This window comes from Numenius arquata, chromosome 1 (assembly GCF_964106895.1).
Source record: "Numenius arquata chromosome 1, bNumArq3.hap1.1, whole genome shotgun sequence".
Taxonomy (NCBI): Eukaryota; Metazoa; Chordata; class Aves; order Charadriiformes; family Scolopacidae; genus Numenius; species Numenius arquata.
Window position 1 is genome coordinate 51,383,402 of NC_133576.1, and position 1,153,433 is coordinate 52,536,834.

General features: G+C 37.0%; 1 protein-coding gene across 1 annotated transcript; it reads right to left on the reverse strand.

The window, feature by feature from the left end:
• Positions 1-98,160: 98,160 nt before the first annotated feature.
• On the reverse strand, positions 98,161-768,539 carry IL1RAPL1 (interleukin 1 receptor accessory protein like 1). The gene is made up of 10 exons (XM_074147306.1): positions 768,458-768,539; positions 449,782-450,061; positions 383,546-383,732; positions 381,403-381,556; positions 269,337-269,411; positions 127,347-127,479; positions 125,292-125,437; positions 114,191-114,334; positions 100,191-100,361; positions 98,161-98,879 (listed from the first exon to the last, which is right to left on the reverse strand). The coding sequence occupies exons 1-10, from the start codon at positions 768,537-768,539 to the stop codon at positions 98,161-98,163; spliced, it is 2,091 nt and encodes a 696-aa protein (XP_074003407.1).
• Positions 768,540-1,153,433: the final 384,894 nt, after the last annotated feature.

Here is a 1,153,433-nt window from a genome sequence, read left to right on the forward strand (position 1 = left end):
TCTTTTGAATTTTTTTTCTTCTAATTTCTGTCTGGCATTCTCTTTCAAGTTCCCATGCTTAACTTTGTCAGTCTTCATTTCCCTATTAAGGCTCGCTGGGAGGAATTCAGCTCTGGAAAACACTCTCTAAAACCTGCTAAATCAGAGCTCAACTGAGCCACATTCATCTGTACCTCATCTTTTTTGTGACAATCACTGAAATAATAGCTTAGGAAAGGTTACCAGGAGTTATTTAGTTTATCCCTCTGCACTAGGGCAGGATTTGCTCTCAGTATTAAACCTGTACATGTTTTATCTAGTCTACTCTGGAGTATTCCTAGTGGTGGTCCCCCAATTAGTCCTCTTGGAAAATCTTTCCATTGTCTAATTGGCTTTGCTTTTAACATTTTTATTCCTTACATGTAACCTAAATTAATTTTTGTTCTTCAAGTTTCAGCCCATTAGTCCTTACTATATTAACCTTAATCACTTGAAGTAATTCCTCCCCATATTTTATGTTACTTCTCCTGAAGTAGTTAAATATGGTTATTGTATCTGCTCTTTGCCATTTTTTCCTCAGCTGGACACATTACATTCCTTTCCTGTCACTTCATAGATCATGCCTGCTGAACTTTTTTTTTTTTTTTTTTTGCTTCCCTTCTTGCCATTTTCTCTAATTTATTCCTGTCTTTTTATAGTCAGGAAACCCAACACATATAACCAAACTAAAACCTGTTAAATGAAAGAAAAGTGAACACGGAATCTCACTTTGTAGCAGTCATTTTAAGAAAGTGTTTTGAAGGTTTTTCAAGGTATTATGTACCTAATTGCTCCCTTTTACGAGTACAAAATCACTGTGTTCTGTGTCAGTATAATTAACGTATGTTAATTAACCTAATAAGTAGTCTGATTAATCAACCTTGTTAAAAGTAAATATATCATTTATTACAAAGTTTTTGTTTGGTGTCCTAGCAGAATAATTCAAAAACTAATTTAATCTCATGGATGTTGCTGGATTTGTAATTATTCTGAGTTACACAAATAGTCTTGAAAAGAACAGCAATTTCTGAATTAAGAAGGCTGTAGATGACATTCAACAGGAAGAGAGCAAATTCACAGGTGAAAAAAGTCAGCTGGTGCCAGTAGAGATAACTGCACCTACGGCAGTGAGGAAGCAGCCCTCATTTATGTTGAGAGTGTCTTTCATGCAGCTTCATCTTGAGAAAGAGTCATATGCCAGAGAAGTCTCTATTAAAAAGTAAATGTTATATAATAGTAAAGCTTTGATAATCTTATTTTGTATGACCTTATTTTGTCCTCAGGCATGCAATTTCAGAAACCTGCTTTATATCTCAGAACTGGTAGTTGTGTTTTAAAACCACACCAAAACTCTAGCCAACAAGGTATCTGATAAGCAGCAGCTTAGATGGGGCCCATAGTGGCACAGAAAGGCTCCAGAGATCAGGCAAGTGCCTCTAATGCTTCTTGAGCAGTTTCATATAATCCAGAGTTAACTTGGGAAGGTTTGATCAGGAAAGCTGCAGCAATTAGGAGCCCTTTGGTGCTATCGCTGGACACTAACATTCTCTTCACTGAAGGTTTTATAACCAAAATGTAAGACAAGGGAAAATGCCCAGGAGGAAATTTGGAGAAAGTGCTCGTTACATCTACTTTGTGTTCCCAGGTTCCTGTGCATGCTGGATTACGTCTCTACGATATGGGAGGAAAGACAGGTGGGTACACATCTCTTCCACTTATAATCCCTTCCAACTTAGACAATTCTATGATACTATGATTCTATTAGAAATGCCACCATGCCATTGCAAAGAGCACTTGATAAATTCTTCTTCACTTCGTGTAAATCACAGTGAAAAGTTTGTAGAAGAGACCTTAGGGATTTCTTTTTCTTGTATTCCAAGAACAAGAACAATAAGAAGAATGAATCACAGCTTTACCCCAAACTGTTGCTTCTAGTGACAGGCTCGAGGATGCTTCATTGCAGGCTCTGATCAGAAGAATGACTGTGGTTTAGATTTTAAAGAAACAAAACCAGCAAGACATAGTAAAGTCAGACTGAGTTTTATGAATTTGCATTTTGATAAAAATAGATTGCGTCTTCATAAAATTATTTGCAATGGAAGTGGCTTTTGTTTGGGGTGTTTTGGTTTTTGGGGGTTTTCTTGGTTTTGTTTTGTCGTTTGTTGTTTTTTGGGTTTTTTTTAAGTGATGCCCTAAACAGCACCGCTTAAATAGGCACCTCTTACAGAGCAGTGTAATTACATGGTCAGTCTTGCAGCTCAAAGAAGTTGTATGTCCTCATTAGAAAATAAATTGTAGCTTTACTCTCAGGACCATTTAATACTGCATTAATTATACTGCCCAACCCTTGGAAGGTGCCAACTGTATGTGACAATATGCGATTTCTTAATTGAAATCTAGACTTTAGCATTTGCAAATGCTATGCATGGCATTAGAGCACTCTATTTCAATCCTGCTGAAACAGTTCATTCAGGAGACACGTGCTTGTTTGGCTGCTCACTGGAGCTGGCCTGACCTGAAGCATATGCTATGTGGACGAGGGAAACAGGATGAGAATGTGTGGGTGGGAGACCAGACTGAAATTTTCCCCGATTCAGGTCCTTCAGACAAGCAGGGAGGCCATTTAATCTAATGTAATGGCAGCGTACCATGCTGGCAGCTTGCAGTCATTTCAGAAAACACAGTTTGTGAGAAATAAAAAATCAACAAATATTATTGTCCATTTGAAAGCAACTATAATTCAGACAGAGCTCAGCAAATGGTTTGCTGTTATTTAGGATCTGTGAACTGCTCATAATGCAGAGCTGAGCTATGCAGGCTGTTATTCCACAATAGCTGATCCGTTTCACACCTGACCAGATCCAGATTTACTTTCCAGAAGAGGTAATTTTATCTAGAACCATCAGTTTGATGATGTCACATACACCATTAAAAACCCAATGTATTTCATGATGTCCGTTGGAAAACCTTCTGATTTGACTCAGAAATTTAGGCCACAATAATGCCCTAAGAACATGCCATTTGCCTGCTAGTCAAAGTGGACATTCCAAATTAGTCTGAAAGAGAAAAACTTCAAAGAGGAACAAGAATTCCAATATTCAGCAAATAGCACAAGTGGAATTTTAATCTACATTAAAGGCAAGTTTCAGTAGGGCTGCTGAAATGGTACATATGGCTAGAATAAAATCACTATGTCATCACGCTGTTTTGAAAAAAAAATTCTCTATGTATTCCTCTACATGTGAGTCTGAGATGGAAGAGTCTGAAGGAAAATTCTATAGTGGAGAGGATCTGAACATGGTGCACGTCTCACCAATGAGTACTTGGCCTCCCCTCTGTTAAAAATAACTCATTTGGATAACTGCTTCCTAAACTCAATACATGAGAAAGTTTTTAATAAAACATACTTGTAGTTTCATAATTTATGTAAATAATTTTACATTAAAGAACAAATGATAATTTCTGGATTAAGAAAATGAAAGGTAGCAAGTCTTGTTGGATAATGTTCTCAAAACTTCTTTAATTATTACTGTTAATTTCTTCTGTCATTGTGATCTGGCAACACATTTAACAGTGTTTCATTGTTTAATTTCTATGGCATTGGTACATGTGTATTTCAAACATATCAAGCATATTTCCAAAATTTTGTATTTGGTGATGATTTTAAAATTATTTCACTGTTGATCATGCCACAATTTTTCTAATATTTGTTCTATTTGGCGGTACAACCTCAACAAAAATGGTGTTTGGATATTTGACAATTTAGGATGGTGCTGTCTTTTCAGAGGTATCAGTAAAGCCGCATTGGAATTGGCTTCTTCCAAATTTTTATTTTTATATTTTTATATTTATTTACCTTGTAGGCAACTGCTGTAGTTCCGATAAGTAACTAAATTTGAGTTTAAAATAATCCTTGATGATGGTCTTGGGTTAGAAAATGCCTTTTATTTAAGTAGCAACTGCTTCAATTTAAGTTTTCATTATTTCTGATGGAAAAGAACCAGCAATACACTGGAACTATGATAATCCAAATCAAACAGATGGAATTGGATAAAAATGGCATACAATTCTGTTTAATTACATTTATTCCTTTTTTTCCTTTTACATGGAAATACTTTATTTGTCTCTCCTTTAAATGAAAACGATAAAGAGGAATTTGTAGGAGACAATAACATTTAATTGTGTTTAATATGAAATAAGGCATTGCAAAATAATCAGTTATTATTGAGAATAACTTGATAGGGAAGTCCTCCACTTTACATTCCTTCAAGAATACAGAAACAGTACAAAAGCAGCAGTCCGTATTCTTGCAAAGTTTGTTGATATTTCCACAATAGATGTTAATAAGTTCATCCGTCTCAGAATGAAGACTCTCTTGTTTTCTTTTTCATGTTCCACAAACTTGGAAACAGCAATAAACAAAATCATATTTAGATAGTAAACTCTTTCAGAATGATTAAGTCATGATTGTGCTCTCATTTGTGCCTTTATAACAGCAAATTTATAAATCCAGATATTCTAGTGTGCATTACTCCCAGCTTACATTACAGAAGAAAAATTAAAAAGATCTTTTACGGTTTTTCTTTTTCGTACCGCATTAAGTAGAAGCCTTAATGATCTATTCCACAGTAACATCTGGAAGTCTCAATTAGATAAAACGCTGTTCTGTTAGGTCTTCTACAAACACATGGTTGGAAAAAGTCCAACTCTGAAGGAGCTCTCACTCTCAGAAATGCTTGAGGAATTAAAAATAATGATTCACTTTTGGTAGCTGCAGATACGAATCACAGGAAGGTGATGTGACTTGCCCAGGGATATACATGCAACCTCTGGCAGAGCTGGGATTTACACTTTCATCTTGCTGCTCAGTGCCTTAATCAGAAAACCTTCATTCCTCTTGCAGCCTGAAAGTGACCCAGCTTTGCTGAAAAACATTTCTGTTTTTTGAGGAAATTGTATTGTCCAGCCCTTCTGAGCCCTAGTGTTCCTTGCAATCTGTCTGCATGAGTTCCAAGTCTCAGAATCTGCCTAGCTGAATTGGGCAGAATGTAAATTTGAGGGTTTATTTGGGGGATTCACAATATGCGTTATTAGAGACTGAGGGGCTTTAGCACAACTGTGAGAATGTATTTACAGCTGCCATCATGTACATTAGCTGTAGGCACTGTCTGAGATCTCTCAATCATTAACCAAGAAAAAGTAACTGAGTTCATTTTAAAAGCATTTCTTTGTTTATACATGCTAGTATAGCTCATATAGTATTGGCAAGCTATCCTGTTCCTTTGTAATTTATAAATTTGTATTCCATGGAATGTAACAGCTGAATTTAGTTCTTATTATTACAGTATTCCCATTGATTACCAGCCACTGTCCTACAATGAGGTTTGATACCATATCAGGGCAAGGGGGCTGAATTTCTCTGTGGTTGGCATGCTAACAGCAAGGTTTGAAAGGGCAGATTTTTAAAACAGTGAGCAAAATGATTAACATGAGACTGAAGGGCAAAGTAATAAAACTTTAAAACCACTAACTAAGCCTGGAGGCCATGTAAGAACACTGTAGTAGAGGCACAGATGGCGTGCATACCGATGAGCAGGAAAACATAAAAGAGAGAGCAAAACTGTATGGCTAAATAGAGAATTACGTAACTTTTACTGGGGCAACAGATGCATTATTTTCTAAAACAAAACCCCACTGTAGACAGCAAAGAGAAACTCAGATGGAAAACTATAGTAGATTCATTACCAAAAGAAAATCAGGGAAGGTAGCTGTGGAAAGAACAAATAGCAGAAGATGGAAAACAATGAAGGGACAACAGGAGATTTTGAGTCACAGAAAGGAGTTATGCACCTGCTTAGCGCTTCTGGGAGTGTACCTCTGAGATTTTGGAATGTCCCCTGATGGTGTAGAATCTCAAGGTGTCTATAGTCACCTTGTTGGGTTGTCTCGGCTGAATGCTGAGGTATTGCAGACATTAGCCTGTGACCTCTTTTCTTCTCATCTCCTGAAGCTAGTGAGCTTCTTGTGTTCTACCTTAGGCTCTGAGCTACGTATGTTTGTCAACTACTGACATACACAGTAATCACTCTGGGGGGAAATTTCTAAATCATTCCTTTATTTTCAGTCCAACTAAAGTATAACAGTAACAAAACATTCTGCCCTCCTTCTCTCCTAATAGTTGTTTCTTCTCTATTTTAAGGTCATAGCTCTTGCCATCTACAGAGATGAAGCTAATTACAGCAGATAAAGATGCAAATTTTCTGTAATTGCCTTGGAATAACTGCCACTGAGCCTGATTTTTAATTCTAAAGATTATGGATACCTGCAAATTTTATAATCATAAATACTCTTGGGTGATTAATAAAATGGCATTTATTCTGAATCCATGCTGCCAGGAAGTCCTGAGAGCCACATTATTACACGGCACCCTTTTCTCCTTGAAAGGCTCGGGTCTGGATGGAAGTACACCCCTGGGAGTGTCAGCTGGATAGGTGGGAAGCAGAGCAGGGGGCCAGGCCAGGCCAGTCAATCACAGACGTTGCTGATCCAGCATTTCCCTTGTTTCCAACAGATCTTCTAAAGCACCTTAAAAGCTGCTACTCATTGGTTAAACTTTTAAATGGTTACTGTCTCCAGGGAGCACCATTAACAGATGCTAATTACAACTCTTGGATTGCTATTACTTAATCTAGCCTATGCACTGCTTCACAACAATAGAAAAGGATTTTCCATAGAAACGGAGAAAATATTCCCAGTCCTTCTGTACAAGTTTATAGATAGACTGTGAAGCAAGACACACTGTTTCTTTGAGGCATCTCATTCTGGCCACCAGCTGTGTTCAGATCCTCAAAGTCAGTTCCTAAGTTTCCTTCATTTTTAAGCTTATTGCTATCCCGCTAAAATTTAATCAGTTCTTTTGTCTCCCTCTTTGTTGTTCAGTGCCTAGACATGTGGAGCTTTTTTTGCATCTCCAATTTAGAAAACATTAAACATTAGCAATATCACCCCTCCTGTTCTCAAGCTGACACAGTTAGTACTCCTTGACCCTCGGGTATTTTCTGAGCTTCTCAGCTCTGCATCTGAACTCAGCATGAGGAAGTGCCAAGCACAATGGGAGAAGTAAGGAAAGGTGAAATTAATTCAATTTCACATTCATCTAATATTATATTGATAATAATTGCCCCATCTGCTGTGGATGATACACTGGGGATTTGCAACTGGATTGCTGCCTTATAAAGACGAGTCCTAGTTTTTTCTCTCTTATCTATCTATGGTTGCAAAATACATTGTCTAAGTATATGTATGTGTCATGGAAGCTAGGACCACGCAGCTGCTCGCACAGTTCTCCCCCTTTCCTCAGAGCAGCAGGGAGATGCGGGAGAATGAGGAGAAATGGGAAAAAAAAACACCTCGTGCTGAGATAAAGGCAGTTTAATAGAACAATAACAGAAAAGGAAAAATAACAATTATAATAGTAATAGTACTACTACTAATACTAATGGTAAAAGAATATACAAGGCACAAGTCACTCTCACCACCCGGTAAACTGGTGAATTGGCACAGTCCTGAACTCTGATTGGGAGTACCCTCCTCCTCTCAGATATCCCCATTTGTATACTGAGCATGATATCTATGGTACGAAATATTCCACTGTCCATTCCATCCTTCTGTCTATGCTCCTTATCAGCTTCTATGGGAAGCTGAAAAAAGTCCTTGAAAAATATAAATATCACCTGGCAACCACTAAAACTATATGCATTATTGACATTTCTTTCATACCAAATGCGAAACACAGCAATCACTAGCAAAAAAATATTAACTCTATCCCAGCTGAAACCAGGACAGTATGTGATAAACAGTACTGCTGAAATTAAAGCAAAAGCTTAAGAGATGTCATTTCAATCTTTGTTAATGGACATGTTTTCAGTCAAATTTTATTTTTATGTGTGGCTTCAAATTTTACAGCACTTGAAAACAGATAAACAATATTAGAAACATGGGTGAAATATACTTAACGAGGTTATTCTGTGCCAAAACTAAACCTCTGCTCTTAATTCAGTGGCTGTAACTTCTGCATGCTTTCCATATTTTAGGCAGGAGGGATGAGACCCAGTGCCATGACTGCTATAATGAAACCATGCCCCGGTGGCTGAGCTCTGAACATACTCTCTGATCCCTGTGTGGAGAAATTCCAGTTATCTATAGTCCTCTATGTTCCACACGTAGTGGCGGCACAGCTCACTGGATTGTGGCATCATCTGGATGTTGCGGAGGGCTTTCAGCAGAACTAGAGCCTGCTACTAAATATGGTAGAGAGAAGGATGAGTTGGGCTTAAATAGCTGAGATACTTAAAATGATAAACTTAACTACATAACTTGCTTGGTCCTTCCCCATAACATTTCTGAATTCACTAAATTATACTTATTGGGTGCCTTTAATAGGCAACTCTATTCATAGAGTTCTAGGCAATTCTATTCATAAGCACTTGCTTCTAAAAGGAAATACAGAAAACTTTCTTAGGAGAAAAAAAGCAACAAGAGTATACCTGAATGATTGCTAGGTGAATCACTCCTCTACCATAATATTGACAGCAGCCTCTTTACATGTTTCTCCACCTTGCAACAGGCTCTTTATCACAGGCTTTCTCTGTTCTATTTATAAATCACCACATACAAGCCTCTCTCAGATGTCTATCACCCCAGCACCTAGAAATGCTTTGAGGCAACCCTGCTCTGTCAGAGCTCACTTGGCTCTGCTGTTCCAGCGCACAGCTTAGCGTGAGAGCCTCCTTCCCACTGTCCTCCAACAGACTGTCTTCTTGCTTCTGCAAGACCATTAATGCAGGAAGAGGGCAGTGAGCAGGATACTCAGAGTTACTAAAAGTGGCTTTCTTGCTGCTTCATTTTTTCCTTCCCCATGCATTTCTACTTTCTGACCAGTATACAGTGATTTACACTGATTCCTGAAGTGGTTTTGAGAAATCCTGGGTCAAACTCACTCCTATATGTACTGAGATGTGAGAGTTCTTGGTGTGCCGTGTCACCATCCCTGGCCCAGCTCTGCTCTTCACAGCGAGACAAGGCTGACGGGGAAGGTCCCTGCCCCGGTCTGTCTCATGGCCCTCTCTGCTACCAGCCCTGGCCATGTTGCACCCTGACAGGAGAGTCAGGTGGGAATCCAGAATGGATGCTGGCAGTGCTGCGCTGCTCATGAACTATGAGGGTCTGTTCACAGTGGATCAGAAGAATATTCTGTGAGACAGTCATATAGATTTGTTTTGTCTTAACCTTGCTTTCAAAATTGCTTCTTATGGTGACAGGATGATCAAAGCAGGCTAGCGATCCTAAATACCACACAGAAATAAGAGAAAAGCATTGAGGGCATGGATGCTGGTGGATATTTATGGCAAAGGAATGGCATTTTAGAGTGGATTTTGCTGCTTTGTTCATCCAGATGATAGCCTTCTTTCCCTGCATATCTTTCCCAAGAGCTCCTCAAAAGCCATCTGCAGGCGTGACAAACTGCTCTGCTGGTAATGACGCCTCATTCTCTGTCTTTAATTTTTCCTGGGGGTCTTGTGATTGCTCTTGATCATATGACATGCCCAGACAGATAGTCATAAGGAGAAAGGAATAAAGGGCTTTTGGAAAGATAAGATTTAGGAAGGAAGTCCCTCTGCCATTGCTAAAGCAATTATTCTGGGTCTTCCCTATGTGGTGCCTCCGAGTAGTTCCCAGGAGAGAGATGGGCTTGCTGCAGATCGTATGGATTGCTCTGCTAGCTGCAGTTCATTTTTGGTTGCTCTCTGCTCTGGTGCACCTCAGACATAGGTAGGGATGAATACCAGAATGAGTGGACTTTGCATGGAAGCTCTGGAAATTTTATGGGGTCCTTGTGGACAGGGTTCTCCATAGAAAATGGTCTGAGCACGACTTACCTCTGGCAGCCCCTAAGAACTGCCTCCTGTTTAGATCTCTGCAGTGTCAGGTCCCAAAGACACAACCCAAGTTCAGCATTTCCTCAATTTGTGAGGGGTCTGCTAAACACTTCATGTTGAATTCCCTACTTGAAAAGAAACTGCACCCTAAAATGTTTATCTTCCATACGTTACTTCTAATTGCTTCAGTGTTTCCCAAGCACTTTTTGTTTCTGGAAAATAGCTGTTAGGTTCCTACCAATTTGGGGTGTTTCACATTTATGAAAGGGACAGTTACTTTGCTTTCGTAGATTGGCTAAGCATTGAACCTTACTTGTTAATACAGGTATTTTTTAGCATATATAAAATTAATTTCAATGTAACTATAGTAGAAGATGTATCTTGCTGGTGTGTGTGTGTCTATGTATTATGTATGCATCTTGTTACCTTACAGCAGGTTGTATAGTTTCATATGAAGATACTTTATGGAGGTCTCATATTCATGGTTTTCAAGAGAAATTAATGAGCCAAATAATAATAATTCTAAACACATACAGCAAAACACCTCAACAAAAAAAAGTTTTCATGACTAGAGCTGATGAAGATGCAGGACTTGTAGGGAAAGACTTGGAGGGAAAAATATTCCTGGATTAGAAAAACGGCACAAGGAAATATGCTGATTAAAAAATTAAGTGTGCCCGCCTTTCGGTTGTTCCAAATCCTTTATGAGCCAAAAAAAAAATTACATGCCTAAAAATTCTAAATATTCCATGGTAGATAATATTATCTTCTGCAGAACACAGCTACAGTTTCCAGCTGGTGCATACTAGGACTTCCTTTATCTTCATTTTCTCCCTGGCCAAACTTGATGAAGTATAGTGAATAAATAGAGTTAATATTTAAAATATTTTAAACTAAGTAAACTAATTACCTTTGCTTAGTTAGAGTCTAGATATCTATACATAAAGCTGTAATTGTTGAAATCAATATGAGTAGTGGTGCCAGGTGGTATATCTTAGAAAGCTCTTTCCTTAAATTTTGTAGGTAACATTAATGAACTGCTTACTGAATGTTATAATTACCTAAATATTCTGCAGCTATAGAACTGAGACCCTGAGCCTTCCCAGTTTTCATGCTCCTTTCAACAGTGTATCTCTTCTTAAAATCTTCTACGATTTTGAAAAAGCAGAATAAAATATTCAGTAGAAAAAATCTTGAAAAATATTGGTTTATGATAACGTTATTAATAATTCCAATCCTAAACCAGATCTTTTCATCTCTTCATAAACAATTTATAGGTGAAAACAACCTTTTTTGATTATGCAGTAGTTCTTAATTCTGTCAGTGAAAATTCAGATTGTGCTTTCATGTTTTTACAAGGTACATGCTGTGTATCCAAATATTTGAATACATCTCTTCATCTTTTATCTGCATTAATATTATCTTTATATTTATTTCCAGCCTTCACCTGGCACTCCTTTTTTATTTTAACTGATAAAACTAATAAAAAAGGTTAGCTGCTTCTATATGCTTAAGGACATTATTGCTAACTTCATTAATATAATTCATAGAATCTTTAGCTTTGTGCCAAGAAGTGAATTTTTTAATTAATTCAGAAGTATTCTCCAGAGAGGAATTGCTTTTCTTTGAATGTTGTTGCAGAAATTCAATCTCCATTTGCAAAAATCTGATCATTGTTGTCTAAAATTTTTCATTATCCCTACTTTTAAATCTTGTAATTAGAAAAGTCAAGCTCTTCTCACTTTACAAGCCAAAGTATTATTATCTTTGACTTTGGTGATTATTGTGAAAAACATTTTCAATCCACTTCAAAAGATAATGCATAGCCACAGCAGGATTGTTGAACTACTCAAAAATCTTGGACACCTATCCTGTGAGGGGGGAAAAATATCATTTATGTCAACATGTTTATGGACTCCTAGTGGCAGAGATAACCATCCCTCTCTATATTTTTCAAGCTGTGAGGGGAACTGGTTTATAGCTGTTAACGGAGCTGTGAGGTTTGGGGAAGAAGTACCTGTTGCCACACTTCCTTGCACCTGATGGGAGCGACTCAGAAGACTGGCTCAAACCTGGCCCATCTGTGTGTGCTGCTCAGCTACAACTAGCAACCTCTCGGCAATGGTTTCGGCGGTGCGAGGTTATAAACCCAGCCCGCAACTGACCTGTTTTCATTGAAGGTTTGACACAACAAAAGGATGGGCTTGATGAGGTTACATCCTACCAGACCATAACGTTTAGACAGACTGTCTCTTGGCTGGTGTATCTTGCAACAGCTGAAAGACTTATCCCAGCTTTGGCTGAAGTTGGAAACTGGTATTGTATCCTGGATTACAGACTTAATAGACTATTATAATTTCTGCAGATGCCTCTACCTGGGGATGGGGACTGTATCCAGTGACAGAGCCCATACTGTTATTTGAAATGGCTTATTGCATGTAAAGTTTTGTCAGCACTCAACCTGCCGGCTGCTGAGGCAGGAGTGGAGGAGCATGTCTGGCTGAGTGGGTACAGCAGGAAGAAGCATCAGCTGGCAGGCTTGACAAATACATGTAGGAATATCCAGCCTTTGTCTCCTTTGGAAGTGTGTACCTTATGAGTTAGGATTGTCTCCAGAGAAATTATTTTGAGCATGTTTATGCAGTCCAAAGTGGGCCTTTCTAGCATATGAAATTTCATTTAGCAGTGAAAGCTCCAGACAATGGTGGATGTTTTTGCCTAAGCATTCCAGATGCAAACAGACATTGATGGCCAAAATAATGCCTTGTGTGGGTCTCATGATGTCCTAAAGATATGAATCCAGCCAGGACTCTTTATTATGAAATGAACAACTGTACTGCATACTGCAGGACCTCCAGGCCAAGGAAACTGTGGGACACTTGTAGAATCAAAACGAAGGCCTATTATCACCCATATTCCTATTTGTTTTTAAATGTGGGAAATAAAAAAATAGAGCTGAAGCACAGAGCTCAAAAGAAATTCCTCTGGTTCATATTTGACAGCCTTGTAGGCTTGTGCTGCCCAGGAAGACCAGTTACAGCTGCACAAGAGGGAGTATTCATAAAACAGAATGAACAAGCTTTGATAGCAGTGGCAGCTGCCACACAGGTTTTCTGATCTTGTCAGGCAATATTTCTTTGACTCAATGTCAAACTGAAACTAAGTAAACCCATCTGTGAATGGGTTTACTTAGGTCAGTGGGCTCTCAGAAGTATTTTTGGAAGAGAAATGAGAGCAGTGCTGTACATGGTGGTGACTGAAGAGTTGGCTAGTGAATGTCAGGGATCCCATCACGGATAACTGATGCCAAGACAGTGCAGTACAGCTCAGTCCCAGCTGAATGCCAATGACACCGGTCCACATCTCAGAAAATCACAAAGTACATTCAAGTGAGAAAGGATGTCTGTGGGTCATCTAATCCAAACACCCTAATCAAAGCATGACTCAGGATAGACATCATATAAACATATGACTACAGTGAAAATACCTTATATGCTGAGCTTCCTAAGGGGTACCTCCTTCTGTATTTTGTTACACACTAAAACTCTCAAAACAATTTTTACCCCACCTGTGGATGTCTTGGAGTTGGTAACTGGCATGGCACCATGCCAGGAAGTGGACTGAGAAAAAGGTCTCATGTTATAATTGTCAGAAGCTATTTCTATTTGACAGCAGAATTAGTTACATGATCTCCCACGTAATACATCCATGCTGGTCACAGGTTTTGCATGATGTTGGTGGCTAGATTGCACAAAGGATCTGAATGACAAAATTATGAGCCAGCATATTCATTTATGGTCTGTAAGCAGGTAGGGCAGGCAAACCAGCAGACGCATTATAGTAATTTTTTCCTTAGAAGAGTGAACCTCACAACCACTTCTGAGCTGAGAGTCTGAGTCTTTGTAAGACAAGCCACATAACTCCATGCTGCTGGTTCAAATGTTGCTGGATGCACAGCAATTCAGGCTGCAGGTGGTTGGCTGGGCATGCAGAAGGCGACCCTACCTACTGCATCCCCTAGCCTGGGGGGAGCAGCTTCCACCTGCAATAGACTGACCATTGCTGTTTGACTGAAAGAAGAAGTTACCCTAGTTCTTCTGGCAGTTCTCATAAAAGGTTTCCATACCAGGATACTAATTTTCAAGTTCTTGTTTAGTTTTGCCAATATACCTGTTGTGTTCTTTTTTCCTGACCTGTGGAAAACTGGGTTGAGATTGTCATCTTAGAAGGCAGCAATAAAATCGGTCAAATAACTTTCTTTCCAAGTTTCTGTAGCATATCTTATGCATTTTCACAGTTTAAATCTGAAAAGTAAAAAAGCTCAAACAAACATACTTCTTTCTCAGGAGTACAGCACCTGGGTGAGTAAGCTGATGCAAAAATATCTAAACATGAGTTGAAGAAACATCTAGGAGGGGAGCGTATTTCATAACCCAAATCATCCCAAACTTCTCACATAGTATACAGAAGTAGTATGCTTATACCTACACTTTCAGTTTTAGACTGAGATCTTTCATCACCCTTCTCATGCAGGCAAAATCTTTTCTTTATTGTATGTTAGGACCTAAAGTATGCCAGAATTTTGAGGTGAGTCCATGTGGATCTTTCCCATACAGAGAGCTATTTAATGTCCTAGTAAAATATAGTGTTTTCCTTTTTGCTTAAACTAGAATGATTAGCTTTCTGAACAGAGAAAATTAAAACTAACTGGTAAGAAAAAGTAGTGAGAAATGTCTTAAGCACGATTATATCTCTATCCATTGTGTCCTTGCTTCTAGTCTTATTTTCAGTTAGCTCATTGTCTTGCTGAATTTCAAGAGGCTCTACATACACAAGCTCCTCTCATGCCTAGAGAAATTTGACCTTGGGACCTGGTTTGTTTTCTTCTTGCTGAGAATTTTATTCTCCTGTCACACTCTACAGCATCTAGAACAATTTCTCTCCCGAACAAGTTCATCTAACCTCCAGGGTATACCACCTGCTGATTTTCTTTTTCTTCTTTAAGGGAACCAAGAGCAAACAATCCAGGCTCTGTTCACCCCAGTCACATTTTTTGGAATAGAATTAATTATATGATGACTGCTGAGTTTATTTATGTTGCGTTATATCCAAGTGATTTCCCTATTAAAAATAAAAATATTCCTATTTAATTTAAGTCTAAAACTACCAAAACAAAAGTTCAGCAACTAAGATTTCAGTAAATTATCACATTAGGGTTTATCTGTGTTGTACTGAAAAAGTGATAATAAACCAAAAAACATACAACCAGGAGTCCAAGTCAGACCCAGTGCCTCAAAACCACTTACAAAGAGCTGCAGAAGAAAGAGCAAATGAAACAAAGAAAAACCTTCATTACAACACTCCCAGTCTGAATACAAGTGTAAAACCCAATCATCATGCTTTTTAAATCTGTAGATTTTGGTATCATGCCAAGATAATCAAGATAATTGCCAGCTCATTTTTTTCTAACATTAAAATAAGATTGTTCAGCAAGCTTCTTCGTGGTAATCAGGAACACCTCACATCTGCATTATGAAATGGACAATTTAAAATGTTTAGCGTAAAGCCACAATGCAAAGCAAATGGCATCCTGTATTTCACTCATCAAAACAACAGGACACCTGACTGCAAAAAAAAGATATCATCATGGCAAACAGGACAGCTGGCCATCTTACTCTAACATTTGAATTGCAGATATGCTTCTCGCCTTCAATGTTATAGGTAAAGGCCAGGAACCCCTTCTCTTCCTTACTTCAGTTTTGGAAATGAAAAAGCTTTGTCCGAATTTCAGAGAAGAAATATTTCTTGATATCCCCTTTAGGGACTGCTTCAGGACATCATGTGCTTGTGGCTGTGTGGAGGCAGAGGGTGTCTGATTCTACAGAAAGACAAAGTGTAAGATCTAAAAATGAGGGCACCTCCTCCCAGTTGGAAGCCACCATCTCAAGTTGAGATGAAATCTTTAACCTTCTCCTGGCCAATGGAGCATTCCTTGGTATTATCAGACACTGTTAGCTCTTGCTGAGACATTGCTCCAGTCCTGTTTCTGGAGTTGGAGAGGGGTATCTGGGATTTTGTCCTCATCCAGATCCCCTGTCACTAAAGGACAGATGAAAGGTTCATCTGTTCAGGAAGGCTGTAAAGTCCCTTTGGCAATTTTCCATGCTGCCTAAATATTTAACTATTTCTTGGGTTTGTGACGCGCTTTCAGCTACTCACTCCATATCCTGATACACAAAATAATCCCTGGATGTGGATGATCTGGTTTCAAATCAGCATTCCAGACCAGACAGCAGGATTCAGTCCCAGCCCCAGTCTTTTACATGAATGAGTGAGAGACAGTCATTAACCATTTTGGAGCTGCCGGAAGGCTTTTTTGACAAAAGTTCATCACACCTGTAACTTTCTCATGGACAATTTTAACTGTTAAAAATTTCCATGTTTAAGGGGCTATCAGTGTGCAACACGGCTGGGACAGGCAGTGGCGGGGCAGTGGGGCAGGGACGTCCTGCAGTGGCCCCATCCCACCAGAGGCAGCGAGCAAAGTTGGGCCGGGGATTCTGACCAGGGCAGGTGAGGCAGGGACAGGCAAAGGACTGGGCTGGGTATAGGGCTGGCAGTGTCATAGCTCAGGCCAGGACCAGGGAAAGGCCTGAGCTTAGAAGCAGCTCTTGGGAAAACAGGACAAGGGGGCATGAGAGGAGGCCACTGGTAAGGCTGGTCAGGGTCATCAAGACCAATTAGTGTGCTCAGGACCCTGACAGTAAAATTGATTGAGAAATACTCATTAGAGTCAGCACCAGACTAAACATCCTTTCGTCTCCTACCAAAGAGTGATGGTGGTAGTCAAAGGAAGAGTGCAGAAGAAATACTGAAACCTCTTGCCATAAATGCAAATTAAAATATGTTCAAAGCAAAACATGTGCATTAATAAAACATATCCTACTGAGATAATTCAGCATATGAGATTATCTATACGAGAATGCAGTTAACAAACGGTCTCCTTCATTTTCACGTAAAATGAAATAAACTAAAATCTTTTCAGACCAGTATGTAAATCAAAACCTAAATAAAATCATGGTATTTTTGACCATCTGCTTGCAGAGAACGCTTTTGACTGTGATAAGCTATTTAATGATGTTGCCTACACTAACGATGCCTATGAATTAAAGGAGTCATGTGCCTTGCAACATTTTGTTCTTATGTGTCTTTTCCTAAATACCTTTATTGTCGTTGTTAGACCTGACACTGGAATTTATCCAAATTAGAGTGTAATTAAAGCTGGCTGAGAGCTCAGTTCTCAGAGCAGAATGTCAAGCTTGGTCAGATGAATGCTGTTTCAAGCTCTGCCAATGACCACTGAGTGGTATTTCAGCAAAAGGCAACATTTAAAGAAATATAATGTACCTGGTCATGTTTTGCAGTACTGTCCATGGCTTATAAATTCTTACTTGAACCCAATGTGATTTACTTTATCCTCTGTCGACTATCCAGCTTAGCATACGCAGATGCAAACATTGCTCATAAGATTATCCACTTCTTTTTAAACTCATCTGTAGCACATGAAGACTTTTAGTGCATGATCTAGCAGTGGGGTGTGGAAAGCCTATCTAAAAATCGTAAGCTATATTCACTTTAGATACACACACTTGTTATTAAATGTATGCATGTAATTCATGATTGCAAGGGAAACTGAATAAGAGATTTTTGTGTTTTCATTTCAGGACACAACATGAAAGAAGATACTGTTACTGCCAACACATGGCTGCAGCTGAAGCGAGCCCCAGGCTCAGGGACCTAACTCCCTGGGAAAAAGAGGAATGTTGACTCCACACAGCAGGATTTCTGAACTTGTGGATAGTACATAGGATGAAGTTCTCCGGACGTATCCCTAATCTTCCTAGTATACTTGGGTTTTTACCTGTGGAAGTCAGATTGGTGAGTTTTATTAAAGGGCTGGTTCAGCCACCACATTACTAACAAAGGTGAAACAAAACAAAAATGAAGGATCCAGCAAAACTCATCTCCGAAAGGATTCTGGGGCTAACACCATCTCATGCACACTACAGTCAAGTCCTTCTACTGTTAATTACTCGCTTGGCTTGCAGTAGAGCTGAACAAAATGTTCCCAGTAATACTCCAAATGATGTGAAATATGCTTGTTTCTTAGGTTTCATTGCAAATGAAATCATTACAGTGGTTTTGTCGAAATTCACAAAAACCTTTTGAGTGAAAATGGGTCTTTGTTGAGAAGAGAGGAATTGGTATTTATAGCAAAAACATTGAAAAAATTCTAGTCTTTGCCATTCTGATGTGAAAGACAGCAAAACTTGCCTGAGCTTTATTTTGTACTCTCTGATCCTTAAGATGAACCTCAGGAGTTATAAACATAGGTGGAAAAATGAAACATGAGATTTTAAATCATAACTTATCACATTTCACCTTGCTTTATTCCTACTACTTATAGCTAAATTAGTAAGAGAAGAGAATTAACTCATTAAAGGGGTAGAGATGATGCCTTACAGAACTTGAAAAATCTCATTACTTGCATGCAAGATAGAGTGGGCCTAATTTGCATTTATGTAAATCTGCTGGAAGAAATGCAATTATACTAGCATAACTTAATGTGAAGATGAATCAAACTGGATGTCTTTCGTATAGCTTTGGGGAGAAAAGCTGGGTTTCACAAAGACCCTTTAAGGTGAAACAAGGTTTTCTGTTGATGGGTTATTTCAATGTTTCTGCCTCAGGAAAACAATTTTAAATTTTTTTTTTTTTTTTTTTTTTTTTAAGGTAAAGTTGTGGATTTACTGGGAGTTACTTTAAGGTTATGTGCATATTGGTCATATATACTTTGTAACTGAGCTAGCTGATCAGCGCAGCTCAGGTTTAGTTGGGCTACCCTGCAAATTCTGCCCTTCACAAGCTAGTGACATCAGGCTCTTTTGTAGGGCCTCAGAGGCCCTGATACTTGCCTGTGGCTTGCCTGATATCCACCACATGGTGTCACCTCAAAGTCTGATCGGGGACTGTGCAATGCTGGGGCTCATCCTTGCAGCAAATGAGTGATGCAGACATAAAGCAGGGATCACAACCACAGTTGCCCTCGCATACTACCTTTAGCTTAACTAGACCAAACACCACCTCTGAAAGGAAATAACCAGGTCTTGAGTCCACCCTTGGGCTGCTTCAGCCCAGCAGATGAGTTGCAGCCTCTTGAAGCGACAATACTACCTGGAAGACAAGGCAGTGCCATGCCAGCACAGGGACCCAGAGCCAAGGCTCTTGGCTACAGGCTGGGTGCTGCAGAGCCTTTCCCTCTGCAGCCTTGTTACCCACAGCAAATCACAAAAGCAAAGCAAAGCAGGTTTTGGGAGACTGGGGAAAGGAGAAAAAAGGACTAGCTAGTATGGGATTAGTGGGTAGGTAAATGTGCTCACCCCATACTAGAGTCCCTGTTTGAAAGACTCGCTCACTAGGAATAGGAAAAGATGGATAGATGCTACCCCAAATGCCCTCGATCACTCTCCTTGCGCTCCCTCTCCCTCCCTCCTTACATTTGTCCCATTTGTCTCCCTGCTCAGAGCACCTTCCCTCATAGGCTCTCTGAGCATCCTCCCTCTAGCTCTTTGCATCCAGAGACTCAATAACTGTTAATTTCTTTTATTCTGCTTATCCCATCTCCCAGCTCTCTCCACTCACAGGGTATTCTGGTGGTCTGCTGGCCCAATTCAGTGGCTCACCCACATTCCATGTCACCTCACAAGATAAGCCCTTCTATCCTGGAGGAGTTTACAAAGATCAGAACATAGGTACTTATGCAAAGACTTTACAAATAAGGCGAGAAAAATAGTGGTTCCCCTCACCACCATCAGTGATTGCATCAATGCATGAGTGGAAAACAATCCATGCAATTTTTTTGCTCAAGTAAGAACCCATGTTTTATATGCACAAAATAAAATTTTTGAGGACAGATGTTTGAAAACAGTAATGTAGGGAGATGCCTCTCTCTTCCCTAAATTGTCTTTGCCAGAGAACAAAATTGTGGAAACCTTGGTCCTTGTTTACTGGTCTGAATCTCATAGAAGACTAGTTCTTTAAAAGAGGAGCTCTTCAGGACATTCCTACATATTTTTTGCTTGCTGGAGTTATTACACGATGTTCTTAGTTACAGCCAGTTCTCCAGGGAATTTTTGAGATGGGGGCAGAATCAAAAGAGCTGTCACTCATTGAAATGACTCCTCCGAGTCAGCAAGGAAGTAGTTATCTGGAGCTATATTATTTTCTTCATTTCAGAGCAGACTTCTAAACCATCATTTTGCAGAACAACTGTGTTATCACTCTATGTCAGAAGCAAACATTTCAGTAAGTAAATTGGGCATACTGTATTCTAGAAATAAGGGTCAGGAAAAGGATGCATTGTGTCCAAAAAATCTAACCTGAACTGACACTGATGTGTATCTGGCTGCCTTTTTATATATATATAATATTTATTTTTATATATTTATATTATATTTATATATAAAAATGTATAAACAGAGATATATCAACATATATTAACAATCAAATATATCAACATTTATATATACGTGCTTATGTCAATATATCAACAGAGATACAATAATATGAACAAGAATAGAATAAGCTTCTTGGAGCTGGTTATTTTACCCGAACAGCAATTCTAATGTTTCATTGATTTTAAGACCAAAAAGAAAGGCTGTTAAATAATCTCAAGCATAACACAAGAACATTCAGAAGCTACCTGCGAGGCTCAGAAAGCGTAATTACAACAATAAGCACTAAGAGGCTATATCTATGTTTCAGAGTAGTCAGCTTTATATTAGTTTAGCTCAGGTACCAGAAATAATCTCGTTGTAAGATACTAAACACACTTTGGGGTTTCCTCAAGGTGTGTGTTGCTGAAGATGTACTATTTTTACAGCTCTTACTGGTGTGTTTATAACTAGCTCAGCTGTCTCTAGGTGAGGGTGAGGCATGGACATGTTCTATACTTCGATATGCCTGCTTTAATGCATTAATCTAAGAAAAAAGGAAACCTAAGCGGCACTCCATCCCAATTGCCACTCCATCCCAACTGCCACAACACTGCAACAGCATCCTTGAAGGTGCTGCAGAATCCAATTGAAGGTTTCTTGTCTATGTTACTAATTCAGCCCCATTTTTTGGCAGGAAAATTTTAACAGGTAGGTAATGACAATCCTGTACATGATTTGTACATAATGTCAGAGACATAATAATGTGTATAAACATAACTAGAAGAGCACTGTAGTTTGTTGCAGTCTGAGAACTAAGTGGTGATTAAATTAAGTAATAGCACAAAAATAAAAAATAAGAATATACAAGTCACCTGATCATAAATTGATTTTCTTACTACATTACCTCTCAGCATAATCCCAGACACAAAATGTCAGATTTAATCAAGTTACACTAGTTGAAAACTTCTATCAATTTTATATGTCCTCTTAAACTCATTTACCACTCAAATATAGCAAACATGGTTATGAAATTTTCATAGAGATTTTCATGTATTGCCTTACACAAGTAAACACTGTCTCATTGTTTTGACTTGTGAAATAAGAAAATGCAATGTGGAAATCATGGTGGAAGAATAAATGTAGTATCCTGCAATGCCATTTTTACTGCCACTTTTCTATTACTGAGCTTTAAAGATCCTGTGGTTTTGATTTGTGACAGAACAGTTTTAAAAACAAACTTTATTTCCCCAATGAAATTACTGGTTTTATGCAATTCTCCTCTGGCTACCATTCTGGCTGTCCATATGTAATAACCTGTGATTAAGGTAACCTGGGAAACCAGGATGAGCAGATGTAAAGGTCTACTGTTTTTCATCTTTTCCCATTTCTTGTCTTATCTCATCTCAGAACCATTGATATAGTACATAATACAATTCCTGCTATTGAACCAACAAATATAAATATGCTATAATACTCAGGCTACTGGGGCAGAAAGGATCCTTCTGCAGGTGTGCAGAGAGGATATGAAATGCATTGGGATTCAGAACATACACATCTATACTGCTGTCTCAGGAATGAATAAAGAAGATGTTTTCAGGATAGCTGTAATCAATGACAGTTCCAGTTACAAGTAAAATGCTGAAAGCAGAAAAAGATTTTATGTAGCTATACTACAAGAGACTGGGTATGGGCTGATTAGTTTGATCATCACATGCTAAACCTGTGTGTGGGTGAAAATACCTTACCGTTGATACAAAGACAAGACTCTGCAGTGCACAAGTTAAGAGCTGAACAGAACATTGATTCAAATACAGCTGCTCTTTTCTGAATAGCTCTACCAAGTTGCTGTGGTCAAAGAAACAACTTGGAAGTTTGATTGGGGGACCTCTTGCTTTCAAGGGGAGGTGGAGGGAAGCTGACAAATCTACCATTCCCCAACGCCTTGCAGACTGAGTTGTTCAAGAGAAGCATAGATAGCTACCCATTTACTGACTTGCCCTCTCTTAGTGTTGGTGTGTACGCAGGAGGAAAGTTATGTGTCCCACCATGAGACTTCTCTGGAAGCCACCGCATCATCATAGCTATGTGCTGTCCGCTATCTCTGTACTTCCACTTACCATAATAATTACTGTACAACCAGGCATTGACAATTTACAGCTCAATCTCAAGAGCAGACTAACCAATTGCCTTTGCAAACAGATATTTTTAGTGAATTTACTGTTTGAAACTCCCAGTTCAGTCTTCAGTTTGAACCAGTGATAAGTGTAGGCTATTAGCTAGCACATTAATAAAATAAGCAGCTGAACAATACTGGCTCCAAAATTTAACACAAAATTAAGTTAAATACAATAAAGAAGGAAAGAAAATGAGTTTTTCTGGAAGTAAATATAATTTGCTAAGTGTATCTGATATCTGTGGTATTGTGTTACATTTTTTCCCAGTATAGTTTGTTGCAAATTTCCATCTTCTTGACTAGGTGTGCAAGAATTATACAGAACTTCATTGAATTATCCAGGCTTACTAAAACATAGCTCTTGCTACAGGTAATTTCCTAGGGACAAAGAGTACGTACTACTTCTCAAGGCAATAGGAAAAGATTCATGTAGCCTATCTATGACCATGATTCCTGTGTGAATTTGATGTCTCAAGAATCTCTCTTGGAACTGCTCTGGCAGTAGGGTGGACTAGATGATCTCCAGACGTCTCTTCCAACCCCATATCATTCTGTGATTCATTCTGTAATCCCTACAGCCCTGTCAATATCTTAGAGTCAAGCACCAGTGCATTCCAGTAGTGGCTTTGATCTGAGATCTATCATTCCAAAAACTGTACAAACACAATTTGAAAAAATTCATGGAAGCAGTAAAATGAACATATAATGATGGAGTGTGAACTGCATGGTATCATGGTGGGTTTGGGGGCTCCCCTTTCTGTGCAGTCTGTTTTTGACGTATGTGCCTCTTCCACTAACAAGGATGCCCAGGTCCCTGCCACTAGCCCAAGTATGAGCCTTTCCTAAATTCAGTGTCAGTTGTGGATGTTTATTCCATTTTATATGCCGCCTTCCCTCACTCACCCATTGTCTGGATGATTTAAAGACATAGTTCTCCCTTGTTAGCATTTCCATTTCTCCTACTGCCACCTAATCTCCTCAGCTCCTCCTCAGTCCTACAACTTTAGCCTTCTTAGAAGTTTGAAGCACACATAGCTGATGAAAACAGAAAGGGAAAATGGAGATAGAAAATGCTAATTTAGTATCATCTTTTGTCAACTTCATCCTTTTAGAAACTCATCAGGGAAAATCATATTGCTTAGGGGCAGAGTTTAACAGAATTGAAATAAACTACCATAGCACAAGTGAGCTGTGTGATTCATTCTAATATCTCCAGAGCCAGAAAGGACACTGAAAAATTAAAGGCCCAGATGGAATCATGGCTTGGTCTCGAGCAGACTGTGGATTGAAATGTGGAACTTCAAAAATTTTAGATTTTTTCTTCAGCCTGAAACTTGAGAAAAAGGACACCCACCAGCATACTGTTTGTATCCCAGAAAAGATCTGAACTTTCCTTGCATCCCACCAGGAAGATGCTCTGCTCCAAAAAACCTGTATTCCCAAGTATTCAGTTCACCTTAGGAGAACATGTTAATCACAGGGAAAACCTGAGTTCATACAACAGTACAATGCAAACCCCTGGTGCTTTGAAGTTAAGAGTCCGGCCACAAACATTTGCCACTCCATACCTACAGAGCTGACCAGCGAGATTTGTTAGACAAACAAGAGATAGCACAGGCAGAAAGCTACAGCACTCTTGGTACTCCTTCACAGGAAGAGCAAATGGCCAGTACTGGGGCTTGTTGCTGCAAAGGAGGCTGAAATACCATTTCCGCTCCTCCAGAAATCAAATACAGGAGACTTCTGCTCAGCAGAGCAGCAGAGGGTTTCTCTTTTTTTTGGTAAGCAGGGCAGCTGAACCAAGGAATGAAGTATTGGTGGTGTACTTTGTTTGACAAGGCAAAAAACCTCTAGGGAACTTAGGGAACCTTCTAGTACGGTGCCAGAAGACAAGCTGGAACTAGCTTCAGAATATCTTTCTCTGCCCCTCATCTCAAAAAAACCTACCCTACAACCCAGTAAGAGGACACCGTGGGAGGAAAGAAAGGTCTGACTCACAGCAGAAACAAAAAAGTCATGCAAAAAGAACAGCCTCCATATGCCACAATAAAGAGACCTCATGTCTTTAATTAGCTCATTATAGAAGTGTGTAAAGCAGATAAAGGAACCCAATATGGAATTATTAAATCAAATGGTATTAAAAAGAAAGCAGGGAGGAAAGAAGTTGCTCATGATACAACTTGTGCTGTTAGTGTGGTGTTTTAAGCAGAAGGGAAAAAGAAACTATCTCTAAAAGGTAAGGAAGAAGAAGGATGAAATTGAATAAAGAAGTTTGGACTTAATCTGCTCTACTGGAAGTGTCCATAGGAAGCAAATGAAGAGATTGTATTACTGCCACCATAATTTTGCCTACATGTCTGTATTGCTGAAGAGTACTTCTCTTTCCGTATCCATATTCACTTTCAGCTTCCTGAACACCATAATACCGCAGGTTAAAGAAATGTTAAAAATCGATGTGGTGTAGCACAATGTGTCAAAATGTAGACATCAAGTGTAACATTATCCTGATATTTAAAGATAAATGACACTAATTTCATGCTGTATCTACCTAGTCTCTGCTTTTATATGATCTACAATTCTGTAGCAAATGAAATGAGATGAGCACTTTAGGTACTGTAAGTGTTCTGGCTGCAGCAAACCATCAGCATAAGTTATACTTTTCAGCCCTACTCTCACTGAAATGACCTGCTAGATATTTTGGCACATGCATGCTTTGTGCTTCTTTATATTCCTTTGAGTTGCCAAAACAAAGAAATACAGCAAATAGGCTTCAGAGACTATGGAATAATGCATTTAAACAAGTTCAGCAGCTTTTGAAAAAATGAGCAATCACAGAATAGTATAAGAAACGCAAAGAGCTGCCTTTGAACCTACTCGTCTCCACTCAATGCAGATGGAGTGGGAGGGTGGTGCAGTAACCTCCTCTGTGCCTCTCAATATGAGCTATGCTAGATAGTATTTGGCATAACTTGGATCCGTGATGATAGTTATTTACTGCTTTGATCCTTTCATGGCTACACAAGGGATTGCAGGGGTTGTACGCTTTTACTTCTTTGGCCTGCTGAGCTCTTGCACCAGGGAGAAATGCAGGAGTTTCCTCTTCCAGGTGGGAAATAGCCTACACATGAGTAGATACAGGACTTCTTCCAATATCTCTACTATACAGTACTCTCTGCTGTCTTCATTAGCAACTAGAGTAGATGAAAATATGAATAATATAAAAAAAAATTATTTAAAAAGTGGAAGATGTAAAATCTCAGTCTAAAGCAAGTGAAAGCAGAGGAAAAATTACAGTTGTTCTCTGCTGGCAGCATAGCCCTGGGTGCACCAGATCAAGATGGATGATACAGTGCTAATCTATCCCTGTTGTACCCTTTACAGAATCACAGAATAATATGGGGTTAGAAGGGACCTCTGGAGATCATCTAGTCCAACCCTTCTGCCAAAGCAGGTCCACCTAGAGCAGGTTGCACAGGAACATGTCCAGGCGGGTTTTGAACGTCTCCAGAGACGGACACTCCACCACATCTCTGGACAGCCTGTTCCAGTGTTCTGCCACCCTCAAAGTAAAGAAGTTCCTCCTCATGTTTAGATGGAACTTCTTATGTTCAAGTTTGTGCCCATTTCCTCTTGTCTTGTCACTGGGCACCACTGAAAAAAGACTGGTCCCATCCTCTTAACACCCACCCTTTAAGTATTTATAGGCATTGGTTAGATCCCCCCTCAGTCTTCTCTTTTCCAGACTAAAAAGACCTTCAGCCTTTCCACCTAAGAGAGATGCTCCAGGCCCCTAATCATCTTTGTAGCCCTCTGCTGTACCCTCTCCATCAGTTCCCTGTCCTTCTTGAACTGGGGAGCCCAGAACTGGACACGGTACTCCAGATGGGGCCTCACCAGGGCAGAGTAGAGGGGGAGGACAACCTCCCTCAACCTGCTGGCCACACTCTTCCTGAGGCACCCCAGGATGCCATTGGCCTTCTTGGCCACAAGGGCACATTGCTGGCTCATGGTCATCCTATTGTCCACCAGGACTCCCAGGTTTTTTTCCTCAGATCTGCTCTCCAGCAAGTCAGCACCCAACCTGTACTGGTGCATGGGGTTATTCCTCCCCAGGCGCAGCACCCTACACTCGCCTTTGTTGAATTTCATCAGGTTCCTCTCTGCCCAACTCTCCAGCTTGTCCAGGTCTTGCTGTATGGCAGCACAGCCTTCTGGTGTGTCAGCCACTCATCCCAGTTTTGTATCATTAGCAAACTTGCTGATGGTACATTCCATCCCTTCATACAGGTCATTGATGAATATATTGAAGAGGACTGGACCAAGTACTGACCCCTGGGGAACACCACTTGTTATGGACTTCCAGCTAGATTCTGTGCCACTAATCACAACCCTCTGAGCTCTGTCTTTCAGCCAGTTTTCAATCCACGTCACTGTCCATTCCTCTAACCCACACTTCCTAAGCTTACCTATGAGGATGCCGTGGGTGACTGTGTCAAAAGCCTTGCTGAAGTCAAGGTAGACAACATCCACTGCCCTCCCCTCATCTATCCAACCAGTCATGCCATGGTAGAAGGTTATCAGGTTAGTCAGACATGATTTCCCCTTGGTGAATCCGTGTTACCTACTTCTGATAGCTTTCTTTTCCTCCATATGCTTTGAGATGACACCCAGAATGAGTCGTTCCATCATCTTTCCAGGGATGGAGGTGAGGCTGACTGGCCTGTAGTTTCCCGAGTAAATGACTACATATATTACAAAACTGACCTCTTCCTCAGAGGAAACGTGGAGCTTTCCACTAATTTTTGGTGTGCACTTTAAAATAAATAAATGATGAGAATATTGATACCTCAGAGATTGACTTGTGAGGGCCATCTCCTGCTTCTAAGCATCTTTGACCCTGTCCCTGTGATGGGTTCCATCTTGCAGAGGGACAATTTCTGGCTAGTTATTGAGAAAGTAAGCTACATGTGAGCCAAGTGGTTTCTTACGAACGTATGGTATCCATATCAGTAGTGCAGGGACTTGGTGTGCAGTTTATGCTAAGCAACACAGACCTGAAAGCATGCGACAGCCTAACACTTCATGTAGATTTCCAAGTACCCTACAGGCTAACACTTCACTTTTGCTCTGCACTGACTGGAAGGAGTCGGATACTGAATAGGCAGTTCCTGAGAAATGGTGAACTCGACGTTACCCGTACATAAATAAGTGAAATCTCACAGTCCACAGTCAGGACTTGTGAGTCCTTCGCTATTCTGTACATGCTGTGTATCTAAAGAATTAAGATAGGCAAAGCACCACTTACCTCTTAGCTTCAGCTCTATTTTGATGATTCTCTTTCCATACTCCCTAGTCTCATTAGACAATTTACCCAACTGTAAGAAGACCCAAGAGAGGCAAATTCACCTTAACATAAAAAACATAAAAATTTCACACATAAAGCTGTTATTTAAATTGTATGTGCAGTAAAATATTTTTAAAACAAATCCAGTTGTGCATTCAAAGTACTTCAGTTAAAAACAGCACAGGTATTATATTTCAGAATTAAAATATCATCTACTTGATTTCCACTAATTTAGTAAAATTTTAGATCATTGTATTTTGAATATTGTATTTGAAAGCTGTTACAACTTAAAATTCCTATCTTTGTTTATTCAGATAAATTTTTCTGATGCTGCTTGGATAAGTCTGGAATTTTAATTCATTCCTCGCATAAGCAATTTAATTTAGCTTTTAACTAAACTGGTTACACATACTTCATGACTCTCAAGAGAGAAGAGACTCTTCAAACATGAAAACACAATCTATGGAGCTGCTTATTAATATGAATTTTTGCTCCCTTCTTTTTCTCCACTCTTGTATCTATGAGAAAATGGAAACAAATAGGACTCTTCCAGTTTGTTCTGTCACTGAGAACTGGTGTTTAACAGGTGTCTGGCCGTGACTGTGAGTTTCAGGTGGTTTCACATCTAATTACTAGATTGGCCTATCACCCCTCAATTTGCCCCATTCATCTTAGCGCAGGCAAAACCACCAGCCCTTCTTATATAGAACATTATGAATCATTGCCCCCAATTACTGTAGCTATAGGACTTGATAAACATAGATGTATTATTTACGCAGTTCAGTGCCAACAGTGACGACCCAGCTTTGCTGCAGCCCAAAGTGTGGGCAGTGAGAGAGCCCCATTTCCAGACCCCACTGTAGAGTCCCGTACCTGCACGTCTGAATGGTGCTAACTTGCATCCTCTTCATCTGAAGCCTGATTGAAACTGTCTTCACATGCCTTTTGGGAAGAAGTTTGTTATGCTTCAGTGGCTCTTATCCATATTTGTGGCTTGTTCTTCATCCTGTCAAACAGTATCACAGACCTCGAGGTCAAAGAAGCCTGTAAGAGGGCACCTTGCTCACTTCTTACCTGTTCCAGGCTATAAGGTGATATCTCATCTATGTTAAAAAAAAAAAAAAAAAAAAAAAAAAGGAAAGATAGAAAGAAGCATAACTACTCTAGAAAAAGGAAAAAGCCCACATACTTTTAGACATCCAGGAAAAAAAGAAAAAAAGAAGATGCTTTAGTATGTCAACTTCTAAAAGAGCTCTTCTTTAAAATGTGCATATCCTGGGGAAATGCTAGGAATTTGTAGTGTGTTTTGAGACCATGGCACACAGTTATCCTATTTAACTACCTGTGACATTCACAACAGCAATATGGAAAATGTGAGATAAATATCAAGGGCTTGATCCTGCCCTTTGGTATAGAAGTTGAACATGTTTTCCAGTTGTTTAAAATCAGCTTCTGACTGTACATGCCCTCGAAATATGGGAGGCAAAACTGGAAAAACTCCTTTGGCTGTGCATATCTCAGCACAAAAGGTGATGGCATTTTATTCCAGAATTGCTGCAAGTGATTTTACCTTATTTTGTTATGTGAGAAATGTGATATTCAGTTTTAATTTACACTGCCAACACAGAGCAATAATGTCACCACAGCAAAATGTAAGAAGAGGCTTTGTAAAGAAAAGGAATCCAACCACCCAAATGAACAGTGCCCACACAACACTATCTCTCAAAACCACTGGCATTGTACTTATTTTCTCCCCAGCATTTTTCAGACATGTTGGTTAGACTTTTTTTTTACATTCCTGGCATCACTGACTTTCACAGAAGTCTGTATTTTCAGAAAAATAATTTTAAAATAATTTATAAGCATAATTCGGGGCCAAACCAGATTTATTCATATGTCTGGAAATTCCTTCTGTGTCCGACTATTCAACCCAAAAACTCCAGAAAATTAGTTTTTCCTACATGTGGCCAAGAATCCATATCTGTTGTAATGGAAGAGATATAGAGGGACGGAGAATTAGTAAAAGGAGAAGTGGGACAGAACAGATTCAGACAAGCAACACTACTAAAATACCTAAAGAAAACAAAGGGGAACAGGATGAACAGAATAGCGAGCAGAACAAATGATGCACTGAAACAAGCTGAGCAAAGGAGTTAAAAATCTGATAAGGGAACAGAGGTGACAGAAACAGAAAAGAAAAATGAAAGAATTAAGTGAAAAAAATCCCAGAGAAGAAGCAGAAATCCAAGTACCTGTTCCTTCATTTGTGACACAAGCACTATTTTTCCACTTACTTTGATGGGAATGAGATAAGACTTTTAATGAAAAGTAGAGAAATAGAAAGTTGTCTTGAAGATGAAGGAAAGGCAAGAAGAAAATGCTCCTAGAGAAAAATAATAAGAATTAATTCAACATTTTGAAGAAGAAAGGTACTTTAAACCTGATATGTATCATTATTGGGAACTGTAAAACAAAAATTGGGAAACAGAATTTATCACTATTTTAAAAACTTAGAGTGGTTTCTCTTTCTGTCATTGAAAAAGTTCTCTTAAGAAGTGCTGAAGTCAAAGAATCGCAGCTTACAGTTCTACCTCTTGTAAAGTTTTTGCCTTTTGTCTCTTCTTTCCTCCCCCTCTTGCTGATAAGATAAACTGAAAATGGGTATCACTCTGTGGAATACACTTAGTACGTTGATCAACAGGGTATGTGGCATTTTTATGCTTCTAAAATATGCTCAGAGGGCACAGGAGAAACACTTGCCAGTTACAGCTACTCCTCTGTAGCAAATCTGGAAAAAAGATCAGTCCCTGACATGCCTCTGGGACTGAAAGATTATTTTTATGATTACCCTCCTATGAAGCAGTGCAGCATGTGAACATGATGAGGAAAAGGCGTTTTGTTGTTGTCATTGTAGGGGCACTCCAAGTCTCAGTGATCCAAACATAAGGGAGAGTGTAAGGATGGGAGAGGGAAGAATTAAAGGGATACATCCAGTTCAGTGGTGGAGTTCAAAAAGCACCCCAGCACAACCTTCCCACGAACTTATGGAAGTATTTGTATATGTATACTTATTTATACTTTTATGTTTTATACATTTATATGTCTATGTTCTTATATGCATATGAAACTTCTGTCTTCCTCTTCCCATTGACTTTGCCTCTCCATAATCACAGTTTCCCCTTTTGTAACTACTTTATTTCCTTCATAAAGGGTGACAGACCCCAAAAGTAATGGGGGATATAGCTAACTGACCACACTGGAGAAAACACAATAATCTGAGAAGCCCTGCAGGACTGCCTTGGGAGGGGAGGAGAGCAATGGACATCAGCCGAAAAGGCAGAAGCATGAAATGCAGCAGGGTCTGAGTTGCAGGAGACAAAGATGGCAGAGGAGTTTGGATCAAATCGTGTTGCTGAGAGGAATGACTATAAGCTGGGTTTAGTGACAACACTATTAAGTGAAGCGTTTCTGCTGCAGCAAAGAAGCAAAATGTTGTGGGAACACGTTTTGCTGGTAGGGACAGAGAGGAATGACTGGATTTCTCAGATATATAAGAGATAGCAGCAGGATTTAATGGCAATACTGAAGGGAAAACAAATGAAGAGAGAAGTTAAAAAAAAGCACGAACTTTGTGACACTGATGACTACAGGAGATGAGAGAGTTTCCAACAGTCACAAAGAGGAGGATTTATGTGAAAAATGTGTAAGTTAACCTCCAGCAAAATGTGAAGTATCAGCAAAATCTGGAAAAGGAGGTGTCTATTGGATGATTTATTTTGCTGAGTATCATCTGTTGTGGTAATTAATTTCTGAAGTCCTTATCTTCAAAACAGTTTAGACACCTACATTCCTGCGTTTTATATTATTCCCTGGTTAACCAACAAAACTGTAACTTGACTAATTTTGATTTTATCTGTGTGACTTCCTGGGCATCAAGTGAATTGATGAAAGGAAAACATCACAAAAGGTTGATCTTGAGAAAGTTCAGTCTTGTAGTGAAAGCAATCATTTTAAATTAACTCCCACTGTTTTCAGTACATTTTAATTTAACTTCTGGCTAAAAGTTCGCCTCTCCTCAGTGACTCGGTTTTCCTGTGTTTCAAGTGCTCCTTGTTGTCTTCCAGCTGCCATTATTCCTGTATGAACTGCTATCTCATGGTAGGAGGGGAAAGCAGTTATATGGGAATGTCTCAACATGGCATTTGCCTTTCTTCAAGATGTATTTGTGAGAGGGATTTTGTGTTGAGTTTGGGTAACTAGAGTCTCATGTAATGAAAAGACCTCGGATGTGATCAGTGCTGAGGGCTCTTGTCCCTTTCATAGTATGTGGTTATGGAGAGGTATGAAAGCAGTCTAAAATATTACAGTCCTTTCCAGGTAAGATCCCCCTAGAGCAGAAAGTGTGGAAATAGCAGTTCTGTGGAATCAGAAGTTTTAATGACTCCTTCTGCCTCATTTTGCCATTTGAAAAAAATGAATGCTAATTTACCTGCACTTTAGAGATACTGTGGGAGGTAACCTTTATTTTCCTTTATAATTTTTAAACAGTATTATTTAGCTACAATGAGACCACTTGTGAACAATTGCAACCATGGGCTTGAATTCATAATTGTGAGGCATATTTTGTTTAATACATTCACACTGAGATCATCTGTATCACCTTCACTGTTTTCAAGTACCTTAGTGAAGGCTTCAAACCAAATACATGGCCCCATCTTAGTGAAAGACCCTTCTTCTCTCATTGTTAGCCTAAAATATACACAATAATAATAGTAACAGTAATAGCAGTAGCGATAGCAATAAAAATATCAATAGTAGTAATAAGAATAATAGTGGCAATAATAATCATCATTATAATAATGAAGGACTCTGGTTTTGATGACTAAAAGTCTTCCCATTGGTTTCAATGGATACTATATATAAGATCAAGTAATCTATATTTAACCTCCTTGACTGGATCTTTGTCTGAAACTTTATGAAGTGCTGTTGATGTCACTGTTGCAGCAGGAATTCACAAAATATAGCTTTCAAAGTCTAATGACCTCCAAAGATACTAAAAGCCATAGAGTCAATTGAGATATTGGTTTTGTGGCACACTGCAGTTTTTCCCAATAACTCAATGTACCATAAGTGATAATTACTAATTTCTCTTTTTGTCCCGCAGGAGCCGATGACCTTATCATCTCTTCCTTTTCAGACATCCACTTTTTCCTGACTGCTGCCATTCACATTTTTCTCTCAGATTGTCTAATTGAGTAGCATAATTAAATTAAACTCAGAGCAGTTATTTCCACTCTAGAACTGCTTTGAAATTACTACTTCTATTTCAGACCTAAAAAAAATCTATTATTTTCCTCTGTTTATGTTTTTTTTCTTTTCTACAAATTTATCTATGTGGTATTTCAGAAACAGTTACTATCTTTCCTAAAAATCTTGACTCGCTGAAGTCATTATCACAGTAAATGTGTATATGTATATAAAAAGTATGTATCCATGTTTTAGACTGTATTCTGAGTTTTTTGAAATGTTTTCTAAAGTCTCAGTTGCAGTCTGAGCAGTATTATTCCACAAAAGGGTGGGAAGGCCCTGTAAATAGTCAAGACTATATAATGCTGACAAAAAAACTGAAAATTGAAATGCCTGGAGATGGTCAATCAGGGCACCAAGTTTTGCTGAAACCTTCAAAACTATATCTGAATGGAGGGTTTTTTTTCCTATAGACAAGTACAGTTGAAGAAAAAAAGAAAAATTAGAACATAGATCTAACTTAAAAATCTAATCGCACTCAGTTGAAGCCAATGAGCACTTCTGATAGAAGTCTACATGTATAACGTAGGTATCATCTTATTACACTCTATTACATTACTCATTGTGACCTGAAATAAACATTCGTGAAACTGTCTACTCTGGCTCAAGGACAGAACAAAATGAGAAAGTAGGGAAATGAAAGTCTTGTACAGGACAGCCATGTTTCGGATTGTTTGCTTGTTTGTTTGTTTGTTTGCTATACATCACATAGCATTTTATTTTATTTTATTTTTTACTACTACCATATATCAAATTCTGAGTTAGTACATGATCTGGTTTCCAAGCTATGTCATTTACATTATTGGTTGTCCTTGTTTCCAGGAAATATTCTTTCTCTATTGTTCCTCAGGGAAGTTAGCAGTAAAAAGAGAAGCCGCAGTTACACTTTCTTTCACCCTGCAGCTGACGGAAGGAGCCTGGCCTGAGGGGAACCTCTGGGAGCAGCACTGGGCCCTAGAGGAGGAATTGCCCAGACCCTGTTTATGCCCCGGGCTTGGTGGAGGTTCACAGCAGCTCGGCAGTGCTGCCATCCTGGCAGTTTCTGCTGTCAGCAGATCTCTCAAGACAGAAATACAGCCCCCTGATTACTCTCATTATATCTATTACCCCAGATCCAACCAGCTCAACACAGGAATAGAAAAAAAAATGATGCTAATTAATCCCTAGTTATGACTGTTGTGGGGTAACAAATTCTTTCATATAATAAGCCATATCAGGAAAGCTGGTGAAAGTTTACGAGAATATAAATAAAGTGCTGACTTCCTCAGAAAAAAAAAAAAAAAAAAAAAAAAAAAAGTGTCTCATTCGGCTTTTTAAAGAGAAAGATTAACAAAAGTAGAAAATTTCTCCTGTGAGTCTGTGTGCTAACCCCATTTGTTTACTCTTATGGCACGACTGAATATCCATTAACCCTGCTTCTGAAAGTTGCTTTATTTTGGAATCAGACTCTAGATTACAAACCTCATAATAATTTTTCCAGTGTACCATGATATATGGGCTTGATATGCTAACAGGTAATTCAGACACTGGTAAGACCACTTATATCATCTAGGTAATGAATCCCTTCTCCCTTTTAATTTTATTAAATTAACATAAGAAAGAACTGTAATGCAGAGGCATGGGCATGTGCAAAACATGCTACGGTGTATGAATTTACAGACAAGCAATTAATCTATAGCAACTGCCTTGGGCAGAGTCCTCTCCCACAATGTATTTTGGTGTAGCAAATGTTGTTTTCACTTAAAGGCAAGCAACTTAACATGAATTTGCATTTACCAGTGAATAATTGTGCAAATGACCTGGCTCTGTAAACTCATTTTCTAGCTTGCTTTGTGGTAGATTTTTCATAATTTCATATACTAAAGCCTGACTACAAACGAACATCCACATCTTCATCTCTCTCAGCAATGCAAGAAGTTGCTTATATTGGGAAAGTTTGTATGAGGAAGTGGGCAAGTTATGTCAGTAGGAAGCACAGGTACACTGGTATAACTGCATTTTCATTCGAATTATTTCACTGTATTACTAGCCCTTTTCCTGTTGCAATCAATGCAGACTAATGCAAAACTTGTGCATAGATTGGATCTAATATATATGCTAATGTACAATATAAAACTGCCCCGCCTCTGCTTAAAATGATGAAATAATAAGGACACAGATCATCTCTCTAAGCAAAACCACCATCATTTGGCTTTTGAGTGTCCCAATGATGACTAGAACAAAGATGGATCAAAGTTAATTTGCACCTTGTCACCTTCATAGAATTGACTGCTTGTATTTTTCATGTGCCAGATTTTTTTGTAATTTGAAATACAGACTAATTTTCAAAAAATTGATCCACATTATATGATAGTAAATGAACAAACAACTAATGAGCAGGTCATTTTTCCTCACTGAAAAGCAAATAAAGACAAAATAAATATTTTATTTATTATTTGAGGAGTCACTAACCAACCAGCTCCTCTCAGATTATTAGAAGTGCAAACAGTTTTACTTTACATGCTCCAAGTACCAGCAATTTAATGGCACACAGAGTCCTAATTTCAGCCCTGGTGTTTTGTCAGTCTAGTACAATGTTTTCAAATGCCGGATAATAACATTTTCGGGCATCATGAAAAAATGTAGAGAGCTGCAAAATGTTAGAAAAAGCAGTACTTTTCTATTTGCCTAACGCCTACTTATACCAAGAAGAAGAGATGCTGCTGTCATTACTAGCTACAAATATTTATATAAAGATATATCAAGGGTACTGCAAAATGCCTTGGAGTGCTGCCCCTAGTACAGATCCCACAGGGCAGGGGAATGAGCATTTACACCCACGCTGAATATCTGCAGGGAGTTCTCACTTTCCTGCCCTGGGGAAGCTGATTTCCAGCCATCCCAGAGATTAGCTGAGAAGGGACTGCACTTCTGAGAAGTCAGAGATGCTCTAGTACACCCAGTGCAGCCTGACACTGAAAAAAAACAGGTGCACATAAGAGCAAAAAGTCAATGGCAGTGGCAGGTACTTAGCACCTTGGGTGACCAGGCCCGAAGGCGTTCAGCTTCTCTTAATCTTCCCACAGGTGGATCAAGTGGGTCATAGTTCAAAGCTCTTAGAGGAATGGGTGTACTTTGTCACTTTTTTAGTTCTGCACTCTCTCTCACCTCGCATTTCTGACATCTTTTCTCACTAAAACAGCAAGAGAAACAGCCTGCCCTGTAGCTCGTCTCTCTAGTTTAATTAAAAGCTTTATTTCGGCTTTGTACAGATTGTGTGTGCTTACTGGCAGAAGTTTCAGCAAAGAAGAATACCGTCTTCGGTCCCACCACTCATCTCCAAGTCAATAGCAGAGGTATGGTCCAGTGGAGGAACAAGGACAATTGAGATTACTTTCCAGCTCCAGTCACTTGTGTACTTCTGTTTTACTTTCATCTTTGTTTCACTTCTTCCTTAGCCCTTTCTATAAAGGGTAACATTTTTTGCTGTGCACCTTTTTTAACACATGTAGTGCTTTCTGCATAAATAAACATGCATTTCCCTTGTCACTGCCCAACAACAGGCTCTCCTTAGCATGAAAACGATGCATGGTTAAGTAGAATTACTTCTCCCAGGTCTCCCAAATGGCTTGGAGTGGCTACAGTCTTTGATGACTCTACAGCTGTTCCATACTCACCATAATTCTGTCATGCAAAGGTGCTTCTTGGTCTTCTGCATCTCTGAATGTTTAAAAATAAATTTACCAGGAGCAAATATATTTACAAAAAAAAAGAAAAAAAAAACACCTCAGTTGTCTTAACAGTAAATTTGGTTGCATCCTAATGGAATCTAACTGGCATGAGACAATGCCCATAGTCTTGCAAGTGTTAAGAACATCTGAAATATTTTCAAGAATAACATCACAAATGCCAATGACAGTTCCACATTTCAACCCCTCACCTTCAATACATGCTTCGCTGCAGCTCCATTTTTTTCTGGGCCATACCAAAGTCCTTATTTTGCCTTTCCTAAAGCAGGATGCCAAGTATCATGTACTAGCTTTCTGCTTGGATTTGATATTTTCTCTCTTGTAAGCATTCAGTGTTCACTGCTGTCTTTGAATGGTAAGCTCGGTATAAAATGATACACTTTTTTGGTCCAAAATCTGTTTACTTTCTTAGTTTTAAATATGCAAATTTGGCCTCAATCCCACAGATTAGTTTGAATAACATTTATCTTCAGGTTGGGCTTCCAATATGTAAAAAGCTTTAGCCTTTTGCAATACATAATAGATTTTATAACAGGTTCAAGTGGATTAAAAATGAATATTTTTTTCTGGACTAAAAATAAAATCAATAATATGTTAGTTATTCAAGTCTTTCTGTTTTGTAACCCATTCAAAAGCCATCTAGACATGGTCCCAGGCAACCAGCTCTAGGTGGCCCTGCTTGAGCAGGGGAGTTGGACAAGATAACCCCCAGAGGTCCCTTCCAACTTCAACCGTGCTGTGATTCTTAAGGATTAAAAGGTAGCACAAGAAATGAAAGGAACATCTCAGTATTCTGAAGATTTTTTTAAAAGAAATTGTCAAAACCACAAAAGTATTTGGTTGTTATAACAGAATGACACTTTTTGTCGGTGGGACCCAGACATTGATGGGTTTTGGGAAGCAGAATGATGTTAAAAACAGGAGGATTAGGGCACTTCTTTGATTTTTAACATCAAGACTGTTCCTGGTTTTATGTCAAAAAAAATCTTTTGAAGATTTTCTCCCAGACTATCAGAAAGAAAGAGAGAAAGTAAAGATCCTACTGCTTAGGATTTTCAACTGACATACTAGCATGTGTAAATTCTGTGCCACATTAGGACTTCCCACCTTTCTTATAAATTGATATACTGAGGGCTTCTTTCGGGTTAGCCGTTTCTTTTGCACAAGGCTGCAGTGTACACTGAAGTGGACACTTTCTTGTGATGCAAGGTTAACTGCAGGTAATGGTTCATCCTGTTCTGTTTCCTCACATGTTTTCTTTCCAGTAAAGCCATATGGCTGATATACAAAGAGTTCTAGCTAAGAAAGTCTTTGATTTTTATCCCCTGAAGAAGTGAATGGGATTTCTCACTAGCAAAATTGTGTCTTGCCCCTAAAGGCACTGGGGACATGGGGTACTTTGTCATATAAATTCAAGAATTTAAGGCTGCTCCTGGATTTAGCTAGATTAAACAGGCATGGATGGAGGACACCAAGGTTCAAGATCCTGGTCTGAATGACAGAATTAATTGGGAATGTCAAACTGTAGGTTTCCTCTCTTACCACTAAACTACTGACTACTATGGAGGTGTCTACTGATGGGTGGTTGAGTGGGGTGGAATTCCAGGAGTTCAAACACCAAAGTGTGACTATTTTTCATGCACATTGAAAACAGCTAGGTTGGTTTTACACATCAGCATTTTCTGATTAAAGATTTATTCAATGTTTTCTAATTGTTTCTAAAGCTAAACAGTTGGGACTTACAGGATAATCATATTAGGAGATTTTTAAAGTGGTCATCAGTGTTAACTATTCTTCTAAAAATTAAATGTATGCAATTACAGTTCAAAACTAAGACAAACAGGGCATTTCCTACCACTACATGATATTTATTTAAGACACCAAACAAGTTACTTTTGGAAGATATTTGAAAGGATGTTCTTTCTAATGATAAATTCTGCGGTAATCAAGAAGAAAAGGATTCTCTGACAAAGAACAGATTTCAGGGCAGCTACAAAATCACTAAGGACACGGGTAGATACAAATTGCAAAATTAAACCATTAGCAGTGATTTTTTAGAACAATTTTGGAGTATTCTTCTCTGATTTCTGAATTCACTAGTGATTTTGCCTGGGAGGGAAAAAAAAAAAGCAAATAAGGACTGAAGAATCTTAACCACCTGCTGCCAAAACAGGAGAGATGCAAAAGTGCCATATTGACTTGCATCTTATTGGCATCTTCTTCAACGCAACTGCTATGGCTGAAAGTCCTAACTGCAACAGATCAGCAGTCCTATCAATTTAGCCATACCAGCAATAGCTGAAGAAAATCCATGGCAAATATCTCAAACAAGGACATCTCTTGTGCTTTTTATGTGCTGGTTTATCCAAGTCTTACCTACACTGAATAATATGTTGACTATGTGAGGAGAAATCTTGCTGACCACCCAAACAGTGCTGGTACATGTAGTAGAATATGTCTGTGTCCATATGTGCAGCTCCTTGCAGAACACATGGACCATGACAGACTCTGCCTTAACTAAAAGATAAAAAAGTAATGGCTGCAGCTGCATATGAAAAGAAAATATATTTATTAGGTAACAGAGTGAAGAGCAAAGCAATATACAAATATATTTGTAACTGAGATTGTACCTAGCCTCAACAAATTTAGTCACAGATGTATAGATGTGTTTCAGAGAAGTCAGAAAACTAAAACCTGACTTTACAGCTTGTTCTGTTTCCCAGTCACCAGTCTGTCCTCAGACCTTGGTTCTGCTGATGCTTTGTTGTCAGGCCCCATTTTGAGCTGTGATAATCTGTTTCAATTCTACATCCAAGACAGTGTTATTTCTTCAGTTTGGAAGCTACCTTGATAACAGTTTTCATCCAGGGCTTGGAAGGCAATTCTCTCAGCATACAGGCCTCTTCAGGGCCATGAGAAATGTAACTGTGAGAGCTTTTCACTTCCTGCTGGCTTTTTCTCCCTAATAAAGTCCTGATAACATTTATGTGCTGTCCCAGGATGACATACATATTTCATGAGATTGATGGGGGTTAGGAAACTACTGAAGTCCTCCCTCATTGATCCTTGCTCTGCATTGCTGGCATAATCAGATGGGCATGGTGACAAGTTCACTCTTTCCTTCCCTACAGCACACCTGGTCCCAACATCCCTGTGTTTTCTAGGGAAGGAGTTTAGTAAATGGGGGATCCACTCCTGGAAGAAGAGCAGCTTGGAGATAGCGCTCAGCCAAACCCATGGAAGCCAGCAGGGGAAAGGGGAAGGAGGGTGGCCAGACAAAGGGCCTCGATGCATTGTTCCCAGGGAAGTCCATGTGGGGACACTCTGATTCTGTGAAGACACAGATGCTGATGTAATCGGTGACAAATGAAGGCTGGTAACAACAATTATAATTGCATTCAGTACTATTTTGCTCAGGTGCAGTAGCTTTTAACTTCCCAAAACAATTGCAAATGACTTTATTTAATTAAGTGATTAAAAAAGCCCCAAAAAGGTCTGTGCATAATGTGAAGCCATGTGCAGCGTGTGCTGTGTTTGGAATGCTGCCTGCAGTCACAGACAGGTTCAGTCCAAGACAAATCATACTGAAAAATCATTCTGATAGCATCTGATACTTCTCACAGTGTTTGGGGAGACAGAAATTACTTTGGACATTGAAATAAACATTTTTTTCTCCCTTTGCAATATAATTTATTATTCTCAGTACATAATCAATCTAAAGTCTTGTTTGAATACAGGGAGATGTGCCATTGCTCTGCATCAGGAAAGATTTCTTGCTCTGAAACATTCCCCCTTGCTACTCCTCTGCATGAAGGAAAATGTGGATAGAGCAGCCTTCACACTGCTTTCTTTATCTCTCTCCAGCCTATTTTTTCACATAAACCTGCAGAAAAATGTTCTGTCTCTTTTGTCTCCTCTCCTTTCCTCCATTTGTTTTCTCTCTGGACTGTATTTGGTGCCTTAATTACACAAAGAGCCCTAAGATGGGGGAGGAAACACATCTTGCTGTGGGGCTGCCTCATACGAAGTCCCAGGTCTACTCTCATCATGGATGTGGAGGCCATGCACCACATGTGCTCCAAAAGCAAATAAGCTTTGGGAGTGGAAATGCAGCAGTTGTGTCAAAATGCTACTGCACTGGAGCTAGTGAGCCCCTCTCACTGGGGCAGGGCTTTTTATCTCATGGTTATGCTGCTTCTCTGACTAATACCTCTGCTTGATATATTAGGCTGCCCTTACAGGGAATTTCCAATATAATCTCTGTTGGTATGCAGATGTCCTTAGTGATCATAACTGTGATCACTGCAAATGTATATATATAGTATAAATTCACACACATCTAGATGTACACTTATACGTACATACATATGTGTATACCCACACATTCATACACACATGGGTACTTGCATCCTCCCTGTCAGTTGTGGTGATGCAAGTAAACCAACTTTATGGTCAGTGAGACAGATTAACCATGTACTACATGAACAGAGGCATTTGCCTGATCAAGTGGAACAAGGAATAAAGGTAGATTTGCCGATTTTAGGAGAGGATCTTGCTGAACTTACTATATTAGATATGCATTTTTTTCCACCATCTCTTCTATAATGCAGTTAAATCTCTCATTGATTTGTACTTGGAAGTGTCAGAGTTCATTTAAATAATGCTATAGAAGCGGGGAAAAACTTTTCAGAGATAGTATTTAAAAACATTTACGGGACTGATTCAAGGAGGGGTGTTGGTGAGCAGGATCTTCTACAAAGAACAGTAAATTCACTTTAAACTTCAACTCCCATAATTGTGAAAAGAGACCACTTTACAGAAGGAAAGCTCTTCTACAGTCCACAAAATCAGTTTTTAAAATCCAGTCTCAGAAGTTAAGTGTTTTATTCTGGGATAGTTGCTTAGTAATATTTGAGGTTTCCCTGACCTTTACTTGCCTAACATAAAACTTGAACTGGAATAAGCACCAACTCTATATATGTGTGCTTCACCATATATTATGAAATAAAAACTTCCTTTTATCCTTTTATTTGTGCTTGTGAGCTGAACATTTATGAAAAAATATACTACTTGGTCTGAGGTGTGATTTGTGTTTTGTTTCATGAAAAAGACTGCAGCTCAATTCATCCTCCATAAAGCTGCCAGATTTGTTAATAGAATCAGCAAATATAAGACCCTGGTACATGCCAGCAGATTTTTTTTTTACAGTGGCACAGGAATTTGAATGATAAATCCAAAAGAAATCCTCCTCTCCGGCAGATTGAGAAGATATTACAAACAAGCTTCTTAAACGTGAAGACCTGCTTCTCCCAGGAGAACTAGTGGAATCCCCAGTGCTTGACCCATGCCAAATGTGATCAGCAAAACACTGGAAAAGGTTGTAGTGTAGGGAACAAGTATGCACAAGCCAGGGAATAGACTGGTGGACTGAATAGTCTTTGCCAACTCTTCTTTGGTGAGATACCATCAAAAATTTATCAGAGAAATCATGATGGAATTAGTACCAAGACATAATTTAAAGAAGTTTTAGTGAAGAGAAATGTAACAATAGAGTCCTTAAATAATTTTGATCTTCTTGGCCTATAGTTGAAAATTCAATTTAACAAATGAAAGTCTTCCATTGGACAAGAAGTATCTTTGAGAAGCATGTTTTGGGGAAAAGAATAAGAATTTCAGATCCTATCTTTGATTTGAGATATGTATCCTGGGTTGCATCTAATGACTATTGTAGTCTAAAGGAATAGTTTTCTTCCATAATGTTTAGGGTTTCCAAAAGCTATATGTTAAAGTTTCAATATTTTATACTTCAGGTTGCCTATCATATCACTTTATTTCTATGAAGATGAGGGGCACTTTTGCACCCCCCAAAAGCACTTTGCTCATTACTTGGTGAAGTTTACATACAAGTGCATGATATAATTAAAACTATACACAAGAAAAATAATTACTCAGATGCAGGAATGTTCATGGTGACTGCTGGTACTACAATGTTACGAAAGTGTGACTGACACAACAGCCGCTAACCTGACAGGCAGAATCACAACTAGAGGAATCGCGCTTCCAAGAGGAGTGATAAGAGGTGTCACGAATAGGGTAGGGGATAGGAATATAAGCCTGGTAGAGGAGGCAAGGGAAAGAGTGTCCTACTGTGTTTCTGTCGCGAAAATAACCTCCTGGTTAACGTGCTCAGGTAGGAGTGGGAATGTCCGTTTTGCCCCAGAGCTACCTCTGTTCCTACATCTTGCCCTCCTCCTACCACCTTGAAAGCCCATAATCCTTCCCAAAATGGCCTAGACCAGCACCCCTTCCCCTAGAGGTTGTCTGCATGGCCTGAGCTTGGTCACAGCCTCACAGTGCCAGATCACCCCCCCGCACACACCGTCCTGCCCTCTTCCCCAAATTCCTCACGCTTTCTGTGACAGTGGCACCATCTGGGAGCCCCCTCCATACCTGTTAGCCTGTGTTGGACCTCAGTGCAACACATAATGTCATGGGTGGGTGGTCTTGCCTATTTTATAACAACACACAGACACACAGACACAGATACTTATGTGGTGAACTGGAGGCTGGGAAAAGGAAGTGGTCCACGTAACACAGGATGTGTGTTAGCTCTGCTCTCACTAATGCTATGCGGCTGCAGATCAGACTCTGGTTTTAGTATGCTCAAGTGTTGCGGCTTTTAATATTTTGTTATGCTTTTGAAAACTTTCAGTCATGAAGAACATTAATCTGTATTTTCAGACTTCGGTCTGAGAGTCCAATGCAGTTAGATGGCAAGGAGGGAGAGGAGGGGAACTGTGAAGCAGCAGATACAGTCAATCATCGTATAATGTGTGACACAGTCCACTGGAGAGGGAACAGTAAGTTACAGCTCTGTGAGAACCTCCACACCTTGCAGTAAGTTTGTGCCTGCTTCCTGATGAATTGGCACAGCTACTTTGTACCAGCCTTGAAAAAAACATGACCTACTCACAAGACATTTTTTTTTTCCATAATCCAAAAGAATTATCATATAAATTCTACTGTAAGGATAGGGGTTATATCCTCACATAATGTAACGCTTTTCCTTTGGGATTCCCCTGAATCACTGAAAGGATGTTAAAACTTTTCTAGTAATAATTTTCAAAATAAAAGTAAAATTTTCTTAAAAGAAGTTTGCTTTTCTAAAGAACATGGTGGACCATTTGGATCAAAACGGCCAAAACCCCCTACTTTTTCCTCTGTCTTAAATCTTTGTACTCCGTTTCTTTCAATTATTCACCTTTTGAAATGAAATGAAAAGAAATAAAATAAAGGTCTGGGGAAATGAATAAATAAAGACAATAAAATCCGCAAATGACGAGTTGGAAAAGTTTGAATTAAAAAGTGTTGAAGCATTATTTTTTAGTTTGTTTCATTTCTCTCAGGAAACTGACACAAAATCTTTCTTCTTTAAAGGGAAAATCACTACAAATAGTACAATTTTCAGTGTGTTTGAAAAGTTATTTTCCAGCAAAGAAATCATTGATGGAAAAACTATAAACACTGAAGTCTATACCACTTAGCTTGAACCACAACATGAATTCTACAGATTAGCTGTAAATTGTCTAAAATAAACATTTCCTTTCATCAGTTTCGAATCTGAAACTTTGCAATCATTTAAGTTGGATTAAAGAGTTACAAAATTATTAATTTTATTTGCTGACTACATACATTTTTATCTTGTTCACTTTATTTCCACAGTAAACAGTCCTAATCTTCTTAATTAATCTCTTTGTGACTTTTTTATGCTTATATAATTTTTATTGTTTGTCACTGAACAGTCTCAATTTCTACTATGCTGTATTTAGTGGGATAACCAGAGCCAAATGCAGTATCCAGTGTGTGGTTGTACAATTTTATCTGAAGACTTTATAGTTTCAGCATCATTTCTATATCACTATTTATGCTTCTTGCAGATTTCCAGGTACATGCATGTGATTTTACTGCCACAGCCATTACTGGACTGAGGTTTATTTTGAACGTGAAACAGTCCTTTACTTTTAGCTCAGAGATTAGTTAACTTAGATTCCACCAAATCTACTGGGTCATGTCCAATTATTGTCTTGCAATATTTATCGATACTGCTAATAATATCAATATTGCCTTCAATATTTATTAATATTGAACTACAGCTGCCTCCATGCTCTGTACTAGATCTAGCTAAGTAGCTTAGGGGTGTCCCTAGCCTTGAGGTGTGCTCTCCAATCCCATCTCTAACTCACAAGCACTGCTACACATGTGCCTGTGATCACACCCCACACTTACCCTTTTGTCCTGCTGAAAATTGAACATTTTTTCTGCATTGTTTTCTGTCTTTAGCTTTTCCTAATTCCTGACAGTACTTTATCTTTCATATCATGACAACTTAAGTTCCTTAATAGCTTCTTGTAATGTACTTTTTCAGAAGCTTATGAATAATATCTGATGAATCACAGGTTCAAACTGCTCTCTGAACGTGCAGGGGCCAGGAAACAAAAAGGGAATCAGTAGATGAAGTTAATTTTGAATTATGTCAGTAAATCCAAAGCCAACTAGGCTGCTTACTTAAGGAAATGCTCTGCCCACTGCAGAAAAGACATAGGCTCTGAAACATGAAATGGAGCCTGAGGGTTTTATTTTGACGTAGGCACTACTGCACCAAATTGTTGATCTCTTTAAAACCCAACTGAAAAATAAATGTCTATTTTGGGTCTCTCTTTTTAAGCTTACAGAGCCAGGTGTATGTGTCTGATGGGTGGTGCTGGCAAGGGCACAGAAACAGTATGGGAAATTGAAGATGGGAGATTAAGCACAGTCCTCATGCTGTATAAGGCTTAGAAAACAGATGTTAGTGACCGAAAGCCTTTGATGGGAGATTTGTAGAAATACAATGGGAAATATGATTACTAAGGGCAGGCTGTACCGGACTGCCATGTGATGAACTGTTAGTATATACGTTATTGTAGTGCTTGGGGGGTCCATTTAGAAGCCAAGTCCATATTTCACTGTGCACCTGCACATAGGAAAAAGGTGTCTTGAAAAATGGGTCAGCCATTTGAGATTTGGAGTCAAATCCATTGTTTCCTTCTCCCCTGGCACAGAAATGGGTGCTATGTGCCCTGCCAGGTTCAGCTGGAAGCTGAGGGTCCCCAGAAACCAGAGTGACAAATCAGGCTGATTAGGAAACAGTTTTCTCCTTCCTTCATCCTCTTCTTTCACATGCCAGAGAAACTGTGGCCTTCGGCTAAAAAATCAAACACGTAACAAATCCATGAGGAAGTGTATTTTACCATAAGATGATGTCTCCATGCAATCTGAAAGTCGTAGTTCATGAAGTTGAAAGTCTAGGTGTCCCTCAAGGGAGCAGCCAAATATTAAACTATCTGTACCCAAATCCACTGTAGTTTCCTTACTGTGATGGCCTCTGAGACACTGTCAGCCCTGGGGTCCTACAGCCAGTGTGTGGGAAGGAGAGGGAAACCCAATCCAGAAGAATTTGCTCTGGGAATACACTTGTCTTTCTTCTATTTATACCTCAGGGCAATTGAAAATTTCTTTTAAGCCTTGAAAATTCTATTCATCTCCCTTCCACTGTTCCTTTTCTTTTTAATGTTAATTCTGCAATGCAATCTTTTAATTCTCCAGCTCTCCTCCTAGATTTTTTCCCCTGGTTTCCCTAGTATCTATCAATGCAAACCACTAAATGAGAAAAATACAGAGATGACTGCCAAAATAATGTCTGCAGTAGAGAACCTATAGTAGCTGCAGATTACATAGGCATACCCAAAGTAGCTCTAAAATTTGCAAGTTTGGATGGTAATAACAGCTGCTTCAGCTGCTAAAACTTACTGAGCAGCTTTTATAACCCCTGCAGAGTCTTTTGCTGCTGCTGCAGACTCACCCTTGTCCAGTACTAAATCTGTAATGAGTATTCAATCGGCTGCTGTGACTACACTTCTAGGAGGTGCAATGGTACCTTTGACTACAGTGTAGACATAACCAAGAGAGAGGATAAATCACCACAAGTAGTAAAATTGTCCCTAAGTTAAGAATACAGAAGGAAACTGTTCTCGTGCAATTTTCCATTACAAGGATGAGAGCTCTTCTAAAACATAATATTCTTGAAGGATAAAAAGACAGTGGTTCCCATGGTGATGAGAAGAAGGATATTGGAACGAAAATGTGGAGGTCTATTGAAATAACTAGCAAACAAATCATCAGTAGTGTTGATGAAACAGTGAGTAAACACAGAACTATGGAAAAGTATAGTTGAATCAAAAGAAAGGCACAAGACATGGGCTGCTCTGAGGGTCAGCAAACACTTTGTTTAGTGGTGGTTATATATATACGACATTTGTGTGTAGAAAAGCTATGTTCAGTTTAAAATAAAAAACATAAACCTCATTTTTATTGCTAGATATGGATGTGTATTTTTTCCTTCCAAGTATATTTATCCTGAATCATTTTGGTTTTAAAGAAAAAAAAATGATTTTACATGAAAGTGGTTTATATTATTCTATTAAAGTCCTATTTTAACAACCTTTCAGAAACTGCCAGAATTTTATTGCCTTTTCAAAGGTAACTAAATATGTTGAGTCTGAATTTACACATCTGTGATCTCTCAAGATCACAGTAGTAGTATAAAGTTTAAGATCAATCATGAGTTCTTGAATCTACTAAAGTTTTCAATATAGCACATTCTGTAAGCAGATGTGTTGCTAACAGAATATTTCTGTAACATTTCCCCCCCCTACTCTACCCAAGGAGTTAGTGCATGTTAGAGATTGTATGTATTTGGACTTTTAAATCATTTGGCTGCAACATGGTAAATCCCCATCTAATTTTCAACTTTTCAGACATGTTCAGTGACCATATTGGAGGCATAAGGAAAGAATGTGATTTTGCCAAAGAATTCAGGCAAATCAAATATAGATACAAAATTACTTGGTAGAAGAAAAAATGTCTTCTAAAGGAAATGTAAAATCCCTTCCAGTATAGGTGAGAATGTGACTGAGAAAAAACCCCAGGGCGCTAGAAGAGAAGAGCAACCTGAGATCATATATCCATATCCCTAGCTGGTCAAAAACTTCATGGATTAATCTGGTTTTTGACAGCAGGAAAGAATTGTTAAAAACATCCCTTCTTTGTATCTCCAACAACCTGGGGAGAGCACTGCAGGGATTTGGGTTAGCAAGGGTGCTGTATTATACCTTTTAACTGAAGCTGGATCAAACTGCAGCCTCTTTAAAATATTAGCTGCTTCCTTGCTTGCCTTATTGTTCCTTTCCCGTGAAAAATCCACCTGACTTTGTCTCAGACTCTGTCAGCTGCTAATGGATTTAACCAGCCAGGCTTATTCACATCTTCCTGCTTGTCTGTTCTCCAGCTTTTAGGATCTCATGCAATTCTTGAGAGAGAGTATTTAGAACTAAATCTATCAAATGACCTCACACAGGAAATAATCCATTTTATTAAATTTCCTTTGCCATGGATTTAGTTTGCAGACTTGATATACAGAATCCTCATTTTGGTGTACTAAACAAGATCAAAGGTGACTGACTATTCCAAATTCCTTTGAAAAGCTAATCTGAATCATTATGCTTTAGACAACTTCTCTCCTAGGAGCCTTTTCTTTAATGAACCATTATTCTACATAGCACAGGATCTGCTCAACTAAAATAAGCTGAAACATCTTAGACTTTTACAGCTGCTGCAATTAAAGAGACATTGTCAGGCCAAACTTTTCTAAAACTGTGGAGCAGAATATTTTTTTGTTAGATGTTTATATATATACATGTATATGTATTAAATGTAGTGGATCAGTCAAGAATGTTTTCAGAAGTATTTTAAATTCAGATATCACTGTCTGTTGCCAATATGCAAAAACTGAATAGGGAACCTAATTCAGTGTTCATTATGACTAAAAGCCTTTTTGAGTTCATTGCTTTGTTCAAGCAGAATGCAAGAAACAATCTTATGAAATGATAGGCCCTGATCCAGTGGATCTGAATTAAACTGAATTGACAATTAAAGTGAATTGAAATCTTTAAGCTCTTTGTATTTCAGCAGGTGATGCTGCAGTTAGTGGTAGCATTAAGAGCATCTGATTTCTTCTGAAAATATCTCTGAGCAGGAATAGCTCTTTAATACTCCAAACATGGTAGCCGTAGGTACTAAAACATTCAAAGTATTGTCATGAAAATATTCATAAGACTAGTGCTTGAAAAGGCAAGAATCCATTTTCCGTAAGGGAGGCTGATTCCATTATCTGATTTCCTTTAAGAAAATATGTGGATAAGTTTTCATGTTTATTTATAGATGTTGCTTTCATTATATCTTTCTTTCTTATGTGCCATTTCATGCATTATGCAGGAGCGAAAATGAAACAAGACCCAGTGAAAATTTGACTGCAGAACAGCCCTGAATTTCACCAACTTAAATCTCCTGCAAGTGCCCTATCTTTGGAAAAGGGTATACTTTCTACGGCTGGTGAGAGAGGTATGGGCTGAGCCAGGGCAGCACCCAGAAGCAGGCTGGGCTCCCCATCAGCAGAGGAGGCCATCAGTGCCCTGTCCTCTGGGGATTGTGCTGAAGAAGCACCACTTGGGGGTTTGACACATGGCAAACCCAAGTCTCTGCGGCAATAAATGGAGAGCCACGTCTGAAATGCGTCCATTTTTCCATACACAAGGGAACAAAGCACAGCGGCTTTCTATCTTGTTACCCAGATAACCTTCAGGTATTACTGCATCTAATCTGATGTATAGAATTTCAGTGGTAGGTAGTTGATGCCTCCTTGGCCTGACATTAATACACTGCCATTGACAAGATGCCTTCGCAGATTAACAGCGCTGGATATAAGTGACCAACTATTACATTCCCTTTAAAAAATGAGGACACCCTTTGCTTTTAACATCTTTTAAAATATACATTTTGTCTGTATTTTTTCTTAGCTGGACTTCCAGGAATTAAAAAAAAAAAAAAAAAACAAAAATAAATCAGACCCTCAGACCCCCTAATTCACATGACTATTTCTAACACTTTTTAATCCAGCAAGACTTCAACCATGAGAAAGATGATTTTATTCTTTTAACATTTGGTTTCACTAGTCCTCTGTAACTTTTCTGTTAGCTGAGAAAGCTCCATAAGGCATTTTATTACAGGTATTAATATGACATCTAATTAATACAGCCACCATTATAATTACAAAACCCTTGTTCCAAGAAGATAATTACATTTCATTTTCTTTTGATTCAATTATATTAGTATATTACACTTGCATTTTAATTTTCCACTTTTAAGTGTTACATTATGATAGGAAAGTTTTATTTCTTTGGAATTTTGAATGTTTTTAAAGAGCATATTTGGTCTCAATAATTAGATAATCAACAGAAAACATATAGCTGTATACAGAAGAACCTGCTGTTACCAATATTACTGCATTTTTTTCTGTAATTTGTTACTTCCAGACTTTGACTAAAATCCATGAAACTAAATGAAGTGACCAAAAAAATGTTAAAAATAAGTCACTTTCAGCTGTGTGGCAACCGATATTAAGCTGGCCAAGAGACCGTCTGAGGATATGTCAACCTTCAGTGTAGATTCTGTGAACAGAGTTGGTCTAAATAATCATTTGGGTAACTTTCTGTTAAATACAAGAACATTATCATTAATGTTTTAACCTACGCAAAATGATAAAGTTACTGAGAATGAGGTCTCATCTTCAGCTGATGTCTTCCTGCCACAGTGACATGTTTGGGTGGGATGTTTGGGAATGATGCTAGTCTTGAAAAGGCATATGCACACACAAGAAATTTGGAGAGAATCCTTAACATAAATAACTTCCCATGAAAAATGTCAAACATACAACCTTCACTTAAATCTCACTCTCAAGACACTCCTGACTGTGGCAAAGCTTTAAAAGACAAAGACCCCATGAGAATTTCTTTGGGCAGAATTAACGATGTCAAGATTTATTTAAAGTAGCAGAATAGTTAGAAGATTGATGAAATCAAGGTTGTAAGCATCATATGCAAGTTAGATATTTTTTATTTTTTAGTAACTTGAAAGATTTTCCTTTTTCTTCCTGCCCACACAATAATTTTTGTTAAAACCCTTCCATAGAGTGTTCTGGATAAACACCAAATTGACATTTTGGAGACATTATGGTCTCTGCGTGTGCACAGAACAAGAAAAAACACAGAAACAACAGTGCAAATATCAATGTACTGCCCCAGAAATGAAGTGTCAGTCTGACTCTGAACATTTATAAATCAAAGAAGTGTGAGATTACTATCCACATGGAGTTTTCCCCTCCAGGGTACCCAAAAGCATGCCAATTAGTGCCAGTTGTGCTGACAGCTATTCATTAAATCTATCAAGAAACTGCTCTGAGATTTAGGGGTTTCATTAATTCCTCTAAAAGCATCAGAGCTGGGGCTTTATCCATAGTGGGAAATCCGAATACTTCCTTTTAAGATAGCTCATGTATGCTTCAGTGTAGTCAATAGCAATTTTGATGAGGGTCATAAATGGCAGAATACCCTGCTTGCTTTGCTCCTGCCTGCTGAAGTAAAGCAACCGGCACTTACCGGCAGTTCTGGCCCTGACGGTGAGTCTTCTCTTTGTCTGCACATCCCTGAGCATGAGATGTGATCTGTAGTTTTCAGGGATACATTCAGATCATACAGGCAAGCAAGAAGAATGACAGGAAGGAAATTTCCACTCTCAAGGGTTTTCTTCTACTTCAGGGAAAAGCAGCTGGGATTTTCCTCCCTTCTCACTCCCCAGATGGGTGCCCTTTGCACCAGCTGGCTCACCCTACAGAGCCTCTTCTCTCGTGAGGCAGTATTTATCAGTGCAGACCTCAATGACTTTGCGTTCCAACTACTTTGTGTTCTGGAATTCAGCTGGCTAAATTCTCCTTAGCAACAGAAATTACTATGGATGATTTTTCACTTTAGCTTATGACATGAAGGATGAAAGTTTACCGCTCGATACTTTTTCCTGACTGACACAGTATGGTTGCTATTATTATCTACATAAAGCTCAAAGTTTCCTGTATGCCAAAGTTTTGAGCTTTGAGTCCCAATGATTGCGTTCTCCTCTAGAAATAAAGAAACTCTGAACACTGTATCCGATTTTTACTTATTATCTTTCCATTTTTTGTCACCACTTAATCTGTTTTTTGAAATGTGTAAATTCGCAATGGCATCTGCTATTTTATGTGTTTCTATCATTGTATATGTCTTGTATGTATCTCTATCATATAGCCTTTGTCTCATAAGCACATTAAATGGGCTTCACCACTGAAGCCCTCACAAAGAATTCAATTTTTGAAATTATTTTTATTTCTTTTCTCTTAATTTCTTCTTTTTCTGTGCTATAATTTAAGGTAGAATGATACAACTGAAAATACTACTGGTACTAGGAAGAAAGAATAATAGAAAAAATCTAAGCATCTCCATCTAAGTTCATCTCTATTTTTCATCTTTCTTTACGTTTGCATAAAATTTGAGTTAAGACTTGAGATGCAGAGAATAAAGTTTGCCTCAATGCAAAGGTTATTCGCAACCTGTGAAAACAATCTAATTTAGAGGTAATAAAGAGCTAACGCAGTGGAATTTATGTATGGGTGATATTTTTTTCTCTATTTTTTCCTTTTTAACAAGGGCGTTTCAATCTTATTCATTCAAATCCCCAAAAAAAGTGTATTAAACAAAATGATTCGCATATCGTGGTTTTGAATTCTCATATTTCAAATCTTTCCAAAAGGGACCAGCATATTTATTATTAATAACCCTGATTTCACAGCCTCCCCGTTTGCACATTGCCATGATTCTACATAGCTTTAACTGAAATGTCTGAGTGTATACATATATACACATATGGATTACGTGAAATCAAGAACTATTTAATAAAGATGGGTTGCTTTTTTTTTTTCCCCTGAAAGCATTAAATAGAAATATCTTTGATGTCATAGTCAAAAGTCATTGTGTAACTCTTCAGGATACACTGTGAAGTTCCCATTGACACTAATGGAAGCAGAATTAGTTTCATGAACCAACACTTCTGAGAATTTTGTGAAGAATCCATGTGTACAAATGTTTGCAGGAGCTACAGAAGGGACGCAAGGCTTTTATTTTCTCCATCTACAATTTGTTAATGCATTAGGCTGTAATAACTTTGATTGTTTTTCTCAATGTTTATGATAGATTTTTCTGTCACTTTTCCTCAGCAGTGGAAAAATAAAGGACTTGAGAAATCATTTTACCATTTAGGCGAGTGTAATTGATACCTCTTTTTGTCTAGAATTTAATAAAGCTTTGAGTTGGGCTGCTTAGCTCCTAGCTCCTCCTTTCTTTTCTTTGTTATTTTGTAATTGTTTATGCCCTTATTTCTTTTAAGTGATGCAGAAGGTGGCCTTGAAAACTAAGAGGATGAAGATTTTGAAAGAAATAAAAGCACTATATAAGCACTTACTTATAGTGCAATATTACTATTATCAAGCTGTATAACCACCTTGCCGTCACAGGCCTAGGCTGGCCCTGGGGGACTGGATGCCAGGGAGGGCTCAGCAACCCCTGGGTGTGTTGCCTCTCCAGGGACCACTGCTTTAATTCCTTATTACCTCTGAATTAGATTGTCTTCACAGGTTGCAAATAACCTTGCTCTCATGGAGCCCTGGGGCAATGTCTTTGGCTTTCTCTATGTCTAAGGCCAATTAGGGTCTGCTACTGGCATTTCGTGTCTTCTGGTTTTCCTCCCCAAGAGCGTTACAGCAGTGTGAAGGTAGGGACAATCACATCCCCATCTTTCCTGTAGGCCCCCTTTTAAGTACTGAAAGGCCGTGATAAGGGCTGGAGTCTTCTCTTTCTTTAAGCTGAACAACTCTCTTAGTCTGTCCTCATAGCAGAGGTGTTCCAGCCCTCTGATAATTTTTGTGGTCCTCCTCTGGACCCACTGCAACAGGTCCATGTCTTTCCTGTGTGGCCAGTAAGACCTAAGTAGATGTAGTCCAGGGCACACTTTCCCGAGTGGTGCTTTTGGGTAGGGTTTTCCACATGGCAAATGCCTATAAGGATTCAGCATGGGACTGCAGCCATTTTTATACAAATAGGTATCCTATGTCCATTTCTTCGTGGTGTTTGTTCAATTGTATCTACATACTCAGGTGACATCAGGTATCCACAAAAGAATTTTTAATTCTTAGAGGAAAACTGCATTACTACTGAGAAATGTAAAAAAATATAAATAAAATATATATATATAAAAAATATATATAAAAGCAGGATCTAACCATGAGTCTGGTAATATTATTTAACCCTTTTCTTTTCCACTGTAAAACAGTGAATTTCAGCTGATCAATTTATCTGTGAAATGCTTCCTTATTCCATAAAGTACTATAGGGGAGGATGGAGTCTTTTCAAGCTGTGCATGGGAACTGCTGCCAAAATGTCTTTTACTTAAGTAGAATTACAGTCCACATTTAATGATAGAAGTGCTTACATATGACAAAAGGGCTTCTTTTGTTGCACTGCCTTTCTGATTAACAGTTCCCAGCTACAAACCTAACCAAGATTATTACAGGCAATAAGATTTACAGTGCTGTAAATCTTTCTCCTTCTTCTAAAAGAATGAATCACTTTGTCTAAAATACTAAGAGCAATAATTTCTTAAGTTATGTTGATAATGGGCACTTGAACAAAACATAACCAGAAAAAAAAAAAAAGAGGAAAAAAAAGAAAAAGAAGAAAGTTCCCATGACACCTAGGTTTCTGTTCTTTTAGGAACCACAGCTCTGGGTCAGATGCCTGCATCCTGAGGCCCCCTTGCCACAAAGGGCAAAGGGAAGAGCAGGGCTGTCCAAGGCAGCTATTAAGAGATTTTGAAAAGCAGGCATCTCATTCTGACTGTAGTTCTTCCTCTTGCATCTGGTTTGAGGTTATGAGCTTATGTTGGTCTTGTCCTATAGTATACAGAGAGATGTGTATCTTTTGACGTAGAGAGAGCAGAAGCGGAGATGGACAGAGGAATCACTAGTTTAGGAACCCACAACACTGTGGTGCTGTTTACTCAAGCAGGGACCCTCTGCCTGTCTGTGTATGCCTAAGTCATATAAGAATATATGGAGTCTTGGCCCCTTCATAGCCTACAGGAGTTTATGCACTGACTTTAATGGAAATGGGGTTTCAGTCAGAACTAGACAACTTTTTTTCACAAGTACATTTATTAGATTGGAATATAGTTTCCCGAGGAAGTGTCAAAGGCAATAATACTAATTCACTTCAAAAGCTTTCTTCCATTCAGCTGCTGTGATTCTATGAATATTTTGGTTTCCATTTCACTTACACTAACATATTTTTAACTCCAGCTTTGAGTCTAAGAAGTTACATGTGTTATATGCCCTATTTGGAGAGATTCTTCATTACTAAATATCACATATTTCACCAGATTAAATGAAGTAACATTTTGTTCAATAATCGTGAGAGTAATGAGAAAATCGGTAGTGTATATGTTTAAGTATATAACCAGAAAGCTAGACCCAGCTCATAAGAGAATGCAGTAAAATGGTATTTAAATTCTCAGTCTTATAGGGAGTCATGGTAACATTTCTCAACAGTTGTTACTAAATGAAGGATTTCAATTTACACAAAAAAAAAAATCAAAATTTTCTGTAGAGGAAGTTATAGGTCCAATTTTCCAACTAGCACTACTTCAGAAAACTTCAATTATGAAGACCATTAGTCTGACCTCATTTAACATTACAGAACTAACTTAAAACTGATTATAGTAGCAACTTAATCTGTCATGCTCTCTTTAAATACAAAGAACAAGAAAAATTGAATCAATGTAGTAATTATACTAAAATATCTTCACTTTTCATAATTGTTTTATATGTTAACAAGAAAGAACAATGTAGCCAATGAAGTAATTGCTTGTTTCTATCTGATCCCCATTTTTGTAAAAAAAAAATTAAACCCTGAACTAATTATTTTAAAACTCTTCTTTTACCCTGCCTTACCTTTTATATCCTGGAGGAAACCAAAAATTGATATGTTCAGTGAAATAACTAACCTACATGCTCCTCTTTTCTGCATATATTCTTGCATTGTGTGTTGAAGAGAGGAAACAACAAGCAAGTCAATAAATGGACTACTGCAGGAATGTAAATCTTTCTATTATTTCCCTCTTGGATGACATATTCTGGGCTGAAATGAAATACAATTTGATGCCTTTTCTAACACTGTTTTGATAGGGTTACAGCTGGGCCTCACCAGCAAGGCACTTAGAGACGTTTGCATTCTGCTCCCTTCCTTCCTCCTGGTCTGAGCTGGTCTGAGCAGACCAATACACTGCAGACAGTGCTCAGACACCGAAGTGGGCATCCACACAAATACTGCCCAAGAGAATCACAGGATCACAGAATATTTTTGGTTCCATGGGACCTTTGAGATCATTGAGTCCAACCAACAAAAAAAAAAACCAACCCAAAAAAACCCACCAAAAAACAAACAAACAAAAAAAAACCCCCAAAATCCCAGAACACCAAACACCAAAACCAAACCAAAACAAACACCCACAACCACACACCACACCCACCCACAAACAGACACAAACCAACAATCTCGGGCACTAGAGCATGACCTGAAGTGCCATGTCTACATGTTTCTTAAATACCTCCAGGGATGGCGACTCCGCCACCTCCCTGGGCAGGCTGTTCCAGTGCCTGACCACTCTCTCAGTAAAGTAATTCTTCCTAATACCTAATCTAAACCTCCCCTGCCGCAGCTTCAGACCATTTCCTCTGGTCCTGTCATTATTCCCTTGGGAGAAGAGGCCAACACCCACCGCTCTACAATCTCCTTTCAGGTAGTTGTAGAGGGCAATGAGGTCCCCCCTCAGCCTCCTCTTCTCCAAACTAAACATGCCCAGTTCCCTCAGCCTCTCCTCATGTGACTTGTTCTCTAGACCCCTCGCCAGCTTGGTGGCTCTCCTCTGGACACGCTCCAGCACTTCAGTGTCCTTCCTGTAGTGAGGGGCCCAGAACTGAACACAGCACTCGAGGTGAGGCCTCACCAGGGCCGAGTACAGAGGCACGATCACTTCCCTAATCCTGCTGGCCACGCTATTCCTGATACAGGCCAGGATGCTGTTGGCCTTCTTGGCCACCTGGGCACACTGCTGGCTCATGTTAAGCTGGCTGTCCACCAATACCCCCAGGTCCTTTTCTGCTGGGCAGCTTTCCAGCCGCTCTTCCCCAAGCCTGTAGCGTTGCCTGGGGTTGTTGTGACCGAAATGCAGGACCCGGCACTTGGCCTTATTAAACCTCATTTCATTGGCCTTGGCCCATTGATCCAACCTGTCCAGGTCCCTCTGTAGAGCCTGCCAACCCTCAAGCAGATCAACACTCCCACCTAGTTTGGTGTCATCTGCAAACTTGCTGAGGGTGCACTCAATCCCCTTATCCATATCATAAATAAAGATATTAAACAAGACTGGCCCCAAAACTGAGCCCTGAGGGACACCACTGGTGACCAGCGGCCAACTGGATTTCACCCCATTAATCACAACTCTCTGGGCATGGCCATCCAGCCAGTTTTTAACCCAGTGAAGAGTACACTTGTCTAAGCCATGATTCACCAGCTTCTCCAGGAGAACGCTGTGGGGGACGGTGTCAAAGGCCTTACCAAAGTCCCGGTAGACAACATCCACAGCCTTCCCTGCATTGAGAAGGTGGGTCACATGGTCATAGAAAGAGATCAAGTTGGTTAAGCAGGACCTCCCTTTCATAAACCCATGCTGGCTGGCCCTGATCCCTTGGCTGCCCTGCACTTGCTGTGAGAGCTCACTCAAGATGATCCTCTCCATGATCTTTCCTGGTACCGAGGTCAGACTGACAGGCCTATAGTTTTCCAGATCATCGTTCCGGCCCTTCTTGTAGATGGGCATCACATTGGCCATGTGAAGTATTCCCCTGAGCCGGAGTGGCTGCAATTTTATAGGCTGTCATTGGTTTAAGCTGAGGTTAAAGTCAGGATTTGCATTAGATATAGGCTAAGGGAAGAAACCTGTTTCAGGAGGATGAGATGTGCAAGGGCAGGATCAAAGTCAACGCGTGCATTCTCTGGTTTGTTGAACACTGCAGTTCTCTTCTGCAGCGAACAGAAGTCTCTAGCTATGGCTAAAGGTGGTGCTGAATTTTACTGCATCTACAGCTGCATATACATGTTTATAGCTGGATGCTGTACACAACACCAGAGCCAGGGGATCCCTCTTTGGCTTCCAAAGGGTATGTAATCTGTTTGTGTATCAGAGACATGGTAGGACTTTTGGAATTCAGCAACAAGTCCATGTTCTGTGAAGGCTGCCAGCTTGAGTCCTACTTCCACACTTAATACAGCACACCTCAAAAACACCTCTTTCTTCAAGAATTTAAGGAATTACAGATATGATAGTCACTTATCCATCTCCTTCTGTTTGGAACTGTTCCTGAAACCTAACTTAGATTCAGGCCTAAACCAAGAACTAACTGTGTGAATGCATGCATACATGTGTATATATACGTATATTATACACATATATAAGTCTTTACATATACACACACATGGAAACACACCCACTCATGCAGCACAGTGACCACTATTACCCTGGGAATGACAACAAAGTATTCAACTTACTGACAGTTGCCCTCACCCAGTCAGGACCAGCAATGAGTCTAATTCACCACTCCCTGCTCCTCCCAAAAGAATTCCTAATGCTGAATTTACTGACATAACCTTGAAACCCCCATGCCCTTCCCTTAGGTATTCCTGATGTCACTAATCCTCATTCTAGTATTAGAATTTAGAGTATTATCTGTGTAAGCACTTCTGGCTCCAAGCCTGAGTATAATCCACACTACAGTCAAATTACCATTATAGTAGAGGACCTCATTATCCCCTTAGTTAATGGTAATACATCTTTACAAACCATTGCTCTTGTTCTGTGGTACTTGGGCAAGAAACTAAGCATTTCAGGTTCTGTTGAGTCCTGACTCCTGAGTCTAACATCAACATCAACATGAAAGTCTATTGCTTCCAGAGATGCAGTAAAGCCTGCCTGCTGTCAGAACTATGCCATAACTTTTTGCACTTTCCAGCAACAAGCTTCATGTGAGCCCTCAAGATCTTGCACATCCCAACAAGACACCGAGGTCTCTTGCCTTTAACCTGAACCTCTCGCCCATAATGCAACTTTAAATATAATCAATCTGTAACTTTCCATAGGTTACTACCATGTCCCTGAAAATCAGAACTGATTTTAAATTATTTACTCCTGCTGGTGTCACTGATTCTAGTATTAGCAGCTTGAGAGGACCTAGAAATTAATGTGCCTGATCAACTGCTGCTTTCAGCCTGACATCTGATCTGTGACACTCCAAAATCGTAGTCCAGTTGCACCAATACAAGCTAGAGCCCTACAAGTTGCAACTACACCAGTGCAGCTCAGCCCAACCCTGCAAGCCTTGTACCTTGCTTCTATAAGAAACAAACGCTTTTTCCTCTAACCTGAACCCTAAACTGAAGCTGAGCCACATCTTCCTCATCCAGAAACTATTAGAGATGCATGAAGTTTTTCTGTAAGTTTTCATCATCTTAGCCACAATAATATGATTTAAGCAGTAAAAGTAGTTCTTTAGACATTACTGCCTCAAACTTTAACTCTGATATGCTTTGCTGACAAGTGGACCCTTCCTGGCTCAGAAAACAGTATGATTCTTATTCCTCTCAGCCAGAGTCTTCTCACCAGCCTTGCATGATCCCATTTATTCACTACTCTTCTTTCTCTGGATTGTATTCAAGGCACAAACCTAACTGCAGTATTTAATGTAACCCAGTTACCTAAACTCTCCTAAAATATAAACCTAGCCTAATCCTCACCCGGAAACAATTGCACATCTTAAACCAGTAATTGTCTATTAACATCTATGAACACTCTTCCTTTCTGCTTGGGCAAGCAGATGAGCACGTGGTGAGATCAGACAAGGTCTTGTTGGGACTGGCAACATTTGAGTTAGAACTAGATTTTTCTTTGCCATTTATGACACCAGGAGTTGGGAGGGAATGAGGTTTAATATATGAAGGCCCTAACCTTCAACTAACCAGCATCAGAGGCTGTCTTAGCCAGTGATGGCTGCTTGACTACTACGTCTATTAAATACATTTGGCTCCTGCTTTTAGGAATGCCAGCTAGGTCTTTTCTGAAACTGAAAAAGTGAAATCACGTGTTTCTGATTCTGGTAACCTGTTTAATTCTATAATGCCAGTACAACTGCCTCTGGGCTAGCTGAGGGCTGTGGTCAACATGAAGTCTGAGGGCTGATAGAGAACTGGAGATATTAATGATAATGTTAGGATTTCATCAGGCAGAATTTCTGTTAGAGTTCCTGATGAAGACTGGTGCTTGTGACCGCTGCCCCTCATGGGAGCAAAACCTGGTTTCCCTCTGGAGTCTGTAAGATTACATCCTGACTCTATGCATCTGGCATGCACTTGGTTCTTTAAATTGTGTTATTTCTAGTCTTAACCTTAATGAAATTACAGTGCCACGACCCATCAATTCTTGACAGTGTCTTAAAACATTCCCTTGTGAAAAACTCCTACCCCAGCCTCACAGGAGCGAGCAGTAAATCTCTAAGTGCTGCCTTGCTCTTCTGTCCCCTAACTCTAGTCTTAATCTATCTGTGGCAGTATACAGCAGAATCTGTCACTAGCTCGAGAATTAACATTAAGCCATCGATGTTAGTACTGTGACTGACTTCTGTGAAAATGCCCGAATACTTTTTGTCAGGCCAAGAGCTGGCAGGAGATACCTGCTACTGCTGTTAGAGCTGCAATAAGATTTAGAACAGCGGAGCCAGCTGTATATTTTGGTCCTGCTAGGATCAATAAAGTTCATTGCTGACATGGGCAAATGCCTTACACAGGAGGATGAATTAGAGTGGTTTTCATTACAGCTGGGGTTAGGTGTGGCACAATCCCATGCTTCTGCCTGCAAATGCTGCATGTCCAGCTACAATGAGCAATCCTGGAGCAGGGAATGTTAATCCCACGGTGTTTGAGGGCTTCCAATCACCCTGGAAGGGGAAGGAAAGCTGGCCTTCATCCTGCAGGATACAGGGAGAGATTTTTTTAACCCAGGGTTAGAACGAAGGATAGCAGAGGCTGAAGAACTAGATTAACTCCTGGATTATTACTGCCAGGTTCAGATTATAATTGATTCTGAGACTGTAAGAGGTGAGTGTTTTATTGCGTTAAGGCTATGTTCAGGCTTGTAGTTGGGGTTTGGGTCAGCTGAAGTAGGAGAATTAATGTTAAGTATGAATTCTGCATGGCACACAGAGCTGATAATTTTAGAAATATTTTATGATAAGGTCCAGGTTAGGTGGAGCTAATAAACTACTATATTAAATGTAGACTTGGCATTAGGCTTTAGGACTAGAGGGGACAAAAATTATTGTATTGTATTGGGCTAAGTAGGAGTGAATGCCTACAGAGATAAATGTGCTGTGATTTCTGCCAAAGGGAGGCTTGCTGATCGATTTTGTTGAAGGCAGGGTTACCTTTGAGTCAGACTTAATGTCAGTCTTTAGGAAAACAGGCTGAATTTTACCAGGGGTTAGCTTAATTGCTTCACTGTATAAGAATAAGAGCATCAGGTAAAAAAACACATTTGATGTTAAGATCCAGATCACTGCCACTGGAAATGGAATGACTGGAAAGCATTGATTAACGGTGAGCTATATGTTTGTGATTACTCTTTGGGTTAATCAAGGTCATTATAGTATTATGTTCTTATACTAATGTCAGAGTTTGGTTTAGGATTAATATCAAGTCTGACTATTGTGGTTCACTAACAGATCCTACAAAGACCACAGAGCTAAGATGAAGGTCAGTGTCAGCAGCGGCATTTGGCTTTTGATTGATACTGGGACTCAGGAAGGTCACTGCACTTGTGTGTTAATGGTTGTGTTAGGGCAGGCATTTGAAACAACAGAACGAGGTTTATTGATCGAGTTTGCAAGATTACCAGGGCTAGGGTGATATCTTAAGTAGGTCATACTTAGTGCAGGGACTAACAAGAATTGCTGCTTTACTGTGTTGTTTGTAATTAGAATTTACTGTGTCAAGGACTAAAGAGCTGAGGCCAGCAGGCTGGAGAGGAATGAAACTGAGAAGATAGGTTTGTTGTTTGTTCTGAACTTAACTATACCTGGGCTCAGGGACACCTGATAACTATGTAGCTGAGTCTCCATTTAAAAAAAAATATAATAAGAGGGGTGCGGTAGTCCAGGTGATGGAAAAATTCTGGTAATACCCATGCCCTGAAACTGGTTGCATAACCTTACTTCTAGTCTATCACAATTTATAAAGCTCAGACTACCCTGAATCCCCTTCACTTCAGAGCTGGAAATGTTGCCTAGCTCAAGTATAGTGGCAAACACACATTTCTCCTGCTCAGGTACAGCACCGCATTCTAGCTAATAAGGCTTCTGAAATTCAGAGCAGTGGACAGCTCTGGCTGGGCACAGACTCGTTCTGCACCTGAGGCACATCAGGACTTATTATTTCAGATGTAGCTAAGATTGCAGTGAAATATTTTAATGTTGTAAAACCTAAACTTCTGGTGAGTTCTGAAGCATATCTTGGGGGAAAAAAAACCAACACAAACCACCCAACCCCTCCCCCCCAAAAAAAACCCAGCACCATCCAAACTGCAAAAAACCTCATGGTACAGAAGTTGAGAACATTTTTTCAAGTAATTTAAGAATAGATTACTTTACAACCATAGTGTAACTATTCTAACTAAAATACTGTACATGTGTGGTACTGAGTTGCCTTCTACATATATGGATTTGAAAGAGGATTTCTTTTCTTACCTTTGTGTAAACAACAAGAAGAATAAATGATATTCATAATTCCATCCCGGAAATACTCTCTGGTTTTGTTTCAAAATGAGCTTACACTTTAAAAATTAAAACAGATATTGCTCAAATTCTAGAAAGTTTTAATTTTGCTTTGGCATAAGTATAGAAAATGTAGCCATATAGCAGTTGAAAGGATCTGAATTAATCTGTGAAATCATATAAAAGGGGAAAAAAACCATGTCCTAAACACTTTGCAAAATGTTTTTAAGCACTTGTTATAAAGAGAGGCAAATAATTAACATGAACTACTTGATTTTTCTCTCCATCAAAATAAAATAAATTTCTCTACATTCAGAAATAAGGTGGTGTATTTTTAGGAAGGTTGTGCTGCCTTTTACATACACTTAGTAGCAGAAGCCATCCTTGCAAACCAGGAAAAATCAACTGGGTAAACGTTAGGGATATTTTGCCTTTGATTCTGTGACCAGTGAGAGCACACATTTGCACCAAAGCAACACAGAAAACCCTAATTCTTATCATGGTGAAATGATAAGAATACTGGGTGATCTCACATTTAACATTCCAGGTGGAGCAATGAGATTTAGTATGGTGTCCAAGGCAGCAGTGGTTACACTGATTTTATCTTTTCACTTAATCACTGGTACCTACAATGTTCCAAGGAAATTAGTAGAGCAATGAAGGTCGTACAATGTTCTGAGGATTATAATACCGTAAAAGACACTGCAACCTGATGGTCCACTAGTGGCCCAGAATACCCTGGTTCTTCACTGACTCTGGTCTCATCTGAGCATCAGAGAGCAGCTGATGTGAGCATTTCCAAGCAGCTCAGTCAGATTATGAAACAACATTAATAAAGATGTTTAGTTAATGAGGTTTGGGCTTATTCTAGCTGTAAACGACAGGCATGAGGCTGGGAAGGAAGAAAAGCCAATGGTTAATGGTGAACAGCATTGTCCTGAGCACAGAAATCTGATCAAACACCCTTTCACGTCGAGGGAGTGACATCATATACATGCATCCCTTGTAAATGAAAAAGATGAAAGAATTAGAACTTGAAAACAGAAGTTAGCACTGACAGAAAGATTTTTAAGGAAATTTTCTCATCTGCCACAAAATTTTAAGTAGACACTGAGAATGGGAATTTTTTTACTGAACTATGGTTACCTAACTCTTGAGCATATATTGCAATTTATGCTCCCTTTTCAACTAGAAGAGAGAGATAGGCATCCTCAGAATGGGATTAATTTCTCGTGTTTTAGCTATTGCATTATGTTTGGATGAATTACTCTCTGGAGACACCTTAGCCTCCCAAGTGTGTTTAAAGTAATAACAGAATAGGGAAGGCAGTGTGTATGTGTTCACTCGGAATTACCTGTTTGTCAGAATTGAACCATAATGTTTTGATTGCAAGCACTCCAATATTAGCATAGTAACAAGCACAAAGAGATCACAATCCTGTCTCAGAAATTTTGATAGATTCCAAATTAAAAAAAAAAAAATAATCTGCACAACAAGATATATTGTTTTGGTCTTTAATGCAGAGAGCCAGCTAGATCTTTTGCAGCATGCTTCCTCTCTTGCATTATTAGTGCATTCATCATCTTACAAGTGCATGCAAGTACTTTTGAAAATAATGCATGAGGGTTGATGACGTCTGCTGTCTCTATAAAACCATTCTGTCTGACATTTTTATAAAACCTGCATCAAAAGTGCTCCCATTAGGCTGTACCCATTTAGGTGAGGTCAGTATGTTTCTGTTGCTGTATGGTAAACCTACTCAACTTTCCAAATGTGAAATTATTTTCTAAAAAAAGTCAATTGCAAAGCAATCTTAACTGGCATAGTGCAGTCAATGGTAATGATGTCTGTTCTCCAAAAAAATTTGTGTCATCTTGTTCACTTATGTGAAAAGTAACATGCATCTATCAGCTATAATCCTGATGTTTCAAAAATACGAGTCCAGCAGATATTAAACAATGCCCAGTTGCACTAATTTTATATACAGACATTTGCATTTTATTACATGTATATTAGTGTAGAATGATTGACACTCATGTTTTCCAGAGTTCATGTTTGCAGGCAATTTCATTTCCATTTCATAACAACTTTATTTTGTAAGCATAGAGAAGGAAAAGGAGAGGTTATGTTTCTGTTCCCCAGTCAGGTGTAACAGTGCGAGCAGACCTGGACAGCAAACCCACCGGTGCTCCGTGGTACACACAGTTCAGGCAGGGGGAGGAGGAGGTTTCAGGCTAAGTTTTCTCTCGTTCCATGGACTGACCTCCTACTCACATGTGGGGCTCATTAAGTGAATTCCTGGAGAGTTCACTGAAGTTCAGTTATATCCAAAGGGAATTCAGATCAAGCGCTCTGAGCCACCTCTGTAATGTGCACCAAAGCATAATAAACAGGGAACATTGGAGGAACACTTTGAAAGAGTGTTCCTGATCCAAGTAAGACACTAATGCAGACGCTCAATGAGAATAGGCCTCAGGAAAGTACTAATGAGAATAAAACAAACATTGTTTTCACCCACTTTCAATTTTGGCGACATAAGAGTCAATTTACCTCTCACCGTCACCAGCTGGCAAGTGAGATGAAGCAAACAGATTCCTTTCCTGTTTGCCTATAAACATCAAATTATCTTAATCTTCTTCTTAAATTCTGCTCGCTGGGATTATCACGGGAGATTTTGAGACTCAGACTAACACTTCTAATTGCAGGCATAACACCAAAACATATCCAGACATGGAAATACAGTCCTTATTAGGTAAACAGCTGTAGAAAAAGTGTCTCTCTTATTGAACAAATTGCTGATGCAGAGAGTCAGGTTATCCTATTCTTTGTTTATCAGCAGGAGAAGTGCTAGGGGTAGCAAGGAACTCTGGGACAAAACTGCCAGGCACTCAAGGAAAGGTTTTTCCTTTGTGAACTATTGAAAAGCTAATGCTACCTATTTTACCTGTTCTCACAAATCTTTGATGAAATCATCAAACTGGTAACAACTGAAGAAATATATGCTATGAGAAGAAGAAGAATGTCATTCAAGTTGGGTATATAACATCTGACCTGAGGAAAAAATAAAATATGAAAAAATGAATTAAAAATAAGTTAAATAGAATAAATACAGACCATGGAAGATATCAGTGTGAAAAGGCCTTTTTCTGATTAAAAATTTAATTGAATTTTGAAATGCTCCTCTTGAGCCAAATGCTGAGGAAACTCTGTTGTGTATTCACAATTTCCTGGATGTCTTAGAACTGATTGATGACAAGCATGTTATCATTTTGTCAAAAGAGACAGTTATATATGCAAAGAAAAAGGAAACATTTTCTCAGCATGAAAACTTCAGGTGTATTTAGCAAGAAACTTGTTTTTAATATAGTGCCATTGCAAGTGTCATTGCATTTTCTTAATAGGTAAGACATCTGTGATCAATCACTTCGGCCTGAACACTTAAATAGATTTTGAAATGCTACCATTCACAGACTGGCCTGTAATTACACTGGGGATATGAGTTTAAATGCTCTCATTTAGTTAATAGTAACATATTATGGTGTAATCAATACACAGAAGCAATTCTTTACTGTTTGTGATAGCTAATGATGTTTAATTCTGAGAACTAATGACTTGGATAAAATGAAGAGTAAAAGCAGAAATCTAATTTGTGAGTAAGGCAAGTTTCAGTTTCATAAAACTACAAACTTCAGAGACTGGAAGACAGGAAAATGCTATTTCAGTGACTACAAATATATAATTTCAAATTAGAGGCCTTTAAGTACTACAATAAGCAGCAAGGAACGATGACAAGAAAATTTGTGTTAGCCAGAGCACAAACCAAATTTTTACCAAAGTGTAACAAAGTCTCATAGAAGCCACTGGAAGTTTGTTTAAAATGTGCAGTTTTGGTTAATGAAATTTACAGCTGCCAAGGACATTTATTTTAAAGGATTTCTTGTGACTTATAAGTCTTATAGCCAGACATAGTCTATCATGAAATTTGAAGTATTAGCATCTTTTCCAGTTAATATTGGAGACAGAATCACAGAGTTTGTCATCAAACCCTTTTTTTTTTTTTTTTTTTTTTTCTGCTTTGGGAAGACATGCTGAACAGATCATAACCTCAAATGAAGAAGCAAACAATATTATTGTTTTCATAGCTACTAAATCATACTTGCTACTCCTCCCATGTCAGCTTCCATTTTCTTTCCCACAACTGACTGCATTCACTTGTGATTTGCTATGAGCTTGGTTAGCTATCAAAATAAATCAAATGTGATAACTTATTGGCACTAGATTGTCATTGTAAATATCAGTTAGAAGCCTGCTATTTTTAATTTTAAAAGGGTGAGTCAATAAAGGCCAAGTTTATATGCTACAGAGTGTCCAGAAAACTGGGCAAACCAGCAACTTTTTGTCTTTAATGCAGAAGGAAAATGTAAGATGCCTTTGTCGTTAGTGGCTACTGATACACACTATGCCTGTGCTTTTCGGGAACTAATAGATCTGAACCTTTTTGCTGATTTAGATTTAAACTTTGAAAGAATAAAATCTGAGGGAACATAAACAAACACTGAAATTAACAGGATTCTGATTTACTTTCTACTTTTTACTTTTTAACTTTTTACTTTAACATCTCTTTACAAAAAGTGCACGATTGGAACTTGTCGAGTCAGCTTCCTGGAAAAAACACAATCGGTGATATGGTACTGGGGTATGTTCTCAGTGTCACTTGTTTCATCTAGATGCTGTGCAAGTGCTTTGTAATATGGGTGGTCATAAATGTCAAATTCCATTGGAAGTTGCCTCCCAGGTGGTGCAGGCTGCAGAGGAGGATGGGTGGCTGCGGGCAGCCCTGGCCATGACTGCCAGTCTTGCCGAGATGCACATGGGGCTTTCTTCAGAGTCCTCAGCTTTGACAGAATACCCAAGGATTGAAAATAAATACCTCTGAAATTCACTGTGTTCTAGGAAGTTAAGGCAGGTAGCTTTCCATATTCCCATATCTGCCCCAAAGAACTAGCTATACACACACACACTAGAGAGTGCTCTGTTTTAGAGCCCATGTTATTCAATTTTGCCTAACCCACTAGTAATGCTATATGTGGAAACCGTAGACAAGACAAGATAAAAAACTTAGTCCATGGAATTGTGTACATAATTCACCTGAACTATGCTCCCTGTTAATTCACCTTTGCGTTATGTTGGACTCTGAATAAGCAGTAAGGCAGCTAATAATCAGACCCACTGTGTTTTATACTTCGTGCAATTTTTGTTATTGTTATATATAGCACAACAGGTGCATCAGATGTTTGACAAGCAGGGAAAGAGATACTCTGGTAAAACTGTCAGCAATTTCCACACAGCTCTTTTAAAAATTGTGTGGCATTAAGCCAATAAAAAGCAGAAGTTTCAGAAACTTGGCAGTGTGTACAACCTCATACTGAAGATGACTTCCCATTCCGTATCCTTTGAGTTCTTCTGGCATGGTCCATAACCAGGCTGCTCACAGCCCTCCCTCTATTTCTCCCAAACCAAGACAATAGTGTTTTAATCTAGATGGTGACATAGTTTATGGTAATAGTCTATCATGATGTTCATTGCTTTTCTGAATTTAGACTCTCATCAAAGTTATGCCATTATGGTCTAGCGAATGTATATCACATTTCCTAGTAAGGATCATATCTAGAGTATTATAGTGACTAAAAGAGATGGGAACACCTACTCTGCTGCCTCTCTCTGAATACAAACGAAATGACAACTGCAAAATATAGTTTGCCTTGTTGCTGTTTTAAAGGATTACATGCACATAAATAGATAACATCTAATACTCCTGGCTACTTAAGGTAATAATTTTTAGAGATATGCTGTGTTAGTAATATTTAGTCTGGCTTTAGTTCCAGTTTCCACACTGCTTAACCGAGGTTTGGATTCTTTTTACTGAAAACACATACAAACTAACCGATAGTGATTAATCTATTTCTCTAGGGTAATTTAACAGTTTGGAATTTTAGAAGGTTCAGGTTTTAAGTAGCTATAACAACTTCAATTCTTCTTAAAGTTACATACTTTTACATTTAAACTTCTACTAATGTTTGTTTCAAATTACAAAAGCAGTTAAGTTTTATTAATTTAATAAACTGATTAAAATAATATATTTTAAAAGATAATCTAAATAAACCCTAAACCCATGAATTTTGCTGGGGACTACTGAAAGTTGCTTAGGTCACATATGCGTTATAATTTGGTAATTGCTGCAAAATTAGTTTGAGACATTGTATTAAAGATGCTCCAGAAACACAATGTACTGCTCATTCATGTAAGCACAGGAACAACCACAGAAAGAACCTAGGACTTTGTTTGCACTGCTTATGAGGGTGCTGAGTTAGGTTATGTTTTATGGTAGCCTGAGAACCACTCTCCCTCTGTTACCAAGATGGAATTTTTTTTCACCGGCAAGTAGATGACATTGGCAAATATGGAATAGGGAGAGGGCAACAGGGGACAGATCAGTGTTATATAAAAAAAAATCATCCATCTGAAAAAGGAAAGAACACAATTCTCAACAACAGTCTCCTCTGAATTACCTTTAAAGTACATAGTCTCTTGTGAAATTTCACTCTGACCATCCTAATTGGCAGACTCCAACACCAAGCATGCTCCCAGGAGTTGTGTTCATATTCATTACAGGTGGAGCAAGAAACGTCTGAGAGAAGAGGGAATGTGGATGTTGAGGCTGAATGTGTACCACGAAGACTAGAAAAAAAAAGTCATTTAAATACATGTAAGCATACATTTTTAGATTTAGTTTCATTGCTGACAATCTAGAAAGAAATTATGTATCCATACATGATGCTACTCAGAGCTACTTTAGAGTTCGTTTTAATATTTAGACACTTGACAAGTGATTGTTTCATGCACACAGTACTTTAGGCTGATGCTGCATTTACTCAAATCAGGGTCTGTTCTTTTATTCCCTTGGATTTTGACTTTCTTTTTGTGAACCTTTCATATCTGTGCTACAATAAGCTATTCCTTTGCAAGGTATGTCATCTATTCTTCACCCAGTAGATGCCAGAGAGCTCCAGCTGAAGTATGCTAAGCTTGGTGTAAACATTGCTGAAATCGATGTGCCTTACTCATGCCAGATATCTGTCATATCTGAGCTTGCTTGATAGCACAGAGCTTGGGCAGAGTGTGTTTACAAGGCTGTGTACAAAAGATATGCAAAACCTAACATGAGAAACTGAAGTCTGAATGAAGACTTTACTTGACTTTCAGTTCTCTACTTGTAGGACCAGTACTGTAGTCAACATTAGTGTCAGTAGAATACTATCCAAGAAAACAAGAAGTTAAGGGTAGTAAAAATAAGGGGTTTTCTGAAGGCAAATATTAAGTCAGAAGCAAGAATTTTTGTCTTATTCTTACAGTCCATACCATTGTCTTATTTAGTGCTTCTGCATCTGTGTCACAGTAAGCTTTAATAAGTTATGTCTCCGTGTATCTGAACCTAATAACAATGAAAAGCTCATTAAAATATTTATCTGACTTGCAGTAAATTACAAATTATTATGTAGTCATCTTCACAGAATCACAGAATCACAGAATCACAGAGGTTGGAAGGGACCTTTTAAGATCATCTAGTCCAACCAATGAAAAAAAAAAAAAAAACAAAAAAACAAAAAACACAACACAAAAAAACAAAAACAAAACCACCACACACGCAACCCACACACACACCACCACACCACCCAACACTAATCCATATTCCCAAGCACTATGTCAACTCCTCTCTTGAATACCTCCAGGGATGGTGCCTCAACCACCTCCCTGGGCAGCCCATTCCAATGCCTGACAACCCTTTCAGTAAAGAAATATTTCCTAATATCTAACCTGAACTTCCCCTGGCGTAACTTGAGGCCATTGCCTCTTGTCCTATCATCTGTAACTTGGGAGAAGAGACCGGCCCCCGCCTCTCTACAGCCTCCTTTCAGGTACTTGTAGAGAGCAATAAGGTCTCCCCTCAGCCTCCTCTTCCCCAGGCTGAACAGCCCCAGCTCCCTCAGCCTCTCTTCGTAAGACTTGTGCTCCAGACCCCTCACCAGCTTCGTTGCCCTTCTCTGGACCTGCTCCAGCACCTCAATGTCTTTCCTGTGGTAGGGGGCCCAAAGCTGGACGCAGTACTCGAGGTGGGGTCTCACCAGTGCCGAGTACAGGGGGACGATCACCTCTCGGGTCCTACTCACTACACTGTTCTTGATACAGGCCAGGATGCTGTTGGCCTTTTTGGCCACCTGGGCACACTGCTGGCTCATGTTCAGCCTGCTGTCGACCAACACCCCCAGGTCCTTTTCTGCCAGGCAGCTCTCCAGCCATTCTTCCCCAAGCCTGTAGCGCTGCCTGGGGTTGCTGTGACCCAAGTGCAGGACCCGGCACTTGGCCTTATTGAACCTCATCCCGTTGGTCTCAGCCCATCGATCCAGCCTGTCTAGATCCCTCTGCAAAGCCTCTCTACCCTCCAGCAGATCAACACTCCCACCCAGCTTGGTGTCGTCTGCAAATTTGCTGAGGGTGCTTTCGATCCCCTCGTCCAGATCATTGATAAAGATGTTGAAGAGAACCGGCCCCAGTACCGAGCCCTGTGGGACACCACTCGTGACCGGTCGCCAACTGGACTTCATTCCATTCACCACCACTCTCTGGGCCCGGCCCTCCAGCCAGTTTTTAACCCAGCGGAGAGTATACCCATCTAAGCCATGAGCATCCAGTTTCTCCAGCAGGATACTGTGGGACACTGTATCAAAGGCCTTGCTAAAGTCTAGGTAGATAACATCCACAGCCTTTCCTTCATCCACCAAGCGAGTCACTTTGTCATAGAAGGAGATCAGGTTTGTCAAGCAGGACCTGCCCCTTGTGAACCCATGCTGGCTGGGCCTGATCACCTGGGCATCCTTCATGTGTTGCATAATGGCACTCAGGATGATCTGTTCCATCACCTTCCCAGGCACCGAGGTCAGACTGACAGGCCTGTAGTTCCCTGGATCATCCTTCCGACCCTTCTTGTGGATGGGCGTCACATTTGCTAGGCGCCAGTCGGTTGGGACCTCCCCAGTTTGCCACGACTGTTGGTAGATGATGGAAAGTGGCTCTGCAAGCACTTCTGCCAGCTCCCTCAGAACCCTCGGGTGAATCCCATCTGGGCCCATAGACTTGTTTATGTCGAGGTTATGGAGCAAGTCCCTCACCATCTCCCTTAGAATTACGGGGGCTTCGTCCTGCTCCCCACCCCTAACTGCTAGCTCAGGGGTCTGGGTACTCGGGGGACACCCTACTCCACTGCTAAAGACCGAGGCAAAGAAGGCATTCAGTACCTCAGCCTTCTCCTCATCCTTTGTCACTATGTTACCTTCCATATCCAGGAGAGAGTGGAGGTTCTCCCGAGTCCTCCTCTTGCTATTAATATATTTATAGAAATTCTTTTTATTGTTTTTAACATCCAGGGCCAGGTTCAGTTCTAGCTGAGCTTTGGCCTTTCTAATCTTTTCCCTGCATAACTTTACTACACCTTTGTAATCTTCCTGAGTCGCCTGTCCTTTTTTCCAAAGGACATAAACTTTCCTTTTTTCCCTGAGCTGTGACCTTAACTCTTTGTTCACCCAGTTTAATATATCAGTTCTTGTATTTGTTTGCATTATCATTCCTGTCACATAGTTACAAATTCTGTGCTCCTGTTGGACGTAATTTTTGCTATTTAATCTTTCAGGAACTTTAGGAAGGGAAAAAACCCCAGCATTGAAACTAAACCACTTCTATACAAAGAAAAGAGCTAGCAAGAGATTCTGAGGCATTAAAGGCAAAAGGCAGGTATATCAGACAAGGAGAGAACAGGAAAAAATTTTTATTAAAGAATGTGAAATGTTCTTAAAAGTAGGTAGTCTCAATACATTTTTTTTTAATGCCTGAACTACAGAATTTTTCTCAATTGTAAGACCAGTAAGTTAATGAATAAATAAGTTTGTTAGGTTTTTATGAAAACCCTCTACCTTTTCATAACAACAAACAATTTAAATGGAGGAAAGCACAATAAAGTAGTATGAGAAAAGGAGGACTCTTGAGAGATTGTAACCTTTAATCAAGGCTGTAAGAAATCCCTCTTGTTTGAGACAGATTCTCAGACATGCTTCTTGAGAGGTAAAAAATCCCACTTATGGGATTTTCTGGATCCTCACCTCCATCTGAAATCTTTAAGTATCTATTCTCAGGTATTAATCTCGTAGATTGTCCCATTCAGGCATATGTTGCATGGATTTACAATGAAGTCATGAGGGACTTCTGGAAACTCAGCAATAATCTGGTGTCAAATCCTTAAAGAAATTGTGTCTAAGTGTCTTGATCTCCAAATAGAAACAAACTGGGGAAAAAAAAGAAAAAAACACCAGTGTTTACTATCTTGTCTTACAGATCTAAAATTTATTCTTATTAATTTACTTAATTGTTTTGGAAAAGTGCATGTTTTTCTATGAAACAATAAGTGATGGAAACAAAGCACATTGCAAAACAATCCATCTACGAAACAAAAAGAAGACTAAATTCACTAAAACCCCAATATATTCTGGGATCCAATGTCTTTGGCTGTCCCATGTTGCTTGGGAAAAAAATAATAGTTAATTTGCCAGAGATGGTGAACCTGCAAAGTGGGAATGAAATGAAGGGAGAAGGTATATGAATTTAGACATCCTCTTCATAAACAAGCTCCTTACCCATAGGCTGCAAAGTCATTTTTCCTATGCTTTCTTTGGTCTACTGGATATTTAATTACCGTATGTGAATTGGAAAAGTTTAAACGGAAGGGATTTATCCTGCCTCAAAAATCCTTACCTGATAATGCTTAAATGAGTCCCATCACTCTAGGCGGGAATGGAGGAGAAAGAGAGAGAAGCCTTCACAACCCTTATTCCAGTCTGAGTTTGAGAAGTTTTCATAGATGCTCAGCTCAGGGGCTGAATTTCTGTTGAGGACAGACAACCTGTGCTGGCCTGAAGGGAAATGTCTAACTCTGAGAGAAAGGTACACTATATTATTTGTGTTTGTTCTCGTCATTTTGTATCCTCTGGCGTAGATGTTCATTACTCCATGTTCTATTTTCTGTGATTCGCTTTCTTAAACACGAGGTTTTCTTCCTGCACAGTGCAAAGAACATAAACCCTTAGGAAGGGCTGTGAATGTCACTAGATAACTGTGTACCGTAAAGATGGGCAGTGTATTGTCAGTCTGCACTCTGAGACTAACTTCTCTTGAGCAGTCTCAAATTCCTCCATAAGGGCACGATGTACACCTGTGTTTTGACAGGTGGCAGTGACCCTGGCACTGAAAGATCCAGTGATGGGCAGAGCATGCTAACAAAATTATCCTTTTGTTTTTCCTTCTCCATCCAACTTGAGGTATCAAAATCAATCTTTTCCGACCTCCTTCTTCATTCTTTGTAGTAAGTGTTCTCTGGGTCACATCATACCCCAGTGTATATTTTTTGCAACCCTGCTGATTTCCCCATTTCCTTGGTGACAGCTGTGTAGTCACATTACCTTCATTTTATGTCAGCTGTGGCACCTAGGACACCCGAGGACATCAGTAAATTGGATCATTGCCTCAGATTGCCTTGGACTGCAGTCAGTGTTACTTTGGTTATTTCTGTGGAGAAGCCTCCACTTGTAGCCAGCTGTAGCTGGCTCTGCAGGACTGATAACAGCAGAAGCAGTAAATATTATATTTGTTACCACATTTAACAGGTATTAGTCTGAATAAGTATCAGAAATGATCTTGCTTCATAGGAAAAAAGAAACATTTTTAATTTAGACAGTTTGCAGAACCACCTCCCTGTTCTCCACCCCAGTACATTTCAAGAATTTGATTTAAGTTGACAGAAGATAAGAAGATTTAAAATAATGCCTGACACTTCATCCATAATCCTCACTGTGGTGCCATCTTCTTGCCCTCTTTTAATTTAGTTTAATACAGTGGCAGGTGGCAAGGTGACATGTTAGGTGCCTTCACTTTAGATTTCCTGATTCTGTTAGACCGCTGCGGTCATTTGCATGTCATTGGTACATTTCATAACATGAAACATACTTCCTCCCATATGGAAAAACAATAAACATAGCCACAAAGAACAAATAAACAAATTCTAAACCGTGGGTATGAGGTTAAGCTAAGTAGAAAATTAGATAGTTTAAAGTTGCTTTACCTAGGTAAAACAAACCAAGATAAAGTTGAATGACCCGTGTATAGGTTTTGTAGGAGAAACATCGAAGAGTTAAAATTCAGTTAAAAGTGCCTTTAACAAGTATTTCTTTGGCTGTGATTATTTGGTCAATGTAAAACCTAGATAACCAGAGTAGGCACATTTTCTAGAGCACAGCAATCATCTTTCAACATAATTCCGACTGCATAACCACTGAACATCTGTAAGTTGGAACTGTTTTCCTTGGTAAATACATACAATGACAACTTAGAAAAGAGACAGGAAAACTTCCAAGCAAATGATCAGGTGATCTCATTGCAGATCATACTAATGGAATGTATCAGGTATACCTGGCAAGGTTTTGGTAACAGCGTGGCTACAGGGGTGGCTTCTGTGAGAAGATGCAGAAGCTGCCCCTATGTTGGACAGAGCCAGTTCCAGCAGGCTCTAAGATGGACCTGCCACTAGCCATCAGTGATGGTGGTAACACCTCTGTGATAACATATTTAAGAAGGGTAAAAACTGTGGTGCAACAGCAGCTGTGAGAAAGGAGTGAGAATATGTGAGAGAAACAGCCCTGCAGACACTAAGGTCAGTGAAGAAGGAGGAGGAGGTGCTCCAGGCGCCAGAGCAGAGATTCCCCTGCAGCCCCATGATGAAGACAATGGTAAGGCAGGCTCTTCTCCTGCAGCCCATGCAGGAGGTCCATGGTGGAGCAGACATCCACCCTGCAGCCCATGGTGGACCCCACAATGGAGCAAGTGGATGTGCCCTGAAGGAAGCAGTGGCTCCATGGAAAGCATGCATTGGAGAAAGCTCCTGGCAGCACCTGTGGACCTGTGGAGAGAGAAGCCCACACTGGAGCAGGTTTTCTGGCAGGACTTGTGACCAGTGGGCCCATGCTGGAGCAGTCTGTTCCTGAAGGACTGAACCCCATGGAAGGGACCCACACTGGAGCAGTTAGTGACCTGCAGCCTGTGGGAAGGACTCACATTGGAGAAGTTCATGGAGGATTGTCTACTGTAAGTGGGATCCACGCTGGAGCAGGGGAGGAGTGTGAGGAGGAAGAAGCAGCAGAGATGAAGCATTGTCCCCATTCCTCATCTCCTTGAGCTGCTCACAGAGAGGAGGTAGAGAAGTCGAGAATGAAGTTGAGCATGAATTTGAGCCTGGGAAAAAGGGAGAGGTGGAGGGAAGGTGTTTTTAGATTTGTTCTTATTTCTCATTATCCTACTCTGATTTTCACTGCCAACAAATTCAATTAATTTCCCCAAGTCAAGTCTGTTTTGCCCATGATGGTAACTGCTGAGTGATCTCCCTGTCCTTATCTCGACCCATGAGCCTTTCATCATATTTTCTCCCCTTGTCCTGTTGAGGAGGGAGAGTGAAATATTGGCTTAATGGGCACCTGGAAGCCAGCCAAGGCCAACTCACCACATGAAAATATATAGAAAATCCAAGATTCTACAGGAATAGCTCCAAAATAAATAAATAAATAAATAAATAGATAGATAAAGTCTGCATGGCAGCAAGGCTAGAGATGTGAAATAAGAGAATTATTCAGCAATCTGGCAAATTCAGTTAAAATTGGAAGAAGCTATCTTCAGTGGTCTGTCTTTGAAATTGTCTTGAAAGCTACGAGTACTGGTAACAGTTGCTCAAAATAGAATCTCAGTAGTTCCATTACAGAGGCACACCTCGGGAAAAAACCAAAGTAAAACAAAGCAAAACAAAACAAAGTGATAGTTTCATTTTTCTGAAATTCTTATGTGTTAATCCAGATCAGGAACTTTCTTAAGATACTCAAAATTCTTTTCAACACAATCAAATGATATTTTTATGTAATGGGAAGCAGGGAGGCCTAAATCATGTCTTGGAAAAGCTTGTTGAATAGAACAAAAGAAAAACCAGCCCCAAAACCCCACTGACTGTTGTTTCAAATACCGAGTGCAAGATTTTTAATATGTGCCAGATTTTTATCTCTTTTTCTCATATTATACTACTAATAATATGTCTTTGTTTCAATCTGTGAATTAGCTGAGTCTCATTTTTAGATGGCATACAATAAATCTCATATTTTGCTTTCTACTTTTTTTGCTTGTAGTTGGCTGTTCTTTTATACTCATGAAAAATATGTTTCCCAGTATTACTTGTGGTGTTGGTTTGTGCTTTCAGTTAATCCATAACCTGTCACAGTCTGATATTTCACATCAGAACATGTTGCAGGCTTTGAGAAGCATATGTGTTGATTCATGCCACAGTTCAGTTTTCTCTGAAAAAAGCTGAAGATTATAGTTAATTTAGGTCAGTTGTTGCACTGAAAATGCAGAATAAACTACTCAAAATATTTTCCTTGTTTCTTCAGTCTTGATTCAGTCTACTGGTACAGAAATGAGAAGAAAGTATCAGCCAGAGTTCAGAATACCATTTATGGAAAGTTTTGTTTGTATGTAGTAAGTAAACCGGTAAACTAAAAAAAAAACAAAACCAAAACAGCCTATGAATGATATCATGCTATTGAGCTGGAGGCAGCTACTTTCTATATACTTTTGAATATAATGTAACATTAATTCTTTCCATCAAATCAAAATATGTTGAAATTTTATTACAATACAATTTCAGCTCCTAGGAAGAAGGAGAGTGCCAGGGGTTCTCTAGGCTGCTCCAAATTCCTTGCTACCTGTTTGGGGACAGAGTTACTATGGCTTTCATACTTGACCCTACATACACAAGTAGGTTGTCTAAGAACTCATCTGAAATCTGCTTGGTTGCAAGCCAGATAATGTTTAGCAATGTTGAAGTTTTATGAAGTCTGTAGTCTCAAGTGGTCAACAGTCTCAAGTACTCAAAGCTATAAATTAGACCTCTCTCATCAAATTTACAAGACATTTACTAGTAAATAGGGAAATATTTCAGTCTCTAAACCTTTAGTAGGTTGCTACTTAGTGTTTTCCAGATATTTTTTTTAAATCATGAAGATTGGGCATTTTTTTTTAAAGGACAGTAAAATTATCCCCAAATATTTCTTTCTGAGTGTTTAAGCTGTAATATATACACCTAAATGTGTGAAGATCATTATAAGATTGTGAGAATTAACAACTTTCTGCCCTTGTTTGCAGTGAACGTTAAGAAAGAGCTGGGGAACACAGTGACTCATCTACACGAGTTAATTAAACTTTGCCTGTGGTGCTCTATTATCTCCCTCTCACATTGTTAAAAGGGTCTCTGGCATGATATTGCTCTGGGCCACCAAGGGCTCTCCTAGTCAGTGCCTGAGCAATCTGCGTGACCATTCCTAATAGACAATTTGGATAAGACACCTCTTTTGGATGCCAAAAGAGTTTAATAGTATCAATGCACCCATTTGCCCCAGGGCCAAAGAATGGGCCCAGTCACTGTTTAATTTGCTAGTTTCAAGGTGACCAATGTGAGGAAGACTTGTGAAAACATATGTGGAAAAAGTACAGAGAAGAACAGCAGGCTCATTGGGAAAATCCCTTCCTCAAAAGGAATAAACAAAAACCTCAGTAAGGAATGGAAAAAAGAGCTATGTACCTGCAAAGTAAACTTAGAGGTCTATGGTCAGATAAAATCAACACTGGCAAAAGTCGAACTGAGTTAGAGCTTGCAAATGAACTTATACCATAAAAATAGTCATATAAATAAGCAAGAACAAGAAAAGACATCCCACCCCTACCCCTGCTACGCATTAATGATGGAGTAAAGATTAAAGGCAGTGTCAGCAAGAATCCAAATGTAAATCAAAGCTTTGCCTTTTTTTCTGGTATGATTGATGAAGGTGACTAGCCAACTATCCCAAAAGATAATGGGAAAGACAGTAGGCAAATGGAATTGCTAAATCAAATACTGAAGTAAAACTCAATTTGAAGACATCCATCCCAGAGGTCTAAGAAAACTGCACATTAAATTGAGGTCAAATAGTAAGAATTGTTAATACAGTTGATAACTGTACCTTTTGGCTAAAGAATTGGAATCATAGTACCTACATTCAAGAAATGGAGAAAAAGTGACAGCTGTGTACAGACTCCTTTATCTGACTTCAGCAGTAGGCACGATTTTGAAATATTTTAGAAGAGACTGCTGAAAGTTATGGAATCAAATTAAAAGGAAGTTGAATAGTGTGGATCTATCATCTATGCATTGTGCAACACCATCCAGGTAAGGCCTCTGGTTTTCTAGAAAATGGAAGTAAAATAGATCTAATCAATCCAGATTTCAGTAAAACATTTAACATGATTCTATGTGGGAAATTATTAGTCCATAAAGATAAACTGATAAAAGAATGGATAAATGAGATTGTTTTAGATTATATTGAAAAGCAAATCTTTCAGTCAGGAGATGCTGGTAATGGAGCTTTTAGATCAGTCTTATGGACAGTCATCAACAGTGGCTTTGCTCTTAGCTGTGCTAAGGAAAAGTTCTCATTCACAATTTTGGGATACATTTTCCATAAATAAGTCTAAGAATAATCTGCATAAACAACAGAAAATTTAACTAAAGACTGGAAATTGATGAGGGATTATAACAACTGCCTCCAAAATACAACGCCCCAAAATATGCCCACAGTAGGAGAAGATCAGGTTTGAGACCACCTAAGGAACCCGAAGGTGCATAAATCCATGGGACCTGACGAAATACATCCACGGGTCCTGAGGGAACTGGCAGATGAAGTTGCTAAGCCTCTTTCCATCATATTTGAGAAATCGTGGCAATCTGGCGAGTTCCCGCTCACTGGAAAAAGGGGAATTTTCACTGAATTTCACTGAATTTTTTAGAGTTGGAAGGGACCATAAAGATCATCTAGTCCAACTCCCCCGCCGAAACATAACCCCGATATTCAAAAAAGGAAAAAAAGAAGACCCAGGGAACTATAGGCCAGTCAGTCTCACCTCTGTGCCTGGCAAGATCATGGAGCAGATCCTCCTGGAATCTCTGCTAAGCCACATAGAAAATAAGGAGGTGATTGGAGACAGCCAACATGGCTTCAACAAGGGCAAGTCATACCTGACAAATCTGGTGGCCTTTTACGATACTGCCACAGACTTGGTGGACAAGGGCAGAGCAACAGTCGTCATCTACCTGGACTTAGGCAAAGCGTTTGACACTGTCTCGCACAACAGCCTGGTCTCAAAGTTGGAAACTCATGGATTCAATGGATGGACCACTCGGTGAATAAGGAACTGGCTGGATGGCCGCACTCAAAGGGTTGTGGTCAATGGTTCAATGTCCAATTGGCAGCCAGTGACGAGTGGTGTTCCTCAGGGGTCGGTACTGGGACCAGTGCTATTTAACATCTTTGTCAGAGACATGGACAGTGGGATAGAGTGCACCCCCAGCAAGTTTGCCGATGACACCAAGCTCGGTGGCATGGTCGACACGCTGGAGGGAAGGGATGCCATCCAGAGGGACCTGGACAGGCTTGACAGTTTGTGCAAATTGCATGAAGTTCAACCAGGCCAAGTGCAGGGTCCTGCACCTCGGATGTGGCAATCCCAGGCACAAATACAGGTTGGGCGGAGGATGGCTGGAGAACAGCCCTGAGGACAAGGACTTGGGAGTGCTCGTGGATAAGAAACTCAACATGAGCCAGCAGTGTGCACTGGCAGCCCAGAAAGCCAACTGCCTCCTGGGCAGGCACACAAAGAAGTGTGGCCTGCAGGTCGTGGGAGGTGATTCTACCCCTCTACTCTGCGCTCATGAGACCCCACCTGGAGTCCTCAACACAGGAAGGCCATGGACCTGTTGGAACGGGTCCAGCGGAGGGCCACGAAGATGATCAGAGGGATGGAGCACCTCTCCTATGAAGGCAGGCTGAGAGAGCTGGGGTTGTTCAGCCTGGAGAAGAGAAGGCTCCGGGGAGACCTCATAGCAGCCTTCCAATATCTGAAGGGAGCCTACAGGAGAGCCGGAGAGGGATTCTTTGTCATGAAGTGTAGTGACAGGACAAGGGGTAATGGTTTTAAGTTGGAAGAGGGGAGATTTAGATTAGATATCAGAAAGAAGTTCTTTACTGTGAGGGTGGTGAGGCACTGGAACAGGTTGCCCAGGGAAGTTGTGGATGCCCCATCCCTGGAAGTGTTTAAGGCCAGGCTGGATGGGGCTTTGAGCAACCTGGTCTAGTGGGAGGTGTCCCTGCCCATGGCAGGGGGGTTGGAACTGGATGATCTTTAAGGTCCCTTCCAACTCTAACCATTCTACGATTCTATGATTCTATGAAAATAACCCCTAACCGCAAACCTTTACACACAGAGTTCATAGTTCATCATGAGGCAATTCTGAATCGTTGTTCTAGACATCCATAAAAAAAAAAAAAAAAGATTATTTTAGTCAGCAAAAATATGTTTGAAATAGAGATGGACATATTAGTGACATTTTACAAAGCCTTGGTGGAAGATTTCTTGTAGATCATTAACGGGATACTGTAGGCTCAATCATATTCAAGAAAGACATTTTAAAACCAGAACTGTCATTGAGAAACCTTAATTACACTGAGAGGGAAGAGTATTATAGGAAGGCTAGACTAACTTGTCTTGTTGATCTTAATAAGAAAAAAGACTGGGAAGAACATGGATGATACCTAATACCCTATTACTTTGTGCTTAAACCCAAAGATCAAGAAAATTATTTGAGCACAGAAACAATATATTTAGGATAAATGTTTAATGACTTCTGAACAGTAGAAAGTTATGTTCTGGAACAAAGTATCTACAAGGGAAATAAGAACAAAAATTATTTGGATTTAAGTTTAAGAAATGTACCCCATTGGATAGTAAGGACTGGACTTGAAAGCCAGTAGTGTTTGTCCTAATGCAATACTTATAGGGCTGTCCTTTATTTCTACTCAGTAGCACCTTCTAAGAGCTATCTGAAGCAGGTACCAAGAGTTTTTTGGACTTGTCTGGGCTTTTTTCATGTTGTGTCTTTTTCATAACTAAAATAGAAAATTTACACTTCTACTTCACAGCTTTGCAAATTATTTTCTACAGTGGTCACATCCTACAAAGTATTTTAAGACAACAAGGCTCTCAAAAGAGAAAATATTTCCCCAGAAATAATTTCCTAATTGAAGGAAGGGTAGGAAAATTACTTCACACCCGCTGTAAATTCATTTGTAGTTCCGGGAAGAGGGTGAAGCTCTCCCCCTCCTACAGTTAAGTCACCTACAAGTAGGAGTCAGGAGGAAAACCAAATTCTTTTCTGCTGTATCCGAGTGGATTTTTTTTTAATCAAGACTAATAAAAAGACGAACAGTTGCATACGTTCCTGATCTGTGAGCATAATCTCTCCAGGAACAGAGATATCTCCATATTGAAATAAAAACTCTGTAACGCTATCACCTGTGCTCCAGATTCTGCTGATGTATGAAGTACATTAGATAGAAAGTCTTAAAAAGTATCAGCTTAAATTTAATTCAGCTTCAGACCACAATAGTTTTTGTAAAGTTGTCCATGTAAGTTTGAAGGTCAGACCTCATTTCTCAGCCCCACAGGACAATCTCTGAAGGGAACCTCCAGCAACTGGCATTCTATTTTAGCAAGAAAGCAGAAATCAAGGATGGAATATCCTTCGGTTTTTTAAGTCTGATGGCTTTTGTCACTTTTGAATAAAATTCTTGATGGTATTTAAGTATTTGTTTAAAAGAATTTCCACTTCTTCCATTTTTAATTAAAAGTTATAAAATGCATTATTTACCCAGGAGATTAGATCAGAGCCATTCCATCCTATTTACAAGAAAGAGAGCCTGTAATAAGTCCTTGAAACCCCTTCTAATCTACTATATAAATATTTATTTAATCAGTTTAAAAATGCTAATTATTTACCAGAGAGACCAAGGCAACTTCTACAAAGTTACTATGGATGAAAATAGTTTTTGAGGGTTTTTTTAAAGTATTATGTATTTAATAGCTTGAAACAGTTCCTTTAGAAGATGTTAAAATCCTTTTGGTGAATGCTTATTTAGGTTGCTATCTTTTTATTGTATTTCATTTAGCTATAATCTAAGGAGATCTTTTTACAGGCATCTATTGGTTACCTTAATTGCCAAATAACTATTTGCTTGGAAGTGTATATTCTGTGATTTCAATCATTAGAAGAAATGCTGCTCTTCACCATTACTTACGTTTCAAACTAGTCTCTGCTTTCATACCACCACATCCTCACTTTTGTATACCCAAACAAATGTACAGTTCTTAACTTTACAACCAATTTTTCATAATGAGAATGTCCTTGTAGATGTATTAAAACAAGCAGGATATCAAAAGCAAAAATTATCTTCCCAGAAGACAGCAAAACAACGTAGTATATTGTTAGTGCATGAAATGCTATGGTCAAGTAGAGCATATCGTTAGCAGGTACATTCTGATGATTTTTAGAAGTTAACTTGGAGGAAGTCACCTCTTGCGGTAGGGAATGTAGAGGTGGCTAAGCTAGCACTGCATGGAGGAATTAAAATGGTGTGCCTCAGCACTGCGTATCTATCTGTCTCATTTGTCTGGGGCCAGAAACAGGGAACAAATAAGGTTAGGTGGAGGCAACAAGGAATTTATCATGTGTGATGATAATTTTTTCTCTTTTTTTTCTCTTTTTCTTGCATCCTCTTTCATGGTATATTCCTCATTTAGTGCTTTGGTATTCTCTCCACTCAATCCAGTACATGTGGTGCTAGTATGGGGTGCAGGATGACACTCACTGGAGTACAAAAAGCCTTTGGTTGTTGTTGGCAGTGTATCCAGTGCTGCTGACAGAGAAGCCACAGTATATTCCTACATCAATTATCTGGGCTATGTTGCTTCTGACAGCTGTCTCCACCATAGCCAATACTAAATCTGATGATAGCCAACACCTAATTTCTCAAGACAGAAATAAGAGTGCCATACACAGTAATCATAAAAGGCACAGGTTTTGTTCTAGATTTACCTTGCTCAGTGCATATTTCTCTGCAATAGGGAGAACATACTAAATCGGTTAAATTTCATCAGCGTTCATAGCCTAGAAGAACAGTTATTTGATTTTGTGGCATGCATATTGATGTAAGAGGATGTAACTGTATGATGTAACTGGATGTAACTGGAAAGTAAAGCACTTTAAACATCTCTGACTAATTTTCTGGAGCCTATTTTTCAATCTCTAGACAATGCATTTAGACATCCCTTCTATGTTACTGTTTTATCTCCTCTGTTAACATTATTCTCAGTACTGTAGTTCCTGTTCTGCTGAAAAATATGCTTACTGTTCATTTTACTTTTGACATTTGCTTTCACTGAGCTTTGAAACTAACCTGTGTGTAATCCATGAGCCTATTTCAGGTGACGATGTTTCCCAGACCTTTTGGAGAGATTTTGAAAACTTAAACTGCAATTACAGATCAGTTTGCATTGTAATGTCTATTTTTCTTATTCTCAGCATCACTTTTTGTAGTATATGACTACCAGGGTGTCTTTTATGATTCTTAGCAGGTTGTTTAACAGAAGACCTTGTATATAGTTCTCTGGTTGAAATAAAACAGCTCTTAACTTACAAACAACAGCTTTATTTGCACTTCAGTGAACACTATAAATACCTGAGCATTTAATTTTCAGTTATATATGTATTACTCCAAATGGCATTCTGATCTCCCTGATGCAGTAGTTAACATAGGCACACAAGAGTGTGAATAGTTGCATTTCAGAGCTCTGTTCAAGAACCTATGTTTCAATTACAGATACCATACTGAATTCCCAAGGCAGCAAACCTAGTACTTAAAAGATACATATTTTTTCATTACCAAATTCAAATATCTATGCAAAATAAAGTAAATATGAAAAAAAAAAATTAAAAAAAAGACATGTTGGAAAAAATACAGCAGGGAAATAAGTACTCATAAAGCAGAATGAAAATCTACAATCTAATCAATGAATGAAATTGATTATAATACTAATTTGGTGATCCAAAAGACCCTCTAAAGCAGAGATAGTTTCCTATGCTCCAGAACTTCCAGTATTTGAGTTACAGCATGCTGAAGGAGAGGGCTGTATGAGGATGAGAGTTCATAGCAGAATAAAAGAAAACAAGAATAATTCTGTGGTTTTATCAGGAAACAGCTATCATGAAACGTAGAATTCCAGATAACCACTCTACGTGGTGCAGGTTAGGAGTTTCCAAGAAAGTTTTCTGGATGTACTCTAAGTATTTCGACCTGTACTGCAGCTTGTTGGTGTTCTTTTCTCTTTCTGTTTGTTTGCCTCTGTCTCTGTATTTCTCTTTATTTATTTATCTTTTGGAACCAGGACTCCAGAGTGCTCTTCCAAGCAATCTTCTTGTTTACTTACTTTTTCCTGTGGTTGTCTCTCTTCAAGCATTCAGTCTTATGTGGCTTCCAAGTCTGTTTACATGTGCATAATTTTAGGAAGGAATATCAGCAACTAATAAATCTGCATTCATACTTGTCTCAGTCATGATTCTAAGAAATGCAAGGAATGCAGAGTAATGTAGTAAAGAATAGAGCCCTTTGTCATCTTGATCTCTTTTTAATAATGTCTGTTTAATAGCAATATTTTAAAAATGTAACTAAATATACATTAGTACTTTTTGAATTTACCATAAATACCATATTTCTGTGCACTTGACATGCTGGTAGTTGAGTAATCATAACTCTTATGATGTCTAACAGAATGTTGACTGCATTTCCGGCCACCATACCAGGCAAATGAATCCTATTGATATTGGTGAAACCATGATCGTTTAGTCAGATGATCTTACTAGTATTTCATATAGCAATGATAAAATCTCATGAGACGTAGATGCAGCAGACAGCTTCAAAGTTCAAAAAAGCAACTGTAGAAACAATGTTTTGTAATATAGGTCACCTTGACTCCAGGCTCCAGACTGCAGGTACAAAACACGGTGGTTGTATTAAAATGTATTTAAATATGAGTTGCTGCAGGTAAACTGATACAATCGTCATGTCTTAAAAGTCTTGTGATACTCATGAGGTGCAAAGACATGGGGTGGTCTATGGCCTGAGTCTCCAGGGAAGAAGATCGCTAGCTCTTCTGCCAACTTAACCTCAGGCTATGGCATATGAACAACCTTTGTAAGAGCTGCTGTGCCCTGGTGCCTGTCTTTTATTGCAATTTCCCAAATTCTTGTGTCAAAGAGGTTTAAATTTGGAGCAATTTCCCTGGAACCTGAGGGAATACACAATTTAAAAAAAAATAGTATGAAAGAGTAGAAACATGTTAAGTGTTTCTTGCATCTTTCAAGGAGTTGAGGAGATGAGGGTCTTGACAGAAAAGTGAAAAAGAAGGTGATTGCAATTCATGTGACTGCTATAACATGGGAATAAACCCATTGCCTTTGATAATGACATTCCTGATTTATGATGCTGCGGTTGAGAACCACAGAGCCTACACTCCATTCAGAAAACCAAGGATGGAATTTGTCCTGACCCGGGGATGATGTCATATTCAACAAACTTAAAAAAGAGAAGCATTCATCCAGGTTTTCATTTATCCCTTTTTGGACATTTTCTTGTTACCTTTCATTTGTACAATGACAACATTGCTGTGATTTGAGCTACTTCTGTTTCACTACAGTTCCAGACCAGCTGGGGTCTTCCACTCTGCTTACACACAGCACACACACACACTTTTAAAAAAAATTACTTACTACCATGTTACTCTATTCCCCTATCACCCTGTGGTTCCATTAGAGCTAAATAGTCATAAAACTGGAACAATGCAAAAGTAAATCAAACACATTGGTGTGCACCCACACACGCACAGAAAACCTTTCCCTCAGAGAGTTATGAGACTGCGCTACTTGCCTTACTATAAATAAATCCAAAACCCTTCATGTTTTTAAGCAAAAAAGAACACGCATAGAATATATACATCTTAAAGAAATACTCTTAAGAAATTAAACAATGGAACAAGAGTAAAAAACAAGAAAGAAAATAATGGTGGGATATTTAGGGATATTTACTGTTAAAAGTATTCTTAAGGAAAAGGTCAGGTTCTCTGCTGGTGTAAGCTGGAGCAGCTCCATTGCCTCCAGTGGAGCTGTGCCAGTTTATCCAATGCGTATGCTCTGGCCCAGTAGGTCCTGCAAGTCAAATCAATGAACTGGAATCTTCAAGCCTTCTCTACCATGCTGTTAAATTTGTATTGCTATTAGCAATAATTTATTTTAAAAAAAGTTTGCATACGCAAATTATTCACATTGCTTTATTTTTTCTTTGTCAGTTCACAAAAAAAAAGTATTTCAAGTTGTCATAACCTTGCATTTAGCCAGTGAAAGAGTAATTTTGAAAGGAGAACATTTTTTTACAAACTGGACACATACCCTGTTTATTTGTCTCTAAAATTTGCACACCATAAAGCAAGTAGGGTTTTTTGTTTTGTTTTAAAACCTTCTTCAGATATTATTATACAAAAATATTCATATGCAAGTAATAAAGATTTTTTTTAAACATCCAACTTTTTTAAACCTAAAGCAAAGTCACACCAAAAGGGTTTTTTTTGTTGTTTTTTTTTTTTGTTTTTTTTTTTTTTTAATCTAGACAAAGTACACCTTGTGCTTTAACAAACCTATGGCATCATGTGCTCATTACAAGTATTGTTGTGAATATGCTCATGTGTCATTATTCATTAAATAATGCAAAACTTGCCTATTTTGTGGATTTTATTTCCCTTAATCTTCTTTTTTTTCCCCTCCATTTGTTATTTGTGTTTGTATATATGTGTGGAAAAGTTAAGGCAAGTGCAATCAAAGTTACAAAAATCAATATTTCTATTGCTAACATGTGCAGCATTCATATTTAGTGAACGAAGTCTTTTCTCCTGTAAGAATAAAAATTGATGAAAATACAAAAATGTTTAATATGTTATAGTTGTTACAATAAGCTTCTCAGTTTTATATACCAGGCTTGGTGAATTTTCCAAAAGTTAGGATAACATAAAACATGTTCTTTTAAAAGTAACATACACTGAAACTAGGTAACATTTTGATCATGACTCTTGCTTCTCAGCAATGTGTATAGAATTACTACAAAAAATGCAGTTGCTTTTAGCTATGACCCATCTAATTTTTTTAAAAAATAAATATAAGTTAATCTCTTTAGGTAAAATATTTAATATATAGTAGGCATAAATATAGGTCGACGTATCTCTACTTGACTTCAGTGCTTTTATTTTAACTTCAGTGATTTCACACAAAGTGTAAAAAGGAAGAGGCATATTTTCTAGTTTTTAGTCATATCTGTGGCCTTAAAGAAAGCCTTGATAAGAATGCATATGTTAACCTATGGTTTATATGACAGTACTAATGAACATTTGGAAATGGTAATGATGCTGAATCTTTAATTAAAATATAGAATAACCAGAAATCCATGTTCGCAAATTCTGGTCCTGATTCTGCTCTTTTTTTGCACCAGTTATACACAGCGTTAATTCTGCTGACTTGAGTTAAATTATTTTTGAATTTTGTCAACCATTAAGCAAATTAAGAAGAATGATCCCCAAGCCTAGCATGACACTTGCTTGTTTCATTCCACCAATGCAAAATGTTTTGAAGTTGGTAGGTATATATGTTTATGTCTTCAATGTATGTGCATGTATTCAGTAGGATTCAATAGGAGCTACAGAGCATTTCAGCTAGGGTTTTTCCCAGAATTCCAGAAAGCCAGCTGAGAGCTTTTGTAATAAAGTGCTTTATCAAGATTCTTATCCAGCTGTTAACTTTGTAAATCATGCTCCCAAAAAGGGGCTGCTACTACTTGAGTTGTGTTGTGCGTTCTGCTTATGGACAGCCAACTCCTCCCAAGATGAGTAAAGTGAATAAACTTAAAGAAACTAAATCCCCTAGACAAATTGTGACTGGTTAAAAGATGCTTCAGTTTTCATTAGAATCAAACATTTCTCTACAGATGGTTATTTCTTTATTTGTATTACATTTGCAGCTTTTTTGTAAAAGTGAAGGCAGTGAAATTTTTCTTCTACTACTACAACTAGGCACATGTCCTCTTTTGTAAATGTTTTTTTGGTCATTTTGTTTTCTTATCTTTTGAAGAAAGTGCAGTTATATACCGTATGCTGATAAAAACATTTATCTATGAAATGGTGCATAATTTGAGTTTATATATTATGAATAGTACACTAGCAACTGCACAGACTTAACAGTGAGCTTTTCTTGCAAAATTCACACGTGACTCAAAATTGCTGTGAGTCACAGCAGTGGATTTTAGATGTAATGTTGGGAAGAATTTAATTCCATTTTACTGTAAAAACTAAGATGAATATTTCATCTTTTAACATCCTCAACTCACTCAATGTGTTGGCTCTTTCACCACCACCCAGCACTGGGTAGCTGTCTAATTTAACTTTATTAGCTGCTAAACAGCAATAAAATAAAAGTGATTAACGAATCTGGAAACTTTTATGATGAATCCAAGATGTTATATTAAACTATTTTTGAGTTTTCTGACTAACATAATAATAAAAACCCTAGATTGTATTTTTATAGAACATTTAGAATAAGTTATAGCTGGTGACCGGGCAGGACAGGAGGAAGAAAGGGGAAAAAGGTGCAGATTTTTGCGTTCTAGTCAGCTACTCGAAACTATCAATGATGATATTATATATTTCCATTGATTTACCTTGACTTTCAAATAGCTGATTTTATTTTATTTTTTGAATCCTAGGAAAACTTTAGCAAGCCAACAGATGGCAATCAGAAGACCAAAATGAGAAGGAAAGCTCAGGCTTCTCACAGAAACCTGGTCTCTCAGTGAGCATGTGCTATCAGACTCACTGTGTCTGAGACTCCATATATTATGGCACCTGAAAGCACCATTTTCCCTATCTAAACCTCTTTGTCAGAGAGTCTATGAAGTGGGGAACTGACTGAAGTGGGAGCTGAGGAAATCCAGCAGCTCTTTGAACAGGCGCAATATGCACATGTAGGAGATTTAGTCCGGATATCTATTTGTTTATGAAAAAAAAAACAAAACAAACAAGCAAACAAAAAAAAAAGCAACAAAGCTGTATGAGGAGCTACAAGGAACAAAAACATCCTTGAAAATAATATACACATGTAGTTCAGTTTGTCTCCAACCCTTTATACTCCAGATTTCCCTTCACCAGGGTCTTGAAAGAAGCATGGCAGGTAAGGTGCCCAAGATGACTGAACAGCGAAATTTTCTTCAAAATTCCATAAAGAACAACGTAGCAGGTAGTGTCTTTGCTGCTGTTTCTCACTTTTCAAATATCTAACAGTAAAAAAGAAAAGTAGAAATGCTATTCACTTTACAGGATTCAGAGATTTTCACAATCTCTGTTGTTTACGAGAGTGAAAAGGGAAGTGGAGAGAACAGGAGATGAACTGCACTGACACTAATTATTGTTTACAATGATAGGAACTCTGGCAGATATTCCTATGATTCAGGTAGATCCTGTCATCTAGAGAAAACATTTCCTACCTCTAACAAGGTTATGTAAAAGGCTTCAGATAGCACCCAGGAGGTGAAGGAAGTACCTGGTAAATTCGGGTATCTAGTGTCCTACAGGCAAAGAATGTCTGTAATCCCCTGTGGCAGAAGGACTGGCTGAGTACTAGTCATGTAACCCCTACCTGGTCGTGACATTACCAGGAAACTTATTCACTATACTTCTCCCAACCCATGTCACCCCAGCTACCTATCTGTGTCACAGTGCCACCTAGCAATGTCCTGGTTACAAGTTTGACTTCTTGCAGCACATGGAAAATGTGGTGCTGCAAACAAACCCAGGTTTTGGGGACTTCCTTGAATCTTTATGAGTCTGCTACTTATTTTATTTTCTTGTAATATTCTATGATTAAATTATTACAAGTTGAAGTATCTATGTGTAGGCATTAAAAATATATAAAGTGCTTTTTGTGATGAAACTAAGATTTGAGAGTGCAACGATTATTACAATATTTTTTCCCCAGATATCTGCACATTTTGCAAAGATTCATGTGTTTTGTTGAGGTAGGCATAGGTTAGTGATCTTGAAGAAGGAACCTGATGCCATTGAACTGTTTTGCTAAGATAGATGGAGAGACAGTTGTGTCGCTGTTTTCCTCTCTGCTTTGTATTTACATAATTGTTCCATTTGAAGTTTCCTGGGTTTTACAAAGACAAATGTACAACGATCTAATGTGATGCTGAAGGTACCTGTCTAATACTAATTGTTTAAATTTTCTACTGAAATGTCCCTAAGAACTTAATTAGGGCTGCAGTGAGCTGTTCACCAGAGAATATTAACTCTGGCAAGCAGTTTCTTCTAAGTCTGTAAAATCACTGCCACTTGTGTTTTAAACTCACAATGAAGAATGGGACTTTCAAAAACAATAAATAAAATTTCCCTGTCATTTACCTGTCATGCAAAGAGTGAAAAGAAATTTTAAAACAGTTTCTTACATAACTTCCTACAAAACAGCAGGAGAAAACAACCTTCCCTGAAAAAAAGAACTCCTTAAAAACCAGTTTTAAATATGTTTTAGTAATTGCATTGTCATTTTGCTTCTCTTTGTTTATTTTGGCTTTTCAAGTGTGTGTACAGAACCTGCCATTTAATGACAGATGCATGAGTGAAGATACTTTGAGCCCACAACTGACCTTTTTAAGACTTTCTTTTTACTTCACAGAGGATTCAGGACAGTATCAGGACACTGCTTCACGTGAGCACTCTACGGGGATATAAAAAATGGTGTGTAAACTGAGAACAACAATAAATTTTTTTACAAACCAAAGCTTTGCTCCTGTAAGTGTCTTTTCAGGAGAGAAGACATTTACTTACTCTAAACATCCCTGCAAAGTTTTCACATATACCCCAGCCTGAGGGCTCACAGCAAGCTTTGAGTGCTTGTACATTTAATACAGCCTGCAAAGTAAATGGAGAAGAGAGGATGGGATGGGATGGGATGGGATGGGATGGGATGGGATGGGATGGGATGGGATGGGATGGGATGGGATGGGGTGGAAGCTGCTGTGAGGGAGCTCAGGTGCAGTGCTAGCTGATCTAGATGGCAATTTCCTGTAATTGTCATTTGGTGGATTGCATACTAATCCAGTAAGCTAGCCTTCTTTCTATGCCCTGTGCTGGCCTTTACATTGTACACCAAACAAATGGGAAACACTGTCAGCTGCTTCTACTCTTCTGGCTGCTTTGCAATAGGGTATCTGTGCTCGCCAGCTGATGGCACTCATATTTAATGTCACTAACATCAAAGGTTACTGCACACTCTCTCTCTGTGTTGCCTATATCAGGTAGAAGAGTGGTGATGTATTGAGTCTGTAGTTCCTTCTGCACTTGCCTGAAGTAAGAGTAACTAAACATGACAGACAAAGGACCCTGTGCTCTCCCTGCACAGGCACACATGGTTTCCCCACTGTAGAGCTTCTCAGTCACAGCCACGTGGTGCAGCCCCTTACTCTGGCTTGCACTTCTTTATCTGCTACCAAAGGTGTTTGAGAGTATGGGCTCAGTAGATATTAATTTTTCCTGGATGATTTTGCATTTTGAGGGGGCCATAGAGTGAGCTAATATTCAGATAAATAGAGAAAGAAAAGGTTAAAAAGGATATCCGTTTTATTTTTGGAGTTATTTGTGTGTTCCTTCTGTCATAGGATCATAGAACGTTTAGAGTTGGAAGGGACCTTAAAGATCATCTAGTTCCAACCCCCTTGCCATGGGCAGGACACCTCCCACTAGACCAGGTTGCTCAAAGCCCCATCTTCTTGAACACTTCCAGGGATGGGGCATGGTTAAGGCAGATGTCTTCATAAAAAATACCAAGAACATCTCCATCAAACTCTTAGCTCTCAAATTTTGCTTCAAATTCTTTTCCTAATACTTGTGACCCAGAAAATAGATGTTTTTACTTTCTGTAAGCTCAGTACTAGGTAAAGATTATCTATTTTATTTAACATTTAGATCCTAGAGAATCATGTTACTCTTAATCCTCCAAAATAAAAATCTTTAAATTGACTTTGGAATGTTTCTGAAATTACATTATCTAGGATATTGGCTATTTAATCTAAGAATGCTGATAAGCTTTTTGAATGTGACTGGTTGTAATAGCAAACAGAATACTTTCTTTCAACAACCCTCAATCTCAATTTATTAATCTTTTAGTAATCTGAGCAGCTTCAGAATTTATACATTTTCCAAATAAGTTATCAGGCCTGCCTTTGTAATTTCTGCTCTGACTACTTTATGACTCTGTGGACTCTTGACCTCCCACCCGCAGAGTTTATTAATCCAGAGCAAAGCTCAAACTTTGTCTCATACAGAATTTAAACAAACAAAAAGCATAGGAAAACTCTTATTATCTGAAACATTTCTATTAATTTCACTCCCCAAGGCAAGAATTCCAAGTTCTGGAACTTCAACCCAAGGCCAGCTGGAGAAGTGTGATGCTGCCAACACATCTTCTTGGAGGATATAGCCAGACTCCATGGGAAATGGCCCAGCAAAATTACATCACAAATGAAAGCTCAGTATCCATGCTAAATTCAGTGAATCTCAAATGGAAGACACAATGGTGTTCTCCAACCTCCACTCAATTGGCTATTTAGGAGGTGAAGAGTTGTGACCATACAGAGAAATGCAAGGAAACTTGCAGCATTCATTATACAAAGAGACTCATTGTTATGAAATTGCTTACATTTTTTCTGGTGCCAGTCACATTAATCTCTTGCTCAGCTGAGAAATGGATGAAAAAAGGCGTTCTAATAACAGCAAATCAGATAAGGGGTGGGTGTGAAGGGAATATAGTTACTCTGGATAATAAACTGAACCTGTTATGGAGATTTTTTTTAGCGCTGACAGATTTCTGCCATCCTCTGTACCACAATAGAAGACATATCAAAAACTCCCTGTGCTTGACTACCAAGTACAAAATCATTTGGAAGTGTATTAGACATACAGGGACATATTTGTGTTGCTGATCTGTCTGGATGGGCCCCAAAAACCCCAGTTGCTTTATGTAGGTCAGCCAGAGTACAAAGCTTTGTATGAGAAAAAATCCAAAATACAGTCAAAAAACAGGTGGGTATTTTGACCTTTCTTCTCCATTGGCCTTTATCCTATTTTTGAGCTTACTTTACTGCTGTGATTTTTTTTCTTCTTTGGATTTTAATTAAACTCTCCTTAGGCTTGCTAGCTTGACATTTTCTTGTTCTTTTTTTTTTTTTTCTTTTTTTTTTTTTTTTTCCAATTTAAGAATGAAGGAAGCCTGTTACCAGCCCAGTTTTCCCCAATTCTCATGGCTTTATCTATAATTTAAATGTGCCATTAATGCACAATATACAAGTAAAACTTTTTGAATTTTAATCAGGTGGCTATAACAAGCTTTCCAATTATTTTGGAGCTGATTATCACCCATTATGTAACATACACATGGTTTTCACAGCTGTGCAGTAGTAGAAAAATCTTACTTTGCATCTAAGCCTAACAGTATTTAGTTCTGAACCAGATCATATTGAAAGTGTTTGATGTTGGCTGCCAGGTGAGAACTGGATCCCTGCTAAAATGCGGAAGATATTTTGCTGCTGCTTTCCTTACGGCCAAGATTTCAGCTTGTCACAGACTGCAAATATGAATTCCTTTTCTCTTTGCTTTTGCAATTTTTTTCTCCCACATAAGTCAATCTTAGACTCTTTCAACTTTATTAGACTTACTTTCAAGTCATACTGCTGCAACTGAGAACAGAATCAGACCCAGCAATGCACTTTGCCTTCAAAACAATTAGCTGCATACTGTAGAGTCCTCCAATTCTGTCCAGCTATACGTATTGTCCGGAGAACCTATATACTGAATTTCCACAGGTTGTGCAAGAGTCCTTTAGTTTTATATCAAAGACTACCCTGAATAGAGAGAGCCTTATAAAGACGAAGCACCACACTTGGATAATTCATGTGCATAGAATCCATATACAGACCCGAAGTTATTGACCAGGCAGAGTAAATTTTTCCGATCATCATGCTGTGCAGTTTTTAAAATAAAGTGCTATTTGCTTATGGCTAAACCTTATATGTGGCTATTGCATGCACACTTCAGGCTGCACTGTCAAAAACTGGAACACCTTCACAAAAAAAAGGATGGAGTCTAAGCACTAGGGCAATGACAGGTTTGGTTGTGTTTTGTTTGGTTTTGGTTTTTTTTTTTATTTTATTTTATTTTGCTTTCCAACAGAACTTTTGTCAAACATAAAGGACATGAACACACAACAGTTTCCTTCACTGTTTCCCACACAGCTGTTCATAGAGGAGGAAGAGTAAGGAGGAATGTTTCTAAAGCCATAGACAGCTTCTCCATTTATTTCAGGTTTTGTTTTGTGGTTTGTTTCTTTTTTTGTTTGTTTATTTTTCTTTTGTTTAATATTATGACAAAACATTATAAGAAAAACTTCTTTAAAGTAGTGTGAATATCAAATAGTATCCATCAATCCCTGAATCATGCTATTCAAAGTGCTTAAATCTACACTAAAAAGAGAACAACAGAAAAGTACTCCCCATGTGGCTAAGGAAACACCTACCAATCGTCTAAATGTGACTGTGGTCAGATAGTTACATTCTACATTTATTCCACTTCCCAATCTTTACTCCAGGGCATGTAAAGGGGAGGGAAAGGGCAAAAAATATGCATTGCTTTCAGAGGATACTGGGGTATTTGGCATCCAGTTGAATGAAATTGAATGCCATCAGTGCATCCAGTTGAATGAAATTAAATGCCATCAGTGCCTGACAGGTGTCTGTGAGAGTAAATAAATAATAGCTTTCTTACACTGTGAAAATAACCAAATGTGCAAAGCTCTCTTAAAATTTTATCTGGCCTGGCAGCTTCATTTCCATTTTGTGGATGTTTGGCAATTGTCCAGAGGGAGACACCATAATAAAGAACAGATTGTAGAAAAGGACTTGAGCAAATTGTCAGAGAAATAAACATTTTTAAGCAAATAAAAACCAGTGCACATCCCAAAGCTCTATTAGCTTGTTAAGCAGATACTGAGATTTCTTGACTTTCACAACAGGAGCATAGTCATTTCCTCCCACACTGTCGGTTCTGGCTTACTCCCACAAACATCCTCCAAACTGCCGTTTACAGGCTCTCTACCCATCACTTCTCATTAAGAATACCAAAATATTATAAGCTGTACTTTTTTCATTGTGACAATCAGGATGAACAAACCCCACATTTCCATTATATTGGCCAATATCATTCAGCTATCATAAAAATACTTAAAGGTAATTAATTACATAAATAGACTATAAAGTCTGTTTGCCAAGATACCAGTTACATTTCTGCCAGGGTAAATCAAACTGATGACTATATGACAGTGTGCTGCAACCAGTAACTCTACCCCAGCTCCTCTGCTTCTGCTAGCAGAGAGCTTGGCCTGAAAATGTTGTAGACCTGCAACACTGCTCCTCTCTTTCTAAAACCAAAAGGGACTTCTCCATTATTTAAAACAGAAGTATGAGCAAGATGCTTATTCCATTTGTCTTAAAGATGTCCAGGTGTAAGCAAAGTGGTTTTTTTTCCTTCCCTGGCAGCCATGGTGCACACATTATTTGCAACTCCTCAAAGATAGAATCATACATAAAGAATAGAACTAATTTATTTATTCATTAAAGTGAATAAATTGTTTTCAATACTTCCAGGTCTGATTTAAATATTAATTTTGTATAAATAAAGTTTATTCTGAAAACAATGATATTTGTTGGTATTCATGTCATTTTTTTCTGCCTGAGTTCTTACTGAAATCATATTGAAACTAATAAAGTTTTACTTATCGTTACAAGCTAAAACCAAATGAAAGAAAATTTCTTAATCCTGAATATATCATTTTAAAGCAAATACAGGTTTTAGAACATTAAAATACATGGGGACTCTGTAATACAGAGCAAAATAATATTTTGCTATTCCTTTTCTTTAGAAAACAACACTTTCTATAATACAAAGTGACAAACCATCTACAATATTGTCTTTTTATTCCCCTTTGGTTTGGAAGTCATCACTGTAAAAATCAACAGGACTCTCTGCACTTCAGTGCCTATTGCCTCACTTGTCTTACTTGCCTGACAATTGCAAATGATCTTGTTTGTAGGATTTTGAAAGGGAGGAAAGAAAAAGTTAAATGCTTAAAAATAAAATCCACAACCACATTAATACTTCTCCAGGAATTGTTAAAAATAGGGTTTGCTTTTATATTTATAAAAGGGATACAATCAACTTATTCTTAAAATAATAATTAAAATTAAAACAAACCCAAGAAAGAGAAAACCAAACCATCTCTAGTTTCTACACACTCTGTAGTGACTACTGTGAAGCAACCGATACAGATTGAGTATATTCTGTTTGACAGGTATCTACCACATTACATGTTAGATGATCAGACTGTAGTGTTACCCCGAATGGGGGTCAGTGTAAGGGCAGGGAAGGAGCAGTGCACATTACGGGAGTAGAAATGAAACTGGAGCTCTCAGTGAGGGATGGGGTCCTTCTAAGAACAAATATTCTCCAAAAGAGGTGAACTGCAGCAGGCATGGCCTTCAGGAATCAGGCTAGGCAGGCCAACAAAATGGATGGTGCTATCAACATAGCTTTGTCCAAGCATTCCCAAGAGAGGTTAAAAACAAACAAACAAAAAGTCTAAAACTATACTAATGAAGCAAAAAAGTTTCCTATCTATACAGCAGTCTCTTCATTTAAAAAAATGTAAATATACAAACTCCAATGACATATAAAACAAAGTCGAAAATGTGAATGGGAAGAAACATGGGTAAAACAGGAAGACTGATGCTACAAAGAAATTGCAAAAAACATATGTACAAGACCCTGTTTTTCCTCGTATGTTATCGATTGTAATGCATGTTTAACAGCAGCAGTCGAGGATGTAGTTCCAGGCACCAGACTGCAGACTCAGCTCCTACTCAAGGGGGTTGATGGCCCCTTGCATTTCGGTCACCAAATGACACTTGATATACTTGTCTCCCGTGGCAAGAGGGGCAGTATCGCACTGTTTGTGTGAGCCTCTTCTGGATTCTGCTCCCTGTTAGTTTTTGTCTGTGGCCGCTGCCCGTTTATAAGTGTCATAGGGATGTTGCAGTAGGTATGCTGGTTACCTATTGAGGTAAGAGGCAGGGTGCCGGTAGGAGGTACATCGTATTCATAGCTTCGATAATAGTGTTTCTGGCGCATCTGTGAATGATATGTGTTATGAAAGGTGGAGCGCAGGTCTGGATGGGCAGTGGCAAGAGCAGTGGAGGTGGCAGCAGCCATGGAAATTGCGGAGACTGTCTGCAGTTCCCCAAAGGGCCCCTGCTCACTGACATCTAAAACCTGCTCGTGTGTGATGGGTTCAATCCTCTTAAAAGGCATTTCATACTGTAAACGTTTCCAGAACTTGGAATTCAACTTGTTGCATTTTGGTCCGTGCCATTTAATGACAGTGAGGAGCTTGATGGTATGTTTTAGGGCCTCAACCTCCTGGTAGTTCATAACTCCTCGTAGTTCACTGCATTCAATCAGTATCACTTTGATTTCACCCGTGACTAACATGTTTCGAAGCCTTGTTTCCAGTTCAAAGATGCTCCATCCTCTTCTTACCACATAATTTGGAGTCATGACGATGATCAGTCGCTTGCTTTGGTCTACACATCTTGCCACGTCTTCAATGTAGGCTACAAAATAAGACAATTGCTCAAAAACCATTCTAAGAAAACACTCTGCTCCCATAGACTGGGAAGAAACAACGGAGGCAAATCCCTGCTCCCAGGAGAGCTCACTGAAATATGCAAAAACATCACTTGCGAATGTGCCAGGTTGGCTGGCCAGGACATGGTCCTGGGCAACGTGCTCTAGGTAGCCCTGCTTGAGCAGGGGGATTGGAAAAGATAACATGCAGAGGTCCCTTCCAATCTCAACCATCCTGTGATCCTGCGAAATATCTATCCCTGCATGTGCTATTGATTGTGAGTGTTTGTTCATGAGCCATGATTTTGTATCAATATTTATATCTTTACTGGAACAAGTGTGTCCATCATAATTTTTTCCTTTAAAAAGGCAAAGTCAACCAGGTAGGCAACAGAGCAGCAACTATGTGTTTCAGGGCCTCAGTGTGAAACCCAAATGATACTCTAAGGTGTAATGTAGGCTTAGATTCTTCTTTTCCTTTCATGTCCACACCACACACATTCACAACAACAGTGTCAGCTCCTGCAAATTAATGTTTAGTTTGCTGTAGATTTGAAAAATATCCATGTGATTGTTTGATATTATGCTTTGCCTACACCAAGAATCCTTTCTTATCTTTAGTAAAAGATATTGATCTTAGTAGCTGTCTATATGGTTACACTGAAGTTGTGAAGAAAACTTCAGCAACTTACAAAAAATTACTGTACGTAGATTGGAATATATGAAAGAAAAATGAAAAAAGATCTACTTGTAGCATCTGGAATCAATTCTAATTTTCAGTCTCTGAGAATGATCTAGTACCTTCACTATACATTTATCTGCAGTGGACACTAACAGAATTCACTGCTTTGCTCTGCTGTAGATGTTATTACTCAACCTCTGCCTTAGTCCAAACACAACTTTTTCCTTCCTGTCTGAATTTCTGTAATACTTAGAATCATGGATATCTTTCCGGGCAAAATCTAAGGAACAGAAAACAAAGATCTCTGTATTCATTCCTAGATATGCAAGCTCTCAAAAAATCTGTGTAAAAATTCTAGTCTCATTCATTTCCTTTATTTATGCATGCTTTCTGCACTATCTCACCTTCAATCTATTTGATACAATTACCAAAAAGTAGTCCTCTTATCTGAAAAATACATATTAAGTATGTTTGGTGGCTTATCTTCATCATTCTCTAAGATAACAGAGGAAAAATTAAATTCTGAAGGAGTAGGTATAGAAACGATACTAAACTAATCATTGCAATCACTGCATTTGCTATTTAGGAAACACCCAAGAATAAAGACATGACTTACTTCCTGTGGGAATCAAATCTCTGTCTGGTATGAACAACTTGTATCCATAGTGCTTTTCAAGCATATCTGGTAGGATCTCAAGAGCAAATCTTTCTTCTTCTCCAGTTTCTTGATTCCACTGGTCAGGATCCACTTTGGTATAAGATAGATATGCATCGTAGTCTTTGTTGTCTAAGGAAAGAGAGGAATAAAGTAAGTCGGTTCATTCATTATTCTTGCAGATTTCCTAGATGATTCCCCAGGAATTATTTCTGGGAGAATTCCTCAGAAACAGGATATTGTTTAGATAAAATGGCAAGCTTTCACCCAGTCTCTAGATATGAATCCATTCACCTTTCCTGTTTCACCTGGTAGAGGTAATCCTTATTTACACAGATGCAAAAGAGAAGGGATCCCTATTCATAAAATGAAGTCATTTTGTGCATAAACATTGATGCAAGAGGAAATCCACTGACCTGTGGGGTGTCAGCTTGTGAGCACAAAAGAAAAAAGTCGCTGAAAAGAATTTGAATTCTTCTCTAGCTTTGAAAGGGAAAATAAAAGCATGGAAATATCTAAGCTCATGTGCAATTGCCTCTGTTGCATAGTAAAACATTTCAGTCTTGCCATATTTTTACTGTAAATTTAGGGCCTGGGGCTGAAATGTTCTAAGCCTATATGTAGCTTTACTTGTAAAACTCATTGGCTTTCCAGGTCTGAAATTATTGCCAACTTAAATCTTTGCAGCATCAGCTCCTGATAATGCACTTTAAATCTCTTGAATCCTGTGCATTTAAATTTGCAAATTTAATGTTGCATTAATGTACATTTCATTACTTAACAGTGTGTTATTTCATTTCAATATGAGAAATAAATATGCCCGTTTCTTAAATGTGCTTGGTGTGCCTACTTGAAAGACTGAATCAAAAGAGCCATCATTAATTTTCATTAGGAGGTCAATAATGCCAAGTGCTCTGGAACTAATTCAGTGGAATAAGAGGTCATGTTTTGACTTTTGTTGTGAAGAAAGCAGAAAAAAATCAATGGGAAGAGTAATGAAATGTTAACATCCTTCTAAGTCTCTCGACAACATTCTGCACAGGCTATCGAGAATATCAATTGCTTGTAAAAGAGACCTGATTGAGTACTTGAATGTGTGTCATAAGTAACATTATATTCAGTCAATGCTGACTTCAGTTATTTACTGAACCACTCCTTTCCTCATTTTACACCTTCTTGTACTCTGGTAGCATTATTTAGAAAAGCCTGCGAAATGTAGGGTGGGTGCAAAGAGTATAAAAGAAACTAATGAAATGGTGCTAATCTTGAACAGTCCACTCTTCCTTCTGAGGAAGGATGCATACTATGCCCGGTAACATTTGCAAATGACAAAATTAAAATTGGTTATACCATTACTACTTTCAAACTTTCCAAACCTGTGACATGACGGGGTGCTCATTCTCTCCCCTGCCCATTTTTTGTGTGATATTATCTATTGGATTGTTATATCTACAGAAAACAAAACACAAAAAAACCCCAAAAAAACCCCAAAACAACAACCACAGCAACAAAGAGAAAATAAGAAAAAGAGCAACACTGTTTTTATTTTTCTTTTGAGTATCCGTGAAACCATGACCTTTAACAACAGACAAGCACCTAATGCCTTTAACAATGCCTTTAAGTAACACTGAATGGATCAAGCGTGAGATAGAGGGAGATTACATAGTGGGTTTTTGCTTCTACAGTAGGACAGTGTTAACCCAGCACACGGAGAGGTCAAGAAATATATGGGGGAAATTAAAACAACTGACAAAATAATGACATGTTAATGGCATTTTTTGTTGTCACCTTAGTAATGATCATAACCATAGTACATGCTTGAGAGCAGTGTTGCTCTTTTGCAACAGTCTTTGAGTAAAGATGAGAATGTATCATTTCTCAAAGGGTTAAATAATAAGAAATAATGCAGTATTCAAACTTTTTTAAAGGCTCAGAGTGCTGTCTGTTAAGCTGGTTTCTTACTTAGAGGGAAAACTATTCATGCTATTACACTGTTTTTGTGCATATGTAAATATCACACTAATGCATTTATTTTGATATATACATTTTTCATACCATGGAGGCTCCACCATTTCCACTGACTACAACTGCGTTATCCGGTATTGTAGGGAACATTTCTTTCCACTCTAGTTCCCTGGTTTTAATAGCATTTGAAGGGCAAAGAATAGCCAGGATCTAGGGTATGTCTACACAGACGGGTTCAGGCAATCGTGAATTTACTGAAACTCCAATCTAGAAAGATGCATAGTCCAGTTTGGGAAACTGTTAGATGCATTAGCACAGTGGGTTTCCTGAGGTATTGTACTCCCCATCTGTCAGTTGTTGTTTTTTTTTTAATTTTCTTTGATGAAAAGTAAAAAGTTCAGTTTACAGCAAAATTACCTTATGTGGTAATTTTGTTATCTGATGGTCTAACATACTGACATGAAGAGACAATTTGCAAAATGTGAAATGCCTGGGATACACAGAGGATGATCGCATATGACTTTGTTTCAGTTCTATGATATTTATGTATTAGTCTGCTTTTAGTTAATTAAAATTATTAGGGTTGCATTTTCAAGTCTGAAACATTTTAAGAACTACAGCAGGCAGACAGCTACACAGCCATCAGAAGATATCTTTTCTGTGATGTGATCAAAGGGCTATGGCATTATTTACTATTTTCTCTAATTGTTATGGATAGTAAAAAAATATAGAAATTCAGTTGTAATGAAAAATGGGAGAATTTGTTGAAATCTCCCATTTCCAGGAAAGTAGGATAGTGTCTCTGCCTGTGTTTCTTCTCAGTTAAATGATCCCACCTACTCCTGCTTGTAATGGGTGGGACTGATGCCTACATTCTAAAGATCATTTCTGATCTTAATTCATTTTTTTTAATGTGCTTTCCCAATGGACTGAGAGGGAGAGATGGGAGCCTGCAGACACCCAGATCTTACAGCTGGGAGCTGGGATTCGATTCTTGCCAGTCTTTTGGCCATGTCACATGGAACCTGGAGACTCTCAGTTTTGCTCTCAAGCCCTTTGTTCTTGGGCTGTTTCCCATGTAAACCTTCTTTTGGGCAAGGCACTCAGGAGTCCCATTCCCAGCAAACATGCAGGAAGTCCATCAGAGCTTTGTGTTTTCTTGACCATTCAGTGGAACTGGTATTTTACCCATGAAAATACTTGGTGTCAGCGCATCTGCCTTTTCCAAGGAAAAAAACCAAACAATTCACCAGAACATTTCTAATCTGCTCCTAATCACAAATAAAGTCATAAAGGACTTATATTACTACTTATATTATTATGTTGTATGATAATTACATATTTGGGTATGCAATAAATTCAGATACTGGCTGGATCTAATCAGTGTCAGAAAAAAAAGGGCAAAAATCCAAATTCAAAACAAATAAAGCTGATGGCAAACTAAGCTTTTCTTTAAAATGAGAATTTCCTTATTTTCCTTCATCAGCAAACAATTAAGTCTTCTATCCAAGAATCCTCGGAATGAAAGTGTGATTGATTGTTGCTTGCACTTTGGCTTCAGATATAGATTATGCCATTTCAAAGATTTGTTTTTGTCAGGCTCCTGTGCATTAGCAATAAACTGGAAAATAGTTACTCACTACCTGTTTCCTCCCACACTTAGGAAGAAAAATACCTGCTAATAACCAAAGGCAGGGATGTTGATCATTTAATCTGAAACTTCTTTTCTTTCCCATGGAGATTGAAAGCAATTATCTATATATACTTTTGTACCTGAAAATACTCTTATTCCCTTAACCATTTCAGGATTCTTTTTTTAGAGACATATCAGAATAAGTTCATCTTGCATTGCCTCCAGGTATGTTGCAGAGCTGTATTATGTAATGGCTGTCCTTTAATTTAGTGAACACAGCTGAGTGTGACATACAATATCACACAACAGCAATACTTTGAAACATTTTGGTGTGATAAGTTTCCTCTTCCCATTCTTTGTGAAAGGACAAGTAATCCTTTTCAGTTATGTGGCTTGTAGTTGCTTTCTGCTGCCTACAGATAATACATAACTAGGATGGAGTTCTTCATTTCAACAGCCTGCATTTCTGTGAAGTTTTGTTGTATCCATTAATTGAAAATATTGAAACAAAACCTAAACCAGACCTTGCATGGCCAAAGTCAACCAGACTTGATGCAAAAACAATTCTTTGTTGCTGTACTGTAGAAAACCATGAGAGCTGGATTACTTCATCACAATGGGCTCAAATGCAGCCTGTGCTCAATGTTTTATGCATCCAGTTCACAAACATTTCAGTCAGCCTAAAACCACTGGTACTGCCACAACAGACTGTGAGGAACAAACTTTGCCATACCATTTTAACCGTTCTGTGGAGTCGAAAGCAAGGACACACTGAGTAATGGTCATGAAGCTGTGCTCAGCCACAGGTCTGAATTGATCTCAGGGGTAAACACTGAGGGTGAAATCCCAGCTTCATTAATAACACATGGAAACATTACTTCGCTCAGTGGCTCAGGATTTTAGCCAAAATATGTGTTGCATCATTGCATCATGCATTCTTTAATGCTGTCCATTCCTTTTGGTACTCATCCAAATGTGGAATATGTTATCATACTTACTGTAACTTTCTACAGTGTTAATCCAGCAGAAGTGATATAAACTTTTAGAGGATGAAGTTGCAAATGCTGCTTGTTATTCCAAGGATGCACTCAGCAACAGTCACTTAAAGGCTCAATGTAAGCATAAAATGAAACCCAGACTCTATAAGCATCTACTTTGTCGCATGCAAATGGATCCTTGTGTAAGTAAATCGCTATCAAACATCTAAGAACTCATCTGTATGCATGCTCCTTTAACAGTTACACATGAAGAAATGGTAAGCTAGTGCCTACAGAAACATAGATAAAAGTTCCTCTTCTACAGGGACCAGCAAAGAAATTCAACTTTGAATTTGTGTTATAGATGTATATGTTTTCTAATGTTGCATTTTTCCATGTTGCACCCCAGGAAGCCAGCTGTTTGGGCCTTTGAGGGTTTATTAAACCTTAAACTTTGCAGATATTTATGTTAATGGGGGACAGAAAAAAAAAATGATGAAAAATTAAAACTTAAAAAAAAACTTCATAGAGTTATTTTTTTTCTTATCAGCCATTTTCAAGAAGATGACAAACTGATTTTCATCTGGCATGATGAAAATGTGTGCACTGGCAGCCCAGAAAGCCAACCTCATCCTGGGCTGCATCAAGAGAAGTGTGGCCAGCAGGTCGCGGGAGGTGATTCTACCCCTCTACTCTGCGCTCATGAGACCCCACCTGGAGTACTGTGTCCAGCTTTGGAGTCCCCAACACAGGAAGGACATGGATCTGTTGGAACAGGTCCAGCAGAGGGCCACAAAGATGATCAGAGGGATGGAGCACCTCTTCTATGACAACAGGCTGACAGAGCTGGGGTTGTTCAGCCTGGAGAAGAGAAGGCTCCGGGGAGACCTTATAGCAGCCTTCCAATATCTAAAGGGAGCCTACAGGAGAGCCGGAGAGGGATTCTTTGTCAGGAAGTGTAGTGACAGGACAAGGGGTAATGGTTTTAAGTTGGAAGAGGGGAGATTTAGATTAGATATCAGAAAGAAGTTCTTTACTGTGAGGGTGGTGAGGCACTGGAACAGGTTGCCCAGGGAAGTTGTGGATGCCCCATCCCTGGAAGTGTTTAAGGCCAGGCTGGATGGGGCTTTTGAGCAACCTGGTCTAGTGGGAGGTGTCCCTGCCCATGGCAGGAGTGTTGGAACTGGATGATCTTTAAGGTCCCTTCCAACTCTAACCATTCTACGATTCTACGATACACTTTAACACAAGACAGATTAATAGATGAAAACAAAGAGAAATCCGACAATATCGTATTTCATAGTGAATCTTATTTTAATGAGGCTGTAAGACCTAGACATCAGGGTCAACCCACACCTCTGTGCATCCTGAAATCCTCTGGAATAATTAGTAGTGGCTTCAGAAACATTCAGTGTACTGAAGGCAGCTGACCATGTGCAGGCTGCTCTGCATCTAGGTGTAGCCAGCAACACGTCTAGCTTGAGCAGATCTTCCATTTCTAGATGTCCTGGTTTGAAGGCAGTTTTTCCTCCAACAGGGAACAGCTGATTCCCCTCCTTTGCCAGAGCCTAGTAAAGACTCAGATACTTGTTACTGGAGTCCAGGAGATATGGGCTTGCTGATTTAACTTGGAGTTTTAGGATTTCAAGTAGGGTTCTTAGAAATGATGGACTGGATCATCCCAGTGCTGCAAGGAGTTAGAGTCGAGTCAATGCAGGAGGCTTTCCTCATTAAAAAACATGCTGTGTTCAGGAAAGGTTGTAAAGTACTAGATTTTCAAAACTTCTCAGACTGTCGTTGCTTCAAAATTATAATGGCATTTGTTTCATTATTTGTGGGGCCACATTTAATGTACACATTGTAATAGCATTCATCATCCTTAATGTAATGAAAAATGTAATTTAAATGCTTAGTTGAGTTAAATACTCAAATCCTAAGTCTTTCAAAATGCTTATACTTTTTCTCACACTATTTACTGTTGCTTATGAAGCTCACTGTAACATTTTCTTTTATTTTTAAATGTCAAGCCCTTTTTATTGTTAATAAAAATTAAGAACTACCAACACTAGCTTTTTCCATGGCAAAGTATTTTTTAAGTGCAGCATTCCTAATGATAGTTCATATCCTTGTGCAGGGTGGGTAATGGTGAATTAGAGGGAGGTTTTGTAATGCAACACTGGGAAAGAGGTTAAAGAAATGTAATCAATTCCAAATAGGTTCTGGAGTATTCTCAGCACAGCATAGATGAAAAAAAGAAAGTCATTTGCCCATAGTAGGCACATTTATAAAAATATTAAAACAATGGATATACATTTGTTTTCCCTTTTTTTTTTTCCTTTTTTTTTTTCTTTTTCCCCATTAAGCCATATTAATTTTTGGAAGTCTAAAGACTGTGCAAAAATACAAGAAATACCAATTTAAAGTTGATTAAAAAAAAATATTTATGAAACCCCCAAGATATCGATGTTGCATTTGACATTTCTTGAAAACTGGAAGTGGTTCCCAGCAGATAAAAATTCAGCCAAAAAATAATACAATGGCATGATTTCGAGATTAAAATAAATTCTCTCTGTAAGCTATATTTTTGTTAATTTTCTATAATTACAGCTAACATTTGTCATTAATAGATACATAAGATAGAATATTACTTATTTAAACTGAATAACCCATTATTAAAATTAATTTTTTCTCTCATACTAAGTCTGCTTTTGGATTGCTAACTAAATGAAGAGTACGCCTCAAATGTTTCTCATTCTCATTAACATGGAAGTTTAAATTTATTACTACTACTGAAGACATTCTACTTTGAATATAAAAACTGATGAAGCATTAATCTTAGAAGTTGCTCTTGACAGATACAAAAAGTCAGAAGTCCTTATAAGAGTTTCAGAATATTAATATTAAAGAATTATGAAAGTTAAAAGATGGTGATAGAAATTCTTCTCGATTGCTCTGAATTATTTGCAGGTCAAACACAAAACTAAGAAAAAATGTATTATTAGTAGATATTGAAAGTCTGAATGGTGACTACCTAGCTGAAAACATAGCATGGCATAGCAGTTATGTATAAAAGACTGGAAGAAACTAGCTACTATTTAAAAAAGGAGAAAGTAAGAAGAGGCACTAATAAAGAGTGTCATGTGAACCCTGAAAATGAAAGAGTATATATATTTTTTATACTAAAGAAATTTCTTAAATAAAAAGTGTCAAGAAGTGATGTTCTCATGATGGTCCTAATTCAACAAAGCAACTACTTACTTTTATAAAATAAATGCTTAATTTTATGTATATTCCTTAGTTCTGTTGAACTCGGTGATAGTACTTGTATCTTATCATTGGGTTAAGTATTTTGAAAAGTAGATGAAAGATGGCATTGATCTAGACAAAAGCAGCTAAAAAATAAGTAAATAATTATAACTATAAGCAACACTCAAGGGAGAAATGGCTTGAAAACTGATTTTCAATCTAGGATTCTTGAAATCAGATGCCATTATGATATGTTCATCTCACCTACCTTGGAAACCTGCAATGTGCTTCAAAAAAAACTTCAAAGCTTAGAACAATTTGGCAGAGCTGTTGGTTGAGGAACAGGAGATATCTCATTCTTCATTGTTTTATATATGGTAGGTTTTTTTTTTCTACTTTACATCTGGACTTTCTAACCTACAACAATCGTTTAGTTTGGAATCTAAAGATGTTATAGTGGTTATAGTGTTATTTCATTTTTTAATATATATATTACACTTGTACTCTAGATGCTATAAAATAGGAAGAGAGAAAAAAGGCAGGATTTTTATTTTGAATTAGTAAGTTTCAAGGACAGAATCTAGAAAATCCCATATTCAGTGGAGATATAAATTGAGATTTTATTGTTTGAATTGCAATTCAGATGTAAATAAATAGCATAAACAAGAAAAGTTAAGAGAAGCAATTCCCCAACAATAAAATTGTAATTAAATAAGAGGAAAATCCCTTTTTGTAACCAGTAATATTTAGAAAGATGAAAGCTGCATTTTCCTAAAGGTGATTTTGATAGAATTTGAAATTTGTATTCATAGAGCAGGATTTCTTATTGCCATGGTTTGCCAATAGCCAATAAGAATACATATGCAGTGGTGAGGCTGCTATTGCAAATTTATTCTATGGGTCCCCAGGGAAGATTCTGTAATTGCAAAGTCACTAACTTCAGCAGTAATTTCAGTCTAGCTATACCTCCATAGCATAATCATTAACACAAGTACTTTGGCAGTGCCTAAACCATTAGTAAAAGTTATATTTGAAAGTTAGCAACTATGTCACACTGAAACACAAAGAAACTCTAAGTGTTGCCTTTCCTTGATGTGTAAGAGGTTTACTGGGATGAAACTCAGGAAACCACTAAGAGGTATACACTACTTGCTCTTGTAGAGTTAATAAGATATTATCTGGGCAATCCCATAGGTCTGTCCATGAACTCTGCTAGTGTTTTGCAGCTAACTAATAGTGAGGACAAAAATCATGATTACCTAAGGGCTCCCAGGTGCAACAGAGACTTCAAGGCAGAAACTGTTTCATCAATCTCCTAATCTGAGCATTGATTTGCTTCCCCTCAGCAAGCAGTAGAAACTCATCTCTTAAGAAAGTGCAGCCAGCACAGCCAAGAAACTGCCACTATAGATGTCATCTACCAAATCCAAACAAGATTTCCTGAATTTAGAGAGCTCAGCAGTGACACATTTTAATCACGTTAGGAGCACTTTGTTTTATTTCAGCAATGTTGGGGGGGGAGGTAGGTGCTGAAGAAGGTGCCTGACCTGCCTGCACCCCAGCTGCACAGAGACTGGTTCTTCCCTCAGTTCACCAACGTTTCCTTGGCAAGGAAAGCTGAGAATAAGATGAAGGACACCATGCAGACCTTTTGTCCCACATTGTAGAAACAGCTGATGGGACCTACAAGCACCAATGGTCATTGTGAAGGTCATCATACCAGCTACTAAGCAAAGCTCTCACTTTCTAGTTATCAGCTGCCTACAGGGTTGTTTTTTTTTGTTCTTGAGCCTAAGGCTTGCCTTCTTGTCAGCCTAGCTGTGAGAAAGCATATTTATGTAAATTTCATTAGAAAACTATTTACAGCATATTTGTTCAGACTTTCTCTTTAGTTGATACTTTTTTATTCTTATCAATTTTAATGCTACCCTTTTAATCCTAGCTTTTTCTCCTTTTTTATGTTACTGGTCTCCCCTTGATTTTTAATTCCTTCACACAAAAACTTTCACCAATTTAAATGGTTACTAATGTACCCAGGTAATGGTAGCGGCTGGTGCCTACAGACTGTTTCTACTGCTAACTATACCACGTGCTCTTTTCTCTGAAACTGGAATCTGGAATGTAAACACATATGTAAGTTCATGATTTTTAGTAATTTTGCCTATCTGACCATGTCCAATGAGTTTTAGCCTGTCATCCACAGACTTCTGGATTTATCCTTAGTATACCTTAAAGCTGCCATACAGACATCTGCACATCCACTGAAAACTGCCAGGTCTTGAAATGGCAAGAAAGAGTTGAAAATAGCTGTTTTGGTGACTTAGAGCCTCCTGGCCATTTTAGGGTGGCATCATAAATGGTGCTGCTTGGAGAAGCCATCTGACTTCCCTCTCTACCCTTGCTGTGCCTGCTGATGTGAAGGACCTGTCTCACAAAGGAGACAATTGTCCTAGGTAAAATCCTGGGAAAATTTCCTTAGATTTTAGGGGGCCTGGAAGTCAGGTAGTATGTAGGCAAAGAGCAGATTTCTATACAGTGGTAATATCTCATCTGATACAAATAACCTTTCAAGGTGCAAGGTAGGAAGAAGTCGGGGCATGTGTTATCTCAGGTACTTGACAATGTTTACTTGTATTTTTACTCGTCTTTGTTAGTTAAAGTATGATACTTGGTTTGTTCACCAACTTATTTAAAAACTGGGAAAGGCAGCAAGAGAATATCCTTGGAAAATAAAAATACATAAACAGTAACTGCTAAAACACTCCTCAGAGGATGAAGGTGATATAAAAACTCTTGTGTTGGAGCTTAATGTACAGCAAAATAGAAGAAACCTTAACTTCTAAAAGTGGATTTCACTAATAATGTTTTAGTCCTTAAAGTGCACTTTATGGACAAGGCTTTTTAAAGGAAGCTTTTAAGTTCAGAGCTGCAAACCTAAAAAGGTTGGTTGACATTTAACAATGATCAGTCCTCAGAAGTTCCCAGTGAAGTATTTATTTCTGAAAATTTTGGTGTTTTCAGAATAAAACCGGACATTTCTTTGTTTGCATACCACTTCAAGGTATCATCTTCATCATGTACATGGAGAGATCTTGAACTGAAATTCTCCACTTACACAGATTTGGGAGTTTCTAACCACCAAACTGGGAGGGGTGCGTTATATCTCTGAGACATGAGGTCATGCCAAACACCTACAGATGAGAAAGCTACTGCTTTGCCAAGGGTCAGAGTGCTTTTCTTGCCCCTGTGCTCCAGATCCCAGGGGGATCTGTCAGACATTCATGGTGAGGTTCCCTGACTAAACACTGGCATTTTGCGTTGCTCCACACCGAAGGACACAACACGGTGTCCATCACGCAGTCCCCTGATGTGGAGTGAGCTCCCAGGTGGCTGCAAAGCATGGGCACAGAGCAGGAGGAAAAATGGTGAAATGTGAGCTGGATTTTATTATACTCCAATTTAGTAGGCAGGGCAGGGAACTAACCATGAAAATGAAAAAGGGGGCTTCAATGCCCGTTCCCAGGAAACAATAAAAGCAACACAGAGCTAAAGTGTTTGCAGGAGCAAAGAAAAAACAGAAGGAGAGTCTAGTCCCCAGGATGAGAGAGAAGATGGGAAATTCAAAGCTGCAAGTTAGAAAAATGAGGAATCAGCAGCTGTGACCGCTTGCTTAATCTGCAGTACCCCTACAGAAAGTAATAAATTAAGTTGCATTAGCTGTAAGGGTTAAACACTTTGTTTTCATATATTTCTCACAATTTACCCGTGCCTCCCACAGAAATGCATATGTTAGCCTGAGAAAAACTGATGTGTTTAAGGCTTGAATAGGAAAAAGGAATTGTGATGAGATTTGACATCTTGAAGGGCTTGTGCTCTGATCAGGGAAGAAATGAAGCATTGCATTTTAAAAGAGATTTTCAACTGAAAATTTTAATTGGACCTCACTTTTAAAGTGTTTCAAATCCTCTCTGGGTACAATATAGCATACAAAAAAAGCCTGTGATATTTTGATGTTTGCTTATCTACATGCTGTCCCGAAGTATGACAGAACATGGTATAAATTATGAATAGCACGTGGGTGCTCTGCTGTTGCACTGCAGGAGATGTGGTTAGAAGAAGATTTAGAGTTCAGCATTTTGTGTCTGTCAGTAACAAACTAAGCCAAAGGGAAGAATCTGAATGTGTGACTGCAATTTATTTCTGCGCAAGCCTTGGCTTGGTCTTCCGTGGGTCATTTTCTTTCTGTTTTCTTGCTTTTGCAAGTGTGTAAGTGAAAGAGACAGAGTAATAAGTTCAGCTGCAGTAACTTCATTAGTACAATGGTTTTTATCCATGTTGCTAGTATACTGAATATAGTATAGAAGTTAAATATATATAGTAGAAGTTAAAGGTTTCCATTAGGAATCTGAAAGTAGTGTTTTTCTTCTTATATTTCTGCAGTTATGCACTCAAGCTATCAGTGTTTTCACTGATCATCTAAGGAGCATCCATGCTTCACTTCTTTAACAATGATCCTTGCTCAGAAGGATAAACTGAATGGATATTGGTTTTCCTCCTTTTGAATCCCACAACAGTATCCTTTAGAGGTCACTTTTTTGTTGTTTAAAATGTGTGATTAAAGTATTGTTGTTCCTAGGTGACCAATGTTTGGGATGGGAGGGGAGAGAGTCAAGTGTGGAACACCTGGTAGAGTAAGTTTGCAAACGAATTGCAATGATTTGAGATAACAATAAATGACAGCTGTAAAGGTACGAATTACTGATCTGTGACCAAAAACATTAAATTGCATCTATTTAAACAATTATTAATCAAACTATTTCTGCCTAATGTAATATGACTATTATTAAATTCACACAATTTATGCAAGTAAACATGCCCATTTAAACTGGGTGCAGCTTTTGACACCTAAAAAAAAAGGTGTCTGCCAAAATCCTCCATGAGTCAGAGTCCCTCTGGGCCTCAGTTTCCTCCTCTGTAAAACAAGAATAATAATCTGATTTTTTTCCCCCACTGAGCTGCTATATTAATGCATCCTTTTTGTAAATCCAGTAGAAGGATACAAAATGTTCTAATGTTCTTGGACTTGTTGTTCTGAGCATTTTCTATTTTGAATCCTTGTGCATTTTTAGTTGGGAGGCAGAAGTGGGTCATTCCCTAGTGATCTTATTATGGAATTCTTTCCCTTATATAAGGACCTCTAATTCTGCTGCCACTCTTCTCCCATACCGGTGACAGTTTCGGCCAGTGCTTTTTTATCAGTACACATTTATTTTAATATGTCATAGTGGCTTCTGCCCACAGGCTATTACCTTGAACTGTAAAATGACTTCTATTAGTATTTCAGTAAAAAAGAAGGTCCTGTCACCAAAGACATAGTGGTAGCACAAAACATCAGAAACTCTGACCCAAGAAACCAAACCTAATTAATCAGAGCCTGCAGCTCTACGCAGTTCACTGTTCAACAGCAGTTTTGATTAGCAGGGCTAGAGGCAAAGACGACCTTTTCTGCAGTGCTTAAAAAGAGAAGAAAACAAAATGCAAGTATACATTTGACACAAGCTGGTACATACATTGAGGATTACTTTTGTTTAGGCTAGGTGTCCTTGAATCACAGAACAACTTTAATGACCATTAGCTGCTTTCTCAGTGATTAAGTAAATGAACTCAAGAAAATGAACTGCTAGGTGCATTCCCAAACACTTGGTACAGTTTATTGAAACTGATCAGTTTAAACAGGCAGTAAATTGAGATTCACTTCAACCTCTACCTACTTGGCGAATACAATTAGGGAAGATACTCCCTAGCTTATAAGAAGTGAAGCTGGCTTTCAGTACTGACAGAAAGTGAAAACTTTTAATGCACCAATGTTGGTAATTTACATTCAATGTCGGGAATAAAAATCTAAAAGGCATGGGTGTCTTCTGGAGCTCCAGAGACCAGCATGTACATCAGCTCAGCAATCACCGTTGCTAGTGTGCTGCATGAGGAATGCATATCCAAGTCAGTGCCTAATGCAGTGAGAAATAAAAATTGCAGTTGTAAATGCATCTTGAACTGAAATAAAATTTGGGCCTTAGTGAGGAGAAAAAACAAGACAGGCATACTTTGAAAGTAGAAAACATACCAAGAAGATGCCTTACCTCCATCTAGTTCTTCAGCTCCAAAATGATTCCTGTAGAAGAGCATAATCTCTATCTTGTAACACTTGTAGATAGTCACTAAACAAACAAGCAGCAGCAGAATAGCACCAAGCCCACCAGCAAGCTCAACTGTGTACATCAGCTCTGCAAAGAATCACAAAATGCAATAACAACCACATTCCAAAGAAGAGAAAGAGTAGCAGCCGACCTCACACTTGTACACTAAAATAAAATAATGAATGATGTGTTATTTATGTATTTATTTCATTATAGGGCCCTTGAAGAAATACCTAATTGATAGATCTTTTTTTCTTTAATAAACTAGTGTTTCTTCTAGTACACCATCTGAATTGCTCTTTTAAAAATAACAATTAATGGGGAGGAGTGTGGGGGTGTGTGTGTATATGACTGTGCATATATATAGGAGATATTTGATAACTCCCTTCTTTCTCTCTGTAGATAGATCACAGTTTGCTTTACACAGATAAATGTTGACATGCCACTTACAATGAAAGCAGAGGTGAATGTTTCTTTTTTGGGGGGACTATAATGCAAACAAAGCTACTCCCGTATTCCACACGCAAATAAGATGAGTTTCAGTCTACTGGATAAGTTTACACTAAGGATTTTTTTTTTTCCAAAACAAAAATAATTGAAAAAAAAAACCCAACAAAAAAACAAAACTTGAGAGATGTGAAGAGAAATTATCCAAGGAACCCCACAGGCTCACATCTCAGTTATTTGTTAATATGTTTTACACAGTTTCCCAATGATCTGCAGCTCATCTTTATTCTCCCCTTTACCCTATTGAGTTTGGCTTATGTGAAGTCACAGCAAATCATCCCAATCTCTCTGTTCTAACATTCCCCTTCAGACCATTACCCCCTGGTGTCTTTGCTGCCCTCTGCCACTGGAGACTCATGTGATGGATTGAGATCATCACCATGTAGCTCTGTTCCTGAGGACAGGGACTCTGGTCAGATGTGGCCACAACTCACCAGAAATGTGGCCACAACTGTCTACCACCAGCAGTATCTTCAGTGGGGCCTCTTATCGGTGCCTATGTAATATCCTGTCATGGACTTTCACCTCCTCAGCTCAAGGAAGCTCACACAGCTATGTGGCATCCATTTTGTTTTTACTTTTCATTTGCTCATGGACTGAAAACTGGCAATGTTAAAAAAGGTGGGTGGGAGCGGGAAGAGCATTACTAACAATTTTGTAATTTGAAATGAGTAATAGATGGCAAATCTTAAGACCACCCATACTTTTCCACTGTCGCTGTTTTGAGGAATGCCAAGAAATCAAATCTTGGAAATCTAAGATACACAGCTTGCTTCATAAAAATCTGTACCGAACAAAGCCCTGTTCTGTGTTATTTTCACGATGTCCTCTTCCAGTGGGCAGCTTCTATCAGAGTGAAGCAGGGTAGCTCTGAAGCAACCTTTTTTTTGTGTGTGGTTATGCACACATGATACTCCAGCACAATACAATTCAATTAGAGAAATAAAAGGTTAGAGGAAAAAGTGACAATTCCATTTACTTTGACTGTGTCTACTGAGAATCACATACTTTTTTTATTATTTTGAGGCAACTGCAAGAAGATTTCATTGCTCTCTAGAAGACACTAAAAGTGTAATAAAATAAAATAAGGCAACATTTATATTCTATGTCATTCTGTCCAAAACTGTGCTGGAAACTCCTTTGTGTTAGATATTTTTAGGACCTACATGGTTGTTTCAGACTTTCAATACTTTTCTGGTGCAGACAGGGGAATGTTATTAAAAACACCCCCCAAAATGGTTTGCATAGACAAGTAATACAATATTTTAGAATATGAATGGAAATTGAAATTACTCTGCACTGGCTTACTATACCCTGTTCATCATTTTGTACTACGGGTGATGCAGCTGTTCAATGGTAACTAGAAGAAAGGCTTTAATATTTTGGGTTGCTAGGCACAAAATATTCTACTTATGTGCCTACTGTTATGACTCATTAAAGGCAAGGAAAAACTTTACAACTGGAAAATGAAAGTTTTTCCTAAATTAATGATTTTGAGATTAAATGGAAAAAATAACTGCAGGTATTCATCTCTTCTCTGTCACTGTGGGTGAAATCAGACTAATGCACTGCATCACTTTGCCATCAAAGAGTCCCTCTTAGTTATCTTTTTCATCATAAAGTAATTCAAGATTATGCCTATATTTTTACTTCAGTAACGCCAATCTGAACACACATGAAACTGTCCTAAATTAGGCAACCAAAGCAAACAATATTTTCTAAGTCACCCTGAAATGTACTAGAAATTACCTTTTCATGTGCTCCTGCTGAGCCCATCGTGATCACTTATGAGCACAAGGATAAGGTGGTTTTCTAAAACACCTTATTTGCAAATAAATATTTGCAAAGATCTGTTTGCAAAGTAAGATTCATGCCCTATCCATTCAGCACAGCAAGCCCGTGTTTGCCTCTGTGCTGAGCAGTGTCTACCAGCATGTTTGCTCTCCATCTGGGGTGTTATTAGTTGGGGTTCAGAGGCAGAGGGGAGCACTGATGAGCCCAGCGGGCTGCTGCATCCTTACACCCAGCCCAGCAGACGCCTGAGCTAACCCCAGAGCGCCGGCAGTGGGACAGCCACATCTGTGCAGTGTGGTGGAAGGTGGGACAGGTTTGCCTGGGCACAGCGCCGTACCAAGCCGATGGCTTTCAGGCCTTGCACTAATGTTTCTGCGGGATGCTAAACAGGGGACACCAGCTGGCTTTGAGCTGCCACAGGGATTTTGTGAACAGCGTTGCCTTGTGTTGGGCTGAACTGGAGGCTTGAGGAGTGGAAGGCTGGGCCCTGCCTCTGCTGTTGGCCCCTTGGGTGATTGAAGCCATTTCACATTTCTGTGCCTTGGTTTTCCCAATGGGAAGTGGGGAGGGGGCTTCTGACTCCTCGGTAGGAGAGGTTACTCCTGAAGGTGCTCTATGAACACTGAAGGTGTTGGTGATGTGTATGTCAACAGTGACGTAGTGACTGTTAAAGCTAAGTTGAAGTGTAACAGCATGGCTGGAGTGGAATGTTACTGTCACAAAAACAATTTTTCCTGATGCTTTATTCTACCTTTTACATTGGGATTTAAGCACAGTTGCTGCGGCCGGCATTACACTCCTTTTGAAGCGCGATATGTTTTTCCTGCTGAAATTCAAGTTTCCTGTGGTGGCTCCACGATAAAAAGATTCAATTTCAGCACAATTCCACATCAGAGGGGAGAGACGAAAAGCGCACACCTTTTAAAATCTATTTAGCCTCTGTGTTATGCTGCTCAAATTACAGACCTGGCCCTCCTTAAGGAGCTGAGGCTGAATATAGAAAATAGTAGAGGAAAATTACTCGGCTAACCCTTAGGGGGACAGGCATTCTGTTAAACACAACAAATGAGCGAGTGCCAGGGAGTTACATCCAGAAGCAAAGCAATCATTTAGTTACAGGCAATTAACAATAGTCCTCCAGTAGCACAGGAACAGTTCTACTCCAAGGGAAAACACATTGATTACTGCTGCAGTAGTAGATTGGTTTCTGAATAAATAGCTTCAACTTAAAACAAGATTTGTTACAAGCATTTTGACCAATGGCTACATTTTTTTTTCTTATCAGGAGGCTTTGGCCAAGCAGCCCAGTGAAAGAGACACCTAATTAAAACAAAGTATGCGTCCTTTCCAAATATCTGTCCTGATATGGCTGGTAATAAATGCACTCATTTTATATTGATTCTATCCTAATTATTAGTCATATTTGTAGGCTATATCTTTGATCTTCACCTGGCTTTAATATTTGACAAAGTTCCTTTTGCTGTGTCATGCAGGTAATTCACTTATTGTAGCTGGAGTTGTAACAGGAAAGTAAACAAAAGGGTGCCTTCAAAGATTCATATCTTTTGACTTATACGACATGCTTCGGGGACTTTACATTTAATGATCCATGATAATTTAAAATTAATCTTATTCTATTCATTAGTCCACATACAGCTGAGCTACTAAGAAAAATAATTATATTTCAAACATTCTTTTTTTTGTGATTTATAACTCTTCGAGGACGTGTGATTTATATCTGTGTATTCAATGTCTGAGCCTTTTTCAAAATCCAATTACAGTCTATCTAAGGTTTCAATTTTGCAATCACGCAGATTGCTTAACTTCATGGACTATAAGTAACCCCTCTGAAGTCAACAGGACTATTCACAGAGCTTCAGGTTAGTGCATACATAAATCTTTGCAGCTTTGTGGCCTACACTCATTCCCATTCTCTGCTTGTCTTGGACGATTTAACTCACAAGGTTATAAGGTTTGGTTAGAACCAGTTCTCTGTTTAGGTATACTTCCATACACTTAAATTATTAAATGAAACATAAAGGCAATGAATATCATTTGGAAGGGGAGCAGCTGAAGACAACTCTAAAGCTCTCATGACAACACCTGAGAGAAGGTAAAGAGGGCAGATACTGACAGCCAACGCAAGACTGATGTGTCATACATGCAGCTTTGGTTATAAAAGAATGTTTCTTCTAAAGAAAGAAGGAGTCTGGCTAACACAGCAATACTCATCTGAGTCTGATTTCAGACATCAACAGTAAACTGTAGGCAGAGTTTAGGTTAGGAAGAAAGAAACCCATACTCACAGTTTAAAAATGGAGAAGTATGTGATTTTTTCCTCTTTTTTTTTTCCCCTGCTTAATACAGTATTCATTATGACATGGCTGTGAAACAATTTATCTTAAGTATAGCATATGGAACCATAGTTTTATACAGCATATGCATATTGAGTATATATTATATATGAAATCTCTTCTCTCTTTTTTAGGATTTTTCATTTGTTTTTTTTTTCAACGTGCCAAACAAAATCTGTTCATATTTAAGGTACATAGATGTCTTCATGGATGCTTTTGTGAACAATTATTGGTTGATATTATAGGCCAATAATACTTCTGATACCAGTAGAAACAGATTTGAGATGTTCATTAGCTTGATTATGAAACCATTTCTTAGTACAAAGTATATGCTTTCTGTCAGCATAGGCCATGCATGTCTGTAGATGTCTGCAGAAATGACTTAAGGTGGCTAAATCTAGTTACAGTTTTTAATATGGTTTCTAATGCAGTAGTTTCATTTTATTTACTAGAACTATTGAGATTTAGTTATCTCACTTTATTTTTTAGATCAATATGTATTATATATTCCCAATTCATCTTTGTAAAAGAACTAGTTGAGTTCGGGATTTATATGTACAGGGATATAAAAGACAGGGATTTTGGTAACCTATTCATTAGTATGACAGGCAGCATATTTGAGCCTTGGTGCTGTTGGATTTCTCAATGTTATTAGAATAGAGATAGTAAATTACTATAATAGAAATATATTCTTACCAATGACATTTTTATTTCTTCTGAGAAGTGTGGGATACTTGTTTCCAGCAGAAGAATAATTACACTATCTCCAACAGTATGTTAGCTCAAAAGAGGATAAGGTTGAAAAAATATAGATGCTGCAACATTACTGAAGTCTACTACATTTAAATAAAGAGCACTGCATTTTAACAGGAGTTTATATTTCAGGTTGAAGGAAAAAAGTCGTCATGGTGCAAAATTGCAATAATCTCTGGTTAGCTTCCCTAAATAAATGAAATGTATATCAGTTAAAAGCTTACTGATTAGGAGAACTTCTATTTGCTTATTGCACTACAGAAATCAGACAGCCCACACAATTACTTCTTTTAGATCTTCTGAAAGAAATGAATGTAAGAAGCACTGGGAGGTGCTAAAATGTGGGAAAAAATGGAGTACCAAGTTCCAAGGAAGTACGATCATAAAACATACTGTTTACATTTTTTCTGAGGATAGCATTAATGAATAATTTAGCTCTGCATGGATTATGCGAACAATTTGTGACATTTTATTTTAAAATACTTTCATCCTTGCCAATCAAGGTTAGAACTGCACTTAGACATTATCTAAAGAGAAAAACTATGATAAAAAGGGTACAAAAGCTGTTTTAAAAAGGAATCTGTTAAACGAACGAACTTGTTTGACACTGCCAGAGGAAAGTCAGATTTAGGCACGTGCTAAGGAATCTAACTAACCTTTGTACTGGGGATGTCTTAGTCCAATTTTCTAAGGATGAGAAAAACCTTACTGATGAAGAAAATGGTTTTATCAAGAGTTTCTGTCAGGCAGTAGTCTTTAGTATTCTACAAATCTACTGATTTTAGATCCAATTGAATGTAAAAGGAACAGTCACTTTTGGTTAGGTTTGGTACAGGAAGGCAGGTGATATTGGCCTTTGGCCCAATGTCATGTACCTCTTGGGCGACTGAACCTTTGCACTGCCCAGCCCAATGACAAGCTGAAGGCTTCTTCAATGACCACAGGGAGATGAAAAATAAATTTCCATCAAATCAAATCAAATTTCAATTCCAGTTCTAAAACCTGGTTAGGAACTTGGAAAAGCTTTTCTTGCAGTGCAGAATAAAATCTGAATGCTTTATACACTGGAAGAGACACATGTGTAAGGTCTTAACTGACCAAATGGGTCAGAGATTTACAACAGTTTTGCTTCCACTGAGACTCAGAGATCTGTTGGAATGTTCAAGTAATTAGAACCAATTAACAGAAGCTGAAATATAAAACTCATTGCTCTCGTTTCTCACATGGCAAGCTCCCATTCAGAAATTTCAGAAGCATCATGAAGCTTTATGGCAAAGGGACCTATAGAACCTGTGGTTTCTTTGCAGAGGTTAGAGAAGAACTAGTGTCTTTTCTCTTTTAAGTCTTAATTGTCACTCATCACTACCACTGTATGAAATCATGTCTTAGTGACTGAAAACGCTCATGAGATCAAAGACTTAACTTATTCAAGTCCTTGAGTAATAAAACAGATTTATACTATTACGTGAATGACACTATAATTTAAGGTGCTTGTCAGCAACGTTGTTATTGCTAATAACTCTATGTAGAAAATTCAAAATTACTTGTTATTCAGAATTTGCTATTAAATTGTACGGGAAATATTCATATGATGTTTTTGCATTAATAAATTACGAGTTAAACTATGCCTGCCCAACTGCATGTTTCCTCAAGATGCACTTCCTACAGGAAATATTAACTTGTTTCTTTTTAACATATATCAAACATATATTCTCAAATCGCTTCCTCTAAACAATTTATTTCAGTGAAAGTCTTTTTTTTGTCCAACAGAAAAAAAGTTGTTTTAACTATCTCTCATGCGCTTATAGTCAACAAGACCCATATAAGTCCATTGAGAACATCTATGACAGAGGAAAACAAACTCAAAACATAAAAGAGGCCCAAGACAGGAAATTTGACAGCACCAAGAAAATGGAAAGAAAGGGATGGAAATACTTTGAAAAAATGCATAAAATATGTTACCTGCTTCTAGTTCTGGTGTCTGTCCCATGAAAAATACAGGTATGTTATGAAACTTTTAAAACAATAGCAATAACATTAAAAAAATAATGCCAAGATAATTTTTTCTTTTTACTTTAGAGTTTTAGTTGCAGACCTGCAGGCAAGAATTTCCACAAAAATAGTCACATTGTTAGATAATAATCTGTATTTCCAACATAGTCTATGATTAAATGAGACTACGAAGGCTTTGATCCAGCATGAAAGTCATACTTTTCAATACATAACAGCGTAGAAGAACATCTTTTCTCCTTATGCATTATGTTTTTGTATCTACACTGATAGACTATGGACTTATCTTCTTGAATTAAAAACCTGTGAAAAAAAATAGAATTATAGTGTGTGATTCACCCCTTATATCATCTGCAATTTGTGGTCTGCCATTAATAAATTTGTGCTTCGCTGCTGTCAGTACCACTCTCAAAATTAATTTCTAGAATGTTCCTCTACCTGGCTGGAGATTAACCTGTAACTGCAACAGATGATCAATGATAGCTATCACCAAGAAGTAACAAAATCAGCCTTAGATTATAACAAGTAGATTTTTTTTTTCTCACAAAAAAGCGAAAATAACTTGATTATTGTAAAGATGATAGAAAGAGATTTGGACAACGGATGGAAGAAGAGAATGAAAGTTAAATCTCCTGGGTTCTGATCCCTCTCTTTTTCTTATTATTCTTAGACAAATTTTGTGGGAATGGACCAGAAAAGGAAACTGCATTGGTACTGTCATGCTTAAAATGCTCTACTGCCTTTAGCTCTGAGTTAAATGTTCCCTATGCACAGCGTCTGAGGAAAGTTAGCAGCCTAAAAGGGGTTAGCTGGCTGCACAAAAACATAGATCATAGGTTTTCTCCATTGACACTCAGAAAGTAAAAGAAGATCAGGAGGAAATGGGGGCTCAGCTTCCCGAGTTGCAGAACACTGGCATCTGGGCTAGAGGAAGGTGCTTGCGGCTCCAGCTTTCTCCCAATGCTGGATGCCCAAACTGGGTTCGCTTTTCCTGCACAAGTAGTGCTGCAGTCTGAGGGAGCTGTGTTCTGCTCCCCTCCCAGAATTCCTCTCCGGAAAGGGGAGTCTCTGGGTTTCCATTCCTGTGCCATGTCAGGGAAGGAGCAGAAGCCCCCTGCCCCTGCCTGAGTGTGCTAGGCACTGGTTTGTGTTGGGGACCACAATCGGATGGACCCTGCTTGTGTTTTCTGTGAGGTGGGTGCACGTCCCTGCTGGCTGGCTGGCGGAAAAAGTGAGGAAGATGCATCTGGCTGAACCTCTTGCCCCTTCAAGGCCTTTGTAACTGCAGGCATATCCAAAAGCTCCCCCTGGAAGTTTAAGTTTACAGAGAATATATTGACCAGGGTGAAGCAGCAGTTGCAAGGGTGTTTGAAAGGCTTAAATTTTGTAACTGAATCCCCACTGCAGCATTTAGCCCTAAATACCTCTTTTCCCAGGAATGCTTTTCATTCAGTAACAGAGCTTTCTGCTTTGCTGTCCCTTCTAATGCTGGTGATAATGTACCACATATAATGTTTAAGAAGGATTGTAATTTCTTTTTCAGGTATCCAGTGAACATTCCAGATTCAGCATTTTTGTTGGCTGGAAAAAAAAAGATCATTAACTAGAAAACCGGCCAAAACTAATACCTCTGCGAGTGTCTCGGTGTTCAGGAAGGAAATTTACCTAACTGTTAGGTCCCAATTGTTCTAAGCAAGCCAATAAACAGAAATTAATAAACAGCTAACTCATTCCTAGCAGAGACTAAATGTGGATCTAAACAAGGAACCTAAAATGAAATGTTGCCATGGTGATATACAGGAGACTAAGCAAGTAGTGCAAAGCTTCTCTTCCTAGGAGAACTGAGAGACTAGCTCAAATTTTTATCTGTCATGGTTAATTTATCATTTCACTGAAACAGTTGTCAACATGCAAAGTATGTAGAAGGCTTGTAACAAGTACCTTTTGTTTTTCAAAGGCAAACCAGATTTTGTTTCCAAATCACAGTTTCAGATTCAGCCTTACTTAAAGAGGGGGCTTTTTTGCTATTTTTAACTTTTTACTATTTATAAGGGCAATTAAATATTGAGATTACTTCCTCTTAAGCATGTCATCATGAGGCCACATACTGTGGTGTGTTTGACATACTGATTTCTCCAAGAAAGGGAGCAAGGAAACTAGATCCTTGCAAAATTTATGCATGCACACTGTTAGATTAAAAAGCTGGTGGTCACAGAACAGAAAAAACTTATGTGTTGTCAGTCTTGGAGCTACTGCTTGTACGGAAGGGAAAATAAGGACTTACCATGAGCCTGTGACTTAACGCACGTCAGTTAATGAAATATTGGTTTTAAAGTATTTTAAGGCTTAAAAAGAAATCTTTATTTTCAATGTTCCATGCACTAATTTCATTATTAAAGACAAGATATTCGATTTCAGTGGTTTTTGGGTTAAGCTCTTTCTCTGGGTTCAAATGTCTCTCAATTAGGAGTATATGACTACTAGCTGGTAAATTGTTGAGGTTCAATTACTTAGTTAATTTCCCATCTCAGTAAAGTCAAGAAAATATGGCAAACGCCAGGCTAAGCATCTGGTTATTTACATCTGCATCTCTTAAGAAGCAATGACAAAAGTTCAGAAAAATGGGTCGAAATTAGTTCTATGAAAGTAATTGGAGGTACACAAAATATATTTAAATACTTGAGTTACACCATCTTGATTGATGGCTTCCTTTTAAACTTAGACAGGCTTTGCATGCTACAAGACTAAAACTAGGGAAGACATCACTGCTTTGATATAAATTGAGATGCCACAAGTAGTTCAGCACCACAGTAAGAACCTGGTTTGCTCACCTTTACAAACAGTCTAAAAAAAGCACAGTAATGACAGCAAAATACAGACACTGCTCCTGATTATTCTTTGCTCTCTTAAACCAGCAGGATGCTGCATGAGGATGGGGAATGTCAAGCCCAGGCATGTGGAGTACCCTCTGGGAGGTAAAGTGAACAAAGTGGATCTGGGAACCTTGCTTTGCAAGAGATTCTCCACCTCTCCATAATTATCTCCATGGGAGATGGCTGTGGCCGTTAGGCAGGCTGGAGTCATGGGATGTAAGTGGTGAGTAGAAACAGGAAGGTCCTTAGAAGTTTCTGTTATGATACTTCATTTCAGAAATGTTGGTGTTAAACAAATGTGTTAGAAGGAAAATGTCCATAGTCAGGCTATGTAGGAACTCCCCTGGCACGGGGTTTAGGCAGCATTTCTGATAGAAGTAGAATGTATTTTTGTTGGCTTTTCTAATATTTGATTTTATTTCTTACAGAAAATTATTATAGTTGTATTACCTGTGGCTTCCTTTTTCTTTTTTTTCTCTATTGAGCCTTTATTAGCTTTAAAGTTCATGAAGTATTAAATGCACCTTTTATATAAATACAGTTAAAAGGTATTGCTGTATTTTTCCCAGTGACAACCATAGTTAACATCAACCTTTCTGTTTTATTTTGAAAGTTGTACAAATGCCTGGGGGAAAATAATCATTGCCTATTAATATCTCAGGAAGCCAAAATTCATGCTTGCATAAGAAGGAAGCTCTACAAACTGACCACCCCTATGATGTACTATGTCATAGATAAAAGCTGAATATTTACCCCTTTTATGTAGTAGAATACTGGCATGTCGGCGTCCATTTCCATTCTCAACATAACACGAGTAATTCCCCAGGTCTGCCTCTTCCACTGAGTCAAGAATCAACGAGATGGAAACCTCCTGTTCCCCAAGATGTTCCTTGAGAACCCTGAGAATAAAGCAACCATTGCTGCTATTCTACTTGTATCATAGCAGAGCACTAGATAATCATGACATAATAATGCTACTTATAATTCACAACTCTCTGGCTTCAAATTTGGCTATGGTTTGATGAAATCTTAATTAAATTATATCATGCCCTTTTCTTCCTCACTTCTAATGAGGAGGTTTGGCTTTGTAAATGTTAATGAGAGCTTCAGTTAATTGTCTTCTTTAAGCAAGATGATATGCACAGTGATAATATATTATTGCACACTCTGATGGAGACCTTGATCAGCAGTATGTGAAGTCTTGAAATGTTAGAAGAGAGAAAAGTGTAAATAGTTATTTTGGGGTTTAGGGTCAGACTAGGAGTCTGGGCCAAACACTATTTGTGCACTTTCTGAGGCTCTTTAACATGTCACTCTGAAACATCGTGTTCATGTCAGGATCTGAAAAAATATTTCTTGAACTTATTACAAAATTTGACTGTGTATTATAAATCAGTAGAAGAACTGGCATACCAGATGCCGCTCGTTCATACAGATGATAAATAAAACAAAACACCTCCTACATAAGACTTCACCTGTCTTCACATTGCTTTCTTTGTCTCTTAGCAAGCCCATCAGTGGTTTTAGAAACCCAACAAAGTAAGCAAAAAACGACTCTAGGCTGCTCCCTCATCTCACACCTGACAAAAGAAGTGGAAACCAGCCTTCCTGCTCCTCCCTCCACAAAACAAGAAAGTTGTAACAGGGTTCTTATCGCCTTTTTCTCAGCTTTCAGAATGATAAGTGTCTGGCTGAAGGGCTTAGGAAAAGCTTTAGGTGCGAAATAGAGCTGTTCTGGTTGCTGTGTGCCGTTTAGTGTATTGGTCCTGAGGTTTATAGAATAAACTTGAAGAACACTGGGGTGAAATATGCTTCTATTTTGCCTGTATCTGGGGACATGGAGATGACCTTGAATGACTATGTGGCCTTCTTGAATTTGGTCTCTGTTACTTTGTTTGCACCAAAGAAGTCAAAGGTTAAGCTGAAAAAGAGCATGACTTCATGTCTTTTGATGAGATTGTAGACTCCTATGTAAGAAGTGTAAATAAGCTCATTCTTTTCTATTATAGACAACCACTGTAGTTAACACATCTGTGATTATTTAGCTTCCTTTGTAACACATGTTTAGATTTGCCTTCATATCTGCGTTTATTCACGATATATAGACAGAGTGATATATACAGAATTATAAATGAAAAAGGAATCTCTTCGGATCCAAGTAGATACTTCGTATTGGAAAGGAGTTGGTATGCTATGTCAAGCATGTAATCCTCAATACAAAACCACTTTTTTCTTAATTTCCAAATGAGGCAGCACTTTTAGGGGCAGTAAAAGTAGATGATGTGAATTGCCAGATCCTCTCTAAAACAAGTATTTCAGCAGATATAAGCAGCCCACATAACAGGATGCTTGGCTCTCACAGGCCAGACAACATCCCAGGGAACTCAGTTTTTTTCTTGAAGAAAAGAAATCAAAACATTTCAAAAGAGAAGCCAGACTTCAGCTTTTATTTAAAGCTCCATGTTTTAAAATATTTTTTGAGCTGTTTTCCTTGATCTATTTATTTTCCTTTGTTTCATCTCAGTAACTGCCTTAATGGTTCTTATTGTAGATTTCCACGGTTTGAAAAAGTCACTATGCAAATTCCAGTGGGTTACACTGTCGAGTAGCTGTTCTGTTTTTGCAGCTCTCTAACATCAGGTCTGGCTGAGGCGTGCATTTTTCTGTTCTCTGCTGGTGGAGTTGAAAAGGTAAAGAGGGGATGTTGCAAAACCAGGGATCAGACCCAAAGTGTTCCTGAGTAACAAGTATTACATTAATTATCAAAAAAAGGTACTAACTGAAAAAACAAAATACTTTTTCTGTTACCTGATATCACTTTCCCAGACCCGACTATCATCCAAATCTTCAATAAACTTCTCCCCTTTCATCCAGTAGATTAAAGGACTGACATCTCCACTATATCCAAAGAAAGCTCGGCAGGTTAGATTAGCAGAACCACCTGTTATAAAGAATGTAAGAAAATATGTTACTTCAAAATTTATAAAAATAGTTTCATTTTTGAATCAGTTGTTTTTGTTGATTTAAAAAAAAAAAAAAAAATCCGTAGAGACCCTCAGTTTCCAGCTGCCTTTGAAAACATCCAAGAGTATCTACTTGTCTTGCCAATAGTGTTAAATATATTTTCTGAAAATAAATACAGTAAAAATGAAACTAAATGTTGCATAAGAACAGGATTCAACTTTGTGTTGTTTCACCAAGTCTCTATATTTGGTAAGACTATTTTTTTTTTTCAAAAAGAGCTAACCTAACCAAAGATTTCCATGTTTTCTCTGAAAACAGATAAAGGTTAGGTAAAATAGACATGCAATCACATTTGTATTAGTTCAGCTTTGCAATGGTTTCTGCAAAGTGCCCGGATGATTCCTGTGGGGTACCATGCCAAAGGACAGCCAGTAGAAAGATGTGTGCTCATTGCTACATTATTTTGCAGGACATTATTAAACACTGAAACCTGAAAAAAGGACACGTGTGAACTCATTCTGTACATTGTGGGACACGTCTTGCTTTATGAATGGGAATAACCATTAGGTACATGCAGCAAGGAGCAGAAATTCTATATATATGCAGCATTAATTATTTAATTATTATAGTGAAAAATAAAAAAGCAATATGCCTTCACTTTGGTTTATTTTCATTGTGTAGTCTTACATTGTGTTAATACCACTTGGCTTTGGGGTTTCAGCACATATAGGAATTGAAACGGTACTTTGCATGCATTTTGTGTGTTAGTAAGATTGGATAAAACTAACTGGAGGACAGCCTCATAGTTAAAGATCTCCCATTCACTGCTCTAAAGATGTTTGTCTCAACATGTACCAACTCTTTTACACTGTTATGTGCATTTCTTTAGTGGATAATAACACAGTGATTTAAGGAAGTGTTGTGGTTTAAGGAGTGGTTTCCCCCCTCCCCCCAGGAGAGTATTTTCATGGAGTTTATATTACTGCTGAGACCAAATTCATATTTTATTTACACTTTCAATTTTTGATCTTAGGATTTTAAAGCTTACCGACCACAGCTCCTGGAGAAAAAAAAAAAAAAAAAAAAAAAAAAAGCATTGGTAGCACTACTTCATTCTGTACGGAGATGCCATGAGAAGTCCATCTGGGTTCAATGAATTTTCTTAAAAATACACTGCTTTGGGTCAAGACCTGGTCCTTCTCAAACATATGACATTAATAGTTGAAAATTCTATTTACTTTTTAGTATGGAAACAAATGCAGGATGCTGTATAACAAGAAGATGAGAATTATTAAATAAATGTCTTCTATTTCTGAAATGATTTGTGGGTTTCTATAAAAGCATCTGACTTCTCTGTCTGGTTTGAACTCCCACATCCACGACATAAAAGGTGCAGAATCAAATGTTTGTAATCAAAATGTGCAACATCAAGGCAAGTACCATCTATGGTGCTTTCACAAGCTGTTAAGGAGTTGTTTTTAGTTATTTCATGAACTTTTGGTTGGTGCCACACTCTTTGCAAGCAGCGCCTGCTAGAGAGACAGGAGTAACTCAAAATTTGAAACTAGGATGGAGAGGAGGGCCTTATTTGTAATCAAAAGGTATGAAATTGAATCTCTGACTAATGAGACATTTTAATAATCTCATCTCATTTAGAGCAAAGTTACCAAACGGAAGCTGAAGATCCTCAGTAAGAAGGCAAAAAACTCACTTTTAAAGACAACCACAGCTCCTGTTTCCACACCCTGGAGAGCAATGGCCAGGTCACCTCCCTAGAAACTACCTCCTCAAGCTCTACACAGCTCAAGAATTGCCATTTGGAAGCACTGGAGAGAATGATTTTTTCAATCTTGAAGCCATTTGCAAGGAGTGACATGAGCATTGGGACACCACTTAATGTGTGTCAAGTGCATGAAAACCTGTAATGGAATATGATAAAACTTCCTGCTTGCGCTCAGGACATCTTAACAGATGCAATCCCAGTTTCTTACAGTAGTTGCATAGCAAATATAAACAAAATACTTTTTTGTCTGTTTGTTTTCTATCATACTTATGAGCATGTGAAAGTGAAAATACAAAATTAAAGAATTATGAATATCTTGGCCACAGTCATCCAATCTAGCATCTATTTCAGGGCTGTGAAATGTCTAGTGGCCTCAGCACGGATGGAATCTGATCACTCTCGAAACAGGAGAAAGTACCGGCACATCTAAAGCACAAGCAGGGTTCTGTGATAATCAGATAACCCCTATGGCATTATCTACCAATCTTAGAGGGAAGAGTGCTACCTAATACATCACTGTCACTTTTTGGGCTTTTTTTTCAAGCTTTCTCTCCAAGTCAAGGCCTTCTGAAACTTTTCAGCTTCTAAGAGCTAGCAAGACCACAGCTAGAGGTACTGTAGCTTCTGGCCAACTTATCCAAGAATCACAGATATTAGGCACCACAGGTGCTGAGCCATCAAAGCTCTCCTGGCTCCTGCAGCTAACAGGTACCTACTGAGAGCTGATTTTTGCACTGTACAGGCCTCTGAGCCTTTTACAGCTGACTATTAATGTGGATAGGTTTGTTTTTTAAAGATAAACATCTTTTGTTAAGGGCAAAAAAAGTCAGAAAAAAAAGTTTGTAAGATTAAGGCTTTTTTCCTCATTAAATTCTTAAAGAAATTTTCCCCCTTAATGAAATATGTAGTCATATTTTTAAACACAGAATTCTAAGTTTCCATTCAACATGAAATATTTACACCTGAGAAATAAATTAGGAAGGATATAATGCCTCTTAGTAGTACTGTGTCAATTACAGTTGCCGAGCAAAGGCCATTAGCGTGCTGGGTGTTCAGCTATAAATTACCTATAGTGTATACCTTGACCAATCTTCACAATAAGCCAATGGGAAGTTCATTAGCTGGTTATCGAGAAAGATTCAGTGACCAGCTAATGACTGACTGTCACCATTAATAAGGAGGTCTGTTACTCTAGAGCTCACAGCTCTTTGCAGGGGGCAGTGGAGCTGGGTTGGTGAAGCAGAGATGCTCACAGCTGCAGGCACAGGTAAGTAATGGGCAAAGGCTCTCTGAAGGGCAATGTTATGAGTGGACAGAGTATTTTGGGAGTACATCTTATCTCTGCTTCAGAGATGCCCTCATATGAGTAAGTGTACGCCGTAGGATGGGCTGTATTTTTCCCTCGAAGCACACCTTTCAAGTGAGCAGAGAGAGGATGCCTAGTTTGGCACAGAGCTACTGCTCTGCATGGGCAGTCTGTTTTTAAGAAGTCTGCAGACTTTTAGAAAGCATGCAAAATTTAAGTAAATAAATACAAGAGCTGCTTTGCTTCATGTTTAAGCTGATGTATAAAACAACATTTCATCCGATTATATAGTGATTAATAGAAATCGCTCACAACTAACCCTACACAACTATATCCCTCCAGGTGTTTTCTGTGCTGAGAAAAACTATAGAAGTGATATGAAAACTGTAAAAGTTTCATGAATGGATATGTAATGCTTTCTATGCCATTAATTTTAAATTTCCTGTAAATGTTGCATTATTACAGTTTTATAGTCTATCTTTGAAGGAATTTAAATATGCATTTTAAATTAACATTACTAGGGAAATACATATCTCTCTCTCTCTGACCCCTTTGCTCTGAGATTTTTTAAATTCTTGAGAATGTTCTGTCTCAAGTTGTGTCCTGGGTAAACTGCTCTTTTTATGGACCCTGGCAAAGTCCAAAGGCATGAGATAATTCTAATCTAATTGAGTGAAACTCATAGTGTTGCCGGTTTTATTAACACCTCCCCTCAAAAAAACCCCACAAAAAAACTCCAACCCAAAACACCCTTAAGAAAAGATAAAAATGAAAATGGCACTTTTGACTTCTCTGTATAATTATCATTTTTTACTGTGAAACAATGCAATAAAGACATGTAAAAGAGCACCTAAAAAATAAGCTTGAGTTGCATATTTCTTCATCACCCTTATTTCTGAAGTTGAAGATGCTCTTACTGTATTGAGCTGACTTTTGTAAAAATTCAATTATATAGCGCTACACATTCCTGCTGCTCGCTGTGATAAAGTTGCACTGCCAACTGTAGCCAACTGGGTTCAAGTTAAATTAATCAAAGGCTCTTTGCCATCTAAACTGAGAACAATTTTTGTTACACAATATGCTTTCAAGTAGAGCAGAATGCAAGGAGGGACCACAACAAAGTGTACTTCCTTGAAATCAGCAAATTCCTTCAGCAGAGCAACACACAGTTTTTCTGTCCATTTTCTGTAATTGGCAACATTTGGGGCTCTTTGCAAATTACTGCTATGGGAGCCTATGTCCAGGAGAGGGCACTGTCTAACTTCCAAACTTTTAAAAAAACCACCAACAAAAACCCCCAAGTAAATTCCTAGTGCATAAGCTCTAATTAAAAACATCAGCCTGCTAAGAACCTGCTAGTTGTAATTATCAAATAGTGAGTGTTTTGTGGTTAGTGAAATGTCATCTTGTATGGGCAGTCTAAATTACACTTGCACCATTAGTCATACAAGGCAGCATACACTGTGATGGCACCCATTCAAGCCTTTGATTTGACAGATTCTTCAGTCAAGGACAACCATTTTTGTTAGAAGCAATGATAATTATCAGAAATCTTCTGCAACCACTTTTTTAGAAGAATCCTCAAAGACATATTATGGAAGTGAAGCACTTGAGACCATGCTCAGCATCTAGTAATATTGAGGGACAAAAGAGTGGAAATGTTGTATACTGAAATATACAGTATTTTACTGTACAGTGTAAACCATTTATAAAACTTATACATAGAAAATACCCACACACTTATAAGTGTGTCATTTATTTGTAATGTTAACACTTCAAAGTGAAATTATAAAAGGCCAAGGCAGACGCAATCAAAATCTCTCACACGCAAATTAAATATCACCTTTTCTGTTCACATTGCAGAAAAATCACTGAAAAAAATGTCAGTCTTCCAAGTGGAAGGGTGTAAAAGCTGCTGACTTCCTAGGTGTGACAAATAGGTCTCAATTCCTCACAAAGTCAGTGACCCACTTGTTTTGCCAATGTCACCTGCCAAGTCCAGCAGGCAGGTACATAGAAGCTACTCATGTTTTCAGAGAAGTCTCGTATCCTGAAACAGTTCAACAGTTCTTGAAAACCTTCTTGTAAACATGATTAAGAAAAAATAAAATAAAATAAAATAAAATAAAATAAAATAAAATAAAATAAAATAAATAAGGTACCATATAGTTTTGAGCCATTACCCTTGATCATGTGATCATATTCTCAGAATCTGTAAGTCTTCCCTTAGAGCAGAATGAACTACAAGAGATTCTTGATTCCTTCCTTGCCTACACAAAGCATCACCTACTGCTATGCTGCCCTCCAATTTACATACATATTTTCACATTTTCGTTATCTTGTATTCTCTTACCAGATTGTAACTGTCTTGCTGCATGTTTCATATAGCTTGTAAGGCCAAATTTAAAAAAAAAAAAGAAAAAGGAAAAAAAAAAGAAAAAAGAAAAAATCCTGTTTTCTGAAGTATCTGAAGTATAACTAGTATAACTACAAGCTGGGAAATGTTAAATTATAGTCTCATTACCGAGCAGTATGTTGTGAAGTCTTTGGCAAGCCATCAGGTCTTCCATCCATATGATTGTGAAGACACAATGTGCAAATTCCCTCTGTTTTGAATTCAGTGGATGTAGGTTTGAAAGGGATGGGTATTATCATTCCACTAAATATCATACAAGCAACATACAAAGTAGCTGAATGTGATTACACAGCTATATCTCTTCATTAATAGACCTGTCAATATTTTGCTATGCTGCAGGAATTTTGATTGCACAGGACTCTGAATTATGTATCGAGTAAGTTCTTCAGGTCATAAATGTGTAAATTTAGAGTATACACAACCATTCCTCCACAAAAAAAATTACATCAGCTGAAGGTTTGCAACAAGATCAGAGAGAGACTGTAGCTTTTGAACTTTCACTGAATTTTTAGATATCACTATTTATTGGAGAGGTTAAAAAATAACTTCTTTGAACTTCTGATTATTTTTATTTTATTTGGAAAAAAGCCTAATTCTGGTTCATTAGGGTTTTATTTGTTGTATTTTTACTTAGAAACTAGCCCTCATTCACTGTAGGGCTAAACTCGCTTGCCCACTCATAGTCATTTATTGCCATATGCCATATGAAAAGGCCTTTACCCTGCAAGGCTTCCAGCTGCTGAATTGCAGTTCAACAGCAGGACACTTAATGGAGCTGTCTGTATGTTGCTGCTTACACGTTCTCTGCCATCGGCCCTGAGACATTTGGGTCTGCAGCACCTATTAATGTGCCACTGAAACATACATCATAAGATCTAAGATTAACCTAAGAACATTATAAATTTTTGGTAGACTGCTTCATAGCTTGTGAAGGAAAAGAAACTCAAATCCTTTCTGCTTTAAACGGGCTCTTTAGCCTGCTACTAAAGGGAGAGAGAGGCTGTCAGAGAGAGAGTCAATGAAGACAGCAACCACCACAGCAGACTGCAGAAAAAGAAGTGATGTATGGGACTTCGGGCTCGAAATGCCCAGAACATCTCTCAGGTACGTATATTGTTAAACTAACCTTCATTTCACAAGAGGTAAAAAAAGACCCTGAACCAATAATCTTGATTTTCCTAACAGCAGGCCACTCTTCTTGATAGATGGTAATGTCAGGCTGATAAATTAGTTCTTCAGCAAGTATTTTTCATTCCTTCCTCTTCAGAAGTAGAGGGGAGTAGGAGACAACAACTAGCGCAAGCATAAAGCAAGAGTTGCTAAAGAAAAGTAAAGTCACTACAATTGTTTTATAAACCTGAATTAACGTTTACTCTAGAAGCTCATTTTTTCTCATGGGTTTTCTTAGACAAATGCATTTTCTCAAACACTTTTTTCCTGTGCTTTTCTCTGTCAGATCAAAACCTGATTTCTGTTTTAAAAGTCTAGCTGGTTTTAGATATAAGTCACAAGAAAATATTCTAGGTAACAAAATAACTCGAGTGGAAAAAAAAAAAAGAAAAAAGGAAGAGGTGGCTCTAAATGTCAAACTTCACTATTTTTTTGGGAGCTTTAAATTTGTCCAAACAGTGCCTAGCTTAATATCGTTCAGTGTTCTCTTTCTGGATTCTTTTTCAACCATGCTGTGGCTTTTGCATTTTGATGATGCTACGTGAAAGAAAACAAGCTTAGCTAGCAGCCTGGAGTTCCCTTTGCCTAAAGGAGTCCCATAAGGGCTCCCATAAGGAGTCCCATATGGGAAACCATGCTCCTTAGTGTCTGTCTCTGTGCCTCGAAAGCGAGGCAGGTAGGTCACACACCCAGAGATGCCACTGCCCCTCAGCAGAGTCTGACCCCTAGAACTGCCTCTTCCAGCTTTAACTTTGTGAAGTCCTGCTCTGGGTCACATTTTGGGACACTCCTAGAAAAGCAGGAGGGCTTTCCTGTTTATCTTTTTACATTTCATGGGAGTTAGATTGGGGAAAAAAAATATAATTCAATGTGTGTCTCTCTGGTAAGGAATATTTATTGATAAGAAATATATTAAGAACAGTAACCTTCTGGAATTCCTCAGATGACCCTGGGCCCCAAGCAACTACAAATCTGGAATAATGCCTTTATTAGTTAAGGAAGACAGTTTCAAGCCATTGCAGCTCTCACAACATTTTCCTCCTTCCCATACAAAATCCAGAGACAAAGCAGCAGCAGACTGAAAGTGGGATTTAGGTAACTCCTCTGAGTAAGAACGCAGCTGTTGCTAAACTTGTTTTGCTAAACATAATGACAAACCCAGTCCACCCATGGCTACAATGAAAATAATTTTCTTGTATAGTACACTTGCAATAGCACAGCTCCCTTTTCATTTTGCTTTCTTTTACCTGTGCAAGCTATAGAAATAACTGACCTTTTATTTTAATTTATTTTTTTTAACCTGAAAAGCATTGGCCCAACAGATGAAAACATTCAAATCTCTTGCCATGGAGGTTTTGTTAGAAATCCTCGTCGCTTGTTCTTTCTGAACAGAATATAGTGGGTTTGCTTTTGTCTCTTGTGGGTGTTAGTCCACGTCAAAAACCCTGCAGACAAATCATGGCTACCAGCTGGAGCCCTGGTACCTTCTCCCATCCTCCCTCTCAGGTGCACCACACAACACTTTCTGTACAAGAGAAATGCAGGCTATGTCCTGGATTCTAGATAATAACAAATAACACTCTTCTTTCCAAAAGAGTTTAGGTCTGGGAAGCTGTAGCAAACAACTTACTGTGTCAGATCACACATAAATGAAAATATCAATAATCTTAAGGAACAGATTTGGCAATTCAGTTTACATACAAATTATCAGCTATTCAACCTCTTGCAGCTATTTCAGCCCCTAACTGTTCAGACAGTTGATTTCTTCAGACATAGCACGTAACGAACAGTGTTAGAAACTGTGTTTTACTATAATGTCTCATAATCCCTGCTCTTTAACTGCTTTGGGAAGAGGGATTGCAGTGTTTGTTCAATCATTAGATAATTTGAGTACATACAGTGAATTCTCAGCTTTGGAGTCACACATATATATTAAATAGTAAGTTGTGTTTTTATTTTCCATTGGTCAGCCTGACCTCTCTTCTCCTCCCTTTGCTCTTTCTTCATAAACAAGCCACGGATTGAGTAGGTTGAAGGGGATTATTCGGGCAAGGAAGTATTCTGAAATATACTGCAGATATGGGATTCATATGGAAGATCTTTTATAAAAGCAGAGCTTTTGGAAAGTAGCATGCACAGTGCCACCTACACCTGCTAGGTAAATGTTAAGGAAATTGAGACTCCAAATAACAAAGAATAATTAAACACTATGCCTTCTGCTGGTGATCTTTATTCTTCAGCACACACTGGAAACACTAACGGTTCTAAGATTTTAATGAACTAACGAGTCCTGTCAGATCCTACCATATGATGGAAAATATCATTTGGAAAAGACCCAGGCTAGTTTGGCAAGCACATGGATGGGGAAAACTACCAATCCCGTGAAGCAATATGGCACAATAGGATAAATACAATTGAAATAAAACACATCTTTTACATGAATCAGAATATTTCAGTTGGGTTCAAAATGATGTGAAACCACTTCTCTGTTTAAATTTTCACCCGGAAAGCCATTAAGAACCACTGAAAATTGGAACTCTGAGGAACTGAACCTGATGATTACTGATAAAACATCTAAATAAAATCAATGCCAACTTTCCTTTTTACTGCAATAAAGCCTCTGAGGGTAGAAAGGTATTTCATGCTTATACATACTGGGTTTTTCTATGTAAATGAAAGAATGAAAAATAATGATATAAGTATAGTTTAGATGTGCTTCTGCTTTAAATCATGGTATCCCTATGTTATTTCAGGAAGATGCTGCAATGGACAGAGAAAATACTAATTCTTAGGATATCCACAGAAATAGCTGATGTTTGCCATTTACTTAAGTATCACATGGACTAATATCTGTTCATATAATTTAAAAGTCCTAACATACCAAATACTTCTATTGCATAAGCATATGAATGCATGCTGTTTCTAACGGCGCAAGGTTTTCCATTTTATACTGCAGTCATTTCACCATGTAGTCTTTCTATTTCTCTTGCACGTGTTAGTCCCCTGTTTTCCAAAGAACCCCCTGAAACAAAATCCATGAAAACAAACCCCTTTAATTCACAAAGATGCAAATGGAGAAACTCGATTGCTTGTCTGTGACAAATATGCTATATTCTTGGACCATACATATTCTGGACTGTACTGCTATTGATCAGCTTCCTTTCCACATGGAAGGTAGACAGGCTTTTTCAGTATATACCTCTATGTATTGCATATTGATAGACAATGCTTACTTAGGGCAGCTGCATAAATGCTGCCAAATGCCGGAATAAGAAGAATCCAGCAAGTGCTGTGTTACTTGACCTTAAAGGGAAAAAGTATAGAAATGGGGGCAAGCTTGAACTCTTGGTGTTGGACCCTGCTGTCTGACCTGCAGTCATACAACTGGAGTAGAGGACCCGTGTTATAACCAGAGTTCCCGTAAGAAAAAAGATGGGTCTGGCCAAAGGCAGGATTCCTGCTGCACACTCCTGGGCCACATAGCACCTTATCCCTCCAGGTCCTTGCTCTGCATGAACTTCTCCACGGCAGGGTCTGCCTGCTGCTCCCAGCCCCAGAAACCTGCCTTCTCTCACTTGGATTTTGGGCTGAAGACCTGTGATCTCCATCCTCCTCTACTGACAGTAGCTGTTCTTGCACCACATGGCTAAGAGTGGAGGCGTTGCTCTTGGAGTCCTAAATTACACCTGCTCGAGGGCTGGCTTTACGTTGGCTATCACTCTTTAACAGCAAAATGTCCTGGCTGGACTTCAGGTACAACAGGAAGAAGCAGAGCCTGATGTCCCCATCTGCGTTTGCAGTAGTTACAGTCCTGAGTACCATAGAATGTGATTCTTCCAAAACAACTTCATTTTCAAGAACAATTAATCATCAAATTATTTTTGTTTCTGGTATGTATTTGTCAAAAGGAGATGCTCTTGAATACTGGAAAGTCTGGACATCAGCAAGGCTTAAATGATTTATCTTCTTGCAGCAACCACATGGGCCTCATTTCTCTGGTCCCCCTTCATCCTCCTTTAGTTGTAATTTCCATAGTTGCAGTGTACAGGGTCCTACCAGCAAAACTCCTGAGAGATTTACGGCTCCTGTATCTGAAGCCAAACACCTGAGTTTGGCAAGTAGGATATCAATCCTCGTTACTAACATAAATGTGAATTTCCTGACCAATTTACATAATCTATCATCCCTCCCTACCCACCCCCTCCCCCCCCCCGCTGCATGCTCACCAATACTGTAATTTCTGTTTTAATTTTCTAAGTGCTCTGAGAGGCATGGGAGTTTTGACATTTCTTAAAGACAGAAGAAAGTGAAAGGAAATTTCACTTTGCTTCATTCAAGCCCCAGGAATGCAGAGTGTTGTCTAGAATGTTGTTTGTGTTTTTTAACAGTTTTTACAGGTCTCAAAGCAAGGACTAAAAGCAGAGTTTGAGTGACAATAGAAATATGAGGTATGACAGCTGCTGGTTACAGGAACAGAGACAAATATTCGTTATGCAATATTTATGATACAAACTGTGCAAGGAGGGAGGTGACAGGCTGGTGCCTCTGACAGCCCAGCTCTCTGCAGAGGTGTGGGGTGCCACACCGAGCAGCAGCCCCACTGCTCACCCAGTCCTCTGCCCCTCCAGAATTGAGACTTCCAGTCACCCCAAGGTGCATGATGGCTTTTTAAGGTGGACCCCCCTTTCACATGTGTCTTGGAGCTAGAATTTTAATCCAGGTCTGGGGAAGAAGGAGAGGGTATGTTAACCCTTACACTACCTTGCCTATCATCATCAGATCTAAAGAATACTATTGCAGCTACAGGCTTTGATTTTTATTGATGCAATAATTTGTAAGTGCTGTTACAAACTACTGAATAATAAAACAATGATAGATTTTCAGAAAGTGCTTAGTACAGTGTTTACTTTCAGTCCTTTGGTATCTAAATGGCATCCCTTTAAAATGTGTTATAATTGCAGACATATGAAAATGAGTATTATTTATAAAACAGTCCAAAATGAATGCCCTTAGGAATTAATTGTTGCATGATTACACATCCAGCCAGTTTCCTAAATGTATAGTGTACACTCTCAATAACGTTTAAATCCATATTTATCTTAAATGAAGTCATATGGATTATCTGAAGTGAGAAGGGGGGGAGAAACACTTTAAAATCCTCCTTCTTTCATAAAAAGTATCTTTTTAAATGTTAATTTGGGATCATTCATCTTCAAATACAAAAAGTGGGAAAGAGTAAAACAGCCACTCATACTGAATCAGAGCAGAGATCCACTATCCCAGCATGCTGTACCTGACTGTATTCAATACCAGGAGGGCAAACATCTAGATACAAGAATCGTAGTCCATGAAAACAGCTTTAATTTTATGATGAAAATGTTGACAGACTTTAAACTACAGCAATGCCAATAATAAAAAGCAAGATCATATGGCTGTCCTCTGTAGACAACTAATCTGTCTGTTCTAACAGGATGCACATATAAAACAGGACTAGTAATCAGCTTCATTAACAGTAGAAGACAAGAAAAAAAATAGCCTTCTGATAGAAGTTCAACAATGTGCTTTTCAACAAAAGCCTGTGCATTTATCTGAGAAGTTAAAAGAGAGAAATTGATTGGTATGACAAAAAGCAGCTAGGTGAGCTTATCCGGTTAAATGTTTTGCCCCAACTCACTCTCTTTTATTTTCTCCAGGTTTCAAGAAAATCAGAAAGTTATGTCTAAAGCTTTGCAAGATTTGTTTGTTTTGTTTTGTTGTGTTTTTTTTTTTTTTTTTTAATTTATTAGATTTTGGATAACAGATATATTAAAATTTTTTACATAAATTATTCTCCTAAAAGACTTCGTAGTGTGAGATGATAAAGATCAAGTGTTAAATAATGAGAGAATTTAAGAGGTGTGAAAAAACAGGGGAAAATAATAAAAGGCATAGGGAAAGAAGCAAAGTTGTTTCTACTCTAGATGAAGTGAGGATTTTTTCCAAGATTGTGAGGACAGGCAGTGTTTTCTTGGTGTCTAAGGCATGTTAATAGGATGACATGGGGTGGCTGGTCCTGTAAATTTTCTATTTTCTCTGAGTCACTCTCTAAAATTAATACCTGTACTGATGAGTGTGAGAGAAAAGCTAACGCAATGGGAACAGTAGTAACTTTTAAATGTCCTGCTGAATTGTTTCCCCTTATACTACAACAAGGGATTATTGTAAAAGCTATTTCCATCTTTAATGCTTAGGTCAGTATTGTGTGGAAGGAGTAGCTGGGAAACAGGACAAGATTGTTGCTGTTGAGATTAGGACATGACCTCTTCAAGCCTGTGTATATGGGAAGCTGGAATATGGTAGTGAGAGGATATTCTCTTAGAGATGGGCTACTGGCATCTATCCAGTGACACTGCAGGAGCTGAAAAGCAGGTTCCAGTAAAAGACTGAGGTGAAAGAGGAGGATATTGCCTTTTCTCCTCAAAAGGAAAGTCCACAACATGCCTGTTGCCCCATGTTTCCACAGTCATCCCTTCTCCTCATCCTGCAATTGCCAGCACCTCCATACCTGGAGTCAACTCCAGGACCCAGATCAGGTGAGAGGCAACCTGAATCCTGTTAACACGGAGATACATCTTACACCTCTGTCTTCACACATACAGTTATGAAGGCTGGAATCTGCTAGGCCCCTAACATAAGAGACCATCAAATATTATAAAATTATTTTGTCTGAGAAGTGATCAGGAAGAAAAAAAACAAAAACAAACTGATAACAAACCAAAGCAAAATACTGCAAAAGAGATGTGGGAGAACTGGCTGACAGCAGCTACTTTCCTTCATCCATGAGAAAGATTCTTCTACTGTGTGTTTAAGAGTGGCATTACGAATAAGAACTAGCTAAGAGGAGCAGTTTGCTGTCCTGAATAAAATGAATCATTCCTAATATGATTAGCACATGTTACATATTAGAATGAAACTGAAATGTAAGCTTGAAAAGAGCATTTGTCGAAAAGGCAGAAGAAAAAGGTTGACATGACATTTTCTGCATAAATGAAGACTTCAAATGAAAAAAATGTGCTTTTTATGCTCATTTTAGAGTTATTTCTATTAAGCTATTAGTTACTGAAATGTCACTTTTGTGAATTAAAACTTATCTTGGTGACATGGGAGATATTGCAGATGAGTTGTTGTTTGTGTAAAGAGCTGCAAACCCCCAGATTTTCACTAAGACAAAAAATTCAGAGCTATTAGCTTACTCTTTCACTAAGTGGGAAGATGAAAAGCTCCAATAGATTATTTAAAATTACCAAGGAAAATTGTTAGATTGGTTTTTCAGGAACACAAACATATCTCCCATAGATTTTTTACAGTTTTATTTATGAAATGGCCGTAAATGAATGATTCATAGACCGGACACACTGGGTTAAATAGAATTAATTTTTCTGTAGTATAAACAGTGGGATGGAAAAGCAAAGGTTTCCAGAAGACAGGATTTCTGATCAAAAAACACTTGACATTCTGTTTTCTTGGATTTTTTTCTGTCTGTTTATTTAATTTGAATAGACTAGCACCTCAGAATTGTTAGCCCAGGATAGTCCCAAGAGAAAGGCTGTCCTGTTAAGCTAAGATGCTGGGATCTCTCCCAGGACTTGCAGGCTCTGAATTCAAGTGCTGCAGGAAGGGGCTTCGAAACCCTATTGGACTGTACCCCACCTATATTCCAAGAGTTTTAAAACTCTCTGTTAAGGAGAGTAACTTAGTTGGGGCTGGAGATCCCAAGCCTTTACTGTTACCAAGCTTCACATCAATGATCTTGAAAACTCCTCCATGTCTTTCTGCCTGGAAACATGGACCTTGGAAGTGCAGCTTCTCAAAGCTGTAGCTTCTAGGCTGCCTCCCTGTTGGCCATCGCAAGACCAGGGATGCAGCATGATCACTGGCATACCAGTCACGTTGCACAGTAAGTGTGCTTCTGATATGACGATTGAAGTCCACAGGAAATCCAGACTTCCAGCTTCACTGATCAGGCGTGAAAGGTCCCACATGACTGTTGATATTCAAGACCAGGGCATTGTAATCTTGGGGATCTCCACTGACTTGCCATAAATCTAAGAAGTTTGATTTGCCAAAATGCTGTGAAGCCCATTTGTTCTTGGTAAGACTATCTTTTACCAAAAAATTTCTGACCTTGACATTTAGATGTGGTTCAAGTGCTGCTACATGTGTTCTGTATGACTTTGAGATAGTTACTGACACTTTCTATTCTAATTTACCTGCCATCAGGGCTCACAGAAATTTTTCCTCCTGTCCTCTGTTTTGTTTAATTAAACTACAAGGGCAACAAGTCAATGAGATTCCACAGTCGAGTCTCCCCAGCATCAGCTGAATGAATGAGTAGGCCTGGTTACATTACATAGTGAAACAATATGCAGATATAATAGCTATAGCTGTGAAAAGCTATATTAGATCATCCATACTACTTCTGTACCAGACCTTTCCCATTCTGAACCACACCAGTGACACAACTGTAGGATGCACTGCATACTGGGTTTGCTTGTCCTGGAGAAAGGGAGGCTGAGGGGAGACCTTATTGCTCTCTACAACTACCTCAAAGGACGTTGTGGCGAGTTGAGGGTTGGTCTCTTCTCCCAAGTAACAAGTGATAGGGCAAGAGAAAACAGCCTCAAGTTGCATCAGAGGAGGTTTAGATTGGATATTAGGAAAAATTTCTTCACCCAAATGGTTGTCACGTACTGGAACAAGCTGCCCAGGGAAGTGGTTGAGTCACCATCCCTGGAGGTATTTAACAGGCTTGTAGATGTGCTTCTTAGGGACATGGTTTAGTCGTGGACTTGGCAGTGTTATGTTAATGATTGGACTTGATGATCTTAAAGGTCTTTTCCAACCTAAATGATTCTATGATTCTATACTGTGGATTTATCATTACTGTTTCTTCTCTATAAACCAGATTAAAATTGCAATGGATCCTCCTTCTGGTGGAGGTCAGTAAATGTCACCGCGATAACAAGTATTGCTAGTTACATTTGTGATTGTTCATTTCTTCATTCACTATTTCTTCATCTGTTCCTCAAAGAGGTTACTTGTTTTGGCAGGCTATGTGGAGAAGTGTGAAGAAAGGGGAAGATTTATTAATGCATTTATATAAAGGGTGTCAAGTTTAATTCAGTATAATCTGCAGGGCAATATTACTTGGAATTTATTAGGAAAAGAATAAATAAAGCTTGAATGGCTAGACACTGAAAAGGGGTCTGAACAAATTGCTAGCGAAACCTTACCAAAAAAGCAGCCTTGTTATCACTCTGGTATAGGCTACACTTCTGCCATGAGGAAACTGCTTAACACTCTACACTAGGAGATGACTCATATGCTTCAAATTAAGCATTTACATAACTGTTTATAGGCTGGAGGCGTTAAATCATAAGCTTCATGGGGGAAGAGAATAATTTCTCTCATGCTCATCACACACCTAAAACTTCATTCCTGTTCTAGAAATCTTCCTGCTTCTAGTAGGAATAGCTCTTCAATATCTGTTATAACATCCCAGGTATCTTTTTACTTCCTTTTCTTTTCAGTATTGACTTGTAGCAAGCATAGTGCTTCCTGGATGCTTTTGGACTAGAAAGAAAGGCATAGGTAAAAGGAAAAAAGGCAAAGTAACAAAAATAAAGGTCAGGGAAAAAATTTGTAATTTAATTCATTGTATTAGAGAAGGAATTATATGTGGAATAAAAAATATGTGCTAGTAACAAGTCTGCTAATCTTATATTGATACTCCACGTCATTAACCTACAATCGAGATAAAAAAATCTAGCTGCATATGATATAGAAATGGGTATATGTTCTTGTATGGGTATCCATGTGCTATTTAATGGTTCAGGTACTATTACTCCAAGTTTCTTCAGTCAATACCTGTGTAAGTCTTTTTTTAAAATACACCCTGAAAGTATAATTACTGCTGTGAGTGGTATTATAATAGGGATTAATTTGGACCCTAGCAATATAATCTGGTGGGTTTTTACTGGTTAGAGACAATATTTGCTAGAAGACGCAGATGTGAAGAAATTGAAACATTCATCAGAAAGTTAGAACAAAATTTTGTCCTGTCCACTTCTAATTAAAATAATTCTCACTTCCATGCTACATAACCAGTGTGTGCTCCATATATTGATTCATAGAATCATAGAATCAAAGAATAGTTTGTGTTGGAAAGGACGTCCCAAGATCACCTCGTCCACCCACCCTGCAATGAACCAGGGGGGGGTGGTGGTGGTGGCCCTAATTTTTCCTGGTTTTCCTTTTATTCCTACTTCTGCAATCCAGTGGGCAAACTTGGGACTCCCAAGTTACATGAACTTTGACCTGTTTCTTTTCACAAAATAATTCATTTCACCTCTACTTTTATGGATAGCATTTTGTATTTCTACACTGCCTTTGTATTGAGCACCTAAGGTATTCTACAGTGCACAACAACTTTTCTGATACAAATGGCTGGCTTTATGTTTTCTGCCCGGTAGAACATAATTAATTCACTTTCATGATTGCTAGCATGATGAGAAACCAATTGCTGCCCAGGCTGACAGCAAAACTCCCATCCTAGTCTGGGATTTCACCTACTGTCTTCACAGCACCACAGCATTTTGCACAGTAATATGCCATCTGTTGATGGCTGGCAAAATAACCACTGCCCAGCTCAACAGCTGTAGTCGTGTAATGAAATATAAAACCATTTAAGGCTCCTATTGCTGTGAGATAATGCATGAGGACAGTCCATATTACTCCTTCCATGCAAAAGTGCATCATCTTGTAGTCTTTTATTATGGGTAAACAGCAGGCAAATGGAATTTGAGTGTTTATGTGGACTGAAAAGAAGGGGTTTAGTCAATTTTTCATGTGTGGGTCACCGAACAATTTTCACTGCTCACAAGAGTTACTGACGTGCTTCTTGTATTTCTGGCTCACATTATCAAGGAGAACCCTGTCGAATGTTACCTGTCTTCAACCCCTAAATGCGTTTTTGATGACCACACAAAAAAAAGAGTGGGGTGAACTGGGAAGAGGAATATCAGAGTAGCTCTATTGAGAGCCGAGATGAAAGATTAAATCTTAGTCAGCTGGAGAAAGTGACTAATTATGAGAAAAGAAGAACAAAATCAACCCATACCTTACAAGAAATGATTTTATTTCACGTTAGGGAGTGAACGCTTACTGTTAATCCAAAAGCAGTCATGGAAACACGGTGGCTGCAGCGGGGACCTTTCAGACCACTGAGTCCACACCCTTAGTGCAGGATACAGTTTTCATACCTCTAACCTACTTAGTAGATATTAAACTGATATTTTACTGGAGCTTAGCCAAAAGACCATCAAGAAAGTTGCATAATTATGTGAGAGATTTGGACAGAAGCCAAGCCAAGTGCTTTTGGATTAAATACTATGTAATTAGTTTTTATTCACCATAATGCTTTAAAATTCTCTGGAATGTATCCCCTTTATTGGTAGATTGAAATATATCCCCTTTGGGAGAATATTAGAGGGAATGTTTGCCCTCATGAAGTAAATACTTATTCTCACTCTATTCTCAGCTGCCTGATAACATGTTTGTGGTAATGGTTCCTTTGCCAGCTTTTCCAGTAATCTCTGTGGTTTTCCTGGATTCAAGCTATATCTTCTTGGAGGGGTATGGGTAATAATTCAGTTTAAATATTAATCCTTTCTGTCTCTTCTTCTGAATCAACAGAGAACATAAGGTTTCTACATGTTAGATGCAGTAATAAAATCCTTTGTTTTTAAATGCACAAAAAGGGGGACTATCCAGAGACTACAACATCATGGGAATTGACATATTTAGTAATGCTCCTAAATATTTCTTACCCTCCTAAGAAAAACATCTTAAGTGAATTAGAAGGTTCATGTATATAAATTGCCTGGAATTACCAAGGATGATGATAAAAATAAGATGAAATTTGTAATTCTTTTGGTAGAGAGGGGAACTTTTTTACACATGGGAGAGACTGGAGTTGGTAGAAGGAAGAAATACCTACTACTCATGTAAGGCAAGACTACAAGCTCATTCAGAAAGAGAGACAGGCAAGGTCTGTCCAGGGTCTAAGCAGGGTGCATTAGCTCTCATTCAGAATTTTGAGAGTTCTGGTTACTCAGGAGATCACAGAGAACAAAATTCCCAGTAAAAGACCATATACACCATGACTAGGCCTCCTTCCTTGGATGTACACAAAGCTTTTATCCAATTCACTTTGCCTTGACTAAGGCAATGTGTTTTCAGTGACTATCTAGTTTTAAAAAATGAAGGAAGAAAGATGCAAAATTATTTGTAAATTCAGATGGGTTTTAACTGATAGACTAGAGAAAGGTAGAAAATATCAATAGCGTTCTTTTGACATTTTCAAATAAACCAAGTCAATATTTCTTATTTTAATTTATTTTATTTTGAGAAATTATCTAGCCTGACAAAGAAAAGATTTTTCATAGGGGTTTAAAAGTTGGAAAGGAAATGCAACTTATTGTTTTGTGTTGAATGAAAAAGTTGGATATTCCAAAATGAAATACTGCATGCCATCATTGTTGCACCAAATATTCCTGAAAAGTTTATTTAAATTCAACCCTAAAAATTGCACTCTTGTTTCTTATCCACATATTGAACCTTGGCAGATTCAAATCATGAGGGCTGAACAGTGCTCACTCATGTGAGAAAAGGCTTCTTTAAGGTATTAAGCTCCTGTATCTACATTGTCCTTTCACCATATCCTAGCCTTTCAGACAAATGGTATTTGGGAGAGCGAGAGAAGAGAGAGGTATTCTGTGTCTAAATATTTGAATTCTGTCAAGGAGTGAGATATGTAAATACAACATAACACTCTATGTGCCTTCAAGTGCCTTAGATTTGTACAGAAACATGCAGAAAACATGCAGAACTTCACTAAAAAACTACGTATGGGGTTTTTTCTTCTGCCAACCTTTATATCTCCAGATGTGACAGAATGGAAGTGCTATATACCTTAATCTTTCTCAGAATACATTTACTGGAAAGTCCCCAATCTGAAAGCCATTGAGGAATTTGCAGAGTAAGGATTGTCTGGCAAAACCATCTTCTCTGAGTTCACATTGCCTTTAAAATATGCCATACAAGTAATTCATAAAAGATTTCATGTTTGTATGGCCATTGTCATCCTGCTGGGATGAAGAGCAGCATGTGGACTTTAAATTACACAGAGCCTAGGAAATCATGGAGGAGCCTGCATGGATTTTGCTTGACTTCCCAGTACTCTAAAAACAACAGACTGGAACAAAGAACTTGGAAAGAGAATATGGAAAGATATTTTGTAGGTCCTGATTTTTCCTGGGCAATGTACCACCAGAACAACAAAAATTGTACAGTATTTTAGCCAAGAGATTATTGTCTGTTGTTATCTATAACACAAAAAAAAAAAAAAAAAACATGAGAAAAAAGCTTTTTGGTGGTGTATCAAAAGTGAAACAGACTATGAATCCTTAGGCCTGGAGCAAAGTATGCCATTACAGAATGTTTTCTATACAGGTTACTATGTTTTCAACACTCGAGGTCATTTTGACCTTTGTTTTAGCACTTCTATTCTAATAAAAAGCCAGGAGAATTACTTGTAAATATTGTAAGAATAGACAAAAGGTGCTAAAATTTTCTGAACCGTTGAGACAATGGTTTGTATTTGGAGTTTGACATGCATTTCAAATAAAAAATTGTTTTCTGCCCTGTTCTATGCACCTCTGTCATTCAGATTTAACCATGTCAATCAGGGTATTAACTGGCATGAATGACTAATACTTGCCATGTTGGTCATTCTGTGTTTACTCCCTATGTACCCACACTATATGCGCTAGATAAAATGATATTTTTATGGAAGTTTTGCTTAGGGATTTTTTTTTTTTTTTAATATTCAGACTACTTTGGATTCATATTACAGAAGCTGGGTTGAAGAATTGTCCCAGCCACTTGGAGGGCAACGTTTGGATTTCTGCCCCGTGATTCATCAGAAAAGTCTCCACCAGAAAATGAGGTTACATAAAGTTATTGGTGTAACTGTAGAACTAACCAAGGACTTATCAAAACTCTCATAATGACATAAACAGATAAAATAAGAGATAATTTACTAAACGAAACATGCGGCTGATTTTTCCTGATTCCAAGGTGCTATGATGGTAACTCAGTGAAACTGGTGAAACTGGAAAACAGGCATAATTAACCACAGATGTAGGACACTACTTTTCACACTGATCAAGCCTAAATACTCTGGAAATTAATTCTTGTTTTACAGCTGATCAAGGTTTTGATTCAGCAGCATGGTAAAGAACATGCTTTACTTTAAACATCTCCATCCCATCTCTTATGCACTCACACAAATCAAATCAATTAGGCAAAACTCAGTTTATAAAGGAAAGTACACAGTTAAGAGCTAAATTGAACTGTTATCTATTTATCTTTATCTAAGAGGAAAAGACCATTTCCATCCACATGTCTCAGTGTAATAAACTTTGTAACAACACTACAGAATTAATAAAAATAGATTTCACATTTTTGTCCTTGCTTGTAATGGTCCTTATTAAAGATGTTAAACTCATTCATCAAAAGATTAGAGGTAAATTATAGAAATATATTAAAGATGTGCAAAGATGTATGTCTTTGCTTAAATTTAGGTACCCAGCTACCCCTAGTGAATTATTCAGATTCTTTAAAAGGAACAATGTTTTGGTTTCGTGGTCAAGTATCTCACAGTTTTGAATTTTCCCAGTAGAGATTCTCTATAATTGAAACTACACAGGCTTTTCAATTTCAGTTGTTCTTAACTTCTGAAAAAATCCTTTCATGCATTTCTAAAACCTTCCAAGAGTGCCTCAGTCTCACTCATGACCATTACCATTGCCTAATTAAGAATAAATGAACTTTATACATTAAGACAAGAAAAGTTAATCCAGTTATACTTGGCAAAAATAATTATAGGCAATTTCCAGCACCATGAGAAGAAAACATTATTTTTAAATCGCACTGAGAATTCTTACTCATGAGCATTTCAACATTGTTCATTGTGGTTTGAATTCATATAGTGAGAACATAGCCATGGAAAACAAATTAGTTATCATTTTAATGATGCTCAGATTAACTAAAAGTGTTTCAGATAATCAAAATATATAGAATTAAGCATGTAATATAGGGTAGACTACACTGTTCTTTCATTAAGGATATTTAAGTAGTGCATGTCAAGGAAATACAGAAAAATATAGAGTTTTATGTTCTAAACATTGGTTTATTTAATAACGATCTTCACAATAACAGGAGATGTCCTTGCTAATCACAAATTCCCTTCAAATCTGTAGACTAATAATGTTTTTTTTTTTTCTTGAATAGAGAATAATTAACAACAAGAACATACATCATATAACACTGTAAGAACTCTATTTTAAAGATCCCAAAGTCAGGAACTTAAAAATAGTAGGCTCAGCTGTCCTTACATGCTACACCTTGGTTTCAAATGGAAGATGTAGGTGAAGAGAGAAAAACACAGTCTGCTCACATGCAAGTTACTCTGAAATTTTTAATTTGTACAGTTCTGGCTTTCAGTGACTAAAGGATAAATCTTCAGGTTATTAGTATATCTGTATTTAGTGACTCCTTTAATAAAGTGTGAATCATTTGAAATGATTGAAAAAAGTGTTATAAAAAGCCATTTAATCCTCCTCTATCTTTTCATCACATCCTGAAAGGTATAAGTCTATCCAGATACTATTCACGTATGACACCATTCCTGAAAATAGACAGCATTAGGCTTGAGGACTACTGTCATTAATAAAATTCAAAGCAGAAGGTTATATGTACCCTATAAAAAGGGGATTTCAGACAAATAGATCTGAAAAATTTCCATTGCTTGGAAGTTATTGCCTTTGTTGTTGCTCTGTTAAAAATAAATAGAAAAAAAAAGGTGATTTTTTTCATGATCACAATCTGGGTATGACATTGGCTTTATATTGTTATGACAGGAAGTTTGAAATCAATTGACATATTGTGGTAGATACTACCACAATCTTCCTGGGACCAAATGCTTGCAGAAATGGTTCTGTTGATAATGCATGCCTTAATTTCATCTGTATGCCAGACACAGTTTAAGCAGGCACACAATCACTGGTCTCTGATATGTGGGCATTCCCATGGAGTTTTAACTCCTTGCCTGTTGTTTCTGAGTAGCTTCATAAAAGTTTCCCAGGGAAGAATGTCTGCAGGCAGCAGCCCAGAGAAACAGGCAAGAAAAATATGACTGTCATCTTTCAGCAGGACCGAGAGTACAAAATGACAGTAACTGACTAACTACTGTGGTCAGATACTGTATAGCTCATGAAAAGAAATAAAAAAGAAACCTACCAGTATGGAAAAGATTTTTGTTCAAAGTAAATTCTACATGGCCACAACTTCAACAGTCTTCATTAAAAACCATGTTACTTAAAAGAACCCGCCACATGGACTTAAAAACCATGGGCTTAGAGCACAGTGACTCTTGTCCATAGATGTCTATGCAATCATGGTCAACTAAAGAGAGATTCCATAATAATTTGAAATCAATTTACATTACAAGAGCCATTGGACATCACTGTCTCATCATTTGTCACTAAATGAAGAGATCTAACATTCTGCCTTAGCAGGTGTTCTCCAATTATTGAACATAAATTGCAAATCCTTTGCTAGTCCTAGACTTCCTTTGAAGTATGATTTAGAAAGAACAGTGATCTCTAGTACCCTGGGATCTGATCTCTTTGAATTAAAATGCTGTAAACACACTGCTTATAAAAATGAAAAAAAAAAAAAAAAAAAAGAAGACTCCACAGAGGGTAGATGAGGTGGAAATTATAAGGGGCAATTACATTAAAGAAGTCAAAAGGAAATAACTTAACACTTAAAGATTTGGATGTTTAGACATTTCTAAAAAATGGGGAATTCAGAAATGATAGAATTGGGTGAAAATACCACTTGCTTCTGTGCCCACCTAAGGGAAAAGAAAGCATAATATGGCCTTTGACTGATAGCAATAGCATGTGTGACAGAAGGAAAGCAATTGTGAACAGAACCAGCTCTTGCTCTTTCTCATGCCATGAATGTAGAATGTGTCTAAACCTTGTTATTTTCTTCCCTGGCATTTGTGATATCTGCCCTTTCCTAACATGCCTAACCTCTAAAGATCCACAACATCTCATCTAATTTCTACAACAGCCTTCTTTCTAGCAGTCCTTTAAAATGTTCTCACCCATTGCCATAAAACCCTGACTACTAAGAACACCTTCTTTGAAAGCATCTTTGACTATCAAAATCCTTCATGTCCCCACCTGCAAGGCCACTCAAAAGGGCTTTCACTCTCTCCTTATTCAATCTTCATATTTATTTTATTATCTAAACAGTTTACCACTCCTAAATTGCTCCAAATAATAAAGTCCAGCAGCATCTTTTAATAAGGTAAACCTTTTGCAAAAAAAAATGGATATTTTGTTTAAAAATGGAAACAGAATTTTAAAAAGATCAAATCAAAAACTATTTTGAAAAGTTTTGACTGTCTGATTTATATTGAGGTGTTAGTTCTTAAATGCTTTTGTGTTTTGATTTTTTTGTTCCAATGGAATAATTTTTTTGGGAAAAATCATTGTAGGACAAGAAAACTGCCTCTTAGTCAGCTATGGTTCCTTGTATAGATACTTGATTTTAAGTTGATATGTACACTACCACTTGACAGAAAGTGCTTTTACTACTTTATTTTCATCATAATGCTTTCTATTAACCAAGTTAGGAGGGGTTACACTGGCAGATCAGAAATGATTGATGTATTATCATGATTTCAATAGATTCAGGGTGAAATATCTAGTTCATAGCTTTAACTCCCTCCAGCTTGCCTCATGTTGCTGGTCTAAGGGCTTGTAGTATCAAGTAACTTGTATTTCTGGTTAGAAACTTTCTCAGACAGAGTTCAGCTGTGATTTAAAAAATTTAAAGCGGTTCAAGTTTTCAGTAAGGGAAAGACTCCACCAGAGACTTAAAAAAAAAACCTAGAAGCATTATTTCTTCATTCCCTACTACTGGGCTTTAAACTTCATTAGCAAATGGATGAATGGATACAATTTTCGTCTATTCGTTTATCTATCCAGAAGAAGTATTTCAAGACATTTTTATTACCTTTGGAATTGGGATGTTTACAAAGAATATTTCATAACTAAAGTAATCATTTCTGCAAAGGTGCACACATGAGATGTATGGAGAGCAGAGCTGGCACCATGGAGTCACGGGAGCAGAGGAAAGGGCAATGTATGGCACAAAGAAGAGGCGCAAAAGAGGTGGGATATTTAGGACAGTGCACAGAAAGTCAATCAAAAGAAATCACTCAGATACTGTGGGACGAGGCCTGAAGAGCAGAACCCCGAGTACTGCTCAATTAATTAGCGGGGACGTGCTGGAACTTGTAGGCCATAAACCATGGGAAATGTAGGCCATAAACCATGGGAAACTGAAGGAAGTCATGACCATAAAAAGACTAAACAAGGGCCTGAAAACAGAAACTTGACAAATGTTACAACACTGACATAAGCAAGTTCCAGACACCCTGGCGTCTTGCTAAAGAAGGCCTTAAGGTCTATCTCCTCAAGATAAGATATGTTTGCTAGCGTGACAGTATATCGCTGACCAATCCAATGCAGCCGCGTGAGCAGTGTATGTGCAAAAGGACCAATCTGTTTAAAACACACAGTCAATGTAAGCATATATAAAGAAATGATTGTATACAATAAATTGACATTCTGCTTGCATCAAGCTGTGTCCCGTCTCTCAATCGCTGCAAGATACACCCTGGATTATGAGTAACCTGTTGCTCAGCTACTGACACCACAGAAGAAACCAAATACCTGATCTTTGCTAGCTACGGGAGGATTTGGAGTCATTAGACCACCATCTGGTTGCTTGCAGAACTCACCTACCATTAATGCATTTTTCAGAGAGGAGGTGGTAACTCAGAAATTATGCTAACAACCATCTTGGAAATAATCCATGGAAAACTGGAAAAACTTGATTAGTTTTGCTGAGTGGAAATGTCATTTTGGTCAGACTGTGGTGTTGCAAGGTTGCAGGTTCAACATGCCTTCCAGTCTCTAGGTCAAGCAGGGCACTTGAAAATAAAAAGATGTTTTTTACCTAAAATCCCAGTGCTCCAAACTCACAGTAGGATCCACTACACCATTTTCACATGCTTATGTACAAAATGTGACAATGTTTTAAAGGTTGTTTTGTGAACTGAAATTTGACATACCAGGAAAACTTCAGCATAAGTCCCCAGCTGGATAGTGTTTATCTCTGTCACACCAAATATTTGATGTCTTAGTATTTAGCTTCCTGCCAGCATCCCTTCACCTACTGTGGCCACCTTAAATTAAAATTCATATTTGAACTACTTAGCTATACTGGTACTTGGGTAGAAATAGATGACATTTTCATTTTTTCCTTCAAAGGATACCTGTATTGGCACAATATGGAGTTAATCTTACACAAGTTTATCATACGCAAGATAAAATTGGAATAATTTAAACCAGTAGTTTAAACTGTACAGTTTAAACTGTACTGTGTTAGTTATCCTGAAATAATTTTTTTCCTTCATAACAAAACTCACTCAAGGGATATTAATATTGCCAATTTTTTTTAACATCCACTTGCAGTTTGAATAAGATGCAAATAGCTATACCTTGAGAAATGAAGAAAACTAGGTTGCCTTTATATTTTACAGCACAAGGTTGAAATTAAACGTGCCATTTTTCACCAAAATATTGTTTCCCATTACTGAAGAGAAGTGGTGTGCCTGAGGGCCTCATGCATTACAAATCTCATGTGCTTTAAATTGCTAGTAAATCACTTGCAGTTTTGCCTTTAGTAGTTTCTGCCGAGCTCAGCATTTATTGCTTACAGCTGAATACAGCCACCTAAATCATCCATCATATTTTTATAACTTACTGTAGCTTTCCATTTCATACACCAAGAAACTGGCACATCTTCAGAATGGGAATGGGTGAACACATTCTACGTACACTGAATAGTACTGCATGTGCAGTTCGATGCAGTGTTTTTAATAGTGTGGGGAAAAATACCCTGGAGTTTCAGCCATCAGCAGCTACAGGCATTTGGGGTCACCTGCAGGGACAGAGATCCAGCACCCGACTCTCCAGCACAGACCCTTCCCACAGGTTGAAGTTCACACCTCTTGTGCTTGCTGGCATATCACTTTGCTTACCCTTACATGAACATTTCTCTCCCTCAGTGGCCCCACACAAGAAATAAGATGAAACTTCACCCAGTCGTGCCAGAGACAGCAATGACCACGGAATACCAAGCAAATACGCTTGGATCTCGCTTACATGATAGGCCAAGATTTTACCTTACTTAAAATTCAGATTCCCTTGGCAGGACGCAAATATGAGCCAAAGTCTCTCACTGGTTGTAAAGTTTCTTGTAGCCGTAGGCAGGAAAATGTCTGTCATTACGTTTTAAGTCCCTGAGGAAGTAATACCTTTGAGAGCAGTGACTGAATATAGAGAGGGATAAAATTCAGTTCTGTGCAGAAGGCTGGCATCTCTTCATTCACCCTTGAGTACTGTCCAAATCATGATTACATGGGAATTGAGAGGTTCAGAAGCTATGGGTTTCTGGAGCCTGATAGAGTGGTAAATAGCAAAAATTCAAAAGTTTCAGTGGAATCTGTGTTTTACCAGGTCTAAATTAGATGTCACTGTGTAGTGCTTGTAGGTCTAATTTAGATTCATCACTTGCTGTTGAAAGCTCTCTTGCCATATATATTTTTTCGTGGGATCCAGGCATATTAACTCAACCACAGCTAGATTATGGGCTTATTGCAAAAGGGTCTGATCCAAATTCCTAACATTATATTTTTTTGTCCTCAAATTGCACATTATCCTTGCATAACAGCAGTTGAGGACAAAATTCTGAGGTTACACCTTATTACTCCAACTCTGAAGTTTTCAATGAACAGATCTGGCTGTAGAATTTTTCAGAAAATTTTGCTACAAACATCATTTTAAAGTCTCATCTGTCACACTCTTAAACAGTTGTCTTTTCATACTGTGTTGAACTGCCCTTATTTCCATGAATGGGAAACTAAATGCATAACTTAATGGACATTTCCACACTTCTATTTTAAAGTAATATTTTAGATTATTGCAAGTACATTGCCCGAACAACAGAATCATGTGTTGTTTGGTTAGAGTTGGTAAAAAATTCTGACAGGAATTACAGAGACTTGGTATCCAAATGGTTATGGCAGTCAAATCAAAGATTCCATCCATTTACCCAAAAATTGTAGTCACTTAGACACATTCTTAAAGAGAACAAGGGGCTTATTTCCCTGTAATTTCACTGATCTGTTCTTTAGATGCTACAGGAATAGATACATACGGGGAAAGGATAAATAATTTTACTGAAGATACATTATAACTGGAATTTATAATTATTATCAATTATAATTAATTATCACTACTAATCATTACTTAGTTACTAATCAGTCTCATCTAGCCATTATTTAGCCATCACATTCACCTAAGTATTAATTATTCATTAATTGATCAGTGTTAACCAATTAATAGTTTATAATAAATTATTATTAACTACTTAAAAGCAATAAACTCTTCCTTCACAAAGAGACATTTTGCACATTTTTCAAAACTTCTTTCACTTATTTTCTTCCTCATACTTTTAAAGGGGGAATCCCTCTCCCAATGATATGTCCTCTGATCCTTTGGGTGCACAGTCTGTGTTTGGGACAGTGCCAGCCTGTCACAAAAAGCCCAATATCCTTAATTTGTCCTGGTGAATTAACTCACTCCAACAGACAGTGATGCATTGAAAAGAGCTTTTTTGAAAAAGTGAAAAAACAAAGCCAGTCACTGAGCCTGTACTTCAGTATTTGAATATAGCTTTTTGGCATACTCCAAATGACTAAGTGTCTCTTCAAGAAATTCCAAGACATCTTCAATCAAAGCCCTTCAGAATTCTTTCTTTTTCGATGTTCTGACATACACCTTTAGCTTTCTGAATTCTAAGTATGAAATAAATATCTACAGTGGTGTTAATGGGATATACCACACAGGAATTAGAAGGCCCTTTCAATGTGCTACCCAGACAGACACAATCTGATGCTTAACAGACCTTGCAGATTAGTTTGTGGAGAAGTGAAGACTAGAGTATCTGTTTCTTCTAAGTATTTCTATAGCTTTGCATGTATATCCCAGAGTGCAGAGAGTCTATCAGGAAATATTATCTAATTTTCTCTGGGTATGATAGAAAATCTTAAATTTATGGGATTCATGCTGAGCATTCAGGCTGTACAATGCCTGCAGAAATACAGGAGTCTTCAAGAAGACTTTACTAAGGAAAAATAATATTGAGTTTTGTTTAAAATAATAGACATTCATTTCCATTTTTTAGTTCAAGCTGCTTCTACTCACTAAATTCATATAAAACAGGGTACAAACAAAAGTAAAATGAATGTAATAAAACTAGGAACTCTGATTCCAGAAGCCAACATGTATTACCCAAGGTTAGACCGGGTTCATAAATGCAATAACGAAATTTATTGGTAATGAAAAAAGTTTTCATTTCAAAAACCAACACAGAAATGCAGGCTGGTGTAAGATGACCCATTAATTTAGGAAAACAAACAAAAAACCACAATACCAAACACACAAGAACTAAATTTGCTCAGAACAAATTTTCATTCTCAATTAGTTTTCTACAAATAAAATTAAAGTGATCCTGAGCTGCATGTACCTGCCTATATCACAGAATCACAGAATATTTTTGGTTGGATGGGACCTTTGAGATCATCGAGTCCAACCAACAAAATAAACAAACAAACAAACAAACAGACAACAAAAAACTCCCCACCAAAACCAAAACAAAACCCCAAAAAATCCCAGAACACTAAACACCAAAACCAAACCAAACCAAACACCCACAACCACACACCACACCCACCCACAAACAGACACAAACTAACAATCTCAGGCACTAGAGCATGCCCTGAACTGCCATGTCTACACGTTTCTTAAATACCTCCAGGGATGGTGACTCCACCACCTCCCTGGGCAGGCTGTTCCAGTGCCTGACCACTCTCTCAGTAAAGTAGTTCTTCCTAATTCCTAATCTAAACTTCCTCTGCTGCAACTTCAGACCATTTCCTCTGGTCCTGTCATTATTCCCTTGGGAGAAGAGGCCAACCCCCACCGCTCTACAATCTCCTTTCAGGTAGTTGTAGAGGGCAATGAGGTCCCCCCTCAGCCTCCTCTTCTCCAAACTAAACATGCCCAGTTCCCTCAGCCTTTCCTCATATGACTTGTTCTCTAGACCCCTCGCCAGCTTGGTGGCTCTCCTCTGGACACGCTCCAGCAGCTCAATGTCCTTCCTGTAGTGAGGGGCCCAGAACTGAACACAGCACTCGAGGTGAGGCCTCACCAGCGCCGAGTACAGAGGAACGATCACTTCCCTACTCCTGCTGGCCACGCTATTCCTGATACAGGCCAGGATGCCGTTGGCCTTCTTGGCCACCTGGGCACATGCTGGCTCATGTTAAGCCGGCTGTCCACCAATACCCCCAGGTCCTTTTCTGCTGGCAGCTTTCCAGCCGCTCTTCCCCAAGCCTGTAGCGTTGCCTGGGGTTGTTGTGACCGAAATGCAGGACCCGGCACTTGGCCTTATTAAACCTCATCTCATTGGCCTTGGCCCATTGATCCAACCTGTCCAGGTCCCTCTGTAGAGCCTGCTGACCCTCAAGCAGATCAACACTCCCACCTAGTTTGGTGTCATCTGCAAACTTACTGAGGGTGCACTCAATCCCCTTATCTAGATCATCAATGAAGATATTAAACAAGACTGGCCCCAAAACTGAGCCCTGAGGGACACCACTGGTGACCAGCGGCCAACTGGATTTCACCCCATTAATCACAACTCTCTGGGCATGGCCATCCAGCCAGTTTTTAACCCAGTGAAGAGTACACTTGTCTATGCTATGATTCGCCAGCTTCTCCAGGAGAATGTTGTGGGGGACGGTGTCAAAGGCCTTACCAAAGTCCCGGTAGACAACATCCACAGCCTTCCCTGCATTGAGAAGGCGGGTCACATGGTCATAGAAAGAGATCAAGTTGGTTAAGCAGGACCTCCCTTTCATAAAGCCATGCTGGCTGGCCCTGATCCCTTGGCTGCCCTGCACTTGCCATGAGAGCTCACTCAAGATGATCCTCTCCATGATCTTTCCTGGTACCGAGGTCAGACTGACAGGCCTATAGTTTCCTGGATCCTCCTTCCGGCCCTTCTTGTAGATGGGCGTCACATTGGCCACCCTCCAGTCATCTGGTACCTCTCCTGTTGACCAGGATTGTTGATAGATAATGGAGAGAGGCTTGGTGAGCTCTCCTGCCAGCTCCCTGAGTACCCTTGGGTGAATCCCATCCGGCCCCATGGACTTATGCGTGTCCAGGTGCATAAGCAAATCATTAACTACTTCCTCCTGGATTACGGGGGGGTTGTTCTGCTCTCCATCCTTATCTTCCAGCCCAGGAGGCTGTACACCCTGGGGGCAGCTTGACAGAGGCAAAGAAGGCATTAAGTATCTCAGCCTTCTCCTCGTCCTTAGTTGCAATGTTTCCCCCTGCATCCAGTAAGGGATGGAGATTCTCCCTGACTCTCTTTTTGTTGATGTATTTATAAACACTTTTTTTGTTGTCCCTTATATTAATGGCCAGGTTGAGTTCCAGCTGGGAATATGGTAGATGGTTAATGACAGATAGTGTAAGGGAGATCTCTGAGTCTCCAGTTAACTGACTTTCAGTTGTAGTTTGGGTCTTATCTTTTTCTTCGAGTAATAGAAATGCTATAGCCATGCTGGATCTGTTTCAAACTGTTTATTCATCTGCTCTTTACACCATAGTAGCTTTTCTGGCTATACCTTCATTCAAATATTGGAAAAATTAGAAGGAATAAACAAGCCTGGTCCACAGCTGTTATAAATCAGTGCAGCTTCTCTGTCTTCAGTGGAATGACACCAATTTACAGCAGCTGAGGATTTGGCTCTTGGAGCCAAATTATGAGCCAGATGAGCACAATGGGATGCAAAAAGAAGGCATAATGTGGCCATAAATTTGCTCAAAGGCTCTTCACATTTCAATGATAGTCTCTTTGTAGAATTCAATTAGCATTGCTGTTTCTACTCATAAAATATATGCCCTTCCTGAATCATTTTTTCTTGTTCTTCTACGCTATCCAGAGGCCAAATCTTACAGCTGCTACTGAGTCTAAATTCTATTGATTCCACAAGATGCCTTCAGTACGTAGGCTGGACTATTTGCATAACTATGTTAAACAATATGAACTTAGAAAGCAGTCTGGAAGGATTCTTTGGAGTGCAGAATCTAACATTTGTCAGATGGCTCAGTCCCTCACAGGATCAACCTACAGTGCTGCCTTATTGCAGTCATTTTATTTTGGCAATTTATCAATTACGTTTTATGTCATGTTAGATTTTATGTGCTGCTTTCCTGATGATGTATTAAAAAAGTACATTTGTGTGTGTGAAGCTTATGCTATAAATCAATAAATAACATAAAAAAGAGTTAGAATCAAGCATCTTATTTACTGTGTCAAAATATAAAAGATTGAGAGATAACTACAGAAATAGCTTTTTTAATCTTATTTGTTGTACAGCAAGTTAAAAAGTCATTAAACACAAACAGTTTTTGTTAGTATACCATTTGCAAACACCACTGCCTTTAAAGGTATATTAGAATTTTCAATATATGTAGTATTCATAACAGAGACAAAACCCAGCAATCATTACCGTTTTCATGTATTTTCCTGCCTGTTTAATCTTAATAGCTAGTTTGAGCCTTTTGACTGAGTCAACAGCCTAGGAGGAGCAGTAATTGTGATCAAATTACAGTCCCTTCCCTGTCCTTCCTGGGCTGAAAAGTCACAGCAACTGCAAAGGTCAGATTGTTATCCTCCTTCCACTCTGCCATTAGCTGCATTATTTAGGTGCTAAATCAAGACTCCTTTTCCTGTCCACCAAAGAATGATGTCTGCATCCAGATGATTTTCTCTAGCCTTTTCTATGTATCATCCAGAAAGTTTTGCAAAACCATACTGTAGGAAGCAGAGAAAGCCACCATTCCTTGTGCCACCCTAATATTCCATTTAGGGTACATTGTGTATTTGGCCTTTTTCCATTTACAGCTAAAGTTTCTTTTCACTTTTCCTTACTCGTTCAGTCCAGTTTTTCACATAGTTGCTAATGCACCGTGTGGCCAGTCTTTCCCCTCTCCTTTCAAAGTTCTCCTCAACAACCCTTCTTAAAGATCATCCAGAAATTCTAGCCAGATGGTTTAGTGGTATCACTAAGGAACTGACATGAATGATAAAAATACTGGACTAGCATAGTCCTCTGGTTGTGAACCTTTCTAAGAGCATTACAAAAGAAGATTTATCAGCATTTTCGTGTCTAGCGTATATGTCCAGTCATTGCCCATCTACTTTGTCTTTAAACTTTTAGGACAAGAGCTATGTCTTATTTTATGTTCTACGGAACGTGGAGGGGGTTGTGAGTCCTTCCTGAAGATAGATAATCACAATAAATGACAAACAGTGCTCAGACTCTTAAGCAGTCCTTGGGCTTGGAACTCACAAAACTTAAGAACATTCCAAAAGAAACTGCAAGAGCTGGAGGATGTGATTATACCACTACAACACAGGCCACTGAACTATTGAAGAGACAATAGATGACAGAGTGTAACATTTAGGAAAATACATTCTTTAAATAAAAATGTATAGTATATTGGAAAACACTTGTCCAACATAAAAAGCTCCAGAAAGCTAATTTTATAACCAAAACTAAAAAGTATGAAAAAACTATTGGCAACAAAACAAAATAATAAACCATGATAGAATTAACACTATTCTAACAGTAAAAATAATGACAAAATTAATAGTGTAAGAAGTCATAGTGAGTTTTAAGATGAACTCTACAAGAGTTTCTGTTCCATTTTTTCTGGGCAACAAAACCTTTACAGAAACATTTTAATCAATGCGTATAAACTTCCCTTTAAAAAACATGCTCTGGTTTGAAAGACAAAAGCTGCCATTTGTTTTTGTGGTTTGTAGCTTTTCCTTATGCCTGATTTTTATCTTTCACATCCAGTTGTATAATTCTTCAAACACACAAAAAACTTGCGAATTTTGCACGTTAATTTATGCTAAGCCAGTATTCAAAGTGAACCACTCTTTTTGTTTGGCGCTATTGACTTTGAAAATGGCCAGGCAGCTCAAAATGAATTGAAGCAAGTTTTGGATGGTTTTATCTGGTCAGATAAATTTCAATCTGCCTCTTTATCAATACATATTGGAAATGCTATTTTCGTTCTCTTCTCTGACACTGGCTGTTACATGCATGACCAAAGAGCTACGTTAGCAAACAAAATTGGTTATGTACATGTGATCTTATTCCGGCTTTCATTCTTCATTGTCTGTGGCTATTTAAGTCTGTACAAAATGAGCATAATGAAACTGTTTTATCTTGGCAGTATTTTATTCCCATACTGCTCTGTAAGCAGTCTTTAAGCCACAGAGATACGACCACATTCTTTCCTTTCACGTCATTTGTGCAGCTAGGGTGCTAGTCTCAGGATTTTTCCTCTTCAACAAACACAAAGACAATCCTTTAAAAAAAAAAAACAAACCTATGAGAATAGGGGCTAAATTTCAGTTTCCATTTCTTTTTATTTTCAGTGATACCAGTTAGGTTCAGAAAATCCAAACAAAAAACCCTTTACTTCAGTTTCCCATACTTAAAGCTTTAATCCTGTGCCAGATTCTAAGTGAATTTGTTCTACTGGCACTGCCTAGATGCCTGAAAAGAAATCACAGGAGAACCTGTCTTTTTCTTAAATAATTCTAAAATTATAATTTTAAAATAAAAAATTATAATATATATAGAATATATAAAATAAATATAAAATATATTAAAATATAAAATTATAATTTCCTAAATAATTCTAAAAATTCTAAAATTATATATTTTCCTCTCATCTTAACTTGAACTCCCTAAATCCTCTAATCCATTTGATTTTTTAATCTGATATTACTAATTAACTAAATAGTGTGAAAAGACTAAGATTGGAAAATAAATTGTTCACCAAAACTATCAGTCAGGTGAAGATCTGTCTTTTATATTTCACTGGAGGCTAACAAAGGCTATACATGTCATATGGTTAAAAAACATTCAAATGAGCATAGAAAATAATTGGGATTCATCAACTCTATGTACTTACAACAGTTTTCTATGGGTCTGGATTCTGATCATATGGCAATTTTAAAACAGGAATTTCTCTTCATTTACCAATTTACTTCCCATTACAAATTTAAAGATAAGACGAAATCCAGATTGTGAGTGAAGCTGTAAATTTTCAAGTCCAAATTATTAATGTTTGATTAAAAGGAAATATCGATACATAGTTGTGACCATCTTTTAATAGGCTAATGATGGCTATATCCTGGGGTCCCACAACTGACTATAAAAATTAAAACAATGATATTTGAAGGAATCTCCCACAGAAATGTTGAAATAAAAACATCTTTTTCTTTTCTTAGAAAACCCATTAAAGATTTGTCTTTTCTGATGAATCAGGTTATGAAGGTTTTTAAAAATTCTTTTTAACTTAAGAGTATATATAACAAAAGCATTGACAAAGTCAGAATCCATCATTGTTACATGAGATTTTTAAAAAGAATTCAAGTATGGACTGCTATACAATTACTACTATCTCCCAGACATTAGAAAGAAAGAAATGAAAAGCAAAAATTGAAAGCTTTTGAAAAACAGTTGTCACTTAATCATTTTTATCTGCTCATTATCATCTCGGTATCTCAATCTCTGACCTGGAGGTAATGCTTTATATCCTTTCTTCAGGTTTTCCCAAGAGACCAGTATTTGGAATAGAATACAGATTCTGAAATCGCATTCTGAAGTTCACCCGACTGCTTGGATTCCTCTGCAAGGCTCAGAAACAGGAAGAAATCATTCCTTGGATATCAGAGCTCCTCCCTGGCACCACTGAAATTGGGACATCATGATGAAGCCCGAGGTCCATGAAAAGTCGACCTATGAAATCTACAGACAATTGGTGTCTAGCCAGTTCCCTGGCTCTAACAGCAAGATGTGGACCTATGTGTTTGCAGAATATTTTATGCATTCAAAACTGCTTGCTTCTAAGTTGTTTTAATAAGTCAAGGATGCCTTATTAGCAGTCTTGGTTCATTTTCTGTTTGTTGAGTGGTATTATTCCATAATGTTTCAAAATAATTATACACCTAATGTAATTAGTTTTTTCACACAGAAATCTTTTTTTGTCAAGGGAAGTTTCTGTGAACAAGACCTTTGTTCCTGAGGTATACATCATTTTGTATCGTGTGAGATGTGAAGAGAACACTGTAGGTCATGTGCATTTTTAAAACATACTGTTAAACACATGTTGAGATGCTGTGCTAGATGGCATCTGAAATTCCTGTGGCTATAATAACATGGTATTAACATGGTATTAACAAGGGATAAGTAAAGAATATTGGCAAATATTTTGCTTTTTAAACAGTTTCCAACTTTCAAAAATGAAGGAGGGCTGGAAGACTGAATTTGCATAGTGACTTTTGAGATCGTTACAAAAACATTTTAAGTAATAATATCATGTAAAAACAGGTTAGGCAACAGTTGGCTAAACTACAAGCTTGATGAGTATACTATATTAATAACTGCTTTAGGGGATTTTCTTAATTTTTTACTTTAATTTTTATGCTTTTTAAGTTTTTGTATCCAGTTCCACAAAACAATGTTACTGCCAGGCCAGTGAAGTCACTCATATGTTTAAGGCTAGGTATAAGCTTAAGTGCTTTGCTTCATCAAAGCACTTCACATATTGCTACAGTCACACATCCTTATACTTTCTGTGCTTCTTTTGTGCCTTTTTATGTCTGGTTTAACTTGGAGATCTGTGAGGTATTCTGATATCTGCAGTTGGAAAGAGACAGCTCAGTGACCAAGCTCACTGTATCTGCTGCTTGTCTTATTTTACACTGTAAGCTTTCCTGGGGAATGGTAATATCTCTGTAATGTACTTGTCTATTGTACTTGCCTAGTACAATGGCCCCAGGGCACAAACACAATGCAAAGAAATATGTAAATAAACAACAAAGACAATATTGCAAGTCTGTTCAGACTTTTTTGATATGCCTCTTTTTTTGAAATCTTGTAGACAATTTGGATTAATAATCTGTTCCTAAAGTTTTGGGTTAGAAATTCAGAGAAATATTCTTGTGCATTGAATTATTCATATATATCATTTGTTTTTCTTGGTTTTGACTCTTGTGCTAATGTCATCCTGTCTTTGCTTTTCAAATAGCTCACGAGGATGAGAACACTTCTCTAACTCCATGTGTCAGTATGATTATTTCCAGTCACTGAGTGCCACATAAACTCTGTCATCTTGGTGCATTGGACTCACCAAATCTTTAGGACCCCTATGTTGAAAATCTGTCTCAGAACAGCTGGATTCTATCCACAGGCCACCGATTTCAATCAGGTTACAAATAAACTCTACACTTTTTCATCTTTGTCATTATATGACACTTATCTGCATGAAACACTAGGGACTCTTCCTTACAAGCTATTTCATAACTACTTCGGCTTCTTTAAGTATCAATGATATTCTAAGACTATTTTTCAACTATAAAAGTGACCTAATTAAAAGATGTATGAAACTTTTCTTTTCTCTGATTGATTGAACTTTTAGGAGGTAATTTAAGGCAAAAGGATATGCCTTAGGTGCTTAGGAAGAGCCTTGAAATCACCTTGGTTCCTTTCATTATGCTGTTAAAATTTTTAGTTTCAGAGATCTGAACATTTGAAACCATGTTATTCTGGATGTCGGAGTGCTGGATAAACTTTTGTCTGTAATGGGCCAAGATGATTTTAGGGACATATAGACTGGCAATGAAGATTATTGTTTTTTTAATAAATATTTATTAATCTCATACATAAAGCTTTTGATGTATCCTCAAGTGATGCAAGCTATCTGATCTTTACAAGAGGAATCACACGGTGAAGCTATGACAAGATTGAGCAACTGGAAATATGTCGTCATATTCTCATTTATAATTCCTCCAATTGCAAGAGTAGAAAAAATGATGTTAATAAGGTAGAAAATGTTCTGATGTTCTGTGAATAATTCCTAAGAGTCTCTAAATTTTATCATGTTTTTTATGTCACCACTAGTTCAGATAATCTACTAAGAGATACCAGTTTTTACCCTCAACTTCTTTTAGTGCTCCATCAGGGCACTGTGAACAGTGTTACACTGAATCCTATATTCTGAAGGATTCTGCATGCTGGTAATTCTTGACTGAAAACAGCAAAAATGCTACTTTGGAGTTGGAGTGGTGGGCTTGTGAAGAAGGATGATACCCTTGCCTAAGCAGCAAACTTCTGTCTGGCTGTTCTGGACTGCTGGGAAGTTGTGGTACCCCGTTGCTGTAGGTGTATATGTAGAGCTACATACTGCCACAAGTAAGAAACACACCCATGCCCCAGAAAAGACTAATCCAAATTATTGTGGAGCTTTGTCCAAGCTAAGAATGCCTAATTCTCAGCATGGCTACTTCTGCTGCCTGTCCTGGGAGGTGCTGTGACAGCATGCTTGTTTATCTTCCATATAAGCTGTGAAACATTTCTTGTCTGCTTTTCAACTGTTATGTCATGAAAATCTTCATCTTGAGTTCCTCTTTTAAGGTCATTATAATAATAAACAAACAATCTGAGACAGTCATTAAAGATACAGTTTTATACCCTTTCTGCAGGGATGAGGAAAGAACAGACTGGTATTTTACCCCAAGAGTTTCAGAATTGTGAATTCTCATTTGGAAGATGACTTTACCTCGCTCCATAAAATCTCTGGCTTTGGTAATAAAGGTTTTAAATTCAGCTCTCACTGTGGATGATTGATAACTAGAATGAGTATGCAGAACAGAAGGATTATGGAGAAAAATACTGAAACTTGTAAGAGGTCTGAAGGGATTGACATACAATAATAGATTAAAATTTTAATATGTGTAGAGTAGCTAAACAAAAACTAAGAAGAGATTGATAGTCGTGCAGGGAGTAAACACAATAACTTGAGGCAACTGAAGGAAATTAATCAGAAGAAAAATTAGTCAGAAAAAAATTAGGAAAAGTAGAATCGATTAATTTCCCAGAACAAAAGGGGAATTCCCAACACTTCAAGTCTTAAATCTAATATAGAGGAAAAACGTAATAGGATGTTCTCTTGGGAGAATTCATGCATTGCAAAGAGATATTACTTTCTGACCCACTAGGTCCTTTTTATCACTAATTTGTCTGTATATGTAATTAATGCCAGAGAGAATACTGCAGGAAATCCTGTACAATACTGTCTCCTTATTTTCATATGGGCAAAAGTGATAAATATTGACTGTCACATACTATGGGAAACATGTAATGATTCTGTGATTTTTAAGAAAATGATGGTAGACTGTAAACCAGTCTGGAGACTTCATGAATATTTGAATTAAATTATCTTCTTTTCTTATCCTCTTACTTTGCCACCTATACATTGTAATGTCTGTTGCTCAAGAGGTTACCTAAAAAAAAGCTTTGGGAATATATTGTCCCTTGAGAAATGTAATTAATTACTATTGTTTCCCCCAAAGGATTTCACTTTCAGATAATTTATTTTCTGGAGTCACTGATGAGCTGACTGGGAAAATGAAACACTTGAGTTTAATTACCAGTTAAAATTACAGCTTTCTAAGCAGGTACTTCACCTCATACCCTTTTTATAATTGTCTCTTTTTATATATTACGCAGTTATATCTGCTGCCTTTAGCACTGTTAACAATGTCTTACTACCACTTTCAAGGCGAAATGAATATAAGATGATTATAAGATGACTTAAGTGTGGCTTTAGAGTGCACTAAGCATAGCACAGTTTAATGCCTCACAGATGCTTACATATTTTCCCAAGATTGGTGCAGAAACGAAGAAAGGAAATGAACAAGTAAATTACCTGAAATGACATACTGACATTAAAACTTTAAGGTCTTTTCAAATTTTAGTATATAAAATCTGATGTAAATGAGACAATGGGTATAAACTGCATTATTAATTTCAGTGATACACTTCAGTGACCACTGAATGTAGCACTTGATGCCATATTCTCAGGGGAGAGACCATACCCTCAGGACCTGACCTTTGCTCTGCAGTGTGAACATCTTCAAGGTAGGGTCATTTATAACAAAATACATATCAACACTGTTAGCTGCAAAAAGACTAAAAATCTCAAGAAGTAATATTTTATTAACTACTAGTTTTATACGATCTAATTTTGTTCCTAAAAAAGAATAGCTTTCTTCTTTCTTGCTAGCTTGCTCAGGTATTTACAGACATGTTACTCTTTATATTGTTTATGCTGGATGATTAAATGGAGTTGCAGCTGATTAATTAGCTGAAATAATAGTTCTGCAGTCTTTTGACCTTCATCTTCTTATGTTGACACCCAAATATTCTCTGCAGCATTATTCCTTCTCCTAGGAGAAGGGAGAGAGGAATTCAGTATGGATGAAATTGTGAAAATCAAATTTAGGAATGGAGAACACCAGAAGCCCAGCTTAAAATGCAACATTTGGTCTACTCCAAGTACGAAAATGTTTATTGCTATAAACTATACCTCATCATTAATTCTGGTATGTATTGAAATATACTTCATGAGTCTTAGCCAGAAATTTCATTTTATTTTACATTTGTAGTTATAAATTAGAATTACTGGAGCTAAGCAAGCTGCTAATGGAATGGAGTTATCATAAAGCTAATAACTGCATATCTTTAAGATGATAAAGATTTTATTTTTCAGGCATGGATAAAATTTATTCTTATTAATTGAAAATGTGAATTAATGAGAAAAATTTTATGATTTGATACCATGTGATGTTTTCATTTGTGTTATGTGTTGCCTAGAGAGAGTGACATCTCAGAGAAAGATATAAAAGTATATAAGTATAAGGTTAATTCTTAGGATGTTGACAAAACATTTGATAATGTGCAGTTTATGGAGCTCTAATAGACGTACACATAAATTAGAACTGCAGATCTCCATACCATACTTTTCATCTAATTCACTTCAAAAACCCAGTCATTTCAAATTATTGTAATCCTTCTACATATAAGAAAAACCTATGATGCTCAGTTGTTTGATTGCGTAACAGTGACTACATATCGCTTTATTTCTACCTCCAACAAGAAAAATATATGTGCTTTTATTCCTCCAGAATTCTCTGTCTCCTCCACTGAGAAAAACCCAACCCAAATCCACCAAGGACACACATATCTCCCCAACCTACTGTCAATTGCTGCACATTTCTTATTATGCACTTCTTCTGGCTAATATACATGGTCACATGCCTGCCTCAGTTGCTTTTGGGCTAATAGGAAAAAAATCCAAACCAACAACCCCCCAAAAGATGAAAAAGTGCTGAAATCAGCTGTAGAGACCACCTAGAGGAAAAAAGTAGAATCACAGAATCATAGAATGGTTAGAGTTGGAAGGGACCTTAAAGGTCATCCAGTTCCAACCCCCCTGCCATGGGCAGGGACACCTCCACTAGACCAGGTTGCTCAAAGCCCCATCCAGCCTGGCCTTAAACACTTCCAGGGATGGGGCATCCACAACTTCCCTGGGCAACCTGTTCCAGTGCCTCAGCACCCTCACAGTAAAGAATTTCTTTCTGATATCTAATCTAAATCTCCCCTCTTCCAATTTAAAACCATTACCCCTTGTCCTGTCACTACACTTCATGACAAAGAATCCCTCGACAGCTCTCCTGTAGGCTCCCTTCAGATATTGGAAGGCTGCTATGAGGTCTCCCCGGAGCCTTCTCTTCTCCAGGCTGAACAACCCCAGCTCTCTCAGCCTGTCTTCATAGTGGAGGTGTTCCATCCCTCTGATCATCTTCGTGGCCCTCCGCTGGACCCGTTCCAACAGGTCCATGTCCTTCCTGTGTTGAGGACTCCAAAGCTGGACACAGTATTCCAGGTGGGGTCTCATGAGCGCAGAGTAGAGGGTTAGAATCACCTCCCGTGACCTGCTGGCCACGATTCTCTTGATGCAGCCCAGGATGCGGTGGGCTTTCTGGCCTGCCAGTGCATACTGCCGGCTCATGTTAAGCTTCTCATCCATGTGCACGCCCAAGTCCTTCTCCTCAGGGCTGCTCTCCAGCCATCCTCCACCCAACCTGTATTTGTGCCTGGGATTGCCACGTCCCAGGTGCAGGACCCTGCACTTGGCTTGGTTGAACTTCATGCAATTTGCACGAGCCCAGCTCTCAAGCCTGTCCAGGTCCTTCTGGATGGCATCCCTTCCCTCCAGCGTGTCGACCACGCCACTGAGCTTGGTGTCATCAGCAAACTTGCTGAGGGTGCACTCTATCCCATTGCCCATATCTCTGACAAAGATATTGTACAGCACTGGTCCCAGTACCGACCCCTGAGGAACTCCACTCGTCACTGGCTGCCAATTGGACATTGAACCATTGACCACAACCCTTTGAGTGCAGCCATTCATCCAGTTCCTTATCCACCGAGTGGTCCATCCATCGAACCCATGCCTTTCCAATTTTGAGACCAGGATGTCATGCGAGACAGTGTCAAACGCTTTGCATTAAGTCCAGGTAGATGACGTCTGTTGCTCTGCCCTTGTCCACCAAGTCTGTGGCAGTATTGTAAAAGGCCACCAGATTTGTCAGGTATGACTTGCCCTTGGTGAAGCCATGTTGGCTGTCTCCAATCACCTCCTTATTTTCCATGTGCCTTCGCAGAGATTCCAGGAAGATCTGCTCCATGATCTTGCCAGGCACAGAGGTGAGGCTGACTGGCCTATAGTTCCCTGGGTCTTCCTTTTTTCCTTTTTTGAATACTGGGGTTATGTTCCCCTTTTTCCAGTCAGCAGGAACTTCGCCAGATTGCCACAATTTCTCAAATATGATGGAAAGTGGCTTAGCAACTTTGTAGCACACACACATTCCCTGCCCCATCCCTCCTTGGTTCTGGGGTGTTTATTCCTTTTATTTTGGTGGTGTAAATTTACCGGTTTCTTTTTTTCTATTGGGTTTTTGGGGGGTTTGTTTGGTTTTAGGGTAGGTTTTTTTGTGTGTCTCACACATGATATTTCTTAAAGTTTTTCACATATAAAGTTGTTTATTTGATTAGCTAGTTTTGAGACAGGGTACAGGTGTTTCAAGTGAGCAAATGGTCAGAATAGAGAATTTCTCATGGTGAGTAAGGGATGTTCTGGGTAGTTTTGTTTGTCATCCCCTCCTGCCTCCCCAGTCTCCTCTTTGGTCTTTATTATATTATGTTTTCAAATTTTTGAGGTTTTTATATGATTTGACTACTAATATTTTTGAAGGCAAAAGTAACTTTTTCATTAGCACTTATACTGTTTTACTTTCAGAAGACAGGAGAGATAACATCTTAGCCACCAGGAAGGATAATAAAATCCTAAATATACAAGGATCCAAATTAAGATGACAAGAAGCAGCACATTACATGTGAATGTGTTAAATTAAATAGAATCCTCTGAAACATAAGGTCACAGAATATGATCCATCTTATAAAATATTTCGCATGAAGAATCGGTTAAGTATCTATTATTCAAGTTCTGTATAGACTCCAGTTAGATCAGTGAGGACTTAAGTAGGAGTGAAAGCACTTGAGAGAAAACTCGGCTTATGATTTCAATCAGGAGTAATTGGTGAACAAAAAAACTAAAGAAATGTCTTAGTTCACCAAATTTAATTCTCTCATCTTGTTGGCAAATAAAGCCGATAGCCAAAATTTAGCACAGCTTCCTTAGGATGTGCAGCACCTATACCTTCAGGTTTAGATCAAAAGCTTTACTAAAGGTTGGAGAGTCAAGAATTCACAGTAACATTTAACAGAAGAGACAGAAATGAAAGAACTGGAAATGTGATTGCTATCTGTTTCCAGTTATGATAAAAAACTAGTTTTGTCTGAATGGATCATTATTAACCCTTGCAAAATGGAACATCCCTCCTTCAGAAAGCAAGATTTCTATAAGGCGTTTAGAAAGCCTAATTTCCAAAGCAGCTTCTCCCCTTCTCCCACTTCCATTACACCTGCAATGAGTACTAATCTTAAGAATAGTTTAAAAAAATTTAAAAAATATTTCCAATCATTGCAGACACAACAAGCTGGGAAATCTTGTCATCAATTTTTATATGAAGATGCAACAATGCCATTTGTTAGGCTGAGCTAGAATTGGATATTTCACACTAACCAAATGAGGAATACCTAACTGTGAGGATTTTGATCTGCCCTAGGCACTTTCCAGTGTTTGCTTAAATTCCTAAATCTGTTTGGTTATTTTTCTTAGTCATAAAATGTGCCAGACAGGAATTCAGTTGTTTATATAAAAAAGCATGTTTTTTCTTGTTATCCTGCCATAACAATGGAAAACAGGGAACATCAATTTTATCATTATTATTTTTACTGTAGTAGCTAGGCAGGACGACTGCCCCATTTCTGTTGGCAGTGCATAAGCACAGGGACAGACATATTCCCTACCCTACAATGCCTAAAGTCACATGCCATTAAGTGGTAATCAGATCCAGCAGCTTCCCATTTTGAAATCATGGGAATTTCAAATCTTAGCTACGGGATTCTTTGGCAAACTTAGACCTAACAAAGCTTTCCTTTGCCTCCTGTTTTCAAGAAGGCAAACTCCCACCTGCTGCAATGTATTTCTGACCTAACTCGGTTCCTGCATGGCTCACAGAGAGTTGTATTTTCCTCATCCCAGCCTATCACATCTGAATGTGCTGTTGGCATGATAATACACCATTGTCATTGATTATTAATTGAGGTGGACTGAGTCAGTGACTTTTCCGTGTAATTTTTTCAGCTCAGATCTTGCCCTGCAGAGGCAGCTAGTGAGCCATCAAAGGCAGCAAGACGTTATGAGACCTGTAATGCCCCATAACTTTGATACGCAGCTCTTTCTGACACCTCATTCAGGCAATAAATATTTTAGAAGGGAAGAAGACAGATAAGTGAACAAGTGAATTACTTCATAGATTCTTATTTATTAAATGCTTGCTCCCAGATTCTGTTAAAAATTTACTAATTAGATAAATGGAAATTTTCTTTCATGAAATGACCACCAGCCTCTCCCCACCACAGAACCAGTGCTGCGAATAGCACACAGGCTAGGGCACAATCTCCTTTCGGAGGGAGAATGCTTGCCCTGCATCAGAGATCGAAAGGCCTGACAAAATTGTTCCAGTTTCATGAGTTTCACTGTTTTGTGTGAGCAGATATGCCTATCATTTAAGAATTAAAAAAAAAAAAAAAAAAAAAGTAATTTATTTTATTTATGCCTCATTCTCCTTTGACTTTAATTAATTTATAGAGGGTCAGAAATCCCGTTTATGCTTCAAAGAAAGCTACTTTATCCCTTTGAGATAGTCGGTCTCTTTCAACTTGTTCCCTGATAAACATATGGTTGTGTTGAGATCACCCTTATATGAAATACTCTTTCTTCTTTCTCTGTTTGTCTGAGACTTCCCTCGCTTCGTAGATATTTTTTTCTGCAAAATGTTTATCACTTCACTACTGTTTTTGATCTGCCATGGAAACTGAATATATTTCCATTTCTCAAACCATTTACCAGTGAGGCCTAATAAGAGATCCTTATTAGAAGCCAAGATTAATGTATTTTAGACCATTCTGTTACATGAACTGAATAGGACAGACTGTCTGAGGGAGGTTTTCCCCTGCCCCCAAAGCAAGAGGCATGCCTGCACCATGCAACACAGGAATATATCATTACTTTCAAACAAGAGGATTTCTCTGTACCACACAGCTGTGCAGGGATGGCAGCTCTTGTCCCAAAAGTATTATAGGCATGCTTGCAGTTTGTATAGGAAGTCTTCTACCTTGAATGCAGTTGCTAATGCTACCACCAGTTCTTGGGCTAGTCCAGCAGCTGTTCATGCAGCTGTTGCAACACAAGGTGCAGATTTGCTCAGAGAAATGTCTTTCCTTATAGCCAGGGTTATTTTCCTGAGTGGTAAGTGATAAGTAACATGTCTGAAATTTTTGACTGATTCTTTTTTTTTTTTCCTTTTTTTCTTGTCCTCCTTTGACTTTAGATGTTTTTAAATTCTTTCTAATGGATATTTCTCACTACTGCTATGACTCACTGCCTCAGCTTTAGTCTGTGTCCTGTAACATCCGTCTGTTATTAGCTGTCCCGCAGTTCCCCTGTTCCATGGATATTTTTTCCCACTTTCTATTGTCCTTGGGAATCTAGCATCTCCCCTGTCTCTCGCCACCTTCCCACAAGTTGCAATAAATAGACTGTACATGAAATACACTCAGTAGTCTTGGGAGCCACAGCCACTAATTTGGTTTTCTCCCTTTGAGGTCACTGGCTTCATCGGAGGCCAGAGAATCCGTCTCTTTCATTTGCCCTCTTTCTGGCATAAGAAATATTGCATTATTTCCTGACAGGGGCACATAGTTCCTAGGAGCTTGCAGCTAACATCCAGCAATCTTTTGGAGACAAAGGCAAATTTGGATGCCTGGTGTCTAGCCCTACTCCTTCCAACATACAGCGGCAAAGGTAACAGCAGAAACGGTCCCACCAGCATGTTTCAAAATAGAAGATTGATCCTCTGCTCCATTTTTTTTAAGAGAACAGCTTCACTTTCAAACTCTGTGAAAGAGTTTAGACACATGAATCCCAGTCTGACAGGAATGCTTCTCTGCAGACCTGAGTTAAGTACCAAAGCCTCTGAGAAGAGTGACATTTAAGTTAAATCCTGCTCTTCAGTATTCATATGAGGTACTTGAAGTGGCTCTTTGCTGCTATGAAGCTTATTGCAAGTGTCTCATTTTCCTCAGATAAGCAGTTTACAGTACTGTGTTTTCCACTTTGGATTCTAGAAACTAAAAAATAAATAAACTAAATGTTTATCTCTGCAGTGCTTAATACACTTTTTGCATTGTTTTTAAATATTCTTTGCACTCTTTAATCTTCATAGTACAGTCTTAATGTTTTCACTGATTGGTGCCACAGTAGACTGAAAAATCTCTTCATTCAGTCAAGATGCACCTTATTTTTCAAATCAAAATATATAACACTATAATCAGATTGATTGATACAAATAATTAACCAAAAGAAATAACTATAGAGCTCTAATTGACTTAGTAATTAGGACCATGTACTCTAAAAAGAAGAATAAAGATGGAAAGCAAACAAGCAGATAATAAACTTAACACATTTTAGCTGAATTACAGTTCATTTATATTTTTCTCTGTACAAAGCTGAAGACAATAGATTAATTTTCCATTTACTTTCAACATTTTGCAGCAGAGTGATGTTAAAGTAAGTAAACAAGCACGACTCCTGTGAGCACAAATCTCTAATTAAAAGCTTGTATTATTTTTTTTGTGATCACAAGTGCTGTGAATAACCCCACAAGACATCTGGCCCTACAATGTACAGGATTTATAATATTTCCCTATGAGCAAATGACCCATGCCAAATCTACCCCTACAGTTCCATGATACGTATTTTGTATTAAAGCTTCAAAATAGAAACAACTGTGAACAGAGATCCTGGGGCTGAAAAAGTCTAAATTCTGAGAAAATTAGGATTTGATGTTGGGTCTTTGGAAAGTATGACTCACATTCTCGAAGTGGGTATTTCAACTGTCCTTTGCTGTTGTGAAGGAACTGAAGAACTACTACGAGTTGTTCTTCCTTTTCAGTCTTTATTATTTCATTTTCAGTAAGCCAGTAACATTGAGAAATGCTGGTTCATTGTAGCCGTCACTCCTTGATCAGGCAAGAACTTTTCATACTTCATCCGTAACCCTTTTTCTTCTTAGGTTCCCTTCAGTTCTCAACATGGGCAACAAAACACACATCTTTTTATATGACTTATCTAATTAAGACTTTCTTTTTCTGAACTCATCCATGTATCCAGGAAATGTAAGAATGACACAGTGAAGGTTTCTGGTATTTCCTTCATCATGCTCAAGGCCTTTCTTTCATATCCTATGGGGCATAAACTGACATTGCAATTTAAAAAGAAAATAGCAGTGGGGATTAAAATTTGGCAACAGGAAGAAGTAGGAAGCATTAAATGTTTGTAAAGTGTAGGTGGGACACGGATCTTTGTTTCTTATCACAGATCAGTGATATGAAAAACCCTCGGGTGGACTGATATTTTAAGAGAGGGTAAATGAGAGAATTCTTGGCCAGATGAAATCATTTTATTTGAAAAGCAGGACCATGGAATCATAGTTACTATGAACAAAAGAGAAGAACATCCACATTTTTAGAATAAATTCTCAGTTCTTTTAGCAATATATTTTTATTTAAGTGCATGTCAGTCAAATCAGATAGACACCACCCTGAGCTGGCAGAATCTGGGAGAAAGACTGTTCTGCTATGTCAAGAGCAGACCTATAAGCCATTTACCTTACCTTTTCCTCCATCTTTATAATCTCCACTTGAAACAGTAATGATATTATCACACATTTTGCATAAAATTTTAAAAAAAAAATGTTCTGCGGATTCCAAATATATAATGCATAGGTACTCCAAAAAACCTGCACTTCAGCTGAATTTTTAGTGCAAACTATTTATACTTTTAAAATAAATCTTTGGAAAAAGCTCCATTTTCCTGTAATACTACAAAGCAAAATAAGTAAGACACTGTACAATGCCAAAAAGAAAAATGTCACCTAAAAGTATATTAAAGGCAACAAATACATCATTGTGAATTCATAGCAATATTTCATTTCAAACAATCTCCCATTCTTGAGTGCAAGAAATGACCCATTGTTGAAAATGTATGTGATTTGTGACAGTAGTGGTGTGAGAGTTCAATGTAGGAATCTGTAAACACACTTCGATTCTATTTCAGTAATTGCTGAAACGAGCATAGAAGACCATTTTTAAAGATTTAGGGTTTTTAAATTTTTTTTTCTTTTTCTTAAATCCACAAAAATCCTTACTTTTCATCATCATATGGCACCCCTCACAAATGACACCACTCTTCAGGAGAGCATTAAATTGACAAGTTGCAACGAAAGCTCCCCAAAGATAAACACGTTGCAATTTATTCAGGGATACAAGCATGTCTCACCTTGTCAGCTTTCAGACTGTTGAGCTGAGAAAAATAGGTCCAACTTTCCATTAAAGGTTTGCTTTAAGCCAAGTAGTTAAGAGCCTAGAAATGGTACCTTAAAGATGGTTCCTAAATCCTAACTATGAACTGCTTAGAGCATTGATTTTAAAAAAGTGCTGAGGACTCCACAGTTCCCTCTAAAGTCATAGCTTGGTCAGGGCAAGATAAATGCCTAGTGATTTCTGTGTGTCCACCTTTAGATCTCCATATATATGGGTGGTTTGGGTATTTAGGCTACATGCATAGTTGCTTAAATAAAGACATTCCTCCATTTTTACTGAAGCTGTTCTACAGGGATTTGTAAGCTACAATCTGGCTTTCCCTGCTTTTCAAAGTGTCAGATGGTGTGGTAAGCTAAAAAGACCTGTTAAAAATTTTCAGATGTGAATTCTCAGAGTGTAATCAAGATGAAAACGTGCAATAGAAGCGTAATGGAGAATAACTGCAATTTGCTTCTCTTGTTTACCTGACGGGCCTTGAGCCTGCTGATATTCACTTTGGGCCTAGCTGTTTACATGCACTTTTTCTGAGTAAGCTGTAATAGCTATATAATGTGCTTGGATTTACACAACATTTTAAAAACGTATTGCAAGGCATTTTCTTAAAGCGTCTGCAGTGACAGTCAACTCCAAACACTAGGCAATACTAGATGGGATGGTTATTCATCATAACAAGGAATGACTGGCCAAAGGAAGCTTGGGAGTTGTCTCTGAGAACTGAGAAAGAACAGCTGGAAACAGAAGACTGAGTTAGCCAGGGGGTGAGAGGATAATAGGAAGTGAAGTCAAGAGAAGAAGAAGAAGAAGAAGAAGAAGAAGAAGAAGAAGAAGAAGAAGAAACCAAGGCTTAAGAAGGAGTAGGGAATGTGCAGATGAAAGGAAACTAGAAATAGAGGTATTAGTGAGATTGTGAAGGGTTTTGTCATCAATAGCTTTACCATGATGCAAAGGAGAAAAACAGTCAATAAAGGGATTCAGAAAGAAGAGTGAGAGCAAGAGATAGGAAAGGAAGATTCCTTTGGCAATGACACTTGAAACACATTAAAATGGGAGAGAGTGGCGGGAAGTGGGGGTGGATAACTTTGGGGAATCAAATCCAGCCATGCTCAGCTCATAATGGTACATGGATTTCAGCAATGCAGTATAGTATAATCAGTAGCTCCCATAAATGTTAGAGGGGAAGAAATCACATATTCTAAGCATTTGAGTATGTTAAGAGTATGTTTGTGTTTTAAAAACACGTTAAAAATATACCACCAGGGGGTCTGTTCTTCCCTGGAAGACACGTTTACATTGTAATATTAAATGTCTTCCAGGAACTCTGAATCAAGGACATACTGCAGTCTGTCATCTTGAACTCTAGCCCTCATTACCTTAATGGATTTAACTTAGGCCCTTAATCGTATATAAAACTGTCCATTGCTGTAATGATATTCCTCAGTCATAGAAAGAAGATATACAGTTGGCAGCCTGCTAACAGTACCATTGGCCACAGCACTCTGTTTTGGCTGGTGCCATGGCATGGAGTCAGGAGGACATGGCCACCTCCCTCAAAAGTCCTGCTATTCAGTGAAGATGACATAACAAGGAAGCTACACTCTATATGGTGCCCTGGTACCTCATTTTTTTATTTGCAAATTCTTTATGACTGTATTAGGGAAGCTCTGGGAGAGTTGTTGCTCTTATCTGCAGGAGGTGATGCTCCTCCTGCTGCTGCAGCTGCTGCTGCTTCTGCTGTGTACTCCTGTTTTCTAAGTGAGTGAGTCCCAGGTAACTGACACCCCAGTGTCAGTGCCTTCACACCCCAGATACCTGCAGGCTTGTATTGCTACTACAGAGAGATTTTCCAGAAAGGGAAAAGACATCAGGGGAAAGAAGTTAATTAAGCAGAGAAGACTTCTACCCCTGAACAGTGAAGCAAGGGCCAAATGAAAGTCAATGTAATGAGGCAAATAGGATGGACTTTGACACAGCGATCATGTCAGGTGAGTAAAATTACCCTGTGTTCCTTCATAAATAATAAAATATAATTTTAACTAACAAAATCCCTAGCTCAATGTATATCTTCCCAAATATAGATAAAAAGTTGTTCCTTTTCCTTTTTATTGATGTTTAAAATGTTCTCTCTAAAATGAGCCACAGGTGAAAGGAAGATTGCCATTTATTAACACCGCCTCGTAAAAGATTTGGCTGTCAATACTGGTGTACAGTCCTTCTTCTTGGTGGTATGGATAGTTATGTTTCAGCTGCCAGTTTATGTTTGGGAAATCTTAGCTAATTGAAACCATTTTGCTCAGGTGAGTTGTTTCTTTTAGCTCTGCTGTTGTTTATAGAAGACTTCTCTGTGAAAGTATTACAAGTAACTTAGCAATATGTTTTAAATTCAGAGAATCTTTTCCACCTCAGAAATGTCTGTTACCTCTACAGTGAATATTATTGGTTATTCCACTACTCAAAAAGAAGTCAGTGACCTAGGTAAGTATGTTAGTATTTATTTTGTTGAAACAGACTCTCTAATTTTTGAGAGCAAAGCTAGCAAAGCACAACAGCAAGGTAATAAAGCAATCAAATTCCATCCCCTTTTAAAAACAAATGATAGGAGTCATTTTAGTGTAAGAGTAAATAGAGGGAAAAAAGGTATCTGAAACATCTGAGGTAACAGGCAGTAAAATCAGCTACAAAAAACCACATAATACCAAAGTCTGAAAAGAATCTGGGCTTCAGGTGTTGTATCAGTCAATTCAAGAAATCACGGAACTTGCTGTGACAAAGCACTGGTATGAGATGACAGCTTCTGCTGTATCTAAACCCCAGTCAGGTTTCAAGGTTAAAGCCATATTTGTGTTTTCAGAGTTTTTCTTCATAATTGGTAAGGTTATATCTATGAATATTATAATATCTAATCTGAAATTTAGGTTAAAAAGCAATCTGTCATCATCTTTAAAATGTGATGTTAACAGCTTTATAGTTAAATTAGGCAATGAAAAATGGCTAAAGGTTGTCTGTGAAAAAGCTCTTTTTTATGACAAAGATAATTGAACCCATAGAGAGGAAAGTATAAGCTGAAAATGATTTAGAAGATTCATCATGAAAATGTGTCATTATATTAATTTAGAGAGAAAATAACTACTTTTTTTATTTACCTATCTCTAATGAATTCATCTTTATCCATACAGACAGGCTAAAAGAATGTCAAAATGTTAATGATGAACATGTCAGAAGTTAGACTTTAACCTTGTCGCATTCCGCGTAAGGCTGAGCAGTTAAAAACAGTATTTCTGATGTGCTCGTAATGCAACATGAGATGAATCTGTGAGCCTTTTTTTTTTTTTTCTTAAGCATAAGAGACAAGATGTTTGGGAAAATTAAAATTTGAATTCAATCAATTAGTTAGCTTTTTTTTTTTCCTCATATCAATGTATTATGCAATGAAAGTGCTTGAACAGCACTGAAAATTTCACCTCAGCCTGCTATAAAATAACTTGAATTACTCTCAAAACATGGTTCTTTATCACTACAAGATAAAGAAGATGACAGAACAGAATATGAAGAAGGGCATTTCAAGTCCTGTTACTTTTTTTTTAGCTCTGACTATTACTTGCAGTGCACACTGACTCAAAATTTTTCCATTTTATCAGTGTTTGTTGAGTAATTTATAGTCAGCACTATTAATTGCCCCAGTAATGAAACCAATGAACGTACCTCTAGAGCGAACAATAATGAGGCAGAACATCCAAAGGACTAGATGATAACTAAGCTGCATCAGACCCTGGAACACGTAACTTCTTTTTAAAATGAGTGTTCAAATATGATTTTACTGTTCCCTTAGACATTTTTCATAATGAACCTTCATTTTAGTTCTTCATTTTCTTAGTATTCAAAGATAAAAAATATTTTGATCATCTCTATCTGTGTTAGGACTCCAAAGAATTTTGTGACTTCTCATAACAAAAAGGCATTTTCATTTCATGATAAATGAGCGGTTTTAATCAATGAGTATGGACAATATCTCATTTGCTAAAAAAAAAAAATTAAAAAAAAAATAATTTTGCTATTATTTATATTTTACTGAAGTACTGATTCACCAGGAAAGAAGTTCTCCTCCTGAAAATGTAGTTGAAACATCTTCTCTTTGGATAGGTTTTATAAAAGAAAAAAGACAGGTATCTGGGGTTACTTAAATCTGAACTTGTATATCTCATATAATCCATAAGTATTGCAATGTATTAAGGTGAACTGCTGACACTTAACAGTAGAAAATTGGGGCTGTTTCTGCTCTCATTTACACTGGCTTCATATGGATACATGTTATTTACTTCTGTTAAATCCATTTTAATTCAAATAAGTGTATGTCGATGTAAAAAGGTGTCCATTTTGATTAATTTTTCCCCATTATATGCAAATTTCTATACCTTTCAGTAAAACCAAATCACAGTTGAGGAGCTATTATAATGCACCTGGTCAAAGTTCAGAGCTGTTATGCCTCTGCCCCCTTCTCCCCCAGTTTGCTAAATAGAACAGACCAAAAATATCTGTTCAGGAAAGGGTGAGAAAATAAAATATGTTTTTCTGCCTATGCTTCTGTGGCAGTAGTCAAATGTAGTGTAAAGGAATTTCTGTGAGGATGCTCTAACATCTTAGCATTCCTCCACAGAGAGAAAATCAATAGTTTGATCAAACCAGTTATTAAGATAGCAGAGAACAAGTTTCCAAGCTATGAGGAAGAAATCTTTAATGATGAGCGTGTTGAAACACAGAAACAGGTTTCCCAGAGAGATGGTAAGTGCCCCATCCCTGGAAACGTTCTAGGCCAGTTTGGACAGGGCTCTGAGAAGCCTGATCTATTTGAAGATGTCCCTGCTCATTGCAGGGGGGTCGGACTAGATGACTTTTAAAGTTCTCTTCCAACCCAAATTATTCTATGATTCTGCGAAAACAAATTGGTCTGTAAAAGTGGCTATGCTTATGCATTGCATCATTTTTGGTGTGGATGGACTTGTGTATACAGGGACACAAAAATATAAGTATATGTCTTCCATGCATGGTGGATTTAAATCTAATGTTTGTCGCTGGGGTGCCTAATTAAAAATACATTTTTAACCAAGTTAAAGTTCATACAGAAGGAAGTATATAGAACAGCACACAAAACTCTGTCAACTCCTTTTGTATGAGTATATAAAAAAATATGAACTTGCTTATTTCAAAAACTAAATAGTTCAATGAAAGATTTTAATTCATTACCTTTTTTCATAGACAATAAAATTTTGCCATAAACGGAGGGTCAGATGAGCAAAAGATATTACCACAAGTATAATTTGGGAACATCTTTGATTTATTTCCATAACAAAGAACTATATTAGAGATAAATGAGATGTTACACCTAGCACTTTTTGATGACACTACATGCGAAGGAGAGCAAGCTGCAGATACTGAATCAATAGCCCGCTGCTTTATGAAGCTGAATTGTAAGTTAACACATGCACTCAGACATATATTTTAAGATATCTATGTAAACACAAAAAAACACATTTCAAAATAATAAAGAAGGTGTTTATAATTATCAGATAGAAAATAAAAATACCACTGTTGAAAATAAACTATGCATAAAGTGCTAGTGACAAAAAAGGGACACACACCCCTAAATTTAAATCCATAAGAAATGGTATAATGAAAGAAAAAAGAGAATCTAGTAGTTTGCAGTAATTCTCTTGAATATGTTCCAGAGACATAGAATGTTAAACCTGTTTTTTATTATTTTGTTTTTTAATTAAGATGTAAATAACCTGATTAGAATAATGTTCTTCAACCATTCAAACTAGTTTTCTCCAAGAAACACAATTACTGAAGTCTCTGCATGAATTACAGAGACAATTCCACCAATCAAGAAGCAAAGGAAATGTCATCTTTTATGTTTCATGTTAGGCATACTTTGTCATTCAGTACTGTTAAATTATTTTCCTGTGGATTAAATTCCTGTTAACTGGTTGATTTTTGCATTTCATTAACTCAGATCATTATTAATGTCATGATAAGCGCTAATGAAATATAGCTTCTTTCACTAATAGACTGTTGCAGGGATGCTCAGTTAGATCTTTTCCTTGGTAATCTTTCTCTCAAGTAAGCCTGAGATGAGGAATAGCAAAATCGAGACATGAACATGCTAAAATAACAGGATTGCATCTCTTACAGCTAGCCTTCTTTCATAAAGATTAATACATAGAAGAGCAGTAAAGCTGTAACTTAATTGGTCCTCAAGAAAGAGGAGATAGTACACAACCTCTCCTTCCTGGGCACAATATTGCTGCTAACAGGGAATGACTTGATGTACTTCAAACTTTAAGTTTCTGTGGTTTTTCCAAAGATGCTTTTAGGTGGATAGACTTCATGTTTTTGGAATGTAAAGAAACCATACTGACAGTCAGTGCCATAAACATTCATGTTTATTTTGGGTATCATGGATCTCTTTGAAAGGCTACATTGAAGTATATGTACATATATTTCCTCATAAGAATTTTAGGCTTGTTAGCATACGTACTAGGAATGACCCCATATCTAAATAAATTTTTAAGATGTTCTTGATTATTATTTCTAATAATCATGCATGAAACATGATTATTTAGTCTTCTTTACATCTGGCCGTAAGTACAAAAGGTCTCACTGGATGACTCAGAAAGTTGTATTGAAAGAAACATGGCTACAAATGCTTAGTTTGAAATGTGTCAGTATGGGTAAGCTTCTAGTGAGCCCATGACACATTTACCTTTCATAGACAAAGGAACTGATCATCTAAAACTGTTTTCTGAGTCAGGAAACAGGCAAAAGATATAGCTAGTTCGTACTGTTGCCCAATTCATAATGAGATGAATAATTCTCTGGAGTCCACTGTGTTTACTATACCTGTATGACTACAACAGGATTGTAGGAGCCTGGGTCACATCTAGACACGCACAGGTAGGTATCTTACTCTGTAAATTCAATATCAATAATGAAATTGCAATATCTGAAGAATTCTTACGAGGGATTTTACAATTTATGAGGAGATGCTGAGCAAAAATTATTAAGCTGTGTAAGTACTCAGAAAATGAGATAGTGGGCACAACATCAGAACCTGATCAGAATATTCATTTCTGAACCTGTTATATCCCAGGTATTTTGTCACAAAAAGAAGGGAAATACAATACAAGTGCATCCTCATGGTCTCTTGGCTTTTAACTAAGCAAACTGAAAGTGGAGTAAATTGTTTCTTTTTCCCAGGAAGACAAACTGAGTTCATGCCCAGGATAGTCCCAAGAAATGTATGGAAGAAATCACAATCTGTAGCATTTCATATAGCTTATTTAGAAGCACTGTATATTCATCACAACTCAATAACTGACAGAAAAAATAATAGTAATAGCTAGTTCACGTTCAATCTAATAAATGCATATATCCTATGCCCTTGTACTACTATCCCCAAACATGCTTTTCAGAGGAAACATTTGGACATTTTGCTTATGAAGATACCTGGAAACTCCCAGACTACTAAAAGAGGTATTTTCAAGACACGTTTTCAAAAGCAAGATGGCATCAAAAAACCCAAAGTATTTCCTTCCTTCCTTCCTTCCTTCCTTCCTTCCTTCCTTCCTTCCTTCCTTCCTTCCTTCCTTCCTTCCTTCCTTCCTTCCTTCCTTCCCTCCTTTTTTTTTCCCTCTACTTTTTCACCACCTAGACCCCTGCTTCCACCTCCCCCCACCCCCTTTTCCATTACTTGCACAAAATGCAGGAAAGTTGAGTATTATGTTAACTGCAATTAACAATTTTTCTCAAAGAACTTGTTATTTGAACTCTTTCAATTACACCTGAAATCATTGTAATCACTGTTCTCCCAAGGGCATTGCCTTTTTGTCTTCTCTTACTCAGATCTCATTGTGGCAGTCTAGATTGAGGAAGCATTTTGTAACATTTGTTCAAGCTTTTTCTTCTGCGCTTATCTCCTACTGCTCCAAGGGCAGCTTCACCAGTGTATCCCAGCAACACAAGTAAGAATGTTTCTTATGGATTTAATTCAGTCTTTTTATTTGTTTCAGATTCTTTTTCCCCAATCTTACTAAGTCTTCAGATGATCCATTTGATTGCTGGCATTTCAGATTTCAGACTGTTGGCTCTGTTGTTTCAACCAAAGACCGCTCACAAAGGTTTTTATGCAAACAAATCCTAAAATGAAAATCCTATTTCTAATTGGGATAAATTAAGAGGAGTTAGACTGAAGTACTATGGATATAGGCCAAAGTCTCTTTTGTTTTCCCCTTGCGATTTTAAGAACTCAGTTCTCCATATCAGTTCTCTATGGCTATATCAACCAGAGTTGACCAGTGTGATGTTGCCCTGAGATAAAAATCTGTTCTGCAGAATAGGGTTTTGAGCACAAAATTGCCTTTAAATCCTACATTTCCTACATCTTCCTTACAGCCATGTGGACATTGGACTTGTTTAATTCTTTCCGCAGGTGACTATGATTAACACAACAGAGTAATGTTCTCATTCTGCCTTTCCCTTTTTTGTGCACTTGGATCACTCCAGAGCTTTTATAATGATACCATCCTTATGAAGCTTGTCTGACAAAAGATAGCACTTTTTTTTTGATACAGCTGCAAATTGCAGCTAAACAACTTTAGGCAGGATATGTTTTACTGAAGGCACCATTCTACCACAGAACAACTCTAGCAAAATGAAGATGATTTTAAGTAAGGGAATAAAAATAAAGCTTCCAAACAGAAGTATTTAGTGCTTTTTTGGTGCATCTCATTTATATATTTTCCATGTAACTATATACTATAACTATTCCATGTAAAATATTTAAGATAAAAATATTTAGGCTATAATAAATACTAACATAAGTTATTATTGAAACAGTCTTTCTATCATTGTGTTCACATGGTTCAGGCTTAGAAAGCATTGAGAGCCCTAAGCATAACCTCATGCATGCTTAAATGAAGTGATCCTTCTTGAGTCACCAGCTGAACCACTTCTGTGACTTAAGTGACAGTTTGCTCTTTTTCACATTCATGTTTTACTCATATCTCTACTTTATGATCAGCACTTGACCTTAGTGCATTTGCTGTCTGACTGCAGAGTAATGTTAAATTGAATAGAGAAGGATCTGGCTATCACATGTTGATGAAAAGTATCCGTATACAACAATTAGTGCTTTGTTCTTTCCAGCCTTTGATCATTCCATCGTGGCAAGAGTTGCTGCCTACGATTCAGCTCAGATGCTAACGCGTATGCTTTGAGTGCCATTTCAGTTGCACTTACACAAGATACTTTGTGGGATGGGTGGGTTTGATGCAAGAGGTTTGGGAGATCTGTGTCCTTTGCAGTTGCAGAATGGATAGGATACCATAGGCTGTCTCAAAAAGTTAATTGAATCCTTCCCTAGCTACCTTATTCACCATCCACAATTTCCCCTTAGTCAAGAGTTAGAATTTTAAGCTGGTTCTTCTGTTTATATTGCAGTAAATACTTTGCTAGTTTAAAAACCAGACTGTTATTTAAACCTATGCAAGGACTATGAAACAGTACCACTGTCTTCACTGTAAAGGACTACCTAGTACAGAGCTCAGGACACAAATTATATACAGCCCATACTCTGGCAAGCTTTGGCGCTTCTGATGACGTTCTAAATTTGCAAAAACACAATACTAGTGAGTCTTTCGGTGACACCTGGCACTTTCCGCATACAATCATTTTTACAATGACTGTTTTAAAGGTTACGAAGATTGACTAGGGCTGAGACTGCTTATACTAGGTCAGGTCAAAGTTCCCTCTACCACAGTATTGAGGCTCCACTGGGGGTAAATAGGAGGTACAGAGGTCAAAACTACAGCAGAAACTATGCTTGTTCTGAGACTAAGAAGATCTCGCAGTGCATGTCAGGGCATGTAGGTGCTTGCTTGATCCTGCTCTCTATTTAAGCTTGTGAAAGTCTCCTCTTCCCTTAGCACTTAAATCAGAGATATTCTGGTTTAGCTCTTCCTCTGCTATTTTCTATAGGGTGAATTAATACAAGGAGGGCTGTATTAATAAACCATGAATCTAGAGCCCATTAAAAAGATTCTTCCTACAGATTTCACCAAGCTGTTTAGAGCTGCAGTGCAGTTCTACGGGTCATCCTCTGCTCTATTTAACATGTATAGACAAAGATTTCAGAGGAGTCTTGAGGTGGACTGAACTCCTAAAGAGTACCCCATGTGTGCCACATAACGGATCCCTTTTGGCAGCTTTGAGCCACATACATGGAACAGGCATGCAGTCACAGGGAGGGGTCTAAATCTATTCTCAAGTAAAACTCCAAAATGTAAATGCTGTCAAAATTCAGGCTCCAACACAAAGCAGGTCAGTCTATTGGACTGCTGATATTGTACCAAATTTTTTGTCAAGGTAGAGATACTCACTGCCTCCAAGCTTCTGATTTCAGCTTATAAATTCCAGTAAAAAAGTGATTTTTAGCTTCTAAATCTCAGAATTCTTCACACTGTAAGGGGATTGCATGTGATGTCTATCCTTCAGTTGTCAGTATTATTAAACCGTTCAGGGGCACAAATAGAGCTTTATATTTGAGACGAGAAAACAAAGCAGATAAATGCGACTCTTGATGGCAAGTTATATGCTAATAAAAAACCAAAAGACGATTTATGAGTTGAAGTTCTTCCCAAATACCTTTCAGATTACTGAATTCATTCTCCATTTTTCAGCTTTGATTTGATCACACGACATAGTATAATGGTATTGAGGCTATCAAAGTTGTTCTGGAACAGAATATTAGCTACAGATATAATATCTTTAATGGAAACTGGATCAAGATAAAATTGATACATAGGAGACACAAGGCCACTTGAGAAAGCCAGCAGTTTAAAAGCCTACATGTGAACTGGTCTATGAAGTTTTGAGAAAAAAAGAAATTAACACTTCTTCTGGAATGTGTAATTTTCTTCCATGGGGAAAGGATGGAAAATGTAGTCATTTAAAAGTATATTGGTTGTCAGATCATCAGAGAAGATGATTTTCCTCTGTAGGAAAAAAACATTGGCAAGACTGGTGGATTACAGGAGCTAATTATTTTTTAATTCTCTAATTTCTATAATTATATTATGATCAGGAAGTTATGGAAACATCAGTTACCAGCTTGCTGAGTGACATGGTGTATTCCAGTAATAGCTATAGTCCATTCTCCTTTATAAAATTAATTAAACTTTCTTAAACCTAATTTATCTCAGGAAAAGATATATGGTGTCTTGTGAAAGGAATCTGTATAGATGCTGGAGGAACTGCAGTTGTGAACAATTATATCCACTTTAAAATAGAATATTAATATCCTGTGGACTCTCTCTGATAGCATGAAGAAGCTCACATTCCCATCATTTTGTCTGGTACTACCTCACAGGGCAATAGAGCAAGAGACATTGCAAAAGGATCTTCATGTGCCGGAAGGAAAAAAAAATCGATATAAAAGTGACAGAGCAAAAGGTCACCAAGTAGTGGCAGTTATACTATGGCTTTTGAATCTTAAATAGCATCATGAAGGAGAAAAAAATGCAGGCTATTATGGTCCTCAGTCTCAGATTCCATCAGCAACGGAGAAACAGGGAAGGTTAGTAAAACTGAAAAAATGAGCAACAGTTTTCTTGGCACCATTCAAGTTGAATTAAATGGTATCAATGTAAAGCTGTTTGCTTGTTTATTTTGTTTAGAGAAAATGTTCAGAAGCAATTCATCCTCATGTTAAGAATTTATAATTTAAGATTTACTGTGTGATGTAGCCAGTGATAAATGCGTTTACCTATAACCTGAACATCTTAAAGCTTAGAAACATTTTTCAATTTTTTTTTTTTCTCAGAAGAACTCTCTATTTATTTCCCTCCCTTTCCTTTTACTTTCTGTTTTAGACCAGTTCTTATTCTGTACTTGGAAAAAAGGGAGTTTTATACGGTCCTTTAAAGGCAAAAGCTGGAGTCTGTTACCATAAATGTGGCCATCACTTCAGAGACACTAATCTGCAATCATGTCTGCTCTCAGTTATGAGCCTCCAATGACATGAAGTATTAATCTCATTTATTTGTATAAATGAAGTTTGCAAAAAATCATAGCTGTTGCTTTATATCTTTCTGTAAAATATGAAGTTCGACAAATGGAAAAAACTTCCAATTAAAATACCCATATTGTACTAGGTAAGAAAGAACATTTTACCCATAGATGAGCGACTTGCTACTTGGAAGAGAGAGAAGATGTCTGCACCAATCTAAAGAGAAATAAAAGCAATTGGCAGTCCAGAAAGGAAACTTCTTCCTGGTAAATTGTCTGTCAATATTTTCAAGGACAAAGAGAGATTTTGAAGTTAAATAAAAACATAAGTAATACATAAGTATGTAAGTTAGCATTCTCTTCTGTCCAAAAGCTCTTTCTCATGAATGTACTCTGAAGATGTATACGGCTGGCAGGAGAAACAAGTTCTTGACCATGCAGGGTAAGTACGTGTCTACAATTTAGTTCTAGTCCTAGGGAGAACTTCATCTAGCTTTATAGAGATTTGATTATGAAATAATTCAAATGCTTTCTTTTCTGACACTTCTGCCTTTATAACCTTTGCTGCTCATTTTTTTTGTTGTTGTTTTGTAAATTAATTTTTTTTCCTAATGGCATGGCTTTTATTTAGAATGATGTGAAGATATATGTTTAACATATACCTGTAGGATATTTTATACTTCTAACACATTCCTATGGCACATCAAATTTCTGTAGAGAATCCACAGCATACTTCTGCACAGATGAGTTTGAGAGTCAGTAGTGCAATGTCTACATGGATCAAACATGAACTGGTAACTATTCTCAGCTAAGAAATTTCTCTGTTCTGAAGGAAGTTACACTTAGGGTGTACACTTAATTCTTGATAGGCCTAATGGAGTTTATAATACAAGTATGCAAAATGAAAACTAAAATGAAGGACTCTCATAAAGATTAGATGTTTCAAATGGGTTGGATTGCTCCAGCTAAGTCAGAAGACGATGTCATTTTGTACTTCTGAAATTACGTATTGCTAGAGAGGAATAACAGCTACTTTTCAGCTATATAAAATAATGAATCTACCATACTAATATTAATGTTTTCTTCTGCAAAGGTTTTGTATTGCTTTCTTTTGGATTGCAGTGTTCTTAAAGATAACATAGTAAAACCTATAGTTCTGGGGAAAAAATATTAGAGACAAAAGTTGCATTTCTACCAAGACATTTCAGGTACCTGAGTGCAAGATAATTCAGACAGAATTAATAATAGAGAGGAAACTCTGATTTTTTTTATTATTTTTTTTTTTTAATAGAAACAAAATAATAAACAGTTTGGGAGGGAAATGTCTGTAGGTAACATTAGATGTATTAAAATTAAATGTCCATAGATGAATGAATTCTTTATTGTCGAATTTTTTTATTATTATTATTTTTCACCTCATAAGGAAACAAAGCAGTGTGATAAGTACTGCTAAGCAAGCAAATATTTACATTAGATTATTGAAAGACAGAATAAAGTTACTAGAGAAAGGAAAAGAAAAAACAGTGATATTACTGTCTGTACTGACTGTGAAGTTATGGAAGGTTATATGACAGACTGTTTTGAAGACACGGTGAGATTTGCTTTTCAGAGGAACTGGTCAAGGTGGAGCCAGCTGGTCTGCCTTGTACATGCAACACAGCTAAACTGCAATGCAGATCATCCACCCACAGATAACAGAGTTAACTGCTTTGTACATCCTTGTTATAACTACAGTTATCTCACTTTCTGTTATAATTAGTATGAGCTAAATATGAGCAAAGAACAGTTTGGCATTCAGAAGATTTAAATTAGTCTGTATTGCTGATTTGTCTATGACTGTCTAATGCATGGGATGAGAGTGGGTTTATAACAATCACTCTCAGAAAATGACTAAGGATTAAGACACATAGTTAGGAAACCCTGTGCATTGTCTCCCTAGGTATTTTTAGGCTTCTGCTGTTTGATACAAAGGGAAGTACTGAATGTATATGGGATGAGGCAGATCTATTATCATAAAAATTGATGTTTAAAAGCACTAGATAGATAGATTGCCTACACGTTTGCATATCTGACTTGTTATCAGTTTTTCTAAAGGGCACCTTGTCAAGACTTTCTGTAAGCAGCTCTACCCTTCCCTTAAGTTACATTTGAAGAACCTCAGTGTAGACTAAGAGCGTGTAAGTGCTCCAGGCCATAATCTATATGGACTCTGAAGCATAAGACTGAGTAGGAATGATGGCTCTAAACTCACTAAATTAATTCTATGAAACCAAGTTCTTTTCTTTCATTTTCCCCCAACAACTCCCAGTCTCCTAAGGGTGAAGAAAATGGAAAAATAATAGGTCACTTTTAATCCCAGTAAACAGGGAAGAACATATGCAACATTTCAGATCATAAAAAGATAAAAAAAAGAAATTATTAAATTAACAGTGGCATCTCATTGCTTCAGATTGCTTTCAGTCTCACTAAAATTGCCACTAGGAGGAGACACCACAAAAGAACAAGAAAATACGAGGACAGAAAGAAAGACTGGTAGAAGTCCTAGAGCAAAAAACACTGTATGTAAGAATCAACGGCTCAGACAACAGAAATAATCATTATTATTAGCAGCAGGTTTCCCAGCAGCATCAGGCTCTAAAGCAGATGAATTTGGAAAAGTGACAGTAGTAAATGGCCTGCAAAAATGCTAGTGACAGGAGGTCTTCCAGGCCAGTGTCCAAATGTTGGATGATGCCATATCAAAATAACTGTTATCTATCAAGAATTTCTTTCAGAGATCTTCAGCTTTTAAATTGTAACATAAACCTTCTGTATATACATAAATCTTACCTAATCTCATGTACCAGTACTGAGCTCACAATTTGTTGAACCTCTATCATTTCTTGCTCTTTTGTAGCGCTGTGTAAAAGAGATGTGGGCAAATCTCCCCTTCACATCTCCACAGCTGAGATTTGAGCCAAGCCTTGCAGTGAAGCCCAGTCACCGTTACTTCTTGATCCAAAAGACTTAAAGGATCTTTAAAAACACATCTAAAACCATGTTTTATATGAAAGCTACTTCTCTGGATCCAACACAACCTTGAGTAAGAGTAAGTAATGTGTAAAGCATTACTATCCATCTGTAATTCCAGTTACTAAATTTCACCAGTTTAGAAACTTCCTGAAATAGCTCTTGCATCGACCTTTCAATGAATTTCCTTCTCCTTTCTTGAAATCATTTGTATTTTTGCTCGCAGTCACATCCCAATGCACTAATCTTACAGCTGGTGAGAGCTGGTCAATAGGAAACACTGGGGACAGAAATACATTATAATATCCAGTAGCATTCAGATATTAACTGTGTACTGTGATTTTTTCACTCCCAGTACCAAAAATCAGTTATGTTTGCTTTTTTATTAAAAAAAGCAGCTTAACATCAAACACAACATCTCTTCCGCCCCCCTCCCTCCCCCCCACCCCTGATTTCTCCTGTCTTTAAAAACAAGGACACAATAAAATATGTAGAAGTTAGATGAGACCATGGCACAATCCACTTAATTCAAAATCACTTCTTTTGTCTCTATTTTTGTCTCCTTGGCATGTAGACTAAACCATTACCAGTTTGCTGTCTTGAAAAAACTCCAGGTACAGGGAAAAAATAAAACTCCTCAGATGTTTATGTATGTAAATCATACTTGTGACCCCTTCATGAAAAACATTGTCAAAACCCAGGGAATTTCAATTCCTTTCATAGCAAAGGAAAAATTTAGACAAGGTCTTACTTTTTTAACATGTCTACATTTAGTCTACATTTACACAGTCTACCTAGAAGCTAGCTAACCCTTTGTCAATGGAATTAAATAAGCACTTGTAAGATGCAATTCATCTGACCTATTTTGGACACCACTTGTGTTTACTCCAAAGGACATCCAGATTAATAGATCAGAAGAAAATATCTACATTGCAGATTCCTTCATTTGTTCAGATGACTTCCGCCCTTTCTTTGGACCCTGAAGGACTTCAGTCTATGGCAGAAACAGTTCTGGGCACATGTCAAGTAACAGATGTGTCTGGTAACCAAAATAAATAACTGCTCCCAAATAAAGCTGAGACATTCGCACCGGAGGTAGCAACGAATTACCATTTCAAATATTACAATTGTCTGCATAGAAGTCCTGAAGATCCCCTACACCTTTTAGTGAGTAAATTTTTGTACCTGACTGTCTTGTGGGAGGCAGAAAAAGGGTTTAGGAGACTTTTGCATGTTTTTTGTTACTTCAACTACTTCTAAAAACTCTATTGCTTAGCTTTAAGAGCCAAGATGAACAAGAACTATAAAATCTTTCAGCAACCTGTGTATTTCCTGTTATTGGACAAAATCCCATTTTTTATTATTTTAATTTTAATACGTAATAAAGATTAGAAAACTATGCTCCCACAGACAAGCACACTCTAAAATTGGCATAGCTAGGGTTTGCTGTAGATTTTAAAGATGACAGAGATGTCTCATTTGGTTTTAAAATGGATACATTGAATATAGCACATGTAGGGAAGAATTAACTAACTGTAGCAAAATGTTTTTCTCAACTGCTTCTCTCTGCTGGAAATCCCGCTATCATACTTAAAATCTAAGATAATGAGAAAGCCTCTAAGTTGAAAAAGCACTACCTCTAATCATTTCAATCCTAGTTTAATAAACAATTTTATAAAACAGAAGAGCCTTCCTTATCCCAAATTCATATTGAAATATTTTCTTTTCAACTTTTAATATGTTATTTTGTTGAAGATTCTTACAATACAGTCGTACCAACACCAGCATCTGAGTAACAGCAAACAGGCTCTTGCTACACTTGGGAGACAAAAGTGAACACGAATCATGGAATTGCTTAGTTTGGAAAAGACCTTCAAGATCGACTCCAACCATTAACCTAGCACTGCCAAGTCCACCACTAAACCATGTCCCTAAGCACATCTACAAGCCTGTTAAATACCTCCAGGGATGGTGACTCAACCACTTCCCTGGGCAGCCTGTTCCAGTGCTTGACAACCTTTTTGGTGAAGAAATTTTTCCTAATATCCGATCTAAACCTCCCCTGGCACAACTTGAGGCTGTTTCCTATTGTCAAATGTACAAGAGACCAGTGAAAAAAAGCTGGAGGTGAGACATGGAGTGAGGTGAGACATGGAGTGAGACACACACTGAGGTGTGACAACAGCTAATACAATGTGCCAGCAACAGAAAATGAAAAGATCACATGGATATACACATTAGCAGGACCTAATTTAAAATAGCTGGTTTAAGTGAGAAATACTGCCAACTCCAATGACAGTTATACTTACTTGAGAGGAATACTCCAGTATTGCAGAGATGGTGGCCTTCTTCTGTTTATGGCACTATGGGGCACCAGGGACAAGCACAGGGTACAGGATTTTCCAAGTGTGCTATTTATAATGCCTAACATTAGCAATTTAAAGATAGGGTGTCCAGTTCAAAAAAATCTAGATTCCTTCTGTTATCTTAGGTAAACATCTGCTCCTGGAGGGGAGGGGGACTTAGCCTTTCCAAGTTCATGTCTAAGATGGGGTAATCCCCCTTTGGGACATGTCCCTCTCTTACCCTTAAATATACAGCAATTCTAGATGCTTAACTCTCAGATAGTCAAAGTTAGGAAACTGAATCCAGCCGAGTTTTTGATGGATAAATTCTTGTAACCACTTTTTTGCAGAACATTCAAACATGAATTCGTATAATTTTATATAATTATGTAATAATATAAAAATCTGGGGGTAATATTCTTTTAGAAAAAAAATTTTAACAGGATCAGATCTTTATGTAACAATCTGACTCTTTGTATTTAGAAAATAAAATGAGGAAACATAAAAATTAAAATAATGATTTAAATTAAGAATAAAAGAGATTATCTGCACATATGCATATATTGTATATCTATGAATGGGGTTATGTGCTGGTTTTAACATTACGTGCTTTAGACAGAGCAGCATTATAATGCAAGCATAAAATAGAGAGGCAAGTTAATAACATTTGTGGAGTATATTCTTTTAGAAAAAAAGCTATATGAGCTATTTCAAAAACATGTTGGCAGTTTGCTAGTTATTGCTTCTAGAAATAGTCCCATAAAATGAGTGCAAGCTTCCCTCTAAATTATGATGTAATTTTCTTATTTTAGTGAAAGGTAAGCATTTGGAATACCATCTTGTTTATTGCAAACAGGGAGCACCAAATTTACTCAATAGAAAATTTTAATCAGTTAAGTGAAGTTTGCAGATTCAATTTAACCTTTGTTAGGAGTCTGTTTTAAATATTATACTACAGAATATGCTCCTGTTCAATTGATGAAAGTGACCCATGCACAGAATCATCATTATTGCAAAAGTGAAGCTAGGCAGTGCATGAGAATTTTTGTACACTGCAGTATCAACTCTGTCTATTGGACTTATTTTAACCAGTTACAAGGAGAACATTCCAGAGTATAATAAAATAGTCTTCCATAAAGGAAAAATAATATCCTCAGACCCAACTCATAGTCTTGTCTTTCATCTAGTTTCCCTAGAGGGGGAGAAGCAGAGTTCTGGCCATTTCTCCAGTTGCTGCACATTTGAGTACTTACTCATCTAAGACATGTCTAAGATATGTTGGACCTACTGTACTTGTACGATACTGATTAATTATTATTAATAATTATTCATATGCAGTTAATCCAATATATTTGCCAAGGCAAATTTAATGAGCAAGCTAAGATCACTTTCTTTGAGGAAGAACAACAGCTAGAAATCTCCCCAGATATGTCAAAACTCTCTTCACTATGGAGCCCTCTTTATTTTGTACATGTTTTGTACATGAGAACTAAGTCTTTTTGTCCTAGGATAACAAGTTCATTATATATGCATTATTATATTGATGTATTTGAGCTCAAGGCAGAAATATGGCAATCCTGTCTGGAGAAGGTGAATCACTACTTTGGGGACTCATGTTTGTGTCCACTCTAAGTGGACTACAAAAGGTGCCACTTTGCAGCTCTTGTAGCACTAAAGCCCAGAGCAAAGGAAAGATTTCCTTGTAAAAGAGATGTTCCAGTGGCTTCATTGAGTGATACTCAGGATGGTTTGGTGGCTTCAGTAACCCTGGGTAATCAGGGTTAAAAAATCTCCAAGGACTTTCTTCTCAGTGAGCAGTGGTCAAACATTACGTGGCACAAAGGTGTGCCAGAGTGGAATGTATGAGGGCAAATAATGAACTGACACTAGGGACAGTGCAATGATTTCAGTCACAATCATAATACATGTGAGGACTACATGTCTTACAAATTTTAATGTCATTTTCCTTACTAGTGCTAAAATAGAATGAGGTTGCAAAGCAGTATTCCTGAGAGTCAGAATCTGTTACACATATTGGACATGTAGTGCCAATGGCTTCAGAAGAGATTAATTGCAAAGGAAGATAATGTTCAGTATGAGAAAGGACAACAGAATACAAACCTCAGAAGTTTCCCAGGTTTTTATCCAGAGGGAACCATTATGATCGTCCAAATTTGATTTCCAGCAAAACAGCCCCAAAAGCTTCTACCACTAATTCCTTCACTGAGTCCTCAATTCTGGTGGAGTTTGAGTATATCTTTTAAAAAGACAGCTAATCTTAATTTAAAGACTTTAAATGATGGAAAGTGCACCACAACCCTCAGCAAATTGTTACACAGTTTAATTACATTTTACTGCTGAAGAAGTCTACCTCATTCCGACTCTGAATTTATTAAGCTACTAATTCCAGCCACTGGGTCTCATTCTCCCTTCATCTGTAACATTAAAGAGCTTTCTACTACCAGAAAACTTTCCTCATGTGGGCAGCTGCAGACTACAAACAATTCACCTCTTAACCTTCTTTTTGTTTTGTTAAACACATTAACTTTTTTTAGTCTTTTACAGTTGAGACAGGTTTTTCAACCTTACATTATTCTTTGAGTTCTTTTCAAAATCATTTGCCAACTGCTGACATGCCTTTTACACTCTTGAAATGAGAACTGTGCAAAGAATTTCAATAAGCTCTCATTAATATTGTGGATAGCACGAACCACCTTACACCTACTTGTTACTCTCACCTTCATAAGAACAAAGTCTGCATTTGGTTTCAGAGCCACAAAATCACTCTGTGACCTCAGGTTCAGATGCTTGTGCCCTGTGGCCTCCAATTGCTCTACTGGAATGGGTAACAGTCCTTTTGAAATTCCTTCATTTTAGATAGAGATCTTATTAAGCTGTACTTCTAAATAACTTACAAACAGAACCATATCAAGAAATGCTTTTATATATATAAAATTGTCACACATGGAAAAAGCCATCTGCTCTTATACATGTATTCTCCCAGGAATAAAAGCATTCATTAGCTGAATAAGCAATAATATAGTGCTAGATATAACTAATATTTTATTAATTATAAAAATTTACTTAATTAATTAAAACAATATCAAGTGGTTATAAATCATTGCTTAATAGAAATAGTTTCCACTTAGGTAATGTTAAAGCTAAATGGGTTTAGCTGAAGTTATTGTCCATTAAACGGATAAAGTACTCTATGCCTACTAAGCTAGACATTGAAGTATATCTTGAATAGTTCTGATGAACAGAGGTTTTAAACTACAAATGCCAGTCCAAGAAATTGATGTGTGTTTTTAAATATCTTCTCTGTATCTAGAAAATTTCCACTTACACTCAAACTGAAAGGAAAGCATTACTCCTTCTCCAAGTAAGCAAGCCCAAAGGAAAGCAGATATTTTCAGATTTTCTCTTATCACATTTTTACCACCCGTGTTTTTGTCCTCAAACAGCAGAGAGATACTAGTTATAGTGGTTACTCACAGCAGTGTTGCTTAGAGTTTCTGTCTTCACAGAATTTTTATGATTTATGCTACAAGACAACTTCTTAAATATTAATTCAAGTTTGAATCAGTGGCTGAATTGGTTTTATTCCAATGCAAAAAATTTTAATCCTGATTTTACAGATGTTCTAGGGATAATGAAACATTGGTCTTGGCTTCTACTGCAATGGTTGTCCATTTTCCTGGTGGCTAGACTGATCTTCAGCATCATTCTGACGTTTACTTCTTCTGAATGAGAATCTGGGGAACATGTTTTCCTCTGTGTCATACTTATCCCTAATTCCTTCTCACTCTGCTGCAGTGTATCTTTGAGGGATGGACAAAAGGCAGTAGTTAGTTCCTGCTACTGATTTGTAGTCTACAAATTCTCCCTCTGTGGGACTAAGTTTGTCCAGAACTTGGGAAGAGAGCCATCTTCCCTGTGTTTCCTCAGATTCCTTATGGACGCACACCCACACAAAGTTCAGTACAAGAGCCACCAGGAATGAACATTATTACTTCCCTATTCCTACTTTCCCTCTTATTGTAGACATCTAAGGAGAACCTACAGGTTAGAAAAGCCAGACTTGTGCTGCTCCATCCTCCACATGTCCAGACTGGTCCTTGGAAAGCAATACTGTGGTTGTTCAGCAGCTCATATTTCTTCAATATAATTGCTGACATTTTGATATTATGAGATAACCTCTTATTTTTACACAGGTGAGAGAAACCACTGCCTACCTAGGGACCAGTGGCAACTAGTGGATGAACTGTGTTTTTTCTGTTCTGTTTCTAAAGAAATTACTAGAAATTTCTTCAATGCCACAAAACTAGGGGCACTTTCCTTTCCCTCCCCATGACTTTTGGAAAATATTTAGAAAAATTATTAGCTGATTTCTCAACACTGTAAAACTGTATGAAACTGAATTTCTTCCTGCTGGAGGCAGTGTATTCAGTTTTTGTTTTTCTGATTTTTTCATTGGTGGTGTGCTTGCACACATTGAGATCTTCTGTGAAAGCCAGATTATAAAAGATCCTAAACCTCAAACAGGATTGACAAATTTCAGTTGTCTTTGCATATATAACTATGTAAAGCCCTGAAGTCCTCACAGAATTGCAAACAGCATCTTAGCACACGGCTCACAGGCTTTGCAGAGCAGAGCCAAATCTGGATGAATTCCCAGGGTCTGCACAGCCCTCCAGCTCCTCTGCAACTTTGTGAAATTACACTTGCCGTTTAAAGTTCTGCATGATGCTAACAGGTAACCCTTTTCATAGACAAATATGAGATTCACAACCCTGTTGAGATTTCAGGTACTCCCTGTGGGCCCTATTTTGCAAATATCAATTACAATCAATGAAATAAATCATAATTATAAACAATACTGTAGTTAGAAAGATATCTTGATCTTGGGTCCTATTTTTAGTAATAGAAAACAAAGCATTTCTGTTAAGAAACATTCAAAACCACTCGAAGAATTCCAAGTACAAATATTTGCTGCTATTTCTAAGGATTACTTATCAAAACATCACAGGATGCTCATTTCTTTTGCTGTCCCAGAGTATCCCAGACTGAAAGAAAGTTCTGCACTGCTCCATGCTGAGATATATATAATGCCCGTCAGGTTCAGAGTAAAGTTTTTTTGCCTTCTGAGCACCTGTATTACATGGTAGATTGACTTCACTGGCTGTCCATCATTAAGGTCTCTAGAATAAATTTTGAAATGTTGTTAGACTTTGCTTCATGTCTTTAACTGATAATGTGTTATTTTGCTGGAATTTGTTCACATTTTTTTCAAGTTGATATTTTTAGGCTAAATTTCTAATCTCCATATAAATACTAAATCTCAATATAAGTTTTATTACTCCTTCTTAGTAATGTTACCACTGATATTAATTCTCTCTCCTGTTTTATATATCATCAGTAAAGACTGTTCATGTGAGAGTCATTCCAACTTCCACAGCAAAAATCAAGTTATTAATCAAGATGGACAATAAAATGTATTCCCATGGAAAGCCACTAGACACCTCCAGTCAACAAAATGCTATTTATCCTAACGATTAGCTTAGCTGTCTCCTGAATAACATAAAGCAATTTGTTGACATTTCCTGCACAGAATATCGCCCTCCATAAAACAACCGGCATCTGTTGTCAGGAAAGAAAAAGGAAAAAATCATTTGTGAGAGTACCACAATTAGCTATTTATAGTTACTATGGAAACAAAGCAGAACCAAATAAGCACCAGAGCTTGTGTGATTATACTTGTGTTCATTTGACAGTGTATTGAACCATAGGCATGCTTTTAATAGCATTTTGTTTCAAATATTAATATCATTTAGTATGATGAATTTCACATTCAGGAGTACCCAGTTTGATGATAATAAGTGGAAAGATAGGAAGGCTTAAGCTCTGCTAACCTATAAACACTAGCAATGTGTGATGTAGGAATTTTTACATGTCTAAAAGAACAAATCCCAAACTAGGTCGTAGAACAGAAAAAGTAGCTGCTCTTTGCTAGATTTCCTTTGCCACAAAGAAAAAGATCTTTGTTTTCAATTCATGAAGATGATCTCACTACCATGAAAAAAAAAAGTATTTATGTAGACCTTATTGGGCTGCATGGATTAACTGTGTCACAGATAAGAAGTTGGAAGCTTCTCACGCTATGCTGAATTTGAAGAATATTTTTATGAATGAAAGGACTTACTCAAAATGCTTTGTCCATCTTAGCTTCTTTTTGCTAATAATACAAACATCATAAAGACAATTATATATGGTGGGAAGATTCCAGAAAATACTTTTGTTCCAGAATATGTTTTTGATTGATAATGAATGCTAATCTGATCATTGGCAAGTTTTATTGCAGGTGCGATGCTCATGAAATTAACTCTTTAGCTGTGTAACAAATTGATTGAGAAAATTAACTCCTTGACTGTGTAAGATAATTATAACAACACCAACATAAAAATTTTCTTTTTGCTTTATACCTACCTATCTACCCACTTTTAAACTTAAAAAAAAAAAGTTGATTTTAGCTTTTCACATGGTATTCAGACAAAAGACAACATACAAACTATATAAACATATGCAAACAAAAATTGCATATATAATATAAAATTTGCTTTGTAGTCCAGTTTTCAAATAATTCTTGCTTTCTCAGTTTATATTCTTTGTACTATATTTTAATATTGTATTAATATATTATATGATATTATATTATTTACATACATAATTTGTGTGCAGTAATAATGTGTGTGAAGGTAACCAAAGAAAAGTTTATCCACTAGTTCTGTCACTCTCACTAATACAACTATTTGTCTCTGATCCCTCTGGCCTCTCTTGGCTATTTGACAGGGAGAGTTATTTAATGATATATTTTTGAACAATAGTACCTCTAAAATTGTGAAGGGTACTACTGGGATTTGTACACAAGAGTCCTTCTAGCAAACTGCAGAAATTGTTACCTAGTAAAGAAACTAAGGATTATTGGTTTGGATTTTTTGCATGCAGTAAATTCACTGTCAGAATTTCGGGACTATCATTGTACATCATGCAGAATATTTACTCATGAAGAAGTTAGATTACATCATTTCTGGTTTGATTTTTGAAAAATTTCAAACATCATTTTAGTGAAATAAACCCATAAACAATACCTAAATCTTTTTGTCAAATGGAACTATTTTGTGATATAGTGTTTTCACCAATTCTTTAAGAAGGTATTTGCCATCTAATAACTTCAAAAACATTTTTTTAATATTCTGATAGTAACTATGATCTTAATTTCAACCAACTATGTAAAATGTAGTTTCACTATGACAGTAGTTTAATTTTTGGATTAACTTTTTTCCCCAACTGAACATTGTCTGAACAATGCATGGATATTTTATTTAAATATAACAGAAGATTGTGGGTTCACTTCCACAATAATCAATGGTCTGGTTTTTTAAATTCAAACCCCTCATACAGCTCTTGGAAAAGGTAACCCCACAAAGAACCAGGAATGCTGGAACTCTTCCAAGCAATTAATATCAATCATAAGCAGCTGCTACCTATTGTAAATGTTAGCTCACCTGGAATATGACATTAACTCGAAAGGAAATGTGAATTTATGTGTAAAAAAAAACCAAAATCCGTGTATAGAAAGTTTTCTTAAATGGAGGAGGAGGCTCAAAATTTCATACTTTCTGACACCTCAAATACATTTGCTTTTTTGTAGTCAACAATTCAAGTAAAAAACTGTATAATTGATTTATAGTTTAAATTATGCCTTTGTTCGTATTTTTCTAAGCTCAAGGTAGACAAAGGATGTGGCATGGATTTTTATTTTGGGACAGGGGCAGGTGTGTCCATATATGAAACTTGGAGATACTGATGCGTAAGGTAACCTAGAATACATTGAGTTAATGTTATATAAATGAGCTACCGGTTGTTGAGGAGCACAGCGTTGTTCCTTGCACAGCCTTACTCCCTGTCACTGGTATGGTCCATGCAATTATTACTTCTTCTTCTTGGGCCTGAACTAGAGTATCCAGTTCATAGAAAATTAGGAGAATGGTGTTTCTGTTTCTTTGTGTTTAAGGATATTTACATTTTATCCAGTTTGTGTCCTAGGCTTTTGCAAAACACAAACCCCAGGATTAATGCTTAGGGAGAAAAAAAAGTACATGCTTTAACTTTCTGTGTTATGGTACAGTTAAAAGTATATACATATACATATAGTTAAAAGTATGGTTTTACATATAGGATTGATGCACCCAGTTATATCAAACCATTAAAGATAAAACAAGCATTAGATTCAAGGAGAGACATACTTAGTGACATGTATGACATATTTAAAAAATGTTGAGAGCACAATTTGAATGTATCAAATTAATTGCAGTTTTTTATACAGTCCTTAGATGCAAATAATTTTAAATATGTGAATTATTTTGGAAATTATCTCAATTTAAGAGTATTCAAATATAAAAAAGACATTACCATCGATTTACTGCAATTCACATTTCCAGGTAGGTACAGGAATGTCCCTGACATTCAGCACAGATTCAGATATATTAAATGTATTTACTGCTCTCACTGTTGTTACTGCTCATGGGCATTACCATGGCAGTAACCCCTGGGGATCTGTATCACGAAGAAGGACAGCCAGCAACAGTTTTCTGTCTCACACATATCCATCAGCCTGTTTCCTGAGACTCATTCTACCATCTTAAGTAGCTTCTGATTTTTCTCAGTTTTATCTTTACTCCCTTAGTTGGAGGAGGAGGTAGCTTATCTCCCCATTGCAGACAGAGAAGCACCGGGCTGCTGCTGCCGCTCTGCTTCAATGCTCCTTCCACAAAAGATCACAGTAATAAAATGCTCTAAAGGAAAGAGCAAGCTGTGGATGAAAACCGGTGCCCACGCACACAGAAGCCATGAGTTGTAATTGTAATGGTAGCTTTATGGCAAGAAGAAATAGAAACTCTTGGTTACTAGAGTCCAACTTGCTCTCACACTCAGAAAGACTCTGACTACAACTTATTCTGTATTTCAAATAATCAACAGTTTGAAGATACCTTTCAGTCATATAAAGAGAATTACAGTGATGGCAGCATCTAACTTTTCTAATTACAAAGGACTTGTAGGTACTAAGAGTGTAATCAAAGCTTTGAAAAATATTTTAACATCATATACAGTGCACACACACTACTGTGACATGGTATAATGTTTTTATTGTTACGACTTTGAAAAGTGTCCTGTCTCCCTTCCCTCCCTTCATGGTGATAAAAACATCATAACTCAGATTTCTTTTTCTTTACCACAGCTCTTGATTCTCGTTCCTCAACTGGCCTTGTGATAAGTTCTGTATTTAAAACAGCTTTTCTGTTAAGAAGGAAATTACTTTATGGATGACATACTGGTTCAATTTACATCAATAGCAATATTCCTCTCTCTTCATTGGAGTCAGAATTCCATAATACAAGCTCAAATTAATTTTAAAATTATTACTGTAAGAAATGCAGCTTCCAGAGGCAGAATTTGTCTTGTTTCCAAATGCTTTAAATAACATAATGATGCACTATATTTCACACTTTCATATAAGTGTATACTTGCCCAGAAAAAAAAAGTAGACAATGAAAGAGAAAAAAATCCTCAATTTCCTATGGTGATACCATAAAAAGGAGAAAAACAATAATTTAAAGAACAAATTTACTATAATTGTGTACCTCAAATGCTAAAACACACTAATCAATCTGATGTTTTTTTGTAATGTTATTTCAGAAGAATGCTATGGTTTTATCTATGATATACTTCTGCATGTCCTGCTATTCCATATTTTAATACATTTGTTTCATTTTCACTATGATTAGAACTCCAGGTTTTTTTCACTTTAGAAGTATCATAAAATCCTTGTGATGTACTTATCTAAGTTTCCAAAGAGCAACAGCTTCTTGAATCTCTACTTGAATTCTTTTTTGGACTGAAAACATACTTTTATATGTTATTATGCTACTAATTGTCAACATTGGTCATATCCATGTTTGAAAAATATTTCTATCATCTTGGTGATGAACTTGCTTTGGAAGTGTTGATAATACCTTAATAAATAAATCACTTAATATCATTAATATCGGATTTTTTTTTTTTTTTTTTTTTTTTTTTGCAAACTGAAACTGACATGCACATAAAGGTCTTCAAAGGCCTGAAATTCATTAAAAATAACTGCATTTCTTCATCTCTCTTTCAGGTCTTTTTCACATTTGATTCTCATTTTTCTGCCATCTTTCTCCTCTAATTTCTGACAGCATCATTTTGATGAAATTGAGTGAGTCAGTAAGAAAGAATGTGTTGCAGACTTCTGTTTATAACCCAACATCTGACTGATTTATAATATTAGAACATTGTCAGCTATGCAAGGAAGTATATATAATGTGTTTGTTAGCTGGATTCTTCATTTAGAATGTTTCTGTTTTTGTTGATAAAAATTATTTTTCCGAATACTGTATCATCAGGGAAAGGAAAGAGAAATGTTTCCTCATCCTATTACAATTAAAGAAGGCCTTCTGCTGCCAATGAATGTACATGTGTTTGCTTCTAAAGGCACAGTCCTTATGAAAGAATTACAATAAATACATTTTGGTTGGTTTAAACAACAGATGGATGACATGTTTTACACTTTCATTTTTCCATGGTATTTTACCACTATCTGAAAAGCTTGAATTGTAGCACTTCTTGTTGATTTTGCAATAGGAACCAATCTGGGAAAAAGTAATGGCATTTCTGTGAAGGGTAAATGTTTTGCAGCAGTTTGCTGCACGTAAAGTCTGAGACAGTGGAAAAGAATAGGTAACCTGAAGGGTTTAGCTTTCGTTATGAAGCTCAGTTGGTGAGAGACTGGAGCGAAGAAAAACTAAGTCGGGAAGAAATTTCTAGAAATGGCAGTGTACCTCCTCTCTCCTTATTGAAAAATGTGAGAAATTGTTGTAAATGTCCAGTTCTTATTGCTACACCAAGACCTTTGACTTTGGAAATAATTGACATTGTAAAAGCTCCTTTTTTCCTCTCTAAGCAATTTAGAAAGTGGAAGATGTGATGGAAAGTGGAATAGGGATGGAAAAACTGAAAGGTTTCTAGATGAAACAAAAATGTTTGGTCTGAACTCAGAAACTTAGCTATGGATTCCTCAGTGAAGGCATTCAGCTCAGTCAGTAGAAGTAAAAATCGAAAACTTTTTCATTGTAAACAAATGTTGGTCTGACCGACCTTCCTGTGAAAAGAAAGAAGTCATGCTACACATGCCTACTTTCATCTCATGCTTCAAGTCAGGCAGTGTTGCTCTCAAGTGTAGCTCCTCAGCAAGAAGAGCTCACGTGTCACTGGGAAACACAGGCAGCAGAGACACGCTGGGCCAGGCTGCCTGCACAGGCAGGAGAAGGCATCCCACTATCTCCATGTCCTCCACCCCTTACCTTCTCCTTCCTCTCCGCCACACCCCAAACACCTTTCACATTTCTGTAGCTTTAATCTGTCATGGGTTATTCGAATGGACCCTGAGGAGATTAAGCAGAGCAGATCATTGGCAAAAGCAGAATAAGTTGCTTTAAAGCAGAGTTAGTTAAATATTTTTGGCAAGTGAAATTTCATCAAAATGTTGTTTTTTACAAAGCTGTAAAGCTGCCTAGAGATGTGTCAGTTGAGACAAAGATGAAATTTTTTAGTAAGTGTGTGAAGAGAGACAGAGACACAATTCAGGGTACAAGCATGAATATACCAACATTCTCACCCAAAATGCTCAGACAGCATAATTCTGTTCTTTGAAAATGTTTAGGGGTTTTATTTACCTTCCAATAAAAAATTTAAAAAATAATAATAATAATAAAGAAAAAAAAAACCCAACCAAAACCCAACACCTTAAAATTTGTCACAAAATAGAATTGTGACTGCTCAGTTTTGGACAACTCTAGCTTAAGGTGAGACAACTGAAAAGAAAAAATAAGAATTTTTTTGGCTGCTTTCAAATAATCCTGTAGTAATTTACCTGTAGCAGTATTAAAATAGAGCTTTTTTAGCTCAATTACTGCAGCCTTTAAAACTTTAAAAATTTCTCTCATTATTAAGAGAGAAATCTTAATTATATTATTTACTTACAATAAACAATACAGGGAAATATATCCAAGCATTTCGTCCTTGTAAGTGAAAATTAATTGAGGTTTGTGATAATTTGAAAAATCAAGTAAAGGGGTAGGATGCAATAATATTGCATTTGAACATAGCGACATGTAGCTGCTTTCTTTTCTGGTTCTTTCCCCTGTTTTTGATGAGTGTTCCTTATCAAAAGTATATCATGTTATATGAGCTACAGAAAAAGCTGGAAAAGAGCTACATATATATCATAGTCTGTATAAATTGTCATCTTTGAGGGAAGGAAAATAAAAAAATCGAAGCACTGCAAAGTGCTTCAGTATCCAAAATATCCATATTGATTCCATGTAAAGATGTGCTAGGAACTATGGTAAGTGATCTGAATATACAACTCATTCACCAAAGGAAGAAGCATGTTGGAGCTGAACATTTCCACTGCTCATTTCTCCACTGCTCTGAGATGTATAGTGACATTTTTTAATGGAAATCAATTGGCTTTAAGGACATTGGATAAAGTAGAGCAATATGGTGCACTAATGTCTGAGATATACAACATTTTGCAGAAGCTTTTGGGAAAAGCAGTTAACCATATTGATTTGGAAGGCAAAGAAAGGAACTTACCAGTAGGAGAAAAATATAAAGAAGTTGTACACAGCTCTTAGAGACTAGGGTAGAATCTGAGCTGCCCTACGCATATGCATAGTTCATGCATATATACTGTTTTTCCAGTGAGAAATCAAGGTAGCTCCTAATGTTTAGTTAAAACAGGGATACAAACTCTCAGCATTTTGTTTGGGTTTGAGCTATTTTGCGTAAAGCTGGCATCCCTCCCTTCTTGACAGAAATTAAGAGAATGAAATACCAATGGTTGTAGAAGTCCTCTAGAGGTACACTGAGAGAGGCTTGGTGCAGTGGCAACTAAGAGATACTTAGTTACAGAAAAAGAGATACTTAGTTACAGAAAAAGAGATACTTAGTTACAGAAAAAAATCTGTCTTCATACCAGATGAGCTGTACCAATGTAAATTGACCATCGCGGTGATGGAGAAATGAAACAAAGTGGGACACACCCTCTCTCTTTCCCTGGCATACAGAACATACACCACTTTGGAAGGTCCTACCTGGAACTCTAAAGCAATCCTATTCTCCTTATTTTCTTTAGCAGACAGATACTACTCCAGATGTAGACTTCAGATGCTCAATGGAGGGGAAGGATCACTTCCACGAGCATGCTGGCTCTATCACTGCCAATACAGCCCAGAGTCCTGAGGCTGCCTTTGCTGAAGGACTCACTGCTGGCTCAAGTTAAACTTGATGAATGCCTGGGCTCCCTGGACTTTTCCTGCAGAGCAGTTTCTGAGGAGTCAGCCCCCACCTTGTGCTGCTTCATGCCATTATTCCACTCCAGCTGCAAGGCTGTACATTTGGCTTTGTTGAATTTCCTAAGTTTTTCTCCCACTAATTTCCCCAGCCTGTCGAGTGCCACTTCCCAGCCCTGCCCTCCAGCACTTCAACTGCTCCCCAAAAGAGAAGTGGAGGTAGCAAGACTTCAAGCCCAGACCAGGGCCTGAGTTTGATGGCTATATGCTTGTACTGTGGTAAACACTGCAGCTAAAAGTTGTCTCTTTAATAGCTGTTAAACTAAAAACTAATTCTGCCTTTCCAAAGCAAACCATAAAAGGATTCACACTTTGCCCACACAGAGCATCTTTCAGTGCAGCACCTTCAGCTTTTCCTTCTCACCTTAAGAAGGGTCTATAAGTCATATGAAAGGAGGATATGAGAAAAAGCAGGAGGCAGTGTTAAGCCAGCCCCATTCTGAAGATAGCATTTATTTTGTTTTATAAACTGCTAAGTTAAAGTTATCAGTTTGTTGTGTGTACAGACTCGTTAATACAGAGAGCACAGAGTGGATTCTGCAACATTAGATGAAAGGTTGCCTGCTGGTACCTTTCACCTGATATCTTTCTACATGGCTCTGGGAAAATGTTTTTTTTTCCTGCAAAACATAGCCTTACAGGTACAGCACTAGGGTATACTTGCCTCCATAACCACAGACCCAAATTTTTATCCTTGGGATCAGTGAGCAGTAAACAATGGTTTGAATTTATTGCACTGTGATCTGGCCATGAAACCGACTACATGAGAGAATGGGCATGTACAGAGCATTTTCATTGCTTCTTGTTAAGCACAGAACTGTCTCTATTTCTGTTCCTTATAAAAAGATACTGGATAGAAATTCATAATGTAAATGTTCTTCACAGCTAGCATAATTTAATCATAAAGATATATCTGTTGTTTAGTGACTTTTTCATACTAAGGTAATATTCTTATAAATGTTTGTTTTAAAGTGTGGGAAATAATGGAGTACTTTTATTAATTAAGTGGCCAGATTTATTCATCAAAAATATATACATTAAAAAGAGAAAACAAGAAACAATATGAAGTCTTGATTAATATAATGCAAAGGAATATTTTGATTTAGGACTTTAAAAATGAACTACATTTAGTGTACTGAAGTTATTAAAATGATTAATAAAGACATGCAACTATTATTATAATTGCTGTACCAATCATAGGGGCATTATACAAAATTCTTTAACATGAACAACATCATTTGCATGCACGCTTTTGCTAATTACTTTGATGCTTTGTGCTAGCAGAGTCATCACACACTAAGAGCATATATTTAGAGTATTTGTAACAAGAAATTTATAGGAATATAGTCTTCTACATTTAGTTATGATGGAAGACTTGGTAACTTTGTGGAACACTGAACACTGTCATTACCCTTTCCTGACTGTGATAAAAGAGGGCAATGCGTTCTCTGTAGTGACTGATGCAAAGTAGTGACAAGAGCCATTTATGCAGTTAGCAGAAAATAACCCATAGCACTTTGTAAAAATGACATTAAGCAAACAAATATAGAAAACAATGACAGCTACAGGCTGTTGAAATTCATATCAATAATACCATTGTTTTTCCCTAGCAATTAAGAAATAAAGAAGAAACACAGTAAATTGGATTATACAAAAGGTCCTTCTATAACTTTGGTTCTAAGGAAGGACACCATTACCAAGAGAGTGAAGTTGGGTTGGTATATTCAAGACACTCCTCCAGATGTAGGCTACATCCAGAGAAGTATTTGAAAATGTTTAAAAGATATACAGAAACATCATGCTGCCATTAAATTGTTTTCAATTTACTTTCAGTTTTGCAGAAACCAGGGTAACATTAAATTAAACATACATGTTACTGTTACTTTTAATAAGGAATTGATTGTTGTTGCATTGACTATTTTAATAACTTTCATGCAGTAAACACTGTAAAGAACATTATAGCAAACTCATTCATTTTAATTACTCATATTATAAATTATGTGAGTGACACTGCTCAGCTGCCTAGCATTAAGTAAAATGCCATTTCTGTATTCACATGTAAATAACTGGGTGACAATTAGGAAAATGTTGATAAAGGAGTATATAATTACTGCTATTAACATTACACTTAAAAACAATTGAGAACTGAGTTACACCTGCTAAAATAGAAAGGTCCTTTGAAGACAAAAAACAAAAGATTTTTTTCATATGCCTGTTTTAATCCAGTTGATTATTATATGTTTAATGAATGCACAATACAAACCAGTTTGGAAGACAAAGCAACAAGGAACAAAGAAAAATATTTTCATTTTCCTGATGATTGAATGGAATGAAGTCTAACTTACTGTAATAGATTTCAATTGGTCTGTTTGATACAAGATGAGGATGAGAGGCAACTGCCTTTTATTTAAGTTTTGTTTTTCTGTTGATTTGGTTTTTCATTTGATTTGGTAATTGTAGAAGCTTGTGAAAAGGTATGGACCAAACTTATGTAACGGTGAAATATTTTGCTAATTCATTAATGAAAGACACATGCTATCTACTAATTTTCCCCTCCCTCCTCCAAAAAATCAAAATAGGATGAAGCCACAGTTCTTTCCAAGGCACGCTAAACCCATCTGCATCTAGGACATCCTAATTGCTTCTGACCATACCAACAACGCTATCATGACTCACATGTTATTTATACTCCAGCAGTTCTGCCCCTAAGTTCTGCCAAATTTTCTCCATCACATCAAGTCATAAAAATACACTGAGATTTTTTTCTTCATGTGTAGCAAGGATAGATTCAGTTATGATGTTGTTATAGAATGGTTAGAGTTAGAAGGGACCTTAAAGATCATCGAGTTCCAACCCCCCTGCCACGGGCAGGGACACCTCTACTAGAGCAGGTTGCTCAAAGCCCCATCCAACCTGGCCTTAAACATTTCCAGGGATGGGGCATCCACAGCTTCTCTGGGTAACCTGTTCCAGTGTCTCACCACCCTCACAGTAAAGAATGTCTTCTTAATATCTAATCTAAATCTACCTTCTTTCAATTTAAAACCGCTATCCCTCGTCCTATTGCTACACTCCCTCATAAAGAATCCCTCTCCTCCTTTTCTGTAGGCCCCATTTAAGTACTGAAAGACTGCAATAAGGGCCTTCTCTTCTCCAAGCTGAACAACCACAACACTCTGAGCCTGTCTACATAGGAGAGGTGTTCCAGCCCTCTGATCATCTTCGTGGCCCTCCTCTGGACCCACTCCAAGAGGTCCACGTCCTTCCTGTGCTGAGGACTCCAGTACTCCAAGTTGGGTCTCATCAGAGGGGAGTTGAGGGGCAGAATAACCTCTCTTGACCTGCTGGCCATGTTTCTTTTGATGCAGCCCAGGATGCGGTTGGCTTTCTGGGCTGCCAGCACACATTTCTAGCTCATGTTGAGCTTCTCATCACCAACATCCCCAAGTCTGTCTACTCAGGGCTGTCCTCAATCCATTCTCCACCCAGCCTGTATTTGTGCCTGGGATTTCCCTGACCCATGTGCAGGACCCTGTACTCGGCCTTGTTGAATTTCCTGAGGTTCACATGGGCCCACCTCTCAAGCCTGTCAAGGTCCCTCTGGATGGCACCTTTTCCCTCCAGGATGTCAACTGCACCACACAGATTGTTGTCATCAGCAAGCTTGCTGAGGGTGCACTCAAATCCACTGTTCATGTTACCAACAAAGATGTTGAATAGCACTGGTCCCAGTACCAACCCCTGAGGAACAACACTCATCACTGCTCGCCACTTGGATATCGAGCTGTTTACTGCAACTCTTTGAGTGCAGCCATCCAGCCAATTCCTTATCCATCGAGTGGTCCATCTGACAAATCCATTTCTCTCCAATTTAGAGGCAAGGATATCATGTGGGATGCACGACATCACGAAGGATGGAAGACTCTACCACTACTGCATTTCACTCATCTCTTAGTATATAGTATGCTGAACTAGTCTTGTTAGTATGGGTCCACATCCAATTATGGGTCATAAAGCTATGCCCAGTCACCACATTAAACCTGATCTGTAACTATTCCTAAATACCTAAGGTATTCTATTCAAAATATTTTTAGAAATACAGTAATGTTGTCTTTTTCAAATTACCCTGTGTTTATTTAGTTGTCCGTAAAATCTGGTATCAAATTGACATTACTGATAGAAGTGTAGAGGGAGAAAATCTGTGCATAGCAATTCCAAATGGAAGCACTTCAAGTAGAAAGATATGAGAGCTGCTGGGACCACTTGCAGCAGTGACTGATCTGGTTATAGATTGATCTCTGTGCAAGCCAAGCCTGCTGTCAGAAATAGCTTGTCTCTTTTTTGGCTGATTTCAAAAGCATAAAACAGAAAATTAGGTAAAATGAAAGGTGGTACTTCTCCTTTCTAAATCTACACCATGCACAATACAGAACTTTGTGTAGTCTGGCAAACGAATGCAAAGGAATGAACTTGCAGGTAAAATTCAAGAGTGCACAGTGACTTCTAGAACTTACAGTATCTGTAGAGATAAAACAAGGTAACCTATGTCCCCTGGAAATAGGGGAGGGAGTAGTTCAGGTAGGGCTACAGTAGTCCCTGGAGAAGTGAATGACAACAAAGTAAAAAGAAATGCAGGAAAGATCTGATTTTGTCTAATATCTGATTTTGAGGGCAGAGTGGCAATCACAGTGTCCTGCTGGATTATTAAACTCCCAATCCAAATATCAATGGCAGTGGCAGAAGACTTTTATTAGCCTTATCTTACTTTTTGACATAAAAAGCCAAGTTTTTTGGAAGACTTTTTCTGAAAATTATTTACCTTAGCTGTTCCTTCAGATTCTTACATTTTGCTAGAATTTAAAAGCTTTGGGAGTGGGCATGAATATCAAAGTAAATAAGTAATTTGGTCAGTAACGCTCATTTACCGCCTTCTCTCTGCTAACAAATGCTACAAACAGTAACACCAAGACATATATTGCAGCAGTATACTATCAAACTTAATTTTGGATTCAAGTGACATGGAAAAGAAAATCAGAATAAATTCTACTTGTAAACTTTCTGTAAAAAGCAGATGAGATTTCATCCTAAAAAGTATTATTTCCATGTTCTTTCTTTTCTGAAGAGATGGAAAGGGGTAATTAGGAATATATATAACCCAACAAGCAAGGGACTGCTATACATCTCTGCAAATAGCGCATAATAAATCAGTGAACAAGACCCATGGAGACTCCACTGTTCGAAGTATTTTTTTTAAAAAAATACCAACCCCTGCTATGACAGATGTGACTGGGTGGTCTAGCTTAAAAAAATATCCCAAACAAATGAAAAAGATTCTTCGCAGCAGCAGAGCCCTCTCATTATTTCAGAACTCAGGTTTGAGGCCTGAAGAAGCAGCAGTAGGATTATTATCCTCTGTAAGATTCAGTCTCCTGTGACAATTTTTTGACAAACTCTAACAGGATAACAAGGTATGCAGGGCTAACACAGGAGGATAATAATGCACTTGAGATTGCCTTTTGAGTAATTATGTGATCCCAATTAAATTATTCTCATTTAAAATGTCTTAAAAGGCAGGTCAAAATTTGATATTCATTGTCCATCTTTCTCTAGGAGTTGAAGTCCTGCTCAATACACTGCATAATTGCCATGAAAGTAATGATTAGAGCCTCATTGTCAGGCTTCATTACTGAGCTTCCTTTGCAGCACTCACAGCTTAGGTTGCTCCCCAGTTTTTCTCGCATTCAAATGCACGAGGTTCTGGTAATAAATGTCATTTAGGATATATAGAAAGGTACTGTCACCCCAGAGATAAATTCAATCCTAATTAAGCACTTGCAATATTTCTAAAAAAAAAAAAAAAAAAGGTTAAAAAGGTTACTATTTATGCTTGTTCTTTTAATAACTTATGAGTCTGGACTCTATCCAGTCAAATACACCTTCTGATCATAATCAGAATGTGAATGCACTTTGGGAAAAGATATCCTTTGGTTAAAAAGGAATTGCTTTGCCAATTTTGTCTCAGAAGAGTTTTTGCACCAGTATTCCAGAAGTAATCTTTCAAAGAAGCACATTTCATCATGCAGGCATTTTTGATTACTTTTCTACACAAAGTACATAGAATATTTGTCCTAAAGGACTGCAACTGACAGTAAAGAGACTGTTTCATTTACTTTAAAGAAAAGGATTAACATTCAAAGTATCATGGGATCTTGGATGCGCTCTCTTTTTAGTGAGACAGCAAATATGTTTGAATATATGCATAACTGTTATCTAATTATTTTGATCAGTGAGAAATAACTAATCGGGTCTACAAGAAGTGTAGGCCAGAAATGGTCAGTTAATTTGTTTCTGTAATTAACTGTACCCTCCTATGGTTCTCCCTTCTTGCTTCTACAGCCCCAAAATATCCTTGTATTTAGCATCAGTTATATAGTTTGTCATCCAAGTAGAAGAAATTGGTCTATCTTACAGCAGTGCATTTTCAGCTCAGATGTCAGAGAATGAGATGGCACCCAGCTGTTCAATAGCAGATTGGATGCAACTCCCACTAGGCTTGCAGTGTCAAATTGGTCAAGGTCCACAACTAGAACTTCATGTAAATGATGTCATTCTATAATTTGAATTCAAAATATCAAAAGCTTCATCAGCCTGCCTGTATATATGACGGTGTACAATGTTCGCCTCTTAGAAAACCCTCAAACCACTCCTAAGCTAACAAGAGAGAAATGTGAAAAGGTCACTGACAAAAACCTAAGAGGGGCAATAAAAAAATATTTATTAACATTTGCGTTAAATAATAACTTCTTCTGGAAGGAAGAGATGCTGAACCATTTTGTGGGTCACACATTGTAAAACTGACTATTTAAAAATACTAGCTTCTCATAAAATAAATTTCAGCAATTTCTTTTTTTGTATATAGGTGTATATATAATCTTACATTACAAACATAATTTGGCAATATGCTATACTGTTTAAGCAATAACTATCTACAATGGTTCACACTTCTTAAAAAGCTTAGACCAAACAAAATAATCACAACAGTGTTTAACCAAAAGCTTTTCTTTGGTATGCATACCAAAAGTATGCATATTTGGGCTCCATAACTGGAAACTTACATCAAACTCAATGAGAGAAAAGGGCTCCAGGGGCACAGGATATGACTTGCTACAACCCTTGAAAATGAATTGCTACCATTGATTTTATAACTCACATGTGAGTTGAAACCCAGAGGTGAAGCCAAGGGCATCTTCTAACTTCAAAGATGTTAACAGTTGGGAAGCCAAGTTTGGTAGGCTATTGTTATTTCCTTGAATAATTTTTCAGTTCTATTAAAAATAAATAAATCCATCTTTTTAGCAGCACGTCCAGTGTGTGCAGCTGGAATTTTGTGGTGGAAAAAGTATGGTGTAACATTTGAGTTGATAGAAGATTGGCCTTTCCCCAAGACAAAATTATAGATTTTTCTACCAATCACAATGTAACATACAGTTTGCCAGGCTTGAATTGCTTAGCAATATTCTTGGCAAAGGCTGATATATAATCATCTGTCAATTACACTACTGCTGTGTGTGGGAAAAAGAATTCATTTTGACTACATTAAAATCTGAGCTCTTTAATCCAGGCCTTGATACCTTTGTTCTACAGGAATACATTTTTCTATGCAACATAAGATAGAGATTTCAAGCTTTTCAGATTATTCCCACCATGCATTACCTGGAGTAAAAATGAAAAGCGAAGGGAATACTTTGCCATTCAAATTACAATAAATCAAACTACTAGAAGCATAATTTGAACTTTCTTTTGACAGAAAAATGCATCAGTTTTAGCCTGGCCCAAAGAAGGAAATCCAAGATCCAAAGCTTAAGGGGAAAAAGCTGTTGTTCACAGTACCACTTTGCAGGCAACAGAAAGTTGTCTACTGCAACAGTAAAGCACATTTGTGCCAGAAACAGAGTTTTTGTCCTCTTAGAACTAAATAACGTTTCCTTAATGTGATTTATGTCCCTTGGTATCTGTGGAAAGCTTTGTGTTTTTCTGATTTTGTGCCTACATATGTGAGCACCCCTCTGTACTCATCTCTAATAAACTAAACTTGTTTCTACTTTATGCTTGAGCTTCATGCATTTGAAGAGCTTGTGATTCAGCCATAGTGGTTACGTGTTAAACTTCTGATCCAACTTTCTGCACTGAAAAATATTAATGTGTCCTCAATATAATGTCATTAAGGAATTCTGAACTCTCCTGAGCCTCCAGTTTTTCAAGATTTAGATTTGCCTCTTATAATCTAACAAACCAATCCCTGGAGTTTTAAATTTGCTTTCTTTAAGCTTGTTGTTTCTGTAGTGATGTCCTTTCTCCTTTTTTCCTTGAGAATCATGAAGCCTCATGAGTCTACGGTTACAGTCAACTAATTCATTTCAGTGATCAGAGTCAAACTGAAAAGGTCTTCCTGTCCCTCTCTTCTGCAATAAAAACCCAACAACTTCAAGCACTGTCAGACACTTTGTGCTTTGCTGCATTCTTCATCTGGTAGCTGTCCGAGTATGTCAAGTCCTCTCTTACTACTTAATCATGTATTTCTTTAATTGCTGGGAAATATCATCTTCATCTGTAAGATTCCTTCCTCCATATGATTCTCCATTTTAGCATAAACACATGTCTTTCTTCTGTTGTATTAATGAAATGAGAATTCAGTGTTACTTCTGGGATTATTTTTTTTTGGCACACACACACAAAAAAATCTATAGGCACTTAGGATATCAAAAGATTCTAAGGAAACTTTAAATGGAAACCTCAAACCTTTACCTTAGCGCTGGAAAGAAAAAACCATAAACTGGGGAAAAAACGTCTTGCTCACTCAATACACTGAAATAGTATGTTTCACAGTCTATTTAATTTTAATCTTGTAGAGTGTTAATAGTCTTTGCATAAATACTACTTTAAATCCTAGAATTTTATTTGCTTGAATGCTATTCATATAGTGCTGAGTTCCACAGTCTATTTACATGTTGTTTGAAGTAGGACATCTCATTTTAATTGTGTTGTATTTTAATTTTGAATGGTGTCTTTTCCTTCTGGTACTGAAAAGAGTTAATAGAATTTAGTCTATATCATTCATAATTTTATATATCACATCATGTAAAGTTTTGCTTTTCTTCCCACAGTAAATAGGATTAGTCTACATAATCTCATAAAATAAAAGCTTCTACTGTTCCTGCTTTCAGACATATTTTTGTAGCATTTTTTTGGAACTTTTCAATTCTATTTATTTGTGAGATTAGCTAAGATCAAACATGTTTTGTAATCAAGACTTGCTGTATTTTAGAAGAGGCCATCCTACTAGTTGCGTGATGTTTCTGACTGTTGTTAGTTCAAGGTAGGTTGCTTTTGAAAATTGTACTAGTAATAACTTTATACTAGAACTTCATAACAAAAAGTCATTTTTTGTGATGGTTATTTAATGGACTAATTTGTAAGTCTAAATCCCATTGCAAATCACCAAGACTAGGTATTAATGAAACTGCTGCCTCAGACATTCCTCTCTTTGCAAGGTGAATATAGCCTAGCATCTATTGTCATGGACTAATGAACTTAATTTCACCAGTAGCGTGTTAATTTCAATTGCCTTCTTATGACTAGCCCATCTCTTTTGATAGGAAAGAAAATTTAGGATTTTTAGAAAAACAGGAGATAGCGTAGTGGACTTCAGATCAGGAGACTGAGTTCCAAATGACAGATGTGACTTGAAAATGGAAAATGTATTTCAAAATCCATTTCTTTTATTTGCCAATTTCTCTAAACAGCTTAAAAAGTCCCTGCTTGCCCTTTCGGTTTATTCTTTCCAAGATGGGATATAGTTGCTCCCTTCACCTGAAGCTTATTTCTCCATCCCTAACAGTGAAGAAAGATCTGTCCATTTCTTTTCCATAAGTTATCCTTTCTGTCCTTGAACAGAGGGCTTCTTTGAACTCTCACCAGCATGCTCAGGTCTCCATGCCATGCTATACAGGATTACTTACCACTGAGGACCTGCAGGAGACCCATGCACATCCAAACATGTATGTGCTGTTTCAATCTTCATGGTGTATTATGGTGTTTACAGTTGGACTTGATGATCTTAAGAGTCTTTTCCAACCTAAATGATTCTATGATTCTATCTCTGCACAAAGGTTGCATCAGTGAGGCTTGTGTTAGCTTAAGGATGATTACATCTATTTCTACTTTTATGTGGGCCATTAAGCTTTTGGTAGACCCCGCATAACTCCAGGAAATTGTCTGATTCTTACTCTTAAAACTTACTGTATTTTATATTAATTGTATGTAGCTGGATTAGTCTCATTTCTTTCCCCCCAAAAATGTTAAGCTTCAGGATGGACGCCTCTGATGTGCAAAATATTGAAGTATAATAGAATATACTGGGGAATTAATAACATATGTCTACTCTTTTCTAACCATTTGTTACAGTTTGTCTTGAAAAAGACCTTTGGTTCAGTCTGGTCCACTGCTGACATCCTTTTGTTTATGTAGTTTGATTCCTTCTTGAAGCTTTCTTCAAATGTGCATATTAGCTACCTCCTAAGAATAAATTCACTATATAATAAGTGAAAACAAATATGCAACATTCAAGTACCAGTAAAACAAATAAAAACAACCTATTAAGCAATCCCTCCCTTCACACACATGAGCACAAACACACACAACCTGCACTGAAAATCCTGGTTTCCCCTTACAAGTAAACCCCCCATGAAATCTCCAGGACAATTTCCTGGATGAATGTCTGTATATATTTTCCTTAGCCACTTTGTTAAAATGTAATAAAAATAATCCTTATTTGGATTTATGTAACTCACAAAAGCTGCTTATTGTTTAATATTCTGTTATCAGTAATATTATCCTTCAATTAATTTTCTGCCATACGGTTATATGAGAAAAATATTTGTATGAAGTCATCTTTTTAAAATTCATTTAATTTTCCTAGCTGAAACAGACCATCTGCACAACACGCTGAGAAAATGAAAGGAAAACTTCACATATTTAATTTTATAAATCAGAATTATTCATATGATTAAGCTTTGTTGAGTTTAAATAACAAGATGATTTGACATGCCCCTAATCAATTTGCATAACTGTTATCTCAGGAAAGTAACTGAGATACAGACTGCCTGACTGTACATGGAATTAAGCATAGGAAGCCTCACCGGAGGGGTGGAAGGAGGGAAGGAAGGAGGGAGAGGGCCCTTTACTCTTTATCATTGCACTGGATTTTGTTTTTTCCAAGGTGGGTGGTTGCCAGGAAACACTAAATACAACTGAAGAAATGGATTCATTTGACGTGATTCCCATGAGCAGGGCAAGGGAGCAGAACACCATGCAATGACTAAGCTGAGGATCAGTTTGAGAAATCCGCATTTGTTCAGGTGATTACTGAGTAAGCTACACACAATAATTTATTTTTGTATCCTTTCCTACACTGTGTCTGTTCCCTGCAAAAAAGGAAGATGAGTGTAGTGCTGTCAGCCCCACAGGCTTTAAGAGCAGCTTTGCGGGGGCAGCTTTGCCTGGCATCCATGAAGCACCTTGATTGCTCTCACATTCCAGTGGGGACCAGGGGTGAGAGGAGCTGCCTGGTAGTGTTGGTCAGGCACCAGGGTGCTCCCCACAGCCCTGGTTCCACTCCCACCTCTCTGACTCATCTCCTTCCTACCCAGCTCTTACCTTCTCCCTCATCTCTTCTTTCTCCTTTCCTCATGCTTAAAACCACGGAATTAACATCACATTTGCTTCCAGCTCTGCTTATACAACATTCATTTCCCATGTGTGTGTTTCATCCAGACTGAAATCTGCTGGATGCAAAGCCCATATCCTTCTTGATATTTGTTTTTTTTATCTGGTACAATCAGGCACCATTCTTGTTTGTTTCCATGCATCATCACTGCAATAAATGTAAATAATAACAGTATGTGCGCAAATTATCCATGATTAACTGTTTCTGGGGTGAGATTACCAGTTCTCTGGGATACACTCCTCCCATAAGAAGTCTGTAATCTTATAGTAATATTAAATCATTGAAATGATTCAGAAATGTTAAAGCAGGAAGACTTCAGCAAGGGAAGCTGAAATCTGCAACTCCCTAATAACTGCTCTGACATTTTTATATAAAGATATTTTTCAAAATACACTTTAATTGACAACTTTTGTTACAAAACTTGCCGACGTCTTACCCTGGTAATTATATGTACAATTAATTTAGAAGTGTGCTGGAGAACAGAATTAGTGCAATTAATTTCACTGTAAAAACAAGTATCTGTGGAAAAAACATACAATTTAAGACTACATTCAAAAATATCCCACTTTCTTTTTTATCTATTAATTTTTGAAGATGATAACTGGTGAGAAATTCTTGTGTCATGGCTCATATTTCTTATTTGTCTTTGTTGTAATGTTGTAGGCACATAATATTCTAGGAAAGATGTTTTGAGTTGGGTAAAGGATAGGTCTATCTAAGCAGCAAAAGTTACAACTACTGTTGCTCCCAGAGTTACCGTATTTTATTCAAAGACTCTCAAAAGTTTAGTTAGTAACTTTGATCTAAGTAGGGGTAATATCCTTTATCTATTCAACACATACCTATAATTTATCCAGATTTAAAGACAGTAGGGTTTTCTTGACCTTTAATTATTTAATCTCAAAAATATCAGGTTTAAGGTACTAAAAGAAAAACAATTTCTCTAGTTAAAAGCTATGCTACACCTATAAGAAACCAAGTTTTTCAGAGATATCAGAAATTCAAAAGTGCAAATATATTTTGCACTGTGTAAACAACATCTATATCAGTTTTAATATTAATACATGCCCTTTTTACGGCACACATTTTGCAGAGTTTAAGACTCGGAAAGAAAGATCAAAGCACAAAATCTAGTCAGTATTTATACACCCTAGGCCCATGAGAAAAGGTGAAAAAAAAAAAAGCATGACTTCTCATGAAGTCTGGATAAGAACTGCCTGGATGTCTTTCGTGGCTTATGGATCTGAAAACGTCACCATGTCCTGGAAGTGGTACCTGTCTTGCCACTACGGGAGTCTGTGCTATGGAAATCTGCCATATGCTTACCCTGAGTAATGTGGATGTCCACCAAAATAAAGAGATGTCATAGATGTACAACTTATTCTGGGTGACTTTCCTCATATCAGCACATATACTGTCAGGAGCACAATGACCAGAAATCAAAATTTCCTGAATTGCAACCCTGTATTACTTCTCTCACATTACGTTGCCAAAAGTGTTTACAGCCTTTACAGTAAGATTTGCCATAGGGAGCTACTATCAAGGTAGGTCATACTTCAAGGCTAACAATTTTGACAGTATCCTTTCAGTACGTTACTTTTTTCAAAGGATCAGTGTGAACGACTGCCACTTCTTATCACGTAAGAACACTTGCTGATCTTACTATAACTAACTTCATTGCATTACTTACTGAAAATGTGATGACAAGGTAGAGCTGTCAGGAAACCATGTCCTTTATGAATATATGACTTTAGCAAAGTACTAATTCATACTATATCCATACTATCCCCATATTATATTTGTATTATACAAATATATATGTTCCAATGCATGCTCAATTGACAAAACTATTATTTATACAATAAAAATCACCATGGAAAATTTGTTAAATTTTCATGATGTATATACATACTTGCACAAATTACATCTCTGTAGTGTTTTTTGTGTTATTTTTCTTGTTGGTTTTCCTGCTTTTATTTTTCTTATTGTTATGAAATATTACTTTGAATTAAATAAAACCACCCAGTAAATTGCCTCTTAAGCATATGCATATGTGTGCATATACACAAATCCCTGGAATTATGAAAACAAGAACGTAAAAATAAAGCTTGCACTGTTTCGGCACCTTTGATGGTCTCCTCTGTTCGTCATTGTGCGCATCATGCTTTTCAGAATACCAGTCATATTTTATTTCATTTTTTGTTTAATTTTTAACCTTTAAACACGAAAGTACTTTAAAAAAGAGGTCACTGTTATTATTGCCATTTCGTTGATAGGAAAAATGAGGCAAAGGAAGATAAACTGATCTATTAAGGGTCATATGATGTCAAGCATGGCATTTGTCATTCCAGAGGTTCAGCTTTCACTCTTCTACACATGACAAGGTGCTGCCCTCCTCCCTAGCTCTTTCCTCAAGGAACTCAGCACCTTTCCTGGACTGTTAGGTAGACTAATTTCTTAAAAAATGTTTAGGACAAGAATAATGCAGAAAATCCTTGTCTGAGCAAATTCCATGGGAGTTTTACAAATTACTCTGATGTCTTTTTTTTTTTTTTTTTAACCTGTTTATAATGTCCAGATGCCTTCTAAAAACAGTGTTTAAAGCTATTTAGAACAGGGAAGGTGTTCCCTTCCAGGGAAGGGAATTCATCCACATTTGTATGTGTTTCCTTATTCAGTTAGGCATTACATTGATTCCCTGCTTTCTCATATTGTTCTTTTCCTAGCATATGTCATGAGAACATGGCTGTGCATTCATTCACTCATTTTCTTGTCCCTGAAATATAGGAAATGCAGTATCACAGCTGTGGAAAATAATTTCATCAGACTGCCTGTAGTGGAAAAGCCTGGATGGATTCGACTTCAATAATTCAGAGGTGTGGGTGTGCTGAAGTGAAGCAGATGTGGGATGGTGGAAATGCATTGGAAGGAATATGAAGGGAATGAAGCAGGGGGAATGGGGGCTCCCATTTACTCTGGTACTTTCTTCTAGCTGCTAATCCCAAGGATAAAGATGTCAATAGCATTCTTAGCCGGTTCAAGCCAGAAATCTATTAACTGCTGCCCTGCCAGATCCACTTAGATCCAACCTGTTGCTGTATTATTCCCATTGGCAATTAAAATCAGAGCTGTATAGATATAAGCAGCCAGATGCGATAGAATACTTGATGCTGGTAGCTTCTTTTACTATTGGTATAACCTAAGGCTTATTTTGTAAAATAAAAATAAAAATTTTAGCATTTGCCATTGTGTTATTAAAAAATATGTATTATTTCAAAATACAGTTTGAGAAAAAGATACTTCTGTTTAAGAAGAAACTAAACACAACCACATGCTAACTTAAAAAAGGAATCAGGTTTTTTTCAAACTCCCCTTTACAAATTTCTGAATTTCTTTGGAAAATATGTGTCAAATCTGGAGTGTCTCTAGGTCAGGACTGACAAGCCTGTTGCAGTTCAGTGTGCTTTATTATCTAATACAAAGAAGAAGAGTATAGTTAAACTATGTTACTTGCTCTTTCTTCAAAGATTTTTATAGAAAAGCCAGATGATGTCATCCTCTGCTGAAATTTGGCACAAACATCAAATGTTTCTAACAGAACATGCTGATCTTGCATGTAACTTTAGCATGGTTCCAAAACAATTTAAACTACAGTCTGATTTTAATTAACCAGGGAAAAGAAACTCCAACAATACTCTGTCAACAATTTTTGATTGAAATGATCAATTTCTGTCCCAGTAATAAGGGATAGGAACTTAAAATAATGCAATTATTTACAATATTTATGGAAAATTAAGAAGTAAAATTTGCTTCCTTAAAAAGAACACTTGACTCAAAATTACAGAAAAAAAATAACAGGTCTCTGGGCTAAATATAAATACTCAGATAAATATATTTGCATATATTTCAAAACATCTATAAAAGCAGCAGTAAATGCATAATCTTAGCTTGCCAGAAACATACCTATTAAGGAAACTGGAGTCATTTTACAAACAACTTCCCTCTTTATTATGGGCTTAAACTGCTTATGATACTGTAGTGTGCTTTCACTCTACAGTGAGTGAAACCAGTAAGATTACTAGAAAAAAAAATGTTTTTCTTTCGAAATCTGCTAAAAATTTATTCTTTAAAGGAGTTTGCAGGCTGCCCTTTTGCAGTGCCACACTACCAGCTTGACGTGATTTAAGTCCAATTCATGGTCTCGCTGGCATACATGTTTGTGTCTCACACATTGAAACTGGTATAGTAAAAACTCAAATAAAAATCATGCTGATATAAATCTGGGAAGTGACGTTGGTATGATTGTTATCAATATGGTGCGAAATAAGAATACCATGACAATTTGCATTTATCATTCAAGTTTAAAGGATTGGCTCATGTGGTGCGTTGATCCCAGCCAGCAGCTAATCATTCACACCACTGCTCACTCAATCCTCCCCCATGGTAGAATGGGGGCGAGAATAGGAACATAAAAAGCAAGAAAAGTTGTGAGTCAAGATAAAGACAGTTTAATGAGTCAAGGAAAGAGAAAAACCCATAAGCAATGCAAATTGCAAAAGCTGAAAGCAGCCACTAACAATCCCCGGAATTGAATGTACAGTAAGAAAGGGAGTAAGCAACAGATCAGGTGAAGGAGCAGATAAATCAAATCAGGACCAGCAACAGAAAGTAACAGCATGCCAAGTCACAGCTAAACAGGTATAATAGCTATAATCTATGTCTAGAACACTTTGATCAGGTCTGTCATTATCTTGAACCCCTTGAGCCCCACTTAGGGGACCAAAAAAACTGTTGGGTTGACCCTAATGAACCAAGCACTCACACAGCTACTCACTCCCCACTCCAGCAGGACAGGGGAGAGAACACGAAGGAAAAACGCTAAAAAAAGTAGAGGGTCAAGACAAGACAGTTTAACAAGTGAATGAAAGAGAAAAAAAGACCATAATCAATGCAAACGAGATCACTGTCCACCTCCCATGAGCAGACTGCTGCCCAACCAGTTCTGAGCAAAGGCAACCTTGGAAGCCTAAACAAAAATCCCTTCCTTTTCCTCTACCTCAATTTTTGTTGCTGAGCATGGTGTTATATGGCATTGAATATCCCTTTGACCAGTCTGGATCAGTGGTTCAGGCTGTGTCCCTTCCCAGCTTCTCACCCACCTTCCACTTGCCTACTTGCTCAGGGGGACAGGTGGGAAAAAGAGAAAACTGATGTTGTGCAAGTACAGTTCAGTGAGAACCAAAACATTTGTTAGCAACACTGTTTTAGTCACAAATCCAAAACATAGCACCATACGGGTTGCTATGAAGAAAGTTAGCTCCATCCCAGCCAGAGTAAGTATAACTTGCTACAGAAGATACTTAATCACTTATATCGCAACATGAACAAAAAGATTAGCAATTAGCAAAAGGGGACTGTTACATATATCCATCAGTGCAACAGGGTTTGTAAACAAAGAAGGCCAAAGCAAGATCTTCCTAGGCCCTGGACAAGTCCCAGGAAGTTCTTGGACAGTTCCTGAAGGAGGCCGCATCACCTGCAAAGGAAGAGGTCATTTGAAGGAAGTACTTTCCCATGTGGCAAGTGCTTAGATGACTACAGCATTAGTTGACCAGATCTCACTCACATCCTGCTACATAAATATCTGACTTGATACAGAGGCTGGATATTGGGCTTTCTTGAATTTGAGAGAACTACACTAGTCTCTTTCAATGGGAAATGCAGTGCTAACGTCACCTGACTTTAATTGCCATCTTAAAGCTAGCCTATCAAGGACCCCTCTCTAGTCACTGAAAGGTATAATGTATTTCTTCAGGGAATTCAGCCAACTACTTTACAGAGGTGTCTTAGGATTGGATGAGTCATCCACTTTAGGTATTTATTGCTCTCCAGGTACTGAGGTTAAGTGCCAAAATGCAGTATCAGAAAGAGAAACTATGAATATCACTGATTGAAGAACTATCTTGAAACAAGGTAAAGCTCCAAAATATAACATTTAGCAAATCTGCCCAATGTATCCACAGTTCATAACTGATTAGCATTTATTTGCTGTTGCTGACTGACTTTAATGCTTGTTCTCCAAACAGGAAATAAAACCCAAACAACAACAACAACAAAACAACCAACCAACAAAACCAGATCAAAACCATGATCAATAAAGATACATATAAATGCAAAACCAGAAGACAGTTGCACTTTTCCAACTGTAAAGTAAATTTTGGCTACCATTTTCTGTCACTTGAAAGTGCTTTTGCAACACTAGCAAAATAAAGACCAGTCCTTTATGTACAGTGAATTTACTTCAAACAAGCTGAATTGGAAAAATTGTACAAAGTGAACTGTTATCAAAACCTTGTGAAAAGAATAATTTTAGGCTTATTACCCAAGACACAACATTTCTAAATATTGAGTTAACATTTCTAAAAATTAGTTAACTCATTTTGCTTAGGTTGCATAAAGAAATAGATGACAAAAAAGTACTTTGATGGTTTTTATCAGATTCCTTTACTTCAAACTCTCCAGTATATTTATTGCCTGTCACTAATTAGTATGTTGCAATATTGTCAAAACAGCAACTAACTTACACAAAATACAAGCAAGTGTGGTAAATAAAATCACTAGCTATGACAATCATATCTGCTATAATCATTAAAGGTGAGCTGGCAAACAAAGTTATGGAAGTTTCATCCGCTTAAGTAATGCATACTCACAAGAGCCTGGTGAAGAGAGCCATTCAAGCACATAACTGAGACAGACTGTTCATTCCTCAGGCTTAGAAGATTTTTTGTTTTCACTGCATTAAACCCTTGTTCTGTTTGGAATCGTATTAAAGTTCATAACATCATGATTGTAAAAATAATTTGAATTATTCTAAAGAATCTAGTATGCGGCCAGAATTGAAAGAGAATAGGGAATAACTCTTAAAAGTTTATGAATGTGACCACTCCTTAAAACCATGGGCAACTTTAACCTGTCTCCAGTCTCCTTTTTAATTCAAGATAGTATGGAAATACTCACAGGAATATATAGTGAGAGGATTCTGGCCCTTGCACCAAGGATAAATGGAAGCATACACTTTTGCAGTCAGCCTTTACAACGGGGGAGAGCACCTATCTGCAAGCTGTGACGCCAGAGCCACGCGGACTTCCTTCCTGGCCTGCCCTACTCTTCCTTATAGTCTATATCTTGGTAACTTGAACTGGGACTGCCAATAGAAATTACAGTTATGGGCAAGGTTTCTTCTATCAGTTCTGTTTTTTATATCAACAATATTAAAATATTTATTGATAATTAACCTGGATTGTTTTTCTGGTCATTTCTTGTTTTTGAAGAAAATGAAAAATTCATAACTGTAATTATAGATAATAAAATATCATTAAAGAACTGATAACAACATTTTTACAAATTAGAGATGAAAATTTTTCAGATGATAGTGACAACGCAGATGCTTTACTGCTTGTAAAACATAGAAATAAATCAGAGCATAGAAATAAGAGATTTTTTCTTAAGTGAGAAATTTTTCATAGTATTATGTTTTCAATTATAACCTCATCAGTTTTATTTTTCATTTTTGTCATTATTTTTGGGGGAAACATATTCAGTAAAAGGTAAAATGAAGAAATGAACAAGTCATGGTTTCATTAATATGTACTGTTGTAAATATGTAACTCTGGAAAAATAGTCTAGTCACTAAAGTAAGAGACAATGAGGAAAATAGACAAAATATAATCTATACTGTTTCTGTAATATTTTCCACAGTTGTTCCAGAAGTGTTACATGGTCTGTGAGAACCTGCAAAAGTTGCAGACAAAGTGTAAATGGCCTAGTAAATCCCAAACCTTTCATTTCACAGACTATCAATCGTCAAACGTGTGGGCTGAAATATAAGCTTTACAAGGCAATAATGCCATTGCAAGGTTTTGTTTTTTTTTTTTGAAATGTGACATTATCAGCTGTCTCCCTTTTTTCGCTTTTGGTAACTTATGTAAAAATTCAAAGCTTTTTCCATGATGCAGCCTTTATGAAAACAATTTTCCATAAAGTGGTTAGTATTATATCTAAAATTAATGGTTATTTTCTATGCTCATACACAAATGATGTTTTTATAATGAGTGTAGAAGATAATAAAACACTTAAAAATGATGTGACTGAGAAACTACACAAGGCTCATCATACTCCCAGAGAAGCTGTTCAGCAACTACTAAAATGAAAATTAGTCCTCTCCGTCTTGAAATTTATGGCCGTCTGCTTCCGCTGTCTTTGAAGATGCCATCCTCAAGGGTCAACATATTTCCATGCAATGTCACCACTTATCTGAGAGTAGACTATACTGCAACTCCTAAAGCAGGCATCCACACCATATGAGCTCCAATCTTTCCTGTGTTCGTCACTTTTCACTAGCTGGAGAACCTGAACAAAATTTAGCATTTTAATGGCTTTTTGATAGTCATATATGAAAAAAATAGATAAGATTTGCCAATTAAATTTACTTTTTAGAGCAGATTTCTGAAAGACGTTATAGATATTCTTCCTTTTCATCAAGTTTGTAAATAAAAAAAGTCTATGGCTAAACTAAGATCATCTTTAAATTCCTGCGCTCTCTTCTCTACTCTTGAGATTTAATGGACAAGGTCGGATTTACACTCCTAAAAGAACAGTAATTTGTCTTTCAGCGACTATTCATTCTCTTCCAATGAAAGATGCAGCTCAAACACAGTCCATCTAGACAAATATTAAGTTGATGGCACATGAACAAGCAAATTCGTTCCTAGTCAGTCAGAATGAAACGAGTAAGATTCTATGGGAAATTAACAAATAACTACCAATTCACCTAGGAGTGGTATCCTCTGCATAGAATTTCTGAATCATCTCTCGGATGTTTGTTGGGCTTCTACATGGAATAACACAGCTCTTTCCTGGATGTAACGTGAATTTGGATCTAACAGTTTCAGTACAATTAAAGAACATAATCTTGTTTTGCACACTATTAGTATTTAAGATATCAAAATATATTTGGTACTGGTCTGCAAACAAGACACATGCAGGACATTCTAGTGGGTGCAGATGCCTACCCTATGTTCTCTTCATCTTTCTCATTAAAGCAAAACAAGACAAAGGAAACTAATTGATGCAGGCACGATGAGGTTACTGCACTGGTTTTATACATTTTCTAGGTATTAAAAGAGAAAAATAGTGGATCATTAAGATAACTGCTTTGATAAGACTAGTAAAAAGTTTGATAAACTATTGTTTTCATCTAGAAGAGCTTTTTTATTTCAGTCAAGCATTAGATATCTCCCAAAATGAAGTTGTTATTCTTAAACTCAAAAAAACACACGAAACTGCAGCAACAAGTTTCTTGGTGAGATTCGCCTTAAATTTATATATAATGTAAATACCACAGACACCGTAGTTTTCCAAAACTCAGAATTGCTTTAGTATCTCACATCCACCTCTGAGCTTATTGTTTCAGACTCTCACAGATTTTGCAGTTCCTGTCATGCCTGATTCTCAAGACTGAGGAGCTGAAGGATTTCTGGAAACATTAGTCTAAATGTTCATCCCTTACAAACAGGATTTCCAAACCTCAACACATTCCTGAATGTATCAAAATGTTGAGAATTTTGTAAACAAAAGGTAATTAGAACTGTAAGCAGGTAATATTGGCATCATTCTGGCTGAGAGAATAAGGAAACACGAGCTAAGAAAAGTAAAATAACACATTTTTAATCTAAATTCAGGATTCCACAGCAGGGAATGTGTGGTGGAGTTCTGCATTTGCAAACACCAGTCGCCTGGACTCTGGCAATGGCTTTATGTAAGCTCTGCAGCCCTGAAACTTGGAGAAACAAGAAAGGGCCCAGGAACCAGAGTAGAGTCTCCACAAGAGACATACTTCCACGTGTAAAGGAGATCCAGATAGTCGCCAGTCTTGACTATTACTGACTTATTAACTTAGAACAAAACATTGGCTCAAAGTAAAACAGAGGAGTTCTGTTGAGGAAACAAAAGCTGGGTTTAATGTTATCTAAAATTAGCAGACCTGAGTTTACACCTGAGTTTACAATCCTATTTTCTCTCTACAATGAATCAAAATGATCACATTTAGGCTATCAGTCATCTGACTTCTATTAGTCATTGATATTAGGATGAAACCTGTATTTCTTTCTTTCTATTTTCTTTCATACAGTGTTAATATAAATCAAAACTCTGCTTTGCAGCAGAGTCCATTTTGGCCAAATGATATTCTTCATTTCTTAGGTCACTTTCTATTTGGTGCAGTTACAGGAACCAGATGGATACAAAGTTCAGAATCTGCCATAAACAAAGTGATTTCCTTATAGAAGATGACCAAGGAAGAACATTTGTAGAGACTCTGGCATGTCCCAAACTCAACAGAAATGTAGAAAGTTAGGGAATACAGTAATTTTCTCATATTTTGACTTTTTAACAACATATCGAACATGTTGAGATTCTTGTTCAGACTCAAGGTATTATTTTACAAATTTCATAGTTCCTAGAGTCATTTTACAGACTTCAGAATTTTTCACTATTATTTATCTGCTTTTATATGTTTATTTTTCTTTACACTTTTCATTATATATTTATTTAACTATGCATTTATAAAAATAGCTTTCATCACATGATTTTCTGCATTTCACATATATCTCAGCAATATTTCTTCCTTTGTCAGAGTGCCTGATATAAAATCTCAACATTCACCAATAATTAAGTATGTTCATACAGTTTGTGATAAAGCAATATTATATGTCTCAGATACCTGAAACAGAAGTCATAGATTAGGACACAAAAATGTGTTAAGAAGATAACTTAGATAAATAAAGATATGGAATGTTTTGATTCATTGAGGGTTTTGCATGAAAGGTTATTTCAGCTGTTAAAAATCAGACTCCACTTCACTTTGGAAGTTGATCAGAAGAATGTTAATGTCTTTGTTCTACAAATTATGTAGCTCAGTAATATGTATATTAATCCTTCTTTACTTCATGTGAGTCCTAGGAGTCTTCAGTGCTTAGAAAACATTAGGATTCTTGGGTAAGTAGTAAGAGAGCAGCGTAAAGCATTTTTCCCCACCAGAATAATGTGACAAATGAGCTACTCTAAAGAGTATTTTAACAGTTTTAGTGAACTGCAACAGAAGGTGAAGAGACACCCCATTGTCCAACCTGTATATCTCAGGGGTAGACATCAGCATGATTTATTGCAAGAGCTTGAACTGAGCCTGCAGCAAAGGAGCAGCAGTTTCTGATCAGTAGGGAGGGCTGGGCTGGCATGACTAACAACTTCACTGAAGTCGATCACTTTTACACAAAGCATCTGTCAGGACTCTGCTACAAGACATTTACAAATCGTGGATCATGACAAGTACAGAATGTTCTGTGCTTCTACTTCTGTTTTTTGCCTGGCTGAAGTTAGCAGAAAGATGATTTGGATTCAGTATTCTTGTTTTTCACCATGTTACACCCTATTTTGTTTTAAGTACAATTCAAAATTTCTCACCACAGCATAGCCAAATTAACTCAAGTTCTTCCTTGATAATGTAAAGGTACTATAAGAGGGACCACTGGGAGCAGACACACTGCACTTGTTTAATGGTGCATGTACAAAAGTTTCTTCCTTTGCCATCTCTGCCCCATAAACTGATTTCAGTGGATCTCCTGAAGCCAAAGGCTGCCATGGAGTGGATTTCATAGGTCCTGGTCAGGGGAAAAACGTACTATATGGTCCCAGTTACTTAGCTTCTCACTAAAAATTATCGCTATTTTGACATCCACATTTGCAAATCCTCTGTATTCCTCCATGCTTTTTATGTAGTTTTCTTTTTCTTTCAGTAACTTCTGAATGTGATAAAATATAATTATATATAATGAGATACAAAGTATAGGTCTAATACTTTATGATGGTTGTCAAAATTGCATTTAGAAAACCATATGGTCTGCTTATGTGAATGTACTTCCATTGCTGTCCCAGTGAATTTGGCACTAAATTTTGCTAGTGATGCTTTAATGGAAAATCAGGAGATCAGGTATCACAGTATAAGAACTTGCACGACCCTCAAGTGTTTTTAAATGAAAAATGGTGAGCAGGCCAGAGATTTTCATGCCTAAAGTTAAAAAAACATGTCATACATAATTAATCCATTTAAACTGTGCTATACTTCTAGTATTTTACCTGTATTTCTTTTCTCTTTATTTGAATGAAAAATCGTAAGAAGAGAATTGGTAGGGCATTTCTGTTATCATTCAAAATGGGGTACATATTTTATAATGCAATGTACCGTTTTTTTGGTATGATAAATAAAAGAAAAATGCCTATAATAATATAGAATGATTCATGCTGGTTATCATATTCCTGATGTAAGAAGTAAGAATGTTTTAACAATTACAAATGCGACAAAAACAGATAACATTTTTCTAAAAGCATATATTTACCCCAGAAAGAGTATGAAAAGGACAGTTAATTTCTACTATTCTTATAGTGCAAGGTAAAAAAGACATGGAAAACTAGGTATGAAAGAGTTTTATATTATTGATGGATTCATAAATAGTAAATGATTCTGAACCTGGCTGAATTATAGAATACAGACCATAGTTCCTTCACTGTGGATGATAGCACCTTTACTCATTCTGACTGTTAGGACCGGAAAAGGCGACAATTGTCAGTACTTATGCAACACTGTCAAACATGAAATGTGCTCCCTGCCAGGACGTGTCTTTTCAGTATAACCTCAAAATGTCAAAATCTCTCTGTTTCCCAAGTTTCCTGATCACCCCTTTTCCCAGTGAAGCCTGTTCGCAGCAGCAGAGAGTTTTACTCTGCAGCTGAATGAGTCTAAGAATAAATATTCTAACACTGATCTCAAAAGCTTAGTTATTGGCTCCCTTACACTGATTTTATAGTCCCACACTATGTTCAGCAGTGATCTTTGGGCCATTAAGTATAAGAACATCAAAACTTCAAATATATATAGTTGCCAAAAAGTTAGCTTAAGGATGGAATACAGCATAGTTCTTGCCAAAGATCTGACTAAGAAGAGCTGAAGGTTTTGATGGTTTTGTGCTCTAATTAGCAAAAGCACAAAGTGTGCACTCCAATTTTAAGAACTGCATCCTGATTTCAACTAAGACATCACATTAGTTTGAAACAATTACCTAATTAACCTTCTTCCAGTGTAGCCAACAGATGAAGTATTTATCCCGAACTTAGACACAAGGAAAAAGACTGACAGCCAATAATACTGTTTAAAGGTTTTCTTTTGTATTGTTTTTGTCCTAAGTAATGAGACTAGCTTTCCTTCTGTTCAACCTTTAGTACACAGGTTACATTACAATTAATATTCTGCACTGGCAGATCGAAAGAGTAAGAACTACAAGAACTATGTTCTCAGCAGTGATCCCATATGTCATTCTGCATAATACCTTCATTAGAAATAAATAAAAATGATGGACATTTCAACAGCTGAAACAGATTTTCTAAGTTATTTAGCTTTACCTACATTAAACAAAGGCAAAGTATATTATTCCATGTGAAAAAAGGAACATGTTGAAAGAATTTGCCTTGGTTCATCTCTCACATACAAACTTTGGAATGAACATAGCAAAAAGAGAGGTCATTTTAGAGAGGACGATTGGATTTTTCTACTGCAAACCTAATGCCAAGGGACACAGTAAAATCTAACCACGTTATCAATAATCAGTTTTCAGTAATCATGTACAATGGAGCCAAACTTTTTTACTCTACACTAGAAAACAGGCTGAAGCACTGAAAACACTGCAGTTTCACCAATTTATGCCAGCTGGAAATATCTACCAGCTTTTATTAGGCTGGCAATATTGGAGCTTTCAGTATGACCCTTGTAGGCTCGAATACGGGTCTTACAAAGAAAAATCTTTCCTAAATCTGCTCCTTAACTGATCGTTTTTAATAGGATTTTTAAAGACTTTTGAATGGGGGAAACATCATGCATATTTTTCCTGATTGGATATTTGTAGAATGAACTATATTGTCTGCAACACCATATAGCATTATTATTATTAATAATGTATTATTAATGATAATAGTTGTACCATCACTAACGCATATTTATAAATTGTCTTCCATTTTCTTTTCTAAATGAATAATACCATAAAATAGTAGTAACTTCCAAGGTAATCATAATACTGACATGCAATATAAACCCTGATGGAAAAATACACAGTATATATAAAATTCCCATCAAAGAGGCTTTAAATCTTGCATAAATGAGTAATTTTACATTTTGTCTTTTAATGTGATCCATGACAATAATTTTTCTTACAGAAATAAAAAAAAATACTATTAACTGAAAATGAATTAATTTTAACCAGTGTTAACAAACACTGATTTGAGTAAATGTTCTGACTCTATTTTTTATACATGTGTTTATCTGAGAATTTAATAATTACTTTCTTAACTATTAATGAAAACAGTATATGAACAGATAAAAAACTATAATAAACAAAATCTTAATGAAAATATTATATAATTCTTTATTTAAAATGTTCCTTGAAGAATAAGAATATACTAGATACCTCATTCTGTTTCCTTATAAATTGGCTTTTCTGTCCAAGGAGGTGAAAAATATACCACAGGAAGAAAAAGAAAGGAAAAGAAAAAGGAAAGAAAAAGAAAAAGAAAAAGAAAAAGAAAAAGAAAAAGAAAAAGAAAAAGAAAAAGAAAAAGAAAAAGAAAAAGAAAAAGAAAAAGAAAAAGAAAAAGAAAAAGAAAAAGAAAAAGAAAAAGAAAAAGAAAAAGAAAAGAAAAAGGAAAGAAAAAGAAAAAGAAAAAGAAAAAGAAAAAGAAAAAGAAAAAGAAAAAGAAAAAGAAAAAGAAAAAGAAAAAGAAAAAGAAAAAAGAAAAAGAAAAAGAAAAAGAAAAAGAAAAAAAAAGAAAAAGAAAAAGAAAAAGAAAAAGGAAAAAAAAGAAGAAGAAAAAGAAAAAGAAAAAGAAAAAGAAAAAAGAAAAAGAAAAAGAAAAAGAAAAAGAAAAAGAAAGAAAAAAAGAAAGAAAAAAAGAAAAAGAAAAAGAAAAAGAAAAAGAAAAAGAAAAAGAAAAAAAGAAAGAAAAAGAAAAAGAAAAAGAAAAAGAAAAAGAAAAAGAAAAAGAGAAAAAAAAAGAAGGGACGCATCTTCAAACATAATTTCCTTGAACTGAATTCCAAAAGGTACTTCTTTTTCTACAACTTCATAAACTCTAGTAAGAACATAAAACTGTCTTTTTACACCGATACTGAATAGATTAATTACTCTTATGAATTGTTCATGTTGTGTCAGGACTTCTGTGGCTCAATTAGACCATCAATGGCCCTGGCTCTTTTTCCACAAAGGGCCTAGAGCAAACCCTTAACATCTAAACTTCAGAGAATAAGAATAGCTCTGTGATCATCAGGCAATGCAAAGAAAGCTCATTGCTGGTCTAGTTACTCCACTTTTTGTTCTACATAAAGCATTCTTAAGTTTTCCTTGGAGATAAGAGTCAGAAGGACCTCTGCTTTGCTTCAGCATGGCAATTCCCAAAGTGTTATATGCTGAAAGTCTCCATAGCCAAGAAACTCTCTAGTCAAAGCACACACAGAGGAATATGTATTTTTTTTAGTGTCTTGCTCAATGAACAGCCTGAAAGATGGTAGAATGTCTCCTGGAAGAACATAGGCAAACTGTAGCCCACCCTTCACGTGTGGCTTGACTGTGATCATGCCACATGAGCTATTTCTTCCAGCCCCCACACTACTTCCTGTGGTCACACGGGGCACGTAGGTATTGCTACAGATGTAGTTCCTGTGACAACAAGCAGAGCTGATCAGCTCTGAGAGCTACATGGTTTCACTTACCAGCTTTCATGTCAGTCCCTGGTTGTAGTTTCTTCCTCACCATCTATAGGTGTCCATGGGACTTGGCTTTGCTCAGTTGCCACACTACACAGTGAGTGCAAGCACTCCGGGAGTTTGTTGTGCTGATTTACTATGTCCACCAGTCTGCCACACTGGCGTTACTCTGCACAGACTCTGCAGGGATGATTTATCTTCATGAGATCAACCTTCAGAGACCTTAATCTGCCATTGCCACCAGGAAAGACTCTTCACTCTGTTTGGAAGTCCTCCTGGACATTCCTCCTATTAAAAATTATGTTACTGTTAAAAATAGCTCTCTTCCATGTGCTCTAGCGCTTTAACTTGCATCATCTAATGCGATTGAATTCTTTTTTCCTTGTTCTTTGACTCTTCTTTGGTAGAATAGGGAGTTCCTCAGAATGTTTAACTGGGCCTGAAACTTTTCTATGTAAGCACCTCAGAAGACAGTGTCACCTCAAAGCAAATAAATATGCCTCAATTTAAAACTAGTAGCAGTCTTCCTGTACTGGCGTATCTGAGCTACTGAAATTGTCAAGAGTCTAGACAAGGTCCAGGCAAATATACGCAAACCTTTTAGCTCAAAGACCAAAAAAGCACGATTAAGTATTAGCCACCTAGACCATGGAACTTCCTCTGCCTCTGCCTGCAGGCTAGATATGCTTTTTACCCTCAATCAGAAACAGAGACTTTGCAGCAAGGAAAAATATCTACCCTGAGGCTGCATTAATTTTCCACTAGTTTCTCTTCCTCCTAAAGAATTGAATGTGCTTTGCGGGCAAATGCTGTTAAAGGAGTTCCACTTGCCGTCTTGAAATACAGGACACCTCAGTAAAGAGCTAATCTTGGCTTCCACCCTATCTCCGGAGGAACCAAAGACCAGCCTTGTTAGCAGTGAGAAAGATGGAAAAGGTGGCAAATAACAGTCGTATGCTGAACAGAAAATCCTTGATGTCACTATCAAAACACTATGTGACACTATATATTCCGTATTATATGCAATTACACTATATAATTATATATAAAAATAAATATAAACATGTATTTATAAAAATATAAATAATAAATATATATAATTGCACTATATATCTGCATTATATATAATACATGATATATATAATATTTAATATGTATACTATATATTTTATACAATATATAATACATAATCTATATCTGGGCTACAATCTGTAATATCACATCAGGGATTGCATACTGAGGGGAAGTGGCAGGAGGATGTTTGTCACTGCAAAGAAAGTTATCTCATAGGTGCTTTTGGCTCTGGCAAATCTCTATCTTACATTATCAATAAACAATTTTTCAAACTTTAAGTAATGGTTATTAGTTTTAAAGGAGCAAATTTGTTCTCTGCAGAAGCACAGAGTTTATAAATTGAGGGAGAAAGTGTTGTAACAAGTAGTTCTCTACTTCTGTTCAGAGTTGCTTATTTTCATTTGACAAGTGTACTGAACTGAAGTAAATAAATAAAATTTTCCTTCAGATACAGTAACTATCAGTTCTGAGATTAGGTGCTTGAGGGTAAAACTATATACAAATATTCCTTATTGTACACTAGGAAGCATCTTAAATCCACTTTATTATAGAGCTGAGCACTTGACCTGTGGATGCTGAGGTGGAGGTTTTATAGGCTCCAGACTTGGCTTCCTTGAGGTTATGATTTTGGCTTTGGGAACAATCTTGAACACTAAGAAATGCTTCCTTAATCCTAGAGAATCAGGAGTATCTCAGAGGATGCTCCATGAGAAAGGTGAAAAGAAACTTTCTCATTCCTCTGGAAGGCAAGGGTGCGGAAATTAGAGGAATTTATAACTCAGAGGAGATAAAACTTGTTTTCTTGAATAATCCTGAGACTCTTTTTTCTTCAGAGCATGTTATAATGTTGTGATGTACCCCTAATACTTTTTCCTATGCAGCAGTAACACAAGAAAGACTGGATGATTGCTATAGCAGGAATGCAAACATGGATACTATGTTTATTATGAAACTGACCTATCTTTCAAAAAGAAAAAAAAAGTTGGAGATGTTTTGCTTAAACTTTTTGACACATTTCAGAAATGCAAAATTGTTTTTCTGAAGCAAAAATATAGAAATTACTTTACTGACTATTAAACACTAGTCTGCTCCAAAAGCTTCAGGGAAAGACTATTAAATATATTAGTTATGTGAAAGTCTATCTGCCATATAATATAGCTATTTCATATCTTTTTTAGAACGAGTGGTTTGATACCTGAATCATAAGATTAACAACTTCTTTTATAAAATTCAACTTATCCAAAATTCAAATTACCATTTAACTACAGCAACTGTGGATATTTTATTTCATAATAATTTCCCATTGCTTTTCAATTACACAGCATTAGTTTTTTACAGATATGTCCATCGTTCTAACCCACACGTTTTGATCAAACTGGATTTCAGGTTGTGAGCTGTCTCAAATGTTTGATTCTCATCTTACTGTTTAATTCACTGGCTTCGGATCTTGCCTATTACCTGAATCAATATGTTTATATTCCTCTTCCTGATCAGAACTGCTAATTGATACATCATTTTTCAACTATTAGGTCCACAAAAGGCAAGTGTTTAAGCAATAAATAAAACTGGTCATTACATTTATCTGAAAGTAGAAGCTTCTTTGCTGTGGGAAATGTGGCAAGCACCCTGTGTGGAGAATGAGTGCTAAGGTAAGAGGTATCCTGAGGTTGGAGAGAGCCCATTCCCTGGTGCCCTTCAGGACACTTGTAGACCCCAGCCCTTGCTTCTTGGAGGGGCAAGCACCTCCCAAGCACAGGGAAAGCAGTCACCAGCACCATTAGGACTTACTTTCTAAATTATCATTTCACTTGCAGATATTATCTTTTAGGACCTTCTTATGTTTAGCTGGTTAACAATTTATCAATAAAAGCCAAAATTCACGATTTGATTACAGACCTTTTATAAACATAAGCTGATAGTAAAATATACAAAATTAACTAGATTTTACAAACATTTTTAACTGAACATTCACACTATTTATGCATGCATAAACATTAGAGTATCTATTCTGCAATAATTATTCAAAAGAAAACTAACAAATGGTACAAAGGAAAGTTTGCAGAAAAATACAACTGAATGTGTGTTCATGCCCTTTTTTCCCTTAGTATTCATTAAACTCTGCTGGCAAGCTTTAGAAAACCTTGCAGAAATATAAACAGAAACAAAACCAATTCCTCTGTGTAATTTTGTATACATCCCTTAGATTTCTGTAGATGGTGTAAAAGCATGTTGCTGGAGGGTTCTCTGTAACTCTTTTTAAATTGAGAGCCTTTCAAAACACAGTGAAACATTTCCTGACTGCTGGGTTGCAAAATTTGTTGATTTTGGAATATATTATATATGTTTATACTTTATGTAGCCATGAAAATAACAATAAAACAATAAAAAAATTTTTATTTTGCAGTTAATATATTTTAATATTAAGTATATGTCTTTTTAAAAGTTTGACTGCATGTGATTTTGGTATATTTTGCCTGAGGCTCTTTAAGTGCTTTTCGGACATTAATGCTTTCTCATAATACTGCAACAGAGATAGTAAATTATTTTCCTCATTTTGTCAGAGAGCAAACACATTAAAAAAAACAGATACCTTTTATTAGATGATGGAACCATTGTATAACTTTGTGATGAAAGATTTCTTCATCAGAACAGAAGCTTTCTGTTTAAATTATTCTTTTTTTTTTTTTTTAATCTTTTTTCTTTTTATCTTCTTTTTTTTTTTCTTCAACTGGAAGGATGGAATTCTGGCCAAATAAACTTCTTGTATGGTATAGGTCTGCATGTAGAAATAGCATCTGTTTGAATCAGTCTCCCTTCTCATGTCTCTTTTAAAGACATTTTGCTGTGTGTGAATAAAAATAACTTTTTCTTTTTTTTTTTTTTTTAAACAGAAACAGGAACTCGTCCCCCACATTACACAAGACTTTTCAGAACGAGGCAACTGTGATGAGGCATGATCTTTCCTCATTGCTGTCTTTTCTGCAATGTTATAAACAGCTTTCCTCTCCAGTTGATGAAACCTTAAAACATTTTATGAAACAGAATTCTCATTTTCCAGCTTTCAGCTGTAAGTGCAGGGGAAAAAAATCCCAGAAAAATAATCTCTGGACTCTGACAAATGATGATAATTGACATTACCATAATGTCTAAGAATTCCAGCCATATAGCAAAGCATTATCATGGCAGACAGTCTACAACACTCATAGATGGTCTTAAGCTTGATATACTTAAATCTATAATCTACATTTAAGATGAGAGGCAACAGATTGATATAGGCAGATGGAGAAATGCAAGGGAAAATGAGGCAATGGCATTAAAAACAGCAGTTTTCACATACTAGTAATCTCTTTTTATAGTTTCATCCTAACATCAGAGTAAAGGAGAGTTTTAGGGAGGAATTTGAGGGAGAATGATAACATAGCTCTGTGGAAACTCTCCTTAGCAGCAGGGATGCTACAACAGAAAGCAGAAAATACTTTCTTGATAATTTGAACCAGGGAAGTGAAGCATTCAGTTGAGGGAAGAAGAAAATGTCTGAAGTCAGGGCAAATGTGGACGAGCCTACAAGTCTGGATGGGGATAGCTAGCTATAGATGAGAATGGAGAATGAGACTTACAAAAGAAATCAAAAGGAAAGAAGGAATAATGAGGGTTTAAAGGGTGGCACAAAAGGATCATCTTGCAACTGAGAAGATGAAGATTCTTGTGCCCATCAGTTCCTATCCTACTCCAGAGTCTTAAAAAGACAGCCCCATCTCATATCAGTCCCACCATTTCCCGTACTTGTTTTACAGTATTTCCAGTAGATGTACACTTGCTTTGCCCATAGTCTTCACCAGCCACATGAAGACTTACTCTAAATTGAAAGGCAAGATACATTATCTTACTCACTCACTGTGCCAGCTGCATATCTGGCTAAGTTGACATTCAAATAGTCAATGGTGGCATCCATTTAGAGGGTGGAGGAGGAGGTGGTATTGTGTGAAGACCCTATAGATATGTCATAAAAGTCCTGGCTATCTAATGCCCAGACTACATTGTTTGTGTTTGGTATTAATGTCACAATTTTTTTTTTCTCACAAGATAGTTGAATAGTACCTAACACAAGCACTCAAACAAAAGTATACCTTTTTTTTTTTTTTTTCCTTTATTGTAACTGTCACCACTTGGCAGAAAGGTGCAGGGTTTGTCTTGACCTAAATAGAGGTAAGATGATGGATCACTGCAGGTGAATCATTACTACTTCTCCTTAGTAGGTGGCAAGGTGCTTCCTTGAGTCCCTATGGGCTTACCAGCTTCATCTGAACATAGGAGGAGACACCTGCCAAAAGGTAACTAGTCATTTCCATCAAATATACTGTATGTTCTACTTGATAGATGAAAAAGCATTTACTTTTCCTTTTCACAGCACTAATAAATACACTTTGTACCTGTTTCTCTCTTTCACTCTTTTTCACTTGGTTCATCAAGCTACTTAATTTGACAATCTGGAGAATATTATTTTGAGTTCTCAGAGGTCACTGTAAGGAACGGAAGAACACTTGGGCAAACCCAGTGAGAGACCAACTGTGTGTTGGAAGCAGAGCAGATATTTTGACTCCTAAGCATTATACTACGACAGCAGGTGTTGCTGTGAAGCCATTTACAAGTGAAGAGAAGGTTAGTTGAAGCTGTAGAAGCTTATGGAGACAGGGTGAGACAAATATGTGCAGAGTGTAAAGAAAGCAGTCTCATTAACCCATGAAAAAAATGCATAAATAATTAGCCTGCTTAGAAAGTTAATCAGTTCTGTTCTTCGAAAAAAATAACTCTACAGAGCAACACAACTTTCAGATTCAGACACATATGCACACAGAAACACACAACCAAAGACAGCATGAGTTTTCATAATATTTGTCTGCAGACTATTTATCAGTATGTGTGAGAATAAAGAGGCCCTATCAATACTGCAAAGTTTATGTATATAATTTTTTCAAATACTGAGTATATAATTTCATTCTAATTACAGAGTACATATTTGGTAGAAATATTGATAGAATTTACTTATAGCAGAAAACATGAAGCAAAGTTTAAAAAAAATGAATCATGATTGTCACTGCCACTGAGATCCTTATTTATATTGGCACTTCTATTATCATTCAACTTAAATGAATTCTAATATAAATCAAAGGATATAGGTGGCTTATACTAAACATTCATGATACTGTTAATATTTAAAAGGCCTCATCAGCTTAAATGCTTGACTAACTTCCAATTGTGCTAGCTTTTCCTGGAAATTCTATTAGATATCAGTGAAAACAGAAGCATAATCCATTAACTCACACTATGGTACTCTGACTAATTCAGTGAATACAAAAATGTCTGTGCTTTTCTCCATGAATTTCCACTTGTATCTTAAAAGGATGGAATTATTATTGTACTCCAGATGGTCACGGATGTTAAGGAACGCTTTCTTGTTTTTTCTTTATTGAAACTTTTAGTCAGAAAACTTTTACAGAATTAAAGATTTTACATTTTTAGTTATGAAAGTTTAGGTTCTGAAAGGAAAAAGAAATGCTTTGTTACTGTGTTTGTTCCTTTGAATAATAAACCTGGAACCCCTGAATTCTTCTTTAAAATGGAAAATTTGATTATTTAAAGCTGGAAGGAGTCTATTACTGCCTTGCTGTGCAAGTGAAGTTCTTGTGAATATGAACTTATGTTGTGCATGTATCAAGGTGAGAACAGATTCTTACATTTGGAGTGATTAAGCAAATTACATATACCATCTTGCATCAATACTAATAGGAGAAATCTATGAAATGTGTAACTGAAGCTTGCAGGTGAAGCTGCAGAAATAGGAGTTCAAAGGTTCAATTTATGTGAACAGCTTGTTCTTGATACTAAAGAGAGAGTTTGTCATCCACTCCCACGGGCTCCTATTAAGAAAGGTGGCTTGATTTCAGCTTATCTCCTATCAGCATTATTCTATATTCCTACACACTGGACTTCTTCCATCTCCTTTTCTAGCATTTCAAAGCTGACATCAACCCTTCTTGACAAAAGATGCTCTACTGGATTCTTACATGTGCCTCATTTTCCACCCTTTTCCACCCTATGCACCTTATCTCCCTTTCATAGTATGAGACTAGTGCAAGCTCTTCTAAGAGAAGTGATTTTTACCTTGAGTTAGTACCTTCTAGTATAAAGGGATGTTAACCTTGCTGTAAGCCTTATCTAAAGGCGGCTACACTCCACTGTGAGAATGTGGTAATCTTTTTACACTGACTGCAACATTGCTTTACTCACACCCCTACTTCCAGACTCTGCCATCCAGGGCCAAATTTCAGTCCACAGTTTCCTAGTACAAGGTTTACTTTTCCCATTGGCATCCTGCTTAATCTTTACTTCGCAAGGCCAGCTGAAGACGGAGGCGTGGTCTCTACACAGGCTTTCTCATAAATCTAGCCCCTATTTGTGAGCCCCATGAAAAAGTGTGATAAACTCCCTCTAACGGGTTACATTCCTTCATCCCGCAGGTCACCATGTGGTTTGTACAGGGTAGACAGCTAACATGGAAAGGAGTAAATCTTCAGATTATTAACATGAGAAAGCTAAATAACTGTGCAGTTTATGGGCCTAATCTCCCATCTGACCTAAATAAGCAGTGGAGAGAAATGTCTATTTCAAAAGAGGTATGGAGAGTAAGAAACTACTTAAAATGCTCTGTGCTGCCTTTTGAAAGTTTCTGGCTCTCAAGGGACATGAGGCACCTAAACAGCTGCACAGAGGAGTGAAGAACAGATATCCAAAATCCTTCTGAACTTTGAAGAAACAGCCCACAGCATATCCATGGGTGAGAAGGATGAGTGAAAAGGTCATATACAAAGTACTGGGTAAAAGAGCTTTGGGCTTTCCTTATAATAATACAGTTCATTACTGACTGAAGTGCTCTGTCATCTTCTCTAAGGACCAGAAACTAATGTGTGACATAAATTTGTACATTATGAAAAGAAGGTAGATAGGCAGCCAGGGATTGTGGGTTGTTTGGTCTGCTGTGCTGATGTTTCTGGCTTTTTTCTGAACTGTGAAAGAAGAGATAATTCCCCCTGCAGTGTCAGCATATCTCATAAAACTCATTACAGAAAGCTTATGTTCTTGAACATTAACCATGAAAAATCATTTAACTGCTAAACAACACAGAGTTTGACCTCAAAGTTAAAAAAATCACTTTAAAGTACAGTGTTTATCAGATGTCAAAATATGGCATGTTCTCAGTGGTAAAAATATGTTATTCTCTAATTGATGTAAGTTAAGAATAAATATTTTTATTGATGACTGAAATTTATAAAGCAAAATCCCATGAAAGTAAATTCCAAGCCCTAATTAACAGATAAAATGAAATCTGAAACCTGTCTTGGTTATGTTATCACAGTAACAAGCAGGGATTTTTCTTTTGTCATTCTGTATTGTGTTGCAAGGCAATGTATCATCTAGCCTAGAGCTGAGGAAAGAACAACAAAGCAAGAAACTGTGTTTTGTTGTAAACTCGAGTTGTCTGTATGTCTCTTCTAGTTTCATTGTTGGTTTCCAGAGTACAAGGCATTCTTATTCTTCCTCCCTGAAAGGTAACAATGTCGTTTCTTGGTAGCATATCAAATATGCTCTCATAAAATCTATTTTAGTTTTGCTGGCCTTCTTGCCAGACTTGAAGGCTGTAGGTTTGTCAACTCTTTCCAATACCCCTGCAGGAAACAGAGAAAGGGTGATCGAAACATTTCTACTGCTCTTTCTGTTCTGTCAAGGGGAAAAAAATCTTTAGCATTCCCAGATGTTCAGGTAGACCTATTCACTGATCTCATGTTCTCTGAAATGCAGCGGCTGCACAGTACAAAGAATCAAGCAGACATTGATCTTGTTTCATTACTATCCAGCCTGATAACTCTGGGTCAGAATAAAATCCAGAGTGGTTTGAACGTACACTTTCATTTACATCTTCAAGCTCTGTAACTTCCGCAATAGGGTATTCATTTAAGGCCAGAATCTATGCATCAAAATCAACAGCATTGTGTGAAGAACAGTGAGATTGGTCCATAAGTTGTCTTCATTTAAGATAGTTCATTAGGGAGTTTGTCATCTGCTGAGTGACTCCTATGGCCTACAGTGCTAGTACCGAGGTGGAATACGTAAAGGGCCCTGAGATGTTTGTTTGGGTACATGGTGAAAGGCTTGCTTTTATCAATGGAGGTACAATCACTAACACTATGGAGACTATAGCTTCAACATGAATATATGTACAAAATACTTGTGTGACTCTAAGAATAGTCTGTCTCTTACTGATTGTGCTGAATGACTTAAATTCAATTCATGGATCACATAATCTGCTCAGGTTTTTGCATTTCCATTTAGACTAGAATAACATTTGTCTACAAGACTCGTACATAAATGTATTATATTAATACTTAAATAACTGTATAACAGTTTTCTCAACAAAGGCACACCTGAACTTTGAAAATTCCATTTCTATTAGCCAATAGCTACTACTTCAGTCTCAAAAACAAGGCAAAAAAGAATGTGTATGAAGGCAATTGGTCACAAAAAGTAGTTACACAAAAGTGGTTACATATTTTGCCTATGTCTAAACCTAGGACAGCTGAAACTCTGCCTTCATCTGTTAATGCTAGTGTGATAATATAACTGTGCCTATCTCATGGTTGCATGTCTAAGTAAACAACAATAAATCAAGGAAATATAATCTTTCAAAGAATGCAAAGAAACCACTTTCAATTACTCTGCAAAAAGAATTAGGTATTGCTGACTTAGTTTTCAAATCTACTGTCTTAAGCAGGGAAAGATTCATTAATATTGCATTCTAACTTAGTAGATTTTAAATTAATTTTTCAATTATCTTCATGCACTAAGAGCACGGGAAGAGCTTAAAAAAAAAAGAAGACCCCTCAGGAAAATAAACCTTACATACTCAGAGAATGTATCCAAGAGCTACATTTAATTTTTTTCAATTCATGCTTGTGATATATGTTATTACATCTGCTTAGGCAGCAATTAAAGTCTAATTAATCTGTCATTGCAATTATACTCTCCCAAACACCTACCACCACCACCACTGATGCTACCAACATTATTTCTTATTTAACTTCTTGCACAAAGTACTAAATTAGGTCAGGGAATGAAGGTGTACTGTGGCCAAGGCCACATCTGTCTCATCCCTAATGTCCTTAAGAGTAGGACTGTAATGCTCCAGGGGTAAATTTCTCTTATAACCTATGATGGCACTGGGGATCAGTCCTTCCCCACCCTTTGTTCAAGTCGCACTCTACACAAACCATCTTCAAGACCCAGAATCTCCCCCTTTGTGTAGCAGCTCCAGCATTATTGCAGCAAAGGGGAAACAGCAAATCTAGCTTCTGCACCCCCAACTCCTGGTATGGGGTGGGAGTGAGAGGGTTATTGCTCTAGATCTGGGGAAAGAGAAGAGGCACAGGATGAGGCTAGCCTATGTGGTAGAGCATGGGACTAAAGCTGAGTGGGACACAAACTTTATTTAGCAAAGAGAAAGTCAGGTGTCTTTCAGCTAATGCAAATTTAAAATCACCATACTATCACCTTGTTGATAGATTGCTTGTCACTAGTTTAACAGCTCTTTCAGACAAGCCATAAAACAAATAATAAAAGAACAGCTTCAGAAACAGCCATAAAGCCAAAGAAAGTAATAGGAGAGCAAATAGAAAAAGAGAAAGAAATCTCTCCAGGATGGTGACAAAACACAGTATGAACAATATGGTTGAAGCATCTACCCCCCTCACTGTTACTGAGCAGTTTGTATAAATAGAGCATGTGGCTACAACACAGGATTCAAGGAAGTCAATAACTATACTAAAATACAACTTGTTGACCCTTTAAGAGAGACAATCAGTTCCTATAGCTATTATCCATGAATGGTCATGTTGGACTTCTCTTCCCCATGCCAGTCTGATGCATGAGACTGCAGACAGATCCTCTGGTCCTTGGATGTGATGGAGCAGACAGAAGCTATTTGCTAGTATAAGAGAAACATTGACATCAGGTTCAATGAGAGTATCAGCAGATAGGCTTGCATGGATAAAGCTGGAGTGGTTCAACAAAATACCTCTGTTACTCCAACATGTGCCAGTGTTGTGTAGGCATTAGCCTGCCAGATGTGGTGATTGAAACTAAGGAGGGTTAGCCGTGTTTACTCATGTGGATGGTAACCTGAACAAAGCAAAAGAAACAATCAGATTAAGGTAGATCTACGAGGAATTTTTTTTTTTTTCCTCCATGTTTTCCAGTTAGTTTCTTTCACTCCTTCATCTGGAATTAGTCATAGATTTCAAGAAAATATTTCCATTGCAAAGTCCAGAAGTACCTATGGGGTTTAAGAAAATCCTCATGCACACAACACATGCAATCGACCCTTCAAATGACACTCCTTGATTTAGGTTCTGTAGAGAAAATTTTGCTAAAAGTTGAAAGACTTTAAGGTTTTATTTAACTTTAAAAACAAGAATCTAGTATAGAAGATTTATCTTTGCTACACTACTATGTGCAAAAGTAATTTTTGTCCCCATAATTCAGGACATAGGAATTAGAAAATCCCTAATCTTTTCTACTATAAAGGATGGAATTTTGTCAATGCATCTGAGGAAGCATTGTTTCAAATGCTGAGAACAAAAGCGAATAGTGATTTATTTTTCCATGGGGAGGCAGCATGCCCACAGCTTCTCTAATGTCTTTCTATGCTGCGTGCACAATAGAGCTTCATGTCCCAAGTTTTCCCAGTGCCAGCTTGACGAGTGAGCTTTCTATCTCCTTTTAACTCAGATTTTTACTCTGTCTAAAGAAGAGCACATCTTTCACATACTGTGAAGCAATAGAGAGAATGCTGTTGCTCCTGTTTTTTGGGTTTTTTTTGTCCTTAGATCATGTTTTAAGAATTCATTCCTCATCCTCTGAAAATGATGAAAGATCATAGAAAATATAGCATATGGACAAACTATTTGATAGCTATTCCACCTACAGACATGAACAGAACCCCATAAAAGCCTTGTATTGAAAAGAATTTATAAATATTTAATTAAAGTTTATTTTCTAATTGCATTTTTAAAAGAACTTTTTACTGTCTAAGGACATCCTACAATAAGTAACCACACTGAAATAACTGAGGCTTCCCATTGTGCTTCCACACTGTACTTCTCTGATGTTAGCCCTTTATCCCTGTAAAGGTGCTTTCCTGGCAACACAGTGAATAATGGAAAAGCTGTGAGTTGTTAAATATTTAGCTTTCAAGCTTACAGAGCTTGACAGAGCTCTGTAAGAGTTACACAGACTGAAAAACCCTTGGAAATGTTGCATTTATAAAATAATTTTCTAAACATTTTTAGCAATTAAAAATGGGGGGAAAAAACCCAGTAGTTTTATATACTGTGAGAATGTCAGTAAAGGCTAGGAACTTATTATTAATTTATGTTTAAATCGGGAGGATAGAGTGCTACCAGTAAATATAATATGCCCAACTATCTCCTATAGCTTTTAATGGACAAAAATTTCCCAGCTGCTGAACCCTGCATGTATAAGAGGAAACAACTACTTAACCATATTTTTCTGGTATTTTCTTCTTCCCTTCTCTTTTAAAATACATATTTTTATTTTAAAAGCACGATTTTATAGTGCTTGTCCATCAACACCCTATTCTATCTATTCTATTTAACCACTTAGACACAAGAATAATCAATGTTTCTCTTTTTGACATGCCTCTTCCGTTGTGTCTCACAGGAGTATCACCACAACTGAAACTAGTGCTACAGCGCACTTTTTAATCAGGATTTGTCGAAATAGATTATTACAGGGAGACTGAAGAAACTCCTCCCAACTACTAACACCACTAACCTTAAAGAGATAGCTCTATGCAAGGAATTACTGAATCATCAGAAGCTCTGCAGTGGCTCTTTCTCCTCTGTCCTCTTTTCTAACAGGGGGATAGATCTGAACTTGTACAATGATAGTGGGAGTGTGGCAGGGAAGGGAAAGTCACTTGCTTGCTGTCTGCCACCAGGCTTGCTGTGGAAACGTCTGCAGCTCCTGACCCTGGCCCATCTTGGTAGCTGACAGTAATTCATTTTCTCTAACATCAGCCTTTGACTTTCTGTGGCATTGAGGACTGCAAAATGAATGCTGATGGCTTAAAGTCAGGCCCCATGTAAAAGTCTTCAATTATTGCCCGTTGAGTTACTGAGTTGGATTCATACAAGTGACTCCCAGGAAAAAAACATCATATATTTCTCAACTGTTCCAGTAAGCTGAACCAAACCTTTATTGAAGAATTATCAAAGTTTTGCTTAAGTGAAGATTAACCTGACAAATTATCTGACAAAATTCCTCTTTATTTAAGAACTGTTTGTTTGTGTTAGTAGGTGAATACATATATACAAAGGGGCAGGGGTGGATACTGAAATGTCAGGAACAGTGCCTCCACTGCCCTCTAAAAACATTCCTGGCCTGCATCGATTTGATGATTGCACAGATTTTGCTAGCAAACATAGAAGAAAGTGTGAGTAACAGACAATCCAGCAAAGACTATCACAGATCAATACAATATCAAATGCACTTTCCCATGGTCAATGTAGTCTAGAGAGGTAAACAGTCACTAAAAGGCAAGCATAGCCTTGTTAAAGCTAGTGCAGAGCTCTCCTGGGCAGGGTCTACATCATCCTCCATAGTTGATTTTACTCACGGGCAGTCATTCTCACAAATCTTACATGACAGTAATAAGCTTTAAACTGAAAACGAATAGTTAAGATAAAAGCATATGGAAATGCTAGTGCTTCAAAGGCCAAATGAAGAGTGTCATATCAATCATTCTAAGAAGACAGAGTACTTGCTGACCACCTTTTCCATCTTTCTTCCTCTTTTTTGTCTCTTTTTTTTTCTTTCTTTCTTTTTTTTTTTTTTTTTTTCCCAGCCAGGAGATAGAAGAATCATACTTTCTGATACACACATCATATTTTCTGATACTTATACTTATTGAAATATGTTTTTATGTATAAGTTTTCAACAGAAACACAACTGGATAATTATAACCCAGCATGGTCTAATATAATTAGAAAATTAGTATATTTTCTGCAAAAGAATGTGTTTACATTTCCTTCAGTTTTCATTTAACAAACAGAAGGAATCGGTATGAGCCTTGCAGGCTGACATTAACCAATTAGAAGATTATGAAGGAGTGTCTCACTTGATATCTATTGCAATCCTGGCAACACAAACAAGGCAGATCCTTTCTTCTATGACCTTTTGCCCTTCCATTACAGTCATCATGCAGCCCTCCGATACACATCCTCCTTCTCTTCTGCATTTATCTGCTTCTTGTGGCACACTACACCAATGAGGGAGTCTGTGGATTTCCCTTTCCTCTGTCATACAGTGGCGACCATGTGTTGCCCTAATGATATTCATAACAGGCTGTGACTATGGTGTACATCACGATTCGCTCACCTTGTTTTGCTCTTTCCAGGTCTTCACTTGTTTTTCCTCAACCCCTGTGAAGACCATTTTCCTTGTTAGCAGAGTTTTTGTGTGCTTCCTGCATTCTCATGGCCCGATGCCTGAACTTCTGGTTTTGAATAGCTTTGATTTTTCATTCTGCTGGATGTTCTCTGTTTATCCATTATACCTAGTCTCCCAATCTACTTATTTCTTATACTAATTACTACACATATCTTTTCTGCTTTCTCAGAGCCAGCTGTTTGGTTAGAGGTCTTTGAAGGATACCTTGAATATCTTTAAAGTTATTTCTAAAGTTTAGACTGTTTATTGAAATTTGAACAGAACACAGGGCATAATATACTGCAAGATTTCAATTCTAAATATCATACCTATAATTAAAAATCAATGTCTGATAACAGAGATAAGAAATACACGAAGTACTCAGGGGAAAAATCTGCCATGAATATGAAATACAGCAAAAGATGCTGAGAGCATGTAGAAAGCTCTTGCATGTTTCATTAAGCATTTCTACACTATGGTTCTTTCCATAACTATGTAAACTGCTAATGAAGAAGTTTGTGTGTGATGTCTCACAAGCTCAAGCATGCATAGCTCATTAAGTCACAGAAACTATATTGCTGATACAAAGTGGTCTAACAAAAGGCAAGCAGGTGTGCTGAATTAAATAGTATGCATTTCAGCATTTCTCATCTGTTTAGTCCATTCCAGAAGTAAGGTAGTGTCAGAGATGGGAACATGTTCTCTGTAGTGCTGAAACATGAATAGGCTTCTGCCTGTAAATAATGAACATTTGGGATCAGTGTGGAGAAGAGTACTAATAAGTACTGCCTTGAAATCTGTAATCACTCACATATGCATGCAAAAGTTTTTCTTTACATTTTATTTCCCATTAAAAGTGGTAGTGTGGATAGATGGTGGATGCACCCAAACACACGGTCTGATTCCTTGCAAAGCTGCTGAAATAACAAATGCAAGCTATGCTAAGCAGCATGTTTTTGTGTCTTAGTGCAAGGACTCCTTCTGAGATTACACTATGACCTGACAGAGTTTTCAGTAGCGAGAGATGTCAAATGATCACCATAAAGGATCACTGTGATGGCTCTATTTTCATAGATTCCTGTGGGGTGCCTGGCAGCTGCAAAGTGTCTTCTAATAAGGTTATTGAATAGATTGTATAGAATTTTTTATTTATCTAGTATCATTTTCAGAGATATTTGTACTGTATGGAATAAGTTTTGCCCTTCTTGTCTTCTTTGCCTTTCTTTCTGTTATTGACGGGGAAGATAGTGGTGAAGGAAGAAGATGACAGTGTCCTATACAGGATTGAAACCTTTATAGGGTTCATGGGGAGTTAAGGACACTGGAGAAGAAGAGACTGAAGAGCAATAACTGTAATCTAAATCTCTTTCCCAGGAAAGAGCAAAACAATAATTGCTATTGTGATAACAGCTACCGTGACTAGGTATCATCAGTTGGGCATTACTGCAGACAGCCCATACACAGTAGAATAGAAGTCTTTCCTCTAAAATCTCACAGTTTTTGTTTGTGACAAACATAATAGAAAAATATGTGGACACTGTGAACCAAGAAAGGCTTAAATATTTCAGTTATAGTTTGCTCTACCTGGCCATCACTGGTAAATGTATTTCAGCAACAAGTAGTCTGAAAGAAAAATACCTACATTAGCTTTTTTTGCCATGTATGAAATGTACAGGTATCTGAGCGTTAGACGATTTTTGATGCTCCTGCAGTAAGTTCAGGTAAGGATGTGGGAAGACGAAGAGGTTTCTGAGATAACGACTTCCTCTTGCTCAATGACTTATCTGTCACTTTTATGGAGGATCCTGTGCAAGGAGGAAATCTCTTCTACTCTTGGGGTATTTGGGTGAAACTGCAGCAGGAGAGGAAGCCCCTTTCATTACAGGAACTACCACTTATGAAGCTTTTGCTGTTCCAAAAAGTGTTCTTTCACACACGTCTTTCTTGCTTTACTGCTACGAGAATTGTCTGTCCCACCTCTGCTAGCAGTATAGCCAAAGACTAATTGGAAACTAAATACTCATCTTTTAAATGTCTCTCAGATAGAGAAGTGGAGAACAGTCCATCACTGGCAGTTATTCTAGGACTGCAAAAGGAACAGTGTTTGAATCCCAGATACTCCTTTGCAGTTACACTAGAATAACTCTCAGGAAATAAAAGTAATAAGTAAAAGAAGGCAGAGCCCATACTAGAAAATTATCATGATTCATTAGAGGAGAAAAATATTTATGGTAAGAGTGGGATTCAGCCACTGTGTGAATAGAGAAAGCCAACTATTTGCTAAGTGAAATATAAGAAACAGAACTGGAACTGAAAATTTGGTGGCTTTGGCCTTTCTGTGAAGGAAACATATGTCAGCAGTTTTGCATGTAAAAATCTCTTCTTTGGCACACAGGGAATATTACTAAAAAGAAAAGGGTACAACCCTCTAGAGAGTGAAGCCTGGCAAAGAGAGAAGCTGTATTTTACATATAGATAGAATAAAATCTTGAGGGTGCTTTTTAAGTCTTTTTAAAGAAACAATTATATTGTTTTTCCAATGCAGAATTGATTCAATTGTCCTCAGGCTTCTGAATCATTTACATCCATAGAGAGATGCAAAATCTTAAATCTCTATTTATGTTATGTAACTGGAAAGGCTTTAAATTGCAAAGACATCTGAAGCTGATTGGCTAAAGAGAACCAGAAAAAGGTTGGGACTGAAGAAACTCTGAGAATTCCGCTCAATGCAATACTTCTGAAATTACTTTTATCTTTACTTACATATGCTAGACTTCCACCTCACTTTTTTTTTTTTTTTACTTACTTACTACTTCAACCAATACATTTTTAAAAAATGAAGTTTTACGAGAAACATATATTATTTAAACATCCTTAATAATATTGTCTACTTTAACAGAAATTCATGTAAAGATTCTGCCAGAGGCACTTTTCTCCCAGTATTAGTCATTATTAGAAAAAAACCCCTAAGACTAATGCAACACAAATTATTTAATTTAGCTGCATGATAGAGATTGTCCCTCAAGCCACCTACTTTCGGTTTATTTCTGTTATCATCTTATGCTTTTAAAGAGGCAACACAGACCTTTACAAGAATTGACTTTTACTAATGATTAACTGTTCTTTTTTTTTTCTTTTTTTTTTTTTTTTTCTTCTCCAATCTTTCCTTAGAGTAAAATAAACATTCTCTGGAAAAGTGTTTTAGGTAGGCAGAATTCCATAGCACAGGTGCATAAAGAAGAATGAAACCTATTTAAAAAAATTCCTTTTACTGTCTTTACCCAGTTTAAGTTCTCATATTAAACTCCAGATTTCACAGTAATGTATTTATCTTTTTTCTAATTCATTAGAAAACAGTCAGTAGATAAAATCCAACTTCTTCTTGTGTGTTAAACCACTTTTATTGCTTAATATCATAAGGACAATGATGCAGGATGTGTTTTCTCATCTCTGTGTAAGATAACATGTTTTTTATGGATTAATTGTTATTCTACATAGCCTGTAAAATATAGAATTACTGTAATCCGGTCCTTCTTGTGCCTGTAATCTACACAGACAACATGCGGATGCCAGAATCCAACATTTTTCTTTTAAAAAGCTAGATTTGAAGGTAGACTGCTGGCTTTAAAACAATATATCCTTCTATATCCTTCATAAAAAGAATAAAAATTATTCTTTTTTTGTATAGAATTTACTAGAGAATAAAACTGACGATACTTAAATATCATGTTGGCTTTTCATTATTTAGAGTGTGTAGTTTTACATTTCCTCTAGTTTGAACTGTAAAATTACAAAGAAAAATTTAGTTTTACTTTTGTTCAGGTTCTGTTATTTTCTTTTCTTCTGATCTAGCCGAATATATTTCAGTTGTGCAAAATACAAGCTACAATAATGACAGGTAATAATTTTTAGATGATTGTGTTTGTTTTTTTTTTTTCTAATTAATTTGAATATAAACACAAAAGTTTAATTCAAATACAACATCATGTTGTATTTTAATAAACAAAGAGTATTTATGTACACATATTTCCCTGTATGATATATAATGCATTTGGGGGTAGGTAAATTATACATGCTTACTGTATGAAAATCTACCTTTCAAATATGACATAAAAGTTATCATTTCGTGTGCAAAGGTGATAAAAAATACGTATAAACAGCGTCCTTTACTGAATGTGTTTGTAAGATAGAAAGACTTAATGGTATGACCCTGCTTTAAGAAGAGCTAAGAAAAGAAATGGAACTTCCTGGAAATGGTGTTCATGTATGATAAGTTGCTGTACTGCTAGCAGATAACAGAAGAAAATATGAAAAAGATTTTGAGGTTTCAAAGTAGAATATAACTTTTAATACCCTTCTGATGTACACAGCAGTGTGTGTGCACTTAAAATTCAGTGCTTTCCAATAGAAGTAAAAATGGTCCAGTCATTTCAACTAATTTAACTTTACTAATTGTGAAGAAGCTGTATTTTTCTACATTTTGAATAGACAAAATTGATATTAGAAAGATGATTTAATAAGGATTCAGTACTGTTCTTTAACTCACTAAATTATTATCACAGTTTCTGGCATTGCATAACATCTTTTATGCCACAGTAAGTCATAATGTGTACTGTTACCCATTTGAAAAGCAAAGAAAATCCTGATGTCTTCGTTCACTGATGATACCAAACTGGGAGGACTGGCTGACACTCCAGAGGACTGTGCTGCCATCCAGTGTGAACTGGACAGGCTGGAGAGCTGGGCAGAGATGAACCTAATGAGGTTCAATAAGGCCAAGTATAGGGTCCTGCACCTGGGGAGGAAGAATGCCAGGCACCAATATAGGTTAGGGATGGACCTGCTGGAAAGCACTTCTGAGGAAAAGCATCTAGGGGTCCTGGTGGATAGTAAACTATCCATGAGCCAGCAATGTGCCCTTATCACCAAAATGGCCAATGGGATCCTGGGCTGCATAGGGAAAGAGTATGACCAGTAGGTCGAGGGAGGTCATTCTTCCCCTCTACTCTGCACTGGTGAGGCCACAGCTGGAATACTGTGTCCTGTTCTGGGCTCCCCAGTTCAAGAGAGACAGGGAACTACTGGAAAGACTCCAGCGTATGGCAACAAAGATGATTGAGGGATTGGAGCATCTCCCTTATGAGGAAAGGCTGAGAGATCTGGGACTCTTTAGCCTGGAGAAGAGGAGGCTGAGGGGAGACCTTATTAATGCTTATAAGTATCTAAAGGGTGGTTTGAGGGAGGATGGAGCCAGACTCTTTTCAGTGGTTTCCAGGGGACGAGGAGCAACAGGCACAAGCTGGAACATAGGAAGTTCCATTCAAATATGAGGAAGAACTTCTTTACAGTGAGGGTGACAGAGCACTGGAACAGGCTGCCCAGGGAGGTTGTGGAGTCCCCTTCTCTGGAGATCTTCAAGACCCGCCTGAATGCAGTCCTGAGTAATGTGCTCTAGGCAATCCTGCTTTGGCAGGGGAGTTGGACTAGATCTCTAGAAGGTCCCTTCCAACTCCAACAGTTCTGTGATTCCGTGATTCCGTCTTAAACTTGAGCAATGCTTTAGCTTGCATTTACAATATACTAAATACATATTTCAGGAAATGCTGCTAGGGGTCAATTGCTGAGGCTCAGCTGATCTACAACAGCTCAGTCACTTTTGAGACCCCAATTAAGTGACTTGGAAATAACCAGCAATTATACGTAAACCACAGTTTCCATCTTCAGCCATCTCTAACTAGTGAAGTCCTACTTTTCATCTGTGGATTGCTTGTAAACTGCTACTGGCAGTCCAACACTTTTCTCTATATGTGTGGGTTGAGGAGTTGCAGAAGTAACACCTAACATACCAGGGACTTGTACTGGAGAGGAATCAGCTCCATTGCCAAATCTCTTTGGCATATTCCTTACCCACATCTACCTGGGATCAAGATTATCAAAAGGAATCTTACAGTCACTAACCACCACTGTCAGCAGACTGGTAGTTAAGGCTTTTCTTATAGCGCATTAGGTTGGTCTGCAGTCTCTCTCAGCTTCATCTTTCTACTCTCTTCTCCGTCTGCCTGAAACCTCTACTGTCCTGAGGATTTAGACAACTCCTTGAAAAGCCCAAACATGCTGAATACAGACCTAGAAATGGGCTGCTCTAAATTCTTTTCTTTCCAAGAAGAGTTAGATTCATTTCAACCCTAAAGCATGGGCTGCCATCTGGAGGGTAATCCAGCCCCCAGATTAATATGACCTTTATATAAACCCATGCTCCAGTGGAGCCTTCTCCCCTGTGGCAGTTCAGAGCTGCCTCCCTGGCACAGCTTCAGCAGTGAAATATCCACCCAGTGGGGTGACTGCCTACATGGATCTCCTCATGCATTAGGCTAATTCTGAACGAAGCATACTGAATTTAGGACACAAAACCTCATGAATTACATTTCATGCCTTGGGATATTATGACAGCTGAGAGGAGTTGGTCCACACCCACACTTGTTAACAGATTGCCACAAAGCAAAAAAGGAGATCGGGGCAGGGATACTGCAGAATACTAGGTGACAGATCAATCAGTGATACCATCTTGTCATAATAAGGATAACACTTCTAAATGACAAGCAAAGTTCAAAGGAGGAGATGTTCAAGCTCTGAAAGATACTGACTTCTCTTGGTACAGTCTTCTCTTTTGATGTACTTCAGGCTGGAACTCTACTTCTAATTACATAAAAAGATTATGAAAAATGGAATTGAGAAAAAAGATGTGCACAGACTCACTGAATGCAGTGAGGGTGGGTGTTTGGTAGTTTTGCACGTACAATGTGGACAACAGCTCACTATTCTTACAGAAAATTCTGATTTTCACTGTAGAGAAAAGAAGTGAAGAATTTCAAAAGTAAAGTGATTTGCTTTTACAATGATTAATTTGGAACCCTTTTCATTGATGATTGCCTATAACATAAAGTCAGACAAAGTAAAAATAAGATAACCCACAATCCTGAGATTAGTCATACCATACCTTTTCAGAGTATTGTACAGATAAAGTAGAGTCAATAACCTTACTTCTGCAGGTTGTATTAAAGTCAGTATATTTTTTCCATAGCAAAGGAATATTTCAAAGTCAGGAACCATCTTGAGATTACTTTTTTCATGCCACTAAGAGGAGCAACTAAAAAAAGTCCGAAAAATAAATCTTCTGACATGACAATATTAAAAGACTCAAAGTTTACCATTGAAAATATCATCTGCTAAAATTAAAATTGTCTTTGAAGTTTGATGAGCTGTATGACTAAAATCAAGCCTTAAAAAATATTTGCTATGTTGTTCTCAGTATCACTAATTTATCATGTATACTTCTGCTGAAAAACAAGAACCATCAACCAGTATGCTTTTTACTCATATAAATGAGTACAAAGGCGATGAAGCAAGAACAACTGATAAACAAAATTAACTGAGTGTCTAATTAAAGAGTTGATATGACTAATATACTTTTTTCTTTTATCACTGTAAAATGTGTTCCTTGCTCTCAAGTTTCTGTAACTGGATATCAGATAACCAATTAAGTAACAGTGTGATTCATGTATAGCTTTAAATAACGTCAAAATAATAATGAAATTATCTTTTGTGTTTGGTGATGGGAAATCATTAACAGATCTCTGTTTATGGAGTTATATTTCAATGAATTTATCAGTCAAAATGAAAACATGCTAGAAGACCTGGGCTATAAATTTCTATGATATACCATACCTATGACATTTCCAGTTACAAAATTCATGGTGTTAAATGGTTCAACCTAAAATGTTTCTGAAAGCTCTACTTTAAATATTTTTGAAAGCCTAGCATTCACCTGTTATGTATAGGTACCATGAAGGAAGATACTCACAAACTCCAACTTCAGGTATGTCATCCCGGGTGTTTAACCAGAGTCTAAGATCCTGTACAGTGAATGGAGTGAGTAGTAGTGTGCTGAAGTCCAGACAAAAGCCACCTTGATGGGAAGACATGGGTAGCTGCAGAGCAGTTCCGGTCTGATGTGATATGATTTATGCCATACCAGGTGCCTCTTGATTTCTATCAACCCTGTGGGGAATCTACTGTGACCAACTATTGAGTGATGTTTCATAATCAGTTTGAGCCAGAACACCTTTATGTTGTCTTCTCCCTGTCTATGCACACCCACTCTCACCATGTCTTGGCATTAAGGTTTGTTGCACCCAAGTCACTATTAGCATAACTAGCCATGTAGCAAAAGTTGCTTTTCTTTCCTTTGGGATTACTTTTCAGCCATCTCACAAACCCTATGAGCATGAGTGCTGAAGCTGGCTGAAAGAAGAGGAGAGTGACAGGGGGCAGGCGTCAGAGCAGCATTAAAGCTGCATTAAAGCAATGGCGAAACATCACACCATTAATGGCTAATGTAGCTGTCAGGTAAAATTGTGTGCCCTCGAGAGGCTCCACTGACTCATTCAAGAACCTATTATTTGAGTCAGAGGTCTCAAGCCAGACAAAATAAACACTCTTCATAATATATAAGGATCAGGAACACAAAGGTATTGACAGCAATGGAAGTTAGGCATCTAAGTATTTTTTGTGCATCTGACACTAAATGAATTTTTATGTTTTTGATAACTTCCTCTTTCATGGTGACTGTGCCAGAAACATTTTAAACAGAAAAAAAAAAGAAAAAAAAAAAAGAAAAAAAATGGAGTTTGCATGTCCAGAGATTCCAGGAAACAATTAGTAGCAAAATCTGTCTCCTCCCTAGAGTTCTCTCTTCTGTAAAAGTTTGTACAGTCCTTTTTCTCTTGAACTGCTGGTGTGCTGGCTTAGACTGCCCTGGAAGCCAAACTCCATTTTCTACCTCCTTACCTTAAGGAGAGACTGATATAAGGAAATCCCAAAATAAAATAACTCTGAAAAAGGACGCAGTATTCATAAAAATAAAACAGCAGTCAGCATAACAATGCTCTTGGAAAAGTCTTTCAAGTTTACTGAGTTATTCCTTGTATGTGTCCATCCAGTAAATAATACAATAACATGTTAATCCTTTTTTTTTTTTTGACTTAAACTAGGTTGAACTGTTATTGTTGGCAATGCATTTGCATATGTGTCTACTAGAGTAATTAAATTATTCTGAGCACTCTGGACAAACCAAAGATTGTTCATTCCTCAATAGTAATTCCAAATAATTTCAGTCTTGGACTTTGCCCTTTTTGTTTCTTTATTTGTTTGTTTTTACAATGAAGAATAACCTCACTGATTTGTGTACTCACATGATGGGAGGTATTCATGTTTATAATAAATCTTTTGTTTCCAGTGATATTTTACTTTCTTGTGTGGAAACAAGAAATAGTAACTAAGTAGTCCATTTTCAGAATTTTACCTTAGGCAATAGTATAAGAAATTAAAAGAGGACAGATTGTAGAAAATACTGTTGTATTATCTTTTTGCTTATAGCTGTCTAGAACATTCTGAGAGAGATCTAGGGCACAAATTATGATTAGCATGTGAGTGTTAACACATTGCTAATAATTTTTCATCAAATATGAAATTTGGACTAATAATTACATGTATCCTTTTATTCTCAAGTCTAACACAAAGCAAAGGAGTTCACTGACTTACAGTTCTTAGTCATGCATTCATCACTAGCAAAGTGTTATATGAAGGTTTACAATACATGCCATAAATAAACTATTGCTGGAATTATTTATTTTTTTTTATCAATTATGCTATGTAGCATCAAACTGAATTTCCATGAGTCTTTTTTTTTTTATTATTTGCAAGTTCCCCAGATATTAAATATAACTTAAAATTAAATAACCAGTGAATTGACCACTTATAAAAAATGTGTGTTGAGTATATCTAAGGAAACTATATCCTGTGTATTCATCCATAATATGCTATGTAAACAGAGAAGAATAGCACCTAGATATGAATAGTATGAACTTTAAGTGTTACACATCTGTTAGTAAATATTAAAAAGATCCTGTTCAAGTGATTGTTTCAAAAGATTCATACTGCTATGATGTCCTAAACTGTAAGAATTTGTCACAAGTATTTAAGACCCTCAATGTTCCTCCAAATAAATTTCCATTTTGTATTGACATGACATACTCTCAAATCCCCAATAATTATTGCCGTTAAGAATGCATGCAGATTTAGATGGATTTTTCATAATGAAACCTGTGTACAGCACTAAACCTTAATACAATCTACAAATCCATAGTACATCTAGGACAAAAACAATGTTCAGTGCAGCTTCTTGTAAAACCACTCCTAATTTGGACTGCATGAGTATATGCTGACTTCACCAGTAATGCTGGAAAGCATTTACTCTAGAACTGGAAAGCAGAGTAATTCTTGGGAGAAAAAAATCTGTACTAGCGTTTGTTGTTCCACCAATAGCCCAAAGATATCTTTACAGAGATCAACTTGACATGTGAAGACCATTGCTGCTCACAAGAGATCTGTATCTCTAAAGCAGAATATTCTGAAGGAGTTCATTAATTTAAAATTGTTATCAATCATTAATTTAAAATAGTTATCAATTATAAGTACTTAGGACACAGTATTAAATTTTTATTTTGATAATCACTGCTTAACATTTCCACAGTACCATTAAGAGCTGTTTTATTTTTTTTGTGTGCAAGGAAACACTTCTGTGTCTTTCGACATTAGATATGATGAAGGGCCTACATATAATTTAGAAACACAATGTATAGCTTGAAGCCAAGACTCTGGCAAAAATGATTGCAAAACAATGTGAATCCTGATGTTTCAAATTTATGCAATTACAGCCTTTTTAGGACTGTAATTCGCAGGGTGGAAATTATATACAGTATGCGCCTATTTCTAAATTACATTTCTTGGCATATACTGTTCTGTATTTATTATGATTTTACTTAAAATAAGTTATATCTTGCTGTCTCCCACAGAGAATTCTCATAAAAGTTTTGTTGTATCTGACTATATTTTATTCTGCTAGTAAGAGACATATGATTTTTTGATTGTTTAAGAAAGTCTTCTCCAATAATCCAAACTTTTGGATGATTATCCAACTGATGTGGAAAATCTTTTGAGGTTCCACAGTCTTGTCTATATTACAAAAATAAACTGGATGTTGACCTTTCTAATAGAAATGTGAAAAATTCCACAGAGTGAAATAGAAAATTCTCATATATTTAATCTGTACATAAAGAATGAAACATACATAGCCGCAGAGAGACTGAACAGAGAGTTTTTATTGCATTAAATCCTATTTAGATGCTTAACACAGAAAGTACTTCAGGTAAGTATGGTATATACTATACTGTAGAGCAGACAATTCTCAATGGATTATAATCTAACATAAATAAAGAAGTTTTATTATTCTATCATTAATTCAGGTAAATATTTCCTAGACAAAGTATTAATAAAGTGAGAGAGAATTTGTACAAATGCGTTGTCGAGTTTTATCTATATGGGCATATTTATACATTACGTATGGAGAGAGAGATTAGGTGTCCATGTATATGTATTTGTTCTCAGATGCACATACAGATGGAGAAAGAGAGACAAATAAACATTAAAAATACATAGATATGCTATTTCTAGTTATGACTTTTAGGGTTTGATTAAATTTGGAAAAAGAGTGAACAGAAAATCACCTGACATGCCACTGAGCTGTAACTGCACACTTTTCATTTAGTGCATTTGAATGTCTCTGACTTGCTTATTGTCTGCTTTTTTAGTAAACTTTTTCTGGCCCTTCATGGACAGCCGCAGCTACAGAATAGCTGGATTAATGCAATCTGAAGGCTGAAAGTCTAAAGAAGGGACTATAGGGTACCTAGGAAACATTTTTCTTTGTTTTTAATAATCAGATTTTAGTGATTAAAATCTCCCTTATTATCATGTGGTTTTCTTCTTCACTAGGTGGTTGTTTTTTTCCCTTGAATCAATAAGGGAAAAGTCCCTGAGGATTTGGAAGTCCTCAGTCCATTTTCACTTTGGGAACATACTTTTATGCTATACTCAATTAAGAATTAGAATTTAGCTGAAGATGCCAAGAAAAAATTTAAAAATCATTTTCTTTCTTTCCAGTAGAATGTGAAAAACAGCAGGGACCTGGTGGAAGTGCTCACCAAGCCACTTTCTGTCAACAGTCCTGGCTAACTGGGGAGGTTCTAGTTGTCTGAAAGATAGCAAATGTGATGCCCACCTACAAGAAGGAGGATCCAGGGAACTACAGGTCTGTCAGTCTGACCTCAGTGCTGGGGAAGGTTGTGGAGCAGCTCACCTTGAGTGCCATCACATGGCACATACAGGACAAACAGGCAATCAGGCACAGTCAGCATGGGTTTATGAAGGGCAGGTCCTGCTTGACTAACCTTATCTTCTTCTATGACAAAGTGACTTGCTTAGTGGATGAGGGAAAGACTGTGGATGTTGTCTATCTAGGCTTTAATAAGGCTTTTGACACCATTTCCCATGTCATTCTCTTGGAGAAACTGGCTCTTTATGGCTTGGACAGGCATACGCTTTGCTGAGTAAAAAACAGGCTGGATGACTGGGCCCAAAGAGTAGTGGTGAATGGAGTTAAATCCAGTTGGTGGCCAGTCACAGCTGCTGTTCCCCAGGGCTCTGTACTGTGGCCTGTTCTCTTTAATATCTTTGTCAATGCTCTGGACAAGGGGATTGAGTACAACCTCAGTAAGTTTGCAGATGACCCCAAGTTGGGTGAGAGCATTGATCTGCTTGAGGGCAGGAAGGCTCTACAGAGGGATCCGGACAGGCTGGATCGATGGGCTGAAGCCAATGGTATGAGGCTCAACAAGGCCAAGTGTTGGGTCCTGCACTTGGGTTACAACAACCCCATGCAGCACTACAAGCTTGGGGAAGAGTGGCTGGAGAGCTGCCTGGTGGAAAAGGACCTGGGAGTGTTGGTCTACAGCCAGCTGAATATGAGCCAGCAGTGCGCCCAGGTGGCCCAGAAGGCCAATGGCATTCTGGCCTGCACCACAAATAGTGTGGTCAGCAGGACTAGGGAAGTGATCATCCCTCTGTACTAGGCCCTGGTGAGGCCCCACCTCAAATATTGTTCAGTTAGGGGCCCCTCACTACAAGAAGGGCATTGAGGTGCTGGAGCATGTCCAGAGAAGGGAGAACAAGTCTCATGAGGAGTGGCTGAGGGAACTGGGATTGTTTAGCCTGGAGAAAAGGAGTCTTTGGGGAGGCCTTATCGCTCTCTACAACTACCTAAAAGGAGGTGGTAGCGAGGCAGGGGTCAATCTCTTTTCCCAAGTAATAGGCAACAGGACAAGAGGAAATGGCCTCAAGTTGCACTGGGGGGTTTGGATTGGATATTAGGAAAAATTTCTTGACTGAAAGGGTTGTGAAGCATTGGAACAGGCTACCCAGGGAAGTGGTTGAGTTGCCATCCCTGGGGGTATTTAAAAGCCATGTAGATATAGTGCTGAGGGACATGGTTTAGGGTGCTGTAACTCGGCAGTGCTGGGTTAACAGTTGGACTCGATGATCTTAAAGGTCTCTTCCAACCATAACAATTCTATGTTTCTATGATTCTGTGTATGAGCCTTTGGTCAGCTTGTATCTGGTTAGATGAAAAACATACATTTCAAATATTTGAGATTTCATGAACCAGTCTGCAGTTAAACCTTTAAGTGTGCAAGTGAGTCTTTAAGCAAAGCTTTTTCCATTGAAAGTCCTACTATTTGACAAGTAAGTATATTAAACAAATTTAGCCCACAAATTATGATATGATACTAAAACATTTTAGAACAGCAAGGTTAAGAATTTCTCAATGGAAACTTTCCTTTAAAATAATAGTTTGTTGAAAACTAACTTTTTACAATAAATAATTCAAACAGAAAAAAAGGACATTTTAAATTGGGTCATTTTGTTGGGGTTTGGATTTTTTTTTTTTTCCCTTTTCAAAACACTCCTAGTTGTTCTGAAAGGAAAAGCCCAGCTCTCAGGTCAACAAAGAAATATATGATATGTGTGAAGCAAATTTTGAATTTACAGTTTTGATTATTCCCACGTGAAACTGTTGCCCATATTATGTTAATATAATCATAGAATATATCAAAGAACCAAAGTATCCAATTGAATCACAAGATTGAAAAAAGTATCAATTTGGTTTAAAGAATGTTGGTGCAATCAAACAGTTAAACTTAAAAATCCCTATATCATAATGAAAAAAATTCTATTCCTGTTACCAAGTGAATATAGCATTTAGATGAAACATGCAGAGATAAAAATTAATAATTTTAGATATAATTTCATTTAAATTTTCATCCTGAAATGAAGCAGAAATTGCTAGTTATTTCATATTACATTAGTTAATCTATTTATACAGCTACTGATTCAGCTAGGTAAGGAAGGCTTTTATCATTAACATGGCCAATTTGTAAGGAAGATTTTTTTGACAACACAGTGCTATGAATGAAGTAGCATTTTCCTCTCCCTGGTGATTTACCTCTGGAACTTCTTTGTATTCTTACTTTAGAAATAATACATTAAAAGCAAGTTTAGTGACATTTTTTCTTGAATAATTGTGGCAGAAGGGGAGAAAGAAGGAAGTCCCAATTAACTATGTAATAGTCAATTTAATTTTATTGAAATAATGACCTAAAAACAGATAGGAAAAAATATCCACTACATATGTGGTCACAGGAGTAATTTTTTTGTGTTGGATGAAATTCAGTAAAAATCATTTCATTCAGATGACAGAAAAAGTATTTAGGTGCCTGTCCAAACTTATCTTTTAGGTCCATTCATAGAATGCTGGAAATCCTTTCTTTCTTTTTTCTTTTCTCTAAAATCAAGCCTAGTTAAAAATAACTCAACAATTGCATTATCTTTCTAGGTGAATTTTGGCATTTCAAATGACAGCCTTGTGCAGAAGCAGGAAACACACTGAAAAATGGATAGGACACAGGCTGACTAGTTTGTTAGGTGTTTAAAATAATTATTGACGGAGTGTTGCATTTTTGGAGGTTGGTTTTGTTTTTGTTTTTGTTTTTGTTTTTTCAATTCAGACCCATTACTATCTGTTGTGGAGACACACCTATCTTCTTTAGTAACATGAAGATGAACCAACTGGGTTCTAAAATCAGACTTTCCTTGAGGAGGACAGATATTTGACAGTGCTGGTGGGAAAAACAATGTTACCTGAAAGACAGGGGAAACTGATAAGACTAAGAATTTACCAATATAGAAAACCAGAACATAATCTTTATATAACTATACATATGAAGGATATGATATATTTTTATATCATAAATATGTAACATCTACATTAATCTAGAATAAAAAATAAAGTTATCTGAAGTTTTAGGATATTTCATATGTAAGAAACAATTCCTTTCTGTACAGTTCTGAACTGAAAGGTTTGTATTTTTATTACTATTACGAGGGGCTGTTATGTTAGCACGGATTTGTTTGTTCACTTTTGCTAGAGTGTTGAGGTTGACGCGCGGAAACAAACCCTACAACTCAAATAGAGTTATAAAGCAGGTATGTTTATTGCGGCGCCGGATTTCTCCTCCTAACTTGTGCACTGGCTCGTAAAAGAAGCATCTATTTATGATAAAAAGCATACATATTCATTAATGTGGGCTGGGTTATTATAATTAATTCTAAGAAAAGGCGTTACTATTCTAATTATTTCAAGGAACTCATTATGCGCATGCGTACTGTCACCCAGTGGTTGTGGGCTGGGGTTTTCTGGAGGAAGGCTCATAGTCTTCTTCACTGTGTACTTTTACCTTTGACTTAGAATGCTGGGCTGGCTGGACCCCAAACCACGAAACTGGTCCCGACCAGATGGACACTTTACCCAGACAATTGGATTCCTCCTTAGCATGCAGGCTGTTCCTACTATCTTATACACAAGGCCATTTCTTTATCTTGGAATGCTGGACTCCTGGGCTCCGAGCTCTGTTCTTTGCCAAGCTGTACTAAATCTACACTAATGACCTTTAACCATTCATTTTCCAAATCAAGGCTAAGAGGAAGAACATTGTGGGATGTAGTTCCTTGGGTCATTATGCTGCTGTTCTTCGCCTGTGCCTCCCATTCCTTGCCTGCTTTTCTCCCCTCCCTGGCTTATGCTGCTGCCAGCCCACAGAGTGGCTCAGAGCTGAGTTGGAAACACTCCTCGTCTCCTTAAAGTTCCAGGCTTCTTGCAGTCTGCATACTTCTGAAGACTGTATTTGACATAATATTTTATCTGAAGTCATTGTTTCCAGGGAAGCAGTTTATATTGAGGTCACCACAGCTACCTAAGAATTGTTTTAACGGGAGAAACGCTTAAAAAGAAAACAGTATTTTTACCCTTACAATAGGATTAAGTTATTGATTACAAAATTGGAAGTGAAGTTACAAACAAAAACCATTAAATGCAGAACAGGATAAGTTGGGAACTAATCTTTCTTTCCTCATCTAGGATTTCTCTGCTTTGTGTCTTGGCTGTGTCATGCTGTCTTTCAAGAAAAGCCTTTGCGAAATGAATTTCTCCTTCAATTTCTATCCTGTGCTTCTATCTTGTGCTTTTCTGGTTACTATTCAGTGTGAAAAAAAGATATTTTTTGGATGAGCTCTCAAGATTTCTGTGGCTCTCTAAGACTGCTCATTGCAGTGCAGCTATTCTTAATAGTTTCCCAAACATCAGGTGAATAGCAGGACACCTTTCACAGGACTGACTGTGGATAGCAACAGTGTGATGGGAGCCTGTAGGTTCATAGGACTGAAGAGTGCAGATTCTCCAGCTCTAGTTTCTTTACTTTTGTCTTAACATGTCAAACTGTAGTTGCTAACTTACACTATAACACTATCAGTCACCCCTTAGAGAAAATCCTTCCTTAATGTACAGTCACCTTTTGGTCTGATGCTGTTTTATGGAAGCCATGCAATGCAATAATACAACAGGTACTTGGTCCTATGACATTAATTTTAATTACTGGTGTATAGAAGACACCAATATATCTCAGCAATAAATGTCAGATATCTCAGGAGCACTGGAGCCAAAGGAATGACATATGCCTGGAGTCTTCCCACCTTGATTTAGACACTGCATGGAGGTACCCTGCTTAAGAACTGAACTCTAGTAGCTCCTTCAGCAGCAAACATACTGGGGTTGCTGAGGATTTCCTCAAAAGTGTGCCCAGTACCACTCACCATAGGCCTACCAGCAGGGGAAGATTTTGAGGTGGACCACCGCTGTTGATGTTTCAGCACATCATGTGCACCTCCAGAAGCACACATGTTCCTGTAAGTTATGTATGCATCCCCCAGGGAATGCCCTGACACTTGCAGCCTCCTTCATTTCCAACTCAAGGTGGAGGACTGCAAGGTGAGAAGCACAGAAATGTGAGGGGAGATCAGAGATTGCCCCAGGTCCCCACCATACTGACTGGTGACCTACTAGTGAAATACCAGACTACCTCAAGCTCTGAGTTCCTTGCTCTCCCTTTTCTGCACCACCCATTCAACTTCTCCCTCTTCCATCAACACATTTATTTTCCAAATAAGGACAAACACACCACCCCAAAGACATTCTGGAGGACTAGCATGTTTTTTGGCAATGTCTAGACCAGTCTGCAACATGTGGTCACCCCAAGCCTCAGGTGGGTTGGAGGCTGCTGGCTTATGTAACTAATTAAGGTTTGGCTAAGTGCATCTCAATGTTATTCCAATGTTAGAATATTTTGCATTTTTTTGTAGTGAATGAACTGGCCCCCTGAAATGTATGCTAGCTTTCCGCAGTGAAAGTGAAATGTAGACCTTTCAAATTTTATCAAGCAGAACAAAGACACTTAGTCTGAGTGGAACAACATAATTTTCATGTCAGGGAACTATCACTTTTTTGCATTTGCTCCAGTTCTCACAGGCTTTTTCACAGGCTTTTAAACAACAAATTAATATATTCTTGTAGCTTCTTATTCTTGTAGCAAGGTATTAGAGCTTAACATTCATTTACAGTCAGACTTTCCCATCTGTATCTGAAAGTGACATTTTCAAATTAACTCTTTCATATTAATCAATAGCTATTTAGTTTTCTGAAAAGTGTCTGTTACAAATCCAGCACTTCTCAAATTATTTAATCTGTTTCTCAGGACTATGAGAAATCAAAGATATGATTTTCTAAAAATCATAGATAAAAAGCCTCTATCTAGCCATTAATAATTACACTCTTATTGAAATAGTCTCACCCATATAGTATAGTTAGCAAGACAATGCCAAAGCCCAAAAAGGTTCTGCCTTTTGTTTTTTTTTTCCATCAAAAATATCTCAGTAAGCAACGTCAGTTAGGAAAAAACTGTGTGGAGTCACTTTGTTTTCTGTTCCCTTGTATTGTGTTCAAATGGAAAGGTAGAATCATCTAGGACTGTGATGTAGGAAAAGTTTTCTGACTTGGTGTATCAGGAACAATACTTCAGAAGAACAACAGAAATTAGCTCTAGATGGAAATTTGTTACATTTCCCCTTTTCTATGTACTTGTTTCTAAAAACATGTATATCAGCATCTCAGAATATTACCTCAAGAGCATGAATAATTTTAAGCAATATTTTATGAATATTTAAAAAAATCTATTATTCTCTGGTCACTATCAGCCATAGGCTGGCAAGCACCATAAAGTGTTCTGCCAATGACTGTCAGAATTAATTTGCAAACCTTCTGCTTTTTCTGATATTGTGCTGCAGAATGTACCGAGTTTTGTTTGCTTGCTTGCTTTTTTTTTTTTTTTTTCCAATGAGATTTAGACAACCACCAGATTTGTTTCCATTTGTTTCTGTGGCTAACATGCTAGAAGATCTATCAATAGGTTACTGTTCTGACACCGAAGCCTAATTCCAGTGTAACCTACTGAGGACTGTTTGTTTCTTACAAGTTACCCTCCGTGTCAGTCCGCAAAGGAAATGGATTGTTATACCCTGCAAACTGCAGTAACTCATGTACTTAGCTTTGGAGCCTTAATTACCTGTACAGCAGTAGGGGACCAAAGTGACAAAACATATCCACCATCAACTAGGCTAGAAAAAGTGAAACAAAATGGTTTCTTCATGCGTCAGTTTCTCTCCACTCATCTTTACATACGTATTTGCACATTCAGAATAATCAGATGCTATTATGTTAACTTCTCAATGTTTGCTGGATAGTTTTAGACCAGTGTAACATTTCTAATTACAGAACATCCTTGCAATTCTGTAAGTAATCACCAAAGCAAAGGAGTCTTGCAAGCAGAATTTAAACCACAAAATCCCACAGTAAATATATATATATACAAATATACAGAAAAGGAGAAGTTTAGAAAGAAAAGCTCATGTACACTTACAACTATAGATTTTCAGCAAAAGTAAAAACGACTATCAGTAATATTCAAGGGCTTAGTATTCAGTATTAACTACTACTATTTTTTTGTGAACAACACTCGTCTAGATAGTATATGATACATCTCTGCATGGAAGAAAAGTATGTCTAATGCCTTTTCAATGAAATTGTTAATGCCACCACGCCATCACATTACCATCATACATTAACACATCAAATACCTTCATAACATTTGAATAGAAATTATGTATTTGCTACTTACCTAACTGGGTCTCCTGAATCGTTAGCTTAGTCTCCAAGGGGTGTAAAAGCTTTGGTGGTTTATCTGTTAGTGGTGCTAGAAAAGAAAGAAATTCATGTATATAATTTTTTGATTATTACTGGGTAGAATAAGACTTGATTTTATACCAATTGTTTCAGGAATTCTTCAGTTTTACTTTTGTTTAAATAATGTTCATGCCTTCAGTAGCTGTAAATGTTTTTGCTTAGAGAGTAAATATAGCACCAAAATTTAGAATCTTTCACACGCTAAGGTATTGAAGGCACTTTTGTTAAAAAAAGTCATCTCTTCAGACCCTCACAGAAAACATTCACTGACATGTTACAACCTTGTATTTTCATAAACATTATCCAGCATTTCATAGTTTGTTATAACATTTAATTACCTTTCTATCAAATATAGTAATTAATTGAGAAATTATATAAACTAAGTTGCTGTCAAAAAATTAGAATATCTGATGAAATTTTTATTTAAAAAAGATATTACAGTCACTGAAACTTTTGAAAGTGGAGTACTACAAAAAGGCTCAGTTTTCAAAATCCAAGGGATGGATACAGTGAAATAATGTCAAGATTCCTAATAAGATGACTTCCCTCCTACCTTTCGAGGTATTATTGAAATAATATTAGTAGACTTACGCAAATTGGGGAATGGGAATAACTTTGTAGTGGTCAAAAACTTTCTGAAGGTTGTTGAAGCTTGCTCAAAACATATAGCTAAATAGTGCAGCTATTCTACTACATTCATCATCTGTATACTTAATTCATAGAAGTGACATTCATTATTACTGCTTTTGTTGTTGTTAGCAAGTGTACTTTTTACTGATCTCTGACAGATGAGTGTATGCTGCATGAAAAAAAGGACATTCATTTATTTTTTCTTTAAAATTGATAGTAAATGTTCATGGGAAAGCTCCAACTTTTGTAGTCACCTGGAACATTTTGATATTTTGCTTTTCAACATTAATTCGTACTTTAGTCTTTAACACAGATTATGGGCTGTCAGAGATTTAAAGTACATTTGACATTTTGATATAACTCTATAATATTTATTCCCTCCAACTTGTCAAAATCACTGTTCTATTTCTTACTGACACACACACATCCACATGTGTACGGGTTTAATCTACTGAACACACTCATCTCCTGTCAGTTGAATTGTAGGAGAGGCTTAGTTGCATTCTCTTTACTATGTTTCCTCTGCTCTTTGATTAAATTATCAATGCCTTTTAAAATCTACAGTATTAATTTCAACTTTGTGGCAACTACAGAATGGATCTATTATCAACTTATATGTTTCTGCTTTACAGAAGTTCTCCTTTGTCTGGCAGAGCATAAACCCACCCAATTGATGTGTGGTATGTTGGCGCATCAGATCTAGGACTGAATCAACATATCTCTTCAAGGATGGGAAAAGAACTGGATTTGGTCCAGAGACCCTCTTTCAGTTCATTCTTCCAACAACAACTTCTACTCTCTACAGGAAATCATTCTGCACTACACACTTTGGAGAGAGCCACAGCTGTGAAAGGCTTTTCGGCAACATCTCTGGGCTGTTACTTTTCTTTACACCAATTTGAATGCTTTTTAGCTCTCTTTTTGTCTCTCTTTTTTGTTTTTTAATGTTTCTTTTTCTTGGGGGCTAAAGTGTGTGGAAGGGAAAAAGACTCAAAATATATTCTTTCTTAAGCTGCAAAATTAGTCATTCCCATTTCTTAACTTCTCTGTAAAGGCTCATAATTTATCAGCACATTGCCATTTTTTAAACACCATTCACTATGAATTTAAATTTAGTTTTGCAGTTCTGTCATTCTCAACTCAATTACCATTCATCAGATAATGTCTTATGAGTCACTGTTATTCTAAAACTGTTTTGAAACTCTTTGAGCAAACAAAGTTCTCTCATTGTAAGTAAAGATATAGTAACTGGTGAAGTTAATCCAAATATAACAAATGAGTAGATTATAAAACAGTATTTTCCTCAGTTTAAGCAAAGATCAACATTATTTTTGTGGTCCTGTAGTTCAGGTCTCTAAGAGGCTTCCTACTTTTTAATGAATAGGCACAGGATGTAAATATATGCAGATAAATCATCCTTCAACAACAGTAAGAAGTTATAAAATTTGTGCCCAATTTAATTTTCCCATAACTTGTGAGATTCAATAGATAATTTAAGAGAGAAATGTTACTGAAAATAATAGACTACACACATAACTGATGTATCAGAATCACAGGAGCATGTAGGCTGGAAAGACCCTCTGGAGGCCAAGTGGTCCAACCTCCTGTTCAAAGCACATCCAACAGAGCACATTGTGAGGATCTCATCCAGTCATATTTTGAATATCTCTGTGGATGGAGATTTCACCACTTCAGGCGTTCCAGTCCCCAGCCACCTTGTGGCCCTGCACTAGACTGAATCTAGTATGTCCATGTCTTTTTGTACAGCAAGGAGCCCAAAATCTGACGCAGTATTCCAGATATGCCCTGACAGATGTTAAATAGATGTGAAGGATTACCCTCCTGGATGTGCTAGCTAAATTCTTGCCAAGAGCTATGCAGTTTGCCTTTGCCAACTCATGCTCAACTTACTGTCCACCTGAGCTGCCAGGACCTTTTCTGCAAAGCTTTTTCCTACTCAGTCAGTCTCTGGCTCTACACTGCTGCATGGGGTTATTCCACTCCTAGGGCAAGACATTGCATTTGCCTTTGTTGAACTCCATGACTTTTTCCAGCTTGTCAAGGTCTTCCTAAACAGCAGCCCTGCCCTCCACTTTGTCACCCATTCCTCCCATTTTGCTGAAAGAGCACTCTGTCCCACCATCCAGGAGTATATAAAAATTCTAATCAACGTTAAAACAAGATACACCAGAGGTTAACTGCATTGTATACTTATTTTAAAGTAACAGTTATAAATTTGTGGCCAGGAAGAATTAGTGCTTAATAAGGCAGTGCATCTCTAAGCTCTCTAAATTGGGGAAAATATCAGTATTTCAGTGTTGTATCCCCTATTGATGCCTATCAGCCTAACACTGTTGTGGGTGTGTCTATACTACAAGCAATCATATCTCCCAGAGTTGGGTCCTTCACCCATTTGGAAAGGCAAGAGCATCCCTGGGGATTCTGCATTCCAGAGTTTTAGGCTCTAGAGTAATACTGTGAATGTGAATAATATAGCCAAGGAAAATAATTTGAATAGCTCAGTACAATTAAAATATCAGATTTTCAAAGGTGATTTGAAATGTGCCCTAAGTCAATCAACACCTTTAGTTTCTGTTATTCTATCCATTTGTTAGCCTGTAAATGCATGTATGTTTTCCTGGTAATTAATCCATATGGATTGAGACAGAAGTGGGAATTTCTTCACCTCCCTTCCAAGCTAACACTCTCCATAGATAGCAACATTAATGGACAGCACAGAGTTTCTGTAATCCTCATTTGGTTTAGAAACTCTGAAGTAAACCTATGCGTCCCCTATAAGCCGTTCCATATCCTTCAAAACATGGGGTGTGACTACTTGACTGGGTCAACCAATGCAACAGGCTATTCAAAATTAATACAATTTTCCAATGGATATATTGAGGCACAGTTTTCTACTAAACTGAACAGCAAAACCAGAATTTAATCCTTTCTTCCTAAACTTCTATGAAATAGCAAGAATCAAACAAAAATTGCGAAACGCACAAATACAGCTGGTCTCTTAAACAAGTTAAATACCTTTTTTTCTTTTTTATGAATAGATGTAGAAAGGCAAAAATTTTCACATCCTACAAAAATATCCATGATTTAAAAGCACTTCCTGTTCTATACTGTATGCAAATAACCAGAGTTCTTTTGAATTTATTTTAAAAAATAAAGAGAGGGTCCTCTTCCCACCAGGTAGTAGTTATCAACATGGTCGTCGTGCAGGAGGAACAGTGTGCTCAGATTCCTATTCTTGCATGAGGGAATTCTTAAGTCTTTTGGCAAGAATCTTAATTCCTGGATATTATTACCTACTGATGCATAGGTGCACTTCTCCCTCTGTCTCCCCATATCCCCTCCCCTTTCTCTTTCTCTCTTTCCCTATTTTTTCTTCCCTTTCCCACTTAAGAACATTATCCGAGACAAAGCTAACCAAAACTGGTATATTCCCTTCAAAAAAACGGGGTTTGGCAGGTCAGATTCTTTCAAAGAAAAGTTGTTGGATCGTAAATCAATTACAGCCCATCTTGTTTGACTTCTGAACCATCACTGATGAATGATTTGAAAACAAATGTGTGTCAAACTTGTTTTTCATTAGAAACAAACTAAAGTGTTTTTTTTTAAAAAATCATAAGTAACCAATTCTGAAGCTGTATTAACAATTAATATTTAATTTCAGAGATACCATCAGCTGCAGAGATATTAATCTTGTTCAAAGAGAAAGTGCCTAAATTCACATTCCATGTCTATCAGATTGGATTTACATTTAAAACACATCGAAAAATTTGTCTTGCGGTGATGAAACTGAGAGCCACCACGATCAGTCACCCAACTGGAAACTAGCCAGAAGATAGTATTTTTACATCAGCCACCTACTTCCATATATTTGCTCTATGCAAAATTCTGTTATTGAAGAGACCAGCCACCTGTCAGAATTTAACACAGCTAATGAAGAAAAGCTTAATCCAAACTGTACACCAAAATTTCTCTAATCTGAACATCAAAAATGGAACTGCCTCAAATCCCACAAGCTTTATAATAGAAAAATAATAATTCCAAAGATCTATGACTATGTTTGTTTTACAAAGTGCTCTCAGATTCTTCCTTGCAAATTGTAATAGTAGTCTAAGTTTCTTCAAGATAGACAGGGCTGCGTGGAATTGTCTGCAACTCAGAAAGGCGGTTTACTGGCTGGATGCTTCCTACAAGGACAAAAATTCACAGGAATGGCTCCCTTATCTGGCCAGTCTGTATTATCTATATTTTTAGAACTTTTCTTGTTCAACTTTTTTATTGAAGTAAAACTTACTTTCTGAGGATGAAAACCCTTTTGATCTTTCTGAGATTTGAGATAATACAATGAGATTAAACCTCTTATGTTTGTGAACTTAGACCATTTTTAGAAAAAATTACTATCTCCCTGGTAGATACTGTAACTATAGCACAGGTTAAATAGGGGAAAGAAATAATTACTGTGCTAAGGCAAACTATTTCTACACTTTGAAATCAACAGAAATGAGAGAGATGGAGTTCTTTTCTTGAAGTCCACACCATTTCTTTGAATTCACCTTGCAGTTTGGAAAGATCCCCCATCTCTTAGCTTGCCTCTAGAAACTGAGAGAACTCCTCATTGCAATTTAATTTCCTGCTGATTTCCTGAGCCTGGGTTTCCTTTTGTCCTTTCTTCTTCTGCTATTTTTGGCACAGGCAAATGACCTTCGGGGACAATGCACCTCATTCAGAAGAGGGATATTAGGTCTGATTGACTAAAAAGCTGAACCTTCAGGCACTTCTCAGCATAGTGCCTGGTGCTGCTGCCTGCTCCTCGTGCCCTGAGAGTTGGCCAGTGCCTGGCTATGAAGTGCATGTGGTGCGCTTGCCCCAATAACTGCTGCATCTCAACATTTAACCAAGCATTTTCAAGCATGATAATCTTATACAAACATCAGTGGAGAAGATTTGAAATGAGTTTAAAACAACAGATTTTAATTTTTGGTATGTTAAAATGTCCACTTCATGAGAGGGTTCGTGAATAAAGCACTGTCATTGGAAAGTCATCATTTATGAAAAGCTGCTGTAGATGGCAATATTTTGCAATCACAGGTAATTATAAGAATAGGAGGAAAAACTATAGCATTTCAGTCGATAACTGCAGTACCCTGGAAAACATTGGTGCATGCTTTTGTGTTTGATTTCTTTTTTTCTTTTTTTTTTTTCTTTTTTTTCCCCAATAGTGATGTCTGTAAAAGAAATAATGCAGTAGCAGTAGTCTATAGTAGGTTGCAATAAAATTAATTATGTGCAGCCTGAACCTACAGTCTTGAAACATTAATACACACAGTCACTGTCCAAATGAATATTAATATTGAGATCTCTGAGGTTCCTCAGATCAATTGTGAGCAGAGTAAAACTTAAGTAATGCAATGCAAGGATGTTGGGTTTTTTCTTCATTTCTCCTAACATAGGTATAGTCCTACATATTCAGATATCTCACTAGAGAAATCATTGCCTTTTAAAAAATAAATCTATGTAAAGGTCTTTCATAAAAAGGAAATTCTTTATACCTGCTTGAGACTTCTAACAACCTTAAATCTCATTTCTCAGTTACAATCAGATTAGTTTTCATCCACAAGGGCATCATTTAAAATCACATATGCCATGAATTGCACAGCAGCCTGGTAAGAATATTCTGCCTCACTGTGTGAACAAGCCTGGTTATACCCTGAAATGTGACTTAGTTATTATCACTATGACTGATAGAAGATCAGCTTTTATCTTCTAAAATGTTCCCATAAATCTTCCATTGAGAGACAAAAATTCTGCCTCTTCTTTCAGTTTATGTCTTTCTTGTCATCTTCTCTGTACCACATATTAAAAAAACACAAACCAACCCTATTGCTCTGGGCATACAAATGAAAATAGTCTTTATTTCTCATACCTAATTTTTTCTTCTGATGGTTTTCCCAAACTGAAGTTATAATCCTCAATTTTTTTTACATAAGAAAAATTTCGTAAAAGAACTTTGTAATGCAGTAACTAGAATATAATTTCCTGCAAGAAAGTGCACAAGCAGTTAAAATAGTAACTAATAAAGAGGCCATTATTATGCCGAAGTTTCAGTGATCTATATTGACAAAAGAAGAGGAATTGCTAAAACGAAATCTTAGAAGATGGGAATAATATATTTCCAAGAAGCTTTTTAAAATGTTTTAAGCTAGTGAGTCCCCTGTGATTAACAACAGGTTGTACACTGGAAGATGAGTGAATGCAGCCAGATGTTGGGGTTTTCATTATCTGCTCATCTCTAATTGAATCTGATGTGACATTTGTGCTACACCTATGACTTCAGAGAAGATGTATGTATTGCTCTTTTTCTTCTGTTAGTTTTCTTGAACACACAGTGACAGTTCCCAGTGGTCTCCAAGGAAAAAGTGCAAATAAGCAAAATACTGTTGTCACAGATGCTAATGGAGACTTGAAATAGAAAAAACCCAAAGAGTATATGTAGTTAACACTATTGTGTGAAATATCAGTCTAACATCTTGACAGTATCAGTCTCTTTGTGTGGCAGATTTAGAATTTATATTTTGATCTTACAAAGAAGAAAGGAAGGAACAAAGCAAGGCTTTGATCCTAAAAGACTTTCTATTATAGGGACAGGATTCCCCCTCCCCCATAAAAAAAGAAGAGACTCAAACTACAAAAAGACAAATAAAAATATTAAAGGATCAAAAATATTTTTTTATCTCTTGCATAAAGTTCCTCTGCATTACACCATTGTTTCTGTACAAAAATAATCCCTGAAGCAACATAACGGAAATGAGATTTCCTAGGTGGATCTATGAAAAGGATGTCATGCTAAAGGTTGGTCATGCCTACTTGCTCTGTTAAATTCGTCCCTCCACTTTCATCTAAGAAACATCAGCTTATCCAAAAAAAACATTGAGAAATTGTGAACAAGATGGTTGCTGGTGCTTTGCTATAAACAAGCATGTGATATATTATCTGTGCATTTAATTAAAATAAATGCTCTTGTTAGCAAAAGAATGAAAACACACATCCAGGGGCACTTCCACCAGGAGATTCTCTGATGTTTCAGCTTAATGGTGAAGGTCACCAGCATTTCATTCAGCAGGAATTTTGTCTGTTTTGTGAAGTTTATATTAATGGTTCATATGAGTCATCTAGGCTAAAATACCCATCTCTCCTCCTGACAGACTGCCATAAGTGGATGCTTTGCATAAACATTTTTATACTTCTTGAGGAGGGTACCCACACCTGCTGCTTGCCACGTGTAACAGGGCACTCTAATAAAACGTGTCAATGGGGTCTGACATTTTGTGCCATCTCAATCTTTTACCTCTGCCCTTGTAGGGACAATACCTCACAGACAAAATAAGACAAGGACAGAGAAGACCACTACAATTGACATGTTTTAGTACTCATGCACTGTGCTCTTGGTTTGAGTTTGGCTTAATCTACAATTTTATCTATGTGGAGCTTTGCCTAAAACATCCTTGTCTTTACCACTGTGCAAGAACAGGATTAAACTAATCCAGCTCACCTCAGTTAAACTGTATATGCTGCAGTTTCTGCTATTGCTCTATTCCAAGAAAAATGAAAAGTTTTGGGAGGTTGTTTCCTAGCACTTTTTAAGTCTGGAAGTGCTAATGATTTTTGGAGGGATCTACATGGACTTACTGTAACTACTTGTAAACATATTTATTTGCAGTTAGAACCCATAAGAGTATTTTTTTTTTTTTTTTTTGCTTCTATGTCTGTGTGTTAGGTTATGCCTTTGTTTAGAAGAGTCTTTGATGAAGTGGTGTATTGTATAAATCTTGTATAAGGCTTGTGAAACAAATAGAAACATATGCAGTATTCTTAACAACTGGGCTACCTGAATAGATTACATATTCATGAAGCAAAACAGAGAGTTATATAAATCATGAGGTTTAGGCAAACATGTAAGAAAAGCCAGACTCGCACATTTCACAGCAAGCAAGCATTCTGCAACACATACTATTAAAATTTCTCTGCATATCATTATAGATTCCCTTTTCACATCATTTCCCTTATTCTATTCCCTTTCCTTTTTTCTCCAGGTTAAAATATCAGCAGTATAGGGGGGTAAGTGTCATAGGGTTATGTTCTCTGTGACTAGCCCAAACACACATTTTCTTAACAATTACTTTATTATTCTTACTGGATGACTCCCAGAAAATCTCATTTATATTGTCCGATTATTTAGGTATACTTGGATTTTCTTGTTAAGCTTCACTTTCACGCTTGCCAGTTGAACTTTAGTATTCACTGTTATTTTTTTTTCTTCAATCTTTTCACAATCATTAAAATTTTCCCTGAAATTTATCATTACTTTCTATTTTTGACCTATTATTTTGTATATGTTGCCTCAGATTTAGGTTTCAAACCCGACTAACTGGAGTGTATTTTCCCTCATTTAAAGTCACCTATTGTAAGACACTGATTTAAGGAACTGAATAGTAATATATGTGAATCTCTTCCTGCCTTGCTTTTATTGTTCTCTTTTTTTTGAGTGTTAGGGCAGATAATTTTTGGAAATACTGTAGATCATGACCTTTGAACACAAATTCTAGATACTCTATGCTTTTTTTTTCATAATTAAATCTTTCTGCTGATAATGCTGACATTTCAGAATAAGATTTCTCAGCCTCTGAGGAGGCCTTGTAAAGGGAATAGGACCCTAAGCACCCTGACCACTTCAACCCTTCCAAAGAGCTGACATTTAAAGGCTTTGCAATTAAAGTTTTTAAATATTGCATAGAGTTTCTTCTTTCAGGATTTGTAGTCAATCTTTGAATTCTGTTGCTCTGTTTCAAAATCATCCAATATAAAAGGCAAGCTGCTTTCATTCTCTCTATTCTGGTTCTGTCATTGACCTGTACACCTCTTTCTCCAAGTCATTTCAGTGGTTTCGTCTTATGACTAAACTTAGCCACAGTGTCACTTGTGCCCAGTGACAGTACCAGAGACAATGGGCACATACTGAAACACAGGAAATTCCACTTAAATGTAAGAAAAAACTTGTTTCTTGATCACACACACACACTTGTTTCTTGGCACACAGGTTGCCCAAAGACATTGTAGATTCTCCATCCTTGGAGACATTCAAAACTCAATTGGACACAACTCTCAGCAACCTACCCTTACTGACCCTGAGGGGGTGATTGGACCAAATAATCTCCAGCAGGTCTCCACTTGATTTTTCATTTTTAACAAGTATTTGCATTTACAACCAGGTTTAGATAGTCTGGAGAATTCACGGGGTGTCCTGGGTAGTTAGTGCCTATGAAGCAGACAGGATGGGGGTAGAGTTGAGGAACATGTCATGCAAATTGCACTGCACAACTCTACAGTTTATCATACAGATGTCCTGTCTGGTTCTATACTGTGTGTACAGACCCTCCCGTTAAAACAGCAGACATACTGGCACAGGGGACTTCAGGTTTACATTATCTTTATACAAATCTCATCTGAAGCCTAAGCCCTGAAGTTTTAGTTTCTGTAGCTTTTCTGTTTTGTAACATGGTAAAAAAACAAGGTCTACCATAGGACATTAAAACCAAAAATTTTACACCGTCCTTGTAAGGGCAGGGAAGGGAACATGCCTAAAAACAATAATATTTAACACTTACTGTCCATTTCATGTACTAAGCTTTATATAAAGCTCACTATATAAATCCAGTATGGCAGATGTTGTATTAGCACATATCATACGGTTACTTGGCAACAAACAGAGATTAGACATCATAAACATTTGGTCTTCAGAAATTTTACCAGAGCTGTTGGTTACAGAACCATAATTTAATGCTTGGTGCACAAAAAACCCCACATCGCAGTTGTGAAAATCTTATATACTAAAATTTCTGTAAAGCAAGCTCCAAAACTAGAAAATCTTGTTGAAAATAATACCCTATTACATATTTTTTAAAAAATAAACACAACACAAACCCCCTTCTTTTAATTACAAACAGGTTGATAAAAAGCATTGTTGCTGGCAAACAATGGAGATCACATTGGATTCGGGTTTTTTCCAGGTACTATACTTGGGAAATGACAGATAGTTGACTTTTTTTTTTTTTTTTTTTAGAAATCTTTTGGTTCATTTTATGAATTAAGGAAATTAATGCTTGTTAAACATCTGCACATCAGTTTTCTTTGGCCAGAAACATATATCTTTTTTTTGGCCAGAAATCTATGGCATCCTATTTCTTTGCAGAATCTCTACCATGATAAATTCTCAACTAGTATTTTGATTGCCATTACTCAGTCCTCTCATAATCAAATATCTTAGACCAGAAGAAGTGGAAATGGAAGGTTTTCACTTATTTTTTCCCAAACCTGTTATTTCTCTATATATTTCTAAATATTTCTCTGTATATTTCTAAATATATTTTCTATATATTTGCCAGCAGATTAACTCTTGGCTCCAAGGCTGGTGTCACCGTCAGAACTTTGGTTTCTTTCATCATGGGATGTTCTATAGGACATTAGACCTGGTGGCAACTGGTAGGGCAAGCCTTACCCAAAGGGAAAGAGGAATATTAGGACAAGAATTAGCAGGGCTCATTGAAAGGGCTTTAAACTAGGGTTGAAGGGGGATGGGGATGAAAGCAGGTTTACTAAGGAGGAGCCTGGGAGCAGATTACCAGTGCCGATGGGTAAAAGTGCTAGCAAGGTCTTGTGGCCTGTTGCCTCAGCAGAGGTGGAGGATGGTAACCCATGTGGTAATGACATGAGGGACAGTGATAGGCTGGATACCACAGAAGGGTCTGAGCATGGTCAGGGAGGTGTTGGGCCTCACCCCCCCATAAAAATGGCAAGAAAACTAGCCCAGCTAAAGTGCATTTACACAAATGCACGTAGTATGGGCAACAAACAGGAGGAGCTGGAAGCCATTGTACGGCATGAAAGCTATGATGTAGTTGCCATCACGGAAACGTGGTGGGATGAATTGAATGACTGGAGTGCTGCAATGGATGGCTACAAGCTCTTCAGAAGGGACAGGCAAGGAAGGAGAGGAGGAGGAGTGGCCCTGTATGTTAGGGAGGAATATGAATGTGTGGAGATAAATGAGGGTAATAGTAGAGTTGAGTGCCTGTGGGTACGAATCAAGGGGAGGACCAGCAAGGCTGATATTGTGGTGGGAGTCTATTACAGACCACCCAACCAGGATGCAGAGGTTGATGAAATGTTCTATAAGCAGCTAGCAGGTGTCTCGAGATCACTTGCACTTGTCCTGGTGGGTGACTTCAACCTACCAGATATCAGCTGGGCACTCCATACAGCTGAGAGGGAACAGTCTAGGAGATTCCTGGAGTGTGTTGGGGATAACTTCCTGACACAGCTGGTGAGTGAGCCAACTAGGGAAGGAGCGCTACTTGATCTGCTGTTTGCAAACAGAGAGGAACTTGTGGGGGATGTAACAGTTGGAGGCCGTCTGGGGTACAGTGATCATGAAATGATAGAGTTTCTGATTCTCAGGGAAGCAAGAAGGGGAACCAGCAGGACTGCCATCATGGACTTCCGGAGGGCAGACTTTGGTCTTTTCAAAAGTCTGCTTGACAGAGTCCCTTGGGAGGCAGCCCTGAAGGGCAAAGGAGTCCAGGAAGGCTGGACACTTTTCAAGGAAGAAGTCCTAAAAGCACAGGAGCAGGCTGTCCCTGTGCGCAGGAAAGCGAGCTGTCGAGGGAAGAGACCGGCCTGGCTGAACAAAGAGTTAAGGTCACAGCTCAGGGAAAAAAGGAAAGTTTATGTCCTTTGGAAAAAAGGACAGGCGACTCAGGAAGATTACAAAGGTGTAGTAAAGTTATGCAGGGAAAAGATTAGAAAGGCCAAAGCTCAGCTAGAACTGAACCTGGCCCTGGATGTTAAAAACAATAAAAAGAATTTCTATAAATATATTAATAGCAAGAGGAGGACTCGGGAGAACCTCCACTCTCTCCTGGATATGGAAGGTAACATAGTGACAAAGGATGAGGAGAAGGCTGAGGTACTGAATGCCTTCTTTGCCTCGGTCTTTAGCAGTGGAGTAGGGTGTCCCCCGAGTACCCAGACCCCTGAGCTAGCAGTTAGGGGCGGGGAGCAGGACGAAGCCCCCGTAATTCTAAGGGAGATGGTGAGGGACTTGCTCCATAACCTCGACATAAACAAGTCTATGGGCCCAGATGGGATTCACCCGAGGGTTCTGAGGGAGCTGGCAGAAGTGCTTGCAGAGCCACTTTCCATCATCTACCAACAGTCGTGGCAAACTGGGGAGGTCCCAGCCAACTGGCGCCTAGCAAATGTGACGCCCATCCACAAGAAGGGTCGGAAGGATGATCCAGGGAACTACAGGCCTGTCAGTCTGACCTCGGTGCCTGGGAAGGTGATGGAACAGATCATCCTGAGTGCCATTATGCAACACATGAAGGATGCCCAGGTGATCAGGCCCAGCCAGCATGGGTTCACAAGGGGCAGGTCCTGCTTGACAAACCTGATCTCCTTCTATGACAAAGTGACTCGCTTGGTGGATGAAGGAAAGGCTGTGGATGTTATCTACCTAGACTTTAGCAAGGCCTTTGATACAGTGTCCCACAGTATCCTGCTGGAGAAACTGGATGCTCATGGCTTAGATGGGTATACTCTCCGCTGGGTTAAAAACTGGCTGGAGGGCCGGGCCCAGAGAGTGGTGGTGAATGGAATGAAGTCCAGTTGGCGACCGGTCACGAGTGGTGTCCCACAGGGCTCGGTACTGGGGCCGGTTCTCTTCAACATCTTTATCAATGATCTGGACGAGGGGATCGAAAGCACCCTCAGAAAATTTGCAGACGACACCAAGCTGGGTGGCAGTGTTGATCTGCTGGAGGGTAGAGAGGCTTTGCAGAGGGATCTAGACAGGCTGGATCGATGGGCTGAGACCAACGGGATGAGGTTCAATAAGGCCAAGTGCCGGGTCCTGCACTTGGGTCACAGCAACCCCAGGCAGCGCTACAGGCTTGGGGAAGAATGGCTGGAGAGCTGCCTGGCAGAAAAGGACCTGGGGGTGTTGGTCGACAGCAGGCTGAACATGAGCCAGCAGTGTGCCCAGGTGGCCAAAAAGGCCAACAGCATCCTGGCCTGTATCAAGAACAGTGTAGTGAGTAGGACCCGAGAGGTGATCGTCCCCCTGTACTCGGCACTGGTGAGACCCCACCTCGAGTACTGCGTCCAGTTTTGGGCCCCCTACCACAGGAAAGACATTGAGGTGCTGGAGCAGGTCCAGAGAAGGGCAACGAAGCTGGTGAGGGGTCTGGAGCACAAGTCTTACGAAGAGAGGCTGAGGGAGCTGGGGCTGTTCCGTCTGGGGAAGAGGAGACTGAGGGGAGACCTTATTGCTCTCTACAAGTACCTGAAAGGAGGCTGTAGAGAGGCGGGGGTCGGTCTCTTCTCCCAAGTTACAGATGATAGGACAAGGGGTAATGGCCTCAAGTTGCGCCAGGGGAAGTTCAGGTTAGATATTAGGAAATATTTCTTTACTGAAAGGGTTGTCAGGCCCTTATATTGATTGGAATGGGCTGCCCAGGGAGGTGGTTGAGGCACCATCCCTGGAGGTATTCAAGAGAGGAGTTGACATAGTGCTTGGGAATATGGATTAGTGTTGGGTGGTGTGGTGGTGTGTGTGTGGGTTGCGTGTGTGGTGGTTTTGTTTTTGTTTTTTTGTGTTGTGTGTTTTTTTTTTTTTTTTTTCATTGGTTGGACTAGATGATCTTAAAAGGTCCCTTCCAACCTCTGTGATTCTGTGATTCTGTGATTCTCCTGAATACCAGGAGGACTTTGTAATGAAATGTACAGTTTGTTTACACAGAAAAGGAAGGGTTATTCCGCGATTTTCTAATTCTGAAGTTTTCTGGAGAAATGTCCAATTTTCCTCACAGAAATGTCTAAAAAAAACCCATGACACATTATTTTGGGGTCTCTGGGGTTAAAATAGAACTGTTCATTTTGGATACAACTTTTAAAGTAAAGTATCCTTAATATTACTCTTCGTCTGCTTAGGTTTCTGCTTCTTGGTTCTGGTGGTACAAGCCCCACTAGAAAGAATGTATTAAAACACCATTGTGTATGGACTGAGATACTCTATTTCAGAAATTCAATAACCTGTGCTGGTGTGCGAGGGGAGAGTGCCCTGCTAACAAACCTGTGCTGCTTCTATCATGTGAGCTAAGTGCAAGTGCACAATACTTCACTATAACATATCATGAGTGATGTAGGAGCCTTAATCCAGTTTTCAAAAATGGTAGAGGAAATTAGGAGCCTAAGTATCATGCCAGTTCTCAAAAACTCTTCACTTGATATGGATCCCATTTGTATAATTCCTATGCTTTTTTAAGTCCCACTTGGTACCATAATCTTTGTGTAAATCTAGGAGCAGGAATCTAAATCCCTGGAAAGCAAGTGACTTGCCTGAAAATCTTTCTTTGTCTGAAAACCCAGCAAACTCGACTCTTTCCCCATGGATAAGAAATCTGTAATGCAGAGTCTGTGTAGAAAGTATCAGCAGAACTCATTTTGCATACAAACACAGCAGAACTCATTTTGCATACAAACACTCTTTGCTTCTGGTTTATATGGCTGACTTCCTTTGCATGTTCAAAGAAGTGCATAACCTCCATGCTGGAGAAATGAAAAAAACAGTTTTCACTTCAGCCACAAGATAATAAAAGCAAACCTATTTAGAACCTAAAAATGTAACAACCTCATAACAATTGAAGTTGTTTTTACTGGAAATAGAGAAATAAAAAGGTTGAATGAGAAATATTGTAGCTTTTACAGATGCCAAATAAAACTGTAGAGAGAATAGGAAAAGTCTGTTATCATAAAAAAATCCTCATTCTTATATTGATTGGAAGATTGTTGCTTGGAAATATTTCATCCTTGTGGCCTCTGTGTTGAGTTTTGATAGCACGGAACAAATTTTCATCCCACAAACAGCTGTGGGAAGTAGATATTACATTACATGGTTCCAGCTCCTTTAATCAGAGAAAAGCAACAAAAAAAAATTCTTATCCAGCTGTAGTAGCCATATCTTTTCTATGTAGTGCACTGGGTAGGAGCAGTCTGACCAAGAGACTGGCATCTCAGTAATCAAACAGGCTCTTTGTTACTATTAATATTTAGGCAGTAAACATTAGGACACAACACCTCCCCAGACAGGACAGCAAGCTACTACATCAGAGGAAGAGAAGAGGATCTCCTGAGTCAAATGAACAACAGATGATACCTTCTGCTCCTATGTTATGTTCCAAGACAAAGGAAATTAAACTCAGAAAGAGGCAATGCAGCCCACAAAACCAAAAAGACTAGCCTCCCTACTTTTTCTTATCTTTTAAATATAAACAGGTATACTCTAATTTAAGCATGATTTTGTAGATGTTTTATACTCATAGTAATTATATTAGTAACTATTAACAAGGGTGAGGGAAAAGAAAAAGGCATTTTAAAGGTGTATATTTTAATTACTAAAATATGCATACAGACACCTAGATGGATTTTCAAAGTCTCTTGATATCACATTCCCACTGTAGCCCACAGGTACTGGGTATTTAGGAAAACTAGGCCCTCTGTATCATGTACAAAGGGGTCAGAATATGAGTCAAAAGCATAAAGACTGCTATAAGATTTTCTTTCTGACTCAGTTATATCTCTGTTATGAATAGTCACAATATTTGTGGTTTTCTTCCGTGTAACTTCTCCCACAGAGGATCCAGAAATTATTGCCTCCCTTAGAAGTTTAATTTACCTGTAACACTTCTTGGTGGCACATACAGATGTTTTCTCCTTTATGATGTTACACAACCATCCAGCTAAGACGGCATAGTTTTTACTGTTACAAGTGGGTTTCACTTCGACTTCAAAAGCTATCACAGGCCCTTCTCATGACTGATTCATAATATATAAATCTGGGAAGAAACACTGAAAGTATCAGATTAGTGCCAAAAGTAAATAATGACACTATTTTTCAAATCAACTAAAAAAGAAAAAGGTAATTACTATTACTTTTTTTTTTAGCGGTTTGAGAAGCATCATGTTTACAGTATTCCTTTCTGCTTCCTTCCCCTCTGCTCAGCTTCCCTATTTGTCTAATACAAACCCAGTTAAAGCCTCACTATAGATGTTTAGAGCAGATCACTGGGGAGAACACAAAAAAAGGAAATGTAACAAGGAATGGTAGCTCACCTAGGATGGTGGCAAGCTTAATGGGCTGTAGTGCACTAACTGAAATTAGTCACTGAGTGAACAAATCATGAATTGCAAATGTAGAGACTGCCAGAATGGAGGCTAAAAAAGTAAAAAAACACTCCAGAAAAAGGAAACTTGAAGATGCTTTCTGTATTACAAATATGTATCATTTTCAAGCATACTCAGTGACAGAGAGGAAGAGAATGAGAAAGGAAAGCAAATCACTCCCAAATTTGCTTTGCATAAGGAAGAGTGGAGGAAAGCATGATAACATCGTACATTTCTACTGAAATTAGCTGCTTCATGTATAAATGTAAAGATTCAAATTCTTGCAGCACTTGAAGCTTTCTCCCCTGTCATTACTTTGCTACTTGTTTTGATACAACCAAAATTATCAAGTGTTTGGGGTCCCAAACAAATACCATATATATTTTTATCCTTCATGTGTATTTCAAAAACATTCATCAATATGCTACATGTTAAGCATTGTTCAGCCAGACTCACTTTGATAAATTTGAAATGAATATATTTCATTTATGACATCAACAGAAAAACAAGTAAAGAAACAGATAATAAAAACAGTATGAAGCCAGATAAATTATTCTGTGTTTCAGTTCTGAGAATACAACTAGCTTTAAAGTACAAGGTGGATTCAAGCTATCAGAAATCAATAAGCAAGAAATTGGAAAAATTTGTGATGTGGAAGAACCTTGGAGCCATGCCATAGTCATTTTCCTGGGGAAACCCTCATGCTAGGAAGCAATGTGCAAGGCAAAACAAGTCACAGTGAATGTGTGTCCCTTGATGTACACACATCTTTTCTGCTTCCCCCACCTCCTTCTTTTTTAAAGGGAAAAGTAAGAAAGGAGGAGAATGAGCTTTAATACATACTTCAAATCATATAAAAATGGAGTGCAAGGAAAAGCAAAGAAAATTATGAGTATATAACAAATCATGCTAGAAAATTATCATACGCAATGTTGGGCAGATTTCAAAAAACAGATGTTGTAATATTAATATTGTAAAGATATTAAAAGTATGCTGCAATAAAGTCCTTTTGAAAAGAAAGTGTTGCTGAAAGATTTATAATTTTTGCAAATATATGGTACCTTATTCATATATTAATCAGAATGCTTCATCAATATGTGGATATTTCAAAGAGGGTTTCTAAGAGTGTGCTCATGATGTAAAATATCAGAATCAAAGAATGTCTGGGATTGGAAAGGACCTTAACCTGGAGGTCATCTAGTCCCAAACCCCGGCTCAAAGCAGGGTAAAATAACCAACTCATGTTCAAAGGACCTTAAAGAAATAATCTTTGTTGTATTAATAATTTTTTATCTTCCTAATCATGTTGTGTATTTTCTATAATAAAGATGTTTTGGATGAAGAATGGAGGCCATTTTGTTCTCATCCACCTCTTGTTTGCCCATGCCAGAACACCATTGCATTGGGGTTCTGACACAAGAACTGACATGAGAATGAGATTCTTTCAAACTTTTCTAAAACAGGTTTTTGACTGCTAAACTTTTTACAAAGAAAATAAGAACCAATTTCTCTGCCAAGTGTTGTCATTTTTTGAAAAAACAGACTTACTAAAAGCTGCTTGTAAGTGATAGCCAAGTTATTAATAGCTGAGCCTTGGCGGCAGACTTAGGAACATCAAAAATATGTTTTTAAACCCAAGAATTACTTCATACAAAAGACTTTCTTAATTTTATGAATCAACACCAGAAAAAGGTACTTTGAAGTTAAGAACAATCAGATATCACTCAAACATTCGCCTGCATGTTAGCATTTTTATTACTGTAAATGCATCTTAAGAAGCACTTACTAAAATGGATTTACCTTATTAATAGATATTTCCACTTTTATACTCTTCTGTATAAACTGCTGTCTTCACAGTCTGCAGATATGTTTTAGCTTCTGCATTCCTCATCCTCCCCAGGTATTTAAGTAGCTATAATATACATTTTTCTGGTGTTTTGGAAATACACAAATGAAAAAAGACCGGAGTTGAACATAGAAAAGATAGATGCCTATGTACTAATTCTAAAATAAATAATAAGCTGTTAAAATAAATACAAGATGGTCAGATAGGGTTAGCAACTGCAATGTCACATTTCTGTAATACCAGGAATGTTAACAGTTGGAAGAATTAGTAGACAAATCCTACTGACCTCTAATAAAAGTAGAAGATTCAAGGAAATAGATTTTCTAATAGCTTTTGTCTACTAGCAGAAAGAACAGTTGTTTTTGAGGAGTGAAAATTAAAATGTGCAAAATCCCCATCAGCCTTCTACCTGCTGAGAATTATTTGCTTATAGAACTATGAAATTACTCTGTCATAATGTAACTACTTAAATATATTCTTTTTTCTTAAAGATTTTCCTGCTGCTCAGCACTTTTGTCTCTATTTTATATCCAACCTTATAACTATCCATAGCAGTCCACACTGAACACCTCAGCAGAAATAATTTCCACAGATTTTTACAGTGGACCTGTATGCAGGACCCATAGCCCTAGCAGTGGCTCTTTAGACCTAGAGGACTTTGTACTAAAGCAGTGCTTACTACTGTTGCACTGATGCACAGAGAGCAAGTTCTGCCTCTGGACCAGTTGGCCCAGTCTGAGACCATTCTCACAATGTGTTAGCTGGTGCAAAAGTCCAGCTAACAGTGGTCTGGTCTTCCTCTTTGTCATCTGTGGGTAACAGATCCACTGAGCAAACTAATTCTTCAGTGTGGAGCTCCTCTTTAGTAAGCTGGTTGTTTCACTAGGAATGGAAGTCCAAGGTCCCAGAACAAAACAAAAAGGTAAATATAATGTTAAGAGATAGAGATGCACAGTCAAACCTTATTTTCCTAAGTATACTGCAGAGGCGACAGTTAAGGGGATGGATGGAGGAGGAGAAAAGTCTTAAAACCACTTCAGTGACATCAGAAGTGACTGCCTGAAGTTAGCCCCACTTTTTTTTTTTTTTTTTTTTTCCTGCTAGGCATCAGTGGCTTAGGCATTTTGAAAAAAAACCGTACATAATAAATGAAAACCAAATGCTTAATTGAAATATGGAGTGAAGAAGAATCATCAAGAGACCCACATTTCCAAAAACTGCAAACAGTACGGGGAGTAAATCTTAACAAAAAAAAAAAAAAAAACGTTCCCAGTTTGGACTTACAGTGACAATATGTGAAATACTTTCTAGATCTCTACAAATTTCTGGATCTTTTTATTCAAGCAATTAACATGATTAAGTACAGCTTTCCCACCTGATTTAATTAGCTGTAATCATACCAAACTATTGTAAGTTGGGCATCAAAGATGTATGACACATCTTTTCAAATATGTGTACAATTATTGTGAAAATGAGTGTAATAGTAACATTCACTACCCCAAGGCAATTACAATTATGAGACGTGCTTGTTTGGTAAAAGGTCACAATGTGATGTCTTGCATTTGCCTGAAATAGTCTTGTCGCTGCACAAGTTCTAACAATAAAAACATATTTTAAAGAACCATGATTTAGTAATTTCACTTTAGAACTAATTCCATGTGCTCCTGAATATTTAACAGTGAAAATTTAAAATATACTATCTTGAAAGAAAGGATGGATTAAACTTTTAAACTGCTTTTTAGTTTTGTACTCAAGCAGTTTATACCTTTACCTATAAGCATATTGCTGAATAAAGTACGCCAGTTTTATGAAACAGCAATGCTATGACCACGATAATTCCTTAACGTTATGTGATTTGCTAAGAACTTTTTTAATGACCCTTTCAAAAATACATTCATGTTCAAGTTTCTCCCCGCTGTCTCCTGATTAATTCACTTGCATTTTGCTGGAGGCTACTCACATAGAGCCTTTGCCTTCAGCTGAAAGGCTGGGGAGGCTGTTTTCCATACAGTTCATATCACATCAATCAAGCACCAGCGCTCTTCCTCCACCCAGCCACTGTGTATTAGTGACCTGGTTCTTGAAGCCAGGCCTCTTTGCCAAACACCAGTTTTCTAGCCTGCGCTGTAACACACTACAGCTGTAGAGGATGTAACGTAATTAGTTACTTTAACATTTGCTGCCAGCAAGTTGTCAAACAGTATTTGGGGAGAGAGGAACAGGAATAGTATAGAAATTGTGAGAAATCTTAATGTAGATTATTATGAAGATAATTATTTTTTAAGCATCCTGTGCCTCAAGAAGGAAATGGAATGAAAATGGAAACTAAGCTGGCTCCTGTTTGAAAAGCACGCAGAAAATGACAATGCATAAAGCTTCTGGCTCACATCATGAATTAACCACAAAAAACTCACAAAACCCATTCAATATGTAAAGTCTATTGTGAGGGGGAGGGAAATAATGATAAAATGATATCAAATCAATGAAGCATCCTTACTAGAATAAATAATGGTTATTTGTAAAAGGTTTTGCCAAATCTGTAGTAAAGTACAAACTTCTAGGAGTTGGTTTCATTACTTGGTCTTATAGAATCATAGAATCATAGAATCATTCAGGTTGGAAAAGACCCTTGGGATCATCGAGTCCAAACATCTTCCCTACTCTACAAAGTTTTTCCCTACACCATATCCCCCAACACCACATCTAAACGACTCTTAAACTCATCCAAGGATGGTGACTCAACCACCTCCCTGGGCAGCCCGTTCCAGTGTCTGATCACTCTTACAGTGAAGAATTTCTTCCTAATGTCTAGTCAAAACTACCCTGTTGCAACTTGAAGCCATTCCCTCTTGTTCTATCGCTATTTGCTTGTGAGAAGAGACCAGCACCAACCTCTCTACAATGTCCTTTCAAGTAGTTATAGAGAGTGATGAGGTCACCCCTCAGTCTCCTCTTCCTCATACTAAACAGTCCCAGCTCCCTCAATTGTTCTTCATATGATTTATTCTCCAGGCCCTTCACCAGCTTCGTTGCCCTCCTCTGTACCCGCTCCAGCACCTCGGTATCTCTCTTGTATTGAAGTGCCCAAAACTGGACACAATACTCCAGGTGTGGCCTCACCAGTGCTAAGTACAGGGGGACAATCACCTCCCTACTTCTGCTGGTCACGCTATTTCTAATACAAGCCAGGATGCCATTGGCTTTCTTGGCCGCCTGGGCACACTGCTGGCTCATATTCAGCCGCTTGTCAATCAGAACCCCCAAGTCCTTTTCCGCCAGGCAGCTTTCCAGCCACACTTCCCCAGGCCTGTACTGATGCATGGGGTTGTTGTGGCCCAAGTGCAGGACCTGGCACTTGGTCTTGTTGAAGTTCATACCATTAATGTTGACCCATCGATCCAACCTATCTAGGTCTCTCTGTAGAGCTTCCCTGTCCACATGCAGATCAACACTCCCGCTTAACTTGGTGTCATCTGCGAACTTACAGATCTGTCTTCTCCCCTTTTGATTTATGAATAAAAAGCCAAGTAATATGCATAATTTAAATATGTCATTACAAGTTGCTAGCAAAAAGCGCTGCAATGTAAGTCGATACTGAAAAAGTATGTTTTCTTGCTTGTTGACTTACACATACAGGTGAAATATGACAGAGTGCTGTATTTAAGCGAGGCATAGTATACCAAGGCACAGTACAGATATTTGGAGTGACAAAGTATCTTAACTGTACAAATAAGTAGAAGACAAGAAAGATAATACAATTACAGAATTTACAAATTAGACAAAAGAAAGGAATCTGCAACTTACTGAATTAAAAGTCTGTTACCTTGAATAACATGTGATGACCTGTGTTATTATTTTAAGGACATCATTTCATCTGTTGCACCTCCTCTTTCACCTTTCTTTCCATGTAAGAAGTATATCAAACACTACATGCCTTCCTATGGAATCCTGGGTCCTTTCAAATTTATGTTTTGATGAAAACCCATACACTTCATTTCCCTTTGGAAGAGCAATTCATCACTATCTGGAACACCTCTATAGTCTTAAAACCTAAATATATCCAACATTTAATATATAAAATCCTTTATCTTGTGTACTAGAACAAACAGCAAAATATATAAAACCCCATATTTTAAATTTTCAGAGCTATTGACCACATATGTCCCCTTTTTCAACGGGAATTTTCACACAAAGGAAAAAGCATTCTTAGCAACAAAGGCAATCTGTGGATTTTGTTTACATCTACATTTTCTGAAATACAACTAAAATGTAGACTATTTGCCATTAAACTAATATAAATGTCTGGCTAATTTTCTCTATGATCAAGCTATTTATCGATTCACAGAGAGACATGCTGGAACTACTAATAGCCTTCTACTTCCATCTGTACTTTCCTGTAAGTAAAAATAAAATCAGGAAAAGTATTCAATCTTATAAAAATAATTGACAATGACATCTGAATACTTTATTACCTCCACACAAAAAAAAATAATCTTTTTTCAAATGATATATTCTTCTGCATAAGCATCTATAAACTCTGTTTTCGTTAAAAAATAGACTCAATTCATGCATGACTTATAAAACTGTTTTCATATTTCAAAATAATTTATCTTGTTTAGATACCCAGGACGAACAGTGATTAGTGTTTATGCACTTCGTGTTCATAAACATGTACCAAAAGTATTACAGGGGTACATAAGTGAGAGCAAATTTGTAAACAATACAGGAACATCAGAGCAAATCTACATCAAATAAGTTATTTAATCAACTTTTTAATGTGATATCCAAACATCTGGTCTTATCTGGAATTGCTGGCAGTGGAGCTGTTCAAAACTTTATTTGAATTAAAAGCAGTTGCAGTTTGTCTATATTTGCAACTTTTCCTTAGTCGTATTTGCTTTACTGAGCTCAATATTCACAAGAATGAACCTTAAGCTTACACATTTGTTTACAAATTCAGGTTCAACAATAGTTGAAGATGTGATTCTCCCATCTTAATTAGGCAATTAATTTGAGCACAAATGATTATCGGATTGACCTGTCTTCTAAGTAGCCAGGTTATGATCTTGAAAGTGAGGTTGCCTTTCTTCTGTTGCTCAGAGAAGACAAAGCTGCCATTCAGGAGTTTTGTCTTTTCTTCTTGGGGAAAAAAAAAAAAAAAACAAAAAGCTGAAATCTTCTGATTAATAATGTTGTTTCTAACACTGAAATGTCAAAGCTTATCAGACTGCTGCTTTTCAGTATTAAAACTTTGAACTTATTTTCATAGGTATAACGGACAGAAATGTTGAATGTAAATTTAAAAGTAAGTCAGATGAAGTAAGCAACAAAACAGCAAACAAAGGAGGACAAAATCTTAATATACTTCCTATTCCACACAATATCCAAGCTCCATATCAGTGTTGAAATTTATAGCAATGACAGTGCTATAAATACCATCAGCACGTGCACAAACCTGTTCTTGGGGCACATGAAAAACTTGGTGCAAAAGCTGTAGATTCTTAGTAATAACCATATGATTATATAATGGAAAGAACTCATGAATCCTCAATCTAGACAACTACCTTACCTGATGTGCAGCGAGCCTTTTTGGAGAGTTATACTTTTAGTGCTTCCTTTATTTTATTGCTAGATAATTAAAAAACAGACAAACTTTCAAAACCAAAATATACTGTCTAGATTTCAGGTGCTCTGTTGCCTGAATGTAAGCCCTTTTTTTCTTTAAAGAGATTCTAATTGAAAGGAGAACATGAAGAAGACTTTAGAAAAAAAGCAAATCAAAACCAATACTTTCAGTACCAATGCGGGGAGTATCTTTTCCCTGGAGTGGTGGGCAAGCAAAGACCAGAAATTGTAGTAAGGAAATATGTAGACACACACACCAGCTACTAAACCAGACATTTTAAGGAAGGGATGTCAGAAGTGGGTTGCTGGCAGGTTCTGAAAGATGGTTAAATATGAGTTCTAAAACTAATGTTGCTATCTATCATCAGCCACAGATTTTGAAATGCAATCACTACAGACATTCATAAGAACTGTCCGTCATAAGGTTGAGCAGGAATCTATGAAGCTTTGTTCCACTGCACAATATATATAAACACACATATATGTAGATAGATGTATATATGTTCAAAAACACATTTGCAAAGGAAGTGCGCTGCAACTCAGATAACCCATTTTCTGATCAACCGAGGATCAGAAAGGTATCATCTGAGCACTGGAACTGCTCTGGATTAAGTCCCAAACAAGGGATACTCCAAACTTCTGACCTTGTGAAAGACACAAAGCTCATTATCAAAAGATGACTTTTCTTTCCAAAGAAGATTGTAGAATCAAGGTTGGGATACTTGACTCAAGGCTCCTTCGATACATATCTCTTTACAAATTTTCCTGTATGCATCACCATCCCTTGAAATAAATATACTCCTGAAGTGTAAGATTTCTTTTAGAAGAGAAAAAATGTTCTCTCTCTTGCAATTCTGAAATAACACACGATATCAATCAGAAGTAAACAGAGCAACAAAAGTAGTCATGCCTCTAACAACCTGAAATCATAAATGCTGAAAGCATTATGTGCTCTGATTCATCACAATGAATTTCACCAGGAATTTGGAAAAGGTCATTCAAATATTAAACATGTTACTATTTCACTGAAGACAGACTCAACTAAAAGCACACAGTACCTCTATTCTATAAACCTAAAATGGTATCTAAGCTATCACATGCCCCTGATATCCCCCGTTGCAGCTTAATTTATGCTAAACTGATGCAACTTAGTTTTCTTCTCTACTGCCTAAACTACAGCTAATTGTTACAAGACTATCATTGGTTAATACACCTGACAGAAGAAATTAAGCGTTTAAGTCTGGGGAGTTATTTGTAACTGAGAACTAGGAACTCATAGGCTGAGGCACACCTTCCTCCCCTTAGGGACAAGAGGGTAAGCCCCTAGAGCAGCAGTCTCTTAAATGGTTCACTCCCCACACACTGACCACTGGTCAACCCGTAGAAACAGGAATTAAATATGCTCTGGGCTAAGGAAGCTTGTTCCAAGTTTTACAGGATTACAATATTCAAAACTGTACATGATGCAATAGACATCTGGTGGCAGGAGCTGTGCCCGTGGCATCTGGCCTTAGTGCCCCCACCCTCTCTGCCCAGGGACCGTAGGCTGCACACGTGCATGTGGAAAGGTCAGCTACCTTTCCAGCTTCGAGAAGGTCTGCCTGAAGACACTGGCCACATGGACCTGAAGTGTCCTGTTGATCAGGTTGAGTTGTCAGTTCCTGTCGTAGACAGAAGACCGATTTCTAATCGCAGTCACACCGTATTAAACTTTTAAAAGGTTAAACAGATGAGCTTGAGTAGTTTTAACTTGATGAGACATTCTCATACCATTACAACCTCATCAAAAGGCAAGGGAGCATTATAGTGCCATTCACTCATCAACAGGTTGGGATGGAGACAACAGCAAGTCTTGAACACAATTTCCTTGATTCCTTTCAAATTTGCTGCCATACACAGATCACATTCATTTAATCAGCTAAGTAGATGCCAGCAACCTTTGAACTTTGCCACAGATGATAAATTATTAAAAGTATATTTGTTAGTGAAATCTGTCTTTAATACAGCTCTTTGGAATGATTCAGAATACCTAAAAGAAGATCATGATGTTATTATCAAGTTTACCATGGAGACTGAATTTCTACAGTTGTAACACTATTATGTCCTATATTAAAGTCCAGCTGATACCCATTGCCATGGTAACCAAAAAGCTTCAGCAAGCTTATAAGAGTTTTCATATAAGAATTTCATAACAACAACTTTATACTTTGTGGTTTTTCTCCAAAGACAATCAGCTCTAAGTAAACATTTTTTATATGTACATGTATTTATAAATATATTAAAATATGAAAGTGTCTTACAAAATTAATTCTGTCCATGTATTTCTTGCTAAAATAAGTAGCTAGGTAAATTCTTCTTTGCAAAAATTTAGATTTTGCAATAAAGTTAAAAAATTTATTTTCTCATTTAGTCCAATAGGTAGGCACTTATAAATAGCTCAAAGCTAGCTTCTGCCATTGGTCACAGGCAGTTGACTTATTGTTGTACCATTTGTCCACAATTATATCAGCAGACTGGGGTTTTTTTAGGTTATTAAAAAATATTTAGGCATGCAGTACCAAACCAAATGGGATGAAGATGTATGTCTTTGCTGCAAACACTTAGATTCCCATCACTTTGCTGCTTAATGTGACCCCAGTTGGGACGAAGCAAACTTCAATAATTTGATGTAAAGTTGGCTAGGTCTATAAATCACAAAATTCATTATTTAACATTTCCTATTGGAGCAATTTCAGACCCTCAGCTATGATAAATACAGGAATAGACTGGTTCCAGCTTCTATTTAACTTCAGAAAATGTGTAGGCCACAGATATATTTTCAAAAATTCTTTTCTCCTCCATGAGTTGTTCTAATGTATATTCTAGTCTTCACAAAGCTAATCTTTTTTAAAAAAAATCAGCAAAAATGACATATATATATTATTTATAAATCTGATGATTTTAGCTAAAACCAACCTTGCATTTATTATCTATCATGCTTACAGCTTTAATAATATACTTCCTGTAAATCACATGGAATACATTGTATGCATTATATTTATATCCCATACAACATTCCCTATATGTACAACTATACATTCCTAAATGTGATATATTCAGTTTCAAAATCGTAAGCATCAAGGCATAATAAGTTATATTAAAGCTCAAATGAATACAATAGAAAATTCAGTATTTATACAGTGGTTCTAGATTATCATATCAAATACCCATAAAATGCGTTGTCATTATGTGTAGGTAAACAAACTAGATCAAATAAAATATGGAATTCACCTTGAATGACCAATCAATGTTCAAAATGTTTGAATAGATTTTAAAAAAAAAATTCCTCTCATATTTTCAGTTCTTCCCTGTTCCACTTCTCCTTGTTCCAGTTCAATGAGAAGGGAAAGGAAAATTGTTCTTCAAGGATTTCCACATTTATGAAGCAAAAGTGGTGGCTTAGAATATCATCCAATAAACATTCTATATTTTAGAGGTGTATTGAATCAGGGAGACATCTGAACTCTGTGAAAAGCAGCCTAGCAATGATTTCTAGATATGTAATAACTTATATCATGCAGATGAGTACAGAAACTTTACTTTCTTTTTTCTAAAGTCAACACTGTCAGTCAACAGTGCTAATTGATGCAGTGCTAATTGAACAGTGCTAGTTGATACAGGCAAAAATCGGTTCCTGTACTTCAAGCTCTTCATATGGGTTAAAAATAAGAGCTATTTCAATGACGTGGTTTTGATGACTTTTTAGATAAACAGTTGAACACTCATGCTCTAAAATGAGATGGTAAAAGCATAATGAAATGCTGAAGTAGTACAAACATGACTCATTTAAAGAGTAATAAGCTGAAGTCACACCATCATACATGTCAACTAGAGATTTCCTGTATTTGGTTATAAAAAACTTTCACTGTGTAACATTAGTAGTCTAATATAAATGAGCTCCTTGCATGTTCATTGGCTATCATATATGCAAGTGGAAATGAAAAGCATTTAAAAAATATGACCATCTATCCTTTTCTATTAGAAACCTACAGAGATTTTCCTTCAGAGTAGACATGGAGGATTAACTGGTTCTTGGCCTCATGACCCCCCAGTAAAAATCTCTCAACTAGCAAATCACAATTGCCAATTAAAACTTGGTCCACCACAGACTATAGTTTTCCAGGGACTGTCTTCACATTGGATAAGACATAGAAAATATTTTTTTTTTCTAAACTTGCCCCCTCCACTCATCTTGTGTGCATCTGACTGTGCAAGAAGCATCAGTGTTTAATATGCACAATCAAGATGTCAGTGCTTAGGGCCTATTTCTAGGTGTAGGAACACCTGAATTAGCTGCTCAAATCAGCTATAGTTTGACAAAACTGTCAGTGAAAAGTCCAGAGTCGATGAGGCGTCGCCTTCTCACAGAAATGAAACATAGTCCTTAAGATTCTTTCTTTCTCAGGTCATGCAAATGATAGGTCCACAAACAGGCTAACTTAGAAAGCTAGTCAAATGAAAGATGAGGGAAAACGGAAGTGGCTGGAGTCCAGAACTGGCTGCAGCATGACAGATTATTAAAAGCTGTATTTTAAAAGCAATAGGATTACCAGAGTATATGTTCTTAATTCAATATATGTTTATCTTGAGCGGAAAAGCAAAACATGCCTGAGTGGCTCAACACACTCTCACTTCGTTTGTGTAGTTTGCTCTTTGTAAGTATTCTGCTAATTAGCTAATGATTCTGAAGTATTTTTAAGTGTTATGAGCGAGTCATTTACCTGTATAGTTATATTATTATATTACGGATCACTTAAGATACACCCGTATACATGTTTGTCTTTGTTTAAAATTATCTAGTGGTTTAATTTTCAGGGTCTGATTTGCAATAAGAGAATGACAGAAAGTTGAAGTCCCTCTGAAAAACAGTGAACCCAGTTCTGTTCTGACAACAAGTGTAATGATGCTTTTCCCATTATATTTTTTTTAACCAGTTTGTTGTAACAGATATATTTGAAGGGGAATTATATCCTTTTCTACCAGGTCCTGTGCAAAGTTGAAATCACTATTATATTTGAAATTTTATATGATAAGATGGTAGACAACAGTTAAAAAGATGGCATTCTAGTTCTAAACGCTGTTCTGCTAGAATCAGTTTCTCCCTTATACCTCCAATCATCATGGAAACGTGTTATTAATTACTTCTCACTATAATTCCCAAAATAATCCACTTCTACACACTGATATCTTTGCTCTTCACAAAATATCATTGCTTTTGGACTCTTGCAAATGTGAAACTGTCTTGGACCACATGATTTAATGTATCTGAAATGAAATAAGTTACTTGTACTGAAGTATTTGAAAAATCAGATGTTTTACACTTAATAGAGTGCTACTGTCAGAGTTCCTGAACCTAGATCAGGGTACAGGACTGTATGTGGCTATACACAGTATCCAAGGATGTATCAGTATGCAAGCTGTTGTCCAACCCAAAAAAACCAGGAACTTTTGTAACTGTCATCACACCAAACAGTTGTAGTCCTGCCACCACGGGACTAACTCTTTGTGTAGAGACTAGAATAAAAAAATCCCCCAGATTTCCCTCCAAATCAAATTGCACCAAAAGCTACTATCAGTATGAAGGAAGATAGTATATTATTTTTTTATCATGATTCTAATTTTAGTTCTAGTAGAATAAGTGACAAAACTTATTTTTGCTCTATACTTTTCAGTTTTCAGCCTTTTTTCAAACTAGTTCTATTCATGAACATTGCCCTTCAGAGTTCAAATGAACATCATTAGTAGTAGAAATATCAATCATGTTTTAGATTTTCATAAAGGTTATCAATCCACATTTTCTGCTGCTTGGAATAAGCACCCTGCTTTTGAAAATCATAAAAAATTGAAAACATTGTGATAGTCATAATCATGACAATCTGTACTTTTTTTTTACAATTCATTATTTAAGGAACTCTTCTAGTACGGTCACAATAATTGGTGATTACACAGTGTTGTTAGCATATCGTCTACCTTGTTCTGAATACCCTGCAGCAAATTTTCTGTGTATTATCTGCTGAGGTGATTAAGCTGAGATTTTTACTTTTTTCTACTAGACTTTCCAGCATGTCTGTAAAATCAAACTGACTAAAACAGTAGGAAAAGCACAGGATTTTCCTACTGTTTGAACCAGTTTGGTCTTAATCCCTTAAATTGTTCACCAAATCTACAGTGGAAAAAAGTACAAGGCTAGCTTTTTCATGCTGGAGGACCACTGGTACATTAAGCAGCCATCAGTCTTTCAGGATGAGCATTTGTAGCAATGTTGCTTCCACTTCCTTCCTGGTCCTTTCATAATTTCTGGTCTTCCCATCCTGATGCCCAGGAAATGTTCCTTTCCTATTGTTAAAGAACTTACTCTATAAGACTGAGATATGTACTTCGAAACACAATCAACTGCTCAGCTCAGCAATCCTCTCTGAGTTTGGAAAACTAGATATAAAATCTTTCTTACACAGGGTCACTCACTATATGAACAGTTCATTATTCTCCTCCTAGACAAAAGTAAAACTGTAAATACCACACCAACATCTTCTCTACATTTTTTTACAGTTTGAAGACATACGTAAGCTCCATCCAGAAGCAAGAAACATAGACAGTTATAAAAACTATGAAAAGAAATGTTCCAATATTGGCTTTCAACAACTAAATGAAATATGTATTATATTTAAATAAAGCTTTAATGCAGGATTGCAATTTGTGCTGAAGAAGGGCATCCAACAAATATTCCCTACTCAGACAAATGTTATAGGTGAAGGTGTTTTATTAAAGAATTCGTATGCCATTTCCTGTTTCCTACTCACATGGCCAAATCAATCCTACTAATAAAAGTCTTTTCTGGAAGCTTGGGAGAATGGCTAAAGTGCAATTTTTCCCATGCGGTTTCTCCTCAGTTAAGTGATGCTCTGGGGAACAGCTGTTTATAAGCACAGTATGTGCTTACATGAAATGAACCAAATAACCCATTTTTGTGGGTTTTTTAAGTTGCCAGTGACCACTAAGAATTGCATAATATAACTACAATCATTGTACAGTTGTGGTTTACACTGAAAAGTGCATTAGAAATACATCTAATTAAATACTTTTGTTTATTAAAATGATTTTTTTTGCACTATCAGAATAGCATTTGCTTAGTTGCTTAAAAATTATTTGACATTTCATTTATATATCATTCTGAATGATTTGGCACAATGAGATATGAGCTGAAAATAATAATTTGGAGGTCAAAGGTAAAATTTTTTATATAGCAGCATTGCTGGATTTTCTTTGTGCAAAAACAATACTGAAAATAGGATATATAGCTAGGCTATATCTCAAGCCTCCTATGAAAAATTCATATTTTGTTTCTTACAGCTTACAGTGACAGGAGCTTGTGTCATGAACCACATATTCTGCTTGCTAAAAGCCTATATAACTTGTCAGTTGTTGTCTCCTAGATGTAACTGTCTCCCATGTCAAATACTAAGTAAATCAGATGAAGTATTTTTGGAGTGCGGTGTTCATCCTGTGGAAGTTCTGTAGAAAATAAATAGTAATTTCTGAATTGTGTTTCTAGCTCTCTGATGCAAAGGAGCTCTAAATAGATTTTGTACAGCTTCTCCTATTTACTTGAATTGGAGCTATTGTTACCAACTGTGAATTAATAAAGCCAGGAGACACAGGGTAGCTACTTGTAAAGTTCATCACAAGGCAGATATTTCAACTGCACTGGTGTCCCATTGGTTGTTCATCAATGGCAGCTATTCCTAAGCAAACATAACTCTGCAAGACCGGTAGAAAAGGAGCAGAAGAAATTCTTCACAGCAATTTTTCTGAGAAAAGGAATAAAGTCTGCCTGCATGGCAGATATAATGGCAACACTACTTTCATCTGCCATTTGTGTCTGAACTCATGGTTTTTTATTCAGCAACTTGCAGAACGCTGCTTGGGGTTTTTTATTACATACATTAAGCAAATGTAGTGAATTCCAGCTTTTGAGTAATTGAAGACAAGTACTAAAAAAACCTTGACTTTATAATGGATAAATTTATGAATTAAAGTCTCACTAATACTGTGCTGGAAGAGATTATTTTGGCACTCTTACCATTTTTACTCACTGTGAATCAGTTAAAAGAAGGGAAACAAGAAATCAGAAACATAAGAGACTGTCCCCATCATTACAAAATCTAATACTACATAAGCTGCACCACTCTAAAATGAGTGGTGAAAAGATTAAAGATGAACAATAAGCAAACAGGCAAACGCAGTGAGATGGCAGAAAAATGTGTACAGTAGTAAATTGCTTAAAAAGGCTAGCTGGAAAGAAAGAAGAACAAAATCTGAGGATTGCCTATGGTTTCTACTTATTTTCCTAGCTGAGCTTCTAAACGACCTCAGACGTTCCTTTCTGACCCATGCATTTCACTGAGCAGTATGTAATACAAGTAAACCAGGTCTGAGTGCTTATTCTTTCATGGAACAGTAAAAAAACCAACCAACCAACCAAACAAAACATCATGATGTTTTCAAAGAATGAACAATCATTGTGAAAATAAGTATCTGACATTCCAGGTCAGGAATGCTTCTGTGGTCTACTCAGCTTTCTTCAAGTAGGTCTATTTTCACAGGATGATCAGCACAGAGGAGATGTATTTAAAAAGCTTTCTGAGAGCCAAAACCTGCCCTTTTCCCTACATTGACTTTTGAGTATATTTGCTATGCAGAAAATGCAAATGAAAGTAGTGTGCACAATTTTTGTTGAAGGAGGTAATATAAACCCACAAACATAAATGAAAAAGTTTGCTTGAGACTCTTCCCTAAAGAATATATTTAGGTTTCTTTTTTTCTGGATGACTCCTACGACTGAATGCTCTCACTGAGACTCATGTAAGGGATGCTCATTTATGCCATCATTTTAAAGATTTGAATACACCTTACAAATATGGGCTGAGTTTAGGCATCCAATTTATATGTGACCCCGTCATACTTAGACCTTGTTTCAATCTGTGTTCAGACCTACAGCATAGCTGATGCACAGGAGAGAAATCAGGGAAGGTGAAAGTTCACAATTTTATTCAGTTAATGTGACACATTTTGCAGAACTTTATCCATGATGATCCCATGGAATTTTGTACCATTTTACTTTTTTTTTCTCATCTCTATGCCAACAGCAAAGGAATGAGCTTGCCTGAAACAATTGGTAGAATAGCAACAGAAAAATCCCTCAGGTATTATGGTACATTGGAACTAAAGCAGAAATTAATAACTCTGTGTGCAAATGTCTGTTTACATTTATGCATATGTTACTTTGTCCTATGACTTAAGACTTATTTGCTTTTTATAAAAAACAAAACATAATTCTACTTTAATTTTTATGTGCGATTTCACTGCAGCATAACAACTTATTACAGAAATTATGTAATACAATTTTTAAAATGCTATCAGTTCTCTCTATCCTTTTTTCCATCTGCAGCCGGTTGCTACAATCCTCTCCAGACGAAGTCTTGCTATGGAAGTGAGGGGAATAGAGTGACTAATTTCAAAAGTGTAAGTGATAAACAAAAGACATCACACAGCTCTCTGCTCCTGTTACAGTTAAACAATAAACAATGTTAACAATTGAAGGTACTATTAGGGTAAAAATCAACCACATAATAAGCTTATTTTGATAGTATTTTTTTTTTAATTTTAGTTTATCTAGATAAAACTATGTTGTAAGGCTCTCCAGCTCCTGTACCATAAAACAACCTTCAGCAATTGTTGCAGGACAGAATCTTTGTATAATCCATCTGCGCACAAAATACATCTTTTTCAAGTTGTATTACAACATCATTAATAAAATCCCACAGCCATGTTGTGCTGTAATCAACTTTGCTATGATGTGCTGCTATTAAACAAAGTTATTATGCCTGCATTCTCTGTTTCATCCCTGAAGTCATTTACACCATCAGGATACTTAAGTGCAGCTTACAGTTCATCACAGTTTTTCATTCAGATTAAAATGTGACCAGAATGGAAATCTGTGGAAAAAATATGTAACTTAATAGGGTTTCTCTGTTAGAGCCAATGAAGCTGTTATCAAGAAGTGTCACATTACACACATACCAGGTATTTTTTTGGTTATCAGTTTCTGGAGTGTTTCAGAATCACTTTGCTTAGAATTTAGAGGGCCTATTGCAGTACAGAGAGGAGCAGGGGAGGCTGAAAAGAACTGTGAAGAAAGGAAATTAAAGACTGAGAGGTCTCCTTCTGAGTCTGTAGAACCTGCTAAGCGCTGTTGAAGTAGAGCTGGGACATAAAAAGAAAATTGCCACGTGGGGAAAGACAGAGAAGCTGTCCTACACAGTAAAGAGGATGTACTTCATTTCTAACCAGTATAATATTTACTTAGCCAGTATTAACTCTTATAGAGGAGTAATGTGTATGAAGTTGTGGAGACAAAGGGAGAATAAGAAAATGTAAAAAAAAGGTTTCCTTTCAAACAAAATTATTTCTTAAGGTAAAATCCACCTGCTGCTGCCAGATAATGGCATTCATCTGGTGGATCTGCACCTCACCAGTTTGTTAAACTCTGGAGAACGAGAACACAGTGGAAACTTTTGTTGTAATGGGATGACTGAAATCACAAGAACTGATGTTCTCTGTTTTTGCAGATGCTGGAAGTTGAAGAAAATCTCCACCTGCACATTTCCAAAAGAATCAAGCTAAAACTACTTATATTTTCAGAATGTAGGCATATACTATGGGATTGTCAGCACCAGATAGGTGGTTCTGCACCATGTATCTCCTAAAAGTAGGCAAAATAGAAAGGCGAGTTATCCAACATCATGTATTGACAATTAGGGCAAAAGTGGCACTTTGATTACACTCTGTGTTGCTGTTTGAAATTAGAAATATCAGAGATTGTATGCTGAAAACAGCAGTCTGATGTGTCCAGTAACGATGCTTCATTAAGGTATTGATGGAAACATAATGAGATAATGAGTATGCAACCTCCATAGCAGGATCAATGACTGTCCACATGCTAGCTTGTGTGCTAATCATCAGTGAAGAAAGATGAGTCCAGACACAGTGCTGTAGCTTCTCTTTGTAATGACAATAAGCTATTAATTCAGTTTTAGATGAGAAATAAATTATACCAGTACAAGCTATTTGAGAAAATTAAAATAATCAAGAATAGTATCAAGTTTTATATAATCTTCAGTGAAATGAAAAAGCAAACAAAACATTATGACCTTTTTTCCTCACAGAGGAATCAAAGAACACAAAATATGTGTTTATATGATTTTAAAAAAAATAAAAGAACCTGAGATGCTCTCAATTTTGTATTTTGCAAGTACTTCAGTAAACAAATAAATTTGCTCAATAAAATTACTCAAGTACATTTGGATAACACAGGATCTTATGGACAAAAGTGATGACTCTTTTTTTCCACTTCCACAACAACTCACACTATGTACAGTTGGAACTCTCTGATGACACAAAAAAGCATATATGTTATACAAGTACACAGTGGATCATAAGATAGAGCAGATGAGGTTGACAGCTGCATTACTTCATGTTTGTAACGGCAACATGAAATAAATACACAACTATGATTAGTACATAAACAAATGCCCCAGATTCATTAAATTGATTTTTAATGGCAAATTTCTTCATTTTCCTCTCTGGCAGGCATGAGAGAAATTTTACTCACTGCAGGGCAGAATTTAAATACGTCTCTATTCTTTCACATACTTTAGATTTTTTTCCACTTAATCTAAGCAACGGATTTTCTCAACTTACAAGTAGAGTTCTACTAATAACTATTTAATGGGTTTTCTTTTTCATTCATGAGCAGTTCTATCCATAAAACAAAGGAGATGGAGATGTTGTGTGGCCTAATATTCATAGCAGTCATAAAGTGGGAGGATGAGTGTTCCAGGCACTCTGACTGGAACATCTGGTGTGGGCTGGAGTGTACCAGGATCCCAAACCCTGTCATGTTAATAACTGGACACTACCCGTAACAGTGAGTCTGCATCTCAGAGACAGTGAGACTAATTTTAGTTTAAATTGAAGGAAGTTTTGCCCCTCAATATTGGGGAAATTGCTATTGACAACCACTTTAATGTGCACTGTAGATCTAGACTGATAACTAGAAAATATTTTTAATATTTTAGGAATGCCTAAGTGACATTTAATAGCCTGAAAACAATTGGGAGGAGTGCAGTCATTGCTGTTATATTGAACAATAAATTTTTTTTCAGTAACCAGTCCTTATACATGAATAAGTAATTAAGTAAAGATTCTACTAGGCAATATTTTTGAAGAACTGTTTGTTCACACACGAATCACTTTTAAATGCTTGATTTAAGTAGAATTGAAACTACTGATACATGATTTTAAATCAAAACTTATATTAATAACATTTTTTCTTTAAATATAATGTAAAACTATTGAATATATTTGCAATCCATATAAAGTAGAAAAAAATGCTAAACCTTCCCTCAGAAGACATTATGCACTCAAGTGAATAAATAGCTTTTTATGAACTGTTTGGATATTAGTCAATTATTTCAAAATTGTATAATATTCTAAAATGTATGTTTAAAATTTCCAAATCACTTTATTTTAAAGACCTATTTCTAGCTTTCAGAACTGATGAATTTATATCTTCTGTTTAAATGTAGTTACACTTCATTATCCAATAACAAAAAATTTCCTGCTGAATAGAAAATAAACTGCCATACGCAACAATAATGTAATAATGCAATATGAAAGTGATGAGAGATATCAGTTTCATTACTCTGTTTGTAATCAGCTTAAAGGTTTCAGATTTTCCATACCAGTACTTCACCATTATCACCTGTTTTATACTTAAAATATTAATTGAAACAAACACATCTGGACATGCACCTCAGGATGGACAGAAGCATGAAAATTGAAATAAAAGCTTCATTTTGGTGTTTTAAAAAACAGCAAATCCTTTCAGGAGACTTAATCAATATTAAGAACAATATTGAAATCATAATAGCTTGACTGAGAGTAATGGATTGATAGCTACAGCAGGATAAAAGGGAAATTTCTTTTTCAGTTTGAGCTGCAGGTATCGAATACACCCAGGTGCAGAAAATAAGAATATGGATTTACATTTGCTTGGATGAACTAATGTAAATTCTGATCAAGGCACTGATATTGCCATCTTCTCTTTGACAATACACCCATACATGAGTCAAGAGGGCCTGGAAAAAGGAAAATAAAAATGATTGCATGTTCAGAGACAGAGATAAACTGTAAAGTCTTTGTAGCTATATAATTAAATGAGGAAGTTCCCTTTTGTTAGACTAATTGCTGAAAAACACCACTGTTTTTTACCATCTTCCAAAGGCTGAGATTACCGTGTGCATTATAATCTCTAAAGGATAGATGTCCAATTTTTACAAGACACTGACGAATTCCTGTGTTTCTGTAGTATTCATAGCAAATCAATCCCTATAGCAATTAGGAAGAACACTTGCCACTCAGTTTCTTTGAGTCAAGGAAATCAGATATCAAGTAAAGACTTAAGGAACAAAAAATAAAACCCAGAAGCTTTTGAAGACAGCTATGGCTAAAAGACTTAAGCAAAGATAATTCATACTTCGGTAGACTTAGTTTATAACATATTGGCTTAATCCCACCAAAATGTAGTTCATTTAACAGGAGCTTGAAAAGTTGATTGCAAAGACTGGCAAGCCAATGTAACAAGAAAGCTGGTGAATGAAGCTGGCATATTACATGTCTTCTGTTATTGAGTCCTTTCAACTTTTTAATTTGTGCATGAACAAATGTCTTGATGCAGACTACAAAGAACTAAATCAGAAAGAACAGAAAACACTTAATTCTTTATGAAAATTCTGTCCCAGTCAATTAAACCAAATCAAGATTGCCTGCTTTAATCATGGAGCCCTTTTTTTGGACCTGACCAAAATAAAGGTAGTTGAACAGACAAAAAAAGAAAGCTACACAAAATCAAGCTAAAAGGAAAAAAAATGGTGTACAAGTAAATTGATTTTTCCATTTAATAAAACAAGATTTTAATCCTAATACAGGTTTTGCTGTCAAAAACTTGACTGATTCATCGCACGTTCACACCACAAGTGTTTCTTAGTTTCATTCCTAGTCATGATGGAGATGTTTAGAAGCATCTGCACACAACGATTTTCTTAAATGAAAAGCCACAGTCTGATAGGATAGATTCAACTGCACCTTTAAATAAAGATTATACTATTATACATACACACATACTCACTGCACATATTGCACTGTCTCAGTGTTACAATGAATAAGAGGATAGAGACCTCATTTGCATATATTTCAGGTTTGTTTAGTACAATCAAATATTCTTCTGTTGTACTGTCCTACACTGCAACACAGAAAAATAGCATGAAAATAACTAGCAATAAGAAAGCATCACCACTTGGAATATTTCCAACATATAGGTTTCAGCATGTTTCACTCGGTGTTTACCAGATGCTGGTATTCACTAGAGACTATTGTTCTTTGTCCTATCTTGTATACAATACGTGGATTTTCTACCACAATTTCATAACCTGGATTAACATATTTTGCACACAAAAAAAAAAAAAAAAAAGAAAAGAAAAAGTAGTAGTAGCCTTCTTTCAGCCTTCTTTCCTTACTACCAGAACTCAGTATTATTAAACATTCCTATATTTCAATGGCACACTCTTTTTATAAGACGCCCAGCATGAAAAATCCATGAGCTACCAGGAAAGGTGGAGATTGCATTCACACATCGATACCATGCCAGCCTGCAAGACAATGAAAAACGGATGGCAATACACATTCCTGCATGAAAAAGACAGTAAGCCAACCTAAAGAGATGAAGAATAATTGAGACTCAATCATGTGAAACTATAATAAAATTAAAACTCTGAAAACAATCCTTCCTCTACATTCTCAGGTTGAAAGATAATTGCAAGAACAATTGCTAGGATAAAATAAAAGAATTTTGTCTAGAGCTATAGGAATAATAGTGCAGTGCATTTTTTTTTTAGATTTCTCATTTTAAAAATGTTTTTAATACACACATCCTGATGATTTATTAGAAATGTTATTCATGGTTTCCTTAGACTGGTACTGGGATTAGAATGATATAGGTACCATCAGATACAATTAATTATAAAGTCTGTATATATCAGATCATTCTGTGATACTCTCATGAACATAGTTATAACACACACAAAAAAATATCTCAAACGAATAGTGTGAAGTGCCCACGTCACCTCAGAATGTGTCCAGCATGACCAAATTTCTGCCTTGGCAGAGTGGTGAGATCAGTATGTACTACAGTACGCAATCATTTAATATCTCCTGCTGATTCATGTAGAGGAAGAAATTTTTGCATTTGTTTAGAACTTTTTTTCCTTTGCAGCTGTGCAGTTTGGGAAGTTGTATTACAAAAGAAACCTGGCAACAAAATACAAATTAAAAGGATAAATTAAAAGTGAAGAACTACATTTTAAGTGGAATAACCAGAGGGCTTATAAATTCAGATTGTCTAACTAATTGTCCTTTAAGAAATGTTTTAGTTGCTTTTTGTTAGTTTGGTTTTTTCCCTCCTTTAACTTAATAAGTAGCGATAAAGAGTCTCACATGTTATTTATAATTAGATTGACATCTCCAATTCAATAGCTGGATTTGGACTCATATCTTGGAGTTATCTTTATGCTTTTATACTTTTTAAATCTATCTCATTTTTTGCAGCTGGAGTAATGCAGTTCAAATAAGACATGGCCTGGACATAAGAATTCTCCTGACAATTTTCTCAGCCCAGTTTCTCATGGGCAGAACCCTAAGTCACTACATTTAAACATGATTCAGTATTATATGTTTTGAAGTACCTTATCTCAGGAGAGACAAGTCTAAAGTGGCATGAAAATAGGATTGTCGCTCAATAATATCTGTAACATGTTTGCTTCGCTTCCTCAGGACTGTGATCCCAGAACACAAAATTTAAAGGTGCTCACCCCTAACTAATCAGAACAAAATAAATATCAACAGGATATTTTTGCCATTTTCGTGCTTTAGTCTTGAAAATCAAATTGTTTGTACATAATACAAAAGCCATGGAAAACCAAACTGAAGTATTTGTCTGCTCAGAATTGTAAAGAAAAGGCGTAAATGAAAGACAGGACTTAATATAGGAAGAACAGCATATAGTAATTTATGAGGATTTAATTTCTCAAATTCAAGTTTTATACTTATTGAACATCTTCTGTCCACAGATACTAAAAAGAATCTTTTTTGGTGTACCTGCAGGATGACTCTCTCTAAATAATGATTTGTTTGGAAACATATTAAAGGGAAGTGGGATTTAAGGGAGTATACAGAAAATGTTCCAAACCAAGATTTCTGGATAATTAAAGAGAATAGAAATGTCACTGAAGAATTTTTGCCCTATGAATAAGTGAAAATTTTCCAAGACAGAAATCTCACAGTCTTTTTGACATGAACTGTAATTTTTCAAGTTCTAGTCTAATTTATCTTGTGATAATTATACATCGTTCTGGTAAATAACAACCATTAAATTCTCCCACAAGATAGTGACGTTGCTATATCCTTGGTGGAAGATCACAATGCCTTAAAACACCTCAATTTGATGGGTCTTGCCGAAAAGTTACTAACATGCCCATATATAACCATGGTAACAATGAACAGGTTTATCTAGCTAACAGGTTCAGAATTAGAAAACAGTCTTCAGGAGAGAAAATTTTACCCTTTACCCACTAGCTTGATGTTTTATAGGAATAAGCTAATTAGGAAAATGTTAATATTCAAATTCAAAATGTTAATATTCAAATTAGAACACCATTTGCACATGCATTCCGTAGATAAAAATGTCAAAAAAGTAATTGTATAAGGTGTTAAAAGATAATTGCAAGCTATCTTGTAGGAAGTAAAGATAAAACACAAACCAGAAGAAAATGTACAATGTTATGTTTACAGTTCAGAGCTTTCAGAAATTAACTTTAAAAGATTGTCAGTGTTTTTCCCTCTCAGTCCTCCTGCTTCTTTGTAGTAAACACAGCAGAATGAATGGCTCATCTATCCTTCACATTTCTTATTGATTCATTAGCATTAAACATGAATGGTGGTGACACAGTAGCAGTTAAAGACTATTTTACAAGGACACAATCAACATCTTATGTGGTAGAAAGACACTAATAGAATAGATGCCGGTTTGCTCAAGTCATTTCACTATTACTGTTTTTACGCTAAACATGAAAGTACTGTACAAGATTTACATAATTGCTACAATGGGTTTATTAGTTCAACACAGTACTTTCCCAGGCCATTTTTCTATACAATGTAGATTTAAAAATATTTTTTTGGAAATTTACTCTTTAAAAAAAAAACAAAACAAAAAAAAAAAAAAACCAGAACAAAAACCAGAACAAATCTCAGACTGAACAAGATGTACAAAAGGAACAAAAATAATTTCCACACTGTAAACTTAACCGCGCAGGTATTGAAAGATAGTCACACTTACAGGGATAATTTCAGCTACATAAATGTCACTGAAAGTCATTTAAAAATGGGAATATCTTAGCTAAATTTATGCAAACTTCCCAGTAGTTTTCTACAGAGCTAAGCACAGATATGAGCTTAATGATTGTAACTGGACAAAAAATGAGAAATATTTGAAATCCAAAATCTTTTGTTTTCATAGGGAAGCATATAGTTCATCTGTGCCTTAATAAAGAACATTTTATGGTCAGAATAACCCTAAATTCAAGAAAGGTTCAAAATAATGTCATATTCAGGTCTACAAATCAGTACAATTAAAAAAATATTTATTTAAAAAGTTTTTTCATTAAAACTATTTTATAGTATAGTAGTATTTTATAGTATAATAGTACTTTAAAGTATAAAAATATTTTTAAAAGTATTTTCATTTAATAAATGAAATAGTAGCCATAAAATTAATACTGAAATATTGAAAAGCACTACTCAAGGCAACAAGATCTTACCCTTACATTATTAAGCTCAAGAAGACATTTCAGTGCTTTGCACTTATAACTTCCTTTTACTATTGAGGTATGTAGAGAGTTGTGGTAAAATAACTTTGCTGTTATGTTTAGTCCTTAAATTTTCCTCAGTCCTTTTCAATGGAAATTATGGAAGTGAAATTGATCTCAGTAGTTTACAACCTTTACAAGATGAATAAAATGTTAGATGACTATGATGATTTCACATATGTCAGAGACTTCTATAAATTTTTGGTGAAGTAGTACCAATATATTGAGTTAGATGGCATTTCTCCATTCTTTTCTCCAATAACATCTTGGAGGATAATAATTATCACTTGCTCAGAAGCAATGATATCTCCCCAAGTTTGGGAGCCACAGAGATTGTATCACCTTCCTGTTTATTTCCTCTATAAGGCTGTTATTTTTCTAATGTCCCTGTGTGTTAGCTAAGTTTGGGCATTCTTAAGTGTTGAACTGGGATGGAATCTGAATAAGAAATATGGAGGATAGTTGGTTTTGGCCATTTTTTTCAAAAGGCCCATCCTCCTTTTGAACATGTCAAATGTAGTGTTTTATTTTGGTATGTGCCTTTTGACATCTGTGGACATCTATCTCTTTTATCAGTTTTGCTTGACAAAATTGCTTGAAAAATTTGCTCATGTTGAAGGCTTTTTACCAAAGCCTGCTAATACAAACATGAAAGAGCAGACATGATAATATAACTCAATGTCATGGCTGTGTCTACCGATAACCATGGAATCAGCGTGAAGCAGATTTCAAATACAAGTAATGAACTTCAGCTATTCCAAATCTGGGAGAAGTTATGAAAGCAGCTTGCCTGGCTGCAATCCCTGAGTCAAATGTGCGAAGCACATAGTGGAGAGATGAGATCAAGCAAATCTAACAAAACAGCGATATTCTCATGGTACACCAGCAAAGTTCCCTTTGGCTGGAGGGCTTCACTTCAGACCTCTAGGGTTCTCGATGGGCGATGTACTCTTCCACTTATTGCACAGTCTCAAATACATCAATCACATCTAATTACTAGTTCTCCAATACTAAAACTCCTGTCGGATCCTCTCAAAATTTGCTTTGATCAGCATTACCGTCTATATCGTAAGACGCAAGACATACTGGCAAGGAAGGAAAGGGTTAACGCTCTTTGCATATTACTACACAACACTGCTGATCTTCACAATCTGAAACACTGACCAGCTAGATTTTCATGATTTCTCACTGGCATAGACAAAAGAAGTCACTGGAAAAAATTCCCACCCCTGTACATATTTGGAAGGCAGTGGGAAAGGAATGAGAAAAAAATAGCAATATCATACAAATATGCTGCAGGCTATTGAAAGAGGGAAGGATAGTGGGAGCAGACCTGTGGTTGTACTGGCACATTATTTCCTTCCGAATGTGTCCCCCTCTTACACATCATCCATTTAAATGAGGGGAGAGGTTATCAAAGACTTCTTAAGGATAAACAGCAATTATTGTTTTGACAAAATTCAAATACTTTTGATAATAATTTTTTTGTGAAAAATACTATTCTTTCACTTCTTAAAAAAAAAGTAGACATAAAGGTCTTTTTTTTTTGTTGAGAGTATTTCCATTTTGAGCAGGTTCATACATAAGGGAATAATTCCACTCAAAGGGCTATACTGAGTCCTGTTCATATTTTTTCCTAATAAAAAAAAACCACAATCAAACAACACAGAAGTATCACATGAAAAGAAGGATCTACAGAGGGAGCAATCCTCTCCTAAGTATAAAATAACTACAAATTTGATTCAAGAAAACATAGTAAATCTCAAATTAATGTGTACCTTTACACATTTACAGCAGACAGAAAGAATTTGGAATTTGTCCAGCCATCCAAAGAACAGTGATGCTTCCCTTTGTTTAGGAGAGATTTGTATACTTAGGTTGAACCTAGTGGAATGATCTTTCCTAGATAACCGAGAACATGAAAACAACAGGTGAACAGAGAAGAAAACAAAATTTCCTATCAGTCCCAAGTCATAAAAAGCTTGAGTAGCCCTTTTACGGTGCTGCATGCAGACAGGAGAGGCTCCCATGATCCGCTCTCCAAGCACAAAGCAAGGAGAAAGCTACATTTGTTCATGTTCCTTGGCATTAAAGAGGATCAGAAGAAGGGCAGGAGGCATCTGTGAAAGCATAAGGAGTTGGCAGGAGGGCAGAAGCAAATCGCCACGTATGTCTGCAAGGCTGAAGGGCAGGAAATACATCACCACTTGTCAGGCAGCGCATCCAGCACCAACAGCTGGGGACAGGTGGAACTGGGAAAGCAGTGGTGGAGGGGGGGGACACCTTCAGGTGGTCAGAAACACTGAGACACTGAGGAAGAGCTGGGGGGGACGTAGGGATGTGGGGTTGCAACCTAAGAAATGGAAAAGAAGGAGGCAGAGAGTCTTCTAAAAATGACAGTTCTAGTACATAAACAGGTTAAGTGCTGCCTGTACGGTTTGTACAAGCCCCCGCTATAGGTGATTAAACAGCGTGACAGCACCAGGTAGTTGCCATTATTTTCTCCATATTGGATTTCAGTGCAGAGCTATCACTACAATGCTTTTAGCACACCAGACTTGGGAAATAAATTAATAGTTCATATTTTATACAGAATCAGATAACAATGTTACTCTATGTCCAGGGAACTTCAAAGCCCAATATTCTCTTATCTCATGCATGAGGCATGAAATTCACATTTTGTAGGTAAAGACTGAGGTTCAGAGACTCTGCTTCAGGTACCTAAGGTGCTACAGGAAATCTTTGGTAATACTGGAAAGCGAGATATGTCACACTCCTAGGCTAGTGTCCTAACTACCAACCAAGCATTCAGGACAAACACAGTGCAAATTCAGTTAAGCACTCACCAATCTACTTGGGGTTTTTCCTCCATACTGCAGAAACATATACTCTACTTTCTTTGTTTAGGTCATAATGTAATGTAAAGCACACAAATCTTAAATGGAAATTTGTCAAGTATATTTTGAGGGAAGAAAAGGAAACAAATAAGTAAATAAATAAAAAGATGTACTTGCATGTAATTGGCTTGCACTTAAACTGACCTTATTGTTCATATGTCAGAAAAAAAATCAGTTACTAGAAATTTTCTAACAACACATTTTATAATGAAGCCCTTGTTGGAAAACATGTCCTATCAAATGCTTGGTAATAAGTTCTGCAGCCAGAAACATGTACAAATTTGGCACTAATCAAAGATATCAGAGATGCTGTTTGAACTGCCAGTAGATTTTATCAGAAAAGGAAAATTAAAAAAAAAAAACAAACAGTATTACAAACTAATTGCAAAATTCAGTGAGGATGGTCTCCGGAATTCCTTCTCATGTTCTCGTCACAGACATGGACAGTAAAGACCTGTACCAGAAAAGGTTACTCACCTTCCTCCAGCTGCAAGGTTATATGCATACAGAGCTACGTACCTGGGCAGCTCATGGAACTGCTGCAGAGGAAAGGTGGACTGGGGATACAAAGTGACATCAGCAGGCAGAATGAAATGACAGAAGGAAAAGGATCTTACTGTCACATTGAATCAGGATTAAACTGTGGCATATGGTAACTGCGCATGAGATGTTATACCCTGTTGGCATTGATTCTGGATACAGAAGTGGAAAGGGAGAGTCTGTGTTTAGTTATTGGGCCCTGCTCTCTATCAGGGAAAGAGAACTGGGTTGGAAAATAATAACTAGCAGAAGTGCTAGTATTGAAATATAGTTTTTAAATCATTTGTCAGAAAAACCTTAAGAACTCTTTTAAAAAAATCCCTCTCAATTAACATTTTATTTCAACTGAAGAAAATTTTACTATTGGATTCTCCTATCCATCCCACCTCATTAGAGCTTGAAAAGGGAAAGGAAAAAAAAAAATGTCATCTTTTGCTCTGCTTTCCCCAGGGGAGTGACCAAACCAACAGCTTTTGCAGGCAGGGTATCACTGCACCTGAGACTCCTGAAATTAGGCACAGCTGGGTGAGTGAAGCCAGGTTTCAAAAAGCTGCTGGCAGAGTGGGTCTCTTTAGGCTAAGGAGGGAAGGAGTAAGTGAGATGAGAGTGAACTAAGCTGAAGTCTCACTGGAAAGCCTGCCTTGCCCTTTTGTCTTTTGCTTAGCTACAGCTATACTTTCATGTTCACTTCAGTAGTTATGGACAGAAATACACAGTCTTTTAAGAAATAACTCCAGTCTCTGTAGTGGCATTAAGTTTCTCGCAAGCTTATCTTATTTCCAATGGCTCGTGTGTTACTCTGTTTTGTCATGTGTTTAATATAGGATGTTCAAGATTCACATTAATGAAGTCATTTATTAAAAAAATTTGAGTAAAAAATTAAAAAAAAATGGAAAATGAGCAAAAACATCTTAGTAATGTAAAATTTCTGAAGGTAAAAGATATAAAAAATTTACACAGTAAGAATATAATTAGTATGTGAGTGTGGTGTGATTTCTGGTTTTGATTGTTAGTACTCTTACAGCTTTGTCAGGCCAAGAATAATGAGGTTAATCTTTTTTTTTTTTCTCTAACCGCAGTCGCAGAGTATGGAAATCTCTACAGAGTCTGAAATCTGAAACTACAAATAACCACGAGAGTCCTTCTGGACCCTGGAATGAACTAATGACACGTGCATTTTTTCTGAGAGGAAAAAAATGCAGTGCCCAGCACCACACCAAGTGTCTTGCTACTGGTGTGTAAAATACTTTCCAGCTCCCACTCTCATTTGGACTACGGAATGATACAAAGCATTTCAATGCACAAGGATCTAAGGTTTTACATGGCAAATATATCTAGTTCATATTTTCTCCCTCATATATATATATATTTTTTTTAATGTAGATTTTCCTGTAAAGGTAATTTGAACTAAGGGTCCCAGCTCTACAGGAAAACAGACACAAAAGCGTGGACCCCAAAGGTCATTCCGAACATGGTGTAAATGTGAGAAAAGGGTGCTACTGAAACCTCTCCTTAATTTTCTGAAGCGAGATGACTCATTAAGGAATCATTTCTAGATTAGGTTGAGAGCAGTGAAGAGGCACCTGTGGCTCAGTGGCAGGAAGAATGGAGAGATTCTAATAGGACCTTGAGTTGGAGACCTTGAAAAGAACAATCTTTCTGATGTACAATGCAACTTTTAAATTTCTTTTCTGGGAATTCTAACAACTCTCTTCCCAGAACTGTTATATACCATTTATTTTAAAACATCTTTTAATTTTTGAAGTGAATTATTTTCTATATAAGACTTTTAATGACACTTTTCGATCCCTCTGTAAGAAATAAGGCAAACATACTATTGCATTCATGACATACAAAATGTAATTCTCACTGGACTTCCAGAGTAACTTCATCTGCATATTATCTTTTCCTATGAACAATAGCAGAAATTTAACATTTTCTCACAAAAATTCTTACGTAACCCATTTTTAAAAAATATTATTTCAGCAAATAAACTGCAGCTCAGCAGTGTAGTTTGGAAAAGAAAAAGGAAAAATAAACATAAAAATACTTTTAGGTAAAAGTAATGATAAATTCCTCTTTTCAGACAAAAATAAAAGAAAATAAGGGGATTTTAAAACAATGACATAAACAGCTTCCTTTTTCTATTTTTTCCTTAACAAAGAGGTAGAATCAAAAAGTTCCCTTCAGTCAACACTAAGATTCTGAAGGTGTTTTCTTGGAGACATATTTGGGAAAACTCCTAGTTGCAGAGATGAAGAAAGTATAAGAATGTAACAGGAACCTCACTGAACGCACTTTTTAAACTTTTACTTTCTACAATCTAGAAAATGCTTGTAAGTTCAAATGAACATCATACTTGGTCATCTAACATTATTTCTTATTATCTGAATTTTGAATATTGCCTCAATTCACATATATTTCACAAGACCCAGCTCACTTTAACCAGGTTTAGCAGTCATCTGAAAAACTTGTAAACAGTAATTGGAAGTAATTTTTTAGAGTAAAATTAGCTTAAATAGACAACTCTGAAGGAATATTTGAGAAAATAACCCACTGTGCTCATAACTTTTGCACAGCTGTAAGTTTGGACAGCAACAGAAGGGATTCCCACATTACCCTCAGGAGTGTCAGACTTTTTGTTGAAGGACCATCTTTAAGTATAAGAATTTATATGTGCTCAGAAAAAAACCCCTAGTGCAACAGGACAGAATATGAGGTAAAAACTGTAACTGGGAGCAGTAACCCATGTGGCAGCTTGCCCATTGGGAACCCTGGCGAAACCATTCACCTGATTCCACATGTGGCTAATGGATATCTGCAAAGGTTCCTGAAACCAACTGGTGTGTGGGCATTTTGATTGCCGATATAGTTGTTAGCAAACCTGCATTTTTACAGAGTTTCTGTTTAAATAGCTCTTAAAATTGGGCATCTAATTTTTCCAGTTTTTATAACCTTGGTTAAAGAAGTTTGTATCAGTAGCAGAGGGAGTGCAAAAAGCCAGTGAAATAACAAGATAATAAAGAAAAACCTTGTAAGGATTACAAGACAAAAACCTCTGAAATATCTCTAATGAATGACTATAGCTCTACAGGACAAGTAATGTCCTTTAGACATTGAGCAATGCCCGATTTCAATTGACAGCTGCAAAATAAAACATAAGGTAGGAGCAAATACTTATGTATAACTGATTCATAACTGATACACAACTACATGTATACATAACTACACAGATACATAACTATAAGCTCAATTCTGACATCCAGTCACATTGATCTTTTTTTTTTCTGATTTTACTCTCATCATAAATCATCATATATTAATGGAATCTGACATATTAAGCATATAGCTCGAATTCAATTAATCGAATACATTCCATCTTAGGTGTACATTGCTTTACTTTATGTTTGTATACTTACATCCTTAAAAGGGTTAAATATATCTCAATATTAAGATTTAAAAAAAAAATACTGGAAATAACGGGATTTTAGTTAAAAAATCAGACTATGACAGAGTTGTTTAACTGCAAATATGTGGAAATTGCACAAGGTATATATGAAATGGAACGGTTTTCATTATTACTTTCTTTTTCTAATTAACATTTGTTATTATTTATTCTATCCCCTATCTTTGTTATTCAAATTGTGGAGTGTTTGGATACTAAACATTGATTTCAGAAGTCTGGACACTGTGGTAACATTTAGGTTACATCTTCTGACTTTATTGACCAAAAATAATCAGGATATTCTGAAAAAAACATACTTAATCTAAAAAATATTTTTATATGGCTGTTGAAATTTCATAAAATAGTATAAATTATTAGGAAATATTGTTTGATACTGAAGAACAGAAAATGGAAAGCATGTTACCTAATTATAACAGTGCTAATAGAAGGAAGGTTTTCCACTTAATTTCTGGTTTGATAAGGAATGGAAATAGAGCTGGTGGTTTGAATATGATATAGATGAAGCAAATTTAACAGATACTAAAAGAATTTGAAGTTTTGTCTTAGTTTGACCTTTCTCTTGCCTGCCTTCATGGTATTATCTTTATGAATAAAATATTTCACAGAAGTTCAGGAAGAGGATTACTTTCTGTAACAAGGATTTAATCATGTAACTTCAGTAAATTGGAATGAAGTTGGTAAAAAAATATATACAGCATAGAGAAAAGAAAGAAGGCAGAATGAAAAAGAAAATTAATCTTTTCTGTGGAGATGATGTACAACATTACATTAAATACAAAAAAATAATGTTTTGCTGAAATAATAATTCCTATTAATGACCTGACAAGCATTTAGAAAGTTCAGAATATTTCTATATACCATCTAAGTTATCCTCTGATGATATGAAACATGAAAATATTATTTGGCATGTTGTTTTCTCAAGAGTTAACATTTACAACCATTTTGAACCATTTAGAAAACATATCTTTTCTGAGGTATCCCAAGATAGCTTCACTGAGCCTAGTACTTTTAAAGTTGAGTGTAAAAGCAGCCAAAGAAGGATATTGCACAATAGTTACGTAATTATTATTAAAATTTGAATGCCAAGAGTAAAGACATAGTAGGCAGACAGCGTAATGACACCTAGTGGACTGAGTTAAAATAAAAAACTTGTCACCCAGAAGAGCTACCCACTTCAATATCATTCAAAGTAGTCCCATGACATTAGTAGATACACCATCTGGAAAGCTGGTGATAAGGTTGCTATATGTACCATAGCAATTTAAACCTGAAATCCATAACAAGTCCTTGGATTTATTCTGCAGATATTTTGGATTAAATGGATAAAATCCATAACTACAAAGCAATTAACAACTGCAATTAACAGACAAGACAAAAATCTTTTGTCAGGAGAACTGGGTGGCTCTGCCATAGGTTCTTTGCTGCATGTCCTGAAAACTGCAGTGGTGCCACATAAACTTTAAAAAGAAATTTAAAAACTGTATAAAATACCTTTATTGCTAACTCAGTTCAACTGTTGACCCCATGTGTGGGTTGTTGGGTTTTATTTAATATCTTTCGCTCAGTTGATTTTGTCACGTTTATTATTTTAATTTGGTTTTATTTTTTATTTTGTTGACAGTTTTTAGTATGACAAAAAATGTCCCTGCTGTGTGCGGGTTTTCCTACAGTACGGAAGGGACTGAAGTGTGTTTCAGAAAGTGGTGGATCTAGTGTGAGTTAAGTGGCTTCAGTGCTAGAGCAGTCTAAAAATGGCTGTACAGAAGTCACTATGGGCAGCAAAATTTGCCTTCTGAAAGCGCAGAGATATAAGGAGTTTTAACTGAGCTGGGAACAATTTGCCTTTGCCTGAACATACAAAAGGAAATTCCTGAAGATACATGGCTTTATCTTTAGATGCCAAAATGTGTTAAAAATTCAGTTCTGGCAGACTATTCCAGGACACCTGACAGAAAGCTTGTGGCAGACAATGGCATTGTGCCCCAGCCCCTCATACATCTTTGTCTCCTTTGTCCAGCAGATGGAAATTCTTCTTGAAGTTATGAGTTTCTATGGGTTAAGAAGGGTCTGCACATTTTATCAAAACTATTGCATAAGGTAACACAGTGGTCTAGATGTGTGTGTGTATCTTCACAGCGGTGTAAATATAGTTGTCTATGAGCAAATATAGAATATTCTTCATATTCAGACTCTTGATTGACTACATGAATCAGTGCTAAAAATACAGTTAATCACTTTCTACTCTTCTGCAACTGACAGACCAAATGTGGCAAAGATTAGCCCATCATAATGTGTTAAACATGCTCTAAAGTTCCCACTGAAATGTATGATTCAGCTGCTTTGATATGCACATTTTGCTGAAACAGCACAATTAGTTATCTTCAGAAAAGTGTACAATTGAAAGAGCAAAGTCTGCTTTTGATCACCACTTTGAAAGCTTCATTAGCACAATTTTATTCAGAGCTGCAGCTGCTTCTCTTTGGTGGTAGAAACTAATCAATCAAACTGCAAACTTATACTTCTGAAAGACTACAAAGCAGCATCCAAGTATGAGTATATTTTTGGTGTGGCTTTAAAGCACACTAATAAGGAACAGAATATGTAATTCTCTTTATACTAAATACACTATTCACAGCAATGACAGTTAATTAGCAAGTAAAACACAAAAGTAAATATTTGGCAAGATTACAACTTTTAAGAAAAGGAGTATAAATGAACTACTGGGGCAAGGAACAGATGTTTCTATATTGTGTACCTGACAGGAGGGCTTTTTAAATGAGGTCAGTGACAAATTCTTTAAATTATGGATTTTGTTTTCATTCAGGTCAGAAAGGATTGCTAACTTGTCCCCTGTGATAGTCTGTAATTTATTAACTGGAAGCTGCTCTATAGTTGTTGGGTTTTATCTCTTTACTGCCTCAGGCTACAGGCATAATTGAGACTGCCAAAAACCAGAATTAACTGGAAGGAAGTTGTGAGGAAATTTGTCTGTTTTCCCATCAGCAAATGTCTATGTACTAGCATGATGAAAAATTCTAGTGTGATCTTGGCTGGACAAAGTGGAGTTCCATCACTTATAAGGAAGAGGACAACCCTTTATACAACTTTGATGAGGATTTATGAATATATAGTAAGCAGCAAATTCTATTTGGGATACTCCTTTGCATGAAAATGTTACATAATCTCAATTAGTTCAATGGAACAGTGCAGATTTCAACTCTAGCTTTATATTGGTTGGTTATGATTTAGATATGGGACAGGTACAAGTGTCTCTATATGGCCAAGTGGTGCACAGTGGAAACACAGTCCTTGCTAGATAGAATAGGGCTGGAAGTAGAGACACATTTTGCAGGACACAGCATCCTCAGTAAAAGGAATTATAAATTATTGTGTGGGGAACATACTGTAACTTTGGAATTAATGAAGAGGGAGAAAACTAGCTTGGTCAAGCAGGGTTCAGCTAACTCCTCTGCAGCACTCAATAAACACTATTTTACTGTTAGAAAGGCAAACATGGCCACAAAGGCAACTTGATTTGATTCAGATCCCAAGCTGCACCTGGCTGTGCTTAGAACAAGTTTGGGTGGGCCTGCTGGCTGTCCAGCAATGCCGGGTGTACCATCGCCCAGGGTCCTGCAGCAAAAAAGGCCTGTGGGATGTATGCTGGTTTCATGATGACTTGCTTGGGATGCCACTGCATTACACCTAGCCGTTTCATCTGGGCATCTCAGCCCCTCTGACTTTATACAGCCAAACTTGAAGCAATGAAAACAACAATAGGAAGGAAATTTTTCAATGCTAACAACATATCAAACACTGTAGAAAATCAGTGCAAAACCACTGTTGCATGGAAGTTTAAGATAATGTAGTTGTCTCCTTGTTTTCATTACATGCATTCAAAATAGGTACAGTAAGACTGAAGACAGCCGAGACTGCAGACATGTCATATTCATTGTTCTAAATAAAGCATCTTTAAAGTGCAAAAGAAGCAGGTATAAGAATTCATCATTTTTAGCCTGGTGACTGAGAAGTTGCAGTGATTTTAGCAAAATGCTTAACATTCTGCAGTTGTTGAGCTAGTTGATTGTGGCAATGCACTATGAAATAATGTAACATGACAATTCTTTTGTAGATCTGTAGGTCAAAATCCTTGTGTATCCTTGCCTTTATTCCCTGAAAACAGACTGTCTACTGGTGAGATTTCCTTTATGGTAACCGGTTTTATGGTACCAAACCCAGAAATTGGTAGTGATTTGAGGTAGTCTTTTCTCAACTTCAGCAAAGAATCCATAATAAATCACCTGAAACTGAAAACTGTGGCTGCACATATTAGGAAGTTAAAAGGCACTGAAAAAAGCTTTTCAAAATGGAAATAGGCAACATGAAATCCAATAATACTTTCTTGGAAGAACGTATGCAAGTGAATAATCCTTGTTCTGATATGTAGTTCTGCTAGTCCCTGAGATAAGTAAATGCTATGTGAATGAAGAAAAATTTGTAGCATCTCAAATAGTGTTTTTTATTAATACAATAAGCATATGAATAATGAGGTAAAGTCCTCCCTTCTATTTCCCTCTCCAAGACTGTTTTCAAACACTGATTTGGTTCCGTCATGGGCAATCTAATAAAAGAAGATATATTTTTCTTCAGATACTATTAAAGTAGCCTGTATAATTTTTAAAAAGCAATTTGCATCAGACCTTTTATTGTTCCAGAATTTTCATAGATGCCAGCTACTATAAAATAATGGGCATGTTACTCACAAACACAGGCTGCAGACAAACATGTTTCCCAGAAATCCTGATCTCATTCTATCATTCATAGAGAAATCCCATTTTTCTAATATGTAGAAGTCTTCACATTTAGCACAACATGTACACCTACGATCAGAAGATGTGTTAATTTAAATGAATAGCAAGAGGTCCAGCAGACTTTGACCCTCTTCACTGATATTCCTTTGAGGATAAGTAATGAATGGGGGGAGATTTAATTAAAAAAATGAACTCTTTCTGGGTTATACATGACTAAGTTCACAGACCAATAAAGATTAACACTTTAACATTTGCTTGTTTTAACAATGCTCTATGGGACAGTAGCACTGTATGAGGATGGCATTTTCTCCTGTAAGAGCTATCAGTATTACAGTGGTGGATCCAGGCTGACTCTGAAAATTGCTGGTATGTAGTGAAGAGTTTTAGGTGAAAAGTTATGGCAGGCATTCAAAATCATTCTAAGATTTTAGAAAATTTCTTTTTAGATTTCAAATGAGGAAAAAAAAAAACAACCAAAAAAACCCACCCCAAAACAACCAAAAAAACAACAAACCAAACCAGTCAAGCTTTTGATATCATCCTTCCCATAACACATCTCACCACCAAAGTTACAGCGTATATAACTGTGTCAGTGGGACAGGTTTTCTTAGTCTTTCCTATTTATGTGCAATTTCATATGTATGTTAGCAAGTCTGGATTAACAAATGAAACCCCCATTTTTTTCATATATATATTCAGTGTAGTGTACATGATCCAGATAGAAAAAAAGTAGATTGTCCCTATTGCTTGAAATTAGTTTAACGGTTAATAGTTAACAGAAATATTCTGTTTTAGTTTTTCAAACATATATAAGGCTAGATAATGTTGTCCTCAACACATGCAAATAAAGACATTCTTCCCATGTGAAATTAAAGAGTGTTTATAACCTCACAAAAGACTACATTGACACAGAATTCTAAAGCCCCAAAAGCCCTAAAATTAATGCAGCATTTCTGCCCTTTAGTTTCAGGGATATAAAAAGTAACCAGCTAACTTAGTGAAATCAACTGGTTTTCTTCTGGAGTTCCTATCATTTTAACGTCCCAACATCCTACCACAGGTGTAACAGTTGGATGTGATGAAGCCCTTGTAGACATGCCTATCTGCCTCTTGTGAATGTTGCAGGACTCATACACCAGATATTGTGTGTTCAACTCTCATCACAAAAACATAGTCTTTAAGACTCCTCAAACATATTAGACTATTAGACTTTCAAATGTATTTTACTACATATCAGACTATAATATACTAATAAATAAATATTTGTGTAGCATACAGATTCTATGGAAAGCCTGTCCCCAATCTAAAGAAGATCTTTTCCGAGTATGAAACCATTGTTCAAAAACTGTTAAAGCTCCTAAATGATGCTGTCTCTAAACAGACTCATAAAGTTTGTTGAATTCTGAAAAGATTAGCAAACAACTGAAAAAGTCACAGTTGTGACTCAGGAGCTTCCACAGGAAATTTCAGAGTTTATGTACAACAATAATTCAGGAATACACTGCCATATTTGACCACCTCTGAAAGTCTCTGATGCCACAGGTGATGGAGGACCTCAGGGAGGACATTTTCATGTAGCTCCAGACCAACCAGATCTTTCATAGTAAACAGGCTTTTCTGTGAGCTGGTGAGTGCACTGCGTTAATCTTCAGAAAGTATTTTGCTTTCTGGTGAACTGAAGCTAGACCTACAGACAAATTATATGCTTACAGAAGGATTTTCCATACTGGACTTTAAAATCCTACCATCCATTTGATACACTTTAAGTGGAGAACAAAATGTACACTAAATACTTGTGAGAAGTTCAGTTGTAGCTGAAACCTTAACAGGATTACAAAGCTCTTTGCAGCACCAATGACAGAAATATTTGTATAGGAAGGGGCTTCTGCCCAGTAAGCTGCTCTCAGGATTCATTTCCATTGTATTCAGCCAGTGATCATTTTACCAATGCAACCTCCCTTGGCAACATGACCTATTGCCAAAGTGTTCTCATTGTTATGAAGATGTTCTTAATATTAAATCTAACATTTGAGCTGCAGCTCAACCTTATTACTCTTCAGCGTATTCATTGGAAAATTAGAATGACTGATAGCTCTCCCATTTTTTAAGAAACTTTTAGGCATATCATCCCTTAAGGGAATTAGTTCCTTTAATCATCCCCAAAAGCTTTTTTTTTTTCCTTTAATCAGATATTCATCCATTTTGTTGCTCAACTGCCTTGTTTTCTACACACCTTAAAATGTGGCAATCAGAATTGGATATAGTGACACAGTGGATATTTGATAAAAAAAATAGAAAAGTACACAACATAGAAAGTGATTTAGATGCTGACTTTTATAATTAAGCCTGTTTTTTTGAGTGTGTTATCTGGAGAAAAAAACAAAACAAAACAAAACAACTCCAAAGCCAGCAAAACACTAATGAATCTAGAATACAGTGCAATTTATGGAAAATCTGTGTGAAAATTATACTAAAATTAGACTAAAATGTAGATTTAAAAAAAAAAAAAAAGGTTGGAAAAGGCCTTTAAGTGTCCAACCGTAAACCTAACACTGCCAAGTCCACCACTAGCCATGCCCCTAAGCACCACATCTACACACCTTTTAAATACCTCCAGGGATGGTTACTCAACAACTTCCCTAGGCAGCCTGTTCCAATGCTTGACAACCCTTTCAGGAAGAAATTTTTCCTAATATCCAATCTAAACCTCCCCTGGCACAACTTGAGGCCATTTCCTCGTCTTATCACTTGTTACCTGGGAAAAGACACCAACACCTACAACAACATTTCACAACATTTTCACATCCCTGTCTTTGCCTGACACCAGTGTGGCAGAGATTTCATTTTAACAGACTGTACATCTTTGTCCACACAACCTCAGTGGAACAATGCTAGGTTAAGTGGGCTAGAGCAGTTTATATATACTGAATATCATTTATGCTGATCAGGCATGAATTTTGAACTCTGAGTCTTCCTTCTCTAATAGAAAAAGAAATCTGAACTGTTTTTATCTAGAAATAACAAAAGGTACCACATGGTCATCAATTGCTTGCTTGCTTGCCTATCTGGTGAAACGAAGTGTGATCCTAAAGTTATATGTCAGAAATCCATAATATCTTTGAGCTGCTGCAGCCATTTCTGTTGTTCGTGATGACCACGGAGTAATCCCGGAAAGCAGTTATCTTCTTGCCCAACTGGATTACAGTTAGACACACTATGCACTTGTTTGATGGTGAAAGGATGTTCAATGGTAATTTTCACATCTCCACATATTTAAATAAGCAGCACAAGCCTGAACATGCAGTGCTGTTAGCATGTACACTCCTCTGTCTCCTTTCCTCATTGCTTGATGTCACAGTGATTCAAAGGTGCATGTGGTTAAAGTCAGACAAGGAAGCCAGGGAACAACCAAAACCAAGTTGACTCTCTTTTTTTCTGCAGATTTACTTATGTTTAATAAAGTGGTCCACCTTCTATTGGTTATGCCTCAAAAGATTTTTTTTCAAAATCATGTCAAATACAAGCCAGTGGGGGTTAAAAACAAAAAGATCAATACCAGAACTGGAAATGTTAGCAGGAAGGAAAGAATCTGTGTCACTCCAGGGAGGAGTCTGTCTGTCTGTAGACATAGCAGTAACTGCTCTTCAACGTCCTATTACTTTCAGAACTTTGCTCTGTCTTCCAGGAATATTCCACTGTCTGGATTTAAGAAGCAGCCAGGACTCAGAGTCCTGAGTAAGAATAATCTATTATTATTCTATAATTATATAATTATTATTATATAATTTATTATAATATTAATATAATAATATTATATTATAATTATAATTATATAATATAATTATTATTATTATCCAGCAGCGTCAACTCTGGATGCTGGAAGTCTGTATTTCAATACTTATATCCTCCCTCTCCCACCATCCTGGTGTGAATTTGAGTGACACAGACTTTTATTTTAGTTTCAAAATTCTGCTAACTCCCTTTAGTCAGTCCCTATCTTTACAGCTACTAATCCTTATTTTCTCCTTGTCTTTGTACTGAAAGCAGAATACAAAAATTCACTTTATCCATTTTCAAAGCTTTCCCTTTACGACCAGTTCCTTAAGATACTCGGTGGTAAAACAGTAACACCTCATTCAGGTCATATTACCTTGGCATATAAATCCTTTGAGGATGACAAATTTTTTTGCCCTCCATAGCCTGTAAAAGGGGCTACTGGAGATACTTTCCAGTCTCTCTATGCCACCAGTGATATCCACAAACAGAATATATACATATACTGTATTTAAAAAATAACAGAAGATAGGGATACATCTCACATTTATTTACTTGAAAATTCTCTACAGTGAATGCATGAAGAGGTTAATAAATCTGATAGTTTAATTCTTGCAGAGATTTTTCCTGGATCTTTTCTTTGCAGGAAACAAGAGTTATGGGTTTGTCTTAGTCTAGACCCATGCACGTCAGTTAGGTACAAATTTTTTGATTGGAACTAAAGGATTACCTGCCAAGCTTAATGCAGAGTAAACTTCACAGCTGGATGCAGACTTTGTGTGTTGAAAAAAAATAGTGATGTAAACATCACTAATTATGTAACATAAAGTTATATGGGCCCATACGACCCTTAAACTGTATCAAGAATTTTGAAAGAGCTGCCAAATTTGATATGCCACTAAGTGAAACTTCTGAAGTTCTGCAAGTTCCTACTAACAATAAAAGATGCTGCTACAAAACCCTAGTGGGAAACCCAAATGAAGGCAAATCATCCCTGTGTCAGAGACTCGGAGGCCTGCAGGGTGGAAGATGGGCTCCTCTGGGTAGGGAAAACTCAGAGGAACCTAAGCATGAGCCTGAGCCTCACCCTCTGAGCTTTGCCCTGATACATCAGCTGAGCAGAGCTGTCAGCAATGACTGGGGGAAGAAGACCATAAACAGCTAGGCTACAAATGTTTTTTTCAATAAATCAGCAGATCAAGTACCTTACCTAGGTTCTGATGAGCTAATAGAAGAAATCAAGTACTCTAGGCAAGCTTAAAGAAGACTGAAATACTTAAGATTAGTTTAAAAAAATATTTAACAAGAATTAGCATCCTAATTTTTACAGATTGTGCTATTTAGAGTGTCATCTATGTATCAATTATATACCATGCACACACACAGAGATTGTTGCATACTTAAGTTTACTACATTCTCTTTCATTGATATACACTTGCTCATTGATAAAATGGGGCGGGAAATGGCTAAAGATTAAGTTTTGACAGACATTAGAATTATATTTAAAGATTTCATCAGAGTTCCTGCTTCCTCATAAGAAGAAACTCCATAGCAACAGCAGACTAAAGTTTTGCTGTCTTGGCAGGAAATTCAGGAAAACATTTTGCTGAAATACAATTAATTGTGACAGGAAAGTTGACAAGCCCAGTTACACTAACAGCCTCCCTCTGCCTTGGATGTTGAGAGAATGAAAGGAACCATTACCTTGAAAATAAACCAGCATGGATTAAAGTTACAACATTAAAACAGAAGTTTCACTTCCCTAACTTAGGCTTATTAACAAAAATAAAAATGTATAAATTAGTTAAAATTGCTTATAAAGGTTTAAAAGTGTACAAGAGTACCAACACTAAATACAGCGATGGAGCTATTTTCCCTCTGGTTTGGGATGTACAATGGCTGCTATAATTTTATTTGCTCCAAATTTATTATTTATGATCTCAAAACATGATTCAGAAGCCTTTTTCATCTCTCGCTACAGTGTCTTTACAAACAAAGTTTAAACTCTGCAGATTTAAAATTGACAGAAACTTAAAACAATAGATATTAAACTTCCTTTTTTTATTATCTTTTTATTATTTTAGGATTATCTTTTGGGATCATATCTTTGCTACCAAAATGTATTGTTCAAGAGAATACGTCACTTTTTTGATTGAGTCCTAATGAATTACTGAAAGCATAGAGTATTCATTACACATCTGAAATTAATTTAAAAAAAGCAAAACTCCTCCCAATAAAATAACTATATCTCCAGATGTATATCTCCAGAGGGTATCTTTCTGTTCATTGATTTGAGAACTGTTCGTATGATGAAGGAAGGTGTTCATATATGTACAAATCTTACATACTCAACAAGATAATTTTCACTTTTGGCTTGCTCTTTCGCTGGGAATATTGAAACTGATGGGAAAAAAATGCTGTGAAAAAAAAAAAATCCCTGTAGGAAAAGTGAAAGAAGTTTCACTGCAATATTTAACAACTGCAGAGGGCACAACACTGAAAAATACAACCAAAATAATCCTCTCTATAGATGATTTTGATCTTGCATTCTTTTAAATAAGTGACCAATGACTGAGAAAAAAAAACACCTCACTAGCTCAAACCAATATTCAGCAAGGTAATTAGACAAACAAGCTAACATGTTTGAGTATGCAGATCCCATAGAGACTTGTATCTACTTAGTATCTTATACAATATTATACCTTTATCTTCCTCTCAGTTTCTAAGGTGACTCTAGGAAATTAACTACCGGAAGAACACTTGCTAAGACCTAAGCAAGCTATGGTTGCATTGTTGTTTGTGGAAAGATAAGGAAACATTTTCTAAGACTATGGTGATGGCCTTATATTCAAAGATGGTTATGGCTACACTTGACCTGTGACATCTTCAGGATACATTGAGGGCTTTGCTTCTCGGTTCTGCACTGGTAAAGGTTACTCAGGTATCAGAGCAAAGCACCAGCCCAGACCTGGCCAAGACTTCACACCTTCTCATATCAAAGTCCTGAGCAGACCATGTATTTTGTGCCACAAGGCTTGATTATTCCAGCTCAACACACACAGGTACAAAAGTACCCATCTAGAAGAAAGGCCATAATTAGCACAAATGCAAAAGGCCATCTGCTTAGCAACCATGAGAACACATTATCCATCCTTCTGTACACTTTCTCCCAGATGAATTGAGAGATCAGCTCAAACTATCTGTTCTGATATCTAAAGCCATCTGTAGTAGTTGCCTTCCTGTGGCAGCTATCATCTCTCCCCTTGTAACCTGCTGCATTCTCCCATAATAATCAAACTGTTGACCCACACAAAGCCCCGTGGGTGCAGGAGGCAACCTTTGTATTTCAGATGGAGCGGAGTATGACATTTCTGTTGCTAAGATGCAAAGAGGACACTGAATAGCATAACTTCTAGAACCAAAAATTCAATATTTCCAAAATACAACTGTCCTTTCAAAATCTTTACATAGAAAAAAAAACCCAGCCTCATCCTCCCTGACGTGAAAGATCAAACAATGAACCAATGAAGCTAATTTTATAGTCTAGATATATTTCTACTATAAATACAGACAGCAGAACTTCGTATAATACAATCTGACCTCTTGCACAATACAGATCAGCAGACTTCATTGTATTTCTTCTCACTTGAAATAAAAATTATCTTCTGCACATATTAAAAAATCAAATCCTCATTTAAATGGTATTAAAAAAAAATCTCTAATTGCTATTCTTTCCAGTCAAAAATTCATACAAATTACAGGTATTCAATGTTCAATATTTTGATAGATTCACTTTATTCTCCACTGCACTTTTCTTATGTGAAATGTCTGCCAATTAAGAGAAGTATTAAAAAATTATTACTTGATCAAATCAATTTTCAATATGCTAGACTTCTAATCTGCACCCCTCCTGAACTGGAGGTTCAGAAAGCATACGGAAACAATACTAAGCTAGTTGCAAAAATAAGTTTACTTATTTACCAGACAGAGAACATAATTGTTAATTACATGTGTCAGTAAAAATGTAATGGTGGAGCCATTTCTAATGAAGTACAACCAGCAAATCTGAAAACATTTTAATTTAAAAACAGGAAAGTGAGGACTATGTCTGTCCTAACTAAAACTTTTAAATAATAAATAAAAAGGTTACAATACATGGCTGGACCCAAATATATTAAACTCTCAAAAAAACACTGACATCTGCCTCCCCCCCATCCCTCCTCTAACACCCCCATTTTTAGACTCAAAAATGCTTTGCTTTATTGAACTAGAAGTCTTAGCTTTTTTTCAAATGGAAGCTTAAAGTCATTAGAGAAGACATAGCTGAGGGAAGTGGTTTTCATCCTCCTGTGCCTTTCTGCATGGTAGAAAGCCTCAATTTCCCTTTCTTGGTCAAAGGAAACTCCTCCCAACACCTGGGGAGTGAATGTCCTGCTCCTGTTGGCCCCTGGGCCGTGCTGGCTGCTGCCCTGGCTGCTTCCTCTGCTCAGTCTGCAGCAGGGACCACAGCAAAGCCACCAGTAACTCCCCAGATTTTTAGACAAAAGTGAAAATGCACACCCATCCACTGTCATTTACATGACAAATAAAAAGACTGAGTTTATATTCCACACTAGTTTTTTAGCCTGTCTTTTTTGAAATCTCATGCTATTGAGCATTAAAACCAGTCTTTTATCTTATCTATTTTTCTGGAGATTTTTTTCAGAACACAAATATAATATATGGTGTAGCTCAATGTAAGTGTATTAAACATAAATAGAGGACAAAGTAAAACTGTTTCTAGATTTTCACTGTGAGGATTTAAAACTATGGAAAGATTTATTCAAGAAAAGAAGTCTTACAACCTAAGTATCTTTATTTGTTGTGATACTGTTTTCTTGTCTTACAAAAACATTACCCATAAACACAAATGGGCCATGTTATTAATGATTTACTGAAGTTGTTTTTTATTATATTATCCCTGTTTTCATTTTGAGGAGTTTCATGACTGATTAAATCAGCCAACAGTGTGCACATAATAGAATGTCAAGTAAGAGGAAATTATTTAAAAGAGATATAGATTTGTTAATAACAGCAGCAACAGAAAACTCACTATAAATTTTAACTTCTCATTAAAAATTGATTTTGTCTTTATGCTGACTCTGACTGTTAAATCTCTTTCTATCCACTGCAGAGTCACTTCATGTCAACATAGCACACTGTACTTCTGATCATTGGCCCATTTGCAATCCATGCTGTACTGAAATGTAATCACATTTTAACTTGTGAGGGAACAATTTTAACACAAATACAGAAATATTGTTCCAACCTGAGAAAATTTTTATTTAATTCCTTAGACAATTAATCCACACAATATGATTTAATCTAAGTATCAGCATTTTGATGTAATAAAGATTATAAATACAAACTGCTTAGATTAATGTAAAGCCTGGATGTTGGTAGTGCAATTGTCTTTTGCAATGAACTGTCATTCTTGTTTCATTCGAGATAAGTAGTAAAACTTCTAATAATTTTAATTTCCATACAGAATTTTAAAAGAAGAAAGGCAAGAGCAAAGACAAGATACACAAATAAAACTCTTGTATTAATAGTAGTGATTATTTCTTTTCTCAAAAATTTTAGCAATATTTGGCATTGCAAATATTGATGTTAACATATGAATATCAGAACTCAGTAGTTTGTTTATTTAATTGTATAAACATTTTAAATACAGATGGGGAAAAAAGCTACTGGGTATTCAGAGGGATACATTCCTAAAAGAGTTTTAGTGATAAATATCCAACTCTCCAATGAGTATTATATACAATTACTTGAGGGTCCTGCCAACATTTCCTGAAGGTCACATTAAAAACTTCTTGTGCTTTTATAATTCAGGCTTCATTTAATTCACATAATTAATTCTTTTCTACAGAAATAAGAATTTGGCAAGTATACCAAGATGTAGAAATGTAAGACAGATTTCTCCTAGTAGGAATTTATGCAGAGGGACAAGTGTAATATGAGTTTTGGGAAAACTTTGCAGTGTAATAGATAGGACCACAGAGATATTCAGCAAAGACTAAAATCATTGTTATATGTAAGGATGCATTTATTGTCATTAATGTAGCCTTGAAGAAGTGGGTATTAAATAGAAGCACACTCATGTAAATTAGCTTAGGAGAAATATTCTGTACGCAGGGGATGACTTGGAAGAAAGTGTTTTGTATTTCCAGACTGATGCTGTGTCTAGAATTCAGATAGGGGGATAAATGATACCATGAGGCGTAAACTAAGTGCTTTTTTCAAGTGTTTCCAATAAAAATATCTTAGAAAAAAAGATAAAATGAAGTGTTAGATATGACTATTATCTGTGGCAGACAATTGATGTTAAAGTTAATTTGTTTATGATAGATTAATTTCTGTTTAAACGGCAAATGGAGGTGTTTGTGTAGGTCGTGGCCTTGTCTAATCCATTTTTTTTTCCTAATGGAAAAATCTAGATCCATCTGGATGTAAATTCTCAATTTGGTAGTAAATATCTGAGATATAACCAAAAAGTTCATAGTGACTTTCGGTTTGCATAGTTTGGTCTAACTTTTAGCAGACTAATAACATCAAAAAAAATTTTAGAGATTATAGGTATTTTCTCCAATATATTTACATTATCATGAAAAAAATCAATGTGTAATTTATATATGTTGAACAAAAATGACAGAAGTAGTCATTACATCTGTACTACAGGAAGTTTTACAAACAGATAGGAGAAGTGCTGTCAAATACAACAGGTGGTGCTGAAGATCTGACATGCGCACACACACACACATATATTTCAGGGTTCTGTTTTGTGTGCGTGGATGGCTGCCCTTTTTAAAAAACAAGCAGAACCCCTCAGATTAGCTGTATTATGATCCCACAGATTGAATTGCCATTTACAGCTTCAACAGCTATAGTGCAATGTGCACTATATGTGCACTGCAATATGTGCAGTGCAATGTGAAAATTAATGTTTATTGGTTGAAAGACAACTCAAAGCTCCTCAGGTATTTTTTGTAATCTTTTCCTCATCAGTGTAGCATTTAAACTAGGCAGATAACATCAGAATTCTTTTTTGGCTTGCTTGGACTAGTAGGTTTTGGACATTTTTGTCATAATTCTGTATGAGAACCCACACTTCAAGGTTACTATTTGATCAGTCACTGTTTAACAACCCCATCATAAAAGCAGTAATGGCAATATATTGTGAAACATGGCCGATCACAGTGTCTCTACTTCTTCCGACTTATACAGACCATAAAGACTTATTAACAATCTTTAGGGTACTGTAGTCGAAATATGGAAACCTACTATGGCATTTGTAGTTACACATCACTTTTAGTTCAGTGCATACTTAGTGAATTATCAACACGTGGATTTCTATTTTCAATATATTTACATTTCACCAGAATAAAATAAATAACTTTAGTTAACTATGCTTATTCTATAATAGTATTGCAGTGATATGTTTGTTTCCAAACAAATTACCAAATTTAAGAGTTAATTAAAACTCTTTACAAAAACAAAGTGGAAAATAATATAAGCAAATTGTTACGGAACAAAAGAAAAAATAAAAACAAAACCATTTTATACATATAATGAACAGCTATTTAAATATGAGCTGCAGATGACAGTTAAAAATATATAATAAATACAATTCTATAACAAGTGAAACATACTTAAGGAGAAAATTACCCCAAAACCCACTCTTTTAATTGTAATATATTTGAACTGTAGTGCATATTAATTAGTTTCCACAGTTCATTTTAAAATGAATATTTTTTTTAAATAAAAGAAAAATGGAAACAGCTTTGATATTATTTTGCACTATATCTATATACATTATAGCTTTTTTATGCATACTGGATAATATAAGCACACATCAAAATAGCAAGTAATACTGATCTAAAAGCCAGAACATAATACTTTAAACCACTTTCCCTCCCTTCTTTCCAAAGAGGCTATTTTAATGTAGCGTCTAAATCTTCCCTCTATCTCATCTAAACCCCTTAGGTTAATCCAGCAGACAGTTATGTTGAAGCTGACAGTATGTTCTACCCTGGGTTTAGAGGTCTCTAATAGTCTGTTTTGTTGAAAAGGAAGAAAAAGAGAAATTTATCAAATGTGGTATTCTGAAATGGCACTGATTACTTACCCAGTGAGAGCTGTACTAGAGGCATGAATGTTATAACATATATAACATCAGTTCCCCAAATACAAATAATTTTCTGAATACATACACAAAACTACTAGACTGATGCAGACAAGTTTAAGACAAGCCACATATGAGGAAAAAAGGGCAAAACCCCTGACTTATAAGAGAAAGCATCTGAAAGATTGTTGAATACAATACTCTGCTGACAAACAGAATTTCCCCCCTTCCCTCCAACCCACTTCCCCAGCAGCCACATCTCTGGCTTTCATCATGTTTCTGCTCAGAGCAGCAGTGAATGCCCACAGGTCCTGTGAGACCTCTATTGCACCATCAGAAGAAAAGATTTTAGCATTCAAAATTATTTTCCTCTAAACTCATTGTAATACTTGTGCTGGAAAATGAATGGACAGGGTCCATGCACGCTGGCACTTGATTTAAAATCTTAACAGAAGTGAACACATTAAATAGGAAAAAATATATTCTAAAGCATTACTTCAAAACAGTGAAACTCTCCAAAAGCTACTGAAAGAAGGTATTTGAGACATAGTTTCCTCTTACAGTGTATCTTTAAAACTCAAGTTTTGAAATTTAATTATTTATATTTACTATATCACTCAATATCCCTGCTGTCACTAGCTATGACTACTATTATCACTAAATATCACTAAAATATCATTATTTCAGATAACTTAATTAAAATAAATTAAATCATATTAGTTTTTCATGTGGGGAATAGTGTGGATTGGATTTTATTTTTTAATCCTGACTACATATAATAAATAATTTTTACCAAAATGCAAATGTGACCTGATCTTATCTCATTACAAGCTGAATTGTCACAGAAGTGGCTGCTTATAAACTGTTCCAAATTGGACCTATTCAGAAAGTGATCAAATCTGACATCTCAAGAATCACAATATGTTAGCAGCATAGTCCAAAATTTTTCTTGCTGCAATTTCTGAAGGTTGTTTCAGACAGCTACAACTTTTAGTACTGTACATCAGTAACTTGGAAAATTACAAAAGCAATGACAACTGTATTTTACAAACCCAGAAATATTTTTGAAAATTATTAAATATTTATACTTAACTTCATCTATTTCACTATAAATGCGCTCCTCATAATTTATGAAAAAATATATACTTAGTTTTTCAAAACCTGAATGAAAATTCAAGTGTACATTTTAAGACTTCAAGTATAGTAGAAACTATCCTTCAAACTTTATCAACCCAGATGAGCTTTTTTTGCAGTTTCCTGACTGATTTAAATAAAGTACTCAGCCAAGAGCAGATGTGTAACGCTGCCATGGCAGTGGGGGCAGGGAAACTGAGTAGTAACATTATTTAGTTGGTTTTCTCATTTGTAGTCTAAAGAATAAAGTCTTTCATTGACTGCAGTACTCATGACTCCTTCAGAATTTCCAAGGCTAATTATTTAACAAATAAGTTATAATAAGTTATTCAGACATTAGGCTGAACAATACATTCAAAACCCAAGGATGGAAGAAACTAAATATTCTACAAGATAGAAAAAATTCTAAAGTAATAACATCACAGTTTCAGTGTGACTCCATGAAAATATATTTTTTATGTGAACGTTTAGGAATCAGTATCCAGAGAAATACAGCAGTCCTCATTAAAAAATCACAAAAAATCTGCATATATTGCAAATTTTATTCTCAAGACAGTAGCTTACCAAAGCATTGTACAGAAACTGTCCTAGGAAAAAAAAAACTAACCAAACCGCATCCTTGCCTTAAGTATGAATATTTGAAATTTAAGGGTAACAGAGCTTCCATTCAGGGTTACAATAGTTCATCCACCTGCAGGTTTATCTATTTGACAGGAGGCTTATACTCCACATATAACTGCTAGAGAGAAGGAGAGAAAACACAGTGCTTTAGTGCATCTGAAGACTGGAAACCAAATGAAATTCATATGTGTTCATGCCCTATCTAGGAAATATATTTTTAAAGGAGTGTTGGAAATAACTAACAGAATCTTGGAAGACAACATCCACTGTATGCCACCACTGAATAATGAATTATTCAATAACATGGCACTCTAAAAGACCACCAGTTATATACCCTGGATGAAGCTTGAGCTCCAGGGCATTTTGGTGCTGCCCTGTGTGGGTGTGGGTGGGCGCCTGTGTGTGAGGGAAGTGGGGAGATCCCAGCGAAGGCTCACATTGAAACCCCATGCCATAGGGTGTCAAACTCTAGTAGTCTTTCCAGGAAGAATTCGTCTTTTCATTTCAGTTTTTCTAATGAAAGCCAGAAAAGGAGAGAATGACAAACAATCTTGAAAAAAAAAAGTGGGTTTGGGTATGGTTTTGGTTTTCTTGAGGGTAAAAAACCTCTAACAAACAACCACAGATAAAACATGGAAGACATTAAATCCCACTCTGCCTCGCACACCTTACATGACTTAACTTGGGTCTGCCGGAACACAAGTTCATGGTGTTCCCCACACAGATCTTTGCTGGATTTTGAGGGATTTTTTTTTGAGAGAGAGACTTTTTGGTCAAAGATTTTAAGAACTATTTATATTAGTAAGTTTATTGGGCAAGAAAAAGAGAGAGACCTATAATTTGCTGGCTAAGATTCCTCACTAAAGAAGATACAATATCAAGTAATTACCTTACTTTTTTAATATGTATATTTTACGATTTAAGAAGGAATGAGACACACCCAATCCAGAATACCAAATCCCTTGTATTTACTGTAGGAAGCTTAAGTCCAAGTCCCAGATATGAATTTGTAACATGTCTTTTAGTCAAACAGTTTTTTTCAGAAAATCTTGTCCTGCCCCTGGGCTACCCTACCATGGTTACTTTCTGGGGAGTACTAAACAGAAATTAAACATTTTCAGCCTTCCCCAGGTTTAATTTGCTAATCCTTTCCTGATATGTTTCTAAGTTTCCAACCTGTCTTGAAGCACAGAACCACTCCTGGACTTTGTCCATTCTTTTTTCTTCCCTGACTACTTTTAAAAGAACACAAAGGCAGCAGACAGTAATACTTTCATTACCTGTCCATATTCTTGTGCTCCTGAGAAAGCTTTTCTGGCTCCCATTAACCTTTCCTCTCCCAGTGTGGGGATTAAACACTCAATGCCTTTTACTCTAACATATTGCTGCTGCTCTGAGAATGGAAAATGTTGCAACCTTATTTTATTTTTTTTTTAACATTTACTAACAGCAAAATCAATAAAAATTGTTATGGAAAGGGTTCTAAAATACCGGGTTTAAACAAATTTGTACATACCATCTTTCTCTATTGGAGATATAAAGCCTATAATAAACATAACTGCAGGGTTGGTAAAATGCTGAGATTACAAACTGTTTATGATGATGACTTGTTACACAAAATGCATTTTGCCATCAACCCTTGTAAACAGCTACCATGCTGATTCACTGGTCTTTTTGTCTAACTTTCATATCAGGAAAAAAACATTTCAGTAATCATATATCCTCTGAGGTGCTTTCCAGAATAAATGTACTGTGTTGAATTAAGAATATGCTAGAAGATCAGTGAACTACAATGGAGGAACAGGAAATAAAGCAAACTTGACTAAATGTGTTTTCTCAGTCAGAATTTCATGTCAGAAAGTCAGAATCTTTTCTAGAAAGCTGACTGGAAAATAAGGTAAATGCTGTAAATGCTAAAAAAAAAAAACACCAAACACTGTAATCTCAACGTACCTGTAATGTGAAGATAGTTACATGTTTTGTATACTTAAATGTGCCTCCTATAAATTATTCAAAAGTGTTCTTTCCACTTGAACTTTTCAAAAAGATATCTATGTGGAAACTTAGTATTATAGACTAGATTACACCACAGCCAGACCAAGTCAGCCAGAATTTCTGGGCCCATTCACTGTATCAAATTGCATTTCGAAAGATGTTGGTCACCAGTAAACTACTAATTCTCATTCTTCGAATTCTGATGATACATTAGATAAGGAAATTTCTTAGGTGAATCAGTATTATTATATTTTATTTTTTTTTAAATGAAGATAGAAGGCAGTTGAGACAAGCTAATATCTTTCTGCTTAACATGTTCCTCACAGGTCCATGAGACCAAGGAAGTCTACCCTGTTCAAGGAGCAGTTGAACTATTACAATACAACTGTGTGCATACTGCTACATACTGCATATATGTTTACATAAACTGTCATTACAATGGCCACTCATGTCAATCAGAATTTCTCCTTTCCTATCTCTCTGCTAGCTTCATCCATCAAACTTCTTTCTTGTCTGTTTCTCACTTTTCATTATAACCTCTGATTCACATTTACTGCATGTTTTTTTTTTGTCCTCAGAATGTGTTTCAGTTATCCTACCTGCCTCAAGAACCTTAATGAAACTTGATCTTACCTCTAATCGTTCTATAGCTTTTATAACTTCGGTCTTGAAAAAAATCTTCTTTACTGTCACAACCTTTCCATGGCAAGGTACACTTTCCCAAGTGTCAGCTTTGTCTCTCCTTTCTCCTGCTCTCATACCATATTCTCTTTAAAGAGCATGACTACTTTACACTACATTTGCATTTGTTTATTCCTAGCAAAGTATCTTAGTTACCACATTATTCACCTGTGGCCCAATAAACTGGTAGCTATGTTCATGCAGTAATTCAGCAAGCAATGGTTAACTTCTGTCTTGCCATGAACATTCTCGGTTTGTGCTGGGTTGACAGTTTGTTTGCAGACCCTCCTCACCTCAGAGGCTGCCATACCCCTAACTTTCCTGACATCAAAGTAGGTTTAAATTTCTTATTGCAGCTTATCATGCCAAATTTAAATACCTCCCTACATTTAACCTTTAGTTTTCACTCTTCTTGATTGCATCTTACTCTGAGGGTAAAGAAAGGTTCAACTGTGCCAGAGCAATGTTGCATCTAGCTCAGCAGCTTGGTTGCTTCTAGCTCAGCAGCAGCAACAGGAGATGTTATTCAGAGCCTTGCCACTTTCTGCAAACCATTCTCCCACAGAGTTTATTGCCTTTTGTCCCCTTTCGCATCACGGCACAAACATGCTCAAGTACCCCCCACTTTCTAAAGAAAAGGCATTCAACTTTGCTCTCCAGCAACTCTTTGTGTGCTCTTTCTTTTTAATTTTTATGGCCACAGAACATTACAATGTCTACGCCTAACTGAGTTTTCATATATTTTCCAGAAACTATTAAAACAAAGTCCTTAGTATCTTCTGTATGTTCTAATTTCCTTTTTTCACTTACTAGCTTCCTTAAGCCAACTTTCTTCTCCAGTTTTTGTGTTTCTTCTGCTTTTCCATCCTTTTTAAACTTTCTTTTTACCACACCTGAATCACTATTTCAGTCTATCCTAAACATAAAAATATGATCTCAAATCCTGTGGTAATTTTCTCCATGGTTACCAGAGTCCTCTTGGCCTTGTACATTTTCTGTTTAAATTATTTCTTTTTTGAAACCTTTCCATAGAAAACAAATTTACTTTCTACTGTTACATGACAACACATTCCAGCATTATATTCTTGCTGAAAATTTACCACATGTAACTTCAGGCATTTTCAGTTTACATATCCTATACTTGTACTGGTAAACCATATCTCTCCTTACAATCATTTCAGAAAAACCACAACGTTTTTAGGCACTGATCTGTTTCAACTGACTGTTTTGGAAAGAATGATTTCCTATTTTTTTCTTATTTCTCTCAGCTATAAAAGACTTTGGGTGTTTAGCTCAGATATTAATGTCAGATAGCCTCACTCAGACTGTCAAAGTTAAGACCTCTGTTTGACTTTTTGATACTTGTTTTACTGGATGTCCAGCTGTAAACTTAAGTTGTCTAAAACAACCTTTTTCTCACTGTTCCTCCTTGGTACCTTGCTCCCTTCCAAAATCTCTCTCCATCTCTGTCAATCCAGGCTTTTAACTTGGATATCATCTTCAAATCATATTTCTTACTTGAGTCATCACATCTAAGCTATCTTTGTCTTGACAAGTTTTATTTTTACAACTAAGACAAATATGAATTTTTATCATTTTAATCTTTCTTAGCATAAAATTGTTTTCTCCGTCTCAAATGCAAAGATATTCAAGATGCTTATGCCAAATTCATAATTGACTCTTATAACTTTGATGACATGAATTCCCTCTTTATTTCTCTGTTGAATTCCCCTCCCTCTCATATCATAAATGAAAGTGGAGACAAAAGGCTTCACAGTATATCGACAATCTTATCATTTCTCCTTCACTATCAAGGATTCACATTGCACTTCCCGCTTACTCTACAAAGTACTTCCTTCTCTGTGTCCCCAAGGGCAGTTAAGTATAGTTAACAATATCTTATTATTTCCTTCTGTTCTATTACATAGTAATCATAATTCTATTCTGGATGCTTTTTCACCCTTACATGGCAAAGTACTTAGAGAAAAAAAAGCTTTTCTTCATTCTACAAACACCTGTTAAGAGGGTCTGGACAAAACCTTCTTCTATTGTGAGAATAGAAGTAAAAAATTATATAGTTATATAATTAAAATATATATTTTAAATGCATAATTCTTAGGTGCATATTTTGTATAACAGAAAAGATTCAAACCAAAAGATTCATTCCAAGACAAGGGGATGCGTTAGTTAATTCTCTTCCTTAATGGATGTTTGGTGGCCCGTGGTTAAGTGGATTATCTTCACTCAATTCATATCTCACGGTCCTATATATTAAATTCTCAATTGATATCTAAAAATTACTTTAGGTTTAGGAACACTTACAAAATAAAATCCATAGGTATTCTGTGAGTTGTACTATTATGTTACAGCAATTACTTCCATATAAATATGGAAGGTTGAAATTAAGGAAATTATTACTTTCTTTAGAATGTTTTTCACTATACGTATAAATTAACTTTTATCCCCATCACAATTTGTTTTCACAGCTGGTCTCTTCACTTCTAATCCTCAATTTGGCTCCTGAACAGAATACACACACCAGTTTTTTTATTTAATATCCAATCCTCTTCCCTAACCCCAGTCAGAAATCAACTTTTGAAAACTAGGATTGGAAAGTATATAAAAGAGTATTTTAATTGTTCATTAAAAGCCTTCTGTGCAATTTTTTAACTACTAAGAGACCAGCAAGAAAAACCTGGACAGTCATACCCCCTTCCATGAACTCGTGGATTCTCACACAGAATCTTGCAATCTTTTCTACTTCAGTTGTCAGAAACATTTACCAACTGCAATACATAAGACAACATATAAGTGAAAAGTACTTCATTTATATAAACTGCGTCTTTCTCTCTCAAGATGGATTGAGTAAACAAGTGATAGATGATAAAACACTCTCAACAATATTTATACAAAAAGTTCATAAAACAAAAGATGTGCAACAGATTTTCATTAAAATCTTACATTTCGAAATAAAAAATAGGCTTAATTATAAAAACTCTTTGTTAGTGACAAATAGACTCATGAGAAATGAAATAAGAACAATGATTGTGATATTATTTGATTCACAGACTTATCAAATCTTACTTTTAATTATACAGAATATACCAACAAATACATACAAGATATTGCATTATTACATTAATGAGTTATTATAATAATCACTTTTTATAAGATCTATGAATTTCAGTTCTGTTCCTTGTTTCCATTTGTTAGTTCTTCCTTTCTATCAGCACTTACCAAAATAAAGCAATAATACAAATTTATCATGTTACTTTACTCTATGTAAAATACATTATGTATGTAACTTGTCAACTTCTTTCAGATGATGAAGAGAGATCCAGAAGAAGTGAATATTTTCTTTAGTTATTTTAATGGATATTTTTTTTCTCTTTTATCAGCTAAAAAAAAAAAAGATGTTTTAATTTTCATGATGCAGTTCTTAATTTTCCTTTTGTTTGAATTAGAAACTAGGAATTCAAGAAAAATTGATCATTCTTTGAGATTCAACATCTGATCAACTTCAAAAATGATATCACATAGAGAAAAAGAAACATTTTGTAGTTTATGTATATGTTCTTTCATCATGATTTTCCAGGTTTTTTGTTTAGTTTTTTTGCTTTGGTTTGGTTTTTTTTTTAGGTATAGCTATTCCTACAGCATTTCTGCTTTGCTTCTCCAAAGGAAGTATGGGAGCTGAAACTCATTAATCATGAAGGAGCTGTGCTTTACATCGTGACATTGGACATGCTAGCCCCTAATCAACCAAAAGCACTGTAGGGGCATTTAACTCAATTTGAGGTCTAGGAAGGAAAACCATACATTATTCAGAGATGTCTGGAACCCAAGGGTCAAGAAGACAGATTGCACGAAGAAGTACAAAATTAAAGGAGTCTTAAATTCTGACATGGATGCAATAACTTCAGAGAGATGAAAAGTGTGGAATAACAGTAATGGAAACTTTATTTATTGACCAAAACCACTGTAGTACAAGTTTCCTATCTTAGTGAGCTACTGGATAATAATGATCTTCAGACGCAATTGACCCTGGTAAATTTAAACTTGTGACCCAAAGGTGACAGACTATATATCCCAGCCTGAGTTCTTGAAGACAGCAATTTGGTTTGGGGAATTACTTTTTTGAAATAGATAAAACCATACTAAACTTTGCATGACATAAACAGGGATCACACAATAAATGCTAAAAGGTTGATTTTCAGCAACTTTTTTTGATAAAGATAAAAGATTAACAAATTGAGAAATGGCAATTGTGTAACAGAACTATTAGACATTTGGTCATGTGATTTATGAGGAGGACACAAGTTGAGAAGCATTGATAAAGCCACCAGCTAAATTTCAAATATTTCTTTTATACAGCTACTTAGAAATACTTTAAAAATTCAAAGTAAAATGATTTTTTTTAAAGTAGTATAATACAAACAGTCTAAATGAGAGGCATTTTGATGAACCATCATTTCAGACTGCCTATATTATGCACTTCCTTAACTCCTGAAAAAGATTCATGGAAGGGATTTAGCTTCTCTTTCTTTTCTTTTTTTTTTTTTTTTCTCCCAAATCTCTTTAAGTGGCAAATGGAAAAAAAAAAAAACAAAAAAAAAAACAAAAAACCACCCAACAAAACTTCCAGCTACCAACCATTCACTTCTGTCTACTTCTATAAAAATCTACATAGAAATACTAAAGATTATATTGTATAGCTATTTTAATAAATAAAAGTAATTATATTAACAGAATGATTGCAGAAAAAGCTCTGGTGATCAGCAGATAATTAATACAGGTCATGTCAGTGTAATAACCCTCTTACAAGGCAGGCTTCAAAACCAAGGTTCATTTAAAGTATAGCTCCATAACGGCACTAGGTAACTTGTCCATCTTGAAAGCACAAACAAGATTGATGCATTACAAAATAATTTTGGGTCCTCTACAGTTTTACTGAGTAAAGAAAAGCAACCCATTTTATGTAATTTTGCCTAATGAATGTTCTCTAGATGTGTGTTTTAAAAAAAGCCACTAAAATATAACTGGTAAGTTTGTATATATAAACAAAAATCTAGGTCTTTTCTCATCTGTCTCATAACCCTTTTTCATTTACCAGGCCTCTTCTTATAACTATACCTCACTATGTTACACATCCAAATGAGCCTTACAGGAGCAGTTTTATAAAAGTAACTAACTCTATATTTCAGAGTCCTTGGCTGTTCTATAGTACAGAAATTTCCACCAGTGCAAACAAGTATTTCAGAACATCATGCTGTCACCTTTCTTCCAAGATTAAAGCTGATAATATTCTCTTCTTGTAGAAACCTTTCTTTACCAAATTTCAGTGCTTGACCTATCATTTTATGGCTGACAAGCTTGCCAATTTTTTTTTTAATGTGTTTTATTGAAGGTGCTCATTATCTTGGTCTGATTATATTGAATTAGTCTACAAATGCAAAGCATTTGACACTGTCCCGCACGACATCCTGGTCTCAAAATTGGAAACTCATGGATTCGATGGATGGACCACTCGGTGGATAGGGAACTGGCTGGATGGCCGCATCCAAAGGGTTACAATCAATGGCTCAATGTCCAGGTGGCGGCCAGTAACGAGTGGTGTTCCGCAGGGGTCGGTACTGGGACCAGTACTGTTTAACATCTTTGTCGGTGACATGGACAGTGGGATAGAGTGCACCCTCAGCAAGTTTGCTGATGACACCAAGCTCGGTGGCGCAGTTGACACGCTGGAGGGAAGGGATGCCATCCAGAGGGACCTAGACAGGCTGGAGAGGTGGGCTCGTGCAAATTGCATGAAGTTCAACCAAGCCAAGTGCAGGGTCCTGCACCTGGGACGTGGCAACCCCAGGCACAAATACAAGTTGGGTGGAGAATGGCTGGAGAGCAGCCCCGAGGAGAAGGACTTGGGAGTGCTTATGGATGAGAAGCTCAACATGAGCAGGCAGTGTGCACTGGCAGCCCAGAGAGCCAACCGTGTCCTGGGCTGCATCAGGAGAAGTGTGGCCAGCAGGTCTCGCGAGGTGATTCTGCCCCTCTACTCTGCGCTCGTGAGACCCCTCCTGGAGTACTGTGTCCAGCTTTGGAGTCCTCAACACAGAAAGGACATGGACCTGTTGGAACGGGTCCAGCGGAGGGCCACGAGGATGATCAGAGGGATGGAGCACCTCTCCTATGAAGACAGACTGAGAGAGCTGGGGTTGTTCAGCCTGGAGAAGAGAAGGCTCCGGGGAGACCTTATAACAGCCTATCAATACCTGAAGGGAGCCTACAGAAGAGCTGAAGAGGGACTCTTTGTCAGGAAGAGTGGTGACAGGACAAGGGGCAATGGTTTTAAATTGGAAGAGAAGAGATTTAGATTAGATATAAGGAAGAAATTCTTTACAGTGAGGGTGGTGAGGCACTGGAACAGGTTGCCCAGGGAAGTTGTGGATGCCCCATCCCTGGAAGTGTTCAAGGCCAGGCTGGATGGGGCTTTAAGCAACCTGCTCTAGTGAGAGGTGTCCCTGCCCATGGCAGGGGGGTTGGAACTAGATGATCTTTAAGGTCCTTTCCAACTCTAGCCATTCTATGATTCTATGATTCTATGATTCTACTTGAGCATGAACAACATTCAGCAATGCCAGTTATATATTCCTATATCCAATTTCTTTAATTGTCAAAAATGGACAGAAATTGACCTTTTCAACCTCTAGAGAACATTCAGCACTCCAAATGATTTAGTCTGCTTTCTTACTGAAAAATTGATGGTACCAGCTGACCAGTCATCTCTGATCAGGTAGCTCATATTTAAACAAACCAACAAGCAAACAAACAAGCTCTTTTCAGGTAGATTTGCATGTAAAACATAAAAGAATGAAAACATACACATGGTAAACATTTAAGACAAAAAATTTGTATCTCTCAATTTGTCTTTAGAAAACTTTTACTAATTCCTTCATGTATGTTAGAAAATGACCACTTAGCCTCTCCAGATTTTCTCAGCAAGTCTGCTTGTTCTCATTTATTTATTTGTGTTTGTATTACTATTTTTCATTGACAAACAAGTAAAACATCCTTTTCTACACATTTCAAGGTCATAAGCAGCACTTAAAAAGCATGGATACCAAACAGTGGTACAGGTTGTCCTACTATAAATTTTCAATAGAAACTTCAGCTTAAATGCCTCAGGTCTTTTTCATTTCTAATTGCTTGGTTTCTTGTTTCAGTTTATTTGAAAGACAATGAATGATTTTGTTGACTGTTAAAAACCCTGATCAAATCTTATCCAAGATGGCTGGAACCCTTTCTCTTCCTGTGATGCAGAATTATGCATAATAAGGCAAAACTTGATGCCTTCCAGCGTTTTCCTATAACCCATTGTTTTCCTTTGCTCTCATAAATGTTCTTGGTAATGAATTGTCACTCTTTTAATTTACAAAACAGTAAAATAGCAAGTGGGTTTTTTGTTGGTGACTATGGGTGAAATCCCACCCTAGGATGATCCAAAGTTTTAGTTGTCTGCTTCTGATAGAACTTCAATGAGAAACAGATACTTACATAGGCCCTTGCTTTCAGCAAGCATTTCATTTGACCAACCAGTAAACTCTCTATCATGAAATAATCATTCCCTATAAACTCCTCAAATATAAACCAGTGGGCTTTTCAGCCAGCTTTGAAAAGCACGTTATCACTCAATATATGCTGTGGCTTTACCAAAGCTCTGAAAGTTACCCAAGGTACCTCTAGGTATCCTTTGCTCTGCCTCTGCTTTATAAGCACCAAGCACTTGTTTAGTGCACAGCAAACAACTGTAAAAGAAAAAAGTTTAAAACTCATCACACAGTTGGCATTTCTTTTTCTAGTCTGTGTTTCACTACTGCCTCCAGTATTTGGAAAGTTTCACAAAAGTTTAATAATGCCTCCATTAAACCAGGCCCTCTACACTAGCACAATATTTGTCTCCAGAATTTCTTGCAGCTTGGAAGGTGTCTCCCATATTCTTACAATTGAATTTCCATTTAAGTCAATATTATTTACATCCTCAGGATATAGAGATAGAGACGCAAATACTGAGAAAATCTCTTTCTTAAATAAAGTATCTTTACATGATAGATTTATGAACATTTACAGAGTTCAGCCAAAGCTCAACAATATTAACATTTGTTAACTGAGCTGTGCTAAAAATTAGTAACTACTTCACCTTCCCAAGTCTTAGGAGACTTTTTATGAAGCGAAGTCTCATATATATATGGAATATATCTATGATAATATCCCTCATATATATGGAATACATCCCTGAATTAATTCAAAAGTTAAAACCTTTCAGCAACCATAAAGACAAAGATTTACTTAATGGCTACTGTCACGTTAATGCACTTTACAAACTACGAACAAAGGGGTCACACTGGCATTCAGAGAGAAAACATGTTCCTTTAGTCATTACTAATGAAAGGTCAAATGAAGTGCGTGTTCAAGTTCTTGTTTGTGTGGGACTGAAGAACATGGGATATGTTTCTCCATTTATTATAGTGGGTGCCCTGTAATGCATTGGTTTAAAAGATTTATTCCATCTTTGTTTAAAAAACAAGTGTTTCTTAAAAAAGACATTATATGATATTTTATTATTGAAGGGGTTCTAGTTCAGAGAATGTGAATGGTACCAAACTCATCAGTGCCTCCCTACCATCTTTAAGGAGAAGGATTATAGTGAAGAAATATTTTTTTCTGTGCCTTATCTGCAGTCTCACAGGAAGAGGACTATGGCAGACCTAATTATATTCACAATGAACTCAGAGGAAAGTGGTTCAGAGGTGAAATTTTCATTAAAAAAATTACTCATATCTCCCTATGTTAATTCACATACAGATGCTGAACTGTAGACTGAGGAGTTTCTATAATATGTATTAACTGTATTTGAGTGTTAATGAGCTTTCTGAATACTTGTCATGAGAAGTAATGTACTAAGAAATTTGATAAATCCCAGCGACAGAGAGAAATAGACTCATTCAGACAGTGAACCTTCAAATTACATTCAAAGCATGGCATTTTCCTCCATGACGTATCCAAATTATCCAGTAACAAAGGTAAGTGGAAACAATCTGACACCAAATGTCACCAGCAATATGCATAAAGGTCATTAGCTTGTTAATGTTATACTAAGCGCTTGTGCAACATAGGATATTACTTGCATTACATGCTACAAGAGGGGTGTGGTTTTTTCAATGATTTTTTGTATGAAATGATACAGAACAATAAAACATCAGGAGGAGGAGAGTTGTTTAATAGTGAATGTTTAATAGTAGAACAATGATAATGCTTGTACTTCATGTTCACAAATTAAAATTGAAGACACAATTTTCAACGTAAAAAACTTCTGCAACTTGAAGTTGAAAATTCATTAGCATTTTCTTCATGGTTACCTTGAATAGTATTTAGTGATATCTAATATTGCATGGCAACATACATATTTTTTATCACATTTGAAATTCAGGTCTAATAGTTATTTCTCATTGTCATGACTAGGACATTACAAAGTTTTGCATCTCTCTTCAAATCAAGTAATCTCTTCAGCCTAGTTGATATTGCAGAATCTGCTCCAGGCATTTTCTTTTTAGCACCATAAATGAGATGGCGTTCATCTCTCTTGCATACTTATGCTGCATATGAAAGTGAGGAACGTTTGTAACTATTGCTGAAGTAAAGTGATGGTAAAAAGTTTCAATTTAACCTTAAGAAAAGTGAAAATTGATGCAACTATTTCTATATTTTCACACATATTAAAGATGCTTACAAAATACAGAGTATCAGCAAATGTCTGTTTGAGTTCAAAGAAGGATTAAGGAGCCCTGATGTCCTTAGCTGTACGTCTATGACCAAAATCATAAATGAGATTAGGTTACCAAGAGGCAGGAAAATACATTGTTCCTACATTTGTAAAGTTTTTTGTCATTTTCAAATGCATATAAAATTATTGAAAAATATGCCATTTCTTAAAAAAAATAATAATAGCTTATAAGTTTTATTTCTTATATAACCGTTTAGGGTCAGATCCTCAAATGCAACAGGCATCTAATATTAAACTCTGTTTAAGCAACTGACTGACTTACAGTAAATGTGGAAGTCGCGTGGAAGTTAGGCATCTCAATATCTTCGGGGATTTGAGCCATGGTAAACAATAACAGAGCAAACTAAATGAGGTTCACAATGTCAATCAGAGACAGCTATTTCAGAGGAATTTAAAAAAAAACCACACTGTGGACTGTGATAAATACTGTTACTTTTTCCACAAAAATCAGCATTCTTACTTTAGGGACTCTATTGTGAGCCCTTAAGCACAAGCTCAGGGTGAAACATGGTTCCCTTGAGTGATTTATATCTTTGGGAGGAAGCACACAGACAAATTTCAGAACAGGTCTGCAGGCTCAATATATGTAGTAAATTTTCTCTGTACTCATCTGTGTTGGAAGTATATAGCTTTGGTCTTGTTTAAAAAGATAAATTGCTTTTCCTCACCAACCTCCCCTACATTTATGCCTGCAAATCAGGGGTTGATATCTATGTCTTCTCTGCTATTTTGATTCTACTTTATCTTGTATTAAAAATGTACTTTTTCTGAAAGTGTTCTACGTAGGTGTACTAGTATTGTAGATTTCTGCAGTACTGCTAAGGTCGTGTCTTCTAAATATCAGTTTCACCAGCACAGACTTAAAAGACTTTGAAATGGCCAGTGAGATATACAGATGATGAAAAACATTATTTGCACTTTTCAACAAAACTGCTATAACTCTGACAGAGCTAAGGTACACCTCTCAGATCACTGAATGTAACTGAAACATGCCATGCTTTCCACTGCTGGAGAGATGAGATATTGACTATTTCACTTGCCACTCTCTAATTCTCTTTGAAATACTTGGGAAAGCAGTGAATCTGAAAATGATTAAACTATGTATAATAAATAACTGATAAGCTATATTACACTTTTTATTTACCAATAGCTTGTAATGAGTAGCCAATTACGTTAATAAATATAAACCCTTGTACATCCAGAGGGAGAGGAGAGGGGAAAGGGAGAAAGGGAAGGAAGAATCATTTCATCTTCTACTTTAGTAGAAAATACAGCTTTCTCTGGAATGAAATGAAGCAATTAACAACAGTTCACAGAACTGCACAAGACCGGAAGTGAATACTACAGCAAATTAAAAATGCAGGGTTTAATTACATTCAGCAGACTGTAATTACCCCTACTGGAATCTGTCCAGAGCACAGGGTTCAACCCAGCAGCTCAGTTAGTCTGAAATCTGGCTGCAAAGAGCAAGTGCCCAGGGTGACTGTGCTGAATACCGGCTTTCACGCGGCAGCCGTGAGCTCAGAAATAGCCCCATAAAGCCTGGCTAATAAAGCCTGTGACCAGAACGGTGCAGCAAAAAGAGACCATCAGTATCTATCAAGCAATGATAAAACTTTGTCTTTTTATTTTTTTCAGGCACATACTTCCTCTCTCTGCATCAGCTAACTAAATGATAACTGTCACAATTAAAAATTGCTTCAGTTAATAGACGTTGCAGCTGTTTGATAATTTCAATCAAGTTACAAAAAGCTGCCACTGATATAGCTTCCTCTTTTTCCAACTGGTATCACCAAAATTCTGGAAACTATTATAGTGACAACCAAGTTTAATCTGATATTTTTTGAATGTAACTGTTAGACATTTATCTTTTTGTTATGACATTTACATCTTATTTGCCCTGTGTATGGCTACCTAATGTCTGTAAAGATCTCTCCAAGTAAAAAAGGAATATAAAAAGTTCAGACGCAAAAAAAAGTTCTGACCTAAAGTTAGAAGTTTTTGTGCTTTTCTACCTGCTTTTGCATTTACTTGCCCCTGACCTCAGCAGCCTCTCATTAAATAAGTGAGAAGGATGAGGCAAGAAGAATAGCACAGCTCAATGCTCAACAAAGTCAGGATTTGGGGATTGACACTTGTGATCCACATCTATTCATTTTGCCATTTTTTGTTCATTAATATATTTTCAAAGATTCACAGACCAGCTGAGCCTGTGAGGCACCTCTGGAGATTACCTGGTCCAAGCCTCTGCTCAGGTCAGTGACCATGACAGTAGGTTGCCTAAGACCACGTCCAGTTGAATTTTGAATACCTCCCAGGATGGAGACTCCACAGCATCTCTGGGCAACCTGTACCTGTGTGTGACCACCTGTGCAGTGAAGAAGTTTTTTCTTACGTCCCTAGGCACCACTGAGAAGAGTCTGGCTCTGTCGTATTTACTCCTCAGTCAGGTATTTATGCACATGGATAAATCCCCCTGAGCCTTCCCCCAGCTGAGCATTCCCAGATCTCTCAGCCTGTCTTCATATATCAGATGCTCCAGATGCATAATCTTTGTGGCCCTTCACTGGGCTTGCTCCAGTAAATCCATGTCTCCCTTGTACTGGTGAGCCCAGAACTGGCTTTAGTTTCAAGAAAAGAAGTAAAGCTGTTCTGTCACTGAGAAGTAGCTACAACTTAATGTTACAGTCTGAAAACAGCAACAACACACATAAAATACTGGTGCTGAAATTCCTTCTCACTGTCAGTAAAAACACCATAATATTCTACTAAGGAGTTTTCTAAATAAATGAACATATTTTGTACATAACTAAGTTCTTAACTAAGTTTCTACTTTTGTTATCCACAATTACTCATTTTACTGTGAATCTCTCTTAATTTTGTAACTTTCTTCTGGCTTGCTCCTTAATGGGAAATCTACTTTTAGTACTGCTGATTTTGTATATGCCACTATACATGTAATAAGTTATTCAAACCTCCCTGATTAATTTTTTTTTTTTTTTAATGCAGAAAAAATCTTTATAAAAGAAAAGGCTTAAAGGGTATTCAGTCTCAAGGTTTATTAAACTGTGACAGTTTTATGAGTTTTCCTCAAATTTGTTGCTGAGGTAAAAGAATATTTATAATGAACAATGAATGGGTTTGTCACTGTAAAAATATATTGATTATATGATACCTGAAGGTTTATTAATGTGTTTCAAGCTTTCATTTACTAATAAAATCACAAAAGTATCTACATAACTTTCTTATGTAAACCCCAGTGTTTGGTTTGCCTTTAATCTCAAAAGTTTCAGTGTTTCCAGAAAAATAAATGGGTTTGAGAAGGAATGAGAAAGGTAAAGGGATAGAAATGCTTGTTATAAAGTAACCATACTGATGTACATAAGAACAATATCATGTTTATTCAAAAAACATTGGCAGAATTAATTACCATAAGACCTATAAGTGCCTGTAAGAATTACCATAAGTGCCTATAAGAAATTAGGTGGTTAATTGAATCAACTATGGAAAAGCTTTTCTTTCCATTACAGGATGGATCTAGCAGAGAGTACTTTGGAAAACACAGTAGGTATAAGGGTATTCTGCCCTATGTGAACCACTTCGACCTACATAGGGGAATGTATTTATGAGAAGATGCAGTGCTGCAGAGCTGGAGCAATAGTGTCCATTTCATGCCCTTTTGAATGTCATCATCAGTATGACAAAGCATGAGGAAAGTCAGTTCCACCGAGGGATTTCAGACACTTTCAGTCATCAGCCTCAGGGAGAGATGCTGCAGACTGGAATTCCTCAGTGAGTGGGAGCTAAGTGGGAAAGATGAAATAAAAATGGGGCGGAGGAAAGGAAAAACCACACAAGGGAAAAATAAAGGAAGAGTTTGAAAACTAGTATTAGGAATGTTCCTGCTAAACACATGTGTAACAATTATGGGAAAGTTCTTTGCTGCTGTTGAAATTATCTCTTATGGCAAATTTAAGCACAACTACTGAAAACTTTATGTAATTTTTCAGGATGGCATGGAAACAGTTTAAAAATGTCAGAGAGCTCTGGGTAGATTTCAACCTTGCTGTGTTTTATGACTATTTGGGAGATGTTGCTAGTATTTACCAAGTCATCATACCAGTTACAGACCCTTACTGGAGACTATATGCCCTGAGAGCAGGGAAAGAGTTATGATGCCTGTATAAACAAGAACCCATTTTCTGTAGGTGGTTCTAGAGTATCCTCAAAAAAGCTAAAACTTCCATCTAAAAATGCCAATATAACTCATGTTCTTACACATGTATTACAATGGTTCCATATAAATATAATGTTGTCACTACATAATGTATTGGATTCACTGTTACTTTCTCTGAAAATAATGTACTATTCCATTTGGTATTGTGAATTTGATCATATTTTCAGTCTCCCAGTAATTCAGCTCTCTTGTAAAGGTTAACAAAGACATAAATTGTAATCATAATGATAAATCAACTGTTTATACTATCTTTGAGATAGCACTAGTATAATGGAATTACTTTGTAATTCATTGCACTTCTACTAAAATAACTTCATAATTTCATTTGAGTAACTAACGAGAGTAGGGAGGTTGTAGATTAGGACCTTAACAATATGAAATATAATGTACACTGAGAAAATAATAGTATCCCTCAAACCCCATTTTCTTGTCTTTCTGTAAACATATCTGAGAAAGAGGACCATCCTGACAGCATTCAAACCTTTCATAGGCTCTTACATTCTGAAAATATAGTAATTGCTCAGTATTTCTCAGTTCAGTCACAAGATGCTCCTCCTTACTAATCTTACTAATCTCACATCAAGAACTATACATGCAGAGACTACAGTTTGAAAATCTGGACATTGGATTGCAAGCACCTGTAGACTGCTGCATGTTAATCAGCACAGTGAGTTTAAAATGATGCTGTATAGAAACACTCCAGGGATCTTGAGTGGGAAACCAATGAGGAGTTATGTGGGATTCTGCCATCGGTGTGTTTTGTATTGCACGTTAGGAGCACCTAAGCTAATTATTTTGTCTTGTGGAGGGCAGTTGATAATATACCCTTTGTTTTCAAATATTTTTACATTAAAAAAAAACAAAAAACAAAACAAAACACAAATAAGAGACCTCAAAACCTTTTTTTTTTTTTTTCTCCTGAGACTGTTTTGTACTTTGTTGGGAAAAATGAAACTGCATATACTGCTTAACAGTTTTCAACACCTAATAGTTCAAAAGAATTAAATGAGTGACAGTTGCTCTAAACCTGTAAGACAGTCTTTTTCTTATAAGCATGACACTCTTAAACATTTATGCCAGTACCTGAACTCAGTTTTTGCAATTTGCTTGATCCCACTAAGAGAGGAACACTGTTTAGTGTTCCAGGAGGCAGATATACAGGAGGCAACAGCTGAAAATATGAAATAGGTGTTCAGTGGTTAACTGCATGAACTAAAGATAACTAGATAAAATTAAAATTTTTGTGCTCATATGATTGTCACCAGATGACTATAAAGGAGTTAATGACTAAAATTCAGCTTGTTTGTGAACTATCTTTATTCTACTGAATTCTACTATTTTATTCTATTGAAAAAAATCAAAGTTTTTGTATATGCTGCTCATTAGAAAAGAGGATAAATTACATTTGAATTAAAAAAGTGCATATTGGTAAACTCTATCTAAACGCCTTCAAGAGTGACAAAGGTAAACAGCAGGGTTCACAATAAAGATACTTTGAAATCTTCATAGATACTTGATTTTCTGCTCCTAACAAATCTTCAAAGCCACTTCTCCATCAACTTCTTTATGGATTAAAAATTCCATCCCCTGCAACCAACCACAGCAAAGGAAAATGGTGAAGAGAGAGATGAAGTTGAGCACTGTTGTTAACACCACCTTTGATCTTTGAAAGTCATTGAGTTTCCAAAAAGTCTGCATATTTCAGTATAGATTACAATTTTGAAACTGGAAAACACTGAGAGATATAGTGTTGTAGTCTGAAAGGTTGATCAGTCAGAGCTGGTAAGAAAATATTAATTCTCTGGTCCCAACTGCAATTTTTATTCTTCATGCCATATGAACTAATCAGCAAAACTAGTATGAGAAATTTATTAGGAGTGTCAAGAATTAAAATATGCCACAGTTTTAATCCTTGAAATTCTTGTTATTGTCTCTACTTTTATTTGGAACAGATTTAAGATTTCCTTTATAGAAATTGTCTAATATTAGTTGCACCAAGTAACATCTTTTGTAGGCATCAGTGTTTAATTTTCAGACATAAACCTAAGATCTATTCATTGAGTGTTTAATGAGGTTAAGATACATATCACCAGACAGGAGTATTTCATATTAGTATTCCCCTCATAATAACTGTGTTATACAACAGCAACACTGTAAATTGTTGATCAGTTTCAAATCCTGGGCTAATATATTCTCTTTGAGTAGTCATCTTATTGGACAAGATCTTGATAAAGCTTTAATTCCTATACGCCATGGCATCATTACACGGGAAGTACACAGACTGCATCTCTCCAGGGTGCTACTATAATTATTTTATGCTGGTATAGATATATGAATAAGAGTAAGAATAGAGTGGGAGAAGGAGGAAATTGCTAAAATAGAAAACCTTGTTCCACTTTTACCACACGCTGGACCTCTTTTGTCTTGCTTAGTGACAGCTATACATTGGTCATTTTTACTGAATAATAATTAAAAACAGTGCTTTATTTTTCTTCATTTGATGCTGACTACTGTGAAATCCTTTGTTGAAAGGAGCATTAAAAACTTAGATTATTTTGTGGATTTGGACATTTAGATATCTGAATAATTCGCTATGAGCAACTTGATATTTAGTTTGCTGTCCTGCCCATTTCTGGGTTGGGAAGCACCAAGAAAGGAGGGTTAGATGAAATATTGATGATTTCTGACAAAGGTGATGTATCTTAAATCCAGCATATCTTATAGGGAATACTGTCATTTAGTACTTAGGTTGCAGAACTTGCAAGAAACCTCAAACACAAGAAAAAAGTAAAGGACAATCTAAAGAGATATGCTGCCTGACAAGCAGGAGAATGAAAGTACTATTGTACCTTTTTTTCAAAGGGAAACAGAAGTATAAGAAAGGTAAATGTCAGAATGAAAAACAGTAGCAGAAAGCTGAGAGCACCTGAGCATTTCAGCCATGAGTCTGCTCTTTATTTTATAAACAAGAATTGAGTTGCCATCAGTTCTAAATGACTGATGATTTCTGCTTACCCTGAATGATATAATTTCACTAAATGCAGCCATGTAAAGTGTATACAGTCTCTCATAACTAAGGTAAGAGAGAAATGGACACCTCTAAGTGTGAACCAGTCAATCACAATCCCTTGTTGCTCTCCACTGACTATGGCAAGAACCTAGCTGACTACCTCAGTCTAAGTACCTAGTGTTTTTCTAGCCTAGTGGCTAGAAAAAGGTGAGACTACACACTGACTACCACCATACACGTTATGTGTGTCTGTCTGTACTTTTGTGGAGTTTATTTCTACTGAAAGTTTTCAAGATATCTTCAGTCTTTGGGAGCATATCTAGGTGACTGCCTTGAACTTCTGGTATTTTAAGTTGATCACTATCTTATCTGTATGCTTAAACTTCTGGGGCTCAAAAATGATGAAAATTTTAAGTAAACCTGGGCATAAATGTTGACAGATTGAAGAAATCCAATCCAGCCAAACAAATATTGCCTTCACTTCCTTCTTGAGCACATTTAAAAACCCAGAGTTAGTTTATAACTCAGACAATTATAAAGTATTTTAATTGGTTTCAGCATGCTTTGCACTAACATTTAGTTGAAGACATTTGAAATCACACACTTTTAGATCTGAGAACTAGAATATTCTATAGCAGGTCAGCTGCATCTCTTTGAAGCCTCTTTTATAACTGTAAAAGCAACTTTGTTCTTGGTTTTCAACAATGTATATTAGGATACAATCAGTCACTGTCAATAACTATTGACAAATATTATATTTCCTCTGAAAGGCTTGTACTGATCATAAATATCAGTTGTACAACTATTGTGTGTTCAACAAGTGTCTTAACCTTTGAGCACTAAAACTGACCTGTCAGGATGTTCAGCTACACAGAATAGGCACTTATGACCATATATATATACTATATTATTATCTTAGCCTATCCTAAAGATGGCACTGGAATCTCTCATGATGAGAAGAAAAAAGTTTTAGGTTTTTCCAGATGAATTACTTTCACCATCAAAAAATCCTAAACCACAAAAAACATGTGAAGAAATATAGTAATAAATAGTTCAGAAATAACTTGAAGTATTTATTTGATTGCTGAAAGATTAAGGCAATGTAGAAAATTAAAAAATAAAGGCACAGGTAATGGAAGAAGTGACAAATCTCAAGTAACATATTTGATCTTATATAATATATTCCTCAAATATTTGTTTTCAAATTTTTATACCTGAATATTGTTTTAGAAACATGCATTCCTATACACTTACAATCTCTTCAACATAAGAAGCAATGTTCATATGAGGAATAAGTAGATAATCTGAGATTTTTCACTCAGAAAACAGATGGTCAACGGCAGATATTAGAGAGGGCTATAATAAAATCATGAGTGGCCAGAAGAGCTGGGAAAGAACATTCACTAGCTTTTCTTATACAAGAACTGAAGAGCAGCAAACAAAACTAACAGAACAAAGTTTCAAAACAAACAAAAATATTGTTTTTTACATGATGCTTGATTGAAACAGTGGAATTCCTTCCTGCAAGATATTGTGGTGCCTTAAAGGGTACACAGGACTGGACAAATTGGTGAAACAGAGATTGAAAAAAAAGACTATTAGGTACAGTCAGCAGTGAAGGAATTCCCTGAACTTAAAGTAAGAGGAAACTGAAAGATATTCACAGGAAATATCATGGTCATGCTTACTCTGTTCCTTCATTTCTCCTTATGCAACTACTATAGTTCACATGTGGAGATATGGGTTAATTCAGTGCAGAATTAGTATCTTTAAGAAGAGCTTCTGAAAGGTTCTGTAGTTAAATCTCAGAATCCTCTAACAGAGAAACCTTTTCCCAAGACTAAAAATGAGAAGAAATCTTACTTCCATGAGCTATGGTATATGATAGAAGGAGTTTTAAATATTAAATGATATATGCAACCAAGTATAAACACATTCTGTATGAATATGTGTCCTATTTAAACTTCTCAGCATTTGCCTTCAATGCAGAATTCAGTAGCTACTTCATTTGTCTGAGAGGAAGCTTAAACACACTCTATAACTGCTTTCTTATTACTTCAATGAAAAATTCATGTCTTAGACAACAAATCTGTTTTGTTCACTGTTTGTTATCTATTGGGAAATTAGAATGTTGCAACTCTGCATTTTGGATATATTTGGGTATTCAGGGAGATTGTTAAGAGAGAACATGAAGGAAAGCTGATTAGTCATCTTGTTTTACATACATTTAATCCAATAGCACTCGTATGTACTATTTATTTATAGCTCTACAAGCAGTACCTCTGGTCAATATTGCCAGTTTTAATATGAAATCATACATTATTTAGCTACCACTGCAACACAAGATATCATTCTTTTTTTTTTTTTTTTTTTTAATTCAAAATATTCAGAGCTATTCAAAGATACTTAATCATGTTAAAAATATAGCAATCAGGACTTCTGTCTAATTAGAAAGCGGAAGAGGTGCACATGAAAAGTTAAAAGAAGTTACATTCCTTGAAACACTATTATGTTAACCAGGAAAATTTCATAAAAATAAAACTAAATCTTGAATAAATAAGTTTTTGGCATTGTTATGAATTAGTATCCTAGCATTAAATATAGATATATATTTGGATATGTAGTAGGATATATTCAGTCTGTAAGTCATGTCATGCCTGCTGGTCTAGAAGCTACTAACTTAATTCAGATGTTCAGTATTAAAATATATCAATTTTTTCCTATACATTGCTTATTTAAAAGTGAAAGTCAATCTAGTTTCCTTGTATTTCTCTTTCTCACTGCTTTATACGCTACTAGCAATTCACAAGCAGAATACATACCCATCTTGTTACTACAATAAATCTAAATTTCCACTTTGGTTCTGATTTAACTAAAAGAATAGAGTGGATGGCAACAGGGAAAATAAGGAAAGTAAAAAAGATGAATATATAATGCACATAGTAAATACAAATACTAGGAACCATTAAAAGCTATACTGCACACCTATCCAAACAAGTGGTTGCAGTTTTATAAAAGCTCATATAAAGATCATTAATGTTCTTTCTTCCTTAATAAAATTACCTAAGAGCCCTTTCATACTTTATGATCTGTACTGAAAATACTAATATATCTCTATGTGTTACACATCTTCTGGTTGAACTAAAAAACTAAAAATCAGTAACAGCTCAAATTGATGCCAGCTATTGGCAGACGACTTTGTGATAACAGGGACTTCAATGCAGTGGGATCATAGATTTATTTCCCCAGTACGATCAAGAGAATCTGAAAGTAACTGAAAGATGCAAATATCAGTCAGTTCCAGTGCTATATACCAAATAAAACAGTATCACAACAGTACAAACCTTTAAAGATTCTTTTGCACAAATATAATTCTTTTCTAATGGAAGTTTAACAGAGTATGGAGTTTCTGATGAACTTAAATGCCTCATGAAGGAAGCTGGTAATTGTAGTGTGGATATCAGTATAAACAAGCAATTTATGATATTTTCTTCCCTTCTTATATTTAGACCTTATTGAAAATCACAATTAGGGCCCAGCTAGAGATCTGGTGGTTTGAAACATAATTCTAATACATACAAGGTAGTAATTTCAGTGCTTATAAGGTGGCAGCCACCAATCGGTTATGCCAGCAAGGTTTGGTTTCCCAAACTGGTCCTACTATTTAAAATTGACTTTTCTTCCATAAAATATGCTATTGATACTAATGTACTCATCTGAGAGGCAGTAACTTTTCAGAGAGAAAATGTCCTACTGACTTGCATCTCTCAGTATAAGGAAAGAATCATAATTTCTCAGATACTGTGAAGTAGTAATAGGCAGAAAGCTGCTGTCAAAGGGACCTTTAATGCCATCCTATTTTTGTCAACATAAATTTCTCTTCTTTGAGGATACAGGTAAGATTATACATAGATTCATTTTCCATTTTTTTTCCCCTCTATAGGCTTTAATGTCTATACCTCAAAGAAAAAAAAAAAGCAATCAGAAAAGAAACTGCTTGGAAAACTTACTGTATATTGTTCTAATAAAAATATTAGTCGAAATTCAAATTGATTTATATAAAAAAAGAACAACCAAAAAAACCCCACGAAAATCCAAACAAAAACCCATCAAACTTCCTTGGAATTTCAGTGTTAATGATTATTTTTAGAAATAGCAATTGCAGCAGTAGTTTAATATCTCTAAATAGCTGCAGCCTATCATATTAGTAAAGTATTTTGCGAATCCGAGACTTGCTTTAAATACCAAATACAGAGGAAATACGCCTTCTATTTTCAAGCAGTTGCTTCTGCTTCATGTTTTCACTTAATTACATTTTACTACAATTTTTGTGTAGAGACCAGAAAGAAAAATATACTTTCTTTAGGGAACAGAAGAAAATGGTGAAGGAAATGTATTAAATGTATTTAGCCTAACATCATGCCCGTTTTTCCCGCCACTCTATTATTAATTTATTTATTTATTTAATTATTTGCAAGGAACTGGAAAATACTGTGGATGGAAAAAAGATACACTGCTTTGAGAAAATAGGGCTGATATTCTACAGATATTTTGCTGCACATCCTCTTTCAAAACTGATTATTTTTTTTAATCACTTCCTTCTGTGTTTATAAAGGCTATTTATTTACTTATCTATTGTAAATAAATTTTAAAAGATCGCTCCCTTATTCAATGCAATGGATAATACTACTCCCCTTTGATTATGTTCTGCTCTTTTATGTGAACAGAGTTCTAAACCAGTTCCTTGAAAATTTATTAAAGTGAAATCATAAGAATACAGTGAACTAATTTTATTTTTTTAGTTTTTATTTTGCTGGTAGGTGATTCTAAATAAGCCAGCAGTGCCGTAGCAAAGCGTAGCAAATGACTAAAACCAACTGGGTATTTATGGTTATTATGTTAAATGTGATAATCATTGACAATTAATGTTTGCTAAGAGCCCAAATTTCCATGACTAGGACCAAGAAGACCAAGTCTTTTCAGTTTGGGTCAAAATTAGGCAAAAATATTGGGTTCATAGCAGTATGTTTCTGGTCCAAACAACTGTATTATTTATTCTTGCTTTCTTGTATCCCAGTGTGCATCTTTGTACGCATACGTGCAACTATGAATCTTGCACCTACTTTTCATTTCATAAGGTATCTAGTTCCTTGATAAGCAAGAGTAAGAGAGAAAAGTATTATCTGAAGAAAAGTTAGAGTTTACAGACATATTGGTCCTGATCCAAGGGTCATCTTTTTCTTGCCCCAAGGCAGCACTAATGGCAGAGAGAGGTGGGTCTTTTTCAATTTTAAGCTTTGACCTCCTGGGGAAGCAGGATGACAGTCACATTTGGCCAACCTTTTCATTGCTATGTGAGGGGAGGGGAATGTAGTTCTAGAAATGGTCTGAGGGTCAGCAAGGGGCTGATGAAAGTTTTCCATGAAGGATGATGATCCAAGAAGGAACTGTAGCCTGCGTTTTACTGAGTAGAAAGCTAATGGTTAGTTCTACCACTGTCTCTTACCTCCAACCTGTCTCCATAAAAGCCTAGGCTAGCTAGAAATGAGCGGCTCTTACCTGCCAACACCACTCCTTGAGATTTACCTGTTGCATCAACAGCATAAGGTTTGAAAGTTGTCGGCAACTGTGTATTGTGCAGTTTGACATGTTGCCCTGTCTAGAAGCACTGGCACCTTTAGACAGAGAAATAATTACCAAGTAGGTGCTTCTGAAAAGCAATTTGCACATCTCACCTCTGAGGAGCAGGGCTGCAGACCCCCTGAGATCCAGCGGGGAGAGAGACAGGGAACAGCACGGGAATATTTCAGCTGACCTTTCTGGAAAATTTCGATGCCTGTCTCAGCTCTCACAGCAAAGTTCAGTGTTTCATTTTGCAGTAGTGTTGATGAGATAGGAGCAGTAGAACTGTAATGCAGCCATGAACTTAAAGGCAAAGACTTTAAGTTTGGGCAGAACACTGACAGCACAGTACAAATGTTCTGCCTTCCCTTCACATTTTGGGATAGGCAGGACAGGCTATCAATAACGATTATCCTGTTAGTTGATGGGTTTTTCTTTGTTTGTTTGTTTGTTTTGAAGTAATGCTGCCTTTCTGAATGCTAATACTGATTTTCACCCTATAAGTTGCTATTTGAAGACAATTATCTAAATATTGAGTTAAAGGACTAACAATTTTACCAGTTTAATACAATTAAAATATATCTATACCCACACAGGTCTCATAATAACTGTCTCCAGCTTCATTTTAAACCTGCAAAATTATCTTGTGAAATAACACCTCACAGAGGCTCCAGAGAATGCCAAGTGAGCTTTAGGATTCTGATTACAGCAATGATGAGTTTCAAAAGCAAATAGAAAAGATTGATCATCTCTTCAGACCATTGTCAAGAGTCAGTCCACAAACTAATACCTATGGTCAGCTGCTGAACTATGTGGCTGCAAAATACAGCTGGGCTGAAGTATCTTGCAGTGACATAAGGGAATACCACAACTATTTTCTTCCTTTCTGTGTGAAAAAAATAATTTTAACCTGGGCAACACTTTAATAAATACCTTGATTTGAAATTCAAGAGTTATTTTTCCATTTCCATAACAGCCACATGCAAACTATTGAAAAAAAAAAAAGTTTAGAAACAGGACACAGCCCATTTAATTTTAAATGAAGTTATTTGTCCTAAGTAGTGAATGATCATGATATCATGAACCAAATTATTTTATTTATCTACAAACCAGAGCAGAAGAGAAGGTTTCTTTACACCTTCTTGGTTAATGTACTTTTGGGACTCCGCCTAATGGTGAGGCTGGTAGCACAGCCTCCAAAACTATTCAAGTTTCACTTTCTCTGCTGAGATTATCAATGAGAGTGCAAATTATTGTTGATTATAATGGCATTTTCTGTGATGTAGACATTAGTCAGACAAGAATCACAATGAGACAAGCTTGTTAATTAATAAACAGAAATTTAGTGTCTTTTTCTCCATCTCCGTATGAATCTGCTACAGATGACTGAGACATTAAGAGAGATTTTGAGTTTTGAGTCTTTGAATTAATTAGCAGTGAAATTAAGGAAATTTTGTTAAGAGATCTCCAAACCTGGAACCGTCTAGAAAATTCCAGAAAGGTCCTGGCTAGTACTGCTCTTGTAATGCAGTATTACAGCAGCTGCTTAGAACATGTTATCTGTTTTATTGGTAAAAAAACCCCTGTTTTTCAAGAATGGTTGCCAGAAAGGGACGACTCTTCACCTACTTTAGCAATGTCACAAAAGTCATCATTTGATGGAACCACTGTGCAAGTATCAGAATTATATCACTCAGAAGAAGAACTTTGTGAACAGTGTAATCTTTTAAGCAGCACATCCTAATAATTAATCACCAGTAGTATTACTAAGATTTTTTGAGACTTATTTGCTGCAGTATCTCCCTTCTCTAACATATGACCTCCTCCCAAATTTCCTCACTTCCACACAGTTTAAGTTCTTGATTATATTTTTTTTTTCATTTACTTCTGCATTCATTTTGCATTGACCATTAATACTTGACTCATGATTCTGGAAAAACAGTATCTAAATAATTTTAGCTAATTTTTCCTGCTGTGCTAGGCAGAAATAAATCTTCTAGAAAGAAAACAAGGCATTAGCAAGCAATGTTTAAAAGCCTGATTTATAATGTAAGCATTCACTTCCTTACAGATAAAAAAAAAGATTATAAGAATTCTAAGTGCTTGTCTAGTTGTTGAGCTGCTTCAGACTCACATTTACAGTTTTTGCAGCTTGCAATCTAACCCTTATAACAAAGTCTGGGTGGAGTACCAGACATGTGGAATGAAGTTCTAAAGGCCAGTCAAGGTTATTTTAAAACAATGTGATATGTGGATGCAAAAATCCCACCTTACTTTCATCAGAAAAAATAAAAAATATTTCTCATTTTGTCTAGCTAGAGTGCTGGCCCTTTTTTCAGTGTAGAAAGGGGAGGATAGAGGAGTGCTTACAGGCTGTGACGATATTTGTATAACAAAGCCATATTAAACATTAATTTCATCTTTTAAAAAACCTGTTCTGATATTCTTTATGCAATTACATTTCAATATTATTCAACATTTGTGCATAAGATGCGCTGGTATTTCTCAAATGTCTGTATAGGTAGCCAAGGTAACCTTAGGGAGGGAGAAAAATAGGTTCATATATTTGACAGTGTTGTTTGTTTTGCTATAATGCCATTTCTAGAATAAAAGCAACTAAGCAAGTAAACCAAAATCATGCAGTACATTACATAGTAACAGTTTCAAAGGCAATTTGAAGCCTCTCACTTGTTATGTTACTTAGAATGAGGACAATGATTATAAAGCTTTTTAAACACAAAAAGACTGCAAAATACAGTTGAAATATTTCATGATGACAGGTAAAGGCAAAGCTGACAGGCAAAGGAAAACTCTTCAACGGATTTCATATAAAATCTAAAATGATTGTGAAAACTACAGTTTGGGGGGAGGGGGGAAATCATTATTTATTAAATAGGTAAATGATCCTAGCTCTGCTTTCAGCTAATGTTTTCATTGGATCAATCTGTACAAACCTGGGGCAGTAAACTTACATGGAAGCATCATTTGAGTGAGATTCAGGTAGAGTATATTCTTCATCAGCTGAATGCAGAAATACACAATGAAGAAACTTAACTAAGTATCCACCACCTTTGAACTGCTCCCAGAATCTAACAATTCATAATTCAACTGAGAAAGTCTTGTAAAATACTTGTTATAGAACCTACTGGTACATAAACAATAAATTAAAAGCCTTACATAATGTTTTTTTTTTTTTAAACAAAAACTAGAATCAAAACTCAGTGTGATACCTCTGATAATCATAACAATATCTCAATATACAACCTTAAAAACCAAAATCCATTTAATAGTTTAAAGAATCCCAAATAGTTTTCACTGTAGCTGTAGCGGTATTTTACCCTTCCCAAGTATTCATATCTTCAATTACTTTTCACAGCAGCTTGCCCTCTTGTTTTTCTCTCTGCTCTTTCTTTTATAAATCAGTTGTACAGAGTTAAAAGAAATCTAAGCATATTCATTCTACTTGTATTGTTTTCTTTAATGGAATGTCAACAACTATTGTACTTCTGAAGAGTTCCATTGTACCATGGACTGTTGAAACCTAAAATGGATTTTAGAAGCTGTGATTACAGCAGCCATTCACCATGGTGGATACAACTGTATTCACTTAAATATATTTCCGCCTTCTGACTAGCTCACCATGGTCTTCAGTGTCAATACAGTCTTGTGAAAAATGGTACAGATTTCTACAGTAGGGAAAATTATAAATATGTTTACAGTAGGCCTCCTTTATAAAAAATCACTGTATGCTCTATGTGTATTTTCCTCATCTCTACTCGTGGAAGTTTCTCACTCCTTCCATCTTTGCATATTCATTTTCCCCCATACCCACTGAATCTTTTAGGGTGTATTGTTAAACTTTTCCCAAGCTCCTGTTCCATGGTAGAAGGAAAGATATGTTTGTCTCAAACAAATACTTTGTTTATCCACTCTTGTACTACTGTCTTGCCTTGAATTCACAGCAACACTTTCCCCTGCCCAGGGCAAAACTGCCATCTTATTCAGGAAAAAGAGTTTGTGCATCACTATAGGCATGAAAATCTGCCTCTTATCTCATAGAAGAGCTTCCTAATAATATATTGTAAGCAAGATTTTTAAATTATCTTTCTCCCGTTAAAAGTGTCTTTTCCTTCCAGGGCAGAAAGTCCCATATATTTCTTCAAAGATATGTTACTCAAAATTTGGTAAAGGTTAAATACAGCTAAATACTGTTAAAAATATAGGTTTTTTTCCCCCCACAAAACCAGACAAACACACAAGCAACTTATTCTCCTCTCCTCTCCTTTCCTCCCCTCTCCTTTCCTCTTCTCTCCTCGCAGATAAAAAAGTTGACAAAGATTTTGGAGAAGGAAAAGAGGATTTATTTGAACTGGGAATGTTCCCTGTTTACTGGTAATCAATGAGCTCCTTCCAAATTTAGTGAATGGGTATGTGCATATGTTTAATTATAAACACTTAAATATTTTTAATTAAAATTACAACAGGTAAAACTGATTTTGAAAGAGTCATGTGATTTTGAGTTGTGTGACTACGCTTTATATTTGAATAAGTAAAATATCATCAAATGTCTCTTAATTGTAGATGAATGCACTTTTCAACCTCTTTCAAATCTTTTAACAGAACAGCCCACCACTGCAGTGTGAATGATTTTTTCAAAATCCTGTACAGCCTACAAGAAAGCAAGAAAATGGATATAGCGTCCCTGCTAACCCACTTCAGTATTTTTATTCTATGACAGACCTATTCCAGCACTGTCTTACCTTTGTGTTTAGTGCCTGAAGTTGCAGAAAACAACTTTTTTCTATCCTAACATGCCAATAATGCTGAAAGGCCTTTAAGAAGAGAAATACCGTTTTGCAATGTGTGGTGAAGACACAATCCAAAAATTTAACAGTATTTCAGTTAATTTAACTTGATGCTATCAACCGCCATAAACAAACAAGAATTAAGACCCTCTCCAATTCAGTTCTTGAGTCAGAATTGCATTTCGTACTCTTCTCATTTCATTTACTCTTCCATAATGTACATGAACGGGAACTTTAAGGACTTTCTACACATGTAGCTATTAATTCTGTAACAATTTACTTATTAAAAAAGTCTCCTTTCTGCTCACAAAATCCTGTTAAAATCCCAAGAGTAAATTCATCATTTTTCTATTGACTCAGTATAGTATTTTTAATCAAGTTAATGCAAGTTTTCTGTCCTTCTATACTATGAAGCACTCAGTTTAATAAGGAAACTGGGTCAGCTGGCATGTTTTTTTAGAAGAGTTACTTTGCCATACATTCAGAAATGAAAAGAAAGTTTTCAAGTAATGAAAGTCTTTTAATTTGGCCTGTAAGACCTAAAAGCATCATTAATGTTGTCTGGGTTTGTATTATCTTTGCTGAATTAAGTAACATTTTTAGAATTGATGTTTTAAAAAGACAGGTCAGAAAAAAACACAACACTGACAACTAAAAGAAATTATCATGCTTCTTATGGAAATATTATGTAATAACAGGACCCTGAACTTGTATTTAAAGATAATATTTTCTTTCAACTTAGGTAAACTACAGCATAAATAAGACATTTTCAGTGCTTTATGTTTTTTGTCCACCCTATAGCAGGCATATATACCTGTATATCTGAGTGAAGTTTATAAATCATTGTTCCCTGAGCTTTATGTGCATATCAAATTTACTATGATAGACCATAAGGATGTTCATGAACCACATAGAAAAGAAGACACCTGGAGCAAAACAGTACAGAACTTAGCTTTTGAAAATATAAGATGAAATTTGCCAACTAGCATTTATAATATATTAGAATAAGGCATTAAAGAGCACATGCAAAAGTATTTTGAAATGTCCTTGAATTTTCAGAAGCCAGAATAGCTCTTTCAAATATTTTTCTCCTTCAGTCTTTTGAGCATGTCTTTGTCAGAACAGTAGCTGTATAAAACTACTTCTCATTAAGTGTACAGCTTTTTATTTGTGCAAAAGAGTAGAGAAAAATAAATGCTTTTCCTCTTATGATCACATAATTTCCAGTAAATGTCACATTATCAATAGTTTTCAAGTGTCTTTTCTTCCTTAATCTCTGTTCCTGTCCTCTCTTTCATCCTAAGAAACTGTCATCCCTCAAACGTGACCAAAACATCTAGATATTGCTAGCTGTACAAAAATGACAAACGGTTCACCTGGCCTTATTTTCTTTTTTTCCTGAAGATGTCGGAGTAGCTCCTCAGAAAACTGAATTTGCTCATAAAAATCTAGATTTTTAAAAAAAATGCATATGCAACCCACACAAAGGAACGAACCTATTTCTATTTAAATTAGCTTATCACAATGCATTTTTTGCCCTTTGCCAAGTTATTCATGAGTGACTTTTTGAATTCTGAATGCTAGCTCAAAAATTCCAAAAAAGTAATGGAATTGTTTTGAAGGAACAAAACACCTGAAAAATCAAAATACTATTTCAGCAACACTCTATCACTGCATGGAGGGGTGACTGCTCAGCCAGAGGCTGTGGGTCCTCTGTTTCTCAGGTGGGGGCAGGTAGGTGCTCCCTTCAACCCTGCAGAAGCAGTGGTCCCTGTGGCCTCTGCCTGCAGCAGGTCATTTTTGCTCTGCCTTCCTACTAAGCCTTTGCTTGTCCACTGCCGCTCTTCGAGTTTCACACAGAGGAGGATGCTCAGAGGAGTGGTTTGCAGGAACAACGGCAGCAGGGTTTGTAGGGAGGCAGGCTGGCCCCTTCGGAGGTCCCTGCTACTGCCGCTGCCAAATCATGTCTTGGAGGTGACCTCAAGACCCAAAGTGCATTGCCGGTCTGTGCTTTCAAAGGGCAGGCTTGCAATGTGCGAGAGGCCTGTTTCAGTCACTGAAATCACAAATTGTGTCAAATTCAGGGAGGCTGGTGTGTTAGGACAGGTCCAGCATGGTACCTGGTGCTGGTGCTTGGGCTCTAGCACCAGGCACAAAGCTGCGGAGGAAGCAGGAGGAGTTCACAGCAAGCAACATTTGCCTCCCCTGCTGTGCGTGGAAGAGACAAGGCTTCCTGGCAGAGCTATATGACAACAAAAAGAAAATCACAACTCTCCTCAGGTTCTTCACCCACCTGGGAATTAATGTCAGTTGATAGTGACATTAAAAATGCCCTGTTAGAAGACATATGTAAGTAGTGAACAGAAGTAGTAGTTTAAAATAAATTTACCATCTCTGCACTGAAATACTGTAACCCACCTACTTACTAATAAAACATCTATTCTGCTTACTGCTGCTCTCAAATCAAAACCTTTGCTTTCAGAAAGGACTCAATTTTCTTTATGTTTAGTTTGAGTTGTATTCAGAATAGGGAAATATAAAAGGAAAACTTTCAGTTATCTTGTAACCACAATCATCACTTTCAAAGAAGCACAAAATGGAAAAGGGTTATATGTGAAGCACAGTTTATTCCAGCTGCCAAAAAGAATCAAAACAGTAATATTTTAATAAAACCCCCTATACTTATTTTGCACAATGTAGCTAGCTTAAAGAAATGCATGCTGTGATTCCATCCTAAGAAAACTTAAATACCATGAAAAACAATAATAGTAATGTTGTTGTTGACACTATGGCTTAGACAAAACAAGGTAGAAACAATATATTTTATTAGACCAGCTGGTGTATTAAGCCCCTGAGATCTGAAGACAGCCCTGTACACCTAAAAGCTTGCTTATTTTTTTCAGCTGTACATCTCTGCCTAAAAAACAAATAACATTTCTATTACAGATTTATTCTTGTCTGCTTAAAAAAGCTGTCATTAATTTTTGGGCTTGTTTTATAACAACAAAATATATGTAGAGCCAGCTTACAGTTTCCAAAGATTACAAACAAACAACTGTGAAACCTTAAAGTAGGACTCATATAATTTAGGTGCCTATATTTTAAATCTACATTTGAGCTTGTCACTAAAGCTCCTTTGAGAGTCAAGACATGGAAGTGGAACTTAGTATAACACAACTCTTCTAATGTTTCATTCATTGACATTAAGACATAAGTCATGCCACGGAATGGCTATGAAGAGCAACTACCTTATATGCAGATGGGTGCAAGTATTAAAGGTAGGTGAGAGGAATCTTACCTCTGGAGAAAAAACACACAACAGATCATATACTCACCATAAATAAACCTCCCACAACTTGAGTAGAATTATGCTGTGGGACTGTTAACGCCATAAAGGGCTTATTAAGGACTGTTTCTTGTCCTATCCTGTGTCTGGAGAAATATCATCATCTTGTTTAACATAGGAAGAATGCAGTGTGGAGAGACAGAATGATTTTAAAAAGGGAGAAAACTCGCAGGCATCTTTTTGTTCTTGTTCCTTCCTCTCCAATTTGCTTAAAGAATATGGAGGAAATCCACTGATTTATATCATTCCTCAATCTTGTTTCTATGAAATTATATCTCATTTTTTTAAATTAATGCAGTTCTGGACGTGAATATAGTACTCCAAAGTGAAAGGAAAAACTGTATTAAAGAAATGAAAAATGTCATTGCTAGTTCCAATTTCTTTCTCATATTCAAACAATTCCCGTGTTATCAACTTCCCACAGAAAAAAATAAGTTGGTGAAGTTGTTTTCCTATATTAAGCTCTCACACAGATAAGTAAAACATCAGAAGTTAAATTATGATATAATTTTGATTTACTCATTCCTATTCCTTTTCACATATCTTTCAAACTTTTCAGATAAAGCACCCTAGAATGGAAAATTTGTTCTCTTGACTTATTTACTTTAGCCCTGTACTTCTTCTAGTAAGCCAGTAGGTATTTTATTCATACTGATTCCCATAAGAATAGGCTCAGACTATTCACCAAGTGAGTAAATTAGGAAGAACTGTAGTTTCAGCCAGATCTAAATTAAAACCTGTATTTTAGAGTCACGTAGAAATAGATGGGCAGGTTTTCCCCTTTTACTATGGTAAAAAAGATTTCATCTACTGTTCATTCTGTTTTGGATGGTCACTATGCAGCTATTGTGCCTTTTTTTCTTTTTAATAAAACATGATGAAAGAAAGGTTAAATTTATTTTTAAAAAGCAATCAATTAATTAATTGAAATAAATTGCATAAGAGAATAACCAATAAAACATTAAGGTAATTTGCAGAGTTGGATTTTTTTAAAATCTGATTTCACTTTTTTAAATGAACATGAGTTCTGATCTTTCTTGACAAAAAAGTCAAAATATGAAATATTGACTTTGTTAAATTAATGGGCAAACTACCACTGATCTCAAAGAAACCAAGATTTCACTCTTGATTCAAATTTGTAAGTAAAATTTACATTTTATATGCACTGTTTTTCTGTTGTTTATATACTATGATATTTTAGATGGTTAATTAATACTGTGCGACAACAACGTGAAAAAAAGCCTGATCACTTCTTTTTTTGGGGGGTGGTGAAGGAGAGGGGACAATATTTCTAAGGTCATCTCAAGACATGAATACTCATTAAGATAAGTGTACTTTTGATATAGTGAAATACATCTCAGATAGTTTCTACATGATGTTGAGGCTACTATTCTCTTAACACTGTACCCAAGCAGGTAATGCTGCAGTAAAAGAGAAATGTCTTTCTTCTTCTTTAAACAAAGTTTTTCTGCCTGTAATAACAATTACAATGATTTCAGATAAATGTATTATCTGGAATTTCTTGCTGAACATATGTACTACCAATATTGTTTCACTCAGTAGCTCTGAGTTAAAAATTTGACTAGGCTAATTGAAAGATATTGAAAACAATGGAAAAATGCCATCCATTTTAAGGCTGAATATTCAGCTAGTGTAATTGTGTGCAGACTGTTTTTAAAGATGTGTACCTGTTGTTAAGGCTGGAGGCAACACAAGGTCCATATGCTATCATACTTGTATATTTTAAACTCTAGTTTATTAAAATATCACCCTGGAAGACTCCACTGTACCCATAAATCATCTTAAGCTTCCAAAGAAAAGCTAGGGAAATGATAAATGCTTGGTTAGGACAATATTATTGGATATAACATACTCTAGGGGAACGTAAAAGTATAATGAAGTCTTCTGATTCCATAGTAATAATGCGAAACATTAACATTGAATGTCATTTAACTACATTTTAAAAGGTTGCTTAACAAGCATCTTGGGTGCCTTAAGAACAGATTTATTTAATTTTTGTAACATCTTACTGAACTAAGGGTTTATAAGTCTTTTATGTCTTTAGTAGTCACTAACACGTTTTGTGATAAACATTTTTGTCTACAGTTTCTTTCTCTCTGCAGAATGGAGCTCATCTTAACTTCACCACACTAAACTGCGACAATGGGAAGCAGCACCATGGTAACAACATCCACTCAAAATGTTTATATTTCAATATTCTGATATGACTCATGAAGAAAGGGAAACTGACTCACACAAACAACCTTCCATCACACCAGGAAACGGCATTTCCCTAAATTCTTCTCAACTGATGTAAAAACCAAATTTGTTTGGAGTTGGTTTTTGGGTGGTTTTTTTTTTTAATTTTTTAACCTTACACACATAGACACAACTGAAAAAAAATCTGCAGAAAAAAAACCCCAGTCTAATATAAGCTTAAAAAGTCATCAGATTTATAATAACAACAGTATGGATAAAAATAAGCAAAAATGTCATAATAAACGGAATAAACGGAAACACACTGCACTTGTTACATAATATCTAAGTTAAGTGGAATTATTCATTTTTGCCAGGGAATAGGAAGATTTCTTCTACTGATTACCAGATGTTAAAACACCCCCTTAACTTTTACTAACACCATATTGTCAACAGGGACTACAGGACTCCGACAGAAGTCATGACAACTACATTGTTTTGTAGCATCTGCTCAAGTAAGTATTACAAGTCATAAATATTTTTTCCATTTTTTAACATTATATGAGGTAAGTAGAGGCATCAATGGACGTGACACACAACGAAAAAGGATAATTAAAATAAGCTTGTAAATACTGAAATTTACTTTAACGTGCTAAACCCAAGACTTTCTGATATATATCTTAGTTTTATAACTAATATTCTATTTTTACATTATCCACAGAAAAAGCCACAAAAGACTGATCCCTTCTCCTCTTCTGAAGATACACCATCAGGCAGAGAGGAAGACATAAGTTAGAGCAACGGAATTACAAAATAAGGTGTACTTGTATAAAAAGCATTAGTAAAATAAGAAAAGTCAGCAATAGTGTCCATGTCCAGGAGGATTTTTTGATAAATAACAGAAAAAAATAGCAACTAAGATGGAAAGAATGTTACAGAAGGTATATTATGCATGAATTAGGACTTTGTCCAGAACGACAAGCATGTAAATGTATCACCCAAAAGGAACAAGTTATTAGTCAGATCTAATTTTAGGCAGAGGAATCTCTACTCATTCTAAAGCCCAGAGACTATCTGGTAAAATAAGTTCTGACCACCCAACTCTGTCTACTTCTATGAACCACTGTCTAGAGGAGCCTCTCTCTCTCTCTCCAGTGACCACAGATGGGAATGATCTCCAATTATTGAAGCTGGCTTTTGTGAACACCCCAATTTAGCATATAACAAAGGCAGAAATGCCAGTAGGTCACCAACAGCAAGGCTCAAAATAGAGCTGTGAGTCTTTCTCCTTTTAACTTTTGCATCCATTCTTTCTCTAAGTTGCTGAAGTTGGTTCTCTAATTCAAAATTTCATCTATCACATAAAGTACATGACATCATTTGCACTTACTTTGAATTAAAATACATAAAGCTTTGCTCATTGCTGTCATCCCATAAGGCTGGTTTTGAATAACCCACTAAACCCATTTACAATGGATATGTTAAATGAACATGAGAATGTTTTAATCAAATCTCTACATAATGTTCTGATTATTATCACTGAAATGCACACAGGAGATTAGACCCTTGTTTTCAGCCATACAAAAATGATTGTACTATAAAAGAAGATCACTCATTTCTAATTAAAAAAAAACTTCCAACCCACACTTCAGCCATGAATTTGTTAAACCTACAGGATTTTATGTGTTATAAAAATGCTAGGTTGGTATTTTGTGCATGCTGCTTTCATAATGAGTCTATTGTTTGCTTTATACTTTATTAGTCTTTGCATAGAATAATAGTAAATAGAATTTTGGTCTGAATATGTTCTGGAGTTGAATTAAATTCATGATTAACAAAAGCAATGAGCATCAGCTCTGATAATTATTGGGATCAGCTGAAGCAAGGAGGGGCTGGGTGCATTCAAAATGGTTCATCCCTGTCATTAACTGCAGAAACCATGCAGAATCTGTTCTCAATGTCTAAATGCTTGGAAAACAACTCTCTTTGTTCTTTAACACTTTTCTTGCTTAGCACCTGCTAAAAATAAAGAGGTACGTGCTTATTGTAGCACCTTTCTGCATTCCCACGTACTGAGTGAGAAAGAGCAGCAGAACTGGAAAGAAGTAAAGCCAACACTTTGGGGAAAAAAGGGTGCACATTTTTGTCTAACACAGTCAGAATACCACTTAAAGCAGACTAAAACCTTCAAAGTTGTCCATCCTCTCTTTTTTTTTTTTTTTCTTCACAAAATATGGTGACTGGCCTTGTATATAAGATCCAAATATAGTGAGCTGCAAGGTTAGGTATGTAACTTAATTATAATTATTTCTTTTTTCTTTTCTCAGTGGATGTTTCAGCACTAAAAATATATATGTGCATATAGTCTTTTAAGATTTCTAATTTTGTCAGAAATCAAAAGAGACAAAGCTTATTCAACAAATCCCAATCTTTAAGTAATACTAATAAAGTCAACTACTGTATGCCTGTGAAACAGACAAATTATGTTCCTTTTTTTACCTAAATCTAAAGATGAAAAAAGTCGTGGGTAGCAGACAGAAAAGAGTAAACTGGCACTTTCGAGATAATTGCAGAAATATTTTTGACCAAGCAGGTTAAAATGAAATAATAAAGAGACTTGTATGAATTTACATTAAATTTAGTATTGCTATGGCTTGATTGTGAACATGCCCAAATCTCTATATCTAAAATTGTGCTAATTCCAGCAGAAGTTGTTTTTAAGGGGAGTAATCAATGAATAAAGACAATAAAGGGCATCTCTGATGAAAGGCTTCAGGAGTAAGAACCTACTGATTAGCTCTGATTCCATCTGCGAGGAAAAAGGGCTTCTTACTTTTAACAGAATGGAAAAAAAGATTTTAATATTTAAAACTAAAAAAGTCATGGAGGAGTTGAATAAGTAATGCTCCGATTGCAAGGCAGATGGAGTCTGTTTGCTTTATGGTGTTCTTCATGGAGAACTATTTGATATTGCAGTGGGGGAAAATATAGTCTCTCTCAGAGCCAAGCTGGACTTCATTTGACCTGAATGAAATTCTGCAAAAGCAGAGAGAGTTTGTGCTTGCAAATGTCTTGGTACTATAAGTAACGAAAAGAATATTATTAAACCTAACATCTAATTAAAAGAAATCACTGCTGGAAAATATTTTTGACCGATATTGTGCACTATGACTAAATTAATGCTAAGCTGTTAAAATATGATTCTTTCCCAAGTCTGAACATTCACTTAATTAAGTATGTCACAGAGAGCAGGTATGCCTTAATTAAAATTCCACATATAAAAAAAACCCCTGCTAATCTGACCAATGTGAAGGTATAAATGTCTACAAACATCTTTGTACATTGCAGGAACTTTTAAGAATGTGTAATTACATAACCACAAATAAAGAACTACCAATTATGCTGTTTATGTGAATATTTTCATTCGTTAGAAGCTATAATGATCAGTGTGTAGTTCGTGTTTTGCAAAGCAGAAAATTTCTAAGTCAGATCTCAGAACAATAAGGAAACTGATTCAAATCACTTAGATGATACTTTCAGTGTGAGATACTGACCTTCCAAATAACATTAAAATCAAAGCAAAAAGAATTATCCTAATAAAAACCTGAAAGATACATCCATATTATAAGAATAAATCATACTCTGGAAAAGAAATAAAGTATATACTTATTTTTGGTAAGGAGTAGGTACATAACATTTGAAGATTTTGTGTATTATTTACAAATGTTACTGCAATGTTGCTGCTATTAACAAGACATTTTTCATAAGACTGAAATGTGAGCAGGTAACATCGTTGTTACTTTAAAGGTGTACTTAAGGTGGCATTCAGTGCTTATAATATAAACTAAGAAAGGGTAATTTATTTTCTCATTCTTTAAAAGGAGGGAAAATAATCTTTTTCCATGGCTTAAGGATTTTCAATAGCTGTACTTGGATGAGATGGATACCATCTATAAAGTGAGTTTGCCCTTATTCAAAATATGTGAACTTCCTTTTCTTTTTTCTTTTTTTTCCAATTCTAAATTGGAATATTAATAAATTGAACCATTCAATATTTCTCTGGAGGCGCATAGGTATGTAAGGTGTAAAGCACTGAGGTTATCATAACAAGCATATGCAACATCAATACTGAAAATAATGTGTGTATGTAATTCTATCCATAGTTTAATAGTCTGCAATAGCAACAATGGTTTCCCTATAAGAGACAGCAGGGCTGCCCAAGTGCATTGTGTGGAAAAATAAAGGGGATCAGAAAGTTAGCGATCTTCCACAGTTGCCCAGAGAGAAGTAGAGGTGAGGAAGGCAGGCTGCTGCCTCATCCCACCAATGTTGTAGCTGGCTCATCCTGCCTGCCTTAAGTAACACAGGAGCTCCTACTTAATTTATAGTATTTCAGTTGCTTATACATATGGCCCTGTTCTTCCATCAAAATCTTGTGAGGATATTCTACCTTCTACTCTAATTCCTAGGCGTAATACTAGAAAGAGAGCTTTTTATGACTGTTTATAAGGTCAAGAAAACTGTTTTTATCCTATCTCATATTGTCCGAAGAAATCTTTTCTTCTCCAATAAGATTTATGTTATTCTTCCTTTTTTATTAAGAGAGCAACCCACTCCTGTCTTAAAAATCACAAGGAACTTCAGGTTACTCTGAATGTCGGTGTACTTTCAACATACTTATAGGATACTTTCCTCATATGTAGTTAGGTGCATATGGCACCTCAGTATTAGGTCTGCCATTCTAATTTAGGTAGATCTATGGTGCCCATGACTTTAGAATTGGAGGTTCAAACTTGTGTGTATTTGAAACAAAGAATAGGTATATTATTTGCATAAGGTAACACAAGAAGTCTGTGAGACAAGGTTTTAGCATCTCTCCTACCCCACAAATCCAGCAAAGGATCATTCTCAGGTCTTAATAGTTTTTTCTTTTTATTTCATTCGTAGAACACCTAAATTACCATTTGCAAAAAAGACTCTTAAAAACAAATACCTTCAAGACGTTTGTACGAATGACTGTCTGAACCCAAACTTAGTTTCCAGTCTGAAGGAAAGTTTTCAGTCAAAATTGTTCAGAGATAGGCTATCCACTGAAATAATGTTACTTTCCAAAATCATCATTTTTATCTTGTTTATTCCAACCTGAGTTTTCGAGAGCCAAAGGAAGAAGAAAATTTTAGGTAGCTGGAGAGTATCCTTATGATTGTGTAGCTCTACTCTGTGGATATTCTGCCTGTTTCTCCTTGCCTCTGCTAGATAGAAGGAAGGACAAGAATGCTACTTTATTCCAGTTCTACACTCTGCTTAACACACTGAACCCTGTTTTGTCAACATCCAGATACCTATGATTTCTTAGCAAAATAATTAACCATTTGATTTTTTATTAGGCAACGGTAATAATGCACAAAGGTGAATTTTCAGCTTCTATAGTACAATACAAATGTACACATATATAACATCTGGCTCATGGATTTCTTGTAGCAGTGGTGGGGTTTGTTTTTGTGTTTCTAGAGGAAAGGTAGTATATTCCAGGGGAGAAATGTAGAAAGCCCAAATTCCAATCTTACTTAAACACAGAAAATGGAAAAAAATAAGTGACTGTTTTCTAGTGATGAGTGTGTGATGGTGGCACACCCACCATTACCATACAAGATAATGTTAATGAATAGAGAGAATAATCCCATTTTGATAAGCACATTACAAGTTGATAAACACATTACAAGTTCCCATATATTCTGAAAAGTCTGCGGCAAATTGGTAATTCTTACTCATATTTTTGAATTTCTTTTATTCTAACTAAAAAGTACGTTTGGAGGAGAAATTTCAAGTGTCTCGGAAATAATTTTTTCTCTTCTTGTGGAGCTGGAATTTATTGATGGAATTTGTTCTTAGCAATGGTTCACGCGAATGTCATCACTTATTGATACTGCCTGAAGACATTGAAAACTATGTCACAAAGACATGATTCCATTGTTTCAATTAATTATGTTTTCATTAATACAATAAAGGAATCAACCATCAATTTAATTTTCTACTTTTAATTTGTCATTTGCAATGTTTATTTTTCAGATCCTGAATTAAAGTTTAATTCTTTTTTCAAAATAAACAAACAAACAAACTTTTTCATCCCTCATTTATTCTATATATTCCTGAATGTATGTCCAAGGCAACTCAAATTGTTTTTCAGCTCATAGAGAAAGCATACAACAGGTACCTAAAGCAGTAATCTCTTCCTATAAAGCATTGATTAGAAGTCTTACCAAGACATCAATACAGACGTAGTATAAAATTGTACTATGAGAAATTCTGATTGCTCTGTTTAGCCACATCTTTATAATACTATAAAGATGATATGAAGACCTACCGTACTACACAAGCAGTTTACTAATTTGGAGGTTGTCCTTACATCTGCCATGGTTTGCAGAGGTAGAAACTGAATAATTCTCTCTATATGTATTCATCCATTTTTAGCACATCAAAATCAGCCAAGTCTCTTTCTGTCTCTGTCTAGTTTAGTTAAACACTAAATACTGAACTCCTACCTACACCACAAGTGATGAATTACATTTTTTAAAGTATTACTACAAATAGTAACATGCATCTGGTTCCAATGCTTTTTTCTTTCTCCTTTCTGTCAATATGGGTCTGTTTGAAATACTGCTGTGCAGTGGAACACCAACCATAAGGACACCTGAAGATTGAGCGAATATGTACTCTTCAAGTCCAGATATCATATATTGCAAAAGATAATTGACAACCTCCTTCTGTTATAAATCAAATTTTTGAAGACTCTGTCTCTGCTTTTTTCGTATGTGAGTCAATCAAACAGAATATATGGATGTTTATTGTGAGGTTAATCACTAGATAGTAATTGCCTGTCTGTATAGACCAAATAAATCAATTTCCTCCAAAAAACAATATTAAGAGATCCTTGATATTGAGCTTAAATAAATATGATTGACTACTTGAATTCTCTCAAAACAATATAAACAATAAGATTTCCATACTAATCTACTATAATAAAATTACAAACCATAATTCACTATAATTTCTGATAATGCGAAGGGCAAATAGGATACATCAAAATAGAAAACAAACTTTTTACCATTAAAGGAAGCTGTTGCAACTCAGCCTAATGCACAACATACTGGTTGTCAGTATGTATAGTATATACTGTATAATAGTATGCTGTTACTGATTGTCAGTGTGCAATATATTTATATATTAGATACTAAAAAGGAACAAGAAAAGCCCACAAAACTTCTCTAAGGTTTGTTTATTGCTTTATTAAGTATTTTGAAGGAGCGAGAACTTATATATGCAAGAATCTTTGTCAGCCATAAGGATCTAGTTCACCTCCAGTTTGCCAGGAAAATCCTGTTTCTGCCTTCTTTTAGGCCTTCTGCCTTCTGTTCCACAGAATATACTGTGGAACAGCATTGCATTACATAGATCATAATTCCAGAGGCTAATTTTCTGCCTTAGGTATATGTTCAGCTGCATGCTTTACATGTTTGTAAAACAGAGGTTAGAGGTCTGGTGAGGAACTGAAAATTTAACGGACCATTCTTCATACTGTTCTGCCACTGTAGACATTACTATTACAGTATATATTTTATTTTCATCTATGATGGATTTTACATATTGATATGGTAGTTTTAAATCCAGATTATATTAAAAGCATCTTCTTCAATTGCTGTTTGCTAAACTATAGAGTTTATGTTACACAATTACTCTGTGGAACTTGAAACTTCAAAATGTTTTTGAAACCAAGAATAAATGGATTAAAAAATAATCAAACTAATGGCAAATACGCTAATTGGCATATGACAATTGAGATCAGGAAGTTCTTGAACTATAAACTGCAGAAAGCTGAGAGAGAATACCAGAGGGAGAATGCTACCATTCTTCAGTCACGTGCTACTCAAACACTGCCCCTTACGTACCTGTCACTCACCTGTCTTACTGGGTGAGAGCTACTGCTGTTCTCATGTCCAAAGGCAATTAGAGCTACTGCTATTGAGCTATGGCTACAACTATTGTTATGTCTCAAGGCATTTAACCACATGAAGAAATATGACAGACTTGATCTTATTTCTGTTAGCGCTTGCTGAAGTTACCTGTACCTTGACCGCATTGTCTATTCAAAAACAAGACCTACCCACAAGCTTTTGCAATAGACCAAAACTCAGACTTGTTCAAAATGTTACACAAACTACTGTGAAGTAGTCAGGACAGCTTTAATGTATCAACCATTGATACCTAGGCACAGAGTAAACTTTTGCACAGAAGTGGTTTATGTAAGTATAATGACTCAAATATGCACAACTCAAATCACAATATTCAGTGGGTTTTTTTTCTAAATATAAGAGATAGCAAGAGCCTGTAATTACCTGTAACTGTTAATTCCGTAGTTCTTCTGACAACAAAGAATCCATATTTTAACTCACAAGTGTAATTTCCAATGTCATCCTCTCTAACTTCCCGAATGACAAGAGTGTCCTTTTTAAAAACAATACTTGATCTCCACGTCTTTGACTTGCATTCCTGTTTAAAGATAATATAACACTTCAGTGAATGCGTTCTTATACTTAAATTGGACCACCGTCGACAATGTTACTCAAAGACAAAGCGGCTAGACAAGAGCCCAGAATAGTTATGAACTTTGCATACACTAAAAATACAGCTCAGTTAAGTGCTGATTAAAAAGAAAAAATACTATAGAATTTTATCAGCTGACTTAATACTTGCCCTCTGACAAGAAAAAAAGGACATTTTATTCCTTTGGTGGATTTCTTTTGACGTCAGTTTGCTCAGGGGCTCCTATTTCATTTACTTATTTGCAATTACACCTATGTCTGCAATCCATGACTGTTATATCACCAGTAGCTACAGGTTGCAGGGGAGATTTTTTTTTTTTAATCTAATTTTTAAAAAATATAGAGAAAAAGAGAAACATGAGACTGAGGAGAAATGAAGATAAGCTATATATCTAAAAACATCTTAGAATCAAAGCTCTCTGAACTTTTAGTAAAAGGTGAGGTTTGTTATCTACAAAAATGAGTTAATATTTCAATTATTACTACCAAAACATTACTTTTGATGCTACAATAGAGAATATACATTTATCCATGCATGTTTCTTAGATCCCAAAAATGGTAAACTGATTTTCATCTGATTAACCTAGGTAGTATTTGAAATAGTTCTGAGTATTTTTAGTGTTTCTAGGTTTTCTAATTATTTTTTTTTTTAATTTTTATTGCAAACCAATATATTTATAAGCTATTAAAAAAAGGGATTTGTGTTTTTCATAAGAAAGGTGTCTTTTAATTGACTGTCACAAAATATTTTACTTGATGATCTTAGCATAATCATTGTTTATACAGTAAGGGCTTTTTTAAAATGTTAAAGAGGTTGTACGAGTTCATTCACACAAATACTGTCAATGACTCTTCAAAAACCAATCTTCTGAGCTCTTGTTTAAGAAGCCAGCCATAGTTTTAAATTTTGTAAAACTTCAGGTATATATTGTATTACAGATAAAAAATCCTAAATGATTATAAGCAAATAATTGGTTATATATCTCCTATCTTAGACATGCTGTCAGTTAATTTGGCCAGAATCCTTTTAAGTCACATGTTTTTACTTATTAGATAGCATAGTCTTGTGTATCATATTTAAAAGCATTTATGTTATCAGGTAAATTATCAGACTTTTAAAAATAATTAGAATACATACCAGCACATACTTAATCTAAGACTTCCTATGTACACAGACATGTCTGTGTAGACAAAACACAGAATCTAAATTTCACATTTACTGAACTGTCTGGGGACTTTAAATTATGTGCATTACAGTAGTGAAGTACTGAGTATTTCCTGCAGATGGTAAGAAAGCCAGAACTCAAGGTGCTGTTCATGGAAGTTCTAGTGCACTGCACACAGGCAGCACCATTTGCCAGAACTTGGCCCTTAAGTAATGATCTAGAAATCAGCACTCAATACTGAAATAAAGTTATTGATAAAAACAATCAAATTATACTTTCGAGTAAAAGCTAATATGTAAAGACTCAAAATTTGCTGAATTTTATGCTGCAAAATTAAGCCATTCATTCAGATAGTAGCATGCATAGCTATTCTATTTATATATTTTCAAATAGTTTTTACATTTGAGTTTTTAGAAATACACTCTTTAGCCTGGTATAGCATAAGCAGTTGCTGAATAAGCAGCTCACATGGCTTTAACTTAGCATGTCAAACCAACCCAGACTAGTAACACTTTTTTTAGCCCTTTTGTTAGCAGAAAGCTGCCAATTCTTTGTGGCAACCATAAATGGATATCACCAGCTCTGAAGTTTACCACAGGAAACATTTGAATTTCTCTCTCATTTAGTTCATTCTTTTCTATCCTTGTTTCTTTTGTCTTTTCTGGACAAATTTTAAAACAATCCAAGCCTTGTATCATATTTAGATCATGAAAATCATAAGAACATTGCATAGTATCTTGTTGAAGGTGAAAATCTTTTGTATTCCTTACCTTATACCACAGAATTTCAGGCTCCCTAAATGGAAATAAAAAATCCTCAATTTCAGGGCATGAGATTTCCTTGCTTTTGCTAAGTTCAGCTTTTTCAAAATATTTCATCTTTGAATTGTAGCAGAGTCCAGTGTCATTTTCACCCACCGTCAGCGAAATGGACACTTTCATACAGTAAGTTGAGTTTCTGTAATGCAATAAAAATAGAAATAAAAGTCTAATATGAAAAAAATAATAAATCCAATGTACATGACGTTGTTTCTAAGCCATTATTTTCATCCCAAGCAAAAGATAGAAAATCAGACATTGTATTTTATGTGTATTTTATAGCTGTTCGTGATAACTTTTCTTCTTTCTCAGCCACTAATTGCAATATTTAGAACGTGTTTGTTGGCCTTACTCTATGCCTAAAGGATTATCTCTTCCTTTTGTCAAACTCCTTTTAACATTATTGTTCTTACTGTCTATTTGAGAACAATTTTACCAAAAGTAAATACACAATAAAAGCTCCATGTATTTAAAACTGACACTAGACAACCAGCTTGCCATTGTGACAGCTCTCAGGGGTGTACAGTTCACGTTGTAGTACCACAGGCAAATGTCAAATTGGAACCCCACCAAGAGCCATCTATTCATCAGATCTGAACATGCATTAAAGTGGAAGTGGTAAACTTTTTGCAGCCTTTAATTAAAATGGGTCTTGTGACCCTTCCATTTATAGTGTAAAGGATGTTTTACCCTAACGGACTGCTAAGTTGTTTACCTTAGCCTTCAATCCCCATACTCCCAGGCCAAAACTTTGCTTCTGAATTACCCACAGATTTCATTAGTTTGGGCTCTCTCCTGAAACTTGTTACTTCCTCTGCTGCTGGATGTTGATACACCAGGCAGCCAGAGAGTAGGGAACATCATCTTCCTTCTCACATTTCACTATGCACTTTAATTAGGCTCAAAGACAAAATTACTTGAAATGATTTTTTAATTTTTTTTCATTTGAGTTTCCAGGTGGGCAGCAAATGAGTGTGTAAAGTTGAGTACTCCCCAGGAATACACTGTGACAATGCAAGATTTCCCTCCCACTGTTTTAAAACGCATTTGACCCCTGATCTGCTGAAAGAGGATCCTGCAGAGAGCACTGAGGAAACATTCATTGTCTTATCTTCATTCTCAGACTCTATTAGCTGATTGCTGATTTACAACAGTCTCGTGTGTATCGGACATGACATAATCTGAAAGATGGCTACATTTTCTCATTCTTTTTTAGATTTCTTCATATCTGTTTCATTTTTCTGTTCAAGAAGAAGGGACAGAAATGTTTAAGGACAAAGAATAAGAGGAACTTCATTCAAAGAACTCTATAGTCCAATTTTCTATAGAAAATGTAAACCTGAAAAAGAAGCTATATAAGTATCTATCAATCAAATGAGAGAATATTCTTAGAAAAGGAACAAAATGACCCTTAGCTATCCAGCTAATTCATGGACTTTTGGAGAAAACAAACACAAAATTACTCCCTTATAATGAAGCTGCATCCCATCCAAGAATCTGACTGTATAAAGCAAATAAAGTTGTTTATGCAAAGCAAAGAATGTGTCCACTGAATATGGGTTACTCTTGCTGTTTTTAAGCTGTTTGAGAGCTGATCACCGTTCTTACCTATTTATGCAATTTAAAATCATTATTTTAAAGAACACATTTTCATTACTGTACATTAGTTTATTCCTCCATTAAGGTGCTACTTGGAATATTTATTTATTATATGGTTTTAAAATATCATAAAAAGTCACCTAAGTCAGTTTTCCAAATTGGTAAAATTATCTTTTTCTGTTCTTGAAAGACCTATTCCTTAGAAATAGGGAGAAGCTCTAAACAATTCATCAAGCTCTGAAGCTCAAGGGTATGCTAGCTGAATGAGAGGATTCTGTTACTGGATTACAGGGAGCCATACAAAAGGAGGTGTTGGCTATTTATTGGCACATTTAAATATTCTCTTTTATTCCTTACCATGTATTTGAGTATTATGTTGTGTTCATGTTACTCATTACTCTCATGATTTAAAAATTTGTAGAAGGAGCTGGGAGGGGAAAAAAAAACCATAAAAAACCACTTAACTGTCATCCCATTCTCTGAAGAAGCAAACTAAGTAAAATTGTCATATATGGTTTTTTGTCCTCCATCATCATTCAGAAAAAAAACGGCCAAAAATTCTGATTTCTGTTTTGGTCTACTAACAGCTCTGTTCTGCAACAGTTGCAATGTGAACTGCCAGATCTAGAATTCCTTCTGAGGCACATCCAAGTTTCCATCGCAACAGCAGATCTTTTACCAGATGCAGCTTAGGCTTTCTGCTCCATAAGAAAAGAGGTATTTTAGAAATATCTCAGAAAGTTTAAACTCATTGTTTGAAGAGGATGTTAGTATTTAATGACTCAAAGTTGTGTGTGTCTGTGATTTGAGTCATATGGTGTTGTAGATATAAGCCGCCCGCAGACAAAAGCACAAATTGACTGGGCTTTAAGGCAATTGTGTTCTAAACGGGCAGATATAAGGTACAGAATCATTTTGGGTGGATACTTGATCAGCTAAATTCTCTACCAGAATTTTCTCTCAACAGCCCAAAGTATCATCAAAAGAGCCTAAAGCTCTGGATGTCCCCCAGTGATACAGACTTTCTTCTTGCAACTCCTAAACACTAACTGGACTGTCAATCTCACTCATCTCGTACTCTTTGTCAGAAACCAAGGCTGTTGGGGTGAAAAAAAACTCAAAAAGAATGAAATAAAAGGCAGAGTAACACAAACAGTGTGAACAAAGGAAAACAAGTTAATGGGCTCACAGAACAGAAAAAGAGAAAGAAAATTCAACAGTCCCCAAGTGTGAATGTAGAAGAAGAAAGAGAAGGTGAGTTCGCTGATTACAGCTGGAGCATGATGGATACAATAGATGTGGAGCCCCTCAGCTAGCAGAAAAAGTAGCAGGCAGCAGAGCCCTCTGGCAAGTGTGCATATACTGCAGAGGGTAAAAGATGTTCATGTGTTAGACCTAAGAAAATTTTCCATATGTCTCTTACTGGAGGCACCAGATCAAACAAGCAAACAAACAAAACTTACGTCATGAATTTAAGGAAATTTTATAACCAGATGGAAACCCAATGTTCCGTTCATTATTAAAAGCAAATGCTACAAACAGTTTTTCTTCTTTTGTTCTCCAGTGTGGTCCAAACTGTGGACCTTTATCACCACACAGCTACACTTCAAAGCAGTACCAGCCTAAAAACTCAAATCTGCAACAGCTACTTCAGTAAAATTCAGGCAATGAAAATCACACAGGTTATGAATACATCGTAGACGGCTTACTAGAACTCTATGTATTTCCTCTTTCTTCTCCGCAACACTAAGTTGTTTATTAGGGCTAAGAAGACATTCATCTACCTTCTACCACTGATGAACAAAGATTATTTCATATAGTAGGACAGAGGCTGCCCTAGTGTTTGACTTGGACCCATGTGCTTATATTCACCCTAACATGTCATTTATACATTACTGATCTATAAACATTAAAGTAAAAACAATATAGCGATCATACCTACTAAATACATTGTTTTCATTATAGGTCTTTTACTTTTGTAGCCATTTACCATCCTTAAAATTTTAGGACCCCATAACAATGGATGTGTGATTGAATCTTGTGATAATGATAGGACAGAAAAGTGTATAAATAGCTTAAATTCTCAATTACTTCAGTATCCCAGGAGCAGTTGATCTAACGCCCAGCTTGCAACAGTTCCCTTGAATCAATGGTCCACCTTTTCTTATCTGATATTATTTAACCTCTTGGTTGTACAACAACCATGTGAAAGCATATAGAGCACTGACTAACAACGGTCTGTTTAAATAAGAACAGAACGCTTCAGCTTTTTACCCTTTTCTCTGCTTGAAATGACATCCACCTCACCAATTCATCAGTACCTATTTCACCTTAGTATTAGTTGTTCTGCAACTGTCATAGATATACACTCATATAGGATATCTGTCATATGAGATACCTCGATATTCAGACCCTGTGATAGAGTGTGACAGTGAAGAATGGAAAAGCTCTATGTAGAGAATGAAAAGAACATGGTTAAGTTTGCAGAAGAGCATGGATTATGGAAAAGTCTTGTAAAAACAAACAAAAGTACAGTTGAGGAAAGAGGAGATCTTGATGAAAAGCAGGAAAATGTAGGCTAAACAACCACAAATACAGCCACAGGACAAAATCTCTTCCTTCTCCAGGCAGTGACCCAGAAGTCATAGCAACACCCTGAAGACTGCTTAATTCATGTCCCAAGTTACTAGTTTCTAAAATAAGATCAATGTTTATTTACAGTCTTCTGAGATTCTCATTACTATATACAGCTATATCTTCTTTGAATTAAATGGAATTATAGTAAGTTGTAATAGAGGGACCTCTGCAATACTTTACTCTTACAGCCAAATTCAGTAGTTAAACAGCTTTTTCAAAACCTTCACATTGCAATTAACTATTTCTACAAAACAAAATGAAAACTTGCAATAATTATTAGCAACTGAAACTCTTCTATGATTCTCACACATTCATCAGCTCAAGGAATTGCAGTACTTGTTGCTATTTAAAAACTTCATTCTTCATATTATGCAATTAGAAATTAAAGTGAGCCAGTGGAATAAAGCCTGACATCTACCTACATAAGCCATGCTTTAACATCAGCATAATTACCAACACTAATATTATTAAGAACCTCCTGGCATTTTGAAGAAAAATATTCTTTTCCTTTCTCTGTTCCTTTCCTCTTCTTGAATTGACATCCACCTGAGGATATTGTTTCTTTGAGATGTAGGCTGGAAAATACACATATGCATTTAATGTTTTTTTCTTAATTGAAGAGACTATGCTCAAAGTAGAAAAAAAGAAAGGAATGCATCTTGCTTTTTTAGGTATCTAGTCTAAAACCATGGCCAACCTTATTCATGTGAATCTCTACACAAAGGAAAAAAAAGACAACTAAAAAGCACCTAAAGGAAAGGCTGCGTGGAAAAGTGTGGGACTCTCCTGCTAAAGTATCTGTCTTCATTGCTGTCCATGTCTAGCAAAACAAAGACTCTTGTGAAGTTTATAAAAAAATACCTATGAAATCAACAGTGTTCAAAGATCTACAGCCTACCAGGATGCACAGGTAAAATTCTCTAAATATTTTAAAAGTCTTAGCTTTTGTGCATTTTTTTTCATTTCTGGAAAGGCAAAGGTGTACATATTTCACATCTAGGTATTTTTCTTTTGATAAAGGATTGTGATTATGAGAATATCACAGAGGATACATTTGATCACTATCAGCCAGTCAAGCAGCAGAGAAGAAAATATGGGCTGTTGACAAGAATCATGAGTGGTGAATGTACCTGCCTACTGATTAATGTAAGGCTGAGATCTTGTCTATTTAAATACTTGTGAAGTGGTTCCCTATTGAGCACAAATGATAAAAGCGTACAAATAATAAAAGCATACATGTGGAAATCTTATTTCCAAAGGATTTTTTTTTTAAAGCAAAAAGGCAGAAGTCTGTACTGTAATCCAAACTATCCATGAATGGACATAGATCAACTTGTCAAACTTCAGACAAAATTCTATACAAAGAGCTTGGAGAAGCTTAAAGAAGGTAGAACGTCAGGACCAGAAAGCTTGAGAATGAGTTTGCTTTGGTAAGATTAGATTATCTTTGTTGGTTGTTTTAATTTCTTCGGGTTTTCTAAAAGCTTTACATTTACAAAGGCATCTTTCTACTTGATAAAATCAGGTTATTAATCTTCTCCTCTAATACTAAGCAGTGTAACACAATACATTAATTCACTCTTAGAAGCAAGAATTGAAAAATAAATAAGACAGGACATCAGAAAACTCTTCACAGCAGCCTGAGAAGGCAAAATTCACACACAGCTGAAAACTAACTTTGCCTCATTCTTCCCCATGTGAAAGAATACAAGGAATATGGATTAACTACATTTTTCTAGAAAAACAGGAAACTTGTCTTCGTGTTTACAGCATTAATATATATCTCACTTCTCTTTTTAAAGGTAAGTATATAAAAACCTCTTCAAGCTGATATATACGCTTTTTCTCCTTTTTGTAGTTCTCAGGGGGTTTTGTGCATATTTTCCCCTACATTTTTCATTCTATCCAGTATTTCACCTGTAAACAAGAATTGATTACATGGAAAGCATCTCCTTTATACTTGGTGAAACAGCAAGCAGAAGAGAGAACAAAAAGGGATGGATTTATAACTTTGCAGAGAAAAAAAAAAAACAGTATCTCTGAAAAATGGCATTTGACCAAGCAAGGTGTCATTTAACTGTACCAGGGAGGAAAAAACCACACAAAAACCTACAAATTAACTTCTAAGCCTTCAAAAAACTTTATCAATGATTTTTTTAAATAAAAAAATTAATGGCAGATAACTAACAAAATAATAAAAACGAATCTCTTACAAATTACATATTGAGTCACTGCATTAAATTATTTGTCAGGTAGGCTATAAACAATATTAACATACTTCCAGGCTAAAAAAAAAAAAAAAAAAAAATTAAAAAGAGAGCAGTATGTAAAAGATATGTATGTTTTTTTCATTTAGCTTTGCTTTGCTTTTTTGTGCTACGTGTGGGTCAACTGAACTGTGTGATCAGGAGCATTCTGCATATCACCTTCATACTTTACCTTTTGCCAGGCTGCTGAGTTTTCCATGCCACTGGAAGATACAGAATCCCACAACACTGGATGTGGGATGTATGGTTTTTTTTTTTCTTGCCCTCCTAAGGAAACCATCTGGGGGCAGTAATTTATGCATCATCACAAGAAAAATCAGGGAATGAAGTTATTCCAGTATTTCTAAATTCTACCATGTTATATATCTCCAAGACTTTTTTTGACCTTCACATTAGATGTTGCAATTACATTTCCGTACACTTACATATGCTTAAGTAAGGTCTAAAGTAACTCTTGAAAATAAACACTGGTCGGCACTGATGGTTGCACCAGTGCGAACACCATTTTGAAGTTAGTACCTTCATAGGCCTGCCACCATGCAAAAAACTCTTTCTACTTTTCCTGTCATTATTGTAAGCAAAATTGAAAAAAAATAAAAAATGTACACAGGCACAGATGAGAAATTGATAGGCAGTAACATCAAAAAGCCTGGTGGTTTTGATACAATATGTTACTCCAGACTTTTTTTAAATAGTATTGTACACAGGCCAATGTGGTACCAGTTAATCCAATACAAAAGTGTCAATACATCTGAACAACACAAAAATACAATGAATGATTACATTAGGAAAGAAAGAAAAACCCAACGTGTATTTTATTTCCTACTGTTATATTCAATTTTGTGTATAATACTGTTATGAATGTATCACATACAAAATTAAAAGTCATTGTAAACTCTATATAAAAACAAACTAAAGGAAAGGGGGAGGCGACAAAATTACTACAAGTCTCACAGTCAGCATAATATTCAATGTTTAACAGTTGATAATACTCTAAAGACTCAACCAAGTTGCTAACTTCTGTGTCTAGGAACAGAAGAAGAACAATGAATCTGAATGAAATTTATTTCATTTTTGATACAGATAGATAATGAAGACAATCATCACAGAATACTAGTAATTGCTAATAACATATTACTAATATTTTTTCCATTAATTACCACTGACTAGTGATACCTGTACCATGTTACCAAATGTAGTTATGTTTAAAGCAGTAACAGATCCATTTAATCTGAATTCAGTTACATTCGCATGCTACAGTATTATTAATAACTTTTCCATACATGCACACATGTATCCTAACTTGTCAACTGATTTGCAGATTTGTGTTCTAATAATCAAAAGCCTGTGGGGCAGGCAAAGTCAGAAACTAAGAATCTTAATATTTAAAAAATATATTCTTTTTCTGCCATGATGTCTAATCTCAGATTTTGTCTGCTCTCAATCAGTCTATCTGCCAGGATGTGGTTGCCTTGGAAAAATGGCACTAGGTTACCAGAACCGGCTAAACTAACTGTGCTTTAACTCACTTATCACGAGATACTTTTAGGAGGCTTCTTTCGCTTGGTTGGTTGTTTGGTTTTTTTCCTGAACACTGTAAGAAGAAGAAGTGCCAAGCTAGTCAGTTAATTGTTCACTAATCTGTCCAGTCAAAAATGTTCAGAAGTGTAAAACTAGCTAGGACTTTTTCTTACATGCAAGTGAAGTTTTTCATTTACCTATTTTATTCAATAGATTTTCAAGCAGTAAAAAAATGAGATCTAAAACATACAAAATACAAAAACAGGAAGCAAGAAGCTGCTTGGGTATTTTTAAGACAATATATCCATTTAAATCAAATTTATCTGAAAAAGAAATTAAATCAGCAGGTAACTTGTCAGAGAGAAAAGAATAGGTAGAGGAGGAAGAGGAGACACAAAGGGGAAACCACACAAGAGAACACACAAAGAGCAAGAATAGTTTCTCTAAACTTTAACACTTACAATACTGACATAGGCATTTAGAGGAATTGCTCAGAGAACTAGGCACTTAGAGCATAATTTCTTTATAAAATAGATCTCTAAAGTGGGTCAGATGGGTTACTCTTATGAAACTTTGCTTTTTTTCCTGCATTAAATAAAATCCGGTAATTGTCAATCTCCTCTTCAGCCTCACCAGAGAGAACTCAGTGGTGATTTTATATGGCTCAGTACTCCCCAGACAGCATCCCTCATCATCTCTATTCATGACAAAAGGAGAGAAACTGGGACTCTATCTGTTACTTGTCCACCCCAGTGCTTTGCTATGCATATCCTTTACCAGCAGGATGATTCAGGGGAGTATAGAGGACAGCTTATACTGAAGACACACTATCTTTGGGATTAGATAGTTCCTCACCACTCTCCGGAAGAGGGAATTTTAACCCAACCCCTGTTTTGCTTCATTGTAGAGTGCTGCCAAGTTGCTTTCTGCGCGAAGAAGCAGTTCCTCTCATCAAAGGTGTTCAGGGTAAGACTATCTTCATATAGTATACAAAGGCAGCATTCAAAAGAGGGATGAACAGGGAAAATAGACCTCTGCTGATCCTGGCATTGTTCATCAGGCAAAACAGCATTTTTCTGCAGTTCCAAATAAAGTGTAATGGAACCACAATACAATAACGATATCCACAAATGCAGCCAGACCCTCTAACAATGTTTTTCATTTAAGACAGCAGTCTTAAGTCTTTGCATTCCTCTGCATACACTTTATTTCTCCTTCATTTTAAAGGGATGTAATACTTGCAGTACATGGCCTGTCATGACACTAGATTTTTGGAGGATGTATTAAACACAATGACCAATCAGGAAGTTAACCGGCAGCAGAGCAGACTTCTTTCAGTGTATATTGTGACAGCAAATTCATTTTTTACCCTTTCAGTAGCATTGCTAGAAAAACTGCAGGCTTTACATTAATAGACATTAGTGGTTTGTACTGAGTTATGCTATTTACCAGGGTAAATGAACTGGAGAGCAAACAGGAAGCAAAAAAATTTTTATGTTTCCCCTCATAATACAAGCTAAGTTGGGAAAGTAACTTTATTTCCATCTCCTCCTAAATGGGACATTATAAAAGAAATTCTGAGAAGTGTTTTATCTTCACCGTATTTTAAATTTTATTAAGTAAACTTGGCCACTGATGTCAGTATCCACTTTCTATAAATGGTCCATCCCATTTCAGGGGAAAATTTTTGTTGACTTTATTAATTAGATTTTTCATGTTTTTGTAGACACAATTCGGTCCTTTTTCAGTCCAAATAACTTCTGTTAGAGTTATTTGGATGCCTGAAAGCTGAAGAGAAAAGAATTCATTCAAGAGAAAAACAAAAACACTTTATTGATAAGCTACTTGCGCTCTTGGCCAGTGGCTCCAAAGGCTCTTTGTAAGCTTTAAAACTTTTGCACAATTTTTTTTAAAGCCTTTAGATAGCAGCAGGGTTGTTTGAGGACACGCCTGAGTCTTTGGACCACATGGCGAGGGAGGAAGGCCAGCACACCCTACTGCAGCTGGAATTGCTGCTGCACACTGAGGTCCCCTTGGTGGCGGGGTCTGATGCCCTCAGCATTCTGTGGCTTCTGGACCATTTGTTCAGGATAGACATTTTCAAACTTTTTATGCAAGGTTCCCTTTTGTTGTTTGGTTGTTTTTTACATCCTATCCCACCTCCAGCTCTGGAATGGATGGCTCCCACACTCCCTGGCTCTGATAGCTGAAGTCACAGATTGCCTTTTCCACAAAGCTTCCAGCGCCAACAGAGCTGCAAGTGTTGGGGCAGTGCTTCAGGAGTGGGAGAAGAGTGAAGAAAAGTAGAGGGAGACAGACAGAAGCTGGGTGGAATTTTCCTCTATACCTTAGAAATTATGTCCTGTTTCCATACCCTGGGGGGGCAACCCAGTTTGAAAACTGCTTTTGACCTCAATTGAATTACATAAGCACTAATTTCTTCCCTCAAGGGTCACCTAATTATGTGCATGATACTATGAAATAACCCACTGCACACAAGCCTCCAGGACTATTTGAATATCAATGCTCTGCAAGATACTTGTATTAATATGTTTGAATTAGTCACAGCAGAAAATATTGTTCGGTTTTAGTGCCTGCTCCCACCCATTTTATCTTCTTCTGACAAGTATTACATGCTGCCATCCCAAGTTTCCCCTTCTCTTCCCCAGCCATGCCAAAAGAGAATGTCAATATACAAAGTCTAACTGCGTTAGAATAAGGTTTCCTCGTGTTAGAGGGAGTTACTGACTGATGTGAAAGGCTTTTTATTGATATTCTGGACAATAAAAATGAAATACAAATTAGCCTTTAGAAAGGGAATTGAATTTTCTCATCCGTATAATACCTTAAAGCTTCTTTTGTGAGTAAGCTAGAAAAAAATATATGTGTACACTTTTATGTTATTGACTTTTCCATATGATCTCTGTCTTTTTTAAAGCCTAAGTGAAACTTATCCCTTTATGAGAGCTGGAATCAACCTGAAATTGATTTCCACCTTTTAATAAAACTTCACTTTCTTAGTACAAAATGCTTGAAAGAAAACATCACAATAATCTTAATGAAGAACTTGTACTGGCAATTACATTGAAGGCAAAATTGCATAACATTAACTAATTTCCCCATAAAACATTTTCCTTAAAATTAAAGCTTCCTTTTAGATAAACTAAATAACAAAAATAATAATCCATAGTCTTACAGTACAGTGTAATCAATAGTGTAATCTGTACTCCTACAGTATAGGAATATATATCTAAATAAATTTTATGTAAAGCTTTCTTTCAGGTAAGTTTAAAAGAAAACTGCCATATTCTTACAACATATACTCCTGGACTCTATGTGTATATACATATATATATGTGTATAAATCAATCATATGGATATATTAGGGATACCAGTATTTGTAAAACTAATCAGAGAGAGTATGTGATTTAAGAAAGTTATCATATAAAGGTTTCCAAAGCATATTAATGCTATACCCATATGTTATTAACTGCGAGTAAAGACCAATTTTTAAAGCAACTTTCTATTAAAATATTTGGTATGTGAGCTCCTTCAGAGGATAGCACTTACATATGGATTGCAGGTAAAAATGTTAGAGGTGGTTATAAAGGATGGAAATTAATCAAAAAAACATTGTACTGTACAGAGTATATAGGGTGGGTACAATATGGATTACCACTAGTCTGAATTTAATAGTGCATTTAATATTTTAATTCTGCTTAAAAATTTATTGCTAAATTATCTACCAATTTCAGCGAGGCTTCTGAGATTTGTTAGTGAAGAAATTTTGGGCCAGTGAGTCATAAAGGGCTAAAACGGAGATGTGTCAGAATGATACTAAATATTTTCTCTGCAACAGATCAATGTATGTTCCCAAAGGAGATAGAATTATGAGGAGATGTGCAAGTATACCCTTATAGATGAAAATCCCTTTAGCTTTCTACAAACTGCAGTAGGGAGATAATACCTTAGCATGAAGTGCCTCTAGGTAGACTGTCTCCTCATAATTCAAGAGATGATGGCACTTGTTTTTTCTCGAGAACCAATGATCATGAAGAAGAGTAAATTTTATACCTTACCATATGTCAGAATAGCAGAAATGCAGCACTATGGCTTCTTTGGAAAATAACAAGTTAACAGATTTTATTATTCCTCCCATTTCTTTCATTTATAGAATCACAGAATCACAAAACGGTTGAGGTTGGAGAGGACCTCTGGAGCTCAAGCAGTCCAAATCCCCTGCACAAGCAAGACCACCTAGAGCTGCTTGCCCAGGAACATGTCCAGATGGCTTTTAAATATCGCCAAGGATAGAGACTTCAAAACCTGTACCAGGGCTTGGTCAACCTCACAGTGAAAAACATTTCCTGACATGCAGACAGAACCTTCTGTTTCAGTTTGTGCCCATTGCCTCTGGTTCTGTCACCAGGCAACACTGAAAATATCCTGGCTCCATCCTATTTGCACCCTCCCTTTGGATATGTGTATACATTGATGAGATCCTCCCTGAGCCTTCTCTTCTCCAGGCTGAACAGTTCCAGCTCTCTCAGCCTATGCTCATAGGAGAGATGCTCCCGTTTCTTAATCATCTTTGTGTGTCTTCATTGGACTCTCTCTAGTGTGCCCATGTCTCTTTTGAATTGAGGAGCCCACAACTGGACACAGCATTCCAGGTGCAGCCTCACCAGTGCTGAGAAGAGGGGAAGGATCACCTCCCTCTGCCTGCTTTGTCTCATGCAGCTCAGGTTGTCATTAGCCTTCTTTGCTGCAAGGGCACATTGCTGGCTCACGTTCAACTTGGTTTCCACCAGGACCCCCAGGTCCTCCTCTGCAAAGCTGCATAGATTGTTATTCATGGAACATGTGGAGGGGAATTGTTAAAGTAAAATACTTTTTTCAAGGATTTATATGAAAGGGACAGAAAAAAATAACAGTTGGTATGAAAATTAATGGAAAAAAAATGCTTACTTATTGAAGCCAGAGGGCCTTAAACTGATGTCTACCATTTGGTGCAACAGTGTGTGCCCGAGCAGCTGTTCCTCTGTAGGGTTCTGCATTCAGGAACAACTGAGTATTACTACATCCTGATGACTCAGAAGGTCATCAAATATTGGAACATCTTTACCACCAAATCATCCCTTTTGCAAATGCAATCCGCCCTCTTTTATAGTACTAAAACTGAAAGCATTATTGGAAACAAAGAAGATGCTGAATGGCTTCTCCCTTGTTCCCTCTCTTTGCCTGATGAAATAGCACAAGTGCAACCTACAGTTCTCAACTCAAGCTAGAGGAGGACAGATCCTATCATTCAGTCTCAAATGCTAACTTAGATTCTTCTGTTCAGCTGTTAAGCAGCTGCATAAAGAATATCCCTTGAAGGTTTCTGTCTTGTTTCTGAATGATTAGATATTTATCTCTTGATAACTCTGCATGAGTGTCTTCTGAATAGAGATTTCTCATATTCCATTATCAGAGTTACTCATTAAAGGTAGATATGGACAGAGATATCCAACAATTATAATATTTTTTATAGATATTAGAAGAATGACATTTGCACATGAATAAGATTCCTTTGAAATTCTCTCCATAACTTTCCCATATCGACCCAGTAAAGATGGGGATAAGTGTGACATGCTTTGAAAGCAGACATTAAGAAAAAGAAAAAATCATCACATTTATTATGTTACTGTTTCAAGGCTAACTTTTTCCTAGCATACTAATGTCCAGACTCCTGGAAATTCTCAAATGAAATTCTATTACAACTCTCAATTTAAAAAGTAAATAATCCCAATATATATGACTGCTGTATTAGTTAAGAAACAGTTCTAGTTATTCTTGTTTTACACTTACTTTCCTATTAAGAAACAGCAATTCAGAAATCAATCATCTCTACCAGAAGCAGAATTAGAAAGAAGGTCTATCAAATAGCATGACACCCCACAGATGAATGTACGAGCGTTGCTCTGAGCAGACTGAACTAGAACTCAAAAGACAGTACCAAGTTTCTGCAGTAAAGTCAGTCTTTGGAAATACTTAATTCTTCTACCAAAGAAGAACATTAGAAAGGTGCAAGAACTTGATGAAATTTATGCAACTGAATACCTCAGAGAAAGTCCTGAATTCCCAAATAAAAAGTTTACATGCTGAAAAGAGAGCAGGATTTGAAGAAAAACATCAATAAACAGAGGAATATAATACAATTTGGATGTGTCTTTAATCCAAGGACCATGAAATACATAGGAAATTTATCTATTAACTATTTTTGGCTGTATTCTTATGAACAGCTTTATCACAACGTAGTTTCCAAAATTGCCTCTGTGACCTGTATTAATGCAATAAATATTTTTGGTTCACTCTAATTTAAGCCCTGAAAAGTGATTTTGATCCACTTCAGGTTGTTGCTGAAGATCGGAGTCATGGAAGCTCAGGAAATGGAAACCAAAACTCACATTGTATTCATATTATGTTCATATTAACAGCATCCCTGAAGCCAAATATAGACAGGGAAGCACTTACACCCACCCCGGCTACCTACCCTGCCCAGTGCTGAAAAAGTCAGTTCTCAGTCCAGCCTCCAGAGCTTCTTTCCAGTCTGCCTGTCTGTCCCTAAATGTACTAAAAGCTATCTTTATGTCCCCACATTCAAAAGAAAGTGTAGAAATGCAAGCTTTAGCCAGCATCAAAGCACTCTCTCCATAGTCAAAGCCATAAAATCTCTTTTGCTAAAGAGGCAGCTTGTCATCGTTTCTTCTCTCACCAACAGGAACTGTTGGTCTATGGAACACCACCTGAAAATGCAATAGATATATCTGCACAGTGTTCATGGTCTCCAAGACTGTAAGCATAAAAATATTCAACATCACAGAGAAGAAAACAGAGCTCAGTGAGCCGTTTTAGGTAAACATTATTCAGGGATCCCTTGGAACTGATTTCTTGAAGCGTCTAGGACAGCCAGGGGGGCACACATTTTATTGCAAGGCTCTCAAAGCACAAGTGAGCTGAGACTTCATGTTAAAGAATGAGTAATTCCTTTCTTCTGCAGCATCCCCAAATAAATTTGTTCTTGTTTTCCTGATCTTCTTGACAAAATGTGAAAAACCAACAGCTGTTCACCTTCACTCTTCTCAATGCCAGGTTTCCAACTCCAGTGGCCAGCCCCAAGCAGAACATGATGTATTTGACAATTCAGCAGAGCCTCAAGTTTCAAATATATGAAACAATGCTATTCTTTGTCTCATATTATTATCAGCCACCAAGATAAATAACTCTGAGGTGAAAAGTGAAAAGGTTACAGAGGCTTTGGCTGCCCCAATGAACAGAGAGGTATGAGGATAAGGCAAAGACAGGTGCCAGACACCATAACTATATATTTCCATTTCTTGTTTTAGTGTTCAAGCTTGCTGTTACCTCTCATCCTCAGAAGCATGAATAATCCAGACATGAAAATCTGAAGTCATGTGAACAGTGGCAATATGAATGTATGAAAGCATTTCTGCACAGACAGCTTTGAATAATTTTACCTAATTGAAGCATGCCTGTGTAAGCTATTTTGATTTGACAAAAATGAGTTTTGTTTTACACATTTTAATTCATATCTCAAACATAAAAGGTAAACCGAACAAATCTAAATACATTTCAGATCACTGAAAGTCACTGGCTTTTCTTTTTCATTTGGACCTTGGCCCAACCTTTATGTACCAGCATCTTTGTACAGTGCCTTTCAGCACAGATATATGAGGGACGGTAGCAGAGACCACTCATGTATTGTTTCTTGGTAGTGATCTCATAGAAAAGTCCACTTCATTTGTTAGAAATGCAGAATCTGTATTTTGACTTGTCTGGATGCTTCCTCCTGTAGTAGGACACAGCTTCCGGCTGGGCTGGTGCTGCCAGCTTAATCATCTGTTGTTTCTTATGACCTAGCTTCACCCCCAAATTCTCTACTATCTAAATATAGGAATAGCTGTATAACACAGTTTAGTTCAGTTTATAAATATACTATAGCTCAAAACCCTGCCATCAGTTTGTATAATCGGTAGAGAATAGACTGAATATGTAAATTCCTTCTGAATAGAAAATTTAACCTATATTGTCATTTATGTACCATACATTCTGTTCCATATTTTTATTTCTGCAATCTATTTCAGTCACAGTTTTTTTCTTCAGGTTGGGAAAGAACAAAGAGAACCTGTAAATTCCTGTATTGATTAAACATTTTGTCACATTTTTCATGGATGAATTCATATCTATTTGCAAGTATTTTAATATTCAGAACAATTTGGCTTAGACAGTTATTTTCTTGCCATTTTTTCAGAAACATGACTTCTGCTTGCACTCTTGATGTCTTTGTTAAAGGTAGATGAATCCAGAAACTGGGTAGATGAGAAGATGCTGCAGCTCTGCGCACCAGGTTTAGCCAGCAGCCAGGCTAAGCACATGTACCTGATAGGTGAGCGTGCATACACATACACACATACATGGCCAGTCACACAGGTAGACACCTACACAGATGCACAGTGCTTGCAGAAACATGAACTGCAGAGCTGGCCCAACCCAGTTGCCCAGTTGAAGTCTGCTAGTGGAATATATACATACACTGCCTCCAGCAGCTGGCCTTAGGCACTCAGCCCAGGAGCTGGCCCCAGGTCCACTCTCTCCCCAGCTGCTGGCACTGGCACATGAGGATCACAGCCCCCACCAGCTTCTGGAGCTCAGACATCTTATCCTACTCACCAGCCAGGACAGCTTAACATTCGCTAGCGTGCACCAACACCTGCTTAGCATAGACAGCACAGCCGTGTGGAAAACAGAAATGCCTTTTAATGAGAAGATGGGACAGATTACTGGGCTCAGACACTAGACAGCCTTTTCTTTCCTTTTCCCCCTATCCCTTTGCCTTTTATCCTCTACTCCATCTATTTCCGACACTTGTTCTCAATATACCTTAATCTTTCCTACCTATGGTCCTTCATCTAAACATCAAAAATAAGTTCCATGTGTCCCCAGAATCCCTTCAAAACATCATTCAGCAATATTTTTTACATAAACAAAATGCTTTTCCTCCCTGCATCCCATAGTAAGTCCCATATGCCCTTCAGCTTGAAGGCGTTTCCAGGAAGGAGCCTCTCCAAGTGATTTCTCTGGGTGGTTTTCCACTCACAGATCATGGGGGTTTCTTACCCATCAATTTTCCTCTGACTCTATTTGAGCCTTTGTGTTTTCCGTGATCATCTTTAGGCACTAAACAGTTTGACTAACTTGATGCTACACGTATGACAGCAGAAAAGGTATTAGTAGATTTATATTAAAACTGAAGACCGTCATCCAGTTCTCAGACACGAGACAGGGTAACATTCTTGACAGGCCACAGACTTCTTCCAGGTCTCCTTTGTTTTCCCAGGTGGGTCTTTCCCTGCCTCTCTTTCTAACTGGTCTCTTCTGCTCACTTGGTCACTCTCCTGGATGAAATTCCCATTGGGTTTCTCTCCAAGATTATTGTTCTGTAAATTTTTCACTGTCCCTTCTGTGCCATTTAATCTAAAGACTTTCAAACCATGGCATCTTGTGGTAAAAGTAGTCACAGTGTGTGAGTGTGATCATAACTACTTTTGAACGCATCATATTTTGGTAACCCTGTTGTCTAATGATTTCCTGAAACTTTCCAAAATCTAAAGCAAATGCACAAAAAATGTCTAACCACTTTCTTCTTTCTAGAAAATGTGAAATACAACTTCTGTTTTCTTAATGTTCAGTTTCACAGTAGTATTTCTTCTACCTGATTTTTCTCTGAAAGTTATAATTTCCTTTTTATGTATCTTTTTTACCTCCACTCTAATCTAATTCAAAAATAGATTTATGCTATGAAACACATTATAAACATATAGATAATGTATAAATATCATTTCCTTAAGTCCTAAATATTCTCAAAACATTTATTTCTTAGTGGCCAAGAAAATAACAGAAATATTTATCTTCTAAGATAACCAGTTGGAGCTACTACAAACAAAACAAATACAAAATAGAAGCAAAAATGCCAGATAACATTTCAGGATAGCATAATTATAAATGTCACCAAAAAAATTGTACTGTGAGGAGACAGAGAATGAACATATAAAAATAATATCAGAAAAATCTGTTTCTTTCTGAGCAATTTAGGGCTGTTTGTTTTTTAACAGGGTTTGTTATGGGAAATCTTCCTTTGCACTTATGGATCAGCAACTGGTACTCCATAATACTGAAATTTTCTGTATAATTTCCCTTTTCTCTTTCCCTTTTTTTGAAGGAGAAAAATAACTCATAAATATTTCAGTTTCCAATTACTGAGAGATAAAGAGCAACAACGAAACACTGAGATGTTGAATAAGAGCACAAATGGTAGTACACCAAACAAAATATGCAAGGACAGGGTTTTGTGGAACTGTGCAAAGCACTGATGCAACACAAATGTTTTGAGGAACATGATTTTGAAGCCCTCGTATTATATTCTGCTTCTTTCCTCTGCTGGTTGAAATTTCTGAGAGACTCTTGCTACTATTGAGATCAATAGCAGAAGTCCTAGTCTTCAATCTACAGAGGGAGATTTTTCCTTTTTGCGTGTATACATTGGTGTTAGTTAACAGAGTATCATATGTTATTGTAAAATGTGTTGACAACAGAATATTTGGCCTTTAGTAATTTATTTGTAGCTTCTTCAAGGATCCACATAAAATTACAGACTTTTTCTGTTATTATATTAAATCATTTTTGAAATAGCTAATTTTTGAAATTCGGTCATTACAAAATGCCAATGGCTGTAGTACAGCTATTTATCAAAAGCATAAATATATGTATATTGAAATGTAAATTACCTCAGAAATGAAGGATATGTCATCAAAAGTGGAACAATAAATGGAAGTTTTCTACATTCTATGTATGTTTGAATCAAGGAATGAATAAGCTTAGTCCTCATAACATAGTCTAAACATCTGAAACATGGCAGCTTTATGTAAGAAGGTCAGAATTCAAAAATATATATTGAAATATATCGCAGTACAAAAGGAAGTATTGATTTTAACGTATGATAGCTCTGATAAAAATCAGTATTACCTCAAGAGCCCTTTGGCATGACAGTAACCCAGTCTAGTATTATGAGAAGAAAATACTTATAGAACCAAAGTTGTTTTCACGCAACAAAAAGCACTCATAGGAAAAATGTATGAGAATAGCTTTCCTGGTTTCATATGTGGTTTTTAGTTTCTACAGCTATTTTTCAATGAGTGTTAATGATATTACTCTTTCACAGTAAACATGTGAAACTGCAAAAGCCATAATAAACCACAACAAAACTGCACCTATAAGTAGTATTAGCACACAAGTATTATTTGTTACAGCAAGACGGAAGTTCAATAGAAATAGAATATTTGATTATTCCTTACTTCTTCAGCTTCTTATTGCAGACTAGCCAGTTAAATTGAACTACTAGGATGACTTAATTCCACAAATTGTGGGTTTTGAAAGTTGTTCCTTCAGAGCATCATCATACACAATTATTCAAACAAGATGTATGTTTGAAGGAAAAGCTATATCCCATGGCTGTACTTCAGTTAGAAGTAGCTGAAGCTATCTCAGCTGCCAGTATTTATAACCTAGTCCCAGAAAGCTCTTGCATTTCAGGCAACTGTACCTCCTTTTTAAATTAATTGTAAGCTATTAGTTCCAGAGAAGCAAGACTGAACAGAAAAAAGTAAGTCTTTTTGGGGTAGATTTTACTTATTCGAGCAGATTTTCTCAATTTTGGTGATAGTTAATACAGCTTCATATCAGGAATTATGAATCTCCCTGCAGAGAACAGAACTGAATTATATTTTTCTGTAGGAAAAGCTGTGCAACGGAGTTTTGTTTCCCATATCAGTTCAGTGACAGCTCATCATTACTTTGTGACTGAAGGCTGTGCTGAACACTTGTTAGAACTGGGCTTATTCTGTTGACAAAGCAGAATTTCACCGCGATCTGCTGAAATGCCTAACAAGAGGAGGGATAAGCCACCTCTTCCAGTACACAGGTTCCTCTAAGACAGCTTCCTGCTGCAGTTTCCCTGGACAGCTAGGCTCGTGGCTTAAATAAAAACAACATCTGTGGCGGTTTCAGAAAGCAAGGTGGTATGTGAAATTCAGAAGCAGGGGAAGGCCCCTGCAGTGGCATGCAGCATATGCGCATTTATACATACAGATATTTTATGTTTTAAAACTTAAACCTCTCCTATGTTTTAGGAGAATTTTTACAAAATTATTTATAAAAGCATTGCCTTGATTATGACGTCAGTAATGCAAAAAATAGGAAGGCCCCGACTTAGAACTGATTACTGTATGCTTTTAGGTCTGCCTTTCTGCATCTTACAGTATGAGTCAGTTATTAGTTATACGATTATACATTATTTTTCACTGTAAACATTTACATGCCCAGTATAGACTAGTGTTTCCTAACTTTCTAATGCTTAACATTTTAAATTATGAAACGTTCTTTTCAACACTTTCTCTAAAAATATAGTTCTCAGTTACTAAATCTTATTGGACGTGTTGGAATCCAGAGATGTGGTTATGAGGCATGCCAGGGTGAGGCTCAGGACCCCCTAAGTTTAGCTTGGTTTATTCTGTGGGGGAAAAGAAAAACAGAAAAGGGAAAAGGAAAAAGGAAAAAGGAAGCTACTTTAGAGCAGAGCAAAAGTCACTTATTTTCCAGAAGGTTTCCTGGGCTACTGAGGCCCTCAAGTTAAAATACAGGCACAGAGAGACGTTATATACCAAGTGTAGCTCAAAAGAAACGACAGTGGTTATATAAACCCTACATCCTTTCTCCCCACCAAAAAAATCCAAGAATAAGATTTTTTTTGTGGGGAGAGTGACAGATATGACTGCAGCACCACTAAAATTATCATTCTTTTATCACTTGCCCTCATTTCAGTTTTAATAAGCTCTCTTGGCTCTCTTATCTTTTTATGTTCACTCTACAGCAATTAAACAGAAATGGAAATGTCATACCCATTTTTATAACAGTGTCTCTTATAAAACTGCAATAAACTCAGTAAATGATATATTTGTTAAATGGTCTGTTATCTTTTTGTCAGCAAGATTGAGTTAATATAAGGATAATGCCCGTATATGTACCATATGTATGTTTGCATGTTGTATAAACATGGGAAGATTATTAGTTACAATTCTAGCACAACTTCCGAGGAAGCATTAGACTTTGAAAGCGCAAATCAGTTAAATAAGGCAGGAAGAGAGTTTATGAATATTCAGTTTGGATTTCAAAACAGCTGTTCTATTTGACCATTAAAAAAAAATTACCCCTTTTTTATTTACTATAGGCAAACATCCAGTAAAGTGAGATTGCATTCACACAAATATCCAGTAACTACTTTAATTCAGATGTGTTTTCATACAACCCTCTTCCCCCTTTAAAGGGGGAATTCAGTTTTATTTTTCTCTGGTTTTTTCTGAAATTAATCTAGCAATCCAATCAAGAAACAGAGAGTATAGCATACGAAATAATTCAATGATCATCCATTTTGAATAATGAACTACATGCTGTCAGTGATGACAGCTGATCACCACCACCAGGAGAAAAGACCTCACCTGAAGTATGAAGAGTATGCTTTGCTGCTAGACATATTCTGACACAAAATCCCATCCGTCTCCAGCTCAGGTATTTGCCCGTGACCTCAACCAAAGGCAGCCAAGTGTTTCACACTCTGTAATACATTTGCCTCATCATCCATGAAGTGTAAAAGTGTTATTTTGCAGAGGAGGAATTACATGGAAATACTATGTCCCCACTCCTCCCAAATAGTAATACGACTAAATATCACAAAAATAATTTATATCCAATTCTGAACACTTACTCTCTGTAATCAACTCCATTTCTAAATTAGCATGTTACAAGATGAAGGAGCAGGAGCCAGAAAGAACACATGAAAGAAAAAGGTATGTTCCTATTTTATTTGTAGCGTATAAATACAACCCTTCCTTGTGACTCTATCATTTTTTCCTCCACTTATTCTGCCTTTACACAAACTATTCATAGCCATGTGTAACAGCAGGGTGGTAGCATCAGGGAAATGGCAGGAGTAAAATCAAGATACAGGTAGCCTAAATAGCAGTGACTGAGCCTGTGTCAAACAGCAACACATCAGGGTAGATTAGAAGATCCAGGCAAAATGAAGGGCTGTTTGGGGTTTACATGGCAAGGTGTTGCCAGCAGAGGGCTGCAGAGGTGGCCTGTGTGAGAAGAGGTGAGGGGCTGCACCATGCCAGACAGACCCTTTTCCAGCTGGCTTCAATAGATCTACCTTAGAACACAGCTGAGCCCAGCAGCCAAGCTGGCCATGCTGCTGGGAAAGCATGTTTAGGAATGCATTTAAGAAAAAAATACTGTGCAGCAGCTGTGGGAGAGAGGACTGAGGAAAAAAAAAAAAACTGTGAGAAACAGCTCTGTAGACCCTAAGCTTGGTGAAGAAGGAGGGGGGAAAGCTGCTCCAGGTATTGGAGCAGAGATTCCCCTGCATGGAGAAGACCATGGTGATGAAGGTTGTCCCCCTGTAGCCCATGGAGTAACACGATGGAGCAGATATCCACATTGCAGCCCGTGGAGGACCCCATGCTGCAGAAGGTGGACATTCCATGAAGGAAGCTGCAGCCTGTGAAGATCCTGCACAGGAGCAGGTTTTCTGGTAAGAGCTGCATCCCATGGGGGACCCGTGCTAGGGCAGTCTGTTCCTGAAGGACTATACCCTGTGGAAAGGACTCATGCTGGAGCAAATCTTGAAAAGCTGCAGCGCACGGGAAGGACCAAAATTAGAGTAGTTCATGAAGAACTGTATCCCGTGGGAGGGACAGCACACTGGAGCAGGGCAAAAGTGTGCGGAGGAAGGAGAGGCAGAGATGAACTGTTATAAGCTGACTGGAAGCCTCCATCCCTCTGTGCCAGACTGGGTTGATGGGGAGGAGGCAGAGTTGAGAATGAAAGAGTGAAGTTGACCCTGGGGAGAAAGAGAAGACTACGGGAAGATGTTCTTAGTTTTGTCTTTGTTTCTTAAAATCCTACTCCATTTTTTTTTAATTGGCAATAAATTAAATTAATTTTCCCCAAGTGAAGTCTGTTTTGCCCATGCAGGTAATTACTAAGTGATCTTCTTGTCTTTATCTTGACCCCCAAGCTTTTTAATATTATTTTTCCCCCTGTCCTCTTGAGAAGAGGGAGTGAGAGAGCAGCTGGGTGGGCATCCGGCAGGCAGCCAACATTAACATATCACAAAGGCAAATCATTAAGTTCCTACTGGCACTCAAAGTAATTTTGAATCCCAAAGGTATGAGAAAAAATTTGGTTTTAATTTTTACTGCTGCTATTTTATTAATCTTACTATCCGCCTCAGCAATATCCTCATACATTAAAAAATGACTTTGTTTTAGATAGTCTATTATATATTGTAATCTTCAAAAAGTGTATTAATTAGACAGGAGTTGCATGATTTTCTGCAGAGTTACAGAAAAAGAAGACAGAACCAACACAAAGATGACATGGCAGGCAGGAGCAGCACTTGTTTAAGCATCACTTTTGGAGACTAGACAAGAACATCACTTTGATGTACCATACCAAGTATTCTATTATAATTTTGAGTACTAAAAGGCAGAAAAAGACCATAAAATGTTGCATGACTGAAAAGCTGTCTTTAAAAAGACCAGAATAACACTGCATTGCAAAATAAATGGTTTGAATAAAACGTGGGGGCCACTAAGCACCAAGAAAGGACTACAAAATACATTATTTACAGCTGACCCAAGCCAGAGCTCATCTTTTCTAAATTTAAAGTAATTTATTCTGGCTATTAAGTTTTAAAGGTGTTTGCTACTTTCTTTTCATCTTGACTCTGACTTGACATTTTAACTTTGTCTTCCTAAAAAGCTCCAGTCTTCTCTGCTTTACTCTCTTTTATCTTTTCTTTTTTTTTTTAACTGTACAATGCATCAACAGCAAAAACATCTTGAATGTAATCCTAATCTGTCATATAATGTGATGATCAGAAATATGAATGCAGAATCCCACAAGTTTTCAATAGTACTTCTCAAATGCTTTCGAAAACACGGGTAACACAAGTTCAAAGACTCTGTGTCTTGAGGTAGAGGAGTAGCTGGATGTACAAAGCCATGTCTCCAGTATGCAAAAAACAGTAATAGCTCATTAAGAGACGTAGTAAAATGTTTGCTGCTTCTCATAATAATTTCAACCTTCACTTCTGTAATTAGTAAATAATGATAATGATAATAATAATATAGGAATAAGAATAAGACTATTTTAAAAATAAACAAACACCAACTAAAAGGCATGAAAATAATTCTAATCAATGCCTCATCCAAAATAAATAACTTCCAGAAAATGGAGCAATTCTCCTTAGCTATACTTCGTTGCTGTTATTCAAACACACTGCATCTCTCTGTGAAACTTCTATTTTATTTCTTATATTCTAAGTAACACACAAGAGTAACTAAAAAGGAGGCCAAGCAGCATTTCTGTACAGCAGAACTAGCACAGAACAGTTACTTCTTTAGGTCCCAAGAGGTAGCGGTGTTACACTGCATGCAAACAGTCCCCAGAGAAGAAGACTGAATGGGACATATCATTCAGTATTTCTCAAAGGTTGAACCAACAGTTTGGACGCTTTCATTGTCTCGCCAATTGAAGCAACTTGAATGCAGCTGCTATTTACTAAGCAGGCTGGCCTTTATGATCTCTTTAATAGGTCACAGTTAGATACTCAACGGTAGAGGCATATAAATGTTTACAACAGAACATAGATTTTACAAATCTATATCTCTCTGTACACATCAATTCAAACCCACACTTACAAATGCCTTTATACTGAAAATAAATTGAAATCCCATATGCTTTTCCTGTAGTTCCAGTCTTAGAATTGTAACATATTATTTGTATTCTAGTAGTATCAAAATGCTCTGGTCAAAATGAGTGCCTCAGTTTTAGGTGTTGTGTATAAACACTCGAGAAGAAAGCCCATGACTGAAAATCTTACATTAGAAAAGAACTGACCTTTCAAAAAGAGGAAGAATGTTTAAGATAAAAAGCTACATTTGAGGTTTTTTTATTTCTTGTTTCTGAAACTTTAACTCCTTTTTTCCTAAAATTGCAAAACAAGTAAGGATGAGTGTGCTTAGACTATAACTGGTGACAGGTAGATCGTTGAGAAAAAAGCCTGAACTTTGAAAGTGTTTGAAACTGTTTGTGTCTTGAGGAGAAGCAGAATGCAGACAGGCCAGGCAGAAAGGCTGGCAGGAAGGGAGTCCTGGAGGAAGCCCGGCACTGAGATGAGTGATCTCTTAAGCAACACAGGAAAGGATTAAGGTCACTTTGTTCCTGATCTAAAGTCGGTTGCAGAGAACAGGAATTTTTCCACTTAATTCAACAGACTTGGAGCTGGGCTGTTTTTCAGTAAGTTTCTTTCCTGTCTGAGGAAAAAGAAAAGGTGGAATAAATTCTTTAAGAAGTCAGTCAGCTCAAAATGATCTGCCTTCACAAGGGCTTAATTAGACTTCAGGTGTCCTCAGCTCACCCTGCAAGAGCCAACATCCAAAACAGGAGTATAAATTCTCCCAAGTCATCCCTGTGCAACTCGCCCTGCAGATGCCATAATGTAGGTGCACTGGGGCTGCTCTGAGACCAGGCTCCTACCAGCACACACCATGCAGAGGAGCCAGCACTGCCTCATGTAAACAAGACCTGGGCTCATTCGAGGCTGCTTTTCAAGTTGTCTTTCTGAGGCTTTCAATATCCCAAAGTGAAATAAATCTTGTTACACTTGGTACAGTGGTAGGGAATCGGATTCTTAAGAGAAATATTTCTCTAACCCAAGAAGTCAGGAGAAGCTGGTGCATAATATCCTCATTTCCAAAAGCATTTTTTCCTGAAGAGCTGAAGACAAAGAAATGAAAACCCCTAAAATAATATTAAATTGGTTTATAAAATAGCTCCATGAAAAGTTGCTGCAGAGTGTAAAGACCCATATACCACTTAGATATTTTTGGTGGATAGGAACATGATCAGCTGCAACATGGAGCGGACAATGTGTTCCAGAAAATATGGAAGAGGAAAATATGTGCTTGTCTGGGTGTTTAATTTATAATTAAGTCAGCATCTCATGAGACATAAGTTAAAGAGAGATTTACACTCGCAGATAGTATATTTACAATGCGGGAAAGAGAATACAAAAATGGCAAAGACATCCTAAAATAGCTAGCTTATGTGGAATATATTTTTAAATACCTTTCTGTATCACATTAGTGAAAAAGCTGTGACTATACAATTTCTTGTTTTCAGAGAAATGAAACAAACAGCTTTGAATGCAGAAAGAAAAAACTCACTTTGAGAATTACTGCCTGTGTCAGCAGCTGTTACTCACATTTCTTACATATGGTGCCAAGAAAAAATATGCTTCTTCAGACATATTATAGTATATTGCATCATTGTGTAATTTTGACAGTCTGAGATATTAATTTCTTGAATTCTGTTTACAAGAGTATATATACCAAAGCTGAGCAAAATTTAGTTATTTAAATCAGTCAAAGCTAACAGAGTAAAGACCCATATGCCAACACAGAACCCTGCCCCCCAAAATAGCAGTTGTGTACAGAAACACAAAATCATACAGGACGTACTATAAAAACATGTCTTGAATGACTTCAGGCAGACACTCTTCCAAGGGAAATCAAGGATTAAAAAGAATCCATGAGAAAATTCCATTCCGTGGAAAAAAAAATTATTTGCAATCACTCTGATGAAAACTATTTCCAATAATAATAAAAACCCCAAACAAACAAACACACACAAAAAAAAAATCCAAACCCCATACTGCTTTGCTAGTGGTCCATTTGAGCGTGCTTTATCTGTGTGAAGACCGTTCATATGATTTACAGCAGAAGGTACCCTCTATAGGGAAGGTGGGTAATTTCAGTAACCTGGGATTAGGGCATTAACAAGGATCATGAAGCTTAGCTATGGAACTACTCAGAAATCAACACAGATTGAACATATGGAACAAAAATTCAAAGTACAAGCAAATAGACAAATGGTGAAGAAAGTACTATGGCTTTGGGTGATAAGGTACAAACTCAAAAGATCTGGGGTTTTTATATATTTTTTCTCCACTGCTTTTACTGGTCTGTTCTATGGTAAAATGCTTTTCAGTTTTCTCATTAATAGATGGGTAATATTAATGCTTACATATTTAAGATAATAAAATCCCTATACAATAGTTTTGTCTATTCAGTCTTAATCTTCTTCAGTTTATACTGAAAGAAAAAACAACTTACAACCTTGGCAAATGCAGAAGGAAAAGGAAACTTTTTAGCTTTAGCAATTACTTGATCAGCTAAAAACATAATGATAATTAAAAAAAAAAACAACACCACCAAAGCATTTTCTTTGGTGACAAAACTTGTTTTGCAAAACTTAAATATTTCTATTTTTGAAATGAAATAGGACTCCTAGGCTTCGCTGAGTCTTGAGTACAGTAGTCAGAAATTATGAAAACTACAAAGAAAAGTGATCGCTAATTATAAGAAGTCTATTTTCTTTGACAGACCTATGATGTTAAAATCTACGGTACTGGGAATGCAATATTAATCATCAGGCAGAAATGCTTTACTAATATTCAAATACAACCCAAATGCTTTTTGAATCTCTGTGACTAAAGTTTCTTAAAGCCAGTTAACAGGTGGTTTTCAAAGACACCAGGTTATAGAAAATATGGTCTCATAAACCTCTTCAGGTATAGCAATTAAATATAGTTCTAGAATATGTTAGAGTCAGAAATGTAAAAAAATTACTATTTATAGTTAACTTCACCAGATTAAATTGTAATACATGTCTCGAGTTTATTGAAAACTTTAATTAAAGATTTTAACTATCTTCTACATTTTTCAGGCTGTAAATTCAGGGTATTGCCATTATACCCTACTGATACAAAATATGAATTGTAAGCAACACTTCATTTATTTTTCTTTCAAATAAATGCTTAAACAGAAATTATTTGATTCTTGGGTTTTTTTCTAGCTCTAATATATGAAACAGAAAATATTGGTGTGCCCATGCATCTTACTCCTTTCATAACCAGACTTCATAATGTCCAAAAATTTTCCATGGAGAAGCAGTGTGGATGTCTTTAAAATACATTTCCATGAGTAGAAACACTGAAAAACACATTCAACTACAATGATATGAGTATGGGCATAGCTGTTGAGCCATAACCGGAGAAAGACACCTCATTTGCCAATACACACTTCCTTGTTTTGTATCGTTAGGTTTTCTCATTGCCTCAACTGCCCTTCACTTCAAAGTGTAAAGAACTCATTAAAATTATTGCCACTTAATCTGAGAGTACTAGGAGTCTTGCACCATCATTTATTAGCAATGCTTGTCACACCTTGTGCAGTTTAATAATAAATGTGAAGTTTAATATCTTCGAGTGTAATAACAACTTTGCTCGTGCTCAAAGTGACTAGCACACCAATTCTTTCAACAGATGTCTAATAGTACAGTGGAATAGCATCGTGATGTGTGTATGACATAGGACCAATCTGATGTAATGAACCATAATGGACGAGCCAATATAACATAGACTTTAAAGAGGCGCACGGGCATATAATTTACATGATGCATAGAAACATTGTAATTTATGGCATAAATAATAGAACATTTTCAATTGTGTTCACATGGGTTTTTTTTCTAAAAAAACTAATAATTGTTCTGAAAAAGAACATTAGCCTTTTTAAGCCATAACCATGCACCTCAGATTGGCAAGTCCATAAATGAACAGAAAGCTTCCATTTGTATAAGCATCTACCTGAACAATAAAGGAGATAAAATTATCTTATTTAATAATACCCACATGTATGACTAAAGAACTATACTTCTGGAATTCTTTGAAATACTACCGAAGTGTAAGACAAATGTATTAACATCTAAATATCCACCACCCCACCCCCACTCCCAACCCTAGAAATAAACAAGTTTTGATGACATTTTGAATCTTGACAAACATTTCAGAAATTGTTAAATTGCAGCTGGTAAATGCCATTCAGAGTATTTCAGTACTTAAGGATCATCATGCCCTTTGGGATGTAGCACTTGAAGATTCTAAAACTTATTTTGAAATCATGCTTCCTTTCACTTATTTTGAAACTATGCTTCCCTTAAGCCAGGTTGAGCTAAAAACAAATACTATTTCTTTATAAGATATAAAATAGAAATACTGTCACAAAATGCTACTAATAGAGAGATTTAAAGTACTGAAAAGACAATTAGACATAGATCTAGCTTGTACTTATGTAAATTCCAAACAATCCTTTCACTTTTACCTGTTCAGCTGATAATCCATGTTTCATAGTACCTTGGCTGAGAAAACTGTTGTTCAACAGTCCACTATCTTCACGTTACTCTCAGTAATAAAGTCTATTTTTCAGATAAATACAGCTTTTCAAAGCCAAATTAATCTTTAAGGTTGTTCAGGTACTAGATACCTACTTTTCTATATCAAATTTCCTGCTCTTTAACTTTATAACCAGAAATTTCTACCTGTAAATAGAATGCTATCTGCTTATTCCATCTTTGGAAGTCAGCACGCTTTTATATGGAAGTGTGCAATTATTAACTGGTCAGAGAATAGTAAAGATAAATGCCACAGTTTGGAGACTATTAAAAAATCATTAAAGAGGTAAGACTCACATTCTCATCAAGGCAATATCAAAAAATCACTCTGAAACCTTTCAAAATTTAATTTAATATTTTGCATAAAGAAGGAAATGGACATTTTATAAGCATCAAAATGAAATTAATGTCCATAGTTAATTTATATAGAATATACTACATTCAGTAAAACGATGAGTGAGCATTTGAGAGGTGAGGGACTTGGATAAATTGACCCAAGTTGAGTTAACAATAAGGCTTATTTGGTCTTTCCTGAACATTTCTGTGTGTATGCATTTTTCAATGTTAAAACTAAAACAGCTGAACTATGAATTAAGTAGCCTTTTGAACCATGAAATCCTTATTCCCCTCCCAGAAAGAAACCAAAGCAAAAGAGTGCCTATAAAGCAAAATGCTCAGTCTTTTAAAACCTGAACTGGGGAACTGAAACTCCCTTTAGTATCTTTTTGAGTGTTATTAGAAGGAGAAATTTCAGACACAGCTTCTTATTACAAACTTCTGTCTTGGTTTTTATTTTTGGGTTGTTTTGGGTTTTTTTTTTTCCATTTCAGAGGAAATTTTTGAAAAATATTCCTCCATTTTCCTCTGGAATAAAAATATTAAAATACTGTCAGTTTGTTTAAAACAGAAAACACAGCTTTGCAATTTGTCAGGTTCGGATTTTAGTATTGTTTGATTCAAATTCCTTAGTCTTACGGTTGAAGAGTTTAAGAAAAGCTATCTGAATAAAGTAACTCAGTTTTTCAGAAGGAATGGTGTACTAGGAATCCTCAAAGGCAGTTGAAACACAGTATTTTCCTAGCTATGAATATTCCCCATTGGCACCCGAATCCCTTCCAGGTGAAATTATGTATATGGATGATGTTACACAATACTTCACTGGCATAGTCTGAATTTTATGTTTTGTTTGGAGCTCCCTGCCATCCTCAGACCAGGGATTCAACTGCCTAATCCATAGACAAGTGTGTGCAGTACAGCTTTGAGCCTTTTTTCTACTGAGATAATTGTTTTAAGATGTGAGAGTATATGTAATCTAAAGCCATACAAGATTGGAAAAATAACTGTAATTGTTGAGCAAATAACAGCTAAAGATTTCCAGAGGGAACAAAATACCATGAAAGTCGTGGTATCTTGCAAAAAAAAACCCAAAACAAACCCCACAACAGAAACCCCAGGAACAGAGCAACTCAGCACACCTGAAGATCAGCCCACCTCAAGGAGCAACAAAGGCCAAATTTTCCCTAGCTGATGGCTGTTGCGCCATCAGCATCTCACATAAAAGCTGTAAATGGACTTCAAAAGAAAAGAAAACACTATCAGAGAGAAGCCACAAACTTCAGCAGCCTGGACATCAGAATCAGTGAACTTTCATAAAGTGAAACTCATTCACAAAATGTAGACTTCAAAGGAGAATACAGTGAATGAGGGCACTATTTATTTACAATTTAAAGGAGAAAAGAATGTTGCAGTTCATCAAAACAGACAATTTAAATATTTTATAAAGGAGAACCATATATGTCATTTTTATTTTTTTTTTTTTTTTTTCTGGAATATTACGACTTGCAATTTCCATCTTTTGCAAACACAAATACTTAATCTTAAAAATTAATGGAGAATATGATTCTAATAAACTATGCTCATGAAAATGTGTAATGTTTACAGGAAAAATATCTCAATTGTGTTTGTTTGCTTATCTGTTTGGTTTTAAGCTATCAGGAAGAATCAAAAAAAGCTCACCAAAGACTGAAATGTTAACAAATTTCTGCTAATTCTCCAGGTCAAATCACATCCGACCACTGTGTACATTGTATTTTGATGTTTCATGATACTTAAAAATGGAGACTTGGTATCTAGTCTCACTTTTCACTATTTTATCTCTAGGAAAACAAGGAGACATTATCATACCTCTGTTTAACGCAGCTTATCTACTTCATGCACAAGTGAAGTTTGTCTGTGAAAGACTTGCAGATCCTTATCTACAAGGTACTGTATAACACAAATTACTATTACTGATGATAATTGTTGCTGACAGTATTTATTCACTGCACGACCAAACAAAACTGTTGAGAAAGTTTTGCTATCATGTTTAAACCAGTAGCGATTTAGGATTCTTCAACTGCTAAATACAAAATGTGGGCAGTTCTGAAACTCTTTTCACTTTGATTTTTTGAACTTAAGATGGCTTAAATGGAAAGATGTTCCTTTTTTTTTTTTTTAAATAAAACTTTGATAATATATTGTATCAGACAGCGTAGAAAGCTCAGCAACAAAATCATTAGCATCTGAATATTTTTTGTCCACTACAGTCTGTTTCTTTTTTTCTTTTTCTTAAATAATAATTACAAAAACTTGAGAACTACCTGCTGGTCCATTCCATTTGGACAGGAGAAAGTAACAGTTAGAATCAACCATAACGCTGAAAGATATCCTACAATGCAACAGAATGTCATCAGCACCAGAAAAAGCTTTACTGACTGGGCTGCTGTCTAATTTTGCAGGTCTGTGCTCACTATATACATCAAACTGTGTGCTTGTGCATTTTGCTCTATGAAAACTGTTTCTTCTGTCATTATTCTTCCCCGAGCATACACTTTTGACTGCTGCTCCTATTGATTTTCCCGGTTAGGGACAGGAATCAGGCTGTACACTGTACTATCTCTCCTCATTCCTCAAATAGGGAAAGCAGCTTGGGAAAATCAAACTATTCTTGGAGATTAAAAACAGAAGAGTGAGGGTGAAAAGTGAAATGTTAGGTATGCCCAAGGATCTGACATAAGAAGAGAGACTGTGAAGTGAGACTGTGGGATCTCCACACTCCTGCCCCCCGCCCCTCACCTCCCCAAGCTTCTTCCCTTTTGTCCTATTGTGAGCCAGGTTTTGAAGGCAAGGAGGAGATGCAAGAGATGGTGTGCTTTCAAAAGGAAATGAAAAATTAAAAAAAAAAAAAAAAAAAGGAGGAAAGTAGAGCCAGCAACTCAACAAGAGGTCCCAGAGAAAACAGGAAAGAAGCGCAAAGCAGAGTATTCAATACACATGTGCACCAGGATTGTCTTCTTCCTGCAGGACAGGCATGAGTCAGAAGATCCTGTGAGCAATACCATGAGTTTACACCTACTGCTTCAAGCAGATTTTCTGTTTTATACTTCTGATCTAATTAGGGCATTCCCCAAGCCATGTTATTCACAGGCAGGAGAAACTTGCCCAATGAAGCGCTTTGCTTTGATGAGGGTGACAGGACTCAGGAGTGAGAAAACAGATCCTATCATACACAGGTGTGCAGAAGGATTTCCAAAGGGTCATTTGGGATCCAACCAAGTAGGTGTCACACCATCAGCTAAGGTAGTGTGGGGGTCTTGGGGGCCCCAAACTAATGCCCCATGGGAGTGTGTGGGGGCTGCTCTCCCTCAGAAAACCCCAGGCGCAGGTAAGGACTGCAAATTTAAGGGGGTCCCACATCCCAGAGTAAAGGGTGGGGGACTTGTTAGGGTCTTCAGTGCCCACAGCCTTCATCTGTGGTGGGAAAACCTGGAAAAAGCATTCTCTGTGGCTGCTTCTGGCCAGGTTTGTCTGCAATAAGAGAAACACAATCTGAAACTCATAAGTGAAATGAAGCAACTCTTCACATTTTTCTTCTCATCCATTCTTAGTTGTCCAGCCCCATCTGTGGATAGGGATGAAGAGGAAGGATAGATAGATAGATATATCATAGATATATCATTACCAACTAAGTCTTTTTAAGGCACTGCATCTCAACTGCAAGTCATCAAGTCAGTCTTTAAACTGGTGGGGAGTGAACTAAGTTTCCTATTTCATCTTTGATGTAACCATCCACTGAAACATTCATCCTCAGCCCCCTTGCACACACTTCTCGGTGTGGGTCAGGAGGGTCAGATTCTGGATAGTTTTGTAGCTCCTTACAATAATTTCCATTATGGAGGGAAAAATAGTCAAAAGGGAAGGTTACAAGAAGCGTCCAGAGTATGGATTCACAACTGTACTGATTTTCTATATCACGTGCCCCTTTGGAACTGCTATATGGTTTCGGCTCTATGTAAGTGGCTTCATATTAAGAAATTAATTCAGGACAAATTAAGCTTCTTTTTTTTATTCTACTACTTTGTAACCTAGTTTCCTTTGTAACATAGTTTCTTATTAACTATTAGTTTCTTATTAACTATTTCTTAATCGTTAATTAACTAAGTTAATTAACATAGTTTCTTATTAACTATAACTATTACATAACTTTGTAACCTTTGTAACATAGTTTCCTATTTCATCAGATTGCCTAAAGAACTAAATCTCTATTGCCAGACAAAGGACAGTGTATTCTTGATCTTTTCGTTGTCAAAGGATTATATTGTTCTTCTGTCCTTTTCACTATATGTGGTAATTGATTCTAAATTTAGTAATAATTATGTTTTGTTTACATTACTAAATAAAAGTTATTTTTAAGAGTCTTGTATTGAAATTTCAGAAATGTTTTTTTCCACTTACCCATTATATTGAGGATACTGATTTTTTAATTTTTTTTTTTTTTTTAAAGCACAGTGGGGGGTTTTGTATGAGAACAGACCGATTCTAAATATTTAACTTTTCTTACAGGTAACTAAAGGCTGCTTAGTAAGTCCTATCAGGAACATATTTATTTTTCTAATATATCATATGGTTATGACTACCTTAGCGATTAGTAAATATAGCAGAACAGAATATAACATTGAATAATTTAATTTGTACAGACAGGTGTATGCTGTACCTTTGATTTTCATAATTAGAAATTTTATTTAACTTTTAGAACATAAAAAGATATTTGATCTCTCTTCTGCTATATAGGTAAGCAAATCATTGATAGTAAACAATGATAAAATTATTTTTCACACACTGGCAATGCCACAGTATAAAGCTGGTTCCATGCTGAAACAAACATCAGATTTCCCTCATGTGATTGCTTTTACAAAATATATTGAGTGGTAATAATTGACTGATAACCTCAGAAGCTCTATGCACTATGGTGAAAAAACAAAGTATACATTTTTGATTGTATGAAATAAAATTGTCTTGAGGTTATCAAGTGACTCATAAAATCATCCCTTTCACAAGGGCCCTCATCATAATTCAAAGACAATATGTACAGTGAGAAATAGCCAAGTATGGTATTAAATGTGTATTGCCTATACAGCTACTACTGTACTGATTGGCAGTTGAGCATGTGTATTGCATATGGATAAAAAAATGAGTGTATTCATTATAATGAGTGATTCACAATAAAGAAAATTAGGAGGTAAAAATCATGAAGCAATGCCTAAGGAAGAGTATACAAATAGAAAAAATGAGGGTTCCATGTTTGAATCCAGGCAGTTGGATAGTTTAACTTCACTGATCGCTGCTATCTTCATCATGAGAAAAAAAGATAGTATATATGTTTGCTATTAGCCATTGTGTCTGAATAAGGTGCCCTGTGTGACAAGTCCAGATTTAAACCTGTCTTTAAGGTTTACCACTTTTTTTAGTGGCAGAGCAGAATACTGGAGTGATCAGTATTAACAGTAATTATCTTCCAACTAGCTGATCCTCAAAGATCCCAGAGTAGCACAGGATCTTCAGTATGTTGAGAGAAGCAGCAGCCCAAATCCTAAATTACAATCCTATAAAAGGACCACATGAGAAAGATAAGCCTGAATATATATTAAAAAAGAGAAATATTTCAGCATTTAAAATTCATTATGGTGAAAAAATTTTCATTAAGATGTTAATTCAGGTCCTGTCAAAACAATATTACTGTTTGTGCCAGGAGACATGACATCCAGGCCACCTGTGACTTGAGAAGTGTGGGCTCCACCATTACTAGAAAAAAAAAGGTACACTCAAACTACAGCCTGTTATTACAGGTTTCATGGCACAGGTCAGGTGAAGAACATCTCCCCTTGCCTAAAAAAAATGCTTGAAGGAGCAGATGTTGCAAGCTGGAAAAGAGGCATGTTCAAATCATGGGAAAAATCAATAAGTGTCATGGAATATTTCCAAAGATTGAGCCATTCATTTTTCAAAAACTCATAAAACTTTTTTTAATCTTCATGTTTTCTAGATTGTCCTCAAGATCAAGAAATTTCTTAAGGATGTATGATGAATTAAAGATGAAATTGCTGCTATCTCATCCAAAATTATAAAAAAATATGCCCCTTGCAAGTAAATATACATGAAAATGGTTAAGATAAAATTTGAAAAATGTAAGAATAATTTATCATAGTCACTTTACAGATTTGCTCTAAATGCCTCCATTGACTACACAGGCAATGTCATCGCAAAACTGTGGAGACATCATTATTTGCATGCTTTTTAGAACCATTTTCATGTAGCATTATGACTGAAAAACAATTAAAATTCAGGTCTTCAGAGACCCAATGGCAATGCTGTCACAATGCAATTTTAGACAATTCAATTTAGATGCAGCAGCTGCTTTTCAATGAGATTTTGATGTTTACCCAATTTTGCTGCTGGGTTAATTGAGTCATATTGAGGTCAAGTGGCTTGTCTGCAATCACCCAGATGTAGGCTCAGTGAGAATTACAGCTCAGGACTATCACAGCTATAAACTTCTGTTTCCTCCAATAGGGCAAAAATAAAAACAGAAATAAAGTGATCAATGAAACTTTGTCAGTAGAAAACTATGTCAGCTGCCACAGCAGAAGATTACTTGGGTTACTTGTATTACTAAAGAATAACCATTAAGTAAAATGGAAGAAAATACATTATCATGAGAATGAGAATAAAAGAAGAGCTAAATACTTTAGAATTTATCTCATCTTAACAAACTGACTTATTTTAAAACATGCCAACAAGCTAAACTTGAGTAATAACCCAAGCAGTAGAGCTTAAATAAAATCTCTTCCTTTTGCCACAGGACAAAACAATTTTTTACTGAACTCATTACTTAAGCTGACTTGCTCCTCTGTCTGAAAGCAATATCCAACATTGTAGGCAATGTGAAAAAATATATGCTCAAAGAATAACCCGAGCTTCTCAAACCCATTGCCAAATTCAGTTCAGCTGAAACTATTCTGGGAAAAGGTGTCATGGAAAATGGCCCTATGTGCAGTGGCAATCTGAGTTGCAGCGATAAATTATTAAAAATTTTAAGTTTTACAGTGGCACACACAATTAAAATTAGCATATTTTCACTCTGAATATCATATTCCTCTCACAAAACCATATTTTAAACTGTTAAGTAATCCTTGTTTGGAATTTATCTACCCATGTTTAAATTGCAAGTTACAGTATGCATTACTAGAGACAGGAGTTTTGATACCGTTTTGCAGTGAGGGGGGAAATTTTGAATGAGTGTGTTCCCATGCACAAGTACACGTAAACAGGTACTCTGAGACAGAACTGATTGCTCATTTAATAGCAAACGTGATGGATAGAATATGGCTAAGCAGTGCAAGATCCAAGAAGCAGAAGTGGCATATTTTTTAAAGGAAGAAAAGATAAGTAGGTGGTGGTATCGTCGAGACAATAAGCTAGCAGCAGTAATATTTCAAAAGGCCTTAAGATAGGTGACACGGTTAACATCAAAATGAGGAAAAGGAGTCACAGAGATGAGGGAAGGAGAAGAGCTGCTCACCTACGTTAGCATTTTAATTTGGATCAAGAGTGCACTTTTAAAGATGACTTCTGGACCATGCCTATTGCTGTCTCAGAGCACACAAACCAGGCTTTTTCAGAAAAAAGTCTGAAAGATTGCTCCAAGATCACACTTAATGTGCTCCGACCACCACCACCTGAAGTTCAGTCCAAGGTGCCGGACTGCATCTAGGCTAAAATAAAACACCAGAAATATATGTAATGTAAATGTCAGATCCACAGAAACAGTTGCTTTGTTCTACATTAAACCCTACAGCCCCGCATTGTTTGCAGTCAGACACAAACCTTTAGGACCATTTAGGAGTAGGTACAATCTGAAATAATAGTTTCTTTTTTGGGAAACTAGAGAAAAGGAAGGCAAAATTCTTTGCAACTTGGGATGAGCCTCATCTTTTTAAAAAATAGAAAAGGAGAGATATTCAGTGCAACTGTCAATGGATTAATGTACTTATAATTTAGGATGACCTTCAGAGGTCATCAAATCCAAACCCCTATATAAAATGAAATTTAATAGACAAATTTGCAAGGATTTGACCACCTTATTTATTTCTGAGTACAATAGAAACCTATTAGCCCATCATAGCCTACTCCAACAGTCGAATTTCTCGTGAGTAATCACAGAATCACAGAATCACATGGGGTTGGAAGGGACCTCCAGAGATCATCTAGTCCTGCCATGTTCATGTTATGCATATTATCAGTTTGTTATACACCTATATGTACATTCCTCAACCGTTATTGAAAGCTATGGGTTTTCTCTTTTTTAAGAAAAAGAAAATCCAACTTTGTTTGAACAATTATTTAATCACCCCAAAGACACTTCAACCAGTGTGCTTCTGTAAATAATGTCTAAAAATGTAGAGGAAAGGTGTCCTTCAAAAATTCATTAAGAATCTTCCATAATAAAGCAAATACACGTCAATATTCTTTTTTAATTTCCTACTTTTACTGCAACAGTTCTTGGAAATAGTGCTGAATCATTAAGCGATGCTATTCCTTAGAGACCTAGTTGTAGTTGAAACATTAGAAAGTTATAATAGCAACTATATTTTGACATAATAACACCTATTTTTTATTTGTTGCACATCAATAGTTAATACACTGATGAATGCAAAGCTATGCTCGAGGCAAGGAAAAAACTAATAAAGAAGCAGAAATCAAAGTCTGCCACTACCTAGTTTATGTTTTCACACACACATATGGATATGTATATTAGCATACATATATAAAACCACACACACACATATATATACATCCATACATATATAAAAGATATTGTTGGTATTTCATTTCAATAAAATGTTTTTCCCACGGAAAACGTTTTGCTTAAAGGTAAAAGCATAGAATATGACAATGTGTTTCCTTTTGGGCTAAGAAACTGAAAGAAGTACTGAATTCAGGTGAAGCATTCTTCATACATTCTCTCATCTTGAATCTCATCACTTAAAACTTGTATCTGTGGAAGAATCCTTTAATTCAAACTCATACACTCATGAAAAATCTTAACAAACCAGTATTAAATTTCCCTGTGTTTTTAATTATCAGTTGACAATTACTGAAACTTGGCCCACTCAAAAAGCATTTTTACAATTTAGAGCATAACTCTGCTTTTAATAATCCTTTGACAACACTAACTGAAAGGTGATGTATGAAATTAAAACTTAACACCATGCAGAACCAGGTAAGAACCAAACCAGTTCTTGTATATGACTTAAGAAAACTCTCAACCTTTTTTATACTGGAACTGGAATTTTGCAGATGTAAATGTACAAATATTTTTTGTTTTCTTTCAGGTCTAATATTAAAGCTGTTGGAATCATTAGTTTAGATTTTGGTCATATTGTCATGAGAAGAACATATTTTAGGAGTTGTTCTCATTTTAAAGGTGGTCTCTCTCTACACTATTTCAGCTGGTTCATCAGCTTATTTCTCTAGACTTATTTTGAACCAGAGACATCATGGAAAAACCTGAACATTCTCTGATTTCCCAATAAAGTTTTAAAAGTGACATTTTATGTTTGTATTTAATGATTATGTGGAAATTTGATGAAGAACACCTTGTAGTACTGGTGGAAATCTCTATTTAAAACAATCCACTGTTTGCCATTTAGATATTTGGCAAGAGAAAAGGATAGGAAGATGACAGACAGATGACACATAGAAAATAAAGTGTTTTATTCTGGTCACATTGGAGACCAAGATGGAATATAAAGTTTAACATTCATTAATCAGACAAAAAAAAGTCATTAATAAATGTGGTTTGCGTTTCATTTTCTGGTTTAGAATGTTTCATCAGTTGAGATATTCTTAATTACAGACTTTAACATTTGCATGTAACCATGAATAATAAAGACAAACAAATAAGAAGTCATTGTATTTTCCCATCTTTGCTACTTTATTTTAGAAGATACTGTTATTATAACAATTTTTTTGGATGTGAAATTGGTGCACATGAGAACTGGCAACTGACAGAAAGAAGTTCAACTATTTCCAAATTATCAAAAACACCCACATGTGTAAAGAATCATTAACAATCTGTTATTTAAATATGCTTTTTAACTAATTTACGCCATTAAAGTTTCCATACTTTCAGAAATTTTAACCTTCTGAACTATTAAAACTCTAAAAAAAAACCCTATTTCAGAAACAGGTGCTGTAATATACAATTAGGAAATATCACTTAGTCTGATAATATTATGACTGTATACTTTGGGGAGAAAAAATTTCAAAAATTCTTTCTCCTCTCCATTTGCACTCATTCTGGTTAGTATTAGTTTTAGTAGTTTAGTGATTAGTTTTCTTGAACCACTCAAGTATTGTCTAAACTAATCCTGAAATTTATTGGTGTTCCCCTGAACACAAAATTTCTGCTTTTCAGGTTTTCTACTTTTGAAACACCTTCCAAAAAGCTTTATGGTAAAGTAATGAAAGTCATTATTGGGAAACACCGACCAAAGATTAGAGAGGCAAGAAGATCAGGGAAGATATTACAGGCTTGGCATCAGAGGCTGATGATGCACAAGCAGAATTATTAGTGCATGATCATTATTTCACCAGAACTTTATGATAGCAAACCAGATAATCAAGCTTTAAAAATGACATGGCCTGTTTAATTTTTCAAAATCCTCTACGTTTCTTCAGTAATTTTAGTTACTGTCAGAGAAGAGGTTAAAACTTTGTTGTTACAGAAACATAGGGAAAAAAAAAGTACTTGCACAGGAAGGCCTTGTTGATTGATAGGGTGCTGTTTACTTCATTCTGTGTGTCCCGGTTTGAAGTAAAACTGAACCAATTTTCTGTTCTGTAACTACATCCTAGCTAGGCCTCCTCTAACTCTCTGAAATTAACAGCATATTGTGGAGACAACTGCTCATTCCCAGAATGATAAGACCAATGTTTGTGCTCCATGCCAAGGAATGGTGAGCAGAGAGGCCCTTGCTTATACTTATTGCTATAACAACCAAGGTCAGCCAATTTCGTTATTTGCCCCCTTAGAGGGTCGGAAACGGAAAAAACGTAGAGGGGTCACATCAGTGGGGAGGAGTGGACAGGAGAGGTGACCCAAACCTGACCAACTGGGGTATCCCATCCCATCTGCCCCATGCTCAGTATAAAAGCTGAGGGATCAAAGGGTCAACCTCCTTCCTGCGATGGCCGACGTCCAGAGAGGACTCTGTCTGTCCATCTGCCTTTGATCCCGATCCGTGTGTTCCTGACTCCAGAGCTGGAATCCAATTCCCGTCCGTCACTGAGTCCAGTCTGGGACTTCCCCAGTGCCTGCCGGTGACGTGACTGTCATCCTGGGAGCTTGATATGGTTTTGTATACATTGTATCTATTTCATTATTTTCTTCTTTATTTTTATTTTAATATTAATTCTTCATTAAAGTAGTTTAGTCCATTCTAAACTTCTAAATCTCCTTATCTCTTTCTCTTCCTCTTTCCTCTTTTGGGGGGGGAAGAGGGGGAGGAAGAGCCATCTGTCGGTCTGGTTTTGGTAAATTCGGCCGAAACCACGACACTGTGGCACAGAGTTAAGCTTTCATGATAGAGGGAAAGAAGAGTAATAGAAAGAATGCAGCCCCTTTGTTTAACAACTAAATGAAGCAGTGTCCCTTAAGAAAATATTGGGAAACTGCAGGCTAAAATAACAGACAGGTGTTAGGAGAAGGACAATAAACTATCAGTCATATTGTTTAACAAATGGGCAATCTGCAGGAATACTTTCATTCAATTAAAACCTCTAACCAATTCAAACAAAGACCCTTTCATTCTAGGTAAAACTTGTACTGCTTTTAGTGGTGATTCCATCATACTATTCCCATGCACTTAATCCTGTGACACCTCTTCCCTTTCTGGTAAGGTGGGTACCTTGTCCTTTAGTATTGCTCTAGAATGTGACAGGAAAAATGCTTAATTTTCTCTTTAAATTCTGTAGTTTCCATTTTAACTCTTCATTTAGTAGAAGAGGGAAAAGAGGCAACCACAATTTTTTTTTTTTTTATTTAGAGAAACTTAGCAACAGTAATTTAACAACATTTTCTTAAAAAAAAAAAATGATGACAACAACAAAACCCACAAACTGAAACAAAAAACCCCACAAGAAACAAAGTCTGCCCACATCTCCATAATAACCTTATTCATATCAGGTCTATATTATCTAATTCAACAAGGAGAAATGCAAAGTCATGCACCAGGGGAGGAACAACCCCAGGCACCAAGATGTTGTGGTGGGTTGACCCTGGCTCCATCCTTGGAGATATTGATAAGCCGTCTGGACATGATCCTGGGCAACCAGGTCTAGGCAGCCCTGTTTGAGCCAGGGGGTTCAACAAGATGACTCCAGAGGTTCCTCCAACATCAGCCATTCTGTGATTCTGTTATTCTGTGATCTAATCTAAACTGATGTCAAATACGCGTAGGAAAAACTTACTCACTCACATTAAAGCCTGCATTGCTAGACATGCTCTTAGGAGTCTGCAGAACATCTATCCTATGTTAATAGAATGAGAACTCTCTGTTTTCTTTTCTGGTGCAATTACAGCATTATAGGTAGGATATCAAGCTGCATCAGGATTCAGGAAACATGGCTTCTATTAACCCTCCTCCACCTGCTCTCTGATCACACAGAAGACAGTATACTTTTGGTCTTAGTACTAACCTTTATCTATCTCATTTTTTATGACCTATGCTCTTGAAATCAAGGCTGTCATTATGACTCAGGTTCTCATTTGGTATAACATGTCAGCTGGGTTTAGTTGTAGTGGATTAGGATCTTTTGCTTGCAAACAGCTCCATGTCAGTAGTTTATAAGTGTAACTGCAAGAGAAATAAAGCCTAACATTAACTGTGTGTTCTTAGCACATCACATACACTAATTTCCATGATACATGCTTTATATCTTTTTTGGAGTACTTTAGTACGGTTGAAGAAGTTCAGTTATTCTGGGTGAGAGAGGACAAGATGCGATTTTATTTAATTTTTGCCCTTCTAACTCATGTTGCTGATGCCTCAAGACTTGGATGGGTGCCCCTTCTTTTGTCATCGAAATTAATTCATTAATTCCTGTGTCAGAAGAACCAGTTTCAACCAAAAGATGCAATTGATCACAATTTTTAAAAATGTAATAGGAAATGGAGTGGAAAGCTTATCATTCTGACCTTGTAAGTGAATCATGAAAATAATGTTCAAAGAGATCTTCAAGTCCGGTGTTACATAGTGCATATCATGATTTTTTAAAGTTGTATTATTAATATTTGAATTTAACCTTTCAGCTGCAAACTTTGAGCTTTGCTAATGAGAAATATGGCAACAGTAGTAGAATTGGTCTTATGGAGAGTAATTTTCTTTAGTAATGCATCATGACAGCACAATCTTATCTTGACTTTTATGTACACAGACAAATGTATGCATACACAGACAATGAATGTATATACTAAAGCACTGGAGTTTTTTAGCTTGCTGACTCCTGAAACTTTACCATCAAGGCAACTTATCTATCAAGGCATTTGTTTTATCTGTACTAGTAAGATTAAAGGATAATATTCATGTTGCTTGGGTATGCTAGGCAATATATTGTTCTGGCAGTTGAATAAATACTAGACCAAAGCCAAGACATTTAATCAATGCATAAAGCCCTTTGTTGCCTGCACATTCCATCGTCAAGAATTTTACTGCTACTCTGACAAAAATAAAATACTTATGGACAATATGATCTAATAAGCTCCCTTTCTTTATAAGCTCCCTCTCTTATTTTCAGAGCTTTAAATGTGATGTGATAGTAACACAATTCATAATCCGCAATGGTCTCCAGAATCCAATCTCCAAAGATGAATTTATCTGCATACATAAGATTTTTTGTTCATTGATTTGTTCATTGATTTCTTATTATTTTTGTTCCTCACACATACTTTCACATGTGTAAGAAAAAAAAGAAAGTATATTTTCAGATAAATTCACAATGAATCAACCTTATTCATTCTATCCACATATTTGTTTCATTTCAAACATCCATAGGCTACCTTGGCTGCCTGTCCGTTAACTTCAGTGAAACATCTTGTTAAAATCACCTATGCAGTTTTGTCTTCTCATGTCTAGTATGAATTATGTGCAGATCACAAGTAACTCACATGAGACAAATGCATATAAATTCAGAATCTGGCAAATATTTGCAAGGATCTGGCTTAGAACTCCTGAAGTTGCTCAAATGATGTATGGAAATATATTCTATGTCCTGGAATTCTTTTCTTTTTGCTGTTTATAGTTTCTTTCTTCATCTTGTGTCACTGGACATTTACATGTTATCATACATACATCTATCTAGCAGGGTTCTCAACCTTATCCCCATACTTTCAGGTAATTTAGTTTATTCATTACCTCTGCTGAACATTACATAACTGGTGCACTTCAACACATACTTTATTTCAACTGAACTCTTAATATTTCCTCATTAAATATATATATATATATAATATTAATCAAATAACTACATATTTATAGACATGATTACACACTTAAACTTTGGGGAAAACAAAATTTTCAAGTTAATTGCAAGATCCTTGTCTGCTAGTTTTTCAAGTTAGTAATAGTGATAGCTCCAGCAATGTTTGCACAATAAAGGAAAGCAGAAAAACATGGATCACATACAGTTATGTAAAATAGCTTTTTTCATATTATTTTACTTGATTTCACTGGGACTTAAAACAGCAGACTATAAATGACCAGACTGTTTTCCACAATATATTACTAGATATTTAGCCAGATATTTTTGTTTTGTTCTCTTTACTGAAATTAAAATTATTTTGAGCCATGATTAAGATACAAATTGTTTTTAGGTTCCCTAATGCTCATTCAAAATCATTAAAATTAAATAAGACCATGATCTCTAAACTGCTTAAATCACTGCTTAGATCACTGCTTAAATCAACTTTCTTCTATGAAAGTACTACATTCTAGAAGAACTAATGGGCTATGAACTAGAAGAAAACACCTGCAACTGTCCCTATTTCAATGTGTGTTAAGAACATATATATTCTAGAGAGTTCTAAACATGTATGTTCTCCTCTCCATCCTCCCCTATACCCGAGAAAACTGGAAACTTTATGTTATTTGCAGCTAGCAAGAAGATAACCTGTCAAACTTACAGAAGATAGTCATGCCTGTGCATATTGCCTATTCTCTGAATCATAAAAGATTAAAAAGGGGAGGCATCATTTTCATTGCCCCTGAGAAGAAAATATATATCTTCAAAACTATAGGAAGAAAATTCCACAGAGATCATAGCGCATCTCAAGTTGGAATGGATCCATAAGGATTGTGTCCAACTCCCTGCTCCTCACAGGACTACCTAAAACTAAATCATATAGAGATACAGTGGTAAACACAGGAATTCTCAGTACATATAAATAACATGAATTAGAATATCCTTATTTTTTATGGCCTTGGGAGTTTTGGCTCATTTTGAACAGGATGTAGATTATTTATTTTGTGCATAATTTCCACTTCCATCACTTATCTAAATGCATTAATTCATACAAAGTTCATGACCTAGCCAGGATCACAAATACTGTAAATATGGAAAGACCTTTTTGACATACTCTGCATGTCAAACCTCTTAAATTTCTTTTAACTGAAGTGGTAATTTCCTAATTAATGAAGCTGAAATGACTTGAAAAATAGACCCTTTAAGCACTTAAAATGAGAATAGAAAAATGAACTGCAACAATTCTGAGTGTAGTACAGGATGAGTAAATCACCCACATTTGCTTGTGATTCCTAACTATATTGCAACATCAAAGTCACTCTAAACACATGAAAATTACTTCCTTACCAGTTTCTATCAATTGCTGTATAACAGTTATTGAGTACCAGATGATGGTTCCCTTACACTAAATATTTTTTCCCTTTTTTGGTGACAGAAAATCAAAATCATCATCCTACTTACAGTGATTATTTATACTTCTAAAAGAAATAGCATTCACAATGCAATTCAGGTTTACACAAATACAGAGAGATATAATTTCTGTATTGTAACTTGCAAAATTTGCAAATTTGATGCACAGTGTTTCAACAAACATAAATTTGGGACTAGCACCTCTTCCAGATAGAACTATTGAAGAATTAGAAAGAGTTAGATGTTAGTGCATATAAAATGCGCAAAACGTTATTGATTATGTAACTGTTCACTCAAAAACAATACTCCCCCTTTAGCAGTCTTCACACTGCTTAAACAAGAGAGTCTATTATAGTTATTCTGTCACTCAAATTAAACTTCTTTGATGCAATGTCTAAACACCAAAGAGTAAAACATAGTGGTCAAAGTAAGTACTGCACATCAATGATCTCAGTGGCAACCAAGAACTGAAACACAAGCAGATTGCTTATTTAAAGTCACTGTTTAAATGAGACTTTGAGGAGAAGGACTGACACTAGGATTTGCTGTAGTTTCCCAAGGTTAAGGCTTTCATGCAGTACTTGCTGTTCTGTTTCATGCAAGAATTTTATGCTATAGTCTACTATAGAGTCTCATCCACATTTTCATTCCCCCCTTCCATCACTTTAGAGGGAAAACATACATGTTTGGACACCCTCCATATCCCACATACACCACCACTTGCTGTCCTATATAAATCACTTTATGTGAAGTCTTATGTGTAAGACACAGCAGTGACCCACTGTCCAGCACAGATAACTCATCCAGCAACCAGTTGTGCTTGCTCTGCCCTGGTGGGACTGGGAGATTCTGATTTTCAGTGCTTGAAGAATGCCTCAGAAAAATCTAGATCATAACATATTTTTCTCCTATTATTTTTTCCATGCAATTGTATCTTATTTTTTTCACTGACAGAATGTAACTGACTTGAAAGCTGGTGTAAGTCACAGTTTCAGACCATGTCAAGTCCACAGAAACAGCATTTACTGACTAATGTCATTGGTCTTACTATTTTGAATATAAGCACATTAGAAAAAGGGAGAAAAAAATTCATCCAAACTCTTCAGGTTTAGCTGATTTAATTTCATTTGGCCTTTGCCAATTTTCCTCATGCACTGAACACCCACAAGATTTGAATACATGTGGGAGGATATTTCTCACAAATAGGAAAGTACATCTTAAAAGTACCACTCTAAAGAAATTGTACATTATTACATACACTGATGCTTTATTGCTCTGATTAGCAACTAGGTATTTTCTCTCTGGTGAACACTACAAGAGGTTAACAAAGTCCCTGTTTTCATTCATTCCCTGTTGAAGACTCCCTGTGACCAAAAAGTCTAATGTTGGGACCTGCACAGTTTTAGAATGATTCCCAAAATAACTTGATAGCAAAAAAAAAAAGAAAAAAAACCCAAACCAACAAAAATCTGCACTGATAAGGAAAATTATCCATAGTGGAAAAACTGACCAGTTTTTCAAAAGCAAGGGGCTATATTTCAGGCCAGACAACTGTTTTAATATAATACCCCTTGAAGAACAAACAAGCTTGAGCTTGAGTGTTCCTGGAGCCCATAAAGCAGTCCACACGCTGTTTTAGCTTCAGCACTTGAGACCCAAATTGAAAAAATTAGCAATTTCTATAAGCATGAATTACTGTCAGTGTATCATAACAGTCCAGTCAATCTCACATTGTCTGAGGCCGTTCTTCTCATTTCAGCTGATGAATGGATCAATGCAACATTGCCGTCAACAGAAAAAGCAATGCTGCTGTGAAGGAAATCTTTTGGGGAGAGGGTATTTTGGCATGTAGCAGCCAGTGTTCTGCAGCGGAGAGATCGGACGCACCCTTATTGCCACTGCCAGCATCAAATGTGCCTGCCTGGGGACATTTGCCCTCCTCATTCCTAGGTGGAGGCCTAAGAGAACAATACAACTTAAAAAAGGGAAAGCTGTATGCGTTGCTTTTAAATCTCATCACCATCTTAGAGAAGTTTCTAAGAAGGACAAGGATTCAATACGATTTTGTATATCAGTAACTATACAGTTAGTCAATAAATTTTCTACCTATAGTGCTATAAAGCCTGGGGTAAAATTAATAGGAAAGAAGAGTTGGAGATACTTATTAATTTTAACAAGGTATACACACCCCATTAAAATGAAAACCATACAATTTTACTGCCATGCAATCTGTAGATTTAAAATGCATGAACAAAAAACGTGAAGTAAAGAAGTTAGATGTAAAGGAATGCACTAATTAAAGTTTCCTTAATCCTGCTGCCCTGTGTGCCTATATTACAATGTTATCTTTAAATAGCATAAGCACATTTCTTTTTCCCGTCTTTCCTCCTCTCAGCCACTTCCTCTTCTTATTTGGTACTCTGGATGTACAATGGATGTACAATCCCCAGTAAATGTGCTCTGATCTCATCTTTCTTTCTATCTTACCACTCAGTATGCAGGTCCCGATTTTACTTACTGCATATCCTGAACTGAATACAAAGGATTTCATTTCCTTATAAGCTTGTATGTAGTTTTATCACTGCACTATCAAAGTTTTTCATTAACCCTTCAACTTTCAAACTAGAATAACTGACTGCAAACTCACAAGGAAATAATTTTTTCCTTTTTCTGCCCCAACCTGAAAATTTAAGCCAAAAAATTCATATAAAGCTAGTTGTTTTCCCTGAAGAGTTAACTGAAATTTCCTACTCTTAGAGTAACCCCTCTCCAATAAACCTTGACTTAGTGAAAGTGACCATTAAATGACAAGTACTTGGAATGACGGCATGAGCAGCTTAAAAATCTTAGCCTACTCCATGTGTAATTTAGACTCAATTCCTGAGTTCCAGCTGCTTAAATGAGAACCTTTACATTCAAGTTAAGCCTCCACATGGTTAACAAGATTACCAGCAACACTTGAATTATACTTCAAATGAAAATATATTAGTGATGATAAATCGAAAGAATGTGTTTGTATTCTTTTAACAGCTCTGCAGCTTTTAATACAAGCTGATAACTACAAATCCAGGTCCCACAGCTGGAAGTAGTGGCAAAAACTAATGCCTGTTAGTCCTGGAATATTGCATATCCAGTGCTTCTGTAGAGAATCACAGAATCATAGAATCATAGCATCGTCTAGGTTGGAAGAGACCCTTGGGATCATCAAGTCCAACCATCTACCCTACACTATAAAGTTCTCCCCTATACCATATCCCCCAACACCACATCTAAACGGCTCTTAAACACATCCAGGGATGATGACTCAACCACCTCCCTGGGCAGCCTATTCCAATGCCCGACCACTCTTTCTGTGAAAAATTCTTTCCTAATGTTCAGTCTAAACCTACCCTGTTGGAGCTTGAAGCCATTCCCTCTCGTTCTGTCATTAATTACCTGTGCGAAGAGACCAGCACCAACCTCTCTACAGTGTCCTTTCAAGTAGTTGTAGAGAGTTATGAGGTCTCCCCTCAGCCTCCTCTTCCTCATACTAAACACTCCCAGCTCCTTCAACCGCTCTTCATATGATTTGTTTTCCAGGCCCTTCACCAGCTTCGTTGCCCTCCTCTGCACTCGCTCCAGCACCTCGATATCTCTCTTGTATTGAGGTGCCCAAAAACTGGACACAATACTCGAGGTGTGGCCTCACCAGTGCTGAGTACAGGGGCACAATCACCTCCCTACTTCTGCTGGTCACGCTATTTCTAATACAAGCCAGGATGCTGTTGGCTTTCGTGTCCACCTGGGCACACTGCCAGCTCATATTCAGCCGCTTGTCAATTAGAACCCCCAGGTCTCTTTCTTCCAGGCAGCTTTCCAGCAACATTTCCCCAAGCCTGTAGCGCTGCTTGGGATGTTTGTTTAGAAGCCTCCACTTTTGAATTATTATTTTATTACTTTATTATTATTGTTAGTGCAGTAACATACTGCAGGACACTGCATCCCACATGTTCCTTGTCTGCGTTCTTATAACATACCACAGCTGGAGGTTACTGACTGCTATTTGTAACATGTAAGACTAATGTTCACGGTATCTAGATTGAGAGTAGCTGTGAACCTGGACCTGAAAGTCATTAATCTTATTATTACCTGCATATACATATGGATGCATGTATATCATATATAAATGTATTTATCTTCAAATAATGTACATATATGCATATTCAAATCTATGCATGAAGGAAAAGAGTTCCAGTTATTAAAGTAGCAAAAAGGGAGAAGCACCTTTCCCAGAAATTGTCGGGGAGAGAAACAGTTCTTGCTGAATCAAGAAAAGCAACAGTAACTGAAATCCACTTTCAGAATGAAAGAGCACAAGGTTAAATAGAAGAATGCAGAAAAACAGATGAAATAAGAACTGGAAATGGGGTCAAAGGCAGCTGCTACACAGGTGAAAACCTGTAGTTTCTTAAATTTTGCCCTTAGGCATTGAAAAGATTTTGCTTGAAGTGCCAAAGAAGTCTTTACACTCCTCTTCTTTCCAACTGTTGATACCAATGGCACACTTTTCTTCCCTGGACCATCCCTCTGTTTTCTTCCCCAGGTCCTGGCTGAGGCTGACTTGCCTATAGAAGAAAAATCACCTGTACCTTTCCTAATATCTTTTGACTGCCTACACTTCTGCCCGCAGCTCTCCACAAGCCTTCACTGAAATGTTGTCCCATCGTTTTTTCAGGACATGTTTTGGGTGCTACAACATACAGAGAGACCAAGAGACACAGTGCTGATGTCTTCCCCTCCGCTTCACGGAGTTGTTAGAGGCATCTTATTTGGGCATTGAATGCATAATCCAAAGCCTGACTTTATCCCAAGCCAATCCATAAAAAAATCCCCAAGCTTTGTGGCCTTGGCCTGAGGCTAAATGCCACACATTGGAAAGAAAAATTCCCTTCAGTTGTCATAAAACTTTACAAAACTACTGTAGAGCCAGAATGAATACTGAGGCAGAACTACACCTGGGATCAAACACTGAACTGAGCTGTTTATATTGAACAAGATTAATTGTAACATCCAGAAAAGGTAGACAGACATTTGGGGGGTGGGGGAACAACCACAACAAAAACGTCATGAAAATGTCACTGAAAAGGCATTAGTACTTGTGCTTGTTTGAGCAATCTCTCTGTCACATTAGTAACCCACAGTTAGAGGTGATGAACTTTAATCTGTATGCTCTGCCCTTAGAACACAGCCAACTTGATCTTAAAAACTCAAGAACAACACAGAAAGGAAGCTGATTGTGCAGTTGATTATTCTTTGCTACTAAATCTATGCAGTTCACCTTGTGCTTGAAAGTGGAAAGACTTGTCTGAAAGGGGAAAAAAAAACAACTGTCCATTATTTGTTCTTTTCACTATACAGTGTAACTAACTGAAAAGAGTTTATATAAAAAGCAATTTCTATTCTTCAAGGCTATCATAAAGCAACTTAACATATCAGGCAAAAAGTAATCTTTTAAAATTTCCCTTTTACACTACTTTTTTAAAGTTTATTTATTTTTACATACAACCCTCTAATTAAATTTCATTACATAATTGCATTAAATATAAAATGTCGGGACCTTTTTCACTATCAGACAACGGGGATGTGTATGAAGATGAATCCAAATGAAACAGTTAAACCAAAACAGCCACCTCGTCTTCTTACACTTTGCCATATATTTTAAATAGTTCATGTCAAGATTTAGCATTCAAGGATGAAAAAATAAATGCCAAAATTATGGATTTAGCATTCAAGGATGAAAAAATAAATGCCAAAAACATGGAAAGGTCATATTATAAAGATTTCCTGCTGATTGACAAGTTGAATTTGCTTAGTTGTTATTATTATATCTAATAAAGCTTTGAAGTAATGCTTTACAGGGGTGCAGCCTGAAAAAGAGTGGCCAGAATCCACAGTGCAACCTCAAAAAGAGAAAGGCCAAACTTGTTCCAGTTACTTGGCCATATTCACATAAGAAGTCTGTGACAGACAAAAATTACTTCCAGTTTTCAAGCATGCCCTCATCAACCGTACTCAGATCATCCCTTCTTGTCTTTAATTCTCTTTGTTTCACTACACACATATATATGTACACATATGCTGGTGTGCAGCTACAGATATGTGTGTGTATTAGTGTGTGTGAACACCCTAACTCTTGCAGTAAGTGAAAACAGGAGCCCTCCTCACTGCCCAATCTTGATTAATTTTCGAAATGCAGTCCAAATTTAGCAGACAAAAGCTATATCATAATGCTTCCTGCATTAAAAGGCTGAATTAAGATTATAGAGACAATCTTGACCTTTGATCATCTTCTCAGGCTCTGCAATTAGGTACCTCAAGATTTTTTGGGTCAGTCTCATCACCTCTGAAATTAGCAGCACCAGGCTAAGATAGATGACAGATGGTAGTACTAAGCAAGCACTAAATATGCAAGTGTCATTAGGTTTCCTCTATAGTGGGAATATACACACAATATTATTTTCAGTGTTACAAATACTTTTTACTTGCTAAGTCTGCTTGTAAGCTTTATGTCTGGAAAACATTAAAAAAAAAAACTTGTAAATTCACTGATTTCAGACTACCATCAAGTCTGGATATATTTACTACAAAAGAGTTACACTGTAGTCATTTTACAGCCACCACTGGAACCTGTGAAAAAATTCATTATGAAATATGTTCATTGCAAACATGGATCTTTGTTTATCTTATGCTTACATGTGAACTCTGACTTTATCATAACAGGACAAGAAAGAGAAAGATTATTTGAATCCAAACAATTTAGGTGTTAAAACATTTCATTTTATTCCCTCTAGCACATCAAACCTGAAGTCACTTTGAGGTTCTCACACGACTTCTCCAAGTACTCTACCCTCTTCACACTAGACTATTGACTCATGTGCATCAGCACTTCTATGGAAAGCCTGCTGTTTGACATTGCCAGACTCTGTAAGTTGCTTCTTCTCAGGCACTACATTTACAAGGCAATATTTCATTAACATACAGGCTGCATAAATGAGTATCAGTCACTTTTTTCCTCCAGTTCCCTCCATAGTCACCAGCTATCAGCTATTTCATAATGAAATAATGAATTACTTGTGTCAAATATCTTAAACATATGTACTTTAATGGACACGAACATTTGAGAATGGATGCTACTAAAACAAATTATTATTGACCAAAATTTTTAAAAAAATATTTAATCCAAATTCCCCTCTTTCTCAGTCCCAGGAAATACACAAATGCAATAACATCCATGTTATGGTTTGACAGAACCCATAACAATCTATTGTCACTAGACAATTATTCTATCACCCGATGACCCCTCCCCTCCCGGAAAGGGGAATCGGGGAACATAAAGAAACACAAGGGTTGAAATATAAATAGATTTAATAGACTAAGACTAAATAATTAACAATAATACTAAAGAACCAGTATTAATCCCGATACTGATATAAGATATACAGGAATTATACTCAGCCAATTATATCAGTAGGGAGCTGCGCACTCCCAGCCACGGACAGCAAATGTCAGACACTGCAAGCACAATGGCTTCGCGAGGAAGGGAAGGCCTCAGGTTTCCGGCACCGGGGCAAGGAGTTGTCTGGACCACCGCCATCAGGGAGAGAGTGAGCTACGCAGCAAACTTTGCTAATTTATATTGAATGTGACGTTCATGGTATGAAATACTCCTGTTGGCCAGCCTGGGTCAAATGCCCAAGGCTTGCTCCTCCTTGTCCCTGCCCCTGGCAAGGCTCGAAAACACTAACCTTGAATCCCATGGAGCCTGGCTGGCTATAAAGTAAATATTTTCACAAATTCAGACACTAGAGTCTTCTAAAAGTGCAATTTTCCCCAGCATTAGAAAAAAAGTTAGTCCTGTGTTTCTCAACCCAGGACAATCCATTAACTGTTTTTCAAGATATTTATTATTTTGAGGGTCTGGATCTTCATTTTTCTTCAGCAAGAGTGTTAGTAAGTAACTATACCACCTCAGTGAGATTGGCAGCATCTAATTTACATTTTGGATAAGAAACTACATCCCACATAAATGTTAAATGTCATTCTAGCAGAACAATGATGCATAGTCTTTCTAGTAGTAGCAGTTTATAATTCTAATATATTATAATATATATTTTTATTTATTGTTAATTAAAAATGTGTATATAACACAGACATGCTTTAGCATCTATTCTCAAGCTTCTGTTTTTATTAGTAGACTTTCAGATAAATAAATTTTGATGAACCCATCTGTAACTATTGAAAGACAACCTTAAAAAACAGGGATAATGCATCTTAACAGCCATCACTGTTTAAAGCAATTTCATGTAAAACCCCTTGCCACAGTGAAAATAGATAAAATGTACAGGCTTCATCAATATAATCCACTCAAAAATTGTTTAGAGACATGATTAGAGAAACAGAGGGATTACTTTATCTCTTTAAGACTTTAGAGACAGAAAAAAACAAGCAAAACAAAATTAAGTCAGAACAAGGCTTTCCAACAAGAGAATATTGATAGCTTGCCTTCAAGATTCTATAGGCTAACACATTTATTCTTCAATTTCTTCTTCACTTGTTTATGCACCTCCCATCCCTGCAACTTATGCTATCCCATCATTTTGATTTTTCTTTCAAAAGGATAGGCACAAAATTTTTTGATGTTCAAAACCAGTAAGATAAGTCCTCAAAGTAAGCTAGAGAGTTTTTAAGGTCCCAATTATTCCCTTTATTGCTATTATTTATTTGGTCTTCTTATATTTAAAACTTTGCATTTCAGTCATGTAGCATACCTGATTAATTTTCACATTAATTTTTTTACTATGTCTTCTCGTTAGCAGTGAGTACCAGGTACTTTTCCCCAAAAAAAACCCAAACCAAAACCACACAGAGAAATCTGGAGCCATGTGTATGAGCTGAGAGATATCTTATAAGCTTTCCCCAGTTCTTGGACTTTTTTTTATGCTTCACTGCTTTCAAGATTTTTTCTTGAACAATAATTTTACCTTTATAAGTTGTTTTTAAAAAAGCAAACAAATAAACAAAAGAAAATCCAAAACACACCACACCGGGAAATCTTTTACTAATGCTTTTGAAAAAGAGCCAGAATTTCAGTAAAATTATTTGCTTGACTGCCAAAAAGAAAAAAAAAAAAAAAAAGAATCTCTTAGATATACTGGAAAATTTAAATGAAAAAGATAATATTTATTTCACTATAGTCCACTTATTTTTCATTGATACTTTTACTACTGTTTTCCCCCTCAATGATTTTGTTATGACTGTAACAAGTTTCCAAATGTCTAAATTTTCTTGAAATATTTCTCCTCAAAGGTAAGGAAAAAACCCTCCAACTTTTTCTCTTTTTTTTAATTTTTTTTACCATGCCATCTTACATTTACTGAATTTTCCACAGCACTCATGAACACCTCCTTGATAAATAACAACACCCCAGCCTGAAAACTTTCAACAAAGATGTTTCTCCTTTCTTCCTATATCAGATAAAGAGGAAATCACAGGCTTTTTGTAATTTGATCAAAACAGAGGAGAATCTTGAAGAGAAAAGAGAGAATGGCAAAGGCCTCCACCTTTCCAATCTTCTCTGCACTGGGGACCACACAACCTCGTCTTCATTTTTGGTAATATTGTGTGCCTTTCTCTGATTAATGAAGGAAGATGAAAGTAGAGAGAAGCAAGAATCAGAACAAGGACAATGAAAGAACTTCTGAATGCTGCTAGGACTGCTTTAAATCAATCTTGGTTTGGGGGAAATAGTCTAATTACTGTGGGAATTGTAAGGTCCTGGTCTGATTTGTCCGGGAGGGGTTCGCAATGATTCCAAGGGTTCTCACATCCAGTTTCTCACAGGATTGAATTGTTCCAAAGACATTCTGAAAACAGAGCACCGCCTTCCCATCTTTACTGATTCCTACCACAGTGGCACCAGAAAGTAGTAGACAGGTTCTCTTCAGTCCCTCTATTGTATTTGTAATCTTTGTGGGTAATGGCACACACACCCTTTTCAGATTCAACCCTTCTGAAAATGTCACACAAGACTTCACCATAGATCATCTAATATTTGATGCTTCTTGGAGTCTGAGTAAAGAATCTCAGCTGCTGCTTTTTTTTTCCCTTTTCTAAAGGAGCTTTTGTTATATTTATTTGTGTAGAAACCTTGGAAATGTTAATCTAATTACTAAGAAATAGTCTTGTTAGTTGAACTGATGGCTTTTAAGTCAGTCTGATGAATTTTGGGAGCCTCAACTACTATTTTAGATTTGCATTTCAGAAGAATTTAAATTATAAATTAATTCAATGACATTACATTCTTACATTACAGACTCTTCAAATAAGTTTATTATTTTAAAATGTCAGTTTCATGGCATAGCACTGAGTACAGAGATATGTCCCTTAACTTTCACATCAGCCATTGCATTTCAACGTATGTGATATGAATACACAAATTAAGTTAGTTTAGTTTGGGATTCCTTTTAGGACATTTTATTTCTGTTATCCACTTACATTAATATACCTGTGTGATATGTCTAAACTCCCACTGTAGCTGTCAGTCTGGCTGATGGGGCCTAGCAAATGGTTTAGCTGAAAAGCCACAAAAAGCTCATTTTATTTACCTAAGAGCAGGTATGTAGTGGCAAGTGGCATGACCAAATGTATCCCACATTCACCTTCTCCAGATCTGGTGCCATATATGTCATTCCCTTGCAAATGTCATGGGAATGGTCCTACTGCCTCTAAAATAGTATTAGACACCTATCCCTGTGTAACTGTATCAAGTCTTGGCTGTATTTTAACATCAGCTATATTGATCTCTGGCCTGAGAACAATGGGAATTAAAGAACGAAAAAAATCACATGCAGCTGTTTAACATCCAGATGCTTAAACTAAATTTGATGCCCATAGGCTGTTTATATACAGAAAGGTAAGCATTTGCAGGACAGATACAATTTGAAGGACAAAAAAAATACAATTTTAAGTAAGATGTTAAGAGCAAATTTAAACGATGGTATAAAAGGTAGGAGGCCCATATTATTAATGGCTGATAGGTCACTTCTTCCATACTGTTACATGGCTTTTGGTCCTTTTCTAAGAGGGATGAAGTTAGCAGAGTGTAAAATGGACAAAATACTGTCTAGTCTTTAACAAAAGAGAAACTGTGATTCTTACTACAAACAATGTATATTAATGCAACCTGACTGCGTTAGGACTTTTCCCTCTTAAATTGCAGTTGCAAAACCAAACATCACAGTCATATTTTACTATTATACTGAAATAAAATATGAAGTGTTACTTCTTTTGGTCAGAACTAGTATTTCACTTGTGACAAGAAGAACCTTGACAATCAAAGGGCAAATGACATCGGTTTGTTAAAAGTACTCTTTAGGGAAAACCCAACCTCTAATAAAATAGTGGAAGTAATAATTAGATTAAGTTGTTACGTCACTGTATTTCAGCAAACATCCCAACAAAAGAGTTAGTAGTAAAAGAAACTTGGTATCACATAGAAGGCTTTTCTTCAAATAATTCTCTCCTCAAGCATCGTCTGCCATTCCTGTAAGTTCAGGGCTGTAAAAATGGGACATTAACAATGCCTTCTGCCAAGTCAAATACACCAATTTCTTCTTCTTTTCCAACATCATCGTCTTTCCCCTCTTTTGCATAAGTACAGGCATTACTTCATTTCCCCTCAGTATAAATTTATATGTCCTTTAATGAAGTCTTACCTAAAACAATTTGCCAGACTAACTCTTTTAATTCTCAAACTTGCTTTCATCTAGTTTAGCAAGATCCCTCCCTTTGACCATTGTAAAGATCATATTGCTCCTTTATCTACTAACCACCATGCTTTGCTTGATTGCTTTTCAGTGTTAAGTTCTCATGGAGCCAAGCAAATAGCAAACACACAGTGGAATTTAGCATTATGCATAGCTTATATCAACTTAACAATGAGACGGGGTACCCTGCACTCATCTGTTTATTTCTTCATATTAGGCATTCATTTTGTTGTAATGCACATAAAAGGTATTTATCATGAAAAATAAAGATGCTAATGTCAGACAGCTGACCTCCTGTAGTGTCAGAAGGACAGGGGAAATGGTGAATGAGTAGAGTTCAATCACCTGACTTCCAACAAGCATTAACTTCAAGAAAATCCCAGATGTCATTTATTTCTTGGAACTAGCAACTGCTTTTTCCACCTGTACAGGACACTTAATGTAAGCTCCAGCAACCCAACCTGTATAATTTCCTAAAGTTAGCATGAAGGCTTTTTCTACTAACCAAGGCATCCCTAAGTCACAGTGAAAAATTTCATGGATGTCTTTTTCATATGAAAAGGAGATGGATCAAACCTTGATCACCACAAGAGACAGATTCCTTGCCATGGTTACAAAACATTTTCACAGAAGAAAAAGACCTTGAAAAAAGCTCAGAGAAGCTTAGAAAAAGAGTATAGGAATACTGAAGGCACAGAGAATTTCCCCCCTACTGTCTACAAACCAAATCAACACAAAGGAGGGGTCCAAGGGAAGTCCATCTCCTCTGCGCGATAAATGTTCTCCTGAACTCGCACACCACTTCAAGAGGCTGTCAGAGTTGTTGACTTCTGCACAAAGACCTGTGATGGTGGTTCAAACATTTAAATAACTCAAGTGGTGCAGACATCTCCATCCTTTTTTTTTTTTTTTTCTGTTTTCCATCCCCTCAGCCATATGGCTATGAATACTTATTTGCTAAAAGCTTACAAAACTACTTTCTTTTTGTGGGCCAATGCTCTAAACCAGGACCTCTGGTCTTCACTCAGAAGCATTCCAATAAACACAAATCATGAAAATTTTCAAATCTGCATTCCAAACTACTTTAGAGTAATTTTAAATCTGTTTCTAGTGCTCTTTTTCTCTTAATTACCACTGTAATGATACTTACTTAAAGGAATTAATAGAATAGCAGGCTCTTCTGAGAGTTATTTCTGTGTATTGCTAGCACATTTGGTCTTCCTTTAAGAAAGCTTATTTCTCTCATCCATTGATTTCTTTTTTACTAATACAGTTAAACGTAACCAGGGATCCCATGCAGATCTAGGGAAGACCGTGTTTCTGAACTTGTAAGATAAACTGCTGTAAGGCTTTATTTTCAGATATTTTATCTTTTTTTGTTATTTTCTTTTTTCATTCATATTTAACATCTAGTTGTTATCTGGACATTTACTCTTTCCTTAAGATAATAATTGGTAAAAACTGTATAAAGAAATAAAAATATTTATAAGTACATATGGTCAGGGAAAAAGCCCTTCCAACAGTAAGACAGACTTTAAAAATGGTTGGTACAATGAAATGGTAATTCCCATTTGTAAACATGCTTTACATTATTCAAGATGATGAAGAAATGCTGCTTGCACAAGGTTTATGAAAAATTAATTGTATCTCTTTTTTGCTCACCATTTCCTTCTGTAAAGCAAAGATTTCCTTATACATTCTGTATTCAGGATTCCTGATAATGCATTAAACAATTGTGTGCATACACACTATGTACAATATATGCTTTTTAGGAACCAACAGAATGAGATACATAGAAACAGATATTCTTAAAATGAATAGAACAATACTTCATAATATCTGAAAAAATGGTAATTCAATGAGTTACTGCAGAGGGTGGTTAGGCTCCATGGTCTTTTTAAACACAAACATACTAAGGGAATTTTCTATAAAAATAAGTTGCATATGTTGCTATTTTAAACTTCATGTTTATTATCTCATGTTTATTTCACAAAATAACTATGTGCTGATAATAGCGCATCATTCATATAACTGCAATTATTTTAACTACCTGTACATAAACAAAGTTAAATAGTTGCATTTGTTAAGCTGTAATTGACACAATCTGACAAAACTAGATCTATTAAACTATAGAAAACCAATATATTTATATTGGAAGATGATCCACACAGGCACACATCCTACCTAACAGAAGAAATTTATACTATCTTAAATTAAAATTAATTTTCATATGATGAAGATAAAGGACTATTTTTCATAAATTCAGAGTAATCTCTGGTTTCCAGTCATGCGTAGGAAAAAAAAGTATTTTATATTCCCCTACACCATGATGTTTTTCAAAGATAATTTGAAGCAGTTTGAGTTTAAAAATTTATAGAGAAAATTAATGTTATTTTATTTAAATGTGTATATTTATGTGCAAATTAAAAAAAAAAATCCTGCTGCAAAGTTGAGTGGAGATATTTAAAATTCAGCTAAATAGCAAAGATTTAAGGTCACCTTACAAAATTAGTTAGAAACACTGTTATATTTGAAGCCTCTACTTTCAGATATGCAAGGCCATAACAAGGGTAATAAAGCTCAATACAAGACTGGACAATAATCTGACTCCTTCCTCCCTTCCTTCCTTCCTTCCTTTCTTTCCTTCCTTCTTTCTCTTTCTTTCCTTCTTTCCTTCTTTCCTTCTTTCCTTCTTTCCTTCTTTCTTTCCTTCTTTCTTTCTTTTCTTTCTCTTTCTTTCTTTCTTTCTCTCTGTAGTAAAACTAGAAAATTCTATATGCTTCACTGTATTTGCTCTGTCTAAAATGCTAGATTGTTTGTGACTAATAGAAACAGTTGAAGACTCTCAAGCAGATGCTCAGGTTTGTTACTGACTGAGGCTGCAAATAGATTTGGACCATCTCTACAGTTGCTGTTATTCCCTGTTTGATCCTGGCAATCATTGAAACTTCAAAGCTGAATGTCACTGAATGAACCATAGGCAGTATTATTATGGCTGATAAGTACCTAATGAATTTATTTTAAGTGTGTTAATGTTGGAGAAGGTTTTTCATCTGTAATATGTTAGAATCATAGAATCAGAATCAAATAATCATAGAATGGCTTGGATTGGAAGGGACCTTGAAGGTCATCTAATTCCAGCCCCCTCTGCCATGGTCAGGGACACCTTCCACTAGATCAGGTTGCTCAAAGCTCCATCCAGCCTGGCCTTGAACACCTCCAGGGACGGGGCATCCACAGCTTCTCTGGGCAACTTGTTCCAGTGTCTCACAACTCACAGTAAAGAATTTCTTCCTAATATCTAATCTACATCTACCCTCTTTCAGTTTAAAACTGTTACCCCTCATCCTATCACTACACTCCCTGATAAAGAGTCCCTCCCCATCTCTCCTGTAGGCCCCCTTCAGGTACTGGAAGGTTGCTATAAGGTCTCCCCGGGGCTTTCTCTTCTCCAGGCTGAACAACCCTGACTCTCTCAGCCTGTCTTCATAGGGGAGGTGCTCCAGCCCTCATCATTGGAATTGCCCTCCTCTGGAATGGCTCCAACAGGTCTGTGTGTTTCTTATGTTGGGTGGCCCAGAGGTGGATGCAGTATTCCAAGTGGGATCTCACTCGAGTGGAGTAGAGGGACAGAATCACCTCTCTTGACCTGCTGGCCACACTTGTTCTGATGCAGCCTGGGATGTGGTTGGCTTTCTGGGCTGCAAGTGCACATTGCCGGCTCATGTTGAGTTTATCATCCACCAGCACCCCCAAGTCCTTTTCCTCAGGGCTGCTCTCAATCCATTCTCTGCCCAACCTGTATTTGTGCTTGGGATTGCCCCAACCCATATGCAGGATCTTTCACTTGGCATTATTTAAACTTCTATTGATACCTATTTTTGTCTGGTATCTTTTATGCTTACTTTATAGTCGTTCTCATGTTTCTGAACAAGACTTGGTTGCTTGTATGCATTTTTCTCCACTAAATATTACAGTTTATCAAAGCAATTAAAGTTCGTAAACATCCAAATATATTAAGTCTGCACAAAGACTCAACTTCAGAAAAGTTAATGGAATAATACCACTATCATTATGAAGGACAAATGGAGAACAAAGGAAGATGTTATATATTTTAAGTCCAAACTGATTTCCACAAGGGAAAATACATTTTCTCTAGCTCTAAAACTGGGAGAATAAAGTTAGTAAGAACAGATGCCTGAATTGCCACCTCTATTGTATGTGGTGATAAAGATGACTCCTAAACTCTATTTAACTGACGTACCAATGCAAGACTCTGGCTGAATCTATCATAAAAACCTATTTCATCATTTGCAATACAACACATTGTAGCACTTTAGCACAAATACCAGTCCAGCCTTCCTCTCGGGCCCCAATGACCTGAGCTGATGTTAGGTTGGACCATTATCGGAGATACTGTAATAGAAGTTTCCAGGCAGGGAAGGAAAAATGAAAATACAAAGGAAATGTCAATTTGACAGGAACAATATTTCATCTTTTTTGTAACATTAAAGGAGGCAGAAAGTTTGTCAGAAACTACTTAGTACTTATTCTTATGCCAGGTGTTTATACATACATAATTTCTGGGAGTTTGAGTTGAATATATTAACCTTTTGTGCAGCTTATCTAGTTATATTTACTGCCTATATATGGTAAGCCACAGACAATTATGTGATGTGACGTCCACTGAAAGATTTAAGATATCTTCTACGTCCTTAAAATTGAAGCACACGGAAGTTGCAGCAGAATGATCCAGTGCCATATCTGAAACAAACTACATTATTCTTTTCCTTAAAAGCAGGGTATAAGCCCATACATTTTCTACCAATCATCTCACAGTCCTTGTACTGACTGTAGTAACCTGAAAGCTATTTCTAGCTGTCTGTCTCCTCTTCTGCAGCTACGGGTGTGCCACAATGCCTTGATAATAAGGCTCAGTCTTGATTTTCTCAATTCCTCCATGACAGCCAGCTTCCCACAGGAAGAAAAGCAGGGGTAAGAAATTAAAAGTGAGAGTATTGTGAACATTAGTCAATAAAGATGAAGGTTGTCTCTTTGCTTCTAAAGGAAAAAGGGACAGTCTTCACTACTATCCTTTGGTTAATTTCACTGAAAATGTGAATGTTTCTACTCAGTGACACCCCTTCTTTCTACTGTAATGTAGTTACTGTAGAAATTAGTTTGGTCCACTGACTACCCTTTTAATATTGTTCATTTAGTGCCATACAGTCTGTTCCAGCATGTTGTCCCCTGCAACAGATACATTTCTCTTCCTTACTGTTGGCACACATACCAAAGGCACAGAACTGTGAAGAAGGGAGCTTCTGAGTAAAGAAAATAGTAAGTACTGCACTGTTCCACCTCTTCAAGTAAGTTTGAAATAAAAACTAGGCAGAACCATTTATTCAAAGCACAGTTCTGCTTTTGCCCATTTGCCCTTTACTGCCTGCCTTCATTACTTCACGGGTACATCTCTTCTCCCTGCTCTCCTACTCAAGTTATTGCAGGCATCACACTGAACATAAGTTTGCTACTAGGTAATTTTAAGCCTCTTAACTGAGTTCTCAATTCAGTCTTCAAAACTAAAATAGTTTATAACATCATTCTGAAGGCGTTTAAAACCCTAGTCATTAAAATAAACAAAAACTTCAACTCTGTAAGAAAGAAAATCCTAAATCCCATCCCTGCAACTTTCAGTTTGTTCCTTGAAAGAAATTACAGCTTTTGTTCACAAATCCTTCTCCAGATTCTTTGGTATATTCCACCAGTATCCAAGCATAATGTGACAGCAGGTCTCAGTATTCTCATTTCACTGATGAGACTAAAGAGCAGTAAAGTGCAGCAGACAGCTATTTGATGGGATAGGTTTTTCTAGATATTTCTGTAGCAATAAATTTGGAAGTATGGAGAGAGCACATAATTTTGTCATATGGCATTAGTTCAGCCTCACTTTTTTTTTTTTTTTGCGTCAGATAATCACTTCATAGTGTAGGAATCTGAAGGAATGAGGCGAAAAAAGGGAACCATTATATTGTTGAGTAATTAATTTTATTTATTTCAGAATAAAATATCAAATGCATGTTTATCTCTGGAAAATAAAGTATTAAGTTTTAAACTTGATTCTAAATGGGCACTCAAAATTATTTGAAAATAACCTTTGACTGTACGCACAAAACATATCTAAAAGAATATATTCCTTTGATACTGAAGTGAGGATTGTGACATGTACCAATAACCATCTGGATCATACATTTGAAAGGTTCTACCCAACAAATCTAAATCTGAAACCCTGATATAACAAGCACAGGCTTCTTACTACCTACCCTTTAACTAGTACTTGCTTATTCTAGTGGGTCTCCTCAAGGTGAAAGGCTTTGTAACTGTTCATAAGAATATTCAGGATCACAAACTAATTAGTAACGTATTTTTTAAAATCTATTGTCAATCTGCAATGTATAAGCACTGACAGCTGGAAATTAAGCATGTGTTAAGAAAGCAGTATGTAGCTTAAAGCAGATTAGAAAATGCCCTTACCTAACTCCTGAGTAAAAAGAAAACCATTTAGTAAAAGCATTAATACAGGTTGACATAGAATCATGGAATCTCCTTGGTTGGAAGGGACCTTTGAGATTGAGTCCAACCAAAAAAAAAACAAAAACAAAAACAAAGACCCCAAACACCAAAAACAAAACAAAACCAAAAACCACACAAAACAAACACCCACCCACGCACAAACAGATGCAAACCAAGAATCTCAGGTACTAGAGCATGTCTACATGTCTAGAAGTGCCATGTCTACACGTTTCTTAAATACCTCCAGGGATGGCGACTCCACCACCTCCCTGGACAGGCTGTTCCAGTGCCTGACCACTCTCTCAGTAAAGTAATTCTTCCTAATATCTAATCTAAACCTCCCCTGCCGCAGCTTCACACCATTTCCTCTGGTCCTGTCATTATTCACTTGGGAGAAGAGGCCAACACCCACCGCTCTACAATCTCCTTTCAGGTAGTTGTAGAGGGCAATGAGGTCCCCTCTCAGCCTCCTCTTCTCCAAACTAAACGTGCCCAGTTTCCTCATCCTCTCCTCATATGACTTGTTCTCTAGACCCCTCACCAGCTTGGTGGCTCTCCTGAGACATGTTAAACATGATAAACATATTTTAAATTATGGCTAATTATCTAAATTCAGCATTTATCTATACTTGCTGGAAAGTGCAATATCAGTGTTTAAATTTTTCTTTATCTAAACAGAGGGTATTAATTATGGAATAACTGAAAAAAGTGTAGCCATTTTCATGGCTACTGTTACACACATCTAAAAAAATATTAATCTACACATAACTAACTATTCTCCTTAAGTAGCATAAAGTGCAGGTTTTGGTGTTTTTCTTTTAAAGAAAACCGTCATCAGAAGAACCGTGTTGAAAGTGCTATTGAACAAATGATGTGATACAAAATGTCTTACAGGTTATGTGAAGAGCTGAAAGAACAAATGTTTTTAAAAACATATCATCTAGTAAAAATCTCCTTTGCCACACAAAACCCATGTGGACAGCAAGCCCCAGGATGCTGGGGAAAAAAAAAAAAAAAAAAAAAAAGTTGTAGACATTAAACATTTCCAGGTGCTGGTAAAACAATTTTCTTATTTTCCTTGCAACATCAAAATAGCTTCATTGTGTGTTCCTAGTAGCAACACCAAGTAGCAACACCATTTTTATAGATATGCAGACACAGAGGAACATTTCTTCATCTGTTCAACTAACTGCAATAACCACTTGTTTTAAACTGTTAAACGAGTTAGTAGCAACTCTTCTTTGTACTTTTTATGTACAAATTCTACTTTGCATAATTTCATATATAGTGAAAATCTAGTCAAAGTGCCTTGATCTTTTTTGACTGCAAAGGGCTGGAAACAATATCTCAGTGCAAAACCCTTTTAAAGACGCAGAAAGTATCTGAACACCTGTTTCGGAAAATAGAAGGAAGAATCTAGTTCAAGTTATGGTGATGAAGCTTGATGCATCAGAAGGTTAAATACCTTTGGAAAATATCTCGCACCCAGCCTCTATTATCCAGATCTATTATAAGCCAGATGTGACTATAGAGGATATATGCCTGCAAAAATGCTGAAATTTCACCTTCCATTTCCCTTGATGCCACTACTTTATATCAAATAACATTTTTTTTACAGAAAAAAGGGAATTAAATTACACCATGACATAAAATCCATAAAAAATTAAATCTGGATGTGAAAAAGAACTTTTTACGCTAGGATAGTTATTTGTAAGTGTTAAATTAGAATCAGAAGCAGGAATACACAACTTATGCATCCAGTCCCACCCATGTCATAAATTTTGGATTTTGCTATAAATTACCTAAACTTTTACCAAAAAAAATTTAAATGTTCAAGAAACTCCATAGTAATTTCTGCTTAAGCATGAAACTCTTCAGGGAAGGGAGTACGAGGAGGAGAAGAAAAAGGAACTTGCTCAGAAAACATTTTTCTTTGGCACAAGTCTCACTATTAAGAGCCATGTTTCATATCTGGTTATTTATAATATAGTATATTAAAATACAGTACCTTATAACACATGCATAGAGCCCGCTGTCTTGTACCACTGTTGGTCGGAACCAAATGGAGTCTTCTTCTTTGCTCATTCTAGTTCCATCAAAAGCTATAGGTTCCTCAAAGTCTCCAGGTCCAGAGCTTTTGTACCACATCAAACTAAGTCCAGCACTTTGGGCTAGGGAGTAATTAGCTCTAATATATCCATAAAAGAGTGCACATTTTATACGAACGGGTTCTCCCACTAGAACCTGATATTTCTTGTAATCCACAGACCAGTCAGTGCATCCATCAGCTAAAAGAGAAGAGAAAATGACAAGAGGTTATCAAAGGCTTCAGAGACCCCCATTCAAACAGCAGCCCTTATTGTGGCAAAGCATTGCATTTGAGAAAAGGTCCATTGAGAGAGCAGTACTCTTCTGAGTATCCCCGAAAAGTTAACCACATTTTCACACCATTAACATCCTGTACTTGTCTATGCAGAACAGAGTAATTGCGAGATTTTTGGTGTTAAATGTTGGTAATTTCTGAGATAACTGAGCAATTCCTTTCTTTTCCTTTTGTGGAACTCCAGCATGACCAGTTATAAAACACTGGAGTGAAATTAGTGCAACACAGAGGCCATGTGCTATGCAAGGTGTCACAACCTGTGAATTCCATTAATCAAATACCTGCAGGGTAATCATATAAATGAAAGAAGGTATTAGTCTCAGAAAACATTAGGACAAGGAGCTCTGGCCTGAAGCAGAAAGTGTGAAAGTTCAAGTTAGCTTTGAAGGAAGAGAAGAGACTCTCTTAACAGTAAGAGCAAAAAGAGCAAAATGCACAAAAAGACAATGTCAGGAAAATTATTGTCAGTATTTATACTGGATTATTCAAGAACAAGTTCAGCAGATCTTACTTAGAATTCCTGACTTTCTAGAAGTACATTACAAACTAATTGATTAATGTTTTTATTGTTTCCTAGATTAGCAATAATTCTAGAATAATTTTCATATTCTTCACCTCTTGAATAATGTTGGCCAGTACCAATTCTGTCCCACAGTAACTGTTCATCAGAAGGCAATATTTGATTTGTTTGACTTTCAAAAAAAAGCAACAAACCACACACAAAAAAAATCCAACCTCCCCCTCCGTTGTTTTTAGTTAAGAATACCAAAACAACAAAAGGTATAGAGATACAATGGTTTCCTTAAAAAAGCTTATGGGTTTTTTGTTAAGGAAATTCAGCAGTGGAAATTCACTATTAGGTTCATTCACTTAAACTCGATGTCCAACCTCAGCTAGTTAATCAGGCCCTCACTCCACCCAATAGAAAGCTATCGGTATATCCAAAGAACAACTTTTTTCATCTTAAAATGAATGTGTATGACTCATGCAATTTGCCACTTCTCTTTGTTAACTTTAAAAGAACTTGGACAGCTAGCTACCTTAGAAAATCAACTTTCACACAGCTAAAGTTGAATGCCTCTCATGCCAAAGTTGGTTGAATACTGACTTCAACGGAGAATTCAAGCTACTGTGCAAAGTAAAGCAGTATTAGCACTTTAAAGATAGACAATGTTTTGGTCTCTTATTTGGAGAATAGGATGCCAGTTAGTGACATTTGAATAATAACACAACAGTTATTCTACACAGTAAAATAAGACATAAACATCTCCACACATCACTGAAATATGGAGGAAAAAAAATGCAAAACTTTAGAATCAATTTGCATTGTGAACAGAATTCACACAGAGAAATATTTGATATGTCTTTGGATTGTCTCCGCCTGTGTTTACTTTTAAGACCAGGGACAATAATATGCCCCGGTTCCAATTTTCTTACCCAACAGTCTATAAAAATTAGTAACCATTCAATTAAGACATAGATGTACTCTTGCAGAAACTGAAGTGAGCAGAGACAAGGCTACACTATTAGCTTCCCCCACTAACTTCCAAGAAACTAACTTCCATTTATTTCAGAATTCATTTTCATCTTTGATCATTTCATCTTTTACTTTTCTGAAAGAGTGTTCTCTCTCTGATCTGATTCTATTTCTCTCTGGTTCCAAATCCCCATGCCAAAAATGAATTAACATGCACCTCAAAGCAGCATTAATTCCATTATAAAAGTTACTAGGTAATAACTTCTTCATCGTAGTGTATTATCAAATTGTAATCTTGGCTTTCAATGCCTAATTAAGTCAGTACACTTTAGTTTATAATATTAGTCTGGTAGTCATGTTTTCATTCTCAGAATAATCAGTGTTAATGGTTCTCAGCTCCTTGAGCTTGGTGAATCCATGAAAACAGATTGCAGAATAACACCAACTCTGTTTCAGCCTTTGTATTGAATAAAGGATTAACTATGCAGACCAGATATCCTTAGCTTTATTTCAGCACGCTATTCCTCATTAAAAAGTGCAATGGATCACCTGCAGTCCAGTTCAGTAGGCTTAAGCAAACATGCTAGCAGGTATTCTATAATCACACACAAAAACAGAGAGGACATTACCAAACTTCTGAAAATTAACATTATCGAAGTTCAGTTTCTGAGTTTTAAGGAGAATGTTAACAATAGTTTGAATATGCAGGCATTGTATTTACATTAATGCTCTGTGAAATAGCTATTTCAAGTATATAAAATGGATGACATTTCTATGGAAAGAGAATACAAAGTGAAAACTCTTCAATGCACAGAATTGTCTAAAGTTTCACATTAAGACTTCATATCAGGAAGTACAATCAACATTACTTTTTAAGGTAACTATATGCCGAACTATTTGGTCATTTGTTGGCACTAACTACATCAATATGTCTCACAACATAGCTTAAGAGAACATCAACTCAAGCAAATATGAAGGACCTGGGGTCCTGATGGACACCAAGGTGAACGTGAACCAGCAATGTGACCTTGCAGGAAAAAAAGACCAATGGTATGTTTAGCTGCATTAGTCAAATGCAGCAAGCATAGGTAGGTGATCCTTCCTCTCTGCCTAGCACTGCTGAGGCCACACCTGGAGTACTATGTCCAGTTCTGGGCTCCTCAATACAAGAGAGACATGGACACGCTGGAGATAGTCCAACAAAGGGCCATGAAGATTGCATCTCTCCTATACGCACAGTCTGGGACTGTTCAGTCTGCAGAAGTGAAGGCTCAGGAAAACTCTTATCAATGTATATAAATATATCAAGGAAGGGTGCAAAGAGGACAACGCCAGGTTATTTTCAGTGGTGCATGGTGACAGGACCAGAAGCAATGAGCACAAACTGAAACACAGGAGGCTCTGTCTGAACATCAGGAAACACTTTTCACTGTGAGGGTGACCAAACCCTGGCACAGATTGCTCAGGGAGGTTGTGAAGTCTTCATTCTTGGACATAATCAAAAGCCAGCTAGGCATGTTTCTGGGCAAGCAGCTCTAGGTGGCACTACTTGAGCAGGGGTTTGGACCAGATGACCTCCAGAGATCTCTGTCAACCTCAGCCGTTTTGTGATTCTGTGATGTATTTCAGTAACATTCAGTGACAATTTTAAGAAAACATTTGTCCTCTTCTCAATGTGGTCTTTCAATGAAGTGAACATGACAGTGTTTCTCTTCCTGCTTTACAGACTATTGTACAAGTTAAACTCTGCCAACACTGACATTCAAGTCACTTAGGTGAGGTATTAACCTCATTACAGCTGGAAGCTTTAATATCCTAAAAATCTTCCAGGAAATACCTCACACAACTGCTCAGCCACTGTGCCTTATCTATGAGAAGGTGTTAATGCAATTCTGACAGATATAATACAAGTTCATCATTCTCATCATAAGATAGAGACACCCTTCTGTGATACTTTGTGGTAACAGTGATATTTCAGGAGACAACTGTCTATCTGTGCTTGAAATGCTCCTATTCCACTGTAACTGAGGAGTATAAATAGAGGCTTAGAACCAAATAATGGAAAGAAAAAAAAGACTGTCATGTCCTTAAAAATAAGATTGCTGTGAACACTCACACAGATGATAGCACAGATGTAGTGTATAAAGTACATGTACATTTATCATTCTAGGAAAACTTGGATGTATCAGAAACCCAATTAAAATCCTGATTTCCAACTTCTTTGAAGCACGTAAAGATACATTTTCAAAGAACTGAAGACTAATTATACTCATGATGCCTTTTACATTCATAGTAATCTTTAGATTTTTCTATTGACATTGACACCTTAAAATGTTACATATTTGCATATTAAACACCTGTGTTATTGTCTTCATAAATAGCCACAGAGAAGAGTAAAGGTTTCATATTCATCCAGACTTGTTAATATTAAATAGATTGAGGGATTTCTATTCAGTTTTTTATTCTAACTGTGGTCCATTTCTATTTTGACCGGATTTTCTTTCTTTTCTTTGTGTATAAGTAGGGGATTGACTAAAGAAAATATCTGGTGTTTCCCTTCCTAGTTATGGCTACTACAAACACACAATTAACACTTAAATTTATGCTGGCACAAAACTACTGTGGAAAAAAAATATACTCAAGATTTATCAAATGTTTTTATTTCTATCATAACATCATCAACTAGTCAATCATCTTTTATTTTATTTCATAAATTGGAAAACACTTGAATAATTCAACAGCTTTGAAATTTCAGAACTGCCTTCAAATGAATGGTTATAGTCCCTGATCTCTCTTTTAATATGCTACCAGTTATTGCTACACATAATAGCACAATACAGGGTCCAGAATGAATATCATTCACTCAGTTATTTCCTTGAGTGATTTCAGGGTATGAAGTAAACCACACTACATCACTGTCCTAATAATGAGATTGTTCTGCTGGATAAACAAGCTTCTTGCAGGCTGTATTTGCTGATAGGACCCAGCGCGCCAAATATTTAACATTACTGAGAATGTCTTCCCCTTCATTTTTCGGGATCACATGTATTGTTTTCAAGGATGAAAATGAGACAAAAATAAAGCTAATAACTCCTGGGTCCCTTGCTATAGCCTGGATTCATTCAAAAGCCTAATTTCAATTTATAGGTTTCAGAATTAGTAGATGTCTTTCCAATACATTTCCAATACATTGGTAGAAAACTGAATTCTGGACATCTAAACTATTTAGATCTGGCAGTTGAAAACAGTTCTTCCAAAACACTTATAACAGTAACAGTAAATTCTCCTAAATGTATTGCATTTAATAATATTTAATAAAATAAAAATTAACACATCCATTTTTTGCTGCTTTTCTGTGTTTATGACTCTGTTCTTAATGTAATTTCCTACAGAGAGGTTTGTGCAATGTCACTGTGCCTTCTATTTATGTCAGCCACTTGAGTATTTTTGAACACATTAGCAATTTGCAACCAAATCTGAGAAAAAAGTGATCTCATAAATTTTGAAAAATGGATGCCTAAGGGAGAAAGCACTAGTTTTTGTTCATAGAGCCAGGAACTTGTTGAGGGCATTAGTGGATGCACAAATAAGATAGTAGTACGTAGGGAGCGTAAATATAATAGGTAGAGAAAGTGAAAAAAGGATATTGTAGCAGTGCAGCTCAGATTTTGGGGAAGGGTGGACAAGTATGGGGCATAATCTAATCATGAAAACAGGCTTTCCTTAACTTGCTGTTCACAAAACAACTTTTCAAAAGTTTATGAAGTGATGCATAAGATTAAGGATTACTTTCTTTAAAACAATTTTCACAACAATATTTTAGTATCAAAACCAAAAAATTAAAGCTATCAGTCTGTTCTGGATTATCTCTTTTACCCTGGTTGATTCTTTTTGCTTAGACTAGTTAGCATTAAAAAAATAAAAGATTTTGTTACTTTATAGCACACTCATTACAGTGCCTGGGCCAATTAGCTCTATGCAGCATAACAAATGGTATTCCAGTGTGTGTTCTCATGAAGAAATGCAAAGATTGTCTATTTTTGGTTTGTCTATCCTTTTACTTGATATAAAAATGAACTCCAACAGGAATGAAGAAGCAGAGCTTAAAGATGCAACACACTATGCAGATGAGAAAGAGAATGAAGTCAGTTCTATTCTTGGACCACTTAGATTTTGTACTTTCAAAAAAGTACTAGTATAAAATTTGAAACATGAAAAAAATATGGATTTATCATTAGTAGTAATGTTTTCAAACGACCACATCAAGTATATTTTATACGATTAAATTTCCTTTTGCACTACAACTACCATTATAGCTTTGCACATTACTATGCTGCACTTCTGTTTGAGATAGCACTTTCATTTTGAAATCTCATTTTTCACTATAGTAAAAACTCTTGCTATAGTGAAAACATATTTCCTTCTTAGTCTAGAAGTGTGCAGTGGCTGGTATGGAGGGGTGCCAGTAAGGGAAAAGAAGATGTTTACAGACATTTGAGGGAACCAGAAAAGTTATTTTGGATACCATCATCTGTTGAAGTTAGCTCCTAAAAATTGCAATTGTCCCAGCCCTACTTGAGAGAAGTTTTAAAAGTGGCAGAAGAACCTTCGTAAATGCACTAGCCCACAGAAAGAGGAATAATGGAAAAAGAAAGCTATGAATTGCCATGAATTAATTAAAAATGCTGTATGTCTTGGCTTCAGAATACTGCACTAACATGAAACAGGTTACACATGCCTAGCTATTACACTACTAAGAGGCAGAATAAGGGTGAAAATACCTTTATGTCTGTCTGGTGGGAAGTTTTTATGTAATTTTACCTAAAAATAAATAGTATACTTGTCTGAATTAATACTAATTCTTTAATTATCACTATCATGTTGTAGAAAAACTTAAAACTTGAAAGATATTTTTAAGAGAAAAATAACATAAGCATACTATGCAAGACAGAGAACCAGAGGAAAAGCAAGTGCATGCTGAACTTCCTAAATTTGTACTGTAAACCAAAAATTCTTCCTTGATCCTTCTCAGTCCCTCTTTCTTCTTCCAAATCCTTTTTTTCTGGTTCACTACATTATGTAAAATAGAATTCCTTGTAAACACATATTTAAAGGTAGCCTAGCCCATAACAACCTATCAGATTCTGGTGGGTTGACCCCAGGCAGCAGCCAAGCAGCCACACAGCTTCTCAATCACTAAGTCCCACATGCAACAGTACAGGGAAGAGAATAGGAGGAGCAAAAGCAAGAAAACTCATTGGTCAAGATAAAGATAGTTTAAGAAGTGAAGGAAAGGGAAAAAAACCCAAACCAAGTCATGCAAATACACTCACTTACCACCTCCTACAAGCTAGTCTCTGAGTAATGGCTGCCTTGAAAACCCAAACCTTCCCATTTTTATTGCTGAGCATGATGTTATTTGGTGTGGAATATCCCTTTAGCCAGTTCGGGTCAGCAGTTCTGGCTGTGTCCCCTCACAACCTCCTACCTACAATCCCCAAGCCTACTTGTTTTAGGGAGTAGAATGAGAAAAAGAGAAGCCCTGATGTGGTGCAAACACTGATCGGCAGCAGGTGTGTTATCAACACCATTCTAGTCACAAATCCAAAACATGGCACCATTCAGGCTGCTATAAATAAGAATAACTCCCTCCCAGCCTGACTCAGTACACAAGTACCTAATCTTTTGAGTGCTTCTGTGTGCTACCTTCTTTCAGTTACTCATTTTCAGCTCAGAGACCATATGTACATTCACAGTTACAGCAGAGATATGGCAGCATAATGTAATCAACAGCCAAAAACCACAAGAGTTTGTTTACTAGATTAGTTTCCAAAGCCTGATGTTAAACTGCATTAATGATTAGTACCCATCTGAAATTAATTGATTCTTGTTCATTTTATTTACTATACATCTTTATTTAAGGACAATTCTACATCTGTTTCTCATGTGGTTATGCTAGAGTGTCTGCAGTTCTTTTTTGGATGTTAAGAATACAAGTGTTTTTCCTCCCTGCTCCCTGAATGTGCTATGATTTATTTTCAAAGATAACTTCTACTCAGTGCTAATGTAATAAAATTTCTATTGTTTGCTATGTGATTTAGATATGGAATCTCAACATTACTATGTGAGGAAATGAAGTCTGGTATGCATTGGTCTTAGATTTCCCTCTGGAACTGCAAATAACTAAAACAAAATACTAAGACAAACTGAAGAGAAGCTACCATAGGAAGTGGTTACACTAATTTCTAAAAATTGAACATAAGGATGGCTTTTAGAAAGAAGATTTCCAAGAAAAGAGATCTGGAACATACTGGTGTATCATATTGTATAGCAGATGGCAAATTATTTAATCTCTTCCATAATCTCTTATTATTGAAACTGCTTCTGAAAATACATTTGTTCTCCAGTAGCTTCATTTTGGAGATTAAGAGGAAGATCAAGATTTTTTCATGTTGGAATTTCAGTAGCACTTGAATAGAAACTGCTGAATATCACAAACAAGTTTCTGAATATCAGCTGAACTGTGGTAACTCAATATGTGAAGACTCTCCACTTGGAGTAAATACGAGAAAATTCAGCAGATTAGTTCCTAATACAAGAGGATTAAAATTAATCAAATTATGATATATGTATAGGAGAGTGCAAACACCTTGTTGCTGTGATTTAGCTGCTGGAAATTTCTCAAGCTGCATTATCATGACTATGTAGGAAACATGTAGAAAAGAAAAGAATTGCAGTGAGTGGTTCAGAAGAGCTGAGACCCAAAGAAACACTATTTGAAACAGTCTTTGAATCAACAGGTCAGTTTTTACTTTAAGGTTTCAAAGGTTAAAAGTTCTAACCTTATAATTATTAAGTATACATAGGCCATGAGGTTGCCAGCAATAGTATATATATTTTAAAAAAAAATATGTATTTCTATTTATTAATCTGTTCCACATTACTTTCACTCTTAAAGTACTGGGATAGAGTTAAATGAAACTCTGATCTTGGATTGACAATATCAATATTCTGTCAAAGTATATGTTAACTGCATACAACTGCTAGTGATTTTGATGACTCAAACTGTAGACACAGATTTATTTAAAGCCATAAATGTGTCAGACAGACATTTGTATCTATACCTACAATTAAATAGAAGTTAAAATACAGTATAACATTTAAGAGCATAAAGCAGTTCTAGGAAGGATTTTCTTTTTCTTTACTCAACATGGCAAAGTTATTTATTTCTTCCAAAGCTGACAAGAATTTTTAAATACTCTTCAGTGCGCATCACTGCTTCAATTCAATTAACTGTGTGTGCATTTGCACATAAAAGACCTGACCTAGTAATTACAGTGTTCTTGGACAGAGATATGATGTCAACATTTATATCAATAAGTTAATACAAATACATAGTCCCACCAGAAATCCATTAAGTAAGGCTTTGGTAGTCATCAGTTGATTTTGAGACACACCAGAAATATTTTAAACACTTGAGGAAAGAATAACATCTTTCCCCATAGATGTTCTTGGGCAGGTAAGTGGAGCAGAGTTGGACCCAAAGGCTGAGCCTGAGAGGAGGGAGGGAGGCACGGGGGCACAGAAGTCTGGAAGGGCAACTGCTTTATGGCCTGATTATGGTTGTCATGGCATCATTGTGTGCCCTGGCAATGAGCACCATTGCACTGGGAGACAAGAGGGTTTTTCCACAGGACAGGTCAGACCGGGATCTGCATTACCCTACCTTCAGACAGAAGTAAATATAGATTAAAGACAGAAAAAAAAACCCAAACCACACCCTCCGTATAGCTGTTTCTTCAGCAAGTAACACTTTTGCTTTAAAATGTAGTTGTCCTTTTTAACAGAGATAAGTCTATTCTATGTTGTGCAATTACATATCTTAACAAATTGTAAAAAATATACACTGCTAACAGATATTGCTAAATTTTTGGTGTACTACTTTGCCTACCTGTATACAAGCATCCAAGGTTCAGAAAGGGACATATTTCTGTTCTCTTTTGCATTTCTTTTTAATCCCAAGAGCCCTTTAAAATTTTCTGTGTGAATGGCTCAATGGAAAAACAAATTCTTGATATTACTCTGAAAGTTACTACCAGCATACAATACAGCACCCAGTACTATAACAATTAGCAAATACATACTAGCCAAAATAAGAAACTTAGCCATTATCAGTTTGGAATTTGTTAAATTAAGTAGATTCCCTTTTATATGAAAAATATTGTTATTTAATAACTAACAAGAGTGGAATATAACTGACTAGGGGAAGGGGGGAGAAAAAAGCATGCTTGTTCCACAAAACTACAAGAAAATCTTCCTTATATGTGCAACACTGGGGTGATTTATCATCAAACTGCTAAAGAAAGAACACATTTACTTATGAAATAGAAATTAATTTTTAATTGAAGAATTTATGATATATGTTCTTTTTCTACAGATGCTACCAAGTACAAAACATGGTAGTTTAGAGCCAATAGGAACTTCATGGAAGACTTAGCAAGGGACAACAATATTAACTGAACTTTAAAGAGAAAATATTAACTACAGTAAATCTGCACTCCATGGATTACAAAAAGTCATTATAAATCTGTTTGTACACTTTTTTCCGTTTTAGAAGAACCCATATTATTATAGCATCTGGTATTTTCCTTCTTTTTTTTTTGTCCATATTAAGTCTAGAAGCTAAAGCTTATGAAAGATATTAAATTTTGTAAATCTTTGCTCCCCAGTTTGACATTTCCTCTGTTCCCATATGCCACGTTTGCCACACTTGAGACAGCTTACCAAAAAGAAAGAGGTCACCAGAGTAATACAGTAGTTCAGTACTTTAATCTCATTAGGCAAAGGAAATGAAAATCATTACTATTTGAGTTTGAGAAGAAAACTTTGCTCCTTTCACCAAAGCTTACTTTAAAGCTTAGCATGAATGTTTTGGTGGAAGCAAATCTAAAGAAATAGAATGGATTTAATTGAGTTAAGAATCCAAATCCCACAAGTAAAAAGAGTACTTTTTACCTGAGTAAAAAGTTTCCTCAGGTACCTTTATGGATGTGCCTAGCTGCATTGATTTCAAAGGTGAAATCAAAACAGAGCATTTCTCTTTCCCTCCTTCTGCTATATTCCAGAACAAATCCAAAACAAAATTAAGAGGTTTTAGATAAAGCAAACAAAACAAATTCTAATATTCAAATACATTTTTTCATCCTGACTCAATGAATAGAGTAGAAATATTTTTGGAATGAAATACTGAGAACATTTTCAATCAGGAAAAATGGTAATCTTCAACTGAAAGAGAAATTTTTGATACTTTATAAAATACATTTTTCATTCCGGTTAAATGAATAGACAATATTCATTTGATAGTGGAACTGCTTTTTCCTACAGTTCCACTGGGACTCATGATCAGGTCAGATGGCTCAGATTTGCCCTAGCAGCCATGCTTCTTAGTGGTTATATCATACAAAATCGTTGCAGCCACAAAATCTCTTTATGAATGATGAAAACCAAATTACACCACTTGACATAGAAAGATGTAACACGAAAATTGCACAGAAGAAGGGATTTGGACTTTGGACATCCAAATCAAAGCTTCCAAGATAAACAAATAACAAAATTTCATGCTGATTTACTTGAAGAATTGTTTCAATTCCCATCAAAATGAAATTCCACAGGTTGGTTCAAACCAACTTCAAGAGATGAGTTTCAACTACTCTTCACTCTAAGGTTATGTAATGTAGCAGACATTCATTGAAAACTTAAACCTTATAAATTCCACTGAACGTATAAAAAAACTATATTAAAGGAAAAAAAAATAAAATCTTGCACTGTCTCTATAGTTTTAAGTTTGCATGCCAGACAGGCAAACTGTATACTGAATGCTTATTGTCATTTCTCATGAGAAGAATTAAAGAATTCAGCCCAGTGTTGTTCTCCAACTTCAGACATTTTCCTAGCTATTTAACCTATGCAATCAACATTTGTACAATCTTTATGTGGTACTCAATACATTCCTATATTTGTTGCTAATCATCAAGAGGCCAAAGAGAAGTGGTTTGTTTCTTGGTGTAACAATTTGGCTGGGAGAAGGGACAGCATGTGCTAGGAAAGCAGTGGTAACTAACCATAGACAGAAAGAACATTGGGCAAGAAGCACAGTTATCTCTAGAGAGAGTAAAATTCCACAGATACTAATTCATGTGCCAAAATTAAGATTAAATTCATAGATAAGGCTGGCATCAAGACTTACTTTTCAGATTAAGGCTGGGAGACCTTTTTGTTGCTGCTGTCATCTTTGTTTATGGTGTGCAGCATAGTTAGCTTAATCAACAGGTAGCAACAACAAAATCCCTGTATTTTAATTGTTTTTAACTGTCCTAAATCTTAAATTTTCCTTAAAAATGCTTTCCAGGGTAAAAATTACAACTATGACTTTCAGAATGCTACCCTGTTGCTTTGAATAAATTGAATCTCCTGGTTCATTCTCTTCCACGGGTTAGACAGATTCCTTAGATGACCTGTAACTATTTTCTGTGAGATATTAGTTTGTGCTTTCTTAGTCATTAGATGGATCTGTACAGGATATATCATCCAAAGAAGCCTGGCATACAAAATCAACAGGACTAGGGATTATAGCATCATACAGGATGGTAGCAATGTCTGCCCCCCACCCTGTCTTTTTTTTTCTTTAAAGGAAGAATTATTTTTCCCATGAAATTCAAAATACTCTAAAATAAATAAAACTATGTATAATAAATTATGTTTCCTGTTAAGCCAAGTGGTCACGTGCCTGTCTGAGGATTAAGATGCCTTTAGTCCGGAGTTAGCACTGGGCAAGGCTGCACTGGATAAACATCGTAAGAAATTTCTTACTCTCTATGCTTCTAGTTAATAGTTTTAGCATAGCATATGCTCATACTTGAGTTACATGGAAAACTGAGTTACTTTTAATAAGTGAACAATTTTTTCTGAATATGATCAAAAATCTACTAGTGTAAAAAATTAAATAGAAATGTCTATGTTTTAAATTAAAGAAACTGGCCTACTAACTAATACTACGCCTTTCCAGTCACTGCAGGAATGAACATTTTTATAAAGGAATTCAACGAAATTATAAATGGTTGTAAGAGCACCTTATAACCCAAATATTCCACTGAGAGTACCTTTTATTGAGTGATGCTTCACTCTGATCTCTGTGCAGCCTTTTTGCTACCTCAAATGCACCGAGGTAAAGAAAACGCTAGTATATTTTTCAAGATAAGGTCACAGAGCTGAAATAAATTTTGATCCGTGATTATTTAAAATTTCTTCAGGGATTGTTCAATTTAGTAACTAATTCACCTTCTATCTATCCCCACTATCCTCCTCTGCACATATACACACTTAAATGCACAATTTCATTATTAATAATGAATTTTGCTGCACAGTGTAGAGAATACCTATGAGACTGAAATCTGTAAAACTGGAGCTGTGCAATTTGAGGGTCACTGGTGCCATAGCCTGCTGCTAATACTGTAGGAAGGCAACATGTGGAATGTAAAAACATGGACTCAGATTTATGTCAGAAGAGAGGAGACGTGACTGAATTAGACAAATAGACATAGATCCCATCATCTGTGCAGCCAAAGTTGAATTTTTCCAGACTGAGAGGAAAAAGGACTACGGACTTTTTCTGTCAGAAAAAGGAAACCGCTTCCCTCTTTTTCTCCACAAACTAAAAAGAATAAAATTAAGGGGAATTAAGTAGAAAAATTAGTATTTTAAAAGTATGAGAGAGAACCAAGACTGGATAATCCCGAAAGGCAGAGAAGAAGACATTTTAAAAAACAACATACTTAATAAAATTTTGCATGTTTCTTTATGAACACCAGTGCTTACACTGGTCCTCATTGTATTGGTTTGGTTTGGTTTGGTTTGTTTCTCCTCAGCATCCAAGTTTTTTTCATATAAATTCAACAACAAACAAGTGAAGTTCCTGGAAGACTTTATATTATCTCCCCAAATTTCCTTTTCTAGGGTAAATAATATATATCAATTTAGAAAATGTTCAAACACTAAGTTTATGCATGAACATGTTTGCCTGCTTTATGATGTCTCAAGCTTAAGGTCTCTTTCTTATTTTCTTTCCAGAGAGGACTGCAATTTCTGGTAGAAAGGTATAAGAAGATATAGAAGAGCCTAAAATTGCAGCGTTCACTTCCGAATGTCTAGCAATTCAAATATAGGGAAGAAATTTCACCTGAATATAGACCCTTTTTGATAATTATTCATTTTGCTTGGGCTTCCTGCAGTTTCTATGTCTTTGGATGAAAATAACTGGGACATTCTAGTTGCTTCAACAGGTGTTTAGACAGGATACAGCAGGAGAGCGATAGTCTACCATAACTCTCTAAGGAACCAGGAAAAAAGCGCACAAGATATGTAAATATCCACATACACATGTTTTCTTCTTTTTTTTTTTTTTTTCCCTGTATACTTATTTGAGTGAAAAAACAGCATACATAGATTTATGAGGCAGGGTGAGGTTGGCTCACTTTAGCCTGGCCTGAGTTGACTGGACATGCAACAGTCCTGTATTAGCACAGTGGAATGCACAAGCTGTTAAGTTTTGTACTTCAGGTTGGAAGCAACTCTGTGCTAATGAGACTGCACAGCTTCCAGTCTGGAGAGCTGCAAAGCTCACAACTGTCATTGCAGGCACCTCCAAGTAAAGCATGATTTCTACTTCCCTTTTGAACATCAGCTCCGTCTCTGAGAAGGAGACTGAAAGCAGTCAGAGAAATTATATCAACCCCTCATTCATTTTTTCACACACCTCCCCCAGGGTTTTGTGACTGCGGCCATTCATTGTTCCATTTTATAGTAATAAATTAGTGCTGATCCAGTGGCCCAGGATGGCTGTTCACACGGTATTCTTCAGCACATTAGCCAGAGTAGGAGAAGTCATATGTGTCTCCCATTTGTCACTTAAGTCTCATTTTACACTTGGGTTTCTAAACAGACTAAGAAATAATATTTATCAAGCTTCTCCTCAATAAAGTCTTCTAAATGTCAAGGGAAATTTGTATTTGAGAATAAAATTGTCTCCAGCTGGGCAATGTTTTCTACACTGCTGTGTTGCAGTCTGTAAGTAAACTCGGCTCTTTTATGGGTCATCAGCAGTTTAATTACCACCTCTCTGTAATGCTCAGTCTTTAATGGCAATAAACATACCTAAGGAAAAGGTTTAATTCTGTTCATGGATTAACCATAGCAAACAAAGTCTTCCACCACCATAAATGCAAAGATTATAGTCTTACAGAAAAGACCTGATTAATATGAATGAGCTTGTTGTGGAAGATTTTTATGAGTCTCTTTTTCTTTCAGCTAACTTTTCAAATTAAGGCAAACATTTTTCTAAAGGATTATTTTTATTTAGAAAATTTCATATGAGAATACCTAGAGCTACAAACAACAAGGTAAAATAAAGAAAATCCACAGTAAGATTATATGCCTCCTGAAATGGCAATTGCAAATCAGTTCCTCAAGTAGGCAAGGAAAAAAAAAACAAAACTAAAACATTTCCCCTGTGTAGCGTATGTGAAATTTGATGGGATTAAACCTCACTGTATGGCGTATTATTTCTCACATGTAATAGAGCAAATAAATAGGATGAGGCACATAAGTACTAATCCCAAGATTCTCACAGCCTTCATCCTCAGGAGTCTTGTTTTCTGTTTCCTCAGAAGTGATTTTGTAAATGGTTACAGAAGAAAGAAGGAAAGGCTATTTTAAATTATAAGAATTAAATGATCAAAATTAAAATCCAGGTCTCATAATTAATTTGGAACACTTTAAATTATTATATGTGAACTCCAGATGATATTACATTTTATTATCATTATAAAAATGTTAAGAGTAACTCCATAGTTAAGGCCACATTGAGATTTGTACTGAAAGCAGGATTAAAATCCTTCCATTTCACACTTCATTGATTGAACCTCTTTTCCAGAGTTAACACAATATCTTCAGAGCAGACCTGAGGGTTTTTTCTGGAAAATACAATCTCTCAGAGAAAAAACTATAATACTGAACTGGTCCATTCTGGATTTCTCTTTCACCTTCTAGATGCCTGTTATTTTTCTTCTCAAAATCATAATAATCACGTAGTTCAAACTTATGTTATATATCCATGTATATAGCCACATTTTAGACAGGTTACATTTCAAAGCACATTTTATTCCATTTATGCATTATAACCCCCACATAAACATGGAATTAGCAACTTAAGAGCTTCTTTTCTCTATTCAGCATCTCATCCTATCTCTATGACTTGCTTATATCTTCAGCTTTTTGAAGAAGGGATAACTGCAGGAGATTCAGCAGAATTATCTGTTCAATTCACTGAAAAGTGGGTGCTTGTGAAATTGAGTCAATCGTAATAAAAATTCTTTTTTGTAAGAAAGTTTGGAAGAAAAACAAGTGGAAAATATTAAACATTAAACCAAAAAATATTTTCACTTTTCCTTTTGAAATCATTATATTTTGTATAAAACTGCACAATATCGAATTGAATGTAAAATATCAGTGCTTGAAATAAACCATTTACTACACTTGACATTTTTCTCTTTTGTTTGTGACAAAATGGTCAAACATTGTTACTCATAATAAATCCAGGTTTTAAAATGAACCCTTCACAAAATTGTATTACCAGCCTCTGGACTCACCTCATCCACTAAAAATTCTTGCTTTCCTTTCACGGAAAATTTCTTTCGCTATAAAGAAGTTCCCTGACTCAACACTCAGTAAGTAGTCAATCAACTACCTGCATATGGACTGCACAAGAAACCAGCTGGCCTCTGAAGAACTCTCTTTTTCCTTCCCTCTCAGCGCACTGCTTTTGACAGGACTGTACTGTCTGTATTGGAGTGTGGTTTCTGATTAATGGGAAAGAGGACATTCGGGTTTTGCAACTGTTTCAGAAATGCCAGGTATACATCTCTACTCTGTTCTTACATTTTGCCTGTTTTGATATTGCTGGAGGAGATCAGCACAACAGATGAATTACAGCCCAACTAGCTGGCAAATGTATTAAAAGATGTACTTGTCTAAAAAAGAGAGGAGCCCGCTGCAGCCAGGTATAGCAAAACTGTCAGAAAAGGGTAAATTAATAAGTGCCAGACACACTCATGAAAGACTGGGGTTTCACTTTGGCAAAAAGGTTTTAGAAATATAAAGTTTTTCTGTTATTCTTTGTTTCCCAGGCATATCAGGCATTTTCAGCTTGACAAGAAAATTAATTAATGTATAAGGTCTTCACTTAATCCTTGACTTCTTCACTTTCTTTTTAAGGGATTCTTATGCTGGGTTTTCTTCCTTTCCCTCATATATCCAACATAGCACTATAAAGTTACAAAATATTGCCTGCAGTGAAAAATTTTCTTTAGAATATCAAATAATTCCTATTATGATACAAATAGATATCTTGACAAGGAAATAGAAAAAAGTTTTTAGAACTAACTAACAGTGTTATGTGCCAGATATTTTGTTTCCAACTTGAAATATCCTGAAGATCTATTGTGGAAAGCATGTTTAAAAGACCTATTTGAATATCTCATCCCATCGATGCATTCAAACATGTAGAATTATTAATTCCTTTGTGAACTAGGCCCTTTGAAAAATTCACTACATAATGTAACAGTAAAAGAATTAACCACTGCAGACAAAAGACGTTGAAATTAAACTCTAAAACGTTAGAATTAAAAAAGTTACATAGTAAACACATGGTAATGAAAAATCATACAAAAATAAATAAGAAACTGAAGATTTAATAAATTAATATTTCGATCTTTTTCTTGAGTTGCCAACAGCTGCTTAGCTTTTAATTTAATCTGCATATAAATGCATTTTTCTGTCTTTTATTAGACAGTTCTTGACATCATAAGATCCATTTCACCAAAATGAACACGTAGAGATACTGGAGGTTAATGAAAACAACGTTTCACATGAAAATAAGTAATATCTACTTGAATACTAAATACTTGAATACTAAATAAAATGTAGTATACACAAAGAAAATTAAATCCATCGAGTTATACCAGAAAGTAAAACTGCTCCTAGACACTATTGTAAAGTGTCCCTCCTATGTACAGACTTTGAAAGTAGAAAAAAAAATGCCCACTTTTTCTCTTCCTTAATTAAATAACCTGCTGTTCTTAATGACAGGACTGGGCCAGGTCTTCTGGGTCAATGGTTCTAGTTGTCTATCAGCTCTATCAATGGAGGAAATAGAAATTCTTATATCAATTCTTATCTCAAGACCATTTAAATACTTTCTTTCTTGAAGTCCTGCTGGAAATTGCTTCGTAATCTCCTTCTTCTAGGTTTTAGAAACTATTTTGTTATTCACAATCCAAATTGTATACCTTCCATTTATCTGTGGTCAATTTATATTTGCACTTCTTTGAGCAAGTGTACCTCACTTATTTTCTCTGATTTCTGACCAGCAATTTGGAAAAGCCCTACAACCACCTTACAATCATCTCTTATGCTTATCTGAAATGCAGAAGGGAGAAAAAATAATTTTACTCATCAATGTATATCTTGATTACTGTAGTACAAGGAACACTCCCCTTTGAACAGGTGGGATATTACTGGTAGTACCAAGAAGCATATTTGTAGCATAGAATTCTATTAACAAAACAATGTTTTCTCTTTCGAGGATACATTAAAAATCTTGGAAACAGTGTACTTTAAAGATGAAATTACAAAACAGCAGCACTGAAAATATTTTTTTCAGCTACTGGTGCTACATGTTGGCCTCTGTCAGATGGGTCTAGCTGTCAGAAGAAAAACACAACCTTACTAATTTTAATAAATCCTTAAAGAAATCTTTATCAATATCTTTATCAATCCTCAATATGCTCACATCAGATTATATTCAGTTATTTCTTTTAACAGTTTCTCCATTTTGATTAAAACAATTCCAGTTTATACTTCAGTCTGTACAAAAATGTCATTATGTCTCCTTTGTTTAATTTTTCTCTTGTGTTCCTTACTAAAGAGATTCACAACTACAGATTCATAAGTGAAAACTTGATGTGCTGCCTGGAATAATTTGAGATCCCTCCAAGAGGGATTACATACAATTTTCATTCTCTGTTTGGTAATTATGATATATTATTGACATTTTAGACCTATTGCAAAAGTACACAAACAGAAGCCGTGGATCCCAACACAGCAATTTGAAAGAACAGAGAGATGCACTTGTAGGAGAGAGAAAACAATGCCATAAGCAGTATATTTCCTTCATTTTACCAAGACATGATTCTTAAGAATGATCCAATTCATATATTGTCAAACATACGGAAAATTAACCCATTAGGGACTACTCAGGCTGTCTACTTTAGGTATCTAAATTGAGTGCCTAACAGAAACTTGGTTTCCCATCTACTCAATAGAGAAAGATCTGTGAGGATGTGACCTGGAATGTGAAAATTAAACACTTAAAATTAGATGGTGACTAAATTGCCTGTGTATGTAGATGGAGACTCTCAGCACTGGGGTGGGAGGAGAAACCTCACCTTGGCGTGGCAACAGCAGCATCTGCAGTCATGTGCACCTCTGCTGCAGGGACATATTATCTGCCTGCATAGGAGCTAATGAACAAAGACAAATTACAGCACAACAGATGAATTAAAACCTAGCTCGTTGCTAGTTTATTCAATGATACTAGATTATGAACTGTGATAGGTCCTGCAACAAAGATAGGAAAACACAAAAGAAGGTTGTGCTGCATAGCCACAGATAATAACCACTACAATTTCATAACCACTATGATTTCTAAAAAAGAGGGTCAGCACTTGTACAGCAGAGCAGGTACCAATGTTCACAAATAGACTTTTCCTTTTTGCCAAAAGGACAGAGTAACCCCCAGTTTCCTGGTGAAAGAAAATCATATCTCACCTTTTTTGTTTTGTGGTCCATACATACTCACTAACAATATAGTTCCTCATCCCTTTCCCCATACCCTTGCCAAGACGAGGGTTGGAGGGAAAGGCACAAAACCAAGGTGACGTTGCTTCTGAGAACCATTGGTTGAGCATGTTTCCTCTCCTTTCAGCAAAACATGAAATGACTCCCCGCTGTAAGTATGAGTCTCCAAAAATCAGCTCTCAGCACCTGTCAAGCAGGAGTCAAGCCAGCTAGCCCGTGTGAAGAAATCAGGCAACTGAACCAACCTGGGGACTAAAGTCAACCCTTAGTGCTCCACAGATATTCTGCTCAAAAACATTTCAAAATCTACACACAAACCCATTACAGCAGATCGGTTTCACCCAGTGAGAAACAAATTAACATCTGTCTAGAAAATGATGCTCTGTTGTACACTTTGTCCTTCTCTGCAACTCCCCCTCCAGTTTTCATTCAATTTTAATTCTGCTCAGTTCTGTTTTTCTGAAGAGTGAACAACTCGGGGATTGCAACTCTGAACTGCATGTTTTCTAGGTAGTGAAAAATATACGTGTTCTAGTAGGTGTTCTTGCCAAGACAAATACAATGTGAAAACATAGCGATTTTCATTAAGCCTGCTTTGTCAGATACGGGATTTTCAGAGTCCCTGAATTCAGCAATAATATTATATGCTCTAAGAGATTAGGTAAGGAAGCGCTAATTAAACTGCTGGACCACAGCCAAGCTATCACTGCTAACCAAGAGTTACCTGAACAGATGCATCTCAAACAAAGGCAAGAGATGCTACTTTAAAATTGTGCCTGGTTTTTCAGTTCACCAAACTTTTCAGATGATACAGTCATGAAGCCTGCAAAAATAATGGATTTTGTATTTTGGTTTTGGAAACAATTAATGAAAGACATGACCTTAAAGCAAAAAAACCTCACAAAACAAAACTCTTAATGGCATAAAAACTGCAACACAACAGACATGGTTTCTATAAACTCCATAAGTTTCTGAAGACAACTCCAGTACCTTTCCCTGCAGGAAAACTTTATCTTTCACTCACCCGTAGATCAATGTAATATAATTAGAGACTCAGGATGTTATCTGCTAATGCTAGTACCCATAAATAATAATAACAATAACAATAGTAATATAATAAATTAGAAGACAAACTATGGAACAGTAAAAGCAAAAAATCACACTTTCACAGACATACAACCTACCTCACTGTATCTCACTGACTATTTTATAAGGGTCATTAGCTCACATGAATTCAAAATCTAACGATATCTGTGAGTAAAGTGCTACAGGCAGTTTCCTGTTACCCATTGTGAAAATCTAAAATGGGATTTTAGCACCAGGATCATTTCAAGTCTTCTAACGGTCCTTACAATATTCAACTGATCTTCACTTTGATGGGTAGATCAGTTCAGCACTTTTTACATGCTTTTTATAAATGTGATGCAGTTCTTGTATAGATGAAAAGAAGTACTTCAAGCGTGTGATACTCTCTTTCTCAAAGAGTAAAGCTGCTACATAGATTTTTTTTAAGATGGAGGCTTTATTTACCATTCTATCAGTCTCATCCATACTCAAAGTATAAAATAATATTTGAAGAAAATGAATAAGATATATTAATTAGGTGGGTTTCAAAACCTGTTCCAAATGTGTAAATCCAGATAAATCAAAGTTGTAAAACAACTGGGTTACTATACGGGCTGGCAAAAAAAAATCTCAAAACTTTTACAATAACCAACAGTACTTTTAAGTGCCATCTTTTACTCTGTATTGTCAGTGCAAAGTTTTATTTCTTTAAAATATATTTATACTGCAATTAGTATTTTTCTTTTTATACTTGGAGAGAAGGACAAAGAATAATTTAAAAATTAAGTTACAGTTACTCTTGGAGTATTTTCTTAACCTTCACCTGTGCTTTTTGACCTTCATTGGCATCATCTAATAACAGCAGAGTAAGAAGTAGCATATGGTTTTCAGTTCCTTAGTATCTTAAAATTTCTCTGTGACAACTTAAAGATTTCAGGAAATAAGTATTTTGAGGATCTTAACTTTCTACTGAATATAAATCCACTTCATGACATTCCCAGCTGTTAGGAATTAATGATGTAACAAGTCCTTTATAAGGGAATTTAAAAGGAAAAATAAAATCATGCATGGAGTCATTAACGTTCACAGGCTACAAATGGAATAAATTATTCTTACATTACTGGACAGCAATTCCTTCTCTCTGTTCATTGTAGAATAATATGTCTTAAAGTAAAATAAGAGACAATCATGATTTTCAGACAAGAAAGCTTTAAAAGGAAATATTTTTCTTAAAACAAAACCCCTCCAGTTACCAGTGTAGCTGTGCAGGTCAGTAAATCACAAAATCACAGATGAGCTGAGGATGAGGGGCACCTCTGGAAAGGATCTAGTCCAGCCCCCTGATCAGAGCAGGGTGACAGAGAGAGCAGGCTGCTCAGAGTCCTCTGTAGTTGAGTTTTGAATATGTCCAAGGATGGAGACTCCACAACTTTGATGAGAAACCTGTTCCAGTGTGTGACCACAGTCACAGTAAAGAAGTTTTTTCTTAGGTGGAAAGTGGAATTTCCTGCATTTCAGTTCATTGACTCTTGTTCTGTCACTGGGCACCACTGAGAAGAGTCTGTCTCTGTTGCCTCTTCTTCCACCATCGGGTATATATACACATGGACAAAATTCCCATGAGCCTTCTCTCCCCAGGCTGAGCAGCACCAGCTCTCTCAGCCTCTTCTCATATGACAGAATCTCCAGTCCCCAGATGGTCTTCGTGGCCCTTCACTGGACTCAGTCTAGTATGTTCATGTCTCTTTCATACTGGGGAGCCCAGCACTGGACCCAGAGCTTCAGTCATGTCTCACTAAGGCTGAGTAGAGGAGCAGGATCACCTATGTCAATTTGCTGGCAACACTCTGGCTCATACAATCTGGGACACTGTTGGCCTTCTTTGTTGCAAGGGCACACTGGGAACTCACGTCCAACTTGGTGTCCACCAGGATCCCACAGTCCTCCCCAACCCGTGCAGTACAGGGGAATGGGGAATGGGGGTTGCGGTCAGTTCATCCCACATTGTCTCCGCTACTCCTTCTTCCTCAGGGGGCAGGACTCCTCACACTCTTCCCCTGGCGTGGGATCCTTCTGACAGGAGACAGTTCTCCATTAACTTCTCCAACATGAGTCCTTCCCACGGGCTGCAGTTCTTTATGAACTACTCCAGTGTAGGTCCCTTCCTTGAGGTGCAGTCCTTCAGAGACAGATTTCTCCAGCATGGGCCCCCCACAGGGTCACAGGTCCTACCAGCAAACCTGCTCCAGCATGGGCTCCTCTCTCCATTGGGCCTGCCAGGAGCCTGCTCCACCACAGGCTTCCCACAGGGTCACAGACTCCTTCAGGGATCCACCTGCTGCAGCACGTGGTCCTCCATGGGCTGCAGGTGTATATCTGCTCCACCACTGACCTCCATGGTCTGCAGGGGGATGCCTGCCTCACCATGACTTTCACCACAGGCTGCAGGGGAATCTGCTCTGGTGCCTGGAACACCTCCTTCCCCTCCTTCTTCTCCGACCTTGGTGTCTGCAGAGCTGTTCCTCTCACATATTCTCACTTGTCTCTCCACTGCTGTTGTTGTGAAGCAGTTTTTTCCCTACTTCTTAAATATGTTATCACAGGGTGGCTACCACCGCTGCTGATAGGCTCGGCCTTGGCCAGCAGCTGGCTGGCATTGGCTCTTTTGGACAAAGGGGAAGCTTCTGGCATCTTTTCACAGAAGCCACCCCTGTAGCCCCACCCCCCACCCCAGCTCCCCAAAACCAAAAGCCTCGCCATGCAACCAAAACCTCTCCATGTAAATGCAATACAATCCTTCATCTACCAAGCTAGTCATCTCACCGAAGTCTATCAGATTGGTAGAAGGCTATAAGGCCAGTAAATAGCACAGTATTGCTAGTGCTAGTAGAAGCTCACCAGCTTTCTGCTGGTTCTGCAAGGTCTGCAATGTCTCAGGAGTTTCCAGCTTTTATTTGGGGTTCTCATGGCCTGCCTGGAGCTATTTTTTCATCTGTTTAGCAGTAACAGCAGTTTTTCTAAGGACAAGGTGTCTAATGTCTAATTTATTTTACCTTTGTTTAATACCATGCAATTATACAAAGTAATATTAAGCATAATTTTTATATAGATTAATGAAAAGCCATGATCACTGAGGAGAGGCTCATCCGAAGCTGCAGCAAACAGGGTTCCCAGCTTTAGAAGGCATGTAAGATTAAACATATGGCAGATGAAGTATCACAAAGGAGCAGTAATACCAAACATACTTTCTCGTCTTTGACAAAGAGGTTGAACTTCACAGGTATGGTACTTTAGGGGGACTAATAAAGGACTCAAAACCTCATAACTTTTCCTTGTTACCTACACTTATCTCATAATTCTATTTGCCTTCTGTGGGTTCAGAAATCCCTAAACTGAGTATTTTTAATCTTTCAGTTTCAGCATCTTTTTACTCAAAGGTAAGTCACCACTTTCAGCTTGGGCTACTTATCTGGTTTTTAAACAACAAAAAAATTAACAGTGCATGTAAACAAGCTTTTATCTGCATTTGGTTCCCCTTTTACATGGGAACGATTAGCTCAATTTTCATAATTTCAGATGACAAGCTGTCATCCCCATCCTGGATTATCTTGAAAAAGACCTCTCTCCTATTAAATTATTCAAAATTACTAACCAGAATATTTAGTGTGCCCTTCAAAAAACAAAAAAAAAGACACCAAAAAAACATGCAGCACTTCATGACAAAGCTGTGTATAATGTATATGACTACATGAAATACCCATTTTTCTTCTACCAGGCATCTGATCAAGTACTGCATATATATGACAATTCTCAGAAGAAATTAAAAGAGTATCTATAAAGAACAGGTGAATTAATGTTTAAAAACCCTAAGTATTGATTTATAAATCCAGAAAAACAAATTAGCAAAAGATCTGTTTCTTGAAATAATTCTGATCTTGCTTCTTTCCCACACTTTCTAAAAAGACACTTCTGTTAACAGATGAGGCACCGTGCAATGGTGATATTCATGTAGGGAAAAAACCAGTCTGTTCCCACTTCAACTGTACTATGCCTGCAGTTCAGGAGGCATAGAAAATACTTGGGTTTCATTTCTATTTTCCTTTCCAAATTTCTTTCAGTTCACTAGAAAGTGTATTTCTCCTTACTGAGTTCTGTTCTTATTTATATAAAGTTTTATTAATGTCTGTTGTCTGGCTTTGTCACTTTAAGGGTTTGCTGAGGCCTCTCTCAGTGAGATCTGAACCTGACAAGGAAGAGAGGAAGAGATGGATGCAGAGCTGTCAGTGAGTGTCACTTGGTGCTAACTGCCATAGTCTTGGCAAGTCTTCTCTAGATATTGAAACTTTGATCCTGAAACAAAAGCTTATTTTAAAGAAATTGAATGGCTAAAGTTCATAAGACCTCCCACATACTGAGGGTTATTCAGATATCAAACATCTGCAAAACTGAGACCAGACTCTCCTCAGCTTCTTTTTCTTCCCTGCTTTTCCACCCTCCTTTCTACCATTGCAAGCAGGTAAAAGCTGGAAAGCAGATTTGATGTAGTAAAGCACACAAACACAGAGAACACGTTTGCGAATGGTATCTACAATTTAAATCTGACAGGCAGAAGGTGGTCTTCCTCTCTTGTATATTTGGCTTACTGAAAACCACACGGTAATTCAGTATGCCTTCCCATACATTGGTGAAGAGTCCCATTTTCTGAAGCTTTTGCCAGAATAGGCACACATGAGCCAGCATCACGCAGCGCAGAGGCTCTCAAAACCTTTCAATGCCTTAGACATCAGTAATTATTTAGTCAGGAAGCACACAGAGGAATTAATCCCTACCTGAGAACATTTATTGTTGCCACAATAAATCCCCTTATATCAGCATGAGTTGTCCATACTTTCATAATAGAGCTCTTTTTTTCCCTGTAAGCTTCATGTAATTACATATTTTGAAAAATTCAGTGCAGCACACTTCAGGTTTACCTATCATATGTCTTACAGACCTGATTAGGAAAAAAAGGAACTGTGTGAAAAAACTAATTCATTTTAAGGTTTCAAACACATTAAATTTGAAGGTAGATGGTAGAATTTTGTATCATTTTTCTCCGGCATATATATTAATTGTGTCTGTATAAGTGTAAGTATATGAATTACACAGCTTAAAGAGTGTTAAGGATGCTCCTAATCTGGTAACAATGAACATTAAAGCCAGCAGATTTTTTCTATTTTCTTCTATTTACTTCCTAATTTCAAAGAAGGCCTCTTTCCCCCTGTGTTCAAAAAGGAACAAGGAAAACTCAGAAAAGCAAACAAACACATACACAAAAAAAACCCCAATCACCAGGTCTGAGATTCAGAAATTAACGCCCTTCCCAAGTCCATCAAATGGAAAACATCTACTTGTATATAAGCTTTTCCTTTCTTGGTGCTGTTTTACACACACATTGAGTTTGTAACTTGGATTATGATTATGTAAGTACATACATAACACTTAACTACATTTTTGCCTTTCTCTATTTTTCTTCCTCCTATTATATTAAAACTGGGACTTATTTTGTACTATTAGTTTAATCACAGTCATGAAAAATCCACAGGATTCTCACAGTCTAAGCAACCGTCGTCAAAAAAACCCAGACACCTCATTGAGTTTGGAGTGCTTCATTCATCCAACTTGTCCAGTAGTTTTTGTCAGATATAGAGCAGAGGTATCAGTAGCAACACCACCGTTAATGCTGTATTGAGATGTGCACTTAAAGTAGGATTTAAATTTTCCCATTTCATCCCTCAGTGACTAAAATTAGACTCCAAATGATGTAGTGACTTGACTCCTCAAAAGTATGTGCCAGGCAATTTACAGAAGAACATTTGAAAATAATTCCCTATTAAACATTTTCCCCAAGAGCCTGAATGCACTGACATCACCTTAATATCACAAATGCAATGATTTTTAACAAGTATACCCTAGTCTTAGAAACTTTCAAATTCAAAATACATTTCAGGTAAGCATTTAAGCATTGTTATTGACCTTAGGTCTCTTTTTTTCTTGTAAAAGTCAAACAAGATCATGTGCTGAATCATTCATCTGTGCCTAGGAAATGTAAATACCTCTGTGCTTTATTTGTACTAATGCCCAGTCACCTCCATAGCTCTGACTATAGTTTTTACTATAGTCTTCCTCAATATCAATTATGAAAAGAAGAAAGTCTTGTCAGCACTGAGAAGTCCTTAGATGTTTCCAAACTTGTTTTACTGGCAAACTCAGAAAATTCTTGCAGTTCCTTAAGCCAAGGAAAAAAGAATCATGATAGGCAGCTTTCAATTAAAAATAATAATTGTGCATTTTATATTGCCTTCCTCTCCCTCTCTCAGATGAGGGGTGTTCTGAGGTAGCTACATGTGTGCATAGAAGGGCTGCAATAGCCCAGTGGGATCTGCAGGCAGCTATAACAAACCAGAACAATTGCAATTCACCTCAGCCACCAGGTCATATATTTCCCATGATCCAGATACCACAGTATCTTCAAAACCAGTTCTGACATATTTTAAAAGACAAACAAATGCAGTATTTTGTAATAACATTCATATATTTTAACTGGTTACAGGGTTTTTCTGTTTCAGAGTGACGGTATCTTGTGTGTTGTGTTCAAGAAGCAAGGAATACTGGATAAAAGTGAAGTTTTTACACTGGCAATATTAAAATTAATTAGAGATATTGAATAGATGATTGTGAATAACTTAAGCAAATCCACTCTGTTGATAAAATAAATACAAATATCTCAAGGTATTTTTAAAAATCTTTCTGCATCCTCTAGCAGAAAGGTTTTTTTCCTACATTAGCTTTCCTAATTTTTCCTAATTTTAGTTTTCCTAGTTTTTCCTAAATAGTTTTTAATGTGACTATATTTTCCATCCACGGATACTAACATAATTCAAACGACACAAGTGGGGCATTGAATGTGTACTATCCTTTAAGTTGACACCCTATGGTGTTTTCCAAAATGATTAAAAATTAATACCAACGTAATATATTCCTGTAAAATTGATAGGACCTTATCTAGTCGAATTACCAATGGTTCCTTGAACATAAATTATAAATGGAGTTATGCTGTGCAAACTGTCATTTTAATCTCCTTAGTTTCTTTTAAAAACTCACCATGCCTATATTATTTGTTGAAACCTCAACAAGTCTCTCTCTGGGCAGTGTTCAAGATCACATAATAATGTCTTCATAGTAGCATCTTACTGTTTAACAGATGAATTGTTAGCATAGAGTGCAATACATTTTTTCCAATATACTATGCCTTGTACACAAACATTAAAGTGTTCAAAAATACTTTGACTTTTACATGGTTATTTTGTCATAAAATAAATTTTATTCAGTTTAGACATTCTTACAGTGTGTCAGGGTGAAAATTACTAGTAGCATGTACAAAAGCCCAACCTAAATATGTGAAAGGTATGCAGCATTTTAAAGAGAAAGATGGTGGTGTCTACTCAATGGTTTGAAAAAACCCATCAGTTTATGAATATTAGGTGCTGTATAAGAATTCCAATTACTTAACAGTCAATATTTGACTTCAGACTGAGGCAAATCCATCAACAAGATTGCAAAAGCTAACTGGTAAGCACCTGACTGTTGTCAGTTCCAGCTTCGTGTTTTGTGTGAAGAGTCACAAATTAAGCTTTGGGCTTCTCACAGTGCTCTCATACATGGCTTCCCCTAGACAAATGGCTCTGGTACAAGACCTTCTGAAGGAAAATTACATAAGCTGAGAGACATTTAATTTTCTTGACTTTATTTAATTTGTAGTTTATTTGTGACCTGTAGAGGTAGTTGGATCATCTCTTTCTCTGAGATAAAGTTCTCTGAGTATAAATTAGTTGGAAATCCTGCCATGCCATTCTTTCCAAGGGGTTTTAAATGTTTCACCCTGTTCTAGGCCTGCTTAAGTTTTGCATTATCCCAAGGCAGCTACAACGTCTAGTTTTAAGCAACCTAACATCAAGGCAAATAACAATGTACTTGAATTGACCAGTACCCCAAAGGACCCCAAAGTGTATTTGCTATAGCTGTTCCCCAACAGTCATGCCAGACAGTTTGCTGATGAGTCTTTTGTGAAACTTCCAGTATCCCAGTCTGACGCCCAGTCTGTTCAGATGTCACTGATTTTGAGTACAGCAAAAAACCTCCACTCATAAATACTAACATGAATTGGCCTTACACGATTACTAAAGTACTTAGGCATCACAAAAAGAAATTTTTTTTGGTTTATTTTGCTGCACTCAGGCATTCATGCTGCCAAAAAACAAATGGCTCTGCTGGAAATCATATAAAATTCCATAGAGATGGCAGGCTTTTTTTATTGTATTTAGAGAGAAGTGATTGCAAAGGCTGTTCTGCTTTCCAAAAATAGATATCTGCAAAACAAATTAATTTTACATTTGCATTTTATAGCCTCTTCACTGAAGTATTTTCCCTCAAAATATGTGAGTTCAAGAAAAGTAACACATTATTAGTCACTTTTTCAAAAACACCGAACATGCAATATATACTATCTCAAAGCCTCTGCTTTATTCCATAGCAAAGTTTCTTCTTTGAAATGCTATACATTAAATACATGACAGAATTGTCACCTTATTTTGGAGTGTATGATATAAACAAGGTCACTGTATAATTCAGAGCATAAAAGCTTTTTTTTCTGATGGGGAAAAAACCTGAGTCTTAGTGCCACACTATAAAGTTAATTGGAGTGCTGGGAAAAGATGTCTCAGGTAAGTAGCTACAGTAGATATTTCTTTGCCTCCATGTATAGATATTTTTCTCTGAATCCACTGGTTTGGTTACATTTTCTCCAAGAGAGTATAAAGCTTCTCTCTAACCTCTACTGATATCAATACAACACGCAAATCTTCAGCAAGACACTCTTGCTGGGAAATGAAGGTCACTACGAAAGGCTAAGTTTACAAGGAGTTGTGAAGGCCCGTTTCTTGTTTTCTGGACCTGTTCTCAGCACTGATTGCTTGAATCTTTGTTTGTTTTCAATACGCTGGGCAGAATAACTGCTATAACATGTTTACATGAAATGCTTTGCGCTAACTCTGAGTAGAAGCACAGAGCTTACGACTAGATCAGTCAAGCTCAAAGCGATTGCTCCTCATTTATTACTTTTAGTAATAATAATGTTCCACAATTACTGATTACTGGTCACGTCCTTTGGTAAAGTTGAACACAGAGGAAATATTAACTCATGATAATAAGACAGGTGACTGAAACCTTACCAGGTCTTGTGACTAGGACTAAAACTTACAGTAATGACATCATCAGATGACTCTGATGTTTCTTGTGGTATGTATTTAAAATCAGAAATGCTAGCTTAGGCTAGGGGCGTATAGCCAAGCTTTATAGTTCCTTTAGCTTTACCTGTTGATCTGACCTTAGCCTTAGCTGAACTTGCTTAACTTGACAGCCTCCAGATGCAAATAACTTCCTGAAGAATGAAGAGAAATACAAGCTTTATGTTTTCAGCAGAGTAAAGCAGAAGATGGAAATAAGGATAAGAGATTTAACACATCCTGTGAGAGAATAGGAATGACAGATTTCTCAAAAGGATTTTTTCCAAAGCACTGACATAGCTCAGAGCTTTTGCCAAAGTACACCTTTGAGCAGTGTTAAAAATGTTTTATACTATCCTTTAAGAAAGTAATCAGCAATCTGTACAAATACATGATATGTATGCAGCATTTCTGGTGCTAATTGTTTCAACTAGATTTTTCAATTATAATATTGATATTATATTATGAGCTGTAACCTGGAATAAAAGGTAAGTTTTAATAGTGCTACATTAAAAACTACTTCCAGTTAGCAATGCTTTGCCTTAAGTGACTCCTTGAAAATGCAATGTAAATTAAAGGCCAGCTTGTGTAACAGAATTTGATACTAATTCATTGATATATTTTTAATAGAAAAATTCCTGTCTATGAAAGCTCTTAGGTAAATATATATTTTTAGGCAAACTTAATCATGCATCTTCACAGCCATACAAAATAAAGAGGAAAACAAAACATTGTAATAATGGATAAAAATTTAATTTACATTCCATTTTCTACACACATACAGGAAAACCACAAATCATTTTATACAGAACAGTGCTTTTTATATGTGTGTACATATAAGAACAGTCTCTTAACATCTTTGCAGTTATTTTTCAATTCACTCAAATGACACCTTTCAATATCAAGACTGAAATATCAGGCAGTGAAGGTCTAGCTGTATTGCTAGAATTGTCATACATGAAACCCACAGGTGGGCTGCGAACATATTCTGGATAAATAAGATTTCTCATGTACTTTTGAACTTCTCATTTACATTAGAATCATTAATATATCTTCCCTCCACCCCTACTTACTGTCACAAAACCAGCCTCTCTGCGTCTTTTAGAAAGCATCCTATTACCAAACTATTTTGTTTTTTCTCTTCCAAATGTTAATTTTTTTTTGCTCCCACCAGTTCACTTTCCTGCGAGATTTAGGACAGGCATCACTCAGCCCTGAGCCTGAAAAAAAACAGAGGATCTCTTGATCCTGCTGAGTCAGAAAAGGTTTCTTTATGCCACAGGAAGAGAGTAACTGACAACTTTATAATAGGATTCACTACAGGAGGTAAACACAAAGCAGAGGAGTTACTTCACTCTAGGTACACTAGTTTGCTGATTTTGATTACATAATGTTACTGGCACATAAAGAAAGAAACTCAAAGGCAAAACAAATCTTTTCAGGATTATTAGAGAATATATTTGTAGAATGAATTATCTGATTACTAAAACTACATTCACATAAGGAAAATTCACCATTTGTCCCTTGTTGTGAGGCAATATAAAATTAAATTATGTAACATCAAGGTTGTGGCAGAGACAAAAACGTTCACGTTTTATGTTTGATGGTAAGGAAAATGAATAGCAAAAGTAATTTTTGTCTTATTACCTTCAGAAGGATGCCACTGGTGGCATTTAGTAGAGTCTGACTACTGCAAGCTTACATTGCAACCTCTAGCAAATTCTGCCCTTTATCAGTTCCTCATATTGAAAATCCTTCTCTCATAGCTTTGTTTCATTTTGTTCCATGTGATTTACAAGGTATTTGGGGCTGGGACAGTGCCTTTATGAGTATGTGTACAGTGCTGACCACTGTCAGATTCTGAGGTATATGAGACACTGTAGTAATACTATGATTATGACTTAGCATACTTCTTTTATCCATCAACGGTACTAAATGACTTAAAGTTCTCACTGCTTTTGATACCCTATTTTTTTTCTTATGACAAATATGGGAAGACACTTGTAACTTGGTGACAGCCTTTTGAGACAAAAAACCCCCTATAACACCAAAAGACACAATGAAATGTTGTTTTACAGTAAGAACACAAGTAGAGAATTATGAGGAACAGAGCACTCATTTAAATCCCCCTCTGTCAAACCTGAGAATTATTTTTTTTGGTTTAGGATATACAGGTGAGAACTATTACTCCAGTAAGGATTGAATGCCTATAAAATGGTATTTCTGTGAGAAGAAAGCCCAGCTAAAAAGAACAGTACTGAAAGAAATGTTGTGTAACACAATTTTTTTTTTAAAAAAGGAATATTTTCTCACTCCTTAATTTCCAGTAATGTACAAAATCAGTCTACAGCTTCAGCACTCAACAGTGTCAGTAAATTTGACCTAGAACTCATTTCCAACTGAAAAATAATGTTGGATAAAAGCCTTCTTATTGATGTCTTCTTACAGAGACAATCTATTTCTGCAAGTCAAACTGTACATAATCTGTGCTGTCAGAAAACGCACTCATGCACTCACACTGAGTCATGGAAGTAAACAAAAGTAGTTATAATAACAATAATGCTAGATACCCCCTCTCACTAATATTTCAGCTTCTCCCTTGGTTTGCCTTGAATGAAGGGGAAAAACCCGCTGCAGTTATTGGCTCTTACTTGGATCATTTGTCATAAGACACTTACTCAGGTTCAGCAACAACTTACTTCACAAGTAGATTTTACTGTTATATATCCCTTATCAAGAGCACCAGTGTTGTAAAAAAATCTGCTTATCACAGTATGTATTTCTATAATCTCTGACCTCTTTGTGCTCTGAGCCCAGAATAGTCCCGTATCCTTCAGCAGCAATTCTGTACTTTCTTTCACCAGGTATGACTTGATATACATTCCTGTCAGCTCCTGGCAGGCCGCTCGGTTGCAATTTTCATTTGTACTATAAATGCTTTTTTAAGTAGGTATTTGTTTAGCTTATGTACTCAACAAGTTGGTTTTAGTTTATTTTTCTTTTTCCTTCCCCTCAGAAAATAACAGTCTGAAATAGATATTCTGGAATGTGTAAAATTTCTTTTTTTTTTTTTTTTTTTTTAAGCTGTGAAATCTGCAAACGTTGACATATGTAAGTCTATTAATTTACCTTCATTGTAATCTATCATAACAACCAGACTTGTTTAACTTTTTCTTGGCTCTTCTTCTATCTTTTTTTTTTTAAATAACATGCTGCTCTCGTATTTTGGACTTTCAACCCTGTGGCCAGGACCATCTCTCTGTGTACATGTTCATGCCACAGCTACCTAATGTACTAACACAATATAAATATCAAAAAGTAACAGTAATGTTTAAACACCTCTTAACACCTTTTCTCCCAATTTTGATCCTATTTGTCTATCCACATTCAGTAAAGATGATGGTTTATAAGCATTTTGATTATAAGCTTTACCACCAGCAGTTGTTCACAAGTATAATCAAAAGCACTGAAAAAATAATCATAACTTAGCATCAACAACCTTCTAGGAAATAAATCTTAATTTTCTGAAAAAATTAATCTTCCCTCTTTCCCCCTGTATTTCTTCAAGACCTCTATCAGTTTCAAGATAACATCAAAAAAAGCTACTAAATCATTCTTCCATAGGCTGAAAGAGACATTGACTTGAACTGAAATTTGACTCACTATTTTCAGAAAGGTTTGGAGGTTGTAACTGGATTGCTGATGCAAATCTGAGTACATAAGTCTCATTTGAAAGGCAAAGTATTTTTCTGCCCAAAGTTAATTTTATCAGCACAAAAATTTAGGCAAGAAGGAAACATCCTTCCCTCCTTAAGTTTCTGAATGTCAGAAAGCACAATGTTTATAGCGCATTCTCCAGTTCAGCTGAGTACAAAGCCTCCCATTACAAATCCCGTATTTTTACCAAAATGCTAACCCTGCAAACTATAAAGTCACTCAGTTCAGTAAATATCTGTACTATGATACAGTGATGTACTACAATTCCCCAGATTCCCAATTCTTCTTGTTACCCAAGGCTAAGAGGTAATATTACAATAAATTTTCTGTGTAACTTCTAAGAGGCCCACTGGACTCAATGATCATTTCTCTTTTTATGTAAGAATAATATGTACTAAGGAAAAATCTTGGCAGGTTTAGGATTTTAAGATATAGCTTAATTATAACTTATTACCTACTTGTAAAGGTTCCTTCCCAAATAAATAAATTCCTTGGGTTTATTCAGTTCATGTATTTTGATTTCTTTTCCTGATCATTTGTACTTTCTTAGTTAATTTACTTTGCAATTTATCTACTGAATTTATTTTTGCCTTTATTTATTTGCCTGGATTTATTTATTTATTATTTCCTCCCTTCTCAAGGTTCCCTTCACAAGGCACCAATAATTTTCTAGTATGACGTACCATACTGCATCTTATCTCCGCATTCTGGCTATGACTTTCAAAATTAACACCCAGGAGAAAAAGAGATTGGTGATGCAAAACATATATTTGCAGTAAGAGATCTGCACATACAGGAATACCTGTATAGTTGTATCCTGTATAGGCCTATATATCACTCCATCAAAATTCTATTAAAAATTCAGAGAGATAAAATTCTCACCTGTCATCTTACATAAATCTTCATCCTCTGTTAATCTGTTTAAAGTTATCAAAATTGTGCACACAGGCTAAATCTAAATAATTGGATTTTCCATACTATATCCATAAACTAAACTAAATAACTGACCACTCTTAAAATCAATATGGGTAACCTAAATTTTTAGGGATAAAAACAGGGCTTTCTTTTCCACAATAATGTGGAATCATAAGATACATGCCTAGAAATTAACCAGATTAACCTGTGTAAGAGGTTAGTTTTTAACAATAGTGTTAAGTGTGCTAAAGGGAAGAAAACCCCCACATTTATACTCCTTGTATAAACTTCTTGTGGGCACACTTTAAAAGAAAAAAAAAATTCCTTACTCTCAAATCTAGCCTGCAAATATAAGGTCAACTTGTTACGTTCAAAGATAAACTATACCATACACAGATCTAAAAAGCTGATAACCAGCTGTTGAGATATCAGTTGTAGCAACTGAGAAGTTTCTTCGTTGTAAATAGCAGAAGATTGAGTATTATGTTCCATAAAGAAAGACTAGGACAATGAAATGGTCTTACCAGAAAACTGAGAAAACATCCACTGCAGATTCAGAGGGCTCAATTTTTCTTTTTCCCGAGAGGAAGAAAAAAAAAGGTCTAGGAAACAATGTGCCATTCTGCATGCATTGAGGTATCTAACGGGATGCTCATAAAAGAACTGTTAAAGAACAACTTGTCCTACCCAGCTAAATAAAAGAGCACAAATAGGCTCTCACGATGAATCACAGCCATCTGTGCAGGCCAACATATGTAGAATTAAAAGGTGGTTCTGGAACTATTATAATATCCCATCTTCAATCTACAGAAAGAAAGGAAGTGACCTACTTCAGTCTCTCCCTAGGTGGATTAGATTGCCTTTTCCTTGAAAAAATGGAAACAAATGAAGAAATGAAAATTACTATTAGAGAAATGTTTTTCTGATTTTTAAGATCATGTACAAAAGAGCATAGCTGTCTCCCTCCGGCCATATAAGCCTGGATACCAATACCTGCAAATTTGACCTAGTCTTTTTAATACACTTGCAGAAAACCTTCCAGCCTGCATGTTGATGCATAATTTTAACCCAAGACTGCTTTTGCCAGAGGAAAGAACTAAGGCTTTGAATAAAATATTTTTGTATTTATATTTACATTTACATTTACTTTTATTTAACTATGTCAGGGGGTAAAAATTAGCTTTCATTATTTTTCTTCAGCTATGTTAGGCTACAACAGAATTAAATTCTTGCCCATTGGAGAAAAACCTCACAGACATTTGTTTACTTAAGTCCTGGTGGTTGTGTGACTCCCATGAGAAGCCATCTAAGGAGGGCAACCAGATCAGAAGTTTGGCAACTCAGAAATGAGGTTTTTTGTGTGTGTGTGAGATACCTTCACTGAGTTGTGTGAAATTCTGTTCGGAAGACTAGATTTATTTAGCATCAGTAGATCTTTCAAGAAGGAAGTAACTTATAAAGAAGTGTAATAAAATGGTTCCTCAAGCCTCAGAGGAGCAGAGCTGTTGGAGAATGTTCACATCATGAGATATAGCACCGTTTTTCCCCTCATTTATAACATAACTTTTAGCATAGCCTACAAACACAATCCACTAGAATTTCCACCCTGAAAACATTTATACAGATGTGTAATAGCCACAGCTAAAACAAGATCTGACATTTACAGTTTCATAGAACTGCAACGGGCTCCTTGGTCCTGACTGCAACAAGCACCGGTTCTGTCTCTGTGCTCATGACCTGTACATCTTCTCCTACTGAGAGCCACGTGTGAAAGCAGGAAAGACTTTCATACTGTTCCAAGAAATTATTCAATTGTTTTAATTGCCTCTAGTGTGTCTGCAGGGCAGTAAGTAATTTGTTTAAATGCCTGCAATGATTTGGAATATAAGAGGGAAAGCCAAAATGGAAATAGGATATTCATTAACTTGTTGAATATATTTACATTAACATCAGTTTGAAGGCATGTACAGTTCTCTAACTCAATATACAGGGAATTATCACAATATATCAGTACAGAAACCATAGTGACAAAAAGTTAATGTCAGTAAAACCCAGTACGGCTTATTATAAACTCACAGGCAATTTGGAACAGGAGTTTAAAATAGAGTCTTTCAAATACAGTTACTCTTGAGTGACTTATTTTATTTTTGCTAATGGAACAAGGTTAAAATGACATGATGATAAGGAGTCTCAACTTTTTAATTATGTATCTCCTCTCACTTTAAGCCTCCGTTCTAATATAATTTCTCTTCACTGACATATAGGCTCTGGCTACGCTGATGAAAGCAGACTCCATCTGCCGGTATTCATCAGCTGCATATTCACTGCCTGTGCCTGGGCACGGGAAGGCTGGCGCTATGGGAATTAGAGGGTATGGCTCAGTTCTGGAAATACAGCCTTGTTCCAGTCATGCCAGGTCTTCTCTAGGGACATCATGGTCCTCCTCCTCACTAGACCTGGAAAAAGTAACTAATGTACTCCCTCAGGTAGAAACCTCACACAGTCCTCCTTGCTAGAGGCTATGTATGGGATCATCAGCCAATAATAAAACCAAAACAAAACAGAAAGGGTTAAATCAGTGGTACTTTTATGTTAAATGCAAGCATTTAATCATTATATCTAGTGCCAGGACAACCCTGACTTTGTACTTAAGTAAATTAGCATATTTCTTAACTATTTTTATTAAAGAAATATTTTTTAATTTTTATGATTTATGCACAGACTTCCTCATTTATTAACAATTCACACTGAAATGCTTCTCTTACCAAGTGGCAAAAGGTATATTTAAGTTGAAAAAAGGTTAACTCGCATACATTTCTGTCCTTCCCCTCAGTAAGTTGAAGGAGTGAGGGAGAACAAAGGTGTCTTTACATTCCACATTTTCCCTCTCACGTTTTGTGTCCCTTGGTCCCCCTGCAGTGACAAAACACTTTCTGTCATCTTTAGGGAAGCTCCTAAGTGTGGGAATGTAGAAACAGGTAAGAGGTAGTGGGAATCAAGTGCTGTACTATGCAGAGGCCAGGATTGCCCAAGGGTAGTTAATTCTAACACGGGACATGAAACAGCTCTGAGCAGCCGAGTGAAGGCACATGATAATCCTTGGCTTCCCCCACTTCATGCCCTACAGGGACTGTGCTGATTTTGACAGGCCACGCCATGGAGCACCTTGACAAGTCAGTCTGTCAAAATGTCTCCTAGGACACTGTTCTAATTTACATAAATGAGAACAATCTGTGACCTAGAAATAGCAAAAATTACTGCCGTCATCCCACCCAAGATAAATGTGAGCTTGCAATATGCTATTGACATATTAGCTGTTAGAACATATGTTCCAATAATGTATTCCTTGAAGTAATATCTGCTGGCTCATGTTTCAGTCCTCTGTTGCAAACGCATTCAGCATGGCTTCTCTAGAAATTGATTAATGTCTGAGAAAGTCAGAGCTGCTTAACACAATGCTACTTTCATGACTGGAAACGCTCTCTCCTTTCTTTAAAATATGCCGAAACTAGTAAGTTATTACTGCTTGCCAAAGGATGGTTCCACTTCCTTTTCATCTGCTCCACAGATAATGTTTTCCTTTCTGTGAATAAAGAGAAAAGCAGAACCATTGGGTTTGTGATGGTTTTGCTATGGCTCGTGGGAGTTGCAGTTCAGGAAGCAGCCACACAGCTGTGAACGGCTGTTTCCCAGATGGACAAACATCTCTTGATTTACAAGTTATCAGAGAGACACTGGATTCCAGCGCTAGAATAAAACTGAGATAGTTGTGTAAGATAACATGAAGACCAGCATAAGTACATACATTACACTTGTTTACATGTATATAAGCATTATTTTCCCCAATCTGCAAAATTTGCATTTGATTTTGTGAAACTTGGAAGATTTGTTCTGATGATTCGGGTTTCCTTCTTGTTAATGCTCATATTTTCCTTTAAAAAAAATTATCCTTGAATATAGTTCTTTGTCAAATATCACTGCAACATTAAAAAAATAATAAAATATCAGCTCTATTTTAAACATTTCATAATTAATTAAGACTTTTTATGTTTCCATGCACTTCTAAATATCATAATGATTTAATTATTTAATTATGATGTATATGAGCATTAAGTGGCTGGTGTAAAAAAACCCAACATATATCACTTTCGGTTTGTAAAAAAAAAATAAAATAAATCATTTATTCCTTCTTCTATCAATATATTTACAGCTTTTAAGAAAAGTTATTATATTTTAAAAGTTTCTCCTATGAAACAGTAATCTTGATCTTGACAGAGAAAAAGAAACCCCTAACAATAGAAGTAATAGCAGTTCCACTGATGTCAACAATTGCTTTTCATTATTATCTGGATATATAATTTCAGTTATTTAAATTCAGATGATCTTGACCTAGTTTCCTTTTATAATTCAAATATCTAGGAAAAGGCTGAAATGATTCTGTAAATATTGACAATGTTAAATACATGATGATACGAATATTACATGCATATATTTACTTATATGCTACCACCCTGTTTAAATACAGAAAGCTGAATAAAATGAGGAAGGTAAAAAAAAAGGCCAAGCAATGTCAAATATTACATTCTCCACATTGTTTCATGAGGAAAACGAAATAAACATCAGCCTGACACCTGCTCAGGTGGTAAATTTTACTCAAATTGAAAGAAACATTACAACCATAAACATGCTGGTCTGGAAAGCAACAGAAAAGAGAGGTACACCAGGACTGAGTTACAAACAGCCCATTGCAAGACAAAGTCAATCTATGCAAGAGATGAGGTTAATTGTACTAAAATAAACTGTCAAAAGCACTCAAGGAGGGATCTCATTTTAAGTAAGACTTGTAAGTATTCTGTGCTTTTTGGTTTAAATCTCTTTGTTCTGTAGGTTATGTAACTTGGGACGAATGAATAAAATATACTTTATGTGGGAAAATCTTGTGGTTGGTTGGCTGGTTGTTGAAAAACTGTTTCATCACACATTTATTTTTTGAAGGCACACAGGGCAAAATTGATTTGGCCTCAGGTTAACGGGTTTTAAAACCAGCAAGATTTCAGCCTAATGATGCATTCAAAAGCAGCTAGGTGGTATGTCTTCTACTCAGAATGAGGAGTAGAAGACTAGATTTGTCATTAGAAGGTGCACTCAAGAGTAATTAAAATGAATTTGAAGCATAGCCCTCTCTGGTACTATAACATCTGTTTTATATTACCATGTATTTGGAGTAACAGTTGGTCTTTGCTCTTTACGGCTTTCATAATGAAATGAACCTTAAGAACTAATTCCTAAACATCACTGGTTTAGATTCCCAAGCATGCTCAATTATAAGCCTTCTCATGCCCAGAAAGGATTGCTATTTTCTTATTATGGATAAAATATATATATAGAGGGGACTACCACTTTTTGCCAAGAAAGAATGTTTTAAAAGGGAGATTCGTATATATTATTTGTACTGCATGCTACAGCTGGAACTGTAAAGCAGCAACAAACACTTAAATCTTAAACCCCTTGTCTTTTTGCTAACATAAGGTGGGAATAAGCTGTCATTTAATCATATGAGTTAGAGTGGGGTATATTCTGTTAAAGCTTAATATTATGAAAAAATGCTAGCTGTCAGATGGGTTTAAATCGGTATACATTTTTAAGCCAGTTCCAAGCAGCATCTTTTAGCATCTTTTGTCTAATTTGAAAATGACCAATGGGTTTTCTTAAACTATAAAAACCTGCTGAATGTATAGAGCTTTGTAGAAAGCTTCATGTTTTTTATAACATGTTGGGCATCCATCCATATAACTTAAATTCAATGTTTCACACGTTTTTGAAAACTAATGAAACACAAAGGTGATCTCTTGAAATATGAGGGGACAGTATGATGCTTCTTAAGGAGTCACAGTTCAGTTTTCAAAACACACAATCTTTAAAGAAGAGAAAGGCAGGAAAAGGAAAATGAATGAAGTCGTCATTTTAAACAGATTTAGTTAGAACTTGATATTGTATTTATATATTTTATATTGAACTTCACAGTAAACTCCCACTGGCATCAGTTTTGCTGGATTAGATATTAAGTGACACCTCTTCATTCTGTAGTTAGACTGCCAAAGCCGGTGTGGTTTCCTACACCACTTTTAATCTTTATTTCATTATTTCTGACCACTTCTTATTGATATTCCTTAACCACCAATAATACTTCCCCAGTTTTTAAATTGCTGAGGTCCCAGGGGCTTAGTTTTAAATAGTATTACTCTGCATCAGTTACCATCTCATCAGTTCCTCTTTTTCTGTTACATTCAGTACACCTAGTGCATGCCATCATCATATATTTTAAGGAGCTTCAGACAAATATTTACTACTTGCATTGCTTTTATTTTTTTAATTTAGATTTAAAATTTGTGTTTTGATGTAATTTCACAATGATAACTTGAATTAAAGCTTTCTTGGTTTTGTTTTTCTTCCTCTGAAATGAAGAATTATATGCAGAGTGGAAAAGACTGTGCCCTTCACAGACTGCCTTTGTGATACTTGTCTTAAAAAATGAAAAATACAAAATAAGTTATTTAAGAAAAATAATTTCTGTGGGGTCTCAATACTTTTGCTGATACATTTTGATAAAGTAACTATCCTCATTAGTTATTTTAAAAAGAAAACCAATTAAAAGATCTGATAATAAATTTTACATGTTATACAATTCAGCTGCTATTCAGAGAGCTTTCAACCTAGCTTTTGTTACTTGTGTCCATTCATCCATAGGAGAAGATCAGGTTCGAGACCATCTAAGGAACCTGAACATGCACAAGTCCATGGGACCTGATGAGATGCATCTCAGGTTCCCGTGGGAACTGGGTAGCTAAGCTGCTATCCATTATATTTGAAAAGTCATGGCAGAGTGGTGAAGTTCCCAGTGACTGGAAAAGGGGATACATAACTCTCATTTTTAAAAAGATAAAAAAGGAAGATCCAGGGAACTACAGGCTGGTCAGTCTCACCTCTGTGCCCAGCAAGATCATGGAGCAGATCCTCCTGGAAACTATACTAAGGCATATGGAAAATAAGGAGGTGATCAGTGACAGCCAACATGGCTTCACTAAGAGAAACTGTGCCTGACAAATTTGATGTCCTTCTACAATGGGGTTACAGCATTGGTGGATAAGGGAAGAGCAACTGTACTTGTGCAAAGCATTTGATATTGTCCCACACAACATCTTTGTCTCTAAATTGGAGAGCGATGGATTTGATGGGTGGACCATGCAGTGGATAAGGAATTGGCTGAGTGGTTGTACTCAAAGAGTTGCAGTCAACAGCTCGATGTCCAGATAGAGACCAGCAACAAGTGATGTCCAAACTGGTTTCCGTACTGGGATCAGTATTATTTAACATCTTTGCTGGTGACATGGACAGTTGGACTGAGTGCGCCCTCAGCAACTTTGCTGGTGACACCAAGCTGTGTGGTGTGGTTGATACTCTAGATGGAAGGCAACCATCTAGAGGGATCTTGACAGGCTAGAGAGATGGGCCCATGTGAACATTATGAAGTTCAACAAGGCCAAGTACAAGGTCCTGCATCTGTGCTGGGACAATCCCATACATGTATATGGGTTGGGTGATGAGTGGATCGAGAGCAGCCCTGAGGATAAGGACTTGGAGTTATTGGGGGATTAAAAACTGAATGTGAGCTGGCAACGTGCGCTTGCAGCCCAGAAGGCCAACCTCAACCCGGGCGGCCAGCAGGTCGAGGAAGTTGATTCTGCCCCTCAACTCTGTTCTTGTGAGACCCCACCTGGACTTCTGTGTTCAGCTCTGGGGCCCCCAACATAAAAGAGACACGGACCTGTTGAAGCGTATCCAGAGGAGGGCCACAAAGATGATCTGGGGTTAGAACTACTCCCCTATGAAGACAGGATGGATAGTTGGGGTCATCCAGGCTGGAGAAGAGAAAACTCTGGGGAGACCTTATAGCAGCATTCCAGTATCTAAAGGGGGCCTACAGGAAAGATAGGGATGGACTCTTTATCAGGGAATGTAGTGATAGGATGAGGGGTAATGATTTTAAACTGAAAGAGGGTAGATTTAGGTTATATGTTAGGAAGAAATTCTTTACTGTGAGGGTGGTGAGGCACTGGAACAGGTTTCCCAGAGAAGTTGTCGGTGCCCCATCCCAGGAGGTGTTCAAGGCCAGGTTGGATGAGTCTTCGAGTAACCTGGACTAGTAGAAGATGTCCCTACCCATGGTAGAGGGGTTGCAACTCGATGATCTTTAAGGTCCCTTTCAACCCAAACCATTCTATAATTCTATGATTCTATGATCCTCCTTTCTTCTGCTCCCTAGAATTGGCCAACACAAAAAGAGAACATAAGTAGATTTAAGTTAGACCTGAAAGCAGTCCAGAAATTACTCCAGAATCTCACCTGGACCTAAATGCTGTCACCTTTTTAGACAGATAAAACCAGCTAAAAATCTAATTTCTCCAGCATATATAACATTAAGGGGATTATTATGAACACTGATTCAAAAGAGCATGAAGATTTCATTAATAAATACATAGCGTCAGGTAAGTGACCAAGTTCTTCCCTGAGTTACACTTAATATGTGGGATACAGAAAGCACACACAATTTCTTCAGTGAAGCTGGGTAGTATTAAGATTGGATTATAAATCACTAAGGCCACATATACATAATTACTTACTGGCATTACAGGACCTTCTCTGGAAGTATAACACCTATTTTTGAATTAGTCTTGTTAAAATGAGACATCTAATAGATGTAGAAAGTAGATTGTAGAAAATACTATAATAATTATTTTGTAAATAATTTTTTGTAAATACATTGTATTTTAGAAATTGAAATTTGTGTATTCAAGTCAGGGAAAGATGTCTGGATGTGTACGGTAACACTGGAGATTTGCAGATGAGTTATGTAGGACCACATCAAACTTAAAACATTTGATGGAGGTCACAAAGTCGGTACGTGGCTTTTAGGGGAATTTTTTAAATGGGCAAGAAATATGAATAGCACTTTTCAACTGATGTAGACAGCCAGAAATTATCCAATGGAGTTGCATGAGGTTCTCTGTTCTCTCTTCTAACTCAGCAGAAAAAAAATCCTCTGAAATCAGAAGTACTCGGTTTCCTCAGCAGAGGCTCACCACTTTCCTTTCTCTATCTCATCTTCCACTAACACATGACAAACATAGGGAGCTTAATTGCTTATATGTTTTTTATCCACCATACATTTATTTCTATGACAACTTCACTGGCACTAAAAATCTCATTCTTTTCCCTCTAAGATAGTTTGTACTCTTTCCTTATCATGTTCCTTTATAGAAGGTCATTCCAGTCTAAGCCTCTGCAGCTAGAAAGATTTGCTCCACCGTATTTTCTTATTGTGGAAGTGTCTTATCATAATTATATCTTTTTTTCTCCCCAAATTTCTTTGCAATCCAAAGTTCTATTTGAAAAGGATTTAAGCATGCTAATACAGAGTTGAAAATAAACAGTCAGTCAAAGAAAAAGAATGCCACAATGCCTAGGATGCTTGCATGGTTATACATAAACTTCAACTTCTATGTGTTCTACTGAATTCTGTGGATGGGTTTTAAAATGAGAAACTTCTCTCATGCATGTTATTGTAAGAAGCAACAGTAACAACACCCACCCTTATTCAGCAACTGTTTATAGGTGCAGGTCAGTCCCACACTTGGATAGAGCTCCCTTGACTCTCAGAAGTGCTCAGCATGGATACCACATCTTTTACATGCTCGGTTAACTACAAGTCCAAAGCCTTTGCCAGTACAATTCTTCAAAGATTTCAAGAAAGAAAGAATCCTTGTCTTATTTAAAATACTGGCAGAAATCCCTCCAATTTTGCTTGAAACGGGATTTCACACAGTGTGGTAGTTAGCAGGTTAAAGACCAATGGTTTAAGTTTCACTTACATCACTCTGTGTTGGTAACATGCTAGTCCAAAACAGTTGCGTGAGCTGAAGTTAAATGTTTTTACTTTCTGATACTAAAACACAGTATTAGCACAAGGTCCTTTGAAGTCTCAACCTTTCTTGTAAAGGTCTGAGATCACTCTTGCTTGAAAAGTATAAGAGAGCAAAGAAATCAAATAGACATACTAAAATTACTGTGCCACAGTATTTTACTCACCATAATATCTTTATATCTAAACACCCTTTAATGTTAGTGTTGAAAAATGGAAACATCTTTGCCATTACTTTCTCTGAAGAACTAAGTTTGAAACTCATCATGATCCCTTAGTCTTTCATGTGGTCATTAATGACAGCATGAGAGTTCTTAGGATGAACTAATTTTAATTATACTTTTGTCTTTTCCTGGGGCAAAAGATAATAGTGGGGGTTTCTTTTATCCAGAATGGTCATAGTATAGTTCAGCATAGAAATAAAAGCATTTCTTAAAATGCAAAGGAAAATCCATAAGTGATCAGTCACCGAGTTTGAAGAAAACATCCATTGGGGAATACAACAATGACAAAAACAGGTTAGGGAAGGTCTTAAAATGTCTCTTGTGAAAGAATAATTCTTCATTGTTGTTTTGACTCCTCACTTCTCAACCATAGCCTTTTTAACATTCCTAAGCATTCCGGTTTTATTCGAAAAATCATAGTGAGATCAAATTTGGCTTTTAAATCAGTGGGCTTTTCTTTTTAACTCAAATTTGATTTAAATTTCAGAAAAGGGAAAATACTTATGTTATGGCTTTTAAGGTTACAATTATTTCCCTTTGATCTTGTTTTGAACATAGAACAGAATGGCACGTCTCTAGTTTTAAAAAGGACTATGAAACACTTCCAAAAAGCAAAATGACCAATCTCCAAACCCTGTTGTTACATGAAAAGGAACAAAAATGAAAGCAGCAGTAAATATCTTCCTTCTTTAGTTGTTTCACTTAAAGGTATAGGCAAAGAAGAACATTTATTACACAGCACCAGTGAATGCAAATAACTTCTCAGATTTCTGTACATATAAAAGTTCCTTTCAGGATAATTCTGCAATGGAATTGAGGAGGACACAAAATTTCAGTGATGGATATCCAATATATCTGTGTCTAATTTGTATTTTAAACTGTAGAATAAATGAGAAGCTTTGGCAATGTTGCAAATAAAGATGGCCAAAGACATGCAAGCTCTTAAATAGGATTGATGCATGTGCTATAATGAATGATGATAGGATTTTCCTTTACAGTGCAGAACATCTGAATACAGTACAGTGATAGCTACTATTTTGAGAAAAGCACAAACGCTGTTCTTCAAACAAAACAGATCATTATTTCTCAGGACATGAAAAAGAGCTTGTCAACATTTTACGGTCAAAAAACATAATGGATCCAAAAATCACCACAGAAAAACATACCAACAGTATTGCTGCTCCAAAAAGTATATGTTGAATAGTTTTATGTTTAAGACCTTGCAGAAGATTTCTATTAAAAAGGTATTGTTAAATTTTAGTAAACACCAAAACATTTTTCTTCTACATTAATAGTTGAATTTCCTTCTATATTTCTTCCAGGATGAGTATAGATTGATCACACTCTCAAAACCAAGCCCTAAGGAAGTAATAGTAGAGATAAACTCTCATATTAAAGAAAGTCGGTTTCATTTTTCTTAAATTATAAAGAAGTGAGCAAAAAAAATCCTGAGAAGAATTTCTTGAAGAAGGGTTTCATAAATAGGTGTGAATTTTCTCAACAGGCATAAATGAAGTATTTCAGGAAAAGAAGCCACCTCACCAAACACATTGTTAGGAGTTTTCTGCAGGTTTTACTGGGAAAATGTGGTTAAAATCCAAATATAAATTTACATTTTATTTTCACAGCAAAAAAACCTACAAAATAGATAACTCACAGTCTGATCCCAAGGAAAGGAGACCAGAGAACTTGGCAAGTCCTACAGATGTGCAACATGATGGAGCTGGCCAGCTTTGGCGTCAGCCAGCTGAAGACACAGTGCTTCAGGGAGCCACTGCTCAACAACCCAGGTGCCTGAGTCGCTTTGAAGCCTGGGTGGAACTCAATATTTCTTGTGGAAATTAGTTTCCACAAGTAGGGGAGGTGTTTGGCTCAGGGTGTGTGTTTTTCTGCCTGAGAGCAAGTGGACGAGGCTGGAATCAGATTTCATGGCTGCTACAGAAACCCCGAACGGAGACGACATGGGGCCCTGCCCCTGACTTCCTGACAGTAGTGACTGTTTTCTGTGAGTGATCATTTCTTTCTCCAATTATTCTGATTACTTCTTTGTAGAGTAAATCCAGACACTTTGCATTTCACATGTGGTCAAGAACTCTGTTCTAACTCCAGCCCCTGATACAGACACCACTGGTTCTGTACTGCTTTTTAACACCCCAAGATCTTCTCTAGGTATGACTGTATAGCCCCCATTAAGTAATATATGAGTACCTTGTGAAACACACTTAGTTTATACATTAATTTCTTCCTTGCCACTTTGTGCAAAGCTGACAACCTGTTATGAAACTTGAATAAAGCCAAACTGGAAACATGAATTTCACAGGCTTGTACAGATAGGCAGATGAAGTGCCCTAGGAAGAGCTCTGCTTATCAAATCGGTGAAGGTAACGTTTTCAATGGACAGCTGCGCAAATCTTATAATCTGAATACCAGAAGGACACCTTGAATGAGATTCTTTGAGCTGGGAAAATAACGAATAAAACCTGCAGACTATGGTCCAACATACCATACCCAACTGAAAACTCAGAATGTTCAGTTCACAAAAAATAAAAAAAAAAAAAAAAAGTTGCAGTGACTAAAGCTGGAGCTGTGATATGACCACATTATTCTACTCTATTTTTAGTATGAATAGGTGGCTCAACCTTAAATTCAGAAAATAATAGCAGTCACAATAAATGGGGAAAAAAGATGTACTTCTTCCATCCCTCCCAAAAAAGTTTTTGGTTTAGTGGAGTATTTTTAGCATGAATTTTCAATATTTTGCAATGCTATATTGTGAAGTAGATGAGATTCATCATTTTCCCTGATAAATATGTTTGTTTGTAATGAGAAAAATTAAACTTCTTTTAGATTCACTTACAAATTCTGTGGCAGAGAAACATCCAAATGCAAAATGAAAGCACATATTGCGTTTCACCTCTAGAAGCAATTTCAAACAAATGAAAGTACAAGACTATGCTTGTATAGTTATAATTTTAAAGCTAGAACTACACCTTGAATATACCTGCTGTTACAGAAATTACAGAATGCTGCCTTATTATGAAGAAGAGTCCCAAACGTGTTAATGTTAAATTAAGAGAATTTTTAATATTTTAAAAGAGAGAAAAGCTATCCTTGAAGGTTAATTTCAGTGAATAAAAAAATTGCAGCTCCTCTTTTATTTTTTATTAAAAGTCAAATAATAAAGTAATTGCTTATGACTGTCTTTTCAGCTTTCTAATTTGTGAGCCTCTCTTAAATGTGGTATTGGATTTATATAAGCATCAACAGCAATAAACACTACAATGCTTGTTTTCATAACAAAATAGTATTAGGAGTCTATGAGATGAAAAAAATCACAAAACTAGAACATAGTTGTTCACTTCTAGCCGTTGCTGTATAAATGGAATCTGTCTGCTTACCAGCAACTCATTAGCTGCAAGTTAATGACTTTGCAAGGGCTCAGAACTGCTATCCACAGGATACCAGAAAGATTATATACAGACCAACACTACTGACATGACAAAAAAAAAAAGATCACTGGATTGATTCAAACAAGTTGTTCATTTCATCATAGCCAACGTAACAAAAAATTAGACTTCCCTGATTTTCAGTTTTCTTGCAATTTTCCTCTAAAAAAGACATGCAGTTGATCAACAACAACAACAAAAAATATGGAAAAAAGAGAAGACTAGAAGACTTTATTGCCCCAGTGACTTTTAAGAAAACTGGAGATAACAACAGTGCAGACACAACCCTGCCTGCATATATATGCAAGTTTATCCCATGAGGTTCAAAAGAAAATTGGGTTCCATTTCTTAGTACTTGATAGCCAGGGCATCAGTTTAATAATAAATCATTTTACCTATTAAAAGTATTATGTTTATCATATAGAAAGTATTCTGTTTGGCACGCACTCTTTAGTAAATATTTTTCTGCATGCTAAACTTTCATTAGAAACTGACAGAAATGTCAATTTTCAAATGTTTCAAACATGGAGAATCAATCCAGATTTTAGAAAAGTAAAATCTAAAACCACAGCAATGGAGGAGTTAAGTGTTCCAAAAGCTAAGAACAAAAAACACAACCCAAAATATAAATTATTATGTCTAATAACAGAAACTTTATGGAAACACAATCTATAATAGAATCTAACTACAGCCCATGTCAGCAGATTAAAATATTTTAATGCAAATTGATCTGGCAATAAATCTGTCTAATAAAGAATTAGTAATCTTAGCAATAGGTGCATGTGATTTGCATATACATTATTCATTTCCCGAGTACTTTTCATTGACTAAAAGTAGAGGGTTTTTTAATGTAAATGTGTCTGTATATGTACATGTGTGTGTGTACACATAAAACTCCCTTAATAGAAATATGTTAGTAAAGAGTATATGAAAATTGGTAATTAAAATAGTTTAGTATTAGGAATATTATTATGTAACAAATCCCTAAAAGCAATAGTACAAGTATCATTAAACAGGAATCTTTAATTATCTAAAAGAGAAAGGTTAGCTATATTTGCAAGGTTGCAAATGAATATATTCTAGTAATGCTGTACTATTCTCATAGGGAAGAAATAAAGTTATACATATTTTTTTAGAACAAAAATGGAACAAATTTATTATATTGACTCTGTTACACTCTTCCGCTTCCTGCACTGGATCTTGCTTCTTGTAATATTTAACTAATGCTCCAAGATGCAGACCTCTATACAATTACAGTGTCAGCTAGCAGTCATCTGAGAGAAGCAGATAATCCTAGTTCACTTCTATTATAGCCTAAAGTCAATTTTTTTCTTTTTTTTTTTTCAATCGGATGCTCTGTGTCATCTAAGGAAAACAATTTGATCACATAAGAATGAAAATCACTATGAAACATAAGGCATGGCAAATGAAACAGACAAGTTCCTCATTTATGAATATTTTAAAACAATATGACTATCCAAACAATGTCTTTCATGATTTCCATGACTCTTCATATTTCTCATGTTTCCTTTTTTCCCCTTTACATTTTCTTCTCTACCATGTCTTTATTACTAAAACAAAAAACACTCAAAACCTCTCAACCCAGAACCAAAAACTGCATTTTTTTAAGAAGAGTTGCTGTTTAATGCCAGTCTTACATTCTGCTTAGTAGTACTGGGTGTTTGTTGGCGAGTTATTTTCATGAGGCAACATTTGCATATGCCAAATACAGATAAGAAAACTCCCACAATTAATCATCCTTTGAAATGCCACCTTTGTAAGCCAAATATCAACTTTTTAGACGTTGTCCAAATCCATGCATTTTATGGGAGATACCTGAAGCAAAAGCTTGCAGTGGGTCATGAAACCAGTTACCTATGTCTTCCAAATGTTAGGATAGACACATTGTAGCCTGCTGCTATTGAACAGATTGAAGATGCTTACTAAAATTTTAATTCCATTGAAGTAAAAATAGGATTTCCAATACTAAATATCCAACAACTTAACCATTCTACTTTCATCTGCTGTCTCTGAAATAGAAAATAAACTTGAGACCCTCACACACCTCATCAGTAATGATGTCAGAATAGTTCTGGTGTTGCAAGACCAGTGTATCCCTGCACAACAGAAGAGAAGCACATTCTGTTTCTTATGTAAAGTTATTTTAGCACGACTCCTTATTACTTGGAGCCAAGGTTTCAACTAGCTATAAACTTTCCAGAAATAACTGAGATGCTATATCACCTGGCTGGAAAAGCACTCAATCTTGACTTTAAATTTCCCAACAATGAAGAAAAAGAAAATTTTGGACATTATTCTGATCTGAAAAGTAGATGCTATTAATTGACTTTAACCCTTTTATCAATTGTCTCTAAAATGTGCAATGTACAAAGGTGTCAGGTAAGGAAGCAACCAGAAATACTGATTTGGAGTTAATTACAGCCAGAAATTCACTGTATTTCTCAGAGTGAGTTTTCAGGTAAATGGGGAAGCCTGGTAGGTTGGTGTGCACAGAAATCAGTGTAATCATGGTATTATTTATGTAAGCTAATATATCTGTGATTGATCTAAGGACCACGCATAATGAGAACTTTACCAAGTGTGTACAAATTCTAAAAACTAAAGAAATATCTTGTCATAGTACATTCAATACCACTAAAACAGATTTACTAATAAATGTCCTATATATACAGAATTCTGAAAATAATGAATCAACTAGGTTTCTTAAATGTTTCAGACAAGTATGATACAATTTGCTTACTTAATTCAAGACTGTTTAAGGGAGTCTACTGCCACCAAGCCTTCCACAACAGATAATACAGATTTCTTCCCCTCCCCACCATCATAACTGAGGAAATAATAAGGCCTAGGAGTATAAATTTAATGTTACATTCTAAATGCTTTTCAATGTTTCAATGCTTTTCTGCCACTGCCAAAATATACTGAGATGACATTTATCTAGAGGACAGATATAAATGTAGGTTGAACACAATGTGTTTCAGAAGTAAGCCTGAAGTTCAGTGTGGGATTATACAATCAAAAAATAAGTCTGAAGCAGTGAGAATAAGCCAAAGTATTTGATGTGGTTGATCAACAGGAAAACACAAAAGGAATCTTCAAATGCTAACATCACCCTATTTTTAAAGTATACTTATAACCTTTGTTGAATATACATTGTTTCAGATGTTTTACATCTGAAAACCTTTGCTTTGAGCTAGTTGTTTGACAGTTGTGGTTCTTACTGATGAGTGAAAAAAACCTGAAGATTCAATAGAATTTTTTTTTCTTTTTAACATGGAGGAATTATATACATTCTTCAATTTTGCTTTTAAATTCAGTATCTTTGCCCTACAATTATTCTCAGAACATTGTTCCAACACTTCTTAATGCTTAGAAAATGTATCAGTTCTAACACATTTATGATCAATTTATAGCCACTTGATCGTGTACCAGCATTGCCTTTTTAAATTATTTACTTCTTCCTTGATGTTTACCATTTGGACAGGAAATCGTATAAACACTTAACCTTCAAGAAGGTTAACGACTTCACTATTTCTTCACATATGAAGAGCCCTGATCAGTCTCCTTAATCTATTCAATTTAAGTTAATATTTTTGATTCTGAAAACCTGTAATTGTATATAAGTTTCCAGATAAGACCTTGCTAAATTTAAACTTATTCTATCTAGATTTGCACAGTAACCTTCTTTCTATCATGGCAAAATATAGCAACATCTACATTAGAGAGGAGATTCATGCAGTTTGACTTATAAACTTCACAGTTTAGTATCTTCAAAAAAATCCCAAAGAAATCTAAAAGAGCAGTGTAAGGTTTCTCAGTGGATGGCATCTTCCCTGAACATGCAAAGTTATGTCTTGTAGTTTTGTTTTCATCTTAACTCAGAAGCTGCGGAGATGTGAAAATGAATTATTTCTTTTGGTTTTGAACTGTTGAAAAAGTATTTGGCTGCTATTTAAAATCTTAACATAATGCATTCCATGTTATAATTATGCATCATTCATGTTTGAAAACAGCATTCAGTTTCTTGAAACTTACAAGGTTAAGTTCTAAAGTTTTTGTATCACAAGAATATTAAATTAAAAGATCTAACCTAGTACTGCAGATTAGCCACTTCTCTCCAGATATTAAAAATAGATCTAATAATGTTTGGTTACTTACTTACCACATAGTAGGTATTTACAAGCATAAAATATGGGGAAGGCCTTTCTAAGTTACCAATTTATTTTATTTTGAAAAAGAGAACCTTTTCATAGGCAGGCCATAGCAGAACACACAATACAAATTAAATATGCTATTAGTCATATTTAACATCATGTACACTCATGAAACAAGTGTAGAAAGTTTTTAATTCCCTTGTATTTCTTTAATATTATTATGATTAAAAACCAGATCTCTTTCCAAAAGTATACTTAAGGTTTATAAGGTGTTTTTATTAAGCAAGCCTTTTTTGGCTTGATTTAAGAAACCATAAACTTAACAGGAAGGACTAGAGAAAGTGAGAGAAAATAAAATTTATTTTTAATGTAACAGGTTAGAGATATGAAATGTACAAGCACTTTTCTTTTTAACATTCTGCTCACAAAAATATGTCTCTATTATGACCTTGAAAATTTAATTGTGCCATAAAACTAATTAAAAAACTGAAATCTACAAAATTAAAAAAAAAAACAATCTGTGGGTCAATAATTTTATCCCCAACACTGAAAGATCTAAAACTTTTTAGAATTTTTTAAAAATATTTTTCAATTTCATATTTTTTTCTTTGGTTCTGTGTTGCTGATCAAGTCTCAGATCCTCTACCTGAGGCTTGGTATCTTGTTTAACATATTCCCAACTGCTTTTAAACACATATCTAAAAAGTGTAAATTTCACGAGGATATCAATGCCAATATCAATTACTAGGTTAAATTTGTCCTGTCACAGCTCTCTTATTAATCTAATACAGAGATTCTCTTCAATATATCACTCACCAAATATTGGAACAAGATGTCCAATAAATCCATATGTTTATATGGATTAACTAATATAAATAATATAAACATAAATATGTATAAAAATATAAATAATATAACTATATAAAATTAATGTTTTACAATGTGTTACACCACTGAGCTTTAAAACTGGGACTTCAATGAGTAACTACTGACATACTATCTCAAACCACTAGGTAAAAGCTATGCCTTTCTGACAGTTGTGAAAACACTGAACAAATTTCCTGTGTGAAGGACTAGTCAGTTATTTTCACCATCCCTGAAAAACTACCACTTTAAAAAGATTACATTGTTATTAAAAAAAAAAAAAAAGAAAAAACCCACAAATATTTAATTTACGTCAAAAACTTGACCAGGTTAGCATGTTGCCTACAATTATCACTTAACAGATCTCTGCTTTTTAGGATTTCTGATTTTAAAACATTTAAGGAAGCATTTTACTTTCTTTAACAATATCCATGACATATTGTGCATATGTATAGCTTTCGCTTTTCTTGAGTGAATAGCTGGTTTAAAATCATATTTTAAGATAAACATAAAAAAAATACTTCACTAAAAAAAAAAAACAAAACACAAAACCCCAAGTACTCGGCCTGTGTTAGATTATTAGGGACTGTGAATTAAAATGTTTTTGTTGATACTTCCTAGCTTAAAACTAATTGTTTCCAATTCTGCCTTCTAAATGCCTCCCACAGAACACAGATTGATCTGTGGGCACCCGAGGTTTGTGATAAATATCTAATGAGAATATATACACCAGGATAAATCATGCTGAGAGGCCATCATATTTACTTCAGCTTCTGTCAAGTTCTGAAACCCAAATGAGGACAGAGTTCATACATTTTATGCCACAAAAGTGTTATAATATAATGACTTAAAGTGTTACTGTGCAATTAATGAAAAAATATTTTGGCAAAGTTACAAGCAATCTCTTCCAAAAAAGTTTAGTAACGTTTATATACCACAAGTAATCATTATGTAGTCTTTGTAGTTCTCCAGAGAGCTTCATTATCTTTTTTAATTTAGTAAAACAACAGTAAACATCTCTTTCAGGTGTTGCATGTGAAAAGAAACTAAACTTTCTGCTTCGTTTTGGATGAGCTGATTTAACGTCCCATAGGATATTAACATATTAGTATTTATTATCCAAATGTCAAGGGACTAAATTGAACAATTAAAAAAATATCCTCCCCCAGTTGTAATAAACGGATTTTATTACTGAAATTTAAAGCCTTCTTGTGGGTTCGTTGTTTGGTTTATTTTTTTGTCTTGAGTTATCTGCTTGTTTGGGAGTGGGTGGGTTTATGGTCTCTTTTCTTCTTTTCTTTTCTTTTCTTTTCTTTTCTTTTCTTTTCTTTTCTTTTCTTTTCTTTTCTTTTCTTTTCTTTTCTTTTCTTTTCTTTGCTTTTCTTTTCTTTGCTTTGCTTTGCTTTGCTTTGCTTTGCTTTGCTTTATCAAACAGAACACTCCTCACCTGTAGAAACAAAGGACTATCTCTGCTTTGCACCTCAGGGCACTTTAATGGTGTTATGTGCTCAGGACCTTTATTAACAAGGCTACACAAACACAAATGGTCCACATAAACAAATAATTAAGTAAATCTTTGTGTTTATGCCTGCGCTTCTGAAAAATCTGGAGTTAAGCTCTACCTTGGCAGGTAGCTTGCCGTGAAGCTCTGTATGGGCCACAGTTTCACCTGTTTTCAGTGTCTTAATCATTTCAGATATTGAAATAATACAAAATAGTTTTTTAAGAATCATACAAACCTTATAGACTACAACTTCATAAATCTAAAAGTGAGACAAGAAACACTTCTCTAATTTGATAGCTAGTTTTGAACTATAAAATTCTGAATCCAATCCCATTTTTGCAAGAATAAGTTTCTTCATGACAAGCATGAACAGGTATTATCTAAATGTGCCATAAAGTGGCTGATATCGATTATTAGATATCACTTCAAAAATCAGGTAGCTCCTGCTGAATTCATTAAAAGATGTGAAAGATTCTCTTTTACACTAAGGAAAAAATCTGTCCTATATCACTTCAACTGCCTGTGAGAAAATCAGTATCTTCTTAACTCTAGCCTGGTACAGAAACCCCAAGATCAACTCTTCTCTCAAAGATTATTCAATTATATCCTCCTAAAAACCATTAACAATAAAACTTTTTCATAACAGTTCTCTTCAGAACTAGCAAAAGAAATAATTAAAACAGGCAATGAATTGAAATATTTACTCTTACAAGCAAGAGAAAGCCTACTGGTATTTTTGACATGGAAGTGCAAGTGGGAGGTGAGCTAAGAAAGAACAGGAGCCTCCTACTGTATATTTTCAGGTGCATGTGATTACTGCACAGGTACATTTCACAAAAGAAGATTTTGCAGTTTGAATTTCAATTCTGGCTGATCAAATGTCCCTAGAATCTTTTTGACAGATTCAGTTTCCATTGCTCAGGATAGAGGCCATGCCACTATTTTTATTTTTTTTTTTCCCATTGATTTTATTATCTAAATTAATTAGATTAAACCCAGACGGTGGTCTTCCTGGCACCCCCACCTTTAACTGCCCAACTGGACTGACCTACAAAGAGTAAAAGTGAGCTCTGGGAGCTGCTACTGATGATGAAGAGTTATGAAAAGGAGACAAAGATGGTCAAATTTCTGTAGACGCAGAGACCAGATTAACTTTCTTGCATGATAAAGGTGGTACATTTATTTTTTAAGCAGTGAATATAATTATGTGTTTGCTTGTTAATTTACTTTTATTTCAATTCATTGACATGGATAAAAAAATGGCTTGATGGTGTACGAAAATGACACATTAACTATCCTTCTACTGACATTCTCACCGTCATCCTGCCCATTAAATGGAACGTGAAAGTATGACCAATTATACATTTTAACTACTCAGAACAGGTAGACTGAAAAGCAGATCCAAAAATCATACTACAGGTGTAAAGCAGAGATGTATAAGAAAGATGATTATTCATTAACTGCAAACTAATAACCCAGCTATTGTTAAAGACCAGTTTACATCCAAGTGAATTCATTGGAAACTTCCTGACTGATTTCAGTTTGGAATGGGCTTTAAACCCAGGTATTAAAAGATTGGTCATGCTTTCAGTTTGGGGATATCAACAATAAAGGAAATACTCAATTTTATTTTAAATTGCACAATAATTTCTATTGAAAATTGGCAGCTGCCAGCATTCCAGAAAATGACACTGCTAATTTATGTGCCAAAATAGGAGCATTTAGCTTCTGAGAGACTTGATAAATCTATCTCTAAATGACTATTTGCTAAATCAAGTACATATTTCTAATTTGTAACATTATATTATTTTTCCCAGCATGAAACTAAGAATGAGAAGGGTTTCTGCACAGAAACAGGTCCATTGGATTTAATCCGATCCCTTGCTTAATGCTATACTGCTCAAAATGTTCAAATTATAAGATCCAGCCTGAAGTTACCCAGATCTTTTCCTATCAAAATACCCAAGGAACACTTTATTATAACAATCAGAGATACTATTTAATGAGACAAGATTTAATTTAGAGTTTAGACTTAAGGAATAATGCTAATAATATTACTTTACTGTCCTTAATGATACCCAACATTAATAATCAAGAATATGTCAAAAGATATTAGAATGAAATTGCCATACAAGTTACTATAAAATTTATCTGGAGGTTTCAAAGCTAAGATTTCATTAGCTAACAAATACAAATAAAGGCACTTTGTTACTTTAGAAAAATAAACAGTGACAGAAAACATGTAAAGTACTGGATTAGAGTCCCTAAGCTTAAAACAGTTTTTTTATTACCTCTTTTAGTGATTAGCATCTGCAGAATAAACTGAAGTTCACAGGATAAACATACAAAATCCAATTTAATTTTCATACATGTAATAATTTTGTATCAAATTACAGTGGTAATGATGAACATTAAATTCTAATGAAATTAACTTAGTTTATATAAATTAAATATGTTTTAGCTGTCAAACAATAATACCAAAATATTTGGTATCTTACAGCTAGAGATTAGACGGTACTCTACTGGAGTTCTGTAGTCATATTTTTAAGCAACATCTAGTTTAAATACTTCTTGTTATAGGAATCTTAGGATGAACTTTTCAGCAAGTTGATACTAAATGATTTTCATTTGCAGTTAACTTAGGATGCTATTTTAATTTTTTTTTTTATTCATGTTCCTGGTTTAACTTGAAAGCTACTTGCACCTAAGACCTGAATTTCACCAAATATCTTTCACTTCATTCTATACCTATGACGATGGAATTAATATCAAACATGAAATGGTGGGCTTATGGTAAAGCCAAAGTTGTTATGGAATTATTTCAGAGAAGTCAGGGGTAATAGCTTTGCAGTCATTTTCCCTGAAAACTATTTTTGTCACCAAGCTTAACTGCAGCAATAGTTTCCATAAGTGTCAGAAAACACAGATGGTGTAGTGGCTTGATATAAATAAGTTACTTTGCCTTTCTGCATTGAATTTTCCAAGTTCCTAGAATCTAATTTCCTTTGTGAGAGCTATAAATAAATGGTCTCTGGTGATCCCATGATTTCACTTGTTTGCATAACTAAAGGTGCAGTCGAGTTTGTTAATCATGACTGGGAGTTGGTCACTTGACATCCTTTCTTGCAATAACTATTATCACAGAGAACAAAAAAACCCCTGAATGTTGTTCCCTCTCTCTCTTTCCAAATATATCTATCATTGGTCCATTAATTTACTCAGGATTGTAAGATCACAACTCACACTCTAAAACACAGAACCAGCAGTTCATAATTCCACTAATAAACATGTAACACCTTTGATAAATATATGCAGAAACGCACAGAGAAGCAGAAGAAATACACAATTTATTAAAGAGAATACAAGAGAATGCAAAAAGAATGCTGCATGTGTATACAAACACATTTCAGTCTTCTATTGATGATTTATGGAGTCTTTCCTCTACAAACCTGATGGCATAAACCAGCTTGATAATAATCTGTTGAACATCTAGATTAAGGCAAGACTTTAAAAGAAATGTATAGACAGTAGTGAATTTATCTCTGTTTTGAGTAATTTGGTCAGTTTATGCAAATGGTTTAAGTAAGAAGAGTAGAGCAATATTTCATTCAATTAAATTAATAAATTTTAGACTGATGAAGATTTATTTTTCATAAATAATTCAGAATTCATACTACATATTTGGATTTCACTACACTATCAGCTCTTGGTATTGCAGTAAATACAATAGCAACTGCTATAGTCAGTGCATGACGTGAGGCAATTGTTTTCAGTTGTTTCAGGGACAGCCTATTGCTGTTAGGACTGAATTTCAGTAGAACTTTTCTTTAAAGTGGTTAAAGTTAAGTTCATTACAAAGTTTCTCAGGAAAATTCATTTTATTCATATATGATTTCAGACAAATTTTAGGTTTTGTTGTTGTTTTGACTTATCATTTTCTCTACAACTTAATACAGTATATTTTTGCAAGTTCTATGTCCCTTTTTTTCTCTTGGAAATACTTTTCCTAATTCTAACAGATTCTATTCCTGTTTTTCCTTTTCTTTTCAGTATCTATACTAACTTTGTAGGATTTTGTATGTTCTGATTAGATGTTATTTGCAGTGCAAAGTTTTTCCTTAAAATATCTTTCTCTTTTCAGTCTCTGTAACCCTAGGAAGCCACTGAGAGATATCTTACAAATATAGTCTTGAGTATTTTACTTTCTTATCCTACATAGACCAGTCTCCTCAAAAATCTTATCTAGCTTATCTAGTCTCTATTACTTACTTACAACATTTCCTGTGTTTTATGCCTCCCAAGTTTTTCTTAAACCAAATTTCAAAAGATAAAACTTTCAATTTGACAGCCTATGAAAATCTGTCAAATTTCTAATTTCTCAGAGAACTCGTTGTTCTCTTAATTAAATTGACCTAATTATGACAGAAATTGAAGGGAAAATACTTCACTTTTTGAAGTGTCTTTAAGGCACTTTAGCAGTGAGCTGGTATTTAACTAAGGCATTACTGATGAATTCACGTATTTAAGCCCACCCTAACAGTTCAGGATGTTTTAGGAGCTTAATGCCTAGGAACAAGATAGTTAACTCTCACGGAATTAATCCTGTTATGAAAGCCTTTTAGCTAACATTGTTTCAGTTTAAGGCTTTAAGGAACCTGTTTAATTTAAATTAAATGTGTTCTTGAGTGTTCAAAGTAGTTTATCTGTTATTTTTCAGCTTTTGGGAATTCTAAACTTGAGTCTTTTTTAATAGCAGTTATTATAAATTGCAGAAAAGGCTCAATATATAGTTCAAATTATTTACACCTTGAGTTCTATCAATGTTAAAGTTAAACAAAATAAAAAAATAAATATTCCCTGCCTCTCCCCTTGCTCCCTGATCTTCATCCACAAATGCAAAGCCTGTTGATGTCAGACAATGCCCTCTACACCTGTGGAACCACAGAAAAACCTTTCAGCAGCGCTGCACAAGGACAACCTGCAAATACAGAACCTTGTTAAAAATGCTAGCAGGGATTTGATGATTCATGAGCTAAAAGAAAATTCTTCCTACCATCCCTGAGCTGAGCTAGATCTATAGAGTTGATTAAGTGACAACTAATAGTAACATTTTATTTCTTTCTCAGAGAAATGAGATGTGATAGATAATATACAAGGAGCAGATCTGATACTGCTTATGTAGGACTTTCTTAATTAGGTCCCGGACTGCGTATCAGCTTAATTCAACATGGTGAAACTCAATTAAGCTGTTTTAACTCAGCCAAGTCCTTGAACCAGTTTAGGTCCTTAAAATGGTGTACAGTTTGCTTTAAAAGTTTAATGAGTTGTAAGGTAGTGATTCAACTCCTAAAACATGTCTATTGACATTTGGCATTTTTCTTTTAAATAGGTCTTACAAATATAGAATCATCATTTATCTATGCATTTAACTGACTAAGCCAGTTTTACTTTCTTTTTTCCTGTTTATTTCTGATGGCCCTGCATAGCTAATTTGCTGATGGGAAAGCCAGCTGGAACCTCTTATGTTTTATGAATTGTAAGGCAAAACTCTGGCCGCAGTTTAAACTATGCAGGATCACCGATACCAATAATAAAAGAACACAATTTAAAGACAAGTGTTCTGCAGTTGAACCAGCTTAGATAATTTGGCTTGGTTATCTATTTCTATCACAACATTTCATAGTTTTCCTTGCAAAAGAAGCAATCCCACAATTTATTTTGAATTATGCCCCACCCCCCCAACAAAAAAAAAACCAAACCCAGAAGAAAAGTGAAACTCTTGGAGGAGAACACAAACTGCTTTGAATGAAAAATGGTTGTCTGCACCTATAGATAGTCATTAAACATGATACCAGCCGTTTTAGGTTTATATAATGAAATGCATTGCAAAACAAGTCAGAACACAGCAGGATTTTTCTTGGTTTCTCTGATGGGAAAACAGTTAAAAAACTTGATAATACCAAGTGCAAATTCCAACAGCTTTGAGCTGAAATTCAATGACATGCAGCAAATATGCAATCCCAAAAATGCCGAATTAGGAAACACTTTCAAATGAGAGCCACTTGTGAGCAGGAAATGCTGTTTTAGTAGCTAAAAAAAGTACAGCTTGTATTCAAAATCATTAGCTTCTTCTGAGGACGTAATACAAGTTGGTACCACAGGACTGAAAGATATAATTCAAAGTACCCATGCATAAAAAGACTGAACAGAATTTCTCCAGTCTGCATTTTTTCCCCCTTAAAAACTCAGAATTTTCTGATTTTTTTTTTTTCTTTCTAAGTTTTACACTTAAAAACCTCAGGTGTACCTTGCATATTGCTCACATGTCAATACCTGGGGAAGACTTTGAAGCTTATGGTCATTAAAGAATAATTTGTGCTGTTTCTCTCCATCCTCCTCTCCTCCTCTCTTCTGAGCCTATTGAGAAAGAGAGGACTGGGGAGCCAAGTGCAGGGATGCACACAGTTCATCTAATCCCATTAAAAAATTTCAATGAAAGCCACAGCTTGCGTCGACTCCATTCGTAGCTGAAGAAATACAGCAGTCAAGTCTCTAACGTTACTCTTTCACTGAAACTGTAGCACTGAGAAGGACCAGTCATGTCTACAACCTGCCACATTTGTCAGTCTCATGAAGAGCCATAAGGCCTTCCTACATCCATCAGGCTCACCAGAGCTCTGCAGGAAACAGCAGGAAGGTTTCTTAGCCATTCATTGTCACACTGTAGGCAACATCTAGGAGGCTTTACTAATTTTCTGAGCTGAGGCTAAGAAAAATCAGACACGGGCTGAGGGTTCACAGCATGAGCCAGTAAAGTATCAGCACGTTTTAATAAAGACTTATAGTGCTGAGGGTTTTAAGTCACATAATTTAGGCAAGTTCTTGAGCTTTAAATAATTTTTTCATGTAATTTTGAGTTAGAACACGACACTGAGTGTACCCAATGTCTTACAAAACCACCTACAGCAAATTCCAAATTTATAAGGTTTTCCCAATTGTGAACAAATTCTTACTGAATATGCTGTATAGCTGAATACCACATTCTCTCAGAGAAATTAGAGGGATATTTTTTCCAGAAGCAGAAATAGAAGGGAAGATAAAAGATTGCATTAGAGGAGTCCAGTAAAAATAAATCTGGTTTGTTATTTGGATAATCACTTTATTTTTTGGGTGATCATGGGAGAGAAGAAAATATCCTCAGGACTTTACTAACATCCAGGATGTTTCTTCAGTTTATTTTAGTAATTAACAGTCCTTAGTATGCAAAATATGCAAATAAGACAAATCCTTAATATGCAAAAAAACCAATCAATAAGAAGTTCCAGCCAGAAATATAATTTTATCACATGAAAATCGTGTTCTTTGAAAAATGAGAGTTGGTAAAGTAAATTATGCTATTTGTAAAGTCTACAAAAGGCGAGTGGCACTCTTAGGAATTGTATAGACTTGTGACTATTACCTAGCATTTTAACTACCAACTTTACACCATAAAAGTGTCAAACAAGAAGACGTTTGTGATTCACACATTTGCAGTAAGTATTTAACCTGTGTAAGTCTAACTAACCTAATAGTTATGACTAGCTTACTGAGGATGAAGACCTACAGTGACACTAAATGTTAGAGCTTCACTCTATCATGGCATGTTTCCTCTCACAAGCTTTTTTTTCTTTCTTTCTTTTTTTTTTTTTTTTTTAATAACTCAGGGAAATAATGCTCCAATGAAGGGTCTGTCTTTCTGCCATACTCTGAGATAAGAGTATCTTAGGGAGATTAAAGGAGGTTTAAGAGCCCTTTTTGCAGATGAAAACCAAGACACAATATAGCCTTCACTTTAGTTGCCATGAGGCTGAAGTAGTTGAGATTTTTGAGCTATTTGGATCCTTTGGCAACAGAAGCCCTACAAACCCATTAAATTGCTGCAGTATACAGCCTTCTGCCTCTGCCAGTGGATGCTGTCTCCTGTGATCACACATTCTCCCATGATATTTTAGAGGGGAAAACAAGCAGGTTAATCAATGAACTTTGTCATGTTTCTTTTTTTTGACAGCTTCTAGTGTCCAGGCTCATGTGAACAATTCTGAGAGCCTCTTGCTTCTCATGCAGTATGAATTTCTACTTAGTTTCCATGAAACAGCCTTAGGATCTTATGATGTTGCTTGATAAAAATACATTTCATATCTTCTATATTGCTCTCTTTTTCTTTTATATCTATGTCCTCAAATAGTTTTTCAGTTACTGTGTTCTAGCAATAACTGTTAAAGTGCTATGCATAACCAACTTATTAAAGTGAAAAAGAAAACCTGTGACAATAAAAATTGGTTTTAGGTGTCTGAAAGGCAAATACAAAGAAACAAACAGCACATGGTATTCCATTTTTTCCTTAAGATTGGGAACAGTAAGAGTTCATGTGAGACAAAGTGAGTTTGAAAGCTTCCATCCAGACCATGCCCAGAACACATATTACTTTACTTTTTCCCTAACTGCCTTTTGGTATATGCATGATTTTTTTTCATTGCTGGAAACCTTGAATAGCTTTCCCCCCTCCCACCTTTGGTGAGTCTTATCAAACATTGTGTATATTTCCAATTTTTATTTAAATATATCTCAGAAACCTGTTGACATGATTTTCTTGGTCTGTCTTTTAGGTCATATAAGCAAGTATTGGGAAAAAAAAAGCATTTTGGCATATTAAAAGGAATGTGAGATGCTTCCTGTAAATATAATAATGACCCTAATTCTGAACACCTTCTTTTTTTTGTAGATTTGTATTTCCTTTCCAAGTAAGCACTCATATTTAAGAGGAACTGAAGGATCAAATTTTAGGCCAGACTAACAAAGCAAAAAGGAGCAGAGATGATAACAAAAATTGAGTGCATTATTAAGTGCAAGAACAATAAAATATCCATTTTCTAAAACTCAGCTCTTTCTCTCTACTCACCTTTCACCTTCTCCTTCCAGTCATTTGTGAGCCTTCCCCCAGAACAGAAAAGTTTTACCTGGCATCTTAAAACTGTGTTTATACTGAGATAAGATGCAGAAGAGAGAGAAGACAAACTGCAAATGTAGGACTTTTTTTTTTTTTAAATCTGTAAAATGCTTGCAGCAATTATTTTTAAAAGGGTTGACTCCTTTTGGGTTTTTTAAGTAAACTAGCAAGTGCAATGCCAGCAGTTACAGTACTCTTTGAACATACCTGTGTGCAATAAGGGACTGGAAAGGGTGAAGAAGATTTCCAGACCACCACCAGCAGGCTGGTGAAGGAGGAGGGAACTGCAGCCACCACCCACCTCTTGGTGCTCCAGCCCACCACCAGCTCCAGTGGAAACTGAAAGGGTTTCTTTTCCTACCAGCCACTTCGCCTGCTAATAAGATCCTACCAGACCCCAGACAGTACTGTTATTACTCACATTCACCTGCCTGAGCTTCTGCTGGAGCTCACCAGGATGAGTCTCTAGAAAATATGTTCATTTTCTGCTTGTGTATTTCCTTTCTCCTGCCCTATTTGAAGGCAGCTGTTACAACCAACATGCACTATGTTCTCATGGATTCCCAAACCACCACAAACACCAGAGAAAAAAATGGCTTTTTAAAACACAGAGCAATCCTATATAGTGCATTATTCCTGGTCTGAGTAATCACTGGAGGCTGCAGAAAAGCAATGGAGCAATTTTTTTTCTTCAAGTTGCTTTTCAAAAATCCTACATGTTGAATGAATTAATCCTTAATTGTGTTCTATATTCCTCCTCTGTTTATGTGGCAATGAGGCATACAAAAAAATGGGGAAATGAACCAATGCGGGCCTACTAAAAAAAAGGTAATTGTATTATCTAAAAGTCAAGTGTAGATAAGTTCTAGAATTGGAGTTTAAAACTAAATTGTATAAAGGAGAATTTGAAAAGGGCATCTATATTTTTGTACCTTTTTTTATAGACAAAATAACTACTAAACATCTGCAGTTAATATGGTTTCAAATATTTTTCACCTAGTCCAGGCCTGAGCTTTAAGCTATAATTACTCTGACCAAATTCCAAAGCAACATGGTCTTCCTCTGCATACAAAAGATGTGCAAGAAATCCCCCACAAGTCAGGTATTACTTGGTATTAGCAATGTTATTTTCTATTTCCAGGCTAACAATGCCTTCAGAAAACTATCTAATAAAGAATCATCCAGAGTTTTTTTCCAGTCCAGTAAACCATCACTCTATGATTTTATGGGTGATAAATATGAAGTTTTATTTTAGATACACTGTCAGGAAGATGTTTATTTATAAATTCATATTTATATATACATTCATTGATTAGTAAATTCTAAAATAATGGTACATGGTGCCCATGATTTAATGAGATGACCTTGTGTTTGTGCTCTCTGAAGGGACAAAAGCTGGAACCTTGCATTTTAAGCTAGGAAACTTATGATCAAGACATTGAGATTCTGGAGTGAGTCCAGAGAAGGGCAATGACGCTGGTAAGGGGTCTGGAGAACAAGTCTTATGAGGAGTGGCTGAGGCAAGTGGGTTTGTTTAGCCTGGAGAAAAGGAGCCTGAGGGGAGACCTTATTGCTCTCTACAACTACCTGAAAGGAGGTTGTAGAGAGGTGGGGGTCGGTCTCTTCTCCCAAGTAACAAGCAGTAGGACAAGAGGAAATGGCCTCAAGTTGTGCCAGGGGAGGTTTAGATTGGATATCAGGAAAAACTTTTACACTGAAAGGGTTATTAAGCATTGGAACAGGCTGCCCAGGGAAGTGGTAGGATGATCAACCCTGGAGGTATTTAAAAGACGGGTAGATGTGCTTAGCGACATGGTTTAGTGATGGTTTTTGTCAGTTAGGTTGATGGTTGGACTTGATGATCTGAAAGGTCCCTTCCAACCTAGACAATTCTATGATTCTATGATCACCCTTTTATAAATCACAGTTCCAATACAGTTCCCACTTAAGTCATTGTAAAAGTTCTTCAAGCTTTGAAAATTACAGAATTTTCCACACGTATATTATTTCCTTACACCTTGCTTGTGCACTGTTTGATTTGGAAGACAGGAGAGAAAATTGGTTCTCTGTTCTGTTCTCACCAGCATTATGAGGCATGAGGAAAGACCACCTTTGCTTTTGTCCTTATATAGGCACATAACAATATGTGTTCTGGAGAGTTTTTCAACAGCAGCAAAAAAAATTTATCATTATTGCAGACAGGACAAGCAAGCAGTTTAAACTCCTTTCAGTGCCACTACAGGCATCTCTGATCCTCTTGCTCTTCCTCCAGAAAGCTCCAACCAACTCATATTTTTCCAATTCCACCTTGGTTACATCTTATAAACTCAATACAAAATTAAATGCTTAGGGAAATTGCTTATTTATTTAGAGTTTTTACTTGTCTTTAGCTTGGGAAGTGCACATATTTGACAGCAATCCCCATTCAACATGGTTAAGCAAAGGAAAGGAACCAATTTCTGTCTCATTAGAAGTTCAAATCCTTTCATTGGGTTATGTGATAAAATGAAGGAGGACAGGGGCACATGGGCAAGAGGGGGGGCCCTTGCCCTGCCCTGGCCTCTACCCAGATGTCATAGCAGATGACCAGCCCCATGGCACCTTTGGGACTGAGGGTGGTCTGGAGAGGAACAAGTGTGGGAAAATAGAGAGATAAGGAGGTAAAAGGAGGTGATAACATGTAAGCAGGGGCTGGTCACTGTGTTTGTCTGGTCATGCCCTGTGCCTGATCTGTCCCGTCTTCTTATTGAACTCCATTTCTGGCTATTTTCCCTTGTAAGGGGCCCTCTGTCTATGCGCACATGGGTGTGGGGGTGTCTGAATGGAACCAAGTGGAGTAGGATCAGGGCTTACAGGGGCCATGTGCCTGTGGGCCACCACTGGAGCGTGTGTCAGCTTGTGTCACCAGCAAACATTAGGCTGGTGACTTAGGTAAGTGGCCTGGGATCCAGGGATCAAAGAAGCCATAAGCCTGGGTAAAGAGGTGGAAAGACTGTAGTCTGAGAGGTGGATACTGGAGGGACCAGGAGTTCTGTGCCGGCTACTGGAGAGACCTGAGAGAGAAGTGTGTGTCTGTGTACATGCACATGCACACATGTAAGGCAACTTGGGTTGAGAAGAACCAGGGCCCAATACTGGGTAGACTGTGTCTGGCACTACATCTAAAGGCCAGTTACTGAGGCATACACACGTTTATGTGTGTGCTTATCCTTGGTAGTGTCTGGACCTGTGGGCTTGGAGCTGCAGCAGCTTCACCTCTACCAGATTCAGCTTTCACATAATTTATGCACACCTTCTCCACATTTAAGATGTGTTTGCTATTACAGCCTTGGAAGATCACCTTTGTTTTTAAACCTTTTAAAACAGAAAGGTTCTACTTGGCACACAAATAATTGAAATAATTCATTAACCTCTTGACCTCAATCAACACAAAATTATTCCTACTTCCTCCTCAATATAGCTTTTCTAATCTTCAGGCATCTCACTAGATCATGTGTTACAAAGAGGAATGAAGATGAATAAGCTCAGTAAGACACAACACCAATCTTAACTAACATATCTTAAAATAAAGGACAGATGGCCTTCCAGAACATAGGAGACACAGTTTTCTCTCACAGTTTTTATTTGTGAAAAAGACCTCAAGGCTCATGAACAAGTATAGAAGGTTGTCTTTTCAAAGCACCCAGGTACCAATTAAAAATCCATTTTTCCTTCAAAATCACGCTGTCTCAGGAAAGAAGAAATACTAAGAACTACATAAGAGGCACTTTACCTTGAAGGGTAAATTTTATGTTACTGCTGTTCCACTGTTTGCATAACCTAACTTTCTCACTTGCAACACAGTCATCCAAAACAAACAAAAAAACATCCCTTGCTTTTAAAAAGCCATAACAAAACAAAACACCCCACTCTCCAAGCAATTAAGGCATTTTATCTGTTCTGGCAACTCTGCTATAGCTCCTGAGCTGTTTTTACCTGGAAAATGATCCAGAATAGAGGACAGAAATGTTATAAATTTAAAGCTTTTTATGAGAAAGGGCTGTGCTAATTACAATCACAGCTAGGTCCACTAAATGCAGCAGTGGCCCTGATTACAACCAGTCTAGAGTAACTTTGAAGAACACTGGGATCATTACACTGCTGCAAGTAGTTGTAAAAGGCTAAGTATAGACAGATAAATATTATTTATGCATATACATACACACACACATAGAGTAAGACTGCAGGTAATCTATGGGAAAAACTACTAGTAAGTATTAGTAAGGGCTAAATATATTTTTTTAGATTTATAACATCAATGTTTACATTTCTACGTCTGGTTAGTAAGTAGGCAGCACGTATTATCTTTTAATAATTATCCCTGTTTGCCTTTTTATTTTCTGTTTGTCCACATCAATTTGTTAGATCCATCTAATGACAAAACAATAGAATGAATCTCACATCACAAAACCACAATAACATTAAATTGGTCCCAGCAGGAATAAAATATTTGAACCGCCTTATAGATGGTCAGTCAGACCCATACTAAAAATTTCTGTGCTAGGGAGGATGGCAATGATCTGAGGAGGGCAAGAACCGCCAAGGGACCTGAACAAAGATTTCAATTAATAAGAAGTTAGTACTCCTTTCAGCTCCTCTCTGTCTACTGTTGACCAATAAAGATGTGAGGAACCGTTGCAACTTGAGGAAAGGAGAATACATGGTCTCCCTCACTTCATCAGAGATTGTCCAGTATCTCCAGGTCTTCAAAGTTCTTATTAGAACAAAGTAAATAGGAACAGGAGTCTCTTCCTCCTCTGGACAGCTCTCTTGTTCATTATTAGTAACTACACAACCTAATTTTCCCACTTACTTATTCACCCCCGCATATGTCTCTCACATGCCGATTAGATGTTTTCCAGCAAGACGGGTTGACATGGTGCTGGGGGACATAGTTTAGTGATGTGTTTTTTTGTCAGAGTTAGGTTGATGGTTGGACTAGATGATCTTGAAGGTCCCTTCCAACCTAGATGATTCTATGATTCTATGATTTATTCTTCACTTCATTGTGGGAAGAATAATGGGATATGGGATATTTGTAGTGGGATAACCTGACAGTAGAACATCTAAATATTCATAAATGATAAGCAAAACCTGGGTCTGACAAAATATAAGTGCCTGCATATGCAATACAAAGAGTATTATCCCATCACAAAAAGACCTGACTACAAATCTGGAGAGAGGCTATGAAGTCTGGTTTCCCAAAATACAGATCAGTTTTTCTCTCTTCAATCTTTTCAACTCTTTGACAGCAAGGAATGCATAAAAATGCAGTGCTTTTATTCTTTACCAGCTCTATTAGTCTGTCTCTTTGCAAAGTACTTTCACTCAGACTTTGTATAAATCAGAAAAAAAATTATTCTGTCCTATCAGAGTTAACAACTTTCTTCCCTTTCAGTGAAACTTTGCATAAAAAAAAAAAAAAAAAAAGAAAAAAAAAAAAAAAAGAGCTGCATTATCATCCCTCAATTTTCTTTGTCTCTATTTTGGAGATATTTGGAAGCATTTTGTTATTAACATCTATTGGTGCAGTCATAACATTTGTAAACAATTTCCTGATCATATCTCTATATATGTGTATGGATGGAAATGGAGAATCAATGATTAAAGAAAACCAACAAATTAAGTTGCAGAAATAGTATTCTAGGAGCAAAAGTCCATGTGACTTCAAACATGCCAGCCTTGTTATACATCTACACTGCAGCCAGACTGTAAAAGGTGCATGGTCACACAGTTGACAAATTAGACTTGCCAACAGCTACAAAGAGAGGAAAATGGAGGGGATTTCACTACACAGGAAAAGGGCACACTTTGAACTGAATTTACATAGAAACCTAGTGTGTGGTTTAAAACAAACATATGTAAATAGAGTACTTTAGAGAAAGCAGTCCTCAGACAGAAATCCTTAATAACAATAGCCTAGTGAATGGAAAATTGAATCGACCTGAGTACAAAAAGCCTGCTATCACTCTCTCTTTCTTTTCCTCCTGACCCAACAAAGCAGAATAATACCTTCCTGCCTGTACAGTCTTTCCATTCTAGGCCAGGAAAAACATATACTACCTGACACAGCACCAGATTCCCTGGTGCCAACCTTCAATTTAATTATACAGACAGAAAGGATTCTGAAAAGACTGCTGTGTCAGTACCTATCAAGATCATTAGATCCAATCCCTATGAACAAAATGTTGAGTAATTTTCAAGAGGCTAAAATGGAATGGCTCCTGGTCTTTAGCAAACTCTTTCTGAATCAGCCCCCAGTCTAACTCTGCTTAACACATACAGAAACTGCTTTTATAAAAACTTGAGCTGAAGAAAACTGTTTGGACTCCGTGTGAAGGAAAGGCTCCGGGGCTGCAGCCTGCACGCTGACAAGTTATTCACCAGGTTTCCTCTATTTGCATCCCACACTTGGATGAGCTCATTTGGTAGCAAAGCTCCCAGGTGTACATTACTTGGATTTCTGGACTCTGTGACTAACTCACATGCATCTTCTAAAATAAAAATGAATAATGAAAGTCTGACTCCGTTTCCTGACTTCAACATTTCCAAAACTAATACAAATTCATTACGGATTAAATTAAGGTCATGAAAAAGTTTTAACTCCTGATTCTTGTTTCATTCTCATGTTTCTCCAGTATATGGCCTTTAAGACTATTGTAGTCACTCCTGATTTATACAGACACATATAAGAAGATTTCTGACACTATGTTAAGAGCAGTTGTAAGTATTGGCCAGAAGAAACTGTTTTAATGCACAAAATTTAATTGAAGGCATCTGAGAACATATTGGCGCTTAATCATTGATTCAATTATATGCATCCACAAGCCCAAGAATATATAGGTTTTTATTTAAGTGAAAAACTGAGTACTTCATACCATCACAGAATTCAGAAGACCATGTCTTTATTTCAAAGCTTTAAAATACTTTTACTATACAGAGCAACGCAAAAAGACAGTATAAGGAAGAACACAGGCATATTTTCTGAAATGTGAGAAAGAAGAGGAGGCACTAATAACCAGTTAAATTTTAAAGTTCATTTAAGTTTTCTTACAGCTTTTAAAATCATAAAATCATGCGGTTTTGCTGCAGTTTCCTTTTACACATTTTTAAAGAGAATGACCCTGAATATATTTGAATGCATGGTTTCCTGTCACAATTATCCTAACCAAGATTTCACAGTTCTCATCTTGAAACCTATAGACTTAAATGAAGTGTGTGCCTAACTTCAATGAAAATGTCTCCAGCACGTCTGTAGAAGATTCAGAGAGCTGAGTCAGTATAAGCAATATGCACGCATATTTCTTAAGGCCATAAATGGTCTGCCTGTTTCAGTCCTCTCCTCCAACATGAGAAGACAACAAAAGAAGGAAAGAGCAAGATCAGATCATGTCCTCTTTCTCCTTCTCTTATGAAATACTTCACTCCAATAACATTAACATTCATTTCTTCCTATGGTATCCTTCTGTTATTCTACTCAATATGGAAAACCGAGATCATTATTCAAATAGAACAAGACAATTTTTTTGAATGTTAATCTACCCATAAAAATAATTAAAAATCATTTTATAATTACAAGGGAAAGAAAGCTTAGTAAATGCATCTCACCTCTACTATTTTCATAATGTTTTTGTGTCCACGACCTCTGATCTGTTTATCCTTACAATGAAAGCACGAGATGATTTTCCTATTTTACAAAGACTATAAGCGGTATAGAGACTACGTCTGAGCTACAGGGTTTGGGAGCTTTTAGCTACATTCTGTTTTCATATCAGAGTAAGCCCATGAGTGCACAAGTTCCTCCACCTCTCAGCTGAACCATGGTTTCTATGGAAAGGAAGTGCAAACGTATGCCTTGGAAAAAAATCTCAGAGGGTACATGCAGATGCAGCTAAGATGCTAAATAGTATACCATAAGTGTCTGGAAGTACTGGAAAAGAAAATCGGTCATGTGTAACCCAAGTTCAAAGCACATTCTTCAGTAGAGATGAAGAACAACTTGAAGCAAGTAAATGAAATTTCTCCAGAATTAAAAGTGTGACAGTACAATTAAACTTTCTTTGCTCTCTGTAGTGAGTTACCAAAATAAAAGCTGTAAATATAGATTTCATTTTAAATGTGGCCAATTGAGATTACAAAGTGTGCCAGTCTTTCTCCCCCTATAGAGCAGCATCACACGTTAAGGAAAATTAGTCAAGAAATAACTTCGCATATCTGAAAAATCTCATATATTACAGGACACTACATTTCAACAATTTATTTATCTCTTCAATTTAATACCTGGTAGATAGTTTTCTCCATTAGGTAAATACACTTAGTATTAAAAAAATAGGCCTTACTTACTGCTTGAATTTGGCACCAGCATGTAGGTATTGACCCTTTCTATGCCTTTCTCCCTTATATTTTCTCTATATTACTTTTCTCCATAAAAGTCTACTTATACAATGAAATAAAATTGCTACTTCACTATTTATTTTTTTTTTAAAGGAAAAGCTGAATACACAGTGCCCTTTCTCAATGGCATTTTCACCAGGTTTGTTGACCTCTTATGTGGGTTCGTTTATCCTCTAGTTTTCTAAATCCTTCAAGCAACCTGATAGTCATAAATGTGGAAATATTTGCCATACTTGTGCTCTGCAGAGACAGAGAATTGAGTGTGGATTGAAAAATTTTCTTTTGGTTCAAAGTTTATTTTCAACCTGAAACTGAAAATGTTATTTTCAAACTTTTTTTCACCAATATATTTAGATATGTTACTTATAATTGTTGTTTTTATATTGCAGGATGTAATCATGTATATTGCAAAAGGATATCAGGTTAGGGTTATATAATATAATAGTCAAAATGTTATTTTATTTTAAAAAAATAAAATAACTTCCGGCTGGTATGGTTCTCCCCTAAATTTCTACTTCAAATGATCTATAATTTTTAAGTAATTAAATAGTATGTCACTTTTATATTTCAAGAAAACCATGTGCTGGTTTTCTTGTGCTGCCAAGAAAAAATGTGCTGAGGGCACTAGGAAGTGAAGAAGTAGTTTTCAACAGTCAAGGAAATAATCCAGGTTAACACAGGTATATTGACAACATCTGTTCTCCTAATTAGTATGTTTAGTGATTCTTCTGCTACACTGTGGAAAGTGTCAAGATGTCAGAACAATTTCACACCCAGTTCCAGTAGCTAAATGCTTGGCATTTCATGTCTGTCACTCCACTCTTCCATGGACTGCCTCCAGATGCTTCTTGGTCTCTACCTCTCCCCAAAAGAAGCTGTGACCAATGAGCCCTCTTTGTATTGCTTAACGGACTGGTGGAAATAAAGGGGATACACTTGAATTCATTATAGAAAGGAAAATCCTAATATGCAGAATTTGAGTTCTACTGTCTGCCTATCTACCTTCCAGACCAGGTTTTCTCAGTGGATGAGTATCTTTCTGAAACCAAAATCTTATGTTGTGGTTAATTCATGTTAAAAGCAGAGCTTCAGAATCAAATGCACTATTAACATGATAGGAAGCATTCATATGTGCTTACTGACTTCAAATCAAGCACCACCAAAAAGTTAAATCAGTGAAGCAAAAGAAGATTAAAGGCAGGGGCTAAATTTCCAACTATGTTGTAAAAGAAATGCTGATCTAGATATTCACATCTCCTGTCAAACTGCTGATTAATGAGAAATTTTCCACCAGAGTTCTTATACAGCACTGTTATTCCCATGCAGTAAAGACGTGTTGCATGTGACTGTGAAAAAGATCTATGAGTAATGGACCACTGTCTGAATCAGAAAAGAAATTCCCTACCCACCAGTTTTTTTGTCTTTTATTACATTCTCTGTTATTAGTTAATTATGTTGTACATTATAAAATCAACAAACTGGAAATTATTAAAAGAAAAAAATGTAAACAACTTTGATGGTGCATGGATTTATTTCATTATACTCAGGCTATTGTAAAAGTAACAGATATAGCATATTTATTTTGTGATATGGCCTCTTGTACTGACCCCTCAAGACGCCTACTCTCATCCAGTTTTCAACAAGTCGTAACTTGCTCTACTCTCAGTATTGCAAAATAAAAGTTCAATTCCTGCTTTACTTTTTTAAAAATTATCTTTTGAGTCTTTGTGTTTCATTAAATTGGAATCTTAGAATAAGAGTCTTTCCTTGATGGCCAAAAGAACTTTGGGAAAATTGAGAAACTGGGAAGTTTCTAAAAATAAAAGGCAAAACCAAGGCCATTTCCATGGTTTTAAGAGTTGGGGAATGATTCTGTTACAAAGAGGAAGAGAATACAGCAATCTCTTGAAAATGGTGATTAAAAACAGGTGTGGTTTCTCCCTCTGACACAGGGGAGAACTTGTGATATTAATTTTGTAATCTATGAATTAGTGATTCAATTTCTAAAGCAAAATTCTAAATTAATGTAATGAACACTACAGACCTAGTCTTCATTCTGTATTGTGTTCTCTTTCTTCATATTCAAATAATTCTACCTAGTACCACATGTTGATTAAAGACCTTTGGACAACTTCAGACAACCTGACTAGAATACTACAGCTTTCTATGTGCGATAAAACATGTAAATGACTTTCAGCTAAAGTATAGATCTAGTTGAACTCCCACATACCTTTCTTTTCCAAACACGGATAAGATAAAATATGTCTTTTTTTATGTCTTTTACATATCAGGTGAAAGTATCTATTTCTTCCTTGATTTTTTTTTTGGGGGGGGAAGAGAGGGGATGGGAAGGCGACAGGCTGAAGAAGTCATTATTTTATCTACCCTTTCCTTTTGATGGATTGGAGCAAGTAGGTGCAAGTAGCAGCAGCACCGTTTCATTTCTTTTCTCCTGGATGATATACCTAGTTTTCTGTTATCTGTGGCTATAACAAATATCATTTTCATACTGACCTGTTTGATAAACATACCAAACAAAAATGAAAGCTATTTATCAACTACATATGATAACAACTAGTTTGCACTGATCCAACACATAGATAAATAGGTAGATCACAGAGACTAAAAAAAAGGCAATGAGAGGGGAGAAAATTATTTAGGCTGTACCATTATAACTGTAAAAACAGTACATCCATAGTTTATCACTTGGAAATGACATCTCTGGTTTGGAGATCAACATGTTATTTTAAAATGTACTAACCTTTTGCTTGTATTTCATATGAGCTGCTTAGCTGCTGCAGTAAACTTATATAACATTGCTGTTTGATGAATAGAAAAGAACTTATGCTCAAAAAATGCTCAGAAAATCAGCTTGCTAAATAAATATGATTCAATTACTCTATCACTAGCTATATGTATGTTAAAAAGAAACTCTCCTGGAAGAATCTTCATTTTCAGATTTTTTGGCAGTATTGCACGTTCTCAGCTGAAGTTCTCAACTGAACTATACTACAGATAAATGTAGGCTTTAACTATCTCATGCATTGTGTTTCATTTTTATGTTTTCCAATAAATTAGTTCCTTGATAATTATTTTTGCTTCTTTTTCATAAAGGAAAACATATTTTTTTAGACTCATTTTAATCTTTTCTTGGAGCCTTTAATACACACAACATTAATATCATCTTACTTTCAGATAAAATTCAAAGCAGGAGGATAAACATTTTTTAAAGGAATAGTCCACTTTCTTTATCACAGATGACTTTATATACCATGTGATTATTAAATGTTACTAAATTATTACCAAACTAATAAAATAATATTTATTAATAACTATTAAATTATAATTGATAATTTAATAATAACATATTGTTATTATTAGTAGTAAATTATTAAAAATTAATAAATCAGGGACATCCAGCATGATCTGAAGTTCATCGACATGCAGGTAACTCTATGCATGCTCCTCCCCGCTCACAAAATAAAAATATTTTAGAGAAGTAGGTCCTTCCAAAATTTTTAAAATATGTTTCCCTGTCATTGTCGTACAAAAATTCCAGGATCCTGCGGATTAATTTTAATGTTTAATAGATGTCCCAGGCCAAGACATTTCAGCTAATTTAATCTGCCATTCAAGTTTCTCATGAGGTCTGATACATTTTACCCAGATGGCAAATTACTCCGTGGTTCCAATTACGACCTCATGCATCTAAGAAAATAATTTTCTACCTACAGACTGTGTACTTATAACAAAAGTACTCCTTTGAATAACTTCAGTGAATGAGGCATGATCTTTTTCTTCTACAACATGAATGGTATATCTGTATTAACAGGAAGCTCCTTCATGACTTTTGACATTTAAATTGACTATGTTCTTTTGATCCACCCTCCGAGGGGGTGAGTCATGAACTTCTCTGTGCTGTCAGAACACACTATGTATTTTATAAAGCTATCTTCAGCAATACTTATTTCTGTTACTAGTCTTTTATCTAATTTTCTCAATAAGCTTTGGTGAGGATACTTGGCTTAATCTGCTCCTGTCTCCACAAAGCCCATCTCAGAGCTGAAGAGTAACTTATATTATTCTGAGAAACACCTAGTTCTGGGGGTTTTGCTCACATTCTGTTTTCATCTTGCCATGTTTCTTTCCATCAAAGTTTTTCATTCTTTTTGTTTCTCTATAGAGTATATTTTTTTACCATCTTCCCTTAAAAGTCTTTATTAGATAGAAGGGGTCAAATTTCAATGAAAAACTGATGAACACATAACTCTAATTTGAGACCAGAGCTTTGCCGACCCTCATTACTTTTTCAGATATAAATGCTTTCCTTTCCTTCACTCTTTCATTCTCCTCTATCTGCCCCTTAATGTCAAAAGGAGGATGTTCTCTTATCTCTCTCATTAATCATCTCTGACACTCAGCTAGAATCCTTATCCACAGCAATCTTTTTGTAGCATGCTATAAGCTGGGTTCATCTCACCATAGAAGAGGACACAGAGTCTTTGACACTGTGATCTACAGACACAGTCTAGGTGTACTCTTTTGCTCTTTCAGTGTTTTTTATGTGGAATCTCCATGATACAATGTCTTGTCAACCTACGTTACCTAAGTGTGACAAGATTAAAGAACATCAGTCTTGAGCAGGATGGACAGGAAAAGATTTTACGCTGTTGTGTGATGACACTGACTGATAAAACTGCTATAATGAAAATTATCAAGCTTTCCTCAAAGTAATTTCAAGAAAGATCTTATTGCATCTTTCAGTGTCCTTGCATATTTTTTTTCCTCTTACAGACAGGTAAATAAGGTGTAATAAGCATGCAGTTATACATCACATACACAGCTGCTTATGTGCATAAATATACATATGTATGTTTATAAATGTATGTATGTATATTTAAGTATGTAAGTATTAAGTATATAAGTGCACATATACTTGTATTTATGAACATATAAATTTGTATAAATGTGACCTACCAAACTTCTAATACTGCAAACAGCTTTATATACTTAAAAAGCTTTTTTGTCTTATGTGGGATGAAACCTTACACAATCTCTGTCCATGAAAATGTCACAACTAATATGTTTGATATAAAAAGAAGAAAAATGTGACTAATCTAGGAAACTTGGGGACATAACCTTACCTGTAGCAAAGGATAAAATTCATGATCTTAAGACTATTTATTACCCTAAAAAAATATTACATATTTAACATGTTAATTAGATTTTATTTACCAATTTACTTTTTTTCATGTTGCAGGACAATACTACTGAGTTGGTTAATTAGTCTGAATTTTTTGAGCAACAAAAGCATTAATGCCCCTGAGTGGCATAAAATACTAATTGTAAAGCTATGTTACAATGTTTATTACTTTACAGTGTTTCAGAGTTACCTTTATTACACTTTAAAAGAAGTATATCATATCAGCTAGATATCTTTTATGTCAAAACATAATTCTGATATTTGTCTAATATAACTATCTGACTATTAAATGACTTTTAAAAAAAAACAGTGAAAATACATTTTCAAAGAATGTTGAAAATGAAATTTTTCAAAAGAATAATATGTTCACCATTATTTGGCACAGAAAGATGTGCAGAGGAATTACGATCACTAACAATGAGAACTTTCCCTTGTATATGTAAAGACTAATCTGCAAAGACAGAGGAAATACCTAAGGTATTGATTAGCATATAAATAAAAGAAATTCTGTAATAGTAATTTCTAATATTTCAACATTATAACATGAACACACTCAGAAATTGTGTATGATTTTTATCATGGCTGTTATTTCAATGTGTTTTTTACTCTTTCCACAGTTGAGCCATAGATCACGGTCTGTGAAATGCAAAACTCAAAAAAATCCTGTAAAACAGTGTCTTCTGAGAAGAGTCTGAGCTCTGGAAGAGGATTCCACTGTAAATCAGTGACATTTAAAATGCTAGTGAATGAAGGTAACCTGCACTAAGCATGTTAAGAGCCAAGCTAGCTCTGTGTGAGCTAACGCTGAAAGCTGGAAATGAGATGCAGATCCCTTCAGCTAGCTCTCCTTGAACTGCCCCAAACCTGGAAGCAGGCCACGTACGTCCATGCAATGCTGAACAGAACCCCCCAAAATTAGACTGCTTCCAGAGAGATACTGCCACCTCTACAGAATGCCGGGCTGGTGGATTTACCAGCTCAGATGGCTCCTAGCTAAAGATCAGCGGCTACGTAAACTAATCTCTTGCATATGCACTGCTGAAAAGCAGCAGTGCTTACCCAGTCCATTAATTAGACTCCCCTGTGTGACTCGTAATGGGCTACAATGAGAATAACTTTTAGACACTCAGCATTGTGCTTTTGCATGTTTGGTAAACAACTCAAAATTCATCCTTAGTCCCAAGAGGCAGAGGAAGTATAGGATCACCTGACTTTGGCAATCTTGAGTCAATATATCTTCTGGACATCATGAAAACTAACAATCTTCATAACTGTATAATCAATTTCTAATGGGAAATAGCAATCTATTACTATGCACTACAACAGAAAACATGCTATTTTTGTATAGACCTAAATATAATGGCACCTTATTGATAATATTCCTAAAAGTATAGACCAGTAAAGTTTAGACATTTTTTTCAAGAAATATTCTTACATTAACTACTTGCTAATTTTTTTAATGTAGCTCATGTTAATCCTGCAGGATACATAAGGCAGGTGAAAATTAATATCAAATGGCTATTTATGGCAGCATTTACACTGACTGAAAGATGGAATACTGTTTGGTGCGTCTTGAAAAAGGCATAATTATTTTTTGTGTGTGTGTGTAGGAAAAAATCTTACATTAAACTTTTCCTTTCTGTGTGCTTCAGGTCCCTGCCATAGTCCATGCAGAGCTTTGAAAAATAGAGTTCTTAGCAAAAAAACCCAACAAAACTAGTAGCCCATACCAAGAACAAACTAACAAACACAACAAAAAAAAACACCTCATGATATTCTGTATTGGCAAAGGGAGAGAAGGGACTGTAACTCACACCAATATTATGACTGTTGATTTTGAAAATACATCACATCAGAGCAGCCAGACAACTATATCTATCCCTTTGAAAGAAGAAAAGACATAGTGCATAACAAAAAATTCTGACTCATTATGGACCCATCAAAATGTCATTAAGAACTGCAATATAAATAAAAAATATGGCCCACAAGTGTTGCAGAAGAACTCCCCGTGGACCATATTAAATGTAAAAATAATGCTAAACAGTGATAGAGAATCTGAAAATGCAGTTTCCCACCAAGGACATAGCAAAAGAAATATATACTGCCTAAGCCCCATAACTCATGATTCAAAGCATTTCTGAAGTCTTTGCGTTTTCCCAAACTAGTTGAAGTGCTGTCAGTTCCTAAAATATATTTCAGAACTAGGCATCATTTAGGAAATATGCAGTCATTTCAAAATGTAGTGACCTATGGCATATTGAATCATGAACATTTTGACCTTTGGTCTATTAAATAATACATCCTTTGTGTAATGCTTTTGGACAGTGTCTGCAAAAACTATGTATACAAGGGCATAAGTTTAAGACTAGAAAATGGAGAGGCTTTTAAAATATAAGCTGTTATTATGGAATCTATCAAATAATTAAGAAAAGGATGGGGACAAGCGTCATGGAACAGAAAAACTGCTAAAGATTTTATTGCAGGTAACATAGACATATTCTAATACATTACAATCTGTTTACCAAATCGAAGAAGATAGAAATGAGTACAGTGCATTCATATTGAGAATAATGTGAGAGGAATATAAGATTCAGACTTCACTTTTGAACTCTTGCAACAAGTGCCTGAGCTACAGAAACAGAGTTCAAGTGTCTTTAGTTTCAGTAGGTCAAGCAAAACATTCTGTCCAATTAATATTCTGACAAAGCACCACTTCTCTGAACCATGCTTACTGCAATAAAATCCTGTATATTAGCAGCTTGTATTTAACAATCTTATATTACTTCAAACTTTCCAGCGTTTCTCAAATGTTACACACATTAGTCAGTTGACAAGAATGGACAGAATAACATGGTCCAGCTGGAAGCAGATGTCCTCAGAAATGTTTTTCCTTCGTTGGCCTCGTTCAGCTGTAAGTCTGACCAACAGGGCCATTCCCAAATGCTGTGGTCTCCCAGATAATGTTCCAGATTCTGACAGAGCCTTAAAGTAATGTCATCAAAAACAGATGACTTAGATGTTGCCCAACAAAATTTTTTCTGTCGGACATATCTCCAGTGATCCCCTACTGCAGTCTGTGAATATCGTGGCTTGCACACAGCCACACTCCCAGTGATTGCTGCTCTCAGAAATTCTCTTTAAAAAATGGTTTCTCACACAATTACTCTCAGTCTGACCCCAGGCTTTATCCATTTCAGTTTCCTTAGTTTCCCATGTGAAGTAGTTCTATGGGAAAATCAATATAAAATTCAAAGACGGGACACAATAGGATCAAGGAATTTTGCCTTCTTTACTTGAAAAACAGTATATACAATATTTTCTGTATATAGCTGGGCAAATGGAATCACAATCTTGTCTAATACGTGCAGGGGAGTCATAAATAACACAGCAGAAATACATTTTGGTACGCTGTTTTTTGTAGTGTTAAACAGACTTTGTTCCTTTAAAGAGGTCAATGTAAAGCGTTTGCATTACCGTATCTTAATATTTTCCATGTGCTTCTGATAACAGCAATGAAAGAAGTAACGAAGTGTGAATTGTGTTGCAGACATCAGTAAGATGTCGTTTCAGTATCTGAGTTTTTTTAACAAGTGAGTTGCACTTCCCAGGAAATAGAGGCAGGAGAAAAATTCAATGAAGTTAGGTTTAATGCATGAGTCATCTAAGCAAATTAACTATTTCCCCAGTATATAAAACATTACTCACTTAAAGCCATAAATATATCATTAAAAATATAACAGTCTACAAATAGAAATGCAACCACATACTTCAAGTTTTCTCGGATAGCTCCGGAACCTTACCTTAAAAATTTCAGCAAGCCAATTCAGTAATTTCAAAATCTGTTTTGTGTAATTATATAATTACTGTATGGAAATCTATTCAGGGTATTACATGACCAGTAGCTAACCATTAATGTGAACAAGCTTATTCATTTAGCAGAAACCAAAGAACCCCAGAAAGCACCTGTGTTTCAGTATGAAAATGTAATTCTGTAAACTTAGATTACATTCACTGAGATGTTAAACCACAAAAAGCAGCTAGAAAACTCAAGCCTTTCATGCGAAGGGCCACATAACGACACAGCATCAGGGCCTCTCTGTCAGTGCTGGGTTTTCAAAATTAAATTCCCCTGGGGTAGCGCGCTGTGCGGTCACAGGGTGGGATAGATCTCCAGGGAAAGAGAACCAAACTCAGATTACAACAGGTAACACAGGAGAAAGTAGAGTGGCACTGGGAAGAGAGAGAATTATGTTTCTTCCCCCAGAAGTCTCCACACTGCTCCCTCTTTCCTCTTTTCAAGCAGAGAATGGGCAAGGTGGAAAAGGAAAGTCAGCGTCTCGCTCTGCTGTGCCTCCTCTCCCTTGGCTAGCAGAGGTGCCAGACAGGCTGGCAGGGCACACTGCACCACGCTAAAAGACAAATGATGCTCCTTGCCTACACTGAGCAGCTCAGGAAGATGTTCTGTCCTTCCAAAAGGCAGTAACTCCCGGTGGCCCCGGAAGGCAAACAGAGATCTGCATCACCCTGACTTGATCCATCCCCAAACAGGCACAGTGTGGCAACCCAACAACCAAGGGTCTACAGAATGTGACATGAGCACTCGTTTTCAGTGAAAGTAACAGGTTTATCTAATTCATAACAAGAAAATTAGCTGAAAAATTACCACAGAAGAGGTTTTTCACTCCAAAAGGCACTACTACCCTGTTCTCTCTATAAGCCAATCCACACCAGGGAAACGATGTCCAAGTCTTGTTAAAGAAACTTTATTTGAACATCTTGATTGCTATTATTGCAGTGGGAATTTGGCTTTTAGCATTACCACATACATGAAAGTAAGCATCGTGTGCTCTGCTTTATGTATAGTAACATAGTAAACATTGCACAAACTAGATATGTGCATGAAATCCAAGCGTCTCCTTTCAGTGCCTATTTCTTTTGAATGACTCTACTGGTTGATCAAGTTTTGAAACAAAAAAATCCTTCAATGAACTGCTATTAAAGTTATTGTGGGTATGGAAAGAGTGGATTTATTTGGGGTATAAAAGGGGAAGGCAAGAAAACATAAGACAGTTCTCTATCTTGCCATGACTTAAGCAAATGACAAACTGTTGATGAGGGGAATAAACAGACCACGGTGTACGATCCAGCACATTTATATAGCTTTGTTATGTAAGGGCACTTGTACAGAAAGACATTTATGCTGAGAAAAAGCCAAAACTGTGTACATGGAGCACTGCTCATGCTGCAAGATAAAAGCTTGAACACAGGGTTCTGAAGGAAGCTGCACTTCTATTCAAAAAGTATGTAGTACCTCATATTTATTTAAGTAATGCAGGGCATCCTGATGCACAGAATGCTCATAGAAGAAAAATCAAAGGAGAGGTTTTTAAGCACTTTTGGGGTCTACATATTTCAGAAGTATTAGGGCATCATCATAAACGTCACGAGTTCCTGTTCTGCATTACTGAAGTGCCCTCAGAAAAGGGCAAGGAAAGTGATCTCCAGTGGCACTGTCAAAGCATGCAGGGTTGGATCACAGTTCAAGGCTCTGAGGATGAGAATGCACATTCACAATTGCACATGATTTTGAAGTGAGGAACAGAAAGGCTTTCTTGAATAACATAATAGCCATCCATTAAACCTTTGGATGGCTAAATATCTTGTAATATCTGCTCTACCCTACCAGACAAAAAAACAAACCCAGATAACTTTTATGTATTTCATTGCTAGCTACAAAATTGCTCTGAGATGATGGAAACCTTTATACCTCTGACACAGAGAATGGGCTTTGCCAACTGCCTACAAAGCTTTCTTCAAAAAGACTGTGTACAAAAGATTAAGAGACTCAAACAATCTGAAAACAAGACACCTTTATTCTTTGAGTTGTAGGATCAATCATTCATCGCTACATATTGTGCCCCCTGTATCACCTTTCCCTTTTCCATGACTTTTATTTACTACACAAGCTTCTTTTTGTTGTCTTCTGCCTTTTTCTTCTTTCATAGGATCTAATGTCTGAAAAGGATCTAAATGGGTCACCTAGTCCATCCTGTTGGGTCACTGTCAACTAGTCAGCCCCTGTGGGTCACTTTTTCTCCCTTTCTCCCCTTTCTCCCTTTAACTCCTTTTCCTGAAAAATGTTTCTTCCTTCTCTAGATTAACTAGTAAATTTTACAGCTGTCCAAAACATAACCCCGGGGTGTTCAGCCTCCTGGGCTGGAAGATAAGGATGGAGAGCAGAACAACCCCCCCATAATCCAGGAGGAAGTAGTTAATGATTTGCTTATGCACCTGGACACGCATCAGTCTACGGGGCCGGATGGGATTCACCCAAGGGTACTCAGGGAGCTGGCGGGAGAGCTCACCAAGCCTCTCTCCATTATCTATCAACAATCCTGGTCAACAGGAGAGGTACCAGATGACTGGAGGGTGGCCAATGTGACGCCCATCTACAAGAAGGGCTGGAAGGAGGATCTGGGAAACTATAGGCCTGTCAGCCTGACCTCAGTACCCGGAAAGAACATGGAGAGGATCACCTTGAGTGAGCTCTCACGGCAAGTGCAGGGCAGCCAAGGGATCAGGGCCAGCCAGCTTGGCTTTATGAAAGGGAGGTCCTGCTTAACCAACTTGATCTCTTTCTATGACCATGTGACCCACCTTCTCGATGAGGGGAAGGCTGTGGATGTTGTCTACCGGGACTTTGGTAAGGCCTTTGACACCGTCCCCCACAGCGTTCTCCTGGAGAAGCTGGTGAATCATAGCATGGACAAGTGTACTCTTCACTGGGTTAAAAACTGGCTGGATGGCCATGCCCAGAGAGTTGCAATTAGTGATTAATGGGGTGAAATCCAGTTGGCCACCAGTCACCAGTGGTGTCCCTCAGGGCTCAGTTTTGGGGCCAGTCATCTTTACTGATGATCTGGATAAGGGGATTGAGTGCACCCTCAGTAAGTTTGCAGATGACACCAAACTAGGTGGGAGTGTTGATCTGCTTGAGGGTCAGAAGGCTCTACAGAGGGACCTGGACAGGTTGGATCAATGGGCCAAGGCCAATGAGATGAGGTTTAATAAGGCCAAGTGTCGGGTCCTGCATTTCGGTCACAACAACCCCAGGCAACGCTACAGGCTTGGGGAAGAGCGGCTGGAAAGCTGCCCAGCAGAAAAGGACCTGGGGGTATTGGTGGAGAGCCGGCTTAACATGAGCCAGCAGTGTGCCCAGGTGGCCAAGAAGGCCTGTATCAGGAATAGCGTGGCCGGCAGGAGTAGGGAAGTGATCGTGCCTCTCTACTTGGCATTGGTGAGGCCTCACCTCGAGTACTGTGTTCAGTTCTGGGCCCCTCACTACAGGAAGGACATTGAGCTGCTGGAGCGTGTCCAGAGGAGAGCCACCAAGCTGGTGAGGGGTCTAGAGAGCAAGTCACATGAGGAGAGGCTGAGGGAACTGGGCACGTTTAGTTTGGAGAAGAGGAGGCTGAGGGGGGATCTCATTGCCCCCTACAACTACCTGAAAGGAGGTTGTAGAGCGGTGGGTGTTGGCCTCTTCTCCCAAGTGAATAATGACAGGACCAGAGGAAATGGTCTGAAGTTGTGGCAGGGGAGGTTTAGATTAGATATTAGGAAGAATTACTTTACTGAGAGAGTGGTCAGGCACTGGAACAGCCTGTCCAGGGAGGTGGTGGAGTCGCCATCCCTGGGGGTACTTAAGAAATGTGTAGACATGGTACTTCAGGGCATGCTCTAGTGCCCGAGATTGTTGGTTTGCGTCTGTTTGTGGGTGGGTGTGGTGTGTGGTTGTGGGTATTTGTTTTGCGTGGTTTTTGTTTTGGTGTTTGGTTTTGGTTTTTTTTTTTTTTTGGTTGGACTCAATGATCTCAACGGTCCCTTCCAACCAAGAAGATTCTGTGATAATAAAGCTTTTCAATCACTTATCTGCATATTATGAAAAAACACTAAAAGTCAGATTATCAAAAAGGCATCCAAAGGCATACATAGCTTGTACTTGATTAAACTGAACAAAACAACAGCAAAAAAACCCCCCTCTGAAATAGGTACTTAATGTATTTTGCACACATTCTTCCAGTAACAAAGAAATACTCATTAATACATGGATCTCTGTGTTTTCTAAGCAAATATCCTACAGGCATAAAAAGATTTTGAATGTTGATCTGTTGCCCTAGTACCTTCAAGCAGTAGAATAACCAATGATTTATGGACTGAGAGAGTCTGAAGAACTTCCACAGAAAACAGAGAAGAATAAACAATGGCAGAAAAGGTTGACAATGATGTATCAGTCAAGGCATTTTTTTTTTCTTGGTAGACAAGGTACAACCATTTTTCTTGTAAATAGGAATTTCATCATATCTCTGGTCAACCTGGTGATATCACCCTAGCCTTGATAAAAAGTCTGTAATATGCCTGAAGAATATGTAGAAGACACTAAATCACGGCCCCTTTGTGGGTGCACTCTAAGGCAATGAAATATTATTCAGAACAGTATTTCCTAGTTTTCATTCCTATTTCTAGTTCTTTGAAACAGTGTAATTTAGATTTGTTTTTAAAAAAAAAAATCTAACTTTATATTGGGAAGTTTCCACTAACTAAAAATCAGAATAAAATAAACGTTGTATATTTTGTAAAAGTTTCAGTTTTCATAGTCCTATATTTTTTACAAGTTTCAACTTTGTATAGTTTTATACAAGTACAGGGAAATTCTAAAAACTCACCTTAAACTTTACTTAGTTTTCTTTTGTAAAAAACACTGATGTGAACTCACTTCCACACGCTTAAAAGCTTGATGGATTAAGGTTGTGATTAATTAAAGCTGCAGGCTTAGCTAATCATCTCAAAATTTCATATTCTTCAAAATCCCTCAACTTCAATAATAATTTTAGGAAAAAAAGCTGAAGTGACATCTTTTTGTTTATTTCCCAATCAGCCAGGATGAGGGGCTTTTGTCAGCACTTTTCAGGCAGGGAAAACTGATGAAATGGGGAAAGTTTAGAGCAATATCAGAAAAGTAAGAGAGTCAGATTTTGTTAGACAAGCCCATAAAGATACAGACAACCCAAAGATACAGAGAGGCAGATAAAAAGGGACGTTTCTGTCCTTTAAAGTTCTTGGAGCAATGCCTTACTCTTCAGTCATATAAGCAGCAACAACTAACACCCCTAATCTGTCTGTGTGCCAACATCTTAGACTAAATGGTCAGGTGGACAAGGTGAATGCTCCTTTGAAAAGAAGAAAAAAATTCATAGCACTAGAAATTGAATCCATTTGTGGTATACAATAGTTCTAAAAGCAGTGCAAAGCTTCCTTATGTGTTTTCCACTTCACATGTATGTCTGTATTCTATGCCAGGTTAGATATATAACTATATATTAAAATGACAACATGCATTTTGATAAATCAATGATTATTACAATTTTGGAAAATTATACAAGATGACATTTCTTTTCAAAAATGGGTAAAATATCAAAGTTACATAAAACCTTAAATCCAATTTTGCATTGGATTAAATGAAAACTTGCATTTATTTAAAGTGAATATATAGTTTAAAAGGTATTAATTTGTTTTTGTGTTGAAGGCTATTTATACAAAGCAAAACTTGGGTGGCCACTCCATCTAACACACAAACATAAATGAGAGCTGGTTCACTGATAATCTAGCATAATAACATTAGGACTAACAGGCTAAAATTGATTGTTTTCCAACCTAATAAGTTAGTTTTAAGTTTAAAGTATGTCCAGAGGAAAATATTTTGCACTAAACTTTTATTTAGTTCTGATTAGTTCAGTGGGTAAAGAACAAAACCTTTCTATTTTTGGTATATAGAAAATGACAATAGAGAATGCAACGGCACTACAGAAAAAATAGCCCATTCAATTTCTGATGCATTCTTTATTTCCTGAGTCCAAACATGGCTACAATTTAGGTGTCAAGTAAAATTATGTTAGACAGGTTTTCCTTGTCCCTGTTTGTTCACATCACAAAACTGGCATGTTTTTCCAGTTCAGCTGGAAAGAAAAAGGAGACTTGAACTAAGGGACTCAGGTTTGAAATGATGACAGTAAAAGAAGAAGCCTGAGCAGTATTTTTCTGCACCATACTTAACTGTAAGTACCTTGAAAAAATATCTACTTTAGGGACAAAGGCTAGTTCAGAGTGGCCAATAACTAGATCCTGAATCCTTCCATGAGATAAAACATGATCTAAATGCTTTACTTTGACCAAATATGCTAAAAAAGCATGGCAAAGCCAGGATTCTTTTTTCCCCCAGATCCTACAGATATGGAGGAGAAAGCAGGCAATGCTTGACAGTGGCTCTACACAACATATTGTTTCTCACCCCACCTCCAAGCAAGCAGATTGGCAGAATCTGACATGTTACAGTTTTGAGATCTTTCTTACAGAGAAGTGAAACCTTAATAAACCTTAATCTAACTTAAATAATCTTTAATTAATCAATCTTTTTCTTTTCTTTTTTTTTTTTTTTTTTTTATTTTCATTCAGGTTTTTGGAACAGCCTAAAAGGAATTGCTTTGTGTTTCTAAGGCCTTTTTTGCCACCTTGAAAGTGTCCGAGTAGCAGCAATTTAGCATCATTCTCCTGAAACATATTTCCAGTGTAAGTCACCAATGGAGGATATATCTAGATCTATCTAGATATATCCAGAGCTGTTTAGACATATGTAGAGACAAATCCAGGAGAATAAAGTGGCATAAATTTCACTGAATGCAGAGTTTTCAGCACCTTCTTTAAAGCAGGAGTGAAATCTTTACTTTTACTTTTGTAAAGTTTAGTGAACTTCATTCACTAACAACATGACTTTCCAGCCCCTAAAGTCAAAACGCTACTGCATGTGTTTAAAAGTGATGATCAACACTCTCATCTGCTTCTGCCTTTCAGCCAGTCGTGGTTAATATTGGAAAATATATTTTGATGTAAAATATTTTCCCTGACCTGTGGGAGAAACAAAAGCTTTTTAATGATTCATATGCCCTCTGATGAAAGAATTTCTTCACTTTTGTTTGTCATTGCTGAAGATTGACTTGGATTCTCACCTACAACATTATCTGTGCAGGATATTGAAGAATACTTCAATAATGGATACATTTCATTTATAGACAATGTTAGTTCACAGTCACATTAAATCTAAAGAGAATGTTTTATTACCCCTACATTAGTAGAGTGCCTAATTTTTTCAATATAATCCTGAAAATCATTAAGTATTCTCACACACAATATTGATGTCTCCTGTCTGAGTACAATTTTGATCGGTAGAAATATCATTCCTTAATATTTCCAATGGAAAATGCATACAATATTAAGATCAATCATGGAATCACGGAATCACGGAATTCTCAGAGTTGGAAGGAACCTCTAGAGATCGTCTAGTCCAACTCCCCTGCTAAAGCAGGATTGCCCAGAGCACATTACTCAGGACTGTATCAAGGCGGGTCTTGAAAATCTCCAGAGAAGGGGACTCCACCACCTCCCTGGGCAGCCTGTTCCAGTGCTCTGTCACCCTCACTGTTAAGAAGTTTCTCCTCATATTTAAATGGAACTTCCTATGTTCCAGCTTGTGCCCGTTGCCCCTCATCCTATCACTGGAAACCACTGAAAAGAGTCCGGCTCCATCATCCTTCAACCCACCCTTTAGGTACTTGTAAACATAGATAAGGTCTCCCCTCAGCCTTCTCTTCTCCAGGCTAAAGAGCCCCAGCTCTCTCAGCCTTTCCTCATAAGGGAGATGTTCCAATCCCTTAATCATCTTGGACTCTCTCCAGTAGTTCCCTGTCTCTCTTGAACTGGGGAGCCCAGAACTGGACACAATATTCCAGTTGTGGCCTCACCAGTGCAGAGTAGAGGGGAAGAATGACCTCCCTCGACCTACTGGCCACATTATTTCCTATGCAGCCCAGGATTCCTTTGGCTCTCTTGGCAACAAGGGCACATTGCTGGCTCATGGAAAGTTTGCTGTCCACCAGGACTCCCAGATCCTTCTCCTCAGTAGTGTTTTCCAGAAGATCCACCCCTAACCTATATTGGTGCCTGGGGTTCTTACTCCCCAGGTGCAGGACCCTACATTTGCCCTTGTTGAACCTCATTAGGTTCTTCTCTGCCCAGCTCTCCAGCCTGTTCAGGTCACGCTGGATGGCGGCACAGCTCTCTGGAGTGTCGACCAGCCCTCCCAGTCTGGTATCATCAGCGAACTTGCTGACGATACACTCTGTCCCCTAGTCCAGGTCATTGATGAATACATTGAACAGGACTGGGCCGAGTATTGACCCCCTGAGGGACACCACTGGTTACAGGCCTCCAACTTGACCCTGCTCCATTAATTACAACCCTCTGAGTTCTGTCACACAGTCAGCTCTCAATCCACCTCACTGCCACCTCATCTAGCCCACACTTCCTTAATTTTCTAATGAGAATGTTATGGGAGACAGTGTCAAAAACCTTGCTGAACTCAAGGTAGATGACATCTGCTGCTCTCCCCTCATCCAGCCATCCAGTTATAATGTCATAGAAGGCTATCGGATTGGTCAAGCATGATTTACCCTTGGTAAATCCGTGTTGACCACTTCCAATAACTTCTTGATTTTCAATGTGTTTGGAGATGACATCCAGAACGAGTCTCTCCGTTATTTTCCCAGGGACAGAGATGAGACTAATTGGCCTGTAGTTCCCTGGGTGCTCCTTCTTGCCCTTTTTGTAGACTGGTGTGATATTTGCCTTCCTCCAGTCCTCAGGCACTTCACCTGTTCTCCAAGACTTCTCAAAAGGATGAAGAGTGGCTCAGCAATAACATCAGCCAGTTCTCTCAGCACTCGTGGGTGCATCCCATCAGGGCCCATGGACTTGTGTATGTCTAGTTTGGCCAAGTGGTCTCTAAATTATAAATAATATAAAATAATAATATATAATATTTATAAATACTATTAAAAAATAGTTGGTTTATCGTATCTCAGCAAACATCCCATCACTGATTCTGTCACTTAAGAGGAAGGTTGTCTGTATTAGACAATCAGATCACAAAGTAGCTGTTTGTGTAGCTGAGGAAAGTTTCCTCTTAAATCTGCAAAACCAGAGAAAGTTTGACTTATGACCTATAGCTTGTTTTACACATTCACACATCAATAGTATAATTTCTTAACACCAAATAGTTTTGCATTCTATATCAATGGCTAAGCCTTTTTCTAAATGCCTGATAAGACACAGTGGCCAAAAATTGCACATTTTGTGGGCAAAAATGCTTTAAAAATATTTCTTTCAATTACTATTTTTTCTGTTGTTATTATTATGGGAACAAAATAATATTCTTTACCTTTCCATTTTACCTTTCTTCTTTCTAATGTAAAATAATATCCTCTTGCCAGTCTTTATTTAAAGTGTTCCTTTCTTTCTAATAATTTTATTCTTATTTCTCTATTTCTTCTATATCTTTTTAAAGTGAAAGACTTATTAACTACAAAATATTTTAAGTGTGGACTATGTGAACTACTGATTTATTGTTTATTCCCCCCCATCCCTATTGTTTTGTATGTCACCAATGTAATGTATCTTGTGGATGACCGTAATGTTAACCAAATTTCTTTCACCCTGATAAAGATTCTATTCCTAGCGCCTAGTCAAACTGACTCTAGATGACAGGGAGAATCTTCTGTGTTTGATTCACAGATTCTTCATTTTCCAAAATTACTATTTAACATGGTAAATAAACTTTTGAAGTATCTGTTTTATTAAGAGGAGACTGAAATGATATCACAGAAAGGAATGAGTAGATTTGCACTAAAACATGATATCTGAAAGACACCATAGGGATTTAGGGCTACATAGACGTAGATGTTGATAATACCGAGATAAGTAGAGGAGACAGAAATTATTTAACTGAAATGTTTGAAGTATATTTTTCAGTGTGTGTGATTGCTGCTGCTTTTTTAAAACTTGAAAACATAAATCATCATCATTAAATTCTAACACAAAATTGTATAAATTTTTTGTTCCTATTCACTTTTCATCTATCAAGAGTGAAGGTTTTCACTCAGCATTGCCAATGATTTCATAATTCAAAGTCCTTGTATCTGGGTATGTGTGCATTATGGATAGAGCATTTCTGAGAGCTGCTGCCCCTCTTAGACAAGCCTGTAGGTCATTATTCTTCCATTTTGCCCAGCTTTAAATTATGGTGTGCAAATTTGGACTCAGCTGTTCAAAGCAGCTGTAAGGTGGGTTAAAGCCAAACACACTCTGTGTGTATACCCTAGAGGAGATCTCTGAGGACACATGCCTGAGACAAACAGACCAAGTTGCAACCTAGCTATTTGAATGCATCAGAAATTAGTGAGTGAAGATATAAGACAATATTTTGGTTCTAATTCTTTCAGCTTTTTTCAATGTCTTGCTGCATAAGCTTTTGCACGTATCTTAACTTTCACTAACTTATTTTCTCTGTCTGTAAAATAGGGATAGCAGCAGATGCACCACAGGCTGTATACAAATCAAATTCTTCCAAAAAACTTCATGAGATCCTGAGGTAGAAGGCATCTTGTAAGTGCTAAACATTATTCTAATTACAGCATAATTATACGCAGTAATATTATCTTTTTGTCAATGTGAAATTACCTTACAACAGCAGAATTTTCTTAATTGCCATACACCTCAGTGGAATCAGGAATGCACCATTTGACCAACTGTCCTAATTATTTGAGATCCTGAGAAATATATCATGCTGGGAGATTCTTTTAATTACTATGAAAACAGGCTTAGGTGACGGAACAAATAACTTTCTCTACGTATGTGCCTAGTAACACTATAAAAACAAATCACTCCAAAAAATTAAATCAGAAACAGTAACTATTTAAATGCATTTACTGGGTTGAAGTATGTTTTATTCAATGAGCTTCTCAACAGAGTGGGGAAAAGCTGAAGTAAAATAAAAGGTCAATAAAGTAGGGTATTTATGACTATGTAGAAAGCTTCTGTTAATTTCAGTGAATTAACTTTTGCTATTTAATGAGACCAACCATCACCTTCATCCACTGCTTTTAAATAAAATACCCACTGCACTGTTACTTCATTTTGCCTCTTCACCTTTACCTATTTCTTCTGAGTGTTTTGCCTGGACTGGGTGCTTTATCATTTAGGTATCTTTAAAACATTGACAGTTGCAAAACCCTGGTATATTATGCATAAGCAGCTGCAATGCAAATAAAGGCAATACCAGCGTACCTAATTCTCTTCAAAATAGTTCTCTTTATTAAAGTATTGCATCAGCTTAATTATTTTATACTAAAGGTCTGACATATTACTCTAAATAGAAGTAATACCATTTCATTTTATTACTATCTTGCTTCTAATATAGTAGTAGCATTCTTCATCTATGTCTCCCTCTCTCCCTCTCCTCTCCCCCTCCCTCTTCCTCCCACCTGCCTTCTCTTCCTTCCTCCCTCCCTCCTTCCCTTCTTCCCTTCATGGCCTCTTTAGGAATTATGGGAGTCCAGAAATACAATGAATACAAAATTAAGAATAAGCACCTCAGAAATTCATTCTAATGTTGAGACTTTGAAATAAGAGCTGTGTAGACTAAGTCTAAAACCTCAGTCTTGTTGTCTTTGATGGGTAAAGCAAATAGAGAAACAGTGTTTCTTCACACAAATGTGGACTTTAAAAATCTTTGTTAAAAAACTAATGCTAGATAATGCACAGGGACATTTCTTGCGCTTCCTCTACCCCTACCCCCTCCACCCCTTAAAACTAAATACTTCATTGTTATTATTCTGGACAATCATTCTGAAGCAAGGAAATGCCCTCTTGTGTCATATCCTAAACCACACAGTTTCCTAAGTTCTACTTTGTATGAGCTGACTCCTTCAGAGCAGGTGAGATGAGTACCCATCTACTAGTTGCAGATAGCAGAAAAATACAGAAGTGAAAGCCTGGAATACGGTTTCTATACACCATTCAAAAAGAATAATTAGTTTCAAATTACATTTTGCTAAGAATGAATAAACACTCGTGCTCATGAAAAAAAAAAACCAAACAAACAAACTTAAAACCCATTAAGTCCCACACAAGTTACAGAGAGTATCACAAACACCTTCATATCCTGCTTTACATGTGAGAGTATGACTACCAAAGAAAGCAGGCAAAGGGCCCTCTAGGAAAGAGGCTTCATATCTTTACTCAGTGATGGGGCTTCTCCTTTCCGCCACAGGGTGTGCTGTTAGTAATTTTTGTTTCCCCTTTAGGAGTCATGCTGCAGCCTCAGTCACAAGTTTGCATAATGCATTATGGTACCTGTTCTCACAGACTAAAGGGAACACCATCCTGCAAACTGCCAAAAAATTCCAGTTACCATCACATATGTCCATTAGCTCCACAATCTAAATCTTTAAGCTCACAGTTATAATGGAAACACTCAGAGCCCTGAGGTCAGCATAACGTGCAATAAAGGATTCAAGAGTCCCATTGCCCCTGTGATGAGAAGGAAGACGCATACCCTGGCAGCTTCTTAAGCCAGCTGCTTCCCAAAAAAGGAAATTCCTTCTCCAAACAGCGTGATTTTTGCTAGACACTGCTGTTTAATAATTATAGTTGGGATCATGATCAAAACACCCAAAGTGGACTTCAGTCATCCCTCTCTCTAGGCTCTTAGTCCCTCCTAGTTTGAAACCAAAAATCTTGCTAGAAAATATGCTTTGGTCTGAGCATCTGTACTTCATTAAATTAGGCTCTAAGATCAGTGCCAAGATCCTGTGATTTTAGTCACACCTCAGATGAGAGAAGGCACCCCTATTTTTGGGCCTGTAGATATAAAATGAGCTGCTTATGTGCTGATAGTTCATTTGAGAACAAGAATGTGTAATGTCTGCAAAGAAAATTTTCAGTTTCCTTCTATCAGATTTTTGCTGTTGCTTACCAGCCACAAAAAGTATGCAAGCCCAGGACCAATCTATCTCTGGCAATTTGAAAATGGGGAATAAGAAATTTCATGCTAGTTACATAGAATAAAGACAAAACATTCCTGATGCACATAGAAAACACATAATTATCCCTTTAATCTGAAAATAGGACATGAAAATGACCAAGCTAAGCAAGTTATAAAATCAACTGTCACCTGTTAAGAAACCCAAGAACAAGAGATCCCTGGAGCTATGTTATAAGACACTTGTACATTATCTAGCAGAAGCCCTTTTTTTTCTCCTTTCTTTCTTTTTTTCATTCTTTTTCTTCTTGTAAATCTGATTATTAGTTCAATTCCTCTCTGTTTGCCTAATGTATATATTTAGGATTAAGTAGATCTTCCAAAAAAGTTGCATAAAATAATTGCTTTTGATTAGGAAGTATCTGGTGAATTGGCTAGTTATATTTCTTCCATTCTAAACATTAGCTAAAATATACAACTAGTTGGTTAATTCTAATCTACTATTTCATATACTTTATGAACTATTCATAGGTTCATGCAGCTGCTGAAATACTGCAAAAGTTTAAATTTAGCACTCAGATGGTACACGTGGCAACTCAGCAATTATTATTTTTTGGAATATGGCTTTTAACTTAAATTCATATATGATTGATGTCATATGACATGCTGAGAGTACAACAGATTGTTTAATCAATAAATGGTCCTTATGAATGATGTTGATGGTAAAAGTTCCCTTCAACTTCATGTCACTTTCCCCATCCCGAAAATGAATTTCAGTTCATGTTTAGCTCTTGACATTTAATGCATTGCTTTCTTTCATTAAAAAACATCTTAAAACACTGAGGGAGGATGGACAGAAATGCAAACAGGAGATAGATTATGATAATATTTAGTGTTTTCTGTGAGTTTCATTTCCATTCCTACTTATTTATCTGCACTGGCATGGACTTAGTCCAACATTTTCTACCAATTACAGTAAGGTTTTAGATCAGACCCTCTGATCTATTAGTATATATAAGAATATGGAAGAGAGTTTCCTTAATTGGCATGAATATTTTTATTTATCAGAAGAGGTTCTAATGTTGGTTAGTAAAGTTCCTTAATTCATAATAGCTGAAATATCATGAAGAGGCAGAGCACTTGCTTTCATGACACTAGAGAGAGGTTTGCTTTCAAGATATTATGGCAGCAAGAACCAAATTCTTAATAAGCTAGATACTTCCATGGAAACATAGAAGTGGCATGTGTCCTTCATCCTAAATTGTATAAACTCTTGTTTTGTAAGAGCTCAAACTCAAGTACCTATTTCTTTGAAAAGCTGAGGAGAAAATAAAGGGAGGATTATTCTCCTTAGCTTACAGTCTGGGAAAGGTAGAATCTTTGATGAAATTCATATATGTGGGCTACTGGAGATGCAAAATGTTACCTCCAGCAGAAATGTTATGCTGTCATTTATAAATCAGGAAAGCACTGGCAAACCTCAAAAATACAACAACAATGAAGATGAATACAGATCTCAGAAAAAATATCACAGAAAGTGACTGACAAGCATTATTACCATGCTTTTGCTCACTGCTACTCTGTAAAGACATTAGGTAAAAGACACCGTAGGCTTTATTTTGCCCTTTGAATGCCTCCCTGAAGATGTGCCTCCACCTGCTGAAACCCCTTCCCCCAAGTGGGAAGGGACCTTCCCCCAAGTTTGGTTCTGTACCCTCTTCCATCCACTGTTCCGGGTAGGAGCTTGCAGTCCTCCTTGCTGCAGGTGCTGGAAGCACTTCCAGTGTCTTTGTTTCTCTTGTCCCCACTCTATCCCACCCCTGTTATAGCACTAAAGCATGTGAGTGGCATCTTACTCTAAAAATGAGAACTAGGGTGCAAATACATGCTTGGTATGTTGCTTTATATTGCAGGTAAGTGTCCTATTAAAAGCGATCATTTGATGTTTTCAGTATGACTGAAAAGTTACACATACCACCTTTCCGAGTTATGATAGCTATGAGGAACTAATTGGATTTAAAGACATTATAGTGAAGACAAATTCATTGGTGAGGGTAGATAAAGGCTGACAGTCTTTTAGGTACTACTTCTCTCAGCAAAAGGCTAGGGAAATGTTTTTAACTAGTCATTTTCTTGTTCTGTTCCATCGGTTAAATTTAACAGTTCTAGGGAGATTCTACTCAGATCAGAAAAATGAAACCTATTTCTCATGATCTTTCAAATACCTAAATTTTCAGAATATGTAAACTAATAATTTACAAGGTTATCTTGTTTTTCTTGTTACAGTTGATTAAGACAATTTCATAAGTTACACTGAATACTAAAGAGTATTTTATTAGTATTCAAACTTCAAAAACATAAATAAAATTTGAGAATCAGAGATAATGAGTCATTTTCTTACAGTAATTCTGCTCCTCTATAAGCACCTAGATGAATAAACCTGTTTTACGAAGAACTTATTTTTCTTCAGTAACAGTGCTGCTGGAAGTTTTATCTATGTCTGGGCTTTTGCCTAGACATAGATAAAAGATGAGTTCTTTGAGCAGCTGTAGATGCTAAATATTTTTTGAAAATCTGAACCTCATTCTGCCCACAACAAGGTAATCAAGGCTAGGAATGATCTTGAGATCTTAATAGCCACTGTCAAGTATCATTACTTCATAGCAACACATAAAAAAAAGTAGAGAAACATTGAACTCTAGGGTTGTCTACCATTTGCTCTTTGGGAGCAGGCACTCAGAGCATGGATGTTCTTCCTCTTCCTTAGAAAAAAGTACCTATTGTAGACATTGAAAAATGAAATGCCATAATTTGCTAGTTAAACTGAATTGTTGAGAATGCAGACTTGAATAGGTTGAAGAATTGTTCTGCATGGGGAGTCTCTCTGGGACACAGAGACTCCTCGAGTGCATGAGCAGATGGCATGATTTGCACTACAACATAGGGGCGGCATTCTCTGCAGAAACTTAAAGTGTACTTGTTATGCTCAAAATCTTCATATTGGCAAAAGTAGAAAAAAATAAACTCCACCTTTTATGCAATGTCAAGAATTTATTGGTTGTGTAATTTCAATTACACAGAGAAAGAAAAAAAAGGAAAAAGAGAGATGGGTGGAAAAGAAAGAACATGATTTCAGGGGAGTCTCTATAATAATGTAATTATAATTATTATACAGGCATTTCTTAGTTTGTACCCCTTTCTGTGGGTTTGTTCTCACCCTTCCACTGCTTTTATAGATCCTACAGTCTGCAGCATTAGTGTGGGAGTGGAGGATTCTAAGGTGCCATCAGCATCCCATGTCCTTCCCTGAGGAATGTCCTGTTGATGTTGATAGCTTTTTACTCCTCATTTCAGGGTACACATTTATAACATAGTCTTTTGCACCTTGTTTGTTTTTTGGTTTTGGTCTGGATTCGGTCTTTTGATACGGATTTTTTTTGGTTTTGTCTGGAAGGCCCCTACTATATCTGAATTTACTATACATCAAACTTCTTTCGTACCATGTATCCTTGTTCTTGGTTTTCCTTGTTACTTCTAAAAACCTATTTTACCCAGCTCTGAAGGCTGCATTTCTTTATCAATAGGCAATTGACCACTGATGAGTTGTTTATAGCCCTGGGACTTCTAGCATAACCGCATAACCGTGTGCCACCTCTATTATCATCCAATCCCTGTACTGTCTCTACACTGCATGGTGTTTCCCCACTTTTAAGGGCTCTGCTTCACTCCCATTCTTTTATTCCATTACACTACATCATTATGCTAAGGCCATAAATAGTTCATTCCACACAGAATAATTACTTGGTAGTACTATCCATATAAAATTATGGTTATACTACACAGTTACACAAAGCTCAGCAAAAGTAAAACAAATTAGGAAATAGCCATTTGGTCATTAGAATATTGCTTTTATAGCTAAACAATGTGAAACATAGCTCTGGGCAGTCCAAGAGAAGCCCAGACAAAGCCTCAAAAGTCCTGAGGCTTTGCAGAGCCACTATGAAGCCCAAAATCTGTTATTAGCAAGGTCAATACTGTATTTATTAGGCTACAGGCTTCATTTTTGGATTGTTTCATATATATTCAGAATAGCAAGAGTTGCCTAGAACATATGACTGATTTTTGTAGATTAATATAAATACATATTAATGACTTGGCAAAGCAATGGAATAATGTACAACAAATAATTACTGAAGGTTTACAATTTATGATATGCTACTGAAGAAAGAAAGATAACTGAATGGTTCATTTACAGTATAAACTGAATAACTATAACTGGCAATTTTTGCACCAGAAAATGATTTTGATTAAAGGCCAGGCTTTGCCCTTAGTTACATGTGCACAGCTGCTACTGATGTCAATTGTAGTTGCGGGTGTGTGTATCTGAGGGAAGGATCTGTTTCTGAATAGGGATGGAAATTGTATTATTATTTGCTTTCAAGAAATAATAGCATTCTGGAACCTCAGATATTTCATATGTAACAAAAGGAATTGCTTGGTAGAACTAAAAATCAATTGGAAGAGATTCTATCACCTTTGTGGAGTAGTACCTATCTTCCTATCTGATAAATAATCTTTCTGGTTCAGCAGAATTACATCCTATATAACAAGTATTCAACATGAATAACAGAAAGAAAAAAGAAATTGATCTTAGTAGCTATAAATGTTTCCCAAAGTTTAAGATGTATTATTATACAGAAAAAGCAGAACACTTTAAAAGAACTCATTTCTGAAACTCTTTTTATAAATGATGTAAATGCATATTCAATCATTTTAGATTCAGATAGAGCTCCCATGAATTTAAAGCATTCTAAATTTGATACAAAGCCACTTTGCCACTCACATTACATAAAATTACCAGTACATATCTGAGTTATATATTGACAAATCAGGCATTAGAAACTCAGATGACCAAAAAGACAATAGCACAAATAACTAAAAAGAACTTTCAGTTAAAAACACATGATCATGCCATTCTATGATGCTATGATTCTATGTTCTTACTTGCATATCTGTGATAGAAATAATACACCAACATATTTGGTTTTATACAAACATATTGTTTCTTTTCTGTGTAAAAGTAAACAAGCAGCTATGGAAAGTACACTTAATTTGCATAACAGTAATTTCAAGTCATATTTGGTTGTTAAAAAATAAATTATAAATTTAACACTCCTCCCCTTGAACATGCATTAACATATACAGAGAACAAGTATGAACATTTTCTCTCTCCTGTGAAGTTTTCTGCTAGCTACTAGGAAGAGTAAACCACAACTTCTCTATCTTTCTTTTAAGATCTGCTATGTTCCTCCTTAATGTTTGCCAAAAGTCTGAACTTTTCACCTAAAAAGTTCATCCACTTAAGCAATTTGATAAAAACGGTCACATTCTAACATGTAGCCAATATCTCCATTTTCTCATAACTCAACTTACAATATCAGCAATATAAGAATGTCTATTTGCAATGCATTGTAATAAAACCACTTCAATACAAACAAATCAGACCCTCATTTTTCCTTCTTCAAATATGAACAGCACCAAAATAATTTAAATCCAAGCATTTTGGAAAATACAAGTGCTGTTTTGCTGAGTATACAACCTTTATGCAAAACAATCATTTATTTCAGCCACTGAGCAGGAAGTTGCCCCCAGATGTACTTTATAATTCAAAGGTTCTCAGGTATAATTTGTGGTTTCTTACCTTTCTACCCACTCTTCTTTTACAAGTACTTTTGCAATGGAACATGGGCCTCCGAATTTACTTGTAGTCTTTCTATAGACTTGAGAGGGTAAATGTGGAGAGGCAGATAGTAAGGTTCAGTGATGCTCTACCAGTTTGCACAGTTGCACATAGTCTGCTTATGCTTCTCCTATGTATACTGTAGTAAATATATAGGTGTAATAATTTGCTGTACTCATAGTAAAACAATAGAGATTTATTTTTAGTTTGTTTTTAGGCTTGTCATGAGACTGAGAAAGATGTTTCTGTATTCTCAGTGTAGACAATCATAGCATTGTCTCAGGAAAAGGGGTAGGTTCCTGTTCTCTCCCCTCATTTCCTTGGGCTATGGCTGAAGCGAGTGTAGAACAGTTTTCCAGTCTTTGCCTGGCCCTTCATTGCAATCCCAAATTATTGTTACCTCCTGTCTTTATGAGTGGGAATTTATTTTAACGGTAGTGTCAACGTAGTAGAAACAAAGCAGCACTTTGGGGCTGATACCAGTGAAGACAGGAGGAGCAATAAGACTTCCCTGTTAGTGGCAGTGAGCTGTTGCAACAGTTCAGTTGTTTGAGGAGCTAAAGTCTTAGTGAGCAATGCACCTCAGTCAACATGAAATGTGATGGAAATAATAAAAGCAAAGAGTACTTGTCAAGTTGACTGACACAGCTCATTCCAGAGCTACAGCTTTTATGTCCCATTGGGCCTCCAATACTTAAGGCGCTGAGATGGTTGAGTGTCACGGATGTGCAGAGTCACTCATGTTAGCATCCACCCTTGTCTGCGTTCTTAACTCTTGAATCAATTAACAAAGGGAAAGAGATGACTTTAGGGTCTTATGACTTTAGGTCCAATGCCTGATTTTTCTGTAGTTACAGTGAAAATCTGTCCTATGATCCTCAGCATGTGCTGACCATGGAGGAGTAACAGGTTTGGTGTGCATGCCAGCATTAAGGAAGCATTGGAAGGAATGTCACTGTGAAAGGGTGGAAAGGGGAAGCTAAAAAGAGCATGCAGAACAAGTTTGCTATGTTATTAATGAAGTATCGTTTCTATGGTAATACCTCGCTGAATAGATCTGCAGCACTCAACTTCAAGACAGTGCACAGCCAAGGACAAGGCAGTTCATTATATACCCTGTAATGGTTTGGTTCATCTTTGTTTCCTCTGTGCTTTCAGACATGTCTCCACACACACACAACTTAAATAATTCGCAGCTTGCCAACTGACAATCCCAAAAATTAGAATTCATACTTTATCAAGTCCCTCAGCTGAAGTTCTTATTAGCCAAAGCTGGTATAGTCTTTCAAGGCATTGCATCCATAAAGTAACAGAGTCTGAGATTGGGTATTCAGTTGTTAGATTTCTACTTTCTGTTTTATCCGCCTAGATTTAAGTATGATATATCCCATTTTGGAGAAGAAAAAAAAAGAAAAGGAAAAAACCAAAGTGAATCTGTAGCCAGATGTATCCAGCTACCCAGAGGGAAAAAAAAACCCAGACATTATGCACTTGCTAACTTTCTAGCTTAGCTACCAGCACCAGTGTTTAGAGCACGTGAATGTGTCTGTAACCTCAGAATTTGGGAGCTGCACAACTCTCTTCTGGCATTTCGCTTTGCAAGCAATTAATTTGCTCTGGGCTTTACTATACCATGCCAAAAAAAATGGATATTACTCCTCCATGATTACTTCATCGGGCTGCTGGGAATGTTTGCTGAAATACAGTAGAGGAGTTTAAAAATATATAATGATAGAGAAAACTTATTATTTTAACCGGACACAGAAACAGGACACTGAAAAACAGAGGGGAAGTTTACCACCCAGAAGAAAATCAGTAGGCTGCTTCTAGAATTCTCCTTCATATTAGTTTGTTCCCTTAGTCTGCTGTTGATGTCTAAGAAATAGGAAAAGCAAACCTCTGTAGTCTAGAGTTTTTGTTATTTTGGTTTGGTTTCATTTGGGTTTTTTAGCCTACCATAACTTCCTGTATCTTTTTAAGCAAATAATTTCAAAGCCAAAGTACGGTCCTTTATCTACTTTTGATGCTTTGAAGCACTGACCTTAATAAATTCCCAATAGAATAAATTTAAATGTTATAAAATAAGCTGTAATTATTACTGTAATCTCACATACATTAAAAAAAAAAGATTCCCATATGTATTACTAAGACAATCTAAAGCTCAAAAATTACTACATTCTATTCTCTTCTTTAGAAAAATTGGACAGATATATCACATTGAATGTCCTGTGGCAAAAGGTACTTATTTCTCTCATCCTGAGAGGAAAGGCTACTCAAAAAAGGAAAACAGGCATTAGGAAATATTCATAGTAGCTGATTATAGGTTTTCTGTATACTATTAAGCGTTAAGGATGCAAAGAGAAAATTTTTAGGAAAACTTATGCTCTGAAGAGAGCTGATGTCATTCTGTTAAACAGTAGAGGATAATCAGGCTAACATTCCACTTGGTAGTAAGCCACTTAGAGATGTCAACAAATATATTTATCTTGTTAGGGAAATTGCCTTGAACAACTGTGATCCTGAGATATGGAGAACAGTCTCTCTGGACTAAGCTGCTTTTAGAGATCCAGGAGTCATCTACACACAAGCACATCTAAGTGAAGAGTGAGTAAAGACATATTGGATAAGCTTCTTGAGTATTTAGTAGTATAGCTTTAAAATTCAGATACTGAGGGATAAAGATAAACAACAGCTGCTGGTTTTGGAGGTGAATACTGTGTGCATTCGAGTTGGGCATTAAAGCCTGCAAAACCAGAAGTTTCTGCTTTTGGAGGAGCAACATAAAAATAGCTACAGTTAAGCACAGCTCAAATCAGTCAGTGATTCAACAGTAAACACAATTGGCAGAGCATTTTGAGAATGTTTACCTGAGGAATTCTAATAAAAATAATAAATTAGGATAGCTTTTTAAATGTATATATCCTCCTTATAGAACAAAAGGAAGCTATACCTATGTTATCTGTTGGAAAACAATGACAAAGTAGTAGAAAGGGACAGAGAGAAAGAGAAAGAGGGGTAAAAAAAGAGTACTATTACACGTTAGCTTTACTAACAGCCTGAAGTTTAACTCCCTTAATCCTCTGTGTTCAGTCCATATGTTTTCACAACAGACAGATGATAAACTGCATTTTGTTCTGTTTTGTTCTGTTCCAGTAGTCTGGCCTATTTAGTTGTCACACTAAGAAAACACCAGTCCTCCAGAGAATGACAGGAGCCATTCACACAATTCTATTTGGGAACTTATAGTATCACCAAAAAAAAAAATATTCTAAAAATAAGACCAACCATCATAATTTTATTGAGATAATTCAGAATAAAGTATTTAATCTACTGAAGTATCTTTTCAGGTTTTTTTTATGCTAGAGTTTAGAACATCAAGATTTTCAGGGTTTCTTGAACAATCAGTAAAATAAGAAAATTCTTTTGTAAAATTCTGCAAATAAAATTAAGAACTCCGGAAATGTTTTCTATGTTATTATTTTCTATTTTATTTTATTTTATTTTTATTAAAGAAAAATCAGTTCTAAATGCAATGTTTTATAGTCTTTCCATAATTCAGGCTTGCAAGACAAACCAAAAATTGGCAGTTGCTATTGAAAACAATCATTACCTTATTCCAAACTTTAACAGGCATCTTACCATTCCTAAGTCCAAGAAACTTTAAAAATATATTTTCTACTGGATAAGATTATTTTTTCTCTAGGTAGTTTATAGAAGTTCTTTACGCCTTTATACACTTTAAGTAAACTAGCATGGAGTAAAATTTTAAATGAGATAAGTAGAGTCTGCTTTCAAGGTACAAAATGAAAGCTAAGCGTTCAATGTTTATCATGATTTTGCTTTCCTTAACCTCAATAAGCAAATCCCATATGACCTTTTTACACCCATAAAATGGTATATGTGTCCCCTATCCTGTGATGATTTGTGTCAACAGGCAGATAAGCAAGTACCGTGTCTGTATATAGAACAGTTGTATGGGCCAATCTTAAGAAAAACACAAGACTTCAAAAAACAACACTGAAAAATTAAGTGTGTGTGGAGTGTGTTAATGTTGTTGTTTTTTTCTGTCTTTAAAAGCATCTCTTAGAAAACAATACAAAAAATATCTATTTAAGTTCTATTCCATATACAAAAATCAGAAAGATATGGCAATAGGGAAATACTTAGCCAAAAAAGAAGGCTCTTGTGCTGATAAACAACACAGAAAAAAGAGAAACAATATTTCAGAACTACTGTATTAGATGGGTTGAAAAAAAGTAAAACTTTCTTTACAAAGGTTGGTACATAAAAAATGCGGAACATGCAATCATGTGAATTTTTGTAAATTTCCCATATTTAAAGGCTGACAAAATTCCTTTGACATAGTGAAGAATGGGCATCAGAAAATTACACTGAATTACTTAAATTTTTAAGATTCTAGCCAGCTAATCATTACAATGATGTCAACATTAATAAACAGTCAGGCTTACTTTCTCCCTTGGAAAGAATAAACCGAGTGCTTAGATGTATCTAAACCACCTTAACAATACATAAACCTAATCCAGGTCTTTGCAGCATTTAGGCACAATGGTCTCAGAGGACCTACAGCGCAAAAAAAGCTTATCAATGTTTAACAGACCTCAGTACAATGTTGAATATAGGATTAGAGACAAACAGGAACACACATCACAAGATCCTTAGGGTTTCTGGCCACCAGCAGCTAATTTTGTCTGTAATTGGTACATAGAGAACAAAACAGAAACACAAAACATGTTTATTCTCCTCCCTTTTCCTTCTCTCTTTTCATTAACCAAAAAAGAAAATTTTATTTACAAATTATTTCATTCTTCATTCATTTTTCACAAATTTCAGCAATATGGATGTCAAGCAAGAGTAGACAATGGCAGAACAGCCGATCAATTCTCACTTTAGGAAAAAAAAAAAGTAGCTTTATGCTTTGTCATTGTTCAGGCTTGATTTCAAAGTAACATTTATTAAAGGCTCTCTTTAACCAAAGTATTTTCAGCATAGCTGTGTAGTACAATGCAAAAGATGATGCCTTTGACAGCTAAGAACATATTTTAAAAAGATATAGGACTCTTGAAAATACTAATACAGCTGAATGAAGCTATTTGCTCAGAGCTGAAAAAAAAGCTTGTAAAGTTTTTTGGGTTTATTTACAGCACTTTCTAAATGCTCTGTGCTATGGTTTCCTGCCTCTAACTGTGCCAAAACTAGGTTTTATTTTTGCATGTGAAATTGAAAAGCACAATTATATATTTCTTTCTTTAAATATATCCAGCCTATGTAGATTTTTCTAAATGCAGATATACATGCTTGGTATTTGAAGTTCACAAAAGCATATACTCCTAAAGTAGAAAGAGTTAAAGAAGTAAAAAGGTTGAAATTACAGGAGAATTATTTAAAATTAAGTGATATCTGGAGGGCAATATGATAATAAAATAAATTTCCGAACACATGAGAGGGGACTGAAGTTCCAGGAAATTTGCTTAATTCTTCCTAATATACATATTTTTTATCTTCAGGCTTTATACACGTTCCACTTTTAGCAGGAGGCAAAAGTGCTGCCGTTGCTGTAAAAAGCATTTCTGCAGTGTTTCAAATTTGACCCTAAGGAGGGAATACTATAGATCACATAAATTAATCCTCCTAACTTTTTAGGCTAGTTTTGAAAACTTCATCGACCTGTGACATTTGGGTATAATTAGTGAAATCTTCAAGCTTTGGATCAATAGCCTGAATTGCCATGCCTTTGAGATTTGTTAAATCATTGTCTTAAAATGTCATAAAAACTCTGAAGTTCTTGTGAATAATTTATCCAAAGTAACTTCAGCAAGCCATCGCATAGTAAGTCTTATTGATCTTGACAGCATTGCGTAAGACGTATTTTGACTTGGCTGAACTGTTCTAAAAAGCATCTCAGAAGCATGAAGGTTTCTTCTTTCCATTCTTCTTCCCTGTTTGAGAAAGTGATGATGCTTGCCGTGATCTGTGTTAGCTTCAATTTTTGATAGCAAACTTTTCATATATTATGGTTTGCACATTTTAAGACAGAAATTCTGCGTTAAAAGCAAAGCTAAATATTTATTGTACTAATGTAATGAAATATCTTAGCGAGAAGAAACTTAGGAAGTACATCATCAGTGCTTATCCTTTTATCTCTTCAAAGTTATTGTGAAGGATTACAATTATCAAACTGAAAACCTACTTAGAAAAAAAATCTTTCCACAAAATGAAGATATAAGATTTCACTTAACATCCCCCTTTTTCAGTCTGTTAGTGGGTCATAGCTTTCCACTGGTTACCTGTTTAAAAAATTGGTTGGATATAATTTAATTTTAATTTGAGAAGTGTCTCAAAAGGGTTTTAGTTTAGTTTAGTTAGGCTTAGGAAGACTGGACATTTTTGGTTTTTATGTTTGGTTGCAGGCCAGAGGAACAGGCAAGAATATAAAAAATTTTTCAAACTAGCTTAATCCCTTATAGGTTTTGCATTTTTTGAATACAAAAATCATTAAGCACTTAAATAATCTTACTAACCTCATTCTTAAGAGTCTAAATTCCAGTTAGAAGATGGAAGCCAAATACTAAAGTCCTGTTTATAATGGGAAGTAGTCTAATAAATCACTTATATGCTATTGAAAATATTGCCCTGATGAATAGGTTTAAGAGGAACTTTCTCCTATGGGCACTTTATGCAGAATTATCCACTATGAAGTTTTCTCTTTCTTCAAAAGAGTCACCTCTGACTCCTGTTCCAGTTTTTTCACTCAAGTCTTATTTTCCTGTTAGCCTACAGGTCTTTTAAGAACTTGCATATATAAAAATTGATATTAGTAATATTACAGTGTCCGTACTTTACCGTCTGCACATGTTACCCATGTGCAGAGCCACTGGCACAATACAGAGGAGGACTTGTAGGGTGATTAAAGAAACAGAAAACACTATTAAGTGAAAGAAGGCTAATAATGTGGCTAGAAGACTAACGTAGTTGCTAGCTTAGCCTACAAAAACCAATAGGGAAAGATGTCTTGCAACATTTCCTTCTGGCAGGGATTGGGAAGAAGAGTGGGTGAGAGAAATGGGAGAGCAAAGAACAGGAAGTGAAAGCTGCTGTTTAAACTAAAGGATCAGACTGGCACAAAAATAAATGGGTGCAAATAGCCAGGAAGACAGAAGGGTGACTTTGGACGAGTCTTCTAATAGGGCAGGTAGATGATAAAACTAAGGTGGAGCATTACCAAGTGGAACAGGTGTGACACCCCAGAGTTGAAGAGAATTGGACTTGATTACCCTGAATGTCCTTTTATCTTGAAGAATGAAGATTATCCAAGTGTCTCTTCTTTTAGATGCCAATAGAAAGCCTAAATACTGATTGCGTATATGCTGATTTAAGTATATTTGCAGATGTCGACTTAACAAGTATGTGAAACGTTACAGTGGTAATTTCCTAATTTCATTTGCTACCTTAAGCAGTTGGATCCCACCTGGCCATAAGTCATAAATACAGCACAACAGCGAAATATTGCGTACTTGGATAATACATGCAGATGAAACAACAGTTTTTGTAAAACAAGAGTCGTGTGGGCATCACAAGGAGCAGTGCTTACTTGAAACTTGGTACTAAAGCCTTTTTAGCAGTATTTACAGATATACATAATATTTCCTTTTATTTCTGTTATCCTTTCCCTCATTATTACTTTATTGTCTAGCATATCGTCAGCTTTGACAGACAGAGAAATCTTTGCTAATGTTTGATTTCCTAGTGCATTCAACAAGATAGCAGCTGAATTTTAGTCTACTGCAAGAGCTCTAGCAGGGAGCATAAATAAGTTTCACTACAGAAACATCATTGAACTTCAGCCTCTGGGTATGTATATTTGCTTTCTATATGACAGCACAGCTAATGATAAAATAAGATAGAGGATTGTGAGAAAAAGTGTCGGTGCAAAGAAGGCTCACAAATATATAGTCACCCAACACAACAATACACAGAAAGTTAAATTGGCTCATTGCACTTGGAAAGATACAGGAGAATAGCACTAATGCACATGTATAAATGGTGGGAAAAGACAGCCAATCCAATAAATGCTAAATGCTTCCTCCACCTGGGTCCTCAGGGAACCCATCGCTTGATCAAAATGCCTACAGCACTTTGCAGAACTGAGCAAAGTAAATATAAAAGCATTCTGAACTAACAGAAAGGGTGACCACTGAGCTCTGAAAAGTAGGACTAACATAAACTATAGTAACTTATCTCTTTATCATTTGACAACAATGTACCTTTTAGAAGACTATCTAGTGAAAACTCATTGACTGTTGCATGTTGCTGAGTTAAAGGGAAAGGAAGAAAAGAAGAAGAAAATAAATCCTAAATCAATCAGGGAATAAAAAGGAATCCTACATAAAATCAATGGTGAACAGAAGTAATTGGTTTTGCTTGTTCCAGTGATGTCAATAACTATCACAATAACATCACTAACAGTGATGTCAGAAACTATGAGAGTCTGAGCTTTTATTTTCAAAGCTAAATTTCTAATTTTTATTGCTTTGGGTAAAACCTTGAAATACAGAAAACATAAATCTTAGAAGCTCAAAACAAAGTCCAACACAATGAGCATTAACAATATTAGTTAAAATTTTCATAGATTAAGATCAATATTATGATAATTAGTTTAAAAAATTACTAATTTGTGATTTTTGGACAGTATTATTTTTCATCCATGTAGAAAAAGAGCTTTCTCAAAAATAGCAGGAATGAAGACAATTCAAAAAAACTTATGGAAGCATTTGAAGCTGATAAGCAAGATGAAGGCAGACTTTTTGTAATAAAATGTTCTGAATATAATTTTTTTTATAGGCAATGAAAGTTGATTCTACCACATCACACAGGTCTTCTCTCAGGAAAATATACTTGCACCTATACTGTTCAATATTATCATTAATGGTATGGTTGATGGGACACAGCATACCCTCAATAAGTTTACAGACGATAGAAATCTTGGAAGAATGGTTGATGCATCCAGGTGGTGTGCTGCTATTCAGGGGGACCTCAACAGGCTGGAGAAATGGGCCAACAAGAGCTTCATGAAGCTCATCAAAGGGAAATGCCAAGTCCTGACCATGGGAAGGAATAATTCCAGGTCCCAATATATGCCCCATCTGGAAAGCAGCTTGGCAGAGAAGTCCCTTGGTGTCCCAGTGGACACCAAGCTGGACATGAGACAGCAGTGTGCCCTTGCAACAAAGAAGGCTAATGGTATCCTGGGCTGCATTAGGCAGAACATCAACAGCAGGTTGAGGGAGGTGATCCTTCTTCTCAGAACTGGCAAGACACATCTGGAGTTCTGGGTCCAGTGCAGGGCTCCCCAGTACAAGAGAGACCTGGACATACTGGAGTGAGTCCAGCGAAGGGATACAGGGACCGGAGCGTCTCATATACAAGAAGCTGCAGAGAGAGCTGGGACTGCTCAGCCAGGAGAAAAGAGGCCCAGGGGGATCATAAATACCTGATGGGAGGAGTAAAGAGGATAGAGCCAGACTCCTCTCAGTCATGCCCAGTGACAGGACAAGAGGCAATGGCCACAAACTGAAACAAAGGAAATTCCGTTTAAACATATGAAAATCCTTTTTTACTGTCAGGGTGGTCCAACACTGGAGAAGGTTGCCCAAAGAGGCTGTGGAGTCCCAATCCTTGGAAATATTCAAAACTCAACTGGACATGGCCCTGAGCAACCTGTTCTCCTTGACCCTGCTTGCAGCAGAGAGTCGGACCACATGATCTCCAGAGGTCCCTTCCTGCCTCAACCAGTCTGTGAGTCTGTGATTCTGTGTTTATATGAACAAGCTGTACAACTCTCAAACTTCTTTTCCAGAAGACTAATTGTATCTCTAAACTGCAATCTCTTCTTCCATGGTTCTCCATCATGAAACTTGTCAGTATGACATGCGTTTTTATATTGCTGACAGCAAATTTCTACCTACCTAATGCAGACAGTACTGTGTAAGTCCGAACAACAAATTCTGCTAAATAGTGGCAGCTCCGCAGCCACTACACGCTTTCTGCTTTCCATCATAAAAATGAATTCTTATGACATCACCTAGAAGAACATGAAATTAACCTTTTCAGCCCTCTCCTCTTTATGCCTTGTGTTTTAATATTTTGATGCTGTATCTACACTCATCACTGGCAATGTATGTAGAGGGAATGCTCAGGTAGGCGCTAAGAGAGACTTACATGGGCACGTCTCTGATCTTTCTCAACAGATTTAGTTGCCAGTGTAATACGAGGTCACAATGAGTTATTGTCTCTCTAATGAGTTGTAAGATAAAAAAAGACTTCGGAAGAAGAAAACATACATATTTTTAGAAAAATTTTTGAATACCTAAACAATTAAAAAGCATTTCACTCAATTCAGAGCTAGAGATAAGATATATAAATATGCATATGTAAGTATATATGTGTGTAAATATATATCGAAGTTATGGCAAATTCCTGGAAGTGAAATTGGGAATTTGAGCACCACAGCAGAGGGAAGAGTTGAAAGAGATTTTTAGTTCTGGGTTTTTTTCATCTGAATACAGTATGATTAAGAAGCACTTTATTCAAGACTTAAACCAAGTTGTTTTGTGTTCATCTGACTGTTACAGGCAGCCAGGACACTAATCTTGAGAGCAGGGATATTATTCCCAGAAGAGGAGAACTTAGTTTGGACCAACTAGAGAATTCACGCTGGGACAAGGGCAAGGCAGGTTGCTCATGTGGACATGGTCCAAGTCTCAGATCAATGTGAATTATCTTGTGCATGTACCTGTTAAAATAAAATGAGCTTATCCAATGTTTGGAAAAACTTGTTGCAAATCAAAAAGTGAGGCTTGGGTGTCTGTCTTCTTCAACAAGCTCTAAGAATTGAGAAAGAAAAGGACAACCTAGCCACTGTGTATGAGGTAAACATAGAGACAAGTTGTGAGAAATCCAGGTTAGTCAGGACATGATGATTCCAACTAGTATGAAGCTGTTCATAAGTTTACCTGATTGAAGAACTGCTCACAGCTTGTCAGAACTTCAGAGCTCTGTAACAGAATTGAAATGAATATGTAGCAGCTTTCATTACACAGAAGCAAAAAATAATTGACATCGACCACCTGCTGAGAGAACATCAGCAGTAATGTAATGAATTTCAATTTGCAGAAGACAAAAAATGCTTTGTCACAGTGATGAACAGATAGTACTACACACTTGACTTCAAAAAGTGTCATGAAGAGCTGGAGCCCTTGAAAAAAGCATAGAAATAAAATTATGCTCCATGATAGTTTTGCAGAGCTAGTCACCCTGGCAGCTAGGGTCTGCGTGCCTCCTTATATGCCTAAATATGCTATTATGAATATCCATAAATGCATATTCTAAATGTTATGAATATACGCATGAGCATGGATATATATCCATACATATGCATATACTCTCATACGTGTGCATATACATACATATATCTGTATATTGACACACAAACTTATGTAGTCACAGTATATATTCATCCAAGAGGGCAAGCCAGAAAGTACAATGAATGGTTATGAAGAATTATCAAAAAGAGTTCATAGTTCCTAAGAAATCCTTGAAAAAGAACTAAAATATATATGAAAATATAAGAATTTTCAAAATAGATGAATATAAATATGTGGAGTTTTGCAGAGCCTCCAGGTGCATGAAGAGTTCCAGTAATAAACATAAAAAGAGAAAAATAACACCAGTGTTTGAAAACCTTGGAATGCCCTGATAAAGGAAGGAAGAATCGGGCGGAAGAGTGCTCCCCAGAACCACCACACAAACGCCAAAGCAACAAACTCACAAATCATTCTGTGGAAGCTACTGAGAGAAATGACTCCTGAGCACAAAAGGACACTAAACTGTTTAAAAGTCAGTCATTCTTTAAACCAATAGCAATTAGAAGAGAAAGTATTTCAATATTTGTCTACACAGGTCTATGGGCTGAATTCTTTGAACTGTAGATGATACTATATATATCTATTATATATATCAGATGATACTGACAAATAAATCTATGTCACAGGAGCACCACCTTTAAACCAGATAAGGATTTGACCTGAAATGCCGAAAATGTCTCACTGGGGATGAATCTGGAGAATCTGGAGAATTACACTTGCTAGAAAGTCAGAGATTTTAGAAAACAATGGACTATAGTCTGTGTCCTTAACAGCGATTGTCAAAAAAAAGCATCCCTGCAGTTATTACTATGGGTTCTAACACACGAGCTTCTAAGAGCCACCAGCATTCTGATAAGCACTTCTAAAAAAGATTAGGACTGAGGCAGCATGACAAAATTTTATTTTTATTTTATTATACACCTGTGGGTTTTTTTCCTTCATCTGATGTGTTTTTTACTTGAGCTGTGCTGATTACTCTGCTCTACACGTTGAAGAACATCACAGCAGAGACCCCTTTTTTACAGAAATTTCTTACAGACAGTTACATCCTTGCACAGATGCAGGGGAGAGCAGAATTCAGATGTATTTCTTCACCAACAAGGGAATTTATACAATTTTTGTTATTCTATGCACACTATGTTGGTTAACGAGACTTTGAATCAGTCTTTGACAGTTAAGCTACCTTTTGGTGCAAAATTGTGAACATTTATTCAAGTTGGATATGCTTTTTTTCTCTGCACTCTATATAGAAGAGCTCAGTCCAGAGATTTGTGTCTCTGGTGGAATCACGAGAAACTTCGAAAACTAGAGAACACAGAAATAAGGCTAGTGAAAGTATGTTACATAAGAACGCGCTCTTAAAATAATTATTAACAGAGTGTGTAATCAAAAATTAAGACAGCCACCTCTGAGCATAAGGGGTTTTCTAGCAGAAAAAAAAATCACAGTTTAGAATTATCTGAGCAGTAATACTCTAAGTGACACCATACAGATGATCAAGAAAGATGTAATTATTTATGGGAGACTAGTATTGTCTTTCACAAGCATACGTAATTCTGTACGGCAATGATATCTGGAAATGACATTTGTTCAAATTCCCATATTATCTAATATGCAAGATGATTTGCATAATTAAAAATCTGAATTAGGTGAAAACCTTTTTAGAAATAAGCTGATCATTTCTATAAATCCACACAGCTTTAAAAAAGGGGCCAATAGTCTCAGAAGTTCAACCCAGAACTGGACTGGACTGCCCTGCCCTAAACTCTCTCCGAAGTTATTTTCAACTTTCATTATTATAAGGACATGAAATTTAATTAACTGCAGATTAATCTACAAGAGGTATGAAGATACTTTGAAGAACTCTGGAACAACATGCTTTGAAATATATATATATATATATATATGAAAAAATAAACAGCTGAATAGTCAAATGCAATAGGAAAATTGTTCAGATACATGTCACTTGAATTTTCCAATTCGAACAGAAGGAAAGTATTCAGGTTTGGAAGTTACCTAAGTATTGTATATGTATTTCAAGAGTAAGAGAAACTGAGCTGATGGACTTTATTATTATTTTTTTTAAAATCTATATTCCTTACAAATATAATCCTAAGTGTCTCATGACATTTTGAATGTAGACATGTTGCTATTTAAAACTGGGACTATATCTTGCATGATTGTCCCTACTATTCATTGGTCACATTTTAACATAATGGTACCCATGTTGACCCCCTTTTCCTCCCACAGAAATTGCGGTATGCCTGTTTGAAGTGTTGACACGCTGTTCAAAAAAAACCCCAACATTTTAAAAAAATACTTCCTTGAGCTCCTGTAATTCACATCCATTTCATGGAAAATAGTAAATTCTCTCCTGGTAGCTTGCAATTCAAACTGGAGTCTTTTCGGAAAAAGTGTGCTAGCCTACATGAGTTCTCCTGTAGTTGGACAAAATTTAAAGGATTTCCTGAAGAAGTATCTTGATATATGGTTTACAGGAAGCTAGATGAAATGACCTAATGGTCTTTTCTGGACTTAACTCTATATAACTATGAATACTATATAACAACTTTAAAAGTCAACAGAGGATCCAAGATCATTTCGAACACTTTGAATCTGATCCATAGTACAGCGCCAAATACATGCAAGCTATCAATATATATTTGACTTTTCCGGTGGATCAATATCTCTTCTGAAGCAGTTTAAATAAAGGATAGTTGAGAAAACCATGCTGGATTAGGGTGATCACTGGTCTCAGATCTTTAATCAGAGGATCAGTAGTGTGGTTAGTGGCTTAGCGTGTACCTATCACACCGCCTCTGTGAGTTAGAAAGATATCATTGTCCCCATTTTTAGTTGGCAAGCAGGTGATAAATGATTTACTGAACATAGAACAGAGATTTACTCAAGGTGGAGTAGAAAACTGAACTGTCCCAATTTTTATTTGTTTGTTGAAAATATTTTGTAGACTAAGAGCAATTTTTATTTTCAGTTATTAGACTGGCAATTTTAAATTAAAGAAACAGTGACAGCAATCTGCAAGTCCAGTCTGCGGTTGTCTTCTCCATTCCACACAGACAAGGAAAATACTTACAATAATAATTGTAAAGCTTTTTCTTATAGCCAAGTAGTGTGAAAAGAGAAGAAACAACAAACTTCCAGCAAAAAAAAAATATTAATGAAAACTTGCAAAGCTTGCATCAAGGGTATGAAATCCAGTATTATAGAACTGTATAAGGCATAAAATGATTTTCAAGTACAGTGAATTGGCTTTTTGATATGCATTACCATGTTTTTTCAGCTGGAATTAAATTCTCATGCACTATAGACAGGAAATGCTGTGCATACACTGAATCATCTGCCATCTTATAAGAACTGCTATGCTGGGACAGACCTGTGATTAGTTCAGTACTCTGTCTTTAACACCGGCCAGGGCCACAAACATCAGAGAAAGATGCATCATACCCATGGTGTAAAATGATGGAGTAATCTGCCTTCTTAAAACATATCTTAGTGCTCTTGTCAGTTAAAGATTACCTGGTGCCCTGAAAAGCGAAGGTAATGACTTGAAGGATGAAGGATTGAAGCTTCTTGTTTCAAGCTGTAAAGTCTGACAAATATAAAAAGAAATATACTCTCCAAATGGGTTGTTGCAAGTATGCCTGCTACAGTACTCTCTGAAACATATTCTCTTCAACAGTAGCAGAGAGAAAATGCTAGATCAGATGGACTGGTCTTGTCTGCGTTCTATTTCCTTTAAAATATGGAGAATTACTTACTATCTTCCAGTTACTTTACTAACAATTTTATACATATAAGGGTAGCCAACAGTGGTGAGGATTAATATTTTGTAGATGATTATCTTCTAGGAACTAGGATATGATATGCCATGCTGCTTTACTGACCACACGAAAAATTTGCCAATGACAGTTAAAACACTGAATGGAAAAGCCTCTGTTTATTTTTAAGTTTTGAAGCGCATATTCATTCCTTAAATGAACAAGACTTTTTTATTAAATGAGTAGTCAGAATGCTGAAAAAAGTGTCAAAAGGTGCAGAAGAGTAATGTGATAATAGTTGATAGTATGATAGGTAAACCAATTCTGAAAATAATAAAATAATGCATACTGGAGAAGACAATCCTGATTTATTTTCATGTAAACACTGAAGAAGAGTTACTGCTGGTAGTTAATAACTACCAATTGTTAACCTTACTACTTAGACAAAGATTTTGCAATTATAATGGACTTATATGAAAATATTAACTAAAGAGTAAAAAAACCCTAAAGAGTGAAAAATAAAAACAAAATGTTTAAGAATGATCAAGAAAGGAAGTGAGAATGAAATACTTCAGGTCCTCATATCCCCAAAAGGATAATAATACTTGAAAAGAAACAAAGAAGGGCAGCAAAGATTCTCAAAGACATACAAACACTTCCATATGAGAACTGACCTTTAAACCTAGGGCATGTAAGAGAAGTCTATAAAATCGTGGATACCAAGAAGGTGGTGAATAAGGAATGAGTGTTTTTTGTTTGTTATAAAATGAAAATGGAATTAAAGGACTGGAATCATCAGCCTGGAAGTTCAAAACAGGAGATATGCTATCACTTTGCTCATAGCTGAACTCTGTGCATGCAAGTAAATGACTGCCTCAGTTTACATAGGCTCAAAAGACCTCTCCCCATTCACGGGAGAAAAAAATCATAAAGAATGATTCAAGACAAGAACAGATGGCTGAAGGAAAGTATGACTATACCTGAAAAATATATTAATATGATTGCCAATTGCCTTTTCCATGTGTGCTACAGAGTGATGTCAAAACTAAGGCACTGAACTAGATGTAATTTTTTTCTGACCTGTTATGGAAAATGTTGTACAATATAATAGTAAATTTAAGCGATTGCAATGCCATTTCCCAATTTCTGCTTCAGAACTGCCTCCCATATCTGGTCCAAACGTATCATCATCCTTGCTTTATTTCCTTCTTATTTCCCTAAGATACTGTATTTAATTCAATCTTTAGGGCTGTCTCATATTCAAATGTTACCATACATTTATTAATGTATATATCTTAAACATATATATGAAGGTTTATATATCTAACATATATTTATATTACATATATACACACAGATTGTATAAACACTAGACTGTGATTCAACTTTATAGAAATATAATTATTCTTAGTAATTTTCTGCTTGGTTTCAAGGACATTTTCCTATTGTTAGGAACCACATTAGCTAGTTTAACTGTAACAGGTGGTATGGTTATAGAAATCAGTTCTGAACCTTAATGATGAATTCATATCCTTGTTATATCAACTACTGAAATTCCAAGTGTCAGGAAAATAACTGCAAAAACCAAAATCTTCCAGTTTTGGATTCGGTTGCAAAACTTGACACTGATTTGAAGCAAAGCATTTTCCCTCCTGGCAAAATATTACTGTTCCAAAATAACAGCCATGAATGTGAAGGAGATTCTTCCAGCTTCTTGTAACAGAATTTGTCCTAAATGCTGACAACACATGCAGCAGAGTTGGTTTATGACTTTTCTGTTTTATGATATAGTCATGTTTACTATTGATACTCTAGGCCAATATTTTAAAAGATACATATGCATTTTTCTGGTTCAAAATTAATTTTTTTTTAATATAAGCTGTAGATAGAATGAAAAAAAATTTACTTATTCCATTGACTCTAGACTTCAAAATAAGCCAATAAGTTTATTGTGAAATTTCCCCTTTCAGGCAGGATTTCCCAGCTTTGTCTATTGTTCTCTTGGAATAACAGTCCGTTTTTTAATTAGAAACAGCATGGAGTTTAAATCAGTTAATGCAAATATCTCATCTTCCTTCTTATTTCTCTGATTCATATTTTAAAAAGAACGCGGTACTTATAAAAGTTGCCTGATGGATTCCTCTGGAAATTGTGTTTGAAGCTATGACTTCAATGTGGTCTTTATCGTATTTGTGGTAATGCAAGACATACTGTTCCTTACTGTTACAACAATTTGAAGAAGCAGCAACACATACTTATTAAAAAAAGCCATCAGTGCAATCTTTTCATTATAGGCAGCGAGAATACAATCTTTAGAAAACCTTATGTTTTCTGAAAGCCTTCTCTATTCAGATGGGTTTTTTTATACATATACAGGGTAATACTGCTTGTTCATTTACTGAAATACACAAGTATATGTGTTATAGTCACTTAAACAGTAATGATATCTGAAAATCTGAATTCACTTAAAGTTTTACAGAAACAAACCACTTAGCATTCTCAAGAAGATAATATTCTCAAATATACTAAAGTGCAAGCTAGATTAGGTGAGCAAAACACATACACATTCATAAGTGACAAGCTATACATAAAATAATGGTTTCAGTTAAGACTTTAATTACGACCCAAACTCAAATGTGGAAAACTATGATGAGCCAAATGAATACAAAGTAAGACTACTACTTAAACTCCATTTTGTTCAGACTGGAATATAATGAGACATGGGTAGTATAAGCATGTTTTGCAGAATTTATATTTTAAACTTAAATCCAGAATTTCTACATGGAACAAAGCAAAGTTTCAGTCCAATAATGCAGTCAGGTAAGAATTTATTACACGCTTAGGCAACTAGCCTCCATTCTACCATCCTGATCAGGAATATCCGACACCAGGAACAAAACCAGCCAGCTGATAAAAACCTAGCCAAGCTGGGTCTACGCTTCAGTGTAAGAATTCTCCCTTTATTCTTCCCTTTCTACCTCTTCCACTTACATTCTCAGAGTATACCGATTAGTTCCAACTGAAAACCTTTTAGAAATTCTTAAATTTAATTCAGCAGTGTTGCCTGGCCCAGGAGCTGACAGATGGAGAGCATGCTCCCTCCAAGCAGCCCTGCTGGTTGCTGTGCAGCCTCAGGTCCCTGTTACCTGTACGTGGGTGAGAGCACCCGAAAGACGAGCTCCTGTGAAACTTCCCACGCATTCTGCTTGCCACTCCTTCCCTCACTTTTGCCTTTGAATGTTCCTCTTCCTTGCAACCGCTTTTCAGTGGCACAGCGCAAATGTATTCTTTTTGTTTTATTTTAATCTTAAGGAAATTGAAAGCATAAAATTGGATAAGATGATAAAAACTAACTTCCTCTGTTCTTATTGAGAATATGCAAGAACATATGAAGAGTATACAGAAGGACTGTTTCTCCCTGTAGATATATACATGAAGTATTGCCAAAAATAAACAAAAAGCAAAACTGCAAAACAAATAGCAAGGTAACAAGACACCCCAGAACCCTCCTAAAAAGGTATGATTTTCAAAATATTTATAATTCTAGAATGGCTTTTATATTGCTGTTTTATTTTGGTTTGTTTACTTTCAAAAATAAATTTAAGAAGTCCAGCTTGTCTAGTTACCTGGATGGTCTCTTCCTGGCTTTAATTTTGCTGAATATCACTTTCCAAGGAAATTCATATTTCATTTTATTCTCAGTAAAGATTGACTAATGTTCTTTCCTCAACCCTGACTACCCAACATGACACCTAAGTGCCTACTGCAGCAGCAGCAATGACCGTTGTCTATTTGACAGGTGGCCTGTAGCTTTGCAATTCTCTTTACCAGCTCCAACTTAGCACTGAGCTGTGCTCAAGCTGCATGTCATAAATGGCTCTGCAAAAACTCCTTTCAAATTCATCAAGCTCTTTTTCTTTGAGGAATATCTGTCATAACTTGGTGGACATGGTGTCACAAAGGTCATCCTAGACTAGATACTATGGTCAGCCATCTCTTCTTTTTTTTTGAGTTAGCTTATGCTGGCTGTGTGAAAGTGCTTAAGGCAGCACAGTAGACCAATGATGTTTTTTAAATTTCTGATTGTTTTGCCAATTCAGTGGGTTTACATTTCAATGCAATATAGAGGAAATATAGAGGAAAATGTAAGCATGTAAATGGTGGTCGGTTTGATAATGCCAAAACTTAGCTTCCCTAACAGAATTTTGTAACTTTTTCTCCAGTTGAAAGCTTGACTTTCCACTCAGAGGTAGACAGGTCATATTTGATGCTGTTAATAAAGTAGATTTTTATCCGGAAGTAATTTATGCCCAACAGTATTTCCAACACCAGAGAATTGCTGTCTCACAAGATAACCCCCAAATCCAACTGAAAATACACTGTCATAGTGAGTGATTATTTCTTTCTTCAAATTCAAAAAATCGTGTAAAGAATTTTAATTTAATGGCTTTAATGATGGTAAAGTAAGAAGGTAAAGGGTTAAGAAATTGTAACCCCTACCCCTTCTGTTACCCATGCTGAATGTAGTATATATACTTTTATACTAACTGTGATATTCTCTACCTCTCGTGATTTTAAATCTCACCATATAAAAAGTTTTACATTACATTTAGTTTTAATCATTTTGATCTTCAGTTGAGGACATCAGCATTCCCAGGGCAAAACAAGCTTTCAGTCTAGAAGCCTTGGTCAACACAAAAATCAACTGCCATGATATCTGTTGACTATTGCTTGGCAGACTAAAGTTTTTGTCTGATTGCATGCATGGCACTGAGGCCGAGTAGCAAGAGATTTTCTGATTGCAAGTCCTATTTCTAGGACTCACACAAAACCAAAATATGTTTTTTAACATCACAAAGCTAACACCAGGAGAGAAAGGACTATTAAGCAGAGAAACCTGCTGATGAAATATGAATTTGAAGATTAGGTTTGAACCTTCCCAGTCCTATCAGTGCAGCTGTTTCAAGAACAAGAATTTTTGATATTTAATACCTGTAAGTATCTGCTGCTCAGTTTCCAATAAAAGTCACTGATTAGAGTGTCCTGAAGGAAAAGACTAAACACCATTTCTTTGATTTCTCGCTTCCAACATAATTTCAGCATTTATATTACAATTTTCTTTTCTAAAGTTCAACCTATGGCTCAGAACGAGAGCCGTGGTGAATGCATTTGTATCTACGGTCTATTTGAAAGTAATTGGTAGCCTGCCATGTTGTAATTCAGCATTTTAAACCTCAATAGGCACTAAACTATTTTCCTATTGTTATTATTATTATCAGTGGTAGCTGAAGGGATATGTGCACAGAGGTAGGTAGCTTAGCACTAACAAGGAATAAACTGCAGGTGATAGCATATTTTTCAAACAGCTGGGAAGCTTACTTATTCAAAAACTCTCAAAAATATAACAAATAAGAGATAATAACTATGCACTTACAGTAAATGATTTCTGGGAAATGAGTATAAGCAACTCACATTAAAGATTTGTAATTCTTATTTTCATAATTCAATCTGCAAATTTTTCTCTTTGAAACTCAAAGAATAGGATAGGATTTCCACATTCGAATATGGCCAGCATTTGCATTCTAGCCCTTGGGGTACTACTTACCTTAAAAATCCACCTTCAACAAACAGAAATACACACATAAAAACCCACAAACTCCTATTTCCTCATCGCAGCTATGCCCAATCAAAAAAAAAATAATAATTGGGACCTGGCAGCTATGGTTTACCCTTCATTTCATGCACCTCCATCTCTGCCACTCTGCTGGGAATGGGCATTGCTCCTACTAGGGTACAGGAAACAGAGTAGGCTCCACTCTCCTCTCTCTCTGGTCACAGGGAAAGTATATATCATATATGATAATGACAGTTAATTACAAGCTAATGATAATCAGATGATAACTAATTAGAAAAGTGGATTACTCTTCGTCCTTGGTTTGCAGTTTACCTTAAAGCCTTCTTTAAGACCAGCTCCTTTCTGTGTGTCAGCTCCCCTGACATTGCTGAATTATCAGGCAAGGGAGACAGGAGAAGGAGGAGCAGTGAATCCCAATCTAGCACTGGCAAGGACGGGTGAGACATTTTTGTTATCAAATGCACAGAAAAAACTTTGAACAACCAGAAAGATGCAAAGAAACCATTTTCCTTAACAGCAGATAAATATTAGGTTAATATTAAGAGCTATTTGTAGCAAAATAATTTTATTCTTTTTTCAGTTCTAAATATGATTTCAACCTGATGGTGCTCTTTTCAACTTAATGTCACCCCACATGCTCTAGGCCCCACTGGTTTATTTATGTTCAGTGTTTCCAAATCTGATTATCATTATTATTTAAAGGTTAAATTTGTGTTTGTTGTTTATCTCCTTACGGTTTAAGCTTATTCAACAATATTACTCTGAATTATGTATTGCCTTCTTTCTTGTATTATTACATTCAGAAAGTGCTAGATCGTTCTAAAAACACGAGTGGAGAAACTTTTTGGCCTCAGACTACAAGCATCAGAAAAAAATGCTCGTTTCCTTCCTAACACGAGCTATTCACTATTCCACTCTGTGCCTGATGGTTAACATGTTTTTTTTGCAACCTGGTCTGTGTTACTGCATGAAGAACGGGTGACTTGTTGAGAAGATAATTTTATTGCTGTTTTGAACGAAATTATACAGTTAGTACAGGGGAATAGAGTGTTTCCAGACCCATTCCCTGTAAAATAGTCTCCACTGTCTTTTGCTCTAGTATGATGTCATGATTATTTAAGCCATGATTTTTATATGTTAGCCTTTTTATTAGATGTAGGTTATATATATATACATATATGCATATATATGTATATACAAAAATAATAATAAAAAATTCCACTAACTGTTCTCATGAGAGATTGAAAAAGCAGAGATTGTAATGAAATGCATAGTTGTGCCCCAATTTTACCTTTCACATGCTGAAGTCAGCACATAACAGCTCATACAGTGGAGAATGCTGAGATGTGAACTTGTCAAAAACTAAATCAGGGATTATCTCGGTGATGCTTCTGTTTCTTTGAACAAGACTCTCTTGGTGCTTAGCCAAGTAGTTGTTTAGTTACATATTTCCATGTCTATCTGTCGGTCTCTTTTAGAACATAATGCACTACAGACTTTTGTGAGATTTTGAGGATTGTGATTTTTGCATCTTTCCTTATGCATTAGGGAAATCGTAATTGTATCCTTCTGTAAGGCATGCAGCCTAGGCTCTTTTTTTTTTTTTCTTTTAATTTAGTATTTTAGTAGCTGTCATAAATACTGCAGAGTAAAATGTGAACTCATTATCCTCTCTACTTTGCACACCAGGAATTGTAATTCTGCAACGCTTAACAACTCTACCACAGTTTCATCTACATTACACGTCACATCAATACATATCGTCAGGATCAAGCTTAATAATATAGGTAGTGTCTCCTCCTGAGCATGGGAAGAAATAGATCTGCAAAAGAAACGACATTCTGCACTCACTCTGCACGCAGGAAAGTCTCTTTCTAAACTTGAGTCGTGCTTTCCTACAAACCACCTTCCTCTGTTATCTCACCCTGTTATGTTACATATGATTTCTAGACTAATTTTCTTCTGTATGTTTTTTTTGTTTGGTTTTTGCAGAGGAAAGAAAACCATTGTACTTCACAGAGGTACAATCCAACGACTTTCCAAGTGAGATAGGATCAATGCTATTTTTCTTACTTATGCACTACATAGATTTTTCAAATAAATACAGATCTAGATGACATTCCTCTATCAAAATTGTAATCATGTGGGTTTCAGTACATTTTTACTTGAATTATAATAGCCTTGCCAGTGAATCCTATGCTTTAGTAGAGAAAATGTCATCCAAGTACATTGGAGAATAAATCATACCAGCCTGCCCTTCTGAAGAGTAGATGGAAAGTCAGTAGATTTAACAATACATTGATTAAAATGTCCTTCTGATGGAAAAGGTGTAACATAATATATCACAAAACCACACCAATTTTTCACATACCCTGATATCTTGGGGAAAGCTCTGTTTCTTTCACAGTTTGGTGTTGCTTTTTTTTGCAAGGATTAGGTGTTGAGAAAGTCCAGTGCTGAAAATGATCAATAAACCACATTCATTCTTGTTAACCCTAATTTTACTGTCATTCTAAGGTGGCAAAGCACGCAGATTGTACTTAAGGGATAATGCAGAGAGAGTGGGGGAAAAAAAGAAAAAAAAATCCTAATTTTTCAAATGCTATTTATGTTTTAAAAGCAACCAAGGAAATTAAGTTGGTTTTTGTTTTATTTTACACCATGCCTCAATGGGATAAACTGAAGCAGGAGGGATTTCAACTGGATTTAAGTTTTAAAATGCCCCTGTGAGGATAATGAAGCACTGGATCAGGTTGTGCAGAGAGGTTATGGAATATCCATCCTTGGAGGTTTCCAAGACCTGATATGACAAAGCCCTGAGTGACCTGGTCTGAATTCAGCATTGTCATTGCTTTGAGCTCCTTGAGCAAAGGTTGGGCCAGAGACTTCTGTAGTTTTTTCTCCCCTGAGTGGCCCTATGATTTGTCAATGAAGTAAGGTATTTACATCATTATTCATATCATTATAAGGTAAGCAATCAGCAGTTCAGCATGGCATCGCAGGAACTGCATGAAAAAAAGCTTTTACCAATAACAACATTTTTACATTTCTGTCATTCTGCATTTGTAAATTCTTGTTACATTTCCTAGTGCTTTGATTCCAGCCTCACTTCCACCAGTAAATTCAGTATGATTGTAAGGATGTGTACTCTCTGGAAAATAGAAATACATTAGGTACTTATCTAGTATGATGCTTTTTGTGATGATTTAAAATAAGTTGGGAAGATTCTTCAGATCTGAAGGTCATATTTTTGCAGAGATGACTACAACACAGTTAGATACTGGGCTGTTTTCCAAAGTGCCTAATTACTAAGATTTAATGGGAATTATTTGCTCACCCTATTTCAGTTCTGAAAAATACAGCTATCCACTTACTTTCATTTTAATGAATGTGTATACATTTCAAATTAGCCTTAATATAACTAGTGTTTGAATTAAAGGCTTAAATTTTTCATTACTTAGTCTAAAATACTTTTTAAAAGATCTATTTTTTTTTTAAATCTACTGCTGTAAAATTTAGCCTTTCTTCTGTCTTGCATTGACTGTTTAATATGAGCAATCGAAACTACTACTTACTTTTGAAAATAAATTAGAAATTACCTTGGCCTCATAATTTTAGGTCTCCCTGAAACACAAGTGACCAAAGGCCATTATTTAGCTGCATTTTATTGTCTTACGCTTGGTAGCCCATAGATTTTTCTAAAGCAACAAAGTTTGTTACACAATCATCATGTACATCTTGTTATCACAAGACACAAGGATGACCCTTGGACACAGGATGAACAACATGAGCTGGCAACGTGTGCTCGCAGCTTAGAAGGCCAAACGTATCCTGGGCTGCATCAAAAGCAGCACAGCCAGCAGGTTGAGGGAGGTGATTCTTTCCCTCTACTCCACTCTGGTGAGACCCCACCTGGAGTACTGTGTCCAGCTCTGGGGCCCCCAAACATAATGACATGGACCTGCTTGAATGGGTGCAGAGGAGGGTCATGAAGATGATCAGAGGGATGGAACACCTCTCAGGACAGGCTGAGAGAGTTGGAGTTGTTCAGCCTGGAAAAGGCACTATGGAGTGTCTAATGCTAAATGACTAAGTTAAGGGAAATGAATTGCTCACTAATAGCCCTTATGCAAGAGTAACTCATTAAATATAGTGGGAAATAGTGGAATGTTAGTTGATATATTTTGTCTGTGACTTCACAACTATTTTACTTTAGTTACAGAAAAAAGACCTGACCTTCACACCATCTATGTGTGTTTACTACAAAACAGTAATATACCTTGATAAAATATTTCTTGCTGGTTTATTTCATCTTCTTGAAAAAAATAACATATTAAACAGAAAATAATGAGACTCTAGAAAGAAGGTATTCAGTGACCCTCAAATCAATACTAGATATTCCACTTATCGGTCTCCCTTACAGACCATCTTTTATAACTCTGGTGGTTTTGTAAGTGATTGATTTGAGATGCTCTCTTACAGATCAATTTTATTTCAAAATTCACAGAATCACCGAATCACCTAGGTTGGAAGGGACCTTTTAAGATCATCTAGTCCAACCGAAGAAAAAAAAAAAAAAAAAAAAAAAACCACCACAAAAAAAAAAAACAAAAAACACACAACACCCACAAAAAAACCACACACACCACCACACCACCCAACACTAATCCATATTCCCAAGCACCATGTCAACTCCTCTCTTGAATACCTCCAGGGATGGTGCCTCAACCACCTCCCTGGGCAGCCCATTCCAAAGCCTGACAACCCTTTCAGTAAAGAAATATTTCCTAATATCTAACCTGAACCTCCCCTGGCGCAACCTGAGGCCATTGCCTCTTGTCCTATCATCTGTAACTTGGGAGAAGAGACCGACCCCCGCCTCTCTACAGCCTCCTTTCAGGTAGTTGTAGAGAGCGATAAGGTCTTCCCTCAGTCTCCTCTTCCCCAGACTGAACAACCCCAGCTCCCTCAGCCTCTCCTCGTAAGACTTGTGCTCCAGACCCCTCACCAGCTTCGTTGCCCTTCTCTGGACCTGCTCCAGCACCTCAATGTCTTTCCTGTGGTAGGGGGCCCAAAGCTGGACGCAGTACTCGAGGTGGGGTCTCACCAGTGCCGAGTACAGGGGGACGATCACCTCTCGGTCCCTACTTGCCACACTGTTCTTGATACAGGCCAGGATGCTGTTGGCCTTTTTGGCCACCTGGGCACACTGCTGGCTCATGTTCAGCCTGCTGTCGACCAACACCCCCAGGTCCTTTTCTGCCAGGCAGCTCTGCAGCCACTCTTCCCCAAGCCTGTAGCGCTGCCTGGGGTTGCTGTGACCCAAGTGCAGGACCCGGCACTTGGCCTTATTGAACCTCATTCCGTTGGTCTCAGCCCATCCAGCCAGCCTGTCTAGGTCCCTCTGCAAAGCCTCTCTACCCTCCAGCAGATCAACACTCCCACCCAACTTGGTGTCGTCTGCAAACTTACTGAGGGTGCACTCGATCCCCTCGTCCAGATCATTGATAAAGATGTTGAAGAGAACCGGCCCCAGTACCGAGCCCTGTGGGACACCACTCGTGACCGGTCGCCAACTGGACTTCATTCCATTCACCACCACTCTCTGGGCCCGGCCCTCCAGCCAGTTTTTTACCCAGCAGAGAGTATACCCATCTAAGCCATGAGCATCCAATTTCTCCAGCAGAATACTGTGGGACACTGTATCAAAGGCCTTGCTAAAGTCTAGGTAGATAACATCCACAGCCTTTCCTTCATCCACCAAGCGAGTCACTTTGTCATAGAAGGAGATCAGGTTTGTCAAGCAGGACCTGCCCCTCGTGAACCCGTGCTGGCTGGGCCTGATCACCTGGGCATCCTTCATGTGTTGCATAATGGCACTCAGGATGATCTGTTCCATCACCTTCCCAGGCACCTGTAGTTGCACAGAATTACATAATAGTCCACAATTGCTCCAAGGAACTACTATATTAAATTGTGTCAGTTTTAGCAGAGATTTTGTTCTTTTGTCAACATTTTGCCCACAAAAACCAGCAAATGCAAACACTGAGGGTTCATCCAATGGATAATATATCCTTTCTGAGGTGGAATATGCAGCAAAGTGCTCTTTCGTTACTAATTCCTTCCATGCTTCACGGGCTTGTAGCATATGAACAGCAATGGAGGATTTGTTCTGCAGTAGCATCTGGAGACACATCGCACATTTTTTTCAACGTGTATCATCACAGAACATAATATTGTAACTATTCTGCATCCCTGTTATGAGTTTGGTCAGTCACGTATTTACATGGGTCCATCCCACAGGACAAAATATCACATAAAATGAAATGTTACATCTTTCTTCCAAAGCACACAGAGGCACTGAGTGAGGTTCATCTCCCCTTCAAGTAAGCCAGCCATGTCTGAGCTTTCTTTTGTAATTGAAGATGTGGAGAAAACCAGCCAGTGGCTCTGCTGACTATTCTGTCTGTGGGTGGCATGAGTCTTCTTCTAGAGGTGCTTTCTTTTCCATGGACTATACAGCGAGCATCAGGTGGCTACTTCTTGTTTCCAGATTATTAAATTTGGCCAAATAAATCCTACACATACCTTTCATACCACAAGGAAGACATCAAAAAAATGCCTTCTTAGAGTAAACATTATATTGAGGCAGAAATAAAATATCAAACATAGTAAAACCTGGTACTAAACAAATCTGGATTTGAATATGTCTTTTTTTTTTTTTTCTTTTTTGTCCCTACCTTGCTGTGGGTGACACCACTGGACTATACTACAGATTAATTACTTTCCATTCTTTCAACTAATGAGGAGTACTGATGGTAAGGGGAAAAAATGAAGTTCCAGCCAGTTGCATGCAAGGTGCATACTCTTCACACACTCATCATTTTTGAGGTGTGTGTGTGTATGTTTCTCTGATATTCAGTTACATAGACAATGACTAATTCATTTCAGAATATGAAATCAACAATGTCCCGTAAAATTATTATCTGTGCCTTTCAACTAAGAGTTATGTCCCCAAATCAATCTTGAGACTCTTATCTCCAACAAATCTATCATATCTTAATTTATTATTCCACATGCCACTGTTCTCTACAAAACCTAGCAAAACACTTCATGACAATAATGTAAATTTTTTAAGTCTTTTTTGTGTTTATTGTTCCATGAACCACCAATAAATAATAAATAAAATTGTCGCAGGTAAAGCAGATTTCTGCTGTCTGCAATGAAGATATAGCTGAATAAAATTATATGGGCTTAATAAAAGGTGTAACTATGTCCTTCCAAATATAAAATGATAAAACTCCAACAAACTGAAGAATGCTTAAGCATTTATATCCAGATTTAGATTTTTAAAAAATTATTCTTTAAGGAAATATTGGTTATTTTAATTATACGATCTACCTGGTTTTGGTGGTGATGGTCGTTGTAAGTGCTGGAGATTTTTTTTGTGTGAAAGTAATATGCCTTTTCTTCTAAAGTGGTGTTTTTCCCATTAGATTCTGTAAATAGAGGAATATTGGGTTTTTTTAGTGATGCCCTTTGTATTGTATTTTAATTGATTTTTCTTTCCTTTTAATAAATAAACTGCATTCATTTTAAGTTTAATCTGTATGCAAATTATCTTGTCATTTGCTTAGATGTCAGAAGCTCTATTTCTATTAACATTGACGTCTGGCCTTCAGTTCTCTGTGAAGGAAATATTGCATTTCCTTGTAACTTTTTACAAGTTTCCAAGTACTCCTAATAAGAAACTGGCCTTGAAAAATACAACCCCCTAAATATTAATGTTCACTGCTCAAAAGGATGAGGTCAAATTCTTTTGGTGATCAGCTTATCTGAACAAAGTACTAATCATTACTTGTTTAAATGTCAATTCATGCTTTTGAATAGGAATATTTTATTTAAGCTTTAGAAAAAATGCTAAAATAAAGGGAGGAGAAATGTGTTTAATAAACAATTTTAACCACAAGATAATTACACTAGCATAAGGCAAAGTGAAATTTCTGTATTTAATACAGAACTAATATTTTCATAACTCAACCTAGATAATAAAATAGATAGGATGTATTTACTGGATAAAGTTAGGTATGAGGCTACACCTTTAAATACACAGGAAACATATTTAAGCATATCTATGGCTTCAGAAAGGAACTGCAAGTGAATCTATTGGTTATTAAAATAAATAATTAATAAATTGAGAATTTTCCACAGTTTTCATCATTTCTTTTTCATCTACCTGGTTGCTCCTGTAAGTTACAGAGACATACCATATACTGTACCACATTTTCTGGGAAAACAAGGAAAATATGCCTTCAGAAATTAATTTTCTATCTCATCTTGGCCACAAAGAGTAAAATTATTCTAACAGTAACCAAATACATTAGTGTGCAGATTCAAAGAAAACCATCAAACTCAGGTGCTGCCTCTGGTAGATACTTGAAGAACTTTATAGCGGTGACAACAGGAAGATCCTCCTACCATATTCTGGGCAACAACAAATCCTCCTTTCTATGGAAATTTCAGTAACCAGAAAATATTTTGTGATTTTTTTTTTTTCACTTGATTGCTCAAATAGATCTTAAAAGAAATAGCAAGAAAATTACTTTTTGTCCCAGGTGAAAAATCATTTGGAATCTGTATTTTCAAATTTTTGAATCAGGAAAAGAATGAACAATTTTGGAACTGATCACAAAATGAAATGAAAGAGAAATATTTCAGATCAAGTTAATGCTTTTTGATAAATTCAACCTTTTTTTAAGATTTATTTGGATTGACTTAACGTTTTCTTATATAGTACATAAGGATGACTGCTGATGTGTATGTTCCATAACAAGAGTCACTGGAGCAGTGGATTCTACATATACAGTAGATTCCATATATATGGGCAAACCCCTGTAACTGAAAAAAAAGCCACAATTTTTACAAAACAGATAATAAAAATTATTTGGGTTGGTATAGCCTGCAAACAGGACTTAAAGGGGAGCTCTAAAGCACATAATTTCAACTGCCAGCATCGACTTCTGGAAGTACTCAGCCCCTGTTCCCTTACTGGGAAAACAATAGCCAAAATGTTACCATGGAATTCCCTCCCCCACATGCCTCCCCCCGCTTCCCCGCCTCGTTCCCCCAGTGTGCACCACAGAGTTCACAGGGTGCATTGGTGCTAATGCCAAGTGCAAGAGTACAGAGAAACCATTCTAACAGAAGATGACTGATTCCTGAGGTTGTTTCAATGGAGCCAAAGCTACACCTGTACACTGAAGTTCAAATGCCGACCCCTGCAGATAGTTGGGTAGAACCTGTGACTTGTTACACTGTACTATATCTTAACTGTTCCTTCTGGAAAATACACCTTGCTAAAACTAATTTAAAAGGAGTTGTGGCCCTTTTACATAAGATAACAAATTAGATATGCTCTACACGTAGGATCAATCTGCACATTGATACTTTTCCAGCTGGGTAGTTGCTATAGCAGAGTACCAATTAATCAATTAACTTTAATTAACTCAGAGAGAAAAGGAAAGACAACAGAGTAATGAAAACATAGTTCCTGCAAAATCAAACAGAAGATGCAAAACCAGGGGTTAGCTGAGGATTTTTATGTTCTTTGTGTTTGCCTGTTAATGGTATGTAAGACGTCTGGAGAGTAAGGGAAGATGTGGGCACCAACTGGGCAGATCACATCATGAAGCACGCATGCCTGGGAATAATGACTTGCTGAGACACATGTGAGAGCTGGAATGAAGGAGTTTCTTACAGGGCACGCGCTTTCTGCCACAGTGATGAAAAAGTTGGGAGAGGAGGTGGAAATAAATAAACAAAAGGGAGATAAATCAAGTGATGTAGGCCAGTGGGACAGAGCTAAACACGGGGGAGGGAAATGAGAGCAGATGATCAAAAGAGCGTTTGGAAACTCCTATGACAGCAGCTGCTCCTATTGCTTCTTTCTGTTCCACCATCTGCAATGGTGTCCTAGTTTGAGGTAGAACAGAACTAATTTTCTTTTCAGTAATTTTAGTGAAATTTCAGTAAATTTAGCGGCCAGCCCAGCCCAAACCACGACAAAGGGCTCATCCCTTGAGAACGGTCAGCATTTTCATGGGTCAAAGTATGCAAAAAGCATGCCCTGCTCCTTTATTGGTGTGAATGTAAAGAGCAATATAAAGAGCACCACACAAGTTATTGGGAATGAATCTTGTGCACCTACAGGATTGTATCTCACTCATAGTTATTTAAAAAAAAAAATAAAAAGAAATAAAAAACCACGACGTGTTGGGTCTTTATAATCAGTTAGAGAAGAGAGGTCAACTCAGCTGCTTAAAAGATAGCAAAGGAAATAAATATAACCATCAAGAAAAAACAGAGGAAGTAAAGTGACCACTGAACTCCAATAGGCAAAGAACAGCAATGAGATTCCCATACCTTCTAGAAGATGAAGGGGTGAGAGAATCCTCCACAGTGTCCATCAGTTCACACCATCTTGTTGTGTTCATAGGGTACAGAGATAAACACTAGCCAGAAGCTCTTGGGACTAAGAATAACCCTAGAAAATTCTTAATTTAAAGGTAATACACATCAAATGATGCAACATTTTATTAACTTTGTGAGGGTTATGGTAGGACTAACATTTTATAAAGAATGAAGTTATCTTGATCCATTTTTTCTCAGTTTTAGCCCCAACAAATAATCAGATAATTTGGTATTTACAGAATGAAATTAAGCTTATCAGAAGTAAATGTCCCTCTTTTAAGTAAAAGCAAAGAAATTTATTTCCTTCCCTTGTATTAATAAAAAAATTATTAAATTAAAAATGTATCTACTGCAATGCATGTCTCCACTTTTGCTTATGTCTCATTCTCTCCAGATGGTTGGTTTATTTTATTTTCTACCAAGTTTGGTCTAAGGCAATGTCTTTCAATTTTTAAAGAAACTCCCAGAAACTCCTGTGATATCAAATAAAAACAGTACTTTATTGCACTGAATGTCCTTCTCCCCACCAGCAAAAATGGTAAGAACTACTTGCACCAGCATTTCAGCACAGGTAAGGATATCAACCACAGGGAGTGTAAAACTAAGAGCTTGTCATTCACCGAGGTGACTCAGATGTAAGTTATGTATGCCTAATTTCAAACAATAGATAGAAGAAAACCATCAACTTGCATTAAATTTTAAAGAGCTTTCTTAAATGGGCAATGTATTAACCAATAAAAGGATAAAGCATGTCTTTATTTTACTACGCATTGTTACATAACATTACTATACCTGAAATTAGTTGCAATTATTTCTGAAAATTTTGTTACTATACCAAAACCCAGTAGTTTTATACCACGCAAGCCTTTCTGTAAAGCTTATGGGATAATAAGTATCCTGGATTCTGTCTTTGATGTCAGAATTTCTACGCATCTCTACTCATAAACCTTGTATTTCCTATGAACTAGATGGAACAATAGTGATGGAAGTGTCATGTGTCCAGACATTTCCACTCTAAAAAAAAAATAAAAAAAATAAGAAATCTCTGTTTGGGGAATTCCTTAGCTGACAACAGACTTCATCACTCTGTAAGGTTTGGATCAAACATCTAAGCATTTTTTCTTGGTTTCATGTAAACCCACTGAGATTTTATGAAGTTGTAGTATTTTTCACTTTCATGGATGGGGAAAGTACATGATCAAGCAATTAAAGATTACAGTATAATGCAGCTATTAAAGAAATATTTTCAAGGTGTGCTTTCCTTTTAAGGATGACTCTTTGTAACCATTTTGTTTTTCATTTTCCCCATCCTAAAGTTACTGTCTATGCCTGTATTTCCTCTTCCTGCATCTAGAGAGGTTTTTGTGACAGAAAAATAGCTTGTCTTTTCTTACATGGAATAAAAAGACTACTCCAGTGTGCTGCTCAACAAAACAAAATATGAAAGGGAAAGCCTGGAAATGTATTACAGAAGAAATTCAGTCTATTAGCACAGGAGCAAAAACTATAACCGTAAAAGATAGAGAGCTGTTTGGCAAACAATTCATTTGAAAAAGAGAACACAATACTAAAACTAAAGGTAGTAAGCTAAATTCTCCTCTTTAAAAGTATGGTATCCAGACAAACACTGTTTGTCTCCAGATAACTTTGTGGAGAACTTTTTATACAACAGACACACAACCCTGTAAAAGTGATTATGGCCAACTGGTAATTTTATTTTTAGACCCCTGAGATAAAAGATCCTTGGTCTCTTCTTCTGCCTTAGTTCACTTATGGTTGGAGTACTGGTGGTTTTTCTTGTATAAATTTTTTTGTGTGTGTGTGTCAGAGTTAAATCGATGGTTGGACTAGATGATCTTGAAGGTCCCTTCCAACCTAGAAGATTCTATGATTCTATGAAAATTATAGTGTTCTGTGTAACAGCTGGGAATTTTTTTCAGATTTGTTAAGAATAGTGCTGAAGAAGTGCCAGCGGCCCTGATTTCAGTCACAAAGATGAGGGAGAATTTTGTAAACTGTGTTTATAAAAATCAGTATCATTCTAAAAGACCTCACTCTAATTTGTGTTGTGATAAGCAGAAAATGGTCTACACCAAAATAGTTTTTGAATATTACTCATAAGAAAGACGGAAGGAGAGGGAAAGTCCACAGAACTGTGGAGAGGACCTCAAATATAAGTTTACAGATGCAATTTGTCAGATAGAGTGGAACTGAGACGAGGTATTTTGATAAATGAGAAATTGTCTACCTCAAGATGCTCTTGGATAAAGATGACTCTGCAGCCCTGTTGCCAAAATTGGCAGATAAGCAACGAAGTTCTGGGGCAGCTTATATTTGCTAATGACGAGCAAACAAAATTTAATGCTGGAGAAATGTCAGTACCTATATTTGGCTCGCAGTTCAAAAAAGATGTTAAGTAATTATTTTAAAATTTAGCATGCACTGACAATGATCTGATCCTTTCAAGTATTTTGCTTTCCACACTGTATATGTTCCTAATCCATTTACATTTGGTGAAGATTTTCAGAGTTGATATTAAAATAGTAGAGATTGAAACATATCAGTAATGACCAAATTTTACTGTAGCTCCTTTTAGAACTGTATAATGATGTAATAATACTAGCAATATAATAACAATATTTTTAGTACACTCTATCTCAACTGCATTAAAACTGTCATGAAGTTAAGGTTATCCACCAGTTCCTTACGTACAATCTATTTCTGAAATGAAAAGTTATAGCTAGGCAAGCTGAAATTTCTCACTTTAATTTGTCAAATATTTCTTCAGTAGTACTCTATGGGCAAGGCCCTGAATTTCCTAAATCTGAAGACTAATCTGACATACATTGCTGAATAAGTCCAGTACAGAATGCATGAGCTTTTTAGGACAAAGTCCTAAAATTCAGTCTTACTCCTGACTACGTTTGGCCTATACAACCTCCACATAAACCACTCAAACTTAAATATGAATGATCTTTCACTACTGTACTCGGACTTGCTGCTAGGTGTTAGTCTTTTATTTATATACATATATATATACACACACACATATATGCATATTCTATTCAGTGCTCACTAAATCCTTGATAATGTCAGTCTTCATGGTAAGATTCTTATGTTTATAGTACCAGTACCAAAATAGGCCACATATAATTCTTTAATACATGGTTGCACCAATTGCAGCAAAAGCTCTTCTGTTCTGTCTCTAGTGAGTCCATCATTCAGTGTGGTTTCACCTCAGAGTAACACATCTATAAAACATGTTGCTATCAGTTTAAAGAAGACTGCCTTTTCTTTGTATTTCCTTGTATATTTTTCACTTTGCTTCCTAAGTTTTTCTAGCTGGAAAGCATGACTACTTCATGCTATCCCTTAGCAGAGCCTGTTGTATTATTACTGCTTGTATGCATTAAACTTACCACTTTCTGACAGCCTATCTTCATGATATGAAGGCTGCAAGAGATGAAGAACCTGTCATCAACTGGCAGCTTGTTAGCCTTTGAACCTCTTCTTGTTGCCAGTACCAGTTCCAGAGGACACAGGGAAAGGAGCAGTGTTTTCCCTAACTTCGGATTCTTGGAGATCTACGTTTGTGTTGCCTAAACTGAGCTACAGATGGTGCCCAGAGAAGAAGAGAATAGTGAAGATGTGTGGACATGAAGATATTCCCATAGTGCGTACGAAAGAGCATAAGCAATACTAATGACAGGGAAAGATGTCAGTCCAGATATAAAGTCTTACAGAAAAAATCAGTGCTTGCTTTAATATTTCATTTTATGGTTTTTAGAAGTTTAATTTCTTGCCCTCTAAGTGTGTGAGACATGACTGAGCAATTCTTTTCTGTATCAACAACATTTTAAAGTAATGCTCAAAATGACAGGTTTTTATTTGGATTTTAATCCACAATGCGCTGTAGAAGTGAATAAAAAGAAACATCATGAAGTTAATATTACAATTCCTTCATATGGCAAGAGATATCTATTTTTGGAGGGTGCTGTAGAGCACTTGATTACATGATCAGCTTTAAATGGTTATAATGCCCTCCCTTGTAACCAACTAATCCACTAAATAGAGTCCCTAGATGGATCTGAGAAAATCTGCAATTCTGCACTTGTGATTTGCAGAGTGAGAATAAGTGGGAATAAGAAATAACAGTAGCTCAAAATACCCACTACCCAGGAGAAGGGCAAACAAGGTTCCCAGTTCCTTGCTGACATGATGTTAGGAAGCAGGCACTGGTTTTGTCCTGGAGATTAAAAGCGATCTTGTCATATATATGGGCTTGGACATGATTGTAGACACTGGCAAACACCTGTAGAGCTGGATGAAGAACTAGCCACCCTGCAGAATAGCAGCCAGAAGGGAATTAATAGGAAGTGGGGAAGGAAATTAATTTATCATGCATATCGTGCACATTTATCATACACTTCTGTTTCTAGGAGATTCTTGAACATTAGTATTTTTGGTTTTTGGTATGATTTTGAACAGTTCAGCTCAAGCTTTCTGAAAGTGCTATTCCCCTTTTTAAATTGCCATCTTTTTGTAACCTCCTAGTGTCTCAAATTTATAGAATGATTAATGGAGAAAAAAATGGGCTTACTTTAGGGACTGATATATAGATACATTGTTATAGACCATAGCTATGATAAAAGTTCTATATTTTTCTTCTTTAAAAAGAAAACTTTTCCAGATACTTGCAAGCACTTTTGAACCCTTTTATGACCTTATCAAAGAAACACTGAAGTGGAGTCACCTCTCTGAGACCACTGCTTTGCAGTCCAGCAGGAAGGTCAACAGGTATTTCAGATTTGGTAGGCAAAGTAGAAATAGAACATTGCAAAAGCAAATATACAAGGTAGGGAATGTATTTTGCTCAAATGTGAGTTGACTCTATATGTCATATGATATTTCCTGCCATGTTTTTCTTTTTAACAAATATATCGTAAGCATTCAATGAGAGGTCAAAGGCTGCTTGATGAGGTAAAACCTTGCATCTTTTTAGCTTGTTAGGGCACAATATACCAGGAAAAACATTCTTAGAACACATGAACCCTATTTTGGCATAATTCATTATGACAAACTTGCTTAAACACAACATTTTTCTTATACTAACAGCAAAAACTTAAGATACAGAGTTTAAACTAAAGTTTTCTAACAAATATAATTTTTCAAATATTTGCTTGTAAACCTTAAGCAAGTTTAAGAAACCTTCTACACAGAGAACAAATATTTCATGATGTTGCTTATTTTATAATGTTCTGATCACATAGATTGCTCATCAAAACCTGACCTATTATTTCATTTTCTTAGCTTTTATTTTATCCCTCAGACATTCATAATGCCCTAACCAAAAAGGCTGGGAAAGTTACCTAGCCTAAAAGAGTCTGAGATCAGCTGTCCCAAACTGTACCAAAAAACGAACACATAAAATGAATTTTGTAGTGTATATTTTTCTGTTACTACAATTCAGAAATTTTTCATATAGATATTTACCCTTTTTTTTGTTTGTTTTTTAAAAGCAAGCAGTAACTCTGCTACCAAGGTAAACGTGACCTGGAATATAATTAACCTTTCATTTTGAAAAAGAAAAGTTTGCATCATTCAGTTGGCAGGTCTACAGTCAGGCTGAAAGTGGAATGAAAAAGGGATTATTTTTAATAATCCCAAGGGGGAACTCCCCTTGGACCATGTGAGCAGCTTCAGCAGGGTAAACTCTCTCCTTGACTGTTACAGATGAATCTGTTTTGGGAATAGAGAGGAGATACTAGTTTCTTGGCCTGTCACCTGCCTGGAAATTTCCAGTAGCTTTATATGAATTGGCATTTGAAACTATTATAAGGAAAAAAACCACAACTTTATGAGAAAGTTCATACCCCTAGATATTTTGTTTGTTTGTTTTCTCTCTTCTCTCTCTTTCCTTTTCCCTTGAAGACTTGTTTTATGTATGACCTGAACAGGATCAATCTCAGCAAGAGGTACTTTCTGAGAAGTACTTCAAAAGTACCATAGGTCTTATGAAAGAAGAATGTATTTGCCATTGAAAATTTATTGGATTTTATTCAAAAGGACCAAAACAAATTAGTTGTTTCACTATTCATGAGAATTCTGCTCTAAACACAGATTTCTAGCTTATTTTCAGCACATGAACTCCCACTAATGCAATAAACTTAGTTACAGAGTTTAAACTGAAAGCCTCATATCTTCACTGTTAGTCTTCCAAAATCTCCTTTGTGCTGCTAAGCTATTTTTCAAAATCCAACGAAAGCCCTAGAGACCCCTTTTGAACTCCAAAACATCTAGTTTCTTATCGGGTTTTTTCTTCTTGGTACAGGTTTGCACCAATTTTTACTCTCAGCTTGTTCCTTAGACAACCTACTGTTTGAGAAGATTTTGGCATAAAATACAGCTCAGGAGAAAATAATGTACATTAAAAATAGCAGGGATTTAGCAGACATGAAAGGCCTGCACTCACTTGTATTTATTTGGATTTATTTTTTAAGTCTTCATTGCAAGTTGTAGATGCTTTTATGAAACAGAGAATAACAAAAACATAACATACAAAACTACAAATCACTTTTAACTGCATGTTCCCCCGCTATGTTTCACATAAAGTTATTTCTTACAGAGACTAACTGCGTTTTTTCTTTTATATTTTCCTTAATACCTCATTCCAACCCACCATGGGAAAAATGAACAATGTTATATTATTACCTCAAAGTCATCAGAACTGAGTTCTGTCACAGCAGAATAGCAAATTCCTAAATTTAGAGTACCTGCCAGAAAAAAAACAAGCCATCCTAAAAAGCAAATTAATATCATGTTACTTGTATTTGCTTTTGAATGCAGTATTTAAATAATGATGAACTTACACAGTCAGTAACACAGTTTGCACTGAAGGGAATTTCAGCGTGTGAGAATTTTAGTATTTTAATTTCTTTTACATTTGGCATTTTGTCTTCTTCCTCTGTGAGTCAAGTTTATCAAAAGGGTTTTTGCTTTGTTCTGTTTAAATTCTTCTTTGCTCTAACACATCTTTGGATGCATTATTTTTTTCTACTCTGATGGGCAGTAGTCATTGGCTTTGTGTTTATTAATAGTCCTAAAATATGTGGGATGGTCATGAAGTTAAGTCCCAAGGTTGTCTGTAGACCTGGACCTAATGCTTAAGAAATATAGCAGTTTAGCATTTTGTAATTAATGTCTTTCTGAAAAAAATTTCAAAATAATTTATAGGGAAAGACTAATGTTGACACCTATCCTTTCAAAAATTACTGAGTAATAAAAAGTTGTTTAAATGCTAGCATGACATTTTCAAAACAGAAAAAAAAAAAAAGGAAAAAGATTGAATTACAAGGTAATGAGTAAAAGGAAAAAATAGAAAGCCACTGTTAACAGAAAAATACTGGGCTCAGTTTGTTTAAAACTGTTCATTTTTTATGTCTCTGATACACTTCAAAAATATTTTAAAAACCTTCATTTGTATGTGTTTTCATTGGGTTTTTCTATTGTAGCAGTAGGCAGAAGCCTTTAGAAAGACATTTTTATTATAAAGGCTTCTAGAGGTCAGAGTAGAGTGAAGTACTCCCAGCATCCTTGTTCTCTTTTCTCCCCATTTGGGGGGCAGGGGGGAAGGTAAAATTGTACAGTTTAATATAGTGGTTATAGAAATCTTGTAGCTAGACACCACTGACAGTTGTTTCGGGAGTGTGGCATCACCGAAAAGGCCCAGCTGACCCATCAGAGCATGGCTTTGGGCAATCAGTGTCCTCAGCAGACAATGAGATGGCGTGAAGCAGATTCTCTAAGCTCATCTTTTATTTTTCAATCACTTTCAATAAAATAAGCTCTTGATCATTCCTACCCTTTGGCTAGCGGAGTGCATATCGTGCCACAGCTCGTACAGCACAAGATAGCCACAGTGGTGGAGTGCCAGCAACAACATCTGAGAAACAAATCTGTCACCTGGTCACCTTTTGACTCTCCCTGAGCGTTCCTCTCTTACTTAGCACGCCAGCTCCTCCAATGCCTTTCTATAATCAGTGATTGAATTATCCTAGTATCTACTCTAATTAGCAAAGATTGATCAGCGTTAAAATGTGGAAGGTTTATTATTAATACAAATCATTTGGTTCCCTTGATTTTGATCAAATTAAAAAGAGAACCGGATTCACCAGTAATTAAATTAGGCAAAAACCAAAACGCACAGTAGAAATTCACACTTTATATTCAGTTCTTTATGCTGAGGAAAAAAAATATAACACAATTGCACAGCTTCTTTGTTTTCAATAGCTCTTACTAGAACTGAAAGGAATGTGATTAGATTTCAAGAGAGATTAAAAGTTTTAACTGGTGATAGAACATGTATATACACAGAATCACAGAATGATATGGGATTGGAAGGGACCTCTGGAGAACATCTAGCCCCGTATCATATGTATTCACCTCAGTCCAACAAAGCCATAAACCTGTATTTAAATTTCTCCCTGCTTAGTAAAGTACATAAAAGTGTGTTTAACTGTTTAAGGAATGTAGAAGAGCTATTTCCCTTGCTGCTGGCTTATTTACTGCTCACAGAAAAAGCAGTTAAATGATTACTAAAACTCACAGTTCCCACCCATTTACTACCAGTTAAAGTATGTCGAATATGCATGAATTTACACGGGAGTGCGTGTATGCTGGGAAAACCCTAACCTGGATTCAGTCTAGTCATTGCTGCATTTAAAAAAATTACAAAAATCTCTAACAAATACCAAAGTGACACGTCCTATTTGTATTTCAAGAGCTTCTTACAACCAGGGAACTGATGAGAGAGAGAGAGTGTATATGTCCTCTTATCCTTTGCCGGGTGACCTCTACTACTGAGACAGAGGGATTATCAAGTTTTAATTCTGTAAAGAATTCAGTTCTTCTAATTTGGACAATGGAGTTTATCCATCTTCCACTGCTTGAGACCTGGAGTGCCAAAAGTGCTTATCATCAGATTATTGCGTTTATGCCTCTTTGTCCTATTCTAACCTGGTCATACAGCCATGCTGACATGCTGTTTCTGGCTGTGCATCCCACATTTCCTCTGAATACTTCTTTCACCCTTTCTTGCTCTGCAAGTTTGTCCAGCAGCTTACGATATGTTGCACCTGACCTTTTCAAAAGGGCAAAGATACAGCTTTGCTTATGCCACAGATACCACAGATCTCAGAAAACATGTCCTCCTCTGTTTCAACAGAGCTAGAGATAAGTAACTTGCAAACTTTAACACTGTTCTCCCAGCCAGCAAACTGTTGAGGTGTTGTGGCTAAGTCAGACTTTTTTTTCTCCTCACACAGAACATGCTTTGCACAAATTATGTTCTTGCAGAACACGAGAACCTCTTCAACTTTGTCAACTAAATTCTACCCTGCAGTTCTTCCTGTCAGTTCTGCTATTTTTACCACTTTAAGTATTTGTTTTTATTGTATCTGCAAGAGCTCTGTATTTGCAATCTGAAGGCATATGAATTTTACAGCCTATGCTTATATCAAAATACGAACTTTAGTGAAAAAGCAATAACCTCTGTGTGTGTGTGTGTGTGTGTGTGTGTGTGTGTGTGTATGCGCATGCGTGCCTGTGTATAGATACGCAAGTCAACTGAGGAACTAAAAACCAGTATTTATCTTAATAGAATATCGCAGCTAATTAGATACTAACAACATTGAGGAGAAAGTCAGATCAGAAACCCATGAACTTCAGGGTTAGGCCAAATACATAATATTAAAATAGAATAAAAGGCACGTCTAGTCTTGCTGATTAATAATTAAATAGGTGATCATCCTCTCAATATTTTTACTTTTTCTCACTTGATACATAGTCGTAAATGCAAAAAGGAAAAAGTCTCCTCCTCAAGCCATTCTAAATGATATTCAAGGAAATTTACCCTCATATTTGGGCTTGCTTATCTAATTTTTTATATATTTCTTATTCCCAGCATTAAATATGTTATGACACTGTAGGGGGGAAAAAAAGCCCTTAAACAAATTTAACAAGAACTATTAGTGTTGAATCTCTTCTGGAATGGTTAAAGGCTAAAATACACTTACAGGAAAGTCATTGGTGGTGATCCTACCTGGAGGACAACTGTACTTTGTGGAGTTAGTGATCCACATAGAAGTTGACCTGGTCAGGCTTTTGACACAGGATAAACTTATTTGACTAACTGTGAAGGATATGCCTGTACACGCTCCCACTTGGCACCTGGCGATGACACCGCTGTCATGCCCTGTCTTTGTCTCATGTTTGTGTACATCTAAGAAAATACTTCAAAAAGTCTAAAGACCACAGTGATCTGAATCTCTTCTTGGACAGATCTGCTCAGCATGCTGTGCCCTCAGTCTAGGGCAAAGCTGCATCCATCCAAAGCTGCACAGATTGGAGTTCCCAGCATGTGAAGGAGCATAAGTTACTATCCTCTTTCTCATGATAGCTCCAATAAATAGTATTTTAATCCAATGGAGTACCTTTTTTAGTGGGATTCATAAGGAATGCTAGCATTGGTGCAACAGCATCAGGCCTCTTAGTCTTACCTCACAGAAAGAGGAAGAATAATATTCAGATCTTCAGCAGGTAATGTGTACATGTTTGCTCATACACTAACAGTTCAACTAGTATATTAAATAATATATATTTCTACATATTATATTCATATAATAATATATATAATATATTTATAAATTATGTAAAGGCAAATAAATAAATGATAGATACTAAGAAACATATACTATGAAGGAATTGAATTATTGTCAGTTCAGCTCAGCAAATCAGGTTTCCTGGAAGTGATTAGCTTCTATTTTAAAATTTACCAGATCACATTTCAGTCAAAAGGTACAGGAGTTTTTGTCATGCTGAGCACATTCTGTTAGCTAAGGAAATGTGGCAAGAAATGTCTGATATAGATTAAGAAAAAGACAAACAAAATAGCATTGAAAAAAACAATGAAGGAGGCTAATGTCTGTGGGCTGTAAAACACAGATGCAGGATGAGCAGATAATAACTGAAATTAAGAAATTCCATGGAAAAAGAGTATTGCCTCATACAGTATCTCAAAATGATAATTTTTATGCATTTAAGCATATACTGCTACCTTCATATTGAGATGTAGTATACCTTTCAGCAAAGATTAGAAAACAGTGTTTTATAACATGTTTAAACTTTAAAAAAAAAATTCCATGTTCATATACAATGATATAACCTTTAAGCCTCAAAGAACTTTCTCACCTATCAAAAAGTTTGACATCGGGAAAAAAAAAGTCAACTAAACATGATACTGAATAAGCTGTTCTACTTGCTAAGAGAACAAAAAATGATTAAAAAATTAGGTTAGTCTTCATTTACATGAATGCGTGGAATTACAGTCAAATTACCATGCTAATCAAATTACTACTGGACAGATATCTGAGTACACCTGCAGACTTTTTGGTGAGAACTGACGGAGAAAATAGGGAAAAATTTTACTACCTTTGTATTGACTAGATCCCTTGGGCAGCTGCAGTCTAATTTGTTTTGTAAGACAGAGCAACCACAGAAGTGATCCAAATCATTTTGCTTAGTAATTGTCTCACAGGGGCTGTTACATTGCCCTCGCCTACCAACGCACATAGGACATTCGCTGCAACACCTTCATTTTAGCCTTTAAGGAATTCTTAGCTTTCCTATTTAGGAAAATTTCTGGCTCCATATGCCATCAAGGTTTTACATAATTTTGGCCTATTTGACATAATCTCTCTTTTAAACCTTCATTTCATTTCTGCTTGTGAAAATGGAAATAGGGCAAAGGAGAAAACTAATTCTTCTGTGTCATAATGAACAATACAATTTTAAGTGCTTAACCTTTCCTAATGTGCTTGAAGCATTAAAAAATAAATAGCTGCTGCCCTTGTTTTAACTGTTCTTCAGTTAGATAGCAAAACTAGATTTTGTATGAGATTACAGCAGATTAAATGATTCTGAAGTCTATTGCAGATATTTTAAAACTATTTTTACTCAAAAGGAAGCATTTGTCAAAAAGTTCAACACAGACTTAGCAAAAGCATCCAGTGTACGTGTTTATTTTAAGCCTGGATTACGTGTATTAAACCTATTGGATAAGATCCATTTACAGTCTCAAGATCAGGGACCAAAACTCACTTCTAATGTGATAACTCTGAAACTCGGCCTAGATGTCACATGTTTCTTTGTGCTGCTTCTCTTCGGCACTTGATGTTTTGCGTTTTTGCCTTTAAAAAAAGATCCCCCATCATGGGTGAATGAGCACTCCCAGCTCAGAGGAGAGAGGGGGCAGGTATGGGCTTCAACCTCTCGTACTGCACAGGGCAGAGTCCAGGTCTCCCACAGTGTGGGTTAATGTAACACACCATGAAGCTTTCAGACAATAGAAGAGGGACAGAGGACTAAAGAAAAACCGTACTAAATTCCCATTGTGGTTTAGAAGGGACATCTCATTTCTGTTCCGTTTTTTAAAGAAGTAATTTATGGGCCTTAATAGAGACAATTACACAACAGCACAGGGTATTTCTACACTTACAAGCTCTATGCCGAAGACCCTCAAAGACAATAAAGCATTAAGACATACCTCTGTATCTGACATTTCCTATTGACTGAAAAATTAGCATACAAGCTGTTACAACACCCTTCCTGAAATCACACTCTCCAGACCTTGTACAAGAAAGGGCCTAATTAGCCTAACCAGTTCATAGATGTGTATCCCAGTCTCAGTGCTCTGGAAACAGTCAGACCAAACACACCCAAAAGCAAGCGCAGGTCTGTTGTCCCATAGTTTTGAATTTTCCCATGAGCTGTGGACCACTTTGAGCCCCCATCTCTCTGTGTCCTTTCCATAGGAACCATGCCACCCAGTCTCGCCTGCATGGGGACAGGATGCAACGCAGACATCATTTTAAGAGACAGAAGCTGGAAACTGTTCTAATACACACAGTTGAAATAACCTTAGAAATTCAGATTTTCTTAAAAAACATAGAGAAATATGGCTTTAGTAACAGGCTTAATAGGTCTAAAATTTCAGTAGCAAGAAATACTTGGTAAAACTTCAGAATTTCCGTTTAGCTGAGCATTTCTTTTATCCAGTTTATATAATACAATTCTAAAGCAAATGTACTGCACAGACTAGAAGCTAGAAACTGATTTGTATTCTATTGGCTTCTGCTAAGAAGGGAAAGTATTAATAACTTTCTCACTTTTATCACTATTATCTTTTATTTATTTATTTTAGCCTCAAATGTTGAGATTACGGCTTTTTTGAGAAATCTGAGTGTGATCTAATACACAATAAGGAACTTAGCAAATACAGAAAGAAAAACTGGGACCAGTCATAAAATCAATATGAAAACAGACTTTACCAATACTGTTCCTACAAATCCTTCCAGGCCACGACAAGCTCAGTAATTAGATATCTGACCTTTCCCATTGTTCACACTGTTGAGTGTTAAACTTCCCACAATTACACATTACTGTTATTTTTAATGATTAGGTCATCCATATGTACAGCATATTAACATTCTGACCAGGAATTGATATGTCCTTTCTTTTGCCCACTCTATTTTTGGTAGTTTATCAATTTGCATAATGACAATATTCCCTTTTTACATGAAATGTCCCCGATTTTTGGCTCAAACATGCAATCATTCAGAATAAATTTCTTGTTTGCATTATTTCATTGCTGCAAGCTGTTGCATCAGAGAAGAATAATGAATTTGAGATTAGTAGAAAATATTATAAATATACATCATAAAATATTACATCATTCATTTCACTCTAAACTCCTTATGATTAATTTAGCCATGCAGCACACAAAGTGTGCTTTCTTAGATAATTGTTTTTCTGTACAAATAGGAAATTCTTATTATGAATAATAATTAAAATTATTCAGAAAGTAGAAACTGCAATAAGAAACTTTGTGTAAGTCACTACATAAGTACGAAGGACCATTTATAGAGAGGAAATACAAGTGTAGTACACTTCCAACTATGCTGAAAACATGACTTGCAATTTGCACAATGAAGGAAAGTTTTCAGCAATAAAAACTGGAAAGGAAATATATATTGCAAATGAAACGGGAAATTAAAAATAAATAGGAGGCTATAAACATTCTTGCAATCTATTTTGTCCTTATAACTCAATTCCTCAATCCCACTGATTTTCCCGAGTTCATTTTCTCCATTTGAAGACATAGCTCTAGCACAGAGGACAGATTATGCCTTATGTAAGGAATAGTATGTGTATGACTTATTGTTCAAGTTTTATTTTATTTATTGTGCACAGTGCTACCTCATTTAAGGTTTTCTGCATGGACCATTACTCATGCTGCCTCTGTAGACTAACATACCTATTAAAGCGAGCAGGAAGCTTAATGAGATTGATCCACACACAAAAGTGAATAATGTTTTTCTACATACAATTTGACCTCAAAAGTGCATTATTCTTAGAAACTTAGTATCTCTGGAAACATGGAACTCTTTTATCTTGACCACTTCTATGATTTTGAACATTTAATCAGTATACTCTGTGAAATGGAAAATGTAAAAAGAACAAAGCTGGGACTCTTTAGCCTGGAGAAGAGAAGGCTGAGGGGAGACCTTATCAATGCTTATAAGTATCTGAAGGGTGGGTTGAAGGAGGAGGGAGCCAGACTCTTTTCAGTGGTTGCCAGTGAGAGGACGAGGGGCAACGGGCACAAGTTGGAACATTGGAGGTTCCACTCAAATATGAGAAAAAACTTCTTCACAGTGAGGGTGACAGAGCACTGGAACAGGCTGCCCAGGGAGGTTGTGGAGTCCCCTTCTTTGGAGATTTTCAAGACCCGCCTGGATGCAGTCCTGAGTAACATGCTCTAACATGCTCTGGGCAATCCTGCTTCAGCAGGGGAGTTGGACTAGATGATCTTTATGGTCCCTTCCAACTCTAAAAATTCAGTGAAATTCAGTGAAAAGCTATATTTCATTAATTTTAGTATATTTCTTGGACATTTGTATGCATTCAACCACACATACAGACACATGCACCTTTGCATGTCTTGTTTTCATGGACACCTATCAAGATCAATCAGAATTAACTTTTTAAACGGATTAGTTAAACTATATTAAACTCCACCCTGGACACTCTCATTTAGAATTAAAAAGGCTTGCATTTGGTTTAATTTAATTTATTCAGGATGTGAATCCACTAATCTACTTTAATTACGGTGCTCTGAATTAACAACTTTAGTCAATTTGGGTTAACTTTCCTGTTTGCCTTTATGTAGGCAAGTCCTAATGCAATTTCAAACCTATAGCAGGATTATCTTATAACCTATTTAACTTCTTCTCACTGTACATCCAAAGTCAAAATAAATTTCACGGGTTCCTGGATGGATTTCATGCGATTGTGCAGCTAGAAAGGCCAAGATGCAATCTAAATTCACAGAAGCCACACCATTTCTCTTGGGTCCACCAAAAAACCTGTTCAAACAAACTGTATTGAGGTAAATGTTTCTATCTGCAAGATAGGTGTGATGGACACTTTAACCATGCGGGTCACTAAGTACCCCATAACACTTTTCACAGCGTTAAAAGTGTTATTCCCGAGATACCCTGAGTGATTACCTTCTGTCTTCCTAACTCCCCTTGCAATCTCAATTGGATGCAGTATTCTCTGCTCAGCAGTGTAAGAAAGGAAATGCTGGTACGCGCTCCTGAGCAGCTGCCACTTTGCATTTCAGTGGTGGATGGATGGGCTCGTATAACCAGCTGAAATACAGCTAGCAACCTCTGAGTCTTCGGAAAGCAAAAATATATATTTCTTTATACGTTTTGTTTTTTTTTTTCCTTTTGCGTTTGTTATATTCCCTGAACTGAAGAGCACTACATATTGGTATTTCAGTAATGGGGAGATTTGACAGGAATTCTGTGCCATACTGTATAACAAATATTACCTAGATATGAAAAGAAGCCTAAATAGGCATTAAGGAAGTCACTATTAAAGTTAGATTAATTAATTGGAAATTTAATTAATATTTTAATTTACATTTTAATTACGTAAGTATCAATGCTTATATTTGTTAAATACAAACCTTAGGAAACTTCAAAGGTTTAAACAGTATTTTTTAAATTCCACCAGCCTAAAAATAACCAAATTGTTCTCCAACTACTGAAAATAAACATTTTTTCTTTCATGTCTGTATTTTGCTTTCTGTATGTCACTTTAACATCAGATTTTTATGTTTTCTTAGGCCAAAGCCTTAGCTAACACTATACCTGTTACACCTAAGCAGCACCTAAGTAAATCTTTCAAAGTCAAAAGGTATTTGAGTTCTTGCATTTAATCACTTCAATTAATAAAAGGAATATAATGTTATATGGCTAAACATAATGGCTAAATGACAGGACTACTAATACTAAAAATACTAAAAAATGAATTGTATATAGAGATAAAGTGGTTTAAAAAGTGAAATACTATTTAGATCCTGAGAGCCCCAGGATGACACCTCCCTACACACACACACAGTGGCACTATTTTCTAAAAAAAATTAAAACAATAGAATACCTGCTTTCTTCTTTAAAATGAAGTATAACTATTGTAGTATACTGTACTATAGCGTGTTGTAAAATTTATGAAGACTGTAACACCCTCTAAGTAGATAGAAAACATATTACACAGGAGATTTCAGATAGATTTGTTTTAATCAAAAAGCAAGCAAAAATGTCTTCTTTTTTTATATATTTAAAAACAAAGGCATATTGGACTTTAAGCTTTCAAAAACTCTTCCATATTGCCTATGAAAATAGGTTACTGTTTTCTTCACATGGAAACATTTAAAAGCAGCAAGGATGCTGAAGTCAAAGTCCTGGAAAAAAAAATAAATCACCAGTTTGGTGATTTTTCTCTTCTCTCTCCTCCTAAGTATTTAACTTACTGCCACTAGAGTAGCTTTTCTGATTTTCATACAAGAAACAGCCAGGTATTTTTTGAATTGCAGCTAACATTAATAATGTGTAGTATAGCATTTTTTATTTTTCATTTTTAAAGTATTATGTGATGACATGGACATCACAGTATGCTAACATTTAGAAAATTGGTTAGGTAGTAGGCAAATCGAAACCTTGATCTCTTAAAAGCCTAACAAAGGCACTACCTACCTTTGATACTGGTACTATAAATGTCTTTTCATTACATATGCAGGGATGGTGAATGTAATGTTTCTACTTGTACAGCACTTTTTAATCCAGAGATCTGAATATACCATTCAGCAATGGGTAAGTAATCTGTATTCTCTTTTTAAATACAAAGTTCTTAAATACAATTTTTTTAAATACAAAAGCTGCGTGGAGAGATTAAACATTTCATCCACAGTCACACTAAATGGCTTATTCTTCATCACAGAATGGCTGAGTGGAGGTTAGAGAACAGGACACAGTATTCCATACACCAAGAATGTTAATTTTCCCACGTAAGTTGTTATCATCCATCAGATTGCGATGTTACTGGGAAAACAATTCCAGTTTTAAAAGTTTAGGATGCAAGCATCTTTGAGTTAAAAACTTGTTGTGTGGAAACTGCTCTATCAGCAAAAGCTCAGAGAAGTTATTAATGGTAGCACTTGAGCAGGTCAGTTCTGCCAGGAACATGGCAAATCCTGTGCAGAACAGCTGAATAGGTCCCGTGTGGGAGATCAGGAAGGGTCCATGAACACAGTGCAGAGATAACTGAGGATTTGTAACTGGACCACTGTGAACCTACAACATTGATTCAGATCTAGGGCCTATATGCAGGTCTCACTGAAGAAGTCAATGAGACCTAACAATGTTTAAGACCTGATATTTTGAATCTAAATTCTCCAGATGGATGACATTGGTCTTCTATTTTTAAAAATAACAAGGGGGCCTTTCACCTACTCTTGTCACTCTACCACTTATTTATCATTTCCTGTATCATTTGAAGGATTTACACGGAGGTTCTTTTAAACATTTTTCTTCTAAGTCATTCTGAAGCTTCTGAGCTCTGCTGTATCTCTAGGCGTTGTGTGGTGCTTGGATTGTCATCTGATCCAAACGTTTGGAAGAAGACAAGCTCCCATTAAGTACGGCTGTAGCTCCACTAGGCAGTGAACAGGACTTCTTAGGTATAGTAGTTGGGATTTTTCTGGATAATGACTTTTCTGCTATAAAACCTGAGCATACAGACCCCTGAGGATATATTATATAGATTTTTTTGTATTTATATGAAATGTCACTTATTTTAAATGCAACTGCATAGGACCTTGATCATAACAAGTAGTGCTGACATGGCTCTTGGTCTTTAAGACCCTGCGAATAGGGAGTATTTTTTTCCTCTTGGTGTGATAAACAAGAATGGGGTATCAACACTTTACAGAAATTTTGGATATTTCCTTATTAATTATCTATGTAAGCAACCATAACTCCTGCAAGTAAAAGCTAAGTAAGTAAACATATTTGCATTGATTTTTTTCATTTAATTTTTAAACTTCCAAATTTAATGATATAAACCTGATTTAGCAAACTACATATTTACATATTTCTTAAATAGTATTGTATTTCTGGGATTTATCTGCATATATGGGAGACAAGGAATTAACAGACCTGAAAAAGCTTTAAGAAAAATGTCACCGCATAATATTTTTTCTATTATTTTAATTTTCACAAATAGAATTTAATCTTTTCCTACTGAGCTATTGATTATGAGATAACCAAATCTATTTAAACAAAGAGGAAGAGAGAAAGAAAGATAAGAGTTGCTTGGTGCAACACCCTGATTTACATTGTCAGGAAAGCTTATATTTGTCCTCGTGTCCACCTATTTTAGCAGCTGTTATTCAGTGTAGAATAGATCTTCCAAACACTCATATGCAAAACCATTTTTAAATAAGGATCAATGGGAAGTTCTAAGTTCTAAGTTCCAGGAAGTGAAAATAACTGGTTGCCTTCTGAAAGTAATCTGTATGTTTATTTTTGGTTGGTTTGGTCCTCTGGAGAATGTGCATGAACAGTTGGAACTGTTTGTAAAGTGGAAATGCCTTAAAGTGCAATGGAAATAGGGAAACACATTTCTGTAACAATCGTATCTTTGTAGTGACTCTGTAGAAAATATATTGAGATTGTATTGCAAACGCACATATATCCTATATGCAATAATGTCAATCAACCCATTTACAGTCTTGAAACAGCATAGATCACTCTGATGAAAAAGCTTAAAGCCACTCAGGATTATTTTTTCCATTCATTAAAATTACCGAGAGGCAGGGTGAAATGAGCTTGTTGAACCATTGTTTGGGATATCTTAACAACATTGTTAAAGTGCTAATTATAACACAGTACCATGAATTATTCTTACAAACCCTGTGACTGAAGCTTTCCTAGATTGACCACAAGGACTTCTCAGGAGAAATACAATTTCATGCAGCTCTAATAAGTACACTTTTCATTAGAGCAGCAGGCAGGAGAAACTGGTTGCTTAGCAATAGAAACATGGAAGAAAAAGTGTCTGGTCCTTTAAAAGTATTTAGGGGTATGCGTATATTTGGTGGGTGCACATACACGTATATATATCCCCCACTGAAATTTGTATGGCATCCACAGTTATTTTTAGAGATATGCTTCATGAAAAAAAAAAAAAAGAATAAAAGTTCTAATAATAATAGCTCAATATGGTTAAGGCAATTTTCCTGACTAAAGAATTATTATCTTTGATAATATAAAAAGGTCCCTTTTTTCCCCTTAAATACTCCTGTAATTTAATATTGCTGAAAAGTAGGGTTGTTGTTTTTTTTTTTTTTCATTTTTGAGGTTTTAAACTATTTTTTAGTTTAGGACATAGATTTTACTGAATCTTTTTTTTCTTTTTACCCAAAAATGGGAAGTTCTGTTACAGAAAGGTGCATTCACTTCAGTGCTTACAAGCTCAAAATAACAGGTACAAACTATAACCAAACAGTACTTACTGGTTTTGATATAGGTGTATACGAGATGTTAGGCTTGGTTTTTTTGTTGTTGTTGTTGCTGCTGTGATGAAGATCCCTAAATCATCACTGAAGCAACGCAAACGAATTTAGGATGATCACCTACAGCAATGCTGCAGTGTATGACAGGAAGCACCGTAGCTTTAAGAAGAAAGAAAAGTAACAGAATATGCATCAAATTGAAATACTAGGCAAAAGGTTTTCTCTTTCACAACAGCCTCAGGCAAGACACTCGCTTGTCTGTCACAAGGAGTTTTATCAATAGTGAATGTAACAAAGTTATAGATAGCATGGATGGCTTTTCCAATCAGTGATTGTACAAATCCATGTTGTTAGTGATCTGCTGCAAAAACTGGGGCAGTTTATCTAATTTCCGTTGTCAGGCAGTTTATTGCTCTGTACTAGAAAAAGTTTAGGATGAACCCTTCCTTAACATTTTGAGAGTGCAAAATACTGTTCTTCACTACATTTTAAAATTCCAGACCAGAAGCGATCTCAAGGGTTAGCAGCCTCAGATTAAATTATTTTGGTTATTCTTCTGCAAAATGGCTTTGCCTAGTCAGCATCAGTATTCACCTGTCCCAATGCAACTTGTACACATTGACCCTTGTCTTGCCCAGGTGGTTTCTTGTTAAGAGAGAGCCCTCATCCTCTTTGTAGCCACTCTTTAAGTATTTTGCTTTTGTTCCTCAGTGCACTGATCCAACACACTACATTTAATTTATTTTCCAAGAATTTTGGACCAAATGCATCTATGCTGAACAATATAAGTGACATCAAAGTCCTTAATATCTTAGTATTTTAACTTATAACTTTTTTATTTTCAAATTAGTTAGAATAATTTCTTTTTTCAACCATATCTGCACCTTTGTTAGTTAAAGTTCATCTCTTTTTTAGCTTCAGAGACCAAAAGATATGCAGTTCTAGAAATGAGGCCTTATCAATGCCTAACATCATGACAGACTTTTTGAGAGGTATATTATATTTGCAGTTGGGTCATCCATAAGAGACTGGTTCAACCAGAGCCGTTTCCTGAACTGCCACCTCTAATTGATGTACTTTTGGTTTGTATTGTTTTTCCTGATTATTAGGTATGAATTGCCCCAATTCTCTTCAATATTACCAAAAATCCCCATTGGCATATTTCTCGTTCTTTCTGTAATGTCATTAATCACCATACCAATGAGGATGAATCTGAAAAATTATCCCTGAAAAATTTCATTACTAATCCCTGTCTGAAGAACTCTGAAGAATATAAACCCTGTGCACTCTTGCTTATCCAGTTATTTTGTCTCCTTTATATCTCTTTATTTCCATCAGCTATACCTTAAGTCACTCTACTGTAGCAATTAAGAATGTTATCTGTTTAAATCTAGGTAAATTAGAAACGCCATATCATATTTGTCTAAGAGGTTATTTTTATTACTATAAAAGCATATTTAAATAACTAGATGTCATTTACCTTTGGTATAATCTTGCATATTTTATCACACTTTCTATTTGTTTCCCTGTGCGTATTTGCTCTTCTTTAGAATCTGTTTAAAGATGTTTGAAAACTGGACACCTAAATCACTGTATTTTTTCTGATTTCTGATTAAATGACCAATGTCTTCATATGATAATCATCCACTTTGGATAAGATTAACAGTCTATTCTGAATTCTCAAATGAAGATTGTGTGCTCAAATTTGAGTACCACAGTTATTTTGGTTAATAAAGTCTTATCCTTAAAAATACTTTAATAATAAATATTATAACCCATTGAATCAAATATACTTGTGAATATTTTATTTGCATTTTTCTACTATTTGACTTGTTTCTAATCACTGTTATATAACAATCTGGCTGGGAGAAACGGCAAAAAATTGTAACCTGTTTTTTGTTATCTTTTCTAATATTCTATTATATTTACCAATATATAATAATACTTTGCAAGTCTCTTCTAAACAGTAGTCACTGGTGACTATAAAAAAAAGGTTTTGTTCCCATGATATGTCAAATACTAATCCAAGTTAAAAAAGCAGCAGGAAAAGAACTAATAGGTTTCTTATGACCTTATAATGAAAAAACTGAAATATTTAAAAAATTCTAATTGGATTTTTTCTTCCCCCCCCCCCCCCCCCTTTTTTTTTTAAATTAGTAATATGAGGGAGGAAAGTTAAAAATACACCCAATTAATGTATTTCAGTTTTTCATAATTTCTCCAAATTGATAACATTTTAAAAATAAACTTTGCTGCAAAAGTAGACTTGTAACATTAATACTTTGTGGAAAATGGCCAATTTGATTCTATTGTCTTTTAAAATTATATAAAATCAGATTAATAATCAAAATTTTGAAAATAATTTCTTTTTTTTTTGGGGGGGGTGAAGCACAAAATGGAGGATCCAAGAGCTCCATTTGGGGGTGTTTACCTAGTTCATAAATGATGTGACCAACTGAACATGAGCTGATATGACCAATTCAGATATAAATTGAAACTTATTTTCCAGTTCTTTAGCTGACTGTAATTATTGCAGCACTAATATGTCATTTGCAAGTTAAATTTTTCCAAAGTTACCGAGGTTGAGCTGAAGGGTTGCAGAAGCAGAAAAATATTTTTGTATATTGTTGCCTTTGTGTAAGACCTTATATGCAAATACTGATCAAAGTAAATTGAATGTTAATTAATAAAGCATAATTACATATTCAGAGAGCTAATAATAAAGACTAAAGTAAAACAAACTGTAATCCAATCACAAAGGCAAAGCATGCAAATGAAACAATCAGGTTAAAGATGCTGAATTGGCAGTGTTAACAAAGATTTATAGAGAAAGAACATCATTTAGCATAGCAGAAAAAAAAAATCTATTAGCAAATATAATCTCCCTGATGCACTTCTTTTTTGGTACATGTTAATTCTTCTATTAACAAATCTCCTGTGATTTTGCATTGAATATTCAAGGGAACAGAATCAATATTAGGGAATCACATTATTCCCTGCCAGAAAGGAAAGGATTCATTATAGCTATTGAGAATTTATTTAAACATTTGAAATAAAAAATTGCCAAGACATTGTATCAAGTGATACAGGATCCAAATACTCAAGACCTATGGAATTTTCATGGTAACCACCACCCCTGAATCTAGGACGCATGATGTCTAATCTGGAAGCAGTCTGCCTCATTGCTCCTGTCTGTCTTAAATTAGATTTTTGTTTGTTTCATTCAAATATTATGTTACAAAGTACAGCCAAGCTTTATTGTACAATAAACCCAAGAGATCAGTATATTATATATTAGATCCTAATGAGGAACCCCTTAGGCAGCTGTTGTGCATGGGGGAGTACCGTGCTCCATTTCTGGTCTGGAAAGCTTTAAAAGACCCTTAACTAATACAAAATGACATCCCTACCTCTTAAAATGAGTACAACTAAAGCATTTTGTTGGATAAAGTATGAGTGGCTGATTGTCTTTGTGCACAAATAATCATAAATTTGCTTTTAAATGAAGTTTACTTTTGTATTTAAGAAAACAGAAATACAAGAATTTAACATACTATCCATATTTTAGAAAATCTGGCAGAAAATCCTTTCTCTTTTTGCGTGTCTCTATGACTAGACTTTGACTCACTGCAATTAAAACATACCTAACTAACAGCACCCAGAGTAGAATACAGGTAATTCGATATTTAATTGGCAAATATGACTTGGCAACAGTAGGTATTTAGATTCTACAGTGATGTCTAGAATTATTCATACACGCTGCAATATGTTTCTCACTGTTGATGATTTCTAGCCAAAAAAAGCATTAATTACATTCTTAGAATGTTTATCATACAGTTACTGGGATTCTCTGCTAACAAGCAATATACAATGTTTACTGCTTCAAAAATTCTCTTCAGTCTGAGTTAGGGAAGGGGTCTGCTGTGAAAGGTGTTAGCATTTGAGGTCCAAGCTAATAACCACAATTGACTTACAAAAAATGATTTCCTAATATCATTTATGTCACAGTTGCAGAGGGAATATAATTTTAGCTAGAATTCAAATGCTTGAATTTGGAACACAAGCTGGCTTATAGTTGGCACAAATCTGTAAGCATTTAATCTTCCTGAGGGACCAGAAATTATATTAGCTTTTCACGTTGTGTCCAACATTGCCAGACTGCAGTTACTACTGAAAGACTCAGCACAGGACCTGAGCCCCTTGGAACCCAAGGGTGATACTGGGCACCAGTGCTTTGCCATTCCCCACACAGGCTTTTTCCCTCTCCTCGGTGCTTCTATTCCACACCTAAAGAATGAGAATCCTCACTTTAGCACTTAATGACTAGGGAAAGGCGCAGGTGAGGAGTAGAGAGCGCAAATGGTAATTTTTATAGTTCTAATAAAGCTAAATGTGTCCATCTGTTAATTTAGTTATTAAAAAATATTCCCTCTATAACCTTGTTCAGAAAAGCACTTAAACATTCAAGATGTCTCTCTGAAATTTGTGGTGTTATTCATATTTTAAAGCTAAGTGCTTTGTTGGACAAGGGTCTTCATACAGATAATAAATTTACTTTTCCTATTACAATCCAGCAGCTCAGGAACTTTCTTTTTGGAATAAGTCAGAATATTTTTTTAGAAAGCCTTTTTACAACAACAACAAAAATTATTTTGACTTAAAAATAGGATAGAAAATTTCTGCCTTTAGTGAAAAGGCTAAGCATTTCATCAGAAAACTAAAACCCAAATACTGTTGTCTTCTCTTTTTAGGTGCCTGTTTTCTGTACATTAGAACAAAGACTATTTATTTATTTATTTTTATACTCAGACAAAATTTACATTTCATGGGAAGGAGAGAAAAAAAACTATCTGACATAGACCTACTGCAATCAATTAGAAATTGTAGATAGTGGTTTTGTAGTTTGAGAAGAATTTTTCATTGATCTAGTTTTATTATGTCAACAGTCTTAGCTCCTGTAAGAGTCATTGTATTGCTACCATGGTGCACATGTTTAAGAGTCTGCACGTGCTCTCTGCTTTTCTTTCTTGGTGGGAAAGAGGAAGCTTCTGTGCTGTGACAGCTCAGCTACTTACAGTTAGCCTGAAATCACACACAGAGAAACAGTGTGCTTGGCAGCAACCTGCCTCTCCAGCAAAAACCAGAGTAGTAATGTGGAATCACAGAGGCAGAGGATCAGCAAACAGTAAGATATTCTGATATTGAAGAAATTTTTCACACCTTTTGTATAGTGAATGCATTGCATTCATTCATCTGTGGCAGACCTTAACTGGCAACCTGAGTTTCTGGGCTCAGGGGCTTTTAAAAATATTTGTCATCTGAACATGTGCACTATTACAAGTTTCATTAAAAGAATATTTAACAATACCAAATTGGGTTCTTGGTCACCAAAATTTAATTTATCTGGGCAGCCAACTAATTACATGCAATGAAAAGTGACACAGTAATGCCTAGTTGGTGAACAAACGCATGTGTTTTTAGGATTAATAAAGTTCTTACAATATCGATAACCATCAGACTTAGCCAGAGATCAGAAACTAAAAAATTCAGCTATCCTTACTGGCGTGGAGTTTTATTTGCATACATATATATTTTAATAACTTGAGTTCTCTGTATTTCTTAAATGTAATGAAAAGGTAGTGAGTTGGTGATCTTCAAGGTGTCCTTCATAGAAATATTTAGTATTACTACAAATAGAGATGAATCTCCTAGCTGGTACATTCTTTTCACTGCTTTCAGTGTACTGCAGTTGTTGTACTACTGTACTGCAGTACAGTGTGCCATAGTATGTAGTTCTACATACTGCCCTAGTGCAAGGTAACAAAACGTTAATCAAGAAACCAGAAATATTTTCCCAAGCCAGAAACCATGAAATCATAAATAAAAGTATATTTCATGCACATAGCTATTAAGAAATTAGTCAGCAACTGAGAGTAGACTTCTATCATTAGGTCCATGTTGAAAATCTCCTGAGAGTAACCTTTCCAGCAATTAAACTCCTTTGGACTGGTATTCAAAAAGTGCGGTGGGAACGAGCACTTGGTAGCATGCGCTTTCTGGAGCCAGGGTTATGAAAATATAATGTAGATGCAATTTCATGCATGTTTTTGTAGGCAACTATAGTCTAACTGTAGATTTCAAGATTTTAACTGATTTCAAGCCACTTGATTTCAAGGCAAATCAAAGCAGAGAGCCATAATTTCCTGCCTCTTTGACAGGGACACAAACTCTGAACAGAGTACAGTCACATTCTGCCTGGAAACCGTAACAGCTGCAGCAAACATATGGAACTGCCATGGAAGAAAAGCTGTTCGGTTTGTGGAGTGAGACCCTAATCAAAGTGATTGATGCTGGATATGATGCAGAAATGCAGCAGATATCCCTTTTGAAGGAAGATACTCGAGAGATAAATACAAAGTGCTCTAATAAATGGGACAGGCTGAAACACCTGTAATACCTCTAGGGTAGATGTTAAAATCACTTAACGTTATATTACCAATGAATCATCTTCCCTAATACAAAATATAGAAGATATAAAGTAAAAATGAATTGCTGATCCAGTACTAACCACAACATCTGGATTAGAGTCATTCCATCTTCCTGCTGTGCAGATCTGATTTTTTACACTATTATTTTATCCTTTTGTGTTAGTTGGAACTGTTATGTTAATTACATATTGCAAAAAGCTGTGATATAATAATTTATTTTTAATAGGATACAAAAGTAGGGTGTAGTCAGTGAATCTCGTGTTAAAGGCCAGATTCTGGTAAAGTTACTTGCACTTGAATAATACCATCAAGGAGTAATTCCATTAAAGCCACTGGAACTTTGCAATTGTTGTTGAGGGAACCCGCCTTTTTGAGTAATTAGAGCACGATTCTGAAGACAGAAGGCAAGATTGCCTTCTAATGAATCAACTATACACAGGTATGATCGGTCATGCTACTTTTTGTCTTTGTTAAATAGACAGTAGGAGAGTGATAGTGATTGCAGTTTCAGAAGTTCATTGGAGACTAACAGAAAAGCTGAGAAAGTTATTACTGACATAATATTTTCATGAAGAGTTGGTAAACTCAGGGTCTCACTTTTACAAACACACATAAACTCAAAACAATATTTTTGGGTGAAAATGTCATGTCTTCTAAAACAGTTCTGATTGCCTTTCATGCTGCCTTTTCCCCCCCCGCCGCCCCCCCCCATCTTTTATGTAAGAAAATCATGATTCGTTCTTATCAGATGCTCATTTGACTGGATAGGATGCTATTTAAAACAATATTTGGGAAATTCATATTCAGGGAACACTATTCTTTAATTTCAAATATTATTTAACATAAACTGCAAGAACTTAACCTAACTATAAAGCAAATTGTATTAGTTGAAGCAAATGATTAAATAAATTCTCGAGTGCAATAGACGTATTCTACTGTATCTTCAGCTCCGAGGCCAACAGGTGGGTCTGGATCCACGCAGACAATGTTCTCTGCATCCTCAGACTCTCAGAAAGTGCCACCTTAATACCTGACGATATACCTGTTGCTCTACTAGCAATAGTAGGCTATAGGTGAAGAAAAGACATTCACAAACTACTATGAAAATGGATAAGCATTGCAAGGAATGTGTCTGTATGAATGCTAGGATGCAAAAAAATCTGAAAATTAAAAGTATTATATTTAGTTAAGGTGAAAACTACCTGTTATATTCCAGGCAGAAAAAAAAATAACATGGCTACCAGTAAAAGCTAATCAAGCATTATTAGAATTTAATGACAAGACTCCCTACTGTGAAACACCAAAAATGTTCTGTTTCTCTGTTGCCTTTATCTAACTTCTGATCCTTGCTTTTGCAATATGATATGGAAACAAGCTTCTTGAAAAATAAATAATAATAATCCCTAAACTTTATTCATATGCATTAGATCATGCATATGCACTGAGCCATAAAATATGATAAGCACATAACTACAAATACATACTGGTAATTATGGCATTTTTAAAGAATGTCTTCTAAATAAAAATGCAGAGTAAAGGATGTTTCAGTGTAAATAATTCAAGTGAATTCCCAAGGGTAAGCATAATCTATAATAGATAGAAAAGCATGCGTGCAAATTTCAGAAAATTTATAAGAAATCTGCCAGTCAAGTGAGTCTCACCTCCTATTGGATCACTCTAATATACTGTATATAAAGTTTCAAATTAAAATAGTCAATTACTTCAGGTACCATAGATAAGAATAGACTTATAGTAAACACTAACGTTTCCTTTAATGCTGCTATTTTTTTCCAGCTGGATTAATTTTCCTAAATTACAGTCCTGTTTGGATTACCAGTGATGAAAAATACGCTTTTTATAAATCTGATGTTAGCCTGCATCGCTCTGGTAGAAGCTAATGAAAAAGTAACTATGCATGTGTAGCTTGGCAAGATACAGTTGGACAGACACAGAATTAACCAACATTCTGGCTGCTAACTTAGCTTAGTTCACCTAACTTTAACTATTTCGTTAAGCATTAAATCTAAATTGATGTTCTAAGTTTTCCAGCTGTTTAATGAGGACCAAAAAGGCCAGGAAAATAGAGTTGAGCTATCTAAAATGAGTGAAATAAATTTTCCTTTTGGAAGTTCTAGTCTCTCTCCTTGACTTTAAAAGATATCTGCACAGCTAACTTAGAATAGACAGTTAACTTATAAATACCTCAATTCAGGGGAGAGATTTCCCAGTCACTATATCAGAGTTTTCAGCTGTCTTCAGGTAATTTCCTATATGGATGAACACGTTTTCTGTTGAAATAGTCCAGCTGGTAAAATGATTGGCAATAAAAACTAGTGCTTCCAGATACAGTAGATCTCTTTTAAATATTTATATTTGGCAAACATACTGCTCTTAAAATCCTGAGTACATTTACCTCCCACTGAAATAACTAAAAGCCAACAATTCTCAGCATCAGTACTGTCAGGATCAGTAACTATAGGACTCCATAAAAATTATTTCAGTTAAGACCTTTCTTGTATAAGCAGGCTTTACCATATCCAAAATGAATTTTCTTTCATAAATATTTTAATCGCATAGCAATCTGACTGATATCAAGATGTCTTTGCAATCAAAAGTGGCAAAGGCTTTTTGGGCAACCAGCAAAGGCTTCAATTTTTCCTTGCTTCAAGCAATTATATATAATTTAACACATATTACCTTCTGAAAGGAAAGTCAATAGCTTGCCTATCTTTTGAACCTTTAAAATCTGATGAAAAATATCCATGACAGTGGCAATAATCCTGTATTTGGTCAACCATATATTTATGGACAAGACTACAAAAAGGTTTATATTATAATTTTTCTCCACCCCATTCCTCTAAGAGAATCATTTATTTAGAGATATGCAATTGCTAGTTGTGCCCTCACTGCGCACACGCTCACACTCTATCTTCATATGAGCAGAGAGCAAAGAGAATAGCTTCACATCCTAACCGCAAAGGAGCTCAATTTTGTAACTACTGCAACTGCCTCATGACCATGGGACCTTTTTGGTGTCCTTGCTCTAATAGGAATGTAAACGTCAACTAGTAAATTGTATGTAATTTTTTGAAGTAATGTTTAAAAAAAACAAACCAGAAACCCTATTGCACTCAAGGGCAGTTCTCCAAAGATCTCTTCTCTCCCACATGTAGTTTGTCACTTTTAAAAACTGTGAAGAGAGTCTTACTGATGAATGCTGTGTTAAAAGCTTGTCTTCCACACACTTTTTCCAGATATGCTTTACATGAGGTTCCTGAAGTACTGAAGGTGCCCTCTACATCAAGAAATGGATAGAGTGTGAAGACCTGTCTCTGAGGAATAGCCATGAGCAGGTTGAAAGCCTATGGGTAAGAATTAGATGACCAGGGCAACAAAGGGAACCTTGTGGTTGTTGTGTACTAGAGGCTGCCTGATCAAGGGGAGCCTATTGATGAAGCCTTCTTACGCCAGCTACAACAGGCATCGTGCTTACAGGCTCTTGTACTGCAGGGGGACTTCAACCACCCTGACATCTGCTGGAAAAGCAGCACAGCAAGCTGTAGGCAATACAAGAGACTCCTGGAGTGCATCGAGGATAATTCCTTAAGACAGGTAATAGACAGCCAACCAGAGGAGAAGCGATACTGCACCTGATGGTCACCAAAGCAAGTGACCTAATTTGTGATGTCAAGATTGGAGGCAGCCTGGGCTGCAGTGATCATGCACTGGTGGAGTTCGCAGCCCTGAGGGATATGGGTCAGGGGAAGTGCAAAGTCAGGACCCTGAATTTTAGGAAAGAAAAATTCCAGCTCTTCAAGGAGTTAGTCAATAGGACCCCCTGGGAAACTGCCCTCAGGGACAAGGGAGCATAACAGAGCTGGCAGATCTTTAAGGACACCTTCCACAGAGCGCAAGAGCTCTCGATTTCCAGGGGTAAGAAATCAAGAAAGGAAGGCAAGAGACCAGCATGGCTGAGTCAAGACCTGCTGGTCAAACCAAAGGGCAAGCAAGAGATGCACAGACAGTGGAAGCAGGGATCAAGTGTCCCAGGAAGAGTATAGGGACACTGTCCACTTGTGTAGGGATAGGGTCAGGAAGGTTCAGCTGGAGCTGAACTTGGCAATGAATGCAAAGAATAATAAGGGCTTCTACAGGTATGTCAGCTAGAAGAGGAAGGTCAAAGAAAGCATACCCCCGCAATGAGCAATACTGGTGAACTGGTAACAATGGACAAGGAGAACACCGAGGTACTCAACTTTTTTCCTTCAGTCTTCACTGGCAACCTCCCTCCCCACACCTCTCGAGTGGATGAGCTGCAAGGCAGGGATGGAGGAAGCAAAGTCCCTCCCACTGTAAGAGAAGATCAGGTTCATGACCACCTGAGGAACCTGAACATACAGAAGTCTATGGGACCTGATGAGATGCATCCCAGAGTCCTGAGGGAATTGGCTGATGTAGTTGCCAAGCCACTCTCCATGATATTTGAAAAGTCATGGCAGTCAGGTGAGGTCCTAGATTCCAAGTCATTTAGTAATATGAAGGAAACTCATTATTCAATACTTTCTTCATGTATGGGCAAATAAAACCCCTTATGTTTTTCAGTTCCTGAATGTCTGAGGACAAAGAATGTAGCAGAAATCACAATAACCTCAGAAACAAAATCCTAGATTCTCTAAATGAGTACAGTACCTACTGGGATCAATAAAAGTGTAGCACAATGTCCACTGCAGATCATTAGATCATTTTATAAACTCAGTTACAAATGCAGTAGGTTTAGAATAAATAGACAGAATAAAAGAAGTGATGTGGGTCACAGAAGGTAGACTGTGAGGAATGAAAATATTTGATTTCATTTCACTTAAAGATGGCCACTTCCTCCACCAACAAACAGTACATAAATGTTTTCCTGAATGTTGTACAAAAAAAGTGTTTTCCAAAACCTCTATGCCCCAGGGCCAAATCAATCTTAAAAAAAAAATCAAAAAAGAGCAGCCAACCAATACTAATTAAGTTCAGTATAACATTCACAGCTTGATTTATCTTGATTGGCCTTAAGAACATTAATGAACTTTATGGTAAAAACGTAAGTGTAGAGAGACGTATCTTTTGAAACAGGACATATACTTTTAAAAGACTGAAGTTGCAAAATACTCCAGTATATTCTGACTATACTTACAGACATGACCAGCAACATAAAAATTTGTGAACTGATGACTAAGCAGGTGGTGGACATGACTTTGAAATGAAAGATCCATCCTTGATTACCAAAGAGACTGTGTTACCTCAAGCGACAGCGTTGCATTGAAATGCTACTTGAGAAGATAGATTTTCATTTACCCAGTTCAAATTTTAGAGAGCACATGTGCAAGAACTAAGTACGAACTGTGTAATGGTAGGAGTACTGGTATTAGCAGCAAGTATAGTAGGTCATGGTATTCTTTCTATAAAAGATAAATATTCATAATACTTGTAAGGTAATCAAGTCTTGTTTAATCTTTCTTTCCAAAGGAAGTTATTTTCTTTTTCATACAGGCAACAGTTGCTACTAATCTCCATTTCTCAGTGCTGTCTTCTTTTCACTACCTGAACATCTTATTATTTAACTCTTACATACTCATACAAACTCAAAGTGCATTCGATGCTCTCTAATTATGCTGAAGATTTAATAGAAAGTGGTTTGCTTGCTGTTTTAGAGTTTAGGGGTTTTTTTAATATAGTTTGTCTCATTCTAGCAAATGGAAGAAAAATACTGTATTGCAGATTTAGTCAAAGGTCTGTATGAAGCAACCATGGGAACTCTGGAAGAGGAAGGAAAGATTGACAGTCTAACTCTCAGATATCTAACTTCATATTTTAAAGTCCTTATTGCTTTTAGAGTAATATGACTGTAATAGGTTGTCATAAACCAATGAGTTTTTAGGGATCTGAATCAAGTTCATTGACAGGTAGAAATTACATTTGTGACCCTGCTAAAACAGTTCCTTCTCTTCCTCCTCTTATTTTTCAGCTTCTTATACAAGCTCCTGTAGCTTGCATTGGAATGATTTCCTATGTCCAAGGTTTCCCAGTTTTGCAATACAGCTTTTTTTCCCAAATTCCTGTAGGTTTTCTAGCTTGACCTGTCTTCATTTCCCTCTAAATGTCACTAAGTTCCTTAGCAGGGTTCAGCAGTCTGTCTTCAGTCAGACTTTCGGTTCCTTCAGACTTTATCCATCCCTGTCTCTCAAATATCATTTAGTCTCCAAAATCAACACAGCCAAATCGTAAGATCTTGCCAACAATTCGTTCTTCCATCATGACTAATCTTTGGCTCATTTTCCTCCAAGGTTTTATGAAGTCTAAAGATAGACAAACCTGGACTTACAGAAGTCTAGAATACTGCTTTTAACTAAATATTATTCTTTTTAAAGTATAGATACATGATAAATACAATTCTCAGATATGTATAAATATTGCAAAATTTGAGAATAATTTGGTGCTAAAAATCCCAGTGGATATATTTAAAATGTGCTAGGATATTGACTGTTTGAAGGACAGTTGAATATGGCTAACATCTCTGCATCACTGATTCTCCTTTATTCTTTGCCTATGAGAAATGTAAATTCCCAAAAAATGTCTAAACTTGAGTTAGTATCTTTTTCCTTTCTACTTCTATTTCAAAGCTTCCTAATTAGTCTCTTTCTCCTAAACCTTATATTTTCCTATTAAGCAGAATTTTTATTTGTGAATGGTTAAATGTCAGATATATGATTGCACCTTTGAGTTAACATATGCTTGTCTCCCGTGATTCACTCGGGTTTCAGAAAATTAGAAAGCTGACGAATTGTACCAAGAACTGAACTGCATTATCTCTAAGGAAAGAATGTATTATTATCATACAGAGTTTTATGTATACACTTTATGTATGATTATTATGTGCAGTTAAAAAGATTTTTGAGTTCACTGTTTAAAAAAAAAATTGTAATTATATCTTGCCTATACTCCTGTAGAAAACAAAAGTCATTGGTTAAATTTCAAGGGAGTTATCATTAACAGAAGAAAGGAATGTGAAACTCATAACTGGCAAAATAAACAAGAAAATTGATATTCATTTCAGTAGGAGTAGAGCTGGATGTAAGTTTGCTAAACTACTAAATACAAGAAAAGATTGTATAGAGGGTTTTCAAAGAACACTGAAGTTGAATGTCCAACTGTTTCCATCTGTTTTATTTATTTGGCTTCATTAGTAATTAATCCTCTTTTGAAACAGAAAGCAAAATCAACTTACAAAATCTTCTAAACCTAGTCAAGAAACTCGTATGAAAAGTAACATGAAAATAGCCACACTTTGATTTGGAACTAGGTTTCTGCACACATAAGTGAGAGGATAATCACTTATTTGAGAACTACAGCTGTATTTATTTGTCCTTGCAGATTTTGCACAAATGAGACTTTACATTTATAACAGTTTTTGACAATGTGCTATCTGTATTGTAACACTACACAGATCATTAGCATTCATTTTTAGCCAGAAACACAAGTCATACTGCTGAATATATCAAAACCTGCAAAGCCTATTAATTAGTAACACTGGCAGTTGTGTGATATCTTATTGTCATTCATCAAACAGCTTTATTTTGGTTTAAAATGATATAACTAAAGGGCTTTTTTCCTCTGTCATTCCTCATTTACAATCTCATGAAGGCACAAACCCACACAGGCACAAACCCACACATAATATGGCCTCACTAATTGAAAGCGAATGCATCTGAAACAAACAATCTCTACTCATAAAATAATATTTTAGCAGTTTCTGACAACACAATGGATAAATTGCTAATCCAGCAATTCAAGAGTATGCACGTTAGAAACAAGTGACTTTAGCTGATAACATTGTAAATCCTAAATTTCTTTTGAAGTAACATTTACAGGAATTCTTATTATTGGTACATAAACCCCAGTGATATAGCCTGACTGAATGCTGGCTGTAGTAATATCAGATGTTTCTTTCTGTATCCATGAGAAAAGTTTCCATCTGTTTTATTTACTTGGCTTCATCAGTAATTTTAATCTTACCTTTTGAAACAGAAAGAAAAATCAAAGTCCAAAATATTCTGAATCTTGTTAATTAACTCAGTGGTTATACTGAAAGAAAACCCAGATAGGCTGTAAAGTCAGTCCCTCAGTTTTAACATGAAGTCAGGAATATAAAACCATGCAAACATAAGAAACCAACATTTGCAGATGCTGCAGTACATGATTCTCATAAGAACTCACAACTCCTTCTAAAGTCACAGCCCTCTTCCACTTGGAGAAGAATAATCTTGTTTAGCTAGAATGAGAGAAGCTTTTATCACAAATCATTCATATACCTTTAAAAGCATTAGGTAGAAATATTAAGCAGTGGATCAAGCATTGTGTTGGTAGTCAGAAAACCCGAAATAGTAATCTGATTTGACTGCCTAAGCATATGTATCTACTGCAAGATGAGAGGTATCCCTCTTTGGACATCACCTGTTGCTCCCAGAGAGGTGCAAGTCTCTGCAGACTGTGTCACGCATCAGGATGTCTCGGACATCCCAGCACACCTTAAATGGCACTGGATGGTTACATGAAAATCCTACCCCCAGTCAATACAAGCAGCGGACTGAGGCAGAGATTCACTTTACTACTCAATGTGACCACTTCAGAAGGAGAGGAATTGCTCTTAAAAGACACCAATTTTATGTAGCAGGCCTCCATTTATGATAATGAAATTTTGAACAAATGGCAGAGTTGTAGCTACTCGTGTAGACATCTGAAGACAGGTAGCTTATTCTTGAATAGTATCCGTGCCTCAGATATCCAGTGTCTCAGTAGCCTACCTAGAGCCCCCAAAATAAATACCAATATGAGCCAATGAATCTTAAATGCAGTGAAGATTAATGAAATGTTTACAAAGATGTGTCAAAAAGACAAGTGGAATTATAAGAATTGGAATCTCTGTTAATACTGAGTATGGGTATGAAAGCCTAAGTGAAATGAACAGAAAATAAAAAGCTCCAAGAATGAATGATTTCCAGGCTATGGAAGAAAAATCTGCTGAAAATTATCAATGTAATTGTGAAATGTTGAATTGTGAAGGAGCTGGGAAAAATTACCCTTTTGAGAAGCAGAAAAAGAAGTTATATTTTCCTCTATTTATCTTCAAAAGTCATATAAAATCTAAGCATTTAGAGTTTGAAAGGTCAAAAGTAGATTCCCCAGTGCCTTTTTCTTCCTTGTGAAGGAGAAGACAGAAGTTTTATTTACCTTTTTAAGTCTAAAAACCACATCAGTTCATTAGAGAAGCTTGATTTCAGAAAAGTCTTCTTGATGCAATATATCACTAACATTTCTCAAAATAGCTGTCTTCAAAAGAAGGAAAAATTCTTTCCTCTAAGGAGTAAAAGCACATAAGCTATGCCTAAAGTTAATTTGATACAAATCCAAATGGTGGACTCCTAGCTAAACTTCTTCAGGTTTTTTGACACAAAACTTAACAAATCATTTGGTGAGAACATACTAGCACCTAAAACAAGCATCTCCATATTGAGATAGAACTTATAAGAGCTCTCCCTCTGTAGTGCTAAGAAAAAGAAAAATGTTATGAAATGTTTTCTACTAGAAATTAAATATTTGTACTTACCCAGCAGTTGAAATACCTCAGCAGAAAGAACCTCATATTTGTCAAAAATGTATACTTACACACAGGTAGAAAAAAAATCTGCCCCAATTTACTTGTCCTCTATGATTTGTATAATAGTCCAGTAACTACCACGTAATATTGGAGGTTTCATCTCATAAATTCTCTGTTTTCTCTCAGATAAATATTCTATTTTACAGAACATAAGAAATTAACTAAATAATGCCTCATGAATCTCTATTTTACCACATTGTGCATAGTCTCTTATTTTCTTATGACCTGTTAAGTGTCAACCAGTGCATAAGAAGTGAAAACACACTTGTTATGACAAGTATTGCCTGTGGGCTGTGGAGTACCCCACTTTCTGCATAAGTTTTGTCACTGTGTATAATTTTTAATATTTGACTGGGAGTTGTCATAGAAAAAGATTGAATGTGTGATCTTGCACAGTGACATTATACTGGCTTATTTTCAAAGATGAATATCTTGAGTTCCATTTAAAATGAGATGATGTTCCATGGCAATATATAACAGCCAGTCTACTGGACAGGTGGAGGAAAACAAAGGCATTTATCACAAAGAGATCTGATTGCTTAAAGAGAAAACGGAAAAGCAGCACTGATACATGGATTTATGTGCACTGGTCCAGAAGCAGCATCGTTTTAGCTCAAGTCACAGACTTTGAATTTGAGTTATTCCTAAAACGAAATGATGAAGTGGAATCAGGATCCAGTGCTCTCTAAGCCTGAAGTACCTCACTGTACCAAAATATCTGCATTTTCTCAGGAATTGCTCTAGTATATCTGTTTCTTTATTTTTGAGATAGGACAGGAGAGAGAAGAAGAGAAGAGCAGAGAATATATTCTTTAAAAAGTTAATCTTTGTCTTTCTACTTGAAACTACTTTAGTTCACTGAAATTATGAACATTAAACAAAGGCGGACTGAGACTATATTCTGCTGCAACTCAACAGAAGAAAAACCTAATGAAGAGGAGTAGAGGCACTGTCATGATACACCATAGCACGAATTCAGAATTTATTTTCTTTACTTGCTGGACAAGAGCACATTTTTATACAAAGCTCTGTTCATGTCCCATAGCTATTTAGGGTCTGTAGGAGGAAATGTTGACAGTCTCTTTCTTAAGCCTTCTTGTAGCTAATACTGCAGGCACTGCCAACTTGGCATTGCTAGGCTTCTATTGGACACTGTGTAGGATTTCTAAAGCCCAACAAATCAAGAAAAATACTTGCCTCACAGCAACTACAGGACTTTCTCTTAGAAGAAAAGTATTGTGAAATGTATGTTGCTTTAATGATCAAAATTTTCTAGCATATAGATGGGCCACAAATCTATGGACTTACAGTGATTAAAATATATACTTAAAAATATATCTTTGTGTTGGACAAATCGATTTTATATCTTTCAATCTCTCTGCAGCAAAAATACGTAAAGATTTGCAGTGATTCTCTTAATTAGTTAATACATCCTAGACTTAGTTACATCTAAGTAACAAGTATCATTTCAAAATGCTAAACTATTTATTTTTGGATTAAATTTACAATTAACATTATAGTACAGTTTATAGACATTTAACTTTTTCCTCTTTTCAGTAATACTAGTCAAATGGGCCCTTGAAACATAGAGAAGATAGCTCCAGATCATTTTAGATGTTTTAAACGTTAATCTACAGTAGAAATACAATTTACAAATATTGCCACTAATGGCTAGTGTGCTGCTAGCGTTGTTGAGCTCCAGAATGGTTAAGTATTTTGCATTTTGAATAGGCAGAGGATTCATGAAGCAGCAGAAAACAGGGAGAAATTAATTATATTTTTGCTGCAGAATTTTACTGTGTATTTCTGGATTCTCTTTTGTCTCATGAAAGACGCTCACGGAAGATCTGTTCATACTGCACTTGACACATTTTCTGAAGGTATAGAAGAGCACAGAAATGACTGTATTGAGTCAGATCAAAAGCTCGTCAAGCCCAGTTTCCTTCCCACAGTGGTCAATAGCAGAAGCCTAAATAAGAAAAAGGCACCACGGCAGAGTATGTGACAGCCTCCAGATTTGCTCTTCTGCAAGGAAACCTTTGGTTCAGGTTTCATGAGAAAAGAAGAAATGCCTAGGCTGAGTATATGAAGCCACTTAAATATTCACAGTCACAAAGCAATTGTTTGCCTCCTTTAACTAACGCCAAACTGGAATTGAACACAAACAGGTGATAAGAACAGTATCGTCCATTGTAAAGGGAAAGGAAACCAGTCAGGATAAAAGCTGTTTCTTGAGTTTGTACATTGGAGCAGTGTTGTGTCCATAGGTTTTCATTTACCTGTAAAAATCCTTGGGGAGGAGCTGCAGCACCAAAAGGAGGAGAAGGCTGATGCTGCTGCAGTGCTAACTGTGAAGACCCTTGTGGCTTTCCAGGTGCTGCATGTTCATTCAAGTGAACTTTTAATGTAATACAGTACTCCTGCTAATATAGTTTAGAATGGACTTAAATCAAATCACTGGAAACTGTGGCATATGGTTAGGCCATTGATCCCCTCCCTGATATTCCAGTGAATAGTAGGATGCAAATCTAATCCTGCATTGTATTTTCAGCTATGAAACTCTTATTTTAAAGTATTGGTCTATTGCCATTCAGAGAGTTAAGCCACTTTCTGAAATGCTTACCACCACACGAAAATGTTTTCAGTTACACTATATTCAAACTTTTGTCAGACCATAGAATCCTGGGCTATTGATTGTCCTCATAGTCCTACATTTTTTTCTCTCTTTTTTTTTTTTTTTTTTTTTGTTGAATTTGCTGCTGTTACAAAAATGAGATCAAGCCTTTAGAGACACTGCGACCTGTATTTTGCATAGAAAAATCCGCTGCTGCTTTTACATGCCCTTGTCTCTTCAGAGTGAAAACCATTTGTGTTTCACTCTGAAACCATTGTCTGCTCAGAGTGAAAAACACATGGCAAGAATTTACCTTGATATGCACCTCTATTTTCTCAGCAACACAGTTGTTTAAAAATTTAAAATAGCAATTATCTGAGAACAGCAACAGTAAGTGGAATTGATAATGAAAATATCTCCTTTATCAGCTCTCTAGCTGCTCCTATCTCTCTATGCAACTTCTGTAAGTTTGATACTCTTTCTTCCAGGTGTTAGATGAATGTTTCACGTTTGTAGCATTGGAGGTGGGGACTGGGGGTAAAGACAGCTTATTATCACCCTAAACTAGGTGTCTGAATTAAGAAGCTAAACTGAATCATCCACTTCCATCACTTCCATCATGGAAGTGATTCTATTTTTCCATTGTCTACAGAAAGACTCAAATGACATCAGACTCGTCATTCCGTTACAAAGAGTTGGGCATTGTGAATACATGACATGCTAAAACCTGCTTAAACAACCATGATGATGCCAAATAGACCCTGTGAAGTTCCGTGCATCTTACATCCCTGTCCTGGTTTCGGTTAGGTTAGAGTTATTTTTCTTCCTAGTAGCTGGTATAGTAATGTGTTTTGGATTTAGGATGAGAATAATTGATACAGTTGATGTTTTAGCTATGGCTGAGCAGTGCTTACACAGAGACAAGGTCTTTTCTGCTTCTCACACCACCCCACCAGTGAGTAGGCTGGGGCTGCACAAGAAACTGGGAGGGGACACAGCCAGGACAGCTGATCCCAACTGGCCACAGGGATATACCTTATGACATCATGCTGAAAAATAAAACCATGGGGAGATGGCTGGGGGGTGGCAGCTGCTGCTCAGGGACGGGCTGGGCATCTGTCAGCAGGTGGTGAGCAATTGCGTTGTGCATCACTTGTTTTGTATATTTTTATACCATTATTATTATTATTATTATTATTATTATTATCCCTTCCTTTTCTGTCCTATTAAACTGTCTTTACATCAACCCACAATTTTTACCATTTTTTGGATTCTCTCTGTCCCACTGCAGGGGAGTGAGCAAACAGCTGTGTGGTGTTTAGCTGCCCACCGGGTTAAACAACAACAATCTCATTAATGTTTCTGGGCACCCAATAATCTTGTGCAATCATACATATACATGTTTACAGAAGACGATAGCCATAAAAAAAATAGGAAGGAGAGATTTAGTGTCTACAGTACCCTAAAATGGAAGGTATGACTCTGAACTGTAAATTTACTTTTATATATATAAAAGGTTTATATATATATATATATATAAAGAAGTGACTACAGAAATATAAAAATCTATGTGATATTTATGTTCAGGCATACCCCAAAAAGTTATCTGATGAAACAGTTACTTCAGTGTTTCCAATCTAAGCTTTTTTGTGGACTGCCAATAATACATCAGAGAGTTTCCTTAATAATATCTACCTAATGCAATAATTGCATTTACTTCTTTACTGTTTGTTTGGGCAGGAACAGATTTAATTGTAAAAGCAAAAACTTACAGCTTTTAGCAAATTACTAGTTTCATTCATTAAAGAAAAAATAAAATAAAATGTAGGCCAAACACTCTTGAAATCACAAAACCCTGGTTTCTTAATGCTACAACAAATGAACACATCATTTAGTATGCATGCACATGTCCAATAGAAATTGATATGTGCACTAAAACAGTTTGTGTTGCACACCTGACGTGTATGATATGTGGTTTTTTGCAGGTTTCAGTTTTGACTGGTTCTAGTCTAGCTCCTCAGGCTGAACACACAATTGTGACTGGAGATTTTGGTTTAGTTTTATGCAAAAAGAAGCCCAACTGTCCATTCCAAGGGTGTCCAAAAATACGAATCAAAGTAAAGTGAGCAGGGAAAATAAGGACATTCACTTAATAAGATCCCTCCTAACTTGGACTAAAACACTAAGGTAGATGCAGACTAATTAAGGTAACAACTCTTATATTTATTGCTGCTTTAGTACTACTGTAAAATGAAATGTCCTCACTAAGTTATTTTATTTAGTCTTGGTTTGCATTTAATGAAAGGGGAATTAGTCTAACCAATTACAGTTTACAGCATTTGATTAAACAACTCTTGGCTATTTACGCCTCTTTGAATATGACACTTAAATATCAGAGCAAAAGCTCAAAGCCACAATACCTGAGTAAACATCATCTACTTCAAGAATAAATAAGATCCATGTGCTGTAAATCTGGAGTGTCCAAAGACTTGCTAATTTGGACAGAAAAAATTGCAACTATTTTGAAAAAAGTATGTGGAATTTTATTTGTAATTCAAAATTCTGCCTTTAAGCACCAATCAGCTAAACATGAGACTAAATGAAGACAGAATATGTAAAGACTAATTTTTCATTCACAGGTTAAGAAAAGGAAGTTTTAAATTTCTTAGACCAATTGCTGAAACCAATTATCTATTTTCAAATCTATGTATAAAAAAACTGAAATGCTCATCTTCTCCTAAAAATATCACTACATTTTCTGGAATAGTCTCTTCTAGTCAAGAATAGGATCCAAGGCCTAGAACATATTCCCATGATGCACCATCCTTCCCAAGGCGCACCCTTGCTGCCAGTTAAGCCGTGTGGTCCTCTAATGATGTGCATACACCCTTATAATTGGAAAGAGTAATTTGATGTTCCTTTTTTTTATTCCGTTGCCAAAAAAACATCCAACCTCGCAATATTCTTGTACTAAGCAAAAGGCCTACCTAGGCTGAATAAAATCATATAAACATCCAGTTCAGCTGAACAGAAGAAAATTAATGTCTGAACATTTAGTGAAATGAGTCCTCATTATCTGCATCTGAAGCCATATCAAAGGCCGAAAAAAATGTTCACACTTTCATTTTGCTATCAATTTTCTACAGATATTAGGATATGAACATTTAAGCAGTTTTAGCACAATCTCATACAATCAAATATGTGTGAGTTTGGGTAAGGGGAGAAAAACAGAATTTCTTTCCTACTTGTTACCACTCTGCTGAACAGGCAACACGTGTTAGTAGCACAGAGAGACACAAGCCCCTTTCCACAGGTAGTAGTAGGGTCCTGATTCTTCTCCGTCTCCAGGAAACTTTGAATGGCATGTAATTAAATGTCAGTTGGAGGGCTGGAGAACGGAGATCAGTTATTTTTATTGGACTGTGAAACATTCCAATTGCTTACAGGTCAGCATATCATTTGGGGTAACTGATACAAGAAAAAAAAGTTATTTACTATAGTCACTTTCATGATGCTGTGAAACTGTGCAACTTAGATGGATAGGAGACTTTAAATGAAACAGATTTCACTAAACCCAGAGTCTGGGAGCTGGAGAGGCCTCAGTGACTTAGGAGCCCTGATACAGGATTTTTAGGATCTCTGCAACGGATCCATGTGCTCAGCCAAGCCTCTAGAATGTTAATATTTGACATCTTATTTCAACACATCCTGAAGTGCAGCCTTAGTGGACTTTCAAACTCCACGATATGAGCTGGGATGATCTTTCCCCCCGGCCTAAGAATCTATGACACTCAAGCAAAAATACTGAAAGCCTTGAAAGCATTTCTAGTGCCCCCAGATCTTGGGAAGCCTTGCCATACGTGTTCTCTTGGCATATTAGATTTACAATACAGCTGACACCCTGCAGTGATTCCACTTTGGCTGTGGCAAAAAAGTACAGTCAGCTATTTTCATAACCAATTTCTTCTTCCAGAAGGAGGATGCTCAGTCAGAATATTGAAGCAAAGTGAAAAAGGTACCACAACGTTACTTGTGCACAATTAACTAAAATATTCCCATCTTTTTTTTCTTATAAAATAGTATAGATTGCATAAATCTTGCTGCCTGCAACTTTGGAGTATAATATATTAAGACTGTGATATGAAGCGTCTGGTTTGTTCTTTTCTATTTTCTGGTTGGAAGTACTAATAGTATTATTCAATCCAAATAAAATGTAATAAATAGACATAAACAGTATAAAGGTAGTGCACATAATAAAACATCCATAAAGAACTAGTAACTCCATTTCCCTTGAAAGTTAAATGTTCCAGTTCCTAGTAATATCAATCCACAACAATAATTTCTTCCAGAATATAAATACGCAGTTCACACACACACATAAATCTTATAATAATATTGGTTTCTATTTATTCAACCAAACTTCCTGACAGAAGACTTATATAGGTGACTCATTGTTTATGAGTAAAAAAGTTCTAAATATGACTCTATTTGATAGTCAGATTTTAACTAGGGGGAAATTACCACATATTAATGTCACAATAATATGTAAAAAACTACCAAACTGAAATTTTATTTTCATACAGTGCTGAATCATTATTTTTTCTGGCTATTATCGCTATTCTATATAAGATATTCTACACCTACATTAGACTGCGATTTAAAGACAGAGAAAAGACGTATGAAATTTTACCATGAAAAGCCATGCATAGATTTGAAAGATTTTATGACGATACCATTATGACGATCTTTTATAATTTTTTGTTTAAAATTTCTGTTTTAAATGTAACATACCATTCCGAAAGTTTCTGAGAAATAAATAAATAAATATCTAATGCTGTTTCATGTTTAGCTGTCAAAGTATTTAATTTCTTTTACTAGGGAAAAAAAAAAATAAAAAAAAAAGTTTTTTACCTGGCCTGACAATGCATCAATAGCAGTTATGATAATTAGATAGTATTTTATTGCTATTTGAAGTGTCATTACTTTCACAGAATCACAGAATCACAGAATCACCTAGGTTGGAAGGGACCTTTTAAGATCATCTAGTCCAACCGATTAAACAAACAAACAAACAAAAAAAAAAAAAAAAAAAACAAAACACCAACCACCAAACCCAACAAAAAAAACAAACAAAAAAACACACACAAAACACCACCCAACACTAATCCATATCCCTGAGCACCATGCTCTTTTTCATTTGAGTGCTTATCTTCCTTGTGCAAGGCAGCTATCTTGCGTAACTTTTGGAGGCAGTAAATAGCCTCTTTAGTCGCCTGCTCTTTCATTCTTTTCACTTTCATATGAGACCTATATAGACATGCAACTTGTTTTTTAAAGTAACCTGACTTTTATTATATTTTCTTCTGTATGTATATTATGTATATCTGTATATATCTGTATACTATGTGTATATCTGTATACTGTATGTATATATGTATCTTTATGTATATTTTCTTCTTATTATATGTTAACTGTAGTTTCTTTGACTTTGTATGATATGACTTAAAAGTCCCAAATTCATGGCAAATAATATTTCTTAACACAATGAATTGTGAAAAATTAAGTCTACAATATGTAGTAATGACTACACACTACATTTTGTACTACTCTGTTAAATACCCACAAAAGCTATCTCATAAGCAGGAACTGTGTGAGAAGATAATTTGTTCTTTTTTGTGAGATGGTACTTGTCTTTAAAGTAACTGCCTATTTGGGACAGTTTTGAAACAGGTAATTGCTAAAAGCTTATTCCTGCCTTTAAATTCAGCAACTGATGCGCAATCTAGTGATGTTGTTCCATTCCAATCAGTAGAATTTTTATTAGTGACTTGAACTGGAAATGGATTGAATCCTGAATAAAAATGCTGTAGAAACAGATTCTACATGCACCATTGAAACTTATATAATGTCCTACCCCCGCACAGTCACTGCTACAGAAGTTTACAGAACATTACAATCCAGTGATTTGTGCTAAAATATGTAGAAAAATGTCATGGAGAGTTAAAAAAACCAAATAGTTCTTTTTTACTGAATGTTCATAATACAAAAATCATACATCATCTATCTCTTTTTTTTTTGTGCATTGTGCTCTGTTCTAGTACCTAATAAAAATAATATTGCTTTGAAGATGTTATATGAAGACATTCAGTACTTCAGCTTTTATTTGTGTAGAAAAAATTAAGAGCTTGATGCTCTATTTCTTTCCATTTGAAGATGCATAAAGCAGTCACTTTAGAAAATGAACCCTGTTAAATTTATAGCTAGTGTGTTCTCATTTAGTCTAATCTCTGCTGGCTCAGCGTAACACGCTGCCTTTACAGAGTGCCTACTAGTAAAATGCATCCTAACAAATTTTGTAACTGCTAAGGAAGAAAAGGAAAATCCTCCCTTTAAATGTTATTATACTTTATAGAAATAAAATGTCATAATATTTGCATAATAAAAGTATCATAAGAAATAAAATAAATAAGCCATAATGTGTCTTTTCATTTTGTAGCTGAGCACTTGGACCCGTAATTGTTCATTTCATAGCAGATTGATGACAATGTTTACCTTTTTATATTAACAAGGATGTAATTAATTTTGACAAAATCATTAAAGAGCCAGATAGTATACTGTCAACTGTCTCTTGTTCTCAGATAAAGTAAACTGCAACCTTACAACAGCTATAATCCATGGAAACTCCTTCCATAGTGCAACTCTGGAAAATTATCTTCATGAATTGATTAAGCTACCTAGATGTTGGATGCCAGTGGTTAATCTGAAAAACAAAGTTTTTCTTCCAGCCTCGGAATATGAATAATGTTTACAGTCTAAATGGTTTTAATTGGTATGTACTGAACATCTCTGAAAAACTTTTGTATTTTAGATAGTTTTTGCATACTGGAATGTTCACCTTGCCAGAATGCATGTCTAAATAAGCACATCAGGCAATAATGACATTTCAAAATAATGTCAATGGTTGGATCAAAAGCCAATATTAGTACAAATGTCCTTAGATCTCTGTTGCATGGAGATAAAAAGCTCAGCAAACGTTAAGTACGGAATTGGCTTGAACTTCAAAGTTTTCTGACTCCTGCCTGTGTGTTTTAGACTGTACAATTAAGAACTCACATTCCTGCAAATCCCCTTTTCATATAATAAGTTGCTATGAGCACCTTGGTCTCAAGCCCTACCTAAAATTACTTTTTCTTCTTTATGCCCCAAGTACCCTAAACTGTCTTGTAATCTTCCTCGTTCACAAAATACTGATCTGATGAGGACAGCAGATACAGTGCTGTGAGGACACTGAGTGTCAGTGAGGACATCTGATACAGTGCAGATCTCTTATCACTAACGAAAATGTAGATCAGATGGAAACTTGTCCCAGTATGAAAATAGTCCCTGTTTATTCATTTGAACATCAGTGATACATTTACAGTTCTGATGATTCACTTATATGAATCAGAAAATACAGTTTAAATTCTTGATGCAATAAAAATGTTGAAAGATTATACTCTAGATTCCACATGTGGGTAGAACAAAAAGGTTAAATATACTTATTTGAATAGATCCTACCTATAAAAACAATACTAAAAGAAAGATTTTTTTAAGAGAACATAGACTGTGAAATACATCCTTTTATTTATCGTCATATTATGTATGATTGCAGGTCTAGAAGGTAACCATTGATTTCTAGGTATATGAGTAAGTTAAGCAAGCCCTCTTCCTCATCAAAAGATTCACCTAAGGGATATTTCTCTTTGTTTAAAAAAAGGTACAACAACAAAAACAAAACCCACCTTTCTTCACTACAGAATTTCAACCTTGTAAAATAAAATGTTCTCAGGCATGCCTTCCTGCTATTTTCCACATCTCTGTATCTAAACTACATACTACAAACATGATCAGTTTGTGTAAACCTACAGAAGGGATGCTTGATGGGGAAGACGAATATTTGGTATCACTTTTTCAATCCTTTCAATAGACCTTGTTTCTGTAATAATTAAGTTGAATTATCATCTCTGTTAACTAAAACATTAAAGTAATTCTCTAATTTTGGAGCCTATCCACACTAACCAATCTATGAACACCACAACCAATTAATTTTTTTCTCCTCTTAGCTTTATATTTCTGAAATCTGTAACAATCAGATAATGCTTGATTAAAAATACAATATTTAATAGATGTATTATCACTAGATCATTGCTCTTACATAATCACAATTATTTAAGGCCAGGAAAAAATGCATGACAAATGGTAGTCTACTATGCATATTCTAAGTAGTGGCATAAAAAAATCTAATTTAATTTTCAATGGAGTTTGACAAATTTAGGAGAAAATATATACAGCTGTAGCAAACTGAACTTGATAACTCCTTTGGAAAGGGTTTTATATCACCTTCAGACTTTTTTCCCCATATATTTCTCCATCAGAGTTAGTTAAAACTATTATAGTAAAAAAGCACTAGAAGTTTGGGGTGACATCAAGAGATATATCAAGCATGCTGGAAAAGTAAATCCTTAGTATCTCACAATTCCCTATACAGCACCTAATTAAATTTAGTTTCATTGGGGTTATGTGGTTTTCTAGTCAGTGCACCAGCTATGCAACTGTAGCACCTTAAGGTTAAAGGAGGAAAGAGCAACTCTACACACGCACACACACACACAACCCCACGGCACCGCAGCCTCCTCCCTCAGAACCCCAAAGAAAACAAACATGAAGAAAGATGAATGTTGAGTCATCTTTGTAATTCCTTTTCTTAATTTGTTCCTCTATTGCAGGGAACATACTGTACACATTTCTATTATTATCTCTGAAATAGCTTCTTTGTGCCTGCAGTACACAGAATTGGTATGTCTGAATTCTGTTTTACTTAATTTCAACTTAAGTAAAGAGATTGAGTTTTAAATGGTCTCCCAATATATTTTTTAAGAGAAGCACTATTGATGTGGGCTTTTGGGGTGAGCTAAGTTCTTCTGCTTTTAAGCAGATAAATTTTGAACGTAAGTGATGTAGGAAGACTGTTTCAGCCTTCCCGTAGTTAGGAAGGTTGAATTTTGGCAATTTTGTAATTTGGATTACAAAAGGAATACCTTCTAGAATGAAAACATCTCAAAGAACAAGTTCACAACATCATTTGACAAGAGTGGATGGATACTATTGTGGGATTGCACTAAGACAGAATTGAATAATATTACAAATTACTTTTAAAAACAACCAAAAAAAGTCCATGTATGGTGCTTTTACATTATGTTCTAGGTCCTCAGACTTGACAATAAAGAAAAACTGAAGTGGTAGTGATAGTGATTGATAGTGATGGGAATGGTGATGGTGATAGTGATGGTAATCGTAATGGTAAAAGTAATGGTAATGGTAATAGTATAGCTATCTCATTTGGTTCTTCTTATCTTCCAAATGGGAATTAGGCAGAGGGAAGGGAAGAAGGAAAGGCAAGAAGAATGGAAAAAACAAAACTTAACATATGGAAAATATCTCCTTATCTTAGTAATGTCTCTCAAAATAGCTTGACGTCTATTCAATGTTTTTAATAGGGTCTGCCTGTCAATATATTATGTCTGTTTTTCTCTTGTCACGGATACTAATATAACCACCTATATTGTGCATTGGGGATTGTTTCCATGCTGTATGTTCATTATTTCTTTTTAATAGATTATTTAAATCCATAGCTGAAACAGAAAACTTGAAAAATACTAGATATATTTGTGATAGCAGACAAACAACAAAAACTACAATTGTTATTCAAGAAAGATATTACTTTTATCTTATTTACCTGAATTAGATGAAATAAGCCTTTTGAATCTGAAAAACTGAGTTACAAGTTTCCATAGCGATTACAATTTCAGCTCAAATAATGAGGCTGCTGACATTATAAAAAGTTTAATAGTAGAGAAAAGACAATTTTATGGTTTTGGTCAGTACACTTTGGAATTTAAAAAAATTTAGGAATATTTATTCCAACATCAGCAGCCCACACATCATGACCTGAGGATCTATCAGATCTACCATACTTGCCTTGTGAAATAAATTTTTTCATTCATAAATCTATAAGAAATACTGAAGCAACTACATTATATTTTACAAATAGATAACCCTTCTTCTTAATTATATTTTGGTTTAGGTAGAAAGCTTTCTGTTCCATAACAACTTGTCTCCCAGCTACCTGGGTACAGCTTATGATGACCAACCGTTGATCTACAAACAATAAAATTAATGATCAATAGATGATAACCAAAACTTTCCATAATGCTCGTTTAGGTCAAGTACAATTCATTCAAACTCTTAACAGTTCAGTAATCACAAAGCTACTAGCAAAAGTACGTGTGTAAAAGTATGTGTATAAAAGTATATGGGTCAAAATCTGCTGATTAGTGCCTCAGTACTTTTGTGAAATATGGCAGTAGTTTTGGTCTGGTTCAAGATATGTAAGTATCCAAGCCATGATACCTGGATTGGCAAACACTGTGACAACTGAAACAGAGTTTGCACTTGCGCAAAAGAGAGGTCTGTTACTTCCCTATTAATTAGTCTGCATTCATTACTTACAGATGGTAGTAAATACTTCTGATCTTTTAGAAGGTAGTGCTAGGAAAAAAAAAACAAACAGGCTGATAAAATGTTTATTATTGTTGTGGCAGAGTTAATTAAATAAAATTTCTCTTATATGAAAGCCTGTTTTTCTAAAGCACACAGTAGTATATCTACCAAAAGACAATGTGTAGCTCCTTAAAAATATTAATCAAAGCCTCTTGCCTTTGAAGGCACAAATAATATGCACAGCCTCATGTACAGCTTTACTCTGTTTCTCCTGTAAGACAAAGAAGTCTTAAAGTCAAACAGTTGAAATAGTGACAGATGGAAATATCTATTTAGTTTCACATCTGAATTTCTGGAAGTAATTTATTTAGATATTCAAGATTAAGTGCACCGGAGATGATGTGGCACTCATAGTAGCAACATGGAAACTGCATTTTTGCAAGATACTAAGAATCAAGACCACGGTCTTCTGTTCTTAGTTTTGACTTCTGTATAGCCATGGACATGTAATTTTATTGCTTTATATTATGTTTACAATAAGTGAAATAATACAAACCTGTTGAGAGAATATAGGATTCTGAAAGAGCTGAATTGTTCAGGTTGCATTCCCAAATTATCATGGTGGGGATAGAAATCAACCGAATCCAGAAATCATGTGTTATACTTAAAGGAAATTGTGAAAAGGGTATTCTGTTAACCAGTATCAGGTATGAATTCTGCAATAATTCTGTTGTATTGATGGATTCTGAGGCCTTTTACAGGATTAACTCGATAGAAGGTGGTGTTGAGTGCTGGTTTTAGTATCCTAGGATTTGCAAGACATCTGTGTGGGTCTGGCAGATACAAATTTGTGAGAGACCTGCACAGCTCTGGAAAAGAAACCAGAATCCTGATGGGATAACCTAGGGCATCTATGATACTAGACACTGTCTGAGGGCAGAGCTCATTATCTCCTTCTTCTGCACTAATATTTACTATATTACTTTTAAACATTGCAATTAACACATTTCATGATGATTTGTTTTAGCAACCATGAAGGGTAAACTCACATAGAAAAATTTTTTACTACAAATTTCCCATCTTTTTCTTGGACAGTTTGCATGGCCATCAGGGCCCATGCTGCAAGTTACGATGATGCTCAATGTATACTTGAGACTGAAATACAGGAAATAACATCACAGATCCAAACTCATTTTCTCAAGCCCAACTGGAACACACACACACACACACATACACACAAAAACCCAACAAAAAAGAAAAAAACAAACAAACAAAAAAAAAAAAAACACCAAGAAAAAAACCCAACCAGCCAATGAAAAACATAAGTGGTACGTGTAGCTCTAACCAGAAATAACCACTGGTATATTCTGTTTACATACAGCAGCCAGAGGTTAGTGGATATGGTTTCTGTAGAATGTGTGTTCACAAGAAAAAATAAAAACCAGACATGATCTGTGAATTTCAGGTTTCCTTACTTATTCCATGTTTATGGTATGAATTTCTTCCCACTGATAGCATTGGACTGAGAGAGGTTTTGTAAAAAGGAAAAATGAAAATAAAATCTAAATATAGTGAGGCCTTTTAAAAGGCAGCAAGACATGAAAAAAAAATGTTAGAAATAGACATATATTTCTGCTCCCAAATTTCAATACCACTGAAGCGTGAGGCAAAGCTTGGATCCGGCTTTAATGATAGGATGATTCTTTTAATTTGATTGCAAAACTAATTCTTGGGATCCAAATTTCTGAAGAGTTAGTTGTTCTGGATTGCCAAAAGTGGTCTCATTATTAATATTTTACTCCAGTTCTACCTGCTTATGCTAGCTTTAGTTCAAAGAAAATTATGTAACACCCAGAAACTAGCTGTATTATCTAAATCTGTAGCTATTCTAGTGGAATATTTACTTACATAAATATATGTAAATCCTGTTCTTTAATTTCTTTTGGAAGTCATTATTTAAACTGAAATCTCTGAAGTCAATACAATATATACCATTACATTTCAAATTTTACTTCTAAAATTACATCATCTTGTTTTCTCACCTGCAGGCTTGCAGATAGCCTTACAAGGTGGAGTAGATACAGGAACAGGGAGCAGTGGGACGAATTTAGGGCATTCACACTTAAACCTTCTACAGTTCTGCTTTGTGGCATATTCTTTCCTTAGGGTCTGAAGTAAAAGAAACAGCTAGAAACAGAACCAGATGATTTATGAATCCAGGATGTTATGGCTGTTGATGGCCTTAAGAGGATTTTTTGCAGCATTGGCATTGCTGCAGGGGTCACAAATGATTTACTTGTATCATCATTCATCTTGGAAGGATATGTTCTCAGTTTGGCTGCAGCAACTGGAAAAATGTATGGACACTGAACTCGGAATATGTTGGAAAAACCCAATTTCCACAAATAAGTGTCTAAATGCTATACTTTTTGGGAATCCTGCCATCAGTTTGAGCTACATGGATATTAGATCTAGCAAAATCAGAGACTATTTCAACAAACAGAGAATGAATTTAGCAATTAAAAAAAGCATATAATAACAAACAAACAAAACCCCAAACGGTTTCTAGGCAGTGACTTTGTTCTCAAGCAAGTATCATGCCAACATGATCCCTGAAAAAGAGGAGTTAGAACACATGTTAGAATATGCAGAGGAAAAGGAAGTCTTTATGTCACCAGAAGCAAGAAAAAGGAACAACTGAACCTTGAAATACTCCATTTTCTTCTAGATTAAAGAAAAGCACATTATCTAGCAGAAAATAAAAAAATACAATGAGAAGAGCCACCTAGCCAAATGAACTCTGGGAAATAAATGTATAGTGTAAGCAGCTGGACCTGGATGAATGAAGTGTCTGTGCATTACACCTGTCTCAGGTCTTAACACCTGTCATTACTTTTTATATGAAGGTAGCATTGTAAGAGCCATTTTTCCATGAAGCCTTATTAAACTTAGATTTTTTTTGGAGAAATTTAAAAATTAAGCATAGATTCATTGATCGATGGGAATTTCACCTTCGCTTCTTAAATATTTATTAATTTCACCACTTTTTTCCACTTTGATAAAAGAAGTTAAATGATATTCAGTTCTAATAGAAACACGATGAATGCATATGAATTCTGGAACATAAACACCTCCTTAAAAGTATTCTAAAAATACTTCTTCAATATGACATTTAAATATGTCTTTTGAGAAGGACAAAATTAGTAATACAGGAATTTTGCTTCTCAGTTGAACTGTAGAACTTTAATAGGGCCTGTTGCAATAGGATGAGGGTTAATGGTTTTAACCAACAGAGGGTAGGTTTAGGCTAGATATAAGGAAGACATTTTTTATGATGAGGGTGGTGAAACATTGAAAGAGGTTGCCCAGAGAGGTGGTAGATGCCCCATCCCTGGAAACATTCAAGGTCAGGTTGGACGGGGCTCTGAGCAGCCTGATCTAGATGAAAATGTCCCTGCTCATTACAGGGTGGTTGGACTAGATGACCTTTAAAGGTCCCTTTTTCAAGCCAAACTATTCTATGATTCTATGAACGCAATATCAATTGCATAGCACATAGATATCTTTAAAACAAAACAAAACAAAACAAAACAAAACAAAACAAAAACAAACTGGTCTGCAAAAGTGAAGGTGAGACACAAGAAGTGTGAAGTCTTTCTAAAATTGAAGGGGAGATAAGTAAGGGTCTCATACTTGCACCTACAACCAAAGCTGCCAGCTGCTTCCCATACTGACCTCCTCATTTTAGCACTGCATATGAGAAAAAAAAATAATATATTTAATAAAGGAATAAGTAAAATGGGTGGTTACTTGATCAAAGAAGCAGCAGCATTTAACACATTTATGTTTAGTGCATATAAATATATATATACATGTATAGCAACATTAGCTATTAAAACTCTTTTTCGAAAAGATATTTCATATAAAATGGAAAGTATTAACAGAATGATCCCCAAACATTTCTCTTTTTTTAGGCTTGTATTAAGTCTGACAGACTACAAAACTCTGCAGATGGAATATTGTGACTGTACTTAACACTTTATTATACAGAAAAGAAGGATGTTCCCAGCTGAAAAGCTTGCAATGTCTGTGAAGGTTCTCTAAAATAATAAAACAAGAAGAAAGAAAAACTGGCAACCGATGATATCTTTGCTAAGAAATGACTAAGCTTCATTACTAAGTAGAAAGTTATCATTATCATTTAGTGGAAAGATTATTTTAATATCTAGAAATACAATATAATTTTATCATATTGATGTAGTACTAATAAAAAACAAATTAAAAAAGGGAAATTATAAAATATTTACTTGATAAACACTTATTTTTTCCCTAGAACTATACTCCATCACAAAAACATTCAGTCTGAAGCTCTTAAGCTGTAATGATTGCTTGCATTTTGAAAACTACAATATATGAAAAGGATGTTAGTAACCTAACCAAAACGGGCAGTATATTTCAGGCTTAAAAGACGATAAAAAAACTGGGATCTTTCAGAAAATAAAACAAATCATAATTGTAAGATTTAATCAAGAAGTGCCTAGCTTTGTACTCAAGCCTTTTACTGTAAATTACAGATGGATAAATACAATATAGTAGACTAAATTATGTGAATCCGTTGAGTATTATTCTCTTAGCCGTGAAACAGAAAGTTTTGAAATTGAATGTTCAAACTTTTATAAGTAATAAGTATCAATATCAACTTAGTGGCACCATTCCTTTCAATCCTCAGAACAAATTTTTACATTTTGGAATGTGAAAATCTGCCAAATTATTTACTGAGATATTGATGCTTACAACTCTATCCCATGCCCACAATGCACAAGAACTACTAATTAGGATTGTCCTATACAGGAAATCCTACTTTATGATCCTACTATAACATGCTCAACGATTCCTGTGCAATGTATGGCACAGTTATCTAAAAAAGAACCTTGATTTTTTTTCTAGTGATCAGGCTCTATATGTACTACCACTAGCTTTCAGGAACACAGAATACAGAATCTTTATTCGATGTAATCCTAATTATTCCTGTAGTGAATGACATCACACTCTGTCCTACCAGAGCCACAGTGGTCCTACAGCAGCCCAGTTAACAGTCGTTGTCATACATTGGCCCAGTGGGATGGGATGTCACCCATTCTATTACTTTTTGGCTACAGGACAGAAAGGATGGGAAACCTAACAGCTGAATGTCTCCCTCATGCCTGGTATTCATCACTGTATTCGTGTAGCCCTAAGGTGAGATCTTGCCCTTCTTGCTGTCCCAATAGCATCTTAAAGGATGATGATAACCTTTCTGAGGGTACTGATTCTTGCTCAAAAAAATGAACTTTATTTTTGTATGACTGTTCCTGATTCCTGCTGCATTATAGATGGAAATACAATAAATATTGAAAACATCCTGGTTACTTGCATTGTCTACTTGTTTAGGACATCCAGAAAATTCCCATGTACATAATCTTAAAAGTATGAATTCATAAGAAGAAATTGTTTTCTTTTCCAGTCTTAATGTTTTTTTAACGTATTTAGGGGGCTTGAAGTTAATTCTCAAGTTTACAGTCTGCTGTTCAGAGAGTGCTTGGACTAGCACACACTTTGTCTTCCACACTGTAAATCTTAACAGTGCAGAGTACTCCATGTTTCACACACAACGTAAAAGCTACATCATAGCCATTAACCTTCCCCTTAGTTGCTGATAAAGTAAAATAGGCCCATTCTTTACAGTAACAGTAATGTATCTGTTCAGATAAATATTCCTCCTGCTGCAATAAAGTGTAGTATTTTACAGCTGCATACCATCTTTGCAAACTATAAAGTGGCAATTAAAATTGAATAAGAACAGAATACTAAGTGAAGATCTGAAGGCAAATGGGGACGAAAGAGCTTTTCCTAAAACTTCCCTCAGTAAAACTGAAGTTCAACATATACATCAACTAATGTTTGCTTATGTGATTTTTGAACCTACAGCAATGATATAATATTGAATTAATTCCTGGTAATCACTTTCTGAAAGTTGTTAATTTGATATAGTTAAGCATCCAGCATTTATATGACTGGTACTTTTTTTGTTGCATGCAAGCTAGTTACATCAGGAGACTGTAACTGAAGGACTGGTATAACTTAAGAAGCTGTTTTGTAAATATATAAACAGAATTATACTTAGCAATATTAATAATGAAATAAATTGTATTATTATTTCATAATTGTTCATAATTTTAAGTCTAGCAAGAGACTGAGTTTCAGGAGCTCTAACTTTGTCTTGTTTACTGTGTAGCCTCATGCAAATCACTAACAGTTTCTCTAGGTTTTCCACACTAACAAGATGTACTTTAGCATCTCCTAACCAAGAAGCATTTTTAGAGTAAGATCAACACTCAGTACAAGTATCAACTCATCCTACTCATGCGTAAGAGATAGTGGGTGGCCTAAGACAGTGAAATCCACTGCTACAGATCACCTCTTTCTTCACATTTATGCATACAAGATACATTCATACATGACTGATCTCAGCTAAAGACCTGTGATGCTATAATACCTGAGGGCCTATACGTGCTGGATTTGCATTGTATAGTAATATTAATACTCCTTAAAATTAATGCTAGTGGAACAACTAGGGACAACTTTCAGCTCCCATACATCAACTGTCACTTTTTTTCTTAAACCTTAAACTATTATTAAGTATTATTAAACTACTATACCAACAGTTTTCTGTTAATCATTTCCCAGCACTGTGATGGAGATTAGAATCTTTAGCTCTTAGCTGTTGTGAATTATACTGGAAATTAAAGGCTCCAAGAATTATAATAACTGTCATTCAAAATCTCATGGTTTGGCTATGTTACACTGGTGATTTATACTAATTCCATCTGTGAGTGATGATTTGCTTGCAGCCAGTCATCTCTGAGAACTTACTGACGGGGGCTGCCCTATTGTTTATGGTGATCTATACCTACAGCCTTGACCGAAAGATAAAATCTGACTTCTTCCCTTGTGCTGGCACAGGCACTTGCACACCATCCCACTGAGTCAGATTAGAGACCTGACAAGGTATCAAATAATCTTAAATTCTTTTCCATTTCTTTACTTTCCAATTTATTTTTTCTAATAAGGTCTTTTCGGACAAATTAAAGTTAAAATGATACCTAAGAATAAAACAAAACTCAGCCATAATACCTATGAAGTTTTCCCTTCATAATTAGCAAGAAGTCGTATGTGTTCATGTGGGGTACAAAAATGTACCCCAAAAAAGATAGAGAGCATCACTAGTTATGAATTTTTTCTAATTTTTTTATGAAGGCACCCAAAGAGAATGAAAAAGCTTCACAAACTGGTAAAATGCTTCGGGATATATCGTTTTATGTAATTACTGTGGAAACCCTGTACATCTGATTGGTAAAAAAACAACCTTTTAAAAGATGACAGCTGCTGCAATCATAGAAGGAAAAAGAACAAAGCTATTGTGAGCACTGAAATGGAAAACAAAATAGTCATTTCTGTGGTTAGTACAGCATTTTTGATAAATGCTACCAGCACATCAAAAGCCTTTTTAGCTTCTTGGTTGTTTTTTGTTTTTTTTTTTGAAGACATGCAATTTACCTAACGTTCAAAAAAAAATAAATAAATGTATATATGGTATAATCATTTATTAGTTCTACTGTTAATTGATTTTACTTCTTGAGAACATTTTATTCTTATTCACATTTTGGCATAAGCAGGCCTAAATTGCAACAGATCCTTCAGATGTGAAATATTAATTACGGATTCACTACCTATTGCATTGCAGTTATTCATAAAACCAGATTAGAAAGGATCAAGATTAAAGGCTAATTACGAAAGGGAGGCATTAGAACAACTCAGCAGTGAGACTCCACAGCATTCAGTCCCTTACCACAGGCACAACAAAATAATGTGTAATTTCTTATGTTAGAATTTGCTCATTGTAGCATTTTGTGCCTCTACCACTTCTTCGATTCTACACTTATACATAGCAATTCTTCAGGACTATGTGGCTGTAAGTAAAGATCTAAATACTCATCTCTGCTTGAAACACAGTTGCAACTTGACATTAATATCTCAGAAGTATGCACATCAGTCTGTAACAATAGTATCACTAAGATGGTTGAAATACAAGATTCAAAGAAGACTAAGTTTTTAAAAAAAAGAACTATTTGCATATTGGCAAAAAGTAGTAGCAATCTTTTTTTCTTTTTTTTTTTTTTTTTTTTTTCAGTAAAGATATGGAAAGGGAAGAGTTGGCAAGGAAAAAGAAAAAAGGAAAGAAGGAAAGAAAAAGAAGGAAAAAAGAAGGCAAAAAATGAAAAACATGTTCTTGTTTCTGTTTTCTATATCTGGGACTTCCATGAAGCCTCCCACCCAAATGCCAGCAGATGAGGGACTGATTAAGTTTGAATACCAGATACATTTAGTTTGGTACAGCAAGGCAATCCTCCGTTGTTTAAAACTAAACACAAATATACAGTAACCTTGTTTAATTTAAGATAAATTGTAGCTCAACTAGAAGGGAAAGGCTCTATACAGAAAGATCTTCAAGAAACTGCATCAGTAGCATTTTTCTTTGTATGCTGATATATTCGTGTGTAAGGAAAGTCTGATTAAGTGCAACTGTGTCTCAGTTTAAATGTTTTATATATATGTACATACATGACTGTTTTACTACATTGGTATTAAAGGCTAGATCTAACCTCAGTTCCGCTAATGTCTCCTTGTTGGCTTGTAAAAGGCAGGGTCCTGATGCTGTAATTACTTAAGAAAAATCCTGTTTCAACATTGACTCAAGAATTTCATGCTTAGGAAGACAGTCACTTGTACGAATGAGGAATTTTTAGCCTGGAATATTACATTCCACACTCCTGAGACATGCCAAAATCAACTCTTGACTAAGCTATTTCAACAATCTTTTTCAATTTCTTTGAACTGCATTATTTTAAAATTTTATCATAACTTATTTAATGTAAGTGTATAGAAAGTGGTTTTGTTACTGAGCAAGCAGAGCATCCAACCTAATACTATTTCAATACTCAGAGAAATAGGAAATTACGGGTTATTTCAGATCTATGTTAATTCCATAATAAACTTTCCTGAATTAAATGTGTAAAAATAGTTCTAAGAATCTGTAAAAATGTTCTAATTTACTACAGTCAATTTTTAAGATTTAATGTGTGAGTCACAGTTTATTTCATGTCTTTGTCAAGTCATAAAGAGAACTGAGCTAAGCCTTGCTTTCAGTCTTCACTTCTACGAAAGAAGATCTTGCAACAAAGTGATCCTTTTACTGATAGTGACTAATTGTACATGCTATCAGAAGGCAATTTAGGAAAAATAGAACGAATCTCCATTTATAAAGATTTACAAGACTTTACATCCTTAGTCACAACTTGTGGAAAAAAGTACTGAATGATGAAGGATAGCTTTTAATCTGAATTAAGTGTTTAGTTACAATTTGTAGGCAGTACTCATAATCTTTCAGTGGCTTGGATGCTTAGTCATTTTTCTCATTTAACAAAATCCTTTCCCACACTTCAAAACAAAATGATAATCAAAAAATAAAAAAAAAACCCAACAACATAAGCTCTGCAATCCCCTTTTATTCCCCTTACCATTACCTGGATATATCCTAAATGTCCATTGCAAGCTGGTTTTGAAAGCATTTCTGAGACTGTACAAGACTAAGGCTGAATTGGGGAGAGAAAAATGGCCAGTGACCTAGAGAAAGATCTGTGCTCTGCAAATCTGTTTAAGAAAAGCAAAGGTTTTCATTTAACAAAGTACCAATTAGATCTGCAGAAAATAGAAATGAAAAAATGGCAGATAGGTCATCTGCTCCCATGGAAATGTGAAGAAGCTTCATGCTTATTTGTTCTGCTGTGTCAAGGTTTATAGAGTTCACGTGAACGAGGACTCCACTTTATTCTCTGTTTATTTGTGAAAGTGGTATTATTAGGAGCACATTAAGTTGTTTTACTGAACAACCTTTTTAATCTCATGAAGTCAAAGAATTTAATTTAACATGAGAACTTAATTTCACACTGTTTTTATTGTTAGGTATAATTTCTTATGTATTGATGTGGATTTTGATTTATATTGCAAAATATTTATGATTCTGAATGTGCAAGCCACTATAGAGATGACTTTCAGAAAATACTAAACATCAAAGCGAACAATATGTCATAAACTAGGAATTTGTCCTTTCCTGGTGTGATATTTCTATCACTCTTTATCTCTAAATCACCATTTTTCTTTCTAAATCATCCCAAGGTTTATTGCCTATGACAAATATCTGATTCTAGAAATACTGATCAACAGTGATGGCTATTTGCTTCAGTTTTTGCTGTTTTCTCCTCTTTGCTTTCTCTAGTTGTTGAAAAATGGCTTTGTTTGCCAAAGTTTGTTCTCTCAATGGTATTATAAAAATCTGTTACTATAGTTGTCAGTTTACTTTGTTGCAGAAGATAAGGAATGGCATAACTATTCCAACAGTTCCCTTTTTGAAGGGAAGAAAAATAATAAATCTTTAGCCAAGACTGACTGTCAGTGTATTGTTTGCTAAGAAAGCAAACTATTAAAATATATGAGTAGCACATACCATGTTAAAAAGCTAATGGGACAAGTATAATGGGACTATCATGAAGTACAAGATATAGGAATATACTGTAAATGATTTCTGATACAGACCCTGGCCATGCAAAGTGACCATAACATATTATTCTTCAATAATAAATTCTAATTCTGAAGAAATAATATGGTCTAAATAACATTTTCATGAGGGGTGATGAATAAGCACCCCAAAGATATTTAAGATACATGGGGAACAGTAGGGATTTTGTAACAAAAGAAAACAAGTATTTATAAAGACATGCAAATCTAGTTTATAAATCAAAACGTTCAGGGAAGGCTCCATTTCATGTCTAATGTTGAAGAACTGCAATTTACATAATGCTAGGAGAAACCTAGAGCTGGGGTCCTACAGCACAGAACAGTAGATAAAAAGGATAACTGAAGGAGTAACTGGTCAAGCTGATGTATTACCCACTAAGGGTCTGACAACATTGACACTGCAAAGCAAAAGCCCATTTTGCAATTTTTAATCCATGAATAACAAACAAAACAAAGTGCAATTCTCCCAGTATTGGGAATAAAGTACATACAGTATTGTTCTTAAGTGTTAGAATTATTTAATTTCAATTCATTAGAACCATAAAATGATATGTTGATAAGAATAACGTATGCAGAGACTGAAAATCAAAAATCCACAAATTTGAATTTTATCACCACAGAAAGCAGAAAATACTTCAAGGAGTAACTTCCTACCTGATTTGTGAATAATGGGAACATTTGCATTATATTTATTGTTATTGGGTGCCTTTATCACTTTTATTGTTGTGCTGCAGTATAGCCCTTTGAAGGTCTGCCAAACCACTGCGGCTTGCTCAAATGCAGGGCTGAATTTTAATTAAGCTTAGCAAAATACTCATTGAATTTGCTGAGCCTGATTAGGCCAGTCATCCTGATAGACGTGCAGAGGGCATCTTGCTTACTTGTTTCAATAACTGACACAGGCAATTAATAGATTTTTGTAAAATAGTTAAATGTGAAAAAACCAGGCTGTCATCACTTCTTTTCACTGAGAATCTTAGCTTTTTTGTATTTGACATGGCTACAAAAGATTTCTTGGAATTATGAAGTACTAAAGAATAATTCCATATTCATATTTGTGAAGGGTAATTCTAAAAGATATGCATTTTGTTTCACTAAAGAATTCCCCATAATATCACAGTCCAGTGAAGAGGAGTTTCCATGGTCTCTGCAGAGTAGCGTTAAATATGCATGCAAGTGGATGACTTCGTACAGATGACTTTTTACTTTTTCATGGAAGTGATACTAGGACCTACCTCCATCTTATGAAGTTAGAGCATCCCCTATATATATCTATATCTTCAATTTTTCCTGTGAAGCATAACTACCAATTGCAAAAAAAAAAAAAAAAAACAAAAAAAACAACCACCTTCTTCTTTACCTCTTTCTTCTGTGAAAGTGACAACTTCAATTTTTTAGAAGTTTAACAGTCAGGAGGGTTTTGACATAGTAGCAGTGTCCTTAAGACACTGCTTAGGAATGTTAGTTTTGCTTTTTTCTCCTACCTATTTCCACAGTAAGTTTAGGGGAAAAAAGCTTGTGATGTATTAAAACCAAATGTATCAACAGCTGTCCAGCTAACCAACCAGTTATCCATAAAACATTGTAAGAAAGGAATAAAGCACAAATACAGGCTGGGAGGAGAATGGATTGAGAGCAGCCCTGAGGTGAAGGGCTTGGGGGTGTTGGTGGATGAAAAGCTTAACATAAACCGGCAATGTGCACTCACAGCCCAGAAAGCCAACCACATCCTGGGCTGCATCAAAAGAAGTGTGGCCCCAGCAGGTCGAGGGAGGTGATTCTGCGCATCTGCTCTGGTGAGACACCACCTGAAGTACTGCATCCAGCTATGGATATAAAAAGGACATGGACCTCTTGGAGCACGTCCAGAGGAGGTCCATGAAGATGATCAGGGATGGAGAATCTTTCCTATGAAGACAGGTTCAGAGAGTTGGAGTTGTTCAGCTTGTGGAAGAGGAGGCTCTGGGGACACCTTTTAGCGGCCTTCCAGTACCTAAAGGGGGCCTACAGGAAAGATGAGGAGGGACTCTTTGTCAGGGAGTGTAGTGATAGGGAAAGGGGTAATGGTTTTAAACTGAAAGAGGGGAGATTTAGATTAGACATTAGGAAGAAATTACTGTGAGGGTGGTGAGACACTGCAACAGGTTGCCCAGAGAAGTTGTGGATGCCCCATCCCTGGAGGTGCTCAAGGCCAGGCTGGATGGGACTTTGAGCAACCTGGTCTAGTGGGAGGTGCCCAACAACACAAAGCCCTTTTACTGATTACTTAATCTACTGATAGAGAGAAGCTATACGGCAAAGGATCACGTGAATTATATAGAAAATTTCTAGAAACATTAGCTAACAGAAAATTTTGCTTGGGGTAAAAGTATTTAAGCTTATTTTCTGCAATTCTATTGCCACATAAAAGAGGAAAAGAACACTTACATGTACTGTCATCACTTTGTTCACTGCTGCTATCCCTGGCATCTTCACATTGTCACACTTACAAGGGTCAGCCATATCCCCAGGGTAGTGTCTTAATTGGGGTGAAGTGTTTATTGTTCAAAGGACTGATGGAGTGTACAAAATAATAAGCATATTCCAAACTCTGACTTTACTATGTTGTTTACAGGAATTTCCTTTTGAGAACTATATCAATGATATGCAAATTCATTCCTGTGTCACTGCCTAGCCTTACAGATATCAATCCAAATTTACAAAGCAAAATTCACCATTACTGTTTTTTTAATCAAGATATATAAGCTTTGCTGAGCTTAATGTAGCTCATTATTTCAATTTTTCATCTTATATCTTTTTGCCACAGAGATATTATGAATTTTTTTTTAAATGTACACAATTAAGATAAATATTACATTGTTCATTAGAGAGATCAAGGTCACACAATAAGTAAGGAAAGTAGAAGTAACATTTACCTTCCTAAGGGGCTTCAAATAGATAATAATTGTTTAACCTTATGGGTTTTTTTCCCAAAAATGATCTGAAAAATGCTAGCATTTTTGGCCTATGCCTAGAAGAATGATGGCATTATCCGACACATTTAGCAATCATTCACATAAAAATTAGTTTGATACAGTTATAGATGTCTTTGCCAACAGTAATGCTTTATCTTTTGTTTTTCCACAAGTACAAATAAATATTTTTTTTCAAGAGATGTTGCAAATTAATTCAGTAGGTTCTTCTTGAACATCAAAATACTGAATCCTCTTTTTTCTTAATGCATCATCGCTCATTGCAAATTTTGTGAAATCTAGGCACCTATCTAGCTATTTGTTCACAGTAGGTGCCTGCCCATTACCATCATAATAATTTTGGCAGGCTTTCAAGACCGATACTTTCCATCTGTTACCATTTCATAGAAATGGTACCTTGAGGTCCACTTGAACTATGACCCCTAAGACTCTCCAGCAATTTAATAACAGTTTTTTCTCAATCAATCAAGTTGACAAAAAATGCTGCATGGAAGCATCTCAGGTTCTACACTTCATCCATACACACATCTCTGATCCTGGGGTTTTCAGGACTTCTCCATCAAGCTAAGACATTCAGACTCTCCCTTCGAGCAAGAGTATTGGAAAGCCCCAATAAAGGAAGGTGCCAAAATTTTCCCTGAACCCTAAAAAAAAATTAATTCTTGTAAAGCCTAGAGCTCTCATGGTCCAGGGCTGTGGTCAACAGACACAGCTGGAGGCTTAAGGCTTCAGGGGGGTCGGGGAGGGGGAATAAATGTTGTAGTATCACAACCCATGCATTTATCAGGACTACTTCAGAATTACAAAGTTAGGGAAACAAATATAAAAAATTCTGTTACCACAAGCATGAATAATTCACAAGTGTGATGGGTTGTTCTGGTTTCCAATGTTTAACAGAGCATCAAAATTAACTTTTATTCAAAAATACTAATTGTACTGGTATGTAACAAGAGATTTAAGATGTGACATCACAGAAAATGTGCGTTTATTGTTCTGATAATAAAACTCATAAGGCTTCTGCATGCACGACACATTTTCTGGTCATCATTTCTTTTGCATTTATACAAGAGAATCTGTTGCTGAATACATATTGCAGAACTCTTCTTATTTTCAGAAGAATCATCACGTCACGGGTTCAACAAACTCAGAAAGCTGAGAATTTGACTTGGGACATCCCTATACTGAATTTCTGATTTGTTGGCAAAGGCTCATTGTTTGATCATGGCATCATTTGTCAAAAATTGTGTCCTGAGTTGTCCAGTTACCTAATGAACCTTAAAACTTCCAGTTACCCTAGAGCAAAATACTAGGAAGAGAAAGAGAATAGTAGGAATGAAGGTTGATTGTTTCATTCTTGTCTTTTCTTTGCTCACCTCTGAAGGCTTGGGCAAACACTTTAGATGGAAGGGAAGGGAAGGGAAGGGAAGGGAAGGGAAGGGAAGGGAAGGGAAGGGAAGGGAAGGGAAGGGAAGGGAAGGGAAGGGAAGGGAAGGGAAGGGAAGGGAAGGGAAGGGAAGGGAAGGGAAGGGAAGGGAAGGGAAGGGAAGGGAAGGGAAGGGAAGGGAAGGGAAGGGAAGGGAAGGGAAGGGAAGGGAAGGGAAGGGAAGGGAAGGGAAGGGAAGGGAAGGGAAGGGAAGGGAAGGGAAGGGAAGGGAAAAAAATATGAGAAAGAGAGAGGGGGAATGAGCTAAGTGTTTCATCTTTTAATTTGGAAATATTATGAATTCCCACCATTAGAGACAAGTTCTGAAAATAGAATGTATTTTTCAGCACATCTACTTTGTGTCTTGAGAGTATCTGATGTAACCTAGTTCCAATTATATTAATGAGAAGAGAAGCAGTCACTGACATCCTGATATAACTCGATACTATCAGGCTTCTTGGCAAACAAGCAAAGAGAATTTGCATTATTTCAGGATAGCAAGAAACCTCAAGGAGGGAAAGGCTCACACACACGTGCACACACAGATGCACACACTGATTATCTGCAGTAAGAAACTGCATTAACAGAGTATTTGTTTCACAAGTATTAAATCCACATCTCCATAGCGAGTACATTATCTGTTGCTGATTGTTCTGAAAAGGGAAGCCTTAAAGCTATGAAACCAATATTTCTTGAAGTCCCTCTTCTTATAAAGTCATATGGAAAGTTTAACTAGTTTTCACAAACATTTTTAAGTGTTTTTCCCTACTAAAACTAACTAAACTAACTAACTAAAACTAAATTATTTTTTTACTTATGAAATAATATGCGTAAGTCAAGCTGAAGTACATATAATAAACACAAGTGAAGCTGAAGTAGAAATTACAGTAGAGATATTTTGGGTTATCTATTTTTATACATGTACTTGCATAGGTGCACATGTGTTTGTGCATGGAGAAAGAAAAAGAGAAAGAGAAAGAATAAGCTGCTGCAGAATCTTGTTCTGAGGAGATGTGGGAAATTATCACTTACATTGCAACAGCCAAGTAAGAACTGCATCTGGATCTACAAATGAGGTCCCCAAGTCTGACATAAACAGAAGCTAGTCTACATTTCTGAGAATGATTAGTCTTTTTTTGGAAATGTCAAGGAAGAGCACTGACATTTCAGAAGTTTACATGACAAAGCAATAAAACTTACATCTTGAATATCTTGAGATATTCAAGGTGAAGCTCGATGAGGACCTGGGCAATCTGGTCTAGTTGGGGGTGTCCCTGCTGACTGCGGGGAGGTCGGACTAGATGACCTTTGGAGGTCCCTTCCGGCCTGGACCAATCTATGAATCTATGAATCTTTATTTTCAAACATACACAGGAGTTTTATTCAAAAGGATTTCTTTTAAGTTATTTATATCAAAGTCCTTTTACTTCAGCTTTTATATCCAAATGCCTTGTTGATCTAGCAAATACACCAGTACTATAGGAAGAAGCTGAGGAATCCGATTTTGTTTAATGTGGCAGGCTGTTTTTGGACTTTATAAACCAAAGTACATGTTCCTGAATTAAAATCCTGTCCTCATTCAAGTCAACTGCAAAGTGTTATGTGACTACCTTGTCATCCAGACTTCATAATCAGACCCTTTTCTAAAAACATTGTCACTGACCAACAAACCCCTACAGTGGAAGAAGGCTCATAAGAGAAGAGCAAGGGGATGAACCTCAGGAAATAATGCAAAGTGTGACTGACCACAGCTCTTGTAAAGAAGCTGGCTTATCTCAACAGCAAGGGGACCAGAGAGTGGCCTTCGTTTTAGGTAAACAGCAATCAACAGTTGAGTTGATTTACACAGGTGGTGTAAATATTTCTCCCTGACTTCATTAGGAGATTGTGAATGTCTCCCTAAGTTAGCCAGACCAGCATGGGGTGGGAGTGAATATGTGGCTCAGTCCAACACAGAGTATAAAAACTGAAATACTAACAAGAGAGCTACAGACTTGAGCTGGCTTCAACCCACAGTTATGCCTTCCTGGTGAGTGGGGATGTCCAGCATCATGATGGTGAGCATGTTATAGAGACAGACAATGGGAATTGCACTACTACTGTGACTGAACTGTGCATATTGCTACATTCTGCTAAGTGTAACTTACATTTGTACTGTGTTATACAATATAATTTGTATTGTTCTGCTAAATCAGAAATCCTGTATAACATCAACTGTCTTCATATAAATAAATTTTATATCCTTCCACATGTGGAATATCTATAAGGACTGGGTCAGAGAGTATTGGACTCCGACAAACATATGTAAAGAAGGTAATGCTCAAAGGAGTAATACAGTTATTTAAAAAAACATGCATCCCTCCATTTGCCATGAAGAACAATTGCAGCACATCTGGTTTTCTTACGAAAGTGCCATAGACAAGACAAACTCATTGCTTGAAGAACATAAATCAACTTCGATGAGAGGAAGTGTTTCTATACTGAATGACAGAAACCTATGTCAGTCTCTGGATAATGTTGAAAAATAAACAGCAAAGGTTTGTTCATGTTATCTTCACAGAGCTAAGCATACCTACGAGGGAGGGTATAAAACAATTCTATCTTATTGGAAAGCCTGGAGTGAACACTCTGATGCTTGTTCCTATCTTCAAAAACAAGCAAACAAGACCTACTGTAATATTAAATGCCAATATAGAAACAATTTTTTTTTTTTTTACTTTTTTTTTTTACTTTTTTTTTTCTCTGAGCTATCATAATTACTGCCTGGGTTTAGAGGCAGTGAAAAAAATAGGTTTTTGAGGCCTTTCAAAATGAAGGCTCCATTCTATTTCCATTGAAGTCAGATTACAATATTTCACCTGACGTTAATATGAACAGCAGTACTTTCTCAGAGAAAAAGGATCTTGGCGTGTCTTAGGATATTAGTGTATCACACAGACTTACTCCTTTCTATTCCTACACCTTTGCTCAGATTTGCTTCTGTTTTATATAATAGTTTAACTTAAACATAAAATAAACAAATCACAAAGAAATCATGGTCATGAGTAAATTGTAGGAATAATGTTGATTGACAACAAATAGATAAGGATATTTTGTACCCTCTTGTCTCCCCTTTACGTCTTTGGGATAAAGATTAAGTTTCAGGAAAATGTTGCTAGAGACATTTTTTTAATGACTTCAAAAAAAATAATTTTCAGGAAAATATTGATGCTTATGCTGAACATTAGAAGAGAACCTTGCAAAACTTGCAGTGTCCTGTAATTCAAAATCTTAGGCAACATAGCAAAAGGAAAGACTAAATCTCCTAATATCTCATCATTTTTCTAATCCAAACTTGTTATTGATTTTTTAAACAAGAAACTCAACAATATATCACTAACCTTAATTCTAACCATTTATGTGTTTCATCTGATCTTTCTTTTATGATTACTGCTCTGTAACTCCTATAATTTCCAAGAATCCTGTAGGTATCAGCTATGGTAACCTTTTTCTTACAATTTCAGTACTATGTTATCTGAAATACTACTGCTATTTCTTATTTTAGTTATTGAGGAATACTGCAAATACGATGCTGGGGTAATTGATAGCATATGTTGACATTTTAATAGCAGCTACAAAAACAGGTGAAATTAAGGCCAGAACAGATGAGCTATTACTTCTGCACCCTAGATATAAATGACATTCCTATGATTTATGAGTAAATTTAATGCCTTTCCTATTTACTGTGCTTTACAAGTAAGGAAAAGAAGTGAAATGAGAAAAAAATCAAAATTCACAGAACACAATGCTTTCAAAAACTCTAAAGCTACATCATTTTTATATCCCTTTGAGAGGAATACAAAGTAAGATTAAATATTATTTTTCATTGTTGGTTAGAATAATGATTGCCTGACAACTTGTTAATGACAGATAATGGGGGAAAAACTTTCCTTGAATTTGTTTTTCTAGAAATAAGACTTAATGAATGTATTCCATTAACCGTTCAGTACCTGGTCTGAAAACATCTTAACTGTTCCATCTTTAAATACAAAACACCCTTAGGAAACCTCTCAGAAAAACTGCTTAAAAATGAAGAAGTAATACAGTGTCATATTTGCCTGTAGCACACTCGGTTTCTGTCCTAATGCTTGCATAAATGCACATTTGATGCATGACTGTGAATGCACAAAGTAAGAATTGCTTTTTCTTCCTCCCTTCAGTGTTTTTTTTTGTGCCTGGAGCTTCTGACATGACAATAAAAGTAAAGAAAATTAATAGTGTACCTTACTCGCCTTTCCAAGAAAGCTTTGCTTACATAGTGTATATATCAATTCAAAGGCAAATAAAAACTAAATCCATTGTTTCCACCAGGTAGGGGACAATTTAGTGATGAACTAACTGGTAATGGAGTAACATGTGATGTCCAAATATGATCATTTGATTAGGTCCTCTATGGTCATTTGAAAATCTGTGACCATTTTCTCTCTGACTGTATGTAGCAAGAAGAACATGACAAGAAAAGCAAGCAACCAAAAAGCACACAGGTATTTAGGATGGAACCGATGTATAGAAAAGGAAGCAGTGTGGCTAAGAAAAAGAAATTTTTAACAGGGACAAGCATCTGCCTCAGTTCTGATCAATCTTTCAGAGAGATGTACTATAAGCCTTGTCTGAAGTCAATCTCACAGACTCATAGACAGGATGTGGCAGGAAGGCGCCTCCAGAGGTTACCTAGTCCAATCCCCTGCCCAGAGCAGCATCAGTGAGAGCAGGTTGCTCAGGATTTGAATATCTCCAGGAATGGAGACTTCAAAGCCTGTCTGGGAAACCTGTGCCAGTGTTTGCCCTCACAGTACAAAAGCAACTCTTGTGTTCACAAGGAATCTGATGAGTTTTGTTTCATGCCCGTTGGCACCTGCCCTGTCAGTGGGAATCACTGAGAAGAGTCTGGTTCCCTCTGTATTCCCTCCCATCAAGGAGGGGGATCCCCCTGTGCCTTCTCTTCTCCAGGCTGTCCCAGATCTTTCAACCTCTCCTTGCATGTCAGATGTTCCACTCCCTTATTCACCTTTTTGGCCTTTTGCTGGGGCCACTCCAGTATGTCCATGACTGTCTTGTACAGGGGAGTCCAGCACTGGACCCAGCACTTCCAATGTGGCATCACCAGGGCTGAGTAAACAAGGATCACCACCCTTGACCTGCTAGCAACACTGAGGCTCACGCAATCCAGGAGGCTGTTGGTCATATTTGCTGCAAGGGCACATTGCAACCTCATGTCCAACTTGGTGTCCACAAGGACCTTTTCGAGCCACCCCTGGTGGGTACTGGTTGGGGGTTATTCCTCCCCATGGGCAGGACTGGACACTTAGTTTTGTTGAACTTTGTACCACTCTTCACAACCCTCTGGACCCAAATCTTCAGCCAGTTTTCAGTCCACCTCACTGTCCACTCATTTAAGCCATACTTCATCAGCCTGTCTATGATGATGCTGAGAGACAAGTCTCAAAAGACTAACTAAAGTTGAGATAAATATTATCCACTGCTCTCCCCTCATCCACCAAGCCTGTCAACTCATTGTTGAAAGCTGCCATGGAAGCTTTCATGTAAATGGAAGCTATGTTTTAGTTCAGGCCTTTGATTTCTAGGTGAAAGGAAATCAATGGATGAGGTGAGGACAAGAAAAAGAAGATTCAGACCAATTACATATTTTGCAAATAGAATTTTGTATTGTTGGATTACTGACTAATAGTTTTAACTCAAAGGGGTGAAGAAGTTGCTCTCCTCTCTCTTTCACCCCCCCGCCTTTCCCCTTCCCCTTCTTTCCCTTAAATAATTAACCAGGACATTGAAATGTTGAATAAATACAATTCCAAAAATCAGTACTGTTTCTCAGCTGCTCAGCTCAATTTCATGTGTTATGAACAATGGAAGAAAAATATCTCCCTATACTTATATTATAGGTAGCTCTTTTGTCCCAATTCAATAAACTGAAATCATTTCAGTGGGGAAAAAAAAGGAAGTGTCTGTACTTTTTTAAAAAGAAAAAAAATAGTTAAATGTCATTGTCAAAGGTTTTTGAAACAGCAAAATAAAAATATTTGCCTTCAATATTTAGAGATGTGCTTCTCAATCAGTTAGCAGTTAAAACAGTCGATAATAAAATGCTAGCTTTGCCAGACATTACCAGCACTCTAAAGAAAAAAGTTACTTTCCTGTAGCAAGAAGGTAAATTGCTTAACTATTATATATAACCAACAGCCTCCTCTGAAAGACTAAGTATGTCAACGTGGGATGAGAAATCTCTTGGGTAGCAGATAGCCAGACTCAGATCTGGAAACAGATTTGTCCAGTTATTTTAGTTCATGACTTCTCGGCTGCATGACTTGGACCATGTGTTTAAGTGCTCTGCTGAACAATAGAGCAACAATCTTGTATTTTGCTTGTGTGTTTGACTGGTTGATTGGTTTTGTTCCTTCACACATATAAGCTGCAAACATCTGTCTAGTTCTGATCTGGTACTGTGATCACCATCATTATATCTGAATGCTAGCTACTTTCCATGCTGAAGCAGACCGTGGCTTAATGTTGTACCCTTACAAATTCCTCTGTTTTTCATCTGCTATATAAGGATTAAAATAGGTGAACCGATTAGTGTACTATCTTTAATTAAATAAGAATCATTCATGAAAAACATTGAAGAAAAAAGAATTAGATAGATTTCTCTTTTGGGCTGTTTTCTCAGCCTTGAGATCTACACCCTACATACTTTTTTCTCAGGATCACAAGTCTTACTAGAACTGGAAAAAGTCTTTAACCTTTGGAGATGTGGAGATAGATTTCATTTGGTCTACAGGTCTCTGGGGAGAAGGAATTGGATTGATTTTGTTTTAGAAAAAATAAGATTGCAGATGTGAAAAATAGAGAATCATGCAAGAGCATACATTTGCTGGAATATTTTACTCTGAAAAAAGTGGATATGAGAATCCGACACCAAAAAAGTCCTTTAAAGTAGGAAAAAAAAATTAATTGTCGATCTGTAAGTTTTATTTACTACCAACATACTAGGATGAAAATACTAAATTTTAACTCAGCTTAGAAATTACAAAGGTACTCTAAAGAGGCATTACTTTATGAGGTAAATCTTCTCTCCCAGACATAGGATATAGTGGTTTTTTTTCTTTACTATTTTTATACTTGAGTTACATTTTAAATATACTTGGTGTATATATATTTAAAATATTTACTGAAATTTGGCTAAAGCACAACCATGTTAAAAATATGAGGACATACTGGTGGAGTGATTAGAGAAGGGGAAAAACATGAGGAGAACAAAAGCAAAGAAGCTATGAAAGAACAAGATTCAAGAAAAGATTCAATTGTGCTGGAGGCACAGGAATGATGAGACTGAAGTAATAGCTCTGTTACCTGGTGAGGTCATTTAAGTGGAGTGCCAGGGACAAAAGGTAGATTGGAGAGGGACTGGGTGGGCATGAAAGAAGAGCTCCAGACATCCATTAAAAACAATGTTCCATGAATTTAAGAGATTAAAGCAATAAAAGGGATGGTGTGGTCCTTGGAGAGATGTCAGGTCAAGTGTGTTTCCTTTTCAGCCAGGGAAAATAGGACATGTTTACCTTGCAAGAGAAGAGTACCAAGAGAAACTGAAATATTGAGGAGAAAAGTAACGGAGAGGGAATAAAAGGCACAAGACAGACCAGCATGAAGTTCAAAAAGAACAAGCAACCACGTCCACGGAAGAAGGGAAAGAGAGGGCAGGAGTCCACGAAAGAAGATAAGAAGTTACCAATAATCTCATACTAACAATAACAGAACGGTCAAGGTACTGATTGAAACAGTTTCTACTTTACCTAGTCATTGTATTTAGGTTTGTAGTTTTCAGCCTTCAAAGGTAGATAGTGAGGAACAGAGAAGTCAGGTGAAACATGGAAGGTGTGAGCCAGCTGCTAACCAGGGTGACAACTCAATAACAGGAAGACCAAAAGTCATATCAGGTCAGGCTCGTGGAAATGAGGGAGATAAGGAGCATCTGTGTAATGCAGGTCTATCTGAAGTTAAAACTGAAATGACTTATATATATATATAAAAAAAATAAAAAAATAAATATATATATATATATAGTAGAACTTCCAGAATCAGGCCTGAAATGTATATTATGCAATTTTTATTTTTTTAAAAAATGCACATACAGGTCAAATTGCTGAATATTCACAATGATTTTAACTTCCTGCATGTTTTATATTGCAGGTTATCCATTAAAAAATAACTCTCCCTATCTGTATTCTAAAGACACAGAAATATATATAAAGACAGCTATGTTTCTTACTGGAATTGGAAATTATTAACAATTGAAACAATAACAACATAAAAATGTGAATAGCCCCCAAGATGCAGTCTCATTTATTTAAAATAGAAAATGTGTAATTCCTTTCTCTGTGTTTTCAAATTCTAAAAGCAGTAAGAAAAAGACTCTCTTGGAGTGAAATGCTGCTACTAGTAACTTGTTTCAAGTTTCACATGGATGTCAATGTAACCTGGATTTATAAGTGAGGTATTAGCAGTTCCCTTGTACTACCAGATACATATATTTGTTTAGTTAAGAAGAAATTAATTTTTCCTCCTCTGAACACAATCTATGTGTTATATCTATTGGATATAAACCAACTATTCTACACGAACACTTACAGTATTGCAAAACTAACTCAGGCTTGAATATTCAAACCCCTCTGCATATGCATGTTTTATTGACATCGTAATACAGTGGGTTTTTTTTCATAGAATCCCCACTGCATTCAATCATATAATGGGCGGTGGTTGTTTAATGACAAATTACTCGACATCCTCTTTCCTCCTCGTGTTAGACCCTTCAAACCATTTCCTGAAAACAAATTGCAACATCTCATCAACTTTTTTGACTCTTTATAGCTATCAATAAATTATTTTCTGCACCACTAAGAGTGCATTACAATCCCCTTCTACAGGAGAGAAATAGAGGCACAGAAAGAAAATTATAAGTATCTGCTAATTTCAGGTGTCTAAATTTACAAGTACTTGATATTTTCAGTGATGTGTTCCCATTGGTTACTAATCAGACTTCAAGATCTGAAGTCCAAAACTTGAAAATAAGGAATCATTCATTAATGCATGGCAAAAAAGTGGTTCTAAGAAACCACTTAGGTTCTCATAGGTTCTCTCTGGCAGAGACAGAAAATATCTAGCTCTCCAAGGCAGTAGTCAATTTCTTTAACTATCTGTCTCTCTCTCTCCTCTATTTTTTTTTCTTGTACTACTTTTTCAGTAATAATGACCAATACAAACCCATAGACCAGTAGCTATCTCCATATTTTTTTAGGTGAATGTGGAATTTTTATTTCAGGAATTGCTTACTGACATGCTCCTACTTCATCAATCATTAAAGTCATGTGCTTAAAAAATGCCTCCTCTGAATATCTTTCTTTTTGCTCTTACATGCAAGAACAGCTCAAATTAGACCATACTGACCACTCAGATATGTACAAAGTTAGTGTTTTTATGAAAGATTCATAATAAATATGCAAATGCAGCAGAACTGAACCTGTGAACTTCTAATGACTTCTGATATTTCCACAATATTAATTAAAACAGCATTAAATCTGTTGGTTTAGTATATTTTATACATTTAATTTCTATAATTTTAATATCAGTAAGTTAGACAAAATACATCAAATTAATCATGGCTAAAACTACAAATTATTCACAGATTTCTGAAACAGTGTAACTGACACCAGTAGCAATTTACTGTCTATAAACTATATAGTGTGGAACTGTGCTTGAAAAATATGTCTATCTTCTAACATCAGAGGAATGGTGAAGCATGGACTTAGAAGAGTCTTCAGATAAATATAGACTCTTCTACCCCACTCTCTCCAACCTTTCACTCAAGTATAAACTCCTTGCCTCAGACTCTGGCATTTTTCCCTACATGCTTCATCCAAACTCTACTTTTCTATCATACTCTGTTTCCTAGTTTCTCCCCTTTTCTTATACAGTTATTCCCCCATTTTTTGTCCCAAATTCCTTGATCCATGTTCACTTGCCCAGATGGCCCACTCCTGCATCTGCTTTCCCAAAATTCCTACTCACATCTGCCCTCCCAGGTACTACCCGTGCCCATCTGCTATCATCAGTCTCAGTCCCTTTGGTCCGTTTGTTCACCTGGATCTTCCAATCAGACCCACCCATCAGAAAGCCGCCTTCCCTTCTCTTCCTCCTCTTGCTCAGGTTTCTCTCTCAGACTTCCAGTGTGATTTCAAGGATGTCTCCCATGTCTCCCTTCTCCAAATCACCCCCAATGAAAAGGGCCAGGATTGCTCCCTGAGTTTTTCAGTCCCTTTAAGCGTGGTCCATTTCCTCACATCACCCTAGGATGCCTCAGGGTGGGCTGTTCCTCATGGCCTCTCCACTGAGACTCACAGGCTGCCCCTCCCAGTCACAGTTCAGAGAGAAGTTCAGAGTGGCTGCAGGAGACAGGGAAGGAGACAAGACCCTCCTACAGCCTTTCCCTGTTCATGTAACTCCAGAGTAATCCCATAGAGACAAGGCGGGTTGCTTTGGAAAATAGGGAGGCCATGCAGCAAAAACACAGAATTGCTGAGATTAGGCCTGGGCAGGTACAGCAAGAGAGTACAAGGACTGTAATCAATAATATTTCATTATTAATAGTGTCAGTATCTAACACACCAGATTGTCATTGGTATTACGTACACTGAGAGCGAGGATATGAATGTATTGTCTGTATAATGCTGCCCTTTACTTAGGGTAGGAGGCGCCTACTGCCAGCACAGAAGAGTTTGTCTCTTACTTTTACTTGATTTTGGTTCAGGTGCCTGAATCAAGACTCAGCATGACACAAGGAAAGCCTCCCTCTGCCCCAGTGGGCCACAGTCCGGGAAATCCAGGGCTCCCACTGCACCAGCGCTGGCTGTGCCCTGTGCAAAGCTCATGCCTTCATCAGCCAGCCTGCGAAGTCCTGGACAAAAGTGCAACACTCTACAAAATCCCTGGCAAGGATCAAGTGTCTCCTCTGTAACATGTGCTGGACCTTTCCAACAAACAGCTGCCAGAACTATTACTTTTCAGTGGGTAAAGCTGTATCTTTTTCCCTGCTTTTCGTCTTGAAATCTGCTCACCAGTTTGGACCAAAATAAATCAAAACTGCCTTGAGGCGGATTAGCAGTTGAACACTAATCCCTGTGCAACAGAGTCGGGAAAGTAAGAAAGAAGGCAAGAAGAGAACTTCCTGTGTTTTACTGCAGAATCAATTTCTTTTTCCTTAGGTATTTGCTCCATACATAACACCTGTACACCCATAAAATCCATTTCAACAGTAGTGGCTGCATACTGGATCAATAACTGGTAATCTAGAGTCTCAAGAGTTTGCTTCACATCAGCGTTACATAAAGACACAACGTTAAATTTTGTTTCTTTGTTTTCACTTGAATCACCCCGTTTCAGGATTAGGGAGTGGATGGGCCTGAAATTATGTTTTTTTCTTCTTTATAGGAATGTTTGGATTACTCAATAGAATAAGAGAAATGCCATGGATTTTACTTCCTTTGCTAAAAAAAATAATAAATAAATAAATAATGAAACATAAAGCACATTCTCTTGAAGTCTAACAGACTGGTTTTGGTCTTTACAGCATTAGTACTTTTTCTTCTTCCAACAGCATTCCCTTTTTTCAGCTACTGACTGCATGCTATTTTCTGAAGAATATTTTCTCTTAATCATTGCACTAATTTAAATCAACAGTTTTGGTACATGTTGCTCAGTCACAAAACTTAACTAAACCTCCCATAATCATGCTATTATAGACATTTTCCTTTGCCTACATGCTCATGAAAAACTTAGAAATTTCCAGATATTTCTGTTATTGTCAGTAAATTCTACAAGAATCAGGTTTTTCTCTAGCACCACTATTATTTTAAGATAATAGTCTATATTTTTTAATTTAGTACTTTTAGGTTGAATAATCCAAAGTAGACGTGTCCTATGACTCACTAATGGTTAACAATGAAAAAAGCAGTAATTAATATTCTGCAAAATCCACTGACAATTCCAATTACACAGCACTGTATTCTCATTTGACTACATCTCAGATCATGAAGTGGAAGGAAAGGCTGTACTCTTTATTCTCACTTTGTTTTGGGCTCACAAGGAATAAAAGGGTAGCTATATATTTTTATCATTGTGATTCCGTGATTTATAACTCCCTGGCTGGAATGTAAATGATCAAAATTCAGACTCTCTAGATTTTTGCTCATCTTCCCCATCATTCACATTAAGAAAGGCACTTAGGGACCTCCATATAATTCGGCATTGTCTGTTTTCTCAATTCACAAGTCTTTAATGTTATTTCCACTACCAGTTTTGATATGCATGATCTAAATCTGTTGAGATAGGTCAAAAAGAAAAGGGAATTATGAAACTTTAAAATGGAAGCTCAAAATTAAAAACACGCAAACATGTAATAAAAGCCCATATACTGACAACTAAATAATATGTTTAAGAACATATATTTTCAGTATGGGCTATCTGTGAGTCAAATATCAAATCTTCAATATGAATTAAAAAGTATTTTTTTTAATGACTGTCTTTATAAGCTACTAGTTATATTTCAATACATAAAGTGAGCAAAAAGGCAGGGTTTCCACCCTGTGTGCGTGTTTCAGCTTATTAGATGAAGTCTTGTTGACTATGTGAATTTATTCTTCTGCATTATGCTAATTTTTATTCTGCTGTTTGCCTGGCTCAGGTATTTGTTGTTTTGTTAAGTAGAATAAAGCAAAAAAGTTTTCTTTCAGTATTTGAGCGTTATTTCAGGAAAGTGAATACAATTTAAATCTGAGAACAAAGCTGCAAAACTGTCAAACCTGAAAAGTGTTTCACATTAGTTTATCAAATACTTATGACAAAATTATGTGCAAGGAAACTGTACATCTTTTTATATATTTTCAGCTAGAAATACTAAGAAAGAAAGGCTGTCAATAAAGATAAAAGTTGGCAGAAGTTTAAAAATTCAACAGTCCCTTTTTAATCTCCCACAAACATTAAGATCTCCAGTGAAGTCAGCAGAGCATTTCCAAGTTATGTCAGTCAGTGCCCTGCCTATGAAAACTAAAGTTTTGCCTAAAACATATCTAAAACAGACATGAACATATTTCATAATTGTAATAGTCTTGCAATTATTTCAATAATTATTACAAGAACAACATACTTTGTAAACAATATTGCCTGTAGTGCAGGAAGAGCACCAATGTTTTGTGGAATTTGTTGATACTTCATTCATATCCAATGATACGTTATGCTGGTTCTCAAAATGTTTTCATAAAGTTCTTGTATTTCCATTAAATCCTAATATATTTCCATTAAATCCTAATATATTTCCATTAAATCCAGCATAAAAAGATAACAAAATGGATAATATGTAGTCAAATGTCAACTAACAGAATTCCGAGTACCTATAAGCTTCCCTGAATATTCATTAACTGCTCCTAACCTCCTATTGTAATAAATACCTGTTAGAAGTAGTGATGAGATTTTATTTGGAGGCACTCATTTTGAAATGCTGAGGAGGTAAGCAATCACCTTAGACAAAGATTTTTTATTCTCTTTTACATGGAAAGATTCATGGCTTTTTCAACAAATAGAAGAAAATAGAGTTAATTCACTGTATTATGAAGAGGACATCAAAACAGTATGTTCTTTTGCTATCTATATCAAAACAGTTGTTAAAAATAAGACCTGATGTAAGCATAATACTTAGATTAGTAACAGAGAGTTGCACTGTCATGTTTAAACAGTCATTGATTTTCTTCATAGAGCACGAAGTTTTGTATTTATGATGGTTTACGGCCTAATAGCAACCATGTTTGTTTATTCTGTATCTCACAGCGTGGATAAAAAACTTATTTAAATAACCAACTATGTTGTTTTCCTACATAGGAATAAATATCCAAACTTGAATAGACCCACTGAGGGTTTTAAACTATATTATTATTTGGTTGTAAATCATAGAATAGTTTGGGTTGGAAAAAGGGACCTTTAAAGCCCCTTATCTAATCCAACCACCCTCCCTGCAATGAGCAGAGACATCTTCAACTAGATCGGGTTGCTCAGAGCACTGTCCAACCTGACCTTGAATCTTTCCAGGGTTGGGGCATCTACCACCTCTCTGGGAAGCCTGTTTCAGTGTTTCACCATGCTCATTGTAAAAAATGTCTCCCTTATATCTAGTCTAAATCTACCCTCTCTTGGTTTAAAACTATTACCCCTTGTCCTATGGCAACAGGCCTTGCAAAAACTTTGTCCTCATCATTCTTATAAGCCCTCTTTCAGTACTGAAAGGCCACAATAAGGTCTCCCTGATGCCTTCTCTTCCACAGGCCGAACAACCCCAACTCTCTCAACCTGTCCTCACAGGAGAGATGCTCCAGCCCTTTCATTTCTGTGGTCCTCTTCTGGACTCGCTCCCACAGGTCCATGCCCTACTCTGGCAGGGATGTTGGGACTAGATGATCTTTAAGATCTCTTCCAACATAAACCATTCTGTGATTCTTATGTTGAGGACCATAGAGCTAGATGAAATAACCCAGGTAGGATCTCACAAGAGCGGAGTAGAGGGGCAGAATCGCCTCCCTTGATCGGCTGGCCGTGCTTCTTTTGATGCAGCCCAGGATACGGTTGGCTTTCTGTGCTGCCAGCACACGTTGTCTGCTCATGTCCAGGTTTTCACCCAGCTGGTACCCCCAAGTCCTTCTCAGGAGGGCTTCTCTCAATCCCTTCATCCCCCAGCCTGTAGTGATACCAGAGATTACCCCCACACAATATATATCACTGAAACACTAACCAAACATATCATGCAAGAGAAATGTTTAGCCAGTATTTGCAGACTCTGAAAATATTGGCAATTTTTTTGCTTTTTTACTGGCATGTGATTTAACATCCCCAACATTAAAATAAGAAAAATCCCTAAAAAAGTGACAGAAGAGTGTTCCCCTTATCACAATAGTTTACGTGCAGATCCAGTGGTGTTGAATGTAACTTCTCCTCGGGAAGGTACCTCCCAGGTATCACCTCATAATAGTCAGTGCTGCTCTACTCTTCTCACATAAATTTTTAGTTAAAATGCTGTCTCAGAGTAGCACGGGCACTTGAAAAAAGCATTGCACTTTGCTTCAGAAGTCTTTTGTTGCATTTTGATTGTTTACTTAAAAACCAGAGGTTGAAAATGCCATGGTACACATTGATTTGTATTGAGGACTGGTATTCCCAGTGAAGTTGAGTATCCTTAAGCTTGAGTGTAGAGACTTAGGGTTTGGGACTTTTTTCCCTGAATTTTATGAAGTTTAGATCTAATTTTGTGATGCCTGGTTGCACAGTTTGGAACAACTACAGAAGAGTTAGATAAAATACAAAGAATAGCAACCAAAAAGGATAAAGAGGATAAAATGTGTGAGGAAAACTATGAGATAAAGGAACAGAGTGTAGTCTACAAAACCTGAAAACTCTAGGGGATGGATCATACAAGGTAACAATACATATGAAGGAAATAAATTACCCCATTTCTGCAACAGTGAAATAAAGAGCAACCACAAATAGAAGAAAAAGTGGACTGCAGTAAATTAAAAAATAAGAAAATCATAAATGAAAGTAGATGAAAAGCACCGTACAAAAGTATTTACATACGGTATGGATGTAGTCACTTAACTGACAATATTAGTTGTTTTGCAGTAGCCAGGACCACAGACAAAAGACCTTCTCTCTTATGTTCTAAAGTCAATAGATTAGTCCTCTGTGGGCACTATAACCTTCAAACCATGACAGCTCCCACTAGGAACAACAGCATCTCTAGGGAATGGGGCACTACAGCTGAGTCAGAAATACTTGCATGTTACTTGAATCAACTCGGACAGAAAATCAAAAATCAAAATAAAACATGCATTAAAAAAATGTAATGACAGTTCATGACCCTTTTGAGAAAATAATCTGAAAGTACTTTGATGTAATTAATTAAACTGTGGCATATTTTGGAGACTAGAGCAAAACTGACCTCAATTTTATTGTTTAAAAATTTTAGAAGAACAAGTTTTCTAAAGACTCTTTAAATACCAAAAAACTTAAATAGGCCCCCGAATCCCTCTCTTAATTTCATCATTAGCTATTTATAATACTAATGTTTCAACAAAACTGATACAAAAAATGTGCTATTATGCATGCTAGTTTATCATGATGTCAGTATTCATATTATGAGCTCTATGGGGAATCAAAGAAAAAATAAAAACTAACCCAATTTTTGCACATCTGTCTTTTCTGAACCTAAACTTTCCCAAAATGATACCTCAAAGGCAGCTCATTCTAAAAATACCCATGATTCTAAAAACCCCTGACAGTGCAGATTTACCTACTTATATTTTCTCTTCAACTTTATATTGAATTTTCTTATTTTCCCATGGAAAAGATATTGAGTTTTTCAGACCTTTAAATAATAGGGCAAACGGCAAAGAACCACAATACCTCTCCTTGTAAGAAATAAAGTTTTAACTAAAGTCATAACTCTTACAGTATTTGTGCAATCTTATTCTATCAAGTCATCTCACCTGAAGAATCTTTCAGAACATCTTAAAGGTGTACTTATGACTAAGGCACAAAAATCAGTATTAAAGGAGAATCTCGTGAGAGTCTTATGAGCACCACCACCTGTACTGATAAATATCAGGTATTTATCATGTAAAGTAACTGCCCAGCTGCTGTTCACTCTGCTGAATAATAAACTAGAGACTTCTAAAGTCACTTTAATCCCAAATGAGATAGTCTGCATATGTTTTAATATGTTTTAATTTATGTATGTTCAATTCACATCTTAAGTATTTAAAATAATTTTAACTAGGCTTATCGACTTCACCTGTGAAGGTGATTCATCTGATTTCTCTGAATCTTGGTCTTAGTAAGACCAAACAGTAAGGTGTGTTTACCTTTATTCTCCTCACAGGGGAATAAGTACTAAAATACTTAATCCCATAATTAACCTTGTAGTTGATGTATAAGATACAGCAAACTTGAAAGACTGGATCCAAAGAATTATCATGACACAGAGTTTAAACCAGTATCAATAGAAATACTTTGACAGAAAGAAATGAGCATAATTTTAAAAAACAATCAAGCATGCATACACTTTATGAGGAGAAAATTTTATGTCTCAAAAATCTTGTTATTCAGGAAAGATATTTCCTTCCCAGTTTTTGGAATAAATTGTTTATTATTACTTGTTCCAGCTGCAATTACTATGTGTGCCAACTATATTGAGGAAAACAGAAAATCTATTTGCTTGACATTAAACTAATATAACTTTCTATTACTTTATATTCACATTTTATTCTGAAAATAACAAAGAACATAAAAATTTCTCCCTTTGTCAACTATTTTGATAAAATGGGGTATTTGATAGACTTGTAATGGGAGACAGAGTTCTGTTTTGGCTAAAGAATTTCTCTGACAATATAAACAACGCTCAGTTGGCTATTTTAAGAGATGGCATAAAGAGAGCTCAGCATAGATGTTCTCTCCGTATTTTCTATATTGACAGAGCACTGTCCCCAAAGTCAGTATCATCTCAAAAGTAGCCCTCATATTTTACTTACTACTAGTGACTGATTGGTTAGTGTAATACCACTTAATTTCAGGAATACTATCAGGTTTTGAAATATGTTAGCGTTCCAGCAACAGTAATAGGGGGAAAAGGGGACCAGTGATCCATCTCCTGAGTACATCTTGCTAATCACTGTACTGAAGGATTATGGAGTATTGTGACTCTCAATCAATTCCTTAGTCTCACTCCACATCCTTTTTAACATTTAAGTTACAAAATTCCATCTTTGGACCCAAGAAATGATCCTAGTGTATAAAGAAACACATTTATTTAAAACAAATTGGTTGATAAATTGGAAGTTTGGAATTCCTTGCTTAATTCCTCGCTTAGTTCTAAACTTCACAATCTTGCTTCCAACCTCAAATAACATATCATAGCCATTTAGTAATGTTTAAATAAATGCAAAATAAATGGATAGTTCCTCTCTCAAACATTAGAGTTCAATGATTTATATATAATTTATAATTTCTGTGGTTTTTTTATGATAACAACTATAGAAGGTTGCATGAGTTTTCACCAAGTCTACAGAAAGAACAGGATGTGAGAAATGAAGATTAGGAACTGTGGAAAAAAATTAAAATAAACGAACAATTTATCAGTGATTCTGCCCTTTTATTTCACAGAGGAAAATGCATACCAATTTAAAGAGCAGCCCATGATTGGATCATAGCTCTCCAAAATTTTCAGTACCTCCCTTTCAATTATTAATGTCAACACAGTGTCAGGACAAAGTCTTTGAAGTATATATCTGAATGAAAGAAGGGAGAGATTGTGCTTGATAGTTGATTAATTATACTGGTATTACAGATTATTCCCTTCTGAATTTTCTTTTGGGGTAGGGACAAGAAAAGAACTCTAACGCTGGCTCCAAAGCGAGTAGCTGAAATGTCTAAATTTGGTATATTGAGATCTGCATGGTCCATTGGAATAAAAAAATTTTATAACGATTTGCAAGCAAGGTTGGACTCAAATATATGAACATTCTATTTATTTTGAAAGAAGCACAGCATGTTAGCAATAAATATGGCATATAAAGTATGCCAACTGATGTTTTGTTTAACATAAATTTTAACATAAAATATGGGTTTGTATATTCTTTGCTGACATTTTGATGCATTTATTAAATATCAATATTTTATTTGGTTTATTTAGGTTTATTATATAGCAGGATGTAAATATTGCATCAAGTATAGATATACTAATTCTGGAACACTTACATTACAGCTCATTTAGCTGTGTAAAACACTTCCTTTCATATATTGCTCCTCCTTTATAATTTGCCCAGTAGCCAGCCATCAGCGGCAGGAAGAAAGAGGAACTCATTTCACCATTAAACACTATGTAACAAAACATTGCTAGGGATTTACTCTAAGGTTTGTATTTGTTGTAAATCTTGCCCTTGATCTTACTTGTAAGAATAATTCCATAATTACAGGAATCTGTCTACTCTGTGTACCATAATTTCATTATTTCAACTATTGGAGCTTTCTGAATCTAGTTCCTACAGTGAAATTATTTTCTATGGACCTATGTATCTTCTGAAATGCTTACCGCCATAGCATTTGAACACTTTTATTAAACCAAAAAGTGTCTCTACCCAAAATGATGCATAGCTAAGGAAAAAAGTTTTCAAAAGTGCACATTTGATCATAATCTCATTATAGAAACTCACCTTCTGGGAAGCAATGATATATCATTTTCTATTTACACGCTGATTTTTTTAAAAACCAGACTTTGGCTTATTCTGGTTCAATTCCCAGACATACATTAAAAGTTCTTTTAAGCTGCATATTGTTGTAAAAATACATTATTCTGTGTCCCAGAGGAGACATAGTCTAAAAGAATAAGTTTTTTGGGAACTTTTAATAGCTACTCTCAGTTGTGTCATTGATCTACTCTTTGGCCTTGGGCAAGCAAAACCTGTCTGCCTTGGAATTCCCCATACATAAACTGGATTACAAGCAACCATGGGAATGTAGTTTTGATTTTTCTTTAGAATTTTCTATTTAATCATGAGAGGTCCATTTCTGTAACTATTTTCCATAGCTCTCATTTCACAGTGCACATGTTGCTCTAATACATAAGCAGCTCTAATTGTAATTTTAGTAAAGTTATGTCTTTCTAGACCTTTCAAATATATGTTGAGTTGTTTTTTTCTTCTTCTTTTTAACTAAGCCAGAGAGGATACAAATTTAAACACTACACTATGTGATTTCAGCAACAAAAGGGGCTTCACTACAGTTATGTCTACTAGTAGTTTCGTTTTCAAGCTAGATCAATACGGAAACAAGTGAGTCACTGTCATTCATAAGTGTTCCAAAAACATGTCTCTAGACCCTCCAGAAAGTATCTGTAGCCAGTTACATGGCAATCACACTCAAAAATTCAACAGAAAACAACAAAAAACAACAGAAATGGGGCAGAACCAGTGCAAGTGGAAGATCCCATTTTTAACCTTTCTGAATTTGGCTTTGCTTTCTAAATCTTATCCATGGAAAAAAATGTGATTTTGACTGAATGAAAAAACATCAACATGATTTTAAACTCATATTCTGATTTCACAACATGATTTTACATTAATATTTTGTTTTCAGTCTTTGATTACAAATAGCTGCAGTTACTATATGCTCTACTACTGATGTTCACAAGAAGGTTTTTATTACATTTATGCATTTGATTATTACTTACTAACACCAAGACATCTGCACGCTATAAAAAAGTCACTCATGAAATATGGCTCAGTAGTATATGAGCAGAGGTTGCCAAAACCAAGTTCTACCAGTGTACTTGGCAGACAAGGTCGTAAACATTGCTGTTTCTTCTTTGTTTCACCAGGGCAGTGGAGACCTATACAAAACTGGCAGATAAAGTATAAGCAAATCCCTGGAGGAAAGAGGAATATGCATGCTTCACAGTTCCATGGGAAATTAGTGTCCCTAAATAAGAATAGTTTCCAATCTGTATTTTGTTTCAAAATGTACAATGGTTTGAGTATTGCAGATAAAAACTGAATCACAGATTATAAAGTAACTCGGATGCTATCAGTTTCTAATTTTCAATAAGTTTCTTAGTTTAATATGTATCTAATAAGAGCATGTAAGAGCAATATGTGCTCTTATACATAACTCTAATCCTTAATTTTCCTTAATAAGCACTTTTTTGTTGTTTGGATGGTAGTTTGTTTAGTTTAGGTTGGTTCGTTTGGGTTGTGTTTTGTTTTGTTTTGTTTTTCTGTTTTGTTTTTTTTTTTAATGAGCCGTACTCAGGCTTCCTTCTTAAAATGAAGTTCCCAGAAGTTTATACTTCATAACAAACTTTACAACATTGAAAAAACCTCACGTATCTAGATCAAACATCATTTTTTATTTAAACCCATTATGTACTGACTAGAGGTAAGAAAACTGAGTGCTTTTTAATGTCATTTTAACATCTACTGCATATATAATGGCACTGAACATACTTATAAAGGAAAATTAAAAATGAGATTTTCTTAGAGGCTCTGAAACTGAAACAAAAGTTTAAAAAGTACATTTGTTTATGAAAAGCTTTTTTTATATACTTCTTTTTGCCTAGTGATGAACAAATACACTAACAACTTAAGAAAAGCACAACATACTCTATTATGTTTTCCCCCTTAGTTCCCTCCCTTTCATTTAATTTTAACCTTGCTGGCTCAAGGTTGATTTCTTTTTATTATTTTTGTCGCTATGTAATATATGGGAGTACCCATGCATGCTTATATTTGTTTCTCTAGGATGGCTCTGAAGTGCCTATGGGCTGTACGTTTACTTTCTGTTTGACCTCATGCCTAACTTGTTAATTTGCTTTCCTTCAGGGGCTTTCTTCTGCTCTTATTTCTAGTTTATCCTAAACTAATTGAAATGTAAATTACATCAAGGATATGAAGTCTGGAAAAAAAATCTGCCTTGATAAAAAAAATAAAATATATTCACGTGCCATGGATAATCTGTGCACGTGGAGCAGCAAAATTTATGGAAAGAAGTATTTTTCCCATCTGCCCACTCCTGTGAGAAAAGTTCACGTTAAAGAGATCCTAGAAAGACCAGTCCAGAAAGGGCATAAAATATATATGTTTCTGCCAGTAACTATCTGAATAACTTGATACTGAAATTGTACTGCAAAATGTAACAACTACTTCACTGTACATAAAAATTAAACAAGAGATTCTGAAAAAGATAATTTCCAAAAAGAAGTAGCACATGGAAAAATCTGCAACAGTTACATGTTAGAGAGACAATTTTTCAGTTTTCAACACTCTTTTTGTGGAACAGTCAGCATCATCGCTGAATCTGGGAAAAAATCTCAGAAAAAAATAATGGATGAACTGTAAATAATCATATAAAGTTTTATGTACGCTTTTTCTGAGAAAAATAAGTCACCACTTTCAGAACAAAGTTCATGTAGGGCATTTTATGCTCTGACATCTTTGTGAATTTGTCAGGATTCAAAACTCAGCAAGAGCACTCTGTAATTAAAATATATAAAGATTTCAGTTGGATTCCACAGAAGCGTAGCTCGGGTATGCCAATGATGTGGCAAGCAACATAAACAAATATTCTTGCATTTGGAAAAGCATGCTCGGGCTGCATGGGATTAAACTGATTTGCAACGGTTTGCAAGCTTCAGAAAATTCTGTGTATCACTCATAAAGAGTATGCCAACAGTGTTTCTGGGTTAAAGACCTCCCCACAGAAAGAATACATAGGGCTTCAGCGAAGGTAAGGATATGGTAAACCAGCCACATACATCACATTATGGAGCAGGTTACAGGTGCTGTATGGTGTAAGCGTATATATCGCTAGTGTATAGTGTTAATAATACCAACAAAAAAAGACATAGTGAAAGATAACATGTTTAAACATGTATAGAGTTGTCAGTTAGGGAAAATACATTGGGAATTCATAAATTGCAAGCATACATAATGAGAACATATTACTGAGAGGAAATTATGTCTAGTTCTTTGTTTCATTAACAGGATGATTTCTCTTTGAAATGTGTTTATAAAATGCATGAGATAGAAGGAGGGATATCCAGCTATCACTTGGTAAATCAGGAAATATCAGCACAGTATCATGCAGAAATGGAAAAGTCCACCTACCTGAAGTCAAAACATTGTCTTCAGTCAAACAACATTAACACTGTTTCTCTTATACGAATTAAGTGTTAATGTTTAAGTGACTATGAACCACTAAGCACTATTACTTAGAACAGGAGACTAACAAGCCTCCTTTAAGGCTAGAGACCAGTATTTATTTTGAACTAAAGGTCAGTTCTGACCTACAGTTGAATGCTGGAGAGGTATGGTAGGAATAAGCAATCTCACAAAGAAGTGTTTGATGGAACAGCAGAAGAGCAAATTTCAGAGCTAGGTTTTGGACACTTCCAACACAAAGGAAAATATAAAATCTCTTTGCTTTGACTATTATTACTTGTAATATCAGTTAGGATGGAACTCTGAAGAAAATAGCTAGGAATAGCAGTAAAGAATTCCTGGGACACTGCACTCTCAACCCTCTTCTCAATTTAACAGAGAGAGAGCAAAATATAAGATAGAATTTTACTTAAAGGCACCGTGTTATTGATTCTTAAAGTGATACAGAAGAAAAATGTTAAAAATTTGTGAAATTCACTTGAATACTGAGAAATACAGGAGATAATATTTCATACTGGCCTCAGAAAAAGCATTGCTTTTTAAGAGAAATACTGATGCCTGTTGTGTGCAAGCAGAATTCAACCCACGTTAACCAAAGGTATCCATGCTCCTGGCACACAGCAGCTGAGGTTTTACAACACTGTTCCTTCAGAGTAAGCTCTTCTAAACGACATAGGGAAAGTGTTGACAATTAGTGTCCTTTCTTTTTCTAGTCAAAATCTTTTATATAAAGCTGTCTTTGAGTTAATAGACAAACTGAAGAATACATTGTACATATGATTCTCAAGGATTAGTAGAATTTTTAGAGCTGCTTCAAATTATTTAAGTTTCCTATTTTTTAAATATAAGGTGAGGCTTTGAGAAAGACAAACAGTAGTTAAGCTGAAACCTTCAATGAAAGTCACACATCTGCATTTATGATTCAGAAACATTCCCCAGATCCAGTTTTGAATGGGTCTGATTACTTAAAATGCATCCTATAGCAGTACTTAATTTCCCACATCAGAAACTGCTCTCTATAGAGTAGCTAACATAAAAATGCTAAAATGACAGTCTTTATCCCAAACAGATCCTAATCTACTGATGAACACTGCAGGACACAAAATTGATCATTTGCAATAAACAAATATGGTTAAGAACTGGTATGGCAAGGGAAAAAGGTAGAAGAGGTCCAAGAACACAGTTTGAACTGTGTAATGATTTACTACCTGGCAGAAAAATGTTACAAAAAACAAATGCATTGCAGGACTTGATCAAATTGACAACAAAATACCTTAACTGTATGGTCTTCACCAAAAACAGAGTGAGATTTTTTTTTTAATTAGAACTGGCATTCTAACCTATAACTTATACAGTCTTAAAACTAATTTCTGATAAACTCTGGAAAATATTAAATTTAACTCTCAGGATGGTGGAGACACCTGGATATACATTAACTTGTGGGGCTGTGACTCTCAGAAGCATGACGAAGAAAACCCAGACCAAATATTCACATACTGTGAATACTAAAAAGACAAGTCTCCCTCTCCGGTACACTGCCTCTTTGAGAGACTGTTTTGGCTAGACAGTACAATTATTTTTTTATGACTGCCTGCCTGCGATTTATAGTTCTGACTAATCTTTGTTGAAACTTCCAGAACAAGGAAATGAGCAGAAGGAAAAGATGTATTTTGTTCAGACAGTCTTGGCCTAGGCAGAATTGAAGATTATTTTGCTGAAATGACGAGAATCAAGCCTTCCTTCAAAGGAAGGGTGTTTACCAGCTGTTACTAGTTGCTAGAAATGGAAATGATAGCCTCCTTACCACCATGTCAAGATACATGCCTTATCCAATAAGCAGCTAGGACTTTATAATATCTGCAACCAAGATACCTGTTAGAATTAGTCTAAAGTATCTATTTTTAAACATTTGGCCATGATTCAACTTTTAGAATTTGTTCAAAGTTATTTGGTAAAGAAGTAAAATCTCTTGCCCAGCCCTGCACCTGGTTTGGACCACTTGCACAGTAGCTTTAATTTGGCATCTAAAAATCAACAAATTACAGACATTTTCAAAGTTTATGGAAAATTCAGCTGCAGAGAATATGGGTGATAAGTCTGGATGTCCTGGAATCCTCTAGCTTAACTTTTACTGAATACCCAACAAATGTACATACAGTGCTATCCAGAAAATCTCAACAGTAATATGATATTGCCAAATAACCCTGTACTCTGACTTCTCAGACAGCAGTGCCTAATGTCCTACCACACATACTAAAGTGTAATCTCACACCTTTCATCTCATCTGCTTCTTCCTGCTGGAAACCCAACACACCTCACACCAAAATCTCCAGGCCCTCCTCCAGCTTGGAAAAATCCAACCCCATTCCTCATGTCCCATCCTCCCTCTCCCATGATGAATTAAAAGTTCAGGCCCCAGAAAGGGATACAAAAGGGAAAAAGTACATCCAGTCAAATAAACTGTGAAATGAAAGGATCAAAGTTTTGTGCCCAGTCACCATCTTATCCCTGCTCTCCACACATGTAATTATGAATGTCTTTCTTTTACTTGTGTTAAACTTTACCAGAAATTAATTATTTCTCATTTTATTTTCTGAAAATGTTCATAAAGAGCTATATACAATCAGTGTTACTAGTTCAATAAAAAATATTTATCTGAATATAATTAAATTTGTAACAGATGATGGTGTCTGTTATTTCCCACCTTTTCATTTTTGGAAGGTGAAAAATATATTCTGGATGAGAGAAACATTTCCTTTCAAAGTTTTTCTCAAATATTCTATAGTATATAAACTAGCTTTACCCTAATCAATGCATACAGTTACATTTTTCAAATGCCTTGAGGGGAAAAAAGTCTGGCCTCTCGTTGCAAATCCAGAAAAACACCACGATGAGAGTAAATGGTTATCATCACATTCCGTACTGAGTGATTGCTGATTACACCTATGTTTTGAGTCCAGATGCTTTGTCCCCAAGTTCACAGTTAATACAGAAATACAGAATGAAGATTCTCAGCTGTTAGAAATCAACAGAGCCCCAACAACCAGGGCAGAATCAGGAGATGGCTGAGAGCTGGGCTTCTCTCCCTGTGGGTAAGGCCATGATAAGGACTCAGCTGGTGGAGCATCCTGTCTCCATCGCTGGCTAGTGGCCTGTGCCCAGCAAAAACTATGAGAACAGCACATCTCCAGTTAAGCCTGTCAGCTTCCAGGACAACGTTCTTGGGAAGAACCTTGGGAAAGACTTTCCAAGTCAGTGGTTATATTATTTGGTTTTAATATCCCTTAATTGAGCACTCTCTCATGTGCTGATCTTTTTGCACTCATGCAAACTTAAACAATGCTCTGTAATGAATTGCTTGCTGTACCTTTGCTCTGTGATAAAAGATCTCTGAGGATGGTGATGAAGGTCTTACAGAAATCAAAGAATACCATACTTTGCGATCAAGAATCTAAGCACAACCTTTATGAAAGCATAAAACCTTAATTTTTTAGTTTAAGAAAGCAGGGTGAAGTGAATGGAAACCCAAAAAAGACTTTGGCATCCAATTCAACTATTATTAGGTGGTGAAATTTCAGTAGTATTATTTCAGTTTCATATAGCTACATATTCTATGATATGGCAGTTACATAGAAAATATTTAGAAAATATTTATGATGTGGGAATGTATTAGATGAATTCAAAGATAATTTACTTTCAATGCAACAATTAAGAAACACCATATTTAATTCTGAGAGAAAAAAACCTAATTTGATTATTCTTTTCTGCCTAAATGCAACTTCATGCAGTACTGGTCGGTATTTAGAAGTAAACTTAAAGATTTTTTAATTGAAAAATAATTCTGAATTATTTAAAATGTGACAGTGATTTTTAGCTGGCAATCATATTATTTTGAACCTCCAAACAAAAGACGGTATCAGAGGCCCCAGGGTTATAAACACAAATCATAAATGGTCAATTACTGGTTCATAAAGGACCTTGAGAAACTTGGTAGAGATGGGTTTACGGATAACTGCTAAAGAAAGATCAAGCAACCAGGCTGTGGTTATCAACTTAATTTATCAAAAGTATAAATATGATCCCAGGCAAATCTGCAACACCCCACAGCCACATCACACTTCTACTGATGAAGGACTGTGGACACAGGCCACTTGCCGAAACTCTGCCCTTCTGCAATTCTGCTTCTCCATGGAAAAGGCTGTTGCTATTGAATTTGGGACCCAGAGGATCAGAAGAAGGGTAAGTGTAACAACAGAGAAAGGGTGAATATGAGAAAGTTTATCAGTTTTCACTGTAGCACTATTTAGAATTAACAATATTATTAGTTAAGGCAATATAGAATTTATTATTTTCATTGTAATTTGCTGCTCTAGAACAGTTTGACATCCACCTGCCTTCTGCCTGTGGCATGGGGACACTGACCTAAAGCAGAACTGCACACAGCAAGCACATTTCCTGCGTGCACCAATACAAATCTGTCTTCCAGTTTTGTGTTAATGACCAGCAGAATACAAGGAATTAGATTATGTATGAAGGAGTAATGAGAAGATGATGACCACTTACGAACAAAGCAAAGGAGCAAATAAAGGAGGAAGAAACCTCAGCCAGGTCCAAGTCTGGATTGATATAAAACCTTGTCTATATCTCAACTTGCAGAGCTCACACTGTGCTGAGATTCTGCTTGCCCACGCAGCCCAGAAAGATCTAGAGACTTTGGAGTGCAGGCAAACAAGATCCAAACATCAGAAGAATCACCAACTGCAGATGGCAACATCTTTGTTCCTGAAGTAAAGAGAAACCCCATGCCCTAAGAAACTAGTTTATTCAAATTTGCACTGCTCAGAGTAATTTGTACTAATAGTAATTCTTTGATTAGAATAACATTGAATTCTCAGCTTTGCATACCAGGTGGAATTCTTTAGTTCTCATATATCAGGCAATATATTTGGTTCAGTAACCTACCCACAAGGATCAGTTGTTAAATCTGAAAGCAACATCAAACCACAAGGCAAATCACTATAGCCTGTACTCCTTTTGGCTCTAACAGGGTCTAGTTCAAATTTAAAGTGCCTGGATCTTAATTTAAAAATTAATTACTGTCTTGAACATATTTTCTTCAACAAATTTACGTTGCATCATTGTTATTACATGCATGCATGCATGAACTCCTTAACCAGAAATAACTGTTCTGAAGTCAGTACAAATACACAGATGCAGACACGTACAATTAAAAGTGAAAAGTTGTCTTTCTACTTTTTTTAACAATAACAGCATCTCTGTATTGTTTCTCAAGACAACAAATACTGGCTTTTAGCAAATACATTACAGGAAATTGGAATTTTAAAATTTAAGGCAACCTAAAGTACTAGTGGGTGACACAATTTCTGGATATATGGCAGACAGTGAACATGTGTTAAACACCACACATTTGACAATTTTCAAAGTTAAGAATGATGTGACTATCAGCATTCCAAGGATTTGAAAGTCACTGAGCAGGAATCTATTTTTATGACATATGTATGTGACTGACATTATTATTTATATACATATATGTGTATATAGATATATTTTAGTTAGGAAAAAAATCTATATTCTCGATGAAATTCAAAGTTGGCTTCAAGAAATAAACAATGGGGGTTTATTATAAATATTTTGCATAATGAAATATTTTGTAAGACATTTCAGATGTGTACATGGGTCTGAACCCCATTGCACACTTAAGTAATCAATTCACATATTGAATACAATAGACAGTATAGATAATTTTATATTTCCCACTTCTCCTCTGAGTAATAAATATCATAAAGTACTTTAACGTAAGACAAGAACATGAGGGAGACAGTAAAACAGTACATTCCAGCAATATTATTTTTTTTCCAGCAGTATATATTTTTCCAAAGGGGAATAGCGTGAGGATTTTTTTTCTTAGGGTCCACATGTCTTTGTTTTCTTAAATAACTGAAAAGACAGAGGGTAAGTATGACAGGTCTCCAACAGATTTGCAGGGTATTTTAGCTCATACTGACATCAAAGTTGAAACCCTAAGCTATCACTCTTGCAATGAACTTAAGAGACCTTGCCTTTTGCATTGGTTTGGAGCAGAAATTCTACTCAGAGAATCTGAGAACCTTCATCATGGAAATCTCAAAATTCTCTCCTAGGAAATTTTCATTTTAATAAATTAAATTATCTGGTGAAAATTCTTAATATAAAGAACAAAACAAGAAAATGAAAGCCAACATTTCCAGCAAAGTCTATTCAACAGTCTGAAGGAGTAACCCTAAATATACACTATTTCCTCACCTACCACCAATTATAATAACATAAAGGCAAAGAAGACTACTTATATCATTTAAACAGAAAATACAAAATAAAAGCATACATAATGGTAGAAAGGGCTTTGGATAGTCCAACTCAAATTTAGTCTTCTATATTTTACCAGAGCTTTGATCGTCTTCCATCATGGACAGTGAAATATGGCACATATAACATCTCAATTACTTCTTGGGCTTAGATTTGTTATTTTATTATGTAAAGTGTTATATTGTTAAGTTGTGTTTTGTACAGATTTATATATCATTAGCAATTATATCTAATATGAAACATGGTAATTAAATTCTTATTAATGACAGTTACTTTGGTGTTATTAAAAAAGTGATAATTTTATTCTACCTAATTTTAATGCAGGAATGAAGTGCACTATGGGTTAATTACTGCTAGGCAAATAATTAAAATAAACTAAGAACTCAGAAGTGTTCTAATAGTATCTTTTCCCCTTTTAAAAGCACATTTATTTATTTTGGCCTTAGTCTGAAATTCAGTAACTTGCATTGTACTTCCTTAATTAATGAATAATTCAAGAAATCACAGAGCAAGTAGTACTGAAAGCACCGGAGATAAAGTGTTCTGGCATAATGCATTGCTTTAAGCATTTCCATATAGTAGGGAACACAACTATTCTCTCTCTGATAAATCAATTCTATCATCTGCTATTCAGAAAGGAGTACTCAAGCAACTCTTCACCTCTTAGATGAACAAATATATAATAAATACAGAATAAAATAATACAATGTAGATAGCACTTAAGACATTCTATGTTGTTATAGTCATTGATTATTCCAGGAAACTTGTTGACATACCCTAAAAATTTGTATTTATTTATTTAGGATCTGATTCTGTACCCTTCTGAGGAGCGATGCTTTCCTCCTCTGGTTATCTTCCTAATATCTAAATTAAAACTCTCTCTAAATCTGAATGTATAAATCAAATTTACCTAAATGAAATGACCCAAAGTCTCCCTTTATTTACTATCTGATTTTTTGCTATTTATAAGGCCATGACATTATAGATCTGGAGATCTCTTTAGGTCTGTACAACACCTTATGAAATCAATGAGTCTGCCTGTATACATACCTGCTCCAAACACTGATTCTCAAAATTCCAATATGCAATTCCCTACTTCACTTATTTGTAAAAATAGAGATTGAAATATCACCCCAGATGATCAAATGAAGGAGAAATCAATGTCTCTACTTTGGCTAATTATACTTACCTTCACATGTAACATTAACCGTTAGATCTAATTACTGGGAATTCACCCATTAGGAATCTATACAAAAAGAGCTTCTATACAAAAAGTAATATTTCATATTTATATTGAATATACATGATTAATGAGATCTGTCAGGGTGATCTCTGTAATACAAAGAGTTTCATAATTAAAGAGGCGCATGTATAATGAAATCTCACTATGACCCACAAATTCAGTAAAATATGCATGCTTAATAAAACTATGCTTATAAACAATAAGCAGGACTCAACAGTGTAATTAATAACTATTTAGTAATCATTCCAAAGATGGTTTACTGCTTTCAGAATCACTCTTGACCTATGAGGATTCAATTTTGTGACAATCTTTCAGATGATATTAGGAAAAAAGAATTTACTACATTTATAGAAAATTGAGAAAAATTCGAACATATGACAGCTGCAGTTCAAAATCTCTCATTAAGCAAAAAATATCTGCACTAAAAAAAGAGTAATTTCATAAGCAATATTTTAATCCAAGACTTTGGCTAAGGACTTCAGTTCTGCTACTGATACTGAAGAGCAGAAATTTTTGACATAAACTAAAACAAATGTATTTACAAAAAAACAGTGTTAAATAGGCACAAGAGATCCCTATGAAAAAGAGAATATAGACTGTAATCCAAAGATTCTTACCTAAATTTACAGCAATAAAGTGGAAACTGTATTTGTCAGAAGAATACAGTTTAAGCATCAATGTTTCACAATGAAATCTTTTGTAAAATTATGCTTGTAGCTTTTTAAATGTGAGAAAGCATGTATCTTTAGTGATTGCATGTAACTAAGGATGTAGTGTTTCCCTTTTAAGAAAATTTTTTACAAGCTGCTTAACAATTACAAACATTTCAGCATTTAATATTAAAAAAATATGCAATTTTGTAACAATAATTTTCTCATGCTCCTTCAGTTACCACTGAACATTTTCAGATAATATAATTCAACAGTAAAGACTAAGTAAACCTGCTATAGTGGAGTTCTCATCCCAAACCAAAATGGCCAGGTTGGGGGCTGGCAGAGAAGGCACTTTTCTCCCTGGATCAATGACAGAAGTTCTTTTCATATTTTCAGAGTTCAGGACCTGTGGGCTGCAGTTTTTGTTTCATAATGCAACTTGAACATCTGATTATTTTCTAGCTAACAGCTTGAAGCCATGAAGTGTACTTAAGTCAGCTAAAGAATGGTGAACAGTAGTATTGCAAACTTATCAGCAAATCAAGCATGAAGAGTTCCTCCATGTAAAGAACTTGGTCATCATGACAGCTTAAAGTGGAGAATAAACCTTATACTGTTGCAACTGTATTATGTTGAAATGTTTTGTAATGTAGAACCAGATCCAATTTCTTGAAACTTAATTGGCAAAGCAGTTGCGGCTTAGTTAATTTCACAACTTTATCAAAAGCTCTCATCTACTGTGAAAGCAAAACCAATTTTCAAACACAAAAATCCCCACTGGTTAAGCAGAAATGTGTATGTTTGGTATATAGCAGGTCTTAATGACCTAACAACCTCAAAGCTCCTTTGGGATCAAGAAGCCTGTGGTTCAGAATATTAAATAAAGTTAGACCATTTCAGATTATAGTATATAATACAAAATAATCTGAGGGTAGCCAGTGAGGCAATATTGCTGCTACTATACTAGTAGCATGGGTTGTATTTTGCTAAATCCAATTTACTAATCGTATTTGTGGGCACATTCTGCAGCTAGTTCTTAGAATTTAAAAAAAACCCAAACAAACCACAACCAAAAAAAACCAACAACAAAAAACCAAACCAAACCAAACCAAAAACCAAACCAAGACAAACACACACATCCCCCCAAACTAAGACAATGAAAGCATGTCAATAATGTGGCAAGCAAAGTAGAAAGAGAAATTGGAGGCACTTGGATTTTATGTATTTCTTTTCCAATATAATTTGAATCAAAGATAGCATGGCCAGATCCTCATGCACTTCAAATGAGCATAAAATCTATTAACATCAAGAGGGCCATCCTACAGAAAGATCCTTCTTTCTTATTATGGCCAAGCAAGAAAAAGAAGACATAAATGGAACCTTGCACATTTGCATCCAGAAGCCGGTGAGACGCCACTGTACAATACTGGGAAGATATGTATTGTAAGTACTGCGAGGACACAACAGGAAAGGAAAGGAAAGGTTCATAATTCATGGGGCTTGATAGGGCTGAGCTACATGATCTATAATTTAAATACTACAGAACTATGTAGATAACTCCTTGGGAAAGCAGTTACCTGCAGAAGGAATTTGGACTTCACCTTTCTTTCTTGGACTGAATTCAGTCTACTGTGTGGCTACCAGCAGACAAAGAAGGAAAAAAATGATATCATGAATAAACATCTGTGTTCTCATTCCCTTTTTTTGTGCAGGAACAAGGAAGTCAGGAACAGATTTTTGCATACAAATCTTGGAGGCACAGTTTAGGACTATGTTTATAGAGTACAGGCCCAGAAATATAAGAACATACAATACTCTTCTGAAATGATTTGTTCATCTTACTATGATATTTACTTTTACAGCTATTCTCACTTTTGAGTTAAAAGATTATAAAACACATTTTAAATAACTAAGACTAAATTAATGTTTTTATCATGCTATTGCAATCTTTTGTGCAGTGTTCATGTTAATTTAGTAACTTAAAAGAGAAATTCATTAACTTATCATAATATAAAAACTAGATTTGTTACAGTGTAATATCTTCTAAAGTTAGTTATGTACTCATGAAATGTACTATTGAGGGTCATCTGAGAGATGAGCTCATGAGTGTCTAAGTGGCTTTGGAAACTACAGCTTACATGCCATAATGATTGTGTCCTTAAACTGATAGAAGAATCATACACCACTACAAAGAATGCATGCACCTTTATATAATTTCTGTACACATTAACATATACTTCCTTCTTGAGTCATTTCACTGCAACTATTTCTTTCATTAGATGGATCCTGGAGGAACAAGGACAAGATTGTCAAAGACATTTAGGCACTTAATGATGCAGTTCAGTCATTGCTAGGTTTTTGAAAGCATGAAAGTCAGATTCCTACATGTAGATGCCTGAAGGAAATTGTTTCCTAATAGACTATGGTAATTTTACCATTTTCATGTGAAGCTTTAGGTTTCTAAATCCTCCTGCAAATCTAGGATTCAGTAAGCTTCTGGTGATTTTTAAGTGCCTAAGATTTTTATTTTGTTATACTAGTAGTTTCCACAGCGTATCAGACAGCAGCACTGTATTAGAAGAAATGCACAGTGTCAAGTATCGACTCTGACACATGGTACTTATCTCTCTTCTCTTGCTTTTCTTTGAAGTAAGGAGAAATCTAACATCTTGTAGTGGCAACATAAATTTGAACCCTGACAAGGTATTACCTGAGCGTGAGGTTCTAAATCAAACATAAACCTTCTACAAGAAAGTTGAAGTAATGGATATAAATGAAAAGAAACATTGATATCAAGGAAGAGAAACAGTCCCTAACTACTTGTAAGTAGAAAACACTGCTCTGAGATGTAAATAGATACTTTGCACTGAAATTAATGATCTTGACATTTTATTGTCATGACTAAAAGAACAAATAGAACACAAAATATTGTGAAAAAAATCTCAGGTAGCAAGGTTTTGGTTTGAATTGAGTGCACTGGAGTCTATCGGTATTCATGAATTCAAAAAACTTCATAACTCAGATTTGGCAAAATGAACATTTGTCATCATGCATGTATTTTCTACTTCTCCCAGTCTTAAAGAATAAAGCTGGAGTGCTTTGCAAATCCTCAGTGTATTGAGTTTACACTGATATTCTTCACATATTTTCTCAACCAGAGATTCAAGAGCAAAAATTCATTAAAAATCAAAAAGCCTAAGAAGTGAGGGTAGGATGGAAGTGGAAAGAATGAGAAGAGGAAATTGGTAAGCATTACATTTTACTAAAGACTAGCTCATTTGTTTTTGCTTCTGCATGTGTACTTTTGATCACCTGTTCAAGTCACATCCCTAAACAAATCCAGATACCTTTACTGAAGCCAGTTACACTTTACAGAAATCATAAGATAATCAGATCCTCATAAATCCTATAGCAATCTTTTGTTGGTGCTTTTATAAATGGAAATTGAAAGATATAAAGATTATGCATATTTGTAATGCCATATTTATGAGAATAGGAAGACTGGGGATGTAAGAACCAGTCAGTTTTCATTATCCCAAACTATCCTGCTGGACATATATGCCCTTTATCAGCTGTGAAAACATGGATAAGCAAATATACAAACTAGAGCTTTTATCAGACTGACCACTAACCATAAATCAACTTATTCAAAGGGTTTTACAGATCAGTAGAACAAAGGCTTCTTAACTGTATTTAAATAGGTTTGATTAATAGAAAGAAATACTGAAGATGCAGAGGAAGGAGTTGAACTGTTTTCAGTAAGAAGCCCAAACCAAAGTAATTTCATAGAAATATTGTTTACTGATTCAGGAGTAAATGATGGAACCATTAAGGGAAAAATGAAGAAGCAGCAAATATAATGATTCAAAAGACTACTGTAAAATGGTACATCATATATACAAAACATATCTTGGGCATTACAATTACATGAGTATATTTTTGTTTGCGTATCAAAAAAACCTGGATAATGCAATTTGTCTCAGGATAGTCAACTTCATAACATTGTTAAATAACTTCAAAATAATTAGAAATTATAAAATTACGCAGCCAGTGAGATGATGAAATTATGCTTTAGTTTAGAATTTACTCTGACTATGTAATAGGCTAATAGTTATTGAGCACTATTTGCAGTATAAAAATGTTCTAAAATGTATGCTTTATAAAAGTCCTAATAACACTGGTCATCAGTGGGATTGGAGTGCTTTAATTACCCTTTGCTGTTCTAAAAGTTCTGTCTTTCTGCTTCAGTGTTCGTTTTATTTCTCAAACTACAGTCTGGAATGTATTTATGTTATTTTTCATATGGTTTGTCATGCATTTTTTTTCATTTACTTATTTTAATATAACTATACCTACAAAGCCTGCTTTATGGAAAAAAAAAAAGTGAATACATTTCTATACCTATCTAGATTTCATACATTGGTGATGTTTCAAATGCAGACTAATTAAAATGGGACATAACTGAAGGTGATGAATTACAGAGATCATAGAATCACAGAATCATAGAATGGTTAGAATTGGAAGGGACCTTAAAGATCATCAAGTTCCAACGCCCCTGCCATGGGCAGGGACACCTCCCACTAGAGCAGGTTGCTCAAACTGCCATCCAGCCTGGGCTTATGGATGGAGATGGAATTGGATGGTTTGTGGAGTAGAATTGTTTCAGTTTGGTTTTTCTTCAACCCCCCCCCCCCACACACACACATTGTCTATGGTCTAATTTCCCTGTATGTATTTGTCATTAGAGCATGACATTTTAGAAGATATATTTATTCTTATTTATTCATTATATCATGTTATCAATCATAGCAAGTCTCTTGATAATTAAAAAGCCAGTGTCATTTTGTCTATGTTCAATAAATCTATTACCATTTCTTCCTCTTTTTTTTTTTTTGTTAATTTTAATTGGTTGTATGAATACATGAGAAAATGTGGTCAATATACCAATCTAATTGCTTTGCTAAAACTATATACTTCAATACTGGTTCTACAGTAAGATTCAGACTATGCTGTGCTCTGAAAAACATTAAAGAAAATATATCTTCTTATGAAAATATATGTATTAGGCATTTCATAGCTTCCCAAAGTTTAGCAACCTGTATGCCATTGCAATGTGGACACCATCTTTTGTGCTCAGTCATCATGAAAAAGGTTTTTATTCCTCATCCATTTCTGTTATGGATTTATCATCTGGATGACAATTATTACTGAGAGACAAAATGCATTATATTATAGAGTGCTAGAACCTGTAGCATATTTCTGGATATGATTGATAAGAGTTCTAGTGGTTTGGCATATTCCAGGATTAGTCCTGTGTGGAAAGAGCCCTGGCATTTTTTAGTTCAGTATTAATTGTGCCTTATGGAAATTCTGAACAGTAGATTGAAGCCTTTTTTATGCTAAAAATCTGCAAGGGGCTGCACTGAACACAGACGACTTCTCATTCAGTGAACAGGATCCATGTATATTTGTTCATGTGTCAATAATTCTACTGTTTTCACCCACATTATTTCATTCTGATCAGGTAAAAATTTGGCTATATGGACAAAAGGAAATCACGTTTCTCGGTCAATAAATGTCTTTCTAATTTATGCAACTGTCAGAAATAATTTAAATTTTTCCTAAATTTGTTCATCTTCTGCAGGTGAATGCTGGTCTGTATTACTGATGGGACTTTGGCATTTCCCTAATAGCATGAAATTTTATTCTTTGAAATAGGCAGACCTTTTCAGGGCCTTAAAAATGGAAAAGTTCTATAGAGACTTTTAAAAAGTTATTGTTCTTTGAGATACTAATAAATGACACATCAGCAATGATACAGTGATAGTCCTTGGCCCTGACAGCAGAACTTAATTAATCTATCTAATTTATTGATCAATTTAGATGTAAAAACCCTTCAGAGCTAAAATTAGCCTTTCAGTCATTCTGAGTTATGAAGTACAATTTATTACATACCTTCATAGAATTATAAAATCATAGAATCATAGAACGGTTCGGGTTGGAAGGGACCTTAAAGATCACCAAGTTCCAATCCCCCTGCCATGGGCAGGGACACCTCCCACTAGACCAGGTTGCTGAAAGCCCCATCCAGCCTGACCTAAGAGGGAATTTTAAAAAAAAAAAAAAAAAAAAAAAATCACTCATCTAAAAGATGCTAGCCAGGCTGGTAAACTTGTTTCTAGAAGCTATACTGGACTCTTAAATTCACAGTAGTTTCTCTTTCATGTCAATTTGCAATGGAAACAAATCTGCTAGATTAATTACTTTCTATACCTTCTAAATGGTATAAAAGGTAACTGCAGAGTTACTCATCTTTTCTAGTTAGGAGGTTAAACAACCACTAATAGATTTATAAAAGAAAAATCTCTGAGTTATCTACATTTTTAAATTGTATAATGACAGAAATGGTTTATGGTACTTCTTCTGATACTCAAAAATTATCAAAAGAAACAACGAAACCACATGTTCCAATACACCTTGACACTTAAAACAGAACAGAGTTTTTAGTTTAAGAGAACTTGAGTCCCAGCAGTTTCATGTACAGATAAGTCAAATAAATTGCTGTGTCATGGCTCTTCAGCAAAAATAAGACATTTTCAAAACATGTCTTTTATCGTCAACACTTAGCTATGATTCAGTTCCAAAGTTCATTCCAGCAGAACAAGTTTGCCTCAGGTATCATAGGCAATCTTAATGATACATATGAAGATGCAATAGAAATGTTTACCTCACACAGACTTATGTATTAGATTAACACAAAGATAGGCAGATAGCATTTTTTAAAAAGTACATATAACTTTCAGCATTTTGATTTAATTCATGGAATTATTTCAGCCTACATTAGCATCTTAAGTAACCAACCTTCCTCATACTCTCATAGCAACACCCAGATCTCTGGAAGTTCACTAGCAGAAACCTGAGTCTGAACTGTACTTTGTTGGTTTTTTATGCTTTTCTGTGCTGAAACAGCAAAAGATGAGTCACGTTATTTACTTCTCTCACAGGTATCCTCAAGCCATGACTAGCAACTAGTAATGACTGAATCCTTTAAAACAAAGCTCATATTTCTCCCACACCTAGAAAAAGATAACTTTTTTCAAAGCACTGTGATATTTCGGTAAGTTGGTATTACAGAAATGCAGAAGTGTAGATACATTATTCTACATTTGATGTAAAATATTATTGGGATTTCTCTTATACTAGCAGACTATTCAACTTGAAGAAAATGTGTTAGGATTATAGGATAGTATAGAAAAATCATCTCTTTCCAAATGTTCTCTTAATTACTTCATTATTCTCTTCAAAGCATATGAACAAAAAAGAAATTGATATGTTCTGTATTTGAAAATTTAACCACAATAAGTATGAATACAAAGTGAAAGACTGGTAGCATGGCACTTCGTAACAATGAAGAGCATCCAAGTCAGCAAAACGTCTGAAAAAAACAGGAAAGGGAGGATAAAAGTATGGATGCATACAATCACAACTTTGCTCTGTATCTTGAAAGAACCAATCTATCAGAACTTTCTACAGATTCAAGCTCTGTTAACATTATTACATGAAACGATACAGAATTATAATGAGACATTGAAATAACATATAGGACAATTGTTATGTCCTAATTGTTATACATATATTTTCCCAGTGGATGGGTTTAAAGAAGCCTGGTTAGATATTGCTCAGCACAATCCCACCTTACATCCCTACAAGTCAATCAGATCACAACAACTGACAATCAGGAAAGCATGCCACTTACAGCATCCACAAATGAGCAAGAAAATCTCTGAAATCTCTTTCACTCCAGATCATCAGTCTACAGCCCTTTTTTATTCCTTTGGAAGCCATTTTATATAAGTTCCCTTAAGACGACTGGAGGAAGAAGAAATGCTTTTCACTTTATAGAATATCAGAAATTGGAGACAATTTTGCATGCAAACTGAGTTTAAGCTTGAATTTATTTTTTTAACAAAATTTACAGCAACTTTAATTGTTTAGAAAAATAGATTTCCCTGACTTATAATCACCTGCATTTGGAGAGTAGGGATGGGCATGGCTAAGTAATCGTTTAATTAAATGTATCTTTTACTTAATTGTGCATAAAGTAGACTCCCAAATCATAACTGATTCTGAATGTCCCTACTTTTGTCAGGGACCATCTAAAATAATCATCTGGATTTATTTAACATTTAAAATCAGAAAGAAAAGCATTTTGTTTTCTTTTTATTTTAATAACTATGTTCTGACGCACAAATTCAGTTAAAGCAAGAGAAGCAACATCTTTGATATACTAGTTAGCACTCTTCACATAACAGGTAGAGAGACCTTTAATGCTGTGCAGGTTGTTAAAGGATTTCATCTGCTCTAGGAAAGATGCAGTTATATAACAGAAAGCAAAGGTAGTTTTCAAAGGCATCCTAAAGAGAACTACATGACTTTGTGCTTCTAGTTATGTAACAGGTTTACTTAACAGCCTTGAGTATTCAAGATTCGATGAAGTTCTGTTTTCTTTAAGGCATTTTCCTTCACTGAATTGTTTCCACAGAAGCTTGGAAGAAACTGTGGGATGCATACAAGGTAAAAAGCCTACAAGGTAAAAAGAAAAAAGGGAACCTACAAGGTAAAAAAGGAAATCAACCCAATAGAAAAGGTAGCCAGGTAGAAGGAAGAAACTTTATCTTCTGAAAGAGAGTCCTCCTCAGAGCACAGCCAGAGGAGTGCCCGTGTGGCTCTGTGCAGCCAAGTGCCAGCTGTAGCTGGTGTGTGTTCCACAGTTGCCTGGACTCATACCAGCCTTCAGTGGTAGACTGCCATTGGCATAACACCAGACTAAAGTTACAAGTCCTTCACATGTCAATTTGTGTGTAATCTACTACCTACTAATAATATATACGCTCTGGTCAGCAAAAATCATTGGGGCTGTGAGGGAGAGAAAATTCCAGAGCAGAATGTCGGAGGCTGGGTTGTAGGTGTGTGTAAAGCAAGGCAAAGATGGATTTACATCTGAAACTTTGCTATCACAGGTGAATCTTCTAATCACTTATCTTCTTTAATGGATTGTGTCTTTCTCTTCCTTTAAGTCTTGGTTTTCTTTCTCTAGTCCTCAGCTTCCAACCATTGCCAAGTATTTGTTCAAAATGTATGCATTTCTATATTGTCAGGAATGCCTATAGTGTCAGAAAAACAGAAAGAAAACTTGCCTACAGAAGCTGGTCAATAAAAAGACATTCTAAATCAGTTAATGAAACAGAAAGAGCAATCAGGTATAGATGCACTACTCCATAAAACACCATTCAGCTGTAAAAGTTATTTGGCTGTCCTCTGAAGTCAGAGCAAATGACTACACCTCTGTCCTTTTATACAATATGTAGACATCATCATAGCACTTTGAAAGAGGATTCTGGATTCTGGGGTAAAAGATGGAGGGCAAAAAACTCTTGATCTTACCATATTTTATATATATAAGCAATGAAAAACTTCACAGTTTTTCCACAAAATGTATCGAGTCTTTTTCAAGTCAGTTCTGTTGTTGATGCTCTCATTTTAAACAATGAAGTCACAAGCTAGTGGAATAGTTTATATCCAACAGAAAATCAAAATTTGTATTTATGAAACACATATCTATTTAACTAGTGCATTAGGTCTTGTTTAACATCTAGTTCCTGTTTAGTTTTTTATTTCTGATCCACACACATATAAACAGATTTTATGTGTCCCCTCGCAAGATCCTACATTCTGCCACCAGCTCTCAGTTGTGAGCTTTGGAAATACAGTTCTGGCTGGTAACAAAATTCTGCCTCTTTTGTTTGTTGCTGCTTAAAAACTGTTTATGAAAAAAAAAACAAACCCACAAACCAGAACCAAACCAAAACCAAACCAAAACCAAACCAACAAAAAAACAACCAAAACCCCGAAAATTTTATTAAGAGTTTCTGTAAAAGGTGCTGAGAGAAAATTATTTCTGAATATAATGAGATGAGAATGTGATAATCAAAGATGTTGTTCATAAAGAGTTTTATACATGTTCTTAATTTTAAGTAACTAAAGAAAAAACTATTACAAAAAAGAAGAAAGGTAGCACAACTTAATATGGAATCCAATACTTTAACTTGATATAACAATCATTCTGTCACAAATATCTAGACGTGGGACAATATAAACTCTAGAAAATAACAAAGAAGTTGCAACAGTTTATGTGTTTGAATAGGAGCTTTAAGAAGAATTCTTGACTAAGGAGCAACAGAGTGAATATTAAGCAGAGCTACACCCCACTTTAAAGAAAATACAGTCAAGAGAATTGTGAAGACAAGCAAATACATCATTTTATGATGGCAGACATCCACACCAACCTACACATCAGGATTAAAACAGTCAATGTCCTGGGAGAAGCTGAGCTGACAGTTATCAAGAACAGTGTAGAAAGTGATAAGCCTTATGTTGATTACACAGAAATCTATGAGGAAAGAAAAATGACATGGTGAAAAAAGCTGGTGTATTCATTTTTGATGTTTAAGTTACCATGATGGGATCCTCTTTCATAGGGCATTACGTGAGATACATACATACAAATATATATATATAAAAACACAAACGTGCATACAATACATACAAACATAATACATATGTGTTTACATAAAAATGAATGTTATAACTTACATATAATACACACGCATATGTATATATTACATACATTTTTTCTCAGTATGGCTTTACTCCCCCATGTTAGCTTCTAAATTTCAAGGTCTTTTATGACTAGGTGGAATTCTTTTAGTAAAAAAATAGGAAAAGTGATACTGTTTTGAAGTAAGAAAAAGTAAGGCTCATTACCAGTCTATGTAGATTAAAGAGAAACAATCGACATAACATATAAAACTTCTTATTTAGATAAAATGAAATTATAATGTACACTTTTTTGTGTTAGAAAGAAAAAAAAAAGTACACATTCATGTATACATAAAATGCCTATGAGAGTCAAGAAAAGTGCCATCAAACAATCTCTACATAAAGTCATTCTACAGAAAAAAAAAAATGATGTCTGTTTTCCTTTGTTATGTAAAAAGTCCTTTTCAAGAAAGAAGCTATTTCATTCATGTTAGATATTAGTTGCATGAAAGACCTAGTTCCACTGCTACCATCAGAAGGAATTAATTAGAAAGTCATTTTGAGGGCTTTGTCCCTTGGTCTTTACTTACAGGCTCAGTCTTTGTGACTTTGGTGTGAAGTCTAAACAACAGGAGTCTTCTTGTTGTTAAACTTGGTTAAAGTTTGGATAAGTAAGCATTAGAAGTAGTTCTTTCTTCCTCAGTAATGTCTAATTGGGATTTGAACTATTTTTAATTTTAAAAAATTTGGTAATTCATCATATATACTAGAGCATTAAAAATATATATATAGACACATCCATATACACTCTAATACATATTGACTCATTCTCTGTATATGACTGATTTATCAAATTTAATATAGATTCATTCTTCATAATACAATGCCTTATTTAAATATATTCCTGGGTTTTTCCATTGGTTTGGAGACTGGCTTATCTTAAGAGGGATTTATAATTAAATTACAGATTAATATTTATGAAATTTTATTACTATAACACACAAACTCCTAACCTTCACTGCATAAAGCTAAACCCCAAACACTTTATTTTAAGTTAATTTAATTATCTTTGAAGCATTATAAAATTCAGTAGCAACTTATGTACTGGACACTGGACATTCAATATGTTCAAAACATAGGCCAATGAGTAATCAGATTTCTATAAAGAAGGATTTCTTCACATTAAAGTGATTATTTAATAAAGGATGGTACCATATAAGAGAAATGAGATTGCAGAAATACTAGATTTAATGAAAATATGGAAAAATAACACATAACCAAAAATATCAGTAGTCTGGTTATCATAGGTTCATAACACATATGTGCCTGTGCCATATAAGATTGAAATGGAAGACGTACAGACAAATGTGAATGCAGTGAAAATACATCATATTCCTATTTTATTTTATTTTATTTTATTTTATTTTATTTTACTTTATTTTATTTTATTTTACTTCCACAGTGAAGGAAAAATTCCCAAATTCCAACAACCCATTTTTTGGTGGTGGTTTTTTTTCCTTTAAATATTATGGAAGAACATATTATGGCATATGAATTTGACATATGAGAGCATCAAAGGTCTGAATTTCTCCTTTCATCTCAAGCCCTAGTTGGAATGACTAACATATATAAAAATCTGGTGTTAGTAAAGCTCTGAAAGGCAAGCTCCAGAAATATTCAAGTAGATATTTTTTATTGCTGAAACTTATTTGGAATAAAACAACATTCTATTCGTAAGTAGCAAAGCTTTTATGAAGCATCTTCTACACATGCATCTCACCAAAGATGCTTCTGAAGCACTGCTGTCATTGCAGGGGATTGTCATAGATCATCATCACTAACATTTCTGGAAAGGCTTCTGTTGACTGTGTGTGTGAAGCAAAATGAATAGCAGCAAAATGACAAGTGGCAACTTAAGTTTATTCTTCACTGAAGAGAGATATGCTTTGTTTGCACGTTTTAATGGCTGGTATCAACAGAAAACTTAAAAGGGGGAAAAAAATATAAATAAATAACATGGAGGAATATGGAGTTCTAAACATGCTTTTAAGTTATTTATTTCTTCCCAACATTATTAATGAATGCACCACGATGTCAGACATACCATCTAACCTGGTACAAAACAGCAAAGAAGGCTATAATGAAAAATTCTTTCACTATGAATTAGCATAGTAAGAGATAATTAGTGTTTGATAGGCATGCTCCCTAGAATACAGTTCACATTAGATATTCCTTTGCCAGTGTATCTGAGTCCATAACTCCCTGAATATAAATCACTTTGGGTGAAATATCAACAGCGGTGATGGATCCCTAGAGCTCTGATTCTTGTATCATGAGTCAAATCATCAGTTGTTCTTTATAGGCTTAGTTGACTTCAGAGAACAGAACCCTACGTCAAGGGACTACTGTACATTCCCGTTCTCTTCATAATGTAGCCCTCTACATCCATTTTTTTTCCAATATCAACCTGAAATAGAATTTATTTCCCTGCAGATAATTTCTCTTAGCATAGTTGCACATACACAGAAATAGGATAATTTTGTTTCTCTTTATATACATGCAGCTTAGCACAATGAAGTTGTTACACTTGACTGCGATAGCACTACAATAATTCTAAGGAAGTATTTTTCCAATTTCCTATCCCATGAGAGAGCAGCAAAATCAAAGCAAAGTTGTACAATCCATTCAAGGTTTTTATTTGTTCCTAAAAGAAATTTCATATCTGTTTGAATATCACACTATTTTCTCCCACATTACTTCCTCTAAGTCAGAATATTTACAGCAATATTTAATAACTGAAGGGAAATACTATTAATATTTTTCTCTGCTACTTTTCTAGGGTACTTATAAGCAACAGTAGATGGCTTGAATACAGGTATGAGGATAGTTCCATTTTGTAGCCCAAAATTACACAAAACAAAGCATCTTAAAACCTACTGAATTTTCTGGCTGTATTTTTGACACTCAACATGAAAAATTGAAAAAGATGATAATAAAATATGAGCAGGAAAAAAAATGAAACAAGCTTTTGTTTGGCTATGATAAATCTATACTGGGACAGTATACACCAAACACATCTAAGAAGCAAAGACTATCAGAATTACTCATTTGTTGCATTTCAATGATTTCACTGATTTCTATGCTACGACAAGTGAAAGCAAGACTGTCCTTTTCAAAACCTCACCATTGCAGCTGAATCTGTCTCGTTTCCTCAGCTACACCGCAAGCAAAATGGTATTTCATTTACAAAAAAAAAAAAGAAATACATCACATGTTAAATACAGGAATTGAAAGAAACTGAAGTAAACTGAATCATAAATAGAGAATTAAAATAATATTCAAGACCATCAGAAAAACACAATCCTGTCACAGAGAAACTTGCACAAACAATGGTGGCCTTTCTCTTCATGCTGGGATACTTTGTCACACAGCAGAACACCGCACTGCGCTATTCCAGATTTTGAATTTTCATCCTTTTTTTTCCAGATCAAGGTGATTTTTCCTGGTGGTGATGTACCAGGGTTGGAGTTCTGCACTCAATTTCAGCAGCTATTGAGCACATCCCTATGTCTCTGGAATTTTCTTTTTGGTATTTTCCCATCCACAAAGTGAGTAAGAGTTTAATTTCAGGAAAGAATGCTAGCCAGTGAAATAAAAAATGACTGTCATTAGAGAAGAGAGAAACCCAAAAGGTCTAAGAAAGGAAAGGCAGAATAAAGAGAAACAGAACTGCTGGACCTAAGGACATATCAGGTCACTCAGGAGAACTAAACATGTGGAAGAGAAGCTTCTAAATTTTCATATTTATTTTTTGCATTATTCAACTCCCATTATTCAACTCCCATTATAATGTGGTGGAGGAGGATAAGGAAAAGGTATTCCCTGCCCCCACAAACTCCGCAGAATATATAGAATTAAACATTTCAATTAACAAACAAGCCTAAACATCACATGAAATTTTGAATTATCTATTTAGACGACTAACAATAGTTCTGCAAAAAAGGCTTTCAAACACAAACAAAAAAGACTTTGTACAAAACATAAAACCTCCCAACACTGAAAGAATATGAGGATGAACAGAGTTTTTTTGTTTGTTAGCTTGTTTTTTGTTTAGGACATCTGTGTCCAGTATAATAAGCTGTATTGGAGAGACTCCTTACCGTAACAGAAATATTATGGATATTAATGAAATCCCAGGCTTGTGTGTTACGTATATACTTATAAAAGGTAGTAATCTGCTACCAGCCCACACACATAAATCACACACAAGCTTGTCATCAAGATGGTGATTAATAGAGTGCTTCTTATTAGCATTGGACTGCTAACTTTTTCTGACTCACGTTGGCAGGTGTGCCTCTATTGCTAGAGGCAACTGCTAGACAGGGAGATCTAGAAGGAATCACTGAAACAGCCAGGTTTGGGAATGAAATTAGAGATTTGCAATCTGTTATTATGATTTCAGTGATGAAGGAAATAAATCCAAGGATGTGAGTTTGAACTCTTGCACCATTCATAGCCCTTATCAGTATGAGAATGTAACCCGCTCAGAGCTTTTCACACACAGGCATTGTGAAGCTTTATTGTTTCTTTTGATAGCACAGGGATTGTGAGACTCCATGTGGCTCTGCCCCAGAAGCAGCTCTCAAAAGCCCTACTGTCTCAGCTATGAGTCACTCAGACTGCCTTTGGTGCTCAGAAAGGCTCAGCACTGCTGATGATACCATGACTCTTTGCCATCCAGATGAGATCAGTCCTTCAGATTGATGCAAAATGGAAAGAATGAAATGTGTTTTCGCTACCACCATTCTCACGTCTCACTGTACACACTCTGCACCTAGACACGGAAAGCCAGAAAGTGGCCTGGATGAGGAAATGAAAACCACGCACTTTCAAAATGAAGAATGAAATCATGATAATCAACTTATGATCTACCTACAAACCATGACGTATAAGCTATTCATATTATTCTGCTCTTCTAAATACATAAGAGACTTCTGATGACTCGGAGAGAGAATCTCTCTCTGAATAATTCAAATTGGACTTTTAAATGTCAAGTTGACACACAGCTGCCGTAGCTGGGCACAGGAAGCACTCATTTGGCTACCAGGAAGACCAATCACATGAGCAACAGCTGGAATTTACAGAGGGTGTTAATCCTACAAATAGTAACAGATACCACCGGTCTGGTGTTTTTTTCTGCGAGATGCAGCAGACTTGGCACAGTAGACAGAGATGGTCACACTTCTCTTGCATGCTCAAGCTGTGCTTCACAAGCCATATTGCCATCTCACAATGAAAAATAAACTGACGTTTTATAGAGTGCTGTGCAATCAAAGACATTATTTATTGTTTTCTCCTTCTGAATTTTAGATTTTACGTGGGAACCCAGAGTGATATAGGCCTATACTTGCTTAGATATCTGAGGAAGTGCCGCTGCATCTTCAGAAATGTTAACCCAATTAGTAAACTCCAAATGTCAGAGGACTAAAAGAAACTGTGAAAGCAGTGTATAAACAATGCATAGTTTGAGCTCATACAAAAAAAAAAAAAAAAAGTCCATCAAGCTCACGTGCTAAAAGGTGACTGAGATAGAAAAACTACCAATTAACATACATCATTGGTATATCATTCTAAGCTTGTAATGAAGGAACTATTTTACTGTTCAAAATGACTTTAGGATTTCATGTGCAAAATATGTTCAACAGAAACAGTTTTTATACTCATACAAAAATTTAAAACATATATTTAAAATGTATGTCAATTACAACAGGAAAAAGTTTGAATAGAAACATTTTTTTTTATTCATTCATTTTTCTCATCATACAGGAAGGATGGGAGTGAAATTTTTGGGTTTTTTTGTCCTTGCCCAAAGACAAAGAAATAATCAGGAGCACTGGATGGATATACTTCCATTTACAACCATCAAATAAAAGCCACTAACAGTTGCTTGCAGGCATGAAAGACACCTTTGGGATTAGCACTTTGTAAAATTCTTTTGGCTTAATAGACAAATGGCTGTTTATCTACTATATATATATATAAATTCCTATTCCTCAGACACTTAAATCCTCTTACTCAGAGAAAAGGTACATGCTTTGTGTTTACATATCCTTTGGCATACTTATCAAGCAAATAGTCATAAATAAAAGTGGGAGAGAAGGAAGGCTGTACTTCAGGCTTGCAGATGTTACACAAATTTGGGGATAGATTTCAGCCACAGTTACTCACACTGTTTCCCTCAAATATCTATTTGTTTTACGTAAATTCATTGCATATCCTATATTTGGCACTGAAACTTCTTTCCACTGTTCTTTGCAACACTACAGCAAAAACGGAAAATATCACAAACTTCAATCATTAGGGTTTTATCTGAATCCTGAGTTTTTAAAGCCAAATTGCCTGAAAAGAAAAGGAAGAAGAAAGATGACAAACCTCTAATATGGCTGAGCTAGAGAGAGAGAAAGGGGTGACAGGGAAGAGGATGAGCCCATAGTCCAAGTCTAACAATGCATTTAGTCACTTATATTTGGAAATATGGGGGAATGTAGGGTTGAAGATGAAAAAAGGAGAGAATGATAAAATGAAACCAGCCAAAAATCCAATAGAATAAATAGAAAAAGGCAGATTTATTTTAAGCTTGATATTTCTAATCCAAGCTTTAATTTCCAGAGGTCTATAAGATAACCACAGAGCTTTAAAAAAATACTGAGTCCATCAGTGTATTATTTATTATGCATCTTAAATGCATAATACTTTTTCAACAGATTAACAGACTGAATCAGGAAAGGAAAAATGTTCTTTGACAATTAGAAATATTCCCATTGAAAATACAGGAATACAGAAACTATTTTGTCAGATGTATTGAAACTCTTCTATGCATCTTGGGAAGAGTAGAAAAAACAATGCTATATTCGTTCCACCTTTTTAAGAACTAACATATAAAAAAGCTGTATTAGAGACTAAATTATACTGGAAGAAATGCGTAAATGTAGTTTCATAATACTGCTGAGTACCATCTTCAGCTTTGAGAACAACCTAAAACTGTCAAAGTCTGCTGTTGTGCTGTGTTTATCAACAATAAACACATAAATACATAAACCCTGAAATAGAAAAGGGCCATTAATATGGCCCAACATATACACAGCTATAGGACAGTTTTGAAATAATTCCTGTTTATTTTAACTGGAAAATACTTTTAGGAGGAAAAAATTCCTTGTAGTGGGTTGACCTTGGCTGCGAGGCACCGACGCAGCCATCTTGATTAAAAAAGAGAATCCACCACAATCATTCTTCCAAAGGTTAAACACTTATATTATAAAAATGTCTGCCTGTTATCTAATCTGGTTTTCCAGCTTCAACCTTCAGCCATGTTGGAACTTTCAGTATTCATGATTTTTACTGCTACATCATGGATATTTGTATTCATAAATGTCAGGGCATATTAGAAAGAATGATGGTTTTAAGCATTCATTTCATAAATTCATTTGGTATTCACTGCAGTAACAGTAGTCAGAAGAAATTTGTTTTGTAGTAATGTGGATGTCATATTTGTTTTAAAAAAAACTTTGTTCCAATCTAGCTTTATTATAATATTAAAATTTGGTGCCACTGGACATTTCAATAAAGATTTATGATGTAGATGTGTAATGTAAGCAAATCATTGCCTGATTATTCGTTAGAAATGATACTACAGAGGCTGTGTAGGCCATCTCAAAATTTACCATCAGGAAGGTTTAACTGATTAAATTCTGGAATAATTTCCTGTAAGAAATACACAATCTGCAGCACTCAAAAATCCATCCCTGACTGTTCAGCTTCTGCCTAACAAATCTGTAAGTCTGCAAAACATACATACGGTATTATTCGCCTGTCAGCTTTGAAATATTACAAAGCAATACAACATCTGCCCTTTCCTCTGAGGCTGTAATGAACTCCAAAGATCCCTTCTCACAATGACCACATCCGCTTTAATGAAGAAAGTACTGTATTGCCATACAAACACTTTTAAAAAAAGCAACCAACCAAACCACAAAAAAACAAGCAGATAAGCAAAAATGCAATTTGTTTAAGAAATAAAGTTAACAAAAATGAATGAATAAAGACTATTAAAAATCCTATTTTAAATACCATAGAAAAGTGATGACAGATATCGGAGATGCACTTTTTGAGAATTTTCAGTCTTGAAATTTCTCCTATTACTTCAACATACTTTTTCAAACTTTTTCACTTTAAAAAAAATAAATTAAGAATTATTAAATGCTAGTGGAATAGAAGATTTTGGTTGGTTTATTTAAATACATAATTACTCTTCAGAATGATTTAAATGTCAATGTCATGCTTGTTTCAACTAAATCTTTCACCATCACACACTCAGTGAAGTAGAAATCACATTGTAAAATAAATGAGGAAAAACCTGCCCTCTACCAGCTGTTTCAGTGATTCACTGATTAAAGGTTTTTAAAATAAGAACAAACCAGAATTTCATGCCAGATTGCTCAGGTTAACTAGTTTCTCTGAAGAGTCAGAGTATAGCCTGAGTGACAACATTTAGAACGCTGAGTTATCCCTTTACCACAGTAATTATTAGGATACAAAAATATACAAATCTTATGCATGATTAAGACCAACAAGAAGTAGCAATAATTTCACAAAAGGATTGATCAGTTCTGCACGTCGATGGAACACGCAGTACAGTGGAACAAACCATAATGTACTTCAGTGACCTGAATGACTATTGAGATTAGATATTGGTGGAAGAGGAAGGAATAGAACAACAACAACAAAAAAATTTCACATTTGAAATGATGAAGTGAATTTTTGCAACGGTGAGGTTGTGGATCTGCTTTCATGGGAGGTTTCCAAAGATGAGGACCCCTCCACTGAGCAGAAAAGCTACTACAAAAGGCTGGAAGCAGAGCCTTATCAAACAGCCTCCAGGAACCCTTCTTTTATGACAGTCTACTGTGGATGTTTTTGATTGACTGGACATCTACATCTTTTAATGGACATTTTTATTCTTTGTTAAATTACAGGTTTTCATGGAAATATGTGGAGTTAACTGAAGTTTTTTATAAACAAGCAACTTGACTGAACCTCAGGAGGAACTATTTGGTTCTTCCAGTTCTTGGGAACATAATGTATAATTACAGAATTTAGAGTTAATGCAGCCTGTGTGCCTGAAGTGGTTAATAACCAATGAACTTCATAAATGCCTAAAATCTGAATTGCCTAACTTTAAATTTCCACTATTTCAGTATCTTAGCTATTGTTCATTGCCATTCAGAAGTTTCATAAACAATCCATTAGCTGTTGAAAGGATGAAATACGTAATTGAATGGTCAGATCAAGTTATTTTGGTTGTCTTAGAAATATTGATGATTTAGCGTTTCTGTTAATGGCAAAAGCATCATGTTTCCCACAACCGACACTCTATTCTCTGCCAAAGCATGACAAATGATAAAATAAGATGTTCTGAATACTAACATACCCCATGTCCCAGATCACAGCAGAGTGTTGTCAATCCAACAGGAACACCTGTTTAAAGATTACTATGTGCTTATTCCAAGAGCTTGGGATTTTGAGTCACCTTTCTTTAGAGGTGAATCAGATTAAAAGTTAGGGGCTTTGGGGTTTGGGTGGGGTTTTTTTGGTTGGTTTGTCTGTGTTTTTTATTTTTTTACAAGCACATAGCAGTACATAGGGAAAGTTTCTTCTTCATGGTACACAGATCTAAGGCCAAGCTGCTAAGATGTGGGAACTTAACAGATTTACAGATTTGGACAGGACAGATGCCAAAAAAAATAGCTAGTTTCTGCATAATGAAAAATATCAGCAAATTAAAATACTACTGGGTTAGTGCACAATGTTGAAACAGGACCACAGTAATCATACTAATAGGCAAGACATTAAGCAATAAAAAATTATAAACAAATTGAAAGTATTCTTATTTTAGATGTATTAGGATTTGTATGTTGTTAGAAAGGTAAATACAGAACACAAATTGTATTACCTTTAATGAAGATAACTGCTGTTGTGTTGCAATGTATTTTTATGAGAAGGGGATCTATTTGACATGTGCATCGAATCATGACAGGCAAGGAATAAAGAGGCCAGAATTGTCTTTTTGGATCACTGTCTCTTGTCATTTCTGCAGAAAAGGAATATACTAAATTCTATAGAAAATTCTCCCTCAATGAAAATTAAGCCAAAAAACCCCAAATTTAGATTTCACTAAAAAGATGCTTGCCTAGTTTTCTTTTGGAATGAACTATTGTTTGAGGAAAGAGAGACATGAGGCAACCTATGAAGGGAGATCTAATCACAGATATAATGACAAATAATTATTTGAATGCAGGATCATTAACAACAAACTTATGTGGATTTTATTTTTATTTCTCCTTTTATTATGTTTCCCATCTGATAAAAAATAATTTCCATGGCATTCAATTTATATAAACCAGAGTACCTTTCACGGATTTTGTTACAGGTGACACACAGGTGACACTTAAATTCACAAACACACTGTTTCAATACGAAAGGGTTCTGCCTAAAAATCACTAATCAATAGTTTGTCTGAATAAGTGAAGAAATTTCATCACATACAAATGAAACTTGACCAGATGAGGTGTCAAGCCTTGATGCGTTTGTCAGAGAGAGTGCATGATTTGGCTTCATAATTGACAGACCTTGTAGTGATCTGGAAAATATGAAGGAAAAGATAAAAAATTGGAATCTGAGCACATTTTCTCTTTGCATTCTGCTTTTCCTCCAGTGGAAGTTAACATTTGATAAACAACTACCTCTTTCTAGTGAAACAATAAACCACAGAAATGCTGTCTGAGTGGTTTCTGATTAAGAAATGTCTTATAATAAAGGTATCTGTTGCAAGGTGAGATGCCTGGAGATACTTTTTCACTATTTTCCCCCTGTGTTTTTCGTGCTGCTGAAGGTGCTCTATCTCTGATGAGGTGTTTTTTTGTAAAATGCCTCTTCAGCACCACAGGGATGGGGAAAATAAAGAAGTTAGGAGTAGGCTGGAGAGAGAAAGCTGTGGTTCCATTTAGGATTTCCACCTTAACTTTGGGGTAAGAAATCTGGAAAAAGAGAGAGACATGACCTAAAGCACTGGGCCAGCTGGCACTACTCGAAGAACCAGGGAAGCTGTGGGATTCTGACTGTCATGCACAAGCAAGAATAAAGAAGAGAAATTTGGGGCATGCGAATAATTCGTAGGTTGCCTTAAGGAAATTTGAAGAATGAGAAGAATGAATGTCAGAAACAGATCTGAGTATGTTCTAGGTTTATCAGATTGAGATGGATTATGTTACTTTAAAATCTGGATAGTTGGTGCAATCACATATGACCTACCAAATAGAAATATATAATAGGCTTAATTCAGTTAAAATGTGAATGGACTTGAAGAATGTGAACTGCAGTACAAATCCAGAGGGCAAAATATGTGATTATGAGCAACCTGATAGTATCTCAATAGCTAGTCCTCCTACTTGCTCACAACTGATTTGTCCCATGGTGTTTAGCATGAGTTATACTGAAATACTCATGGATTATCAAGTTATCAATGATTCTGAAAAGTTGCCATGAGCCTTTTGAAAATAATTGTTTTTAATTTACTGCGAAGAGCTACACTGCTATCACGTTTATACAATCAGTTTAGCACTTAATACGTTTTAATACATTTCAGAGGAAAGAAAGCTTTTCTATGATTTGTTCTATTTTTCAGGATAAATACTTCACTGTAAACTGTCATTGCATAGACAAACTCCAAGCAGTTACTGATTGGATCTAGGTTATACAAAAATCTGACTAACATGCATTTAGCTTTGTCTTCAGGTTTTTCTGAAAAGAAAGCTTTAGGGAAGACGCTGAAACATTTTTTATTTTGTATCCCTGCATGAAAAACAGATAATAATGTTCAGTGGCCCACCTAGTCACTGTCATGTGACTAGGTGGAGGGGGTGGGGGGTCAGAGGGGAACTTTGTTCTGCTACTGTTTATATTGAGGTAAACAACCCTGTGGCATGATCCAGTAAATATATCCAGAGGATTTGCCAGTTCTGTGATAAGAAGGATTTGGAAGTCAACTTTGTCAGAAAGCAGAGAGAGTCAGAAGATAAAAATTTTAATCTAGCAAAGACACTTCTCTCTTCCTCACCCCTTAATCCTAAAATAAAGAGAAGAGAATGTGTGCATGAATATGCAGGGACTTAGTCTCTTATATTTTCTTTTGGGGTGTTCCATTATTTTATCTATTATTTCTGAGAGCACCTAGGCACCTACTCTGTAACATCAAGTCTGAAAGCAAACACTATGCAGGTAGAAAAAAAGTGATGATGTATCTCTAGTAGTATATGAATTATTGTCACATGGGTCCTAGGTGAGAGATGTTAATGATATTCTGACCTAGTTAAATTACAGACTGTGAATCCTAACTTTCTTCCCAATTTTCTAGTAAAAAAAAAAAAGAATTTCTGTACCAAAGAATCTACAACACTATTTTACATATTCCTGTAATGGTATTAGTTGGAAGCTGATAATAATTCTGTCCAAAGAACAAGGTTTTTGGTAGGACTTGCTCTCTCAGCAATATAGATAACATTAGAATTGCCATTTTCACAGTGGCAATTCTATGCACAGGTAATGGTGTCAATATTCATAGGCGAAAATCATCGATACACCACCAGCCCTCTATACAGACACACATTATGTTGAAATGAGATGCTAGACAGTGAATGCCAGAAAAGAGGCTAAAGACGCAGATTTCCATTTGACTGGAGTTCTACAGAAAGTAGAAATACGAAACAAGGGTTATGTCACTGTTTAGTAAAAGCAATTTTTTGGCCCATTGGTTCTGTATATTTTATTGTACAGTTCACAACTGTATAATATAAATTTTTCCTCCTTCTCAGGCTGCCTTAATTTAATTTTTTTGTCTTGGTTTTTATGTCTAAGTAAAATGAGTTGGTAATTATTAGCAATGGAAGAAATAATTATATGTTCACAATTACTTCAATGAATAAACTGTAATTATTGAGCCATCTATAACAACATATTGGACATTAAGTTCTTCAAGTATAAGTTATACCATGTACTCTTAAACACATGATTATATTTCTCTCTGAACAAGTAAAAGGAAGTGTTGGTTGGATTTACAGTCTATATCTTATATTATTATGGTTTATTTCTTATATTTACAGCTGAAGGAAAGCTTGCTGTCCCACCCCTTAGTAATATAAATTGCAATATTTATTGCAGCCAATACGGACAGTGGATTTATACCAACTGAAGATGCATTCTACCTTATTTAAATGTTGATTTATAATGTAATGTATAAAAGAATTAAGATAATTAGTTGTAAACTTTGGTTTAGTGCTTTGAAAACATACCAGATTCCACTGTGAGAAGACAGCAATGAAAATTAACAGAAAATGAAAACAGAAATAGTGATGGATATTTATACACTTTTTCAGCTGAACCATAATGTAGTAAAAGACAGGCCATTTTAGAATCATAGACTCACAGAATGGTTAGAGTTGGAAAGGACCTTAAAGATCATCTAGTTCCAACACCCCTGCCATAGGCAGGGACAAATCCCACTCGACCAACTTGCTCAAAGCCCCATCCAGCCTGGCCTTGAACACTTCCAGGGATGGGGCATCCACAACTTCTCTGGGCAGCCTGTTCCAGTGCCTCACCACCCTCACAGGAAAGAATTTCTTCCTAATATCTAATCTAAATCTCCCCTCTTTCAATTTAAAACCATTACCCCTTGTCCTATCACTGTACTCCCTAATAAAGAGTCCCCCCCAAATTAGGAAGGACTTTAGTTAGGAATTTAACTTTTCAGTAAAATTTTTTCTTTTAAACAGCTGGATTAAAGGGAACATATTTTCACCTTTCTTCTGTTTCCTACACTCTCCTTACTTCAAGAATAATTTGTAAATAAGTTAGTATATTAAGTTGTGCTCTGCAAGCCTATTCTTTTCATATTCTGCAAAATGAAGGAAATGAATCCACTTGAATCTCATAATGATATCCTCTATTACCACCCAGGAAATGGTACTTCTTGAGCAAGTTTCTGCAAAGCTTGTGCTCTGATAAATTTCTTTACAAAGGAGAAAATACAACGCATATGAAAAGTGTATATTATGAGACCATAGTTTCATAAATAGAAAACCCCTAGTTAAATGTTTAAACGATGGGAAATTTTTTGCTGCATTAAGAATATGGTTTTGAGATTAGGTTGCAATGACATAACAGCAGTACATTGTAAGTATTATTCATTTCATAAACATGTTTTCTTTCAACCTTACCATAGAGAAGCCTTAAAATACAAACAACCTGATCATGTTCATACTTAACCCAGCAGTCTGACCTTAGAAGCTCTTTCTCCTTCTCTGACCTTTTCACATTCTTCAGAGGAGAAAAAAATGCAGGAAATATACAAAATTTTACCTCTAGAAGGACTCCACCATATAGAAACCATACTTTGTTTTGGTGACAGCTTTATTCACACAGCAGGCTGGAAAGGGGGCAACATGTATCCTTGGGTGAGGGCTATCTCTAAAGGTTAATCTTTCAGTGTATATGTATTGGGTGTACTCCCTGATAGGGGGACTACAGATGTGGATTATATGAGAAGATGCCAGGAGCTTCCCCCATGTCTGATAGAGGGGGCTCCAAGACAGACCTGCCACTGGCCAAGGTTGAGCCCTTCAGCGACACTGGTAGCACTTCTGTGATAACATTTAAAAAGGGTAAAAACTACTGCTCAACAGCAGACAGGAGAGGAGTGAGAATATATGAGAGGAACAACTCTACAGAGACCAAGGTTGGTGAAGAAGGACGGGGAGGAGGTGCTCCAGGCATCAGAGCAGAGATTCCCCTGCAGCCCATGGTGAAGACAATGGTGAGGCAAGCTGTCCCCCTGCAGCCCATGGAGGTTAACAGTGGATCAGATATCTACCCTGCAGTCCACGGAAGACCCCATGCCAGAGCAGGTGGATATTCCCTAAAGGAAGCTGTGACCCTGTGGAGAGCCCACGCTGGAGCAGGCTCCTGGTAGTACTTGTGGCCCCGTGGAGAGGAGCTCACGCGAGCACAGATTTTCTGGCAGGACTTGTGACCCAATGGGGGATCCATACTGGAGCAGTTTGTGAAGAACTGCAGCTCATGGGAAGAACCCATATTGGAGCAGTTCATGAAGGTCTGTCTCCCATGGGTGGGACCCCACACTGGAGCAGGGGAAGAGTGTGAGAAGGAAGGAGCGACAGAGACAACACGTTATGAACTGGCTGCAATCCCTATTCCCTGTCCCTCTGTGCTGTTTTGGGGGAGGAGGTAGGAGTGAAGTTGAGCCTGGGAAGAAGGGGAGAGTGGGAGGGTGTTTTTTAGATTTATTTTAATTTCTTATTATCCTACTCTCTTACTAATTAGCAATAAATTCAATTAATTTTCTCAAGTCAAGTCTGTTTTGCCTGTGATGGTAATTGCTGAGTGATCTCCCTGTCTTTATCTTGACCCGTGAGCTTTTTATTGTATGTTCTGCCCCCGTCCAGTTGAGGAAGGGCAGTAATAGAGCAGCTTGGTGGACACCTGGCATCCAGCCAAGGTTAACCCACAACAGTTTCATATTGTTAATCTTCCACATTTTCCTGCTCTGAGATCAATTATTTCATCTGGTGTAGTGAGACACTTTTGACATTAAACACACATTCTATTGTCTCCACTTTTCACCATACAAACTATTATCTCTGATAAAGCATTGAAAAGTCAGGTTCTGCGTGTAATATTCTGAATTCAAAACTTGACTGCTATATTTTGAAACCAGATCCCTTGTGGATTTTTTGCTATGACAAAGAGGAGTTTCCCACAAAGCTCAAAGTGCACACTTGAAATACAGCACACACACACATCTCACTCACAAAAAAATGTCTCCCAAGTCCCACAGCCAGAAGACAGGAAGAGAACCAATTACTTCAGAGTATTAATACTAAACATCAGTCAAGAAGCAATGAAAAATGGACATAAAACTAGTCATAATTTATAAAAACTAGTTTTTATGACTAAAAACTAGTCATAATTTATTATGTAAAATAATAAATTGCATTAATTTGCAATTAATTACCCATTCTGCTACTTCAGCTCATGCTGCACTGGGCCTTAGTAAGTTTTGCCATGAAGGGGAATTCACTAAACATTTAGAAAGACTATTAGTAAGACTGTGAATTTTATTGGCAGTAGAAAAGACTTGGCTTACATTCCTCTGCTTGTCCAGAACCAAATGAAATGGAAGGTATTGCCTTTCCCCCTTCTCTCTTTTTCTAATATCATTCTTACATACTTTTATCCCTACAAGTTCAAATAAAATTCTTCAGATTTCTTATGCTTTGTGGATGTACTAACATTTCCAAAGAACAGACATAGGGAGTGTTATTTGTCTCTCTTACTATGCATGATGCACTCTCATACTGCAAAGAAAAGTATAGATTGCTCAACATAGTAGGTACACTTGTTGGCTTTCTCATACTAGTCCCAGATCTACATCACTGATTATACAACAAAATTCTCTCTTTGTGTTTTTCAGAACCTGTTTCATTCAGTTATTTACAAAATTACACAGACAGCAAACAGCTTTTAGAGAAAATTATGTTTTCTTTCCCTTAAATATAAAATAGACTTTTTCCATTTGTATGGTATGTGTGCATATTGCACCAGGAACTAATTGCACTTAGTGGCATTTTAGAGAACACATCAAGAAGACACCGATACATTTAAAAAAATTCTGTGATGGTGATAGCCTTTTTTCACCCAAAAATCTTTCATTGACTAACCCATTAGAGGCCTGTCATTCCTTTTTCCTTCTTACTGTTAATATTGAGGAATTCTTTGGGAAAAAATATCTACACAACTATAGATAGTAGTGGTAGGTCAAAAAAAATGTAAAAATGTAAATGTAAATACAAAGGTTAGCAACTTTAAGGTCTAAATCTGAATATGAAATGAGTCAAAGGTCAAAGACCCAGTTTTGCCCTCTGATTTTACAATGCAATGTATTTTATAAGCCATGTGCACATATTGATTAATATAGGAAAAGCACAATACTCAAGGAATCACCCTTTCTTTCCTAGGTAGCATTTAGGCTGAAATGCTAGGAGGCCCTTTTGAACTTCAGAACTGCAGTGACTGGGAGCAGATTACCAGTGCCGATGGGTAAAAGTGCTAGCAAGGTCTTGTGGCCTGTTGCCTCAGCAGAGGTGGAGGATGGTAACCCATGTGGTAATGACATGAGGGACAGTGATAGGCTGGATACCACAGAAGGGTCTGAGCATGGTCAGGGAGGTGTTGGGCCTCACCCCCCCATAAAAATGGCAAGAAAACTAGCCCAGCTAAAGTGCATTTACACAAATGCACGTAGTATGGGCAACAAACAGGAGGAGCTGGAAGCCATTGTACGGCATGAAAGCTATGATGTAGTTGCCATCACGGAAACGTGGTGGGATGAATCGAATGACTGGAGTGCTGCAATGGATGGCTACAAGCTCTTCAGAAGGGACAGGCAAGGAAGGAGAGGAGGAGGAGTGGCCCTGTATGTTAGGGAGGAATATGAATGTGTGGAGATAAATGAGGGTAATAGTAGAGTTGAGTGCCTGTGGGTACGAATCAAGGGGAGGACCAGCAAGGCTGATATTGTGGTGGGAGTCTATTACAGACCACCCAACCAGGATGCAGAGGTTGATGAAATGTTCTATAAGCAGCTAGCAGGTGTCTCGAGATCACTTGCACTTGTCCTGGTGGGTGACTTCAACCTACCAGATATCAGCTGGGCACTCCATACAGCTGAGAGGGAACAGTCTAGGAGATTCCTGGAGTGTGTTGGGGATAACTTCCTGACACAGCTGGTGAGTGAGCCAACTAGGGAAGGAGCACTACTAGATCTGCTGTTTGCAAACAGAGAGGAACTTGTGGGGGATGTAACAGTTGGAGGCCGTCTGGGGTACAGTGATCATGAAATGATAGAGTTTCTGATTCTCAGGGAAGCAAGAAGGGGAACCAGCAGGACTGCCATCATGGACTTCCGGAGGGCAGACTTTGGTCTTTTCAAAAGTCTGCTTGACAGAGTCCCTTGGGAGGCAGCCCTGAAGGGCAAAGGAGTCCAGGAAGGCTGGACACTTTTCAAGGAAGAAGTCCTAAAAGCACAGGAGCAGGCTGTCCCTGTGCGCAGGAAAGCGAGCTGTCGAGGGAAGAGACCGGCCTGGCTGAACAAAGAGTTAAGGTCACAGCTCAGGGAAAAAAGGAAAGTTTATGTCCTTTGGAAAAAAGGACAGGCGACTCAGGAAGATTACAAAGGTGTAGTAAAGTTATGCAGGGAAAAGATTAGAAAGGCCAAAGCTCAGCTAGAACTGAACCTGGCCCTGGATGTTAAAAACAATAAAAAGAATTTCTATAAATATATTAATAGCAAGAGGAGGACTCGGGAGAACCTCCACTCTCTCCTGGATATGGAAGGTAACATAGTGACAAAGGATGAGGAGAAGGCTGAGGTACTGAATGCCTTCTTTGCCTCGGTCTTTAGCAGTGGAGTAGGGTGTCCCCCGAGTACCCAGACCCCTGAGCTAGCAGTTAGGGGCGGGGAGCAGGACGAAGCCCCCGTAATTCTAAGGGAGATGGTGAGGGACTTGCTCCATAACCTCGACATAAACAAGTCTATGGGCCCAGATGGGATTCACCCGAGGGTTCTGAGGGAGCTGGCAGAAGTGCTTGCAGAGCCACTTTCCATCATCTACCAACAGTCGTGGCAAACTGGGGAGGTCCCAGCCGACTGGCGCCTAGCAAATGTGACGCCCATCCACAAGAAGGGTCGGAAGGATGATCCAGGGAACTACAGGCCTGTCAGTCTGACCTCGGTGCCTGGGAAGGTGATGGAACAGATCATCCTGAGTGCCATTATGCAACACATGAAGGATGCCCAGGTGATCAGGCCCAGCCAGCATGGGTTCACAAGGGGCAGGTCCTGCTTGACAAACCTGATCTCCTTCTATGACAAAGTGACTCGCTTGGTGGATGAAGGAAAGGCTGTGGATGTCATCTACCTAGACTTTAGCAAGGCCTTTGATACAGTGTCCCACAGTATCCTGCTGGAGAAACTGGATGCTCATGGCTTAGATGGGTATACTCTCCGCTGGGTTAAAAACTGGCTGGAGGGCCGGGCCCAGAGAGTGGTGGTGAATGGAATGAAGTCCAGTTGGCGACCGGTCACGAGTGGTGTCCCACAGGGCTCGGTACTGGGGCCGGTTCTCTTCAACATCTTTATCAATGATCTGGACGAGGGGATCGAAAGCACCCTCAGCAAATTTGCAGGCGACACCAAGCTGGGTGGCAGTGTTGATCTGCTGGAGGGTAGAGAGGCTTTGCAGAGGGATCTAGACAGGCTGGATCGATGGGCTGAGACCAACGGGATGAGGTTCAATAAGGCCAAGTGCCGGGTCCTGCACTTGGGTCACAGCAACCCCAGGCAGCGCTACAGGCTTGGGGAAGAATGGCTGGAGAGCTGCCTGGCAGAAAAGGACCTGGGGGTGTTGGTCGACAGCAGGCTGAACATGAGCCAGCAGTGTGCCCAGGTGGCCAAAAAGGCCAACAGCATCCTGGCCTGTATCAAGAACAGTGTAGTGAGTAGGACCCGAGAGGTGATCGTCCCCCTGTACTCGGCACTGGTGAGACCCCACCTCGAGTACTGCGTCCAGCTTTGGGCCCCCTACCACAGGAAAGACATTGAGGTGCTGGAGCAGGTCCAGAGAAGGGCAACGAAGCTGGTGAGGGGTCTGGAGCACAAGTCTTACGAAGAGAGGCTGAGGGAGCTGGGGTTGTTCAGTCTGGGGAAGAGGAGACTGAGGGGAGACCTTATTGCTCTCTACAAGTACCTGAAAGGAGGCTGTAGAGAGGCGGGGGTCGGTCTCTTCTCCCAAGTTACAGATGATAGGACAAGAGGCAATGGCCTCAAGTTGCGCCAGGGGAAGTTCAGGTTAGATATTAGGAAATATTTCTTTACTGAAAGGGTTGTCAGGCATTGGAATGGGCTGCCCAGGGAGGTGGTTGAGGCACCATCCCTGGAGGTATTCAAGAGAGGAGTTGACATAGTGCTTGGGAATATGGATCAGTGTTGGGTGGTGTGGTGGTGTGTGTGTGGGTTGCGTGTGTGGTGGTTTTTGTGGTTTGTTTTTTTTTTTGGTTTCTTTTTTTTTTTTGTTTGTTTGTTTTTTCATTGGTTGGACTAGATGATCTTAAAAGGTCCCTTCCAACCTCTGTGATTCTGTGATTCTGTGATTCTGTGACTGAGAAACCTTCACAGCATTTTTGCATAAAATAGTGAGAGTAAAAAAACGTATGAAAGTCATCTCTCCTCTGATCAACAGAAAAGGAAAAGAATGGAAGAATAGAGAAGCCACAGTAAGATTATTTTAGTTCATCAAATTAAATATAGCCAAAACCACAGCAGGGATCAATGTTTTTGATTTTTGAAAAGTCAACAAAGTTACACAGATCGAACTCTAAAACACAAAATGCAAAACCTCCAAGTCATGGATGAACTGTCCATGCATTCGGTACTGGTGAAACACTGCTTGAGTTGAAGTTATTCTCACTGACATATCACTGAGTTGGAGCATAGACCTACTTTATTTGTTTGTTCAGCATTCATTGTGTAAGTACTGATTTTGGTTTTATTTTTAAGGGTGATGCTAGACAACAGAAAGGCAAGCTGCTTTATCCTGACTGCTACCCTGTGTCTCAAATGGGACACTTCTGGGAGAAAAGTGCATAGTTCTCTTCTTCAGAGTAACTGAGTGTTCTCGGAAATAATTTCTGAGTGCAAATGCACAGCACAGAATAAGAAAGACCATAAATATGGGAGCCGTAGACCCAAATGTCCCGTGAAGGCCAATGGTCTCAGAGGTTTCAAAAGTAACGAAGATCATGAAATTTTCCTAGGGATCCAGGAGGCTACAAACTTTTTGTAAACCAATGAGCCATTGAAAACTACTGGAATGAGAAGGACTCCTCCTGAAAGGACACAGTGGATCGGGAAGGTTTATTTTCAAACATCTTGTATTAAGCTGCCAGATTCAGAAGATCTAGGATTTGTCTATTGACAAAATTGCCTTTGAGGTTGAATTCTAACAAAGATGTACTTCTGGTGATTAGCCTCTTTCACAGTGTTATTGGCCTCCATACTCAAGGGAAAAGATGGGGCTCTTCTCCCTCAAAGTCTCGTGATTCATGATCCCATCACACATCAATTTTAGTAGGATAAGAATGTTCTTAATGAACTGGAAGATCTGGCAACAGTTAACAGGTGCCCACACTGGTGTAAGAAGCCTTTCTAGAACAGGGCTGGGAGAAATTAAGTGGAAGAATCTATTCTTCTGAAAACAGAATTTTTCCCTATATTATCCTTAATTTTTATTTTTTAGCCAAACAAAAGTAAGTCTTATTTTTTTTTCCAAGCAAAATAATACCAGTTTATGCCTTTAAACTTTAACCATGACACAAGAAGATCCCTTCTTTGTACTGAAGAAGTTGCAATGAGGTTTGATGCCAAGGACAATATGGAAAATGTGACAAAATCAGAGGCTGCAAAGTCAAGGGATAATCAGTGTGAAAGCTGGGAATTCACAGAAGGAAATTAGAAAATTGGTTGAAAGAAAAGTTTGGGAAAGCAAAAACCTCTATGAATGCTGCAGTTGGTGAGGGCTCTGTGATCTGCTTCATCCTTAGGTGACAATACTTACGTAGCCTTTTATACTAAACATCTCTGGAACTTTTTTAAAAGAAGTCTTATTCTATCTTAAAATGGAAACAAACAACCTGACACACTGCTGAATTACTTTCCTTATATGTAAGTATGGAATATTGACTTCATCCTAATCTAAAACCAAAAGTAACTCTTTGTAGGAGTCCTATCATATCAAACCTGTATGGAGAAGGCAATGGAAAGAAGTCAAACTCATGAGGTAGATACATTTTTATTGCATCAGATCTGTTTGTCCTTGGCAGTCATGAGATGGCCAGGCACTCTCTGTCATCCAACAGTGAGGAATAGCAAGTCAGTATGACACCTTCATACTGGGAAATCTACCACACTGACTTTCTGTGCAAGAACAGTAATAGATTGACCTATGGAACAGATTTCTTCAAATGGGCTTCAAAACTCTCACAAAAAATATAATAAAACAACCGTATCAAGTTTTTCATACAAGTCATTTCCATCATAAAAATTTCCATATCTATGATGCAGCAATATGCTGCAATGTGCTGCAACAGAAACCAAACATAGATAAGCTCTTGATCAAATCTTTGCAAGCCTGAGGCCTTCTTGGGCATCCATGGTTTAGTTGATACATAATGTATTAGCAAATGCTGTGGTCTGGACTGGAAGATCATGAAATGAACAAAATGAGCAGAAAAACAGTTTGCCACCATCACCACCTCTATATTTTTCAATCTGGCAATGAAGCAAAGACTGATAAGCCTGAGGCTGAATCTTCCTTGCAGATGTTGTATCAGCATAATAATATGCGTGCAAGTCTTACAAGGAATGATCTCCTACTAGGATGTGTTAACAGGATCCATCTCTTTCCACTTCTGTTAGCACTCCTTTTTTCCTAGTGAAGTCTGTGTTTTCCAAGTATTCGTCTGTACCAAACTTGGCCTGCAAGCAGCATAAGGAAGTAGACAGGCACTAAGGAATGATTTGCTTCATCCTAAGAGTAGGGAAGTCTCCACCTCTGGATAGAATTTTCTCTCTCCAGCCTTCAAACGGGAAGCTGGAGTGACTTGCTTAAACCAAAATTAGCGGAAATCCATATCACCACTCAGAAACATCTGCTTCCATGGGCTGATCAAGCCAGCCATGACAAATCCTGATTTCCGTATCGTTTCAAATAAATGTACAAAATTTCAAATACATATTTCTAGAGATGATCCCTCTCTAATTTGAATACTTTCTTTCCATTTTTATTTTCATTTCAGGCCTTTCCAGGATGTCTGCAAAAAAACCTTCCTGACCAAACTCTCGCTCAGCTCATTCATATCAGCCATATCTGGAAGGAATGTGTGCATCAGTGCATTAAGATGCATACAAGATTCCTGGCTCCTTTCAGAGGCTGTTTTTAGGACGCCTGTTTGCTGGGAAGTGGGCTCCACTCATTTTATACATGCCAGTAAACAGCTGTCAGTTCTGAGGCATCAATAACCCAGCCACATTTGAGGTTCAACTTCTCTGTGAAATATATAATCTATGATTATAATATTTAAGTTAACCAACAATACTTTTAAATTTTTTTCAGACAACCTGAAAGGAGCGTTACACCATGCATTTCATTGATACAGTCAAACTTATTCAGATGTAAATATTCATGGCTATTTCCCACATCTTCTTTGTGCCAAGACAGTGAGAAAAAAATATATGTAAATTACTGCCACAGTAGCATTGCTTGAGAAGTGAGTCATGGATGAATCAAGAAGAAAATATAAGATACCCCAAAAATGCAGCATGTAACGAGGGCTAAGGTAACACCCCAAGCACTATTATCTCATATGTATATGTACAATGTCCTTGCATCTTTCCTAGTACAAAATGAGTAAAAAGTCCCTTAAACACTTAGGATCAACTACATAAGCAACCTAAATAGTGGTGTGTATTACTGAAAAAACGAATAGTTTGCTCTAGTTTCTTTCTTCGGCCACATACATATTTGATATCAGAATATTGTATATTTGTTTCATGTATGAAAAATCAGTACAACATGTATCATTTATGTGTGTCCTCTCAGCTACTTACCTGTGATAAACAGCAGCTCAAGCCACACTTAAAGCTGTTCTTGATATTAAATAAATGGTCTGTCAGAGATAAAATGAAACGAACTGCATTTCAGAGTTCGAGCAGGAGAGACTAACACAATACAATATTTATTCACTAATGTTGTCAAAAGAGTTCCCTTTAGTAAACAGGAGTATCGCTATTTTTCTTTCTCCAACCTTCTTACACACATCATTGCCCTTCTGCACAATCTGCGTGGTATAGTAAAATAACATAAAGCGCAAAATATGTTTCCTTTTAAAAATCTTTTTGGCACAAGCAAACATACTTGCCAAATTCAGGCTGCAAAGTTGCATTATATCTTAATAAAGGAGTACAAAAATCTTGTATTCACTCATCAAGACAACAAAGGAGCTCCACATACCACATTTTAAGTATGTGAATGGATACCACCTGGTGGTGAAATTCCAGGCAATATCAGGTTCTTTTGTTAAATACTGTATTTTCATCCATTTTGGTAAAGTCACTAGTAAACATTTTGACAGTCATTCCAAAATACAGCCCTCAGAAATATTACAAAATCTCGGTGGCTCTTTAAACACTAGAAATTTTCCAACAGGCCTCTATTATTTTTTGGATCCATATTCCTAAAGGCTTTTTGGTACAGGGACTGCCAACTGCCAATATCCAGCTGACAAAAACAAAGGAAAAATAGCTGGATTTAAATATTTGTTTTTTCAAAAAAACAAAGCAAATCTGCAGGAAAAGAAATCCTTACTTGTTTAATGAATACACTCCACAGGACTTCATTTAGCAGGTAATCCTGAACCTTGAATTATCATTAAGTAGTCACGTTAGACATATTATTTTTGTACAAGTCAATGTCAATATTAGTATCCATTTCAGTGTATATCAACATCAAAGCTGGATGCAGAAAACAACTTGCAAAGGAAAAGACAAGACACAAGGCTGGCTATTTTAACTGCTGGCATACCCATCAGCGCCTGCTATATATATATATATATATTTATTTTTTTTTTTTTCTTATTGATCTTAAATACCTTTTTCTAGCATGGGTTAGATGGTGATATTTTCAATGACTGAAATCAATAAAAAATGTTATTTCTTTCACAGATATCTATAAAGAAGAACAAAGATAGAGAATTTATTTTAGTTGAGATTTTTTCTCTGGAAAAACTGCTTCCCGTATTTACCTTAAGATGCCCTATGACTTCAAAGGGCCTGACCTAGCATCCACTGAAGTGTACTACATTGATTTTCAACAGACGTGAGTTTAGCTTCTAGAAAATTGGCAACTTTTACTCAGAAGAAGAGTGAATTGTTATAATGACCTTTTCACTTACAACCATTTGTTTGTTGTTTGATTGTTTTTTAATTCTCAAACTCCTTCTTCATTACCTTTCCTTCCTCAGCTCAAAACTTTCAACCTATTGTATAACCATTCAATCCCTTCACAGAAGGATATGTTCAGTATAAGAGGACTATAAATACAGATGTAAAAATATATAAAAGTACTTAAAATTTTGTGTTTTCTCCCCCCCCCCCCCTTTTTTTTTTCTTTTCCCCAAAAGCAAGCATATGAAAGTTATTAATCCCTATGTAGGGACCTATAGATACTAATCCCTATGTTGGGACCTTAGTAAAGTACATGATTTTCAGAAATGTGCAAAGAGCATTTCTGAGATGAAAGAAACTTTCAAGTTGAAGATTTATTTTAGCATCAAATTTGATTTACTAAAACCCTCAACTGAATTCTTTCCAAAATTAAGATCTTCATCATTACTTTAAAAAAATGGCATTTTATCATGGAATTAAGTTTCATAGGTAACTCAGCGAAGTCCATGAGCATCTTTTTCTTGACCTCAGAGAATACTGAAATGAGTATTTATAGTGGACTGATTTTAATGTTTAACTTGAAAAATTCAAGACATGTAAATATCAGTAAATGCTGTAATCATCATGCAGTGCATACAATTTGATAAAATATAACAAAAAACCCCTCTTCTAGTGATAGGTATCAGTCACATTTACATGGAATAGCAAATAAAAATTGCAACCATTAAAGCTATAGGATCTAGCAGCACCCACATTTTAACTTGGATACAAAGAACTGAACTGATTCAGAACACGCCCTGAATGGGAACTCCTGTTGGTTAACAGTAACTGCGTAAGTAGCAACTGATCAAGATTAATAGAGAGAATGTAGAGACTGGACCAACACTGAAAGCATTGAAAAGTTATTTGAAGTAGATAATAATCATCAAGAAACTGAAGCCAGCAGAATTCCATCTCCAATACACTGCTGGAGAGTGTAAATACTGATAACAGCAGGAAAAAAAAAAAAAAAGATAAAAATAATCAGGTTATAGCAAGGGTCTCTGAACACTTTAAATTGACGCTATAAACTACCCTAGACAAAAAAGTTCCATGTCCAGCATTGCCATTCAAAGGTGCAGGAGGTACCAGAGTCTGTGTGATGATAACACATTTGATACAAAACTGTGCTAGTCAGATGTCATTTTTGGCATCGTAATGAGCCCAAAATTCTATCTTCAGACCTGTAGATGTGCTAATTAGACTACACTGAATTTCCTGCTCAATTGCTGCTTTCTTAAAATGTACTCAGAGCTCGTAAAATGGCATCATGGGAAAAACAATCCAGTCTGACTAGTTTGATGCATTTTGTGCCATAGATCTTACACAGCAATAGCTCATAATTATAACTTACCCTTAAAAAAAAAAAAAATCATTGCTTTACTTACTTCAGACAAGTAGCATTCTAAAAAAAGTATTCAATCATCTGTAAGGATACTTCCACATCAAAATGCACAACCAGTATTCAGGTACTTGTTTCAGCAAATAAATCTTGCATTTACTTGTTGATTTTTTATTGTTCGGGTTTTTTTTATTTCTTCCATTTACAAAATATTCCTACCATAATCTATAGTAAGGTGAAGTGGGACATCCATCAGAAAGAAAATGTCAACAGTCACCAAATGTTACCATTCTGGTGTGCCTACCTTATTATATTGACTTATTTCTTCATATTTAGGTGCCAGAGTTTCAGGTCAAAGGGGAGATCTTGGGGCTTCTGCACTTCAGTGTGTTATTTCTGAGCTGACCACAGGGCTGGGTACTGCTGCTCCCTCTCTCAAAAAAGGAAGAGAAAACAGGTAGGGAGACAGTAATGCACCAAAGGTAACCCTGCTTTGTGGGGCAGCACTCTGTTGAATTTGTTGGATTTTTGAGAGAAAGAACATATGGAAATGATCATAAGGGAGTGATCGCTCTATGATAATCAAGTATTAAAAATATTTTAATCAACACATGATTCTACTTAAAACAGAAAATACCTCTGCTTCACACAGAAAGGTAAAACACCAAGAGAACACTTTCCACTGGCTCTGGGATAAAGACTTATAAAGTAACAGAAATTAATGTAAGATAACAACTATTTACAGCTGTGAAGAATGCTATTGCTCTGTTAAATGTAATTCTCAGTGTTTAACTAATCTGGGTCAAAACAAAGGTTCCTAAATCTCTACTGTTGGCAATTAGAGCAGGGATTACCAGATTACATGTATCCACCCAAATGTGTCAGAATCTTAGAGATAACTTTCTTTAGCTTTAATAGAATTTTTATTGAAGTAATTTATCCTCAATGCATGAAGTTTGAAGAGCTCAACTCTGCCTACAAAAAGATTACCTAGAAAAACAGAATCTCAAAAGTTTACCTAGAAAAACAGACTCAATCTACTCACAATGAGTGATTTTGTAACTGCTTTGATTGGAATCTTAGGAGAGGGTCATGCAGAGACTGCCCCTTTCCCACATGCCCCAATTCTTCCCTAGTTACTCAAAATAAACTTCTCCTTGATGGCTGAGTTACCAAGTGTGCATTCTACATCTAACAACATGTTACTATCATTCAGGAAATATAATATTAGTACCAGAACTGCATTTTATTGCATGATCCTCAGCCATTTCTTGATGATGTGACATGTTCATTTCATTTGTTCTAAGAATATGCAGTGAAATTATAATACACAAGCTTTTCATATTGACTGCATAAGCAATTACTTAATCATCTCCTTGATTCCATCAAGGATCACAGTTACATGGAATTACATGTACTAAAGGTACTTATAAACACTTGATCAGGTGAAGAACGAAGAACATTCAGATATTATGTAGTATTATAAGAAAGGAAGGGGAATATTTTCTAGTGGATCCATACCGAGCAGTCTACCAAAGAAAGAAGAGGGAAGAAAAATAAGAGGCAAAAATCAAGGTAACGAGAGGGAAAATAATGGCAAGAAGTTGAAATAGAAGCAAGAGGAAAAAGGCTCAATATTTAAATAGAATTGAAGAAACAGTACAAAACAAACAAGTGAGAGATATCAATGAATAAATTAAAAGAGTGCACAGTGTGTATAAAAGCAGGTGATTATTTCAGTAAGGTTCCCATCAGAGCCTGACCATTTGAATATAAGCCAGAAGAGGAACTGAAGTCATGTAAAAACAGTTCACTTGAAAGGACCTGAAAGAATGGAAATTTGCCAGAACACTTTTTACTACAATACGTTAGAAATCTGAGAATTTCAATGTGATGCAAAATTGCAACACCATCCAGACAGAATGCTTATCTATTTCAGATTTCTTTTAGAATTTTTTTCCCCCCAGATATTCCAGTTATTTCAATAATCCAAACACCGTAATACAGCATTTTAGCCTAAGTGAAAGACCCTTTTGTGTTTTTTGGCTGGTTGAGTTTTGCTTATTTTTTTGTTTAAGGAACAATTACATGGTCCAGTTCCCTCCCCCGCGTTATTTCAAGGTCTCACTTTTCATCAAGAGTAAGAAAAAATAAACAAAACATTTTAGAAAATAATTTTCTATTTAAACCCAAAATTTCAATTAAATGCTTGAGACCAATGCCTGTAACAGCAGTGGCCGGACAACACAGAACTAACAGACCAGTAAAGCTAGTAGACTTCCAAATGGTCCTTCTCTGATAAAGTATTTAAAGGAAAACATATTAAAAATGAGTGAATTTTTTTACAAATTTCAGCTTAAAAGGACAAGAAGGACTGGCCAACACTTGCAATGTTTTTGCTTTACCAGATGTGCTAAACTAACAGTGTTATGGACAGTACAAAGTGCCCTAATCTTTAGTTTGGTATTCAATTAGAGGTTAGTGTTAAGATAGCTAGGTTTCTTGTCTTAAATATAATTAGACATTCACACTAAAGATAATAGCCTTCCACGCTTGTAGAATAAACTACGTTCATTTTCAGACCTTCTTAAACATCAAAGTTGGCAAAACTTTGTAAGGTATAGTGTTTGAACTTCTGAGTGACTTTAGCAGAACACATTGGAAGATTTCATCAACAGCCTCAAACTTATTCAGATTTATTTGCTTTGTGAATAATCAGTGACGTCATTTCCACCAACATTTTCAGCAGTGGGAATATTAACTCTTACCTGCTGTCCATGTTCCAAATAATTATATTATCCTCCTTTTCTTCTTCTCTGGAAAACTTACTCACATGTTACAGAGTTCTTCAGGGAAATTACCCTGAGAACTTACAGAATCCTCTGGCAATTCTGTCATTTAACATGAAAATCACTCCATTGCCAATTTATTGAGTGTCCTATTAAGAACGTAGTTTTTTAAATACAAAGACGCTACTCATTGGAACCTATTATGTACAAACTTATTTTCAATGAATGACAGGTGAATTCAAAAATATCTATTTCTATTAACTGTTAGTTAACCAGAAATTAAATAATTTTTAGGCACTTCTCCAAGTTAAAATTCTTAATATTTATCTCTGGGAAGGATTCTACTTCTATATCATTTTGGCATCCTTTGTACTTTCTGTATTCCTGTAGACCAGACCAACTGGCCAAACACAAGGGCTTCTAAATTCCACTATATCTATTCTCTTTGCTAAACTAAAATCAAGAAAATGCACATATCAGTAATTATACAAAAGACTTTTACAGCAAATTGCCTGTCTTTTGAAAAGGTTTTTATTAATACATGAAAATGGATTTCTTTCAGTGAAGTATTTTAAAATGGTAAGAGTAGATATTTCAGTCTGCCATTAGAACTAGAAATATGATAATACCGCTTCACTCTCAACCTAAATCTTCAAACACTTCAGAACTCTCTCATATTTGGGGACAAATAAACTCTGTTTTGAACGAGCTCAGTAATGTTATCTTTTTACTTTACCATGCTTCTTATCTCTCCTTTTCAACTTTGAACAAATCCTCTCTGGCCTAGTCGGGAATGAAAGAGAGGGGGGTGGAGTGGGGTGGGGAGGAAGCCCCAAAAAGTTAATAATTTTATTGAATCCTGATAAAGAAAACTCCATAATAGCAACAGCTAAGATTTTCATTTCAGTGATTTTATGCAACCTTCCTGAAATGAAAGGATAAGCATCTGAGTGTATGCTTACTTAAGATTTTGGCTTCAAGAATTTTTATGGCTTTTTCCTATCTTCAAAGCTGTGACTCAAGTCATAAATTTGACAACACTTTCAAAATTTTTATACAGAAAAGCCTATATTCTCTTTTGTCTTTCAACATTGTGAACATGGCCTTGGACTCTATATTCCCAACATGATGACAGCAAAGGTAAAATGAGTAATCAAGAATGATGTGAAGATAGTTGTAAAATTGAAAGTAAAACTGCAGCTGCTCTCAGGAAACAAAAGGCAGCTTATGGCCATTACATTAATATACTCACAAGAGAAATTGCTCTTGCTACCTTTTGGCCATAGCAGAAGACTTCTGTAAGAAATATAACAAAAATCTTCACATCCAAATTGTAGCTTATGCAATTTACATTATAGTCAAAAGAAAAGTTTTACTCATCTGTTCAATGGAAGATTAAACAACTTTATAATGACTTCAGGTAATTAGTAGAAGGATTTAACTGATGTAAGAATGATTTTTCTACACTATTTTTAGGATCTTACTCTTGGGCCAATGCCTACAGAAGTGCCCAAGAGAAAATCATAGCTATAAAATGCTAGAGAGTAAAAGTCATGATAATACTAATAATGATGCTAATAATCATATCTTTCCAAAGCGTGGAATTTTCAGCAGGATATTTCACTACCTGTCACTGATACAGCTTTGAAAATGTGCTCACGCTAAATAGAAGATACAGTGTCAGAAAGTAGGGTTTGTATTCTTATACTAAAGGGTAGAAGTTCTTTGCAATTTCTTGGTAGATCCTGCCAGCCATGATTACTAGGTAGAGTACTAGTGCAGCTGAACAGTAAGAAAATGCATGCCCACTATTAGATTCCTAGTAGGAGCTTAGGCACACAACAAAGTCTTCAGCAGTAAAGTTTATTGCCTTTAAGAAAAGACATCCCAGTTGAGGTTAAACAGGTGTCCCCTTGAGCCAATTTTCTGCAAAAGAAGGCCCAAGCCTAATAATGAAGGCTTTGGTAATACTCTGGACACCTGTGACCTAAAGGAACGGAAAAAGATTCAAGAGCAAACCTAATAGTTCTAAATTATTCCCTCTGCCATGCTCAAAAGAATCATGGAGTCTTTATGTGCACAGACATTATTGCACTGCAAAAAAATAAAAACAACATTCTCAGAGTTTGTATAGCAGCAGCATCCTTCCTTTTCCCTTTTTTCCCTGGAAGTTTTAATCTAGAAAACCCTTCCACAAAAACAAACCAAAAAGAATTTGTAACTCACAGGTGTCACCAAAGTTAGCAAAGACTGCATTCTTGTATCACGCAGCTGAATATTACAATTCCTGTGATAAACATTAGCTCTTTATTTTACCTCTTTCTTTCTCTGAAACCACAGAGCATTTGCTTTCCTTTTGGAATCAAAGTGAGACAAATAAATCATTACCTAGTTTCCATAGCAATAGGAGAACCGCATGAAAACACTAAGAGTGCAGTAATTCCTGTCTTGCTCTTATTTCAAACAGTTTTGAAATTCTTCTCTATTTGAATAGTATGCCTATGATTTAAATATTTTATGAAAATCAGAAGTTAGCAAAAGACAGAAAACAATCTAGTTCACAAATTATCCAGTCCCAAGATCTCTCTCATTACTCACTTCAGAAGAAAACTGGTTTTTTTAACTGCTCCCTTTTACTCCTGCTTTCCCCTAATTCAAGAATGGGTACTAGGAAACAAAAAATATTTCACTGGGGCTAAAATCCTGCATATACATAGCTTTTCACTGTCCTTATTGTAAATGAAACCAGTCTGGGATGTGAAAATTTGTAGAATGAAAATCCATAATATTTGCTGGAAGTTATCTAGATCAGTAAGAATTATCAAGATTAAGGAGGTAAGTTTAAATAATTTCTTTTAAATTAATCCATTCTAATTGCCACAGTCCTAAAATTAAGAACATGCTGTCTGTCTAAAAAATCGTACATTAAAAAAAAAAAAAGTTTTGTTAAAACTATTTGCATACTAGCTGATGAAAAACACAGGCAAACTTACGTTACTTTTTTTCACAGAACACCAACTACAAAATTGAGAGCCTCAGTCTTTCCAAAATAATTTCAAAGATGTCTCCTATTAATATCACTGAATATTCATTTAGCAGTTTGTTTCATTACTGATTAATAAGTTAATCCAAATCAAATAAATTATTCAGTTACAAGAATTTTGTAATATAGGAAGTTTTCTTATAATGTTTGTTTCAGGAATTGCTGACTTTCCTAGAATAAAAAGTACACATAAATATCAACCATCACTTTAGATAATCTTTATCACTTGGTAGTCAACATGTGACTCTCTGTTTCATTTCTATTAATTCCTGCTGACCTAAACACAGCGATACCAGAGGGGATAGTGCAATGGCTTTGATGGATGGACTTTTTCTTTAAAAACCCAGCTTGCTTTTAGGCATAAAGTGGGTTAAGTCATGCAGAGTTTGCAATATTAATATGTCATACAAAACACCCAGAGAGAATAAATGTCATAATACTTTCAATGTGTATCACTAAAGTATTAAAATATTTACTATATTCCAAATTAAGTCCAGTTAAATCATCAAAAGGCAACAACTAAAATGAGTGTAAAAATGACAGAAGTTGAAAGTGTATATTATTTTTTAATTTTTTTTTTTTTTTTAGGTTGTAAATCCAGAAAAATTAATAGTTTTGGGCAGCATGAATAGTGAATCACCAAGTAAAAGCTTTTCAAACTGTTCCTGACTCTAAGGAAGATTTTCAAGACCTCATAATTATATTCCTTGCATCTTTCACGTCAGTATCCATGGGCACTGCAGCTTATCTGCATGTACAGCAGTGATAATTTACCGTACTTAAAATTTCTATCATTATAAATTATTTTAGTTGGTGGATTTATAAAAGAATTCATACACTAAAATAATATTTAGTCAACGTTAAGGATGTCTGAGTAAGAATAAATCACTACCTTCATATAGAGTCAGCAGTTTTATTACCCTGAGGTAAACTGCAAGTAAATATTGTATAATACAGCCATCAGTAACCTATGGGTCTGAAATACCATTTCAAAGTGCATAATATTTTTTTCTAATTTTAGTGTTTGCACAGTACCTCTTGGTGAAATCTCTAGGTTTTGACAGTAAAATTACTGACTGTTGGTATTCTCTGGGGTGATTCATGCTTGCATTTCATTTTTTGTTATTTCTTCAAGTTCCCATTAAACATGGTGGTTACAGGCCAACTGTGACTTTTTCAGTTCTCCTTCTAAGAAGGCTAACTGGGTTTTACAGAGGCTTCTCTGTGAAAAATATATATTTAACAAATACCTGTACTTCCTTAGGCCTTTACTGACAAGAACTGCCATCAAAAAAAACCCCATATTTGTCAGCACAAGAAATAGCAGATAGATCCTCAGATGACTGCCCTGGGCTAAGGGAAGCATTACATGCTACATGACGGCAGGTTCACATCCAGAAATGAAGCTGGATCCTGATTTTAACTACACACATCCTTCAGAGGTAAGTAAAAGTGTAGATGTAGGGTTCATAGCCATACTGACTGATCCACGGAGGAAAGTAGTAGCATCCTTGCCTCTGATCCATTCACTGCAAATTTTGAATAAGTAAGTTTGTCGTCCAGGAGAAAGGAGTGCTCTGAGGACACTGACTGGCCCAGAAGTAACATGGACACCCAATGTTGTGAGAAACCATCAGAAAAACAAGATGCCTCAAGAACAAAAATATTTTTTGTAGGATGAAAGCTAATAGCCAAGTCTCTGACAACTGGCTCTCAAAATCAGAATTGTATTCCAGGTGGATTTCAATACCAGTTTCCATCATCTATAGTCAAACACATTTGTTACAATGTTAGCTCTTACCAGTCTAAAGACACTCCTGCAAACCAGACATTAACTTCAGCAGGACTGAAATACCCTAACCTGCTTCGAGACAAAGACAGGCATCCCCGACATGCAGCTACTATATTACAAAGTCATCAAGATCCCTGATGTTGGTGAATCCCATTACTTAGCATGGCCCTTCAGTGGGAGGAGGACTGTCTGCATGAAGTGACATACCAGAGAAATCCAGTCCTAGGCCGGAGTGGGGGTCAACTCTTAGCTGGAACGCATCTGAGCTGCTGTTTTTGTGCAGTCACTGTTACCAGATGGAAATTCTGTCACAGAGGAAAGAGAACTAAGCACCCAGTGGATTTCTACCACTAAGTATGAGTTAAGTCACAAGATGAGAACGTCAACATTTTCTTACATCTGAGACAATGAAACTCGTATCTATCCAAAACAATGGTACCCCGACCTTTCTTTTCTGTTTTAAGAAGATACTAATCATAGGCTCATACAGAAGAGGCTGTAGTGTGAGAGTGTATACAGAAAACATTATAAAGGTCACCCGCAAAACAGCATTCTTTTAGCTTAGATCACAGATATTTGTAATTAAAAAGTGAGATCAAAACACCTGCTCCTCTGTCAATTGTTTTTCCACAAATTTTGGTGTAATAATTACACCAAACTAGAAAAAATTCAGATCGCCCCAGTAGCAAGCCTGACTATTTCACTGAATTTCACTGAATTTTTTTAGAGTTGGAAGGGACCATATAGATCATCTAGTCCAACTCCCCTGCCGAAGCAGGATTGCCCAGAGCATGTCAGAGCACGTTACTCAGGTCTGCATCCAGGCGGGTCTTGAAAATCTCCAAAGAAGGGGACTCCACAACCTCCCTGGGCAGCCTGTTCCAGGGCTCTGTCACCCTCACTGTGAAGAAGTTTCTTCTCATATTTGAGTGGAACCTCCTATGTTCCAGCTTGTGCCCGTTGCCCCTCGTCCTCTCACTGGCAACCACTGAAAAGAGTCTGGCTCCCTCCTCCTTCAACCCACCCTTTAGATACTTATAAGCATTGATAAGGTCTCCCCTCAGCCTTCTCTTCTCCAGGCTAAAGAGTCCCAGCTCTCTCAGCCTTTCTTCATAAGGGAGATGCTCCAATCCTTGAATCATCCTCGTTGCCCTTTGCTGGACTCTTTCCAGTAGTTCCCTATCCCTCTTGAATTGGGGAGCCCAGAACTGGATGCAGTATTCCAGTTGTGGCCTCACCAGTGCAGAGTAGAGGGGGAGAATGACTTCCCTCGACCTACTAGCCACACTCTTCCCTATGCAGCCCAGGATTCCATTGGCCTTCCTGGCCACAAGAGCACACTGCTTGCTCATTGTCATTTTGCTGTCTACCAGGACCCCCAGATCTTTCTCTTCGGAACTTGACTCCAGCAGGTCCACGCCTAACCTGTATTGGTGCCTAAGATTCTTCTTCCCCAGGTGCAGGACCCTACACTTTTCCCTGTTGAACCTCATGAGGTTCTTCCTTGCCCAGCTCTCCAGCCTGTCCAGGTCTCGCTGGATGGCAGCATGGCCCTCCGGGGTGTCAGCCACCCCTCCCAGTTTGGTGTCATCAGCAAACTTGCTGACGATACACTCGGTCCCCTCGTCCAGGTCGCTGATGAATATGTTGAACAGGACTGGACCAAGTATTGACCCCTGGGGGACACCACTGGTTACAGGCCTCCAGCTTGAACCCACTCCATTAATCATTACCCTTTGGGTCCTGTCACACAGCCAGTTCTCAATCCACCCCACTGTCCCCTCATCCAGCCCACACTTCCTTGGTTTCCCAATGAGGATGCTATGGGAGATTGTGTCAAAAGCCTTGCTGAAGTCAAGGTAGATGACATCTGCTGCCCTCCCCTCATCCAACCAACCAGTTATAGCATCACAGAAAGCTATCAGATTGGTCAAACATGATTTACCCTTGATAAACCCATGTTGCCCACTTCCAATAACCCCCCGTTCTTCAACTTGTTTGGAGATGACATCTAGAATGAGTCTCTCCATTACCTTCCCAGGGACGGAGGTGAGATTAACTGGTCTGTAGTTCCCAGGGTCCTCCTTCTTGCCCTTTTTGAAGACTGGAGTGATGTTATTGCAGTAATAGAATATGAAAACAGCATTTCTATTGCATCAGGAATTACAGTGAGCATTGTTCTCAAGGTAAAATATGCTTAGTGTTTAAATCCTAAAGTACAATATAGTAGTTATAAAGCCTTCACAGTCTCCAACTTCATAAAATGCTCAAGGGTGAATTGAGTAACTGTAAATGTGTCTGCTCTGCAGTCTACTGGAATATTAAGCATCACAGTAGACTTTGATACAATAGATACTGAAAAAAAAACATTGAGGGGTGGGAGAAGAAAGAAAAAATGAAAAAATAAAGGTCCTTCTCCTTGAAGCCTCACAAATATTCAAATACCCACATTTTGACTAGAACTCCAAACACTCTTTTCCGTGTTATTGAAAAGCTGTCCTTCCTGTAATATATTTGATAATCTTCTGGCATGTTGCATGCAACATAATAAACGCAATGGAAACAGAAAATAATTTAATACAAGAAAATGACAGCATATGCAACAAGACAACATGTTTGAAATACACAAGCCTCTGACACAAATTGCATTAATAACAAGTATAATTAAAAAAAAAAAAAAAAACAAACAAAAAACAGAAAAGAGTCCCATTTGTTTGCATATGAATTCAGAGTTTTATCTAACTCATCAATATTCCCTTTAATAACGGCAGGATCTCTACTGAGTAATTGATGGCCATAAATACATCATTTATGAAGGGCTTCTTTGCCATAGTGGAATGAATTTAATCCTTTTTAATTGGAATGAAGAACAACAAATTCCACTTATGCCTTCTATTTTTAAATGCTGTTGTGCTCATTTTCTATTAAAACTGCAATTTTATCCATTTGTATAGAGTAGATTTGTTTCACAGTGAAAGAAATGTGGTGCAGTTACTTTGGAAAATGTGCATCCTATTCAGCCAGTTGTCTGGCTACTTCTTCTTTGACCTTGGGAAGTCACAAACTCTCTGAATAGGGATTTCCAAACAGATATGATTTATAATTAAAAAAAATTGGCTGGTCCTCTCCCCACTAGTTTTCTAATTATTTGTTTTAATCACAAGTATCTAGTTTACACAGAAATGTCCAAGCTTTTTTTTTTCCTTAGTATTTCTATTTTAATACATTGCTGTACAGTTTCAGGCAGCCACATATTTGCTGTTTCATTCTTCCATTCTGTTTTATATAGTAAGCTTCCTAAGTATTCTACATTTTATCCATTCATGAACCCTGGAGATGTACAATTTTCCATTTTGAGGAAAGAAGATGATTTGGTACAGAGTAAAAGACAGGGACTATGTACATGATGAATATGGAAGTACAGATCCTAGCTATATACTATAAACTACCAAACATCCACAAAGAACTCTTTTCAAGCTTTGACTGGCATATTCTAGTAGAGGAATATTTAAACACATATGTGTATATATATGTAGATGTACAGATACACAGTTCAGCAGAAACTTAGATCTCACAAGTGAATTTAAAACGTGAATTTAAAAAAAAACAAACAAACAAAAAAAAAAAAAAGCCCGGGTTTAGTACTGACCAGAAGACCAATATTCTCTTACATAAGAAATATCACTTTTAGACTTTGTTATACATTGCTAGTAAAAGAAAACAAGAAACAGATTTGTGGGTTTTACTTTGCTTTGAATTTATCATTCTGTAAAAGGGCTACTATCTACTGCCTCAACCATTTACATAAAACAGAGGAGACTCAGACTCATGTACCTGTTCTAAATTAGCCAATTAAAAATTTCCAGAATCCTGAATAAGTGCCATAAGCAGTACTAAGTTATTTGCTACCATATTGCTTTATTTTGAACTAATATTCTATTTCAACTCTGAAAATATTTCCAATCAAAATTTTAAATTTAGATATTAGTACTTCCAGGCAAAATAAAAAGGGAATGAAGAAACTCAGAACCAAACTACATAAAGTATTCCTAATTCGCTCTTTTTTTTTTTTTTTCTTTTTTAATTCTACACTTTCTATTTCAGGATGTTAATCTGTAAGCACAAGCTATATGAATATGCATCATATTTAGGGTGCTGCAGGCTTTGCGATATTTTAATACCTGAATTTTTTCTTTTTCTCGGCTCTTTCTAACATAAAAAATACCCAGTGGGGATTAGGTTTTTTTACTGTAATTAAACAGTAAGGTGCTTTTTTAAAGCTGTTTTTTCCCACCACAAATAATTCAGTTTCGTGAGAAGATATTTTTCATATTCATGTTCAATTATATGTGACTACATTACCTATTTACCAATTTTTAAACAGGGAGATCCAAACTTTAGGTAACAATTTTGTCTTAAATTCATAGTTAATACATATGAAAGCGATGATTCATTTTTTGCAATGGAATTAGCAAGAATTCCATTGAGACTGCAGAAGTTCATGTACCTAATATTATTTTTCTTTCCACTAAGTTAAATGGATCTAGTCTTGTGCATAAATTTACTTACATAATCCATTTATAAGGATCTAAGTTCAAGCATTAATTAACTGGAGGAAAAGAGGCTAGTAGGAGAGAGCAATGGATTATTCTCTATTCTATCACCTCTTCCTGCTCTCCTCCACAATGGTACATTTATGTAGCACTTCATATTTTCAGAGACCTTTACATCTTTAATCGTTCCTACAACATTGCTTTTAAGATTGTCTGTATGTTGTATATTTCTGTTTTAAATGCACGGTGCTGAATTTGAACTTTAAATCCATGGAGAAAAGTAATACTTTCCTTAATACTTTACTTCAGAGACCATAGCTATCCACAGAAGGGCAATGAAGCTGGTGAAGGGTTTAGAGAACAAGTCTTATGAGGAGCAGCTGAGGGAACTGGAATTGTTCAGCCTGGAGAAAAGGAGGCTCAGGGAAAACCTTATCACTCTCTGCAACTACTTGAAAGGAGGTCGCAGCAAGGTGGGAGTTACGGAATCACAGAATCACAGAATATTTTTGGTTGGATGGGACCTTTGGGATCATCGAGTCCAACCAACAACAAAAAAACAAACAAAAAAAAAAACCCAAAAAAAACCCTAAAAAAACAAAAAAAAAACAAAACCCACACCCAAAAAATCCCAGAACACCAACACCAAAACCAAACCAAAACAAACACCCACAACCACACCCCACCCCATCCACAAACAGACACAAACCAACAATCTCGGGCACTAGAGCATGCCCTGAAGTGCCATGTCTACATGTTTCTTATATACCTCCAGGGATGGGGACTCCACCACCTCTCTGGGCAGGCTGTTCCAGTAGTGCCGAGTACAGAGGCACGATCACTTCCCTACTCCTGCTGGCCACGCTATTCCTGATACAGGCCAGGATGCCGTTGGCCTTCTTGGCCACCTGGGCACACTGCTGGCTCATGTTAAGCCGGCTCTCCACCAATACCCCCAGGTCCTTTTCTGCTGGGCAGCTTTCCAGCCACTCTTCCCCGAGCCTGTAGCGTTGCCTGGGGTTGTTGTGACCAAAATGCAGGACCCGGCCCTTGGCCTTATTAAACCTCATCTCACTGGCCTTGGCCCATTGATCCAACCTGTCCAGGTCCCTCTGTAGAGCCTTCTGACCCTCAAGCAGATCAACACTCCCACCTAGTTTGGTGTCATCTGCAAACTTACTGAGGGTGCACTCAATCCCCTTATCCAGATCATCAATAAAGATATTAAACAAGACCGGCCCCAAAACTGAGCCCTGAGGGATACCACTGGTGACCGCCGCCAACTGGATTTCACCCCATTAATCACAACTCTCTGGGCACAGCCATCCAGCCAGTTTTTAACCCAGTGAAGAGTACGCTTGTCTATGCCATGATTCGCCAGCTTCTCCAGGAGAACGCTGTGGGGGACAGTGTCAAAGGCCTTACCAAAGTCCAGGTAGACTTTGGTAGACAACGTCCACAGCCTTCCCCTCATTGAGAAGGCGGGTCACATGGCCATAGAAAGAGATCAAGTTGGAGTCGGTCTCTTCTTCCAAGTAACAAGTGATAGGACAAGAAGAAATGGCCTCAAGCTGTGCCAGGGGAGGTTTATATTGGATATTATGAGAAATTTCTTCACCACAAGAGTTATCAAACATTGGAACAAGCTGGCAAGGGAAGCGGTGGAATCGCTATCCCTGGAGGTATTTAAAAGATGGGTAAATGTGGTGCTTAGGGACATGGTTTAGTTGTGATTTTGTCAGTGGTAGGTTGATGGTTGGACTCACTGATCTTAAAGGTCCTTTCCACGTAACACGTGAAAATACCATCTAACTGAATTATGATAGGTCCTAGATGATACTTTTTTGTTTCTATACATTTTGAGATAAAGTTTTACAAATGGTTTGATATTATCTGCCTGTTTCTTCTCCCTATTCCCAATTTCATCCCTCATGTTGTCTTTTGGGTTCTTCCCTCATGTCAGATTAGTCATCCTATGTGACCCTCTGCATGAACATGTGAATTGCCAGTGCTGATACCAGAGGTGGCAGGTGAGGTAGAACCTCCTCTTCCAGTAGCAGCCTTAGATCAACAAAAAAACCCCAACCTTAGCTGTGGCATGAGGAATAAAGGAATAAGAACAGAAGAAACATTGAATTCACTAGGGCATTTGTAACTCCAACCCAGCATAGTATGAACAATAGTCATTATAATGTCTTGGTTATAAACTGAAATAATGAATCAATCTACAAGATATATTTTCTGTAGAAAAAAAATGAGGTATATTCCAGAAAACACTTTTTTTAAACCACGTACATACAAATTATAAACATAAACCTGAACTCTGAAAAGTTTATATAAAAACACACATATAAAATTACATAGAAAAGTTACACACACAGAGGTATATACACATATATGCATACAGGTATACACAAGCTCTGTATATAAAAACATTACTAACTTTCCTACCAGCTGTGTTTGTTACATGGAAGCTAATTAAAATGTTAATGTAATACATTACAGAAAATGTCAGGGTTATCTATATCAACTTTCTCTCAACAAATTTTCTTCTCCGGTATGCCATGTCAATCAGTCAGGCAGAGGCTCACACATTTACAGGCACTCAAAATTTCCCACCTGCGTGCGGCTGACAGATGTGATGAAGGAGCAAAGGGAGGCTCTGCTTTTCTGCATGGGCAGCTGGAGGCTGGGCTGGATTCCTCAGGGTATCTCAAACAGTTCTACATGCTCACATTTAGGCCCCTGAGTGAAGCCCTAAAAGACTCTTCCATCAGTAACATCACCAAGAAAAACTTCCTCTTGTTTGCTCACCAGTTTAAATACTCTTCATTTTCTTTATGGAATACCATTATCCCTTACATCAACAACACTCATGGGAAAGAGGGAAATTAACAAAACATTCTTCTAAAAGATAGTTTACCACCACTAATTACTATTAGTTTGAGGTGTCTAAACAGCTTTAAAAAAAAAAAAAAGTTTTACATTGCCAGATATACCACAATTTATACAAGCAGCCAAGAAGGAGGAGGCAATCAGCTCCAAGTCTCCCCATATCCCAGGCTGGTTCCCATTCCACTCCAACATTTAGTGCCAACTAACTGGCACTCTTAACTCACTAGTGCTAATTCTCAGTGGCTGTGTCAATGATTTAACAACAAGCAAAGGCTGATGCTAGGAATATCAGGAAATGGAAACCTATCCCTAACAACTTCTGTTTTGGTAGGTGGCTGACAATGGAGATGTTTAGTTTAAGAAAAGGATTTTCTTAGGAGAACACTCTTTTCACTTTTAATATCCAGAGGTCAAAAAATGGCTCTGATCCATGACTCACTTCTATGACTCACTGAATGCATTTCACTTTATCCGTCTCCCTAGTTTAGTATTTCTTTGGTTACACATAGAGCTTCAGAAGTCTGTAAAATACTTTTTTTCCAAATTGTTACTTTTTAATTATTCATCTTCCCTATTAGTAAATGCAAATATACATCTGTATACACAGTGTTTACAGTGGCGTATTCAGTCTATGCACTTAATTGCCAACGTATGAATGTACGCATATATTAATAGCAATATTGAATAAGAGAAAATATCAACAGGTGATACAGCATACCCACTGCAAGAGAAGAGGCTATAAACTAGGAAAGCAGAAGAAAGTTTTACATTTCACCCTTTTGGCATGCTTCCTGGCAGTCTCTAGCAATGACTGTCTCTAGTAATGACTATACTTACTCTGAATTGGTTTCACCACACTTCCGTTCAGCTTCCTGGATTCTACCTAATCAATCTCAAAGAAGCTGCTTTAAGCACCCTACTGATTCTTAGTTTCAAGACACTTAAATGCTTTTAAAAAAAAAAAAAAAAAAAAAAAAGGCCTCTGAAACTCAAAAACCTATGTGCTTATAGAAGCATTTCTAGAAGCAAGCTATTTGTTTTCAGTGTTTTCTTAAAAACTTATTTATCCTAAAGTATTCCGCTTATAAGAGTATCATAGTGATTTTTATCTTGTTATATCATCATATAATACCCTAATTTAGGTTGTGAAAGGTCAAGAAAATGCCTAATGTTTCACACAAGAATTAGTAAACTGGATGGAATGAAACTCTTATATTTCACCTGGAAACTTTTCATAGTCAGAACACCATTGGTCATTGTTCTCCTGAACCAGCTCCAATCCCACAGGACTATTTTATGATACTGAAGAGCTCAATATATGATAATAGGAATGGGCTATTAAGGAACAATACAGTGAAAAGCAAAAAAGTCTACATAGGATAGAATCTACTTAGAGATAAACAAGCTTTTATATTAAAGTATCAAAGTATTATATTGTATATAACTATTGATGGAAGAGAGAAGACAACATTTCTGAAACATCCACTTTGGTGACCTGCATGTTCTTTTTGTACAACTGCAATGCAAACATTAGTTTATAAATACATTTTGAAGAAATCTTTTCTGAGTAAAGCTAATGTTTATTATAAAATACCGGCCTATAATTTGTTTAATTTTTTTTCCAAAGAGATGTAGCTTCAGGATTCAGCATATTCATGGCTTTGTTTAAAATTATGATTGTTCCTGTTCCCTATGCTACTGAAAATAATCTCTAAATGTATATGCTGTCTGCTTAGACTGATCAAGAAACTGAGCCTGAAATTTTTCCAAGGGACTTAATATGCATGGCCATCCTTTTTATTTCTCCAGAATGCTCAAACGCATATTTTAATTATAGAATATTAAATATGTTGACTTACAGCAAGAAATTTCACCTTCAGGAATCAAGATCAAATAGATACATGTTCGAGAAAAAATGAGATGGTACTATGTACAGGATTCTTGGTGGGATTTCCCAGTACTAGCCGACCTGCTTTAGCCAGCAAAGTTTTTACACAATTACTACCTTTAATTTTATTAGTCAGTGACTGTCTGTTTGGGTTTTCTTTGTTTGTTTCAGAAGAAGCATTTATCTTTGGCTCTCTCTGAGATTACAGGCTCCCTATTCTCCTATTTGCTCTCCAGCTCCGGCCTCAATGCTGCTGGGTCCTGCCTGGGGGGCTCTATAGCTATCATCTCAGTACCTCACCCTGTGAGGGAGGTGCAGCCCGCTTTAGTACTGCCATTTAACAGCATGAATTAGAGAGCAAAGAAGAGACTGGAAATCAGTCAGCATGGTATTTTGGCAAAGCATTTAATTCATACCATCAGCACAAGGAGAAGGAAAAAAGAAAAACAGTTGTGTGTCCACCTCCCCTATGGCTTGTACACTAAAACATAGCATTGCTTTGGCTTTGCCAGTATAGTTACACTTCCTAAGGAGGATTCATTTTTTTATTAGATGGTGCTTTATGGACACATACGGAAACAGGAATTATGCTGGTACACAACACACTTTTATTTACAAAAATCCACCTATATTAAAGCTCTTTCAGTAGGAAGGAGAACTGAAATACACCACTGTTTAAATTAAGCAGCAGTACTTCAATACAGGCACTTCATTTAACACAAGAAAAGGAAAGGGAGGCAAGAAGTTGATATGTGAACTAAGCATTGAGTTTATTACTAGGACTTATACAAGAGTAAGAAATTTTTACCGGGTCATTTGATTATCTTAACTATACTGTCTTCATAAATGCATAATTTTATTAACTGAGATTCACCATAAATAAAAATGCAGCAATAAATCTTTGCTTTATGCTTTGAAGAAATCTGAGAAAACATCCTTCCTTTGCCAAAAAGAATATTCCTGGCTTAGAAATAAACCTTGTATAACATGTGATAAACAACTCTCTCTGGCTCAGGAAATCTGTTGGAGGCACATATTACTTCAGCTCTACAATTTTACACATATTACTTAAAACATCCTCAAACTGATTGTGAATACTTCCAATACTTCCAGTCTTTGAGTTGAGTCCAAAAAGAGCTCTCTCTTCTTGCCCTACCTAGAATAACCTCCAAGGCAGAAAAAAGTATCAAGTCAAGCTTAGTTTCAAGGAGCATAAGAAAAATTCAACCAAAAAAAGACTGTTAATGATGTCCACAAACAACATCAATCTTTAAGCATTTGGTGCTGAGTTAGACTCTTAAATTCCCACTCTTTCTTAAAAAGCGTGGATTTTATTCCTCTTTATGGCATTCACAACTTCCTAGATAGAAATTTTCACAAAACATGCTGCAAAACATTAACAAGAAAACAAAAGTTTCTGAAGGATAAAACCCTAATTTGTCCCTGAAAACTTTGAAACACCTATGTGAGTACAGTGAATGTAGCAGTGAAATCTTTTAGGCACAGTATGCATAGCATGAATTAAAGCATCTTTAGTATAATTTCTTAATGCAAAAACTTTCATCTTGTACAACTTTTGAGCAAGACCACTTTTCCTGAACAAAATGTTTATAATTTTGCCTTCGTTTAAAAACAGAATATATTAATTAGGCAGCGTATCTTATGCTTTCTGCGTGGATTAAAACAGTGTCATAATCTGGGATGTTTTGTTTTACAATAAAAAAGTAATTATTACCTGAGACCACTATGACACCACATACTGAGGACTGAACAAACATCAGTTCTCAATCAAAAGAATTATTTTTAAAAGTTAGGTCTGCACAAAATTCAGTCTGTACTCTTTCACAAAAAGCTGTTTACTTATTTTGATGTTTCATGGCCACTTCAGCGATACTCATAGCTTGTTATTTCAAGAAGCTATAATAAAAATAATTCATTAGAATCTCTGTGAGTGAAGAAATGCATGTTTCATGAAAAAGAGTACATAAATTAAACAAGATCAGTTACATTATCTAATTTAACTCAAATCAAAACATCACCATATGGCAGATTTTTAAAGTTTTGAGAGCCTCAGAAGTGGAGCACAAAGGACACCCCACAGCTCCCAAGCCCTGCAAAAAGTGCAAAGCGCTGTAGAAGAGGTCCAGTTAAAGGATACTCAATCTATTCTCAGCAGTTCTCTCAAAATATATTTGGTATGAGTCTGGGAGAAAAGAACAATACAGAATTAAACATGAGACATACTAAACCAATGCTCTCTGCTGGAGTGAAAAATAGAGAAATAAATCATCTAGTCTTGCTGAAGAGCATGAGAACTGATGCAAAGGTGACTGATGCAAAAAGCTCATATCTTTTGGGAATGCTGAAGTAACTACTTTTCGTTGGTGGTATACATGTGTATATAATTTTGCTCCAGAAGACAATCCCTGACAGAGTCATATTCTGACAGTACATTCAAAACATGTGCATTATAGTGTTTCTGGAACTGCTTCAAGTAATTGCAAAGAAAGAAAATGAAAGCCTTCTTTTTGAGACAGCCTTCATGACAGCCTATGGTAAAGGTTTATGAATCACCAGTGAATTTTTGGGATGCAAAAACAATGAGTTTCAGCTCCTCAGCTAGGTCAAATCGATTTAAATGTACTGATTTTAGTATTTCAAACTATGTTAGCATCATAAACCATTTCCTAAAGCTTTATCCACACCAAGAGAAAATACTGAGGAAGGCATAGTTTTAGTGTTAACTAAGTAGACCTCTCACCAAAAGAGCACTGTCTTGACCCTACCTACCTGCTTTAGAGATTTTATAAGTTAAAATAATTAGATTAAACTGCAACCCTACATGTATTTTAGAATATATTTTGATTCTCTTATGGATTAAGTCATACCTCTAAAGGATTTGGTTTTGAGAAGCTGACTAGTTTATAGTTTTACTTGATTCCACAGTGAAAGGAGTTGGTTTGGAGTTGGGAATGCAGCAGGTTGAACAGCATAGTAGTTATTATATGTTCTTAAAACAATTAGAATTAGAAGTAGGGGAGGGGTTTTCGATTTCTTAAGTGACAAATATGAATCCCCTATTGCCCTTACGTTAAGAAAAAAAAGAAAAAAATAAGGCAAAGAAAATAAGAGAAACTACAACAGAATTCAAATCCTCATACCTTTTAAAGGTATAACTTCTTTTTCACATATTCCTCCGGCAAGAGTATGCTAGCTGTCTAACTTTCAAAAACTCTGTGGTTATCAGAGAGGTTTCTGTGGCTCATACATATATTAGGGAAAAGAAGGCATCTGTACTAATGTAGTGACTATTTTTAAACAATGGAAACAGGTCCAAGTTCAGTTTAAATATTTCACAAAAATAACAGAAAATACAACTAGAAGGGACCTGAAGAGGCAATCTAAACCTCTTTTATCCAAATCAAGATAAATTTTGTCATTATTAAACAACACGTATAAAATAATAGAACTTTGTAAGCTCCATAGAAATATTTATATTCATTAAATCATTCAGTGTGGCCAAAGCCCTCAACTATGCATATAGCTTAAGGAAATTATAATCATGCCTTAGCATTCCTGCATCTTTAATTGAAGTCTTGAGCCTATAAGCTTTTGCATTTAGTATCTAATGGACTTCAGCTCTCATAGACCTGTACATAGTCCAATGCACTTCAAGAGCATATGGAAAGACAAAAATGAATATTTACTGACCATAGGTGTTTAACAATTGATGTGACAGTGGTATATGTGCACAAGTCTGACTCACATAGCCTGAGCAGAAACTTGACTGAGAAAGTTAAACATTTGGAGAAAATGCGAAGCATTCACTGCAAGCACAAGAGAGCCTAAAAAACTTACCAAAATCACCAAAGGCTGCTAAAACTCTACAACCAGTGCTATATAATACATTGACCTATGTATAGACATATTCCAATTTAAAACACAATGCATTTATTTTTCAAATGTGCAAAACCAGAGGCTTATTAGTTGGAAAGATTACTGACTAGATACTAATATATTCAGAAAGCCATCATGTAATGTACTTCAACTTCCTGCTACTATTTGGCTGCACCAAAAGCTGCAGATGTGTCCTCTCATCTGCTTCTTTTAACAGAACTTATTTTTTAAAAAAAAATATTTTTTATTTTAAAAATTTTAATTTTTTTTTGTTCGATTTTTTGATGTTTTGTGACTTTATTTCTTACTTTATTCTTTTTTAACCTGTTAGTGGGTCATTACAAGATCAAGAAAAAGAGCATACTTTCCTTGTCCGTTGAGTCATCAGTTCTCTGTTTTTCTCTCCCTCAAAGCTCAGCAATTTTAGGACATAATGCTTTTGTCTTATTTTTCCTTTTGTTTGTTAAAAAATCCAAACACTAACTTGTGTGATTACAGAGAAGAGCTTAAAAGTTGAAAGCTGAAAATTCAGAACTAGAGGAAGACAAAACAGTAGCTGTAATTCTGGAAAATCCGTTCTCATAACACAAGCATACAACTGAATGCAAAAGTGAATAGATGGAAATTTACAGTTTGCATCATAAAAGATCAGATATTGTACTATTCCCCTTCAGGCTTTCATTTCATAGATTTTATTAAAATAAATCTTTTAACTAAAAAATGTTATCCAGTCTCATAGTGACCACCGGGATTTCACAGTTTCTACAGAAGGTTATTTTTTGATTATTCCATATAGAGTTTTATTACTAAAAGCAAAGTATCAGTTGAAGATTCTGTTTTTGAAAAACAAGATTGAATCCATTTTCTCTGTACTACTAGATGAAAAAAAGTGACAATAAATGTATTTTTATCTTCATGCAAGATGACAGCAGCCTAATTAGGAGTATCAGGCGGCAAAAGATGACACCACAAGAATATTCTTTCCACATATGAAAAGAAAAAAAACCCACAGTCATTACTGGGTATATTACCACTTAATGAAATTTTAATTACTTAATCTGACAAACATTGCTTAAGTGAGTTACTTTTAATTAAGCTAGGAAAAAAAAGAGAGATAAGATATACTAAAATGTTAATGTAGCTGCACTTATCAATAAATAAGTCTTTTCAATACTGCTGACAGGAAGATTTAATTAAATGTATATATAGCAAGAGCATAATATACAATGTTTTCAAAGACCTTGCCAGTAAATGTAAAGTTATGGGAAATTTTTTTTTCAGATTTCGGGGAAATGATGAAAAAAGATGAAGACATCTTCATATCCTTTGTTTTTAACAAATGATTGAATAAGCTAATTAGGTCACGCAAGCTCTCTACATGCTACCTTGAATCTACTCTTACTACACATTAAATCCTGAAATAGAGCTCTTAAAATCTAAGTAAATAGTCTTTAATTATAAATCACATGTGTAGTCAATTTTGTATTGTAGTGGCAAAGTCTAAAAGGACAGGAAAGGCTAATTTATTTCTGCGTAGATCTCAGGCAAACTAAGACACAGATTGGCAAATTCTGAAAAGTCAGTCTTACCAACCGAACTCTATTAGAATAGTAATACATAAACTGATTCTGATAGTGATTCTTGCAAAGAGTGACTCCAAAGCGTGTTAAAAGTTGCATTATGTTATCATGTATATAAGATTTACTTTGTATTAGGATAAATTTTTACGCAAAACTACTGTGATTCAGTCCTTACGTATTTCTGGACAAATTTGTTTATCTCCTGAAATGAATGCATTTAAAATTCTGGATTTCAACATGTACTGGCTGCAACTTAGTTTATTTACAGACTAGCTCAGGGTATCAGGCCTTATACAGGAATAATTCCCAGACCATGCAGAAATGTATTGTTGGAACAAGAGGTACAACCTTAGACAATACTTGGCCTTTTTAGAACAAATGTTGCTGAGCTATTCATTTTTCAACGGAGCTAAAATGCGTTGTCTGTTTTCTGGCAGAACAAAGAGCTTTTTACAGTAGTAAAGGTCTGTAGTGCCATGTTCCTGGAATATATTCTTTAAATCTCAGGAGAGGTTATGAGGACCATGTAGCATCACCAAGTTGGCTACATATCATTTAGAATGTTGCTAAAGAGGATGTGAATTTTAATTTTGCCAAGAATTATTTTTTTTTTTAATTCCCGCTTCCTTCAAGTTACCTAACATTTTGAATTACTCTTATACTACTCATTAAGCATAAAGGCATAAAATATTTTAAAACATGACCAAACACCAACTCTCTATTTTTATTTCCACTGTATATAACTAGACACATGAAATATTTCCACTACAAGTAAAGTGTATACCAACTAATTTGACACAGCAATACTATGGATAACATCCATAGAGTAAACACTGAAAGTTAAATGAATGTATTTTCTTGAGTACCACCTAAAGAATGTTGCACTGTCCAGCATCAATGAAAATCTTACATATGATTTGTGAGTGCCCCAGTGTCCTAACTAAAAGGAGCCCTTTATCGTCCCCCAACAACTATGAACAGAATTGCCAGAAGAAGTTTCTGCTGTACTTTTTCTCTCTCCTAGTAGGTGCTAGGATTCATAAATATGCTCTGATAACAGTAGTTCACACTATTATCCTACTTGTCCTAAAGCTGAAAACAAGCCAATGCCTCACTTCTTTCCATGAAATGATTTCCCGATTACTGGTCCTCATCGTTCTCTAAAAACTAGAGTCCTAAAAAGACATATACCTGAATCATTCAAAAATAAAGAATTATAAAGCATCTCCAACAAGAACACAGACTATAAATATTCTTATTGCAGCACCTCCAGCAGCTCCTTAGTAGTTTGAAGATACTTTGAGAAATGCCTGTCTGTCTGCTAGAATTGCATTTTAACTGTGATTTACTGGGAGGTGACAGTTCATACAGCATGTTAAAAAAAAAAAAAAAAAAAAAAAAAAAAAAAAAAAGAGAGAGAAGGAAAAAGTTATCCTCCAGTTAATTTTCCACAGTGTTACCTTATCAGCTTTTTGGAAAGAGCAGGTACACAGCTGTGACATCACCAAGAGAACCAATCTTGAACCCACACTGTGCCCTTAATCAAGGCGAAGGAACAGGAGAGGGTGAATCGTGTGAAGTATGAAGAATGCATTCTGTTTCTATTTGCAAATTTTATAGGAAAAGCTGCTATAAATTCTATAATAGTCAAAGATTTGAAAACAGTTTTAATGATGACAACTATTAGTGGAATTTGGAAATCAGAATCCAGATTCCAGTTTTTCCTTGTGATATTTAATTTTACCATAAGCTTGAGAGCGCCTCCATCTACCAAAAATTAATGTTGAAAACACAATGAATCAAGTAAATGAAGCAAATAATTAATTTTGCATTCATGGACTCATAGTAATAGTCTAATTTCATTTTACAGTAAAATGATACTCTTGTAAGCCCTTCCTTAAACAGCTTCTTTAAATGTTTTGCTTTACAATCTGAAAGGGAAGGGAAGAAAGCCAGATAACAAATGTATCCTCATTTAGTGGCTGCTTTAGAACAACTTTGATATGAGACATACAGTCTGGTGGGGCTTTTTTACCCTCAGTATTCATGTATGTGTGTCACACTTTTTATTTCACCCATTAAATGTTTTCTACCTTAACTGAAACCCTTCAGAGGCTAAAATACATTGAATTATCCATTTTTTTCCTTTCTTTCTTTTTTTTCCTTTTCTTTTCCCTGTCATCTAGTAAAAAAAAAACATAGTAAAAATTACAAGATGCACTGGTAGTGTCCATTAATTTTGAGACAGCTGCAAATAACAAAATTGTACACTATAGGGAAAAGGTAAAATACTTACTTTTTACTTTCCAAAATAGATGTATTTCAGGCTCTCCCTCTATTATATTTGGCAACATAATACTGTAAGACTTAGGAAGAGCTTTATCTTCCTTATTTTCTCCTTTTCACTACTGAGCTGTATGAGTAAGACTACAGTCAATTTTCTGTGGCGTACTTCTATGGAATAGTGCTTGCTTTACCTCCAAGCTTTTATTCAGCAATTTCCGCTCACCTCTTTTGAAGTTAAGAAGCAAATAGCTATGTCAAAACAAAAAGCTTTTGTTCTGTGCTCATGCACAGTCGGCAGTAAAAGCTCATGCCCTATTCCCAGAGCCATATTATCAGGGTGTAAAAAAGTAAAAAAGCCTTTCTAAGTGACCGTTGATTTGTGTTCCCTCAGAAAAAAATGATAAGATATCTGGAAGGAAAATATTGACAAGAATAAAAAATACCTTCAGAAGTTTGCAAGAAGGTACTACCAATAACAAAGTACAAATACAATTTAAACAAAAAACAATCTTGGCATGCTGTCTTTCAAATTATGTCACAGAGTTTTGAATTTTCCTTCTACAAAAGGTTTTAAGCAATATCTGGGGGTTATTTTGGTGGAATTACCTTAATATAAAAAGTCAGTGTGGGATCGAGAAGGCCAGAAATCCATACGTGCATACAAACACATGCAGGAAGAGAAAAACTGCTTGAATTCAAACATCCTGACAAGGTATAAATTATAAATATATAATATATAATGTTCTATTTTAAGTCTCTTTCTACAGATATGAAAATTATAAAAGGAATGAATGGAAACAAGTAATAATATTTGATTTGCTGTACATTTTCGAACGTGCCTTTGCTGACTCAACAAGACTGCAGCAGGTTTTGCGTATACTGTGTATTACTGTCATCTGTTGTCATGTACAGGGTTTAGGTTAGGGTAAATTTGTTGTGTACACCAATAGTAATTGAGAGAAGCATTGACATCCATGCAGCTAGAACTGTTTGATTCTTGGATTATTTCCTCCAATATTCTGTTATTTTAGTTGTCAGGAAATACTTTCTAATAACAATATTCTCTAATTTTCTTTGTTTTTATTTCATTGCCTCAAAAATACTAAACTTTTACTAATGTTTAGAATATTTTTTGTTTAACTATAATCTTTTTCAACTGAGTACCATATTTATGATTCGTTTCACTTTTAATCCCATGGAAAAAAAAAAAGCTGAAATTTATTTTTATGGTTTCTCCTAAAGTAGTTTCCCAGGCCTAAGTCTTAGTATCTAAATACACAGACTGACTTTTTGAAAAGTGGTCAATGACAAACAGCCTCTTTTTACTTCCAATTCAGTTACTGACCACAAACAAAATGGTAAAAATTAATTGATTTACATACTTTCCTAAATTCAGTCTTAGTCTACCCTTGTGCACAAGTTTGGAGTAAGGGAAATAGCCAGAATATTTTATTTCATTTTTCCATGTTGTTCTTCAATAACATGACTAGTATTCAGAACAACAACAACAACAACAAGTGTGTTTATAGCTTTGTAGAACCCTTTCTATCAGTTTATGAAACGCTAAGGAATGATTTTGTGAAAAAACAACAAACCTTCCAGAGTACTTAGGCACCTCATTTCCCGGCAGTTTCCTGACATTCACTGCCTTCTAGAAAGGAAATTAAGCTCTTCCTGGGTGTTATTCAATTACTCTGATCATTCACAATGGGTTCCTACCCTTTGGGGAAGTCTCCGTTTAACAATTCTAAGAGGTCAGATTAGCAAATAAATGATTTAAGATTGGGGCATTTCCCCAACTTTTGCCACTCAACTTCCCACTGCACTAGAGGCAAAACCCACAAGTTTCTTCTCATCTCTCTCTTTTATGGACAACTGGAAAAAGCAAACCTCAAATCAAGCTGAGAAAAGTTTTAAAACTGTTTTCAAAGAGTCTGGGGAAGGCTTTTAGTGACATTTAGTAAATAATCACTGGAGTTCGAACAAATAATAAAAAGATTTTACTCATTTCAATTTTTATGGTCCCTCAACACAAAAAAAAGTCAATAGCTTCACAGTGCAATGCTAACAAAAAAAAGCAGATACTTTTTTGAGCAGAGATCTTGTTAATAGTAGATAAATATCTTGAAAATGTACTCAGTAACAAAGGATATTTCTCATTAAAAAAATAAAGCTGAAACTACTGGTTTCATACTCCAAAAATGGCACCTTCAGGTCAGGCATAAGGCTCACATGTAACTGCATTTACTATAATTTTCAGTTTCCTTCCATTACTCAAACACTTTCCCTTTCACCGAGACAAAGAGCTGAATTCTGCTTTGAAATATGAACATTAATTACTGACAAAAGCAAAAACCATGCTTCCATCAAAACGTATTCAGCCAAGTGCTGAATTGTCCTACCACAACTGCAAAGTTTTACATTTGTAGGCAAGGAAGAAAGAAATTCTGATTCTTGAAAAAAAATTCTATTATTTTGACATCCAAATTATTAATACGCCTTTTTTCAAATACAGCACTATTTTATTTGTTTTCAGGAATTAACAGTGAAAACAATCATGCGACAAAAAAAACCAGGAACTGCTTTACTCTTCTTCTTAACCCCTTTTTTAATTTAATCCTTCTGCTATGAAACAATTTGACACTTATAGAAATCAAGCTCAACTGCAATGATCTCTTTGAAAGCACTAAAAAACCAGAGATAACAGAATCTGGATTTGTCTTCAGTTTCTTTGAAATTCCACAAACAATTCTGCTTCACTCAGGTGGACAAGGATACAAAATTTTTCATTCCAGTCCTCAGTTAATGAGATCTCCGAGATTGCTATTGGGTATAGAGCAACCTAGATTTATTGCAATACTGTTTTTACAGTTATGAAGATTAAATTATTTCTATTGACAAAAAAAAAAAAAACAAACACAAAATTGACTACCACAGAAAAATATTAAACCTGACTCGCATATTAGTGGATGGCTGAAATAGTAATAGTAAGACCTAGCACATTTCTGTAAGAGGAACTTTGAAATTAAATAATCTTATAATATAATATCCTTAGGAAAAGAAATTAAATGAAGAAATAATTAGAGCAAAATGTGGGATTTATTCTTCCTTTAAATTTGAATTGGTCTTCAACTTAAATGAATAACACGTGAAGGTGCTGCAGCATTTCATTTTCCAATTTCTATTAGCTTTGAAAGACTTTTAAAAAGAGTCATCCTATTGTAAAGAAAAGTAATTATGCATATTTAATGTAGCATCTCATTTCACTAAAACATGAACAATTAAAGAGTTGAGAAATTTTTTTATTTCTAGATTTATACACTGAGTTTACATAAATCTCTTGGAAACAATAGTAAGAAAGTATTTATATTAAAGTATCCTTTACAGGCTTTAATTTTCTTTCCCTAACCACTATGTTGCTTTCAAAATTAATTCCACAGAATGATTTGTTGTTTGTGATTTGTCTTTAATTTATCCTTGTTAAAAGGATTATGCACAAGTGTCCATATCAATGTTCAGAGTTTGATTTGGCAAGAGCCCACAGCTCTTAGAAACCTAAACCAGATACATAGAGTATAATTTTATCATTATAGTGTGGACAGAAATGACACTAGAATGCAGCTTTTATAATGTTTCTGAACACACAGAAGCTACTATCAAAAGCCACTTAAAAAAAGAAAAAAAGTTTAATGAATTTGGTGAAAAATGCAATCCAGTTCTATTCGGAAAACTACTCTATAAAATCCATTTATATTGTTTAGCACAGAAATTACTGATATTTTATGTGCTACAGAGAGTATACATGAGAAACAGAAGCTCTGGAAAAATAAGATAATGACCCGTATAGAGAGTGGATCAAGCATGACTGAATCTGTGCATCACAAGTCAAAGTGGTGCCAGGGATCACACTGTAAATGACAACATTTGCTGATGATACTAAAACAGCAGTTACACCAAGAAAAGAGAAGGGGCAGTAAAACAGAGAATGATTTACATAGCGCAGGAAAATAAACAGCTTATACAAATCATCATAAAGAAATGAATGCAAACTGGGGAAAAAGGGGAAGGAAGTGAATTCATTGTTTGACAGATACTGGTAGACAGAAAAAAAGTCTGGGAATAAAAGCAAAATTCACACTGTTTTGCACAGTGCATAAAAGCAGTAAATAAAACAACAACAACATTTTAGCATGAGTAAATAATAACACTGAACTGCCCATTCTATTTTAGGACTCTAAGAAAGAGTAACCAACAGTAAACAAGAAATACTACGTTCCAGTTTTGGAATGTGCGTTTATGCACATTAAAATGAAAATCATAGAAATGAATAGCATAGAAGACAAAGGCTTTTAACTAACTCAAGTTTAAGAAAGGAAATAGGATTTAAAGAGATTTTAAAGAGATTGTCCAGTTTTTCCAGAAATCTTGGAATCTGAATGTAGTTACTAGAAGATGCTTACAAGAAATCCAAGGATCACCACTGATGAAAAGAAAAATGAGAACACTGGAAATGTACTGGTAGCCTAGGAGTGTTATATCTGCTGGTTAATAGAGATTTTAAGTACTTTGCACGCATTTTGAAAAAAAAAAAAAGCATAAGAAATAGCCTAATAATTCATGATCTTCTTGCCAAGACATAGGCTAGAACTATGCAATACAAACTTCAAAAGATAAAGGAGCTCCAACCTATGCCATCCTGTAACTGTAACTAAATGTGTCTGTAGCAGAAAAAGTTCCTAGAGCTACTGTGCTTTTACACCATAAAAGATCTTTAATGATTGCTCACAGTTATGAAGAGCTACCTCTAGCCTGGCCCATCTAGAGCAAACTACAGCACACAAACACAGGATAAGTCTTTGAGTACCTTTGAAAGCTTGATGATGTGTAGTAGAACTGTGCTTATTTGATTACCTTCAACGCCTTCTACTCTGTTTCCTCAGTGTTAGGATAAGTTATTGGATATGCAGCAGATAAATGCCTAGAATCAAGCACTAGGGTATCAAAACAATGAAATAATGGTAACAGTTTCCAAAAGGATTTATAGAAGCATCCAAAAGGAGAAAAATCAGACCTGAGTGAAACTACAAAATAGTTTCTATTAAAATACACTTTAAAAGTAGCAATAACAAGAATAAATGTATGTCTACGTTAAAAAATCTCATTCTTTTAAGACCATATCTTAGACATGCATATTCCATTTCACTGCTCTATTTTTTATATCATTTGCTCCTCTGAATTTCAGACAAACTCTTGAAATGCACTACGGAATACTTAAATTATACTTGCTTGAATATTATTTGATTGCAAGCCCTTCCAATTCATTTAAAAACTCTAAAGATTGAGGTTAGACTTCTTTTTTTTTTTAAACCAAATCACTGGTATCACAGTAATTTCCATTGACTTGTCTCTAGCACTTATTAAAATACATAATATAACAATTTAGTTTCCTATTAGCATTGCCATATCAGACTTTTGTCTGAGGGTCTGACTTATGACCAATCAGCAGATAATAACTCTATGAGAGTCAGGAAGACCCTGTTAAATTAGTGCAAATGAGGAGAATCAGCCTACACTAGAGTGGTCTTTTAAAACAAGTCTCAATTATTTTTTTTTTTCCACTCTCTGAAGCTCTACAGAAAGCAGAAATCAGAAGACTAAATCTGGCTTACATTATAGCATAATAAACATGAAAAATCTCCATGTGTTGAAGGAAAAGAAAATATAGGAAATAAAAAATTACCAGAAATAAAAGCAGAAATGATTGAAACTTACTTGAGTATATTTAGACATATAAGTAATCTGCATAACTGAAAAACAAAGTATTCCATTATTTTCAGTGAATGGATTTAAATGAAAGAGTATGCTAATTCTGACTGATTCCAGAATATAGAATCAAATTCAGCAGCATGTAGAATCAGACATCATATAAAGTAAAACTCAATTTCCATAATGTCAATATGGTCAAGAAAGAAAAATTAAACCTAAATAAATAATAACTCTTGTGAGTTTTCTTACACTGGTTTTGACATCAGTGGGAGAATGAGTACCATGTCCTCTTTAGCATTTGGTTTACAGCATAAGTATTTTTCCAAGAAGATTGAAAGTATCTTTCCCTGAATTTTTCAGTGTCTAAAATATGAATTTGGAAGAACAAGGTCAATTTATTGGTAACAGCTGAACCAAGAAACTTCCTGCTTTCTACTGGCTATTAGCTAATGAATGCCTAATTAACTGTAAAAAATCTTCCCCACAGGAATGATTCAGATGAACATTGGTCTTGTGATGAAGTTAAATTGGCTATAGACAAATTTAAAGAATTTAATCAGGTTCACAAGAAGTTAGTGGAAATTAGAATGGGTGGTGTCCTCCATTCAACAACTGAATGGGAGGTTTCTGTGGAGAAAGCAACAGAGTATGTTGTGACCAAATCAATCACAATTTGTTACCTCTGATTAAAATAATGTGCTAAGTGGTTCTCTGATGAATCCATCTGTACCTTCAAGTATTTATCTCTTTTATTTACAGCACTGCTCAGATGTTTTTTTCTGCCTTTGATCTAGCTTCTACCAAATTCTTTGGAAAGATTATTGCACAGAACACCCATGAGTGTTCAAGTGTATTCTCTGTGTTCCCAGGTTAAACATGCATCATCCTTATTGAAAAGAATCTTCTTGCTTTCATTCACATACATGGGGAAGTACACAATCATAACCACATTTTATTACCTTGAGATGTCACTAAAGCTTGTGTTGGGAAAATAAAGTTAAACACATGCTTTCTTTTCTAAGGGGAGTAGGGGGAAGAAGGGGGGAAAGGGAGGCAAAACCAGGCAAGTATAAATCATTTACTGTGCATTGCTCTGCATCACTACAGGACTGAATTACAGGGGTCCTATTTCTTCCAAAAGAAGTGAGAGAGTACTGGACAGATATTCCCAGAATACACCAAAATAGAAGTATTACATCATAGTACTAAGCAAAACATCACCTTCATTAGACCACTCAAAGTTCTTATGCGCAATAAGACAGATGTTACGTGGTTTAGAAAATGCTAGTAGGGCCCACACTGCTGATGAAAGATGAAAAATAAGTTTGAATAAACAGCATTGTTTTCTGCTTTGCACATACATCATGGAAGAAATGTTTCTTCTTTGCAAACAATAAGATGGTTATATCAACTGACTAAATACTGGAGGGAGGGAAGTGCCTCAAACCATTCATAGAAGTGTATGATACTGGCATCAATGAAGCTTAGATTTGTTATGGCTTGTTGGGAGGCCTCCAAGGCTAAAGATCTATAGAGGTGTTCTATCATGTTCCCTTCTGAATGAGGTGCCTCTTGCACGGCTTCTATTAGGCTTTGTGGAATTGAACATGAGTGTCTAAACTGATCCTATGCTCTTGATGGTAAAAATCAAGACCTTCCACAAAACCACCATTGCTTAGACCTCAGTCACTTTTCTCTGCATTTCTGAACTTTCTCTGTTGAAATGAGGATAAAATTTTGAAAGGTCCTAAGACAGTTTCATATATATGATAGCCACTTGCATCATAAAATATTTCATCATGTCCAGATCTTAAAATAAAATCGTTGCCTTTAAGCCAAGTAATCGTTAACTCTTCTGTCAAAAAGTGAAAAATGGTTCCTTGTGTATGAAGCCTCCTTTACTTAATTATGTCACATTAGTACAACATTGTAAGTGAAAATCTGCTACAACACTACCTGTTTAACTTTGTAAAATTAGGATTGATAAAATTTATCTCTAAACCAAAAATAGTCCCTATCCCAGAATCCTAGCAATAACGCACTGAGAAGTAAGAGAACCCTGAAATATATAAAAAAATAATTGGTGGAGTTGAGAAAGTTTTTTTTTCTTTGAGCATTAATTAACTCAATGCAGTAACAATGTCTGTTGGTTTTAGCAGAGCTTTTAACATTGCATTTTTGTATCTGCTTTATGTGGACTGTGATACTCACAGCATTTTTTTTATAAAACAGCAAGCTTATGCCCAAATCTGTGTTCCAATCTTTTCTTCCCTGCTGTGTTGAATAAAAAGTCTAAATTGACTGCCACCTTTATTTTTAGCAATTACTATAAGTCAATTCTTTAGCTGTTGGTAGTTGACAGGATCTCTACCATATGAGCTCCCACGCCAGAAATGGATCAAAAATAGCTGAGGCATGTTCTATCTGAGATATTTAAACTGAGAAGTACCTGACTCCAAAATGCTATGTAACATGTAACATTTAATATTTAAATTTGTCTCAAAGTATTTTGTAGAACCTACCTTCTGCTGAAGGGTGTTTGCTTAACATCATTCCTCAGTAATATAAAACTGCATGGTCACGGCTTTGAATTATGGTACATTTATAAAAGTCAAACATCAGAAAAGAAAATTACTCCTCCCTGCGATCATAACATAAATTTAAAAGTGGAGCCAAATTTTATGGGCTTTAAAATGATGTGACTATTAATTTAATACAATGATTTTGTAGAAATGCCAAACATGCATGACTGCAGCCCTGCCAGTCCTCTCCACCACGAACTGAACAGGTTATCATGTTGTTTTATTTTTGATCTACTACCATATTTCATACTTGAAGGCACAAATATACACTACACTGAACAGAGTCAGAAGAAGTAAATGTGATGCCATATCATGGAATCTCTCCTAGAACCATAACATTACAGGAAATGTTTTATTACTTTAGAAAAAGTTCTCAACCAGCATATCAGGGCTGTGCAGTGCAACACAGTAAAATAAATTAAAAGGTATATAACTATGCATAGAGAAACAAAAAGAAAAAATCTTCTTTGATGGTCAAAAGGCAAATTTCAGAAGTCAAATACTGATTTCCAGCATTTGACATCTAAATCAACATTTTGTTTTTAAAGAAGTGAATAGACTCATTCCACAGCTCCACTGATTTAAATCTGTATGTGCCGTTTTGCAAACACGGAAGAAAACCTAGCCCCTCCCTAAAGATCAGAAACTGTCTTTAAAACATTAAGTAAACACATAAAAAGTGCAGAAGTTGAACATTCATTAATAATCTAGTTGAACTGCAGGCAAAATTAATTTAACTCTGACATCACCACTTCATTATTTCTCATTTTTTGATATACTCTTATAAATGTTAAAACACAATAGAGCTCCTACTGTAAAGAAATGAAAATCAAGGGGCTCAACTGTTAGTGAACAAGGCACTTTCTCAAGACTAACGTAATGCAACATCTCCCCTCATTCTTTGTTGTCTGTCGAAAACTTGGATCAGGGAGCACTTCCTGGCCAGAGTATCGAAGCTACAAAGATAGGAAGAGATGGTAGAGAAGAAACTGGAAACTTTGTGTTAGTAAAATTAGGCCACCAGCAAATTACTACCCTCACTGCCTAGAGCAAGAATGACACAGGAGCTGTGACTCAGGTGTCCAAATTTTGATGCCTCTAGGGCATCTCACGAAATAATGCTCATGAAATAATGAATAATGTTAAACTATTGCACTTTCTATGCTTAATAAAGGCAATACAATGCCAGAATCATTTATTGGGAGAAAGTATATAAAAGTTCAGGCTGTTTAAAAATATATAGGTGATCCCTAAGGGCTATAATTGATGAGGAATTCGCCATTTCGTTTCGTCTGAAGTAAAAGAACAAAGTGGCATACAATTCTTTGGAAATCTACTGAGTTTCTCGAAACAGAAATTATTTACATCTGTTGTGAACCTTTTCTAAAGATTTTTGAGGAATGTGGTTGTCAAGAGCAGTGATCTTGAAAAGGATCTAGAGGAAGTACATCCTATTCACAGAGATTGTCATGTTGAGAGCTCAATAACAACTCAAAAGTGAAGGGGGAAAGTTGCCAAAAGAGCTGGATTGTTGGATAGCTATCGTTGTATAGAAACAAATGAATATCCAGAAAGGAAGAAAGAGTACACTTGAAAAGCTAAAGAACATTAATATGCATTTAATTAAAATCTAAGAAATTATCTCGGTAAACTAAATATTGAGATTTCTATGTTCTCTTTTTTTTTTTTTTTTTGTTCTATGTCCTGCTTTTTTTTTTTTTTTGAATATACATTCCTCATGGAAGTACCTAATTTGGTAAATAAAAATTGTCTTTTTAAAATATTTTCCAATTATATATTCCAAATATATATATTTCCAAAATATATTCCAAATTATTGTATTGGAGATCTCTTCAAACTAATGCTGCATCTTTATGCCTCTCTCTCTCCAAAGCTGCAGCTGGTTCTTTAGATGGATCCTTCTCACGTGTAGCAGATTCATGCCACTGATGCTCTGTGTGGAACTTGCAGTTAAGCCAAGTTTAAAGTTTCTCATCCAGATTTTGTTTTAAAAAATCAGCTCTGCATAATCCCATGTTAGCTGCATTCAGCCAAGACTGAACGTCAGTAAATGAACACTTATAAATACCAGTTCAAAGTCCCAGTTTTAAACACGAACCACTCTGCTTTAGGACTGTTTTGTTTATCAGATTTGTATTTTATTTTAAAGTGTCTTTCAAGACACAGATCTATAACTGTCCTGGGAACTGAAGAAAATAGAATATTACAGAAAACAAAATTAATTCAGAAATCACTTTTTCATTTTGATTTGTCTTTTTGTTTTTAAATCGCCTCCTCTCCTACCCCTAGCCAGAGCTTTATCTCTTTTCTGCAGTGTAAGCAATTCAACCCTTCTTTAAGACTCTAAGTTTAGCTATATAAGGATCAATTTAACTACCCGTGATTAGCTTCTGAGCTGACACAGCTCAGAATGACAACCTCAGAAGAAAAGCAAAACTAACAAACAAAGAAAACCCCACAAAATCTGACCACTGTCTCAGTGGTCCATCCTTGAGCATGATATCCTATAGATACCCAGCAGAGTCCTGAAGAAGGTACTAGAAGCTGAAACATCCCATTCAGAAGACCCAAAAAGCTCTATTTTTGCTCTTTAAAAAAAATAATTTAAATTATAGATTAAAATGCTGTTGAAAATTGAATTGTGGACAAGATTTATTTACAAATGTTTTAATGCTTACCATGAAAAAAATTATTCATCGATCTAATCTGAAACAGACAACATCCCTAACCATGCTGGAACTTCTCTGTCCCCCCATGCTGCCACAATTTCCATCAATCTGCATAATTCTATAGTTTTAAACCATATATTGGAAAACAGGATCCTAGGCATGTAGGTATAGATAATATATTATTAGAAAAACTAGGATATGCAAAAATATAATGTGCAGAAAAATAACATTGAGAAATATTTAGTCTCTCTGTACAGGAGAAGCAGGTAAATATAACATAAATTACACAATATTCAAGGTAACTAAGCTTTTGCATGTTGAAGAATGGAAAAATTATGTTTCTCAGGGACACGAAAGTCTTCCTTACAGCAATAACTCACTCTTAAGGAATTGTAAACTTGACCATGGTTACTTTTGAATTATAAAGCCCAATAGAAATGGAAAAGTTTCATGACAGTCCACCTTAATTAGTGTCTCCATTGAATTTTGGTTAACCCCTTAACAATTTATTTTATTTTTCAGTACATCTGTGAGTTCTATACACTGTCCTCCAGGTGATCTGCTTCCCCAGATGACCTGACAGTCACAAAGAAGACCTTCTTCAACAAAGCACCCATTCATCTAATTCCTAACAAAACTTTCCTTGTCTATATCCTTAAACAACCAGTTTTACAATTGCTACAGCTACAAAACAACAGCTACAACATTATCATTACAAGTAACTAAAATTTACATATTTAATTAAGAGTTATAATGAATTTCTCAAAAAAATAACTGGTATTGTCTGTTTAAAATGTTTTTGATTTTGCAGTTATTTAGGTTAGGGTTTTTTTCAAATACAAAGTATAATGATGCTTGTTATTGCCCTTTTTCAGAAAGTCATACAAGCTAGCTAATGAAAACTTAAGCTTTTTACTCAATTCATTGTTTGAATATATTCTAGTACGCTAGATATGTATCAACTTAAACCAGTTTTTTGATAGTAGAGGTTTTATTGACAGAGCTAGCTATGCTTCAGGGAATTAAAAAGAACATATTTTCCTAGTGATCAAAAGAACTATGAAATTTAAAGCATTTTTGAAAATTCTCTAAAATTCTTCCCAATTACACATTGTGTTTCAAAGGTCTTACTCTAACCACTAATACACTAGAGAAATCAGAATTGTGAGTTTTTTAAAAATTCCACATTTAGTATCATAAATTTTGAAGGTATTGCTATGAAATTAAATACCTTTATATGCCAACAAAATAAAAAATGGAGGGGTCCATCAGGTTTTTATTCACATCAGAAACTTTATTTCCACTAGCTTAGATAAAAGAAAAGCATACATATGGAAACATTATGCAGAAAGTTGAAGTAACAATATTAAATTTTCTCTTTTGATTTCATCATGAGCTTTTTTAAGGAAAAAGTTAATTTGCTTTTATTTTTATTAATTTTAAAATGTTTATGGTATTTTACTGCAGATGAGTTCTATTGATCAGGCCTGTTATCAACTAACTAATTTTGCATGTTTTCTTGTTTCCTTAGGGGATTTTTGGACTTGGGGGTCTATATTAGGCATTGTTTTTAATTCATGCATTAGCTTATTCTGAACTAATAGAGACTATTTTGCGAGGGAAAGCCCTAGCAGAAGGCAAGAGTCCAAAAGTAGCTGAGTCAATTTCCCAGAGAATCTGTGCAAACTCTGTCCCTGGAGGTTTTAAAAGACTCACAGGGATAAAGCCGTGAGCAGCCTGGCCTGATCTTGGAGCTGACCCTGCTTTAAGCTTGAGACCTCCAAAGGTCTCTTCCAACCAGTATTATCCTGAAAAAGAAAAGGGAAACATCAGAAGTACTTGACTTTGCCAGCTTCAGCTCATGCCTAAATCTTTGTGCCAACAAAACCACCTACATTTGAAAAAATCTTTTATTGTGGTCAATCAAAAAAACACTTCAATATAATTCTACTAACAACTGTAGCACAGGAAAACTACACCAGTTACGTATCTCACATTTAGTTGCATTTCCTCACAGACCTTTATTTAAACCATTCTGTTTAACCATATCGTCATAACAAAAATATAAAGATGCATTGTGCAGAACAGTAATACAACAAACCACCTCTCCTTTCACTATATGATACTATATGATTACTCTTCTGTAAGCAACTCTTGCTGATGTTTTCAACATGTGGTTAATTCTACTACAATTAGTATTGTCCTGGTTTGAGGTAAAACAGAACTAATTTTCTGTTCAGTAATTTTTCCTTTTTAGCTGGGCCTCTTCTAACTAACTAAACTCTGAAATTAACGGCATATTGTTCAGAAACTGCTCGCTCTCATAGTGATAAGACCTGATAATACCAAGGAATGGTATGCAGAGAGGCCCTTGCTTTTACTTATTGCTATAACAACCAAGGTCAGGTAAATTTGTTATTTGCCCCGTTGGAGGGTCGGAAGCAGAAAAGCGTAGAGGGGTCACACCTGTAGGGAGGAGCGGACAGGACAGGTGACCCAAAACTGACCAACAGGGTATTCCATCCCATCTGCATCATGCTCAGTATTAAAGCTGAGGGATCAAAGGGTCATCTCTCTTCCTTCAATGGCCGACATCTGAGGAGGACCCTGTCTGTTCATCTGCCTTTGATCCCGATCCGAGCAATCCTGACCCCAGATCCAGAATCCAGCTCCTGTCCATCACCGAGTCCAGCCTGGGACTTTCCCCTGTGCCTGCTGGTGACGTGATCATCACCCTGGGAGCTTGATACGGTTTTGTATATACTGTATTTTTTTTTTTTCTTTCTTTCTTTTTTTTATTATTTATTATTTCATTATTTATTAATATTTTCATTAAAGTAGTTTAGTTTTTTCTAAACTCATAAATCTCTCTTATCTCTTCCTCTCCTCTCTTTTCCTTGGGGGGGGGAGGGGCCATCTGTCGCTCTGATTGGTTAATCTGGTCAAAACCACGACAAGTATATTTGGGAATATTTCTATATAGTTATCATCATTACATTATCTGTTTCTGAAAAGTTTCTCAAAGAGTATTCCAATAGTTTACTTATGCATCAGGTTGCTTTTTTCTTTAATACCATTGTAAATCTTGTTGAGAAGATACCTGAAAAGAATAAAAAGAAGCGTGGCCAGCAAGTTGAGGGAAGTGATTCTGGCCCTCTACTCCGCTCTTGTGAGACCCCACCTGCAGTACTGCATCCAGCTCTGGAGCCCCTAACATAAGGACATGGACCTGTTGGAGTGGGTCCAGAGGAGGGCCACAAAGATGATCAGAGGGCTGGAGCATCTCTCCTATGAAAAAAGGTTGAGATAGTTGGGGTTGTTCAGCCTGGAGAAAAGAAGGCTCTGGGGAAACCTTATTACAATCTTTAATATATAAATGGGGCATAAAAGAAAGATGGAGAGAGACTTTTTACCAGGGCCTGCAGTGACAGGACAGGGGCAACGGTTTTAAACTAAAAGAGGGTAGGTTTAGACTGGGTGTGAAGAATTTTTTTTACGATGAGGGTGGTGAGATACTGGAACAGGTTGGCCAGAGGTGATGTGGGTACCCCATCCCTGGCAGCGTTAAAGGTCAAACTGGATGGGTCTTAGAGCAACTCGATCTAGTTAAAGATGTCCCTGCCCATTGCAGGGAGGTTAGACTAGATGACCTTTAAAGTTCTCTTCCATACGCATAATTTATCAATAGGTTTAAGGTACTGTTTTCTGATGTATTTTGATGGGAAAATGGATCTTAAAGTTGAACTAACCCTCACAAGTAAAAATGGAACAAAATAACAAATGTAACATTACACAAGTACCTGTCATACCACTATTTCATTAAAGTTATAAATTTACAAACTAACTTCAGATTTAACAGTAGCTAAAATTAAATAATTTGTGGTAGATTAAATATTTTCTCCATTTTTACCTCACTCAAATGGAAATTATCTTACCAATTCCCTATTTGTTTATTTTTCATATACACAGACAACTTTAATAATTCATATTTTGATTAGGGTTTATGCTCCTGTAATTCCAACAAAGCTAACTATAATAAAAAAGAAATCCAACACCTAAAATAATCCACAAGCACACATTAAAGCCCAGCAAGAAAGAAATAGGTCTTCAAGAAGGAGGGAAAAAGGCAAGTTCACCTTTGCTTTGATTGAAATAAATGTAAACAGAAATTACTCTCACATGTGTCTTGTCATTGAGAATTCATGACAGCAATGAAAGACTGTGAACAAAACATACATAACACATTATTCTGCTCTCTCGAGTGTGATGGAACTTGATGTCTGACCTTTCCCGTAAGAGGGAGACAAGATTTAAAGCCTTCATACTAAATTTGGCCTAGAAATTAAGATCAGCCAAATGGGAGAGAAAATAAAGAGCTATTTTCAATGAACATATTAATGGAATCAACCTAATAAAACATAAATTGAATTAAATTCTTTTTAATAATTGCAGGTAGGAAAAAAAAAAGGAACTGCAAAGTTTTCAGAGCATAGCAAAGCAGCTTTGATGTAAGCAATTAGAGAATCAGACACGTTTAAATTTACATGGCAGAGTGTCACAGTAATTCACTTCCAAGAGTTCCTATTACTGACAGGTGCAACTGTCTCTATCAGAAAACTAGACTCCTGTGATTTTCAGTTTAAATAAACCTAAAGTTCTGCTTGAAAAAATTCAGAACTTGGAAATAAAATCCTCAACAGCAATGTTTTTGAGGAGGATAGTTGTTGCACTGTCTAGAGGTATGTAGGAGATTATGTGTGGGAGACAGAGGCCTCTCTCTCTGTTGATCACAATTGTCAATACCTTGAAGCTGATGAATACATCTTGGCACAGAAAACCAGCTTTCAAATCCTTTCTAGAGTTTCTCAGCCCAGAAACATCTAACAATTTGCTGTTCAGTGATGAGCAACCACCAATAACTTGTTACATCTTTTACCTTGTGTATCTATACCTTTTAAGGAAGGAAATGGGAAAAAGTCCTTAAGTACTATGGAACATGTATTTCTTCCTCATCTAGCTTTTAGTGAAAGAATGAGTCACAGAGAACTACTACAACCAGCCAACCAACCAAATAAATGAACTCTCTTCTCTCCCTCAGTTATTAATTCTGGAGACTTAGCACAGAACTTCAGTTGTTGGTGTTTTTTTGATCTTATGGCTAGACTTACCAGAAAGGAAAATTTTATGATTCAAACACACAATACATTGATAGTGAGAAAAGAACTCTGCTGAACAGTCTTGTTCAAGCACAGTTTGAAATGAATGAATGTGTCGTGGTTTTGGCTGAATTTACCAAAACCTGACCGACAGATGGCCCTCCCCCCGCTTCTCCCCCCCTAAAAGAGGAGAGAGGAGGAGAAAGAGATAAAGGAGATTCAGAAGTTTAGAATGAACTAAACTATTTTAATGAAGAATTAATATTAAAATAAAAATAAAGAAGAAAATAATGAAATAGATACAATATATACAAAACCGTATCAAGCTCCCAGGATGACAGTCACGTCACCGGCAGGCACTGGGGAAGTCCCAGACTGGACTCAGTGATGAATGGGAACTGGATTCCAGCTCTGGAGTCAGGAACACACGGATCGGGATCAAAGGCAGATGAACAGACAGAGTCCTCTCTGGACGTCGGCCATCACAGGAAGGGGGCTGACCCTTTGATCCCTCAGCCTTTATACTGAGCATGGGGCAGATGGGATGGAATACCCCAGTTGGTCAGGTTTGGGTCACCTGTCCTGTCCACTCCTCCCCACCGATGTGACCTCTTTACGTTTTTTCCATTTCCGACCCTCTAAGGGGGCAAATAACGAAATTGGCTGACCTTGGTTGTTATAGCAATAAGTATAAGCAAGGGCCTCCCTGCTCACCATTCCTTGGCATGGAGCACAAACATTGGTCTTATCATTCTGAGAATGAGCAGTTTTCTCCACAATACGCCATTAATTTCAGAGAGTTAGAGGAGGCCTAGCTAGGATGTAGAGTTACAGAACAGAAAATTGGTTCGGTTTTACTTCAAACCGGGACAGAATGATTCTCCCCACTGAAAACAATAGCATTTATAGGTAAGAATTATGGTGAGTCCTAAGTGTAGGACCTACTCTACATTTGGTATCCATAGCAGCATTTTAGCATAACTGTCTTCAATACCAAACACATACGGAACATGCTGGCTTTGTACATGTATGAGAATATCGTGACCTACTTTGAAATGCAGGTTTATTACACGTGCATTACTTAACAGTGACAAAGTCAAACAAAGTCATGAATGAATAAAGCACTCCACCTGGTTAAATATAAATAAAATCTCAGTCCTCTTAAGTTCATCCTGAATTACAGATGCCACTGCACTATTCGGATGATAGCAAGGACAGATGCATTTTAGTGGAATCTTATTGTGAAGGAGAGCTACCAGCTTCTCTAGGCACTGCAAAAGTGTAATCACACTGGAATTCAATTACTGCATTACCTCCTAAAAATTATCCTCTGCTTTTTGTAACAGATTAAGTATCTTCTTTTTTTTCTTTTTTTTTTTGGGGGGGGGGGGAAGATGGGAAAATGAGCTCTTGCATTTTGATGTATTGTTGTAGTAAATTCTTACACTGATATATTTTTAGATTGTTAAATGACACCCTGTCGACACTATTTTTTTGTTAAATCATCTTATCATTTTTACGTCATTGCACAGACCTCTGATAATTTAACTAGGAACTGGAAAAAAAAAGTTCACATGATAGTAACAGCTGGCAGCTTTTCAAGGGAATCAATGAAATTTATTAATAGACTAAACTATGTCATGGATTTGTTGTCTTTGAAAATTTGAGAAAAAGCAATAATAGGTGTTTTCCATATATCTCAGATCTTATATATGCATTATTTCAGAGTGGTTTTTTATGGAATACATTTCAAATATATATAGAAAATTGTTACAATTAAAAAATTTAAGCCATCCTATTCTATAATTCCTAATAATCAGAAGCAAAGAAATCTATTTTTGTAACAACTACCCTTTCAAGTTCTAATGATGAATTTCCTAGGTTTGTAAATAATAAGGTTTTTTACCCTCTGACACCTGTTCTATGCAATGTTGTGTTTTAAGGCCTAATACAGCAACTTAGCAATGGACTAACAATGTTACTGCTCTCAAGATTACTATTTTGAATTTAACAGATACTATTTATTATAAGTAATCTAACACACACCCACAAAAGTCTAAGTCAAGTACTGCTACGACATGCATTGGTTTAATTGCTGTGAACTCATCAAGCCTTTAGACTGCAGCTGAGGTGCATGTTTTCACATGAGTTCAGGCAGAAAAGAAATATTTTTTTGTTTTCTTCAAAGGTCCTCAAAAATTTTGTGACGCCTGTATTTTGATCCATGAATAAGTGGATTTTGCATGCAGGTCCTATATAAGTGTCCTGTAAGATGGACAACAAGGGCTAGAGAATTGTATTTATAGTAATCTGAAGTACTCAGAAGGAAAGACAGTAGATGAAAGTGTTAAATGATAGCGGGAAAGAAAATAATTTCAGTTCAAAGCCACCAGCGAACTAAATCTAAATAAGTTAAACATTCTATGCTTCAAGGCATTATGCTATGGACAACATTTTGGCTGAAGTGTTTCACAATTTTTTCCTCCTCTCCTTGACATGACAGCTACTTTTCCCAATAAAGATGCATTTTCTAACAAACATGGTTTCCTATGATTTCTTCCCCGACTTTCTGTCTTTTAAGCTTCCTACTTCATCCATTAATAGTCACATTTTGCTAAAACTTTACAGCAATAGTATACTATAAAAAGAATGCATGCGTATTTGTAAAATTATACCAGCTCACAATTCTGAATAATTGCTTCAAAAAATGTTTATTAACGAACTAGAATGTTCTGTTACTGACCCTTATTCAATATCCTAGAAAAACACAAAGCTTAAAATTTGATTTTGTCTCTCAAATTATAAAAAAATAAATTATATTTATTTTTACCAAAAATAAACCTACACTACGAAAAGGTTATTTTGTTGCAAAGCGCTTAAAGTGGTCTGGCTCAGTCAGCAGGATGAAAGCAGGGCATTCGTTGGCCTCCAGGAGGCCCCTTGTGAAATCACAATATATGCATTAGGCAGGTGAACTCCTTGTCATACTTGTCTCAGCCTGTTTGATTAGAAAGTGCTCAGAGTTTGACAGTATCCATGTTTTCCACCCTCTTTTGCTGTGCTGCACCCAGGCAATGACCTATGCAACAGCTTAACAGCATCCCTAGGAAGGAACTGAGACTTTTCTCATGGCACAGATATCTATGGATACATATATAGAGAGATTTTGCATTGTTCCTTGCCCATCTCTCTGTTTTGTCTTCAGGATCCACTCTGGGTTAAATGGCCAATGATATTGAGCAGAAAATTTGGGGTTTCAGACAAGCTGACCTTGTGCTTTTGAAAAAAAAACAGTATTAACAACAGCTTTACTTCAGGCTGTGCTCATCTTACCTGGACAACCGATGTATGTTGCTACTTAGAAAAGTTGACTTTATGGCCTGGTATTTAATTTTTCATATCACAAGTCACTGCCTTTGTTCTACCTACTATGACAAACCTCATTAAAAAAAAGATCATAGTGAATTATATAAAAATGAATGAAGGTAGTATGCCTAGTATTGGCCAATTACTTTTCCCATAAGAAAATACTATGTTTCTTGTATTACCAAGGATATTAACTACGGTTAAAAGTGAGGTGGCAAGGGAATGGTAAAACACACAGTACGTACACTCATTTTTCCATGTAGCTTAACACATGCCTCAATAATTGGCTTATGTTTCAATAGAGCCTGAGTACATTTGTAATTCCCAAGAAATAAATAATTTACTGTGAAAGAAACTGAACTTCCTGAACAGGTACCAAGTAATTTTAACTAATGCTGCCTCCAGGTAGGTCAGATTTTAGAAGAGCTCCAGGTGTTTCCTTGGTATGTAGCAACTCCACAGTAGAGCAATTCAGAGCTACCATCCTGAACACGCCACAGTTTCCACAAGGAGATGAGACAACCCATGATAAGAGAGATGTTCAGGGAAGTTCTAATCTGCAAAATTTGAGGGTCAGGGACTACAGCATGTACATATAGCCTCTAAAAGGTTTGCCGAAATTCCTTTAAAAAAATTGTTTAAGGAACAGTCCTGAAGTCACTTAATTCAGCTCCACACAGTCCTGAGCAACCTGCTGTAGCTGACATTGCTTGAACTAGGGGGGTTATACCTAGATGATCTTAAGAGGTCCCTTCCAACCTAAATGACTCCGTAAATAAAACTGGAATTATCAGTTGGAACTATTCTAATTGGAATCAAAATTGATTTAAAAGAAAATAAAAATGGCTCCTTTTTACCAAGGATGAAAAAGAGTAATTTACGGATTCCTCTTATGAATGAATTGCAGATTGCTACAACACAATTGTCTGCTTTGCATCTGTACACTCGACAGTTTCCTGAAATGAGTTAACTGTTCAAAGCAAGGCAAGAAAATTACAGAAGCACTCATCTTTCTACTAAAATAACTGTCATAATTTACCATTATAGCAGTCTGATAACTCTCCTTATAATTGCAAAAAACTGTTTTGAAAAACAGGTAAAAAGATAAATCCTGAAGTGAGGATGGATGGTTTGCATTTTGCATTTGAAATAAAGACCATAACAGCAAAAACAAGTCTGAGCAAGAATGGCCGAAGATTTCAGTACTGCAATCTAAAGGACGACCTTCTCTTTTCATGCTAAGTTGCTTCCCACATATCTGCGTATGCAGCACTGATAGCACTTTCTCCCTCCATCTTTCAGAAAGAGCAAGTCAGTATTTTAATCTAGGACAGATTTCATCAATTTTAATTTGCTTTAAGTGTAGCAACAAAACATATTCTTATGGGAAAAACTTATTATCACAGCTCTTATTTCTATATTTTAATAATATTTCACAACTGAGTACACTTAAATAAAAAAGACAAATCTATCAGATGGCCACTACTTGTCCTTGAGGTTTTTTTGTCTTCTTATTCTCAACAGTCATTATTATACATAAAACTGACAGAGTAATATTCAAATAAATAGATCTTCTGCAACAGCTATTTCTGATCAAAGGTCACTTGTTCTTTTGCATCTTCTAGGCCATTTGCCAACAGATGCCAATCAGTGAAACAACTGCTAACCATTCCCCAGGGAAAATAGGGACTGTGGAAGCAGAGAGTCATTCTAAACAGCTACTAAAACTCAATGACCAAACTATGTAAGAATATCTATTACTGTCCTTTTGGCTTTAGATTTTGTTTTATCTCCTTTACTATCATTAGTCATTTCTTAATATGTATTGCACGCTGTAAAACATTGACCCTTTGCTACTACACAGACAGTCTTTTCACATACTGTGGTATTATTCAACATCTCCCAGGACTCTGAAAAGTATCAGTATGGATCCTAGCAACAACAAAAGGTCACATAACTATTTTTAAAATGCCAGCCATCCTGTTCATAAATGCTCACAGGACAAGTAACAGTTACTGCCTCCACAGTATCTCCAAAACAAGTAATGTGTCACAGAGGATTTATGCTTGCAATGCAATCATTCCTTATTGCCCACATCCTCTAGTGACACAGAACTGTTTCTTTCTTTCTTTATAATATAGCCCCCAACCACCTATAGTAAACAATCTGTATCACTGCTGTTCATCTGACATATTGAACAGTATCCTTAGCTTAAAAAAATAAAGTTGAGACAATTGGAGCTGGACCATCCCCGTGGCCAAGCATCTGTTTAAGCTCACTAATAAAACAGTGTTCTTCCCAACAAGATTATTCTTCAGGGTTTTTCAAATGAAAACTATTCGTTGAAAATTACTCCATAGCAATGCAACACATACAGCTTTCTGTGGCTAAAGAAACATGCAGTATTGTAAAAAATTATTCTTTTAAAGAAAAATGTATGCTTCCCATAGAGAGTTTTTGTAAGGAAAAAAAGAGGTTCAGAACCATACTAAAGGAACTCTCTAATTTCCTGAGTTAGAAAAACCTTTCTAAACAAGTTAATTTTTAACTCCTACCTTCTTCCAGTATACCTTCATTCACCATAAGCAGGTCATGCCTTTTCTCCTAACAATAATCAGGTGGGTTTTTTCCTTCATAAATGAAGAAAGAAATCGAGGATCATATCAAAACTGGCGTAAATGGCTTTGCCAGAATTGGCTGCAAGATGGGGATATAGATACTTTTGCTGTCTAAATAAGCTCAAGGACACTAATCGCCATTTTAACATCTGGGTACCATGTAGAAATAGCAAGCCATTAAACTTTTCAGTGAGCAATATTAATTCCAGGAGGCCTCACGGTTCTGTCTGACGGGTAGCAAAAGTTCAGGACAAAGTGAAAGGGTTGAAGGCGGCAGTGCATTTACACAGTCTTCACATCTCTAGATCTCCCTCCCAGCAATCATAAGCATTCATCTCAGTTAACCCTATTACTATATATTCAAGGGTATTGTTGCTGAAGATTTTCTGTCTTTAAAAGAAATGTGCAAGTAAGAAAGCAAGTAACACCCTCCCCCACTGACACACACTATACACGATGTATTGATTTTACTAGACATTAAAATAGGAAGGAACAACCATCTTTAAATCAGAAAAAAAAAGGTGCAAAAAGTAAACTAAAACATCTTTTATTCTTAGGATAAAAAGTGGAAGAATATTATTGTTAATAAAATCAATATGGAAGAATTCAATAGATAAGACATATGAAAGTTGCCTGAGGATGAACAACATGATTTTGTGTTTATCTCCATTGTGGTTTTAACTGTAAAGGTTTCCCCTCATCTTTCTCTCTTCTCCCTCAAAAAGAAAAATGTTTCACAGAGTTTTCCCCATTTAGTCTCATAGCTACAACCACAAAGAAGACTGCATATTTATATGCCAATTCAAAATGAGTGTTTTGAAACAGTCCTCATATGAAATAAGGTTCACTTCTTAATCAGGTCATGATGCAAAAATATTCTCATCCCCCAAATGCAGTAAGAAAGGTCCCTACTATCTACGTATAGTATAGAATATGTATATAGTATACATATATAGACTTATCTATGATACATCTTAGCTCAGGACCAATTTTCACTCTACTTTGGCTTCTTGTCACCAAACAGAGAAACTGAAACAGGTTTTCAAAGTAATAACAGTAGTCTTAATGGTTTCAACTTAAAATACTTGCTCATAGAGGTTAATCTTGTACATCAGATAGAAATAGATATACTCTAAATATTATTTCAGGTTCTGCATAACCACCCAACAAGCCACAAGCCTCAACAATTAATAATGGAAAACTAACATTCTGTAACAGAGTGAAAAAAACAGCTAGGGGTCATTAATACCAGTTGACACGAACTCCTATGGCTTACAAGAAGCGTATCCTTTAATTGCTGTAAATGCTTTGTTCCAAGCTCAGCGTACTTGGAGAACTGTGTATGTGAAAGTTCTGCCTATAAATTGTATACGAAAAGGAACAACAGATATCTGTCTATTCATTCATTTTTTGAACCATCTGATTACTATTCAGTGCATATCAGATCCAATATGAAATTCATCAACTAATTACCTTTTGACAAGGATCCAAAAAAAAAAACCGCTTAGCTAATACACAGCCAGCATGAAAAAGAGAATGACATCACCGAATGAAAAACACTAAGAATAGGATGACATGTATTATTATGTACTTAGGACACCAAGTCTCCTCCAGAAGGGTTATAAAAAAAAATAAATAAAACCTACAGATGCTCAAATACTGGGTACCAGACCTCTGCTAAGCTTCAGCACTTAATTGTGTGTAATTTCTCAAAGCGATTTTGCCACTTAACCTGGATTCTAGATATAAATATTAAATTGTTTTCTGTAAAATAGTGACAACTCAATCATCAGATACAAACAAGTAAACTAAATTCAAAATTTCTGCCTACCTTAAAAGAGTTCTCAGGCTGTCTTCACTTCTGTAGATATATTTCTTACACATAGAACAGGTGAAGAATTTTCATTCTATGGATTTTATTTTTTATTTATTTTTATTTTACTATATTGTTGAGTTCTCATTATGACATTTGACATGAGGTGTAAAATCTTGGCTTTGTTGATGTTAAGGCCCACATTGTACAGATCACGTGGTCCTTTTCCAGTTAAAAGAAACATTTTTGAAAAAGGAAAACTGCCTTGTTTGTGCAGAAATACCCTTTACACATTTGATATTATTCTCTAAAATATACTAATTCTTACATGAGAAATAATTCATAAAAATTTACAGAAGGACATAATTTAGAAAAATGTCAGCTTATAGCTCTAAATAGTGTGGAATTTTTCAAACAGAATAACTACTTGAGATTTTTCGTATATAATTCCAGTCTGCTCCTCAGAATTGCACTAGTTTTAGAACAAAAAAAAAAAATATTTTTACCTAGTTAAAATTCATATTTTGCTCCTAAAAAACAAACTAAAATTCAGAAATACCAATGTCGCAATGTCAAAGCTCTTTACTTCCTTTTTTCATAATGTTGATCATACAAGTAGAACAACTAGAACCACCCATATTCATTCTTAATAGCTAAGGCACAGAAATAATAGAAATCAAAAACAGAATGCTACATGACAAAATAGATCTATAGACTTTAATTTCATCATAATGATGTGAAGGTTCTCATACATATCCTAATAACCCATCATTGGAAAGATTGTCCTTCCAGTTAAATTATTCCAACATAGAATAAATTTGACCTAGAAAAGAAAATTTCCATTCACAATAGCAGAACTGAACACAGAATATTAATTAACTCATAATGTATAATAATCTGTAGAAACACAGAGAATGACAGACGGTAGTAGCAACTTTCACCTTTTTTGAGACAAGGCAACACCAGATTGCTATTAGGCAATGTGAGCGTATAATATGCCACTACACTAATACTGTCTAATTATACTGATCAAGTTGTAATTCTTTATGTAATAAAATCTTCTAACATCCTTTTACCCCCATTGTCTCTTTTAACAGATTTGGTTTTTAACAAAAAAAAACCAACACTATTTCCTTTGTCTATTCAGCATCCTTGGAAAAAACCACCAGATGGCAATGCAGTGTTCAGGTATATTATTCAACATACATGTTATAATGAAAAAATCTGTACAGATCAGCATGAGGCTCTCTTTCCTAACCTACTTCCTCTTTGATGAATATTAAATAATTCATAAGCAAAAACTCTTCACCACAAGTAAGTGATCAAATACCACTCAACCTGGAAAAAACAGTCTTTAAGAAACCTAAGTTTCTAAGGATGTAAAACCACTTGGCTAAAAAAGATATTTACAATTTAGTTCAAACTATGAAAAAGAATATTTCAGGAAAAGTCACTGAAAGAATCATTTACAAATGTATTACCATAAAGTTATCAAAATACTATCAAGGACTGCATTGAGCAACAGACACTCAGTGGACTGCACAAAAAGTAAATCTACGCACTTTTTAAGCATATGTAAATTTATGTGAAGTTCGGCATCATGCTAAAAAACAGGCATTATTTCCTACACTTTTGAGGTTTAAGCCAATTCCAGTAAACCCATGCGCTGAACGAAACAAAATATATAGGCTTTAAGTATTTATTCTTCTTTTGCATCAAGCAGGACATGGTGATCAGAGAAATTTTTTCATGAAGCGAGATGCTTTGAGATACTTCAAAAAGCTGAGGAGTAGTGCAAGAGTCAGCTTCCCATTTAGTGGATCACATCTGATATCCATTGTATGCCAAATGAGAGTTCATCTTTGCAGCTACTGTTGCAGGCTCTGAAGCCTCTCCAGAAGTTTATGGGGACTTCACTGAATACCAAAAATACCCAGTTAACAACCATTACATCTGCTCTGAAGTCAGCGGTTGGAACAGCAAAGCTTAAGGCAAAGGATCTTTTTTCTTGCTTGAGAAGGCATTACAACTTGTAGGTGTCGTGCATTCAAATATAATTCACAGGAAAAGTTTATGTGTGCTTAAGTCTAATTTAGTTTTCGCATGTGTGGATATAGGAAGAAGCTTCTTGCATCATCCCACGTATTAATAGAATTGTTACTGGAACTGCTCATCCAGCCATTCTTATGTAACAAACATTACATGCTCTAAATGTAAAATAAATCCATTCCATGCTAAAGAGTAATCTGAAACTGTTCACTGCATTACAAAAATAATTTAAAATTTTAACTGGGAAAAAAAGCTATATCTTCTGTCAGATAGAAACAGAATCATACATACAAGACAAAGTGTTAAACAGGTACTTCACACAGCTGTGAACAAGCTAATTTAAAGCATGTTTTCCTGCTAATGTAATAAATATTTGATTAATACTCTTCCCTTCACCCTATATTACTATATTTAACTGATGAATAGTACACAGTGGTAGAAAGATTCAAGGACTGCTTTTAAGTAATGTTATCTAAGTGCTTTGCAAAATGACAGCTCTCACGATTAGAGCTTTAATCCAACATAGCTCAACCTAAGTTTTCTCTTGCAATGTTTTTTTTTTAACCTGTTTTTCAGTTAATCCAAACAAAGACAAGAATACTATATTGATCCTAATTATTTACACTTACAGCTAATTATATGATAAAACTTCAATCCTGAAAGACAATAGACGGTCATAATTGTTATCCATTTCTAGAAATAAAACCAGAATTTGAGCCTACAAATTGTTCCACATTTTTTGGCATGATGTGAATCCTCACTGACTTTCTGCAGGTAGGTTTTCATGTTCTTGACAGATCACAGAAGTGGTTGGAAATGTATTTCTAGCAGATGGAGAATCTCATACTTTTATTAATCACTATCTTTTTAGCACAGCTGATAAAAAAACTTAGAAAAGAACTGAAGTTCTCTAGCAGGAAAAGTCTACCAGACAGTATAGAAAAGACATATTTCCAAGGATAGATCTCTTTAACATAAAAATAAATAAAATACATAAAATACTGTAGTTAAATATATAAAGAACAAAAGATTTGTGTTTTCAGCTTTGGTACTTAGAAATAAGCTCAACAAAAGTGAATTAGAAGAAATAAGTCACAATTAGGACAACTCTTTAGCATAGTAATGCAACAACTTCTTTACTTTTAATACATTCATTTAATTCATTTAATTCATAACAGAGAAGGAAGTACATTAAAGCAACAAATCTTTGAAAGGTGGATACTACTACTCCATATTTATAATTGTAACATTGAATAAGTATAAAAATATACCAACATCTTTATTTTGCTGTATGTTTTACTTTAATGCTGATACTTCAAGAACAAAGTGAACTCACATGTAGAACTGATGAAAAAGACATAAGCCATGTTTTCATCATCCTCTGCCTCTGGTTAACAAGTTCACATAAAACTACAGTTCTATTTTCCAAGTTGATTTTTTTTTCCGACTTCCAATTGTAAGTAGCATTAGTTTTAGAAAGCCATTTCTATTTTCATAGTACGGATAAGTGAATCTTATTTTCCTAAAACTTCTGTTAAAGTAAATAAGGTTTTCTTTGTAGAAACACTTCAGGATTACAAAATAGGCCTCCTGAGCACTGAGGGAGGACCAAACCAAACCAAAGAACAACAAAAACAAGCCAAGCAGCATCACACACGTTATTACATTCCACCTGCTTCTGTGGAAGTTCTTCAAGTCTGAAGTCACTAAACAACACGACCAAAGGCAGCAGGACCTGAGATTTTAGTAAATCAGAGATTTTTCCTTTGCACATACAGTATGCTGTCTTGGTGATACAGCTAATTGAAACTATATACAGAATAAGCAGATCTCACGTGAAAACGTCAATAACCCCATGTTACAGTAAGGTATGATCCAAAGATTCCCATTACAGTTTTTCCTTTTTATTACAGCATCATGATGAGAACATTCTGCACATCTTAAAAAGTATTGTATGCTCTTTCTTTTGCTGGACAGCAATTATCTTACTTTCCCAAACAGAAACTAAAATGTGTAATTACCACTTTTCTTTGCATTGGTTAATCAGAGGAAGAGGATACAGGAAAAAACGATGAAATAAATGCAAAGACAACCCAAGTTCTTAATATTGTCAAATTCAAGCAACAGATATCTGACCACTGACTATTTTTTTTAGTTCCTTAAAAATGGATGTCATTGTAGAAGTTACTGCAAGATGAACAATAATGTTTATATTGAATTTGGATTAAGGGGCCTCAACTTAAAGTTTACAAGCATTAACTCTCAATTAAACAGAACAACCTCACCCAGACACATTCAAAGGATATCTGTAATATCTAAGCTTCAACATCATATTACAAGCACATCAACACATCACCAACTCCTTTGCTCTGCACACAGTCCATATATTCCAGTTTAAATAACTCAAACAATATTTTAATCTCAAGTCTTGGTTGAGGAATGCCTTACTTTATAGTGGTACTCCTTATTTGCCTTCCCTCATCTACATTTCCAATCACTAAAATATTGGAGACATAATCAGTTTCATAATGTTGTTACAAATACAATCCATTGAAAATACAAGCTATACTTTAAGCTGTTTTGCAGAACATATAAAGACCTGTGTCCTCCCTAAGCACCAGTTTACAACTACCAACCAACTCCAGTTGGAAACAGATTTAAAAAAACATAAAAAGAAATCAGAGTCAGACTGTTGAAACAGTACAACAAAAGCTACCTAAAACACTCCAAAGCCAACAGGAAAATGACTAGTAACAAAAAATGTAATTAACTAATTCCACCAACATGGGAATGACACTTCCATTAAGGATTTAGTGCCCTTTAGTGCCATAGAGCAAGACAGTTTGCAGAAGTAGTATCCTATAATTTTTTTCATTATCCAGTGAAAAGTGAAAGAGGGGAAAATTAGAATTTCAGGGTGACAGACAAATATAAACCCAAAACCACCCAACTGTCTCAGTATTGGTGTTCCCTTTATTTACATATGAAGATAATTCATCTATAGTAACAGTATGAAAGATGTTTGGTAAACATGTCGCCCTCTGTTTGGTTTCTGAAAAACTGCCTGTATTTTCTTTGATGAGTTAAACTTCTCAACCATGTATCATGCAGCCCTTTCAAAAACACATTTTGCTGTTCACTTTTCATGGTTATTAGATTTAATGTGCTTGATCTATTTGTTGTATTACAAAAATCAGTAGCCTAAACCAAAATTGCATTATCTTAATTTCCAAGAGATTCTTTGCCATGAAGTATATAGTCAAACAGATAAATCTAGTAATCTAAATCTAGTAAAACAACACTGACTACAACAAAGTCTTTCAAGTAAGTTAAGTAGTTCCGGGAATAACTTTCCTTCAGCAGATGAATTGTGACATTGATTTCACATTACATATCTGATTTTAAAATTTTGGGGTTTTTTCATCAAGTTCACAGGACACAATATAGTCTAAAAATATATAGACGCTACTAACTTTTTCTGCTGCAGATTTTGAAATCCTCTTAACTATGTTCCAAACCACCATAGCAACATCTTAGTATACATTTGCACTTTTTTCCAAACCACATCGTAACCACAAAGATAAAGATTTACTTACCTGATCCCCTTTTGGTTACAACCTTCAAGCTCTGAGTCAGAGTAGCATACAAGAGAATCAAGTTGGGAATAGGAGCTTTCATTTTCTGTCTTTCTGTGGTTGCTTCCTAAAGTAGCAAAAAGAAGAAAGAAACACTGATTTTATATTGGTGCTGAAACAACCTTGAAGTAACTAATCCTAATACTGGCATTGTGGAAAAGCTGAATACAGTGTTTGTGAGCAATTTAATGCACCAAAAATGATCTATTGTTCCTGAAAAAAATACATAAACTAAAATCACCATAAAACAAACACATGCATACACTACATTTAACCCTGGAACCTTAGTTCAAATTTTGTCTCTGTATTGAAAATTAATTGGCTCCTTCTTAAAACTTTAACAGACCTCCTGAATGAAACAACTTTGATCAATTTATTTTATGAAAAAAGTGTGATTTTTTCACTAATCCTGCAAAATAACATCCAGTTCTTCCTTTTTATCATATAAACTATTTCTCCTCCCCACAAACAGGAAAAAGAAAATAATGCCCTTCTTCATTAGTTTTGCTTCCATTTATTAATTCCACAGATTCAGCACAAGATTCACAATGCAAGGAGCGACTAATTAAAAACAAATCTGGTCATCATTTTAGGAACAGCAAAAGGGGAAACTTAAGAGTGCACAAGAGGAACCAGCAGAGACTCCTGCAACTTCCTTTGAGATGAGCTGAAGTTCCATGAGCAAGTTCAAATGAACATATTTTCTTCACTAAATCAGAAGTGAATATTATTAGGATGCAAGAGAGGTGGATCACCGGTTGTGGCTCAGCCTTCACCTCTAAGATGTGAATAAAAGTTTTGCATTTCTATTACTTGTGTCCTTGGGTGATTAAGTGGCATGAGCAGCTGGTGAAAGCAGGGACTAAACATTTTATTAATTCCCCATATAACTACAATGATGTCATCTAGTCATGATGATTACCAGCTTTGTTCTGGAATGGTTGATAGGACTAACATCTCACATTGCAATGTGCTAAAAGGGGAAAGGGAGGCCAAATCTTCTGCCTAGTCAAGCTAGACAGTAGAATCTATCTATCTATGCTATCTATATTCATTATAACACTTTATGCAAAAATATTCTTATCTAATGGAGCAAAAAAAAAGGGCTGTGATCAATGGTTCTTTAATATTATAAATAAAGACCCAGATGAAACCAATGTGGTTTTAATATTGACCTCTGTTAATCACAGAAATGTACAGTTGCTCTGTACAGCAACTGAAAAAATTCTCAAAAGGAAGCACATAGTACAAGCTTTGATTTCAAAAGAGACCGTGAATCTTTTGCACTTTCATTGACACTCTGGTTACTGAGTACCCAAGACATTTTTTGAAAGCAGTATCTTAAAATACCTTCTTCTTAGAAGAGAACAGGTTAGAAATAAGAAATAGCGGGGGTGTAAAAGAGCACATTATGCGAAGAATTACTTAAACAATGATGACTTCATATAGAATCCATCTTATAGCTTTACGTTTCAAGACATTTGAGAACTAAGCACAAACCTACTGCAGTCATTATTATGACTTTATTAAAGATGAGGGACAGAGAATACAGTTTGACAACAATTTGTGGTATCTTATTTTTTGTAACAATATTTATACACACAGAGAAACACACAATCATTAATAAGTTTGCTCATTCATTGGCTGTGAACAAACTTTAGCATTTTAGAATCATGGGTGAAGGGTTATCATTTACCTACATTCACATGCAATTTCAGAAAAATTAGGCAATACATTGCTTATCAATGTAGAAATTTAAATATGAAATATAGGATTTCTGTGAGCTAGATTTAGTGCAATGCTAACATTTTTAGTTAAGTTTAAAATTTAACTAAGTACCATGACCACTGGCAGCTATAAATAATATAGATCCTTAGAATTTTAGAAGCTAGAAATGAAGGTTAATTTTTCAGGGGCACAGTGAGTAAATATCACAGTGTTATACCACATTTTACTGCAGACTGGAGTCAAGCTCTCCGAAATCAAAATCTCATTTCTCAGCCGCTGCACTAACTGATGCCGCAGGAAATCCTGAAGCTGATATCTTCAGCCTGCAGGGTACCAGTGAGAGTCAGCTCCTTGCTCTGTGTGAGGCTAATAAATACAGTCCAAAGAACCTCAGGATCTTACTATGCAATTACAAATTCACTAAATAGGTTCTGACTGTGAAAGCAGATCCAAACACATCTTTTTTGACCATGCATCAAAAGATGAGATTGCTGATAACTGTGAAAGAAATACTAATATATACGTGCATAAATTTGCATATATATGTATATATGTATTTATACATATTTTTAGATAAACCATGCGGTAGCTATAAAGCTTGAAATTATCAAAGAAAGCCTCAGTAAATACAAGAACATCAATAAGAAACAGTTCAGTCAGCTAAATCCTTCTTTTGACCCATGCATATATCACTCATTTAAGTTGTCAAGTCAACAAGGAGAACCATATTTATTACAATGGAATAGCAAGGATTGCATTTTAAACATGTGATGCCACTGTGGAAGCCATTCTCATGTACATTTATTCTCAGAGATTCAGGTACAGCTTAAAGGCATAAGCAAAATTGGCTGATGCCTACATCGCTTGTGGCAAATCCCTAGAAAGTAAAGTCTGCTACTCTTTTTGAGATACCAGAAAGCACTTACTGCTAGAAGGAGAAAACAAAAAGGGAGGGGTGGCTCCCAGCACCAGCCATTGCCTCTTTGCAGCAATATGGGCAAGAAATCAGATCTTACATGGGCTCTCCCCAGAGTTTTCCAACCCTTCTCTTGCAGGAGGAGGTTTCTTTGTCTTTCCTTAATTTTAAAAATCAAAAGCTCAAACAAAGAAAACTGAAAGGGTTAAATATCAGTAAAGAGGAGCTGGTGCCTTATGGCTTTGGAAGTTGTCTGGGAGGTTGGAAAATCTGTCTCACGTCATTCATATGACTGATTCAAAACAGATACTTAACATCTCATGTCCCCTGTTCCAGGTGAATGCCTCAGCAATTGACTATTTTAGAAAATGTCACCCTAGTGAAATTGGTTGTAAAAACAAAATAAGCAAGTCAGAAGAAAATAAAAAAGGAACATCCCAAGGGGGATCCTACAACAAGTCCACAGAAAATGCCTTCACTGCTGCAATGAGTATGCCTGAGGTTGAGATACTGTAACACATTTAGTTAGGCTTTAAATTGAAAAACAAAATAAAAGGCATAATTCTGAGAAGCCAAATTCTTAACACCAACTGGAGTGTGATATGTCATGAATTGGAAACAGCCTACTTTCAGCAATGAGTTTCTTAAAGAAGAGACTATTTCAATAGTCACTTAGCTGTAATTTAATTTTTTTAAACAACATTAAGAAATTCTGATTTTAACAATTACAACTCTGCTGTTTCTTTAAGAAATAGGCAGATAAACAGCTTACATGCACATCTACCAAAGTCCTTTTTACTTTATTTTTTCTGGTTTTTAGTTTAGTATTTTTCTGGTCTTTCTGGTTTTTAGCACTAGAAAGCTAAGACAATGTATGGTAGTTATAAACTTAATTGCTGCTTTTCAAGTTGCATCAATGTTAGTTGATGTTAGTCAGTTTTACATACTCTTTGGTTATAGGACTGCTAGACTCCATGGGTGAACAGCAGACTAACAAAATCTTTTAGAATCAGGATTTTTGGTTACTTTTTTTTTATACAATAGCAAGAATTTTTCATCTTTAAGCAGTATTCACAACTTCAGATTTTTAGTTGTGGTTTGTTTGTTTGCATGAACCACAACACTGAAAACATGTTGAATATTCTTGGATAAATATATTCCACACAAATTTTTACTGAGCATATTATTAATTTTTTTAAAAGTCTTTTCTCTAGAAGGTGTCATTGCTTGACACAAAAATGACACAGAAAGCCTCTAGTATCTGTATCACCAAGTATATAATTTTCCAGCTGAGACAGAAATAGAAATACAGCTGTATCTCAACACTAACATTCTTTGGGGAAATTCCAAGAATGCTTTTTGTCTTAAATTGTCATAAATACTCACTGTGAGGAAAACACATACACATACACACATGCTTCCCAAACCAGCTCAGCAGAGATTAAATTAACAATGACAAGGCAAGTCCTGATAAGGCAGGAATATGGAAAAGAAACTTCTCATTTCCTAATTTTACTTATGTTCATTTTGGACCTTTCCCAAAACTTGAATTAAATCTAATTGAAGTAAGAAATTTTCCATTGGCTCAGTCCCTTACAATAACTTTAAAGGGTTGATTTTTAGTTAACCTATAAATGCTAGCTACCTTCCATTACCTAATTATCTGAAAATAATTTTTCTTCCTGTGCTGCCTTTCTAACTTTGAAGAATGTCCCTTTATACATGTTCAAAACTACTTCATTTTCTTCCTCCATCATATCTCCTTCAAAGAAAAAACAAAATTAAAAATATTGTAGGATCCTGTGAACTCTGCAAAATAATTCATTTCCATTCTGTGGCAATGTCATGAAAGTGCTGTCTTAGCTAGCAAGATTAGTCTGCTTTAAACAAACAAACAAACAAAAAAACAAGCAAAGAAAATAAAACTAACTCTTCACTTAAGCCTGTGTATTTTCATGTGGCAAAAAAAGCCTTTAAACGGTAGTAAAAATCTCACAGTTTTCAATTTCCCTTCTTGACAAGTGGCAACTAGGGTAAGCACTGAAAATTCCTTGGTGCCAGTATTGTGGAATAAGGCACAAACCTGTCCCTGGTAAATAATGAATGAGTAACAAAATTACAAAGAAACATCACCTGAATACATAAGAAACAAGCAAACACACAAAAATGCCTTTTCAGTAACAGCCTCTTTTTATGCAGCAGTTCTTTACAAATCCCTGCACAGCATGTCATTAGATGTCACAAAATGTAAAGGACAGTACCAAATATTAGTGTAGTATTAGTAAGTAACTTTGGTATGTCCAGAACATAACTTAAACAGCTTGAAAATAATTGCTTTAAATTCTTAAATTGCAAGGAAAAAGTAAAATTAGAATAATTTTCAAAATTATTTCATAAACAAGTGTAAATTCATTGTCATGATCTGCTACATTACTGTTCTGGAACAGAAGGAGACCCATAACAATACTTAAAATGTTAACTGCAGAAAAATACACCTGTTTGAATGACAAAAGTCCATGAAAATAGTCCTTTCCAGAGCCCCAGAAAACAAAAAGATTGAGGAATAAAATTTTGAAGAACTCATGAGAAACCAGTCATAAGCACCAGGAAGGTGATAAGGTACTGGGTTTCCTTTGCAAATCACTCCTGGTCCTGCATGCTAAGCAGCAGCATTCCTGAGTTCAATAAAATTGTGACTTTCATGACAAAAAACCAAAAGGACATGATTAAAAAAGCAGTAAGGGTTGAAGGACTGGTGACAGTGTTTTAAGCAGTGATAACCAAAAGCCAGTATGCCACCTGTGCAGTGGAGTAGGCTGTGAACAGGAACTCAGCAGAGTCCTTTGGAGAGGTTTCCAAGCAACTGATCATCACATTTCCCATTAAACCTGGCATTCATTACTGCCTTCTTTTCAGATATTTTTTATTGCTAAGATTTTCATCTCCTTAAGACTCCATCCATCATGCAAAGTACAGTACACATGGCAATTTGACTGGAGAAATTTAAGATTATTCCACATATTTCTTTAAATAAAAATATAATCTGCCATTCCCGAAAGTTTCCGTTAAGAAACATGCATCACTTAAACATACAAAGTAGTTAAAAATGATTCTACAGGCAAGAAACCTTTTGTCAGAACTAGAAGAACCCTGATGTCTGGCTCAATATTAATTTTCTAAGTCATGTGTAAAACAGTAATGTCAACAGTAGCATTTGCACTTAACACAATTGACTAGCGAACATTCATATTTTGCACACTGTTTACATTGCTTAATGTGTTCCTGATTATTTCACTAAGTGACTATTTTGTGTGGTAGGTAATGGATAAGTTTTCTGGATAGTGCTTTTTCTAATAAGAGACAAATACATTGCAGCAGATTGCAGACACCTGAAATGTAACACATCATATGCTTGAGAATCCTCTACTGAAGAAAAAGTTGAACATCTCGTCCTTCTGAACCATAGATTAAAATAGTTCCATAGCTAACTATCTGACACATACTTTGGGGAACTGCTGTGGCTAAGAGAAAGTACAACTTCAGGAGAGACATAAAAAGGGGAGATCACAGCGGCTTTCCAATGGTCTCATAGCACCTTGTGGCATCCAGGTCAGTAGGACGTCCTTCTCAGTTCCAGATAATTCACGAGGGTTAGCTCAATCAGTCAGAAGTTCTGACTGCGCAAAAGGTGCAGGAGAGGAAAGCCTTGGATGCTGTGCCAGTGAGTTATTTACTCTCAGGGCAAGGGAACAACGGAGGGACAGGAGTCTCTGTTCATTCCTAGTAGCCTTTACATGAGATAAAGAAATACATCAGCCTATGTTTAAAACAATGTAGTGCTGTTAGTGCAAGTAGATGCCTCCTTCTTAATAGTTCATAACTCATGATCGCAAAGAAATAAGAACCTGAAACCGAGTAAAGTTTTTTTGCAACAAAACACATGAAACCAAACGGGACTGAAATACTTGATGGAAACAATATATCTAGCAGAATAGGTAAGAAAGAAATGTGTGCTCATTATGCTAATTAGACCAATGAGTTAATGGAAAATTTGAAACCATAATTTCTTTATCTGGAAAGAAAACAAAAAAATTACAGCAATCTGGCAGCAAAGTTATAGACAACAGTCAGAAAGCTCAACAGCTATGTTTAAAGAAAGCTAGTTGGAAAATGGTTGTAGTGTTACTTAGTTTCTAAAGGGAGACAAACTAGCAGCATAGAAGAGAATAAATAAAATAATTCTCCCTTTTCATAGCCTTAAGTACGTAAAGTTAGATGAAGAGGAAAAATTCAAAGAAGATCTTCAGTTTGGCTTTGAAACACTGTCCTTCCAAAAGATAAAAAAGCCTTCCTTCCAAATGCATGTGCATACATAACCAGTAGTCAATTTATTATGGCATGGTTTTTGCACATGAGATATCTAACCTCAATTATCTGCTCTTGCATCGGTTCCCTGACCACTCTGTATCTTTGCTTTTTGGGGATGTTGTTCTTGTATCGAGCTGAAATTCCACCTCTGCCAAAACAGATTAAATTAAGTTTTAATACTGCAAATATAACTTCATTGGAAAATTCTAACTGGCTGTGTTTTCAGGCGACTAAATGAGCTTCTGAAATATTTACAATAGTGGTACAATAACAACCTTGCTCTGCTAAGTATATTCATGGTATGTGTTTGTGGAATTCAAACTCCTTTTCTACGTATGGCAAACAAAGACTAGCTATTTGCAGTAAAACCAACAGCAGAAAAGCTGGACTACTGTAATTTCCTATATGAGTAGTTTTCTCTCATTTTCTACATCGCCAAGAGTAGCAGTTATGTAACAATGTACTATGTTTAGAAAATAAACTTGCAAGATGTAACTTAAAGTAAGAGAACTCTAATTCTGACCTTAAGATCGGACAAAAGCATTTTTTGAAAGTTCAGTCTCCTGAAATTTTCTGAACAGTTACTTGAAAAAATAAGTGTGATGTTCATCAGACATTGACAAGAAGGTACTTTGATTAGCAATAAGCATTACAAGAATGATTTAATTCCAAAAATTCTCTAAGTAGTATCTCCCATTTGATTCACTAACCAAATATTTTCCCTCAAAATGAAGGACAGAAGGATCTGGAGGATGAAGATCCACTGTGGATATTATAGAATCATAGAGTTGTTTAGGTTGGAAGGGATTTTAAAGATCATCTAGTTCCTCCCCACCCTGCAACGGGTTCTGACAGAATGTTTACATGCAGGAAAATAAACCCCCTCACCATCACTAAGATTATCGGTTGACATAACACTAACATCACTGGTTTTCTTTTATGTTATATACAGTAGGCTATATATTTTCCTTTTTCGACAGTAGATACTTGTAGCATAGTCTTACTAATGCAAAGTAATCTTAGACCCTTAGAGCATGACCTGTTTCTAATTAAATACTTACTCTACCCTGCCATATTCAATGGTAGATAAGTGCTCAGAAAGTGGTCTGTAATTTACATTACACTTCATATATCTGCTCACTTTGTACTTTTAGAGTCATGAAAAGGGCGAAATAAGTGTTTCATTTATCCCTCTTTTCTCAGGCTGACAAACCCTTTTCACTTGTCCAGACTAGATTTCGATAACCTGCTGTTAGACCCTGAGAGCACTATTGGGCCTGACTGTCCCTGCCCAGCCTCCCCTGGGGCCTTCCCCCTTGTGCCCAGGACCCCATTTCAGCTCGACTCAGGGCTGTCAATCCCTGTCCAGTCTCCAACCGGTCTCCAGCTCCATCTCTCCTGGGGTACACTGGAGCTAGCCTGTCTTGGCATGGACCCCTCATACATGTGCTCTTTCTATCCCTGCCTCTGGTGTCATCTCCTTGTGCTCCTGGCTAGAGCCCTTGGATGGACCCTGGCGCTGGCTCACCGCAGGCCATGCCAGGGGCTGTTGACAGACCCCAGAACCAGCCCCCCTGCTCAGAGCCCATGGAACTGCACCCCCTGGGCGAGGCCACTGGTTATGCCAGTGTCGCCCATGGGGCTCGGCTTCCCACTGCAGGGGCGCAGTCAGCCCTCACTGAACCCTGACACCTTCTTTCTCAGTAGGGTCTGAAATCCAGAATAACTATTCACCAATATATGTCTCAAACCTGTTTGTTTACAATGAGAGAATATTACCCACATTGTAGTGTTATAAATAACCTGGCAAGAGTCACTGCTTCCCCTTGAAAATGCAGGGATTGTAAATAGTTTTGTGTTTACAGAAATAATAAAAAGCTTTAGAAGTTCACAATTTTACCGGCTTCTTTATCTATGATAAAATTATTTCAAGATGTTAGTCCACTATAAGAAAGAGGATCACATATAAAAGCATTTGAGTAGCAGCAATTCAGCATCTGTATGGAATTTCACAGTCAACCTACTGCCTGATAAACAAAAGAATCCATATGATAAATTTAGTGTTTGTACAAGAACAATCAGGACCTAAAGAGAAATATGCATTCGAAGGACGTCAGCTTTACCATTCAGATACAGCTTTTTGTGTATAATAATTAAAAACAGAACAATTTCTTCAAGGATTATCATAAATAAATTGGTTTTTCAAGGATTTCAGCACTGATTATATATAAATAGAATATATATCTTTGCAGTTTATTAAAATTGTAGGGAGAAAACTTCAGGACTGAAAATTACTAAAATTTTTTCTGTCTACATGACCACTTGTTATGCCACATAGGACTAACCAACACAGTGGCTGGAAGATAACAATTACTTCAAAGGAGAGCGAGTCCTCAATTTTGTTTTATTTTCTTGCAACAACGATGGGTGTAGTCATCATCACAGCAGCTTTCTGCTGTGTTCTGCACCCCATCACTGTAAGCCACTTTGTGTGCAGCACTGACAATCACATCAAAATTTTTTAGTCCTGATATTGTATTATAATTTATATATTTATTTATAATTATTGTATTATAAGAGAGCAGAAGGGTAAAAGGAAGAAAGGATTGTAAATGGTGCTAAAGCTTCTCCCATTAAAGCTGGAAAGCATTTAGCTGCACTGAATGAGATAACTTTGCAACTGTCCTGGACCGTCATTCAGTTTGGAATGACAGTCCTTAATCCTACTTCATTTTTAGTGTTGATGTCATTGCTTTGCTTGGTTAGCTTTTGAAAAGCATGTCTTGATGCTTTTAATTTCTTAGCCAAACTCTGCTCACTACTTCATTTCCCTCGCACCAGCCAGCTATCTAATAACCCCAATACTAAAAAACTTTCATTGCTTGAGTAGAAAGTAGCGGACTCTATTGCTTACCTTCAGCTGTGACCTAAAACTATACTGAAATCCCAGACCAGAAAGAGGTGTTGCTGGTCTAACCAACTACAACTTTTCAGTGCTGCTGAATAGTACTGCTTATTAATAGCTGCAATTTATGATTCAACACTAAAAGGAAAGAGGTCATTTTCAGAAGCGGCAGAGCTTCCTGTTTACCAAGGATGTATTACCAATGTGTGGCCATCAGCCTGATTGCTAACAATGGCTGTTCCAAAGCCTTATAAAGTTAACTTCAGATTATAACAATGGAAAATATAAATCAAGTAAAGATTTACATATATCCAGGTCACAGGCTGAGTATTACACTGTAATTGCAGTACATTCAGTATGTTTCTGGCAATTTTCATAGCAGGGAGCTATTATAATGACACTCTTCAAAATCTTGATTTGAGAATAATGTTCAAAACTAAAATAAAAAAAAACACTCTCAAAAATAACCTTCCTCTGGAAACTAGGAACATTGTCTTCTACCATGACAGGTACTCATCCACCCCTTCAAAACTGGCATTTCAAATATTCATGGATCAGGAGAAGGTTGAGAACCACTCTGGTGTCACTGTGATAGACAGACTTGGGATTCTGATCTCCCTAATTCAAAGCTTTTTGTCTTAAAACAGATGAGTTGCATAAACAGAAATAACAGAAATAACAGAAGAGACTGGAATCCTGGGACTCCTCCTTTCCTAAAGAAGTGTTATAGCTATTAAGCCAGAATTTGTCTCCTTTTGCTTCTTTTTCCAGGCCTCTGAATTTAGTATGCACAGCTGCACAGTGCCTTGTTTCCCCCAGAAGTTATAGAGATTGCTGTCGTCAAAATAATTGGATGAGGCATTTGGGAAATGTGGGTTCAAATCCTTCAAATCAAGAAGACTTACAAAATAATGCTCCCATTTCCTGAGCATGTGCTGTAACTCCATAACACATATACACGTTGTGCGCTTTCAAAGGAGTAGTTTGCACCGAGTAAAATGTTATCGTGTAAAATAAATGCAGCAAATGTTTATGGGTAGCTCATTCAAAACTATTCAGTTAATTTCTACCCTGTTGTACAGGGTAGAATGATTCTCATCATATTCACTGAACATAAAAGAAGAGCATTCCATAAAACTTTATCAGCATCTATTGTGAAAGCCCCCAGGAAGTTTTAAAAGCTCTCTAGAAATACATCTAGTTTCCACAGAATTCAAAACTGAGCATAAATGTATTTGTCCATGCTATTATATCAATAAATTACATATACGAAATCTATATTCAGGATAACACTACTGAGGTTTTACCACTTTGAAAAATGGATGCCTAAAATGCAAGATTTAGGTACATTCTAAAAATATATGTGTCAACAACTGATGCTTATATTATTTCCACAGAATTTTGAATTCAAGCACATACTCCCCCCACGCACACTAAAAAAGACCATGATATCTCACTCTCTAATAGCAGCTATTCCAGCCTCAGACAATGAACTGGGAAGGCGGTATTTTTGGGTTGTTGCAGAAGTAGTAGAAGACCCACAGGAAGTGACAGTCATCTGTCCCTGTCTCGTGATTGTTTGAGGCTGTTGTGCTCACACATTAACTGGGGATTAGAAGTCGAAGCATAGGCAAGGTAAGTTTATTTCACAGACAGTGAATTTCAGATCTACATACAAATCTTACTAACTCTTCATTGATAAGGATATTAATAAGAGCTACTACAGGTATTAAGTAAGCAGTTTATGGAGTTCCAGTCGTTTCTTTTTCTTTCCCCCCTTTTTTTTTTCTTTTCTTTTTACATTTATTTAAAGGAGGTTACTCTGAGGAAGGAGTTTGACTTAAGGCTTCTGAAAACCAATTCTGGCATTAGAGGCTCCCATTGTTTTATCAGGATGACCAAAGGCCAGCTACCAAGTGGACTTCTATACTGCCTGTTGCTAGCTCAGTATTATTCACTAATCATTTACATGACAGGAAAAATATTTTATTACATTTCCAGATTAAACAAGGTGGGATAAATTGCAGAACAATTTGAGGTCAGGGACAGTATCAAAAATTATCTTGACAGATCAAAGAAATAACATGAAAAAATAGATAAAACTCTAGAGAAACAAGTGTAAATTATCATATTAAGCAGATGTAATCAAACAAATACAGAAAGGATGAAGAACAGCTGGCTAGGTATTTGTTCTGTAGAAAAGGATCTATCAATTATAATAGATTATAAACTGAATACCAGTCATACTACATTTCCTAAAAAAGTTAATTGCCATCCTTGGATGTACACAAAGCAGGATAGTTGTGGAATCTTTAGCTTTAAAGATCTAACAATCTTTAAAAAAGTACAGTTAACATTTACACACATTGCCTCAGTACAGCTGACCCTGACACTGGGCAGTGGAATAGTTTTATTCCATGCTTTTGATTCAATGGAACTTCCTCTGAAAATAACAGCGGGATGTCTACAAAGTGAACACATTCTGGACCATACTTATTCAAAACAAACAAGCAGGAAATAAAAGAGTTGTTAAGAGAAAAAGAAAGAGTGTAGAGCATACAATCATCAGTTCACCAGTACTGGCAGTAGCCACTGCTCAGAACATACCATTTAGAAACAAATGATGGTCCTATAAGGACTCATTCAATAGCTAGTGCAGCCAACACGGGTTGATACACTGGTTTTGTCTGACCCATTTAACATTATCCAAAGACACTAAACATACCTAGAATAGATACTGGCATTGCAGATGTTTGCCCACAGCTTTGGGATAAGAAATGCTGAGGTGGATCTAAAAGCAACGTGTGTTTCATTTGTTATGGCATCATGGCTCATGGCAGTGTCAAGATAAAAAAAAAAGGGGGGGGGGGCGTGGGGGGAATCCTGGTAATTCTTTGTTTAGAAAAGAAAGAATCTTTATCTTGAAAGCAAACAACATGAAATTAAGGAAGTCTTCAATGCCTGGCTTATCTGCAAAATTAAAGCCTGTGAACTATGCAGCTTAGCTAGTGCACCATACCTCAGCAATTACACAGCATTAGTTCATCTTGTATCTTGTGGAAGATGACCTTCACAGGATTTCTTATTTAAAAATAACAAAAAAAAAGATCAAAAGATCTTTATGGTTTATGGTAAAGCACAGGAACACCTGGCACTGTGAGTCCAGGCATCATGAGAGTGTAAGGGGTATAAGGGGGTATAACTTGTGAGTGGAGAAGTAGGTGTTTAGCTCTGGAACTGTGAATCAAGCAAAAAGTAGCAAGAAGAAATGTGAATTTGAAGAGCAAAAAAATCAAAAGTATAAGATCTGTTAAATTGCAGATTAACAAAACATGATATTTTACTTGTGGGTATCGAGTCTAGAACAGACTATCATGCTTGAAACACCCCCACAGTAACTTCCATCCTTAGCACGCTGGAGAGAATATAGGGAAAATGTAAGAAATACAGGGCGAGGTACCTTGCAGATCTGCATTAGATCCACCATAAACAAAAGGTGTAAGTATAACATCCTTGTTCCTTGTACATGTTGTAGCTTGATATTCACAGCTAGCCATTGCCTTATATGTCCTGCTAACAGTTGTACACACTTTACTGTGTAATGCCTAATAGCTGCAATCATTACATACAATGGGGCCAAGCTAAAGAAGTCAGGAGAGTACATTATTACTGACTTCTGTCCATTCAGGACAGAAACCTATTTTCTGTTTAATGTGCATGCACTATTAGTAATTATGTGCAAATGAACTGTCGATGGAGACAAGTGTAATAAGAAAATCCTGAAGTAAGCAGAGGTTTTAGCAAGTGCAGAATATTAGCACAGCTCTAATGGGACAAGTACTAGAAACTCACTGAGAAGCTTTTAGCTCTAATATATATAAGGCATTAGATACTGTCAAAGTTTTGACTATCATCTTGTATCAATCAACTAACTTGAATGTCAATTTTTAATAAAAATATTTAATAAAACATGTTTTGGTCCCATATGAATCAATCCATCTCCTGCTTTCCAAGTAGGGGACATGATAAGTGTTTAGCATTCTCTGGTGTAGCCTGTTTTCTGCATCTTCTGTTAGATAATCACTGGAACCTTGTATTTTAGACAGAATCTTCTCAGCACATACAGTATTTCAAAATATTGCATGAAGTCTATAATATTTAAAAGACTTTAATCTGCCATAAGGATAATTTTGTCTTTGAAGTATATATATTTGGACAGGCAAGGTAATTCTCTTAGTTTTATACTGTGTACAAGTTTCAGCCTTTCTTGTGAACTTGTTCAATGAACAGAATGTCAAAAAACTGCAGAAACACGTACTAGTGTGAACAGAAGACGATTCCCAAAGAAATGGAGAAGCTGTCTACCCTGACAACAAAACCTTTGTTGTAAAGTTTTTTTTAAGCAAGTATAGTTCTAAGCATATTCAATATTACCTAGGCAGAATATGCTCCTTTCAATGCTACTGACTTTACGGCTTGTCAATACTACTTACTTTGTCCTAGGAGTACAGGGGTGGATGAGGAGTGTATGCCTCCTACTTACCGAGAGCTGATGGCTTATGTTGGGCACTGCTACTAACTCTGATGCCCACACAGATGCATGACAGCAATTTAATTATCTATGAATTATCAAGGATTCTCAATTGTTTAATTGTTGCAGGTCAGGCAACTAATAAAAAGGCTGCCTCCTGCACAAAAATCCCTTGCGTTTTGAAGAAAGGACCTTTTTTATTTCTTTTTTTTTCAGGAGAATCTGGTTTAGGTATAGCTAACCTAGGACAAGGCTACAGTTTCAGTCATGAAAAAAGCATCCCAGCTTGCATTAAGACAGAAATCCTCTTTTTCTCCTTCTCAGTTTTATGATATGGTGACACAAAGACTAGAGGAACATATGTGACAGTAAAGGGGTAAGGAACATCAAAATAATCTTTAAATCATTTACTAAACTGTATTTCTTTACTTCTTTAAAAACATTAAGCAAATTGTGCAAAACAGTATCTTCTTCTTTGACTGAGCAGACTTACCCATGTCTCAGGGCACTGTGAGGGCTGCAGCTCTCCATGGGCCAGTATCACAAGGGCTCCCCATGCAGGTAGCTTGAGGGCAGGGCCTGGCAGCCTGGGCCTGTCCCACCACCTCAGGCAGGATCAGGGCAGCTGGGGGGCTGTCATGGTTTGGGCTGGGCTGGCCACTAAGACAAATGACAGATGCTCTCTTTAATCTCTTTCCCTTCAGAGAAGGGGAGAGAGACTTATAAGTTGAAAAGAAATTAAACTACTTTAATGAAGTACTAGTAGTAAAATAATAAAAAGAAAAAGATAATAATAATAAAATAATGAAATATATACAATATATAGAAAACCTGGTACTGAGCTCCCACGATGACAATCATGTCACCGTCAGGCACTGGGAAAGTCCCAAACTGGACTCAGCGACAGATGGGAGCTGAACTCAGGAAGTGGATTTAGGAACACACAGATCAGGATCAAAGCCAGACAAAGAGACAAGAATCCTTCTTGGACACCAGCCACTGAAGAAAGAGAGCCACCCCTTTGTTCCCTCAGCTTTTATGCTGAACATGGCAGATGGGATGGAATACCCTATTGGTCAGTTTGGGTCACCTGTCCTGTCCGCTCCTCCCCACAGGTGCGACCCCTCTACACTTTTCTGCTTATAGCTCTCCAATGGGGCAAATAACAAAGTTAGTGGGCCTTGGCTGTTATAGCAATAAGTATAAGCAAGAGCGTCTCTGCATACCATTCCTTGGTATTCACTATAAACATCAGGAAAGGATCCAGAGGAGACCTCTGGAAGATGATCAGAGGGCTGGAGTACCTCTCCTATGAAGACAGGCTGAGAGAGTTGGGGTTGTTCAGCCTGGAGAAGAGAAGACTCCGGGGAGACCTTGTAGCAGCCTTCCAGTACCTAAGAGGGGCCTGCAGGAAAGCTGGAGGGGGATGTTTTACAAACTGGAAGAGGGTAGATTTAGATTGGATATCAGGAAGCAATTTTTCACTATGAGGGTGGAGAGACACTGGAACAGGTTGCCCAGAGAAGCTGTGGATGCCCCATCCCTGGAGGTGTTCAAGACCAGGCTGGATGGGGCTTTGAGCAACCTGCTCTAGTGGGAGGTGTCCCTGCCCATGGCAGGGGGGTTGGAACTCGATGACCTTTAAGGTCCCTTCCAACTCTAACCATTCTGTGATTCTACGATTCTATGATGAGACCTGACCTGCTAGAAGCCGACACTGTGTGAAAAATATGCCATTCATTTCAGAGAGTTAGCAGAGGCTTAACTGAAAAGCCTCTTTTTTCAGTTTTTTCATTTTCAGTTTTTTTTCATTCATTTCAGAGGCTAAACTGAAAAGTAAAATTACTGAAAAGAAAATTGGTTCTGTTTTACCTCACACCATGACAGAGGTATCGAGGCAGCCCCAAGTCCCCAGCATCAGCCACTTCCCAGGGTCGCAGCCAGGCCGGGCCGTGGGCCTGTGGGTGGGCCCAGCTCAGCAGGGCCCTCAGTTAGGCAGGGCTGAGGTGCAGCAGGGCCTGTAGCTCAGGCCCCACCATGGAGCCTCACCTGGAAGCAGATCCCACAGGCCAGGGGTCAGCCCTGATCTCCCCTTGGCACGTCTGGGAGCCTCTCCCCACAGTCACCATTGGGAAGGGGCCATCCCTGGCTGCATCCTGGGCCTGGTAGCCAGGAGTACTGGGGGATAGCAGGGCCAACCTCTGGCCAGTGCCTGGGAATAGGAGACCGAGTCCATTGCTGGATTCCCATCTGGGCACACATCACTGTGCAGGCCTGAGTATAGGGTAGTTCCATCCGTGTCAAGTCTCTTATTTAAGGCTTTTTAGAACAACACCAAAATTTTATGGAAGTTTACAATCCACTGTGCTATTCTATAAGAGTTAATATTTTCAAACCACATGAAAACATTAATTTATGGATACTTCTGGACAAAAATCCAGTGTAAAAGGTAGATGGGTGCACGCACTGAGGAAAATCTATTTCCAAATTTCAGTTTGATTTAATGAACTGATAGGGTTCTTATTTCTAAGATTGTTTTTACTCTGTCCTCGGTCATGTTCCATAAGATGAGACAGGAATTGTACCAAGGATCTTGTCAAGGACTAGCCTGACAGCAGCCTAAATCTATTCTTTTATACTGAAGAGTGTAAGCACTACTCAGGTAGTAACCACATTCCAGAGAAAATGTATTTTCTCCAGCCTGTTTCTGCAAGTATGCTCCAAAGGACAGCACTCCCCCAAAGCAGAATCGAAAAACTGCTCTTTTGAAGAAAAAGACATCCTTCCCTCCTCAAAAGCTACAGGACTTGCAAAGGCTGAGAGAAAGGACTCTAACAATGTAGGGACGAATACAGCAGAATCAGAGGAGGCACAGATATAGGCTTGAGGCACCGCTGCAGACACTGCACACTTAAGCAGGAGTCTTAAAAAGGTGTCTTGCTCCATCACCCCCTGCCTCTGGTTCCCCTCCTTGTCTATATGCATTTTGTGATCATTAAGAAGTTCTAAACACTTGAAAATATTTTCTTGGCCAGCATTCTGGTGCATTTCCAGAGACATGACAAGTCTCCACCATGACAGGGATAGATGTGGTGGCATGGTAGGTAATTAAGCCACTTTGTGGAGAGGTCTACAGAGAGAGTGGAAGGCAGGAAAGTCAGGTTGCAAGATCACAATTCAAATGAAGTGGCTAATTAGCATTGCATGTGACAGAAGGCATGGCAGAAGCCAATGCAAGATGCCACTCAGACTCACAAAGTTTGATGCACAGAGACTTCATATGAAACTCTACAGCAGTTTGACAGGTGTCCACAAAAAGAAATTTCACTTAAATTGTCACACATTGATTAAAAGATTGATTTGTTAGAATAAAACAAGTCAGATCCAACATCAAGATTATAGTGTAGGTACATCCCTATGCTTACTTTATTAGACATTTGTCTTTCAAGCATGTTGTTGAAGGGACCCAAACCTTTTGTTGATTTTACCTCTTAATTTTTCCCTCATTTGATTCTACAGTTGAAAAATATCTACTTAGCAGTTCTACTTCTATTTTTGCCCCTACCCTGCTTTGTGCCAGCATTTAGCATACATTTCACTGAGCTGTGCAAGCATGCTATTCACTTTTGCTGTGAACAAGGAATCTTCAAGGCTCAGATGATGTGGGAGGGAAAGAGGAGATGGAAGTAGGTAGCATAGCTACAGCCATCAGCACTTAGGTCTGCTTAGACTGTCACTGAAACCCGGGCTTAATTCACCAGTACAGTTTATGATGCATCCTTTTATCTTGCTAACTAACCTAACCTACTGCAATGTCTGAGTACAGCTCTGTATCAGCAAAGCAAGTTAGGTTAGTGTGCAATGCATTTGTTAATTCTGGATGAATATCCTGTGATATCAGGCAGCAGTAAACTGTCTATATAGTTCACAAACATGAAGTTAGCTTCAGACAAAACAGTCACCCTGAAACAGAATTACATACTCAGCAAAAGAGCTCTCCCCAAACATCCAGTGCATGTCTGTGAAGTGCAGTTTCTGAAATGAAAAGACTGTATTTGGACTGACTAAGCAAAGCCCTTTAGCATGGATTTAAGGGCATGCTTAATTAGACCATTGTTAAACTAAATAATCTTTGTTCAACTAGTCTGCAGTTTTCCACTTTGTAAGTACATGACACAAAGTATTTTTCAATAGATGTGGCTTAAAGAAATTTCACAGTGGTATGAATCAGAATCCTTCTCAAATCAGATTTCTTTATTGAATTTTTACTTTTCAATAAGACATACAATTTGAGTAAGACATTTAGCAATTAATTGCTTATGACTATAAACATGTATTTTAATGAGGAAAAAAATTGTAAGGTATCTAAAGTTGTTACTGTTGTACAAAGCATTGTAAGAGTATTGTGCAATCTTACAATGCCAATAAACTACAAAAACTTTACTGAAATAATTTAATGGAATAATTCCTTTACTGGAATAATTACTACTGAATTATTAAATACGTGTATTAGAATTAAAATATACAAGTCTTTGGTTGTGTTGGGTTTACCTTAGCTGGAATGTTTTGTCCATCTCTTCCTCTAAACTCTGCACCTTAAATGGAAGCTTTCCATATGTTATGTATACTGAGCATATGTATGCTAAAGACATTCAGTTACATATGCCAAAATTTTTTATATTTTTTATAGATATTTTATATAGGTGGGTTGAATGGTTTATCCTGAGAGTTTTCTGCTACTGTCATCAGTAAAGGTTAGTTCTGATTTTTGCTAACAAGAGCTAAAAAATCATATCTGTATATTATCTTCTCTGGTTTATCATTCACCATTATCATTTATCAATTTACTAATAATTTTGTCTCTCCCCTGTGAAAATGTCAGTATTACAGCCAAGAAAGTCCTTCCTTTGACTGTTGCTAATTTAAAATTATTTGTTTTACAATGTTCTTAACAAGGCTTATTCTTCTTTCTTCGTGAATATGTCTAATTGTCAATGGGAGTTTTATAGTTTTATAAAAGGGATGACATACCTCAAAGTGTAGTTTCTGTTCATCCCAGTTAGTTTAAAGTTTGGATTGGAGAAGAGCAGACTTCAGCTTTCATTTAAATTCATTAATACTGCTATGAAATCATTTAGTTTTCTTATGTATTACAGCAGCTGCTAGTGTAGCTTAAAATAAAATGGTAAGGGACCATTCTGATTTCCACAGAACAGTCTTTACGGGCTTGAATTTGGTAAAGACATCACGCTATCCTTTGATGACTGTTCCCTGGATGACTATCTCCCTAACAACAGATGATGCTTGTGTAATATTGTCTGAAACAAAAGGGCTTCAGTTTGTAATCCTACCCTCAGCACAGTTTGATTAACAAAACAGGCAAGACAGGGAGCCAGATTACTTAAAAGTGAAACCCTCTCACCAAAATCCCCAAAAATCCCATGAGGTTCTTAACTCAGAAGATTGTATCTCACCTTAATGACCTCACTTCTTAGAATACAAGAAACCACTTTTAAGAATAACAGATCTCTCTTCTTGCTTCCCCTTACCCCTGTTTAATGGCAAATTGGTTCCAAGAAGATGAGAACTCCTGTTATATTCCTATAACCTGCATGCTCACCAAAGTCTAAAGACAACCATCTGTATAAACTCCACCAGAAAATATTCTCCCGCTTCGGTTGAGAGCATAGACATAAAATCTCAAGGACTTCTTCACAATTGATTTGCTTGTCATGATCACCCTCTGGAATTACAGAATCACAGAATCACAGAATCACAGAACTGTAGATGTTGGAAGGGATCTCTGGAGATCATCGAGTCCAACCCCCCTGCCAAAGCAGGTTCACCTACAGCAGGTTGGACAGGAATGCACCCAGGCAGGTTTTGAATGTCTCCAGAGAAGAAGACTCCACAACCTCTCTGGGCAGCCTGTTCCAGTGCTCTGCCGCCCTCAAAGTAAAGAAGTTCCTCCTCATGTTGAGATGGAACTTCCTGTGTTCAAGTTTGTGCCCCTTGTTCCTGGCACTGGGCACCACTGAAAAGAGTCTGGCCCCATCCTCTTGACACCACCCTTTAGATATTTATAAGCATTGATGAGTTTCCCTCTCAGACTTCTCTTCTCCAGGCTAAACAGACCCAGGTCTCTCAGCCTTTCATCATAAGAGGTGCTCCATTCCCTTGATCATCTTTGTAGCCCTCTGCTGGACTCTCTCCAGTAGTTCCCAGTCTTTCTTGAACTGGAGTCCCAGTACTGGACACAGTACTCCAGATGTGGCCTCACCAGGGCAGAGTAGAGGGGGAGGATGTCCTCTCTCAACCTGCTGACCATGCTATTTTAAATGTATCGTTGCTGGCTCATGGTCAACTTGTTGTCCACCAGGACTTCCAGGTCCCAGGAATGTTCTCAAATGCATCTGTTTTCCAGGTTTCCTACCCTGCATTAAACCAGGAGTCTGATAAGGGAAGAAAGTTTTTAAAATATCCACAGTACACATTAACGTCTTTCTGAAAATCTAGACATTTCCTTCATTCATTATGGTTCATATATATCCAAAGATGTACCCTCAAGCCACTACTTCATAGTTCTGCTGCTGAATAATGCTTCCAATAAATAGAACTATAACCATAATATTTATGATTTAATATTAAAAAATCAATTTTTCATTTCTGTAAGGGTTGCACACCCTCCTATTTATTATAAATAATAGCCTTTATTCAGAACATAAAGGGCAGACTTGAAAAGAGTATGGAAATACTCTCTGATAGCTAAGACAAAAATGGCAAATTAAAAAGAAGGGAAAAAAAATCCTAACAAAAAACCCTGAACAGCAATATTTGTCAGCTTTACACATTCAAAGGTTGGAAAATAAAAGCAAATCTTATTTGAATATATTCCAAATGACAGCCCTTGTGAGAAACTGAAAGGAGTTCATGAGATTTAATAATTAACCTTCACAGAGGATGTACACCATGCCAGGTTTTTACTCTTCCTGTGCTCTGTTTTGTGCCTTTAGATTTTTATATTTCAGGCAAAAAGTCAATGAGGCACAGACTTCTCTGAGAACCCACTTTGAGGCCCCATTTTCATAGAAAGGTACATTTGCCAAACAGCATCACTTATTCTTAAGCCAAAAACAATGAGTCACTTAGGAGTCTAAATTAGAAAAGATCAGAGTAATAAAATCTTTACAAGCTGTAAGATGGTTCAGTGTTTGGGTATATGACTTCTATGAGGGTAAACTTGGAAAATCCTGAATAATTCTGCTATAATGCTGTTTGGAACAATCCCTAACCTTTCAACCAAATCAATTATTTATGAAAGAGTGAATGCTTTGTTTAAAATTGCATCTGTATTTTTAGGAAGTGCTGGAGTAAACATGATTTTGGTGTTTAATACCAGCCTAATAAATTCTGAGTGCTGCAGCAGAGTGGACAAGAGAGAGAATAAATTCTCTGAAGTTTTAATTAAACACTAATGTGTTTTAGGATTGTAAAAGTGTTTTGATAAATTGATGAATACAAAACACGGAATTCAATTACCCATTCTTGCTTAGATTTTAGAAACGCGGTAAGTGTATGTGGAAGGAAAAGAAATTAAATAACAAAGGGATGTCATCTGTCAGATCTACTAGGGACCTAAGGGGAGGGATGTGCTGAGCCTTGCAGGGAATCTCCATTATAGTGCATCCGTCCCTGCAGGCTGTGCTGTGGCATCTGCAAGAATGCCCTCTGAACTTTTTTACACCTAGCAGAGTTCTGAGTACACATTGTTTTCTACAAGTGGGAGAGGATTTTTAGATTCATGTTAAATAGCCCAATTCTGACCTGACTTTAAGAAAGATGTTCTACATTTAGAATAACAACAATAAAAAAGCAAGTTTCTTTTCAAACTTATTATTCCCTTTTTCTGCTTTTTCAAATTACAATTAATAAATGGTGAACTCAGTTTCATGTTTAGAATTACAGAAGGATTTAGTTTTAATTTCTGGTTAAATTGTGCTTGTACACCCATCGGTTATTAATTTTAGCACTGAGTGTTTCCCTTAATGTTTTTCTGTGTCCTTAAAAAGTTTTCCTGTGCTTTAAGATTTATTGAACATCTCTCCAATTACAGATTATGTATATTTGGGGCATTTTTAGATAGAAAATATTTACTATATGGGTGTAAATAGGAAAGATTATGATCTAAGTGGTAGTCTTTCTACTTTGTAGATACACGGTGATAAAAGATATAGTCAATAGTAGAAACTGGAGTGAACAGAAATACGCTGTAGTCAGAATAGACTTGGTGCAACACAGGAGCCATGTCCTTTTAATCTGCTCCTTTACGCTTACAAAGGGCAAAATGGTGTGCTGGCAAAGTAATACATTTGTCAACTCACAGCAACTGTCCTCATGGGAATTAAGGATGACCTCCATAGCACGCCTAATTCCCAGATATTCCCTGCTAAATTTTATGCCATTTTAACAACCCAAATCACATTTTGTATTTCTTCTTGTACATAGCAATAAAAAGAATACAAAAATTACTGGGGTAAGCTTTCAGAAAATCATCAATGACCCACTTTATAAAAGACTGCTACTACATTGTCTTGAAATGATTGTTGGGCTCAGAAGTTTGAATAGCTGGGGTGATTTTTGTAAGGAAGCGTTAGTTTAAATTGCTAAGCCCACTGAATAGCCAGCAATCATTAAAAGGTTTTCTAGTTTAATGGCATTATTTATCTTCATGCTGTGAACTGTACTTGGCAGCAGACTTCTAATGTTTAAAACATACACAACTTCTTATAAAAGCAGCGAATAATCTAACATAGGAAATATCCAACTTATACTAGCAGCTGCATACTCTTTCAAGGTCTATAGTAGAAGGATGAGACTGTAGAAATCTAGTCTAGTACAAGGCAGATCAGTTGGAATCGTGACATTTCATAAGCTTTTTCAAAATGCTTCTTTCCACACGATTATTAAAAAAAAAAAAAAAGCAAGGCAGAGACAAAATGCTAGTCTTTTTAAGTTATAATCTCTATGGCAGCAGTGACGATAGCTGTTCATTTCAACATTTCAAACAATAAATAGTTTCTAGACCAATCTGGTTTTGTTCATTCTTTTTTCCAAAGAAGACCATTATGACCTTAACTCCTGCAGCAGCATACCAACATTAAAAAACAGCCCTGCATATACTGATGTAGATGTGAGGGAGCGGAGTCAGATAACGGTCTGTTAGAGAAGTCGAGACATTCCACCGACAGTACACCTCTTTGGTGACCTCTGGATAATATGCCTTTCTAGGATAGGTACCAATTTCAATATATTCCTCTACAGAAAGTCATATAGTGAATTGCTTAAATGTATTCCCTTTTCTTTCATTTACACAGCAATTTGACGAGAAAGATTTGTTTTCCTCTCTCGCTGTGTATCGTCCCAAGGAGACAAGAAAATGAAAATCATGTTGAAATAGTCAGAACTCCTTGCGCTCCTTTTAAAGAAAATGAAATTTTCTGTTGGGGATTGGGTATTTCTGAAGGTCAATACCATACGAGATTCTCCAATAATTTAGTTAGTTCCTGAAAGGCTGAGAGAGCTGGGACTCTTTAGCCTGGAGAAGAGAAGGCTGAAGGGAGACCTTATTAATGCTTATAAGTATCTAAAGGGTGGGTTGCAGGAGGATGGAGCTGGACTCTTTTCAGTGGCTCCCAGTGATAGGTTGAGGGGCAACGGGCACAAGCTGGAACATAGGGAGTTCCATTCAAATATGAGGAAAAACTTCTTTACGGTGAGGGTGACAGAGCACTGGAACAAGCTGCCCAGGGAGGTTGTGGAGTCCCCTTCTCTGGACATCTTAAAGACCTGCCTTGATGCAGTCCTGAGTAATGTGCTCTGGGCAATCCTGCTTCAGCAGGGGAGTTGGACTAGATGATCTCTAGAGGTCCCTTCCAACTCTGACAATTCTGTGATTCCTAACCTAGAGGAATAAAATGTACACATTTCTGTTATATTTTTGCAAATGAAGAGCTGCTTCCCAGCTCCTGGACAAGCAGTTGTTTTCCTGACTTCTGGCTATGTTACTTAGAAGTTGTTTACATAAAATACCATTTTCCCTGTCCTCCTCAATCCTTTCCACTCCCAGACTGATATCCCTGTAGTGTGTGTCCCATGTACTAGTGCAAAGTAATCATACTGCATCACGAAATAGTGATGAAAGGGATATAATAATCATAAATGCAGGTGGCTTGGAAACCATATTTAACTGTCTGGTTAGGTAAGAAAAGCTACATCAGGAAACAGAATCAAGTATTTAAGCTACTCGAGCCCTCTGCCCAGTGCCCACATGTCTGTGCACTACATGTTAGATGTTTACATGTTTAACCTCCTGTACATATGGGAGTCCAGTCTGCATAATATCACATTGTCTTTCATTGACTGACTCCTCAGTGAATAGGCTGATACTCTGCAATCTATATATTGATGGTCATTTTTCTCAGTAGAAACCTGAAAAATTACATTCTTGGAAAAATTTCTTTTCTATCCATTCCCCCTTCAAGCACGGAGAAAAAAGGAATGCAACATCAAATGTAGTGTAAGGTATGACATAGCACCAGTTCTTAGCAGCACAGTTTACACCAGAAAATCACCCTGGTCAAGCTGTAGACCTAAAGAAGATATTAGGGGGATGCACAAGCGGAGATACAGCAGGAGACACCTGAGCTGACACAGCACCCAGAGGGACTGTGGTTCGTGGAGGAACCCATGCTGCAGGAGTTGAGTGACAAACAGGGAGCAGCAAAAAGCAAAGAAAAGACAACACACGGACCCCCACCTCCTCTGCTGCCCATCGCCTCACCGAGGGGATGGAGCATAAAGTGCAGCAAGGGGACTAGAGGTGAGGAAGTGAGGAAGAAAGGTGTCTGGAGTGAAGCTGAGGTTTAATTGTTTACCTGTTTATTAATACCAGAATCAGTAATCAAAAGTTTATGCTAACTGGCAATAAATTAAATTAAATGAAGTGAATTTCCCCAATTTGAGACTGATTTTGGCCCATCACAGATACTGTGAAGAAAAAGGTTGAAAACTATTAAAGTACTTTATTTCCTGACTTTTTTACACTGGAAGAAAAGATAGTTTCAGAAAACCTGTTTAGTTCAATTGTACAAAAAAAAAAAACAATTCCCCAAAACCAGATTAAAAATATTCTTAAGCATCTGGAAAAAATAATCATCCTTTATTAAGCCACCTAAAAACTTCTTTCTCTTGCACTTCAAGGGTTATAGGGTCTGCCCCACAAACGCTCAGATTTGAAACAATGACCTTTTACCCACTGTCTTAACTTCTATGTGGTTTAATATTCCTATTTAGTAGCCATACCTATCTTCTTTGAAAAAGAAAAATAGAGAAAGAAGAATGAGGTAAGGGTAAATAATCTTTCTCAAATTATTCTTGCAGGCCTATAATAGTTACTGAAGTTTTAAAGCAGACAGAGCTAACTACAACACAACCATTAAAAAGATAAAAGTATTATTTAGGTGAAGCTAGGCGGCTGGCATTCATTATTAAAAAAAATACTAAGACTGCTTAAGCAATTCTGCTGGTCACAGAGCTCTGCAAATTACATTTTATAAGCTGTCTAGTGCAGATGAGCCAGAAAAAGCTATATCAAATGTTTTTTTAACACACATAAAGGACTCATATTGAACAAACAATAAATGAATCCAAGTGAATGAGACCTGATGTGTGTAAACAACATCGTTCAACTGTCCTTATGTAGTATTTCTTTCCTATGTTATAGTCAATTTTCTGACTATTATAATAAATTCTTCATGAAGTAAATAAATGGCTAGAAACTTTCCATTTGTAGCTCAAATTTGAAAAAAAGTGTTTAAAACAATAAAATTCGTGTTTCTGAATGATAGATCACAGTACATTGCAACTTAATTCAGATGGGCTTTATCACACCAAGAAAACTAAGTTAGTTTTGTGGGTAGGAGAACACGAAAAGAGAGGAAGAGAATGGCAAAACCTCCTTTTTTTTTTTTTTTTTCATAGGGGGAAATGGAATAGGGGAACAAGATATTATCACCTTAGGATAGTCTTGACACAGAGAAGTCATTATATAGCCTGCTAAATCAATACATGGGCTAAATAGCAGAAAACATGCTGCAGCCAGCTGATACTAAAAGTCCACAGTAAAAAGTGTACATGCAACGAGGTGAAATGTAGTAGCTTAACAAATATTTGGGTCATAGTGTTACTGGTATAAATTTGTGCTATTTTGCTAACTTGCACGGAGCTGCAGAAACTCCTGTGAGCTAGAGTCTGAGCTGAGGTATATGTTCATTTTACAGTGAAGTAATACTCATTTGATTCAAACAGCCACGCAAAGACAACAGATGCTCTATAAGCTGACTTTACAGAATATAAATAAATAGTAAAACACTTAATTAAATCCATTTCCCTAACATTTTGTCTGATGTACTTCTATACCATTCCTTGGATATTGACCAAATCGGGAATGGTATTTAGGCACCTCAAGATAACTCCCATGCATCATAAGACATCCTTGCAAGGTAAGGGCACAACACTTTTCTCCATCAGCAGTACATCTCTGTCTAATACTGAGATCCCATATGCTCTTTGCTAGCTCCTGCCAAAAATCCCACTGTACTGTGGAGAGAAATTCAGCATGGAGAACTGGAGTCTCCGAAAGACAATGCTTATTACAATAATATGCTAAGGGGAAATGCTTCGTAGGTTTGGCTTGTAGAGTTGGATATTTGCTGGAAACCACTCCTTAACTTAGTTTGCTCAAATAACAAAGATGACAACCCCACTCCCAGCATCACTCCCTCCCTGTCTCGCACACACACACACGCTCACTCACAACTGTGTTCCAAAGAGTTCTTGACTTAATTTTCTAAGAATCATTTAAATATATTCAGTAGAAGATAAGGATATGGGTATGTAGTTAAGTAATTGAAAGGAGAAAAAAAAAAAGGAAACAATTTCTTCAGCTGGCAGCTTTGTTTAAAAGTAAGGCTGCATGTGAAGCACATCAAAAAGCCAGATTATATAATTAGCTAATAGCCACTATTGACATAGAAAATCAATTTATGACAGCTATCCTAGCAAAGCCAAGCCAGTTTAATGCAATAGATTGTGCACCATTCACTTTTAAAGTTTAATCACTGTTAATATCGTAAGGAAGACGTTATGCATATACACTCAGTATGCATACGTACAGCAGGTACTCAGAAGTCATGACACAATATAACCTATAATGCAGCCAGCCTACGCATTGTCCTTGAGAGAGCAGAAAATTCAGCTTTGATACTGATGTTTTGCAAACAGTTGTCTCCAGTTTTGAGAGCAGAACTCTTTGGTAAAGTCACGCTGGGACAGAGCACTGTTGGAGAACAGTCTGGGGCTGAGTGCCAAATATGACCTCAGTTCTTGCCCCAACAACGAAGGTCATTGTTAAGGCTAGCACTGACAATGTTCACATTTTGTTTCTTCTTTCTCCTACCATCAGCAAGAAACCTATAATCAGCCATGTCTTTCTTGGGAACAAATGCTGTAAAGTGAGGTAAACAGCAACGTTCTAAAATGTTGAAAAGAGAACTACAATATTAAAAGCAAGCTAGATTGGCTTTTTCATAAAAATCGTTTGTCAGTTTATAATTGGCTCTCTACGTCTTAAGCCATATACTTGTCAGCTTTCAAAATATGCACAGCAGGGAAGCATTCAGCTGGAAGGTTTTATCAGGTGAAACCGAAGCAAGCCTTTAGCTGGGGGGCAGAATACAATTGTCAAAATCCATGCAACCTTAAAGCATGTGAGTAACTGCATTGTATCCAGGAGTTTTAACTTCAACAGGATTGCTTGTGCAAGTAAAGATTATACAAGTGAATAAGCATTGCTAAGTCAGTCCCAGTATACATAATCTTTGAAGTGCATACATTTCTAGAATAGAACTGGGAACATGTCTCTTGTATGCAGAAGTATACTATGGGTTTTACTTTTGCAACATTGAAGATGTGCTAAAGCCAAAGGTTTTACATTAAACTATCGTGTATCACAGAGGTATTTCTCCAAATATGTTAAAAATGTTGTCTAACACTTTACTGCTACAAAAATTATTGGGACAAAGTTACTACTGGTATATGATCTCCAGAATTCCACCTATTTCAATGAGATAGCAGAAGATATAAACCAGCATAAAATATATCCTTTCTGCATTCAGTAGGCACGAAATAAAAGTATCAAGGAGATAGGAATTAAGTTTTTGAAAGCAATTAGGAGAGGGAAATAGGCATATATCTGCTTTGCATGTTATGAATCTTTATGAGTGGCAACATTGAACATGGAGTAAATAATTTAATTTTCTGTGTACATTGATTTTACTCAGCTTTCAGATTAGTGTTGATAACAAAGCAAAAGATTTCAATGAAAATTAGACTAAAGATATGGTGTCCCTATTGGATGGAATAAATTAGTGCCTTCACTGGGAAAAGCTATATAGCATTCAACAGAAAGTTAATTCCTCACCTTGAAACAGCAATAAAGAAATGTGAAAAATAATCATTGATACAGTTGGACAGAAGAATTAGAACCAAAAGCTAGCATGCATTGGGGTAGAGCTCTCATCTTTTCCAGTGTTTTCCACAAATTCTTATTTTCCCTTGTCTGTTGAGAAATAGTTTGCCTGTGTCTTTTTTAAGACTCTTGATGTAACCATTTGCATTCTATCCTGAGAGGTTAAATATTTGTCATGAAGGATTACTACAAAGGCAAGAGAAACAAATGGCAGTCTACTAGTGACATCTGTACTTCCTGTGACAAGGAACATCTCAAAAGACAAAAGTACTTACTCCAATTCTCCCTGATGTGCGCAAAAGGCAAATAAAAAAATATTTCCTAAGTGAATTCTTACAAATCCCAGAGAAATTCTATCTCCAAACAACTACAAAAGTTTTAAATTCATGTTCCATTTATCATTTCATGTCTGTATGATCCATCATTTTCCCAGAACTCTCCCACTGTCATATCCCCTTGTGATACGTGCCTTGTTACCTCCACAGCACCTCACATTCCAGGTTGGAGCATCTGAGAAACAGAAAGGCCCACAGTGTCACTATGTCCCTTAGTCTTGCAGGTGAGTGTGTGTGATGGGGTGGAATGCACTTCAAACTTAATATTCCCTAAATTTCTCTGAGGTGAGTTGAGCTGACCTATGGCTGTTTGAGAAATTCAGTAAAGCCTAATTACATTTTCTGTATCCTAAGGACTGGAACACCCTAGAGTTTATCAGGTCATTCACAGATGGCTTTATCAACATGTATAAAGATGGCGGTTACTTATAATTCATCAAAACAAGCTCTGAAATGAATATTGGGGGAAAAAAAAAAAAAAAGTAGAAGATAAGAACATATTTCTAGACTTTACTTCATTTTTATCTGGCCTTGCTGCTTCAGCGTCACCACTTGCAGCTACCTGGCCTCCCTACAGTTCCCCCCAAGCTGCTGCCAGAGTACCCCTGCAAGTACCCCTTCCAAAGCTCTCAAGCAGTAAGGCAGATCGGAGGCACTATATAAAATGCGGCCTTCTTTCTTCAAAACAGTGTAAAAGGATTTTGTAAAACAAACTTATCCAAAAATGGTTTGGAAACATGTAATGGAATTATTTTTTTTAATGTAAAAAAAAACTTATCCAAAAATTGTTTGGAAACATGCAGTGAACTTTTTTTTCATGATGGATATAGATAATAGATACAAATGAATATTGCATACTTAGCTATATTCTAGAATAGTGCAATATTTTAGTTATTCATGCTAAAATGAAATCTTAATGTTGCTTAGAAAGATTTTTGGGACATAAAATTTATATTCTTTCTCTCTGTTTCAGGCAAAATGAAGCAATGACTTTGTTATCATTGAAACATCCTAACCTTGAATAATCACGTCAGTGGACTTTATGTCAAAAAGGCAGTAAAAGGTAGCAGTACAAAGTTGCTAACCTCTTTCATAGAGATCTGCTGGAGTGGCAACATGAGTTTTGTCAGTACATACGATAGATCTTTAATGGAGCTATTCACAACTCCATGTTTCCAGGACTTGCAAGTATCAGTGCATTATTATTTATAGAAAGTTCTTCTTCAGTTTCCTTTTCCCCTAACCCTTTCTGACATCCATGGCTCCTGCTTAGTCTGTGTCATCTGTACTTAATAGTTTTCTGTACTTCTGACCATATTTCCAGAAGCTCTTGATACTGAACTCTTTTCTGTCTCCATCTACCATAGTATTCATATTTCCTCCCTTTCTTCTGCCACTAGACAAATATATTTTTTTCTATGTGACCACAGATATCCTTGCCTAGATCTTCAAGCAATGCAGGACCTCCTGGAGGGAACAATGGCAAGGAAGAGCTGTTCAACTCCTGCAGTCATAAGCCACGTGAGGTCAGCATAAAAACACGCTAAAAACATGAAGCATTAGTAGATTTTTCAGAGACTTTGCATTATAGAAGTCTGTGCAGTTCTGCAGCGTATGCAGACTGATCGAGCATAACAGGCACTTTCACATAGGACATTATATATAAGTAAACTACATTTATCAAATTTCAGATTCCTCTTCCAAAGCACGGATGTACTAGAACATTTAAAAACATATGCAGCTTTTAACTTTTTTTTTTTCTTAGAGTGTTGAATAGCCTTACTAAAGGTGATTTTCATTATCAAGATAGTCTAAATATAAGTAATTTTATAACTACTTGTATCCAGGCTCTCAGATATGACTCTGTAGCATACACTGGAGATAAAAGTCATGCTAACTAAGCAGCCATATACACAGGTGACATGCAAGCTATATCAATAATTCATTATTTTTTTCCATTTTCCCCTATTTCTAAACTTAGTCCTTTAATATACAATAAAACTACAGAGAGTTTCCTCTCCTTTAATATAAGAATAAGCAGCAACAGAGAGATCAAAGCAATACGAAGTATTATTATTTCACTCAGTTCCTGGAAGCAAAACAAATTTTTATATTGTACCTGTAGAGGCACATGTACTCTAAGCATTTTCTTTAGCATATTTCGTGTTATAGCTCAAAACACTTAAGCTGAAACCTGAAACCATCAACCTGCAGTGGTTGATGGAGACAGAAGTACTTGAAATCACATATATACAAAATACATTTTACATATATAAAATCTGCTTTCTGTATAAGAAGTCCTCTGCATATAGAAGGGTATTGATTTAAGGATAAGTTTATTAAAAAGTAAATGAATGAATGTAATTAGTTTTCTTTCCTTCCAGCTTAAGAGCTATTATGAGATTTTCATGAACATAGTTTGGCCTCCATTTAGGCTTTGCAGATTTTGTCCTTTTGAGGATGAGATCTGTTCTCTCCATACTGTTTTCCCTCTTCCAGAGCCTCACAGCATTTCAAGAGTCACAGGTGTAACTAAAGCTAAATCAGTGAGCTCCAAAATCACATTTAGACCATCCTTCCCTTTTCCTCCAGTTCCTTACTCTTGGTTGTGGGGGTAGAATCTGGATGGGATGAGGAAGAAGGAGGAAGGCAGAGGATTTAAATGTTAATGCCTTTTTTTCCAGATCAGTCACCACTCATGGTCTTTCTCAGTCATCAGCTCATGATTCACTGATGACTTTTTAGCCAGCTTTTTTTCCTGAGGGGAAGCACATTGTCTCCTTATCTTTGCTATTCCTTCCATGCTTTCTCTACACTAAAAAATGCTTCTTCTTGTAACTAAGCTTGAAGGTTATTACAATCTGTCATGACCATCATTGACAACAAAAGGGGCTAAGGGGCATCATAAGGCTTCCCATAAGCCTTCCCACACTCTTTAATAACTTGCATAGGGATTTGCACACACCTGGATGGATTTGCAAGCTTAATTCTTACAGATAAGGCTTGTTTAAAACAATTTCTTCTTTTGCATTTTCCTGCTGTACTGTGTTAGTCTCTTTTTATTTGAGTGATTTAGAATAATAGAGCTTTATCTTAAACTGCGGCAGTTCAGCAGAAGGATGAGTTCTGGCAAGGATCAGTAGACAGTAATACAGCCTTCATTCATTATTAGAGCAATTCCTGTGGTTCAATACAAAATGGTTATGAGATGGGGAGCTTACACACATACCACAGAATGAGGTTCTTGGAACAGATAACACATAACCCCAACAACAGCACTAAAGGCAATCAAGAAGAGGGCTTGCTATTATTCGTCAACAAATATTCACAAAGACAAGAGACTGCATTTCATTTCTTCCTCTGCCTCTGAAAGGCCTGCATCATTGCACTTCCTAAACCCTTGCCTTCTTTTCTGGTGACTTCCACCTATTTGAAAAGCTCTCTTTGTTTCCAAGGTTCAGGAAGGAGAGAAGAGCAGGAACCCAGTAAGTCTTTAAGCTTTTTATTTAACATCATACACAGAGAACAGAGCACACAAATGCATCCCCAGTTCCCACTGAACCCCTACTTTTTGAAGTACCTTCTCACAATGTAAGATACCCACCCCAGTAGTAATATAAGAAATAAAGTTCCACACAATCTCCAAGCAGTTCATCAGGAAAAAGGGTCAGCTCATGGTGGAGCCTGGTAAACGGGCAGTGCTGGCAGCCTCTGGACCTGATTGGTCTTAGAAAAGCTTAGTCATACCTGTGCAGTGGCAGAAGCATTTTAAGTGTTAGGTCTTATAAGATGTCAGTGGGGAGGTTTAACTCACAGATGATACAACAACCAGCATCATAAACAGCAATCAACAAGTGAATTGAACTGGGCATGCAGTCTAGATCAGATGGTAGAGCAACTGGTCTAATAAGCTGCTTGCTTACAGTTCATTGTAGCTCTATTGTATGTTTAATTCCACTGCAAAAGATGCAAATAGCAGTACTGATGAAGGCTGGCAGTTGGTTTGCTCCTTTTACTCTGCTCCAGCGCTAAAGAGGAGATTCTGCCACCCTGAGATCAACTTTTCATGTCTGTGCATCCTTCCTCTGCAGAAACCTGCTTCAGAGGTGCAATAAGCAGATGGCGTGTATTGGAGGTATGGGCAGTGCTACAGGACTTAAGGTAAATCCATGTGTTTTCCTACCCCTACTACTGCTTATCTGGGGAGACTTTTGAGGGAAACAGAGTACTGCCTGCAATAGGAAGCAGATCCACAGCAAATGGAAAGAAGGTGTGATCCTTATCGATCTGGAAGCACGGCACAGCATTTGTTGAAGCTAGAAACTCACAACAAATTATCAGGCTGAGACCAAGACTGAAGGAACCGACTTTCCTTGCCATGACAGAGCTGACATGGGACAGGCTGGTTTTCAAACTTGCTATTATACACAAAAGCAGGAGAAAGAGACCCATCAATAATTTCCCTACTCAAGCAAAATTTTAAAGCTAAAGCAAATAGAATGTATGGATTGCTGTGGTATTATCCACCTCACTGCTATTGAGGTAACAACAGAGCCAGAATAAAACCATGTCTGATTCACCCTCAAGTTTGGACCTTGCAAAGAATTGAAAAAATAGAAACAACACTGCATTTTCCTTCCCAGAGACTGAAAAGTCCATTATTTAATTGTAGAAGTGGCAGAATTACTTATTGTGATGAAAAAAATTACTATTTTTTGTTAATGATAGTAAAATGTTGTTCACTGTGGTCCTGTTAATAAACAGGTAAGATATGCTAACCTATTCTTTTCTCCTAATTAAATTACAACTATTTCAGCTTACAGTTTTGAAGAAAAAGAGCAATCAGATGTCTGCTACGCTCCTTCATATCATTCCAAATCACAGTTCTGTAGCAGCAAAGCTACTGTTTTAGTTGACTTAGGAAAAGGCAAAGGAAGACAAATTAATTCATAATTGATTCTCAATGATCAGGTAGTTAATACACTGTAAAATGTTTCCCGGGAAAGCGTGACGTCTGTGGAACATGGTAAAAGTATTGTGGTGGTTTCACACTATTTTATACATTAGTATTTTGTACCACTACATGAATTAGTTGCAGTTCATTAATCATTTTTGTAGCTAGAGTGTTAAATTATGCCAAAAGTGAAAATGAAATAATTAAACAGTTAGTCTGTTTTGTGAAGAAAACAAGTTAAAAATGGTGCTATCCATATATTCAGAACTGTTTTACAGTTCTGTGAACTGTGTTTTAGAGTTACATCCAATGTATAACTACAGTTCACTTCTGAATCCTATAGTACCCCTGTGAGACAGATGATTCCTATTCTACCTTATAAACAGAGTTGCTGCAGATGATTTTTTTTATTATTTTTTATTTTAAGTCTGAGTGGCTTAAGCAGCCCAAGTAACCTATACACAACAAAGCCACAGAAGAAAATGAGAATTTATGACTCAGCATTCCAGGGTCAAACCCATCAGATTATGTTTTTCTAGGCAGACCTCACAGGTCTGGTCTGTTCAAGGCTATTTACAACTGGCCGTACAGTGTTGGTCATGTAATTTAACAGAGCTCCGCTCAGGTATACTGGAGAGCTGGAGAGCTACTGGAAAAGAACAATGTTTTTTGTTTTGTTTTTTTCCCCCCATTTTTCCAGCTGTGAGCTATTCTAAATTAAAAGGATAAGAAAAAAAAAAAAAAAAACAAACCCCAAAATTATATACAATGGAGGTTTTAAAGTTACTATTTTAAACACTTCAATTAAACATTATGAAGTTATAAAAACTGTAGCCAAATACTTTGGATAAACTCAGAGGTAAGACAGAAAATTTCAGGTTGCCTGCATTTCATTAACTTCAATGACATATCCAATTGCCCTGTTTATACATTACATAACAAAGTATGCATTATTCTATTTTTGAATCAGTTTAATGTTCTTTATTTACCAGGAAAAAGAAATCATTATAAAGTTCTCCTATGGGCACGTAAATTATAATGTATTCTAAAAGATAAAACCTCTATATGTATGTGAAACAATTCAGATTTACCACCTACTCAGTAATAGGGCATTTGTCATAAACTGGTGATGGAATCTTTCTCTGATTATTTGAATATTTTCAGAATATTTTCAAGGAGGCAGAGGAAGAAGATAAATATGTTGGCCACAAAAGACACATCCAAAAGGGAAAACAACTTTGCCTCACAAAAAATGGATTGGAATACTTCCTCTTATGTGATAAAGAACTGGGTCCCCTATTGTGCTTTTTTTAATATTAGCCAAAGATTTATACACCTAATTAGCACTTTGATAAATTCACATGCATTCAGTTTACAAAATTAATAGATTAAAATGCTCTACCCTCAGCGATACCGCATTTGAGTGTGTAAATATCTCTAGAGAACATTATGATGTTTATTAACCAATAATGCTATGCAAAAGGAGTCTTCTTTTATGCATGGAATGTCATCTTTGTTTATCTTGATTTTTAATCCCCAATACTTCTCCGTTTCCCCTTGTTCTCTTCCTGGATAACCATAACACCTGAATCTTGCCAGCTTTTTTATACAGAATGCACTAGGCTTTCCTTATTAAAAGATATCAACTGTTTGAAAACACTTGCTCAGAGATAATGACTTGAGTAATGTTATCAGTATATGACACATGTAGAGAAAGTCTTCGCAGATGTAGAACAGATTAATTCATATTACACTTTCAGAAGTGCTACACCATTATTTTCTATTGCTATAGAAAAAAAAAAAATTAAAAATAGAGACCCTTGCCCAGCCTTGAGTTTTGAAACATAAACTAGGCCACATCCGGACAGGTACTGAGCTCTTCTGTCTCTTGACTGGAGCTACTGTTAGTATTGAACGTTCAGAACCTCTGGAAAGCTTCAGAAGGAGTACGAAAATTTTGTCTGGGAAGTAAGGTGTTCTCCAAGTAGTGTACTGCAAATCCAAACCCATTATTATTCTGTTTCTGCATTAAATAGGACATTCATATGTGTTGTTTTATGATTGTATATGAATTTTAAAATCTTTTAATAAAGATGCTGTATCTGATTTCATAAACATGGAATTGCCAGAGTGCTGAGTGCTATGAGCCAAAGCCAAAATACAAGGGAATGGATTGCAGGAAGTCAGCTGTAGCAGTAGACATGTTGGGTTTTGTCTTGTAACAACTTTTAAGCTACATGTAGCTATTAATGGGCTTTTTATTCCTATCTGTCAAATTCTTGTCTAAATTTTCCACCAGCTGGCAATTTATGAGTTCAGGCTTATTTTTTTTCTTCTCTACAGCTACATCTTCCTATAAATCTTGATCACATTTCTTTAATGGTTGATTTATAAAACAAACAAACAAACAAACAGAAAATGAACCAAACTATCAATGGTTCTTTTCATTGGAAACTAACTCCTATGCTTAGAAATGCTACAGTCCAGCTTCCTGTAGAAATGTGTATTGTTCAGAACAGTTCTCTCTTTTTCTCTCCCCATGCAGACTTATTCATTACATTAATTATTCTTCAACGTCTAAAATCCATACATCTCTGTTACCACTTTACTGCCTGGTAATATATCTGTCTCTTTCCCTCCCACTTGTCCCTCTCCATACGTTACTTTTTTGAATAATCTACGACAAAACTGTTCCAGAGATGACTTCACTCATACCCATTGTTGTGTGGGAAGAATGGCAATCTATAGTTAATAGCTTATAACGGGGATGGAAATTTAGTTTGGTTTCCATAATCTACTGCAGACATGTGCATAATTAAGAAGCTTAAATTATACTCAAATCCTGGAACATGCTAATCCTTTGTAAGAATAACACCAAGACAGTATTCTTTCCTTTTTGTTAGTTGTGATCCCACTGGGGACAAGCCTGAAACCCAGAACTGAGCACTTCAAATCTAATTATCAGTTAAGATTTGAATCTAACCAAGCCTAACCTGTATTTCAGTTGTCAACCATGCTTGTTTAGCTACTCTGAAGTAGAAAGCTTTTCTTGCTGAATAATGCAGCTTTTCTTGCCTTTCCTCTGAAAGGTAAATAATGACCATAATATTCATTTTTATCATTCATTTCACCAGTCACCTTGCAATCCAACAAAATTTTGTTCAGAACTAAATGAAATATGTCTCCGTTAAGGTGGATAACAGTTCATCCTTGATATGATACTTACTGGCCTGGCACACAAGCCTTGTGCAGCGCTGTATCAGCGCTTTTCAAAGTCCATGTACATTCTGTCCATGCTCCCTTTTCACATGCACATGCACACACATACACACACATGCACAGAGAGACACAAGCTTTGTTAAACAAGAGTCTCTGCTCATTTTGTACCTCTTCACCATAATTATATCCTGCTTTTGGGAAGAGGGGTGGAATACCGTGGTCCCTGAATATTTCTTTACTTTTTCCATTTCACTGCAGGTAAGGGTCTTTGTATCCCTGCAAACTGTTTAGTTCCAGTGAAACACTATAGCTAGGTAACTCCCAAAGGTTGCTGCAACTTTTTTAGCATTCCGAATATGCCTCATCTGTCTTTGTCAGTCATTAGACGTTTTCTTCATCACCTTTTTTCTTCCATGAACCCGATTACTGTAATTATTTCCCCATACGTTTCTTGAGACAGGTATTCTTTTAGTATATGTCACTCAACACCAAAATTTCCCAATACCACAGCAAATAACTTGCTATTTTTATTCCAATAAGTAGATGTTATGTTTACATGAGAAGAATCCCAAAGCACCTAATCTTTAAAACAAACCTGCAAACAGGCAAGATTTCTTTGCCCAGTGGACAAAACATCCAGAGAAAATTATTCATCTGCTGTCCATTCTCCTTTTTCTCAAAGACTCAAGTTTACTGCAAAAATAAATTACTTAAACACAAACTCGCTGCATCAGTCATGACCCTTCCTCTATGACATGATTCCTACACAGTAATATTTTTACTATTATCTGCCTAAGGCACTTGCTTTGTCTCCTTTTCCTCTCCCTTCTACCCTGCATCTAGAACTGCTATACTAGCTTCATGTGCTTAATTTTAAGCACCTTCCTGAATCAAGAGCCACATGAGCATTTAATTCAAAAGTATAACAACTGAAGTAAAATCTCAGAATTCTTAATTTTCAGAGGAAATTTAAAAATTGAAAATCAGAATTCAAATTTTGTAGTGGTTTTACAATGTATGATATCAGAAATTAACCAGAATTTTGCAGACGGCTAATTTCAGGCTCATTTTTTTGTGACTTAATGGAATTTAACTGAATTAGTGGTACTTAAATGATATGTGTTTTAAGGAACATAGGAAAGACATCAACTTTGTCAAGTTAGAAAGAGAAAAATGCACTAAATGATTGAAACTAGAAGACAATTTAGCAAGGCTGAATGTAATTAACAGCGTGACTAAGCCCTTCTTTGAAAACTGCCTGGAGAGTTTGCATCAAATAGACTTTTTCCCCTTACGCTGTATTAACCCTGAGTATTATTTCTGTCAGGAATCCCACTGACTTATCACAATAAGATAAGCTATAGAATTTGAATACTTCTAAGTTATTAGAGCTGAACATATTTTTCTTAACATGCTTGCTTAAATGTATGTTGAACACCGGCTACTTTGAACTGCAGTTTCAAATAATATTTGCCCTTCCATCTTTGGCATAAGAGTCATGGAAATTCAAGTAATGGTCTACCTGGTTTGGACATGTAAAAGGTAAGTTTAAGATTTTGTAGTAAGGTATTTATACTTGACTATGAGTGACCGTGAAAGGTGAATTACTTGAAATCTCTAACAAAAGGAGTCCAAACCCCCTACGTTTGCCTGCTTCCTGTGAAGCTACTCTTCTCTGGTGTAGTGGGTTGACCTTGGGGTACCCACCAAGCCACAATATTACTTCACCTCCTCAGCAGAACAGGGGGGAGAAAATACAACACAAAGCTTATGGGTTGACATAAAGACAGGGAGATTACGTATCAGTTAACATCACTGGCAAAACAGACTTGACTTGGAGAAATTAACTGAGTTTATTACCAATTAATAAGAGAATAGGATAATGAGAAACAAGACCAAAACTAAAAACCCCCAAGCAGTGCAGGGAGACGGGGAACGGGGGTTGTGGTCACTTTATCACACGTTGTCTCTACTGCTCCTTCCTCCTCGCACTCTTCCCCTGCTCCAATGTGGGGTCCCACCCATGGGAGGCAGTCCTTCACGAACCGCCCCAATGTGGGTCCTTCCCATGAGCTACAGTTCTTACTACAGCTTCTTACTACAGTTCTTACTACAGCTCCAGCATGGGGTGCAGTCCTTCAGGAACAGACTGCTCCAGCGCGGGTCCCCCACAGGGTCACAAGTCTTGCCAGAAATAGTGCTCCAGCATTGGGCTCCTCTCCTTACAAAGGCCTGCAGCGACAGGACGAGGGGCAATGGTTTTAAGCTGGAGAAGGGGAGATTTAGATTGGATATTAGGAAAAAATTATTTACCGTGAGGGTGGTGGAACACTGGAACAGGTTGCCCAGGGAGGTGGTTGAGGCCCCTTCCCTTGAGATATTCAAGGTGAAGCTCGACGAGGCCCTGGGCAACCTGGTCTAGTAGGAGGTGTCCCTGCTGACTGCGGGGAGGTCGGACTAGATGATCTTTGGAGGTCCCTTCCGGCCTGGACCAATCTATGAATCTATGAATGAATCTCTCCGCAGGGCCACAAGTCCTGCCAGGAGCCTGGTTCAGCGCAGGCTCTCCACAGGGTCACAGCCCCCTTTGGGCATCTTACCTGCTCTAGCAAGGAGTCCTCCACAGGCTCCACTGCAGACCTCCATGGGCTGCATGGGGACAGCCTGCCTCGCCATGGTCTTCACCACTGGCTGCAGGGGAATCTCTGGTTCTGGCACCTGGAGCACCTCCTCCCCCTCCTTCTTCAATAACCTTGCTGTCCATAGAATTGTTGCTCTCACATATTTTCACTCCTCTCTCCCAGCTGCCATTGCACAGCGGTTTTTGCCCTTATTAAATATGTTATCACAGAGGCGCTCCCACCGTCACTGATGGGCTTGGCCTTGGCAAGTGGCAGGTCTGTCCAGGAGCTGGGTGGAAGGCCTCTGTCAGACAAAGGGAAGCTTCTGGCATCTTCTCACACAAGCAACCCCTGTAGCCCCACTGCTATAAAAATCTTGCCAGGTACACCCAATACATCTGCTTTAACAGCTATAAAAGACTTGGCCTTCCAGTCATTACAGCCTTAAGAAACTACAGGTTTCAGGGTGGACGGACTCATCACTAGTCAGTTCTAGTCAGTCTGCCATGAAATAACCGGAACTCACTGGTTTTTGCATTATCTGTATATCTGGCTAAATAGTTATCTATTTCTGTCTTTTTTCTTCATATCTCCAGGAACAAAGTTTTACCTTGAGAGGACGGTATATTCATGCAAATAATGCCAGATTAGTTTATCCCTCATAATCTTTCAGAATCGTTTATTGGAATCTTTCAGATTATCTTTAAGTCTATCCCTGATCATCTTTTAGAATTTGGCAAATGAAGTTCTCTGTTTTCAGTGACAAGAGTAGGAGTCATTTTGTTATTTTTTTATTTGTTATCACATAAAATAAAACAGCTTATTGTTATCTTGTAAACGCTTCTGTCAGTTCCATCCTGCCCTAAAAGGAGGATGAATCAAAGATGGATATCTTCCCTGAACCAGGTATCAGATATCAGATATACAAGATATCACCTCTCCAGCCCTCATACAGAGATCAAAAATAAGTACACTAGCCCAGGAAAAATAGTTCTGCATTAGAGCATTTCACCTCAAATGTAGAATTCTAAGCTATTTGTGATTTGTTTTGTGTGATTAAATTTCATCTCTAGAAGCCACCCACAGAAGTTAGAGGGTTTCTTGTGCATCAAGTTTCAAAGCAGCTCAAAGTTAGGCAATGCAAAGCTACATATATCAGCAAACAAATACAGAAATATCTAGTAGTAGAGAAATTTCAGCCCACTGTTCCAAAGAACTGATGTCAGCAATCAGGAGACTGAGAGTAATTTACCATGGACCAAAGTATTAGAAATCTTTCTATGAATTCTAGCAAGCAATATGGATCTAATTGTATAACCTTTTTTCTGTACTCATAACAAACCATCTTCCCAACCAATACAATCTATCCTTCCTGTTGTAGCTCTGATGCTTTCAGCTATGGACTGAGTATCATTTAATTACTTCATCTGTTGATCTTTACTTCTCTGAAACACTCTACTGAGGCAGGTTTACTTTCAAATACTCTAACTTATTCTTGAGTTGAATAACGCATTAAAGAGTTTTCTCTGAATGTTTTTATCCAGGGAGCACTTTGGTTTTATAGAAGTCTGTAAAACATATAATTATAAGGATTCTATATTGCCAATTCCATAAATACATTTTGTGATAATTAAACTGCAGCTATGGGATGTGTAAAATACTTACTAAGCATTTATTAAAATCTTGATATGTAGCGATGGAGAAGATACATCTGACAGTTTATCTAATCATTTGGAAATGACTCCTTTGGTTACATTACAAATCTTCCTTGCTTCATCAGTACCTAAAATGGGCAGGTTGACATGTTTATTAACACTCAACTGTTATTAGTTTTGAAATGTAATAAAGATGGGTAAAAATATAGATAGCACATTTATATTATTTTGTAAAAAAATATTGACTTCACTTCTGTGCTATTTATGATACTGTCCAATCACTGAATATTCCCATAAATTATTTACTCATGTAAGAACATGTGTTGAATTCAAAAAAGGTCTAGTAAGAAATGAGTACCCATATGAAGTTTTGCACCAGAGGATACTTTGCTTTCTGTTCTCATAAATACTCCTCTTGCTGGCATTCTCAACCTTCTATTCTACAAGCAGAAAAAAATATGGGATGTTATATAAGGCTACACAGATTACAAGTAATAGTAGTCTAGAATTATAACTGAGATAGCATCACACTTCCCAAGTTGAAATACATTCACATAAACTGCTTAGACACCAATTTTCAATGCATTACAAACCTGATCGTGTTTACTTAACCCCACAAATTTTTAATATAAGACAAAAATATTTCTTTTCTCCAGGACTTTCCTAAGTATGACTTGACCAAGATTAGGCATCATGAACAGTGTTTGTGTTTGCTTTTAAAGGAGATTTTAGTACATTGCCTTTAAAAGCTTGTCCTTTGGGTTTGTCAGGAGGAATAGTTAATTTGTTATTAATCCTTCTGTTTGTCACAATTAAAAAGCTGTACTTACCTCATTTTTTCTATAGATCTTTCAAAGGTTCAAAACTGTAATACACATGGGATTAAATTCTAATGGAATCAAGTAGTGTGTGAAGCATTTCACACTTCTTAAAACTACCCCCAAAGATATGGAGAAGCCGATTACAGTCAAGTTCCCTTTCCTTGCATTTACTGTGCATTCATTTTACACCTTGTATTTTACAATCTACCTGTATAACACCACAAGTGCCAAGAACGTTAAATAGTTATGTTGAATGTGATCGAAGTGTAACTTCTGGTGTTATTCCCAAAGCCCAAAGTGAGCGCCTAGTTGAATCTGTTTCATCTGAACTGGCACTCAAAGGTACATATAGTTAATCTTTGAAAAAACAGATAAATGAATGTGAGATGAAGTCACCTGTGTCTCAAACATCTGACATGTCATGCCACCAGCCAGAAAAAAATCTTGGTCTGTCTCTAAGGTATATTGTTTCACATCGGTCAAACAGATACCGGTGGAAGGAACCATTTCATTTGGAATGGGCAAAATTCAGTGTCATCACTAAGATTTCCATCCTCACGGAGGAGCTGACAGCAGTGCAGTGAAGTCACTAAGAAGCCCTCTCAAACAGCTGGCACCAGACTGGAGAGGACACACAGTTTTGGGAGTTTTGGGTTGTTGAGTTTTGTTGAACTGCAGAAAGAAATAACAGGATTTACTCGTGCCTTCAGGACAGAGAGATAGAATCCTTTCAGTTTAAAAAAGGTAAGAGAAAATAATAATAACATTGACATAACACTGATGGTATTACAAAATATATTATCAGATGGAATCTGAAAATCTGAATTCAGACTACTGCTAACACTGTACTACCCAGATTGTTTTTCATGCTTCAAGCCATTCAGAGATAACAAATCCACAAGGGAGCTATCTGATTTCCCTTTCTGCAGCTGCTTATTCCGGGAACCTAATTTTATTTAAAACATAAGAATCTCGCCTGCTTTAAATCCTGAATTTTCAACATACCTACATGAAAGAATGAATTATTCTGGCTTTTAAGAATTGAGATACTATTCAAGAAATGCCAAAGTATTCCAGATGTGATACTTGATAGGAAAGGGTGCTTAGTATTCTTTTTAATTAATCCTTGTAATCTTTGAGTATCCTTAGTCAATTGATTTGGAAGTTAAATGTAGAAATTAGTGCACAGTGGTTTCACTTCAGAAAACACAAATTCAGCTTTTAATTTAGGTCACTTTATCTCTGCTTCCTTCCTATGTACTCACTTTCAGAAAACTGGAACATAATGTGACTCAGCTTGACTCTTCTGGCAGTATCTCCTCAACAGAGGTTCAATGTTAAGACATTTACAGGTCAGGGCTGATGTATACTGGTGGAGCGTTGCAAGCATTAGTGTGCCTATCTGCTTGCAGTCAGAGCTATTAGTGCTTTGATTTTTATCAAGAAAAAGTTCATTCCTTTTCCTATTTATATATTGTTCCAATAATTAACTTCATAGCGACATTTCTATTTGCTTAATGCCTCTTTTTTGACCCAATTCCAAATATTCCTGCTATCATTAGCCCTTAGCCTATGTTCCAGATTAGTGTGCAAAAGACTTTCTGCAGCTTACTGCTTTAACACTTTACCAGTCAAATGTATTATTTCTGCCAGTAACCGGCTTTTTAGCCTTGAAGTGGGTAAACTGCATCTGCCAACCCAAACTGGTTACATGCAAACACACATGCACAAATGCAGGTGCATTTGTGTGTCTCTGACTTATTTGTGGAGCAAAGGGTTTTGGAGAGTTAAACTGCGATTCAGGTCACTTTGAAAGCATGCTCCGCTGTGGCAGGGATATAAACAAATACCCAGCATATCACTTTTCACAGCCTTCTCTTTTTAACTTTTTCTGACATGTGCCTAAAGGAGTGATCAAGATACAAGTGTCTCTTTAAAGAGAAAAGCAGTAAAATGACATAAGTGAGAAGAGGGAAAAGAGACATCAGACAATACATCAAATAGAAGCTGAAAAGCCACACAGACTCCAGCAGCACGAAGCAACATCAGTACATGGTCGCCTTACACTGAAAAAAAGAAAGCTTCAATAGAACAGTGACAGCATGAAGTAACAAAACAGAGTTTGCACAGTAATGATTTTATGATTTTCTTTCAACTTCACTCAGGGACAGGAGAGAGCACTCTCCAGCTTTTCAAAACTGAGCACTCTGCATCATGAAGAACTCGCCTTTTATTTTCTAACGATTTCATTCAGTTTCTCATTCTGAAAGATAATCTCAGCAAAATTTGTATTTTTAATCTTTTTTTTTTTGTTCTCTTCCAATCATGTTTATCTGCCTGTAAAGTTGAAACTCATCTTCTTGCCTAAATGCACTAAAACTCCACCAGTAAAAGCACATTCATGCCAGTAGATGTACAAAAATATAATTCAAAGTTTTCCAAGTAAAGCCTTGAACTTTACTTAGTTTTTCTTAATTTTGAGATAATCAAGTTATAGTAGTTTGATACTTTTTCCTTGGGGTTCATCTACTAGCTGATTTTTTATATTTCTTGTGTTTTTACGTATTATCACAAGTTACGTCAACCTATAAAGGCCTTTGGTTACATATTACATGACCTACCTGCATGTTCTTTTACAGTGGGGTAGCAGGGCCACAATGTAAAGAATAATACAGGGCCGAAAACACCCAGGTACCACTGCTGAAACAAACCACTTAATTTCTGTACAGCGCCTCAGGACTTCTAACTGCTGAGAGTCAGCAGAGTGAACCTACATACTGAAAGCTGCTGCACTGGGCTTTTGCAGTGCTGCCTCTCTTCACCAAAAATCTGCTTTTCTAAATCTTATTAGGTTCACACTATTCCTTAACATTCTCACTAGCATGTCACTACTATTCTTCAAGATACCCTTCCTACATTTTTAAAGCAAATTCTAAGTTCTACCGTCTTATTCTTGATACAGTTCTTGACCTTATGAATGCTACAGAATTAATACCTCTGTGTTTGTAGTATTCTATCTGAACTATTTTTGTAAAAACGCTGGGTTTGAAACCAAAATGCATTAGAGTTGTCTCAAAATATATTTACAACAGTGTGCTAATTATAACAACAGTTGAAATGCAACGCCCTGAGATCAGAAGAAAGATCTTACCAAAGCACCCCTGTGTGATAATTTAAGTTTATTTACCAAAGGCAATTAAGTTGAAGGTGTATTTTGACAAAAGAAACTGAAGATTGTTAATATGGCCATATAACCAGTGCTACTAAAGAACACTTCAATAATTGCAGTATAAAATCAACACCACGCAGAGCAATTAGTTTCAATGAAAATAAAATGTAAGTCAAAATCTAAAACATATACTCAGATCCTTAAAAAAAAAACCAACCAACCATAAAAAAATCCAAACCACAATCCAGAGAAAACCAGAGAAAATAGCACTGCCTGTTATTGAGCACTGTCACATCACTAAGGTACTTATCTTTTGAAATACTAGTCCAGTGGAATTCACATCTCTTCTGCTCATCGGGCAGGTGTAGCTTTACTTCATCTCTTTAAGGTTTACTGCATACTTTCTTCTACGTTCAATCAATTTTCTTCCAGCATAGAGACCAAGAGGTGAGAAAAGCACACGGAGAAGCTTCTTCACAATCACTCTGATAGCAAATGTAGCTTTACATCAGGCTGGCATTCAGGTAAGTGGGAAAAAATATGATAACCCTAATCCCTGAGCTATGAACATAAATTATAGAGGAGCTAGGGAGGAAAAGATTTTTTTTTACATCCTCTCTTTCTTACACACTTAAGAGGTTAATTTTAGAAATAGACCCCCAAAAACTATGTTTGCAAGAGCATTTACTGTATTTTTTAAGGTTATTATAGCTTGTTAAATAGGCAAGGTAAAGCTCATTTCCTTTGAGCTTGAAGTCCTGTTTGCAGGGATCTTTGGAGAAAGTAAGAGCCTCAATTTCTACATGAACAGTTTGCAGTTGGTAGCTTTCCATAATTTGGAGTAGGTACTTCCCTGTCACTTTCTGTTTGCATGTGCTTAAGCCGTCTTGGTTTCAGGATGTTTAAAATGCTGGTGAAGTTTGCACAGTCTGGAACAGCTGAAATTTTGTTTCACTGAAACTCATTCCACACCCCTTACTGCCTGAAGGAGATTGTTCAAGTTCAAATTGATTACACTTTAATGTTAAAACAGTTCCCACTGCTACTCTACTTTGCCCTGAACTGGCTTAAAAGTCAAACTGACCCCAAACTGACTGTTTTTCCCCAAAACTGACTTACAATTTTCATATAAAGATTTTATAGACAACATCGTAAAACTTTCATCTTGGTAAGAGGTTAACTGAGGAAAACCTACATTTCTATATGACTAGATTTAAGCCTACACACACATTGACTCAGACTCTCAAACACTAAATGACAGAAATTAAGGTGTGCTATATTGCAGTCTGCATCTTTATAATCAAATACGTGTAGTCAAGCAGTCATGTGCTTGACTATGAACATAGCTGAAAAGCTGGTCTGTGTGTCTCCTGAAGTTTCTAGCCTCTCCTTTGAGCAAAATTTGAAGCCCACTACCCAGTTTCCCAGTATTTTATTCTATTGTTTGTATCTCAGCTCATCAGCCTACTACTGAATCTCTTACTTGTTAGGGCTGGCCCTTTGCCATTCAGCTGAAATGCGCTGTACACTGCACAGAAACCCTTATTGATTCTATGCTCGGACAGCTTTAATTTTTTTTTTTCCTTATATTTAGTAAGTTCAATTGGTCATTGCACCATTTAAAGATTTTTTTATTTTTTTTTCTTAATCTTTAGCTGGTGGATGAACTCCATCATTACTAAATTTATCCAGTCAACCACAGTGTATTTCCTTGCACGCAATTTTTGTGCTCATCCATGTTCGCAATCTAGTACTGAGTGTTTGTCACACTCTGATGATGAATCCTTGTCATCCAGCACAGTACCTACCTCTCTCAACTGTATCACTGACCAGACCAGGTAGTTCAGCACTAATGTAACCCATCCAGAGCAATCCAGGAAACTTCTTTCCCAACTAATTCCATACCAGTTACCTTTCTCAAGTTTTTCTCATCCCATTGAAAATCTGTGTCAGTTACAGGACTTCATGGCAGTAAATACTGATGTTAGTCCTGTCATCCTATGAGGGAGACACAGCTGTGATCTCACCAGCCCCATGTAGCCATATCGCCATATCAAGAATTTACGTTTCAAGAAAAGGAGGGCTTTTTCTTTTTCTTTTTCTTTTTTTTTTTTTTGTTGAAATACAGCTCTTCCTACTAAGGTATCTCTGCTATCAAATGGAGAAAAACATCTCTAATTCACTTGCTTACTGATGGACTTTTATGAGCACCCTAGTCCTCTTTAGAAATTTAGAGTTCAGCATGACCTGAAATTCCATATCCCCATCGAAATCTGATCACCACTTTTACTGCACAAAATAATATTATATTATAATGATACCACATTATATCAACTCAGGAGGAACTCCATGGTTCCTTTTAATCCTTCATAGCTCTGGTCACACCGAGATGACAATGTACCCCTATGCAACAGCTGTGGCCAGTAATCTGCAGAGACTGCCCTGGTACTGCCTTGGTGAGATGACACTACCAGGCAAATGCCCCAGTAGCACTGTAGCTGGCAAGAGCTTCCTAACTGCTTTCCACCTTGAAAATTAATTGTTTAATTTGCATCATGAAGAAGGTGGGATTTATCCAGTGTTCACTGCAACCCTGTTCCTGCATATTTGCCTCTGTGGTGACTCCTCAAAGTTGTCATCTTCTTTCCCTGTTTTTCTTCCTCCTCCTCCAGAAGTGCTCTGACCGCACCGAGCCCAGCCCTTCTCCCAGGATGCTAACTGGAAGTCTGACATCCAAATAGATTAAAAGCCAGAACTGTGATTGACTTCTGCAGGAAGCAGAACAGAGACTTAGTGCTGCACTTCACCAGGACCCCAATTCCTGATTGTAGGAGGAGGTGGCCTCAGGTTGCGTCGGGGCAGGTTCAGATTGGATATTGGGTAAAATTTTTGCACTGAAAGAGTTGTTGGGCATTGGAATGGGCTGCCCAGGGAAGTGGTTGAGGCACCATCCCTGGATGTATCTAGAAGACAGGGTGACATAGTGCTTAGTGACATGGTTTAGTGATGGTTTTTTGTCAGGGTTGCGTTGATGGTTGGACTAGGTGATCTGAAAGGTCCCTTCCAACCTAGAGAACTCTATGATTCTATGATTCTGTGATCTGCAGCCAAGTCAATGAATGAAGAATAATAAACTTAAGAAGTTGTGAATCAATGCTACCATTTACTGAAGATCTGCAGAGGTAAGAAATGGATGTGGGCTCCTCTGGCAGTGTCATTCTGGAAACCAGGGCCTTTTAACTTAAAAACCTTGACCAATTTCCCTCCCCACAGATACCTCTCCTCATAGTCTCTCAGTGTCTTATTATTTTTAGCCCTTCAATCAACTGCAAATCTGCAGCCATAATGGGACATCTTCTCTTCACATTACACTACATAAGATTGTCTCAAGGCCTGCCAATAGAGAGATTTGTGTATCTGTTTTTGATGGCAATCTTTTAAGAGACTTTTGTCACTTAAATATCACAATGTCCTTCCAGCACATTGTTGGCTTTGTTTTATATTCTCCTAGCTGTTATCCCTTTCAAACCCTAGGCAACTGCTATTCACCCCGACTCTCCCACATGCTTGGCTGTTCACTTTTTTTCTTCCTGCCAGCTCCCAGGAAGAGCTCTGAAACTGAGCCCTACCTGCACCTGCTCAGCACCTTATTCCCCATCCAGTGTTTTGACTTCCTGTTTATTGTCTGGACTCCTAGTTGGGGTAGAAAAGTGTACGTTCTCACCGTGAAGTGGAATTGTTTGACTGCTTGACAAATAGTCATCCCAGTAAAGGTCTGGGACCATGAGGGAGGCACATTTGATCGGTTATACACCGTGCGATTTTACTGTGCAAAATTCTACAGTTATTGTTAACAGAAATTGCATAGACATCTAAAATGCCATTGGATGAACATCCTTCTAGTATCCTGGTCAGATGAATCTCAGTTGCTGTGCTGACCAAGTCAGAAAGATTTGCAAGTCTCGTTCCCAAGGTCTTAAGAGTGTCAAATGAGACCGATAATACTGACGGTCTTAATCTCCATATTCCTCAAAGCACCTCATGTCAGCTACTTTGACAGGGGTGATCCTGGCATTAACCCTAGTGAAATACTGCCACACACCAGCAGTTTGCTTATCCTCATACAAATATCACTAGAGGCTTACGTCTGTAGTGTCTCCTGAAGAAATAAGGAGTAGCATTAGTAGCCATGCAGCAAACATATGGCGCCTCAGAGCAGCTGGGAAAACACTATGCTCCAGCATTCTTGATGGAAAGCACTTTTCCTCTGCCAACTGCATTTTGTAAAACAGTTCAAAGCCTTTTACCAGCTTTCAGGGAGCTGCTTGCCACAGGGAAACGCTTGTGAAAGGAGTGGGCAGGCAGGCACCCAAACAGCAGAAGTCATAAGACATCTAGCTACATCTCTGCATCTTCCAGCTTTTTCACAAGAGTGCTGGGAATAACTGATGAAAGTGAAAATTACTTAATGTATTTGGACACAAGTAAGCACTCCTACAACCACAGGATGGCCAGTTCACATAGAATCATAGAATCATAGAATCATAGAATGGCTAGAGTTGGAAAGGACCTTAAAGATCATCTAGTTCCAACCCCCTGCCATGGGCAGGGACACCTCTCACTAGAGCAGGTTGCTCAAAGCCGCATCCAGCCTGGCCTTGAACACTTCCAGGGATGGGGCATCCACAACTTCCCTGGGCAACCTGTTCCAGTGCCTCACCACCCTCACTGTTAAGAATTTCTTCCTTATATCTAATCTAAATCTCTTCTCTTCCAATTTAAAACCATTGCCCCTTGTCCTGTCACCACTCTTCCTGACAAAGAGTCCCTCTTCAGCTCTTCTGTAGGCTCCCTTCAGGTATTGATAGGCTGTTATAAGGTCTCCCCGGAGCCTTCTCTTCTCCAGGCTGAACAACCCCATCACATCACTGGATAAACTGAGCATCAGCTTCATAAACACGCATTCTCCAAGAACGATTTTGCCAAGTCAGTCTCTTTTTGCCATCCACTTCTTTTGACTATGCCCCATTGAAATCCTGGTTCTTCTGGGCTCATCTTTCTTCTCTGTGGTCAAACACCCCCTGATCCAGTAACTTGCCCAGTCTGTATTCATACTAGTAGGTCATTCAGGTCTACATTCAGGTCTAATGTTCAAGCAAATAAAACCCCTTGGTAGGTCCAAAAGGTCAGGTGATTAGCATCTAAGAGCCCCCTTTCATCTTCTCTTGCAAGCGCAGCCACCATACCTTCATTTCTCTACTAGGTTCTATCAAATACTGCAGCTGAACTTCCAGTAATGGCACTGTCTGTCTGATTTCTTGTTTGAGTTATTGTAGCTCTCCTTCAGACCTAGAACCACAGAACCATAGAACAGCCCAGGTTAGAAGTGACCTCAAAAGATCATCTGGCCCAACCTTTTGTGGGAAAGAGAGCCTAGAAAGAAAGGATGACTTTAAGAAAGGAAGAAGAATGTTACGAATATCAAGTCCATCAATACATCATACAGAGGACATGGAAAATCTGAATCATAGTCAAAATATCTTCTTAGGTCCACTCAAGATAAAAATCCCACTCATGGGGCAGCCACATACCATTTTACATTCCCAGCACCAAACTACAGCATCATATGACAACTGCTTCCTCAAAGAGTAGAACAACTAGAAGAAATATAGGATTACCCACAGGAGTCTCATGTTCTTTATGTGTCCGCAGTTAACATTTTCCCATTCAGGAAGGAGAACTATATTACATATTCTGAATCCTTACTGAACATAAAGTAAAACTGTAAATCACAGTTTTCCCTCAAAATAAATGAATATATCCCATGATAATAAAGCATCACTCTTAAACGTTGCAGTGAGACCAGCATATTTATCAATCAATGTATTAAAATTCCTCTTCTCTCTCAAAAAGTTAAAGGAAAGGAGAAAAAAGGAAAAGGTACTGCTGAGTCCTACATATCAAGAGATACACACTCCAAGAGATTCAGGGAGCAAATTCCTTGGAAAGCAAGCCTTTCCTCCTTACAGTCAAATAATAATGATTTTTTAAAAAAGATAGCTTGCCACCAACTTATCCTTTCTTAAGCAGGGGAACTGATTTCAGCTGTGACTGCACCGCATGTGTCGCCCTGAAACTAGGCCTTAAATCATATTGGGTTCTGTAGGTCAAGATTGGCATCTTAACCTCTATCCAAAATCTAATTGGCAGTCAGTGAAAGGTACACAGCATTATATGAAGCAGATCTTAGAAACTGGTGTTCCATATTCTTGACTAGTTCTTTTCCCATACAGTGCCAAGATGTCATCTAACAACTTTGTACAAAAAAGAGAGAAAGGCACTACAAGTATATTCCACTGAATTCCTACAGTGTGAAAGTAGCTATTTTCCCTCAATACCTCACAGATCATACAGTGTATATTAATACATTTATTCTGAAAAAAATCTGGTTCTTGCACTTACAAATTGGGGTCAGGAGACCAAACGGCATCCTTTCCTGCTCAACAACTACTAGAAGTAAAAACAGACTAACCCAGCTCCTGCAGTTATTCAATTCAATGTAATCCATCTCTTCTCCTTAATGTTCATATAAAGGGAAAAAAATTAGATCTTAGTATGGAAACTTAGTTAATATAACACTAATTGTATAAGAGAAGGAACATTATCTCACTTTGAACCATACTGTGCCTGGAAAATTAGCATGAACAAAAATGTGTATTTGTCCTTGAAATGAAATGATAGGACTAAAAATCAAAGTAACAGGGAGCCATCTTAACAATGTGAATTTTAGAGAAAAAGTGCTCTTCAGCAGACAAATTATGTCAATGCCTACAGGAGTAAAAGAGAAGTGAGTGTATAATGAACCTCATTCTCCCTTTAGCACTATTAGTACAGGAGTCGTAATTCAGGTAAGCTACAATATGAACACCATAAGGGAATGGTGTGGCAAATCTGCAAAAGCTTTTGTCATGGATGAGCATGCCCGATAGTCACATTTAGTCTTTGAGTGCTGCCAACTTCCAGGAGAGCTAGACTGAGAGGTATACAAGAACCATGCTGGAAACATGACCATGCTGCATACTGACATTTCATGTATGTCCTGATCTGTTTCTGCGCTCCTCCTAGAGCACTCTGTTGGGTCACACCTTATCCCAGTGCAGTTGGAGGAAAATTGTGAATTCCCTGTTTCTTCTACCACTGGTAAATACATAAAAAGCAAAATCATGAAGATGAACAGACAAACGATAACAAAACTTAATGGATGATGATATTTCAAAGCTGTATGTGTGCACATGTGCATTCACTTCTAAGAACACACATATCAGCTAGTACTGATGGCACTGAAGATTTGTGTCTGATTTGGCCGGCCCCAAATATCTTGTGTTTATACTCATACTGACTTTTATCTCATTTAGTTAAATAAGAATACAAATTGTCTACAAAGTGTTTGGGTCTGTGAAATAGGCCTGAATTTCTGTTACCAGAAGTGTTTCTGAAGTCTTAAGATGTCAGACCACTTTGATTACTTTGAGGCAAACAGCCTTTTTTACTAAGAAAAGGTGAATCAAGGTTGTACAACACCTATTCAAACAAAAATATTGTTCTTTTGTAACGCATTCATTGTTCTGTGATCCTAAAAAAAGAGCCAATACACAGTCTTATAACTACAGTGTTTTAAGGACCTGCATTTGCTTAAATTCATTGCAATAACGAAGTGGAGAGATAATGCCATTGTTTCAAAAAGAACAAAAATTCTCAAGACTTTGGAAAAGGAATGATACCCAATTGACATAACAGAGGAAATGAAGGCAATAGAATATAATTTTCTGACATAATAATTGGTTAGGGCAAGCACTATTCTTCTAAAGCATCCCATACAGTCTCTAATAACCACTTAAGGGCACCTCTTTATTTTAAGGTCATTGTAAAAGACAACAGCTTTCAGAAGCAACTTAACAAGAAATTTTGGTTCTGAAAATATTCAAAGGAAAGACTGCCACCTACTGAATCTTTCTGTCCCTATTCCTCTAAGTCCTGAGAACATTTCCCATCCTTTAAGCACTGGAAGGTCCAACCTGTTCTTTGCTAAACTTATTCATCAAGCAGGATAGCACCACAACCAAAAGAAAAAAGAAATAATTAATTTATTTTTATCCCATTGAAACTTCTACAGAGTTCAAAATTAAATACTGGACATGTGACCTTGGTTTTTAATCAGTTTCTCTTTCATGATTAAAAAACTCTACTTCAGGATATAGATACATTATGTGCTAAATATACGTATTCTTGGTTACATGAAGCTAATAAAGCCTTTCAAAACCATAGCACCTCTACAGTAACTTCAAAGACTACCTTACATAATAACCCATTTAGCATCTGTATTTGTTTTCCTTGATTTAGTTTGCAAAACTAGGCCAAGGTCATTTTTCAACTAGTGGTTTGGCATATTCTTCACTTTACATTCTTAAAAAACATCCACACTTGCAAAAGGAATTATTAAATCATGACTTCTTAGTAGTAAAGACAATAGCAAGATTATGATAACAAAAACACACTAGATGATTGGCTTTTGACATTACATAAATAGTGTTTATCAAAAGAGATTAAAACTGAATGTGCAAAATACATGGTATGATTGTAAGATGTTAGATAATACTCCCAGTCTAGAGATTATTGCTCATTTCTCAAGATTATACATTCAATTATAGATAGTATCCAGGGCTGTGTTGAATGAATGTACCTTGACCTACCAAACTGGGGAAGCCTTTTCTTTCTGTTAGCCTTCAGGTGGATGTACTGAAATATTCAGATCTCCATGAATTACAATAATTTATTCATTATCTCACATATAACCGAAAAGCTATAAAATTGCCTGAAACTGTTTCACGTTAAATTTGATAAAAACATTTTCAGGAAAAAAACCCAGGATTTTTCCCAACAAATTTATAATGCAGGCTCTTTGTTTCCACCCTTTATTTTATATCTCAAATATATCCATATTTAAAGGAAGAAATAAATGTTTCTTTTACTGTCTAATCTGAACTGAAACATTATGTAGCTTTTCTGAGCACCTTTCATTTGTTTCTACTAGTGCCTAGACAACTTGGATCAAATTAAGTAATTTAAAGCACTGTCTTCAGTCAAAAAAAATTAAATAGCTCTTTTGTTACTCCCCCTTCCTCTCTTTTGCACTACAGACATTAACAAGAAGACCACAGAGTAGGTTTCATAGCTGAGAAATAACTAACATTACTTTTTTTCTACTTTTTTTTTTACCTTGCACTTAGGCTTCTCGTCAATGCATAGCTCCTTTACTTAAATACAGGCTATATGAGACAATGTTTATACAGAATAAAAGCCATCATTTTTTTCTATGGAGATTGCATCTCATATATAAATCTCGTAAACCAATTTTCACATTTGTGATTATGATAACTTTCTCTTCAAAATATTAAATGGTGGCAAGGAAATGGTAGACAGTATGCCCAAATAAAGTTGTGAGAATGAATAAGGATGGAAGACCACAGAGGGCAACCCTCCACATAATTTCTAGATCTAGCAGCATTTCTACTGGATACATTTACTGGAGAAGAGCTTTAAATTGTAATTACCCTTTCAGTGATTACTGAGGACAACCTAGTCAATGTCAATTGTCATTACCTGAGAGATGCGATCTGATAGCTAGGAACTGTTTCTGATAACCCAAGAAGTCCCTCCAAGTCATTTGTTCTTAGAAACTACGCCTTCAGTCATAGAATCATAGAATGGTTAGAGTTGGAAGGGACCTTAAAGATTATTGAGTTCCAACCCCCCTGCCATGGGCAGGGACACCTCCCACTAGACCAGGTTGCTGAAACCTGGAGATTTATTATGAGGCAATCAAATCAGCATATAGATACCATGATGTGCTCCTTTCTTGTGTTTCCACAGGATTCATCAGGAAGACTTTGGAACTTAGTAGCTCTGAAAGTATTATCATGTAAAGGGATGATGTACAGGCAATGAAGAAATCTACCTGCACCAAAACTGCGATTTAATAATCTAATAATATTTCATGGATGCTATTTTGCCTCATGGACCAATATATCATAAATATACCTTATTTATTACTTCTCTTTTTTTAGGGGCTGGGGTAGCTTTCCTTTAATTTTAGAGTCCTTCCCCTTAGAGAAGCCCAGTCCATCAAAGAGTTTTGACGACATGAAAAAAGAGGAATTGCTGAGTGTTCTGACAGAAATAGACTTGCAAGTTTTTCAATTTGAGTGATTTTTCTACATAAGAGATATCCTTTGAGTTTCTACTTTATCACAGATCCACATATTGTAGAATACAATGATTTTGAATTGAAGCACATTACTGTAGTTCTATTAACACAAAACTGTATTAATAAAGTCCACTTTCTCCAGTTTCCTGACCAGGTAGCATGTATTAAGTTGTGGAGAATCATTTTGTGATTCCTGCATCAGAAATACTCTGTTGAATATTCTGAAAATAATTTCTGTGCTTAGCTAGCTTTCTCTTCTTATCAGTCACTTTTTTTCCATTTCTCCCTTTACAGGACAATTCTTGAGGTTCAGACCAGCTGCAGGTCTATGTTCAGCTCACCCAGATGCAGACACTTCCCTCAAAGCACCAACTTGCTCTCTAGCTGGCATTGACTGTGTCAACTGGATCTCTTCTGACTACGCTGGGAGCATAGATTTTCAGCCCACCTAAATCTGGAGTTGAATCCCAGGCATACTGTTTTTTCTTTAGCAGAGTTTTTATACTGGCAGGGGAGGGGTGGGGTGTAAGGAGGGAGGGAACAGGAAGGGGTCTGACTAGCAATCTCTTTGTCGCCATGGAGATCATTAGACTCAGTTAAACCTTTTAAAAAAGCTAGCTTATATATTCCCTGTTATAGCAACATATGTTGCTTAATCTGAAAAGTCTAAAATATCATAAATATCAGGCATCACTAACATTTAGCATTGCAATACTATAAATGTCTTGTAGATAAAAGAATGTGGTTCCATTAATTGATAGATCCTATATACTTCTACATAAGTACACCAACATATCATCAATATTGTACAACTCTGACAGCTCTGACAACAGGCCATAAAGTTTACATAAAATGGAAAAAAAACTTATAGCAAACTCTATACACATATACATGATCAGCTCATGAATATTGTTCCAGTCTTATCACTCTCTGCATCTAAAGGGAACTAAGCACGGTACACACTTTATATTGTACCTAGCAAATGCTTTGTTCATGAGGTCAGAGCTGGCATCTGGTGACTGGCTGATAAGAGCTGGAAGGTGTTAAGATCTGGAATGGATTTATGTGCTGTATACTCCGAGAGAAGATAATCATCTTTACATGGCAACGTACCAAAAGGCAGAACCAAATCAGAAATAAAGCCCAGTCAACAAGATACTCAGTTACTGTAAACCAAGTCTTACAGTGTCTCTCATTTGGCAGCCTCCTGCCTAGCAGAGTTTACATACCCGACTTAAATGAACAGGTTCCTAACAGACTGTAGGGACATACTTTCTGAGTCTTAAGCCTTGCATGTAGAAAAAGGTAAGAAGATGGTAGTACTCATACCTGCTCTTGGATTTAGGGGCCACAATCAAGGTAAAATATTAAAGTTGAAATATGGAAGCTGCAGTTAAAACCTGGGAGGAACCATGTTTAGATCCCACCTCTGCTTAAACTGGAAAATAGTCTTTGAGTTTACATCACTCTCCTGACAGATTAATGGTTTAACCACCAAACTGTTAGTGTATTCTGACCATTTTTCCCTAAAATACTCTCATAATGTTTAAAATATTCCATATCTGACCCACTGAGCCTGACAGATAGTATTTTTTAGTCATTGTACACATCTGGAAGCCCTGAACTTAAGGTCTTGCTACAAGCAATACTTAAATGTTTCATCCAATAGAGATTAAATTCAACAGGTAACACTAAGGGATTTATTACCCAAAATATCCTGCTATGCTGGCAACCATTTAGGATACCAGTGATCAAGTTTAGCCACTTGCTCCACAGTACTTGCTCCTTTACCTATGCAGGAGGGATGTGAAATGTTATTTCATATGAGTGCCTCAAGCACAATGTGAAGAAATTAATCATCTGCCTTTCCTGAATGTTTGTGTCTGGGTGAGTCACGCTCTCCTTAAGGGCCATGCAACAGGAGCAAATGGAAACACAGGAGGTTCTCTCTGAACATCAGGAAAACACTCTTTTACTGTGAAGGTGACTGAGCCCTAGGTTGCCCAAGGAGGCTGTGGAGTCTTCATCCTTGGAGATATTCAAAAGCTGTCTGGACACAGCTCCAGCTCACCCTGCTTGAGCAGGCGGGTTGGTCCCAATGACCTCCAGAGGTCCCTTCCAACCTCAGTGTTCTGTGATTCCATGATTCGTCACTACTGAATCTGCCTTTCCAACAGTTTAGCGAAGTGGAACTGTTTTAAGTACATCAGAATGTCTATTTTGGGAATTTTGACACTGGGCTTAAATAGAAGGAACATAAGCTTCATGATCTTTTGTTACTTCCACTAGGCTAATCTTCTGAAAATCTTAGAAATATGTAATGTTGCATTAAGGGGTTTAACGTGACTGCTATCCATAGAATTTGTAGTGTATCTATCCCAAAATGAATGACAAAGAAATCAGGAATATTTATTAGACTTCAGTCTGCACAACTGAAGTACATATGAGGAAATATAAATAGCCTGAATGGAGATAAGAGAAAAGGAAGTTTTACCTTCAAGGACTCTTTCTGAGATGTCACACAAAACACAATGACAATTAAACATATTGCAATATTCAGAGTAACAATGCCCACATTATATTTCTCTAGATTCTGCTCTGATCTGCTCAGTCCAGAAGAGATTTGTGTTTGACGACAGCAAGCAGTGCTAGTGATGTCGTACTAGAGTAATTTCTCTATCAGAAAATACCTTAAAGTTACAATGGGGATTTAAAATTAATTTTCAAGCCAGACTATTGCAAGGAATGGAGACACTATTGCTTTGGTCGTTCCCCAGGCAGTGAAAAGACATGGCACTTCTAGGGCCATGAAAGGCTGCTGCAGACCTGATTATGACCTATTTAGCCTTTCACTGCCTCAGAAATCCTATCACATACAAGTTAACTGGCAGAAGCTGAAATTACCAACCACTGAATGTAATTGCCTGCTGTCGTATTCTGGCCCCTTTGCATTACAAGACACACAGATTACGTCTGAAACCTGAGGAAACGTGGTATCTTCTATGAGTGCAGGAGAGTGACAATGTCATTGCTGCTCAGCGTTCCAACAGTTACTTGACTTGTTAGAGCTTCTTTCCTTATCTTGCTTGCTTGCTTGCTTTTCCCTTCTTTCTTTCTTTGCCTCCTTTCATTTTTTTCTTTCTTCCTTCCTTTCTCTCTCTACACCTTGATTACTTAAAGGGTATGCAAAATCACTGCATCGAGCACTAAATGGTGCATGAAAAAGAAATGGAAATATACTTGCCCTCTGTGTGGTGCTATGCAATCACTGCTCTGCTGCTAGGCACTGCTTCATATGTATATATCTGCAATATTAAGCAGGAAAAAGCCTGAGCCCTCAAGACTCATAGAGAAGGAAAATGACTGTAACTATTTTCTATTCTCTCCCAAGAAGCCAGTCTAAGCTCACTCTGAAGCGATCCAAGCAACACAGGAGTGTAAGACAAAAATGCACTTCACTTCTGTGACAAGACAGTTAAGTACATAAATCCAAGAGATCCTTCTTACAGGTAGAGAAGGGAAAGCTACTTTCTACTTCCTGGTTAAACATTCTGAAAAGTATTTTTCATGCTTTTATGTTGAATTTGGTTCCATTTCTAACAAATACTAGAAACATCACACTCGCTTGCTTACAAGCTAAACAGTGACACAGACAAGTTCTTTGGCTAGTCTGCAAAAAAGGGAGCTTTTACACATTCCTCTGTTATTACCCCCATCTGTGGCTGGCTGACCTGTTTGATGAACATAAACTAAAAAAAGACTAGCATTTTTTCCCTTTTCTTTTTCTTTTTTTTTTTTCCAGAAATGCTCTTAGTGTACCAACATTTACTAGTCTTGATTCTGACTGCAGTCGGTACTATGTAATTATACATTATTATAGCTCTAATGACTTCTATAAATTCTCTAACAGATGTGGAAATCTAGCTTTCTCCCCGTCTCCTTTAGTTTAATGTGATGGAATTTCTTATACTTGTATGAAGAAAACCTAATTTAATCCAGCATAGTAGGAATCCTGAGTAAATATTTTAAAGTTTATGCGTGACACAGCAAAAAATGTCCTATTGAATGGAAAAATGAAAATTTTATCTCGATTCAAACAACACATTTTCAATTCATGTGCTTGTTTGCTTTTACTTTAAAATACACGCTCATTCTGTGCTTCTTGCTTTAGCTTCAACCTGAAGTACAAAATACCAGAGATGTACATTTCTCATTTGTTAACTTGACCAAGAGAAGCAGAATGCATTAACGATCTGGTGATATTCCCACACCAACTGGCGGGTCTGAAAGGCTTTTGATAAACTTTGGCAATGGGCTTCCAAAAGACATAAATGAATAAACACAACCTTTAGAAGGTCAACTATATCTCAAATAGGCAATATCCATTACATGTACTTAATAAATTAACAGTCAATTTGTAAGAAGCACTTAAAGAAAGAGAATAACATATGTGTGGGGAAAAAAAGGTCACACTTTGTTTGAAAATGTAGAGAAAGCAAAGAAAAAACTTCCCTGGGGTGATATTCAGATAACTGTTGTGATTTGTGCCCATACCCTGAGACATGAAAGTTGGTGAGTGGTTTTGTCATCTCTTTCATGAAGAGAAAAATAATCATGCAATATATGGGGGGGAAGGGGTTACTGGTTTTTGTTGGTTGTTGCTGCTGCTGTTGTTGTTGATTTTCCCCAGAATTAGCTCTTAAAACAAATGCTGAAAGTTCAGTACATTCATAAAGAATGTGTCTGTGTAGCATAGCCTATATTCCTTAAGGTCTTGCTAGGAACTTCTTTGAACATGTAATAGAGCATCCGTTTCTGGAATTATAAGTACACTGGAAAATCCTTCCGGGAGAAAAAGAAAACAATGCTCCATAACACTCCTCCTGCTATGTGAAAATAAAAGCTTCTGGTAGTATAATGAGTGTCTTGTTGACTCAGTGCAGTTGATCATCTCTGTTCTCACAAGCACATACACTCCAGTCTATGGAAATTACTGCAGGAAGTATCTGGGGATGCAATGATAATTTGTCCACTCAAAATGTGTATTTTATTCAAAAAAAGGTAAATGTTACAAGAAAATATTAGAACCCCAGCTAGCAAGTGTGTATAAAAGAAATTCAGGTTTTAAATAACTTTGAAAATGGGATTAATTGATATCTCACAACTATTCTTATGGATAGAAAACTGAGAAGCTACCTCAAATCTTTTAAAAATAAACAAATAAATGAATATAAAAGTAAATGAATGAAGGACATAAAACAGATGAGTCATCTTTACCCCAGACCTTGGAACTCTGTACAGAAAGCTGTAGCTGTGGGATTAGATGAATAGCCTCAACAGTTCACATGCAGTTTATCTTTTTCTTCTTCTAATTTAGTGTAACTAGGTAATAGATGCTTGTATTTGCAATTTAAATACATCTCTAGTCTGAAAAGTGATTAAAATGGTGCAATATAATTATTATTTTCTTACCAATTACTTCCAGGTCAAAAAATCTTGGATTTAAACTAGAAATATGGCTTTGTGAATTGCTAGCCCTGCATATACGTTCCTGAATCTGAAGTCAGACTGTTCCTCTCCTCCACATTTCCCTAACCTATTTTTTATCTTCCCTTAATTACCATCTTCTGCAGGTTTTGTAATAGTATCTCATCCAGAAGTTGAATTTAGTGGCCTAGAATAGAATCTCGTGGTTTTGCCTGAACTATATTGAATCCATAGTGCCAGTAGAAGTAAAAAAGTAGTCAAAATTATCTCGGCAAAGTCAACAGAGGTGACAAACACAAAGGACAGGCCTGCTGCAGAAAATTCACTTTTGTACAGTATCTATCCAAGGAAGATTAAAATATTTCTCTAGAAAAATGCCTCCTGCTCAAAGAGAAGCAAAACATGGCTGCTCATATATTCTCAGAAAAAAAAAAAAAAAGACATCTTATTAGGAAAAAAATACTTTTGCTACTGTCTTAATCCATACCAACATGATATTTATAGTACCAGATGACTGACAGATCAAAAGTAAATGCATATAGATAGAAGATTTTAAGCTTGCACAACATAAACAGTTTGATGAAATATTTAAGAGCAAGACCAAACTGATATGGCTTAAAGATTTCTGGAAAAGCTAAACACTAGTGAAATTCCTCTACTATCTAAGCAGTCCTTCCTTACAGAAGGAGATCAGAGCCAGAGCTGCCAATAAGCAACAAGGATCAGTTTGATACATTCCTGAGCATGAGCCTAGCTTACTAATAAAGAACCACATTAATTTATTTTCTGATCCTCTAACTTACCTGTACAAGGACAGGAAATGCTGCTCCTTAGAAAAAAAAAAAAATAAAATAAAATACAAAGGGGCAACGAATTTAAACTAAAAAAGGGTAGATTTAGATTGGATGTAAGGATGAAATTTTTTACAATGAGGGTGGTGAGACACTGGAACAAGTTTCCCAGAGAAGCTATGGATGCCCCATCACTGCAAGTGTTCAAAGAGAGGTTGGATGGGGCTTTGAGCAACCTGGTCTCATGGGAGGTGTTTGACCTAGACAATCTTTGAAGGTCCCTTCCAAGCCAAACCATTCTATGATTCTATGATAAAGTGGGGTTTATCAGGATCTTATCTTTTTCCCCAAATGTTGTTTTGGCAAACATTATGTGTATACATTGATTTTTATATACTTCTAACTTTTCTGTCTACCTATACCCACAGTTTCTTTCACATATATGCTAATATTGATTCAGAATGCAAAGGAAGTTAAGCATATGCTTTGCCTGATCCTAGCCATAACTCTTTTAGATGACTACATCTAAAGCGTTTCTGCTAGAGAACCTCTTTGAACAGTAGAGTTCAAAAATGTTAACCTTGCCAACTCTCAAAGTGGAGTTCTTGCCTACAGTTGTAATAAAATCTTTCATGTTTATAGGTTCAAGCCCTAATGGCTGTGAAGGTGACAGCTGTGATGGCAGAAAAGGATTCTCTAAGATGTTTACCAAGCTGTGGGGATCCTATCCTTGGAGAGCTGCCTTTCTCTACAGAAGCGTGTGGTCCACTGCCTCTTCTGCACACACAGCAGTCGGGTCTGATACATTTATGAAGCCTTATTCCTTAATGAAAGCTGTAGAAATTGCACTGAAAGCCTGATGCACCCACATTAGCGATTGTATTTTGTGTAAAACAATATCAAGCAGGGCATTTTAATATGTTGCAACCAAAATCAGCCATAGTATGGCAGACAGGAAAATGTTAACAAATGCTGTAATGGAAGTTTTACCTGATGGAAGATAGTCCAATATTTGCAATTGATGTGTTCTAGTATGGAAAGATGCATATTTTTCATAAGGGAAATAATTAGAAAGCTCAAAATAAATAGCAAGCTGATTAAAGAAGTGGCAAGAGAGGGAAATAAACAACAAAACCCAAGTAATACTTGCACAACGTGCATGCAATTAATAAAAGCTGCATTATAACCTGGAAAATCAGTCTATAAATGTTTGCGTTTGGGGGAGGCTAATTCCCATCTTATCTAAGCAACTCTTGAAAGTCATGCTGTAACTGTTGGTGCTTAGCACTCTGAAAAGACCCTCTGTGGTTTTTTCTTTGTGGTTTTGATGTAATCTGTGTAACCCAGAGCAGCTTGGAGAATCCACCTTCCCTTCTAAAATTCCTGAATGCTGGAGGAAAGTACTATCTTCTTAGTGTGGGGAACAAGTCCCTGCTATTATTTGCACTATTTCTATGAAATTAATACCTATCAGTACCTAGGAATGCTAGCTACATTCTTTTGCCATTTTCTAGGAAGACGTGAGAGATCCTCTTTGCCCCCCAAGACCTACTCAAAATATAGACAGTGGTCAAAGAACAGAAGAAGATTAAGTAAGTCCTGATAAACTGTATTTCATATGTTCCAGTTAAAGTACTGCTCTAGAGCACAGGCCATTAACAAAAGACACGTCTCCCTCTTTCCAGATCTTTGCATCGTCAATTTCATGAAACTTTGGCTTGGTATGTATCATTGCTTTGCTTTATATGCTTACAGAAAAACATGAAAGACTCTAGCCTGTAATATTTCACACTGGATCCTTTGAAAACATTAGCATAAATAGCCAAGTATGGGAACAATAGAGAGATTTCTTTTAAAATCAATAAACATTTAGGAGAAAATTATGAGATAGCATACTTTAATACCATTTGTAAAGTACCTTTTAAAAATGACGTGATTGCATGCCTTTTAAGAAAGGTAAGGGTGAAGCCCCACGTTGTCCATGAAACACTGTAGACGTTTTATATCAGTTGCTAAATATTGATCATACTTTATATGAACTTGTATTTAAGATAGGATAAATAAGCACATTCCTGGACAGGAAACACTGCTAAGCAGCAGTTTAATAAAGTTGGAACCAATAAAGCATCATGATTCATTACTATTTTAGTGTAATTTACTATTTAGTGATACTATAATTACTCTGCTATAGCACAGATATCATGACCTGTTCTGTTTTTTTGCTATAAATTTTCATTGAAAACTCAGCTGTAAACATATACCACAGAAAAAAAAATACCATGGAGACCATTGTTAAGACCCATTGCATTATCCTTGTTTAAAATTTTAAATGAACATATTTTAATGTTTGAGCATTTCAATTAAAGGTGTTTAATTTTTGAAATGATAACTTTTCTTGTTTTCAAAAAATACTTATAACAAAATGACAGTATAAAAGCATACATAAAAGATCCTCTTTCTTCAATTATTATTATTTGCATTGTTACTGCATAAGGTTCTTCTGCACCATGATAAGCTATATACAAAGAGTTTGTCCTCATCGTCAGATACCTTTCACTCTGAGCATTACTGATTTAGGCCTAAACAAAAGAAACCAAACTTCCAGTGAATTTTAATTAAGCTGTTTTGGGAACCCAGCCTACAATAAAATGAAAAAAAAAACCAACCTCTAGAACTCTCTGCCATACTGTTGCACTAATGCTTACAGCCCAGTTAAATTATTGGGAAGAAGGAACAACTATCTTTTTGTTTCTTCTTTTTATTTTTTTCTTTTACCATTGACGCAAGCTAGACAGAAGCTCACTGTATACAAACCCTGAATATTGTACTCTGCTTATTTGTATTGCAGGAAAATAAAAGGCAATCTCTAATTCATTAAATATCATCAGTTATCAAATATCTTCAGCTACATAGGTAACTGGCAAAGCTGGGTGTAAGTGGAAATCATGACTTACTGTGTGTAAGTCATGCCATTAAATCTGTTTTGGAAGGCCTTAGGTGTTTGTAAAGATACCAGGCCTTGCCCTATAACCACTTTTTATTTTATTTTTTTTTTTAATTATTCATTAATAACTTCATGAAAGGTTACATGAAAGAGCCTGATGAACTTGGCAACATCATTAAAAACTCATAAAACTGGCTCTGAGCCAACACACGAAAGCCAAGCTGATATCCATACGTTAATAGCAATGATGCTCACTGTTTTTCAAAGACATGAAATCATGAACATATTTACCTAATCTATAAATAGATGACATGTAACAGACCCTGTCTTTTGTTTTAATTAAAACACCTCTGTCTTTTTCCAAAATCATCTGTCATACTAAGCGAGCTCCAAGGAGTTCCTGGGGATACTCCCACTGGGGTGGAAAGAGGAGTGAGCCTGGTCTTCTTCCAGCTAAGACCACAACACTCTTTGCCCTTAGCCCTTCCTCTGTCACAATCTCAAGCGTGGGTGAAGGAGGCACACACAGCACAGTCCTCGCTTCCTCACCTCCCATTTTGCCTTCCATTACCTTGTTCCACTGCCTCACTATCTCTCTTGGAAAGACTTATGTCTACCCAGAAAATGCAATAGCAAACACAGATACATCTGCAAGCCTGTACGTACAGCAAATTGTGCTGCAGTGCACAGATGCTAAAACCAGCATGAAGAACTAATTTTAAGTGTCCTTAAAGATTTTAGTAACAGAATATGCAAGTGAAAAGAAACTTACTACAATAGTAAGTAAATAAAAATAAAAGTTTCAGTGCTATTTAAATAAAGGTATCCTGTTCATGTCTTAAAGGTCAAAGATCAAAGTAGACTATCTTAAGGAGCCATAGGCAAAATAAAGTAATTTGCCCTATCTTTAAAGGTAACATGGGTTACACACAATTGTGAAACTTTCAAATGAAGTAAACCCAATTAAGTTTGCTAGTTCCTAATCAGCATTACCCTTCACTACTGTGCAAAAGAGTGTGATATACTCGTACATCATAAATGAGCCCAAAAAGCAAGCACAGACCCTCTTTCTCATCTAAACACTTCAGCTGCAGTTTGTGTGAAGGGAGATTGTGCCATAAACGCTATAATCTCACAGTGCCATTTTGCATAGCATTGACTAGTCATGACACTATGGATTGCACTTTAACATTAGATGTTTTGTTTCTTTACCACCTGAACCATCTCAGAGTCCAATGACATTAAACAAAAGCTAAGGTTAAAAACAAATTCAGCCTTAAAAAATGATCATAATCAAATGCAGAGTAAAAAAAATTTTCAGGACATACAAATATGGGAACCTGTAGCTTGTGAATCTATCAATCAGCCACAAAAGCATTCATTTATTCCATTTTCCAACAGTAAATCTTCAAATTCATACTCTTCCCATTGTAAAAATGTTTTCATATTTTTTTTGTTTGGGCCTTCAAAACTTACTTTCAATCTTAATTCATTTTCAGTTGAATTCTATTTTCTTTCTCAATGATGTTACCTTATAGCAGATATTTCAATGCACTGAACAAAAATCAGCAAAATTGTCACCTTTTGAGGTCTGGAAGCAAAATTTAAAATAAACTCTGTAGTTCTGCAGAACATGTCTCCACTAATTTTCACATGTTTCATCAAGGGTGATGCATTTTCATTGTCCATTATCTATTCAAAGAACAATTAAACTGTAAAATAATATATATTGAAAAATTTTCAGCAAGAGACTAGTTTTTGACAGCAAACACGTCTTCAACGTAAAATGCATCTTCAATCTAAAATGCAAGAACTACTTGAGAAAGTCTTTTACAAGGTATTTCCAACCTGAATACAGAAAAAAAATATGTTCTGGATCAGATGGATACAGATATTGCAAGTCACTGCTTTGCAATAGTAACAGGGAACCACCACTGGTTTTTTGAGAACTTTATTCATTTATCCATCTAGCAAAATCTTCTTCTACTTCACTCTAACCACAAAGAATTCCTGAAGGCTTGAGTGAAGCCATTTAATGACCTGAGCATGTGCTTTGTTGCATGGAAGCTAGAGCACTTAGCAACCTCTAGAATCACTCTTTCACATGTAAGAAACGCGACAACAAAAACCTCTGTTTTACTCAATAGTTACAATCAATCTCCGTTACACTTAAAAATCAAAAAGAATTAACTAGGAATTATTAACCAAGACATGCTGGCTAAGTTCAGACCACTACAGTATTATCTTTTGTTTCAGGACTGCGATCTAGTCATCACCTGTTTCTAGAGTGGTCATTTTTAAGCAAAACAAATATTCACCAACCTTCTTCAAGAATATTGATCGAGTACGGCATAGCTTTCTCTGAATAGTTATTAAATAGGTAAGAACAGATTTTGTGTTCTTCATTTGTGAACTAGACCAAAAAAACTATTCATGAGAACTATTTTGAATGTTTTCTGTAATATTCAAATACATTTTCATTTTTGTACTACACAAACTTCACACAGATCAATTGTTTTCCTTATTTTTCTCTAAAACATTCCTTAAAAAAATACCTTTTTTTGTTGCTATGAATTATCATTCTTTAACTCATTAAAATGGTTGTCATGCTTAGTTGGGAATGTGTCATACTGAAGATCCCAAGACCCTGAGAGTACTAAACAATATAGCAAGACAACACAAAAAAGCTCAAGTGCTTATGATCCAGGTGAAGTTACTTATTTTTGGACAATGTAAATACAGTTTAGCTAATGCGGTATCTTCTTTAGAAACCAAACAAAAAGACATACACAGAGAATCAGTCTTGCAGATTATTTAGCTCCTGGAGCTATGTCACATGCATGTAAATTTGATTTCCAGCTAGAGGCAGTAGGGCGGGCCCTACTAAACCCAGGCCTGGTCTGACCAGCTCCTGCCCGTTCCCCTGATGTGCTGGGTGCACCCCTTTCCTGCTGGGCTTCACGGGAATTCAGGCTGCTCAGGACTGGGCAGGAGTGGGACCCACCTTCTGTATATTTTTTTCTTTTTTGGAAGAGTTTTATAGCAGTTGCTTAGGAATTTGTTTAGTGAGACTACAGCATGGCTGGAAAGCAAAGAAAAATGGGCTGGAGAAATCAAGTGTAACTGAACAGACCACTTAACAGGAGAATCGGATGTTCCATGAACACAGGGTATGAGGTGCCAAGAAACTACTATGTACTCAGGGCTCAATAGCTTTTATTAAGGCAATAATAAAGTAAGCCTTGTTTGCCTATGCAGCTGGCGAAGTCTCCTCAAGTCGCCGTATTCCAGTTTCTACTCTAACGTCTCTTCCCCCAGCTTCCCTTCAGTAAAGGAATGACCGTCAACTAACCTTATTAAGACAAATGGCATTTTAGAGTTAAGTAGCGAACAGAATTTATTTCAATAAATTCTTATGCATAAAATACATTAAATTAACATAACTGCATCTGGACTCAGCTTATGACATTCAATAAAGCAATTACTGCAATTAAAATAACAGGGGGAACTGCCATTTGAAAAAGTCAAAAAAAAGTTATAATTTAATACATGCTTTGAATTTTTGCTATTAAGACATCATTTGCTATTAAGACAGCAGTGACTATCGGCTAATCCTTAAATTCATGTGGACTTAATCTACAGACCAATTTAGGACTCCAAATTTAAATTTGGCTATGAAACATATAATGCAAATAAATGCAAACTTATTATATAACTGCATATGCATCTCCAAAATTTCTTAGGTCTTTGTAGATTCTAGTAAGAGGTGTTACTTGAATAACAGTCAGAAATGAAAACAAGCAGATGCAATTTTGAAAGTAACATACTAATTGCAAATATCACAGTTCAGCTGTACACAGTTTACAGCTGCCAAAATCTGTTGTCTTTGTAGTGCTGTTATTCTAATGTTGCAGGTCAAAACCAGCAAACAGCTGTTCAATATCTGAGAATTTTACTAAATAATGGAAGACTACACAAACAATGGGATACATACTGAAGCAGCCTCAGAGGAAAGCAGAAAACGGGAAAATAATTATTTTTAATCCTGTTATGGATTAAACATCCATATTATATAATGAATTTCTTATGAAACCTGACAAAATAATGCTACGAAATGTGTAAATCTCCTCTTCCTTTTTTTTTTCTACCTTTTCTTTTCTTCATGTGCCAAAGTGTGATTTCAGCTGTTTTAAAACTATTTGCAAAATTGGGTCAAATTCAGTAACCAGTTTCTGCTTTAAAAAGCTTGGTTGTCAAATTCTACAAACCAGCTGAAGAAGTGGAAACCTCCTTTAACCTAGGAGGGCAGGGGGAGAAGGCTGGAACACACATGCACACAGTTGATGCTCCTGTTTTAACAGGAGCAATGGCAGCTCTAGAAACAAACTTCAGGCTGAGCGCTTTAAAAAGGTTAGCCCACATGACAGTACTTTGTTGAATTTTTATTTAATTTGTTGATGGATGGTTTTATAGGATTATGTGAATGGTAAAAGCACTTACTAATTATTATGTATTTTCATTTTTTACTAAAAAGCTAATTTCTTCCATAAAGGTAAAGGTGGTTCTTCATTTGACTTACTTCACTCTATTTTACCAGTCCGTATATGATACCCTTCATGCATTTACCACTATTCCTATAAAAAGCCGCCTTTTCACTTATTCTGGTTTTGTATCATTGGACTTTTGCCCCTTTTCACAAAAAAAAAAAAAATTACTCCCATATTATCAGCTAATTCATGTCAATAAGAGTGAAACAATAATTAGATGAAATCATGTGGCATGGAAGCCCCCAATTTCTACACTGTGCAGCAGATTGCATTTCAGAATAGATTTAATCTGGTCCTTGAACCCAGCTCGAGGCTGTCTGGAGGTTCAGAGAGGGGTTTTGATCCACGCGTGCCCGAGGTGCAGGGGTGGAAGGAGCCGCCAGTGGTGCCCTGTCCTCCGAGGCAACCTGCTTGGCGTGCTCCAAAAGCTGCCTCGGAAACAGAACCAATGTGTGTGACGAGGTAACAGCCAAGGGATTTGTCTCAAGATTGTGCTACTGCTTCAAACCAAAGTGCTAAGGTAAATAGAGCCCAATGCAACAGGTGTAATTGAGAACTTCCTTGTGACCATCATCTTAATTACCATTCATCCCACAGCAACAGTCACTCCGTCCCAGCACAAGAACAGGCAGGTTGGTTTGTTGTTGGGTTTTTTCTTAGTTGCTCTTCAGTGCGCTCTTTGTTTTTATGGACTTTGAATAAATTATATCTGAGTGGGATATGCATTCATTCTCTTTAGAATCCTATATGGAGAAAACATCATACTTCATCTGCAACATAACACTTCACTTTTTCTTGTATACAAGAGCAGTTTAAACTTTACTTCATTGAACAATATAAATCCTCTCTCATCTTTGCAAACTGGAAAAAAAATATTGTGAAATTACTACTTGGGGAAACATACTCATTTCCTGTATTCGCCGTGTAGTTTATTTCCTCTAGTGATATGGAAATGTGGATGTTGTTTACCTTGAAAATATTCAAAATGATGTGTAAATGCCACGAATACGATAACCTTGCATTTATTAACTTGGCTAAATGCACAATATTAATTTCTGCAGCAGAAAGTAAAAGCAATTGAAAACAAAATTTAACCAACATCTCTCTATTTTTTTCCTGTCATTTTTCTTCAGGTGGTGTCTGGGGAGATTCATTCAGCATGGCTGTATTACTACCAGCAAGTGACTAAACCGTTCTACCCAAGGGGAGGGGGAGAAGATATAAGCCTGAAAAATTACTGGCCTTCCCCTTCTGGAAATACTATTTCACCCCTGGCTAGCTCCTTCACACTTCTGCAGCAGCAGCCTTAAAGCAATTCTTCCTCCCCCCGCTGCTTCTTTAGGCAATTATTACATCTTGTGCCAGGATGAGTACACCTTTGCTTAGCTGATTAAATATACTTGAGATCAGTAAGAAAAGCAATTTTTTGCTATGTGCCCAGTAGGGAGACAGAAGGGCCTGTGAAGGTGCTTCCCGTCTAGATGTGTCTCATTTGGCTCTCCTCTGTCTGATGTAGTTAAGAACATATTGTTTCTGGATTGCTTTTTCCTATCTGTCCTTTCCCATCTTACACATTAACGAAAAAAATGATACCATTTTAATGCAACATAGGACTTGTTCCTATATTATATCTTCAGTAATTTCTTTTTCAAAACTTCCTCATCTACTTTAATAAAGAATGTTACGTCAGTATTCTCACCGCTGCACCATATATATATATATTAGGACATCCCTAATGCCCTTGATTTCTCCTGCTCTCTTTCTGTGGCACATTGTAATTTCTGGGGCTTTTTTTATTCTAATTAATTATAGGATGTTGAGAGTTACTACCTTGCAGCTTGTGACACGTAAGTGGTGTGGGGCTGGTGTACTGTAGTCCTTTTAAAACTAACTGTGTGTTATATTTTTGCAGTCAACCAGACTCCCTGGCTCCACCAGTACTAAATGAAATAAAGCCAGGAAGGAAGCTCGAGCGCTGGATCCGCAGCCATCCCCGCTGCTTCCCTGCTGGCACACACCCTGGTGTGGCTTTGGGTAGGGGGAACTGATGCTCCCTGCCCCAAAGTTGGGGTTGTTCTGCCTGGAGAAGAGAAGTCACCGGGGAGACCTTATAGAGGCCTTGCAGTATCTGAAGGGGGCCTATAGGAAAGATGAGGAGGGACTTTTTACAAGGACATGTAGTGATAGGACATCTTCAGTGATAGGATGACTTCAAACGGGAAGAGGGTAGATTTAGATTGGGCATCAGGAAAAAAATTTCACTATGAGGGTGGTGAGACACTGGAACAGGTTGCCCAGAGAAGCTGTGGATGCCCCATCCCTGGAAGTGTTCAAGGCCAGGCTGGATGGGGCTTTGAGCAACCTGGTCTAGTGGGGGTGGAACTAGATAATCTCTAAGGTCCCTTCCACTTCCAACCCAAACCATTCTATGATTCTATGGTTCTATTCTATGAAGTGCAAGCAGGGAGTAGCACCAGGGGGGTGGCAGTCAGGACAAGAGTCCTTCTGCCCTACGGACTGCCTGGCCAACAACCCGTGAGGTCTGACACACAAACATCCCTGCACGTCATCCCGTCACGCAGCACAATTCTTCCATTTATGCTATGGAAATACCTGTCCGGCAGGCTGCAACAAGGCCCTCATATCACATCCAACATCTTCAACTCAAAAAAAAGAAACACCCTCACAAAATCTAATAATGATGTCTCGGGCTCCTCCTGATGTGAGGAGGCTTCCTCACAGGATTACCCCTTTGGGCCATAAAGTTACTGAGCATAAATACGGCCTGGCCTAGTCACTTGGCCTCAGGGCCAGGGAACGGTCCACGGCTCTGTTCTATTCAGCAGTACAGGCATGGGCACTTCTCCAGACGGTTTCTGGCATCTTAATCCTACAATTTAAAATAATCTGATACCCCTCCCAGTCTTGCTCCTATACTTAAAAGCCATTCTGAACCACTAAGTGCCTAACATAACTGGATTTTTTAACACTGGTTATGCAGATTTGAAATGATACCAGAAAGGCTGGGGGTGCCTAAAATAGTTTTATTCTTGTGTCTAACAGATGTCACTGTTATCGATGATCCTAACTCACAATGGCTACGCTGTAATTTTACATCCTCAGTAAAGCTTAATTGTATGTAAGATGGAGAGGTTTTTAACAAAAATTTGGTACATGACGAGGCCATGAGGCTGAGGAACAGCTAATGAAATAGTTAGGATACTAAAGACAGTGTTTGCCACAAATAATCTAAAAAAGATAATTTACATTACTTCTAGCTAAACTTAGCCAAAACCTGTTTTTTATACTTAAAATCATGCTGATATTACACTTTACAATCTCATGACTTTCCTAGGATCCCTTCTTTTGGAAGCTAATACTCCTTCTATGCCAATTGCATATTCTTCTATTTCTTGACTTGTTTATTAACCTCATTATACCTCATCATACCTCATCATACCTCATTATTATGAGGTATCTGTCCTAAACATATGCCATGTAAAGTTACTTTAAGTCTGAAAGAAAGAAATAAAAAATTTTCTTAGCTGCATTTGTGACTTGCATTGGAATACCAGATTTGCTGGCATGGTTTTACAGCTTAGAGGAGGGGATTTTTAAATAGTATCTGATAACTATAGGAACCAATGGGAAATACAGTGTCTTGTTATGGTAAGATAAGACATTCTACAAGGTGTCTGCCTCACGCATATCATTACTTCTGGTGATTTGGTGAATGTGCTCATACTCAGTAATAAAAACTGACACGTTCCATCTTATGTACCAAGATATTAGTAGCTACTGTGATATATATACTATATCCAGGAAATAGCACTGAAACCTGCAATCCTTCTGGTACCAGGATGAATTTTAAGCAGGCTTAAACTATGAACAATTAATGCCATTTCCCACATTGCCAGAAGAAAGACCACTGTTAAGAACACTTACAGGAGCAGAGAGAGCAATACTTTTGGCTACTGTTCAGATTCTAGGCAGATTCTCAGCATTAAATACATACTTAAGTTAGAGTGGTAAAGCGTTACAGATTGTCTGGGGCAGCCACAGACTCTCAGTAAAGCAGAACGCCGATATACACCGGATGTCAGAAAAACTGTATGAGATAAGTACAATCTTCTAAATGACAAATCAGAATGACATATTACTGAATAGTTGCAAATTTAGCATCTGTATTTTAAGACAGGTATGTGGGAGAGCTACTGCGTACGGCACTAGGGAGACCTATTCTGGCATAATGTGGAGGCTTCTGGCGAGTATTCTCTAAAAGATGAACTCAGATCACAAGTTCAAAGACAGCTGCTAAAGGACATGAGGGGAATAAGAAGTCTAACTAGAATACAAAATTTTAGCTTGTTAATTGTGATAAATATCAGAGAAGTTACGCCTGCTTTCTGTATACCATCAGGGAACAGACACTAGTCAGAAAAAAAGCCAAGTCAATTAAGGAGCACTAAATCTGGGCTGTCCAGCAATTATTTTGGCCTTGAAAGTGAAACCAGAGTAGAAGGACAAATCAAAAAGAAAACTGTTTCAAGAGGGAGTAGGGATTGCATAACAATAAGGCCCTGTCCTCTGTTCCTAAGGATGGGTATGTATATTCAGAACTGGAGTATATCCTGAATAGCAAATGATAGAATTTACAAAACAATTCACAACTAAAGTTTATGAATCATTGTAAAATAGATCTTAAAAAATAAATACAAAGATAACTTGTTCCAGGAATCATTCATTTGCTGAATAGTTTTACTGTATTTTGGGTAAAAATTAATGTGGCACCAAGAACATTTATCTATAAATTCATGTGGTGGTTAGTACATATTCTACCAGTGTCCTGTCTGACATGGAAATAACTAGAAAGAAAAAACAAATCAGATATATCTCATATGTGACTTATGTTAATCCACAGTAGAAATAGAAAAGTTTTTTTTTTTAAAGATCTAACAAAAAGCCTCTAAAAAGGGTCTTTGAAGCAGCCGCCTTCTTACTCAGCTTTACTGTGCAAACACCCATCATTCAGAAGACATCTTTCTGCAAATTTCTTCTAGTAATTCCTGTCTAGTCTGGGGATGGCTATTGGAGGACAATTTGTAGGTCAATGCATTTTTCAGAAGCAGACATCATGATCTATGAGCAGTACTCACAATTCAATTAATTCTTTCTGACTGATAAAGGTAATAATGATGATATACTCAATTTAGATTGTCATAAGGTGTTTCATCTGGTACCATGTGACCTTCTGATTATTAAGAAAGTAAAATGACACAAAGTCTGCATTAAAAATTAAATATCCTTTAAATTCAAATAGATTAAAACTTGCTTATTAATAAGAGGTCAAAAGCCCAAATTCAAACTAAGAGCCCAAATATTTTATTTAAATACTCTGAATACTGCATAATAGGAAATTATGCTTGCCTCTCCTCACTGACAGTTTTCTGTTTTCTAAACTTAAAATGCTGGGATTTCACTGATCAGGGAAAGATTATGCCACAGAGTTCTGAAAGACTCAAAGGAATTTGTGCAGAAATTTCTTCTTCCATAGGTAAAATGACCTTACAGAATCAACATGATTTTGAGCAAGTAAATTGTTTTGATAGCCAAATGAAAACTGACCTGTTGATTGTTTTTTCTTAGGTGACATCTGCAGGTGCTCTGGCACCGTAGCTTTGTGCTTTTCGTACAGACAGACCTCACCCTTTGTGAGAATTGGCTGCTACAGAATTAAGCCTGAGGTGGCTTTTTATAGCCTTCCTCAATCATTCAAGCAGACTAAAAAGACGGTGAACTCCAACCTCTGTTCCTTCAAATCCCTTCTCTACTGTGATGTCTACGAAAAATTGAGAAGGAAGCGGTAGCTGACAGCTACTGTCAACAGTGTATGCCAATATGGTTCTGTTATTACCTTGTGCTCCCCAGCCACCCCTACACAATTTCTATCTTTTCTGAGCTGTATGATACGGGGTTCTGAGCGTGCACAACACAGACAGAAATGGAAACTGCGTGATTATGGGCAATCTTGTAATAGCAGGAAATAATGATAATTCCTCCACCAACATTAAAATCTCCATTCCCATCCAAACCCTAACCATTGCCTGCCTTTTCCCATGGCATACACTATTGCCAATTCAGACAGGGCATGGTTAAAGAAGCTTTTCCACAACTCCATCATAAAAGCTCTCTATGAATATAGGCAGATGCACATTTTGTCCGTATGAAGTCATCGTATGGACTTTTGTATGGAGAGGAACAAAAAAAAATCAGCTGTAGAAAACGTCCCGCTTGGCCTTTAAAAGCAATAACACCCTTAATTGAAATCAGCTGAACAAACATGATCTGCTGGAGTGCCAAGTGCATTTCAGTTCTTCTACAAATGGGAAATACGGCTGTGGCGAATTCTGGTTTTCAGTGGAATTGTTTCACCAAACCTTGGTTTCACCGGCCCTTTTTTGGCAGGACAATTTGTGGAAAGGAGTGGACAAGACCAAGAAGGTTCATAGCTTACTTCCGAAGAGCAGCTGTGTTACAGAGGGATACCCCCAAATGGGACCTGCACTGGAGACCCCTTTGCCTTCTCGGTCCTCACTCAGAGAGCATCAGGCCCACATCTGCCCATCCTGATCTGTCACGACAATGTGTCAGTGATGGGAGTCAGGTTTCTGAGGCTTTTCAAAGAGCAACAAAAAAAAGAGGAATAGCCATCTTATAAACACAGACACAGCCAGACAAGAGACAGTTTTCATATTTAGTTAGATCACCCCTCTTTATTTCACTCTTCCCTTTAACGTGTGCATCAGTTTTACTATGTAATAATTAGAAAATAACACCTGCATAACAAAATCCCCAGAAATACTGCAGAGCCTGTGATTACTAGCTCGCATTTCAGAGGAATACAGCATGCATTAATGCTTTACTGAAGGAAACCCACCCATCTCCTCAGACAAGAGTCTGTCTTTTGTGCTCTCCTCAGACCACAAACCACCGTATTTTACCATACCTTAACATCTCACAGTCCCTAATGTACCCATTCCCTTAGTAAGTCAGTGAGGTGAGAAGTGCTATCACCCCGTTCTGCTCCTGGGAACTGAAGTCAGGAGACACGTCTGCGGTCTCCTTGAGTCAACTCTCTCACACGGCTCCCAGACTATCTACACTGCATAATGCCAGCTCGTTGCTGGTGCCTGTTTGGAGACAACATATGGGGAAGACAGTTCACCCCAAGGATTACCTCTAATACCAAAGTAACAGGCTTGGCTCAGCCTGTAGTAAACCATCCTCTGATACCATCCCATCCCTAAGCTTATCCCAGCTCGTAGTCTGGGAGACGCAACATCTACTACCAGTTCCAAGCATGAAAAGAGTGTCATGCTGGGCGGGGCTACAATGCACACAATCGAAACTGAGAATACCCCCAAAACCTACAGAAAACAACAGTAATAGCAATAGCAATAGCAATAACTAAGTGCTGGGACCCCCACAGGTGGCAGAGACAAGGCTCAAGGCCCGGTACTGTGGTAAATACTGTGGTCCTGGCCAACCTGCTTGAGAGAGGACAGGGCACTGGGCCACGTGGCTGTGAACCGCTCTCCACCACTTGGTGTCACCTCCTGGGGCTTGCTGTCCCCCCTCACGGCGCCCGGCCAGCTGGCCCGTGGAGGGACAGTCCCCCCCAGCCAAGCCCCCTCCTTCACTTGGGAGTTGATGTTAAGCCAAGGCTTGACATCGAGCCTCAGAGCAGGGATATCTCCCTAGGGATGATGTATGCAACAGAAAAGATTATGTGAACAAGCCAAAGTCATGCCAGAGGCCGCTGACCAACACTCAGGATTTCTCAATTTCTCAATTATTAATAACCCTTCTTTAACATCCATCCTAGAGCAGCCTTCCCTACGCCTGCCAGCTGTTACGCTGCACACGTGGTAACGACAGAGCCAAACAAGACAGGGAGGCAGTACCACTGCCTGCAGCTTTCCAAGCAAACCCTCTGCCCACCCATTTGGGGCTCCCGATGCACTCCCCATCAGCCAGCCACTGCCAGGGCACAGCTTGCCTCTAGACAGAGGTTGAACTTTGTCAAAGCCAGCCACATGATCTAATTATCTTAGAGTTATTATTTATAGTTATTTTAACTAGCAGGTATACAGCTAGTTTTCCATCTGGGCTATGAAATCTCAGGAACAACATCCTACATAAATACAGTTTTATCCCATAAAATAAGTGTTGTGTGCAGAAGGAAGCCCCAGTCACTGTCAGTGACTGCTGACAGCCAGAAAGTCTCAACTGGTAGAGTTAGATAAAATCCACATTGCTGAAGATAATTAATGTATTTGTATATCACAGCACATAAAATATAGGATCATTTAAAGATATTTACTCTCCTATGGCTTTGTCTTCAAATAAATTTTAGTGTTCACTTAAAAAGATGTGTGGACAGCCAGAGAAAGTGAAGTCCCCATTTGCTCATGGAAACTGATAAAATATCGTTTCATCCATGTATTATAGACTGTGGTCACCTTAAGAGGTATGCACTACGTGCATCAAGTAATAGTAAAAGTGGGCTAGATTTCCAGATATCAAGAAACAATTCCTGCTGAAATCACTGATTCCATATATCAAAGACCAACAACTCTATGTATTATAAAACTTTTTGAGTTCCATAAAGTAAATCGTGTGGTACCCCCTAGAAGTCTATATTGTTTTGACACCCAAATCAGTAATGGTGGTCCCTTCTGTATTTTAACTATTTCCGAACATCTAAAGGAAAGTGGGTGCTGCTGAACAGCATGTTTTGTTTAATTTTATTCTTTGATAAGGACTGAACAAAGACTGGGCCTCTTCATACTGAAGCTATTTTAAAAATAAGCTTTAAATAGTAAGAGAGACTGTCTGCCCTCTAAGATAAGCAGAAAGACAATTTGCATTTTAAAACAAGTGATGGAGTTAAAGACGTGTATCTAAATTTACTTACAACAAACTTGCCTTTTTTCTGGTGTGCCCCTTTCCCTTGTCTTCAGTGGGGGGCCGCTATATTGCATGTTTTTAAGTCTTAATAGATAATCCTTAAAACAAAATCAAAAGTTTGTGGGTGTAAAAAAATGGTATTACTTGAACATAGTCTACTGTTTTTCCTCTATCCTGCAATAACCTTTAGAATATAAATTTCCAATAAAGGAAAAAAATAAAGAAAAAAAAATTCTTTCTAAACTAAGAATACCGCGCCACTTTTGGTAGAAAAAATAGAAGATAATGCTTTCGGAAACTGCCTCTCGTTGAAAATGCAGTCATCCTCATTTATCACAATAAAGCATAAGCTTAAAAAACTTAGTTTAGAGCACTCTGTGGGGTTAAAATCACAGCACTAAAAATAATAATAAAAGCGAGGATTGTAGAACCACAGTTCCTGCCAAACAAACAATAAATTCACTTATTCCGATGTTTCAGGTGGCACTGATACAGCCTGATACACTTTGGACTACATTATATTTACATTTCCGTTTTCACGTTCAGGTTTCATTAATAGATAAACCACAGTCTGACTAGATATATTGCTTCCAAGCAATAGTTTTCATAGTCTGTGCCAGTGTGGCATTAAGTACACCAAAATATGTGTTAAAATCTTGACTCCCACTGTAATCTAAACCCATCTACACAGCAAGCAGCTCCTGCCAATCTCTGAGATATACTGCCCACACCTTCCCCTCTTGTACAAAACACAGACTCCCTCTGAGTTACGAATTCAGGAGGAACGCAGAGCCAGCGGCCCATCTTGCACATGTCGAGATACTGTCATTCAGCTGACTGGTGGCCTCTTGACTCCCTGCCTTCCGAAACTTCGAACCAGCTCGTGTGGTAATGCATGAAGGAGCTTAGATGGAAAAACATGTGTAGGTCTAACCTACACATGTAGGCAAGACTTCGTGCAGTGAGTCTTGGTCACGTATTGCAATGTCCAATTCGGTACTCTCAAATCCCGTAAGAACAAATTAAAGGATCATTTTCTGTCGAACAGCGAGTTGAAGCAGGCAGGAAAGCACAAGAAATGTGAAACTCGTGTGGTTACATAGCCCTTAACTGTGCAAATACAAAGATAAAAATAAAGGTAAAGGTAACATATGAAAATTGACACTATGGTTCTATTTTCAATATTAACATCTATGATTTTACAACAAAAGATGTGTATATACACATATACCTCTGCTTAAATTTCTATATATGCATATATATACACATCAGCATTATTTGAGACATCAAAATTAATACAGATGAAAGCTAAAGGATTCATTTTGATATGAGGCATTTGAGATGGCAGGCAAGCCTTATTTACACATTTCCTGTGGTTTACATATTTAAAGAAACATCAAAGGTTTTTAACAAGAAAATTATATTCTCACAGCCATCAAGTATACTCTTGTGATTGCATTACAGTGGCTGTACAGTATAACTTCTTTGCTTGCTGACAATGGGTTTTGCTATGTTAATTAAATAAGTAATGTGTCTGTGATCTTTATTCATTAAAATTAATGCAATAATATCTATGCTGAAGGTTCATATTGGACTCAGTCTGGCAAACCGAATGAAACAGCTTCACTGGAGTTACTCTAAGCTTATTCTTGATGTAACCCAGAGCTCTGACAGGAGTTTCTGTGTGAAATCGGTTTACCCTTGCTTCGCTTAATATTATTCCCCATCAGCAAACATGAGTATCTTCGGAGCAGACAAAAATGTCATGTATTAAACAAAGCTACAGAGACCACGAGTCTCCAGGCGACAGGTTGTGCTGGGCACAGAGCCCGCTGGCTGGGCAGATTCCTGAGGCCGGCTGTGCTGGGGGAAACGCTGCCGGCACCACCGCTGAGCTCTGTGGTCCGGCCACGGGAGAAAGCCATCAGCTGGAATTAGCCCAAAGGATGGCACTGAGCACGGCTTGTCATTTCTAGTAATGAGACTTAAAACAAAGGGCAGAGGTTTCGAGTATGAAACATGAGACCCCTTCGCCTCTGGGATTATCTCCCGGCAAAATGGGAACTGCCCTGCTTCGGCATCCCATAGGAAAGATGCTCTTCACAAAGGCAGTACCCATGAGTGTACAGCAGGTGATGGTCCTGCACTGACAGGCAAATGCACTGCATGAAATGAGAGAAACTTGCTGCTAAGATTTTAAGATTGCCAAATCTAATTCACTATTCACTGAGACCAACAGCAGTCTTTTCAGCAACTCCCCGGGCACTGGATTAAGATTTGATGAACAGGAGCAAACACAGGGTCAAAGTTCAGCATCTAAACCAGAAAAACCGATTACTATGAATATTTCTGTTCTGTTATCCAGGTGGGTTACACATGAACCCTGGCAAAAAGGAAAAAAGCAAGCTATATTTGATTTATGCGCATCAATATTTTACACACAATTAATTCAGGCAACATGGAAAAAGAAGATGATGAATAGTGAGGTAACCTCAAATTAAAAAGACTGATTAGTATTTAGGAAACAAGCAGCTGACCCAGCCACCCCCAGTAGTATGACTCACAGTACTATTTTCATATTTGTATTATTTAGCATCTAAAGACCTTAGCTGAGAGTCCTGTTCTGCTAAGAACTTGCATTAAGAACTCTGAAATTATCTTCCCTGATTAATTTTCTAGAGAAAAGAAAATGTTTTCATTAAAATTTTATGTTTAAAATGTCATCTTTTGATTCAATCCTCCCAAAATCTAAGTACTAAATACAAAAAAAAAAAAAAAAAAAAAAGAAAAAACCCACCCTCTAACCAACGTGGAAATTACTTTTTTTCCTGGGAGCAAGCAAATACTTTCCATGATTTTTAAGGGCTGTCAGAAAGCTGAATTTCCACTGAGGTAGGGAGAAGATATAGACATTAACTCTTCCTCTAACCCTACTCCATATAGAATAAAATAGAAATCTTAAACAAAGAGCTTATATTACAAATAGATGAACTTAAAAAGACGAGAATGCAGGAGGTGTTTTTGTCTTCCAGAGTTTAGATACAGAAAATTGAAACATGGATAAATTTAGAAAAGTTTTATAGAGAAGACATATTTGGAACTAGTGAAAGGAATTGATTTCAGGCCTTGGAGGTCCAATACCCTCAAATTAATTTTATTAAATACCTGGGAAAGTAGCATGGCAAAGCAGTAACTGGAATTAAACATCACTCATCAGTAATTTTATTTTTATTTGTCTTACACTGAAGTATTCAAAATTCATTGCTAAGGACTTTTTTCTTTGTTCCTCTCAGGAACATTCAGAAAGGCGAAAAGTTTATAGTGATACCACAGATCCTGAAGTTAGCGTTTGGCTCTTCGTTGCCCCTGGAAGCACCGCTCCCTTCAGTAACAACAGAGAGGGCCTTAAGTTTCATGTGCCTTTGTGGAAACCCATCTTCCTTTGTTACCTACCCTAATTATCTCTGTCTTTGTTCTAAACCTGCAAAACTAATTTTAGGATGCCAAAGAAATAAAAGACATACATTACCTTCACTAATGTGGAGGTCTTAAGCACTAAGTACTACTACAAATGGACACAATCCAGAGAAAACACTAATTAACAGAAGTGCCTTGTATGTGAATAGCCATAAATAGATGTACAGTGTCTGTCAATTGAGCCATGTGATTGTCCTTTAACAGAATGTACATTATAAAGCACTAAAGAGGCAATAGGAAGAAGGATACGTTAAACTGACTAAAGATTAAAACATATCTATAATTTGATTAACCTGCCAATTTTTTAGAAAGAACTAGCTCAGGATGTACACCAACACTGCATATATTTTTAGTGATTATTTTTAAAGGGCTTTATGATATTCCCATCCTAGCAATTGAAAGGACTGGAGACCAGCGATGGTCTAACAGCCTCTGAAGAGTCTAGACATTCCTTTCTACGAAGAAACAAAATATGAGACTTGCGTATCTCTTAATGATGGAAATTGATGGGACTGACTATGCTGTCAATAACATAGTGAAGTTTTATTGAATTCTATCAAAGTTTACAAGATTTTCCTTTTCTAATCAATGTTAACCTATTAAAGGTAAGTAGCATGAGTTTTTTTTCACAGAAACTAACAAAACTGAGGAAATTAGATGATAATGCTGCAGATTGATCCAAAACTTACTGAGTGCAGTGGGCATCTTTCCATTTCCTTCAGTGGGTTTTGGATCAGGACTTTAGTAATGAGGACTTAAACAGCCAAATTAGGTTTCCCAGTCAGCACTAATAAAGTCTTTATTAAGCAGTACCGCAATTGCCAGATATGTAAACTAAACAGGTAGTGCAGAATACAGTCACAGGAACACACTTAAGTCCATCTAGTTAGGCAGTAGACCTCCAAGGGAAGACAGCAACAAATCCTTTGGAAGAAGCACCCCTTAGCACTTCAGAAATCACAGATGCACACATCCATTGATTGCACTATAACTGGAAGTTAGCAGGTGGACCTTGAGGAACACAAGTTGATAACCTTCTTATCTAACTGTTACACAGGCTGATAATTTTCTTATCTAGCTATCTCTTACAACGTAAAATTTTAAAATTTTTGTTTTATTCATGCACGTAAACTATTCTATTGCACTAGACCTTTTTCACTTTATCTTTGCCAATAAGAGATGAAGAATTTGAATGAACTATGTAATCGATTTGTCACATTTTAATTTTATTGGTCATCAGGAAAACATTATGCAAGAGAACCCAAAGTATCTCTCAATAGCCTTCAGTATTTCCCACTGCATCCCCTGTACTCCCATACCATCTCTTCCTTTTTTTTCTGAATAATACAAAATTTTCATCTCTTTCTTCAGATGGGAATCTTTTCATATGGAAGTCTTTTCTTCTTTTTTGATATCATTCTCTGGTCCTTCCTTCCTTAGTAGCTTTCTGGATATGAAGTGACCAAAGCCAGTCACATTATTCATACTGAATATGAGAGTCATCAGTTGGTAAACTAAGTGTGACGCAAGAAATATTAAACCAAGTTTCGTATTCCTTTTATAATAAATACAGCTTTCTTCTGCTATGAACTGAGCAAATACTCTGATCGAGCTTTCCCATAATAATGGACAAGAGATTTTCAATAGTATCCGGTGTTCTGTTGGGGAGGTATACAGGAAACACTCCGATTGTACCTTCCAAAGTGTTATCATGTATATTTCTAAAATTGCGGATGATACCATGCGGCCCTGACTGGTGATCTTTGACTGTCTTTTCAAAGTATGTTTTAGAATTTGCATTCCAAAATAAATTTATGTTGTCTTCAAATATGCTGCATTTACAGATCGTTAAAAAATAAATTAATACTAAATCAACCCTCAAAACCAGCATCCATCTCATGGTATGGTTGAATCGTGTCATGTTTCCTACATTTAGCATAAGAAATAACTAGAGTACTTTCTCGTTATGGCTTGTTCTCTAGCTTCCTCTGTGCCTGTATATGAGTAAATGTATAGGTGTCTGAGTAAACGCGTATGTATGCATACACATACGTAGGCATATGCATTTGTGCATGTGTGTACATAACTAAATATATATATATGTACAGAGAGACACTGCCAGTCAGTGAACCTGATTCAACAGTGGTGTAAACACATCAACTTCAATATGGGACACCCCAAAGAAATATACAGTAGAAAGCTGAAAGGCCCTTTCTGTTTTGTAAGAGGAGATGTTGAATAAAATAAACTCTATGTGTCATAAATATGCAGATCTTATTGATAGATTAATACATAGACATACACGCACAACTCCATTATGCATACAACTTGCCAGAAAGGAAAAGCCATGCATTTCCAATTGTGTTATTCTAAAACGAGCAAAGGTAAGATTTCCTGCAAAAAAAGTTTCAAGCTGGGAGGAGACAGCCAGAAAGCAGCGAAGAGAAGTTGAGGATGCAGGAATGCCAAAGTGCTATATGGTAACAGCTGTGCTTTGCTGCCATCCTAAAATTCTGTGCACTGAACAGCAACCTGACAGACACAGGGCTAAAATTGTTGCCAGGGATCAGTGCCACACAAAAGCATCCCGGCCAAACACATTCCTCTGCAGACAGAGTGGCTCCATCCCAAGGTTTCCATCATATCAACAGATCTTCTTGGTGTAGGAATTATCCTTAAGGCATACGATCTACTGAGCTCAGAGTCAAATCCAGTAGAGATGCACTGCCAAATGGATGTAGGCAGGGGCGAATGTACACGCAGGTCCCTTACACCATTCTGGCACAGAAATTCTCAGCCTGAGGCAACTGGCCTGGGAACCCAGGTAGATCACTGCCAGTTAAACTCACTCCTGACCTCACCAGCAGAAGCCTTTCCCTCTGCATCGTAATGATGCACAGTACTACGACTTCATTTTCCTTGAAACGGTTGAAACTTTTGGCTGGGATTGAGTTTACTGACATTGCTACTAACAGTCCAAGCACACATTGTTCAGTGGAACTTAACAGATGAAACTGAGATATCGAGGTTTTACACAGCAGTTGCAGTCGCTTTGTAAGAGGCAGTCTTGTAAAAGCGCTGTAATATTTTTGCTGGAAATTCCAACTGTGCTTTGTCAGAGGAAAATTTGATTTGTGTAAAATATCTGTCTTTTCTAAAATAGCCAACAGGAAACATTCTTTCTGTCATGTCCCTGCCACAAATCTGTTATTTTATGGAGAAGCACCTCAAGTTACCTCAACTGAGAGATCACAGTCTCATTGTGCAACTGGAAACATGCGTGTAAACAAAAAGGTGATAGCCCTCGCACTGAAGAGTTTAAGAATACCCAAAAAATTAGAGCAGTGGGAGTTAGGAACTGCAGTAACTATAAGCATCTGGGTCTCACAAGTGAAGAACAGACAAAAGAAATATAGAAATAAGTATCTAAAGGGTGGGTTGAAGGAGGAGGGAGCCAGATTCTTTTCAGCCGTTGCCAGTGAGAGGACGAGGGGCAACGGGCACAAGCTGGAACATAGGAGGTTCCACTCAAATATGAGAAGAAACTTCTTTACGGTGAGGGTGACAGAGCACTGGAACAGGCTGCCCAGGGAGGTGGTGGAGTCCCCTTTGGAGATTTTCAAGACCCGCCTGGATGCAGTCCTGAGTAACATGCTCTGACATGCTCTGGGCAATCCTGCTTTGGCAGGGGAGTTGGACTAGATGATCTTTATGGTCCCTTCCAGCTCTAAAAATTCAGTGAAATTCAGTGAAATACACCCCACCTCTGAAGAGACAGGAGCTACATCACCAATGTCTGTATATACAATTTCCTGCCCCGCTTTTTAACCCGTTCTGCTGGTCACCATCTTCTTCCTCTTTTACAATGCACTATTCATTGAGGACAGCTGTGAAAGACCAGAGAACAGAAAACTTTCTGACACCACTAACAATCCAGTCACCAAGTAGTACTAGCCCTTGTCTGCCTGCTGATTGTATAGATATGTAGAGATTGTATTGGTCTTAATGCATTAATCAGGTTTCTGTGCTTCTTTTCAGAAGCTACATTGAGCACTTCTTAAATTATGCCCAAAACTAAAAATAAAATGGAAATAATAACTATTGCATTGGCAAAAATCTAAATGTTTTCATTTTCTCCCTTTCTCCTTCATCCTCAATCAAAAAAATCTTTGTGGGTAATTGCTGCGGTTGATGCTACAACTGTTGAAGGACTATTAGCATGTCTGTGTGCTATTGTTAAAAACATGACATTTCTAAGTACAGAAAGCAGTAAGACTGATGTCCTTGGTTCGTTTGTTCAGACCTAGTTATTGAGGCATAAATAGTGTGCTGTGTAACACCATGAAATGACCTAGGAGTACCTATAATACACAGGTACAGTGAGACCTAGAAAAAAAGAGTTACAACAGAGAACCAGCACCACCTGATAACCTTGCCCTGATCTTACATAGCTTTGGCAAATAACACAGGATTTTCGCCTGTTGCAACAGAATGGAGTTCCCTGTGTGACTGCCTTAGAGGAACATGCAAAGCCTGAATATTAACATTAAAAAACCACAACCTTTCATCTTCATTCTTCCCCCTTCCCTCCAAAAGAGATTTCTTCCAAATGTGCATTAATTTTAAGCTATCACAAGTAAAATTCACTGCTGCATTTGGTCTGGTTATGTTTTAAGAATAAGAAAACAATGCAAAACTGCATGAGAAATGATTGGTTAAATGATCCCTCCTGAGTCACTGTATTCCATCATCTCATATTTAATTACTTTTTAAAATAAAACAAGCATACACTTGAACTGACAGAGCATAATGGCTGCTTTGGTGCTGCTGTAGATGTGCATGTAAAGACTCAAAGAAACACATGGATTACTGACCTGACAGGCCACGATGGTAATCCAAAACAGCCATTACGGCTTCTACTGTAAATTCTTCTTATTTCATGGACCCCTGACACAACGGATAGCAACAAGATAGAGGTTTATAATAGAAATGCTGACACAACCTTATCTATAGCTGTGCAAATGGTGCCGCTATAATTAAACTTTACAACTTGAGTACCACTAGATAAGTTGCTAGTTTTTAATCATATTAATCAGAGCTTGGATGTTTCAATTGCCATATATTATCACGCAGCATGCACTGTAAAAATAAGAAGATTCCCAGCTGCTAAAGATCATAGCTGTTATGAAACACAGAAGTATATTCAAACACTCCTCTGTAAGCGCAAATATACTGAATGAAAACCTCAGTCGGTTACCCATTTTTTGCTTTGTTTCCCAATACACGGGTTCGACATAACAGCCACAGAAAGTACTCTGAATACATTACAAGAATATCACTGAATAGTAAAAAAGCTTCATTAAGATCTGCCCCGCATGTTTCGCATTTTCCTATCAGCAGCAAAACAAGTCTACTGTCTTCAGTGATAACGACAGTCAGAAGCCTGCTCTTTCAGAGGCAGGCACTGAGATTATTCTTCATGCACTGCTGTTTTCTTTAAAAGCCGGCTTCCCAGCGCTAGCGAGGAGTGGGTGGCAAAACTCTCACTGCTTTCAGTGGTCTGAGATGTGGAGCCTGGGAATGTTTTATGTAAATATTTCTCTTCACATTTTCTCTTCATTTGTCCGAGTGATTTACAGTTTTATTTCAGCAAGGAAAGTTTCCTCTCAAAGAAGCTATATTTGGTGCAAACTGAATGGATATCGCATTGGAGCTGAAACCCTCTATTTTTACCGAGTGTTTATTGCTAACTACAATGATGAAATTAATCTAGAAATAAAACTTGGTTGCTTACTGCTCTCTATTATCCTGAATTTGCAAATCTTCGCATGCTGCATGCCCGTTTACACGTACCATGTGATATATTCCCACATTGTCAGTGCCTGCTCTTTTACAGCACCAATTTTATAACACTTTCTGTAGACAATTTGTGCTTTCCTTTAAGATGGGTGGTACAGGTATGTAGCCTGTATGCTACAAGAAGTCCTGTAAGGAATTAAAGGGAAAGAGTCTGCCTGTAATCGTGTGTGGCGGAAGAGAGTATACCATGGACATTTCTGAAAATTGTAAGAGCTGTAGCAATGCATAGGAGTTGCCATAGTGTTATTCTGACCCCTGAAGGATGGAAATAGAGTTAACTTCATATCCTTTTTTTTCCGATTTACTCAGTATACTCTATGAATGTCAAACTCTAAACTACATTAGCAGGATTTATTAGTGCTTGCCCAGACTTATCCTCAAGAAATATGAAAATAGTCATGAACGAATGATGAACCAACTTTAAGATACTGATGTTTCAGGGAATCAGAGGAAAAAGTGATTTTTCAGGCTGGTTCCATGGTAAAATTACTGTGAGTTTGATAGTGTATTAAATCTAGTAGGTATGTGGAGATCATGTTATAAAACCTGGTCTGCCCTCACCTCTTCTTAACTGAAAAGTATTTTAGTGAAATTTTGCTAGAATGGATTCAGAGTGAAGTGGGGAAGGACATAGGCCAATGATGATAAGATCACTCATTTCAGCTGAGTTAAGATTTCATCAGGCTTACATTCTTCAGAAAATGCATCCATTAGAGGTATGGGGCTTCAACAGTGCCCTTGCAAGCTTATCTGTCTTCTCTCCCCACCCCCCGACTCCTCCCAAAGAGATAGGAACAGTGATTTATGATTCTAAAATGGATATTGAAGTAAAGTATATCCTGATACTACTATCTTTGTAGACAGTTCACTAAAAAAGTCCATCTGAGTTAAACCGATGGGACCCCTGTCACACCTTTGCTCTTCACCTACTTACAGAAGATACTTGAAATGTATTAATGGACCACCTTTTAGGTTCCCTGTAAATGTACTGGGTAGATTAGACTGTTATATCTGACAATGCTTTTTTTCTGAAGTCAGTCATGCTGTACTCTAAAATACTGAAGCAGCATCCTGATGAAGCTGCCAGGCAGTCATTGCACACACCAAGAGAGACAACGCTATCTATGTTAAGCGCTGCACATACTTGGGGCGAGACAGCATCAGCTCTGCCTTGAGCACTGGAAGAAAAGGGGTCAGCAGAACACCACGTTTGGAGGTAGGCAACAGCGAGGGGGGAGGAAGAAGGATAAATTTTAATTTCGGTTTTGTTCCTCCTCCGCTCAGCTGTTGCCATGCACTGAAGTCCCAGGTTGCCGTGTGACCTTGCCGAGGAGCACGCAGCCGGATCTGCTCAATGGGACCATTGTGTAGCCTCGGAAGGGGCTTTTCTGGAGCCCAATCCGCGGGTGTGGCTGAACGAGCAAGGAGGCAGCCTCCTCCCTCCTCCGTGAACTCCCTGTCCCGGGGAAACTCCTCCAGGAGCACACTGATGCAAAAGGCAGCCTGCAAGAGGCAACCCCCTTGCCAGGAGCTGAGCGAGGATCTCTCCTCCTCTGCCCAGGTCTCCATCCCCCACGGTTGGGAGCGCTACAAAGTTAACCCAAAAGTGATCGATACACTATTTGGGCATATTATTTCACTATCAGCAACTGATGCCACTGATGTAATCAAGTTACATAATCACTGTCTTTGCACAAATACATCCATCTTCCTACAGATAGATCTGCATATCTTCTTCCATCCATTATGCATGAACCCACCAGCAGTACATAAGGGTACATATTTTCGCACACACTATATAACTTTAGCATTGCAGTGCATTGCACTGCACAACGTCATCACTATCGATTCCCTCCACCTTCCCCCATCCCCTCTATCAGAATTATTTTGCAGAGAAAGATTACCAATGTGCATTGCCTGGATCCCTTTAAATCTCTAAAGGCTGAAGTGCTTCCCTGGCTCGCTTCTGTTCTTAAGACGACGATCTTTTCTATCCTTTCTCTCCCTGTCTCGCTTCACACCACAACTAACAGAGGAATTAATTCACACACGGTCCCTCAGCCAGATGCATATATGTATGAAATACTGAAGATAGCATCTCTGTTTGCAAATCTTCAACTGCCATACACGTGGTCTGAGGTTTCAGTAGGTAAGTTATCGGCTGTTGAAAAAAATATTTTATATGAGCAGGTGGATGAGGGATTTTCAGGCTAGTGACACTTACATTATTTCTCTACTAGCAAGATGAGACTTTTTTTTTTCCTTACAATCCCTCAATTTATAATTTCCTTGCAGGATTTACAGGCACAGTTGTAATCCCAAATTACCAGTGGCATTTAACCCCCTTAGCACCAGAGCACTGTACCACGATTAATAAGGATTGCCACCTTAAAGTTTAACAACTTGAAAAGCAGGATTTCTCTCCCTCCATTGCAGCTACGAAATGCAGCAGAATGCTGCACAGAGTTGGAAACATTTCTTTTAACCAGCGGATGGGATCCGATCTCATACTAAATAGATTCCATTAGAGGGTTTTACTATCACATACCCTTTTCAGTCAAAAATATGACAACCGGGGAAAAAGAAAGAAAAAGACGGAAAATGAAAGACTCCCTGCTTTTACGGTACTCTCCCAAATCCAGAGGGTGCAAGAATAAACAGGGAGGAGGAGATTTAATTTTTTTTTTTTTTTTTAATTTATCGCCTAAAGCACTCGCCAGAAGACCTACTGCAGTTGTTCCACTCAACTGCCAATAACGGCTGAAGCCCCTCGCATCAGGGTAATGCAGCAATCCCCGAAGTACCCCATTTCAACCACACGCCACCAAGTTTAGCAATGCCGGGCTTTCGCCGGGAGAAAATGACCTTACCCACAGGAGTCTCCCGAAATATCCCTCCGGTGCGATCGGTCAGCGGGGCGAGCGCCGGTCACCACACTGCGCACTCGGCCGGAGAAGCCCCGTGTTTACTCCTGGGGCTGAGCTGGCCGCCGGTGCCGCGGACGCGGCGCCCATCCATCCACCGGTGCCAGCTCCGCCGCGGGCGCAGGTAATTCCATACAGACTTCGGCGCCCCCCCCCGTACCCCCCTTCCCGCACCCCCCCCAGAGTCGCCCCTTCCTTCCTAGTTCAGAAAGTGCCCGCGTCGCCGGCGGGAGGTACCATCCAGGTGCGGCGAGGGGGGGGGGGCGGGGGGATAAGGAGGGGGCGGCCGGCCTGGGGGGCCCCCCGCGGGCAGCTCCGCGCCCAGCGCCCCGTCACCGCCGCCGCTGCCGCCGCCGAGGGGCCGGATCCGGGCTGCCGCGCTCAAGTATCCCGGCGAGCGGCGGTCCGCGGTGGGGTTTTCCTGGTGCTGGGAGGCTGTGGGGGACAGCGCTGCAAGGTTGGGGGTAGGGGGGAGAAGGTGCTTCCCGGGTCCTAGCACCCTCACCGCCGCGCCAAAAAAAAAAAATTAAAAAAATAAGAAGAAAAAAAAATTGGGGAGGAGGGGTGGGAGGCAAAAAAAAAAAATCTCCGAAGAAAGGGAAAAAAATCGGTTGTCCGCTTGCCCCGAACGATACTAATCCCCGGTGAAAATGACAAGTGATCAGCAAAGAAGAGGAGGTCTTGATTGATAACCACAATCCACCCAAAAATATCCTAAGGAGCAGAGGAAGAGAGGGAGCGAGGGAGAGAGGCGAGGGGAAACTGCAGTGCATAAATGATTCCTGTGTTTCTACGAGACGGGCTCGTTCGGCTGAACGCGCCCTCCGCCGGGCCGCCAGCCGGCAAGGAGGGACCGTGACTGCCACCCCATGGACACCCCGGCGCTCGCCCGGCGCCGCTTTCGGAAGAGGGGTGGGGGTTTTGGAGCGGGGGGGGGGGGGAGGAGGGGGGGAGGAGGGGGGGAGAGAGAGAGGAGGGAACGAGAGGGGGAGGGCCCTTCGGAAGGGATCCTGGAGAAACTCCTGGGAAGCGGGCATCCCTCCCTCACTCCCTCTCTCCGCCCCGGCGCTGCCCGCCTCGGCCCGCGGCGCTGGGGCTGCAGCCGGGGATGGGGACTGGGGACGGGGATGGGACTGGGACTGAGACTGGGACTGGAGTCGGAGCAGGGTGTGGGGTGTGAGGCTGGAGCTGGAACAGGGGCCGGGCGCCCAAGGGGGTCAGCCTGCTTCTCTTTTCCTGTTGTGTTTTTTTTTTTTTTTTTTTTTTTCCCGCACCGCCTTTCCCCTCCAGTTTCCGAAGCAAAGTGTTGTTTTAGGAGAGATGATACATTATCTATTCTTGGATTTTTATAAGGCAAACTGTGGGCCTCGCTGTTGCCATGGGATCTTCTTTGTGCGAACTCTCTGAACTGTGTGGGAACAGTTTTATTTCCTTCCCTTCAGATTTTTTTTTTCTTTTTTTTCCCCTTCTGTGTAACTCTTCTGAAGATATGTATCAAAATGTAACTGCATTATTGCCAATTAAGATTAACAGCAGCTGCAAGGTGCATCTAATTAGGAATGTTAATTACTTCATGAAATAAATAGTCATTTGCAGATGTTTATAATACTAAACAAATGTTCTATAAAACATAACTCCGTAAAGTTCTGACACTCCTCCCCAATAAATTTTATCACATTCCTGCACGAAGGCGCAGGGGAATAGGTACCCCCGCTTCCATATCGCTTGCCCTGCAGGTGCACCCTCACAGGAAGAGATACTCGAGGTTGCCCGTACATAGGTTAGGTGGGAGGGATTTTGTACCCTTACAGCCCATGCAGCGTGAAATAACCTGGGCAATGTGAGTTAAACATGTACAGTCACATACCTGTTTGTGTCCGTGTAAATGGTGCTCTCCAAAATGGGGGCAAACAGACTTGGCGACATTCAGTTACCAGCAATCCATCCTGGCTTCCTTGTAGGGCCATAGAGAAGAATCCAAACTGCTGCGTTTTCTAAGCCCCAACACATTATAAGAAAGAAAAGAAAAAAGAGAAGAAAAGAGAAGAAAAGAGAAGAGAAGAAAAGAGAAGAAAAGAGAAGAAAAGAGAAGAGAAGAAAAGAGAAGAAAAGAGAAGAAAAGAGAAGAAAAGAGAAGAAAAGAGAAGAAAAGAAAAGAAAAGAAAAGAAAAGAAAAGAAAAGAAAAGAAAAGAAAAGAAAAGAAAAGAAAAGAAAAGAAAAGAAAAGAAAAGAAAAGAAAAGAAAAGAAAAAGAAGAAAAGAAAAGAGGGGAGAGGAGAGGAGAGGAGAGAGAAGAGAAGAGAAGAGAAGAGAAGAGAAGAGAAGAGAAGAGAAGAGAAGAGAAGAGAAGAGAAGAGAAGAGAAGAGAAGAGAAGAGAAGAGAGCAGCACGTGGGAAAGAGTGATTTTATTATGGATCATGATAAAGGATTATCGATAGGCAGATAATGTGCCATGCAGAGTCGGTGGGTTGTGGGAGAGGTGGGAGCTGTTGCAGAATTTGTGGAGCTCACTCACACCCCACTCCACCTCTCCTTATGGTAACAGAACGGCATTCTTCATGTTGGAAAAAAAAAAAAAAATAGAAGAAACTAGCAATGAATGCAACAACCAGTAGTCAAAATTCAATTTTAAAACACAGAAATTAATGTGACTGGTTAAACCAGGCATTCAGATACTACTATGATGAGTGATCTGTATGCGTGGGTAGGCAAGAGAGACATGAAAAACTTTATGGGATTCTCTTTGTGGATCAGTACAGGGCGTTGTAAGTTAAATGACTCATACTCTCTACTTTAGAGAGCTGGTTTGGGTGCTTGATTTAGAAGCCCAGGTGTCCCAGCTGGTTGAGAGAGGGAGAGAGAGGGAAAGAGAGAGGAGCTCCCAACTTTGATTCTCACCGTTATCCATTGGGAGGGCTGCTTTCTCACCACTGAGGAGTGATACCAGGCTCCAGGCCAGCACAGGCACCTCCATTACGTGACATCAAGAGTCTTCTTCACACTCGGTCGGAACGACAAGTGCTTGAGGCTGTTCGTGCTCTGCAATGGGCAGCGAGTAGGAAGGAGGTACTTGGGGTTAACAAGTTGGCCAGGCACTGGGCACATTTGCCTTCAGTTCCTGATGTTTTACAGATTTCTCTTCCACTGATAAGCAAGTCATTTAATCTCTCTATGCTCTTGTTCCTTTTCTGTATAATGTGAGTTGACACTGTTCTTACTCACAAGCGTGCAGTGAAGATAATAAGGCATTCATGTTTGTGAGGTGTTCATATACAGCGGTCATGGGAACTACAGAAGTTCCCAGAGAGGCTGATTAAGGGTCTGGCAGGAGAAAGGGAAAATGAAAAAGGGGGGAAGCCAAAAGATGTGAACAAAATACAATGTAATTACTAAAATGGCTGAAACCAGACTAATACACAAAAGCTGTAGACCACTCACACATGCAGAACTGCCTCTGTTCTTGGGTTAAATTCATCCCTGGTTTAAGGAAACTGGATTCAGTTTGTTTCTCGGTTACTGAATTGCTATGAATGCAGTCATAAAAGAGATTTTAGGTATTAGGTTTTTTCTCAGCCATATATTGAATCTCTTTTTGGCTTTGTTCTCCTAATTATGGTGCGTATAATATAGAAGGGGATCTCCTTTGTGCTCATCATGACTTGAGTGTTTTCAAGATATTTCACCAAAGAGAGAAGCAAAATCTTATCCATTTTCTAAATGTTGGTTTAATTCTGTGACATTCAATGCATGCTGAATGAGTTAATATGTGGTGAATGAGTGGTGTACCTTTTGCCTGCACCATGTGTATCATCTTGAGGCGTCAAGTCCCTTGAAGTAAGGAAGAGGCACAAACCGCATCCTCATCTATACTTCAGTACGTGACTTTAAAAGGATTATCCCATTTAATGTGTATAATGGAAAGCGAAACAGTGCAGCCAAAGTAAACTTCCATTTCTAAAAGTAATACATATTTAAAATGAAAGGGCTGACAGAGTATATGGCTCTGAAGAGTGCTAACATCATGCAGAATGTTTTTGGTTAGTAAATTCATTCTGCTCAAATGGGTAGTACCCAAGAGCTAATACCATCACTTAGCTGCATGGTGTCTTTCGAAACTTCCAGGCCTCCTTCTCATCTTGCTGGTAAGTCTGTCCAGAGGGTCCAAAGACTGGTGGGGCGTGATTTCTCGCTACCTACCTGTGGACTTCGGGTATTAAATAATGTTTCTGTTTAGGTATCTATTTCCCACTTTTTAACAAATGCAATGGGAGAAACAGGCTCAGTAAAATACCAGCACTTGCACATTATCTTGCTTAGTGTGCATATACAATAGAACCATGACATGGTATCAGTCTAACAGCATGGAAAACAAGCATAATTTTTAGATGACAAAAATGAAAACAAATATACCTTCACTCCCCCACCAAAAACATCAAACAGAAGCCCTGCTCATGTAAAAATCTACATGTGAACCCTGTAAACTGCAGTTTCAATCTAATTACTAAACAATTTCAGTAAAGCAAAAAGGTCAGCATTTGAGCAATCATTTTTTTCTGTTCCCCTTTTCAAATCACAATTGCATTGATCTTATTAAAAGAAAGCTTCCCTTTTGGTCCACTTTTGGCATGACTAAGTAATCTGGAATGCTTCAGAAAGAACAAGATAAAACCTGAAAACTGCTATCTCCTTGAATTCTTGTGTATTTTTTATATTTTTAATTTATCTATAATTACATTTTATGTTGTGTGATTTATATGTTGTACATTACATATTATATATTTTTAATATATTTTTAAGAGTGTTCAAGAGAGCAGATATTTTAAAAAGAATAATCCATAATTCCATGTCATGAAAATTTCAAAAGCAATTTCGTTTGCAGAGGAGACTGACTCCAAAGAGTACATCTCTAGTCAGGGAATAGTACTAATCTCATAACTAAGAAATTTAATCGCAACAATTCTTGTTTATAGTCTTAACTGCAATTATATTTTTCTCTTCATAAACTACGTATACCTTTCCATAAGTACAAACATGCTGTACTCACTTCTGAGCTGTGTTGTCTCAGATGCTCCACTTCTTTTAACCATGCTTTTCTTGTTGGTACCATTTTTGTGTGACTAATCCAGCAGCTTTGTGCAGAGCATGTCAGACAGCTCAGGCTATTTGATACACAGCTCTGCCAGGGCCTTGCTGTCTCTATATGCAGCTGAGACAAGCCTTTCTGTGTCGGGTAGGCATCAGTTGTAGGTGGCCTGAACAAAGCACTACGACACCTATAGATGAGAAGTGACATTACATAAAAGCCAAGTATCTTGTTACTACTTGAGTGGGAGGATACTTTCATTCACAAAGCCATTCCTTCAAAACATGCATTTCATTGATTCTTAATGTTTAAAGAAGATGAAATTAGATATATATAAAAAAATAGCTTGATTGTCCTGCAACTTACTCCTTTAACCTAATTTAGCAAAGGATAATGTCAAGATAATTAAATGCTCATCTCTTGCACATTTTTAATTTTGTAGAATAAATGGTTACTTGCTGTTCCTCTAGTCTCTCATTAGGGTGTCTCAAATGAAGATAATTTCTACCCATAAGCTACTTAGAACATATACCTCATCTATTTAATTAAATAGTACTCTACCATAAGAAAACTAAAAAGATGGGGTGCATTCATGCATTAAAAAAGATTTGTGTGTTTCATTTCAGAGTTGCCCTTTTTTCCCCCCCAAGACCTCACACAAGGCAATAATGAGGGATTATTTTCCCTTGAGGGTCTGTCTACTTTTAGAATATTCAGCAATGTCAATCTTATCCAGTTCCTATAAAGTCAGTAGAAAGGCTCCTACTACTTCAATAGCAGTTACAGCAGGTCTTGGACTACTGCTACCTAATCAAAGATCGTAAATTGGAGATTTTAAATATAAGCATTATTTGGAAAAAAGCTGCATAAGAACGATTGACCCAAGTTAGGCAGGTAATCCACCTCTGCCAGCAATCCACGCCCCGCAGCGGCCCGAACTGAACAACGGTGGGTGCGAAAGGCAAGGCTGATGAAAAGCAAAAGCAATACTCACATAATACACCTCCCGACCAGTGACAACCATCAGTTCAGGGATTTTCACTTTTTTTCATGAGAAAATGCCAATCACGGATATGAAAAGTGTCAGAAATTAAGAGACAAATGTGATCTGAATTGAAGAAGAAAAAAGGAAAAAGCCAAGAAAGCAAGCAGAACCTTGTTGAATCATCTAGCTGCTTTGTGAACAAATGATTCGTAGACTTTCAATTAAGGTGGTGTTGGTTTTTTTTTCATTCTAAAAATTGCCACAAGGTGGAAAATGTGCCTTGAGAGCAGATCCCGTGGGCTGCAGCTCCCTTCCCGCTCTGCTGCTCCCCTGCCCAACACACTGCCCGATACATCCTCCAGCCCAGCACATGGAACTGGAAAGATTTTCTCAGGAGTACAGGGATTTTTTTCATGGCCTCCTGCCTGCCTATGAGCAGGCCAGGGTGGGCAGCAGTGGGGCAAGCCAGGGCAGGCTGGGCTGGGTGGTAGCAGAGCAGGCCGGGGCAGGCCAGGACAGGCCAGGGCAGCAGGGCAGGGACCTCCCCCAGCACCCTCATGCCACCAAGCCCGGAGGCAGCGAGCAGAGCCGGGACAAGGACAGTGTGTGTGTCCCTCCAGCTGCCTGGTGAACACCAGGCAAAGGCAAGGGCCGCAGCCAGGCCCCAGGTCAGGCCAGGCCCCAGGAGGCTGGGCAGCGACGGTCAGGCCTGCTGCTGCCTGCAGGGCCTGATGGCTCAGGTGCCTGTGTATGCGTACTGGATGTTATACACAATTTAATAAACATTTATTATTCAGTGCTGGACGTCTATCAAAATCTGCCCATCATCACCATGAGATGTAGTATTGGTACTGTTTGCGTCATGGCCCTCAACTGTAGTTAATGGGTGCGTGATACACATTTTAATCTTTTGACTGCAGGGTCTTCTGTTGAAGTGCTTAACTCAGCACTAAAATGACTTCTGCAGCCTTGGTGCAGAGAGACCAACCAAAATGTGAAGTTGTGTTGGTCAGCATAGCAGTGGGACTGCCAGGAGCAGGGCGGTAATGTGTTCACTCAAGTGCAGCTCCATATAAGCTAATTCCCAAAAAACTACAGTTACTTCCATCCTGAGGCACATTAAGTACCAAACTTTCATATATCAAAGAGTGATTGGCACAAACAAAATAAAATCCAGGAGCTGCCTATGTAGATGTAAACCACTTTGACAGGAACAGACTAAAATTTAACTGGTTTAATGTTCCTGAGTATTTTTATTCTTTGGAATGTTATGAAGCAGAATAAGAGATCACTAAAATCAAAGCTGTGTGAATTACCTACCTCACAGAGCTCATGAATCAATTACAATAAAGCTATACATGTCAAAATTAATTAACCTAAGACATGTTTGTAATTCAGTGTTGCTGATTTTCTGTCTCCCTCTGGCACATGTACTCACGTGCATACAGAGGCACTTGATTTTGTCCTTACCAATGAACCCGATTTAGGACCTGCAAAGATTTATCCCAGTTATCAATATAAGTTATTAGGATTTATCTGCAGTGAATATGTCTTGTCACTTCATTTTGGCATTCGGATGCCATGGGGAAATCTAGACTTCTGCATTCAGGTATGGCCTGTGCATGTGGGAATAATTTACCCGAGGGCAAGACAAGGACAACGCACACAATGGAAAAAGGAAGGGGAAAATCAAGGTCTTCATTAGACGTATGACAGATCTTGATTAAAATACTTGGATGGGAAGAATGTACTAGTAGAGCTATACTATCTAAGATGGTGACAATGACTATAAGGGAGATTAGAGAAATTATGAAGGATGAAAAAAAGAGAAAAAGATAGTGGTACAAAACCTCAGTTAAGGTAAGAGTTATGGAGGAACAGGATGTGGTGATTAAAATTTAGGACATAATAAACAGTTGCTCTTTGGAAAAACTAAGCAGAAAACATACAAGAAGAGAAGCAGCTCTTTAGTTTTGAACAGTGCACAGAACTCAGTTCATGAACCAATTATTTAAGTTCCACTGTACAATAATTACTGTAAAGTATTCAAATTCCTGGAACAAATCTCCCCAGATCCCTCCAAAAAGATCAAAACAACCTCCCTTCTTTTATTGAAGTATTGCTTGACTGTAAAGAGTGGCAATACCGAGAAATATGGAAGTTAGTTAAAATGAAATTTAAAAAAAAAAACAAACAAAAGGGTAAAAATGTTAGTTGGTTCAGAGAAGACTGTTCAAAGACATCATGTTACATGCTCAGTGAATGAACCCATCAGATCCTTAAAAAAGGGCTAGATTGATTCAGCAAAGAAGTAAAGGGTCTTTCAGAAATGAAAAAAAAAAGATTTGAAATATGTAAATCACAGCCCAAAAATGAAAATTATATGTAGTAAATTAGATGTAAAGCTATAGCAACTCAGCCCTGACAAAAATGTTGAGAATCAACCCACTAACAGCATACTGCATAGAGAAAAAATATTTTCAAACTCATTAGAAGATGAAGCTTGTCATCACTGGTAACAGCAGATGATTCAGTAGGATGAGTATTAGTAGAAAAAAACAGTGAACAGAGCAGTAACAACTTGCAAAATATTAGATTTATAGGTAACATTTTTATTGCTCTAGAATGTATGAGATAAATAACCCTAAAGGGTGTTAAAGCAATTATTGCTACCACACTTTGAACTATCAATATCAGATGAAAGTTTCTCAAAAATGTCTGCTTAATGTCTAACAGTCTTAACAATCAATCAAAACTTCAAGAATGATTGGGACAAGAATTGAAAACAAAACTGGAAAGAAACATTGTGCCACTGTATTAATCCATAGTGCGCTTTGATTTTGAATGTGACACATGATTAGGTCACACTGTCTCAAAAAAGTCATAATTAGCAATTAGTATTAAGCAAAGTAATTAGCAAGGGAATGTCCAGACTCCAACATGTTTACTCTGAGAGATGGAGGAACACAAAATAGAGTAGGTCTGTTTGGTTTGTAAAAGACGACACAAAGGGAAATACATGTGAGATCTGTAAAGTTACAAGTAGTGTAAGGATGATTGGTTTTGTTAATAAAAGAATGAGAAGGCAGCCAGTGAAATTATGATGTGGCATGTTCAAAACAGATGCATAACAAATAAGTAAATTGTATAATTAGTTCATTGCCTCAGGATGTTTTGAAGGCCAAAGTATAAATCAGTTCCAAAAGATTAAGTACATTCTTATTGGAGAGGCTCCTCTCTTGTATTAAGCAATAATCTGACTACAACCTCCAAGTCAGAAAATTCCTAAACTACATACGGCCAAGGTGGAAGGACATGCCAGAGAAAGACCTCAGTCTGCTTCACTTGTTTCTTTCACACTTTGCCGAGGCATCTTCTACTAGTCATTCTTAGAGACAAGGCAGTGGGCTAGCTAGGTCTTTGTGCTGACTCCCTGTGGACATTTTTTTGTTGTTTTTATGGTATATGGACTGTGAAATTTTTGCATTATTGAAAGCGTTAATACATGTTATGCAGGGTTAATACAACACAGAATCTGGAAACAAATGGCAAGGAATGTATCTTGCCTGGGTTTAGTGCACAGGAATTTCATTTTCCATTGGTGTTTACTTTTAGAGTACAGGGAGTAAAATACTACTACCAGGTAAGAATCCCTGCATTGATTCAATGCTCATTTTTACAAGTGTAAGTAAGCAGATATTATTAATGCAATAGGAAGAAGGGCAAGAGATCCTGAAAAAGCAGGAAATTCTGGCTGAATTTCAGTTCTGTCTGTCAGGGACTGTTAATAAAGATATTGAGCTGTAGTAGGTATACCAGTCAGTTCAAAAGCATAGAATCATAGAATGGGTTGGGTTGGAAGGGACCTTAAAGATCATCGAGTTCCAACCCCCCTGCCATGGGCAGGGACACCTCCCACTAGACCAGGTTGCTCAAAGCCCCATCCAGCCTGGCCTTGAACACTTCCAGGGATGGGTCATCCACCACTTCCCTGGGCAACCTCCTCCAGTACCTCACCACCCTCACAGGGAAGAATTTCTTCCTAATAGCTAACCTAAATCTCCCCTCTTTTGGTTGGTTTTGTTTTGTTTTGTGTTTTTTTTAAATCAATTTGTTCCTGCCATACAACCTGTAACCTTACTAGCAGAGCTTCTACTATTTCAGGAAGGTTAAAAATGCTGTTTGTAGGACGGAAACCTTCCTAACATATCGTCAGATTTGGAGTGGCATGTGGGGGTGATGGCACCATGGCAGGGCCTCTGTGGTATCAGCCTCAAAGAGGTTAAAGAAAACTGTATTTAACATGGCTGTGGCGGGGGTTCTGTTGCTGTCTGAATTTTTCCTCAAGTCTACAGAGAAACAGGAAAGCCTTGGTGGAAGAGTATTTTATGGTACTGAAATGCATTGTGCCTACAGGACAACTTTACAGCATAAACAAATTTGAGGCTTCACAGGACTCAATAAGGGGGGCAGCTTTTCCTGATGTGAATCTATAAACAATTTTGTCAAACATTTGTTATCCATATTCTGAAATTAATTTTTCCCAGTTCCAACGTTTTCTTTTTTCTGTCTTTATTTCTTATGTTAAATATTCTCTTGAAATAAGAAACAGCATAAAGAAATGCTACAATTTTAGCATGATTGTTACAGAAGATCTGTAACAGCACAGAAAGCAAGCTGCAGACAATGAAAAATGGAGGATCAGAAATTACTAAGATTTACAAGAATACTCCTGTATAACTTTGTTCTGTGGACTTGGAAGAAACATATCTTCCATTTCAATGTGTAGTTTTGCCTTGCTTTAACTTAAAAATACCAGTTTGTTTCAAAGGCCAGCGTTCTTTCTTCTTACAGGGAGGCAACAAGCTGTTCCCTATGACAGCAACTGCAATGGTGTAGCATTTCCTGAAAGAAGAGAGATGACTGTCAGTGCAAAGGAGGAAGTTTTGTTTTCAGCGGTAGAGACAGATGAATCAGAACAAGAAAGAAGAATAAAGGCAGAGGAGAGTGGCGGGATCTGAAATGAAGGCAATGTGATCTGAATGTTGATGATGAGGCATTGACAAGATGAAAGATCTCTCTCTGTCGTGCTCTCACCCTCTCATTTCCAGTGTGTAAAATCTGTACTGTTGACACACTCTTGCGCTCTTTTTATATCACAAAATTGGAACAAATGGGATTCACAATCAGTGGTGGTGGCACAGCCCCTGTGACAGGTACTTACTAAGGGAAGGGCTCAGCTGCTGTCTCCTATTCTCCCCCCCTTTTTGAGACCCTTCAGTCTGTGGAACTGGACTTTTTCAAGATTTGAGAATTCTCTGTGTAATTCAGGCTGGTTAAAAATAAGGGAGGTCTATGAGGTACTGACAATTCACATCCACTCTCCAGGGAAACGTACAGTACATTTGAATACATTAGGTATTTTACCTATATGCAATTTAAGTTTATTCATAATGTAACATAGTTCTCTTTTGGACGTCAGTACTCAGAGGAAATCCTGTTTTGGAAAAGAAGCCAAACAAGCAGACATGTCATGTCTGAAAATAAAAGGTTGCCAAACTTTAAAACATGTAAAACTAGGTACACTGAGAACTGCTGAAGTTCTTGCTTCAACACCTGCTGCTGCACTGGGGAAAATGCTTCCAGCTAGTGAGCCATTGGCTTTGATGGTGGTTCCTTTCAAAGAACCAGGATCTTCCAGATGAGCGTGGCTGTTGCTCAAATTAGTGTGTATTCTCCCAGTAAATATTTTTTACCTGTGTAGGCAGTGACATATATCAGTATGTGTGTAACATGGACCTAAATGGGTTGTCCTATTGGGAAGTATGCAATATACAGACCACAAAATTGTACAGTGAGATAAAAAAATAATTTTCTAAAGCTTACATGCTATCTGAGGTAGTACCGTCTTAATTGTCTTACTGTATAATGGCTTTTTGTAGTACATCTGAAGCTTTTTAATTTCCCCTCCCTCGTACAGCTACAGGGAAACTGTCATTTCACTGGAATCAATCATGAAAATCAAGGAAACCAAAGTGCTATTTCCAATCCTGCACTCCTTCATAAAAGGCATGTTCACTTTTCCTGACTAGGAGATAAAGAGTAAAAGTTAAATTATATATTTATCTGCGTGATATATAGGAGTCATGACATCTAGTTAGTTAATACTTGTGTAGCATTTCATAAAGGTAAAGTACATTTGATAATCATTGCATATTTAACAGTAAGGAGTAGGCAGAACAGCTTAGTTAGTATTTTTCAAAGGTACCTACGGTAGGTTTCCCTGAAATTCAGTAAGTCTTGGATGCAGTAAAGTCTGATATACTGAGATGCCTGAATCACAGCAATTAAATCGGTTTTAATTAGCAGATTTGTTACCTTGATATATCTCTTTGTGTAAACTGTTATTTCAGCATTAAGGAAAAAAAAAAAAAAAGGTTATTTAAATTTGCCTAAGTGCAGTTTATAAAAAAATGAAAATTACTGCAGTGGATGTAAAATTCGTAGGACATTCCAAACTGCTGGTAGGCAGTTGCCTGGAGCATCAGAGTTCTAGGTACTATGAAATGGTTGTAGTCTTTCTTCCTCCTTTGACATGTTAGAGCCTTGGAAAGACCAAGTATGCTGCTGATGGTGACCATGTGGTAATATGGATGTAAATGCTTTGAGTCTGGGCCTCTCATGTTTTGGGGGATAAAATTAAAAATTAAGCATTCCACTGAAAAGCATAAATTTTCTCTAGCAGAAACTATAACTGCCTAACTTCACCTCCATCTCCTTTCACACTTAGGACCACACTTTACTGACACACACAGCTGGCGAGTAAGCCAACTAGGGAAGGCGCCCTGCTGGACCTGTTGTTTGTGAACAGAGAAGGATCATGTGATGGTTGGAGGCTGTCTTGGGCACAGCAATCATGAAATGGTAAGAGTTTTCAAGTCTTGGAGAAGTAAGGAGGGGGGTCAGCAGAACTGTCACCTTAGAATTCCCGAAAGCAGACTTTGGTCTGTTTAGGAGACTGGTTAACAGAGTCCCTTGGGAGGCAGTCCTGAAGGGCAGAGGAGTCCAGGAAGGCTGGACATTCTGCGAGAAGGAAATCTTAAAGGCACAGGAGCAGATTGTCCTCATATGCTGAAAGACAAGCCAGCAGGGAATAAGACAGGCCTGGCTGAAGAGAGAGCTTTGGCTGGAAATCAGGAAAGGAGAGTTTATGACCTTTGGAAGAAGGGGCAGGCCACTCAGGATGACTACAAGGAGGTCGTGAGGTTATGCAGGGAGAAAATTATAAAGGCCAAAGCCCAACTAGAATTTAATCTGGTTAGTCCCATTAAAGACAATAAAAAAAGTTTCTTATAAATATATTAGCAACAGAAGGAGGGATAAGGAGAATCTCCATCCTTTATTGCCCATGGGGGGAAACAGTGACAAAGGATGAGGAAAAGGCCGAGGTATTTAATGCCTTCTTTGCCTCAGTCTTTAATAGTAAGACCAGTTGTTCTCTGGGTTCCCAGCCCACTGGGATGGATGACAGGTATGGGGAGTAGAATGAAGCCCCCATAATCCAAGGGGAAATGGTTAGCGACCTGCTACAGCACTTAAACACACACAGGTCTGTGGAGCCAGATGGGATGCGCCCAAGGGTACTGAGGGAGCTGGCAGAAGTGCTCACCAAACCACTTTCCATCATTTATCAGCAGTCCTGGCTAATCAGGGAGGTCTCAGTTGACTGGAGGTTAACAAATGTGACGTCCATCTACAAGAAGGGCTGTAAGGAGGATCTAGGGAACTACAGACCTGTCAGTCTGACCTCAGTACCAGGGAAGGCTATGGAGCAGACCATGTTGAGTGCCATCACACGGCAGGTACAGGACAACCAGGTGATCAGGCCCAGTCAGCACAGGTTTATGAAAGGGAGGTCCTGCTTGGCTAACCTGATCTCCTTCTATGATAAGGTGACCTGCTTAGTGGGTGAAAGGAAGGCTATGGATATTGCCCATTTTTGACACTGTCTCCCACAGCGCTCTCCTGGAGAAACTGGCTGCTTATGACTTGGATGGGCATACTCTTTGCTGGGTGTTGGGTCCCGCACTTGGGTCTCAGCAACCCCATGCAGCGCTACAGGCTTGGGGCAGAGTGGCTGGGGAGCTGCCGGGCAGAAAAGGACCTGGGGGTGTTGGTCGACTGTCGGCTGAATATGAGCCAGCAGTGTGCCCAGGTGGCCAAGAAGGCCAACAGCATCCTGGCTTTTATCAGGAACAGTGTGGCCAGCAGGATGAGGGAAGTGATCTTTCCCCTGTACTCAGCTCTGGGGAGGCCCCCCTCAAATACTGTGTCTGGTTTTGGGCCCCTCACTACAGGAAAGAAGAGCAATGAAGCAATAGTGAAGGGTGTAGAGCACAAGTCTTATGAGGAGGGGCTGAGGGGACTGGGTTGCACGGTCTGGAGAAAAGGAGGCTGAGGAGAGACCTTATCAATCTCTATAACTGCCTGAAAGGAGATTGTAGCGAGGTCGGGGTTGGTCTCTTCTCCCAGGTAATTAAGTGAGGAAAGAGGAAAGAGGAAGCAGCCTCAAATTGCACCAGGGGAGGTTTAGATTGGATATTAGGAAAAATTTCTTCACTGAAAGTGTTGTCAAGCATTGGAACAGGCTTCCCAGGGAAGCTGTTGAGGCGCCGTCCCTGGGGATATTTAAAAGCTGTGTAGATGTGGTGCTTAGGGACATGGTTTAGTTGTGGACTTGGCAGTGTTACGTTAATGGTTGGACTTGATGATCTTAAAGGTCTTTGCCAACCCAAATGCTTCTATGATTCTATGACCAATGTGTTAAGGTGCTATTAGTGCAACCTCTTATCCAAGTCACACCTTAAGCTGATCACGTCTGTGTTGAACAAAAGGCATGAATTACAAAAGAAGCTGTTAATTTTAATGCAACACAATCTATTAGGAAAATTAGGAAATGCTAATCTTTGGTTTTAACTGTGTTTCAAAGACAGGGAAAATATAGCAAAACCCCCCACAAACCAAGCTCAGTTTCTTTGGATTAATACCTATTCACATGGTCAATTCTGAACTGAATACCTGTCAGGTGGAAGGACAAATTCAAATATTAGTGTTAAAAGGCAGAATGTCATCAAATTGGCTGTTCTTGTGTCTTCTGTATCATGTTACGATAAGGATAATTATAATTCCTGCCAGGCTGAGAACACTTAACAGTGATATCCCATTTACAATGAAAAAAAAGAAAAAGAAAAAAGCATAAATCACAGAAAGATCAAATATCTATCTTTTATATATATATATATATATAACTGCACCTAGTATTAGGGTTTGGTACAAAAAGCAGTTAACTAGCAGTGCATTTTTCCAGGACATGGAGGTTTGCAATTAATGTGTCAATGAACATTTCATATATATGTAATAATTTTACTATCTCTGGTCAGTACATTCACACTATATCACATACGTTTTCATATTGTGTAGTAGGGATCTCTTCTTGCTGATACACAGAGATACAATAGAGAAGGATTTAGCATTAAAGATAAATTGAAGGATTATAGATTGAGAGTTGTTTTCAGGTTGTTTCCTCTCTCCTGTTTCTTTTCCCTGAAGTTCTTCCCCATAACACCTTATCTCTCACATATTTATTTTGTGTGGTTTGACACTACATTAAAAATAAAACCACTGAAATAAATGGCCAGGATGTTACTGCCAGGTTGTTCTGAAACTATGACTTATGTTTGACTGCATCTCTATGAATTTTTAAAACAGAAATACTTATATTAAAACCACCAAACAAAATTATAAAAAACCCAAACCAAAACCCAACTCCACAAATCAAAATCTGGTTTAGTGCTGTATCAGCAATGATGGAAACAGTTTCAGGTGCTTCCATGAAGGCTTATATAAAAAGAAATTATCAGGCAGCTTCTTAAGAGAAAAAGTGAAACAGTCTTAAGCTAGTCTTCAGTTTAAATAGAGACATGACTATCATTATGACAGTGAAAATATTAAGCTTTGTCAGGGGATCACAAACTGAATAGTTACTTAAATTGGTTTTAAAAGATTTGTCAAAATTAATACCAAGAAAACTTTGCAATGTATTGTAACAAATTAAATCAAATATTCTGCCACCACAATTTGCAATGCCAACTCTGGTAATTAGGGCAGAACTAATCTTCTATAACTTTAGGCATTCGGAGTGTTATCATCGTCCTGAGATCATCATCCAGACTACCTTTCCTACACTGGGGAAAAATAAGAGCTATTTTAAAATGATTCAGCTCATTTTAGTGTAAACATCTTAAGTGAATTTCACCTGTGAAGGACCTATTTCTCTCTCTGAAGTAGACAGGAAAATGGATGAAAAGCTTGGAAATTGAACATATGACAGATGCATAAGTCTGTGTGAGGTTATTCCCATCATTAGTATGTAAAGAGGATGTAAAATAGTAAGTAGAGGTGAACTTGTAAATTTAGAAAGTAAGGCATTGTGCACAAAAAGTGATTTTCCAATAGTTCTTGGTACCTTGTAGTGTTTGAAGAGGTTTTTTAGAGGACATTAAAGATATCAACTCTTTTGAGTCAGAAATTGAAGCCACTGTATCCCTGAACCAGTGCTTACACACACAATCTGATCAAAATAGAACTGCTGCTTTATATGGCCAACTGCCACCTATGCATGCTCAGCCTCTGGGGCATGACCTTAAACTGTTTTGATGCGAATTTGGTAGGCAATAATCACTGATTCCATGGCTTTTTCTCATTTACTCTGTTTTTCTCATGCAATGCATCTGACTTACCTCAGAGACAAAACCCAAAGTGCTAGCAAGAAATACTAGTAAAATTTATGGAGATTAGTAAAAAAAAAAAAGTCCTATATTTATGCCCTTGTATACAATACATTGTTCTATTGCATTCCAAAGTGTTGCTAAAAATACTTATTTGCAGAAATACCTCCTTTTATGCCTACAAACATAGAAAAAGATAAACATAATTTTTTTATTGTTTTTTATGATGCTTTATGATAGCATCGTTATACAGACATTCAACAACTATTGGAAAACAGCAACCCAATACCAATATCATGAGATCTCTATACACCTGAAGAGCAAATAGGAAATTGTGACTAATGGCCATCAGGTCTAAAAATAAACCTAAAAGCACTTTTTTTTTTTTTTTCATCCACAAGTAGATCTCTTCCTATACCTTTTGATTACATCGGACACGATGCTCAAAGTCTTACAGGAAAGAAATATGTAGTTTTAAAGAAATATATATATCTTTAAAAAAGGAGAAGAAAGGAAAGATTATAAACTCTCTGTAAGCAGTCCCACAGTTGAAGTGTGCTCCAACATCTACTGTGCTCTGTCATTGGGCATCACTGAAAATCAGGGAAGCACTTTCACTTATTTCAGTGCTTACTGCATCTCCTAATGGGAAACAATTGAAGTCACTCACTTTTCAGAAACAAGCTGTTTGATGCACTTTCCCTGATTTCTTTTGTTTTAATTATCTGTGGCCAGGGAATGTAATTAATTCTGCCCTCAGCTCCTGTTCTGAAATTCCATTCACAGGAACTCCCTTAACAGCGTCTTTACATACAGCATTCAAGAAAATGAAGACAAACCATCTTAAGATATCTATTTTAAATTATATTTATGCTAAAGCACATTGTATGGGTGGTTTCCATCAGAAAGTACATATTAATTATAACATAATTCTGGGTTTGTATGGGATTATTATCAGGGATTTTAACTCATTTCCTTCAAATTTACAATTTAAGTTGCTTTAAATTTTACTAATGATTCTAAACACTTATCTAAACTATGTCAGAGATGATAAAAAATAGATTCAGAACTGGAGAAAGACTCATACATCTCTTATTTATGCCTGCTTCTCAGGACATCAGAGTTATGCCACTTTGGCTGGTATATTTGAATTACTTTTAATAAATTTTAATTTCTCTCTTTTAAGTGGCAAGGTGCTGCAGTCTTCAATAGGACAAGAGAACAAACTTGGAAACTTTCAACAATAAGGAATATTTATCGAGTCAATTTTTCTTTTCCCGCTTTTTCAGACTGAACTTGCATTTGCGATCAGACCATTTGTCTAGTTTCAGAGATGATCACTGTTTGATGTTATAATGAAATATTAAGAGGGCGATGAGCTGATTGATAGGAATCTGCAACTAAAAACAAGATATACTGGAGCTTGTACTTCCGCATAATATAATACTGGCATCTAATGGCATCTGTGGCTATTGTGTCATTGTGAAAAAATTAGCAATCTTTAAAACCATTTTATTACTTGAGATTATTAATTTTGACACTTGTCACTGTAATTTTTCCCTGTAGCCATATTTGCAGATATTCTCAAAGGTAATTACAAAAGAAAAGGATCTCACTTTTTAAGGGCTATGTCACCTTTGTCCATAAGAGCAAATTAAAAAGCCCACCTAATTAAAAACGATTCCCCAAATTTCCATCCTCACCAAAAGTACAACATGACATAGCATGAATAAATTCTTAACTATGCTACAGTCTGTCGATAAACTTCCGATAGTAGATACTGAAGAAAAAAGACATCAAAGCTAAGGTTGTAACTCATTTGTTTTGTCAAGAAGTGTTTGAAAGAGCCTAAAATATCTTTGAATTGTAATCAATCTCCTTTTTTCTCACAACTACACTTCTTTTTTTTTTTGTGGTTACAACTATTCAGTCATTAATTGATTTTTTAAAACTTGTTTAATTATAATTTGCCTGTAAAAGTAGCAAGTTTAGACTAAGGTAGAGAGACATTCTTCAGTTGAACAGGAAAAGGCAGAAAAAAGATATTTTATGAAAATGAGTGTATGCTTATCGGCAGGAGCAGAGGTCTAGAAAGAGAAAAAGAAATTCAGGACATTCCTTGTTCACATTTGAAATTTTTATAATCAGGCCTTCCTCCTTACCTTTTGAATTCTGAACACACACACACACACACACACTCTCCTTATATTAAACTCATTTGATTTTTCACCCAATTAGCGGTGAAAAATGGTGGACAGGACACTCTTAGGAAGAAATTCCACATTTCTTTGTGGGAGAAGCTGATAGAAAATGACAGGTGAAACACCACTATGAGACAGAGGTATTGTGAGGGTACAGGTCTTCTACTGGCAATGTCTGTCAAAGTATTTAAGCCTTATATCACCTGGCCAAAAAGAAAGCTAAACTGGTGACGTGGAGAATAAAGTAAGTACAAGGCCTTGTTTCAGAAAATGGTTTACAAGGTATTATTCTAAGTTACTCAAAGCTGAAGTGACATGACAACTGAGACAGAGTGACAACAATTTTGCAGTTTGGTTTTCCACATTAGTTGTATTTAAAGCAGACATACTTGCATCTGTTCCCTTCTCATGTTGCTGAACCTTCCAATTTCTCTGATATCTAAATTTCCAGCACACTTTGGGAGTTCTGAGAGTGCTGAAATTTTCTATTCATATCCCCAAGGACACATAGTACAATTTGCACGTATTCTGCCCTAGTATTTTTTCGTAATCACTGTGTGCTGTTCAGAAACTCCAAGTGCAGGAGGGATGTGCAGCACTCCAACACCACCACGGTGAGCACTGAATCCGTTTATGACAGTATTGAATCTATTACAAAGTGCTGAACAGTTTTTCAGTCTTGTCTCCATATTGAACGAGGATTTAGGACTTTAGTTTTGGAAACAGCACCCTCAACTATGAGAGTTTACTAACTACATAACTTTGGGCTAAATGAGCTCTGGGAAAATGGTAAACCACACTTAAGCCATTGCCAGAGAAAAGAGAGAAAGTGTAAGACTGCTTAAACTATGAGCATGAGATGTCTCAGAAGGTCCTCATCAGGGTGTCCAGCGTACAGTCTGTGGTCATGTATCAGTCCACTTGAGTGGATGAATGGGAAGTGCATCTCTTAGAAGAGAGGGAAGACAAGCAGTGGCTGCTAGCCACTTGGCCCATCCCAAGGTTGAAGAGTGGCTTCTCTGTGGTTGTTGTTCAGGCTGGTGTCCCTGACCACCTCACTCACCCCAGAGAAAAGGGAGCAGAAGAAACTATGACAATACTGCTTCTTCAGCTATGAATAGATCTACGGCCAAACCCATAGGCATCCTTACAGCCTCTTGTCCCTGTTTGTCCTTTTGCAGTTTCCCAAATGACAGTTTGTCACAGAAAGGATGTGCAGTAAGTTTTGTGAAGACACTGATGTGCAAATGCTTTCTATTAGGGGAAGGCATTGGACTGTTTGGACCTAAAGTGGAGTACAGCATAAGTGCTTGTTGGATTTTCTGGTGGAGCCACAAAGGCTTGTGCAGTGTGTATCGCACCAAGAGCGGCTGTGCCTTGAGTGTTTCAGAACTACTCTGCCAACACAGGATGTTGATGCAAGCAGAAGGGTCCAGACTGAGACAACTACTGCTGTCTGTAGGAATGTCTTCACTCCTATGTTCAGCTCTCTGTATTTAAAATGGAGCTGAAATCTGTTCAGAGACCTTTTATGGTTCACTACATTTTCTTACAACTCCTTTGAGAGCTTCTGAATGGGACATGGGCTAGGGAAAGACACCAATATCCTCATTTGTATGCCCAAGAGGATGAAAGAATTTGATAGCACCAATGTAGAACCAAGTATTCTCTATGTCAGCTAAATGCTGAGTAGGCAATCTCTGTTTACAAGAAAAAGATTCAGCCAAATCATTATCACTCTCCAGCAAGCGCAGTGTAACTCAGGATGTTCTTGGCCCAGTTAAGCAGTCATGCCTGCCGGAAATCAGTGGGAGAGCTGAAGCCAGAGAGGGCTTTCTCATTTTTGCAATATTTAAAATAAGCTACATTTTGAAAAGAGGGGTTGTAACATTTGTTAAAAGCCTTCATTTGAACTGCTGGGAAGCAAACACTTTTTAATCCTTTTTCTCCTCATCTTTCCCTTGGAATTGTTAGCTCAGAACACATAACAAAGAGAAGATATAAAACATCCTTCAACTTTTCTGTGAAGCAACAGGGTTGCCAAAAATTCATGCTCAATCCATCTCCAAATAATCCTCAGTAGAGGAGTTTTATTATCACCCATCCCTGAGGACAAGATAGCTGAGAGTAAGGTGTCTTTAGAAATTTCTCACTTAGGAGAACCAGGCCTATGTGACCAAGGATCAAGACAAAATGCATGGCTTCATTTGGCTCCATGCTATGGATCTTCCTACCTAGCCCCAGGATTTGTTCCACAGACATTCAAATTAACATAGCATTAAAATATGACAGGATTATGTTCTATGGACTCATTAACACATTCCTCTGGTGCAATGGGAGACAAGGAGTGCTTGAACATTCAACCACCCGAGGCATGTATTAATGTGACTGACACCCCCTGCAATGTCTCAATACATTTAAATACGACTCCTATTGAATACAACTTTGCCATTTACATGCAATTTTTCAAATGTACTGTGAAAGTATTTATCTTTTCATTCCACCAAGTAATTCTCAGGTTTGTGACGGGAGAAGCAGCACTTTTCTCTATGAAGCTACTCTTATATTGTAATATTTTCCTCATTCATGAGCCCAACCCCTCTGTCATCATTTTCTTGCCTAACTCCCATGAATTTAGCAAAGCAAACTATGATACTTCAGGATTTTCATTTTTTTCCCTTGATGCCTTTGCCTGGCTGCTGCACTCAACAGCCCTTCAAAGGCAGGCTGAGATACTTTCCAGCTTGTTTGTAGTTAGAAAGCTCACTGGAAAGATGATGACTGTTTCCCATTCAGCTTCTAAATACAAGGAGCTCCATATTTGTATTTGTACATACAAACAACTGTGAAATCAACCAGCCACCTCTGAATCTCTATTAAGCCTACAGGCAGTGGAGGATGTAAAAACTTGGAACCAGAGGATACCAGCTGCAACCTGCACTTACCTGCAGATCATTAGGTGGCACTCTTCCCTCTGTCCTAGCACCGAATCTGGAAGGGCAGCAAATGTAACCTGGTGTTGGAGCAGCCATTGTTTTAAAAATACTCAGGTACAAAACTGAGATTATTAAGATGTGTAGTCATTAAAGATGTCCAACTATTTTGAAAAGAATAAGGTTGTTTGGCACAGTATCCTGACCACATTCAATTAGAAAGTTTCTCTATGTCTGGTGACACCATTTTGGCCTCAACTCTTGTGGATGCTATCACAGATGATCATGTAACAAACAAATGAACACGTAATATGTGAAATGTGAAAATGCATAGCTGTAACTTAAAACCTAAGTATTAATTGTTACATATGCCTACTATGAGTTTCATGCACAATTTATATTGTTATAAGCAGGCAAGCCCCACCCCCCCAACAGAAGAGATCTTCTTTCTAAAAACCCAAAGACATTTCAAAACCAAAAAAGGGTTCAATATATTTCAAAGAACAGTTGGGCATGCTTTTTACTCTGTACACGTGTACAGACAGAGAAAATTGATTATTATAAGTGATAATTTTCCCTCAGTGTCACATAATTCAAAGCTGAAGGAATGCATAAACCTATTTTCTTCTAGTCCTTAGGAGATAAGATGAGTTACCCCCATTTTGTAGAGTGTTTAGGCATTTTGCTAGTGGCCATTCAGATAGTTTGTAGCAAGGCCAGGAGCTGAAGCAGGCCCAGATGTTCATGTTTCTCCTTTCCTTATCTGTTATTCCATATGATAAGAAAGCCTGTGGTGCCCTCTGTAAGATGTTATCCCTGTCGAACTTGATACTGGTTGGACTTTAAGTTTATGATTAAGCCCCTGGGTATCTACTGAGCTATCTTATCCAAGACTGAGAAGGAGAGTTCTCTTTCTGTCTCTTGCTGTAAATGCTGTCATTTACAACTGTGTCTTAAGTCTAAAATTTATCAGTGGAAGCTGGGAAGTGTTGGACTAAATGTCTTCCTGCACCATTACCCATGACTACAAAAGCGGGAGATCTTGAGCCTTCTGGTAAATTCTAGTCCTATGTTTCTGTGAAAAGTTTTTCAACAGGTTTGTCTTCCATAATCATTTTTTATCCTGCTCTGCAACAGAGTCTGCATCTAGAAGAATACATGGCAAACAGCATCATATTTTGGTCTTCCTTTGGGTTCACTTTGACCTTTTTAACCTTATGGGTTGTAAATTACATTGGAGGCTTCATGGGTTGAGAACTGTCACCTGATGGTAACACAGTACCTGGAACCTCTCTTTACCACACAGACAGAAAGCTATGAGTTAATCTTCACAGAAGAAAATTGGGTAGCACAGCAAAAATTAATTGCACCCTATAGTATTAGTGAATAAAAAGTTGAAGGACATCCTGTGTTGGTGATATTTTTGCACTTGGTTCCCCTTGTCCTACATAATTACCTATAATACAAATACATAAAGAAGCATAAAGTCTGTGATAAAATAAATGTCTTGGTCTGCTTTTGAATTTTTTTATTCCACCTTGAGTATGTTTTATTTTAAAATCCCACCTATTGACTTCAGTCTGTGCACGAAGTCAAAAAGCTGTGGGATTGTTTGCAAGTTTGAGCCAAACATGGAGCTTAAAGATTTCTAGCTTTCATTATATGCTGGAATTTTTTAGCCACTTCTCTCTACATTTCAAAATAATGAACGTGAGAACCTACCCTTTTGCCATCAACAGGTGCTCATTTTGCAAACAGCTGTTTCAGTTAAAGTCTTTAACACCATCCATATGCCTATCATCTTCAGCTGTGATGGTAGAAGGATCACATAAGCAGCCTGTCACCTCATTTACATGAAGTCACACAGTTAAGTTTATATACCTAAAATCTAATTTGACTAATGTACTTGACTTTGTCTGAACTACTCACAAAAGATTTTATGCTACAACAGATATAGAAGTATAACATCCTGTAGTGCATGGTGTATACAAATAGAAGTAATATCTTTAGTCAGCTCTATATCTGCAATAAGATATTTGTCTCCTGAATTATTCATCCGTTGTTATTATTTATCTGACTGTAAATGGAGAAAGTAAAACTTATCTTGCCTGAAAATGAAAGTTTTTATTTCATGGATAAGGTATTAAGTAAATGTTAAAAAACGTGAATACATTGCTTTTATCCTTATGAAGTTTTAAGAGAAGAGCTTTGCTTGGCTTCTAATTCATTACTACAAACAATGATTAATGGTTTTAAGTTGTTCTTAATAGGGAAGTTTCATCAAATTTTGAGATGATGATTGAGATGGTGGAATTCAAGATCCTTAGGAGGATGAGGAGGGTGTACAGTAAGATTGCTACACTGGACTTCAGGAGAGCAGACTTTGGCATCTTCAGGGATCTGCTTGGTAGAATACTGTGGGATAAAGCCCGGGAGGGAAGAGGGGCCTAAGAAAGCTGATTAATATTCAGGGATCACCTCCTCCAAGCTCAGGAGCAATGCATTCCAACTAAAAGGAAGTTGGGCAAAAACGCCAAAAGGCCTGCATGGATGAACAAGGAGCTCCCAGAGAAACTCAAACTCAAAAAGGAAGCCTACAGAGGAGGGAAGGACAGGTAGCCTGGGAGGCATACAGAGAAATTGTCCAAGATGCCAGGCATCAGGTTAGGAAAGCTAAAGCCCAGATAGAATTAAATCTGGCCAGGGACGTCAAGGGGAACAAGAAAAGCTTCTATAGGTATGTAAGTCATAAATGGAAGACTAGCAAAAATGTGGGCCCTCTGTGGAAGGAAATGGGAGACCTGGTTACCTGGGATTTGGAGAAGGTTAAGGTACTCTATGACTTTTTTGCCTCGGTCTTCACTGGCAGGTGCTCTAGCCACACTGCCCAAGTGGCAGAAGGCAAAGGCAGGGACTGAGAGAATGAGGAACTGCCAACTGTAGAAGATCAGGTTTGAGACCATCTAGGGAACCTGAAGGTGCACAAGTCCATGGGGCCTGATGTGATTCATCTGCAGATCCTGAGGGAACTGGCAGATGAAGTTGCGAAGCCACTATCCATCATATTTGAGAAGTCGTGGCAGTCCAGTGAAGTTCCCACTGACTGAAAAAGGGGAAACACAAGGCCACACCTTATAGTGGCCTTTCAGTTCCTAAAGAAGGCCTGCAGGAAATATGGGGAGGGACTCTTTATCAGGGAGTGTAGTGATAGGGAAAGGGGTAGTGGTTTTAAACTGAAAGAGGGGAGATTTATATTAGATATTAGGAAGAAATTCTTTGCTGTGAGAGTAGTGAGACACTGGAACAGGTTGCCCAGGGAAGTTGTGGATGCCCCATCCCTGTAAGTGTTCAAGACCAGGCTGGATGGGGCTTTGAGCACCTGGTCTAGTGGGTGGTATCTCTGACACTTTCCACTAGATTAGGGGGTTGGAACTCAATGATCTTTAAGGTCCCTTCCAACTCTAACCATTCTATGAAATTTTAAATTTCAACTAATATAAGTAAGTCTTTATGTAACAGTGAAACTTCAGCCAGCTGGATTGCCTACCCATTATTCATAGAAGTATGCATGATAAAGCAAATTTTTCAAAACACATGTAGATTTAGATGTTCTTTATTCTTGAAATCTTTTTTTTGCTTGTAGTTTTGTTCGCATTTCTTTTTGTTAGTTTTTTGATAGTATCAAACATTGGTTCCTTGCAGTTATAGTATACCCAATATGCAAGGACAAAAGCACTCCATCGGTTCTAACGCTTCTTGAAATGATATAGACTTATTCTAAAAAGCTGAAATAACGTCTAAAACCAGTGAGTCAAAACCACGCGTACGATGAAATACCAGATGCCTTTTCCTTTTACTTTGTCTGCTTTTAGGCCTTGAGCTGTTATACATATATGCAATGACTTGTAGTTTTGAATGTCAGTTTTACTTCCTGTCAGCAACATAGAAGAGTAAGCAGGAAATATTTTTCTCTGATTAGATAAATTAGTTAGAATTAAGCTGATTAAAATGTCTGCTTGGCATTACAGATACATACACAGCTTGTACAATGCCATGTTGGGAACTAATTCATGATCAGACATCATGGCTGTGGTCCTCTTCTGGATTCAGTACTGTAAGACCATGGTTATTCAGTGCACGCCAGCAGTTTTAGTGCAGTTCCCTCTGCAAGAAATGTGAGCTTATTTTTGCTAATAGAAGCAGCAAACAGTGTTGAGGAAAAATACTGGTTTTGGGACAAACCATCAAGCTTGTTTATATGTGGTAAATATTTCACTTTTTTTTTTTTTTTTAAGAATATAGTAAAATATATTTCTGTATTTCTGCACAGTCTTTTCATAAAGACACTTGAAGTTATTTTCTAAATCAAATTATGTTTCAGAGGACTTTGAATATTCTCTACAATCTTTCTGGAGATCCTACATCCATGATATGCATGGTATGTATCCTACATACATGCATGGACACATAGGCTTTTCCCCATTCACATTAGAAAGGAAAACTTAAAAAAAAAAAAAAATTATGGAAAGTTTTCAGAAATGGTCACTAAGAGAGATTCTTTACTAAAAATATTATTACCTAAGTACTAAAGATAAAAAATGGTTTTCTCATGGAAATATGTATATATAGATGAAGAGATAGATATGTCTTTGGTATGCACAAGCTTATCCGCTCCTTCTGTAAGCAATGAAAGAAAGAAAAAAAAAATGAAAGAAAAAACAAAAGAAAAGAATAGAAAAGAAAAAAGATAAGTAATACCTGTCTGTCATGTTGTCTTTTCTCCCAAGTGATATAGCTTGATCCTTCCTGTATTTGCCATACATTATTTTTGAGTATGATAAAAAATATATTGAAGCTTGCAGTAAGAAAAAACCTGGATATTATTTTGTGAATGGAAGAGAAATAGTCTGTAGCAGAAAGGTAATTAAACCTTGCCCTGACTGACCTGGCTTTTTAATTAGTACATTTAACTATATTTGGTGTAAGTACTGTAGCACAAAGTATCCTGACTAGCAATATATCATCTAGACATTCCAGTGCTTTTATTGACTTTAAAACAATGCTGGTTTAACTCTGAAAGAAGTACTTCTCCTGTTCTTTATTCATCAGATTGTTTCTCTGAGAGTGGTTTGACCCTCTATTCTCCCGAAAGTTCCAGAAAGCATTTATATTTCTAACTTGCAAGATAGCCTTTCAAATATTCATGTTAAAAGGAAATCACAAAAGGCAAGATTTGGCTACCTTCAGGTGACTGAATATTATAAAATGTTCCTGTAAATTTGATAAAATTATACATTGACCAATATTATTTGCTGAGAATAGAGGTTGGAGGTTGTAGAAACTCAGAGTGTAAAAGAATGTTTGGCTTCCAGCTCAGAGTTAATTTTATTCCTCTGCTTTTTGTTTGTGCCCAGGCACAAAAGAGCGAAAGAAGAGGAATATAGTTCATTCCTTATATACTATTTAACAGAGGAATATGATAATTCTGTTTTTCTGACATTTTTTTTTGGAGCAATTTTCTGATCTGTTATCATATACTACTTCTCATTAATCATGGATAGTCCTCAATATTTCTTATTCCTCCCATGTTTAAAGAATAAAATACCAGAATGTCTTATTACACAGCATAATTTCATAAAGCAATCATGGTAAATTATGGGCCTCTTCAATCTTCCACCAAAGAAAAAAAAATTAGAAAGGAAAGATTACAGATCCTGCCAGGGATCTGACTAAGTCTCCAGCTGTTAGGACAGATGGAAAATTCTGTAAGTCTTTGCATGGTAGCCCTAAGAATTGTGAATTTATAGTCAGCTTTTCGTATTTCCCTATTCAGCCATCCTTGACTGAAAAGATGAGTAGGAGGAACAGAGGCAAAAAGAAGAATATTTAGTATTGTCATTCCATTGTGGCAGATGAAGGAGAAAACTAAGATAGACTACTGATAAATCCTTTACTTTAGGATATCTACTGTTAATTTTGAAATAAATAAAAAAAATAGGAAATATTTTAGGCTGCACATATAGCAAAGAAATTGGCCAATTTCATCAATTTCAATTGAGTTTTATGGATTTTTATCAGATGAGAATATATCCCATTGCAAAGATTTCTGGTCAAATGCATCAACAATGTGTTTCTAGTAACTATTTCTTCTGAAAAACAGGAGAAATAATATAAACGTAACAGGAGATACAACAGAAAAATGAAACAGCTTCTTCATTCCACCTCAGTGTAAAATATTAGTTGGGTATCGATCTGCAAGTTGTATTGTATAAACATCCAACAATGTGTGGCATCTCATATCAGATTCTGTTTATAGTTCTCATCCCGTGTCAGTTATTCTAAAAAGACTCTTACTGACTTAGTAAAACTGAAAATAAAAGAAGGAGAATGTATATCGTTGTCAGATAAAATACAGAAACTCTTGCAGTTAGTGGATTGTGACATGCTAGCAGGGAAACTGCTCTGTTGCTTTTCTTAATTTGTTTTTATTGTAACAGTGTGATTTATGGGGGTTTTTTTGTGGAAAAGGAGAAAAAATGTTATGACTAAAAGGTGTTAAATACACAAAGGACTTAAAATGTTATATCTGTTTAGTATATAAACATGTTTTTGATGTATGCTTATGAATGTTTTTTTTCTGACCCTTTCACTCTCAAATATCTTCCTGATTAGCCAAATTCGCTGAAAATCTACTTTGGACAGAGAAGGTTTGTTTTAAGACTGTGTTTTTAGTCTATTTGTTAGATTAATTTTAGACCATCAATTCACAAAATGGGCACTTAAATTTTATTTCTGAATTCAGAAACTCATATATGCTACTTTATTGGCTGATTTACTGGACATACGTGATTTCCCTTTATCTTTAAAGGCAATCTAAGGTCATTAGTTCAGGCTTTGGTATTCAGCAATTAGAGTAGATGCCTTTTTGGTTAGCTATTTTGCCCCACTCTGATAAAGAACATAACCACACCTGTTTGTATTTGGTTTTGGTTCCAAAATCTCAGTGTGGCTCCCGTGTTCCTAAGAACCTTTAACCAAGGCTCATCTCAGCTTTTTTTGTGTCGTGTTTTACTTCTTTGTTTCATGGGAAATTGTTACTGTGTAATCACTAACCATAAGAAATAGCAATACTGTTTTAGAAAAGCTGTAAAATTGGTCAGCCTTGTCTGAGGAATTCCAGATATATTACAAAAATGTTACTGTGAAAACAGTGTCTGTGCTTCTTTGTGATAGTGAACACTCTTTCTGTAAATTGCTTTGCCGTCATCATTTTCTTCTTAGTTTTATAATATGTGCTGTATCTATGGTGCTCATTTTCTCCCATTTTTCTCCAAAGACAGGTGGATAGATTTCACCACAACAGAATTTCCACATGCGAAGGAGTAAAAAGTGCACTAGTACAGAAATCCATCTACTAGCTTGCATCTGTTTCACTGTGCATTGTCCATTCCTTATTTCCACGGGTCAGATATACAAACTTCAAATTATTTAACTGTTAAGAAGGAGAAAATTGGTTAAATACCTCAGTTGATAACTCCTGAGCAAATCTCAGTACAGAATGGGCTCCTGGAAGTCACCTTGTCCAGCTCCGCCTGCTCAAGCAGGGCCAGGACTCTGTCCAGATGGCTTTTGAATATCTCCAGTGACGGAGATGCTGCAACCTCTCTGAGCAACCTGTTCCAGTCATCCTCATAGGGTGACAAGGTGGCTACTGGTTGTCCATTAATTGAATGCTGAAGACTTGAATGTAAATTAATAAAAACACATATAGGATGTAATAGCAGAAAAGGACCTGGGGGTATTGGCGGACAGCCGGCTTAACATGAGCCAGCAGTGTGCCCAGGTGGCCAAGAAGGCCAACAGCATCCTGGCCTGTATCAGGAATAGCATGGCCAGCAGGAGTAGGGCAGTGATTGTGCCTCTGTACTCGGCCCTGGTGAGGCCTCACCTCGAGTACTGTGTTCAGTTCTGGGCCCCTCACTACAGGAAGGACATTGAAGTGCTGGAGCGTGTCCAGAGGAGAGCCACCAAGCTGGTGAGGGGTCTAGAGAACAAGTCACATGAGGAGAGGCTGAGGGAACTGGGCATGTTTAGTTTGGAGAAGAGGAGGCTGAGGGGAGACCTCATTGCCCTCTACAACTACCTGAAAGGAGGGTGTAGAGAGGTGGGTGTTGGCCTCTTCTCCCAAGTGAATAATGGCAGGACCAGAGGAAATGGTCTGAAGTTGTGGCAGGGGAGGTTTAGATTAGATATTAGTAAGAATTACTTTACTGAGAGAGTGGTCAGGCACTGGAACAGCCTGCCCAGGGAGGTGGTGGAGTCACCATCCCTGGAGGTATTTAAGAAACGTGTAGACGTGGCACTTCAGGGCATGTTCTAGTGCCCGAGATTGTTGGTTTGTGTCTGTTTGTGGGTAGGGTGGGGTGTGGTTGTGGGCATTTGGTTTGGTTTGGTTTTGGTGTTGGTGTTCTGGGATTTTTGGGTGTGGTTTTTTGGGGTTTTTTGTTTGTTTGTTTGTTTTGGGTTTTTTTTTGTTTGTTTGTTTTATTTGGGGTTTTTTTTTGTTGGTTGGACTTGATGATCTCAAAGGTCCCATCCAACCAAAAATATTCTGTGATTCTGTAATCAATTAATAAAAATACATAGACTGGAATAACAAGAAACAACATGCCAATCCAGTAACTGCTTTAATAAATTACAATTTTTTCAAGGGCAATCATCTCTGAGATCACAGAATCGCGAAATCACGTGAGATCTCATGGGGTTATTACGTGTCGTAGACAGCACTATGCAAAAATAACCCTATTTACCTTAATGATTTACATAATTAAAGAAAAAATAATAGAAATAACAAAAGACAAAAATAATAATAAAGTTACTGCAATCTTTTTGTATATGTCTCCAGAGAGACTATTAGCATAAGTCTACCTCATTGTCAGATTTAGTAGACTGTAATTCATATCATAACATATGGAAATAAACCAATTTTCAAATACTGAGTTTGAACATGTCACTACTGAAAAGTCTTTTGGACTACCTGAATTAAACTGAAAACCTGTAATCCTTAAGTAATCTTATTCAGTGGTGTAACACCATCAAGGGTGTATAAATTGGGATAAAATAAGTCACACAAAGTCTTGAGATGATAAGAGGGGAAGAAAAGAAATAATTTCAAATTAAAATCTTATTTCCTTTCTTCCAAATTTACTTCATATACCTCCTCCTGGATTACAAAATGTAAAGTAATCTGTTTTTTGAAACATTAAAATATTCTCCATTAAATTACAATAAAATTTCTGTATTTAACCAGTTATTATAGGCAAGAATAAAAATCAGTGATATGGAAATGCACTGCAGCCTCATTTTAATCAGCACCATTGACTTCCCAGCAATGCTCTGAATCAGGAAATTCTTCTTCCTTGGTGTTGAAATGTACCTTCTTTTATCCTCTTCTTTTACCTTCCTTGTTGTTGCTTGCTGACCAGTGAATATGACGAGCTTTGATAAATGTTGTAGAGAATAAAGAAGGGAAGACTTCTTGCTGAATTCTGAGTTTTCATAGCCTCTTCCCAACCTGTTTGTCTTTTACAGAGGAGAAAGAAAGATACACCTGCGTCATACTAGACTGACTGCAGAATTAGTTTTTTTCACTCGCTTGTTAGCTCAACACCTTATTTTTGGGAAAATGTGTAACTGTGGTAGAAGGATATGAGAAGGGGAAAAAAATTCTCTTTAGTTCTAATAAGATCCCCAACACCTGAATGAATGTATAGTTTGCTTAATGATGCTCTTGCTGATTTTTAATAGGCTTCGTTGCAGAAATTTTTCAGGGTATTCTTAAAAATGAAAGGTATGAAAGAAAATAAACTCTTTCTTAGCCATTTCTTACTCTCAAGACTTCAGTAGGAACTGAAAAGCTATTTCATTGAGTCCCAACAATCTTACTTTTATACAGAATCTTTTATCTTTGGTGAAAAAAAGTCCTTGAGAGTCAAAGAGAATACAGTACTTAAAACATTTCTTGAAAGTATCCTTCTTCACATTATGTGCTGGTGACAAAAACTTTTCTAAAGGAAATAAGGGGCTTAAATGTTGTTATAATTTTTATCATTAGGAATCAATAATGTAGTTTTCTACCTAAATGTATCCATAAAACCACCTGTTGTGACTGTATGTCACAACAAGTATGTATAAATCAATTTTTAACACAGATAAAGAGAAAACTAAAATTCAAATGTTGATGTGATGGAATACAATTATTTATACATTTTAAAGAAAGAGTGCTATCTCATACACAGAAGTAAGTGCTAAGTACTGCACTGTGTCTCAGGGATATCAAACAGAATAATCAACACCTGTGAAAGACGTCTCACCACAAATTCTGTGTTTACAAATTAAAGATGCTTAAGTGCTTGACTTCTAACTGGAATTTATATTTATTTATATTGGAAATGTCTTACATAGTTTATTGACTTGACTATACATTATTCCACTAAAAGACAATATCTTATAATAAGAAGCTTTTTCTTTAAAGATGGTAAGGTTGGTTACTTGCATATTCGTATTATTTAGGTATTGATACAAGTTTTTATTAAACATTCTATATATGTCACCTAAGTTTTAGCCAGTGTGTTTATACATTTTTTCCTAAACTAAAAGTCAAAAACATTAATGAAGAAAAAAAACAATTAAAATAGAACTTATAAAAGCTGATTTCACTGCTTGCATGAATACATTTGGGTGTTTTACAACACTTGAGACTGTGTTTGGGTAACAAAGCAGAACTCTCCTAGAATGCGTTTAATTAGCTATAACATTTGCCACTACATTTTGTAAGCATTTTATATATAAGAATAGAGTTTGCATCCTCACTGAACCTCAGTGGCAGTTTCTGCTTATTTTACAGTGTGTGCAGTTGTGTATATTTTTTAAAAAGCAACACTTTTATAAAAACATTGAACTTTTTATCATAACACCTAATCAAGAGCTTTCAAATCCCTAAACAGTAGTGGAAAAATAAAATGGTTAATCATACTTATTCTACTTGAATATGTTTAATCTAATTAATCCCTTCAGTGCTAGATATAGTTTTTGGAAGGATATATTGTGTAGGCTATTTAGCATAACTGAAATGGTACAGTGTTAATAATTAAAAATAAGACCACACCTATTCCATTTACCTTTGCAATAGTATATTGAAAAATTGTGAAAGTTACAGGAATGACAGTGAAACAATATATAAAAAAAGCAGAAAAAGTACTAGAAACTTGAATGAAGAACAAGCCAGGAAATTTCTTTTGTTCGTTCGCAGTATACCAAACAATCTGAAATACCTGTTTTAATGGGAGAGGCCAATAAGACTGAAGACAGAGTTTAAGTGAGTAAGGGACTTGATTGCTGCATACAGAAAAAGGTATTCTATTGAAAGAAGAGTGAGAATTGACCAAATGCCAAGTAATTCTAATGTTGAAAAAGACTTGCAAACATGTTCAGCAGACCTGAAAAAAGGGCTTTCTGCCCGAGGTGTTTTTTTTTTTTTTTCTTTTTTCTTTCCAATTATCTTAGCTGAACTTATAAAAGACATTACTTCTTTACTAACATTTCAATATTTAGTTTAAGGTGTTCCCTTGGCACTAGGTACACTTAGTCAAGGTGAGTACACTCTTAAATATTTGCTAGAATATAACATAGTATGCAAGTAAGGGGTCAGCTTAAAATATAGTTTCAAATGCATTCCAAAGAGCTGTGTCAAATTCTCTGCAGTGGAACTGCACAAATTAATACAAAGAAGTAAACAGTTAAGATAATGCAAGTTATTGAATCCTTTAAAGAAATCACTTTTTCTCCAGGTCTGTGATCACTAAAGTAATTAGAAGATTTCTTTGGTTTTTAAAAGGATTCAGATTTGGGCAACACTTCTCCAGTGCCCAGGGAGCCCTTTGCCACTCTAGTGGGTAAATCCATTGTGGATAAAGCATGTAAGCCTCCACTGGGAAAAAAAATTTATGTGGTTTTGTAGCTCTATTCTGCATCTCTAGTGCATACTGGTGTACAATGATGCAGACTATTATCAACTTAGAAAGCACATTCACTAGGAATGGATTAGAGTGTGATGTGAAACCAAGTGGAAGTGAGCTATATAAAGAAATATTCACATGTAAGGTTAGAAAGCACTGACTGCTCAACATTTTTGGGGAAGTCCTTTCAAAACAGTCTTGTGTGATTGAAAACATGTAGGTATAAATGCTTTTTTTTTTTTTTTCTTTTTTAATCCATGCCATAATGGCTGTAACAGGATGCTATTACTAATACCAGTATGTCTGTTTGAATGCATTACTATCACAATGTATCAATGCTATCAAAGTGACACACCAACGTTGCAAATAGTTTGATTGAAACAAATAATTTAAAGTATAAAACACTGACCTAATTGAAACATTATATCCTTTCAAACTATGTCTGGATATGTTCATAGAGTCAGAAACTGCTGTCTCTGCTGAAATATATACCTACACATATAACAATGATAACCAAATGTGTTACACACTCACTAGAAGCAAACAGAGGTATGTAGACATTTCCATTGCCTTTCGTTAAATTCCAGGTTAAATATTGTTTGAGAACCACATTTTGTGTGATCTGTTCTTTAGAGCTTAAATTGAGCTTATTTAATAAGGACAAACTGTCTTACATAATAAGGGCAATCTCCAAATTCAGATTTTTTTATCCTCTCATAGGGAAGTCTGTCTTTATTTCACAGCTTCTTTCACCCACCTTTGTGTGACTTAATCAGCAAAGGATGCTTCTGGAAAGATGCAGACATCCAAAGTGAATAACTTGAGACAAGAGACCTGAATTAATGATACCAAATATTAAGTGTCTTACTGATGTTAAATCTTCAGACTTCTAATGAAGTCCAAGTTGTCATCTAGAGACAAATACAATAGCCAAAATCACAGAGGTTTCTTCCTTAGGTAAAAAAAAAAAAAAAAAAAAAAAAAAAAAAAAGTTTAATTTTGTTTAATGTTCTATGGGGCCAAAAGTCTTGGGTAAACAATTTTTAATGTAATTTATATGCAAATAAGCAAGCCATCTGTGCCTTGATTCCTTAAACTAAGAAATAGTTTTAACTATATTCATTCTAAATGTCATTAACCTAAGCACCTTTGCAATATTGAAATATGGTTTTGATGTTTAGCTTCTACAGCTGTATTAAAAGCAGCAGATAAATGTATTGCTCCACATTGCAAGAATGCACAGGCTCATATTTCAAAGCCCAGACAATTCTTACCTAAGCAACAGTTACCAAAAACTGCAGATGAAGACATGTTTTGCCAACAGAGCAAAGTACCTTTGACTTCAGATCAGTTATCCTGCTCCAAAATGTTCATTCTGTTTCATGAAAAAAAAATTTTTGTTCTGGATGAATTCTGAGGGAGGTGTTTTTGTTTGGTTGTGGTTGTGGTTTTGGTTTTTTGTTTGTTGTTTTTTTTGTTTGTTTTTTTTTTTTTTTTTTCTCCCAGAGGATTTGTTTTAATAACCCTGTATTTATTGCCTTTTTAAAGACTTTCACTTGGTGGGAAAATGGGACACAGCTCTGTGATGTAGTCCTCACAAAGAGCTCTGTTTTACCCATTATAGTCCTATTTACTTGGGTCTTGGAGAAAGTCTGAGTTTTGGGACTGTTTCCTTTCCCAGAGGCGTTCCCTGGATTACAAGGCTGGAGCTATACTCATAGGTTGTCTCTTACTACCAGCTTTGCCTAAGGAATCCTTGACTAGTAGCAACTTCTACAGTTGGCAGTCATAAGTGCACATCCCTTTCCTTATATCCAGACATTTTCAAATAAATGTGTAAACCTCTTCCTGATGCATTCTTCTTACAGACATAAACTAGTTTATTCTGTACTGACTACATATGCACTTCCTGATCACTTTATTATTGTGTTTGCTTTTACATTTCTGGGCAAGGAATAAAGAGAAATAGCTACCCTGATTATTGTAGGGATGGCATTTAAAAATAAAAGAAAAATAAAAAGCTGCTTTTCAAGAGGATGTTTCAGGTTCTGAACCTGACAACTGCATTTGAGTCAACCTGGATTACAGTGATTGGCCACAACAGAGCATTCACTGCCAAACAAAAGATACTGCAACATGATATTCAATGTTGGGGCTAGTGTGAACTATCACGGAAGTCTTTGGATGTATTTTGAAACTGTAGTTGAATAAGTCAGTGAAACTGGCCCAATTTTATTTTAAGAATACCTCTTCCCCCATCCCCAGAAAGACATTGTGTGGTCTCTAGTTCTTTTTAGAAAGCAGACGTTTTCACTGTAAGATTTATGGTTAGCTGTTAATATTTCTGAAACATTATTTTTGTAACTTCTTTCCATCCTAAGATTTTAAAGCAGAAAAAGTTTCCATTGGAATTTTAAAAATAATTGTCCTGATTATAATTAAAATCTCATTTTATTACTAGGTCAGAAAACTAAATTTTGAACTCTTACCTATTTTCAAGCAGGCAATTTCTGAAAATAATTTGGCTGTGTTCCTGTTCATTGAAGCTCTGAACTCATAAGCCATGAAACTATTAGTTGGACTACAAATTAAGAAAGAATCTTTTTCCATTATTGTAGTTAATTCTTGAATGCCAGCTCAACAGGTATTAAATGGGCTGGTAGTGTACCTGTTACAGACAGTGATAAACTATCTTTCAGCCTTCTGCCTAACACAGTTAAGATTTAGGTAGCTGATTTGGCCAAACTTGTTTAAAGCAATAACATCTTTTTTTTTTAGGTAAAACAGTACATTCCACATGAGTAATGAACTGTTTCACTGATTGTGAAGTGAAGAATACTAATAAGTATTAAAAATAAACTAGAAATATTTTGCTAGACCTTAAAATACAGTACAACCCAAGATTTACAATCTGCTCCCTTTCCAGTGTTAACATCAAAGATGTTAAGAGGCTATTTTTGTATGTAAAAAGCTAATTAATATAAATAGAGGTGATACACACAGGGTATACCTCCCCTCCCAAATATTAATAGCTTATGCAATATTTCGCAAGAATGGGATCCTGTTCCCTCCATAAAGTGTAACTAGAAAACAAAATCCAGGAATAAATACAACTGTTGGGTGGTCTGTTGCTTATAGTTACTCACTAAAAGGTTGACTTGTAAATCCAGAACCATTCCCTCTAATCCCCAACCTCCCTGTTATTTTATCTCAATGTTATTCATGTTGTATGGTTCAGTTTATGAGGTGCTGTGGTTCAATTATTTACTATGCACCTTTCCTCTTTGTAAAATACATTTCTCCAATATTTGACAGACATAAATGCAAAGACAACTCAGAATATTATCTGAATTACTTTAAGCTTTAATTTATACCTGTAGCCCATGAAGTTGGATGGAGTGGCAAGGGTATAAAACCTTTTCTCATGGTAGCTTTTGGAGTCATGTCTCTTGTAAATTAAAAGCTTAGGTATGAAGTGGATTTGCATCAAAAGGGCAACACTGAGCACGGTTAGTGTACTGGATCTCAGAAATACATATCAGGCCCAATCTCATAAATGTGAATGGAAAGCTTCCACTTTATTTCAGGAGGAGATGTATCAGGCCCATGCTGCTAATTTCATTTTAGCCTCAAGCAATGTTGGCCTGAAAGTTAGTTCTGGGCACTGCAGAGCTCCATTGAGTAGCTGTAGGAGTTCAGATACTTGGATGCACACATTCTTATCCATTTTGACACAGATAAATTTATGATTAGCCTCATACAGAAAATAGACACCTAAATTCTTCTTTATTCAGGTTTATATTCTTTGGCAGGGAAATTTACTCCCCTTGTCTTTGGCGTTTGTCACCTCTTGGTCACCATTTTACTTCAATTTTTATCTCTGATCTAGTGATTTTTAACTCCTGTTCATCTATGCTTCTGACTTTGTCCAGATGTCATTTTTTGTGATTAGGTAATGAAAGCTCAGCTGCAAGCTTTTATGACAAGAACAGTGCTCTCTCATATGTATTCTAGTATCCTGCATCAAAGCAGACTTTCATTTCAGCACTTCAGTAAAATGAACTTACTTTTCTCCATCTCTGTAAGTCAAGGAAGTATCCCACACACTTTTTTGACAGAGAAAAAAAAAGAAGCCTTTTAGACAAAGCTAAATACAGATGCCTATAAGCAGTGCTTGCTGCTTTAAGAAAATCTAAGCTAGTACTCATTGAGGGTAAATCATGCAAAGTCTTTGTTATTGAGCAGGTATTAATGAAATAGAAGTTCAAATGAAGAGAAAAAACCCTCAAATTACGTATGATTTTATAAGCTTAATGTTAAAGCTTTAGGAAAAAATCTGAAGAAACCTAAAAAGGGAAAATAAGATGGAATGAACCCCCCCCACAGGTGCTACATCAAAGGAAGTACCTCTTCAAAAATTATGTGAGTCTCCTTTTACTCTAATCTGCACTCTTGTCACTCAGTGTATAATAATTTTTATCACCTGATTTAACCTGCTGTGAACTGGGGAAAAATCAGGTCCATCTGTCAGCACAAAAATGTTTCGATTGAGGATTAAAATATTTTTTCAAACTGGAAAAAAAAGAAAAATAGAAAATTACAGAAAAAAATTTCTATCCTCTATGCCTCTTTCACATCACTAGCAGTTCTGCCATTCATATATAAAATAAAGTGTTTCCTTTCTCTAACAGATACTGAAAAATGCAAAGGTCCCCCAGCTTCAGTAAACTTATTATCTAGCAGGTACTTATTTCACAGCAGCCAGAAGAAGAAATCATCACTACTTTTTCTCCAGAGGTTAAAGCACTCATCCTGGGTCACTTTCCTCTTTCACCTGAGAAAATTCAGGCAAGTCCTAATGCTTTTCTATAAAATAGTGCTCTAAAGAGGTGATTAAATAAAGCTAAACTGCTAGGTAAACAGACACACTATCTGCTTTTTCTGGTGTTGTAGGAGAAACAGGCCGAAGAATCCTTCTGAACTGAGATCTGGAGGGGATGCAGAGGGAAAACTAATTTAGCAAACCCAAAATGAATTGAGAATGAACTAGACTGGAACATGTCAGCATCTGTGAAGACTGAATCATGTTTCCGGGCTCATGCAGAAGCAAAAATTGAAGTGTCTGGAAATTTTGTAGAAAACTTGAATGCTTCAGGATGACTGTTCAGAGTCACTTCCTCCCTTGTGATATGAACTGTCACGTTTCACGTGTCATGCTGATGCCTGTTGGTGTCACAGATGGTGTGTTGCTGTTCTCCAGGTGCAAAGTATCTGTAAATTCTGCCTAACTTGAAGATACATGATTTGGCAACAGCTTCTACATCAGGAGAACAATGCATTTCTCCTGGCATGGTCTAAGGAATTTGGCCCTTTTGAAAGAAAAAGGAAATGTTTTGGGCAGTGTATTTCACCTTTTGGGTGATTAATTTGATAATTTGAGTTGTTCTGCTCTGCCTCAGTGGAGCTTTGATTAAGTCAATTCACCACTTAAAGGAAGAAAGACTCCTTCTTCTCTGGCTCTGGCTGACTGGTACTGAAGAGATGCTATCATCTATACTTCCCATACTCCAGTCATGACGTCTAATGCCCCTACTTAAAAAGGAAAAAAATGAAATTCCCTTTTCCATATTAGTTTTTGCAGTTGGTGATTGGCTTCCTCATTTTTGCAAAGCACAGTGAGATATCCTGATGAAAAATCAACCTAAATAAGACTGTGTGAATAAATCTAGTTGCCTGAGATACTGACGAAGTAAGCTTTTTTGTCAAAACTAAAGCTGACTCTATTTTGGCTGACTCAACAAATGATAAAAGTACATACTCAGATTTCTAAAATATCCATTGCAGTAGGCAGTGTTTACCACATGCCAACAAAAAGCATTAGTATGTTTAGCTAGGATACAGGAAGCCTAGATTCTCTTTTCATTTTTGCTTAATTATTCATGTGTGTTTTCCTAATGAGCAAGAGTAACCTCAAACCACTGTGTAAAAGACTATGGCACCACAGAGCTCTCCATCGCTACTCTGTTTTGTACAGATTAAAAGTGTTTATTGAAGAGATGCTTTTTCTGTTGTCAGCATGCATAGTATAATGTAATTAAACTGGGAATTCAAGACAAAGAGAATACCTTATGTCCCGCAGTTTCAAAAATCTAATCCCAGTATAATTTTTCAGCTGAGTCTTCTTGGCCCATTGATGCCAAATTTGCTAATAGATTCCAGGGAAACATACTAACTGTTTTTAATAGTAGAAGGCTGGAAATCAGTTAGTTGGTATATGTATAGATACATGGTTCTTATGCATATAAATACATGCATGCATACATAATTGTTGAATAAGTCAAGCCAATGTGATGCTTGAACACGTCTTTAATTGTATAAAGATTATATAAAAAGGATCATGAGAGAGACATGAATAAAGAAAGGTGATTGATCTTTTATCCTTGATTCTGCATTAACTTTGCAAAACTTAACATGACTACCATGCCAGGCAGTAAAGTCCTCATCCCTATACCAGAGCCAGATGCATTGTAAGTGTTCATAGCTTCCTTGAAGAGAAACAATGAGTTCACTCTAGCTAGAATTTATCCCTCCATTGCTCCCATGCACTTTTCTAATGGGAACCTAGTACTCTTTTTCATGCATGTGACAATGAAGAATAGATCCCTAGGAGTCAGAAATGTTAGATTCATGTAAAATGGACGAGGTTTTGTACTGCCTCTTTTTTCCTTCTTTTTATTACTCTGTATTTATGCCATTGATCACTTTTGATGGTGCTCTAAGTTATGTTTACTAGTAACGGCAGAGCAGCAATTCCACTGCAGGCTCTCTGTAAAAGTGCAGTTCACATCAACTGCTATTCCTTTTTCTTTCATCAGCTGAGGCAGTGACTGAGGCTTGAAAACACTCCTCAGTATGAGCAGGTGCTTGAAAGAACACTTCTCATACATATCGAGTTTCAAAGCTGAAGTGATCTTCAACTATTTTTCACTTTTGACTAGAATTCTAGGAATTAATCTACTGTCTTTCAAGTGCATTGGGCTATATGTGCTGACTCTGACTGAACAACCTTTTGTCACTTGTGTTGGTTCATTTAAGATTCTCAATACAGTGCAGTAGCAGAGAGAAAAAGTTTCTTTTAGCAGCTTTTATTTGTGAGATACATAGCCTCTTAAGAGTGAATTTGGCAGCTTGCATCTAATGTAAAATGATTGAATTTAACTATTACACTGAGAGTTGCAGAAGTCTTAGAAGCTTTCTGCTTCACATAGAATCAGGGATGATTCCAACCATGAAAAATTGATCTGCAGAGATCCTGTAGTTACTGTTAAAGCAAGTTTCTAAACCCTGCTTCTTGTTGGGTTACAAATTATGTAGATTGAGATTTATGAGGTGGGAGAATCACTCACTTCTTTAAAGCTCAGATTTAAAAAAAAAATAACATTTACTTTCAGTGGTAAATGCAGTTTATAAAAACTATGCAACATTAAGTATACAAAACCAGAGAAACTGTGCTAGTACCATTTATTAAATTAATAATAATAAAAAATGTAGTGTGGTCTGACCTTGTGCATATGCACACACACTACTGAAAAAGGTATAAATTATCAGTAAAAGTTCAGAATGTATTTTTTTCCTGCTAATTTACTGGTGCAAAAAAGAATTTGCTTCTAGGATGGTTTGTCACAAGTTAAAGCAGGTCTCGGTAAGCACAAGTCAGTTGCTTCCAGTGTAGTCCACGAAGCTGTGCAGGTTAAAGCAGCTGAAAACCTAGCCCTTGTGTGGATGAACACTTCAAGTTTATAAAGGTAAGCTCGATGCTCTAATGCTAGCAATTTCAAAGGAATATTACATGACAGAATAGTTATCACATAGCTTGACACTACACTGTTCGTCATCTCTGGTATTTGTTGGTGCTATTGCTGATGTTTTCTTGGGGGCTTTCAGCTGCTCTCTATATTACAGAAGCTGGCAATGACTGTTGCACTGGTTTCTCAAACGACTTCCTGTTATACTAGCAAACTACAGAGGAAAATAGTACTCAATAAGAGGCACCAAAGCATTATAAAATGTCATTAGTGCTATAGTCAGTGATTTTCAGGTTATATTTTAAAAGTGCTTAAAAGCCACAATTTTCTTTTGTGAACCTGCTATCTGCTACACTCCAACAACTCTCCATTTTTGAGGCCACTGACAAGGTCTAAGCCATGTAAATGAGGAAAGGAAAACAAGTGCAGACCGAGTGCTTTTCCTTTATATTTCTATACAGCACATTCTTCATTGCTTAAAAAAATCAAAACTAAAAGAATCTCTTTTAATTCTCTATATAATTTAAATTGGAGGATTTTAAAAGCCTTTGCTTTGTCTTATCTAATGAAAAAGTCCTTTTGCTTTTCTATCACACAACACACATCTTCAATTATTGCCCTTACAAACTGTTATAGAAGATTCTTTTACTGGTAGCAATGTGATTCTGCTATTATCTCAAAAGTAAAAATAATGGTATGTTTTCCCTCCTCTGCTGAAGAGCATTAAACGCATGCACATGCAAAAGCACATTACTAAACTACACCTTGCTTCTCTTTGCCTATAGTTCTTTGTCTTAACTAGCAATCCTTTCCAAATATCCTTGTCTTCAAATTCTAGGTCAGTGAAAATCACTTTGGTTGGTTTTCTACAGTTGCAGCTTCATCCTAGTAGGGTGATGGCTGACAAAAAGATACCTGTTACTACATGCTTTTTTTCCTTAAAGCAAAATTTATTCCTTTTCTTCGGCTTCTTTAAATTATCAGTCAGCAATACTGCAAGAATTAACTTTTCTTCCAAAAGTACATCAAACTCTGACCTAAATCCTTTCCAAAGTTCAGAAGGGGTGTTCACAACATGTATGTCCAGATTGGGGGTATTTAGGAGATGTAATTGACGTCAGACAGAAAACAAAATGCCTGACTTTATACAAAATCAGTGACTCTTGATTTACCAAAGTGCTAGTATTGTACAACTATTTGGCTTTCTCATATTCTTGCATCTTTTACTGAAAACTTCTATGATGACAGTTTACCAGCGTAGACTGGGAGTCAGTATATGTGTGCAACTATTTTTGTTGCCTAACAGAGGCTCCTGAAACACCTCATATATACAGTGGACAGAGCAAAGCATGCTTCTATCCATAGAAGTCAGAGCATGAAGATCAACGAAGCAGTATCTTCATTTCTAAGTGGCATGGAGGTATCTTCTAAGTTACTCCATAGGACGGCTAAGAAATTATAGTCCTAACTAAGAAATTATAGTCCTTACTAAAACATATGGGTGAAGTTAGGAAGTGCAAATGTTTGCTTGTGGTACAAGAGTGCTACCAACATTAAGCCCAAAGGTGAAGAAAAGGTACAGGAAACTATGATGGGAGAGAGGGGAACTGCTAGGTTATCTAATGAAAGGTTGTGCAGATCAGACATAGAGTCTCTGCAAGGATCAGGAAAACAGTGATAGGTGGAGGAACTCTAGTAACCTCATCAGTGAAAACCTAATTAGGGAAAATTACAGAACACTGAATCAGCTGCTCCTAAAACTATCAAAGCAGAAAGACTGGGTCACTGAACCTGGTGTGTAACCCGCCAATACAAATCAGTGAAAGAAATTCTACCAGGTAAACTAAGGTGGACTATTGCCTACAGGACGCAGGAGGGAAGAACATTTTGGATTGTGTAAAATTTTTAATGGGATTTTTTTAGGGGATTTTTTTGGGGAAAGAGCAAGGTAGATAAAATAGGAACACAGATGAGAAAATAAAATGAAAAGGAGATTAAAAGGGGCTGGTGATGTGCAAACAGGTTACTGGTCAGCGTGATTGCATGACTGATCCATGCACTTCAGCACAATGTATCCTATCCTCTCACTAAATCTCATTTCCAACTCTTTTCGGTGAAAGTGCACCCTGTGTTATGGGTCTGTGCGTGTGAGCACTGGTGACCACTAAGCCAGATTAGGAGGGGGTTGGGAGGTTAACATGAGTGCCAGCTCTGGAGATAATCATGGGGCTGAGTGGGCTGTGGGGCCCAGGCCAGCAGCTGGAGACACCCAGCTCTGGGGCCAGCAACTGGGTATACCGTGTGTTCAAGACCAGAGAGTCCGCTGTGTGTCTCTGTTGGGCATCCTCGATTCCATGTGAAGCAGAAAGCTTCAAAGACTTCAGTTACTCTCAGAGTAATAGTTAAATTCAGCAATTTTACATTAGATGCAAGCTGCCAAGTTCACTCGTAAGAAGCTATGTGTCTACCAAATAAAAGCTGCTAAAAGGACTATACCCTTTTGAGAATCTTAAATGAACCATCAGGCAGGGATGGGAAAAATCACCTACATCCTGGAGTCCACTGGGTCTGGGTACTGCTAGCAGTAACGAGCCTGTACAATTACTTCAAGGGTAATGTTGGGGGAAACGGAACCAACTGATCCTCTGATTCACACCATTACCCAGTATCTCTGTATTTCTCTTTTTTGAAAGTCAAAGTCAAACTACATCTTGAAAGACTAGGTAGACCCAAAGCTCTAGTGTTCACACCACAAAATGTGTCTATTTAAAAAAAAAATACAAAAAAAATTACAAATGTACTAAAATATCTAGCATAGGCGACTGAGAAAATCATTAGATTTATTAAATATTCCACTTAACTTCTTTTAGCCTTGCCTTCAGGCTTCCAGCTGATATAACTCAAATGCCATCAGTGTAATTATTCTGATTGAGGCACTGATTCAGCAATGTACTTAAATATACTGCAAAAAATAAGCAGAGGTTAAACTGTGAGGTGTATTGAGGGAGAATCTGTTTCTGTGAATCACAAAGAAAATACTATTCTTATAATAGTTTGTCTATATATTTGTACTTTGCATCAACATTCATCTTGGTCCAGCAAAGCATCATCAGATGGGGTACTTATCCTTTATGGTGTTAAATTTGGGATACTATTGATGGAGTAATGATGTCTGTTCATTATATGAAAAAATGGTGAATTGCATCTGGATGATTTTTAGGCATTACATTTAAAACATCAGAGAAAGTTTTTAGCTGCCAGATCTATTGTCCTGTCTCACTACACTTTAGCATCTTGTTGACATTCTGTAACATCCATTTTAAAGGGAATTTTTTGCAGTTCTTACAACATAAAAAAGTATTATCATATAATGAAAGGTAACAGCCATTTTAAAGGGCTTTTTGCAGTTCTTACAACTTAAAAAAATAAATATAATGAAACATAGGATTTTGGGGAGCATACAGGGCTTTCAAATACGAGCCTGATAAGAATACTTAACTTTTGTACCATTTTGGAGTTTTGAATTTATATGTGCAAGTCAGAGATTCCAATGAAGTCATATAGATTATGTGCGTGCTTCAAGATGTGACACTAAATACTTCCCCAAGGAAATATACCTATTCCCCAAGGGCTTTTCAGTGACAGGAAACTTGGTTCTGAGATATGATATATTAATATAGAAAGATATTAAAATATGCCACTGATGAGGTTATCATCCAGTTTGGAAAAAAAAAAAAAAAAAAAGGAAAATATTGTAATTTATAAATAATAACCAATGCTATTTGAAATTAGAAATAAGGCCTCTGTCATTTTTCAGGGACTAGATCTGAAGTGTTCTGTCCTTTCCTGAACTACAGATGTTAACTGCAACTCTCTCATTCTCTTCCTCTCCACCTGCATAGATATACACAGATACAGAAATATACACACACATACATCCACAACGTCGCTTTAAAAAAAAGATTAGACCATTATTAAATGCAGTCAAATAATAGCTCTTCTTATGCTTCTGCAATATACTTACACTACATTTCTATACTTTAAATGTAGACTCTGTCCCTATTCAAATAGAATGCTCTATAACTTTACAAAAAGTTAACAAATAGACACAGCTTGAAGTACATATCATTATAAAGAACATCTCATACACTGATTACAAGATAAAATATCATCATTAAGAGGTGGGAGACCTGCATAGGAGTTGACTGATTAAAACCAAAAGACAAAACAGTTCTAAGACATAATTGCTTTCAATTAATCTCCCAAAATGAGCAGAAGTCAGTAGAGGTGCTCATTTAATGGAAACAATTCAGTACCCTAGAGATTAGCCTTAATTAAATGTTTTTTATTCAATATTTTGTCCTAGGGGGCAGGAGGAAAAAGATATTGCTTTTTATTCAACTTCAAATGATTTCCAGGCATCTAATCTGTAGTAACAGAATTTTTCAATTTGTGATTATGATATGGCCTTGGCCTTTTGCAATTACCTTGATTTTTCAGACATGATGAATACTTGCCATTCACATTAATGTGGTGTTTCAGAGAAGGAAAACAAAAATAGAAAAATCAAACTTGCTGGATTATTCAATAGCATAATTTCTTGATTAAGCAGTAAAACCTATTCACAGCCATTTGGTCAGATTAGAGACACTTTACTAGTGCAGCTGCTGCCATGAACACTCAGGACACTTACCCAAGACAGTCCTTAGCTGATGGATTGGAGGAGTGTTAGAAGTATGACAAAAACATTAATAGCAGAATCCATCTGTAGCAAGACAGCCCCTAAGAGACTTATTGTAACAGTTTATGTTGTCACCTTCCCCTCTTACTTTTAAAGCTACTAAGGGCAGAGTGGAAACACCCAGATTCCTCTTGCTTAAAAGCAGCGTGATTTCAAGGGCAGATCAAAGTTAGGTTATTTATTCTCCTGTCCTTTCTTATTTAATGCAGTGTAACTGTTTACAGAGAAGCAACAGAAATGGAAACATATAAATGTCCTAATGTAGAAACCAATAAAATATAAACTAAAGTGCTAAGTTTATCTTTTCCTCTGAAACTGTACAGTGACATGCATAATTCAATAACAATTTCCAAAGTGAAGACTTTCACACAGTATGGCTCAGCTGCTAAACAGAAATGAAACAGGCACTGCCAGGGTGTTCTTAAAATGCTGCTCCGTTTTCAACTTGACTGTTAATATAGAAATAAGTATCTCAAATTTTGTCTTGCTTCATTTTCTTCATAGAAAAAAAGGTGACAAGGAATTTGCTTTCTCTAAATACAGTCTGTGCAGCTATCTCTTGTTATCAGAAGGTGAAACAACAGGCTTTGTTACTTACCAACCCACTTTCCTGTGAGATACCTTTTGCCCTTTGCTTACAATAGTAATATGTGGCATTTCAAGAAGATTTTTATCTTTAAATGATTTCATAGTTATTAATCTGTGACATTAATATTCATCGGTATGTAGTACTGATGTAATGCAGTAATGAAGACCTAACAAATAATTTTATTTCACAGAAGCTGTGACACAAGTTAATGCCGTAGTTCAAAGTAGATTTTAAAGGATGCTGGAAGTCAACACTAGGTATGACACCAGGTTGTGTTTTGGTCAAGATATGTAATTCTTAAGTTTACTGAGAAAATGTCAATTAAAATGAGAGATTGTAGTCTCTGCAAATAAAACAACACATGATGACTCTTGAACACTTATGTCATTTTTCTTCCAGTTCCTCATTTTGCTTCTGACAATTTCCCCATCTACCACCACTTTAACAATTCAATTAAATTTCAAGGTTAGCTATTTTAATTTTATCCTCTTAAATCTATGAAAAATCAGATTTTTTTACCATATTATCTTCCTACAAATTGAGCTATACCCAGCAGTATGTATCTGTCCCCTAATATTACTGAAAATCTTGATCTGATGGATTTAATGTCTTTCTTTGTTGTGGACCAGGGGCTCCAATGATGCTTCCATAACTTTTTATTCTATTGCCATATTAGGACTGACCCCATTCTATAACTTTTACCATCATATTGATAACTCTTATATTTCTTGTATGCCAAAATATTTCTGACATTGTCTTTATCAACTGAATTCTGAAAACACTTGATGTCTCCAAGACCATGCTTTCTGTCATCCAGGCCTGTAATTGATAGTGTTCTACCTGAACTTTGCTTTGACATATGCATCTGAGCAATCTTTTAAGTATTTTTGATCCATCTGCCATAAGACTTCCAAGACATGAATTTTCTTCTTTATGCAAATACACTTTGCTCTGCATATTAGAACTGGTTTAAGTAAGTGTTTCTGGTATCACTCACTTTCTTGGCCTTACTTGTCTTTACGAAGTATTTTTTCTATAAGATTTGAAAAATCTACTCATCTCCACGAGGCATCTGTTGAACATCCATTTCTCTCTCAGTGTTCATTGCTGTGAAACTACAGATCCCATGATGGCTTTAGGAGATGTGTCTAGCTTCACTCTGTGTTCAACTGAGATTTAGTTTTGCCTGAATTACAAGCAATAAGGAACTTCTAGTGCACTTTTTCTAGCACACTGTGCGCTCATTGCACCCCAAATAGCAGCACAAAGCTGCAATATTCTTCAGGACTGACATGTGCAACATCAGTCTTTACCAAGTGTCAGGAGTGCCTGCCCTGTCACTTCCCTTAAGTGACTACAACGCTGACACTAATCATTTGCATCAAAAGATGTCTGAAAAGCCAAGAATGTATTTTTCCATTAATGGCTGCTAGGGCCCGTGAGCCTAAAGAAAGGAGAGGAGTTATATCTTTGTTTTTGTCTTCTCCTACTCAGTTGTGTCCTTTAGTTCTGCCTCCCTTCTTTTAGATAAACTCTGTGGATAATAAAAACCCACAAAACACTGTAAGCTTGTCCTTAGAGATAAAGTAAGTGCTGTATAAGTCTCTTTAGAGACAGGAGGAGAAAGACTGGAAGATCTATATGTACCCAGATATTATTTTTTATGAATGCATCATTGTCCTAGTTGCATTGTTTTACTATTTTTATAAATTACTCTTCACAAGTTCCTGTTTCTTCAAATTAACTGAAAAAGAAATCTTAACAACTGGAGAAACTGGTTTCCTTCCCAGCGGAAGGCATTAGGCAGGTGCATACCACTAGCATGTGGTCATGTATCTGAGAGGAGATCCCTTCCTGTCATCTTCACACTTCTTAGTGGACACAGGTCCTCTGCCCTCTTTGTCTTTGTCGTGAGACACAGGCAGTGGTGCAGGGTGGAAATACTCAGCACTGAGGCATATGTAAGGGCAAAGGATCTGCTTAATTGTCTTTGGAAAAACTTGGTTGCAACAGCTGGAGCCAGGCCTGCTTCAGTGAGGTCCATGCTACCCAAAGGGGTAGTGAACCAGGCCCTCCAGCACGTGCAGGTTCCTCTGCCACGAGAAGTTGCTGGTATAAGCTAAGCAGAGGCCAAGCACACCGTATCAGACAGATGGTGTGCATGACTGGAACAGTGATGATACAGAGGAGAAAAGCCAAGTCTTAATGTCATACTATAAAACCAGACTATAAATACTTTTGCCCTGAAAGATACAATCTCTGTTGCATCAAACCAGATAACGAAGTAATTTGTCCCTAAAAACTTGAGCTCAAATCCTTGTTGTTACTGGAAAGAGTCTCCAAATCTTCGGTGTGCTTCAGTGCTTGTACTTCTTAAGGGTTTGGGTGTCTTTTGACCCCAGAAATCTTTTTGAAGTTGAAGACAATCTTTGGGTTGAAGACAGTCTTTACCCCATAATTCAAAATGGACTTTGAATTGTCTCTTCTCCTGTCCCCCAGCTTTTTCTGTACATGTGAGAGTTAAAGGTCATAACATGTTTTTTGAACTTAATACATCAAGTGCATTCTGATGCTTACTTCTGTGAAACACAGAACTCCTAAATTATACATTACTTTATTTCATAGCTATTTACATGGTAATTGACATTGTATAACGCATGAAAAACCAGTTCACTGAGCTGAAATCTAGTTTTCAGTATGGTTCAGACATATATTTTATTATTAAAACAATTTTAAAATGCCCTTTGTTTATTTGTGTGACAAGTTTTTTCACGGAAGCAATCTGAGCTTCTGCACTGCAATAGAAGATACAGCTTTGTGGCATCCTGCATGGGTTTTTCCCCTTGACCTCATCTTTCCTCATGATGGCACTTAATCCAGCACAACAAAGGAGACACAGACCAAAATTTAAACACTGCATAACACAGATTGTTGCTGTCCCCACAGGCCTTTGCTTTCCATCTGAGAACTGAATACAGGAGAGCTATCATGCCTGACTTCAAGAAGAATCTCATGGCTTCTGAACATTGAATGCAGTGCATGGATAATTGATTTTTCTCTGTATTGGGATTTGAAAGGTACTGACATAGGTATAATGTCAAGCTTGTGCAATGTGGGGTTTTAAAATATTTTTTATTATTACTATTTATTATTATTTTTATTATTTTTTATATTTTAAAATTATTCAGTTATAAATCCACTATGGACCAAATATTTTTGGCATCTTCCTTTTTCTGCAGTTAAAAAATCTATCTTGTGAAGTACATTAATCAGTTTATTTTCCCAGGCTTAACATGAAAATAAACATGGTTGCTATCTTTTCTGGAGAAATATATGCCAGTAAGGAAAAGAAACATCAGAATTTTGTGTGGATTGAAGGAAATGTACTCTCAGACTTTTCTTTATAACTTAGCTTCCTTTGCATACAAAATACTAAAGATCATATTTGAATATTGGGTAATGAGAGGAAAAAGCAATTCTGCATCTTCCCCTACTACAGCTAACTGTGCTGGGAGGAAGAGGCAGTTGTCTTGTACATCTGTCCTTCTCAGTATGAAGTTCTCTTAAGCTGTGGAACAGCCTTACTGTTCTTCATTTGGAAAATACTTTGAATTACATTTTTGGTATATGCGCTGGCCAGCTCTGAGATTCCAGACTCAGGACAAAAATCTCTGAAAACAGCATATGTAAGATTTCCAGTGCTTTTCTTTATGTATTTATTTATTTCTACTTTCTTCCCACTCTACTCAAAGCCTCTCTCAAGTTATGCAGGAGTAGGAATTGAACTGAAAGTTTGCAATCCTGATAAAAGCTGTTGGATTTTCATCAAGCTGAGGTACTGGGTCCTCAAGTGCTGAATCTTTGTATGTTTGCCTAGATCAGTAAGCAGTTCCTCTGGCTTCAATCCCAGGCATGAGCTTTGTTTTTCTGATCCCTTTATGAAAATGAGACTCTAGAGCTGACTCCTCAGGCCTTTGGGGAGCAACCCAACTTGCTTTCCCCAGCTCACTGTAGTTAATGTTGTTTATGTAGATTCTCTTCAGCAATTCTATCCATGAGGATATTCTGGATTTATAGTCTAGGAAAGGGTTCACAACCTAAAAAGAATCCTCAAACATAATCACTTTCCCAGCTTTACCTTTGCAGAGAGCTATAACAGACTTCACATCCAAATCATAGGCTGGAATTGTATCACTAAATAAATGCATTCTTCTCTTTTCTGATCCCAAGTGACATAAGATGGTACATGTTCACAGAACATAGCATTCAACTCTAAGTCAGTACCCTGTGTGCTGCCCCATGGCCCTAAAATATAAGTAATTTTGTGAGTTGCTTTTTCAGTATGAAGTACCTACAATAATGTGAGGACACTGTTTCAGCTTAGCAGTGTTGAAACAAAAGGGAAGGCGTGCAGTGATGTGCTAAGATACAGGGACACTACTAGAAGATATTATCGAGCAAAGAGAAACAAAGCTGGTACACACCTGTCCACTATGCCTAGTGAGAGCTGGTATCCCATTCATTGGCCCCTACTGGTACACGCTCTTATGTGAATTGTGTCCAGGGATTGTCCTGCAGATAGCTAGTTTCTTTCAACCACACTTGTGCTTAATTAGATGCAGGGGTGATCAGCCCCACAGCATTCAGCTTGCTCCTGTTTTAAATGTGACCACTGAGACTGTCACCTGTCTCAGTGCTGCAGCATATTTTGATGGCAGCTGGCTCCTCAGGCATCTGCATATTGTGCCCTGCTCACCCTGGGTTCCTGGGCTTCCCAGCACTCCCCACTAGTAAGTTATGGCCCCTTTGCACCCAGAGGAAGGGTGGAGTTGCCTTATGTGGAAACCAGAGTGCAAAGAGAGAAGGCAAAGTGCTAGACTCTGCCCCTGCCACGGGAGCAGACACAGCCAGGGTATGCCCCTAGAACCAATAACTGAAAAACACATCCAAGCCCAGAAGTGCAGACACTGTCACGGTTAATCAGTGTGAACATGTGTAGACTTCTTCTTCCTTGCCCAAAGCTTCCTGTCTTACTCTGTCAGCCCCTTGGGTTTATATCCTATCATGCACATTTGTTTCCTTGCTTTGCTTTTGTGCATTTTCTAGTGCCATTTCCTTTCCCTGTAGAGAAACCAGGGGAACAGCATCTCCTAGATTAAGCTGACTCATTACTCAAAGGTGTTTCTACTGAAAAATGTTGCATTATTCTTTGTCTGACAGATAAATGACACGTCTATGACACACAGACTGCCAATCCCCTCAGATCCTCTGTGCTGTAACATTATCTATAACATCAGCAAGTCTCTATAAGCTGCTAATAGGTGGGTTATGCAAAGCATTCAAGTTCCCAAAATCATTAAAATTATTTCTCCACAGGTTGTGCTGCGCCCTTAGTACAAATATGAATGTGACAAGGTGCTACAGAAGTCTTGGCAGGATGGGCCCCTTCTTCCATTTTCTCTAATAAAATACAAAGTCAAAACACTGAAACTTTGCATATTTAAATCCATCCCTGTTCCTGTGTTTCAATTTCTTTCATGTTTGTTGAAATCATTGGTTTTTTTTTACTCGGGACAACATGTAAACACAGTTCAGTGTCCCTCCCCATCTCTGACACCAGCAGCTCAGACCCCACAGGCATGTGACTCTTCCCAGGGGCTCAGGGACACATCCGTGTGGGTGATTCCTTCTTGGCATTGCAACACTCATTTTTGATGAATTGTCATCATTGCTTAACTGCAAGTGGATACTTCTTTAAAAAAAGAAGGGCTCATTTACTAAATTGTTGAACATTTTGAACCTATCAGTTTCTCCATCATTTCATTCTGTCTAAGTCTGTTTAAACATAATTTCTGACTGAACAGGAAATTACACAGAAACAACATTTTGTCTTTTCTCATTACAAGGTGTGCTGCTGTTGTACTACACTTCCTCTCCAGACTAGGATTTGTCTTCATTGCTTTGGGAATTTTTTCATGTGAATAATATTTTTGGATTGACTGAGCACACTCTTTGTTTCCTAAATCCCAGGATAGCTATCATTCTGTGCTAACACAACCCTCTACTGTATCTCTCTAAAGATGAAATTATATTCATGTAATATGAGAAAATATAAAGATATGAAAAAGGCCCTTATAATGTTTATTAATGACTAGAAAAAAAATATTTTCTGAAGTGCTGTTGTTCTCTTTCTTTATCAGATACAGTAGAAATTTCCCCCCAGAAATAATTATCCATAAAATGCTCTTTTCTCTACTGTGAAAAAAAAAGAGCAGCAACAACAGCAGCAGTAGCATGAAGTCTTGAAAGCAATTAGTATAGGATATTTACTAAATTGTATTCTTGGTTGTAGACTCTCCTTTTTCTTAATATCTTATTGGCAAGAAAAGAGAAAAAAGATATTAAAGTGAGTAATTCTAAGCATTTTTAATTTTTCTTGATTGTCTCACACTTCCATGCTAAATTTTGTTGTACAGTTATTAAACTAGAAATTATGTTTGATCACCTATATGTCCAGCCAAAACAGTTCCCAATGTGTGACACAGTTGCCTGAAAAAGGACAACATTTAGAGGTACATCTATTTATTGACGTATTCTAGAAAGTTGTTAGACTCCGGATAAACAGAGAACCTGGCAGTAGTAACTCTGTTCTATCCTGATGAAAAGTTACAGTTTAGTTGAGAACTAAACTCTGCCTATTAAGGGTACTACTGGTAAATTAATAGCCCAATACTTATATCCTGTAGTCAGCAAATCCTTGTTAAAATCTTTAATGTGTCTGAGAGGCCAGATAACGTGAGGCAGCAATAGCTTGAGCAATTGAGTGAGTGAATCTTATTAAAGTTTTCTCTGACTCGAAATTAAATGTCAAGTGAATGAATGGAAATGTATGATGAAGAGAAGTAAGAAGCAAAACTGTATAAACAATTTGGCTGTGTCTACCCTTGTCATTCCTAATACATTTTTCAGCATAGTTTTAACCATACTAGAGGTGTTTGAGAAAATGTTCAAATAAAACAAAGAATCCAGACACACCTGCAGAAAGTTAGTGAAGGCAGTAGTGAAGAGATGCAAGAGTCTGAGAACTTGAAAGACTTTTATGCCTGAGGGGTTTATGAGAAGTAATTAGGATTATTTTTCTTTAATTTGGAGCATCTGTATATGAAAAAAAAAATTCTGAGCTTGTAGTTTTCTAGTTTTCAGGGGAAAAAAAAGACAGACGTTAAAGCCATTTGAGCAAGAAGGTACCAACTTCCAAAGCTGAAGAATTTTTGGAGTACAAACAGATTACCTAAATTTTAGACTTCTAATTCATGTTTGCTGGACTACATTCTTAGCTGCTATATTTCAGTTGAACAACAGTCTTGGACTGTAAGGGTCATAGAATCCAATTTATTGAAAGATGTAAGTGCATATAACTACCAAAAGAAGTCAGCACTGGCTGCTGGGCATCCCAGGGGCAATCCTGAAGCTCCTGATTCCAAATAGAACATGTTGCAGCACCTGTTGGACAACAGGTGCTTTGGCATCTGATTGAGCTAAGCTCCACAAACTTTTTCCCGCTTATGCTTTAACATCTCTTTTTGCAAGTGCAGGAGAGGGAAGACCAGTGACTTCTCCTCTGTGTGAATTCCTTCCTGTTCTGTCAGCAAAGCTGTGAGTGATACCTTTGTACAGTAAATGCAATCAACTGTCATTACATTTCAGTCATTGCCAAGACCAGAGGCAGTTGTGTAGCCATTTCTCCACCAACTGGAGGAAACTACAGCACCGTATCTTTGGTTCTCTCCTCTGATAATTCAATGGCATATTATCTGCTTCTTAATAAGGGTGGGTTTTTTGAGGTAGGCTAATTGCCATAACAATGTTATAACTGATTATAAATAGGAGTTTTATGTGTAAACTGTCTTCATTCTGCTTTCCTTGTCATTAATCTACTATTATCTTTTACATGGAAGAATGCATTACATAGGTCTAAAATTCTGCCTGATGCTTTCAAATAGTTTTCAGATGCTTCCATGCTGTTTCCTCAAATTTACCATATAATTGTTTTTTATTCTTTTTGCATATATTTTGCTGATTACAAACCATTTATTATGAGTATTTTTTTCTTTAGATTTTCAAATCCGAACCACATTGGACAGATGGAACTGGTGACATGGCTTGACTTTTATTCCATGATAAATGGAATAAAAATTCCATGATAAATGGAATAGATACCAAACTAGGAGAAGAACTATTTCAGAAGGAAGAGCCACCATACAGAGATACATTCACAAGGTGGAAGATCTGCAAATCATGCAAATGTGTGATGTCTAACAAAGAGAAATGCAAAGTCCTGCACCTGGGTTGGAATAATCCCAAGTAGCAGTACCAGCTAAGGGATCAATATCTGGGATGTAGGAGTGCTGGAAAAGACCGGAAGGGCTGGTGGAGAGCTGAAGTCAAGTCAGCTGTGTGCGCTTGCAGCAATGAAGGCAAACTGTGTGATCAGCTGCGTGTATCAATAGGAATATATCCAGCAGATGAAGAGGTGTGATTATCTAGGCCACACATGAAATAGAGCGTCCAGTTTTGGTCCATCCTTAGTTTGAGAGACATAGAAAAATTGGAGGGTATGACAGAGGGCCACAAGATGGCTAGAGAAGTAGACATATGAGGAAAGTTTGAAAAAATTGGGACCGTTCACCCTAGAGAAGAGAAAGCTCAGGGGGTACTAAATCACAGCCTTCAAATACCTGAAAAGCTACAGAGAAGGAGGAGCTACTTCCTTCACAAGGGTGTGTTGGACAAGAGGCTGTGGGCACAAGGAGAAATTCTGTCTAGATACATGAAATAATTCTTCATGGTGAGAACTAAGATTCTGCTTTCAACAAACAAGTAGACCAGGTGTTCTCCAGTGATCCTTACTGTCCTGGGTTGTTCTGTGATTCCGGAACTCAAAGTAAAGCTCTGGTGTAGAAGAGGAAGGTTGAAGAATCCTCTTAGGCCTTTGATCTTTCAGAGGAGATATCAGATAATCAGGATTAATGATTTTTTAAAATGCTTCAAAACTTTTCCAGCCTGAATCACACAGGCCTTGCCTGAGGCACCAGTCCTGGAAAAAAATGATGCTATGTTTATTGGCATCACAGTTTAAATGTAATTTTCTCTTGTCACATTGAGATAAAAATAATTGCTTACACATTCCCTGGTTACAAAAGGTTCAGTAACATTCTTGCCTGGCTCATTTGTTTGATTCTGTGCTAATTCTTTGGCAATGACAACAGGACCACATACCCAGTTTGTACAGTATGTAAAGCATTTTTCCATCCAACAGAAAATATATCAAGGGTGTTTCATTAGTTGAATTATAATTTTCTGTCTTTATCCCAATCATTGATCCAGAGTAATTGCATGAGAGTTTGAGGCCCCAGTTATTCTGGATGTGGCTGGTTCCTTGCTCAATTTAATCACATCTGTGAAAAACTAAACCTAGTGGCTTTTAAATCTGTGTAATTCAAATCTAGTGTTTTCAGAGGGGCAATCTATGTTATTTTGGAAGAAATAAGAATAATAAAAAAGTTGGATTTGAAAGATCATATAAAAATCTCTTTCATTTTGCAAGGCTCTTTTCCTATCCATTTGTATTTCATATCGTAAATATTTTGGAAAAGAGCCTTGGTTTCCCATGTCAAGATGTTTTTTGTAGTGTGGTTTTTTTTTCCCTTTTGCCATCCGTTCTACTTCTCACTTTTTATTCCAAGTGAAAAAAAAAGGAGAAAAAAAGAAACAAAACAAAACAAAAAGGCAAAACCCCATAAGCATTGAAAGTGTGGAAACTCATCTTTTTTTCCTAGTTTAATGTTTGAGGAAACAACTTTAAAAGAAGTGCAATAAGAAAAAAAAAGGAATCTGTCCTGCTTAATACCTCTGTCAACAACCTGGATGGTGGCATAGAGTACACACTTACCAAGTTTGCAGGTGACACCAAAGTGGAGGTGGCAGGAGAAAGGCTGGATATGCTCAAGGGCAGGGTTGCTGTTTGGAGAAAACTCAGTAAATCAGAGGGATGGGTCTGCAAAGACCTTATGCAATTCAACAAAGACAGACGCTAAGTCCTGCCCTTGGGAAGGAAGACACCCTGGCAGCTACGGGCTGGGGGCTGAGAGGCTGTGGAGCTGCTCTGTGGAAAAGGCCCTGGGGTCCTGGCTGGCACCAAGCAGGACATGAGCCAGCAGCGTGCCCTGGCAGTGAGGGCACCCAGCAGCACCCTGGGCTGCATTAACAACAGCACCGCCTGCACATCAAGGGAAGGGACCATCCCCCTTTGGACCCTACCCGGAGTGCTGCCTGCAGTTGGGTCTCCCAGTAGAAAAGGGACTTGGACAAACCAACGCAAGTCTGGGGGAGACCCCAGGATGTTCAAGGTGGGAGCAGTGGCCTTGTGAGAAGGTGCATGGGGAGCTGGGCTTGCTGCAGGGCCCCAACAGTCACCTGCCCCTACCCTTGGGGAGGCTGCTGAACCAAGGACCTCAGCTTTTCTCAGGAGGATGAAGGACACTCGGCAGAAAACACAGGAGGTTCAAAGTACTCCAAGTGGTCAAGAAGTTAAGTAGGTGGTCCAGGGAGGCTGTGCAGTCTCCATCCTTGGAGGTTTTTTAAGACAAAAAAAGCAGCCTGGTCTGATCTCATACCTAACGGTGCTTTGAACATTAGCCTGGACTAGAGACCTCCTGAGGTCTTTTCCCAACTGAATTATTCTGTAATTTTATGATATGCCAAAAAAAAGGATGACATTAAAAGCGAAAAAAGAAAAAGAGAAGTGACTTTAAAACATACTTATATGCATATATACACCCACCCTGCAAAGGAAATAGCATTCATTTCTGCTTTAAACTTTAAAAAAATAAAACAAAGCTTTGTATTCTAATAAAAAATGGAGCAAAATTTTCCATCACAATATTGTGTTTTAAATTAACACAACTGCTGGAGAAAATAAATATTTCTCTTCCCTTCCAGTTTCTGAGTGCTTCCTAAAACCACTGAAAATCTTATTAGTCTCTTGTCTTGCAGTTAGACTAATCATACAGTGAGTGGATCATGAATAACCTGGGACAGGACAGATCACCAATCTCACGATTTGGTGCCTCTGCATGTTCTGCCTGTGGATCTCCTTTTGCTAAAACTGTAAGTGGCTTCTTGGAGTATTTATACTGCAACACACGTATTTACACCAAATTAAATTCTGTACTTCTGAATCCTTTTGCAAGCAGTTGTATTTGTAAATCCAAGCGAGCTAAATATTTTTAGTGAAGAGGAACAAGCTCCAGCTTTCCAAAATAAACATACTGTATCTTTGAGTGAAAGAGGTGGTTTTTTGTCTAAATCGTTTTTGTTTGTTTGTGTGAATGATAAAATTCAGCTGTCCAGTGCAAATTGCTAACATTTAAAATGATTTCATAGATTTCATGGATTTTTCACAGCTGGAAAAATTTTTAAAAAATAAAATTGAACAAAGAGTGAAGAAAATGCTCTCATTTTTAAGTGATACACCATTCACTTGAGCTCATTCCACTGTAGAGTGCATCAGGCATTGGAAAGTTAGACAGATGGCATTGAAATGATATCTTGATGATTACTTCTCACAACTTTTTTTAGAAATTTCAAGATTTTTTTTTTAACAGAGTATGATTTTTATGGAAACCTCCCTTACTGAGTCATTTGCAAGCAAATTATTTTATTCTTACAAGAAAAGTGTGGTGCTTCTAAGACAATTACCTGAATATGTGATACTGCTCTCAGTTTATGCAAGGATTTCACACAGAATTCTATAGACATATAAGCTCCTTCTTCTCTTCTTTCATATGAAAATGTTTTCCAACCATATCTCCTATTTTATGTCATTTGCAAACAAGACTCTTCTAGAATCACTACATAGAGTCAAAAGCTAGAGAAAATGGAAAAATGAATTCCCCAGTGGAATTCCTTAGATGAATGATTCATATTGTTACAGTTTGTCATACAAAGTATTAGCATAAAATTTCACAGGATGATGTGAAATTACATTAGATTTCACTTTGTAGGGGCCAATTTAGACTGAATGAAAGGTGTCATGAGGCTTCTTGTAAACTCATGTATCCCTTTATTAGTCTTATGATTTACACTTTGACTCTGCAAAAATATATAGTAAAAAGATTGAAAGAAAATATCTAATTTTTTGTGACCACAGAATTTAAAAGCAGTTTCCATTTCTGTCATTTGAGTTAGGGAAGAACTTATCTGAATGCATCAAATAGAATACTGGTATCTTTTAACACCGCATGCCTTATATTGTGTCTGTGGGTAAACATGTAACTTTGCCAAAATCTGATGGATTGTTACTTTTTGCATTCACAAGTCAATGTCTCCCATGACAAACTCTCAAAAAGCACTAGAAAGACAGTAATATAAAACTGTCTTATATATCCTAATATATTGTTGGGGTTTAGCCATTGCTTTTTGAGATTAAGAATGTCTTAAATCTTCAAATCTTCAAATTTCGCAGGTTTTCCTTTGGCCAGTAGCAATTCTTTTAATGCTTTCTATAATAATAGTTAATAATAATAATAAATTTCCTAAACATTATTCTATAATTAATCCCCAAAAGTTCATATCACACGTGTACACACACATCCCCTCTGCTCACACTCACCTTCTCATCAGAACAGGTACCTTGCCAAAGGTGGGCTGTGCCAACACCTCCGTGCTGACCAGCACAGGAATGGCATGCGACTTCTCACTCTGTGCTGAGGTTATTAGGTTGGACACTTGTGGCACTTTGCATTAAGTAAAGTAGATAAACTTGTGAATTGGTTAAAATATTTCTTTTGAAACCAGATTTTTCATCTCTTTTCTTATTCCCAGGAGGAGAAGAATCTTTTTTACCTCCACCTGTTTATCTTCTTTTCACCAAGGTCAGCAAAAATTTCAGTAAAAGGGCTGGGAAAATATTTATGCCTTTACTTTCAAGAAAATCTGGGGGGAAAGCACATTTCGTGACTGGCTCTCCAGTCAGTTTTACTACATAGCCAGAGCAAGAGCTTCCGGGATGAGGGCAATATCTTGCTGCACTCTGGCCAGTACAAGTTGCACAAGGAGGGGGCATCGGGGCAACCTGACTCCTGAAGGGACTGTAAAGACCTCTGCGGAGCCCTGAATGCCTCAGCTGGGACTGAAACCTGTGCTGGCTTGGTTTTATCCCTAATAGTTCTGGGCAACGTGGATTAAGGTTATTTAAATAAACAATGCGAGTAATTCAAGTTATATACCTGACTTGCTGCTCTTTTCCTGCGCTCAGGACAGACATATCCAGGGCAATTTCACTGCAGAAAGGAGCTGCAGTAATTTATACTGCCCAGTGGGGCCTTTAGGTTGCTGGTGGGATAACCACATAAACCTGTTCATCTGTCCATATCATTTTGTTTCTGATCCTAGTGGTAACTCTCGCATCACATAAAAATAATTTCTGAAAATCCTTGTGGTTATCTCAATATCAAGAACTGAGTAGTGACACAGACATCACACTTGACTGGAAGTCATAGATTTTAAAAAAAATTCTTCAGGTCTTCAAAGTACAGTATAATGACTCACCAATTTCTTTCTAGCACACATCAAACACCATTTAAAACTCATTTCCATGTACATTGCTGAAGTGAGAGGCTTTCCATCACTTTCCTAAGAGAACATTCTACTGTCTCAAAGGTCTTATTGTTAAGAAGATTATTTTCTTCATGTTTGGCTTAAGTTTGCTACTGCCTTTTACCCTTATATCCTCGTTCTATTTACTCCATCTAATTTATTCCCAAAATATGACTGCCCTTTTCCCTCTTTGGATTTTCAGGCATGCAGGAGGTAAAACTTGAGGACTAACACATTTACCTGTAGGATTTTCTAACTTAACTGGAATCAGGCTCACCTGAGAGCCAGTGCTTATCTTATTCCAGTCTAAGATGTATCATGGTGTCATACATGATATGATAGGGAGGCTATTTTACTCAAGGTCATCTCTGTTTCATTCTAGAAACTCCCTTGTTAACCAGTAACTCTCTATCTCTAAAGTGAAAGCGAGACCTAGTATAGAATCATAGAATGGTTTGTGCTGGAAGGGACCTTTGAAGGTCATCTAGTCCAACCCCCTGGCAATGGGACCCCCCCGGCAATGGGCAGGGACATCTTTCACGAGATCAGGCTCCTAAAAGACCTGTCCAACCTGACCTTGAACACTTCTAGGGATGGTGCATCCATAACTTCCCTGGGAAACCTGTTCCAGTGTCTCCCCATCCTCATTGTAAAGAATTTCTTCCTTATATCGACCCTCTTCTACCTTTATATCTACCCTCTTTTAGGTTAAAACCATTCACCCCTGTCCTGTCACTACAGGCATTTGTAAAAAGTCTCTCTCCGCTTTTCTTATAAGCCTTCTTTATATATTGAAAGGCCACAATAAGGTGTGCCTGGAGCCTTCCCTTCTCCAGGCTGAACAACCCCAGCTCTCTCAGCCTTTCTTCATAGGAGAGGTGTTCCAGGCCTCTGATCATCTTCATGGCCCTCCTCTGGATTCTCTAACATGTTCATGACTTTCTTGTACTGGGAGCCCCAGAGCTGGATGCAGTACTCCAGGTGGGGTCTCATGAGAGCAGAGGGGGAAAATCACCCCTCCTGACTGCTGGCCATGCTTCTTTTCGTGTAGCCCAGAATACAATCGGCTTTCTGGAATGCAAGCACACGCTGTCAACTCATATCCAATTTTTCATCCACCAGTATCCCCAAGTCCTTCTTGGCAGGGCTGCTCTCAACTCTTTCATCCTCCAGTCTGTACTGATACCAGGGATTGCTCGACCCAGAAGCAGGACCTTGCACTTGGCTTTGAGGTCCACATGGGCCCACTCCTCAAGCCTGTCAAGGTCCGATCTGAAAGTTATGGTCTTTCGCTGTTTTTAACACTCTTCTCTTTCACTTCTGATATTTTCCAGGGTAGAAGTGAGTTTGATTGAGGTATAGGAAGAAGGTGTTTTGAGTCTTGATTCTGTGTATTAATTACCATTGCACTTGAAGTTTGGAGCCTGAGGTTGAAACGGGGGAAACACACCAAGAATGCAGGGCATAAACAGTGGTGTCCCTTTAACAGAGCTTGGTTGTATGTCTAAATTTCCTTTTACATGTACAGTCACTAAAGAAGAAAGCAATGAGTTTGTTAGATAATATGTACAGATTAAAGTGAAAGATACACATCTACTTACTGTGTTTTTCTTTTAGTAAATAACTAGAACCACATTTTTCATTCATTTTCATTATGGTAGACAGATTCCAAACACATTTCATTTCCTAAGGTCCAAATCTCATAATATTTTGATGCTTATAAATGCATTACTAACAGTTGACTAAGCATAGGAGCCATCATTCTCCACGAGAGTAAAGCACAAATGATTCCACAGTATAAACATCACAAGAATATCAAACTTAGTGCCCCAAAGAGCAAAACACTAATGTACAAATAAGATTTGCCCAGATACTGCCAAATCTGAAGCTACAGGGAACTGGCTGAAACACCAGCTGATGTTTGCTGCACCTGCTAATTGCCATACATACTGTTGAATACTGTGTTGTTTCATTTTGTCTGAAAGATCTGTAGTAGCTAGTTTTATTCTTAGGAGGGATCAGAAAGCTCCTAGATTTTCCTTGAACGTGGCTGGATCCTGCAGTACACTGTTTCGCCCACCATGCTTTGTTTAGTATTAGACTTCCATTCATTACAATATTTCTATAACCTCAACAAACAGCAAACTCCTCTGGACATGCTATTTTAGTTTCTCCACTTGGCTGGACCTGGGAGATGGGGATAGTGGGATGGTGGAGGCAGAACCCAAGGGCTGCAGTTGGGACCTGGATCACGGTAGCCTTGCAGAGAGTGTCAGAGCTGTTGTGCTCACCTTGTGGCCAGGAAGGCCATCAGTGTCCTGGCAGAATCACCAGCGGGTGATCCTTCTCCTCTACTCAGGCCTGGTGAGACACATCTGGAGATCTGTATTTAGTGCTGTCTCCCCAGTACAAGACATGGACATATTGGAGCAAGTCCAGCAAAGGGCCATAAAGATGATTCAGGGACTGGAGCACCTATCGTATGAGGAAAGGTTGAGAGAGTTGGGGTGGGGCTGTCCAGCCTGCAGAAGGAAAGGCTCAGGGGGATTTATCCATGTGCTTGAAGCAGGGAGTAAAGGCAGAAGAACCAGGCTCTTCTCAAGAGTGCTCAGTGACAGGACAAGAGGCAATGGGCACAGAAAAACACAGGAAATTTTACTTAATGAGAAAAACACATTTTCACTATGAGCGTGATCAAACACTGGAAGAGAGGGACCACAGAGATTGTGGAGTCTCCATCCCTGGAATTCTTCAGAAGCCGACTGGACATGGTCTTGACTAACCTGCTCTCGCTGACCCTGCTCTAAGCAGGGGGTTGAACCAGATGATCTCCAGAGGTGTCTTCCAGCTTCAGCTTTTCTAGGAGTTGTTAAAACATTTGTTTAAGATATAGGCAAGAACCTTGGCTAACATACATGAATACCATTCTATGGAAGTGAACGCCTTTATGTCATTATATGCACAAGAGATATATTCTGTTAGGAAAACATTTGGTGAAAACTTATGTAAGCAAAATTTTGAAATAGGGTAAGATTGTATCATTGTTATGAAGAAACATACAACCTTTTCTTAGAATTTCTGTGTCTACATCCCAGTCAACCAGACATACGGAGAAGAGGTAATTGAAGTTGTTTTTAAACAACAAATCCCCTTGGGTAGAGCAAAAAAAGGTTAAAATTATAACAAGGCATGAAAACTTGCAGTAAAAAATTGATCATTTAATTAACTGTGCTTGTTCAAGAAAAGAAGCAGAACTGTAACAACACTACCAAATTTTGAAGAAACAACCCTACATTTACAAAATGCTTCACCTTTTTACAGAGATAGATAGGATTTTTTGCCATCCATATGCATGAAACCTCATATGCCTTACAGTTACTATATTTTCTAAAGACGTCTTATCATCTTTATATATCTTTGTATGTTCTTTCTTGATTTTCGATGTGGGTAATATCCACAAAACCCCTAAAGAATGCTATTTTTCCATGTAAAAGAAAGTTCGACTGTGTCAGTCCCATTAAATTCAATTTATTTTATCCAGAGAAGCAAACTTTCATATCATACTAGACTGGCTAGATTAGAGCTCTAAACTGGTGGACTAGCCCAGCCACTAATGTGTGCAATAATGTGTTGCACATGCTGCTGTTTCATTGCTTTTCTCCTACTCACATTAATATAATCAAAGTGTAAGAAGTACTTTGTTGGCACTATCAAAGAAAGTAAATAAGCCAAAGAAAGTTATGGTACAAATAATTATGTGATAATAGAGGTTAATCCACTTGAAAAAAATGGGGAAAATAAAGAATGCAATTTTCATACTTTTTAAGAAAATAAATAAATAGCTATTGTGACACAGTATCATAGAATCATAGAATGGTTAGAGTTGGAAGGGACCTTAAAGATCATTGAGTTCCAACCCCTCTGCCATGGGCAGGGACACCTCCACTAGACCAGGTTGCTCAAAGCCCCATCCAGCCTGGCCTTAAACACTTCCAGGGATGGGGCATCCACAACATATCCACATATCCACAATATGTATTAAGTAATTAGAATTTTATGGGAAAGTCAAAAGTGTCTCAAGAGATAGCTGTTTGTAGGGTCCCTGGATATATTTCCCACAGCACAGTAGCTATCTCTTTTTTTGTTCTTCTGTACATTGCATGTTTCTCATCTACTATTCTCCTCCATTGCAAGACTGCAACTTCTATTGTGATGACTTGGCTTACAGGGAACTCCTGTTGATCTGTTCATATGACAAGAATTTGTTAGGAATTTATCCAATTTTTCCCTAGATGTGCTTTAATTTTAGCAGTATATGCCTTCAACTTAAGGACAGTTTTTTTCTCAGAATGGGTGTGTAGTGGTGGTCTCCTGAACATCCTTCAATGTTGCCTAGATTTTCCACAGTTACTGTTAGAGGACTAAATACAGGTGATGACTATATGGATGCACATGGATTCCCAAGAACTTGCACAGACATCACAAAGCATTTGGAAAGGTGATATGAGAGTAGAGTCATGGCATGTCTTGTGCCAAGTCACTAAGACTTAAGGCAGCTCAACAGTGTTGGGAAGTTAGTAAATGCAGGCACACAGATACCATGAAAATTAATGAATATGGTTTTAATACTTTCACTCACTCCTTCATGAGTTTGTACTACTTCTCCCCTTAGTAAGAGAGAAATATTTTCTGTGCCATAGGGAATCACTCAAGGTGTCCTAGGAAATGTCAGCTAGTTCAGCAGCCTCATGTGATCACTGAAGATCACCGTCTTTCCCTGTCTCCCTCTCTCTCTCATTTCTTCTGTGCTCACTCTCAAAAGGAATTGTATTGCTGCACCGAATACGAAAGAGTAATTTAAAAAGACTGATTGTCCCACATGTAAGATGAAGGACTAGATGACCTAGTAAGCGATTCCTATTTCTCTTCCAGGAGGCAAAAAACAATTCTTGATTGTCAATGTTGAATGTATTTATTTAATGTGTTTTACTGGCTTTTTTTTGATTTTATGTATACATGAATATCCAGACACACACTACTTATTTACTCATCTCTAGTCATGAACATGAACCACTTCTTGTATGAATTAAACCTTATATTTACTGGTTTTCTTCTGCTGTTTCCCAATTTGCTTTCATATAGTGGAAAGACAAAAGAATAACAAATGAAAACAAGCCGTACAATGCTGCACTTTTCCCCTACTCTTTAACAATACAGTCCTATCTTGAAGGTTAAGAGAAAATGAGAAATTATGTATGATAAAAATCTCTTGTGGAAGCTGTTCATATTCACTGTGCTCTGTGAATTCACCTCTGATTCTGTAAGCTCCAGTGTTATACACAGAAGGTTTCAGCTTCCTGCAGCCAATATTGAGCTCATCATATCTTTTAAAATGAGTCTGGAAAAATTCCCCAGGTATGCATATGCCCGCTTTTCTAACCCATACACCAGAGGGTTAGGCTGGCTCCACATACTCCTTGAGAATTGACTTCTCTCACTCTCTCTTCCTCTTCCTGCTGAAACATCTGCGCATGATTTCTATTTGTCAGCTGGCAAAAGGAATCTGAAATACCTCTGTGACACTTATTCGCAGGCGCGCAGTTTGTGTGATCCATCTGTAAAAAAGTACCCATGTGTCATTTGCTTTCCACTGAGGACCAGGGAAAAGATTTGCAAAACTATGTAGGTATCTAGCTCACACTGTAATCAACCATTTTTGAGGTTACAAATAACTGCCCCAAATGTCTTCAATTTATACTCGATCACTATTTAGATTTCTACTGAAATTGCTGTGTAGGTATCGCAGGATTTGAATTTATTTACATTAAAGAAGAAAATACAGAGCAAAAGATACAGAAAGGGGGAAAGAACATATCTGACGTGAGAACTAAAACATGTTGATGGTCATGAAGTATAAGTAGTTCTGAAATAAATTCATGTTTTTGAAAACAAAGCTCAGTTTCTAATATTTGTTTTGAATAATGTTAAGGTGAACAAAGTTTTCATAGGGACTAAATTTTCTTGACAAGCTTTGTTATGCTTCCTATAACCTCATGCTCACAGGACACAGTGAATGCAAAATTTCTTTGTGAATTTATCTGCGTTAGGGGTGAGGACAATGATCTAACAAAAATGACAATGAGCAGGATCTTTGCCACATAGGCTTGCTGAATGACATACAATTCCTGTTCTAAGAGCCTGAATTGGGTTTAAGAATTGTGCGTGATAAATAATTGAGAATAATAATTTTTTAAAAAAGGTTGAAGGAAGCAGAGCGTTTGTAGAGTTATCCAATGTGAGAGTTTTGACTGGATTGAGAGGAGGAAATTGAGAAAGATTCGAAGAATGCACTTATGAAGGTAAGAGTAAAGAAATTAGAACAATGCATGGAAAGGAAGTGTCCTTGGAGTGGGTGATGATGAAACAGCTTACCTGAGTGACAAGGCTGCATAGCTGATCATTATGGGGTTCTGTTCTGTCTGGTATGTTAGTATAAATCTATAATAAAAGCAATAACATGTTGTCCTAAGGGATGTTATCTCTGAAATAAATATTAAGCTGTCTTCTAACTTAGGTGCAGGCCATTATTCCACCCAAAAAGATTGCACTGAAGTCAATACTCAGTGGACAGAGAAATGATCATAATTTTACTCCCTGACTCATGCTATGGGAAACACTGTAAGTGGCATAAATAACAATAGCACTAAATACACTGAACACTGCCTGAATCTCAGTCAATTCATTTTTTTAACTGGATGTTTGTAAGCCTTTAAAATTACCAGCTAAAGTGAAACAATAGAAAAAGTGACCGTATACAGTTTATAATATATTAATCTGGACTAGGTACTTGATCTTCAGTTGTTGTACATCCTTGATTTTGTGTTAGTTGAAAATCTAGGTGTGTTAAACATTTCATCCATGTCTGGTGTTTTAATCTTTTTACTCTTACTTTCTTTGATTTAATGATGACCACAGTGGGTATTTTTGCTGTATCAAAAATGTAAAAGAGAAAGAACTGCTTAAATCAAGCCTCTCAAAAATTGGTATCTGCTGTGCGATAAAACTGAAAATTGTCACATTAAAAACACTTTCTAAGTATAATCTATTTTCCTTGGTTCATTAAGATATACTGTCAGAATTTTGATTTATGCACATTAACTTTCAGAATCAGGTATATTACTCTGATTTATGTATGCTGCATATAAAACTTATTTAAAAATTTTAGACTTTAGAGTACTGATTTAGTATGTGAGTATATAAATCTCCCTGTTAAACTTTCAGTTTAGTTTCCCGATTTATGTACACAAGATTTCATGCTATTTATGGATCATAATGTTAAAACTCTAATTTAATAGTGTAGTTACTGTAAGAAGCATTAATACAATAAAATATGCAATAGTTAAGAGGCTAGGATGAAAGTAATCAATGATTTCTGCAGACTGCACCTTTGGCCCAATTTTAGCTGGTGTAAATCAAAATAACTTCACTTCAGGAACTTTCTCAGGCTCACAGCATTTATGAGTCTTGCTCTTTAGTCATAATATGCAAATATAATTAGAAGCATTACATTTGGAATGGTTTAATGAAAGGAGATGTTATATCATAGAAATACCTTTCCTCTTTGATCTCATCTTTTTATGATCTTCATTTGCTAGTCATCAAGGAAAATACACCTAGCAGAGATGTGGTGTTACAGATGCTCTCATGAATGTTTTGGTACATTAGCATATACTTCATTCCAGATAAATGAGATGTTTCGATATTCATCAACTTCTTTATATAAAATCAAAATACAATTCTAGGCCATAATTCACTGTTATGTTCAGTTTGCCCATGAGTTGAACCATATATTGTTAATGTTTCCTACATAATATAATACAGTAAAATATAATAAACTATTGCTTTTTATTTTAAATAGGTAATATGAGCTAGTCAAAAAAACCAAACATGAAATCATCCTTCTATGCAAGAAGAGATATTAAAAGAGTTTGGGCTGAAACACTGGTAAGAATTATTTGCCAAAAAGCAACTACTTCCTTTTACAAATCCATTTCACAGCCTGAGAGATGAAATAGCTGAGTAATGGACAGCTGTGAGGCCCACCAGGCTGGAAGGACTCTCCTCTCTCTAACAACGTGTTCAGAGGTTGATGTAGAAGCAAAGTTATCTCCCATTCCCAAACAACTATATCTTCTATAAAATGGTCAGGGAAACTAAGCATTTTTCCTGACCTATAAAGGGTCATACAACCTCAACTTACTCCTGCTTCTGGTGTATGATGTGTCTGGAGTACTTTTTGTTTCTAAACACTGATTTTACACAACACAATTTCCACATGCGCATGATCAGTTTGATTATTACTGAAAATATTTCACTGAATTTCACTGAACTTCACTGAATTTTTAGAGTTGGAAGGGACCATAAAGATCATCTAGTCCAACTCCCCTGCTGAAGCAGGATTGCCCAGAGCATGTGAGAGCAATATTTCTCTTTATCCAAAACAGGGTGCTGACTATAGTCAAAAAGAAAGGAAGAGCATCATGTTCCTCTGTATACTACGGAACAGAATCACAGAATAGCGGGGAAAATGTGTTTCAACAAATTAACACTTCAGAAACAAGTAAAGCTTGAGTTATCTCAGTTAATTTCCATAGCCTAATTGAAAAAAAATAAAAAATGGTGGCAAGAAAATGTTCTTTAACTCCTTGTCTCTATTATGCTATATTTTGTGCTAAGGATCTTCTTCCTGATCTCATGTAAATGCCCTAGATATTTATACATTCCTGCATTTTCTGTAGGCAGTTGAACTGCTTTGTCTCTTTCTAACCCCTTGGACAGATCATCTGGCAGGGGTATCCTTAATTCTCATATTCCTTGCTGTATAAATTGATGCCTGTTCTGTGGAAGTTGCAGGCTTCCTACAATGACCAAGCACGACAGTCCCTCTCCTTCATGAGAGGAAGTGGCAGTGACAGAAAATCTTTATCAACCCTTCACTAGTGTGGCTGCAGAGGTACGACGTGCTCAGCTGGAAGAGTCTGACATCATGAAGTCTTGTTTGTTAGACTAAACTTGAGGCCCTGGCAAAAACACTTTGGAAGCCAAAAAGAAAGTAGCTCAAAGATGTGTGTGTTTGTCATGTGCAGTTTTAACTACCAAGAATAACAACAACAGGCTACAATATGGTTGTTTATTGTTTTTTAAGGTTAAAACTTTGCTGTAAACAGCCCATTAGAGATGTGAAAGATGGTCATTATTAAGGGTGCACCTGTGAGTAAAAATATAAGAGGGAGAGGGTAGTGACACATTGTGCAAACTTCCTTGTATTTTACCACCAAGCATCAAATTCAGCACTTCATGTAACTACAGAAACATAAAAGTGATAGCCATAAATTATACAATAACAGTGCTTTGCTTAGAGGCTTGGTTAGCAGCACCTCACAACAGCCATTTCTTGCAGTCTTTTCACCCATTCTCATGCATGATTTCTGGACCAATAGTTTTGCCATCATCAAAAGCCTTAATTAAATGAAGCAAAAAAAAACCCCAAACAAACCAAACCCAACCAAACGACAATAAGTACATGGGTTTAAAACTGTTCCTTTGTAAGCATGAGCTGATAATGTAAATAATGACTTGAGCAGAAAACATGATTTCTGGGAAATGTATATCCATAACACAGAAGTAGACTATTCCAGGGGAGAGTATAATAACCCTGCCATGCCAGTGTTTTATAGATTTAGTCAAGCATAGCCACTCACACAGGCACACAAATGCTACCTGAGACCTAAAACCAGATTCCAGTGATCCCTGCGAGGGTTAGTTTTAAAAAGCCAGCACTGCCTTTTGTGTTAGAGCTCATTTTCAGCAGAAGTTTTTTCCTGACTCAGAACTGCAGGCTTCAGGAAAGCCGAGTATCACAGCCTCAGCAACCTGGACATGCACCACCATGGCTCCTCATCTAGATCCTTTAATATCTGGAGGTGCTTAAGCGAGGAAGTTCCCTTCCTATTGCTCATCAATCATTCAAAGACAGTACTGGATCTCATGATTTCAGGCACTGGTCTTGTCTGATCAGGATCAGCAGACAGACTTTGGGGGAAAAGTAGGAATAGACTAAATGAGGACTGGAAAATAAAGCATCTGTAAGGAGTAGATAGTACTACATTTGTCTGTGAAAAGAATAAACAGCAGGAAAACTTCCAGAAAAGGATAAATTGAAGGATAAGGGATTGACGCATGAATGGATACTAATGGGCCGGAGAAGAAAAAGAAAAGAAAATTAACTATTTGCTGATTTTCAAACTACGACATGAATTTTATGCAGTGTATGAAGACTTTAGCACTGCAGAAAATTGAAGATTCAACTTTGAATTAGTATTTCAAAGTAAGCAAATAATCCTGGTCTATGATACTTGTCATATTTCAGATTGTCACCAAGAAAATTCAATAAAAACATACTTATGTTGAATTTATGTTTAATTTGCATTTCTTTCATGCTGAGTACTACAAATCTAGAGTATCAGCATCATTATCAAGGTTTCTAATTCTTTTTAAACACATCTAGAAACAAGATCAAACTTGCTTGAGAAAAAAAATCTTGGATCAGCATTAGACAAAAATAATATTTTCACCAAATTTGGAAATGGTTTTTATTGAATTTTTTAAAAATTCTGAAGAATTCCTTTTGTAAAACTGTCAGTCTAAAAGCAACCATTTATATTTACTTATCCCTACACATGCATGTACGTTTGTGCATTTGGGGGTGGTGTGTCTGCATAAAATTGAAATCAGTATCAGTGAAGAAAGTAATTCTAATAAATTTTTCTAATTTTACTTACGTATTCTTTATGCAGGGTAATTCAAGATACTTAATTCAAGTTAACACGCTGTGTAAATAACAAGTGGTTTAGTTAAACTGCATAAAATCCCTGTGTGAAAGCTATAATGAACATTAAGCAGGGTTTAATTCAATGAGTTTAAATCACTTCCAAAGTAAATCAAGCCAAATCAAATTAAGGTCATTACAATTTTCTATGAGACTGTCCAATCAGGGTTTCAACCCAGATTAACCACGTCATTTTAATAACTAATTCAGAATGATTTTTTCAAGTGTCCTTCCCTGTCCAGACAAGCCCTTCGGCTCCGTCAGCAACGCCTACCTCTGGGAGCTGCCCAAGCAGGCAACCTGCCTGCGCTGGCAGATTGCCTTCTCTCTGTTGGGTCATCACCACAGAGGGGGATGCCACAGGAGGCAATGCTGTTTTGGCAATATAATAAAGTTCATGTAGGACGCTAATGGACTATTTATATGAATGCTGGCATCTCAAACGCACCTCAAGTTTCCTTTTCAAACCCCAAGATTGCCTGTATAAAGGCTTAAAAATTAAGTTAAGAAAAAAGAAATGCATATACAATAGCAGCATTCTTTGAAATTCAAGTATTCATAGAATCATAGAATCATAGAACGGACCTCAAGGATCATCTGGTCCAAACTTTCTTAGCAAAAGCATGGTCTAGACAAGATGTCCCAGCACCCTGTCCAGCTGAATCCAAAAGCTGAATCCTCCAATGATGAGGAATCCACTACTTCCCTGGGAAGATTATTCCAATGGCTGATTGTTCTTATTGTGAAAAATTTTCCTCTTGTGTCCAGTTGGAATCTCCCCAGGAGTAACTTATACCCATTACAACTAATCTGTTCCACGTGACTCCTTGTAAAAACAGAGTCTCCATTTTCTTTGTATCCACCATATAAATACTGGAAGATGGTGATAATGTCTCCCCTAAGCCTTTTCTGAAGGCTGAAAAAATGCAGTTCTCTCAGTCTTTCCTCATATGGCAGGCTTCCCAGTCCTTTGATCCTCTTTGTGGACCTTCTCTGGACCCTCTCCAGCCTGTCCACATCTTTTTTGCATAGTAGGGACCAAAACTGAACACATTATTCCAGCCTGAAAAGCGCTGAGTGGGGTAATGTCTTCTTTATCTCTACTAGGGATGCCCTTGTTGATGCAACCCAGCATCCCATTGACTTCCTTTGCTGCAGCAGCACACTGTTCACTCATATTGATCTTGTTGTTCACCAGGACCCCTGGGGTCCCTTTCCACAGAGCTGCCCTCCAGCTGGGTATATCCCAGCCTGTGCTGCACTCCTAGATTATGTTTTCCCAGGTGAAAGACCCTATGCTTGCCCTTTTTGAACTTCCTAAGGTTCTTGTTAGCCCACCCTTACAGCCTATCTAGGTCTTCCTGCAGGGTGTCTCCCTCTTCTGAAGTGTCCTCTTCCTCACTGTTTCATAGCTTCAGCAAACTTCATCAGGGTACCCTTGATCCCATCATCCAGATCACTTCTGAAGATATTAAACAGCGTTGGGCCCAGTATCAATCCCTGGGAGACCCTGCTTGTAACAGGTTGCCAGTTTGAAAAGGAGCTATTTAACACCACTCCCTGGGTGGGGCCTGTCAGCCAGTTTCCCACCCACCGCACAGACCACTTGTCTAGACTGTAACGCACCAGCTTCTCTTGGAGGAGGATGTGGGAAACTGTACTGAAAGTCTTGGAGAAATCCAAGTAAACAGTAAACAATAGCCACTGCTTGCCCCTCATTAACTGAGCAGGTTACTTTGTCATAGAAGGTGATCAGGTTTGTCAAGCACGATTTCCCCTTGGTGAATCCATGATGGCTTTTCCCAATCACACGCTTCATTTGATTTGGGATAGCCCCCTAGAGGATTCATTCCATAACTTTCCCAGGGACTGAAATAAGGCTGATGGGCCTGTAATTTCCTGCATCCTCCTTTAAGGCCGCCTTGTAGATAGAGGTGACATTAGCCTTCTTCTGGCCTTCTGGGATATCCCCTGATCTCCACGATTTCGCCAAGATTATGGAGAGCAGCGTTGCAATGATATCAGCCAGCTCTCTAAACACCTTTGGGTGGATAAAGCCAGGACCCATGGATTTGCAGGGGTCAAGCTCCTGTCACAATACACATACCAACTCTTCCTTCACTGATGGTAGTCTGTGTTTGCATCAGCTTGGATTTTTGTTCCCAAGGCCTGGGGCCCAACAGTGCTGGTAAAGGCAGAGTTGAGGAAAGTGTTGAGAACCTCTACCTTTTCAGCATTGCTGGTGATTAATTCACCTCTCCTATTTAACAGCAGGCCAATATTTTTCTTCTGTTTCTGCTTGTTGTTTATATAACTGAAGAACCCTTTCTTGTAGTTTTTTACGTCTGGCAAATTTCAATTTGAGCTGAGCTTTTGCTTTTCTAACTGCATCTCTGCACAGCCTGACAGAGGTGTGTCTGAGCAAGCTGAAGTTTGCTCTTCAAAAATCTAAAATCTTTGTCTTAGTACTAACCTTCAGCATGCTCAGCAGGATCCCAAACTCCACAACACTGGGATCACTGCAGCCAAGGCTATCACTACCTGCGATACTACAAAGCAGGTTTTCTTGGATTGTAAGTAGCACGTCCAGCAAGTACCTCATTCCTGGACGGCACATCTAATTTTGTATGAGGAAGCAGTCGTCTACGCATTTCAGGAACTTGATGGCTGACGTGTAAGCTGCTGTGTTGTTCTTCCAACAAATGTCTGGGTAGTTGAAGTTACCCATAAGAACCAGATTCTGTTGACTTGACGGTTGCTTAAGTGATCCAAATATTGCTTCGTTGGCCTTGTCGTCTTGGTTTGGAGGTCAGTAGCAGATGCCAGCCTGCTGCCAAAGATTCCCTTGCCTTTTCTAGACAGGTGGATCCCATTCATCCCTAGCAGGCTATAGTCACTGAAGAATGCCCTGTTGTCATAAAAGCCAAAACCCTCACGACAGCACCAGCCACAAAGCCAGAAGTTGATTTGCATTATGCATTTATTTCTGGCTGAGTCTTTCCTCTAACTGGTAAAATGTAAGAAAACATAACTTGTGCACCAATACTTTTTGCTTACACCTTGAGGACTTTATAGTCTTCCTTGATTCTGTCCAGATTCTGGCTTGCGGTGTCGTTCGTGCTCACATAGAAGAGCCGCAAAGAACTTGCTCTGCTCTGTCCCTGCCACAGGCTCCTCTCTGCTGCTGCTGCTGCAGCTGTGAAGGGAGCCAGGACTGGGAGCCTGACCACAGGGCTCAGACAGGTTCCTCCCTGGGGGAAATTATCTACTTTATCTTTACTTTTCTTTTAATTTAACTTCTTACAAAGAGTGGTAATATGACCACTAACAGATATGGCTCTGTAAGTCTCCTGATAAATGGGTATCTGCTTTCATGTCAGGCTGGGCAGTCACGAGTCTCTGGGTGCAATGCAAGGACACGATTACCCAACACAGGGTGGAGTAGCAGAAGTGTGTGTCTGCTATATGCACACGTCTGAAAGCAGGAGAAAGAACTTCTTGCTGCTGCTGCTGGTGCCGTGGAAGGAGCCAGGAGCCCAACCACAGGGCTCAGCCGGGCATGGAGCTCCCTGTGCAAGCCAGGGACACCCTTGTGCCACCCCTGCTGTGCTTTCTAGGGAGGTTTTGGGGCCCTGGGAGCTCTTTCCTGCTGGGGGGGTTGTGCTTTCCCATTGTAGAGGCTGGAGAGCCAGTTGGGGTGTCGCCGTGGCGCCCGTGACAGCACAGAGGACAAGTCACAGAGGGGTGTCACCAGGGCTGCCAGCCGGCAGCGCTGCCGCTGCAGTTTGGCTCGGGACAGCAGTGAGTGGGGCAGGCGGGGGGAAGGCTGGGCTGAACGAGGGTCGGGGCAGAAGTGCTGGCCCCGGCGGGTTTCTAAGGCTGGGTCAATGGCACAGCCGCTGTGGGGAGCACCTGGGGCAGGGCAGGGGCCACCCTCATGGGTGGGCACAGAAGGGCCCGGGGCTGCCAGCCACAGCCAGTGCCGGGGTGGTAGCTGTGGGGATGTGCCCCCGTCCCCGCAACGCTCACCAACCTTTCTCTTGCAGCCTCCGAGCTCCCTCACCCCCTCTCCCAGCCGTCCCTGGGCCACTGCATCTCCTGCCCCATCTGCCATCTCCCTCCCAGCCAGCCCGGCTGAGTGCCCTCTCTCCCTCCTCCTCCAGGCCATGGCTGTGACCATCAGACACATCCTGATGGTGCTGGGTGTCCTGCAGTACACCCTGAGAGTGGGCGACCAGCCAGATGCAGCCACCCAAGACCTCCTGCGGCAGCATGAAGAGCAGCAGAACAGGGAGATGATGTGGCTTCTGGAGGAGATGGAACAGAGAAGCCAGGAGCCACGCAGGCTCTACCAGCTCCTCATTGCCTGCCAGAACTGGGGGTTTTGGTCCTGTGCTGAAATCCTGCTCCTGCTCTTTGCTATCTACTGCCTGCCCAGGCAGAATAGCACTGATTCTGAGAGCAGCAGCCAACTGGGAAGCTCCAGCACAGCAGAGGAGTGGGAGGAGAATGACTGGGAGGAGAAACTAGACCCTTCTGACACCCTGGGTCACAAGAAGTCTCTGGAGAAGGTGGGGACTTCTCCTGCATTTGACAAGCCCTTCCCAAGAGGAACTTTCTGATCCTGCCATGGGAGCGGGCAGCAGCTATGAAGACCTGGCTGAGGAATACCTCCATGAGTACCCATGGATACGTAGGCTGGTAGTATATTTTTGGCAGACACAGATATAGTAGATAGGAGTTGTTTCTTGCTTAGATGCCAATAAATTAGCTTGTTTGAATAAACACTCTGTCCCTGTCTGTCTGGGCAAGGGTTTGTGAGGGAATGCGGGCCCCTCTGAGACACTGCCACACTTAGGTGCTGACAGATCTGGCGAGTGTTTTGTGGAGAAGCAGGTTTTTCACCCACTCAGTTTTAAACCGCTAAACTCCATGCCGTGGTTTAGCCTCAGCCGGCAGCAAAGAACCAGGCAGCTGCTCACTAACCCCCCACAGCTGTGGGTTGGGGGGAGAATCTGAAGGAAAAGGCACAAATTGTGGGTTGAGACAAATGCAGTTTTATGGAGCAGCAAAGGAAAGAGGAAAACAACAACAAGAATACTGATAGAAGAAGGTACAAGCACGATTAGTGTCCCACCACTCACCGACCTGACCCAGAAAGCCCTGTCCCGCTCCCAAGGGGTGACTTCCTGCTCCCACCCCCACCATGCTCCCGTCTCTAGACTGGGCATGGCTTCACATGGTATGGAATAACTGTGTCTGGAGCCAGCAAAACTAACCCTATCCCCAGTGCAACCAGCGCACTGAAGTTCCTGTCTGCCCTCACTCTGCCATCGGGGGGGAAAGTTGGGTGGAGAGGCACGTCCTGGGAGCTGGCAGTGCTGCTCCCTGGGAGGCAGCGTGTGAGCTCACCTGCCAGCCAGGCCTCTGGCAGGCACCGCTGGGAGGGGAAGCCTCCTCTGCCTCGGCTACCTGCTGCTCCCCATGCCCTGCTTCCCCGCCTCCAGCCCTTCTTGCTGCTGAGGGCTGCAGCTCTGGGGCAACAAACAGCCATCCACAGGCACACACTCACTTCCTCTCCCATGGCTGTGGAAGTCGTGAAACCCCATACAGGCCTGTCAGAGCTCCATTTCCCCCTCCCGCTGACGGGACTGTATGCGTCAAGAGCCTCTAGTCATCCTATGCCACCATACTCATCCTTCACAGCTCCTTAGGACCTTTGGGTATTTCCACCTTCGTAGGTAGCATTAATGCTAAAAGAGAAGGGAGAAAATTGTGGAAAAGTACCACTGCCGCACTGTTGTATGTCTCAACTGACCTGCATCTTGTGTATCTATATTGTCATTTCCAATTAACGTACACACCCACACCTTTCAGTCCTGATATTTCCCACAGTATCCTGAGATCCCATCCGTGGTAGTTTCTGTGCCTCATATTATTCCTCAATATTTTATAGAAAATAATAACTGATGTGCCAAGGGTTTTGGCCCAGTTTTCATGAAGAAGCTGGAGGATGCTTTCATCTCCATCCATCTCCAGAACTTACTTAGCCAAGGTAATTCATGACTTTACACTGAGTTGTGCTACAGTCTAGTTTATTTCTATCTTTAACATATTTTATTGATGTATCCTTAGACAGTTATATTCAAAGCTATTACAATTAGAATTAATCATTAGTTTCAGAAGAAAAGTATATTTGATCATTCCTATTTCTATTGCAATACTAAACATAATCATACTTGATTTTTAATAAAATTTTCCTTATTAAGGGTTCCTTTTGTTATCCCTTATGTTGAATACAAATGATAGCCTAGTTCTGTACAGTTTAATACTAGCTATGTTTGAAGACATATCTGAATACTTTGTAAAATAAGTTGGCTTTTTCATTAGAGAAATGATGTTCTATCTAAACATTAATGCTACATTTTTAAACGCTGGACAATTTAATAATTTCATGAATTATTCACATTTTATTTCAGTACAGTTAAGGGTAACAAAAGCAAGTGCACAGATTTAAAAAAAATCTAAAATTACACATTTTTTAAGAAGGGAACTGATTTTAAGTTTAATACACGTGAAAAGAAAGAATCTGGGTTTTTTTTGTGGTTTGTTGTTTGGTTTTTGGTTTGTTTTTTTTTCTTCTACAATCCCATATTGGCTGAAATGTACAAAATTGGGGACACATGCCAGATATTTATTTTGACCGGTAGGATTTACCTGTCTGTTTTTAATCTATTTGAACAATTTAGTGTTGTAGAGGAACAAAGGTCAGTTCCAACAATCTCTATTTAATTTGAACAGAATCTCAGTGAAGCTTAGGAAATGCTTCTTCTACTACTGACAAAAGCTCAGTTTACTTATGTTCTTTAGTAGTCATAGAAATCTTGTACAATTTTATTCCAGAAATCCATTATCTACTGAGCCTAAGGAAATGGAAGAAAATTGGATAAAAGGAATTGAAACAGAAATTCAGAACAAAATAAAATGTGTCACTCTGTTACATTTGTGACCGTCAATTATTTCTGCTTTTGGCAGAATTGGTCACAAGTAATATTCACCAAAGTTGCAGATCATTAGAAACTACTTATTTGGTATCAACACACATCTATGGACAAATAGCTCAAGAGGAAACTCTTATAATGCATAACATAACTATATAGTACTCAAAATTTGTGTTATAGAACTGCATCAAGGAATCGTTGAGACATCTGAATGGAGCTAGTACTTGCCTAATTTAGTTTTAGAAGTTTCTGAGATTAATTAATTCTATGACTTCCTTTGGACTGTATATTAAAGTGTTTAGCTATTCTTACTCTTAAAAACATTTTGTTATGTTATATTCAAAATCTTGCTTGGTTTAAGTCTGGCTGCTACTGCTTATCCTGTTCAGAAGGGTTCATGGCCAGTGGTTTCTTTATTTCATCTTTACACGTACTGTTATCAGGTCTGTGTTCTATCTCCTCTTCTCCAGACTACCCAACCACAGTTTCTTTGCTCACAGATCATCAGTTTTAGATCCTGCAGCACGTAGACCACACTGAATGAGTAGCAGTTTCCCAGCTCTGAAACTATTTTTAGTTTACATGATCCTTATACAGCAGGTAAATAAAAGAGTCATGTTGAAAGGCTAAGTCATAGTTGAATACAGATGTATGTGTTTCAACTGGAATTCAGCCTTTATTTTGTAGAATCTTAGACTTTGTGATTTTTTGTTTGATATTCTCCAACATGCTAGTGTTTGGATTTTACTGTTAATCGTTATCTTGACTTTATAACTATATAAAGTTATCACTATAATGGAGTCTTATCAAGTTGACACAAAATAACTACTCTTAGTACCATGCTCTATGACAATAATTTGACACATTCCTCTCCTTTGACTACTAAATTGGGAAAAACAAATCAGCATGTTAAATAGCTTAGATTATATAATTTAAATACATGTATGCATTTATTTTTATGCTTTCTATAATAAAGGGAAAGTATATATGAGAGCTAGTACATTCCACATCTGAAAGAAGTCTTTGTCAATCATTAAAGACACACAAATCTGAAACTAAGATCTGAATAATGTGTTTGCAAAACAGTCTGTGCTGTTCTTGAGTTTTGATTTTGAGCTTTCTATTCCCTAGCAACTGTAAGTCACAACATTACACTAGAGCAAAACAAGAAGTTCTATATATTAAATGCGTGCAGACCTACATGTATCTATCAAAGCCATGTTTAGAAATGCATTTTGAAAACATTTCCAATTTTTTTTTCTGGAGGGAAGTACATAAAAGAAAATTAGTATCCGATTTTCATGTTTCAGCATAAAAGAGTTATATATTAAGTGATGATAACGATTTGTGCAATCACTATAGGAACTTTTCAGCAACTATACATTTATTTATAACTAAAGGACATTTTTCAGTAATATGCTTCCTGGGTTTGACTACATACCAAAACCAAAACCAAAACAAAACAAAATCCAGAATGCTTTATGCAAATATTTGTAGAACTCCATGTCTTACCTTGCCCGTGAAGACAGTCAAAAGATGTAAGATACATAAAGTCTATGGTTATTTTAGGATGTAATCTTCAGGGAATGCTCTAAATGGGACTGAAACACAAATAAAATCTGGTTGTAATTGTCTGAAATGTGTTTTCAGAGGGTTTGGTTTTTTTTTCATAAGGTAATGCTACCGACTATATACTGTTAATCTATACTACTACTAGCTGGCAGGCAGAAAACATTCTGCATAATGTTGTGAAACAATATTCTGTGAAATTATCTGTTCTGGGTGGAGAAGCGTAAAAATTCAAGTTCAGTTTCATCTGAAAACTTTGATTTTTGTGTGTATGTATATATACATAAATATATACATGAAAATCTTTTTACATATATACATAGCACTATGTAATAATGTTTATGCTAGCAAAATAAGGGAGCTTCCAAAATCTTTTCCAAATTGACATGTATTCTATGTTCCTTGCAGATATGCATTCAGAGATAATCTTTATCATCATCATCATCATCATTAAGAATATTGGTTATATTTACTGATTGGCCTTTCTCTTCGTGCTTAAATAAATTCTCAGTTAGAGGTCATATGATGATGTTATTCTGATATTTCTGAGCTTTTCCTGTTTACACTGATTCTATTCTACCTCACTCCTTTTCTCTGTGGTTCTTTGTGATGAGCACTACTTCCAAGAGACCTGAACCACATTTAGTGTTGAATTAAATATGTATTATACTACAACAAACAGTGTAATGGAACCTTGACTGATAGAAAGAAAGCAGTTTCTCAAAGCACTTGCAGTCTAAGTCTCCAGTTTTGCAATAAGATCCTGAGTAGCTTTCATGAAATGGGAACAAGCAGGAAAAGACTCATAGGTGGGTACAGTAAACTCTTCTTTTTCTTCTCCTTTTGCCCTTTTTTGGCCAAATTAAACTCTAGTTAATAAAGTTGTTAATTTTGTTGATGGATTCATTTACTGTTATGTTGTTTACCAGTTTCTGTGCTTTTTTTTTCCCCCAGTTTGGGAAGAAATTACATCAGAGAGACAATTACATCACTTCTGATTTTTGCAGTGACTGTAATAAATTAATAATAATAACAATAAAAACTATTACCTTTTGATAGTGATGATGGTGAGACTTACAGTTAATATCTTGATTAAGAAGAGGCACCACTGTGTTCACTAAGATTTACAATTAAGTCCATTAGCATTATTTATGCTATTCTCTTACGTACTGAAATTTTATTTCCCTAATCACAAATTCTTTTCCAATATTAAGAGCTGACAACATGTCTTATTCATGATATTTAATCATTATGATATTTTTTCCAGACAGAGAAATGAGTAGATTAATGAAAATAAGTTAGTATAAAAGTAATGAGACAAGCATGATACATACTAAACTTTGTTTTCAGTCAACTAAACATCCAATACCTTGAAACTGCAGTTATTGGATGACAGTCTCAAAAGTACCTCATGATCATCATAAAAATCAGTGGTAGCTTTACAGCTCAGACAGGATAAAAATCTTCTATAGATTACACACCTTTAGGGGAAGAGATTTAGATTTCATATATCCTTTCTAAAGTATCAGATATATTGCCAGTTTTGTATATAAATAAGCAATAGGAATAGAATGAAAACATTAGTTGTCCCCCTGTGTTAACTCAAAGAAAAAATTCTGTCTTAAAAGTATTGTGTCAAAAGTGCACTGAAAGTACAAATAAAAGAAACAGATAACAAGATACTGAAAAATTTCAGGAAATCTCATCATTAATTACCTCTTTTTTGCATACGGCTCATTAATTTTTGATAAATCTTTAAACATGGAAGAACTACTAATATCTAAAGGTCTGCTAACCTTTATATATTATTTTCTAATTCAGGGCTCTTTTTGCTTACTAAATGAAATTTTGAATATTTTTTTTTTTAAGGTGAAATCTGTCCATTTAAGAACATTCATATATATCAGACTAACGCAGTAGTTAGTCCTGCACCAGACCAATCTGAAAATGTGCCATTTGTATAATTTAAAAAATCCATCAAAAAAAAAAGATAAAAAACCCAACCCCCAAGCAAAACCTAACAACTTTTAAATACTTTAAATGCGTGATGAAACAGAAGCACTGAAAACTGTTAGAATAATAGGAGGAGGGAAGAAAAGGAGATAAATGCTTACTAAATTAAGATCAGTTTTAGAGAGATGTCTGTGTATCTGAGTAGATAGGTACCTCAGGCAGCATTTGTTAAAAAAAGCTCCCATTAAAGTATATGGACAGTCTAAAACTGAAGAATTGGGAAATCTGTTTAAAACCTTGCTATGTCAATCTTGGGTGATAATAGGCAAGTTCTTCAGGATTAAACAAGTGCCTAGGTAACCCAGAGGGTATTTCATTTAAATTGTTTTAGGAGGGCAATAATCAGCCTTTGAGGGGACACTTCTTTCCACTTATTAAAAGGCTTAGACCAGATGCACAACCTTTAAAAAGGTGGATTAAAAGAGTCCCACTCCAGGATTAATTAGCAGCTGAGTTCCAGGGTCAATGTTCACAATTTTTTAACCTCACTTGAAAACTAAAGGGTCTTACTTAGAGATTCTTAATGTTATAGTCTTAATGTTTTAGGCGAAAAGATCTCATTTGATGTCAAGATTTAAAGATCAATGTGACTTTTGACATATCTGTGGACACCTACACAGGTTTTTATAATAAAAACTATATATATTTTCCTATGTTTTTAGTTAAAAACATGCAGAAGCAGAAACAAAAACCCAAAACAATCCTGATTGCTCCCTCTATTTTTTAAGCCAAAATAATGATTTTTTTTTTTTTTTTATCTTTCAGCCTTACTTTGACATTGCACTTTTTTAATTAAGGTACTTGCTAAACAAATTCACAATCTAGGCTCAGAAATTAGTATCAATGGCTAATGTATTTGTAGCCAAATGTTTAATGCAAGTAGGTTCACTCTGTGTTCCTGTTTTTTATCACATAGGAAGGTTGACACACAAGGTTAGAGAGACAGGGTGCTACTGAAGGCTCTCGGCCTGTTGCTCTGAGATGTGCTGGCTACACTGCAGCATACTTGAAGTCTTACAGAAATGACCCAGGGGCTCCTGAGGTAATAGGAACCAATAGGGAAACACCAGTGAAATACTCCAAAAGAATTAAGGGATGTTCCTCTAAGAAGCTACTTACAGCCCAGCTGAAATGTCTCTACACCAATACATGCAGCACGGCCAACAAACAGGAGGAGCTGGAATCCACTGTGCTGCTAGAAAGCTACAACACAGTTGCCATTACTGAAATTTGGTGGGACAAATCCCATGACCCCAGTGCATCTATTGATGGCTACAGGCTGTTCAGTAGGGACAGGCAAGGAAGGAGAGGCAGAGGTATTGCCCTCTACGTCAAGAAATTGATAGACTGTGAAGAGTTGTCTCTGAAGAATACCCATGAGTAGTTTGAAAGCCTATAGGTAAGAATTAGAGACCAAGACAAGGGAGACCTTGTGGTTGGTGTCTACTACAGGCCACCTGATCAATAGGGAGCCTATTGTTGAAGCCTTCTTGCTCCAGCTACAGCAGGCATCGTGCTCTCAGGCTCTCATCCTGCTTGGGTGCTTCAACCACCCTGACTTCCAACTCTAACCATTCTATGATTCTATGATTCTATGACATCTGCTGGAAAAGGAGCACAGCGAGCTGTAGGCAATCCAGTATACTCCTGGAGCGCATTGAGTACAACTCCTTAAGACCGGTAATAGGCAGCCCTGCAAGAAGGGATGCAATACTGGACCTGATGGCCAGCAAAGCAAGTGAACTAACTGGTGACATCAAGACTGGAGGCAACCTGGGCTGCAGTGATCATGCACTGGTGGAGTTCGCAGCCCTGAGGGATATGGGTCAGGGGAAGAGTAAAGTCAGGACCCTGAATTTTAGGAAAGAAAAATTCCAGTTCTTCAAGGAGTTAGTCAATAGGACTCCCTGGGAAACTGCCCTCAAGGACAAGGGAGCATAACAGAGCTGGCAGATCTTTAAGGTTGTTTCCATAGAGTGCAAAAGCTCTAGATCTCCAGGTGTAAGAAATCACACAAGGAAGGCAAGAGACCAGCATGGCTGAGTTGAAACCTGCTGGTCAAACTAAAGAAGAAAAAGCACAGACAGTGCAAGCAGGGACAGGTATCCTGGGAAGAGTATAGGGATACTGTCCAGTTGTGTAGGGATGGGGTCAGGAGGGCAAGGCCATGGCTGGAGCTAAACTTGTCAAGGAACGCAAAGAAAAACAAAAAGGGCTTCTACAGGTATGTCAGCCAGAAAAGGAAGGTCAAAGAAAGCGTGTCCCCCTGATGAGTAAGACTGGCAAACTAGTAACAGTGGACAAAGTTATTTTTTGCCTCAGGCTTCACTGGCACCCACTCTCCCCACACCTCTCGAGTGGATGGACTGCAAGGTAGGGACCTGGGGAGCAAAGTCATTCCCACTATAGGAAAAGATCAGGTTGGTGACCACCTGAGGAACCTAAACATACAGAAGTCTATGGGACCTGATGAGATGCATCCCAAAGTCATGAGGGAATTGGCTGATGTAGTTGCCTAGCCACTCTGTATGACATTTGAAACATCGTGGCAGTCAGGTGAAGTCCTCAGTGACTAGAAAAAAGGGAAATATGGCACCCATTTTTAAAAAGAGTGGAAAGGAGGACCTTGAGAACTACTGACCGTTCAGCCTCACCTTTGTGCGTGGGAAGATCATGGAACAGATCCTATTAGAAGCTATGCTAAGGCCCATAGAGGACAGGGAGGTGATTTGAGACAGACAGCATGGCTTCACCAAGGGCAAGTCCTGCCTGACGAACTTAGTGGTCTGCTATGATAGAGTGACTACATCAGTGGAAAGGGAAGAGCTATGAATGTCATCTATCTGGACTTCTGTAAGGCCTTTGATACAGTCCCCCACAACATCCTGCTCTCTAAATTGGAGAGATACGGATCTGATGGGTGGACTGTTTGGTGGATGTGGCTAAATGTCCAGATGGAGATCAGTGACAAGTGGTGTCCCTCAGGGGTCTGTATTGGGACCAATACTGTTCAGTATCTTCATCAATGACATAGACAGTAGGATCGAGTGCACCCTCAGCAAGTTTGTGAATGACACCAAGCTGAGTGGTGCGGTTGACATGCCTCAGGCACAGGATGCCATCCAGAGGGACCTGGAAAAGCTCCAGAAGTGGGCCCATGCAGAACTTATGAGGTTCAACAGGGTCAAGTGCAAGGTCCTGTACCTGGGTTGGGGCAAGCCCTGGTATCAATACAGGCTGGAGGATGAAAGAGTTGAGAGCAGCCCTGCCAAGAAGGACTTGAGGGTACTGGTGGATGAAAAGCTGGGTATGAGGTGGCAGTATATGATCACAGGCCAGAAGGTCAGCTGTATCCTGGGCTGAATCAAAAGAAGTGTGGCCAGCAGGTCAAGGGAGGTGATTTGCCCCCTCTACTCTGCTCTGGTGAGACCTCACCTGGAGTACTGTGTCCAGCTGTAGAGCCCTCAGCACAAGAAAGTCATGAACCTGTTGGAGCAGATCCAGAGGAGGGTGACAAAAATGATTAAAGGGCTGGAACACCTCTCCTATGAGGACAGGCTGAGAGAGTTGGGGTTGTTCAGCCTGGAGAAGAAAAGGCTCCAGGGAGTCCTTATTGTGGCCTTTCAGTACTTAAAGGGGGCCTACAGGAAAGATGGGGACAAACTTTTTGGTGGGGCCTGTTGCAATAGGACAAGGGGTAATGGCTTTAAACAAAAAGAGGGTAGATTTAGACTAGATATTAGGAAGAAATTTTTAAAATGAGGGTGGTGAAGCAGTGGAAGAGGTTTCCCAGAGATGCCCCATCCCTGGAAACAATCAAGGTCAGGTTGGATGGGGCTCTGAGCAACCTGATCCAGGTTGAAGATGTCCCTGCTCATTGCAGGGTGGTTGGACTTGATGATCTTTAAAGGTGCCGTCCAACACAAATTATTCTATGATTCTGTGACTCTATAGCTTTGCTTTTTGACATTTCGGTGTATATCAGTAGCAGAAATGTCCAACCAGTTTTTCATATTCTAGAGTTAATGAAAAATTAAACAACATCTGTGCATTCTCCTTTCCAGTGATGTGTATTCGTTTGCACTAGATTCAAGTATATACTTTTAGTGCATGAAAATGCTTTACAATGATGATATAATGTAAGAAGGCAGAGTGACTTACCGGGTATAAGTGTAATAACAAAACTCAGAGGACATCTGCTTATTATTTTATTCCTGAGTGCTCAAAAAGCAAGATTCACTGAGAATATATATAGTTATATAAAAAAGCCCATAAATCCTTGAAATTCTATCCACGGTCCAGACTCCAAAACTTCACTTGACTTTCATAAAACAGGTTTTCCGCTCTCAAGATAGTCTGTATCCTGAAGCAAAGACATCACCCTTATGTATTCCTAAATAGAATTATGAGTGCTGACTGATCTTTTGAAGTTCACAGCAATGTAACATTCTAAAAATAGATTTTTCATGATGAAAACTGAGAGAAAAATTCTCACTACAGATTACAACCTTAAACACAGCAGTGGATGATTTTATTTCTTTTCCACCCCAAAAAAAGAGATGTTTGTGGATTGTTTCCTATTCCTGCAAAAGAAGTTTCTCCCCCACCCCTCCTTTATTTTTTTACTGAGTATCAAGCTCTTGCGTGCTGCCATTTATACATGACTTCTTGAATAGGTCATGATGAAACTTCATTTTAATACTGTTATGCTCTTTCATTGAGGAATAAAGAGCTAAAAATGGTATACACAAGAGATTGCACACTTGTGGAATACTATTGAATGAATTAGAATATGTCTGATCTATCATTCTAAAAAAAAATTCCCAAATTATTACTGATAAATATATTTAAATACATTTTTTTTGCTGTTCTAGGGTACCATTTACCTACAGTTTTAAACTTCCAAATTTTTACTTAGATCAAACCAATTTATGAAAATAAAACCACTAGCAGTATAGTTTTCAGGCTGCTAACATTAAAGTATCTAGAATTTTCAAGGTAGAGAACTCTTCAAATTGAAATCAAGACACACTAGCTAAAAAATGCATTTTTAAAGCTGTAGCAAAGCATTTCGTAGAATTTTATGCACTGCTAATGCAACCTCTGTGGGATTAGAAACTGCATCCATTTTTATCCTTTTTTTCATTTGTCCAGAAGAATAATTTATATGATGTTTAGAGAACTGGGGAAGAAGAGGGAGGAATCATATAATAACTATTTCAGAATACTGAGAACAAGGTTCCCATTTTATTCTGTATGTCTCAATATGTCATAAACAAAGTTTGTTTCAGTTTGTAATTAAAATTTTCAGTATTGGTAGAACACGACATATTAAAGTGTCATGGATACACGGAATGTCAACTCTTGTACTACACTGCGTGCATAACCAGTCATGCCCAGTATTCTGTCTCTGACAGTGATCTGTGGTAGTCATGAAAGGAATACGCAAAAGTGGACTCTGTAGTGGCCAGTAATGAAATAATCTGCCAAAAGGTGAAGTTTCTTCTTCCTAATCCCTATCAGTTAATAGAATTTGTAAGGTTTAAATCCCTTCTTAAAAAAAGTAAATTATTCTATGTGAAATAACTGTGAATGTTCTTATTATCCACATATGTGTCTAATCCTTTATTGAATCTTGCTAAGCTCTTGGCCTCAATTATATCTCGAGACAATGAGTTTTCAACGTATTACCTTCCATTTTCCCTTAATTTCTTATTTTCATTGTATAATGAAAAAGGTTAAAAGAACTAGATTAAGATTTAGCTATTATTTCTGAACCTCTGTAGCTTTATAGACATGTCTACATTAACAATTTGGAATGAGGCAATAGTATGCTTTTTAACAGAATCCTGCAGTTATATCCGTTTTCTGCATTTGGTTTTCAGAGTGTACTTGCAGAGCGGCTTTGCTCTATGGCACCTATTGCTTTGTGAAAAAAGCTAAACAGGAATCTCACCACAAAAAACAATCCAAATACTTTTTACTGCTTAGTGGGGACATCAAACTGTGAACTGGGTCACAGGCACATGGCCACTGGGTACTCTGACATAGACTTTGTGCGCACGCCAATACAAGGCTCTTGAGCTCCTGTGACAACCAGAAGTGATTCTTGTGAGGCAAATAGTGTGTTCATCATTTTTCAGCCTCTATCTCATTTATGCCTGGAACTGCCCTTCAGCTGCCCTGCCATCTCAGAGATGTTGGTCATTACTTGGACTGTGACACAGTTGCCCACTCTAAGCTGGCTTGCCACTGAATGATAAGAGCCTTGGGCTGCAAAATTCACCAGGAGAGCAACCTCCCTCTTGAAGAGAAATTTAAGCTCTGGAAATTAGAAGAGAGGGTACCAAAGACCAGTTCCTGGAAGGGGAACTCAACTCTTCCATCACTGACAAACATTCCTGCACCAACTGGGCCGGTACCTCCACTAAATCACAAGAAAGGCAGATCTAGAAACTACTGTTTTGCTTTTCAGACTAAAGGGAGTATAACAGAGCTGGCATCAAATAACCTTGTGTCCTGCATTAGTTACTGCAGTCAAAGGATGAAAGCTCCACTCTGACTCTTTTCTTTGAACACTGGCAAAACTAGAAGAGGACAGTTGCGTTGGGCAGCAACCACCATACAATCTCATTTTGAAATATTGGTTAGCAACAGTAAGAGCATGAACAGAAATGAAGTTTTAGTTGTATAGGGACCATAAAGGTGATGTTGGTGGAAACGTACTGATGTGCTAGTCATCCATATGACACAGATGAAAAGACACTGTGTTTCCACAGCGTATATAAGGAAGTGTGTGCAGTCAAGGAAACAAAGTTTTGCAGTACAAATTTCCATCACAGAACTTCAAACCATATGTGTAAAGAGGCATTTGATGTAAACTCCATGAACCACATACAATAGAACATGAGGAACCACAGAACCATTAACTTTGACCTATTGATCTGCTCCTGTTTGATCAGAACTAACATTTCAACTAACTGCTAATACAAACATAGCCTGCATAAGCATCTCTCTTGCTTTCTCTGCGGTAAACATTTAAAACATCTCAGTTTTTGGAGATCCTCTAGGCCTTTATTCACATTGTCACATCATCCTAAAACTTTTTCATTTCATTTACCACTTTTCCTTAAATAGAATGAGAACTAAGCAATCTATTTTATATGCAGACACCTCATAATGGATAAACTTGTACCATTATTACTATTATTGTCTATTCTCTTCTACATCTGTCTTACCTGTTATGACATCATTGTCATAATTTTTGCTAGATATACAGAGTAATTTTATATCAGCTTCTAGAATGATGCCCAAGTCTCTTGTATTTCTTCAGTTTCTGTTAATTTACAACTTACAATAAAGTATTATTTCTAATATGAACTGTCTTGCATGCTTAAGCACACACTTTTACATGTCATGATTGTACTCATTAATTTCATTTTGATGGGCCCTTAGTTACCTGTCCAGTTTGTCCTTTTGTTTTGTTTCATTGACTGTGTCACTGGCCAGCTACTTTTCCAGACTGCTGACAAATGACAGGAACAGCATGCGTGAACTTTACTACTACAGAACTGAGCGAAATGTTTCCTTTTTCCATAGCTAAAATGATTCTCTTTCTTTGTTTTCTATCTGCTACAATTGCATCTAGTGCCTCATATTATACTCCATTACATTTTACTTTCCATCATATATTCTTTTTCTCTTTCTCAAAGTAAAAAGAAACATCAATGAATTGTCATCTTTTCTGAGCACACTGAAGTCATGTATCAAATACTACTGGTTCAGAACCTTATTTTACTTCCGTAAAAGACTTATTTTGCCTCACAGTATTTTGTTTTCTTTCTTCCCTATGGAAGACTCCAGTTAAAATCCCACCCTTTTGTAGAAGCTGGACTGACTTGACCTCTGAAGAGCTCTGTCAAGTCCTTTCAGATGCAACAACAGTGCATCTCTCACAGCCATTATCAGAAGTCTCAACCACTTCCTTGAAGTGTAAAGAATATTCTTTCTCCTAGCATAGTCTGCAGTCATGTACAAGTCTAGATCTGTGCTTCTTCATATTCAGTGTAAACGTCAAATTAACACATGGTTTAAAGCATTTATAACAGTGTAATTAGGGAGGAACCTAAGTATTTATTACATGTACTTAACACTTAGGTAATTTTTAAAAGTGATACGTCTTAAATTGCAGCAATATTGTGCTGGCAATGAGGTACTTGCTTACGGGACATGACATAAATTATAAATGTCTTCCCAAAGCATGATAATCAATCAAAACTACAGGTGCTAATATTGCCAACAAAATTATAAACATGTTGTCAAGAAGCAAATACAAAAAACATTAAGAAAGAAATTCAAACAAATTCATCTTGGTGAATAGACCTAAAAATGACCTTTCTCCAGTAATGGCAGATGATAATTTTGGGACTTTTCTGTCAGATTTAGGGACATTTTATAATAAAAAATTGAATATTTACCAATGAATGTAATGGCTAATGAAATATTCGCTACATAACTCTATTATTAACCAGTAGAAGCTTGGTTAAGAAAAGGCAGGAAGGAAAGGAATGACTCAGGAATGCATCACTTTTCATCAGACTCTTGAGATATATCTAAAAACAGTAGTAGAAACATAATTTTTAATGAAAAAGTACAAATTTTAAAAAAAGTAAACAACATTGAGTTAGTCTCTTCAACCAACTGTAAAAAATGGATTTTGATTAAAAAGGTCAATTTTTTTAAATCCATTAAAATAGTGGAAGTAAGAATTCAAACTGACCCTCTGCTACAAATAAGACAACAGTCTTGGAGCTCAAACTACTGTCTGTCAAATTGCCATTGAGAAATGATTAAGCATTAAATATGGGAATTGTGTGTAGATTGTTTTCTTGTTTCAAAATGTCTTTGTCTTAAAACTTTATTTCTACCCGTAGAATGTATAGTTTCAACAAAAAAAAAAGGAAAAGAAAAAGGAAAAGAAGATAAAAGAAAAAGGAAAACAGAAGGTTTATTACTATATATTACTATACTTGTTACAGCTATCCATTGAAAAACTGTTTTTGAGGCTAAAAGCCTGAGCAAAGATGAATAGTCAATTAAAAAATGTTATTGATTTAAAAACTTAATAACATTACACAGTGCTATTTTACATTATGTATTTATGTACATCTAAGTAAACATTGCCTCCTAAAAATCCTTTTCTCCCTCAAAAATAAAATAAATCACTTTATTTTTGCAATGATAGATGCTTAATGAAGAATACATAAATATTCAGTGTCTTTTTGGATTTCTAGCTAGCATACTGTGTGCCTACTGTGTGGTTGTATCATAATAAAATCAACCTTATCTCTCAAATGTGATACATAAAGTTATGGTTTCTTTTTAAAATTGAGAACATTCCCTGTAGTGTTTGAAATAAATAGCTTTTAAGAAACTGAAACCTGTTGCAAGCTTGGGCCTTTACTTACAATAAGCATTTATTTACTGCACTAATGTTTGGAAGGCCTGTTTAGCACCAACTTCAACAAACATCGAAACGAAACAAAACAAATCAACTGGGAAAAAAACCCAAAGGCAGAATAGCATGCTATTCTATATGCAGTTTATCTCAGCTGCAGTGACGTAACTTTTAAACTCATGTCAGTTTTACCTAGTGAGAAAGATTAAATGTCCTGCTACTCCTACCAAAAGGAAAATGTGTAGTATTTAGAAAGAAAATAGTGAACACTATTAGTGAAAGACGAATGGTACATCTGACCTTAGTTATAATGCTCTCTTTACGATAACAGCTCTTTACCAAACAACTATTCATATAATAACCTTACGTCTAGTAATCTAAAACTGAATAGCTGTGCAGTGATGTTGCACACTAATAAAATCTGTAGCGTGATTCAGCTAACCAACATAAATTCTATGCCCTGCCCATAAAGCAAAATCTATCCAGTCTTGATGCTGAAGCGTCTCAAAGCAACAGCCCAAGATGGCACTTACAGAACCAATGAAAAAGCCCAATACTATTCTGTACAAAACCAATAAATAAATAAAATTAGCCAAAAAGGTGAAGTCAAAGAAGAAACCCTCCAATCACATCATTAAAGGTATTATTTCTACCTGAATCTTCTTACTAACAATAACATTATATTCTTATGTCTGGAGTTGCCTTGTGGATACTTCTTTTCCAGTGAATTTTTTAAGTGTTAGTATGGATCACTTTTCAACAAAAGTTGGCACGGTTCTAACCCTTTTGCATAAAAAATGCATAAAAGTTTAGATCCAAATTAAGTGGTTTGGTATATTGTTTCATTTACTTGAACTGTAAGAATGACTTAGGCTCATATACATCATAAAATATCAGTATTTCTGATGAAGGCCTATTTCTTCTCAACAATTTGTAGTGCCTAGTCTTAGTTAACTGCCAACTTTCTAGAGCAAAGACAATTTTTACCTTGCCTTCCAGAGGGCTGAATACAACAGCCCTTGAGAGATTCTTGAGAGAACTTTTGAGTGTTTTGAGGTTGAAGATTTTTCAGTTGCATACTGCTCCTACAGTATTTAATTTCATTCCTAATTCTTGATCATCTCATCTGATCTCCAGCCAATGCACAGCATGCACTGACACTACTTCTAAGTGCATATGATTGCCAATGCCATCATGAAGGGGTCCACAAAAACCTATTGTATTTCTATTTGATCATTTTATTTTTGTTCTGCTAAACAGAGAAAAAATGGTATTATTCATTTATTCATACAATGAATTTACATAATCACAGAATCATGGTAGGGGTTGGAAGGGACATTCAGAGATCATCTAGTCCAACCCCCCTGCCGCTTCACCTAGAGCAGGCTGGACAGGAATGCATCCAGGTGGGTTTTGAATATCTCCAGAGAAGGAGACTCTACAACCTCTCTGGGCAGCCTGTTCCAGTGCCCCGTCACCCTCAAAGTAAAGAAGTTTTTCCTAATGTTGAGATGGAACTTCGGGTGTTCCAGTTTGTGCCCATTGCCCTTTGTCCTATCAATGGACACCAATGAGAATAGTCTGGCCCCATCCTCTTGACATTTGCCCTTTAGATATTTATGAGGATTGATAAGATTCCCTCACAGTCTTCTTTTCTCCAGGCTAAACAGACCCAGATCTCTCAGCCCTTCTTCCTAAGAGAGGTGGTCCATTCCCTTGATCATCTTTGTAGCCCTAGGTGTATGTAACCTAATGCTTTACACACGTCTTCCAAATCAAACCATAGTAGTTTTGGAAAAAAAGTACTTAAATGGGCTATTGAGGACATTTGTAGCATCTCTTTATGCAGCTGTGAGTCCTCCTTTTTTGTTCTCTAAGTCCTGAGATAAATGAACAGCCAGTGAAGTTTGTAATGGTTTGGGTTCCACTCTGCCACATAGGGTTATTAGTATAATTTTGTTCAGCAAAGGGCATGACAAGGCAGAATAGGAGGATAGGATCTTCACTAGGTCTGTGAAACAGAAGTTACTACTGAAAGTTGATGTAATGACACAGGTAGTAAAAGGAGGCTGCTAAATTCAGGTGCTGTGATTGTTCCACTTAAAAATAAGGGCTATGGTTGTTGGCACCTGGGGAAAATGGATTTTTCTGATAGCTCGAAAGATGATGACCTATAATTGAAAGACTGGAATAGGTCATAGTTATTGGTACAACCCATGAGAAAAAAGGTAGTGGTTCTGTGAAGTGTAATGGGAGCTAAAAGGTACAACCTGCTGTGTAGCCTCACGGCTACTAATAAACCAGCAGACAACATTTTTAAGCATGTAGAAATTTTATGAAAATTATCTATTTCCACAGCAACTGGTAGCTGCAGAGTTATTCTTCATTTTTAAATGGAACGAAAAAGAAGAGAAACTACTTTTGAGCATATAGTAGAATTGAACAAATTGACAGAGCCCTGTCAGTTTTGTACGGGGCTCTGGTCAAGTCAGGAATTTATGCAACTCATGGTGGAATCTATTCCTGGGCGGCAAACAGGATGAAGCAATCCAAAATCAGCTGCCTAGTGATACTGATCTGCCCATGATCAGCTTTGCAGTTTTAGAGCGGGTTAGTACTGAAGAGGCCAAGTAGTTGCCCAGTATCCCATAAAAGATGAATTTAGGGGTTGGAGAAGAAATTAAACCAAAAGTAGCATGAATTACTTTTAATTCCATGTTAATGAAACACAATATTAAAAATTTTCAGTTCAAGGTCAAATTCTTTAGAAACTGAAAAAAATGGAGAATAGATGTCTTTCAATTCATTGAGTCAATCACTTCAAGAGTACAGCAACTTACAGAGGATGACACATGATACCTTTGAATTCATTTTTTCCAGAAAAATTACAAAAAAGACAGTTGGTAATTTTGAACTTCAATGGGAATCAGAAGTAATCAGCTCTTCTCAGGAGTCTGTCACTAATTTCAAAGATCCTTTCCCATTGCAAGTGACTCTGACTTTGCTGTTTCCTTTTATATAAATGTGGTTGCTGGTAAACTGCTCATTTTTTTCAATTCACTGGTTAGTTTCTACTTAGAAGAGAAATCCATATACCAAATAATTTAAAGCCTATTTTTCTAGAGTTTTCTCACCTATTCCTCACAGGTACCTTTCTAATATCTATATATCATCTCTAAAAAAACTGCTAGATATTTTTGGAAGGTATATTAAAACATTAGTCATTAAGAATGTTTGGTGCTCTGAATTCTTACCTACCCTAAATCGATTTTCTTATCACAGTTAGTATGGGGTGAATGCAACTTAAAACTGAAATGTAGAAAGCCTATTAACATGGACAAAGTTGAGTAATCTATGGCTAGCACTGCAATCCTGAAAAACATTAATACTACCTATTCCCTAGCCTAGCTTGTAATTAAATCTATGGAATGTAAATAATAATTATAATCTCAGAATGAAATTCAAATTTGTCCTACAGCTATAGTCATGACGTGGCTGAGTATCTGTACAGTGTTGTGATGATCAGTTCCTCATGGGAGCATTGCCTTACACAAAAAAACCCCCAATAATTTATTATATAGAAGAACCCAACTTAGTCTGTAAGAGCATGTGAAACAACCCCCAAATCCCAGAAGCTGCAGTCCTCTCCTCCCCTTTCTCTGAAAGTTCTAATTTTGCAGCTGCCCTGTAGTGTCTCTCTTTTGGTGATTCATACCATCACCCAATCTAATTTTTAAGAATTTAGTATACATCTAAATAGGTTTCCTGAATTTTTGAAGTGTTTTTAAGCACACTATTAGGAATAGAATCTCTGTAAAGTGACAGTAGGACATTGTGATGCAGGCCTGATGTAAAACTGTGCTGGCACCTTATCTGCAACATAATCCAGGCTAAGACAATATCCAATAGGATTTGGACAACAGAGGTCGGATATACACCTCTGAAAAGTTTTTAATCTTCTCTTAAGACAGATGCCTAAACTAACAGACTGAATTAACTTACGAAGATAGTAGATTCTCTCCATTAACTACAGACAAAACATCAGGCGTCCAGTTTAGACAAACTTTTACACAGATAATATAGGAAAGATGAGTAACACCCCTTGCTGTCTACTTTCTGACTTTCTAAAATATGTGACCAACTAAAAATTTTACAGCAGAGGTACAATCTCCAGTGTATTACACTTAAAACCAGTGGCAGTATGTTTTTCTTTTTGTGATTTTTGTGCCTGTGTTTTGTAACTAATGCATTAATCTGAATGTTCTAAGACTACAGAATGAACGCTGCAGTTCAATAGTATAATAGTGTAAAATGTGAGTTGAGTGAAGTAACAAATCAGTAATTTTCATTTTAAAAGAAACTATTTCTTCAAACTGTGTAGTCGTCCCCCCTCCTTTTTTTTTCACTCACTGAAAGCTTAAAAATAATTTTAAATACATATATCACTAAAAAAGAATCTATTAAAAAGGATGTTTCAACTTTAACTCACAAAATGAATGAACCTGAATGTTTGAAATAAGAAATAGATTAAAAGACATACAGAATGAAACATGATTATGGGAATGTTCATGAAGTTACAGTCTCCATTGTGGAATTATTTTGTTTAGAGGTAGGATAATGTACATTAGGAAAAAAAATGTTTCATTTAAATGATGCTACGAGTAGAAACAATTTATATTTTGCCATTTGGTTGTCATTCTAAATGAAACCTTAGTGCTGTTTCTACAGTATAAATTTGTACAATTATAAGGAAAAAAAGAGAGAAGGAAAGAGAGGAAGGAAGGGAGGGAAGGAACTTTCTTTTCATTAATTAAGGTGGTAATCACAAAACTCACAATATATAAGTTGATCATCTATTTTTGTCTTTAAGTGTGAAGAAAAGAAATTTTGCTCTTTTACATAGAAGTGAAACAAACTAGGCAAACTGTACTTGTAGTCATATGCCAATATTTAAGTATTACATAAAGATATTAACCACCTCACTTGATTATTTTGCAGCCCTCCTGTTTCTTTCTGTTGCTACTGGTACGCCACAGGAAATCAAGACCAAATGTTAATCCCAACCTCACTGAAGGAGGAAGTCCTTAAAGGAAGTCTTTTCATTCTGCTGACAGCCACTTTTATACCTTTTTCGTATAAAGACTAACAAGGTTAAACATTTTACATCCAGCTGTGGATTCTGATTTCATCACAGTTCATAGTATATTAATCTGACCTGTTAAAAACTCCTCCAAGATGTAAATCAGTGTCTTCTTGAAAGGTATTGCAACATATTTCGTCTCATCACTGCCTTTTTGAAGAACAAGAATAGTCATTATATAAAGCCTGTGAAGTGCTTGTGAATGTTTCTGATATAGGACAACTTATAAGTCAAAAGCTGTAAGTGTAAATGATGTTTTGTCTTGCACTTTCTTAAAAATAATTAAGCAAGAATGAAGCTGAGTAATTGATTATATATCTTCAAACAAAAAGTGAAATAATTATAAATAATAATCATAAACCAGAAACAAATTTTTAAATATCATTTCAATATCATATATTCAGTTTTGAGTCACCATGCATTTTAGCGTATTGTATTGTTGTCCACATCCTTTTCAGCTATGATTTCTATACATTACTTTCATATATTATATTTCCTTTTCTCTTTTCCTTTCAAAGTGTTTCACAAGGGCAAATCAGCCCCATTTTAGTTTCTCAGACTGGGGTACTTCTTGATTTCCTGCTGGCTCTTTGTCTATCATCGTCGTATTTCCCGGACTTAATCTGTTTAGAAGTGTTCAGAACCTGTTTATTCATTCTTCTGCTCCTGCAATGCAATGTCTTGAAAAAAACCCTCCTCAGACTTTGTCCAAAAGCTTCTCAGCTTGCTAAATGAGTAAAAGGTAGTAAAATAAAAAGAAAAAATATACACACTGACCATAGGTCAACTGGCAGAAACCTCAACAATTTAGATAATATGTTTGACAACAGTAATAAGGAGGAAAAAAAAAAAGTGTACAGTGAAACAGAACCTTGTGATGAGTCTAAGTAAAAAAAGAATTGAAAAAGAAACTGAACTTTTCTGATAAAAGCAGTAATATCAAGGAAATGACATACTCAGAATATCATCAAATTCAAAGCAATGTCAAAAATCACTGAACAACATTTAACAAAATATCACCAGCAGAAAAATGCAAAGATTCAAGCAGAGCTGCTCTCCCCATGAAGCCATGATATCAAACAGGGCATGAGGACAACAAAGGAAAGACATCAATAGTATGGAGCACTTCTTAGATCAGATGCACAACCAGCCCACTGGAAGGTTAGCACAGTGTTAAAGGAAATGCCAAATAAAAAGTGAGAATATTAGCTCTGCCAGTCATAGAACAACATTGTAAACTTTGCATAAGGGTAAAAACATCAAAATTGGAATGAACTAGATATGGAACAAAGTGGGGAAGGAGAGATGGAGGGAAAGAAAGATAGGAGAAAGAGACGGAGAAAGAGACAAAGAAAGAGGGAAAAAAAAGAAAGGGAAGGAGAAGGAGAAATGGAAATGGGAACAAGAATAGGAAAGGGAAAGAGAAAGGGAGAGAGAATGAGAAAGTGTAGGAAAGGGAGGGAGGGAGGGAGGGAGAGAGGGAGGGAAGAAGGGAGGAAGGAAGGAGAGAAGGATGTTTTAATGTAAAAATTATAGAATCACAGAATCATAGAATCATAGAATCGTCCAGGTTGGAAGAAACCCTTGGGATCATCGAGTCCAACCATCTACCCTACACTACAAAGTTCTCCCCTATATCGTATCCCCCAACACCCCATCTAAACGTCTCTTAAACACATCCAGGGATGGTGACTCAACCACCTCCCTGGGCAGCTTATTCCAATGCCCGACCACTCTTTCTGTGAAAAATTCTTTCCTAACGTTCAGTCTAAACCTACCCTGTTGGAGCTTGAAGCCATTCCCTCTCGTTCTGTCATTAGTTACCTGTGCGAAGAGACCAGGACCAACCTCTCTACAGTGTCCTTTCAAGTAGTTGTAGAGAGTGATGAGGTCTAATCTAATTAATGACAATATGTTTAATTTGATAACTTCAGAGTAATTTTACATGAGAACAGAATTAATTTTTTGAATAACAAAGGTATTTATCCCAGGAGTAGGCAATTTTTTTCTGAACATGACAGTGCTTTTTGCTTAAAGATTTCATTTATTTCTTAATCTTTGTTTTCTCCTGGTTGACTTTTCTGGCTGAATCAGGAAAAAGGACATCTCTATATGTCAACAGGTGTCAGAAACTGATATTTTGGTGTTTTCAGTGATATATCATGGTAAAAACTCATTCTTACAATATTCTGTGTAATGATTGGCAAAAAAGAAAAATAAATTTAAGTTCCAGCGAGGAGAAAAAGAGAGAAATAAACAATATAATAATGAAGAACCAAAAGAAGTTTGGCTGGAGAAGCAGAAAAGGAGGAGAAATAAGAGAATAAATAAAAATAGAAGTGAGAAAATGGGGGAAAAACTGAAGTGGTCTAAATGGTCTAAAACATTTTTTCTAACCAAACAGAAGACATTTTTACAAATTACCTGTAGGGCTGTTTTTAATGTGTTTGCAGTAGGGACACTAAAATGGGAAACGAAGATCTAATGCACAATATCAGATTTTCAAAAGCTGGTCCAGGAATCTTGCTGATTGTCTGCAGCAGCCAGCAGCAATATTTCCATGAAGGCAGCAGGCACATTCCATCTGGACTTTTAGTGGGATAATTTCATTCTTTAAAGACCATGTATTGAATTCAGGCCATTTCTAGTTAATGAAAAAATGCATGAAATTTCATGCTACCAGTAAGAAGACTTGTCTTGAGGTTCCTATATCATGCTATTGACAATAGGGAGCGTAAAAACTAGCCTCCTAACCAACACCTCCTATAAAGACTGTGTTTCTAGGGAAGTAATCTAGACATCTGACTCCACAAATTTTAGATTAGCACACTAGATTATCATATTTCTGCACAGCCATTAATGTAAATGTCAATGTTTTTCTGTCACCATCTAGATTATTGCAAACCAGAAACAATGGTAGGGAAAGGAGAAAATGAACAGATACAAGTTTTTTAAAAGTTCTTCAGAGCAAAAAACAAATAAAACAGAAGTGTAGCAGAAAAATAAATGAGGTGAGGAAAAAAGGGAGAACTAGATAGAGTGACATATAAAAAAGACAACAAGCAGTAAGAGGTGAAAATGATGCCCTTAAGCATGATTAAATGTAAGATAGGATGTCAATAATTCATATAAAGAAATGGCTACTTAGAAATACAAACGTTACCTTGGCTTGGTATGGAGATGTAGTCAATATACAGGTGTGACAGGGGTCTGAGATCTGACAGTAATCAATCAGTATTTTATACCAAATTAAAAAAAAAATAATAAAAAAAAAAAGAGCTTGAATAATTTATACTAAATTTGTCATTCTGTCTTTAAGAGGTGAACATAATACCTGGAAGCAGCTGAGCTGATGAACTCATGAGCGTAAGGAAGATGCAGAACAGAATTACGTCAATCTGACTTACAAGACTGCCTGCCTATAGCATAGGAACGTGTATGGTTCTGACTATATTTGAAAACAAGAAGATGAAACTACATTTCCATGTCTAGACTGGATTGAACAGAGCCTGCAGGTTATCACGAAAGATGTTGGAAGTGTGCCCTGTCTATATGAGATGTGCTACCAATGATGTATCCAGATCCTCTCTAAACCTTCAAAGTAGGACCAGTTTATTCATTTAACCTTTCCCGTCTCTTCAGGTAAGGCAGTATCATGTTCAGAGAGAAGCAAAGAGTGATTTCCTTTTTAGAAAGGTAATGGTGTTACCACTTGTCATTCTATACTGAAGCTGGGAGAGCACTGGCAGGTTGGATGCGTGGTAAGCCTGTTACCTACAGTCTAAAAAAATATAGTTTCATTTAACCCATACTTTGAAAACATCTTGCTACTAAAACATTTTGTGTAGATGCCCTGAAAAAAGATAAATCTTTCATGTCAAAGGTTACCAGAGCGTATATATTCCAGTCAGCAGAATATGAAGAGATGCATCTGATACTGTGGTTGTGATGAGAGGACATAAAGACACAGCACCTAGTGATGAAGGATTATAACAGCTGTATAGTGCAAAAACGTACCTCTGTGCAAGCATGCATAAAGTTTAAAACCACTTATATTTTAACAGGAAAAAATTATTATAATGATCAAATATTTCCAGTTATTAGGCTTATCTAGATGAGCAAGAAAGAAGTAAAACCGTGAACACCACTTTTGCTAAGGGGAAAATCAGGGAGTAGGTTTCACACTGTTTTCTCAACCATAATTTCTAATGGTGCAAAGTTAGTTGTGCATTTAAATATCTTTCTGAATAAGAAAATCCCAATACATTAAGTCCACATGTGTACTGAGTAACACATATTGATTTGTCCATCTTACTTTGATCATTAACATTAAGACTAGATGAGAAACTAGGAGAAAATTTACTGTATAATGGTTTTAATTTTTATGGCTATAAGTATCTTTCAAACACATAAGGCAGTTGTAGAGAAACAAAGTGTGAACATTATGAATATGACTATTCAGCACTTGCTGTTGCATTTTTACTAATTAAAGTTATTTTTAAAGATTTGATTTAGCCCATTGTTTCGGTTGCAGTATTTTTGATAAAACTTAATTGTTCTGAAGTGACAACTTGGAAATGGAGTCTCAGAGCAAGTATTTTGTTGACACAGTAAATAGATTTAATATTATAATGCATATATTTCTGAGAAAATATTTCTCTCTACTTTCTCTCTGATTCTGGTGTTATATTAGCAATTCCACAATGCATCTCTGAGCAGCAGTTTTGTGGGTGTCTTTGGGCATTTTTTCCTTTAACGCTTTTGGTTAACATATATAAAACAAATGAAGAACACCATGAAATCTGATGTTGGGATATTTGCACAATGCTCATCTCAAGACAGTCTCTTTTGTCCCCAGTTACCTCCCTTTCTCCTCTTCACCAAGCTAAGCAGAATATAAATACATTCCATTTTCCAAACATTAAATACATTGCATAGCTTTTATAACTTTACTGCATGAAAATAGTAATATCTGTCTTAACTCTCCAAGTTGCACTCAGAATTCATATGTAGTTAGATTTTGCTTTGAATCTACTAGCAGATTTCAAGCTACCCATCACTATCAAACCACATAATCACAACAGACATTTGGTCTATTTCTTTCCATACTGAAGCAGAGTTCTTAATTTTATTGGGTATTTAAGTGTATTATGACATAAATCTGTTCCATCAATACTCCAAGGAATGTATAATACTAGACTACTAGTTCAAAAATTAGCACCTATTGAGACATGCTTTTTCCTGAGAGTTAACAATTAAAACAAATAGAACAGGTGAACAGCATGCTGCAGATGATTCATAAACATGTGAGATATATTTTCTGTTTTCTTTTTGTTTTTTCATGTCCTCAATAACTGCCTGCACGTCTTTCCTTGAGATCAGGCTTGTCAGTCACTTTCAGAAGAGTTATATCAATTTACATGTTTGGGGAAAGTCATACTGACATTTTGAAAGGAGATTATATTTTTCCAGCAGGGAAAGTGTTTTGGAATTAAATCTTTATAGGCCAATATTTATACCCTAAATCATTAGAAAGATGAGCTTCTTTTTCTAAGGTACAAGGCACAGAATATCTACAGAATATAGTGAGAGTTTTATACATATTATCAGAAAGCAGAATATAGTCAGAAATTTATTTGATAGAAAAATTAAGAATTTGGTGACAGTTTGTATAAATTACAGCTGAAATTTTAAAAGGTAGTCAGGGTGTTATTTATTAAAATTCATAGCAAAAAGTATTCTGAATCAGCTGAGATATGATGTCAATATTGGATGCTAGTCAGTCTGCTAGTATAGTAGACGAAGTAAAATTTACTTTCTGACAATTTATGACTGGCCAGAGAAACTATGGGTATATATTAGGAAGTGGGCTATCAGAGTTATTTACCACCTTAGTTTTGAAAGAATTTCTTGCTTTCCCTGAGCTGTAACATCTTCTTGTGAAGAAGTATGTCCTAGAAATGTAAACAAATCCAAACTTCATTGAGCTTAATCATAGGATACCTTGTGCTTACTCTGACATAGCTGACATAATGTCTAATGGCTTAATCTGATTTAGAGTTTATTTATCTTCTATTAATGTTCAGATTCCTGCAAATGCTTCCTCATGCATTTCTTTCTTTCACTTCCTATCCTGTTCCCTTAAAATGCAACTAGAGAGCTTCAGTTTAAAAATGAAACTTGTTTATAATAGTCTGAAGAGTTTCTTTCAAATCATCATACACAGCTATAATCAAAGGCTGTGCAACTGTTATTCTACATTAGGTCCATTATTGATAACAGTTCTCAGGGCAGTACCAGTAGCTAGGACTGATGGAGTGTTACTTGGTCATTATTATAAAAATAAAAATATATTTATCTATGAAGGCCTTTGAATTTTTTCTCCTCTTAACCTGTGCCTGTTACCTATTTACTTCACTACAACCCCTGGAAATATTTTCTTACAAGCTTAACTTCTAAATGTGTGACTGATTCTATTGACTTTACAGTTAGGCATGATGTAAAAACTTCAGTTTCTCTAAAAGCAGGAAATAACTTTCAGTGTCTCTACAACGTATGTAGTTATTTGCCTTTTCTTCATACACATTCTAATCCTTAAATGGGGGTTACAGAAATATGAAAGCTTAATAAATACCTGTCTATCCATTAGCATAATTGAATCCATTGGTAATAAAATCCTGCAGCACCACATTTGCTATCTAGCTGAACTAAAGCCTGGAAAAAACAAATTGCCTTGGCATCTGACTACTTTTTGTCAGTCAGATTTGTTCTCAGAGCACTACAGTTCATTTAGAGCTCAGACTAACTCTCAAATTCTTAGTATCTCCCCACCTTTCAGAGGATACATTTTTTTGGAACAGGATTAAGATCACTGCTCAATTCTTATGGACCTTAAATAGTCATTATATGCTAACTTCAGGCACGAACAACATGGAATTGTTTGGAAACCAAGACATGAGAGGAACTGTATTTTATTGATGATCCCTTGAGTCATCAAAATGCCTCGGAACAACACTTTTATAAGATAATAAATCCACTTGAGAATTATCTAAAACCACCCAATTTTCATTAGATTTTTAAAATTTATGTTCTATATGCAACATTGGTACTAACAACATATTAAATATTACAGAAAATATTCAAAGTATCCTACGGGACAATGTATTTAGCATAATATCTGGGGCTTATACCATTGGCTGTCAAGTTTGATATCCATAAATAATATTTAAGTTCAATTTTCAGTGGAGGATTCTCAAAACATGTTGCAACACATATGCATTTCCAACATGAGTTACTGGGAAAGATAAGTCCCCAGAAGCAAATAACACTAAAATGAAAAAGTTTTTGTGTCAGTTCTCTGGTTTGTACACATCTCAGAATTTACAGGAACCATTATGTCCCATAGACTCACCTGCCTAGGTACTGGATATGTAGGATTCCCACTGAAGGCACTGAGACTCCTGCTAATGAGTACACACAAGATCAGTCCCATGATATCAATTCAACAGTAGTCCAAAAGACTTGAAAAATACAGAACAAAACTTATTTGAATAGTCTTGGGAATTCCTGTCTTCCTATGTTTCTGATTGCCTATTAGACAACATTAGTCTTAATTTCCATTTAATTTTCATCTATGTAATTTTAAAATGCCATTTCTTTTAATCTAAGATGTTTGCTGGTTACTGAGTTCTAATTGCTTAAAAAACAGGTTCCAGTGCAATTATTAAAGAAATCTGTGATTGCCTGAGGTAGATATATATAATTTCCTAGACTGTACAAAGTAGTTATCATTGATCTGCTTGACATTCCATGCATATCTATATATATGTGCATATAAATATATTTTTATATATATATATATATATATAACTTTAAATCTTGTTTAATAGCTGAGGGTTGTTAGAATAATTTCTCATCATGATGATCCATGATATACATTGATAATTTTTCTCAGTAGAAACTGACACTGATTAATAGGTAAGCTAAGAACTTGCTATTATTAATGTGAACATACAAGCAGCAGATTCCTTTTTTAAGGTAAAATAAAGTCATGGAATTCAAAGTCCTGAAATGGAAGCAAACTGTATGACTGAGTCTTGCTTCTTGCTTCTCTACAGTGTTTCTTTGAAAATGCCTTTAATTTTTGATGTTACTTATGGTGACATGTTGGCATAAAGTCTGCTAACACCAGGCCTTTTTTCTGTGCCATATCTGAATTTTCTTATAATTACCTTCAGAGGTGAGAGTTTTCAGCATGTTTGCCTCATTCTTTTTTCTAGGTAAATATTAATTTACCACTATTTAATGCTATGGCCCACACTGACTTCTGTTGTTTATCTACTGAATGGGTAACACAAGTAAAATGCTTTTACATCACATGTGCATGAACTTAATCTCAAGTAACCTTTGTTTAACGTAAGTCTATATATCTCCCATATCTCCTCATTATCACCAATTCCTAACACTTCACAAGCTCTCTGTTTTGATTTGTATAGTCACTCTTTGTATTTGTTGATTCCAGCAGGATATAAAATTATGTAAGTACCTAAAATAGTTCAAACGTTCTCCAGGCTGAGACACTTCAAGGTGTCACCAGAGGTAAAAGGAAAGAATTTTAATGTTTCAAATGTGTTTTATGAATGTTAAATTCCTCTGCCTTTGGCCATCAAGTAAGTAGAGTTTTGGAGAATTTAAGCTTTTGATGCTTAAGTTCTACCAGTATTCTTATGGGGATCTGGGTCTGACTGAATTTGGTAAGGACACAGAAGGAAACATAACCGATCAGGAATTCTTACCACTCTTAAGATTGGTGTTCCAACCACAGAGGGACTCTACTTTTCCTTAGGTTGGTTGAACCAGTTGTTTTCATAAACTCTATTCCGAGTTTGCCAATTAGGGCTATTTGCAATGGTGAATTTGAAGGACCTATCCATTGGTCACTACGATAAAACAATTTTCTATAAAACTCTCTGACAGTCATCAAAACATGAAAAACTTTTAGATTCTCTCAGTTGACTGTAGAATCAATGCAAATGGTTTCCAGTCCTTCGAGAAAGTGGCATTTCAGAACTCTAGTCTTATTCAGTATTTACTTGGAACTTGTAAAACCTTTTCCCATTTGTTTTGTCTAATGTTTTGTGCTAGCTGTCTTTTACAAGGTGTCTAATTTGTCTCCATTCTGTATACCACAGGTAATGATCTGAAAAGATCTTCTGAAGAATTTCTAATACTGCCTGAATTGCACGCACATAGATGCTGGGTAAGATTTTTAAATTCTGTTTTCTCAGTGACAGTCTGGAACATAAACAAATGCATTTGAATGTTCCCATGGCTGCGTTTCCTAGCTCATTTATTGTTCTCTATATTAAGAAAGAAAAGCCTTAAGAGATTTTCAGAGTCAAAGATCCCATATTTCTTTTTAAGCTTGATTTCATGCAAACTTTTAAATTGTCTTCTATATACAGGTTGTGTTGTGCAGTCTTACTTGGCATATACCATAATCAAATTTCAGTCCGACTATAACCTGATGGTTGTGAGGTTTTTTTTCAGGTTTATCAGGCCTGTTTATCAGGGCTATTTATCTGTGTTGACTTTATCTATTCTGATGTGGTATAGTGGAGGCCTTTTTGGTGTTTCTAATAGTTCATCTTTCTTAGGCTGTCACACCCCCAATTTTGGATTAAATGTCAGGCTTTACCAACCTTTCTGGTGCTGTTGCAATATTTCTTGTCTTGAACCAATCTATTTGAGTGATTCATGTCAAGGTTCATGCTAACTTCTTTAATTAAGAGTATTAATTTATTTTTCAATGAGAACCAATCTAAAGCTGAGCTATAAGTGTTATTTATGCAGATTCTCGAATCATTAATGTAACCACTGAAAAAATCACTTTGAAATAACCCATTTACTGATTTTGTCTCATATTTATTCTGGTTCAGATCCAAACATTTTGCTGTTTTGGGGGTAACAAAACAAACTAAAGCTATATGAGACAAATTCCTAACTGAGATAAACTGACCTATTTCCATGTACCCACACTACATAAATGAAAATGAAATGTTTGCGGTAGTCCTCAATTATTTGCAGGGGCCTCCATTTGTTTAGAAATGAAAATGGAAAGTTTCATTGACAATCTTAGTTATACATATTGAGCAAGGAAATAACGTTTAATGATATGTTTGCTTCTGTTAAGCTGTCAGTCTTAAAGATAGTGTTAACCTGCACTAGTATTGTCTTCAACATAAGCTCTGTGACTTTTCTCTGTATTATTTATTTCTTTTCTGTTCAACTTCCTCTTTCATTTTCTACTGGTATTTTCTACTTTGTAGTAAGTGAAGCATGAACACTCATTTCCACTTGCAAAACAGACCAGTTACCTAATTGGAATATAAAGAGGTTTAGTACATTTACCACTGAGTTTTTCATGTAACAGACATAAAATATAGTGTGATCAAAGAGAAAAGATGTGGGATACCCACTTAACTCTGTCTTAAACATTTTTTATGGAAAAAATGTATATACAAAGAAAAAGATAGTGTAATGAATATCACAACATGAGCCTGTTCTCTCTGCTTTTCATTACTATAGTGATGCAGAATAGCCATAAAGTTGTTGTATCTAACCCTTTGAGAACGGTTTTGACTGATGAAATTTCTAATAGCAGATAATCAACATGTCATATTCTGGCTTTGAATCATTGCTGGGAGAAAAGGGGCACAATACGGCTTCTATTTTTGCTTTGTATACACAAATATATTCTTCCTTAGATAGTAATTTGGGATAGCTGTGAACAGGATGTTCTTGTGCACTTAGTGATATTGAAAATATTTATTTTTACCTTTGTAAGTATTCTTATATGCATTTTCTATTTATTTTCCACACTGAAGCTGGTCAGCACACAATACATATACATAATTTTATGAAGGTCAACTCCAGTAAAGTACTGACAGGATCATGATTGTTCCAACATGTTCTTGCTCCATGGGCCATGCCTGCTGCTCTTGAAAACTCAGAACAAAAAAGGCCTTTACTTTAGCTAGGCCTTCAACATGGCCTTCACATATTCACGTATTCACATAGCCAAGTCAGTGAAATGCAGACTGATAACTGGGCACAAAATTATCTGAACTGTCAGGCTTAAAGCTTATTGTCATCAGTGGTCCAGTGTTCAGCTGGCAGCCATGTCATCGATCAGTATTGCAACTAATAATGTTTATCAACAACCTGGATGGTAGAATGGTGGGCATCCTCAGCCAGCTCACAGCTGATATCAAAATGGGGGAAGTGGTTCATTGCTATTTAAAGTGACCTCAAGAAGAAGAAAAAAAAAAAGTGGACAAAAAGCTTATGAAGATTAACAAAGGTAAATGCAAAGCTCTATACCTGGGACAAAATAATCCCATTCCGCAGCACAAGCCAAGGCAGACTGATTAGGAAACAGCTTTGCCATAAAAGACTGGATAAACATCAAAGCTGGTCATGAGCTAACAATGGGACCCTGCACCAAAGAGGGCCAAACACGTCCTGGGCTGTACTAGGAGAATTGTAGCCAGAAGTTCCAGGGAGATGATTCTTTGTCTAGCACCATGAGACTTTTTGAGTGCCTCAGTAGAAGAAAGACTTTGATGTATCAGAGTAAGCCCAGTGGAGGCCACCAGGATCATTTGGTCCTCAAGCACATGATGTATGAGGAGAGACTGAGAGACCTTGGTTTTCTCATTCACAACAACTCAGTCTGTTTAGCACTTACAGTAGTTATCTTAGAAACAGAAATGGGTTCTAGGTCTTCTCTGCCCCTAAGGCATTTTAAATTTTAAAACCATGTCTCTGATCTTCAAGAGAATGCTTTCACTTGATTTCACCAGGTTCTAAATCTTGATGTAACACTTGCTTATTTTGATCATTTACTTAATTTCTTTGGAACAAACTTGATGGAATTACTTTGGATTTAAGTCTATAATGACTAAAACTGATTGATTAATTGGTTGTTTTTTTCTATTTATGATTTTTTTTCCACTCATGTAAAATATTTATATTATTTTGTCCATCCAAGATTTTTGATACTTTATAAATCTGAAATGTAAGATGTCTGCAACGTGAAACACCAGCTATCTGACACTCAACACCTTCTAATCCTGATTAGAGAAGTGGTGCAACCTCACTCTGTTCATGGAGACGTAAAGGTTTAGAGCCAGAGTCAGTGAAAGCTGTAGGGAATGGCTTCATTGTGCAGTCTCAGAAATAACTTACTATAGAGACATCTGTGTTGGCTTTGATTAGCTAGCTTTAGTAAAGGAGCAATCCAGTAGACCTGCCTGATGTTAATTGTGCAATCTAATTTGTTCTGCTACTCAATGTCTTCTAATAAGATGTTTACAGATAGATACACAAGCGTTTTAGGCACTTGAGTTCAAGAAGTGGTGATCAAAATAGCCATTCTGAATTTTACATTATGTAGTCATTGATTACTATTCCCATGGGGTTACAAGAACAGAATAAGAATCTAACACAATCTTCTCCAGCTTCCCCCTATACCATCCATAAGTGCCAAGAAAACTAAACTAGCAAGTATTTGAACTCTCTCTGGAACTATGTGAATCTTGAATTTCTTTCTGTATATTGGCTATGTAGAGTTTTGCACGGAGCTTGCATGGGCTGGATACCCAAACAAAGGTTTTTTTTCTTTGTTAGCTTTCTGACCATGAACTGATCATCCTTTCTTACATACCTCTTTTTTACGATTCTGTAGTGCCACAAAACTAGTGTCTTTATTTCATGGGACTGTTTTCTGTCCACTTTGCTTGTTTCAAAGCACTTTGAATATGAGTAAATGGTAAATACACTTTGCATAAGTAGCCACTTGATTATGTAAACTCCTGTCTTAAGAGATTTCTAATTATCTCCATAAATAAAATACAATTTGGTCTTCAGAAGAAAACTTTTTATGCCAGTCCCTGGAATGCTGTACTTAAATGTTACTTGTTATCTTAATTGTCTGCTTGTACACCTAGATTTCACTTCCCAATTACTCAAAATGAAATAAAATATATGAGCCAGATCTAATAAATTTTAGAGATTTCTGCTTGTTCCCAGAAAGAAAAGGACATCTGTGCACCAGAAGTTCTAACCAAATGGACAGAGAAAAGACTAGTTGTTAAAAAAACACGAGGAGACATTCTACTGAGAGTTTTGCTAATATATTCTAGTACATAAACTCTTTAATCCATAATAACACAGAAGTTTCCTAAGAAGCATCTCATGGTGTTGAACCTTTTACTTCATGAAAAACTTGGCAAAACCCCATCCTAGGCATGAATACCATTTAAAGAGAAAGTTGCAGGTCTATTTCTAGAAAATTAAAAATACTACCTTTTCCAAGTGTAGACTCATATGCACATAGCAAATTAACAAATAAAAACTGGAAAAATTTTATATTTTACCTTAAACAGAAATTCTAAGAAACCTCAGGCTTCCAGTTGCAAGAAAAATAGTGAAAAATCTGCTGTGATTATCCCAGTGCAGAGTATATAACTGTGAAAAATTTATGATACTTACCTGTTCATTTTTTTGAGGGCTGTGAAGCAAACTTAAAAATCTCTAAGCTACCTGAACAAGATATTTTGTCTATTTTCCACCTTCACTATTCAGAATGGTCTTTTCAACTTTGTAAAATTTAGTAATATTACAAGACAGCTAGAAAAAAGTTAAGGAATTGAATATAAGAAACAATTTTTGTAAATACAAGTTTGTAGTTCTCTTAGGGAAGCTGTATGTCTTGGCCAAGAAAATCATAGAATCATAGAAAAATTTGGGTTGGAAGGCACCTTTAAAGGTCATCTAGTCCAACCTCCCTTGCAATGACAGGGACATCTTCAACTAGATCAGGTTGCTCAGAGCCCCATCCAACCTGACCTTGAATGTTTCCAGGGATGGGGCATCTGGCACCTCTCAGGGAAACATCTTCCACTGCTTCACCACCCTCATTTTAAAAAATTTCTTCCTAATATCTAGTCTAAATCTACCCTCTTTTTGTTTAAAGCCATTACCCCTTGTCCTATTGCAACAGGCCCCACCAAAAAGTTTGTCCCCATCTTTCCTGTAGGCCCCCTTTAAGTACTGAAAGGCCACAATAAGGACTCCCTGGAGCCTTTTCTTCTCCAGGCTGAACAACCCCAATTCTCTTGGCTTGTCCTCATAGGAGAGGTGTTCCAGCCCTCTGATCACTTACATGGACCTCCTCTGGATCTGCTCCAACAGGTCCATGTCTTTCTTGTGCTGAGAGCTCCAGAGCTGGACACAGTACTCCAGGTGGGGTCTCATGAGAGCGGAGCAGAGGGAGAGAATAACCTCTCTTGAACTGCTGACCACACTTCTTTTGATGCATCCCAGAAGTTGGCCTTCTGGACTGTGTGTATACATTGTTGGCTGATGTCCGGCTTTTCATCCACCAGTACCCCCAAGTCCTTCTTGGCAGGGCTGCTCTCAACCTTTTCATCCTCCAGCCTGTATTGGTACCAGGGCTTGCCCCAACCCAGGTGCAAGACCTTGTACTTGGCCTTGTTGAACCTCATGAGATTCACGTGGGCCCACTTCTGGAGCTTTTCCAGGTCCCTCTGGATGGCATCCTGTGGCTCAGGCGTGTCAACTGCATCACTCAGGTTGGTGTCATTCACAAACTTGCTGAGGGTGCACTTGATCCCACTCTCTGTGTCATTGATGAAGGTATTAAACAGTACTGGTCCCACTATGGACCTCTGAGGCGTCCTGAGAAAAAATGGTCTTCTCCTCCTCTGTAAGGATTCTATTATGTTTTTGGTCAAAGAAAGGAAAGGACATACTGTATAGTTGTATTGTATTTTCAGTAGTATGCCTTCTTAGAAGACATTTCTGGCATGAAATATGAATGATTGTTTCCCTTCATATAAACTGTCATTGTAAACAATCAGTTGATACACTGAAGGTAAGTGATGGTATTAATTTGCTAACTGTTCAGAGCATTGCTATATATGGTCTAACTGTTTCCATAGAAATGTCTGTATTTCACCTGTGTATTTAACTTGCAGATTTGTCCACCATAGTACAGATTGTGGAGATTTGACATACTAGTGAGCTGAGTTGAGTTTCCTCCTAATGCCCTTAAACTACTAGCTGCTGAGGTCAGAGTTACCCAAAGCAATTTTGTTTGCTGATATCATCCTCACAGCATCTTAAGAGCTGTATTAGCTGTATACTATAAACAACTTCCTGTTTTAGTACAAAAAAAATTCCCATTACCATTGGATAAGCTTGCATCTTCTTGTCATCTAACTTTCACTCCCACAAGTGTGCATATTTGCTAAAAGTAAACTTTATATGTAAACTTTCCTTTAACAATGTCTATCCGTAGATAGTGATGGAGCAAGGGTTTGGATTTAGCACTCCTATCATCTTCTGAATCATTCCCATCTGCAGTGCAAAGTCCCTCACCATCTGTACTGTGCTTGATAACTTATGCAGGCAATACGAATACTTGTCTCTTATTTCCATCAAGGGCATTTTTTTTTTTGTAAACATGGAACATTTCTCTTGTAGGCCCTAATTCAGCAAAACACTGAATGTATACATAACACTCAACTATTCTTCATCAAACTGAATGATTGATGAGGGGTTCTGTCAATTTCTTTTGGGGGAGGTTCCTCTCTAGGAAAAAGACTAGCTAGATTGTCTGTGTGATAGATATTTTCTAGTTCCTACACAGAGGATTCTTCTTTTGAGTAACAGACCATTAACTTGGCTCACTCTTCTGGTGGTTCTGGAGCATTGTGAGTATTAGGACTGACCTCAGACAGGAAAATTTTGATCTGAGAATCACAAACAAGTACACAGGTGGAAATTTCAGCCAGTGCTTCTAACTCTTTCTATTCTGAGGTAAGGGAATTACCAAGTTCGGGAATAGCCTTTGATACTAGATGTTACTCATAGGTCAACAAAATAATCCATTTATCCCTAAAAGCTTTTTTATAAAATACAAGATTGGATAAACATTATCAGACAGTGAATGTGTCCTGTTCTTTCTTCTGCACAAGAGGAGTGAAATGCACATTTAAGTACCATAAGAAAAAGAGATAAAAATAAGACAGGGGAATGTGAACTTGTATAGTCAAAAATTCCTACATTTTCAAGTCACATCAAAGGTATAAAAGGAGACATAGATAATATATTTTCTTTCCATGTTTTGTTTACAATGAAAAAATTGCATCTAAAGATTAGTCTTGTCTTGTTGTCCTAAGAATTAAATTTTAACCCCACAGGAATGGGAATCCTATCAATAAATCACTGATAGAAATCCATTCACTGGATTTACTTTGGTTCGCATACCTGGGCCTTAATCCTCAAACCCTATATGTATAGCCTCCCTTTGCACTTGGCCTTGGGTCCAATAAATTAGTGCACTATAATTACATCACAGAGGTCTAGGTTTTGTTTTCTTAATGTGTAGAGTTACAGAGGTGCTAAATATATAGGTTTACAGAGTTTATTAAAAAGAAAAAAAAAGAAGGATGAATGAAAATGCTCTGCTGAGTGAGGTGGGACATTAGCTCACTCCTGTTGCCCTTGTACTTATTAGGCGTTGCTGAATCTCATAGCCCTGCTGCAGCTCCGCGCTCCCAGGTCCAGCCAGCAATGAGGCTAAGCACATCTTCGTGAGAGGCACACACACAAACTTATGCAGCACATATGTACATGTCTTCACAGGCTGCTGCAAAGATCCACACAGACAGGAAGACAAGAAACACAGCATTCATGCAATCAAAACCAGCCTCATCTCATCCTCCTCTCCAGCTGAATAAGGATGGAGGTTTTTCTTCATGAGAATGAAGGTCTGTCAGTAGGAATGTATACATATATATGTCCAATGTGGATTCCCCTGGGAGCTGGGCTCAGACACGCGGTCTCTCCAGGCACTGCCCTGGTCCCTTGCTTTGCCCAGCTGCTGGCATCTAGCACACAAGTCCCTGTGGCTGCACTCCAGCTGCTGGGGCAGATTCCCTGGGACACAGCAACACAGCTGGTGCACACACATGTGCAGACCAGGCATTGATCCTGCTGCAGCTGGCCTTCATCATATAGTCCACCTGTTAGCTGCCCTTGGAGGCTCTTGTCTCCAGTCACCTCATGCACATACATGTTCCCCCCCCAGCACCTATGGTCTCTCCAGTAGGTGGCATGGACCCTCTGGTAGCCACCTACTCCTATTGTCTCATGTACACCTTTACTTGGCACCTTCTCAGTCTACTTGATCTACTCCTCAGCAAGTCCAGCCTGATGCTTGCTGGTGACACACACTGAGACACGCACCTTCACATGCTCCAGCAGTGGCCCACAGGCACACAGCCCCTGTGAGCTCTGGTCCCACCCTGGCTGCTGTCACTCAGAAATTCCCACATCCTTGTGCACACAGATAGAGACCCCCTCTCCCAGGAAAATGGTCAGATGTGGAGTTTAATGAAAAGAAAGGATAGATTGCACTGATCAGTTACAGGGCACAGCCAGACAGCCACGGTGACCAGCCCCTGCATACACGACTAACCTCTTTTATCCCCTTATCCCGCTATTTTCCTGCACTTATTCCTTTCCCAACCACTCTAAATCCCAAGGGCACCTGCAAGCCTTTCCCTGGCCCCATGGTGATGGGTGTCCACCCTCGCTGTGGGGCTGCTCACCTCCTGTGACATCCCGGGGAGAGGAGGGGCTGAGGCAGGGTTCCCCTCAGCCCACGTACCTCTGCTTTCCTTTCTGTGTATGGTGATAAACTTTTTATCACATAACCTTACAGTGCTATCCAGAGGCAAATCAAAGCATTTGAGAAAACCGAAATAATATGTTCTGAAGCACAGAGGAGACTGAAGTGTTGCAAACTTATAAGCGTAAAAGCAAGCAAAGAGATGAGATGTCCATGGATTATTGCAGTTGGTGATCTGCACAGATTGTGTCTGTGCTGCTCATGAAGACAGTCTTCCAATATAGCCTCCAGCAAAACTGTTCTTTTCTTCAAATCCAAACATTACTTTTATCCTTACATTGAAAAAAGAAGTAAGATGTCTAAGAGGTGGGAAGGAAGATTTCCTGTTCTACCTCAGAACATTAATTCACCATGTTTCATGGTCTGCAGATAGCATCTCAAAAACAAATACAATTTATTACATATGAGAAATATATAAAAAAAGAAAATAAGTAGATGTGCTAAAGCTAAAGGTATTACTGATGATGAACGAAAGATAAATATCCCACTGCTGGGCTGCATCATATATGTATATACTGGAAAGATAAATTAAAAAAAAATAATCTTGCAATCTTAAGGTGTCATAACTAACAGATACTCCAATAAATTACAGCTGTAAACACAATTACCCTCACTGAGAAGATAATAAACCTTTTTTTCAAGACTGATTCATCTAAGTTCAGTGTCCAGACATTCCTATGCATTTGTTAACAAGGCTAAAAGTTTTTGTTATTATTAGACATCATTTTCACAGAGATCAAGTAATCTTCAAACCTCCTCTCAAATAGTCTGAATTGATTCAGTCTTAAATTTGACATCCCAAAATTTATTTTCCTAGCTCTTCAATCATTATTTTTAACCTTCTCTGAATGTTTTATAGAATTTCCATATACTTTAGCAGCAAATGACACATAATTGTGCAGATCTCCAATTAAAAAAAGTATTTTTGGATAAACAATCAAACTATGCCATACGTCTCAATAGCACTGTCATCATTGTATTAGATAAATTTTTGAGTTACTGACATTTTTGAGATGGCAACACTGTTCTGTAACTATCCAACACGTGCCTCTGATGTTTGCATATGGTAAGTTTTAAAAGAACCTTGAGATATGTGCTAAGAGTACAGTAAAAGATTTCTAACAGGAAGTTAAAAAAAATCTCCCCAAAATTATAAATCAGACTCTTTATGAAGAGTGGCCTTTTGTGAAATAAGGCTTTTAAAAGTCCACAGATTGTCACGGGATTTCAAAATTAAATGCTTTATTGTTTTGTCTGTGTTTAAATTGACACTAAATCCTATCACCTTAAATATTTTAAATATTGGCAATATTCAGTCTTTACATCTTTACTTTTAAAAAACGTTATAATAAATATTGGCACAATACTGCCACAATTGGGACAGAGCAAATTTCTTAATCTGAATGGAGTGTTTGACACTTTCCTAAGTGTCAAATAAGGCACTTCCATCATGTGTTTTCTGGGCTTCCTATTTAATTCATAATGTCATCCACAATGGAAGTGTCCTCACATTTTTCATCCAAGTACAAAGCAGAATCTAGTAAGAGATTTTTGCCTTAGTACTTTCAATTTTATGATCGACAATTTGCCAGTTCTCTAACTAGGCCAAATTTCCATTTGATTTTATTCCCTCCAAAAATGATTTCTGTTTTTCTTTAACCCTATTAGGCATTGGTTTCCCTTCCCTTCCCTTCCCTTCCCTTCCCTTCCCTTCCCTTCCCTTCCCTTCCCTTCCCTTCCCTTCCCTTCCCTTCCCTTCCCTTCCCTTCCCTTCCCTTCCCTTCCCTTCCCTTCCCTTCCCTTCCCTTCCCTTCCCTTCCCTTCCCTTCCCTTCCCTTCCCTTCCCTTCCCTTCCCTTCCCTTCCCTTCCCTTCCCTTCCCTTCCCTTCCCTTCCCTTCCCTTCCCTTCTCAGGAACCTTTACCTTATTTTTACTGGTTTTGTTGGCACCTGCTGAACATTGCTGAATTATTTTCAACTTTCACTTCTTTCTTTAAATTTTGTGTCCCCATTTGTCAACAATTGCTTTAAAATTTATTAAAACTGTCTGTTTAAAGCTCAAAAACTAAATATTCATTGAGTGCAATGAGCTACAAATGCCAAGGCCCTATGACTAAACCATAGCCAGTATAAGACTTTCACTTCAGTGAGATGTTCCCTTTTCTCTTCTTGCATGCCTTCCCCAATATAAAGTTTCTCATTTCTCTGGTCATCCTACAACATCCCTACATCTCTTCTGAGGTCGGCCTTTTTAGAAGTGAGGATTTTTTTGTTGTGAGGATTTTTTTGTCTTTTCACCCCTATGCATAGTTTTTCTTTGGTTGTTTGGTTGGGTTTTTTCGTTTCCTGCAGTCTCTCACCTTGCTAGCCAAATATTTCTCACCAAAATTACTGCGTTTCCCTTTATTCAGGCTACTGAAATACTGTTTGCCAAACTACAGACAGTAAATTATAGCTCTCCAGGAGTTAAGATTAAAACATAGCTTAGACCCCACTCCAAAATATATATATATGTATCTTGTTATGTTGCATTGTGTTTGCTAATAGATCAAAAAAAAATGTGCATGCAGTAAATACATGGAAATTCACATTCATTTCAACTCATACATACTTAGGCTCCCCAAAGCTCTGTGTCCTTGTCTTGTATCCTGCTCTGTTTGGCTTACATGGCTTGTAAGTAAGCTTTTAAATGTAGATGCAGCACATGCCTATGTAAAAACTAGGTTCACCTGGACTAGGAAGATCATGTGTATACTCTAGACTATTAGCAACAGGCTGCATTATTAACAACAACCTGTTGCTAATATTATTGTTAGTATTATAATGTTGCTAATATTATTGCTAACAGCCTGTTGCCTTACTGTATTATTAGTAACAGCCAGCAATGACCAGAGTCATAAAGCATTGGAAATAGAGCCTGTCCTGGAATAGTGCTTATTATGCCTTGTTTCCAATCAAGAAAACTTTCTTTTGGCACATTGTAAGCACTGATAGTATGACATAGTAACAACTGGAAATGTTAAGATAATGGCAATTGACAATCAGTGCTTATTCGCTAGCCCAATGTGTTTTCTGAGCTTGTTTACTTTTCTTCCAGTCTTCTTAGTGAGAATGTATAAAGTGCTGCCCTTTCTCAGGTCAAGATGCATTAACTGTTTGTTCGTAAATTACACTTACTCTTACAAACATTTTAAATAGTCACATAGCTTTTTACTGAATTTTGGAGATACTGCTTGAACAAATACTAAAAGTCTGATGTCTTTTCATCATTATATGGAATCTCATGAGTCTGCTTAGTTGTTTGAAAAGTCAATGTCAGTCTCTGGCAGCTTCAAGAATTCATGTAGGGAGTGCCAAGATATTTTTCACATTAATGAATAAATAGCATATCAGAGATTCACTGGCATTTCATTTTAAATCAAGTTTTGATTTCATTTCAATTGTTTTTCCAGAGTAGTTTGTTCATACAGAATTTAAAGTGTTCAGCTGTTTCTTCAATTCCAGCTTGTCCAGGACTAACTTTCATCTAAAACCTTGAGAGTGGCATTAAAAAAAGAAAAAGATATATCAAAATGGTATATGGAATATAGGCACATTCCTCTGAGTAGTCAGATATACCTGATTTTTGTTGAACCAGATATCAGGTTCTTTTTACCTCTCTCACATACAGTGCATTGGTTTCCTTTTTACAGGAAAAGGAAGCTTTTTTGTGAAGAAGCATTTGATCGTTAATCTGTGCACACCCAGAAAAAAAAGGAAGCCTCATTTCTGCATTAACAACCTCATTTCCAAAGAGGATTACTCTCATATGCAAAGATCAATGAAAGTATTATTAAATCTCCCAGCCCTTTTGCTTTCCTGTGCAAAGCTGATATTGCCAATTATTTTAAAGATGTCTAACTCTAATTTTAGTGGAATATTTTTGGCATGAAGTGGAGGGATGTTGAATATTTTATATCAGGCTGGTCTCAGAAGGAGTTCTAAACTATTTAATACCTTATAAGATGTCATTGGGCTAAAAGGAATCACTTTAATAACAATCCATCGCACTATCAATTTTGTCAACTATATGGACATTTCAATTTTTTTCCTAACAAATGCTTTCCCCTCTTTCTCTCTGATAAAACAATGAATCAGTTGACCCCAGGTTACTAATATTTCCATACTTATTCTAATTCTGGAGCATTTGAATAGTCTAATTTATCTCTTACCTCAGAAAGTGCCTTAGGTTATTTTCCTCTACTGTGTAAAAAGAAGTACTTGTGTCTAATATGCTTGAGCAAATGTATTTAAATACTTATGACAGCAGAATGTATTTGACTTACCTTGTACTGCAGACCCATGATCATGTTAACAACTATGTGACTTCAGTTGCTCAAAACTTGAAATTTTCAAGTAACTGGTTTCATTATTCAGTGTATCTGGTTTTAGTAATGAAAAACATCCAAAATGGGTAACTGAATTTGGATTTCAATACATTACACAATTATGGGTCATTTGTACTTTCAAAAAACTAACTATTTCACCTTGACTGCAAAGGGCTTATGACTATGTTCTACTCAAGGACTGGCAAGTCTCGAGGAAATGAGTTCTGCTGTGAACAAAGATGAGTTACCCTAACCCAGTGAGGCAAAGAGTGGACGTATAGCAAGTCAAAGGACAGCATAGGTACGATTCATGCATCCAGATTTGGACATCAAAGCTACTAATTTCTTTGATTTTACTTTCCATGGAGATTTCAAGGGGCTGATTCATCTATGTTGTTTGCTTGTCTTAGACTCATTATCTATTATACTATAGGCATGTTCAGTCCTCTCTCATTAACTGCAGAGGAAGTCAAGACAGCAATCTCAAATGCACATTAAACATAAGTGAAACAAATCTTAAATTATCAGTCCAAAATCTCTACTTATACATAGCCTGTAGAAATATCTCAACCACCTTCCTTTGCTCTTGGCATACTGGAGAATAGTAAAGGAGCTTTTACCTCACAGAGCACTTCTCTTTTCGTCCTTTCTTCTTTTAACTTCTCTTACCTTCTTACCTTACCTATACTTTTCAAGAAAATCTCACGCTTTGCCAAATCTTGGCAATCACTTGGCAGGCCAACGGAAACTTAAATGATTGTTTCCTCTGTGACATATTCTGAATAAAGATATGCTATGAAAGCAATTTTACAGATGTCAGTGAAATATAATACAAAAGTGGCACTTGAATAAGATAAATTAAGAGGAGCAGCTTTAATGAAATGTACCCAAAATATACAGTAGCCCATAAAGACACAGTTTTAAAATTACACTTTGCAGATACCCATACCTTAAATGTTAGGGGAGAGGAGGAAAAAAACAATCAAGCAAACAACATCTAACCATCTTGGTCAGATGAATTAAACCAAAACCAAACCAAACCCCATGGATTTTGGCAATTACACTTTCATCACATTTTCCTGATTTTATGCCACTATAATTCCCTTTTGATTTACTTAGTGTGGCATGTCCTCCTTTGCAAAATACATTTCACTGTCTGTAAAAATGGAAGTAATTTCCCACAGGACAGTTAGCGTTTTCACCATTTCAGGACTGCATTTTAAATTAGCCTTTCCCAAGGGCTGTATGTACTGAGACAACTGTCCAGATGCATAATACACACAATGTCGGTGGCACGCAGCTTGAGTTGGTGTGTCCTCAATCAAGTTTCAGAATAGTTCTCATTTATTAGAGGAAATGGGGAGACCAGCTTGCCAACTGAAAATAGATGCAATTGTTAAATAGAGACACCCATCTTGACTTACAGCACATATCCTACAAAAGAAGATTTTGTGGCATGATACCCACTCTATCACCTTTTGTTAGCTGGGAGTTTATGTTAGGAGAAGCTCTGTTGGAGGAGAAACAACAAATTAATGGATCATCTGGGCATCACGAAATAAATAGAACAAAATAAAATTCTGTTCTGCAGTTTATTTTTTAAGCTAAGCACACAAATTTAAAATACAATGTAATTCTTAGTAATTGAGCATTTTGGGTTGCAGGTTTCCATTATTATGTGCAACATAATGGTTCTATTATAACTAAAGAAGAAAATAAAATAACGTTAAAAGAAAAATCTAATCATGTTGATGGATATTTAGTTATTTCTCCTTTAAGACATACTATTGTTCCAAATTTAGCAAGTTAGCGTAACTAATAACTTAATTCATGTTTTCAAGAAGGAACCTTTCAATTCCATTGATCTACCCTATCCAGCAACTCTTCTTATAGCAATAAAATCTTTCAATGGAGAGCCACAGATTAAGACAAAATAACTTGCCCTAGTAAGCACGTAATGACTCTTTAAAATTAGTCTTTCAAGAGATGAAATTAGATCTACTTACAAAATAAAATACAGTTAAGGGGATTTGAAGGGGTTTTACATATATATCTCTGGTATGATCTTTCCTGAAATGATTGATACAGATTTATTTTTTATAATTTTTTAAATTTTGTTTCTTTACCGTGTCCAAAAAAGTAAGACCAAGTCTCTCTTGTACTGGGGAGCTCAGAGCTGGATCCAGCACTCCAGATGTGTCTCATCAGGGCTGAGTAGGAAGGAAGGGTCATCTCTCTTCAAAGAAATTTTCAGAAGAATATTTGTAAAACTCTTAGAAGTACCAATTGAACTGGAGAACCTTTGATCCAAGAGGTAGCTTGCTTTACCAGAAAAAATTAACTTTTTAAGCTGAACTCTTCTATTTCTGCTAATTAAACAATACAAAATTTATCAGAAATTGGGACACTTTATAAAGCTAATCTTATGAATCAAGACTTAAGCAAGATTAGAACTTAGAAAGAAGGAATCCTCGTATTTTCTCTTTTTTTGCAGAAAGAGTAGATCAGTTCCTCGAGACTTGAGATGCAATACTCAGGCAGAAGGTGATGAAGGTAAGATCCTTGGCTGACATAAACAACACATACTTTCAAGGGATATGAAGAAGAATGCAATAAAACATTCAGAGAAATGTTTTCTTTTGGATCTGAGTATTTGTGTATCAGTTAAATTCCAGAGACAGTAGGTTTAGAACCATTTATAAGCTATAATTTATTTCCTTTCTTTATCATGTGTTACTGAAGAGATGATTAAAAATGGTATTCAAAATAAAGGAGTACTACACTACTTAAATGCATACTCAGAATCTAGATTGTAGTCTAGTTTTACTGTATGGCATTAGACTTAGGAAGGGTATAATGCAGAGGTACGATATCCTCTGCAGGCTTCTTAGAGATGCAGTGGTATACCTAGGCTGTAGTCATTCTTTGAGTAGGGAATATCTTGCAAGAGAACATTGCCTAAAAGGTATTAATATGAAAAATAAAGAGCTGCTAAAGATTATTCATCTTTGTAGATTTGTTTTAAAACTAACTGACTTTCATGGCTCACCTCTAGTCAAAGCACATACACAATAAGCAGGAGTCTTGAATGATTCTATTCACCCAAACTCATGCATGTGGCATTTTGAAAACGTTTCAGTGTTTATCATAACTCCACCATAAGTTTGTAAGCTTAATAAGAGCTGTGATCGTTAGAAGTTACCACATAGCCAAAATGTTGGCATACCCATACTGGACAATACCATCTATGTTTCCTTTACTCTTCCAGGAGGATTATGTAAAGGGAAATTTTTGATAGTGATGGTCATCGAAACAATGGCGTTTGTTGCACAGAAGATCAATTTATACTCTGCAAAAGCATTTGTGTTTAATATAGTCACCTACATTAACAGTACATACACAGAACTTACAACTCAGTGAAAATAATGTGGCTTAAAAACAATTCTTTAGCTGAACAGTTTTCCCCTGCTTTGGCCATCCTAATCAAAATTCACTCTGAAAGCTAAGCAGTCTTGTGCTTGGTTAATGCTCATACACAGGACAGTACCTAGAAATGCAAGGTACTGTGAACACAGGCTTAAGGAACTATGAAAAAAATCAACAAACCACAAAACCCCTCAAAAGACAAAAATCTCTAAAGTAACAAATAAAAAGGCTCCTTTTAGCAATACTAATGGGATCAAAAGGACTGATGAGAAAAAGGATGAGGGAGAATATTTTACCTCATGAAGGGAAAACAAATTTTTAGGCAAAGATTTATCTACTTTGTACTACATTTTGGTCTGTTTCATGGATCTTGGGCAGGTCTTTTTAATACTTGCTTCAGTTCCTGCCCAATACATATCACATCCATGCTCCCTTCTGCTTAACTTTGCCTGCTTGCTTTATCTAGACTGTGCAATCCATGACATGGGAAGATTTATTATTTCAAATATAATACATACATGTAGCTCCTGTGGTGCATTGCATAAAGTTCTTCGGAGCACTCTTTCAATTATTTACAGAATTTACACATTATCTAGAAGCAGAACTAGTGTTTATGTAGCCTGAAAAGATTACGTACTTCTTTTATGAGTATACCTCATTCTGTTTAGCAGCCCATGCTCTGCTCTGTCCTACCCCATTAGTCCTAGAGGAATGTTGGCAGAATAAATAGGAAAGATTCCAGGAACTTTCACTGGTGCAGAGCCACTTCTTCTGCACATCATTCAGGATGTGTCCAAACATCTGCAGTGCAGCTTCATGGGTTTGGATAAGCCAAGATTATTTTTTCTCAAAGCTGGAGAGTTGAAACTAAGTCAGTACTTTATTTTGGTTGCCATTTGGATTTGTGCTTATTTGTTTCACTCTCAAGTAGTTAAAAAGAAAAATATAATTCAAAAGTACTGGAATTCTGTCAGTCATTTAAATCATAGTATGGAGCCCTTCTGCTCAGCAGCAGTCATAGAGCCAAGACTTCAGTTTTCCTTAATCCTGAAAAACTGGAACTGGTCACAAAATTTTCTCCATACTGGATTGTCTGTTCCCCTCACAGACTCCTTCAAAACACATTTCTCATCTGCTTTCTACGGGAAAGGACCACACAGAGATCTTCACAAAAGATTTTTTGAAAAGGTCTTTAATATTTCTATGTAAATCATATCTTAGAATGGTTTAGGTTGGAAGACACCTTAAAGACCATCTAGTTCCAATCCCCCTGCCATGGGCGGAGAAACCTCCCACTGGACAAGGTTGCTCAAAGCCCCATCCAGCCTGATCTTGAACACTTTTTCTCTCTTATATTTTCCTGGGTATCTCTCGAATATGTCTGCATTTCTTATCCATTGCAATTGTTAATCAGTATTAGTTAATATAATGATTTTGACTTTAAATTGATGAGAGATGAAATTTTCAGTTGAACAAAGAAACCAGGATAGGTCCATAATGTCATTCAGGTTTCTATCTCTAGAGCTCAGACTGCGCATAAGTGGTCATCTTCTGTCAGTTGCAATTATGCTACTAGGAACCTGCATGAGTCAGTGCAGAACACAGAGAAATCAACATTCTGGGAAAGAAGTAGTCTATTTTGTTTAGCGAAAGCTTGAAAACCATAAAGGTAATGTACTTGCAGGGGCTTCTGCTAGAATCTTAGAGCATGCTATAAGTGCATACTTGAAGAGTGTTTATATACTGTATTTATGATTTCTTCTGAAAATTTGAGAAAACATTTGCTTCCTGATTTCCTCCCTGCCCCCCCACCCCACCCACCCAGGGCTGGGTGTGTTCTCCTGAGGAAAAAAAAAAGGCAAACATTTGCATGAGGAAATCATGGAATGGTTCAGGTTGGAAGGGACCTTAAAGATCATCTGGTTCCAACCCTGCTGCCATGGGCAGGGACACCTCCCACCAGACCAGGTTGCTCAAAGCCCCATCCAGCCTGGCCTTGAACACTTCCAATCACTCCAACGCAATCATTGTAGATTCCATTTTTGGTGAGCTTTGAAAAAACAAAGCTAGATAACAGGAAGGATGAAAAAGTAAGGTATTATTTTTTTTTGTAGATATGTTTAAGGTGAAGGAGCTTCTTCCTTCAAAAGCTCTTAAACCATGTTACTGAAAAGGAGAACGTAACAGCATACTGTTGCAATACAGAAAGGGAATCAGCCCATGCTCTGTGTGTGTGTGTATAGGACATGGATACCCATGACCTGATTCAGCCTGAAGGTAGAAATAAAGTCCTTAAGGGTCCAAGTAATTTGCATGGAGCTAACAGACTAGCTAGAAGATCAACAGATGTTTCACGTTTCAGGAGTGGCATATGGAAACAAGAGGGGAGAATCTAAGGCATCTAGGGAGGTACTGGAAGACAATGCTTAGGCTGAGGAGAGAAACAGATCTCAAATTAAGACATCTATATGTTTCCATGCAGGGGTTGGATTCAGGTTTCTGGTGCCATTTTACACGTCTCCAAGCTTCAGCCACCACCAGAGGAAGGCACAGGTGTCCTGCAGGTTCTGCATTGTACCTGTCAGCATCATGTCAAGGGCTTGGACTCCCAAGGGTATTTCAGATGGCACTAAATAGCTCTCTTTAGGCACCTAAATTGCAACCTGAGTGTCTTCATGTGGCCTAGGTCATGTTAAGTTCAATGGAGATATTGCTGATGTAGTAAACAGATTATTTTATCATATTCATCTGACCAAACCCAGGTGTCTACTTTAGGTGAATTGAACCATGCTACCAACTATAAATTCTCTGAGTAGCTCTTCATTGACTTTAATGAGAGCTCAGACATATGGAGGCACATAGGAATTCACTATGAGCTCTAATATTTTTTACCATCTTCACATGCATTTATAAAATGGTGACATGTTTAATAAGTAATAATAAACATTTCTAAAAAATTAAAAATGCCATGAATTAGTAGTCTAACGATCTGAGCATTATTGGTTACAAGGAATGAAGAAAGCCTTGTTCTTGCAGCAGCAGCAGCACTTGAACAGTGTTCATTTTAAATCAAGAGTGCTCCTTATTTGTAGTGAGCTTTCTTCCAGCTCAGAGTTAAGATGCTTGTACAAAAGTCTTACACTGTATGCCATAAACTATAAGTTCTCAGTTACAGGAAAATAGTCTGCAGTGTTATAAACAAATATTTAAGACCTTTTTCCAAAAAAAATATAAAGCAGTAAAATTTTAAAACCTAGTGGTGCTAATAGAAAAACAACAAGATTATGAGGTTGGTTTTATCTATTTCATTTGTATTTAGATACATTTGGTTGAAGGGAATTAGTTTCCAGAACACAGTCCTTCATACATTAAGAAATATAATCAGTATAAAGATATACACAGTTTTGGATTCATACTGCTGCCATAGAAACATTATGGTGATGTGTGTATGGCCACAGCTAAGTTCTATTCAGATTGAAGAAGAATGTCCTAATTAGCTGGTAATTATATAAATATATTTTTAAAAATAGTAAATAGTTTTTCATGCAATGAGGTCATGATAGTTACTCTTCTTTCTTCTAAAATTATTAGAATAATTTTATTAAGTCTTTACAGCTTGCACATTACAGCTTCAGACTACGCATAACTTTCATAAACAATTCATTGTTACATGGTTTGAGTGCTATCTTTGAATTCATCAGATGAATTACTTGAATTTACTTTGGGCAGAATGGAACCTATTGTGGAAAACTATTTTCAGTTAGTCAATGAGCTGCTAACAGTAATGTTTGGAATAAATACATTTTATCAACATTTACAAAGGCACCCTACTAGGTAGCAAGCAGAAGAGTACATTTCACTGTGCATTCTAATTTCCTTGTCCTAAAAATAGCTTCTTTCTTCCTCTTTCAAATTCAAGAATTTTGAAGTTCTTGAAGGGACAATGTTGCATTTTTTTTGCCTCCAAGTACAGTTGTAAGACTTTAAAGGGATGACATTTTGCAAACAAAGAGGACTAGTCTACCTTAAAGAAAGAAGTGTACAAAGCAGTTCACTTCTGAAATGTATTTTTGGCACTATGTATTTTGGAACATAGAATTTTATGGTTTTGGAAATACAGTTTTATACATATGTAGGTGTTTACAAATAAAGAGAGAAAGATAGTATGGTATTGCAAGGTACTGTAAACTCTGTAGGCATTTATAAAGAGTCTCTGAAGGCACTCCAAGTCTGCAGAATCACAAAAGAGATACTTGCTTGTATCTTTGGTGATGAAAAGTTTGACACATGCATGCTTGGAAATATTAGTGGAAAGAAACCTCAAAAGATTATTAATTTGAGACAAGAGGTTCAAGTATTGTACTACAATATTTAAATTGTGACATTTTTAAATATATTGCTATGAAAGTGTTAGAAAAAGCTGACTGAGTGTCACAAAGACTGAGGAGATAAAGACAGGCCAGCATCAGCTGCTGGATGGACTACTAGTGACTTGGAGTTGGTAATTTTTGTTTACCAATAAACCAAATACTTTTAAATGCAAATGCATGATACTGCATGGTTAAATATTTTGTCTGGCACCCTAGACTCCAGTACAAAAATGTAAATCAAATAAATAAGTACTTTGGGAAAAGAAAAAAAAAAGTTAAGGGAATACAGAAGAATGGGTTTAATTCAATGCTTTTTCTAATACCTGATTGCATAGTCTCATAATATGGCTGAAGATTTTTAAAATAGCAAAAGACCAATACAAATGATACTGAAATCCTGTAAAGCTCATATTCTATATTTTTAGTTTTGAAAATGCCACATTACCTGATAAGATGCCATCACCATAGGTGTTATATTTACAGAGGTCCGCAATACATTGCATTTCTTATGTATAACTTATTTTTATATTAATTGAATCTAGAACACAAAGCTAACACAACTTTTAACCTCAGTTCAGCAATCTTTCAGATCTGAGTATATGAATACTTAATCTTATGACTATATTATGTTTCATCATGTTAATTTATTTTGTTGGAATTAAATTATTATTTCTCATTCTCTCCAGATGTTGTGTGTATAATGCTTATTATTAGCTGTGCATTAACATGTAGAGAGACAGAAAATCTCAATATGGGCAAGAATAAGAAGCAGTGAATAAGGAAATTATTTTGAAATAAATGCAGCCCATTCTGGAAATACCTGCTGTATCTAAATCAAAATAAAACTATGTTGCTGAATCAGAAAGTAAAAAGAATACAACCCCCAAAAGTATTTCCATAGACTTAAGCTAAAGGCAAGATAAAACCTAACAAGCATGCAAAAATGCAAAGAGCTAAATGATACACTGTACAAATGAAGTCAGCAACCTCTGCCTCCAAAGAAAACTGAGTTTAAGGTGAATAAAACTCTGTGAGGGAACAGCAAAAAGTAGTGAAAGTACCATACAAGCATGACATATAAAAGTAGGTAACCAGACCAAGAACAACTACAGAAAAGTATTCAAAAAAATGCAGTGACAAAATGTGATGAATGACAACACAAAAAACAGTACTCTTTTTCAGCCAGAGTAGAAGGAGGATGTGCAGTGGATAAGCAGCAGTATCAATGAGACATAGCACCCTGAGTGGGCTGGCAGTATGGTGTGGGAGCAGTTTCTCTCCTCCTATTTTTGTTTTGTTTCCATTCTTGTATGTTTGATTGTCTTTTCTACCCTCTTGCTATCTGTTCTGTGGTTTCTGTAGGTTTGTTTTGTTTGTTTGTTTGTTTTTTACTGAGTCCATATGCCATTTTTTTATCTTTTCAGATACCTTGAAATAAGTCCACCCTGATTCTCTAGGCTGAAATCTGTTAGTGACCAGCTATTGATCATTTGTGATTTGTGTTTATAGCCTTGAGGTCTGACATGTCCCAGTACTTTCAAGGCCTCTGATATCAACCTACGCTTGTATTCTTGGGGGCCCCTGCTGCAGTATTCAGTGGATAACAATGATGAAGGAATATTGACGGAAAACGGTGCTAGGTGAAAATTTAGACTCAAAAATCAGAAAAGCTGTGAGAGCAGAAAACACTCAGAAAACTTCAGTTACTCTCATAAAGACTCATCTCAGAATGGACATTGTGCACAAACAACATTTTTAAGACATTTAAGGCATTTTAAGACATTAAGACCTTAAAAAAATACTTGGAAAATATAAAGAGATGAGCTAGTCTTGATCAACGTACAAGACCTGGATCAAGATAAAATTAATAAAAAGCTAACCTGAAAAGTTATCATCATGCATTCAGTGTATGTGTAGGAGTAAAGAAGTAAAAAGTAGGGAAATAAATTTCTAATTTATTAACCCATCAAAAATAACATCATTTTAAAGATAAAGAAAATAGAATTAGCAGCTGAAAGGATGAAACTCTTGTGAAAGAAAATGTTTGTATTGAAAATGTTACTATTATATAAGAATTTTAGCCGAAAAACATACTTCTTATTTAAAAAAACAAATCTTTTATAGATGATGCCAAAAAGCTGGCATGGCTAAATAGAAATTGAGAGAGTCCATTAGAAATTAGAAAAGTCTTGTTTAAGAAAGAGAAATAGTATACAAATAATGAAACCTAACTGTAACTTAACTGTAAATTACATTGTACTACAGCAGCTGAAACAAGACTTTAAGAAAAGTCTTTTTCTAGGAAAATATTTAACCTCCATAATACTTTATTCAAAAAAGTTCCAATGGCAAAACCAAGAAGCCTTCCAAAATTCTGTATAGCCAAAGATTAATATGTTATAAGGGGTGTCTAAGTAAAGTGAGGCCATAGGACAAAACCAAAATGAATTAACCACCTTGCTGTGCAAAAGCTTAGGAAGGTCACACCTGAAAGCTTTTTGTAACAGAAATCAGTTCTCAGGAACTATCACAGATGAAATGTTAATAAAAAGAGTTTTCAAACAAATTAATAAAATGAATAGCAGCAAACATCCAGGAACAGGTGGTATTCACATAGAGTTCTAAGAAAAATGAAATATGAAAGTGCTGAACTGTAGTGTGTAACTATAGTGTGTAATTTATCACTTAAAATGTCCTTTGTACCAGAAGAGCTGAAAATGGCAAATGCAATACAAATGTTTTAAAAGGACTTTGGAGAACTATAAAATGGGAAGTCTATATCTACACTCATCAAACTGTTGAACCTATGATTAAAATAAATAAGTAAACTTAAGATAGCAGGAAGTCAACACAGGTTCTGTAGTGCTGCCTCACAAATGTAGCATAATTATAAAGAAGGCAATAAAGTAGGCAAAGATAATGATTGATTTATCTACTCGGTTTTGCAAAATTATTTTGAGAAAGCCCCTTTGTAAAAGAGGATGCCATGGGGAAAAGGGGAAAGTCTTCCTGTAACCCTTAATAAGTGGTTAAAGAAATAAAAAAAGTGGTTGGAAAAGATGGTTGTTTTTACCATTATGTAGAGATCCATGGGAATTAGTGCTATTCAACATATTCCTACATGATCTGGGAAAAGATATGATGGCTACCAAGTTAATTGACATGGTGTTTTTCAAGGAAGTAGGAACTATAATTCAATATGAAAGTTTATGAAAGATATTGTAATAGTGATTGAGTAGGGGATGAAATGCCTGAAGTCATTAAAAGCAAAGTAATATGAAATCATAGGACCTACACTAGCTATTGGCATTCAGGAAAGATTTGAACAGTTGAGCTAAGATTTGCAAAATATCAAATAGATACTCAAAAAATCATAGGAAAGGAAGAAACAAAACCCACCATGGTATGTATCATTGTACAAATCCACACAGCACATTTCTTCTACAGTTCTTCTCCAGGAGGTTCTCATTCTTCTATGTCAGGAAGGATGTAGTAGAGCTAGACACTGTACACAAAAGAGAAACAGGTATGAAATGGGTTTTGAATGAGAAGAGATAAAAAAACACAAGAGCTCTCCACTTTAGAATTTAAATTACTATCACAGAGAAGAGGTGTATATAAAATCATAAAAAATCAGGGAAAAAGTGGTCAGGGTTTAATATGTAGTAGTACACTGGAAGGACAGGGACATTTCATATTCTTTTCCTAAACCTCTACTTCTGATCCGTATAGTTTTAAAAGAACTTTCAGTCCAATTTAGTATAGCGGTTCCTGTGTTGTGATACAAAAATCTGAAAAGATGAACATACCATTTGATTTCCGACTGCTTTATAGTGTTTCTGAAAGATTTCATGGTGTTAATTCTATGTCTTTTTGAGCTTCCTCACTTTAGTATGTCTAACCTGAAGAACCACGTCTTTTGGGACAGTGATCTGACTGTACTATGTGCACACACATGCCATCTTGCCCTAAGGCCATCAGTATACTACTCTCATTGCAGTGAAGTGTTTTTTTTAAAACACAAAGACCACTAATTCCAGATAAGAATTTTTTGGAACTTGAAGATTATTAAGCAACGTGAAGGGAAGGAAGCTAACAGAACTTTAAATGTAGACCCCATGGGAACTTTCTATCCAGACAACAAACAGTTTCAGTTATTAACCAAAAGTGATGTTAGATAACAGGAATTAGCTCCTTGGCTTAGTTGTTACACATACAGATTAAGAAGATGCACACCTATTAAAAAAGATAGATAAGGAGACTTCATTTTTTTCCAGCTTGGAAAAAAATATTTTCCTTTAGTTCATGTTGCTTGGCTCTCCAGGTTTAACATCTGTGGAACAGAAAGATTTTTTTTCTTTGATGCATAAATATAACTAAGCTGATTGCCATAAAATCTTTAAAAAATATTTTATTTTGTGATATAAATTAATTACATCATAATGTTTCTAAAAAGATTGTGTACTGAATTGTAATGATGATTCCTCTTTCCCCCCTGCCTGATTTCACTTATAAAAATGCTTTAGTTTTTAATTCTTTCTCATTTCTACAGGTCTGATTATAAGAATGGAAGCAAAAATATACAAGTTTTAAATCTAAAGATGAGTAAGGGCAAATTTTCAAACACTTTTTGCTCCAGTTTCCACATGCTGTAGTTGAGATCCTCCCAGTGAAGTTACCATTAGGCAGTCATGTAACTGGTTAAGAATTAGGTACTTCATAGTTTCACTTGAATTTTGTGCCTGTAATGGCAGGTGATATTATATACTGTGGTTTCTTTAGTGAAAAAGGACAAGCACTGAACTTAAAAAAAACCCTGCATTCAAGGTGTAGCATGATTAAATAAAACAATTGTTGACACTGTTAAAATATATCCAATATTTTGTATATCTTGATGTTTGATTAATTTTTGTCAAAGCTATTCCAGCTTGAACTTCTAATAAATAATTAGTATGGAATAATGCAAAATTTATTTATTATTGTAATGTATGCTTATATTATAGCCCAAGGACCCAATCAGAATTTGTTTGTCTTTGTTAGACTGAAAACTATTATATTAACATAAATTTATATCTGTCTCTGAATTCTCTGGCATAATATTAGACTCAATAGCATAATTGGAATAACTAGAAAGCTTTCCTGTTGCCTAAGTTTTGACATATACACATTTTGTTTGTGGACCAAGTTAGTTATCCTCAACCCTTTCAGTCATTTTAGTAATCCATTGAAAGACTGGAGAATTTGCCCTGCAGAAAACAAAGGCAAGTGTAGGTTGCTGCACCTGGGGAGATATAACCCCATGCACCAGTACAGGTTGGGGGCTGACTTGCTGGAGTACACCTCTGAGGAAAAAGACCTGGCAGTCCTGGTGGACAATAGAATGACCATGAGCCGACAATGTGCCCTTATGGCCAAGAAGGCCAATGGCATCCTGGGGTGCATCAGGAAGAGTGTGACCAGCAGGTCAAGGGAGGTTATCCTGCCTCTTTACTCTGCCCTGGTGAGGCTGCATCTGGAGTACTGTGTCCAGTTCTGGGCTCCCCAGTTCAAGAAGGACAGGGAACTGCTGGAGAGGGTACAGCAGAGGGCTACAAACATGATTAGGGGCCTGGAGCATCTCTCTTAGGAGGAAAGGCTGAGGGACTTGGGTCTTTTTAGTCTAGAGAAGAGAAGGCTGAGGGGGGATCTGATCAATGCTTATAAATACTTAAAGGGAGGGTGTCAAGAGGATGGGGCTGGTCTTTTTTCAGCGGTGTCCAGGGATAGGACAAGAGGAAACAGGCACAAACTTGAATATAAGAAGTTCCATCTAAACATGAGGAGGAACTTCTTGACTTTGAGGGTGGCAGAGGACTGGAATAGGCTGCCCAGAGATGTGGTGGAGTGTCCTTCTCTGGAGACATTCAAAACCCACCTGGACACGTTCCTGTGCAACCGGCTCTAGGTGGACCTGCTTTGGCAGGCGGGTTGGAATAGAAGATCTCCAGAGGTCCCTTCCAACCCCATATCATTCTGTGATTCTGTGATTCTGTGAAAAGTAATAATTCAGTATTATATGCATTTGGTATGCAATTATATGTTTACATGTATGACCTATGCATAAATATAAACTTTAATGTTTATGGAATTTGATGGACTTCAGAGGAAAAAAACCCAGATACAGACAGATAACTAACCTTGACTTTATTAAAAGAAGTTTTTATATATATAGACTTAGTTTTGAAATAATATGTTAGATATAATTTTTCTATGAATTAAGTAAGCTTCATTTACTGTTGGGGCAACTTTTTGTAACTGTTGGGGCACATAGATTGGGAAACACAGATTGTTTCCTTGCACCATTTCCTATAATTTCTAAGCTTTTTCCTCCAGTACCTGTATGGCATGATGAAAAATCACAGTACAGTAACTGATCCTGCTGCAGTTGTAATGTCTTTATTTTTCTATATAAAATGTCTTTTATTTATGAGCCAGGTCAAATAAAACAAGTATTTTTAAGGGAATATTCATACAACTAAAATTATATGAGAAAGAGAAGAATTTAACAAAACTAATTCTGCAAAATTAACAAAACAGAGAATTTAACAAATTCAAATTAAAGAATTTAACAAAACAGATTCTGTACCTTGGAAAGGAGCAACGCTGGGCACAAGTATGAATGGGGAGAGGAGTGGCTGGAGAGCAGCCCTACAGAAAGGGATCTGGGGGTGCTGGTGGGCAGCAGGCTCAACAGGACGCAGCAGTGTGCCCTGGCAGCCAAGAGGGCAAAGAGGGCAAAGAGAGCCAAGAGGGCACCGCATCCTGGGGTGCGTCAAACCCAGCATAACCAACCAGTCAAAAGAGGGGATTATCCCGCTGTACTCAGCACTGGTGTGGCCTCACCTTGAGCACTGTGTGCAGATCTGGAGCCCACCATTTAAGACGGATATGAAGGTCCTTGAATGCCTCCAGAGAAGGACAACAAAGGTGGTGAAAGGGCTGGAAGGCATGTCCTTTGAGGAGTGGCAGAGGACTTTGAGCTTGTCTAGTTTGGAGAAAAGGAGGCTGAGGGGGACCCTTGCTCTCCGTGACTTCCTAAAGAGGGGAAGCGGAGAGGGAGGTGCTGAGCTCCTGGTATCCAGTGACTGGACGTGTGGGACGTGTGGGACTGGTTCAAAGCTGCACCAGTCATGGGAGGTTTAGGCTGGACATTAGAAAGCTTTTCTTTACCGAGAGGGTGTTCAAGCACTGGAACAGGCTTCCTAGAGAAGTGGTCAATGCTCCAAGCCTGTCAGTGTTTAAGAGGCATTTGGACAACACTCTTAATAACATGCTTTATCTTTTGGTCAGTCCTGAAGTGGTCAGGCAGTTGGACTAGATGATCCTTGTAGGTCCCTTCCAGCTGAGTTTATTCTATTTTCTATTCTATTCTATTCTATTCTATTCTATTCTATTCTATTCTATTCTATTCTATTCTATTCTATTCAAGATCATTTTCCAGTTACCAAAACTGAGTTGACTTGTGGAAAATCAGTTTACTTTGTAGCTAGATAAAATGTAAGGGAACTGAGAAATTAAAACAAACCTCTCCCTCCACTACCCTTTTTTCCCAGGGACAACTTCAATCTTCTGTTCCTGAGTCCTCTCCCCACTTTTCAGAGGGATGCAGGAGGATGGGGACCGGGGGCTGTGCACTGCCCCTACCAGCTTCTCTGTGCTGCTCTGTCTCCCTCACACTTTTGCCCTGTCCCAGCATACAGTCGCTCCTAAGGGCCACAGTCCTTCAGCATAAAGCTGTTACCACATGAGCTCTTCCGACCCTCCAGCAGAGCAAATAACAAAGTTAGCTGACCTTGGTTGTTACAGCAATAAGTATAAGCAAGACCCTCTCTGCATACCATTCCTTGGTATTAATTATAAACATCAGGCTTTATTTCTACTAGAAGCCAACACTGTCAGAAAAATATGCCATTAATTTCAGAGAGTGCAGTTAGTTAGAAGAGACTTAACTGAAAAGTAAAATTACTGAAAAGAAATCTGGTTCTGTTTTACCTCAAGCCAGGACAGCAGGCAATGCTCCTCCTTTGGAGGAGTCGTGTAAGAATTAAAAACATAGGTATGCGCACATTATTTGTCTTGCAGGAGCTGTGAAACTGCGTCCAGAGGTGGACAAACTTTCAGCTATGGGTGAAGAGCTGGTGGTCAGAAATAGAGTAACCCGATGGCCTCTTGTAGGCCTTTGTGGGTTTGCTTTATGGGACCAGTCTCCAAAAAAGAACAGCTTGAGGTGAAGCAGCAAGATGCCGTGATGGAACTGCTGATTTCAGCAGCATCCTTTGAAGGAAGCATACAAGTACAGAGGGGTTGTAAGAAGGGGTATCCAGAAGACCAGAAGAAGAGAAAGCAGAAAAGGAGGTGCAACAGACCTGTGCATAAAAATGACCACTGCTAGAATAAATTCAAGCACAAAGTCCATTTATTTGTTAGACAGAGGAGATGGACCCAAGCGGTAACAAGTTCTGGCTGGTAACAAACCCAAAGAGAGGATGAGCGAAGAGCTGTTCAGGAGTACAAGCAGCTGGACTTACTGCCATAAGGAAATGCAGAAGTTACAAAGTAGACCTTGCAGGAACATCTGAAGCAAAAGGAAGAAGGTAAAGGGTCAGGGAGCCAACTGAAAGGGATGTCCATCTGGAGAGTGGAGTTCCTCAGGAGTCAGTACTGGGACCAGTGCTGTTCAACATCTTTGTCGGAGACATGGACAGTGGGATAGAGCGCACCCTCAGCAAGTCTGCTGATGACACCAAGCTCGGTGGCGCGGTCGACACACTGGAGAGAAGGGATGCCATCCAGAGGGACCTGGACAAGCTTGAGAGATGGGCTCGTGCAAATCGCATGAAGTTCAACCAGGCCAAGTGCAGGGTCCTGCACCTGGGACGTGGCAATCCCAGGCACAAATACAGGTTGGGCGGAGAATTCCTAGAGAACAGCCTTGAGGAGAAGGACTTGGGGGTGCTTGTGGATGAGAAGCTCAACATGAGCTGGCAGTATGCACTGGCAGCCCAGAAAGCCAGCTGCATCCTGGGCTGCATCAAGAGAAGTGTGGCCAGCAGGTGGCGGGAGGTGATTCTACCCCTCTACTCTGCACTCATGAGACCCCACCTGGAATACTGTGTCCAGCTTTGGAGTCCTCAACACAGGAAGGACATGGACCTGTTGGAAGGGGTCCAGCGGAGGGCCACGAAGATGATCAGAGGGATGGAGCACCTCCCCTATGAAGACAGGCTGAGAGAGCTGGGGTTGTTCAGCCTGGAGAAGAGCAGGCTCCAGGGAGACCTCACAGCAGCCTTCCAATATCTGAAGGGAGCCTACAGGAGAGCCGGAGAAAGACTCTTTGTCAGGAAGTGTAGTGACAGGACAAGGGGTAATAGGGGTTTTAAATTGGAAGAGGGGAGATTTAGATTAGATATTAGGAGGAAATTCTTTACTGTGAGGGTAGTGAAGCACTGGAACAGGTTGCCCAGGGAAGTTGTGGATGCCCCATCCCTGGAAGTGTTCAAGGCCAGGCTGGATGGGGCTTTGAGCAACCTGGTCTAGTGGAGGTGTCCCTGCCCATGGCAGGGGTGTTGGAACTCGATGATCTTTAAGGTCCCTTCCAACTCTAACCATTCTGTGATTCTATGATTCTCTGATCTGCAGACCTGAGAAAGCCTATTTCTCTCAGGGAGGGTGGATGTACCCTCCACAGTGGAAGCTTTCCAGAGCAGGGCAGGGGACTCCTGATGTGCCCGAGGCCTATTCTTGGGACACTTCTTGGCATCGCTGACTGGCAGCACCATGGTCTCAGCCAAAAGAAGAGCACACAAGACCACCATGTTCTAAGCTGTCCTGAAAAAACCTGATTGTTCTCTAGGTGCACCAGGTGACTCCGCCTCTGTACTTCTTCCCTGCCCATTTTGGGAGGGGGAGTTTTCCATTGAAAGTAGCTCTCAAAAGCCCTTGCCAGCCTTAGCTCCAATTTCCCAAAGAATCCCAGATTGGGGCTTTCCTAGGTTTCTTTTTTCCAATGGGAATTTGGCAGTTGCTCTCTGACCTCCAGTGCAACGTCAGCATGTACATGTCTATGTCCCAGGAGAAAATGAGGCTGAGGCAACAGTGTAGCAGTGGTACTTTTCCACAATTTTCTCCCTTCTCTTTCAGCGTTAATGTTACCTACAAAGGTGGAAATGCCCAAAGGTCCTAAGGAGCTGTGAAGGATGAGTATGGTGGCATAGGATGACTAGAGGCTCTTGACGCGTACAGTCCCGTCAGCGGGAGGGGGAAATGGAGCTCTGACAGGCCTGTATGGGGTTACACGACTTCCACAGCCATGGGAGAGGAAGTGAGTGTGTGCCTGTGGATGGCTGTTTGTTGCCCCAGAGCTGCAGCCCTCAGCAGCAAGAAGGGCTGGAGGCGGGGAAGCAGGGCATGGGGAGCAGCAGGTAGCCGAGGCAGAGGAGGCTTCCCCTCCCAGCGGTGCCTGCCAGAGGCCTGGCTGGCAGGTGAGCTCACACGCTGCCTCCCAGGGAGCAGCACTGCCAGCTCCCAGGACGTGCCAGTGCTGGCCTCTCCCACCCAGCTTTGCCCCCTGATAGAGAAGCGAGGGCAAGTGGGAACCTGAGGTACAGAGTAGGTGAAAACAGAGCGCCCCCAAAGCCGCTTCTCCTCAAATTGCTTGCCTGATTCGATGGCACCTGAGCACAGTAGCATCTCAGGGGCCCACATTCCCTGGCAAAGCCTTGCCCAGACATACACAGACAGAGGGTTTGTTCAAACAAGCTAATTTATTGGCATCTCTGCAACAAACAACTCCTAACTACCTTATCAATGTCTACGAAGACTATACTACAGTCCTACTCATCTATGGGTAATCATGGAGGGATTCCTCAGTGTGGGCTTGCAGGAGTAGGATGGGATCAGCACCGTCCCTTCCGCAGTGGAGCAACTGAGGAGATAACATCCAGCTGCCCTCCGCAAGAGCTGCAACCAGCAGGAGGCTTCCCATATCCAGACAGGGACGGCTGCAGGAACCAGGAGCCCCACCTTCTCTTCGTCTCATTCTCAAGGTGAGACTTGTCTTGAGCCAGAATGTCAGAAGGGTCTGGTATCTCCTCCCAGTCATCCACCTTCCACTCCTCCTCTTCTGCACTGTTGGAGCTTCCCAGTTGGCCGTTGCTCTCAGGGTCAGTGCTGTTCTGCCTGGGCAGCCAGTAGAGACCGAAGAGCAGAAGCAGGATTTCAGCACAGGCCCAAAACTGCCAGTTCTGGCAGGCAACGAGGAGCTGGTAGAGCCTGCGCGGCTCCTGGCTTCTCTGCTCCATCTCCTCCAGAAGCCACATCATCTCCATGTTCTGCTGCTCCTGTTGCTGCAGGAGGTCTTGGGTGGCTGCATCTGGCTGGTTGCCCACTCTCAGGATGTACTGCAGGACACCCAGCACCATCAGGATGTGTCTGATGGTCACAGCCATGGCCTGGAGGAGGAGGGAGAGAGGGCACTCACCGGGGCTGGCTGGGAGGGAGATGGCAGCTGGGGCAGCTGGGGCAGGAGATGCAGTGGCCCAGGGACGGCTGGGAGAGGGGGTGAGGGAGCTTGGAGGCTACAAGAGAAAAGTTGGTGAGCGTTGCGGGGATGGGGGCACATCCCCACAGCCACCACCCTGACACTGGCTGTGGCTGGCAGCCTCGGGCCCCTCTGTGCCCACCCATGAGGGTGGCCCCTGCCCTGCCCCAGGCGCTCCCCACAGCGGCTGTGCCATTGACCCAGCCTTAGAAACCCCCCGGGGACCAGCACTTCTGCCCCGACCCTCGTCCAGCCCAGCCTTCCCCCCGCCTGCCCCACTCACTGCTGTCCCGAGCCGAACTGCAGCGGCGGCGCTGCCGGCTGGCAGCCCTGGTGACACCCCTCTGTGACTTGTCCTCTGTGCTGTCACGGGCACCATGGCGACACCCCAACTGGCCACAGCCATTGCCCGTGGCTCTCCAGCCTCTGCAATGGGCAAAGCTCAAACCCCCCCAGCAGGAAAGAGCTCCCAGGGCCCCAAAACCTCCCTAGAAAGGACAGCAGGGCTGGCACAAGGGTGTCCCTGGCTTGCACAGGGAGCTCCATGCCCGGCTGAGCCCTGTGGTTGGGCTCCTGGCTCCTTCCACGGCACCAGCAGCAGCAGCAGCAGCAGTGAGGAGACTTTGGGGAGAAGTTCTTTCTCCTGCTTTCAGACGTGTGCATGTGGCACACGCACTCACACTTCTGCTACTCCACCCTGTGTTGGATAATCACATCCCTGCATTGCACCCAGAGACTTGTGACTGCCCAGCCCGACATGGAAGCAGATACCCATGGAGGGATATCTGTTAGTGGTCACATTACCACTCTTTGTTATAAGAAGTTAAAGGCAAAGTAAATACAAAGTAGATCATTTCCTGCAGGGAGCAACCTGTCCCAGCCCCATGGTTGGGCTCCCAGTCCCGGCTCTCTTCACAGCCGCAGCAGCAGCAGCAGAGAGGAGCCTTTGGCAGGGACAGAGCAGAGCAAGTTCTGCTCCGGCCTCCCCCAGGACTTTGCTCCTTGTGAGCCCTGCAAGCCGCCTCCTTCCCGCTCCTCCCCTCACACCCCTCCTGCTGGGGCAGGACTTTTTCCTGCAAGTCCCAGGGATTAAGGTGAAAGAAAAGCACGTTCCCAGGGCAAGCAGAAACTGTCCCGCTGCTCCTGCCTGAGGCTGTCTGCTTGACCTCTGCAAGAATGGTGCAGGGACTGGAGAGACCAGGTTCTGCAGGCCCAGGGACCGCCCTGTGGGATGGGGAGGGTCTTGGGGAGAGAAAGGAGATGGCAGGAGGCTCCCATCACCCTTGGGACACAACCTGCCCTCTCTCCTTTCCTTCTCTGGGGCGGTATCCAGCTGAGCCCCAGGCAGCAGCTCCTTTGGTCAGTTTGTCCAAATTGCACTAGAGCTAACCAGAGCAGCAGACGTAGGGTTTGGTGGTGGGTAGACACCAGACACCCATCCAGGTACTCACTCTCCCCCTTCTCCAGAGGACAGGGGGAGAAAAAAAGGCGGAGAAGCTCATAGATTGCAAAAAAGACAGGGAGATCTTTCTATCAATGACCTGCATGCAGGAGTTGAAGCAGCATTAGCAAGTTCGCTGACGATACTAAAGATGGAGGTGCTTTTGACTCTCCTGAGGGACGAGGGGCCTTGCAGAGGGATCTCGATAGATTGGAGCCCTGGGCAACCATCAGTGGCATGAAATTTAACAAAACTAATACCAGATATAATATATATATATAGTATGTTAGATATAATTTTTTTATGAATGAAGTAAGCCTGTCAGTGTTTAAGAGCCATTTGGACAACACTCTTAATAACGTGCTTTATTTTTTGGTCAGTCCTGAAGTGGTCAGGCAGTTGGACTAGATGATCCTGGTAGGTGCCTTGTAACTGAAATAGTCTATTATTTTCTAAATGCACATGATCACAAATTTTCTAGTTAATACCAATGGGAAAAAACCCGCCGTTCTAAATTTTGAGCATGTTATGAAATAATGCTGTTCTGCTGTGTCATTCAAGGCATTGCTAATGAGAGAAAGCATGGAAGAAATTATGGAGGAAATAATTATTTTGCTAGAGGAATATAATGGAAATTTTTCTGATGCTTTTCATTCACTGGCTGTATTTTATGTCTGAAAAAACCTTTATAATTCTTACATTGGAAGTAAATCCCTAATGTAAGAAGAAGAATTACTAGGGTCTTATATCACAACTGAATTAACATCTTTTTACCTACCTAAAGACATCTAACTCCTAAGATTTTAAGGGTGAATAGTAGCATGTTGGCGTTCTACTATTACTGAGAAATAAATATTCTTGCTTATCTCAGCATATGAGCCACTTTGCAGTCCTGTTTCAAACTAAATTGAAAGCTTTTGTACAATAGCTGTTACATTAAGTTGGTAGGTTCTCAGCACTCTGAACCTTTGCATTCACAACCCTATTACTAATTTTCATGTTCATAAACGTGGAATAAAAAGGAAGGAAGATGTCAGATTCAAAATTGTTTTATTTATTTCTGTTATATGTCTCATGGTATGTTTTTAATATAATATTCTTAACAGTAAAAATAGCTAAAATATGCTCTACTTAATTCTAGAATCAGCAGCTAAGATGAAAATACCAAATATATATCAAAAAACTGTAAAAGGCACAAGTGCAATGGAAGAGGTGAAAACCCGAATATTTCCACACCTAGATAATCTAGGATAAGGGATATTTTATATGCCCAGAGGATGGAAAAAACCCTGACCTGTGACAGGAACATGAGAAGGGGGAAAAAATACACTTTAACTCTACAAATTGGGTATTAGCTTGCAATTTAAGTTTGGGAACTGGACATAAGAAGCCATTCCCCTTTGGAAGCAACATATATAGATGTAGTTAATTGCAAGTACCTGAGAAGAAATGTAAAAAAAAAAACCCCAGAAACCTCACTGTGGATCAGTGAAAGGAGGATTCCTTATTTCTCCATAAAGCAATCAATAAAAAGTTTGAAGAGCAGGTTAAATAGCTTGCGAATGTAACGCAGATTAGTTAAAAACTATTCAGAGTGTATAAACACAGTGGAAATATCCCAGATGTAACTCATCTTCAGGCATTCTCCTTTTAACTTATACACACTGTTTTCCATGACTTTGTCAAGTTACATCCTAAAAAATATTTAGTTCATTGCTCTCACTGTTGTATTTAGAAGACTATTCCGCTAATCAAATTATTAAAATCTTCTGATGCCTTGCTAAAAGGAGGTAAAATACATTTGCTTTGGCATATGCTTTTCTGAACAACATCATATCCCTTCTATACTTGTTTGATTAGGCTTAACTGAGACATTACCAATACAACAGTAGCAATGAAAAATGTAATTAAGTTTTTCCGCCTTTTTTGAAAACAGGGGTGTTTTAGTGAACACCAGAAGTGTACCCACACAATTTAAATGAATAGCCAAGATTTAAAAAATGCATAAATGGATAAAATTAATAGTATTGATAAGACGTGTGAAGGAAAACTGTATGAAAACGTTACATGCAGAATGTGTACTTCTCAGGAGGAAAAGAACATGCATTTGCAAAATGCAGTAAAAGGCAGACAGTGCTTGTACCAGTCAGACAGAACAACTGTTTTTATTTCAGTTATTAAGGAAAAAACCTGTTGCACTTCAGTGAGAGAGGAGTTGTAGAAAAAAAGTAGCTACAATCCAAATTAGCTTCAAAAAGCATTTCCAAAGCTTGGGGAAAATGACCTGATTATGTCATCTGCTAGCATCTCATATTCTGTCTGGTATTGTTAGTATTTCTTTTCCCTCTGATTGACTAAAATCAGTTGAGATTACTTCTGAATATTTTTGCTGGGCAGCTAATCATTTAAAATTATATACTGGGGAGTAAACAAACCCCACACCCAGTTCCACACATAACTCAGCTAGTGGGACAGACAAAATGAAAATGGCTAAGGCTAAAGAAAATTGTATACATAATCTCACAGGAACCTTTAGGAGATTAGGAACTTGGTTTTACTCTCACACTATATGCATACCAGTTAACACCTGTAGAGTTATCCTTGACTTGACTAAAGAAGACAGAAATCAGGCCTTTGATCTTGTCAAAATTCTCACTGTTCTCTTCAGAATTGGAACTAATTGAAAACTAAACTTTATCTTTTCATTTCAAAATAATTTGAGGGTCAGTTAATTTTTCTTGGCCAGTTAAATTTTTAATAGGTACTTCAGGGAAATGGGATAAATGCATAGTGCATGATATATCGGAGTGAAAAGTACAGGTTTTTTTGGTTTTAATTTCCTAACAGAATTTGTTCAGCTGTTTTGTACTTAGCATTTCAGCATCCTATTTTATTTACTCACTGTCTATAAAACATGTTGCTGTTAAATTACATTAATTGCATCTATACAATAAGCAGCAACACAAGAAAAAGAAAAACATATTTTGAAATGTGTTTCATTTCGGCTCACTGCAAAATTTGCTGTTGATGTTGGCAGCTGGACATATCATTGAGAGTTAATTAGCTATCAATATGGGACAGAGTTTGCAATTTAAAAGATTTGTATTTTAATATGCCACAGGGAAAAACGTAGGTACTGTGTCTATTACCTAGAATGTGCTGAATGGTTTCTACGGTCGTGAAACTTACAAGGAAAACTTTCATATAGATGTCAATTTAGAAAAAATCCCAAACCTTACATCTTGACTTTTTGGATGTTCAAGAATATTAGCAATAAACAGATCATTTATATATTTTTCAAATATTTGCTTTCTAAAAGCATGCATTGAATTAACCAGGTAAAATGTGTAAGAGCTACAGCAGCAAGTACTGGTCTAGATTATTCAAATGGATGAACAATTTTCCAATACTTTTCAAGGGTAATTCTCAAACTCAACTTCTTCTATGGATTGGAGAAAAATGGAGACATTTTTTAGAATATGTAAACATTATTCAAGAGAAAGACTATGGAGTTATCTTTGGTATCATTGTTACCTTTTAACACCTACTATAATTATTTCTATCTATTGGCACAAGGCACTCAAAACACACATGACTGATTTGCAACCCTGAAATTTTCAGGGTCTTTTCATAGTTTTTCCCAACGGAACCATTTACAGAAGCTCTGCTTTGACTGGTCATCGTCTTGAGCAGGTCAGAGTTGTTTAGAGGAAACCAAACTATATCACAGTAGCTATCTATTGAGATTACATCCAATTCTGAAAGTAGAATAATGCAGATGTGCAGTGCAAAAAAATATTATAAAGAAAAGAAAGTATGTTACTATAGACTGGATTTCTTAGGAAAAGAAAATAGAATTCGCCTGGAGGTCAAATACTGGAAGAATCTAAGCTTCATTACCTATCCCTTACTTCTGTCCATTGTGCTTCTAAACCTGTTCACATTTTAAGAAACATGGAAAATTTGGTATAACTTGCTTGTTACTTAAAGTTTTCTCTGTTGATCAGGTAATGCCTAAACCTGACATAAATATACCAAATAAAAAAAATAGGAAACCTGCCCTTTTATGTCTAAGATACATTCGACAGTAAATCTCAAAATGCAGTCCTTGCTAAATCATGTAAATGCTGCATTTTTTTATTATCAGCAGATCTAATCTTTTCATGTAACTGACAGCAAAAATAAAAGTTATTTAGTCTTCCCACTCCTGTTAGAACTGTAGAAACAAAGCAACTATCACAGCATAATCAAGTCTTTCTCTGACTCATTTGCCAGCAGCAGAATTATTGAACTATGCAAACAATGGCCTCAGCTTACTTGTCTGCATTGCAGCCGAGGGCAGGATTTGCAAAGGTTACACACAGAGTCATAGGGTAGTGTAAGCACTAAAATTGTCTTTCTTATCATATTGAATAATGTAGAAGGATGTAATGAGACTTTCTTTTCCAAATTTAATTTGAAATTGGAATATTTAGGAAAAAAACATCTAACTTGTGAGACAAACAACAAAGAAAAATTAAAGCTGATTTTATTTAGATCAAAAAAACCCCTGAGAGTTCAGTAGTGAAATTTCTTCTATTATTTTTTTCTTAAAATATCAGTCAGCTTCAATGAACTGTGATCAAGTTTAATATTTTGTAACCGATGTTCTAAACCTTTAAACTTTCGTCATCAAAGTCATTGTATTAGAACTCAAGTTGTTGTATTAGAACTCCCTTTCATTTCACAAAAGAACAGCAAGTAACTGCTGTAACCAATACAAAGAAACATAAAAAACAAGAATGGGAAAGAAGATAAATTCTGCTTTTCCTGCATAAGATATGAATCTCAAACAAAGGCAAAGCAAAATAAAACCCAGATGCTCGTGGTAAGTGATTCTGAGCCACTTATCACATGTCATTTTTTTTCTGGGCTCATTTCCTACTACTTATCAGCTGCAAAAATGAATATCAATAAAAATTTTGGCAGAAATGGTATGGTATTAGCAGGAAAGAATTCAGACACACTAAGTTAGGATAAAGAAGCGTCTGATGAACCTTATACACTTCTTGCTTATTTACAAGGTTCTGTGAATGTTGGCAAAGTCACAAACAGCTGAGGCCAGAGGATATAAAATACTTCAAGCTTCAGACATGATAATAATTGAGTGTCTTGTATTTGATCTTTTTCAGAGGTGTCACAGGCAAAAGAAGCCAAGTCTCCAGAGTAAACTCACAAAGCCTCACTTCCCTGTGGGCGAAATGGGAGAAGACAACTACATTTTTCCAGTTTTGTCTGGGTTATGTTTCAGTGATCATATTCTAGGTTTTGCACAAGGGCAGTCAGAAGGATAAGCAATAGCTTTACTAACAACAGCTATATTCCCCTCTGTTAATCTGAACTGGGAGCATGATATCTGTCTCAGATAATTACCTAGTGTAGATTAGGTATTCAGACAGAATGTCAGGGTATTTGCTGGATGTGTGTATGTTTTCACATGGTCTTCCCTTTCTTTTTTCACCTTGTCAGTAACTGGTTTCTTTCTCTCTCACTTTAGGCTGGGATGCAGCTGGCAAGTGACGAAAAAAGATTATGTTTTCCATCTTTTACTTCTCTAAATAGGTACATTTAGAGGACTAAACTGTCACCTTCAGATTGAGAATTCAATCTAATGTTACTATGCATTTATGTAGTTCTTAGTCCCAGGAGGTAGGCTCTCTAAAGTGCATTGTATAATGAATAAGAAATCAAGATGCCAATTGTCAAGGGATTCTGATCTATTAAAAATCATGTTCCTGAATATTGATTTATTTCATCAAATGACTTCAATTTCCCATTTCTGCAAAACTGTTTCTGTTTGTTTTTCTTTTGCTTGTTTGTGTTTCTCCACAAAACTTAACAGTGAAATATAACTCAAAACTTTTGAAAGTGTTTTATTTACATCACTTTAGCTGTGGACTGTTGGGAGATTAGAGAAGATGACAAAATTTATCTCATTTTGTCTGAGTCATGTCTTAGAATCATGCTTCATTCTCCTTTGTTCCCCCTTCCCTGAAGGTCCTTACTTTCAGAGTGAGAGAAAGAGAAATCAGAGAAGGACAATCAAAACTTCAAAAGTTATTGTAAAACACAATGCTTGTCACTCTCTGGACACCATCTGTAAAAATAAAGCAACTGAAATAGCATGCTGATTGGGCTAGTTTCACATTACTGACAAGAACGATTGGGCTAGTTTCACATTACTGACAAGAATATTCACAGAATCACAGAATCACAGAATCTTACTGGTTGGAAGGGACCTTCGAGATCATCGAGTCCAACCACATTAAAAACAAACAAACAAACAAAAAAACACCACAACACACAAAAACAAACAAAAAATCAAACAAAACAACAACAAAAAAACCCACAACAACAACAACAACAAAAACCCACAAAAAAAAAAGAAAAAAAAAAAAGGACCCACCAACTAAACCCCACACCCACAACCTCACACACAACACCCTACCACAAACCAACAATCCCGGGCACTAGAGCATGCCCTGAAGAGCCATGTCTATGTAGACGTTTCTTAAATACCTCCAGGGATGGTGACTCCACCACCTCCCTGGGCAGGCTGTTCCAGTGCTTGACCACTCTCTCAGTAAAGTAATTCTTCCTAATATCTAATCTAAACCTCCCTTGCCGCAGCTTCATACCATTTCCTCTGGTCCTGTCGTTATTCCCTTGGGAGAAGAGGCCAACCCCCGCCTCTCTACAGTTTCCTTTCAGGTAGTTGTAGAGGGCAATGAGGTCTCCCCTCAGCCTCCTCTTCTCCAAACTAAACATGCCCAGTTCCCTCAGCCTCTCCTCATGTGACTTGTTCTCCAGACCCCTCACCAGCTTGGTGGCTCTCCTCTGGACACGCTCCAGCACTTCAATGTCTTTCCTGTAGTGAGGGGCCCAAAACTGAACACAGTACTCGGGGTGAGGCAGCACCAGTGCTGAGTACAAAGGCACGATGACTTCCCTGCTCCTGCTGGCCACGCTATTCCTGATACAAGCCAGGATGCTGTTGGCCTTCTTGGCCACCTGGGCACACTGCTGGCTCATGTTAAGCCGGCTGTCCACTAACACTCCCAGGTCCTTTTCTGCCGGGCAGCTTTCCAGCCACTCAGCCCCAAGCTTGTAGCGTTGCTTGGGGTTGTTGTGACCAAAATGCAGGACCCAGCACTTGGCCTTATTAAACCTCATCCCATTGGCCTTGGCCCATTGATCCAACCTGTCCAGAAAAAATACTGTTGATATTGTAAACTTTTTCTTTGTACAGATTTAACTGAAAGGTATTATTTTATTTATATTTGAATCTACTATTTTTCCTAGTAGATTTCTTTCATTAAAATGACATAGTAAAAAAAAAAAAAAAAAAAAGAGAGAAAAGACACACAAACCCTACACCAAGATATCTTTCTCATTTTGAAGTCAGGTATGACCACATTTTAACTTGCCTCCACCTATCTTCTACACAAATTTCTCATATACATGTTATAAACCTGCTATCCAAGGTTCTTTCTTGACCACCAGCTTTCCTTTCCTCCTAAACACCTCCCAAATCCATATGCAAACCCAATGGAAGTACAAAAAATAATGATACAAAGTAAGACTTATGACCGTAAAGCCCAATGCAAAGTTAACATATATAGTTGGTAGAATCAAGTGAAAATTGTGTTTTATTCTGTCAATTGGAAAGATACAGAACCTTGTAGATATATTTTATTATGTAATTAATTAATTATAAAAATGTAAGTACATTGAGTTGCTAGTTAAGGAGAAAAGTAGGTGACAAAAAGACTTTAAGAGTATATAGAAATAGGTGAAATCATTTTTTTATGAAAGATGACAGTCAAAATGCCAAGCACTCCCTATGTGCCAGCAGACATCTGATTCAGTCAAGGCTACAAAAAGATGGACCTGCAATGTATGGTGAATCATTGAGACATACAACGATTTCTAAATGCTAAATTGCTTTGTCACACTTAACAATGTGTGCTCCAGGAGAGATTCCCTACTCTGTTGATGTTCCTGGCAATTCAAGTGAAAGACAATTTGTTACTTGTCTGCATTTTTGTAGTCTGCAGTTAAATGAACAATAAATTTCCTAAAGAAGATTTTCTAATAGAAACATTAATGTAAATGAAACTAACATTTTCTTATAGTAGAATATTAATTCCAGAAAAAATTAGAAACAAAAGAGATTCCCATATGAAACCGTAAAACACATAGTTCACAGTATGGTCATGGGCAAAATAATTTAGAATGGATTTGGACTAAGCTTTTCAACCAAAAACTAGACAAGCATAAAATAGATGTAGTTACATGCGGGTATGTGCTTGTATCATTTCTTTTAATTCTAATAGATTATAGGGTTTTGTTGGACATTTGCCAGTGGGTATAACCACAGTTGCCATCAAAAGAAAAAAATAATTAGAGTAGCACAGATCACCCAAGGCTTATTCTCTGAGCCCTCGTTCAAAATGCACAGATAAGCATTTTATTTCTAAGCATTGAGAAAAATGGTTAGAACCAGGAACAAAAGTAATGAAATAATGAAGGAGAGGAGGAGGATGAGGGAAGATTTGAATGGAGTAATTCTTTCATATTACCGAAGCTTATACAATATGTGAAGAAGGGACAAAAACTAAGCAAAATCAATCAATGTGCATGCATATTCTTGCCTATGCACAAAATATTTGTGTATGCACATACAAACATATATGAACATATTCATACACATGCATTTATATATGTATGTATAAAAACAAAATAGAGATTGGTGTAGAAGGAATTTATAACCTACTTGGGAGAAAAAAATAGGAAGTTTTCCTAACTGAGAGTGAACAGGAAATTTGGGTGGGTAACAAGAACTGATGAAAATCTAAACAGGGTGCTAAAATGTCCCGAATGACTTGTAGAAACCAAACAGAAAACTGTGTTGGGGCTGACATATTTATCTGGGTTGTGCAGGTCAACTGCCTTATCCCCATCTGACTGCACCATGAAGGACGTGTTTACAATCAAATAGTGATACATTTCCTGTTTTGCAGCCACCACTGAAATTACAGAGATTACAAAACTGACAGGCATTGTCTTTTAAGGAACTTCCAATTACTAGCAGGTCCAACAAATGCATAATTGCTGAAAAAAACTAGAAGAGTAAATTACATGAGTGTCAGAATAAATCATTAATTTTCCAGCTATATTTTCTGCTTTGACACAGTTTCAATTTTTTTTATAAATGATGACATATCAAAATGTGAAGAAAAAACATAAAAGATTTTTTTTTATTATTTAAAAAGACACTCCTTAGAAGAATGACAAGCTGTGCAATAAATTGTGCTATTCTAACAAAATATCAGACTGATTAAAAATACCAGAGGAACAGAACATTGTTTCATAAGGCCCTCTTTTCCATGTGGATTGTTAGTGTGGGAGAAAATCCTTGTAATTTTTTGCACTGCTCCCACACATACACCTACACATATCATCACTTGACTTTCAAACTAACAATAGAAGTGTTAGTAGAGCTATCACCATCTGCAGAATGAACTGTGCATTTTTAAGGCTGCAACAATCTCAGACATTAGCAACAGTAGTCATATAGACAGAAAGTAATACCCTCTTTCCACAGGAAGAACCATGTAAAGGTCAGTTAATAGACATGTTATCCCAATAAATCATGAACGGAAGTTCCTCAACATTAATGAATTAATTAGTTGGAAGCTTTTTTCAGTTTATGTGGTTTAATATGAAAAAAAGAGCATCCACCTAGTATTGGTGGGAGCAATGAGATAGACCAGCACAGAGATCTCTATCCTCACACAGATCAGCTATTTTGCTCAGTATTTTAATGACCTTGTAGAAAACCTTACAGTGATCAACCAGTAATTACTGCAAATAAAGCTATATGGGGACTGGAAGTTCACTTCGGTAAAGGATTCCTGTATTTATTATCTTTTCTTTTTTTCTAATTAGGAATTCTGACCAATCTACTGCCTGCTGCCCACAAAAATAAAGTCTGTAGTACTCATTCTTTTCTCTAAATTTCTGTGTTCTCTGGTCATTCTGAAGAAAAACTTAGGGCTTCACATGTTTGAGTTCCCTAACTGTATGTAAAATTCTTGTTGCAGAGGGACGAAAGCTTTATGGTGCAGATTGCAAGACTATTGGTGTGGTAATATAGGCTGCTTATTTTCCTTGCTATATCGAAACCATCAAGAAATCCTCAGAGGAAATAAATACTGTCAAAATATTGGAGTCAAGCAGGAAAGGAACGCTCAGAAGTTTACAAAATGATTACGCAGGAAAAAAAAATTACAAGAAAAAAATTACAAAAAAAAATTACAAGGAAAAAAAAAGTTACAAGAAACACCGTAACAGATAAAAATCAGGCCACAGAATAACAGAACTGGAACGTAAATTCAGTTCCAGAAGGACAGTTAAAGGACAGTGTACAGTAATGCAGACTTATGATTTCTGGCCTAGAACAATGTATGCCTATCTACCACTGGAACTGAACACAAAGCATTCCCATACACTTCATTTGTAGACTAGCAGTGTAGGATGATGGATGTGCCTGTCAGGATTATTTGAATTTAACTGAATAAATAAAAAAAAAATTAAATCCTCCAGTTTCTAAGTATGCTTCCCTAAACATCCTTAAGGATATGTTTTAATTATAAATATTAAATATATTCCCTTCCCTTCCCTTCCCTTCCCTTCCCTTCCCTTCCCTTCCCTTCCCTTCCCTTCCCTTCCCTTCCCTTCCCTTCCCTTCCCTTCCCTTCCCTTCCCTTCCCTTCCCTTCCCTTCCCTTCCCTTCCCTTCCCTTCCCTTCCCTTCCCTTCCCTTCCCTTCCCTTCCCTTCCCTTCCCTTCCCTTCCCTTCCCTTCCCTTCCCTTCCCTTCTTCCTTTTTTCCTTTCTTATCTTTTTTTTTTCTGTATCATCTGTAATCAAAGAATGAAAACACTTCACCATGTACTTAAACATCTTTACCAAGAACAAAAATTCTGTAATATATGTGAAGAGCTTAGAGGCCCCGATGTTTTGAGGGATGTGTGTATGGAAACTTACACTGCCTTGAAAGGTCTTTCTTACAGCTGGCATTTGCTTTGAACAATTGTGTTTCATTTGGCTGCTACAATGTGGTATACTTGATAAAGTAGGCATACAAGTGATATCAAGGTTATCTTGAGTTCAGCAGTCTGCCGTTTCCCTTTGTTGACCTCCCTCTTCACTGCAACACAATCTTTCCTCTAGACCTGCCTTTCTTTAGGTTTCCAAAAGAAGTCAGCCAATTAATGATAAATTGGGTGGGTAACAGTGTAATACAGAAATGCATATATATATATATATGGGCTACGTTTTATAAAATTCAAATGTGAAATCTTTTAGATTCTTAAAGCTAAATAGCTGTAGCACACCAAAAACCCCCTATTACTATTCTTTATTACTCATTCTCACCTCCATTTACACCAACCTTTGTCATGAGTACTACTATGCAAATTGAATAATTTTCTTTCTTTTCAGATACAGGACAGGTATTATTCACCAAATAAAGACTATTTGAAAGAATAAAATTATTTACTTTGTGGGTGAAATTAATTGAGTTCAAAGCAAAAGATTTCTTTTCCAAGGAATTTAAAATGCCTTATGTTCCATCTCTTCTATGAAGAATGGAAAAATATTTTAGTCAAAAATGAGAAAAAGAATAGAAGGGTCATTAATGAAATAAAAATAGCTATGTGCACTCTTATCTGAAATAGCTGTGGTTTTTTTTCTTTATTTTACTATCTTGTTTTGATGATGCAATACCTCCCTGTCTTTGGGTTGATCTGAACTGAATAATTTTTCAGTTTGCTCAATGAACCAAAAAAATTGTGCTTGCTGTTCTTCTTTTAGTATCTCAGGAAAGTACTTGGGCTGCTATAGAAAAAGGAAAGAACCCATTTAATTTGAATTTGTTGTACAAATACACAGGTCAATTTTTCCTTATAATTTGGAAAATCTGTAGTTTTGACTAGTGGGATTCTAGGGTTTCTGTGTTCCAGAATCTCAACTCAATACCAGAGGAAGGTACTGTAATCATCCATGTAGTTATCAGTTTCTTGGTATGTGTATGTGACTGAAAGTTAGGAAGGAGAGCAATAAATCTTTTGTTGAGCAAGACTTTCCTTAGGAAAAACCTGTTCTGAGGAGTTGTATGGACAACTTGACTGGAGAGAGATGCTGACATGCCAGGTTTGGGGAGATTCACATTGGAAGAGACTGTGATATTGTACCTTGCCATATATTATTCTTTCAAAACTCCAACAGTGTTTGTCCCAATAATATTTTCACTTGTAAGTCTGGTTGACTTTCTCCTCTGGGTGTCTTGAAGCAACATTCCAGCAAGGGACCTGGGACTCAAGCTATCCAGAACATAGCTTGCTACTGTCCTACAAAAGCAGACACTGGTTACCAGTCACCTGTGAGTTGCCAGTGATAAGTTAATTTCTGAGACCCCTAAATGCCATACTCATAAGAGTGAGGTCTAGCTGTTCATACTACAGTCGCAGTTTTAAAAAGATTTTTCTATTGATAGAGTTGGGCTCAACAAATACTCCTTTTACTGCCATTCTCTGCTTCTGAGTCTCAGCGACAGCAGTCTTTCCCTCTGCAGTTACATTTATTTTTACTATGACATAGTTAGCTTTTGCCAGTGGAGTATTGTGCAATAAGCCAACACCTTCTGCTCCCTGCATAAGATGGTAGATGCAAAAGGAAGTTGGAGCTAAGCACATGTGGCTGTTGTTATGGATAGGAAGATGGTTTTGTCATTAAGATGAACCTTATAAGACCTAGATTCAATAGTGAAATCATGTACAAATCAACTCTGAGTAAGCCAAAAGCTTCAATTATATTGACTCATTTCCAGAAGGAGATCCTTGGAAAAGGGAAAGGGACTGGAAAGAACCTGATGACAGGGAGCTGTTGAGATGAATGTTTTTCTCATCAGTGTAGGACAGTTAGAACAAAGACAAATAAACTCAGAGCTCCTGAATGTGGCAAGAGATAGATGCACCCTGCTATGGCAATGTCAGCTCAATCACTCCTTGCATTGCTTTATGTTCGAATGAATTCTGCATTGGACAGGGACTATAAAAAATATTTCTCCAATATCAGCTAGAGCTGTGTTAAAAAATAACATAGGAATCCAATGCCTTATGCATTTATTTTAGAAGTATAATTGGATGGAAGTACAGATTTTTGATGTAAGTTTGATATAGAAATTTATAGCTTTGTAAAACCAGCATGAGTTTTATACAAATATATATAAAATACTAGCAATAAGTTATTGTTGACACTGGTTATGGAGCCACAACATTTCACAACTTGTGAAACAAATATTATAATTTATTTGAATAATTTCCTGTTGATATTATTAAAATACTATGTGTTTTACCCAAGACAAACCAAAATCAATTACTTGACTTCATATTTACATTTACATATTTATGTATTTTTATCTGTGGGAAAACATAACTAGAAATAAGATATAGTGTAACTCATTTTTTTAAAGACTATATTTCACATATGGTTTATAATTCAAAATATTACAGTATATTTGAGCAACTAATCCTCAAGTAGAATCAGCTTTCAGAATTTCCTAAATCTGCCCAACATGTCTAGAGATCAGAATTGAATAACTGAGGGATTTTTAAAAATTTTTTCTTTCATATGCATGATTGACACCAAAGGCAACAGGAATATATTCAAAGTGCTTGCTAATCTATGCAAAAGTTTACTAATAAAGGAGAAATATATGTCCTTTAAACATAAGGCACAGGTGGCATTTAAGATTAAAAATATTTCCAGTATACCTATGTCTTTAGAATTTAGGATTACTGTTATAAAAAAAATATTCGAAGTCACAGACAACATTATCTCCAGCAGAAATATCAAAAGTTTATAATAAGTTACAGAGCAACTGTATGTTAATAATCTGTTGTTTAGGAAGGAGACACATGATCTAGGAACTGGATTATGGCACAGAGAAATTTACAAGACAGATTTAGCATTACTATTTAGAAGTTAAACTCTCCTTCACACAGGATGGTGAAAGAAAAGTGGATACATTCAACCAAGTATAATCAATATAGTCTGTGCTGTATCAGATGTTTAAAAGAAGAGGTAATAACTTCAGTCAGGACCACAACTGATCTTTCAGGCTGAAAGAACAATTGCCCGAAGACCCCTGTCATCAGGGAGAAGTGATGCAAAGCCATGTATCAAATCCCACTATATCTGAAGTTATATCGGGATATGAATATGGAATACAGAACTTTCTAACAAGTACAATACACACAAACATGAAGTAGTCAACAGCAAAAACCAGCATTCATTCTGTTTATTCAAAGTAGAAAAAATTAAGACATTTCTATTTCTTCTTATATATATTATTTATTGTTTTCTGAACTAGAACAGAAGTGCTTACAGTTGGTTACTTACTGAAAAGCTATCTCAAGGTCAATGCCTTTTCCTTTTAAATAACAACCAGGGGCCCTTTCTATAATTTATTAGTATGAAAATTAATCTAAAAAATTAGTCTATTAGCACTTACATTTATTTTTAATCGGAATGATAGAATAATCAAGAAAAAAAAATGCTACTCATAGATTCAGGTAAATCTTTTTTCCTAATACTTCTAATTAATAAGATTAAACTATTTGCAGAGCTACATATTCTCCTGCCCCAAGCACATGCTAGAAAAGAGTGGAAACCTACATTAATGACTTTAATAAGACAAATAAGAAATGAAGCAAAACAGAATTAAAACACCTTTGTGTGAACAATGGACTCTCTCAATGCACAAACCAAAAGCAAAACAAACAAATGAAAACCCTAACAACAACAATAAAATTTTTTCACCAAACTTTTCACATTTGTGTGATTAAGGAAAGTTGATCAAGGGCAGCGTTTTCAGAAGATGGTCAAAAGATAATACTTTTTAAGGTTTAAGTGTTTAAAAATAAATATCCACTTGTACACATAACGAGAGCCCTTTTTTGTTATCCTATTCAGCTAGACGTGTTACTACTAGAAGAAGTATATGTTGAATATATAAGGTCTCAAAGTAAGATTTTTCCCCAACAAGGATTACTCCAACACTGGAGTCCTCTACTTACGTTGTACCATGACTTTGATTTGATGTAGACCTACAAAGATTAATATGAATAAATATCGTGGTGATAGAAAAACAATATTTTCAGATGATAGCAGAGGTCTGCATCATCGTGTATGAAATCTAAATTAATTAAATTTCTGGAGAACTCCATTTACGTAGTTCTTAGAAATAAAATCAGTAGATTATTTTGAGATCTGATTTTAAAAACCATACAGAAATTACATTTTAAGAAAATCTTTGGTTATTTGTGTAACTGTTTTAAATGCAGAAAAAAATCAATAATAACTTTTAGAAATATTGAAATGAAAGTTTTTCCTTCCCTCATACACACATCAAATTAGAGACAAATTGATGTAAATTACTTGTATGATCTCTTCTAGTATTCCAGGATTGCATACATATACACAGAAATACGAAAACTAAATGAACACAGGTTTTTTTCTAGATAGGAGGTGTAAAGCTTTAAAATAGTTTCTGAGGAAATTTTATGACAGTTTGGCTTGCACTTCATCTTGAAGGTTTTCTTTAAAGAGAATAAAATAAAGATTTACTTATTCCATGTCCATATCAAAACAATCAATGGCAAAGATTTTGTTTGATTTCAGCCTTTCCAATAGATTTTCCATTCAGGTAATTTGAAGAGGAAGGGTTTATCTGGGTACAGACTTATAGAATAGAATCATAGAATCGTTAAGAGTTGGAAAGGACCTTGAAGATCACCAAGTTCCAACCCCCCTGCCATTGGAAGGGACACCTCCCACTAGGTCAAGTTGCTCAAAGCCTCATCCAGCCTGGTCTCGAACACTTCCAGAGACAGGGCATCTACAGCCTCTCTGGGCAACCTGTTCCAGTGCCTCACCACCTTCACAGTAAAGAATTTCTTCCTAGTATCTAATCTAAATCTCCCCTCTTTCAGTTTAAAACAGTTACTGCTTGTGCTATCACTACACTCCCTGATAAAGAGTCCCTCCCTGTCTCTCCTGTAGGCCCCCTTCAGGTCCTTCCTATGTTGAGGACACAGTACTCCAGGTGGGGTCTCATGAGAGCAGACTAGAGGGGCAGAATCACCTCCCTTGACCTGCTGGCCACACTTCTTTTTATGCAGCCCAGGATGCGCTTACCTTTCTGGGCTGCCAGCACACATTGGCACAGCTCGTGTCAAGATTCTCATCCACAAACACTCCCAAGTCCTTCTCCTCAGGGCTGCTCTCCAGCCATTCTCTGCCCAACATGTATTTGTGTCTGGAATTGCTGTGACTTCTTTCATCTCTGGCTTTCACCTCCATATGTGGAAAGGTAAACATCACACGGGTGTCTACAAGTGGGTACAATCTTTATGACTCTGTTATAATTAGTGAAGAGGTGATCAGTTTACCTGAAGAGGCATTTGGCTGACTGTCTATTAAGGTATCCACCTATAGGTAGCTCAATGTTTTTCTCTAGGTTCTATTGACAACTGTGAATAAATTTCCACTAGAAATAAGGAGAGGCTAGGTATGCAGGAGCATGCATTAACACTTCTGTCCAGAAACCTAAATTCAGGGTTCAGAATCTTAGTAGAACTGAACTGTGATTAGCAAAGTAGAAGAAAATTCTTGCGCTCCCTTCAACCCCTACAATGCAATGTTCATTAAAAAACCCAACAAAAACCAAACCAACCAACCAACCAAGAAAACCCCTCACCAAATATGTAATGACTCTTTACGTCAATAAAATGCAAGTGGTTCCAATGTCAGAGTAGATAATCTGGAAATAAATTCACTATCCTTCACTACCTTATTCAGTCCAAGTCATGGTGTAGTCATGAGTTTGTTGTTTTGTCATTCTTCAAATTACATATTGAAAAGGGGCAGCTTTAAAGAAACCTATCATTAACTAAACCAGAATGCTGAACAAGTTAAACAAAGTAATAGTCAGATGGTCTTCTCTCAGTTTGAAAAATACATCACAGTCATAGAAGTCTCTGACTTTAATATTGGGAAGTAGGTTTAAAGACAAGACCTGTAATGACTGTAAAGATCTGGAGATAAAAGTCACTATTGAAGTAATTCGATATCACTGAATAGCGTATGTCCATTATAACTGACTGGGAGCTTTATTTGCAGACTAAATGACAATTAATGAATAAAACCTCATCTGGAAAGGGTGGGGTTTTTATTAGCTAAATGACAAAATTTTTTTCAGTGAGTGTAAAACCGCTCAGATATAAATAGATGAACTTTTTATGGAATTGAAGGAATAGAGATCTGGTGTCTTCATAGGATTTTCATTAAAAAGTTCTCTTGAATTTCTTTATTTTATCTTATTTTAGTTTAGGTTTTGTTTTATTTAATATTTTTTTTCACCATAAGGTTCATTTGCTTGTCAGTCTATTCATAATTTCACATACTGAGCTACAGGAGGAATTGCTGTCAGCAGCATTTGGTTTTAATGTAACATATTTAAACAGACTTGTTTTTCAGTCCTTGTCTGAGTCAGTATGAATCTCAGTTGCTTAGAGAACACACAATCTTGCACGCAAGTTGTGTATTTATTAGAATACAGCTATAAATCTATGTATACTAGACCCTAATTTTCAAACGCTGTCATTTTAACCATAATCAAACTAAAATAAGTTAGACAAATAAGCCAGAGCTAGCTTCAACAAAGTCAAGCTGTCTACCAGCTGTTTATTCAGCTCATAAGGCACTTAATACAGAAAAAAAGGGAATTTGATATTTTCTGGTTTTATGTTAAACCATGTTGGCTCTTCACCTCCTTACCTCTTTATACTATCCCTTACACTGTCAAGTGTAGCCAGTCACAACAAAAATCCACAAGTTTTACCGACAATAGACTGGGCAGAAAAAATTAAAGCTCATTATGCTTACTAGGTAACCAGATTTCCAGAAATTATTATTGTGTTCAACAAAATAATTTACTCTAATGAAGTATGCTAGTGGAAGTTCTCACAGTATTTGGAAAAACCTCTGTTATCTTATCAAACCTTTATTACTGTAATCCTGGTGACTTTGTTTCTCTCCCATAAAGCTTTTCCATATGTCCCAGTTTGAAGTAAAACAGAGCCAACTTACTGTTCTGTAATTTTACATCTTGGCTAGGCCTCTTCTAACTTTCTGGAAATAATGGCATATTGTGGAGAAAACTGCCCATTGTGAGAGTGATAAGACCAATGTTTGTACTTCACGCCAAGGGACAGTATGCAGAGAGGCCCTTGCTTATACTTATTGCTATAACAACCAAGGTCAGCCAATTTCAATATTTGCCCCATTGGAGGGTCAGAAACGGAAAAAGCGTAGAGGACAGGTGACCCAAACCTGACCAACTGCGCTATTCCATCCCATCTACCCCATGCTCAGTATAAAAGCTGAGGGATCAAAGGGTCAACTCTTTTTTCAATGGCTGACATGCAAGGAGGACCCTGTCTGTTCATCTGCCTTTGATCCCGATCCGTGTGTTCCTGACTCCAGAGCTGGAATCCAGTTCCCATCCATCACTGAGTCCAGTCTGGGACTTGCCCAGTGCCTGCCAGTGACGTCATCCTGGGGGCTTGATACAGTTTTGTATATATTGTATATCTATTTCATTATTTCCTTTTTTTTTTTATTTTATTTTAATATTAATTCTTCATTAAAGTAGTTTAGTTCATTCCAAACTTCTAAATTTCCTTATCTCTTCCTCTCCTCTCATTTGGGGAGCGGGGGAAAGGGCCATCTGTTATTCTGGTTTTGGTAAATTTGTCTGAAACCACTACACCATAGAAGAGAAAATGTGACTGATTCAACCACAGCAGTAATTTGGAAAGTAGGTGTAAGAAGTAAGTAAGATTCATCAGTTTGGCAAATAGCTTTTTTCTTATAATTTTGAAATATTGGAAACCACTCATGAATGTTGATTGATTTTTCAAACCAGGTTTGCAAATATAGTATTTGTGATCTATGTTTGCTTTTACAAAAAAACTTGCAAGTTCATAGAAACAGTATATTTAAAGTAACGTGAAAATACCCAGGCACAACTGTTTTAGGAATTTAAATGTGCATATTTACACTAGAAAATTAATTGTCATAAACAACCCAAAAGAACTTTTATCAAATTTGTGTACTATATGAAAAGTGACTGAGTTAATCTAGCAATTTATACTATGAAATATTTGTTGATGTAAATGATGAAACTGAAGAAGAGACAGGTAATTTGCTGTTCTACTTATCTTAGGTCTTGGAAGCTTGCTTTGAAATAAGTCATACAATTTTGTTTTTCTAAAGCTGAATATCACTGAAAACGAAACTCTTAATTTGCTTTCAAAGTATCTTTGTCAAGCATCTGAAAATTGAGATACTCAAACTCTCTAGCTCTTACTGAAAAGCAATTTGATACCTTCCCTCCATTGATTCTGCCATATGCACATATCTAGTTTCTATAGAGATCCAGTGACAAACCAGGAAAAGAAATCCAGCATAACGAACACTTGCTTCCTTAAATTACCTGCAGCTATATATAATTTGCACTTGGAAGGGGGCATGTGAGCATGCAGTAAGGGTTGCATTCAGTATGACATGGGTAGATGCAGAGTGGTTGAATAGCTGGAAATGGCTGGTAACTGTGTGATAACCTATGTTCCTTCTACTTCACCTTTCAATGCAGACTGAAACAATTTTACCTTGACTCCAAACTCAGCGCCTAAATGGTAAAATGTACCCTTTGCTGGATAATTGCATTAATAAGGGAGTATAGCATCTTTGAAGACACAGCAGTACCATGAGACTGTGTAAACGGCAGGAATGACCTTTAAGACAATGTTCAAATGATTACATCTCTTTTAATGCAATCTTCTCTGGTAGGGTTACCTGGACACGGATGTTATAATGGTCTTTTGGGACATGCAATTCTGTTCTTCTTGAGTTAATGCCTAAAAATAACACAGTTGAATTGAGGCTTTTTGTTTTCTCCTCTGCCAAGAGGGCTTCAAAAACACTGGCTACCTCTTACAAGACCTGCAAACACTAAATCATTTTCAAACAGAACACCAAAGATAATGTGTAATGTCTCTGAATCACTGTTCTGTTTAAAGATATATTTAATATTTAAGCAACGTACACACTACCAAACTTAAGCAATCAATGGATTTAGTAAGTATTGTAACTATGTTATGCGTTAGCTCTGAAATTCTTTTGTAGTTCTGTAAAAAACCCCATTTTGTAACCGCAATAAAATGCAACATATTCATTGTTTAGCCTGCAGTTCAACACACAGATGAAGAGAGGCACTAACTCTACAGTTAGGTCAGAGCTGTTTTACAGCTGAACCCAACCAGTTCTACACAGATCATGCATTTTGTGCAAGAAAAAAAATTGAGAGAGCAGAAGTGTACTTTTTAAGATGTCTTTAGTATGCCCACCATGCCAGAACAATATATAAATAAATAAATAAATAAAAATGCAACACAACTTTAAAACAGGAATAAAGGAGAGGGATGTGTTCTCTCATGAGACATTTTTGATGAATGAGTATGTTCTGACTGACACCAATCTATGAAGCATACTGATGGTACAATAATTTTTATTAGAAAGCAATGTGTAAAATACTTGGAATAAAACTTCTGTTCTTTCCTTTTTGCAGGTAGGATACAAGAAAAAAGTCAAAACAAGGTTCCAAACAGCCTATTTTTGAAAAGCAAAAATCCTATACAATGTTCTGATTCTGTCTGCTACTGTCTCCTCTGACGTTTGCAGATGAAGCTTCAATCTCATCCCATCCTCAAGCCAAATTATAAATTAGCAGCTACAAAGTAAGTAATTAATGTTTAATTCAATTTATTTGAATGGAATTCAATTTAAATAAGGCAGCAGACATGCAGAGTATATGCAAAACAGTTTTCATGCATACTCATGCCTATCTGTAAGATAGCCAAAAGATACTGGGGCATTTGGCATTGTAAGATTTACTGGCACAAAGTAATTCACTCTGTCCCAGTTTGTGGCCACTTATCAGTACGAGAGAGATTCCTAATTACCCCTCGAAGTCTCAGTCTGGAAATGTTTTGATTCTTCTGATGGGCATGTGCCTCGTTTATATCATGTAATTTTTACTTCTAGAGTTTATGTATTCTGCATACTGGGTATTTTAATAGCATAGCTCAAGGCATCCTAAGAAATAAGTTTTGAAATAGAAACTGATGGGAGAACAGCTTCTTATGGGAAAGCGGTATAATTCCAGTTGACAAATGTACTACAGTTCTTTGACTTATATGCTTTTCTGTTTGTTTTCAACCACTCTTTGGGATATAGGATGGTATCCCATGACTGATAAAAACCCCTAGGATTAAAAGAACTGGCTTGCAAAGAACAAATACTTTGACGACAAAACTCAATGCAATTTAAAGAACTCCCTTTCTAGAAAAATGTTGGAAAGCAGTTCATTTATTCTTCCTTACTTTCACAAATCAGATTTGGTTGATCTATTGTCATTTTCAGGAGTCCCATTCACCTCTCTACTGCTTCTCACTCTTCACATTGTGGAAGAAGAGATAGTCACCCTTAAAATCTCCCTTGACTATTTGAATGAGCAGTCAGTGTGACTTTCCACTTACTGAGGTGATGTAATTCTCCATGGGGGGAAAGCAAAGTGGGAGAACAAACTGCTCCTTCAGATCATTTACTCACATCGCCTGGAAGGCAAAACTCACAGGCCCAGTCGGTAACTTTTTTGCCTGTTCCTGCTCTCTGGCTTCCTGCTACTGATTCAAAAAAATGGCAAATATTTCCTCCAGTTATACTTTTTTTTCTCAGTTCTTTGTGGTGAACACATTCTGCTTTGACACTTTTCCACCTATATATCCTAAAATTACTTTATCAAAGTGGTTTTGTTATTTGTTTGTTTGTTTTCCCCAATAGTGTACACCACTCAATGTTTCCATGTACAGAACATGGAACATAAAAAGTGATTTTTTTTTTTTCTTGTAGGATGGTTTGTTGTTGTTTGTTTTCTTTTCTTTTCTTTTTTTTTTTTTAAGAAAAGTAGAAGACAAAACTTCAGGGAAGAACATTTGAAATAAAACAAAGTAAACTGGAGTGAAGCAGAGCAACTTTGTTTGAAGGGACGAAAAATGTCCAGAAGAATGACGAAATAACAGGAAGTCCTCAATAAGTTCCCTGAAATTTTTTAGAAATCAATTGTTATAGGCAGCAGGTCTAAATGTTTTTATCATATGCTGCTTAAGAACTGAACCAATCAGAATTCAAGACTGGAAAAGATCATAAATCTGTTCATAACACAGAATGTGTTGGATATGAGGAAGGTACATAAGCAGCAAAATTAAAAAGTGGAGGAGAAAACAGTTTGGAACTTGGAGAAGTTTTATTTCAGTTAGAGTGAACTTACAGCTGCAGGAAGTCACTTACTTTCTTTTTATATCTGTGCTTGCTAGATTTCTTCAAAATTTTTTCCTGTTTAGAATTTGAAGCTTTTGAGAGCTGGAGAAGCTACTGTTTAAGTGGGGTGGGGTATGGAAGTTGCTGACTTTTTGTTAGAATTAGAGTGAACAACAAAAAACAGTACCAGAAAAGGGAATTTCCCTTTTAAGAAAATATTGTTTTCAGCAAAAATCCTGTTTTCTGGCTGTCTAGAAAACCTTGAAGTAATCTTCATCCCTGTAATTCAGGTGTCTGTGATCCAAGGTTTCGTTTGATGCCACTTAGCTCTGTGACCTTGTCTCAGTTTTACTAAGAAAATTATTGTTACAATGAGAGGTGTGCAAACTGAAGCCCTGCATAATAGAAAAACACAAAACCACAGATAAGTATCATTGCTGAGAGAGTAGTTAGGAGCTGAACGATTCAAGATGAAAAATATAGACATGAAATATATTGTGGAAAAAAAATGTAGAATTTGAAGTTGTCAATGCGACATCATCAAATCTCAGCACATTTCAAGGGGAAACAGAAATGTTTTCCCAAGTGACTTCCCGGCTATCAAAGATTCTCTGGCTATCTTACTGGGAGTGGGTCAGCATATTAATCCTTAGCTTCCTACTTCATTAGCCCTACATATTTTTGTTTATTCTTAAGTTAGGTATATTCTGCTCAGGGAGTTTCTCTGTGCATCCCTGAACACAAGGGGCCTAGTGGGTATATGAGTGCTACAGTTCATCATTGACTTTATTGGTGCTCTCCTGAATATTTTACAAGGCCACGAATCTTTGGCTAGCAATAAACAGAATCTTCCATGAAGCATCTTTTGACCAGTATGACTATCTAAGGATTTTTATGCCAAGTAATATATGAAACCACTAATTACCTTTTCATTTGCTCAGTTTTGAACTGAGATCTCCAGATGTAAAAGTAATTGTACTTTCTTTGTTACATCTGGGTCATGTCAGAAGTATTATTAGATGAAATAAAATTAGAGTTGTCTAAGTATCTTTCAACCAGTCAGCTCTAAATTCAAATGCATGCACTCTAACTGTTAAATTTGAATTTGGAAAATTTCTTAAAAAATAAAAAATTTGAAAAGTATTTATGGGAACAATTAGGAGGCACACAACTTATTTGCCAGCATGCATCCAGGCCACACATGCAAGGTAGCCTTTACTTCTGATATCACAATAGAGAAACTCATGTTGTTCACATCAGAAGCAGTTTCTGCCTTAATGCAACCGTATGTCAGAAATAAAAAGAAAATACTCATGAATAAATTTGTGTGTCTCATTTGCATATCTGATGCAAGTCCCCTCCTCCAGTCTTTCTATCTGCTGCTGCATGCTGTGAGAATGCTGATACTGCCTTTATCATCTTTTCAATATTTGTTTCTACAACTCTGAACACTCCTGTTTTATATACCCCTCCTCTATCTAAACCATCCACCAACTTTTTTATGCATACTCCTGGAAGCTTCTTCAGGAAGTTAAATTTAACATTGCCAAAACCAAAAATTGTCCATTTACTCTTTTTTGGGGGTCATTATTGACAACATCATTGTCTCTGATCATCCAGCTCTTTGTCTCCTGCTCTGTTAGTTCACACACACCCCTCCAGAAGTTCTGGATGCTTTGAAGACAGTAATTCTGCATACTTGCATTTTCTTAATCAGAGCAAACGACAACAGCCATGCAAACAATTGACTCTTTCCCACATCTTGACTTTACCTTCCTTTTTCTTGTTCTGTGTACTAACCTGAGGTACTCATATCCCAGTCTATCCAAACTTAGCTTCCATTACCTTGCTGTCTGGTATTATCATCTCATAATTTCTTTGTTTCTAATGCTAGTCTACATGGCCCACTAAATCCAGCTATTACAATTGATGTACTGGTGAATGCTGTCAGCCTGTGTCCTCAGTCCAAAATGAATTTTGGAGGGAACTTTGTTCTCAGTGAGGTCTCTACTCATTATTCTGTTCGTGCTTGACACTTATGAATGATACCTAATTATAGTTGCAAAACAGAAAACCAGTGGAATATGTACATATATGTGTCTGTGTGTATATATATGTATGTGTGTGTGGATAACTGCTGATTTCCTAGTAATGTGGGGACCATCAGGGTGTGTTTAACTAACCAACACAAATGCACATATATAGCCAATACAATTGTTTGTTTATAGCTGCTGTTATTCTATTCGCTTCTGCTCTTCCAACATGTTGTGCCATGTCCTCTGAAGCAGGAGACATATTCTTGTGTATTGCTGCAAAAACAAATCCAGTAGAATCTTCAGGTTTATGTCAATCTCTGGGTGCTACAAAGACAACAATAAGTAAATCGAGATGCCATTTGGGGAGTGGAGTTCAGCATTTACATATGTTAATTTGGGAAAGTGAAGGCTTTAATAGTACGAGAGCTTCAATTTGCAAGAAAGAAAGGTATCAAACAGCTGGTGTTGAAATAGCTATCATCATTTTCACAGAAAAAAAAATGTAACTGTTTTATAATGTGTATTGTGGTTTTGCAGGTGACTTGGCAATGAAGAAGAAGTAATTTTCTCCAATGAACTGCATGCTATGTAGTTGTCTGTTGTTACATCTGTTGAAAGATAATCACTATTTAATTCTATTTACTCTGACCATTTTCACTGTTGGTGATTTTTATGTATATTTATTAGCAAAAATCGCCATTTTTCCTTTTTAAAAAGAAACAATAAACATATAAATCTTAGAGTTAAATCTTTTCAGTTACTGTTGTAATAGCAACATTAAAGGTCTACTACACAGATGGGATCATCACAGTGAAATTATCTCTGTTCCTATGCCTATTTAGTTCTGAAGGTCTAAGAGGAAATTTAGCCATCCTTTGTGTTTTGAGTCTCTTATTCAGCTTTGCTCTGCTGTACTAGTTATTTTGGTTTTCTCTCTGGTTTTCTCCTAAAACATTTTTTATGCAAAGGAAGGCTTACTTATAGACAACAGAATGAAAAATTATAGCAATCCAAAGTGATCTAATAATCTAATCCTTAAATAGAAATGTCATCCATGGATCAAAGAGCATTACTAAGTAAATTATATATTAGAACTGGCCAGAGAATGAAAACTGTGTTCCTTTGCTGCTTTTTTTTTCTTTGAATAAAAATCCCCAACATTTCAATTTTTTCATAAAATGGAAAATATTTGAACTGTACACCTTCAGGTTGAAAGAAGTTCAGTGTTTTCACTTAATTCTATGTGGAGAAGCAGCACAGGGATTTTACTTTGGGCCTCAGACACTGTCTGTCTGAAACTTTGCTTTGTATCGTGAGCTTTGAAAAATAACCTTAACATATTTTTGATGAAAATGCATTTAATCAAAAATTCTCCCATCTATGCTAGTAATTTTCTATTGCTTCTCTCCTACTAAGAAGAAAACTTTGTTCTCTGAGAGATGAGGCAACCTGAGAAAGATTTCTCCATGTTTCTCTCTTCACTCAGACAAACACAAAAAAGCATTGTAACTGGATTAAATACAGCCTCAAAAAATGTCGAGATTACTGCAAGGTGTCAAGTGGGCCAAACTACCTTTACAATCATCTTTCTATCAAATACTTCAAAATCTATAAGTTCTGTATGACTAGTGTTCGATTACTGAAAAATAGACCTCTACTACTTGTATGTAATAATGAAATGGGTATTTTGGAAAAGTTAATTTTCTTAAAGATAACAAATTGTTGCAGGTGTCATTCTACAAAAGAAGTAAAAACTATTACTTTTACAATTTGAGAAGGTTAGATTTATCACTAGAGATAAATTTTAGAGTTGGCTAGGCATTCTCTGAAAAGGTGTGAATGTTGCAAGATTTACACAAATGATGGAATGATTTGTGCTCAGCAGTATAATGGATTTAGCACTAGTATTTTAAAAAATAAAGACATGCCAATTTTTGGCAGTAACTAGTGACTGCGGGTACATTTTCATAAAAATATAGAGAAAAAAAATTTATAGAGCCATCAGAATAGTAATCTGGGGGAAAAAAACACCACCAAACCAAAAAAAAAAAACAACCAAGCAAACAAATGTCAACCCCCCACCCCAAACCAAACCAAAACAAACAAAACAAACAAAAACAAATAAACAAACAAAAGCCCATAAGAAATGCCCATATACAATCAGCATGGAACATTTCAAAAATTTTTCCAGTATATGAACATGTTTGAATAATGACTAAAGAAGAGAGAATAGTTTCTTGCAGCAATAATTACAACACTCTTCTCGTATTTTTTTTTTTTTTTCTGGGAAACAGTCTTGCTTTACTGTAGGAAAGGTGGTTGGGGAACTGGAGTGAGCCTGAGGAGTGATTTCAAAGTTGCTCTGATTATTCAAAGATACACATTTTTGGTAAAGGGAAAGAAATTATGTGACTAGCATTATGCCACTGTGTTACTCGGAGATAGTCACAACTAAAACTTATGTATAACTTCATATATTCATATAAAAGGTACAATTATTATTCCCTTGAAGTTAGGCTGGCCCATTAAGAAATTGCTTGCCTGTTTTACTTCTGACCTGGCAATGAGGAAAAATAGTGCCAACCACTAAAACTTTATCTGTAGAACAAAACAGTTAGTGTTAATAACTTGACATCCACATTATCAGAATTTCAGAGAGTTTTTACTACTGCTGTCTCTACCCTGGTTTTGATGGATACAAGTAGTGGAATTGCTTTAGGTGTGTGCTGCTGGAGAACACCTAATTTATTTACATACAAAGGAAATCCAGATAGTACACTCTGAGACTACTCTGTGATGTGTACTAAACCACGATGAATGGGAAAACCAAGTGGTTTGCTTCAAATAGTACATTTGATACAAGATAAAACACTTATGTAGATGCACCTATATCAGTGTTTTCAACATTTCCAGCTCCTATTAAAAACATCTGGTTTCAGAAATGTTGTCTAAATAGGTAGAAATAACTTTTAAAAACATCACCCATAAACCAAATCAATTTGTGGTAGTCATATTCACATGGAACATGCAACAAATATGCCACTTTCAGTCCCCTTCCAGGGTATATTCAGCATTTAAGGGAATTAAATTTGTAATTATCCCTAACTAAGAAACATCACATAATAATGCATCTCATGATCTCACTAACATCTCAAGCCATAATGGAACTCACACTGTAATTAAACAACTATCAACTGCAGAAACCAAATCCCAAAGTTTTACTTAGCCCTTACTCAGATAACTCTAAAAGGCAAAGGATCAGAGAAAATCTGTCTCTCATGCTAATTCCACAACTCAGTTTTCTTTGTTCTCTTTTTTTTTCCTTCTTGCAAATGCGATAATTTTGTAGTACTTTTTCTGCAGATTTCTGAGTTATATTTGTATCACTGAGATTTAAAGGATTTTAGTCTCCTAAAAAAAAAAAAAAAACTGACAAAAATTGAGCTATGACCTTATGATTTAGTTCAACATGGGCAGAAATCAAAGCTAGCACAATTGTTCTCCATTGATGTGTTAGCTGAAAAGAATCTCAGTGTAAAGTCCACATGTGAAAATGTCAGAAAGTAAAAAAAGACTATGGGAAAGCAGAAAAAAAAATATCTGTTTAGCTCAGACCACCAATGTGTAGCATGAAAAGGTTAATTCTGCAGTGAACGCTCTTTCATGATACCTAGCTATAGCAATCCGGATCAACAGCTCACATAAAATTTTTCATTGCAATTAAAATGTGCAGAATTACCTCAGATAAGATTCTGTTCCAAGTGACTTAGTTAAACTCCTGCATCAGCTCTGGGAGAGTGAAGTGGCTCAAATACCATGCACAACATATTATTAATTTCTTATGCAACTACAGAGTGTAAGCAAACTTGTCCAGAGAGGACATGCAGAGTAACAGGCTTCCTCTTCATCCCTAGAATACAAAATTAGGGCCAGACTCAGCAGGGAATAGATTAGTTAGTGATCTTAAGCCCCTGGATGAAATGCCTAGTCTTCTTAAAGGTTTATGTCAAATTCTAGTAGGATCATCTCAGTTCCAAGATTCCTTCTGTTCAACAGGGACATTAATGAGAATGTGAGTCTTTTTCATTGGTGTAGTGGTTTGACATGATACTATTGAAACAAAAATGAACATCCTGGTTCTTAAGTTGCTGTGTAGTTACTGTCACTGACTGTCCTCAGACATTTCTGTGGACAAATAAGGATGAAGCATAACAACAGGAGTTAAATAATTGAAAGAATAGTATTTTTAAACAAATGCTAGTACTCTGCAAGACAAGAAATGAACTTTGCATATGAATAATATAATACCTTTTGTGGGTACTATTTTGGATGCAGTATAAATATCAGATAAATCTTGTGAGAAAACATATTTCACATTATTCTCTATGACTACTAGGGGAAAAAAATCTTCAGAAAAGAAAACCACCCTGCCATCCTGAGCACTCATTGCCTGTAATTGTGTGCATTCATTTTTGCTTGGGGGAAAGGTGCATGACGTTGATTAGATATTTTAAAACAAAAATGTCTCCTTAGCAGCGTTGGTTTGTCAAAAGAGAAGCTGCTCACAAAAAATTGTCTGGATGGCACTTCTTATAGGCTTTTCATTACTGGAAAAGGATTTCTGGTCAAACCTGTAGTGAATGAACAGAAATCCAAGACAGATGGTAGCTTAAAAAGGGTTAAATCACTTCCTTACGAGAGCTATATTCAAGTCCTTGCTCTTTCTGATTCAAAGGACTGATTTATCTTCACTAATTGTGATGTCTTCTTCTTACTGTCCTTGTTTGACTTTACACTCTCCCAACCTCAGGGTCTTTTGAGGTGAATCAGGTATGGGTATATCAGTAGATATTCCAGCACCTTTCATGACTTAATAATTCAAAACCCTCAAGCATGGATACTCGCTTGGGCCACCTGCTTCCTTGAGAAACCTCAGGTCATAACAAAATCAGTTTAAGAAGTCATGCTGTTTGGAAACATGCTACCACTTGCTGGCACAAATAGTCCTCACAAGACCTCAGCTACTGTAAGGTGAAGACCTTTAAAAGTAGAGAATTTGCCTCATCCCAAGCCTGGTGCTGATCCAGACAGCCTTTTCCCCCTCTCTCAAATGCACGTGTTTTTTTCAGGCTGTGGCTACAGTCCTGACTTAGTTTTCCTGTCATCAAATTTTGTATAGGAGAGTAGCACTATGCATTGGGACTTAACACCATGTTTCTTATAATGAGAACACATGTGAGAGAGGAGTACAGAACAACTATTAGCCTGAGTCAGTGTTTCACCAAAGTTTAAAGCTATAAGCTACCATGCACATATAACAGGATGTAGAGTACAACCATACTTATCATTCAGGTACTCTGAGGAACGTTTTTACTGACATCCAATACAAGACATTTCACTTGTGTTATGCTGCACACATCACAGAATCACAGAATCATGTGGGGTTGGAAGGGACCTCTGGAGATCTAGTGCAATCCTCCTGCCAAAGCAGGGCCACCTAAAGAAGGTTGCACAGGAACTTGTCCAGGTGGGTTTTGAATGTCTCCAGAGAAGGACACTCCACTACACCTCTGGGCAGCCTATTCCAGTCCTCTGCCACCCTCAATGTAAAGAAGTTCCTCCTCATGTTTAGATGGAACTTCTTATATTCAAGTTTGTGCCCATTTCCTCTTGTCATATCCCTGGACACTGCTGAAAAAAGACCAGCCCCATCCCCTTGACACCCTCCCTTTAAGTATTTATAAGCATTGATCAGATCCCCCCTCAGCCTTCTCTTCTCTAGACTAAAAAGACCCAAGTCCCTCATCCTTTCCTCCTAAGAGAGATGCTCCAGGCCCCTAATCATGTTTGTAGCCCTCTGCTGTACCCTCTCCAGCAGTTCCCTGTCCTTCTTGAACTGGGGAGCCCAGAACTGGACACAGTACTCCAGGTGGGGCCTCATCAGGGCAGAGTAAAGAGGCAGGATAACCTCCCTTGACCTGCTGGTCACACTCTTCCTGATGCACCCCAGGATGCCATTGGCCTTCTTGGCCATAAGGGCACATTGTCGGCTCATGGTCATTCTATTGTCCACCAGGACTCCCAGGTCTTTTTCCTCAGAGCTGCTCTCCAGCAGGTCAGCCCCCAACCTGTACTGGTGCATGGGGTTATATCTCCCCAGGTGCAGGACCCTACACTTGCCTTTATTGAAGTACATCAATTTCCTCTCTGCCCAGCTCTCCAGCCTGTCCAGGTCTCACTGTATGGCAGCACAGCCCTCCGGCGTGTGAACAACCCCTCCCAGTTTTGTATCATCAGCAAACTTGCTGAGGGTACACTCCATCCCCTCATCCAGGTCATTGATGAAAATATTGAAGAGGACTGGACCAAGTACTGACCCCTGGGGAACACCACTTGTTACGGACCTCCAACTAGATTCTGTGCCACTAGTCATGACCCTCTGAGCTCTGTCTTTCAGCCAGTTTTCAATCCACCTCACTGTCCATTCATCTAACCCACACTTCCTAAGCTTACCCGTGAGGATGCTGTGGGAGACTGTGTCAAAAGCCTTGCTGAAGTCAAGGTAGACAACATCCACCGCCCTCCTCTCATCTATCCATTCAGTCATGCCATCATAGAAGGCTATCAGGTTAGTCAGACATGATTTCCCCTTGGTGAATCCGTGTTGCCTACTTTGTCGTGAGCAGTCGTATACTGTTCAATTAGTTTGCCCAGAATTTTGTTTCAGGGTTATGCAGTGAACAAGCAGTAGACGCATTTGGAGAAGTTAATATAGCAACAAACAGATCGAGCCTTATATGCAGAATGATTGAAGATCCTTTAAACAAGCAATCAACCTCCTACCCCCCAAATATCAGGAAGGAATATGCTGAATGAATCACACTACTGTTTTGCATAATGAGGTATTACAAACTGTTAGAATATGGTTTGAAATGTTTTATTTGAAAAATTATATTTCAGGATTTAAAAAAAAAAAAAAATTCTACTATTTAGAACCCAAATCTGGGTCTACATTTTCAAATAAGAGGTTTGTGTACGATGTGCTAAGACTTCCTAAAGTTGTATGTTAGGTTATGAAAGTGCAAAACACTAATTAAAATGCTGAACTGCAGATCATTGAAGTACTTATATGCAGGCATAACTAAATGTGTAAAATGAGGTTGATGTGAGCAGCCATAAAGTTGGCCTGGTTAGGAGGCAGAAAACAGGCTGGATTGATGGGCTGAGGCCAGTTATATGAGGTTCAACAAGGCCGAATCCCAGGTCCTGCTCTTGGGTTACAACAATCCCATGCAGTGCTACAGGCTTGGGGAAGAGTGGCTGGAAACCTGCCTGGCAGAAAAGGACCTGGGGGTGTTGTTTGAGAGCTGGCTGAATATAAGCCAATAGTGTGCTCAGGTGGCCAAGAAGACCGACAGCATCCTGGCTTGTATCAGAAATATCGTGGCCAGCAGGACTAGGGAGATGATTGTCTCCATGTACTGAGCACTGTTGAGGCCGCATCTCAAATGCTGTATTCAATTTTGGGCCCTTCAATACAAGAAAGACATTGAGGTGCTGGAGCTTTTCCAGAGAAGGGCAATGAAGCTGGTGAAGGGTCTGGAGCACAAGTCTTATAAGGAGTAGCTGAGGGAACTGAGGTTGTTTAGCCTGGAGAAAAGGAGGCTGAGGGGAGACCTTGTTCTCTACAACTACCTGAAAGGAGATTGTAGCGAGGTGGGGGTCGGTCTCTTATCCCAAGTAACAAGCAATAAGACAAGTGGAGATAGCCTCAAATTGTGCCGGGGGAGGTTTAGGATGGATATTAGGAATAATTTTCCTCACAGAAATTATGTCCTCATGTCTTTATAACAAGGATTTAATTTTTACACAAAATGGAACCTCTCTGTGAGAACTTCCTGAGCTGCATGGACCTTTCCTTTCCTACACAGGATAAACCCTCTGTAGGACCTTTCTACAAGACCTTGGACTCTCACTGAACATGTCCAGCTGACTCCAGGCTCTGTGATGTGGATCATCTGTGAAGTGAGATTCTGCCTGCTGTCTTACTGGTACCCGCATGAGCCCACTTTCGGGGTCGGTTTGGTTTGTCCTCTGGGATGATTGGGTCCCCTTCTGAGATTGATTTGTTCTCCCCTCTGGAATGGTTTGGCCCCTTCTGAAATCTGTCTAATTCACTTGATATCGGCATTATATATCCATATCAGTTATCTATTGTAAATATATGCTCTTATATTGTTGGTAAGTTGATATTATATTATTGATTGCTGATAGTAACTTGTAATATCTTGATATAGATCAAGATAATAATAGATATACTTGTTAGTGGTGATTTTGTGGTAGTTTACTTGCTAGGGCATGATATATTATATATACATACATGCATACACACACACATCCTATTTTATAATTTTCCTGTGGTTGCTATTACAAGAATTGGAGCACTAAGAGATAACAAACCATGGAATCCGGGTGTTCTGAGTTTTTGTTACAAACCTAAAACTTGAGAAAACTAAATAAAAGAAGGAGATCCTTGAACTGCTCAATAAACTAAAGTAATTTTAAGGCGAGAGATGAGATGCATGAGATGCAAGTTGGCCACAGTGACAATCATATTATAATTTTGTTTTATCTATTTTGCAAGTAACAAAATAAAGGATAATATTTTCTTCATACAGAGAGGGTTTTAAGCTTTCATAATATTCCAAATTAAATTTCAATCTATAATTAAGGAGACATTTACTTTCATGGAACAAAACTAGAAAAAAGAATTCCTTTTATTTTTTAGAAACGTAAGCTGTCAGTTTTTATGTGTAAGAAGAATATGTACACAAGTTATTACTTGGTGGAGAGTTTATCATGAAGACTGATCTACAGCTCACCGAAATCACTGGTACGTTTCCACTTATATAATGGATTTTAGATTTCATTGTGTGACAACATGATCTCCTGTGGAAATAACTTGTGAAATAGTAGCCTTCTGGAAATACCATTTTAAAAATGCTATTATTCATACTAGTGATCTGTAACGCCAGCATATTACTTGGTGCCATTTTGATCTCTCAGAAGTCACTTCTTGATTTGGACCAACCCAAAATGGAAACAGATTTTTCTTCCCTCCAGTTTTTTACATGTATGGACAAATTATCAGTTTTGGAATCTCTAGAAGCATGAATAAGTGCAGTGCTTTCTGACTTCAGCCATATGGTTACCCTAGGCAAGAAAAAGAAACTTTTGCACATTGGCTCAAACACAACCACTTTAAATGAAACATCCTACCCTGAGCAAGATAATTGACTCCTAATCGATTTTTAAATTCAGTTTCATTCTAAAATTTTTGAGACAACACAATATTAATAATAATTTATCTCAGTGGTTTTGGTTTTGTAAACAGATTTTATAAGGACAAATGAGAACTACTCCAGCAGTGAGAGGCTGTAACTCATCAGGCAGTACACTAATATTTTGTGTGATTAGAAAATATTTATTATGATGGAAAAAGAGAGGAAGTGACAGAGAGACAGCATGACATTTGTTTTCAAAATATGCAAATATTTTTGCAAAATGTCATTTTGAAATAGAAAGAGAAGGGAAACCACAACTAACCTGTTATGTGATCCATATTAAGAGAAAAACAGTGTCAAATTCACTGAGTAATTGTTCTATGACAGAACCAAAACTGTTCTAAATGACCATGAAATTCTAAACCTTTCAGCCTAAATTCTTCCGTAATCAAAGCTTGTGTTTGCTAGCTTGCTACTTAGTCCTTCCGTTCTTGATTTTGAATTATGTTCTTTATCCTGTAAAAGTGATAAATACTACAGCTTTCACAAATGAGGCCCATGGAGAAATTTTAATTGACTCAGTCACCCACAAGAAAATGTAGAGATGAGGTCCCATCGTGCTGGTTCTCATAAAACATAACAGAGTTTAAAAGGCTGGGAAAGCACTAAAGCATAATAAATTGATATAAGGGAAGTGTTTTCCTTTTTAGTAAAATGCATGGGTTTTATTGCTTGTCTTGTTTTCTTCAAAGCAAGTAAATTAAGCAGTATTAAATGAGTCTAACAGTCATTCCAAAGAAAAGTGACCCAAGGCAGGGAATAGAAGAAAATATTTCAACCCTATCTGATGGGAAACATCTGAACACAAAAAGCATGGTGATTTTGTATTTAATAAATATTTAAAATTTAAATAAAAATTCTGCATTTTATCTTTCTTCTCTAACTTTCTCTTTTTCTTCTTATCTGAGGAATAAATACATCTTCTGCTTTTAATGGTTTGTCTTCCCCTGACAATGCATGGCAGGACCAAAGACAACATAAACTGTCAGAGACAGAGAGTGTTGAAATGTTGCAAAAAAGCAAACAAACAAACAGGTCTTTCAATAAGATATGCCATATGTCATTGGTTGAGCATTTAGGGTTTTCACTTCTTGAAAGTACTGCTTGAAAGTACCGCCAATAATAGCTGTCTTATTTTTGCTGAGGCTAGCATTCACAATTGAAAATACAGTAGCAAATGAAAGTCTCCATTCAGATTATCCTGGACAAAAATTTTAACTAATACCAGACCTCCTGCTGTGTCTCTGTACAAAGAGGAAAGGAGAATTAGACTGATCTGTCCTCTTAGACCTGATTGGGAAATTATTTTTTTTCCTATGACTAATTTTAAATCTCCGTAATTTGATTTTTTTTTTAGGATATGTGTCGAGAATCTGAAAACTGAAAATGTTATCTTTTTCAACTTTTATTTCCAGGAAAAAAATGGTTACCAAATGTTTTTAATAAAAAAAATTGTTTTTTTCAAAAGCTATTTTACAAAAATGGTTATTTTATGGAAGATTTGCCACCTGTTAATATATGTGAGGTAGTGAGATGCTATGGTAGTTAGTTCCACAGAGATGCCCGTAGAGATATGAAGCAATGAGGGGCAGAGAGGAAGAGCAGAGAGAAAGGCATAGTCAAACAGGGGAAAAAAAAAGTTTTATATATTTTTATACATAAGCATAAGTGTTTTCTGTATTCAAAATCATGCCTGTGACTACATCACAGGCAGGAACTGATGGAGGGAGGAGTCTATTATTTCAGTATTTGGTAATTCTGTAACGATAACACTAGTAGCGTTTCCCATATATATAAGGAAAGTAGAGTCCTGTAATTTTGTTGGGGGCAGTTGTCCTCACGGGAGGTCCAAATTTATCACAGAATGACGAAGGGCTTTAGCACACACGGAAATTTTCAGAGACTGGATGCTCCTCTTCAGATTCCCTTTTCCCATGTCAAATAAACAGAATTTCTTGCTTTTTATGTGTACGGCACTCTAATCTGTCTCGTTATTTGAATATACAACCACAAGTCCTGTATTTCAATGAATGTACAGCTTTTCCTTTTCACCATTTATGAGAATGTTCTCTTCTTACAGACAGAGCCATAGGATTTTGTGATGATTTAGTGAAGATTTACTGTACTTCACTGGTAGCAAAAGAGAGGTTGGAAATCATTTCCATAATCTCTTGTACTTTATTGCAGCGGAAGCCTCAGTCATGTAAGAGCTTTCAGGAAGAGACTTTTTGGCTCTTGTCTATACATGGCTACATCTTCCAGTTCCTGAAGGCAATGCACAAACTGTGCTCCAGAGCTCATCACAACAGCAAGTACTGGCACACATTGCAGTTCTATTACAATCTAAAGCAGGAATGATACTGGAACAGGCAGAAAAACAGGTTTTCTCTATCCAAGCTGTAAAACCATAGGGGTACATTCTACATGAGAACAACTACAGAAATGTGTCATAGGATAACAATTCCTGGTTATTTCTAAGGGGGCAATCAACAATAACAGCTAATTGTTTAACATAAGCACTACAAACCCAAAATACCCTGCTGTGCTCTCTTCTGTTTTATATCAAATAGAAGACCACAGAAAGTAATTACTCTAAAATATTGAAGCTGTTTGAACACTACCAGCTCTACTCACTTTTTTAACTATATAAGCTTACATAAAACTCAAGCTCAAATCAACACATATTCTTGTGATAATCAGGAAAAGAAAGAGCTAATACAGCTATGGCTTTTGTGTCAAATGATGTGCCTGTCTCATAAGGTATAAAGGCTTGAAGGAAGTAAATTAATGTTGTATGTATAGTCTAATTTTCAAGTTGGTAGATGAAACTGAATTCTGTCAGTTTTCCACCACTATTTCACTCAGCTCTACAGAACAACCACTTGTGTATTCAACACCTTGTTTTTCTTAAACATATTGAGTCAGCAATTATTTCAGATTAGAACGTCACCTAAAAATACTAAAATACTACTCAGTTCCTTTTTTTTTTTTTTTCCCCCTAGCATTTCCCATTAACAGTGAATTCTAATCAGTTTCCTCATTTGTAGATATTTCCCATTCTTCCCACTGATGGAGACTCCATCTTTGTCAATCCCTTTTATTAAAACAAACTTTGTTAATAACACTTTTTCCCCCATTCCTTAAAAAAAAGCTGCTGTTTTCTATCATACACTGGAGCTTTTATTTGGTTTCTCAACTTTTCTTTATGTTGTTTATGGTGAATTTTATTCACATCACCTTTTGCACATTTCATATGAGGATATGAAGCCCAGCTTACAATCTACTGTGTCCCCCAGGTTTTAGTATTACAAGAAGTGAAATAACAGAGTTACACAAATGTGTACAACAGAGGAATTAGAGGAAAAGGAAGCAGTAAAGCTAGGATGATGAAAAATAAAGCAAAGCTAAGTGGGTAAGTACCTGGGGAGCACTGTGACATTTGGGGTATAAGTCAGATGGGGGATGATGTTAAGCCCTACCTGAGTTTGCAGAGTACTGAAGGACAGAAAGATAAGCATGTGGGACTGAAAGGGCCATATGAGTGACTGTGGCTAATTTATCCTAGAGCCCTCATTCCCTAGTTGCTGGTAGAATCATAGGTCAACAGATGTTTAGATTAAGAATAGATGAAACAACCCATGCCTGCAAAAAACCCCCTATTCTCCTGACTCCATAACAAAAGACAGTAAAGCCAGACACTCAAAAAATTTCCGCTTATGATTGACATGATTAGTATAAGTGTTTTCTCCTCAGTACTAGTTTAGTCCTTTCAATATGCAGTTTCTAGCAAAGACGTAATACTCTTCAGGTAGAAGAACCTGCCTGGCTTTGACACTACCCCTTTTTCTCCTCAAAAGTGATGATTGCCACAACGTGTTCTTAATTTGGACTTGTCCATTACAGCTTACTTCCATTCAATTTCTCTTCTTAAGAAAAACATTTGACACAGTACCAGAGGAAAAAAAAAAATCATTATATGGAACTGGAGGCACTGATCTCCAAATCCAAGCTAATGTCCCATCTCACTTGAAAAAACTTCCTATGGACACACTCAGAGAAACACAGAATGGCTGATGTCGGAAGGGACCTCTAAGGTCATGTTGTCCAAGCTCCCAGCTCAAGCAGGATCCCGTAAGACCAGGTTGCCCAGGGCTATGTTCAGACAGCTTTTGAATATCTCCAAGGATGGAGACTCTAAAACATCTCTGGGCAAGCTGTGCCAGGGCTTGCTCACCCTTACAGTCAAAAAGTGTTTCATGATGTTCATACAGAACCTCCTGTGTTTCAGTTTGTGCCTATTTTTTCCCATGCTGTCACTGGCCACAACTGAACAGAGCCTGGCTCCATGCTTTTTGCACGCTCCCTTCAAGTATTTTTAAACACTGACGAAACCCCCACAACCCTTCTCTTCTCCAGGCTGAACAGCCCCAGCTCCCTGACTTTTCTCGTAGGAAAGGTGCTCCAGTCCCTTCACCATCTTTGTGATCCTCCATTGGACTCTCTCAAGTGAATGTCCATGTCTCTCTTGTACGGGGGAGCCCAGAACTGGACCTGTACCTCCAGGTGTGGCCTCACCAGTGTTGAACAGGATCACCTCCCTCAACCTGCTGGTGGAAGGGTAAGTTCCACTTGCTTCAGGCTTTCCCCCTGGTCTTGAGGGCCTTGGAATCCTAAAGGCCGGTCTTACTATTGAAGACTGTGGTGAAGAAGGAATTCAGTAGCTCAGCCTTTTCCATGTCCTGTTTCACTGGGACCCCTGCCCCATTCAGCAACGGGGCCACATTTTTCCCAGTCTTTCTTTTGCCACTTGCACACTTATAAGAGCCCTTTTTGGTGTTTTGGGTTTTTTTGTTTTTGTTTTTTTTTTTTTTTTGACATCCCTTGCCATATTTGACTCCAGGTGGGCTTTGGCTTTCCTAAATCTGTCTCTTTATGCTTGGACAGTTTTTCTGCATTCCTCGAAGTTACCTGTCCCTGCTTCCACCTTCTGTATACTTTCTTTCTATGTTTGAGTTACAGACAGGTGTACCATAAAATTTAACTATTTGAACTGAGAGTTTGAGGATAAGGGTCAGAAAGGGGTGTCTTGTTTGGGCTTGTCACATGATATTTAAATAAATTAAAAAAAAAAACAACAAACCAACAAAAACAAAACTGAGAAACATTTTCATAACCCCATAGCCCGAAACACTGAAGTACGCTTTTACAGGTAAAGTTTATCAGGTTAGATAACATATAGGTGGGCACGCAATGGATTTTGTATAGTCATTTTCCAAAAATCTGTAAATCCAGTGCTTTAAGAAAAACTTAAATTAAAATCGGAACTGATACTATGCCTTTGCTTCTTCCTTTTCTGTCACATTATTCTAATAGCAATAAATGTCCAAGTCAGGGACATTCAGAAGCTAGAGAGAACTTGGAAGGCTGTTTGGAAATGATAAAGGATCTTGGGGAACCCTGAACACAAGTTTCAAGGTCTAGCTTGACCATATTATGTTATGATGTCTTAAGAAGAAAGCTGCCAAACTAGGTGTAGAATGGGTATGAAATCTCATAGCTTGAAAGCCTGAATGAGGATGAAGGAAGAATTATAATAATTTTGGAACCAACGGAATGCAAAGATTGTTTCCACACCAGGCCTATAAAGGAAGATTACTTTTTCGTGTGTTTTTTCTTGAAGTTTGTTAAATGGGGGCGGGGGGGGAAGAGCGTTAACCAGTTGCTAGGACTAAAATTCCACAGATTCAAATGTATCCACTTGGGTGGTCTGCAGCTATTAGGCTGACAGCCACCCACTGTATATCTCCTCTCACAGAACTGAAATGAACTATTTCACCTTGTTAACTTTGTCTTTATGCTCTCATTTTGAGCAGTGAGAATGAAGAGTATCTACCACACTTTCTCAGCAACAGATAGGAAGGAAAAGAAGCTCCCAACTTTAAAAAATACTGCTTGATTCAGGCAACAGATCTCAGTAACATTTTTAATTAGTATTTCTGATCTACTGCGTGTATAATATTGCTATGTTAGGAATACAGATAAATTGTGCTCTAAGGTAATGGGAAAAAACAAGCAAAAGACCTTTAGCTGAGGTTATTTTGAGGCCTTAACTATAAAAACTAAATTAAAGCATTTTATAAACACTATAACTTAAATTGTTTAAATAGAAAAATACATACATCAAAACCAGGAAAAATATCTCTTTCTTCCCTATGTATCAAGTCATTAACTGCAAAATTAATAATTAGTATATTAATATTTTAATACTAAAGCCCCTTTCTTTCAAATTGAAACTCAAATTGATGATACTGTTTAACATAAGTATTCCAGAAAAATTACATTAAAATAGCTGTGTGAATTTGAATGTTAGAAAACTGTTACAAAGAATGTTTTTATACAAACAATTGTGCATTGTCTGTACAGCTTTTGTTGAGCTGATTCTATACAAATGACACAGATATTAAGTGAAAATGGATGTTTCTAGCCTAAATGACATTCCTGACAAGAAATTAAAATTAATTAAGGAGTTACAATTAACATATATGGCATTAATGTGTGTGACAGAAAACAGTTTATAGAGAAGTAAAGATGAAGACCAGCTTTCTAGTGGGAGAAAAAATATACAAGAAACTTGTTCTTCCCAAGTTCAACTACATAGCTTTCCACTTGAGACCTTTAGTAATCAAACCATTTGCACTAGGCAAGCATTATTTCAAATTCTGCTGTATGTATATGGGGAAATAAATACCTTTGTAGGAAAAGCTGCAGAAAAGCAAAAGCATGCTACTTAAAACATATCTATAAAAATTCTATTGACTCAGTTTAGGCAGCATGGTGGAAAATGTACATTTATTTTAACACAGGAAGGATAAAATTAAATGGTTTTATAAGAGTAACACATCTAGTTAAACGAATCAAAAGAAGGTATTAAAAAATATATCATCTATTAAGCTATAGGATTTTCCATTTTGGAGCATTTAATTAAAAAGTTGGTAAGTATGTCCTATTTCCAGTACATTTAAATAATTTTATCATGTCATATTATTACTTTAGAAGATCTTTTCTGGAACCCATTTTAGTTTTGCTGATGCATATATTGTCTGTTATAATTATTACACAAGAAAATATATTAAACTTCATGTTAGCTACATACGTATGGAAATAAAAGTACTAAAACCAACATGATGAAGAAAAAAAAATTTCCAGACTTTACCACATTTTAAAATAAATCAGCAACAAACACACATAAAAGGTATACAAATAGAGAAAACCAAGTTCTAAATAAATGATGAATGTTGTATTGCGATTAACTCTGCCAGAATATGGGAAACACCTCTATAAAAAGAATGCCTTTTTGCAAAAATAATGTATGTATGGCATCTGGTAGTACAAAGGACTGAAGAAATATATAGAACAGGCTGTTCAGATATTGTGGCAGTGTGGGCAAGCGGAATTTCTTATTCATAGCTTGTGAAACTGCCAACTTTTAGCAAACTTCACTGCTGAATATCACAGACTATGACATTAAGAAATCTTGTGACCTTGTCCATATGCTTCCCAAAACTGCTTCCTTTTGCTGAAGCACTCAGTCATGTCCACATTACAAGAGGCTTTCCCGCTGCCCTAGTTAAAAACAACAACAGCAGCAACACAACAGGATGTGCGGAAAATGTGTCATTGCTGAGCTCAAGACTTACTTCACAGAAGTTTGTGGCAGTGCTAAGGAGTCCGTCTTGCACCCCCTTTTGCTCTTCATTTAAGCCTTTGGCTCTGACATGCAGCCCTTCAAAATGGGCCCATAAAACAGTGTCCTTGAAAAATCTTACAAGGTTGAGAAAATATGAAGAGGGGAGCTCCAGAGAAGAAATTAAATCTGGCAAATAACAGCTCCCTTTTTTTTTTTTTTGCCTTGCTTATCATGGTCTTCTTTTACCAGCTGTATTGCCATCATACAAATGAATACTTTGCTGTTCTTCAAATTTTTAATAGTAACTTTGCCAAGTTGCTGGATGCTACTGTCACCCAGCTTAGACCTGATATGTTTTTATAACTCAGGTCATGCATCAAAGCCTCTACTTGCTTTTGACCAAGGTGAGATGAGCAACAGCCTACAACTAATTTCAGAATATAGAAAGCTGCATGAGGTCAGGTGTCAGAACTAGAACTGGCTTGGGAACAGCAGCATACTTGTTTCTGGTACCTTATTGCAGCTTTGGAAAGTGCCATGTGCCTGCTGAAATCTAGACTCACTAGACATTTACAGGTTGTGAAACAATGGTTTAGCCTCAGTAAATCCACTTTAAATCCATCATTACTTTATATATAGGAGCAGACCTGTATTTATTTTTATTTTAAATAGTTTGATAGGCTGTATTCTACTGGGCCCCAGGATTTTGTCAGCCAGTAAAGGCCATTTGTTCTTTCCAGTGCTGGCTAAAATGTCTTCGGGATCAACAGCTGTTTCAAAAGTACAGCGTGTATGTTTGAGGACATTATACAAATTGACATCAAAATTGAGGATTAGCAGGCAGTTATTTTCATCAACAGTGATAATGCTTGTTGCTATACTTGCTAGTTACTATATACCTTGCTATACTTGGCCTTACTATCCCCACAGTAGTTCATGTGCATCACCTATTGCTGCAATTAAATTAATAATTGATCATATAAAAGTCAGCTGGGAGACACAGTGACTTTGAACAAGCTCTCAAAATGCTTGAAAAATATGCAGTAAAGGAAAATCTTGAACAATTACTGTGTATAGTAATATGATTTTCAAGAAAAAACTTCTCCTTCAGACAAACATTGAGAGTGCTGGATGGAGGGCTGAGAGAACATATTCCCTATCTTCAAAACCAACTCAAATGGGGTTTTAGTGAAAAAGACAGCTTAAGTGGCTAAAGTATATAAAACCAGCCACATGAAAGTCACTTGAGCAATTAAAAAAAAAAATAAAAATCAAATGGTAGAAATATTTTAAGTAGTACTGAAATGATTTTGTACACATGCCGTCAGTGGAGACCAAGTCAAAGATGTCAGTCAATGGCAGAATAGTACAGCTCTGTTTTCATTAACTGAAAGAAAAGTATCCCTGTTTCCCAGATTCATTTTCACCCTCCTAAAAGAACTTTACTGACGGTTATTAGAATTATACATGAGAATGAATTATACATACTAAATCTTGGGGTTTGGTTTTTTTTGTTTGTTTGTTTGTCATTTGCTGGTGGTTGTGGTTTTTTTTCTAGGAGTGCTATACTGAAGAGAATAATGTCTGAAAGGGGCAGAGAAGTTTAGGAAGTTTAGTTTCAAGCATTTTACAAGGAAGTACAGATTTAGACATGCACTCGCCACCATCATATTCAATTCAATGAATATAGAAGCAAATAGCATGAAAATAGTAAAAAACCCTGATTGAAAAACTCTGGAGAGTCAAGTACATATTTTTTAGCTTTGTTAAATTACACACCAATACCAGTGAAACAATGCTTGTCATTTTAAATTTTGTTTAACTGAAGGTGAAATGGTCTGTAACACTATCTGCAAAGAAAACAGGGTTTTGGAAGAGTTCCATAAAGGCAAATCCCATGAAGGAGATCTGCTACGATGTCACCAGTGTGACTCATTGAGTGGTATTTAGTTGTCTAAGTGGTATTTTGGAAGCTGTAAAGTATCTGGGACATGCCTGTAGCTGGTGTTTGTGACATAGGAGATCTACAAAAGACTTGCTGCTTTCTAAAGAAGTAGATGAAGGTCAAGTGGGATTCCATAGGACGTCTAAAATGGCACCAGGTGCCTTTAGGTAGGCAACTGAATCCACTCCCCTACCTCCACAAGAAAATTATAGTAACAGGACAGAGAGGCACCTATTCTTGCTGTAGGCTGAAGTGAGGTCGAGGGAGGTGATTCTGTCCCTCTACTCTCATGAGACCCCACCTGGAGTACTGTGTCCAGCTTTGGAGTCCTTAACACAGGAAGTACGTGGCCCTGTTGGAACTGGTCCAGCAGACGGACACAAAAATGATCAGAGGGCTGGAGCACCTCTCCTATGAAGACAGGCTGAGAGAGCTGGGATTGTTCAGCCTGGAGAAGAGAAGGCTCCAGGGAGACCTTATAGTGGCCTTCCAGTACCTGAAGGGGGCCTACAGGAGAGATGGGAAGGGACTCTTTATCGGGGAGTGTTGTGATAGGGCAAGGGGTAATGGTTTTAAACTGAAAGAGTGGAGATTTAGATTAGATACTAGAAAGAAATTCTTTACTGTGAGGGTGGTGAGACACTGGAAGAGGTTGCCCAGAGCAGCTGTGGATGCCCCATCCCTGGAAGCGTTTAAGGCCAGGCTGGATGGGGCTTTGAGCAACCTGGTCTAGTGGGCGGGGGGGTTGGAACTTGTTGATCTTTAAGATCCCTTCCAACTCTAACCATTCTCTGATTCTATGAATTTTTTGTTACTCTAGACAGACACAAGTGACACAATAGCTAGACAGAAGGGAAAGGGAGAAAAGAAAACACAGCCTTTTCTCTTTTCATAGAATCATAGAATAATTTGGGTTGGAAGGCAACCTTAATGGTCATCTAGTCCAACTCTCCTGCAATGACAGGGACATCTTCAACTAGATCAGGTTGCTCAGAGCCCCATCCAACCTGACCTTGAATGTTTCCAGGCATGGGACATCTACCACCTCTCTGGGAAACCTCATCCAGTGCTTCACAACACCCATTTTAAAAAATTTCTTCCTTATATTTAGTCTACGTCTATCCTCTTTTTGTTTAAAGCCATTACCCCTTGTTCTATTGCAACAGGCCCTGCTAAAAAGTTTGTCCCTGTCTGTCCTGTAGGCCCCTTTTAAGTACTGAGAGGCTGCTATAAGGTCTCCCCAGAGCCTTCTCTTCTCCAGGCTGAACAACCCCAACTCTCTCAGCTTGTCCTCATAGGAAAGGTGCTTCATCCCTCTGATCATTTTTGTGGACCTTCTCTGGACTTGCTCCAACAGGTCCATGTCTTTCTGTGCTGAGGGCTCCAGAGCTGGATGCAGTACTCCAGGTGGGGTCTCATGAGAGTGGATCAGAAGGGGAGAATCATCTCCCATGACCTGCTGGCCATGCTTTTTTTGATGCAACCCAACATACGGTTGACTTTCTGCCCTGTGAGCGCACATTGTCAGCTCATGTCCAGCTTTTCGTCCACCAGTAGCCCCAAGTCCTTCTTGGCAGGGCTGCTCTCAATCCCTTCATCCCCTAGCCTGTATTGATATTGGGGATTGCCCCGACCCAGGTGCAGGACCTTGTACTTGGCCTTGTTGAACTTCATGAAGTTCACATGGTCAGGCTCCTTGATCTTATTCAGGTCCCTTCTTGGATGGTATCCCATCTCTCAGGCGTGTCAACTGCACTACTCAGCTTGGTGTCCTCTGCCAACTTGCTGAGGGTGCACTTGATCTCACTGTTTATGTTATTGTTGAATATATTAAACAGTACTGGTCCCAATATGGACCACTGAGGGACACCATCTGTTACTAACCTTCATCTGGACATTGAGCCATTGACCACTGCCCTCTGGATGTGACCGTCTAACCAATTCTGCATCCCCCAAACAGTATACCCATCAAATCCGTATGTCTTCAATTTAGAGAGAAGGATGTTGTGGGGGACTGCGTCAAAGGCCTTAGAGAAGTCCAGATAGATGACATCCATAGCTCTTCCCTTGTCCACTAATGTAGTTATTCCATCGTAGAAGTAGTAAAATACCTTTTACAGAAAAATAACTGGGCTGGGACAAACAGCCTAGATTTTAAAAAAATGAAAACAAACAAACAAATGAAAAAGATTGCTGTCTCTGGGTAGCCATACGTCAGGTCAAGCATTGAAAAAACATTTTTATGATCTGAATTAGCATAGATGTATTACAATTTTGAGATTTTAGCTACACAAACGTTAAGTGCAAAGCTTAACTGAAGAGGGAAATTGTGATAAAATTTCTTGGAAGTAGCAGTTATCAAAAACTTTGCTTTTGGAAACTGGAAACTTGTGGGAGGTTGCATACAGAGGCAGTGGAAACATATCAGTGAAGATCTCTCTGTGGGTCTACACTTAGTTGTGGAATAACTGGCACATTCTCCCACAGTTCTCCACAATGTAACCATTAGAGTGACTGAGGGTAGTCAAACACTGACAGCTGTCCCCAGAAATCCTAGAACTCAACCTGGGTAATTACAACAATGCTATAGCTTGTGGATATGCAGGCATGAATCATAAGGAAGGATATGAATGAGGAGTCTGCAGAGAAACTTGCCAATCAGACGCCATATGTGCAAGTGCTATACTAAGGATACAGCCTAAAATGAAGAGTATTGTAACTCAGAGGATGTAGGAACAAGGTCCAAAGAGCTACAGATCTCTTACTTTGGACAAAAAACAGAGATGTGGGAATGTTTCCCCTCTGTGTACTATCTTCATGCTTATCTGTTACTAGCGTAGAGAGAGCAGGCAGGAGAGGGTCTGATGGGACGTGCATTCAAGATCATTGAAGGACCTTCTTATCTAGATTTTAGCTATCCGGAGCATGAAAACTGAGTGCTGACAGGACAAAGACAGAAGAAGGAGGTATATATAGTTCTGTCGAAGTTATACAAGTCATTTATCGAACCTACAGGCTTGTTTCTCAAATGCTATACAATGATAATATTTTGAATTACAAATAATCCCAGATCTATTGTGACTCTATTACTGTAGTTGAGAGACCCTGATGCATGATATTTCGAAATCAATACATGTATCATACTTTGTACAACACCTAAAATGTACTAGATACTGTTTTTCTGATGTATTGTGCCAAACACAATAGTCAAGAGACTTAAAAGGAGATCTGACCACACAGACATTCAGAAAGAAAATATATTTACTGGCTAATAATTAAAAGTACATCATGAAGAAAGCTACTTTGTATTTTGAATAATTTATACCTGTTTATATTTTTTCCTTTTTTAAATATAAGCAACAACTTGCATCATCTATCACTCAAAATGGGTTTACAGAATCACAGACTCAGAATGGCGGAGGTTGGAAGGCATCTCTATATGTCATTTTGTCCAACCCCCATACTCAAGCAGGGCTACCTAACAGTAAGTTGCCCAGAACTATGTCCAGGTGGCTTCTGAATATCTCCAAAGACAGAAATTCCACAACATCCCTGGACAACCTGTGCCAGAGCTTGGTCACCCTCACAGTCAAAAAGTGTTTCCTGATCTTCAGACAGAACTTCCTGTGTTCGCTTTGTGCCGATCACTTTATCCTGTCACTGAGCAACACTAAAAAGAGACTAGCTCTGTCCTTTTTGCACCCTCCCTTCAGGTATTTGTAAACATTTCTGATATCCCCACACCAAGCCTTCTCTAGGCTGAACAGTCCCAGCTCTTTCAACCTTTCCTCATACATTTCCTCCCTCCACATCTCTCTTGTGCTGAAGAACCCAGAATAGTAAGTTATGGCCTCACCAATGCTGAGTAGAGGGCAAGAATCACCTCCCTCCACCTGCTGGCAATATTTTGCCTAATGCAGCCCAGGCTAACATTAGGTTTCCTTGCCAGAGGAGAGCATTGGTGGCTCCTAGTCAACTTGCTGTTCACCAGGACTCCATCCTGGTCAGACAGTCTATAGCAGGCACTGATTAAAATGTCACACATACTGTTTTGCTCTTTAATCCTCATCAATAAACTCTCAGCTGGCTCATCACCCACCCATCCATAGGCAGAGGTCCATGCATCCCAGGTACTCTTTCACATAAATGACAACTCTACCTCCCAGCCCATCCTTCCTAAAGATCTTTTATCCCTCCAGTGCAGCACTTCAGTAATGTAAGTTATCCCAACAAGTCTCCGTGATCCCAACAAGACCACAGACCTGCAACACTAGTTCCTCAAGTTTATTGCCCATGCTGCATGCATTACTGTACTGGCACTTCAGAGAATTACCCCAACATGCTGTTTTCACATAAAGGGTCTGTTGGGTTTTTTCCATAATGTTGCCTTGTAGGCAGTTCCTTTCTTACATATCAATGCTTGTGGTTACCATGCTTAAGCCCCATTTTGTTGATTTTGTATTCTCTTTTTTTTGTCCTGCCCATCACTCCCTCACAGGGCTGCTGGTAACACTCTCTTTCCCTTTTTGTTCCTAGTTTAAAGCTCTTCTTACCAGGTCAGCCATCCTGCTGGCAAATATACATCTATCCCAAGCAGATGCTGATTGCTAAATAGGGTCTGGAGTCATAGAAGCTAAACTCTGTGCCTGACATCAGTTCTGCAACCAGTTGCTGGCATACAGTATCAACCCCCTCCTCTTTGCAACCTTTAGCCTCACCAGCAGACAGAAATGAGAACACCACTTGGGCCACCGGAGCTCTGTAGTCACTATTGATACTCTTGAGCTTGCCTCATTGGTGCCCACAGGGAAGAACCTGACACACCTCAGCAGTCTCTCCACAACGTCCTTGGATCCAGGCACCCATAAACAGTAAACTTCTTTAGACGACAGGTCAGGTTGGCAGATGGGTTCATCTGTGCCTTGCAGCAGGGAGTCACCTGCTACTATCACTCGCCACTTCCTCCTGGTGGTTTGCATAGGTCAGGGTCAGTTGGCCCAGATGCCTCACTTGAAAGCACGCCTGGCTCTTCCCCAGCTTTACGGGCAGTAAATCTGTTCTGTAGTGACAAGCCACTTTATGCGCTTCTTCTATTTTATTTTCCTAAGTTGCAGAGATATGATTTAAGTATTATCTGAGCAGTATAACTTCTCACTGCATCATATTATTATACATTAGCATACACTGTTTGACAGATGAAACACGTTCCTTTCATTGGTTTGTCCTTCTGGCTGTTGGCATGGCTGGTGATGAGACAATTAGCCATGTAAAGCTTTTGTGAGTGTATGGCAAAATAGAATGTGCAAGTAGTGGCTGGTATTAATAATGTTTGGCAGTGCAGTAGATTTACTTATTTGTGGTTTGTACATATATTTTTGTTTACCAAATAAATTGGCCAGCAATACTGAAGGTTATAGCTAAGTTAAAGCATATCTGGGATACCGCTACCAAAGAATGCTTTTGTTTGAGACTCAACAGAAGAGAATACAACTGTACTTTCAGTTTCCACGTGAATACCTCATTTTCCTCTTTTGGATGGGTTTTGTGATTCATTATGGCTATATCTGGACTTGCTATATGTCACTCCCACATTGTCCATTAAATTTGTTTCTTACCTTGAGTATGTCAAGGTTGGTGATCATCAAGGACATAAATAAAACTATCCCTCCACTCTTTTTGCTTTTATTTCCCCTGTATATTATGCTTTCCCTGCATCTTTTAGTTTTCCTAATTCTCAGGAGTTTTCTGCTACTTTTCGGTTTTCAGATTCAGACCTTTTCTTATGCTCTAATAAACCTTTTGCTTCTATCCTTGGAACAGTCTCCTTTCTAGATGAAGAAATACTTTTACAAATAATTTTTCTTCACACACATGAATAGTTATACAGTATGTTCTCTTCTTTTGATGTGTCCTTTCTATTTCAGATTAAGGTACTAAAAATTCAATCTATGTATCATAGAAAAGTATGAAATGATTAATAAATCAGTCATACAAATAATCATCTCAGCCCTTCCTAGACTTCAGAGTACTATATTCAGTAAACCAATTTAAGTGAAGAATTTGCCATATTTGCAATAGGTGTAGAATGTGTTATAAAAAAAATATAAATAGACCTACTGTTTTAATAAAGTTTATAATGGTTGAAGGAAGCTTTTGTCTTTCATTGTAATACAGTATAATACATATCTAAAAAGAATAAAAATTAAGTATACAAGCTGTTCACATAAAAAGAGAAACATTTGGTTTTATTCGTTGTTTTGTTTGTGTTCAGATCTTCAGAGACAATTGTAAAAAAAAAAGTTAAAACCAAATATATCTAAGATGAACGGAACAAAATTGTTGTCTGTTTACTGTTGTTATTTGGTCTTTTTATGGAATAATGCTTTTTCTGTATGACAAGTGAGAAATAGGAGAATTTATGTTAAAAACCCTGCAAAAATGAAATGTGTTGAAAAGGTTAGATTTGTATTCCTGCATCTGAGTCAACAAGGGTAGTTTTGTATCAATGGCAGTATCTGAAGCAGGAGGAATTTACTTTGTATATCTATATCAAGCCTGGATATAGAGTGGAACAGACATAAAATACTCTTAGAATACTGTTTTTTCTTATGATAACTCAGACTACATTAAACATCATCTGAGAAAAAAGCGTGAAAAGAACTGATGTGAAAGATTTCCATTATTAGAAGAAAAGCGTTAGATAATGATTTTTGCACTGAGTTTTATCCTCAGCACCTTTATAATAGAATGATATATTCAATCACTCTTAACACAAAAAAATCACAACTGTAAACCACATTTATTCTATATTCTTTCTGTTCTCTTTCAGTAACATATCGTAAGTTACTTTAAAATAAGATTATCAAATTCTAAAACATTCTTAATGTTTCAAATTGCATTTACAGCTTTTGAAAGATTCATTGAAATGTCCATTCTTGGCAAAACAATCTTTCTCTTTTTTATGATATAAATCCCACAAGATAATGTTTTTGACCAAACTTTTATTTCTGAAAAAAAAAAAAAAAAAAAAAAAAAAAATTAGTGCTATTTTTTTGTCGTATCCTAATACCTAATTTTCTCCCTTAAGTCAGCTTTGGTGATTGTGTGGAAACGCTTCTTTACATGTCTCAGAGGCCTGTCTAAACTACCGTTGCTCATTTTGCCCTGACATTTATGCAGCAGTATCTAGTTGGAGTTAATATAGTTAGGTAAGTCTGGGCAATGTTCCAAAAGGAACCACTTCGCTTTATGATGAGGCAGTCTCCACCCGACATGATGCCAGAAATATCCATCCTTGGATGGATGGCATATTTATGACTCTTCAGTTTTATTTTATTTTTGTGAGTTTCACCAGTGTTTGTAACATCAGTTGCGACTTATTTATTTCAGTCAACATCATCAAGGCATTTGTGAGGCCTTCTGTGTTCTCAGACTTTATGAAATAAATCAATACAAAGGAAGGATGTTTTTTTTTCAGAACATGTTCTACACTGTATTCTGACAAAAGTCCCTTCCAAACCAAATGAGCATTTACCCAAGGAAAGTGTATTTTGATTCTGTGTACTCTTGAAAATTTGGCATTTCCAGAGTTTAATAGAGTTGTGCAAGCTCTTTCCCTTTGGCTACAGTCATATGCAACAGCTATCAGCCACTAAAGAATAACAAACCTTTCTGTGATTTCTAGTTTCTCATGAAAGGATGACTTTATAGAACTCAACCCTAGACTACAACAAAAGGAAAACACAGTATCTCTGTAGCAGTACTATAATTCAGAGATATTTCATCTCTCTTAATCCAGGGAGATATTTGGATATAGAACACTGCATGCCAATCAGCAGCTATACAGAAAGTCATGCTTTCACTTATACATGGGTAAAAACAACAGCAATAATATCAACAGGGAAGTACAGATTGTGTTACAGAAAATATTTATTTATTTATTTATGCACTTTCCATGACTTACTACTAAGTAAACATTTTGCTTCAGGAGCTGGATGGTTAATGTCCTTTGTATGATGCCTCCAAAAGGGAAATCAAGAAGGTGTCATAATTGTGATGGCTCACATAAGAGTTAGAAAAATGACACCTGACACAAGTGTGTTAGTACCCAGATCCACAGTCTCACTTTTCAGATTGCCTGTGGACTGGCCTTATTACACTGGAGTTGCCTGGCACTTTTGACTCTACGATGCACATGGTTGCCATCACCAATCTGCTGTCCTTGGCTTGCAGGGGTACTTTGAGCCTGCAATGCTGCTGCTGTGGTTTTGCTTGGATTCCAGCTCCCTTTCTCACTTGGGGTAGTCAGCCTTCCCTGCTTCCTGACATTATTCCTGACCTGGCTGAGATTTCACTGGAAAAATCATAATGCTCCACTCAGAAGAAAATGGAATATCCCAATACAAAAAGATTATGTGGGCTGAGATAGGGTAAATTGGTTATTTACTGGTCTTACATTCGTAAAAATACTGATTTTCAGTTTCAAGCAAGGTGCTAAATGTCATCCTAAGCATCAACATCCATACTTGAATCCCAGTCTCAGAGTTAAAAGCATGCAAATGTCTTGAGTAAGACGTATTACGTAGTTTGTCATTCTTGGCTGAAGTTTCTACTTCAGACAAAACCATAGAGACATATACTTCCAGTGATGAAAAATTTCTCTGCAGTACAAAAAAAAAAAAAAATCAACAAAATAAAAAAGAAACCAGGAGAAAATTCAAACAACACACAAGTGTTTTGCAACTATAAGGTAAAGAGAATTAATTTTTTCTCGCCATCATATATTTTATTAAATTATATTGTCAGCGTATATGAGTGGGATTTCAGAATTTTAGTCTTTTCATTGGTTGGGTCATTGATGTACTCAGTAAATATTAGTTAATACAGGAAGTATGAAGACAGACCTAATCTGCTGATATCAAAAAAGGTAACTGAAAATCATTCTTAAAGACATTATATTTTACGCTGTTTCCTTCTGAGATTTGGGATGCTGTTCCTCTGGGGTTAGCCTTATGTCAATTTTTAACAGCTATAATTGCCTAATTAGCTGCTCCAATGAAAATACAAAGCTTCTCTCAGTATTCAGTATTAATTTTCCTATTAGTATAAAATATCATAATTTGGAAATTCTTACATTGGATTCCCAGAACTCTCATGACAATGTATCCCTGCCTGGTCTTTTCCTTTACGCACGAGCTAAAAATTTCTATAGGTCCTTAGTGACATCAAGCTCATCTGCTGTTAATTTGAGCACATAGTCCTTAATGCTTATATATCAATACAGTGAGTTATTAGTTTAACTCTTTAAAATTTAAACAATACATAGCTGTTCTAACTCACACTTTGCTATTTTATATATCCATAAATACTAATGGACATGTAGCACCTGTTTTTCCATTGTAGTTTTGTCACTCAGCGCTACGGCTAAATTGAGGAAAGCTGAATGTAGTAAAGCAGCTTGCCTGAAGTCACAGAATGAATGAAACCTGTGAACGTTAGACTAAAGAACAAGCAGCCCAGAGGCAAAATATCAGTGCAAACTCCTTTCTGTTGTCTTATTTCAAAATGTAGTTTCATTCATTTTTATACATCCAATATAAAGGAATCAAGGAATTTTTACATGTTCAGCTTTTTCTCTTTTTTTTTTTTTTTTTTTTTAATGTGGATTGTGAGTTGATATTATTCTTCAATCTGGAAGAAATACTCTGGTGATTAAGAAATCTTCAAAATCGGAGTTTAACTCAATATCTGTGTCCTTGTGTTTCTATTATGTTTTTATGAGCTTCTATGCTCTGATCTGTAAAACTGACCACTTAGCCTTTGTATCTCTTTAGTACGAACTTAAAGCAGCCTTGAACAATTGTTACAGAAAAATATCATGACAAATATGTTCCTGAATACTAACAAGAGCACTTAATCAAATTTGAATTTATTGGCATATAATATATTTATAAGGAGACAAAAAAAAAAAAAGACAGAAACACTCAGAATCAAAATTGTATCTGGGAAGCATAAGAAATACATCAGTGCATATTTATCAGTAATAATGCATGCTTGTAAGTGAATTGTGGTATTGCTCACTGAAAATTTCCCTGTGGAACCTCTCAATCACACATTATTGTTTAAGAAACAATAGAATTTTGAAAGAAACTGAAACCTATGTGTCCATTTACCTTATATTCACTTAATATGAATACCAGAAAATTAGACAGTGTAATTTGAAATTCTGCATAATTTCAAATTAAAATACAAGCACCTCTTTATTGATAATTCTTCATTAGCTTGAAGTTTAAAAAATCTTTACTAAATATTGTATCACCATGATGCTTTTTATTTTTAAAATGTTATGGAAATTAATTTAAATATGTCTGTTGTGGCAATATACATGCACTTTCACATATATGAATTTGGATGTCATAGAATAGCTGAAATTTGTTCTCCAGTTCATAGCAGACATTATAAAGACCTCATAGACCAGTACGCATGTGATTGCTGGAGGGTGGTATCTGTAGAGCTTGGTTCACACTCAACGAATATATTTTCTGAACATGTAGCTGTAAATTGACAGAAGGCTACAGGTTGCTTTCAAAGAAGATGGAACTCAGTGTGCAGAATCCTAACAGAAGAGGTATCACAGAAAAAGGGGAATGGAGAAGCTGTTCAAGGCAAAGTATGGTAACAGTACTAGCAGGAGTGTTTCAAGGACTCCATGACTGAACAGTGTGGATATTCCTCACTGAAACCCCTGCTTTCCAAATGAAAGTTGAGGCCAGTCAGGTCCTCAAATAACTATTCTTGATTTAAAATATATTATGAAGGAGTGAAAAATGCTGCATGGATTTCTTTCTTCATTTTTATCCATGGCTTCATGTATCTAACATAACATTTATAGACTATAGACTTCACTACAACAAACTACTGACATGACCATTGACATTATAGTGTTCATCAATCACATTATTTATTAATTTCTATTTATAAGAATATTTGAAGAAAATTCCAAAGGTTCTTCCTGACCCCAAGGAAAACAAAGCAAAAACCAGATTCATTCAACAGTATCCTTAATAGTGGACTTTTATGTCTTTTAGCATCTTTGTTATATGAATGATTACATAAATTATTTTTTCCTACTTAAATAAATATATTTTAGTATTCACATATCCTTACAGTCTTAATTTATACATGTCTCAGAAGAAAAAAAAAAAGAATATCCTTGAAGAAAGTATTGGATTTTATTACTTAATATTTTTAATTCTACTGAGTTATCAAACCAACAGAACATTTTCCTCGGGACACTGTTGCCAAAATCTAGTAATGGGATACTGCTTAGTGTATTTCTCAAAATCTTATACAAAACCCCTATACTGGAAACAACATTTCTTAACAGGAATGTAATATTAATTATTTTCTTTATGTTTGTTTTTTAACAGTAATTACAGTGGTCAACATAAATGCATAAAACCAACAGATTTTCAACTAGAACTAAAGGCAATCCTTAAAGCAAAGAACATGAGACAGACATTGCATTCTGCATCCAGGGACCGCAGAACACAGTTACTTTGAATCAACCTTAATCGCGTGTTTGATTAGCCACATTGCTTCAGGGACATTCATGGAATAAACGATGGTAATTTTTGAAGTTACATAGTTTAATTTGTGAACAATTTCAGGTCCTGAATTAAGTCAGCTGGGAACTGCAGAGACAAAGTGAAAAACAGAAGCTGATCAGAAACAGAAAAGGATGAAAATTGGTTTATTACCACTAGTAGATAATGGATGTAAAATGATGACACAATAGCAGTGACAATTGCATGATTAGCCTAAGAATACAATAGGCAAACTTTCAGGATGATAAAACTGAACTAGAGGGAGATATATTTTTTATAATTAATGAAAAGTGAGGTAAATTTTTTCTCTAGCCTGATTAATTCACGAGTCTTTACCAAATGTTAATTAAATTGTATGTCCATATATTGAAATATATTTAAAACTAATCCATTAAAAAAAAACTAAACCACAAGCAAACCAAAAAACTCAACCAACAAAATCCCCAGAAAGATAAAGGTTTGAAATTCAAAATTAAAACTGAGATAAACTTCCAGTATGAATCACAAATGTTGCTAGAAGCTTCAGCATCTCTGCAAAGCTTCTTTACTTATCTACATTTTCCATTAAATATTTAATTCTTAAAGAATTTCCATATCCTGTCCAGGGAAGCAGCAGATTTCTGCAGCTCTGGTTCTAATTGATGCTGTCAGTGATGATATTACAATAATACTCATACACAGAAAGAGATAACTAACAGCATATTTATAAATGTTCCTAAGAAAAAGTACGGGTTTTTTCATGTCTTTCCATGTGGGAATTTACTAACAATCTTGAAATTTAAGTTCAACTAATACTGTATAAGACAATTCACACACAGATGACTATAAGAAACCAAGAAACACACCAAAATAAGCAAAGCTGTTTTGTTCTATGATGGAAGAAGAAATGATATGCAGGCATAGATTGGATAGGAGAGACGAGAGATTCAGAAGTATTTTTTTCTTTACTTTATCATACAGGGAAGCTGTCTTTAAGACAACAATTCCCCTTTTAAGGGACAGTCAGTGTGGATGAGTGAGGACATATATTTGCCATCATTTGAAATTTTCATGAGAGAACCCAAAATAGCCAAAGCCTGTTCAGATTTGACATTCATCACAACATCATTGAGTAGGATATTAAGCCTGAAAGAAAACTTGGCATATAAGTTTGCTGGACCATAGGGGCCATGTCAGGCCCAAAGATTTTGGTAAGTTAAATAAGGACCAACTTGACACTGGAAAGATATGAAGATGCATTAGGAAAAAAGAGGGGAGCACTGAACTTCGAGAGCAAAAGAGGAAAAACCTTGGATTTAGTGGATTAGACCTCATGCTTGGGGAGTCCCAAACGGTAGGAGCACTCCTAAACCTTTATGATAGAAATTGAACAAGTCTGCTTTTGCATGAATGCAGTCTTACTAGTTGATGTGTGGGAAAGCTGAATTAATATCATTTAGGTTAAACACCTAGTAGAGGTTCAAGTAAGTCTAGAAGGAAAGGAAATTTTTAGATACGATATTGATACGAATATTGAACATTTTCTTCATTAGTGCTGCTATAACTTTAGAAAATGTTGTGAATGTGGTTTTAATTGAATTCAGTAAATAAGTTTTTTTTTTTAAAACTGACCTAAACTGATTTGAGTGTGACTGCAAGGTGACCAGCCATTATTAAGTAACCCTTATACAAGACAATTGATATTAAACACTGCTCAGCTTCTCAAAGCTTTCTCAAGCATAAGTCAATGGTAGCAAAGTATTTCTTCCCTTAAGTGTTGTGACTGAGTGCTGTTAATGCAAGAATTTCTGTGGAAGAAAAGGTTTCTTAGGGAAACTGCACAAGCCAAAGAAAATGAGCCATGATAATAGGCTGTCTGATAATAATGAGCCCATGATAATAGGCTGTATGAACTGGAGTGCTCGGGAAGAGTTCATGCCAGCAAACAAACATTATTCTGGTAAAATCTTCAGTTTATTTGCTCTTAGTACACCTAATTTTCTTCTTTGGTCTTATATAAAGAGAACTTGTTGTCGAGCTTGATGACAGTGATGATAGGGTTGAGTGTTTGCGGGTAAGAATCAGGGGAAAGGCCAACAAGCCAGATATCATGGTGGGAGTCTCTTAGAGACCATCCAACCAAGATTAAGAGGCAGACAGAATGTTCTATAAGAGCTGGGATAAGTCTCACAATCACTAGCCCCTGTTCTTATGAAGGACTTCAATTTACCAGAAGTCTGCTGGAAATGCAATACAGCTGAGAAGAAAGAGTCTATGAGGTTCCTGGAGCGTGTGGAAGGTAACTTCCTGACACAGCTGGTGACAGAGCCAACGAGGGAAGGCCAGACCGGTTGTTTGTGAACGGAGGACTTGTGGGTGGTGCAGTGGTTGGAGGCCCTCTTGGAGTCTTGGATGGAGTGATGCACTTCACTCATAAAGAGAACAGAGAGCTTTGGCTGAAACTCAGGGAAATAAGGGGAGGTTATGACCTTTGGAAGAAGGGGCAGGCAACTCATGAGGAGCGGCTGAGGGAACTGGGATTGTTTAGTTTGGAGAAAAGAAGGTTCAGGGGAGACCTTATTGCTCTCTACAACTACCTGAAAGGAGATTGTAGCAAGGTGGGGGTTGGTCTCAAGTTGTGGCAGGGAAGGTTTAGACTGGATATTAGGAAAAATTGCTTCACTGGAAGGGTTGTCAAGCATTGTAACAGGCTGACCAGGGAAGTGGTAGAGTCATCAACCCTGTAGGTATTTAAAAGGTGTGTAGATGTCCCTCTTTGGGACATGGTTTAGTGGTGGACTTGGCAGTATTTGGTTAATGGTTAGACTCAAGGATCTTAAAGTTCCTTTACAGCCTAAATGATGCTATGTTTCTATGATACTGTGATTCTATGATTTGCATCTGACAAGACAGATGCTAAGGTGTAAAGCAGTTGTTATTAGTCTGCAAAAGTGTGGGAGGCAGCTGGGGTCTTACAAGAGTGACTTTGTTGAACTGATACACACCTCTGCTAAGACAAGCAGAACAGAAAGTACCTGCTGCAGCCAGACGCATGCTTTGGCTTGTATTGAGCAGTTTGTGCCATGAATAAGAAGATTTTAGTACCTTTTTTTAATTTTTTTATTTTAGCAATAAGAAGAAAGAAGTTCTAATATCACCTTCAGGTGTTCTTCATAATATGACTCCTACAAAAAAAAAGGCATAGGAGGTCTGCAGTGTATCTGCCCAGTTTCAACACCAGTATTTACATTCAGCCTACCTTGAATTCCAGCTGATAGTAACTGTGCTGCTCTGCACTGTTGAACAGTATCTCCCTTCCCAAGGTGGCTGCATTTCAGCAGTGAATCAAAAAGATCCTATTATTATGCTTCATTTATAAGACATACTATTTATGGGGACTGTGTAACTTCAAAGAGGAACTACACAAGCATATGTGTACTAAAGAGCTTGAAGTGTGTTTTTTTAGTGGATGCAACACCTTGTGATGACAGCTCAGACCCAAACGTATATTTCTGGGTGAAACAGAGCAAAGAACAGTAACTGTCCACAAAATATTACATAATATACTGGGAAACTTTTCCCTGGAAAAACAAAAACCAGCAACCAAAACCCGGAGAGACCAAATATCAGAAGAATGTAGAAATAAGCTTATGAGTATCATCTCCAATACTTCGTGTCTTCGGCAGCTTCTCAGAAGTAGGTCTTTTTCCATACACCAGATTTAGCTTTTATTCTTCCATATTTCTTTTTCTTCTTGTAAAGAATCTAATGAACATTAATGTTTTTGGACAAGCAGGAAAGCTATGGGTGGATGCACACAACTCATAAGTAGTGAAATTGTAAGAAAGAGTTTTTCCCAGTGTTTTTAAATATTCCTGTTTTCCCTTTCCCTTTCAAAATGCCACAGTTAGGTGCTAATAATCAGAGCTACATCTTCCAAAACTAAACATGGGTTTAAGACTTTTTTAAAAGGTAAGTAAATCCTGTTCAAAACAAACCCCTACTGTATCTAGTACAACTTCAGCTGTTCTCTTCATAAGCCTTGCAATCTTCCCTCTAGTACCCTTTTTCCTTAAAACGCAGCTAGGTACCCCCACCCCCCTCCCTACCTTTTCATAGGCCTTCTTAATTGGCTCATTAAGGTTACAGATCACATCTGCCCACACTAACTGAATCACAAAGCACTTTAGTTGCGTTTTCTCACACCTAGATCCACCAGAGAATGAGGAACTTGTAATTACTCACTCCTTAGGAATTCAGCTCTGTGGGATACCCAGACCCCAGAGGGAACCCACGTTGATCACCTCATTTACACCGTAACACATAAAACCAGTCTGAAGTGTCTTTAACAGTCTAGTTTGGTTGTAGCTGATAAATTAAAGAAGATTTGCCTGAATGGCAGTATAAACTACCGGAGGATTTAGTGTAAGGCTGAGGGCAGTGAAAACTGAAAGCTCTTTTTTTTCACTGTGTGATACAAATAATGCTTATTAAAGTCAGTGGAAGTTCTTTTATCCTAGAAAATAGGACTCCTTGTTATAATCTCTTTGCATTATGTAGCTTTTGATTGCTATATGTTTCAGACTGCCATCTGTAAAATGGGGATAATAAAGCCTAATTACTTTCCACCTACAGCTGCTGAGGTTGTCACCTTTCATAATATATGTCAGAGAAGCGCTGAATATAACATTTTCTCAAGAGTTTTCACAGCTTCCAAATAATAATCTAAAAAAAAAAAGATATTTTTGTTATCAGCTTTATTTTTACCTTGAACTTAGGAAGGAACTCCCTTTTCAGGTTGCAGACTCCACTACCTTTAATTCTAATTCAGCAACTGATTTTCCCAGGTTGTTTTATATTGTGTCAGATTGAAGTGTGAGAAGACTTGTACATTCACTGACTCTGATGACTGACATTGCTAGTGAACAACAGTGATTCCAAGCATGCAGTTATTAATATTTTTTCCTTTTTTTTTTTTCCTGGATTCTGTGGACCACCAAATCTCTTTGGAAGGTCTTCCAAATAAAGCATTTTGTCATACTCTATGCTACAGTAATGACACCCCTGTTCTGTTAATGTCACTGCTACCCACAAGCATCCATCTGATTCACTAATAATCATGATGAACTTTTCAAAATGAAATAACGTGCTGATTGCTTAAACTGTATTTACTTTTTGTTACCAAGTTTTTAATTAGAATGAGAAAACACTTTCTCATTACAAATGACTTGCTATTAATTAGCTTAACACTAATTTGGAATGACACAATCACTCCACAATCACTTGAACAGAATGAAAAGATGGAATTTTTAATATAATTTTAAAGGTTAGTTTCTTCATGTTAAAAATGCCCAGGATGTCTGAGAGCAAGCTCAGTAAGAAGAAATCTCAAGAACAGCAACAAGAGACAGAAGAAAAAAAAATAAAAAGCTCTTTAAGTTTCTACCTGAAGTTAATTTTATTGGCTGAATTGTGGACCCTGGTAAAAATAGGGGGATGTGTATAAATATATTCATATTTATAAAATGGAAAAAACTGACAGAGCTTAACTATAGTCATGTTAGTGAAACTATAATTATAATTTTAATAGACTAATTACAGTACTAGAAGAAAAAATTATTTCAGCCATGAAAGACAGTAAGTCTAAGCTATTCAGTATATATCTGTGTTTTATTTTTTTACCCATAGAAGATATTACAAGAGTTATAGGAGGAAAAAAAAACCAAAACCAAACCCCCAAACCATAAGTTTTTTCCTTATTTTTCTTCTGGCCAAAGACATTGCTACAATTAAATTGACAAGACCAATGTAGCTTAATTTAATCTACCCTTCTACAAATTAAAAAAGATAAAACTTTAATTAGGATGCACAATTTGCAGTCATTTTAAATCATTCTGTAAGTACCTTTGAAGCCAAATTCCATGAGGAATTGTCTTTATCTTTGAATATACCTGGGGTTTTCCCGAGTACAGCTGGGAGGGCCACACATGGATATGACAAAGCACAAACCACCACCCTTTATGATTCCTGTACCCCTGCTCCCTCACGTTAGATCTGGAAAGACCCTGGAATGCCCATTCCTGGACCACACCACAATTAGGAATACATGTCCTATTAAGTAACTGCATTACAATTATTTTTTTCCTACACCATAACTTAATCCTTATTGAAAAGGCTTCCCATAGTCAGGATACCTACATTTCTTATTCATTGAGCTACCAAAGGTCCGTATGTGCTAGTGTGCTTGCTACAAGGATTGTTCTAGGTGAATCTTTTCTATGGAAGAGACTCTGCATATAGCTGTGGTCAGAGGAACATCCCATCTCAACCCAAAGCTGTGATGAGAAACAGCTCCAGGTTTCTCATTCCCTCTGCCTCTTGCTTTTAAAGATGAAATCTGCCTTTTCCCTCCCTTTCTCTCACTAATCCTCCTCTCCTCTGTTTCTTGCTATGACAATGCATCTGATTTCGTAATTGCCAAGTAAATACCAAGACTACTTAATGGTCATATCCAGCTCAGGGGAGCATCAGCCATACCACGTGTAAAACATTTAAGACATTTTCTCTTTGGTAAATATGAGATACAATGATTATTATTTCACATTTGCTAACTCTTCAGCTCTAGTTCCAGCCATGTCTCCAAGTATGCTCTCAATTAACTGACCTGACATACTTTCCTATTAATTGCAAGGAAAATGTACTACCACTTCTGAAAATATGGAAATATACAACAGATATCTTTTATAGGTGTCTTTGCTGCCTATACTGGGGAGACAGTTTAGGAAAGAAATTTGGCGGCTGTGATCCTCACATCCAGAAGCAGCAGGGTTCAGGAATTATGTGGATTCACCAGAAATGTAAGTTTAAGAAAGTCTTCTTGCCTTAGACACTCTCCAAAGCAAGCTTTAGCTGGTCAGATTTGAGAAAACTCAGAATGCATGACTTTCAATGGAAGTCATAAATGGAATGTCATAAATAAAGTAAGTAGACAGAGGCCTACAGGTCTCAAGAAATGTTTTAGACCATTAGTATTTCTGAAACTCACTTTGAAAGAAGATTTGATGTGTCCTTCTATCTAGATCATTTAGCTGAGAACAAGGACAGGCAACTGTCCATCATGGTGCGATGGCTATTGAGGAAGACTTGAAAGGCTGTGAATTCATTGCTGAAGTTCTTGTTTTGTAAGATTGAAAGCTCTTCATAAAGGGCACAGCTGTTTTGCGTGACCACTCTTGAGTGTCATATGTTGATAAGCTCTCCTTGTCTTTCTTAGTCTGTCGTAGTGTTTGTCATAGAGTCCTGATGCCAGGGTCTGTCAGAGAACAACAAGGCTGGGATTCTCCCTAATGAATGGTGAGCCAGAAGCTGATCAAGACACCAGCCTGGACAGTGACCTCAACAAAGCTGTACTAAGATATGAAAAGCCAAAAGAATTAATTTCTTCACAGAGAAACATACTCTTCTGATTCTTCTTTTTCACAGCACATAGAAATAAATTCGTTTCTGAAGTGACTGAAGATAAAACACATTCTGTCTAAAAGCTGAAGATATGTAAGTGGTCCAAAGCATTTCAAAATCTTAGAAAACTCCAATGTGTAGAAACAAGGAGATAAAACCTGTATGCTGCTCTGAAGTTGTTCCAACCATCAAATCTGTGGTTTGCTTTTCAGTAGTGCGAGGATTGCTTTGGCACACATCATGTCATAGAGTTGTGCCACATCTCTCTGTGCTTCTCCTGCACAGAGCCAGCTGCATCTCTGCACATCTAAGAAGAGTCTTACACACTTCATTCCAATATTTGCAGAGCAGATGGTGGGACTTTATAGTGAACAGCAGGGCTCAAACCTGAAGTTCTCCAGTGTTACCCATCTCCACATTTATACTCAGACTGGCGCTCAAACGCAACATAGGTTTACAAGGCGTCTATAATATTGAACTTTTTTTTTTTTTTTTGGACCTACATCTACTTCTTTTAATCCAGATGCCATATTCTTGGAGAAAATAGGGTTGTTGACTTCTGTGACACAATTGTAAATGCCTTTCAGTAAATTCAGAGTATTTTCTTTATTTCATAAGTAGTTAAATTCAATTCACTTTCTGAATTTCTTTTCTATTATTTACATTCAGTAGAAAATGTTGCGCAGAATAGTGCAGGTAGCAAAAAAAAGTGAAGGTAACAAAACATAAAATAATTACATGTAATTACATGTTCATCAATGTGAACATTCCTAATGAAGACCTTGAAATAAACACGATACATTGGAATACAAAAAAAACTCTTTCAATTGGATTTTAAATTAAATTAAAAACAAAATTTCTCTTTTTTTTAAAAAAAAAAAAACAATTCAAGATAAAAAAGAAATTACGACAAGCTGTATTTTAGAATATATTTATTCTAAAGTCCTTGGTAAAATCTTAAATTTAGCAAAAATAATATTCAAGAAATGCATGTAAACCACAATAGTTTCAAAGAAATAAGCCAATAAATTAAGAATATTGCCTACACAACCCATTTTTTAAAAGCTGTAGTTCCATTTTCAGATAAAGATATGATCTTTGTTTCATTTTAGCTTTAAAGCTTCTTGTGAACACACACAAAATGAAAGCTTGCTTTCCTTTCCTGATCCATGAATAAAAAGTAGGTTAGAAATGCTGACCTGAGTTTTGTAGAATTATATGATGAGAAAAATGAAAATAACCAAACTCCCTCAAAAACAGATTAATTCATTATTATTTTCTTTTAAGTACTCCATTTAAAAATCAAAATATATTTTTCATTTGTTTTGTATCCAGAAAGTTTAAATTTTACTGCAAAAACAGCAATCAAATTTTAGATTATTTTTTCTTCACTTTTAATTAAAATATAATTTCCTTTCAGAAACAATTTGATAAAGATCACTACAAAAATAAATCTTTAAAATAACATTTTAATTCACCTTTTGTCAACTTTAAAAATACAATGTCAAATGTCAAACTTTAAAATGTCAACTTTAAACTGAAGCAGCCAAATATAAATTAACCTATGTAATTGCTTAAATCCGTAAATAATTAATCTTCTTTTTTGCAAATGGATTATTAATTTTTAGATAATGAGACACACACAAAAAAAAAACCCAACTCAAATAACTTATTAAAATCTAGAGGGTGGGGATTGATACATCCCACTTTTGCCTAAATTGTGAACTACATTCATAAAACCCGTTCAGTCCTGAGAAATATTTCTCCCCACTTCTCCAGAATCACCTAGTTCTATTTATATTTAAATTCAAACCCAGGAAAAAGAGTTTTTTCTTTAAGAAAAAAAAATATCTAAAATACATGTAACTGTCTATATATTACCCTGGATGCAGAACTCAGCATAAGTAATTATGCTAAGAGCTGCTATAGTCAGACTTTCCTATATTTGTTCTATTTGAAATTTCTTTTTGCATATGTATTCAGCTTCGTTAGGAGAGGAGGAGTATTACCTGAGAAGAAAGGCGTGATGGTTTGATCGGTTTTCAGAAATGAGGAAGATAAAAACTCACTTCCTCAAGAATAATGAAATCTAAAACCTAGTCTAAAGTCTAAAATAGTCATAGAACTCTTTTGTCAAACACAAGCATCAGAGTTCCTGCTGTTAGGTAGTCTGTCTCAAAAGACAGAAAACACAACTGAAATCTATAGTCTTTTTACACCTATTATTTATATATATATATATATATTTTGAGTGAAAATGAAACAGTTTTACTTCAGATTGACTAGGTGACCCAATGCAGCTTTCACGTGGTTAGTTGCTGGTGTATGTAGTGGGGACTATGAAATCCCTAGTTCTGAAGATACAGGTCTCTGCCAAGATTTGTAACTTCAGAGAGGCAGTAACAAAGTTTTGGCATCAGAATTAATTGGAATTAACATCAGAGACCGATAATTTTTATCAGTTGTTCAGAAGGGATAAGTCTAAATTTTTTACATGGAGAAAGCAATAAGGGAAAACAGATATAAATGCTCACCATCCTCACCATCAGTATCACCATCACTACAGCAATCTTTGATGATTGCTGGACAAACTCAGGACCAAAAAGGAGGCCTATAGAGGGTGGAAGCAGGGAAAGGTAGACTGGGAAGAATACAGAGAAGCTGTCCGAGTCACCAGAAACCTGATCAGGCAAGCGAAAGCCCAGGCAGAACTAAATCTAGCCAGGGATGTGAAAAATAACAAGAAGAACTTCTATAGATATATCAGGGATAAAAATAAGACGAGGGAAGCTGTGGGTCCCCTCCGGAAGGAAACGGGAGACCTGGTCACCCAGGATGTGGATAAGGCTGAGCTACTGAATGACTTCTTTGCCTCAGTCTTCACTGGCAAGGGCCCTAACCACACTGCCCAAGTCACGGAGGGCAAGAACAGGGGCTCTGGGAATGAAGAAGCACCCACAGTACAAGAAGACGAGGTTCGAGACCTCTTAAAGAACCTGAAGGTGCATAAGTCCATGGGACCTGATGAAATCCATCCACGGGTCCTGAGAGAACTGGCGGACGAAGTTGCTAAGCCCCTCTCCATCATATTTGAGAAATCGTGGCAGTCTGGTGAAGTTCCCACTGACTGGAAAAAAGGGAACATAACTCCAATATTCAAAAAGGAAACAAAGAAGACCCGGGAAACTACAGGCCGGTCAGTCTCACCTCTGTGCCTGGCAAGATCATGGAGCAGATCCTCCTGAAATCCTTGCTAAGGCACATGGAGAATAAAGAAGTGATTGGAAACAGCCAACATGGCTTCACCAAGGGCAAATCGTGCCTGACAAATTTGGTGGCCTTTTACAATACTGCCACAGACTTGGTAGACAAGGGCAGAGCGACTGACGTCATTTACCTGGACTTATGCAAAGCATTTGACACTGTCCCGCACGACATCCTGGTCTCAAAATTGGAAACTCATGGATTCGATGGATGGACCACTCGGTGGATAGGGAACTGGCTGGATGGTCGCATCCAAAGGGTTACAATCAATGGCTCAATGTCCAGGTGGCGGCCAGTAACGAGTGGTGTTCCGCAGGGGTCGGTACTGGGACCAGTACTGTTTAACATCTTTGTCGGAGACATGGACAGTGGGATAGAGTGCACCCTCAGCAAGTTTGCTGATGACACCAAGCTCGGTGGCGCAGTTGACACGCTGGAGGGAAGGGATGCCATCCAGAGGGACCTAGACAGGCTGGAGAGGTGGGCTCGTGCAAATTGCATGAAGTTCAACCAAGCCAAGTGCAGGGTCCTGCACCTGGGACGTGGCAACCCCAGGCACAAATACAAGTTGGGTGGAGAATGGCTGGAGAGCAGCCCTGAGGAGAAGGACTTGGGAGTGCTTATGGATGAGAAGCTCAACATGAGCAGGCAGTGTGCACTGGCAGCCCAGAGAGCCAACCGTGTCCTGGGCTGCATCAGGAGAAGTGTGGCCAGCAGGTCTCGCGAGGTGATTCTGCCCCTCTACTCTGCGCTCGTGAGACCCCTCCTGGAGTACTGTGTCCAGCTTTGGAGTCCTCAACACAGAAAGGACATGGACCTGTTGGAACGGGTCCAGCGGAGGGCCACGAGGATGATCAGAGGGATGGAGCACCTCTCCTATGAAGACAGACTGAGAGAGCTGGGGTTGTTCAGCCTGGAGAAGAGAAGGCTCCGGGGAGACCTTATAACAGCCTATCAATACCTGAAGGGAGCCTACAGAAGAGCTGAAGAGGGACTCTTTGTCATGAAGAGTGGTGACAGGACAAGGGGCAATGGTTTTAAATTGGAAGAGAAGAGATTTAGATTAGATATAAGGAAGAAATTCTTTACAGTGAGGGTGGTGAGGCACTGGAACAGGTTGCCCAGGGAAGTTGTGGATGCCCCATCCCTGGAAGTGTTCAAGGCCAGGCTGGATGGGGCTTTAAGCAACCTGCTCTAGTGAGAGGTGTCCCTGCCCATGGCAGGGGGGTTGGAACTAGATGATCTTTAAGGTCCTTTCCAACTCTAGCCATTCTATGATTCTATGATTCTATGATGAGTAGTGTTCTAGGGAATATCTTTTCTTCTCAAGTTATTTTTTTTCCCCTATGAATTTTCATTCTCTATCCCAGCTGCTAGCACTCATTATTACCAGAAACTTCTAAATATCACTAAAGAAGCAAAGTTGCAGTTTCTATTTTTAGATTACATGAGTAGGTTTTCAAGCACATGTATCAACTTCTGGTACTAATTGCTAGCTCAGTGCAGGGTATAGCAGGCCAAGAAGCACAGATGAAAATTAGATGTAAACCAAGACATAAATGCAACCCAGCTTCTTTATATTTCAAATAATTAGCAAACATACTTTGATTTTGTGCTAATGTGGGATGTTCTCTTGAACACTTTTTTGTTTAATTGCATGGGTTGAATTTTCTTTCTGTATTTAAATTCTTTTCCTTAATTGCCACTGTCTTGCATTACAAAAATAGCACTGTAATGATTTCCACATGAATGTACAAAAAATTTAAGCAGTTCATTGATTTTAAATGTCCTGTAGTTTCCTAAGTCCCAGCTGTAGATGTTGCTGTTTTTCAGAATTCTGTAGAGTTCTTAAATTTTAAAAGTAACTGAATAATCTTTATTTGTTCTGAAATTTTATATTCTATTGCTTCATTAAATGTTAATGCAAAGTTACAATCAACCTTTTTACTTTAATTTCTTCATATAAAATTCTAATATTGCTTTCAGATGTTTAATACTTCCTTTTTACAAAGAAAAAGAGACATTAGGATTAAAACTGCACATTTGGCACCCTTCCATTATATCATAATGGCATCTACAGGCTCTACCAAAATCGGGCTTTACTGTACATGTTGTAATAGCATATGAAACTACCCATAGTCCATTGAAATAGGTAATATACCCCTCCCCTCCAGCCCTTTTAGTACCATACAGTGACAATAATAGGTAATTTCATAAGAAATTTAGAAAATAAGTACTGCTGAGATGCAGGATGGGGTTACTAAAGTATGAATCTATTTTGCTGTACATAGAATTTGGAAATGAAGGTCTTTTTAGTCATGACACCAGTATGAGTTCAGTTCTTTTCAGGGCAAAGGCTTTCAAGAAATATTTTAGAAGTAAAAAACCTCAGAAGCTTTTAAAGGCTCTTCACCTCTTTAAATTCTTTTCTCCTATATAATATTTTACCCTTCTCATGCTGATGGCCTGATATGGTCTTATACAAGGAATAGAAATATAACAGGACTCTGTATATCTGGTACAGGATGAGATGCGAGTGAAAACTTGAGTCTGACCTTAAATTTGGCATTCCGATATTTGAATGCTGCCTTGTTGAATGGACCGTCACCTTCTGAGTGTTTAAATCAGAGAGGAAATGTCTTTCTAGACGATAATTTGACCTCCAGTGCCAGGTATGAAGGAAGAAGAGAATTCATTAACCCATCTTATGTAGGGAATTAAACGTGGTTCCAGCATTATACTTTTATGCCATGAAGTCCTCTGAATGCATGAAACTTTTTACTCATCTTTCTGATTTAGGTGTAGAGAAAGAAGCATTATTAAAGAAACTTGGGTATAAATAGCAGTTACTGAAGCTGTATTAATGAGGCTGCATGGTGGGGGAGAGCAATAAGCAGGAGGAATAGGGAACCTAAACAGGAGCTGACACACTTAGATATTGACTCTGTGGAAAAAGTCGGTTTTACAGGGGATTGGAGCAAACCTTGTTGATGGATTAAAAAAAAAAATAAACCAAGCAACTCATATGTAAATAGAGCCATAGGGAAAGAGGCAAAGTTCAAGATAAAACCTAAACCCTCTCCCCTTATTTCAATTTTTTTTTTGTTTCACTCTAAACATACTTACTTAATTCCAGTATTATTTAAAATGTGTTTATAGTATGGAGAATGCCACAGTTTGCAGTTTTTGCTGCTTGCACTGTTTTATCTGATTTGAATTTCAAATACAAGGACAAGGAGGTCTTCTTCTGGGGAAGGAGAACATGGGCAGCAGAAGGCTTATTTCTGTGCTTATTCGTGCAATCACATGGGTTTATTATATTATTTAAGAGGCCAAAAATGTAATCCCCTTCCAAGAAGAATTATAACCTTTAAAATGTTTCTCATTCCAAATTGATAATTGTTTTCCAGAATGCAAACTTTTTACTTAAAATATTTGTTTTATGATGTTTTCCGTCAGAGAATATTCAGGTATGCATTTTCTATTCATTTCTACTGCTTACATTTATAAAAGCCACTCACAATCATTAAAGAACTGTTTTTGAAGCTAAAAGGATAGAACTTGAAAAGTTCTGTTCCTATGAATAGATACCATATTTACAGTAATTCATAAAGAATATAAAATATTTTTACATATATGTGTATACTCTTTTACTTACCTGCATACACTCTGAAAATTTGTGCAAGATGTTAGTTGTTGTAACTTTTCCTCAAATCTTAATATACAGCATGGAACAATTAAACCAGAAACCAGGTACTGAATATGGAACATATACAGGAAATTCTAAATGTTATGTTGAATTATTTACTTTTTCTTATTCGTCAACAAACAGATGCTTTAGGGATTGCTTTCCTATTCTGTCCTTAATGAAAATCAGCCTTTTTCACACAGAGAAAATGCTTCTCTCAATAGAAAATCCATGAGACATTAATTTTCTGGAAGTGCATTTCTATGTAGCAAATTTGATGTAAAATTCACTCCAGGAGAGCTTTTCTTTTTTTAAGCCAGCAGTACGAAGACATATGCAGATGCCAGTAAGGCATTTTTTCAAACTAGTTATTGCTACTTATTTCTTGAAATTAAAATCAAATAATAGTAAAATAATTCTTCAAAGAGTGAGACTTTTTTAAACGTATTTTGTTTGCTAAATAGCGCATGTAGTTCACAGGACAGTATATAAAGAAGAGCTATCTCTGCTGGTGCTAAGCTGGAAGGCAATTTGTTTTTATTTCTCTCAAAAGATAGCTTGTACATTCTTGAACATTTCACTTTGATCCACTAATTCTCACCTGTTATACTGTGATTACATGGATGAATTGCAAAGAGGCCATATCAGTTAAATTGCCAAGTTAGAAGCACAGTGGATTTCCCAAGAACAAATACTTCAATTTTAAATTCATCAGAAGCTGACTGTGTGCACAAATATTTCTCATAGTTTTAAAAGAATACAGATGGGATGTTTGAAAGACATCGAATTATGCGAAGTGCTGGCTACCCTCTGACCCCCACTTTCCTCCAAACTATAGGAACTAACCACAGGTGTCTGTTTTAAGTGGTGGCCTAGCCCTTTCTCCTAGGACATTAACAAACTTCTTTGTGGTACCTAACACTCCACTTCTCTGTAAGGCTTCCTGGTTCTAAGCTTGTCTCCTTCTTTTGTAATTTCACTGGCACAGTTTCTAGGCATTGATTTGTCTCTTAATTCCCTTTAATGGCAAAGGGACCCTGTGAGCCAACTGCAGTAGACCTGCAAAGATCACCACTGACATCTCTGTAGCATCTTCAGCCAAATCCTGGAGTTTCAAACAAGGCTTGTAGCTTATTTCTGCAGAACCAGATCTAACACCTGAAGTGAGGAGATGGATTTTTAGAAGATGTTGTAAAGCAACAGCCACAAAAATCAGTATGTAATTTGGGCAATAAAAACAATATCGTGCTTTGGCAAAGAAGCAATTGTACACAAAATCCTGTCTCAGCTTTTCTTTCCCTTAAGAGAAATTCTGTCCTCTTGAAGCGCCAAGACCTTTCTTTGAGACTCATTTCTCCAAGTCAAGATTTCCTTGAGCTTTGTGGAGTGTCTCTTTCTGCTAACCACCAGACTGAAATGTCCCTCTTCCCCACCACTGTATGGAAAGATGTTTATTGTCTTGAGAAGAAAACAATTAACATGGTTTTAATTGTAACACTGATATTTTATTTATGCTGTTGTTCCCTTTGTGCTAATTCTATTAATTTCCCCCTCCCCCCTCCATGCAAACTTTGCTGAAAACTTCTTTCCCTACCTGTTAATCTTCTAATTATGATAAAGTGTCCTGGTTCAATGGAAAACTGTAAATGACTTAATTCTTTATCCTACAGTCACAGTTCCATGGTTCACAGTGAAATATTTGTTCTATATAGATCATATCTAACTTCCACAAAGTCTACAGTGTTTTCTCCCACCCTGAGTGGGTGGTGGGTCAAAACCTATGAAGCTATATATACTTTCATATTCAATTAACTCATGCTCCACGTTGTCCCAAATCCCTATATATGCTGCTGTACTTTTTGGTCTTGGAAAGTCTTAAATGTCCAACACACATATCATATTAAAATTCTGTTAAATTGACATTATGAGAGGAGAAAACAGTTTGAGAAAAAAGAGGAAGACCTGATGGATTTTGCAAGTGGTGAAAATCACAGGTTAATGAAAGTGGACAGTATAAGAGAGAAGAGTGGGTCTTTTGAGTACTTGCACTTGAGTGCAAAAATTTTTTCTTCTATGATTCGTAAGTAAAAAATGCAAAAAAAACCACAACCCAACAACAAAGCAATAAGATAATTTTACAGCAGGACAAAGCAATTAAATGAATGCTTTAATTATGAAGAAGGGTGAGACATACAAAGCAAATAAATATGTGTTTTTCTACTCTCTTGGCATTGCTTTAATATTCTGGGCATAAAATAGCCTTATTTTCTGAATTTTCTCATTTTATCACTTAACAGACAGATACATAACTATGTTAATATATTAGATTTCATGCATTTTGTTTCTATGAAATTGGATTTTACATACATACTCAAACACGTGCATACACACGCAATGTGTCTGTTGTGTGCAAAGATGTGCTTATCTCACTTATTTTTTCCCTCTCACATTATTGTTTTCATGCTATTTCACATTCCTTTTATCTGCAGTTTTATTTAAAATATTGCTTTTTGGTTTCTGAACGTGGGATGACACAATACTGGCTTCAGCTGATAGTAACTGAATTTTAAAAGTCCTTATTCTGAAGCTGTGGAATATGAAGACACTAATAGGAAGCCTGTAACTTGAAATTTTCTCCTTTTTGGCAGAAGGAAATCCAAACCATGTCAAATTTTGAATAAAATGAGATCTTTCTGTGTGTGCATATGTGTATATGCTTCAAATATATATATTTATTCTGAAGAAAATTCTCAAATTTTCAATATAAAGCAAGAACTACCTAAATCTTAAACAGAACACAAAAATATATATTTGTTGCTCTATGCATTCTATGTAATAATAGGTTAGCTATGTATAGGTAAGCTTGCCCTGACATATCCATACAAAATAAAGTTTTTGTCATTGATGCCTGCGGCAGTGTTCGTAATATCAATGCGTGCAGTACAGAACAGTGACAGAAAGCAGCACAGATGATGCTGTTTTTAGGGAGCAGAAAAGAATATGCATACCTATTGCATAACTTTCTGCTGCAGTTAGAACATCGCTCTTTGTCCCTAGTGCAACTGTTAGGTAGATTTTGCCGTGGACCCTTCAGCTACTGTCAAAATTGAGATATTTTCCTGTTTGTCTTGTTTCTGTAGGATTTCAGCATGTACCCCAAAATGATGATCCCCTAATTTCAGCAGGCATTTTTACATTATCACTACAATTTCCTTCTGTTTATTTGCAGAGCCCTCCAATGGTTTGAGTCTCTACTTTTAACTAGAGCTAAACTTATTTATATGCATCTAAAAAAAAAAAAAAGGAAAAGAGATAGGAAAAAAGGAAGAGATAAAGTGCTACATTAAAAGCGAAGCGTGAAATGGATGGCTAGGGTCTTTTCTGTTTCCTCTTGTGTCTGCCGCATACACATCCATCCCAGTGTCTGTGATATCTGTAGGGATCACATTCTCTTCCTGCTATCTCAATAGGGCATCCTACTGTATAATAATAAGGCACCTCTTCCAACTATCCCAAGAAGTAACAGAGGTTTGACGGCTCAGAGACTGGTTCTGCACGCATGTACTCAGCTCACTTCCATTTAACTAGTGTTTCAATAACTGACAATAAATAAAATTTGTTAGGTTTGCTTCCTCCTTGCATAAGCTTAACATTACTCACTGCTGTCACTCATGCAGTCCTTCATATTGGCATGTGCGCATCTAATACAACACTGCTCCCATCTCCTCCCATGTTTTTCTGTCAGAAGAAGTGACTGCTAACACAGATGGCGTATTTGTTTATTTATTTAAAGTCTTTGAATCTACTTCTCTATAGCAAAAACTCTCTAGATCTCCATCTTGCTGGCAACTAAAATCTAAGAATTTTTTTCTTGCCAAGTATTTTGACAAATATTACTTCCTCTCCTTCAGCTTCTTCTCCTTATCTGCACGTACACATCTTTATTTATTTTTAATTGTTCAAATATTGCCCACTCTTTTCATTATAAATTCTTCCATTTGTTAGGATGACTGCTGCCAATACTCATCAGAACAAAAATATATCCACAGTTCCAAAACAAAACTCAGGACACAAACAACATTTTTAAAAAGTGTTTTTACAACTTCCTTTTGATGTCTAAGAGCATTTATATACATTAATAAGTAAAGACAGTTCAGGTTAATAAAAGCTGTTCCTCAATGTCAAAACTAACACAGGTGAGTTGGAATCTTTTCAAGGGAAAGAAAAACTTGCTGTTTTCCTTTTACCTGTAAAGTCTCTTCATAAAGATATAATTACATCTGCACACATTTAGCATATAATTTAATTGATCTCATTTAAATAAATGGAGCTAAGGCCTACAAGAAACTCTTCAGGTTCCCTTTGTAAGCAGCGGAAAGACATAAGGCATGATTATTTTAATCTAAAATAGATATTTAAAATACTCCAGATGATCTGTGCTGTAAAAGCACTTGTGTCTCTCTATTGACTATAAAAGGATGGCTAAGACAGCAAAGGTGTCTGGCTTAAAACTGAGCATGTCTCTGTAGATATTCACAATTAGATTAATTACTTTCCATCTGTCATATTTCTAAAAAGAGAGAAAAGAGGAAGAAGATAAAGCTTCCCTTTCAGCCCCAACAAAAACTTTTTATGTACTCAACTCACTATCCTTGAGAAAGCTCCCATAGATACATGAAAAAAATTGCATTCCTACACATCTGGTATTATATGACTGTACCTGCTTTGATGTTTTAGTGAAGATAAGAATAAGCTTTTGAATCAAGTCTCCAGATCACTCCACTCACTGCGCACTTGTTTGCACTGTGGTACAGTCACGGAGTACGTAAACTGGATTCCTTTCAGATGAAATTAGACTAGGAAGGGTGCTCCAAAAGCACACCTAAGTCTAGCTGCAAATAGGCATTTAGTCCATGAGACTAAGCTGAGATCTGAGTTACTCTAACAAAAAAGTTGTTGGGAAGCTTGTATGACCAGTCCTCAGCACCATCATTTCCCTTGATCCACATTTATTGATCTGCACAGCTCTCTGCACAAGAAGTGTTGCTATTGATAAGGCTTCGGGCAGAGAAAAAGCAATCAAATTTCCGATTACTTCAGGAACACTAGATGACAATCAATTAATGTACATTGTCTCTGTTGTATTCTGGATATGAATGATTCCCCTAAAAATATGTCTGTATTTAACATCATTTTTTGATACAAACTGGCATTATTGGTGCTTAACATTTGTTATTTTTTCTTAATTGTCTAGGAACGAACTCTGAGTTCACACTTTACATTCATTCAATCTCTGTTTTAAGCTTTGAATGACTAATCTACAACCACATTTCATAGATCTATATAAGAAAATATCTCAAGTCAATGGATCCTTGAGGAATTATACTACAGTCAAGGAAAAAGGGATCACTACTGCATGATCTTTTTGTTTTGTTTTGTTTTATTTAATATTGTACTTTCAAGAACAGTGTAGCCTACTTCTATAGACACTAACTAGATGTCAGCCTACATCTGACGTCCTCTCCTTTTTTACCTATTCCCAATTCTCACAGTGTTCATTACCAATAAACTTTTCTTTTCTTTATGCAGAACATAAAATCCAGAACAACTTTGTTACACTTCTTCTTACCTGCCTCTCTACCTTTGAAAATCTACCTTTTAAAGATTCTGTCTTCTTCCTTGTAATTTCACTCCAAATATAAATTCTGATTTATGTTATTTAGATTGATATATCACATTAATATATTGCACAACCTATCTTGAAGCAAGGTGTAAGTGAAAGATGCTGTATAAAAGAAAAACTTTCTTAAATTGTATGACCAGCTACAAGTTCAGTTCTCTATATTCCTGCATATATTAAGAAAAGTTTCTGTTTACACATTTAGCCTTTTTAGCAGAGAAAAATAATTATTTCAAGACAGAAATAAACAATTCTACTACTCCCAAAATATAAGCCAATCTTAACAATAAAAAAGCCATTGGCATTTCATTTGCAAAGTATTTCTCCTTGGAAAGCTAAATACTTCCCTTTCTGTATACAGGCAATGGAAAAATATATATAGGGCTTTGTTCATGTTAAAATGAGGGAGAGAGAAAAAGCAAGATTTGATGATCAAACAAAAATACCCGACAACACAGCTACAGTGGCCTATAAACACTTCCATATTTCACTCAGACTAAGCAAGGTTTTTTTCGACAGAGAATAAAATTGAAGTAAAAATGCCTTTACTTTCTCTTCTTACACAATTTATACTGTCTTGTATTTTAATTTTTATTCATTTAATTCCTGGTGATTTTTTGTTTTGATAGACTGATTCTGAGCTGAATTTTGAGCTTTATTAAACAGCTCCTTTGTCTAATATAAAACCACAATGTTATTCTAGATTCTCAAACAGATTTAAATTAACTGAAAAGCATATGCTACTCTAGATTTAAACCTTGTAATTGAAATTAAATGTGGCTTGATGTTGCCTTTTCTATAGTTAGCCCTATGGAATCGTCCCCAAATCACTATCTGAAGGTATTGTGGGTCTGTGGGAAGGGAAAAATTTCTGCCCAAAATAGCATCGACTGGAGGATATACCAAGCACTAATCATATAGTTCCTGTCGGTTTCTGCTGCAGCTGTTTCTAGCTTCTCTATTTAATTCTATTGAATCAATACTCATAAAGAAAAGCTTACCCAGCTGTTTTGACTCCTGAACACAGTGAAGTGACCTTGCAAACACGAAATCCCTAAATTCAGAGACTGTTTCCCTAACCTGTTGTTTTATACACATATTCTAAAAAATTAAATTAAATATAAGAGTTTTCAAAAATCCTAGAAAATGTTTCATTTGAATGAATTGCAAATTGTATCTGTGAAAGCATAGTAGGATAGCAGGGCCAGTCCTGCCTCCAGTCACCACATAATGGTACCCTAAGCCGATCCTTCAAGTCTTCCCTTTCACATATCATGCTCACAAGGTGATTGGGTGATTGAGCAGGAGCGCTACTCACTAAGAAGAACAAAGTGTGAGTGATGCTCTTTCCTTGGTTTTCACAAGCCTCTCCCAAGTTGTTACTTGCCCATTTCACATATATTTCAAGGATCCTCAGTTTATCTCAAGAAGCCTACTGCTCCAAGTAATAGAGATTTTGAAAATTTAGATACTTTATGCTCATAAGTCCCCTTTCAAGAGTCAGCTACCAAATGTTATTGAAAAACAACAGTCAAGCATTTTTAAGGTGTGTTTTGTTGATTTTCTTCTTCCTTTGGTATCCAAATTTGGGAGGAAAGAGCAAGCAGCTCTCTGAAAATCTGCAAATGCCTGATTCCTGAGAGGAATCTAGTTGAATCAATACGCAGTTAAAGCAGTCGAGACAGACCACTTGAAATAAATAAAATTAATGTGGATGAAAAAGAAGAGTAAGCACATTTTCCCACACCAAAGAGTTAAACTATGGAAGTTACTGTTACAAGATACAGTGCATGGGAGAAGTTTGTGTGGGTTCAAACAAAACAGTTTCCTGGAAGACTCTGTGAGGATGGAAAAACAAAAATTCGATGTCAGATTTGGCAAGTTACAAGGACACATTGCCAGATTGCAGCACGGCTGGGGTGCATAATGGTGGGGCAGCAGGGAAGGCTGGGGTAGGACCCCTCCGAGCAGCCCCAACCCACTGTGCCTGAAAGAGGTGAGCAGAGCCAGGATGGGGACAGTGACCAAGGCCCACTGTCCAGGACTGTTGTGCAGAGCTGTGGGGACAGTGTGGCACCAAGGTGAAGCCAGGGCCCAGGTGGGTGCAGTGGGGATGGAGGCAACAGAATTCAAGGCTGACATGGCTGTGCTGGGAGGCCAGGCCCCAGGCAAGTTCTGGGTCCTTCCTCGACGCTGGTCATGGTTTGGGGCTTCCCCGCACTCTTCCTCACTGTACTGCAACTTTCCGTGATGCCAGGTCCTGGGCCACAGTGCTGCCACCTTGGAGCTGGCCTCGGGCTGTCTGGGAAATGGTGGGTAGGCTACAGAGCCAGTCAGTGCACACAGAGCTGTGGTACCACTGGTGACAGCTCTGCAGGATGAAACAGCGGCTGCTGGGACACATCAGGAACACGTGTAGTGGCTTCATGCTCTGTACAAGCTCTAGCCTGGTGGTATCCCATTAGCAGCTGGGGTGGGGCTAATAGGTGGAGTTCCATAAAGACTTTCCTGTGTAGTTTCATCTGAAATTTTGAGACTGCTGCCCACACAGTGGGTAGGGATGGTTGGGAGTCTTGCTTCAGAAGGTTATTTCTGACCCACACTGCAATGTGTGGATAGATGCCTTCAAAGCCATTGCCTCCAGCTCATGAAGAAGTTCACATGAAGAATGCTGGAAGCTAGGGTGCCAGCCATAGGTCCTGACAAGGTACCTATGGTGAAGGTGCCAGCTGCTGCTTGCTTAGCGTGGTCTGGCACACTCTTCCTAGGCACATGTAACTAGATATTGTGAGGCACAAGACACTTTACTTGATAAACATTTGGTCTGACCCTGTACAGCCATTTTTATCTTCATTACGATGGGAAAAAAAAAAAAAAAGACAAGACACACAGAGCAAGTAATCAAATAAATTACAGTTACCTGGAATTCTGAGCCAGTTCAGGGCTTTTTATTATCCCAACAGTTGTCCATCTACATTAAGACCTAGCAGGGGAGCATTTTCTATAATTGTATACAATAGCAACCGACACTCTCTTGTAATACACTAGATCACTGTGGATAAAAAACATTCTGGTTGAGAAGTATGTAAAAAGGAGTGTCACAGTTTTCACAGTTGATCCAAGAGTCTTCCTGTGCAGTTACTTCAACTACCTTGTCACATCTCCACTCCTGCAAAGCTTAGAATATTCAACAATTTTCACTTATCACACATATGAATTTGTATTTAATGTACCAAAATAGTGATATATGACCTTGTTAATGTGAGCCAATTTGAAACTTTGCTTTGATTTGATTTTAGAAACCCAGCTTCTTACTGCCTAATAAGCTGATAGAGCTTCGTTTTCTGTTATAACATTGATTAAATCTTGAGTATCTTTCAGCTAGCAAAGCATATGGTGTAAGTAAAACAAGCACAGATTGAAACATTTCTGAGGCAAAATTGGTTAACTCTGTCAGTTTTTTGAACATCAGAAAGATTTAAATTTGAATTTAAATGATTACATCTGATATTCATTTTCAGAATATAAAAATATTTTAGCTTCTTTTTAATAAAATCATGAAGCCTTTACTGTAGAAATTTACATCTTCACTGTAGAAATTTACATCTTCTTATTTAATTTATTTATTTTTAAGGGCATAGGGCAGGGAAATACTCATATCAAGATCAGATCTAAAAAGCCGTCCTTGATAGATTTAGATGTTTTGCTTGTTCTCAGATATATTAGGGACATGGGAATTGAGCCATGTTTTCAGATGTTCCTTCGTAAACATATTCTGACCAGATGCAAAGATTCATGACAAATACCTGCTCCATGAATATGAAGGTAATTATAAACTGTGGTCATGAAAATTTCTTAGAGGCAAAATAGTGAGATCTCTTTAATTATGTGATTAATATTGGTCAGATAAAGAAAGAGGAACTCACACGTTCTCACTCACTCTGTGTGTGTGTTTGTGTGCATATGCACTTCTACTTGTCCTGATATCACACAAAAAAAACATTCAAATAAATGTCTCAATCTATTGAAGAAACTTTTATTTCTCTCTGAAAATGTATTTTTTTCTTACTGTTCACAAGCATGTATTGTTCCTAATCAAAATCAATGCTCTTTTCAAACAATGTTAAATAGTAGCAATTCCAATGCCTACTAGTGCAAGGTTAGAGAACATGAGCTCTGATCAGTGCTTTAATTTTTACCTTGACTTCAGATTTTACAGCTCAATAACAGACTTTTTTTTTTTTCCTTTAGTATTGAAATTAAATGAGAATTTACTGTGCAGAAGCTGTAATCCCTTTGCCCTGTTTCAGCAGAGTATTTAGACAATGATTTAGAGAGAACCAGTTTAATCAATGTCTGACTGATGTGTCAAAATACTTATGCAAGTGAATGCATCTTTTTTAAAAGGTACATGTTTACAGTCTTGTAAGAGTAGATACATTTAAAGGATCATTTAAAATATATATTTCCTGGTTGAAACTGAGGAGAAAGAGTTTCTGAAGTTTCCCCTCACATCCCCCTTTTTTCCCCAATTTTTACAGTAGCAATTCAGATTTCACTAAACGGTTGAAGAAAACAAAATAACTCTTAACTGTTAAAATATAACATCTTATATAGATATGGCAGCTGTTCAAAGCTTAAATATTTCTTATTTTCCAAAATAAATTGCTTTATAGGGTTGCAAATCACATCTGGTGTAAAACTCAATATTTAGAGATTTCTTTAGCTTGCCTGTACTCACTAATTCCCTCAACAAGCAGTTATTGCTATAGTTTTCCATTAATTAAGAAATATTTTAAGTTTATTTATTTATTTATTTGTTTAATATCATAGCTGTAATAAACTGTTTGCCAGAGTATTGATTGCTTGGGTGCTAAGTTTTTCACAGCTGGTGTGTCATAACAGAAAAAGTAATGCCTCTATTGTACAAACACAAGTTAAACTGCAGAGCATGAGCAACAAGCTAAAACAGTTACAGAGTCATAAAAGGCAGTTTGAACAATGCAAAGTGGTCTATCACATAATCATTATTACCAGTTTCAGGCAGTATTACTGCACAATTTCAATAAGAAAATATAGCAAATACATAATAAGATATTTGGAAAGAAAAGAAGAAAATAGGCCAACAGATTACCAAATAGAATCGGTTTTATTGGACAAAATAATTACACTGAGCGGTTATGACAATGTTCTGCAACAGTAGAGAAAATTGGGACATGTGTATTGAATAAGCAGTTGGCAACCTCAACCCCCTTATGCTCTGAACTTGCAAACGCTTACCCATTGAGCAGAAGGTCCATTTGGGCCAGTGTCACGTCCTCCTGGTAAGATTCTCTGTCATTCTCAGTGTTCAATTCCTCCCTTTGGTGATCCTATACTTGCTTAGGCATCCATGTAGCTAGAGACAGACTTCTTTTTGTCTACCAGCTGCTTGGCTTCTGTCAGCAGAGAAAGTAGACTGCTTCAGGCTCCAGTCTACAGCAGATCACATGCTTTCTTTCATAAGCAAAAGGTGACATATGAACCTCTGTGAAGCATAGTTTACCAGGCTGCTTGCTGCATTTGGAGCAAGGTGAATAAGAAAGCCAGTGGGGACATTCCCTTTTCCTCTCTGGAATTGATGAATTTTAAGTCTTTCATTCATTTTTGCCAGCTGTTGAATAACTTCTGTCCACATCAGCCTAAGCAGGTCTCAAACGTTCTTAGTCAGCCACTGATCACAGAATCACAGAATCACAGATTGATATGGGGTTGGAAGGGACCTCTGGAGATCATCTAGTCCAACACCCCTGCCAGAGCAGGTCCACCTAGAGCAGGTTGCACAGGAACATGTCCAGGAAGGTTTTGAATGTCTCCAGAGGTGGAGACTTCACCACCTCTCTGGGCAGCCTGTTCTAGTGTTCTGCCACCCTCAAAGTAAAGAAGTTCCCCCTAATGTTTAGATGGAAATTCCTATGTTCAAGTTTGTGCCCATTTCCTCTTGTCCTGTCACTGGGCACAACTGAAAATTATATATAAGAAATGATTACATTTAGGTAGAATTAACTATTAATTCTTGAAATGGTTTTATAATGAGCAATTGCTTCACGTAGTAGTAACAGCTATCCCATAGATGAAAAAATGCAAGGATGGGCCTGTTAGGGATTCCTAAGTATTCCACACAAAGTCCCAACCTTTTTTAAAAACTGCCTGCCTTTTAAATTTATTTTCAGCAGTTATTCCCTGTAGAATTCAAGAGCTTGTAAATTTACCCATCAGTTTACTGCTTTAATTTGCAGATAATGTCTGTATAAACAGGCAGGAAAATCTACTTTGAAAATAAAAATCAAGTACCAGATCCTCGAGTTGAAGAATTTATTATGGGTTCTTGCTGACAGGAATGTATTTACTCAGCTGCTACCAAATGACCATTTCAGTGTAGTCCTACAGCTGTATTCTACCAGTAATCTCTCTGATGTCATGTGAATTGCTGTCACAGTCTGATGTAAGGAAGGGAAACTTGTCCTACATTTCTAACAGCAGTTGACTCACTGACATCACCAGTCCAGAATTCCTCAGACATTTCAATAAACTCTTTTCAAGAGCTGTCAACTACCACATGGTGTATATTTCCTTTGCAAATGCTTGATTTGGCCACCAGTAAAATATATAAAATATTTATCACTCCCCATACCTGTGAAAACAACAGAAAGCCTTACTTTAAAAGTAAATCTGTAAAATACTTCCTCATCTTTTAGTCCTCTTTCTTAAAGTTCTGAGTTTATTTTTTTTTTATATAGACAATTGTGATTTACTTGATCTTTATTTACAAGTGAGAGGCATGAACACTGCAAAACTTTTCAGGTAAATATGTTGGGAAAATTAATTTTCACATAAAGCTTGTGGCAAACTGATATCACTGAAACAGGCTGTGGCGCATGGCCTTGAAAAAGCATCTTTGAAGCATCTAAGGAAAATATTTTAAACACAATTTTAACTCAGCTTTTGTTACTGTTTATACCACACTGTTCCCTCAGAATAGCATACGATAAAACAGTAAATTAAATAAATTCGTTACCATGTAAGTGAAATAATCCCCTTGCTGCCAGTCAGCTCAGATTTACCTTTATATAACGTGACAGGGGTCAAATTCTAGGTTAGCTGAACTCCAACTTTTAATGAAATGAACATTAAAGTGCTTCCAGAAGACTTTATAATTTGACTGTCTTTTGTGTGATTAAGCATTTGTCTACACCAAGTCTTATTTCAAAGATTATATCAGTGGAAAGTGGGAAAATGTAATCTTTCTGCTCAGCAGTCAATTAAAAAAAAAAAGGTTCCCCCCAAAGCAACCAAAACACAGAATGAGCTTGGAGTTTTTGAATAATACATATGAGTTTCCTTACAACCCTGCCATGAAAAGCATTGCAAATACTAGTGTTACATCAATTCTTCCTAACTGTCTTGGAAAATATGTGCCATGTTACAATGAAAACAGCTCACCAGCTGTTTATGCAAAAATTATTTGAAGAAAAACAAGCACGGCCATATGGCACTCTAGCAATACATTGGGAGCATGAAGAATAAATTTTGTACATTGTAGTAGATAATGGTCATGCTAAGTGGGGTGTCAAATATTGACGGCACATTGCGTTAATAGTTAATCTCTCCTTTTATCCTCTAAATGCCTATATTTTTTAGCAGCTTGTATGTTGGAAACAAATTAATAACTCATTCTGATGAAAAATTCAATTTTGTGGAATGACAAAGTATTTAATGTACAGAAGTCCTCAACATTCCCTAATTAAAGGATATTTAAAAAATATTATGCTTTCATTTGAGTAGCATCATGCAATTTCATAGTAAAGAAAAGACTGCCCTTAGAGGTCCCAAGTAGTTTTATTTGTGGTTCTTTTAGATGCTCCCAGTGCTTAATAATTAGCTGAAACTTTCACCATGAGGGCAATACAAAATTTCTCATTAAAAATGGGGGAAGTCAGCCTGTAATTCAGTCAAAATCCAATGTGTTTCCTCTGCTTTGGGGATGAAGAGCCCTTCTCCAGCTCTCCTTCTGTAGTAGCATAGTTTCACACTTTTGCACACATATATGATGTGTTTCACACACAGATATGATGTATTAAGGGATGAACTCAATGCTTAGTTCACTTCCCTGGCTTTCTATCACATCCACATTAGTAGTAGTACTAGACACCCCTGTGCTGATTACTCTCCCAACATGCTCAAGCACTTATGGCATATAAACACACAGCACAGAAGAGTAGGTTTGTGTTTTGTTTTTTGTTGTTGTGTTTTATTTTGTTTTGGGGTTGTTTTTTTTTGTTTTGCTTTGTTTTTTTGTTTTTGTTTTTGTTTTTTTTTTACTATATATATAGATAGCTCTGCATGCATATTTAGTAATTAAAAGTTTATTTCCAGGGAAGAAAAAAAATAAATCTTGCATTTACTCCTGAAAAAAAGGCCTCAGTATGAAAATCTGAGTTGTCAATATAGAGGTTCTGCTAAGATTTGTCAAATCTAAATGCATGTATCAAAGATATTTACAAGGTTAAATCCTAGGCAAGCCCAGAGCTACTAGATAAAGGATTAAAACGGAGAAGGAAAGGAGCAGCTTGGCAAGAGCTAGTGCTAAGTTGCCAAGTTGGAGAGTGAAGCACAACGGGGAGATCAAGACAAGCAAATTAATGAGGAACACTTTTAAACAGCTTGTGTGTGTGTATTCTTAAGTGCGTATGAGCACTTGCTTTCCTTCAGTTCAGTATTGTGTACTTCTAAATATTGATTCAGACTGAATTCTCTCTCTCCTGCACTCTCCGCTGGGAAGAAACACTGCCTCAGATTCACCTCACACAGATCTATAGATGTTAGCGTGCATTTACCCTACAATCACAGGGTAAGAGTTTTTGTGAGGTGCCTTTATTCTATTATGATAAACTCCCCATGTTCTCACCTTGGTTCTTAAGCTGTTTTCACTGTCTTCTGTTTCACTGTTTCACTTTCCTCTCTTTTCACAGAATCAGAAACATAACAATGTGAGGGTTTCTTTCCTTTCATGTGGTCAGAGAATCAAAATATTCATTTTCATGCATTACAAAATGTGTTGGTTTTTTTTTTTACTGCCATGATGCATATTTTCAATTGGAATAAAACAGCTGTGCACAGATAGAAATAGTAAATCTCCCACAACAGTATATAATCCTATATCAGTTAGACTTAAAGGAGCTTGATGGTATGGTCAGACCTTAGAACATGGCCTGAAGTTAAATAATCTCAAGTGGGAAATAGATTCCTGAATCAACAGTCTTCCTCTGAGACTCAGAATAATTGAACATAGACTAATTGGCTCACAGACCAGGACTCTCTGCTTTCTCAATGGAGTAAAGCCTATTATGGTTACTATATCCATCTGTGAAATGGATGTATTTTTGACTGCTGAATAAAAGAACGCTTTGAATTGTATTAAGAGAATAACTTCCATTTTCCTTCAGTAAAGGATTCCAGATATAAAAGTCCTTCACTAAGAATGTCGAAAACTTTACTTCTCACTGCTACTTCTCCAAATACTAAGGTAATTTTTCCAGTCTGTGTATAATACAGAAGAATAAGAGACATATTTGGAAAACCCCCACATTTAATAAAGTATCATGGACCCTTCTGAACTTGATTTATATTAAATTTGACTCAGATGTTTTTCAGCCAACTGCTAGTACCTTGAAAGCATTGTTCGTCTGTACTAAAATACCCGTAGAAACCAATCTGTTCATTTGGATACTGGTATCACTGAGTCCATGGCATGTCATGACCTCTTCTTGAGCTTTCATACCGATCCACATAGTGCTCACCAAAATAGCTTAAACTATTGACAGCAGCCTTTACTCTACTTCTGTCAGGAGAGGCAGAATACTGCATGCTCATCATGCAACCTACTGAGTATGCTGGGTGTACTTCTTGGGCAACTGTACAAGTAACCTGTGAGCATCAAATCCATCTTCTTTTTAGATCAAATCCAGAGGCATAATCCTGTGCTTGGAGGTTAGTACATTAACTCCCTGATCCACTATGATTAACTACTTTCATTTATTTATTCACAGAATTGTTGAGATTGGAAGGCATCTTTTGAGGTCATCTAATCCAACCTTCTGCTGAAGCAGGGTCAGCTAGAGCTGGCTGACAAGGACAATATTGACAAAGTAGTTTTTATTAAATAACTACAGAAGAATAAACCATTTCACTTTGCATATATACAGTGAAAAGCCAAGGTCTTGGAAAAGGTGACCAACAATTTCCTCCCACTATAAATATATGGCTGGCTGAGACCCTTTTGTATATTTTTAAAAATAATTCTAAGGAAACAGTATATTTGCTTCATCCAAACTACAGATATGTATTTTCCTTTCCATTATTCTTCTAAAATATTTAGCAAATTAGTATTATTTAAATAAAAGGTTGCATTCGCAACATTTTATCTAGTATTTCCTCAGTTCTATGAAAGTGTACTCATTTCTACTGTTACTGTATCAGGTCCTGAAATTTACTTTTGTTAAAACCTAGTTCATGCCACAGATAAAGATGGTGGAGAATTCCATCTTTTTGATCATATTATCCTTCCCTCACATTCTGTTGTTATCCTCAGGGTTCTTAATGATGTTAAAAGGAAGGAACTGAAGGCTTTGTTATGCCCAAGAAACTGCATTTCAGTTCCCAGTGCTGCTGATTGCGTCAAGCTTTTGTCAGCTCTAATTAGAAGTGAACTCCCAGATTTCAGTAAACCAGGTAAGGGTGTCACCCTTTGTAGAGGTTGCCCACTTGGGAGGAAGATATTGCTTGGCTGAGCCAACAGACAATGCCGAACCATTACATGGTATTAGCAAGAATCTTCTGGCCTGCAGCATGACTAGAGTCTCCTGAGGTCACTATTAATATGGCTGTGTGGGATTCAAATGTAGGGCAAGAAGCAAAGCAAATGTAAAGGTTTCATCTTGGAAATATAAATTGCTGGGAACAGTGAAGATCTGCAATATTTTTATGTGTCACTCACCTGCCAATTTATAACATGACTTTTTAATTAGTTAAAAAATAAAACTCCAAGCAAGCAGATACTTTTATATTCCCTTAGTATTTCTTCACTCCTTTCCCTCCAAACAATTTACATAAAAAATAATGACAACACTTTTTCTCTAAAACTATTATGAATCATTTGGCAGAAAATAAGCATTTAAAAGTCATAATAAATATAGGGAAATATGTAAAAGCTGAAAGGTGCCAGATTAACTAATTAAAATCTCTGAAATGTGTTTGATTGATAGAAGATTTTTTCTTTGTTTTTTTTTTTTTTCACTTTTTTTTGTAAGTTGCTCAACTATTTTTCTACAGTTCGTTGCTCTGCTGTTTCTCAGATTTTGAACTGTAGAGGGGTATTTTTGTACATAATAAAACTTTTGACCAAAGAACAGGCTGTTTTGAGCTTGGGGGAAAAAAAAAAAAGTAATCCTGATAAATGGGTTTTCCACAAAACCACATTATCCTGTCTACTTCCATCTGGTTTTATTAGCACAAAAGATTGAACAAACTGGAGGAAAATATGTGCCAGAGTACTGCATGGGACCTGTCTATATGTGAATTGCAGTAAAAAGAGATTCTATATATTTCAGGCAGCATTAAGGAATCAAAAGCATCAGCACTCCTTAGAAAGTGGACTGCTACATTGTGAGCTTTTTGAAATTGTAATAATCCAGATAAAGGAAGTGAAGTTTTGGTATGCTACTGTCAGAGTGGATTTGTCTAGGTAAATAATACACTGCATTGCCTTTTGCAGAAAAAGTCTAAAAACCAAGTCTAGCCACTAAATACTAACTTGCTATAGACTAATGACCCCACTATTGGGGCATCTAAATCTTTACATAGTTACATTTGGTGCCCAATAAGTACTCTAGTGCAGGAAAATTCATGTGCCTACACATGGCCACTGCTCTTCCCAAATAGATATGAACCCAAGTGCCAGCAAAATGATACTAAGATGAAAGCCAGTTTTGGAGTATGATTCTCCTGAAAAACTACTGACTGCTCAGGAAACTAAACAATTTCCTCTCCCCCTTCACTTCTAACAATTGCATCTATAATCACATCAGACTTGAAAAAGATATGATTTGTTGAGAGGCCAAGGTTTCTCAGCCTGATATCCATATGGAAAACAAGAAAGAATAAATGCAATTCAGAGCATCCTGGTGTTCATATATTCACCATGCCATGTATTGTGACACCTATTTCATTATATGGGTCTGTTCTATCCACCTCTACCGTTATTCCTGTGAAAATGCAGCTCAGATTTAGTTAAGGGGCAATAAAGTCATAGAGGGCAAAGTACATCAAAGAGAAAAAAAACGCAAACATGAAAAGAAACATTTTGGACTCCTGTAATTTAATACGATTGAACTCAACATTATACTTTCACTGCAGAGTTAGGCAACTAATAGTCGACAGTTGCCACTTAGTTAAATGGATCACTATTACTTTTTCTATTGGGTTTCTTGTTAATAGCTTTGCTTTCATAGCTGTATTTTCACAGTTACGTTGCACAAAGTCCTTGAAGTCAGAGGAAACTAATACATACAACAGTAGCAGTGTAGAATAATCTCATGTTTAACACTGTTCCTGCTAGCTCTTCCCCTTAAAAACATTGAATGAAAAGGGTGGTAAGTATCTCTGAAAAACCTGTTCTGCCTTGTGGAAAATAATATGTTCTGATTATTTCCCAGCCTCTTCAAGAGACCAAGAAAAGACAAAGTCTTGATAAAACAGCTATTAGTTATACTACAGCTCTCAGAGTATCAACAGTGTCTGACAGTCATCAACATCAAAGTTACTTGATAGATCAAATTACATCCTACCTTATGTTTGATGTTTATTTTGAGGAAAATCATAACCAGTGAAGAGTTTCTGGGTCAACCTAGACAGAAAAAAGTCAAGGAGATTGGAATAATTCCAACAGAGAGATTGTCTTCTTAGTGTTTTGTTAGCAGTCTTACTCAGAAATAGAAACCTTTCCCAGATATCAGGCCTGTCAGGCAGTAAATTGGTCAGAACATTCAGGTCATTTGTTTCCTTTCTAAGATGCACTAGCATCTCTCCAAATAGCAACTTTCTTCAGCACCTCTTCCTAATGATGCTTTACAGTAATGGTCCTATTACTTAGACAATGCCTTTTACTGAAATGAGGGGATTAGGGCCCAGAAATAACAGGTCATCTGAGTAGCATTGACCAATAAGGTGTCTCCTCTGAAAACAGCACTAATAAGTAATTCCAATGCCTTCAACAGGTAGAGGCAATTCAGCATTTAGAAATAGATTAATAATCAGGTCAGGAACTAGTCCAGTCATCTAGTACTGAGGGTGGGGAATGAAATTTCAAATATGACAGGAGTGGAACAGTAGCAATATGTTTAAAGTAGTGATATGTAAAAAAAAAATAAATACAGAAGTATATACTAAAAAGCAAGAGAATAAATTTGTACTTCCCATAACCGTCTAAACTCTTGGAAGGAGCTATATTCATAGATTCATCTTTAAAAAATTAATATTTTCACTATTACCTGATAACTTATTTGTGTATATTCTCTTAAACCTTGGAGTTCAAGTTGCTTAGGTAATACATTAAAAGATACAGAATATACTTTAAACAAATGTGTTATGTGACAGATGTTTCTTCTTCATTGTATAAGATGAAAACAACACTGTACTTCTTTGAAAAGAAAATTCAAGCACAGTATCCTGAACAGAACATCTGTGTTGCTTTGGCACATTGCTATATGAAATGAAAAATAATTTCACACTCCTAGTACAAGCAGGTTTCACCAATATACAAAGAATGATGAAGACGTCAGCAGCAACTTTGGCTTTCTTAAAAGTATGCATGTTAAAAATTCCAGCTCACAGTATACTTTGCCTGTGTTCTAGTGCCCTATTTTAGAGAAAACGTTCTGTAATAAAGAATTAGGATGCAGAATCCAGCAGAGAGAAGCAGAATCAAATCCAGTAGAAGTATTTTTGTATTTTTTTCAGATCTTTTCCGACGTTAGGTCAGATAAATTTTGTTAACCTCACCTTACAAATTACAATTGCATGGAATAAAAAAATATCTGCCAGCAACCCCTAAAAAAAGTAAAAATATATACTATATAAAATAATGTGCTATTTTTTTTATAATAACCACTACATATTGTACTAATGGAGAAATTATACATTTTAGTCATATGTAGATCACTAATTAGGAGGAGAAGCAGGAATACCCATAGCTACCATTTGAAATATGTACCATGCAAGGCATTACAGATGGTAATGGCAATAGTTGTTTCTTTGCAGGTTCTGTTTCTTAATCAGATGAGTTGTAAACAGGAATAGAAAACTTTACAAGTTGGCAGAGCTCCACTGACTTCTACCTTTAGCAGAAGATTAGTGCCTTTTGCTCCCATTCAATTGAAAACAAAGGAACAGGGATTAGCATGTGCAGTAGAAAATAAAGACAGTACAGACAGAGGATGGAGGAAGAAGGGAAGGGGAGCCCTAAGAAGAAATGTAAAACTATAGGCCTTTTTTGCTTCTAACACTGCCCAGCCAGCGAGTAGACAGGGGGTGCACAAGAAGTTGGGACAGCGGACCCCAACTGACTAAAGGGGTATCCCACACCGTATGACATCACGTTCAGCACTAAAAGCTAGAGGAAGGGGTGACATTCAGAGTTATGGCGTTTTGCCTCCCCAAGTAACTGTTACGAGTGATGGAGACTGGCTTTCCTGGAGACAGCTGAAAACCTGCCTACCGATGGCAAGTAGTGAATGAATTCCTTGTTTTGTTTTGCTTTACCTGTTAAACTGTCTTTATCTCAACCCACCAGTTTTCTCACTTTTGCCCTTTTGATTCTCTCCCCAGTCTCAATGTGGAGGAGCAAGCGAGTGGCTACGCAGGGCTGAACTGCCTACCAAAATTAAATCACAGCAGCTGCTAATGGCAGCAGAGGAATTAGAGAAACCATGGGAAAATATTAAACTTCAATTACTGTCATTTTAATATCAGTGCAACAATTCCAAGAAAGACTTAAATACTTAAGATTTACTATTCAATTTACATATTATAGAGTTTAGGGTTTGATTGTTTTTTACATATTTAGTCATTCTGAAGTAAGTTTTCACTGTTACATTAATGGAAAAAGAGATGCTTCAAACAAAAATGTTCACTGCAAGGAGGCAGATCTATCAGTGGATTTTTTCGTCTACTTAATTTCAAAAAGAACAAGTGCTTATATTACTGGTGCCATAAAACAAGATCAGGATACTGTGCTCCAGGGAGCAGAGGTTTCAAAGCAGGAGGTCTGTAGGCACTGGAGAAATTAGCAATGGAAGTGATGTTGTTAAGGAAGTTCTGACCTTATGCATCACAATTACTTTCACGGGGCAAGCCATGTATTACTTTAATTGAAATAAAAATGAATCCTTAATAAAGAGAGTCATCATTATTTTGTAAGATAAGTTGGAAATTAAAGAAAGAATAGAATTAATAAACACCTGGCAAAATCAGTCACAAAGAAATAACAGATGTGAAGTATGTTGTAGTTTTTAAACTTTTAAATTTATTGGATTTTGAATTGTTTTGTCTGTGATAAACACAGAATTAGAGACTTTTTAAAACTCCCTTTCCATTACAGAAAGCCCATAACTTTTGCAATTTCAATTTAACAAGTTTATACCTGATTATTTGAATTTTGCCAAATATTTCCTTGAAAAGTTAGGGTCAGGAAAATTAAAGCACTATTTGTTTGGACTGTCTTGATCACTACTCTTCCAAATTGCTCTGCTCTGTTCCACTGCTGCTCTTTAGTATGTGATTTTTACCACCATGGTCTTAACTTCATAAAACCCCCTTTGTTTTCATTGAACAAGAAACAAGCAGTAGAGAGATATTCTATATTTGATAGCTAATATAAGTTCTATAACCAGAACTATTAAATAAATATTAATACTCCTTAGAGTGCTATTAGCTTCTTACATTTATTTAGTGCAACAAATAACTACCTAATAAACACTCTTCTAGCATTGTATCCGGGGTTTTTTGTTGTGCTTTTTGTGTTAGTATTTTTTTGTGCTGGTTTTGGGTTTGGTGGGTTTTTTTGGGGCTTTTTTTGGTGGTGGTTTGTTTTGGGTTTTTTAGGTTTTTTTGGTTTGTTTTTGTTTTTGTTTTTTTATATAAATGCTTTGAGTAGTAGTAGATGTATTTCTTTCTTTAGAAGATACCTTTCTGAATCTTGAACTCATGAACATTTTTTGATGTTTCTCTGTAAGTCCTCCTTTCTTTATCTTATGCCATTTTATTGCCTAATGCTTTCCTGCAGCACAGTAGGCTATGTATAGTTATATACTTGCTTCAGTACAGTTATATGAAGCAAAGATTGATAATTGACAGAAGAATGGGTGGTGTTGCTCAAAGAACTCAAAGAACACTGAGAATCCCATTGTTAATTCAGCTTCATCTTGGCCCCAATGAACAAATGCCAGTTTTCTTCAAAGACTGGAGGATGTCTCTTTAGAAGCTGGGCAGTATTTTTTTTTCCATCCATTTAATTGATCACCGATAAGTAGAACAAAATCACCTCCTGTGGTCTATTAATGCTTCCAAAGAAGAGCAATGAAAGCGGTGAAGAGACTGGAGAATAACTCTTATGAGGAGAGGCTGATGGCTGAGGCTGCACAGCAAATGCTGGGAAGGAGGGTGGCCATTGGATCCTCCTCTCTTTGTGATTTATGAGTTCATGTCACCACATCTTACCTTCAGCGAATGTCTAAGCACCATTGCTACCACAGAGTAGAAAAACTACAGCAAAGTTGGCTGTCTTTTGTAGTGAGTCCTCTCCCTACTTGAAAGACAAAAGGAAGACTATATGTACAGAGAATACTATATTCAGTGCCAATAGCTGCTGATAAGTACATATGCATGTGTGCATACATAAAAACTCTATTCTTTGAATTTGTTTGCTGAAGTTCCAAGAAAATAAACTCTCAGTAATTAATAAAGACTTTGGAAAGGAACTTGGAAATGGTTGGTATAGGTTATTCCACTTCCTTGAATATACTTACTGTTGTAAGAAACAGCATTGCTGAAAGTGCTAAGAATCACTGAAAATAGGGCTGAAAGGAACCTCAAGGGATCATCTCATCCTACCTTCTGCCCTAAGGCAAGATAAATTCTACCTAAACAATTCCTGACAGGTTTGTCAAAGATGTTCTTAAAAACCTCCAGTGACAGAGAATCCACAGCATCCCTTGGCAATCTACTGACTTAAGTGGTGCTTAGCTGTCCTTAATTTTAGATATATTTTGTCAATGGAACATTGGCCTATCTGCGAGGAGAATACCACGCTATGCAAAATACGCATAAATCTATTAATAAATTACTTAGTGATACATTGTCTCGATATTGATTTTTTTTTTTTTTTCAATGAATAAAATGTATAAGATTTTGGAAGAGGTATAATAAATGATAATAGCTTTACCACTTTATAAAATAAAATTCTGTTGCTGGATATAGTCTAGTCCACTCATTAACTTCTGCTTAGATCCTAGAATATCAATAAAACACATATAAAAGTATTCTGTGGTCATTGATTCAGTTCTGACAGCTAATAAAGTTCTGAAATAAAAAAACAGTGGCCAATTTACCTGTTTGATAGGAGTTCTTTATTTTGGGGAAAAATCATATCTCTTATCAAATATTGAATAATTTCCTGTTTAAGCATTTTCTTTGAACATTCAGAATTCTTTAGAGGGTTTCATACAGGTAATTAAATATAAGACTATATGCCCGAGGAAAGGTAGATGAAACCAGTGAAAAAATGTAATATTTACATTAAAGAATCCAACCCTGCTTATATTTATACCAACGGATGCAGGAAAATTACTAATGCAACGTGAAGTCCTTTGGTGTTTATCTTTCGAAACACTAAAACACACTTTAGGCTTTAAATTTACTGCTAAAGAGGGAGTTCATTTATGTAGCTATTCAAAATTGTCTTTTGATTCTCTGTTTGCTATATTAACATTATACAGAGAGATGTGTTCCTGCCCATGGCAGGGGGGTTGGAACTAGATGATCTTTAAGGTCCCTTCCAATTCTAACCATTCTATGATTCTATGTTTGTACCAGGGCTAAAGCTTTCAGTTTTAGCTGCTGATGGTATCATTATTGATAACCTTGGTGGGGAGGAATAAGACGAACAGGATTTGCAGCCTTGTTTAATTTGGATCTTCACTTAGAATTGTTGAAAATGTAAAAAAAAAATAACAAAAAAAAATTTCAAAAAAAAATCAAAATCAGAGCATCATTTGCTCACAGAACGCTGAGATATTTATAAAAGGTCAAAGACAAAAATGCAAAGGTAGGTATATGATGCAGCTACTTCATAACAGTTTTGCTTAAGTTTTGTTTATCTTGATGGAACTTTTGCACAGGATTTGAAAGAGGAAATATAGATGCATAACAGCCATAAAAAACATCTTAATAGCTAGGGCAAGTTTCATTTAATGTTTTCCAAAGTATTCTTATTTCTGCCTCAAGTTAAGATATAACAAAGGAAAAGCAAAAGATCTGATGTGATCAAGCACTACTCATAGAAATTCAGAATGCATTCACTATGAGCAGAAATATTTCTGTGGTTATACATTATGGATTAATTTTTAAAGAAGGTGGTTCATTTTTAGCCCAGATTAAAACAGAGGGAAACAAAGGGTGTATTTTAATATTTTTCAAGTGCCTTAGGATTTTATGGCAGAAATTTGAATTTGTGTAACTGAACTTTTTTACCTCAATTTAAAGTATTTCAGATTATGTTCTGTCAGAAATTTATGGAAGTCTATGTATTATTTGTGAAACAAGATTAAAACTCAATTTATAAGCATTCAAATAAGTGATAGGAACTCCAACATTATAATAATGTTACAGTAGACACTAATTATTTATTGGCATATATTTGCTTAAAAGGAAATAACAAGAAAGTATTTTTCAGAATGGAAAAGCACAGAGAAGTCCAGCTATAGAAATTCAATAATATAAACAGAAACTCAATTCAATCGAAGGGTGCCTTATTTGAATAAAGTGAAAGATTTACTTAGTTCATAATCAACTTAGTTACTTTCATAAGGTATTAACAAGGTCAGAGAGTTTACAAAAAACATGAGTTCTTTTCATGTTAAAGTAGATAGATGAAAATGTATAAGTTACATTCATTTCATTTGGACCTTGAACAAAAAAGTGTCAGCTTGTGGTTAGGAATTTTGTTCACTTTATAAAAATAAGTAATAAGGAAAACCCAAACTTTTTCATAGAAGGGTGTGTAACTGATATATTTCCTATACAAGAACAATGACAAGAGGGTAAGGATAATAGGAAGATAGAAACGCTTTTGCTCAATTGGGTAGAAGATATATATATATTCTGATTGTTCATAGTCCTTTTCAAAATTTCCCTAATTAATTTTTATTTTTATCCTTTTCACTGAATTTATGTATAGAACCAATTTACTTTGCCTAAGTATTCTTTGCATTTTTAGGCATGCATAGAGTACTGGGGCTCATGGGCCAAGTTTCTCAGGACTTTATATTGCCGTCTCTTGAATTATTATAATTTCAAGGAAACAAAAGTATCTCTTTGCATTAAAGTCATGTAGGTTTTTGGAGTATCCAGTCAAAGACTGTTTTTGAGCATTGAGTTCAGTGTTGTATGGAGACAAGGCATGCCAAAAATTAACTTTGTGAGATAAAACTTCCAAAGGGGAATTTAAAACAGCAGGAGATAATAAATAGAAAATAACAATGCAAATTAAAATTTGTTAGTGAAACATATGGTAATTTAACTTCTTGGACTTAGAACACCAGCTAATTAAAGATGTCTATAGAGAAAATTGAGTTGGAACCGAATTCCATACCCTTAAACAAAAACAAGATAGGAAGCAAGGGGAAAGAAAAATAGCCAGGGGTTTTTGATCCAAACTGATGTATTTTAAATAAACAGAAATGTTTTCTAGTTGAAACCAATATATCAAAAAAAAAAAAAAAAAAGATGGCAGGGAAGAGAAGAGAAAAAAAGAAAAAAAAGTAAATGAGACCTGAAAGTGAAGTGAGTATCGTAATAACAAACAACTGTCTAAAGACACTCAGATAATAAATAAATTAATGAATTATATCAGAGGCAAGGAACCTGCAAGGAAATATGAAGATAATATGGATTCAGGAGAGTGTAAAATAAGTAATAAATTGCCACGAGCATTACATAGTGTTCCTTAATTCACATTTACATTGACAAGGTTGCTGAACAGGCACACACCAACACATTCATGATTCCCTTTAGGTAACATGGAAATCAACAGACTACTGTTAAATGACAGTATATTCAGTGAAACACTTTAATTTGCTTTTAGTGATTTGGGTTTTTACTGTATGTCTTCAAACATTGTTCATTAAATGCAAGAACCATACTCAGACTTTAGGAACCCTTTGCCCCCTCACATTTCAGTTCAGTTCCGACTTCAAGTATAGTTATGATGGCTGTCACCCAACACCGATGTATTTTTTCAATAAAAAAAGTTAGGGCAAAATTAAAATCCCTTTCTAGTTTTTTGTTTTTGTTTTGGTTTGGTTTGTTTGGTTTTTTTTCCAAGAAGCATAAATTCTTGTTCAGTGCGTTCATCAAGAGAAAATACGAAGTTGGTTTCTAAGATCTTGTGACTAAGGTGCCATGGCCAGTCTCATAATTTATGCATTTATGCACCACATGCACTGTGTATATGTGTGTATATAATATGCTGAAGGACACACTTAGTACTTCTGGTCACATGAATGGAAAGGTAAAGAATGATACTGTCACTGAGCTACTGATATTACTGAATATGCAATGTTTCATACAGAGCTGTGGACCAGTAGCAAATGAGTTAGCAGCTTTTTCAGGACCTCCAGATGTTTGCACTTAGCCTGGAAACTTGGAATTAGCAACAGTGAGGATACTTCTTCTGGTTTTATTAAGCAGAGCACTCCCTAAGCCCCAAACTTCAGACAGTAATGCTTACCTTAGGAGACGACATATATAGGATTCTCTATAATCATTTTGCTAGGATTTGTGTTGAAGATGTAATTAAAGATCTAGAAAAAAAAAGTTGACAAAATGACATACCACAAAATTACGTATTAGTCATAGAAAGCTATAAAGACTTCTGGAGGATTTAATGATAAGTAAATATGAGTGGGATAGTAGTCAAAATTCACTAGAGGCAAAAAACACAGCAGCATACATAACGAGAGACAATGTCAAACAATTGTACACGTTGATCATGTTAAATTAGCTGAATCAACTAGGGAAAAATATCAAGGCCGTACTGTCATCAGTGTAAACCAGTAACCATCAATGATTAAGAAAGAACCTGTGTTACACTGCACAAGAAAAAATGAAGTTAACAATCACAGCATTCTAATGATTAATATAATTTAAAGAATCCATTTATATTGCAGGGAATGAAATAAAAAGTTTGGTGATAAATGTTAGAAATATGGGAGGTATCAGAGGACCCTGAAGCTGATTTATACCATTCAAAATACATGTATTTATTAGTGAAACGGTTTATAAAAGTGTGTGGGGGGGTTGTCTCTTTTTTCATTCTGCAGTTCTGAAATAAGCAGGTATCCAAGCAAATAGAAAATGAAAAGTTACGAAAGTAAATGTAACTTTACATGATTTTTAACTCAGTTTGGTATTGAAGCCAACAGCTTACAAGAGGTTGAAACAGGACATGAATGTCAGTGATTAAAACATTTATAACTATTTAGATGGAGAAAATATCTGAGAGTCATTAAATCTCATGATCAGAAATATTTACCAATAATTTTCTCCAGCTAAGAAGAAGCTTCATCTGTAAGTTTTCCCATTTATGTTCACCCTCTTGAAGTATCTTATGCTGACTACTTTAAGGATGGAATAGGAGAAAGGCTGTACTGCAGTATCTGATTTGTAAAAATAATCACTATAGGAAATGAAGAGGAAATATGATATTGCTTCTTTAGATAACATCTTGAAATGTCATCTACTTTTAGTATTTCCTTCTTCTAATTTCAAAAGAGATATCCAGCCTCCTCTAGCTTTTACAGTAATATATAAATCAGAGTTGTCATCCATGAATTGCCTAATCATCTTTGCCTGTCTACTTTTAGGCACCATTTGCTAATAGTGTACTCACTGCAGTATCCTGCTGTATTCCAGATTTAAAAAGCCAAGAATACTACTAAAATAGCACTAAAGAGCACTACTGTCTCTTCCTCCTTCTTCACTGAATAACAGAGATTTGTTTTATAAATAACAGGAAACACCCTCTGCAGGTGTTTTTGCAGGATATTAGGAACAGATGTTACCTCCTCTAGAAAAAAAATTGAGCAATTTGTACATGACAAAAGTTTGTTTGTTTGGAGATTGTGGAAGGTAAATTTCTTTTGAACACTAAATCAGAGGGGATTAAAAATCTGGTTTTGAAAATCTGGGGAAAGGTGAAAGGCTATTTTCTGTGGGACCTATTAAATGAAACACTTGTATCTAGAAGCAGAAGTATCAGAATACATCACCAGTGAAGGTGACAGTTTAGCTTGTTACAGCTTTGAAGAGCAGATAAACTAGTACTTTAGCATGATAGTAACAAGCTTCTCATCTGCCCTGACGTATTTTGAGGTAGCAGCCATCCACATTGCTATAGATGGCTAGCTAAAGAATCACAGAATCATGTTCTTCTTCCGTTGCTTAAAATAAAATTGAGTTGTATGGTACTAGTCACCAGCAGAATCTAGACTGAAGTGGTTACAATTGTTGCATTCCATCTATCTATTCCCCCCTTCCCCTTTTCAATTTTTTTTTTTCTCTTTCAGAATATAATTTGTTTCAAAGTTGGGAATTTCTTTATCAATAACACCCACTTTATATGTAAACAATGCACCTGCAGTACTTCCCACTAAATGAGATTAAATGAAATTTACTTAAGTAAGGATTACCTATCAAGCCATGCACTATCCTTAACCTATAAAAGGTTTTGAAATGTGGTCATTTCTGTGGGTTTTGCATTTATGTGATACATGAGCAAAGAGAATTCCCCAGGTACCATATTGCATTTGATTACAGAAAAGGTAATTTTAAAGATTCTTAGACTAGACACTGCGTCAGCTGTGTGATTTACATGTTACTGAGTCTGTTCCAGTGGAAAATTATTAATGATAATAATTTGCTTTCTGAGGGAAAAAAGTCAGAACTATCCTGACAGGAGAAGTGGCTAGCAAACACAACCTTATGTTGATTACCATAATTTCTCTACATGTCAACCTACAAAACATCATTAGTCTTTTGCCTTTTGCTGGTTGAGAAGGGTAGGTTGGTAAGATTCTGCTCACACAACTAAAAAGCTAATAATGCCTTAAAAATATTTCCACTTTCTTTTAGTAACTCTTCCTCGTCCCTCATATTGCAGGATGTATGGCAGGAACAGAATACTATTTCCATTCAATTCCTTTCAGTATTGTTTCCGATATAACATTCTGTCTAAACCTAATCAGCTATTTTTATGCAATTATTTGGTGTCATTGTACCTATTAAACACTCCGCTTGTACAGCCATTAGATAACCGAGAGGCAAGCTCCATATTGATTTATTGTATTTGGTACCTTATAACAACTAGTGATAAAACCAAAATCTTGCATAATATCTTTTTTAGCATGGGACTAATTTTATTTAAAAGCAATCTTCAAAACATATGGTTTGATGAGTTTGCATAGGCCCTATTTAGAAAGAGATTTGGTATATCCGTAAAAAGATATGAGTCAATATATAAAACTCAAAGCCAAATGAGCACTAAAGCTAAAAAAATCATGGAGAAGATTCTTTATTTTGAATTAAATCTTTTGAATCTGAAACACTTGATCTGGGTCTGGCTGGGTTGGACTTAAGTTTCCCATAGCAGAATGTTATGTATGAAGTATGTATACAGTATGGTGTATGACGATATGTTTTGGATTTGTTGCTAAAACAGTGTTGGGAACACTGACGTTTTGGTGCTTGCTGAACAGTGCTTTCACAGTGTCAAAGCTTTTTCTTTTTTTCCTACTCCGCTCATCAAGTCAGCTAAGAGTGCATAAGAGGCTGGGAGGGGATATAGCTGGTACAGCTAACCCAAATTGTCCAAAGGGATATTTCATACCACGTGACATCATGCTCACCATCACAAACTGAGTTAGAGGAAGAAAAAGAGTGGGTCATTTTGGCTTTCAAGGTGGCCATTGCTTGGAAACTGGATAGACATTGGTCTTGTAAAGGGTGGTGAGTGATTTCTTTTGTTCCACTTGTATTTTTGTTTGGGCTTTTGTTCGGGTTTTTGTTCCTCCCCACTTTCATTCACATATTAATCTGTCTTTATCTCAAACCATATGTTTTCTTATTTTTGTTCTTCCTGTTTTCTTCCCTCACCCTACTAAGGGAGAGGAAGTGAGCAAAAGGCCGTGTAGAATCTTGGCTGCTGGCCATCATCAGCCCATCACAATGCTATTGCATCATACACTATTTGTAATCTCCATTATACCATGACCATGGTGATTAAGTAATTTCTTTCTGCATGAATCTGATTAAATTCTAGCTACCATGGCTATATGGCCTGAGAAAGTCAAGACAGATAGTTAATGTAAATAAAGATAAGGGAACAGACATTAACCTCTAACTGAGGAGAACATACAGAGCCCTAGGTAAAAAGTATAAAAATACTGATAAAGCATATTTGACTAAATTAAAATAAGTTATCAACATGCAGTGACTAATATGCCATATCTAAGGAATAATAATAAAGAAAGAAGTGAAATTTATTTTAAAAAATCTTTTATTTCAAGTATGCTACTGAAATCACAATGCTATATCTGAAAGCAGAATTCCGTTCCTTGAAATAAATAGAATGTTTGAACAAAAAATATTGTCATGTGATTGGGGTTCTTGTGTACTGATGCTATTCTTGCAATAGTTTATTCTAGGCTATGTTTACCAAGTAATTAAATTTCTAAACGTAAACATTTACATTAAACATGTAAATTTGTTATAATTTCGCTTCAGCTTTCTCCCTTTGCATCATTAAAAAAAATTAAAATTCCATATTTGAATTATTACTGATTAACTGAAGACAGCATTACACTAACTTACTTAAAAATCTTTGCCTGCCTCTTAACATGTTTTACTACCCATTTATCACTATTATCTTGTTATGTCATCTTTTTTCCTTAAATAAATTAACATGTTTGGCATAAGAATTTTACCTTAACTACTGTGGCATCAAGATCCAAATATTCTGACAAAATTTTTCTTCACTTTATTTTGATGTGCCATTAGTTTCTTTGTCTCTCTGTAACTCTAAATGTTTGATCCCATCTTTCATTTAGCCCAAATTTTTGAGTGAATTCAAAATCAAGTAGATCTGGCTGGCAATAATTTGAATATCTCCTTGAGGAAGGACCAGTGGTGACTTCTACCTGAGCTTACTACTTGAGTACTCACAATACACTCTTCCATTGTTCACAAACTAGGACAGGAAAATTCCCCCAGATTTCTGAAGGTGGTTGAACCCCATGCTGGGCTTTTTTGCCACTTCCTTCCTGAGAAGTAGTGAGTTTTCAGTGGTTGAACTTAGGTGTTACAGTTGGAAAGTACCAGCAGTACCATTTGGTTCAATTGACGAATTGCATGGAGGAAATAAGAATAAATAGCAGCATACTCAGCTGACCTGTATATTGGAAAAGGCAGAGTAGCCTGAACTGATTCTGATGTTGCAGTAAAAACTCCATCTCCTTCTTCCCAAGGGAATATAGAGACTTCTCCATGTAATCTCTCTCCATGGAATACTATATGACTATAAACCTTACTGCAACCAGCCTGTAAGGGGATATTGTAAATTGAACAGAAAAAAAATTAATATTTCTGAGAAATAAATTGAACTAATACAGTTCTCCTTGAGGTCCGTAAGGTCAGTGTGCATGTGTGAGAAATATGTTGGTGCCACTATCTCTGTGGATTTTTCATAATCCTCATAGGTTACAGATAAGCACGTGTTGCATAGACATAACGGACTAATTTATTCTGAGCTTGCAGCTCTGGCCTTGGAATCTGCTGACAGGTACTAATATAGTAGCAGCAAAAAGACTGGTATTATACCCATGATCACTGCATCTCCCTCTATACCTCCTGTACAGTAGATCGCACACAGCCAAACTGGCATCCTGAGTGAGTCTGTACAAGAAAGTTGTGCCCCTGTGAGGTGTAGATCCTTTGTGGGTCACACAGTGTGAGGAGGGCAGAGTCCTCCTGAGAGTCCCACACCAGTGGAGGCTGCTCAGAATAAACAACTAAAGCTGCAAGGGGTGACAGCACAAAGGAAAATCGCACTGATGACCCTGACAAGGAATATGTTAGAATATTAATGAGGAGGATCAATGTATAGCTAGAAAAGTATAGCTAGGGTATAGCTAGAAACAGTCAGAAGAGATCAGGCATAAAGAAACAGCGTGATAGACTTATCTTCTCCTTTAGAACAAAGAACAATGGATTAAAAACCAGATGAGACTAAACCATTTTGTATGATATCTGCACCTTCTATCAGAGCTAAGTGAAAAAAAGATACCGGTAAGTAATTTTCAGGTTTTACTTAAAATTGAACAATGCACCTAATTTTCTTCTGGTCTTCCCTAGGAAATGGCTATTTTCACAATCAAATTGTCGTGGTTTAACCTCAGTGGGTAGCTCAAGTCCACACAGCCACTTGCTCCCCACCGCTCCAGCCTCAGTGGGATGGGAGAGAGAACCAGAAGGGTAAAAGTGAGAAAACTCATGGATTGAAATAAAGACAGTTTAACAGGTAAAATCAGTTTAATAGGTAAAGCAAAAGCCATGTACACAAGCAAAGTAAAATAATAATAATTTACAGCTTCCCATCAGCAGGCAGGTTTTTGGCCATCTCCAGGAAAGTGGGGCTCTGTCACAGGTAACGGTGACTTGGGAAGACAACCACCACCACTTTGAAGGTCACTCCTTCCTGCTTCTTCCCCCAGCTTTTACTGCTGAGCATGATGTCATGTGGTGTGGGATATCCCTTTGGTCAGCTGATATGACCTGTCCTGGCAGTGTCCCCTCCCAACTTCTTGTGTACCCCCAGCCTATTCTACTGTTCCTACCGAGAAGTAAAGAACGCCTTAATGCTGTGCAAACACTGCTCAGCGGTAGCTAAAAAATCCCTGTGTTATCAACACCGCTTTGGTCACAGTTCCAAAACATAACACCATACAACTACTATGAAGAAGATTAACTTTATCACCACCAAAATCAATACACACATGTAAAATATCTTTTCCTATTCTGATTCAGATTTTTCCATAAACACTACATACAAGTTCTACAACCTGAGTCTTAAAATCTCAATGATGGTAATGGTGAGATACTTGAAAAAGGAACTGTGGTATTTTCATTTAAGTTGTCCCTTATTTGAAGGTCATTCAATGTACTTCATGCAAAGACTGGATGTAAGTCCTCTATTTGCATGCGGTGTTCTGAGGAATCAAAATATATTTTTGCATACAAAGAAACTTAAACTCCTAACTATGCATATGCAATTGTGTGCACAAATTAAAAATTCCGGTTGCTCGAAAATCCAATAAGAAATATCAATATACAAATCTAAAAAAATCTGATATTTTTTCCCCAATTAAATGGGAAAAAATAGGGGTCAGAATATTTTAAAGCTGAATTGTTTTTCTAGAATAAATCTGTCTGTAGGCACGCAAAATGAGTGATTCAGGTTCTCTTTTGAATTAAATGACCATTAATTTGGCTCCCATAAAACCAGAATTAATATTTACATTTTAGAAAATAAATCAGAACTTTAGGATATTTTTCCTGCCCTCTAAAGACAAAACTATACTCATTTTCCTTATGCATTTGCATTCAAAAGTGACTTAATGAAATATCTGTTGCCATTACTGTTTTCATTCTTTAGAGTTCTATTGTAATTTCTATCAGAGATGAACAGCAAATGCTCTTGATAAAGAGATAAATAGTCACACTCTACAATCCTTTTTTTAATGCCCTTTAAATGAAATTAAGTTTGTGCCACTTTCATCTACATCTTCTTGCTTATCACAGTAGAGTAAGGTAAACAGTAGAAAAAAACCCGGAGCATAAACATTTCCTTCAAAATTAAACATGCTTACTTTACATCTGATCCTTCAAATCCTGAACATCCTTCGTATCCACATAGATTTCAGCAGCAGCTGAGCATGCAGAGTACCTAAAGGATTAAGTCCATCCTCTCTGTACCATTTTTTGTGCTCATCCCTTACATATCTTTTTAATTAAATATTCCTTTTTCTTATTTTAAGAAAAAGTGCAATTTTTTATGCAGATGCAAAATTATAAATTGAATATTTTCAGTTACAGTTTGAAAATATTCCTTTTGTATTTAAGAACACTGACAGTACAGTTTTCCAAGTATTTGCACATCTTCGCAAATCTTTGCTCTTTATTTCTTATTATTCACTCATAGAACAGAAATGCATAAATGGTTAGATGAAAGAAAAACAACCCAAACAATAGATTCTTATCATCAATCACAAATTATTCTCAGCATTATAAAGGGAATAATAATGAGAGAAAGGAAAATAACAAAGAACAGACTTAAGAAATTGTACTCTGTTTCTGAATCATTTGTGTATAGTAAAAAAAAAAAAAAAATACATTACATGTATTAGTTTATTTTGTAAAGATAAAACAAAATGAGCATTTTTGAAAGTTTTTAAATTACAGAGACTAAAGCTTTATTCAGGTGCTTTCACTATTTTTCCAACATGAAGTTTAAGCATATTCTGACCTCCAACTCGAAAATAAAATGGTAGGAAAAGGCACTTGATCTGGGAAATTATTGAATCACAGTTAGATTAGAAAGTAAGTAGATAATCATGCTCTTTTGTTTCATGGCTCCAACAATGACAGACAGTGGCAATGGGCAGTTCCAAAGGATTTAGTCCTCCTCTACTTGTGTTCAGGCTTGCTTTTTCCATTTGGCCATTTCAGCTTTTATTTTTTTTTTTTTTCCACTGTACTGTTCCATTTTTAAATTTAATTTCCAATATATTGTACAAATGTTAAAAATTGTTAATTGAGGACAACTGTTAATTGTTAATTATTGTCTGTATAACTTTAACTTTGGATACAGAAGCATCTGCAGGGTGAGTAAACAGCAGCTACTAAGTAATGATTATTGTATTTGGATTTAATTTAACTTTGTTTGTTTGTTTTCCTTCTGTCTCTATAGGATGAAGAAGTAACACCTGCTTAGGAGGAAGCATTCTGTGGTAATTTCTCTCAATTACTTCTCTAAAAATTATCTACTTTGTTTTGAAACATTGTTATGGGGCATTATTATGCTAGGATGTTTCAGAGCTGTAAACTGGGATCACACCTCAGAATTTTACTTCAATGCTTTGAGTCTTCATTCTCTTAACAGAAAATATTTTAATTATGTATATACAAATAATTGCTAAAATTAAGATAGCAAATTGTCCATCTCTATTGGGTGTAGCTGAGATCAACTTAATTTTCCCCATAGTAGCCCTCATAGTGCTGTGCTTTGTATTGGTAGCTAGAAAAGTGTTGATAACACACCAGTGTTTTGGCTATTGCTGATCAGTGCTTGTACAGCATCAAGGCTCTCTCTCCAACATTTCCCCCCCTCACCAGTAGGCTGGGGGTGGGCACAATCTCGGTAGGGGATGTAGCCAGGACAGCTGACCCAAACTGACCAAAGGGATATTCCACAGTATATGAATACTGCTCAGCAATACAAGCTTAGAGAAAGGAAGAAGAAGTGCATTTGTTATTGTGATGTTTGTCTTCCAGAGCAACCGCTATGTGTCCTGAAGCTACGTGTCCTGGACATTGGCTGCTGGTGGGAAGTAGAGAATAAATCTTTTGTTTTCCTTTGCCTCCACACATGGCCTTGGCCTTTGCCTTTGCTTTATTGAACTGCCTTTATCTTGACCCATGAGGTTTTTTCCATCTTACTTTCTCCCCTCCCTGTCCTTCTGAGGAAGAGAGTGATAGAACGACTTGGTGGGCACCTGGCATCCAGCCAAGGTCAACCTGCCACACCATAGAACTCTTTTTCTCTCTTTGATCATTTATCACCTCCTCTGTTTATAAAATGCAGCATGTAATTCTAAAAGATGCTTCTTATCACAAGAAGAGATTATTTTATGAAGGTATATTACTGAATTTGACATATAACCATGGTTCTACTTTATATAACTTCCTATTAATCTCAACTGTCTGTACCGTACCCAACTTATTTCCTATTTTTGGCATGTATCTAATTTTAGATAAATGTCCTAAGTTTGGTTATTTGTACTGCTAATATATTTGTGTAACCTGTCCCAGACCAATCATTAATGAGTGGCGTTCCTTAGGGGTCAGTTCTGGGACAAGTGCTGTTCAACATCTTTGTCGGAGACATGGACAGTGGGACTGAGTGCACCCTCGGCAAGTTTGACAATGAAACCAAGCTGTGTGGTATGGTCGACAACGCTGGAGGGAAGGGATGCCATCCAGAGGGACCTGGACAGGCTTAAGAGGTGGGCCCATGCAAAATTCATCATGTTCAACCAGGCCAAGTGCAACGTCCTGCACCTGGGTCACAGCAAACCCAGGCACAAATACAGGTTGGGCAGAGAATGGATTGAGAGCAGACCTGAGGAGGACGTGGGCGTGTTGGTGGATGAGAAGCTCAACATGAGTCAGCAATGTGCGCTGCCAGCCCAGAAAGCCAACCACATCCTGGACTGCATCAAAAGAAATGTGGCCAGTGAGCCAAGGCCCTCTCTGCTCCACTCTGGTGAGACCCCACCTGGAATACTGTGTCCAGCTTTGGAGTCCTCAACACAGGAAGGACATGGACCTGTTGGAACGGGTCCAGAGGAGGGCCACAAAAATGATCAGAGGGCTGGAGCACCTATGATCTGAGAACAGGCTGAGAGAGTTGGGGTAGTTCAGCCTGGAAAAGAGAAGGCTCCAGGGAGACCTTATAACGGCCTTCCAATACCTAAAGGGGTCCTCCAGGAGAGATGGGGAGGGACTCTTTACCAGGGAGTGTAGTGATAGGTCAAGCGGTAACAGTTTTAAACTGAAAGAGGGGAGATTTAGACTAGATATTAGGAAGAAATTTTTCACTATGAGGGTGGTGAGGCACTGGAACAGGCTGCCCAGAGAAGCTGCGGATGCCCCATCCCTGGAAGTGTTCAAGGCCAGGCTGGATGGGGCTTTGAGCAACCTGGTCTAGTGGGAAGTGTCCCTGCCCTTGGCAGGGGGGTTGGAACTAGGTGATCTTTAAGCTTCCTTCCAACCTGAATCTTTCTATGATTCTATTCTATGATTCTGTAATTAACAATTGTGTTTCATATTAACAATGGATTAATTTGCCTTTTTATTAGCAAGTAATTTAAAAAAAAATTAAAAATCAACAACAATGTGTCCAAGTCCAACATTACCATGCATCCCTATTCCCAAATCGACCCTAGTCACATCTCAAAAGTTAAGAAGTTAGACAGACATCATCTCAATGACTAACGGTAAAAAAATTTGAAGCTTCAGGAAGCCAATGGGGACCTCAAATCAAGCGGTGATAATGTTATCTGAGAACGTCCTTTTCCTAAAATTGAAGTTTGTGATTTCTGAGAATTAATATACACTTTGTCTTGGTTTACATTATAAAAATAGATTACTTAAAATCTTAGAATACTTGTTCCTTACATAATCACAGAGATAATTCCGTCTAATATTTACTTCTTGCTTGATATTGACATGAGTCAATATGAGACTTGATGATTTGTTAAATGTTGATGATTTATCAACAGTCCTGAAGTACTTCCAATACTTTTGTTGCAAAACTATCTAAAAGCCAACTGAGAAGGCTGTGTTCTCTACAGCAATTTCTTAGCAATCTTGCTTGTGAAATATCTAGCAGATGACTTGCAGTGTGGAGGAACTAGCTGACTCCATGTGGAGATTATGGAGACTACAGAGACTACAAGGAGGTCTGCAAAGCAGTTCAACGCCAAAATTAATTTGACCACTGGGATTATCAGATATTGAAGAATGAAGATGTCCTGCTCTGTCCTGAGCATAACCATACTTAGCCCTTTCGACAAAGACATATGGAAAAGAGTAAGAGAACTATCAGGAAATTCTTCAGCTCTGAAAGAATGGCCAAGTGACTAATTACGCTTAAAGTGCAATGGCTTAAAGAATATGGGAGAGCCTCAATAGTGCTCTGTACAATTGCAATAGTTAAGTGTTTGTAACTGCATTTAAGTTGTCCTTTAAAATCTATCTTCTACAGCATTGATTTTACATCTAATTTTTTATTTATCTCTCTGTTACCAATTTTCCATAATTTTATTATGGAAATAATAGAGAAAATAAAATTTCCTCTATTGCCTCCATAGAGGCAATAGAAATAAAATAAAAGTAAAAAGTTAGCATTATAGGTGCACTGGAGCTTTGCTGCCAATATCCATACTAAGAAGGCCAATTTACTAGCTGTTAGCTTGCCAAATAATTATTTTTGCATAACCAAACAATATCACAGGTCGATGCAGTAGATAACAAATATTCTCAAATAGTTTCTTGAGCATTTCCCTTCAACATCTGAAAAACATTAGAAAATCTCAAGTATACCTTGCAAGGTGGGAAAACAAACAGTCTAGCAGAAGATTTTCCTATCTCAACAGAGCCTTCATAGAGATGATCTCAGAATCTACAGAAAAACACTGCACAGGTCTACTGTCCTCTTATCATTAGGGTGTCCCATAATCCATTGCCCTATAAAGGTACTCCAGTGACTTTTTTGTATGGTACTCTACTGCAGTGACTCCCCATGGTCTTAATCACAGAAATGCAACATTTCTGATCAGTCAGCAAAATTTAACTAAAAATTGTATTGTTAAATTTTGGGGAAATATACAGTATTTAAATCCATGAAAACAAGCATAGAAAGAAGTAATAAAAAATGCAGGCACATGCACAATTTCAGTACAAAGTTTTAGGTCCTTATGTAGAAAAATATCATCAAAGAGAAAGGCAAAACATAAGTTCATTTTAACTTTATCATTTTTACATTGTTCTTTCAAAATATACACCCATGTCTTGCAGCATTGATGATGCAAAATGGTGAAAAGAACATACACAAGCTAGAATGCTAACAATAACGATGTGTTAAACTCTTACCATTTGCATCATTATTACATGCTTTGGTTGTTTGAAATGTCTGAACGTGAAAGCAGGAAGGAAAGAACAAAGCACATTTTTGGTATGTAGAGAGCTAATAATATGCTGCCAAATATTCAACAATTTTAAGAATATGAATGTGTTACATTCCAGTGTTTTAAAGATTCATCAGAAGCTGTTCTCTGATAGACAGAAACTGAATGTGTTTACCTGGTTTTAGCTGAAGGTGTTAACCTAATAAAATGTATTTTTGTTACCTTTCTTTCTGTTGGATGAAGTGTTTGTAGTATGCTTGCAGCATCAGTAGATGAGCTCCCCTTTGAATTTATTTTGTGATTGCTAGTGGAGTAAACAGAAGCTTTTTTTTCTGTTCTTCCTAGCAGAAAATTAAACAATGTCACAATTTGGAATGGGTATGAACTGACATTTTCCCAGTGGCTTTTACCAGAATGTAGTCATTTAGGCAACAAAAATTGCTAACATTTTTCATAAAATTTGCTAAAGTACAGATACACTGAAAACTTGGAACTGGATTCTACATATCCATAAATCCACCTTAGTGGGGAAAATATTAATGCAAAAATAGGTTTATTTGTTTCTAACGATATCCCCATTCACTGGAAACACTAATGACAGAAAGCATTACTATATTTAACTTGCGTGTAATAGTGAAATATTTTTTAACTAAGCAGATCAATTTGTCCGTGACACACAGATGTTTTAGAGGGGGAAAAGAGAGTTAGGATTTATGTAAATATCATTCTGATCTTACAGCACTTATCTCATTGCTGAAAGGACTGATTAGTCAAAAAATAAGCTAATACAGAAAGCTCGATAAGCTAGGAGGGTGTTGTTTGGTTGTTAGTCTTTTTGTTTTATTATTATTTTTTTTAAGATTCTAGCTATTTCCAATATCTAACATGACATTCTTTTCAAAGCCCCTTTTTACAAAGAAAAAAATAATTATTAGGAGATTCTTAAGAAATTTCAAAATCTTCTCCAAAAGTTTAAGAAATAAATTTTCTGAAATGAAGATTTTGAAGCATTATGAAGTTGTACATAGCATTTTGTAATGATTCAGTGAAGTATTTAGGTAATTCAAGGAGACACGGATCTGTTTAAAAATGAGTATGTGATTTGTACCTTGCACTTTGTAGACATGCAAACATCATTGTAGTGTAGATATACAATTACATGGTTTTACCATGTTATGTAAAATAATGTTCTGTGAAATAAGTAATTTTAATGAATATGCAGTTTACTTGTGCATTATAACTTTTCTTGCAAAATGGATTCCACAATGAAAGGCTTTGATCAAAATCCTTATAATACAAAGCTTGTTTTTTTTCCAGATGGATATTTGAATAAATAGTGTCTATTTATTGATAAATTAAAAGATTCCTAATGTATGTTTTTGCACCATAAACAAACGGGATCTTGTTTTTTCTTGAATTTTTGCTTAAAAGTTGTCTGGCTCTGGGGAAAAAACAAACAAACAAACAAAAACCTCCCAAACCACAAACAAAAGTCCCCAATCCTGTAGTGTTTTCTTTTTAAGGTTAGCACATCCATACATGTCCTGGTAAAGTTCTCCAGTAAGGTATTGATTGCAAAGTATGATGTGCCTGTAATTACGGTAAGCAGCTTCAAGTATACAGATGGTGGCAAAGGAAGATAATGGGGTGGTGTAGAAAATGTGTCAAGAAATCTTACTTCTGTTAAGAGGGAATGCGATAATGACAATAAGAAAAACCGTGGTGTTTATACAGGAATAAAGAAGTTGCATTCCTGCAATAAAACCATAAAAAAGTATTTCCTGTGTATTATTACCATATTCTTATCTCAAAGCTTCTTATAGTGTTATATGAAGAGACAGAAATTCAGAAGTACTATCATGGCAAAAACTGTCAGTCTGACTACATTAACTCAGTGAGTTGTATCCTCAGACATAAAAAGACAAATTCTAATTGACAGTAAATGAAATTACATCCTGGTAAACCTTCAGATAACAGTGGGAGATTAGAGTAAAATTTTTTTCCTTCCATTCCCCTGTATCTTTCGTTACCTCATATGCAATCTCTCCTGTTTAAAGGATCTGCAGAAGGCTATGACAAGATGCTTGACAAGATGGGGTCTTCATGCTTATTGACTTTATTTAGCCCACATGAACAGTAAAAAAAGTTTTTCATCTCCAGAGGCAAACTTTGTGAATAGTTGTGCAATAGAAGATTGCTGACAAAGAGAATATAGCCCAGTGTACCATACCTTTTACAGCCAGCATATTATGAGGTACCTATACTACTATCCCTGCACTACAAGTATTTTGTTGTGGTACAAGTTATCTCAGTTTCACGGTAAGCACCACCGAACTCCAGCGGTATACTTTGTTGGTTCAGCAGCAAAATTGTTAGGATAATTCTTGGCTGAGGGAAGACTGGTCAAACACCAGGTTGACCAAAGTTGCCTCGAGGTTCTTTTTAGTTCCTCTAATGAACAGGAGGAAAAACAGACAAGCTGGTGTGATGACTATCATCACAGCTTTCCTTCTACCAGGCACTCATTCCCTGCAGTTTTCTATGGCTCAAATCTCTCATTGTTTACTTACAGTAGTATTCTTGCCATGTACGCTCTGTCCACACACAACAAGAAATGCAGTTCCTGATCCCAACCTCTTTTCACTCTGCCTCAAGAAATGAAGGCAAAATCATTGAGCTATTTATGTTATTTTTTACAGTTTGGTTTTATATATTGCTATTGGAAATTTTCTTGCAGTTTCCGCACCAAGTCATTATTACCTGGTTAATTTCTTGCAGGTATCACAGAAATATTGATGACTGAATTATTATTCCCACTTGGAGGCTGGATTTCCCTTTACATAGGAATAATTATTTTTTAAAAGATAAAAAGGATGAAATATTTCTATCATATTTTTTGTTTATTTTTCTAAATCAACTGCCACTAAAATCAACATATGCACTTCAGACACTTGTACTTTCTCTCTTACCCTAATTAATAACTGTTGAGGTTGTCTTAATGGACATGTGGCTGCTAATATTAAAGCACCAGTATGACTTTCGACCACCAGTTTGTAGTTCTGACATATAATGAACAACTGGATCGACCTGAAGGTAACACTTTGAAGAGAGTTGAACAAGCCAGGCAAAGAATCAGGCAAAAAAAAGAAACAAGATAAAACTAGTGAACACTCAGATGGACAAGCCTGCGTGCAGGTGAACAAGGTGAGTTGTATGTATTGAAAACAAACCTGATCAGAAGTGACAGCCTGAGACTTTGTTGTGGAAAGTAGGAACTTTGGAAGAAGAAACTGCAAGAGAGAAACATTTTGTTTATCTTTCCATTTTTAGGCTAGGCATGCTAAAGTACAGGTTCTTATCAAAGCAACTGCTGTTATGGTAACATCCCAAAGCATTTCTATTGCTCTTTCATATTTGTGGAACGCGTGTGGGTCCTCAAACATTTAAATTCATGAGCAGATCTGTTATACGCAGTTACTTTTATACAAGCCAGTTCCTTTAAGTTCCTTAGCCACTAGTCTCCATCCATTGCTTCCTAAATTCTATCTCTTAACAGGAATTGGACACTTTTTTCCCTGTCTCTCCTGAGTATAAGGTGTATAAAGAGAAAGGCATGTCAAGATGTTCTGTGTTGTCCTTCTGGCACTTAGACTTGTCCTATTTTGTATGGAGAGCTGCTTATATTTACACATTTGTGTTTGTTCTGGGGAAATTTGTGGAGGGTAGTATACATGTAGAATCTAGGACTAGAAGAATGGTTATACAGAAATTGCTAACATTTGCTTATTTCTCCCTTTTGGAGAAAACATCTGACTTAATTCAACATTTGCCTTTCAATATTTTTTTTAATCAACACATAGAAGAAAGGAAAATCTATTTTACACACTGTCAAAATTTGTCTGTAAAAAAATTTAACCACTTTTGACTTCATGAAGATATTTGGAGATGAGGAAATCCCCACAGAGGAAGACAAAAGGCTTTAATATTAGCAAGAGAAGTTCAACAAAACAGAGAGTATACAGTGGGACCCACATTCAACATAAGCTTGGTCAGATGAGAACAAAAGGGAGAGATAGAAAGGGAGGGTGGAAAAGGAAAGAGGAGGGAGAGAGAGAGAAATGACTACTCCTGAAAACTGCAGCTTATTTCCTTCCATAAAGGCAAAAGAGCACCAGGGTCATTATGTAGCATCCAAACGGAGTCACATAGTGACTGTCCAGCAGAGGGAGATTTGCCATGTGTGACATTTTTGTCTGTAATTAAACCTAAAAGATTAGTTATTAAATGTCTTCTTTTGAAAAAACGATGTGTTTGTGTGTGTGCATATGTTAGGATGCCCTTGAGTTCAGTCAGCTGTGCAAAGCTTTTCAAGACCCATCCAGCTGTGAATGCCAAAATGGCAAATTTTGATTCCCGATTTTAACGCAGACTCACCTTTGGAGCTATACCCATCCTCAATTTGGAATACCACCACATAGTATAAGGGATTTTTTTTGCTGAATCCATGTCAAATTTTATTAAAGAAGGAGAAAAAATAAACTGTGATGAATACAGATAAATTGTTACTGATGGAGAATATGAAACATACAACATTATGATTAGAAGGTGTTAATGTTTTTTTGGTTTTGAAAAGAAAACCTTCCTCTTTCTGGGAACAAGATTGTTTTTAACTGTTTGGAATAATGAAATATTTTTCATATGCACAGAAAAATGTGGAAATCAGTGATGCTCTGCAGAAATCAAGGCTACATGCCAAACACCTGCTCTTTGGAGCGGGTGATAAATTGATCTGAAAAAAAACCCCTCACCCTTTCTTTCCTATCATTTCCTTGCTGTAATGTCATTACGCAAGTACCTCAATGGGAATGGAGGAGGATATTAAAACAATTAATATGCATAGAAATATATTGTAAAAATATATTTAATAATTTAGAGCTGAAAAAAATAAATTTTCATGTTCTGGTTAGATGGATTTTTTTTAGGAGAAATATGCAAATGAAAAAAATATTGTTTCTTAGGATTAATGTGTAAAGCCTTGAAGAAGAACTCATTACTTAAAGGCAAATAAATCTATCTTTTATGATGTAACTGAACTTGGAATAATGATTTTGAGTTAGTTTTTCTGAAGTAGAATTTCTTTATATGAAGCCTTAATAAGCTGGTAAGATGTGCTTTCATGCAAGTGACTCACAAGGCTTCCTTTGAAATAGAAGGAAAAAAACCCCTCAAGGTATGCAATAGCATCAAGGGACACCTTTCTTTGCTTTAGAGAGTATTTTATTCGAAATTAATAGCAGCAACTTAGCAGAATATAAGCAACTTGGCTTGTTGATAGGAATATAACAAGACCCTCTTTTTCTTTGGACAACTGCAACCTCTTTTCTTCACTTGTGAAAGGATCCTAGAGTGAGTCACTTGCACTCCCAGGGTGAGCAGCCTTTGTGCCAATTGAAATATTTCTGTCTGTCACTTCTCCTCAGCCACTTCCTTTACCCCAATCTCTAGCTAGATCTTTCAACACTAGCCACATCTGAAAAAGTAGGCTTCTTTTGAAGAGATTTTTTTTCTTTCTTCTATATTGGCCTTTGTACACAGCAAATTTAAACCCACAACGTCCCATTAAAAATTACAATTAAACAGTTTAAGGCAATATTTCAGCTTAAAGATTTTCTATGACCTACTGCTCTAAAAAGTTGAAGAGCAAGTCTGAAAAGACACTAAAAGAATGACAATGGTTAACTGTCTGCTATGAAAAATACTTTAATCCTTCAGACAACATTCATCTATGGTGTGGAGGTCAATGTGAGGACCTCTGTACCTGTTGAGCCCTGTGGTAAAATTATGCAAAGCAGATGAAGGCATCATTTAGGGAGGCTTGTGGTGGAGCAAAGAAAAGATCATGGGACGCGGGACTGCACAGGGTCCAGTGGTGCACTGCTGTTACTGATTAAACTGGTAAATAATGAGCTCAAAAAGTTTTGAGCAGCTGTTGGTGTCAGAGATCAGATCAATCTTCAGCAGGAAGGAGTGAAGGTAACAGAGTTTAAAGCACTCTGGAACAGATCAGAGCCCCAAAGGATTACCCCCCAAATGTTCTTGAACTGCAATCTGGTTTGCTTTGTTTTGTTTTGGTTTTGGTTAGCAGACTGTCTGTAAATTAGACTTGATTTCAAAATCATGTTAATTATTCATAGATGCTCACTGAATAGTTTGGATAAATGTTTTTGAGATAATGCTGTTTTTCTTATCTACTTATTTCAATTTAATGTCTATTGATTGTGCTGTGGTTTTGGCCACAAAAAAAAAATAAAAATTAAACACGAGTTCAAGAGCACATTTATAGGATGTGAGAACAGACCTCTGACCTCAGGTTGCTTACTGGTGAACCAGTAACTGTTAAATACAATGGAGGCATTTGCCCGATGGTCCTCAACATAAATAGCATGATAGACTACTGAGCTGTGATGGAAGAAAGCATCCTAAAGATAAAATGCCATCCTGAATAATGTCTCTGCTTTTCTTTAGATCACTTCCTAATATTTCTGGTATTTTATTATGCACTTGTATGCAGATAATCTTTTTAAAATGTATCACTTACACACCTCTGCTGGCTGGTCAGTACCTTTCAGATTTACTGGTTATGTGTTGCAATCTCTGCTCTGGAATTGATATTGAAAATAATGTGTAAGATGGGTGAAAGGAGAAGTAGTCATTAGTTGTGAACATTCTTTCTGAGAAAACACTTCAAGCTTTCATATGTGCTGCTGAAATTCTGGTGATCCCTACCTAATCTGGATTTCTCTGTAGGATAGCAGGAGGAAGGTGTTGGGACATCATGATAGTGGAACTCATTATTCTAATTATAGCTGGCTTAGGATGGTTTTTAAAAAGAAATGAGAAAGAAAATGGAGACACCAAAAGTTAGCAGTTATTCAGGCTTTTATTTTCAATAATAGGCTTCTTCAAAAGTTGTCATTCTGTTAACAATTGCTGGCATTTTTAAAGGCCTAAAATATTTATTCTGTGCCCTAGAATTTTACATAGATTTCCAGTCATTTATTGATTAAGGGGAAAAAACCAAACTACAATATATTAAAAAATTTGGTATTATTGAATAATGTGCTATTATTTTCCAGAAAATTCTATGGGGACTTTGATTGTGTGTATTAATTGTAAATAGTTTCCTGTTGCTGAATAATAGATGAATGTTGAAATGATGCACAAAATTGCTTGGTATTGTTTTAGCTTTTTTTTTACATCATAATCATTTTGAAATCAAGTGTCTAGTAGCAATGTGTCTGTGAATTCAGTTTTTATTTCCATGAGAATTATTCTGTAGTTAAATCTCACTTCTTTTTTTTTTAATATTTCTGGCATAAGAATGAATTCTAGATTGTTTTCAGAGCATAACCTCTCTGCCAACGTACGGTGGAGTGAAAAGAGCTTTCTTCTTTATTAAAGTCCTTCTAAAACTTGCTACAAGAGAGACCTTTTGCCACATTAGGGCAGTAGAATGTGTTCTGATGCGCATGTTGCTAAATGGAATCATTGTGATATAGCTGTTTTAGCTGTTTAGCAACAGCTTTTTAGCTGTTTTAAGCAAGAGACCTTAAGATCCGACAAAAGCATTCATTTGCTTGTACACATTACACAGGCTTTTGCTGTATAACAGTATGAACGAGCAAGCATGTTTGGTTGGTTGTTTTTTTCCATGATCTGATTTCCAGTGAAAGTACTAGCTTTGAACTGAAACATCCTTCTGGAGTGTTAAAGATGTTTTTAGTTTCTATGATTTCTATGCTTTCACAGCAAGAGTGGGACTGAAAACTCATCAGTGAGGTTAACATTGACAGATAGGTAGTCACCAGAAAAAAATATTGATCCAGTTCAGGACTGAACAGGAATGTAGTACAGAACAACTCCAGTTAAAAAACCCGTACTCAGAAACGTGGTACTTTCAGCATTTGCAGTCTTAAAACAACAGAACAGACTAGACTAGACTAGACTAGACTAGAATCTGGTGATGTATTGAAAGAGGGCCCACAAGTAAATTGTTGAGGTTACTGTGATAATTACTGGGTCTATGGCTTGTACTTTTCAGAAGATCTTTTTTAATGCATGACCTTTTCTGATCTCAAAAAGCATGGATTTGCAGCAGCTATAAATCCATACATATCAAGTGCCCTCAGTAGATCTACCTTGATTTATACTGGACAAAGATCTGATTCAAAGAAACTGAAAGGTCTTTATGCCATTACAAATCTTTTGTTGGTGATTACAAATTCACTGATTGGTGATAGCATTTTATTTCTACCTTGTACGCATTTCAGAAGTGCTTGCACTAAACAGTTATTTTTAATAATAACAATTCTTTTAAGGATTAATCAAAATAGTTAATTGTAAAGCTCTATTAATTCAATCTTTAAATGAAGTAAAATGTTTTCTTTTCCTCAAAACATCATATCCAGGAACAAACAAGTTGTGGTGAAAATCATAAATTTTTCAGTCTATTGATTGGTCTGATTTTGAATACTACCCTGGAAAGAATCAGTTGAGATTTCTGTGAATGTTGCTTTCTGGAGGGCTTCAGAAACTATTTTTCTATAACATATTGCTCAGTGAAAATCTGAAGAGATTATGGACATCTCATTTGCACCTTATTTTCTGAGTCAAACTTAATGGTAAAGACAGTCTTCCTGAACTTAGGGAGTTGGGTGGTTTAAGAAATACTTTTTGTGAGAAAATGGCATAAAACCGAGTTAGCTGGAGAACATAGACGAAAATATGAAATCATGGAGAAGTTATTTATTTATTCATTTATTGCTAATCTCTTGCAGCTCAGTATCAAATCATACAAAAGAGGTAAAAAGTCTTCATACAAAAATTTCACTTGTATTTTTCTCATGTTTTCTCCAACCATCACTATTATTTCTTAGCTTCATCAATATCTTTTAACACATTTTATTCTAAGGACTATTGGTTAATTTCGTAGCATTATAATAAGTGTCAGGCTGTTGTAAATAAAAGGATTTTGACTTCAGTGAAATACAGACATGGGCAGAGGCATTTTTGGTGTATGACCCATTACTGATGGAAGTTAAAGGCATTGCACAATATTTTATTTCGTCTGAGATGTGCCTTCTAAAGTGCAGCATGTCAAATAAAAAAGCCAGCTTGCAATCTGTCACTTTGCTGAGAGGTACACCAGTCCTCACAAAATGCTGACTTCTACTAATGTGATAGTATTATATGTACTATGTCTGAACTAGAGTTACCCGATTTTTTATCTGTCAGAAATTACATATAGGTAATGCAAATTATTATGGTATTTCTTGTTCTTCTACTATATATATGTGTGTGTTTGGAAAAAAAACAGTCAAATAGAGTTATACACATCATTTCTTGTCAGTAACTATGAAACTACATGCTCTAAAATTAAATAACAAGGCTGCCAAGTTGAAACATATGGTAGACAGAAATTATATAAGTAAAAACCATATTTATACATAGTTGTGGGTTAAAAATGGTTTATAGTTTTTAGCAAGCTAGATATAGAACCGTATGCATGATCAGACTATGTATATTAATTCACCACATGAGTGTGATACTTCATGGGGAATAAGGGACTGCAAGCTGGTCTTGTAGCAAAGATCAGAATTGAGCCAATGGTTTTTAGTCTATTGTTTATGAGTTCTCTAGAGTGATAAATTGCAATACAGAAATTTCAAGTCTCCCTTCTCATTTTCCTCAAAATTTCTTCTAAGGGAAAAAAAGAAATTATTCCAGCAAGCTGTTCATCACAGCTCCAGACTATAGTGTAAAAGGCTCATTCAAATCCATAGTTTAAGGCACCAACCTCACTCATCTTCATTAGCTTGGCACTAGTGAGAAAGGCAATATCTGTATTTGCAACTGTATGGCTTTGCATTGTTTGCTGGAGCTCAGACTGGAGGGACATGAGGAATCAGGACACAATAAGGAGGACAGGAATTCTTCAGGATATGCAGCCAACTCAAATGCATAAAGGTCACGCTCATTTATTATTTAGATTATCACTAGGAAGCTCATATGAGAAAAGATTCTTAGAATTTGTAAACACTACACTACCTTTATTAGATGGATCCTAAGGGAGCAATGCAGTGGAACTGATATGGAGGAAATATGTACATAACTAGAAATACAGGTGTTAAAAATATTATGCACTGATATAGGGGTGGACAAAGCAGTTAAAACCACATTACTGGTTTCACTGGCCATGAATGAATGTCTACAAGATTATTCCAAGGAAACACTAAAATAAATCATTAGGACATAAGAACAGGAATTATATCCTGGGGGGAGAGATAGTTAAGTCTGCAGAAAGGTCATTAAAAATGAGAGGGAAGGAAGGAGGGAGGGAGGGAGGGAGGGAGAAACAGGGAGAAAATACTGACATAGCTTTAAAGAATAGAAATACTCAAAAGGATTTTGCGAAAAAAAAGTATGTTTTGGACAAACTGCTACTGTCCATTACACTGGTGTAAATATCAACTCATCACAATGAAATTTATATTAAGATAGACAAGTATTGCAATATAAGAGACTAAAAGCAAAGAATATGTTTTTTAGTCATCCATCTTACAGAAAACAAAGTAAATCTCAAGAAGTGCAGCATATGACTGGATCCAATATTTTTGACTGGGTTACACAGATCTGAAAGAATGAGAAAGGTGAAAGAGCAATGATGGGACATGAGCTATCAGGGCAGTGATGTTTATACGGATTTCCTGAAATTAGTTCTGAGTCACAACTCTGTGCTGCTGTTAAGCAGCTCCCCAAGGTCCACCTGTTCTTCTCAGGTACGCCTGCATTTCTAAAATAATTCAGAGAGTATTCTGGACAGTGAAGTGTGGATGTTGGAATGGTGAAAATCCATTTTTATGGAGGCAGTCCAAGATTCAGTGCACAGCAGCAATAATTTATTGTAAATCACAAAAAGTTAGGTCTCAAAGCCTTATCATAATGATTTGCTGTGACAGCCCTCCACAGTTATGTGTAGACTGCACTACCCAAAGGCATTTTGCATTCCTGATACTATGAACTTACTGCTTGAGGTAAGTAAACCTTCTGTGATATGGTCCAGCCTTCCATATAGACTGCAATAAAATCACAGGGTATCAAAAGTGTCCTTTCCTTTTGCACAGTCTGCTCTTTTAAGACCCCACTTGGAGTGCGGCGTCCAGCTCTGGGGGCCCAACATAAGAAAGACACGGACCTGTAGGAGTGAGTCCAGAGGGCCACAAAGATGATCAGAGGGCTGGAGCAACTCTCCTGTGAAGACAGTCTGAGAGAGTTGGGGTTGTTCAGCCTGGAGAAGTTTTCAGGGAGACCTTATAGCGGCCTTTGAGTACCTAAAAGGGGCCTACAGAAAAGATGAGAGATTCTTTATTGGGGATTGTAGCAATAGGATGAGGGCCAATATTTTTAAAATGAAATAGTGTAGATTTAGACCAGATTTTACAAAGAAATTCTTTCCTGTGACGGTGATGAGACACTGGAACAGGTTGACCAGGGAAGTGTGTGGGTGCCCCATCCCTGGAAGCTATCAAGACCAGGTTGGATGGGGCTTCGAGCAACTAAGTCTAGTGGGAGGTGTCCCTGCACACGGCAGGGGAGTTGGAACTAGATGATCTTCAAGGTCCCTTCCAACTCTAACCATTCTATGATTCTGTAACTAATTTGCAATGTGAATTTGCACTGTTCAAATAGAAATCTCCCAATGTTGCTAGAGCAAGCAGCTTGTACCAGGAGATGCCTCCGAGTGGGAGCTTCCCAATTAAAAGTTTGCTGAATTCCAACAAATCAGAAAGGTGAGCCACAGGAAAATCTCATTGGAGCTGTTCTATTGTTTGCAAATTGATTTCTAGACAGATAAATGCCTTAACACACCAGGGGAAGAAATCTTAAAAAAATGAAATAACTACCCTGCTGTTTTGTTATCAGATATTACAGAATCACAGATGATAGGGGTTGGAAGGGACCTCTGGAGATCATCTAGTCCAGCTCCCTTGCCAGAGTGGGTTCACCCAGAGCAGGCTGGACAGGAACGCATCCAGGTGGGTTTTGAATGTCTTCAGAGAAGGAGACTCCACAACCTCTCTTAGAAGCCTGTTCCGGTGCTCCGCCACACTCAAAGTAAAGAAGTTTTTCCTCATGTTCAGATGGAATTTCCTGCATTCCAATTTGTGCCCTTTGCCCCTTGTCCTGTTGCCAGGCACCACTGCAAAGAGTCTGGTCCCATCCTCTTGACACCCACCCTTTAGATATTTATAACCATTTATGAGATGCCCTTTCAGTCTTCTCTTCTCCAGACTAAAAAGACCTAGGTTTCTCAACCTTTCCTCATAAAAGAGATATGCTGGATTCTCTCCAATAGTTCCTTGTTTACTTGAACTGGTGAGCCCAGAACTGGACACAGTACTCCAGACGCAGCCTCACCAGGGCAGAGTAGAGTGGGAGGTTGGCCTCCCTTGACCTGCAGGCCATGCTTTTTTTAATGCACCCCAGGATACCACTGGTCTTCTTGGCCACAAGGGCACATTGCTGGCTCATGCTCAACTTGTTGTCCACCAAGACTCCAAGGTCTTTCTCTACAGAGCTGCTTTCCAGCAGGTCAGCCCCTAACCTATACCAGTGTATGGGGTTATTACTCTCTAGTTGCAGGACCCTACACGTGCCCTTGTTGAACTTCATGAGGTTCCTCTCTGCCCATATCTCTAGCCTGTCCAGGTCCCACTGTATGGCATCACAGCCTTCTGGTGTGTCAGCCACTCCTCCCCGTTTTGTGTCATCAGTGAACCTGCTGAGGGTACACTCTGTCCCTTCATCCAGGTCATTGATGAATATGTTGAATAAGACTGGACCCAGTACTGACTCCTGGGGAACACCACTAGTTACAGGCCTCCAACTGGACTCTGCGCTGCTGATCACAACCCTCTGAGCTCTGCCTTTCAGCCAGTTCTCAATCCACTTCACTGTCCACTCATTTAACCCACACTTCCTAAGCTTAAGTATTTTTGGTGGTTTGCGGGGGGGGGGGGTTTGGGGGGGGTAGAGTGGGTTTTTTTGGCGGTGGTGTTTTTTTTTTTAATTTGTTTCTTTGTTTCTAATTTAAACCTTCAATAATGGCCTTACTCCTCTAAAAGCAGTTGCTACAAAGATTTGTAGCCCCTGAAGCCCTAATTCCGTGAAAGGTTGTAACAGAAGCTCAACAACTAGTGTTCTGTCTTTTTCATTCACATTCTGATTCCTGTTTTCTAATGAATACACATGGTTTCTACCCTCAGGAATATTATTTCCAAGTTTGAAAATAACAGGACATAATGACATAGAGACAACAGGTCAACTCGTGGCTCTGGGACTGGTGTTACCGTCAGGGCTTTGGGTTTTTTGAGCATAGGCAGCTATACAAGACACCTGGCCTGCTGGTGGCAGGTGGGATGCACCTGTCCCAGAGGGTGAAAAGAATTTTGGGGAAGGAGTTAGCAGAGATCATCTTTAAACTAGATATGAGGGGGGAAGGGGAGCTAACTGAGACTGTCAGGATTAAACCCAAGGGAAGTATGCCAGGGCTTGAAGGATGCTGGATTAGTGAGGACTCTCGCCCTGTCATTTCATTTAGGAAAATGAAATTTTGAGAAAATTTGAGAAAATGAAAATGAAACTTGCACCCTCAGCAAGTTTGCCGACGACACCCAGCTCAGTGGCGCGGTCTACACGCTGGAGGGAAGGGATGCCATCCAGAGGGACCTGAACAGGCTTGAGAGCTGGGCTCGTGCAAGTCGCATGAAGTTCAACCAGGCCAAGTGCAGGGTCCTGCACCTGGGATGTGGCAATCCCAGGCACAAATACAGGTTGGGCGGAGAATGGCTGGAGAACAGCCCTGAGGAGAAGAACTTGGGAGTGCTCGTGGATGAGAAGCTCAACAAGAGCCGGCAGTGTGCACTGGCAGCCCAGAAAGCCAACTGCATCCTGGGCTGCATCAAGAGAAGTGTGACCAGCAGGTCGCGGGAGGTGATTCTACCCCTCTACTCTGCGCTTGTGAGACCCCACCTGGAATACTGTGTCCAGCTTTGGAGTCCTCAACACAGGAAGGACATGGACCTGTTGGAACGGGTCCAGCGGAGGGCCACGAAGATGATCAGAGGGATGGAGCACCCCCCCTATGAAGACAGGCTGAGAGAGCTGGGGTTGTTCAGCCTGGAGAAGAGAAGACTCCGGGGAGACCTCATAGCAGCCTTCCAATATCTGAAGGGAGTCTACAGGAGAGCCGGAGAGGGACTCTTTGTCAGGAGATGTAGTGACAGGACAAGGGGTAATGGTTTTAAATTGGAAGAGGGAAGATTTAGATTAGATATTAGGGGGAAATTCTTTACTGTGAGGGTGGTGAAGCACTGGAACAGGTTGCCCAGGGAAGCTGTGGATGCCCCATCCCTGGAATGGGGCTTTGAGCAACCTGGTCTAGTGGAGGTGTCCCTGCCCATGGCAGGGGGGTTGGAACTCGATGATCTTTAAGGTCCCTTCCAACTCTAACCATTCTATGATTCTATGATTCTATGAAAAGGGATAGACATTTAGAAATTTCTGCTTGCGAACAATGGGAAAACCCTATCCCGAAAGGGGAAAAGGGTACTAGGCCAGGAGCTAACAAAGCTCATGTACAGAGCTTTAAACTAGAAGTGAAGGGGAAAGGGGATAAAACCAGGCCCACTGGTAATGAGCCTGGGGGTAAAGGGCCAAGGATGAGGGTGAAATTGGGAACCCAGCTCAAGTGCATCTATGCTAATGCATGTAGCATGGGCAACAAATAGGATGAGCTAGAAGCCATTGTGCAGCAGGACATCTATGACATAGTCGCCGTCATGGAAACGTGGTGGGATGACAGTCACAACTTGAATGCTGTGATGAATGGCTATCAGCTCTTCAGAAGCAATAGGCAAGGAAGGAGAGGTGGGGGTGTGGCTCTGTACATTAGGGAGTGTTTTGACTGTATAGAGCTAGATTCCAGTGACGATGAAGTTGAGTGTTTATGGATAAGGATGAAGGAGATGGCTAACAAGGGTGATTTTGTGCTGGGGGTCTGCTATAGACCACCCAACCAGGATAAGCAGGTTGATGAAGTATTCTATAAGTGGCTGGCTGAAGTCTCGCAATCACCAGCCCTTGTTCTGGTTGGGGACTTCAACCTGCCGGATATCTGCTGGAAATATAACACAGCAGAGAGCAGGCAGTCTAGGAGGTTCCTTGAGTGTATGGAAGATAACTTCCTGACACAACTGGTAGGAGAGCCTACCAGGGGAGGCGGCTCGCTAGACCTACTTTTCACAAACAAAGAAGGGCTAGTGGGAGATGTGGAGGTCGGAGGCCGTCTTGGGCTTAGTGATCATGGAATGGTCAAGTTTTCAATTCTTAGTGAGGTAAGGAAGGGGGTTAGCAAAACCTCCACCTTGGACTTCGGGAGGGCGGACTTTAGCCTGTTCAGAACCCTGGTTGGGAGGGTCCCTTGGGAGATAATCCTGTGGGGAAAAGGGGTCCAGGAAGGTTGAGATGCTCTTCAAGAAGGAAATCCTAAGGGCCCAGGAGCAGGCTGTCCCCACGAGGCGCAAAATTAAAGGGAGGGGAAAATGGCCGGCCTGGTTGAACAAAGAGCTTTTGATGGGACTTGGGGAAAAAAGGAGGGTTTACCACCTTTGGATGAAGGGACAGGCAACTCAGGAGGAGTACAGAAATCTTGTTAGGTTATACAGAGAAAAAATTAAGAAGGCAGAAGCCCAGCTGGAACTTAACCTGGCCATTAATATAAGGGACAACAAAAAAAGTGTTTATAAATACGTCAACAGAACGAGAGTCAGGGAGAATCTCCATCCCTTACTGGATGCAGGGGGAAACATTGCAACTAAGGACAAGGAGAAGGCTGAGATACTTAATGCCTTCTTTGCCTCCATCTTCAATAGTCGGACCAGCTATCCCCAGGGTGTTCAGCCTCCTGGGCTGGAACATAAGGATGGAGAGCAGAACAACCCCCCCATAATCCAGGAGGAAGTAGTTAATGATTTGCTTACGCATCTGGACACGCATAAGTCTATGGGGCTGGATGGGATTCACCCAAGGGTACTCAGGGAGCTGGCAGGAGAGCTCACCAAGCCTCTCTCCATTATCTGTCAACAATCCTGGTCAACAGGAGAGGTACCAGATGACTGGAGGGTGGCCAATGTGACGCCCATCTACAAGAAGGGCTGGAAGGAGGATCCGGGAAACTATAGGCCTGTCAGCCTGACCTCAGTACCGGGAAAGATCATGGAGAGGATCATCTTGAGTGAGCTCTCACAGCAAGTGCAGGGCAGCCAAGGGATCAGGGCCAGCCAGCATGGCTTTATGAAAGGGAGGTTCTGCTTAACCAACTTGATCTCTTTCTATGACCATGTGACCCGCCTTCTCCATGCGGGGAAGGCTGTGGATGTTGTCTACCTGGACTTTGGTAAGGCCTTTGACACCATCCCCCACAGCGTTCTCCCGGAGAAGCTGGTGAATCATGGCTTAGACAAGTGTACTCTTCACTGGGTTAAAAACTGGCTGGATGGCCGTGCCCAGAGAGTTGTGATTAATGGGGTAAAATCCAGTTGGCGTCCAGTCACCAGTGGTGTCCCTCGGGACTCAGTTTTGGGGCCAGTCTTGTCTAATGTCTTTATTGATGATCTGGATAAGGGGATTGAGTGCACCCTCAGTAAATTTGCAGATGACACCAAACTAGGTGGGAGTGTTGATCTGCTTGAGGGTCGGAAGGCTCTACAGAGGGACCTGGACAGGTTGGATCAATGGGCCAAGGCCAATGAGATGAGGTTTAATAAGGCCAAGTGCCGGGTCCTGCATTTCGGTCACAACAAACCCAGGCAATGCTACAGGCTTGGGGAAGAGTGGCTGGAAAGCTGCCCAGCAGAAAAGGACCTGGGGGTGTTGGTGGACAGCCGGCTTAACATGAGCCAGCAGCGTGCCCAGGTGGCCAAGAAGGCCAACAGCATCCTGGCCTGTATCAGGAATAGCGTGGCCAGCAGGAGTAGGGAAGTGATCGTGCCTCTGTACTCGGCCCTGGTGAGGCCTCACCTCGAGTACTGTGTTCAGTTCTGGGCCCCTCACTACAGGAAGGACATTGAGCTGCTGGAGCGTGTCCAGAGGAGAGCCACCAAGCTGGCGAGAGGTCTAGAGAACAAGTCACATGAGGAGAGGCTGAGGGAATTGGGCATGTTTAGTTTGGAGAAGAGGAGGCTGAGGGGGGACCTCATTGCCCTCTACAACTACCTGAAAGGAGGTTGTAGAGAGGTGGGTGTTGGCCTCTTCTCCCAAGTGAATAATGACAGGACCAGAGGAAATGGTCTGAAGTTGTGGCAGGGGAGGATTAGATTAGATATTAGGAAGAATTACTTTACTGAGAGAGTGGTCAGGCACTGGAACAGCCTGCCCAGGGAGGTGGTGGAGTCGCCATCCCTGAAGGTATTTAAGAAATGTGTAGACATGGCACTTCAGGGCATGCTCTAGTGCCCGAGATTGTTGGTTTGTGCCTGTTTATTTGTGTCTGATTTGGGGTTTTTGTTTGTTTTCTTTGTTTGTTTGTTTGTTTGTTTGTTTTTGTTTTTGTGGTTGGACTTGATGGTATCAAAGGTCCCTTCCAACCATGAAGATTCTGTGATTCTGTAATACTGAAGAATTTTTTTTGCTTTTGGGAATATCTCCACTAGTTTTTGTAACTGTTTGTCTTAAATATATCTTGGTCTATAAACTTTTTTTTGGTTTAAATTCTGTGATAATGCAAATTACTATTAATAAGGTTCTCTTTTTTGATTATTTAGGAGTGGAACTTCGCAAGTGATTTAGGATTATTGTCAATAGGTTTGTGAAACATTAAAATTATGTCAGATTCCAAGGATATCTAAATGTGTTTTGGTGTCAACTGTTCCTTCAGGATACTACCACATTTATTATTACATGTTTTGGGGGTGTAATGGAACAACTAAATTAACATGGATATCAAATAATTGTTTCCTCCTTATTACTCATTTCCTTCTATTTGTGTGTCCTCTACTGAGAAAGCATACACACCTTGCAGAAAATCTAGGGGAAGGACAGATTCTGAAACTTGAGAACAATCACAGTTTTATGCCAGGTTTAGTTAAGAAACTGTGTCTTCCATTACTAACCTTAAAGGGATTCTTAGAATTTATATAGCGAAGATGTTGAAGAATATTTGTTAATTTCTTATCCAATACTTTTATCAAACTTAGCTTTTTGTGATTAAAATCATAGAGCTTCCTTTCCCAGCTCATATTTATTAGTTTTATCAGTTTATGGTTTGTGCTCTGTTAATCCATAGCTTTTAATTCCTGCTAACAATATCAAACTGCTTTTTGGATAAATCCTGAATCCTAATAACTTGCATTTTCTTTGATAAAACTAATGTTGGTTTGTGATAATTTCACATAAAGTAAATACAATTTCTGTCTTGCATAGTAGTTTCAGATTTCTTCTACGCCATTTTTGTTGCACCGGTCTTCATCTTTTAACTTTTAAACTTTTTAAACTTTCTTCATCAATAATTTCCATAAATTCTTATGATGCTTTTTTTCTCTTGGAATGGTGTTAGCTAGCACATACTTATACATTTATGCTAATGTACCTGTGACATCTAATTGATTAAGTTTTACATTAATTTAACTGGTCTTTACAGTTGGCTTCACAGTATATTAAATCATTCTATTATAGAAAGCAAACTGCATTCCTTTTTTTTCCTTTTTTTTTTTTTTTCTTGTTTCAGTTTGTTCCAGGCTTGAAGAAGGTTTCAAAACTTTGTTTTCCAATGCAGCGTCAATTTGTTGTTCCTTATGTTGTCTCAGTGCGGTCCGTGCACAAGACATGAAGAATTCTTCTCTATAGGTGAGGTAAATGGCTCTGGGAAGTTCATATAAAATTAAGCTATGCATAATTTGAACACAGGCATTCAAAGCTTTTCATTAAAAAAAAATAAAAAAAGTGTCACATAGGACACAACGAATTGCTATGGCCTGAGCATCCAACGTGGAACCAGTTCATTACCCTGGTTCCACTTCCACCACTCTTTTCCTGTATGTTCTTCATCTAGCTGTTTGACTTTTAAATGGCTTATTTCCATGTCAGTGAAAAAGAAGGGAGTTACTTGTAAACAGAAGTGGGAAGATATATCTCTAAGTGTTAATCAGATGAAAGGAATTACATTATTTCATTATCAGTTGATTGAGCTCTCAGTGCTGAGTAGTAGCGTCAGTGGTGTTATTCAATGCATTTTAGAATAACAGCCTGCAATAATATCTCTTAGACAAGTATTAGTCGTCCGCAAGTATTATTACTGAATTTTGCTTTTACTTGATATCTCGTTGAAAATGAATCAACCTGTTTTGGGGGCTGCTTTGTCTATTCATGTGTTGAGTATAATAGAATACCACTTGCCTAAATAAACCTTCAAATCAGATTCTCAGGAAGTTGCTTTTAGAAAATACATGCAGATTAGCTAAGAACAGTGAAATATAAAAATATGGAAACCAGAAGCGTAAGTACAGCTTACACATATTGGAATTATCAAGCTTTTGCTCTGTGTTCATCTTGAATGCTGTGGCTGAGACAGCTGAATGGCAATGATATCTTTTCCACTTCTAGATTATCTATTTAGATCTATTTCAAGTCACTGCTGATCAAAACTCACCATGCTTAGTGCTTAGGATCTTGAAGCCAACTTGCTTCTAGGAAATTGAAACAGATAGTTATTCACAAAATCAAAACTGATCTTTGAATAAGGAGAGTCTCAGCTGAAAAGGGAAGTCTGGGCTTATTAAACTTACTTGAAATATACTGTTCATCTATTTGGCTCTTCTTTTTTACTTCTTTAAGTAACATAAAAGATATACTAGTCTTTCTAATACTCAGCCTATTTCACTATTCCAGTTCCCATCTCCTAGTGACATCAAGGTGGGAGGACAGAGCGTAGAATTTTGTATTTCTGCTGTCGATGTTTTACTTTTCCTCATGAAAATATAGTATTTGTTTCCTATAAACAACTTTCTCTATATCAATATATTTACCAATGAAAATTCAAATATCACTTTAGACTCAGAGAGACCTATGTTCACTTTTGCAGTCATTAACTTACTAGTTATTACAAGAATTATGCACAATGGGAGCAAAGACCAGAAGGATTTTTTTTTTCCTTATCCACAGAGGTATTTGTGTTGTTACTCATGGGTCAGATAAGGAGTTGAATTGGTTAGAAGATACAATAATTTCTTTAATTAGGTAATTTAAGTGAAAAAATATTACTGAACTCCTATGTAAGGGATAGTTATATATGAATACCTCTGCACCTCTTTGAAAATCTCTTTGAAACGCAAAACCTCTCTGAAACTTTGCGTGGTGGATCTCAGATCTAAAATTCTACCTTTCTTGCACAACTACAAATCTGTACATCAAAGGTGAGAGGAACTGCTATCCCTATTTTATATTGCTTCTATAAAGGACCAGAAATTACTATCTGATAGTAGAATTGTAAGAAGTAAACCATCAATGACACCACGGGTAGAAAAAGAGAAGGCTACAAGAAAATGCATTCACCGTTTTATCTTAGATAGCCTCATGTCATAATTGTCATGAATTTCTTTAATAAAAAATGTCAGACAAGTATTAAAGTTTTACACAACAAGACTGTTCACTGTTCAGCAGTGCAATTTGCAGAAACTCTTAACTTTGTCAAACCAAAACCAGGATAACTAGGATCGAAGGGGGAGGGGGTTAAGCGTAGGTTGAGCAGAAAAAAACTCAAAGAGAGCCTTCAACCTGCCATCTCAGCTAATAAGTCGGCCCCTTTAGGCACCCAGCTGAAGTGCCTTTACACAAATGCACGCAGCATGGGGAACAAACAAGAGGAGTTAGAGATGTGCGCACGCCTCCAGGGCTACGACATTATTGGCATCACCGAGACGTGGTGGGATGGCTCTTACGACTGGAGTGTTCGAATGGAAGGTTACAAGCTCTTCAGGAAGGACAGGCTGGGCAGAAGGGGAGGGGGTGTTGCCCTCTATGTCAAGGACCAGCTGGAATGTATGGAGCTTCACCTGGGGATGGGTGAAGACAAGACAGAGAGCTTATGGGTCAGGATTAAAGGGAGCACGGGGGCAGGTGATGTTACAGTAGGAGTCTGCTACAGGCCACCAGATCAAAGTGACAGCGAGGATGTGGCCCTCTACAAACAGATAGGGGCAGCATCGCGCTCACACGCTCTGGTCCTCATGGGGGACTTCAACCACCCCGACATCTGTTGGAAGGACAACACAGCAGAGCACAGGAAATCCAGGAAGTTCTTAGAATGTGTCGACGACAACTTTCTTCTGCAAATAATAGAGGAACCAACGAGGAAAGGAGCAGTGCTGGACCTTGTCCTCACCAACAAGGAGGGGCTGGTCGGGAATGTCAAGTTCAAGGGTAGCCTCGGCTGCAGTGACCATGAGATGATAGAATTCAAGATTCATAAGGCAGCAAGGAGGGTGCGCAGCAAGCTGGCTACCCTGGACTTCAAAAGAGCAGACTTTGATCTCCTGAGAGATCTGATTGGTAAGGTAGTGTGGGAAAAAGAACTGGAAGGGAGAGGGGCCCAAAAAAGCTGGGTGGTATTTAAGGATTGCCTCCTCCAAGCTCAGGAGAGGTGCATCCCAAAAAAGAAGAAATCGGGCAAAATAGCCAGTAGGCCGGCGTGGATGAACAAGGAACTGCTGGACAAACTCAGGACCAAAAAGGAGGCCTATAGAGGGTGGAAGCAGGGAAAGGTAGACTGGGAAGAATACAGAGAAGCTGTCCGAGTCACCAGAAACCTGATCAGGCAAGCGAAAGCCCAGGCAGAACTAAATCTAGCCAGGGATGTGAAAAATAACAAGAAGAACTTCTATAGATATATCAGGGATAAAAATAAGACGAGGGAAGCTGTGGGTCCCCTCCGGAAGGAAACGGGAGACCTGGTCACCCAGGATGTGGATAAGGCTGAGCTACTGAATGACTTCTTTGCCTCAGTCTTCACTGGCAAGGGCCCTAACCACACTGCCCAAGTCACGGAGGGCAAGAACAGGGGCTCTGGGAATGAAGAAGCACCCACAGTACAAGAAGACGAGGTTCGAGACCTCTTAAAGAACCTGAAGGTGCATAAGTCCATGGGACCTGATGAAATCCATCCACGGGTCCTGAGAGAACTGGCGGACGAAGTTGCTAAGCCCCTCTCCATCATATTTGAGAAATCGTGGCAGTCTGGTGAAGTTCCCACTGACTGGAAAAAAGGGAACATAACTCCAATATTCAAAAAAGGAAACAAAGAAGACCCGGGAAACTACAGGCCGGTCAGTCTCACCTCTGTGCCTGGCAAGATCATGGAGCAGATCCTCCTGAAATCCTTGCTAAGGCACATGGAGAATAAAGAAGTGATTGGAAACAGCCAACATGGCTTCACCAAGGGCAAATCGTGCCTGACAAATTTGGTGGCCTTTTACAATACTGCCACAGACTTGGTAGACAAGGGCAGAGCGACTGACGTCATTTACCTGGACTTATGCAAAGCATTTGACACTGTCCCGCACGACATCCTGGTCTCAAAACTGGAAACTCATGGATTCGATGGATGGACCACTCGGTGGATAGGGAACTGGCTGGATGGCCGCATCCAAAGGGTTACAATCAATGGCTCAATGTCCAGGTGGCGGCCAGTAACGAGTGGTGTTCCGCAGGGGTCGGTACTGGGACCAGTACTGTTTAACATCTTTGTCGGTGACATGGACAGTGGGATAGAGTGCACCCTCAGCAAGTTTGCTGATGACACCAAGCTCGGTGGCGCAGTTGACACGCTGGAGGGAAGGGATGCCATCCAGAGGGACCTAGACAGGCTGGAGAGGTGGGCTCGTGCAAATTGCATGAAGTTCAACCAAGCCAAGTCCAGGGTCCTGCACCTGGGACGTGGCAACCCCAGGCACAAATACAGGTTGGGTGGAGAATGGCTGGAGAGCAGCCCCGAGGAGAAGGACTTGGGAGTGCTTATGGATGAGAAGCTCAACATGAGCAGGCAGTGTGCACTGGCAGCCCAGAGAGCCAACCGTGTCCTGGGCTGCATCAGGAGAAGTGTGGCCAGCAGGTCTCGCGAGGTGATTCTGCCCCTCTACTCTGCGCTCGTGAGACCCCTCCTGGAGTACTGTGTCCAGCTTTGGAGTCCTCAACACAGAAAGGACATGGACCTGTTGGAACGGGTCCAGCGGAGGGCCACGAGGATGATCAGAGGGATGGAGCACCTCTCCTATGAAGACAGACTGAGAGAGCTGGGGTTGTTCAGCCTGGAGAAGAGAAGGCTCCGGGGAGACCTTATAACAGCCTATCAATACCTGAAGGGAGCCTACAGAAGAGCTGAAGAGGGACTCTTTGTCAGGAAGAGTGGTGACAGGACAAGGGGCAATGGTTTTAAATTGGAAGAGAAGAGATTTAGATTAGATATAAGGAAGAAATTCTTTACAGTGAGGGTGGTGAGGCACTGGAACAGGTTGCCCAGGGAAGTTGTGGATGCCCCATCCCTGGAAGTGTTCAAGGCCAGGCTGGATGGGGCTTTAAGCAACCTGCTCTAGTGAGAGGTGTCCCTGCCCATGGCAGGGGGGTTGGAACTAGATGATCTTTAAGGTCCTTTCCAACTCTAGCCATTCTATGATTCTATGATTCTATGAAAACCAATTTCCACAGGAGCAAAGGTATTTTTCAATGAAGGTCAAACTTCAACTTTCTGTTTCTAATTGTTTTGGCACTAGAGCTGTTTAAACACCTAAATAGAAAGAAAGCAAAATCCAGCAACATGTAATTGCACGATTTCTTCTTTTACAAAGAACTGTAGGAAAGAAATATAGAAACTGAGTTCGTTGTCAGTAAATACTAACTCCAGAAAAAAAAAAAAAATTTGATTTAGACCTCTGAGCCTGTCATCAGAGGTCTGTGAATGTGACTTGCAAAATATGAGAGACTTTGTATTTAAAGTCTCAGTATATTTTACGTATTTTGTTGGAATATGCTAAATACTTTTTCCTGACCCAAAAGGACGTGCCTTCCAAGAGGCTATGGATGTAGGTAATATAACTGAAGTTCTATTAAAAAATGACTCAACTCCACCTATGTTTAGTTCCAGGTGTGAAATATCTTTGTTGTACACACATTTTTACTTTTGTCAGCATGGACAGAAGTCAGTACGATCATATTAAAGAGGCACTAAACTGAAAAAACATTTCTAATCTATACAGATGTACTACATCATATAAAGAAAACCAAGTGCAAGATCCTGCACCTGGGTTGGGAAATCCCCAATATCAATAGAGTCTGGGGCATGAATTGATTGAGAGCAGTCCTATGGAGAAGGACTTGGGGATACAGGTGGATGAAAAATAGGACATGAGCCACCAGTGTGCACTCACAGCACAGAAAGCTAACCCCGTGCTGGGCTGCATCAAAAGAAGCATGGCCAGCAGGTCAAGGGAGGTGATTTATCCCTTCTACTCCACTCTGGTGAGACCCCACCTGGAGTACTGCATCCAGCTCCGGAGCTTGCAGCACAGGAAAGACATGCTCCTGTTAGGGTAGGTCCAGAGGAGAATTGTGAAACTATCAGAGGGCTGGAACACCTCTCCTATGAAGACAGGCTTGAGAGAGTTGGGATTGTTCAGCCTGGAGAAGAGAAGGCTCTGGGGAGACCTTATTGTGGCCTTTCAGTACTTAAAAGTGGTTTATAAGAAAGACAAGGAGTTTTTACCAAGACCTGTAGTGACAGGACAAGGTTTAAAAGTAAAAGAGGGTAGATTCAGATTGGATATAAGGAAGAAATTTTTTTATGATGATAGTGATGAGACACTGGAATAGGTTGCCCAGAGAAGCTGTCGATGCCCCATATTGGAAGTGTTCAAAGTCAGGTTGGAAAAAGCTTTGATCAACCTGGTCTAGGGAAAGATGTCCCTGCCCATGGCAGCACACTTGGGCTAGATGATCTTTAAAGGTCCCTTCCCAAACCATTCTATGATGCTATGATATCATGCTTTTCAAGACTTTTTTAAAAGCTTTTTAAATTCTCTATCGGGATCTGTATCTGCTGATTTTGGACAAGGTGTGATGGGACCCAGACATTTACCACTAGCTAGAGGCTGTTCAGCATGATCCTAGAAGCATTCTCTCAACTTCTTTGGAAAATTGTGTTCATCTATACCTGGGTACTTTGACTGCCATTTTGCATTACTTGGACTCTTGATTTTGAAAGATATCTGTGATAATTATACAGATATTACTCAATTTATTTGTCCTATAAGAATTGTTTGGCCTGAACTTTCATTTGCTGCTATTTAAAAGCACCACATCTGAGTTGATTGACTTATATCAGTAGATCTCACTTTGACACACATTTCTGAATACAGACAGGTAATATAAAAAAATGGTAGAGCTCTTCATTTAAAAGTTTTAAGATAAATCTGTGGATATTATGGAGCTATTTCAGTTGCCTAATTCTCTGAAACTTTAAATATCAAGAGAACCTTCAATTCAGTAAAAGTAAATTTTTGCTAAACTCACATAAAATATTAAATTAAAATGCAAATGGCACAGATCTTACAAGTATTATAGTATAGGCTATCCAGACATCAGGGGAGCAAAGAGCAGTCTAACTAGGTTTGACAGTACATATGTTGTCTAAGCAGAATAAGAATAAAATCATGTGAAGTGTCACAGAAGATGAATAGCAAATGAAGGCATAAACTGTTTCTTAAACTAAGGAGTCATTTTAGAAATATATAGAATCAATAACATATGTGATAAAAGTATTAGTGTTAGAAAGATACCATATAAAAATACTATGTTCTTTTCCTTATAGTGCAGTCAGTATCTCTGCTGTCTTTTGAATAACAGGAGTAAAATATATAATGAGAGATTCCCAAATTCTTTAAAATGAGATTATTTTGGGGGTAGCATCCACAAAAATTTCATGTGGAAAAATTCCACATCTCCAAGCGTCAGTGAAGAATTCTTGCTGACTGTCAGAGGTTTTAGAGCAGCTATCTATTAGTCATTCTGTCCTGAGATTTTCTGCTGTCATCCACAACCAATATATGTGAAGATTTTCATGAGAAAGTAAATGGCAACAACAAATTTTCCTTGGAGACTTTATGAAGTCTCTGGGTCTATTTCTTTTTATGGCATTTCCTGAGAAGAGGGAGAAAAAAGAGGATGCCATTTCTACTTTCTGAAAGTCCATTTTCTGCTGTTTCAGTTCCACAGGTCAGTGCAAGAAGGGAATATGCTCGTGACCCCATCTCATTATTTTATCTGAAACACTGAGTGGAAACAGTCATTTGTAACCCAGGAGTCTGACTCCAGCAGAGGTCTGATTGCCTAAACTGCTTTTTAAATGGACATGAGGGCGCTGATCTCTTCACAGGATGTGGTCAGTGTAACCATCTGTTCTGGGACCAGCTCATCCTCTTCAGCAGCAGAATGAAAAAAAGCCCACGTATATTTGGGCCACCCGTGCTGACACGTTTTCCTTGTTTTAAATGAAACTTAATCTTTGTTTTTTAATTCAACAGAAGTCCAGAGTTTGAAGTGTAGCTCAGTCTCACTCCTACACCTGAAGCTTTCTAATATACTCTTTTTCAGCCTCTGTGGGATAATCTGCCTGCAGATGTACAAAAATTCACATTAGTTTTTAATAGTGCATTTGCATATTTATTTCCACAGCATAACACTTTACTCAAAATAACTTTGTGGCTGGGATAGTAGCCTACTGTAATGCTCAGTGTGCTAAGTATCCTCTATAAGGATATTAAAATTTCTTAAATGGCTTTCCTTTTTTTTTTTTTTTTTAAATTATTTCAGATGAATAGTTGGATGGGACATGAAATTCCTCATTTACAGAGTGGGCGACAAGTTCACAGTTTCCTCTTCCTCCTTTTTCTTTCTTTTTTAATACCTACCGTTTTTTGACCCTGCTTTGTCTCACAGCCATACCAAATTTTGACCACTGGAGAAATGGCACTCCTTTTATCTACTGTGCCACACTTAAGGTGTGCTAGAGATCTTCTGGATGTTTGAGGCAAGTAAAAACCATTTCAGGAGTCTTAATTAACACTTTCAGTTAGGGTCAAAGACCAAAGTTCAATGTGAGTCCTAGGGAAAGATCATCTCCTTTCCCATTCTTTGCGTATACAGCATAGAAGCTGAGTAAAATCTGCTATGATGTAATTAAATCTGCATAGTTTTAAACAGGAACATTACCTATATTTTGGATTGGCTCATTTCTCCAGTGTAAATCAAATGTAAACCAGGCAAATAACACCTCTAGTGACTATTTAATTAGCCTTTCACTAGCTTTCTATTTTTTGCTTTCTTTCCTTTACAGTCTTCTAGTAGAAGTGATTAAAAACACAAAGAGAAGCCAAGCATCTGTTTTCCACTGTAAGACAACACATTTTTGGAACTTCCTAGACGTGAATTTGAAAATTTTTAATCTCTTACTTAGAGATTTTACTTTTCATTGGTTCATAATTTAAACATCTGTTGTCAGATATCAGAAATTAAGAGGTGTAAACATGTAGGAAGTCTCAGAAATTATCCTCATCAAGGTGAATTTTTGGGTAAAGGAATGGTTTTCTCCTGAGGAAAGGACACAGGAATAATCTATAAGCTTCCTAAGCTCTTCCATACCATAAGAAAAATATTACACAATACGCTTCTTGTTGTCTTGTTTGTGGTTTTTTTTTTTGGAAAAACACAATGTGAGAGAGAAGTATCATTTGTGAGCTCTGTCTCTCTCTCCTTGCATACTTCTGCCACATGTGATAGTCTAGCAAATTGTCCAAATACAGATTTTGATCTGATTGTGAAGTAAATTGCCTCTTTCTATTAGATCAATGATCAATTAATCAGAATAACTTTTTTTTTTTTTTTTGGCTTGCTATTTTTCAGTCCTTGGCTACGATTCTTTGCTTGTTAAAACTCGTATCTAAATTCCTCTTAAAATTTCTACCATTGCCTCATTGCCTCCAGAAAACAAAGTAGGTTTTAAACGCTGATTTTTCTAGTGATGTGAAGCCTGTGAAAAAAAATCTGTCACTTTTATTAAGGATTTTTTTTTACTTATTCTGTATATACTAGTCCTTGACCTGGGTCATGAAATAAGTATCATAAAGACAGTCTTCTAAAATTCCAGGTATTCCTGAAATGATGATTCCTACTACACTGCTATATGGAATAGGCTTTCTTGCTGATGGCAGAACAAACACTAATGAAACACTGTTTCAGAGACTGTATGTTCTTGAACATGAAGATGATAAAAAAATGATAGATCATTGCTGCTTTTATCTTTTGTGTTTATTTAGCTAGCAGTGTATCATCTGATATCAGACCCATGTAATATGTTGTTACACATACACTAGTAAAAAACAGTGCTGTTTCAAATGAAAACATAGCCTTCTCTTATTCAACCTTTTTCATTTTATCCAGGATAATCTGAGAAAAAATAGTTAAGGCATACAATTATAATTAAACAATAAAACCCATATGATGATCTTTTAATTTCTTTGAAATACATCTTTCTTCCCTTACCTAAGAGAGTACTTTAAAACTGTAACAAATGTACTCTTTATAAAAGGTGGTGTCTTCTGGGGATTTTTTGACACTCATGAAAAATTCTGCCAAAGTTCATACAACTATCTCATTTATGAGCAAATATATAACAGGCAAGGTAAATTAATTCCTGGTCTGATTGACGAACGTAAATAAACATCCATAATGAAAGGGCATTGGAAAGGAAAGCAAATTCAAGAAAATATAGTTGATAAGGAGCATCTTCTGAAAAAGAAAAAAAAAAGCTTTTTGCTTAAATATTATGTGTTTTTTCTTCACTTGGCTATATTTTTCACCTTTAGTCCGCCATATTTTGGGGTAGTGGAGGGACAGAAAATGTTTTGCTATTAACCTAATGAAATAAAATTTATAATTATTTTGCTATTTTGTAGTGCTATCTTAAAATGAAAACTGAATTTTTGAAAGTGAGTTTCATTTTGATCAAAAGATCCATTTTATCGTCAAATTGTTAGCTCATTTATTTTCTTGATAAAACATTTTTGACTAGTTCAACTAACCAAAACACAGAATCTCCAGATTTGAAGGAAAAATGGACCAAATTCAGAATTCATGTATATTTATCAAAGCACAACTGATACGAGTCAAACAGAATAACACAATTTATGGGTGTTCCAATTTATTAATGCTAAATTTAGAGATAAACCTTTCTCCTCTTGGAAGTATTGAGACCTGCTCTGTGTAGAACTAAGTGACCCCAGTTCCATGTGAGAGTCTGGAAAAACTTACTGGGGTTTGTCCTACATAAATATGAGAGACATTCATTTTATGGATAAACATCAAACTAGGAACATCAAGAAGGCACACAACAGGTGTGTTTGTTCAGGCGTTACATGGGGGTAAAGAATTCAACCTGTATCAACCAAGTTCAGCCAACTCTGAGGCTGAATCTTCCTCCAATTCAAGCAAGACAGAGAATCATAGAATCATAGAATCATAGAATGGCTAGAGTTGGAAAGGACCTTAAAGATCATCTAGTTCCAACCCCCCTGCCATGTTAAGATGTTAAATAGTACTGGTCCCAGTACCGACCCCTGCGGAACACCACTCGTTACTGGCTGCCACCTGGACATTGAGCCATTGATTGTAACCCTCAGAGCTCCTATAAGAGTACATAGCTTCTTACAAGATAATATAAATAAAAGATAATAAAGATAATATAAAAGAAACAAAATTCTTTATCTTGAAAAGAGCACTACAAAATTATGTTGCCAAACTATCATATTAAAATAAATGTTTATGGCAAGCTTGTAGTACATTACATCCACAATTCTCTATCATGTGAATGTTGAGGTTACAAAATCAATTACCCAGAATTTAAGGAAGGCCAAGTTCTTAGTTGTCTCTGTAGATTTAATACATTATTTTCTGTGTACAGCATAAAACATCCTATGCTTTCCAAAGAGCTATATCTCATTTGGCAAATAAACATTTTAATTATTTGCTTTCATCACTGTAATAGCCTAACATCTTATTTACCACCCACCATTTAAAATATGCACTGAATTTAAAAAATATGTATTAATCTCCTCTTTTACTTCTTTTCAGCACTGTGTCATGCTGAAAATGGAGTTCTGTCTGACTTCCACTGTAACAGTAAATTGTAAATCATCCAGCATGTCTTATGCTGACTGCTCAGAAAATTTTGAATGTGCGACTTTATCAAGGAAAAAGAAAGACACCAACTAATCATATGTTACTTACAAAAGTCATTAATAAAGTTCAGATTGGTAGCTTCATCACATGACAGTCTTTATTATTTCAGTTAAAAGGATGATTAACAGCAGTACATGTGGATTATCCTAATTAAGTTTTAGAGATAAATGTATTTATTTTGCCCCTCAGACCAATTTATTTGTTGACAGCAGTGGAATACAGATTGTTAAGGTTGGCAGCTATATATATATATGTGAGGAATACATATGAGTCCCAAAGATTTTTGCTTTTATTTCTCTTTCTTGCCTATGTCTCTTTCTTCCAATTCCTTGCCTTTTTTCCACTGGTTAAACTTTGGTAAATACATAAAAAACTGAAAACAGTGTACTATAATGAGAAGTGCTAGAAAACTTTAATTATAGCTACACTGTCACTCATTAACGTGTCAGCAGACCATGTGAAAAGCCAGTGCATGTCCATGAATGTCCTAATCAAATACTATGCACCAGCTTCTTCTCCTAGTATTTTGAGTACAAACTATCTTGCACTATACCTGTTGGGGGTTTCAGTTTGTTGTCTTTTAACCTCCATCTTGGACTGGGATTCCAAGGCATGTGAGCAGATGGCTAACAATGCAGAGCAATCAAAATTTATAAGCCTGGAGGATATCCAATTCATAGAATCATAGAATCATAGAATGGCTAGAGTTGGAAAGGACCTCAGAGATCATCTAGTTCCAACCCCCCTGTCATGGGCAGGGACACCTCTCACTAGAGCAGGTTGCTCAAAGCCCCATCCAGCCTGGCCTTAAACACTTCCAGGGATGGGGCATCCACAATTTCCCTGGGCAACCTGTTCCAGTGCCTCACCACCCTCACTGTAAAGAATTTCTTCCTTATATCTAATCTAAATCTCTTCTCTTCCAATTTAAAACCATTGCCCCTTGTCCTGTCACCACTCTTCCTGACAAAGAGTCCCTCTTCAGCTCTTCTGTAGGCTCCCTTCAGGTATTGATAGGCTGTTATAAGGTCTCCCCGGAGCCTTCTCTTCTCCAGGCTGAACAACCCCAGCTCTCTCAGTCTGTCTTCATAGGAGAGGTGCTCCATCCCTCTGATCATCCTCGTGGCCCTCCGCTGGACCCGTTCCAACAGGTCCATGTCCCTTCTGTGTTGAGGACTCCAAAGCTGGACACACTACTCCAGGAGGGGTCTCACGAGCGCAGAGTAGAGGGGCAGAATCACCTCGTGAGACCTGCTGGCCACACTTCTCCTGATGCAGCCCAGGACACAGTTGGCTCTCTGGGCTGCCAGTGCACACTGCCTGCTCATGTTGAGCTTCTCATCCATAAGCACTCCCAAGTCCTTCTCCTCGGGGCTGCTCTCCAGCCATTCTCCACCCAACCTGTATTTGTGCCTGGGGTTGCCACGTCCCAGGTGCACGACCCTGGACTTGGCTTGGTTGAACTTCATGCAATTTGCACGAGCCCACCTCTCCAGCCTGTCTAGGTCCCTCTGGATGGCATCCCTTCCCTCCAGCGTGTCAACTGCGCCACCTAGCTTGGTGTCATCAGCAAACTTGCTGAGGGTGCACTCTATCCCACTGTCCATGTCACCGACAAAGATGTTAAATAGTACTGGTCCCAGTACCGACCCCTGCGGAACACCACTCGTTACTGGCCGCCACCTGGACATTGAGCCATTGATTGTAACCCTTTGGATGCGGCCATCCAGCCAGTTCCTTATCCACCGAGTGGTCCATCCATCGAATCCATGAGTTTCCAATTTTGAGACCAGGATGTCGTGCGGGACAGTGTCAAATGCTTTGCATAAGTCCAGGTAAATGACGTCAGTTGCTCTGCCCTTGTCTACCAAGTCTGTGGCAGTATTGTAAAAGGCCACCAAATTTGTCAGGCACGATTTGCCCTTGGTGAAGCCATGTTGGCTGTTTCCAATCACTTCTTTATTCTCCATGTGCCTTAGCAAGGATTTCAGGAGGATCTGCTCCATGATCTTGCCAGGCACAGAGGTGAGACCGACCGGCCTGTAGTTTCCCGGGTCTTCTTTGTTTCCTTTTTTGAATATTGGAGTTATGTTCCCTTTTTTCCAGGGAATTCAGACAGAAGTATCCTGTCACAATAAGCTAGGAGCTAAAAATCCCAGCAGACCTTTTTTCCCAGATGAATTTATATCTAAGCAGTGGGACTTCTTAAGGGGCCTGAAGTCAGTATGAAAATTCACCTCGAAGTGGGTTGGTGAAGGGAACTTCAGGAAGCAGAAATTTGCAAAGTAAGCCCCCTCTAATATGGAATTAACATAGGAAAGTGCACACAGCATCTTCATGGCTGCAGGAGAATCAGAAGAGCTCTGAAAAGCCTCATAAAATCCTGAGAGGCTTTTATCCCCAGGGACATAATGATAAACTTTGTTTTCTACCGGCTAACAGAATGATAGTCTTGAAAGTTATCTATAACTCTCTTAGCTCCACTGTTATGAGAAAACAAGAGGGAAGGAAAGATGAAAGAAGAGGAAGGGTCCACAGTTTTAATATGGGAGTATGAAGGAAAAAAAAATTAGATAGCACTTTGAAAAATAGACACTCAATTTAGGACTAGGATATGGGATGTGGGGGGGTCCTATCTAAGGCTTCTAAGGAAAGGCTTTGCCTCCTTAATACGTTTTCAGAAGCCGAGAATGAGAGAAATTGTCCAGATCCAGCACGTGCATCGCAGTTTAGCAAGTCTGTGCAACCTGGTGGCAACACGTTTTCTTTTTGGTAGCTGTTGTTCTTCCCTGTTACCCATGTTTTCTTTTCTTGGACTAAGTGTTTTGTTTGCCCTTGTGCCACCCCTGCTCTCCTTTCTAGGGAGGTTTTGGGGACCTGGGAGCTCTTTCCTGCTGGGAGGGTTTGAGCTTTGCCCATTGCAGGGTCCGGAGAGCCAGGGGCAATGGCTGTGGCCAGTCGGGGTGTCGCTGTGGCGCCCGTAACAGCACAGAGGTCAAGTCACAGAGGGGTGTCACCAGGGCTGCCAGCCGGCAGCGCCGCCGCTGCAGTTCGGCTCGGGACAGCAGTGAGTGGGGCAGGCGGGGGGAAGGCTGGGCTGGACGAGGGTCGGGGCAGAAGTGCTGGCCCCCGGGGGGTTTCTAAGGCTGGGGCAAGGGCACAGCCGCTGTGGGGAGCGCCTGGGGCAGGGCAGGGGCCACCCCCGTGGGTGGGCACAGAGGGGCCCGGGGCTGCCAGCCACGGCCAGTGCCGGGGTGGTGGCTGCGGGGATGTGCCCCCATCCCCGCAACGCTCACCAACTTTTCTCTTGTAGCCTCCGAGCTCCCTCACCCCCTCTCCCAGCCGTCCCTGGGCCACCGCATCTCCTGCCCCAGCTGCCCCAGCTGCCATCTCCCTCCCAGCCAGCCCCGGTGAGTGCCCTCTCTCCCTCCTCCTCCAGGCCATGGCTGTGACCATCAGACACATCCTGATGGTGCTGGGTGTCCTGCAGTACACCCTGAGAGTGGGCAACCAGCCAGATGCAGCCACCCAAGACCTCCTGCGGCAACGTGGAGAGGAGCAGAACAGTGAGATGACTTGGCTTCTACAGGAGATGGAGCAGAGAAGCCAGGAGCCGCGCAGGCTCTACCAGCTCCTCGTTGCCTGCCAGAACTGGCAGTTTTGGGCCTGTGCTGAAATCCTGCTTCTGCTCTTCGGTCTCTACTGGCTGCCCAGGCAGAACAGCACTGACTCTGAGAGCAACGGCCAACTGGGAAGCTCCAACAGTGCAGAAGAGGAGGAGTGGAAGGTGGATGACTGGGAGGAGATACCAGACCCTTCTGACATTCTGGTTCAAGACAAGTCTCACCTTGAGAATGAGACGAAGAGAAGGTGGGGCTCCTGGTTCCTGCAGCCTCCCCTGTCTGGATATGGGAAGCCTCCTGCTGGTTGCAGCTCTTGCGGAGGGCAGCTGGATGTTATCTCCTCAGTTGCTCCACTGCGGAAGGGACGGTGCTGATCCCATCCTACTCCTGCAAGCCCACACTGAGGAATCCCTCCATGATTACCCATAGATGAGTAGGACTGTAGTATAGTCTTCGTAGACATTGATAAGGTAGTTAGGAGTTGTTTGTTGCAGAGATGCCAATAAATTAGCTTGTTTGAACAAACTCTCTGTCTGTGTATGTCTGGGCAAGGCTTTGCCAGGGAATGTGGGCCCCTGAGATGCTACTGTGCTCAGGTGCCATCGAATCAGGCAAGCAATTTGAGGAGAAGCGGCTTTGGGGGCGCTCTGTTTTCACCTACTCTGTACCTCAGGTTCCCACTTGCCCTCGCTTCTCTATCAGGGGGCAAAGCTGGGTGGGAGAGGCCAGCACTGGCACGTCCTGGGAGCTGGCAGTGCTGCTCCCTGGGAGGCAGCGTGTGAGCTCACCTGCCAGCCAGGCCTCTGGCAGGCACCGCTGGGAGGGGAAGCCTCCTCTGCCTCGGCTACCTGCTGCTCCCCATGCCCTGCTTCCCCGCCTCCAGCCCTTCTTGCTGCTGAGGGCTGCAGCTCTGGGGCAACAAACAGCCATCCACAGGCACACACTCACTTCCTCTCCCATGGCTGTGGAAGTCGTGTAACCCCATACAGGCCTGTCAGAGCTCCATTTCCCCTTCCTCTGATGGGACTGTTCACATCAAGTAGCCTCCGGACATCCTATGCCACCATACTCATCCTTCACAGCTCCTTATGATCTTTGGGCATTTCCACCTTTGTAAGTAGCATTAACACTAAAAGAGAAGGGAGAAAACTGTGGAAAAGTACCACTGCCACACTGGCGCCTCAGCCTCATTTTCTCCTGGAACATAGACATGTACATGCTGGAATTGGTCTGAGGTCAGAGAGCAATGCACAGGTCTTTTGCACCTCCTTTTCTTCTTTCTCTTCTTCTGGACTTCTGGATACCCCTTCCCCCACACTGTCTGTACTTGCACGCTTCCTTCAAAAATGCTGCTGATACCAGCAGTTCCATCACGGGGGCTTGCTGCTTTCACCTTGAGCTGTTCCTGTTAGGAGACCGGTCCCACAAAGCAAATCCCCAGAGGCCTGGAGAGGTCATTGGGTTAATCCATTTCTGACTACTACACCTTCACCCACAACTGGAGGCTAGTCCACCTCTGGACGTAGCTTCGTTGGATCTTTTGAGATGTCTCATGTACACACACCTACCATTTCTCTTCCTGCACTACTCCTCCAAAGGAGGAACATTGCCTTTATCTCCCAGGCAGCTGGCAAGGTCACTCCTGGTGCAGGTAAAACCCTCTGTTGGGTGCAGGCATCAAGGTTTTTTCAGCGATGGACCCTCAGGGTTGTCCTGTGTGAGAAGAGGCAGGGGGCTGCCCTGTGTTGGACAGACACTGTTCCAGCTGGCCCTGCAATGGACCCACCAAAGGATGCAGCTGAGCCCGTCACAGAATCACAGAATTACAGAATGATATGGGGTAACATGCAACACGTTTTCTTGTTTGTAGTTGTTGTTCTCGCCCTGTAACCTGTATCGTATGAAGGCATGGACCCCGGTTGGCGGTGCAACCAGAATCGTTTATTACAACAAACATGCAGCTTACATAGTACCAAATATCTCCTTTCCCAGACAACACGCCTCTGCAACCCCCAGCTGCCAGACAACACATGCCCCTGCAATCCTCAACCACCAGACGAGTGGAATTCCCCTCAATTGGTAGGGTCGTTAGGCACTGTTTGTGGGTCATTCCCTGCCAGTGTTTCTGCTGCTTCTGTTCCTTTCTCTGGCCTTGCTTCTTCCACAATCCTGTTCACCCACATCTCCCTCTTTTTGTTTAATATACAGAATAATGCTTGTGTTAATATATCAGATAATGATTATACATATATTACATCCTAATGATTACATTGACCCTATACTACTAAAGCTGCTATAAACTATAAAACTACTATTAACTATAGTGTTAAACTTATTAATTTCTATAACTCTCTCATAGAATGTGATTAGCTTACTTCCACGCAAATTCTATGGTATGGCTGGATTCCACATCCATTCTACTTCTTTTTCTAACATCATGCTTTGCAAGGCAAAGTACAGTGTGCATTTCAGCATACATGACTTGATTTATGCTTTTATAACACAGGAAAACAAACATGGCAAACATTAACAATTATCAACAGAACTACCAGGCCAGTTAACATCAAAACCAACGATACTTCTGTGAACAGAAAAGATTCATTGCTCTGTCATTTCTGATGGTTGTTCATGACGCTCGGCTTCTAGATACGGTCGAATGTATCGTGCTGGGATCCACTTGGGACCATTTCCTGTGGAAACACAAGCGTATCCTTGCCTCCAGGTTATCAATGGCACAGGGCCTTCCCATTGTGCAGTGACCATATCACGAATATGGACCATTGGCCATGTTTTGAACATTGGGGAAGCTCCGAAGGGTTGACTTACTCGTGTCATATCACTGTTGTCTCTGTTTAGAAAATTTAAAACAAAAGTGGCTTTCCATAGTCAATCCTGTGGTGGATCTCCCAGACTCCCCCTTTTTTGTTTAATTAGCAATTGCTTTAGCGTTTGATGGGCATGCTCAACAATCACCTGCCCTGTAGGGGAGTGTGGAATTCCAGTGATGTGGCGAATGCCCCATTCCTGTAAAAAAAGTTGTGTGGTTTTAGATACATACGCAGGGCCATTGTCTGTCTTGATGGTTTCTGGTATACCCATAGCAGCGATGGCTGCTAGCCAGTGTCGTCGGACATCTCGACTCTTTTCTCCTGTACATGCAGTGGCAAAGATATAATTAGAAAAAGTATCAACAGTGACATGTACATACTTTAGGCAGCCAAATTCTCCAAAATGTGTAACATCTGTTTGTCAAATTTGCAGTGCTGAGGTGCCATGTGGGTTAACTCCCAATTGTGGCAATGGGGCTATAGATTGGCATTCAGGGCATGTCAAGATAATATTACGTACTTGGTCAGTGGGTAGCTGGAATTGCTTTTGCAGTGCTGAGGTGCCATGTGGGTTAACTCCCAATTGTGGCAATGGGGCTATAGATTGGCATTCAGGGCATGTCAAGATAATATTACGTACTTGGTCAGTGGGTAGCTGGAATTGCTTTTGCAGTGTCTTCCTGTTTTGGTGGAAAAAACCATGTGAGAGCTGTGCTTGTTGAAATAACTGCGGTGTGGCGAGGGCAACCGTGGCTTTATCAGCAGCACAGTTGCCCTTGGCTAGGGGTCCTGGCAGAGAGGTGTGTGACCGTATATGCATGATATAATAGGGTAATTTACGATAGGAAACATAATGCCATAATTTTTTAAGTTGTTAGAATAATGCTGGGTTGTTGACTTCCTTTAAGAAAGTGCCTTCTATACGCTGAACAACTCCTGTAACATAAAAAGAATCAGCTATGATATTGAGATTTACATCAGGAAAAAGCTGAAAAGCACGCACAACAGCTGCAAGCTCAACAACTTGGGGTGATCCATCGACACATTTTATATCTTGGTTCCAGAGATTGTCGGTGGATCGCCAAAGGACTACTGCCCTGTGTGTTTTCCCAGAACCGTCTGTGAATGCTGTAACTGCATTAGAAAGTGGGGTATGAGAGTAAGGTTCGATTTGTCAGGGGTAACTTCTAAGGAATTTAACAGAGAATGTTTAGGTAAATGGATCAAAATTTGACTAGTGTAGTCTGCAAGTGCAGCCTGCACACTGAGAAATTCTGCTAACATCCAGTCCAAGTCTTTTTTGTTGGTGGGAATATAAACGAATTCTGGATCACTAGCTTTTAGAGTCTGAAGTCGCTGACGACCTTTCTGAATCAAGTTGGCAAACATTTCTAATCGTGAAGTTACAGTCTTTGTGAATGCATGAGGCAAAAAGAGCCACTCTAATATCACAAGTGGGTCTTTTTTTGTTGAATCCCATTGGCTTAGAAGGGCATATGGCTGAAAGGTATTTTGAATGATGACTAAGTACACTGGAAGCATTAAACAAAGACGGTGACTTTGACGCATCTGTAAAGCCTCCATTACTTGCTGTAGACATTGCAGTCCAGTAGGTGTCAGCTGCCTTTTAGAGTTTAGGTCAGGGTCACCCTTTAATAATTGAAACAGGGGGTGTAGATCTTGTGTAGTGATACCTAGAAAAGGTCTGAGCCAGTTGATGGTTCCTAACAATTTTTGCAGATGATTCAGAGTCTTTATTTGTAATGCCAGCTTCAGTGCTTGTGGCTGGATGGTGTGAGTTGTAATTTTCCATCCTAGGTATTTCCAGGGTGGTTCACATTGAACCTTTTCCTCGGCTATCTGCAAGCCTGCTCCTTGGACAGCAAGGCGGACTTGGCAGATGACTGTCTGCAGGTCTTTGTCTTTTTCAGCAGCTAAAAGTATATCATCCATGTAATGATAAATTATAACATGAGAGTTTGCATTTCGGACAGGTTGCAAAGCATTTGCTACAGTTAGCTGGCAGATAGTTGGACCATTTAGCATACCTTGTGGCAACACAGTCCAATGATACCGTCGTGTGGGCTGTGCTGATTGATAGATGGTACAGAGAACACAAACCAGGGGGCATCCCTTGGGTGTAGAGGAATAGCAAAAAACCAGTCCTTTAGATCAATTATAGCTATTGGCCAATTTTGAGGCAGCATAGAAGGTGAAGGAAGACCAGGCTGCAGCGCACCCATAGGCTCGATGACTGCATTTATAGCTCGAAGGTCTTATAACAATCGCCACTTGCCGCTTTTCTTTGGTATTACAAACACAGGAGTGTTCCACGGGCTTGTGTTGGGTACAATGTGGCCAGCAGCCAGTTGTTCTTGTACTAAGTCATGCAAATGCAGCTGTTTGTCCTTTTTCAGGGGCCACTGATCTACCCAAACAGGGTTTTCTGATTTCCATGTCAATGAAAGGGCCTGCTGCTTGTCAATAGCCCCTATTAAAAATTTGTTTTCAGGAGGATTCCCCACTGGTTTAACAAGTCTCCACGGGGAGGACATACGGAGCTGTTTGTGCAATCCGACCATCAGGTCCCTTGAAAGTTAATATCTTTGTTTGGGTGTCTGAGGACCTCCTACCCCCACAATAGCAGAAGTGGGATCTCTCAGTGGCCATTCGGGAGGCCAGTCGAAAACATTGATGATAGTGACATCTGCTCCTGTGTCCACCAGACCAGAAAAATGCCGATCGTGGACTTGGCAACGTAACAAAGGCTGTTCTTTAGATACTTGTTTAGACTATAAAACTACAGGCTTTCCAATGCTCCCAAATCCTCCTTTACGGTTCCCTTCCCCAGGGTTCGTCATGGAGAGGAAAGGTACCAATTGTGCAATTCATTGCCCTTTTGGAACAAAACAAGGCAGAGACGGTGTCCAAGCCATAATTTTGATTTCTCCCATAAAATCAGCATCAATGACTCCAGGCAAAACAAAAAGTCCCATTTGTGTGGTCGAGGAACGCCCTAACAAAAGAGCACTCCCGCCATTTCCAAGAGGTCCCATCACCCCAGTGGGGATGAGAACAACTGCTGCTGTATCTAGAGTTACTGACTGGGCTGTGGCCAGGTCCACTCCTGCACTTGCAGCTGTGGCTGGTCGGAGGGTGCTGGCCAAGCGTTGTTCTGCGGTCTTAGGACCGTATTGTTATCGCGCGTGGTCTCGCGTTCCTCCCCCCGTTTCCCAAACCCCCTAGGGTTCGACCATCAGTATGGAATCTGGATCTGCATTCACTTGCCCAGTGCAGCCCTCTGCCGCAGCGAGGGCACGGTCGGTTTGGCATGGATCGATTTTCTCGACCGCCTCGCTTAACTGTTTTACAATCTTTTTTAAGATGACCAGGCTTTCCGCAATTATAGCAGTCTGTCTTTTGAGCAGCCCCCACAGTGAGGTGTGTTGATAATGCATCAGCTAAGAGACTCCTTTTATGAGTTTCTGTGCCAATATCTTGGCACGCTTTTATCATATCAGTGATAGCCGGATTAGCATTCTTAATTGTTCGCAATACTTTACGACAACCAGCATTAGCATTTTCAAACGCTAATTGTTTCGTAAGAATATCACGAGCTGCTCGGTTATCTACATGTCTCTCTACTGCATTTTGGAGCCGATCAAGGAATTTTATGTAGGGTTCTCCAGGCGCTTGTGTGATAGCAGAAAAGGAAGCTTCTGGAGCGGCTGTGTGAGGTATCCATCTTATCGCGCGCAGTACAATTTCTGTTCTTTGCTCAAAACACTGTCTGTCCATTTGGGCTTGGACATTGGGAGTAGCCCGAGGCCCCTCACCGATGAGTTCATTCACGCCAATATGATTTAAATTGCCAGTTAAGTTATCCAATGCTTTAGCAGTCACGAGATCACAGTACTCAGTCATGAATACAGCATATTGCACAGCCGACAAAATCATACGCAACAACAATTTCCAATCATGAGGAGTCATAACATCCATCCCCAGCAGCTGTTAGTAAGTTCCTTTACCGATTTCCTCAGCTCTTTAACATGATCATAACTCAAAGCCTCCCACACTCTGGGTCGGTTTCCGTGATAAATAACAGGGAACGCCTGCAGAATATCTGCGTCGCCTTTAACTAAGGCTTCTTTTTGACATTTGTCCCACACATTACGACAATCACTTGACGGGGTTAGATCATTCCCCTCTACCTCTTTCAATTTATCATCACAAAGAAATAGATTAGGTTCTTGGTCTGGGTTGGTCGTCCCAGGATCGAAGGAGTCTCCTGAGAGACTCTCTTCTGCAACACAGCTATTGTCCGTGCGTGGCAGCGGCGGCATGGAAAGACGCGTTGAGCTCTCCTCAAGAGTTTTTTTGTGTTCCTTTGCGGAGCTCTACTAGGGCTTCAGATATCTGCCGCTAAACCGGTAAATGCTTAGCTGCAACCTTATCTGTCCCTGCAGCAGCGTCCCAAAGCTTTGTGCCAATTTGGTCCCACATATCTTTGTCAAAGGCGCCGGTCTTAGGAAAGTCTGGGACATTTTCTCGTACCCAGTCTAAGAGGGTTACCAGAGACAGGATAGGTACGGATCGATTCTGAACTTTTAATATAGTGTAGTACTTCGAGATTCATTTACTGCTCTTTTGGCAGTGTGTTTCCCATGGTTCCCGATCGCTCACCTCTGTCCTGCAGAAGGTGATGAGCCGGCAGTGAAATCAGTGAAGTCAGTCCTCAAGGCAATCCCTGGTTCGATCGGGCTACGCTACCGGTATGGACGTCTTTAGTCTCTTGATTCATGCCCCACATTGGGCGCCATTTGTAGCATATGAAGGCACGGACCCCGGTCGGCGGTGCAACCAGAATCGTTTATCACAACAAACATGCAGCTTACATAGTACCAAATATCTCCTTTCCCAGACAACACGCCCCTGCAGCCCCCAACTGCCAGACAACACACGCCCCTGCAATCCTGAACCACCAGACCAGTGGAATTCCCCTCAATCAGTAGGGTCGTTAGGCGCTGTTTGTGGGTCATTCCCTGCCAGTGTTTCTGCTGCTTCTGTTCCTTTCTCTGGCCTTGCTTCTTCCACAATCCTGTTTACCCACAGTAACCCATGTTTTCTTTTTTTGGATTAAATGTTTTTTTACGGTGACAGTGATAAGGGGAAATAACACTCAAGGGTTAATAGCAGGGCCATTGCTTGGCTTAAACTGTGTACCTATAGCCTAAAGCCATTGCCAAGGTGTTTAGGCAAAGAAAGGATGTGTTGAAACCATAAACTGGTCACATCGTCCTCGATGGGAGATAGGGGAACAATTGGTATTCTCAGTTGTCCTGACAGAGCGATCATCTGGTTTCCCAACCCGGTGGCCTGGAGCAACACATTAACATTAAAAGCGAGAGGTACACAGCGAGGAAGACATGGCCTTCATCCCAGAGACCCCGGCCCACGACCACCAGGAGACACTGTGCATGTGCGGCTGGGAGGAGTTAAAGGCGGAGACCATGGAAATGATTTCTCGTAACTCATTGTAATAAAGACCGCCTTTTCGGGGAAAAGTCATGGATATGTATAGGCATTCCTTGAATATGTAAAGTGTGATTGTATAAATCTTAAGCTAACTGCCGCGGTGGGTACGCACGATTTTGGTGGGGTGACCCCCCGTGCTGCCTGGTGCTGAATAAACATACCTACTTTACAACCCCACAGGTTGTGGAGTCTGCTTTCCGCACGTCAACAGTAGAAAGAAAAAAAAAATCCATTCTGAAGATTAAGCCCTAGAACATCAGCTACTTTTTAAGAGAATCATGACAGTACTTTCAGAGCATTAATGACTAGAAACGAACAAGGGCTCTTTTCAGGTAGATGTTCCACAAAACCTGAAAATCTTGTCAACATGAATATCAGAAAACACCACCAGCACACAGGAATGAGACATAAGATTATACAGATACTGCCATTCAATTGCATTTCTCTGTTGTAATATTGCGAGCATATTTTCAACTGTCAGAGTGTTAAGGCATCAAAGTAGCCCATCAAACTTTCACAGATCTCACTGACACATGGGGAGGATCTCACAGGATGTTGTATGGCTCCTCTGAGAGTAGAACACAATCCACCTGAGCTGAGGAAACACAGACAGCATTGTACGCGGAGTGTACAGCATTCCTGGCTGAGGAAACACAGACAGCATTGTACATGGAGTGCATCCTTGAAACAGAGGTACAAGACATCCAAAAATCTCCTCATAATGCTTTTCTCAACTATTTTGACTGTGCATATGTAGGACTATTTTTGTGACTCTTAAACAAAGGTTGTTAAAATATTCTGGAACTAGCACCAAGTAGCTTTTAAACAAATATAAGCTCATGCTGTACTGTGTTTTAGAGGGATTCTTTATTGTAAAACTGACAGATGAGAAGTGTTATAGTGTTGTAGAAGAAGGGACAATCATCAAACCTAGGAGCCTGCATAGGTAACCAAACTCCTAGCCAAACTTCTAGCATATTATAATGTTGTCTTTTAAGTGAGGTTACTAGCGATGTGGTCTTTCTACGAATTAAAACAGCCCAACTGAATCTAGTGTTAGTAAAACTGGTCTCCAATAAGATTACAGGAAGGAAGCAGCACAGATAGTACCACTGTTGGTAGACTGTTAGCAGATTTCAAACACCAAAAGCTGGAAGCTGAAATGCTAGACAATCTGGTGAAGTAACCAGAGCTGCTATTCAGCTTATACTTTCCTGATATCTTCCAATTGCTGGGGACAGGTGTTCCCCACCAGAATTCATTCTATTTATTTTTAACTAAGTGCCCTGGATGATAGGCAAAGGTGGGAAAGCTGAGTAAAACAGTGTTTAGTCTTTCAAAGATCGGTCAAAGAATTGAAGGAAGCCACTTCTGGCTGCAAGAGATGACACTGCAGCCTAATCTAAGTTAAATTTTACTATGCACTAAGAAATGCTTTGCTGAAAATGTAATTTCTGCCTGACCCCATTGTGTTTCATTGCATTACCTTAAATTCATCCATGCTAGAATGTGAAAGTCTAAATATTGGCATAGAATAAACCTGCAAAAATTTCTGAAGAAAGCACAGAGACATGAGTGTCATATTTCATTAAACCATGATAAAAGATAAAGGAGAAATGTTAGCAGTGATTTGAATATGCCTGGTCATGACAGTTCAATGAAATACAATATCACTCACTGAGGAACAATTTTTCACAATTGAGAACTCTCGTATGCTTTTATATGACAATGCTAACACATTAGATATATTTAATATCTTTGATGAGGGGCAGTTTGTATCTTTGCTTACACTTCATTTGTACAGTGATTCCATAGGGTCTGTGAACTGGTTAGTATTCACTATTTCTACTTAATAACTGACCCAGGTCCTGTGAAGGTAGGGAAAAAAGTCTATGTAGTTCCATATGCCATAAATCTGGCTGTCCATTAGTAGCTAGTCTTTCATAGTTACTTCCAAGCTGATTATCAAAATAATTGTTAAGGAACAATATATTACACAAAATACTGTAACAGCTGGAATAACACATTATTATGGCTGTTAATTACTTGTAATACTAAGGTAATATGGAAATATGCAATATTAATTGTTTTAAAATATAAAACAATTGTTACAGAATCACAGAATGATATAGGGTTGGAAGGGACCTCTGGAGATCATCTAGACCAACCCCCCTGCCAAAGCAGGTTCACCTACAGCAGGTTGCACAGGAACATGTCCAGGTGGGTTCTGAATGTCTCCAGAGATGGAGACTCCACCACATCTCTGGGCAGCCTATTCCAGTGCTCTGCCACTCTCAAAGTAAAGAAGTTCCTCCTCATGTTTAGATGGAACTTCTTATATTCAAGTTTGTGCCCATTTCCTCTTATCCTCTCACTGGGCACCACCAAAAAAAGACTGGCCCCATCCTCTTGACACCCACCTTTTAAGTATTTATAAGCATTGATCAGATCCCCCCTCAGTCTTCTCCAGACTAAAAAGACCCAAGTCCCTCAGCCTTTCCTCGTAAGAGAGATGTTCTAGGCCCCTCATCATCTTCATAACCCTCTGCTATACCCTCTCCAGCAGTTCCCTGTCCTTCTTGAACTGGGGAGCCCAGAACTGGACACAGTACTCCAGATGGGGCCTCACCAGGGCAGAGTAAAGAGGCAGGATAACGTCTCTCAACCTGCTGGTCACACCCTTCCTGATGTACCCCAGGATGCCATTGGCCTTCTTGGCCACAAGGGCCCATTGCTGGCTCATGGTCATTCTATTGTCCACCAGGACTCCCAGGTCTTTTTCCTCAGAGCTGCTCTCCAGCAGGTCAGTCCCCAACCTGTGCTGGTGCATGGGGTTATATCTCCCCAGGAGCAGTACTTTACACTTGCCTTTGTTGAATTTCATCAGGTTCCTCTCTGCCCAACTCTCCAGCCTGTCCAGGTCTCACTGTATGGCGGCACAGCCTTCTGGTGTGTCAACCAGAGTTGATGTGTGAACTAGATTGAGATGGAGATGGGGCTTCCCAGAGATGGAGAAGCCGAGG

Coding starts and splice junctions, on each gene's coding strand:
- IL1RAPL1 (XM_074147306.1), bottom strand. CDS start 768,539: ATGAAAGCTCCTATTCCCAACTTGATTCTCTTGTATGCTACTCTGACT. Junction 450,062..768,457: donor TGTAACCAAAAGGGGATCAG/GTAAGTAAATCT, acceptor CTTCTCTTTTAG/CTGATGGATGCACTGACTGG. Junction 381,557..383,545: donor CTGAAATTCTGTGGTATAAG/GTAAGGAATACA, acceptor ATCTTTAAACAG/GAATGCAAGTCAAAGACGTG.